Raw genomic sequence first — 817,230 nt, forward strand, 5'->3', positions numbered from 1 at the left:
ATATTCTAAATACTTAAATGATATCTCTGTTAAATAATGGTAAATGATTTGATTGTCAGTACATCTATCGGTGATATCCACCATGGGGTTTTCCTTTCCAATAAAGTTTTATTCCTTTCCCATACTTCGTATATCGACCTTCTAATCACATGGTTTAAGAAACCTTTGTGTACTTTTACTTTGTCGTACCATAGGTACAAATGCCACCTGCACCTATTGTCATTACCCTCTAAGTCCAAGAGATCAGTGTTTTCCAATGTCATCCATTCCTTCAACCATATTAGGCAGGACGCCTCATAATATAAATTCATATTTGACAAGGCGAAACCGCCTCTTTCTTTTTTGTCTATTAATATTTTCAATTTAATCCTTGGTTTTTTCCTTGCCAGACGAATTTTGATAATGATTTTTGCCAATCTCTGAGTTGTCCTGTCCCTTTAATTACCGGAATTAATTACTGCAGAGCCGTGGCCATTGAAAGAAGCCCGAGATAGCCCTCCAGGGAATCTCAAGCAACACAAGGGTTTTTTAGAGGTTCAGTGAAGGCTACGCGGACCTCGGAACCCCAAGGGGCTATCTTGGGGGACGTGGCACCCAGCGGTGTCCGGTCGTGCTCTCCTGCTCTTCAGGTTTTAGAAATAAATCCAGAGATGGGATCGAGCTTCTAATGAACGTGGCGAGCTTCCAAAAATTAAAAACCAATTTGGAATTATAATTGGCAGAGTCTACTTGACCATCACATCAAAACTGAACTTATTAAAATTTAGAGAGCTGTGGGGCGCAAAAAAGGAGTCCGTCCCAGCAGCTGGGAGAAGATGGCGTATGGCGGAAGGTTGCAGGAAGGAGCGAGGAAAGAAAGTATCTGCTGAGTGAGTGTTACTTATTAAGACCTCGATTACATTGTATAAAGTGTCGAGGCGACACTTTTATTTAAAATAACTTGTGGCGAGTGGAGTTAGAGGTTTCTCTCTGTCAGTACTGGTTGGAATTTGAACTGTCTGCGGCTTAAAATAATTTGATTCATCATGCTCCACCATTTTTAGATGAGAAAAGTTGTACTAGCCATGACTGGCTAAACATATTAATGATCTGGATTAGTGACCCAATGCCGAACATGGGAAAATCTAAAAACATTCGACTGTAGCTCTTTATTGGGATTAACAACGGACTTGGGGGGGGGGCTTAAAACAGTGTTGGAGAAGTAGACTTTGGCGTTTGGATTTATAACCCCCTCCCCCCCAGCATTGTTTCGTGAAGAGGAAGACACCGGATTGTTTCGTGAAGAGGAAGACACCGGAAACCCTGTTCTTTAATGTTTTTGGAGTACGTGGCGCTTTTCTGAGGTCACCAGTGGATTAAGCCAACAAGCGGTGGAAAAAAGAAGAATGCAAATTGGATCACAAATATCTTCCTTTTTTATTCTTTCTCATACACAGCAGTTTGGATTCTCCGCTCTTTGCTTCTTGCTGGCTTTCTTCGGATGAGACGGTGGGACATACAAAGAAAACGAAAGTAACTGTATTGAAGGACCGTCATTTCTGTGTTTGCTGCCATCGCATCGGACAGGAGGGAATCCAACCTAAAAATAGAAAGTTTGGATTTGTGACCTCTGGGGGTTGTCAGAAAAATTACATAGGACAATTTAAGAGCCAAACAGTACTTTTGGGCAACAAATAAACAGCATGTCTGGGGGGAAATGGGGAAAAGGGAATAGGCACCCCAGGTGAAAGATGTCCTTCCTGGCAGGAGAATGGGAAAGAGGGCAAGGAGATTAGAGACTGTAATGGAGTGGTTATACCAGATTTAGATAGATCAATGAAAAGACGAGATGCAAATGAAGGTAAATTACCAAAAACATTCTTTGATATTGGGACTAATTCATATTTGGAGACTTAAAAACCCAACAACAAAACATTTACATTTTTCGCAAAAACAAATCAAAGTTCTAGTAGAATAGCTTATATATCGACCTCTAAGGAATTGATTCTGAGAGTTTCAAAAACAGAGATCTCCCCAAGAACTTTGTCAGACCATAATTCATTATATATGGAAATAATAATAAATTTTATTTATACCCCCCCCCCCGCCAAGGCTGGGCTCAGGGTGGCTAACAACCAATAATAAAAACAAGTTGAATGAATACAACTTAAAAACAAGATTAAAATACAATATTAAAACATTAAAATGCAGCCTCATCACAGGAGGAGAAACGAAAAAAGAAAGAGGGGGAGGGAATCAAATTGACTCCAAGCTAAAGGCCAGGCAGAACAACTCTGTCTTACAGGCCCCGTGGAAAGAAATCAGGTCCTGCAGGGCCCTGGTCTCATGAGACAGAGCATTCCACCAGGCTGGAGCCAGTGTTGAAAAAGCCCTGGCTCTGGTTGAGGCTAATCTAACTTCCTTAGGGCCTCTAGGGTGTTGCTATTTATGGACCTTAAGGTCCTCCATGGGACATACCGGGAGAGGTGGTCCCGTAGGTACGAGGGTCCTAGGCCGTGAAGGGCTTTAAAGGTCAAAACCAGCACCTTAAATCTGACCCTGTACTCCACCGGGAGCCAGTGCAGCTGGAAAAGCACTGGGTGAATATGCTCCCATGGCAGAGACCCCGTGAGGAGCCTCGCTGCAGCATTCTGCACCCGCTGGAGTTTCTGGGACAGCTTCAAGGGCAGCCCCGCATACAGCAAATTACAGCAGTCAAGCCTGGAGGTGACCGTCACATGGATCACAGTGGCTAGGTCGGGGTGGGAAAGGTAAGGGACCAACTGCTTGATGCAGAGAATGGAAAAATGTCTCCTTGGCTGTTGCTGTAACCTGCGCCTCCATGGAAAGGGAGGCGTCAAGGATTACAGCCAAACTCTTAACGGAAGGCAATGGCACTAATTGGGCCCCCACAAAAGGAGGGAGTTAAAAGGGAAAGACCCCTCAGCATTTAGATGGAGAATGAATGAGAATCTGTTTAATGACCAAAAGATAGTGCAAAAAGCCAATGAGATAATAGCAGAATATTTCAAATGAAATTTAAATAAAAGAACACCCATTGAAACAGTATGGGACGCAAGCAAAGCAGTGATGAGAGGCTTTTTGATTCAAAAGAATAGTTTCCAGGGGGGGAAAGGAAGAGAGAAGAAAAAAGAACTTATGGCTCATCTCTTGGAGAATGAGAGAGTGCTAACAGTAAAACCAAAAGACAAGACAATAAAACAAAATATTAAAATATTGCAGACTCAATTCTCCATGGTGGTGGGTCAGGAAGTTGAGTGGAAAATAAAGGCAATGAGACAAAAGAACTTCGATTCGGCTAATAAAATCTGGGAGATTTTTGGCATGGCAATTAAAGGCAAGACAAAAGCAAAACACAATTTGTAAGATAAAAGAGGCAGATAAGATAATTGAAGACCCCAAGGAAATTAGAAAGCCTTTCCAGAGATTCTGGTTTATAAGGAGTTATATGCAAAAGACAGTAAGAGAATAGAAAAATATATACAAAACCACCAATTGCAACAAATTCCTACAGAAGAGAAAGAACAATTAAATCAGGAAATATCAGAACAAGAAATTGAGAAAGCAATAAGAAGAATGAAAATAGCAAAGGCTCCAGGCCCACATGGCATTTCTGCAAAATACTATAAAAGAAAGTGAAAGCATTCACAGATGATCTAGTCTTAACTTAAAAGAGGCCTTAAAGAAAGTGAAAGTTTTTGGAAAGGTATCTGGGTGTAAACTCGATAAAATTAAAACAAAAATGCTAGTAAAGAATATCAACAAAGAAGAAATAGAAGAACTACAAGCATCTCCAGGTATTATGGTGGTTAAAAATGTGAAATATCTGGGAATCTGGTTGACAACAAAAAATATTGATTTGTTCAAAGATAATTATGAGAGTACATGGAAGGAAATTAAGAAAGATCTAGATATATGGAGTAGATTGAGACTGTCATTTATGGGTAGAATATAAGTGATAAAGATGAATATCTTACCTAGAATGTTATTCCTATTCCTCTGTACCTGGTTTGACTGGTGCAGTCAGCTCACATACCACACACATTCCTACAGTGATTCCGAATCGACCAGGAGTAGTGCGTGGCGGGGGAAGGAAGGCTACTGTGACAGGTATGGAGGCAGGGTTTACACCTCGGGGTGGTGGATGAGAGAATACCACCACTCTTTTCTGGGGCTCACCTGGCATTTTTTTCCTATGGTAAGTAAAAAAGCCCAAGGTAGGAAGTATGTCGCTGTAGCAAAGAGCCAAAGGGAAACCTGACCTTATATCCTTTCCCAGCTCTTGCCACCAGGTGCTGTGAGTTACCAATTGGCCTCACCTGTGCAGCCATGCCTTGCCTCTTCAGAACAAACTTAGGAAAGCCCCAGTCCTGCGAAGCCCTACTGGTCACAGAGCCTGGCTCCTTCATGCACTCCTGACAATAAGATGGGAGACATCTGGCTTGCTAGTAGTAAAAGTATCTGAAAAGGATCCTTTTCAGTAGTAATAAAAGGATGTGGGCAGGATCTACGAATCTTAGTAGACCACAAACTTAACGTGAGTCAGGTATGATCCAGCAGCAAAAAAGAAAAAAGAAAAGCTAGTGTTATTCTAGACTGCATCAACAAAAGTATAGTTTCCAGTTTAAGGGAAGTAACAGTCTCACTCTATTCTGTCTTGGTCAGACCCCACCTGGAATACCATGTCCAGTTCTAGGCACGGCAATTTAAGAAGGATGTTGACAAGCTGGAATGTGTGCAGAGGAGGGCAACAAAGATGATCAAGGGCCTGGAAACCAAGCCTTATGAGCATCAGTTGAGGGAGCTGTTTAGCCTGGATAAGAGGAGACTGAAAGGCATTAAGATATCCATCTTCAATATCTCAAGGGCTGCCACATGGAATATGAAGCAGGCTTGTTTTCTCCTGCTTTGGAGGTTAGGACCCGAATAAATGGTTTCAAGTTACAAGAAAGAAGATTCTGACTAAGTTTCAGGAAGAACTTTCTGGCAGTAAGAGCTGTTTGACAGTGGAATAGTCTCCCTCAGGTGGTTGTGGACTCTCCTTCATTGGAGATTTTCAAGCAGAGGTTAGTTGGAATCTCATGGACACTTTAGTTGAGATTCTTGTATCACCGGGGTTTGGACTGGATGACTCTTGGGTCCCCTCCAATACTGCAATTCTATGATTAATCAGATCTAGTTGGGTCACTGGACTGTTACCATAGCAACTGAACTTTCACCTGCATCATCATGGGATGATTTACAATCATGAAGAAAATTAACCCCTTCTAGTTACTCTGTTTTGCACCTGTTATTTTTTGTACCTCAAACCTAGCCTGTGTACTGTTTTGATTTACACATCAAAGCCTTTAGCCACACTAACTGAGGACTAATGGGAGGTGGAATCAAACCACATAAGGAGGACCCAGAAGTTCTTCCTTTTAGTGCCTGGCACCTTCCCTCTGTGCATTGCAGATCTCTCCCTTCACCTTCCCAGCAGCACACTCTGCTCAACTCTTTTGTCAAGCATCTCAGCTGTGTTTCTGCCTCCTTTGCTTCTTCTCCCTAATAGTCAGTGCCACATGGAAGCCCAAATTGGCATGATGTTGATTATGCAAGAGTGGGTTCTTAACACCTCTAATCAGCTGATAATCCAATAACCTTCTCAGCTAACATGCACATGCCACATCCTGATGGCTGAGAGAGAGCAGGGGCAATCCCATCAGGCTACTAATTATCACCTGGCAGCTGTAAAAGTGAGCATCAGGTGGGGAAGCATGGAGAATCCAGTCCTGGATTATAAACCATGTGTCAGGTATTCTTTCCTATACCAGTTATCTGCTATATATATATATATATATATATATATATATATATATATATATATGCTTTCGTAGATTTTCACGGGTACAGGAATGCAGGTTTTGGTGTCCTCGGGTGTCTTCCCGTGTAAAAGTTGGGGTGTCTAGGCGACGTTTCGACGAGGTCTCACTCGTCATCTTTGAAGATGACGAGTGAGACCTCGTCGAAACGTCGCCTAGACACCCCAACTTTTACACGGGAAGACACCCGAGGACACCAAAACCTGCATATATATATATATATATATATATATATATATATATATATATATATACATACACAATGAAGATGCTTAGCATGCAGAAGGTCTCAGAACCAATTCCCTGTATCGCCTGTTAAATTAATCTGCTCATGCAGTGAATGGAGGAGGGGAAATTCTTCCTAAATCACTGTAGCAGCATTCTCAGTCAGAGGAGAGAGTTATAGTGCTGGATGGACAAATAGTCTGGCCTAGTGTACAGGAGGCATTCTAAAATACCTGTAGAACTATTTGAATCTCAGCCTCCCATCAAGCCTTGTTAAAAGACAGCAAAAGGAAATGTTGCAACCTTTGGGGCTTTTTTGTTTGGAAAAAGAGAAAGGGAGGGGGGAGATTGTGACCAACGAATGGAAACTAGGAGCTGGCTTTTTTGTGTGTGTTACTGTTATTGCAGTGCCACTAGACTATTTCTCAAAAGTGAGACATGCTCTCACCCATCCAAAGGCAGATGCCCCAGTTAGAAAAAACACACTCAATCAAAGAAATAGACCAAGAAGTACATAGCACACAGGCCAATTTTCCAGTTGACGCACAGGGCACTTTAATATCCAGGTTCTTGACGGGGAAAATGTCATTGAGGATTCCATTTCTGTAAAGCAGAAGTGTAATATTTTCCTAATGCTAAATAGAAGGAAGAAGGGCTATGCTGGCAGAGGGAAAGGTTATGGCGGTAGCATGAAACGCCACCCCCTGCAATGCATGAAGCATAGCTAAATAATCCATGTCAGGTGACCAATCCAACCTCTCTTTATAAACCTCCACTGGAATGGACAACCACCTCCCAAGGTTGTCCATTTCACTGTCAAACAGCTCTTACCATCACAAAGTTCTTCCTGAAGTTTAGTCAGAATCTGCTTTCTTGTAATTTGAAATCAGTGCAGGGCAGGCTATTCTGGTATAAATGAATACATCAGACAGTAGAGAATGGATGAGAAAGTTAAGACCCTCCAGATGTCGCGGGACTCCAAACCCCATCACCCCTGACCACTAGCCACATTGAATGGGGCTGATGCAGAATTGGAGTCCCACAACATCTGAAGGGCCACAGGCTCCACAAACTCTGCAGGAGAACCTTCAGTAATGTGGAATGCCCTCCCACCGGATGTCAAAAATAACTACCAGACTTTTAGAAGACATCTGTAGGCAGCCCTGTTTAGGGAAGCTTTTAATGTTTAATAGACTATTGTATTTTAATATTCTGTTGAAAGCTGCCCAGGTGGGTGGGGTATGAATAATATTAATTAATTAATTATTGTAATTAATTAATGTTATTAATTTATATTATTATTATTATTATTATTATTATTATTATTATTATTATTATTATTATTTAATGGGATATAATCCTCATGATAAGAAGAGTGACACTCCACATTTGTGCCTGTATCAGTGTGTGAAATGTTGGAGAGTGTGAGTTACTGTGCCTGACATCTTGTCTGGGGATGTTTTGATTCCCAAGCAGCAAAAATGAGAGATTTATCTAGCACCCAGTATGATCATAATCGTTCATGACTGGTGGTGAACTGCATTTATCCAGGTGTGCCACTGCTTTTATCTATTATATGAATCCTCTCTTCTGTCTACTGGCAATGCCACATCTAATACATTAAAAAAAAATAGATTTACCATCTTTGCTACTGCATTACATCAGTGGCTTACAGCATAATTCTATTAATTGTGTTGATATTGTTTTTTAGAATTGTGTTGATTTTTAATTTTTTTTAGTCACTTAGAGTGCAAACTTCTTAAAAAAAAATAGCAGGTCACATAAGGCAGGTAGAAGAAGCTGACCAAATGATTCCTCACTGGAGTGTAGGTTTGGGGAGATGCTAATGAGAAATGAGGGGTGCAGGACAGAATGCCAGTGATGAGATGCTTTGACTCTGTGGTGAGAAGCAAGAAGATGAGTGAAGTTGCTGTTTACTTAGAGATATATAGTTACAGAAAGAGGCTGGAACGATTGCTGACATGCTGTTTTGCTGAGCATTAAGATTTTTTAAATGCAGCTGAGCAAAATCTAAAAGCCCTTTCTGAGGTCGACTGAGGTCATCCATAATCTGTATTTCCTCAGTCCCAGAAATCATATACTTCCCTCTCCATCTGGCCCTCGGGATTCTTCCAAAGCCACACACCTTCCCCAGGTAAACCTCTGACTAGCCCTTATTTGCAGACTCCTTTTTGCCTGTCTGGAATGCGTCACTGAACTCAGATAATATTGCAGGATCACCTTACCCCATGTACACGCAGTCTGCAGAACTGTTACAAGTGCTGTGTAATACTCATTCCACACGTGTAATAAATCAGTCTTTCAGTGTGGCAGCACCTACACTTTGGATTCTCTGCCTTTGGGTACCAGGCAATTGCCTTCACTGTATTTCTTTTGGCACCTGCTTAGAACATTATTTTTTCTTAGGCATGACTATCCAGACATGCAGAAGTTACATGTGTTTCATAATTTCCTCTGTGCAATGTGGCAAAGAAAATGAATATGCCATCATAACATTTCCCTTCGCTGGATGTGGTAAGCTGTAATTTATTGTTCCACCTGAGTGGCACTTGCATTGGTGCCATATATCCTCTCGTGTTGATGTAGGTGTTAGACTTGTAGTGAGTGTGTAATGTCTTTGCGTTCTAGTCCAGAAATTCCTTCTTCTGTTGGTGTTGTTCTCTATGTAACTTGGACAGAAAACTGTTCTGCATCTCTTCCCCCACAATTTATTTAACCAGGGTTGCTCGCTGTTGTGTGTTACACAAGAACCCAGTAGGAGACAGCTCTGTACCTCTGTACCTCTTCAGTATTTCCCAGAAGTGTGTGAAATGCAGAATTTCCATTTGTGATCTTCTGGGTTTGGAGGGGATGGGATGATGAATCCCATCTTTTGTAGTGGATCAGTGTGAAAAATCCCTTTTCTTTTCTGAATAAAGTGAATTGGATAAGGGTCTGAAATACATCTGCCTCTGTGGACAACCTGCCCCCCCCCCACATAGAAGGTCAAAAACTGGATTTCTTTTCTCCTAGGGTCTGAGTGAGATTTTAAAGAGAGGGGCAATAATGTCATTATTATAATGTCATTATTTTCCTTGTTCTGGAGTGAATTGAGGAAGTTGATGGAATTAATGTTTGCTTTTATTTCATACACTAGCCCCCAGACAATAGTGATTTATTTGCAGTGCCATTTTGCATAATTTCTGAGCTGGCTAAAGAGCTTCGTGATTTTCTTTTGGTAATGGGTCAGTTGAGAATGTGTAAATCAGGGTACAAGAAGACTGAATACTATCTGTTACAGTAAGATGCAAATGGAAGGGAAGTGTTTACAGTGGTACCTTGGGTTAAGTACTTAATTCGTCCCGGAGGTCCGTACTTAACCTGAAACTGTTCTTAACCTGAAGCACCACTTTAGCTAATGGGGCCTCCTGCTGCTGCCGCACCACCAGAGTACGATTTCTGTTCTCATCCTGAAACAAGGTTCTTAACCTGAAGCACTATTTCTGGGTTAGCCGGGTCTGTAACCTGAAGTGTATGGAACCTGAAGTGTATGGAACCTGAGGTACCACTGTACTAGATTATCTCAGGACAAGCATGAGAAGTGTAATGTATGCTCCTGATACTTCTGGGGACAGAGTTCTTAATCACATTTATTCTGAAATAATTAGTTTGAAAGTTCGTTAAGGAGCAGGCCATTCAAACAGCTTTCTCTACACCCACCCACATCCTTTCTCCTATAGCTGAAAATGAAATGTTCTAGCAATATGTCACAACTTCTATAGCCTACATATAGTAGGGCTATTTAAAATGAGAGTCATCATAGTGATTCATAGTTAAAAGTCGGTGAGTCAGCAAATGTGTGCTCGTTTTTTGCTTTTCAAAATATGGCAACCCTACTGCCACTTCTCATTCTGATCTGACTAGCTCTAACATGGTGGCTCCCTAATATTGTCCAACCAAACAAAGGTGCTGTAAATGTGTATTCCAAAATTGTCCAGGTCAGAAAGTTAAAAGGAAGGTTTCCAATATTTGATACGGGTGGCGCTGTGGGTTAAACCAGAGCCTAGGACTTGCTGATCAGAAGGTTGGTGGTTCGAATCCCCATGACGGGGTGAGCTCCCGTTGCTCGGTCCCTGCTCCTGCCAACCTAGCAGTTCGATAGCACGTCAAACTGCAAGTAGATAAATAGGTACCGCTCTGGCAGGAAGGTAAACGGCCTTTCCGTGCACTGCTCTGGTTCGCCAGAAGCGGCTTAGTCATGCTGGCCACATGACCTGGAAGCTGTACGCCGGCTCCCTCGGCCAATAAAGCGAGATGAGCACCGCAACCCCAGAGTCGTCCGCGAATGAACCTAATGGTCAGGGGTCCCTTTACCTTTAAGGTAAAAAAAAAATAAGGTAAAGGATCTCTGGATGGTTAAGTCGTGTTAAAGGCAACTATGGCGTTGCGGCACTCATCTCGTTTTCAGGCTGAGGGAGCTGGTGTTTGTCCACAGACAGCTTTCAGCGTCATGCGGCCAGCATGACTAAACTGTTTCTGGTGCAATGGGACACTGTGATGAGTGTGATAGTGCTCGGAAATGCTGTTTACCTTCCCACCGCAGCGGTACCTATTTATCTACTTTAGCTGGTATGCTTTAGAACTGCTAGGTTGGAAGAAACTGGGACCAAGCAGCGGGAGCTCACCCCATTGTGTGGATTTGAACCGCCAACCTTCCAATCAGCAAGCCCAAGAGGCTCAGTGGTTTAGACCATAGTGCCATCTGCTCCCCTTATTTGATACTAGACAATAAGTAGGCATGATGGTATAGTTCCAAATTCAGAATTCCAAATCTACCTGCAAGGATTTTCTTGGTGTTGTTGAACCTGAAAGACATTTCCTAAACACATAGTTTATCTTTTGGAAATATGTTCCAGGTATAAAAACTGGCAGAGCTCTCAGAAAATATATAATTATGGGAATAATATTCATTTTGAAAGCATTCGCCCTTCCCGAAAGGGTAAGGTTTAATGACTCCCATCTGTCAATATCCAAATAAACCTATTTCATTATTTTATTTATATTGACTGTTACTAGCTGAGTTATATCTCTTGGTATTAGCATTAGGATTTAATAGATTTGGGACAAATTCGGAATTGATATTACTTAAATGAATGAGCAATAAAAAAAATTCCTATTGGCATCAATTCCAGCTTGTACCAATAAATAAAGTATCCTGGCAGGGCCATTCGCACCCTGCCCCGAAAAGTCCACAACTAGAGTGCCTCTTCTGTGCATGTGTGCAGCACGATTGAGCACTTCTGCACATGTGTGAAGCGCGCAGATCGCTTCTGTGCATGCGCGCGTGGCAAACCCAGAAGTAAACACCGGGTTCATAAGATGAAAGTCCGTAACAAGAGCGGAACGCAACTAGAGGTACCACTGTATGGTATATTTATTTTGTTAAAAACCTCTGCATCATCGTAAGCTGCATAGTATTTGACATGTACTGGACTCTGAAGTCAAAACGAGCAAAGAACTATGTCCTGCAGATCTGCCACTCATTGAGACAACACATTGTCGGCCAGTACTCGAGATTGAGATGATCAGTGAGGACCTCCACCTGGTACTGGGCCCCTTCGAGAAAGTTCCTCCCTGCTTTGAACAGATGCTACCTCAGCTGGGCGTGGACCAGTTGTTGGGGCAGCATTATAAAGCTTGCTTGCCCTGAATTCCATCTACCTGGCCCTGCAGTCCCCCTTTGGGGCCTATCATTTACCCCACCTGGAGGACTCCTGCTGTTGCTGCTGTTGGGGATACTGCAATCTCCCCCCACTCTGAGGACTCCTACTGCTGCTGTTGGGGGGACTGCCATCTCCCTGTGGGAATTTTAGAGAGGCAGGAGAGGAAATATTATTTATTAATATCCTTCCTAACTTGCACTAGTTTTAACATTCCCCTTTAAACGCACAGTGGGTAGCTGTTTGCAAGCTTGTTTAAACTTCTCAATATAGATTCCTGGTAAGATCCCTTATTTCCCTCTTCAAAGAATGAACATACAACAATCTTATTTAAAGTCATAAAAGAAGTTTACTCACAGCATCATCAGTTCACAGTTGGATCCCTGAAGGCAGACTTAGTTACGGATATATACATGTGAGTCTATCCCATATGGATAGACTTTGTTGACTGAAAGCCAACAGGACATCTCTAGCTACGAGAGGACATCTCCAGCTCCAGCTCCAATGATGAGAGGAAGTCAAAGAGTCTACTGTGTGCCTTGTGCTTTTGTTACCTGCACAGGTAAGGTCATGCCCACCTCTAGTCACATGCAAGAGGAAGGATGCCCCAGCCCAGGAGGAAACAGGAAGTTTTTGACTGGCTGTACCAAACATCCCCTTTGCGTGTCCACTCTAGGAAAACAAGGAATGTGGTACTTGACTGCTACTTATCCCACACTCCCCTCTGAGGATTTGCAGGACTCCTGCTGCTGCAGTGGGGGGGGGGATGGATGGCTGGTGGGGAGATGTTGGGGTGGGTGGGATGAGGGCATGGGCCAGCCCCCCATGTTAAAGTTGTTTTAAAGGGGATAGGGTTTGTAGTTGTATGGGGATTGTCTAAATGTATAGTTGTTTTAGCTTGTATTGTATTGTAGCTTTTTTTTTTTTGTTAAGTTATTTTGTTTTAAGGGGGGAGGGCAGGGCTGCCTGAGAGTGGGTCCCAGCCAACAGAATGGCTGGGACAGATTCCACGAGGGGGGACTCTTCAGCCCTCGGCCCACCTCCGGATGTGGCAAGACCACCTTGCCAGGCCAATGAGATGGACCGGCTGCCTGGTGAGGCCTAGTCAGTGGCTCAGGGCACGCTGGAGGGGTCTGCCTCTGCACTGTTGGCCAAGCACTGCTCCCTGGCACCACTTGGGAGCAGGAGCCCAGCAGCCTTCATTACAGGGGGCGGGGTGAGTATCGGGAGTAGGGCAACACTGAAAGGGAGTCCGTCCCCCCCCCCAGCTGCAGCCTCTGAGCAACATTTGGATGGGGCCAGACAGGCCTTCCCTCCTCACTCTGCTTTGTGGGCTGGCTGCTTGTAGGGGGATCAGCCCCCCACCCCCCGGGACCGTTGGGCAGAGCCTTCCCGTGAAGGAAGCAAGCACCGCAGTGGCCTGTTTGCAGAGGTCAGAGGTTGAGGCAGAAAATGGCAGCCCCCAGGGGAGAAAAGCCTTACCCAACCCACCCCAGAGATTGCCAACACCCTCATCCTTGTGCGGCTGAGTCCCACAAGCCTGCAGGTTGCTGCTACTGCAGCTTGGAACACCCTCAAGTTTAAATTTTATGTCTTTTTTAAAATTTGATTTTCTTTACCTTTGATCTTTAACATTCATTCGACCTTATAATTCTTGATTTTCTTTTTTTAAAAAGCTTTTGATTTTTAACATTGATTGGGCACTACCATTTGATTCCAGAATGTGTGCATGTGTGTGTCTATAGATAGATATGTAACAGAAATGACAAAGGGGGGCACATCTTTAAAGCTGTTAAATGTTACAAGAATTATGCCTGAATGTATCCTTTCAACTTGACAGCTCAGGGAAGATACCTAGCTTTAAAAATCATATAAAATCAACCCCTTTGCCAGTTTCCTCCATTTCAACACTATTTGCTCTTGGGAAAAACGACTCTTTTCTCTGCCCCCCTCCCCAAGCTTGAAGACAAGTATTACACACCTCCTACTCCAGGAAGTGCCCAGAGGTGACAATTGCTGAGCTGATTGTTGGCCAAGGAAAACCTAATCCCATCACCAGACTTCGAGGGGTCCAGACATGCAAAGGAAGTTCTATTGTACTTTGGGTGGTGGGACTTCAGAGGTGTTTGCCTATGCTAATCTTATACCTGGGTCTTGCCCTGACATGTTTTGCCTATGCTAATCTGGACATGTTTGCCAAGGTTGAACTAGTGTAACCCCTGTCTACCCCTCCCCTTTGGTGACATGTCAGTGATGTAAAGATGATGTACCAATGATGCTGTACGAACTGTATTCTGGGATGTGGTGGGAAGTTTTAAAAGTCAATGTTGCTCCATGCTCTGGGTTCACTCGCTGCTATTGAACCTGTTGCACAACAATAAAGGATCTAAGTCTACTGACTGCTGTTTTGCTCCAAATTACTTGGCAGGAATTTCCTTCTTTTACTGACCGCATGGACCTGTGGGGGACTGGTACCCTAACAAGCTGGGCTGTTGAGTAGTCTCTCAACCTAGAATTTCCTTAACAGATATAGATAGTTATAGATAATATAGATATCCCATACACACACATACCCCCTTCCCCCTACCCCCTACCCCCTTTTTTCCTTTTCCTTTTTTCTCCTCAAATATACACATATTTGGCTATTATTATTTTAATTAAAAACAACCAATAACCCCCCCCCCCATTATTTCTTGCTTCTGCAACCATTTCCCCTTTGCTTCTCAGGTTGCCATGGCAATGCTGCCAGCTTTTCAACCACATAGCCATAGGAACAAAGTCCAGCACCTCACTGCCCTACCTTCACTTTTCCTCTGAAGTGTCTTTCTTCTAGGCAGGCTCTACCAAAGCATGCCTGAAGGGGTCTAATCTACATGTTGGAGGTTAACCATACTCAGGCTGGTACATCTGAAAATAAGAAGCAGCCTTATTCTAAGTTGCACCATTGACTCATCTAGCTCAGGACTCGTCCATACTTCTGTTTGTCCCATGCCTAGAAAGCATAGGTTAGAGCTGTTTCCCCCTTGTCCTGCTCCTTTCCCAGGGAAAACCTACTCTTTAACTCTAAATAGGAGCAAACAGCAATCCGGAGGAAAACTGAATTGCCTTTTGCTCCAATTGAGCATGAAAGAGTTGTTTTCCTTGGGGGAAAGCAGCAAGACAAGAGGAAGTGTCGATGAACCCTCAGTCTTGTCTGTGCTGACTGGCAGCAGCTCTCCAGGATTTCAGACAGGGAATCCCTGGGAATGCCAAGAATTGATCCTGGGACCTTCTGCATGCAGGGCAGTTGCTCTACCACTGAGCTACATTCCTTTCCAAATACAGTCATACCTTGGTTCTCGAATGCCTTGGTACTCATACGTTTCGGCTCCCAAATGCCACAAACCTGGAAGTGAGTGTTCCGGTTTTCGAATGTTTTTCAGAAGCCGAATGTCCAATGCAGCTTCCACTTAAGTGCAGGAAGCTCCTGCAGCCAATCAGAAGCCACACCTTGGTTTTCGAACAGTTTCAGGAGTCAAACGGACTCCCAGAATGGCTTAAGTTTGAGAACCAAGGTAAGACTGTATGTAAAAATAAAAATTGGAAGCTGCCTTATACTGAGTCAGACCATTGGTCCATCTAGCTCAGTACTCTCTGCCCTGACCTGCAGTTTCAGGCAGAAGATTTCCTCAGCCCTGCCCAGGGATTGAACCAGGGACCTTCTGTATACAAACCAGATGCTCTGCCACTGAGCTATGCCCTTTACCCCTTTTTCGATCAATCCTAATACACTTCAAACACATTGCAGATGCCTATTTCCCACCCTCCTGTCTCCTTTTGCTTCCTTGTTGCAGTTTCAAATAGTCTGCCAGGGCTACCAGCCTCAGTCAGTGCAACCAGTGGTGAAGGGTATTATGTGTTGGAATTCCTGTTCCGTGACTGCAGTCATGGGATTGTTGTCTTTCACATGATGTGGTATGTTTTGACTCCACAAAGTGGAAAGTGACGGAGACAGGATGTTTGTGATACTGTGTTCCGTGAAGTGGGACTATTGTCTTTTGTTCTTTCTCTTTGCTGTCTGATGCTAGAGAGAGAGAGGGAGCCATGTTGCAGTGCTCCGTGTGTGTTTATTTGTAAATAAAGTAGATTAGCCAAAATGCTGAGTTGCTGAGGTCTGTTACACAAGCCGCAAAGGCTCTGCAGATCCCTAAGTGTGCCGGTGCGCTTTGGCATCGGTCGCTGTGATGCTCGGGCAGAAGAAAGCTATTGAAGCTCCCGAACGATCGACCAGGAGGGAGAGAACGTGTCAGTTGGGCATGTGTCTCTGCCAGGGTCCTACTCGAGTGTAGGCTGAGCTCCTGACATTATCATCCAGCAAGATCTGGAGGACCACAGGCTCCCCATCCCTGATTTAGACTTCCATGCTTGTCCAGGAATTTTTAAGGGGCTACATTTGGTTTTTACTTGTTGTCTTTAATTTTTGTTAGTTTGAAATGGTTTATGTTTGGCTTTTATTGTGTTTCATTGTCTTTTTTCAATATCACACAGTGCAGTGGGAGTAGTTTATATGAAGAACAATTTAGAAATGCATTGTTATGAGTTGGGGGGGCACAGTTTAGTCTGTACACCTGAGTCCTTTCAAATTCCTGGAACCAAGGCCAGGTTCTTGATAATGGCCCCCTAATTATGAATCGTTAAGGTAACAAAGGAAGTTGCTCAGTGCCAGAAGACAAATGGGTAGGGACCTCCTCCCTCAACTGGCTGGTAGATAGAAGGATGAAAGCCAGAGCTGAGTGTGTCAGAGAGACTTAGTCACTAGAAGCAGGTGGCAGGCAGAAGCCTGGGAGGTATAGAGACATGCTTGATTTCTGCTGGAATCCAAGCTATGGCTATGGAAGAAGCGAGACCTTGGGGTGTTAATGCTATGATTGGGGTGTTAATGCCATTGCAGGCTCAGTTTGTATATATGTATTAATAAAACGTATACAGTCATACCTCATGCCACGTTTGCTTCAGGTTGCGCATTTTGAGGTTGTGTCCCACAGCAACCCGGAAGTACCAGAAAGGGTTACTTCCGGGTTTCGCCGCTCATGCATGCGCATGGGCGCAAAGTGACATCATGCGCATGCACAGAAGTGACGAATCGTAACCCTCGCGTCCACAGATGCGCAGACATGGGTTGTGTTCTTTTCAGGTTGCGAATGAGCCTCTGGAACGGATCCTGTTCACAACCAGAGGTACCGTTGTTGTTGTTGTTTAGTCGTTTAGTCGTGTCCGACTCTCCATGACCCCATGGACCAGAGCATGCCAGGCACTCCTGTCTTCCACTGCCTCCCACAGTTTGGTCAGACTCATGTTGGTAGCTTCGAGAACACTGTCCCACCATCTCATCCTCTGTTGTCCCCTTCTCCTTGTGCCCTCCATCTTTCCCAACATCAGGGTCTTTTCCAGGGAGTCTTCTCTTCTCATGAGGTGGCCAAAGTATTGGAATCTTAGCTTCAGGATCTGTCCTTCCAGTGAGCACTCAGGGCTAATTTCCTTGCAGGTTTGATCTCCTTGCAGTCCATGGGACTCTCAAGAGTCTCCTCCAGCACCATAATTCAAAAGGATCAATTCTTCGGCGATCAGCCTTCTTTATGGTCCAGCTCTCACTTCCATACATCACTACCGGGAAAACCATAGCTTTAACTATACCAGAGGCACCACTGTATTCTAAACCAGGGGTCAGCAAACTTTTTCAGCAGGGGGCTGGTCCACTGTTCCTCAGACCTTGTGGGGGGCCGGACTATATTTGGGGATAGGGTGGATGAATTCCTATGCCCCCCAAATAACCCAGAGATGCATTTTAAATAAAAGGACACATTCTACTCATGTAAAAACATGCTGATTCCCAGACTGTCCGCGGGTCGGACTAAGAAGGTGACTGGGCCAGATCTGCCCCCCAGGGCTTAGTTTGTCGGCCCATGTTCTAAAGACACCAAGTCCCTGCTGTCCCTCATTCCAAGGAAACCAAACCCTGAGTAAGCACCTGGAACCCCTGGAGTTGGGTTGCCATATGTCCAGGGAAACCCGAGCATGTCCTCTTTTGGGGAGCAAACATGCCCATTTTTACATTTTAAAGGAAATGTCCAGGTTTGGGTTGGGGGGAAATGTCTTGGGATTGGGTGGCTCAGGCTCAGCCTGCTCTGCATGCCATGACCGCTGCCAGCCTGAGCCATGGAAAGGGGCATGAGGGCACAGCAGTGCCCCCACGTGCCTTTCTCCGGCTCGTGCTGGCTACGGCTTGAGCTGTGCTCTTTTTTGCTCTTCAAGATATGGCAAGCTACCCTGGAGTCTCACACCTCTCAGAGTGGCATGCAATAATGTAGTATTTGATCAATTTGAACTGCTGAAATTGCCTTTTTACAAGTGCCACATAATGGCTGCATTCCAACATGGGGTTTATTGAGTTTTCCTGATTATAATGCTAGCACTTCTGTCCTGATTTCTAATGCTCTTTTTACACTGCAGTACCTGTTGGGTTACAGAACTGCAACTTTTTAATCAATATATCAGCACATAGTGCTAAATTTTAAACAGCAAAAAATAACTGTATGCGAGGACATAGCCCCAAATTTTGCCCATGAAATTGCAGTGTAAAACTCCTACAATTTTCTGAGTTAATGCAGTTGCAAATTGACTTTTTTCTGGAAACAATTAGCAGGGAAATGAGTGCTAAACTTCCGCTAGATTTCCAGAAGTGACCTTTACATAATGTGAAAAATCACATAAAATGTGGAAATTATCTGGTATGGAAATATCAGGAAAATGTAGTAAATTATTTTCTCTATGTAGCAAAATCTCATTCCATATTTGTGAGAGCTCAATTCTTTGGTATGGGAGCAATTGTGCTTGGGAACTCCTAGGCAGTTGCCCTGATTTACTGTTTTAGATACTTGCTAAAACCCTTTTTGGTTCAGCAAGCCTATCAAGACATATAATTTAGTCACCTATATCTGTTTTAGCTTTGCATTATCTCTAAGCTTTCTTTGTGCACAGCTGGGGAAACTGTTTTATCAAGAGTGTATATATATTTTTACATAAATTTTACCATAGATATAAGAGAGAGGGAGAGAGAAGAAAATACAAATTGTTACAGACATACAAACTTGCTTGATAGTTTTGGTTAAAAGACAAAGCAGCCCAAGATATATATTTATGTTTTGATGACATCTTCAGATTAGTTAGCAGGGCTGTTCTTGGAGATGGGTCCAGAGATTATGGCTGGTACAAAATACTACTGGAACATAGGAAGCTGACTTGTACCAACTCAGACTATTGAATCCATCTCAGTACTGGCTGCCTGCATTAGGGGCAGCAGATGTGGGGCCCTCAGTGTTGTTGTTGTTGTTGTTACAGTGGTACCTCGGAAGTTGAATGGTATCCAGAAGTCGGTTCGACTTCCAAAATGTTCGGAAACCAAGGCGCAGCTTCCGATTGGTGGCCATCTTCCAAGGGAGTCCATTCTGCTGTCAAACCACTCCTACTCTCAGGGTCAGGGATACAGAGGCAAAGGGATGGTGGGGATCTCCCTCCCTTCTCCTGTAGCTGAAGATAGGGAAGATAGGAGGAGCCAGAGTGATCAACTCCATCATGGAGAAAGACTGAAATTCTTCATCTGTTATCGCAGTGACTGGGTAAATCTAAATTAAAAGCTTTCTTGTTTTCTCCTGGCTCCTTGAAACCATCAGGAGGGGAGGGAGAGAATTCCTAAAGCCTGACACTTACCCTTAGAACATTTGTAACAGAATAGCTCAAGGTGGTGGGTTCAAGCCCCACGCTAGACAAAAATATTCCTTGCAGGGGGTTTGATTAGATGACCCTTGTGGTCCAAATTCTATAATTCTTTGATTCTATGATATTTCTCAATCTCCTTTTCACCAGACTAAACATACCCAACTCCCTCAACTTTTCCTCATAAGGCTTGGTTTCCAGACCCTTGATCATCTGGGTTGCCCTCCTCTGCACACATTCCTTCTTAAACTGTGGTGCCCAGAACGGGACACAGTATTCCAGATGTGGTCTGACCAAGGCAAACTAAAGTGGGACTATTACTTTCCTTAAGTAACTGATGCCCTGTATGAATTTCTCCAAACCCCCTTTAAGGCCATTCAAACTGATGGCATCTTGTGGTCGTGAAACACAGTATTTAACTATGTGCTATGTGAAGAAGTTCTTCCCTTTGTCTGTCCTGAATCTTCCAACATTTTCCTTCATTGGATGATGCCTGGTTATAAGGGAGCCCTATCTACATTCTTCACACCATGAATAATTTTAGACAATTCTATCCCCTCCCTTACTCACCTTTTTCCTAAACTATAAAGCCCCAAATACTGGAATCTTTCCTCATTAAGTGATAATGGTGTATCAACAAGGTCATAGGAAAACTTTCCAAGTTGGTCACCAGCATTTGTAGCAAATTCTACAGCTTTAACTATGTGCTGTGTGAAGGGGTTGTTCCTACTGCCTGACCTGAATCTCATTCAGTTTCACTGGATGATCCCAGGTTCTAGTCGAGAGAGAGAGAGAGAGAGAGAGAGAGAGAGAGAGAGAGAGAGAGAGAGAGAGAGAGACAGAGACAGAGACAGAGACAGAGAGACAGAGAGAGAGAATCCTCTCTCTAGCCACTTTCTTCACAACATGCATAATTTTATACATTTCTATCATTCCCTCACTCTTACTTACACCTAAACTTTGTAGGGAAGCTCCTCCAACCCCTTGATAATTTTGGCTGCCCTTTTCTGAACCTTTTCCCGCTTCTAAAATATCATTTTTTAAGGTATTATTTGAGTAAAGCTTTTTAATCAGGTAAAGTAACCTGGGGTCTAAGCCCAGTGACTCCAGTTTGGACCATAACAGCCCCCTGTCAACTGAGTCAAAAGCAGCTTTAAGATCTAAAAAGGCCACAAATAGGTCTTCTTTATGGTGCCACATGTACTTGGCGGCAAAATGGGATAACACTACAGTGGTACCTCAGGTTAAGTACTTAATTCATTCTGGAAGTCCGTTCTTAACCTGAAACTGTTCTTAACCTGAAGCACCACTTTAGCTAATGGGGCTTCCTGCTGCTGCCGTGCCAGCGGAAAACGATTTCTCTTCCCATCCTGAAGCAAAGTTCTTAACCTGAAGCACTATTTCTGGGTTAGCAGAGTCTGTAACCTGAAGCGTATGTAACCTGAAGCGTATGTAACCTGAGGTACCACTGTATACAGTTAGGATTTCCCTGATCTAAACCCTGCCTGCTCTGGGCCTATGCCCACTTGGTGGAAACTCTAGTGCACATGGCCCTTAAATGTAAAATATATGATGATCTCCGCCATCAATTTCTAGACCATCTATGTATTCCAACATGGAAACCAAAGACAGAGGTTATACGCTTCTTATTACAGGGCGGAGACCAGGAGCTCACCAAGACAGTAGCTAAGTTCCTCTATTTGATTTTTTTGTCGCCAAAGTACACTGCAGGATCCTACACTTGCTGGAAACCCACAGAGGATGAAACAGATTGCTCGCCTCTTCTTCCCTTTGGCGGGTGGCTGTGCTGTTGGGGTGGCGACGGGATTGCGCTGGCTTATTTATTCTTAATGTATTCTGAATGTTTCTATGTGATGCCAATAGAGGTTACTTGACTTGATTTTTTAGGTGCAGTGACCAGAGGTATACACAGTATTCCAAGTGTCATCTCTCCATAGATTTTTATTAAGGCATTTTAATACTGAGTTTTCTTTTTGCTGAATCCTTCAAACAAAAACTAAGCAAAAAAACCCAAAAATTTAAAAAATGGAACAGTAGCTTGATTATGAAGGACAAAAATGGAGCAAACTCATTTTCTTTCAATTGCAGACAGCTAATGTCTTCCTGGGAATATAGCAGAAGAAGCCTTTTGTTGTAATTTTTGAAACCAACTTTTGCTTTTGGTGTTACATGATTGAAATTTGGCTTTGAACCATGAATTGCTTGAGTTTTTCTTCCCCCAGTGGCCGATTGTTTGATTTTACACATTATTTATTCAATTGTTTATATCCTTCCTTTCCACTTGAAAATCCACAAGGAAGCTAACAACTTGATTTAAAAATCACAAACACAGGCATACGCCAATAATTAGAACAACAAAGAAATCAAAATGGTATTGACAGCAAGACAATAAGTCTACGGAATTGACTACAGTCAATTCCAGATTACGTGCATACTGAGCATGCATCCTGATCTGCTTGCACAAAGTTTGCAGAAAGATTAAATGACATCAGCTATTTATTGAACAAGAATTTGGATTTGTTTGCAAGGAGATTAGATGGTGTTGTAGCAAGCAAATGTTATTCCACAGTTTCCAGTGCATTTCCCCTTCACTTTCCCTGCTGCAAAAAGTCCAATGGGGGGAGAGGGCAGGTTTGCCAATGAGATTGACACATGCCTCCAAAAAACAGCAGTCCTGAAGCACCCTAAGAACAGCTGCAACTTTCCAAATTTCCAAGCTAACCAGAAAAATCATGCCTTTGCTGTAAATCTAAAGCACAAAAGGGAATATGATGTTTTTTTCTCATCACCACTTCACTGAGAGGGGATACATTCCTTTGGAGTGGAATCTCTGGGGGCACATCAAACATTATGTAACATTTACCGTATTTTTTGCACCGTAACACTCACTTTTTTCCTCCTAAAAAGTAAGGGGAAATGTCTGTGCGTGTTATGGAGGGAATGCCTATGGGTGGCATGCCTATGGATTTTCCTCCTCTAAAAACTATGTGCGTGTTATGGTCAGGTGCATGTTACAGAGCGAAAAATACGGTATATCCAGTTTGGGCATGGGTGGAGCCACGCAGTTTAGAGATTTCTCTGTTCCCACATCAGGTCTCCAGGGAGGCAGCCAGCATCCCAAGATGCCCAAATCCATCTATCTTTTAAAATCTCAGTCAAAAACTGTCCCTTGCTTACATACACAAACACCTATCTAACCCTCTCTGCTTGGCAAGATGGGTGGGAGAGAGATATTTGGTTCTGTTCTGACCATCAGCTTAGAATGTGCCTCTTATACAGCAGAATTGTAGAAGTGTAGAGTTGGATTGGACCACAAGAGCTATCTAGTCCATCTTTTGCCCAGGGTGGGGCTTAAACTCATGACCCTAAGATTAAGAGTCTCATGCGCTATCAACTGAGCTAAGTGGGATTCTTTTTCAGCTCAAGGGCCACATCTCCTTCTGCGCAGCTTTCCAGGGGCCATGTGCCCATGGTAGGCTGGACCAGAGGCAGAAGTGGGTGGGTGTGTATGAGCCTACTGTACAAAGATGTTTATATATACGGGCCAAATGGAGAGGCCTGGAAGGTCGCATTCAGCCCCTGGCCTAAGGTTCTCCACCAGTGATATACAGCAGGTTGTCCAACTCCCAAGAGACTGCAATCTACTCCCACTATTAAAAAAAAAACAAAAAACTGGCAGTGATCTACCCATTGGATTTACCAAAGGATCTCACGATCAACCGCAATCTGCCATGGACAACCCACGGTCAACCGGTAGATCGCGGTCGACCTGTTGGACACCCCTGATATGCAGCAAAGTTAGATATTATGACTCACAGTGACTTCATTCCTAGAATCAGGGACTGCTCCTTTTTTTAAGCTCCCTCTTTTACCTGGAAGTCATCTGCCATCGCACCCTAGCCACTGCCATATGTGTGTGCAAGTTGAACCTGGCATCACTTTAAGCCCACCCCCACCTCACACAACCCTCTGACCCATCCTCTCTCTGTCATTCCATGACAGAACAGAATCAAATTAAAGTTCCATTTAGTAGCTTTATGGCCTATTATTTATAACACTTCGGCTCCAAAGTGCTGTTTTATAGAGTGGTTAAGCTGCCATCGTCTGGATAGACTTTGCCATAAATGTCTCGAAGTGCACAGAACATAATGTCCCAGTGTCGCAAAGGAAAAGGCAAGAGATTACTCTCAATTATTTCATATAGTCTGTTTTATTGTCTTATTGTAATAAACTGTCATTCCCCTACAACACTTTAAAATCAATAGTTTGCATTAAAAGTAATGAAAAGTAGTTATTAATCCCACTTAGTGCTTCAGCTCTCCTGCTTACCAAGATGGTCTTGGAGAATGAGGAAAGGGAGTAATTATTCATTTCCAATCAATAGGAACATTTCCAAATGGTCCTGTGTGTATCACCATTATCACTGCCATGTGAGTTAATAATGGTGGGGAAATAGGTCCCAGAACTCTGGCCTGTTGAGATGCTTTCCTGTGCCAGCGCCTCATGGGGTGCCCTTGCTCCAGTTATGAGAAACCAGATACTTCTGCAAAGCTGGTTACAATTGCAACATGAGCACTATCCATTCACAGTGGAGATTGGTCGATTGGGGCAGATAGGGCAGTTCCTTACCAACCTCCATCTAACTTCAGTTAGTCTCCACCTGCCCACCTCCTTTGCTTACAGCCCAATCAGCAGGTGGACCGGGTTGTCAGCTTCCCCCTCCTTAGTGTGTTCCTTCTAGCACTCAGCAGGAAGCAGGACTGAACTGAGACCTAGGATTAGCTGGCTCTGCCTGTGATTGTCTCTGATTCCAGCTCCTGTTGGCCTCCCAACCTTTCAACCAACCAACCCTGATTGGCACCAGCCGCCATTGGCCCCCATAGCCCACCAGAGTCTTTCTCAACATTCCACATTCTGTTCAGGCTCCACCCCCAACCTCCCATATTCTTCTACTACCTCTAGGGCAACATAAGAAGGCATGGTTTTCCATTCTACCCTGTATTCATTTAATACAGCACTGTTTCTATTGCACTGCAGTTCATCTTCCATTTTTTTTTAAAAAAAGCTGGCATTATATGCTTCGCTGTCCGCTATGGCAAAATTTTGTTACTTACACAGTCAATACATTATTCCATCCCATTCATTTCAGTGCAAGGGAAATGCAATGCAAATGGTGAACAGTGTGGGATGATGACACACAACCAAATACATATTGTTTGCAGTCTGAAAGCAGGACTGTATTTGCTGGGTTTATTTCCATTCTGGACATATGGTGAATAAGCAAACAGGGGGGATTTCCACTCCCATTTCTGTTTTCATCAGAATTGTCTGATATCCCAAACCACCTCTAACCTTAATGCCCTGGTTCCTCCCTCAGGGCAAAGAATTAGTGCTTTGGAATTTAAATAAATAGCAATCCTTCCTGTACACTTTCATGGTTATATAGGTGAGCTGGGGGCAGGGTGTTAATGCTCGGCTCCCAAGCCCAGCTGTATGTGGAAACAACTCTGGAACTCACACAAAAAACAACACCCAGACAGAGCCATTTCTGTCTTTATATAAACTCCATTTAATCAAATTTTCTGATGTTTTATCGGTGCCTAGCTGGATGGATGGATGGATGGATTTACTCTGTCTTTGATACAATGTCATTCTAATGAAAAAGAACTCGGCAGCACATTAATTCCGAGGGACGATAAACATCAAAGTGCCTGCGTGCCTGCTGAACAGGCAGGGATGTTGCCATAATACGGGGAGGGGAGAGGGGGACAATTGCTATAGAGCCAGGTTCCATAGGGGGAGTGTAATACAACTTCATAATAACATGACAAAGAGCAAATAATTGTTACAGGGGATTAAAGATCAAGGGAGGGCTTGTTTTAATAAACTTCACCGCTGTCTTGTTTGTTGGGAACATTTGGGGTTAAACACTGCAGGAGCTGTGATCATGGAAAATGAATACGACTTACAATGTCCACAGTGGATTCTGAAGCACTTTTCAGGAAACAAACATTGTAGCACATTTAAATAACAAAAATGTGGTGCCATGTAGTGGCTACGAGACTGAAGTTTAGAATTAGGAAATCTCCAACTGGAATCTTCCTACTGCAGTGAGCAGCCCTGAACATTCTATATATATGCTAAGTGGTTAGCTTGTTATAACAACTAGTGGCCCATAGAGACTAAAGGAGCAGTGACCCACAGGTGGGAGTCCCCAGGCTCCATCAGAGCTTGAGCCCACTCTCTCACTCCTTTCCCCCACTTTATAAAATCTACATTCACACCATATATTCAAAGCACTATGATATCACTTTGAACAGTCATGCCTCCCCACAAAAAAGCATTATGGGAATTGGAGTTTGTTAAGAGTGCTCTTTGGGTGTCCCTTGGTCTCCTTTCAGGGCTACGGTTCCCAGACTGCCCTGTGAAGAGGGGTTGACTCTTAAAGCACCCTGGGAACTGTAGTTCTTAGAGCGGGTAGGTGTCTTTTAACAAATCTTAGGACCCTTAACCGAGTGCAACTCCCTGAATTCTTTGCGGGAAGCCATGACTGTTTAAAGTGGTATCATAGCGCTTTAAATGTATGGTATTGATGTGGCCAGGATCAGTGATGTAGCATAGTTTGCCAGCACCCAGGGCAAGGGTGCACCCCCTAACCCATGGACCATTAGCACTTCCTGACTCTGTGGAAAGACCAGTCCAGTTAGTGGACTCCAGTATTGAACCCCTTACCCCCTCCCCCCTAAGCACATGTATTGTATCCTCAGTAAGTGTGTTCGGGATCCCTGACTTCAACATGGAAAGTTGTGTGTGTGGCAACAATCATGTGTTTGAGAAGCCAGTAGGCAGTCCTTAGGCATGGCCGGTGATGGCTCCCCATTGAGTGTCAGCCAGGGCACATGCAGGCCTGCCCTCAGTGCTGTGTGAATGAGCCCCCTGTCCTGTGTTCTTTGCTTTGCAGCCACAAGGGCATTGCTCATGCTAGAGTTTCTCTCTGGGCAACTGCAAGTGATGACCTGGTTTCTGTAGACAAACAAAGAGCCCATCGGAAAGACAAAAGTGTTCTGCTTCTGGAAGCACAACAAGCAGCTGGAAGAGCAGTGGGACACACATGCATGCCTTGACTACCTCCCTTTCTGAGTTACATGTGTTGGTGACTTCCCCACCTTGTTTTCCACAGATTGCCACACAGCATCTGAAGAAGTAGGTTGTTGCCCACAGAGGCATGTACCACTTTATAATAACACATTATCCAAAGTTATCCAAGCTGGCATGAAACATATTTTTGCACAAATCTCCCAGAATATTTTATCCTGTATCATTTTGTCCATGTGCCCCACATTTATCTAAATATAACCACAATGGCCTCATTTACATCAACACTTCAGCCCCTAACCCTAGCTGTTGCCAGGCACTGACAGAATGCACTTTGCACATGGTCTGAACCTATTCTACCCATATCTTTGTAGTGAAAGTCTGATTTTTTTGCTACTCTGTACAGATCTAGCCTCAAAACTCCACTGGAATAATTATGCTTTGCAGGGATGGCAGGGTAGCCAGTTTGGGATAGCAAATCCACAGGTTAGGAGATAACAAATCCACAGATTCCATGATGGTGCCTCTGTGGCTGCACCCAAGTTGTATGGGTAGAAAAGAGGAGAGAGGTTCAGCCCCCCTCCCACCTCTCTGCTTCTGGGAGGCTGCAAAGTTGCACACAAACACACTGCAGACAGACGACCCCTTCCTGTAAAGTTGAACCCACCCACGCTAGGGAACTGATCCCTGCTTGCCTCCATGAAATTAATGTACCTAAGTAATTCATCTCTAGCCATTTCAATGGTTCTACTTAGCTGGATACAATCTCCTGTCTGAAGTCACTGAAATGCAGGAGAGAATGGATATAGAGAAATGAACAAAGAGCTTATCTTTGGAAAGGTTTGGCATGTGTCAGGCAGTGCCCTAAAGCTGTGTTGTAGGTTTCTTTGTGGGGGGGCTGAGTTCCTTCCAATTCATGGAGTCCTGTACCCAGTGAGGGTTAGAATATAACAGAGGAAGTTGCTGGACTTATCAGACAAGTTTATTTGTAAGGCATGACCTTAGCTGGCCACTTAAGTGTCTTCATTCCCAAAAGAATGAGCTAGTAATGATGCCTTTCCCCACCCCCACCCCTCACCTAGATGGTAGATATGGGACAGTAACATGTGGTCAGTGGACTGGGGGACTAAGCTAGTCCCCTAAATGTTCCTGGTATATTAGAGTACAGTACATAGACATGTTTTCTGTGTGCTGGATCTAAAGCTGTGACCAATGGAGAAACAAGATCTATTGGGAAGTTCATTCAGTGGGCTCCTCAGGTTGTATATGAGTATAAATAAAGCCATATATCCTAAAGACACCACAATCTCTGTGGACCTTCATTCCAAAGAAACAGAACTCTGTGTAAGTGCCTGGAATCCGTCTCTCACTGCTTGGTGATTGGGGTGGTGTGTTAACAGCTGTATCCTTGACCCACCACAATACTGGATGAAAGAAGTGATCTCATTCCCAGAAGTACGGTACTCAGCACCCACTTCTGCACAATGGAAACCAGGTCACTCTAATTTGGGCATGTAGGTATGGATTTCAACAGCACACTATTCAGGCAACATGCTGGTCTGCCTTTCCTGATAGAGCCAAGAATAGAATGACGATCAATAGACTTTTTGTCTTATGCTCAAGACTAAGGGATCAAGAAGAAGCTAAGTGGGACAGATCAAGTGACGAGCAAGTGAGCAAAGGAGAGCAGAGCTTGGTATGGCAAATGCAGGGGGAAGCTAAGATATGATCACCTGGTGACTCTCTTTACATTCCTCCCACTTCACTGAAACAAACCCAGGAAACAGATTGAGCAAGGAAGCTTGAAGGGTGATGAGCAGGAAATATAACAATGTGATTCCTGCATGCCCATGCACACATACAAAGGTTTTGCATGCCTTCAGACAAGGACACTGAGCCCAGGTCCTGCCCCCCTCCCTCCTTGCTGTCTCTCATCAAGCACAGTGATGCAGATGTTTAGAATTAAGAACTCCATTTCCCTAGTTCAAAATTTCTGGGCAATTTATAAGCCGTAACTCTCCAACATTCAAGCTCAGGTTGCAATTTCTTTGGCCTCATCTCCAGGACCTGCCCACTTCCCATTACAGCTTCCCTTCTCTCCTTTCCTATGAAATTTACTTGGTGACAGTAGCAGCAATGAGAAGGATTACTACTGCATCCTTTACTGAGCCATGCAACTGCTTTGCAGATGCAAAGAGCCTGGGGAATGCCATTTCCCGGGGGCTCCTAAATCTTCTTCTTCTTCTTCTTCTTCTTCTTCTTCTTATTATTATTATTATTATTATTATTATTATTAAAATTTATATACTGCCCTTCATCTGAGGATCACAGGGTAGTTATAAACACAAACATGATAACCAACAAAACAATACCTCCTCATACTTAACATGGTTTAAAAAGACCATAGACTAATTAGCCAAACACCTGGGAGAAGAGGAATGTTGCATATCTTTAGGCGTCAGGTGAGCCTCCCTGGGGAAAGTCTGGGGAGAACTGTTATTGTGTTGCCACTCTCCAGGCTTCTCATGGAGGAAAAACATAAAGAAAGACATCAGATGATGATTGTAGGGTCTGGGTTGGGTCATATGGGGAGAGGCTGTCCTTGAGGTACTGTGGTCCTGAGCTGTCTAAGGCTTTATAGGTCAAAACCAGCACTTTGAACTGGTGATCCAGAAGCCCCAGGAAAGTAATTACAATTCCCAGATATATTAGCATATGCATACCCTCCAAGTGTCCCAATTTTCCAGGGACAGCCCCGGAATTATGAAAGCCATCCAGGCTCTTGATTTGATCCCAGAATGTCCCTATTTCGCCCACCCTTGCTGCCAAGCTCAGGGAGGAAGGTGAGTTGATGTTTGTCCTGTGTGGATGGCATTGGTGGTTGTGAGGGAGCACCTTCCATGGCTGCTACTGCTAGTCTCCTCCCTTGGGTGGCTCACAGCTGCTGCTGGGTGGCAGGCAGGCAGGGAGGAGAAGAGGCTGCTGTCACTGAGGCCCATCCCTATGTAATGTGCTGGCTTTGAGGGGCAGACAGAGGGCAGGGCCACTCTGGGTGGGAAGAAAGGGGGAGTGGAACTGAGTGCAAGCAGTCTTGATTTTGTTTTTTTAAATTGCTTCGTGCATCCGTGTCTAATCTTGCCCCTTTCTGCAATTTATTTATTAGTGTGGTTTTCTTTTCTTTTTGTAAATCTACCAAAGAATAAGATAAAATGAAATCAGGATTAGGGGGTTTCCTCAGGATGGTGGAGGCTGTGTGTGCTGTGTCCCGTTGGCGTAGTGGTGGTAGCACTCACCCTTCTGCTGGGAGGAAATGCACGTGGGAGGAGTGAAAAATGTTCCTATTTTTATCTGAGTAATGTTGATACTGTTCCTGCAGCATTCTGGGAACTATTCGAACTGCAGCAGACCTCATTATCAAGCACTACCATGTAAGTTTTTAGGGGGGAAGGAAAGTGGTCTTAGCAGGGTATTCTCAAAGAAATTGGGGTCTGTAAAGCCCCCTTTTTTCACCCCATTTCATCTACCTCAAACCATTCTTTTGGCTTTTTCTTCACTACATACAAATGGAACTGCAAAAATGGGGCAGCATTTCAGTTCACCCTGGCCACTTCAATCAGCTTGCCACATAGAATATGAGCCTGTTTTGCATGCCACTGCCTTTAGAAATAGACAGTGGCATTTAGGGCTTCCTTAGTGGTGACACCCCAGCTGCAGAATATTCTCCCTAGTGACACTTGACAGGTGCCTTGTTTGCAACACCAGGTGAAGACAATTGTGTCCTCATGTGCTTTATAATTGATTTTCTGGTTAATTGCTGCTCTGGCTTTCCTTCTGTGGTGCTTAATAGTTTATGGCTTTCATGTCATACAAACACTGGCAGAGGAACAGGGCTGCAGAGGGAGCGGACCACCCCCGGCACCACTATTCTGGTAGGGTGCCATCGCAGCGCCCCCCTGACACGCACCGTGCACCCCCCTGCGCGCTGTGCGCCACTCCCCACAGGCAGCACATCACACCCCCAGAACGCGCGCCACGACCTCGCAGGCAGCGTACCACGCCCCCAGAGGCAGCGTGCAACACCCCCAGGGCACGCACCACACCCCAGGGGTGCCAGGCATGCCCCCGCCTGCTCTCCGCCCCTGGTAGTGGAGCATGCAGCTTTGCCACTGCATACAAATAGCTAGCTGAGTTTTTTTAAAAAAACACTGCTAGCTACCTTGAAATTGGGGGGGGGGGGGTTAGTGAAGGGATTGAGAACCTCAGGCCCAGGGAACAAATGCAGCTGCCCAGGCCCAGGCTAGGAGCTCCAGTGGCACAATGGGTCAGTGTGTCTGGCTGTTAACCAGAAGGTTGGTATTTTGAGCACCCAGAGACAGCTGTGGGCAAGATTCCTGCATTGCTGTGGTTGGGCTAGATGACCCTGGGGTTCCTTCTGATTCTACAATTCTATGATTTTTTAGCCAGCCCACAAAACTCTTCTCAGGCCACACCTTGATCTCCCCTGGCTGGGATGAATTCTTGAACTGTCACCTGCTTGCCTAGAGGATGGACAGGTGTGATTGTGACTGCTTGCAGAGACCTCTGGTTTTGCATGGCTGGAATGCAGCCTACTATGCAAAAATAGCAGTCACATCCATTGCTCCATCCGCTTTTACATCTTGCTACATTCGTTACTGGCATATGACCCCTGGAAAACCTTCCCATGAGTAAATGTACCCCCTGGACTAAAAATTGCCCCACATCCCTGTTTTTATGAAAGACCAAAAAAAAGAGCCTTTTTCCTTTTTTATTATTATAATACATAGCATTAAGGGGCAGAGTTTACAGATGTACTTCTTAATGCCCAATGCATGTGTGGAATTAATCACAGGATGAGCTAAGGGTAGGAGAGGATGGCGAGTGCTTCTTTCCATGTTGTTGAGGTATCAGCATGGTGGATGGACCATAAAAGTCATTAAAAGGCATAAAAGTCAAGTGTGTACAGAAGGGAAAGAAAGACACATTGCTCCAGCAGCTCACTGCTACAAGTAAGGAAGGGATGGCCCTTTCTCTGAAGATGATAGTCCTCTAATCGAGCTGTGACTTTATCTGAAATTAAAATCAAACCTGACATATGGACAGTGGTAGGAATGAATTATATCTCAGCGATGGCTGGAGCATTCCTTGCTAATTTTCTGCTTTATTCAGAGAAGGAATGGGTTGAGAAGGGAAAGCAGAGATGGGGGGTGGGATTTTCCCATGCTCCCAACTCTGCAGGCATCAACAGCTCTAGGATGGAGTAATATGAACAGTGAGCCAATGTGCAAAAGCACCAAGTGGGGTGGGTAGGGCAGACGGCTGGGTGGAGAAGGAATCCCTTAAATATCTGAAGCATCCATGTTGAGTCCCATGGAAATGTCATGAAGGAGATGGTCAAATCATGAGGAGGAATCGAAGGAGCTTAGTGGCTGGAGCTGGACAATCCTAGGGAGGGTCCAAGCAGGATGGGGGAGGTGAAATTTACTGACTGAGTTTACTTGTACACAACTTTTCCACAATGAACTGTACCCCAAGCAGCTTACAGCAAACAGCCCAAATGTCAAAATACAGAGCATTGGAAATACAGATATACAAAATACATAACATATCAGTAATTGGCAAACAGAATAAATTCAATATTACAAACACACACAAAATCTAGGCACCTGTAGAGACATCTGATATCTGATAATTGTCTTGGGGGACGGGTGTCTCTCAATGGACCTCATGCTCAGTGGTAGAGCATCAGGTTCAATCCCTGGTATCTCCAAGCAGGGCTGGGAACGAATCTGTGCCAGAAACCCTGGAGGCCCACAGTCAGTGAGGACAGCAGTGGAGCCTAGTACACCCTCCTTTCTCAAGCAGTTTGTGCTGGGCATGCTGCCTTTACTGGCACACTGCTCCATGGAGTGCAGGGCCCTTGGGAGCGAGTTTGCCGGCCCCCTGCAAGGTTTGGAAGCTGCCCACTCTGATCCAAGGATCAGTGACAGTGTTGGTACTTGGGCAAAGGGTTTCCTGCCTTTGTGACTGGGCCATACTTGTTTAAACAGTGGTTACAGAAACATTTCTGAACAGTGAGGAGATGCTAAAATCAGGGAAGGGAGCTATTCCCAAATGTGTAGAACTTTAGGCGGGGGCGGGGGGGCTGAAGGCTGAAAATGCACTTCAGATAGAATGCATTTGTTCAACAGTGACAAAGAAGAAGGAGGAGGAAGTTCAAAATGCAGTTTGTAAACTCTCCTTCTTAGATGGATCCTCAATTGATTAAAAACCCCAGTACATTTAAAATAGCAGACTTGTTGTTCACACATTCACACTGAGAGAGCATCAAAAGTGCTTTCGGGCAGCAAAAAATGGCATGTGCAAATTGAAGTTATGTCCAGTAAAAGTCCACCCACTGTTCTGACATCCCAGCACAGGGAAAGTAACATTATCCCATTTTCCTGCAGCTCATTTTACTGGCTATCTACTGTGCTGTGTTGCATAGGGACCCTACTGTTGCAGTCAAAATATATACCGTAGAATGGGATGGGGAAACTGTGGCCGTCTAGGTGCTGTACTTCAACTCCCACCTACCCATATGAGCCAACTCATAGGGGCCAAGGGGTCTTCCCCACAAATAAAATATTTGAGGGGCCCACACCCACCCCAAGCTGATGGTCATTGCCATTCAATTGGTGTGTGTGCACCATGTCATTTGATCAATTCTGTGGGGTGGGGCCTACTTGCCTCCCCATACTTTATTCAAGATGGCACGCCTGCACCTGCCCCATTCACCATGGCCAATGGAACATAGGAAGCTGCTTCATACTGAGTCAGATCATTGGTCCATCTAGCTCAGTACCATTTACACTAACTGTTAGTGGCTCTTGAGATGCTCTGCATGCAAAACAAATGCTCTACTGCTGGGCGACAGCCCTTCCTCCAAATGTTCAAGGATGATAGGAGGTGGAGAGATGTAGAAGATACATACTGTGTCACCCATGATATAGAAGATCCAAGAGCTTGACTGCCCTGCTGCCTTCATGCAAAGTTATACATATGTACCTCAGCCACAGAAGGGCTTTCCGATCAGGTTGGCGGTTCAAATCCCTGCGACAAGGTGAGCTCCCGTTGCTCGGTCCCTGCTCCTGCCAACCTAGCAGTTTAAAAGCATGCCAGTGCAAGTAGATAGATAGGTACCACTCTGACGGGAAGGTAAATGGCTTTTCCATGCGCTGCTCTGGTTTGCCAGAAGCAGCTTAGTCATGCTGGCCACATGACCCGGAAGCTGTACGCCGGCTCCCTCGGCCAGTAAAGCGAGATGAGCGCCGCAACCCCAGAGTCGTCCGCAGCTGGACTTAACAATCAGGGGTCCCTTTACCTTTACCTCAACCATCCCCGGGTAAGAGAATTTATTTTTGTAGTCTGTGCAAAAATGTAAACTACCGGTAGACTGCCTAGTAGAAAGATCAGACTTACTTCTCTTATGTATGTATGGTTGTGCCTTTTTCCATACCTAGGTGAGAGCCAGTGAAGTGTAAGGGTTAGTGTGTTTGGAGACCAGGGTTTGAATCCCAACTCATCCATGAAGCTCACTGGGCGACCTTGCGTAACAGCCACTGCATAACCCCCAACATTTCTCTGATAAAAATAGGGATGTCCTATTCTATAATAATGATAATAATAATTTTATCATTTATACCCCACCCATCTTACTGGGTTGACCCAGCCACTCTGGCAGGCTTCCAAAACACACACACACACACACACACACACACACACAAACATTAAACATTTAAAAGCTTGCCTATGCAAGACTGCCTTCAGATGTCTTCTAAAGGTTGTATAGTTACTTATCTTCTTGGCTTGGGGATTGCATAGCTCCATACTCTTCAACATTTATCTGGTGAAAATAGGGACGTCTTAAGGAAAAGTGGGACATTCTGGGATCAAATCAGAAACAGGGACAGTTTTTGTAAATCTGGGACTGTCCCTAGAAAATAGGGACACTAGGAGGGTCTGCCACTCTCAAGCTACCTTGCCTCACAGAGTTGCTGTGAGGTTAAAATTGGGAGACGAGACTCATGTGCACCACATCGAGCTCCTTGGAGGAAAAGATCACATATAAATAAAATGAATAAATAAGAACATAGGAAACTGCCTCATACCAGCTCTGACTATTGGTGCAGCTTGTGCAGTAGTCTTCCCCAACCTGGTGCCTTCAATGTGTTTTGGACTCCAATTCCCATCAGCCCAGCCAGCACAGTCAGTGGTCAGGGATGATGGGAATTATAGTCCAAGCCATTTGTTTGCAGGAGGGCTAGTGAATGCACTGCCTGGCTTTTACCCTCCAAGGTTACATGCAGTGGTCCTTTCCAGTCTAGGATTGAACCTGGGGACTTCTGTATGCATAGCAGGTGCGTTACCCTTGAGCTACAATATGTTCCCTTTTTCTGCACTGAGTTGTGGTCCTTCCCCCATTCTTTTCCCTCCTAGTTCATGTAGCCAGTGGCAGAGGAGCTGGGTGGGTAAGATATGTGGCTCTGCTAAAATGAAACTGACAGCAAGGTTGTCTACAACACAACTGAATTTCAAAGCCATTCTTTCCAATAATGAAATGACTCTAAAACAGAACGTAATCAGTAATTCACATTGTAAGGCAAGTCTAATTGCTATGAAGAGGGGGGCTGAGATGGGTTTTGGAAAAGGTTCCACTGATGTATTTCGCATTGCGTTTGGTGAGGTCACAAGATAATGGGACATCCATGCTCAAGTGTCATATAAATCAATCTTCAGAACATCTTCAATCTTTGTTTAATGGTAAAGGAGAGCAATGTTGCTTCCTTCAAAGCATCAGAAAACTTTGCGAGGTTTCAGTCTTTGGTTTTCTGTCTTCACCCAAAAGGAAAGTGATGTTAAACCTGGTGATAGCCGCATGAGCTGCATCCAAGAGTACAAAAGGAGCCTGCAGATGTAATCTCAAAGCCTTTGTCTATCATCTTTGAGAATCTTGGAGAATAGGTGAGGTCCCTACAGACTGGAGGTGGGCAAATGTTGTCCCCATCTTCAGAAAGGAAAAAAGGAAGACTCAGGGATTGACTGGTGAGCTGACAATAATTCCAGGGAGAGTCCTAGAACAGATAATTCAACAGTTGGTCTGTAAGAATTTAGAAAAGGATGCTGTGATTATGAAGACCCAGCATGGGTTTCTCAAAAATAAGTCATTCCATACCAATATGATTTATTTATTTAATGGAATTAGAAACTTGGTGGATGAGGGAAATGCTGTGAACATAGTGTATCTTGATTTCAGTAAGGCTTTTGACAAAGTCCCCCATATTATTGTGAGGAGGCTGGTAAAATGTGGATTGAACGAGGTAACTGTTAGGTGGATTTGTAGCTGGTTGACTGACTGAACCCAAAGAGTACTCATTAATGGCTCCTCGTCATCCTGGAAAAAAGTGACGAATAGGGTGCCACAGGGTTCTGTCCTGGGCCTGCTGTTTGTCAACATTTTTATAAGTGACTTGAAGGAACTGAGGGTGATGTGCATCAAATTTGCGGTTGACATTGCAGTGGGAGGGGTAGCTAATGCCGCAGAAGACAGAATCAGAATTCAAAATGACCTTAACAGATTGGAGAACTGGGTCCAAGCTAACAAAATGAATTTCAATAGGGACAAATGTAAGGTTCTGCACTTAGACAGGAAGAACCAGGTGCACAGATTTAGGATGGGGGACACCTGGCTTACTAGCGTGGCATGTGAAAGGGATCTAGGGTCTTGGTGGACCACAAGCTTAACATGAGTCAACAGTGTGATGCAGCAGGGGAGAAAAGTTAGCACTATTCTAGGCTACATCAGCAGAAATATACTGTCCAGATCAAGGGAAGTGACACTCTATTTTGCCTTGGTCAGACTGGAATACCGTGTCCAATTTAAGAAGGATGTTGACAAGCTGGAATGTGTGCAGAGGAGGGCAATCAAAATGATCAAGGGTCTGGAAACTAAGCCTTATGAGGAACGGTTAAAATAGCTGGGTATGTTTAGCCCAGAAAAGGGGAGATGGAGAGGAGATATGATAGCCATCTTCAAATATCTTAAGCTGTCACGTGGAAGAGGGAACATGCTTGTTTTATCCTGCTCTGGAGGGTAGGATTTGAACCAATGGCTTCAACTTACAAGAAAGGAGATTCCGACTAAACATTCGGAAAAACTTTCTGACAGTAAGACCTGTTTGGCAGTGGAACAGACCCCCCACAAGAGGCGGTGGACTCTCCTTCTTTGGAAGTTTTGAAGCAGAGGTTGGATGGTCATCTGTCATGGATGCTTTAGCTGAGATTCCTGCATTGCAGGAAGTCCCTTCTAACTCTAAGATTCTATGATTCTATGAACTGGCTGTGAATGATCAGGAACAAGACCTTGGGGTCATGGTGGCTAACTGAATGAAAATGTGAACCCCGCAGCTGTGAAAAGGACAAATTCCATTATAGGGATTATTAGGAAAGGGGCTGGAAATAAAACTGCCAATAGTGTAATGCCATTATACAAATCTGTGTTGCAACTGCAGTGGAAATGTTTCATGCAGGCATCCCAGAAGGAACTAGTTGGCCACTTTGAGAACAAGACGCTAGAGTAAATAGCCCTTTGTTTTGATCCAGCAGGGTTCTTCTTATGATGTTATATTCTTACTGTATACACTACAGCAACAGAGAGACAAGATGACCCTCCCTGTTTGTGTAGTTGTAAGTTGTTTTAACTGATATTCATCTTGTATTTTTAAATTATGACTTGTTCTGGGACCTCATGGTGAACGCTGGTTACGGAATCTAAGAATAATAATTGTTCCCACAATGCCCCTGACATAGTCCTGTTTGCAGCTCTGCTGTTGGCACCTGCTGTCATTGCCAGGTAAACCTTCCAATACCTAGGTGAAGGTAAAGGGACCCCTGACCATTAGGTCCAGTCGTGGCCGACTCTGGGGTTGTGGCGCTCATCTCGCTTTATTGGCCGAGGGAGCTGGCATACAGCTTCCAGGTCATGTGGCCAGCATGACTAAGCCACTTCTGGCAAACCAGAGCAGCGCACAGAAACGCCGTTTACCTTCCTGCCAGAGCAATACCTATTTATCTACTTGCACTTGATGTGCTTTCGAACTGCTAGGTGGGCAGGAGCAGGGACTGAGCAACAGGAGCTCACCCTGTCGCGGGGATTCGAACCACCAACCTTCTGATCGACAACTCCTAGGCTCTGTGGTTTAACCCACAGCACCACCCGCGTCCCTACTGATTGTTAAATGTAGGTTCTAGTGAGCCTGCTCTCATAGAATCATGGAATCATAGAGTATGGCTGGGGATGGGCTATGGCTCACTAACAAAACATATTGCTTTGCATGACAAAGCTCCCAAGTGATGGAGTGCAGCAGGGTCAGTTGGGGTGAAGTACTACTGATTATTCCACAGCAGGGATTATGATGTCATCTCCTGGGGCGCTTTAAGACAATCCTCTGCATAGCAAATAAATAACCATTTCCCAGAGAGAAACCCACCTCGTCATCTAAGATAAGCAGAGGAAGAGGGGGGTTGCATTAGAATGCAATGCTAAGGATAATTACATTTGATATTTTGAAAAATCCACTAAGTCCATATATTATAATTGACCAGCCATGTCACAAGAGAGTGAGCAAATCTGTGAGTCTACCAGAACATTCCATCAGGCCAGATGTTAAGGAAAGCAGAGGTGGGGTGAATGAGGTGGGGAAAGCTGCCTTGGTACCAAAGCTATAACATCTGCACTGGTTTAAAAAATCATTTTTGCTGCGCAGTCTTGGAAGGCTATGTGGGTTGTCATCACCCTGGGTTCAATTATGTGGAATGCTCTCCACAGGGAAACATGCCTGGTGCCTTCACTGTCAGTTTTCAACCACAAGGCTTCACCCAGGCTTTTACTTGTTAATTTGGATCACATCTTGGTATGATGGCAGTCTTTTCTATGGTGCTCATCTTTTAGGGGCAGGGAGGCCTGCAATGCATCACTATCATCTTCTAATATTACACAGTAACAAATCAATATTCAAGGTATTTCATAGTGTGCAAGATGATAAGTTCTGCCCCAAAGAGCTTACAATCTAATATTTGACACAAACAGAGGCCATGGATGCCATGCAGTCACAGTCTTCCTCCCATACTTTGTTGGAGGGGCGGGGGGCTTCTACTAGCTGCTGGCATGTATGCTATGGTGTGGCAAACTTACCCGTTAATCTTTGCCTTCATTCCCAGCCAAACACACACTTGCACAAAACCAGCAATAACCTTGGGGAGATGAATGACCTTGAGAGATTGCAAATATATTGCCTGTCATCCCGTAACAGAGCTGCCTCTGGTCCAGAGCTCCTCTCTGCGTTTGCTTGGCTAAGTGCAGGCCCTGAGAATACCGCAGAGACACACGACTCATTACAAGGCACATAGAAAATGTGCGCAATCTGTGGAGAGGCAAGGATGGAGGAAGGAACACAATGACTTAAAGACCTCCCCCACCGTGTGTGTGTCCCCCCCCCTTTTCTTCTTTTTGTGCATTTCTTGGAAATTTAAAAGGTCGCCAGGAGCTAATGAACCTCGGATAGCAAAGCTGTCTCCTGTTTGTTTGTCATTTTGAGTTTTTCTGGTTGATTAGGATCCAGCCTGGCAGGAAGGTATGAAATAACAAGTGCCTGGGAGTTAAGAGAGGTTACATTTTGTTTCCTGAAAAATGCTGAATTGACTGTGCAGGGGGGGATAGTTTGTCCAGAACACCAAATGGAGTGGGGGGGGGAGAGAAAGTAGAGCGAGAAAGTGCAGTAGTGCCACAGAAATAAACACACTGTTCTCTGCCTCTACCTACCCTTTAATAGATCTCTTTACTTATCATTTTTTTAGCATACCCCTTCTTCAGTAAATCTATTTCTTTCTCCCCTTCACCAGCCCCCGGTTACAGAACTCAGTGACTTTGCCACCCAAACAAAAGCAAACTGTGTTAGAAAGTTGGGTTGACTCATTCGATTGGTTAGAAGGTGTGGTTCCACTGCTTAAGCATTGCAGACTACAGTATTTCTGTGTGAGAAGCTTGGCTTTATTTATTCATCTGCCATCCCTTTAACAATAAATCCTCTGGACAACCTACAAAACGCTATTATTATTAACCGTAAAATGTCTTTAAAAAATGCAATGCAAACATAAAATTGAACACGCTAAAGCACCACCAGAATAAAAACAGAAACAAACCCCAGGACAAAGTAAATGGGGTTCCCACTGTCTAAAAAGCACTCAGGCAAGTTCAGGTCCACAGTCACTCGCTCAACCAAGTGAATAGTTGTGGACAACTATTCCCCATCTGGATGAGGAACACTGAACCAGGCAAAAGAAGTCAAGGGAGATGTGAATCAAGGCTGGCAAGGAGTGTGTCTTGAGAAGGCTGGCCACATCTGCCCCCAGAAACTAAGGTTCCCCACCTCTGCCCTAGAGTTTCCTTTACAAGCTCTCTCTGCCCGCTGCCCCCTTGTAATGAGTGTTCACCTGTACTTCTGTTCCTGCCTGTTGGCCTTGTTTTGGCTTCAACTGTGTTATAACCATCATGCCTCCCTCAGCCCAATACAACCTTAATGTTCAAAAATGTTACTTTACTTGCTTTTATTACATTTCTATCCCACCTTTCTTCCAATGAACTATAGGTGACATGCATGGTTCTTTACGGGCCCGCCTCTCCTGGTATTCCCCGCAGAGGACCTTAAGGTCTATGAATAACCATAGTTTAGAGGTCCCGGGCCCTAAGGAAGTCAGACTATCCTGCACCAGGGCCAGGGCCTTTTCAGTGATGGCTCCGACCTGGTGGAATGCTCTGTCCCATGACTGCAGGGTTTAACATCCTTCCACAGGGCCTGTAAGAGTTATTCCGCCTGACTTTCAATTTGAATTTAGCCCGATCTTTTATTCCCCTCTCTTTCCTCACCCTCCCCTTTTATGAAGATTACACGCTCTGAGACCCCACAGCTAATTCTCCCCTGGACTTCTCGCTGGCCCAATTAGGTCTAATTCAGCCAGCTAGCCCTGGTGATTATCTAATGCTTATTCCCCTAAACTGATTTCTGAACTTTGATTTTTATTGTTATTCATGTTTTTATTATTTTATGCTGCTTTTACAATTGAGTGATTTAAATTTGTTGTTAGCTGCCCTGAGCCCAGTTTTTGAACCAGGAAGGGCAGGGTATAAATAATAATAAAAATATTATTATTTCATTCTCACAACAACCCTGGAAGGTAGGACAAGCAGAGAAAGAGTGACTGGCCCAAGTGAGCTCTATAGCTGAGTGGGGATTTGAAACCCAGTCTCCCAAGGTCCTCGTCCTAATTTCTAACCACTACACACAACCCTCCCCACCGCCTCTCTCTCTCAGTCTGTTCTAACACTGCTTTTGATTGGCTCTAGTTTATCTTACAAGGTCTGGACATTCTATATGCATACTGGGAAATATCCTTTACTTTCAGTATTATGCTAATGACAATGGATTTTCAGGATCTGGTAACCTGTACCTGTTTCTCCCCACTCCTGGGCTATCTGCCGTGTTTGGCCCTGAACTACATGATAATCCACTCCTAGATTTCTGCCATCAGTGGGGATGGATGATCTGGCTTTTCAACCACTACTGATTGCAAAGCTCCTCAAGAACAGAGGCCAAGGCGTGTAATGAAAGCTACTGTATACAATCGTAACCGCAAGGGGCAATTTAGGCAGATAGAATGCAGTTACCCAAATTACAATTTAGCCAGGGCATAAATCTTTCAGCAGTAATAATAACACTTACCCCGGCTATGCAGCTTTGCATGTTCAAAGCACAGATAGTAATTTGTGTGTCAGAGGTACTTCAGCCCCTGGAAAATTATTAACCATCAAGGAAGTTGCTCCAGCTGTGAGCACCTCCGGTTTCAAATTTGCAAAAGTGGCTTGGGAATCTGTGCTCACATTATTTTTCTTTGGCCAACCACTACAGAAACCTGCAACTTTGAATGGGAAGAGTAAAATAATAATAATAATAACACGTGACAACCTTTCTAGCCTGCCAGAGCTGAGGTTCTCATTCAGCAGGCTTTAATCCTGCCATGGCACCCTGATGCCCTCTGGATTAGGGCACAATAAAAGACTGGAAGTATGCATTGCAGTATCCGCCACTCCTCAATAAATAAATAAATGACCCCTCCAAATTTGAAGGTCATGGCCCCATTGTTCCCAAAGGAGATGTTTAAAAAGCAGTATATTTCAGTAATAGGTCAGCACCATTGAAATAAGCTAAAAAACACAATAAAATAATTAAATCAGCACCACAATAAGACCTTTAAGATGAAGCAGTATGAGATGGATACTCATCTGGATAGCTCAGTTGATTAGAGAGTGGTGCTGATAATGTCAAGGCTACAAGTTGTACTAGACCAGGCTTCCTCAACCTTGGCCCTCCAGATGTTTTTAGCCTACAACTCACATGATCCCTAGCTAGCAGGACCAGTGGTCAGGGATGATGGGAATTGTAGTCTCAAAACATCTGGAGGGCCGAGGTTGAGGAAGCCTGTACTAGATGATCCTCAGGGTTCCTTTAGACTCTATGATGCTATGATTCTATGGGTGAGCTTTTAAAGGCCATATTGAAAGGGCCAAACACACAGTGGTTGGGAGGGAGCTCCACATGTGTGAGGCAACCAATATTACAGATCTTTGAGCAGGGCCTTCATCATTCATCTGAGCCAGGGCAAGCTCATTCAGGTAAAGACTGCCTTGCAGCTATCTGCCAAGCAGACTGGGTATTCTATTTCCTGCATCTGACAACAGGAGCACAGGAAGCTGCCTTATACTGAATCAGACCTTGGTCCATCTAGCTTTGTATTGTCTACACTGAGAGACAGCAGGTCTACAGGGTTTCAGGAAGCGGTCTCTCTCTCTCTCTCTCTCTCTCTCTCTCTCTCTCTCTCTCTCTCTCCTGAGGACTCAAGATGCAACTTTCTGCATGCAGAGCAGATGCTTCAACACTGAGTGATGGCCCTTCCACATGAAGGCTTTTGCCATAAGACATTTGATAGTCTGTTTACTTCAACAGACTAATATGGCTGCTCCTCTGGAAATTGGTACTGTTAGAGCAATTGCTATTATTTATTGCCCCCAGTTACCATTCTGTGTGTGAAATAACCATGCACACTTCATATTTATTGCCCTCAGTTACCTCCATGTGCAAAACAACCATGCACACTTCATATTTATTACCCTCAATTCCCATTCCAAGTGCAAATTTAGCATGCACAGAAAATATTTTGTAGGATTTGTCCTTTTTATAGTATCGCTGGATGAGCACTTTAGGAATTCAGTTTATAGTGTTTCTGTTCCTTTTTTGTATCTGGTTTCTAACTGACTTTTAATTGTTTTTGTATTTTTATGGAATTGGAAGTTGCTTTGAGACTTTTAAAAAAAGCAACAAATAAATGCAAATAATAATAATAGTTTGCTGTCCTTGATCACCTTTCCATGTGGATAACAAGCATATACAGCAGCTCATATTTATTGCCCTCTTTACAATTCCATGTACAAATTAAGAGCAAACATGTAATTTTTGCTCCCCTCAATCACCATTTCAAGTAAATAGCACAGCAACCCCCACCAGTGCCTGGTGAAGTGTGTGGGGGTGCATGGTTTGCAGGTGTACTACACCATGGGGGTGGGGGCATCCCAAGTGGGTGGGGCAAGCAGCGCGGGGTGTGCCACCCGAGCAAATGCATCCCTCCCGCATTTGGTTTCAGGACAGCTTCCCTCTCCCCACCAGGTGAGAAGGTGGTTTGGCATTTTGTCAGGGACTGGGAAGCGGAGGAATGATGAAGACCGCCTCCCCAGCTTTGACCCTTCCAGGCAAGAGGAAGACAGTTTAGATTTACAACAGGGGGTTGAGGGAAGTCACAGATAAAAGACAAATGAGGGGGAAAGTTGGGAAATAGTGGGAGAGGAGGAGGAGGAGGAAGCACCTGGGGGTGACAGCTGACGGACACAGTGTCTTTAGAAAGCATTCCAGACCCCCCTCCCAGAACACGGCAGGCCTTGAAAGTAGGAGAGCAAAGAGCTCAAAGGCAGAGGGTATATAGCAGCACCCGTTCCACAAACAAGGATTTGGGAGAGACGGCAGGATGTAAATTCACTCAGGATAGCGCCATTATCTAAGAGGCTGGGTTCTATTGCCTCTCTCTGTAAATACTGAATAAAAGGCAGACAGTAATAAAAATTCTCTTGTCTTTGTACATTCCTGGGCAACCAGCCGAGATTTGCTGGCAGCATCCTGACACATTTTCTCTCCAAAATAACTTTTCTTCTTGGGTGCTTCTGCCCCACCCCTCCACTCACTCACCTGGCTCCACAGTTTGCCAGCTGCTCCAGTGCGGTTTGCCAGCCCTCCCTCCCAGGAGCAACCCAAAGTTAGACCTAAACTTTTGGGAAGAGGCCAGCTGGCGGCCAGGAAGGAAATAGGTGCCACCCAAGAGCTGCCAGCCAGCCTTGGAGGGGGAGGGGGACTTGGAGGGGCAGAGTTGGCACCGTGCTTCTGTGTTGCCTGCGCGCCACCTCTGTAGCTCTTGCTCCTCCAGGCTTTCGAAGAGTTACTGCGGGAGAGCCACTATGAAGGAGTGGATGCCATGTTGCAAAAGAAAACCAAAAACAAAGGGAAACGTTTTTCAACATGCTGCTCAGCTTTCCTTCCTATTGAAAAGAGGCAACTCACAGAATGGGTGTGATACAAAGCACAGCCACCTCCGAAGAGACCTGTGTCAGCCGGAGACATAGCTGGGGGGGGGGGGGGCGCCTCTAGCCAGGGTTTCTGTCCCGGGTGAAGCCTCCAGAGGGGCGCCATTGAAGCTCCCAGCCTCCCAGCATGTCTGGGCTTCAACCGGAGAGAAAGATGAAAAAGTGAATAGCAGCCGCAAGCTCCGTCCTTCTTCGCCTTTCCCCATGAAGCTGAAGAAGGCTCATTTGCAGAGAGAAGGAGAGTTTGGAAATCTGGAGAGGCTGCGTGGCTCTTCCCAATGAAGCAAAAAATAAGATCCCCTGTGGGTTTGCTACTGTGTGAGAAAGAAACTCTGGAGGGATGGAGGGATGGAGGGAGGGGTGGGAAGCTGAGGAAGAGAATCGGTTGGACTAGATGATCCTTGGGGTGATTCTATGATTACTTCAGAACTTAGAATGTGTTTAAACAGCTAAGGTTGGGTCATTTTACAAAGTATACATGATTTACACACAGGAAAGTAAAGGGAGGGGTGAACATTTTTCCTGCCAGAGGCACTTCCCTGACAAGTTTTGGTCAGCCTGGCTGCATTAGGATTGTAATGGAAGGGTACTTTCTACTTTAGACTCGCAAAAAGAATTTCTTCCCTTACATGGAACCTAAAATGACTACAAAATTATCATTTCCTAAAATGAGTAATCAAACCAAAATAAAATTGAAAGGAATCTTGTTGAAGCTTACTCAGGCGTAAATTTACATGACAAAATTCCTTGAAAGGGTTTGCACAGAACCAAGAAGATGAGTGGTTGACATAAAGTCTCAAAGATGAAAAAAAAATTAACGAAACCAGAAGGTCTTGGGCTAATATTATGAAAATGCAGTCTCTTAATGATCCTGTGACCAAACAAATCCAATTCAAAACCTGACCTTGTTGCACATTGAAGTTTTACTTTTGACAAACAATTTGCTTTTACCAGAAAGGATGCTCATTTTCCCTTTGGTCATATGGTTGTAATACTTCTTAGGATTACTTTATATTCAAATGATATATTGTCTGCTTTTTATGGCCTTTACGAATAAATGTGTTGCGGTGTCTGTGTGTTCATATGTATGTATGTATGCATGCATGCATGTATGTGTGTGTATGTATGTACTGTATGTACACGAACATGCATCTGGGGGTGGGGTGTCAAACTTGGTTTTTGACCCAGGTGACAGAAAGCCCAGTTTCACCCCTGCTGGATCCTGCCCTGAAGGCTCACTTGTTCCACGGTGTGCCTCACGCTGCTTTTTTAGGTAGCACTGGGCCTGCCGGAGGGCGACCAGGAGGGGAGGCAGTGACTGGGGTCCCCTGCAGCCCCAGTGCTGTCCAGGGTGCCCCTCCCCCTCCCATTCCTAAGCTACTCTTCCGAGTGATAACAAGTATGCACAGCTCCTATGCATTGCCTCTCCATCACCACACCAAGCTGTGTCAACTCTGTTCAATAAGTTTGCAGAAAGAGATATAATGGGGGAAAGAGACAATAAAGCCCCCTGCCCCCAGGATCTTCAAGGCTTGAATAACTTTCCTAGGCACAATTAAATGGAACACAGCACTCAGATTTAGCCTGCAGCAGAGATCCCAATGGGGGCAATGCAATCTGAACCTGCAAAGCCTAAGCTTCCCTTCACTTTCTCTTCCTTTCTTGCTCAGAGCAACGAGGGAAAGACTGAATCATTTGGTGGAAGGGAAAGAAAAAAAACAAACCCAGAAACCACTGCCATCTGAACTTTAATGGCTTAGTTTCTCGTAGCTGGAGGCAGCGGTTCATATGCATTCCAAACAGCGCTTTGAAAGCAAATGTACCATTTTGGAAGCTATTCTACCTGAAAAACAATATATTTCACCTACGTTCCCCCTGCATCCTCGCAGGGAGAACACATCAATCTGAGGGGGGTGGCAGGTTCACACATGCAAGTGAGATGTCTGGGAAGGGAGAGAGTCAGAAGAAAGTTGATCAATCACAGGTGCAAACCCCCACCTCCCACCTACAATAGCTTTTACTGGAAGCCCCCAAAGCACTGGGGTTCTGAATGACTGTAGGGTGGGAAGTGATTCAGGAGGATGAATCAAATCAGATTTCTCTGGTTTTCTTATCCCAAACTCTCCACACTACATGTGTAGGTTCAGCCCTGCCCAGATCTCAAACCTGGCATCTCCTCAAGGTGCTTAAGAAGAGCCCTGCTGGATCAAGTCAAAGGAAAGCTTGCACAGAAAATGAGGCAAGACAGAGGCTGCTCACCTATTACACACATCATGCTGCAGCAAAACTTCCACAGAGCAATTTTCTGTAAGGCACAGGTGATGCATGTGCATATGTCTGGCTCCTGTTGGAGTTTTGTAAATATATTGCAGCTGTGTGCAGAAAGAAAAAGAAAAAACTGGCAAGACTGCTGGTTGAAAGGATAAAGAAAACCCAAGGTTTATCGTTCATGACAAACTAAGCCGTTCTGCATAAAGGTTTTATATTTGGCCAGTATGGAGTCAATAAGTGAAAACTAGCACATGCAAACAACAAATACTGACTAAAACCCCAGTGCTTTGGGGGCCTCCACTGAAAGCTATTGTAGGGGGGAGGTGGGGGTTTGCACCTGCGATTGATCAGCCTTCTTCTGACTCTCTCCTTTTCTCCAAGCAGTGGCACCATCTGGGGGGGGGGCAAGGCAGTGTCCCCCCAAAAAAAATTCAAAGAGGGGGTCAGGCCTGTTATGTATAGGAAAATAAATTTTGATGATATGCGAAGAAGCAGAGTAGCTTTCAGCTAGATAGCTAAGTAATTTTTCTAGGTGATTGATAGCTTCTTTGTAAAGACTATACGGTGTCCAGACTCTGTATTCAGAAAAACTTTACTTTCATAAACATATAACTGCTAACAATATATTTATTCATTCATGGGTATATTCTCACTTGTAGATGGAAGTCTTTTTCCTTAGACTTATAAAGAAAAACTGTGGTGAGACTTGCACCAGAGTTTTACCTCACTCAGGCCTTACAGCTTCTTATAAGAAGTTTTTACTTTCGCCTCAGCAGTATTTTCTCTGTTCTTTACAGAGAGCTCCTGCACAGGTTTCTCCCAATTAACATTTAGGGATCGTCCTCTGTATGTTTCACTTCAGACAGATCACACCGACACAACACTGCCCTCAGCAGTATCCAGAGAAGCCTCTCAGCAGCCATTCTCCCTCACACACAGAAAGAGGACAGAGAGCAATTAAAAACAACAGTTACTGGAATAACAGTCACAACAGAATGGAATGCGTGTCTCATGTGACTCAGTCAGCCAATCACATGAGAGCTACTGCCAGAGGGGGGAGGGAACCCATGTTAAAAGTACATAGTAATTTAACACAAGTAAACATTCAAATTTCAGGAAATTCAATCATTATCCTTAACAGGGCCCCTTCTGCTGCCTGCTTTGGGCCCCCTTGGGCCTTCCTGTGGCTGTGATGGGGCCTGTCAGGCAGAAGGCCGCACCAGCCTGTTCAGCATCAGGAGACGTGCCTGACGTCACACATCACTTGTGCGCACCAGGTCCCATCAATTGTGGGGGCAACTTGGTGCCTGTGCCAGGAAGGAGATTCAGGGCTGCCACTAATGAGCCCTGTTAGCTACACGTAGGGCTGCTCAGGAGAAGGGGGAAGTACGTGGCAGCATCTCCCAGATCAGGGCCTGGTTGAAAGCCAGTAAATGGTGGAGCCCCCAGCTGCTATATAAGCTCCCAGTCTGGGCTGCTCCGTCGCTGATGCAACAGCTCTCTTGCAAACTTTAGCCTGCTAGAAAAAAGAACAGGGTTTATCCTTGGCACAAGCTGATATCTACCATTAGGGCAGGACTTTGAGGCAGTAACCCAGGTCCAGGATCAGCAAGAGCCTGCCACCACCCCCTGCATATAAAGGAGCAGATGAATGTAAGACAATTAACACTGTTGTCTTTGGGCATTCATTTGCCTCCATCTCATAACAGAAGTAACTGTTTTTGAGTCCCACTCTAGAACCATAGAATTGTAGAGTTGGAAGGGACCCAGGGGTCATCTAGTACAACCCCCTGCAATCCAGGAATTTCAACTAAAGCATCCATGGCAGATGACATCCATTACAGATGATCAAGTCTCTGTAGGAGACTTGGATGAATTTCCCTCTCATTCATTTTTCCAATAAGGAATTCATCCTCCCACTGGTCACCCAAGTACCAGGAACAATGTATTGGGGGGAGTGTCAGAACGGCAATGATACTGAGAGCATGTTCTTGGGCATAGAGACATAGCCACCTTATGCTGTCAGAGCACTGGTCCATCTAACTATGGCCCCTGCTCTAAAGAAGCAGGATGCTGGTTTTAGATGGAACTTTGGTCTGGTCCCTCAAGCTCCCGCTTATGTACTACCCATGATTGTTATGTTCTGCCTGCACTATCAGAGGCAGTACATCTCTGAATGCCTGTTTCAAGGGGAATTCTGTTGAACTAAAGCTCTGCTTTGTGGCTTCCCATAGGCATCTCACTGGCCACTGCTAGAACAGGAAGTTGAGGGGGTGGGTGGCTCTGCTTATATTCCTTTCTGTTCTAGTGACCAGTCGTACAACTCCAACACTGTTTTTGCAGTGGCTGTCAAGGCCAGCTGTCAGGGTGCCAGGCAGAGGTTTTCGCCAGAAACTGGACCTCGGGTCTTGTCTATGCAGGGTAGGTGCTATCCAACTGAGCAACAAGCCCTCCAAGAACAAGTTGAAATATATGCTTTGTATGGTTTGAGGAAGGGAGTGTGTGAGAAGGGATGGACAGTCAAATAGCCAGTCCTTTGAGGGGGTGAGACGTCAGCTGCATAAGCATAATGGCTCCGTGGTGTTGCCCTGGCAACTGTAGCCTCCAAGACGATGCAATCAAATTTGGGGAAGAATGAAATGAGAAATGACAGAGGGGACGGGAAACAGAGATATAGCGCATGCAGGCTGCCACAGAACAGATTCAGGCAGCGAGACATTATTCCAAGCAATTACACTAAGCATCATCTTGTATTTGCCAGCTAATTACAGAATATTATTTGGAGCCCACTGTCCGTCCGTGCCAGCCGCCCCTTGCTCTCTGGGCTTCGTCAAAGCCTAAGGAATGACATTCTCATTAACCTGACTGTGTTTGATCTGTTGCTACATCTCCACTTGGCACAAGCCCAACTAGAACCGAGCTGTCCCCTTTGTAACACATCGCCACATCCTCTGCTGGTTCTTCTCCTGCTACCCCCTTCTTCCTAGTGCACAATTTGTACAATTTGTGCTGGAAATCACACCCTTTAGAGCTGAACTCTCTTCCCTCAAATTAAAAATATTCAGGGAGCTGGGTGGGTTCACCCAGTGATGTGGTCCTCAGTATATGCACAAGAGCCATCTTTAATATTAATTCCCTCAATCCAATGCTGAACAGAAGCACTGGAAAGATACCTCAAAGAGGAACCCCATAGAATCCATATTAAGGCTTGCCTGTTTCTCTGCACATGCATGTATGTGCACATGCATGTATGTGCTGGCTGCTGGAAATGGGCTTGACTTCTCTCCTGACCCTCTGTTCTCACAGTGTGGATTCACTGGGTTAAGAATCAGAGAGCACACATCTGACATTAGAAATCTTAGAGCCCTGGTGGATCAGGCATGCTCTCCAGATACCTATGGGAAACCCAGAAGCAGAACCTGAGTGCAACAGCAAACCTCCCCCCTTGTGATTCCCAGAAACTAGTACAGTCATACCTTGGTTCTCGACACGGTTGTCTTAAGCATATCCGACACCATGGTGCAAAGCTCCCTCCTGTGCCCCCCTCCCCGTTTCCAAAAGTTGTCCACCTTTTTTTAGGAAGGGCAGCGCTGCCAGCGGGGCTGGAAGTGGTGGGCAGCAGCTGGAGGGCGGCTCCTCTGGTGGGGAAGAGGCAGAGGCTAGATGTGGCGCATCCCGGCTCAGTTGGCCACTTCATGCCGTGGTGGCCACGACAGATGGAGGCTCCAGGTGCAGCGCTGCTTTGGCATGGCATGGTGGAGGTGGGCGAGGGTGGCAAGCTGATGCCAGGAGGTGCCGCGTCCAGCCTCCGCCTCTTCCCTGGTGCCCTCCAGAGTCTGGCACCTGGCGCCCTGCGCCACTAGCCTCTATGGGTAAGATGCCCCTGGTTCTCAAACGCCTTGGTACTCGTCCATTTTGACTCCCAAATACCACATTTTGACTCCCAAATGTTCCAGTTTGCAATGATCTTTGGAAGCTGAATGCCCAACGCAGCTTCCGTGGCTTCCTATTGAGTGCAGGAAGCTCCTGCAGCCAATCGGAAAATGGGCCTTGGTTTTTGAATGTTTCCAGAAGTCAAATGGACTTCTGGAATGGATTCTGTTCAAAGCCCAAGGTTTTCCTCCCCCCCCCCATTTTTTTATTGCTTTTCCACATTTATAACAAATATAACATTAAAAAACACACAAAAGAAAACACATTACAATACTAAAAAGAAAAAGAAACAAAAATATAAACACATGTTACAATTTGTCTTTCATTGTTAACTGACTTCCTCGAATTTCCCCAACTGAATATCATTGTATCACCTTGTAACAGCTCTCCAAAATAATCTTTCTAATAAAATTAACTCCTTCAATTTACTATCTTCTCTTTTCTTAACAATCTAAATCCATATTTCTTTACAATTTATTCTTATTCTAATTCTAAGCCTATTTGATACTTTCAAGTGTCTTCTAATTATCTTATGTTACAATATTTGTCTAAATAATCTTTAAATTTCTTTCAATTTTCTTGGTACTCCTCTTCTTTCTGATCACGGATTCTTCCAGTCAAGTCGGCCAGCTCCAAAAAGTCCAACATCTTCATCTGCCATTCTTCTATCATTGGTATTTCTTGTGATTTCCAATTTTTGGCTAATAAAAGTCTTGCCGCTGTAGTGGCATACAAAAACAATCTAACACCTTTTTTGGGCAATTCCAATCCTATTATTCCAAGTAGAAAGGCCTCTGGTTCCTTAATAAATGTATTTTTAAACATTTTTTTCAACTCATTATAAATCTTTTCCCAGAAGTCTTTCACCTTGGGACATGTCCACCACATATGATAAAAGGTGCCTTCTTTTTCTTTGCATTTCCAACATAAATTATCATTCGTATGGTAGATCTTTGCTAATTTTACCGGCGTTAAGTACCATCTATACATCATTTTCATAATGTTTTCTTTTAATAAAGGTACGACTGTATCCAGAGGCATACTGCCTCTGATATTGGAGGCAGAGCAAAGCCATCATTGCTCGTAGCCATCAATAACCCTCTCCTCCATGAATTTTTCTAATCCTCACATAAAGCCATCCATGTTGCTGGCCATCACTATGTCATGTGAGCAAATTCTATAGTTTAACTATGTCCTGTGTGAGGAAGTATTTTATTTTGTTTGTCCTGAATCTTACACCATTCAGCTCCATAGAATGTCCATGAATTATGGTATTATGAAAAAATAATTCCCAACCAGGGACGCTGGTGGCGCTGTGGGTAAAACCTCAGTGCCTAGGACTTGCCGATCGTATGGTCGGCGGTTCAAATCCCCACGGTGGGGTGAGCTCCCGTCTTTCGGTCCCAGCTCCTGCCCACCTAGCAGTTTGAAAGCACCTCTAAGTGCAAGTAGATAAATAGGGACCGCTTTATAGCGGGAAGGTAAACGGCATTTCCGTGTGCTGCGCTGGTGCTGACTCGCCAGAGCAACTTAGTCACGCTGGCCACATGACCCAGAAGTGTCTCTGGACAGCGCTGGCCTCTTAAGTGAGATGGGCGCACAACCCTAGAGTCGGACACGACTGGCCCGTACGGGCAGGGGTACCTTTACCATTACCTTTTAATTCCCAGCCACATTCTCCATGCCCTGCATAATTTTATACACCCTTATACACATTCCTCATCTAGTCTCTAAATTAAAAAGCCCCAAGTGATGTAACTTTTCCTCCTAAGGGAGCTGCTCCAATCCCTTCATCAATTGTGTTGCCCTTTTCTGAACATATTCCAGCTCTCAAATATCCTCTTTGAAGTGAGGCAGCCAACACTGTATACGGTTTCCAAGTGTGGTTGTGCCATAGATTGTGCTTTGTGGCATCAGTAGTTTCAATCCTATTCCTTGAAAACCCCTAAAATGGAATTTGTCTTTCTCACATCTACTACAACGGTGGGTTGACAGCATCACTGAACTATCCACCACAACCCCCAAGGTCTTATTCCTGGTTAGTCTCTGTTGGTTTACAACCTACAAGCATGTATGTGAAATTCAGATTTATTTCTTTATTGCCCCAGTGTACATCTCTTTGCACTTGCATTGGATTGCATTTGCCATTTAACTGCCTGTCCACACAGTTCTGAGGTCCTTCTGCAGTGTGTTGCTGCTGTGGGAAGTGGCAGGAAAAAGTCTGCTGTATGGTTCTAGAGCAATTTTGGAAGTCATGCCTGATTCAGGCAGCCCAGCTAGGATCATGAAAATAAATGGGAAAAGGGAAGCTCTGGGCTCATCCACATATATCTTTGCCCTGCACTTTCTAGACACAGGTCAGTACTTTCAAGCTTTTCTTTTTGCCATGGTGCTTTCTGCACCAAAAAATGCTCTTTACTGCTGAACTGGAGCAAATGTCAATCCATCGAAAACCCGAATTGCTATTTGCTCCAGTTCAGTGGTAAGGATTGGGTTTTTGTGGAGAAAGCGGCAGGCCAAAAAACTCAAAAAAACCACGCACACAGACATTAACTAGGAAAGTGCAAGCCTGTGCCTAGAAAGCCCTCATTGAGCTAGTGAATCTGCTAGTGGCTTTAAAAGTCAGGGAGAAGGCTGGCCATGGGTATTATATATATACAGCAACCCATACAGTTTTCAGAATTTGATGTTACTGTTTAACCCTCTGGCAATCCTGAAGATTATCCTAAATCTACTAAATTGGGTAGGGGAGGGGGTAATCACAGGCCATCACTCCCTCATCTGCTGCAAACCCAAGAAATTGATGAGTCTGTAACTGCTCCAGCCAGATGGCTTGGAATGGGCATTTACTGTTCTGCTGTCTCCATCACTAGATGCTGACAGCCCTTTATCCCAGGCCTAGAGTGTTAATCCCATCACCTTCTGTGGCTTCGGAATAATTTTTCCCCTAGTGCACAAACCTCTCAGATACAAATTCTTCCCTCTTGCCACTAGTAACAGAGAACGTGTCAGGGGAGGGGGAGGGACATGCCAGGAACTGAATTAACCTGGCAGGGGTCCAAGACCTGGTGATGGGGGGTGGGGGAGAGGTGCCCGTGGCACTTGGACAAATGTAAAGACTTTGGGTTTGCAAGCAAGGGAAATGGCAGGCATACATGGAAGAATCTGCTTTTGCCAGCTGGGACACAGGGAGGCAATCTTAATTTGATCGCTTGCAGGCTTAGCAGCTCAGCAGAAGGAAATCATTGGAAAATCCATCCAGTGCAGAAGTAATTCTCATCATTAGGAAACACGATAGGCTTGTGGTGTCTGCAGTGCTGAGGCAGGTGCTGTAGACAAAGGAAGGTGCTGGCCATAAATGATGTGATTCTCTTTGTCCTTTTATCTATCTAACTGTTGCCTTTCTTCCTTTACACTTTGGGAGAAACTGCTCCTGCTGGAATTCTCCCTGCTCTGTGCAGCAATGATGCATGCAGCAGGCATCCCTCGTATTGGCTTTGGAAGCCTTAAGTAGCCTGCAATGCATGCTAGACTACAAACTGTCTGCTGGACACTGTAAGAGGTCATGTCCCGGAGAGAAACACAGGAAGTTGCCTTATACAGACTGTTGGTCCTTCAATACTGTTAGCAGTAGAAGTAGGGAACTCCAGGCCTCCTAAAACTCATTGCAGCCCACTCCTCTCTCCACACTTCCTCACTGTTTTGAACCCCAAGTGTTTTTTGCCTGGGTGGAAGATAGAGAGCAGCATGGGTGTGTATAGAGACCAGCCTACTATACCAAGGAGGGGCGTCATTCCTGGCTCCACTTTTGACTCTTGCCACTCATTAGAGGTAGAGGCAGGATGCCCAGAAGGAAATGCGGCCATCAAGTTAAAAGGTACCCCACTTCCGCTTAACAGTATCATCAACTATCATAGCTAGGGGTTGTTGTTGTTGTTTAGTCGTTTAGTCATGTCTGACTCTTCGTGAACCCATGGACCAGAGCAAGCCAGGCACTTCTGTCTTCCACTGCCTCCCGCAGTTTGGTCAAATAGCTAGGGGTAGCTCTGCTAATTGCACAGTAACTTGGGTGTAAGTGCAACAAAGGAAACTTCATTCTACCAAACCAGATCATTGGTTCATCATCACTCTTGGCTTTTCTTATAGCATCCTTCCCCAGCCTGCTGCCTTCCACAGTGAATCACAAAATTCAAAAGCGGAATAGGACTCCGTGTCATCTAGTCTATCCCTTGCAATGCAGAATCACAGGTAAAGAATCTCTGACACATGGCCATCCCACCTATGTTTAAAGACCTCCAGTAAGCCATTTTTAAAATAGTCAAATACTTTTGGATAGCATTTTAAAAAAAACAAAAACAGATCAATAACTTGATGCAGGCCAGACCACTTAAGTGCCAGTTCTTTTCTTTTTTTATAGTAATAATAAAAAACCCTGCTGCCCAATAATGGAAGGAAGAGGAAACGAAGATGGATCTCAAGGGACACCGTCAGGTTTGGTGTTTCGTTTCTCTCTCTCTCTCTCTTCTCTCTCTCTCTCTCTCTCTCTCTCTCTCTCTCTCTCTCTCTCTCTCAGAAGAAAAATCCAGGATGAAAAATTCCACAATTCATTTTGCCAATAATGCTAACCATTCATCATCCCAAACAGAAAATCTAATGTCCTGAAACTGTTTTTATTGCTTTCGCGTCAGGTTCTTGTTTGCTTTCATCCATCGTATTTATTTAAATAAAAGCGGCTGTGATGCTTTTTCATCCACAATGTTTTAAAAGATGTTGGTGTTTCACTGAGCGGGGGGGGGGGGGGAGGTGTGTAATTAATGGAACAAAGCGCTAACTGCCCTCTTTGGTGCCCTCCCAATAGGCTTCTTCATTAAGCCCTGGTTGTTCTTCTATAATTATGAGGCCTGTGCATCTATCTGTGTGTGCACTTTTTTTACCACCTATCCAAGTTAATTAGCTGTTTCCACTTCTCTTTCTCACTCCCCTCCCCTCCATCTTCTCAAGTGGCTCTTAGGACTCAATGGGAGTAAACAGTTCTCTCTCTCTCTCTCTCTCTCTCTCTCTCTCTCTCTCTCTCTCATCTTATCATCACAATTAACCTGCAAGGTAGACTAAGCTGGCAGGTGGTGTCTTGTCCATTGCACCATAGGTGTGCAAAGGTGTGCTGAAACCATGGGTTTGTCTGCATTCAGTATAGTATAAACCTGAGGTGGGGAACCTGCAGTGCTCCAGGTGTCATTGGACTCCAGCTTTCATCAGCCTCATACTTCATAGCCAGAAGGGACACGGATGGCGCTGTGGGTTAAACCACAGAGCCTAGGACTTGCCGATTAGGAGGTCGGCAGTTCGAATCCCTGTGATGGGGTGAGCGCCCATTGCTCAATCCCTGCTCCTGCCAACCTAGCAGTTTGAAAGCATGCCAAAGTGCAAGTAGATAAATAGGTACCGGTCCAGCGGGAAGGTAAACGGCGTTTCCATGTGCTGCTCTGGTTCACCAGAAGCGGCTTAGTCATGCTGGCCACATGACCCGGAAGCTGTACGCTGGCTCCCTCGGCCAATAAAGCGAGATGAGCTCCACAACCCCAGAGTCGGTCACGACTGGACCTAATGGTCAGAGGTCCCTTTACCTTTACCTTTACCTTTACTTCATAGCCAGTAGTCAGGAATGTTGGGAGCGGGTGTCCAACCGTTCTAGAGGGCCACAAGACAGTAATCGGTCTACACACAGCAGGAAAGGGGTGAGCCCTAAAATAGGCGGGCACTAAGGAAATCAGCCCTGAGTGCTCACTGGAAGGACAGATCGTGAAGCTGAGGCTTTTGGCCACCTCATGAGAAGAGAGGACTCCCTGGAAAAGACCCTGATGTTGGGAAAGATGGAGGGCACAAGGAGAAAGGGACGACAGAGGACGAGATGGTTGGACAGTGTTCTCAAAGCTACTAACATGAGTCTGACCAGACTGTGGGAGGCAGTGGAAGACAGGAGTGCCTGGCGTGCTCTGGTCCATGGGGTCACGAAGAGTCGGACATGACTGAACGACTAAGCAACAACAACAACAACAAAAATGTCAGTTGGGAAGGGGGATAGGGAGTATCCTATAACCTACCAAAGTTACACTTCCTGACATAATGTGTGAACCAAAATGCAGCCATCGTTTGAAATTTACACTTCCCTGAATATTGCAGTGAAGCTCCTCATCCCAAACCTTATGTACAAAAGTGTGTATAACTGAGGAAAATTGTGCATAAAAATATTGATATTAGTGAAAATAACATACAAAAAATGCAGTATTTTAGGGGAAATTATTTGCAAAAGAATGTGTGTTAAGCAAAATTTGCTTATATGGATGTGTTCATTAGGTGAACTTTGCACTAAATGCTAAGAAATCTTCATTCTTTCCCCTTTATTAATAAAAAAAAATGCTGCAGACATGCGGAGGAGTGAATATAAGATTGGGAAAATGAAAACCAAGAGAACCAAAATTGACAGATCCATCCATTCCTACCTGAAAGAGGGCACGCCACTCTAGATCAGGGGTCAGTAACCTTTTTCAGCCACCATCCCTCAGACCATGTGGTGGGCCAGACTATTTTTTTGGGGGGGGGGGAGAATGAATTCCTATGCCCCACAAATAACCCAGAGATGCATTTTAAATAAAAGCACACATTCTACTCATGTAAAAACACCCTGATTCGTGGGCCGGATTGGGAAGGCAATTGGGCCAGATCCGGGCCCTGGGCCTTAGGTTGCCTACCCCTTCTCTGGATCCCTGATCAAGACTTCTCTACACTGCAACATTTTGTTGCAGGTCACACTTGTGCTTTACACAACCACATGCTCATGCACTCGTGTGTGTGTGTGTGTGTGTGTGTGTGTTTGTGTGATATATACCTACCTCAGAGCTCTAAGCAGCATTGGATGACTGAATTTCTCAAGTATTCTAATTTCCCATAATGCCCCAGTGTGACACTGTGTCGGGAGCATTGTGGGAAGTTTAAATGGTGGCTGGACTCAATTGCATGGTGCTGCTGCTTCTGTCCACAGCCAGGCACTAACTTTGAGGGGCAAGGATGCCCCTGGGGGGAGGGGGAGAGGCTTGATTAGACAAATGGATTAGTCTTTTGTATTGATATTCTAAGGACTATGGGGGTTTTCTTCTGGATTTCATTTCTTCTTCTTTTTTTCCTATTTGATTTTGCTGTTAGTAAAAGGGGGAGAAATTCAATTTAGTTTGCATGTAAAGGCGAACTGACAAATGCACACTTTTCAAAACAATATGCAGACCGAAACACAGCAAACCTTCAAAATTCTGAATACCAATTACTGGAAACCACAGAAGGGAAAAGGGCTCTTGTGCTCAAGTCCTCTGAGAGCAGCACTCTCATAATTTTCTTCTCTTCAAACTTCCTGAATTCTGTTGTGCAGTTCCTCAGCCAAGTTATGTCTATGAAAATGCATATACTAAAGTGTGCATACATTAGTGGAAATAGCATCTAAAACACATTGTATTGGGGGAAAGTGCTTTGAAAAAATATGCACACTGGGCCAAATTGCATACAAATGTGTGTATATGAAGAAAAATTAACCTTAGAATGCTGCTGACCTTTCTTTTAAAAAAAATCTGCACATTGATATTGTAATGTGGAAGACTGGGGGGAAATAAGAAAGTGAGACAAAACCAAAATGGACAGATTCACCCATCTTTGTTTATTGCAGATCACGCAGCAAATGGCATTATATGAAACATCTAAACAAAAAAAACGTAAATAAGGTCCCTTGTTCTTATTTTTGTTTTCAGACCATTTCCACAGCATCCTTTGCTTCCTCAAAAGCCTTAAACACACTGCAGTCAAGCTATTCCTCCTCTCTTCCCAGCACCCTGTCCCTGCCCCACAATGCCTGCTAGTTCCCACTGGGTTGAAAAGCAATAAAAAGTCAAGAAGAAGTATAGCCTCCCCTCTTCTCTTTGTCATGTGGATGAATAGCACAGCACAAAGCACTGAATGCAATCAGTTCAAACAAACTTGCTGCTCCAGAAAAGTACATCTTTGCAGTGCCCGGTGTGGCTGGCTGGGGTGGAGGAAGGTTGCTGTGTTTTTGCATTCCAAAGAACTTTTGCTTACAAGCTCCCAATGACAAGGTCACAGTTGGGATCTTCCATGTTGACATAGGGCTTCATGCTGCTTCTGCTGCTTTTATGTTTCTTTGTGTCACAGAAACAAATCTAGAAAATGGTAACTTGAAATCAGGATACTTATGAACATTTCAGAGAATCTGGCATCATAACCTCAGGGTGGAGAGGTGTTGTTGTTTAGTGGATTTATATAACACCTATCTGCCAAGGAGCTCGGCAGTCTACAATTTAAATACAGAAAGAAAAAGAATATATAAGCCAAAGATTGACAAGAGTCCCCTCATACCAACTGGTACTGGATGCTCTGCGTGTTCCCTGACCCCCTTCTGTTAGGACACGAGGGAAAGTGAGAGAGCAGCTGCCACAACAGTTATTTCAAGCTGTTGGTGGTTCTGGCAGCAGCTGATGTGTGCTCCCTGACCTGGGCTCACTTAAGAAGAGCCTTTGCTGGATCGGACCAAAGCCCCATCTAGTCTAGCATCCTGTTCCCACAGTGACCTACCAAATGCCTCTGAAAAGCTGACACTCTCCCACTCATTCCTCAGCATTGCACCTCTGTTTCTGACATTCATTCTGCAAGTTCACTGCTGCAAACCAAGACAGAGAAGGGGAGAAGCAACACTGACCTTGCTACCCATGACAAAGCTGTTTTTATATATAAAAAAGGCCCCTTACTATTTTGCATCCTCAGATCTCTCTCTCTCTCTCTCTCTCTCTCTCTCTCTCTCTCTCTCTCTCTCTCTCTCTCTCTCTCCTTTTCCTTCCTTCCTTCCTTCCTTCCTTCCTTCCTTCCTTCCTTCCTTCCTTCCTTCCTTCCTTTGTTTCTCCATCTGTCTGTCCATCTTCCTTCCCCACATGCTTTTGATTGGTTCCACAGATCAGCCCGTGTGCACGTGTATGGGATACAGATATTTACCGTAGATATGAAAGCAGCCTTGAACCCAAAGTTGTACAGGATTTTTTTTAAAAAACAACAACCAGGTTTTGAGATCAGTGGTTAAAATCCATGATGTTTGTAAAGGTTCATCCAATTATAGAAACTAGCCCACTGAACAGGGATGCGGGTGGTGCTGTGCGTTAAACCACAGAGCCTAGGACTTGCCGATCAGAAGGTCGGTGGTACGAATCCCCGCGATGGGGTGAGCTCCCGTTGCTCAGTCCCTGCTCCTGCCAACCTAGCAGTTCAAAAGCACATCAAAGTGCAAGTAGATAAATAGGTACCGCTCCAGCAGGAAGGTAAATGGCGTTTCTGTGCGCTGCTCTGGTTCGCCAGAAGCGGCTTAGTCATGCTGGCCACATGACCCAGAAGCTGTACGCCGGCCCCTCAGCCAATAAAGCGAGATGAGCCCGCAACCCCAGAGTCAGTCACGAATAGACCTAATGGTCAGGGGTCCCTTTACCTTTACCCTACTGAACAAAAGTGACATTTATATTTATTGCTTTTCTCATTTTTGTCTCTGCCACTGCCCACCACTGGTATGTGGCCCTTGGAAGGTTGCCCAGAAGAGAATGTGTCCCTCAGGCTGGAAAAGGTTCCCCACACCTCCTCTAGCCTCCACAACACTTTGCAGCTCTGAGTATCTGGCCCCAGCATTATGACTTGCTCCTCTCAAACTTCCCCCTCTACTCATGCAATGAGGCTAAGGCAGAATAAACTAAGCTATTTCCCAGAGAACAGAGCAATTACAAAGAAAAGAGGGATCCTGCCCCCGCCCCCCACAGCCACTGTCTGGCAGACATCCTAGGACGCAGGCAATAGAAGGCTGATTTTATACAAGGTCTTCCTTTCACAGTGGCTTTGCCATTCATTCTCTGATGTCTGGCTCCTGCCAACACCATGCAGGTCTGGAGGTGGGTGGGAAGAGGAAGACTGGAAGGAAGGTGTGGTGCTAGGCAGTCAACTTAAGGTGAGAAGGAATGACTGCAAACACACACCATTGGTGCTTACACACTGGAAAACAGAAATAACCATCTTTGTTTAATATTATTCTGTGCTCCCCCTTTCCAGAATCTTATACCTGGGTCAACTTCCTCCAGAGGAGGCCGTGCCAGATCTAAGATTGTCTCCAAGTGGTCAGTATTTTGCAGGAGGGGTTCAAGAACACATCTGGAATGTCTGGTTGGAGCAATTAAAGTGGATTAAAGTACTCTGTTACCCTGGCAGAAGAAATTCACTTTTTTAAAAAGCAAACTTTTGTGGTTGATGAAATTTTTGTAAATGTGTGTGAGGTGGATGGGTGTTTGTGCGCGTTAATTTATTTCCTGGCATTCTTAATATTCAGAATTTCTAAGAAGTGAGGATATTTTTACAAGAAATGTACAAAGAATAAGCACAATAAATGAATGAATGAAAGGTGTAAACACCCCAAAAATGTAGTGCTTGAATGTCTACTGTCATACTGGATAAGCTCAGTTGGTGTGATGCTGATAACACCAAGGTTGCAGGTTTGATTCCCATATGGGACAGCTGCATGTTCCTGCATTGCAGGGGGGTGGACTAGATGATCCTCAGGGTCCCTTCCAACTCAGTGATTCTGTTATTCTATATAGCCTTCCTGCAAGCAAATAAGAAGGCATGTTGTGCCAGATGACTTCTTCATTGAGCATTTTTCCTGAGGTCTGGAGCATAGGAAGCATTCTGAGGTGAACTAGAAAGAATAGAACTACATGGATGTCAAGCCAGGAGGCAGGGTTGACAAATAATCATGGAAACAGGAAAACATCCAAGCTAGGGAACCAGGCAGAGGGCCTTCTCGGCAGTGGCACCAACCCTGTGGAACGCAATCGACCAGATGTCAAAAGAGAAAAACAACTACTAGACTTTTAGAAGACATCTGAAGGCAGCCCAGTTTAGGGAAGCTTTCAATGTTTAATAGACTATTGTATTTTAATATTCTGTTGGGAGCGGGGAAACCCAGTCTGATGGGTGGGGTATAAATAAATTATTTATTATTATTATTATTATTATTATTATTATTATTATTATTATTATTAATGTTAAGGAAAACCATGTTGCTTAGCCAAGGCTGAGATGGAACAAGAGGCCTTCTTAAACTCCATCCTGTCCAGGAGCCATAGGAGCCAACTCCTAGGAGCTGAGATTCCTTCACCGACCCCCCCCCCAAAAAAAAAAATTTGAGAGGGCTGGGCACCCCCAAATTTGATAGGTATTGCCATTGAAATGGTGTGGAGGGGGCTGCATCTTGTGATCAACTATGTGGAGCAGGGCTTACCTAGGTCCCTCCAATGTTTTATTCAAGTTGGCACCCTGCTAGGAGCATCCAATAGGCAGCCTGTGTAGATGGAGTCAGGCCCAGAGCCCCAAGGCACCTAATCAAGAAGCCATCACTGCCGTTTGATAGCTCACCATATGGGGGAGCTGCATACAGACTTTCCACGGCCACCTTGAGTTCCCTAGATGGAAGGAAAGCAGAATACAGTGGTACCTCTGGTTATGAACTTAATTTGTTCTGGAGGTCCGTTCTTAACCTGAAATGGTTCTTAACCCGAGGTACCACTTTAGCTAATGGGGCCTCCTGCTGCCTCCTCACCACCGCTGAGAGATTTCTGTTCTCATCCTAGGGCAATGTTTTTAACCCAAGGCACTACTTCCAGGTTAGCGGAGTCTGTAACCTGAGGTGTTTGTAACCTGAGGTTGTTGTTGTTTAGTCGTTTAATCGTGTCCGACTCTTCATGACCCCATGGACCAGAGCACACCAGGCACTCCTGTCTTTCACTGCCTCCTGCAGTTTGGTCAGACTCATGTTTGTAGCTTCGAGAACACTGTCCAACCATCTCGTCCTCTGTCGTCCCCTTCTCCTTGTGCCCTACATCTTTCTCAACATCAGGGTCTTTTCCAGGGAGTATTCTCTTCTCATGAGGTGGCCAAAGTATTGGAGCCTCAGCTTCACGATCTGTCCTTCCAGTGAGCACTCAGGGCTGATTTCCTTCAGAATGGATGCGTTTGATCTTCTTGCAGTCCATGGGACTCTCAAGAGTCTCCTCCAGCACCATAATTCAAAAGCATCAATTCTTCGGCGATCAGCCTTCTTGATGGTCCAGCTCTCACTTCCATACATCACTACTGGGAAAACCATAGCTTTAACAATACGGACCTAAGGTACCACTGTATAAAAATTAGTAAGTGGGATTTAAAACCTTGAGTTCTCTGCCACAGGATTCAGTGATGACGTCAGATGGCTTTAAAAGAGGATTAGGCAAATTTATAAAGATGGAGATCTCATCTGCTTATGCCCTGTTTGCAGGCTGGCTCCCACTAGCAATTGTTTGGCCACAGTGGGAAACAGGAAGGTGGACTAAATGGACTAGACCTGATCCAGTGAGGATCATCTTATGTTCTCACTAGCCATGGCAGTTAAATAGAACACCCACTGTTCAGAGCAGCAGAGCACCAACATCTTTTCCACAACGGACCACTTGAAAATTGCGCTGTTTTTCGCCTGTGATCTCGAAACTGCTGATCGATGTTGGAGGCATCTCAAAATCAAACGCTCTGAGCTGCACCTGGGTGACTTTTCATGCACCACCCCTTCTCTCTCTCTCTCAGCTGAGTTTCTCACCACCTTCTATTGTCTCAGGCAGTCACATGACTCCCAGCATGATTAAATATTTATAAGTTCTGTAGCTTTCAGCATTTTTCATTGCAAACTTCTTTCTTCCCCCTCCACTCTTTCCTTCCCTAGAAGAGAGAGAGGCATCGTAATGTAAGAATCTCTCCAGAAATGGGCTGATGAATCAGCCATTCAACTTTACGTTATATTCAGCATTTACACAGCGCTTTTGAGTGCTCAGCCCAACACATGTTATTTTGTGTCGTTGCTCCTCGGGATAGCTTCCAAAATTATCCTTGCGCACATTTCTTCCTGTATTTTGTAGCTCAGAATGAAGTGGGAACCAACGTGTTACAAACTACACTGTATTCCCAAATTGCCACAGTACTACAATCCTTCATGCCTTTTCAGTGGTACAGCATTTGCTTGGCTTGCAAAAGGTTCCAGGTTCAATTCCTAGCATCTCCCGGTAGCTCTGAGATAGGTTACCAGTTTGAAATGCTAGGGAGCTGTAGTCAGTCAATCTAGACAGATAGATGGACTATTGCCATGGCTTGTGATGTCTTTTTAGAATGAAGATTTTGTAGCTGAATGGCAGAACATCTCCTGGTCGTGTAAAATATTCCAGGTTCAATCCTGCACTGCCGACTTTAAAACCCAAAGTGCTGTTTATGTTTTAAATTTATTTCTATGCCACCTTTTAGGACAAAGCCCATTGCAACAGGAGCGTACACGAAAACAAGCATAAGGCAACAGCACTGTTGTGGAATTAATATGCATCCATGCCATTCCTCCTTCCTGGGCTATAAATACTGATCAGGCAGGCAGCAACACAAGGAGCATAAACAAGTGTATCAAAGGGAACTAAAGGACACCAATCAATCCTCCAGTTTTTCAAAACAGACAAGGCCATTCATTGCAGCGGGGCGGGGGAGTTATAAGTGTAGGAGGCTGAGATAAATTATGCCTGGCCACCTCCAGTTATTGCCAGGATTCCCTTGGTAACCTTCCATTTTGGTTCATTGCTGGGTTGGCACAACAGAAGAGTTGTGTTAGGGGTAACTTCCTCTCAGTAACTTTCTCTTCTTTGACTTTCTACTTTCTGCTCTTTAGTAGCCCCCCCATTTATGGAATACTCTTCCCAGGGATACTCACCTGGCACCAACTTTGTCACTGTTTCAGCACCAGGCAAATATGTTCTTCTTTTGCCCAATATTTGGACAGCACCAATAATATCATACTATACTGCTGCTTTTTAAATAGGCTTTTGCAATTTTATTGTTGTATTGTTATTATTATTATTTTACTTGCTTATAAATGGCTTTGGGGCTTTTTAGTGGGACACAATACAGTGGTACCTCAGGTTACATACGCTTCAGGTTACATACGCTTTAGGTTACAGACTCCGCTAATCCAGAAATAGTGCTTCAGGTTAAGAACTTTGCTTCAGGATGAGAACAGAAATCGTGCTCCGGCGGCGTGGCAGCAACAGGAGGCCCCATTAGCTAAAGTGGTGCTTCAGGTTAAGAACAGTTTCAGGTTAAGAACAGACCTCCGGAACCAATTAAGTACTTAACCCGAGGTACCACTGTATACAAATTTAATAAATCTGAATCTGCACCTCACATTGCTATGTTTAATTGCAGCTACCACTTGTCACTCTGGTTGATAAGGACAGTTGGAACACACCCAGACCTGTCCTTTTCTGTGCAAAGACACCAATGCAGACAGGGATTCCCCTTCCAAGAAGACCAATAGCCCTGGATATGTTTGCAGAGCAGCGATAGATTTGTGCTCTAGACAGCTCTGTACCTGGGCTTTGAAGTGTAGCTTTGCTGGTGGGGTTTCCTGTGCAGCATCTCATTGTGATTTTCAGGCAGGCTTTTGAAAAAACAAGAGGAAATTAATCCAGAGCTCGCTACATCCACCTGGGAGCTGACAAGCCTGTGGGGTCTATTTCTGGCACTTGTCTGCAGTAACAGGCAGCTCCGTGTGTGTTGCATCAGGGGCACACAATGAATTATTTGTTTCACAGGGTTTCCCCCCTAGTGAAATAGTTCTTTTGCGCAAAAAAAAAAGTCATGCAGCCTTATTCCCCCCCCCAACCCACCCCCTCTAGGTCTGCAATCTTAGTGCTTTCCTCGAACAGGAAGCAAGCTTTATGACCTCCAAACGCTCTCTCCCTCCCACATGTCCTTTGCATGCAGAAAGCTGTAGGTTCCACATACGGTAATCTCCACATAAGGCTGGGAGAGGCTGTTGTGTGAAACCCTGGAGGGCCAATGACAGTAAATGTAGACAATAATGAGCTACACTAAGCAATGGTTTGATTCAGTTTAAGGCAGCTTCCAGTGCTCCTGTGGATAAATACAGACTATAGTTCAGTGGTAGCACATTTGTTTAGCATGCAGACTGTTCCAGGTTTGTTCCTGGACTACTCCAGTTAGGGCTGTAAATATCTGCATCCAAAACCCTGAAGGACAGCTGCCAGTCAATGTAGACATTACTGAGCTAGATAGAGCAAATGCCTAAGGCAGCTACCTATAGTCCAGCAGACAGACTTATTGGAGGGGGATTTTCAGCTGGTGGCAGAGAACAGACTGTGACACCATGAGACAGGTGTAAAACCAAACTAAAACGAAGACTTTATTACAAAACAATAAACAGCAACACTTCTGGGTGTTTTTCCTGCAGGCAGAGTACAAACTGCAGCTTTTCCCCTTTTGTAGCCACGGCCAGCTGCAGCCAATTAACCCAGAGCTTACAGAAACTTCTTAAAGGTATACATATGTTTCTGTGCAGAATGTCTCCCAACAAGACTACACACAACTGGTCACCAAAGCCTCACCAACCCACAATAACCCCACCATGATAAGCCCACTCAGCTGCTGCTGCTACTTCACAGGTGTTGCCAGGGGCTTCTGTGCTGCAACTGGGAGACTTTGGGTTTATGTGTGGCTACCCAATGTGAAGAGTCAGAGAGCTGCTTTTTGCAACATCTGCCTAGACTCAGGGTGGGGAATCTTTTATCAGCTCTAGGGGCCAAGTGCCAGTTGTGGATGGAGCCATATGCAAAAGCGGGGAGATCAATTAATGTGATCGTAACCTTTAATATAAGGACATAAGAAGAGCCCTGCTGGATCAGGTCAATGGCACATTGAGTCCAGCATCCTGTTCTCATGGTGACCAAGCAGATGCCTGTGGGATACCCACAAGCAGAACCCAAGCACAAAAGTACTCTCCCCACCTCCTGTTTCCATAAACTAGTATTCAGAAGCATTGCTGCCTGCCAACTGTGCAGGCAAATCATAGTATCATGGCTAATAACCATTAATAGGCCTCTCCTCCATGAATTTCTCTTGTTGGCAGCCATCTGCCTCAAGAGACAATGGAGTGCGCCTCCAGATAATGAAATCAAACTGCTGTATTAGCAACACCGAAGTGACCTCCCCAGGGCGCAATCAGGTGCCCTGTTTTAAGTGAGACAGCCTTGCTGCTCACTTTGAAGGTGTCCTGGGCTCTGCCTTCATCCTGGGGTGCCCTGGTTTTACATGATGGGTGGGCAAGGGCAAGTGGAGATGGGCAAAACGTGCAGAGATGGGGCGAAGGGGGTCTCCCTCTCTGACTGCAACAAGCTCCCATCCCCCCTGGTCTTCAAGAATGAGCGGAATAGGAGGGCAGAACAAAGATCAGAGGTGCGTAGACAATATCCCCTATCTTATATTTGTGCATCTGGTTCTTCCTGTCTAGGTGCAGATCCTTACATTTGTCTCTGATGAAATTCATTTGTACAATCAGATCAGTGCCTGAGGTTCTACACCCCTGATTGAAAGACCAGCCACACAAGATTAAGCAACACTGGAGACAGAATTCTTTTGATACAGCCATAACTTGAGCCCAAGTTATGTCTAATGCTCTCTGTAAATCATACTGCATGTTTCAATACCTTCTAACATTTCTCTGATAAAAATAGGGACATCCTATTTCATAATAATAATTTTACTATTTATAACATACCCATCTGACTAGGTGGCCCCAGTCACTCAAGGTGGTTTCCAACATATATAATAAAACATGAAACTTTTTTAAAAAAAAACAACTTCCCTTACAGGGCTGCCTTCAAATACCTCGGGGGCTGGATAGCTTCACACCTTCCAACATTTCTCTGATGAAAATAGGAACATCCAAAGGAAAAATGGGACATTCTAGGATCAAATCAGAAACTGGGACAGCTTCTGTAAATCCGAGATTGTCCCTGAAAATACAGACACTTGGAGGGTCTGTATTTTCACTATGTAGTAAAACAACTTACAAGTTTTCTAACTCTCTCCTATAACTCTGCCAGTGACTCCACATTCCTTATTCTGAACTGCGAGAGTTCACATCTAAAACCAGATGCAATTGCTAGTTTAAGCTGTACACATGCTTTCCCTCAAAGTAGCCAACAGAGGGCGTTGGCATCTAGCTGAGCTGAGTCTTCAATGCACAAATACACATAACTGTATATTTTAGACATGCTAGTGGCAAAACCAAGCTAGGCCCTTTTATCATATTGTGACATTTCACTGTTTACAGTGCTCTGCCTCCCTTTCTTTCCTTCAGCCCATGCTTTTAGTAGGGATTGTTTTCTCTCAGAGATGATTTAGGTGGGAGGGAAACAAGAGCTATTTTTCTAGAAAAAGAGGTGCTGCAACTCACTATAAACAACACCCTTGTTCTCTTATAATGGCAATGGCGCCCAAATGAGAGGAGCTGGAACTGAATTCCAGTGAAAGAAAGCTCTGGCTAAAACTCTTCAGCAATGCAGGTTTGATACATACAACTTAGCACACAGAGAGAGAGAGAGCATGCCAAAGTATCTCTGATCCATGCTCTGCTCAACTAAATCAAAAGAGCTACCAAGGCAGACTTGAGGAGAGGAGAGGAGATGGAAGGAGAGGCTTTCAAGAATGCATGCCAGCACATTAGTGCCTTTGGAATATAGAAAGCTGCCTTCAGAGGTAGATTTGGGGGAGTACAACTGGTTTGCCCACACTGGGCACTGAGCTGAGACGATGCCGCAGGGTGTGCTAGTAAAGGTAAAGGGACCCCTGACCATTAGGTCCAGTCGTGACCAACTCTGGGGTTGTGGTGTTCATCTCGCTTTATTGGCCGAGGGAGCCGGTGTCCAGCTTCCGGGTCATGTGGCCAGCATGACTAAGCCACTTCTGGCAAACCAGAGCAGCGCACGGAAACACCGTTTACCTTCCCGCTGGAGCGGTACCTATTTATCTACTTGCACTTTGTGCTGGATTGGCAGGAGCAGGGACCGAGCAATGGGAGCTCACCCCATCGCAGGGATTCAAACTGCTGACCTTCTGATCGGCAAGTCCTAGGCAGTCTGGTCCACTGAGCTATCAAGGTTCACCCTGGGACTAAATAAACCGGAGCTTTGAGGATGGCTGAATGTGAGGATGACTTTGCACCTCATGGTTATACTTTTATTCTGTGGTTTAATAGAGAAGGTAGCCACTGGATTTCACCACCCAAACATGGGACTTTATGGACTGACCAGCTGAGATAAATAAAAGACATCCCTTTCTTACTCAGCAAATTAAATTAGTGATAGCATATGGGGTTTAGATGCATTAGCAGAAGTTTGAACTGTGTGCAGAAATCTCTTGGAGGAATGCACGTTGGCCTGGATGTAATCACAAAGAGAAAAGTTTAAGGTAAAAAATACATGTTAGATAGTAAAGCAGTGGAAGACAGGAGTGCCTGGCGTGCTCTGGTCCATGGGGTCACGAAGAGTCAGACACGACTAAACGACTAAACAACAACAACAACAGATAGTAAAGATCCTAGTTAGGTCGAACTGAGTTGGAGATGCAAAGAGCCATGTTAGAGAGAGAGAGAGAGAGAGAGAGAGAGAGAGAGAGAGAGAGAGAGAGAGAGAGAGAGGGAGAGAGACTAAAGTAAATATGTCTCCTCTCCCAAGGTGTGATTGAGAAGAAAGGCAAGGGGAAGTTAGGAGACATCAGATTACAAGACATCAAATTACCAGACACCAGAAGGAAGGTCAGCACAGGTTAGGTCAAAAAGACAGTCTTGGAAGCTTTGAATTCATCTCTCCCTGAATTGCATTCTAACACTTCCAGCAATTCTGACTGATATAGTATCATGCCCCTTTAAACAGGGTTGGCTTCCCCAAAAGAAACCTGGGAACTGTAGTTTGTTCCAAGTTCTAAAGAGACACCAATCCCCTTCCAGAGCTTCTGGGAATGCTTTAAGAGTTCCCTGGGAAGAAGGATGGGTTGTTAAACAACTCTGGAAATTGTGAGAGGAATAGGGGTTTCCTAATAACTCTCAGCAGCCTTAAAAAACTATGGGTCCCCAGCAGGGTCCCAACTTGAATAAAATATTGAGGGGAAGGTAAGCCCCTCCACATAATCAATCACAACACACACACCATTTGAATGACAATGCCCTTCAACTTTGGGAGCCCAAGCCCTCTAAAATATTTTATTGGATGGCCAAAGCGACCTGGGCCCCTAGGAGTTCCCAGTATTGTTGGGAGAAGCCATGACTGTTTAAAGTGGTATGATAATGCTTTAAATGAATAGTGCAGATATGGCTTAAGATTGCTATATACCTACATATGTACTGTGAAAATGATGTGCCACATGTTGTTAGGTTTTTGAAATATATATATATATATAAATAAATAAATGGTTCTCTCACTTTTTTTAAAAAAGTACATTACTTATGGGTGGCTTTTCTTAACATTTAACCACACTTTTGTGTTCCTGATGGTTTTTTTTGAAGAGAAGGAATCAATAGTCCTGAAGCTAGGACAAATATATATCTATATACACTCACTCACATGTTTATATATAATCACATATACATAAATCTGAGCAGATGGTGTCCGTTGCTTTGCAAGAACGCAGAAATCCTTGGGGTTTGGCGAAGACAGAAGGAAAGATCCTATTCTCAGTACCTTCAAAGGCCATCTTCTGCAGCTGCTGTAAAGACCTGGACATCTCTAGGCATATCATGGAATGCTGGATTGGTCTGAACTAAATTAAAACCAAACATGATAAGCCGTAGCTCAGCTGGTGTTGACAATGCCAGGGTTGCAGGTTTGATCCCCATATGGGACAGTTGCATAGTCCTGCAATGCAGGGGGTTGGACTAGATGGTCCTCAGGGTCCCTTCCAACTCCACGGTTTTATGATTCTATGTGGGTCCTGCAACCAATCATTGCAGCGTGGAGTGATGCTGTTCAGGCTCCAGCCAGGCAGTCATACTAGAGATTCCATTATGTTTCCCCTCCTCTTTGTTTCCTTCCCTGCCCTAAGCCAATGTTCTGTAGCTACTGATCCTGTCCAGTCCTCAAGTTCTCTTTGCACTGGTTCTGCCACCCCCACCCACTTCCCTTTTAGGTGTCCGTCTCCCCCACCAATACTTTTGGTACCTCTGCAAACCTTGTGTATTCCGGTACTGTTGCATCCACTGTGCTTAGCTGGTAGTGAATGAGACTCTTAATCTCAGAGTCAAGGGTTTGAGCCCCATGTTGGGTGAAAGATTCTTGCATTGTAGGGGTGTGGGCAAGATAACCCTCATGGTCTTTTCCAACTCTACAATTCTATTATTCTATGTGTAATGGTTCTAGGGGTTGCTCATGCGTAAGTTGTCGCCACACCTGGCTGGGTTACCTGAGTGAACCCTTTCTGTCCGGACAGCCACCCATCCGTGGCTGTCTCAATCGCTGGCAGAATCCGTCAGTGGGCGTTTCTTGAACTTCTTCCAGCAAAGAAGTTCTTTGACGCCGAGTCTCCTCCTACTCTCCCTGCGCGGAAGTCTTCTGCGCGGGGAGGGTGTGGGCAGCGGAGGACCCGTGCTCTCCCCGCTGGTCTCCGGCGAGGAGTCCTGGAGCCCCCTCGCCGATTCCCCCATCTGCCCCCCTTCTCCACTGGTGCTACGCTGATTTCCTTCCCCAGCAGAAGGGCTGCCTCTCTCCCTACTGGGACCCTCTCCGGCATCCCTCTGGAGCCTTCCCTCCGCCTCTGGCTCCAATGACAGTTCCCTGACATCCGAATGGCATGGTTTTGACTGCATAAGGACCTACACTCAGTAAATGAATCTGCAGATAGGATTATACAGCCAAAAAAATGGCTCAAGGCCCCATGAGGAGTAAAATGGAACACCGTTGTGGCTGATAGCCAGGGATGATGGGAGTTGTCCAGTGACATTCGGTGGGAGGCCGAGGAAGTTTTCTTTAATCCAGGGGCAACCATCAATGTGGTAGCCTCCAGATGATGCTGAACTCGATCAGCCCCAATGAAAATAACCAATGGCCAGAGATATTGGGAGTGGCACCCCAACAACATACAGAAGACACTATGCAGACTTGCCCTGTTTTAAGCTATGAGCAGTCCTGCTACCATGGAGGAGACCACAGCAGTTTGCTGCTTGAGACAGAGGCCAATTTTAAATAATTTATTAAAAAACCTTGGCAGGTGTCAAGAGGGGTGTCTGAGGGTTCCGAGCTTCCCATGGGTGACAAATTGGGAAGTCATGTGACATCCAGGCAAAAAGACATTGTAATGAGAGGGTTTTGCTGCTTCCACCACTACCACCACAACATTGACAATACGGGGTGGGGCAGGACGTTGATGTGCTGTACAGCCACCAGCCATTGTCAAGCTAAGGGGCAGAGGGCAAATGAAGACCCTGAAAAAAGCTAAAGCCTGATACCAGTCTCAGCTGAGAGGGGCCAGAAGACTGCATAACTGAGGATTCCAAATAGATTGGCAATCGACTTGCTAGCTGTGGTTGCTGCTTCACTCGGTGGAACCTGCTGTACTCCATAGGCTTGTTCTATTTTAGCAAAATGAGTATGTATTTAGGGCACACGTTTATCTGCCGAGTAGCATCCTATGGAGAATTCCCTGCTAGCAGATTCTTGCACCCTTGGGTGGCCCAATCTCCTGCAGGAGGAGCAACCTTCTATAATAAGAAAGAGAACACTCGCTCCATACCCACTCCAGCTCCTCAGTTACCTTTAGAAATCTGCCTTGTGCTGAAACAGATCACTGATCTATCTAACACAGTGTTGTCTGCACTGACTGGCAACAGCTCTGGGCTTTCAGGCAGGCATTTGTCCCAATCCTTCTCATAAGTGCTGGGTGCTGTACCTTCTGCATGCAAAGCAGATACTCAGTTGCTGAGCTATGATCTTTTCTCCCCAAAACTGACATTTTAAAATGTGTTTGGGTGCATTTTTTTTTATCTACAAACTGCATTGAAAACTTTGGAGTATTGCCAAATCTCAATGATAATTATACCCCAATCCAAATCTTTATTAGAGTCATAGACCAGCATAAGATAAAAGCACCTTCATATATAAATAAAATATATTAGATAGGCAGTAAGGGAACTGCAGAAGTAGCGGGTACACATGCTCATACTCACAAATACAATAGACCAACATAAGATTAAAAAACAACATAAAACATGTAAATCAAACCTTCAATTTTAGACCTGCTGTGTGGCACATACCATCCTCTGATGTATGTCAGTCATAGCAGCACAATATAACAGGATTTATATCTTGGAGCGGTAAGGAGATACAGTGGTACCTCAGGTTAAGAACTTAATTCATTCCAGAGGTCCGTTCTTAACCTGAAACGTTTCTTAACCTGAAGCGTGCTTTTGGTAATGGGGCCTCTTGCTGCCACTGCACCGCTGGCGCACAATTTCCGTTCTTATCCTAGGGCAAAAATCTTAACCTGGAGCAACCACTTCCTGGTTAGCAGAGTTTGTAACCCGAAGCGTCTGTAACCCGAAGAGTCTGTAACCCGAAGCCTCTGTAACCTGAGGTAACACTGTACAATCATACCTCGGTTTGCAAACGCTGCAGGTTGCGCATTTTCGGGTTACAGATGCGCCGAAGCCGGAAGTATCGGAAATGGTTACTTCCAGGTTTCGGCGCTTGTGCATGTGCAGAAGCACTAAATCGCACTTTGCGCATGCACAGAAGTGCCGAATCGCAACCCACGTGTGTGCAGACATGGCGCTGCAGGTTGCGAATGCTACGGGTTGCAAATGTGCCTCCCGCACGGATCATGTTCACAACCCAAGGTTCCACTGTATAGAACTGCCCTGTGTGTCCTGGAAATGTATGTATGATCAGCAGAATAAACCTAACATATATGTTTGTGTAATACTGGCAGTGAAGGAAAACATGTTCATTTGTTTCTATATGTCCAGAGCTGCAGGGGCATTTTCTCTCCTCATAAGGTGTCTTCCTGAAACGACCTTCCTGGATGGCTGAACGGAGAGGCTGGCAACAAGCCAGAGTGAAAACCCTTTGCTGTTTTGGTATCTCAAAATTGGTTAAATAGGCCATTGGAGAGGTGAGGTACCTACTGGTTTCTGACTGACATTCTGCAAAAACCAGACACTGTTTAATGGTTTCTTTGGCCTGTTCATAGCCTATGCCGAGTAAAAGTTGTGGGGTAAGACCTAGAGTTAATATTTTGTATACCACTGCTGGTTTCCATGTCGTTTGAAAGTTGTCTTTTATAATTAGTGGGGCAAGGTCATGTGAGTAAAAGGACAGTCCCTGTGAGAACAGAATGCTGCACTAGCAGGGTCCTTTGGTCTTAGTAGCGGGCACTTCCAATGTTGTTTCCACCATCAACAAGATGGCAACAGCAGTGTCCTAGTTTAAAGGCGTCAAGGCCAGCCCCCCATGCAGTGAGGTAAGGTGGCCACCTCAGGCTGCAGGCTCTGGGGTTGGGAGGGGTGGCAGATCCACCATCCCTGCCACCTGCTGTGTGCTACTGTCACCTGCTCCCTTCCACGAAGAGGGAGATACAGCAGCAAGAAAGGCGACTGGAAAAGGCTCTGAAACCCCTCAACCATCACTGTCGTCATTATTCTCTGAGAGAGGGAGACACAGCTACTGTGAACTGACCCCCCCCTCCACACACACCCCTTCCTCAAGAGGGTTGGTTCACAGTAGACAAGAGAAGGAGTGAAGATGAATATTGCAAAGAAGGGCAGGACTCAGATCAGCATCAGATAAAAGGGGGAAGTAAAGATCAGCATGGAATGTGGGTGGCACTGTGGGTTAAACCACAGAGCCTAGAGCTTGCCAATCTGAAGGTTGGTGGTTCGAATCCCCGCGACGGGGTGAGCTCCCGTTGCTCGGTCCCTGCTCCTGCCAACCTAGCAGTTTGAAAGCACATCAAAGTGCAAGTAGATCAATAGGTACCACTCCGGCGGGAAGGTAAACAGCGTTTCCATGTGTTGCTCTGGTTTGCCAGAAGTGGCTTAGTCATGGTGGCCACATGACCCGGAAGCTGTATGTCAGCTCCCTCGGCTAATTAAACGAGATGAACACCACAACCCCAGAGTCAGTCATGACTGGACCTGGGTCCAGAGGTCCCTTTACCTTTAAAGATCAGCACAGGGTAAAAGGGGGGAGTGGAGATTTACATTCTCCCCCCACCCCACCCCCCGTTTCCAATGCTGATCCTCACTGCCACCCACATTTTTGATATTTCCCAAGTGAAGATAGAAATTAGAAATAAGGAGGCGGGGAGTGAAGATCTGCATCAGAATGGGACATGGTGTGAGGAGCCTCAACTGTATTTTAGAAAGCACTCTTGACAAACTAACTACAAAGGGGTGTGTGTGTCAATTTCTGATTTGCTTCTGACGCCAAAATGTCTGGAGTCAGCCCAGACAGGGGTGTTGCAGGGGTGCTAAAATAATGCTCTTTCCTGTCCCTTTTTCCCCCATGTTCATTTCCTAGTGTTGTATGATTGGAAGTTTAGACAGGAGATGAGAATCAGGGGAGCTAGGTGTACAGCTTTAAACTACCTAAATAGTTCTGGCCAAGTATAAAAGTGCTTGCTTGCTTGCTTGCCTGCCTTTTGTTAGGGAGATGGATTGATTGCTCTCAATAGCTGGCCTTCTGAACGGCTCCACAAAATACCTGTAAGGAGGGGCGACTTTTTCTGCCGTGGGCAGCTTTCTAAGGGCCCTATGCCCGTGCTGTGCAGGACCAGAGGCAAAGGTGGGCAACACAACTAATGTAAAAGTAGAGCAATGCCTGCCAAATTTACCTGTGTACCATAGACTAGTTACTACCCCTGTCTATGCTCCATCCAGGCAAGTGGGCACTTACCAGCCAGGCAAAAAGACTCAAAGAGAATGTAAAGTTAAGGCTGAGGCTTGGGAGGAAAGAGTCCCAAGGACCAAAAAGAGAGATGTAGAGGAACAACACATTTGCAAGACAGTACCTCTCTACCTAGGGACGCGGGTGGCACTGTGGGTTAAACCACAGAGCCTAGGACTTGCCGATCAGAAGGTCGGCAGTTCGAATCCCCGCGATGGGGTGAGCTCCCATTGCTCGGTCCCAGCTCCTGTCAACCTAGCAGTTCAAAAGCATGTCAAAGTGCAAGTAGATAAATAGGTACCGCTCCGGCGGGAAGGTAAACGGCATTTCCGTGTACTGCTCTGGTCCGTCAGAAGTGGCTTAGTCATGCTGGCCACATGACCCGGAAGCTGTACGCCGGCTCCCTTGGCCAATAAAGACGCCACAGTCACGACTGGACCTAATGGTCAGGGGTCCTTTTATCTCTCTACCTATGCCAGCTGAGGATGTCTGTTTGTGGAGACAGACTGCTGTCTGGAGACAGAAGAAGAGAGAGATCTGTGCTTTTGGACTGCACAAACAGAATTTTGGGGTGCTGCCTGTCTTCCTGGAAACCTGATGTGAGAGCACTAGACTTTTTCAGCTATAATATGTGCCTCCAACCATGCTCAGCCTGTATATCTACAAATTCAATTCATAAAGCACACTTCAGCATAACGTGTTGTGTTAAGAGCTTTTTGTGTTCATTCAAGCTCCAAAAAGGTGGGAAATTGCAGCTGCTACAGGCCACAAATTATTTAGGCATTGTAGATATGGTACTGTATTTTGCGCTTCAAGTTTCACAGCTATCTTGGAGCTGAATGACTGTCGGGGGCAGAGGATTGAACCTAGGTCCCAGATTTGGCTGTTCACTGGAACGGATGCAAAGAGTCTCTGCCATGGAAGCTACAAGTACCCAACTAGAATACTTTGGCATAGCCATGGGGGGAGGGGCAACTGTCTCCCCAAATCAAGGAAATAAATAAAAACAAAAAAGAAATAATCCGAATATTTGAAATTGAAATGCTCACTGGGGTAACTTGAATGATGTTGTGGTGCATTCTAGTGACGCAACTGGCAACCCGATTAAGGAATAGGTGTGGCTTCTGCAAACTGACCAATTGTGACACTACCGGTAGTTTGGTTCTGGAAGCTTCTCACAGTTTTCAAGTGACTGAAGATTTTGACAGATTTTTCTAAGCAGTTGGGGGTCAAGAGAAAGTAATTTAAAACAACTGCTGTTGAGACATTTCATTCTAAATCTGCTAGACAGTGCCAGACAGAGGATGATGACAGGGGGGTGTCCTGCCCGCCCCCAGCATAAATCCTGACTATGCCCATGACCCTCCGCATAGAATTATAAGAGTTGGAAGGGACCGTTTCATTACAAAATGTTACAAAACGTTCATAAGTCTCCTTTGTCAAACATGGGTAAGTGCTGCACCTCTGGAAAATGTCACTGCTCTGAAAAGTATGGTGTGTGTGTGTGTGTGTGTGAGCGAGAGAGAGAGAGAGAGAGAGAGAGAAAGAGAAAGAGAGAGAGAGAGAGAACGTAACACAATTCCATAGGACCTCTCTCCAGTCTGTCACTGCCTCTATTTTGCTAATGTGAATTGTTCAAATGGTCCCAAGTGTAGGGTGACTGGATGGATGGATCTTATATCAAGCACATAAGCATAACCCATGGGTCAGCAAACTAAGGCCCAGGGGCTGGATCTGGCCCAATTGCCTTCTGGATCCGGCCCGTGGATGGTCTGGGTATAGCTGCATGGATTGGCATGGGGATTCTGATAGTTTGGGGTGCTCCGTGTCCCCCCCACACACATACACACACCGCGGCGGCGCCTCCTCCCTCCCTCCTCCTGGCTTCTCCCCGCCCTGCCTAGAGGAAAAAGGGGGCTGGGCTTTGTTGAGCAGTGGCTGGCTGAGCACCATTTTAAGCAGCCCCTCTCTGGAACCAGCCCTTTCACGCCGCTCATCGTCCCTCTGCCACTGCTACCACCAGCCCCTGCCACTCACAAGGCACAGGTAAGCAGCCACCGGGGCTCGTCCGGTGCTGTGGAGAAGGGAGGGGAGAGTTGTGGGGGGGATTTCACCCCAAAAAATATGGTCCATCCCCCCACAAGGCCTGAGGGACAGAACAAGTTTGCTGACCCCTAGCATAGCCCCTAAACCACCCCATTAATGTGGTGCATTTTTTTTAAGTTTTTTTGTACTTATGTCATTTTTATTTTATTGCCAATGGATGGAGACTTGTTTACTTCTTGAATCTCTGTAAGTAAAATATTCACTTATTTTCAAAGCTACATGTCTGTGATTTATTTTAGTCTAAGTATTTTTGTGGAGAAGTTTATGTAAAGATGGATGAGGGCAGATGTAAATCTAAGCAAGTTTTAATGGAGTGATCGCAATTGTGCTTCACTTTGCTACTGTGTTATGAAAGAGTAACGCAGCACTCTCTTCCAAACTTCTCTCTAAAAAGTGGTAGATTCACCTTTAAAGGTAAACTGAATAGAAGTTCTCCCCCACTTTTATGTGCTGTATATATAATTGGTGGTTGGATGGGGTAGGAAAGGCAGAGTCGTGTTATACTTTCTGATATTTCCCCTTATGTTTCCTTTCATAACTCTGTGTATTTTTAGGTTCAAAAAATGGAAACAACATAGAAAAGCCAGTGGGATTTGGTGCTTAGATCATTTTTAACTGCTCTATTAATAACCAGTCAAACAGTGGTCAAGCTTTTTAAAAGCAAATCTTAATTAAATCAGCTTACTACAGTTGTTTCACTTATTGAGAGGGCAACAAAAAGACTTTTCATCTTCCTATGTATTTAATGCTTAAAATAATTAACCCAAAAAAGTTAGCCAGGACCTAGTGTGAAACATTGAAGTTTTAATCCTTAACAAAGTGCAATGAATTGGTATAATTTAGGGAACAATGTTAAGTATAAATGCATAAGATATAAGAGGCCAAGCAGTTCTTATTGGTGTTTTGTCTCCAAATACCAGCATGAATGGGACACAAAAGGAAAAAAGAATTGCAATATGCACACGGTATTAAAAGAAACAGAAAGCAAACATAATAAAGGTCATTTCTCCCCTAAATTAGCCTTTGCCAACTTGGTGCCCTCCAGATGTTTGGAACTGCAATTCCCATCATCATCTACCAGCACAGCCATTCTAAGCCTGTTCCAAATGCTATTTAAATTCACTTGGCAGCAAGCCAACCATTCTAGTATTTAGATCTGTGATTCTCAGGGCTCCTCCAGTCCACCTATTTATTCAGCGTTCATCCTGATCTGCTTGCACAAATCTTACATGAAGGTTAGTCTGTGCCTAGTCTTTACTGGGTACAGTGGTACCTCAGGTTAAATACTTAATTCGTTCCGGAGGTCTGTACTTAACCTGAAACTGTTATTAACCTGAAGCACCACTTTAGCTAATGGGGCCTCCTGCTGCTGCCGCGCCGCCAGAGCCCGATTTCTGTTCTCATCCTGAAGCAAAGTTCTTAACCTGAAACACTATTTCTGGGTTAGCGGAGTCTGTAACCTGAAGCATATGTAACCCGAGGTACCACTGTATTTGTTTTCAATGCTTTTCTCCATCACATTCCTAACCTCAAAAACTCAATCTGTTGTGCTAGGGGGGACAGAACGCTTTTTACCCATGTTAATTGTGCAAAACTAAATTTTCTGGTATGCGCTCTGTCCTCTCATGCAAAGGTAGGACCTCGTTGGAGGTAAGAACTGGCCTGCATAGTACCCTGAACCCTGCACCAGCCAGGAAGATGGATAATTTAAACACCCCCCGAGAGAGAAAAAACAGCACATATAAAAGAGAACAGCAAAGGTGTGCCCGACATGTTTTGATCATGTGAGCAAGGTGAAAAATGTTGATTGGGTGAAGAAACAAAAATATAATGGTTATTGGGCAGCATGCAGCTTTGCTGAACAGACTTATGAAAGGATGATGTGCAATTTCTCTTGATAAGGGTATCGCTGAAACACGTTGAGAATACCAAACTCTCATTTTTTTAAAACAAACCTGCGCATACCTGCATCCTTTTCCAGCTGCTTTTGGCCCTCCTTTTGCTTTCCTTGAACTCCTAAAAATAGACGCACACCCCTTATCCACATTCAGATGATTACAGTAGTACCTTGGGTTACAGACGCTTCAGGTTACAGACTCAGAAATAGTACCTCGAGTTAAGAACTTTGCTTCAGGATGAGAACAGAAATCATGCGGTGGCGGCACGGCGGCAGTGGGAGGCCCCATTAGCTAAAGTGGTGCTTCAGGTTAAGAACAGTTTCAGGTTAAGAACGGACCTCCAGAACGAATTAAGTTCTTAACCCGAGGTATCACTTTACTACAAGTGGGACCTGCAACAAAGTGTTACAGCACATTCCTCATCTCATAACAGGGGTGCTGCTGCTGAGTCTTCTAGTCAGCTTACCATTCAGAATGCTGTGTGTGTGCTTGGGTGACTCAAGCAGGCCAACACACACACACACACACACACAATCCCCCCCACACTTTATTTTCCAACCGACACTCAGCGGTCCATTGTTCCTGGAGGCTGCAGATCAAACTAAGCATGCACTGGGAGGGTTGTACTTACTACTGCATATAGCAGGAGTATGAAACCTTCTGCATGCAAAGCAGATGCTCTGTTCCTCCCTCCAAAGGGTTCAGTTATTTAGTGATAGTATTAGGCAGAAGGAATAATAATGTTGCCCCTTTAAGAAAAGGTAGTGCATTTCCTCTTTCCAGACCTCAAGGCAGGCTGGGAAGTGAAGAAACAGTAATATTTTAGTTTCTATTGGCTCTGTTCAGAACAGGAAAACTTTCCCTTCCCACCTCTCTTTCCTTGCAACTTTCTGTTTTAGTTCATGCAAGTTCAGCAAGACAGGCAAGATCGCTCGTTCCTACAGAACTCCATAAAGAACTCCATAATTGTAGAGCTTCCTAACCACATTCATTCAAAGCCAAAAGGACAACCTACAGGAATGTGAGTCCATGTGTCTTGTGAACTTCAATAAAATACATGTTTTAAGAGCTTTGTGGAGTTTTGTTGCATACTATCCAGACTGAGAGAGAAGTCTCAGGACAGAACATGCTCTACTACTGAGTTATGCTTTTCCTCCACAAGGCAATGGGTGGATGTCCACAAAAGGCAAAAGTAAGGATGAATTTAGGACAGCAATTTACCAAGGGCAGGCAACAAAGAGTAGGAACTGCGTCGGGTAAATAGAGACCAGTATTTCAAATATTCTGAAATGTTTTGTACATGACATTCTGACTTTTAAAGATTTATTTACACTCTTCCAGTAGCATCTCATGCCCCATAAAACCACATGCTGGCTCACAGTTAAATCAGAGGAAAGAATCCTGGCTGTTGGATCATAAATGTCACTTCCTGCATTACTTAAAATATTCTTTCACTACCCCCTGCTGCCCTCCCTCTCCCAAATCCAGAAATCTTTTAATTGAATTGCTGACCTAAGCATGCTCCTGCTTTAGAGGCTGTGAAAGCTGACAAGACCACAGGTTGTATTGACGTAACTCTAGGCCACAGCTAGATAATATATGGGCACAGAACAGAGTTAATACACCACAGTTTAAAGGGGGAAATTAATTCTGCGGTGTTTTCCTTTGGACTGTGAAAAACTCTCTGCTCTTCCTTAGAAGAGTTATTGATGCTGATCTGCATCTTGAAAAGTGAAATATAAGCCTCATATTACATCACAGTAGGGCAATATGACATATTTGACTAGCTGGCCCTAGAATTTGCCAGATCTATTACAGACAGTGCAAATCGTTCCATATATTGTAAATACGTATATAGTGCACCATCACTGTTTATACATATCATCAATAATTGGTCCAATTGAAAACCACTTCAGAAAGAAAATTCTAAGCCTCTGCTGATATTTTGCAATAACGCTCTCATCTCCTGTACTGCTTGATGGAAGATACATTACACTAGGCTGTCCAGAACCGTAACTCAGAAGATTGTAAGGCAAGGCAAATGTTCCACCTGCTACCACTTAGACCAAAGTGGTTATTTTCTCTTCCTCTTTCTCCTTTTTAACCTGGATTGCATTGGCATTTTAAGTATTTCCCAGTTTAGATTACTGCATGCAGATGCCTGGAGAGAGACTACGCACAGACCAGCTACCATTGTGTGTGTGTGTGCGCACACACACACACACAGAGAGAGAGAACCAGAGCAACTGATGCTGCTTAGAAAAATACATCACATCACTTCTGGGATTGCTGCTAATGGCTACGGAATGAGAGCCGTAGCCTCCGGGAAAGGCTCAGTCACCAAGAGGGATCTGGGAAGAGCACAAGGGTGCTGTGCACCAAATTGAATTTTGGGCGCTGAGGATTCGGTGACGCCGGTCAGCGAATTCTCTTGTCCGCCCCACCACACAGAAAGGCGGCAGTGGCGGCGGGGGGGGGGGTAATGAGACGGGACTAAGTCACGGCATGGAAGAAAAATATCTTTACCCCCTGGTGAGAAGCCTCGAGCTCCAGCTAGGATGTAGTAATCCTTTCCAATTAATTTAAAGCGCTATTGAATAAAGATATTTGGAATTAAAAGAATCAGAAAATTGGGCATTATGATGAGGAAAAGTTTCAGGAGGTCCGCCCTATTCTGGCATTACCTTCTGTGACGTATGCGTTTGTCAGCTGGGTGAGTGATTTTTGGCATTTCCCTCCCAAAAAAGCTCAACAACCCTGGGCCATCTCCCCCCATTTTCTTAAATTGGAGTCCCCAAAAGTAGGGGACGTCTTATACATGGAAAAATATGGTATCTTCTTTGATCCCTTTCCCGTCCATTAACAAGCTGGTATCTTGCTGAAGCTGTAATAAATCAGAACTACAGTGGTACCTCGCAAGACGAAATTAATTCGTTCCGCGAGTTTTTTCGTCTTGCGAATTTTTCGTCTTGTGAAGCACGGATTCCCATAGGAATCCGGTTTTAAGAAAAAGGAAACAAACTTCCAAGATGTTTTTTTCTTGAGAAGCAAGCCCATAGGGAAATTCGTCTTGCGAAGCAACTCAAAAAACGAAAAACTCTTTCGTCTTGCGAGTTTTTCGTCTTACGAGGCATTCGTCTTGCGAGGTACCACTGTAGTCCTCTTTAACATCATAGAAGGTCAATGCCACAAATCATTACAATATTTTCACACAATTCAATTCTTGTAGTTATTTCGTAAAAAAAATATGAAGTTCTTGTTAATTCCCTCTTGCATTACATTAATAATAAATCTTCGGGGGAGGCTTGCCAGATTATAAAACAGCAAGTATAATGTATATGAAGATAGAGTAAAGGCTCCCCTTCTCCTACATACCAATCAGGTTATGGCAAACGTCCTCTCCAGTGGCTGATTCATTTAGCAGGTTATCTTGTCTCCTTAGTCCAGAACGCACCTATTACTTAAGCCCAAATCCAAATACATCTTAAGAAACAGAAGGACCTCCGCTCATAGTGACTGCATTGGAGGGTTACCGATATGTGGCAGTGCTATGCACTCAGCATCCCCTGCATCCAACATTCTGTCGGAACGAGAGGCAGGTATTAGATGAACTGCAAGTGAAAGCTCACCCCCCCAACCCAGCTTGCATGGATAATTACTCTCACATTATCCTTAATTTGCTGCACGGACGGTCTCCGCTAGCGTGGGAGCCACTTTTCGCCATGGCGGTAAGCACCGGAAGTCCTTCATAGTACAATTTTATATCTGTTTGCTCAAAGGCTGATCCTCTTCTGTCACTACCACATCCAGTTCTGAAATGTGCCAATTCTTTTTTGTATTTTCCCCAAAATTCCTCAGCCTTCAGTATCTCAGTACATCTGTGTTTTTTTTGGTTCTATATGTACATAAAATCCCTTCTGGGAATTCTCACCTAAATGGGATTCCCTTTTTCCTGAGCGCTTTAGTCAGAAATTTAAAGTCCTTTCTTTCGTTCAGTATTCTTTTTAGAATTTCTTTCAGAATTATTATCCTCTTGCCATCTACCTATAGGTTGTTTTTAAAATGCATTTGCAGAATTTCATCTTTAATAGCTCTTGAGAAGAATTGCACCGGGCCATCTCCTGGTAGTTCTTCGTTCTGGTGAGCACAGACAACATGGAATGCTCTCTCTATCACAGCCAGCATCTCTTATTTCATTTTCCCCAGAATTTCCGCTAGTTCTGTAGCGTTTGTCTTTAATGTTCTCACGTTCTTGCTCCAATTTCACAAAACCGCAAGATTTCAGTCTCATTTCCAAGAGAGTCATCAGATCTAATACCTGCTCTTTCTCCAGTTTAAGAGCACCCACGTCCTTCTGAGTTGTGTCCACATTGGTTTTTTTAACCTCTTGATGTTCCACCCAAATTTTATTCACAGAATCTTCAACAGAGGTTGTTCTCTTAGTCTGTTCCACAATGTTGAAAGGAAGTTGAGTTATTGTATTTTTATTAGCCTCTAATACCACTTGAACCCCTCTCAGTGATTCATTTAAATCTGGATTTTTCTCCTCTTCCACTGCCACCAATCCTCTCCTTGATGAAGTCCCTATACGCCTTTCTTAACTTCTGTCATTTTGGTCCTGTCAGTTGCAAATGTTAGCTTAGACAACAGTCTTTCTGGGTCAGGATTTTGTTTAGTAGTTCTCTTCTAGACTAAACAATCTCACAGCCAAATTCTTGTGATCCTGTGATTCTTCCCCCTCAGATTTCAAATCTGGACCAGCATAAGAGGGTAAAACAACTTCAGAATTTGCATGCAGATGATCCCAGCGACCCTGCTCACAAAACTCTGCATGTCTAGACACTACATTCCCGCCATGCACAAGAAAAAAATTGATAGCCTTTGGACAAGCTCTGATATCTGACAAACCTCAACCTCTGTGCTGTGGGATCCCCTTTTCTTCTCTGCCCCCCTCAGGTTGTGCACCCAAGCCCAGCAACTAAAGTTTCTGTGATGATCTACGCATGGCTCATTGCCAAAAAGCAGTAAATAAGGAGTATTATCTACTGTAGAATGAAACAGCTTGTTCTGTATGTAATTAGCACACAGAATTGCTCCCCCCCCCCAACTTTCTGGGTATACCAGAATCACTCAGCATAGAATCCTTCATTGTTTGCAAAGATCTAATCTCACATTCTGTTCTCCTGAGGAGAAAATGGTCATGTTTTGCACTGACTGATCCCACACTTCTTCAGCCAGGTATGGAAAGCTCCTGACATGAACTCTCCACCTCTATCACTTTGAAACTGTGCCGCCTTGTGGGAGAATCTTCTATCCACATAGTTAACCCAATCCTTAATTACCTGGAACGTTTCACTCTTTTGCTTTGTGCCTCACCCACATGAGGTGCTAAAAATCATCGATTAGGACCAAAAAATACTTGGCCCCTTCATCCATCTCAGGGAACGGCCCAAAGAGATAAACATGAACCAGAGCAAATGGTCTCTGACTAACCCTGTCACTTTTCTGATAAGACCTACGTTTATTCTTTGATTCTTTGCATGTATTGCAATCCAGAAAAAGTTGAACTTTTTCCCCCTTTCATTTTGGACCCTTCACACAGCTCAGACATTTTAGCCTCATTTTTTGAAATTTGAAGTCCCGATGCATCTATGCCATAAATGTAAACAACCATTATGCAAAGCTTTATTTCACGCTCTCATGCATGCCCCGGACTCTTTCACACAGCCTGGTTGGTCTTACAACACATACAAACCATTCTTCAGTGGCGCAGTGGCAAGTTTGCCTGCCTTATCTACTGTACAGCAAGAATCAGAGAAAGACGCTTTGAAAGCTTGTTTCACAAGACAGGATACAGACATTAAATTATTTTCCAGACAAGGAACAATTAACACATTAGGCATTGCAGCGTCAAGACTGTGAACATACACACTGTCACGCCCACTCTACCATCAGCCAGGACCACATGTGCAGGTGTATTAGGAAGCTCCTCTTCGAAAGACTGTGATGAACAAACTAGAGACTTAGGTTATTCACTGTCAATTATCCAGCATAGATGGGTGCCTCCATGAGATTCCTTGACCACTGAGCCTGATGCTGATGCTTCTTCTGCTTCTTAGCAGCTGCTGGCTGCTGTTTGGCTTTGCTGCCACCCAAATTAGCAGTGCAGTTCCGCTGAAGATGTTTTGATGATCCACATGGAAAACCATATGCTGACTCCTATGCGCAGTCACCGGTCTCTCTGGAATGCTGTCCATCACCAGCTGCATTCCTTCCACCAGAACGCCTCCCACTTCTTGGGTTGCACTGAGGGGTTAACTCCTTCCTCTCCTGGTGTTTTGACACCTCCATCAATGATCTCCCAGTGAGATACTGCATGGTCCCTTGCTGCTCAGGCAGAGCCTCAAGAGTTAAGACTAAACTGTCCCATGATTTATTCAGTGATGACAATATGATATACACCTTCTGCTGCTCTGAGTAATCCTCACCAAGCTTGCTGAATTGTGAAAACAAATCACACATCTTTTGCAGATGATCTGAAACACTTTCACTTTCCCTCAACCTGGCTCTATACAAAGCCCTTGTTCTTGCTCCCCACCGAAACTCAACTGTATCTTGATTGGCAGCATCTATTCTATGCACATGTGATAGTTGGGAATTTTCCAAACTTAAATCGGATTAGCATGGGATTTGTCCTCAAATGTCTGTTGCCCATTATCAAGATTCCCAACAGGAGGATTCATTACAGTGCTCCACAATCCCTCCTGCTTCAAATACGCCCACATCTTGTCACTCCAGGATAAATAATTGTGTTCATTCAATCTTTCCATCGGGAAAGAAACTGACGTTGAAGCCAACGCCATAGCAGCAACCAAGCTATCAGCTGTCCCGGACCGGTGATTGATTACTCACTCAGAGCGGCAAGAACACTGCTCAACTTCTGGCCCCACAGACTCTCCTTGCTGGCGCTCCTCACAGGCAACTCTTGGTAACACAGATTAGCTGCTGTTTATGCATCTGTGCCAACCCCAACACCTTCACAGGAATTAACCCATGACCTGTTAAAGATTTTATTATCTCCAGATCACATTGGTGTGTGCCAGCCCTAATATCAGCAGAGATTAGCCTTGGACAGCCGCCTTGGAAGCACACTGAAGTTCAGGTCACACACAAAAGGCAACAAAACACTCATGGAAGCAATAAAGATCAATCAAGTAAGTTGTTTACTTGAGCAGGTCATAAAATGCGTACTGTAACTGTTTCTTTTTACATGCAGTTACTACAACTGTCTCCTGTAGGAACTGTGCATGTTCAGAAAACAATTCCCACATCAAAAGTTCATTTGTAGACTAAATAATTCAGCTCTCACTGCTTCTTGAATCTTCTTTCTGTTTCTGGAACGAATGATTGAATACACTCTCAATCACTCAGCCCAACATGCCAAACAAATCCAGGATTACTCTGAAACAAATACTCACATGATGTGAAGCCAAGAGAACACCAATAATATGGTCTTGGAGTAAGTACTAATGATTCCTGCAATAAAAACATGTAATGCAATGCAAATATATATTACAAGATGTCTGGTCAAATTACACAGGCATTACCAAATCCGTAATAACCCAGTCCTTGGTAAGTTTGCTTGAAACAATATTTCACTGAGTTCACAGGAATTTGCTCCCCCTGAGCTTGATACTGCAGTCCAAGATGTTGGTCAGGGAGGGAGAATGGCAGGTATGTAGGTGTAAACACCTTTCCCTCCAGAAAATAAACTCCCTTATATTTTCATAACAGCAGAGGACTCATGAGAAGTGGCTGGTGCCCACTGAGACCAGTAGGACCAAAAACAGGGAAGCCAACAGCAGGTAGAGCCAGAGCAAATAACATGCAGAGACAATGACAGGTGGGGCCAGTTTTGTCCCTATCCTCTTCCCTGTTGGATTTTTACAAATACAACACGGAGACTAAGAAGGTAGATGACAGCCAGTGTCACCCACTGGGTCTGTTGTAAATAGGAAGGCAGACAGGTGGAGGCTGGCTGAGGGCAGCCTGGGGTTGGTGGGACAGTGCCCTATTCACTGTAATGGAACAGCCTCCACTAGGACTCACATCTTTATGAAGCAGCCCCCCACAACATTGAACCCTCATTCACATGGTCTTCTTTCCATGGCAGGAGTTCCCATAGGCAATAAATATATTTGGGGTAACCAATATGGTGTCCTCCAGATTCCACTGGATCCCAGCTCCCATCCTCCCCACCACCACCACCACACATAAAATCTCTCTGCAAGGAAAAAAATCTAATGTAGCAGGTAGAGCTCTGAACATAGCCCACTCCTCTGTCTGAAGAAATGAACCTATGCTGCCAATTCTCGTAGTAGACCAGAATAAAGAAAGCAGCACATAAGCGGCACAGAAAACTCTACCAAACCATTCTACGTTCTAAAACTTATATTAATGACCCAAAAATTGAAAGAGCAATGTACAAGATCTAGTACAGAAGCCACAAAGAGAAAGCTCATTCAAATTGTGTCTGTGCTATACTTCCTGGAGAACATTCAAAATTATTATCTTCTCCATTGCAGTAAAAAAATGAAATAATAATAATAATAATAATAATAATAATAATAATAATAGAAGAAGAAGAAGAAGAAGAAGAAGAAGAAGAAGAAGAAGAAGAAGAAGAAGACCATTTCATGAACCTTCATTACACCCTAAATCAAGGCTGGATCTACACTGACCATTTTAACTTTATTAGAATGATATGAGATATACTATTCTAAAACGTCACAGGGGATACTGGTAATTTTTTAAAAGTTCCTTACCTTGTTTTGTCCGTAACAATGCAGCTTCCCTATTGCCGGTTCTTGGTTGCTCTGCAACGCTCTCCGATGTCACATTTTAATAACGCATTATTAACGTTAGAAGTGAAGCGTAATGTGTCCATCTACATTATGAAAATCATTCCGTAACCCTTCCTGAATGTTATAAACCATGAGTGTAGATCCACCCCAGCTGGTTGCAGATATTAGTTTTGAAGCTCTCCTGCAAGAACAAAAGTAGCATAGATGGAGGAGTGGGCTTGGCTAGAAAGCTAATGGCTGCATGACACTCCCGCTCCCCCGCAACCCATAGCACTCAGTGGAAGAATACAGTTTTTGCCACAAGGATTCAGATTGTGTGATAGAGCATGCCAAGAACATTAGAGCATTGTTACTGCTGTAACAATTTGTTACTAACAACTGTTTTCTCATGTATATTCTGTACCATGAAAAATAAATAAAAACTTTATTTTAAAAAAGAGCATTAGAGCATAAGAAGAGTTAACTTTTCCAGATATGGTTACTCTAAGTCTGACACCCTTTCCTCTTCCTTTTGTGCCTCTACACAACAGAAACTCAGAGAGTAAAAGATTACAAACACACACATACACATACACTTACCTCCGACCAGGCACTCCTTTTTCTCAGGCTTACTGCTTCTGATGCCTCACACATACAAGAGAAGCACCCAGCCTTTCAGCTGGATTTTGTGGTAGACAAAGCAAGGGTCAAAGAGCTTTTGAGAGATGGGGGAAAATTGAAGGTGATCTTTATGAACATCACCACTGCCGCTATAACAAATTAAGCCAAGTGTTCACTGAGATTGTGAACTTTTAAGATCATCTCACCCATTTCTGTGATGGTGCCCTTTCTCTTTTCCCAGTTTAATTCAAATAAGTAGGTAGTCAGCCACTTACGTGCTTGCATCTGAGGCTTCCCAGCAGAGGAGTCAGCAATGATGTCGGCCTGTGTCTCGCTGCTCAGCCTGCCTCGGATGAGATCCTTTGACTCCGTCCAAGGCAGGAAACAGTGATCCGATACACATGGAAGATCTCCAGCCAACCCAATACATTTGCCTTTGTGACCCCCAAATCTGCCCCCATCAGGCCTTTTCCAACCTCAGAAAAAACTGCTTTGTGTAGTTGCAGTTGACCCAGAAGTCAATTTTAACAATTTTTAAAGAACAGCAGAAAAGCAGCAAAACTAGAACAGCAAAATAAAAAACAAGATTTAAAGATATACGGTAATCAGCCTTTCAAAATAACTGAAAATACTTTTTGATCACATGAAAAACTGTTGTCTGGGTGTATATACTTTTCCTCCTCTTTCACTCAATGCCACCACAAATAGAATCTGTTTTTGTCTTGAACTTTTTGGTTACTTTGTTCAAACAGAAGGTGCATTGCCTTGAACTGGGTGTTAAGGACATCCAGCTATGATTTTAGCAACTACCAGCTTTCTCTCACATATGTTGCTAAACAGACTATCAAGTAGTAACAGCTCTTTAGCTGCTATTGATTGGAGCTGGATTTGAACTCTAAGGTACAAATCCCCAGAGCCAGTCAACCTATCCAGCGGCTGATATTTGAAAGGGCAATGAAAGGCTGAGCTGAAAGTACATTTTTCTCCCAAGGCCTTCTGCTGTCTCACGCTTGCTTGCCTGAACGTAGAGGAGTTCAACATAGAGGAGCTTGGACACTTTTAGAAACCTTGTATGCATTACAAGCCTATCTACCTATAAAATGGAAATAACCAACCAAGAATATTGCCTGGAGCACAGCTGTGTTGTTATTACAGAGTTGATAGTCTTAAGAGGAATGTGTTGCCGGTGGGTAAACTGGGTAACTATTTCAGAAGAGTGTGTGTGAGAGCTGGACTGTGCAAAGCCTAGACAACAAGAGAAGTTATGCAAAGGGCACAAAAGGCATTGGAAGAATTAATAGCAGACTGGAAAGAGGAGGCAGAGAAAATGGATCGAAAGAGAAGGAGCAAAAGGGACAATGAGAGAACGAAAGATAGGATGAAAGATTAAATAAGTGAGGCAGAACTGAAGAGAAAACAAAGCTGATGAGAGATATTAATGCATTGGTAGGCAAGAAGTTTGTTGAAGGTAGTACAACAAAAGGGCAGACCTGAGTAAGAGAAAACTAAAGATGGGTTTAAGTGACAAAGTACTGAAGCAAAGAAAAGGATGGAAGAGTAGTGCACCTCACCCAAGATGGGAATTGTTCCTAAGATTTGATTTGATTGAGAGTTGTGTATGAGAGATCCCATTCAAGGCTCAGGGAACTGAGGGCTTAAAATAAAATTACTGGAAGCAAGGAGAAGTCAGCCAAGGGGAAAGGGGAGTGATGAAGCTGTCTGAAATAATCTTTAGGAAGGACTAAGGGTGGGGGAGATTAGCAGAATGTGGGAATGGAGAGGCGAAAGGTTAAATAACACAGTAAATTGACTACTTTTATCAGATAGGAGGAAAGTGGAGACAGCTTGCAAAGCGTACACAAGGGAGGAGAATATATAAAGGGTGGGGTGGGGAAAAGGCCCCCTACTTGTAGTGATTTCAATTTTTGTGACTCCCTTGTGAATTCTTTGTTGTTCTTTCTGAAGGGGAACAGAAGAAGAGTCTTGCTGGTTTAGGCCAAAGACTCATCTAAAATCCCTCTAGACTGGTGGATTTTTCTGTGTGAGAATATTCAGCAATATGCATTAGTTGTGGATTTCAACCACATATCATTCCACTTTATTAATAGTTCTGCAATGCTTCTCCAATGAATGTTACCAAATTATTTTCCTCTGGAGGGGTACTCTTGCACTGTAGCACAACAAAAGCAGGACAGTCCCTCCCCTCAGCCCAAACAGTTATGATATGAAAAGTTACATATTTCTATACACAACAACAGCAGCGAGAATGTTGGTAGCCAGTCATTGGAAAGGAAATTATATTCCAACAAAGGGGGAATGGTTAAGTAAACTTTGTGAGTACCCGGAGTTGGCAAAATTGACGGATTTAATAAGGCATAAGTCAAAAAATTTAATTCAGAAACAATGGAAATGTTTAAGTGATTATTTGTACAAGCAGGGCTCAAATACGAAAGTTTGGTTGTGTCTAGACTAACCTTGTGAAGAATTCAGAGAGCATAAAGATTTGATGGATTATGAAATAATCTAAGGAAGGGAAATGATTGAAGAACAGATGTAAATGCGGGCAAGATAACTAAGATACGTGTGGTGAATGCAGTGGAAGTCTTTTATAATATTTTAACTAAGATTTATATATGGCAGTACAGTAGTACCTTGGATTAAGTACTTAATTCGTTCTGGAGGTCTGCTCTTAACCTGAAACTGTTCTTAACCTGAAGCATCACTTTAGCTAATGGGGCCTCCTGCTGCCACTGTGCCGCCAGAGCACAATTTCTGTTCTCATCCTGAAGCAAAGTTCTTAACCTGAGGTACTATTTCTGGGTTAGCGGAGTCTGTAACCTGAAGCATCTGTAACCTGAAGCGTATGTAACCCAAGGTACCACTGTATTTGAAGCAAGAATTTGGTAATATTCCAGGTTATGAAAAGTATTTTTTCTTTTCTTTTGTTCCCCCCTTTATACCTTTTTTCTTTTTTTCTTTTTATTATTGTTTAACTTCTATTTTTGGAAAAAAATATTTTTTTTCTTAAAAAAAAGTTACAGGATTTTTGCAGGAAGCTATAGGGACACGGATGGCGCTGTGGGTTAAACCACAGAGCCTAGAACTTGTCAATCAGAAGGTCAGTGGTTCAAATCCCCGCGACAGGGTGAGCTACCATTGCTCGGTCCCTGCTCCTGCCAACCTAGCAGTTCGAAAGCACCTCAAAGTGCAAGTAGATAAATAGGTACCGCTCTGGCGGGAAGGTAAACGGCGTTTCCGTGCACTGCTCTGGTTTGCCAGAAGCGGCTTTGTCATGCTGGCCACATGACCCAGAAGCTGTACGCTGGCTCCCTCGGCCAATAAAGGGAGATGAGCGCTGCAACCCCAGAGTCGGTCACGACTGGACCTAATGGTCAGGGGTCCCTTTACCTTTTATAGGACTGAGCAGTATGACAAAACTTTCGTTGGTGCAAAGAGGAATGAAAAAGGGATTCTGTACAACCTTCCAAATACCATCATGAGCACACATCACCATGAATGTACTGAGTCAAATCTTCTGTTTCTCACAGCGGGCAACCAGATGCCTTTTCTTGGAAGGCCACATGCAGGTCCTAAGTGAAACAGTTCTTCACCACTGTTCTTCGTCAGCAACTGGTATTTGGAAACAGGCTCTCTCTGCCCCATTAGCAGCTCTGTCCTCCATGAATTTGGATAATTCCCCTTTAAAGCCATCTAAGTTGATGGCTACCATCACATTTTGTGGAAGTGAATCCCATAGTTAAATCTATGTGCTGTGTGAATACATACTTTCTTTTGTCTGTTGTGACTCTTCCATCATGCAGCATCATCGGATGACTCAGAGTTTAAATTTTAATTGCAGGGCCAGGGGAGACTTCTGTCGATTTAACTGCCGCATGCTGGCTCACTGTTTCATTGTGCTATCCACCTGCAATATCCCAAAGTACTCTTCCTGATCAGCTACTACCAGCTCAGATCTCATCAGTCTACATGAAAATGTAATTAATTTTTTTTTACCTGGTCCAATATACATCACTTTACTGCTAACTTACAGTTAAACTGCATCTTCCATTTTATTGCTGATGGAGACATCGTTTTTTAATTCTTTGCAGTCTTTCTGTTTTTACTTACCTTGAATAATTCGGTGTTTTCAGCAAATTTGACCACCATACTTCACCAATCACAACTCTGTCATCAGTCCCACTATAGATCCTTAGGGAGATTCCCCCCCCCCTTTTATATGTGTCCACTGTGTGAATGTCCTCATGATACATAAGGGGGGCTGTCCTCTTGCACCAGGACTACTAAGTTTAATTTTGGCAAGAGACTTTGTCCTCACAAATTAATGGGTATGATTTGTTTTTAAAGAAATATGTGTAAAGGGGCTTTAAGATTTTGCAGGGGTGGCGGCGGAGAGATGAAGTAGAGAATTCTGAGGTGGTTTTAGCAACAATATGTTTAAGTACACTTGAGGGGGGAAAAGGTGAGAGGGAATCCTTATCTGCTAAGTGACTAACTAGAAGGTGCTAATATGTCTTCAGGAAGAGAGCAGATTTAGGTTCCCTGTTACTTAGTATATTTTGAGGTTCTCTCTCTTGAAGCTTATGCAACAAATTCAAAGTCTTCTATTCAGAAGAAGAGTTTGGGTTTGATATCCCGCTTTATCACTACCCGAAGGAGTCTCAAAGCAGCTAACATGCTCCTTTCCCTTCCTCCCCCACAAGAAACACTCTGTGAGGTGAGTGGGGCTGAGAGACTTCAAAGAAGTGTGACTGGCCCAAGGTCACCCAGCAGCTGCATGTGGAGGAGCGGGAACACGAACCCGGTTCACCAGATTACGAGTCCACCGCTCTTAACTACTACATCACACTATATATTCAGGATGCTGCATTCCATGATTTTGGCCTTACCAAACAGGGCTTTTCTTATGTTTTTATCCTCAAGTACTTTTTAACACATGTGTTCTATCCTCATACTTTCCCAGCCTTTACAAATTTTCTCACCCCAAAGTCATTTCCACCTACCTCTGTACACAAATCCTTCCGCTTTGTATATTTCTATTTCTCCTCACAAGTTCTTCATATCCCAAGAGTTTGTTAGTTCTGTAAAATTAATTATCCATTAACTAATGTTGGCTGTACATTCCCCTCCTTGCCAAAACCCACACATTCCAAGGACTTATTCGATGTATATCGTATAAGCTGAGTAGTAATTTACCACCCCAAAGTGGTGAATTTTTATTTGATTTTACTTGTACATCTTCTTCTCACATTCTGCACATTCTAGGAATAGGTTGTTGTTTTTAAAACAATTCCCCGCCCCGCCCCTGTATCCCTTACAAAACAGAGGGCAGCGTTTTAAAGAGGCTATTTATATACACTTCCCTCCAATTTCTCAAAATAAAAAAAAGATGAGGGGATCCATATGTATTTTCAAAAGCAACAGTAGTATAATACTGCTTCTAATAATAATGATAATGCTTTCTGGTTTTTATCTAATGGATAGACATGCATATCTGCAATTTTTGCTTGCTTTGAAGAATTTCTATTTGAGCTTTGTGTCTACTTCTTCCCAGAGATTTTGCATCTATGTTTTTTTCCCCAACTTTGAATAGCAGACCAGTAAAAAAAAGTGGAGGAGGAATTAAAGAACCTCTAATGAGGGTGAAAGAGACTCTTGGGAGTCCCATGGACTGCAAGGACACCAAACCTCTCCATCCTGAAGGAAATCAGCCCTGAGTGCTCACTGGAAGGACAGATCCTGAAGCTGAGACTCCAATACTTTGGCCACCTCATGAGAAGAGAAGACTCCCTGGAAAAGACCCTGATGTTGGGAAAGATGGAGGCCACAAGGAGAAGGGGACGACAGAGGACGAGATGGTTGGATAGTGTTCTCGAAGCAACCAGCATGAGTTTGACCAAACTGCGGGAGGCAGCGGAAGACAGGAGTGCCTGGCGTGCTTTGGTCCATGGGGTCACGAAGAGTCAGACACGACCAAACGGATGAACAACAACAACAACAAACATGGGAACATTGTGTACACATGTGTAAAGGTACATTAATCTTTCATTGTGAAAGGAGGCTGCCAAAAAGTGAAACTGGCTGTGTGTAAAGATTTGTATAATGTGGTGTGTATAAAGAGTACATTTATTTTTAACTTTGTGAGGGGAAACAAGGCAATAAATTGGAACATCTTTTAAGAAGAGAGAGAGAGAGAGAGAGAGAGAGAGAGAGAGAGATATGAATGTGAAGTTCTTTGAATATTTGAAAGTGCTATATAAATGCTAAGCATTATTTTTAGTGTTTATTTATTTATTTATTTTAGTGAGGGGAAACTCAGCCAGCCAGTAAATGGATGCAAAACATCTCTAAGTGGTGAAAGCATAATGAAAAGTCTAAATACTGTACTATTATTAATAATATAATTATTATTGTTTTAGTGTATGTTTTCCTCCATGTGAAGCATGGGTAAGGGCAAGTGAGCTAGTCAAAATCTTTAAAAGAAGTTTGTGTAATGAATTTAAAAGCACACTTTTTGGGGTAAGGGGAAGCAAGCTATTAAGACTGCAGCTCTTTACCTGTTTACCTAGGAGTAAACCCAACTCAATTCAGTAAGACTTTGAGAGCCAGTGTTGTGTAGTGGTTAGCAGCGGTAGTCTCGTAATTTGGGGAACCGGGTTCGCTTCCCCGCTCCTCCACATGCAGCTGCTGGGTGAACTTGGGCCAGTCACACTTCTTTGAAGTCTCTCAGCCCCACTCACCTCACAGAGTGTTTGTTGTGGGGGAGAAAGGGAAAGGAGAATGTTAGCCGCTTTGAGACTCTTTTCAGTAGTGATAAAGCAGGATATCAAATCCAAAACTCTTCTGAGTAGACAAGTATAGGATTATGCTATGATTAAAGTTGGAAGTGTGTTTCTAGGCACATTTATTTTTTTCTCATGTGAAGAAGTGAGCCAGCATCTAAATCTAGAACCTATTACAAGTGTGTGTTTGATGACCAAAAATTGCTGACCACATGAAAGTGCCATATAAATGCTAAGTACTAATTTTCTAATTATTGTTTAGTTTACCCTTGAGAGAAGAGCCAGTAAATTAAAGGATTTTTTTAAAGGACTGATTTTAAGGACCCAGGAGAGCCAATTTTATTTTTCTCTCCTAAGTAGTGAAGTGAGCTTCAAAACTCATAAAGTTAGAAATCTTGAAGAAAGAAATACATGTTTCTAAGTGATGCAAATCTGTTTGACCCCTTGAAAGTAGGCATACTTTCTAAGTAACAATGTTATTAATACTATTTCAATTAAGCCTGAGTTTTGCTTCTTTCTCTCTGGAGAAGTGAGTTAAGATCGATTAAATTGGGGATATTTAAAGGGCTGTGTGTATGTGATGAATGCCCCCTCAATATCATTAACAATAACTAACAGAGGTGTGGTATTTTTGACTCCCAAGCTCTCCATGTTACCCTAGTTATTGTTACTAATAATAGTTATTATTATTTCTTTTTGTGAGCAAAGATGTGTTTTATGTTCCTTTTTTTTTTAGCTGTGCATTACACCTAAAAAGCACATTTACCGGTATATTTATGCAAAGGGAACAGAATCTAAAAAGTCAATAAAAGTTGGAAATCTTTCAAGCTCAGAGTTCTTCGAATTTCTTTTAACTCTTCAAATGCTGTACACACACAGAGCCTAATTACTAATATTACTAATTAAGGCGAAACATGTTTTTTCTCTCTCTCTTATGTGTGTGTGTGTGTATCACCTAATTACTAATATTATTACTAATTATTATGATTTTAAAACACATTTGCCTTCTTGTGAGGGGGAGGCAGGATATATTACTAATATTCATTATGATTAAACGTCTTTCTCTCTCTCTTGTGTGTATACGTACATCCTAATTACTAATACAGTATTAGAGTATATCTAATTATGATTATTTTTAAACAGGTTTTCTTTCTCATGTATGTGTGTGCGGGGGAGGCATGATATACAGCCTAATTACCTAATATTAGTGCCAATTATGATTAAATACATTTTATTTACCTTGTGAATATGTGCGCGCACACACAGCGCCTAATTACTAATATTATTACTAATTACTATGATTTTAAAACACGTTTCCTCCCTCTCTCTCGTTTGTGTGTGCGTGTGTGGAGCCATGAGGCGGCCAGTCACCTAGACTGCGCTTTAAAGTTGGGACCTGTCGAACGCAGCGTGTTTTCGCGCGGCTCAAAAGTAACTCGCTTTGATTTTGGAAGCAGGTCGCTCGCGAAGCGGCGGCAGCGGCCAGAACCAGAGCCAGCGCGCGAGGCGGAGCCAAAGCAGCGGCGGCGGCGGCGGCGGCGGCTGCCGAGCTGGGGGGCGGCTGAGTCGGGGGCGGAGCAAGGGCGGGGAGGAGGCAGGCGAGGCAGGCTGTGCCCGGCAGGCGAGTCGCTCGCGTCGGCTGCTGCTGCTGCGACGTCCTCCTGCTCTCTCTCGCTCCTTCTCTCTCTCGCTCCCTTGCTCCCTCTTGCTCCCCGGGTCCGAGCCACCTCCTCGCGCGCCCCGCGCCCCGCTCCGCTCGGGCATGGCAGCCCCTCGCCCCTTGCTGCTCCGCCGCCGCCGCCTCCTCCTGTTCCTGCCCGCCGCTTGCTCTTCCCCATCAGCGGCCGCCGCTGCGCCCGCCGCCTCGGCTTCCTTCTCTTCGTCGCCTCCGCCGCTACTGCCGCTGCTGCTCCTGCTGACCAGCGGGCCGGGCCCTTCGGCGGGGGCGGCCGCGAGAGTAGAACCGGGCGGAGGAGCTGGCGGAGCCGGCGGGAGGAGCGGCGGAGCTGGCGGCGGCAGCCCGTGTCGGGAGAAGACGGTGACGGTGTCTACTCTGCCGGTGCTGAGGGAGAGCGACGTCGCCTGGAGCAGCGGCGGCGGCGGCGGGAGCAGGAGCCCCCCGGTCGGTTCATCCTCGGCAGCGGCGGCCCCGGCTGCCGATTCTTCCTCTTCGTCGTCGTCTTCCTCGGCTGCTGCTGCTGCCGCCGGCTCACCGGGCTCGTCGCCCCCCGCGGACTCGCGGCTGCTGCTCTTCGTACGGACCGAGCTGCCCGGGCGCGTTGCTGTGCAGGACGACCTGGACAATACCGAGCTTCCCTTCTTCACGCTGGGTAAGGTGGCGGGGGAAAGCGACCCACAACTTGGATGGGTGGGAGGGGAAAGGGGGAGCGGGGTGGGGTGTTTGCCTAGAGGTGCCTCCGTCCTGCCCTCTTCGCCTTCTTTGTGGGAATTTATATCTGCCTGTCGGGAGCTCCTGCAAAAGTTGTTAGGCGACCCCCTGGGGTGCGGGAGGGGGGCGAAGAAGCATCTCTTTCTCCCCCCCTTCCCCGCAATTTATGGAGGCAGCGCATGCGACCCCTGGGATGGGGCAAAAAAGAGCTCCTCTGCTTTTTGTGGGATTTCTTTCTTTTCTATCTATCTATCTGGTGCTGCAAAAGTAGTTAGGCGACCCCCTGGGATGGGGAGAGAAAGATGCTTTCTACCCCAAATTTGTGGGCATGAAGAGACTACCGAGGTCGCACATAGGACCCCCTGGATAGGGAAAGAAAGACTTCCTCCTCCCACATCCCTTTATTGTGGGGATTTATATCTATCTATATCCTCAGGGTAGGGATATAAATAAGCTTTCCTTTCTCCCCACCCCTCCAATTTTTTGTGGGCATGAAGAGAGTATGGAGGTAGTACAAGCACATACGACCCCCAGGATGATGCAAGAAATACATCCCTCCTAGGGGTGGGGGCATAAAAGGAACTGCAAAGATTGCCCCCCCACTTCCTCCTCCCATTGGGTTGAGGGTAGAAAGGGATGCATTCCCCCTGACCCCTTGGTGAGCATGGAGGGTGTGTAAAGGTAGATGGGTTTGCCCTCATGACCACACACAATATGGGGATAGAAAGAAGTGTCCCCTCCTTATGGATGTAGCAGGAGTACAACACCCCCAAAAGGGGGGGTGTAAAAAGATGCCCACAAAGGGGTTGCTCCCTCCTTTGGGGGCATGCTGGGAATAGAACATGGATGCATGCTGCCTCCACTTTTTTTGAGCCTGGAGAGCTGAAAAGGTGCTCCTCTTGGCATGAGGAGGCAGCAAAGAAAGGGGGGCATACCACCCTCCCACCCAGAAGGGGTGGAACGGGGTGCTGACACCCCCCCTCCCAATGAGGGAATGCAAAGTAGAAGGGTGGAAAGAGATCTGCCTGCTTTCCCTGAAATGTCTCTTGGGGAGGAGGGTATAGTGTGTTACCATTACTTACTCCAGGTGCTGTACAACTGAAAAAACAAGAACAAGTCCTTTGCGAGTTACTTGCAACTGAATGTTCAGAGAGGGAGTAGGTGATGTCTGGAGCGAGGTGAGCAAAAATGTATAGCAAATGTGAGGTTTACCCCACAGAACTGCAGGTGCTCCTTGAAAGGATGGACTGGAATGGGGATGTGAGATGTAGTGGATGACGGTGCCCAGTGTTGCGCTAGGTGCTGTGCATCTTAAATATAAGAACATTCACTTGCTAACAGCTTATTGGAATGGCTTCAGCTACACAGATAAATAATATTCCTGTAACAGCTTATTGACTAACACACTGGGGAGCAGGCGCCCAATTGTCCCGTGATGGTTGGAGAATGTGGTGGGGAGTGCAAGGCTTACCATACACGAGTTGTGACTTTTCTACCCCCAACTTTCCCAGTGGGAACACACATTGGAAGATAGGTAGGCTTATCTCATCTCCATGTGAATAGGCATTGGAACAGTGGGCTGGAATGAAGGGGCAAGATATTGTGCATGAATATTGTGCCGGGAATTGTAAAAATTAAAAGCAGCCAATTCCCTGCCTAGTTGCATACAAAAATTTGCCCACTAGGACTAGGAGGGAGACCCTACTTTGGGGATGGGGTTGTAAGTTTACTGTGATGGGTTGCAAAAGAGATTCCCCATGGGCACACTTACTGGGAATGGGAGAAGATCATAAGTAGTGAATACCCAGCACATAGGATAAATGGATTTGTGCGTGGGGATAACACAAGGGAAGGCATGGGGTATTAAATGGCAGGAAGCATTATATGTACATTTAGGCAGGCGAGAACAAGATTCAGCAGAGTGGACGGGAGGGCAGTGGCATATATTAGAAAAACCATTCAGGAGGTACAGTAGGTGGCCAGATGAAGGAATTGTGTACACTGGTGAGTAGAATAGGAGAAGGGCATGTCTTGAAATGGTGCGTTGGAGGGATGCTCATGTGCTGATGGCTGGAAGGATGCAGTGCTGTGTTTCTGGTTTCACAGACAAGAAGCTTTTTGGAGAAGAAGGGCACTGGATGAAGAATATGTTTCACATGGCAATGGACGGTTCAGTAGAAGGAGACACTGGGCCAGGGTGACCCTTCTGTGGATTGAAGGGAGCACACCATAGCACAGTAGCGAGGGGTGGGTAGGTAGGTGGTGGGACACAGAGTGAGAGATAGTATAGAAATGAAATACTAAATAATAATAATATTGATAATAATACTCACTGATAGGTGAAGAGGATGCTTTGGAATACTGCATCAGGGTTTAATCAAACCTAAAGTGATGAAGAACCAGTTGCAGATGTTCCTTAGATAAAGTGAGGCATTGATAGGAATGGGTAGGTTTGGGAAGAAGTGATGATAACAGCTGTGGAACAGCTTGCTGCAGCAATTTCTTTGGCAGGAAAGAAGGAGATGATGTACTAGGATGCAATGTGCAAAGTACCAGTCATGAGAATGTCCTGGGAATGGACGTGAATGCATAATATGATGGCCTTGTGGGGTAGTATACCAGGCATGGAGGTTAATCAGGTAGGGAAAGAGCCAGTTGCAGACTACAGCAGGAGAAAGGGTGCTGAGATCCAAGACCTACGGTAGTGTAGGAGGAGCTGTGTGTGTAGATTGGGAAGGGTGGGAAGAGAGGAGGAGTTATCTTGAACATTTTTGGGACTATGGGAATTTTTTCTAGGTTGCGAGGGCTAGTCCAGGTTAGGAAGCATAAAAAACCTAAATTAAAATGTTGCGCAGCTTGTCTGCATTAGATTGTATCAATAGTCTATAAGCATTTTAAACTTTTTCTTTACTTAGGGGAAACTAGCCATGTTAAAAGCTGTGTAATGTGATTATTATTTTTCTTTTATGTTTGCTAGGATTTTATAAATAAATAATAATAAGTTTTGTTTAAAAAAGAATATATTTTGCCACTTGAACAACCCCTCATGTACATTTGGAAAATCTTGCGGTGGATCTAAATAAATAGTACTCAGAATAAGGGAAGTAAATGCAAGTTTGCTGTGCTCTGGAGAGTGGCAGAGGGTGGGATGGAATTTGGATTGGTGGTGGTGGTAAGGGATTGTCTTTGCAATGAATTCTTGGTGGCACCACCATGGACCAAAGCAGAATGACTGAGAACTGAGGAGCGGGTAGGCATTGAGGGGCAGGAGAAGGGTGACTGTGCTCCAGGGAGTGAGAATGTTATGAAAGGTGATTCTAAGATGTGTGGCCTGGAGGCTTGCTTCAGTTGAGGTTGGTGTATAGGGGAACAATAATGAGACTTGTTTGGTTGGTATTCTGTAGTATATGAATAGGATTCTAAGCACGTGTTTGACCTACAGTTGCTCTAGGCAACTGTGGAGAGGCTGGGATAACTGCTGGCAAAGCTGCTGGACAACTTGTTCTTCAAGTTGCTATCCCTGGCTTCTGGTTTCTTCTGCTCCTGGTTAGGACAACTAAGAGTGCTAACACTATTGATTGACTGTTAATGATTTGGTTTATGCCTTATTTCTGTTCATGGGGGAAGGGGTGAAAGAGAGAGAGAGAATGCCTTGGGCAGAAACAAGTTTGTCAATATGATTTCCATACAGTTTCCAGAGCTTTGCGATGGGTTCATTTGGAGATGCTAAGCGGTTTATGGGTTTTCTTGCCATCTCCTATTCCTCCCTTGCAGTGTGTGCTGGACTGAGTAAATTGTCATTTCCATCCCTCAAGGATTGTTACCTTTGTCCCTGTGGATGTTTAAATTTAGGCCACATCTTCAAATGGAAAGTATCTTCCCTCTTCCCTGCCCCCTTTCCAAGCTGCCAAACACTTTGAATTTTGTAAAAAGACATTCTTTATGCTGAGGCAGGAGTCTCTTTAGTGCTGCTGTCACTTTGCTGTGGCTTGATTTCCTTCTCTTGCAATTGATAGCTTAATTATCTTTTAGCGCTTTGTAATTTCCCCCCTTCCCTTCTTCTGCTTCCTGGTGCGTTCCATGTCCCCCTCCTTTCTGTTCTCTTCGCTTGGTTTTGGAACAAGATCTGCAAACCTGCCCAGTATCTCTTGCTTTGGAGGAAACTCTGCTCATCTCCACTGTGGCAGGTGGCATCCTTAAAAGACTCTGTTTTGAAGCTGAATGGTGGAGTATGAGAGTTGCGCAAAGCGAAGGCTTTGTTCTAATAAGCATCTTGTATATAAATATTTTGTTCTGATTATTCTCATTCTAGTTGTCATGGTCTGTCACTTGAGTGTCTCTGTGTGTTTGCTCCAAGTTTCTAAGGTTCTCTCTAGTCTAGTGGGAAGAAGAGAAAGGAACAAACGTCTGTCATCCTGTGTGTACCTTGTTGCTCTTTTGCTCTAACATGGTGTGTTCTTGCCAGGCCTTGTCAAGGTTGTCGTGTATATCATAGCTAACTTGTTATCCTCACTAAAAGTAAACTGTTTAGAATTCTGCATCCAGAAGCAGGCTCTCTGCTTTGGCAGAACAGCAAAGGCAGTCTGTTGATCTCCACACAGCTCCTCTTTTATCTACCAGCTTCTTCCCCTCACTGACGCTTCAAAACCTTGCTGTAATTTGTGGATCTGCTTGGCTTTGTGCTGCCACTGATTGGTGCTTAACTAGCTGTGGTTGTGAGACCCCCTCACATGTCTTGCATAAACTTAAATGTGTCAGGCTGTTGTGTAGGTACACATATATGCCTGAAGTACAGCTGTCCTAGGCAGTCTTTAGAACACTGGCTTTGTTTTTTTAAAGCATTTTTTTTTCTTTAATCAGGGAAAGTATAATGCTGATGAAAAATACAGATTTCTCCACACTGGGGTCCTTTTAACCCTTCCCCAGTGATTTTAAATGCTGTTTTGTTTTGTTTTGTTTTTATTTTGAAAATAATACAAGAATCGCCAAGTAGAGCTTTCTATTGAATGTGTTTCTCTCACTAAAAGCACAATTTTATACTCTCAGTTACACTGGGTGATGAGGTTTTAGGATTTGGTGAAAGACCCGTCACTCTGTTTGAAGTGGATTGAGTACAGTGGTACCTCAGGTTACAGACGCTTCAGTTACAGACGCTTCAGGTTACAGACTCTACTAACCCAGAAATAATACCTCAAGTTAAGAATTTTGCTTCAGGATGAGAACAGAGATCGTGCTGTGGCAGCGTGGCAGCAGCAGGAGGCCCCATTAGCTAAAGTGGTACTTCAGGTTAAGAACAGTTTCATGTTAAGAACTGACCTCTAGAACGAATTAAGTTTTTAACCTGAGGTACCACTATATGCCGCTATTGTGAAAGGTACACCAGAGACTCACCATATAAGGTAGGGTTGCAGGCAGCACTAGGGTCTACCCTAACTCCTCTGATCATGACAAAAAAAATTCCTTCCAGTAGCACCTTAAATACCAACTAAGTCAGTTCTTGGTATGAGCTATTGTGATCATGCTGATCATGGCCATGGCCGTGTTGACAGTGCACTGGACCTGGAGTAAGACGTTGCCCTCTTACAGACTTCAGCAGAAAGGATATTAGCTGCCCCTGCATTGAGGGCCACCCCACCCAAGACATCACAACAGAGCAACTTTGCACATAGTCACAGCACTCTACCACCCATGGGTGTAGCCAGGGGGGGCAGGGGGACAGCTGCCCCCACTAAATCAATAAAAAATACTTAAATAACTGATGTTTTTAACGGTAACGGTACCCCTGCCCGTACGGGCCAGTCTTGACAGACTCTGGGGTTGTGCGCCCATCTCACTTAAGAGGCCAGGGGCCAGCGCTGTCCGGAGACACTTCCGGGTCACGTGGCCAGCATGACATCGCTGCTCTGGCGAGCCAGAGCCACACACGGAAACGCCGTTTACCTTCCCGCTGGTAAGTGGTCCCTATTTATCTACTTGCACCCAGAGGTGCTTTCGAACTGCTAGGTTGGCAGGCGCTGGGACCGAGCAGCGGGAGCGCACCCCGCCGCAGGGATTCGAACCGCCGACCTTTCGATCGGCAAGTCCTAGGCGCTGAGGCTTTAACCCACAGCGCCACCTGCGTCCCTTAACTGATGTTTTTACCCCCTCCCTAATATAAAGGTTGCCTCTTAACAGAAATCCTGGCTACACGCATGCTAAAAAGGTAAAGGTAAAGGACCCCTGACAGTTAAGTCCAGTTGCGGACGACTCTGGGGTTGTGGCGCTCATCTCGCTTTATTGGCTGAGGGAGCCGATGTTTGTCCACAGACAGTTTTTCTGGGTCGTGTGGTCAAGACTGAGAGAGCTTGTGAGGATCCTTTTTACTAGCAAGCTCTCTCTTCCTTTCTTAGATCTTTCTAATTCAGTATTGTAAAATAAAGGTATAGGTAAGGGGACCCCTGGCCATTAGGTCTAGTCATGACCCACTCTGGGGTTGCGGCCCTCATCTCACTTTATTGGCCGAGGGAGCCAGCGTACAGCTTCCGGGTCATGTGGCCAGCATGACTAAGCCGCTTCTGGCGAACCAGAGCAGCACATGGGAATACCATTTACCTTCCCGCTGGGGAAAATGCATGGAGGTTAATCAGGTAGGGAAAGAAAATGTAACTTGAAAAAAGAGACATTGCACATACTTTTGTAAACCAATAAGTCTTTAATAAAAATACGTTAAAAAGGAAAGAAAGAAAGAAAGACAGACAGACAGACTGCTTTCAGCCTTTCTCAACCTGTGGGTCCCCAGATGTTGTTGAACTCCAACTCACGTCACCCCTAGCTAGCAAGGCCAAAGCTCAGCGATGATGGGAGTTGTAGTCCAACAACATCTGGGGACCCACAGGTTGAGAACTGCTGGTAGATGCTGGATGAGAAGCGAAGGGGGTGGGTGTGAAACTATGAGCAGAGGTGACTCCCTGCCCATTCACCAGAGTTGCATGCCTTGGGAAGCTGCCTGGTGGGTGTGAAGAGGAGCTGTGGTGTTTATGATGATTAGGGCAGGCAAGAGGAGGTGGTGGAGAAGAGCAAGCAGCTGCCTTTTCCCTCCCTCTGTCCCTCCCTCCATCCCTTTGACTCCATCAGTCTTGGTCTCACCTTACTCATATCCACTGAGAGAAGGGTAGACCTTGCCTGTGTAGAGACACCAGTCCCACAGTGCTCAGACTCGCTCTTTCCTCAAGTTGTGAAAGTCACCCCTCCCACCCCATGCTCTTCCCCACAGCCTGTCTTCCTTGAACCTGCCAGAGGGATGGGCTTTGCTGCTGGAGCAGATTTTGTTGGGGAGGAGGGGGAGACCCTGAAAGGAGCGGAGAAGAAGATGAGAAATCGGCAGTGTGAGCAGCAACTGTGTCTGCTTTGCTTGTTATATGTGTGCGAGAGATAGCAGAAGCCAATAGCAGCACTGCCTACTTGCCTGCCTGCCTGTTTTAAGGGCTGAACTGAGGAGGGGGAGGCTCCAGTAAGCAGTTTAACCCTCGCCTGTGCAGCATTCAGCCAGCCCTGATCGGCCAGACAATTTTTGAACAGGGGATACCCAGAACACATAATATAAATAATGCAGTTAGGAAAGTGACCAACATCGACAGGGAGAGTCTATTCCATAAATGGACTAACATTTTGGAGCCCAGAATAGCAGGTGCATTTGATTTTTCATGTTTGTCCACAAAATTAATCCTCAGACATTGGCGTGTAGTATCAGTAGTATCAAATTTTATTTGGATCACAAACCAGCATAAGATGAAACATATGGATAAACTCAACACATAAGACTTAAAACAGATAAGGGATAAAAACTAATAATAAAAAGGTGATCATACCATTGTTGTTGTTGTTTAGTCGTTTAGTCGTGTATGACTCTTCGTCACCCCATGGACCAGAGCACGCCAGGCACTCCTGCCTTCCATTGTCTCCTGCAGTTTGGTCAAACTCATGTTAGTAGCTTTGAGAACACTGTCCAACCATCTTGACCTCTGTTGTCTCCTTCTCCTTGTGCCCTCCATCTTTCCCAACATCAGGGTCTTTTCCAGGGAGTCTTCTCTTCTCATGAGGTGGCCAAGGTATTGGAGCCTCAGCTTCAGGATCTGTCCTTCCAGTGAGCACTCAGGGCTGATTTCCTTAAGAATGGATGCATTTGATCTTCTTGCAGTCCATGGGACTCTCAAGAGTCTCCTCCATGTGAGGGGGACTGCTGTCACCATCTGCAGTGATCATGGAGCCCAAGAAAGTAAAATCGCTCACTGTCTCCATTTTTCCCCCTTCTACTTGCCAGGAGGTGATGGGCCCAGTGGCCATGATCTTAGTTTTTTTGATGTTGAGCTTCAGACTATATTTTGTGCTCTCCTCTTTCACCCTCATTAAGAGGTTCTTTAATTCCTCCTCACTTTCTTCCATCACTTTGTGTCATCTGCATATCTGAGGTTGTTGATTTTTCTTCTGGCAATCTTAATTCTGGTTTGGGATTCATTCATTCCAGCTTTTCGCATGAGGTATTCTGCATGTAAGTTAAATAAGCAGGGAGACAATATACAGCCTTGTTGTATTCCTTTCCCAATTTTGAACCAATCAGTTGTTCCCTGAGCCACATGGGTATTTCCTCTCCTCATACAGTGTCTTCCTAAAGAGGCCTTTCTGGATGGCTGAAGGGAGGGCCTGGCAATGGGCCAGAGTGAAAGCCCTTTGTTGTTTTGGAATTTCAAGGTTGGTATTAGGTATTTGGGAGGTGAGGTGTCTTCTGGTTTCACTGGTTAAAATTTTCAGGGACCTGACTATATCTGCTTGGCATTTTGTATCTTCCACACAGTATTTAATAGTGTTTTTTTGGCTGGTTCATACCCCATTTTGAGGATAAAGCAGATTTGGGGGACTTGGGGGCAAAAGGCAAAAGTGGGCAGAGCAACAAATTTACTTTTGTACAGCAGGCTAGTTTCTACACACTTGAACATAGCCCTCTTTATTTTTCATCCAGGTGAGCAAGAGGCATCATAAGAGTTCAAGGAGATACTCCAGCCAGGCAAATGTACTCAATGAGGGTGTAAAGCTGCAATGGTAATGGATATGACCTGAGAAGAGGGTATAGACCAGGTGTGGGGAGAGTCCTGATGACCAAACAGAGACTTGGAGACCACATTTGGCCATATCCTAAATTTGCCAGTCTCTTTTCAGAGGCACCCCCATCACATTTTTTTGTTGTTGTTGTTTGCATATAAAGAAAAACATGACCCATCCTACACTGGAGTGAAATCTGTCTACTAATCAGGATCACTTTAGACTTATTCTCTACCCATAGGCATTAGGGGGGAAAGAGAAAGCTGCAATTATCCTCCACGTTTCAGAATAACATTGTGCTGATTCTGTTATGTGTGAAGCAGCCTTAAGCCTGACAGCATATGATGTGGCTTGCTTGTTACTAGGAAGCATGAAATGGCAGGCTGAGGTTGTCGTCCTGATACCAAGAACTTGTGTGCTTGCCACATTAAACTAATAAGACTTGAATCTGTGGGGACTGGGTTGCTTAGCCTGATGCAAAGAAATGCAGTTTCCTGGAGAATAACAGAAATATCATTTTAGAAAACGGCATCAGCTATTGCTGCCCTTGCAGTTGAGAGAAATTCCTGTGCCAGGGTTTAGAGTCAGTCTTCTATAAATGTGTGCTGGCCATCACTACATCTTCTGTGAGTGTATTTCCTCATGGAAATTAAATCTTTGTGAAGAAGCCTGCCCTTTTTTGCCATTCATGGCATGATCTAGTGTTTTAGTATTGCAAGAGAGGAAGGAAAAAAGCCCACCCCCATTTGGCTGTTTCCACATGATGCATACTTTAAAAAAATTCTATGATTGTTCATCTTATCTGCCTGAAAAGAATGGTTAGGGAACTTTTTTCTGAATTCCTCTTGATGTCATCTGTTAGCAACCACTTATCAATAATGGTCAGGGCTGAAACCAATAATGGGCAGTGCCCACTCTTTTCTCTGTTTACTCTCTCTGCCCAACCCCTTCCCTTGCCACCTTCTTGAAATTAGGCCAAAAACTGCAAGTTCCCCATTTCTTTCTTTTCAAATAAAATGTCCTGTATATTGAAACTTGTCTTCCAAGGGGGGTTCCTCTTGCCCGCGAATCTTTTGGTTGCCCTTTTCTGTATTTTCCCCAACTTTACAATAACCTTTTTGAGATGTGAACAGAATTGTGCACAGTATTCCAAGTGTGGATGCAGCATACGTTTGTATGAAGGCATTGCAATATTGACTGTTTTATTTCCAGTCTCTTTGATCCCTGTCATGGAATTTTCCTTTTTTCACAGCTGCCAGGAGACACTGGGATGTTTTTGTTGAGTTATCCATTACAAGATCCTTTTACTGATCAGCCCACTGTCAGCTCACAGTTTTAAGATGCATTACTTATATTTATTGTATGCCCATTTTATGCCCATTCATATGTTTTAGAGAAGTCTTTATAGGGTGTGACCCAATCAGTTTATTGTTTGTACCAACATGAATATTTTATGCCCTCCCCAAAGTCTGCTGCATTCTGGCACACATAAACACACCCACACCACATCCCAACTTGGTATTGCAGAGAAGAGTAGAAATAAGATTTCTTTTTAGTGTACAAAAGTGAGTGCAACAATTCAAGCATTACCTCTTGCTGTCTTGGTCTAGGATGCAAATAATTGATGACATGTCCTTTAGGGGCATCAATCATACCTTATCTCATAGCTGTAACTGTTGAAAAGTTATGACAGTTCTTTTTACTCATCACATGTCAGAGAGGTATTTTAGCCCACTAGGGGGTGTTGGTGACTGGATGGAAATGCTTCTAACAAGAAGTTTTCAGCACTGAATTTGGCTTACAGTAGTTTTTAAATTTTTATTTTTAAGTAGCCCTTATGAGTGGGGGGGATAATTATTCCAGCTACCCATCAGAGCCCAAAAATAGCTTTGTGGATTTGATTGCATGATTACTGCAGGGGATCTCTGTCAGAAAACCCTGCTCCTGACTTCGTTTTCTTAGTCTCCTGGGAGCTGTTAAAATACGTATGTGGTCAGCCTTTTTTGCCCATGGAATCATCAGCTTTCTGTGTTCTCCATAAACTTGCCTCTCTGTTCTGCCCTATCTTGGTGTGGCTCCACTAAAAGAAAAGTTCACACTGTACAGTATAGAAATTGGAGAAACAAACTTTGTTCACTACGTTTTGAGTTCATACCAAAAAGTGTGCTTTTGTCAGATAGATGTAAGAGACTGCTCCCCTCCCCATAAATGCTTATAGATGTTTCCTGTAGCTCAGGATGCACTGATATCTTGCAGTGCATATCTTTTTTCTATCTTTTGTCATTGTCATCACCATAAAAGACTGCTGGCTCTGATCTTTAGACCTTTTATATGAGAAGGTCTCTACTCTTTCAAATATATATCGTAATTTTGTCGGCAGCCATAATATTTCTTTCGTATTATTCTGTACCTACCTTATGTTCCATCTCATTTTCTTGAACTGTGAAATGCTAGGTTAGCAGAGCAGAATGTGAGTGTGTCACCAGCTTGCATGGGTGTTGTAAGGGTGTTTATCAATAAATTCACTTTGTAAATTAAAGGTAAATTTTCTGGGCTTGAATTCTGCTGCGTTGTGCAAGGACAACCTTCTGTCCTTTTAGGGTTGTTATCTGATATGAGTTGATGATCTGATAAGAGTGAGTATAGGAAGGGTTTTCACAAGGGGCTGAATCCCTGACATAGAACTATACAACATCGCCAGTCAAGTACGCCACATACTCCCTTACATTCTAGAGGATGAGACAAAACAATGGGTACACTTGGAAAGAGACATATTTGAAAACACACCCACCACAGCATACCCATTCCTCTAAAACAAACTAAGGAAATGTCAGCATCGCCCTTGAGCCAGTGCCACCAACTGGACTCATCCACTTCAGCCCTGACTGGGCTAGGCAAGCTGGGGTAGCACTTCCAGAGACCACCTTCTGCACAGGAACAGGTCAAAGTGCTGTGGACTCACAGCTTAGAGTTGTGAGCACCGGATTCACTCCAACAAGAAGACAGTCGTCGCAGAGTATAGCAGAGCATAAACGACTCGGAGAGCAGCTCTGTAGAATATCTTCTTTTATTCTATCTATAGCTATAATACACAACTATGTACAGAGCTAAATGAGGTCTAAACAAAAATGCTGAACTGCACTAAGTGTCTGCAGCTGGTCTTAGCAGCAACCTTATCTATACACACGATCTCTCTCTAACACTCAGTCTGACTCTCTCTTTGATGTGAGGCTGAAGAGGAATAAGTAGAGAGCAGAAACCGCCCCCTCCTCTCTGGAGAATCAGCAGAGAACACCAGCAGATTCTTGGATATGGGAGGGGTGAAATCTCCTCAGGAAAATCCCCACAACATTAAACCGGTTCACAAAGACCATGCTTAAAGCATAGAAGGAAGAAGTAGGCAAACTGTCCCCAATCCCATCCCCACTAATCCCCCTGGTTCATCACCCACTACGCAGCACAAAACCTCCAGGTAAAAACCTGGCAAGCCAACGGCACAAGAAATACAAGACAATCTAAGGGACACCCAAATACCCTGGCTAACACGCCACCAATTTCATGCCCTCTTAAACAATCCAGTTGTAAAAGCAGCAGCAACTAGATCCTTAACCACTTTTGAAAACCTTCTCCTAACAACAACAAAAACAAGGCAAGGGGATGGTATCCACAATATATAAAATATTGCTCCAAAGCCTCACAAACTCCCTCATGCAATCAAAAAGCATGACATAGGCTATGAAATCAACCCCACCCAATGAACCGGAATGTGATCTAAACCGCCCTTTAAATCCATCTCAGCCAAAAGAAGGGAACTCACGTTGAAACTCACACACAGATGGTACTTAACACCATGGAAACTGGTGATACGCCCAGGAACTTCACCAAAATGTTGGAGAGGCTCCACCTCCACAGGCACATACCTCCACATGTGGTGGGAATGCCCCAGAATCTAACCCTTCTGAACAACAGTCCTACAAGAGATATGCAAAATAACTAAACAAGTATTAGAACTCACCCCAGAACTGGCCCTACTGAACAGTTTCCAAGATCATAACGACCACTCACATTACAAAGAGGTTATAATCCACCTACTCTCAGCAGCCAGAAGCCTCGTAGCCAGACACTGGAGAGAACTGTCAGGAGTGAACATGGACAACTGGTACCAAGTCATATGGGAAAAAGCCTTACTAGAAAAAACTAACAAAAAATTGAGACTGACACGGGGGGCAAATAGAAGAAAACCTTTAATAAAAATTTTTAAAAACAACAAGGGGCTGAATCCAATGATGCACATACAGATTTCGATTTGCACAATGGAACCTGCCTTTCGTCTCCAGTGTGGTGTAATGGTTAAGTGGAGAGCCAGTGTGGTGTAGTGGTTAAGAGCGGTAGTCTCGTAACCCAGGGAACCGGGTTTGCGTCTCCGCTCCTCCACATGCAGCTGTTGGGTGACCTTGGGCTTGTCACACTTCTTTGAAGCCTCTCAGCCCCACTCACCTCACAGAGTGTTTGTTGTGGGGGAGGAAGGGAAAGGAGAATGTTAGCCGCATTGAGACTCCTTAAAGGGAGTGAAAGGCGGGATATCAAATCCAAACTACTACTACTACTACTACTACTACTACTACTCTTCTTCTTCTTCTTCTTCTTCTTCTTCTTCTTCTTCTTCTTCTTCTTCTTCTTCCTCCTCCTCCTCCTCCTCCTCCTCCTCCTCCTCTACCTGTGCACCTTCACAATCTGCTCTGGAGGGTCTTCCACTCCTCGAGAGCAGATTTATAGAATTCATTTATTTTTCAAAAACTTAACTAGCAAATGCAATAAAATGCAACAAATGAACAAGTACATTGAAGCACAGAAAAGTTTAATAAATAACACAGAAATACAATGTAGAAGAAGGCACAATTTATTTCATTCAATAAGTCTCTCTATAGTCCTCTGTGTGTTTGAGGCAGTTTTCTTGTATGGTTGTCATCGCATATATAGGAAAGAAGAGGAGGCCAAGATGCATAAAAAGTCAGCTGGCTAGTCGGTTTTTCTGCTAACACAGCATTCCAAATATGGGCATTCCAAGAGCCAAGGGTTAGCCCTTCAACAGAACACAATACCTGACAATTTCTAATTGTGCTATAAGACAAACTATTCTTCATGACTTACATTCTTATTAAGATTGCCTCTGGAGAAGATTTTGAGGGTGGGGTGGGGCTGAAAGGGAGAGAAGGGAGAAGTTTGACTGTGCAAGAAGAAGTTGGTTGTACTAGTAGAACAGCATGTTGGCTTATGACCCATGGCTAGTATTAAATGCACAGAATAGTAGGTAAGTAAACTCAATGTTTAAACTGACTCCAGATAGAAGATTAGATGGACCTCTCATGAATTTGGATTCAAACAACTGCATAAATATTTCTGCATGGCTAAAGGAACTTTTGACTGCATCCAACTAAGTTCTGTTCCAAGTAGACCAACTGAAATGTGGGCAGAGAGTTGTTACACTCAGTTCCTGCTCATCCCCTCCCCAAATGAGGCATCTGGTTTGCCATTGTAAGTTCGGGATGCTGGACTATATAGACCTTTAGCCTGATCCAGCACACTCTCTTATCTTCTTAAAAGTATACCAAGACCAGTATTATTTGGCAACCACTGTACTTTAAAAGACTCAGCACTGAATCCTAGCACTCCTGCTAGGGAACAGAGTGACTTCAGCTGAAAATTGCAAACAAGGACAAAATTACAAACCTTGTAATAGAGGAGGGAGCACTCTTGGACACGCAACTCCATTGGTACAGCTCTTCAGACATAGGAATACATTATTTTTAATTATATGGCATGAAGAGTCAAAGGCCTCTAGAGCTTTTGCCTGTTCCTGTAGGCTATTCTAATGTTCTTATTATGGCTACAACCCTTTGTGCTTCTTAAACAGTGACCAAGTGGCATTTGCTTTTCAGAAAACTTTGAATTGAATTTTTTTATACTGGTGTAAATTGAAAGAGACCTGATTAAGCATATTTCATTGACATATTTAGCATACAGTGGTACCTTGGGTTACATATGCTTCAGGTTACATATGCTTCAGGTTACAGACTCTGCTAACCCAGAAATAGTGCTTCAGGTTAAGAACTTTGCTTCAGGGTGAGAACAGAAATTGTGCTCCGGCGGTGCGGCGGCAGCAGGAGGCCCCATTAGTTAAAGTGGTGCTTCAGGTTAAGAACAGTTTCAGGTTAAGAACGGACCTCCAGAATGAATTAAGTACTTAACTCGAGGTACTGCTGTATATGTTTATATGTATATGTATATATATATATGCACATAGACAGCTCTTACTGTCAGAAAGTTTTTCTGTATGTTTAGTCGGAATCTCCTTTCTTGTAACTTGAAGCCATTGGTTCAAGTCCTACTGTCTTGAGCAGGAGAAAACCAGATTGTTCCCTCTGCCATGTGACAGCCCTTGAAATATTTGAAGATGGTTTCATATCTCCTCTCAATCTCCTCTTTTCCAGGCTAAACATACCCAGCTCCTTTAAGTACTCCCCATAAGGCTTAATTTCCAGACCCTTGATCCTCTTGCTTGCCCTCCTCTGCACACATTTTAGCTTCTCAACATTCTTCTTAAATTGTGATGTCCAGAATTGGACGTAGTATTCCAGGAGTGGCCTGGCCAAGGCAGAATAGAGTGGTACTATGACTTCCCTCAGTCGGGACACTTTACTTTTGTTGATGCAGGCTAGCATAGTGTTTTGGGGTTTGTTTGTTTTTTTTAAAAAAATATTTGATTTTCAAAAATATAAACATACAACAAAAAACAATTCAAAATCCAAATATCGAGATCACTCTGAATCTCATGACTTCCCCCCCATCCCTTCCATGCATCCTATTGATAATATTTTCCAAATGCATATTAATACTTCTCCAATTTTTTTGTCTTTCTAAATTATCTATACATTCCGTTACAAGTGGTTTAAATCCTGCCAATGTTTTGACCTGCTTACAACGATCTCGTATATAAATTATAAACTTTTCCCATTCTTTTTAAGAGTTCTTGTCTTCTTGATTTCTGAACTTCGCAGTTAATTTTGCCATTTCAGCGTAGTCACAATTTTTAATTGTTTTGTATGATTTTATTTTAAAAATGTACTTCTTTAACACTTCTATGTTTGCTACCCTGGATATCTTTGAGAGGAGGTGGGTAGCTCAGTTGGTTAGAGTGTGGTCCTAAGAAGGCTAAGGTTGCTGTTTCGAATTAATCGCCATAAGAGACAGCTGCATATTCCTGCATTGCAGAGGGTTGGACTAGATGTGTTGGGAGACGTTCTGGACAGAAACATGTGTATACCTTTAAGAAGTTTCTGTAAGCTCTGGGTTAATTGGTTGCAGCTGGACGTGGCTACAAAAGGAAAAAAGCTGCAGTTTGTACTCTGCCTGCAGGAAAAACGCCCAGAAGTTTTGCTGTTTATTGTTTTGTAATAAAGTCTTCGTTTTAGTTTGGTTTTACACCTGTCTCATGGTGTCACAGTCTGTTCTCTGCCACCAGTTGAAAATCCCCCTCCAATAAGATGATCCTCAGGTTCCCTTCCAACTCTATCATTTTATGAGGTAAAGCTTCTATGATAGAAAGGTTGAAAATAAGTCAAATCTATAAATAAATAAATAGATTGTTTGGATCCGGATCTTTTTCAGGCTCCTTTTTTCCTTCAATATTTCCACTTGTGCACAGAGTAAAAATCCTGAAAACTGTATTGAAAGGAGATCAAGACACTCAACTATTCCACTTTGAAAACACCTTCAGATGTTACAGCTTTGCAATTTGGGAAATACTGTTCCTCCTTCATCTACTAAAAAAGGTAAAGGACCCCTGACAGTTAAGTCCAGTCACGAATGACTCTGGGGTTGTGATGCTCATCTCGCTTTACTGGCCGAGGGAGCCAACGTTTGTCCGCAGACAGCTTCCGGGTCATGTGGCCAGCATGACTAAGCCACCACTGGCAAAACCAGAGCAGCACATGGAAACACTGTTTACCTTCCTGCTAGAGCGGTACCTACTTATCTACTTACACTTTTGACATGCTTTCAAACTGCTAGGTTGGCAGGAGCTGGGACCGAGCAATGGGCGCTCACCCCATCGCGGGGATTTGAACTGCCAACCTTCCGATCGGCATGCCAAAGAGGCTCAGTGGTTTAGACTACAGTGCCACCCACAACCTTTCATCTCCTTTTTTTTTAAAAAAAATTCTTTTTATTGATTTCCTTTAAACAAAACAACAGCAAAAAAGACAAAAATTAACAACATAGCATAATATAAATATCCATTACCATCTTTCTTTAGTTATATCATCTTATTGTTATTACCCCTATATACACATGTTGACCTCCCCCCATCCCGGTTTCGGACTACTATATATATATATATATATATATATATATATATATATATATATATTGTGTGTGTGTGTGTGTGTGTGTGTATATATATATATATATACACACACACATGCACACCTTTTCCGGCAAGTTCCAGCTGAAAAGAAAGCCCTGTTCCCAACTATTGTTTTTGCTAGTGCATCCCTCAAAGGACACAGATTTTGTTACTTGGGTATAAAAAAGCTCAGAATTTGTGCCCCAAATAGTACCATTAACATAATTGTTTCCATTGGATATGACCAAAATAGTCTTATCAAGTAGAGTAGCAAGCTTCCAGACTGAAGAGCACTTACCTCCCACAGAACAGAACGAATCCTGCTGAGCAAAACTACTGAAGGGAAATTGTGATGGAAGCAAGACACAGTCTGAGAACTCCCTGTGGTGGGAATTGAGTTAATGTCTCCCGAGTCAAAGGATGAGGTGCTCTCACTTTTGAGGGAACCTGCCAACATGCAGGAGCCATTCTGTCAGCATGCATGCCTTTGGTCTTTCCAACAGTGTCACAGTGTCGGGCACTGAGCTATGTCTACTTACATTCACACTGAGGGGAATAAAGGAAATAAGGAATAGATTCTGATTCTGGTTTGAATCATTTTGTTGGAAATAAGGGTTGGACTCAAACTGGTTGGTTGGTCTGCTTCTTCTTTTTAGACTACCATCTCTAATTTTTTTTGGGATAGCATGTCTAATTTGCACAATCAAGACACAAACTACTTTCTTAAAAGCATCAATGAAATAGATGACTATTCTCATTTACAGACAGGAAGGAAAGGAATTCTGTAGAGCAGTCAGTAGGAGCATTCTGTGCAGCAGTGAATGGTATAGTGGGCTCACCTGATCTCCTTTTGGTTGTGTCACTGCTGCTTACCTTGAGGTAGAGGAGTGAGGCAAAATTGAGGTCAATGCTCTGCCATTGCAGAGGTGGGAGTTTTGGATTTGCTTCTGCTGGTGCAGTTGTACTGCACCACACTTGCTACTGCCTCTGTCCTTCCCCTCTGCCTCCTGGTAGGCAGCAGTGATGTGAACAGAGGTTAGGTGAGTGTCCCCATGCAACCATGCTGTCCACTACTACTTCTGGGGATGTAGATAAAGGTAGAATATAAGCTTTCCAGAGAGGCAGCTGCAGACTGAAGCCCTGACATCTCTAGGAAGGGGTGCAAAAGGCTCTTAGCTGAAGTTATAAGAGAGCTGCTACCAGTTGGTACTGTATATAGTCTAGGGATACGGAGCCTTCCCTTCCTCACCTATTGACCATGGTGACTGGGAGTTGGAATCTAACAATATCTGGACAGCCAAAGTTTTCCCACTGCTAGTGTAGACAATACCAATGGTCTGATTCACTATAAGACAACTTCTGCATGGGGGGGGGGGGGGAATTCTCCTGAAGGTTCATGCAATCAGAACATGGTCTGAGGAAACTTGGTTAGTGCAGTGGACAGGCATTTTTAATATAGTGTGCCACCATTAGCAAAACTCCACTTGACCACTAAGGCATAAGTGAGGCCAGTGCTTTTTTCCTGGGGCGATGCAGGGGTATGCATACCCCTAAACATTTTGTCAATCTTTGTGGTTTTGTCCATTTACTGTATTTATTTTCCCCAATTTGAACTATAAAATGGCGATTTCCCCCCCTAAACATTTTTTAAAGAAAAAAAGCACTGAGTGAGGCATGTTGAAGGGAAATTATGTTTTCAGTATCCAAACTGCAACATTTAGCTAGCATATCTGTTGCAATTGTGGCTGTGTGACATTTAATTGTACTAGTTTCACAAGGCCTAGTGCAAGGTCCAATAATGATGCAATTACCTCACTACCCCCAACATTTGTGTACCTTTCCTTGGGAACTTAAAAAGCTTATGTGGCTATTCTCTCCGCAGTTCCTACTATTTCATAAATGCTAGCCTCTTGCCTTTTAAAATTAATGATCTTTGTTTGCTTTTTCTCTCCGCCTCTGTAATGTGCATCTTCATTTTTCACCCCACCCCCACTGGCAAGTGGTGAATGGAGGCAGGTTATTCACACCTTGTTAATCTGACCTTTAATCCTTTCATTTATGTCAGTGCTTGGAAATTGCGGTACTGGAAAAGTGTGGTTCATAGTTTTTTGGGGGTGATGGTGGTGATGATGATATCAGTTATTTCATTTGTATCATTTTGTTTGCTCTGGACACGATACTCCTGTTGATGCAGCCTAAAATAGCATTAGGTGTTTTTTTGCTGCTATATCACACCATTGACTCATGTTAAGATTCTTAATCTCAGGGTTGGGGGTTTGAACATTGGGCAAAATATTCCTGCATTGCCAGGGGTTTGACTAGATGCAGTTCTAGGATTCTGTCTAAAGTAGTCATGAAAAAGATGTTTAAAATGACATTTGTAAAACAAAAACAAAAACCAGAAGCATTTCTGTTAGGGATTCTAGGACAAGACCTGCCAAGAAAAATAAAGAACTCATTTATGTATGCTACAACAGCGGCAAGAGTTTCGATAGCACAAGGATGGATGGAAGAATGAGGAAATCCCAACGAAAGAACAGTGGCAGGAAAAATTGATGAGTTATGCAGAACTGGCTAAATTGACAAACAAACTGTGGGACAAGGACAACTGTGACTTTAAGGAAGGATGGGAGCTTTTTACAAATTTTCTAAAAAGACAACAAAATGAACAAAATGAACTGGACTCCTTGGCAGGGTTTGAATAAACTTACACAAATTTATTGGTTGATAACATGATGGATAGTTAATGTAAGGATATGTACAATTTTATAACATGCAGAGAATAACATGTGCTGATAAATCAGAGAGAGGAGCTGAGGGAAGTCTTTGTGGGGGGAGGGTTTGAAGGGGGGAAGGGGGAAAAAGTGAATATGATACGTTGAAATTATTAATAAAAATATTTTAAAATAAAGTAGTCATGAATAATAAACAAAACATTAAAAAGTGCACAACCAAATTAAACAATTTCCCCATAAATCATAAGATCCAAAGTAAAGATACAAAAAATTAACAACAGTAACAGCTGCCCCGCCCCTTCAACAATCCTCCCTAAACAATACCTTATCCCAAAGTTGTGTTCCACAGCCTCAGCTTTTGTAGCTGGAGTCAGTCAGGCCCTGTCCTTCCAGGTCAGGTGGAAAAAGGCATGCAAGGCAGGGAACAGATCTTCCAGTTCTCACAGTTCTTTATTGCTCATGCTGTTGATGAGTCTGGGCTTCCAACTTACAACACTTGGAAATAAGTGTAAAGCAATTTAACGAGTAAGAACCCTTTCAGATTCAGCCAAAAGCACATCTGGTCCATTGTTGTGTTGTCACACTGGTTGGCCTGGTCTCCTTGCCATGGTTACTTGAATGCTGCGCTTCGGCTATCAGAAATGGACACTTAACTAGAGAGGTTCTTCAGGGAAGTGTATAGAATGTGCCTGTGGTCTGCGCATCCTAATTTTTCATTGTCTTATACAAGCAAAATGAAATGTATACTTGGCTAGGATAAATCATAGCATGAAGTAGCAAGCTGTTTTCTAAGCCAGAAAACCTTTGGTTTTTTTATTTATTTACTTTTTGGTTATGTAGCCCTGAGTAAAATGCCTAAGCATAATTTACTGACTGGATATTGAGGGACTGGCAGGGTAGGGAGAATTAATCCCACCTTTGATTTTGCAGTCTGCGGTCTTGACATGTCTCAGATCTTTACTGTATCTTTAGGTATTTTTTTTCCTTCACCGAGCACACACATTGCTAGTGATCATCGCAAAGTGATAGAGGATTTGGAACATAGGAGGAAAATGTTTGTAAATAAGCATGTTCGGCTTTGAAATGAGATTCATTTTGTCAGGGAATGACAGAAATGACCGCTCCCCACTTAAAACGGGGGGCGCCCTTTGCGTGGACGCGTGCAGCCCTGGATCTGGAGTGGCCCCATCAGCATAGGCTTTGCCTTCCCTCAGGTGGGATACCTGGAGGTCCCCGCCTACCCCAGTGAGTTGTCCAATCCCACCTGGGGGAAGCATTGCCAGGGAAACCAGGCCAGATAGGGGAGGGATTACCTGCCCACACAATAGAGGGTGGATCTTAATTGGTAATCCTCACTTGGCTCCAGAGCTTCTCCCACCCTACCCACCCTCAGTTAATGTCTTCTTTTGCAGGTTAACTTTTCTTCATAGGCTTTGCAGGTTAACCTGTCTCCACAGGTATGCGGGCGCTGCTACGATAAGGTTGCTGTTAAAGGGCCGGAAAGGAATTTCCCTGCATTGGCAGGTTTCGCCTTTCCCGTAGCAAAACGTCACAACTTTGGCGGTATCAGGCCTTGGGCGGAATCCTTTAGTCCATCTTCCTCTTTGCGGCGGCGATACCAGGGTTCCCCGTTAAAGGGGTTTTGAAGGGAGGCTTTGGCCGTACGCCGAAAGGTCGTCATTGCTCTCCCCTGCGGCGGCGTAACGGGGGCGGCTATCTCTGCTTGAACATATGTTCTCCAGAGCCGGCCCATCCCCCCCCCACACACTGGATAACCCTGATGCTCCCTAGGTCCCCGGCTGGGGACTAGGGAGGGAGAACGCCCAATGCCTGAGCCAAGGTCTACCCACATTTGAAATTTAATAAAGTTGTGGCCAATTTAATCCCATAGCATGTTGTCTAGAGTCGTTATTCCACATGACGGGGGGGACCACTCGGGATCTGGGGACTCCGCCTGTCCACGCAAATTAGAAACATTGAATAATAGCAACATTTACTGAGTTTGCAAGAGGGAGAACAAGAGCACTGTAGCAAAGAAGTTCTGTCTTAAAACATGTGAAACCAAGAATGAATGTAGTACTTTGGATAACTGAATTATGGCAGTCTAGGTTAAAAGGTAAAGGTAAAGGACCCCTGACAGTTAAGTCCAGTCACGAGCAACTCTGGCGCTCATCTCGCTTTTTCTGGGTAATGTGGCCAGCATGACTAAGGTGCTTCTGGTGAAACCAGAGCAGCGCACAGAAATACCGTTAACCTTCCCGCCGGAGCGGTACCTATTTATTTACTTGCATTTTTGGCGTGCTTCTGAACTGGTAGATTGGCAGGAGCTGGGACCGAACAACGGGAGCTCACTCCGTCGCAGAGATTTGAACCACCGACCTTCTGACTGGCAAGCCCAAGAGGCTCAGTGGTTTAGATGACAGTGCCACCTGAGTCCCTTGGTCTAGGTTAGTATAATGTATAACATGTAAGTCTCTGTGCAGCAATTTATTTTGTTTTAAAAAAATGTGACCCACTTAATAAAAAGAAGATTTTAAGCAGTTTACAAGAAAAACAAAGCAATTACCAACAATATAAAAGATACAACCAGAAAATCTTATAAACAAGTATACATAACTAAATTATGTGTCTGGGTAGGCTTGCTGAACTAAGGTTTTAGCAGCTGTCACATGATTGAGCTGGGCATGTCAGTATCTCTTGGCCTGACTTCACAGGGTATTTTTGAAGTGTGAATGCATGCTCACTGAAAAATGTGGACTAAACAGGGGATTTGGAAAACTGTTCTTCTTTACACACTGTCTGTTCCAACCTTTCCCAAACCTGGTGCACCGCAGAAGTTGTTGGACTACAACTCCTGTCATTCCAGACCATTGACTGTGCTGCCTAGGGCTAATGGGAGTTGTGGTTCAAAACATCTGGAAGGCTAGGTTGGGGAAAGTGTCAGTCTTGCTAGTTTGAATGGGGAATGCCCAATCTAATTGGAAGCAGGGCTCTAAACTGGAAGGGGCATTAAGTTATTCAAAGGCCAGGTACCCACTATCCATCATGTGTGCATTAGGCCTCTTGTGATGTGAAGACCTGACCAAAAAAACACTTTCCCCAGTTTTTAGTTTTTTTTTAGTCTCTCTGCTCTCCACCTGCTCCCCAGCCTTCACATTGATACTGCTGAATTGTTGGGATCAAAAGAGAAAAGCTTTAGTGGCAGTGTAGTCCTGGCCACAGCAACGGCTTGAGATGCTATTCTGGGTGGGCAGTTCAAGCACAGAGCAGTTTGTTTAATTATAGTCTATTTTCTTACTACAATAGATTGTGAGCTTGCTCAGAACCTAAATGGCTTTTTTTTTGGGGGGGGGATAATGGCAGCCTGCCGATAGGAAGCATGAATGGGTCAGAATCACTGAAAATATCTTTTATAGTAGCTGCTTATCTATTATCCAACCGGCCACAAAAACAGCTTTATCAAATTGTGGTTGTTAAGAAAAAAGTATTTATTAGAGCTACTGTTTGTATCTGAACAAAAACAAGCAACCAAGAGCTGCACTTTTGCAAGAGTACCCATGCCATCCAGCTACTGGCAACAGACAAAGCAACTTGTACTCCCCAACAAGAAGACAGTCTGTAGGAAGGTAGAAGCTATTAGAAGATCCTAAAGTTTCAGGGAAGGCAGGCCCAGGGCTGGAATACTGTGAAGATTACAATCTTTTCTCTGTAAAGAAGGCCTGTGAGTTGAAGGTGGGGTTCATTCCAAAAGTACCTATTACCTGTGGTGGTGGGTGGTGATATAATAGGCTATAAAGCTTGTTGCCCCAGAGACTATGGTGGAAGAGTTGTTGTGTACAGAAGTGTCCAATGTGGAATCTCCAAAAGACTAAGCATCATAGAATCATATAATAGTAGAACTGAAAGGGTCCCAATGGCCATTTAGTCTAACTCCTTGCTATGCTGCAATCTTAACTAAAGCATCCAATCACTGCTTTAAAACCTCCATGAAAGGAGAGTCCAGGGGAATCTCTGTTCCACTGTCAGAAAGTTCATATTGATGTTTTGTTGGAATCTGCTTTATTCTAACTTGAATCGAACGTTTTGGGTCCTAGCTTACTGAGCAGGAGAAAACAAGCTTGCTCCATCTTCCTTGGGACAGCCCTTTAGATATTGGAAGGTGGCTATCATATCTGTTCTCAGTCTTCTCTTTTCCAAGCTAAATAGAGCCAACTCCCTCAACTGCCCCTCATAAGGACACTTGATCATCTTGGTGGTTGCTCTCCTCTGCACACGTTCCAGCTTGTCAGCATCCTTCTTAAACTGTGTTGCCCAGAATTGTCCAGTCCACATTTTACCAGCTTTTCTGCAACAATATTATGGGGGATTTTGTCAAAAGCCTTACTGAAATCAAGATACACTATATCCACAGCATTCTCTTGATTATTATTTTTTCCCTTTTTTGAAGATGGTGACATTTGCCTGCCTCCAGTCTGCAGGGACCTCACCTGTTCTCCAAGAATTCTCAAAGATTATAGACAGAGGTTCTGAGATTACAACCGCAAGCTCTTTTAGTACCCTTTGGTGCAGGTTATCAGGCCCTGGATATCTGAATTCGTTTAAAGTACCTAGGTGTTCCCTTAGTACCTTTTTTCCTATATTCAACTGCAGCTCCCTCTTTGTACTAGTTATTCTGTTATCTTTAGGCTGGCACTGCTTTCCTTTTTGGTGAAGACAGAGGCAAAGCAGGTGTTGAGCAGTTCCACCTTCTGTCTGTCAAAGTTTATCTGTCTTTTCCACATACAGTGGTACCTCAGGTTAAGTACTTAATTCGTTCCAGAAGTCCGTACTTAACCTGAAACTGTCCTTAACCTGAAGCACCACTTTAGCTAATGGGGCCTCCTGCTGCTGCCACGCTGCTGGAGCATGATCTCTGTTCTCTTCCTGAAGCAAAGTTCTTAACCTGAAGCACTATTTATGGGTTAGCGGAGTGTGTAACCTGAAGCATATGTAACCCGAGGTACCAGTGTAGAGATCTATTACTTGCTAATCCTTCATCTTTGAAATTAGCCAAAGAAAGCATTTTGTTTGCTTGTTTTTAACCACTCTTGCAAGCCTGAGCTCATTCTGAGTTTTGGCCTGCCTAACCTCCCTGCAGTTGTTGGCTACTTGTATATACTCTTCCTTTGTGATTTCCCTTTTCTTCCATTTTTTTATACATGCGCTTCTTAAATCTCAGTTCATCTATAAGCTCCTTATGCAGCCACACTGGTTTCTTTAGATACCACCCACTTCTCTTTCTTGTTATAATTGTCTGCCTTTGTGCCTGCAGTAGTTCACCCTTAAGAAATTCCCATCCATCTTTGACCCCCTTCTCCTTGAGTATTTCTGACCATAGGATCTCACCCAGTAGTTCCTTGTGTGTTTTGAAATCAGTGTTCTTGAAGTCCAGAGTGCATGTCCAAGTACATTCTGCTGCCCCTTGCATCTGTATCATGAAACGCAAGAGGGCATGATCACTTCCTCCCAAGGTCCCTAGCACTTCCACTTTGTCAATGTTCCTTCATGTTGGTGAGGGCCTTGAATGAGATAGATGTTCATCTAGTTGCTTGTTCTACCGTCTGGGAAATTATATTGTCAGTGAGGCAATGGAGGAATTTGTTGGACCTTACATTATTGGCAGAGCTGGAGTTCCAACAGATATTGGGGTGGTTGAAGTCTCTCTTTGTTTCTCTCTAATATTTTTTTTACCCACATCCTCTCAATCTGCCCTCCATGCTCCATGCCGCATTTAGGGCCTTACATATTTGGTAAGTTTGGGAAGCAGAGGAAGAGAGCTTTAATGTCCAATATGAATGGCTAAGGCATATATTTCTGATTTTGTGGTGTGTGGGGAGGGAATGGTACAGTGGCTTCTGACAGTGACACTGAGGTCCAGCGCTGAGTGCCTTCTGGCAGTTCCCTCACTGCGAGAAACAAAGTTACAGGGAACCAGGCAGAGAGCCTTCTCGGTAGTGGCGCCTGCCCTATGGAACACCCTCCCAGTAGATGTCAAAGAAATAAACAACTATCTGATGTTTAGAAGACCTCTGAAGGCAACCCTGTTTAGGGAAGTTTTTAATTACTGATGTTTTAATATATTTTAAATCTTTTGTTGGAAGCCACCCAGGAAACCCAGGCAGATGGGCAGGGTATAAATAAATTTATTATTATTATTATTATTATTATTATTATTATTATTATTATTATTATTATTCAATGTGAGTGTTCTGTCCATTTAAGAATCTCTGTGCCATATGTGCAGGCAGAATCTAGCCTAATACAATTGCATGACCTTGTATCTAACTCTTTAGATCCCTCAATCTGTAGTATATCAAGTTCAGATGGATCTGAGTATCTTGCTTAGCAGTTAAGCTGTTGCTTTCTTGAATTTAAGGAACGACAGGTCAATTTTTTGGCTTAGGAGGACAGTGTGCTGGAGACATACAGAGCCTTCATAACAACTCAGTTTATTTCCAGTTGCAGAGATTGAGGAGTGATTAAAAAAAAGCACCCTCTTATTCTCAGGGCAGAATGGGTTACTCCTCCACACAATTTAACAAACCTCTCTTGAATGTTCAGCTTCTTCTCTTTTGAAGCATCTTATCAAGTCAGTTAAAAAGATGTGCTGTAACTTCTTGGCTACCTGCACTCTTATTAGCCTTTCAAGAAAACCCTTTGTGTTTATTATGAGTCTGGACTGGAAAAGTACTGTAGATTGTAAAATGCACCTTTAAGCAACACGCTAGATAGCTAGAGCTTAGTGTTATGAATGACACATCTAGCCATGCCCATGAGAGAATAGTTAGGCCCTGATATGTGTATATGCTGTGCTGAGATCAGCACTTTATGGAGAGTGTGCTTAAGGACTGGTCCCTTTCTGTGTGCATGCAGTGGTGAGGCTGGAGTAGTTATGGCTGACTTAAAAAGTTTAAACAGTGCAAACATTGTCCTCTACTAGGGGCAACAGCAGCAATAGCTAGGAGCAGCATCCCACAGAACAGGACGTTCTATGACATCTGAAACCCTTATTGTTGATCATCAGGAACCTGTGCCTCTCCTGGCATTGTTGGACTACAAAGCACATCACTCCCAGTCAACACAGCCCATGTTGAGGGATGAAGGGAATGGTAGACTAGGTGCCCGGAGGACTACAGGTACCCCATGCCTGCTCTGTTCTTTCATGGATTGTGTTAGGAAAACAAGTCCCCAGCTGCTATATGTTCATGAGATAAGTTTAAGCCAATGCAGCCCATAGAATAGACACTATTCTTCCTCATTTCCTACAGCACTTAGTTATTTTCTTGTGTGGGATGAAAGCACTGGGAACCTTTCAGATCACTTGGCAGAGAACAGAAGACTCTTAAAAAACAGTGGTTGGGGTTTCCACACAGATTGCTTGCTGCTGCTGGATCACTACTTGTTAGGGCTGATTCTGTTAGGATTATCAGTATCTTCCTAATGACCAGGGTTTATGGGTTGGGGTTTGGCAGTGAGGAATTCAGGGATTGATCAGTGTTGACTGCAGCCTTGTAAATAAACCCACAAAATGTACAAGCTTGCAAAGATATTTGCGAGCCTGCTGGGAGCTGGTAGGGGAATGATGGAAATATCCACGCTTCTTCAGGTTGCCTGCTCCATTTCTCTGCTTTGCACATATGCTGGGTGCAAGAGGGGCTAAACATTCCTTCTCTGGTCCCCAAGCCTTCTCCCTTGTTTGCATGGAGCCCTGTGCACTTCCTGGCATGCAGTTTTTGATTGCATTTTATATTTATATTTATTTATAGTAGTATTTCTTTACTGCCATGCCATGAACTGTCAGGGCTATGAACAACATTAAGACATGAAACACCGTTAAAGACAATAAAATAAGCATTAAAGTGATTGGCTAATCAGTTTAAACAGCTGCAAAGTCCTATTGGCATAAAAAGGTCTTCAGGAGACACCTGAAAGTCCAAAGTGAACATGTTTGCCAAATCTCAAATGGAAGAGTATATTGCATAGTATGGGACCAGTGTTACTAAATGCCAGACTTCAAGTTGATGCCAATTTAACCTCTGTAACACAGAGGACAACACTAGCAGTCTTCTGGATGAGCTCAGTGATTGTGTTGGGATATAAGTGCTCTGGTGGTCCTTAAGGTATCCTAGACCCGCATTGTTGAGGGCTTTGTGTATCAGCATAAGAACCTTGAACCTGGCCATGACATATGGGCAGTCAGTGCAGATATTTTAGCAGAAGCTTTGGCTACCAGTTTACTGCTTACAGCGTTACTTAATACAGGCAAATACCTACTTACGCGGGGGTTACCTTCCTGGGACCTTCAGCCATAAGTGAAATCCTGTAAAGCAGGGACCACCCTCTAAGCATCCTTTAAATGCCCTGTCTGCTTCTCTCTTCAGTCCATGCCAAAAATACTGTATCCAAAAATATCCACAACTAGAATTGAAGCTCAGGGGCCAGCAGGAGACTGGAGGTTGTGTGGGAAAGCGGCTGCTGCTGCTGCTATGCTACCACACTAATAAGCTGTTAGGAAGGGAGACTGAGCAGTATAAACAAAGCCCCGTTGTACCTCCAGTCTCTCTGGGGCTTCCACCACTCTCACTGACACCCTATTTGGGCTCCAGGAAGGGTCTCCTCATGAGCCATGAGGACTCTCCAGCAATCTCCTGCCATTTCCGGATATGAATTGATTATTTATTCCTGGGTGCCATGCATCTACTCTTTTGTACGTGAATAGAACCTGTGGGGAGTACATTGCCTCTACTTGCTTTGGTGTCACATGCTAATTCTACTCCTTTCCAGTTGGGACGCTAATGGGTGTTTCAGGCTATGTATCTCTTCCTGCTATGTAGGTTAATAAGTTGGTTCTATTAATCCAACCCCACACACACTTTTTGAGAGTTAAAACACTGATTATTTTTTTTCATTTGCTACTGCAGGAATATAAAAATATGCTTATTGGCAAATAATTTCTTTTCCTTTGAGCATTGGTTAATTTAAATTCCTTACTACAATGAGAGCTGTTTAAAGAGGGGTGTAAGAAGCAAATAATTCAGTGCAGAGATTGCAATTATTGTAACACCCCAAAAGTTAGGAAGAGAAGAAGAGCCCTGCTGTATCAGGCCAGAGAGGAATCATCTCGTCTACCATTGTGGTCTCATAGTGGGCAATGAGATTCTTATGGGAAACCTGCAAGCAGGACCTGAGTGTAAAAGCATTCTCCTCACTTGCAATTCCCAGTAGCTGGAATTCAGAGGCATAATGTGTTTGATAGTGGAGGCAGAACATAGACAGCAGGGGGCAGAGAAGTGGGGCACCTGGTTATCTCTCATCAGCCTGCAATAATGATGTCCCTTACATGCCAGGTCCTTCCTCTCTTTGCTGTAAAACAGAGTCTGTTTTTGAGCATTTACAGTGATTCTGTTAAAAGTTGCTTTTTATTATCTTCTGTTTTCCGGTGGATTTCCAACCTGCCTGCCTCTTATTGTGAAAAGCAAAAAACCAATAGAGATGCTTGAAAGCATGGCCAACCCTAGCTTCCTTAATGTGTGACCCTGAAATTTTGGATCCCCTCCAAACTGGTGCCAAAGTTTTTTTTTTTTTTTTGCTACTTTTATGTTGTTTTGTACCACAAACCCCACATTTTGTGCCACTTCCCATACTGAATAACTGACGCAGCAAACCATGCCCACAAGTTAATGCTCAAAAGTCCAAGTCAAAAGCATGGTTTTATGCTAGTTTTGTATTGTTTTGTGCTGCAGCCCCAATGTTTGGTGTGGCCCTCCAAAACTGAGTAATTGACACTCAAACTGGGGATCATAGGTATACCCCAAACCCAACACTGTCTGATTGACTCCAAACTGGTGCCAAAGTTTTGTGGTAGTTTTGTGCCATTTTGTGCTGCACACCCCACATTTGGTGCCACCTCCTCCAACTGAGCGATTGACTTGGGAATTTGCCCCCATGCCCTCATCTGCTCAGGTGAAGCGATGGGAAATCCTAGCTAAAGTGACATCTGCTACTTTGTGTATAAAGAATGTAGTATGCACATTTGCTGGGGTGCTGTCAGGCTTCTTTGCTTTAAGTCTACACCTACTTTAATAAAGCACTAGAACGGGTCGTTATGATGTTTTCACATCCTTCTTTGGTATCATCCCAACCACTCCCATGAGCCCTCCTTTGGGACTGCGATTGAGAGCAGTGTTAGATAGGCATTACTTAAACATGACAGTAGACCCTCCATAATTTGGAGACCCTGGAGCAAGCCTGATTCCAGTCTCCTCCAGAAAGTTATTCAGGCATATCTGGAGTTCACCAACACCTGAGCTTTAGATTTACACATGCAAATTTAGTTTCCAAGTACAGGATACTCTACTCCATGGGTAGGCAAACTAAGGCCTGGGGGCCAGATCTGGCCCAATCGCCTTCTAAATCCAGCCCGCGGACAGTCCAGGAATCAGCGTGTTTTTACATGAGTAGAATGTGTCATTTTATTTAAAATGCACCTCTGGGTTGTTTATGGGGCCTGCCTGGTGTTTTTACATGAGTAGAATGTGTGTTTTATTTAAAATGCATCTCTGGGTTATTTGTGGGGCATAGGAATTTGTTCATCCCCCCCCCAAAAAAATAGTTTGGCCCCCACAAGGTTTGAGGGACAGTGGACCAGCCTCCTGCTGAAAATGTTTGCTGACCCCTGCATCTACTCCAAAGGGATCCATCCCTACAAGGGTAAAGTGAATGGAAGGCAGATAATAGGCAAAGAGGTGGCCAAATTCAGCTAACCCACTCACTATCACAGATGTTTCATCCCTTTGTTAAGTGAACAGAATGGCCAGTTTTCAATCTTTCTCACTAGGAAGAGCAATGTGCGTAATTGGCAGAAATATTGCGGGAAATAAAATAAAAGAGAAGCTGTTATGCTATTGGCCAGAGGGGGGGGAGAATAAAGAAAAAACACATTAGCATATCCCTGAAACAAAAATTAGGAAATCTCTATCCCAAACCATTTAGAAAAAATGTAGATAAAGGGCAGAAAAGTGAAGTCACTTCCCCCCCCCCTTGGGTTACAGATAAGTTTGTTTGGTGCAGGGAATACATGATCATGCTTTGATTTTTTTTAAAAAAAGAATAAAGTTTGACAAAACTAATCTGCCTGGTACTGGGTGAAAAGTTAGAATGCAATTTCAGATTTTAGTATTGGTTTTAAATTCCAGACAAAATGTAGGTAAGATTTGTATCAATCTGCTCCTTAAGGGAGCAAGGAATTAAAAACTGAAAACATGTACATGAGGGAAAATGGTTTACCAGAAGTGTGCTTAAGGCAGCAAGCGAGACCTTTTTGTGACTGCAGGGGAAAACTTTAAAATCCATTTCCAAACAACCCATTGGTGAAGAAAGTGATTGGATGAGAGCAGAGCTTAAAACATTCTCCCCTATCTTAAGGACCCCCCAAAGTCTATGTGCTACTTGCGAAGGGACAGAAGTTTATGTGAGTCAATTGTTTTGCCTGCCTCACAGGAGAACTTACTCAAAGAGACAAGTACCTGGTTTTATAGTAGAGGAAATATTCCTGAGGGAGTCTATGAATGATGAAGGGCACAGTCAAAAGTGCCTCTAGGCAGACTGGACATTACACAGCTTACCTGGGTACAGCTGCAAGAGTCAATATGTGAAGTACCAGTATCTGATTTTCTATGGGAAACAGGAGTTCCCAGGAAGAGAGGTGATTTATACAAAATAGATTCTTTAGAACCCATTAAAACTATAACATACACCCATCAAGGTTCTCATTTACCTGCAATTCCAAAGCATTTTTTGAGCATTAACTTGTGACCCCAGTTTGAGTGTCGGTTACTCAGTTTGGGGCGGCAGAAAACGGGTTTGTGGCACAAAACCTTGGCACCAGTTTTGAGTCAATAAAGATAAGGTTGGATTTTTGTGCACTAACTTGTGACCTTGGTTTGCTGTGTCAGTTATTCAGTTTGGGGAGCGGCACAAAATGGGCAGTTTGTGGCACAAAATGGCACAAAAGTAGCACAAAACTTTGGCATCAGCTTGGAGGAGATCCAAAATTTTGGGGTCACACATTAATGAAGCTGCCGATTATCTAGCCAGCAGGGAATAGTGAGAATCCTCCCCAACATTAGCTGGAAAAAGATAACCAGTCACCTGCTAACTGCCCATTTTAGGAAGATTATTAATAGCTAGGCTCTCTTCTCTACGAATGGACAAGGAGAAAACTTTTGAAAGAAAGCAGGAGACCCAATTTTCTGTTAGAGGTAGCTGTGACCTTTGGAGATGGATGACTCAGGGCTTTATTTGAAATATTGATATAAATGTAGTTTTGAATAGATCTTCCTCGCAACGATAAATGAAGGGTCAGCATAAGGGTGGGGGGCAGTAGCTAATAGGCCACTGTTTCATTAGACCCTGACACATTCTACTAATACCCTGGGATAAAAATCCAAGTTGTTGCTTAGATTTTTACCCCGTCTTCATTTTGAGGCAGGCTATAACAACTTAAATATACAATATTAAAATCTGTTAAAAGAGACTGCAGTGAAGATAATAGGGTGCCCCCCTTTCTCTGTGTAAAGGTATCAAAGGTCAGAATGAAGTGGTGCCTCTTCAGCATATGATGAAAAACAGCATAATAAAGGTGACCAGCTACACCTTTGTAAGGAGGGGATTCCGCAGCCTCAGAGTTGCCACTGAAAATAATCTCTCCTGAGCTACCACCACTCAAACTTCTGAGTGGGGCAGAACTAGTAAGAGAGCCCCCTCTGCGGATGTTAACACCTCAGAGAATCCATAGGAAATGAGTGGTCGTTTCCAATGTTTAGTGCTCCAACACCTAATCGAAAAGTACTCCTCTTGCTGCACAGTCTCCCTTTATGCAGTCTTCATATACCCGGTACTTTAAAGTAGCCGTTGACTCCATATCCAGAGTTAAACTATGAGAAAAATTGGAGGCCTCCACACTTGGGAGGCACTTGTTATACTTAACACGCATGTTGCATGAAGGAACCTCACTAAAAGTGTGATGTAACCCCCAGGCCATCTCTCCAGTACTGTTGCAACTGAGAAAGGTGTCAAGCAAAGGTGTATAATGGCCCTACTCTTATTGAATTTGTATATTAATTATATTTTATCCTACCTGCATAACGTGAACTTCTATCCTCCAAAATTGTCAGGGACACATATCCTTCTGCATGCAGATGATGCAACAATTCTTTCAAGAACACCCATAGGCCTTAGAAGAGCTATGAAAGCATTAGCAATACAGTGGTACCTCGGGTTAAGTACTTGATTCGTTCAGGAGGTCCATACTTAACCTGAAACTGTTCTTAACCTGAAGCACCACTTTAGCTAATGGGGCCTCCTGCTGCCGCCGCGCCACCAGAGCACGATTTCTATTCTCATCCTGAAGCAAAGTTCTTAACCTGAAGCACTATTTTTGGGCTAGCAGAGTCTGTAACCTGAAGCGTATGTAACCTGAAGCGTATGTAAACCGAGGTACCACTGTATATTACAAGGAGTGCAATTTAGAAATTAACTATCAGAAAACTAAAATCATGGCATTTGCCCAAAGGCCCCAAACACCTCCCATGGTACATTGATGATCATAAGATTGATCAGGTTGCCTGCTTTAAATATCTGGGAGTAGTCCTCCATGCTTCTGGACGCAGAAAAGCCCATGTGAACTATGCTGCTGAGAATGCACAGAGAAGTGCAACTGCTATACTTAAATATCTTAGGACCAAAGGTGGACATTATATACCCACAGCCTTTAAACTGTTTGAAACCAAGTCGATTGCACAGCTTTTACAGTATATGGCGCCCAACTAGACCCCTTCACTAATCTTACATCATTGGAACTAGTACAATCTAAGTTCCTAAGATGTCAAAATATGTCTCAAATGCTACCATACATCTTGAGACAGGTCTTGTAAGAGTAGAGGCTACGTTGTGGATGGCTGCACTTAACTTCTGGCTTACACTATTGTTTTACCCACATGGCCTTGCTCCACTAATTATAAAAGACAACTTTCAAACGACATGGAAACCGGCCGTGGTAGACAAAATGTTAACTGTAGGTCTTACCCCACAGCTTTTACTCGGCATGGGCTATGAACAGGCCAAAGAAACCATTAAACAGTGTGTGGTTGATATAGAACGTCCCCAAAGTTCATTATCAGTGAAACCAGTAGGTTTGGAAGCACCCTGCACAATTTGGAGCCACAAATAAATTATGGGTTGTATTCGATGCTCTCCAACTCGGGGTAAAATCGTGGAAGATATTGGATTTGACTAAGATGCATTAACTTCAGTGGGTCTACTCTGAAAAGAACTTAGTTGGATATAACACCATATCTTTTTATTCTGTTGGTGTTGGAACCTGCAAACTTTGGGGTTTCAGAGAGTGAAACAAGCACAAGTGCCCATGCCTCTCAACAAGGTTGGTTCTAAGTGCCTAAAACACACATTTCAAATTGCAGTCTGATTCACAAGCGTTTTCCATGAAATGAAAATGGGTGGTGGTAGTTTGCTGTTGCTAATGTGGTGATTAGCCTTTTACAATGTAAACACAATATAATAGGGAGCATTACATTAACAGCAATATTAAATTTCAACATTGTCAAGAATGATAATATTGAAACAGCATATACTTCTGGAGAGCTGCTGAATAGGAAATGCTTTGTGAATAGGCCATTTTCCAAAATTCAAAGCTTTCTTTGCTTGCAAGCCACTGTGCTCAATACACTTGAGATTTAGCTACTCCACCATTCTGTCTTTTGAAAGCTTCTGTACTAGAAGCTCAGAAATATATGTGCAGTTTAAAACCTTATCAGTATGTTAAGCCTACATGTCTCCTCCAACATGAATTTAGCACCTTGCTGTTGAAAGTCTGCAGGCATTCCTTCGAATGTATGAACCTGGCCAAGCAATATTTCCCTCACCCCCTCCCTTGAATTTTCAATTCAGTAGGTGTGTGTGACTTGAAAGCTCAGTTTTCAGTGCTTTAAACACTTGAGCCAAATAAAGGCATTCTCTGTTTGTATTTCAAAAGCTTACATCAACAAAAGGAAGAGAGAAATAAAAGTGCTTTTGTCTGTCTTGCGTTTCTTAATCTCTGGGACCAACAAGGATCCTATGATCTGGATCAATCAGTTGGAGACAACAGAAACAGATTTTTCTAGGACCTTTTGTTCCTTCTCTGCTTGCCTTTTAAGATAAATGTTAGAGGTCACACTTAATTAAAATATGGCACTAAGTGCTGTTCTGAAAAAGTTGCCATGGTACCCCCACCTCCTGGCATAAGATGCAGTACAAAGGAGGTGTAGGGACTGTCAAAGCTTCATAGCACTTTGAAGAGCCTCCAACATCTGACACTGAATTTGGGGGATCACAGACTCTTAAAAGAGTTGCAAACAATTGGACAAACCTTGGTTACACCTTGTGGTTAGTCTGAATCTTGAGCCTGGGTTTGGGTGGCATGTTAAACCAAGCCATGTGTAGCAGCAGAATGACCTGGGAGGAGCAAATTGGCCTCTTGCATAACCTACGCATTCCTGCAAAGCCATGGTATGAATTAGCATGGTGTGTGAACCAGACCAGCTCAGAGACACTGCTTCCTGCTTCCTTGATCCTGCTTTGCTCCCTGGCTCTTTAAGTTCCTTCCTTTGTCTTTCCCTTCTCTCCAGCCCTGCTTTTCTCCTGGTACCAGGCTCACTGGTATGAACTTTTATTTCGGGATTGTTGTCTAATTTTTTGGTCTTCAGTATTGAGTCACAACCTACTACTATGCCATAGCCTGATCTAATATGGGTCACAGCAACAGCACTACCTTCATACATATATATGGTGGTGAATTTAAGAAACAAGGCTGCATACATATCATTTGCTTAAAGCTCACAATTTCCCCCAGAGTCCAGGGAACTGTAGTTGGTTAACAGTGCTGGAAATAGTAGCTCTGTGAAGGATAACTGATGTTCCCAGGCTGGTGAAAGTCATGTTCTTTGAATGTATGGTGTGTATTCTGTCTGTCCCGAAGTGTATGTTGTGTTTAAAGGTTTATCTGTATCTAAAAAGACTGAAGAGTGTTAGACTTACCTATAGCAGTGTGGAGTGTGTCTCTAGTGATGTATGGAAGTGAGAGATGGACCATAAAGAAGGCTGATCGCCGAAGAATTGATGCTTTTGAATTATGGTGCTGGAGGAGACTCTTAAGAGTCCCATGGACTGCAAGAAGATCAAACCTCTCCATTCTTAAGGAAATCAGCCCTGAGTGCTCACTGGAAGGACAAATCGTGAAGCTGAGGCTCCAATACTTTGGCCATCTCATGAGAAGAGAAGACTCCCTGGAAAAGACCCTGATGTTGGGAAAGATGGAGGGCACAAGGAGAAGGGGATGACAGAGGACGAGATGGTTGGACAGTGTTCTCGAAGCTACAAACATGAGTCTGACCAAACTGCAGGAGGCAGTGGAAAACAGGAGTGCCTGGCGTGCTCTGGTCCATGGGGTCACGAAGAGTCGGACACGACTAAACGACTAAACAACAACAACAACAAAGCCTCTTGTGGGGCTGGGGTTGAAGGGTGCATGGTTGCTGCAGCCCCACTCTGCCCTCTCTGAGCGCCCTTGTGAGGCTCAGATCCAGGGAGGGTGGCTCCACCTGCCTGCCTGCACAGGGGGGAACCAGTCAGCTTGCGGCACTATGTGGGTGCAAAGCAGGTGTCCTTAGCCCAGCTCATCTCTGCAAGTGCTGGTTTCTCCAGTGCTGGAGGAGGAGCTCCAGGCCATGCCACATTGGGGGCGCCTGCTTCATGCCCCCTCAAAAATCCACAACTGGGACCATGGCTCCTCTGGCTCCACCACACCACTCCACTGGCCTATAGTTTTCAGTCACAATTACTTCATCTACACTAGCTCATTGGAAAATATTTGGCCCTATGAAAGTCTGATAAGGAATCAATCAATCAAACAAACAAACAAATACATACAGGTTCCGGTCCAAACAGTTTCTCTGGATGGCTTACAAGAAAAATTAAAAATGTAGCATATAATCTGTGTCCCTTTCCTCTTCTCCCCTAAGCCGAGAGAGAAGAGCCATAGATCAGTTGTAGAGCATCTGCTTTGCATACAAATGGTGTGAGGTTCAGTCCCTGACGTCTCCAGGTAAGGCTCGGAGAGAGAACACAGCCTGCAGGTCTGGAGAGTTTCTCCCATGCTGTGTAGACAGTATTGAGCTAGCTGAACCAGTGGTTTGCTTCCAAAGATTCTGTCTCTGCTAGGGGCATTGGGGGATCTTTCAGAAAGAATTAACATAGGAAAATGCTAGCTTCCCATTATCCTGCAATGCTCTCCACAGTGCTTTGGGGAGACTGGTGTTTCTAATATCATGCCTATCCCTGCCGCTGCAGTTTGTGAAAAATGCTGGGAATTAATGTAGTTTGTATATTTCTTTGTTTCGCTTTGGGGAGGAGTGCTGCACTCACAAGAACACTTGAGGTTGGGAGGGAGACACTCGTTCTCCACTTGCAACCTGGCTTTTTCATCTTCCTAAGATCTTTGGCAAAGTGTGGAACACTTCTGATGTTCCTTAGCATGTTTACTTGTAGGCAATTTTGATGTAAAATTTACAATATTCCATTCCTTTGAGGCAAGAATCGCAAAGTTGCCTGAATGTTTCTTTAAACACCTTACTGAATATTTAAAGCTGTATTTTAGGCATCCTGTTCTATTTGGTAACTGTTGAGCCAACAGAAAAGAGCTGTATATGTATGCTAGATACATTTAAAGTTTGGCAGCATAGGCATCACCACTTCTCTGAAACTCCCTCCCTATTAATGTTAAGTAGATGCCTTCATTATACTGTTTTTATGCCTTCTAAGCCATTCTCATTTAGGCACACCTACCCAGACATGTAATTTTATTATGTACATTAAAAAACCTCAACATGGTTGGACCTGGAAGCTGTCTGCGGACAAACGCCGGCTCCCTCGGCCAATAGAGCGAGATGAGTGTGCAACCCCAGAGTCATTGGCAACTTTTACCTTTCTTGTATTTCTGATTAGGTTGGCCTCCAGCTGAACACAAAACTCAAAATGCCTGGCAGGTGTTTGTACTGTATTGCTGTATGGCATTGTAGTGGCATTGGGAAGTCTTGGGCAACATTCTGTTTGATCTAGAGCAGAGGTGGGGTACCTCTGGCCCATGGACTGCATGTGACCCACTACATTTGGCCTGTGAGGCTGTTTTCCCCAGGCCACACCCACCTGCCCCACACCTGACCTATGTAATGTCAATTGTGAGATAGGTAGAGACACAGCTGGATCCTGCATCTGGAAAGCAGGATTGGGAGTCCAATGCTGCTCAGTTTGAGAGCCCCAGGTAGTTTCCAAAACCCCGCGGAGAAAGTAGAATATAACGCCCGGTGCAGTCCTGCTTGGTTGGGCATGCATAGTAATGTAGGTTTTAGAGATTCATGAAAGATTCACATTTATAGTTCAATAAAGCTCCCACTCTGCTTCTCTGCACCAAATTTATTAATACTGTTCCTTTTCTCTGTAGAAACACTGTGCATATGACAAAGGCTTATTTTGTTAGCTGCATTGCATAGCTCTAGTGCCTGTGTTTGAGATGTGGAACGGAGGGGGGCATAACTCAGTCATAAAGCACATGCTGTGCATCCAGAATGTCGTAGCTTCAGACCTTGGTATCTCCATTTAAAAGGTCTCTGACTCTGAAGGCTACAGAAGGCCCTTCCTGGAGCTGTTGGGAGAACCACTCTCAGTCACAGTAGGCATTAGGGAGTGATGGTGGAATCTGTGGTGTTGCTGGATTCAGATGCCCATCAGTCTCAGTCAGAATGGCCGGTGGTCAGGGGTGCTTTTATTTCATTTGCTGGATTTCTTACCTGCCCTTCACTATAAGGTTCCGGAGCAGGCTTCATCAATAAAATATACAACTATGAAAAAAGATAATACCATTAACAATGGGAAAACATATAAAACTTCCAGATGGAACCGACAGTATAAATTTCAGCAAGAGAGGTGGGTCCCACAAAACAGCAACCTGATAGGTTTTTGGAGGGCCGAAGTTCTCGTCTTTATTTCAGTGACTCCTCAGTGCAATTCTACATAACAGCACAATCGATGTGTATGTGATTGTTTATGTGTTCCTTAGCAAGCTTCAGAGGGCTGGGGCTGGTGGCCGTGGAGGGAATGTCTGATGCCTAAAGTGCCTTTGTGGCCAGGATGCCCCTTGAGGGATTTCCAATCTCAAAAGGTGGCTTTGCTGCACTGATATGAATCAGATGCCTTTCAATTCCAGGGCATATGAGTGCTTGGCTGACACCTGCTTTTCTGGCAGGTTTCCCTGCTAGCTTTATGGCATGCGAAGAGTCATTCAAAACAATTTTTTAGGATGTCTCGGCCCATAAAGCCTTTCTTCAGCAGGAACGGCTGAAAAATTGTTTTCAAATTACCTGGCGTGCGCTTTCTAAATTGCATTACTCCCCACCCAGCACTCCCCAGCCTCCCTTGGGATGTCTAGGATTGATCGATTGCTCTGTGTATACAAAACCTTTTCAAGTTGGATGGCTGAGGTGGGGCAGCTCTCAGACCTCTGCTAATTGGGAATGTCTTAACAAGGAGAAGAGTAGATGGTATTCAGAATGTAAAGTTAAAAGCCTGACTGCTGTATAAAAGACAAGGCTTATAATTTAACATGAAACTGCCTTTTCTTCCTCTCTCTCCTCACAACCCCCACTTTTTGTCTCTCTACTGGGAGATACAAGGAGGGGTGTGTTTTATACCCTCCTGCCAGCTTCCTTGAGGGAAAAAAAGGAAATTGAATTGATCCAAGAAAGGCTGTTTTCTCTGCAAGGGGAATCCTTGCACCATCCCAGAGGACATGTGAATTGTAGCAAAAAGCCATTTGCTTTTACAGAAATATATTTGAGCAGTATACACTTGAAATCCTAACTGAAAGAATGTGACCCCTAATGACTGCCCTATATATCAAAGTTTTTAATAGGAAAAGTTACCACCTTGCGGTGGTGAGAAGTGAAGAAGGTTTGGATTAAATGTACAGGCAGTTTTAGTGGTGTTTTGATAATCAGGGAGAGGGAGGTGTCAGGCTAAGTGAGCACATTGTACTTTGTTTTGGTTTTCACTCAGAAATGAGTGTTCGAGAGAACTCTTCCTGTTCAGCAGGAGTACCTGCCTGAATGATTTGAGGTTGCACTCTGTCTTGATCTTGGCAGATGCTGCTGTAAATGTAAATCCTACCTAGTGTATTGATGAACTTCACTACGGGTTGTATAAAACATCCAATCTTCCTGCTAGATTTGGCTGGGAGTGATTCCTGTCCTGCCTTCCACTCTAAAAGCCTGGGTTGTCGCAGTCAGCTCCCTGCTAATCAATGTTTGCCTCAGGAAATGTTCACATGCAGAAGCAATGTGTGTGTGTGTTTACACATATATGTGTTTATATGCATCCCCATGTCTCCAAAGGCTGAATTGCAATGTTGACCACTGTGAGAACAAGACGCTGAACTAGATGGTCCATTGGCTTGATCCAGCAGCTATTCTGATGTTCTCAATGTGATGAAATCTCCTGAGGTTTTTCAAGGGGGGGGGCGCTTAGGGGAGCATGAATTTAGTTGAGACTTGACACTGTGGGAGGCTCTTTTCCTATGCTGTTTCCCCAGTGGAGCTATTTTTCTATTTCCCCCACCTGCTTCAAGCTTCCTGGTGGTACTGCTGAAGAAGAAAATTCAAAGCCATTGGTATCACCATTACAAATACTAATAGTGTTTACAGACTGTTGCTATTTACTGGCAAATTCAAGTTGTACAATTATAGTTTTTTCACATCAAACCTGCTTCCCCAAAAGGTTAGATTTCGAGACAAGAAAAGTAGCTTTGAATTGCACTGGAAACAGTGGGGTAACATTTGCTTTGAGGTGATGCCATGTAACCTCCCTGCAAGCAAATATGAATGAATGCTCAGAACAGTATTTTGTATTATTCATTTAACAGAATTTATATCCAACTTGATTGTAACAAAACCTTTAAATGGTTTAAAGGAAATTAAAATTATCAGTAAAAGCAAGTACTGTAGTGAAAACATTTTATAGACTATTAAAATCAGCAGTGGAGGGATGCGGGTGGCGCTGTGGGTTAAACCACAGAGCCAGGACTTGCCAATCGGAAGGTTGGCGGTTTGAATCACCGCGACGGGGTGAGCTCCCACTGCCCAGTCCCTGCTCCTGCCAACCTAGCAGTTCGAAAGCACATAATGTGCAAGTAAATAAATAGGTACCACTCCAGCGGGAAGGTAAACGGCGTTTCCATGCGCTGCTCTGGTTCGCCAGAAGTGGCTTAGTCATGCTGGCCACATGACCTGGAAGCTGTACGCCGACTCCCTCGGCCAATAAAGCGAGGAGTGCCGCAACCCCAGAGTCAGCTACAACTGGACCTAATGGTCAGGGGTCCCTTTACCTTTACCTAAAATCAGCAGTAAACTAGATAGATGTAAGCATGTCAACATCTATGTGTCTGTCTAGACTTGTCTAAACAGTAATTTAAGCAGATGCCAAAAAGAATGTGGCAAAGAACGCCTCCCCTAGGCAGGGAGTTCCAAACTGCAGGCATTTCCACATTAAAATAGCTATTTCTTACAAAATTGCAGAACGGGTAATTGTTTGGCACGTGTTGTAGTGCCAAACAATTGAGTGCCAAAGTTGTTGAGTGGGCACACATGGAGTAAGGTAGAGTAAAGCCCAGGCTATTAAGGACTTCCTATGTCAATAGAATTTGGCCTGAAGTCACCTGATCTCCCTGCAAATCTATCAGGATGAGGGCTTACTAAATGGGTGGCTTGAAAGTGCCCTAAAAGTCAACTAAATTGTATTCCCGAGAGGAAAACTGTCTTTGCGTATCCTAGGGTAATCTCTTAATTAAGTTTCCTTAATTGGGGCTGCTGGCAACTTTGGAGGGCGTGAGGAAGAGATTATTTCAATTGAGAAAATGGAATTTAAGGGAAAGGTTAAATGTGCCTTTTCTCAATTCCATTTGCCACTCTCAGTTGTTTTAGTTAATTCAGGTGATCTAGTTGTGGTTATTCTGTGTTGTTTGACCCCTGAATATGTGTACATAGGTTTTAGAACAAAAGAACCTCCCTGCACTCTGCCCAAGCTCACTTCCCAAGAAATTCACTAGGTGTCGTTAACACAGCAGTTTGAGTTCACCCTTGGAGTCCCAGTCCATTGTCTCTTGAGACAGAAGAATGCCAGCAAGAAATAGGTATTAGAAGTGGTGTGTAAATATATCATGCTTGCACACTTTAACACATCTGCTGCAGAAAACACTAGCACCAATTGAAACTTTTTCTAGAGAGTTAGCTGAGATAGTATTTTTCGGGACAAAACCAAACAAATACCTTAAGACTCTTTGTTGTACAGTAATTGGAACTTAATTGCACTGCCCTAATTGTAGATCTGGCCTGACCTGTGTCTTGGAGAGAAGTGCCAAAAGATCAAACAGAACAGTTCCTAAAGAAAATTGGTTGTTAGGGGAAGAAAACTCGCAAGTAGATCAAGGGATGATTACCACATGATATAGTACCCCAATTAAACAACATTCTTACTGTGTAGCCTTGGGTGGAACTGAGCATTGAGAAGGTATAGTGTCTGAAGAGGTTGTAACATTCCCCTGCTGTTAACACTCTGTAAATGTGCTGCTGTTTTCCTCTTTAATGTGGTGATAAAATTGTTAGATTTAATTGCTATTGCCATGGGATCCATTTTAGGGTTGAAGACTGGGGCGCATATGCATATTAGATAAAAGAAACTTAGGTTTGGGTTGTGTCTTAGGAACATGCCATTTTTTTGTGTATAAGACTCCCCCATGTATAAGGAGACCCCTATTTTTTGGCACACAAAATTAAGAAATCAATATTTTAGGGTTGCCATATCTCCAGAAGTGAAAATCTGGATGATGGGCGGCAGCGAAGGAAAATTGTTGAGCGAACAACCACTAAGCTGTTGAGCTTTGGTTTGGCTGAGCAGGCAAACCCAACCATTATGGTCAGCCTGTAATAGCTGGTAGAACTGGTTCTCCCAGCTTCTTCACTGCAGCCGTAGGAAAGTAAGTTCATTCATCATCCACGTATAAGACGACTTCCAATTTGTAACTTTTTTTTTAAGCGAAAAACATCATCTTAGATATAGTACTATGAATGTCCATTGGTCCATATATTACCTACACTGACTGGCAGTGACTCTTCAGGTTTGAGATGGGGGGAACTCTCAGTCCTATCTGCAGATATCAGGGATTGAACCTGGGACATTCTGCATGCAACTATGGAGTCTCCTGTGGGAACTGATATCAATATTAAGTCTCTGCTACAGGCTTCTTCTTTTCTGAGCAAATGCCATTCTTTGAATTATCTCCTTTTTTGGTGGGTTGGTACATTTATTTTCCCTACTATCCCATGCTGCTGATGTGTGTCTTTTCTGTGCTGCTGTAGCAGAATTTCATGGATTTAAAACTCATTTGACTGTGCTGACAGTTCCGAGTCTCCCCCCACCCTTTTCATTTTGCTACTTGCCTAGAGGCCATTGACTCTGTGCTGTATAATTAAAAACACTGTGTCTGAAGAGTTGTAGCAATGGAGCTGCATGCCCAAGAGTTGCATGTCCACTGGAAAGAACTACTGTGATTTTATAAGGGGAATAGTGCCTGTTCTCCCCCTTCCCCTTCCCCCAGTTATAAGACAAAGGAATTCTGCTCCCTTGCAGGAGGGGATACATACTCTGCAGCACTCTTTGACACGTCATTTCAGTACCTGTCAAATAACACCGGTGTTAGTAAACTTTTAAGCACATAAGAAAAGCTTGATGGATCAAACCAAAGGCTCATCTAGTCCACCATCTCCTTCTCACAGTGGCCAACCAGACACCCCAGTGGGAAATCCAGAAGCAGGACATCAGCACTCTGCCTACTTGTGGTTCCCATCAAGTAGCATTCATAGGTAAAGGTAAAGGTACCCCTGACCATTAGGTCCAGTCGCAGACAACTCTGGGGTTGCACGCTCATCTCGCTCTATAGGTCAAGGGAGCTGGCGTTTGTCTGCAGACAGCTTCTAGGTCATGTGGCCAGCATGACTAAGCCGCTTCTGGCAAACCAGAGCAGCACACGGAAATGCTGTTTACCTTCCCGCCAGAGTGGTACCTATTTATCTGCTTGCACTTTGACGTGCTTTCAAACTGCTAGGTGGGCAGGAGCTGGGACCGAACAATGGGAGATCACCCCGTCACAAGGATTCGAACTGCCGACCTTCCGATCAGCAAGCCCTAGGCTCTGTGGTTTACATTTAGAGATAGAACATAGTAATTGCAGCTAGTAGCCATTGATAGCCTTATCCAATGTGAATTTGTCTAATCCTCTTTGAAACCCATCCAAGTTGGTGGCCATTGTTACTATTTGTAGAAGTGAATTCCATAGCTTCGCATTTAAGTGCTTTCTTTTTGTCTGTTCTGAATCTTCCAGTGTTCAGCTTCACTGGATTTCCACTAGTTCTAATGTAAGGTTACAAGATGTCCCCGTTTCCCAGGGACAGTCCCCGGATTTACAAATCATTCCCCATACAAAATCCATTGAGGTTGAAAATTGTCCCCGGATTCATTGAAAAAAAAATCTGGTAACCTTATTACGAGAGAGGGAGAAAATATTTTATCTACACCACACATATTTCCCCCCTGCCGCCCCATTTTTCATACACCTCTGTCATTAAAAGCCCAGGCTAGGTGGGTAACCATGCTTAAAAGCAACTTACAAATATAACCCTCAAAACATATTGAAAAAATAATAATCTGCAGGTGCAAAAAACCTTTTGTGTATCCCCAGCAGTTAAATGTGTTTCCAAATTGAAATGCCTTGCATTGTTCATGCAGTGTGCCCTAGTGATGGCTTTGTCATAATAATAAGTTAGTAATTCTTATGTACAAACTGCTTTCTAGTATGTCTCAGTGTCACTCTCATTTGGTGAGCACAGTTGTTATTTTTCAGAGGAGCGAGCAGTGAGTGGCATGCCCAAAGCCACTCAGTGACTTCATGGCTGAGTAGAAACTCAGGCCCTCACATTCTAGTTTCAGAACATCTGGGCAGGGAACCTTAGACCCAGGGTCTGAATATAACTCTCCAGGCTTCTGTTAGATCCTTGGTATTCTCTCTAGGCCACACTTACCCCAGGCTACATCCCTCACCACCCCTGATGCACTGTTTATCTAGTGTTTCTGGATGAAGGCATTGGTATGTGTACGTAGAAACTTCTGACTTCCATGTAGATAAAATGTAGGCTATTCTATCTCATCACACCTGTTTATCAGTGGCCTTGCCCACCACTTGCACGCCCTCCCATTCTCCTGCAATATCTATCTTTTGGGCTGCGCTAGTTTTCTGGGTCTTAACGTGAGTCACTTTCTAGAGTTGCCAATCTCTCATTTGATCCGTTGGTCCATTATTTTGATCTTACCAAAGCTTATCATTTGAAGCAGAGTTGGATGATAGACCTTTAGTTTCATGCAAGCATAACAGTAAATAAAATCTGATCTACAGTGGCTTTTTTGGGAGGATGGAGAATTCTTGGTTGTGTTTTTAAGTGTAAAGCTTGTTCATGAGATGATAAGCCTATGGAAACAGTTACCATGGTTAGAGGGACAGAGGTCACGAAGAGTCGGACACGACTAAATGACTGAACAACAACAACATGTATTGGAACAAATTTATGACATACATCGAAGGGAATTATAGAAACTTAAAAACTATAGCAGGTTTGATATAGATCTTACGACATGCAAACCATCAACAACCACCAGCTGCAGGAAAAATAAATCATGGATATCAAGAAGCCTGAAATCGGGAGGGATGGAGGTCAATAGGGAGTAGAAGAATGATTTAAGTTCCTAAAGATATAAAGAAACAAATGTGAAGACAAAGAAGTGTAATGAAAATGGATAACATTTTTATGTTATGTTTAGACATTTTCTATCTATTTCTTCTTTTTTTCTGTAACTGTGGATTTGTTTTTCCTTTTTGGTTAACTATATGAAACTCAATAAAAAGAGAAAAAAGAAGAAGAAGAACAACAACATGTATACCACCTTGAGCTTGAAGGAAAGTTCGGATATAAATATAATAAATGAATTCCAAAAGTATGAGTCTGCAACAGATCCCTATAGATGTTTTCAAGTAAATGGGTGTCTCCTCCCTGCTAGTCACTGTACCTTGTTACAAATCTGTTCTTTGATGCTAAATCTTAGGTGACTCAGTTGATCTTTTATACCCCCTCTACCAATTCCTGTAAAATGTGATGTCATGTAACCCCAGAAGCTTCCATGTTGTAGTGAAAGAACTTTGACTATTTTATTAAAGAATGATTCCTAAAAAAGGGCTACTACAAGTGGTGTTTGCGAGGGTGTGTGTGTGAATATGTGTTTGAGTGACCAGGGGCGTAAGAAGGGAAGGGATTATTCTAGATGCAAGACAATGTTGTTGCATGAACTGAGCATGGGGAAGCTTCTTTATTTAACACATTTATATACAGTCACATAAAGTAGCTTCGGGTTGAGTGTTTTCAGGTTGTGCTCTGCGGCGACCCAGAAGCAACGGAACGTGTTACTTCTGAGTTTTGTTGCTCGCACATGCGCAGATGCTCAAAATGACATCACACGTATGCACAGACGCAGCGAATTGTGACCTGTGCACGCGCAGATGCGCAGACGTGGGTTGCGTTCACTTCAGGATGTGAACAGGGCTCCAGAACGGATCCTGTTCATGTCCAGAGGTACCATTGTACAGTGGTACATTGGTTTTCGAGCGTCTCGGAAGCCAACCGTTTGGATTTTCGAACACCAAAAACCCAGAAGTAAATGCTTCTGTTTTCGAACAGGCCTCGGAAGCTGAACGGCTTCTGCTGCATGTGCATGTCAATTTTTTCCATTTTCTGCAGACCACCCTTTGCGCCTTGGTTTTCAAATGTTTCAGAAATTGATCGGTCTTCTGGAACGGATTACATTTGAAAATCGAGGTACCACTGTACTACTGCCTTTTATCAATGATTTCAAGGTAAAGGTAAAGGTACCCCTGCCCGTACGGGCCAGTCGTGACCGACTCTGGGGTTGCGCGCCCATCTCGCTTAAGAGGCCGGGGGCCAGCGCTGTCCGAAGACACTTCCGGGTCACGTGGCCAGCGTGACGAAGCTGCTCTGGCGAGCCGGCACCAGCGCAGCACACGGAAACGCCGTTTACCTTCCCGCTATAAAGCGGTCCCTATTTATCTACTTGCACTTAAGAGTGCTTTCGAACTGCTAGGTGGGCAGGAGCTGGGACCGAACAACGGGAGTTCACCCTGCCGTGGGGATTCGAACCGCTGACCATACGATCGGCAATCCTAGGCACTGAGGTTTTACCCACAGCGCCACCCACGTCCCAGATTTCAAGGTAGCCTGCATTTTTTTTTAAAAAAAAATTTGACATTCAATATAATTCACTGAGCACCTTAACTGTTGGGCTGCACATGTGCTCTTTCATCCTTCTCTACTTTCACACAGCTGAATACTGCTGTTGCATTTTGCCAGGACAAGATATCCTTGCAACGGTTATAATGGGGCTCCATGTTGGACAGATTAGTAGTATGTGTTCTCTCTCCCCACCCCTGGCCTTGCATCAGTACAAAATGCTTGTATTTCTTAAAAGGTAGGTGTGTGTGTGTGACTTTTCTCATTGTGATCTTTGCCAGGGGATTGACAGCCTCTCTAATTAGGCAAATTCAAGGTAACCTTAGCAACTCCTTGCAGGCGACAAGGACTCATCTCCTGCTGCCATTGCAGGCAGCGCATTGAGCATGAAGTGGCCTCACTTGGGAGTGCTGGCAGAGATTCTGCTGCTGCTTGCTCCAAGGGCTTCTCTCCCTGTTGCAGGACTAATACAGTCTGTGGCAACTCCTTGCTTGAATATGAGAGCCTCCAGTTTACAATATAGGGTTTGCTTACTCTGTGCTCACCTCTCTTCCCCCCCCCCCCACCCAGCCTTCCAAGTTCTAGATTGACAGGAGTGAAGAAGCATCTCAAGACTCTAGGAGATGCGTGGAAATGAGGATGTGTAGGAGGAAAAGTAGCATTGTAGCTAACCCTGTATTCCAAGAAGGTGCTTATTTTTGGCTTAAAAGTTCACAGCAAGTACTTTTTATAATGATTCAGCTCCTCTGATTGTATTCATGCTGGGTTCAGCAAAACACTCTGGGTGGCTACAGCTAAGAAATCATTCTCTCAGCTTAACCCCTTTCATATGAGAAAATTGGTTAAAATACAGTAGATGAGAATGTAGTTCTACTTCCCTCCCTGCCCCCCCTCCCAACCCCAGGATGGTATGGTAAAACAAATAATAATTTATCATTTCTATAGCACTTTCATTTTAGAACTGTAGAAAATAGCTCATAAAATTAAGAGAGAAAGCCTTCTCCCCAAAATGAGAACATTTGCTTTATTTGAGAATCAATATCCTGCCAGGCTAATACATTTGCATTACTCAAGGAGGCTTACAACAATTAAACATTAAATTATAACAATCTCAAAAGCCTTTGTCAGGGCTTATTGGCATGAAGCAGACTGCCAAACCCCACCGTATAAACCCTGGTCATTATGAAGATACTGATAATCCTAACAGAATCAGCCCTAACAAGTTGTGATCCAGCAGCAGCAAGCAATCTGTGTGGAAACCCCAACCACTGTTTTTAAGAGTCTTCTGTTCTCTGCCAAGTGATCTGAAAGGTTCCCAGTGCTTTCATCCCACACAAGAAAATAACTAAGTGCTGTAGGAAATGAGGAAGAATAGTGTCTATTCCATTGGCTGCATTGGCTTAAACTTATCTAATGAACATATAGCAGCTGGGGACTTGTTTTCCTAACACAATCCATGAAAGAGCAGAGCAGGCATTGGGTACCTGTAGCCCTCCGGGCACCTAGTCTACCATTCCCTTCATCCCTCAACATGGGCTGTGTTGACTGGGAGTGATGTGCATTGTAGTCCAACAATGCCAGGAGGGGCACAGGTTCCTGATGATCAACAAGAAGGGTTTCAGGTGTCATAGAACGTCCTGTTCTGTGGGATACTGCTCCTAGCTATTGCTGGTGTTGCCCCTAGTAGAGGACAATGTTTGCACAGTTTAAACTTTTTAAGTCAGCCATAACTACTCCAGCCTCACCACTGCATACACACAGAAAGGGACCAGTCCTTAAGCACACACTCCATAAAGTGCTGATCTCAGCACAGCATATGCACATATCAGGGCCTAACTATTCTCTCATGGGCATGGCTAGATGTGTCATTCATAACACTAAGCTCTAGCTATCTAGCGTGTTGCTTAAAGGTGCATTTTACAATCTACAGTACTTTTCCAGTCCAGTCTCATAATAAACACAAAGGGTTTTCTTGAAAGGCTAACAAGAGTGCAGGTAGCCAAGAAGTTACAGCACATCTTTTTAACTGACTTGATAAGATGCTGCAAAAGAGAAGAAGCTGAACATTCAAGAGAGGTTTGTTAAATTGTGTGGAGGAGTAACCCATTCTGCCCTGAGATTAAGAGGGTGCTGTTTTTTTTTATCACTCCTCAATCTCTGCAACTGGAAATAAACTGAGTTGTTATGAAGGCTCTGTATGTCTCCAGCACACTCTCCTCCTAAGCCAAAAAATTGACCTGTCGTTCCTTAAATTCAAGAAAGCAACAGCTTAGCTGCTAAGCAAGATACTCAGATCCATCTGAACTTGATATACTACAGATTGAGGAATCTAAAGAGTTAGATACAAGGTCATGCAGTTGTATTAGGCTAGATTCTGCCTGCACATATGGCACAGTGATTCTTAAATGGACAGAACACTCACAGTGCATCATCATCATCATCATCATCATCATAATGATATGTAAGCTTGGCGTGCTATGTAGTGGTTGGATTAGGACAAAGGTGGGGAACCTGTGGTCCTCCAGATGTGGTTAGAATCCAAAGACCATCCACCCCAGCCAGTGTGACCAGTGGTCAGGGATGATTGCTCTCCATTTTTGCTTTAGAAAATAATAATAATAATAATAATAATAATAATAATAATAATAATAATAATAATAATTTTTTTTTATTTATACCCCGCCCTCCCCAGCCAAGGCCAGGCTCAGAGCGGCTTACAAGCAATAATAAAAACAAGATGAATGATTACAACTTAAAAACAAAAATAAAATACAACATTAAAATAATGGAACATTAAAATATTAAAATGTAGCCTCATCGCAGGAGGAGAAGGAAAAGAAAGGAAAAGAAAGAGAGGGAGGGAATCAAATTGGCTCCAAGCCAAAGGCCAGGCGGAACAACTCTGTCTTACAGGCCCTGCGGAAAGAAATCAGATCCTGCAGGGCCCTGGTCTCATGAGCCAGAGCGTTCCACCAGGCCGGAGCCAGTGCTGAAAAGGCCCTGGCTCTGGTTGAAGCCAATTTAACTTCCTTAGGGCCTGGCACCACTAGGGTGTTGTTATTTATGGACCTTGAGGCTCTCCATGGGGCATACTAAGAGAGGCGGTCCCGTAGGTACGAGGGTCCTAGGCCGTGAAGGGCTTTAAAGGTCAAAAACAGCCCCTTAAATCTTACCCTGTACTCCACCGGGAGCCAGTGCAGCTGGAAAAGCACTGGGTGAATATGCTCCCATGGCAGAGACCCCGTGAGGAGCCTCGCTGCAGCATTCTGTACCCGCTGGAGTTTCTGGGACAGCTTCAAGGCCAGCCCCGCATAGAGCGAATTACAGTAGTCAAAAGGCATTGTGGAACATATATGTATAAAGGTAGTCACTGGCTCTGTTCTTCTCTGCTTGTGTTTCTTCTGATTGCTGTGCTAGGACAGAATGCTACCTGCATGGACACAGGTAGCATTCTGTTTAGTATGGTGTTGTTGCTTTATCACACACCCCTGCCTGGCCTTGTTAGTTCCTGACCACTGTGGGGCTCTGTCACTCCGTAGACAGCCTGCCCAGTTTCTCTCCATTTTTAATAGCAACTGAGAGTGAGCCAGGGTGAAAATGAGTTGAGGCCGCTTGAAGGGAGATAAGCTTAGGCATAAACTGTGATTTTCTGCCCTGTGAGCCCTATGCGTGGATTTCATCTTTTAATGGAAGTGCAGTAAATAAAAGCCATTTTCACAATAAGCCGAGCAACAGGTCATAAGCGCCTGAGCCACCAAAATTGATAGAAGTGAGCTAAGCGTAACAAATCTTCCAAAATTGCACCAGGCTCCGTGTATCCGGCTCCCTTCCTACATCTCACCAATTACAGCCAGCGACAATTATTTCTGAGCTACAACACTCTCCAGTTTAAAACCATGCATAGCTGGGAAATGCTTTATCTTTTACTGTTCTCTCCCTCTCTCTAAATATATTTGTATTGTAGCAAGAGGAGCGGGGTGGGTGGGAGGAAATTACATTTAAAGGGTCTTCCCTGCTTTAAGAAGAAGCTACAACTTACAGTGAAGAAGCATGAAAACTGATGCACTGGGAGCAGCCTTACTCAGTTGCATATTCCTTCCACTAACACATATTTGTGAGACAGCATACTATAATAGCCAGAAGTCAATGTTCAGCCACTGTGAGCAGGCATGGCATATGAGTGGTCTCGTTTGTGCGGTGGCGGAGCAAGCCGATTGGGAGCCTGGGGCGGTGTGCGTGGGCAGGCAGGGCAACCTGGGGCAGGATGCTCTGTGGGGCCTCTGAGGAGTTTGCCTGCCTCCTCCCATTCATTCCCCCTATAGGTGAGGGGGAGGCGTCAGGCGGACCCTTTGGGGCAGCGTGGAGCCTGCGGGTGCCCAAGCCACCATGTCACTCCCAGGAGAGAGGCATGGCTCGGGCACACTGCAGGCTCCACGGTGAGTGCTACCAAGCACTTTGTCACGCCCCTCAGTGGTGACACCCAGGGCGGACCACTCCCACCGCACCCCCCTTCCTCTGTGCCTACATCTGTGTCTGAAACCCCAAAGATTCATCACTCTCCATTATTCTGGTTCCTGTATGTGTCTTGTGGTTCCCTGTCCCCAGCCAGCTGTGCTGATAAAAAGGTCCACTCGTCCCTAGCTCCCTAACAAACAGCAACAGTTGGAAGTATTGAGGTAGATGGGCCAAGGAGCTGGCAGAGTGTTCCTATTTTCCTGTGTTCCTAATTTAGCCCTTGCTTCCTGTGCTTCAGCAGGAGGGAAATCGTTCTTCTTGAAACTAAATTGAACTTCTGAGTCTCCTTCAACTTGAGTCTCAGGACATATGTATTTTGAAGCCAAAATGCCTTCATATGTTTTCATGAAGGGCTGCAGCTTATTGGCAGGGCAACCGTTTTGCATGCAGAAGGCTGCACATTCAATCCCTGATGCCAGTCAGTGTAAACAATGCTTAGCTAGATGGCCCCAATTTCTGGTTTGGTGTAAGACAGCTTCCTATGTTCCTGTGGATACCTGTTGTACTATTTTCTGTATGGTGTGCATGTGCAAAGAAATAGGAAGTTGTTCCTGTACAGAAGAATGCTCCTCCTTCTGCCATCAGTTGCTTCAGATGTCTTTTAAATACATCTTGTCGGGTATTAAGGTGGAGAAGAAGGTGAAATATTTAGGTATTTGGATAACAAATAATAGTGCTAATCTGTTCCAGAATAATTATGTGCTTGCGTGGAGCAAGATTAAACGAAATATGAAGAGATGGAGTAGGATGAAACTTTCCTGCTGTACCTCCCCACAGCGGCAGAGGGTGCGCTGTGCTTTCCCGCAGCAGCAGAGGGATTTTCTGTGCCCCCAGAGGTTCCTGCTGTACCTCCCTGTAGTGGCAGAGGGTATGCCATGCTTCCCCAAAGCAGCAGAGGGCCTTCCCATGCCTCCCTGCGGTGGTAAAAGGTAAAGGGACCCCTGACCATTAGGTCCAGTCATGACCAACTCTGGAGTTGCGGCACTCATCTCGCTTTATTGGCCGAGAGAGCCGGCGTACAGCTTCCAGGTCATGTGGCCAGCATGACTAAGCCACTTCTGGCGAACCAGAGCAGCGCACGGAAATGCCGTTTACCTTCCCACCGGAGTGGTACCTACTTGCACTGTGACGTGCTTTCAAACTGCTAGGTTGGCAGGACAGGGACCGAGCAATGGGAGCTCACCCCGTCGTGGGGATTCAAATCACTGACCTTCTGATCTGCAAGTAATAGGCTCCATGGTTTAACCAACAGCGCCATCCATGTCCCTTATCTTTCCACTTAGAGCTCAGCTAATTATGCAGAGCCTGCTAACAATCCAGGAGGAACCCCCACGGCTAGACAATCAAAGATCCAGTGGCAAAGTAAACAAAGAATGTAAACAAAGAACTGGAAAGTAGATAAATAGGTACTGCTCCGGCGGGAAGGTAAATGGCATTTCCATGCACCGCTCTGGTTTGCCAGAGTCATGCTGGTCACATGACCCAGAAAAAGTGTCTGCGGACAAATGTTGGCTCCCTCGGCCAGTAAAGCGAGATGAGCGCCGCAACCCCAGAGTTGTCCGCAACTGGACTTAACTGTCAGGGGTCCTTTACCTTTTAAGCGGAAAGATACCAGTGAAGCTTAGAGAGTTTGCTGATTTGCGTGAGGCCTTATCATCATTTCTTATAGGTTAGGAGGGAGGGAGGGGAGAGCAAAAGAAGTGGGAGACACCTTGCCTGCAAAGTATTTGCAAAGTATCCTTTCAGTTGAGCTACCCCTGGGAAGCTATCAAGACTCCATCTTTTGTTCCCTGGTATATTGCCTTGTTGAAACACTTAACACGATGTTATTTCAATACTGTATTCAATGATACAGTGATTTATCGCACAGCCCTACCTATTTGTGGTATGATAAGGTAGAGGTACATAGATAATTTTAAAATCATTATATAAGAAGATGTCTATATTGTGTGTGTGGGACACAGGTGGCGCTGTGGGTTAAAGCCTCAGCGCCTAGGACTTGCTGATCGAAAGGTCAGCGGTTCGAATCCCTGCTGCGGGGTGCGCTCCCGCTGCTCGGTCCCAGCGCCTGCCAACCTAGCAGTTCGAAAGCACCTCCGGGTGCAAGTAGATAAATAGGGACCGCTTACCAGCGGGAAGGTAAACGGCGTTTCCGTGTGCAGCTCTGGCTCGCCAGAGCAGCGATGTCACTCTGGCCATGTGACCCGGAAGTGTCTCCGGACAGCGCTGGCCCCTGGCCTCTTAAGTGAGATGGGCGCACAACCCCAGAGTCTGTCAAGACTGGCCCGTACGGGCAGGGGTACCTTTACCTTTATATTGTGTGTGAACCAGATATCAAGTTCAAGGAAAACACTGCTATGGTTATCCCCAATAGATATGACAGAGAATTGGGGTACCTATAGAGATACAGTGGTACCTCGGGTTAAGAGCTTAATTCATTCTGGAGGTCTGTTCTTAACCTGAAACTGTTCTTAACCTGAAGCACCACTTTAGCTAATGGGGCCTCCCACCGCGCGATTTCTGTTCTCATCCTGAAGCAAAGTTCTTAACCTGAGGTACTATTTCTGGGTTAGCGGAGTCTGTAACCTGAAGCGTCTGTAACCCAAGGTACCACTGTATACTGCTCCCCCTTCCCCTGAAATATGTGTAAATTGAAAAAGTTCGAAGAAATCCAAGAATGGGTGTTGGACTGGTTTCAACATTATCAAATTAATGAGTATTTTAAAAAGGATTTATTAAAAGGTTTCATAGACCTTAGACCTGACTTTGAAAAGATTCTGCTTGAAGGAAGAGAAAAATTGATTTCAAAAATGTATAGTTATTAGAATGAACTAAAGAATTAGATGAAAGATGAAAAGGTTATATCACTAATGATGCATTGGGCTAAAGATGTAGGATATAATATAGAAATGGGAAAAGTTATGGAAAACTGATATGACATTTACTGCTTGCTGTACCTTAAAAGAAAACTACATGAAAATTATGTATAGATGGTACTTAACAACTAACAAATTGTCTAAAATGTATAAGAAGTTTCCAAATAATTGTTGGAAGTGCAAACAAGTACAGTAGATGGATCTTTTTTTCATATGTGGTGGACTTGTAAGAAGGTGAGGGTATTTTGGGAAATGATATACGATGAGGCAAAAAAGATGCTTAAAATGATAATACCAAAAACCTGAAGCTTTTCTCCTAGGAAGAAGTAAAAAAAAAAAAAAAGATGATTAGGCTCTTTATGTATGTAACAGGGGCAGCTAGGATTCTGTATGCAAAAACAAGAGAGAGATGTGGGGGGGGGGGGGGGAGGAAGAAGTAATTCCCACCAAAGAAGAATGGATAAGTAGAGTGATGGATTATGTCTAACTGGCAAAGTTAACAGCTAAAAGAAGAATCTGAAGAAGTGTGCATGCACACGAAAGCTCATACCAAGAACTAACTCAGTTGGTCTTTAAGGTGCTACTGGAAGGAAAATTTTTGTTTTGTTTTAGCTAAAACATGGGTAGGCAAACTAAGGCCCGGGGGCTGGATCTTTCCTAATCGCCTTCTAAACCCGGCCCGCGAATGGTCTGGGAATCAGTGTGTTTTTACATGAGTAGAATGTGTCCTTTTATTTAAAATGCATTTCTGGGTTATTTGTGGGGCATAGGAATTCGTTCGTATTTTTTCCTTCAAAATATAGTCCGGCCCCCCCACAAGGTCCGAATGGACAGTGGACCCGCCCCCTGCTGAAAAAGTTTGCTGACCCCTGAAAATAAGAGAACCTAATGATGCTTTTTGAGCAACAGAAGTAATTAGAGATTATTGTTTTGTTATTATGGTATAATAGAGAGTCAATAGGGTACAGCAAGGGAGACAAATAAAAAACACCATGGAAAACAGGGTGTGAAGTTGACAAAAAAAATCTGTTATGTATTGGAGTGTACATGTGGACTTTTTGAAAATTTAATAAAATATAATGGGGGGAGAGACCTCTCTTGGCTCTGGTTTTCCCTGATCCAGAGAAAGTATACCCAGCTCTTAATTTTTTTGATCTCCGTCTTATTTTGTTTTATGTGTGTTTGTGTTGCAATTGTTTTGGTTTTAGGTTGCGTTTCTTTTTTAATGGGTAATATTTCATTTCTTTTTTATAACATACACTGCTTACAGGATTTTTTTCAAAAAAAAAACCCAAACAGAAATATGGAGCAGTTTATAAATGCTTTCAAATAAAAGAAGTGAGTTAAGCCTGGGAGGCAGCCCTCCCAGTAGTGCTTGGTTTCCTAGGTGATGGCAGGGACCAGTGTGTGTATTGCCCTTCAGCTCAGCTCAGCCATACCAGGGCAACTTAGCTGGAGAGCAGAAGAACAGCTCAGGAGTAGCAATTCTATAGATGCATGAATAATTAGTCAGCTTTGGGCAGAAAAAAAATGCTTAGAGAACTATGATTATGAAATGGAACATGAATTCAGGCTCCTTTTCTTAAATCATCCTGTTTCTCAGTGCTTTACGTTTGTTAAAAGGTAAAGGGACCCCTGACCATTAGGTCCAGTCATGACCGACTATGGAGTTGCAGTGCTCATCTTGCTTTATTGGCCGAGGGAGCCAGCATACAGCTTCCGGGTCATGTGTCCAGCATGACTAAGCTGCTTCTGGCAAACTAGAGCAGCGCACAGAAACGCCGTTTACCTTCCTGCCAGAGCAGTACCTATTTATCTACTTGCACTTTGACGTGCTTTCGAACTGCTAGGTTGGCAGGAGCAGGGACCGAGCAACGGGAGCTCACCACGTCGCAGGGTTTTGAACCGCCGACCTTCTGATCGGCAAGTCCTAGGCTCTATGGTTTACACCACAGTGCCACCCGTGTCCCTTTACTTTTGTTACCACATGTTAAATAAGAAATGAGCTCACGGGCTGTACCATGTGCAAATTCTTCTTCTTCTTCTTCGGCGAATCAACGGTGTCTCCGAAAAATTTTACACATCACTTGCAAAGACAGGCGAACTAATATCAGTGTACTGGCAGAAGCAAAGATCACCAGTGTTGAGGCAATGATTCTTCAACATCAGCTTCGTTGGACTGGTCATGTTGTGCGGATGCCCGATAATCGTCTTCCAAAGCAACTACTCTATTCTGAACTTAAAGATGGAAAGTGTAATGCTGGTGGTCAACAAAAGAGGTTTAAAGGCTGTCTCAAGGCAAATCTTAAAAAATGTAGTATAAACACTGATAACATGTGCAAATTATTCCTTAGCCCTCCCTGCCCCACCCCACCCTGTAGCTAACTTTCCCCACCAAATCTACTCAAGGATACATTGTTCCCTCTCCCTCCCCTACTTCACAAAGTTGTGTTTTTTTAAAATGTATTTTTATTAAAGATTTTCTTGGTTACAAAAGTATGTGCAATGTCTCTCTCTCTTTTTTTCCAAGTAACATTTTTTACAGATTACAGTGGTGCCCCGCAAGACGAATGCCTCGCAAGACGAAAAACCCGCAAGACGAAAGGGTTTTTCGGTTTTTGCGACGCTTCGCTAGATGATTTTCCCTATGGGCTTGCATCGCAAGACGAAAGCCCATAGGGAAATCTCGGGGACCTTTTTTTAAATGCTGGTGGTGGGGAGCAAAGCCTTTCCCCCCCCCTCCGGACTTCAGAAGAGGTCCAGGAAGGCCGGCGGGGGCGAAAGGCTTTTCTCCCCACCGAAAGCATTTTAAAAGCGGTCCGGGATAGCAGGGAAGCGCTTCCCGCTATCCCGGACGGCTTTTGAAGGCAGGCGGGGGGAGCAAAGACTTTTGCCCCCCGCCCGCCTTGGGAAGAGGTCCTGGACCTCTTCCGAAGGCGGGCGGGGGGGCAAAAGTCTTTGCCCCCCCGCCTGCCTAACCGGGGGCTTTTAAATCGCCCCGGGACTGTCCGGGGCGATTTAAAAGCCCCCGGACGGCTTTTGAAGGCAGGCGGGGCGGAGCAAAGACTTTTGCCCCCCGCCCGCCTTCGGAAGAGGTCCTGGACCTCTTCCCAAGGCGGGCGGGGGGCAAAAGTCTTTGCTCCCCCCTGCCTGCCTTTCCGGGAGAGCGGGAAGGCAGCGCTGCCTTCCCGCTCTCCCGGAAAGGCAGGCAGGGGGGAGCAAAGACTTTTGTCCCCCGCCTGCCTTCGGAAGAGGTCCAGGACCTCTTCCCAAGGCGGGCGGGGGGCAAAAGTCTTTGTCCCCCTGCCTGCCTTCCCGGGGGCTTTTAAATCGCCCCGGGACAGCTGAGAATTCCTCCGCTGTTCCGGGGCGATTTTAAAATGCTGGCGGGTGGCAGCGAAGCCTTCGCTGCCGCCCGCCAGCATTTTAAGATCGCCCCGGACAGCGGAAAAGTCTCCGCTGTCCCGGGAAGGCAGGCGGGGGGGGAAGCAAAGACTTTCGCCCCCGCCAGCCTTCAGAAGAGGTCGGGGGACAGACTGTCCCCAGACCTGGTCTGAAGGCGGTTCGGTTTCCATAGGAACGCATTAATTGATTTTTAATGCATTCCTATGGGAAACCGTGCTTCGCAAGACGAAAAACTCGCAAGACGAAAAGACTTGCGGAACGAATTAATTTCGTCTTGCGAGGCACCACTGTAGTTTTGTTTGTTGAGACATTAGGAAGAAAAGGGGGAGAGAGGTGGAGGGGGAGAGGTGAGTCGGGTGGCGGAAGTTATAGGGTGTACAGTACTTGCGGAATATTCCTGCAACAAGTAAAACCAGTTCAGAACTTAGTGCTAAAAAGAAACTTATGTGAAATCATCTGATGCAGATTAAATACATATACATGAAATTTCCTAGTTTGCATAATGCATCAAATCTTGCTATAAAAGTGCATTTTTCCTTCCAGAATTTGCAATTTTATTTTTTTCTTTAGTTTCTTTAGTTTATGTAATCAAGTTAACTTCTATATGAAAGAATGCATTTGATCCAACTTTGTTTCACAAACTTCTTTTTGTTAATAGAACTTTTGTTTTTGTTTGATCAACTCCTGCCTGAGACTCTAAATCACTAAGTTTTCCCTCACACAAGACCCCCACAAGATAGCCTGTTGTAAATTGTGGAAATTAGTTTAATTGGCGTATCCTGAGGTGGGTCCACTATATTTAATTGTGGGCAGTTAGCAAAGTGAATCCACTACATTATTAATTGGTGGTTAATGGTGGGATCTGCTACACTAGCCTTCCAAGAGGAATGCTAGAAATTATGAGGTGAGCTTTAAAGTACAGCACGTGACATGAAGAAAAGACTTTGGCAAGAGGTTAGGGTACAAATCTTGACTTTTAAATGCAAACATTTTAATAGCTTCAGTTAACAATGCTTAGCAAGTGTTCTGAAGAGACTGAATTTAGTTTTTTGGTTTTTTTAAAAAAATGGGAAATGGAGCAAATGGAGCATGATTAAATACAGCAGGCTTCTGTAAGATAACCTGTCCCATATTTCAAGTGTTTCCAAACTGGTCTGCCCACTTCATTTAGGTGGTCCATGGCATTTCAGTGCAAATACAGTTTAAAATCTCACAGCATGTAGTACAATGCATTATAATTGCTACAACAGACAGAAAAATCATAAGGTGGTCCACCAAGACCCTCAACAATTCTCGTGGTGGTGGTGGTAGGGAGTTGGGGACACAGAATAATGCTGCTCTGTGATGATGCTGGGGAACTGCTGATCTGAATTGTCTGCTTTCAGCATAACTGAGACCTGTGGGTACAGGGCGGTATACAAATTTAAACAACAACAGCAGCAGTTGTATCTTCACAGCCATCAAAGAAGATGCAGTCTATTTTTTTTGACGAAAATAATCAAATTCCTAATCCAGGGATTTCATAACTTTTTATTGGATGCTCTTCACTTTATTGTGATCAATACAAGTCTTTTCTTCCTCAGTGATCAAGCCAGCGACCATACAGGTGACAGTGATGATGGCAGCTGTGGCACGCAGGCCTACACCATACATATGATACTCTGCATAACAACACAATGTATTTCTAATGTGTTGTGCTCCAACGTTTTATTAGAAGTGGAAGGCATACTTGGTTTTTTTTATTTTCACCAGCAGAAAAAAAAATCAATTGATGGTATGGAAGTATCCTGCTTAGTTCTTTGCTTATATTCAGCAAACCTTCTCTCATATTCTTTCTGCTTCTGCTTCTTGACTTGTTTGTTAAACTCAGGCATATATAATATAACTCAAAGTACTTGGCAATCATATTTAATGATTTTATGCAATATTACACACATTTTTTCATAACTTTTAAATGAAACAAGTTTAAAATTATTGGAAATTTCACAGAAACGTAAAAAGTCAATATTTTTATGTAGTTATCTACCAAGCAAAACTAAATGTTAATTTAACCAGAATATCTTCTGAATTCCCAAGTCATATGACAGCTTCATAGCACCCCTCATTTTAGGAATGTGATAATTGAAAAATTCAACATGCCCTACATTTCCACCAATCATTTGCATTGATTAGCTGTGATTGCAGTCAGAGGTGGATATGCTAGTGGATAACAGTTGCTGGATGTGTGTGCATGCAAAGACTATGTGCCTCTTGCTCATTAGACATTTACTTTATTTAATCTTTTAGACAGCACTTTATCATAAGCTCTCTGAAAATCTATTTGAATTATAGCTGCTAGGTAGCCTTTCTGTGAAACTTTCATTTACTCTTTCTTTCAAATAACTAACAGGTTACTGGCCTGAATGAGTTTTGTTCCCCTTTATGGACTTCTATATCCACTTAACCTAATCAGGTTAGGGTTAATCGGATTGTATTTAATGAAATGAGTTGCTTTCTTGACCCTTAATTTAAGATTGCACCAGTTTCGCAGCAAAGAAACTTAGTTATATGCATTTTTTAAAAAGAAATTGTTTTTGTTTTGGGCAAGTAGCTACTATTAGTCTCTCTTGTCTTGTCCTTGATGGTCTATGTTATCAGAATGAGTATATGTACTTTAATGTAAGAACTACCAGCAAAGGATTTGTCTTTTCCAAAGAGTAGTTCTGATGTTTTCAAGCATCTTGTGTGCTTGAAAGTACCATTAAAAGGAAGGAGCAGCTTCAGAGTGACACAATTCAAGTTGCTATTTGTCATACTGTAAGGGAATATGTATTTTATTTTAATTTGATTCTGTTTATGAGCCACTTCTCATAAATCTACCTCAAAGCTATTTTGCAATAAAAGCATCAACATAAAAGCAATTAAAAATAACTTTACATGCAAAAACAATTTCATATTCAATGGAGAAACAGACCAAGATTAAAAATTGCCACTTAGGTTTGTTGAAAAAAGAGGGTCTTCAATAAGCAATGAAAAGGCAATAGCGATGGTGCCTGTCTGATATGTAATGGGAGGGAATTCCAAAGGAGTAAGGCATGCCATTTTCTAGTGTGAAGGAGGAAGAACGAATCTGATCGAAGTGGCAAATATTTGGCTGGGGGTGGTATTATTGAATTGAATTGAATTTTATTATTATGGTCACAGACCAGTTCTGGCTCACTTACAATATCAGGAAAGTCATAAAACACATCAGGAATACCTTGGTGGTATTATGTATGTACTAATTATTAATTCGGAAGCAGCACAGACATTCATGTGGACCCAAATACTAGTTGGGAGAAGACATATTTCATAAAATGAGATCCTGATATTAACCACATTTTTATCAAAGGATATGAGGACTTGTCTGCTGTGTAGCAGTATCAGGAACCTGGTTGTTGGACTCTGACTCCCCTCAGTTCCAGCCAAAATTGCCCAGTGACCAGGGATGGTGATGGGAATTGCACTACCACAACATATGGATGGCCAAAGGTTTCTTATCTGTGTCATTCAATGTTCAGCCAAAATTTTTTTAAATTCTCATGTAGACATGCAATGGTTGCAGTGTGGCTTTCATTCAATGGTAGGCAGAAAGTAGGTCAAAGATCTATTAGTAATTTAAGCTAGATTTTGTACTCTCAGTTTAAAATTCCAACAACAAAACGACCCTCCCTTCTTCCCAAAAATTTATACTGCTGAAATGAGGGAAGGGAGAAGCTGAGGGGGTGTAACTGGCAGTAGGTTTATCTCTCTGAAAATTCAGAGTATTTCAGTATGTCAGTGTTAACAGTATTAAGGAGGCTGGACCAATGGGCAGACTGTTCACTTGTAAAACAACCTCTCATGTTCACTTGTAGATTTAGAAGTGAACTAGCAGAGAACTTACCTTGAAGAAAATATGTCAGAGAATGGTGTCAGGGATGCTGACAGGGCAGGAAAGGACCAAGAGCTGCCTGTTAAGACAGACATGTTCCTTAAATTTCCAGTTTTAGGAGACATTTGTCCGGAGGTTTATATGAGTATGCAGTGTTGGAAGAGCAAATTTGAGCAAGACTGCTGGGGACTGACTCTTCTGAAAAACGATTCATCAGCCAGCCTGTTCTTGGGGAACCTTAGTTACAAGTTTTAAATTTCTAAGTAGAATCGAGTATCACTGCATTCAAAAATGCAATTCCTGGATTTCAGAGAGTGAGTTAGCTGTAGTGTGGGGGCACTTTGCTACATCAGATTTAGGCCAGGTGTATCCTCCAGATGCTGATGGGTTTACAGCCCTCATCATCCCCAATCATTGGTCATTTTAGCTTGGCCTGATGGGAGTTGGACTACAACAAAATCAGTAGGGAACTGGGCTATTTGAAACCTTGTTGATTTTAAGCGGAGTTTTCTTGGAGCAGGGACTGCACATTCTCTGACATCCCCCGTGTTTTTAATTGACTGCACTGATGCCAGCTGAAGATGGCAGAGCTGGCCAGCCACGAGCTCCTGCTGCTGCACTTAGACAAAATCTGTTGCTATTGTTGTTGTGTTGCTGCTGCTACCCAGGACTATAAGCCATTTCAGCTGTTTATATCCTCAGGGAGATTCTGATGACTTTCTTTCTCTGTCCCCAAAGTGCAAAATTTCACATTGCTTTAAGCAATGAGCAATGAGCATTCTGCTAAGCCGAGAGCCGGTCCTGCTCAGGCACAGATGGTGCTTTATGGGCTTGTGGATTTAAACTGAAAATGTGGCGTCTCTTCTCCTTCTGTCTTCTGAGTGAAGGAAACTAAAGCAAATTCACACTTCATATTGGACCAGACTTTGTTAGTATCAAGATGATGCAAACTTGAGAGTGAAATGGAGCTCTGTCGAACAGGTATGATTTACTAATTAAAATAATCTGCAGTGCTGAGGCAACAACTCAAAAGATCTGGCATCAGTCCATCTCCCTGTGGTGGACTGTCCTTCCTTGGAGGTTTTTTAAGTAGAGGTTGGACGGCCATATGTCATGTATGATCTAGTTGAAATTTCTGCATCGCAGGGGATTGGATTAGATGATCCTCAGGGCCACTTGCAACTCTACAGTTCGGTGATTCTATGATTCTTTGCTGGAGAAGATTTATTTTTGGGTCCACAGAAGACCTACTCCCAAAAAATTTGGAATATCTCTGAATTCACTGCACCATTGCAGCATTAGATCAAGGGACATTATTTTAGTAGGTAACACTTTAGAGATCCTTGGCCATAACCTGCTTGTTGTGAAGCTTCTTTTGCAGAAAAACTTGGGGAAAGGCTGTAGCTTAGTGGTAGAGCATCTGTTTTGCATGCAAGAGGTCACAGGTTCAATCTCCAACATGCCTCTCTCTCTTTTTTGCCAAAGCCTTTTTATCAATTTTCCAAATTTTAACAAATCAACCAGAAATTAAAATAAATGTAATACATTTCCCCCCCCAAAAAAGTGGCTTTCCGCATTCTATGCCATGAAGAGTGGCCACCATAGTCACGGACAGGAACCAGAAGCCCAATCTCTGATATCGCTAGGTAGGAGGCTGGGAGATGCTCCCATCTGAAATCATGAAGAGCCACTGCCATTCACTGTAGACAGTACATGGCTAGATTGTTCCGATGGTCTGACTCTGTATAAGGCAGCTTCCTTTGGTCCTATGTTTTCAAAGAGTGCTTTGCCAGGCAGTACCTTAGTTCATATCCACAACTGGGATGGGGAAGGAAAATGCTGAAGTCTTAAGCATTTTTTTGTGCCTCCTTCAAGTTAAAAAATGTTTCCAGGGTAATTTAAAGCATATCAATAAAACAGTAACAATCAAATTGACACTGAATCATGGTTAAAACGTGATTACAAATAACCCCACAAAAATAAGACTAATAATAGTACAAATACTAGGCTGCAAATTGTGTATTGGCCTGCTCAATCTCTCCTTTGCAAGCCACTCTTATACATAAAAGGCAGACCAATGTTTACCACTGGGCTACTAACTCTTGATGCAGACCATTCACTTGCTTAGAAGCAATCTATGTCACTTATGGTTCACCAGGTAACCGGTTGAATACAAGACAGAGTTAAAAGCGGAAAAAACTAGCATTTCACTGGCATTAAAGGCGTGAGGGGAAAAAGAAGGTATTAGCCTGGCACTTAGAGGGCACAAGTGCTGTGAGAGGGGGAGGGGAGGGGATTTCTCAAGAAGGGTACAGTGTCAGATAAGGCTTTCTTACTGGTTGTCACCCATTTCATCTCAAATACAGGAGGTCCTCCAAAGAAAATATTGGTGTAAGAGCAGGCTGATGTACGGAGGTGTTCTTTTAAATATAGAGGAGTGGTGCAAACCCATCCCCTTCGCCACAGAAATAGCCTTCAGTGTGAACTGAACCATCCTCTTGTTTTTTATTTATTTGATCAAATCCCACCTTTTCTCCAAGGAGCTCAAGGTGGCATAAATAGATTTTTCCCATTTCTCCCCCATGGTTTCCCTTCTCGTTTTATCCTGGCAACAAGGCTGTGTCGTTGGTTTGGCTAAGACTGCACTATGTTCACCCAGTGCATAGGGATTTGAATCCTGGTCTCCCAGGTCCTAGTCCAACACTCATAACCACTGCACCACACTGCATCACACACTGTTTTGATGCCATCTTCAGCTTCTTGTATAGCAGGAGTGGGGAACCTTTTCAGACAGAGGGCTTTATTCCTCCTTTGAAGGGGGGCACTGTTGCGCAAGGCCAGAAGCAAATACGCATGGAGCAACAAAGGTGAATTTTATCTTTTGTGCAGTAGGCTAGTTTCTGAACTCATTCACATACTCCTTTATTCTCCACAAGCAAGAGGCATTATCACAGTTCAAGGACAAATCTCAGCCTGGCAAGAAGACTCAAAGAGGGTGCAAAGCAAGGCCAGTGAGAGGCATGGGAAGAGTTCTGAGGACCAGATAGGGAGTGTTCAAGGGCCATACTCCCCATCCCTGGTGTGACGTATTGTGACATGGGCATCTGCTATACCAGAGGTACCCAAACTTATTTGACCTACCACCCCGTTTTCAGGAAAACAATTATTCAGCCCACCCCCCACCCCCGGAACTCTACCTTCTTTAAGCGAACAAACAGAAAGATGCAGTGACAAATTTGCTTTCTTTTATGTATCTATAATTGTACAGGCATCGTACAACATGGTAAAAGAAGAAGTTGTAAATAAGAAACCTTGAAGCTTGAAATTATAGTTGTTTTTTAAGAAAAATCAAACATAGTAACATTCACATTACACACAGAAAAGTAAGATAACAAAGGATAATGTTAAAAAGAAAAATTACGGATAACATTAAAAAGAATCCTTATGAGAAGAATGAATCTTGTGCCCTGCTATCAAATTTTATCAATTTTGTCAGCAGCATTCTTAAATCACCTTGATTAGCTATTTGCAGTCAGTTGTTGTTTTTTTAGTTAACAGATTTGTGGCCACACTGAACCCACATTTCCCCTAAATAAGATGAAAGAATTGGCCAAATAGGCAAGCAAGCTGCGATCCACTTCCCGGGCCTGGGTGAAGCCAAAAAGGGTTCACCCAAGCCCGGGAAAACCCCTCACCTCCAACACAACCACTGGATCCATGGGAGAGGTTGTCACTGTCCCACATTGGCGCCTGACTTGGCGGTAAACATCATTACACAACAAATGAAACCTGTACGAATGGTTTTTCCAAAAAAATCTTCTCTTTCTTTAAGCTTCCACCAGCCCCTTATTTTTATATAGTACCCGAGGCTACTACCTCACCCCTGGATTGTTCCAGTGCTTCCTAGGGGACAATATCAACCACTTTTGTAAATACTGTGCTAGACTATAGCCTGCTTCCTCAGATGAAGGGCATGGTGCCACTCTGTTGGCTCTTCTTTTGTACTGCATTTGCTGTGTCTTAAAACCCTCTTTCATCCCAATACAATCTTTGTCCACCCACTGCAAGGCACTACTGCACATCAGATCAACCAGTGCAATCTAATGTAGTTCCTGTAGAAGTTCCTTTACTTATTGATTAAATTTATATCCAACCCCTCCCTCCCGAAGCATCCCAACTTGGCACCCAATGGGCAGTTTTAAGTACCAGCTGAAGTTACACCATAGACTTAGGCTCGTGTATGCTGGTGATGGTCAAATCACACATTTCTTCTGTGTCTCTGTCTTGCCCCATAATGTGTAGCACAAACTAGGTCACTGTCTTGCCCCCATGACAACCCTGTGAGGTAGATTGGACTGAAAGATAATGTGTCCCAATGTATCAGGAGTAAGCCAGCAATAAATAACACAAAGTAAAGTTGAGTCTATTAGAAGAAACAGGAGTGCCAGGCCCTGTGATTTTTTTTTAGAAAAAGAGGTGCCAGAACTCACCATGAACACCTCCCTCGTTCTGTTAGAATGGCAATGGTGCCTATCTAGGAGGTGCTGGAACTAAATTCCTGTGAGTTCCTGCTAAAAAAAAAGCCCTGACCAGTCCTAATGATCATAGCAGATCATGGTTTCTCTCCCTCCCCATTTTATCCTTGCAACAAGGCTTTGCAGTTGGTTAGGCTAAGACTGCACTTCAACAAAGCTTCTTTCTGAATGGATGCCCAGTGCAAGGAGTATATCTGCATTAAGCCAATGGTCTGCTGACAACCAAAGAACACTTGCTGAAGCTGACACACTGTTCTTGTCTATAATAATTTTTCTCCTGAGTTATCAATGCCCTCTAAATTACCTTGTTAAAACTGCTCTTTATCTTCTCACTCCAGAGAAGCTTTGCCATGGGAGAACTACCTTTGTCCTTACTGCTGCTGTCTCACTTGTCTGTATTTATACATAGAATAAAAATACTTTATTGTTCATATGATGCGTGGTCATAGTAGAAGACTCCCCCATGGTCCTTTGCAAAAGATATAAAATGCAGCCACTTTGGAGGGCAGAAATTGATGGTGAGGGAGAAGCTAGCCAAATAATGCTTGCACATTATTCTGCAGAAAATGTCAGAGTATATTTTTCCAAATAATGGTGATTACCAGTAGTGCTAGTTTATAGTCTCATTTGGAGAAAACACACACTGATGTGGAAAGATGAATTTGCATGATACTTTGTTTTTGTACTAATGGGTTAGGCTGAGCTATGGAGTTGTCTTCTTCTTCGCCAAATCTTTATTAGGCATTATAAATATAGGCTATCATAAAACATCCATATATAAAATTATAAAATATATACAAATAAATAGTCATGGAGTTGTCACATTTATTTGAAAGAGGGAATTGGCATCAGTTGTGTTCAGAGTCTTCAGAATTCCACAGTGTACACAACTGCGCACAACAGTTGCACTCAAACATACAAACAAGTATTCTATGCAGATGGCAACCAGTTCCAGGAGCTTTTATCTCTTTTGCAAATCCTTCTCCCCCCACTTTTCCATCAGCCAAATGGCTCAACTTCCTGCCAAGTTATTTTGTTTCATTCTTCTTTGTCACTGATGTCAAGCACTTGGATTTTCAACCTAGCCTACACAGAAGTCCCAGGGACAGTTTAAGCTGTTTTTAAAGGCCATGGAATGGCTTCAGGGGGTTGCTTGATCCTCAAATATTTGCTTCCATATGCAACATGGTAGCCCCCGTTACCAAAGAAAACCCAAAGGGGCTGCCTCTTAATTCCAATTTGTTCATTTGGATTGCCTCTGAATACCAGTTGCTAGGACTTGCAGGAGGGCAGAGTGCTGTTCCACGTGTGTCCAGCTTGCAGGCTCCCCACAGGCATCTGATCGGCCGCTGTGAGAACAGGATGTCAGGATGTTCAGTGCTGGATTAAACCCATGGAGGCCTCTAAACATAGAACTAAGAAAGATTGGCTGTAATTTTCTTTCAAGATCAAATCAATATTATTTTGATCTGTTGTTGTGGGCCCCCGAAAAGGCACCCATAGGCTGGTGCCTACTTTGTCTGTTTGGTAATCCAGTACTGCGGGTGTTGGACTATTTTGCATGGGAAAATTTATTAGAAATGTGAGCACCCTACCTACAGTTGACAACAGCCCATCCCAGCACCTCATTCTGCTACATGTATAGTAAAGGTAAAGGTACCCCTGCCCGTACGGGCCAGTCTTGACAGACTTTGGGGTTGTGCGCCCATCTCACTCAAGAGGCCAGGGGCCAGCGCTGTCCGGAGACACTTCCGGGTCATGTGGCCAGTGTGACATCGCTGCTCTGGTGAGCCAGAGCCGCACACGGAAACGCCATTTACCTTCCCGCTGGTAAGCGGTCCCTATTTATCTACTTGCACCCGGAGGTGCTTTCGAACTGCTAGGTTGGCAGGCGCTGGGACCGAGCACCGGGAGCGCACCCCGCCGCGGGGATTCGAACCGCCGACCTTTCGATCGGCAAGCCCTAGGCGCTGAGGCTTTAACCCACAGCGCTACCCGCGTCCCCTATGCTACATGTATAACCCATGCCAAAATGTTCATTTGTGTGTTCATTGTTCTGTAGACAAGGTGAGAATTAGGGTCCTCCTTTAAGAAAGCTGCAGGTTCTAAAACCAGACTGCAGCTTCCCACCCTACTATGAGTTGCATAGGATGTGATATGCAGGAGTAAATGACTAAGGTTGGTGGGACAGTGACCCATTTGCCATAATGGACTAGCCTCCAGTCCAGCAGGGGAAGGCCTTGAGAGAAGTGAGGTTGAATGGGAAACATGCCTCTTTATGGCTTCCCCACTACTTACCCCCCCCTCCCCCATAAAATAAAAGCTTGAACAAGGTCACATTCTAGGCTGTCTGAATCCCTGAGGAGGAACACTTGCACTTATGAGGTGCAGATTGATTGATTGATTGATTGCATTTATAAGCCCTACACAGGTGAGCCATCTATAGGATTTTCACACAAATAAATGATAAGTATATGAGTGGCAATTGATTAAATCAGCCAAATTAAGCATATGACTGAAACAGTAATTTTTAAGAAGAAAAACAATGTTTTCCATTTTTTATGTGTGTGTTCTTCCCTTACTCCCTGAAGGGTGACCAAGAAAGCTGAAAGCAGTAAATCCAGTAAATTATTGATAGCACACACATGTATCACAGCAGGCATCATCTCAGAAGACATGTTTCCTCTTGTGTAAGAGTGGAGAGGGAATGCTTCTTCTAAAACAGTGTTTGCCAACTGCACTTTTTATATAAGTACTTATACTAAAAACAGTAGGTTTTTTTAAATGTTGGGTTACTTGCTTTTTTAGTCCAACAGATTGATTAAAGTTTGCACAACCCCTGCAATATAATAATTGCCTGAAGTTAAACAATGTTTGTCAGGTGCCCCTGCCATGTCATCTCTTCCAACATAAAGGGAACTTGAAAACTGTGAACCCAACTGTGAACCCAAGCAGTCTTTCTCCAACCAGGATGGGCAGGAATCAAGATGACATGTGGTCAGAAGTGAAGCCACAAGTATCCTGTCTACATCATCAGGCTTCATAAATTGAAAATGATCCCGCAAGACAGAGGGGGATGGTGCACTGGGCACTTCAACCAAAATGTCATAGCTGTGGCATTCAAGTTGCTACAGAGTCAAGTTAGTTTAGCCTCAAAAGTTCTGGGCAAATCCCTCGTATTTGGATTGACAAGCCTCAGGACCACACAGAAAAGCTCAACTGGGCAGCATAGAGACAGCATAGAACCTCTTCTTAGCTGCCCTGGCTGTTATTTGCTCAGTGTGATTACGTTCCCTTGGAAGTTCTTCATTGACTTGAGGGCAAGTTTTATGCCATGCATGCTCTAGCGCAGTGTAAATGTTTTTTTCTTCTTCTGTTGGGGAAAGGGGATGGAATAGCATATGGCAGAAGGCATTAGTTATGACAAATGATTGATAAAACCCTTCAAGGGTTTTTGACTGCTCAAAGGGAATGCTCAAAGAGCCCAATTGATTTTTGGAATGAGGAGTAGGTTTGTTCATCTGCTTTTACCCTGTCCACCAGCCTGTCTGCCTAAAAGCAATGGAGTATGGCTACTGGAATACAAAGATGCAAAATTTTGTGAAGTGTGAGGATGTGTGTGTGTGTGCGTGCGTGCGTGTGTATGCATGCTGCATAAAATTTGATGCATTGCTTGTAACTCCTATGTTTGTTTGATTTGTTGGGATGCCCTCCTTTTTAATTTAATTTTGTAATGCTTAGAATTAGTGGTGCAGTTTCACCCTTGATCTCTGTTTCTTCAGCTGCTGTCAGTTGAGATAGAGACTTATATGGTGGAGCCTTTCCTATTTGGGCTTATCTATTACATTTGAGGAACTCTTAAGAACTGCAAGCCCATGGATAATGGAAGGGTTACTGGACAAAAAGTGCTTCCCCAAGCAGTTTTAAATACTTAAGATAATCTCCCCACTGCCTGTGACCAAGTTAGTATGCTTGAACAGCCAAGCCAAACATCAACAGATAAATTAGCACAAGAAAAATATATAGAAAGGAAATAATATAACTTGCAGCCATTAAAAGCCAGATCGTGTGTGTGTGTGCGCGCGCGCGCATGCACAGAACCTGCTGAAGGGTCTGGGTGCAAGTGTGTATGATTTCACAAGGGACAACATTCTGTGTGAAAAGGTAGTGCTACTAATGTCTTTGCTGGAAATGTGCAGCCAGTGTGCTGTAGCTCCTCTTCTTGTTGGTGTGATCAATAATTGCTTAAAGAGCTCTTGTTCAGGAGACTCTATTGCTAGACAGCTCCAATCAGTGCCAGCATTTTATAATGGAGATGTCTCTACTGCCTACTCTTTATATTACTGTCTCTCTTCAGCGCCCTCAATATGATGCTTGCATTTCTTCTCCCATCTCCCCCCAGCCACACCTACATGTGCTTTGCCAGTATTTTTAGGTCTTATGCCACTGAATCCTGTCTTACTCTCACCAGGCAGTTCTGTTCCTTTGCTCATGGTGTCACTGGTATCTGCTTTGCTGCTCTTCAACTGCCTGATCTTATTAGCTTTTGAATAACCTGGAGTGCCACAGTGCATAGGTAAAGATTGCTTAAGGCTTAGATGCATAATAGGAGAAGTGCAAAGTCAGGCCCTTTGCCGAAAGACTGCTGAAACTCAAGTTTGATTCATGACTCCCTGCTTGGATAGATGGCTGGCCTTTTTGAGATGCAAGTGATAGATGAGGGTATCCATACCTTGAACTTCTCAAGCACCTCACGTAGTTCCTGAGTATGGGGCAGTAATGGTCGACCTTCTCCCCACCTCAAAGCCTAGCCTGTAAACAAATGGCCCTCGCTCTAGCTTAAAATTTGTGTCCGCACGTCTGCTTGGGTAGAAAAGCTAATCTATTCTTGTTTCCCTAAATGAAGGATGCACTCAAGCAATTGAAAACAACTTCTAGAACAATCTCGTTCCATTATGTCTAATGGAATTGAGTCTGTGTGGTGTGTAGTGTGTGCTGATATCTTGGAGAAACAAAGAGGGATTTCTCCATTATTCAGAGAATGGATGAGACGTGAAATGAACTCCTCAGAGGCATTTTCAGTTTGTCACAGGAGAGCAAAGTGAACCACATTCAAGGGGCTAGGGATAAAACGCATTCTTCTACCCACCCACATGTGTGTTTTCCTTCCTTTTGGGTTGCTAATCAATCTGGCAGCAGAAGCCAAAACCAAAAGGCTCGTTCACTCAGTGTCTTAAAGAGTTGTCACTACTGTTTGGAATACAAAAAGCCTCATTTGAGGGTAGCATTGTCTTTCTCCTGATTGTAAGGGATTGTTCAGAGAAGCTGAATTCTGTTGGTAAATGGAATGAAAAGTTGCTGTCTTGAGTCTTTGCGCTTTCTCACACAAGTGTTTTGGCAGCTGCTTCATTTGGCTGTGAATAAAATCCCATCCCATTATGTCAGGCTGTGTTGCTCTGCAGGGGAGAAAATCCATAGGTTGGGCTTTGCACATCCCTCCTGACTGGTATGTTTGAGGGTGGTGGCACAAGTGCCCTTGGCTGGATGGGATTTCTACCTCAAGGATGAAATAAGTCCAGAGCTGTGCAGAAAATTAGGGAAATTTCCTCTTTGCTGATCTAAGGGGTGCTTTGCATAGGTCTAGGGAAGATCTCTGCTCTTCCTTGTCTTTTAAAAATGGCATGTTTTTGCAGGGGCAGTAGTTGCAGGAACCTAAATATTATTACACTACAGAATGTAACAAACCGCCTTATACTCAGACACATTGTTTCACCTAGGTTAGTATCGTCTATAGCAGCAGTGGCAGTGCAGGGTTTCAAGCAAGGAGCATACCTGGAGGTGCTAGAGTTTGAACCTGGGGCCTTCTGCATGCAAGGCAGATGCTCTACCACTAGGCTACAGCCCTTCCTGATGAGTAAAGATGAGTAAAGACAGGATTCTACATTGCATAGGGTTGCCATACACCCCCCCCATAGGTTGTCTTTCTTGGGGGTAAAATTTCAGTCCGGGCAGATTTTTTGAATTTGCCAAAATGTCTGGGCTTTTGCAAACAGAACCAAGAAGTGTGTGTGTATCTTCATGGACACGCCTTTTCTCTGTACAAACACTTGCTTTACAAGCAGAGCCAGGAAGTGTGCATGCAAGGATCACTCTTAACCTTTTCCTATCTCTATAGTGCGCCCACATGGTGGGTGTTGGGATCCGGCAGATTGACCAGCTGCTGCCTAGACCTTTCCAAGCTGCTGGCCATGCCCAGGAAGCTGCCCATGAGTAGGTGGGAAAGATTCCTTGAGGGGGTCTCTGCTGACACCTCCCTTAGTGGGTCTCTGTCTATCTGTCTGTCTGTCTGTCTGTCTGTCTGTCTGTCTCTCTCTCTCTCTCTCTCTCTCTCTTCCTTTCCCCGCTTTGGGGCCTCCCATATACTCTGTGTGCCTCAATGCCAAGATCTCCACCCCACCCTAATGCATTATCCATTGACTGCAATTAAGTTGACTCTATTTTACAATACAGGGCGCGGGTGGCACTGTGGGTTAAAACACTGAGCCTAGGGTTTGCCGATCAGAAGGTCGGTGGTTCGAATCCTAGTGGTGGGGTGAGCTCCCGTGGCTCGATCCCTGCTCCTGCCAACCTAGCAGTTTGAAAGCACGTCAGAGTGTAAGTAGATAAATAGGTACTGCTCCGGTGGGAAGGTAAACGGCGTTTCCGTGCGCTGCTGTGGTTCGCCAGAAGCGGCTTAGTCATGCTGGACACATGACCCGGAAGCTGTACGCTGGCTCCCTTGGCCAATAAAGTGAGATGAGTACCGCAACCCCAGAGTCGGTCATGACTGGACCTAATGGTCAGGGGTCCCTTTACATTTACCTATTTTACAATACAGTATTAGAAAGATCGAAGAAAAGAAAGAGAGAGCTTGCTAGTAAAGAGGATGCTCCCAAGCTCTCTCAGTGTTAATTAAAAGTTATTCATCGAAGGCCAATGGGCATTTGGATAGCTATTGTAGAAATTAACCAAATCACCTTGGGTGACTCTAAACACAAATCTTGAATGTAAATTAAAATACAAAGCTGCCATGTAAGGTCAGGGAAAGCCCCCCCCCCCCCGCTCCCCATTTGTGTGTGGGAGGGTGTCCCGAAATCTTAGCAGACTGAAGAACCTAGCGAAGAAAGTGCTGGGGGGAAAGAGTGGAGGAAATGGCTAAAGTACTAGGCACCCGATCCCCCCCCCTAAAAGCTTTGCTCCTTTCCTTTGATCACCATACTGCTTGGATCTTCATATTGTATTTCTTATTGCCATTATGCCTTTAGAAGACATCTGAAGGCAGCCCTGTATAGGGAAGTTTTAAAATGTTTAATGTTTTATTATGTTTTTATATATGTTGGAAGCTGCCCAGAGTGACGGGGGCAACCTAGTCAGATGGGATGGGTACAATTGTTGTTGTTGTTGAATGTTGTTGTTGTTTAGTCGTTTAGTCATGTCTGACTCTTCGTGACCCCATGGACCAGAGCACGCCAGACACTCCTGTCTTCCACTGCCTCCCACAGTTTGGTCAGACTCATGTTTGTAGCTTTGGGAACACTGTCCAACCATCTCGTCCTCTGTCGTCCCCTTCTCCTTGTGCCTTCCATCTTTCCCAACATCAGGGTCTTTTCCAGGGAGTCTTCTCTTCTCATGAGGTGGCCAAAGTATTGGAGCCTCAGCTTCAGGATCTGTCCTTCCAGTCAGCACTCAGGGCTGATTTCCTTCAGAATGGAGAGGTTTGATCTTCTTGCAGTCCATGGGACTCTCAAGAGTCTCTTCCCACACCATAATTCAAAAGCATCAATTCTTCGGCGATCAGCCTTCTTTATGGTCCAGCTCTCACTTCCATACATCCCTACTGGGAAAACCATGGCTTTAACTATACGGACCTTTGTTGGCAAGGTGATGTCCCTGCTTTTTAAGATGCTGTGTTGTTGAATAGGATGTCCCTATTTTCATTGGTGAAATGTTGGAGGGTATGATGTGCACATCCCTAGTGCACACGAGCCATGGAAGGTGAGGGGACTCTTTTTTTGCTCTTCAAAGTATGGCAACCCTAGCAATGCAGAAGGTGGTCAAACAAGGTATCTTCTAAAGTTGGATCCCATCAAAGTTACATTCTGCTTTGCCCTTGTAGTTCATGCTTGTGTAACTTGCTTGAGTTATCTGGAATGAAATGATCCGGGGAAATGTTCTTTGTTTCTGCTCTCTGCTTGTGGTACACTCTGCACAAACCTTTATGACAGTGAGATAGAGTCGCTTCCTTCTAGCTCAGTGAGTCAGTGAAAAGACTGATGTGACAAGCAACACACTTGAAGAGCGGAAAAGAAATTTGCCTTATATGGAATCAGACCATGGGTTCTGTCAATCCCCTGATGTAACTATGACATCAGGTGATGTTGTGCTTTGAAGACCCCATTGGCAGGACTTCCAGTGCCATTTGAAAGCCTTTTGCTGTTTCTAAATCACCTGATGGGGGGGGGATGTGCCTCCTGAAAGGATTTACTCTGCAGGAGAAGTCACATGCATAGCCAATCCTTCTAAAAGGCAGCTGCTTCTAAAAGGGGCTGCTTTCTGTGTTCTTGTGTGCCTGTTCCCACACAGCCAAACTGAGCCCTTTGCAAGCCATTGGCAAATTGGAAGTTGAAAGGAGCTGTGTGGATTGCTTCAAAGGGTAATGTTGGGAGGGAGAAGTGGTTTCTATTTGATAGAAACCGCTTTCCCCACTTTCAGCAAGGTGCACCTCTGCTACTCATCAGCTGATGGTTGAATGGGAGCGCACCTTGCTTCAGCAAAGAAACAATGAGGAACCCACTTTCAGATGCTGGTTGTTCCTTTGGAGCCCTGCCCCATATCAGATGTCATGTAAGATCTCAGTTGTAGGTTTCTCCACAATGGCCTTGCAGGGCAAATAAATGGGCCTGCTGGGTCAGGATTGGCTGGAGGTTCCCCATCTCTGTGATAAAGGATTGTGTCCTCATCCTTCAATCAAGCCTCTCTCTCCAAACTTGATGTCATAAGGCCCCTAACTACTGTAGCTAGTATCTAACCTTGCTTGAAGATCTTCAAGGCTTGTATTTAATGTGGCACCTGCATAAAACTTGAGAAAACTCAAAGACCTTTGCGAATACCTTTTCTTTGTGAAATTTTCTGAGATGTTTGTTCCCCCTCCTCCCTAAAAAGACTGCTTTTCTCTGAATACTCACCACCTTTGTGAGAAAGGGGTTAGTGGTGGCCACCTTTTTCCCTCCTGTAACAAATCTAGGTCTGGGATATTGTAAGGATGCAACATGGTAGTCAAGCTACCAACAAATTTTTGATGTGCCCTCCCCCTCATAAATAAAACTTCATTATGCTAAAAGATATGCAGTTCTGATGACCCAGCCAATGGTAAACATCACCCCTGTGAAACTGTTGGGGATTCCCCCCCCCAAAAAAAAATTTTTTTGGCCCACATGCAGAAAGGAGAATTTACATTCAATTCTACAGAAAAATAGGCTGTGACAGCTGAAAAGTGGACTTACCCTGGCAGCCAAAGTATAATCATGGAGACATTGTTTTAACACCCATGGATGTTAAAACAAATATTATTGAAAAGCACTGAAAGTACTCAGTTATCTGTAGTTCTGCCCCCCTAGCAAAATCCTGGCTACGCCCATGTGAAATACTGTCATTTTATTTCCCATTTAAAATGGCATTCTGTTTTCCCTTATTTTTTTAAACAAGGCCTCTGCAAAGAAAATCTGTTGCATGAGCATAAAATTGAGAAAACCATACATGAGTGCATTTAAATGCATTCATTAGCCTCATAATCCTCTCCCTCTAAGCAAATGTTTTAAAGAGTTGGATGGGCTACTTCCACATCCAATGAACCTTTCCCTTTTGCAATACCCATTGGCTTTTGATTTGTTTGGTCTAAAAAGATTTGAAAAAGCTGCAGTGAAAGAGCTTGCAAAGTTTCTATTGTTTTTTTCACACAGCCTCCCCATATAATAGCAGAAAGCCACCCTCAATTTACACTCAAAGCTCGGGAATTTCCATGTGTGCTCCTTCATACAGAAATTTGAAGGGTTGCTTCATTCCTCTCAAGTGGTTCTAAGCTGTCTCATCTGTTCTGTGGATCAAGAAGTGATGGGCCTCTCTGTAGATATCTTTTTTCAATTAGCTTTTTATTAAATATTTTCTGGTGTTACAAAATGTTATGTACTGAGTTGAATAGGATCCAAAATATAGCAGCAGTCTGATTGGTCCTAGAACAATGGGATCCAAAATGCAGCAGTCTGATTGGTCCTAGAACAATGCAGCAGTATGATTGGTCTGCAGGAGCCACCCAATCCGGCTCCAGATGGAAGTGAATCCACAACCTGATTGGCCTACAGGAAAATTCCGGAATTAGCCAATCACGTGCAGCCCATTGTGTAAATAATGTATATAAAGCAGATTCTTTGAGGGGACATTCATTCCTCCTCACCACTATGAGCTGAATAAGGAGCATGAAATCCACTCTTGACTCTGAGTATATTTCACAAAACAAACAAATAAATGGGAAAGGACATGTCTCCACTTTCAATTCATATAAGCTTGCTGCGTTCACAACCTGAAAGTTACATTACCCAAAGGTAACATAACCCGAGGGTCCAGTGTATTGGTTGTGTTCACTCCTGATAGGTCATTCCAGTGTTTAGTTACGATATTTCTTGCTGCTGAGAGTAAGTGACTTCTGAGTTTCTTGTCATGTGCATGTGCCAGAGGTGAAACTAGGCTTTCTTTCACCGAGGTCTAAGACTCAATTTGGCACCCCCCCCCCCGGCAAACATACTATATTATTAAACATAATGATGATGATGGCAATGGAAACACATAATGATCGGGCACATACCAGAAAGCTGTATTGAACTCAGTGGGACTTACTTCTGAGTAAAAATGCTTAAGTTTGCAGTATAAGACTGCATAATCTTTACACATTTACCTGTGAGTAAACTCCATTGAATTCAGTGGGTCTTACTTCTGAGTAGTAAAGGTTTGCAATTTAAGGCTCTAAAGAATAAAATAAAAGAATAGATACTCCACAAGTTTCCCTAAAAATTGCTGGCTGCTAAACCACTGCAATTAAAGAATTTAAAGTGGATTGGCTACATTTCCCTTCCAAATTACAGGAAGGGATAGATACAAAGTGCTTTGTATGTCAACATTACATTTTTTTCATTGCAGGTATTTTATTTTCAATATAAACAGGGCTCAGTTTTTGTAGTTGATTGCAGTGCCCTCTTTATGTATTCACATGGTGTAAACTTGTATGTTGCCATCCAAAGAAACACACACACACACTTTCCAAAAAGGATAGGGGGTGGTGATCTGATCACTACTTTTAATTGGATCTGTGAGATGTTGAAGGGAGGAAAAGAAGAAGAAAGTAAGAAGAAGAAAGTATATTTTAGGGGGTTGGCTGGGTACCTTCCAACTTTCCAGTTCTATGATTCCCTTCCCTTAACAGCAAAACAAGCAGCTGACAGCAACAAAACTTGCACATTTTCAACTTTGCTTGGAGGGCAGCCTTCTCCCTCCCTCCCTCCCTCCCTCCCTCCCTCCCTCCCTCCCTCCCTCCCTCCCTCCAGGATTTCTCTCCAGTGTGGTGTAGTGGTTAAGAGCGGTAGTCTCATAAAAACTGGGGAACCGGGTTCGCATCTCCGCTCCTCCACCTGCAGCTGCTGGGTGACCTTGGGCTGTCACACTTCTTTGAAGTCTCTCAGCTCCACTCACCTCACAGAGTGTTTGTTGTGGGGGAGGAAGGGAAAGGAGAATGTTAGCCACTTTGAGTCTCCTGAAGGGGAGTGAAAGGCGGGATATGAAATCCAAACTCTTCTCTTCTTCTTCTTCTTCTTCTTCTCACACTGTTGTGAAAACAAACAGGGAGAAAAGGGAAGGAGGATCATTCACTTTTGTTGCTCAAGGCTTTCCTGATTCCCCCTTGCAAATAAGCATCCCTCAGGTGCTCAGCAGCTGGTGATCCATGTGAGGAAAGACTATCACTGAAATTAGAGTTGGCTAGGCAGGAAGCACCCTGCTGAAGGATGCTTTTAGAATCCGAAGCCACAAGGAGGGGCTGTTTGGAGGAAGCCCAGGTGGGCTGGGAGCCCCTATGGAGCCCCTCTGGAGGCTTCACTTGGCGCCAAAAATCCAGCTAGACGCTAATTGCGGCCCTGGCATGTGCATTTTTTCTGGAAGATATTTAATAAGGCTAGTTATGGAGTTACTTATATTACCTGTTCTGTTATTTTGGAGATTTCCTGCAGCACTGATATCAAAAGGATTGAACTTTGGGGCATTCCCACCTCACATGGAGGTATGTGCCTATAGAGGTCCAGCCTCTCCAGCATTCCTGTATGTTCCTGTGTGTATTGGTGACAACTTCCTTGGTGTTAGATACCATCTTAGTTAAGTTTCAGAGTGAATTCTCTCTTTTTTTGGTTGAGATGGACTTAAGTGGTGCTTTTTGACTATTGTATAGAGTTTATTTTGTATCCTATGTTGTGTTCCCATTTGTTTTTAATTCTAGTGAGGGGGTTTGTAGCGTCTTGGGGGTAATATTATATATATATATATATATATATATATATATATATATATATATATATATATTGTTTCCCTCCCCCCTAAACCCCCCCTTTATTAGGCATTAACAGATATAGACCATCTTAAAACATCCATATACAAAAAATTAAAATATATATAAAGAGTTATATAAAATATATAGTAACATAAATTTTCATTGGCGTGTCTTCCTGCTAAACCATGCCATTCACTACTCTAAGAGATAAAATCTGATATTTTCATTGTGCCATGATGTTAAACTACCCCAAAAGGGGGATAACACGTGTTTATGCAACTTTTTGTACAGTGGGCAGTAGAAAAGAATATGTTCTACAGTGTCCAGCACACTCAAATAACATCCACAATGTCTATAATTTCTAGGGATATTTCCCCCTAACAAAAGCTGAGGGGAAAACGTTCAGTCAGGCTGACATAAATGCCCTGCATCAGACTGGAATTATTAACTTTGAGATAGAAGTGATCCGGTTGTACTTAAACGATAGAACTTGGGGGAGCAGATTTTATTTATAGCTGACTCAATGTTTTGTTTTTCAATATCCCTTAAACTAATTTAGATATTGCAATAAATATATTGCTCACTGGAATTGTACCATAATTCCAAGTCGTTACCAATAGATCTAATTTTGCTGTGTATGAGTTGGAGCCATCTGGATTTATAGGAGTCCTTAAGTAAATCGGAAAGCAGACTTGAAGGTTGGGAACAAAAATGGCAACGCAGTCAGTATTTTATAGTGCTAGTCCATGCCCAATATTCCATCATGTATATACCTAATTCTGCACATATCGTCTCATAACTGATTGAATTTGGGAGCCCGAAGATACGTCTCGAGAAACATGAATGTATCTAAATCACTATTATGTGCTTGTATCCATACTGGGATCCCAAAAAGTAGCTGGGATGACACTTTAGCTTGAAAAATCTGAATGGCAGCTGGTATAAATTGGTTACCTTTCTGAGCTACTGCTGAAGAGGTATGCTTTGCCTGTTTATAATACTTGGGTGATGGTTTAACCAAGCTGAGTTCATCTGGAATAAAATTCTGAGATATCTATGCATCCTTACTTGCTGGATTTCTTGTCCTCTTATTTTCCATTTCTCTAGTTTCCAGGAATTAGAGAAGACCAGATTTTTGTCTTCTCTTATTTATAGAGCATTTGTTAATTTCGCAGTAAGAAACCAAGGAGAGTAAAAGACGATTCAAACCTATATTCTTCAGTGATAATAAGGTTGCATCATCTGCATATGGTAAAAGTGGGACCGGTTTTTGGTTGATTTCGGGGGGCATGTGATTCTATTTTTTGGATGTGCTCTGGAAGATCTGATAAAAATAAATTAATGAGAAAAGAGGCAAGAGTACACCCTCATTTTACACCTTTCATGTTAGGGATATCAGAGGAGAGGTGACCTTTGATCATGAGTTTGATTTGGGAAATGTTAAAAGAATATAAATTCTGTATTAAGATCAAGAAACGTTGATCAGTTCCTAACTCTGCAAGCTTCTTCCACAATATCACACAATCAAAGGCACCACGGAAATCTATGAATGCTGCATAAATCTTGGATTGTTTTTGAAATCTGTATTTTTCAACGAAATGTGTAAGTATGAGACAATGGTCTAAAATGGGGCAGCCTTTGGAAAAACCTATTTGTTCTTTCCCTTGTAAGTTTAGATTTTTCATTCAAGTAAGCAATTTAAGTAAAAAGTGCTTAGCATAGATTTTCCCTATCACTGACAGCAGACTTATCTGACTGTAGTTCTTTGGTTCATCCAGATCACCTTTTTAAAAGATTGGATTGTAATTATTGATCTGAGCCATATTTCAAGGATGATTCCATATTTATCAATAAAAGTAAATAATTGAGCTAGGGGTTCTGCCCACCAATCTATGAGTCTTCAATAATTTTATTGGTAGACCATCTGGCCCTGGCGACTTGCCCAGTTTAAAACTATTAACTATCTCTATAATATCCTCCTCTTTCCCCCTTGGCCACTCCTCTAGTCTGTCCAATTTGTTATCATTGATCTCCTTTCCATGAAATACTGGGTCCATTTTGATTCTGCAATTGGTGGAACAACTAAATGGTCACCAGCTTTCAGGCCTCCATACACTAACAACCAAAATGCTTTGTTGTTTTTGTTTTGGATGGAGTCAAGTAATTGGGACCATTTTTGAGAGGGATATTTTTGTATGTTATTTTGGCCAAAATACTTTCCCCCCCACACACATCAAGGTAGATAGGTTCTAGTTTAGTACGGTTATCTTTGAAAATTTGGTGCATTTTAACATTCATTGTTGAACCAGGGACTAGTTCTGTATTTAAATACCCTAATATTTGGTGGAGTGTTGAGCTCTTCAAATGTTTGAAAATTTCACTATATACTTTCAGAATGTCCCTTTGAGAATTGATATTCTTTAGCTTAGACAGCAACTCATTTCTAAAATCAACTGTAAGTTTTTGCCCCACTACTAAACTTATTTCCTGAGACCATTTTAGTTGGGTCATTTGCCCGTGTTGGCAAAATTTTGTGTTATTCCAATTAGTTGTTTCTAAATTGAAGTTTAAATTTATAGACATCAACAGTGGTTGGTGATCACTTTTGGTATGTCTCCCAATTTTGAAGTCCAGTATCAGATTCACAATATTGTAAAGGACCATACATATTGTAGATATCACCCCTTTGCTGTGTCCCTCTCTTGTTAGGAAGGAGTTTTCCAAGCTGGTCATTGGCCTTCTGGCTGCTGCTTTTGTTGCTAGCTTAGTTAGCATGTCTTGTAGTTGGTGGTGGGTCAGCCAGGGTATTACAGTTTCCCTTAATTTAACTTGTGTATCTTGTGTGGATATGGGGTTGTCATTTTTGTAGACATCAGTGAGGCAGCACAGTGGACGCTTGGGTTGTGAACATGATCTGTACGGGAGGCACGTTCGCAACCTGCAGCGCTGCGCACACGCACACACGGATTGCGATTTAGCACTTCTGCACATGTGCAGAATACAATTTAGCGTTTTTGCGCATGTGCGACTGCCGAAACCCGGAAGTAACCTGTTCTGGTACTTTTGGGTTTCAGCAGGTCCGGAGCAAAACAAAAAAACGCAACCTGAAGCGCCTGTAACCCAAGATATGACTGTATAAGCCTTTAGCTTGCCAGATCTTTATTTGGATGTGTTGGGGTGCATGGTAAAATAGTGGGTGATGGGCCAGGGGAGTTAGTGGGACTGGGACTAGTTTTCCTACTTTTTCCTTCCATACTTTAAACATGGAATGTGTGAACCTGTTTATTGTTGTGGGAATCTTTCTTAATTTGTTTTGGAGGAATGGGTATGCTGTGATGGGGGTGTTTCCAGTTTTATCTATCTCCAGGTGCACCCATTGTTTTGTTTTCTCTTCTAGGATTTGCATTCTAGACAATCAAAGGCTTTAAAGGGTATCTAGAGACATGATCGTTAGTGGGAATTTTGTTGTTTTGCTGTGTTCTTTCCAATTTAGTAGCTTCCTAATGGGGTCTGTTATATTATGGCCAGGGACAAAGCCAGCTTGGTCTGGGGTTATTAATTTGTGTAGGAGGCATTTCAGGCTGTTGGCCAGGATCGATGTGAATATTTTGTAATTTTGATTTTTCTATGAGATTGGTGATAAGCTTCTACCATACGGCTGTTATTGAATGACTTTTAAATAGATATTATCTTGGAGAAGAACCAGGTTTGGGGAATGGGAGCCCATTTTATGATGTCATTAAACAGATGGGTCATGTGGAGATCAGGACTTATTCGAATTTCTTGTAGAATTCTGTTGTGAAACCATCTGGGCCTAGGCCTTTATGTGGTTTTAGGTTTTTAAGGACAGTCTCTGTTTTCTTTTTCTTTTTTAATAAATTTTTATTTGTTTTTCAAACACATAATTAAAACAAACAATAAACAAAACAGAGACATACAAACATATACACATGTATAATTTCATAATCTTATTTCCATACACCTTACTTCCTCGACTTCCCCATACCTCCCTTTTGCTGCATCCTTGTTTTACATTTCTTTAGCAACTCCTCCAGTTAACTAATTATTTAATTCACTTTCATTAGATTCTTTTTTCTTTAACTTATTAATTACAGCTGCAATTCTCTATTTCTTATTCCTTGACATCTTAACACTTGTCAGGGTTTCTGGGAGAGAGGAGGAGATGACAGAGGAGACGGAGAGCGAGTGGGAGGAGGGGCAGAAGGATGAGGAAGAAGATGACGGAATTCTGAGGGAATCCACGAGTCTGAGCAGCGAGTCAGAGGATTCTCAAAAGGGGGTTACCTTAATCAAGCAAAAGGGAGGAGAAGGGAGAAGCGGAGAGGAGCCCAGTGGAAGACAGACGCAGCAAGAGGCGTCTCAGCCGGAACGGAGTAAAGGGGGTGGAGTCGTCAGCCTCTCGGAGGGAGCAGGATTAGGAGAGAACAGAGAAAGGGGGTTGGAGCAAGGTGTTCAGCCGGAAAGGGTGGAGAGCAGAACAAGGGGTGGTGTAGCGGTCGAAAGAAAGGTCAGCAGCAACGTACGCGCGCCAAGTTCAAACGTAGAGGCGCGCGGAAGTGGAGAGAGCTCAGGGGAGGAGCCCGGCCCTAAAGCCAGAAGGAGGGGGGAAGAGGCGGCAGAGGATTCAGCCTCAGGCGAGTCACGGAGAGAGGGAACCCAGGGGGGCAGGAAGACCCTGCGGAAAAGAAAGGAGAGGAAGAGGTGGTCTAGAGCCAGGCTATTAAGTTGGTGTGGAAGAGGGGAGGAGTCAGAGGGGACTTCAGCGGTCTAACGTGACAGACGTACGGCCACGATGCTGAACTGTACGAGAAGCAGAAATCTTCAATAAACTTTTCCTGTAAATAAACTGCAACGGAGTGAGGTCTCTTGTGAGCTGGGACCCATCCTGGGTGGCCGTGACAACACTCCTCAATTTTACAACAATTTTTAAGGTGTATCTTAAATTTCTTCCAATCTTCTTCCACTGTCTCTTTCCCCTGGTCACGGATTCTGCCGGTCATCTCTGCCAGTCCCATTTAGTCAATCACCTTCGTCTGCCATTCTTCCAGAGTAGGTAGTTCTTGTGTCTTCCAATACTTTGCCAGAAGGATTCTTGCTGCTGTGGTGGCATACATAAAAAACGTCCTGTCCTGTCTCTGTTTTCTTTGGAGTGATCGGACTGTCCATGAACAGGTTCTTTTCACACCATATATCATATAGGCCATGAAATGGCACTGTAGTTCAGTCACAGGAACTATGGGGTCAATTCAGTAACTGTAGTTTCTTGTTGTCTTTCTGTGCCTTCTTTTCAATATCACAGTTATGATTAAGGAGATGGTAAACAGGTAGGGTGTGAAAATAGGAAGCTGCCTTATCCCAAATCAGATGTTTGGTTCCCCTAATCCAAGCAAGGGGAAGCTGTAGCTCTCCTCTCTAGATGTTGTTGGATTACACTTTCCATTGTCTTTGACTATTGGCCAAGCTAGTAGGGGCTGATGGGAGCTGGAGTTCAACCACATCTGGAAGACCACTGAGTCCACATCCATGTGCTAATTAGCCTTGCCTACACCAGGAACAGCTAGCCTGTAGCTCTCCAGATGTTTTTGGACCCCAGCTCGCATCAGCCCTAGCCAGCATGGTCAAAGTTCAAGAAAGATGGGGAATGTAATCCAGCAACATCTGGAGGGCACCACATTGGGTCCTCCTGGTCCACACTGACTGGCAATTGCTCTCCATTGTTTCAGACAAGAGTCTTTTTAAGGTGTCCCTACAGTGGTGTGTGATGATTTTTGTTGTTGTAGGGGAACAGTTAGGGCCAGAAGCACCAATTTGTGTGGGCGATTGGTGGGGACATTAGGACATCACACAGGTGAGTTTCTCACCTTCCTCCCTAAGCTGGACACAAGCTTCCCAGGATTCTAATTTACTAGGAACATTTAAGCGACTAGCCTAGTCCCACTAGTGCAGTGACAACAATCCAATGGTCCCTAGAAATGCCAAGAATGAAATATCAGCTCTTTTTCATGCAAAGCATGTGCTTTACTATTGAACTACAGACTCTGCCCACTACTGAGAGAATGACTTTTCCTTGTGCCCTGTCTGTGCCTGTATATCCATGGTTTGAGGAAGGGATTTTCTCTTGAGTCACATAATGCTAAACTACCCCTGCCTCTTTCTGATTTCCTTTACAGATTGTGGGTTGAATTATTTTCTTAATCACCTAGATTTATTTGAACTTAGGTGTCATGGACATTTTGGTGTCTCTCTCCTCTTAGTTGATGACATCAGGGGAGTAATACTTATTATATATTCTGATCTTACACAGAATTCCCAGTGGTCTTCTGTCCAGATTGCTGATGATGTCTGCACCAGCTTAGCTTTAGCAGAGCCATTCTCAGACCATTTGGCCCTGACTTTGGGCTTCTTTGCCGTGCTTTCTATGCATAGCAACGTGGAAGGTATATCACAAATGGATTTCTTTGGGGGTGGATGGAGAAACATTATACCAAGGACTTTATATGTTATAATGACACAGATTTGTAAACCAAGTATATCTCTTTGTGTAGTCTGACACCCTCATTGCTTCAGAAGAACAGAGATAGTTTTACAGTTCGTGCTGCTTCCCTGAAGTCTTTCTAATCTCCTTTTGAGATAGAGGCATATGTGTGTGTGTGCACAGCTGAAATGTCAGTGATTTTCAAGAGTAACCAGAATGATGATAGGCTTGTGTGGGCTGAAGCTAAACGTTTCTATGAGCAGTGTATTTCTCCCTGTTAAGTGAGTACAGCTAAGAGCCAGCTCCTGCATATGACGGTGCATAGATTAATAGTTTGATCCTGTAGCTTCAGCTTGCAAAAGGAAATGGTTTTAACAAAAGAGACAACTGGAAACAGTCAAGAATTGCTTCTCAGGTGTAATTGCAGCTCACGTTTTAATGCTGCCCACCTTCAGACATTTTTGATCCAGGCACCTCCCACCCCAAGTTTTCTTGAGTGAATGAATGTATTTTAGGAACATAAAAAACAACCCTATACAGCATCATACTATATGCCTACTGTGCCCAGTGTTGTCTACTCTGACCGCAACATGTTTCTAGTGTTATAATTATGGCTCCTTTACCTGCAAGTCAGTGGAGGCTTGTGCAATAGACTGAATGGGGCTTCGTTTGCCCTCAGACAGCCCCATATCAGTCTGCCTTCTTACTTACAGACAGTCCAGGAAGCTTTCCTGCCTGCCAGCTTCCTCCTTCTCAGTCTCAATGTTACCCCCTGTTGAACTCAGCAGGGAGGAGGATAGGGACAAAGCTGGAATTAATTGGTTCTTTAAACAGCCAGGAATCGAGCCTGGGACTTTTGGAGTGCTGCAAATTGAGCTGGGGGCTAGGGCTGGGCAATATGTTGACATATCACCCAAAACCAGTTTGAAGTCCACAACAACAATAACATCAACTACAACATCAATAATAATAATTATTAGAATTTATATACCGCTGTATACCCGGAGGTTTCAGGGCAGTTCACAGATATTATTGGTTTCATAATTTTAGACCTGGCAATAATGTGAATCATAATGTGTGTGTGTGTGTGTGTGTGTGTGTGCGCGCGCGCTGTGCAAAAATCACAATGTGGGGGAAATTGTGCTTCTCTTGATTCCTGTGGCCCCTTTTAATTCTGCTGGCTCTGCTCTCCCCTGTCTCATGCAGGGGGCAGTGAATCACAAAAGTAGGTGTCATCAAAAATCACAGGAAAAACAGATGCAGGAAAAATCATGAAGCCAGCCAATACCTTTATATAGCTCCATCCTTATTTGAGACATAGTGATATATCAGTATATCATGACGTTTAGCTGCTGATATATCATGATGCTGAAAAACAGATATTGCCCAGCCCTGCTGTTCACCTCTACATAGTTCCATCCTTATTTCAGACATCGTGATATATCGATATATCACAATGTTTGGCTGGTGATATATTGTGTAGTTGAAAACCAGATATCACCCAGCCCTACTGGGGGCATTCTGCCATTTCAAGGAGGTCATTAGCAGTGAGAACAGGCAGGTTTAGCAAGGTTGTCTCCTAAAAGTAATAAACACAGCCAGCGATGAGAATGAAATGGTCCTGAGCTCCGGGTATTCCTCTTCTTTGTTGCTGGCAGAAAGACTTATTGCTGCTTATGCCACACACTTGGTGTTCGTATTTTTTCTGTTGTTTGTTATGAAGATTTCTGGGTCTGTTTGCTTGAGTTATGGAAACAGACAGGCTTTGGAACAGCTGTGTTGGTAATAATAATAGTGGCTTGGCTAAGCTGGGAACAGTCTGTTTCTTTCACTTGCTCACTGGGTGGCTGTAATTTCTGCAGTATCTCACTCACTTTATTTTCTCTGTAACATTCATATGCTTTATAGGTCTGCCTTTTCCCCGTGGATTGTTCACTTCCAGGTCTTTTCAGCTTTGTCCCCCTTTCCACCCTGCAAATCAGACCAAGAATTCTGAAAAGCCACAATGATCCAGTGTAATAAGCTGTCACATGTTGTGCAAATCTGGCTCCTGACTGTAAACGAGTGTGGAACCCATGTGTTCTTGAGGTATCTGCTTGATATTCACAGGCATTATTCCATGTACTCACCAGGTTTTGCCTCATGTGTCCTTCAAAAGGTTCCCCCAGGATTTTTGCATTTCATTGTAGACTGACCAGTGGCGTAGTGTGGGGGGTGCAGGGGGGGGCCAGCCGCACCGGGCGCAACATATGGGGTTAGGGTTAGGGGTGCAAATCCATGGGTTAGGGGGCGCAAATTACTTGCCTTGCCCCGGGTGCTGACAACCCACGCTACGCCACTGAGACCAGTAGCGTAGCGTGGGGGGTGTGGGGGGTGCGGGGTGGCTGCACCGGGCGCAACATCTGGGGGTTAGGGAAATCCACGGGTTAGGGGGCGCAAATCCACGAGTTAGGGGGCGCAAATACATGGGTTAGGGGGCGCAAATTACTTGCCTTGCCCCGGGTGCTGATAACCCACGCTACGCCACTGAGACTGACAGCTGCTCTGAAACACTTGTGAACCTTTCTTTAACAATTTTCACATTTTCCTTAACCCCCCACCTCTTTTTATGAGTATTTATTCTTCAGCAGAAGCAGCAGTGGTGTGCCCCCCTCGGGGGGGGGGGGGGGTTGGTTGGTCAAAAATTGGTCAGAAATTTAAGTCTCAGCATTAAAGCTAAATACTGGAATTTCTGAGGTGCTGCACATTATGGCTCATTTCAGACATTCCTCTTTTATACATAATATATGTGTGGCACAAACATGTATTTGCAATTGACTGCATATTTTGAAGACTTATTTATTTATTTATTTATTTATTTATCCAACGAAAAGTCAGAGGAAGAGCGCCAGACAGGCCACAATATATCCACCCCCCTCCCCCCGGAGTGAGCTCAAGCGCTGCTCATTCGTTAGTTGGATCTGCTTCCAGAGGAATGCCTGTCCCAAGCCTACCGGCACTGACCAATTGCCAGCAGCCGGGTGATCTGACCTGCCATCGGCTGGATCACTGGCATGGCCCGTAGCCTGGCTGCAGCACCACCCACCATAGAAGGTCAGTGGATTTGCATGCCAAGACCCCATGACCCTGCAGTTCCCTGGGAAGTGAATGATCAGAAAGGACAAAGAGATATTGATTTATGAATTCAACTAGGTCATAACTTTATTGGTTACAGAAAAGAATGGTTTGACATAGGCATTGGGTAAAGCCTGTCTGCTGGAAGTGCATCTGAGAGTAAATCACATCTTTTTTTGGGGGGGTGCTCTATATGGCCTACATCAAATAGGGATACCCCCCCATAGTTCCCACTGGAGATGTGCTATGGCCCTAGCACCCACCTGGGTGTCAGACAGAAGTCACCCAAGATCCTTTTAACAGGATACCCTTTACCCAGGAGGGGCAGGCAGAGGCTACAACCTTCTCTCGGGCCAAGACCTATGCTTACCCAATGCCTAACCACCAATTGAGCTGAAACAGCTTGCCACAATGCCTGTAACCAACACTTGATGCCCCTCCACTATGTCACTTAGTCAGATTTCGTTGCCCACTTCGGACATGTGTACTTCATCAAACCAATACAAGGCCTCCTGGTTGAATGTGATGCTAGGGTGCTGTATCACCCATTCTCCCAGGCACTCCACTTTCATGCTACTGCGTAGCTGGCCTTCTTCCTGCCCTGGTTGATGCCTGCTGGGTCTGGACTGTTGTGCCAGTGCTGCCTTTCAACAAACAATGATTATATGTGGCTATAAATCCAGGAGTCTCTCAAAGTTCTCTATTATATTCCAAGTGAGCTTGATGCCTTTTCACTGAGCTGGATGACAACGGTGTCGGGAGGGCCAAACTCAGCAACGTTTGATGTCACTGTGGGCATGAATTCGTGTTATTTCATTCTGCGCTTAGTTACCCAAGAAATATGGATGTCAGATGGAAATCCAAGGTTGTTCTCTCAATCTTTGTCTGTGGTGTGGGTAGCTCAGTTGGTTAAAGCGTGGTGCTGATAATGCCAAGGTTGCAGGTTCGATCCCCGTATGGGACAGCTGCTCATTCCTGCATTGCAGGGGGTTGACCTAGTTGATCCTCAGGGACCCTTCCAACTCTGAAATTCTATGGTACTATGAGGACAGGGAACCAGTAACCTCCAGTTGCTATTGAGCTCCCACCAGCCCAGGCCAAGTTAGGAACAGTTAGGAATTGTTATCAAACAATCCCTGAAATTTCCCAGCTTCCCCATCCCTCACTCAAAATGTTAACCACTCTGCACCAGAAGATTCTATGGTGATGTACAAAAGTGTGAATAAACAATGAATGCATTTAAATAATAACCATAAGCAAACTTTTTATTGAGTATGTGCTCCACTGAGCCTGCATTTCCTGGGGGCTTCCCACTGTGTCTGTGGAGTGCCAAATGTTGTGTTTATTGCTGTGTGACATGCAGTTTGCTAAATAAATATATTGATTCATATTCTCATCTCCTGCAGCCCTACCTCCATAACCTGAGGTATGTTAGGCTGGGAAATGAGACTGTGGAACTGTTGTGCTGGTGTGTAGAGAGGTTGTCTTTCCCCTTCGCTGATAATCTTTGGCATGATATTTTGACAAGCATTTGTTTTTTTAATGGGCTTTTTTATGATCGCATTGTTTTTCATATTGTGCTGTAAGTTGCATTGAGTATTATTATTATTATTATTATTATTATTATTTTTACTAACGCAGAGAAGTGGGATATAAACTATTTCAATAAATGAGTAAGAGGGAAGCAGGGAAGGGAAATAATTTGAAATCCCATTTTTGTGGTAGCCAGCAACTGGATTGCTTCTGTTTCTTAACTCAAACATGGGTCAGATTCAGAAATAGCCTGAGTGCCAAGAGGCCCTTTAGGTTGTGCTGAAAAATTAGAGGGAGGCACCAGTGTGGGTTGTTCCATTAGGGTGAATGATGCCTTGCCCCATCAACCTCCGTTTGCCCTCAGCCAGCCCACACCTACCTCTCTTCTTACTTAAACCAGTCCAGGGAATGGCTCTGCCAGTCATTGGCTCTTGCTCCACCTACTGCTGGTCTCCCTGCTTTCCACCCATATAGTCCCAATGGGTTCCTAGAGAATACTGGATCCACAGATTTGCCTTTGATGGTGCATTCAAACTTGCTTCCAGTAAAACCTATTTCCCACAATTCATTGCTCTCTGTGTGTGCGCGCGCACACACACACACATTCTTGTGGTATAACAATACAGACAGAAGAAAGTGATCCAGTGTACACTCGTAACACTACTTACGTATCCCTCTGGATATGGAATCTTTGGGTTACGGCCACAGCAAAGCCAGAAATGTACACTTCCGGGTTTCACCGCATGCGCAGAAGCACTCAATCGTGCTCTGTGCATGTGCAGACGCACACCTCTATTTGCGCTATTTTAGGGGTGCAAACAGACCCCCGGAATGAATTAAGTTCATATCCGGAGGGTCCACTGTAGTGACCTAAAGTTGTCATTACAATACAGACTGTTTTCCGCTTTTGAAGATATGGAACTGCTATTGCAAATCTGTAGCTACTGAAGCTATTTTTACAGCATGGGTATTTATTTTAAGGGTTATGCAAAATTGGCTCTGCTTTCTTTTAATGTTACGCTGAGTATATTTTGGTCTGGGATTAAATTGTGTGAGTTTAGTGGGAGAGAAGAGGACCTCTTATTGAGGGAGTTTCATTTTTTAATCATTGTATTCTGGACAGTGCAGCTGCGATGATTTACAAGATCATTCTGTATGGGGCTTCTGCTTGTCCTGCCCAGGTCATGTGATGCACGTGACAAATGTGGAATATTAAATTATTCATCCCATCCACAAGCCGCTGCTTTGCATTCAACATCTAAGCTGTTCAATAGGAAATGTACAGAAATATCTTGCTTGAAGTTATACAGTACTGAATTAACCAAACTAAACTTTTGTTGTACCTGGACCATTTGCTTCAGGTTTAGAGGCTGTGGTACCTTGTTTTTTGTTGACATGTTGCTTGTGCAATTCACATTGTCACCTTCTGCTAGGTCAGAAAGCCTCCTGCAGCCATTTCCCCCTTTGTGGCTGGATGCAGAGGGGAACCCCCAAGGGGAACCTCCAAGAGAAGAAGGCTCAGAGTCATGGGATTGGTAGTCAGAGGGAGAAGAGGGAACGTACTGGGAGGAAGAGGTGTCAAAGGTTGAAGAGGCAACAGGGTTTAGTGAGCAGGAAGAGGCTGCGTCAGAGAGCAGTCCAGAATCAGAGGCAGAAGCGGTGTGTATGTATGTGTGTCAAGAGGCAGAGTGAAGACAGGCTGCTGAAGAATCCAGGGAGTTTCCCCACTGCTGCGACCAGCTTTCCTTCCCCGTAGTCTCCTAGAACATGGAGAGGAATGAGGACAGAGCAATGAGAGATAAGACAAAGGAGCTTTAGGCTTCTAGGGAAGGAACCGGGGGAGGAGTCTTAGAGAGTGGTTGAAGGTTGGGACCTTCAGTCCTCACAACTGCCACATTGGGGCAAGACCTACTGGGAAGAGTTGCCATGATCACTAGGCTTGAGTTGTTTTGATTTCTTTGAATAAAGATTTAACTTCATGGACACCGGGTGTTCTATTGTCAGGACCTACTCCTAACTTTCTTTCACAAGTGTAATCCTGAGCTGCATATCCTTTGGCACACCCAGTTGCCCCAAGTTTATTCTGCAAGCACTATTACAGGACCTAAAGTAATCCACAACACCAGGGATTCATTTTCCTACATGATATATTTTATCATCTGCCAGCAATTTTTTGCATTTTACAGAGGACAAAGAAGCCAGTCTCTATGGCGGGGTGGGGGAATTTTTTTTCAGCCTGAGAGAGTCCCATTCCCTTGTGGGAAACCTCTTGAGGGCAGCAGCATGTTAGTGGTGGGTGGGATGAGAGATAAAAGTGGATGGAGCTGTGGATGCAAGTCTTAACTTTGTACAACTGTATTCCTTAAGTGACAAAAACCAGAGGTTTATATATGCCACAACCTTATGTCTCTCTCAGTCTTCCATCCAGATAAGCAAAGAGGCATTGTCAGAGTTCAATGATGTTTGTCTGTCAGGCACAAACACTCAACAAGGATGCAGGGCTTGTGTTTGTTTGTGTGTTCTTGTTAGAAGGGGGCATGACCTGGAAAGAGGGACAGTTAGGCAGGCCCTGAGGTTCTCCACCCATGCCTTTCTAATCCTTAAGGCCTAAATGTCTCTGCTGGTGCATAAACTGCCTTTTTGGAATTAGTTGCCATAAGATATAATGATGGACACCAACCTGAATGGCTAAAAGACCTTATGGATAAAACTGTCTGTGGCTGCTTGTCATAATTATGTGCTGTTTCCAGTAAGTGACAATATACCTCTGAATGCCAGTTGCTAGGGAGCGTTGTTCTCATGTCCTGCTTCTTCACTTACCACTGAACCATTTGACCGGCCATTGTAAGAACAGGATGCTTGAATAAATGGGCCTTTGGTTTGATCAAGCAAGGCTCTTTCTACCATCTTATGATTGTTTTCTGGCTGAATGAAGGGACCCACCTGAAATGGATTAACTCCTACTAACCTAGAATCATGCTTTAGTTCAGGGTGTGAGGAACATTTGGCTCTCAGACGTTGCAGAACTATAAATCCCATCATCCCTTGCCATTGGCCATGCTTGCTGGGGATGGCGGGTGTTGTTAAGCAACATCTGGAGGACCAAAGGTTCCACATGCTTGCTCTAGCTACATTAAAAAAAAATCGAGCATGCTCAATTATATCTCGTTTTCTTGAATAACCCCCGCATTTCCCGACAAATTCCATAGTCCTAAAGTTGGGTGAATGAGCAAGCACAAATCATTAGGATAAATATGGCTGGCCGTACTGTTTGGTAGAATGAGATGGCTGCCTCAAGCAGCATATGCTTGGGGCGTTTTAAAAGACAGAGAGGATGTTAGAGGATAAATTTGTGTGTCACACAGCCTATTCTGTATCCCCTAGGCTATCTGCTACGCTCAACGGTGGTGGGGGGCACTTTCCTGTCACCAGTGTTGAAATATGATTCAGCTGTCACTGGGTTGGCTTCTGTATAATTTAAGTGTGTGAGGTGCCATCTTGTCTGCCTCAGGCAGAAAAATGTCTCAGGGCAACTCTGGAACTCAAGGCTCATTAAGGTAGAGTGGGAGACTTGATATGTACCTGTTTGAGTTGGCTGTAGCAAAAAAGGATTGTGTAGAAGGTGGTGGTCATTATTTATCTCAAAAGATATTTCAGCTAAACCACAGAGTCATGGGGTCCCGCAGAAATGCCCCATCAGAGAATTTGCATCATTGAGGTTGAGCACAGGGAATCAGATGGTCCCTAAGGTACTTTGGACTCAAGTTGTTTAGGGCTTTTGTGAATTACCACAAGTGTCTTGAACCTGGTCCAGTTGAAGAAGAAGAAGAAGAAGAAGAAGAAGAAGAAGAAGAAGAAGAAGAAGAAGAAGAAGAAGAAGAAGAGTAGTTTGGAGTCTCAGAGCGGCTAACAATCTCCTTTCCCTTCCTCCCCCACAACAAACACTCTGTGAGGAGAGTGAGGCTGAGAGACTTCAGAGAAGTGTGACTAGCCCAAGGTCACCCAGCAGCTGCATGTGGAGGAGCGGGGACGCGAACCCAGTTCACCAGATTACGAGTCCACCGCTTTGAACCACTACACCACACTGGCTCTCATGCAAATCAGCAGCCAGTGGAGTTCTCTCGGCAGTGAAGTATCATGTTGTTAGGAATCTGCTCCTGTGAGCAGCCTGCCTGCTGCATTTTGCACTAGTTGAAGCTTCTGGACCAGATACAAGGGCAGCCCCACATAAAGCATGTTACAGTAATCCAGCTTTGAAGTTACCAATACATGAACTACTGTGGTCAGGGTGTTGTGGTCCAGGAACCATTGCAGCTGGTGCAACTGGAGCTGGTAAAAAGTAATATTGTTTAATTCAAATTCAAATTTATTTATTTATTTACGGCTATTAGCCCATAAAATATGTACAAACATAAAAGCACAGAAGCATAAAAAACCAATACATCTAACAACAGAAGGGTAACACCACGATGCAAGGGTGGGTCATTGAGCAGTGACAAATAACAGCTTGGGGCCCGGAAAGATCCAAGGGACGGTTCACAGAAAAAGGAGAACTGGAGACGAGATCCATCATGCACTCTCATCATAACTGTCCGATTAGTTTTTGTTGTTGTTGTTGTTGTTTGGTGGTTTTTGTGTGTGAGATAACCGCATTCAGGAATCTCGCCACCTGCAGAGTTACAGAAGGATCTGTATCCTGCAAAAGCAGTGCGGAATGTAACTCAACAGGCCTGCCAACCAAGCGCAATAAAGCAGGACCCAGGAATTTAGTCCTGGCTATGCTATGTAAGGGACAGTTGAACATTATGTGTGGAAGAGATTCAACTGTTTTCCCGTCACACTCGCATAGCGGAGACACCAAACCCTTGGAAAATCTGTGGCTCAGCAGGTTCGATGGAAAAACATTGAACCTTGCACGAATAAATGCAAGTCGGTGTGGTACAGATGAAAGAGATGACATGTATGATGGAAGGCCAAGTGGTGGGGTTATTCCGTGATACCTGGGGGAGCAGACACCCCCACCCCTGGAGAGGTTGTGTTGATTGTAATATTGTTTAGAGGTCACTTGGACCTCTAGTGACAAAGATGGATCAAGGAATAACCCCAAACTACCTACCTGCTCCTTTAGGCAGGCAGGTGAGATTTCTCCCAGACTTGGGATTCCTCACCCAAAGCCATTGTATTTCAAGGATTCAAGCTTAGTTTATTGACCCTCATTTAGTCCACCTCTGTATCCAGGCACCAGTCCAGGACTTGCACAGTCTTTCATGACTCAGACATAGTGGAGATATAGAGCAGAGTATCATCAGCGTACGGATGACACCTTGCTCAAAACTCATTATGACTACACCCAATCATACAGATGTTGAATAGCATGGGGTGGGCACTGTACTGGCTCTAAGGCAGAACATATGCTTTTAATAATAATAATAATAAATTTTATTTATATCCCGCCCTCCCCAGCTGAAGCCAGGCTCAGGGCGGCTAACAACACCAAAATAGTGCAACATTATAAAAACATTATAAAAATTAATTAAAATCAAGATTGATGGCAACCATAAAGTTTTGTAAAGGTTGCCAAGGAGGGAGTCAGGCTGCGCCCTAACCAAAGGCCTGGCGGAACAGCTCTGTCTTGCAGGCCCTACGGAAAGATGTCAAGTCCTGCAGGGCCCTTGTCTCTTGTGACAGAGCATTCCACCAGGTTGGAGCCGCAGCCGAAAAAGCCCTGGCTCTAGTTGAGGCCAGCCTAACCTCTCTGTGGCCTGGGACCTTCAAGGTGTTTTTGTTTGAAGACCGTAAGTTCCTCTGTGGGGCATACCAGGAGAGGCGGTCCCGTAGGTACGAGGGTCCTAGGCTGTATAGGGCTTTGAAGGTTAAAACCAGCACCTTAAACCTGATCCTGTACTCCACTGGGAGCTAGTGCAGCTGGTATAGCACCGGATGAATGTGATCTCGCAGCGAAGACCCCGTCATTATTGCAAAATGTCTCAGATTCAATCCCCAGCCTCTCCAGGTAGGGTTGGTATAGTCTCCCCTTTGATGACCTGGAGAACTATTACCAATTAGTGTTGGCAGTACTGTACTAGATGGCTCAGTGGCCCAATTCCATAAAACTGCCTTCCTGTTGCAAATTCTTACACTGTCAATAGTTATTTGCTCATTGTAGAGCTCAAGAGTCTGAGTTCAAACCATTAACCTGTGGTGAGACGTTATACATTTGTAGACGGCATTTCCTTGCGGGTTGTCATGATCGGAACAATGTGACAGGAGGGAGAGAGCACCCTGAGCCTTGCTTGTATTTCATGCACAGTTCAGCAGCCCTATTGTTTGTTTTGAAAGGCGCCGTCTTGGTGAAGGCTAGCCTGTGTTGGTTAATTTCATGCCTGCTGTGCTGAGATCAATGGCTTCTTTCTTTCCACAGCCCAGTTAAAGGTTCTTGAATTACTAATACTAACCACAATCTGCCCAATTTAAAAAACAAAACAAAACAGTGTGTGTGTGTGTTTTGCCTCTTGCTAGGTAAATGTTATATGCTGTTTACAGTTATCCTTCCCCTGTTCATCTCCTCCTCCCCCACCCCCATTCTGCTTTCATTTCCCAGCGTTGATTTTATTAATGGCTGGTTTTGAATTTGTTCTTGGAATGATTGAGGCGGCAGCAGAGACTTACCGGCAAGTGTTTGGAAATGAGCAGTTATCCATGTCCATTCTTGGCAGAGGTAATAGAATTTTTAGTCTCCAAAATTTCCTTTTCACCTACTGTGAATTGAAGTCAGTACAGTGGTACCTTGGGTTATGTACTTAATTCTTTCCAGAGGTCCGTTCTTAACCTGAAACTGTTCTTAACCTGAAGCACCACTTTAGCTAATGGGGCCTCCTGCTGCCACCGCACTGCCGGAGGCAATAGAGACTAATCCCTCCCTTTCACCCCTTCCCTTTGGCATGTGCAGATAATTAGAATGAAAGCTGGACAGCAGTTCTACCTGCTACAAAGCTCATTGCAAAGTGAAGCAATCCCACTCTCACTCCCCTGAGTTCTCTGCTGCACACAGACTTTTTAGAAGAAGGATAATTTATTTTATTTACAAAAAAATATCAAGGCAGTACAGTGGTACCTTGGGTTACATACGCTTCAGTTTACATACGCTTCAGGTTACAGACTCTGCTAACCCAGAAATAGTACCTCGGGTTAAGAACTTTGCTTCAGGATGAGAACAGAAATCGTGCTCCGGTGGCAGCGGGAGGCCCCATTAGCTAAAGTGGTGCTTTAAGGTTAAGAACAGTTTCAGGTTAAGAACGGGCCTCTGGAATGAATTAAGTACTTAACCCGAGGTACCACTGTATACAACAATATACAGATGCAATAAAACATAGTGATATGAAGAAGGATAGAACCAATGGGTGCCAATGGGTGCCCATTGGAACTGGTAGGGCAGGTAGCAAAGGACCAACATTAGGTGGGGCAGGAGTCAAAGTTAGGCAGATAGTGGCCAGGTCATGTGGGAGATTAATAATGATGAACTATGTAGGGAGAGAGATTTTCTTCTCCTGGTAGGATTTTGAGTGAAACGGGTATGTTGCCCCTTTATCACATCATTGAAGACTTCAGTTGTGAAAGAGTTCTTTGCTATCTTTGACCATGGCCATTTTGGGGCTCTGCTTTGATACACACAAAGTCACTGTTAATGAGATCTCCTAATGTTCTGCTTAACAAGCGGTTTATTTTTTTAGTCAGTGCATTCAATGACTTCATTGTTTTAACACTGAGGCAAAGCCTTTGGTGCTTGGTGGGTCAGAATAGGTTACTGGAATGGAATGGAGAGAAGTAGATAGCATGGGACCATATTCATATTGTCCAAAGTGAGCTGGAAGATAACTAGCTCTGATGTATTTGAAGTAGCTGGATGGTTTACATTTTGTGGCAGCTGTGTTGACAAGTACATGGATATTAAACTAGTGCTTCTCACACCTAAAGTGTGAAAGACATATGCAACCTTAAACACCCATGTACTTATGTCAAGGAGTTGTAACTGCATCAGGTCTTTCAGACGCATGTTTATACACAGATAATGGGCACCTCCCATTCACACTTCCATGTAATTTCTGTAGGAAATGTTGATGAACCCACAGTCATAGCAGTTGCTATATAGCTGTGGGAGCACTTCCGTACAGATCATTCTGTAACAGTTTCAGCTGATGTGACAGCTGAATTGTGAAATGATTCTTAACCCTTGATATAGGGCTTAGAAACACCCATCAGGTTTTAGTTCTTATGCTCATACGGAAAAGGTTTTGGAAGGAGTTGGACAATTCATTGCCCTTATACAACATATATAGAAGTGTAACTTTGTAGAATTTTTCTGACTCATGACCCATATAGAAAACCCATATTCTGAAGTAGAAGGCCATACGTCCACATGAGCAAAGGCATGGGTATAAAAAGAGGGCAGGCTGTATCCAATGTTAGTCCTACTAACAGTAGACCTATTAAAAATAATGAACATTACTTAGAGCCATTAATAGCAGTGGACCTACTTTGATCTAAGCCACAGAGCCTAGGGCTTGCTGATCAGAAGGTTGGCGGTTCGAATCCCCACAACGGGGTGAGCTCCCATTGCTCAGTCCCTGCTCCTGCCAACCTAGCAGTTTGAAAGCATGTCAAAGTGCAAGTAGATAAATAGGTACCACTCCGGTGGGAAGGTAAATGGCATTTCCGTGTGCTGCTCTGGTTTTGCCAGAGGCAGCTTAGTCATGCTGGCCACATGACGCAGAAAAACTGTATGCGGACAAATGCCGTCTCCCTCGGCCAGTAAAGCGAGATGAGCGCCACACCCCCAGAGTCGCTCACAACTGGACTTAATGGTCAGGGGTCCCTTTACCTTTACCTTTACCTTTGCCATCATAAGAAATGGGAGAACAAGAGGTGTGGCCTACATGACTTGCAAGATGTGTAGAAACATAAACTTATGACTGAAACCACACAAGAAGGATGAAGAATAAAAGGGTCTATATCATATTAAGAAAAATGGTCAGCCAGTTAGATGTTCCTCATCCCAACTTATTTAAGAGAAAAATAAATTTTTTATTTTTATATATATTCAGTGAAATCCTATAAAACTGAGATAAAATAGATTATATTTGTTTTTCCTTTCATAAAACAGATGTACCAGGTAAGTTTTTCATGTAATGCAGTTTTCAATATGTCACTCCACCAAAATGAGGTGAATTTCAGTCATTGTTTTCCATCTTTAGGCAATCGATAGATGTGCAGCAATAAGAAGGCAATTCAACATATCTTGATTTTATATTTTTACCCTCTCCTTCAAAAAAAGATAATAATAATTTATGTTGTAAGCTGCCCAGAGTGGCTGGGGAAACCCAGCCAGATGGGTCTGGTATACTACTACTACTACTACTACTACTGCTGCTGCTGCTGCTGCTGTTGCTGCTGATGCTAATAATAATAATAATTCCTGTTCACCTCAGGCACTAAGTCTCTTCAATTATTATCATTGGCATAGGGTATAAAATCCACTGCACAAAAATCCAAAGGCTGTGTCTTGCTCTGAATAGAGTTTTATAGAAACAATAATCATTTAACATACAGGAAAACTAAATCTTTATAAGCTTTTTTTTAGCTGCAAATGTATTTATAATATCACCGTGACAGAGTTTAGAAGCTAACATATGTTCTGTACTGATGATGCTTAAGTTGGTTAGTCACTGTTGACTTACTAAGCTTCGGAGATGTGTTTTTATCAGTTTTAGTTTGCTAAAACTCCTTTCATTTGAGGCAACTGATACTGGCATTGTAAGAAAGATTCTCAAAACTGTTGGCACTTGGGTCTCCTCAGCACAAAGATATAAATATATATCATCACCATCACCATCATAATGGAAACTGCGAGAATGATCAGGCACATACCAGAGAGTAAGATGTATTGAATTCAATTGGACTTACTTCTGGGTAAAAATGCTTACGATTGCAGTATAAGACTACACAGTCTTTACAGTTACCTGGGAGTTAGCTCCATTGAATTCAGTGGGGCTTAGGTAAAGTAGATAAAGGACCCCTGGATGGTTAAGTCCAGTCAAATTCAACTGGAGGTGTGGCACTCATCTCTGCTTTCAGGCCAAGGGAGCTGGCATTGGTCCACAGATGGGTCATGTGGCCAGCAGGACTAAACCGCTTCTGGCACAATCGGACACAGTGATGGAAACCAGAGCACACGGAAACATCGTTTACCTTCCTGCTGCAGCAGTAGCTATTTATCTGCTTGTGCTGGTATGCTTTCCAACTGCTAGGTTGGCAGGAGCTGGGACAAAGCAATGGGAGCTTACTCTGTCGTGCCAATTCAAACTGGTGACCTTACAATCAGCAAGCCCAAGAAGCTCGGTGTCTAGATCAAGGAAAATAATAGTACCACTCTATTCTGCCTTAGACCATGTTTGTGTCCAATTCTGGGCACCACAATTTATGAAGGATGTTGACAAGCTGTGCAGAGGAGAGCAACCAAGATGATCAAGGGTCTGGAAAGGGTCTGCATTGTGTGTGTGGTGTTTTTTTGGGGGGTGGGGTTGGACTAGATGACCCACCTCTAAGATTCTTTGATTTTATGATTCTATGATTCTATCCATATCATCTGCACAGAGACAGACAAGGCCCTGCCACCACATAGCTTAAATATGGACACGTTCCAGCTTCTCTATGGAGAATGTTGAAAGCCAATTAACCTGACATTCTTTGTCTTTTGTACTTCTACCCACTCTTTAAAGGGTGTCATACCACACAAAAAGCAATATAAGTAATGGTGTGGGGAGTGCCACTGTGAAGATAAGCATGTTTCCTTATTTTCAACTGCTCAAGAACATGGAATAATTTAATGAAAATGAAACAAGCTCAATGAAGCAGTATGGTGCAAGGGGAAGTAGTGGCTGAACGGTCTTGTCTTGCCAATAGCAGGATTTTTCTAGCTTTCTCCCTAATAATTGGAGTGCATTGTTGATATCTGACTTTTAGAAGACATCTGAAGGCAGCCCTGTAAAGGGAAGTTTTTAATGTTTGATGTCTTACTGCATTTTAATTTGTTGGAAGTCGCCCAGAGTGGCTGGGGCAACCCAGTAAGATAAGAGGCATATAAATAACAACAACTTCTTCTTCTTCTTCTTCTTCTTCCTCTTCCTCTTCCTCTTCCTCTTCCACTTTAATATAAATGTGTGGAGGGTGGGTGGATGGATGGATGGATGCAGTGCTTTTGGGGGCAGGGATGCTCAAGAAAACACACTACTGGCACCTTTTTTTTGAAATGTGTACCATTTACTGTAACAACTTCATAGTGAATACTGACACATTTTTTTCTATTAAAAAAGAGCACTAGATAGATGGATGCTGGCAAATGAAAAAGAGTGAAACTGATTGGGGGGAAAACCAAATTGCTATCCAAAACTTCAGGTGACTTTGGACTTAAAATGGAGGCCTGGAGAGAGATTGGCCCAATTTGGTCACACATGTCTTGTTAAACCACAGTTTAGCAACTGAGAATGGGTGTTGAGATCACACATCCCTCCTTCCTTTCCTGGTGCTTCTAGCTTGGTTTGATTAAATCTCAAATAATGCTGTGCTTTAATGTTAGCTTAATAAAGAGGATCTAGAGCACACTGGTTAGCAAGTGAACATTACCCTGTTTTGAATTTGATGTCTAACTGTGGCTTGTTTAAAGCAGGAGATAAACCTCCAGGAAGGAAGGAAGGAGTGTGTGGCTTTGTCACTCATTCCTGGCTGCTAATCAATGGTTTAGCAAGCTGGGATCTGTGCAGCCAAATCAAGTTGGCTTGGTCCATGCATAAAGTTCAAACCATTGTTTTCCTATTTTGGGACTGTGCCACAGGTGCATACTTTTTATGCATTACCCTTTCTCCATATACTCAGATTCCTTCCCTTGCTTCTTTGTCCAGGAAAGCTAAAGCTTACCATTGTGTACAAATCAGCCAAACTATGGAATATTACTACTACTAATAATAATTTTATTATTTATACCTCACCCATCTGGCTGGGTTCCCCCAGCCACTCTGGGCATCTTACAGCACATAAATTTTTTTGTAAAACATTAGACTAAAAAAATCTTGATACAAGGTTGCCTATATTTCAAACAAAATATAGTTTGCCTGATTTGGGTATAATGTCAGACAGTGACTTGTCAGAACTGTGGCAGGAGATGTGAGCATGTGAGAAGAGGAAGGGGTGGGCTTAAGCCTGCAGCATGATCCCATCATCCAAACTGAACTGAGCTTTTGTCTTGTCTGGGATAGAGGTACCTCTTCCACCCCTTGCACCCTGGGCATAATATTTTATGAATTGGTGGTATATAAATATTTCTGTAAATAATAATAATAATAATAATAATAATAATAATAATAATAATAATAATAATAATAACCCATACTGTATCATTAAACTAGAAGTCAGATGTGGACGAGAATTGCATTTGTAGCTGCAGAGCTACTCAGTTTTTCTTCTTTGCTTGCTTCAGCTGTCTTTCTCAAGTTCCTTAGAATTTACTTTAATGGTCCACAAATGTTCCCAGAAGTCAGAACACTGAGGAGCTTGTTAGTGCTGGGGGAATTCTGGTTGTTTGAAGCCATTAATTCCTTGTGTAATATGTTTTAACTGAACCTTTAATAAATGCTCTAGACTCAGGGAAAGTACTGCTAGGTCTTTCTGCAAGTAGAGGCCTGAGTAGAGGTTGCTGTCATCCATGTTAAAGCATTTGGGTATAAGAATATAGCCTCCAAAGGCATTGCTATGCGGAAGCTCTCTCTTGGAGCACATTATATGGAGCCAGCCCATTAATCTGTCTAGTTCAGTGTTACTAAATGGCAGTAGCTATGCTGGAACACCATTCAGGAGTCCAAGCTCTACTTGGAGATTCCAGGGAATGAATCTGGAATTGTTTGCACACAAAAGCATGCACTATACCATTGAGCTACAGCCCCAGACCCTCCAACTGTCCCTATTTTCCAGGGACATCCCTGATTTAAAGAAGCCATCCCGTTTTCTGGTTTGATCCCAAAATGTCCCGCTTTTCCTTAGGATGGCCCTATTTTCATCAGAGAAATGTTGGGGGGTATGCAGCCCCTTAACTCAGATTAGTTGTGGGTTGCAATGGGGCTGATCTGGACCTGGAATAATGACAGGGGTGTAAGAATGGGTGGTCCCAGATGTTCATGAAGGACTAGTTATTTGCCACACATTACCATTCTCATTAGGGTGGCGCTGTGGGTTAAACCACAGAGCCTAGGGCTTGCCAATCAGAAGGTCGATGGTTTGAATCCCCGCAATGGGGTGAGCTCCCGTTGCTCGGTCCCTGCTCCTGCCAACCTAGCAGTTCGAAAGCATGTCAAAAGTGCAAGTAGATAAATAGGTACCACTCCAGCGGGAAGGTGATTCCTTGCGCTGCTCTGGTTCGCCAGAAGCGGCTTAGTCATGCTGGCCACATGATCCAGAAGCTGTACGCCGGCTCCTTTGGCCAATAAAGCGAGATGAGCGCCGCAACCCCAGAGTCGGCCATGACTAGACGTAATGGTCAGGGGTCCCTTTACCTTTACCTTTACCATTCTCATTCTCATTATGAATAGCTCCTGGAGTATGTCAAATTGGAACACTAGACAAACAGTTGCACTATGCACTTGTTCCCAGGTCCATCCCACTTCTTATTTCTTGGTGGTGGGGAGGAGGATATTTTGTAGGACCTTTATTATTATTATTATTATTATTATTATTATTATTATTATTATTATTATTATTTATTGGCTGCTGCTCATGTATGTAGGTCATTTCAGGGTTGGTGTAGAGAGGATTTCCCCTCCCCCGTTTTGAATTTTCTGATGTCCTCTGTATTGCCTGTGGGGACCCAAAATATTGCATTGTGGAGAAAATGAGAATTCTTACCCTTCATGGACGATTTGGCTGCCTTTGCCCATAGCTCCCCCCATTCCTGTGTTTTTTAAAAAGTCAAATATAAAATAGAGGAAATCTGACCTCCTTAATAAAATCCTAATTTTTCTATCCAACCTGGCTTGGGGATATATATATATATATATATATATATATATATATATATATATATGCTTTCGTAGATTTTCACGGGTACAGGAATGCAGGTTTTGGTGTCCTCGGGTGTCTTCCCGTGTAAAAGTTGGGGTGTCTAGGCGACGTTTCGACGAGGTCTCACTCGTCATCTTCAGGCTGGTGCTTTCGGCTTCTTGTTACTGGAACAGAGCAGGATCTCAGTGTTTGAGTTCCTATAAATACTGTTGAGGGGGTGTGGTGTATAGCCTCCAATGTTCTGGGCAGAGAGGAAGTTCCCAGGCTAGTGTGCCTTTTCTTCTTTTGTTCCTTAATTACTTGAGGGATATCTTGAGTGATTTCTTGAGTGATATCCTGAGTACCACTTAGGTGGGTCATTAGGTGTGGATTAGTTGCTAAAGTCTTTGTGTCTTGACCTCTTGAACTTTGTGAAGAGTTTTTCTGAGAAGATGGCTGTACTGCACTTAGTTGTGCTCTGGCTTGGCTTCGTGTATAGGGGCGAGCTGTGGTTTTGTGGCCTGTGTCAGCCAGATCTGTGTAGGGATTGCAGGGGGGTGCAGCATCCGGAGGTGCCACCATGGTTTGGCTACTGGATGGTGTCTGTAATTTATCTGTGGAGAGGGTCTGGGTTTGGGTCTGGTGTGGTTGATTGGTGATGGCGTTCTGTGTGCCTCTGGATCTGGTGTCAGTTTTTGTGGGGAGGGCTAATTTCCAGATGTCTGGCAAGCGGGATGTGTCGTCACGCTTGTTCATGTTGTGAGGGTGTTTCTCTATCTCGATGGCTTCCATGATTATTCTCTTGTGGTGATGTTCCATGTTAAAGAGCAATTTGGAATCTGCAAAATTAATTTCGTGTCCTGTTTCTTTCATGTGTTGGAAAAGAGAGGAAGTTTTTTCTTCTTTTTTGACGGCATTCTTGTGTTCTGCGATACGTGCATTTATTCGTCTGTTTGTTTGTCCAATGTACGTGGCTGGGCAGACTTTGCAGGGTATTTCATAGACCCCTTGGTTTTCCAACTGGATTTTATCCTTGGGGTTTCTGAGGATATTGGCTATTTTTTGGTTGGTGCAAAAGGCTGTTTTGATATTGTGTTTATGGAGGATTTTGCTAATTTTATCTGTAGTGCCCTTGATATAAGGAAGGAGGGCCATGCCATTGTTTTCTTCTGTGTCTTGGTTTTTGGGGGGTGTTTCTTTTTGGATTAGCTTCGTAACCCTGTTTTGCTGGTATCCATTGGCAATTAACACATTTGAGAGATTCTGTAACTCAGTTGTCAAGTGGTCTTTGTCAGCCAGGCGTTTGGTTCTGGAGATGAGAGTCTTGGCTACGGAGTTTATTTGTGCAGGGTGGTGGTGTGATTGTGCATGTAAGTAGCGGTTGGTGTGTGTTTTTTTCCGGTAGATAGTGTGTCCTAGGGAGCCATCAGGTTTTTTGTAGATTAGGACGTCAAGGAAGGGAAGTTGGTTGTTGGCTTCTATTTCCATAGTGAATTGTATTTTGGGGTGTAGGCTGTGGGCTCATATTAACAAGTCTGGCTTTAAATCTGCAATAACACCTTTGCGAGAGGTATGTGTAGAGACTGCTGCATCTCTCTTCCTTAGGCTGCTTCGTCCTTTCATTTTGGTATTCTCACAGAGGAATAGGAGTAGATAAACGCCTCTCATATAACTGCCTCTGGCAACCACTTAGCATTCCCTCCTTAGTTTTTAGGAGGATTTTTGAGGTCCGGTTTACTCCAGTCTGCATTTTGTTAATTTTGTACTGTGGTTTTATCTGCTGCTGCCGCTATCATAATTGGTACGTCATAGATTCAGATAGTGAATATTTATTTGTTTGTTTGTTTAAAGATACTGATAGTGAATAAATATTGATTGATTGGCTTGCTCATTTACTATTCTTGTAACGTATGCTGTAATCTGCTCTGTGGGGGGCAACAACAAAAATGAAATTAAGAAAAGATGGTAAACAGGTCAGGTGCACAGATTGTAAGGCTGTTGCTCTGTAGTAGAGCACCTGCTTTCCATGCAGAGGGTTCAATCTACTAAGGCCCGGGGGCCAGATCCGGCACTGTCACCTTCTAAATTTGGCCTGCAGACGGTCCGGGAATCAGCGTGTTTTTACATGAGTAGAATGTGTGCTTTTATTTAAAATGCATCTCTGGGTTATTTGTGGGGCATAGGAATTCGTTCATCCCCCCCCAAAAAAAAATATAGTCCGGCCCCCCACAAGGTCTGAGGGACAGTGGACCGGCCCCCTGCTGAAAAAGTTTGCTGACCCCTGATCTACATCATATCCAGGTAGGGCCATGAATGCTCCCGTCTGAAGCCCTGGAGAGCTGCAGCGACCTTCTGCTTCACATGCAGAAGGTCCTAAATTCAACCACCAGCATCTCCAGGTGGGGATGGAAGGGTCTTTTGTCTGAAACCCTGGAGAGCTTCTGCTAGTTGCTGTAGGCAGTACTGAGTAAAGAAGTGGTCCAAATCAGTGGTTTGACTCCATATAAGGAAGCTTCCTATGTTCCACTACTTATGACATTTCATGCATTTTTATAAATGCAGATATCAACCACAGGGTGTGTGTATTACTACGAATGTAGTGGGTGGAGAGAGGAGTTTTCTCTCCTGCTGCACCCCTGATGAAAATCACTCACTGAAGCTGCTGTATGCTCTCAGAGGAAATCTTCCACTGGTGCCAGGGGGTCAAAACATTAATGTCCAACTGCCGTAACCCTTTTAATTGTTACCCCTCTATCTGATAGTTGATGTTTGTGGTTGTTGTTTTTTAAAGTATGTATGTTAAAAGAGAAAGATGCATTTAATGTGCCAACTAATTTGGCCCTCACTGAGTGACATTGGGCCCAGCCATTCTCTCTTTACCTTACATGATTGTTGTAAGACTAAAATGGAGGAGGGAAACCACACAGGTTACCCTGATCCTACTTAGAGTAAGGGCAGGATATAGACACAACACTAAAAGTAAATTTTGAGCGCTCTGGTGAGATAAAGGTAAAGGTAAAGGGATCCCTGACCATTAGTTCCAGTCGCGGACAACTCTGGGGTTGCAGCGCTCATCTAGCTTTACTGGCCAAGGGAGCCGGCGTACAACTTCTGGGTCATGTGGCCAGCATGACTAAGCCACTTCTGGCAAACCAGAGCAGCGCACAGAAACGTCATTTACCTTCCTGCCGGAGTGGTACCTATTTATCTACTTGCACTTTGACGTGCTTTCGAACTGCTAGGTTGGCAGGAGCTGGGACCGAACAATGGGAGCTCACCCTGTCACAGGGATTCGAACCGCTGATCTTCTGATTGGCAAGTCCTAGGCTCTGTGGTTTAACCCACAGCGCCACCCACGCCCCTTTCTTTGGTGAGATAGGAAGGCACATATTGTAGAGCGTGTTGGTGAACACTACTGCCCATCCCAACGACAGAAGACAGCTGCATAAGCAAATTGGTTTCCACTATGTTTCTAGATAGTCTCTTTATCAAAGCAGATATGTAATACACACACACACACACACACACACACACAATCACACATTCTCAAAGGTTAAAGACACTAAGCTGCTTTTGATCCTTCACATTTTATTTATGTATTTATAAGATGTATTACGGAGTCTTCATTATAAATTTCTGGGGCAGATTACAACAGTATAATCATACAAGTGAAAGAAGTAGAACAGTTTATATACATGTTGTTTTTAAAAAAGAAAAGAAGTAAAACACTTCCAGCAAAATCAGTACAGTTTAGATTATATAGATCAAAAGAGGAGAGTTCTACAAAAATACTTTAATTGTCAAAGACCAGGGTTGAAAGAGGTGCTTTTTCAGCACTCACTAGAAGCAATAAAAACATAACCTCTCCTGCCTGGAGTCTCCTCTTTTAATTCTTCTAATTACCATTTTAACTCTTTTCATTGTTATGCTGTTTTAATATGCTTGTTTTTATTGTACATGTTTTAATTGTGGATGTTTATTTTAATGGCTTGATGAAAATTGTTTTGTTCATACCCTCCAACATTTATCCAATAAAAATGGGGACACCCTATTTAATCATAATCTTCACTTTATTATCTTTTTTAAAAAAGTAATATTTATTAAATTTTCCATTAAGAACATACAAATACAATACAACTACAATAAAAACAAACACAAACAAAAAACAACAAGTATAATTTCAAAACTTATTTTCTCAACCTTATTTCCCCGACTTCCTCATACCTCACCGTTTTGTATTCTAGTTTCATTATCCCATCAGCAACTCCATTCCCTTATTTCCCAAAAGTTTCTTATTAATTCCATTCCTTTTCTTACTCTACTGTCTCTGAAAACCAATATTTTTAAATCCATGTCAATCTAGCATTCTTTAATCTTATAATAATTGTTAAGATAGTCCTTAAATTTCTTCCAATCTTCTTCCACTGTCTCTTTCTCCTGGTCTCGGATTCTGCCCGTCATCTCTGCAAGTCCCATGTAGTCTGTCATCTTCATCTGCCATTCTTCCAGAGTGGGTAGATCTGATGTCTTCCAATACTTTGCAATAAGGATCCTTGCTGCTGTTGTGGCATACAAAAACAAAGTTCTATCCTTCTTTAGCACCACAAGGCTGACCATACCCAGGAGGAAGGCCTCTGGTTTCTTCAGGAAAGTGTATTTAAACATCTTTTTCATTTTATTATATATCATTTCCCAGAAAGCCTTAATCCTTGGGCATGTGCACCAGAGGTGAAAGAATGAGCCTTCATTTTCTTTACACTTCCAACATTTATTATCTGACAAGTGGTACATTTTTGCAAGCTTGACTGGGGTCATGTACCACCTATATATCATTTTCATAATATTTTCTCTCAAGGCGTTACACGCCGTAAATTTCATGCCGGTGGTCCACAACCTTTCCCAGTCAGCAAACATAATGTTATGACCAATATCTTGCGCCCACTTAATCATAGCTGATTTAACTGTTTCATCCTGCGTATTCCATTTCAGCAGCAAGTTATACATTATGGATAAATTTTTAGTATTGGATTCTAACAATTCTGTTTCCAATTTCGATTTCTCCACCTGGAAGCCAATTTTCTTATCCATCTTGTAAACCTCCATTATTTGGTAATAGTGGAGCCAATCTCTCACTTTATCCTTTAATTTCTCAAAACTCTGCAGTTTGAAGTTACTACCCTCCTGTTCTAAAATTTCCCAATATTTCGGCCATATACACACTTTATTATCTATTTACCACCCATTAAACATTAAAACACCCTATACAGGGCTGCCTTCAGATGTATTCTAAAGGTTGCACAGTTACTTATCTCCTTGGCTCGGGGGTCACATAACTCTATCCCCTCTGATGTCCTACCATACCTTCCAACATTTCTCTGCTGACAATTGGGACGTCCAAAGGAAAAGCAGGACATTCCAGGATGAAATCAGAAACAGATGGCTTCTGTAAAACCAGGACTATCCCTGGAAAATAGGAACACTTGGAGGATCTGTTTGTTGTGCATTTTAATTACTGTATGTGTAGGAGTTTTGGGTAATTTTATACTTGAAAACCACTTTGATTTAGAGTTATACACTTTGTAAATCAACAAATATTAATAATAATATACCTGTGGGGAGGAACTGCTACAGGGAGAACCCTCTTCTCAGCCACTGTTCCCTGCACATCTGAGGGTGGTGGGTATTGTGAATTAATTTCAGGCTTTTACACAGATTAGCAGGAACGCTTTTAGCAAATAAAGGGTCAGAAATCCCCACCAGGCGTCTCCCCACCCACCACCCAGTAAACAAACTATAGAGATGAACTCCAGAAAACTTTGCGTTGCATCACGATCAGATTTTTTTTGGTCTGTTCTTGCCCTGGTCTCAGATGTCCTGTGTTGATTGACAGTTAACAAGAGCTAAGCAGTTGTTGGTAAGTAGCTTGTCTCGTTCCCTCCCTCCGTTGCCTTTTCTGTGGGGAATTGGCTTGGGAAGGGCATGCCAGATGCCATTCTGCACACACACAGTCCCTGCTGCTCAAGGGACAGTAACCTTCCGAGGGCTGCGTTTCCATTCCATCATCCTACTGCTAAATGAAAGAGACAGTTCCCCGTTCAATAATTCATAGCCGCATGAAGCTAGCCACCATAAAGGAAAAAATGTCCTTCCTCCCAGGCTGCTGGTGATGATGGTTGGAGAAGTGATTCTGCATAGCCTTTGAGGTAGTCATTTTTCTCTCCCGCCCCTCCACCCACTCCATTGCTGCCTTTCCTTTCTTTTCCTCCTGAAATGAGTACTCCAAATAGACTTAATTAAACCAAACTTCTATTTGCACAAAAAAGAAAGAAAGAAAGATGCAAACAGGCCAGTTCCTAATTAAATAATAATCTAATGGAATGCATTGAAGAGGATAAAACTCTGCTTTCAAAGCAGTTCCTGCTGGTTAAAATGATAAGAGTCCTTCAAAGGATCGCCTGCAATTTGCCCAAAGGCACTGTTCTCTGCATGTGAGGTGGGCTTGTCTAGCAAACTCATGGAATATATTTTGTATATAGCTCCCATTCAATGCAGTGTCTTTTCAACACTGTAATATGAGCCATCTTCTAGTATTCTAAAGGTAAAGGTACCCCTGCCCGTACGGGCCAGTCGTGTCCGACTCTTGGGTTGTGCGCCCATCTCACTTAAGAGGCCGGGGGCCAGCGCTGTCCGGAGACAGTTCTGGGTCACGTGGCCAGCGTGACGAAGCTGCTCTGGCGAGCCGGCACCAGCACAGCACAGCACACGAAAATGCCATTTACCTTCCCGCTATAACGCGGTACCTATTTATTTACTTGCACTTAGGGGTGCTTTCGAACTGCTAGGTGGGCAGGAGCTGGGACCAAAAGACGGGAGCTCACCCCGCCGCGGGGATTCGAACCACTGACCATGCAATCGGCAAGCCCTAGGCGCTGAGGTTTTACCCACAGCGCCACCTGCGTCCCTCTCTAGTATTCTACTTGTGTCTAAAAGCAATGGGACATATTCAGTGTTCTGTGTCCCCTCGTGCGAGAGCCTTCGGGCAGAGTTTAAAGGTTGCACAAAAAGGGAATCCAATGCAGCAGTTGTGCTAGTGAAAGTTTGTTGTACGGGATTTGTTGATTCTTGTAGGGTGATCTAAGTGACCTTACAGGGGCTGGTGGTCTTTCGGGTTAAATTAGAAGGCTGATCCTACGGTCTAATGATCCTCAATAACATTTTGATCAAGGAAACAAAATAAGCTTGTTTCTTGGCTGTGCTGTAGAATTTGATCTTGGACAAATTCCTTTGCTTCCCTTTTTAAACCCAACTCATCACTCCCCCTTTTTCTTCAGAGCACACTGAAAACTGATTTTTTTTAAAAAATAAAATTAACTAACGATGGCAGGTGTCAAACCTTACCCCCAAAACCTGACCCTCAGTATGGGAAGATTTCCAAATGTGGCTGTTTGCTTCAGCGCCCTATTCAAAGTGGTCAGCATTCCAAGTCTATCACTTTTCTCTCTCCCCTCAACAACACCCTCCTGCTTCTATTTTTTTATATTTTTTTTGCCGTCTGGCTCTGAAATTGCATCCTGTGCCTCCGAGCAGATTCTGCTGGTGGAGAAGTGCCAGATTGAGGGAGTTAATTGAATAGAGGCTGAAAACATCACAGAGCTACTGCTCTTGTAGCCACAGTCTCTCAGAACCCCTCCGGAGGTGTGTGTCCAGAGAACACTTTGGATATCAACAAAATAAAAGAGGTTTCCCCAGTAACAGGAGTAATAAATAGACTAAATCTTCAGAAAGAGTTTGCAGCTTGGCTTCTAATCCCAGCATCTCCTTTAGGCTTGAAGTTGCAAGTTATCATGGGAGAGTCATAGATTCTTCTGTGAGGTATAGTTTCATATTGCCAAGCTGCGAAATGAGGGGTTTTGAGGCAGTCACTAGGATATATATATATACACTATTGGAGAGGAAGAAGAGCAGTGAGAGCCACTAAAAAGAAACTTAGTGGGGGAGGGGAAAATCCAATACATACCTTCCAGTATTTCTCTGATGAAAATAGGGATATCCCATTCCATAATGATAATTTTACTAATTATACCCCACCCTTCTTACTGGGTTGCCCCAGCCACTCTGGGCAGCTTCCAACATATATAAAATCATAATAAAACAACTTTGTTGTACAGTGGTACCTCGGGTTAAGTACTTAATTCATTCTGGAGGTCTGTTCTTAACCTGAAACTGTTCTTAACCTGAAGCACCACTTTAGCTAATGGGGCCTCCCGCTGCCGCCGGATTTCTGTTCTCATCCTGAAGCAAAGTTCTTAACCCGAGGTACTATTTCTGGGTGGGCAGAGTCTGTAACCTGAAGCGTATGTAACCCAAGGTACCACTGTACTGCCTTGATTTTTTTTTTGTAAATAAAATAAATTATCCTTCTTCTAAATAGTCTGTGTGCAGCAGAGGACTCAGGGGAGTGAAAGGTCTGTTCTTAACCTGAAACATCACTTTAGCTAATGGGGCCTCCTGCTGCTGCTGCGCCGCCAGAGCCCGATTTCTGTTCTCATCCTGAAGCAAAGTACTTAACCCGAGGTACTGTTTCTGGGTTAGCAGAGTCTGTAACCTGAAGCGTATGTAACCTGAAGCGTATGTAACCCGAGGTACCACTGTACTTATGGTACCTTTATTGTAAGATGGTATTTTAAACCAATAAAGATGTATTTTTAAAAAGCATAAAAAATTATTAATTTTTTTAAAAAAACCTTCCCTAGATAGGATTGCCTTCAGATGGCTCGGGGTGGGGGGTCAGATAACTCCATACTCCCCAACATTTCTCCAATGAAATCCTAAGGCTCAAATCAGAAACCAGGATGGCTTCTCTAAATCAGAGATGTCCCTGGGAAATGGGGACAATTGGAGGGTCTGCAGGCCTACACAGTGGTTCTCTGACATACATAATGAGATTTTTATTTAAGTTTTTCATAATACAAATAAAATAATGGCTACCAAAAATACAAATAAAACAAGTAGAATACGGAGTCCATTCTAATTCATCACCTTTATACCACCCACAGAAGATAGTAGCTCCTTCCAGCTCTCACCTGGGACCTATTTTTTCTCTTTCCAGCCTCACCCTGGGAGACCAACATTTCCGTGTCTCTCACCCAGGGTCCTCCACCAACCATTTGCAACCCTCATGATTACACAATCCCTGGACCTTAACAAAAGTCGCAGGCATATGATTCCAAACAAAGAAGAGAAAGAAAGAAAGAATAGGAAGAGAAAAAGAAAGAGAGAGAAATAAAATAAAAAAGACAAAAGATAAGAAACATTAAAGAAAGATACAAAAAAAGTCCAATTTTCCATCTACCGGTTACATAAAAAAAAAAGTATTTAAGACATTCAATCCATGCTTATCTCAATATTCACTTTCTATTAACCATTATTTCTTTTAAATCTAAGTGTCTCAGGTTCATTCATTTTCCCCATGAAAAGTCCAAGAGGGGTCATGTTCATGTTAAAATCTCTCCACGGTGATCACATATTGGGATAATATTCCATTTTTTTTCCTTTTTAGTTTATGTCCAGTTCCGTATGTTCAAATCCCATTTCCTGTTGTGTTTACATTTCCTATTGTATTTATTATAGTACTGCATCCCACTCTCCTCCTCTAGGACTTTACATTTTTGTTTTCTCCATTCTTTTTTCCAGAGTATCATTCCCTGAATTCATTCCAATAGTATGCAAAATACATTCTCTCTGAAGAAAGGCCAGGACTGAAGTATCCCCAAAGCTTCCCCCACCTCCTCAATTCCATCAATACCATATCCAGATAATTCTCCATCTCACTACTGGTGATTTTATCTTCTCCTCCAAACCCTTGTTTGGAAGCCATTTCCATTTTACCATCTGCTTTCTTCAGTTTGACTATTTCATCTTCCAGTCCTGCCAGCTTTTCAACAACTTGGTCTAAACTAAAGCATGGGTAGGCAAACTAAGTCCTGGGGGCCGGCTCCAGCCCAATCGCCTTCTAAATCCGGCCCAGCTTGTTTTTACATGAGTAGAATGTGTCCTTTTATTTAAAATGCATCTCTGGGTTATTTGTGGGGCATAGGAATTCGTTCATTCCTCCCCCCCAAAAAATAGTCTGGCCCCCCCACAAGGTCTGAGGGACAGTGGACCGGCCCCCTGCTGAAAAAGTTTGCTGACTAGACCAGGAGTCAGCAAACTTTTTCAGCAGGGGGCCGGTATTACTCTAGGTATTCTCCATTTCCATTTTCCATTTCATATATCTCTGATTCATTTTCTTTCTTCCTTTCATAAAACACTGATCTTATCATTTTTCATTGTTCAGCCATCAATTGTGGAACAATACTAACACCCACTGGGAGATCAAAAGGTATCGTCATCATACTGGATGCTTTTGTTGTTTTGGATATTATTAGCAACTTAAAGGTAAAGGTAAAGGGACCCCTGACCATTAGGTCCAGTCGTGACCGACTCTGGGGCTGCGGCGCTCATCTCGCTTTATTGGCCGAGGGAGCCAGCGTACAGCTTCCGGGTTATGTAGCCAGCATTATCAAGCTGCTTCTGGCAAAACCAGAGCAGTGCACGGAAACACAGTTTAGTCTACCTTAATATTTCAAATTTAAGGTTCCACCTTAAAATCACAATCTCAATGAATCTTATCTCACCTGGATTTTTTCCCCACAGGAGTAATGGCTGATTAACTTTCAGCTTCCTTAGCTGCAAAAACAGAAAAAAGGGGTAAAGTTTCTTTTACAGAGAATTCCCTTGTCTGTTTAATCTTTATTATCAACCATAAATCAGGCTTTTCACTCTGCCTTAGACACTGTAACTACCAGTTTTTCTTTTTGTTGTTCTTAATGACAGAAAGTGGTACCTACACATTTTCAGATTGTAAATTTTCACCAGCAGATAGAGGGATCTCTCTAAATCTCTCTAAATTTTCCTTGTCTCAGAAATGTTTAAGAAAGGTGCGTAAGTGGCATTTGGGTATGATATTGAATCTGCAGCAAGCCAGCTCATTCTAACTCCTGTCCACCTCTCATTGAGCTTGTTTACATACTGAAGGTTTATAAGTAAGAGACTTGTTTATAATTATATTTTTGGAATAATTTATGTTCTTATGTATCTGCATTGTTTTATACTTTCTGGATGTGCCATGAACGTATTATAAAGTAGTTGTGTTCTGTGTTATAAATCAAGCACTGCTAGGAGTTTGTTTACTAACATGACTTTGACCAAACTGCGGGAGGCAATGGAAGACAGGAGTGCCTGGTGTTCTCTGGTTCATGGGGTCACAAAGAGTCGGACACGACTAAACGACCAAACAACAACAAGGAGTTTGTTTGTTTTTTGCTTTTTGATGTATTACTGATCAATATATATATATATATATATATATATGCTTTCGTAGATTTTCACGGGTACAGGAATGCAGGTTTTGGTGTCCTCGGGTGTCTTCCCGTGTAAAAGTTGGGGTGTCTAGGCGACGTTTCGACGAGGTCTCACTCGTCATCTTCAGGCTGGTGCTTTCGGCTTCTTGTTACTGGAACAGAGCAGGATCTCAGTGTTTGAGTTCCTATAAATACTGTTGAGGGGGTGTGGTGTATAGCCTCCAATGTTCTGGGCAGAGAGGAAGTTCCCAGGCTAGTGTGCCTTTTCTTCTTTTGTTCCTTAATTACTTGAGGGATATCTTGAGTGATTTCTTGAGTGATATCCTGAGTACCACTTAGGTGGGTCATTAGGTGTGGATTAGTTGCTAAAGTCTTTGTGTCTTGACCTCTTGAACTTTGTGAAGAGTTTTTCTGAGAAGATGGCTGTACTGCACTTAGTTGTGCTCTGGCTTGGCTTCGTGTATAGGGGCGAGCTGTGGTTTTGTGGCCTGTGTCAGCCAGATCTGTGTAGGGATTGCAGGGGGGTGCAGCATCCGGAGGTGCCACCATGGTTTGGCTACTGGATGGTGTCTGTAATTTATCTGTGGAGAGGGTCTGGGTTTGGGTCTGGTGTGGTTGATTGGTGATGGCGTTCTGTGTGCCTCTGGATCTGGTGTCAGTTTTTGTGGGGAGGGCTAATTTCCAGATGTCTGGCAAGCGGGATGTGTCGTCACGCTTGTTCATGATGTGAGGGTGTTTCTCTATCTCGATGGCTTCCATGATTATTCTCTTGTGGTGATGTTCCATGTTAAAGAGCAATTTGGAATCTGCAAAATTAATTTCGTGTCCTGTTTCTTTCATGTGTTGGAAAAGAGAGGAAGTTTTTTCTTCTTTTTTGACGGCATTCTTGTGTTCTGCGATACGTGCATTTATTCGTCTGTTTGTTTGTCCAATGTACGTGGCTGGGCAGACTTTGCAGGGTATTTCATAGACCCCTTGGTTTTCCAACTGGATTTTATCCTTGGGGTTTCTGAGGATATTGGCTATTTTTTGGTTGGTGCAAAAGGCTGTTTTGATATTGTGTTTATGGAGGATTTTGCTAATTTTATCTGTAGTGCCCTTGATATAAGGAAGGAGGGCCATGCCATTGTTTTCTTCTGTGTCTTGGTTTTTGGGGGGTGTTTCTTTTTGGATTAGCTTCGTAACCCTGTACTCAGGATATCACTCAAGAAATCACTCAAGATATCCCTCAAGTAATTAAGGAACAAAAGAAGAAAAGGCACACTAGCCTGGGAACTTCCTCTCTGCCCAGAACATTGGAGGCTATACACCACACCCCCTCAACAGTATTTATAGGAACTCAAACACTGAGATCCTGCTCTGTTCCAGTAACAAGAAGCCGAAAGCACCAGCCTGAAGATGACAAGTGAGACCTCGTCGAAACGTCGCCTAGACACCCCAACTTTTACACGGGAAGACACCCGAGGACACCAAAACCTGCATATATATATATATATATATATATATATATATATATATATATATATATGGTTTTGGTGTCCTCGGGTGTCTTCCCGTGTAAAAGTTGGGGTGTCTAGGCGACGTTTCGACGAGGTCTCACTCGTCATCTTCAGGCTGGTGCTTTCGGCTTCTTGTTACTGGAACAGAGCAGGATCTCAGTGTTTGAGTTCCTATAAATACTGTTGAGGGGGTGTGGTGTATAGCCTCCAATGTTCTGGGCAGAGAGGAAGTTCCCAGGCTAGTGTGCCTTTTCTTCTTTTGTTCCTTAATTACTTGAGGGATATCCTGAGTGATTTCTTGAGTGATATCCTGAGTACCACTTAGGTGGGTCATTAGGTGTGGATTAGTTGCTAAAGTCTTTGTGTCTTGACCTCTTGAACTTTGTGAAGAGTTTTTCTGAGAAGATGGCTGTACTGCACTTAGTTGTGCTCTGGCTTGGCTTCGTGTATAGGGGCGAGCTGTGGTTTTGTGGCTTGTGTCAGCCAGATCTGTGTAGGGATTGCAGGGGGGTGCAGCATCTGAGATCCTGCTCTGTTCCAGTAACAAGAAGCCGAAAGCACCAGCCTGAAGATGACGAGTGAGACCTCGTCGAAACGTCGCCTAGACACCCCAACTTTTACACGGGAAGACACCCGAGGACACCAAAACCTGCATTCCTGTACCCGTGAAAATCTACGAAAGCAAATATATATATATATATATATATAGGTGTGGCATGAGCAAATTTTTATTCTGAAAGTGTGACCCGGGGGGAAAGTTTGAAAACCATGACTAACAGGTCCTTTGATTTATGTGGGTCTAGTCTGAATAGAATGTAGTTGAATACTGTTTGGTTCAGATGATACCAATGGCACTACTAAAATTTGCAGGTGGTATCCCTGCATGGGGTGCCGAGACAATAGGGTGCGGAACAACAATAAAACCTATACAGTGGTGCCTCGCAAGACGAAATTAATTCGTTCCGCAAGTCTCTTCGTCTTGCGAGTTTTTCGTCTTGCGATGCACGGTTTTCCATAGGAATGCATTGAAAATCAATTAATGCGTTCCTATGGAAACCGCCTTCCCCCGACCTCTTCTGGCGGGCGGCATTTTAAAATCGCCCGGGACAGCGGAGGACTTCTCCGCTGTCCGGGGCGATTTAAAAGCCCCTGGGAAGGCAGGCAGGGGGGACAAAGACTTTTGCCCCCCCCGCCTGCCTTCAGAAAAGGTCCAGGACAGGCGCGGACCTCTCCGCAAGCAGCGGGAGCGCTCCTTGCGGAGAGTTGCAAGCGCGCCCAGGCTTTCCCGCCCCACCGCCGGGCTTCGGGACGAGGCTTTCTCGCCCCGCCGCCCGGCATCGGGACGATGCCCCGAAGTCGGGCGGCGGGGGGAGGCTTTCCCGCCCCGCCGCCCGGCTTCGGGACATGGTTCCGATGCCGGGCGGCGGGGGGAGGCTTTCTCGCCCCGTCGCCCGGCATCGGGACGATGCCCCGAAGCCGGGCGGCGGGGGGAGGCGTTCCTGCCCGGCCGCCCGGCATCGGGACGATGCCCCGAAGCCGGGCGGCGGGGGGAGGCTTTCTCGCCCCGTTGCCCGGCATCGGGGCGATGCCCCGAAGCCGGGCGGCGGGGGGAGGCGTTCCTGCCCGGCCGCCCGGCATCGGGACGATGCCCCGAAGCCGGGCGGCTGGGGGAGGCTTTCCCGCCCCGCCGCCCGGCTTCAGGACATGGTTCCGATGCCAGGCGGCGGGGGGAGGCTTTCCCGCCCCGCCGCCCGGCATCGGGACATGGTTCCGATGCCGGGCGGCTGGGGGAGGCTTTCTCGCCCCGTCGCCCGGCATCGGGACGATGCCCCGAAGCCGGGCGGCGGGGGGAGGCATTCCTGCCCGGCCGCCCAGCATCGGGACGATGCCCCGAAGCCGGGCGGCGGGGGGAGGCGTTCCTGCCCCGCCGCCCGGCATCGGGACGATGCCCCGATGCCGGGCGGCGGGGGGAGGCTTCAAAAGCCGTCCGGGGGCTTTTAAATCGCCCCGGACAGTCCCGGACAGTCCCGGGGCGATTTAAAAGCCCCCGGTTAGGCAGGCAGGGGGGGCAAAGACTTTTGCCCCCCGCCCGCCTTGGGAAGAGGTCCAGGACCTCTTCCCAAGGCGGGCGGGGGGGCAAAAGTCTTTGCCCCCCCTGCCTGCCTTCAAAAGCCGTCCGGGATAGCGGGAAGCGCTTCCCTGCTATCCCGGACCGCTTTTAAAATGCTGGCGGTGGGGAGCAAAGCCTTTCGCCCCCGCCGGCCTTCCTGGACCTCTTCTGAAGTCCGGAGGGGGGAAAAAGGCTTTGCTCCCCACCGCCAGCATTTAAAAAAAGGTCCCCGAGATTTCCCTATGGGCTTTCGTCTTGCGATGCAAGCCCATAGGGAAAATCGTCTAGCGAAGCGTCGCAAAACCCGAAAAACCCTTTCGTCTTGCGGGTTTTTCGTCTTGCGAGGCATTCGTCTTGCGGGGCACCACTGTATTTATACAAGTGCCTACTGAGACAATCCATTAAAAAGCAACTGTACCAAAAGGAAGAATTGTGAAAATAAGAAGTGCTTTTGCGGTGGCACCCAATTTTGTTCTGGCTCAGGGACCATATTACCAAAATCCACCCCTGCCAATGGGTCCCAACCAAACCTGCATCTGTGACATGGAGGTTTGCAGTAGAGGGAACCTGCTGAGTTGGTCAAACCATTTCCTGACCCGGTAAAGTAGCCTGTCTGAATAACCAAGAGGCTGCCATTTTGTCACGCAGGCAAATGAGCCTCCCTTTGCCTCCCTTTGCCCTCAGCTGGATATTTCACTCACTTCGCCCAAGGCCTTATTTTGAAAGACTATACCTAAACTAACCTCAGATTCTGGAATCCATCACAGCAGCTCAAACTTCATGTTCAGTTCCATTTTCACAGCTGCCAGACTCAGAAAAATCAAAGTTATTCTTCATTACTATGATTCAGACTTGAATACAGATAAAATACAGTATGTTGTTTGTTTCAGATCTAGTATTAAAGACCCATGTGCTGCCTTTTAAAAACCTTATAAATTCATTGTCACTAATCAAGCTTTAATGGGTCTTTATAGGATGCTTAAAGAGTTTTAGCTAAGTCTAAACGACTAAACAACAACAAAGTCAGGTATAGAGAATTGGTGGTTCTCTATAGTTGCTGGACTGCAACCATGTCAGCTCTGCCATTGACCCCACTGACTGGGGCAGATGGGAATTTGGGATCCAGCCACATGAGAGTCACATCTTTCCCAGTTCTTAATTTAAAGTCCACATTCAATGCATCCCATTGACTTCTAACTGTTGCTACTTTAGTGTGACAGTGCTGAATATTAAAAACAGAGTGTGTTCATTGTGTGCCTGTTTCATTTGGCTTTTTGGCAGGAAGGTTGTAGATGTCACACAGGGGCTTAAATTGAAGAGGGCTGAATCCTGCCCCTGAAACCTGTGAAGGCATGTAGGAGGCTGGGCTTTAAATCATTACCTTCCAGCCTGCATGCAGATTTGTGGAAGGGAATCTCAGTTAATCATAGGATAAATTTAGAAATCAATTATTATTTGCCAAAGTGGTTTCCCTCACTTTCCTTAATGAGAAGGTTGAAGGGATTAATCTTCTCTTCCCTGACCCCAGTATGTATGGATGAAGGGCAAGAACACTTAGCATGCCTTTTCCTTTCCTTATGCACTTGGCCCTTTAGAAGATCAAGTCTGAAGTACCTGGATGTGAAGCTGCAGAGAAATGGGTTTCCTTGTTTAGGACGATTCCCTTCATTGGAGGCCTGATGCATAATGGAATGAAAGAAGAAGTGTGTTCTTTGAGACTCAATTGCAGGGCTGGGAAGCTGCATCCAGTTCCAGTGGGATCCTGCATTTTTGATCTGGTTGGAGGGGAGCAGATGCCTCTTAAATGCCTCTTGCCTCCTAGGGTAGGATGAGCTGAGCTCTCAGTGTTGATGAGTATATTTTTTAAATGGGAAATAACTCTCCTAAACATAGCAATATCATCAGCATCTCTTACTCCCTACAAAATAAGCTCTGAATGGATGGGTGCATTTCCAAATATTTAATTTACATCTCACTCTTCCTCCAAAGCGAGTCCTAGGTGGCTTGGCTGCCAATATGAACAGCTTACTAACCAACTATTGTGACACTAGGTTATATCTAGTGCTTGTCCTACTCAAAGTAGTTCATCTGAAGTTAATAGGAATGATTTAGGTTTATTTATTTTAGTAGGTCTAGTTTGAGTAGAACTTAGTTGGATATAACCTACTTCTTTTGTTTTTGGATGTCACAACCTTCCCCTTCCCCAAATGTCCTAAGCTCTGAATAGTCCTCTGCTCATCTATGTGGTTTTTGAGCTTCTAAACGGGCATTTTTCACGCTTTTGTTTTGTAAATTTCCATAAAGCACAACTGCCAAAGTCTCTTGGATGTACTTTCCACAAAGCTATTGGCAAAGATTTCCTCCAGCATTTTCCTGTGCATGCCTTGAATACAAGAAGAATTAGGAGCCCAGGAAACTGTGTTACACTGAGTCAGACCATTGGTCTATCTAGCTCAGTATTGTCTGCACTAGCTGGCAGTGGCTCTCAAGGGTTTCAGACAAGAAATCTTTCCCAGCCTTATGAGAAGATGCTGGGAGCTGGAACCTTCTGCATGCAAACCAACACACACTTTTCTCCTCCTCCTCCACCACCTCCTCCTCCTCCTCTTTCCCAGAGCCATTATAAGAAGTCATTCTGTACTGCTGCTCATTTTACAAATGGGGAGCAGAGTCCTGACTTATGCCTTGTCCAGGATCATCCAGTTAATGAGGGGCTTCTGATGTGTATATTGTGGCTTGCCAATCATGGAAGGATAGGTCTGCTACATGTGAACCTCCACCGTCACATGTAGTGTAGAGTGCCTCTGTTCCAGTTGCTGAGGTGTGAGAACATGGGAGGGCATTTATTTACTTATGGAAGTATTTAAAACTTAGACCGCAGCGCCACCCACGTCCCTATCAGAGCTTTCCAAACCATAATATAAGTTAAACTGATACAACTTGTTTGTTCAAATTTTCAGTAATTCACACCCCTAAATATCTAAAACTTTTCCTAGCTATTGGAATCTTCAACATTGCTGTAAAAGCCTGTTGTATATGAATGGGGTGGTGTATGAAAAAGCATGACCTCTGTTTTCTTAAAAGTATCTTGCAATCCTGAGACCCTGGAGAACTGTTCCAACTCTGTGCATAGTATTTTTCCTGCTGTGATAGGGTCAGAGGTGCATAAAATTATATCTTCTGCAAAGAGGCCTGAATTTTGTTCATTTTTGTTTGCAACTACTCCAGTACGAGTAGGTCCCAGGGTGGTTTGGGCTTCTACCTGCTGGAAGACCAGAACATTTCCTTGTTTGCAGCTGATGGCATTGGGACAGGGCTCCCAATCTGGACAGTGGGGTTCCTCTGTTCCAGTGGAATGGCAGCTAAGTTTCCGTGATGGTAGAGCTCCACCCCGGTGAAAGATTTAGGCACCAGCTAAACCTTACACCTGTTAAGCTCACCTGTTTCTATAATTTGGTGAGATAGGGGTTGCAACAGCAACAAAGATCATCGTTCATCTAAAGAACAATTGCTATTTCAGGCTCTCACACGAGAGCGGAATCTAACCAAACTGCTTTTGGTTCTGAATCAATGTGGATCATTTATGGATATTTACGTATTTATCTACTGCTTTTCCTCCCAAACTGATGTTTTGTGTTGTTGCTCCCTGGAAACTCTTGGTTCGTAAGCTGCTTTGGACAAGTGCAATGTACATTGTTCTACAAAATGCAGTGTAGATGGACAGTAGTACCAAAAATAAATATGTGATTTTGAGAACTTGTCAAGAATGTATAACTTGCTGTTGAAATGGAACACTCAGGATGAAACGGTGCAATCAGCTATGATAAAATGGGCACAAGATGTTGGACATAACATTATGATGGCTGACTGGGAACAGTTATGGACCACAGGTATGAAGTTTACGGCATGTAATGCCTTAAGACAGAATATAATGAAAATGATCTACAGGTGGTACATGACACCAGTCAAGCTTGCAAAAATTTATCATTTGCCCGATAATAAATGTTGGAAATGTAAAGAGACTGAAGGTACATTCTTTCACCTTTGGTGGTCATGCCCAAGGATTAAGACTTTCTGGGAGATGATCTATAATGAAATGAAAAAGGTATTTAAATATACCTTTCTGAAGAAACCAGAGGCCTTTCTCCTGGGCATGGTCGGCCAATTGGTGCCAAAGAAGGATAGAACTTTCTTTATGTACGCTACAACAGCAGCAAGAATACTTATGTTAGAAGGATGTTGGAATGAAGTTATGTGGTTTTAGCATAAATGTTATAAAGGATTAAGAAAAAACAGACTGTTAATTGGTGAAAGGAGGGAAAGTAAAGTTACATTATATTAAGATAAATTACAGGAGAAAAATTGGAAAAGATGGAAAGGATTTGCTGAAATAGCTAACTGAACTAGAATACAAAAAAGGGAGGTGTGAGGAGGTCAAGGAAACAAGCAAATGAAAGATAAGTTATGGGAAGGTTTGTTGTGTTTTTTAATTGTTTTATTTTTCTGTTTTTTTCTTTTTCTTTTTCTTTTTCTTTTTCCCTATTGTGATGTGTTGGTTTGTTTTTGTTTAATATGGTGTTTTCTATTTTTTCTTTTTGTAACCTATAAAACTTTAATAAATATTATTTTTAAAAAACCACAAAAATAAATATGTGATTTTGAAGGAGCCTCAGACTTTATCAGCACATCTAGTGAAAGATATATTCAAGACTAAGTCCCATTGAAGGCCATTGAATGGGCCTTAGTTATGGCTTATCTAAGCCCCATGGGGGGCACTGGGACCTTGACTAACTGGGGTGGCTTTTTAAGGGAATCTGCCTTTCTCCCTTTTCTCTTGCTGTCTATCACAGCACCCACTTGCATGTATGCTACCAACTCTTAAGTTGTCCAAAGATTTCATCCATCCCCAGCTATAAATCCTTAACTTCTCAGCTGGCTCCTCTGTCTGCTTCATGGGACAATGAAGCAGAACAGGTGAACATCTAGATAGCACAATTTCCTACCTGCCATGTTGATAGGAATGCTGACACAAAAACCACAAATATCTAATCTGAGAGCACACTTACTGAACAACATCCGGTAAGAAGTGGGCAACGGAATAGCGATGATGCAAAGTTGTTTCTTGCTGTCTCTACGGTAACCCTGCAGAATGTGAGGAAGGGGCGAGGAGAATATCAGAATCAGATGATGTCATCATGGAAGGTGGAAGAGCAGCCCAGGGGTGAGAAAAGGGTGATCAGTTCACCCAGGTTGACCATTATCTTCACAAATGCTCCCTACACATTTTTAAACATAGTCATTTGAATTTTCCTTTGGAGTTTGTTACTATCTTCCATGGAGACGATGTTGGAGAAAGAGAATTGCACTCTGGAGATGGCCAGCCGAGAGGAAGCTGTAGGAAGTACTCAAACCATACGGTTCCTTCCTTTGTGAATAGCAAGCATGGTGTAGTGGTTAAGAGGGGTGGACTCGTAATATAGTGAACCGGAATTGATTCCCAGCTCCTCCACATGCAGCTGCTGGGTGACCTTGGGCTAGTCACGCTTCTCTGAAGTCTCTCAGCCCCACTCACCTCACAGAGTGTTTGTTGTGGGGGAGGAGGGTAAAGGAGATTGTTAGCTGCTTTGAGACGCCTTACGGGGAGTGAAAGACGGGATATCAAGTCCAAATTCTGTTGAACAGTATTGAGCACAATAGTGTTCAAAGGTAACTTTGAAGGTCATCTAGTCAAACTCAGAGCAAGAAGTTTGTAGCTACAGCATCTCTGACTGTCCAAGGGTGGCTAATCTGTGGCTTTCCATATGTTGTTGGATTACAACTTCCATAATCCTATGGTAGCTACGACTGATGGGAGCTGGAGTCTAGGGACATCTGGAGGCACACAGCTTAGCTATCCCTGGAGTATGTAGTGCATAAATTAGAAAATAACATTATAGAAAACGGTAATAACCATGGCAAGCAAAATACACAAAGTGTGGCACCTACAGCATTACACAGCACAGCATTAGCCTCCATACAAGTAAAATGAAACTGGAGATTAAAAAGATAGCTTCCAAGCGGCTACTCATCTTCACATTGCCTGCACTGCTCTCCATGTCTATTGTACAAGAATGCAGAACGTATCATATCCTAAGAAGAAATCACAAGGTCTGCAAGAGAGGCTACACACTGGGCTGCCTTCTCCTCCTATAGAAGGAGCCCCATTCTCACCTGTCTATAAAGGCTGGCTGGCTCCCTCCCTGACCTAGCTGTGCTCTGGTGTCCAGCCAGAGGGGTGGATGCTGGTCAGCAGAACAGGCTCTGTGACCTCAGTGAGTAGCTAAGGGAGGCATTGTGAGTTCCTCATTCAGGGGCTGTTTAAAAGGCCAGGCAGGCACCCTACAAGCTAGCTATGGTGTCCAGGCAGAGAGAGGCTGGTCAGCGGGACAGCCTTTGGTGGGGACAGCCTATACAACTATACTGAATGAGACACTCCTAGGGCCAGGCTGCTGCTGCTGCACCGCCACCAGGTAGAGATGCAGGCCCCTGATTGAGTGCCTCTAAGACCTGCCTGCCTAGCTAGAAGATAGCCAAAAAAAGTCCGGGACAATTCCTGCCAAACCTCTACATGCAATGAATTTCTCAGAGCAGAGCCTGCCATCCTTAAGGCTTAATCCACAGTAAAGTTCAGCCAGGCCTTAGACATGTAGGGAACTATTACAAGAATTGCCCCCTCAGAGATCTCAGGGACTGAGATGGAGCATAAGAACCTAAGAAGAGCCTGCTGGATCAGGCCCATCTAGTCCAGCATACTGTTCTCACAGTGGCTAGTCTGATGCCCTTGGGAAGCCTACAGCTTGGACTAGATGATTCTCCAGATCCGTTCCCACTCTACAATTCTATGATAATACACGGTATTAGACAGTCCATAAGGTACTTTGGCCTCATGTTGTTTAGGGCTTAGTGGATTAACACAAGTATTTTGAAGTTGGCCCAGTATTACTGCTTCCAAGCCATACTTGTGGTCTTCCTAGAGCCATCCAGCAAGTCACTATGGGAAATGGGATGCTAGAATAGATGAACCATTGTCTGATCCTACCATTATCTTGCTGCTCAGTGCCTCCTAACTAGGCTCACTGGACCACATTGGCACATGTTCAGCTAGCCCTAAACGGAGACTGTCTATATGCTTCTCCCTATGGTCTGAAAAAGACAACATACAGGCACCCAATCACATCTGCACAATCAACTCACATGACCATGTATAAACACAGTATGGGGAAATAAATAATTCTTTTCATACTGAAAATGGCAGAAGAGAAACAAAGAGTCCTCGTGGCTTGCAGGAGGCCCTCCCAAAGAGGTTATCAGCGAGATTGGGGGAAGCACCAAAGAGACGGGACGTGCAGTGGGGCCTAACAGCTGGTATTTGGGGTAGCGCAACAGCAGCCACTTTCCCACACACCCTCTATCCTCCTGCTGGCCCCAGAGCTTCAACTCTAGTTGTGGATATTTTTTGATACAGTATTTTGGGTATGGATTGAAGAGAGAGCGGTGGGGAGCGTGTTCAAACCAGGGATGTGCACTCATTGGACTAGTGGGACTAGCCTAGTCTCATATTTTCCTGGCAGTAAATTAGTGTATTAAAATGTATACCTCTTACTTGGAACGTAACCCCTATGTAAGTGGGGGGACGGGGAAGACTGTAATAATAAATTATTGTTATACCCCATCCATTTGGCTGGGTTGCCCCAGCCACTCTGAGCGGCTTTCAACATAATATAAAAATACAACTAAACATCAAGCATTACAAATTCCCAATACAGATGTCTTTAGATGTCTTTGGAAAGTCATGTAATTGGTTACCTCTTTGTCATCTGATGGGAGAGTGTTCCGTAGGATGGCCACTACTACCAAGAAAGGCCTCTGCCAGGTTCCCTGTAACTTTACTTCTTGCAATGAGGGAACTGCCAGAAGACCCTCGGAACTGGACCTCAGTGTCTGGGCTGAGCGATGGGAGTGGAGATCCCTGATGGATCAGATTGATAATCTGTCTTGTTGTTGATCACCCTGTTTAGCACAGTGGTCATGCGGGTGTGTCTATGTAACTCCCAAATAGGACCTCTTGTGTTTTCTCCTCTATGCTTGGTCACAGAATGTGTCTTTGGGTGATGAAGATTCTGTATAGGTGCTCTATAGCATTGGCAGCATATTGTGAGCTAGCATTGTGGCTAATAGACTCAAGCTACGAATTGAACAGTCCCTTGTTCGAATCTTGCCTCTGCCATGAAACTCAATAGGTCACCTTATGCTGGCCATTCCTTTAGTTTTAGTCACTCAATTGCAATATAGTGGGATGATAATACTGATTTAGCTTCGCTTCCGGCCAAAAAGGCTTAACTGCTCATAGGGTTGTTTTAAGGATTGCAACCTCTTCTCATTCTAAGTTATATGAAGAAGTGCTTTTTGTATTCTGCCAAGTTCTACTGTCATGGAAAAGACTTCTTCCTACTTATCTCACGCCATTCTCTCTCTCTCTCTCCTGGCCCTCTTCCATTTCAAACTGAACAAACCTATTCTACTTATTTATTTGAAGAACTGTAGCTTATTATTTTAGCTGAAGTGGCTCCTGAGCTAGCTTACAAAGATCAGTAGCAAGTAGTCTTTCTTACCTGTCATCCCCCCTTCAAAATAAAGTACCTGTTTGCAAATAATGTTTATCTCTGGCTTTTACTAGAATTATTACATGTGTATTTTAGCAAAACTTAACAAGATGTCATTGTTAGCTTCCTGTCTTGTTTTCCCCAGTACTGTACTCCACAACATTTTATTATTATTTTTCTGCTGCCTTTTCCAAGCAAACTGCTCAAGATAGTTTGCAAGCAGGTAAAAGCAATAAATATTATTTTAAAATGTCAGAACAGCAATAACATGTTACATATACAACACATGATATTGCAGCTGTTGTAAGAAAAGAAAAAAGAAAAAGAGAAGAGAAGGGACGTCTGGCTTTTCCCAAAGCAAAGTAGCAATTCTCTCTGGAGAGCCAATATTTTACAAAGTTCATATTTGGGGCTTGTCTGCAGCAAGTCATAACATTTTGCAAACGGGGGGGGGGGGGGGGAGGAGGTCTTAATTCCTCCCCATTGTATGTGAATGCATTTCCCTAGCTATCACCTGCTGCCAAGCAGATGTGTTATTTATTAAACCTCTTGGTGGAAAAATGATCCCCTAAGCTTTGAACATCTGTGATGATGAAAAGAGCCTGGTTTTCGTTGCCAAAGCTGCTTCTGGTCTGCCAATCTGGGTGCTCCTCATGTATAGGCGGTGGCATGCTTTCTGCACATGATGGAGTGTCTTCTTCAGTTCTCTGTGGATTAATGTTAGAAAGGCTTGCAACAAGCCCCCAAAAATGCTTTTCGGCACTCAGTGCTTCTCAGTGAATGTCTCTCCTGACCTTGGCACCCTAACCCATGAAGTATCTACAAAATGACATCATAAAGTCTTGATGACATTACTGAGAAACTGAAAATTTAAAAAGTAAAAAGAAAACTACTAAGCCAAATGAGCATATATAAAGATCCTTGAATGCCTCTCTCACCACCACCTGGACTGCTTTTATAGTCTCAAATTTTGTTGGGCTTTGCAAAAACCCCAAAGTCCCGGAGTCCTGCAGGCCAGGCTCAGAATATGAACCCGGATAGAAGAGGAAAGATCCCAATTCCTTCAACCTGTTTGCCCAAGTCTTTCTCACACTACTACCTCAGATGCAGCAGGAAGTTTCATAATTCCCTTTCACCTGAATTTTGCTGTGTACAAATTGGTGGCTCCTAAATCATGCCCTGGCTCTAGTGACTGATGTTCATAGAATATTTACACAGTAAGCTGCATTGGTTTTTTTTTTTGTTTTGTTTTGTTTATTCATATAATTCCTAGGCCACCTTTCTAGAATATATCTGGTGCCATGGGAGACCTGCAAGTGATTGATATAAAGCTGCCGTCACCACAGTGCATTCCATTATAAAGCATTTGTTGCATTGATAATATAATTCCATTCTGAAAACATGTCAAGATGAACAGAATCTTTTTTTAAAAAAAACTATGTATGTAAATAACATCTAATTAGCTGGAAGATGGCACTATTCTAAAAGGGGAATTAAAGCACCCACATCCAAAAAATATAACCTTCCCAACAATTCTGTATATGATTATTTCTTTCATTCTGCTACTATGGTCTTCCAATAGGACTGCGGGTGATCAAAGGTGTAATGTGATCTGATTTGACTTTCTGGCGTCTCAGCACCCATATGATTATAAAATACTGAATTGTTAGCAAATTGATGGTGCATTGCAGATACATACTGAAAAAATTCATACATTTGTGCTACCCTTTCTCAAAGGAATTGCAAATTGTCAAAAGGCAATTTGCAAACATGCCATTAAAAAACTGCTTAAAATAGTCTAAAAGCAGTTCAATAAACAGCTAAAGATTTTGCATTGTTTTAAAGTATAGGACAGAGAACCTTTCATCCAGCTGGAAAAGCTTCTTGAATTAGTCTTGCCCATCCCTTTCAGTGGTCTACTCAGAGTAAGTCCCAGACCTCTAACCATTACACCATGCTGCCCCTCCAGTATATAGGATTCATGGTCAAGCAGTGATACAGTGTGCCCCTCTGGTGTGCTTTTGGGTATTTCAGGTAGCACCCAGGACCCAGTCTTATCATTTTGGCCCTGAGCCTACAATATTGACCCACCACATCCAATTGTGCAAGTGATTTTCATAATGGTTGTCCTTAATATTTGACAGCACGGTTTTCTGCTGGGTTGCACTGCTTAGTCAATGAGAACCTCTGCAGACAAATAAAAATGGGATTGGATGGCATGGAAATTGAGAGTCAAAAGGGCCCTGTAAATAATTTTAGAGTGCCTCCGGCAACCTGCTCAAACACTGCCATTATAAATAAGGTGTAATGTACTAGAGACTGAATTACAATCAAGGCAGCCATAAGGATGTGGAATGTGGACCGTGCTTATTTAAAGTATATACGGTTGGATTATGATCTGCAGGCAGCACAGCGTGAGGAATCAATAACCACTCACTCAACCAGGGGCCAAGGAGACTGTGATTATAAAAAAGGAATTGGTGACAGGGAGGGGAGGGGGAGCGACTTAGAATTGTAAATGCCGATTTCTGAGGACGGTAGATATAGTAGTATAAGTTTCATTAACAGAGTGGCATTTATTAGTTGGCCTGTTGGCTCTCTATAAAATGCCAATGCTAAAGGACGCTGAGATATCCTTTGGGGGTTTTTTTGTAGGAGTTTTGCCTTTTCTTCTTGATGATACAATGGGTTTTTCTTCTAAGACCATGCATGCATGGTCTTAGAAGAACTGTTTGCACCTACCGAACCAAATGCTACTGTGTCAGTGGAGCTGTGTGTATGGAAGTGGTTTAACCTGCTCTGATGTGTGCTAAACTGCAGGGGTCAGCAAAATTTTTCAGCAGGGGGCCGGTCCACTGTCACTCACACCTTGTGGGGGCCGGACTATATTATGGAGAGAGAAAAAGAGAACGAATTCCCAGGCCCCACAAATAACCTAGAGATACATTTTAAATAAAAGGACACATTCTACTCATGTAAAAACACGCTGATTCCCGGACTGTCTGCGGGCCGGATTTAGAAGGTGATTGGGCCGGATCTGGTCCCCGGGCCTTAGTTTGCCTACCCATGTGCTAAAGGATATTGTAGCAAACACGTCTGCCCAGAACTTTGCTCTAGGGAAGCTGACTGAAGCAAGGAAGGAAAAAAGCAGTTAAACCCAAGAAGGGGGGTGGGGGGATTAGAAACAAATAAACAAAAATGGAACCTTGTGGCACCGTCAAAGGAGCTGTTGTGGCATAAGCTTTTGTGGACTAGAGTCAATTTCCCCGAATGGTATCTTATGAAGGGGTATCTAGTCCATGAAGGTTTGTAGGTAATCTGCTAAGTAGGAATGTCTCTGACCAGGGCTCCCAATAGTCAAGCTTCAGCATCTGGTGCCTGTGTCAGCAGCATTGTTTCATCAGCACTCTTGCCAACCTGCTGAAATACTCAATTCTTTTGACAACAAGAGCCAGTTCCTGTCCACCAGGGTCGATTGCCCCCCAAAAAGTGCTTTTTAGGGGAGGATACTTGGTAGATCCACAGCATACATTAAAAACACATCTAATACACGGCCTCGGTCTAGTATATCTGAAGGAGTGTCTCCACCGCCATCATTCTGCCCTGAGGTCCACTGCCAAGGGCCTTCTGGTGGTTCCCTCACTGCGAGAAGTGAGGTTACAGGGAACCAGGCAGAGGGCCTTCTCGGTGGTGGCGCCCGCCCTGTGGAACGCCCTCTCACTAGATGTCAAAGAGAACAACAACTACCAGACTTTAAGAAGACATCTGAAGGCAGCCCTGTTTAGGGAAGCTTTTAATGTTTAATAGACCATTGTATTTTAATATTCTGTTGGAAGCTGCCCAGAGTGGCTGGGGAAACCCAGCCAGATGGGCAGGGTATAAATAATAAATTATTATTCTTATTAGTAGTAGTATGTGACTTTCCATCAAAAAATCCCATGAATTGTCGTTTGTTAGGGGTGTTGGGAATTGTAGTGTTGTACGGTGTTGTAAAGATGCTTAACACAATTCACTGAGAGATTGAAATGGTATAGAGTAGGGCGTTACCTGAGTGGGTGATATTGGGCAGTGTGTGTGTGGTTACGCTGCTGTTTGTGTGGTGGCATATTGCTCTATATAAGGAGTCTTCAACTTCTTCAGAACTGGGGCACACCTTTCACCCTAAGATGCATTTTGGGACCTATTTATAAATTTATTTTTTTACCATACATTTGCATGGCTGTGGTGCTGCTCTTGCAACGTACCTTAGATCAGGTTGCAACCCAAAAGCTGAAAGACCAATACTCTACTGACCCCTTTTCAGAAAAAAGGATTACTCAGTGCACCCCTGGAAATCTACCTTCTTTAAGTGAAGGGGCAGGTCTGGCGCTGCAGCCCTCCTGCCTTTGGCCAAATAGGCAGGCAAGCTGTGATCCACTTTCCATTCCTGAGTGAAGCTGAAATGGTTCACCCAAGCCCTGGAAAACCCCTTGCCTCCAGCAGGATCACCAGATCCAGGGGAGGTGTCATGGCTGTCCTGCAACAGCACCCGAACTGGTGGTAAATGGCACTACACAACAGATAAAACATGTACAAACGGTTTTTCAATGATTTCTTCTGTCTATATGTTTCCACTGCCCCCTTGTTTTTATTCAACACCCCCCAATTGCACCTGAGGCTGCTCTAGATGGAAGTGGTCGAATGAGCTGGTTGTAAATTGTGATTAATGTTGCCTGGATTTTTTTGTGTTCGCACCAGATGCTTGCTTTGCAACAAATTGTTGGCTGGGGGTTAGCTACGTGTGTTATGGGTATGATTGTTGGGAATGAACAGGAGTGAAATTTGTATGTGGAAGGATGTGCTTGGGAGATGCTGCCTTGCAAGGCTGCCAACTTAGAATAAAATATTGAGGAACCCGTGTAAACCCCTCCTTGCATAATTGATCACAAGATGCGGCGTACCCATCATCTTCGGGGTGGCCCCTCAAATATTGTATTAGAGGGGGGCAAAGGGACCTCGGCCCCTAGGGTTTGCCTCCTATGCTGTCTTGTGTGTAGGGTGAAGTGTAGGTGCAGCGTTTACCTTTGTTTAGTTATTAATAATAACTAAATTAATAATAATTTGGTTACTAATTTATTTAATAATTAATAATAACAAGTTAATAATATTATTTTTTTTTTAAATAATTAATAATAAATTAATAATAATTCGCACATGGGATTTTTATTGAAATACTTCTGCCTGTGCAATGGAACTCGCCCTCCTCCTCATATGCCTCTTGTCTTCCCTAATCTGCTCCAGAGAGTTGGGGGAACCGCCAGAACATATTTTGAGGTAGTGGGGGCAGGCAGGTGAGACACACAGGAGGAAGGAAAAGCTCCTTTGTGCAAGGGAAGCCCTTGTACAGTGTTACCGCAGGTTAAGAACTTAATTCGTTCTGGAGGTCCCCTCTTAACCTGAAACTGTTCTTAACCTGAGGTACCACTTTAGCTAATAGGGCCTCCCGCTGCTGCCGCACAATTTCTGTTCTCATCCTGAAGCAAAGTTCTTAACCTGAGGTACTATTTCTGGGGTAGCGGCGTCTGTAACCTGAAGCATCTGTAACCCGAGGTACCACTGTACAGTTAATTTCCCTTTGATATTTACATGAATATATATATATAGTTTTCTTGCTAATTATTTGCTCTTAAATGCGTTCACCATCTCTCTTGGAGCAAAACACTGGCCTCTAAATGTGGATCTTCATCATACTTTGCATTAGATTTTCATTTGTAATTATATCTTGTTATTTTTTGATGCTTTAAAATTATTATTATTATTAAATGCAAATTGGTGTAAAATTGATTAAAGTAAAATGAATGAATAACTGATTAAAATCATCAGTTAAAAGAAAAGAAACACAGGAAAACAGATAAAGAAACCATTTTGGTGTTCTTTTAAAGTCTTAGCAAGTGCAATGCCCAATGGAACCAGGAACCAGATGGCTGCTGTTAGGAAGTGTCAGTCAGATTAAAAATGGGGAGTGAAGAGAGCAAGGATAGAACCTGCACAGGCTGCACATTTCCCTGTTCTGCTGATCAATGATCCTGCATGCATTTTGTAATAACAGGATGGATTCATCTTTAACTTCCTATGCAAGTTAAAAATAAAAAATAGATAAATAAAAATTTGGAGGCCATTCCCACCTACCAGCATTGTGATTGGAATGAACAAACAAACAAACAAATGGTTTGCAAGTGTGGATCTCAAGGGCAACAACTAGTTTGTATTGCAGAATTTTGTGTGTATGAGGGCCTGTAACTTGTCACACCGTTGATATAACAATAGCAGCAGCAGCATCAACAACAACAACAGTATAACACATCTAAATACCATTTCCATTGGTGCTTAAATATTATAAAGTCAGAAATAAACATGATCATCCTTATTATTACAGTGGAGCTGAGAGAAAGTATTTACCCCCCACCTTTCCTCCAAAGGGTTCAAGGTGGTCACATGGTTCTCCCTCTCCTCATTTAATCCCTATAAACAACCCTGTGAGGTGGGCGGGGACATAACTAGGGGCTAACCAGGTTGTCCCCCACCAAAGGCACAGACTCAGAGGGAGGCAAATATGGCACCATTCCGCCGTTCTGCCCATCTGCACACGCCACACTTCACTGCTCTGGGCAGCTGGGCAAGGTGCACATGCTCCCCAGGGCGCTTTTGCAGGGGAATCCAGTTGCTGGCAATGACATCCCTGTAGGGCCCCCTCCCTGCTTGGTAGTGGCACTATTAGCTCCTTCCCAAGGGTGCAAGAAATGGGGAGGGTGGGTTGTGCCAATACATCTCACTGACAAGGGTGCAAGGGAGCCTAGGTATATCTCTGAAGGTAAATTAAGCTGAGAGATAGTCGCTGGCCCAAGGTCAACTTCATGAGTGAAGTGAACTTCATGAGTGGAGACTTGAGCCATGGTTTCCCAGGTCCTAGTCCGGTACTCTAACCACTACACTACACTGCCTACGTCTCCCTAGTGAATTTGTGGCAGAGGTGAGATTTAAATTGGCTGTAGTTCTGAATATTGGTTATCCAGCTGAGTACATATAGGATATCAGCCGGATCAGAGGTTACTGGGACCTACAAGACCAATGTTGAGTTTAATATCTCTCTCTCTCTCTCTCTCTCTCTCTCTCTCTCTCTCTCTCTCTCTCTCCCCCCTGTGTGTGTGAAAGGGGGGCGGGCGACACAGAGACCAATTGCCTGCTCTAGGCTGCTTGCAATATCAGTTTTTTATTCATGAGCGTTATAAAAAATATATGCTCACAAGCTTCATGCACAATTACATTCAGAGAGAGAAAAGCGATCTATTGTCTAGGTGGGAGGTGTGGAAAGTTCCTGGCTCTTGCTAAGGGATGCTAAGATGATTGTGCCACCTGCACATTAGGAAGCCACTTCCACAAACTCCTGCTCCCACTCCATCTGTTTAAATTTATGGCCTTCCGCTGCTGCTTTTTTTTTCTCTTTGCATGGACTCAATTCTCTTTCATCTTCCGTTTTTTTTTCCTGTAGATCACGTTTAGCTTGGTAATCATACTAGGAAAAGGAGGGGAGTAAGGGAGGACAGACCGAGGTGTGTGTTGCTATTCACATGGGGAAGATTTTCCCCCAAGAAAAATAAGCCGAATAACTTATTTTAATAATGACCTTGAGAAATTAAATAAAAAGACAATAAGCATGGTAGATTAGAAAGAACAAGCCAATTAAAAACAAAACATGCTCTGCAAAATTCTGTGACAGATAAAAGTGGCCTGCAACCTTGACAGTAAGAGATGAATACTAACATGATTTTGCAAGGACCACACATGGCTGTGGGTTTTTAAAAGCCTTCTGAATTTTTAAAGAGTTGTAGGCTATTTTAGAAAAAGTAGAAAGGTGAAAAGGCTATCTCACTCCTTTTTATTTTTATGTTTTCAGTTAAACAACTTGGGAAGGGATGTGTGGAGGAGAAAACCATACTGAGTTTGCCTGCAGCTGGAAGGCATGGAACAACATTTCTCCAACTTTAATATCTGCTGTTTCATTTTATATTCATCATGTCAGCATAATCTGCTTTTATGGGAATAGTCTTGGTTCCCGACCAAATGCATTTAAGCCCTTTTGCTTTTAAGTTTGATTGTAATGCGACTTGAAAATTTCAATGAAATGTTTATATTTAAGGACTGTAGAAATGGCAGAGAGAAAATGGAATTACAAAATCAATCAGAAAGCATCTTGCTCTTGTGTGCGTATGTCTCTCTGTTTCCTTGTCTCTCTGACCTTTCTTGTGAGCAGACAACTGAATGGCTGGCTGGAAACGTCTTCCCTGCTTGTTCTTCAGGGACATATTTGTACAATGTGCTGGAAGCAAAATGGGCTTCTTGAGCACAATTCTTCTGCGTTTGGAGGGAAAGTGTGGCGTTCAGCAAATTTTTACTCAGAGTAGACCCACTGAAATTAATTGACCTAACTCAGTCATGTTCATTAATTTCAGTGAGTCTACTTTGAGTAAAAAATAGTTGCCACCCAATCTACCTGCAAAGGGATAGCTGTCCCTTGCCTTTGGGGGGAGGGTTGCCAATTCAGCAAGAACAGAAGAACCTTAAATATATCAGCTCCTAAGCAAGCACAGATTATTGTATTGTATTGTATTGTCATATATCATATCATAATCTCGTAATGCAGTTTTCAGTGATGAGTGCACTTCAGTCAGATGTGAAGATATGAATTTCTTGGCAGGCCTTGGGAAAGTGAAGCAAATTTCCTTCTTTTTTAAGCATTCTTCTGTAACATAGGGATGTATCCCACTAAGGCTGGATCAAAGAAGCATTTTAGTTAAACATGTTGTGAACTTTGTATGAGAAATTGGGTTAGTAAAAGTGGAACTCCACAGTGCCGTTTGCACAGTGTCAGAATGTGTAAACAATGGATATTGTTTTCTTTGCCAATGTAGCTGAGTCCTAAGTTCTACTCAGGTGGAAGCCGTGGCTTGGTGAGAGAGCATCAGCTTTGCATTCAGAAGGTCCCAGGTTCAATTGTTGGCACCTCCAGAAGGGGCTGAGAGAGACTCCTGTCTGAAACTCAGTAGAGTGGCCACCAGCCAGTGTAAGCAATACTGAACTAAATGGACCATGTGGTCTGACTATGTATAATTTAAATGGGTATATTCTAAGAACAAACATTGGGATTTACAACCCAAAATGTTGGTCATGTTATGATGCACATATGCATTATTTATTTATTTATTAAATTTATATCCTGCCTTTCCTCCCCAAGGAACCATGGTGGCAAGTACACAAATCTTTATACAAATGGATTATCTAAAAAGAGTTCCAGCGCAGATTCCCCTTTAAGGTTGCAGTTCCCAGCATCTGCTATGGTGGAGTTGTGCTTGAAAATTCAACCACTAATGCACTTTCCAAAATAAATATATTGAGGAGCAAGATAGGGTTTTAGATGTGTTTAGAGGGACAGCAAACAATCAAGAGAGTTTACCCAGATAGAGGTGATGGTTTCCAGCTGAACAGGCTGCCTGGGTAGGTAATTAGCTGTTGTGGTTCCCACCAATCCACAATAATTTAGGAAACACTAGGCTAACATTAGAGAACCCTTGTGTGTACAAAGCAGTCTGCCCAACCTGACTGCTGACTGTTCTAATCTTATTTTGCATTCCAAGGCGGAGAAGAATTTCTGGGTAAATGACCCTCAATTCATAATGTGTCTGAGCATTACAAGCTGGGCAAATTTTCATTCTGAACTTTGACAGTGTCGCTACTTACCAAGGAATATTAAATAGCTGAGCCAATTTCTTATTTTCACACTTGCACCTCACCCCACATGAATTGTATGCTTTTTCTTTCTTTATAATAAAATAGTTTGGTATAAAACATGCCCCCCCCAAACAAAATATTGATAAAGGGCTATATCTATGTTCTCCTTAGAGTGCATCCTCTGGAATCAGTGGACCCTAGTTGTGTACATTAATTCCAGTGGGTCTGTTCTGAGTAACATTGGATACAACTCAAAACTGGAAGGTGCCAACTTAAAAAAAACTTCTGGATCTCCAGTGGAAAAGTCTTAGTTAGTCTAAGGGAAATTCACAGATCTGGGAAATTTCAGAGAAGAGAGGCATGTTCTAGATTTGTCTGGTTCTAATTTGGGTGTTGCTAGTGTGCTGCCCTTAAGATTTTGTTGGATGCCCATCAACACTAACCAAGGCGGTCAGTGGTCAGGGATGGAGGGAGCTGGAGTCTAGTAAAATATTGAGGGCACCATTTTGGCTATCCCTGTTCTAACTAGACAGTGTTGGTCATCAAGTCTTAAGTACATATGCCTTACAAGGATACTATGAGGACAGAACAGGAATACAGTTTTTTAACCTGCCTTTAAGCTCTTATCTGGGACGTTGGTAGCGCTGTGGGTTAAACCACAGACCCTAGGACTTGCCGATCGGAAGGTCAGCAGTTCGAATCCCCGTGACGGGGTGAGCTCCCGTTGTTCGGTCCCTGCTCCTGCCAACCTAGCAGTTCGAAAGCACGTCAAAGTGCAAGTAGATAAATAGGTACCACTCTGGCGGGAAGGTAAACGGCGTTTCCGCGTGCTGCTCTGGTTCACCAGAAGTGGCTTAGTCATGCCGGCCACATGACCCGGAAGCTGTACGCCGGCTCCCTCGGCCAATAAAGCGAGATGAGCAGCGCAGTTCCAGAGTTGGTCACGACTGGACCTAATGGTCAGGGGTCCCTATACCCTTTACCTAAGCTCTTATCTATTCTTCTAAATACATTTAATACTAACATCACATTACATTGTGCTTGGCACTGCAGTTCATATTTGGGGTTGTGTGGTGTCATATTTGTGTGATGTCAGCTATTCTGTGAAGCCAAGAGTGTGACAGTTTTAATTGCATTGTGGTGCCATCTGACAGGGCAAATTGGAGAGAAGTCTTTTGGCTTGCTAAATACAGAAATCTGAGTGCGCATACTTGCTCACTTAAGAACAGGCACCGACTTTCCTGCTTTGACACCATAACTACGCATGGGTTGTGCAGTGCAGGGCTGCCAACTTGAATAAAATATTGGGGAGGGGGCAGGTAAGCCCCACCCCACATAATCAATCACATGACACAGCACACACACAGCATCTGAATGGCAATACCCATTAATTTTGAAGGGATCTAGCCCCTTCAAATATTTTATGGGGGGGGCAAGGGACCTCAGCCCCTAGGAGTTAGCTCCTATGGTGCAATGTATACATGAGTAGCTTGGTTTAAAAATAATGAGCCTTGGTCATCGCCGAGATTCTAGGATAAAAGCCAAGAGCTTCTCAGTCTCATGAATATTGTTCACATTTATATTTGCATAATATCATTAGCTGTAGTGATTGATTGCTATAGTTTAGAATATAATTTGTTTCATAATTGCTAACTAGAATTTTTGTAATGGATGGATTTGTTCTACTAAATTAGTGGTTTTAATATTTGGCCAATATTTGGCCAATTGAGCAAGGCCTTTTCTTTAGAGTGGTCAGACACTGAACATTATAATATCACATTCTAAAGATCAGTGCAGTAACATCTAAAGGAGTTGGTCATTCAAACCTTTGCTGCCCCTTTTCCCAGGAGCTATGCAGTACAGCTGTCTTTCTCAACCTAAGACTTTTGATGTGGGTCCAAAGTGCCAGTGTTGCTGAGAAACAGTTCTTTTGTTGTTATTGTTGTTTTACAGAGCAACTTTCAAATCCCTCTTCATTCATGAAGCTCACACTGTGAGTGGGAGTACGGGTTAACTACCATCACTCCAGGCTGTCTTTTACCATAATGTTTTTTTTGTGAGGGGGAGAGGGGGAATAAGGGTTAGAGGAGTGGGTGTGTTTGCCTGAGCTCCTTGGAAGATGGTTGAGGAAATTTATAATTACTGTATTTTTCCATGTATAACACACCCTCGTGTATAAGACGCTTCCTATTTTGGGGGACTCAAAATTAAGAACATGGGGAGAGATTACCTCTGTGTGTAAGACTACCCTCCTTTTATAACATTATTTTTGGTAAAAAAAAACCTAGTCTTATACATGGAAAAGTACGGTAAGTATAAGTAAAATAGGTCCTCGTGTACCAGCACAGGTTGAAGCCTGCACTGCGGAAGTGAATGGAGACAAGAAAACCAGCCAAACCAATCCTTCCTTGTTAACTTTGCTGTTGCCTCCTCTGCTCACTCAGTTGCTTGGAACTCTATGGCTGCCAGGTGAGCTGTTATATGCAAGGCTGCACCAACTACATAAGCACGATGTTTGCGGCTTCTGTTCGCTTAGCTAGGATCCGAAGAGCAAGTGAAATGATAAAACTCTCACTTTCCAGACAGGGCTACATACAGTGCTGTGAAAAATATATTTTATGTCTGGTTTAAGTCTAAGGAGTCTCGTATGGCAGAACAACTCTAGCCCTGCCCCACAGCAACAAAATCCCACTTCCTAACCTGAATTATCTGTTTCATCAGTTATTAGCAGAACATCCACCAAGCTACTTAATGTCTTCTTTCAGCTACAATGACATCTCTGTCTATTTAGCTGCCCCTATGTATGGGTTTCTCATATTGCCAGGGCATGACCTCACAGTACTGTATTTCAGGTGCAAGTGCAGGTGTATTTCAGGTGCAAGAAATTCTAGGTCTCCTGATAGTACTGTTATTGCTATTGAGGTTCAGCTGAAGGGTTCTGTAGCAGTTGACAAACAGAAGTGTTTTGAGCGGATTTCCATGGTGCTGTTCTCCCCCACGCCCTCTTAAAAATACAGATATTGGTTACATCACCTCTTATATACCTCATAAAAAAGGTTTTTTATTTGAAGCTTTAGTGCTTTTTCAATGTTTTTCTACCAAAGGTTATGGACTGTTTCTCTGTTGTCAGAACTAAAATGAACACATTTTTCAAAAGCAAAATGATTATTGTGTGTGTGTGTGTGTGAAACCTTGGGTGGGTTAGCTTAACTTGTCCCAAACCTTTTTCACTTGTGCTCCAGTTTTCCCTCTCCTGTTTTGGAAGGTTTTTGTGGGAAGGCTAGAAATTGCATTCTATCTACAAGTCATACTTCACCAGGAGAACATATTACACTCCACATTTTGGTTTCTGAGATAACTCAGCTTTTTCAGCTAGAAAAAAGAAGTAGTTAATTTATAGCTTCTAAACTGGAAAATAATGAACCATTTGGCCTAACCTTCTGTCCTGATGGCAGATGAATTTATACAAGGGATAAATTCAGGCATAATGGAAAGCCATGATTTGTTTGGCCAAACCATGGATTGTCTTAATGTCTGAACCTAACTCTGCCCACAAACTGTGATTTCTTTTGAGACTAACAGTCCAAGACATCAAAGTTGAAGGTGATTTGTAAACCACACTTCCTGCTGTGGCTTGCTGTTCATGACTGAATTCACATATCATTAAGCCATAGTTATTTATTATAATACTTTATTTTGTAAGATTTTTTAAAACCCACCCTTCATCATAAGATCAGGCTACATAGAATATGCAGTTTTAAAAGCAAATGTAAGCAATACAATAAATCATGTAAAATTCATCTAAATGGAGCAGAACAAAATAAATTCTGTAAAAGAAGTGGATCCCACAAAACAAGGTACCTTACCTGTCAAAGGTCAAGGTAAGAAGGTGTGCCTACAACATACAGCAGGAGATGTACAATAAAGATGCTAGATGCACCTCAGTAGGAAGTTCCACAGTTTAAGGACTGTCACAGAAAAAGCCTTCTCCTGTGCTGCCATTTTTAGGTGAATTGTTTCCCTCTGCTGACAAGGTTGGTAGGGATGTTTGGATATTTGGGGCCTAAGTCATTTAGGGATTTAAACACTAATGTGAGCACCTTGAATTGGGTTTGGAAATGAATGGGCAATCATTGCAGCTACTTTAAAACAGGGATTATATAGGCACTAAATGAAACCACAGCCACTAATCTGGCCATTGCATTTTGGCCTGCTTGAAATTTCTGAATCATAGTCGATGGTAGCCCCACAAGAGAGTGAGTTGCAGTAATCTAGTCTAGAGGTTACCGGAGCATGACATACAGTGAGCAACTCACTCCTGTCTAATAATAATAATAATAATAATAATAATAATAATAATAATAATAATTTATTTATACCCCACCCATCTGGCTGGGTTTCCCCAGCCACTCTGGGCAGCTTCCAACAAAATATTAAAATACAATAGTCCTTCAGATATTAGAAGCTTTCCTAAACAGGGCTGCCTTCAGATGTCTCCTGAAAGTCTGGTAGGTGTTTTTTCCTTTGACATTTGGTGGGAGAGAGTTCCACAGGGTGGGCGCCACTACCGAGAAGGCCCTCTGCCTGGTTTCCTGTAACTGAAGGTCTGCAGCTGGTGAACCAGCCAGAGATGGAAGTGGGCAACCCTGAGCACAGAGAGCACCTAAAGCCTCCACTGACTGTGCTGGATCCGGGAGCACTTCCAAGCTACAGACCTCATCCTTCCAAGGGAGTTCATTCCCATCCAGAACAGGCCATCTCTCTACCTCCTTTACTAGTGAATGTGGAACAGGTAACACATCTGACTTTTCAAGAATTTGATATAATTTATTGACTCACATCCAGCCCATCACTGCTTCCAAGCACTAGCCTAGCACTTTTGCCTCCTCTTCTGATTCAGATGGATAAAAAAGATAGCATTGGGTGTCATCTGCATAATGGTGACACTTTATTCCAAATCTCCTGATGACAGCTCCCAGTGCTTTCGGATAGGCGGGCAGTGAACTTCTGCACCTCAAAAAGAGTCTGCACTGTGGAGATGGGGGTGGACTTACAAATCTGTGAAGCCAACCTCTAAGCATATGGTGGGGGAGGCAAAAAACTAGTTCAAGATCCTGGCTTGCCTGTTAAAGTCTAGAAGCTCAAACCATGGTTTTGCCAACACCTAAAGCATCTTGAGTGTATGTTTGCTGAGACTTCCCTTGAAAACCACAGAAGGCAATTTAATATCTTACCAAAGTACTTTATTCCACAGTTTGGGTCTGGGGTACCTGATTAATTGCTTTCTCTTATATGTGTGTTAAGTTCTTCCCTCTGCTCTATGTGCCTCTACCATCTGATACACCCTGTTCTCAGGAGAGAATATAATGTATAAAAGAACCTGGATCAGGCCAAAGGTCCTTCAAGTCCAGCATCCTGTTCTCACATCAGCCAACTAGGTTGCTCATGGGAAGCCTGCAAGCAGGACCTGAATGCAACAGTGCTCTCCCCATCTGTGATTCCATGCAGCTTGCCCATCCCACTATTGTCCCCAGGCAAGGGTGTTTCTCCTGTCCAGCTTTTGGGATTTTACAATACAGATTTTTATTAATTAATTATTGCTGCTGATAATTGTGTTGAGTTTTGCTTCTTTGGTGGTTCTTTTTATTGTGTCTTATTGGTGCTTACTGATACTTGTTTTGTTGTAGTTTAAACATTTCTTATTAGTTGCCTTGTGTGACTTTGTAGATCAAAAGGCAAAGCACAAATATTTTAATAAAATTAAGTAGGAAGTTCTTTCACATGTTTTCATAAATCTTTCCCCTTTTAGTTCAAAGCTCTTTCTGTTTGTTTGGCCTAGGAAAGCTTGGGCAATTGTTCCCCCTCTTGTTTCTGAGATTAAGAATCCGTAGATTCCCTTCTGATCATCATTATTCCTTTCTGCGCAGCATCTTGAGTCTTCTAGGTCGTGCATTATCTAATCAAATTATCTGTGGAAAAGTACAGTGTGCTCTAAATGAGATATTACAAAGGCAGGGTAGAACAGTATTATTAATCCCCAAGTCTTCGAAAATGATGCTCCTGTTGACAGAGCCCTGAATCTGACCCTCATGCCCAGCACATATAACCAAGGGGACATTAACTATATTAAGCTTCCCTAATAATTATTAATATGGATTTGTCTTTTTGCTGCCCATGCACCTCATGTTGACATTTTTCACTGAACTACCCAGTGTGACCCACAAGTTTTCTCTTGGGTACTCAGTTCAGAGAATTGTGGTTATGGAGGATTGATTAGTGAAAACAGCCATTAAGTATACAGTGGCAGTGTTAGAAAAGTTAGTTCATGCTGAAACTTAGCTGTTTCAACAGAATGAAAATAAACTCTAAAACACAACAAAATACCTCCCCCCTCCACAGTCAGCATTGAGTCTCAGAAGATTTGCTCTAATGGCCAGCTATGCAGGCCAAATGTATTATGAAAGGGGTGCCACATTTCAAAAAGTGAAAATCCAGAAAGAAAAGTTGTTAAGCAAAGTCCGAAAAAAAATTGACGTTTTTGAGCTAAGGCAGATCGCCAAAAACAACACTGCCAACATGGGTTGCCATATGTCCAGATTTTCCTAGATGTTTAAGTCATTTCAGCCCAGACACTGTTTCTGATGACCAATCTCGCCAGCTACATCCAGGAAATTCCAGACATATGGCAACCCTATATTATGAGTAGGGGTTGGGGTACAAATGTGATCAAGGTTGCAGTTAAAGGCAAACGTACCTAATCTACACATACTGAAACAATATGTGACATTACCATCCTTTGAAGTTAATACTTCTCTGCCTTTCACCTTTGGTGATTGACTATATGGGACTAGCGGAGATGACCGGCAGAATCCGTGACCAAGAAAAAGAGACGGTGGAAGAAGACTGGACGAAATTTAAAGTATATTTGAGAAATTGAGAAATTGTTGTAAAATTGATGAATGCTAAAATGTCAAGGGAAGGAAAATATAGAATTACAGCTGTAATTGATTAAGTGATAGAAGAAACTTAAAGAGAAAATAAGTAATTAATTAATTAATTGGTGTGAAGAGTTGCTGAAATTTTTTTTAAAACAGAGATGCAGAAAAGGGGAGGTAAGGGGAAGTCCGAGAAGTAAGGTTATGAAAATATATTTTCTTGAAATTATACATGTTTGTATGTTTTTGATATGTTTATGTGTGTGTATTGTTTTGTTCTTGTTTGTGCTGGAAAAATTAATAAAAATTATTATAAAAAAATGAAGTTAATACTTCTCTGAATTTTGTGCTGCAACTCTCCAATCATATAGTGTGCAAAAATGCATATACTAGGCTAAAGTTTGCATAAACTGCATGTAATAATGAAAATGACATACACAGATGCATCATAATATGGAAACTCTAAAAGAAAAAATAAGCTTTGCAAAAAGGTGTATATTAGGAGAAATTCACACTAAAGTTTTGATGAATTTTCATAAAGACTTTTTAAAATTTACAAACTGATTTGGATAACTGAATGTATTGGAAAATGAGAAACTGAAATTGACTGATTTGCCAATTCCCAACTATAGTTAATACCAAGGTCCTTGTAAAAAACCGGTGCTTCAGTTTTCCTTTGTAATTAGACAGAACTGATATATCCTTTTGATGGGAGAAAGTCATTTTCACCTTGTTTTATCAGGAAGGGGGCAGTTTATTAGATAAATGTTTTAATGTTTCTGTCCATTTTGTTCCACAAGCACACATTCTCTCCGGATGAAGGATGCAGTTATGAGAAAAGCCTTCTCAGATTTTGGAAGGCATCATATCTGATAAGTTTCCCAAAACACAGCAGACTCTGCAGTCCTGAGCAATGGCACTTACTCCCTAGTAAGTGTGGTTAGGAATGCAGCTTAAGTTTTCATTCAAGGAGCAACTTAAGAGTATTTAATCTCTATGTACTGGGAGATGTTTATTACAAGCACTATAGATTAAACATATTTATTGCTTTGCCCTGATTGAGCTGTCCTAGATGGATTTCAGCCAGGTGTGGGGAGCGTTGATTTATATTGGATGACTAGGTTGGAATACCAAGGAGACTTATCAGCAGTTTTTACAGCTTGTTCCAACAAGCGTAGTTTGGATAACCTTGGATCATTTTGATTTCTTATCAGAATCCAGTAACCAAGCAAAGCTAAGAAGCCTTAGCAACTAAAGGGGGTGCTTTGTGGCTTCTCTGGCATATGAAACTACTATCCCCTGTGGAAGAGGTAAAGGGGCATTTAAAGGTTTTCTTGAAATATCTGGATGTCCTCAGTCTTGTCCAGAACCCTCAATTCTTCCCCGAAAAGTAGAATTCTGGAAAACGGTGATATTGTATGTATTGGATGTAAGAATTCCCAATGTAATGTAAGCATGCCCAAACTATGTCCCTAAATATTTAAAGGAAGTCACTTGTTCTGAAGTGTTTCCATTCAATTGAAATAAGGGGGATAGTGCCAAGGGCCATGAATGCTTCCTTGTAATTTGGCAGTGGCCAACATGGTGCCTGTGAGCACAACAACAGCCACAAGGACCTCTCCCGTACCCATGAAACCTTTGAGCTCACTCACTGCCTATTTAGCATGAGGTTGTGAGGATGGTTCCCATCTCCCCCTTTTGAACAGTAGTGATGAAGCAGGAAAGAGCATTGTGTGCTGCCACGCTGCCTTTCAACTCCGTGAAGTGACCTGGAGTGAAAAATATTCTCTGGCTATTTCCCCCAATGCCCCACTCCCCAAACTTTGCTATGGGAAGGATTCCCTTTTCTCAATCCATTAGTAACAATGAATGGATGCTAATTAGACAAGCTTGGCGGTTCCGAAACTTTCTACCTCCAGGATCTGCTTGAGAGGTGACAAGTAATAATAGCAGGTAGATGCAAGGTGTGTCCTAATCAGTTAGCAGTTACTGGAATCATTTTCCATTACTACCTAAAACATCTTTGAAGACTGCCAAATTCTTTGCTATAACAATATCATTGTTACAGCAAGGAGTTCTATAGCTTAAATTTCCTAAAGGTAAGTCCATAGATTGACCCTGGACTTAGCCTTCCTATTTTAGGCTCTAAAGTGGGGAAGGGTTCTTTTATATTTCCCCCTCCCTTGCCCAAAGATGCCATTCAAAGTAGTTGTCGTCCTGCCATTCCTTGCCATACCCTCCAATATTTTTTCTGATGAAAATAAGGACGTCCCATTCCATAATGACAATTTTATGTGGTACCTTGGTTTTCGAACATCTCGGAAGTTAAATGTTTCAGTTTTCAAATGCTTTTCTGAAGTCAAAACATGCCATGCGGCTTGCATATTGAGTTTTCCTTAAGTTAATTCTTCCGGCTTTTGAACGTTTTGGAAGTCAAACGGTCTTCCGGAACAGATTACGTTTGAAAACTGAGGTACCACTGTATTTATACCCTGGTACCTGGGCAGCTTCCAACATAACTCCATACCCTCCAACATTTCTCTAATGAAAATAGGGACATTCTAAGGAAAAGCAGGACATTCCAGGATCAAATCATAAACCCGGATGGCTTCTCTAAATCAGGGATGCCCTTGGGAAAAAGCAACAATTGGAGGGTCTTCCTTTCCTGCTTCTCCTTTCACACTCAACTTGTGCCCTACTCCACTTCCAGGCTGCATATGCATTCATCCTTCCTTCTTGTACATGTACCTACAGCAGACTTCTTCTTGTATATTCGTTATTTCTGTTCCTAGTTAGTTAGTTGGTTTGAAATGACCTTTTCTCTCTCTAATTCTACTCCTGGCCTGCTCCAGCCTTAAACCTCAGAGGAAGGAGACTTCCATTCCCCATAACTTTCCTTTTCTTCTTTAACTTCCATTTTCCTCATAACTTCCCTTTTCTGCCTTGTTGTGGCAGAGGCTTGTGATGTGGCCAGGGTACAGGTGGGCAAGTGAGGTGGCATTTAGCAGGCTGCAGCACTGATGCTCCCCATTTGGGAAGCAGAACGCTGCACCACAGTTCCCCTTGGGTTCTGTCTCTGCCACGAACTTCCTTAGCCACCACATTTGAGAAACTGCGACCCAGCCAAGAGATCTCCTGCCTTCATTCTCTGTGTACCACTTGGTCGTTCTCCATATTTTCTTCACAATTTCAGAGTCTACTGTCTACTGCTATCAGTATTAATATTTAATGCTTGTTTAGCATCATTCACATCCTAGACACCGTACAGAAAGCAGCAGTAATACAGTCCCTGCCCACAGGGCTTACTGTCTTTATTAAACATACGAAACAGGAAGGGGGGGTGGAGAGAGAGAGAGAGTGGGAGGGAAATGGTAATGAAAAGCCTGAACGATGAAGAGTCAGAAGTGTTGCAGTGGGTAGTGTAGTGCCTAGGAAATGCTTTTCAAAACAAACGGATGTTCAGGAATGACTCAGGAGAACAATGCAGTTTGATGTAGGCAAGTTCTAAATGTGTATCTATGAGTAGTGTTGGATGGATCACTGTATTTCTGCTACGTCAGTTTTTGCATGTGTTCATTCATAAGTCCGTAATGACCCGTTCCTACAGTACTCTGAGGTAAAATCAACATGAGGTTATTTTGTCCTAAATTTTGCAGTTTTTTAATGCATTTTGGCATGTTATTTGGGTTGAGGATTGTATTGTGAGCTTTTGCGAAGTGCAGAATTGGAAGGACAATTATATTCTGGCCCAGGTATTATATTGGCACATGTGATATCTGTTGGCTCACTTAAAAGCTTTCGAGGAAGATTGAATACACATTTTTAATAAACAAGCAAACAAAGCATTGTTAATTTATCAGGGAAGAGCATGTGTCCTGCATGCAGAAGGTCTCATGTTCAATTCCTGGCATCTTTAGGCAGGACTGGGAGAGATTTCCCGTCTGAAACCCTGGAGAAATGCTTCCAGTCCAGTCGATGTGCACAGTACTGCGGTAGATGACCCTGCGGGTTTGATTCAGTATAAGGCAGCTAGCTATGTTGCTGTTGTTGATAGGCGTTTATTCCCCAGCTCTCCTGAAGTATTCAGATAGGACCATTAGATGGAAGTTTGTGTTTCCTGTCCTTGTTCCTGGTTGGATAATGAGCGACCTGGGCCACTAACTGTCCTCGTTGGGGATTCAAGTGGCAATGCCTCTGTCTTGGATATGTCGATAGAATAATTAGCAAAGTGCTGAGTAAGGGAGTTTGCAATAATGGTTTAACCTTGTCTCTGTCAAGGGGGAAAACAGCAGCTGGGTATTCAGGCAGCTATAGAACAGTGGGAGTTTTGTGAAGGGGTGGAGGGGGATAAGTCTGATGGACAGGTAAGCTAAGCTCCACGCAAAGGGTTTCACTTTCTAGATAGGGTCTGCTTTGCCTGTTCATATCTGTTCCACCAGCTTAAACTCACATCAGCTATCTTTTCAGTACTGCAAAATGGGGGTTTGTGCTGGGGGCCAGTGTTGTAGAAAGGAAAATGAACTTACGTGGAGCAGAAAACCTCTCTTGCGCAGAGGGGCATATGAGTCCTTGACACAAGCAGAATTTTAAAATATTGAAGTCTGTAGCTGTTGGCTACAATCTTTCCAAGAGCAGCTACTGCATATCTTAATTCTGAAGCCAGGGGCAAGCCCCTTTTAAGACTAGAAGATTGTGCATGGCTGTTCCTTTTGCTTGTATTCATGAGTATCTTTCAGAAATGGTGTAGGATCTTTCAGTTTCAGCTCATTTTTGGTAGCTGAGCCTAAGCAGGTTGAGTGTTTTGTGTTCTGCTGTTGGCAATGTTTGTACTAGTTTTAATTTGGTGGTATTTGGAAGAGGTTTTGTGTGCAGTGTATACGTGTTTATCACCAGGAGCTTCTGAGGTACGAGTGGCCTAATAAAGTTGCATCAAATTGAATAACCTAAAATTTGGGCAACTGGCCCAGGGTCACCAAACCATCTGGGGTTCAATTCTAAAGGTCGAAGCCAGACATTGTGAATGACTTGCTTCTCATTATATAAGGATTTGAAATGGTTTTCCTGTCTTAATAGCCTGCGGCTTGATTAAGATATAATGGGAATCCATGTTTTCCTGCTATGTCAGGTGTTGGGAACCTTTGGCCCTCCAAATTTTCCTGAACTACAACATGCATCAACCTTGGCCATTGACCATGCTTGCTGGGGCTGATGGGAGTTGTAGTTCAGCAACATTTGGAGGGACAAAGTTTCCCCATAATTGTGCCATGTGAATGAGCTGTAGTGAGCTTTGGACTCAATGTGCTCCTCCTTCCCACTTCTCTTTCATGGCTGCAAAGAGAAGACCTGAAGCATTCATTTCTGACAGGCCACTGTTCTCCCTGCCACCCAAAGGAGTGTGTTTATCTAGTGATCTGAAACCACTGTTTTATCCTGGTTTATTCTCACTAAAATTAGAATTTAAACAAACAGTTCCTGAGCTTGGGCACAGGATGTACCTAGGGGTTGGTCAGGTTGGCCACTGCCAAGGGCGCAGGCCTGGGTGGGGGGCACAAAAACTGTGCTTCTCCACTCTGGCTTATAGTGATTTGGAGTCCACCCTGGGCTGCTCCTCCACTGCTCTGGGTTGCTGGGCAAGGCATGCAGGCTCCTCTGTTCACCTCGGTGTAGGAATCCAGTTGCTGGCATAGGCCATCACTGCAGCAGAGTGGGCACTGATTTGTAGGAGAAGGAAAAGGGAAGAGGAAGAGGTAGGAGGTGAAAGGGGAAGCAGTGAGAAGAAGGAGGGAGGCAGAAAGGCAGGTAGACGGACCAACAGAGGGGGGGGGGGAGAGGAGGAGCAGAGCAACCAAACTCCAATGGCTCTGGGATGCAAAAGGCAACAAACTTTTAAAATTTCTGGTCCATGACCTCTCCCAGCTTTGGAGGCGCTAGGTACGCCTCTGCTTGTACATTGCAGGAAACTCAAGCTTTGTTTGAAGCCAGAATTTGTATGAAGCTTTGAAAGAGAAAGAGATATTGGGTGGGAGTGTGGCATTCACACTCCTTATTCATGTAGCTGGAAATCATAATATCCCATTATGTCTGAACTTGGCCACAGGGTGGGCAGGATCCCCCTGCCTTATTCCCAGAAGGTCCACAATGCAGAGGGCTTCATTGGACACCTTTGCTGTGAAAGATGTAGCAGACTTCCCCAACCTGTTGCCTTCCAGATATTTCAGACTACAACTCACATCAACTCTAGCTTACACGGCCAACAGATGGAGTGTTGCAAATTGTAGAAGAAAACATCTGTAGAGCACCAGGTTGAGGAAGGCTGATCTATAGCACATTGTCAAAGGGTAAGAGCTGTTCAACAGTGGAATGAGCAACCTTGGAAGGTGGTGTACTTTTATTGGAGGGTTTTAAGCAAAGGTTTGATGACTATCTGACAGGGATTCTTTAGCTGTGATTCCTGCATTTTAGGGAGTTGGACCAGAAAATCCTTGGGAATCCTTTCAAACTCTGCAATTATATGATATTTTGAGCAGTCACATGCAGTTACATAATCTTTAAGCTTGGATACTGTTGAGAATGGGAGTTGCTGAGAGATACCCAGGAAGTAGCCCTTTTCAACAGTATCTAAATATACTGAACAACTCTTTGTTTATGTTCTTGCAGAGATGTCCGGAACGGTTTCTGACATTTCCTTGGTACACTGGAAGCAGCAGTGGCTGGAAAATGGCACCCTCTATTTCCATGTCTCTATGAGCAGTGCTGAACAGCTCTCTAGGAACACACCGCCGACCCTGCAGGAGCCATCAGAGATTGTGGAGGAACAGATGCATATTCTCCACATCTCCGTCATGGTGAGTGACCACCATTCTCCCCTTTACCATCTCAAAGACACCCACCCCTCTTTTATTGTCACCCTCCTCATTCAGCTTCTTCTGCAAAAGAATAATAGAATCATAGAGTTGGGAGGGACCATGAAGATCATCTAGTCCAAACCCCTACAATATGCATCTGTCCCTCATTGGGATCAAACCTGCAGACTTGGTGTTATCAGCACCATGCTGATTACTGACCAACTGCTCTATCTATGGTCATAAGTGGATTTGATTTATGTATATATCCATATATCTACACCTGTATCTTTATTCACACTACTTTTCTGCATAAGTTACAGCCTTGCTATAAAACCACAGCAAAATACAATGGAAGCAAGCAGGCATGACAGGTTAAAATGATATTCAGATAAAAACATCTACCCAGCAAAGGCAAAATGCCTGCTGGAATAGTAATAGTAATAATAATAACACCTTCATTCACCAGCAGAAAACAGCAGGAGAAGGTGGATAGCTAAACTTCAGTGGGGGGAAGGTGTTCCACAAGTTGGGTGCCACCACAGAGAATGCCCTCCCTAGTTACTGCCAACCACTCTTCCACCACAGGGAACAGAGGAGGGCTTCTCTGCCAGATCCTAGGCAGCAGTCAGGTTAGCATGGGAGGAGGGCTATTTGGGGTTATTTCTTTGTAAAGGGAATATGCCTTGAGCAGTGAATGCTGGTCTATCAGAATTAACTGCCCCATCAACCTCATTCTGCCCTCAGCCAGCCCCTATGTGCCTGCCTTCTTGCTTATGACTAACCCAGGGAGTGGACCTGACTGACCCTGACTGGGTCAGCTTCCTTCTCATTGTAGAATGCAACAAGAGACCAAACCAAACGAGGATTAGTTGCCTCTGCTTGTTATTGGTTTTGTCCCCACCTATCCTTGGTGCCTGTGCTTTCTGCCTTACCAGTCCCAAGGGACATCAGCTGCCTCTGGTCTTGAGTATATTCATGATTAAACTCCACTGCTCTTAAAAATTCCAGGCTGGTCCACTGCCTCTGGGTACTGTGTAGCCAAATTTCCTTTTTAAATTATTTGACAAGAGCAGCAAAGTGTGGCCTGGGGAAGTTTGGAGGGATGTTCTCTCTAGGGCAAGGGTAAATGCTAGATGACAAATAGGATGACAACTTCAACATGCCTTTGTTGTCATTATATCTTGTATAACTCAAAACACGTGAATTGAAGACTTCAGTGCTGTCAGAAGAGCATGGCTTTTCTATGCTATATTCAGTCAGATAAAGACAAAGCAATTGGACAACATATACTGTACCTTGATGCTTTTTAAAGTTTGATCACACTCATCAAGCAGGTATCAGCAGCACAGTGGTATTTTTTTGGGGGGGTTGTTTTTTGCTGTTTGCACTGAGAAAGCAAATCTGTTATTGCAGCACCCTGCAAATCGAAGCTTTATCACTTCAAGGCTTTTTGTTGTTAAGGCTTTTTTTCAAAAGCTGCCGCTTGCCACTGTGCAGACTTTCTGGGACTGAGAAGAGAGACTTCTGGAATAGTAGTCTCTGACTGGTGTTCTTCAGAGAGAAGGCTAGGGGGAGGCACAGGTGATGTCTGAACTCCTCTCACCTGTATAAGATGCTCATGATGGGTAGCTTTGTGATAACCTATCCAAGGAACAGTAATTGATTCCACCTTAACTTCAGCTGTAAATTGCCACAGTTCTGCTTGCACAGCTGCTGTAGTGGGGATTAAACCACTGTTATTTCTTTTTCTTTTTTGCTTTTGCCAAGAAGAGTAGTGCCTGTGTTGTGGTACCTGTGTTGAGTATAGAGTTCTTTCTATAATTTTTTATTTTTGCATGTTTTAGTTTGGGGGAAAGGCAAGGAGGTTGTGATGGTGGGAAGAACGCGATAGAAGCATATAATGTTACACATTGTGTGGATAAAGCAGATTGGGATATGTTTTTCTTCCTCACTTGGGACAGATAAAAGGAAGTACTTCACACATCACATCACTGAACTGTGTAGTTTACTTCTACCAAATTGCAAGGCTTTAAAAGTGGATTCAACAAATTTATTGAGAATAAGGCTGTCAGCAGCTACTAGTCATAATGGCTATGAACATCAGCTGCTGGGAATTGCAACTGGGGAGAGCACTGTTGCATTCAAGCCCTGCTTTCATGCTTCCTGTGAATGTCTGCTTGGCTATTTTAGGATCAGGATGCTGGACCATGTCAGGCCTTTGACCTGCTCCAACATTATGAAAGTGTGTGGGGGGGTCCATTTCCCCTTTTTGCTGCCACCTTTTGTTTCTGGTGTTGGCAGGGATTGTGTCTGCAGGTGGAGTGAACAAAACTTGTAAGGAGCTTTGAGTGCATACTAAACCCGGCTCTCTATGTTTGCATATAAGTGAAAATGAAATTAATCTTTCCAGCTGTAGCATCTGCTGGAGCTGTAGATACAATATCATACAAGTGCCTTTTTATTTATATAAGTGCTTTTATGAACCGCTTGGAGCAGTGGTTTTCAACCTTTTTGAGTCCTTGGCTCCCTTGACCAACCACGTTCTTTTTGTAGCTCACCTGTGGGATATTGGGAATCCCCACTTACAGGTTCCATTTTGGGCCACCCTGTATGTCACTGGGACACACATAAGTGGGAATTTTTCCATTTCACCCTTGCCCCACCCCATTCCGTCCCTTCCCATTTTCAGCATCGTTTTTGGTGCGCATGTAAGCGGGAACACACAAAAATACATTGTATTAAGACTTTAAGAGGAGGCTGCTAGGAGAGCAGAAAAGGCAGCAGAGGGTGAAATGCAAGTATTTGCTGTACAAAAGACTGATAAATATAATATTAAAAATAAAACTGATTTCCAAGGTGCAGGCAAAAGAGATAAAACTAGATGCTTCTTGTGTGGGAAAATAGGACATTTTGCGCAGAATTGTACAAAACAAAGTGGCACTAATAAAGAAAAGTTCCAGGGTGGTGGCAGAAAGCAAACTAAAAATGCATTTGCAGTTCCATTAGAACTATCTAGCAATCTCAAGTTAGAGGAAAACTGATGCTGTTGACCGTAACTCTTCTAGATGTTTAATTGATTCAGGAGCTTCAATGCACATGACATGTGATGCTGACTTTTTTCAGAGTTAAATGAAAACGCATCAGAGACAGTTACAATCGCAAATGGCCATAGAATATCTGTGCAAAGAAAAGGAGCAGGCTTGCTTAAGTGTGTTGCAGGCAGAGAAACTATTTGTAACGAAGTGAGAAATATAGTTTACTTGCCAGAATTAACAGACAGTTTGCCGAGTGTGTCAACTCTGATTAAGCACGTATTTAATGTAAATTTTAATCGCAACAGATGTGCAATTACCAGAGATGGAATTTTGTATGCACAAGGTTTTGAAAATAATGGACACAGGTCAAGAAAGAGCAAATATGGTCAAGAAGAATTCAAGTGCAACCTGTATCCCAGAAAATGGCATAGCAGAGAGAAAGAATTACTTTCTAATGGAGATGGTCAGATGTATGCTGGCACAGTCTAATTTATCATTTGAATATTGGGGTGAGGCAGTGATGAAAGCAACATATTTGCAGAACAGACTGCTAATAAAAGCTACAAATAGAACAGCATTTGAACTTTGGTTTGGAAGAGTACCAAACATCAGTCACGTTAGAGTTTTGGATCAAAAGTGTTTGCATATGTGCCAGCACAAAGACGTACCAAACTTAGCAAAATAAAAACAGTATTAAGGGTTTTTTCCACTGCAGTGGAGGGTGTGTGTGTGCTATGTCCCATTTATGCAGTTGGGGTGGCACTTGCCCTTCATCTGACAGGGAATGCAATGCTTGGGGGAGATACAAAAAAATGGGGTGTTGAGGGTCAGTTGGGGAGGGAGTGAGAAAAGTCCCTGTTTTCATCTAAGGAACATTGGAGGGTATGGGAATCTGAAACCTGTTTGGGAGATGGTGAAGAAGAGGAAGAGGACGATGACAGGGGAGAGAGAGAGAGAGAGATGCAGGAAGATATGGGCTATAAGTAAATCAAAGGAAGGGAAGGAAGGATCGACTGCTGCTGCTCTCCTGAACATCCCTCAAGTCTTCCCAGGGAGCCAAGGATCACTGGTTGAAAACCATGGACTTAGAGGAAAGTATTATTACACCAAGGCCATGGGGCTACTGGTAAAATTGTGGCGTGGGCCTGAATTGCAGCGAAAGTATGGGTGTTTGGGGTGAGGGAATGCAAGTTCAATCCTCCTGTATGCTTTTTTAATTATTTTTTTTATGAAGTGGGGAATTGCTTCTATTCTTGAGGCACAACTAGGCTTGAGGGTTAGATGAATTGGCCCAGGTCTGAATTAAACTCTGTAAAGTGGTGGGGGTGGGGGTGTAAAGTATATAATGGCCTGGTCTGCCTGGCCTGGTAAGTCCAGAATATTTCTTACTGTCACTGCATGAAAATGCTGGTTCCTAGTGAGGGATTCACTCCCAATTTGCTCCTCTAAGGCATGGTTTAGCTCAATGTGTTGTCTAAACCTGGGATCAAAGTTAAGGTTTCTCTACTTCAGCACAATCTGTAACCATAGGACAACATACCTTCCAAGTGCCATGATTTGACTGAGACAATCCCAGAAAAACATGAGCTATCACAGATTTGTCCCTTGGTCCCTAATGTCCCGAACTGAGTGGGACTCCTAGAAACAAACTCCTTCCCAACAGGACAAACCCATCCTTCAACTGCCATGTAGCAGATTGTGCATCCTTCAAGCTCTGGCACAAGCTGGGCTGTTTACCTTCTTTGTCCATTTATTTATTAAATTTGCTCTCAATTTAAATTAGCTGCTGATGCGAGCACCTGGTTCTGCCACTGCCCTCTTGCTACAGTTCAGATTCCCTGGCACCCTCCTGGAGCTCACTGGGCTCAGGCTTAGGAGGGAGCTTACTTGTGAGTAAGTGTGCAGGGCTTCTATGGCAGGAAGTGGGGAAGCAGTATTGCTGTTGTTGTGATTAGGAAGGGGGACCTGACAAGAAATGTATTGATTTCTTCTTGGGAAATGTTGGGGTCTTTGGCCATAGAGGGCGGTGAAAGAGGAGAGACCTTAAGCACAGTGCTGTGTTCAGACGACACCATAAGCAAAGCTTTGTCTTAGCTGTTGTGCTTATCTAAACAGCCAATGAAGTGGCAAAGTGGTCTCCGCCCCCCAAAGCCGGGACATTCAGGTAAAGTCATGGTTTTGCAGAGCATGGCGTGTGAATTTGCTTAGCCCACAGTTTTCTACCAGAAATTACTTTTTAAAAAACCTGGACCTGGCTGAATTGCTTGTTCCCTGGTAGATGACCCTCATTGAGTGTGTGTTTGAGGAGAGGGTGACTGCTTCCTCCATTTCTAGATCATCCCTTTGTTATCTGAGTCAAACAATTGGAAAGAGCTGCTTCTTTGTTTTGTGTAATGATTCCTTTTATGTGGTTTTAGGTCAGAGATAATCATGCTCTATTTTTTATCTAATACCAGTGTGGGATTAGATGCTTAAATGAACACCATGAACATTGTAAGGATTTGCACATTTTTATGGGTAGGATAAGAAGGTGTGGGCAGAGGTGGGAGGGGAATCAAAGAATTGTAGAGTTGGAAGGGACTCAAGGGTCATCTAGTCCAGCCCCCAAATAATGCAGGAATCTCAACTAAAGCACCCATGACAGGTGGCTATCCAACCTCTGCTTAAAAATCTCTAAAGAAGAAGAATCCACTACCTTCTGAGGGACTCTGTTCCACTGTCAAGCAGCTCTTACCACCAGAAAGGTCTTCCTGATGTTTACTTAGAATCTACTTTCTTGTAACTTGAATCCATTGGTTCAGGTCCTACCCTCCAAAGCAGGAGAAAACAAGCTTGCTACACCTTGATATATTTGAAGGTGGCTATCATATCTCCTCTCAGTCTTCTCTTTTCCAAGCTAAACATATCCAGCTCCTTAAACGGTTCCTTATAAGGTTTGGTTTCCAGACCCTTGATTATATTGGCTCTCCTCTGCACATGTTCCAGCTTGTCAATATCCTTCTTAAATTGTGGCTCCCAGCATGGACACAATATTCCAGGTGTGGTCTGACCAAGGCAGAATAGAGTGGGATTATTACTTCCTTTGATCTGGACTCTTTCTTTTCTTTTCTTTTCTTTTCTTTTCTTTTCTTTTCTTTTCTTTTCTTTCTTTTCTTTCTTTCTTTTGCTGCTCCATCACACCAGTGACTCATGTTAAGGTCGTGGTCAACAAAGACCCCTAGATCCTTTTCACATGTACTGCTTATAAGCCAGGTGTCCCCCGTCATATATTTTTGCAGCTGGTTCTTCCTGTCTATGTGCAGACCCTTACATTTGTCCCTATTAAAATTCATTTTTTAGCTTGGGTCCTGTTCTCCAATCAGTTAAGACCATTTTAAATTCTGATTCTGTCTTCTACAGCATTAGCTACCCCTCCCAATTTGGTGTCATCAGCAAATTTGGTGAGTATCCCCTCAATTCCTTCATCCAAGTCATTTATAAAGATGTTGAACAACAATGGATGCAGGAAAGAACCCTGCGACACCCTCCTTGTCGCTTCTTCCTAGGTTGAGGCAAATTAGAATAAGATGCCCTATTTGACTCAGTATTCAAACCCCTAAAATGTATAATAATTGACTTTTTATTTCTATTCTTTATATATCATATTGTTGTTTTATTGGTTTGGCCGATGGCTGATTCTAATAAAGATTCATTCATTCATTCCTAGGTTGATGAGGAACCATTAATGAATACTCTTTGGGTTTGGTCCACTAACCAACTACAAATCTACCTTACAGTTACCTCGCTCAACCCACATTTCACCAGCTTCCTTGCAAGAATATTGTGGGGGTCTTTGCCAAAAACTTACGAAAATAAAGATACTTAATGCCCACAGCATTCCCCTGATCCACCAAACTTGTAACTACTTCAAAAAAAGAAATGAGGTTTGTTTGACATGACTTACTTTTGAAAAATCCATGCTGGGCCTTTGTAATTACAGCATCCTTTTCTAAGTGCTCACAGACTGAGTGTTGAACTATCTGTTCCAGGAACTTTTCTGGTATTGACGTCAAGCTCACCAGTCAGTAGTTACCTGGGTCTTCTCTCCCCGTCCCCCCGCTCCTTGAAGATGGGGACATTTGCCTTCCTCCAGTCTGCAGAGTCCTCACCTGTTCTTCACAAATTCTCAAAGATCATAGACAAACGCTCTGATATTACTTCCTCAAGCTCCTTTAGAACCCTTGAATTCAACTCATAAGGCCCTGGAGATCTGAATTCATTTAAAGTAGCTAGGTTACCCTACTACCTCTTTTCCTATCTTGGGCTGCAGCTCCCTCCTTACGTCGTTGCTTTTCTTTTGCGCATTGCTTTTCTTTTGTGTGAGGACAGAGGCAAAGTAGGTGTTGAGTAGTTCCGCCTTCTCTCTGTTACCCAATAGCATTTCTCTGTCTTCTCCATGCAACGGGCCTACTACCTGCTTGTTCTTTCTCTTACTTCAGACATAGCTGAAGAAACATTTTTTATTATTTTTAACCTCTTGCAAGCCTAAGCTTATTCTGAGCTTTAGCCAGCCTGACCTTCCCCCTGCAACTATTGACTTCTCATTTATACTCCTTTGTGATTTCCTCTTTCTTCCATTTCATATATATGCCATTTTTAACTCTCAGCTCATCTGTAAGCTCCTTATGCAGCCACACCGGTTTCCTTAGATGTCTCCCACTTTTCTTTCTTGTTGGGATTGTCTGCATTTGGGCCTTCAATATTTCTCCTTTTAGAAACTCCCATCCTTCTTGGACATCCTTCTCATTGAGTATTTCTGACTATGAGATCTCACCCAGTAGCTCCTTCAGTTTTTTGAAATTAGGCTTCTCAAAGTCCAGAGTGCATGGCTGACTACACTCAGCTTTTCTTTCCTCTGTACTTTCACTTCAACAATAGGTTCCTCACAGTTGGTGAGGTCCAGGTCCAGGACAGATGACCCCATTTTGCTTCTTGCATCTTCTGGGAAATGAAATTGTCAGTGAGGCAAGGAGGAATTTGTCAGACCTTACATTCTTGGCAGTGTTTGAGTTCCAACAGATATCAGGGAAATTGAAGTCTCCCATGACTACTATAGCTCTCCTTTTTGAATGTTTGGTAATCTGCTCTAGTAAAGCATCATCTAAGTCTTCAGTCTGGCTTGGTGGTCTACAGCAGACCCCCAGCATAAGGTTACTGTTGTTGTTTTCTCCTTCAGTTTTTACCCATATACTCTCAATCTGCTTTCCATGCTGCAGTTCATGGACTTCTTCACAAGTGTACACATCCTTTACATATAATGCTACTCCTCCTCCCTTTCTGTTTGGTCTATTCTTTTTGAACAGGTTATACCCATCAATTCCTACATTCCAGTCATGGGTCTCATCTCACTCGTCTTCATTAATGCCTACCAGGTCATCTTTGCCATCATGTATTAAAAGATGTGATTCATCTTGCTTGTTTCCCATACTCTGTGCATTTGTGTACAGACAACTGGAACCATAAGATGTTCCCTCCATCTGCTTCCTTCTTATAGTTTCCTGCTCTTTGGCAGGTTTCTGGAGCACTATCTCAGTTTCCTGAGCATTAGTGAAGCTATTATCCACAGTACCAGATGCTCTTCTGTTGACTGTAATGTTGTCTCCTTCCTCCTCAAGTTCTACTTCAGGGGTCCTCAAACTTTTTAAACAGGGGGCCATTGTCTCTCAGACACTGTTGAGGGCCGGACTATAGTTTGAAAAAAATATGAACAAATTCCTATGCACACTACACATATTTTAAACAACATTTAAACTGAAGAACAATTTTAATCAACATAAACTTACAAATATTTCAATGCGGGGGGGGGAATATGAGAGTGGAGGGCGACCAAGTAAGAGGGAGGAGGCGCTGCCGGAAGCTGGAAGGGATTGGATCCAGCTGCTTGCAGTAGTAGCAGTTCAGAGGGAAGGAAGCTCATGTTGACTGTGGTCATCCCGGGCAATGGGCGGGCCGGATCTGGCCTGCGGAACGTAGTTTGAGAACCCCTGTTCTACTTTAAAGCTCTCCTGATCAGGTTTGCGAGACTCCTAGCAAACACATTCTTGCCAACGGCTGTGAGGTGCAGCCCATCTCTTCCCATAATTCCTTCCTCAAGGAAGCATAGACCATGATCCAAGAAACCAAACCCTTCCTGACACCACCAACTGTGCAGCCAGTGGTTTGCCTCCAGTATTTTCCTCACTCCTCCTGGGCCATGACCTTCAACAGGAAGGAGTGATGAAAATACCACCTGTGTCACAAGGCTCTTCAGCTTCCTGCTCATAGTCTCATTTGTTGTTTAGTCGTTTAGTCGTGTCTGACTCTTCGTGACCCCATGTCTTCCACTGCCTCCCACAGTTTGGTCCTTTGCTATACATTAAGGGCTGTGTAGGGAAGTATTATTAGTACCCACATGAATCAGGTTAGTGGTCAGTGGGCTTCATAAAACTTCATAAGACTTCATAAGACTTATTGAATCTTGCACCTGGAAGACAGCACACCTCCTGGGATATCCAGTTTCCTCTGCACACAACTGCTTCTGTTCCCCTCAGTAGGGAGTCACCTGTCACCACCACACATCTCTTCCTCCTCTTGGGAGTGGCAGGAATCATTCCATGTGCTGTGCCTTCCAAAGCCTGCTTGGAGTCTTCTAAGGTCTGCATCATCTTAACTTCAGTCATCCCCTCTTGTGTATTGGAGCTTATTTTGATGTTGTTGAGATCAGTTACAAAGGCAGAAATCTTATGCTTTGAGCAATTCCCTTTCTCCGATATTGTCTCCATGGAAGGTAGCAAGTACGTTATTACCATACACATCCACGATCAAGAGCCTTGGATATGAAGCGGTTAGACCAAGAATGGAAAAAGATTCCTTCAAGTCCATCTCCTCCTGTCTTCTTTCTCCTCTGAGGGGATGGCAGGAATCCTTCTGTGCACTGTACGTTCCACAGCCCCCTTGGTGTCTTTTGAGGTTGGCACCTGCTGTCCTAGCTCCTCTGGCTGAAAACTGGTGCCCAAGGTAAGAGCATGGAAGCAATTTTGCGACTCTAATTATAAAACGTGGCTTGTGACTGTCCTACTTCTGTGTGTCACATTCCTCCAGGGGTTAGTCTTCTGCAATGGGTGATCTTCCTCGTTCCTGGGGACACCCCATCTATCTTGCTGTTCTATCACAGCCAACTCAATTCTATCAAGAAATTCTGCATGTTGTCCTGTAGCTCGAGCTGTGGCTAGGCAGGCCTCAAGTTTGTTGCACCTTCTCTTCTAGCAAGACAGTCAGCTTGCACTTGATGCAAGTGTACTATTGCATATTCTCTGGCAGAAAGACAAACATGGCAGAGGTGCTGCAAGTCACTGCAGCAGCTGCCTTGCCCTCCATGTCTCTTGGTCCTATGTACACCGTGAGATGTTCCTCTGGGCCTCCCCACTAAACCCCCCTGTTCATGAGCTCCCAGAATCTGCAAAGAGCTAAGTTTGACTGCTGCTGGCTGCTAACTCCTCCCTCAATTCATCCTGGCTTCCTCTAGGCTGTAACTCCTCCCCCTCAGAGCACTCGGCCACAACCTCAGGCCTGCACTGAAAGATGAAAAACTTTAGAAAGGGGGTCAGTTTTGAAAAGTTGACAAAACCCTAGCCTGTGGATTGCAGAATATATCATATTAGTACATATATCACTGTAATAAATCACTGTGCAAAAATATGCAGGCTGAGCAGATTAATTCAACATCAGCATATTTGCATATGGTGCATTAATTAGCATGATTTATTTTGAGCACAGAACCTAAGTTGCTGCTACTGGATTATGGTTCACTTAGGATAACCCTGACACTGACTAAAGTATGGGGTTTTTAAGGAATTCCATTTTTTTTAAAGGGAAAATTGTTTTTTAGTAGGTTTTAATTAAAGAAGTAAATTTGCTTTCCTCACTGAAGGTAGTTGCATAGCTTCATAACTCAGCCATTGGGAAAGTTGCCTTTTTGCAAAGAAGCAACAGATGTGAGCTGGTGTGAAGTACCATATCATTTATGTGGCACTTCCCATCACCACCTGGTTTGATGGAACCTGCAGGTACACCTCTTAAAAGATTCTAAACCAGCCATTGTCTCAGAAATAAACCATGTGAAAGGAAGCCCTTAGCGAGGATTTATAATGACCGGGAATTATAATTAAGCTGGGGAATAAGCAGAGCAGAGGGAGGGGTACGTTGTTCATTTTGTTTAATTCAGCATTTTACAGGGGAAGAATAATTAGTGGTTTTAAATGTTTTGACACAAGCAGCCCAAATAATCATAATAAATCATATCAGGCATATGCCCAGAACCTTGAAGTGACAGATGACAAACAGAGCAGTGACAGGTTGCTCCATCATGCAAGGGAAATCATTGAGGTAATGGAAGAATTATGGCTTCTGAAATCCACTCCACTCCTATTGTGGGGAAACATTCCAATTTATCAAAGCCAAATGAACATTAATTGCAGCAGCCTGGTAAATTTTCGAGCCGCTGTGACCTTCATTGAATTTTAATCCAAAACAGATAAGATTTACTTCCACACACAAGAGGAAACAACACAATTAAAACTCAAATGACAGCTAAGATTATGGTGCTGCGGGAGGTTAGTGGGGGGGGGGGGAGAGATGACAGCAGGCGTAATGACAAAAATATTGATTCCTTTGTACTTGACATTGCACAAATTAAAAAAGCGAATAAATAACATTCAGCTTTTGCATATTCCACTCACACCCCCACCACAACCGAAAACAAATTTCAGATGTTCAAGATGAGAAGAGAAAGGGGTGATGACAGTAATGAAGACGGAACTTCCTTTAAATGTAGTAATTAATGTTAAGTATCATTGGGGAGATATTAACGGGGAAACAAACAAACAAACAAACAAGTATTAATTTTGTTATTAAAAGATGCTCCTGAACAAAGAGACATTCAGCAGCAGTACTTGCTTTTTGGTTTTCAAACTTGGAGGAATGCTATTTATAATGGACCAGCTCACAAATGTGTGTTCTGTATCAGCTACTTAAATCCAGCCCATGTTACCACATAAAACCAGCTCCTTTTTATTTGTTATGGTAGGTCTGTAGTTTGCTGACTACCAGGGCTTTGTCTAGGACTGCTAGACCTAGTCAACCTGCCTACCTTTTCTGAATCTCCTTTACCTCTAGGTTGCTGAGAACCAGTGTGGTGGTGTGGCTTAGTGCGTTGAGTTCAAATCCATGCCCAGGAATGAAACTTTGATACACTCATCTCTGTCAACCTGATCTAACTCAGAGGGTTGTTGGGGGATCATACTCAACATTACTTGGACTAAATTACTCTTGGGATTCCTTCCAGCTCTGCAATTCTATGCTGTGTGGTGTTTAAAAATAAAAAAACTTTACAAAGAAAATAGGTGTTTGAAAGACCAACAAAATATACAATTATTAACCAGCAAGCTTGCGTAGTTTCTCAACAACAAGTTGCAAAAACTGCATGTAATTACATACCACTGGGTTATAAAACATTTGACTGTGCTGACTAAATGTATCACTAAATAATAACTACACCACAGCATTGAAATTCCAAGATATGGTTGTCCAAAACAATTGTATCCTGCTGATGATAATTGCGCCAACCAGATGTTCTTTGAAAAACATGCCAGACATATTTCAACTTATAAAGTCTTCTTCAGTGACAGAAGTTGAAACACATCAGTTAAATATTTAGTCAGCGCTGTCAGATGTTTTAGAATACAATGATGTGTAATTACATTGTACTGAGGCTACATGAAATTGTTGATCATTGTATATTTTATTGGTCCTTTTTTTGTAAAGTTATTAATAATTGTACAGGATACAATTGATGATCATAATCAATTGCCGGGGACCTGAAGATCTATGGAAGGGTTACTTTTGTGAGCTGACATTTTAACTATCAGCAACTCCTTCTAGGCTTCCTCTTCTGGAGGAAAGAGTGTGGATGTTGGACTCCTATTCACTTCATTTCTATACTGCTTTATATTTTTAAGAAATAAAAATTTCAAAGCAGTTCACAGCACTTTAAAACATCAAATAAAACAACTCATAATGAAACGTTACTGTCAGGGAACTGCCATCAGAGCCAGAGAGAGAGAGAGAGAGCTCCAGAGGGATTCCGGAGAGTGTCCCGGGAGGGAGAGAAGCAGCACATCTTCTGGGGAAGGAAATCAGCGTAGCACTAGTGGAGAAGGGGGGCAGATGGGGGAATCGGTGAGGGGCCTCCATGACTCCTCACCGGGGACCAGCAGGGAGAGCACGGGTCCTCCGCTGCCCACACCCTCCCTGCGCAGAAGGCTTCTGCGCAGGGAGAGTAGGCGTTCAAGAAACGCTGGCAGACGGATTCTGCCAGCGATTGAGACAGCCACGGGCGAGTGGCTGTCCGGACAGAAAGGGTTCTCTCAGGCAACCCAGCCAGGTGTGGCACCGATTTACGCACGAGCAACCCCTAGAACCATTACAGTTACTGAAGAAAGTCAAATGTAAAGTATACAAGATAATTAATAGGAAACTAAAATATTAACTTGAAAGATTTCAAAATGAACCATTACAAAGGAGGTCAACTACAGAATGCACATTTAGCCATAGAATAGTTGGAAGGAACCACAATGGTCATTTAGTCTAATCAATATTTTGCCCAAAGTGGGCTTGAATCCACAACCCTGAGATTAAGAGTCTTGTTTCATGCTCTACTGACTGAGCTATCTGCCCAAACTTGCATTAAAGTTCACACAAAAAAATCTTAAATCGTTCAGCCTGGACACTGAGATCCAGCGCCGAGGGCCTTCTGGCAGTTCCCTCATTGCGAGAAGTGAGGTTACAGGGAACCAGGTAGAGGGCCTTCTCGGTAGTGGCGCCCACCCTGTGGAATACCCTCCCTTCAGATGTGAAGGAAATAAGCAGCTATCCTATCTTTAAAAGACATCTGAAGGCAGCCCTGTTCAGGAAAGTTTTTTATATTTGTTTTTAACACTTGATTGGGAGCCCCCAGAGTGGCTGGGGAAACTCAGCCAGGTGGGCAGGGTATAAATAATAAACTATTATTATTATTATTATTATTATTATTATTATTATTATTATTATTATCATTAATCATTTCAAAAGAAAACATTACTAAATAGAGTCAAATATAAAATGTACATTTAAAAGAGAAAATTAACAATAAAATAAAATATTATCTTAATCAGAGAATGTATCTGCTGCTGTTGTTGCTAATCCTGCCAATGGTGGTTCATGGTGGAGGCTGCAGAAGCTCTCTGGGTCTAAAATAAGAGACAGATAAGCTGGTCTCCAGCCTCTTTAGCTGCCTCAAATTTTGTAACTGGAGTCCATCAGGACCCCACCTTCCTAGGGCAGGTAGGAAAAGGCGTGCAGGACAGGGAGCAGGTCTTCCAGGACTCACCGCCAATACTATGAAATTAGCTTCTAGAGATCTGAAGAGATTGAAGTAAACACCTCCACATATCTCTAATATATTTAATCATTTATTAAAAATGAAATACATTTTAATTGCGAGACCAGATGGCTAGCCAATCTTTGCTCAGAGGTAGGGGTGTAAATTTAACACCTGCACAACCTTTGGTAGTTCCCTAGAAATGAAAATGTAATAAATTGCTTACATCCCAAGTGTTACCAGTGGTGATTTAGGACTCCTAAGTAATGTTATTGATTCCAGAAGGGGACTGTATTGCCTAATGAAAACCTCAGTTTTTACAGGAAGATAAGCGTCTGTAGATGTATGCTTGTGGTTTCTAGCCTGAAAAAACCACTACTGTAGGATTGAAATAAGTTGAGCTCAGAATCAGCGTAAGGTAAGTATAGGAGGGCTTGAGATGGAGGGGGTTGGGAAAACAGGATGGTTTAATTTTAAATTAGGCCAGATTCAGTTTTAGCCTATAGTCCATTCATCTTTATAACTGTATAAAACTGTTTACTAAGAAGCTTGTGGCGTATATGGGATGTTAGGGGAGGGGTAGAACCTCTGGTGGGATACACACTGTGCTTCTTCTGGGGGTGGTTTGTCCACCTTTGGTCATTACTGCAACAGCAGCCACATCCCAGAAAACTGCTTCAACTGGTCAGCTAAACCGTGTGAGGGTAGCTGATGGGTCTCTCTTTGGTGAGTTAGAGACTTCTGCTATCTGCAAAAACAGGCTGCAGCAGTTTGAGAGGTTGGGTGGGTCCAATGGTGAAGGTGATTTCTGCATGTGCAGAAAGGAGGGACAGATCGGGCTTGTCAGCCTGCAAAGGTAGAAGAAGGAAAACTCTGATCCTGAAGTGCCTTGCGGCTCTTCTCATTCATGAGAAAGGCTTTGGGAAGAAACATAGGGGAAAATCTGTATCTGCTGCCTTAAGGGACACCTGCAGGAGAAGAGAAGGCTAAGGAGTAAACCCTACACAAATCCAGAATGGAATCCCTAAGACAGTTGGATGATGCTTGTATGCTGCCTCCTGGCAACTCCTGCACCCAAGCTAGTGCCAAACATATTGCTCTTATTTCCTTTGATGCACATCAACAAAGCCAAGTGAGAGGTCTTTTCTAGGCAGCCCCAGACCTCCGTACAAACTGCCCAGGCTTGTGCCACAGAGAGGTAACTTTGGTGCTGCTAACACAGCAAAAACTATACAGGAGGCAGCAGTTACTGGTCTCTGCAGTCACACAGATGCAGTGATTCTCCATGAGTTTAAATTCCCCCAGAGGCACACTCCATTGACAGACAGATGCCAACAAGAAGAAGCTTGAGTTAACACATTCAGCTGTTACATGACCATTAATGAATATGGCCAAATATTTGGCATGAGAAGGCTTCAAAAAGTTCTCGGATATTCTTATTTTATTATTGTCTGCAACAAGTGTCGTCAGTATGAAGGTGCTCCCTTCCCAACCATTTTTTAGCCTCTCATTTTGTCAACTTTTAGCAGAGGGGCAACCAAGTTTCAAGGGCATAGTAAACTTTTGCTGCTGTTGCATGCAGTTTTGATGAAATGTGCTGGGGACCCCTATTTCTCCCTGTAAATATTGGCTTTTCCTGACTTTATGGGTCCTGTAACTGCCATGGTTATTCAGAGGACTCCAGTTCACAACAAACAATAAGATGCAAAACTGTGTGTAATTACACATAAGGGCATTCTGAAACATCTGACTGCTGAATAAGAAGATCATTCAAATAATAACTACACCACAGCAGTGAAGTCCCAATATAGCACATTTTTCCATATATAAAACTAGGTTTGCCCCCTAAAAAATAATGTCAAAAATTAGGGGGCGTCTTATACAAGGATAGTGTCGAGGGTGGATTTTCTTAAATCTGGGTCCCCCAAAATAGGGGGTGTCTTATACATGGGGACATCTTAGAGATGGGAAAATATGGTAAGTTTGTACAACACCATACTGTATAAAGATTTTTTTGCATGATACAGTAATGCAGATCATGATCATAACCAATCGCCAAGGACCCAAAGACTCATTAGAAGGTTACTTCTGTAGGCCTTCCTCATTAGGAATGTAAGGTGATGCACATGGTTCCCCACTCCCCATTTCATCATCACAACAACCCTGTGAGGTAGATTAGGTTGGGCAACCAGCCCAAGGGTACCAAGTGAACTTCATGGCTGAGTGGGGATTTGAACCCTGGTCTTCCAGGTCCTAGCCGGATGCTCATAACCACTACCTCATACTGGCTGTAGGCCTATCATACCTTCGAAGTTGCTGCCTCCCCAGTGCCCAGTTAGTCTATTGACTTTATGGCATACTTTTAACAATATCATTAATCTGCTGATAGTTTTAGTAACTAAGGCGTGAGGAGAGGTGTCCTTGGTTAATTAACTTTACACCCCTCTCCCAGGAAAAAGGGAAAACACCCTAAATACAGAGCCTTTCTGTTTGTATTTCCTCCCTCCCTTTTACCTATAAGTAGCATAAGGTGCCAAGAAAAGATAAAGCTAGCAAAACTTTCCTTGGCAGAGTTATTGCACACACCTTCTTTATTAGACACTTGAGCTATTGCAGTTCCATCTCTTTTCCAGGAAAGTGGTAGTGGTGATGATGCGCCTTCTTGACCCACTTGAAGTTAGTCTATGACCTAGTTTAGAATCCTGACCCACCAGTTGAAGGCCATTGCTATAAGGTCCCTCAAACAGGGAATATCTCTTCTGTCCCTCTCTCTTTTTCTCCGTGCAGAACAACAGAAATGGCCAACTAAGATCTGATTTAAGAGAAGTAATTCAACTTTGACCTGCTTTATTCAAAGAGCACCAGCATTTTATGGAAAGCTCGCATCACTGACCAAGTTGTCCCAGTGTTGCATTGATGCAAGTGGAGATATTTGGTCTACAACTTGCAAATTCATTTATGGCTACATTTCCAAAGGTGGTTCCTCACCTGTGTAGCATTGTGGCCATTTTGTATGTGTTAACACAGCTTTATTGAACACTTTTAGTATCACCTTGATGCAATTGATAGTAAAAATGGGGAGTCTTCTTGTAGCCCCCTAGAGGTTGTTGGACTTCAAACTCTTATCAGACCCAGTCAGCATAACAAATGTTTAGAATGGTGGAAACTGTGATCCCACAACATCTGGAGAGCCACAGATTTCTCATCCCTGGACTGGAGGGATTTGGGGGGGGCAAGGGGTTAGTTGAGAGAAGGCAACTTTGTTAACTGCCCCCAAACCCCCAGAGTTCTAACATCTATAGACTACAAGAGCCAGGTTTAACTTTGAGTCCTATAACTCGATATTATACAGTGGTACCTCAGATTCCATATGCTTCAGGTTACATACTCCGCTAACCCAGAAATAGTGCTTCAGATTAAGAACTTTGCTTCAGGTGCTCGCTTCGGCAGCACATATACTAAAATTGGAACGATACGAATAACTTTGCTTCAGGTTGAGAACAGAAATCGTGCTCTGGCAACGCGGCAGCAGCAGGAGTCCCCATTAGCTAAAGTGGTGCTTCAGGTTAAGAACAGTTTCAGGTTAAACATGGACCTCCAGAATGAATTAAGTACTTAACCGGATGTACCACTGTATTGGGATTGAGACCAAGCTGTGGTGTGTGAACTCGGGTGGTGAGAAGACACATGTTCTGGCAAAGCAGAAATGATACTCCCTGCCGGGTATGCCATCATGTCTGAAGAACTGCAGCCACATAGCAGCAGCTGCCAGTATTTAGAGTCTAAATGGTGCAATCGGATGGAAAGCACTTGGACTGCGTTAGTGCCCCAAAGAGACCCTTGCTATATGATTAAGCAGCAGGTTTTGCTCGGTCTCTCCTGTATATCCATCATCATTCCTGTCAGGGCTGGGCCTGTCAGCCTCTCTCCACCTCAGAAATTAATGATTTGAACTTAGCGACCTCATTCCCATGACAGGACAAAACTCAGGAAGTCAACAAAAAGCTGTGTGGGAATGACAGAGTTCCTTCAAGTGGCCCAGCACAGCTGCCAGAGTGGCAGTAGCAGGCAAGAGTAGCTGAACTGGCTGAGGGTGGGAGAGGACCCAGAATGGAGGTGAGGTTGATGTTCCCTGCCTGTAAGCTGGGCTAAGATGAATGGGCTGATGCTCAATCACTGCAGATGGACAGCATGCCGAAAAGGACTTCCTCCCATCTGCTTGGTAATGTGCTGCGGTTAGACATCCCTGTTGATTTTAGCAGGAAAAGTGCATTCAGAACCTGACATTCTGTATTGTTCTGCTTGGCACTTGGGCATGGCTTTGGGGTGGCCCTTTTCTGGCTGCAGCTCTAAAAGGTAAAGGGACCCCCCTGACCATTAGGTCCAGTCGTGGCCAACTCTGGGGTTCTGATGCTCATCTCTCTTTATTGGCCGAGGGAGCAGGCGTACAGCTTCTGGGTCATGTGGCCAGCATGACTAAGCCGCTTCTGGCGAACCAGAGCAGTGCATGGAAATGCCGTTTACCTTCCTGCCAGAGGTACCTATTTATCTACTTGCACTTTGACGTGCTTTTGAACTGCAAGGTTGGGAGGAGCAGGGACCGAGCAACAGGAGCTTACCCCATCGCGGGGATTCGAACCGCTGACCTTCTGATCGGCAGGTCCTAGGCACTGTGGTTTAACCCACAGTGCCACCCGCATCCCTCTGGCTGCAGCTCTAGTCTGTGCCAAATGTACTGCACAGTTGGGATTTTTATCAGGAAATTGAAGCAGCATTTTTATGTCTAGTATAGCAGTCCTTCCCACCATTGTGGTCCTCACTCGCTTTCCCCCGGTACGCTTGCTTTTCTAACTTATGAAGAGCCTCCCTGGATCAGGCCGAATGCCTATCTAGTCCAGCATCCTGTTCTCACAGTAGCCAGCCAGATGCCTGTGGGAAGCCTGCAAGCTGAATCTGAGTGCAAATGCATCTCTCTCCTCACTTGTGATTACCAGAAACTTGTTTTCAGAGGCACAGTACCTATGGCAGTGGAAATATTACATAGCCATTGTGGCTAGTAGCCATTGATAGACTTAGCCTCCACCATTCCCTCAGTTCTCATGACTTTGTACTCTACAGTGGTACCTTGGGTTACAGACGCTTCAGGTTACAGACTCCAGTACCCCAGAAATAGTACCTCGGGTTAAGAACTTTGCTTCAGGATGAGCACATAAATTGTGAGGCGGTGGTGAGGTGGCAGTGGGAGGCCCCATTAGCTAAAGTAGTGCTTCAGGTTAAGAACAGTTTCAGGTTAAGAACGGACCTCCAGAACGAATTAAGTTCATAACCCGAGGTACCACTGTATCTCTGTTCCTCTCTCAACTGTATCCTGTAAAGTTCTGCACAAGCCCTTCTTAGCATGTGCCCAGATGTTTATGACATTTAAAATAAATGCCATGAGGAAAAGAGGCTGTGACGTATTTGCTTTTTTTATTGGTTTAAATCTTTTCTCACTGTGTGTGTATTTAACCTCTAGTCTGTCTCTACAGGAACAAAAGATAGCTCAGCTGAAGCTTGTTCCAGAATTTCAGGAGCCAGAGAATCAACTTGCATGTATAGCATACAACACACTTTACTCCACTTGCTTTGAAATTGCTTTTTTAGAGCCTGAGTTCTGGTTACAAAGGATTCATAGTTTGTTTGTTTTTTAAGCTCTCATTGAATAGATTGATTAATCTAGTTACTTTCCTGAATGGTCTTTTGTTGTTTGTGTGATTTTGAGGCTCCTGTGAGTGTGAAGTTCACTGTGCAGTACATCTCAAGGGCAGACAATATTCAACATGAAAAAGCTGTTGGGATGCAGAGATGTTGCAGCACAGAGATGATGGGGTGCTAAGTGGATGCTGAATGAGAGTTGAGGAAGGGAAACTGGATGTGGGTCTTGAAACTAGGAAGAGGCCTGTAGCCTTTTGTGGCTGTCAGTAAAATTTAGCAGGTCTTGAACTAGTAGCTTCTCTCTTTATAGGTAGAAAAAAGGCATGCAGGTAGAAATACAGACCCAAAGTTGTGTCAGTAAATCATGAAGCCCCTTTGATTCTACTCTCTGTCCTCAGTACACATCTAGTAATCACAGGGCTGCCCCAGGAAATTTTGCTGCTTGAGGCACAACCCCAGCCACTCTGTGCTCTAAACCACTGAGCCTCTTGGGCTTGCCAGTCAGAAGGTCGGCAATTCAAATCTCTGCAACAGGGTGAGCTCCCATTGCTCTGTCCCAACTCCTGCCAACCTAGCAGTTTGAAAGCACACCAGTGCAAGTAGATAAATAGGTTCCAGTCCAGTGGGAAGGTAAACGGCATTTACATGCACTCTGGTTTCTGTCACGGTGTTCTGTTGCTCCAGAAGCGGTTGAGTCCTGCTGGCCACATGACCCGGAAAGCTGTCTGTGGACAAACGCCGGCTCCCTCGGCCTGAAAGCGAGATGAGTGCCACAAATCCATAGTCACCTTTGACTGCACTTATCCATCCATCCTTTACCTTTTTACCTTTACCCCTGCCACTGCCTTTTCCTCCTCCACGTGCCACCCCCCCACTGCCACCTATTTCACTGCAGGTGTACACTGCCGCCATGTCTTGCTGCTGCCATGTCTCTGCCTCTGCTGCAGGTGTGTGTATGGTGGCAGCAGGATGTCAGAGAAGGTGGCAGTGGGAAGTGGCAGAGAGTGGCATGCTTCTTGAGCTCAGTTCTGCTGCCTGAGGCAACTGCCTCACCTCACCTCATGGGCAGGCTGGCCCTGGGTAATCAGAAGTACTTCATGTGTTATGTAGTAGAGAACTGCAGCTCTCTTCACATTTTATAGTAAATGAAGAGTGGATTAAATGCACACACACATATGCAGGTGGCACTGTGGTCTAAACCACAGAGACTAGGGCTTGCAAATCAGAAGGTCTGCGGTTTGAATCCCCATGATGGGGTGAGCTCCCGTTGCCCGGTCCCTGCTCCTGCCCACCTAGCAGTTCGAAAGCATGTCAAGTGCAAGTAGATAAATAGGTACCGCTCTGGCGGGAAGGTAAACAGTGTTTCCGTGTGCAGCTCTGGTTCGCCAGAAGCGGCTTAGTCATGCTGGCCACATGACCTAGAAGCTGTCTGTGGACAAATGCCGGCTCCTTTTGCCTATAGAGCGAGATGAGTTCCGCAACTCCAGAGTTGTCCGTGACTGGACCTAATTGTCAGGGGTATATATATTACGCCATAAATGCACACAGATTGGGGATGCAAGTATGAATATCAGACATTACAAAACGTGCCCTTTATATTTATTGGAATTCAACTCCAATGTAGGAAAATGTGAAGTAGGAAGTGTTCCTCGGAGGCATATGTGCTAAGATCTGGCAGTGGTTAAATCACACCCATTGGAAGCAGGCAAGTTGGTTTGCTTATGATTTGCTACAAGTCGACATAATAAATACTGATAATAGAGCTGGAAATCACATACTTGGTTTGGGCCTCTGACTGGGCGTTACAGCAAAATGCATATGCTAAGTGTCAGAGCCACCCGTTGGTCCCAGCTCACAAGAGACCTAAGTCCAATCCAGTTTATTTACAAAAGTCTTTATTGAAGAGCATTGCTGCTTTTACATTCCATCTCCGTGGCTCTACGTCTGTGACATCAGACCGCTGAAGTCCCCTCTGAATCAGTGCCGCCCCTGCACCAGTTTAAGAGGTTTGTGCTGGACCACCTCTTCCTCTCCTTCCTCTTCCGCAGGGTCTTTCTGCCCCCCTGGGTTCCCTCCCGCCGGGACTCGCCAGAGGCTGAATCCTCTGACGCCTGTTCCCCCCTCCTTCGTGCTTTGGGGCCGGGCTCCTCCCCAGGGCTCTCCTCACTTCCGCGCGCCTCCACATTTGAACTTGGCGCGCGTACGTTGCTTCTGACCTTCCTCTCGACCGCTACACTGCTCCCGGTGCTACTCTCCGCCCCTTCCGGCAGAACGTCTTGCTCCGATCTCCTTCCCCTGTCTCCTTCTTGCTCTGCTCCCTCTGACACACTGGTAACTCCACCCCCTTCACTCCGTTCCGGCGGAGAAACCGGCCCCGATCTCCAACTCCCACTGGGGGCTCTCCCTTCGCTCCCCTGCTCCTGATTGCTTCCCCCTTGGGCTCCCCTTGGTCCGACCAGGGGGGCTCCCTTTTGGGAGTCCTCTGACTCACTGGACAGACTCATGGACGACCTTTGGTCATTGTCATCCTCCTCCTCGTCTCTCTGGAATTCTTCCCCCTCGCTCTCTGTCTCCTCCCCCATCTGCCCTTCTCTCCCTGAAACCCTGACATCCATCCCCCCCTCGAAGCCCCCCCTTCCCCCCTCCCGCCTGTCGGGTGCAGGTTGTGGGAGCTGCGGCTCTTCGGGGGTAGATTCGGGATACAGGTCGTCTACGTCAATGTTCTCTGCTGGCAGTTCTGTGTATGTGTGTTCGAACTCGGGTTCTTCACCCAAAGCAGTCTCAGTCTCTTCTTCCATTGCTACTTCCTCTGGTGCTGCCCGCCAAGGCCACTCCACCCACCTCTTACGCCAGTCCTCCTCTGGTTGCTCCTCCCACCAATCCGAAGGTAGTGTGTCCACTCCCGAACACGATCCTCTGGGCGGGCTCGATTCTGCCGTTCTTTCCTCGGTGGAAGAGAAGCCCCTGAACGTGCTATCTGACAATGTGGGCGTGAAAAGCCAGTCATCAAAGTACTCAGCTGGCATGGGTCTATGTGGGAAAAGTCCATGGAACTCATCTTTCAAAAGGGGTTCGTCTAACGCGTAGCCCGGCACCCAACTATTGGCACTGGCTGGGGTGCCCTCTCTGGCGAGAAAGTATTCAACTCCCTCTGCCCCCCATCTCGAGTCCAGGATCTCTGTGACCTCGTTGAGCGGTTCGGCCCTAGGCGACCCCCCCCTCTTGGGTGACTCTTTGCGTGGGTCTGGTACTGTTTCTGACTCCTGAAACCTGTGCGGGGCCTTGTAGGGAGTGAGCACCGACCTATGAAAGACCGGGTGCACTCTGGAGCCTTCTGGGAGGGCCAGGCGAAATGCTACAGGATTGATCCTAGCCTCAACTTGGTATGGCCCTAGCTGCCTGTGTCCTAGCTTCTTTTTGGCTAACGATTTGGCTGGCATCGCTTGGGCCGCTAACCATACCCAGTCCCCCACCTGGATGTCTTCTCCCGCCCTTCTGTGTTTGTCTGCCTGCACCTTATAGGCTTGTTTGGCCAGCTCCAAATGTCTCCGCAGCTCCTCGTGCACCTCTTGCAACTCTGCTGCGAACTGGTCGGCCTCTTGTGGCACCCCCTCTCCCGTTTCTACGAGCGTCGGAAAGGTTCTGGGATGACGGCCATTGTTCGCAAAGAACGGCGTCACCCCCGGCGATGCGTGCTTAGTGTTGTTGTAGGCAAACTCAGCCATCGGCAGGTAGTCCACCCACGCTGCGGGTCGCTGATTGGCGTAACATCTCAGGTACTGCTGCATGATCGCGTTGACCCTCTCTGCTTGGCCGTTGGTCTGTGGATGTCTCGCCGACGCTAGGTTGATCTTGACGTGCAGGATACCTAGAAGCTTCTGCCAAAAATTGGAAACAAATTGGCGCCCCCTGTCGGATAGGATGGACTGCGGCAGCCCATGCACTCTGAACACGTGGTCGACGAAGAGTTTGGCGGTCTGTTCTGCCGTCGCCACCTTGGCACAAGAAATGAAATGCGCCATCTTGGTGAACAGGTCCACAACCACCAGTACCGCCGTCTTGCCCCTGGAGCTGGGCAGATCAGTAACAAAGTCCAGTGCTACCCTCTCCCACGGTTGCTGCGGCGTCTCCAGCGGTTCCAGCAACCCCGCCGGCTTCTGGTGTACTGGTTTGGACCTCTGACAGGTGTCACACCTGGCGACGTAATCCGCCACCTCTCCCCGCATCTGGGGCCACCAAAAGTCCCTGGCCACTAATTCTATTGTCTTCTCCTTGCCGAAGTGGCCCGCACTGGGGGTGTCGTGCAACTGCTGCAGAACCTTTGCGCGGAGCTCGTCGCTTGGTACGTAGAGAGCACCTTTGCGAGTCAAGAGCCCGTCTCGCAACTGGAACTCATCGTCTCTCTGTGAACCCCTGCGCAGCTCCTCCATCTTGGATTGTGCAAACTGATCCACTTGCAACGCGCGTCGCACCGCGTCCAGGTCGACTGCGATGGCAGTGCACGCCCACGCCTGCGGTGCGAAAATGTGCTTCGCTGCTATTGGTGCCGTCTCCTCAAGATATTGTGGTTTCCTGGAGAGCGCATCGGCTATAACATTGGAATCCCCCGGGATGTATTCTATTCTGAAGTCGAAATCCGCGAAGAATTCTGCCCAGCGCATGTGTCTTTGGCTCTGCAGCTTCGCTGTTCGCCAATACTCTAAGTTCTTGTGATCCGTGCGGACCTGCACTGTGTGCTTGGCTCCTATGAGGAAGTGTCGCCACGCTTTGAAAGCTGCGTGAATGGCCAACAGTTCCCTGTCCCATATGGTGTAGTTCTGCTCCGTCTTGCTGAGCTTCCGGGAGTAAAAGGCGCCAGGTCTCCAATTCCCTTGCGGATCCTCTTGCAGAAAGACGGCTCCAACCGCTCTGTCGGACGCGTCGGTTTCTACCCGCATGGGCCTGCCGGGATTCACGTGCAGCAGCTGCTCCTCGGAGGCGAAGAGGCTTTTAAGCTTCCGAAAAGAGCGCTCCGCCTGTTCCGTCCAAGCGAACTTCTTCTTCTTGGAACTGAGGGTGTCCGTGATTGCTGCCGTCTCCTTTGCAAAACCTTTGATGAATTTGCGATAAAAATTGGCAAACCCGATGAATCTCTGGACTTCCTTCCGATTGCGTGGGCTCTTCCAGTCCAACACCGCTCGGACCTTGACGCTGTCCATGGCCAGCCCCTCGTCGGACAGCTTGTAGCCGAGGAAATCCACCTCCGTCACATCAAACTGGCACTTCTCCAACTTGGCGTAGAGCCTGTGCTCCCGCAATCTCTGCAGGACCTCCTTTACGTCCTTCTCGTGAGCTTCCGGTGATTCCGAGAAAATCAGGATGTCGTCGAGAAAACACACACACTTCTTGTAGAGGAGTCCCGCCAGCATGTGATGCATAAATGCTTGGAAAACGTGGCTGCCATTTTGGAGACCAAACGGCATAACTCTGTATTCATACGTGCCCAGAGGCGTGAACATGGCAGTCTTCCACTCATCGCCCTTCCGGATGCGGATGAGGTTGTACGCTCCACGCAAATCCAACTTGGTGAAGATCTTACCCTTCCTAACGGTCGCTAGGAGGTCGTCAATCTTGGGCATGGGAAAGGCCTTGGGCTTAGTCAGTCTGTTTATGAACCGATAGTCCACAATGAGTCTTTTTTGGGGCGTGTCTTTCTTCTTCACAAAGAAAACAGGACTGCCTCCCACTGCTTTGGATTCCCGGATGAAACCGCGCTTCAAATTATGCTCTATGAACTCTCTGAGCTCTTGCATCTCGTCCTCAGACATGGAATACAGCTTTGCAGTCGGCAGCTGCGCCCCCGGCACCAGGTCGATCGCACAGTCGTAAGGCCTGTGAGGCGGCAACTTGTCAGCTTCTTTCTCGCAGAAAACCTCCAAGAATCCTTCGTACTTGCGAGGCACTGCCTGCACCATGCCAAGTTGCAGCTGCTGCTCAGCCCCCTCCTCGTGGCTGGACGGGATGCAATGTTGAGCACAATACGATGAGCAGAAGGTGATCTGCCGCTGGTACCACGCTACAGCGGGACTGTGCCAACTCATGCCTAATACTATGGGCGTGTCTGACAGGTGGGTGACATTGAAGCTAATGACTTCTCGGTGATTTCCAATCCGCATCACCATGGGAGGCGTCTGTTGCACAACTTGCCCCCCTAGCAATTTCCTGCCATCCACCGTAACTACGTTCAGAGGCGTTGTTGCGGGCAGAAGCGCTATGCGATGCTGCTTGACAAATTGCATCCCCACATAATCCGCGTTGCTCCCTGAATCGATCGTGATGGGAACTTCCAGGGTGGTACCATTCGGCAACTGAAGCGTTGCAGTGAGCTGCACTGCTGGCTTGGGTGGTAAAGGGTCTGTGCGTTGCAAAGGTGCTGGGGACTGCTCTACAGATCCGCCTGGCTGAGCCCCAGCAGCTCCGCTTCCAGCCAGGCATTGTCGTTTCCCTGAGATTGCTCTCCTTGCATCACTTCTGCTGCCACTGTTGCTAGAGCTGCAGTGTGCTTCTGGAGCCTCTGGGGGCACTCTTTCGCCATATGCTGTGCACTGTCACAAATGTAACATTTCCTGGTCCCTCTAGGAGGCTTCGCCTTTACTGCACCGGAAACCGGGGCTCTGGCTGGTGTCTGAGCCCTAGCACCACCAATTTCCATTGGCTCTTCTCCCTGCCTCCCCAAGGGCGAGGGGTGCGCCTGGCCAAAGTCCCTGGGGATAAAAGGGGGTGTTCTTGCTGGTGCACGCGCCTGGGGTCCTTCCCCATCGTGCCAAGGGCGTCCCTCGTGTCTTACTCCTATCGCAAGAGCCCTTTGCACCACGTCTTCTGGGGTCTGGGGTCTGTCTCCCCTGGCAAGCTCATCCTTGATGGGGCCGCTAAGACCTTCCCAGAAGAGATCTCTCACTGGTTTGCTGTGCTTTTCCCAGCCTAACACAGTTAATAATGCGAAGAATCTGGAATGATACTGACGTACTGTGGCTTTGCCTTGCCGCAGCCCAAACATCTCTTTACGAGCAATATCCAGGTCCACAGATGACTGGAAACATGCATCCATCGCTTTAATAAATTCATCAGAGTCTCGGCGGGCAGGGCCATCTTCGCGCCACAAATTGCGCAACCAAGCTCTGGCTTCCCCATGCAAATGCGAAATTATAAATCCCACTTTCTCTTCCTCATCTTTAAAATCATTGTGAAGCAAATGCAGTGCATACAAGACGTCTGCCCTGAAACTAGGGTAGTGCTTCAGGTTCCCATCGAAGTGGGTGACTAGGGTGCCCCCCCGCCGTCCAAGTCCAACTCCCTCCGATCTGGATCCCGGGAACCCTGCCCTGCTTGCATGCTCCCACCTTGTTTGCAGGTCCTGGCAGCGCTTCTCCAGTTCGTCATTCTTCTTTTGAGATGCAATGACTGCAGCTGTGAGTTCGGTAACCTACTTCCCCAGCGCTTGCAGCTGTTCCTCCGCACTCATGGCTGCTACCGTTGGTGAGCTTTGCAAAAAAAAAATTTTGCGTTCTTGGAGAGGGGACTTACTGCCAGAGCCACCCGTTGGTCCCAGCTCACAAGAGACCTAAGTCCAATCCAGTTTATTTACAAAAGTCTTTATTGAAGAGCATTGCTGCTTTTACATTCCATCTCCGTGGCTCTACGTCTGTGACATCAGACCGCTGAAGTCCCCTCTGAATCAGTGCCGCCCCTGCACCAGTTTAAGAGGTTTGTGCTGGACCACCTCTTCCTCTCCTTCCTCTTCCGCAGGGTCTTTCTGCCCCCCTGGGTTCCCTCCCGCCGGGACTCGCCAGAGGCTGAATCCTCTGACGCCTGTTCCCCCCTCCTTCGTGCTTTGGGGCCGGGCTCCTCCCCAGGGCTCTCCTCACTTCCGCGCACCTCCACATTTGAACTTGGCGCGCGTACGTTGCTTCTGACCTTCCTCTCTACCGCTACACTGCTCCCGGTGCTACTCTCCGCCCCTTCCGGCAGAACGTCTTGCTCCGATCTCCTTCCCCTGTCTCCTTCTTGCTCTGCTCCCTCTGACACACTGGTAACTCCACCCCCTTCACTCCGTTCCGGCGGAGAAACCGGCCCCGATCTCCAACTCCCACTGGGGGCTCTCCCTTCGCTCCCCTGCTCCTGATTGCTTCCCCCTTGGGCTCCCCTTGGTCTGACCAGGGGGGCTCCCTTTTGGGAGTCCTCTGACTCACTGGACAGACTCATGGACGACCTTTGGTCATTGTCATCCTCCTCCTCGTCTCTCTGGGATTCTTCCCCCTCGCTCTCTGTCTCCTCCCCCATCTGCCCTTCTCTCCCTGAAACCCTGACACTAAGACTCCTCTTTAGGAGAGTTATGCTCTTTTTTCATTTCTTTAGCATTGGCCCAGTCATCTCTATTTGTGGGAAGTGGTAATGAATGATTACAAAACATCCCAGTTGGTGCTTACTAAAGAGAAGAGCTGCTCAGTTTCAACACTGCTGCATGATGAAAGCAGGCACCGTGTGAGAGTTAAAGTGTTAGGGGAAGTAGCCGGGACAGCTCTAAATGGGAGAGAGACAAAGCAGCCAGATGTTCTCACAGACCATGAAAAGTGGGCCGCAGTTCAGTGGTAGAGCATCTGTTCACATGCTCAGGTTCAACCACTTAGCATCTCCAGGTTGGGCTTGTCAGGTGCTGGTCAGGAGTTGAATCAGTACTGTCTGATTTGTTCCCCAGGGATAAGTGAGCAGGCAGCTGGTGCCCATGGACACTGTCAAGAGAAACCAAGGACACTGTGTATATTGGCATAGATGTCAGTAGTTGTGGAAAGGGGGCAGTAGAAGTCGGGAGTGCTGCATACTGAAGCAAGGTACAAGCACTGTGGGACATTGGCAATTTCTGTGTCTCTAAGTTTCCTCTTTCTCTCCATCATATCCCCTACTCTGTATGGAAAAGGGACAAAGCAGCCAACTGTTCTTATGAATCATGGGGTTTGGGGAAGACATTTATTTAGGAAGGATTGTAGCTGTGTGGTAGAGCATCTTATCTGCATGGGAAAGTGCCAAGTCGAATCCCCAGCATCGCCAATTGGGCTAGAAGTGGCCCCTGCCTACACCCCTGGAGATCTGCTGCTGGTCAGTGTAAACCACACTCAGTTAGATGGGCCAATGGTCTGACTCGGTATAGGGCAGCATCCTGTGTCCACGCAGCATATGGAATTTTGTTGCCATAAGATGTAGTGAGGGTTACTGGCTTAGATGGCTTTGAAGGGGCAGTTGGAGAAACTATTTGAGGGATAAGTCAATCAGTACTAGTCATGATTACAGGCAACTCCCCATTTTTGTGGGGGTGAAATCAAGTAGATTTGAAACACCGTTGAAAAAGCCTGCAAACCTCCCACCCCACCCCGCCTCCACCCTATTCCACCCTATTTTTGTGATGTTTTTGTGTCACTTCTGGGTTTGGCATGATGCACATGTATACGGTCGTATGCATATTGGACATGCATAAATGGGGGTTGACTGTACTGTGTTTGTGGACCTCTGGAAGCAACAGTGGATGAGAGCTTATTGTCTTCAGACTCTGCTTATGGAATTCATGGAAGCAGTTGGTTGGCCATAATGGGAAACTGAATGGTTGACTAATGTAATCACCTGACCCATGCACTATACAGTGGTACCTCGGGTTACATACGCTTCAGGTTACTTACGCTTCAGGTTACAGACTCCGCTAACCCAGAAATAGTACCTTGGGTTAAGAATTTTGCTTCAGGATGAGAACAGAAATCGTGCTCTGGCGGCACAGCAGCAGCAGGAGGCCCCATTAGCTAAAGTGGTGCTTCAGATTAAGAACAGTTTCAGGTAAAAAACGGACGTCCGGGATGAATTAAGTACTTAACCCAAGGTACCACTGTACACTATCTGCTGGTGGAGGGAACAGTGAGAGTGGTGGTGGTGATTGCTTTTTGGCCCTGCTTGTGCTCTCTCAACGAGTACCTGGTTGACCACTATTGGCGCAAAGACAATGGATTAGATTAATATATGGTCTGATCTCTGTGTGTATGCATTTGGTTATTGTGTGCTGAAGATGCCTATATGCACAATGACACTTCTTAGGACCAATCTCCTAAGAGGATTAGCTGTGGGATAGAACAGTGTTCCCCAACTTTTCCCCCTCACCAACTGCTTGAAAATTACTAAGCATCTTATCTTATTTTTCTGCCTATTTCAGAAATAGATGCGGGGGTTTTTTGTACTTTTGTTGCTGCTTTTATTTCTTATATATTGTATTTTGATGTATTACAATTTGAATAAAAGAAGCAATGAAAACAAAACGAAAGCAATATGAATATTTAATGCAACGGATGGTGCTATTTCCTGTCTTCTACCACACATCCACGGACATGCTGTGGATGACCTGAATGAAAGTCATGAACCAGTGGTGCTCTATGGACTACAGTTTGGAAACTCCTGTATTGAGAGAATTGGGTGTAAGATAGAAAATTTAAAGTTTTCATGTGCAAGATGAACACTAAATTCACCTCAATAGCATAAAATTCTAAGGTAGCTTTAAGAAGAAAAGAGGAGCCTGCCAGATCAGGCCAATGGTCTAGCATCCTGTTCTCAGAGTGGCCAACAACATGCCTGTGGGAAGCCACAAGCAGAATTAGATCAGAAGAGCCCTCTCCCCTCCTGTGGTTTCCAGCAGCTGGAACATCTTGTAGATGATGATAATTGTGTAAGTCTACAGAAAGTTACTAGCTTGCATTATTTACTTTTTACTAGCCTGCTAAGTCTTGCACACTCTATTTCCATGGCAGCTGTGGAAGTTGAGAAGGGCCACTGACCTCTTAGCAGACTATAGTTTAAAAAAGAAAGAAGCCTACCAAGTTGTCAGGTGGGGGAGAGATGGAGTGATCCATCCTACTTCTTCCATCCTGTTGCATTTCTATAGAGTGGTACCTCTGGTTGTGAATGGGATCTGTTCCGGAGCCCTGTTCGCATCCTGAAGCGAACGCAACCCGCGTCTGTGTGTCTGCGCATGCACGGGTCGCAACTCGCCGCTTCCGCACATGCACATGATGTCATTTTGAGCTTCTACACATGTGTGAGCGGCGAAACCCAGAAGTAATGCACTCCATTACTTCTGGGTTGCTGTGGAGCACAACCTGAAAAGGCTTAACCTGAAGCGACTTCCACCCAAGGTATGACTGTACAGTGGTACCTCGGGTTAAGAACTTAAGTCGTTCCAGAGGTCTGTTTTTTACCTGAAACTGTTCTTAACCTGAAACACCACTTTAGCTAATGGGGCCTCCCGCTGCTGCCGCGCTGCTGGAGCACTATTTCTGTTCTCATCCTGAAGCAAAGTTCTTAACCCGAGGTACTATTTCTGGGTTAGCAGAGTCTGTAACCTGAAGCGTATGTAACCCGAGGTACCACTGTACTGGGTACAGAAGAGATAATTTACTTCCTCTGCAGCTAGTGTGGAAACCAAGGCATGGAGTGGATCTGTCCATCATCCATCACCTCATTCACTCACCTGAATGAGTTGTGAGTATGCCCTAAGATGGTGGACAGTGTTTAGATTTTTAATGGGCTTGTGGTATTCCAGGTGCTGGAAAGTCTAGGCCAGGCAGAGGGAAACTCCGGCCCTCCCGATATTTGGGGACCACAATTCCCATTATCCCTAGCTAACAGGACCAGTGGTCAGGGATGATGGGAATTGTAGCCCCAAACATCTGGAGGGCCAGAGTTTGCCTATGCCTGGTCTAGGCTAAGGAATGAAAAGCATAGTTCAGAGGGTGTTCTTTTCCAACGCTCCTTGCCTTCTCCCCCCACTCATGTAAAAGCCAGAGATCAGGGTTGTCAGATGGCAGTGAGGGGGGTTGTTCTTGATTGAATGAATACTCAGCCTGCCTTTTGAAATCATTGAATCTTGAGAAGAAAAGCAGGCATGTGCTCCTGGCAATGATCAAACTTAGAAAGAGGTGATGCGCTGTATGGGTATGATACCAAAACCCAGGAGAGAAGCTGTCTGCCTTTATGAACTCCTCCAGGCCTTTTCACTGACTGCTCCCTCTCCTCACAGTGGGAATGAGGTCACACACACGTACGTGTGTGAGTGTATGTACAAGGGAGCATACAGATTCTGAAATAAAGCCTAAGGCTCTGAAATGTATCTTCTCTGCTCTGTCCGGTCAGGTTGAAAAGAAAGAGAGAAATTCAGCTCCTAGAAGCTGCACAACTAAATGCTTAGTTGTCCCCTTAGCTGCTCTCTTGCCTGATTTCTGATGCCATCAAGACAGAGAGCAGGATATAATGATTGTGGGTTCAGAGCTCCCACCCACAATCCACTGGAAATGTCAGCAAGAAATATACCCTTTAATTTCAGAAACACTGGCATCATTAAAAGGGGAAGAGGGAGGAGAAGATGCATGGAATTTGCCATGTTGTAAATTAATGTGTCTCTTATTCTCTTATTTCCTATCAGGTTTCAGTTGCTTCATCACCAGTCTCTTTGCACCCCATTTTTCCGCCTCTCTGTTACTCTACATGTCCCTTCTTTCCCCCCACCGCACAAAACTCTGAAGCACCACAGGTCTCCCTGAAACTTCATATCTGCCCCCGTTTTCCTCCAACCTCATTTCCCCATTGTTTCTTTGCTCTTTCTTGCTCAGCTTGATGGTATCAGCATCACCACACAACAACAACAACAATCTTTATTACGGTCCAGAGACCAACAAAACATTACAAATCAATACAGAGTTCATACAGCCTACCTCCAGGTTAATCAAGCACTTTGTCTGGAATATAGGGCTCATTTGTTCTTGCAACCACCGATAAAAACTTTGCCACTGCCAAAGTTCTAGCTTTTGTCCGGTCTTCCAGTAGGAACCTGACATAGTGAGCCTCTGACTTTCCCGGGAAAGGCACCAGCAAGGGTAGTATCAATTCAGCCCTGGCCTGCTCATACTTCACACAATGTAACAAAATATGATTTATGGAATCGATGTCTTGAGCACACGAGCAAAGTCTGTCCTGGTAGGGAACTCCTCTCAACCTACCATCCAGCACTGCAGAGGGGAAGACATTCAGTCTGGCCTTGGTAAAAAGCCTTCAATAGTTAGGTACTGTCAGGTTTTTGATGTAAGATGTTAACTCAAAGACATACCCATATTGAACTCCTGCTGCCAGTGGACTACAGACTGCATGTGATCGAGATCGCAAGTCACTGTGTGCATTGTCCCATAATCTTTGCTTTAAAGCCTTTTGGGCGCCTTCATAGCCCAGGTAATACAGTTGGGGGGGAGACAGACCAATAGAGGTGGCTTTTTTAGCCATGGTTTTCTGCCATTTGCTGACCACACAACAGCTTTCAGTCTCCCACTGATTCAAACACCGGATGAGAAATCTCAGAGTATCAGTGTGACAAGCCTGCAGGAGGCTACAACAAACTCTAGCATGCACCTCTCAGTTCAGGGAGAGGAGGAAGGGTGTACGTCAGTGGTGTCCAAACTTTTTTCAAAGAGGGCCAGATTTGATGAAGTGAAGGGCCTTGGTTGGCCCAAAGGGCCAACCAAAGTCTTTGAGCTTTTTACCCCAGGGACCAGATTAAACCGACTGGCAGGCCGCATTATGCCCCAAAATGGACTTTGGACATGCCTGGTGTAGGTGTAAAGACATGGGCATTCTTGTTCCCACAGAGTTGGTGGGCTTGGAGAGGGCCTTCAATGTGAAAACAAGATTTTGGAATTCTTCCTGCACCACTGAAGGAGCTGTAATCAGCCTGAAACTTCCCTACGAGTAAAGTTTGCAACGGTTGGGGCTAAGGAATTGACCTTTTAGCATGGTGGCACCTATACTTTGGAACTCCCTGCCATTTGATATCAGGCAGACACCTTTGCTGTACTCATTTTGGTGCCTGGCTTAAAACATTTTTGTTTTGCTGAGGCTGTCCAGACGCATAGATGCTGATTTATTTATTTATTTCTACTCATTTTAATTATTTTTATATGTTTTTCAGTTTGTTATTGACAGGTTTTAATTGATAATTCTAATATGGTAAATGGCTTAAGAGCTTTACTACGATCAAGTAGTAAATACATTTTGTTGTATAAAATACAATTTTAGTTTACTGAAAGGGGCACCGTGATAGAATGCACAGTGTGTAGAAAGTGTGAGGAGAAAAGCTATTCTCCCTCTCATAATGCTAAAATATACAGAGATTTAGGAGAGAAAAAAGAAAGAACTTCTTCATACAGCACATAACTAAACTATGGAATTATCTCTGGCAAGAAGTATTTGACTGGGGCCAATGTGGATGTCTTTAAAAGTGAATTAGGCAAATTAATAGATGGTAAGGCTACCTGTGTCTACCAACTCTGATGAGTAAGTTCTACCTGCACTGTTGGACACATTATGCATCTGTGTTGCAGTTGCTAGAAACCTCTGGAAGAGAGAGTGGTGTTGTGCTCAGGTCCTGCTTGTGGACCTTTTGTTGCGACATCTGTTTGGCCACTGCGAGAACAGGATGGTGGAGTCTGTGAGCCACTGGCCTGATCCAGCAGAGCAGTTCTTAATGTTCTTATGAAACCTGTTGTAGTGCATTCATTGGGTGGTTGTCAGAGATTTCTTTCTTTCTATAACTCTGAGATCCACCAGAGTTATATTCTTGCCCAGGAATTTTGCTTTCAGAACCAGAACTGAGCTCACAGTCCTGTCTGGAAAAATCTGCTCCCAATTTCCTTCCATTCCCAAACCTTACTTCTTTTCAGCTGCCTAATTTAGTAGCAAAAGAAGCTGGGAGGGGGAGAGCTCTTGTCGGTGTTGCTATTATTAAACAGTCGTGAGGCAGATTCCTTGCCAGTTCTATAGCAAATCACTCAAAGCTACCAGTAGATCCTAATCTTCTTTCTGCCCATCTCGGCTAGTTAGGGATACCCTAACTTTGTCTCTCAGTTCCTGGAAGTTGGCATATTCTGATCCAGTCCCTGAATCCCCAAAGCAAGTGGCAATGCTGCAGGCAAAAAGGCTGGCTGAGGGTTGCTGGACCACAGATAGCTCCAAGTGAGCAACTTGATCTGATAAAGAATGGGAGCAGATTGAGACCTGTCTCCAGACTACCTCCTCCGGGATCCAGTCCCTTGAGAGAATTTCAGAGATTCACAGTCTCTGTCCTGAAGACAGGCATTCCTCCTTTGTTCCATAGCCTCCCTCCTCCTGGTACACTTCCAGCACTGCCAAACTGGCAATTTGTAGAGGGAGGCATCCGGTTCTTTCAGCTCAGGGGAAGGTGTCCAGGAGGGTCCAGGCTCTAGGTGAATAGGCCCTGGAGGCTCCACTAGGAGTTCCTGTCCAGTTGCCTCATGTGCAGTCCTCTCTCTATTTGGTACTTCTGCAGTCTCCCATCTCTATGCCCAAATAGCTGCTGGATAGAGGGGTCATGTTAGAAGTGTTGCTGGCTTGCTTAAGCAAAATGTGTTTCTGCAGTGCTTGAGATTCATGTGCCCTGACTGATAAATTTCAGCCGCTGCTTTTCTTCGTCTGTCCCCCCTCTCCCCCTTATTCCCTGGGGAGGATTTGCCCGCCGCAACGCACTGCTGGCTCCATCATACGATGAAGTGTTAATGACTTTTTAACACTGCACAAAGGCAGATTGGCGTGCTGGGTTGTGAGCTAATGTTCCTTCCGGTTATAGAAATAGAATTCCATATTACAGCTCAGAGGGGTGGCCACCACCTTCCTGTTCACTGTCTGTAAGATCTTGAAATCTGCATGTTCCTAGTCTGGAAATGAGCCTCGCTGCCCTGGTTTGCTCTGTGATCATCTGCATGTTTTCTGCTAAAGGAAGCTGGCTTAATAAAACTCAGCATTTAGGGTTATTATGCATGGGATGCTGGGTTTTTCTTCCTGTCAGGTTTGCCACCAACCTACCCTCAGCTTTGAAAAGCAGAGTATGCTTTCTGATCATGGAAAACAATAGGGCTACAAGGGGCCAAAAATATCATCACCTGTTGACTGCATCTCAAGGCAGAACTAAGAACATAAGAAGAGCCCACCGGTTCATACCAGTGGCTCATGTAGTCCACCATCCTATTCTCACAGTGTACAGCCTGATGCCCATATACTGTTGAGCTCCTGCAATCCCAACCCATATAACCCAGACTGCAGAGTGCTATAAACAGAGTGGTTGCACCATCTAGCTCAGAGGTCAGCAAACTTTTTCAGCAGGGGGCTGGTCCACTGTCCCTCAGACCTTGTTGAGGGCTGGACTATATTTTGAAGAAAAAAATAAACAAATTCCTATGCCCCACAAATAACCCCGAGATGCTGAGATGCATTTTAAATAAAAGGAAACATTCTACTCTTGTAAAAACAAGCTGATTCCCGGACCGTCTGCGGGCCGGATTGAGAAGGTGATTGGGCCAGATCTGGCCCCCGGGCCTTAGGTTGCCTACCCATGATCTAGCTACACAACAAAGATACAGAGAGCAGCTTTACATTGAGCCTGAACACTGGTTTCATAAGAAGCTGCCTTATAACAGGTCAAAGTATTTGTGGAGCCACTTTGTGGAGGATTTTGTATGAAAAGTAGGATATAAAAGCTGAACAAACAAAATGTGTTTGTTATTTCCCCCCCCCCCCAACCCCTGGTACCTCTACCTGGGCCTCCTAAATAGTGATGTCTGGTGTTGAATCTGGGAATTTCTCCATGCAAAGCATATGCTCTGCTGGTGAGCTTCAACCCTTCCCAGGAATATGCTTATACCTCCTATATGCAAAGCAAACAGCATCTTTGGAAAGTAAATGTGAGAACATGAGACCTGCCTGCTGGATTGGGTCGTTGGCCCATCAAGTCCACCAACCTGTTCTTTCAGTGGCCAACAAGAAGCCTATGGAGAACCAGCAAGCAGGGCCCCAAGCACCAGAACATTCTCCTCAAATTTGATTCCCAGCTACTGGTATTCAAAAGCATACTCGCTCTGATATTGGAGGCAAAGCATAGCCATCATGGCTGGTAGTCACTGATAGCCTTATTATCCATGAATTTGTTTAATCCTCTTTTAAAGCTGTCCAAATTGGTGGTGTTCACTGCCTCCTGTGAGTGCAAGTTCCATAGCTTAACTATGTGCTACATAGTTATGTGTCACATAAAGAAGTACTTCTTTTTATCTGTCCTGAATCTTCCAGCATTCAGGTTCCACTGGATACCCATGAGTTCTAGTGTTATGAGAGAGGGAGAAAAACATCTGTCCACTTTCTCCATGCCATACATAGTTTTATAAGCTTCTATCATGTCACCTCTTACTTAGGCAAGAGGTCCAGAGGGTGGCAACATGAGAGCAGGCCATTTCTGTGGTGGCTGCCTGCTTGTGGAATGTTCTCCCCAGATGAGCCTCTTCTCCCAGATGTTTGGCTAATTAAATAATCTATGTGTGTTGGTGGTGGTGAGGATATTGCTTTTGTTTATTATGCTATGCACTTTAGTGTTTATATTGTAAACCTCCCTGTGATCCTTGGATGAAGGGCAGTATAGAAATTTAATTAATAATTTTACTGTAATACTTGCCTTTTCTCTAAACTGAGAAAGTCCCAACCACTGTAACCTTTCTTCACAGGGGAGTCACTCTATTCCCTTGATAATTTTAGTCACCTTTTTATGACCTTTCCACAACACTATAATATCCTTTTTGAGGTCAGGCAACCGAAAGTGTACCTGGTATTCCAAATGTGGTCGTGCCATTGGTTTGCCTAATGACATTATGCTGTCAGCAGGGAAGGGGATGGTCTGATCCAATTCCTCCCCCCTCTGCTCCTGCGAGGTTGTTTTTATTTTGTTTGCTTGTTTTAAGTGGTGGAGCTCAATGTTGTTTTAGTTTGGCCATTAGATCTTTTGCCTAAAAATGAATGAAAGCAGGGACATTTGTAGATATCTATGCAAAGCATAAGTTGCCCTCTTTTGAGTTCTTTGTTTGCTGCTGAAGATTATTCAAAGATGTGACCAAGAAGAAAATTCAGCATTAGACAGAAAATGGGGGGGGGGTATACATGGTCTGAAGGCTTCACTAGTTCATTCTGTATTCCTGAATATCATTCACCATCCTACATGTATTGTTATGTACCGAGTCAGTTGCAGATTCTTTGCTTGGAGGATCCCAAGTCCTTTCTATTCAGTTGTCCAAGGAAACAAGACAAATTCTTGTGTAAACTACTTTTGTGCAACACCAGGTATGGGTGGGTGAGAGGGCTGGAGGAGAATCTCATTTTGGCTTGCATTTTAAGGTGAATGTACCTAATTGACAATTTCTGAAACAGTCCTTAAACCAGAAGAAAGTAATTCTTTGAAATTTGCACTTCTCTGAATTTTGCAGTGCAGTTCTCTAGCCAAGTAACATATCAAATGCATCTTCGGGGGGGGGGGCGGTGGATTGTGCACAGAAATGGATATACAGTCAACTCCCTATTTAGATGCCTCCGAATGATGAATGAACACACATATGTGCCCAGCGCCAAACCCATAAGTATGCTCCAAATGTCATAAAGACGTCGTGAAAATATGTGCTGAGATCTGGCAAAGAACCACTGCACAAAATGAGGATTGCCTGTTTTATGAAAATAAAATTATTATTATTATTATTATTATTATTATTATTATTATTATTATTATTATTATTAATTTGTACCCCACCCATCTAGCTGGGTTTTCCCAGCCACTCTGGGTGGCTTCCAACAAATATTAAAAATACATTAAAATGTCACACATTAAAAACTTCCCTAAATAGGGCTGCCTTCAGATGTCTTCTAAATGTCAGATAGTTCTTTATCTCTGACATCTGATGGGAGCGCATTCCACAGGGCGGATGCCACTACCAAGAAGGCCCTCTGTCTGGTTCCCTGTAACCTCACTTCTTGCAATGAGGGAACCTCCAGAAGGCCCTCGGCGCTGGACCTGTGTCCGGGCAGAACAATGTGGGGTGGAGATGCTCCTTCAGGTCTACTGGACTGAGGCCATTTAGGGCTTTAAAGGTCAGCACCAAAACTTGGAGTTAAATAACTTACAAATATACAGTGTGTTGGGGAAACTTGCTTTGCAAAAATGTATATTAGCCAAATTCGCATACAAAAATGTGTATAACAAAGTTGCATGAAAATACTGATGAATTTTCATGAGAACTTCACCCCCCCCCCTTTTTTGTGAAAATATGGATAACTGAATTTAAGATTGGGGGGGAAATGAGAAACAGAGAAACGGAAATTGTTGGATGTTCCCATTCCTAGTTGGAGATGACTTCTACCATGAAGCTGCATTGTGGGGTTCCTAGTTTTCCAAGGCTAAGCTGAAAAAGAGGGAAGAGTATTTCCTGGATTGGCTACAGATAAAGAGAGCCAAAAAAGAAATCAACAGGACATCCTTTTAAACTTTCTCACTGTTAAGAGCCATATCCCCTCTTCCTTATTTCTGCTCTCTGCTTCCCAAAGGGACCTTATGAGTTCAGATGCACTCGAGACAGATGTTTACTGAGCTTACTTGCTCACTGTGCTTTGAGACAGCAGGACATAGAAACCAGCAGATGGAAATAGCTGGGAGCAGAATTGGGGAAAGCTTCTCGATTGCGATTGATTATTCAGCAGTGGAACAGACGGCCTCTGGAGGTGGTTGGTTCTCTTGCCTATAGATATTTAAGGGGAATGCTGTAATGAGGCAGTTGAAATAGATGACCTCCAAGATCCCATACACCTCTAGGCTCATCTGCACTGTGAGTTTGAAGCAGTATCATGCAACTTTGAACAGTAATGACTTCTCTCAGTGGATCCTGGGAACTGTAGTTTGTTAAGGGTGCTGAGAGTTGTTAGAACAGGCATAGGCAAAATCAGCCCTCCAGATGTTTGGGGACTATAACTCCCATCATCCCTGACCACTGGTTCTGTTAGCTAGGGATGGTGGGAGTTCCCAAAACATCTGGAGGGCTGAGTTTGCCTATGCCTGTGTTAGAAGATCCCTATTCACCTCATAGAGCTACAATTATCAGAGTACCATAGGAAGAGGGATTTATTGTTAAACCACTCTGAGAATTGTAACTCTACATGACTCTCAGCATCCTTAACAAACCACAGTTCCCAGGATTATTGGACAGGAAACCATGACTGTTTGAAGTAGTATAATAGTGCTTTAAATGTATAGTGCAGATGAGGCCTGTGCTTCTGTGGATCTGAGGTCATTCCACCACCACGCCCCCTTGGGCCCAATCTAACCAAATTAGGTTTACAAAATTTACTCTGTATTTCAACCTAAGATTGTTAGAAGTCTGGAGCTTTACCATTGTGCCCACTGATATCTTTCCCCTTGTTTTCACTTACCTTGTAGCCTGAAGAAGTGTTCCGTTAAACTTGCTCGGTGCTTTGATGTTTCCGTTGGCCCCTAATAAAAGGCATTGCACCATAGTTACTTGTAATCTCTCCTCCCTCCCATCCCTGGGAGAACACAACTCTCTACAATTTTAGCGTATCCTGCTTGTCATTCTTAGCAAACCAGGGGAGCTGTTACTCAAAGCAACAGTCAACATCCAAAATGGAAACAAAGCTTTTTCCTGGCTGGAAGAATGAAAAGGTTTCCCCAGTATTGAAGATGTGGGTAGTACTCCACATACAAAAAAGGCAGGCTGCCTGCAGGGTCTCTAGGGAATTGCTACGCAGATGAAGAGATGAAGTAAGCCTCACATGCCTGAAAGGCAAAAATGGAAGGGTGAAGGGGTGTGCACAGAAGCGGCAGGGGAGGCGTTTTAATTTTTAAGCAGGAGAGATTTAAGCATTTCATTAATTTCCTGCCAAGGTGCCCCTTTGATAAATTACAGGCATCTATTCTCCACCTCCTCCTCCTCTGCGTCCCTCTATTACCCCCACAATCTCCCATGACTGCTTGTTTCTTCAGGCACCAGACAGAGCTGAGAAGCTCCCAGATAATGTGTGTGTGTGTGTGTGTGTGTGTGTGTGTAGGGGGCACAGACGGGAAATAGATCTGCCTGCTTGTTAAGTGTGCAGCTTGCAGCCTTTGAGCTCTTCCTGCCTTATTCCGACATCTTCAGGGATGCTTCTGTGATGGAGCGACCCGGCTTGTTCCCTGGTTCAGCGTTTCTGACTGCCAACCTCCACTTATTCTAATCTGAGAGACTTCAATAAAAATCTAAAATCTAAAAATGTGATGAAAGTTTTGATTAGAGCTCATATCCACATACAAAGCTGCCTTTATGCTGTCAGACCATTACTGTCCACCTAGCTCAGGAATGTCTTCTTTAATTGGTAACTGGTCTCTTATGGTCTCAAAGCCTCTCCTATGAGAAGAACCTGGTTGAATCAGGTGAAAGGCCCATCTAGGGCCATCACAGTTGTCAACCTGGCTTACCGGGAGTACATGTGAAAAGGATCTACGGAACTTAGTAGACCACAAGCTTAACATGAGTTACCTGTTTGATGCAGCAGCAAAGAAAGCTACTCTAGGCTGCATCAACAGAAGTATAGTGTCCAGATCAAGGGAAGTAATAGTCCCACTCTATTCTGTCCTGGTCAGACCACACCTGGAACACTGTGTCCAGTTCTGGGCACCACAGTTTGAGAAGGATGTTGACAAGCTGGAACATGTGCAGAGGAGAACAACCAAGATGATCAAGGGTCTGGAAACCAAGCCTTATGAGTTGGTTCAGCAAACTTTTTCAGCAGGGGGCCAGTCCACTGTCCCTCACACCTTGTGGGGGGCTGGACTATATTTTTTTGGGGGGGAAATGAACGAATTCCTATGCCCTACAAATAACCCTGAGATGCATTTTGAATAAAAGGACCCATTCTACTCATGTAAAAACATGCTGATTCCCAGACCGTCCACGGGCCGGATTTAGAAGACGATTGGGCCGGATCTGGCCCCCGGGCCTTAGTTTGCCTATCCATGCTTATGAGGAACAGTATGAATGCAGCAGTAACTCTATCCACCTGTGATTCCCAGGAACTCTTATTCAAAGGCATTGTGGTAGCCACTGAAAGCCTTATCATTCATGAATTTACCTAATCCTCTTTTAAAGCCATCCAAGTTATTAGCTATTACTACAACTAATGGGAACAAATTCCCTAGTTTAACTACATGACATCTGAAGAATTATTTGCCTTCTCCGTCTCGCCCCCCAACGTTCTTGCATTGGGAGAGGAAGAACTTTTCTCTATCCATTTTCTGCATACTATGCATAATTTCATATACTTTTGTCATAAACAGGCCTGCTGAATCTCTGTTGTCCCATCGTTGTACACAAATCTACTTTAACTCTAGGAGCTGGATCCTTTCTTCAAGACCTTTGATTCTGTCTTGCCAAATGCAAGGTGGTTCTTTTAAAATGAGAGGTGATACAAAACACAAGTAAGTGAGAAGATTTAAGATTTTATTCTAAACAGCAAGCAATATGCACATTACTAAGCAAGCACTTTAATCTGCCACTTGGAAGCCCTCAGGAAGTGGCGAAGCGACTCCCCAGGTAGCTTTAGGTCTACACGGACCTGCCATCAATCAGCCCATGCATGAACTTCTCAGAATTGCTTGTTAGCCATCTGAACTATTTAAAATTTTTAAATGATGCTGTTAAGGTGCTACACTCCATATGCCAGCAAGTTTGGAAAACATGAGTTTGACCAAACTGCAGGAGGCAGTGGAAGACAGGAGTGCCTGGCGTGCTCTGGTCCATGGGGTCACGAAGAGTCGGAAACGACTAAATGACTAAACAACAACAACAACAAGCCTGTTACACTGTGTGGGATTATTCATTAGCCACTTCTCCCAATGCCTCACTTTCTTCAAACAATGTCCAACATATAAAGAAGGTACCCATCAATATCACTTCCTTCCAACATATTAGGGCATTTAAGGCTGTTCTCAGGCATCAAAGAGCTTAAAAAGAGGTAGAGAGGGGAAAGCAAACAGAGGCAGGAAGAGTAAGCATGTCAGATCACTAAACTCCTCGAAATACATTTATCTTCTGGATAGATTGCCCATACAGGTTCTTGAGAAGCACCTCAACTAAATGTTAGGGTGCACCTCGTAGCATTTGCCATCTCTTTAGCATAAGATCTGACGTGTTTGGCCGCATTCTGGGGTTTTCTGTGTGAGCTCCTTCCAGCATGGGCATACAAGCTGGGCGCACTGAAATGTTTGCATGCTGAAAGTCAGCCTGAAGGCCACATTTCCTTTTCAGTAGCTAACCATGGACCAACCACATACCAGTGATGGGTGGGTGAAGCCTGAGGCAAAAGTGAGCATGGTCAGAGGCAAGAATGGACAGAACAATGAATGTGAATGTTGTACAGGAGACTATTTACTGCACATCCCTCTCCATCCAGGTAATCAAGAAGCATTGTCCTAGTCCAAAGGTACATTGCAGCCTGGCAAAAACACTCATAGAATCATAGAATCATAGAGTTGGAAGAGACCACAAGGGCCATCGAGTCCAACCCCCTGCCAAGCAGGAAACATCATCAGAGCACTCCTGACATATGGTTGTCAAGCCTCTGCTTAAAGACCTCCAAAGAAGGAGACTCCACCACACTCCTTGGCAGCAAATTTCACTGTCAAACAGCTCTTACTGTCAGGAAGTTCCACCTAATGTTTAGGTGGAATCTTCTTTCTTGTAGTTTGGATCCATTGCTCCGTGTCCGCTTCTCTGGAGCAGCAGAAAACAACCTTTCTCCCTCCTCTGTGTGACATCCTTTTATATATTTGAACATGGCTATAGAAAGGGGGTGCAAAACATAGCTGGTGAGGGTATGTGGCTTGGGAAGAATCCTAAGGACTAGATACAAAGGTCTGAAGTGCCACATTTGGGGTCTGAGGTTCCCCATCCCTGCTAAAGGTGCTTCTGCTGCGAAGGAAAAACAACAACATCTCAGCCTGTGCTGGTTTCTTAATATTGACAAGGGTTGTCTTTAAGTATAATTTCAGCAAAAAAAGAGAGGCTTTCCTGCTGGGGTTAATTGAGGAAATTCAAATGAAAGATGTAAATTTGTTCATGTATGCAACAACGGCCGCAAGAATACTCCTGGCCCAGAAATGGAAGCAACAAGAACTCCCCACACTGGAAGATTGGCAAGTAAAGATGGTCGAATATGTGGAGCTGGCGAAGCTGACGGGAAAGATTTGAAATCGCTGTGATGATTTGTATCAAAAGGACTGGGGCAAATTTATATTATATATGAAAGAAAATTGTAAGCAGCTGAATACGTTTGTAGGTTTAAGTTGAAATGTTTGGTAAAGGGAAATTAAGGAGCTGATTTACTTATAAGTAGGTGATTGTTAAAAGATTGATTTGAGGTAAAGAAGTGAATTTAGGAATGTGGAGAAATTGGTAATGAGATATGGAAGTCTGTTAGAGGGAAGGAAGGAGGTCAATGCTTTATTTAAGCAATGTTTTAAGTCATGAATTATTATTATTTTTATTCTTTGATACTGAAATGTAATAAAATATGGAAAACTTAATAAAAATTATATTAAAAAAAAAAAGACATGGGTTGTCTTTTGGGTAGGGATGAATTATTGAATGGTCTTGTTAGAAATTGGCCCAAATCTTTGGCTGCATTTTTGCCACGGTGGAAGCAATTCCCATGTGGTTCAGAAGCTTGCAAATTCTCATCTGCCGTTTAGCTTTGCGCCTGGCCATAGATTTCTTCTCTATCAGGATTTTTCTTCCCTTAGGCATTGCTCTCTTGCAGCGTTTGCTGGGCTCCTCCAAATGCAACAAGTGTGCTGACTTTGTTCAGAACCATCCAACATGTGTTTAGGAATTCAGCTCATCTCCTCACAGACTGCTCAGAACTTAACTTGCCCCTCTATCTTTCCCTCTTCTTATCTTTCCCAAAGCCTGTCATGTATTTAGAGATCTATGCGCATTGTCCGTGCGGGCAAATTCAATTTCTCTCCTTCCATCGCTGTGATATAAAATTAAAGATTAAGGCAAGCACTCTTGCTGCCTTGACCCCTGGCGGGGATTTATTTGTCTTAGGCATTGTTCCTCAGAAGGACTTTGCTATCTCATGCGTAATGTGTAACTAATGTGTGTCTCCTTTGAGTGCATTCTGGTTTCCCTTTCTGTATTTGTAAGAGGATTTGAGGAGGCAGAAGTCTATGGGTCTTTCGATTTCTTGTCTCTGGGGTGATCCTGCAACCAGATTGCCTAGGACTAGCATTTTGAGTTGAGGCATTCATATGAATTCCACCACCTACCATGGCATGGTACTGAACCCTCTGCCACCTTTGGTCTTTCAATTCACCTTTCAGCTGTTGGCAGAGTGGTAAAATGAGGTAACATAATTGAAATTCGCTCTGCTTGTGAGAAAGAAGAAAATAAGTTTTAATCCAGGTTGGATCTGCAGCCTCAGACATACCCATTTGCCATGAACCATAAAAGGCAAATGAGATATGTATGACCAATATCAAATAATAATAATAATAATAAATTGTGGAACTCTACTTCCATTCTTGATGGATAATCATAAAAGAGACAGGGCACTAACCACTGCTAGATCAGACTTGTGGAATTGGTCCGATTTAATAAACCATGTAACTTTGGGATTTGAAACTGTGTGCGGGTGAGTGGATGGCTCTAACCTTCTATCTGACCTGCTTCTGTCTGGATTTCTTTGGTTTTCATTCATTGAGGACACTGGTGTCAAAGTCTTGGCTAAGTTTCAGGGGTCTGTCTGCAAGTAATCATAATTAATCCTGTTTTCGAGGATGGCAGAGGTGAGAATTAGTTGTGATTGCTTTTTAAATCACAGGGTAAAAAGGAGAGTGCACAGGGCTTTCAGAATGGCAGTCCTTGTGAGTTTTTAAATGCATTCACGTTTCTTTCTTCTACATTTAATAGAAAACACATTTGGCTTTCATTTCACTGTGGGAAGGACATCCGTTTGAAGCAGCTGACCACTTACCTCCAGTTTCTTCTTTTTAAATCATAAATATTGAACACTTGAGCTACTGCAGTAGGAAGGAGTGGGTGAATCTGTCTATTTCTAGCCTGTGGCACCTTTGCATATGTTCACACATCAGCCCATTCTCTATTGCTTCTGTATTTATATGTGATTTTTAAAAATAATAATAATAAATCCACGTATTTTTGTTCATTTAAACCAGGGGTCAGCAACCTAAGGCCCATGGGCTGGAACTGACCTGCGGAGGTCATTTGACCAGCCCCCAAGCCCCCAAACCATGTTGCCTGCTCATGCACTTTGCTAAACTGGCACAGTGCGGCGTGGGGACCCACTTCCACGGCACCGAAAATCGCGTCTTTGCAGACGCCGGAAATCGTGGGTGGGTGCGCAATCCGGCCCATGGAGGGATCTCTCTGGGACCATTCCGGCCCATGCAAGATAAACCTTGCTGACCCCTGGTTTAAACCATGGGTAGGCAAACTAAGGCACGGGGGCCGGATCCGGCCCAATCGCCTTCTAAATCCGGCCTGAGGATTTTTATTTAAAATGCATCTGTGGGTTATTTGTGGGGCATAGGAATTTGTTCATTCCCCCCCCAAAAAAAAATATTGTCCAGCCCCCCACAAGGTTTGAGGGACGGTGGACTGGCCCCCTGCTGAAAAAGTTTGCTGACCCCTGGTTTAAGCTATGAAGAACTGAATTGCAACACTTGAAGATGTATTAAATCTGGTGTATAGTTAAGTTCTGATCTGCACATCTGTCCAAGTGGTGTGGATCAGGTCAGTTAATCCAAAGTTGTGGGTAGCTCATAATTATTTCAATCATAGAATCATATAATTGTACAGCTGGAAGGGAACCAAAGGGGTGTCTAGTTCAATCCCCTGCATTAGCTATGCCCACCTCACTTCAGGACAGCTGAAGCCTAGAAAGGGATGTGTTTATGCCGGCAACATTTTTAATTGTCTGGGCTAATTTGTTCTAATTGATGGACAAGATATTGTGGGATTCAGAATTCAGGTCTACAGAAAAAACAAATAAATGCACAGCTGGCACCAACAATTTTGGGAATGAAGCCCTATAAAGATACGAGGAAATATAAGAATTGCAATGTTTATTAGATAAATCAGGCGAATCTATTATTATACATAGATCAGCTCACAGGATGCTCCCTCCAATTAATCTGTCATCAGCTTTTAAACTTCTGAAATTATTTTTTAATACAAGGACTTACATAAACTGTAAACTGAGGAATGGCTATCTTAATATGATGCCTGCCATGATGCAGTTTAATTGGTTAATTATATGTGTTACAGTTAGATATAAGATTTCTCTAATTGTGTGACAGTCCTAAAATTATATTCTTTTCAAGGAGCTTATGTAATTTGAGGTGCCTGGATTTTTTTAACCCTCTTAGAGAAGCAGCTTGATGACTCTTTGGAACAAGATGGAAGCTGAACCATATGGCAGACACCCTGTTGTGAGGCAGCCACATTGTGTGCTGTTGGGGATAATTTCTGTGCAAAAAGGAGAAAATTTTGCTTCCTAGTGTGTGCAGCAGTACGAAACTGCTGGATATATTCTTCTCATCTTTTTTGTTTGTTTGTGGCCTTTTGTTTGCCATCCCATTATATAGATACTTGAAGGCCTATTGATGGGCCATATTTCAGTGCTAGAGAAGTTGCTTTGCGTGCCGAAGGTCCCAGGTTCAGTCACTGGTATCTCTAGTTAGGGCTAGAAAAGACCCCATCTGAAACTGTAAGAGAGCCACTGCCTGTCCCTTTAAACAGTGCAGAATTAGATGGCCCAAGGATCAGTGCTTCTAAGAAGTGCTGCCTATTTTTACTTTGGTTTTATTTGCTAGATGGCATTGAGCTCAATGGGTTCAGAAGCAAGAGAGAGCCTCTGAAAATGAATGTGCTACAATCATACCTCATGTTGCGTCTGCTTCAGGTTACGTCTTTTCAAGTTGTGTCCCATGGCAACCCAGAAGTACCGGAATGATTACCCAGAAGTACCGGGTTTCGCGGCTTATGCATGCGCAGAAGTACTAAATCGCACCACATGTGTGTGCAGACGTGGCACTTCTGGATGCGATCACATCAAGTTGTGGAAGTGCTTCTGGGACAGATTACGTCTGCAACTTGAGGTTCCACTGTATTATGCTTTGGAGTTCAGCAGCACATCAGATGATGGGTGGTATAGATATTTAATTAATAATAACTCTTCTTCTTGATAAGAGTAACAAACATTTGAAGAAAAAATACGTGCTGACTGAAGTGAAAAAGCCCCAGTTACCTGTCATTGCTCCCCCCCCACCTGTAATTCTGGTCTCTTGGGCTTACTGTGTGATGGTGACTTGATGAGGTCTGATGAGTTGTCTGCCAGCCCAGTTGCCAAACATATTATTTAAATAAGTTGCAGCCTGAAATGTGAGGTATAACTTGTTCAAGGAAGATGATCTACAGATACTGCAATTAAGCTGACAGTATTGTGTCAGAAATGCACTGTGGCACTGAAATTGGCAGCACTAAGAAGAATGGAAGCCATGTGGGACTGGAGAGATTTTAGCCTGTTCTCCATTTGCCTGAGCATCTAATTGGCTTTCAGCTGTAACCTGGATGGTGTTTTCATCTCCTCTTTTAGGGCAGAGATACTTAGCAAGAAGAGGAGAATAGGTCATGGGCCTTTTCTGATGTCTAGAGCTGGGCGATTTATCAATAATATTGTCCAAAACCACTTTGAAGTTGCAATCTACCACAATGTCTGAAATAAGGATGGAACTATGCAGAGATTTTCAACATTGTGATATATGACCAGCTAAGCATTGCAATCTACCACAATGTCTAAAACTGATAAATGACAATATTATCAGTCACCACATGGTCACTTTCATTAGCAGACAAGCCAAAATGCATCAAATATACATCACACTATACCAATATATCACAATGTCTGAAATAAGAATGGAACTATGCAGAGGCGAACAAGAGAGGGTAACATCCTGGCAACTTAAGGGTCTAAAACTGATAAGGGTATAAAACTTCTGCCACCACCTGCCACTGCCACCACGAGGTCTCACAGGCTGCCACAACTTTTGCCGCTGCTTCTCACTGGTGCAGCAAAACCTTGCAGGCCATCACCACTGGTATTGCCTCTACCTCCTTCCACCGTTCTCGAAGCTACCAGGATGAGTTTGACCAAACTGTGGGAGGCAGTTAAAGACAGGAGTGCCTGGTGTGCTCTGGTCCATGGGGTCACGAAGAGTCGGACACGACTAAACAACTAAACAACAACAACCTTCCACCATGATGAGGCCTTGTAGGCTGCCTCTTACCACTATGAGGCCTTGTGGCTGACCACTGCTTGTGCTGCCACTGCAAGGCCTCACAGGCTGCTGCTGCTACTGCCACCACCTTGAGCAGCACCACCTGGCAGGCCACTGCCGCTTCTGCTGCCGCTTCCTATTGCCATGATGAGGCCTGTGAGGTTGCCATTGTTTGTGCTGCCGTCACCAGGCCACCACTGCTTCTGCCGCCTTGCAGGCCTGCTGGCAGCCCCTGATTATTTGGAGTCACTATGACTCACCACTATTTTGGATTGTCCTGAATGCAACCATTTGATAGACAAGCCCAAAACCAAGCATCCTGCTTGGATGCATTTTGGTTTTCCTGCTGAGAAAAGTGACCATGAGGTGGTTAATTATATCATCATTTAACAATTTAGTAGTAGAAAGGACAGTACCCTGGTCTCCTCTGCTTAGTTCCATCCTTATTTCAGATATTGTGATATATCAATATATTGTGATGATATATTGCAATATTGAAAACCAGATATTGGCCAACCCTACTGATGTCATAGGAAGCTTGGGTATACAACTACTTGATTAAACCTCTTCTTCCATTGCTGGGATGAGTTTGAAAGCAACAGCTTCCAGTTTTAAATGCAGCACAGTTCATCATGACATCCAAATTTGGGGAACTGCAGTTGGTTTAAGCTCTTGTAAGACCAACCAGGATGAAACCATAGTTTTAGGCCCTGGCTTGTCCACTAACAAGAATTTAAAGAGACCACGGTTCTCCCGAGTTCAGACATAATAATGAACAGCAGCTTAAACAACAGCAACCTACTGATCTTTTTGTCATGGTCACTAAAAAGCAGAAGGAAGAATATGCAAGCCCATTAGTGTTGGTCATCCACATAGGAGGAAATCTGGTTTACTATTACATCAGTGTTGCATCTTCTCTGCCATACAGCTATAAGGAAGCATGTCAGTAGCCACTAAGAACATAAGAATTTTGCTGGCTTGGACCAAAGACCCATTGAGTCTAGGACTCTGTGTCTCATAGTGACCAACCAGAAGCCCCTGAGGAGCTGCCCTGGCCTACCCTAGCTAAGGAAGGCACATGTCTGATAGTTGAGTCTTTATTGACAAAAATAAGCACTTACAGTAACTCCCATGGTGTTCTGGATGCACACGCACACACTCCTTTAGCTACTAAGCAACTTCCCCCACATATCTGCATGAACACACTAGCACTCTCCCTTGAACTCCTCTGTTTTATGGAAGGAGTATTTATGTCCCAGAGTGAGCACACAATGGTACATACAAATCTCATTGGGAAGCTGAGCATACAGGAAGATCTCAAGGAAAGGACTTGCATGCCACTGGTGCTGTGTGCGCGAGTGTGTGTGTGTGCATGTTCATGTAGCACTAATCCCAAATGCGACTTGAGTACAGTTTGGAACTTCAGAGAACCAGAATTCTAGTCTGTGCAGCATTTTAGTTTTACACTGCCTCCCTCACCTGTTCAGGTTCCCTTGTAAAAGACATTCTTAAGGAAATTTTGCTAATGTTTGTGTTGCATTTTTAATGTACTCACTCCTTCAGGCTGCATGCTTGCTTTAAAACATGTTAGACTAAACTGGCAGGGAAAGTGTTGGACAATGACGTTATAACTGCTTTGAGAGTTCCTGACTCAATGTGTAAACAATACAAAGTACGCATATTATTTATTTCAATAAATCTAGTCAAGGAGTGGCAGAAAGGCTGACAATTACTCTGACAATAGGGCTAATGTCCACTTTTCTGCTACGCACCCCCCTCAGCTATAATATCCAGATGGGTTTATGTAAAAAGTGTGAATGTGATAAACATATGCTTGGCAATATGTAGATCATGTAATCCTATGACTGCTACCTAATTAAATGAATCAACAGTTGATGAATCAGCTAGAGCTCATATGCTTGATCAATTATATTTGCATATGAAAAAATAGTTCTAAAGAAGAAGAAAAATGCTGTATTTTTTGTGACTGACACATGTCACTGCAGGGATCTTAAAAAGATGCAACATCCCCACCATCCATCTCTCTCTCTCACCTAGGAATGGAGTAATTCTTCTACAATTGCACTTAGCCCATGCAGGCATTACAAGTACTTGCATTAAAATATATGCCTGTATTAGATTGCTTCTGGCCAATTAATCAGGGACACTTCAGTTGTAAATTTAAAATGTTTTCGATCTTTGTACCCATAGTATGCAGACTTGTCAGGATCAGCTAAAACTCCTCATTGAGAGAGTGGTGACTCACCCAGGAATGCTTCTGCGAATCTGAACAGCCCATGTCCTTCAAATTTGTTTACGTATTTTATAAAAGTTTTTTTTTTGCTGCTGCACCCACATTCCTTCAGAACAGCTTACAAAATCAAATACAGTTCAAAACACATCGTATTGAAATAAAATAATGTGAATGAAAGCAGATTATAGCAAATGACACAAAATAAAAACCAAAATAAAAACAGCCATGAAAATTGCAATAAAGATTTTTGGTAGGCAGGAGAAATGAGTAGGCGGGATGGGAGAAATTTCAAAACGAAAGGCCCAGCGAACTACAGTGAACTCAGCAGCCTTTCATAAAGCCTGCAATTTATTGGCTTAAAGTAATTAAACATTTTCCAAAGAAAGAACATTCCACAACCTCGGTGCCACTACTGAAAAGGTTCTGTCCCACACCACCACCGCTGGAAGCAGTGAACATGAGAACATAAAATGAGCTGCTGGATCTTAGTCCAGTATCCTGTTCTCACTGTGGCCTGTGGGAAAGCTGTAAGCAGGACATGAGTGCAATGACGCCCTCCTCACTTGTGAATCCCAGCAACTAGTATTCAGAGAGGCATAGTGCCTTTGATTGTGCAGGGAGAATGCATCCATTGTAGCTAGTAGCCATTGCTAGGGTTGCCATCTGTCCCTAGAAAAACGTGATTGTCCCCCTTTTCTTTGGAGACAAGTTCTCCTGTCCTGTTTGGACTTCAAATGGGATGACTTGCTTCATGTACTCAAGCTCCTCCTCCTCCTCAAACTTTGGGGGCAGAGGGTGGGTCCAGTAGGAGGAGGAGGGTGAAAGCTTGAGCAGGAGTTTGTGCAGGCAGAGAGTGGGTCTATGAGGAGGAGAGTTGAGAGCAAGAGTTATCGTGGGGCATGGGCAGAGGGTGGAGTGGGGCTGAGAAGAGGAGTTTGAGAGAGAGAGAGCTTTTGCACAGGCAGAGGGTGGGTCACAGAGAGCAAGAGAGTGGGTTTGCAGTGTGCAGTCCTCCTATACTGTAGTTTTGGATTTAGTATGGGATAGAGGGTGGGTAGCATAGCTGTCAACTTGAAAATTTGAAAATAAGGGATCAGCAGCCTCGAAAATAAGGGATCAGCAGCCTCGAAAATAAGGGATCAGCAGCCTCGAAAATAAGGGATCAGCAGCCTCGAAAATAAGGGATCAGCAGCCTCACCTGTCCTGGGGACAGTCTATGGGATATCTAACAATATGGGATAGCAGCGGGAAGCAGCGGGAAACGGCGCTGGAATAAGGGAATTTCCCACAAAAAAAGGGAAGGTTAACGGCTATGGTGTGTAGGAGTGTAAGAGGGAGTTTGCAGGGGCCTAGTGGTTGCGGGGGGGGGGGAGAGTTTTTGCACAGGCAGAGATGGGTGGATTGGAGATGGAGACTTGGAGACAGAGAGTGAGAGGTTTTGCATGTGCTGTTTCCCCCCCCCCATTGAATAAACCATTGTAAGCCCCGTGTTCCATTGTAATTGATTGCTTTGAAGTACTGGGTAACTTCTACACCAGGTAAAGTAATTTTTAACCCCCCCCCAACCTGTCCGATACTTTGCCAGACCTGTCCTGGCAATGGTAATTGATACCCTTATCATCCATGAATTTGTCTAATAATCCCCTTTTAAAGCCATCCAAGTCAGACTGAGGCCTCTGCACTGGGAAGATTCAATGCATTTTTGTAAAAAGCTTCCTGATGTTCCTGGATATTTTAAATGTCTAGTTACCGACTGTAAATTGTGTTGTTTTTCTCCTTTGCTGTTTGCCATTCTGGACCGCTTGGGTGTGTGGGTAGGACAGAAATCTAACAGATGGAAGTGGTCTGTAACGTAGCCTAGGCCCAAATCATATGAATATTATAACAACCACCTGTTTGGCACTTTTGGAGATCATACTTAAACCAGGCTTGTGAGTGTCCCTTTCTTCTGAAGTAAAGAGTTTGAAAGCTTTCACTTCTAGTTTATATTACCCACAAGTTGTCATCTCATCCAAACTGCTGTTATGGTTATTTTAGTTTGTTTAAATAAGCCACTTTCATAGCCACAGTTAGTTGAGTTTGGACTCCACAACACGTGGAAATGGATGGGTCCCCCAATTTTTGTTCTCTCGTTTTCCATTTTTAAATTCAGTTCTCCACATGGCAGGAATTTACAATTGAAAAATCAAATTTGCTGTCAGCCCTTCTAATAAACACATTTTTGTGTGTGCAATTTTGCTCAATATAGCTATTTTTGCAGATATAGCTATTTCCCCTAATACAATGCCTTTCTGTATGTTATTTTCATTAATATATGCACTTTACCTCAGCATATGGACTGTTGTACACAATACGTGGCTGGAGGACTACCTTCAAAACTCAGAGAATGTGGATTGCCACTTCCTTAGTACAGTAAGTTGTGAATAATCAAAACTGAAAGCAAAAGTTTCCAGAAACTTTTCAGAGGAGGTGACTTTATCTGCCTCATTTTCCTCATGCTAAATGTTTTTGGAAATGAATTGGGAGCCAGTGCAGCTTCCTCTCTAGCATTTATCTTCCAACTATTCATTCCTGCGGCTGTTAAGCAACCTGTTGGCCCTGCTACAAGCAAAGTGATTGCAAAAGCTGACAACTCCCGTTTGGTTGAAGTGTATAACTTTATTCAGGCGTCTCTGAATGCACCTTTTTGCCCACTCCACCTGGCAAGATTTTAGTCTGCTGCTTAACTGCCAAGTGATTCATCCCTCCTGGCATGACCTCATATACCTGTGGTAGTGATACACCTGTTGGGAACAGCTGCTCCCTCAAAGAGTGAGAGATTTCAACGTCCAAGCAGAGATGCTAACAGCGTGTGTTGACATCGTGTAGCAAAATTGGTTCAGTCTCATCTTGTGCTCCCATTGCAGAGCGGTATACCTGTCTTAGCCGTCTGCTTTGCCACCTGAGTTTTATAAAGCAAAAAGGGGGGAAGCTAACTGGGGCACTGATATGCATTTAACAAAATGTATATAAGTTGACTTTTAAGCGAGAATAGACATGAGAAGACTGGAGTATAAAGTCTACTAAAGAGAACTGGGTTGGTGGGATTAGCAGCTTCAGAATGTGGTGATAACCACTGGCTTGGTTTCAGATAGAGCACTGCTTATGCTAAGAGTCAGTCTTCGTCTGTCTGGTGTGGTTACAGCAGAGATGGACGAACTGTGGACCACCGTGGCCCTCCAGTGTGTGAAGAGGAAGACTGCCTCTGAACATGGCAGTTCCATGTAGCAGATCATTCCTAAGTACATTTGTTGTCCCAATAATTCAGTGGAAGGGGAGCAGGGGTTAAGAAAGCATGACTTGCTCAATGCTACTGTGTGTGTGTGTGTGTGTGTGTGTGTGTGTGTGTGTGTCAGTCTGTCTGTCTGTCTGTCTGTCTGTCTGGTGAGGTTGTACTAGGGACTTGCAAATTCACACTCCTACCCAGAGATGGAAAGACCTGTAAGTTTTGTTTCTCTCTGTATCTCATTTATCCAATCTTATATTCTGCTCTTCACTTTTCAGCAGCAATTTGCAATTTAAAATATTCTCATAAAAATTCATCAGCATTTTATTTGATTTTCTCCAAAACAAACACATTTTTATAAACACATTTTTATAAACACATTGTTTTATAAACATATTTTAGACCATGCATTTTCGCAAGTGGTTTCTCTTATGCAATGCATATTTGTATTTTGTTTTCACCAACATATTTATTTTGTGTGTACCTTTCCCCTAATCTATACAGTGGTACCTTGGGTTACAAACACCTCGGGTTACAAACACTTCAAGCTACAGACGCCACTAATCCGGAAGTAGGACCTCAGGTTAAGAACTTTACCTCAGGATGAGAACAGAAATCGTGTGGCAGCAGCGGGAGACCCCATTAGCTAAAGTAGTACCTCAGGTTAAGAATGGTTTCAGGTTAAGAACGGACCTCTGGAATGAATAAAGTTCATAACCAGAGGTACCACTGTATATGTTTTGTACACATTGTGTGGTTGGAGAAGTGCATCACATAATTCGGAGAAATGCAGATTTCAAAGGATGACTGTGTTTCCATTCTCATATTGCTTCTGAAAGTGTGAATTGGATAGATTTAGATGTGAGCTTGTCATCACATTTCTCCATGAGCAATATTTCAGGGGCCGTATGTCTGGAATGGAATGGCCAGAGGGGAAAGTATGCAGAACAGCATAGTTAACACTTAGGTTAGTACAGCAGGCTGCATTTCAGACTTGCAAAACCCACTATTTCTTACACTCCCCCCACCCCTGGACCTCTTTCCCCACCCAGGTAGCAAGAGGCGTTGTAAAAGTTCAAGGGCACATTCCGGTTAGGTAAAAGCACTTAAGGCCACTAAGGCATATGGCCAAGGGGTCAGAGAGAATGGAGAGCTGCATTTGGTCCCTGGGCTGGAGGTTGTCTACCCCTGATATAAATCGTATTGGACAAGATGGAACAGTTTTCTGGATTGATGTGTACCTTCTTATTTTAATTTTTATTGGGTTTTATAAACAAGAATAATGTTATACAAACAAGTATACCAGGTTTTCTCATGTTATTTGTATATCACAAAAATAGCATAATAAATGTGGGGAGAAATCTGCAACGTAAGTCTCATTATTAGTGGTCAGTGTAAAAGTTATTGGTTTATGAATGGCCAAACTTGGCCCTCCAGCTGTTTTGGGACTACAACTCCCATCATCCCTAGCTAACAGGACCAGTGGTCAGGGATGGTGGGAATTGTAGTCCCAAAACAACTGGAGGGCCAGGTTTGGCCATACTAGGAAGAAGAAGAAGAAGAAGAGGAGGAGGAGGAGGAGTGGGGTGGGGTTGGGTGGTTATGCTTCTATTATTCTACCTAGTGTATGTGAGGGATCGTGTCAGTTACCCTGTATGGGTTCTCTTACCATTCACTTATTGTATTTCCTTGGTGGTGAGAGAGGTTGGGTGTGGCTTAAGGTGTGGTTGGTTGTCTTTGGTTGGCTGTAGTGAGGATTTTTTTTTTTTAATGTGTGAGTGGGGTGTGATTGTGTAATGTGTACTTTCTTATGTGGAACTAGCAAAAAGTAAAATGGAGTCATTTTAATGTTTGATGATACCTTGAGCTGGACTCATTTTTCATATTTTAATGTATGAATAGTTAGAATTCCAGGCATGGTACCTGGAATTCTAAACTATCCTCTTAAAGGAATGCCCCTTTCCATTGTTGCAAGTTTTTGTTTATAGATTTTATGACATATACTGTAAACTGAAAGGGACTTGATGCATGACACCTTGTGAGTTACATGTATATGTAGTGAGACTGCAGTTGCAAGACTCTTCTGGTGTGCAAGCCCCTGAGAAACCCTCTTTCAGTACCCTCCACGGGTCCAGTTTTTGACATTTTAGTAAACCTTGGAAGGGTGTATTTTTCTCACTGTTTTCTCAAGGAAATGAATGTGTTTCTTTGGGGAGTACTTTTCCTGTTAGACATGGTATGCCTTTCCCCTCATTTGTAGAGGTGCCCATGGTGATTTGAGCCTTTTTTGGATGTGATACATGGCACAGGATGACAGTGCAGATGTATTCCATTTGCACCCAGACAACTTGAGGAGATTAATTTTGAACTGTTTGAATACCAAGCAATGCATTTATTTTTGGAAGCTTTTTGCACTTTCTTAAGTCTGCCTGTATTTTCCCCTGAGCCCCTGACATTCTATTTTTTGTGTGGAAATTCTCTCATCTTTACCCATCTTCTCTTCATTGCAATTGCTTGAAGACTAAATATTCGTTTTCATAAGGGGAGTGCGGAGTAAAGAATATTACAGGTGCTCTCTTCTCTTGCTACCCTAAGTAGCTTGGACTCCTGGTATCACCAGCAACCAGCTCTGATTGTCCAGTTCTTGGCACCTTTCCTCTTAGGCACGCAAGCCTATGGCTCAAGCTATATGTAGCATGCAGAAGGCTAACAGCTGCATAGGAGGCCGAAGAGTCTGCCTCCCAGTAAAATATTTAAGGAGAACTCCCCCCCCCCCAAGTTGATGGACATTGCCATTCAAATGGTGTCTGTACACATCATGTGATTGATTATTCAGGGCAGGGCCTACATGCGTAGCCCCCCACCATTTTATTCAGGTTGGCATCCCTAAATGGCTGGATATCCTGGTATTAGGATTTTGACTGTACTACAGCTGCAAGGGCCTAACAGGTTTGTGTATTAACCATTTTCTTGATCAAAACTTGCTCAGAATTGGCCTCCACAGTTACTTACAGACTCACTGTTAAGGCCATGTTCATGGAAGACAATCTTACTTGGCTACGAGTGATCACCAGAGAATAAATGGTTAGAATGTTAGTGTTGGGATGCAGCCAAGGAATCGGGGGCAATTGGCAGGCCCCCAGCTGCCCCCAGCCCACCGGCCGGTGTGCTGGGCGATCTCCAGTCCTTGGATCAGCATGAAACTGCGACCCGAGCTTCAGAAGCCTTCAGAAGCTGGAGCACACAACTCAGCAGTGTAAATAATGCTGTGCAACAGAAGTGGCAGGAGACGGCTGTATGAGCATATTTACAAGCAGTTTATTCCGTGTACATCAGGACAATAGGAAAAAAACATGTCTTCTCCCCTTCATGTCCAAGCAAGCAGCATAAGCAATAGCTATACACAAACGGAAGTTCCCAGCAAGTTGTGCTGGAGCGTAAGCAGACATGTGACACACAACAGTCCTGCCTGTACTTAAGGTGGAACAGAATATCCTAACAGTTAGACCAGGACTGCATACATACCATATGTTTAAAACACCACCACATCAAAAGAATTTTGGGAACTCTAGTTTACCCTTCACATAGCTACAATTCCCATCACCCTTAATGAAATACAGTTCCCAAGATTGTGTTTATGGGTGGCCGGGTGTCCTTTAAATGTATGATGTGCACACAGCCCAGGGCTCTGGGGAGCCCCATGTTCAAATGTGGAGAGACTCAGCTATGCAGCCTTGAGCTAGTCATGCTTTCTCAGTCTAAGCAACTTGATAGGGCAGTTGTGAGGATAAATTCTGGTGAACAATAAAATGGGAATGAATAATGTATACTGTCCTGATCATCTAAGACATGGGTAGGCAAACTAAAGCCTGGGGGCCGGATACAACCCAATCGCCTTCTAAATCCTGCCTGCAGATGGTCCAGGAATCAGTGTGTTTTTACATGAGTAGAATGTGTGATTTTATTTAAAATGCATCCCTGGGTTATTTGTGGGGCATAGGAATTCGTTCATTTTCTCCCTCCAAAATATACTCCGTCCCCACACAAGGTGTGAGGGACAGTGGACCCGCCCCCTGCTGAAAAAGTTTGCTGACCCCTGATCTAAGAGGAAGAGCAGTCTAAATATGTCGTAAAATAATGCACGTAAAATACTTCAACTGCCCCACCCCCTCTACCGGAGATATACAAAGCAAATATTGGGCGGGTGGGGTGGGGAGGAGAGGCATTTCCATTGGGATAACTACAAAGATTCTTGTAGCACATTTAAAATCAACAAATGTATTGTGGTATAAGCTTTCATGCACTGCAGCTCACTTCTTCAAATCTGGTGTGTTGCTGGGGTAGCCTAGGAAGCCCAAGACTTGGGACCTTTGTTCAGAGTCTTCACAAGTTGTCTGAGCACCGGTGGCTGTGGCCCTTGGAACCAGTCAGGCACATAGCTGTCAACTTTTCTCTTTTCTTGTGAGGAATCCTATTTGGAATAAGGGAATTTCCCTTAAAAAAAGGAAAACATTGACAGCTATGGTCAGGCACAAGGCAGGGAAACCAAACAGTTGTTGTTGTTGTTGTTTAGTCGTTTAGTCGTCTCCGATTCTTCATGACCCCATGGACCAGAGCACGCCAGGCACTTCTGTCTTCAATTGCCTCCTGCAGTTTGGTCAGACTCATGTTTGTAGCTTCGAGAACACTGTCCAACCATCTCGTCCTCTGTCGTCCCCTTCTCCTTGTGCCCTCCATCTTTCCCAACATCAGGGTCTTTTCCAGGGAGTCTTCTCTTCTCATGAGGTGGCCAAAGTATTGGAGTCTCAGCTTCAGGATCCGTCCTTCCAGTGAGAACTCAGGGCTGATTTCCTTAAGAATGGATAGGTTTGATATTCTTGCAATCCATGGGACTCTCAAGAGTCTCCTCCAGCACCATAATTCAAAAGCATCACCTGTCTGGTTGTAAGAATACTGGCTGAGTGCAGACTTGAGTTTGGTCACGCCTCGCCCCATTTGCTTGAACAGACCATCATCCATGGTGTTGGAAGGAACTAATAGACAATGGCAGAGGGAAGGGTATTCCACAATGTGGGGGCATGGGCGAAAATGTCCACATTTGGGTCACTGGAACAATATGCAAATTTCATACAAATTTGTGCCAAAGGCCTGTGCCCTGAGTTCTTGAACTACCTAGCTGCTCCCCTGTGTCTGATACATGAAATGTGTGTTGCTGATGTAACTTGATAATGGCTCTGGGCACACTGATGGTGTACACAAACAATATATCTCTATAAAACACGCCTGTTGTAATCCCAGCTTTGCATTTGAGCCTTCTGCTGTCTCCCAGAAAGCTCTGGTGATATTGCAAAGTTTGAACCTTGGCATGCACCACTGCTATTGCTTTCCACATGAGGCATCTGTTATGCTGAAATATTTACACATTAAAACTGCCTAAACATATTTACACAATAGTCGGAAGGGTTCCCAGAGCAATTGGCTCAATAATAAAGCTTCAAAGACAACAACAAAAAAAGAACTCAAATCCCCCCCATTTCCGATGTGAACAATAACATTTCTTCTTTTACTCAGTTCCCAGCTCCATAAATTGTTTTGAATTGTCCATAAATACATTTTAAAATGCTTTTCAGTACACTTGCATGTGTTCTGTCTCCCATGGTTTATGTGGGTGGGAGGTAACTTTAGCTCCTGATAAACAACCACAACCACAGGGAACAAATGGTGAGGCCTCCTTGGGAGGGCTGTACAAACTCCTGCTTTCCCTTTTTTCCAGCAGTGGTCCTTATTCCCCACCCCCAAAGCATGCCCATGGCAAAACACCATCACTGGTTCATCAATATATTTGATTTTTGGGCAGCTATTTTTCTAGAAAAAGAGGTGCCGGAGCTCACCATGAACACCTCCCTTGTTCTCTTCTAATGGCAATGGTGCCCACCTGAGAGGTGCCAGAACTGAGTTCCATTGAATTCCAGCTGAAATTAGCCCGGATTTGGGGTGAAATTTATGAGCATTGAAAGAAAAAAGAAAAAAAAATTCCTTCCAGTAGCACCTTAAAGACCAACTAAGTTAGTTCTTGGTATGAGCTTTCGTGTGCATGCACACTTCTTCAGATACACTGAAACAGAAGTCACCAGACCCTTCTATATAGTGAGAAGGTGGGGAGGGGTATTACTCAGAAGGGTGGTGGGAATGGGTGATTGGCAGATAGCTGTGATGAGCCTGTTGAAAGAAAAAAGGTCATACTTAGCCCCACTTCTATCACTGCTGCTCATTTAGTAGTTAAACCTTTGAGTGGGGCTGGAGGCATTTGGATCTTAGTGCATTGCATAAAATCAGAGAGTTGGAAGTGACCCCAAAGGTCATCTAGTCCAAGACAGGAATCAGAACTAAAAAATTTCTGACAGATGACCATCCACCCTCTGCTTATAAACCCAGTTATGTTGCCAAATAGCTCTTACCAGGGGCATTTTTTCTGTAAAGATTGCCAAAGGAGGGAGTCAGGCTGCGCCCTGACCAAAGGCCTAGTGGAACAGCTCTTTCTTGCAGCCCCTGCGGAAAGATGTCAAGACCTGCAGGGCCCTTGTCTCTTGTGACAGAGCGTTCCACCAGGTTGGAGCCGTAGCCGAAAAACCCCTGGCTCTAGTTGAGGCCAGCCTAACCTCTCTGTGGCCTGGGACCTTCAAGATGTTTTTATTTGAAGACCGTAAGTTCCTCTGTGGGGCATACCAGGAGAGGCGGTCCTGTAGGTATGAGGGTCCCAGGCCGTATAGGGCTTTGAAGGTTAAAACCAGCACCTTAAACCTTATCCTGTACTCCACCGGGAGCCAGTGCAGCTGGTATAGCACCGGATGAATGTGATCTCGCAGCGAAGACCCCGTAAGGAATCTTGCCGCGGCATTCTGCACCCGCTGGAGTTTCTGGGTCAGTCTCAAGGGCAGCCCCATGTAGAGCGAGTTACAATAATCCAGTCTGGAGGTGACCGTCACGTGGATCACAGTGGCTAGGTCAGGGCGAGAGAGGTAAGGAGCCAACTGCTTAGCTTGGTGGAGATGAAAAAATGCCGCCTTTGTTATAGCTGCAATCTGCGTCTCCATGGAGAGGGAGGTATCAAAGATTACACCCAAACTCTTAACGGACGGTGCTGGCACTGATTGCACCCCCGCAAGAGATGGGAGTTGCCCCCTCAATCCCATATCGTCCCGTCCTAGCCAGAGGACCTCTGTCTTCGAAGGATTTAACTTCAACTGGCTCCCACATAACCATCCAGCCACAGCTTCCAAGTATCTGATCAGTGTGTCTGGGGCCGAGTCAGGATGGCCATCCATCAACAGATAGAGTTGGGTGTCATCAGCATACTGATGGCAGCCCAGCCCAAAACTCCAGACAAGCTGGGCGAGGGGGGCGCATAAAGATGTTAAAAATCATCGGGGAGAGTATCGCACCCTGGGGCACTCCACACACCAAGGAGTGGCGCGATGACAATTCCCCCCCCCAAGCGCCACCCTCTGTCCCTGACCAGAGAGAAACGAGTGCAGCCATTGAAGGACTGTGCCCTGGATCCCCACGTCGGCAAGGCGGTGCTCCAGGAGTTCATGATCAACCATGTCTAAGGCTGCTGACAGGTCTAGAAGAATAGCTTTGAGAACGCTGTACTTTCTTGTAATTTGAAGCCATAGGTTTGGGTCCTACCCTCCAGAGCAGGAGAAAACAAGCTGTTCCATCAGCCATGAGACAGGTCTTCAGATATTTGAAGAAGGCTATCATATCACCTCTTAGCCTTCTCTTCTCCAAGCTTAACATAGCCAACTCCCTCAACCATTCCTCATATGCAGGGATATAGTGTAGGTTCCTCGTGCCCAGGAAGGGGCGAATGTTGTGCCCCCTTGGTGGACTGGGCAGGGGTCAGTCCCTTTGCTGGCCAGTGTCTAATCAAGGGAGTCTCTCCTTGCAAACTGGCCCCAACCTGGGAGAAGAGATAAGGCAGAGAAACTGCTGACAGGAAGCCAGGCTGAACGAGGAAGTGAGTTGAGGGAGGAGTTAGCAGCCAGCAGCAGTCAAACTTGGCTCATTGCGGATTTTGGGAGCTCATGACCAGGAGCTTGTGAGCAGACCTTGCAAGCGGTGTTTGCGAGGGCATTTAGCAGGGGAGTACTGCCTCTCAGTGTGCGTAGGGAGATTCTGAAGTGACCTGCAGCTCCTGTGCCATGTTTGTCTTTCTGCTGGAGAACATGCAACAATACACTTGCAGCAAGTGCAAGCTGGTTGTCTTGCTGGAGCAATTTGAGGTCCACCTAGCCACAGCTCGAACTACAGGACAACATGCAGAATTTCTCAGTAGAGCTGCATTGACTCTGATGAAACAGCAATATAGTGGATGCTCAGGTTGCAAATGTGATCCATGCGGGATGCACGTTCGCAGCCCACAGCTTCCACAACCCACAGCGGTGCGCCTGTGCGGGTTGCAATTTGGCGCTTCTGCACATGCACAAAGTGCAATTTAGTGCTTCTGCACATGCGCGACCGCCGAAACCCGAAAGAAACCCATTCTGGTACTTCCGGGTTTCGGCGGTCCGCAACCTGAAAAAACGCAACCTGAAGCGTCTGTAACCTAAGGTATGACTGTACAGATGAGATTCTAGGCAGGAAGCAGAAGAGCCTCAGGGCACTGGTAGTCTTTTTATTACTCATGGCCCAGGAAAATATTGGAGGTAAACTACTGGCTGCATAGTTGGTGGTGTCAGAAAGGGTTTGGCTTCTTGGATCATGGTCTGTGCTTCCTTGAGGAAGGAATTATGGGAAGAGATGGACTGCACCTCACAGTAGTTGGCAATAATGTGTTTGCTAGGAGTCTTGTGAACCTGATCAAGACAGCTTTAAAATAGAACTTGAGGAGGAGAGAGACAACATCACAGACAACAGAATAACACCTGGTACTGGGGATAATAGCCTCATTGATGCACAGGAAGTGTGAGGTGATGCTCCAGAAACATGCTAAAGGGCAAGAAATTACAAGAAGGAAGCATCTGGAGGGAATGATTCATGGTTTCAGTTGCCTCTACAGAAATGCACAGAGTATGGGAAACAAGCAAGATGATTTTCAACTATTAATACAGGATGGCAAATATGACCTGGTAAGCAATACTGAAAACTGGTGGGATGGGACTCATGACTGGAATATAGGAATTGAGGGGTATAGCATGTTCAAAAGGAATGGGCTTAACAGGAAGGGAGGAGGAGTAGCATTTTATGTAAAGGATGTGTATACTTTTGAAGAAATCCATGACCTGGAACATGGAAAGCAGATTGAGAGTATATAGGTAAAAACTGTGGGAGATAGAAACAGCAGTTTCCTTACTGTACCTTACCTTACTGGGGGTCTGTTATAGATTGCAACTGAAGACTTGGATTATGCCTTCCTGGGGCATATTACTAAAAAGGAGGGATAATAGTCAAGGGAGATTTCAATTTCCCCGAAATCTGTTGGAACTCAAACACTGCCAAGATTGTAAGATCTGACAAATTCCTCCATGTTCTTGCTGACAATTTCATTTCCCAGAAGGTGCAAGAAGCAACAAGGGAATAATCTATTCTGGACCTGGTCCTCACCAACAGGGAGGAACTGATCAACAAAGTGGAAATTCTCAGAAACTTGGGAGGAAGTGATCAAGTTCTCCTGGGTTTCAGGATACAGAGGCAAGGGGAAACTGACTGTAGCTGGACACACACTTTGGAAGGCAAATATCAAAAAGCTTAAGGAGCTATGGATGAGATCCCATGATCATAAATACTCAAAGAGAAATGAGTCCAAAATGAATGGGTGTTTCCACAAGGAGAATTCCTTCCAGTAGCACCTTAAAGACCAACTAAAGACTTTGTTGGTCTTTAAGGTGCTACTGGAAGGAATTTTTTTTGTTTTGACTATGGCAGACCAACACGGCTACCTATCTGTATCCACAAGGAGAAATATTGAAGGCCCAAATGCAGACAATTCCAACAAGAAAGAAAAGTAGGAGGCGTCTAAGGAAACTTTTGTTGCTGCATGTATAAGAAGGGTGTGTATAAGAAATAGAAGAAAGGGGAAATCACAAAGGAGTGTACACGAGTAGCCAACAGTTGCAGTGTGAATGTCAGGCTGGCCAAAGCTCAGAATAAGCTCAGGCTTCCAAGAGGTTAAACAAAAGAGAAGGTTTCTTTGGCTATGTATGATGTAAGAGGAAGTGCTAGGTCCTCTGCATGGAGAAGACAGAGAAATGCTATTGGGTGACAGAGGGTAGGCAGGACCAATAAACACCTACTTTTCCTCTGCCGAAAAGAAAGCGATGCCCAGCCTGGTGATAACAGAATAAGTGATGTAAGGAGGGAGCTGCAGCCCAAGGTAGGAAAAGAGGTAGTAAGGGATCACCTAGCTACTTCAAACTAATTCAGATCTCCAGGGCCTGATGAGCTGCATCCGTGGGTACTAAAGGAACTTGTGGATGTAATCTCAGAGCCTTTGTCTATGATGTTTGAGAATTCGTGGAGAACAGGTGAAGTCCCTGCAGACTGGAGATGGGCACGTGTTGTCCCCATGTTCAAAAAAGGAGAAAAAGAAGACTGTTGACTCATGTTAATCTTGTGGTTCACCAAGACCGCTAGATCCTTTTCACATTTACTACTAGTAAGTCACGTGACCCTCATTATGAGTCAACAGTGTGATGCAGCTATTCTGGGCTTCATCAATAGAAGTCTAGTGTCCAGATCAAGGGAAGTAATAGTAACACTCTTATTTTGCCTTGGTCAGACCCCACCTTGGTTTCAGGGACGAGCTAGATGAGGAAGAGGCCTCCAGAGAAAGTGGAGCCCAGGACAGTTTGGACCCAGGTTCATGATAGTGGGAGACAGGACAAACCTCAGAGGAGGGCTGGGAAATGTTGGAAGGTGAAGAACAGAGGTAAGCCAGCAGATGCACCAGCCTTGAGCGAAGACAAGACTCAGACTTAATGGAGGTGGCACCAACTGATAATGTGTCTGTTGAAAGCCTGCCAGTTCCCCCTCTCCCCCTAAAACTAGGCGGTTTCTCCACATCAGAGAACAGAAAACTAGACAGAGACAGAGAGAATCCCTTAGCTCTTGATGTAGGGAGGGATCTGACACATAGAAAACAGACCATAGTGGGGAGAGTCTAGTATCTCTGAACCACAGCTTACATGAGAGAGCATATCTCATGAATTTTTGTATATTTCTGTTCTGATTTCATAATAAAACTGTTTGCTGCATGTTCACTGTGTGACCTTATCGTCTTCACTGAACTGTGCTATGCTTCAGTGTTCCAGCCATGATACCTGGAATAATGTGTCTAGTTCTGTGCACCATAATTTAAGAAGGATGTTGACAAGCTGGAACGTGTGCAGAGGAGGGCAACCAAGATGATCAAGGATCTGGGAACCTAGCCTTGTGAGGAGCAGTTGAAGGAGCTGGGTATGTTTAGCCTGGGGAAAAAGGAGACTGAGAAGAGATACGATAGCCATCTTCAAATATCTCAAGGGCTGTTCCATAGAAGATGTAGCAAGCTTGTTTTCTCCAGAGATTCCTGCTTTAATGGCACTGGAATGGATGACCCTTGGGTCCCTTCCAACTCTATGCTTCTATGAAATGCAAGGCCAGGAGCACCACACTCTTATGTCCTTGCATTTAGGTGCTCTGGGCAACACACATGGCTCCAGCAATGCTTTCCTGCCTTCTTCTTTCTCCTTCCCTCCTCAGTGGGTGGTGGTTGCACTCCCTCCCTCTCCCTTCGCCAGCCCAGTGGCAAGGTGCACATTGACGTTCCTTCACTTGCCATGAAAAGAAGGAGGCGCTGCTGCCGCTTCTCCAAAGGCACAGCCCGGGTGTCGCTTGCCTCCCCATGCACCCTTCTCAACCGCTGGGCTCACAGGGGCCAGGGCACAGGCCTGTTGTTTCCTTCTCACGGCACCCTCCAATTTGACGCAAAAGCAGTGCTAGGCTTGCAGGGCCAGGGTGCACACTGCTCACAGTGCCCCATGAGCCCTGTGTCTTTTTTGCAAGTCTTGTAAAGTAACACTGGACCCACAGGGTGTCTTGAGCATGCCTTGCTTTGCATCAGTGGGGAGGGGTCGTTCACCTGGCGCACACCGCCCCTGGCCTCGCCACCACGTTGTGCTCTGTGCATGACCTGGGCACAGGCAGGGGATGCCCCACTGCTGCCTGGTTGCTCCCTCTCATAAACTTGTGCCCGAGGCCTCCCCCACGCCACCCTGGGAAGCAGTGTTTGGAGCAGTGGGGTGGTTATTGCAGTACAACCTGTTGCCATTTTCTCACCAGTGTGATAAATGTGTATTTGGCTTGGACACTGACATGCTAGCTTTCTATGTGCGGTTATCCAGTCCCCACTTGCAGTCTGATGGGATAGAGAGCCCACATGCAGGTTTAGTGTCCCATGTGAAAAATAGGCTGTAGATAGTCACACAATCTAGCTCAGGGGCTGACATGTTCGCTCCTCCTTATCTATTTGGCCATATTTTTTTTAGATGAGCAAGAGGGCAAACTAAGTTGCAGAAAGGTTGTTCAAAAGACAGTACTTAAGTGCATGCAAGAGGCAGAGAGAGAACACAGACCAGAGGCACAATCTTTATTAGCATTTCTTCATCTGCAGATGCGAGGTTTGGTTTTCTTTTCTCTCTTTTAAAAAATAAATAAAAAATAATTCATTTTAATGTATGTGGAATGTGCAGTGGAGCTGCATTAATTTGCACTAATGATCGAGAGATCCACTGAGATTAACTGCATTTTTGTAAATTAGCAAGGAAGCAAATAAACACTATCATCATAATTATCATTCCTCCCCCTCTTTCCTGAAAAAGCAAGCAGTGACTGTTCTGCAAAAGCAATTGTTACTTATTGCTTGTGGATCTGGCACGTGTTTTGTATTTAATTATTTATGAAACTTCATTTTATGGATAATAATTATTCTGCAGCAGATTTTGATCAAATAAAGTGCTAGGGGCAGGAGAGGGGCTCAGAGGAAAGGACTGCTTGAGGTTTGGGTTGCACAATAGTGTAGCTTAGCATTAATGTACAGTATTAAGGTAATGCTTAGAAATCCTAGTTGAAAGCAGAACATCATGGAACTAAGCAGGGCATCCAGAAGTCTCTTTATGCATTTCTTTCCTGATGCAGAGTTATCAGTGACTGCAAATATTTACTTACTATTTACTTACTTAAATGACAGTGGTGCTTTTTGCCATTTTATTTATATACGTATTGCATGGCCTTCATCCTAAGGTTCCAGGGTGGGTCATGGATCATCACTTCCTTCATGACCACCCTTCTGCAAGACAAGTGGACTGTCTGATAAAAGTATGCTTCAGACATTGCATGCATGTCCTGTTCTGTACAAAACTGGTGCCTGAAGGCTGTGTGCTTCCATTTTTGAGCACCTTTTCAGTGGTTCCTTAATTTTGACCACTGTTCTCTGCAAATCCAATAACCTTTGACTTTTTGCACGCAGAGCCTACCCTCAAAGGATCCTAATTGGCCCATGAGGCTGTCTTGCCCATCCGCCACGTACCTGATTTCTGACATCAAGTATGGGGCAGGTAAAGACATGACTGCAAAGGGACACTCAGTCTTAAAGCGTGCTCCTGATTGTTGTCTGGCAAACAGGGCTTGCATTCATAATCTTTTAAATATGGTACCAGATGCAACTTGCCGTGTGGCACTTGCCGTGTGGAAGCTGTAGTTTTGCACTTGGCACTGATTGCCTGATTGACACTGGCTGCAAGCCTCTTTTAGGTAGGGTTCTTTTTTTACAGCCAAGCTTGAGATCATGAAGAGAGGAAAGATTTGGAAGTGTACTTAAAGTGCACTCTCAATTCTTTCCTTTTAACTTGGGTCACCTAATTCCATGGTGATGCCAGGTGACTGAAAGCTGGATGGCCCCACTCACCAGTCAAAGTGGCTCACAATGGTGGGGTAGCTGAGGATCTTGCTGGCCTAAACCATTCTTTCGATTTGCCTTCCCCAACCTGGTGTTCTTCAGCCCTTTGGACTACAACTCTTGTCAGACTAGACAGCTAGCCATACTGCCCAGGGCCGATAGTACAAAACATCTGGAGGTCACTGGCTTGGGGAAGATTGCTGTAAATGCCTGCAATTTTCAGACACCCTATTGAGAGTTGCCTCTCATATGGTTCTACGACCTTTGTACTATTAACCCATATATCAGGATTGAGAGATAGTAAGAGAACCTGGAGAAAACAACATTCCTCCTCTTATTTTCACTGCTACTGCTTGGTTTGCCTTCCCTGGCCTCCCCTTTGACTGGGAAGGTGTAGGATTATGTTTAGGCAGATGGTCTGGAAGGCTTCTTGGGATGGTGTGGGACTGATAGGGTGGAAGGAATCTGGCAATTATTATTTGGCTCAATCTTTGAACCAAGCTGGAGAAGATTGCAAGGACCTTCAAAAGCTTGTCTTTCATTTATTGTGTGGTTTTTCCTAGCTCAGGGAAATGGAACTCTGTGACAGGAAGGCAAAATATAGCCACAGCTTGAGTATGAGGATGCAGAAAGGGAACTTGGGTGAAAAGTATTGCAGGAATGCTCTCATGCTGCTCCAGCAACTCCATGTAACCCTTTGGAAATTCAGGTTAAACAGCATTCATTGGCTGAACTGGCTTTTGCTTGTTCAGGTGAGAAGGTGGCCAACGTTAGTGATTGCAGTTGATGCTGCATGACCTGGGTTAGTCAGATTCTCCATGATCAGAAAAGAACATCTTGGCAGAGAATATATTGAAAGAGCCCCTCTTGTTGTCACCTGCTGAACTGCATGAGGCTTTGGCAAGAAAAGCAAAACTTTCATGAGGCCAGTGAAGGTACCCCAGTGTTAATTGGGGTCTTTCTCTCCCACACACTCACCATATGACCTGGAGCAGAGAGCCGATGAACCCTGAAGAAGAGTCATCCTAGTTCGTGGGATGTGACCTTCTCTGAAAGATTCTCACCTTTTGCTCTTGTCAATATGCAGGTGCAAAAAGGAACTGTACACAAGCACACCCACCCACCCAGTTCTTAGAGCAGGGCCTCATTGACTCATGCATGTGTCCTCATGTAATTACTCTGTTGCCCTCTTTCTTTTGGTCTGGTTTCCCCTACCTCAGGTCCTCAACTGAAATACGACAATTCTCATACTCCCTGACCACTGACCTGCTGGGTAGGAATGACAGCTTGCTGTCCAACAACTTCAGGGGACCTAAGTTTTGGGAAACCTATTCCAGGAAGGCTTACTACTCACTCATGTATGTGACAATGAAACCATGTTTGAAAGCAATCTCTTGTGTATTCACACCTCTCTCCCTATTACGCATGCAGTTTTGATCTTGGTGGTTGGGTTCTTGATTATTGGAGAGAGAGAGACTTTCTCCCTCCTGTCTGTTGACAACATAAAGGAATAGAGTAGAGGGCCAGCATGGTGTAGTGGTTAGAGTGACCAACAAAGACCAGGGTTCAAATCCCCACCTGATAATGACTCTCACTGGGTGACAGTGGTTCAGTCACTGTCTTTCAGTCTAACCCACCTCACAAGGAGAGGATAGCCATATATGCCACCTTGCGCTTCCTTGGAGGAAAGGCAAGATCTCTACCACAGTAGTGCTAGTAGCAATAATAATAGTCTCTGGATAGGTATGGTGCTACATTAGACACTTTCATTGTTGTGTGTGCTTTTAAACCAAGTAGTTTTTCTAGTTATTGTTCATGCTTTGTGCATAATGTGTAAAAGCAGCAAATTTTGAAAACAAAATGACAAAAAATTAAGTGATCCATTGCCCAATTGTGTGGACCAAATTAAAGAGAAATATTTGAGGTATTTCAATATTCACTCTGAACTGCACTGCCATATTATCTTGGGAGACCAAGAAGTGGAACATTTATTTATTTTTTTAAAAGTACCACACTAGTTGCAATGGACCTTGGTCTTATCTGAGCGTTTTTGACATGTCAAAAGGCAAGAAGCTATGATTGGTTACCAATCATAGTTACCAAAGGCTCCCCCCCCCCCATTTTTCTACAGCTTTTCATGTTTCGTGGTGTGAGCCTGGTTTCAGATCAAATCTTAAGCTAATTCAAGTAAGCACTTAGTGGAACGTGGTAGTGCATATTTTAGTCAAACAAAATATCTGCTTGACAGAATTGCTGTTCTCCCTCCCTCCCTCCCTCCCACTCCCCTTCCTTGGAACACTAAATGAAAATCAGCTTTGAGATGAAACTATACAGAAATTGAACATTCTTCACTGTGATTATTTTTTATGCACAGGAAGTCACATACTTTAAAGTTAGAGTTCCCACAGCAATTGTAACTCTGCCCTCTTGTGCATATTCTATATCTTTGGAGTACTTGTATCTGCTATTAAATGTATGCCCTTTGTGTATATGGTTGGTATAGTACCTAATAAAGACATACATAATATACGCTTTGCAAAAGGAGGCTGACTTCTTAAAATACCTGGCAGAGAGATAACCCTTTTGTTAAACAGCACTATGAATCCCATTTCATCTCTAGGTTTAAGAAGGAAGCACACCCCAAGGGATATTGAATCATAGAATTTTAACAGTTCCCAAAGGTCATCTGGTCCAGCCACCTGTATTGCAGCAATCTCAACTAGATCATACATGACAGATGGCTATCCAACCTCTGCTGTAAAACCTCCAATGAGGGTGAGTTCAGCACCTTTCATGGAAGTCTGTTCCACTGTCAAACAGTTCTTACTGTCAGAAAGTTCTAATATTTAGTCAGAATCTCTTTTCTTGTAACTATTCTTCATAAGACCTGGTTTACAAACCCTTGATCATCTTGGTTGCCTTCCTTGCTTGTCTTCCAGCTTGTCAATATCCTTCTTTAATTGTGGCACCCAGAAATAGACACAATATTCCAGGTGTGGTCTGGCCAAGGAAGAATAGAGTGGGATTATTACTTCCTTTGATCTGGACACTTCCTTCCCTTCCCTTCCCTTCTTCCCCTTCCCCTTCCCCTTCCCCTTCCCCTTCCCCTTTCCCTTTCCCTTTCCCTTCCCTTCCCTTCTTCTCATGCTGCTGCATCACACTGTTGCCTCATGTTGAGCTAAATTAGTGTGGTGAGTAGACAAAGCAGAGGTCAAAGGCACAGCAGGTTCAAGGCATGACTAGGCACCTAAGATGTTGTTTCAATGGTTGACATGCTCCCAGGATCCCTGCCATAAAGGAGTGGGAAGTTATGGCTTCAGCAGGGCAAATGGAATTCATCTTTGGACTGGGCAAGCAAACATGGACTGGGCCTGTACTGTCTGCTTACTCTAGTGCTGGCATCTTTGTGTCTTAGGTGGAGGAGGCATCACTTGCTTGAAGACATACAGGTGATGTTTCCTCTGGAGGTGGACACCCAGCAGCAGAGCCATAGGTACGGGGTGATGAAGAAGGCCCCCACCAGGGGTGCAGATGGGGGGATCAGTCTCCTGTTGGCGCAGAGCTGTCTCCTGCTCTGCGGAGCGGGCCAGCAGCTCCCAGTGCTCGCATTGGATCTGCGCCTACAGCTACTGGCTCTCGTTGCCCAACGACATGTAGCCCAGGAACTCCTGCTCTCGGTGCGCAGCTCCTTTGTCTCCCGCTCCAGGAGCTTGTGCTGCACCCACAGCTGCGCCCATCGCCTGTGCAGCCGCTCCAGCTCCCAGCAAATGCGCTCCAGCTCCCCTTGCAGCAGCGAGGTGCCTTTCTTCAGCGGGCGACTCCCATCGTCCTTGGCACCACTCCCACCGCTGCACGTCCTGTCCCGGTTGGCTGCATCTGCACCCTCATCTTCCCCCAGCGCCTACGAGGCATCCTGAGCCCTGGAGGAGAAGGAAGGAGAAGGATGCTGGAGGTCAGTCAAGAGCACAGCAGCTGCCCCAGAGAGCCTGACTGACCCAGGGCCCTAGAGAGAAGAGGAAGATCCGTCACCTCTTTGCTCCATGCGCAGACCTCCCCACTGTTGAGCCATCAAACCAGGGGGCACTGGCCACTCAGAGGAATCAAGAGGTGCCATAAAGCTGCCAGTGACCCCCTTTCAAAGGCAGAAGAAAATTTTCCTCAGCTAAGTTAGGAACTGAATGTTTGAGCGGCGTTTTGGCCGCGCTCCTTATGGGCTTGGGGGGTGGGGTGGAGGAGGGCTCTCCAGGTTGCAGGGGAGTTGAAAAGGGGCGGCTCCCTGGCAAGAAGGGGCTCTACTTGCTGGCTGCCCTGGAGGGTCCTTTTGGGCACCTGAAAACCTTTTATTAAGAAATAATAAATTAAATACTGGATTTTCTTTGAAAGAATTCATTACAAGGTGAAGTGCGTGAGGAATTGAATGGGTGGTGGTGGGGTTGGAGGAGAGGTGGAAAGAAGAGCTACTTTGTCCGTGGCTAAGGGGTGTAATCTGGACGGTTCTGTCAGGGGCGCAAGATCACCTAACCATGGACTAGGTGGCCACCAGCAGGAACTGATGAGAGGGGAGGCTCCAGTGGCATGAGAGGTGGGGATGTGGGCTGAGATGGAATGGGCTGAATAGCTGACAGCTCACTTGGTCCCTCCCTGGAATCATCGGCCTCTAACTCCCCCCCCCCATCCTTCATCTTCATCTGATCAGTCATCTTCATTTGAGCAGCAAGTAAGCCCCACCCTGCATAATCAATCACATGACACAGTGCACACAAACCATTTGAATGGCAATGCCCATCAACTGGGGGTGGGGTAAAGGTAAAGGGACCCCTGACCATTAGGTCCAGTTGTGACCGACTCTGGGGTTGCGGTGCTCATCTCGCTTTATTGGCTGAAGGAGCCTGCGTACAGCTTCCAGGTCATATGACCAGCATGACTAAGCCACTTCTGGCGAACCAGAGCAGCGCACGGAAACGCCGCTTACCTTCTTGCCGGAGTGGTACCTATTTATCTACATGCATTTTGACGTGCTTTCGAACGGCTAGGTTGGCAGGAGCAGGGACCGAGCAACGGGAGCTCACCCTGCTGTGGGGATTCGAACCGCTGACCTTCTGATCGGCAAGTCCTAGGCTCTGTGGTTTAACCCACAGCGCCACCCGTGTACGTGTTTAATCCTCTTTTAAATCTGTCCAAATTGGTGGCGTGCACTGCCTCCTGTGAGACCAAGAAGTGGAACAATTTTTTTTTTTTAAAGTACCACACTAGTTGCAATGGACCTTGGTCTTATCTGAGGGTTTTTGACATGTCAAAAGGCAAGAAGCTATGATTGGTTACCAATCATAGTTACCAAAGGCTCTCCCACCCTCCCTCTCCCCTTCCTTGGAACACTCCCTCTCCCCTTCCGAGCAACGGGAGCTCACCCCGTCGTGGGGATTCGAACCGCCGACTTTCTGATTGGCAATTCCTAGGCTCTGTGGTTTAACCCACAGCGCCACCCTCTGCTATAAACCCGTGTCCCATGGGGGTGGGATAACCCCCCTCAAATATTTTATGGAGATGGTTCCTATGAATCCCTCCAATATGTCTCCAAAAACCATGGTTTAACCCTGGGTAGTGCAGTGGGTGGTAGCAGCAGGACCAGAGGAGAAGACTTGTAACCACAATCTTCATTCCAAAAACTCACTTTATTGCTCTTTCATCCCATGGTTTGGCTGTTATCTGAGAATCTCTGTGTGGAATTATGTAAAGCACCAGCCATGCCTGGACATCACACTGGTAATAAATCATCTTTAGGGAAACTAGCCTATGTATGAGTTGCACCATGGGTGTAGCTAGGATTAATTGGGGGGGCAGGCAGAACCAAGTTATCTGCAATGCAATTGGTCAGTTAATTAAGTGTTATTATTTATTTACTTGATGGGGGAGCAGCTGCCCCCCCATCCATTGGCTATGCCAATGAGTTGCACACTTGTGCATGCAGTTTAAGCAGCTCTCATTTCGCTCCTCCTTTCCTAGTGTGGGGAAACAACTCAGGCAGCAGCTTGCTTAGTGTTATTTACAAGCCAGTGTTCATTTTCCGTTTCTCTCAAAACAAACCACAAAGAGAAGGCATGGCTTGGCTTCCCACTTGTGGTTTGCTTTGGAGAAACCAAATACAAGCACCGGTTTGCATGCAGTGGTAAACCAGCCATTCTGTGAGTTACTTTCTCTGCTTGGGTAGGGACTGCTTGACCTGAATGCAGCTCATATACAAGCTAATATTCTTAACAACAGTTTGTGACCAGCGTCACCTGCCTAGCAGTCCACTGTGTCCGCTTGAGGACTTGAAGTGAGGATTATGGATGGAAAATGTTTTTGGGTAGATAAGGGGAATTCTTAAGAGAAACAGGCCTGGGGTTTGTTACACCAGACATTCATCACCTCTGTTTAGCATTTCAGCAGCTAGTGGTGGTGAGGAGGATTTCTTTTCCTCTCTTTTCCTTCCAGGGCTTATAGAACTGAGGCACTTTAGGATTACAGAGGCTTCAGAAATGACAGGAATGCAATGAAGATGGTGATGAATGACAGTTCATGGAGAGGGGAGGGGGAGGTATCCACAAGGATTTCACTGAGATTGGCAGTAGCAAGTCCCCTATTTATCATCATTAATGACCTGTAAAGAGGAATAAACAACACATTATATTTCATAGCATGTTACACAGGGAGGTGCTCTTGGGAGGAAGACAGCAAAAAATGCAGCAAAAAAATGTATTAACTCAATATTATGGGCATCAATGTAGACCTGGATCTTAAAAATATTTTTCCATATTAATTAGCTTACAAGAATGCTCTAAATTAATAATCAAGAGCATCAACAACTGAAAGATCAGAGCATTCAGCAAAATGAACCTCATTTTGGCAGAATCTGCCTCTATGGGAAGACAGCTCTTAAGTTCATTTCAGAAGATCAAACTTTCCCATTTATTGCTGTGTCATGCTCATGGAAAGCATTTAGCTCAAACTGCTCCAGTTCGTGCTTGGTAAGGGAGAACAAGCCGTGGTTGTAGGTCATGGTTTGATTGGAATGAGACAAGCCACAATACTGGTTTTGATTTGATGTGAAGCAAAGGCTTATCTTAGGGTAGTGCATCAGCAGCAAGACTAGCGGTCACAGTTTTGCTTTCTTTACCTATAATCTGTTTCCTCCAGGAGAATCGGCAGCTGTTTCAAAGAACCCTCTTGAGCCCCCAAAGGGATATCTGCACCTGGGTATCAGTTGTCCAAAACATCTGGGTTCCAAGTGGAGTCTGTCCACCCTCTCCCCATGACTGTTGAATGCTAGTGTGTAGTAAGAACACTGTATGGGCAATGGAAATTTGAGGATGAAGAGAAATGGCAGGGCATTGGTTTGTTGTTGGAAGATCCTTGGCTGGCCTTATTATTTATCTAGCAGTACGCACATTAAACATTGAACACCCGGTCTCATTCTTCCCCACCCCTAGGTTAGGTAGCAGTACTTATCCCGCTTGCCCTTTTCATTATATGTCCCTAATCCCTAAAAAATAAAACAAAATATGAAATTGAAAAACAAAGTGGAAACAAACAAAATCACTTCTGCTTCAATGCAGCTGTGAGAAAATGTGCTGAATGAGCTTTTTATTAAGCAAGTAAGCAAACAAACAAACAAACAGTTGCTCAGGTTGTAGAAATCACTCCAGTCCCACAATTGTTGCCTTTGGTTGCAGAACTCAAAATCTTTTAATCTGTTTAATGCCATAAACATGTGCATACTGGCAATGGACTGTGAGAAACATGGATTTGTGCTCTGCTTACCTTGGGGCAAGGTTCTAGGTACTCTTTAAGAGACCCAATCTGCATTCTAGATACTCTTCTGAGAGCTCCATGCTTTGTCCTTCTCTGCCAGTGCTTGTGTGGTTTGGGGACACCACGGAAGTATGGCAAAAAGGCTATCTATTATGCAAGAGAATATGCATGTTCACAGCTCGGAGGATTAAAGGCCTGTGTTCTTATCACTGCAGAACAGAGTATTATAAATCCTGTCTTAGAATACTAAATCCCCCCTGGATGTAGCCATTGTTTGGGAATATGGGGTGAGGGGGGAGCTTGGAGACAGAAATAATCAGTTTGGAATGACACATTGTCAAATAAAACATTTCACATATTATCCTTTTTCCTTCCCCTTTTCTCTATCTGGTGCTTTTGGTTGGACAATTCAACATGAAAAATAGATTAAAACAAGCCCTTTCTGAATCCCTCCGAAGTTTGACTTTTCAGAAAGATCTTTCTTCTCTCCGTGCATTTCAGAGTGCTGAAAATGGGCAGTGTCTGTAAATGAAGGCTCTAATTCTTCTTTCTGGGGCTTGTTAACTTGTTTATCCTTTGCAGGGATGTGGAAACTTAACCTTTGCTCCGTTTGAAATCAGCTCAGGAATTATGGGCTTTCTTGACAGGTTTCTGGAGGAAAAGTATGTCTCTGTTCTTGAAGTTCTTTCTCAATTTCCAATATTGACTGAGCTTTAATGATACTTTGAAACTTCTGTTGAAAGGAGTCAATCATGCACTGAAAATTTAGGTTTGTGTAATTAGTTTAAAGTACTCTTGCCCTAGTGCACTAATGCTGTGAACACACTCACGTTCACTCTGCACTTAGTGTCCTCCCACCACCGCTTTGGGAAGAGGTGTACACATCATCATAATCCATATGTATCCTGTAATTGTCCTCTCATTTTTTAATTAGATACTGCATTTTGATGTGCTTTCACCCTAACCAGCTTCAATCCAAATTGAGAAAATAATGACCCCTCTGTGCTTTAAGCCAATAATGTGCACACAGCCCAAATCCACTAAAAGATAAAAGAAAATGACTTTAGTGTTCCAAAATGCCAGGAAGATATACTGAAACTTGTGGCGTTATTGAATTATTAACGGGGAGATGTGCAACCACCCCACAAGTAAATGAGGACTAATGCTCCTTGCAGTACACTGTTCTTGCAAACAAATCAGAAGAAATGCTCAATGAAGACTGGATATAATCTAGCCTGCATGTAAGCAATTGGAATGATTGCTGAATAAACAGGTCATGTGCAGAAACCCTAAATTTTGATTTCACTTCGTTGTCAAAAAGCACCAACATTAATTACTTTCCCTTGGTATAAGTTAGCTCAGTTGGTTAGAGTGTGGTGCTGATAACACCAAGGTTACAGGTTTGATATCCATATGGGAGAGCTGCATATTCCTGCATTGCAGGGGGTTGGACTAGATGATCCTCAGGACCCCTTCCAATTCTATGATTCTATTATTCTAATAGGGTTCATGTTTTGTAACCTTGTCTTGTTTAACTGTTACTTCTGTTATTATCTGTTTTGGTCACTACTTTCCATGCATTCATATACTTGTTTGTTTGTCTGTATTTGTTCAGCCGTGATCTATAATGGTATATATTCATAATGTCACCAGATCCTGTTTGATCACATTGTATTTTGCAGAATCTTGTATGACCTTTTTTGAAAATTATATATGGGGTGCTAGGGGAGGGGCAGTATCTCTGGTGGGGGACATGATGTCCTCCTTCTGGGTAGGTCATCTACCACTGGTCCCCATCCCCTGCACTCAGCTCTCATCTGTGGCTCCTAGAAGCTGTCAGCATGTGACAGCGGCCACACCCTGGGAACAGCTTTGTCTTACTGGCTAAACCAGGTGTGGGTGGCCAATGGGTCTCAAACCCTCAGTGAGTTAGAGACTTGTCCTGCATGTGAAGGTAGGCTCCAGCAGACTGAGCAGATGAAACCAATAGTGGGTCCAGCAGTCAAAGACACAGTTCCTACACCAGATGAAGGTAGGAAGATGGGAAGGTAGCCCATCTAGGAGAAGGAAAACTCTGAAAGGGAGTAAACCCTGAGGAAAAATCTGTAGCCACTGCCTTGTGGAACATCTTCAGGAGAAGAAAAGCCTAAGGAGTAAAGCCTACACAAATCCAGAGTGGAGTCCCTAAGGTGGTTGGATGGTGTTTTGTATGCCTCCTTCCAGCAACTTCTGCATCCAAGCCAAATGTATTGCTTTCCTTTCCTTTGGACCACAAGGGTGACTTGTCGCCTGGGCAACCCAGGACCTCCATACGCATTGCCCAGGCTTGCGCCCCAGAGATGTCACTTTGGTGCTGCAAGTGCAGCAAAAACAATGTGTGTGAGGGGCAGTTACAAGTTATGAGCTCAACCTGGGTGGTAAGGTATGAGTGCTATGGGTTGCCTCCATTGATGGGAGAGATGATTGTGTCTCACTGGTCAGCTACTGCCTGCCTTAAGCTGGGCAGCCCCCCGGTCAATAAAGTGCTGACCCACCATTGTCCACTTGCTTCAGTGGGTGCTTGGAGCAGACTGAACTTCTGCACCATGCAAGAAAGATCTATCTATCTATCTGTCTATCTATCTATAACATGAACTTTTCAATCACAGCAAGGGAGGGGGTGCCGCCACTGCCTCAAACAACAAGTTTCATTAACATAAAGAAGTTTGTGAAAGAGTTGGGTCAGGAGATGCGTTCTTTCATATAGAAGTTAGCTTATTACTTAAACTAAATATAAGGATGCAACAGGCTTAAGCACAGTAGTATATTCACAGCTTTTCTTAAGCTTCCTTTGCTACAACTCCCATCAGTCTAAGCAAGCATGGCCAGTGGCCAGAGTTTATAAGAGTTGTAGTCCAGCAACTTCTGGGCAGGTGAACCTGGCTCGTGGGTTGTAGCCAAAGTTATTCCTACTCAGAGTAGACCAACTGAAATAGGCACGTCTAAATTAGATCCATTAATTTCAGTGGGGGGTTTCTGATGTCTGCCTGAAGGATTTTTTGTATAGCACCTAGCAATTTAGACACTGGAAAAATAATGTTTTCTTAATAAGGCTGATTTTTAAAATTTGGGTTTAAGTGGAGTTGGAGAGTGAGGGTGTTGAACAGCTACGGAGTTTTGCTCTCTCTCCATTTAGGGAGGCCTGATTGCTCTCCTGTTGCTGCTGCTGGTGTTCACCATTGCCTTGTATGCCCAGCGCCGTTGGTACAAGCAGCGCAGGATCCCGCAGAAGAGCGCCAGCACAGAGGCCACCCATGAGATCCATTACATCCCTTCGGTGCTGCTGGGCTCGCAGGGAAGGGACAGCTTCCGGAACTCACGCCTACAAGCCCACACCTCGGTCATTGGCATGCCCATCCGCGAGACCCCCATCCTGGATGACTACGACTACGAGGAGGAGGAGAACCCCCTGCGGCCTGAGCATGGCTGCCAGGAGGACGAGTTTGCGAGCCAGATGATGCAGCCACTGGACAGCTTGGGCAGGAGCGGGGAGAAGCCTGACTATGAAAAGAAAGGTTTGTTGCTTCCCTCCCCCCCCCCTCCCCCACACTTTCCCTTTGCCAGAGGCAGCCATCTTTGGAATGTGCTGAAGGGGTCATTAAAAAGTGATGGATGAGAAGGGCAACAGCCATGCTGGGTGTTTGTTCTTCCCTTGCCCAGAGCTGCGATGTGTAAGCACAGGGGGCTGCTGCACTTCAAATGAGTGTTGAGTTTCTAGGAGCAGTTTGCTTGCATCCAAATACAGGTCACAGGCATACTGCCTTGTGATGCTGCTGACAGGTGCTTTGAATGATAAAAACATTAATCAATTTGTCTACACACACACACACACACACACACACACACACACACACAGTAAGTTAATCATTGCCTTCCATTGAGGAACTTGGAAGTTGTATGCAGTTCATCTCTGTAGGGACTTGCCATAAGACACGTTGCAGCCTAGTACTGCTTGTGTGGTGGATATTAGATAAGATAGGAGGACTTGTCACCTGAGAAGTTTGCATATCTTTTTTGCTGGATGGAAACTTTCTGGGAACAAATGAAGTACAGCATCTTTCAGTGTAATACTTTGCAGGTCCCTCACCTGGAGCTTTTAATCTCCAAAGCACTTCTTGAAGGAGGGGATTGTCCTCTTTTGTAATAGCATGGAAAGGCAGTAAGGGAGATGGGTCGTATTTCTAAATTCATGATTGAATGCTCAGGTGGATTGTGAAAGGTATTCTGCTAAGCCTCCATAGCCTTTCTTTCATTCCTGAGGGTCCCATGCTGATAAATGATTCCTGGCTTATGCTCTCATTTAAATGCCCATTGTTCCCACCACCCACTTTGTCACTGGATAAAGGCCACACTTAAATAACGTGACGTATTACAAACCGAAAATTTTCCATTGGGTATGGGAAAGATAAAACAATAGAGCAGCAAATGGAACTGGAAGGAGCCGTAGGAGCATAGGAAGTGTTCTTATACTAGCTTAGACTATTTGCCAATCCATTATGGGATTGTCTGACTCACAGTGGCTGTCTGACGTCTTGGGCAGAGAGAGGTGTTTCATCTCACCTGAAGTACGTGAGCAGAAGCACTGACTCTGTCCTTTTGGCCCTGACATTGTCACCTGCTATGCTCATGGATCTGGAGCCACAGGAAGAGGGGAGAGTCATTCTCTTTCTCTCTCTCTCTCTCTCTCTCTCTCTCTCTCTCTCTCTCTCTCTCTCTCTCTCACACACACACACACACACACACTCACACACACACACACACACACACTTGGAGAGCAGCTGTCCTCTTAGATAGACATATGTAGACAGATGTATATAACTGCATTCTTCGTTCGATAGCACAAGGACTCTTGCACTAGCGGATGGGTGAATTTCAGTATTGTGCTTCAAGAATCCAGGTAGCAAAACCTTGTTGTGCAGCAGATTGCACAATCTATTGTGCAACAAAGATACCAGCAACTTGCTTGTGTATTCTCTTGCACAGTGTTTCATAAGTGGAAAACATGTTGTCAGTGGAACAATTATGCCACTATGTGACTTTAACTTAGTGCTGCATTCGACCCCATAACAATAAGCTTTATTTTTCCTCCCTCCCTTCTCATCTTTTTTTCCCTCTTATGCTTTAGTTTATAAGCCTGAGGACAGTGAGTAACTGGTTTTGTAAGCTACTCTGGGAGTCTGCTAAAGAACAGGATATAAATGCTTTAAATAAATGAATAAAAGTTGGTAGCAACACAACTTTTATATCCCTTCTTAATTTTCAGAGTTCTTCACAGTTGTTGTGCTGAGTACCTTTTGCAAGTGGCTGCTTTTATTCGGCTTTTTAAGAAAGGGATACTGAAAGACCAAGAGTGATTCTGTATAGGACAAGAGTGGAGCTCTCAGAACCTCATATCATTCATTGCATTTCACCATGCAGCCTTAAGCAAGCCAGCATCTGTTCATCTGTAAAATACTTGTGATATGTTTGATTTCATTTTTTGCATTTGAACAAGTAATGTGTTTAATTGCTGTGTGAATTAAATGTACAGTGCAAATTACAAATCCAAGTATAATTACTTTAAACCACACACAACAAAACAAAAACCTTATTTTACATTTAAAAATTTCTCATTAAAATAAGATTATATTTTAAAACACAATGGGTACACAGTTCATGGTGCACATGCTTGAGGCATGATGGAACTGCAGAGAGGACGTGCAGTGCTGAAGAGTTGAGTAGAAACATTTCCCCCCACTCTTTATGCCTTTTCTACCCCACATCTTGCCCCCACCTCTGCTTCTACCTGCTTATGCAGCCACCTGGGCTGCAAGTGGGAAGCCAGCCTCAATGTGAGAACCACGTCAGCAAAATAATTAAAATCCCCTGCAGCCTTGAATTTATTGTTTCCCCTTTTTTAATGGTAGAAGGATACTCACTATATTAAAAACCTATGGAGTGGATTAAACCTCTGCAGAAATCTGATTTCTTGCTTGGATCCCTTAAAATATGATCTCTGCAGGCCTTCCACTAAAGCTAACGTGTGCTTCACAGCAGTGATGGAAGGTAGGAGAAGTCCTCCAGAATTATTAACATAATCACATATTTCAGATCAAGCGTCTGATTTCTAGACCAGTCTCCCCAACCTGGTGCCCTTTGGGTGTTATTGGGCTCTAACTCTCACCATCCTTGACCCTAGGCCATGTTGGCTAAGGAGGATGGAAGCTTTGAGTCCAACCCAGTTTGCCATAGACTGCTCAAGACACTCAAGCACAGTGCCATTTTTCTAGAAAAAGAGGTGCCAGAACTCACTTCCTTGTTCTCAGAACACCTCCCTTGTTCTCTTAGAATGGCAATGGTGCCTACCTGAGAGATGCCAGAGTGGAGTTCAAGCAAGTTCCAACTGGGGGAAAAAAAACCCTGCTCAAGCATGTCGAACATTTCCATCTCTTCACTAAGTTTTCTTAAAAAGGGAATCTCCCTGCCTTTCTTACTGCTAGTTCCAACAGTATGGTCTAGGGGTGGAGAACCTTCTTCAGTCTGAAGACTGCACTCTCATCTTGGAGCCTTCCAAGGGCCATATGTCGGTCATGAGTAGAGCCAGAGGCAAAAGCTGGTGGAGCAACATATGCATATCTTACCTTCATACAGTAGGCTAGTTTCTACAGTCACACACACACCCTCTGTCCTCTATCTAAGCAAGCAAGAGGCACTGTGGACCCAGGTGTAGTGAAGCTGTGGGAGGGGGTACAGGCGGTGAGCCAAGACCATGAGACACGTGAATGAATTGCAATTAGGTTTTATTGAGTACAGATGCGTAGGCATGGGACTTGCATCCCTTGATCAACCAGACTGTCTGCTGGTTTGGGCTTCTGGAGAGGAAGAGTCACCCTCCAAGGGAATCTCTTGATGGGAGAAGGCAGGGGGCCCCTTTCCCCTCTGCTCCCTACTAAGTATTCAGCCCAATGCATCTTCCACCACTAGACTTGGTGCACTTGCCAACTCATTGCCAAATCTAGAACCCCTGAAACCAATCAATGAGCTTAAACACCTGCTACCCACATGTCACTGCCTGGTGCTCACAGCTGCATGCAATCCTGCCTATTCAAGGCTCCGATCTTGTGTGAAATCCTGGGGTGCTGTATTACCGAAGCACCATGAGCCTGCATGTTCCAATGGACCACCTTGTTAACTTTCCTATGGGCCCCATCAACTGGAGTGAGGTTTCTGCCTCCCCTCCACACCTGCCTTTTGATCAGATTTCACCATATGCTACTCATTTAAGAACAGTCCAGTTACATCGCATTCAGCAACCAAAAAGGAGCTTACATAGTACCCTTCTCATCAACTGCTCCACTCCTCTTAACCTGAAGTGAAATTCATTCTGGCAGAAAACGACTATTAGCTCTTGCTGTTTGGAGAGCAGGATCTGGGGAGCTGGCCCAGACTGGCTTGACCTCCTGACCCTTTTATTCCGTGCGTCTTCTACATGCCCGCGCTCTGTGCACTGTGTTTAGAGGAAGGCTCACACAAGTGATAGGAATATGTGTTTTTCTTCCTTGTGCCGAACAGAAAATGCTTTCCCCAGAGTGTTTTGGCTAATGCACATTTGATTGCCTGCATTTTTAGTTGTTGTCTCTTGAAAGCAGCAACACCCATCTCTGCTTATTGAAATGTCATTAGAAAAGCATTTAATATTGTTAACCTGCAACATAGCAATAAAATTCCTCTGAAGAAACAAAAACAAGGCATTAAAATTTTAACTAGTAAGCGAGTGCATGGTAGCAGGGAGCAATTTTATTCTGTGTTCCCCCTCTCTCTGTCCCCACCCCCTTACAAAGCATTAGCTTTAATCTTTAAACACCCTGCCATGGATCGGGCCTTGGGTGGGTCTCCTCTCCAATGCTTCCTGCTGTGCTTTTAGGTCTGCCAGGGAGACCGTGTTGATATATCTCATCGTGAAAGCAGTGTTGGGGTCATGCATGGCTGAGAACCAAGGTAAAAAAAAAGAAATCTGTATGAATAAAACAAAACGATAGAGGTAGCTGGGAGAGAAAACAGTCAAGGAAGCAACAAGCTGCTTCAATGTGGAACAATTCCCCAGGGATGGTCTTGTCTTCTATCTGCATTGATCCCCTGAACCCTCTGCACTACTGATAAAAGGAATCGTGATGCTTCACCAAGAGAAGCAGACATGTGTTCTCAGTGCCACACTCCAGTGAGATATGCGGGGTGGGGGTGTCAGAATATTGAGTGTATGTGCCTGTCCTGTTTAAGTATAATGGTGTGTGTCAACACCAAAGTTAGATACAAGTAGGTATTTATTTTAGCCGGCCTTTATACCCAAGTCAAAATTTAGGCTGCAATATCAGTCTGCATGTTCATTCAAAAGTGAATCCTGTTGTCTTCAGTGGAGTTTACTCCTACTCTTGGTGTCTGACCTGCCACTAAGGCACAGTGGGGAATCAAGGACAACGCCTTGCTCCCTGCTCTTAATTTAAAGCTTTTGCACTGGGGTGGTGGTGGTAGGAGCCCATTTTGGTAGCATGGGAGCTCACCTTACTTTTTCAAGGCCAGAGGAAAAAGCGATGAGTCAAGTAGAAGGTGTGCTGCCAAAACAGTCAACTTAGCTTTCCTCTTCTGCTTGGCTCTAGAAAGGAAGGGGGTGAGAATTTGATTGACTGGTTGATTGGTTTTGTTTATTTATATGCCACTTTTCCACAGTGAGCTGTGCCCAAAGCTGCTTTCAACAAGCACCCACTTATTAAATTGGGTGTGTTGAAGAAATTGTTTTATGAAACATATTAATAAATTCAAGTAGGACAAAAAAAAAATTAATTCAGCTTTGAAAAAGAAGCAACTTAGACTTACATGCAGAGCAAAAAGAATGTTAACAGACAATAAATAAAGTTCCACTGTACTGGTTCCACTGCTGGTTCTACTGTACTTAAAGGTGCCTCAGCTGTTGTTGTTTAGTCGTTTAGTTGTGCCCGACTCTTTGTGACCCCATGGACCAGAGCACGCCAGGCACTCCTGTCTTCCATTGCCTCCCACAGTTTGGTCAAATTCATGCTGGTAGCTTTGAGAACACTGTCCAACCACCTCGTCCTCTGTTGTCCCCTTCTCCTTGTGCCCTCAATCTTCCCCAACATCAGGGTCTTTTCCAGGAAGTCTTCTTTTCTCATGAGGTGGCCAAAGTATTGGAGCCTCAGCTTCAGGATCTGTCCTTCCAGTGAGCACTCAGGGCTGGTTTCCATAAGAATGGATAGGTTTGTAAAAGGCAAAAGATTTGTACAATCTCAAGAGAAACCAGAGTATATCTGATCTTCTTGCAGACCATGGGACTCTCAAGAGTCTCTTCCAGCACCATAATTCAAAAGCAATGGAGTTTTCTTGGCAGGGATACTGGAGTGGCTTGCCAGTTCCTGCTCCAGGTAGATCATGTTGAGTCAAAACTTTCCACTATGACCTGTCCATCTTGGGTGGCCCTGCATGGCATAGCTCATAGCTTCTCTGAGTTATTCAAGCCCCTTCACCATGACAAGGCAGTGATCCATGAAGGAGAGGATCCTCAGCAGCCAGGCTTAAATATTGTTCATAGAAGATGGGGTCTTCCTACCAGGGTAGATTGTTCATTGCATAGAGAATGCTGACAGCCTCAAAAGCAGTCTCTCCAAGTGTGCCTTTTTTCCAGGGACAGATCCAGATTTACAGAAGCCTTCCTGATTTCTGATTTGATCCCAGAATGTCCCACTTTTCCTTAGGATGTCCCTATTTTTATCAGATATTTTTTTGGGGGTATGGAGTTAGGCAAGCCCCAAGCCAAGGAGATGAATACAAACTTTAGAAGATATCTGAAGATAGCCCTGCATAGGGAAGTTTTTAAATGTTTAATGTTTTATTATGTTTTTATATATGTTGGAAGCCGCCTAAGTGGGCAAGGTATAAATAATAAAATTATTATTATTATTATTATTATTATTATTATTATTATTATTATTATTGAATAGGATATCCCTATTTTCATCGGAGAAGTGTTGGAGGGTATGCAGAAGGAAAGTTTCAGGGGGGCCATTTGGGTGAGTCTTCTTCACCAGTTCAGCTTTTCCCTCAAAGTGCTGCAAAACTGTAGGATCCTGGGCCTCTTCTTGCTCCAAGCTGGAGAGGAAGGTCGTGGCTCCTCCCACCACCCTCATCAAAGGGTAATGATAATACATGCTACAGGAAGGGTGCTGAGCAGAAACTCTTTCTTGAAAATCTTCATGTCCTGCTTCTGTGAAAGCTGTTGCAGTTTCCCCTTCAGGTATATAGAAATAGGTATACTGGATTCATTTTCCTCTTCCTACCTCTTGCCTGTTTCTGCCTCTTCTCTTGATTTTCTTTGTGTAAATTATTTAGAACGGTATAAGTCTGCAGGCACACAGGTGGCACTGTGGTCTAAACCAGTGTTTCCCAACCTTGTGCCTCCAGATGTTTTTGGCCTACAACTCCCATCATCCCTAGCTAGCAAGACCAGTGGTCAGGGATGATGGGAATTGTAGTTCAAAAACAGCTGGAGGCACAAGGTTGGGAAACACTGGTCTAAACCACTGAGCCTCTTGGGCTTGCTGATCAGAAGGTTGGCGGTTTGAATCCCCACGGTGGGGTGAGCGCCCGTTGCTTGGTCCCAGCTCCTGCCAACTTAGCAGTTTGAAAGCATGCCAAAAAGTGTGAGTAGATAAATAGGTACCACTCCAGTGGGAAGGTAAACACTGTTTCTGTGCACTGCTCTGGTTTCGCCAGAAGCAGCTTAGTCATGCTGGCCACATGACCTAAAAAAACTGTCTGTGGACAAATGCCGGCTTCCTTTTCCTGTAAAGCGAGATGGGCACCACAAGCCCAGAGTTGTCTGCGACTGTACTCAACTGTCAGGGGTACTTTACCTTTACCTTTAAGTCTGTAAAAGACAGAAATTACTGAATTTTCAATACAGTTCAGAGAAGAAAGCCCAAACAAGATTTAGGGCAGAATATTATTCTGCTAAAGTTTCAGGGATTGCCATATTTACATTTCATCACTTTCCTTCTCTCCATCTACAGAACATCTAAAAGCCAAAGGTAATCTAACCAAAACAGTGGTGGTAGTAACACACCAATTGTCTCCCTCTTCCTGCTCCTCTAGAGAAAGGATAAAATAAAGGGAGAAAGGAGGGACTGAGCGATGCTCAGCAGGAAAGACAACTGCATCAGTTGATGGATATAGTAGGTGCTGTTGTGTTTTGGAGACAGCTTGTTGCATCCCCAGGCAGGTGTCATCCCTACTCTCTAGACGGTAACTTTTGGCTCCCAGGGGAAATCTCTCAGTATAGTATCACAATAATACTTCAGGGTTTTGTCACCAAACCTCAAACAGCTTCACCAGCAGAGCTGTCACTAAAACCTCTGTAGGGTGTCACTTGCTAATTGCCATGGATGGTGAGTCAAGCTGATTTCTTCCATCCTCTGCAACTTCACTGACCTCTTCCCCCTCTTCATTTGAACCTGTTGCAGACATAATTCATTTGGGAGACAAGTTTTCAGGTGAATGTTGAAATAGAGTAGAGAGAGGAAACAGAGATGCAGGGATGCATGCAGCACAGTGACTGTGCGATGTCTTGAATCATATATTTGCTCCCAAAAGCTATACAGACATACCTCGGAAGTCGAACGGAATCCGTTCCAGAGGTCTGTTCGACATCCATAAAGTTCAGAAACCAAGGTGCGGCTTCCAATTGGTTCCTGATTGCGCAGGCACGCCAGAAACAATAGCGGAAGCTGTGCTGGACATTCAGCTTCCAAAATAAGTTTGAAGACCGGAACGCTCACTTCTGGTTTCCGTTCAGGAGCTGGAACGTTCAACTCCCAAGGTATTCAGGAGCTGAGGTACGACTGTAGTAGCTGTCTTGTTTTCAAGAACTGCAGCATCAAGCTCCTTGGGTCCTTCCTATGTTCTTTGTAGGCTATGGTTTCCCTCTTTTTTCTGCAGGAGGCATGTTATGCATTTTGATTCAGACAGAAAATTGCCATGCTCCCTATGTGAACGATTCAATCTGCCCACAGTAATGGTCTTCAATGCTACAACACTCAACTGGATTGCATGCTTATCAAAGGGTGGGCCATGCGCTGGTGGCACTACTGTCATTTTATTTTTGTTCTTAAATGTTTTGTACACATGTCTGGGAGATAGAGACAAAGACAGAGATTGGTAATTCTTTTTAGGAGCCCAACAGATATTTATGAGAATCCCGTCAAGCTACAGTTCCTGGGAACTTTTGTAGAAGCCATTACTGCTCAAACTGGTATAAAACCATTATACGGTTGGTGTATAATCACCCAGAGAGAAATAGATAAAGAAAGGTGGGCATCTGCAGTCTGAAATTACACAGGATAGATTTAAGGATGGTTCCTGCACCTGAAAAAGTGAAAGCATACATAGTAAACACCCCATAAATCAGAGTTGGAGCCCAATATATTGGCTCAGCACTCACAAAAGCTCTATTTAATATATCCAAATGAACTACCTTTCATGTTATATCCATATACAGTATAAACATACAACTGAAGTGAAATACACACTATGCAATCAAATGTGGTGATTTGATCTAATTCAGCCTGTTTGATAGAATGACTGAAATGCAGAGTCACAGATTGTAGAGATGGAATTGACCCTTAGGCTTCTCTGACTTTATTTAGTCTTGGTTGTATGTTTTTAAGTGGCTTTGAAAATAAGTGTTTGGGCTGTTCATCTACAGCTTTCTGGAATGGCCACGTTTTCTCGCTTGGGCTGTTTGGTAAAATAAATTCATAATTAATAAACTAAGGGCAACGAGAAGGCTGTGTGTGTGTGTGTGTGTGTGTGTGTTGTGCAGAAAGTTAACGAGAGACAGATGTGTTGTAGATGGAGCTCTCTGTTTGTCCTGCGCTGGAGCTGTAAGCTAGCACAAATACATCCAGATAAATAAATGTGTTGTATCATCTGATGACAAGCATGTCATAGCGAGAAAGTTAATGGAGTTTCATGCTTTGACCTGATACCAGGCTGTGCAACAGCTAGATAAGAAGCAAGGTAAAGATCAGATGCTATTTCATCGCCCCCCTCCCACCTCCTCTTGCACTATTACCATGAGGCAGGGGGTGAGATCATGGAGGGAGGGAGGGAGTGGAAAGACAGATAAGGAGGCAAAAGAAACCGAAGGAAAGTTCTGATCACATCAAAGACTGACATGGTGACCTTGCGTAGAACACGGACAAAAATCCATGCAGAGAGGAAAATGCAGCATGGGACAATCTTTCGGTGGAGGAATTCAGAAAAGGATTAAAAACAAAACACTGAGATTGAGAAGAGTGGTGTGGGAATGCAGACACAAAATCAAAGCTGCTTTGTATGTTTATTCACCATCCGCCCTTCCAAAGCCTGGTGAGGAAAAAATGAAAATGTTGGAAACACAAATGTTCTGCGACATTCCTCCATTCACCCCGAAAGCCATCCTATGGCAGTGCATCATCTTAAGTTAATTGTTGTTTTATTTCCCATTCAATCTCAGACATGGTAATAATGAACTGGGAGAGCAATTTGTATGTATTTCCGGTAATGCCAGAAGTACAGATTTCTGTCAGACCACCTTTCTCCCCAACCACTTGAGATCTCTCTAATAGAAATCTCTTGGTCCTAGATATCTCTTTCTGTTGCCAGATTGCTTATTCTTTATCCTGTTCCTCCTTTTCTCTGTTCACACTCTACTGTAGGCAGCCTCAGTTCTCTCAAAGGAGCAGCAATGAGCGATTTCCTTATCTTTGCTGTGTTGCTGGTGTGAAGCTCCCTCCCATTGGGGTTTACCAGTATAGTTGCGGCTGCCCTCATTTCATGTCTTTATCTCTCCTTTAAAAAAAGCAGACAAATAATAAAACTCATTAACTCTTAACATCCACCCTTCCTTCCTTCCTTCTTTCTTTCTTTCTTTCTTTCTTTCTTTCTTTCTTTCTGCAGATTCTATACCCAGGTAGTATCCATCAGCCTCAACTTCCTTTTTCCGCACTGTGTCTAATATTCATTCTTAGAAAAGCAGCAAAGGACCATGCACTGAGAAAGCTGGTTGGGAGGGTACTGTCCTGGGGCTAGGGATGGGCAACCTGTCAGTTCTTGGCTTGCCATTTTTCCCAATCTTAAATTTAGCTCTCCACATTTTTATGTTAGCTTCCAATTCGTTTTTAACATTCTCAAGGAAATCCATCAGAATTATTTGCAAATTTCTCCTAATATTCACAAGTGTGTATTTAATTTTGCCTACTAATATTTATTTTTTGAAAACACATTCCCCTAATACAATACATGCTTGTATGTTTCCCCCCACTAATATATGCAATTCCCTCCCCCGCCCCCTACACACAACACTTTACTACAATACAGTGGAACCTCTACCTGCGACCATAATCCTTTCCAGAGGTCCATCTGGAGGTCGAAAGGAGTTGCTGGGAGAGGCGCCATTGTGTGCAGGTGTGGGCGGCGATTGTCCGCTTCTGCGCATGTGCGAATGGCGATCGCTGCTCCTGCACATGCATGAATGGCGGCAAACCCGCCAGTTACTCCCGGATTTGCCACGGACGTTGGGCGAAATGGACACAAGCAGAGGTGGATGTAAGAAGAAGTTTGACTGTACATGCATTTTTGAACTCATTTCTTGGCTGGAGAGCTGCATTACTAAATTTGGAAAAGTGTGATTTTCAATGGTTTGGTTTTCATATTTGTCAGGGAACTGCCATCAGTGCAGGAGGGAGAGAGCAAAAGCCAGAGGGATTCCAGAGAGCGTCCAGGGATCGGGAGAAGCAGCCCATCTTCTGGGGAAGAGAATCAGCGTAGCACCAGTGGAGAAGGGGGGTATATGGGGGAAGCGGCGAGGCGGTCTCATGACTCCTTGCCTGGGACCAGCGGGGAGAATAGGGGTCCTCCGTTGCCTACGCCCTCCTTGCGCAGAAGGCTTTTGTGCAGAGAGAGTAGGAGGAGACTAGGCGTCAAAGAGATTCTTTGCTGGAAGAAGTTTAAGAAACGCCCACTGACGGATTCTGCCAGCGATTGAGTCAGCCACGGGTGAGTGGCTGTCCGGACAGAAAAGGTTCACTTTGGCAACCCACCCAGGTGTTTGCACCCAGCCGGGGAGATAGACACCTGCTTACACACGAGCAACCCCTAGAACCATTACAATATTGTTTTGGAAAGTGTGAATTAGGGCGATTCATGTTTAAATGTGAACTGGATCCAGTATTCCAGAAAATCTCCAGAACTAAAACAAAGACATTATCCCTCCATGACATTCATTCATGATAGCCCGGGTTTAGCTTATGCCCTCGCAACCCTTGTGGTTGCATGAGCTGATTAATGCTCGCCAAGTTCTCAGCGTCAAATCGTTATAAAAGCTAATTAACTTGAGAGCTGTAACACAGGCCCCAAACAGATGTGTCCTGACTTTATTGCCCTTTGATGCAACTTTGGGATGAAGTGCATAGTGTGCTACAGTTAGAACTGGAACATTTTCCCTGTGTCACTTTCCAGATGAAATTTGTTCACTTTCCCTTGAAGCTGTTATTTGCCATGATGGTGGTGGTGAAACATAGTGGGCTAATAGCAGGGTTGTTGTTTTCTAAATGATTTTTAATAGTTTTACAAAATAAATCTCAAATTTAACCCATTAAACAAGATTCTTATGAATCTTAGGACTTGCCTCCTCCCCTCCGTGGGTCCTTAGTATATCTAAGTCAACTGCATATTATAATTTCTCCACATTAAAGTCCTCCAAAGTATACAAGTCTTTGTCACATTGCAGGAGTTGTTAAAAGAACTCAAGTGATTACAGTGTTACTTTGAATACAGTTTGTATTTGTCCCATTCCCTATTGAAGTTCTGATCCTCCTGATTTCTGATTTTCCCTGTCAGTCTTGCCATCTCTGCATAGTCTAATAGTTTCATCTGCCAGTTCGCTTTTGTCAGCATTTTCTCCTTTTTCCATCGCTGGGCAAGTAGCATCCTTGCAGCTGTAGTCACATACATGAATAGTCTTCTCAAGTCCTGTCTGCACCTAAAACTCCTAAAAGAAAGGCTTCTGGTCTTTTGACAAATGTTATTTTAAACATTTTTTTTTTACTTCATTATATATCATTTCCCAGAATTCCGGAATCTTTTTACAATTGCACCACATATGATAAAAGGTGCCCTCTTTTTCCTTACATTTCCAACATACATTCGAATTAGTCCCATACATTTCCACTAACCTACTGGGTGTTAGATGCCAACGATAAATCCTCTTCATATAATTTTCCTTCAGAGTATAACTCACTGTAAATTTTAGTTCATCTTTACATAATTTTCCCCATGCTGCCAACTGTATATTATATCCAAAATCTCTTGCCCAGTGAATCATTACGGACTTCATCTTTTACCTCCCATTCCAACAACAATTTATACATTTTCGAAAGTAAGGTAAAGGTAAAGGGACCCCTGACCATTAGGTCCAGTTGTGGCCGACTCTGGGGTTGTGACGCTCATCTCGTTGTATTGGCCAAGGGAGCCGGCGTACAGCTTCCGGGTCATGTGGCCAGCATGACTAAGCCACTTCTGGAGAACCAGAGCAGCATACGGAAACACAGTTTACCTTCCCGCCGAAGTGGTACCTATTTATCTACTTGCACTTTGAGGTGGTTTTGAACTGCTAGGTTGGCAGGAGCAGGGATCGAGCAATGGGAGCTCACCCCCTCGCGGGGATTTGAACTGCCAACCTTCTGATTGGCAAGTCCTAGGCTCTGTGGTTTAACCCACAGTGCCACCTGCGTCCCTTTTTGAAAGTAGTTTCACCTTATTCTATAACAATTCTCTCTCAAAGCTTGATATTTCAGTAGTGAAACCCTTTCTTTTATACATCTTAAATGCAACATTCAACTGGTGATATTGTAACCAATCTTTTAAAAGGTCTCTACTGTCACGATTTTTTTTCCAGTTTTAGCTCATTTTATTCTTCTTTAAGTTATTCTTTATATGTTGCTGAATCTTTTCTCATATTCAATTTCTTTACAGATATCACCTCTAGTGCCAATATCCACCATGGTGTTTTTGGTTCTAACAAACTTTTATATGTGTCCCATACTGTGTATAAGGGCTTTCTTATTACATTGTTCAGGAATCCTCTGTGTACCTTAGGTTTTTGAAACCATAAATATGCATCCCATCCAATTCTATTGTCATGACCCTCTAGGTCTAATATATCTGTATTTTGTAATGTTATCCATTCCTGGAGCCAGCAGAGACAGGACACCTCATAATATATATATTTTTATTTTTTGTAAATATTTTTTATTAAATTTTACATCTTTTTTAACAAAGTCACAATTAACAATATAAACACAAAATGAATTCCCAATTACTCCCTCCCCAAAACTTCCCTTCCTGGTTTCTTACTTTCTCCTGCTTATTATCTTACGGTAATTTGTTCTTAACATTTTATCCTCATTTTTCTATTTTTACTATTTATTTTGCTACTTTTAAGTGTTTAGTCAAACCCTGCAAGTGAGTTCATTTCTTTACATTGTTTCTGTAGATATAACATAAAAGGTTCCCAGTCTTTTTTAAAGTTTCTGTTGTCCTTAACTTTGAGTCTTCCAGTTAACTTTGCCATTTCAGCATACTCTGTCAGTTTTTCTTGCCATTGTTCTTTCGTAGGTATTTCATCACTTTTCTATCTTTGGGCTAACAGAACCCTAGCCACAGTTGTAGCATATATAAATAAAGTCATTTTATCTTTTAGCAGATCTTCACCTGAAATGCCTAATAAGAAAGCCTCTTAACAAAGTTAATGTAAACACTTATTTCCATTTCATTATAAAACATTTCCCAATAATCTTTTATTATTTTACAATTCCACCACATATGAAAAAATGTATCTTCCTTTTCTTTACATTTCCAACACTTATTAGAACTTGTTCTATACATTTTTGCCAATTTCAAAGGTGTAATATACCATCGATACATCATTTTCATATATCATATTTTTCGCCCTATAGGACGCACTTTTCCCCCTCCAAAAATGAAGGGTAAATGTGTGTGCGTCCTATGGGGCAAATGCAGGCTTTCGCTGAAGCCTGGAGAGCAAGAGGAAGCTTCAGGAAGCTCTCCGCAAGCCTTGGCAACCCGGCGCGACTTCCCGCCGGGCTCCCAAGGCTTGCGGATGGCAGTCTGCGGGCTTTTCAGGGAGGTGGAGGAATTCCCCCATCTCCTAGAAAAGCCAATAGAAGCCGCACAGCCCCTTTAAAGAGTGTGCACCTTCTGCGGGCTTTTGTGGGATGTGGGGGAATTCCCCCATCTCCTAGAAAAGCCAATAGAAGCAGCGCAGCCTCTTTGAAATCTAGATTTGGTATCTCCAAATCCCTTCTTTTTATCTTCTTTGAAAACCTCATTTAATTGACGATTTTGCAGCCAATTGTGAACATATTCTCTTATCTCAACATAATCCTTAAATTTTAATTTCCCTTCTTTTTCTATCTCTATATGTCGATCATTTCAGTTCATAAATGTTTTCATAATCATATAATCAGGAAATCACTGATAAAAGTATGGAGAAAATATAAATATCTATTAGAACAAAAAATTCCGTGGTGGGTCACCTGAACAGAAGCAAATTCATAATATATTTTAAAATCTGCCAGGGAGAAGCCATCTCCGTCTTTAAAATCTGTCAACAGCTTGTGTTTTATTCTTGGTTTCCCCGCTGCCATATAAACCTTGAAATATCTCTTTGCCATTGCTTGAAGGGCCCTGCTCCACCCATCACCAGGCTTGCTTGAAACAGAAATAGCATTCTCGGCAATACGTTCATTTTTATCACAGATACCCTTCCCCAGAAAAATAAATTCAGCCTCCCCCAAATCTCAAATTTTCTTTTTACTTATTTTCACATGGTTAGGTAATTATCCTTATGTAAATTAATATTCTTTGGAGTCAACCGAACTCCCAAATATTTGGCCTTTTTATTATTATTATTACCATTTCAGTAACTTTTTGTAATTCATTTTTATTTTGTTCTGTCGTATTTTTCACCAGCAACTTACTTTTATTTTTATTCAATTTGAAGCCTGCCACATGGCCGAACTCATTAATCATCTCCAAAACCCTAGGTAAGCACACCACCGGGTTTTCTGTTGTTATCACAAGGTCGTCTGCAAATGCTTTGAGTTTAAATGCTTTGTTTCCCACCAGTATTCCTTTTATATTTCTCCTCCTCTTATTTTCCTTGCCAGTAGGCTAATAGCAGTTTTGGTGGGGTGGTTTGATGTGGACTTCTTTTTCCTCCTTGCATCATTCATAACAATCCTTCCTTCTAGCTGCTTTTAAGCCAAGGGAGGGGGGTGTGCATGAAGATCCAGTTTTGACCCTCAGGAAATACAGATCCCAGGTACACATGCTTACCAAATTACATTTTCTGGTATGAAAAGGGTGAGAAGCAACAGATGGAAAAGGGTGAGAGGTTTGGAGATTCTCCCTGCAGAGGTCCATATTGATTTTTTTTAAAAGAAGATTTCGAGTGAAAAGATGCTTAGAACTGCACCTTCTAATCAACTCATTTGTCTTTAACTGAAGGTTGCCATCTTTTAATATGAGGATCTTTGACATTTACCCTTTCTGAACAGCAGAAACAGAGCGTCCTGGCCAGCTGTGTGGAGGACAGTGTGACTGTTTTAATGCATCCATAGCTGATACCCCTCCCTGCTTTTCCCATTTGTATTCCTGATAGCTTGCAATACCTACCTATGACGATTGGGAAATTGAGGCACACAATACTTAGCCTCAAGGCCAACTGCAAAGGTAAAATGAAATTATCTGCTGGCACTTTGCCGTCTCTTGTTTTCTACAAGAAACTGGTTTTCCCCCTCACATCCAGACCAAAGATTCAGGTGGTTTTCTTCATATTTGTCTAAAGAGGTTTACTGAAAATAAACTTATGAAAATGCTGTATTTTATAAATATATGCAGTTTTTTTGGTCCCCAGACACAGGAAGGCAACAAGTATATTTGCCTTTCTGCTTGGTTGAATTATCCCTCTCCCCACCCACAAGAATCCCCATCTGCTTTAAAACAATGGTGGAAATGAATTCATTTGAATTGCCCTGAGTGTTTGCACTGAAAGCAGATGGTTTGATTTTTACAGCAGTTCATCATATTTAGGGTAGAGCAGTTAATCATATGGTCCTTATCTCTTTCTCTATAAACAAACTAGTCTTGAGGATTTCACAGAACCTTTTTGAAAGGCGTCTGGTGGGCAGAACTACACGGAGCGGCCCCAAGGGAACATGCCTGCATTATTTATGACTGCTGCAAATTCCCCACAAATACTGCATTTTCCCGTTTTCTTCCAAAGCCGTTTTCCCCCCTGGAAAAATGGGGGGGGGAGTGTGTGAAATATTCAAACTACATCAAACTCCCATTTCCCATTTTTCCGGAGGTACCGGTAAATGGCTTTGGGGGGAAATGTGGGGAAACTGGTTATCCCCCCCCCCATTTTTTTCCAGGCTTTCCCATCTCTACTCCTGGGGCAGAACCATTTAGATACAGGTATCCTTCAGATAAAAACCAGGAACAGCAAAGTTAGCTATAGAAAGGGGTGTCTAGGAGAACTACCGTAATTCTAGATGTCTTAAGCAAAACAACTGATATGGATGAAGGGAGAGACACCAGGGCCACTGACCATTCTGAAGCTGGGAAAATTTCCCTTTGCAGTTGCAGTTAAGTTGATTAGCCAGACTTCTTGTATCACACCCCCAGCACCACTGCCAAACACACAGTGGAATTGATGGCTGCTTCCCATTTGGACTGTTAGGCCAGAAGGCAGGGAGGCCAGCAGCAGGTAGAGCTAGAGCTAACGACAGGCAGAGCTCGCTAATTCTAGTCCCCCTCCCCCTACCCCCTCCATAGTTCTCCAAGGGCAGAAATGGAAACTTAGGGGAAGGAATCTGATAGCCAGTGCTTAACCCTGGATCTGTTGTAAGAAGGTAGGCAGGTGTGTGGGCTGGCAGAGGGAAGGCTGAAGTTGATGGCGGTAGTGCTCTGTTTGCCCCAGTGAACCAGATACCACTGCACAGTGGCAAGTCTTGTTTTTCCCAGATGCATTTTGGTTACTTTACTTACTAGTTTCTTTTATTTTTTCAGGTAAGTGACTAGTAGATGTTTGGGAACAGAATCCCTCTGTTGGCCATTCTGGAGCAGCCCTACTCTAGGTTCACCTGGGTAGAAACTGTACCTACTTGGTTGTTCTTTAGTCGTTTTAGTCGTGTCCGACTCTTCGTGACCCCCTGGACCAGAGCACGCCAGGCACTCCTGTCTTCCACTGCCTCCCGCAGTTTGGTCAAACTCATGCTGGTAGCTTCGAGAACACTGTCCAACCATCTCGTCCTCTGTTGTCCCCTTCTCCTTGTGCCCTCAATCTTTCCTAGCATCATGTTCCAAACTGTGCCACTGAGACAGAACATTGATCTACCTAGTTCGGTATGGTCTACACAAAACGGTATTGGATCTCTGGGTTTTCAGGCAAAGTCCTCCATCCCACGCCCCAAAAAACTGTGCTGTGTCTGGAGATGCCAGGGATTGCTTGCAAAACATGTGCCCCATCCCTGAGTTTCTCCTTCTCATCTAAACAAAGATTCCTCATAGTTCTGAATAAGGAGCAGAATTAAATAGGAATACAGGAAGCAACCTTATACTGAATCAGAAATATGATAATGATTATACTTGTTAGTTGTTTGTTACCCAAAAGTATCCAACTGACCTACAACATGTTTATACCATAAATATAAATATATTATACCATAAAAGCAAAGAAACCCACAGAACAACCACAGGAAGCTGTGGCAGCACAGCAGTAGCAAAATAACACAGTCTATCAGAAAGCTGGGGGATGAGTGGGAAGATAAGTCTTACCTGGTGCCAGAAATATGTTAATGAGCTTGCTGGGGAGAGCATTCCACAACCAGGGAAGCAAACATGAAAAGGCTCACGCCCTTGCCACCATCCCCAAGCCTTCATCAGGGTGGGGAGCTGGAGAAAAGCCTCAGAAGAAGATCAAGGTGTCCAGGTATTTTCATACTTAGAAACATTCCAGGAAATAAGCATCTAGCTGAATTATGCCTACATTGACTGGTATTGGCTCTCCAAACCTTAAGAGAGAGGTCATACCCAGCCCTAGCTGGACCTTTCTTAAACCTTTTGCATACAACTATGTTCTTCTACGGAGCTATGGTTCTTCCCCTTCATAGGGTCAGTTTGCAAGTGTGAAAGCAGATTTTGCTACGGATAAACCTTTTGTATTTGAGAGAAAGAATGTCAGACGGTGACCAAAGGAAAAGAGATTTTCTGCTGGAGAGGTATTGCCTACTTGATGCCACAGAGTTGATTTTTCACTGAGTGGAAGAAATTCTCTGCCTTTCTAGTTACATAAAATCAGACCTAATAAACCCATTTATTGTCCCTCCACCTCTGAACCTGTGTTTTCCAGAGCTGTATTGTGTTCGATTTCCCTGTTTTGATAAATTGATTTTTTTTTTACTTCCAATGTTGGGTTGCTCTGCTGGAGAAGGCTATGGATAGCTATATAATACAGCAGGCCACCTTGAGTGCAGGATGGTTAAATGTGGGCACTGGGATGCACTACAATGAATAAGAGATGGAGACTGGAAACAGAAGGTGACATCTCTAAATCTAAATACCACTGAGACAAGGAGTGGATTGAGCCTGTGGCGTTTTTATGTTGCAGGGTTAGTTTGGCTGTGGTCTAAACCACTGAGCCTAGGGCTTGCCCATCGGAAGGTCAGCGGTTCGAATCCCCGCAATGGGGTGAGCTCCCGTGGCTCTGTCCCTGCTCCTGCCAACCTAGCAGTTCAAAAGCACGTCAAACTGCAAGTAGATAAATAGGTACCGCTCTGGCGGGAAGGTAAACGGCATTTCCGTGCACTGCTCTGGCTTTGCCAGAAGCGGCTTGGTAATGCTAGCCACATGATCGGGAAGCTCTATGCCGGCTCCCTTGGCCAATAAAGCGAGATGAGGGCCGCAACCTCAGAGTCGTCCGCGACTGGACTTAACTGTCAGGGGTCCTTTACCTTTACCTTTATTCAACAGCAGCTTGTTAATTGTAAGGAAAATAAATTTGGAGGGGATGGGAAATGGGAAGAGGCATAAACTGTGATATTGGTATCATTTTTGATAGAAGTAGCAACCATGATGTCCTGCTTGGTGTAAGTTTGAGAGTTTGTGAATGTGTATGACAAGCGAGCCCAGCTTGCTGGAGAGAGAGTGTGTTCTCTGTACTCCTCCCACCCACAGCTGTATCCAATAGGCAGATGGTCATACACACAGTATTTTGTACAGTAAACTGGGTAGCAGCCCCCAGGTTTCTACCTGCATTTATGTTGCTTGTTGAGTTAATTTGTTTTGAGCCTGGAGTTTATTACATCAAAAAAGAGGGGAGGAGAACAATCAGTCTTTTGCCAAGCTTGCATTGCTGCCTAACTCTCTTGTTGCCTTGACACTAACGATGTCACAGGGTTTGAGACACTTCACTAGCTGGAGCTCCCCTGCTGCTTGTAGTGCAGACATGGACATCTGGAGGAAGATATCTGATAATAGCCTTAACCACAGCTCAAACAGTCCCATATCATCCAGTTGAAGGCCCACCCCCACCCCCGCCTGATCTGTGGCTAGGTGCTGTTCTGAACATGATTCTAAATTGGTTTGTCCTTTGCTAGTTTTTTAGATTTTAGTTTTTATGCTTGGTGGTGGTGATTGGATTTGGGGAGGCCAAGTGCTTTATGACCTTCTCATTTTTCTGTGACAGTGCATAAGAGCTAACTAGTCTTGTTGGTCATTCTCAGGCCTTGATATCAACAAGAGCTTCCTTCCAATTTTCAAATACATTCAGTTTTCGAAAGGGTAATCTTCTTACAGCTATGAAAACAGCTAAAAGCCCTTAGATTAGCCAAACCTCACATTTGTGGCAATAATACATTACCCCTATTAAGTGCATTTTCTCCCATACAGACTTGTGTCCTAAACTGCCGTTTGTGTGAAAAACAATCAGGAGTCTACAGGTCTGTATGTAATGTTTAAAAGTAACAAGTGTGTGTGCAAATACACTTAACTTTCCTAATGTATTCCAAGTGTGCGCACACTCTCCCTCCCCTTCCTCCACCACCCGAGGCTTAAGGCACATAAAGACTAGCAGATTTATTGCAGAGTAAGCTTTCATGGACTGGAGCTCACTTCATCAGATGCAATATATACCATTGTCACTAGATCTTGTATAATTTTGCCTAGAGTAAAGAATGGGAATGCTGAATCTTGTGTGACAGCTCCTGGTATAGGAGTCAAGCTGCTGACTCAGGTCTTGATACACTGCCATGGAAATAAAATCAGACTCTGACCAGAAGGTGCACAGTATCAAGAGAAGCTACAGGGCTATATTTATTATTATTATTATTAATGCCTGATGGGTTTTCTGTTGGGTCCCCCCCCCCCCGTGGAAAGGGTAAATCTGGATTAAAGGGGGGGGGCGGTAAATACAGGCTGGTGTTTTGATTCCAATGATGCTATGCAGATGCTGCAGACAAAACAAAACAAAACACCAGCCATGCATGAGGAGCACAGATCCTCCAATAAACACTCACCTGGAAATACTCATAAACTTTGCAATACTGAATGGTACTTCTCGTGCTGTTGCTTAAACTCTGCATTCCACCATATTTTCTCATTTCACAGTTACCATATGGGAAGTTGTTTGCAAAGCTTCTGAACTAAAACACAGCTGTTTGATTTAGCTTTAATAATCCAGCAAAAGCTATATCCAGGCGGAAGAATGATTTTGGTAGCAGTGGTGGTGTGTGGGTTATTCAAAGTTTCCAGTGTAATTGTTTCTATACCCCTCTCCTTTGGTCCTCTGCCACCTCAGTCGTTGCCAAGAAATTCAGTGTCTATGTTTGTGTACTTAATATATCTGTGCATCCATTGTGTATCTATATTAGTGGTCTTGTACACAGCATTGCCAGGGAATTCCAAGGAAAAACAAGAAAATATTGCATTTTTAAATATTCAGTGGTTAAAATCAGTACAGTTTTTAAAGGTGCAGTCAGCCACATTGGTTCAAAATGCTATCCAATTATATCCAAACACAGGCCAAAACATTCTCCTTGATCCCAGGAACCATCATGCAATATTTGGGTGCAGTATCTTAAGAGGTGTCAAAATGCATAGAAGACAGACAGACAAGCAGTTTTCTTCACCCCACACTAATAAAATTTGGAGAAAGAATCAGCAATGCAAACTTTAAGATGGTGTGCCAGTTCATTGAAAGATATAGGCATATTTACAACATGCATATTTCTATACAGGCATCTTTTTGTGGATTCCGAGAAAATAGCAATATATTGATATTTGTTAGGAAAAATCATTCTAATATTTCCCTCCTGCTCATTCCTTGTTAAGCTGAGAGAAAAAGTGGGGGATTAAAAATAAAATTGTTCTAGATGCCTCTCAGACCATTTATATGGGTTACTATATTTACCGTTTTATTTGTCTCAGAGACTTTCGGAAGCTGCTCAGTAGATTAGTGAAAGTGTTGTGATGACTTTCTATGGCATTCTGAAATGGCTTATATGGACAAGGGTCATAAACCGTAGAAAATACCATAAAACTTTTGTTTCCCAGGGAGTAAAACAAACCACTAGGAGCTGTTTTCTTATCTAAATTTCAGTCTATGTTTTTCTTAACTTTGTCCATAGCTATGAATGTTTGATACAGCTTGTACATTATTTACGGGCTGGCTGCAAGGTAGATGGTGGGCTGGTATGGAACAAAAATAGCCTAGAGGTGCTCTTTGCTTTCTGAAATAACAGACATTGTTTATCATTCTTAGAGAATTCAAAGATATATGCTGCCTCTGTTTCCCAATTGTTTTGCCTAGGCTATCCTTTCTCTAGTATGATTCTTGTCTCAATATGGACCTCTTCTGGCTTTCTGCTGCAGAGGCTTCAGGCAAACACTTTTATCTCTTAAATAGAGAGGGGTCTTAAGCTCTAAGTTCAGGAGTGACACATATAGCAGACTGTGCCCTTTTGGCTTTTTTCAGATACTGCTGCTAAGCTTGTAACCGTGGTCTAAGAGAAGCGTAAGGTAAAGGACCCCAGGACGTTTAAGTCCAGTCAAAGGCAATTATAGGGTGTGGCACTCATCTTGCTTCAGGCCAAGGGGGCTGGCGTTTTTCCACAGACAGCTTTCTGGGTCATGCGGCCAGCATGACTAAACCGCTTCTGGCGCAATGGAACAATGGAAGCCAGAGTGCGCAGAAACACTGTTTACCTTCCCACCGGAGCAGCACCTCTTTATCTACTTGCACTGGTGTGCTTTAGAATTGCTAGGTTGGCAGAAGCTGGGACAGAGTAACGGGAGCTCACCACTGTCGCAGGGATCCGAACCGCCAACCTTCCCGTCAGCAAGCCCCTAAGGCTCGGCGGTTTAGACCATTGCACCACCCATGTCCCTTTGCCTTTAAGAGAAATATAGCTAGATGTTGTTAGAATGCCAGTTCCCATCAGCCCCAGCCAGGATGACCAGTTGTCAGTGGTGATGGGAGTTGTAGTCCCACAACACCTATTGTACACCAGCTTGTACACCACCTGAGGCAAAACAGGAATGTGCTGCCCCCCCCCGCCTCTCCAAACTCAGTGAGAGCCAGAGTGTTCTGTAAAGCATTGCCTCTCAGCAAGAGGGGGGCGCATGTTCCAGTGGCTGTGGAGGTGGTGGGTGGGTGGGGAGCCACCTCTTACGCTTCTACTGCCAGAGGTGAGTGCAGCACCCTGCCTCATCAATGGACATGCTCTCTACACCACATTGGCTACACCTGGTTTAGGAGATGAGGAGTGGGCTCCCTTAGTGGCTCTCCTCCCTCTTCACCAAATTGGTAGTGTTAAATCCTCACTGATGTGAATCTTTTTCCCCTTCCCCCCCTTTTTTTGACCAAGCGTGTAAAGCTGTGGTCGCATAGGGTAAATGAGCTTAAGTTGCAAATCGACTGCTATTGAAACTTCCAAACTGTTTTCAAAGGCAGGATGTGAGGTGCATTGTAATAATCCCATCTTGCGGTTACCAGAGCATAGATCACTGCAGCCAATTTATCTGTATCCAGATAGGGCTGTAGTTGGGCCACCCACCTAAGGTAACTTAAGGTACTCTGTATATATTGACACATATGTGAACAGAATCAAACTTTGAACTTGGCATTAAATTAGTAGTTTGGTATGTTTGCAAGCATTTTAGGACTGCAAACTTTAGCTTGCTTTATTTACTCATAGGTTTATCTACCCATTAAATTGATTCAGCAATTTTAATAGATGAGGGTAAGTGAGTGGCATATAAGAAGTATATTTCTTGAAAACGTTTTTATTTTTGTCTCTGTTGTGTCAGCATAATAGGGAATGAAAGAAACAAATATTTCATATTGTCTTTTCTTCTAACACAAAGCCGGTGGATTAAATAATATTTTATTGGAAAATGCCTTCAGCAGGTACCTGCTAAATCCCAAGTTCTGATAGTATGTGGAGTGTAGGTGGGTTCAGGCATGACCCAATACTGAGATTAAGCTCAAAAAGGATTTATTGGAACATCAGGAACAAGAACGACAGACAGAGGCACTTGGCCCAGTATATATACCGGTACCTCAAGCCAGCCAAGGTAAAACACACATGCTGTCTGTGATAGGTTCTCTTAATACTGCAGCTAGTGAATCACAACACTGGACCTATCTCAGCAGGGAGTGGCTGCCTGCCAGCTACTAACAATGTCATTGGAGGGTTTTAGAACCCTCTCTGTCTTTTGTTATACAGATGAAGCTCCTGGGTTACAGGAAACCTGAAGACCTAGGCTTGCATTGCATGCAGCATACAGCATGACTTCAGCCTACAGTGCCTGCATACATAACAGTATGCACACCCTCACCCTCCCCATGCCACTGATAAGTTAAAAACCAGATAATTATTTAACAAAACTTTACTTGGTGCATAGCTTTAATAAATCTGAAATATTGGCTGTGCTAAAATTGAAGTCAGAAACCCTGTTTTGAAACACACATACCAGCATACACTTACGACACCCTGGCGTTTTGATAAGGATTGAATTGTCAAAGGGCAATAAAAGGAGAGGTGTGGATGCAGTGAAGGGGCATGGAACTTGGCCACAGAGAAGCTAGTTGTAGATGTACAACAACTTTGCCAGACCAATGATGCATTTGTTCCTGGCTGCTGCAAGCCCCAGCCAGAGCTCCTGTGTTTGGTTTCAGGCTCTTCAAGGTGTGCAGCTATAAAATTCACATGCTTTTTGGTAATCAGTGGGTAGACATAGCAAGACGATGCAGCGATTTCTCCAAAGCAGCTCTTTATTTGTAAGCTGGAACAGAACTGAACAGCAAACAGCTCAACCGGCCTGCTTTTATAGGCAGCCAGCTGTCAACACTGTAGCAACAACAACCCAGGGTTTCCCGCCTAAAGTAACAGAGGTGGACCTGAGTGAAAACTATATACACGATACTCCTGGTGGCCAGGGTAAGAACTTCAATACATAACACTTTTCTCTTGCCAGAGGAGTCCGTAGTGGAGGTAGAGATTAAGGTCTCTTATTATTCACAGACTACGATTGTGCTAGGCTCCTGAGCCATAGCTGGGGGTGAGGATAGTCACATTTATTGCCCTGGATGAAGCCTCCAGAGGGGCACCATTGAGGCTCCCAGCCTGTATGTGTGTGTACACAAATGTGCGTTGCAGGAGGCAAACTGGGTCTTTGACCCGGGTGAAATAAAACCTAGTTTTGCCCCTGCTAGGCTCTGTATGAACTTATAAAACACAAGCCCCTGCCTGTGGACTTGGACTTAAAAAATAAGCAAGACCTATTGGAGGAAAGGTCTGAAGAAACTGAAATTGACCAATTATATGAAGACTTGCAACACCTTCCAGAAATGACACCAAAGAAGGATGTTCTTCTCATTATAGGGGATAGGAACAACTGGCAAGTTTGGCCTTGGAGTTCAAAACGAAGCAGGGCAAAGGCTAATAGAGTTCTGTCAAGAGAACAAGCTGGCCATCACAAACACTCTTTTCCAACAGCACAAGAGATGACTCTACACATGAACATATATCAGGCTACTGGAGATGACAACTTCCAGCTTCTGGTGAACCTGGAGACAGTGGTTTTCTTTTCAGTTCAGTCATTCTTAGCTGTGTTGTGATGGAAATGTGCATAGAATCGTTCAGTGGGGCATCTTTATCAGTCAGGACAGCTCTAATCAACTTCAGTTATTGATGGGATTCTGAATCATGAATCCTTTGGCATTCATTCTCATCTCTTGAATACGCAAAGACATGAAGAAACATTCTTTCCTTCCCATTCAGAAGCTGAATTCTCCATACCAATCACATGTTAGTTTCCTCAAGGCTAAATAGTAAGACTGTCTGCAGTTATCCTTGGAGATCTCTGACATGCTGTTGTTGAAAAGGCTGCCCTTTTTTTCAACTTACCAGGTGATGGAAAGGGACCACACTGGTGGAACCTGCATTCTCCACTGCTGCTTCTTTGAATTTCTGCTACATTATTAACATCTGGAGGGGTGAAAGACAAATCATTAACTTTTCTGAGCCATTCTACCTGCTGACATCAAAGTTTTTTTTTTTTTGTAATAATGTCATGTCCTGTTTCAAGACTTATCTCTGTTCATTTTCCTTACCCTTGTGCAGAGTTCTGTGTAGAGCTGAGCAGTTGCACTGTGTGTTAGTATATGTTTGTTTGCGTTGTAAGGTGTGGTTGTTGTTTTCCTGAGTATTCTCTTCTCCTTAAAACATCCCTCTCCCTTTTTGGTGATTTGGATACCAATGTGTTAAAGGTTGCCAGACTGTTCACAAGGGGTGCAAATGTTTGGAATGTGGAAGAGGAAAAGCATCCTACATCTTCGTCACCTTGATCCAGCAGCACAAAACTCTTCAACTGGCAGATTGGAACTGATAATTAGGTGAGCTGCACTAGCAGCACTAATGTCACTGTCATTCATATGCTTGATAAACAAATAAGAGAGTCCCGTTATGCGTGTTCAGGCTAAAGATGGGTCCCACATATGAAAAAGTTGAAGACTACTAGATAGCTGGCTAGTTGGGGCAGAATGTGGATAGGAAGGCACATGCTACTGAATGTCATGTGGTGTGGACAGTTGTCACATTGTGCTTGTCAGCAAGTGTAGCAGGATCAGATGTATGAGCCTGTTTGTCTAGGTAAGAAGAATGCATTCTTGTTGATGCCTTGAGCCATCTTCAAACATCTCAAGGGCTGTCACATGGAAAAGGGAACAAGCTTGTTTTCTCCTGCTCTGGAGGGCAGGACTCGAACCAATAGCTTCAAGTTACAAGAAATGAGATTTCGACTAAACAGCAGGAAAAACTTTCTGACAGTACGAGCTGTTCGATAGTAGAATGGTCTCCCCTGGGAGGTTGTGGATTATCCTTCCTTGGAGGCTTTTAAGCAGAGATTGGATGGTCATCTGTCATAGATGCTTTAGCTGAAATGCAGGGGATGGACTAGAAGACCCTTACGGTCCCTTCCTACTCTACAGTTCTATGATTCCATTATTCCCCTGCCCAAATTTGAAGTGAGGTCAGTGGGCTGCTTTCTTTTGTTGGCTGTTGATGTGCATGAGCATATAATGCACATTGCTTGAAACACTGCACAATGCAGTTTGGGGAAGAGCTATAGCTTTGCATATGCTTTGTGTGCATAAGGTCTCAGGTTCAATCTCCAGCATCTCCAGGATTGGACTGAGAAACAACCCATCCTGAAACCCTGGAGAAGTGCTGTCTACTCCCTGTAGACCATGCATGGGGATCCTTTGACCCACGACCCCAAAGGTCCTTCAAGTAACTTTCCCCACACCTGATGCCACATTCTAGCAGGTGTGGGACAGTTAAAGACATGGCTGCAAAGCAATAGCCAGAAAGCTTTAAGCATGCTCCTGATTATTCAGTTGATGAAACAGACACAGAAACTTTGTAACTGCCAGCATAACACACTGTTTACTTAGAAGAACAGATACTAGAAAACAACAACAACAACAACAGCAACTATTATTATTTCTACCTCGCCCATCTAGCTGGGTTTCCCCAGCTATTCTGGGTGGCTCCCAACAGAATATTAAAAGCACAATAATACATTAAACATTAAAAGCTTCCTTAAGCAGGGCTGCCTTCAGATGTCTTCTAAAAGTCAGATAGTTTATTTCCTTGACATCTGATGGGAGGGCGTTCCATAGGGTGGGTGCCACTACCAAGAAGGCTCACTGCCTGTTTCCCTGCAACCTCACTTCTTGCATTGAAGGAACCGCCAGAAGGCCCTCGGCGCTGGGCCTCAGTGTCTGGGCAGAACGATGGGGGTGGAGACGCTCCTTCAGGTATACTAGAGACAAACCAGAAGTTGGAGCCACTGCTTGAAACAGAAGGCAGAACTGATGGAACATGAAGAAGCACACCAGAACCAGGAAGAGGCATACCTTTGGCTCACCAGATGTTGTGAAACTATAACTCCCATCATCTCTGGTCAGCTGGGGCTGATGGGAGTTGTATTCCGTAATATCTGGAGAGCCAAAAGTTCTCCATACCTGTCCTAGACCAAGAAGAAGTCTTTTGTTCATCTTCCTGTCCAGAGGAGTCCGATGAGTGAGCAGGACCAGTCCATGGTCTGGGACTACTTTACTGAACAGGCTGATGCTCCAAAACGCAGTTCTGTGGTTTGCCACGGAAGGTTCCAATTCTAGCATTGGAAACTTTCTACTGTCTGCTTTCCACTTTTGTCCTCGTCATACCAACATATATACTGCTGACGGGGATCTTCTTCACATACTTTATTGTTTGAGAGACAGATTTATTTCTTTAGGTCAATCTCCATCAGAGTTGACAAGGCCTTGGTATGTTCTCCAGTGAGGTTGTTTGTTGACTGCACTGTGCTGTGATTCTGTTTGAAAGAATGCCTGTGAAAATGGCAGGCCTCCTGGGTCTATTCTGGTGTTTGTGTATATGTGATTTTACTGCATTATCTTAATTGTCACAATGAGGGGAACAGCAAAGCAGGCAGGAGAAGGGGGAGAAGATGAAGTGACACTATCTCTAAAGTGCTTGAATAATAATAATAATAATAAAACCTCTCAGTCACTCATAGGTTGGGATTGTGGTTATAATTGCAAATAGTGCTATTAATACAATGCTTGTTTCATATCATTTTTTATAAGGGGGGTTGAAGCATTTCGCCGTTACCCAGCTCTAAATGAAATTAACATTCTGCAGTGTTTTCCAGTCAATGGTTAGTTTGCACACATGAGTGGAGGCAATTAGCTGGGAAGTGATTGAGCACCGTGACTGGGGAGAGGATGAGTATTGGGTCACTGTTCGGAGAAAATAAGGTGTAGGGTAGTTCTCTGAAACTAGCAACCTCTTCCCTTTTGGTAGAAATTGATGTTTTCAGCTGAGATGGGGTGCTGTTGAACTTCTTGAGGCTCTGCGGTTGTAAGGCCAATATACCCACACTGCCACATTGAGAGCAAACAATGGTTGAGGAGATTTGGCACCTCTGGGAGGGTGAGAATATGCAAAGAGTAAAGCCAAGCAGACAGTTCCAGTCCAGATAGTTCATTTCACTGCAGAATTTTACAGTAAACTTAACACTGAAGCGTACAGTCTGCAGGAATCCTCAGGTTTATTCGTGCTCATTAGTTAATCAATTTCATTGCTGAATCACTGCCCATGAAATGCCCTGAAGCCATGTCACAACAGAAACATCAACAAATGCATGCGTGCATGTGCGCGCGCACATGCACACACACAATTCCAAGCTAAAGACATATACAGACTGGGGTTGGGTTGCTGCAATACATGTTAAACTACCCTTGGCATTGATCTGGAGACTACAGCTGGTGCAGAAAACAGCAACAAGTCTGCTTGTGGAGGTGGCATATAACACCTTGCTTGAAGGATTTGTACTGGCTGCCAGTCTGCTTTGGGGCTCAGTTGTACAGTTGACATATAAGGCCCTGTACACAGCTTAGGACTATGTTACTTGAGAGATTGCCTTATTCATATTCATATATATATATATATCCCAAAAGTTTTAACAAATCTACTTCACATGCAATATATCATTCACTTACAGTACATTTTCTGTTTTTACTTCCCACCCCTCGTCCTTGTTTGTTTTTTTATGTACCCGGTGGATCACTGTGGTCTGCTGCAGAATTTCTCTTACACGTCCCAAAGATCTCATAAACTCGCTGCATGGCAACTGGGAGCAGGGCTTTCTGTATGGCTGCCCCTGTTTATGGAATAGAATTCCTGTCAAGATGCGACAAGCGCTTGCCACCTGCCCTTTCCAGAAACAACTGAAGATGTTTCTATTCTGACAAGCTTCCTAAGCTACATGAATATGTTTGCGGCATGGTTGCCCATTTTTGTTTTGTTTTCCGAATCACATTATTTGCTGTTTGTGTTGTGTTTACCTGCTTTTTTAGTTGTTTTTATTAATGTTCTGTACAATGCCTTCAGATATGTGGAAGGTCATCAAGTATAAATGATAATAATAGTAATAATAATTTGTATCCAGTAAGTTAAGGTCACATAGTGATATACTTGCTCCACTGGCTAAACTTTTTACACCCGTGAAACATGATTGCTCAAGAGTTGGTTGCTGGTAATGAGTTTTTGCTAGCACAACTGTTGCAGTGGATTTCTATGAGCTTTATTAAGAACCCGAGACTCCCCCCTCCCCAATTTGTTAAACTAGTGAAAAAACTTGTGATTCTATCGAGGGGTGTCCCCCCCCCTCACACTGCTGCATCTCCTCCTGCCTAGTGCCAGATAAGGGCTGCTGTTGGCACAGTGCCCAGAACCAATGAAGGGGGAAGCATCTAGGGAGGGGAGGGATCTCATAAATATATGAAGGAGAAAAAGTACATTTGTTCAGTTCCCCTCAGAGGCAAACTGTATCACTGACAAAGCATCATTTTACTCTTACTTCCTCCCTGCCCCCACAATGAATTTACAATTGTGTGTGGATATGCAATGCATTCATTTTTTATCCTGCAAAGCGCAGTGGGTTGGAGACAAAACTGAATTTGAAGTGGGGTGTGTGTGGAGCCTTTTAATGCAGCGGATGATACATTTTTTTGCATAGAATTCTCCCCCCTCCACCGCCTTGGCTTCTCTAAGCTAGGCAGACTGATGTACTTGTTTTAAATCAGTCCGCTGGATCAGCCTGGGAGCTGGGGAAGGAGACGAAAGAGGGTCCCTGGAGAGAACATTATCCTGCCTTGTTTATAATCCAATTCAATTGGCTTATCTAAAAACTGACTGGAGACCAAAACCACTTTCCAAAGCTATCGGTATCTAGCAGGTTGCTACGATACACAATCAGGTTTGGTTATTTTTTATTATTGCTTTGCTGCATTATGCGCATCTAACAATATTACAGTAGGCCTACCTGTTCCTTTCTTCAGCAAAGGAAGCATAAATATCTCACACATGCTTTGGAGTGGGTGGTGGGTAGTGGATGAGAAGGGGGATCTATTTGATTCTTCAGGGCCATTGGCAGTTTGTGGTTCTGTTGGAGTAGTCATAAGATGTTGAAGCACAGAGAAAGCAGTAGTGTCCACATTCTTCCCATCCAAGAAACCCCAGCAGGGGTGCTCAGTGGGTTTGCCTGCTGGTGGAAGCTGAATTATGAATGCCACTTCACAAATCCTTCAATATCTTGCACCAGCAATGTTCTTTTAAATCTACATACGCATATAGTAAGAAATGATACCCCACCCCAGATGCACCTGTCCTTCCGATTTCTTATCTTCTTAGAGTAATTTCTAGCTTACACCATCTCTTTCCTCAGGTATTGTTCGCCTGTGTGTGCCATACACCTGTCCTTAGGTAATCCACCCCACTGGCAGTTAGCCCCTCGGCTGTCACTCATTACTCTCCTGATTAGCAATCATAACACATGAAATATTTCCCTCAGCCTCTGATCAACCATCTCAGGAGACTCTATGAAACACCAAAGTGACCGTGACGCAATGCAACTTTGATGCTCTGTTAGGCTGCACAGTGTGGAATCAGGCTTACCAGTAAGCTAGGTTGTTTATCACACATACTCACAGGCTTTCTCCTATTTATAGTGTCCTTTCATAAAACTTGATTAGTTTGGCATTTAGAGTTGGCTGCATTCCGGTGCCACCCAGGGGATAAACTTCCTGTCACACTTGCCTAGGCTGTTACTCCAGGCTTTTATAATTTAAGTGGAAAATGAAAATGGGTTGATGTTTGATTATCTGGAGGCTGTGGGCTCAGCTTCTAGCCCCTTTATCACCAGTTAAATAAGCAGCAAGCTGTGGTTAGCTCAGTTGCTCTGGTTTATGCTAACAAGGAGTGGGTGGTGACACCCAGGTGGAAGACGTGTTGCCAGGGGTATTCCCTGCAAGGCTGACAGTGGGACAGCCTTTCCCCCACTTCCACAGTTGTATCAGAGGGCAAAGTGCATCTAGAGTTAGGAACAATGGAAGCTACCTTATACAGAGTCAGAAAATTAGTCCAACTAGCTTAAGCTTTGTCTCCAGAAAGAGGACAAAAGACAACACGGTTCTTCATGAAGTTTGTGTGCACTAATGTATATGTGTTGATTCAAATTTAGAAATGATGTCTACAATTTAAATAGAAGGATGTGACCTGTGTGTCTGCTCAGACTGCTGCCAGGTGCTCACTGCTAAATGGGCATTCTTGATACACACCTCATTCTCCCTTCTTAGGGTCCTTTACCTGTTAACCAGACTTTAACCAGGCAGCCCTAAAATTGGCAGCACCTTCAGAAAGAGGGCTGTTGTCATACCCCCGCTAGAGGAGTCCTCTTCAAAGGAGGACCCTAGCATCCCACTGGGCACATAGGAAGCTGCCTTATACTGAGTCAGACCACTAATCCATCTACGTCAGTGCTGTCTACACTGACTGGCAGCAGCTTTCCATGGGTTCAGGCAGGGGACATTCCAGCCCTACCTGGAGATTGTACAGTGGTACCTCGAGTTAAGTACTTAATTCGTTCCTGAGGTCCATTCTTAATCTGAAGGACCACTTTAGCTAATGGGGCCTCCTGCTGCCGCTGTGCTGCCGGAGCACGATTTCTGTTCTCATCCTGAAGCAAAATTCTTAACCCAAGGTACTATTTCTGGGTTAGCAGAGTCTGTAACCTGAAGCATATGTAACCTGAAGCATATGTAACCCGAGGTACCACTGTATTTGGGACCTTCTGTTTGCAAGGCAGGTGCTCTACCACTGAGCTATGACCCTTCTCAGGAAACCCATGTAGGACAGTAGCTCTGGATATCCTTTTGTGCCCATCCTAACAAGTTTGGGACCTGGTGATGCACCTAAATAAGCAGGCTATGGCCAGGTAAATATTTGATCAGTTATATTTGGTGTATTGTCTCTATTCAGAGGCTTCTGAAGTCACTGGATTCCTGCATACCTTTGCAACCCCTTAGAGTGACTATTCCTTCAAAGCATTTTCCAGCATTTTCATCCTGAAAAGCTTTTCTGTAATGCAGTATGCACCAGGCTACCATTAAGGATAACTCAAAAGTTACCGGTGGTTCTGAATGACTATCAAGAGGTGACAGTGTCCTTCTGTTCTTCAGCAGCTGTACTATTGCTGCCTGTGAACTCTTGGACCTAATTCAGGTTGCTGATGCTTACAAGTAGAATCTTTCATGACCTAGAACTGACATCCTGTGAGAATTCACACTGCTTATAGTCAGTCGATCCAAGGCTTGCTCTGTACACTCTCCTTAGACAAGGTTAAAATACTTCAACTGCAAATGGGAAAAGTATCCACTTCAATTGCCCTCAGGCTTTGAAATGGCCTCCTTAGCAAGACCAGAAACTACCCTTCTCCTCAGAGGGATTATATTAGAATGACTTTTAGCAGCTGAAACTGTTAATTGGCCCCTAAAATAGTTCACTGGCACCTCAACACATTTACTTGAAAATAAAATCCATGCATTTTAGTCAAACATAATTCCAAGTTATGTGTATAGAACAACTATAGTAGTTTACCTCCTATTAATGTGTTAGTTCAAGAGGGATGCAGGTGGCGCTGTGGGTTAAACTGCAGAGCCTAGGGCCTGCTGATTAGAAGGTCGGCGGTTCGAATCCCCGCAATGGGGTGAGCTCCTGTTGCTCGGTCCCTGATCCTGCCAACCTAGCAGTTAGAAAGCACGTCAAAGTGCAAGTAGATAAATAGGTACCACTCCGGTGGGAAGGTAAACGGCGTTTCCGTGCGCTGCTCTGGTTCGCCAGAAGCAGCTTAGTCATGCTGGCCACATGACCCAGAAGCTGTACCCGGCTCCCTTGGCCAGTAAAGTGAGATGAGCGCCGCAACCCCAGAGTCGGTCACAACTGGACCTAATGGTCAGGGGTCCCTTTACCTTTACCTTTAATGTGTTAGTTCACTGTGTTTGTTGAGAATGGGGAAACATACACAAACACACACAAACACAAAACAGAAACCTATCAATTTGTTCTGCAGTAGTTTAAGTGGGATGAGTGACTTATTATACACAAGCTATGCAACCAGGAAAAAAATGTAAAATTGGAACATTGTGTAGACACAAAAACACACATTTTTATCATATTAAAAATACCCCCTTCTAACTGTCAGATGAGAGCCAGCACATTGCCAGGTCAGGGTAGTCAACACTGCACCCTCCCAGAAGTAACTGAACTCCTACTTCCACCAGCTTCAGCCACCGAGGCCTCTGCTCAGGGATGAAGGGAGCTATGCTTCAAAACATGTAGAGGGCATCATGTTAACTAACCCAGTGTTACATCAAAGATCAATGAGAAAAAAGCTGGCTTATAAGTAGGTCCATCTAGTTTGGTACTGTTTGTTTTGTAAGCTGTGTAACTTTCACACTAATTTCACAGGCTGGTGTGTGTGTATCTCCAAGGTTCCATGTAGGCAACTTAGCCTTGCCACCTGATAACCATTTAAAGTGGAGAGGTTGGGGATTGAATCTGGGGGTTTCTGCAGGAAAGCCAGTACCATTGACCTATGGTTTCACAGAAGTGCACCATAATTTCCTGACTATTATTAAGATGCTTTTACTGCAGATGTTTCATAAACACAGGCTTCCCTCGCTCCTACCATCCCGTGAATCCAGTTTGATGTAGTAGTGGTTTGTATGTTGAGCTAGGACTGTAGTGATACAGGTTCAAGTCTCCATTCAACCATAAACCTCACTGGTGGTTTGGGATAGCGGGGGTGGGAGGCGCTTTTTCTCAGCCTAACCCACGTCATGTGGTTGTTATGAGAACTGTGCCTGTCACTTTGAGCTCCTTGGAGGAAGGGCAGGATGGAACTAAAGAAATCTAAACCAGCAATGAAATGTGGAGAGGGCAGTGACAGTTGTGGATGATGGCTCCACCTTCACTGAGTCAGAGGCCTACCTAGGACCCCTTGTGCCCTTTGCAAGGAGCTGTAGCAGCTCCCCCGCTCCAAATCACTTTGACACACGTCTTGTGCTGCTGTGTGAGAAGTCCCCCCCCCACACATTCGCATTTGATCTTGCTACGACAGTGGCATCACCTTGCCACATACATACGATATATGCTATGCCACTCATAGTCTGAAAGGTGATTTTTGTGGCTCACCCTGGACCTGTGCCCCAGCAGAGGCCAGTTTTGCCAGTCCCTGGATACGCCTCTGCGTGGAATTACCATCACCTGACGGCTTCATATCGTCACCTTCCAGAGCTGGTTCTGTCAGTGCTGATAAGTCTTTGGATGAATCCTGGAGCTCTTAAAAGCTACTATCTGGGAAATGTAGGTCCATTATCTCAGGCACCAGGGATACCCTTCAAAGGCAGAGCAAATCTGCAGCATGTCCAGTAACCTGATGTTATTAGAGACATCTTATAGATCCTGCTGCCCATAGTCCAAGTGTGAAATTACACATCCTAGCCGTGGTGGCATCAAAGGCCTGACAAATGAGGGGCTGCTCTGCCTTTCTCCTTCTAACTTTTCCTCCTGATGCTTTCTATTTTCTCCTCTGTGACCTTTTTGCTGCTTTCCACACATTTTCTTGCTCAATGATGTCAGTTGCTCTTCCAGAAACAGGGGTCCCTCCTAATGCAGTGCAAGGTGAGGGGAAAGGGAAGACTCGGTCCTTAAATAAGAATTGCATTTCCCCATGTCCTGAGGGGGAGTAGCTCTTTCTACCTTGGTATATCCTACTTCACTTTACACTTTTGCCAATCTACACTGACACCCCGGTGTGTCCTGTTAAAAACACACTCTGCTTCATGCTGGAATGAGAATTAAATCTTTGGGCTGCAGCCTTTCCAGATACCAAATGCCCCAGGTGTCCAAATAACCTCCAAGTGCTATTCCTATCTAATGCATCTCTGGGCCAAGGCAGGCCATCAGGGTTAATACTTAAAAAGGAAAAGGAGGGGGAAAGCCCTGGGACTATCTTGGCATCTTAAACCAAGGTACTACGTTGGATGAATTTAACCATTCAGAACAGTAGGCAAATTCTACATTAGGGCAAGTTTGGGCTAGAATACTGAATGATTAAAAAAATAAAGGAATGAAAAGCAGCCCAGGAAGATTTTGTCTTGCAAAAACAGAATTTGCTTCAGCCCATAGCAAGTCAGTCACTTCCCCATGTCACCACAGATTGAATTCAGCATTGAGTCTTCATGTCATGGCAGACATACAGCAACCAGTGCTGGCATTTCCCACTGGAAGTGGGTTAATGAACCAAATAGGGTGTTAAAGGAAGGAAGGAAGGAAAAGAAAAATCATAGCTCATCTAGTAATTAATACCTGGGCTTTTCAGTGTTGGTGGGAATGACAACGCGAAGCCTCTGTAATGTTGTATACTGGACTTAACCATCCATGGATCCTTTACCTTTACGATAAATGGTCTTTCCTTGGAGTTCAAGCCATTTGTCTTCAAGTTTGGTTCTTGTTGAAGGTGTTTATAGTAGAGGTTGATAGATATCAAGCTTTTCCTGAGGCCCTTACATGCCTCTCCTACTGGTAACACTGCTCTAAAGGGATCAGGTTATAGCCAACTAAGAACAGACTCCTGGAAATTAATGGACCTATGTTAGTCATGCCCATAATTTTGATTTTTTTTCTTCTCTAAGTAGGAGTAACATTGAATGTGATGGGTTGCAGAATATCTCCGCATGAGCTCTTTAACTGTTCAATTCCTTATTGTCCCCTCACCACCAACTTGCAGCTACAGAGGTGACGCAAGAAACAGTGGAGTCCCTGATGCAGAAGTTCAAGGAGAGTTTCCGAACCAATACACCAATCGAGATAGGCCATCTGCAGCCAGCACTTCGCAGCTCTTCAGTTGGGAGGCGAAAACGCAGGAACCGGCCCAGAGGTAATTTCACAACGTTTGGAATATTGAATCATTTCCCCACTCTCATCCTTCCTCTACCTCATTTCTTATGTGCTATCCTTTTTTTTTTGCTCAGTCAAACTCAGGGGCTTGGGCATGCTTCTTTTTGGCAATGATGCTGTTTCTGGTATGTACCTGTACAAAAGGCTGCATAAGGAAATCCTCATGCAAATTTCCTCTAACACTTCCATAGTCATCATGGGTTAGGGAAATGGAACTTGTGTACACTAATATATCCAGGATACGGTCCTGCACCTCTTGTGCTCCGCTAATGTGTCTTAGGATTTAGTGCTCCAAGTATCAGGGTAATTTGTCAGAGGCAATTGAGAATCTTCCAGGGGTGAACATAAGAAGAGTTCTTCTGTACTTACCTATTTTAAATACCCTCTTTCTCACTGCGGCCTACCAGATGCCTCTGGAAAGCCTGGGAGTAGGATAAGTGCACCACAGCTGTCTCCTGCTGTTGTTCCCCAGAAATGGATAATTAGAAGTGTGTTGTCTCTGATCATGTAAGGTTGCATGCAACCAACCATTATGACTCATATCCACCGATATGACATTTCCTACTATCCTTTTAAAGTCATATGTATTGGTGCCTATTAGAGGCATGTGAAAAAATCATTAGCATTTGTTCTCATGGTTTCTGTGGTTTGGTAGCTTCCTAATTCTACTTAACTTGTAATGTTTCACACACAGTTATGAAAACTCTGGCTGCAGCAACTGTGGTCAACTTCTTTCAAACCTCCCCCCCCCCAGAGTATCAGTTACATTGCTTTACCTTCTCTATGTTACAGCCATTTCAAACATATGCACTCACATTGGTTAGCAGGTGAAAATGATATTATTTTCTACATCAGTCATCTGAAGACCCCAGCCTAGGGCTTCCCATACTGTTATTTCCCCTGGTCAGTGATGGCATGACTCAGATGCTGTCCAGTTAAGCAACAGACATTTTTTGACTTAACATGACTTGACTCTTGAAAGTAAAACCATCCTCAAAATGTCACTGGAATGCCAACTTAATCCAAGTTTTTAAGATTTTCTGCTAGTAATGTATACTATCCCTACCTCCTCATAGCTATCCCTACCTCCTCATAGCAATTGGTCTTGATGCGTAAGAGGGCCTGTTCAGTGGATCTGAAAACATTTATGTTAACCATGTTTACCCAGAATAATGTTCCTGGCAACCCTGAGAAAACGAGATGAAATAATGTTTAAAACCATCACTGTTTTTAATTGTAATTGTCTTTAAAATGTTTTATTTGTTTTATTTATTTTCAAATGATGTATGTACTTGCTGCACTGGGCTCCTTCGGGGGGGGGGGGGACATGATACAGATTAAATAAATACAGTGGTACCTCGGGTTAAGAACTTAATTTGTTCCGGAGGTCCATTCTTAACCTGAAACTTTTCTTAACCTGAGGCACCACTTTAGCTAATGGGGCCTCCCACTGCTGCCGTGCCGCCGGAGCACGATTTCTGTTCTCATCCTGAAGCAAAGTTCTTAGCCCGAGGTACTATTTCTGGGTTAGCGGAGTCTGTAACCTGAAGCGTCTGTAACCTGAGGTACCACTGTAATAAATGTTTACCCAGTAGAGGACACATCCTGAATGACTTCCTCATTGGTTGTTGACTGCTTGGTGCACTTCCCACTGTGCATTTTTAAAAAGAAATATGAATGTACTTTGGCATCCTTCTGTCCTGGGAGACACTGGAGGAGTGTTCCTTTGAGGGTAAAGTAAAACTGTTGGAAGGTTGCAGCATCTGCTGTGGTTGCAGAGGCTGATACAGGAGAGGCATATTTTGCTGCAACTGGGGCAGATGAAAGTATCCAGTTTTTCTGCTGAAGATCCACCATGGCGTTTCTTCTCTCTGTGCTCCTCCCAGCAGTCCTTCCTCCATAGCATCACTGCTATGGATGCACAACCTGTCTGCAGGCACTGTGGTCATCTGCATGGTGGGGTTGATGTTGCTAGACTTTGTACTGCTTGCCTGCCTGCCTACCTGCTTGCTTATTTATTTAGCTCTTTAATTAAGTTTTCCAAAATTTCACATATATTTCAATACATAATTAAAAACTTTTTTAAAAAAATAAATTCCGCACACCCTTTTCCACGGTGTTCCTATTTCTTTCCCTCTGCTGCACCCTGTTTCCTATCTCTTAAACCTTAACAAAACTACTATAATCTTTAATCCCTTCTGTTGCTCATAGTTCAAATCCTGCTCGCGTGTTCATCATATAATAATATTTATTTAAATAATAATGCTTATTTATTTACGGTGTTTTTTGTGCTCTGCTTTTTTCACCTTCTCCAACTCTTCCAACTTGCTCAGAAGCAGCTTACATCCATTAAAAGCCTCAGAAAAACAGCAATATGATAAAAGCCACATCAAAGAATAAACAATGAGAACAGTAATAATAAAGGCAAACCATTCATAATAATCAACAGGGATTAAAACTAAAATGCTGTTAACGTAACCTGGCTAGGGGATCCTAAACTTGATGTGTGAACTGTTTGCACATCAATGCTTTTGCATTTTCGCTAATTAAAATTAAGTCCTAAGCCTTAAAATTTCTAGACACACAATGGAAGCAATGAGAAAACATCCTAAGAAAAACCTCTAGTTTGCTGTACCTGGTGAAGAACAGTAATTATACTCTGATGGTTGGATTCCTTCATCCGCCTCCAAACCTGAATTTCATTGGGCAGAACTCCCACAGAAACATAGGAGGTCACATTATAAAGGTAAATGTATAGGAACCCCTGAACCATTAGGTCCAGTTGTGGCCGAGTCTGGGGTTGCGGCGCTCATCTCGCTTTATTGGCTGAGGGAGCTGGTGTTCAGCTTCCGGGTCATGTGGCCAGCATGATTAAGCTGCTTCTGGCGAACCAGAGCAGCGCACTGAAATGCCATTTACCTTCCCGCCGGAGCAGTACCTATTGGGTCTCAAAGCATTGACTATTTGCATGTCAAGGTTAAGGTTACCAGATTTTTTTCAATGAATCTGGGGACACGTTTCAACTTCAATGGATTTTGTATGGGGACTGATTTGTAAATCTAAGAACTGTCCCTGGGAAACAGGGACATCTGGTAACCTAGTGACCCCATGACCACCCTGTACCATGAAGTGTAAATAACTAGACAACACACGTTATATTGATGTGAGATCAAATAAGGCTACAGCTTTATTGGTTACAGATGAGAGGTTTGACCATAGCGATTGTGGTAAGCAACTGCGTATATCACTCCTGCCTGTTTGCTGGGAGTGTTTCTAAGGGTGAAGCCAGTGGTTGGGGGGGATGCCCTATGACCTAAGTCAAATTGGAGCATCCACCAAGCAGGCCCCGTTGGAGGAGTGGTATAGCCCCAGCCCCCGTCTAGGCACCAGACAGGAGCCACTCCTCCCTGATCCTTTTAACGGGATACCCTTACCCGTGGAGGGGCAGGCAGAGGCTGCAACCTCCCCTCCAACCAAGACTAGGTTTACCCAATGCCTATCTGCTGTGCAGTCAGTGAAGCTGCAGAAGGAGATGGGGCAGTGGTGGTGGTGGTGCAAGGGCGGCAACAATGAAATACACAGAAACTGAGCTCAGTCAACAGAACACCAAGGCAATTGAGGTTGGAAGAATCCTCAATGCGATCCCATGAAGAGAGCTGAAAAGCTGCGCTGACCAGGCATTTAAACTTCCCCTGGGCGTGGCACCAAAGTCCACATTTGGTTGGTTCCCACACCCAGGGGAACACCCACTACTTCCTGCCACCATTGGCCAATTTGATGGCAGGCATATGATCCGGCTGGCAATAGGTCAGTTTACCAGGGAGGCCCAGGACCCGCCTGCAAAGCCGCCTGCTCACAAAGGGGGCATATGGACTTAGTTCAGTATTGTCTTCACTGGCTTGCTATGGTTTTCTCATAGTTCAGGTAGGAGTTTTTCCCAGCCTTTCTTGGAGATGATATCAGGGGTTGATAATAATAATAATAATAATAATAATAATAATAATAATAATAATAATAATAATTATTATTATTATTATTAATACATACCCCACTCATCTGGCTGGGTTGCCCCAGCTACTCTGTGTGGTTGCGAACACATATAAAAGCAATAGTAACAATCTTATCCAATATAAAATTAATAGTAACAATCTTATCCAATATAAAAAATCACAATATCTCTAAAATAAACAACTTACATCAAATAAAGCAATACTTAATAATCCATTAAAATCTTATAGTAAATAGTAAAATTAAACAGCAAATATTTGCATCGACAGCAAATAATAATTAAACAGTTTATACTTAACAATTACAATAAAGAATTACTGACCTATAAGCAATAAAAAGAACAGCAAATCACAATACGTAAAATACCACAAAACATACAAAACCATCTAAAAGGATCAAACTGAGAGGCAAGGGCACACAATTTATATATATAAAAAATAAAAATAATATCCCTGAACTCTTCCCGGCTGCTTCTGCTGTTCTGGAAGTTGTGGTCTGGGAAAGGCTTCTAGGGCTGGAGGCAAGTGGAAAAGCTATTGCCTGATAAACAGAAAGTCTCTCTCCCTTCCTGCAAAGCATGTGCCCAGCTGCTGAGCTTCTTCCCTTCGTCTAAATCAGGGGTCCTCAAACTAAGGCCCACGGGCCGGATAAGGCCCGAGGGACTCATTTATCCGGCCCGCAGCGACCCCTGCCACACACTGCTGCCGCCCGTTCTTACTGCACTGTGCGGCTCCCCACTTCCGGGTCAGAGGAGCACTGGAAATAGCTTGTGTGCATGCACAAGCATTATTTCCCGTGCACATCCGGGTTGGAGGAGGCCCATGCACTTGCACACAAGCTATTTCTGGTGCTCCTCTGACCCGGAAGTGCGCCGGAAATAGCGTGTGCGCACGCATATGGGCACGTGCTCCCCGCCCTCCGGCCCGCTGCATGATCAGCGCTAGAGACACCGGCCTGAGGCATGGTAAGTTTGCTGACCTGACCCCTGATCTAAATGCAGAGCACCAAGCATTCCCCACTGTGGTATATCATCTTCCTTTCTATAGGAACCCACACAAAAGAGGGAAGTGGCTTTCCATTGTCAAGCTGACTGCATACCTAACCCCTGTGGGCTTTGGATAGAATTGTAGGTGCGTGTCTTGCCTTAATAGAGTTTCATTACTCATAAATGGATTTGGGAATAATGGCATTGGGCAAAGTGAAAGCACTTGTGTAATGATCGCTTCCTTCAGCTGGCTTAAGGTAGCAAAAAAAAAAGGCTCCCCAAATGTTCCATCCTGTTTGTGGGAGGCAAAATTCTGGGGACCATTTCAACAAATGTTCTCCATTGGTGAGGAGAAATTCTCCCAACAGTTTCCTGAGGGCTGGGATCAACCAGCTTTGGGATGACAGTTTATTTGTTCTCTCCCCATCTTCCTCCTGTGCAGTAGGAAATAGATTGTTTTCTATTGTTATTGGAAAAACGATGATGATAATGACGAGCTGCTTATTTAGGTAATTTACTGATGCCTGCTAAATGCCTTTGAGGATCATACTCTTACTAAGCTGTTCTAGTTAAAACAACTAAGGACAGAGGGCTAGGCAGTAGTTCAAATGGAGAACTACTTAGCCCTTAACCCACATGACCTTAGAAATTGGATTTTTGTGCAGGATGCCAACCAAGACCGAGCATCCATCATTGCCGCCTGTTACTTTCCTTTGTACCCGGAAATTCTGACCAATCACTCAAGGCCCCATTACCTTGAGACTCTGACCTTCCCACAACAAAGGAGACCCTTCGCAGAACTAAGATTTCAGCAGATGCCCTAGGCATATTTAGAGGGGAGATATCAGGAAAATCACCATATGGGTTGCAAATGTAAATGGATGCAATCAGATAGAGGACACCACACACTATCATGCTGATTCGCCCCCTATATACAATGCCCAGAGGAAAAAATTATATTGCCAATTCTTAATTGGCTTTCAGGTCAATCCACACAGGAAGTGACAGTTGAACTCTTAGCAGATAAACATCTATATAATACACACCAGCGAGCCAAGTTTGCACTGGCAGCCAAGAAGCTCCTTTCTAGCTATGTGAATGCACTCCAATCTTAAGTTTTAATGTTGTAAAATTCTTTTTATGTTGTAAACCCACTCCAGGTTACGTTGTGTGATTTTAGATGGAAGTTTCTTTCTATTCTCTGTCGTCCATTGTAAAGTCCTTTGGTGCTATACAATAAAGTTGATTGACTATTGACTATTTAGGTAATTTATGTACCATTTCATATTTCAAAGGAAGTTTGTAACGTGTTTACAACATCCTAAAGACATTACAAATAAAATTCAAAAAAGGAAGAGGGAAAAAAACACAGGTGTCAGGGACTGCCGCTAGGTCCCAGCTCACAGAGGACCAACGCCCAGTGGATCTTATATACAAAAGTCTTTATTGAAGTTTAGTTTCCATTTCCAAGCTCGGGGCGCGCAGACCCCACGTCTTGACGCTAGATCGGCTAAGTCCCCTCTGACTCGCTGCTAAAGCCACACCACTTTAAGATTCTCGCTTTGCTCCACCTCCTACGCTGCTCCTTCCTACGCTGGGTCCTTCTGCCCTCAGGGGTTATCTCTTTCCTCGATTCCTCTGACGCTGACCCCCCTGAGCTCCACCCTTCCTTCCGGCGGGCTTTAGGACCTGGCTCCCTGTCCGGACTCCCTGCTGTGCCGCTCGCCTGTACATTTGAACTTGGCGCGCGCGCCCAGCCGGTAACCTTCCTTCTGACCGTTTCCCCGCTTCCGGATGTGGGCGTGGCCAACCCTGCCTCCTCTCCTCCCGCCGGTGGCAAGAACGCTGGTCCCGACTCCTGGGACTCCCCCTCCCCACTGCGCTCAGGTGGGGAAGCTGGTCCCGATTTCCAGCTGCTGCTCAGGGACTCCCCGCTGGCCCCTCCCTCCTGAGGTTTCTCCCCTGGAACCTCCCTCGCTCTGGCCATCGGTGCTCCCTTCTGTGAGTCCTCCGATTCGCTAGAGAGGCTTGAGTCACGACTCTGGTAACTGTCACTGCCTGCACCCCCTTCGTCCTCTTCCTCCTCACTCTCCATTTGCTCCCCCTCCTGTGTCTCTCCTTCTGAACCCCTGACGACAGGTAAAAATATACACATTTTAGAGCAGCAGAGATAATAATCAGGGACTGCCCCAAATAGAAAGCAATGACAAACCTAGACAGCATCTTAAAAAGCAGATACATCACCTTGCCAACAAAGGTCCATATAGTTAAAGCTATGGTTTTTCCAGTAGTGATGTATGGAAGTGAGAGCTGGACCACAAAGAAGGTTGATCGCCGAAGAATTGATGCTTTTGAATTATGGTGCTGGAGGAGACTCTTGAGAGTCCCATGGACTGTAAAAAGATCAAACCTATCCATTCTTAAGGAAATCAGCCTGAGTGCTCACTGGAAGGACAGATCCTGAAGCTGAGCCTCCAATACTCTCATGAGAAGAGAAAACTCACTGGAAAAGACCCTGATGTTGGGAAAGATGGAGGGCACAAGGAGAAGGGGACGACAGAGGACGAGATGGTTAGACAGTGTTCTCAAAGCTACCAGCATGAGTTTGACCAAACTGCAGGAGGCAGTGGAAGACAGGAGTGCCTGGCGTGCTCTGGTCCATGGGGTCACGAAGAGTCGGACACGACTAAATGACTAAACAACAACAAACCCCAAATAAATGTGATTGAAAATATTTAGGAAAATGTTCTCCTTGTTTGGGAAGCATAAGAAACAGAAAATTATCTGGGGTAATGGTGGGGGGAACACCAATTCTCCTCCAATAATGATCCAGGAAGGACCTTTTTCCCCTAAAAATATTCTCAGCATGTGCTTGCTTGAGCAGGACTTAGATTTTCCAGACAATGATTGGAGGCTGGAGGGAAGAAAATCCTTTTCTGGTTCTTTCTGTCTTTTCTGTTTGATTCTCTCTTCTTCCTTATTTATTTCTGAGCTGTGTGAAAGAGAGAGAAAGAGAGAGAGAGAGCGAACTCTCTGTATGCTTCTCCTGTACTACAGGCCTGAAAAGCATTCCTTTTATTACTGTTATTATGAGGATGATAGTTTGGGACATAAATAATTCACTTGGTGGAGAGAAAACGTTGCTTTTTCTTAGCTGCTTTAAATGATGTAATTTCTCTTGTTGTTTCTAAGTATCCAGAGAGATATTGCTGAGGTCATTAATTGGGATGGGGCTTCTCTAAGCCTAACAACATTTGCCACCTTGTCTTCACCCTGCATGCAAATCAGGATGATACGGGAGTGGTTATATTGTCTTATAACCAACCACTCCCGTAAATAAATGAGAACAAATGCTCAGTAAATACTAGAGATAGTATAACCACTACATAAGCTTTGTGTAAGCAAATCAGGGTGAATGCTGAATAAGCAGGTCATATGGAGGAGCCCTAACTCTTCCCTTTTGTGCTATTTCTCTTATCTAAATTGCCTTGTGATCAGCTGGCATTATCTTGGTTCTTTCCCAGCGTTAGGGTAACCTGTATGCTGGGTCTCATGATTGTTATGGGGCGGGGGGGGGGAGTTTATTCTATTTTCCTGGTGTGCTGTGATACAAATCTAGGAGGAATGCACACTCATCTTGTGTTGATTGTATATGTGTGGACTACGAGTGAAACAGTTTTTCACACGAACTTTTTGCTTTCTCCATAGGATCTTTCCATTTGTTTGTTTTTAAAATGCATTTTAGGTTGCATCAGAGTAGACCTGTTGAAATTAATGGGCATGACAAACATAGATCCATTCATTTTAATGGGTCTCCTCTAGGACTTAGTTGGCGAAAACTCTTTATATCCCACTCTTCCACCAAGGAAGAGATCCAACTGGTGTTTATGTTTTCCCCTTTTTCTCTTCATTTGTCCACACAACAACCCTCTGAGGTCAGTTAGGCCCAGACAGTGTGCCTGGTTCAAAGTCACGCAGCAAAAATTTGAATGAGGGTCTCTTCAGTCCCCATCTGGTCCTTTCACTTCGTGCTTGTAATAAATAGACTGCCTGCTTGCCACAGGGAAACTCAGCTTCTTTTAAGGTGCTTTTTTTGCTGATAGCCGCAATAAATCTCTTTAGTCCTTAAGGTGCCACAAGGTGCCCTTTTGAGTTTTCTGTCAAGCTGGGCGTTTTAAAACCACCTTATTCTCTTTTAAACCTTTTGGCCTTGTATTCTCAAATTCTTCTTCACTGCAGCTGTTTTCCCCTTCAGCTCTTTCCCTCTCCCATTTGGAATGTTCTCTTTTTCACGGCTCATGGTTAATTGCCCCTTTGGTGTGCTAGTGATTGGAACTCTATTGAACATTAAGGTTAAATGATGATATCACAACTTAGTATGTTTGCATTTTACATCCAATTGCAAACACAAACCCTTCGCCTCATTAATCCTTCACAATCTTTTTTTATATTTTTTTACTCTTCCTAAATGAAATCGTCGGTTTGGGATGCATTTATTTTCTCCCTAACAGCCTCATGACAGTTATGCCAGTGGAGTTCACATCCAACGTTGGTTCCTGGGTAGAGACTAGTACCTGCCTTTGATGGATGTGCATGTGTGCAATTATTTTTACGGTTCCGTTTAATTAATGCCGAACCTCCTCACAAGCTTATATTAGGAATGGCTTCCATTGTACATATCAACGGGTGGAGGAAGGTTATAGGATGTAAACAGATCAAAGCAGGACAGATTGTGAAAAGAACTCCACAACACACAACAAATAAGCAGCACTCCCTTAACTGTGTTTTAAACATTGTCTGTTTCTTGATTTCATTACATCTGATGGCAAGCTGTTTCTAACAGCGATGGGTAAAGTTTATTCCCCTCATCTGAAGAATACCTAAATGTAAAACAGAGAAGATGAAAGAAAAGGGAAATTCCTTGCTATTTTACAAAGCTGTCAGACTTCTTTGTTTTTATGTATTTGGTTTCTCTACTCCAAATAAATAACTAAATAAATGCAAATCACCAAACACTCCCCTCCTTAAAAAAACAGAGTATAAAGCACCTAATAAATGTTGCAAAGAGGCAGGTAAGAATGGCTAGGAATGGTCCAAGGGTTCTTTTTTGAGAGATGCCTGCAAACAGTTAGGTTGCGGACTATTGCTGCATGTCCCTGCAAGACAGAGGTCTGAGCTAAAACAGAGTCACATCTCACCAAATAAATCCTGTGTGGTGTTAGCAAACCTATTCTCTGTGTAAGGCTTCCTTAAACTCGGCCCTCCAGATGTTTTAAGACTACAGTCATACCTCGGGTTACAGCTGCTTCAGGTTGCGGACCACCAAAACCCAGAAGTACTGGAACAGGTTACTTCTGGGTTTCGGCAGTCACACATGCACAGAAGCACTAAATCATGCTTTGCACATGCGCAGAAGACCAAATCGCAACCTGCGCATGTGCAGACACGGGTTGTGAACGCTGCGGGTTGCAAACATGCATCCCGCACGGATCACATTCACAACCCAAGTGTTCACTGTACAATTCCAATCATCCCTGACCACTGGTCCTGCTAGCTAGGGATCATGGGAGTTGTAGGCCAGAAACATCTGAAGGGCTGAGTTTGAGGAACCCTGCCTGTGTAATGATCCTTATGCAATCAAGGTAGCACCACACATGAACAAGAAAGGAAGTAGCATCAAGCCTGAGAGCATCCCCATATTTGCAGAAGCACCAAACCACAACGCTGGAGTCGACTTTGGGTTCTATCAGTGAAAAGGGTGGGGTTTAAATAAAGATATAATCATAATAGCTTTTAGAAGCAAGAAATTCTAAAGTGGAGAACACCTTAAAAACAGCCAAGTGAGTATCCCCATGGCCACATAATGCTGCCTTGTCGGTGAAGAAGGGATGTGGTTTTATGAAAGGGACATGGCTGGTGGAAGCCTTTAACGGGGCAGTATTCTGTGCTGTAGGGACGCAGGTGGCGCTGTGGGTTAAAGCCTCAGTGCCTAGGACTTGCCGATCGAAAGGTCGGCGGTTCGAATCCCTGTGGCGGGGTGCGCTCCCACTGCTCGGTCCCAGTGCTTGCCAACCTAGCAGTTCGAAAGCACCTCCGGGTGCAAGTAGATAAATAGGGACCGCTTACCAGCGGGAAGGTAAACGGCGTTTCCGTGTGCGGCTCTGGCTCGCCAGATGCAGCTTTGTCACGCTGGCCACGTGACCCGGAAGTGTCTCCGGACAGCGCTGGCCCCTGGCCTCTTGAGTGAGATGGGCGCACAACCCCAGAGTCTGTCAAGACTGGCCCGTACGGGCAGGGGTACCTTTACCTTACCTATTCTGTGCTGTAATATTTTGTTTCAGTTCCTGATTGCCAATAAATAATTATTTTATGAATTATCTATTTATTGGTATTTTGATACTGTATTTTGATCTTGGTTGCCAAAAAGCTGTTGTTCTTTAGTTGTTAAGGTAAAGGTAAAGGGACCCCTGACCATTAGGTCCAGTTCTGGCCGACTCTGTGGTTGCGGCGCTCAGCTCGCTTTATTGGCCAAGGGATCCGGCGTACAGCTTCCGGGTCATGTGACTGGCATGACTAAGCCGCTTCTGGCAAACCAGAGCAGCGCACGGAAACACCGTTTACCTTCCCGCTGGAGCGGTACCTATTTATCTATTTGCACTTTGACATGCTTTCGAACTGCTAGGTGGGCAGGAGCAGGGACCGAGCAACGGGACCTCACCCCATCACAGGGATTCGAACCACTGACCTTCTGATCGGCAAGCCCTAGGCTCTGTGGTTTAACCTACAGCGCCACCCGCGTCCCTTTAGTGGTTGGGATCTGTCAAATGCTCATAAGTATTCTGAAGCAGTACATTTGTGTAACATATGTCAGAACTTCTTTAAAAAGAACAAGTGGAACCTGCAGCAAAACGTTGCAGTGCGAAGATTTTTGCAATCTGTCCTATAACCAGAAGATTGAGTTTTGTCCTCATTTGGTGGGCTGGGGTGGGGTAATTGCTTGGATTTTTAGTAAAGTTCCAGATAGTTTGATTCCTTTTTCTCTTCTTATCTGCTAGTGTGGCTTCACCAACCCATTATCTCTCAAGGTGACAATTGACTTGTTTGTAAACAATGATTAATTGATTGATTGATTGATTGAGGTTACCAGACATCCCTGTTTCCTGGGGACAGTCCCCAGATTTACAAATCAGTCCCCATACAAAATCCATTGAAGCTGAATAGTGTCCCTGGATTCATTGGGGGAAAAAATCTGGTAATTTTAGATTATATTTCTATGCCACAGTGATTTACTAACAATAAATAAGAATAACATGATAGAACATAATAGAAGTGATCATTGCAATGCTACTTTACATCTCTACACTGGACATAGAAAAGCAGAATATCAGGAGGAAAGGACATTTTCTGTGTGGATGGATTTATTTATTTTCCATAAGGGTATGGAAGAGCATTCAGTCACATAATCCAGTCATGTGATCCTCATACTTGTGGTCTGATGTTATACAGCTAAGACACAGGTTGGCCACTTGATAATAATAATGATCATGATGACATCAAAGCTGCTCCATGCTTGAGCTTGCTTCCTACAGTATTTAGTGCGAACCCCAAGATACATGAAAAAATTGATTTAAAAAGAGGATTTGGTGCCCTCTTTTGGATCAAAATTTTAAAGTGGCCAAATCCACTTGTCCAGAATCAGAGGTAGTAAAGTGCTGAAAATATATCCTGAACAACAGGACCAATATTTTGCATATATAAACATAGAGCCATATCAGTGCATACATTTAGCACATGTCACTACCATGCCTTTCAGTTTCAGAGAGCTGCAGCAAGCATTCACAAAAAAGGACTCCTGTGACATCTTAAAACCACAAAGCTGTTACTCTCTTGGGTGCCACAAGACTGTCTTTAATGTGTGCATGTAAAACAAAATTGTGTGTCCTTGAGGGCTTGCCAGAGGTCTAGATACTCCGAATAAAGAAAAACAAAGCACCTCAGGATTTCAAGAGGAGTCCGCTTATGAGCCATGAAAAAGTACCAGAGCACCCACACATAGTTGTGCAGGTTCAGGCAGTGGTGTTTATTCTCTGCTAGCAATGCTTTAAACAGCCACAAACAGCCGGGGGAGGGGGGGAATAGTATGTAAAGGGAAATCCTACTTTAAAAGCAGCTGGCAGAGTTTAGCCCCAGAAGTATAAAGCTGTTAGGTGGATAAGAGCTGGCGCTGAAATATGGTGTTTATCTTGACTGCCAAAGGTAAATAAAAAGGTTAAATGAGCTCCTTTCCCGTTTAAAATAAATAAGTGATTAATAGCTCATTCTGCCAACGGGAATAATTTACTACGGTCGGGGCTGTGCTTAATGTGTTTCTCAGGCCTCTGCCGTGCCGTAATTCACCAAAAGCTCCCATTTTGGAGAGCGGCTGTGAGGGTTGGGTGAGGGGTGCAGAGAGTGCTCCACTATCAGAGGCTGTAAGCCTTTGAATGCAAGTTGGGATCCCAAGTAGGCAGAGTGCTGTTGCACTCAGGTCTTGCTTGCTGGCTTGCCATAGGGATGATCCCCCTGGAATAATAAAGGAGCGCTTGCCAATCTCATGCAGATTTATAGCCTCTTTTGTCCTTCTTTGGCAATGCTGAGTCGCCACCTTACCTGAAACTAATCTTCCCCTGTCACAAAAGAACACACCATGTTGCAATGGCTCTCCTGGACAAGCTCTCAGTCTGCAGAGGCTGGGCCACTAATTAGGAAGCCCTTTAATTGACTCCTGCTGCTGTAGTGAACTGAACTCAATAGAAGGGTCATGGCCAGAATATGCAAACTGCTTCATCTGGGAAGTCTTGCAAGTGAAGGTAGAGCTATAGGGATGCAAATGCTGTGATCAGCGTAATTGAGCAGTGATGGGTGTTCCACATGGCCTCACACAGCACTGTACAAAGGAACAAAGGAAGCAGCTTTATAATGAGCGAAACAACTGGTCCATCTAAACCAGTACTGCTTACTGTAATAGGCAGTGGCTCTCCAGGGTTTTGCATTGTTGGAGGCTGCACACCAGGCACGTCTTGCCCATAGAGGCAAATGGCGTGGGGCGCCAAGGTGCCAAGTTCTGGAGGGTACCAGGGTTAGAGGCGGAGGCTGAACGCGGTGCCTCCTGGCATCAACTTGCTGCCCTTGCCCACCTCTGCCATGCCATGCTGGAGCAGCGTCGCGCCCAGAGCCTCCGCCTCTTCCTCGCCGGAGGAGCTGCCCTCCAGCCGCTGCAGGCCTCCTCAAGCCCTGCAAAGCTGCCGGCAGCACTGTAAAAAGGTTGGCAACTCTGGGAAATGGGGTGGGGGAGGGATCTTTGCACCACGGCTCCAGATATTCTTAAGACGGCCCTGCTGCACACTAGCAATCAGACGTAGGGAGAGTGCTGTTTCACTCAGGTCCTGCTTCTTGGCTTCCCAAGGGCAAATGAGGTTGAGGTTGAGGTCTGTACAGAAGTACAGTGGTACCTCAGGTTACATACGCTTCAGGTTACAGACTCTGCTAACCCAGAAATAGTACCTCAGGTTAAGAACTTTGCTTCAGGATGAGAACAGAAATCATGCTCCGGTGACGCAGCAGGAGGAGGAGGCCCCATTAGCTAAAGTGGTGCCTCAAGTTAAGAACAGTTTCAGGTTAAGAACAGACCCCCGGAACGAATTAAGTACATAACCAGAGGTACCACTGTACTATTTCTGGGGGACAGGGGGAGGGTGTGGGGGGGATTCCCTGGTCCTGAGCGGGGTAACTGTGCCCCTGAAGGACCAGGTGTGCAGCCTGGGAGTCATTTTGGACTCACTGTTGTCCATGGAGGCACAGGTCAATCCTGTGTCCAGGCAGCTATCTACGAGCTCCACCTGGTATGCTACCTGAGACCCTACATGCCTGTGCACTTTCTTGCCAGAGTGGTGCATGTTCCTGTTATCTCCCACTTGGACTACTGCAATGCGCTCAATGTGGGGCTACCTTTGAAGGTGCAACTAATCCAGAATGCGGCAGCTAGACTGGTGACCGGGAGTGGCTGCTGGGACCCTATAGCACCAGTGCTACAGGATCTTCACTGGCTCCCAGTACATTTCTGAGCACAATTCAAAGTGTTGGTACTGACCTTTAAAGCCTGAAATGACCTTGGCTCAGTGTACTTGAAGGAGTGTCTCCACTTCAATTGTTCAGCTCAGGCACTAAGGTCCACTTCCAAGGGTCTTCTGGCAGTTCCCTCACTGTGAGAAGTGAAGTTACAAGGAACTAGGCAGAGGGTCTTCTCAGTAGTGGCACCCTCCCTGTGGAACACCCTCCCATCAGATGCCAAGAAGATAAATAACTACAAAATTATTAGAAGACACCTGAAGGCAGCCCTGTTCAGGGACGTTTTTAAACGTTTGATATTTTATTATGTTTTTAAATTCTGTTGGAAGCTGCCCAGAGTGGCTGGGGAAACCCAGCCAGCCAGGTGGGTGGAATAATAATAATAATAATTAATAATTTTATTTTATAAGTTTGGCCACCGTGTTGACAGGATCCAAACTAGATGGACTAGTGACCTAATTCAGTAGTGGGGCTGTATGCCTCTCTCTAGCAAGCAAATATTTGTGCTCTTTGCTGACTTTTCAAAAAGAAAAGATAGCAGGAGTCGTGGTGGTGGCTTTCCATCTATACCTCTCTCCTCTTAGGTTTACCTCCGTTCAGTGTTTTCTTGCTCTGCATAGAAATTGTCATGGACTGGTTGAATACCGAGGAATGGAGGGAGTAATCAGTTGGGGAACCACCAAGGGAAGAAGTGTCAAGGCCTTGACGGGGAGGAGAAGGTGTTGGAAGGTGAAGGGGTAACAGGGCTTAGTGAGCTGGGAGAGTCTGTGGCAGAGAGAAGTCAAGAATCAGAGGCAGAAGCTGGCGAGTGAAAGAAGGGAGGCCAAGAGGCAGAGTTGAGTCTGGTGGTGAAGAGTCATTCATTTCATTCATTCAGCCGTTATTGGCATAGTTTAGACAATAAAATCCTAAAAGAGGGGAGGAAACAACATTGGTAATCCAGACATATTAAACACATAAAGCGTATAAAAAGACTCAATAGCCACCTTTAAGTAAAATTAAGTAATTTTAGATTGATTGGCTTCAGAAAAACTCGGTCTATTAAAGACACACTGGTCCACTCTGACCTTACATTGGCATGTTCTCCCACTAGTTCTAGCTTGATGGGTCATCATAAATGTAGCAGATGTGTATCTTGCCAGTTTGTGTTACAGACAAAAGAGATCTACGATGCTCAGTCTAACTTTAGAGTCACTATCCGCCACTTCAGTACCTGCCAGACCAAATATGTGGTGTACTTAATTAGGTGTCCTTGCAATTTAATTTACATTGGATCTACTACGCGGGCTGTCAGTGTCCGCATTGGGAAACATCAAGCCCACATTAGGAATCAAGTCATGAAGGCACCTCTAGTTGATCACTTTGTAGAACACCATCATGCAGATACAGATCTACTCTACACAGTCTTATAGGTTAATCAGAAAAAAAAGTTGGGATGAGGAGAGATTATGTCAAATTACTGTACCAACAAGAAACCAGACTGATCTATCTGTTTAAATCTCTGCACCCTGGGGGTCTAAATACTGAATTTGATTTTAATTGTTTTGTTTAAGTTTTCTGTCAAGATGGCTGCTGTTGCTATGTTCTTTGCTATATTTCGGATAATGTACCATTAAATTTCCTGTAAATCTATGTGATTCATTGCACCTGTTGAGAGTCTTTATAATGCCACTAGCGTTTGGCCAACAGCATCAGCTTACTACACTTTTTAGTGGTAGCTGATCCATGGCCATTTGATGTAGCTTTGGGGACTATTAATTTGGTATGTATTTATTATTGGTTGGTTAACATGCTGATGAAGATTTATCATCGAAACAGTTCATTATCCTGGAAGAACTGTACTGTCTGCTGCTGTGCTTGGAGAACCCTATTACAACGTTTGGAGCACCCATCATCTCACGTTTGTAGGATATACACTGTGGAAAGGCATTCTGCCTCCATTTCAGTGATCTTTGACTGTGAATTACCACTCCTACCATTCCTGTTCATGGAACATTTATTTGATTCTTATTAGTTTGTGACTCCATGTGCATATTATATGTCTTCTGTTTATGAATTTTGAAACAGTATAGTGTTATAAAAATATTTTCAGTATATTGTTAGGCGACGTGTTGCTCATTGTTGTTCCAAGTGTAGAACCTGACATTTGTCCCTTTTGAAATTCACTTTGTTAGTTTTGGCTCAGTTCTCCAATCTGTTAAGGTCTTTTTTGAATCCCAGTTCTGTCTTCTACGGCATTAGCTACCTCCCCCAGTTTGGTGTCATCTGCAAATTTGATGAGCATCCTCTTCATCCAAGTTATTTATAAAGATGTTGATTAACAATAGGCCCAGGACAGAACCATGACGGCAAGACACCTCCTAGCTTTCTTGCTGCTCTTGCTTCAAGAGCTGGAATTAGGCCCTGTGGGCAGCTGTGGCCACATGTTAGTCTGTTGAGTGGATTATCAAGCTTGTAAATCAGGAAACAGGATTACAGAGAAGAAATGCCTTGATTAAGATGTGTTTCTGGCAGAAGCTACATTAATAGCTGCAGATTCCCTCCCCCCCCCCCCCCGACTCCTGGGCTGCATTCAGACAGCACTTTTTCTTTTTCCTTACCTGATGATTTCCACATTTTATGTGTTCTTTCACACAATTTTAAAGCCACTTCTGGAAATCTAATGGAATCCAGCAGAAGTTTAGCATTCATTTCTGTGTTCATTGCTTTCGGAAAACAATCCATTTGCACTAGCATTTCCTTGCAGTTTTCATGTATCATGCCATGCAATGAAATTTGTGGTGGTCTTCTGGAATGCAGTTCCCGCCTGCTGTTTCCATGAGTAAATCATGGGGGAAGAGAAGCATGCATGCACATAAAGGGTGGCATTATGTCCAGTGATGTTTGCTGTTGTGTCTAGGGTTGGGCACTATCACCATCTTAAACATCACAATATACCAATATATCACTATGACTGAAGTAAGGATGGAACTACATCAGAAGCAAACAGGGTCATGTCTTGGCAACTGCTACTACTCAGGGGTCTAAAATTGATAAATTTTACTTACCTTTAACATAGTGTTACAACTATTATTTTACAGTTCAGGTAATTTTTAAATCAGCACATTTTCTCTAAAATTAAAGCTGTATAAGTATAGTTAAAAAGGTAAAGGGATGCCTGACTGTTAAGTCCAGTCGTGAACGACTCTGGGTTTGTGGCGCTCATCTTGTTTTACTGGCTGAGGGAGCTGACATTTGTCTACAGACAGTTTTTCCAGGTCATGTCGCCAGCATGACTAAGCTGCTCCTGGCGAACCAGAGCAGCGCACGGAAACACCATTTACCTTCCTGCCAGAGCGGTACCTATTTATCTACTTGCACTTTGACGTGCTTTCAAACTGCTACTATAATTATAATTAAAAAATTGAAAGAATTGATTAAATTTTACAGAGCAAAAAATTATTAAACAATTTAATCTGTCTCAGCTAACTGAAGAGTAATTTAAGTAGACTAAATGCCTTCCCCTCCGCAGTGACCACAGGTAGATACTCACAAATTCCTTATCAAGTGCACCTGTGTGCCTGCAGTCAGGGAGTACCAGATTCACTGGACCATATTCTCTTGGACTGCCCTTTGCACAGCAGAGTCCGCAAACAGATGCTGAGCAAGATGCCGGACCTGCAACCCACGGCTCTGAGAGAAAGCCAAATGAGGTTCCTCCTAGAGGACAGGGACAAGGACATTACTGCCTCAATGGCTTCCTTTTTAATGTCCATCTTACCCCAAAGGGTTCTTAATGAATCATCCCTCTAGGGAATAGACAGAGTGAAGCAGAACAACTGAGTGCCTTGCGACCCTCGACAGCCTCACTCCTGTCCCTTTTAAATCCATCCCACTGACTTGAAATGCCAAAAAAAGGTATTTGTATTTGTATTGTATTGCAATTTACAAATGTCAAGTTGCATCTGCTTCCCCACTCAGAGGGCCAAGTGCAGCTCCATGCATATGTGTGCTCCACCGAGTTCTACTAAACCTACTTCTACTTTCCTGGGAATAAGCCCCATTGAATTCAGTAGAGCTTACTTGTGAGTAGACACACATTTGCTTTCACTTCTTACTGACAAACACCCCATCATTCTCACTGCACAACTACCCAACCTCCCAGCTGTAATGTGGCCAGTTAAATCCCCCCTCCATTTCCCCTATTGTGACACTGAAGCCCAGCCCCCAGCCCCTCCCCCCAAATCCCTCATCCCATCAATCTCTCACTTTTTACCATCCATAAAGATCCAGTAGTAGTTAGAATGTTAGACTATGAACAGATAGACCCAAGATCAACCATGATACTCAATGGGTCTCCATCTCTCAGCTTATTCCACCTCTCAAGATCTTAACTAGTGCAGCTGCTTGAAAAGGAAATACATTCTAATTCCGTCCCCCCCCCCCCTTCCTTCCTGCTAAGTGAATTACCATTGCCTCTTCCCAGGGAGTGAGAATGCTGATTTCCTTTCCAGCTTGTGCAGCAACACATTGTTCTGCCCCATCCCCATGTTTTAAAAACCTGTGCAGGTTCTAGGTAATCAGAAAATGCAATATCCCTGTCACTGGCTTTCTGAAGATGTGTGGCCTGGGTAATTTAACCTGTCAGCGCCATCAATCATGGAGGCGCAACCAGCAGCTGAACAAAAATGGAGGGGTGAAGAATGGCAGGCAGCTGTGCAATGGGCTGCAGTCTTCTAAAGGCATCCCCCCTTCCTCCTCTGGCTTGTGCCTTTTGTGTGGCAGCAGTCCATTAAATGCTCCCTTAGTCAGTGAGCTGTCTTGCTTTTAGCTGAATAATTAAGTGCTTAAACTAGACATTAAAACATCTTAACATAGGTGGGTTTTGAGTCGTTTGAGCCTCAACAGTTTCCCTTGACTAAATTACAGATATAAAACTTACATTCTTGTGGAGGATCATTTCCTGCAAGAAGAGATGTATATAAAACTGCAAAAAGTGCTGTGGCCCCTTAGAGACAGAAACTGGTTTAATGAAACATTTAGTTTATTGGGCTTTACTAACTGGCTTATGGCAGTGACAATTCTCAAAGCGATCACAATACTACTTATGGTCTTGCTGCTGTAGATGCACAATGCATAGGACTACAGTCGTCCCCGCCCCCCCCCCAATAAATTGTTAAAGGAATCTGTGCATTTATAGTAGAAAACTGAAAATAAATCACCTACAATAGCACTCTCAAAGTTCTGATCCTTAAGCAGCCAAAACAACATCATTCTTGCACAAGAAGTGAGGGTATAAAATATAAATAGATCTGGGGTATCCTCCCAAATGTTGCAGAAGTCAAAACAAAAAGAGCCTTGCCCCCAAACACCTTTAGGAAAAACTCGGTGTGAAAGACCCCACCCCCCAGTCCAGTGAACATTGGTACATGACATCAGCCTTTGGTCAGTTGGGTTTGGCATAAATATCAGGAGTCTAGCCCCCTACGCTGTCCTGCTTCACACATCTGTGGTGTCTGCATGCTACACTCCAAGACCACCACTCCAGCAAGGGCAATTAGGACCTTACATTGGGAAATGGTTGGACTTGGAAGCAGCCTGATCCCTGTTAGAATTCCTGCTCTGTGATTGCAGTCATGGGATTGTTGTCTATCACATGACGGTATATGTTTTGACTCCACAAAGTGGGAAGTGACGGAGACAGGATGTTTGTGTTACTGTGTTCCATGAAGTGGGACCATTGTCCATTGTTCATTCTCTTTGTTATCTGATGCTAGAGAGAGAGGGAGCCATGTTTCAGTGCTCCATGTGTGTTTATACGTAAATAAAGTAGATTAGCCAAAATGCTGAGTTGCTGAGGTCTGTTATGCAAGCTGCGCAAACTGCGGATCCCTAAGTGTGCTGATGTCTGTTGGCATCGGTCGCTGTGATGTTCTGGCTGAAGAAAACTCATGAAGCTCCTGAATGATCGACCAGGAGGAAGAGAACATGCCAGTCGGTCTCTGCCAGGGTCCTACCCTGTCATGTGGTAAAGTGAAGCAGCTTGCTTCAGTCACCACAATAAAGTGGCCACAGGATGGGAAATAGATAAAAGCAGGAATGGACAGTGCGACAAGACCCCCAGCAAGAGGTATGGGTACCATTTGGACTCTACTTCAGGCAACAGGATGTCTGGGCCAGCAAAACAAGGTGGTTAAGATATAGCCCAAAATTTCCCCATGGACGACCTTTCTAGATATTCTCCAAACAGGGGCATTTTCCAAAGTATTGCAAAGCTTGGCAACTTTTCAGAGCTGCCAGAAGAGTGTGTTGAGAGTGCAGCTGAATCTGTGCCACTGCCAGGGTCTGTTGTCTGAGCAGAAGCCGCCACACATTTTCCCTTGAAATATTTGTCTCCAGTTCTTGGCTGAGTGGTTTGCTACCATCTACGTAACTCTAGTTTTCCTGAAGAATTTCCTACACTTCAGAAGCATTCCCATGTGTTTTCTCCTTCCCAATGCTAGTGTCCTTGAGAATGTTTTCAACATAACCTGCTTCTCTTCCTCCACTCCTGAATCTGTAGAGGCTGCAACTAGGGAAATTAGGTAGCACTGAGCTTCCTTGCAGCTTAGGAACATGAGAATTTACCCCCAGTCACTGAATAAATCCAACCCAGGCAGTTTCTATCTCCTTTAAGACTTCAAGAATTGAATGGTACTGGGTCATTCATGAGAGCACTTTAATGCCCTAAGTTGTGCGCTTGTGAACAGGTACGGTGCCAGATTTTTAAAGGGGAGAGTTCAGGGTGCCTCACCTTCCCTCCCCCTCCTAATAAAAAAACAGGACAGAGCCCAGTCCTGTTCACATTTATTTGCCATTACTGTAGATCTATTGGCTGGGCCACTACATTTTTTGTAACTTAAAATGATGGGTGCTCGATATGGATGGGTGCTGAACTTGGATTTCCTGCTCACTTTGTTTGAGTTTAGCCATAGATTCCTGCCCCTGCCTCTGCCCCCAGATCTAGGCCTCAAAATGCACACTCTCAAACATTTAATAGAGGTAACATAGGGACTATTGTATCCTTACAGCACCCTTATTCTGACAGCAAGAAATTGTAGCCTAAGGATCCCTTGTCTCATTGCATATTTCCCTCCAACATGTTGTATTAATTTATTCTGAAATAGCAGGCTCTATATGGTGCCAATAGTTCAAAATGAACTTTGCCAGCGGCAGCATATGATATCATAGATTGGACACTTGGTGATGTGTTGATGAATGGCCCTAGGTCCTAGCAACCAGTGTCAAGATACCTACAAGCTGGTGTGTGTGTGTGTGTGTGTGTGTGTGTGTGTTAATGTCTGAAGAAGTAGCTCATAACTAAAGAAAGGCAACCACATTGGTTAGAATGTCTGTCTGAGACTAGGGATGCTTGTGTTTAAATGAAGCTCACTTGGTGACTTTGGTCCAGTAACTCTTTCAGCTGAACCAACCAGGATTGTTGTGAAGATTAGCTGGGTGTGTCTGTGCGCACACAAATGCACACAGCTGAGAGCCTTGGGGGCAATATAAAAGTAAAATGATAAAAACTAGGGCTCAAGGGATGCAACTAACACAACATTATTTTAAAGACATCCCCAACTCTTTCCCCAAATTAAAATTAGAAACAATGTTTTACCAGGCACAAGTATCATTAAAGAGAGCCTGTCCCTTATCGGTTGAATGCAGGAAAACAATGGCTTCAGAACTAAAGAACACGTTGTTGCTTGGCAGGAAGTAGTATCTGAATGCAGAAATGGAAGATTTTGCAGTGTGGGGAATAAGCTTTGCTTATTACATGATCTTCCAGGTCTGGAGCTTTTGCAGTAAGCCAGAAGCACACCGCCATGCCATATGCAGTAGCTTACTATGTGCAGGGCTTTGTGTTAGTCAGATTGCACTCATGCCATAATTTTCAGAGAAATCACAATTCTATTAATATTGGCTGTATGGCTCCCACCGTTGTTCCAGTGCAAAAGCTTACCAGGAGGTGGAGGAGTGCCAGCAAATCGCAGCCCAGGCATTGCTAGTTCATAGCCAGAGGGCTTCAATTAGCAGCCACCCAGAATAATGTTTTGTTTCTTTTTGATAGAATTTTACAGAGGGTTTTGGTTGTTGTTAGGTAACACCACCACCCTAGACATCTTTTTCCCTGCCATTTATTTTTTACTTTACTATCTCTTTAACTTTCTTTTGGTAAAGAGTAGAAATACAGACTTGAAAGACTAATCAAATAGTATAAAATGATAATGCATACAGTTCCATGTTGTCTTAGAAAAAACCCCCGACAGTATTCTTCATCCAACTAAGTTCTACTCAGAGTAATCCCACTGAAATTAATAGATCTTAAGTTAGTAATGTCCATTATTTTCAATTTATTTATTTAACAAAATTTATGCATGGCTTGACTGTATAAAGTTGTTTTCAAGAAAAATGTATAATTATGATTAAAATACAATTATAGTTAAAAACAGTTAAAACGTGTTTTTTTTAATTCACAGCAAGGAAAGAAGGAGAAAGCCAATAGTGGCTATACTCTGAGTAGGGCTAACATTGGATACAATAAATTTTGTTTGGTAATGCCAAACCTTGTTTGGATATGCCAACCTTGACATGGTAGGAATTTTTAAGATTCTGCAAAGTCAGTCTCCTAATGATTGTTGGCAACCCTTGGTATAGTCTGTAGATCTCCATTGCTCTCTTAATCGGCAACAGTATGAAGCATGTTCTTGCTTAAGAGACCTCAGTATCACAATTGCAACTAATTGCTTGCTCTCTAAAGGCTGACGACTGTGTATAGCATACATATTTCAGTGTTTTCCACAATATTTTAAATCTCATTTTATCCTTATACAGTAGGCTAGATTGTGTGTACATAATTTGAAAAACACTCTGTAGTGAGCTTCATGAAGAATCCCCGCTCCCTTGTCTTCTGGCTGTGCCACAGGTTGAGACCTTCTACCCGAGTGACATTTCCTAGAATGTGGGAATCCAGTAGTGTTTTTAGCCTTAAATATTTCAAGGGCGAGATAGCCATTAATTTCACGCAAGCCAGCTCTATAACATAGCCTGTCTGGCAAATAAGAACAGGGATGGCTCTAATTTTTAGCCTTTTATTTTTTATTTTTAAATGTATTTTATTATAGATTAATAAAAAGGTGGATCTAAAATTTCACCAGTCAGGGCTTGCCCACATTTCTGCTCATCTTAGAAAGCATGGGTCTGAAAGGTTTTTTGCTTGTCCTGTGCAGTCTCTGCATGGGTGCAAGAGGTTTTCCATTTGCTTTGCCACTTTCCCCTGAAAAACCTGCTCCTTGCTGCTGAATTGGAGCAAACAGGTTTTTGCAGATTGATATTTGCTCCAATTTAGTGAAAAAAGTGAAGGTTTTCCCAGGGAAAAACAGCGGGAGAAACAGAAAACTGCTCAGCCCCATGCTTTCTAGGCCTGCGGCAAGCAGAAGAGTGGATGAGCCCTGAATCAGAGCAAATGTCAATCTGCGGAAAACCCAATTGACCTTTGCTCTGATTCAGCAGTAAAGAGCGGGTTTTCCCAGGGGAAAGCAGTAGGACCAGCAGAAGTGTGTATGAGCCCTTTGTGAGGCAGACAGGCAGTGAGTGTCCTCCAACCCCCAAACAAGAAACACTTTAATATATTTGCCTCTTCTCCTCTCTCTCTCTCTGAGCTCCTAGCCCTGCTAACTATCTCATTCAGGAATTCAGTCTGCAAGCGTGGTCGTTGAGCTGATGCTTCTCCAAACACAGGCTCCAAGAAAATGCCACCATATGGTCACTCTCTCCCAACTATCCTTGATAAATTGTGTACAGTTCACATGGTTCACAACTGGTTACAAAATGGCTTTCCTCTGACTCTCTTTGGAGACTTTGGTTCTCTGTTAAATGGTTAGATGTGAGGTGGGCAACCTGCTTCATCATAGAGCTGGCACAGGATGCCATAGCCAACAGCTTGAGACAGGTGCCTTTGGGATGCTTTTCTAGACCCATACTAAAAGCCATGCCCTGTCTTCTGCGGAGTTCATTGTTTGAGTCAGGTGATAGTGGAAATACCCCTCCTTATCTGCTCCTGTTGGTTGAGTTGTCCATCATGCCCTTGGCAAAGATGGTGGATCTTCTGCATCCCTTATTGGTGAGGCAAGGGGCAGGCCACCTCAAAATGGATCTCCAAACATCCAAAGGGTGAAACATACTGAGGTACAACCCAGACATTTAGGATGGGCACCCATGCCTTAGGTTGGGTCAATGACTTGAAACTATCAGGTTGGGGGCTAGAAGCCAGACATGTAGAAAAGTCATATGATCTCATAAAACAGACTTTTTGGGGGCAGGGGATCAAATGTATATTAAACAATATAAAAATTTATATAAAACAATGCAACACTTACATAAAAGGATGGAACTCCTGATAAAAAGGGGGCAGGGCTTCTGCCACTTTTTGTGAAGACAAAAAGCATGCCTTCTATTCTTCACAAGTCACTGCATTAAGAAAATAAGAAGAAGCTTGACTGTATATACAGTGGTACCGTGGTTAAGTACTTAAATTGTTCCGGAGGTCCGTACTTAACCTGAAACTGTTCTTAACCTGAAGCACCACTTTAGCTAATGGGGCCTCCTGCTGCTGCCGCGCCGCCGGAGCACGATTTCTGTTCTCATCCTGAAGCAAAGTTCTTAACCTGAAGCACTATTTCTGGGTTAGCGGAGTCTGTAACCTGAAGCGTATGTAACCTGAAGCGTATGTAACCCGAGGTACCACTGTATTGACAATATTTATTTTGATTCATTGACCAAATCTATTATTTACTGGTCAGATTCTCAGCCTGACCTACATCTCAGCACAGTTTCCATTACACTTTCCAAGAGATTTTCACATCTCTTGGTGGTTGCTTGACCTTATTGCTTCCCTCCCAACCAACTTCGGTAAAGCTGAGCTCTGTCAGGTTAAAAATTTCTTTTGGTTCTTGATTTGGAACAGAGGTCTCTTCAAGGGGCCAGTCCTCAGTATTACTCACAACTGAAAGCAGCTTTTGTGTCTTTAACTGCTCTCCATTCGGTGCAGTCCTCTGCCTCCTTGGCTTGAAGTGATTAAGATTTCCATGGGCCAGGGGGCGGCACTTCCATTTGCAGTTCTCTTGCCAAGAAGCGTGGAGGCTGCACTTCTGCGTAGAATAATAAAGAATTTTTACAACAGTAAAATACTTTAATGGCAGTTTAAAGGGCCACTGTCAGCCCCCAGAGGCCTCTTTCCTTTTAACCTTCTTCACAGAGTGAGAGGCGTGCGCCAAACATTTTCACAAGGCCTTTCATTTTGCTTTTCTTCTTTGGTTTCCCTTACCTGTACAGTTTCAAAATCACCAGGAGCATGGATCTTACAATGTCCAAAAGCAGGTGACTTTGGGGAAAAGGTCTGGTAGAGAAGACTCTGTCAGGGACTGGCAGGAGGTCAAGGAGAGAGGGGATTTGTGGGCAGAGGAAGAGGAGAGTGAAGAGAATGATCTTGGGGAAGGTGCCAGTGATGCGTAGGGTTCCATGCCACAAGTGAGTAGAAATCTTCCCCTGTCACCAATTCCTTCATTGATGCCTGAAGTATTTGTGAAGCGATTGCCAGAAGAGGCAGAAAAAGTGGAGCAGGAGCCAGAGGCCAGTCAGCAAGAGCAAGGGAGAAAGGAGCAGGTTCAGGAATTGAGAAAAGAGCCTTCAGGGATCCCTAACTCTTAGAGGCTACTATGTCTCCAGAATCCCCTGGAAACCCACCCACCCCTGCTGTCTCCCTGCTTGAGGAGGAGTTTAGAGCAGTCTCTGAGAAGGAGCCAATGGTTACGCCAATGGTTACTCAAACACAACACAGTCATACCTCGGTTTAAAGATGCCTTGGGTTAAATCTTTTCAGTTTGCATCCCGCGGTGACCTGGAAGTACCGGAAAGGGTTACTTCTGGGTTTTGCCGCTTGGGCATGTGCAGACACTCAAAATGATGTCATGTGCATGCACAGAAGTGGCGAATTGCAACCCACACGTGCACAGATGTGCAGACGTGGGTTGTGTTCTGCTCAGGTTGCAAACAGGGCTCTGGAACGGATCCCGTTCGCAACTAGAGGTACCACTGTATCTTTTAAGAGATGGTGGTTGGGGATATTCTATTGCTCCAGCTATCTGAGACTCGCACAGATCTTCAGCAGTGGCTTGCTTAGACAGCTGACTAGTGAAGAGCTTTGTTGTATATCACTTGTGCACTAGGACCTGATTTAACCAATAAAATGATAAAAAGCAAAAGTCCAGTGTGTTGAACCAAGGTGAACTATTCTTGAAGCTCTGTAAACACCAGCTTGGTTGTCAAGATAACCCCACAATTAATTGGTAGTTGTTGTGACAATGAGCTAAGATGTGTTTATTGTGCTTATCTTTGGGCTTGGGGTGCTGGGCTCTGAGCCCAGAAAGGGGAACTATCTGTGAGACTTGGGAATTTGTCCCTTATGCCCTCAATTGGTCAGGTGAAGTGATGGGTAGGCCTGGCCAAAGTGATGTCTGCTGCTTTGTGTATAAAGAATGTAGGCATGTTTGCCTGGGTTCAGACAAGCCATCTCTTTGCTGTGGTGTCCGTCCCATATCTGAAAAGGCTTGGAGACCTGGCAGGCTGCTTTGCTGTAAGTCTAGACCTTCTTTAATAAAGCACTAGAACTGATCACTCTGACATTTGGACATCCTTCTTTGGTATCCCTACTTTGGTGTAACCACTCCCTCGAGCCCTCCTTTGGGCCTGCAGTTCAGAAAATCCATTCACTTGTCCCCGTGGGTCTGGGTGTGTTTTGGGTCATACTTGTTTTCTGGGCAACTGTTTGCCATGATCACTAGCACTAATCCTCAATTTCCTTCTCCGTAGGTGGGATTGGATTTGGCCGTACCAAAGGCAACTCTGGCTCTGAAGCAGATGATGAAACTCAGTTGACCTTCTACACTGAGCAATACAGGAGCCGACGACGTAGCAAAGGTGAGGAGGGGAGAAAATTCGATTTAATGGTTTAGGCCACAATATGATACGATAATCTTTATTGTCATTGTCCCATACAGAACAATGAAATTGAAAAAAATCTACATCAGATATTCAAAAGCCAACAAGCCTGCTATCCCAGCTATCCCAGCCTGGTTAGCCCCCTAGAAACTCTGATACCCCATAATTAAATACAATATACAATACAATTGGTGAAGGTGTGTGATACAACAACGTTGCTGAAGCTATATGTATGACTGGATGTTGACTGCCTGGGAAACATTAAATCATTTGATAAAGCCTAGGATCTTAACCATTATACAACCCATGGGCTGTATCCAGCGGCAGTTCCAGTGGAGGCTGGTCCACTAGGGCGAATGGGGCCCTTCCCCACTAGCCTCAGTCTACCCTGAGCCAATGCCCACCTGCCTGCTTTCCTACTTGCAACCCACCCAGTAGGGTGGCACTACTGCTGGTCTTCTGGCTTGTCACCCTTCCAGTCCCAATATGCACTATCCTGCACTGACAAGTCCTACTCAGAGTAAGCCCACTGAAAATTATAGACATGACTAATTAAATTCATTCATTTGAATAGCTCCACTCTGCGTTGAACTTAGTTGGTCATAAGCCCATGTGTTCAGCTGGAATCAGATGTTCTTTGCTGTTCTGCAGCTGTCTGTACTTGCCTTCCCTGGAAATGGATTCTTTCTGTTTCTTTTTCCTTTCTCTCTCTTCCCCCCCTTTCATTTCCTTTTCCTTTTCTCTTTCCTTTCTTCTTCCTGCTTATTTTCTATATCTTACTGTATTATGAGAAACTTTAACAAAAATCTCAACGGGCTGCAGGGGGAGAGGAAAAGAAAAGGACAAACTAGTGCAGCAAGGCAAGGAATTGGCTTGGTTGACGACCTTTTCTCCTTCTGTGCCACTTTTTTTCTTCTTGCAGATTTCTTTTAATGTGTTTTATTTTACCTGAAGCAGGTATCTTTTTAAAAAAATGATATTTATTACTTTTAAAAATTACAAAAAAGGAAAAGAAGAGAAAAGAAGACAAGAGAAACAAAAAAACAAAAGAGAAACAAAAATACAATACAATATATAGACAATACAAAACACAACCTAAACACATTAACCTAAACACATTAAACTAAACTAAACAAAACCCTATCCCCAACCCTAACCCTAAATAAAACAAAACAAAAACAATTTAAAAACATGCATCACAGCTTTTCCATACTCTATCTTTCATTCCCTTGTTTCCTCGACCTCCTCACACCTCCCTTTTTGTATTCCACTTCTATTAATTGTTTCAGCAAATCCTTTCCATCTTTCTCTATTCTCTATCATATTATAAATATCTTAACATATTTTTTAACCTTATTTTCCATTAAAACTAAAATACTTATATATGCTTAACTCTTTATAACATATCTGCTAAGGCCATAAAATTCCATTCCACCATTTTTCAATCACTCATTAATTTTACAGTATTTCTATATATAAACTTTAAATTTTCCAATCTTCTTCCACCATCTCCTCTCCCTGGTTTCGGATTCTGCCAGTCCTTTCCATCAATTCCATATAGTCCATCAACCTGGAGATCTTATGTCCGAGGCTCTTAACTGTTTTCCAGGTCCCTTCTGCAGGTCTTCTTCATATTCTTTAATGCTAAACAGCCGATCTCGGGAAGACTCCAACCTAACAATACTTTTATTCCTTCTGGATATAATCCAAATCCAAAGGCCCCCAGAACTTCAATCTCCTCCAGACCCAAGAAGTCAGTTAATCCCTGCATAGAGGGATCTTTCCAACTTTCCTTTTTCAGTCCAAGCCGGGATCCGATCCTCAAAATCTTTTTCTAGATTTAATCATAAAAGGCCTCAACTTATAAGACTGAGGATCCTGCTTGTATTACTTTAGGTTCAACAACAACAGCTTTCTCCTTCTCCTGCCAAAGTAGATTCCTGTACCAAGTCCTGAATTATTTCTGTATTGGTGCTCACTTTTTGTCTCAAATTAATCACTTTTTGTTCCAAATTGTCAATTTTAAAAGACATGTCATCCGTCTTCTTATGAAGCTATTCCAGCGAATAGCTTATCTTACATAATGCCGTCACTATGACTTCTCCTATCAATATTTTGAATGGTCCAAGGTCAATCTTTGGTTCTCACAATTCCTTATCTTGCAGCTAGTGATTCCCCAGTTACACTCCTGTAACAGTTACACAAGCTCCCTCTAGAGCGAAACAGTCTCCACTTGTATCAATCCTTTCAAACACAACTCAAGCCATAAAGATAGTTTCAATTTTCAGTTACCTTTCCTCCTTTTTAAATGCAGAAGAGGACAATGGAAACAGTATCTTTCTCTTACAGTATTTAGCTAGCTGTCAAATACGTTCTGTTCGCAGTCAATGAACTCTCCCAAAACTTCACTCTTTCTGGCAGCTCTTTTCCAGGTTCAGAGCAGTGATAATTTGATTTTTCACTCTCTCCTGCAGGCTCGCTAAGTCCAAAATTTCCCCCCTCTTCTCCTGCTTTCAAGGGGTTTTTTGTAATTTTAACCGATGGAAATTTAATCCTTTGCCAAAAGCTTTCAAAGACTTTAGCTTGTAACGTCTTTGCTTCAATCTATTTACAAAAGTGGAAGGCGGACTTCCTGTTTAAGACCTTCCCGTTTCGGTCCCAGATTAAGGTATTTAAAGATCCAATTTTCCGTTCTACTCACGAGTAGTTGTTTCAAATCCAATTGTCCACAGGAAAAAGTCAGCGCTCTCCGGCAACAGCAATGCGGCTTCACTCCGTGAAAGAAGCAGTCAATTTGAAGCACCGCGCCACTCACCCCACGTCGCTCCAAATCCCCAAAACAGGGTTTCCCCACGAGTAGGGGAGGCGCAAAAGGTGCCAGCCGAATCCAGGTTCACAAGGTTCTCTCGCTTGTGATTTCAGTGGGTCTCTGCCTTCGCCGTGGCGGTCAGACCCTGCTTTCCACAGAGCAAGTTCCTCCCGATCGGAGGAGCTCCGCCATTGCCGGAGGCGCCAACTCGGAAGTCCCTGAAGCAGGTATCTTTCACATTGAAGTGATACAATCCACTAGATACAATCCACTAGTGATACAATCCACTATGATACAACCAATAGATTGCACCACCTCATTTTGCTGTATGTGTAGAACAGGCTATAGGCAATTCTAGAGAAATGCAAGAAAAGGAGAGCAGAGAAATCTCCTGAGTTGTGCCATCTTTCAGTTTTAGCAGAGTTAGGAGGCTTGTTCTTTCTCTATTATTTTAAAGCCTTAGTTTCAGAGTGTGTCCCACACTTGCTTCCCTCCCCACCAAAAAAAGTGCTAATCTGCATTTGCATTCCTTTATTTTTGTGACAAGAGGTGGCTTTGAAAAATGAGTGTGAAGAAATAATGAAGTTGCAGGGTCCTTTGAGCTCAGGAACAAATTACTGTTTTGTGCGATGGCTTCTGTGCTTTGCATTCACTATCTGTACTTAAGCGTAGCAAGATGCAGGATCAGAAAGTTGCCTCTACTATCCTGCGAAAAAACAGTGAAATTTATTTCAGTGATTAGGTGTTGGCATGCATAGGAATATGTTCGTTTTGGGGCAAAGCTGGCTCAGTGGTTGCCCTCCTCTGCACACGTTCCAGCTTGCCAATATCCTTCTTAAATTGTGGTGCCCAGAATTGGACGCAGTATTCCAGGTGTGTTCTGACCAAGGCAGAATAGAGTGGGACTATTACTTCCCTCGATTGGGACACTAAACTTATGTTGATGCAGCCTAGAATAGCATTAGCTTTTTTTGCTGCTGCTGCTGCAAATACACTGTTGACTCATGTTAAGCTGTGGTCCACCAAAACGCCTAGATCCTTTTTACATGTACTGCTAGTAATAGGGTTGCCATATTTCAAAAAAGTGAAGATCTGGACAGGTCTCTCAGGGGAAGTGGTGGAGCAAATAGAAGTGCTGACAAGCCCCGAGGGAGATTCAGGATTGTATCCAATCTATCCCAGGATAGATCTGACCCAGGATGATCCAGGACCAACTCAGCCTGTATCTGGGACCCAAACTGATTCAGGATCCTTGCACAGTTTTAATTAGTCTTTCAACCCTAATTAAACATGCAGTTGGCTGGGGAAGAGGGGAGAATAAGACACAAACAGGCTGCATCCTTCTCCGTCTCTGCTCCCTGCCAGACCTCCCAACTTTTGGATCGTCCTGGGTTGGATCAGGTCAACTTCAACCTAACATGGCCAAAACCCTGGTCCATCTGAATTTACCTGATTTGGTTCAGGAAGGACCTATGATTTGGTTGGATCTGGCGCACAGCTTTAGTAGAGGAAACCAACTATAAATAAAGTGTTCCTGTTCAGGGTCCAAGCTTTCCTTCCCCTTCCAAGCATTCTACTACTCCTTTTCCCATGCTTCATTCCTTGTCCTTTTCCATTGTAGTTATTGAAAATTTTCAGTTCTCCCCCAATTTACCTAATTTCCCTCTTGTAAATTTTGGGATTTCCTTGGTCATGCTGGTGCTTCACTCTTGCTTCTTGGTGCCCCTTTTTTTGATACAATCCTGTTGGCACCAGGGCTGGCCCAATACGTTTTGGTACTTGAGGCAAACCACAAAATGCCCCCCTTGCCAGGGCAGAAAGGTCACTGTAGAGGCTGCATGGGGGGAGGGGGAGGCTTCTGAGGAGGCAGATGATCAGGCATTCACTGTGACCGTGGGAAATATATTCCTTGGAGGCCAGATCTGCTGCCTCTGTAGATCCTGCCTTCTGAGGCAATTGCCTCACCTTGCCTCATTGATGGCATTATTAGATGTGAGGGGATGGTAGTGATGAAAATGACCTTGAAGATCAAAGTCTTAATTACAGGGCCAGCTGCCTCCCCCTTAACTCTCCATTGTCCTTTGCTCCTGGTCATTTTTTCTGTATGTCCCAGTGAGTCTTTTGTGTAGGCCATTGTCAAAAATGGCCTGTTTTGTTTTGATATCTTTGCCACTTTCCCTTTATGGAAGAATATATCTATATCTGTCTCATCTATTTCTATATTGAACTCTGCTAATCCCATGTGCAAGGGAGATCACCAGTTTAAGAGAAAACGGTGTCTTTTTTTATAAACATAATAATTAGAACTGCAGCTGAGAACCATAATTGGGCAAGCTTCTAATTCCTACTAGAGAAAGCTGTGTCACCAGAGACAGCTAATTGTTAGTGATGATGCTTTCCTGTTGATTTTTATAGTGGGCCTCTTGTCACGGTTATTTGGAGTTAAATGGCCATTAAGGGCAGTGCAAAAGTGTCTCCAGCCCAGATGAACCATAGCAGGACAGAGGACAATTGTTAAACGTGCTGCAGTGCCTTTTTCTTTTCCAGTGCTTATTGGAGTGGATCTGGTGGTTCATCTTTAACTCTGTACATCTCATTTTATGCTGTATCATAAAGCATACTTTCTGCATGTGAAGCACATCTCTCCTCATTTGGTTTTGGGGAGAGAGTTCCAGTGTGAGTGATCTGAATTCAAGGTTAACCCCTGAGGTTAATAAATTCAGTGGCCTTGTTAGCATGTCACACTCAACCAAGGATAGCATGGGAGTTGTCCGGTTACTGTTGGATTCGAACTCTCATCAGTCCCAGACATCATGGTAAATGGTCAGGGATGATAAGAACTGTAGTCCAGAATAACTGCACTCAAACAAATTGTGTGTTTTTTTAAATCAAGTAGTTAAAATAATAAATTCATATTGGGCTTTATTTAAAAGCCAATTCATTTAACAGCAATTCATTCTTGTACTTTCTCCAACTGAAGAAAAGAGTAATGAATACTCCTCACATTTTTGCTTTAGTGGATGTGATTTGTTCTTCCTCGGGATCCTGCTACTGTTGTCTAAAGGCCTGTTCTTCACTTGTTGGCTAAAAGCATGTTCTTCACTTGCAGGAAAATGGGGTAGGAGAATAAGAATGGACATTGGCAGTAACCACCCCAGGCTGCAGGTGAAATAAAACGACTCCCCTATGTAAAACTCCTCGCAAACAGAAGTCTAGCACATGATAATACAGATTATTTATTTATATTGAATTTATATCTGCCAAAGCAGTTCAGGGCAGCAAACACACCCATAATAAAACAATTAGGAGGGGAGAAGCGTTCTTTTAAAAAGTTGCAATAAAAACAATTTCTGAAACCTTCTCTCTTCATTCCAATGATCTCAGGATTGCCGAGAACAGTGTCCTTCAGGCATCAAATGTCAATAATGGGGGGGGGGGGAGAGACAGATGCACCTCATCAGGGTCTCACCTGCAGATTGTAGTGTCCAAGATAGTTGATATAAGGGAAGGTGTTCTTTAAGGTACTTGGGTCCCAAGCCATTTAGGGCTTTTGTATGGTAGCACCGACACATTGAATTGGGCCCAGTAGTTTACAGGTAGCCACCACAGTGCTTTCAGGACCAGTGGCATGTTCCCATCAGGCTGCCTCACTTATCGAACTAGCAGCTGCCTTTTGCACCAGCTGCAGCTTCTAGTCTTCAAGGGCTGTCCCACAGATAGCACACTGCCGTAGTCCAGACAGGAAGCCAGCAGGGCATGGAAAATGAAGGCCATGCTATCCTGGTCTGGAAATGGTCATAACTGGCAAATCAGCCTAAGCTGTGACTAATCACTGCCATCCACAGAGACTCTAGTGACAATTGGAACCCACGACTACTCTCTATGAACCTTTTCCTTCAAGAAGAGTTCACCCCTCCCAGAATAGGTTGTGCAGTTCATTCCCAGATGCAGGAAACACCCACTGACTACACCTTTGTCTTTGCAGGATTCAGCCTCATCTCCCACTGCTTTTGTATAGCTGATAAATAGAATAATAATAATAATAATAATAATAATAATAATAAAAAAAAAAAAAAAAATTTATTTATATCCCGCCCTCCCCAGCCTTAGCCGGGCTCAGGGTGGCTAACAACAATAAAACAGTACAAAAGTACAGCATAAACAACACTCTAAAATCATTCATTATAAAATTAATTAATTCAAGCCACTGGCAGCCATTGGGCCAGAGCTCCACGAAGATTGCCGAGGGAGGGAGTCAGGCTGTGCCCTTGCCAAAGGCCTGGTGGAACAGCTCTGTCTTGCAGGGCCCTGGTCTCTTGTGACAGAGCGTTCCACCAGATCGGAGCCACAGCCAAAAAAGCCCTGGCTCTAGTTGAGGCCAGCCTAACTTCTCTGTGGCCTGGGACCTTCAAGATGTTTTTATTTGAAGACCGTAAATTTCTCTGTGGACAGTTTATACTCCAATTATATAAGGGACAGTTTATACTCCAATTCCTTGCCTGCTTTTCTGTTTCTAATGAATTTTTGTCCTAAGGGACATTAGGAAGTACCACCATTCACCTACAGTCTGAAGTCTACCACATTATTCTGCTGCGTATAACACCAGCTATAAGTCCTAGTTTATTCATACCTTCCGTTGTAGTCATCTGTTTGGCCCCATTGTTACTTGTGCCAATTTGCATTGTGGGAGCGAGTATCTAGCTCACATGACATACCCAGATTCATGGTTCTATGTGGTATAGTCAAATATGGTTATCTTGTAGTAGCCTGAAGGAACCCCTGCGATAACTAGTGCCCCCCCCGAAACATCCAAGTTTTCGACCACTTTTTTGTGTTCCAGGGCCGGGGCTTCATTTGCTTCCCTCTCACTGGACTGTGTGGCTGTTTTCTTCAACAATATTTGGTAGTTTCCTTTTGTCAAGATAACACAGTGAGCCGAAGCATCGCTTGGTCTCTAGAGAGCTGTATTATTGCCTCATAAACCAGCACTGCCATCCCATTATAGCCTAATTAAGACCATGGGGATTTAGGTTCCTCTTGTCCAGTGATAAGTTCCACGCCTTACTAAGATAAGGAGGTTCTGCTGTTGTTCAGAGGCTTGTAGCAGATATCACCAGTATATCTTATTTTTGGGAGGGGTTAGGGGAAAGAAGACCTTTTTTTTTTAGTCTACAGGATGTCCAGCTCTTTCCCCTAATTTGCAGCAATCTTTAATGGGAATTCAGGGGAGCCCAATTATCTGCCTCAATTTTGCATCAGCCACTGTGTATCTCTCTGACTCACGGAGCCTTCCGAGGGCTGTTAGAGAAAGACGAATCCAGGCTTTGATCTGCTTCTGTATTTGGTGTTTAAAACAAGGCCTTTATAAGGGAAAATTAGGTATTTGGAATCTGTTACATACGCAGAAGCCTGTCTTTGATCCTCGCACGCCTCTGGAGGCAACAGACACTTATTATTTCAAAGCAAAGCAAATGAGATGTGGAATGAAAAATTTAGGTAGTCTTTCTCCTCTCTTCTCCCTCCCTTCCCTTCCGCTTCCCCCAAAATGTACATAGATGCTAGGGCTAAGTAAACAAGGTACATCATAGCAGGAGACACGACACTGGCTATAACAGCAGTAATGGGTGGGATTTTTTGGGCGGCGGGGGTGTAGATAGAAATTCACAAGTTCCCCTTCCTCCATTGCTATTCTTTGGACCTGCATTTTATCTACCTTTCACTTATTTATTTAATTTATTGTGAATAGCTTCCTGTAAAATATCTAGAAGCTATTTCACAATAAGAAACATCAGCAATGAAAACATTTCATTATATACACAGTTAGAACAATTTCATTTATATAGAACTATTTCATAAATAAAAACAGTTTCAAATCCAGTACAGATACAGACTGCCACACGTACACACACACACACACACACACACACACACACACACACCTTTGTTTAAAAGATTTGTTGAACAAGGTGTTCAATTGGTGCCAAAATTACAATAGACACAGTGCCTGCCTGATACGCAGGGAAAGGACTTGCAAAGAGTCTTCCACTGCCTCCCGCAGTTTGGTCAGACTCGTTTTAGTAGCTTCGAGAACACTGTCCAACCATCTGGTCCTCTGTCGTCCCCTTCTCCTTGTGCCCTCCATCTTTCCCAACATCAGGGTCTTTTCCAGGGAGTCTTCTCTTCTCATGAGGTGGCCAAAGTATTGGAGACTCAGCTTCAGGATCTGTCCTTCCAGTGAGCACTCAGGGCTGATTTCCTTAAGAATGTAAACTCAGTTAGGCATATAAGGCATCAAATCATAAGTTTTTGGACAGGGTCAAATGGTCATTTCAGCTAACCTTCAGGTTGTATCCCTCCCCATATTCTGTTTTGGCTGTCTTTGCACCCAAAAACAACAACCCCTGCCCCACTACATAGTTTAATTTTGTCCTGCAAAAACCAGCTAATTTCATTTTTTAGTATTATGGCATCTTTTAAAACCAAGTCACAAATGCATCAGTTGCTATATATCCCTAGAACAAGGTGCTGAAATTGAGAGGGGGCACACAAACATGAGAAATGGATAGGAATTAAAACAGTTTCAAGGTGAGAGTAGTTTTTTGTAACTGAGTTATATAGTTGTTACATTATTGAATAGCTTTAGTCTTCCATTAACCGTGTGTGTGTGTGTGTGCATGCTCACATAAGAACATAGGAAACTATACCAAGGCAGACCATTGCTCCATTCACCTCAGTACTGGCAGCATTGATAGGGCCAGGTTCTCCAGTGTTTTGGGCAGGCATCTTTGGACAGATGTTGAACCAGGGGTGTTCTGCACTCAAAAGAGGCACAGTACCACTGAACTATGGTCCATATGAACTATAATGAAATAAAGAAAATGTCACCTTATTCTGAGTGAAGCCATTGGTTCATCTAGCTCAGTGTTTTTAGCACTGCCTTGCAGAAGCTTTCCTGAGTTGCAGACAGGAGACCTTCCCAGTCCTACCTGAAGCTGCTGGGATCAGACCTGGGACTTTCTGCATGCAACACATGCATTCTACTGGAGCTACAGCACCCTCTCCCCACAAGTGATTGTGGACTCACTTGGGCTTTTAATCTTACTTTCAATTTTGCATTAGAGAAATATATATAGGAGCCAGCTCTTAGGGGCCATGGGGGCTTTGGCCCCCACAGTAAAATATTTGAGGGGGCTGGGCCCCCACAAAGTTGATGGGCATTCCCATCCAGATGGTGTGTGCACTGAGTCATGTGATTATGTAAGGTAGGGCTCACCTGGCCCCCCATAATATTTTATTCAAGTTGGCACCCCTAGAAGTACACATTGCAATTTGGATCAGGATCTTAATTGCAATTCCATATTCCCGAGGCTAGAGTGTGGCATAATACACTACTGTGCCACAAACATCAATATACCTAACTATCCCTTTGTTCCTGCTTTGATGCCATGGTTGAGGAAACAACATTGCCTCTGCAGTTTGTAATCTGATCACCAACTGAGGGCAGCAAGGGTAGAGAGCTGGAGTGGTGGTGGGCACACAAATGGTAATCCCAAAAGAGCATCGTCAGCAAATCTCAAGGACCATAGCATTATATGATAAGAGAAGACAGTTCTTCAGATATAGGTCTTTAATAGGATCCTGGGTGGATATTTTACAGTTATGCTCGGTGTGCTGCTGCCTGCCTTGAGCTTTGGGGATGAACCCTGGCCATAAAGTAGCTCTACAAAGGAGTTCCAGAATAATGGGTGGTACAGCAGTGTTAAGTAGGCTGGTGACTGAGCTGATATCTCTGTGTGGTATCTTTGCTTGCAGCAGTATGAAAGGCAGTATGGAAGTGATAAAGTTGCTCCTTAGCTGATGAGATGCTTCCCGCTACTCTTCAGATGACTCGATAAGTGGATAGCACGTAAATCTGAGCTGAGGCGCCTGCTCAAATATTTCCTCAAAGTTCTTCTGCTTTCTCATTATTACAAAAGCTGCCACAGTGCTGTCTTGATTCTGCAGGAGGAAGAAATTGGGATAAACATTAAGTTGGGGTGCAAATTACCAACTGTTAAAGGTGAGTCCTGTGGGCTAAGGGAGTAGAATTCTTTCTCTTGGAGGAACCCAAATGTCACAGTAAAGTTTGTAGTTCTGGCATAGGGGTGAAGAACCTTTTACAGCCCAAGGAACACATTCCCTTTTGGTGGCCGTATGCCATCAGTGGTGTGGCCAGAGGCAACAGTGGGTAGAGCAAAAAATGCAAATGTTGCCTTTGTACAGTACAGTAGCTTAGTTTCCACACACACTTTCACATCCCTTTCTATCCTCCATCCAGACCAGCAAGAGGCATTATCAGACAGGGGCAGCCCTTGCAGGTGAGAGGAAGCCATTTGCTCCAGGGGGTGGATCCGATCCTTGCATTGCCATTGTTATCACAGTTCACACATTCCAGCCATGCAAACAAATACTCAAGGAGGGTGCTTAGTAGGGCTGGTGATGGGTGTGACTCCTGAGAGTGTGCTGCTTGGGTAGAGTCCAGGAGGTGCCATTGGGTGCCAAAGCCAAGTGAAGTAGCCCTAAAATGGTACTGAGCAAGCGTTCACATTCATTAGACTGGATGCTAGACATGATTTATTATACCTACATTGAGTGGCAGGCAGGAGCGCCGACTTGCCCCCCACATTTAGGAGGTGCGGTGATGAATCACATGACGTGTCATGTGATGTTGCCTGGCATGGGAGGGGCAGGGCAGAGCAGGAAGTATGGAGGGCGATCTCTGTACTTGCTTGTCCCAGCCCCTGCCCAGGTCCTGGGTTGCCAGCCAGAGGCTGGAGCTGGGATGTGCAGAGGGCACCTGGCAGCGGTGGGGAGTGGCAGTCCCCTCAGTATTGGGGAGCGCTGCCCCCTGCCCCAATATATTGTGGAAGCCGAAGCCCCCTCCACCCCCTATAGCTAATGCCTCTGATGGCAGGGAGTATTAGGCAGAGATGCTCATTGACATGGTAATAAAATGAAATCTTACTCTGCAGTTTGTTAGAGGGAGTGGAGGATATGTACATAGACTTGAACAGCTAAAACTGTGAGAGGTGCAAAAATATTTCATGTTTTACCAAAGGCTACTGGAATAGCCAAGTAATGACTGTTGGCTCAAAATGCCTCTGCCCCCCTGGACCCTGCAGGTTTTATCCTTGGTCACAACATAACAGACCCCATTAGGAAACTACTGAATTTCCTGAACACAGCAAAATAACCAAACTCCCACTGGCAATCATGTTCCTAGATATCCTTAAAGCCTTTGATCACTTAGTTGCAAAACAACTCCAGGCACACCTGGAGGATGCGGACCATTTGAATCCCTTTCAGTTGGGATTCAAGCCGCACCTTGGGACTGAAACTGCCTTGGTCGTGCTGGTCGATGCTCTCCGGCAGGCTAGGGACAATGGTGAAAGCTGTTTCCTAGTTCTGCTGGATCTCTCAGCAGCCTTTGATACCATCAACCACAACATCCTTCTGGACCAGCTAGAGGGGCTGGTGTTCAGAAAGTGGTGTTGGGGGATGAGTGTTCGGACCCCTGGGCTCTCACCTGTGGGGTAGCTCAGGGTTCTGTCCTATCCCCCATGCTTTTTAACATCTATATGAAGCCACTGGGATAGATCATCAGGGGGTTTGGGCTGGGTGTTCATCAGTATGCGGATGATACCCAGCTCTACATCTCTTTTAAATCAGAACCAGTGAAGGTCCTGGGTGAGTGCCTGGAGGCAGTTGGAGAATGAATGGCAGCTAACAGATTGAGGTTGAATCTGACAAGACAGAAGTACTGTTTTTGAGGGGACAGGGGATGGGCGGGTATGGAGGACTTCCTGGCCCTGAATGGGGTATCTGTGTCCCTGAAGGACCAGGTGCGCAGCCTGGGAGTCATTTTGGACTCACAGCTGTCCATGGAGGCACAGGTCAAATCTGTGTCCAGCTCCATCTGGTACGTAGGCTGAGACCCTACCTGCCCACAGACTGTCTCACCAGAGTGGTGCATGCTCTAGTTATCACCCACTTGGACAACTGCAATGCGCTCTACATGGGGCTACGTTTGAAGGTGACCCAGAAACTACAACTAATCCAGAAAGCAGCAGCTAAACTGGTGACTGGGAGTGGCCACCGAGACCATATAACACCGGTCCTGAAAAACCTACATTGGCACCCAGTATGTTTCCAAGCACAATTCAAAGTGTTGGCGCTGACCTTTAAAGCCCTAAATGGCCTTGGCCCAGTATACCTAAAGGAGCTTCTCCTCCCCCATCACCCAGCCCTGACACTGAGGTCCTCCTCTGAGGGTCTTCTGCTGCTTCCCTCACTGAAGTTACAGGCAACCAGGCAGAATGCCTTCTCGGTAGTGGTGCCCCCTCTCTGTGGATGTCAAGGAGATTAAAGAATTAGTCATATCTCCACTTACGTATCCCTGCAGTTATGTAAACTTTGGGGTATGTAAGCAGCAACCCAGAAGTATATTTCTGGGTTTTTGCCACGAGCACATGCGCAGAAGCATGTGTGCACAAAAGTGGTCTCTCCAGTTACGATAACCTCGGGATCCGGGTTGACCTCCGGAACGGATCCCTTCCGCAACCGGAGCTATGACCGTGTACACAGCTTTGACCATTTTGGTTGCCCTCCTCTGGACAGGTCCAGTTTGTCAGTGTCCTTCTTGAACTGTGGTGCCCAGAACTGGACACAGTACTCCAGGTGAGGTCTGACCAGAGCAGAATACAGTGGCACTATTACTTCCCTTGATCTAGATGCTATACTCCTATTGATGCAGCCCAGAATTGCATTGGCTTTTTTAGCTGCCGCGTCACACAGTTGGCTCATGTCACGTTTGTGGTCAACCAAGACTCCTAGATCCTTTTCACGTGAACTGCTCTCAAGCCAGGTGTCACCCATCTTGTATTTGTGTCTCTCATTTTTTATTTTTTTTTGCCCAAGTGCAATACTTTACATTTCTCCCTGTTAAAATTCATCCTGTTTGTTTTGGCCCAGTTCTCTAATCTGTCAAGGTCGTTTTGAAGTGTGATCCTGTCCTCTGGGGTGTTAGCCACCCCTCCCAGTTTGGTGTCATCTGCAAATTTGATCAGGATGCCCTTGAGTCCATCATCCAAGTCGTTGATAAAGATGTTGAATAAGACCGGGCCCAAGACAGAACCCTGTGTCACCCCACTAGTCACTCTGGAAATATCTACTATCAGTATTAACTAACATAAATTTTGGCCCCAACTTCCTACAAACCTCAAACAAATTTACTCCCAAGCCTCAGCAAAATGCAGAGTTAACAATATGGATTCCAATACCATAGCAATCCAAAGAGGCCCAAAACAAGGATTCCCATTGTCTCCCTTCCTATTCATCCTGACCCTGGAACCCCTAGCAATCATACTCAAAGAACCCCAGATATCAAGGGTGTGGAAATAAAAGGTAAAACCTTCAAACTAGGCTCTTAGCAGGCAAACTGATGGTCACAACACCAGACCCCATAAACACAGCAACCACCCTAACCAAAGAACTAAAAAAAAAAAATCCTCAACACATTCCAATGGTGTCGGGCCTACAAGTAAACTTTGCAAAATCTGAGGCTGTGTGCTTTAACACCCTGCCCCCCTGCATACCCAAAAGGAATTCACCAACATCACAAAGATAAAACTCTGCTACACCAAATTCAGATACCCAGGCGTTCAAATAACCAGAAACCTCAGAAACTATAATACCTCCACAATTACAAGCCCTTGTGGTGACAAATCAACAGAGACTTGAACAAATGACACCAACTTCATCCTCTCAGACAAAAAGCCACGATCAAAATAATCACCCTCCCCAAACTAACCTATTAGTTCCAAATCTTCCCAGTCTGGATTTCCCCTACCCAACTCCAGAAGTGGCAGAAAAAACTACACTTGTTTATTTTCTCACACAAAAAGCCACGAATAAGCCCCAAATACCTGCACCTCCCCCAAAAAAGGAGGATGGGGAATCCCCAACACAAAATCATCTTACATTGCCAACCAAGTGTGCCACATAATCCTATATATTCTGGAAGATGAGACAAAGCAACGGGTCCACTTAGAGAGAGACACCATCGAAAACATAGAATCATAGAGTTGGAAGAGACCAGAAGGGCCATCGAGTCCAACCCCCTGCCAAGCAGGAAACACCATCAGAGCACTCCTGACATGTGGTTGTCAAGCCTCTGCTTAAAGACCTCCAAAGAAGGAGACTCCACCACACTCCTTGGCAGCAAATTCCACTGTCGAACAGCTCTTACTTCCAGGAAGTTCTTCCTAATGTTCCTAATCCCTACAATGACATACCCATTTCTCCAAAACAAAGATCCCCACAATACTGAACAGGTTCACAGAGTCCATGCTTAAGCATGGAAGGAAAAAGCAGGCAAACTGTCCCCACCCACATCCCCACTAACCCCCCTAGCCTATCACCCATTATTCCAACATGCCACACAAAACCTGTCTCCCCTTCCTGTCTTAGTGATTAGGGCTCTGTTTTGCTTCAGTTGCCTCTTTAACTTCCCCAGGGCTGCAATAGAGATAATGACATTTACATCTGTTCCCAGCGGTCCAGGTTTTTGGATGTTTTTTTTTTTTGTTGCATCTGATACAGTCTTACCAAAGTAATTGAGTATTTGCACTCTAGCTTGGTCCTTATCTTGACAGCAAAGCAACACTTTTAATTTAATTTTGTTCCAAGCATGCAAGGTAACAAATTTTACTAATCGTTCTACTCATGCCCGCTGCATGGTAATGAGCCTCTTGTTTCACAGGAAATAAAATACTACCATGTTTGCTGGGGAGGCAAAGGAGGGGTGGCTTACAAGGGTATTGCTACTTTGTCTAACAAGCAGGGTAAATTGTAAGTCTTTGAGGGCATTTGGTAAATAGACTGGCATGAAGCAGGGTTGGAAATATTGAAAAGTGAATGCTGGTGTCCCCATCACACAGGTTTATTAGTAGGGTTGCAATGTTTAATTGACTTGCTGAGACTCTGACCTTGGACTGGCCCTGGGTACAGCTTTGGTTTCTGCCCCCTTGGTCTGGTTGCTTGCAAGTTCCCCGTTTACTCTGGAGCCCAGTGAAAACAGGTCAGAGTGGAACCTGGTAAAGGTAAAGGGACCCCTGACCATTAGGTCCAGTCATGACCGACTGTGGGGTTGCGACACTCATCTCGCTTTATTGGCCAAGGGAGCCGGCGTACAGCTTCCAGGTCATGTAGCCAGCATGACTAAGCCGCTTCTGGTGAACCAGAGCAGCGCACGGAAATGCCGTTTACCTTCCCACCGGAGCGGTACCTATTTATCTACTTGCACTTTGACGTGCTTTCGAACTGCTAGGTTGGCAGGAGCTGGGACCGAGCAACGGAAGCTCACCCCGTCATGGGGATTCGAACCGCCGACCTTCTGATCGGCAAGTCCTAGGCTCTGTGGTTTAACCCACAGTGCCACCCACATCCCTGATAGTAGAACTTAGAGGTGTGTAAATGACAGTATGGTTAGCTTTGTCCTTACATAAACCTGGCAACTATGTTCTGTGCATGGTTTATTCAGAAATCCCACTGACTTCAGTGGAAATTACTTCAAGGTAAACCTGAGAAGACATAAGCTCTGATCAACAGAATGGCCCCCTGCTTCTTGACAGGATCAATTATTTTATCACTATTTTATCACATCATATCTATTTTATTCTTGCACTGAGGCTCACGTTGTCTTTGATCTGACCCAGAATTCAACTCTGGTTTAAGGCATATGACAGCAATGAATCAGCCACGATTTCATCTGATTTGTACTGAAGAACAGTGCTATGCAAAAATCTATCTAAAAGATATCTATAAACAGTTTTCCTCAATGTAACAATGATTCTCATCTGATTCCAGAGCAGGGCAATGAAAGCAAAGTTGACTCCATTGATTTTAATTGTCCACTCTGGAGGAATGAGAGAGGGGGGGAGGGAGGGGGGAGGCACAGAAAGCCCATCAGCAATGCGAATAAAGAGAGAACTAATTGGACTTACAAGAATGAAAATGAGCGAAATGTGTTTTGAATAATAGGACCCCCCCATAAATGCTTTAATATGTGATAATAAATGGTATGGTGTCTCTTAAGCACAGGTTTATATAGGTAAAAGGTTTATATAGCTTCAATGCTATATAGGCAGCAAATACATATCAAATACACAGTGAATTCTCACAACTGATGGAAAACTCAGAAAAAGTCTGAGTGCAGTGTCACCCATGCTCCTGCTTCCAGGTATGGCTTTTTCGTCTTTTGTTTTAAAAATGGTGCTTTTATACTGCTGCCTTTATGTTGCATTTTTGTTTTAATGACATTATTTACTGCTTTTTTATGTGGGATGCAGGTGGCACTGTAGTGTAAACCACTGAATCTCTTGGGCTTGCTCATCAGAAGGTCAGCGGTTTGAACCCCTGTGATGGAGTGAGCTCCTGTTGCTCGATCCCAGCTCCTGCCAACCTAGCAGTTCGAAAGCACATCGGAGTGCAAGTAGAAAAATAGGTACTGCTCTGGCGGGAAGGTAAATGGCATTACTGTGCGCTGCTCTGGTTTCAGTGTTCCATTGCACCAGAAGTGGCTTAGGCATGCTGGCCACATGACCCGGAAGCTGTCTGTGGACAAATGCCGGCTCCCTCAGCCTGTAAAGCGAGATGAGCGCCACAATCCCAGAGTCGTCTGTGACTGGACTTAACTGTCAGGGGTCCTTTACCTTTACCTTTTATTGTTTTTATATTGTACACGGCTTAGTGGGATGTCCGAATGCTTTCCCATAAAATAAAGTGGTTTAGAAGTGAAAGTAAAAACCGAGCCTCTCACTTCTGGGCAAGCGGACAGGCAGGCTGTATGTTTGCTATTTTAACCTGACATCCACTTCTTCTCTGGAAACAATATGGACAGAAAAGAAAGTGTTTGAAGGATGCAATGTGGAACAAAAAGCCCACTGCACCTATACTGCCCCCCTTTTTGCAGAGTGGGCATTTAGATGATTTGTGGCAGGGTAGAGAGACAGACGCAGATGATTTGTGGCAGGGTAGAAAGGGACGCAGGTGGCGCTGTGGGTTAAAGCCTCAGCGCCTAGGACTTGCCGATCGAAAGGTCGGCGGTTCGAATCCCTGCGGCGGGGTGCGCTCCCGCTGCTCGGTCCCAGCGCCTGCCAACCTAGCAGTTCGAAAGCACCTCCGGGTGCAAGTAGATAAATAGGGACCGCTTACCAGCGGGAAGGTAAACGGCGTTTCCGTGTGCGGCTCTGGCTCGCCAGATGCAGCTTTGTCACGCTGGCCACGTGACCCGGAAGTGTCTCCGGACAGCGCTGGCCCCTGGCCTCTTTAGTGAGATGGGCGCACAACCCCAGAGTCTGTCAAGACTGGCCCGTACGGGCAGGGGTACCTTTACCTTTACCTAGAGAGACAGACAGTGGGGTAAATGTAACTACCAGAGGTGCTCATGTTCCTAGTTATTGATGGGCACTATTTTTTTAAAAAAACCAACAACATCGGGCATTATAGAGCGTGCAAGAAGAATTGTCTTCAACCAGGTGCTGCGTGATTTATTAATAATTTACAGTGGTACCTCGGGTTACATACGCTTCAGGTTACATAAGCTTCAGGTTACAGACTCCGCTAACCCAGAAATAATAGCTTGGGTTAAGAACTTTGCTTCAGGATGAGAACAGAAATCGTGCTCCGGTGGCAGCGCGAGGCTCCATTAGCTAAAGTGGTGCTTCAGGTTAAGAACAGTTTCAGGTTAAGAATGGACCTCTGGAACGAATAAAGTACGTAACCAGAGGTACCACTGTATTTCATTTCTATACCACTTTATTTTTTATTTTACAACCCACATTGTTTTCTCCTGCTCTGAAGGCTAAGGCCCAAATCACTTGCTTGAAGTTATAAGTAAGGAGATTCCTACATCAGGAAGAGCTTTCTGAGAGTAATAGCCGTTTGACAGTGGAATGGTCACCCTCAGAAGGTGGTGGACTCTCCTTCCTTGGACATTTTTAAGCAGAGGTTGGGTGGCCATGTGTCATGGATGCTTTAGCTGAGATTCCTGCACTGCGGGGGGGTTGGACTAGATGACACTAGGGGACCCTTCCAACAATTTGGCAAAGTTGTTGAGCAATATCTTAAAAAAAGAGACTCCTCCCCAATGCAGTATTCCATCTACGTCCAAATGTATGTCAGCCCTAATAAAATAAACTTGGAGCATAATACAGAATCATATCTTAATCATAGAACATTTCTGCTGCTGTTGCTGCCAGTGGTGGTTCGTGGTGGGTGGCAGCTGTGGAAGCTCAGGCTCAGTGACCCGAGTCTGCACTAACAGACAGCTGAGATTGTCTCTGGCTTCTTTAGCAGCATCAGTTTTTGTATCTGAAGTCTGTCGGGGCTCTTCCCTCCCAGACCTGATGGATAAAGGCCAAGATGGTCTTTTAATTTACAGTGCTACCTCGGGTTACAGACGCTTCAGGTTACAGACTCCACTAACCCAGAAATAGTACCTCGGGTTAAGAACTTTGCTTCAGGATGAGAACAGAAATCACGCAGTGGCGGCAGTGGGAGGCCCCATTAGCTAAAGTGGTGCTTCAGGTTAAGAACAGTTTCAGGTTAAGAACGGACCTCCAGAACGAATTAAGTTCTTAACCAGAGGTACCACTGTATTTATTATTACACTAGCAGCCTTTGAAATCAACGGTTAAAATGAGAGCAGTTTTTAAAAGTTCAACCCACCAGGTTGATTCAAAATGGCATGTAAAAAGGTAAAGGTAAAGGGACCCCTGACTGTTTAGTCCAATCAGGAATCACTCTGGGGTTGCGGCGCTCATCTTGCTTTACTGGCTAAGGGAGCCAGTGTTGGCCAGCAGACAGCTTCCGGATCATGTGGCCAGCATGACTAAGCCGCTTCTGGTGAACCAGAGCAGCACACGGAAGCACCGTTTACCTTCCTGCTGGAGCGGTACCTATTTATCTACTTGCACTTTGACATGCTTTCGAACGGGTAGGTTTGCAGGAGCTGGGACTGAGCAATGGGCGCTCACCCCGTCATTGCGGGGATTCGAACCGCCGACCTTCTGATCGGCAAGTCCTAGGCTTTGTGTCCCATAGTTGTTCCCAATTGGAGATGAAATCCTACTTCTTGATGTCAGAAACTTTAATGTGAAATCTAGTTATTACATTTTAACAAGTATGCAAATGCACAGCAACCAAACAACTTTCCAAACTGCATAGTGACTTTATATCCCAAAGAGCTCAGGTTGGGAGTGGGTTTCTCCTCTCTCCCCATTTCAACCTCAAGGACAGAGCTTTGTGCCCTCTCCCAGGGGCATTTTTTGTATAAAAATGAACTGATGCCCAGCAGCAGCCAGGACTCTCTGGAGTATGAATAGCCAGGCAGCTCAGAAAATAGGAATAAATGGCAGCTTTAATTGGATTTATTCATTTCCAAAAGGAAAAGGAAAAAAAAAAACCGATCCATGTTTATAGTATCCTCAACAGGACCTTTTTCTAAGAAAGGACACTTTCTTTGGCTGTGGGATTTTTGTTTGTTTGTTTAATGTCTCTCTGTCAGGACTGTTCATCTTTTGGGATTATCTGCACAAATTTGGCAACCCATTTCCTATGCCTGTTGAAGATGTATACGTTACATGGTTTGTTTGTATTTTGAGAGATACTGAGCAATTGCTGCCGTTTGACAAACTCTTAAGCTGGAAGTAAGGAGACATTATTTTGGTTCCCTTCTTGAATGGGGAAATTCTCCTTGAAACTTGTTGATCAGGATTTCCACACTTCTATTTGTGCCACTGACAGTTTGGCCAGCCCTCATCCTCTCAGCCACATCACCAGCCCACATGTCTTTAGAACCTGCCCCTTCTCTTGGGCAGCTGTGTACACTGTGATTTGCATTCAGGCCATAAATGCCCCCAGTTAATGCATGAACTATGAGCTAGTCCAGTGTTTCCCAACCGGTGTGCCGCGGCACACTAGTGTGCCGCGAGAGGTTGCCTAGTGTGCCGTGGGAGGGAGGCGGGCGAGTCGGGCGGCGAGAGGCGGGGCGGCGGCGGTGGTGGTGTTATTCGGGCTGAAACTCTGCCAGAGGAGGCTGGGCCCGCTTCCCTTCGCTCCCGCCCGCCCTCCGCGTCGTCGCTGTGAGGCTTCGGGCTGGGCGACAGGAGGAGGAGAAGCAGCAGCAGGCCGCGCGGGGGCGGTTGCTATGGCAACGCCCCTCCTGCCTCCGTCAAGATGGCCGCCAGGACCGCTCGCCGCTCGCGCGCGCTGGAGAGGTGGGCCCGTCTGGTGCGCTCCTTGTCGCGCGGCAATGACGTGCTCCGGCGGGCCAGCGGAGGCTTCCCTCAGCAGCAGCAGCAGCCGCCGCCTCCGCCGCGCGGAGCGGAGTTTGTGGCTGCCGCTCACGAGAAGATGGCGGGCGTCGCCGATGCCGCCTCCGCCGGGAGCGGGGAAGGCGGGCGGTGGGGGGGCAGCGGCGGCGGCCCCCCGGAGCTCTCCCTGCTCCTGCCGGGTTCCGGGCAGCAGCGGCGGAGCAGCTTCACGGGCGGCGAGTGCCGCTCCCCTCAGCCGTCCCCGGCTCGCTCTGCGCCGCCCGCCTCCAGCCCGCCGTCGCCCGGCCCCGGGAAGCAGCAGCAGCAGCGCACCGCCGAGACGCTCGGCTTCTACGAGAGCGACCACCGCAGGCAGCAGAAGCGCGGCAGGGCCTCAGGTGAGCCGGGGGGGCCCTGCGGGGGCTGGAAAGACAGGCAGGCGCGCCCGCGAGCATGTACAGAGTGCATCGCGGCGGGCTCAGAAAGAAAAGCGGAGTGCCTCTGGGCACGTGCAGAGTGTTTCTTCTTCTCACGCGAACTCGAGCCCATGTCGCTTCTCGGTTGTTTGGGGGCGGCAGGAGTCAAATTTAGATTTTCCCAAGAGGTGGGAGCAAAAAGGGGCTGCTGTGGTTACGGCGCCAGTTTCTCTCCGGGAATGTCTTGGCAGCACCAAGGAAAATAAATGCACCTTGCACTTAGTCGGGGGTTTTTCGTGGTTGTTCATAGGTGGCGAGGTGGGTCTTGCGCAGGGTGCAAGGGCAGGACCTCGCAGGCGGCCTTCCCACCAGATGTCAAAGAGAAAAATAACTACCAAACTTTCAGAAGACATCTGAAGGCAGCCCTGTTTAGGGAAGCTTTTCATGTTTAATAGGTTATTGTATTTTAGTGTTTTGTTGCAAGCCGCCCAGAGTGGCCGGGGAAACCGAGCCAGATGGGTGGGGTACAAATAATAAATTATTATTATTTAGTTTTTTTCCTCCCTAGAAATGAAGGGCTGAGTGCATTCAGGAGCATGGAGAGATTTGGGTGGCGAGTGACTTTTGGCAGACAGCATTTGGAGCGGGGGGGGCAGGAGGAAGTGAGTGAGCAAGCAGAAATCAAAGCTGAAAGTTGTCTTCTCTCAGCCAAGTGTTGCTGCTCTTTTAAATCAAAAGGTGGCAAGGAGGTTGTAGAAGTAGAAATAGCATTCCTGCTGCGTGCGTGTTTTGTGCACCAAGAAGTGAATCCGGCAGTTCTACTCTGGAAGACAGTACAAGAGTTCCTCTGAAGTCAAGTACTTAAGAGGGTTTCTCTCTCTCTCTCTCTCATGACAGCCTTGCCAACTGCTCTCTGATTGGCTCTGCTGTTCTTGCCTTTTCCAAGTTTGAGATTCGGTGCTGTCAAAAGTTTGGAGGAATTTAGTTTTACAAGCACCTAAGCCTTTTTTACAAGCTAGTTTTACAAGCACCTAACCAAAATCGTGGTTTCAAGCTGAGATTTGCTGATCTACCTTTGGACAGTTTTTGGTTGGAAACTGCCAAGGAGTTCCCCCTTCTGGCAAACAAAGCTATTTTGCCATTGCTCCCATTTTCCAGTACATATCTCTGTGAGTTGAGCTTTTCAAGCATGATTGCTATAAAAACTAAATACAGAGAGAGACTGAGAGCTGTTGACGAAGAGCTACGTGTGTGTCTTTCTTTGATTCCAGCCAGAATATCAGCTTTGTGTTCAGCCAAACAGGCCCAGGTTGCGCACTGAATAAAGTATTTTATAATTTTTCATATTTCTGTTTACTTACTATTTCATAATAATGTAATTATAAAATACTTTCTTTGTGTTTATTTGATTCCTATTAAAGAGAGTTACTTTATATATAGTCAATATAGGCACAGAGTTAATTTTTTAAACATTTTCTAATGGTGGTGTGCCTCGAGATTTTTTTCATGAAAAAAGTGTGCCTTGGCCCAAAAAAGGTTGGGAAACACTGAGCTAGTCAGCCTCCAGGGCCCATTCACTCCTTGTTGGCTTTGTATTTCCATTTATTCCTTTTGCAGCACCATTTTCTTCTTCCTTTCCCTATTGGGACTCCATAATATGATGAATTTGTTGGCTTGCAAAAGGTAAAGATGTGCCAGTTATTTGTCATAGGACTCTTCTTAGGTTTTGTATGCATCAGTATCTGGCTTAAAACAGTGGGGAATAATGTTCACATAAGATTGCCAGTGTACCCTGTGTGTGCTCGTGCATGCACACACAAGAGATCAATATTTGAAGCATTATGGTCTTTACAGAAAAGCATATTTATTTCAATGCATCAGGCATTAAAACTCCTTAAGACTACTGAGACTGAGTATTAGAGACAGATTAGCAAAAGGCTTCAAGGACTCTTCAGGCTGAATAGAACATGCAGAGTGCTCGGTTGTGGGAGTTGGCAGTTCCTGCTGCTTAAGCCAAAGATTTCGCTGTCTCCATTGATCCTGCTGCAAATTATCACCCATGGTAGATTATTGCTTTGGAGAGGGAGGTGTGTGTGGATTCTGCCTTCATCAGTCAAATTATCCTCTTTACTCTACAGGTAGCCACATTTATGTACCTCCTCAGCATGTCAATTGCTGGACTACTGGTTAAGGAAGAGTGGTAGACTAGGTGGAAAGTGTTCTCCAGTTAATACTGATTCTGATAGACCTGGCTTTCTCTTTTTAAGTGAGAGTCCACTCCCGAGGTGTGTATCTATGGACAAAACCAAAAGAAGCCCAATGATAGCCCATTGTTTTACACTGCTCTCTGACAGGATGCATTACTGTTAGTAAAGAGAGAGATTGATGACACCAGTCATATGCTCAGCTCTATTGACTCCTCTCTTGTGAATGAAAATTCAGTAGGATTGGGCATCTCACCAGTCAAATATTGTTGAAAAACTGTCAAATATTTTTAATGCAATGCACCAGTTGAGACATAATGATCTCCTTAATAGATGACAATTTAAAATGCTTAGATTGAACAATCACCCTGCTGATGCACCTCACCCACTGACCTTTGTGAAGTGGCTTTGACATTTTTGCTGTGGCTGTGTAAAGTACAGTTCCCAGAACTTCCATTTTCAGGGAAGTTTATGTCTGGATTTTTGCTTCTTGAAATACAGTATGGCAACCCTACTAACTTCTTACTTAGCTAAGAATAACTTGTTTATTCTTGGCTAAGTAGCCAACTTATGAAAGTAAGGTTGGTAAATTTTATTGTTTAAGCCAAGATCATTGCATAAGAAGTGGCCTAATTAGTCTTCAGAGCATTAACAGAAATATACTTTAGGTTTTATAGTTACACTAATTGCGATAGAAAATCAGTTAACTTATGAGTGGAATTTCATCCATCGAGCATTGAACACAATTCTTTGTGTATAGTTAATTAATCATAGGTTTTTTCAAGAAAGAGGAAAAAGAGAGAATAAAGCAAAAATATTTGTATAGAAGTGGAGGGGGGGGGGAGATTTTAAAGGCAGTTGTGCTAAATTGGCAGTGGACTAGTTCTTCAAGCCTCAACTTCAACTTTCCTGATCTTTCAAAGTTGAACACACTTTTATTTATTCTAGCAGTTTGGAGATAAGTAGAGATTTTTGTCAATTTTATGTGGTTTTCCAGTATTGGTCCTTTTTGGTATACTTTTAAATCGTTTTTAAGTTTATCTCCTGAACTTTTTTTGGGTTGAAATGCTGTCTATAAATAAATAGAAGTATGGCTTTTTCAGAAAATATGTTCTAGCTCCTTTTTCAAAAAATCTTCCTTAAAACTCCCAGCAGATTTCCATCTGTTTCTTCTTCCACAGGGATCAGTTATGAAATAAACAGTTCACTTTTTCATCTTTCTCTTCGGCTGAAGCCCAGACATGCTGAGAGTTTGGGAGCCTCAATGGCGCCCCTCTGGAGGCTTCACCCGGGACAGAAACCCTGGCTAGATCCCCCTAGCTATGGTTCTGTGGAGTTCCCCTTCCCCCGTCGTGGGGGGCAGCAGTGGGGCATTTCACTTCAGGTTCCAAAATGCCTCTGGCTGCCCCTGCTCTGTGCCATCAACATTCTGTCCACCCACACTCCACCCCACATTTTGAGCAAAAAGATCTAAATGCAGTTTGTGTAAACCAAGAAGATATAATAGTTTGCATAATTCTACTTTGTTATTAAAAATGGAAATAAGCAATAAACTCTGCAGGCTGCTGAAATCTCTCCTCCCTATGCTGAAAAGGCTACTGCACCTCCCTCCAGCTTTGCAGGTTACACCAGCAGTATCCACATAATTGAAAACACATCTTTTCAGCCATAAGTACTAGAAACCATTTTTTTTGTCAAGTGAGAGCTTCAGGAAGCAAAATAATGCAAACAACTGGTGGCTTTTCCATGCTCCTGTAGCATTCTGTGTTCCTTTTGATGTAGAATTCACCTGATTGACAATGGGACATATTTCATAATCCATAAATTAAGGAATTTCTTTTTGTTTGCTTGTTTTATTGTGCTTTATTTAGCAGGGGTTATCTTGCACCCTTTGATTAGCATGTGGGCTGGCTTTATGGAGTGCTTCAGCTATTTATTTATGGAATTTATGTAGGCTTTCCAATAATGTTTTCCGCTGGGCAGCTCGCCATATAAAATAATAAAATGGGAAATTATTCCACAGCTGGGGTGCCATCACTAAGAAGGCTCTCCCTCCATCTGGTAGCCACCTAGATAATTTCATCTGATGGGAGCACCCAGAACAGCAAAATAGGGTTCTGAACTTGATGATCCATATATATGCATGGAGATTAGATAGATAGATATATGATAGATGGATATGAAAATGAAGACATTTGTGCAAATAACATACGGAAAATAGATTGTATTTGAAGAAATTGCCTTGGAAAAATGGTCAGGTTAAGCAAAATTGCATAACAAAAATGAGCATATATTAGAAGAAATGCACACTAAAATGCTGCTGGATTTTTGTTTTGTTTTTTAAATCATAAACTCATGTGGAAATGAGAAACTGAGAGAAGCAAAACAATGGTAGATTCACCCATCACTAGGTAAGCAGAAGGATTTCAAAAGCTGGGTGGTGGTGAGCTCCCGTTGCTCTGTCCCAGCTCCTGCCAACCTAGCAGTTCGAAAGCACATCAGTGCAAGTAGATAAAGAGGTACCACTGTGGCAGGAAGGCAAACGACGTTTCCATGTCCTGTTGCTCCAGAAGTGGTTTAGTCATGCTGGCCACATGACCTGGAAAGCTGTCTGTGGACAAACGTCAGCTCCCTTGGCCTGAAGCAAGATGAATGCCACACCCCATAGTCACCTTTGACTGGATTTAACTGTTCAAGGGTCCTTTACCTTTATCTTAATCTGTAATTAGTTTTTGAGTTGCAGGGTACTTGGTAGTGTGAATTGCTTTAATGAGTCTCTGCCTGAACATAACTCTGGATAGTTACTACACAGTGAACTTCCTTGACAAGTGTGGCCTTCTTGGGTGTTTGGTGGGCAATTCTCACCCCTCCCTTAAGTCTGCGAAAGGAAACTGGGCATGTACATGGGCGATTTTGCCATGCTTGGTTGCTTCCTTGAGGTATTCGTGATCTACAGTTTCCTCCCCTTTCCTCCCACACACATAGGGCTGCTGTGAGTTTGTGGCTGCTGTGTACCAGAGCTTCTCGCAAGTGACTTCCTTTCATCTTAATGAGATTGGTGCAGGTTCAAAGCAGCATGGATGACCCATTCACCCCCCTCCCCAGCTCTTTTCCCTATTCCTGTAATTATCTTGAGGTGGGAATTTTCAATGAAATATCAAGTGCTGCCATGGAGTGGGAAAGAGAGACCTGATTGCTAGGCATTTTGGCATCCACATCTGGCTCCAGTTAACAAAATTTGTGCTGATTAAAAATTGGGTAATTAAAGTTCATTATGTCTTGGTTGGCTGATTTCCCAACTGTGTATTTATAAAGTTGATTTAGGACTATATTGTTATGAGGAGGTTGAGCTATTAAAGATAGTCATAAATCCATACAGAGTTGTGCATGTCTCCATCAAATCTAGCAATGTGCCTGTTTCCCAGCGTTTCCCTAACTATTAAATTCTGCATTATATTTGTACGTGACGTAAAATCAGCTTCCAGAAATATAACACAAGTTTAGCACTCGGGGGGGGGGAAATCTGTTTGCAAATAACACAGAAATGAGACCATATTCTGATATATTTCTGGTAGAGGCTTTTACACCACACGAAAGCTCAGCTATAAAGCAGAAATTAACAGGATATTGCTGAGAAAATGGAATATATGGCCGTGTGAATGCAGACCCAGTTAACCCTCCAATGCAATAAGAGGAGAAGAAAAAACTTGTAAGGTAAGCCATGTTGGGGTGCTTACTATTCCCCTTTGCTGACCCCCCAACTTCTGGCTTCTGTCATTCTTTTGAAAGGTTTCAGAATCTTCAGAGGAATCTGCCACTTCATGGGACGTTTTCTCTAGCAGCCTGTCTGCCCCCAGCGAGTCCAGAGCACATCTAATTGGTGCCAATGGAAAATGTCATGAAAGAGAGGTCAGGAGGCGTGTGACACTGCTTACATGCCCAGGGTTACAGGGCACCGCAGGGAGCCTTTGTTTCAGAATCCAGCTTTCCTTCCAGACTAATTAAGTGGCAGCTGATTGGATTGAAAATGGCAATGATGCTTGGATGCCATTCCTGTTAAAAAAAAAAATGACAACAAACGCTTGCATGCCTCTCCCCCTCCCCCTTAAAAAAATATATATTCTTGCTCTTTTGTTCTCTTAAACAAGGGTTTCTTGCTTCAGGGCCTTTTCTTGCCCTCTTCCTCAAGGATTACTATACTGGGCACACTCTTCTTCTTGAGAGAAGCTTCTGCTGCTCAGCATTCAGCTACATTTCAGCTATTGAGTATTTGCAGAAACATACCATAAAGGTATCAAGCCTGTCCCACAAGACAAAAAGCTTGCCCCTGAATTTAAACTCTGCTGGGCTTGCAAGGTGCTTCCGGGTCGGAAGAGTGCTGGAAATAGCGTGTGCACATGCACACGGGTGCTCCTCCACTCCAGAAGTGTGCCAGAAACAGCACATGCATGCGCGCACACTATTTCCGGTGCTCTTCTGCCCTAGACGTCAGTCCCTGCAGCGAGAAAAAGGCACCACGAAAAGAAAGAGCACGGAATCCCCACACCGATCCACGGAACGGCCATGGGCCGGTTCCAGGAAGCTCATGGGCTGGAACTAGCCCATGGGCCTTAGGTTGTCGACCTCTGGTCTAGATGTTTCTCTCGTAGAGCCCAGACGTGTGTTTGTGTGTGTGTGACTCCTGTAGAAGCAGAGCACTGTTCACTACTCCAGCCATCAATGAATCAATTAATGTTCTCATTTCTTGACTAAACCTGCTTCTTGACAGCTTTAAGCTTCTGGGGCAAGGGATGAATAGGTGTTACTTTCATGATCGTAAAATAAGCCCTGAAATCCAAGGATTCTGTTGCAGTCTGTTTAGTTAGTGCTGGGTCATAAAGTTTAAATTCATCTGTTTTTAAAGGTCTCATGTTAAGCCATTTATCTCTTGGTGTGTATTTAAATGCAATGTGCACATTGTGTATGCTCTCCAGGTGCAGAAAAAGTTACAGAGTTGAAAACAATTAAGTCTCATTTTTTTTTTAAAGAGCCTCCAAATAATTGGCTAATACTAGCTGTATGGTATGGTTTATTTATGTACTGCTTTTTAGTACCCAAAGGAGCGAACAGCATGAATACGCTCCTCTGAAGGCTGATGGGGGGAGAAGGACTTTTCTCCCCACCGCCAGCCTTCAGAACAGCCTTCTGAAGGCTGGCGGTGGGAAGAAAAGCCCTTCTCCCGCCGCCAGCCTTCAGAAGAGTTCCCGCAGGGCTGCCTAGGCTGCGGATAGCAGCCTGCTGCCCGGCGCCCGGGGCGCTCTGAAGCAGAGCGCCCCTCGCACGGGGCAGACATCTGCAGCTTGGGGAGCCCTGCAGGACTTCCCCACAGGGCTCTCCAAGCTGCGGATAGCAGCCTGCTGCCCCGCGCGAGGGGCGCTCTTCTTCAGAGCGCCCCTCGCGCGGGGCAGACATCTGCAGCTTGGGGAGCACTGCAGGACTTCCCCGCAGGGCTCTCCAAGCTGCGGATACAGCTTGGAGAGCCCTGCGGGGAACTCTTCTGAAGGCTGGCGAGGGAGAAGGGTTTTTCTTCCCACCGCCAGCCTTCAGAACAGCCTTCTGAATGTTGGCGGTGGGGAGGAAAACCTTCCTCCTACCGCAAGTCTTCAAGACAGGCCCGGGAACAGAGGAGAAGCGCTGCGCGCCTTCCCCTCTGTTCCCAGACCTGTCCTGAAGGCTTGCGGTGGTAGGAGGGCTTTCCTCCCCACCGCCAACATTCAGAATGCTATTCTGAATGTTGGCGGTGGGGAGGAAAAACCCTCCTCCCACCGCAAACCCCGGGAACAGAGGAGAAGCGCTGCGCGCCTTCTCCTCTGTTCCCGGACCTCCAACCGCAAGCCTTCAGGACAGGTCTGGGAACAGAGGAGAAGGCGCGCTGCGCTTCCCCGCTGTCCCCGGAGATTTCCCTATGGGCTTTCGTCTTGTGAAGCAAGCCCATAGGGAAATTCGTTTTGCGAAGCCGCCAAAAATCGGAAAACCCTTTCGTCTTGCGGGTTTTTCGTTTAGCGAGGCATTCGTCTTGCGGGGCACCACTGTACTGTAAAATTAATGAGTGTCAGAAAAATATTGGAATGGAATTTTATGGCCTTAGTAGAAATGTTATAAGGAGTTAAGCATAAATAAGTACTTTAGCATTAATGGAAAATAAGGTTAAAAATATGTTAAGACATTTATATGACAAAAAAATAGAGAAAGAGGGAAAGGATTTGCTGAAACAATTAACAGAAGGAATACAAAAAGGGAGGTGAGAGGAGGTCGATGAAATAAGGTAATGAAAGATAATGAAATGATATTATGTATATTTTTAAATAGTTGTTGTTTTGCTTTGTTTTTTCTGTTCTTGTCCTTTTTCTTTTGTAAGCTTTAAAATCAATAAATATTATTTAAAAAAAGAGATTTGATTACAATTCCAAAGCAATTTAAACAATTCCTACGTGTTAACAAAAACAAGCAACAGTAGTTCAAGTTGCTAGCTAAGATAATGGTGCAAAACGAGTGTCCAGGAAAACGTATTGAGCCTTTTCCTCCCCACTTCCATGTTTGATGCTGTTAAATTGAATTGGGGGTGGGGAGAAGGTTTTATGGTCACATTTCTAGGGAGTGGACTAGATGACCCTTGGAGTACCTTCCATTTCTATAATTCTGCAGTTCTGTGATTCTGCGATATTGTGTATGTGTGTTATACTGATGTATATTTTGTTCTAGGTGGCTTGGCTTGGTCAGAATGAAGTATACACTTCCAGAGTTAATACTAAATACATTGCTTCTGGTAAATGAACCACCATAGCCAAGTGGGCTCATATGGGAGCAGGTAGTCATTAAAATGTCATTATCGTAACCAGTTTAGGCTTAGTTAAAATGGTTTAAAAATACTTTTTAAGAATCTCAAAAGTGAGATTGTTTTGATGACTTACTGAGGTTTCCCCACTTACCTCCTGGGATCAACCTGAGATCAAGGTTTTGATGTTTGTGATAGATACTTTGTAGAATGCAACACATATTTTAGTGTGGAACAGCAGAATTATGTAATGTGAGCACTTGCCTATCTTAAAAGCAACCAGTGCATCTTGGACCTTTTTTTGGGCTGGGACAGTTCTTCACTGAGTGCGTGAACTCTCAGCACTCATCCACACTTCCCCATGTCCTGCTGCTTTTCCTCCGGGAAAAACTGCACTTTGGCTCTCAGTCGGAGCAAACGGCAATCGGGTTTTCCATGGATTGCTATTTGTTCCAATTTAGAGCTAAAGAGTGGGTTTTTCTTAGGAAAGGAGCAGGGCATTGGAAAAACTGCTCAGGCCTAGAAATTAAGGGTCAAGCCGAAAAAGCTCTCAGACCCATGCTTTCTAGGCATGGGGCAAGCAGAAGTATGAGTGAGCCTACAATTCTATTTAGTCTGGCTGTAGGGCACTGTCCAGGATTTCAGGGAATAATACAGTAATCAGTGTGCAAGGTTTGCCTGCCAATTCAGTTCCGATTTTGAAATCCTTCTCTTCCTGGAACAAATATTTATTTAGTTTTGGTGCATGTATTTCTCCTTAACTTTCAAATCTGTGTGGCCTGTTCTCTGCTCTTGCTCAAACTGTGTTATTATAGCAGAATTGACCCAATTATTACAGGAAAGGAGGATTCGATGTTCATGTGGTGTTGGCATTTTCCTTGTTTCCACAGCCCCCTCCCCGTTTCTTTTTCTTTTGCAAAGAGAACATTTTGGCCTTCTTAACTTGAAGGCAGAAAGGGCAACGGGCTTTCATTCAATTAGTTTCACGGTCTTTGTGTTGTGCAGTAGGGTTGCCAATTTTTCTTCTGCTAGCACTGTAACTTGCACTTTCCCTCATTAAACTGGCTTTATTAACAAGCTCTGCGGGAGAACTAGTTTTGGTCTTGATGGAGGCCCAACTGCAGCACAGTATTCCTTGGAGCTGCTGCGTATCTTGGCTCTGCATAGACTCAAAAGGTTCTGCTGGCTCTGAATAATTTCTTAGGTGTCAGCTTTTTGGCATGTGGGATGTTAAGACAGTTGGTCCACAGAGAGAGGGCACAGAAGCACTGTCTGACCCTCATGGCTCTCCAGTGCTGGGGTTGGTCTAGCATCAGATTTGGGCTGTAAAGAGCCTGTCTTCATGCTGTCAGAAATTATTTTAGCCCACACTTGCTGTGAGAGGCCCTTTGCAAGAATGACCTTGAGCGATGAAAGGGCTTTCTGTGACTAACAAAACGGATTTTGCTGTTTCTGTACCATTGTAGCTCATACCAAGTTCCAGCTTTTATGTGCTCTGCAATTCCAGCTGATTTTCCTATAAATGATTTTACATTGGAGAATACTTGATTTTCTTTATTCTTTTATGTAAAAAGTGTATTAATTTTCTTTAGAAAAAAAATTATATAACTATTGAAGTTTCTCAGAAGACAACAGCTTCTTATGTAAAATGTAAGGGGAAAATAGTTTTGTGTCTTTTATTTAGTTATCTTCCTTTATCAATTAAAGTTTAATAACATTTCCCCTGCTCCAATGTGTTTGGGAATGAGGGAGGGGGGGATTTAAGTGTTCTGTAAATGAGATCCACAAAGAAGGGCGAACAAAGGAGTTTCTTTAGTGACTAATTTCACAGCACCAGATTTGATGTTCCTTCTGCAAATGTCAGTTACGGTACCTGTAGCAGGTAAATGTAGGTGAACCACTGAGAGATGGCAAGGAGAAGCATAGTCTGGTTTTCCACAAACACACACTGTTCCTTTTTTAGCAAGGGACCACAGAGATAGGTATCATAAAGGATTGAGTCATCAGTTCAAAATGGAGTGCTTTATAGGCAGGTGGGCTAGTGGGGAGATGGGAATCCCAACGTGTTTCAAGCTAAAGCCCTTCCCTGGTGGGTGGGGGGAATAGTTCAATAGAAACTTCTCTTCAAAAAGCATGGCTGTGTGGCTTCTTTTACAGGAACATGTATAACCATGCTTTTGAACAGGAGTTTCTCTTGAACTAAATATCCTAAGATGGAGACCTTATTCTAGCCTAAAATGTATTGGTATTCCAGCCATCCCAACCACAAAAATGCTTGTTGTGCCTATTACTCAATTATTTATGCTCTCCATTGTTGGGGTGCTACCCAAGAAGGTACTGAAAATGCCATTACTACCTTGGTGATGAAAACTCTGGTCAGAGGTAGTCAAAGCTGGTCAAAGGCTCAAAACTGAAACTTTCTTTATCATGCCTCAGTATGGTGATTGAGATGAGAATGGGCTCTGATATTTCTCTTCACATTGTAACTGAGTTTTCCTTTTACTTCCCAGGTTCCCTGAAGAGCCCTGTGAACAAGACAGCACTTACCTTAATTGCCGTGAGCTCCTGCATCCTGGCCATGGTGTGTGGTACTCAGCTGTCCTGCCCACTGACTGTCAAGGTGACACTCCACGTTCCTGAGCACTTCATTGCTGATGGTAAGAGCACCGGCCTCACTGCTATGATGATAATTGCAGAGCCCTTCTCACACACCCCAAGCTTCCTAAAGATGTCATAGGCCATCTGGGGCAGAGGGGTTTGGGATCTTTATTTTAAATTGATCTAGCGCAGCATCTTGTCTCTGATTGTTAGGGTGGCAGAAAACCAGAGTGTGCAGTTTTTCATAAAGGGACTTTTTCTCAACTTGTTACTGCTGCTTAAATTTAAGTGTGTGTAATGTACATATTTGATTAGGAATATGTTATCTATAATTGCAGATACACACTTATAACAAAACAAGCAATGAAAATATAGTAGAAATTATTGCATTTATATTCCCCCACCCCCAGTAACGTATAAGGATTTCTTTAATCGTTTTTTATGTCCTTCCTCATGTAAATATAGTTTTTATGGCAAATATGAGATAAATAATCATGAGCTCACAATAACAATAAGAATTATCCATCATTCCCAATTTAAAAATAAATATACACTAATATATGCTGGCATGCGCTCAAGTAGATACCTACTAGTAATTATAATATGTACATTCAAATATAGAAAGGGGCAGCAAGATCTTCAGGTCATGAGTAATGGATGGTGGATGTTTATCCTTCCAACCTCGAAGAAGTCTTTGCTTCATTTTACTGCTTTGTTAAATGGCAGCACAATCAAATTTTACACTTGTGCTGTTTAGTCCAAGTTCCTGTATTTATACCATACTCTTCTGTGTGTAAGACACCCCCTATTTTGGGGGGCTCAAATTGCCAGTTGTTGGGCTTTTGGGGGGGATTACCCTGAGTTGTTCAGCTTTTTTTTAGGGGGGATTGCCAAAAATCACTCAACTGCACGCATCGCTAAATCCAACTTTCGTCTATCCCCTCACCGGCAGAAGCTGCCAGTCGCCCGCACAATTGCCGCAGCGTCAGCCAATCAACACCAACCATTGACGCAACAACCAATAACATGCACAATAGTTGCTGACAGCTGCAGCAGCAACCAATCAAATGTCCACCCTATGCACTACCCATGTATAAGACAACTCCCATTTTTTTAGCATGCTTTTTACAGAAAAAAACCAAGTCTTATAGAGGGAAAGTACAGTATTGGTAATATTTTTATATTGCCCTTCTCTTTAGGAATACTAGGACAGTGCAGCTGGTAGAGCAAGAGGCTCTTTATATTATGTTTGTGGGTTTGAGCTCCACGTTGGGCAAAAGATCCCAGCATTTCAGAGGGTTGAGCTAGATAACCTTTGAAGTCACTTCCAGTGCAGATTCTTTATGGTCTCCACCCATTCCCCTGGTCCTATCTCATTCTCCCAAAGTCCTCTTAATTAGGCCATTGGTTTTCAACCAGTCTTCCATGGCACCCTGGAGTGTCCTGAGGAATGTTCAGGGCAGCCCCTGGGCCCGTGCTTTCATTAAATTGCATCCCATATCTTCCTGCATTATCTCTCTCTCTTTTTCTTCCTGAAGAACATTCAAGGAAACCAGCTTTAACTTGCAGCCAATTATCTTCCTGAAATAAAACAATGGCAAAAAGTGGGGAAATGCTTTTGCATGACTCTTTATTTTCTTAAAATCTCTCTTTCCCCCCATTCAACAACAACAACAACAAACAAACAAACAAAAATCCTCCCCAGCTTCAGTTCCTTAGTTTTACACAGGGGTATTGAGAAATGCAAGAAAATAGCAAACTAGCTTGATGGTGTGTGCTCTATAAGGAAGAATTTTAAAATAACCCTGAAAGTGAGGAGTATCTACAGTGTTTTTCGCTCCTTCTACCCCCAACATCGCTCCACCCTCTTCTTCTCTACCTCCCCCCCCCCCCCCGCCCCGGCAACCTTCCTCCTCTTTAACAGTGACATAGCTTTATGGGAACAGGGAGAATGTTTCAAGAAAGCACCATGTCTGCATGTGTGTCCTGTGCTATCCGTTTCTCGCTTTCCTTTCCCACAATGGCAAAATATTTCTGCTTTTGATCTTGTTTTGCCCTCTCCAACCCCCCACCACCACGTGTGCACAAATTTCGGGAAAGGCAGGCTGGGGCTGCTATGTGGAATACGTCAGCTCAGCCCCGCAGAGCAGTGGCATTTCTTGGGTTCCCATTGACACATGTGCTGTCACTTACATGTGTGCCAAAAAGGAGCAGGGCAGAATGGGAAGGGGACAGTGAAATCCCCACTTACACGAGTCCTGTAATGGAACCCTAGTGTAAGTGGTTTGCCACAGGAGAGCTGCGGTTTGTCAAGGGACCTGAGGACTCAAAAATGTTGAAAACCCCTGAATTAGGCTGAGAGACGCTGATTGTCCTAACAACACCTAGTAAGCTGGCAAGCCCAGTAGGATTTTGAACCCAACTCTCCATTTTCTAAGCCCATCACTCTGACCACAGTACAACACAGACTTCAAAACTCTCTCTCTCTCTCTCTCTTTTGAGAGAGTACTGCGCTGTTTTGTTTATCTCTTCCTGATAGTAGTAGTATTTATGAATTTTTTACCCCACCCTTCCTCCCTAATGAGCCAAGGGCAGCAAACCCCAGAATGTTAACACAATACAATTAAAAAAAACAAACCCATAATAATAAAAGTGATTAAAAACATCTAAAAACAATTAAAATTACCTAAAACAAATAAAAGCAATTACATACCCTCACAGCTTATAATTTCCAGGGATAGTTATCTCATACATCAAATGCCTGGGGGAACAGGAATGTTTTAAAATCCTCCCTGAGCCTTAATGACGAAGGAGGGAGGGAGAAGTCACCATGAAAGCGTTCCAGGAGTCAGGACCCTGCCATGATTCTGGGAAGCAACCTTTGACAGCACCAACAATAGGACCTGTTAACAAATATTTTCAACAGTTTTTCAACTCCTAAAGTGTTTTGTGATTCATCCCTTGCTTTTTAATCTCATGCCAATCCTGCCAGGAATATGGGAAGTTGCCTCATAGAAGTCAGGCTATTGTCCACTTGGCCAGTATTGTGATTAGCAGCAGGGCTCCAGGGTCTCAGGCAGAAATCTTTCCCAGTAGAGGAGGCTGGGCCATTCGGGCAAGTGGGGCATTGCCCCACCAGTCTCAATCTGCCCTCAGCCACCACCACCCCCAATCTATGGAAAGTGCCATAGCTCAGTGGTGGAGCATTTAGCACACTCAGTCCCCAACACCTGCAGAATGAATGCTTCCTGCTTGAAACCCAGGAAATCTGCTGCCAGCAGATAATACTGAGCGAGATGAACTGGTGCTGTGACTTGGTGTAAGGCAGCTTTCTGTGCCCCTGTCTTTCTTCTTATTTAAACCAAACCAATGGTTGGGACTGCCAATGAGCGCCCTCCTCCTTAATCTCAGTATTGCCATTGTAGACCTCTGCAGAGAAGAGGATGGGGCCAAAAGTAGAAGTTGGTTCTGCCTGTCATTGGCTCTGACCTCTATGCCTTCTGCCCTACCATTCCTAATGGGCACCAACCACCACTGATCTTTTCCCAACCCCTGCTACTGGAGCCTTTCTAAACTGGAGTTTGAACCAGAGGCCTTCTGCATTTAAGACATGCATTTTGCCATTGAATTACAGGCAGAAAAACAGCAGCTTGCTACACACATCACCTTAGTTCTTCAATGTCCAAATGTAGCACTATTCACCATCCTTCATTGGGCTGACCTTGGAGTTTCTGTTTCCAGGCTGGAAGTTTGCTAGGCTGGACTTTTTCACTGAACTCATCACTCACAGGAATTACTCAATGGAGGGGACCGGGAGAGCAATGCAGTGTGTGAATCAGCCCTGAGGCACCCAGTTTTTTTGCTGCTAGTGCCTCACCATATCTGAATTGCGGAGAAAATGGTATTTGCCTTCAGGGCTCAGGAAGCCAGTCTATTTCAGCATCCTAGTGTCATCCGAAATGCTACAGTGTGGGCAGGAATGCCATGAAAGGAGAATTGAGAGTGGGTGGGGATAGACAGTTCTGCCTGGAGCATAATATAGATCTTTGCATGGGAAGGGCTGGTACATTTTATTTTACTTCCCTTCTACACCTTCTGCATAGATACTATCTATTTGGCATTATTAGAAGGTATGTGCTGATTTGTAAGGAAATCAGTGTATTTTAACAGCCTGTTATGGCAACTGTTCTTATCCAGTGCTCCAAGCAGCCGGATAGTGCTGTTGGGGCTAACAGGGGAATTTCCAGAACGGAGGAAAGGGTCACCTCCCCCACCCTTCACCTAAAGCAGAACTGGCTCCACTATACTGAACACATAGCAGCTGGTGGATGTGACTCCCCTGAAGCCCTTAATCATCAGGCAGGGATATCAGGGATCAGACAGTCCTTATGGGATCATGGACCTAAGTTGTAAAGGGTCTTGCAAATTAAATCAGTAAACCTTGAACTTAGCCCAGTAGCACATGGACAGCCAATGCAAGCTTTTAAGCACTGGTGTTGTGTGCTGGCAGTTGTCTGTCTGCACCAATGATATAGCCACAGCATTTTGCACCAACTGGAGCTTCCAAACCAATCTGAATGTTAGCCCCACACAGAGTGTGTTGCAGTAATGCAGTCTTGAGGTTGCCACTGCATGAGTAATTGTGGCCAGGCTATTCTCAGTCCAAGAACAGCTGGAGTACCAGCTGTACCTGGCAAAAGACACTCCTAGGCACTCCAGTGCTGCTAGCTAGGTAGTTTTACAATTATACAAGTGACCTCTGCTACTCAAAGACTTTGTCTTCTGGCTTAAGGTTTTGATGGTGTGTAGCAAAACTTTGATTGGTGGTGTGAGACACCTTCCCAATACTGTTTCTATTTTTAATGTTATGACTGATAAAAGCCTCATACCTTCACTTAGAAGCTGCTCATCTCTGCTTCTTTTTCTGGTTCTCAGATGGTGAACTTGCTAATTTCTGATGGGGAAAAGAATGAGATGCTTATGCATTAGTTGGGAGCCATTGCCACTTTCTATTGCTCTCCCCACCCCCAAGGTGAATGTTCAATGTTTCTTGAATTTAGCTGACCTTATTAGCCCAACATGCAGTGAGCACCAAGTTCAACTACTAAGGGCAAATTACAATTTTTTCCTTCTGCTGGGACCCTTCACTCAGTCAGTTCTAACCTTCACCTTTTTTCCTTCTTACCACAAGGGCAAATTAAACAGCACCCTTCTCTTTTGGATCAAATGTTTTGCACAAAAACTCAGAACAGAGCAGAAGCATGGAGGCACTATGCTCGTTTCTTAGTGGGTGGGTCACTGTTGCTTACCAGGATGGGTGAGGTGGAGAGGGTGTCATGCAAACACTCTAGCAGAGCCCATCTGGCACTGCTGCTGGTGTGTTTGCTTCCAGGGCTCAGAAGTCGGTAGAAGGTTTTGGGGCTGTTCCTCATAGCCACTTGTTCCTAGTGCAGGAGTCGGGAACCCTCCCCCAACCCCCAATGTTGCTAGACTCCAACTCCTGTTAGCCCATCATCATCATCATTTTTTATTTGTATGCCGCATTTCCGCAGTTAAAAAAACAATGCTCAAGGTGGCTTACAGCAGTGTTTCCCAACCTTTTTTGGGCAAAGGCACACTTGTTTCATGAAAAAAATCACGAGTCACACCACCATTAGAAAATGTTTAAAAAATTAACTCTGTGCCTATATTGACTATATATAAAGTAACTCTCTTTAATAGGAATCAAATAAACACAAAGAAAGTATTTTATAATTACTTTATTATGAAATAGTAAGTAAACAGAAATATGAAAAATTATAAAATACTTTATTCAGTGCGCCTTTTGTCCCTCTCCTCGAAATGCTCCAACTCAATGTTCCTCCGCGGGCTGGCCATTGGAGAGCCGTGTCGCCCACACCGCAGCCCAATACAATATGAACCCTCCCCTCGCAAGCGGCAACCCCTCCACACTCCCCACCTTAAGCCTCCACACGCGCCCTGCCCAAAGAGATGCCCGCCCGCGCGCAAGGTGATCCTTTACCTCAGCATCCCGCCCCCCCCAAAAAGGGCGGGAGACTGCGGTCCCTCAGAGGCTGGGCGTTAGGAAGAAGCAGCCGCCTTCATCCAAGCAGGAGCAGCAGCAGCTGTAGCTGTAGTAGCGCCAAGCTGTGTCGGGGACTCCGTGCCCATGAGGGGAGGGAGGGGAGAGAGAGGAGAGGCGAGAGGAGAGGCAGCAGGTCGCCCTCTTAAGTCACGCGTGCGCAGGCACCACCACGCATCCCTCGCGCCCTCTCGCAGAGCCCCTGCTCAGCACCTCCCGCCTTGGGGACGCCCGTCATGAGCCGCTGAGAGGCCGCCAAGCCTCCAGGCTGCTCCCATTCAGCCTTAGGCCTGCGCCCGCCTCGGGAAAAGCGGTGCTGGGAGGCGGAGAGAGAGAGAGAGAGAGAGAGAGAGAGAGAGAGAGAGAGAGAGAGAGAGGACGCCGCTGGCCGCGTCCCACCCTCAGTCAGTCGGCTCGGAGCTACTGAGGAGAGGGAGGTGGGGACGACGGCGCGGCTGTTCCGCTCGGGGCCAGCGCGCCCCCGCCCCCCTCTCCAGAATCCCCAACTAAATACGATGCGCTAAGGGAGGGGGGAGAACCCACCCACAAAGAGGACGCCTTTCTGCAGGGCGCCTAAGGCCTCTCGCCGCCCGACTCACCCGCCTCCCTCCCACGGCACACCAGGCAACGTCTCGCGGCACACTAGTGTGCCGCGGAACACCGGTTGGGAAACACTGGCTTACAGCATAACAAGATTTATATAATTACAAAAGTAATAAACAATAAATAAACCACATCAAAAAAAAAAAGACACAACCAAATGGGAAACAATTTCCACATAAATCAAAATCTAAAACTAAGAATACAGCATTAGTATCACAGTTTAAAATGACATAGGTAAAAAATAACAGCAATTCAAACAAAAACAAAACAAAACAGAGCCCTCTCTGTCCAGCAGCAGCAGCGGCAGCAGTCCTTTATAGAGCCCATCAGGCCCTGCCCTAGGTTAGGTGTTGAGTGGCAGGTCAGGGTCCCTAGGGTGCTGAGCAGGGGAGTATAGCATGCTGGATCAGGCCTTTGACTAATCTACTCCATCATCCTATACTCACAGTAGCCAACCAGATGCCTATGGGAAACCAGCAAGCAGAACATGAACACAAGAGCACTTTCCCTTCCTGTAGTTTTCTAGCAGCTGGTATTTGTAAGTACTGCTGCCTCCAACTGTGGAGGTAGAGCATATCCATCATGGCTAGTAGCTATTGATAGCCCTCTCCTCCATGAATTTGCCTAATCCTCTTTTAAAGCCTTCCAAGTTGGTAGCATCACTGCCTCCTGGAGGAGCGAGTGCCGTAGTTTGGCTGAGTGTTGCATGAAGACGTGTTTTCTTTTTTCTGCTCAAAATCTTCCGACATTCTGCTTCCCTGGACGCCTACAAGTTCTAGTGCTATGAGACAGGGAGACAAACTTTTCTCTATCCAATTTTTCCAGGCCATGCATAATTTTATAATCTTGTTTCCTGTCACCTCTTGCCTTTTTTTCTAAACTAAAATGTCCCAACCACGGCAACCTTTCTTCATATAGGAATAATTCCACCCCCTTGATCATTTTGGTTGCCCTTTACTGAACCTTTTCCAACCCTACACTATCTTTTTTGAGGTTATGAGAACTATACACAGTATTCCAAATGTAGTTGCACCTTATAATTGTATATCGGCATTATGATGCTGGTAGTTATCCTAGGTGGGGGGAGGGAAGTAAGGAAAAGACAACTGGAGTGGACTCTTTGGTCCTGGTTTCCACAATGGATCCCAGTGGTAGCATTTCTCTCTCAAAAACTGGCACATACATTCTTCTTCTTCTTTGACGATCACTCGTAGCCAAGTAAGATTGTCTTCCATAAACATGGTTTTAACAATGAGTTCGTAAGTGACTTTGGAGGCCAATTCTGGACCCACACGTCCTTCCACAGTGGGGACATTGGTTCCTGGGCAGGAGTTGATCACGGTGTGGATTTGCCAGGCGTGCCTTCCTCTTAGCAAAGTCCATGACACCTTTGGTAAAGGCTGTTCTCCAACTGGAGCGCTCGCAGGCCAGTGTTTCCCAGTTGTTGGTGTTCATACAAATCATCCAATATCCAGATGGGTTTTTATACACTCCTTAAATATGTCCCAACCTTTCCAACAGCAGCTGGAACCAAGCATAAGCCAACTGTATTGTCTACACTCACTGGCTGTGGCTTTTCAGAATTTCAGGCATAGAGTCTCTTCTATTCCAGATGCCAAGGACTGAGCCACTTTTATGCACTGCATGTTGCCAGGAGAACATAATTTAGGAGTTTTCCCGCTGACCTCTCCCATTGCTTTCTAAGCCCTAAGAGAATACATTTCCAATCAGTATGGAGAAAACTACTCTCCATTTTTCAAGCCCCAAATTGTTTAATTCCCTTTAAGAAGCTAAATTAATGTATTCAGTGCTGGGAAAGAAGTTAAACTAATAACACTTCATTGGGTGTTATTAAAAACTTCTAGCCCCAATGGTATCCCTAAATGGTTTTCTGTAGTTTGCTGTCAGAATGATTTGAAGCTGTTAAAGAAACAGCTCTCAGTGTCTCTGTTTGTCAAGGAGAGAGGCTCTAGAGGAGTTTGCATAAACTCAACCCAGCTGAAACACAGCAAGAGTTCGTGCATACAACTTTGACAAGGCTTTTGTGAGCGACAAAGTTCTGTCCCCAGTATTGCACTTCAATCTGGCTCAGCTTGAGCTAGGATGAAGAGGGCACTGGAAGAAAACACCTTACAACGCCCTGGTAAGAAAGTGAACATTTCAGAATAGGAGACAGCTGCTGATACTTCCAGCCTCACCTTGGCAGCTAAGGGTGCTGCTCCCCATTGAAAGTTCCCTACTCTCTCTCACACACACATACACGCATTTCAAACGATGTTTTACAGTGTCATTATAGATGCCATTCTCATTCTATAGCTAGCTGTTCCACCGGGCCCCCTCTCTTCTTTCTCTTTAGAAAAGTCATTATGTCTGAATTGGAAAACAGCCCATTTCTTCCCCATTTCCAAGGATATTAATCTGTTTTACTGGTATTTCATTGGCAGGCCTGTGCAAGTGTTCTGAATACTTGCATAATTTGCTCAGCTGCCTTTTTCCCAAAGGGACTGGGTTATAAGTGATTCCATTTTTTATTGTAATATTATGGGGACATGTTGGATTTCATTTTATTTCAGCTTCTTTTCTCCCATTCTATGAGGGAGCACATTTTAGTATTTAGAGGATGGTAAGACTGAGGGCTGGAGGGGGGGGAGAGAGATTTATACTACTAGCACAGGGGACATACACTCTATGTAAATTTCACCATTTGCCCCCCTTTCATTATCTTTTTTTAGTCTTACATACAGAATAGCAGTGTTGCATGAAGCATTTTATTTTATTCATTACCCCCATCAACCAACCAACCAAGTAAACAAACAAGCAACAGAGTTCAATCTTGACTATGTCTGTTTGAAACAAATCAACTTCAAACTATGATTTATGAAGCTGGCTTGTTTCAGCAAACCGTAGCTAATATTAACCTCAGTTACATGCAAACCCTTTCAGTTAACCAAAATTGAAAGCAAAACCTTTTGAACTTCTCCACATGGCCATGTTGGAGGAGAGGGAGTATACAAGCTCAGGTGGGAGTCTAAGCTCATTTCCATTCATAATAAGTTATGACTTACTATGATGTTTGAATGCCACCATGGTGCAAACCATGACGTGAAAAGCCTGTTCTTGCCTGATATTGTCCTTTATGTTTAAGATGCCATTCCATTAAATGGATAAAATTACTACTTACAGTTTCCAATCTTTAGGGCCACATTCCACCCAATTTTTACAGTGTGTGTTGTATAATAGGTTCCCCAAAGAACTTGAAACTCCACTCCAGTGTGAAATTTACAGACACACAATGTATGACTTCTTGAAGTTCTATTTTGTGGCTCACATCTGTTAGGGAATTGTTAATGTCTCACAAATGTTTAGAAGATGAACCCGTGGAACTTTGATCAGAACTAAAGATGCCTAGTGAGAGAGATGTTCCTATCTGTTCTGGGCCCCTTGAAAGCATTGCCATGCACACAAAACCTCTTGGGACCTATGTGCCATGCTTGTGTATTTTGGATGATGCATCAATCTCTGATGAAGAACATGACCTACTTATTGCAGACAAGCCATGGATGTAGCATGACATCTGAGACATCATGTGTGTCTTAGTAACCCAAATGACTTGAAGCTACACAAAATCCCTGATCACAGGCCAGAATGATGTGAGTGGGAAGGGCCTTTCCTCTTCCACATTAAAGAGTGGGAAAGAAGCAATGTTGGCACAAAATATTGGGAACTGCATAAGGTTACAGTTAAATGGAAATGAGTGCCAGCTCCAGAAGCAAAATATGGGGGAAGCTATTTGATTGGGGGCAGCTGTGAGGACTCATTCTGTGCTCATATTTCCTTAGTTCTGTTAATATGTTTGTTGGTTTTTGTGTCCTCTTTCTACTCTTTGAACCATCTCTGGGTTTGTGCAGCTGCTCCATCAACATGTCAGGGACAGATGGTCCCATTCCTGCTGGATGTGGCATTAGGGCAAACCAAGATTTCCTGGAACAGGCAGCTGACCTCTTTTTTTAATTATTGGCATAGAAGATTGCAGTTTCTGCATTTTGGCTTGACACCAGTGGCACCATGTCATTGAATTAGAGAATAACTTCCCTGGGTAAAGGGGAAAGCAAGGCATGGGTAGAAGGTACCTTGAAATGAGGAGGATTGTGGGAGGAAAGTAAAAAGGTAACCTGTTCTGCAAAATACATTATTTTTAAAAAATATTTTAGGTCTTCTATTTTTTAGCCTTCCACCTAATAGTTTTTTGGTGGGTTCAGCAGGTGGGAGGAGGAAAATGCATGCTTACTAGAAATAGATATGCAGATGCACAGGAGATAATCTTGAAACATTTGAGGGTATATCCTGCGCAGCTACAAATTTTCGTCTAACTGTGACTGCTAGAAAATTTCTGCCTCCTCCTCCTTCTTTATTATCATATTCATAGATGAATTTTAATATACAGTGGTACCTCGCAAGACGAATGCCTCGTAAGACAAAAAACTCACAAGACGAAAGAGTTTTTCGTTTTTTGAGTTACTTCGCAAGATGAATTTCCCTATGGGATTGTTTCACAAGACAAAAACGTCTTGCAAGTTTGTTTCCTTTTTCTTAAAACCGTTATTACCCAGGGTGCATTGCTTGAAGATGTGCAGTTGCGACTTGACTTCGAGGAGCAACTCATAGCACGCGGTGTGGTAGCCTTTTCAATGCATTCCTATGGGAATCCGTGCTTCGCAAGACGAAAAATTTGCAAGACGAAAAAACTCACAGAACGAATTAATTTCGTCTTGCGAGGTACCACTGTACACAGTAAATAAAATAAAATAAAATATTTGAGCGGAAGACTTAGATTACATTTTTTAAATGTCAGAAGAACATATAGAATGCATTTTTAATGCTTGGCAAAATGCTGTAAATAAAAACCATTTGAACTGAGAAAAGTGCAATCCATACGTGACTGCAGAAATTTGGAGAAACTGCAGGAGGCAGCTGGAGAGAGCCCTGCTAGATTGTGTGGCTGGTGCTAGTCAAAGCTTGGTTGTTGTTAAAATTGTATACTGCCCTATACCTGCAGATCCCAGGGCTGTTACAACATAAATTCACAATATAAAAACACAAATGCATAATAAAAACAAAAACAACCCAAGACCCGCCCCCCAACACATTTTAAAAGGGCATTTAAAAGAGGAATGTTTTTGCCTGGCACCTAAGGTTATAATGAATGTGCCAGGTGAATTTCCCTGGGGAGAGCATTCCACAAATGGGGAGCCACTGCAGAAAAGGCTCATTCTCATGTTTCCATCCTCTCAACCTCCTGCACGTGGCCTCAGAAGATGATCTCAGGGTTCGGGTATGAAGTCCCACAGAAACAGCAGTCTGGGAGTCCTCAACATTGCCTCCAAGATCAGCTCTGTCAGAGACACTGCTGGGCAAGCAAGATAGTGGTAAACCAGCAGAATCCCATATCTGTCCCGATTGATCAATGCCAGGAACACACACTCTAGATTCCCTTCCAACTGAACAGACAGCCTGGAGAGATTGGAGAGAGAGAGAGAGAGAGAGAGAGAGAGAGAGAGAGAGAGAGAGAGAGAGAATATCTCTATAGACCACAGCAACTCCCCCTCCCCGAGCCTTGAGTCTGGCCTGATGCTGCACTGAGTACTCAGGTGGGTACAGGTGGGTGAGACCAACTCCACCCTGTTCACCCACCCAGGTCTCAGTGATACATGCCAGATCAGCCTCCTCATTCATAATTGGATCATAGGTGGGGGAGGTCTTTCTACAAGCCAACCTGGTATTCTTCAAGAGCAGCTGCAGACCCAAGGGCTGGCTGACGTGACAACCACAGTTTCCCTTACCCAGCCTGCCCCAATACGTTTCCTGGGGTTTGCTGTTATGTCCCCAATTGTTCAGACTGATTTAATTTGCTTTTAATTGTTTTAATACTTTTAACTGTTTTAACTGTTTTAACCTTATTTTGTAAAGGCTCTTTGTATGATGTGCTTGGAGTGGGGGAGAGCAGGGGGTGCCCTAATTACAGTGGTTCAGGGTTGGAGAGTTGGGGCAGGCAGGGGACATAACAGCAAACCCCAACCTGAGGTTCATCTGGCTGTCTCAACTTCCAAGGCTGCAGTTAACTTCCAGGGTCCCACACAATAGAAGGCAGGGGGCAGGTCCTACAGGACTCACAGCAGGTGCTGTAATAAAGAGGGAAATGTCTTGACCTTACACTCCTTCGGTGTGCCATTAGTGCACTGGGTGCATAGCTTGAGCTTTCTTGGTGTCAAGCAGACCCCCCCTGCCCTCCCAGACTACTGAAGCAATCAGATTCTCAGTCTCCTGTGATTTCTAAAGTTTTGAGTAATGATAAAAGTGTCCTTCATTTCTCATAATATACTGCATTATATAATAACACTGGGGTGGCTGCAGATCTTCTAACATGGTTGTTAAACAGAAATATAAGGCTAACGGTTGGGATTGGAGACGCAGGGGCGGATGGATATAAGGTTGAGAGAGAACTCCTGCTCAGTCCAAATGATTAATCCTCCATGAATTTATTACATATGTCTCAGTTAAACTTGGCAATAAGCTTCTGTTTCATTGCAGTAAGCAAGTGTCTGAGAGCTGTGGGCTGGAGCAAAGGACACCAGTGGGCTGGGCTGGGAGTTTGTCCTTGCAGAACAGCAGCTTGAAATACGATGCCAATTAAAGCAAGGCCAGTGTTTTTACAACCCTCCTACATGTTATAGATGCTAGAAGAGCATTGCTGAATTTGTTAGTGAGAGAGACTGATAGGAGGGTGTGCAGCCAGTGGTGTAGCATGGGTGAGACTGCGTAGGACCGTGACCCCAGGCACATTTTTTTGAAGGGATTCAACCAGACACCCCCACAACGGGCTCCCTCATCAAGGCCAGAACTGTGGATAGGGAAGGTAGAAGAGAAGAGTTTGGATTTGATATCCTGCCTTTCACTCCCCTTCAGGAGTCTCAAAGCGGCTAACATTCTCCTTTTCCTTCCTCCCCCACAACAAACACTCTGTGAGATGAGTGGGGCTGAGAGACTTCAAAGAAGTGTGACTGGCCCAAGGTCACCCAGCAGTTGCATGTGGAGGAGCGGAGACGCGAACCCGGTTCCCCAGATTACGGGTCCACCACTCTTAACCACTACACCACACTGGCTGATGGACATCTGCAGTGGCAGAGATGGCAAATACACCCCAAGAAAAGCACTTTAGGCACATGCCTGCAAAGCCTATTACACCTGGATCAAAGCATTGTTCTAGAGCAGCTTTCTCCAGCCTACAACCAGGTGTAGTTGAGCTACAGCTCCCATCATTATCAGCCAGGATGGGGAAAGTTATGCTAAATATCAAATGATCAGCACTATTCTGTCCTACTATGGGAGGACTGGAATATTAATGCACTTTGTAAAGGTTAGTGGATATTTCTAGGAACTCTGTAGTAATGTTAGAATTGTGTTGTCTCATCAAGTTTTTGTTTGTTTCTAAAATGTATACCTCCCCACTTTCAGTGGCAATCAGCTTAATGCCCAAATCCATAAATAAAGTGATAGTAGCACATTGAAAATGACAAAACAGTAAAGGATAGAAAATTAATAACTGGCTGTTAAGGGCTTAAGAGTTTCAGAAGCTTTTAGGAATATGGTCTGATGGTTGGTCCATCAGTGTTCTTATCACTGACAGGCGGTGACTCTCCTGAGTTCAGGTAGAGGACATTCACAGTCTAGCAGGAGATGCCAGGCATCAAACCTGGGATCTTTTTGCATGCAAAGCAGATGCTGTACCACTGCAGTACGCTCCTTTACCTTAAGTCTTTAAAAAGTCATGCAAAACAGAAATGAGCTTGCCTGGTGCTAGAATTTACAGTGAAGGAGGCACCAGCTAGATTCCACAGGTGGGGCCCCACCACCAAAAAGACATTCTCCCTGGCTGCCACCTACCCTGATTCAAAGAGTGAGACTTCCCTGATAATATCCTCAATATATGCCAATGTGCAGGCAGTGCAAGACTTGGGGTTTTCATTAAAAAACTTTTTTTTCAGGAAGGGGAGTTTTCCAAGAAGCCAACCAGTGCTTTTTAGTGTGTGGGGGGGGGGGCGAGATCTGATAAATTTAACTATAAGGGCCTGCCTTTGCTGTACATTGTAATAAGAAGCTGTACAAGCATAGGTAGCAAGTTGCTGCTGTCTTCCTTATGAGCTTCGTCACCCAAGACCCTGACCCCCCCACCCCCCTCAGAGATCTTGAGGATAGATAAGTCTGGGTTCTTGAATCACCACAGGAATGCAGTCAGCAAGCTCCAGATGCAGCACTCTAACTTTCATTATTCCAGACTCCTGGCCATGCTGTCTGGGACTGGTAAAAATTCAAGCCCAACCTGGAGGGCAACACATTGGTTGTCCTGAGACTTCCACAGTGAATGAGAGAATGAGGCCTCTGTTTTCTCTGTTCTTGAGGATGCACCATTAACCTCGTACTTGAACGTCTCCTCAAACCAGCTGCAACCTAAGAGGACCCTTCTGCACACCAAGCTCTTTTGGAGCCACATGAGATATCCTGGCTGTGCTGGAAAGCACACCTGTATGACCCTGTTAACTGTTGAGCGGTCTTCTAGGATACCTGAAGGCCTTTTCTTTGTTGCACATGGACCTACTTCTCGCTGCAAAAATACTTAAATCTTCAGCTTCCTCTAGGCTGGTGCTGGAACACACATTTCTGCCTGATGCATTAAGCCCTACTGGGAGCTGTCCATGGTCCTGATAATCTTGCACTCTGATTTATATGTTGAAGGGCCTCACACCATATTAGGCCTCTCTCTTGCTATGTAGAAATATACTTGAAGGGTATATGTGTCTGAGATTAAGTGAGTTTGGAGGCAGGTGTTAGAACAAATTGTGCCATATATATATATATATATTTTAAAAAGAAAAGTAGTAAAAACGTTATTTCTCCCTTATGAGTGATTGGAGTGTAGCCTGGCCTTCTCTAATGAGAGGCTGTAATTGCCCTGAGGTTTTATATGCATCATGCATGACTATGAAATGCTAAATTAATGACAGAGCAGTGAAAAAACACAGGTTTGGTGTTGCTAAACAATGAGGTAGAAACAGCTGATCACTGGCCAGTAAGTTATATTTGAATGGGTCACTGACTAGCTGCCTGATGGTGATGGACAGGCTTAGTGAAGAGAAGGCCTTAAACCCAGTTAATGATAGAAATATTGGCTGTTGTGGAAAGCTGGACCTAAAAGACTAGGAAGCTATGCTGGTAAGATCCAGCCACATTGGTTTTGTATCTTGTGTCCAGGATGGCAAAGTGCTAAATAAGCCATGACTTCATTTAGCTCGTGAACACCATGCCATGATTGGTGTGCAGATGGACTTTAAGTGTTCCATCTGAAGATTGTTTATCTCTTTTCTCCACAACTGTCTCCACTATGATGCTCTCAAAATTTGATGCAGCTATTACCCACTTTCCCTTAATTTTCCTCTTGATCTTTGCAGACAGAAATGCTGGGCTTGGAACAACTTTGGTTGCGTTAATTAAATGTGTTGCTTGAAACTGTTTGTTTTGACAAACTCAATCTCTCTGTCTTTCACCTTTAGAGGTGACCCAGTGTTATGTTTGTTTTTTCAGGTGTTTACACCTGTGAGTGTCAAGTTCTCCCCTCCCCCACCAATCCCTCTGAAACAGTTGCTTGTTACATCTCAGAACTAAACAACCTCCAGTACATGATTGCTACAACTGTGTGCTGAAGACTGCAAATTGCACAGTAATTCACTCAGTATAAAAGATTAGCTTCCTGTTTGTTGACTTGGTTCATTGGCTTGTCATCCCATTTAGCATGTAAGAAATAAAAAAGTATTTATCTTTTGAATTAAAAAAGTTTACTGCTATAAAATTCCCCCTTTTCTTTCTTTACACTATAGCTTAATCCCACAGTACAGAGCAAATTAGATCACATTAATGCTTTGGATAGCATTCAGGTTTGATTATTGCAGTAACTTTAATGTGGGTATCCTCTTGAATACAGAACCTCCAGCTGGTTCAATTTTGCAGTTTGCATATTTATTATTGTATTTGTAATCAGCACAATCATAGAAGTATATCAAGGCAGTACAAAACATGCAAAGCCATAATAATATGAGTGAATGCACCCATGAAAGCATCATTAAAAACACCAATACATCCTGGAAGGTTATAAAGACAAAATAATATTCCTAAAGTCTATCTAAAAATGCAGTGGTTGCAATGTTGTTAAGGATAATTTACTGTAGGGAATCACCTCTCACCAATATTGGGAGACCTGCAAATCTCCAGCTGGGAGATCCTGAATGGATCCAGTACCAATGGAGCTTGCATTTGTCACCAAATTTAAAAGGTACTGAATGCAAGCCATACTTGCCAAGCAGTGCATTTTAAAGTTTCCTGGTTGTTCCTTTGCAGCCATGTCTTCACCTGTCCCACACTTGATGTAATATATCTCATTACGTGGGAATCACTACTAAATTGCAGGAATCACTACTAAATTGGAATGGTAGGAACATGTCACCTAGTGTGTGGACTTGTAGAACCTCAAGTGAGAAAAATCTTTGGGTTGTTTTTTTTTTTTTTAATAAAATATCAGAAAATAGTTTTGCACAGTAAATAAGCTAAAGGAAACAAAAGAAAACAACATTTTATTTAAGTTGCTTTTGGAAGTGCAATTACATATATATTGAAGGATATTAAAGGAGCGGGGAGAAGAATGGGGCGGAGAAGAAAAGGAAATGCTGCCAAGTATTTTGGGCTCTAAAGATATTTAACAAGAGAAAAGAACAAAGTCTGGGGCTGTTTCATCCGATTTTACTTGGCGGGGGGGGGGACCCACACACATTTTTTAAAGTCAAAATTTCAAGCCTTTATTGTAGAAGCTTTAAACAGGCTCACCGAACTTTGATGAAGTCCTCTGGATGAGGCAATTGAACTTCTGAAGCTGCTGTAGCCAGCTATGCTTTGATATAAATGTGGGACTAGAGAGAGGGAGGGGAAGGAATAATAAAACAAAACAAACAATGACTATGTCTCTCTGTGAACTCTTGTACAACTAAGAATCAGGTATGCTGGAGGCTGTGCAGACACCCAATTTCTTTGAAGAAGAAGCCTTTTTGCTATCTACCACACCCAAAATATATATTTTTTTTTTCCTGTGCTAGCCATCACTTGGTCTGTTGGTGGCTTAGGCACAATCTGCCACTGGTACTTTGCTACTGAAAGCAATTATAATCAGGTCTGTACTTCTGAATGACACTCATTGTTTTGAAAGATACATTATTGGATACCCTACACATTTTATCCATGGGCTCCTTTTCTTATTGGCTAAAAACTGAAATATAAGAAGGTAAGTGGGGGACTGTCACATCTGCAATGAAGTTTGAAGCTTTGTAGACAGTCTTCTTATTGCATAAAATGTTTCTAGTCTACAGAAGGGAATTGTTCATTCATTAAGATAATCTTCAGAGGTCCAGGTTTGCACAATCTCCTGTTTGCCATGTTGCTGTGACTAGTGGCTGCACAAGGCAGGTTCTTCTGTGATGGCATCTTGGTAATGAAACTTATTCCTTACCATATGTGCACATAATGCTAAACCAACATATGTTATTTGTTTAAATCATAAAATGCAAATTCTGGTGCACTCTGCTCAAGCATTCCCCTTTCACTCCTCAGTTATAACCAAACGGGAAACCAAGGACAAATGCATCATGGTTTGCGGTGAGAGAAACAAACGAAGAATGCCAGCTCAGTTGTCATGCCAATTCACATGGTTTGTTGCACCTGAATAGAAAAGAAGAGAAACAAAACAGATTTATGCATGTACACTTTATGGTTTAAACAAACCACACACCTTGTATTAGAATTATATGTGAACACCAGCATTGTTTTGTGGGTATATTGGACTAAGCCAGGGCTTCAAATCTGTGCTCCGCCATGAAGTTCACTGGGTGACCTTAGGCCAGCCACACAACATTTTCAGCATAACCTACCTCACAGTGTTGTTGAGAGAATAAAATGGGGTGGTGGGGTGGAGATGACCTTGTATGTAATTGAGCTCCTTACGGGCAATGTGGGATATAAATGCAAGCGAGCAAGCAGGCACAAAATAAAGTCAATTAAGACCCTATTATTTCAGAGAGTGTTTGGGATAATAGGCAACTCCCTACATTCTGCCCTTTTTCATCTCTGGTGTACTGTTGATGCTGTGCCCCTTGGATAGTGACATGGGATGTCAAATATTTTAAATAAAACAAATTAACCTGCGTCTGAGCTGGCCATTCCATCTGCAGGAACTAGCCTGGTCATTCAAAAGCAGAAGTTTGTGGGGGGTGGGTGGGGGTTGGCTTCTGAAAAGTTTATGAAATAAAAACCATTATTTTTTTTAAAGTCCTAGGTTTCTGCCATAAAACTTCAAGGTAATTGGAGGTCTGGGCCAGTGTTAACCATCTCAATTAGTTCCTTTGTTTTTGTCTCTTAAAGTTTTCCCGGCTTCTCAAGCTGTTCCAAAAAATCCTTTCCCAGTTTTTAGTGGTTTCCATGATGTAATTTTTTTGCAAAATGTGGCATTATGGCAATATCTCTCCCTTGTCCCAGTCACCTCTGATCTCTGCAGCAAAATTGTGAAAACAGCCTTATAATCAATGTAATTGGAAATCAGAGTTAATGAGAACCTTGGCATTCACAAAATCCCCAAAGTGATGTTGGGCTTCAGACGCTAGATAAGAAAATGATTGGGCTCAACTGAAAATCGATTTGCCTAATTAGAAGATGCATATTCCCACCAGCCCATGCGGGAAAGACACTTTAAACCCCCCCCACTAAGGTAAGACAACCTGTTGGCCCACAAATGGACATTTTCTAGGCTAGTGGTTCCCAATTAGGGGTCCGGAGACCCCTGGGAGTCTGCAGAACACACTCAGGGGGTCTACGGTATCATCCCCTGCCAGGGAACTCACTTATCTTGTTAATTGCACAGTGAATTAAATCCCCCCCACTAAATCTTTTTTGTGTTTTAATATCACAAATTTTATGGTCTGTTTTTAGTATTTCTAAAATCCTTTGCTTATTAGGGCCTGCCCTACATTTTATTGCTTTGCACAGGTAACTACCATAGAGTTATCAAAATTTTCAAAAGTAAGGGGTCCATGGCTTAGCTTTTGAAAAATACGGGGTCCTCTGTAATTAGCTAATTGGGAACCACTGTTCTAGGCAATAGTGTTCTATAATGAGATATAATAGCAACTCCCATTATTTTGTGAACTCTTTTATGTTCTTTGTTCATTAATTTCCACCTACAAACAATTTCCCACTCTGTATGGAGTTCAGGGTTTGCAAAAGTTCCAGTTTCTGGCCAATGTTATTACTAAAGATCTTTCTAAGACCTGTCACCCTGCCAGGTTGCTGCATCTCTGAGGAAGCGTGCGTAGAAGTTACAAACTACACATACCTTTACCACCTGATAACCCCTTAAAACAGCTAGAAAGCAGCTTTCTAGTTTTGCACATCTGGGGAATCCTTTTTGGCTTCTACTAAACTGGGAGCTGCCAGTGGTCACTCTTTTGTCCCTGTTCTATCTGCAAAGCAGGGAATGGTCTGTAGGAGAAGAACACATACCAACTCAGACAACCAGTCTACCACCTCACTATTATCTACAGTGGCAGTAGCACTCCATGCGCAAGGAATGTTCAGAGGCTCATTATTTATTTATTTGATCTTCCTAGGATCATGTTGTTTGGGATCTACAGCCTGGTTGCTGACTTATTATCAAACTAACATTTGCTCTGCTTTCTGTGGTTACCGCTTGCACTTGCAGGGAGCAGTTTTGTTGTCAGTGAAGGAAGTTATTTGGACATCTCTGACTGGCTGAACCCGGCAAAGCTCTCTCTTTATTATCAAATCAATGCCACGTCGCCTTGGGTGAGGGATCTCTGTGGACAGAGGACTACAGATGCATGTGAGCAGCTGTGTGATCAGGAGACTGGTAAGTGGAAACATGGTTGGGGTTATGGTATGAACCATAGCTGTCAACTTTTCCCTTTTTTAAAAAAGGGAAATTTCCTTATTCCGAATAGGATTCCTCGTAAGAAATGGGAAAAGTTGACAGCTATGGTATGAGCCACAAGAGACTGTATAAAAATGAGAGAGACATTACTTTGAGAACCACTGCAATAAGAGGGGTGTGTGGTTTCTGCAACCCTCTTTTCTTATGGCTGGTCTAGGGAAATCTTCCTAGGCTTCTGACATTTTGTCTTCTATTCACAAGTGCTATGAATCACGTAAAATATGTTTTTATTGAAAGATTTTCATGCATAACACATAATATCTCTGTTTATCAGTTCACATAGTTCTGTCTACAGGTCAGTTACATTTGGTGTGATACATTGCTGTCATAGGCATTGTGAGGATGAGGGAGAGAAAAATTTAGGGGAAGAGAGAGGGGAGACAGAAGTGGAGGCAACACTTTCCCTTCTTTTGCATAGTGTTTGGGGGGGTTGTGTCAGCATCACATGGATATGTTCTTCATCTATTCATTTATTAGTTTTCATTGATGTAAGAGATTGGGGAGCCCAGGGTATAGTTGGTTGCATTCAGTTGATTGCAGTGAGTTTTGTTTGTGTGTGTACTATGAATCACTGTTGTGGACACCTTGTCCTTCACTTGGTGATATATTTGCAAACCTACGGGGTCCCCTACAAGCAGTGAATAAGGTGGCGGGGGGGGGGGGTTGGACGACTTCTAAATTTCCTAGTTGGAAGCTCTGGACAGATTCACTTTGAAGACAGGTTGGGAACAGCCCATGCAAAGAGGAGTTTGAATTGTCAGTTCCCCCCGATGAATTCTGAAAAAAGCTGCCATGGATGCTTTCTTAATGAAGATGCTGGTTTAGATGTTGCACTGGCAGAGTGGAAACTTCTTTCCCTAACTCACAACACAGTTTTAGCTTAAAGACCTGCTTAATGGACACATGGGTCCTTTTCACTTGACAGTCTTTCCACAGTCCTGGGTGTATGGTGTCTTCATGGTAGAGGCCTGAACAATTGTACAAAGACTTAATTTAAATTGTACAAAGGCTTGTTCAGGAACACCATGGGATGAACCCACAATAAAACAGTTCCTGTGCCATTGCTGTAATGTCCAAAGGACACTTGAGTAGAAAGGCAAGCTGCCTTAGTTCTGGTAAAGCTTCTTGTGTCTTAAAAAAAAGTGCTAAAAACTAAATAGATAAAGCTGGAGACTTTACTTGGCTTATCCTACTCCCCATAGTGTAACTTGCCCTTTCTCTCCTAGCCCCTCAAGGAGATCCTCTGGAGCAGGATTTTGGGGGAGGTTTGGGGTGGAGAGGAAGGGAGCTCTTTTTGCAGGACACCACTTGTGCAATGCTGAATTGAACCTTGGGGGGGGGGAGATAATAATTTGGTTTTAACCAATTAAAAGTGAATACACTTTTAAGGGAACTGGAAACCTTGATCAAGCAGGGTTCAAGTGGACAGATTTACAAACCCCGTCCAGATGCGGAAAGGTCAGAGCCTGAGGAGGCAGGGCTGGCATGTGCAGCCGCACCCCTCCCAATATGGTTTCGCTTCTGTAATGCCTGCTTGGTAAAGGTAAAGGGATCCCTGACCATTAGGTCCAGTTGTGGCCGACTCTGGGGTTGTGGAGCTCATCTCGCTTTATTGGCCGAGGGAGCCGGCGTACAGCTTCCGGGTCATGTGGCCGCCATGACTAAGCCGCTTCTGGCGAACCAGAGCTGCACATGGAAAAGCCGTTTACCTTCCCGCCGGAGCAGTACCTATTTATCTACTTGCACTTTGAAATGCTTTCAAACTGCTAAGTTGGCAGGAGCTGGGACAGAGCAACGGGAGCTCACCCCGTCGTGAGGATTTGAACCGCCAACCTTCTGATCAGCAAGTCCTAGGCTCTGGTTTAACCCACAGTGCCACCCACGTCCCTTAATGCCTGTTTACTTTGGTATTTATTTTATTTACTGTTGTAAGCTGTGCTGCCCTGAGTGGTGTATTTGCACCAGAAGGGTGGGATACATTAGTGTTGCTAATAATAAGCATGTAAATAATGTTGGCATGTAAACAAAATTACAAAGAGCATCTGGGAAGAAGTATAAATGGGAAAACAACCCACTTTAAACTTGAACCTCTACTGCTGAGACAACTATCCAATAGGCCTGTTCCCCAAAGACAGCTTTGTGCTGCCCAGGAGAACAAGGGGATCCTTTTGCTCAATGGTCTTTCATGGTTTATAATGGGTGCTGTTATCAAATGGGACAGCCACACAGAGATCCAAAGATGACTGGTTCAGGTCTCACCACCCTTGTGGCATGGGTGGCAGAAGGCACCAAACAGCCTTATCACAGGCTTAACAATTTCTGATTTCCTTTGGATAGCAGACTAAGAAATTGTTCCTCTGACATTCAGTTAATAGTTTGTAGGCTCTTGGGAGAGGATCAATCAATCTGCAGCTTTCTTTGCATGCTTATGGATCTTGGAGACCTTTGTGGCTTCATTCTTTTAGGCAACCAATAGTGCAGATACAGGGAACACATTTGTTCGTTTTACTGGTGCTCCTTTGGGCTCCTGGCTGTGCAAATGGCACTCTGAGCTGCTGGCAGCAATCTGGTTCATGGACTGCGGTGGCTTGCATATTGAAACACAGAAGCACAGCTTGGTTTGCAGATCTTGGATGGCAATGAAGAACAGAGGTCAGGATGCATGCAGAGGGATGGATTTCAGGACCAATAGCAAGTTTTGGCCTCATGCCATGATTCCTTGGGGGAAATTAACATTGCATCATGATGGTTTGGGAATGATCTAAAGGGGCCTTGCTGAATTCATAGAGCATATCCTTGCTACAGACACAAATTTGTCCCTTCCAAACACATCTGCAGCATGTAGCCTCTTCCAAGCCCCTGACACAGGAAATTGTGTGTGACATCATCCAAACAGCAATATCTGCTGGGATTTGGAGGGTTTGTTTTTGAGTTGCTTATCCTCAACCAAAACAGTAGCAAAAAAGCACAGAGGAGTTGGCAGGTCCAGGGGGTTGTGTCCATGCCATTTTCATCAGAGGTAAGGGTAATCACATCTTGTGAAGATGTTGGCTACACCTATGCAACGCCACCAGTTGCTATAAGAGTTTGGGAGCAGGAAAACAGAAGCAGCTGCCTTAAATAAGGTCTGTCTAGCCCTTTCTGAGAGGCGACGGCTTTCCAGGGCAAATCTCTTTACCATCACTGGCTCTCCCAGAGTTGGGTAACACCTTTAAGTCTAAGGTCTGTCATTTCTTCCTAGCAACCTTCTGAGGACCATGCTCCAGTGGTGGGCAGTCACAGAGGCAAAAGTGTGTGAGGCAGTGTATATAAACTATGCCTTTGCAGAGTAGGCTATTTTCTACACACAAACACACATTCCTGTCCTCCAGAAAGGCAAATAAGACACACCCTTGGGAGTTCAAGGATACATTATGGCCAGGGAAAATCCATCAGCATGTGAAGCAGACCTAGTGAGTGGTGTGGTCATGGAAGAGGGCTGTGTGGCCTGTGGAGAAGGAGAGGCCTGGAAGGGTACATTTGGCCCCTGGGCCTAAGGTTCCCAACACGTGTGCTATTTAATCCTTCCGACTTTCCATGTCAGGATGGACATGGAACCTTATGCATGTAATCCTAATGTGTTCCACATTCAAGCTGTTTATAGTGTGGACCAAGCCAAACATTTTCATAGCCCTTTAGACATGTCTAAAGGTGCTTATGTCCCCTTCAAAAGAAGCACAAATATGTTTTGAGATTACAAAGTTGATTATTTCTGAGCCTTTCTGGTATCTGAACAAAACAATTAAGTCCTGTCATTGTGTGTGTGTGTGTGTGTGTGTGTGTGTTTAAGAGATGCTGCTTTGACCCCTGACCTTCAGTGTATCTGATGGGAATGCATGTTGCTTTAACTGAGTTTGGCTTTGGATTTTGTATAATGCAAGAAGGAAAATTCTGCCATCAGAGATCCATTAATCTCCAGGCAGAATGTTGAAATTGTGTTACAGCTTGCCATCTTTAGTTTGCTGAAATGAAGTTTCCCATAAAATGAAGCCTGGAGCAAAAGCTTTAGCTGTGGGTATTAGAAGCACTAATTTTATTGTTTTTTCAGGTTTATAGAGCCTCAGTTTCAGCTGTCATGGAATAAAGAAATATAAAAGGTGTTTGGGCCTTTTTTTCTCTTTTCTTTGTTTAGGGAAGGGGGAGAGATGATTGAGTGGGGCATGATGGAAAAGTACAGAGTTATATATGGTATGAAGTGGACATAAAGGGTTTCCCCCTAAAGGGGCTTAGTACATTTATGGATTGGGGTAAGAGGTTCTTAAACGGGCATCAGCCATTGTGGCGCAGTGGAGTACCTCATGGTCCAAGGCAGTCCATCTCTGAATACCAGTTGCTAGGGGGTAAAATAACAATGTTTGACTGCTGCTTTTGTGCCCTGCGTACCAGCTTCCCTGAGGCATCTGTTTGGGTATAGCAGGAAGCAGAGGTGCATCTTTGGTCTAACAGTCTTATGCTATATTTCCTTGCCACCTATCCTGCTGTTTATCCAAAATATTTAAACCCTAAAGCGTCATGCAAAGTTTCTCAAGCAAACTCCTGCTGTTGTTAAATCCAGACAGTACAAAACAGTGAAACATATTGCATTATCACAGTGTCCATAATACACACACTGTTGTTGTTGTTTTGTTGTTAGTGCAACAAATCCACTTTTAAGAAGAAACAGATTTTCTTTGCTCAGGAAAGTGACAGGGAAATGCGTAGAAAACTGTGGGAAGAACAATGTCTTAACAGGAAGGCATATAAACTCCCTGCAAGCAAGTTTGCATGAATGCCTGTTGTTGCATAACCTCCCCACAATCAAACCAGAGCAATTGCTCAATAAATAAGCTTTGTGCAAGTAAATCAGAATGAATGCTACACTAAGCAGGTCCTCTAGGGGAGCTCCAAGTCAACCCCTCACAGAAAGGCATTCCATAGACAGGGCACCACCACTGGGAAAAAACGCTTTTCTGGCAGAGAAATCTGGAGAAGGTCCTTCAATGAAGATCTTAAGGCCTGGGTGGGAATATATAACCACAGGTGCTCTTTCAATTAAGCTAAAGGTAAAGGTAAAAGTACCCGTGACTGTTGGGTCTAGTCACGGATGACTCTGGGGTTGCGGCGCTCATCTCGCTCTTTAGGCCGAGGGAGCTGGCGTTTGTCTGCAGACAGCTTCCGGGTCACGTGGCCAGCATGACTAAGCCGCTTCTGGTGAACCAGAGCAGTGCATGGAAATTCCGTTTACCTTCCCACCGGAGCGGTACATATTTATCTACTTGCACTTTGATGTGCTTTTGAACTGCTAGGTGGGCAGGAGCTGGGACTGAGCAACAGATTCGAACCGACCTTTAGACCACAGTGCCACCCGTGTCCCCATTCAATTAATCTAGTCCACAACAATTTATGATTTTTAAGGTTAAAACCAGCGCTTTGATTGGCCTTGGAGTGGAAAGTAGTGCAAGTGACAAAGCACTGTACTAACTGGTGCCTATCAGTAGCCTGCCTGCTCTATTTTGAAACAGCTGAAGATTCCAGTCTCTTTTTTCACACAAAAGACCTTGCCGTAAACCTCAGTCTTCAGTGGGAGTGTACCTCTGAGTACCATTTGAGGGATGACATAGTAGGGGCAGACGTGTTAGCTTGCAGTAAATATTCAATGTAACCAGCTGTCAGGCTCATTATACAGGTCTGTGGAGATAGAAAACTGTGGCTGCTTATAATTGGAGGTGAGTTTTGAACTATTAAAAGTACCACCTTTTTGTTATCAGAAAACAAACATTTTATTATTTGGCTGCATTAAGCTAACTAAGGGAATGTGCATATATTTGATTACCGTAATTGCATATTTGAGTCCTACCCAGCCCTAGATTTGCAAGGCAATTTCGGACAGATGTTTGGGAGTACATTCAGTGACAGAGGGTGTGCAAATGCCGTCTGGGGCGGGCATGTAGGGTGCTCCCTTGGGGGAGGCAGGGCACGGAGTGAACCTGCTGTGACTCCTCTTGCAAATTACACCCAGGGCACACCTGGGAGTGGAACTGTGGCTACCTTAGAGGTAGCTGTGCTGCTTCTTTGCACGCCACAGCACAAGAGAATGGTGGCAACATTGCCCTGCCACGGCCAGGCACAGGGTAGCAGTTTGGCAGCTTCATAGCTCACTGCAGCCTCTCTCCATCCCTGGGTCAGGCTTGTCCTAAGGGTGGAGCTGCTCGGCCTCTAACTGGAGCTGCCACAGCTGGGCACAAGCCAACCTCCACTGACAGAGCCTCTGGTGGGGCACCTGGTTGCACTCCTTCAAAATTGTGCCCCGGGCCATGGCCCCCCATGCTATGCCACTGAGTACATTGTCATCTTTGCAGGGAGCAAAAGGCTCATAAGCTAGCAGTTCAGCTGAGAGATCCCTTTCCCCAGAGGTGTGGTCTAAAGCTGAAAGGAAGACTGGTCTCTGACTCTGTTCAAGGCCACACCCAGACAGTCAGAGGAGAGACACTGAAAAGTCTCAGAGTCTCTGCAGCTGGAGGGCATATCAATCAAAGTACAAATTAACAACAACAACAACAATTATCATTGAGAACTGGAAACCGTGACCTGTGTTGGAGGTTGTATGCTGTGGAATGGTACAGTCGGAGTCAGGCAGATTTCAAGCAAGCTAGCCTATGTCCCCTGCCTAAACCTAGCACATCACATGCAGTTAGGGTTGCCACCCATACCTTAAAAAAATGGGATTGTCCCGTTTTGGGGGTACAGAGTCTCCTGTCCCATTTGCCCTCCAATTTGTCCTGTTTTCGAAGTTATAAAGATAAAATTGGCATTTGTGCTCTCACCCTAACTTGCTTGTCTCACGCAACTAGAAGTTGCTAAGTGCTTAGGAAGTTGGGTCTGTGCTTCCCTCCAAAGCCAACTGATTGATGCTCAAGACTAGCCAATAGTGGAGCAGCAGCCTTTTCGAAGGGGAGAATGTGGGCGTCAGAAGCAGCTTGAGTAAGGAGTCATTTTGTTTTGCTTTCTTTGCAAGATGAAGCATGTAAGCAAGCATTTGGGGATGGGGGCTTGTTTTGTTTTGATCCACCACCTTTTTGTTTAAAGCATTGTGTCCCAGAAGCAGCAGCTCTGGTGCATATGAATACGAGTGATCACTGATCAGGTGTCCTTTATTAATCCTGCCAATTAATTGTTTTCGAAAGATTTTTCCTCCCCTTCTCACACACAGAACTAAATGCATCTCTTATGATGGCACATGCCACCTAGAATTGCTAGATTTGGTTGTGGGTTTTTAAAACAAATATTCAAAAAGGCAGGACTGGGTTGGCCCAAGACATTTTGCTACCTGAGAAAGAACAGTGGGATAGCAATCCTTCTTCCCAGAGGATTCTGGGAATTATATCTCTGGGAAAGCAACAGGGGGTCTCCAAGACTGTTAAAGTGGTATAAGAGTGCTTTGAATGGTGCCTTAGTTAAGATTCCTGCACTGCAAGAGGTTGAACTAGATGATCCCCAGGGTCCCTTCCAGCTGTACAGTTCTATGATTCCATGAATGCCTATAGATAACAGATGAGTTCTTTTTAGTAAAAGGTAAAGGTCCAGTCGTGACCAACTCTGGGGTTGCGGCGCTCATCTCGCTTTATTGGCTGAGGGAGCCGGCGTACAGCTTCCGGGTCATGTGGCCAGCATGACTAAGCCGCCTCTGGCGAACCAGAGCAGCGCACGGAAACGCCGTTTACCTTCCCGCCGGAGTGGTATCTATTTATCTATTTGCACTTTGACGTGCTTTTGAACTGCTAGGTTGGCAGGAGCTGGGATGGAGCAACCGGAGCTCACCCCATCATGGGGATTCGAACCACTGACCTTCTGATCAGCAAGCCCTAGGCTCTGTGGTTTAACCCACAGCGCCACCCGCGTTCCATGAGTTCTTTTTAAAATGCCTCAAATAGGTGACAAGAAAAGATGTAACCCTGGTGGTTGAATGGACTTCTCTGATTATGATGCATACATGTGTGTGAATGAACTGGCATTAGCAGCTATATATATGGAAAGGGATATTGGAGGCAAAGCTCTCCTAGGAAGAGAAACAGAATTTGTTGCTATCTCCTCCTCACTTGGACGTGGGTGACGCTGTGGGTTAAACCACAGAGCCTAGGACTTGCTGATCAGAAGGTCGACAGTTCGAATCCCCGCGACAGGGTGAGCTCCCATTGCTCGGTCCCTGCTCCTGCCAACCTAGCAGTTCAAAAGCACGTCAAAGTGCAAGTAGATAAATAGATACCGCTCCGGCGGGAAGGTAAACGGCATTTCCGTGCACTGTTCTAGTTCACCAGAAACAGCTTAGTCATGCTGGCCACATGACCTGGAAGCTGTACGCTGGCTCCCTTGGCCAATAAAGCGAGATGAGCGCCGCAACCCCAGAGTCGGCCACGACTGGACCTAATGGTCAGGGGTCCCTTTACCACCTCTCTTTGGTGGGGTTTTACCATACTTCTTGCAGGCAGAAATCCAGCAGGTGGGGAGGATGTGAATTATTGAAATTAATGTGCATTGCTAACTCAGATCCAGAAATGCCATTGAGTCCACTCTGTGGATGTGACCAACATTGGAAACAACAAAATGACTTTGAAGTCATTTCTGCACCAAGTAATTTTTAGCCTCCTAATTCTTCCCCACCCCCTCAACTTGTCCCATATTTTGCCTGACCTGTTCCTTATTTTACCCAACCAAAGGTGTCAACCCTGCACTGTGCACACTATATGAGCTAAAACCTAAAACAACTCTGCAGGGAGTGTGGTAGGGAGGCTGAAACAAAAGTCCATGGAGCCAAAAATTATCTGACATCAGGACAAAGGTCCCCTTTCTTTGCCATTACACTTTCACGACCCCTTTTTTAAAATGCTGCATGATTGCAGAACACATATTTGTTATGCAATAAGAGTGAGGAATTAATGATCCAGGCAGTAAGAAACTTGCATGCTAAGCACTGTACGAAGAAAATGACTTATTAATGCTTCTTTCCACTTGTGTTCAAGTTCCTAAAAAAAAAAAAAAAAAAGAGCATTAAATGTGGGCCATCCCTTTAAGTTCTCCCTCCCTACCCCAGGAAAGAACAGTTCCTCCCAAGTAGGGAACAGCCAACCCTTCCTCGGTCCACCCCCCACTTCTTTTTGGAAAGGTTACAATTTGAAACCTTGCATCATGAATCACAAAGTTAGCGGCTTCTGGCAGATCATAAATCAGGCCTCTGGAGTCGCTAGGACAAATCCCAGGACATTTAATCTTTAATATTAGACATGTTTAAGACGGTGAATATTTTATGAAGGTGCTGTTGCAATTTAGCACATCATTAGCTCCTCTTATTTTCCCCTCCCCTCCTTTACAGGACTTTTTCCCCCTCAGTGAAAGAAAAGAAAAGAAAGATGTCCAGCAGATGAACCCATTTCACTTATCTTTGGCAACAAAAGATGCTTACCTAATCCCAGTGAGAGATTTTATGGAACCCGATGATCATAAGAGCAAGTTTATCAGACTGTATTACAGTGGTACCTCTGGTTACAAATTTAATTCGTTCTGGAGGTCCGTTCTTAACCTGAAACTGTTCTTAACCTGAGATACCACTTTAGCTAATGGGGCCTCCTGCTGCCGCCGCGCCGCCAGAGCATGATTTCTGTTCTCATCCTGAAGCAAAGTTCTTAACCCGAGGCACTACCTCCGGGTTAGTGGAGTCTGTAACCCGAAGTATTTGTAACCTGAGGTACCACTGTACTTCCTTAGTGGAAGCAGCTTTCAATCTGTGCATCTTCCTTCTTTAGCTAGGCGAAGGGAGGCATTTGCATACCTTCCACCATTTCTCAAATGAAAACAAGTTCAAGACTGGGATAGCTCAGTTCTCATGCCGGTTATGCCTGTCGCTGCCACCACTACCCATAGCCTGAAAGTTCTGTTCCATCTGCTGCACTCAGTAGCATTTACTAACTCTGCAGTATTGATATAATCTACTCTGCCCAATAAAGCCCAATAAAGGTGTTTGCTCTTTTGGCTAAAGAAAGATACATTTGATAAGCATGGTTGCCTACAATCTGTTGGTGACAGTTGAAAATACATTCTGGAAATTGCAGTACATGGAAGTTTAGGCTGGGCATTGTCCAGGACTGCATTGTTTTTGGGGTTGATGACTATGCATGCACATTCATGTACACTAGAGATAGGATGCATGCCTTTGGCCACTGTGACAAGAGGATGCTGGGCTACTAGGAGGGGCCTTTGGTCTGATCCAGCAGCACTCTTTCTGTATGCACTTGAGATACAATGCATTCATTTCCCAGGTGTGCCACCTAACTGTTAGGGGCTTAGGGTTTGGAACTGAAATCTGGACAGTTTTCTTTTATGGTTGGGGTTGGACTCCTTCTAAGGCTGGGGGTGGGGTTGTCATAATAGACCTAGGTGACCTCTCATAACTAGGAGGGCCTTTTACCAGCTTTGTCTGGTAGGCCTGCAGTAGTCATACAGTGGTACTTCGGGTTACATACGCTTCAGGTTACATACGCTTCAGGTTACAGACTCCGCTAACCCAGAAATAGTACCTTGGGTTAAGAACTTTGCTTCAGGATGAGAACAGAAATCGTGCAGCGATAAGTACGGACTTCCGGAACAAATTAAGTTCTTAACCCAAGGTACCACTGTGTCTGGATTGGGATTACTTTGCCATTTGTATGCAATACACTTTATATGGGACTGCAGCAACTGGATTGTTGATGGGGCAGATGGGGCAGGTGGCTAACAGACTTCTGCAGCTGTTTAAATTTATTAGCCAGTCATTTTAATTATTATATGCATTGTGGTTATTTTTTTAATGGTACAGTATTTGTTTTTTTTTTACCCTGCCTTACTATTTTTTTTAATATTTATTCATTTATTGAATTGAAATTTCTGCTGAAGGAGTCCAGAGTGGCAAACGTGTCCACAGTTAAAAAGGAGAAAGAATTCTAAGACAGTTAAAGCGGTATATGGCATTTTAAAATATGACAGTATAAAAATACTTTTATAAACAAATAAATATATCTGAGGAATGGCAAGTCACACTAACAAAATATTGACAAGGTATCTTCCAAAAGATAAACCAGAGATAGTGATCAAATTGGAGCTGTCCCTGATAAATAGGAATAGCTGGAGCTACTGGAACATATGTGATGGGGAGTTATGCAAAGAGGCCCTCAATCTTCTTTATGCCAACTGTGCTTAAAACTTGCCCTAGCTTGGTGCTTTGTCAACAGAAAATGTCAGCTGAAGGGGAAAGGAGAAGAAAAATCAACACAGGCTTTTAACGGCTCCTGGATGAACAAATCCAATTAATCTTTTATTATATATTTTTTGCCAGCGCTTGCTTGGGGATATGTATTTCTGTGAAACAAAGGATCAATCTAAGCCATCTAAGAATGGTGTGCCACATGGCAGCTGACTGCTTGCCCCAGGTGTGGGTCATCTGTTCCCACATCTTGCCAAATGGGAAGGGAAGCTTTAGTCCTTTCTCCTCCCCCCATGCAAGAAAGTTGCATATGAACTGATATTTAATATAAAAACTATATTTATTAGTACATGGAATACGCTTTTGGTTTCTCTTCTTTCCCCCCCTTCTCATATTAAGGATGTGTTTCAGAATGTTAGAATGTGTATTGGGTTTCTCTTTAGGAGAAAGGACATGGCTCACTGGTAGAGCATCTGTTTTGTATGCAAAAGCTCTCAGGTTCAGTCCTTGGCAACTCTAGGTAGCGCTGTGAAAGACTCCCTGCTTGAAACATTGAGGAGCTGCTGCCGGTCAGAGGGCCAAGTGATACCTTCCTGTGTTCTTTGTTCTATTCCATGCTAACATTCACATATAACACATCATGAGGATGGTTCAATGTACTCTTTAGTTTCTTGGCTTTCATTTGTACAAACAGAGTCCAGAATATCTTCAGAATTGCATGAGCCCTTATATCCCACTTTGAACAATTTAAGAAGGTTGTTGACAAACTGGAATTTGTACAGAGGAGGGCAACCAAGATGATCAAGGGTCTGGAAACCAAGCCTTACGAGGAATTGTTGAGGTTGCTGGGTATGTTTAGGCTGGTAAAAAGGAGACTGAGAGGAGATATGATAGCCACATGGAAGGTGGCACAAGCTTGTTTCCTTCTGCCCTGGAGGGTAAGACCTAAACCAATGACTTCAAGGAGATTCCGACTGAACATCAGAAAGAACTTTTCTGACAGTTAGAGCTGTTCAACAGTGGAACAGACTTTCGTGAGAGGTGGTGAACTATCCCATTGCTAGGAGTTTAGCCTTCCAGCATGTGTTCTCTCTTTCTAGGTGAGTGCAGCTGTCACGAGGGCTATGGCCCTGACCCTGTACATCAACACTTGTGTGTGCGCAATGACTGGGGACACAGTGAAGGGTGAGTGCAAAGTATTCTAAATGGAAAAGGCAATAAAAGCTGGCAAATGGTAGTGGTGGTGGTGGTGACTGGCCTACCTGTTGCATCCAGACTGATCCCTGCTGGGCCACATGAATCTCCCAACCAGTCCAGCCTCCTGCTTTCCACCTTGGCCAAGTAGGTGCTTGCAGGTGCAAACGCCGCCCCCCCTTCCCCACCACCCTGATTTAGAGAAGCCATCCTGGTTTCTGGTTTGATCCCAGAATGTCCAACTTTTCCTATTTTCATTGGAGAAACGTTGGATTTATCTGATCCCTGAGCTGTCTGAAGGCAATCCTGTATAGGGAAGGTTTTTATTTTTAATGTTTTATTATTTTTTTATATGTTGGAAGCTGATCAGAGTGGCTGTGTGGGATATAAATAGAAAAAAAATTATCATTATGGAATGGGGTGTCCCTATTTTCATCCAAGAAATGTTGAGAGGGTATGCTCACCAACTGAGCTCTACCCCCTCCTTGAGAATTTTTGCCTACCTGGGATGTGTCCTTGCACTCTGATAATGCCTCTTGCTTGTCTGGATGTAGTATAGAGAGGCATGTATGTGTGTGTGAGCAGAAACCACCCCACTATACAAATGTAAAATTCTGTATTTATTGCTATGTCCATTTTTTGCTTCTGGACCAAGTCCCCAAGAAGTGTGGCCCATGGGTTGGAGAAGGTCCCCCATCCCTATTGTAAAGAAAGAACCAATGTTATGTCTTGTTGTGAGGCAGCTTCTTGCATTCCTACACTTGATTTGTATGTCACATTGTGAGGCTACACTCTAAAATGTAGTATATAAATAAAGTAAATGCTACCTCTCTGCTAACAGGTTCTCTCCTTTCCTGGTTTCATGAGATTCTTCTTTTTCCATATCTTTCAGGCCTTGGCCATATACAACACTGGAAAGGGGCTATGACTTGGTTACAGGAGAACAAGCACCTGAAAAAATCCTTCGGTGAGTCATGCAACCTCTTCAAATGGACTTTTGGCAGATATGGGAGCTGCCAGCCAGTTTTTGTTCCATTCTGTCAGAACTTATTTACACAATTAGAATCAAGAAGTTTTTATCTTGGCATGTTATTTTGGGAAAGAAACATTCTGCACAGAAACAGCAAAGATGTCTGTACCTTTAAGAACAGTTTCTGTAAGCTCTGGGGTGATTGGGTGCAGCTGGCCATGACTACAAAAGGAGAAAAGCTGCAGTTTGAACCTGGCCTGCAGGAAAAACACCCACAAGCTTTGTTGTTTGTTGTTTTGTAATAAAACCTTTATTTTATTTGGTTTTACACCAGTCTCATGGTGCCACAGTCTCTGTCATCTGCCACCAGTGGAAAAAAAAACCCTCCAACATGTTATCCTTCTTGTGCATTTCAGGATGTTTCAACTAGTTCCCTTCCTGGCTACAATTGACAGACTCTCTCACTAAAGATGAGAGCCAGGCAACATGACTAATTTTCTGGGTGTTTAAACTATTCACTTCACCCTATTAACAATGCTAGATGGGTCCATTTTAACTGTTTGTGGTAGCATTTCTTTATTTAACTGCAGCCAGGTGTTTGACTTATATGAAGGATGCCCTATGTCTGCTTATTCCCACACTACTCCAGAGGTTGGGTTTAATGCATGTGCTTCTAGTTATTAAAAAGTTACTAATAGGTAATAATAATAATAATAATAATAATAATAATAATAATAATAATAATAATAGAAATAAGGGGAACAATGAATCCCTTTCAGATGCATCTGGCTGGGTCTGACCCTGTCCGATTCTTTGCGGCAGAGCACTATAGCCCACTACACCAGCTCCTGAAAGAAAATTTTGAGGTGCTTTGCCAGCCAAGAAGCAGAATTATTTTTTTTTTTTTTTGTGCATCAGGTTAGAGCTCACTTACTTGCTCTCATTGCCGTCAGAGTTTGGCTGACAGGGACTTATGACAAGGCCTTTTCATTTGTGGCACCTGGGTTGTGGGAATCCAGTACTTTGGGAAATTTGATGGGTCCCCTATACTTTAGTTTGTTGGAGTTTAATAAATACTCTTCCGTTTCACCAAAGCTTGTGGGTTTAGCTTTTGTTTTCCCTGTTGCAAAATTGCTTTTTTGCTGTCCCTGACTGTTAGCATTTTGTTCATTTTTAAAAAAAATATTATCTGCCTAGAAAGCTCTTCTGGGAACCAAAAGTTGAGGTAAATAATGTTATTTAAAAAAGCAAATCATGTGATTCTCCTCTTGATTGCATAAAATATTCCAGCACAAAAGACACCATAGTGTAGGTCAGGGGTCAGCGAACTTTTTCATCAGGGGGCCAGTCCACTGTCCCTTAGACCTTGTGGGGGGCCGGACTATATTTTGAAAAATATAAATACCCTGCAAGCTGGTCCTGCAGCTGTCACCGGACCTGGAGGAGGAATGCACTCTGCATGTGCTCAGGAGCACATCTCAGTGGCGCCTGCTCACTGGCGTTGTTAGCAAGCAGCAGCCACTCCATTGGCCCATCCCCATGGAGCTACCAGGAGGTGTGCACCATGTGCTGCAGCCCGTCGTCTGAGGCCAGGTCGGTGGGCAGGCAGCACATGCGGGGTGCTGGGCAGGTGGCGCACAGCTTGCTCTCCAGCTGCTTCAGTGCGGCTGCCAAGCATGTCGCCAGCAGCAGCCTCAAGCCGGGCACCAGGTGTGGGGCCAGCAGGCACGCCAACCTCTGGCTGAAGCCCTATGATGCGCCCGTCTCGATGACCATGGTGCAGCCCAGAACCGCCGCCCACCCGCCGGCCTCTCCATCCATGGCCATGCTGGGTTTACCTCAGTGCGCAGGCAGTGAGGTTTCGGACTGGCTGCAGGAACTTCCTGCAGCCAATCCAAAGCCGCGCCAGCGTCATCGCCCACCCAGAGCCATCCACAGCTTTGGATTGGCGAGTCTGGGGGGCCACATCCAGCCCCTGGGGCCTTAGTCTGCCGACCCCTGGGGTAGGTGGACCTGTTCATATTTTCCTCCATCCCTAATTATTACCGGTGCTTCTCAGGACAGGGAACACAACCCAAGTTACAAGGTAGGCAGTGAATGCCAGCGACCCATAAAACATATTAATTATAAAAAGATATAAATAAATGAGTCTTTAAAATGAACCTCAAAAGACAAAGTCTTTCCATGATTTCAGAAACACCACTAAGAAAGCCCTATGAAGTGGTCCTGAGATGGATAAATTCCGTATTCTGTTAGAGGATTGTCTGTGCAAATGGGGCGCTGCCTCACCAACTTGCCTGCCTTCTTCCTTCCAGTCAGTCCAGGAACCTGTCAGCTTCCCCCCTCCATCTCAGGGTTACCTCTTGCAGAACTCAGCAGGGAGAAAGAGGGTGGGGACAAAACAAGAATTAGTTGGCTCTGGTGGTCTTTTTCTCTGGGTCCACCTACTGTTTATTGCCCTCCCTGTCATCCACCCTACTAGTACAAGTGGTCACCAGCCACCATGAAATCTTAAGGAACAAATAAGTCTATAAGGTTCAGCCCTTCTGTCAGCAATTAATTTGCAAGTAGCAAAAAGCTCAAGTATTCTGTGTTAAAAAGAGCACCAAGTTTGGGAACTAGAGCAACCAGAGTCTATGTAGAATGTAGAGAATTTAGGCACCATTCTCATCTTCTGCTCTTTTTTGAAGGTCCACCTACAGCCTAGGCCAGGGTCTCTGGCTGCCAGTTAGCAAGAGCTTTGTGGTTCCTCCGGTGGAGCTTTCTATAAATCCGCTGGCCAGCTGCAAAACAGATGTCCTGGTGACCGAAGATCCATCAGATGTCAGGTAAGGATGATACTCCCTGCACTGTGGACGAGGGAAGGTCACAGTACCCATTTAGGTTTCTAAAATGGAGTGAGCTGTTGCAGTGAAACCTCTACCTAGGCTTCTCTCTCTGCATGAGCATGCTGATCTACTGTATTTTTTGCTCTATAAGACTCACTTTTCCCCTCCTAAAAAGTAAGGGGAAATGTGTGTGTGTCTTATGGAGTGAACGCAGGCTGCACAGCTATCCCAGAAGCCAGAACAGCAAGAGGGATTGCTGCTTTCACTGCGCAGCGATCCCTCTTGCTGTTCTGGCTTCTGAGATTCAGAATATATATTTTTCTTGTTTTCCTCCTCCAAAAACTAGGTGCGCCTTGTGGTCTGGTGCGTCTTACAGAGCAAAAAATACGGTATGAGCCCTCATATTATGCTGTTAATGATACCCTTGATATTTATAGTCATACGAACTTGTTCCTTTGTAGAGATGGGAGATGTGTTGTTTTTCTCTTGGTTTTTCTGCAGTTGTACTCCAGGCTAGAGAAACTGGGCTGTGCACAGACATATCTGTTAATCTTTAAACAAAGAGGGCTTCCTGCAGATACTGTCTTACCATGCATCGGGGCCCTTAGGGTGGTGGCCGTTTCCCTTTGGGAATTCCCTGCCATTAAATATTAGACAGGCACTGTCTGTGTTATAATTTTGGCCCTGACGGAAGACTTCAGTTTTTCAACAAGCCTTATAAGTAAAAATCTTTCCCCCGACTGCTTCTGCAGTGAAATTGTTTTTGACGTTTTAATTGTTTTATCACTTGTGTCTTTGCTGTCCAGGGCTCCTTTGGGAAGAAAGGCAGAATATAAATTTAATAATAAAATAAATAATAAATTTAAATGGTTTTTTTGTTTTTTGCTGTGGAGTGAGCTCTGTGCCCCTGCCCCCTCCCCCGTTTCAAGCAAGCACTTTGGCTTTTCAGATATCAATCCTGCTCTAAATGCTTTTGCTATCCTTATATCAAATACTGTTATTTGCCTATTCAGGTGATGTGCATGGTTAGCTCATCAAACCTTTCCTTGGCATTCTGTATATGTTAAATTATAAATAGTTCGGATTATAACCGTATTGGCCCGAATATAAGCTGCACCCGAAAATAAGCTGCACCTTTAAAATTGGAGGGGGGAGAGAAAGAAAGGAAGGAAGGAAGGAAGGAAGGAAGGAAGGAAGGAAGGAAGGAAGGAAGGAAGGAAGGAAGGAAGGGAAAACCCAGAATATAAGCCGCTCCATTCCTCACTGTTCCTGGTTGCATACTTGGGGGGGGGGGAGCCACATTGCATTGCCGGTGGCCTTTCCCCTTCCTCACTCTCTCCTTTCCCGTCCTTGGGGAGAGGATGGGGGACCATGAACAGGGCAGGCACTGCTTTGCTGCACTCCTGGTGCTGTTTGCCCCACGCTCCTGGCTGCATACTATAAGGTCGCAAATATAAGCCACACTTTAACTTTTCACAGCCAGAGTTTGGGGGGAAAGTGAGGCTTATATTCAGGCCAATACGGTATTATTTCCCTTTGTTGTTGTTGGAACACTGCTCCAAGAGGGAGTGAAGGTTGTTTCATGATTGACATAAGGGACAGCAAATCAGTTCTGTTCACAACTGTGCTCTGGGAAGGGGTTACGAGGGATTATTAAAATGGCTCCATAATTATCATAGTGAGCTAAGTTATGCACAAGAGTTCGCTTCTAAACGTGTGTGTGTGTGTGTGTGTATGTGTGTGTGTGTGTGTGTGTGTGTGTATGCCAGTCCACACCCATAGAAAATCTCTTAGAATTTGCATATGAGATCTCATAATTTGGATTGTTTTGAAACTCCAAATTCAGGTTCAGGTGTTACTTTCCATTGCAAGTTAGGCAGGCTTGGTAGTAGACAAGGCTACAAATTTTTCCCCAGTGAAGAAATAATTATAAATGCTCCCACTTCCCAGATAACAGCAATGGTGTCCTGCCTCATAGACTAACTGGTTTGCCATGTATAAAATTAAATGCATCACTTGTGCTTCTATGCCCAAAGCTAGTTGATGAAGACTTGGATTGATAACCCACTATTTTGATTCAACACTATTGGGGGGGGGACTATTTAAATACACATTGGCAGGTGGTTAATCTTGCCCATGAGGAAAACAACAACAGTAGGGACAAGAATATGAGAGAGCTGCAGAAGGTCTGTGGTTGTGCCTCTCAAGAAGAGAACCACAACTTTAGAATACAAGATGTGAAAAAACTGGAGACTCAGATGCAACAAAGGGAAAATAGTTAACTGAACACCTCGGTGACACACAGCAGATGTTAAATTATTTAACATTTAATAAATGTGGTAATAAATATTTGATGTTGAATTATGGAAGGCTCCACAAATACATTGGGAACCAAAGAGTGATCTATTGTGTCTGTATTCAAACCTGAGCTCTTCTCAGGTGGAGCTCAGCCTGAAAGACGGAATTGGTGTAGCATTCACTGATTTCTCCATATCTTTTTACTTGAAAGTAATCTTGATCACAGCTGCATAAGCTGCTGTGGAGGTGTTAGTCTAGAATTAAGAGCTGGGTCTCTGTGTTTTGTTCACATTGCAAGAAACAGCCAAAAGTTTTTCTCTTCCCTCCTCAGTTTTTACCCCCACCTTCACCATTTTCTTCATTATATTGTTATTATTAAAGCACTTCTTACATAAGTGCCTAAGGCAATTTGCAGATACTTCATAAAAACAGCTAAAATGGATTTATAAGCAGTACAAAAGCAACTGAAAATAGGTTTTAAAACAATAAAGAATTAACACCTAAGGCAGAGGAGACCATTTCACCTAGCTAGGAAAGTTTGTTGAGACAAAAATGTCCGCAGCTGCTCCTGATGAGTACAGATAGTACTTTCCTGAAACAATTTAGATTGTTATCTTCATATTATTCCTTCCTCAAACAAAAATTGCAGATATTGTTGAACATCTATAATGGGGGTGGGGGTAGCCAACATGGTGCCCACCAGATCCATCATTCCTGATCCATGACCTGGCAGGCTGGGGCTGATGGTAACTATATTTAGGTTGGTCAGAAGGTGGATCAGGATCTACTGGTAGATCTCTGACAAGCAGAAGATCAGCAAGGGTTTCTTGCTCCCAATTCTTTAAAGACAGGAATATATATATATATATATATATATATATATATATATATATATATACACACACACACTTCCACCCCACTGTGTAAACCAGGATACTGAAAGGAAGAAATCTAGCAGGAGTGAACTTTTGTGTGAAAGGCCTGCACACAAAAATTACTGAAAGCAAAATTACCGGCTTAGAATGTGCTCAGATGTACCTGTTCTTTCATTCTAACCTGGTAACTTTTGCACTTGCCACTGGTTGGCGGATCTTAGGGTTTCTAGGAAAGCAACAACAGTGTAGTAGGTTTGACAAGCCAGAAGACTGTCACCCACACCCCAGATCAAGGACATCTGTAAGGCAGCAGGCTAGGGAAGCCTGATGTAAGCCCTGTACAAGTTGTTGTCCCAGGCTGATCTTTCACTCTCTCTGGCAGGGATCTTCTATTCTTTTCTCTGACATCCATTGGAATATAAGACCTGCTTGTGAGGTTCCTTGGAGCACAGCCTGGCTTTGTTTCCCAGACTTATTTTATACCTACCACTGAACTGGATGCTCTCCTGACCATGTTATGACATGTTGCCTTAGCAGCAAGGCCGCCAGGGCATTCCTCTCTCCTCCTCTGTAGGCATGGTAGCATCCCCACCCCCAGCCCTTATTTTTGAGCACACCATATTCCTCTAGGCCTCTTATTAGCCTGACACCTTTGCCTGAAGGTCATGCTTTGCTAAGAGCTTAATGGAGGAAAATTGTCAAGCACCTGCACTGTGAAAATACTTAAGTCCTTTATAGCTCTCAGGGTGAAGGTCTCAGCATGACCCTTCTATCTTAATGAAGGTGTCTTGAGTGCAGCAGATATGTGTGGTGAGGGTTTTGTGGTGGTGGGAATGCTGATCTGCTTTTGTGTGCTGGTTCAGAAAAGGATTCTGCTTTCTAGAGATGATGGTATTTATAAAGGGTATTTGTGTGTAGGACTGTTTGGATCTTTGAGACTTTGTGAATGGGAATAAGCACAATCCCAGGTTCAGACAAAATGCCAAGTTAAAATCTGGCTTAGCTACAGTCCCGCAGTAACCTAGAAAGCCCAGGAAGGAGCAGGAAAGTATGTGCAAGCTCCCTCCAGAAACCAGCATATTTATGCAATAACAGTACACCATGATTTGGGTTACCATGACACGCAAACCAGGCCTAATTACTAGTGTCTGTTCATTTCAGGAACACTAAACTGTGTGCAGAAGAGATAGTGGAGGGTGTATGGTTACTTAAGATCCATTCTGCACATGAGCTAGGGAAGCGGTGTGCTTAGGTTATTTCCCGATACATCTTTCTCGTAGCTTTGTAGATTATTTTCATTAATTTATGCATATCTGTGCACATGTTTGGATTGGAGAACTGCATGACACAATTTGGAGAAGTGCAATGTTTCCAGAGATAAGCTGTACACCATTTTGCTTATTGTGAATTAGGCAAGTCTGCATGGAAATGAAAACTGAATGGCTTTCCCTCCAACCCTGTGAAGGGAAACTCGGGGCGAGGGGGGGACACACCTGAATCCCCTACAAAATTTCTTCTTCTTTTTTAAAAAAGAAGTTAAGGAATCTTTTGCATTTTCTGCCTTCCTGCTTCAAAGCCTGTTACATTTGCTCACTTTGCCCTCTTATTCTCACGTTGCACATTGGGAACTTGAGGGCCACTTGCTCTGCCACCAGTTCTAAAAAAGACAATGTTTCTGTAATATTATTTATTTAATTCTTAGCATCTGCAGACATAAATCACAGGAGCAGAGACTTAGCTGTTGTGGTGACATGACTTATGGCTCTATCGTTATAGTAACTGTGGAGAGATGGAAAGGCCCCGCACTTGCCTGGCATGCTCTAGAGGAGCTTTGATGGGAGGATAAGCTGGAAGGATGTTTTCTCTTTAGCTTGCTGCAGATTCATCTTCATTTTTTCCTCTAGAGTGAACTCACTTGCTTTTGGTTCATTGCATGGTCTCTGGCATTACACACACACCCCCCATCGGAAGGGAAAATATGCTGATTGGTGGTAGGGCGCGTAGATTGGCTGTGATGCCCTTTAAAGATGTCCTCCTTAAAATTGCCTTTGCCAGAGGGTCTTTGGATATTTCGATCTGGTGGCATGATTCAAACTTAGACTTGGACAGGATTTTGTTGCAGATCCCTGGAGACAAGTAAATGTCTTTCAGACTCTGTTCTCCTTCCCTAAAATGGGAGCAATAGCTATCTACCTCAAGAATTCTCATGAGGGTAAAATATCACAGTGGTGTAAAACAATTTGCCTATCCCCCCCCTTGTGAATAATTGAATACCACACTGCCTCCCCACCATCTTTCAGGGAGGGGCTATTGCTCAGTGACAGAGCACATGCTTTGCAAGCAGGTGGTCACAGGTCCAAACCTTCCCATCTCCGGTCAAAAGGATCAGATAGTAGATGACGGGGAAAACCTTGTCCTGAGATCCTGGAGATTTGCTGTCAGTCAGAGAAGGTAATACTAGACTGTCAGACAAATCAACTCATTTTAAGGCAACTACCTGTTTTCCTTGGTGGATTTCAATCACATCTATAAAAGAAAGAAAGAAAGAAAGAAAGAAAGAAAGAAAGAAAGAGAGAGAGAGAGAGAGAGAGAGAGAGAGAGAGAGAGAGAGAGAGAAAGAAAGAAAGAAAGAAAGAAAGAAAGAAAGAAAGAAAGAAAGAAAGAAAGAAAGAAAGAAAGAAAGACAGACCACCCCTACTACTTATTATGATTATGATTAGAATTTATATACTGCCCTATACCCGCAGGTCTCAGGGCAGTTCACAGAATAAAATCAAAATAGAAAACCACAAAATACATGATCAAAATACAAACAACAACAACCCCCCTCCAAAAAATTCCACATTTTAAAAGGGCATCAGATGTAATTACTGTTATATACTTGGAAAATGGAAAGGAGCAACAAATGATCTTCTGAACTAAGGCAGCACTTAAAGAAAGTATTAAAGAGAAAGTGAGATAGAAAGCAATGGGTAAATTGAATTAACCACCAAGTAATTGAGTGAACAGGACAGCTTCATTCCTAAAATAGAGCTATGGTGCTTCCAGGGGGAACATGCTTGGGAGAGATTTCCATAGTTGGGATGCAGCCATAGATAAAGACTTGTGCCTCCAGTTGCTGCCCATGTGATCTCCACAGTGAAAGAGGGCTTAAAGAGGAGAGCCTCTTCTGAAGATCTCAGAATTTAGAGTGCTAGAAAATGATTGCCCGTGCTTTTAGAACTTTGTAATGCCATCTTTTGGCTTCGGGACATTCCGTACACCTGTCTGAAAGAGTAGCTTCCTGCACAACCTATTTTTTCTTGCTTCTAGTGCCACTGAAAGAAAATGGCTTAGCTTTGAGCAAGTCCTTTATCAGACCCTTTAATCAATGGTTACATTGAACCGTGGAGGGAGCTCCCTTCAAAGTCTATTGCTCTGTCAATAACAGCATCAACCGCCTCCGATAAAGGCATCCCTGCACTCCTGACAGCAGGCACCAGTGATGAATGGCAGATTTAACATGATGGAGCAAATTGATCATTGCTTTGCCGGACATCGCTTCACGTCACGGTGGTGCTGTCATCACCAGAGATAAATGCCCCATGCTGGGGAGATTACAGTTTCCTGGCCTTTGCTGTAAGCCATGGTGATTACCTTGCTATAAGTCAGGAAAATACCTTCCAGCGAAATGGTAGAACTTGCTGGGCATTGGTACTGTAGTGCTTGTGGATATATTGAATATTTAATTGGCACTCTCAATGCGCTCAGTAATGTGTACAACAGTAAATTGGCATGAATTGTGTTCATACAGTTTGTGGCATAAGCCAGGCATCTAATCAAGAAGAGAAGATTGAATCATATAATCATAGAATTCTACAGTTAGGACACTGAGGGTCATCTAGTCCAACCCCCTGCAGTGCGTGGAACTCAGCTAAAGCATCCATGATAGATGGCCATCCAACCTCTGCTTAAATACCTCCAAAGAAGGAGAGTCCACCACCTCTTGTGGGAGTCCATTCCATTGTTGAACAGCTCTTACTGTCAGAAAGTTTTTCTGAATGTTTAGTTGGAATCTCCTTTCTTGTAACTTGAAGCCATTGCCTTGAGTCTTGCCCTCAAGAGCAGGAGAAAACAAGCATGCTCCCTCTTCTATGTGGCAGCACTTAAGATATTTGAAAATGGTTATCATATCTTTCCCCAGGCTCCTCTTTTCCAGGCTAAACATACCCAGCTCCTTCAAGCACTCCTCATAAGACTTAGTTTCCAGACCCTTGATAATCCTGGTCACCCTCCTCTGCACAATTCCCAGCTTGTCAACATCTTTCTTAAATTGTGGTGCCAGAATTGGACACAGTGTTCCATGTGTGGTCTGACAAAGGCAGAATACAGTGGTACTATTACTTCCCTTGATCTGGGCACTATATTTCTGTTGATGCAACCTAAAATGGCCTTAGTTGGGGGTTTTTGCTGCTGCATCAGCCTGTTGACTCATGTTAAGCTTGTGATCCACCAAGACCCCTAGATCCTTTCACATGTACTTTCTCTTTTCCATTTCTTATACATACCCTTCTTAAATCTTAGGTTATCTGTAAGCTCCTTATGCAACCACACAGATGTTTTTAGATGTCTCATGCTCTCTTGTTAGAATTGTCTGTATTTGTACCTTCAATCTTTCACCTTCAAGAAACTCCCACCATCTTGAGCTACCTGCTCTTTGAATATTTCTGACCATGGGATCTCACCCAGTAGCTCCTTAAGCTTTTTTGAAATTGGGCTTCTTAAAGTATAGAGTGCTTGTCTGACTACACTCAGCTTTTACTTGCCTCTGCATAATGAAACCCAAGAGGACATGATCACTTCCTCTGAAGGTTCTCAGTACTTTGTTGATCAGTTCCTTCCCATTTGTGAGGACTAGGCCCAAGACAGATGATCCCCTTGTTGCTTCCTCTGTCTTCTGGGAAATGATGTTGTCAGTGAGGCAATGGAGGAATTTGCTGGACCTTGCATTTTTATCAGAGTTTGACTTTGAACAGATATCTGGGTAGTGATAACTGACCAACTGACAACTGAGCTATGCTGCTTCTCCAAGCCAAATGGGATAACAATTGGGTATTCAACTCACCTGTACAGTGGTACCTCAAGTTAATAATTTAATTTGTTCTGGAGGTCTGTTCTTAACCTGAAACTGTTCTTAACCTGAAGCACCACTTTAGCTAATGGGGCCTCCCGCTGCCGCTGCGCCGCTGCTGCACGATTTCTATTCTCATCCTGAAGCAAAGTTCTTAACCCGAGGTACTATTTCTGGGTTAGCGGAGTTTGTAACCTGAAGTGTCTGTAACCTGAAGCATATGTAACCTGAGGTACCACTGTACCTTGCCCAACCCCCTTGCGCTCCCCTGATTGGTGGGCATGGAGTGCAGTCCTTGTATGGACTTGTTCTTCTCAGACCTTGCATTTATTCCTATTAAACAAACAAGCAGACTGATGCTCTAATTCTTTTTCACTCCAGAAGTCCAGTATGCCTCTTCTTTAATTTTTATCTTCTGATGGCCTAATTTAATATTTTTCCAGCTCTTTGTGATGTTTTTATTTTAAGGGTTCCAACATATCTCAGTGTGATACTAATCAACAGTCCATTTTCCTCAATTCTTCTCTCTTCTCCCCTTCCAGTCCTTCGGAAAACTAACTTTGGGTACATTAGCAGCCTTCTCTATTTGTAAATCCACTCCCCCAGCAACCTCATTAAGCAACCTCTTAAAGTCACAGCTGGCAGGAGAAAACGTGTCTTGCCTTGTCACTAACACCTCTTGTAATTCAATTTATTCAACTATTAGCTGTTCATTTTTCTCTGAGCATCAGAAATATTTTGAGCACAGGGTCTGCAGATTCAACATGATCAGGCAAAAATGGCCCCTCTCTGTCGTCTGCAGATTCCACTTCTCCTATTTTTCTAATCAACAAGCTAATCTTTCTGTTGAATTCTTCCTTTACTTCTCGGATTACTTCTCAGAATTCAGATTGCAATGCCACTCGCTGCTCTTTAAGCAACACTTGCAAACAATCTTCTAGGATCAGTGAGATATTCTGTTCAATCCTAATTTACTACCTCTCCCCCACCTAAGGATTTATAACACAGCTGTAAATTCCACAAAGAGATGAAGACTTACGGACTTGCAGAAGACGTACAACTTAAATTACAGACAATAAAGAGTCATAGTCTGTTGATAAATTTAATGGCAATAGATCCTTTAATGCTTCTTGAGAAAGATTCCAGCCTGTAGGATTGTCGTTTTAAGCTGTCCACAGATCTCTTATCTCTTATTTGTGTGCTTTTATAAAGAATTATTTTTCTATTTCTTCAATTCATTCTATAGCTAAGAAAATAATGTGTTGCAAGCCAAGTGTCCATAGCAGGCTGTTGTGTATAGTTTGGGCAAGGTTTTAATTTCCTTGGCTTCAGAGCTGTTCTAATCACCCAGGGTCCCAGGCATGCTGTCTTCCGGACCCTCCTGTGAGACACAGCTCTTAGAAAATTTCAAGAGGATGACCACATGTTTCATTCCTGACCCTGGAATGAATTTTCTGGCAGCTAGAAAACTTCTCAGCCACCGTAAACGCCACACAACTATCTCTTTCAGCATGGAAGCTGATAAGAGACTTCTAACTCACCACCATACTTCACTGCAACATCAATTTTTACCTATCTACAGTCATACCTCAGAAGTCAAATGGAATCCGTTCCTGAAGTCCGTTCGAGTTCCAAAACATTCGGAAAGCAAGGCGTGGCTTCCGATTGGCTGCAGGAAGCTTTACCCTACCAGATTGATTTGGCTTAACTGAAGATTGTGTGTTAACTGCTGCAGATGCCTTTTCGTACACATCTGATGAAATGGGCTGCAGCCTATGAGATTTCATCCCATAATTAATTTCCTAGTCTTTAAAGTTCCTCAGCCACAATTCTCTTTATTGTTAATGCTGCCATGGACTAACATGGCCACCCCTCTGAAAATCATAAATATAAATATTTTGAGGGGATATATATTGGTGTTTGTGTGCGCACAAGTGCGTTTAACAATCGAAGATACTGCCAGAATACATAATTCTGAATTATCAAATGATACAACAGGCCCTTCATAGCAAAAGGAAATGATGACCCCTAATAATGAACCATATGGCATTCTAAGGTGTTCTAAACAATTCCCACTTCTCTTCATTATTACTTTTTCTTATCATTTTCCTGATTAGTCTGAATACACTCTGGCATTTAATCACAATTGCTTCATCCCAAAATTTAACATGCCAAGATATTAGCTGACAGATGTGTTTTGTTTTTACATTTTGGTCATGCTAGTTTTGCTGTTACCGCTATACCAAAAAGAAGAAGAAAGAAGTCCTTTTTGGTAGAGATCCTTCTAGATAAACATGTATATAAAACTTTTGATCAACTGCAATAACTTTTAGGTTTTACAAACTGAAATGGCAATATGTAGCAAGTACTGATGGGACATATCCCACAAGTGGGACATATCCACTGTTAAGTTGTGGGCGAACATATCAGACGACACAGCGATTCTTCCAAAGCAGCTCTTTATTTGTAAGCTGGAACAGAACTAAGCTGAGGAGCTCAGTCAGTCTGCTTATATAGAGCTCCAGAACAATGTTACTGTTGCCATTTTCTAAAACTATCCAATCACTGAAGGTCACTTTTCAATCCTTCATTTGCATACAAAACTATCCAATCACTGAACGTCACGTTTCGATCCTTCATTTGCATAACTATCTACAGTATCCCCCTGCTGGCCCAGGGTGAGAACTTCAGTACATAACATCCACCAACACTGCAAAAAGTCTCCTTTTGTTAGGGTAGAAACATTTTATGCCAGGGTTAGGGATTCTGTAGGTCTCTAGTTGTTGTTGCACTCCAACTCCCATCAGCTTCACCCAGCATGGCCCAGTGCTCAAGAATGATGAAATTCCAACAACACCTGGAGGGCCACAGGGCCCCCAATTCCTGTTTTATAGAAATACAGCTCTGTATGTGAGAAGAGGCCTTAAATAAGGGACTTATAAGAATACTCAGAAGCTGTTGCCTTACTGAGGATTTCTAAAATAACATAGACCGAGCAGGAAATACATTCTAACCCAGGAATTGCCCTGATTTCCTTTCTTGCTCAGTTATCACACAGTTATCACTTGGATGCCAAGCAGATTATCTGGCCAGTTTTATAAAAAGTTTTGCTATTGACTTAAACTATAGGATGGGTTATATAATAATACAATAAGCCCGCAACTTACATGTACAGTGGTACCTCGGGCTAAGTACTTAATTCATTCCGGAGGTCTGTTCTTAAGCTGAAACAGTTCTTAACCTGAAGCACCACTTTAGCTGATGGGGCCTCCTGCTGCTGCCACGCCACCGGAGCACGATTTCTGTTCTCACCCTGAAGCAAAGTTCTTAACCTGAAGCACTATTTCTGGGTTAGCAGAGTCTATAACCTGAAGCGTATGTAACCTGAGTTACCACTGTATGTAACTTGTACACATTCAGCTTTATGCGCTTGGCAAAAATTGCAAAAGAATTAAAAGGGGGTGGAAAGTGGGGAGGTATCTGAGGAAAAAAGACTTTGGCATTCCCACTTGCCTTTGAACCCAGTGTATTTTGACTATACATGATTTTGGTTTTAGGCGTGATCCATGGAACATAACCCCCATGTAAGTTGAGGGTGTTCTGCATAAATAGGGGAGTGAATGGACCCACCATGGTATGGCGTTGCCAGACATATGAGATACTAAGCTGAGGAGTCCTTCCGACTTGTGAACTGATTTGGGGGGAAGCAGCGGGTGGCACTGTGGTCTAAACCACAGAGCCTAGGGTTTGCCAAACAGAAGATCAGCGGTTCGAATCCCCGCGACTGGGTGAGCTCCCGTTCCTTGGTCCCAGCTCCTGCCCACCTAGCAGTTTGAAAGCACCTCAAAGTGCAAGTAGATAAATAGGTACTGCTCTGGCAGGAAGGTAAATGGCGTTTCCGTGCATTGCTCTGGTTCAACAGGAGTGGCTTAGTCATGATGGCCGCATGACCCGGAAAAACTGTCTGCAGACAAATGCCAGCTCTCTTGGCCTTTAAACCAAGATGAGCGCCACAACCCCAGAGTCATTCACCACTGGACTTAACTGTCAGGGGTACTTTTACCTTTACCCCTGTGCGCAGCGCACACGCAGGGCATGCACACTGCTGCAGATGCCCAAGCAGGTAGTTACTCCACTGTTGTTTGTGTTAGACTAATGTCAACACCTTGATTTGGGGGCAGTAACACATAGACCACTATTGCATATTATTCAGCATATTAAGCCTTCAAAACACTAAAAACACCGGTAGTAGAAATAAATGCAATGTTTGAAGTGGACCAGGAAGCGGCTGGATGATTGTTTTCAGGTGCCGTCATCCTTTTTGTTGTTGCTCATGCCTTTGCCCTTGTGTTGGGCACCCTTTAAATCCATGTGTGGTGTGTGCAGTCCTTTTAAACAGCATGGCTGAAAGCATAAAGGACCAAGCTGAGAGAAGGCACTGTAAATCTGCACTGAGAAATGTAATGGGGATGATGGTGGAGGATATTCACGTCAAATACATATTCTTTGCCTTTAAAAACTTCTAATACAGTCTCTGCCAAAATACCACCCTACAATCCATCTGAATCTGCTCATAAGCTGCCTCTGCATTACTCCACTTTAATATTAATCTGCACATATATGGTCTTTTAATATGAAAATGTTGTTAGAAAATGTTTAATAGATACTTTAATAAATGGTCAAGCAATTGATGACCCACTGGACTGTGTAATCTTTCCTTTTAACCAGCTGTTTGCTCTGTTATTATAGATTATGCTTGGCTTGGCTGGACTCTAGTTTCTAGGCAGGTATACTCCAAAGAACAGGTTGGGTGTGTGAGTGTGTGGGGGTTCTCAATGCATTCTGTTCTCTTGTCAGTTTTAAAGAGAGTCTGTGAGTGCTTCGAGGCTGACAGTATTTTGCAGGGGGGGATTCAAGCACATACCTGAAATTTTGGTGTGCATGATTAAAATGGATTAAAATACTATGCAACCAATCACCTTTTTTGTTTTATTTTAAAACAAAAACAACAAGAAATAAATTCTGCAGTTAGGGTAGTTAGAGTGCAGGGAGACCTGGCTTCATATCCCCACCTGGTTAGGAAGCTCACTTTGATGACCTTGGGTTTTCACTTGTCCCTTGGCCTAAGCAATCTCACAAGAGCGGTTGTGAGGATAAAATTGCAGAGGGTGGACTCTGCTCTTCATTCTCCCTCTCTGCCTTTGCTGGTTAGTTGTGTTACCTTGTGCTCTTGGGTTTTGTCATGCTTTGAAGTTTGCTTTTCTGTTTTATAAATATAAGCTGCTTTGAGGCCCTAAAAGGTGTGATATAAATAAGAGACTTTAAAATATTTATTTATTTATAAATAAATAAATGTTACTGTGAGAAAGGGCATTTTACTCCCCATCTTACAAATGGAGAAGTGAGGATTGGAGATAGTGATTTGGCAAACATGGCACACATGAAAATGGGTTCAAATCTTAGGCCTTCCGAACTATGGTCAGCCTTATTTGCAGATGCTCATCAAATTTGCTGACGACACCAAACTGGGAGGGGTAACTAATGCCCTAGAATACAGAATCAGAATTCAAAATGACCTGAACAGATTGGAGAACCGGGTGCAAGCCGGTTTCCTCTTTTTTGCTCTTCATAATATGACAGCCCCAACTAAGCCTTCAAAGGAGCGCTTGAAGGAGCTGGGTATGTTTAGCGTGGAAAAGAGGAGACTTGGAGGAGATATGATAGCCATCTTCAAATATTTTAAGTGAGCATGCTTGTTTTCTGCAGCTCTTGAGAGTAGGACTCAAGTCAATGGCTTCAAATTACAATAAAGAAAATTCTGACTAAACATCAGGAAGAACTTTCTGATAGTAAGACCAGTTCGGCAGTGGAACGGTCTCTCTCGGGAGGTTGTGGACTCTCCTTCCTTGGAGGTTTTTAAGCAAAGGTTGGGTGGCCATCTGTCATGGATGCTTTAGCTGAGATTCCTGCATTGCAGGGACTTGGACTGGATGACCCTTGGCTCCCTTCCAACTCTAAGATTCTATTATTCTAAATCAACTAAATACCACTTGGCTTTCCCAACTGTGTGCCATGATTGTATAGTAGACCTGAAGAGAGGGCATTCTGGTCTCATAGATGCCCTTGCCTAGTGTACCGGGAGGTATAGTGGGCAGGTGTGTGTGTGTTTTGATTTTAATTTAAACTCTATGTTGTGGTACTCCGTTCCATAGGTTTACTTGTTTGTATTTCAGTCTACCAAGTTAAAAGTTAAAACTTATAGACAGACAAAGATACATGTACATGCACCAGAATGTGTAGCTCAGGCACAGGCAAACTCGGCCCTCCAGATGTTTTGGTACTACAACCCCCATGGTCCCTAGCTAACAGGACCAGTGGTCAGGAATGTTGGGATTTGTATTACCAAAATATCTGGAGGGCCGAGTTTGCCTATGCCTGGTGTGGCTCATATTTCCCAGAGGTAAGGCTTTTAGGAAATCACCTGGTATTGTGCAACTCCTGATAAAATGTTTGAGAATTAGCATGGCAGGATGGGGTGGGAGTGGGGGATGATAAAGAAACAGAGGAGGGGAGTTCAGTACTGTACTTTGCGCCTCATCAGCTGAGGCTTTGCTGAGATTTAGGGGATGATGAAAAGATTTACTGTCAAACATGTGTCTCATTCTCATCGCAGCAGGTCTACACTGGAGAGCTTTGTGTGTGCTCAAGATTTCAAACCCCTCCCCCGTCCTTTGCATTCAAAGGAGATCTGAGGCCAATAGCCTTATGTGACTTTTCCTGATGACACACTGTTTGGATTTTCATGCTCTCTATTGTCTTCAGAGTGTACGAAGAGCCTGAAGCTGTGAGCCTCTGCACCCTGTTCCTTATTCCCTGCGTCACCATGATAGTTCAACAGAGAAAGTTACTGCAGGTGCATCAGCCTAGCCAGAACCAGTAGCTCAGGCTGCCATTGTGACACCTGCGTGTGCTGGTGTGCCTTTCAGTTTCTCCTATGGCACCCACGAAATGTCTAAGTAAATATTCCCTTGAAAATCCATAAGGCAGAGAACGTTCTCTCTTCCTGCTCAGTTCCCGTTTGCACTGACTCAGCCTTTCCTACATTGAACATGCCTCCTTAAGCATGCCCACATTTTATTGGACGTCACACTACCCTCCTACCTGTGCTGAACAGAGAAGGGATGCAAAGAGTTTCTTACACACATTTTGTATTATGTTATGCACCCAGGATGGGACGTGGGTGGCGCTGTGGGTTAAACCGCAGAGCTTAGGACTTGCCGATCAGAAGATTGGCAGTTCGAATCCCCGTAAAGGGGTGAGCCCCCATTGCTTGGTCCCTGCTCCTGCCAACCTAGCAGTTCAAAAGCACATCAAAGTGCAAGTAGATAAATAGGTACAGCTCCAGCGGGAAGGTAAACGGTGTTTCCGTGTGCTGCTCTGGTTCGCCAGAAGTGGCTTAATCCTGCTGGCCACATGACCCGGAAGCTGTACGCCGGCTCCCTCGGCCAGTAAAGCAAGATGAGCGCCGCAACCCCAGAGTTGGCCACGACTGGACCTAATGGTCAGGGGTCCCTTTACCTATGCACCCGGGGCATGCATTTGTGACTGGTGTCTATGTCATTTTCTCCAAATGTGCCCACAGACCCCAAAATGTTGGGAACCCTTGAGCTAGAACATCATCATCATCATCATCATGTATTTATTTATACCTAGACTTTTCTCTTGATAGACTTAAGTCAGCTTGCAGATAAATTAATGACAGCTAAAATCAAAAGGAAATACAATCATGAAAACAATTAAACAGTAATAGAATGGAGGGGTGCACGTGTGCACACACACACACACACACACACACACACACACACAAATCAATGGCCAGACTTGGCAGCTTCTTGTGTTATGCATTACTTTGCCACTAAAAAGCAAAAGACTCCTGGCAGAATCCGGCAGTTGTACTGTATATATTGAGAATAATTCAATTTGATTGCCACAAAACTACGTTTAGCAAACCCTCTTGAGAGAACACAAACAGCAGCTTTATGCTGCAGAAATAATAATAATATTTTAATCTGATTTAGGTAAAAGAGAGAAAACCTGAGCTAGGGAGCTGAATGTTTGGATTTTACTCACACACATCCCAACAAAGGAAGAAAAAATGGAAGAGTGAAACCATGTTTCAGGAGCAGCTTTGGTTCCATGTCTTCATGGGGGCTTCTAAAGATCCCATACAGGCTACTGCTCAGTTGACAGAGAGGTTAAGATTTAAGGATAAATGAGTGAGGTTTAATGGGGTGGTTAGTGTTATGCAAAGCCAGCTCTAGATTTTAGAGGAAGTGCAGTCATTGAGAGGGTGGATTGGAGGCTTATGTGGGGTTAAACCTATCACATTTCTGCCCTTTCCTTGGCAGGCATAACAAATGCATTTGAATCAGTGTAAGAGTTCTATTAAGGCTTGGATTTGCTGACCTTGGCAGGGGCTCTCTAATTACTTTGGGCTTTTCCCCTGATGGAGGAGAGCAGGGAAGGTTGTGAATGGAGTAAAGGGCATGGCTTGCATCTTGGTGAATGGGGAGTGGTTATTGGGAATAAATGACATATTTTTTGTCCAGGAAATGAATCCTTCTAGCACACTGCTTGTACAGTCTCACAAGCTTCTTCTGGCTTCAAGGCCTCTCTCCACCCACCCCCACATCCTTTCCCAAAGAGAGAGAAATACAGTATGACCCAGTTTAAGTCATCTGCTGAAATGTTGTACTCTGGTGATGAACTTTCCCCCCTCTTCCTGGGTGTATTTCATATACCCAGGAACAGGTATACTTCCCAGAGGATGGATACAACAGTGGCTGACTCTGGGGTCTCAAATCTCAACAGCGCCGTGTGACATGTCTCTTGCCTTATATTCTACATCATAGTTGTGGCACCTCCTGTGGCACCCCCAAGGCTCTGTGCCCAGTCTGGCTAAACCAGTTGCATTCCCTTAAATCTGCCTCTGGATTCAGGGAGCGATTATGAAGCTTCCTAGGAGGTTGCTGCCTGTTCTTCAAGGAGGGATAGACTAACTTTTTCTGGCCTGTTCTGCCCATCACACATTTACCTTTTCCAGACTTGTGTTTAAAAGATTTTCCATGAAATGTTCGGGCAAGAAAGGGGCAAGGAGATGAAATGTGGGCTATCAAAGGAAAATAGGAATATATGAAAGGGGGGGCATTATTTCAGAAAATACTCCTCCTCACACCTTTCCATGTTGTCTTTTCACATTTACTTTTCAGCCTATAAAATCCAGTACAGACCTAGTCCTCACTCCCTTTACTTCTTCACTTTTTATTCTTACGCTTTCAGTGCATGGAAGGTACATTAGAAGCAGAATAAATTCAGCAAAGCACACTTATACAAATTCTTCTATTGGCAGTAATAATTATTATTATCATTGCAAAGTACACATTTCTCTGCCCACACAGCATTTCTCCAATTTCCCATTTGCTGTCTTTTAAGTCCTACGCACTTGACCAAATAATAGTAGTGTAATAAAACGCTGCTTGAGCAATCTGGGTGTGTAAACAAATGCCTTCTCCTCTTCTGAGATCCCGATTTGATGACTGTCATGTGCTACCTTTGACGAATGTTCAGAAATGGCAACGAGCTCAGAATGCAGCCGCAAGCTTTATAACTAGAACATTTTTTGTGTGCATAAAACTCAGATTTCGTCTCACAGTCAGCTTTCAGGCCCAGTTCCAAAATGCTGGTTCTCACCTTTTAAGCCCCTTAATCAGCCTTTCCCAGCCAGCTGCCCTGCAGATTAGGGCTAGGTATATCATCCAAAACTAGTTTGAAGTCCATGTCATGATATCGGTGTCATAATTTTTGACCTGGTAATATATCACGATTCATCATGTGTGCTAGTGTTGTCTGGCTTTCCATATTGTGATATAGCACCAGCTAAACATTGTGATATACTGATATATCATGATGCCTGAAATAAGGATGTAACTGTGCATAGGTGAACAGGGTAATGTCCTGGAAACTGCTACTACTTATTTTTACTTACCTTTAACATATTGTTACAACTGTTATTTTATAGTTCAGAGCAACAGGAGCAGAAGGAATCATCAGAGAAGCAAAGACTGGCTTCGCAATTTTCCCCACACCACAAATTTTTGCATAGCACACACACACACACACACACACACACACACACACACACACATCATGATTAGTGATATATCACCATGTTGAATATTATGAAATCTTTACCACAAGGTTGTACTGACTATTACTACATTGCCCAGCCCTAATGTGTGTGTGTGTGTGTGTGTGTGTGCACGCATGCGTGCACTATGCAAAAAATAAAAATAAAAATGTGGGGAAATACGTGAAGCCAGCCAATGCCTCTACATAATTCCATCCATATTTTAGGCATCGTGATATGTCAGTATATTCATATTGCAATATTTGGCTGCTGATATATCATGATGTTGAAAACCAGATATTGCCCAACCCTGCTCCAGGTGTGTTAGATTGCAACTCCTACCACACCTCACCACTGACATTGTAAAATTGGAGTGGTGGTCCCCTTCTCCTTGTGCCCTTTCCCAACATCAGGGTCTTTTCCAGGGAGTCTTCTCTTCTTATGAGGTGGCCAAAGTACTGGAGCCTCAGCTTCAGGATCTGTCCTTCCAGTCAGCACTCAGGGCTGATTTCCTTAAGAATTTCCTTAAGGTTTGATCTTCTTGCAGTCCATTGGACTCTCAAGAGTCTCCTCCAGCACCATAATTCAAAAGCATCAATTCTTTGGCTGAGGGTCTTTACTGTTTATTGTTAAATTAAGCCTTAACTATTGCCCTTTTGTTCCGTCCCTGGAGAAACTTCCTTGTGGATCCCAATGGATGAAGAGTTGGGATATAATACCTACCCCAATGAACGAACAAAGAAATTATTGTGGTCCCACTCTGAATTCCACCAGCGTTAGAACTCATTTATTCTTGTCTGTTATAGTTCTGGAGATGCCTGCCTGGTTTCTCAATCCAACATGTGTCTCAGTTTTATCATGTGGTTGGATGCCTCAGAAAGGGATGTCTGTCACAGGCCTCATTCTTCCCTCAAGCAACAGGTTTCTTGGGCGTCTCCCAGCTACAAACTCTGCATCAGAGAGGACTCCATTAATATTCTGGGAATTGCAGCAAAGATTGACTGCCTCATTAGCAGGCATCGTGTGGAACCCTGACAATAATTAACAACTCAACGGTCTTATTTGCTGGCCTATCACAGAAGTATTCAATCAAAAATGTAATTTGCTCAGCGCACCCATTTAGCATGGAGAGAATATTCCTTCAAAGTTTTAAATAGACTAATTAAGAGGGAAGAAATACAAGCAGAAAATTATTAACAGTATAGTTTTAATGGGAAATTATTGGAGCGTATTAATAATGCAATAACCATTTTTAACAGCTGTCTGTCAGTTTGTGGGCCAGGGGTAATTAAATTAGCTGCAAAGGGTTAGTCAAATTAGGTTTGGGGCTTAACGAGGATACTTCAGGCTTCATGGACTGGTGTGTGACAAAGAACAATCTGCCATTGGAGCGTGGATGGCAATTGTTTAATGGGCAAAGGCTCCTCCCTCCCTTCTGTCTTTCCCCAAATAGTTAGAAATTGGCTTTGATTGAAACTTGTAATTTATTTAGTGAACACAAACTGAACCAAGCCATAAAAAAGAATAGATAGGATTAACATCATTTTACAATTTTATCAAACACTTCACTGCCTGAGGCTGCCAAAGCAGTGTACAAGATACAAATGAAATGAAACAACAACAAATAAGTCTGAAAACAATGAAAACAATTCATGCAGTTGCACAGTTAATGTTTCATAAATGACTGGGCCACACTTCAGAGGAAGCTTTGTTAAACAAAAACCTTTTCAGTAGGTGCCTGCAAGTAATGCATGATGCTGGGCCTACAGGCTAATTTTGTGTTGTAATTGGTTCCAGAGGTATGAAACTGTAGTACTAAAAGCCCAGTTTCTAAAACCACTGAATTGTAGATTTGAAAGGAACTGTGAGGGTCATCTAGACCAGTGTTTCCCAACCGGTGTTCCGCGGCACACTAGTGTGCCGCAAGACGTTGCCTGGTGTGCCATGGGAGGGAGGCGGGCGAGTCGGGCGGCGAGAGGCGGGGACCGCCGCCGGACCATCAATCAGCCTGGCCGAGGGCCCAGCTTCCCGCGTCCGCCGCGGGCCCATCCCTTGCCTCGGACTCCTCGGCGGGCTCGCCCAACCCACTTGAGAGAAGCGCCCGCGGCCCTCTCCGCGCGCCCTTGCCTGCCTGCGATGCTCCCCCGCCGACGCCGGAACTCGGGGCTGTGACAGCGGCGACCGGACCCGGGCTGCCGCCGCCGCCCACCCGCCTGCCTCTCCCCCGATGGTGCTGCGGCCGGCAGCGGCGGTGCCTCCGGAGGCGGCCTCGGCCCTGCCCGCGCTGCTGTAGCGGCCGCCATGAACAGCGGCGGGATCCCTTGCTCCTCCTCGGTGGTGGCGGCTGCCGCGGCGGCGGTGGCGGCTGCGGGGCCGCCCCCCGGGCCGGCGGCCGTGGCGGCTCCCGTCGGGGTGAAGCTGAAGTTCTGCCGCTACTACGCGAAGGACAAGACGTGCTTCTACGGCGAGGAGTGCCAGTTCCTGCACGAGGAGCCCGGCGGAGCTTCGGCTACCTGCCCTGGGCCTCCGCCCCCTGTGGCCCTCGGCGGGCTCCCGCTCGGGCTCCCTCCGGGCCCCGCTGCCCCGGCCGTGGCCGCCTCGCCCGGGCACGTCGGCGGCTACTCCGGGCATGGGGCAGCGGCGCCCGTGGCGGGGCCTAAGAAACCCCCCAAGCTGTTGGGAGGAGGCGCAGGATGCGGCCATGGCGGAGCAGGCGGCGGGGCTGGACGGGCCCCGGCAGGCCAGTGAGTGCGGGGCGACGGGGAGCATCGAGGCGGGGAGGGAGGGAGGGACCGGGAAAGGCTCCAGGTGAGTCTCTGGCCCCAGGCCCAGGCCCCACGGCCTTCCCGCGGAGGAGCCAGGGCTGTGTCAGTCGAGATGCTCGGGAAGAGGTGGGCGTTAGGAGGGTGGCTCACCGAGGCCGTTTCCCTGCTTCCCCTGAGGGATTGGAAACCTTCGACGTGTGAGGTAAAATGTGTTGAAAACGGGAGAGGGCGAAGCTATATAATGCTGCTCCTTCGCCCACATGGCAGGTAAAGTAAGGGGGTGTCGCGTGAATCTTGATAATGTGCACAAACATACATACACACACTGTGTGAGATAACAGGTAAACATTTAAAAACTCTCGAGGGGAAGTTGTCATTTTATTTCTCTTCAGTCTCCACTGAATGCCTTGACTGGGTTAGGGACCCTTATAGCTCAGCATCAGTTGGTGGAAAGGACATGACTTTACAGGAGCAGGAGGAACTAACTGAACTGAGACAAAATCGTGGTTTCAAGCTAAGATTTGCTGATCTACCTTTGGACAGTTTTTGGTTGGAAACTGCCAAGGAGTTCCCCCTTCTGGCAAACAAAGCTATTTTGACATTGCTCCCATTTTCCACTACATATCTCTGTGAGTTGAGCTTTTCAAGCATGATTGCTATAAAAACTAAATACAGAGAGAGACTGAGAGCTGTTGACGAAGAGCTACGTGTGTGTCTTTCTTCGATTCCAGCCAGAATATCAGCTTTGTGTTCAGCCAAACAGGCCCAGGTTGCGCACTGAATAAAGTATTTTATAATTTTTCATATTTCTGTTTACTTACTATTTCATAATAAAGTAATTATAAAATACTTTCTTTGTGTTTATTTGATTCCTATTAAAGAGAGTTACTTTATATATAGTCAATATAGGCACAGAGTTAATTTTTTAAACATTTTCTAATGGTGGTGTGCCTCGAGATTTTTTTCATGAAACAAGTGTGCCTTTGCCCAAAAAAGGTTGGGAAACACTGATCTAGACCAACTGCCTACAATGCAGTAATATCAACTAAAGCATCCATGACGTATGGCCATCCAACCTCTGCTTAAAAACCTCCAGGGAAGGAGAGTCCACCACCTCTTGTGGGAGTCTGTTCCACTGTCAAACTGTTCTTACCTTCAGAAAGTTCTTCCTGATGTTAGTTGGAATCCTCTTTCTTGTAACAAAGCCATGGGTTTGGGTCCTACTCTCTGGAGCAGGGGAAAACAAGCTAGCTCCATCTTCCAAAGGACAGCCATTCAGATCAAATATCTGAATGGCTGTCGCATGGAAGATGGAGCAAGATGGATATCATATCTCCTCTCCATCCCCTCTTTACCAGCCTAAGCATAACCAACTCCTTCAACCATTCCTCAGAAGACTTGGTTTCCAGACTCTTGATAATCCTGGTCACTCTCCTCTGCACAATTCCCAGCTTGTCAACATCTTTCTTAAATTGTGGTGCCCAGAACTGGACACAGTATTCCATTTGTGGTCTGACCAAGGCAGAACAGAGCACTACTATTACTTCCCTTGATCTGGACACTATACTTCTGTTGATGCACCCAAGAAAAGCATTAGCTTTTTTGCTGTTGCATTGACTCATGTTAACATTGACTCATGTTAAGCTTGTGGTCTAATAAGACCCCTAGATCCTTTTCATGCTTACTACTAGCAAGCCATCTTAGATTTGTGAATCTGGTTCTTCCTGCCTGAGTTTGGAACCTGACATTTGACTCTGTTGAATTTCATTTTGTTTGTTTTGGCCCAGTTCTCCAATCTATTGAGGTCATTCTGAATCTTGATTCTATCTTCTGTGGTATTAGCTACCTCTCCCAGTTTGGTGTCATCAGCAGATTTGATTCGTATCCCATAAATTCCTTCATCCAAGTCATTTATAAAAACATTTATAAAAACACTTCTGGGACATGCAGTACTTTCAGTAATATCCCATGAAGTTGCAAGGTTGGGATAAATGAGGTGAGGTGGTCCCAAGTTGTGGGAAGATACTCAGGACCCCACTTCCATCATGAAGCATGCAGACCACTATCAGTGTTGTAAAGTGTTGATCACTTCTCCTACCTGGGCAGTTATCTCTCCACAAGGCTAACATTGATGCCAAAATCCAGCATCGCCTGAGCTCTGTGGGTGTAGCTTTCTCCCAATTGAAGTGCAGAGTGTTTAAGGACCAGGACATCTGTAGGGAAACCAAAATGCTTGTTTTCAAAGCTATTGTACTACCAACCTTATTGTATGCTTGTGAAACATAGACTACTTATAAACATCATCTCCAGCTCCTCAAATGATTCCATCAATGGTGTCTCCGGAAAAAAATTACATATCGCTTGAGAAGACAGGTGAACTAATACCAGTGTACAAAGATCACCAGTGTCAAAGCAATGATTCTTCAACATCCACTTCGTTGGACTGGTCATGTTGTGCAGATGTCTGATTATCGTCTTCCAAAGCAACTACTCTAGTCCAAACTTAAAAATTAATGGTGGTCAACAAAAGAGGTTTAAAGACTATCTCAAGGCAAATCTTTAAAAATGTAGTATAGACAATGAGAACTGGGAAACACTGGCCTGCGAGCACTTCAGTTGGAGACGCTTGAACTCAGGATGAAAGGGAGAGACATGCTAAGAGGAAGGCACGCTTGGCAAAACCTCACCATGATCAACTCCCACCAGGAAACCAATGTCCCCACTATGGAAGGGTGTGTGGATCCAGAATTGGCCTCCACAGTCACTTACAGACTCACTGTTAAAACCAGTGGGGGGTTTTTTCCTAAAGAAATGTTTACTCTCATTTTGACTCAAGAAAATCACCATTTCAGTAGTTCAAATTGGGAAAAAATAAATACAGTAAATGGACAAAAGTACAAAGATTCACAAAACGATTAGGGGGATGTGTACCCCTGCGTCCCCCCAGGAAAAAAGCACTGATTAAAACCATGTTCATGGAAGGCAATATTACTCGACTACAAGTGATCACCAAATAAGAAGAAACCACTATCACTTACCCTAATCTTTTTTTTAAAATAAGAACCTAAAATTAGTGTTCATTTTGTAAATGTCTCAAAAGCAACTAATACTAATGCTGTTGCCTGCTGGGTTTTTTAATACCAAAATCTTAGATGATTGATTATATATCGTTTTTAATGTGCAGCTCTGCATATCAGAAACTGGGGGGGGGGGGAGTTGTTGTTTAGGAAGCATCATTTTAGAAGAGACACCCCCTCCTTCTTCTACTCATAGGAGGAAATACCTCTTTCGAGATGGTGTTTGACATGTGCAGTTGTTATTAAGTATGTTTATAAACTGATCCAGACCCTGTGTTCATCATCCGAGGCCCTTGTTTGCATGCTTCCTCCACAAGAGGTCCAGAGGGTGGCAACATGAGAATGGACCTTATCTGGGGTGGCACCCCACATGTGGAATTTTCTTCCCAGGGAAGCTTGTCTGGTACCTTTTTACATATGTTTAAGCACCAGTCAAAAACGTTCTTTTACACCCCAGTCTTTGGGCCTTCTATGGCCTTTTAAATGTGTTTGTGGGAGGGGGGGTTATTGATTTGTTTTTGCTTATGTTTTATTATGTGTTTTGTGTTCTCATTTTGTATTTTTATATTGCTAAATGCCCTGTGATCTTTGGATGAAGAGCAGTATACACATTTAATAAATAAAATAAATATTCAAAGTAATTTAAAACCAGTTGAAAATCCAGCCTGTTGATCAGTTACCCTTTTTTGTTAATGCTAAATGCAAGAGTGCTGTCTTTGGCCTAGTTTTAATTGTGTGGCAAACTGTGTGTAGGGTTGCCTTATTCTGAAGAGCAAAAAAGAGGGCATGTTTGCTGACTTCTACATTTAACTACAGATCACTGTGATGACTCTCATTTTAAATACCCCTACTGTTTGTAGGCTATAGAAGCTGTGATATGTTGCTAGTAGCAATGTTCTTAACTATATCCCTGAAACCGTTTTGCAAAATACTGGCAGTCCGAAGTTGTTCTCAACCTATTTGTATGCTACAATTTCCCACAGATACACTTGTGTTCAAAGCACTTTACAGAAAATAAACTATGTTAATCCACCCCAGGTTTTTTCCAAAATGCTTACAGCCTTGTCGCTAAATATCTCTTTCTGCTTCACCACCACCTCCAGCAGTTCATTACTTCACACGTACACATGCTAGATGCAGCTTGCTGTGAAATGGTGAGAAGCTGCAATTACTGCAATTCCTTTTTATACATAACTATCCTTTACATCTGGTCTCTCTCTCAACCTAACTTAGAACCTGGGCAGCTTCCATCCCAACCCTGTGCAACTCAGTGGTCACTGAGCATAACCCATTTTATAACAACCCCTCTCTCTGTTTCCCTCCGTTCCCTGTCCCCTCTCTCAGACTTTATATATACACAATAGGGCAGGGGTCAGCAAATGTTTTCAGCAGGGGGCTGGTCCACTGTCCCTCAGACCTTATGGGGGGCAGGATTACATTTTGAAAAAAAATAATAATGAACAAATTCCTATGCCCCACAAATAACCCAGAGATGTGTTTTCAGTAAAAGCACACATTCTGCTCATGCAAAAACACCAGGCACGCCCCTCAAATAACCCAGAGATGCATTTTAAATAAAAGGACACATTCTACTCATGTAAAAACATTCTGATTCCTGGACCGTCCATGGGCTGGATTTAGAAGGTGATTGGGCCGGATCTGGCCCCCGGGCCTTAGTTTGCCTACCCATGCAATAGGGAATAAGGGGTGTAGGCTTGAAAGTGACCTTATTGGGCGGTAAACTTGCACCAAGGGGAGGGCCAGGAGGGATGAGTTGCTGGTAGCTCTGGAGAAGGTGGCCTGTCACTCATGTGATCTCCTTCCTTGGTAGGATGGAGGAGGGAGGGGCAGGGAAGGAGCTGGCAGGGAAGGAGGACTGTGTGCTGAGGCCTGGCAAGCCAGCCACGCTGAACTTGCTGTGTTCTGGATGGGATGGGCAGGCAAGCATGCCAAGGGACAGGGCTTGGAGGATAGCAGGGATGGAGCTTGGAGGATGCTGGCAGGCAGACAAGTGCTTGTGCCATGTTTTTAAAATCCCCCAGACATAAATTTTAAGCCTGAAAAAGAGTGTGTGTCTGGGAAGATCAGAACAAATGGCAACCCTAGTGTAGGTTGGCAGAAAGGAGAGGGAAGAGTATGAGATAAAAGAGGGTGCAGTATCCACTTTTGGTTGTGGCCTCTGATGCTGATCACCCACCCATTGCCAGTGTGTATCCTTATATATTACTCTTTAGGACAGGGGTTCTCGAACTTTGTACCCCAAGTGCTGCCTCCAGGGGCTGAAATTTACTGAGACCCACTAGTCACAAAATGTTAAATTTTGCCTATTTCTGCAATGCTTCTCAAAAGTACCTCAACCAAACCATGTAATGTAGTAAGTCCTGCCTTAAGGTGCCATTTAGCTCCTATCGCAGGCTTGATGATTTTATCATACCCTTCCTCTGAAGAAATCAAGGTGGTGTACATAGTCCCCATGGTTAACAATTTAGCAAAGTAGATTATTATTATTTATTCTTGTATCGTAAGAAATTAGTGGCTTGCATAAGGCAACCCAGTGAGTGTCTTAATGCACCACAGAAAGCACATGGTGGGGTGAGATTTGAACAAGAGACCTCAGGGATAAAGGTTTTAAGGGTGAGGGTGAATGGCCACTTCTCATGGATGCTTTGGTAGCAAGATTCCTGCATTGGCCAGGGGGTTGGACTATTAGATAACCCCTTGGCGTACCTTTCAACAAATGCACTACCGTCTGTGTAGCTTTGGCAGACTTGGGTTAGTTTTGAGGAAGGTGCAGCATGGATAGAGATGTGTAAAGGAAGGGGGGGCATCACTTGCCTTCTCTCTTATAGGAAAATTATGAGCAGTATAGATTATTTTAATGGTAGCATTGCTTCCCATCTGCAGTTCCACCATCTGTTCTTCTCCAATTATGGATGCAAAAACCCAGCATGGTTTTTCCATTTCAGCAGTAGAGAATGATATATAAGTGCTATAAAAAGGATGCATATTCTTTGAACAATACAGCCGGCACCTGGGTGTGCATTCTTTGAACAGGGCATTTAACACCTGCACTCCTTTTCTCACACTTGAGGCTCCCATCAGCAGGAATCCCCTTTTTGAGATCAGTATGACTTTAGCACCTGCCACTCTGAATTCCTGAGGTGGTGGATGCCAGAAAAACATATTGTGCCATAAAGCTGATACTGCCACGTGAGTTGACTGAATTACTGTTGAGTAAAAATATGTGTACTGCAGAAAGCATCCCAAATGCTAACAAAATTAATCTCAGGACAGTGTTTAAGATGAGAGTTGGGGAACCTCAGTTCCAGCGGAGAGGAGGTGATGTGGCCCTCCAGGTCTCCCTGTATGGCCCTTGAAACTCTACCTAGGCCATACCCTCAATGGCCCTGTTTTGCACCCTCCTTGAGTGTCTAACTTTGGTCATGCTTCTTGTTTGCCTGGATGGAGAACAGAAAGGGCTGTGTGTGTGTGTGTGTGTGTGTGTGCATGTAGAAACTTTCACCCAGATACATTCTTTTAGGTATACAGTGGTGCCTCGCAAGACGAAAATAATCTGTTCCGCGAGTCTCTTCGTCTAGCGGTTTTTTCGTCTTGCGAAGCAACCCTATTAGCGGATTAGCGCTATTAGCGGTTTAGCGGCTATTAAAGGCTTAGCGGCTTAGCGGCTAAAAGGCTATTAGCGGCTTAGCGGCTTTGAAAAAGGGGGGGAAAGCGAAAAAAATCACAAGACTTGCAAGACGTTTTCGTCTTGCAAAGCAAGCCCATAGGGAAATTCGTCTTGCGAAGCGCATCGAAAAACAGAAAACCCTTTCGTCTAGCGGGTTTTTCATCTTGCGAGGCATTCGTCTTGCGGGGCACCACTGTAATTGGTACCTAGAAGTACCTAGAAAATGGGGGGGGGATGTTTATGTATGCTAGCACAGCTGCTCAAATGATTTATGCCCAAAGATGGAAGGAAGAAACAGTTCCGACAAAGAAAAACTGGGAATTAAAATTAATGGAATATGTAGAAATGGTGAAACTCACCAGAAGAATAAGAAATGAGATACTTTTAAAAACAGAGGAAAATCTATTGACTATACGAAGACGCATTGTAAGCAAATCAAAACATTAGTGGGACTGATATAAACACGTGCAGTAAGAGAGAGTTAAGGGGAAGATAAGTGAAAATTTGTAAATATTTTTGAATTGGATATGCAGTAATAAATATATATCAATAAATAACCGCAGAAAGGAGGAGAGTGAAGTCGAGGGGAAGGTAAATTTGATTTGTAAAGATTCTGTTTTTCTTTTAAAATATTTGTAAATGGTAAAATAAAAATAATCCATAAAAAATCACACAGATACAATTTATATTAATTGTCCCACCCATTAATTGACTTTGAGACCACCCACCACTGGCATGTGGCTCTTGGAAGGTTACCCAGAAGCGAATTCAACCCTTGGGCTAAAAATGTTTCCTTTGCCCCTGCTATCGACCATGAGCTTGAATGGGTGGGTTGGAGCCTACAAGTGGATTGTGCCCTGATCTATGATTGGTTGGACTAGTGCCACCTTTATTTTGTAAGAGAAGGTGAAGATATTAAGAAGGAGAAAGGGAAAGGAGGAAAGAGAAAGGGGAAAGAGAAAGAGAAGAAAAATAGTGGGGAATGAAAAATGTATACTATTATCATGATCATGATCATTATTATTTTCAAAGTGGGTCTCATGTTGCAGGTTATTAGGTTAGCCCTGCATGTTTAATCGCATGCCCCAAAGTAACATCCAACCCAGAAGCCATTTTATCTGGCTCCTGGTGGCCATTTCGTTGAGCTATCTTTGCAGCTTTCATCTGGTCATCTGGTCACAGACCCCTGGTACTGTGCACAAACTCTCGTCCTGCCTTTGGTGACCTGTGCTTGCAAGCCGTGAGTAAAGCTTTCTTTCTTAGTTTCACGTAAGAACCTCTGGTGTAGCATGTGGGACTTCAGTCAGGACATTACTGTTGTGGACTAGGAAAGTTTTCTGCTGAAACACTTGTTGGAAAAGGAAGGTCTTCAGTTGGCACTGAAAAAACAACAGAGTTGTTGCTTCCATCCATCTGCCTCAGGAGATAACAGAAGAGTGTGCCTTCAGGGGTACGGTCAAACTGTTGAAGAGCTGTAGCTATAGAGACCAGTCCTGGGGGAAGACATGTTTTATTACAGCTGGGGCAGATTTCAGCATCTGATTTTGCTACTAACGGTCCACCATGGCATTTCTGCTCTCTGCACTCTCAGAGTTTGTGCTTGCCTTTTATTTAATGGAAGAGAATTCCATAAGGTAGGTGCCAGAACACTAAAGGCCTGATTCCTGCATTCTGTAGAATGGTCTTTGTGATAAGATGCTATCTGCAGGAGGCTCTCACCTGTAAAGACAATGATTGGTTATAATATTAAAGGGGGGTAGAGATGAGGGGGAGTTAACTTCCACATTTGACCTGCATTTTGTTTCCTCCACACCTTCAAGTCTTAAACCTAGCTGAGGGAGAGGTTTTTGGGGCACTGGATGCAATTTGGCAGAAGCATGACGATTTGACAGTACTGTTAGATTCCCGCCCCCCACTTGATATGTCAACAAGGCAGGAGCAAGTTCAAACACATATGGCTGTCAAGTCTAGGATGAGTCATTGTTGCCTCCTTTAAATGTGGGGTGCTGTGCCTTGAATACTAATTATAGTTGCCCCCTTGGCATTCTTCTGCTGGAGGCAGCCCTGTGAATGAAGAGTCAGAAATAAGACATACGGAACTCATGAAAGCAGAAGGGAGAGGGGAAATTGTGTTCTGTTGGCATTTTCATTTAGAAGCCTCCTGCCCTCTCCTTTTCTACAAGCGCCTCCCTCACTTGGGGGGCGGGGGATATGTAGAGAGCTGGAGAGGAGGAAGGGGAAAAGAAGCAAGTTAGACGTGCAGATTCAGTTCCTTGCTTGAGTGTTTTGTTGTTTGGCTCTTGATGCTTTTCAAGACTCCTGCCTTCTAATCCGCAATTGAAATCCTGTGAATAAAGGTAATAATAAAGGTGCCAGGAACTATTCAGAGTCACCATGCTCCCATACGCTCTTAATAGGAACAAGTAGAAACCTGATTTATAATAATAGTCATGGGGCTCCATCTAGCACTTTGCCTCCACATCTTCAGATACCTTTTAAAAAAACAAAACAAAAAAACAAATATGAAGCGGAATGCCCACCCCCGTGATTTAGGAACCTGTTGATCAAACCTTATTTACAAGTAGTAGATAAACTGTGTTGTTGAAGTGGATTGCTCAAAGTTTTGCAGTGTCTGCGGCTTGCACACCCATTATTTTATCTGTCCTTTACTGTGGCCTCCACTGTGTGTTTTGTGAAGTTTTTCCTGTGCTGTTGGTGCTTTAAGCACTACAAGCAAATAGTGCAGGTGTACCTATAAAGCAGATCATATGGGAAACCTGTGGTCCTCTACATGTTATTGGACTTCCAAATCCCATCAGTGCCAGCCATTATGGCCAGTGGGGGCATGATGGGAGTTGTAGTCTAGCAATACCTGCAGGGTTGCAGGTTCCTTGTCCTTGTTTCATGGGTTCAGTTAGACGAGGGGTAGCCAATGTTGTGCCCTCCATATGGATTGGACTCCAACTCCCATCAGCCCTGCCCATTGGCACTGTTAATTGCTAAGACTCACTTAACAGTATGACCTGAGAAGCCCATGTCAGGGCAGTGCCACACCACACAGTTAAATCTCATCCAATACACAATTAATGAATATTACTTCCCGCAAATATTCCTGGGAACTGTAGTTCCTCCTCACACAGCTACAATTCCCACCACCCTTAACAAACTACTAAATACTTCTGCTTTAAATCTATGGTGTGGATATGCATCACAGGATTTTTATTCATATAGAAAGACATTTCCTTCCACCCAGGAATATGGGCAAAGACATTTACTCATGTCCATTCTCATATTCTTCAAAAGAATTGCTTCAGTTGCAACCTCTTTTTTTAGTTGAGTGCATTTGCATAAGCAATCTATTAGTCTAATCTTCAGTTTAAATGGAATATTGCAGCTGGTTAGTTGAAATGATACTGCAGTATTTGCAGTGGCCAAGGGAGCCCATGCATTGCATGTGGAAGACCCTAGGCTAAACCTCTGTCATTTCCAGTTTGAGGGTTTCCGCTCCCGTGGCTGAGAAAGACCTCTTTTTTAGATCTTTGAGAGCTGTTGTCAGTCAAAATAGACTAGAGGGATCAATACTGTGACTCTTTGAAAGGTGGCACCATATGTTCATTTATGTGGGAGGATCTATAACTGAGTGATAAAGCATGTACTGTGTTTTTCAAAGGTCACATATCTAATCCCTAGTTGCATAGTTAGAACTATCTGCCTGACCCTCTAGGGAGCTGCTGCCAGTCATAAGATAGAGCTGGCTATATTCAAGACTATACTAAGACAGATGCATACATTCATAATTCTGCTCATTGCCTCCTGGACTTTGCTGCTTCCAGTGATAATAGTAAAATGCATACTCATCTCAGTGACAATTATGATCTAAACCCGGGAGTCTACATCATGCCCTCCAGATATTATTGCCCCCCCAAATTCCCATCTTACCTGACATTAGTCATGCTGGCTGGGACTGATGAGAGTTGTGGTTCAACAACTCCCATTAGCCTGCGTCTTTTGGTTGAAGGATTTCAGTATTTAGCAATGCAGATTTTAGCTGTTGCTAGGAGAACCTTCCTCATTTTATACATGTGAGCATTACCTCTGGCTGCAGCACACCCAGGTTGGTCTAAAAAGCATCCTTTCGTAACCTGATGCCTTCTGTTGTTGGACCTCATCTCTCATCATCCCTGGCCATTGGCCCTGCTGGTTAAGGCTGTTGGAAGTTGGAGATCAAGTTGGCCTATAGCACCCCATCCTTCCCAGAAACACTTTGGGTTCATTTGGTATCTATTTCTTATCTACCTATGGGGTTGTATCCAGCTAAGTTCTACTCAGGATAGACCAATTGAAATTAATGGACTGAAATTAATGGACTGAAATTAATAGTGTCTGTCATTTTTTATGGGTCTACCTTGAGTAGGATTAGTCTTGGATACAACCCTAGATGTATTTTTTCCCTATGAGCATCATGGCCAACCACAGAATTTTCTGAGTGGCCTTAGGGCAACATTGTCTCCAGATGTTATTGGACTTCAATACGCTTTGGCTACAGCCGGCATGGCCAGTGGTCAAGGATGATGGGAAGTGTAGTCCAACAACACCCAGAGACCCATGAATAGAGAAGACTGCTGTAAACTGCTGTAAAGTGTGAAGGGATTCGTGGTACTTTAGGATTAGGAGAGCTGGATAAGTAAGAAGAATGCTGAGTGGTAGAATGAATACTATCACATCTTCAAATATCTAGACTAAAGGCTTTCACATGGAGGATGGAGCAAATTTGTTTTCTCCTGCTCTGGAGGGTAGGACTCGGACCAATGGATTCAAATGATAAGAAAGGAGATTTTGACTATCTGTCATGGATGCTTTAGCTGAGATTCCTGCATTGCAGGGGCCTAGATGACCCTTGGGGTCCCAACTCTACAATTCTATGATTATACAACTAAACATGAGGAAGAACTTTCTGACAGTAAGATCTGTTTGACAATGAAATACTGTATTTTTCTGTGTATAAGACAATGCTTTTTGCACACACAAACATTAGGCAAAAATTGGGTGTCGCCTTAATACACGGATAGTGAATGCAGAGGGGGAACGTGCGATTAATGGCACCAGCAAGCAGGAGATTGGCAGTGGTGATTGGGCGGGTGATTGGTGGCTGCAATTGGCTGTAGCTGTGGCAATTGGGCAGGCGATTGGCAGCTGTGGCGAGGTGGGCAGGCAATTGGCTGCGGCAAGTGGGCGGGTGGGCTGTTGGTAGCAGTGAGCGGGCAGACAGTTGGCGGCTGCGGCGAGGTGTACGATCGGCAGTGGCTGTGACAAGCAATCGGCAGTGGCAGGCAGGCGGGTGAGCGATTGGCGGAAGTGACCTCCCTTACCCCCCCAAAAGCTAACGAACTTAATTTCTTAATTTCGGGTTTAAAAAAATAGGAGTCGTCTTATACATGGGGGCATCTTATACATGGAAAAATATGGTAGTCTCCCTTGGGAGGTTGTGGACTTCCTTGGAGGTTTTTAAGCAGAGGTTGGGTGGTCATCTATCCTGGATGCTTTAGTTGAGATTCCTGCATTGCAGGGGGCTGGACTAGATCCCTTCCAACTTTACAATTATATTATTCTAAAATTCTTTTCTATGACTACAAGTAGTGAGTACCATTTCCCCCCAGTCCTCTTAAACATCCCCCTGCTTCATTCCTACCACCCTGCCTGGAGAACCATTATAAGGACTAAGCAGTCTGATTAATTCTAGGAATCGTCTTATGATGTGACTGAATGGGAGACTGGAGCTTTATTCCCTTTAATAGGGTCTTTATTTTAAAACACAAACACTTCATTTTCTCCCTAAATTGCAGCAGCAGCAACCACACTCAGAACAAGCTGTGTTTCAAGCTGAATCCCATTGTGCTAGCAGGAGCTGTCTTTCAGCTGGGTCGATGAACATTTTCCTTGCCTTTTATATACCTGTGTAGGTTTTCCTCTGAAGTTTGCCTGTATTCACCATATAGCACATTTAGGTCTCGTTCCACAGCGCCGTTCCTGGTCTTCTTTTGTATTCCTTTGCATGCCTCTGTAAAATGGGCAAAATGTAATATGCTTGTGTGTGTTGCAACAAATGCCCTTTTTTTGTACCAAGCTGCTTCCCGCTGTTGTCTTCTCAGTGCTGACAATGGGTTGCACATTTTATTTCTCTAGTACCTTTTGAAAAGGGCTCATGTATTCCAAGAGGGCCTTTCAACATTCCCCAGCTCGTAGGTGGGAGGGAGGGACCATCCCTTGTGTGTTATTACTGGCCTGTAGTGACTTAGAATAAGCCATAAAAGTACTGGAAAAGGGCACTGGGAGAGAGGTTTTGAAACACCAACAGGACAGAACTTTACGCTGTCTGTTCCTCTTGCCAAGTTGCCTGTTACTAACACACCAGTGGAGAGTGACTTCTGAGGCACAAGTTCTGTCTGATGTGTTTTGACAGATCTAATCAGGTGAGCATGGTGATGCCTCCTCTGTACCTGCTCACCACTGCCTACCTTTGTGAATTGCAGTTCAAACTGAATATCCTTCACAATTACCCTGTCATCTTGAAGCAGAGCCAGTGGCTTCACCGAGGTTGATAAAGAAACAGAGAGGGAGAGACAGCATGCTAAGGAAGCTGCTGCAGAGCAGAATTCAGCTGGCACTGACACCATCTCCAGTGGGCCTTGGGAGCCCAGGAACCCACTTGTGGGTTTTTTTTGCTGTGGGTCTCCAGCCCCCCCCCCGGCTGCCTTAACTCTGGCGTTCCAACTGGGCTGGGGCCTCCACGTCCGCCATGGGGCTTCTGTTGGGGCCCACTACAGACACAGATGTGCTTCTGAGGTGTGTCCTGGCCATAGTGGGCACCAACAGAAGACCTGTGGCAGACGTGGAGGCCCCAGCCCAACCCCACCAAGATGCTGGGATGTGAGCATGCACCATGACACTCGGCACTTACAGTCTGAGAACTAAGTCAGCACTGCTGCTATATATTGTGGTGCTGAAAAGAGTGGCAGATTTATTGTGACAGAATCTTTGGTGGATTGCAACCACTTCTTTAGATGAATGAACCGCTTTCTTTGGTACACAGATTGTGTTCACACACTAACACATTCGAAGGGGAGTGTAGGCAGCAGAAACAAAAGGCCATCAAATACAGAGCTGGTTTGCAAGAACAGAAAGGAGCCTGTGAATTCCAACGGTCAAGGTTTGGCTCAGTGTGTTATGTGAACCAAGCCACAGTCTTCAGCATTTCCATGCAAAGCTCAGATGCATAAAGAAAAGCACAGTGATCACTCAGGATAGCAGTAATTGGCAATAACACACAGTCTTTGTAGCTTTGCTTTGATAATTAACAACTTGAATGGGAGAGCTCAGGTGAACAAGAAGAGCCAGTCATATTCCTGTTATTGCAATATATCTCTGGCCAACTGCGCTCTCTCTCTCTCTCTCTCTCTCTGTGTGTGTGTTTGTGTGTTTGTGTGTGTGTGTGTGAGAGAGAGAGAGAGAGAGAGACTGACACTGACTGACTGACTGACTGACTGACTGGGCAAGGAATCAGTCAAAGCACCCATCTGCACTTATTTGCCTGCCATGTGCTCTGCCAGCTGTGCTATCTGCCACTCTCCCTGTTCTGCCTTATCCAGACCTTCTTTATTGCCTTCCCCTCAGTGTAATGGGCTATTGGTTTTCTGCCTGTGCTGCCAGGTGCTACATCTTCCTGAAACCCATCCTGCAGGAGTTTTAGTTCTGAGCACCTGTCAGGTATCTCTTCTCCCCCTAACCATTTTATCTGGGTGTTGTTGTTTTTTAAAGTTTTATTCCTCTTTCCTCTGAAAGGCACCAAAGCAACAATTCCGCTGCTGTGCCAATAACTTGCTGTTGTTGCTGCCTTCAGTAAAGCAAGCAAGCAAGCAGGAGACAGAATGTCATGTATTTTATTGTCCCATGACAAAAAAGCAGTTGAACAAATTGTGGTGGGCAAAGAACAATTGCCGTATTTGTTATTGCTGTATGTCTTACAAATTTGTTTGTGCCGGCATCATGCATGGTACTGTATGAGACGCAAAGCGACAATGGTTAATTTTGAAGGCCTTGTGGTTCACATCAGAGAGACTGGGGTGGGTATTCTGAGCCAGATTCCTCCAGGTCCTGAATAGAAAGTGAGTGTATGTTTACAAGGAGTGGTAGATCTAATAACTCATGATAGTTACTTAGGGAGCGGGGGGAGGGTATTGTTTTGTTATTTGTGTTTTAACTATTCATGCTTTTATCTTGTGAACTGCCCTGAGATCTTTTGACGAAGGGTGGTATATAAAACTAATAAATATTATTATTAATAATAATAGATCAATTAGGGGAGGAGAACAGATGTCTATCCCATTGGCTGGGGACCAGCCCTCTGTAAGTGGAATAAATAAAGCAAATGTTTACTATTGGATTAGACATGTGTACTGAAGTTTAAATGTACATGGTACTAGAGAGAGGTGATCAGCTTAGCAAGTATAATTGCAATAATAAAACAATATTAATAGGCTCAGAGAAATTGCTTAATAATGTTCCAGTTAGGATTCTTAACTATGCATCATCCCCAAATTGCAAATGAGCTTGCTGAGTTCACAGAGGAACTTACAAAAAGAGAGCGAGAGGGAGAGCTAACAGCACAAATGCATAGCTTGGTAAATGAGTTAATTAGTGTTCAATTACTAGACATTACTATCTATTACTAAATATTGCTGCTACCAATTAGATGTTGAATGGACCCATATTTTGCTGCAATTAATAATATAAATTTTATTAATAAATGCACAAATGTGTTTGGGTACCAAGTGAAACATGTATCTGCAAATGTCTGGGTATGAAAACATAACCAGGGTTCATAGTTGTTGTGTTTAAATGTAGAAATTTCAGTGGAAAGCTTGGTTTTTAACGCATTGAACCCTTTCAGGGTTCTCGGAAGTTGGATAGGACTGTGGTGAGAGAGAAGCATGGAAACTAACCCAGCTCAGATAGCCACACTGGTCCACAGTTAAAGAAGCTTCATTATCCTTTTAGACGGTTTCTTAATTTGGCAAACCGGAATCAACACGGTTTGTGCTAACTCTGGTCAGAATGGATAAACCATAGCTTATGGCATTTTCTCTGCCCCCACTTGCGGTTGCTATGCTGAATGGCTGAGGCTTGGATGGATATGGGATACAGATTTATGTGGATGCAATGAATACAGAGAAGTGCAAATAAGGGTATGCATTTAAATTATAACCCTTCTGCCCTCCCATCTGCTATCCTGGAGGGCTATCAGCACTTCAGGCCAGAGACAGTTTGGTTGGACTTGGTTTGAAGGAAAAGAGGAGGATCTTAGTGTAAAGTGCAGAGCAATAATTGTGAAGTGCCAAAACTGAAAGGATGACAAATAATACCCTTAATAAAATGTATTGCACTCTTATATTGAATGCAACAAATTTCTTATTCTCCCACAAGCATTAAAGAGAGACTACAGTGGTACCTCAGGTTAAGTACTTAGTTCGTTCCGGTGGTCCGTACTTAACCTGAAACTTTTCTTAACCTGAAGTACCCCTTTAGCTAAGGGGGCTTCCTGCTGCTGCCGCGCTGCCAGAGCACAATTTCTGTTCTCATCCTGAAGCAAAGTTCTTAACCTGAAGCACTATTTCTGGGTTAGCGGAGTCTGTAACCTGAAGCGTATGTAACCTGAAGCGTATGTAACCCGAGATACCACTGTATATATTTCGTAACAGTTAAGGCTGATTCAAAAATGCATTAAGCACACATCATATTTGAACTGTGTCCACAGTTATTTTTAGTTGTTTGTCTCTTAAGTACATATATATATATATATATATATATATATATATATATATATGCATGCATATTAAGAGTTAGGTTTCTCCCTACCCCCCATGTATTCTAAATAGATAAGCTGCTAAAAATACTCAGATTCTCAGTCTAAATATGCCATGCGGGATATATATTGGATTTCCTGTTGCTTTGAAGTGGCACTTAGAGCTTTTCTGCATTGCAGTTTAAATGTATTTGTCTTCTTTGCAGCTGGGTTTTTTTTTGGGGGGGAGGGAGTAATGATTAGCTTTTTAAAGAATTCTAAACACAACAGCACTCAACAAACTATATATATTGTTTCCAAGTCTTTCAGCAGTAACGAAATCTACAATGTGTTGCATTCAGTGATAGTCCTACTCAGAGCAGAACCATTGAAACTGATGGAATTAAGAAGTTCATTAATTTCAATGGGCATGCTCTGAGTAAAACATTCTGTATCTTTAATGTAAAGATGGGTGGATCAGGCTATTTCTGATCTGTGCCACTTTTGGAACTGTTCACCTATAAGCCCATCCTGTGAAGTTTCTAACTGTGGCATTAGGGAAGTTTGCTGCTGAAGTGCCAACCCTGTAAAGTAATCTTGCAATCCACCATACGGTCTCTCGGATTGTCTGGGCTTGTAAATTTGCAATAGCATTATTAGCCATGTGAGCCACTACAGATCTTGTGGAAAGGGAATACACTTCTTACACTTGCTTCACCTGCCCTTGTCTGATTTCTCTGTCTCCTAGTTGCCCTCAATTCTTGGTCCCACTGTGTCAGTTAACCTCACTGACTTGATAGCAGTAGTTTATTGTCTTTAGCAAACTCCTAAGCAAGAGTTGTGAGTTTTATCACCCCACTGCAGGCTTTCTTTGAATGTGTGATCTTTTTGTAAAAAGGTGTCACCTGCTGTGAAATTGAACACACTGAGTAATTGCATCAGGCCTTTAAGACCTTTGCAGACATATAATTTACAGAGCTCTTGTACTGTTGGAGTTTGTCATGTACATGCAAAGTCACATACTTTGTCTTAAACTTTTCACCAAATTCTTGGTTGCCAAGGAAACCAGCAAATATTGGCAGATGGAGAGAAATTCTTAGTTGCACCTGAAACCTGTCCTTGGCTTGCGTGGGTATGGAAACTCTGGGAGGAAAGAAAGGCTTTCTCCGTTTGAGGTTCTGGATAGACATTGCTATTCAAAGTAGGAAGTATAGGGCTAGATAGACACAGAGTCCAACTTAGTTTAAAACAACGTACAATGTCCCTGCAGTATGAGTAGCTTCCTTGATGTGTGCTGAATTGGACTTCACATCCAGTATTATGTTTCTTGTGTAGTTTGTGATGCAGTTGTTTAGAGTATGGGGTGTTAGGGGAGGGTGGTACCTTTGGTGGGGGACACACTGTGCTTCTTCTGGGGTAGTTTGTACACCTTTGGTCCCCACCCTGCACTCAGCTCTCACTTGTGGCTCCTAGAAACTGTCAGAATGCAACAGTGGCCAAACCTTAGAAAATGACTTTGACTGGGCAGCCAAACCTTCTAAAGGTAGCTGATGGGTCTCAAACCCTTGGTGAGTTATGGACTTCCCCTGCATGCAAAGATATTTTTGGCAGATTGAGCAAATCAGACCAATAATGAGTCCAAAGGACAAGAAGGTGGTTTCTACACGTACCTTAGAGGGAAGTGAGGGGCAGGTGGAGTTCATCAACTCTGGAAGGTACCCCATTTAGGAGAAGAGAAGAAAAGGCCAAGGAGTAAATACTACACAGATCTGGAGTGGAAAATGGTTGGATTGCACCTTATGTACCTTCTTCCAGCACCTCTTGCAGCCAAGATGATGCCAAACGTATTGTTCTGTTTTCCTTTGGACCACATTGGTGACACTGAGAGCGGGTCTTTCTACCTGGGAAGCCCAAGACCTCCATACTCACAGCCCAGGCTTGCTGCCCAAAGAGGTAACTTTGGTGCTGCTAACATAGCGATTTGACATCACCTCTAGAGGCACACTCCATTGAGAGTCTCTCTTGCCTCTCAAGATAGACAGATACCAACATGTTAGGAAACTGATTTGTTGAAGGCTTCCATAATTGTTCCTTGTGCAACTTCTTCTCACTTTGAACTTCAGTTCTCCTCACTTTGCCCTATCACACGAACTGCTCTGAAATCACCCATTAGTTTGAAAAGCAACATGCTGCATTTCTGGGGATTTTATGAGAGTAGCAGTGGGGTGGCCTGCTTTTGAAAATAGTCAGATCCCTCTGCCTCCTCCCTTTGAAGGGAAGCACCTGGTTCCTGGACTGTCAGGGCATAAAATATGCCCCCAACATGCACCCACCCATAATCACACCCAAATATATTGCACTTTTCTTTAAATTTGAATTGTAAGTCGCCTTGAAATAAAATCTTGCCTGAAAAGCACAGGATCAATATACTAATAAAATATGTCCACCCAAACCCGCCTTGGGCTCATGGAATGAATTCTGCAGCCCTTTGGTTTCTGGTGTATGAGTTCCTCATAGACTTTGCTATCTCCTATGTAACTGGAGCTGCCTTCCCCACTTCTCTCCAGTCAGTTTTCTTTCTCCTACTGCGGACTGAGATAAGGTTGGAGGAGCAGCTGGTGCAGTTCAAAGCCTTTTGAATTGCTGCACATTCCCTTTGTTGGCTCCTATGGCAATACCATATCCTAACTAGTCCTCCTCATCCATCTTCTCCTTCCTTCCCACCTCCAAACCCCTCTCTCCTAGTCTCATAGGGTTATGGAGTGAAGTTTAGTCATTTAAGTCAGGATCACTGCCTCTAAGGCATGACATCATGTTTGTGATACCTGGCTTAGAGAGTAATGGAAACATGGGTCTGGAAAGGGATCACTACTCGCTTTTGTGGCAGCACCACATGTAAATGCATCCCTATGTATTAAGAAGAGGGAGGGAGAAAATTGATTCAGTTCACATTTAAAAGCAAACCTATCTTATTCAAAAGTAATGCACAAAAATGCACTAGGAGAAACTACTTTTGCAAAAATCTGTAAATTAGGCAAAATCACATGCAAGTATGTATGTTAAGATAATTTGCACTAAAATGCTACTGAATTTTCATGGGTACTTTTTCTTTTCTTTTCCAAAAGAAGAATGTAAACTGTTGTAGAAATGTGGAGAACTAAATTTAATATTGGAAAGATGAGAAACTGAAATGGATGGATTCACCCATCCCTGACTAAGAGTAGACTCCTACTCCATGCTTCTAGTTCAGGCATAGGCAAAGTCCCGCTCTCCAGATGTTTGGGACTACAATTCCCATCAACCCTAGCTAACAGGACCAGTGGTCAGGGATGATGGGAGTTGAAGTCCCAAACATCTGGAGGGCCGGAGTTTGCCTATGCCTGTTCTGGTTAATATAATCTCTGGGTATAGGGTGGTATATAAATTCAAAAAATAAAATAAAAATAAAGAGATGCCAGCTTCAAACTCCTACTCAGCCATGAAGCTGATACCAGACTGGAGGCAAACAAGTTGCTTTGACATAGTGTAATCTGAGGCCTTGCATTGGTAGGTACCAATAAACAACGGAATCCCCTTACTTATAGGGCCACATTTTGTCTTGGAGCCTTGGATTCCTGTATCACTCAGATCTTGATCTAATTTGGAATCTGTTGTCCCTATGGATCCTGCTGCCTGAGGTGGTCACCTCACTTTGTGTCATGGCCTGCTCAGAAGGCTTCCAGTGTATCATCCTGAGTGTCTCTGTTGGCCATTAGCAGAAAGCATCTGGGGTTCCAGCTACCTACTTGGGCATACAGTTGATAGCTCTGGGATTTTGAGAACAGTATTTTTTCTGCATGTTCCCCTTACTCAGTACCTCAACAACTTGGCTTATCTGAGCATGGGACACCTGGGGCTGTATCCAACTAAGTTTTACTCAGACTGGACCCATTGAAATTAATGGACTTATGTCATATTCAGTTCATTAATTTCAGTGGGCCTACTCTTGAGTAGAATTAGTATTGGATACAACCCTTCATCTACATTAGTACAGTGGTACCTTGGGTTACAGACGCTTCAGGTTACAGACACTTCAGGTTACAGACTCCGCTAACCCAGAAGTAGTACCTCAGGTTAAGAACTTTGCTTCAGGATGAGAACAGAAATCGCGGCATGGCAGCACGGCAGTGGCAGGAGGCCCCATTAGCTAAAGTGGTACTTCAGGTTAAGAACAGTTTCGGGTTAAGAACAGACCTCCAGAACGAATTAAGTTCTTAACCTGAGGTACCACTGTATAGGTATCTAAACCAGAATTGAGCCAGAATGCTTAGAATTCTTTTTTTCTGAGAAGGTGACTAAGATTTTAATATCTCTCATCCACCCTGCCCCTTAATAAAAAGATCAGTTTTGAAGAATTTTATCTGAATGTTTACATGCCTCTCTACTCTTTGTGAGAGGCAACTTGTGTAGGGATCTGATTTGAATAATTCTTCAATTCATGCCATATCAGTGAACTTTTTACGCTCTCACACACACACACAAATTTATACTCCCTGAATGGTACATACATTTTTCAGGAGCTATGCAAACGATTGCAGTTATGCATTTGTCATCAAATGTATTTCTTTGCTTAAAATAAACAATGTAATATGTTATTTGTTTTCTGAAAAATAAAATTAAAACCTCCTCCCTTTAAGCCTTGAGTCCTTTACTTTTAAATGGCAGTGGGATTGTGGGAGCAGTCTAGGGGGCAATAATGGGAAGGGAGTGTGCATTTATTTGCTTATCATGGATTTATTTGCTTGTTGATGCTTTAACTGAGATTCCTGCATTGCAGGGAGTTGGACTAGATGGTCCCTGTCAACTGTACAATTATACAATTCCATTATTCTGTGATTTTTTAAGAGTTTCCTGATGCCAAACCCTCAAGATAACATACAATCAAGTTAGATAAAAATAGTCAACAAAATCAATACAGCTTTTTAAAACAACAACAACAAAGAATAAGAAGGGGGAATGAATAGCAACTAAAGTCAGTAGGGGAGCCAGTGGTCACGCCTACAGCGTACATTTGAAGAACTATTGTGCCACTTTTAACAGTCATGGCCTCCCCCAAAGAATCCCGGGGGGGGGTGATTTGCAGTGTGTGTGTGTGTGTGTGTGTGTGTGTGTGTGTGTTCTAACAACTCTAAACACCCTTAGCAAACTGCAGTTCCCAGGAATATTTTGGGGAACTAATGACATTAGAGTGCTTTTAAATGTATGCTGTGAATATGTCCTCTGAATCAAAGCCACAGGACAAGCATACGAAACCAAAGAAGTTCTCCTGCCTGATTTCAAGTTTGTTGGAGGGACACTGTTGCAGGCGCTTTTCAGATGCATGTCAGCCATAAAGGCTAGATAGCTTTATGTTATAAAGCTATATGGCCAGGCTGCCCTTGTGTGTTTTTTTGTTTGTTTGCTTGCTTGTTTGAGCAGTGATTCCTCAGATTCCTGCAGATATATACTCTCCCTACCTCCTTTCTATATCCCAATTTCCTTCCCTAGCTTCTGTATTCATTGTCTCACGTCCTCCAGACTGTTGGTATTTTCCAAGAAGGGTTCCAGTCCATACTGGAACTTTAGATTTGCACATTTTAGATGGATGAATGGGCTGTACTTCCCTAGCTCAACAAATCCACATTCATTCATTCATTCATTTTAGATTTGGGGAGTGACAGTGAAATGCATTGAAAAGTGTAAGATGAACAAGTGATTAACAGAAAGATGTATAAGCGCCCCACAAGTAAGTTATGATGAATGCTCATTGTCATCTAACTTCCCTGCAAACAAATCAGAACAAATGTTCAGTAAAGACTTAATATAATCCAACATCCCTGCAAGCTTTGTGCAAGCAAATCAGGGTGGATGCTGAATTAAATAGGTTGACTGAAGGGGCCCTCTGTCTGCCTGTTTATTCCAGTAGTGGGCTGACTCCCCCCCCTTTTTCCTGTTTGTCTTCTGATGGATGGGTAAGTTATTGATTCATCCCTCTCATTGTGCAATTGTGTCTGTGTGACACACAAATGGATATATATTTTAATAAGTAAATTTTTGATATACCCTGTTCACTGCTTCTGCAGCAGGCACAGTATTCCAGAAAAAAAAGTGAAGTGTGTGTAGAATCGCTCAAAACAAGCAGCCCTTTAGAAGATCCCTGGGGCATGGAATGTGGCAGAAAAAGGTCTGGTTTGTCTCCTTCATGCACATCAGTCTCTTCCCCATGTGCTCAGAGGCTTTGCCTGGAGAGCCTGCCAGCCGTTTTCTCCAAAGCAACCTTTTGTTCTCAGTTTCCTCTGGGTATGGCAGTCAGCCCTCTCCTGTTTCATTGTCACCTGCTCTTGTCAGGCCTTCATATTTAAATAATAATCCTTCTATCGTATCAAACGGTTCAATGGAAGAATCCTGCTTGATATATAACAGCCCTTTCTCTGTTTTCTTTCACTGTGGCAAAAGAAGGAGAATGCCAGCTTGTTCATCTCATTTGAACACTTGGTTTCCCTCTCGTCTGTTCTCACTCACTCATCCTCTGACGAGGTTAATATTTAATACACCCAGCTGCTCAGTCAAGTCCACCAAGCCTTCTGCCTTAGTGGTTGCAGCACCAGTGACAGTTTTCACCTTGCTTGAAAAGGGTGACCCTACTTTACTTAGGAAAGTACTGTTTATGCATGTGATGACAGCAGCAAGAATACTGTTTGCCCAGGGATGGAAAGAAGAAAGAGCCCCATCAAAAGGAGAATGGATAATGAAGATGATGGACTGTGCAGAGATGGCAAGGCTGACTGGGAAGATCAGGGACCAAGAAGATAATAAATTTAATAGAGAATGGCATAACCTTGTAGAATATATTAAAGAACGCTGTAAAAATCTAAAAATGTTATCAGGATTGGCATAGCAGTTGTAATTTAAAATAACAAAGGATAAAAATGAAGTACAATAATTTGGATAAATGCAACTAGTTGCAGTTAAAAGGAAGACACATTTTGGAAGCCAAGAGAGGGGTGGAGGGAAGTCCGGGGGTTCAGGGAACCCCATAAAGGTACTGATATGGACTATGGTTTAATGTAAATGTCTGTTTTAAAAATTGTGGTTTTTCTTCTTTTTGAAACTTTGAAAATCCTTTTTTAAAAAAGGAAAAAGAAAACGGTGACCCTTTCTCTATCCAGCTGTTGCCACCAGACTCTGCCACTCTTTCAGTGTTATTCTTAGCCTTTAAAGTGCTAGACCATCATGGACCTGGTTATCTCAAAGGCCTCCTTCTCTCATATGGACCCTCCTGTATTTTAAGACACTTTTGGAGAATACGTGCCTTTATATAAGCAAGCATGAGAGATAGGGCGATCTTAGTGGTTCCATCTGGAATACCTTCCTGATGGAGATTTGACAGGCTGCCTCTCTGCTGTCTTTTAGACAGAAACTGAAAGCCCACGCCCCTTTAAAGGTAGACTTTTAAATACAGTGTTACAGGTTTGGAGGGTCAGTCTGTGTGATCCTGGGTATTTGTTTAGAATCTAGTAGAAGAGACTGCTGAACCAGTCAGACAAGTTTGATAATGGCATTACCTGGCCAGATAAGTACCATGATTTACATATCCAAGACACATAACTGGGCCTTTTCTTACCACACCTGGTTGAATGCCACTTCATTTTGGGATGGGGAATAAAAGGGCAAGTGTGTGTGTGTGTGTGTGTGTGTGTGTGTGTGTGTGTGTACAGTATGTGAGGTTTGGGGGGGCGGGGGTTTGGCTTATGCTGGAATCTTGAGATCCCTGGAATCCTAATGGGAAAGCAAGATCTGCTGGGGCATTAATGTGGTGAGCCCCTCTATCCTATACTCGGGTGGATATATGTGTAAATAAAACCATGTATGCTAAAGACACCACAGTCTCCACTGACCTTCATTCCAAGGAAATAGAACCCTGGGTGAGCTGAGGTACTCCTGGAGTCTCTCTCCACTCAGATATTGGGTGTATGCAACAAGATGATTTCTGAAACGGGTTTGTTTATTTGTGCTTGTTAAACTAGTGGGGCTGTTCTTTCATTCAATTAAAACAGCACCAAAGCAGCACATGGAAACTAGATTAGCATGTTAAGAGGGAATTGCTAGTCTAAAACTCAATCACTCTATTTTTCGGTGTGCAGGGAATTGAGGCCCCATGTGTAGTTGTGGATTAACTTGATAGTTTATCACATCTGAAAGAAAAGCCTCTTGTGCTCTTTGTATCTGGCAGCAATACAAAGAACAGAAAAAGAACAAAACAAAAAAAAAACCCACCCTCCTCATATAAGTAGCTTTAATTTCATCCCCTTTAGCTTCACCAGTGGGCATGCTGAGCTAGTTTTAACAGCACCTTTCTCCTCCAAGGGAAGAAGCAATGCTGTCAACCTATTTCGAAACCATCAATGACCTTCTCTCCTCCTTCGGGCCAGTTCGAGACTGTTCGCGCAACAATGGTGGCTGCACCCGAAACTTCAAGTGTGTGTCAGACCGCAAAGTGGATTCCACGGGCTGTGTGGTATGTACTCCTCTGAATTCCTCAGAAAGAGAAACAGCATATGAAGCTAGGGGATGGAGAAAATGATTTGGTTAATACTGGGGTTCCGATCCTACCTAGGGTTCAGCTAGGTGATGGTATCCTGAACACGCATTGTATGCTAAGGTTGCTTGTCCAGCTTAGGGATTAGCCAGGCAGTAGCATCCTGCACATTCATTTGGGCACTGGGTTAAAGGTTCCACTTAAGGTTCAGCTTGGTAGTAGAATTGTAATTCTCTAATTTGGCGACTGGGAGTGCAAAAGTGACCTGGTAAAAACAGGGAGATGTACATCCTCAGTACAACTGCTATGGATAAAAAGGTAAAGGGACCCCTGACCATTAGGTCCAGTTGTGACCTCTAGGGTTGCAGCGCTCATCTCACTTTATTGGCTGAGGGAGCCAGTGTACAGCTTCCGGGTCATGTGGCCAGCATGACTAAACCACTTCTGGAGAACCAGAGCAGCGCATGGAAACGCCTTTTACCTTCCCGCTGGAGTGGTACCTATTTATCTACTTGCACTTTGACATGCTTTCGAACTGCTAGGTTGGCAGGAGCAGGGACCGAGCAATGGGAGCTCACCCCATCGCGGGGATTCGAACCGCCGACCTTCTGATCCGCAAGTCCTAGGCTCTGTGGTTTAACCCACAGTGCAAGTGTAATTAATTAAATGTTAAAGCTTCCAACAGAAAGTGCTTGTTGGTATCCTGGCTTCATCACTTTTTTCCCATGATTTAAGCATCCCTGTTCACAAATTCAAAGAGTTTCTTTCTCCAGGTCCTTGCAAATCTCCCTCTTCCTCAAAAAGATTCCTGCATTGCAGGGATTTCTGGACAAGATGACCCTCAGAGTCCCTTCCAACTCTTCAGTGCCATTATTTTTTCTCCTCCCTGCAACAAGCAAAGTGTTGGAAACATCAGACTGATCTGGATTTGGTTACTGAGGATATTTATGTCACTGATAATGTACAAAGTTGCTTAAATCAAACTGCTTTATTTTTTCAGTGACTGTTTCTCCCATTGCCCTCCCCTGCCCCAGTTTGTCTGACACTTTACCCTACAATCTGTTCCTTTCAGATGTTGTCATTTGGGTGGAGAGAGAGGGATGACGACTGTACTGGACCACCTTTATAAGTCAATATGCATTATGACACTAGAAGGGATTTATGGAATACTAGAGTTGGAAAAGGTCCTGAGAGTCATCTAGTCCAACCCCTGCAATGCAGGAATCTGAGGCTCACACCTACAACCCTGAGATTAAGAGGCTCATGCTCTACCGACTGAGCTACCCCAGTCGGAAGGAACTGATGATAAATATGGCAGCCCCACCTCCCTATTTACATTGTGTGAGGTGCTGATAGCGGGAATTGAAATCCATGTCATCCAGCAGGGATAGGAGTCCTCCCTCCCCTATCCTCCCTCAAAATAGCTGCATCTGTACTGAAAGGGATGCAGACTTCATGAGCCTGATGGTGCCATTTGTGTGTGAAAAAGAGTTTGCAAGCAAAAACACCTACACATCCACACACAAAAAGTATTAGAAAAGGTGTGTATGTATATATATTGAGGTGTGTGTTTTTCCTCAAGTTCTCTCTGTTTTCAATTGTTATCTCTGAAGAGCAAACACTTTCACAGATTTGATGCCTAGTTTGATGCCTTCTCAGCATTTGGTAGAATGATGCAGCCTGAAGTCCCAGAAGTCTACGTTTGCCATCTTTCTCTTTTCATTCCTTCAGCCCCCTCTCTTCCATTTTGAAATATTTGTTTGAGGTGGGATAGGGAAGCAGATGAGGCCAATCCTTGCAGGAGAGAAACACCCATACATTTTGCCTCTGTTGCCATGGAAAGGTCTCTCCTGCACCAGTTGCTTGGGTGTGCCTTTTCTTCTTCTCAGTCTGTGCCCTGGCCTGTAGTGATCCCACTCCTGGTATTCAGCATTAATTGCAGGCATAACAATAATAAAAAAAGTTGCATTCTCTCTGACTTCAGTGCAGTTTCTGTGCAATTGATATCATACCTCCAGACATGTTTTTCTTCCAAGCAAAATTTCTCACTTTCTCTTTGCACCCAGCCTGTCACATCATTATTTTCAAACTCACTCTATCTTTTTGTGTGTGAGAGAGCGAGAGAGCACATCTTCAAGATGCTGCCTGTGATTTGGCTGAAGCTGGGAGTAACAACAAAGTGCATCTGACTGTCTGTCTCTCCTCCCACTTCCAGCATCTCTCTCTTTCTCTATAGAGCTTGGGCTGCCATCTGGTCAATGCTATACCTGTCTCACTCTTCCTTGCTAACTTGTTATTTTTTCTTTCTTTAAAAAATCTCCTCCTCAGTGCTAGACAAAAGTTATTTAAATATGTAGATTCAATTTTATTTCAACCCTTTGGGTAGCAAGTCCCCCAGTTACACGGAAAGAAATTTGGGGGAAGTAGGGTGGGGAGGAAGCGTGGGAAATGAGTGGCTGGCTAAGCAGTGGGTGGATTCCAGGCAGAAATCCTCCAAGGCAGAAATAACCAACGTGGTGCCCTCCATATGTTTATGGACTGTGCCGTCAACTGTGACTGCTAGCCATGCTGGATGGGGCTGATGGGAGTTGTAGTCCAACAACACCTGGAGGGCACCATATTGGCTACCCCTGCAGTAAGGGGCAAAACTATCCAACATTACTGAAGACATATGGCTATTTTTAATGGGAAGCAACTGAGTAGAGAGGCATTTAATGTCTAGCATCTTTCAACTACATTCTGAAGCGAAGCTGCATTCCTGAATTCCTACCACCTAGTCCTCTGCTATGTGTAGATCCAGACCCAGGCCTTGGGTTTCACAGTAAAGGTAAAGGTACCCCTGACCATTAAGTCCAGTCGTGGACGACTCTGGGGTTGTGCGCTCATCTCGCTCTATAGGCCAAGGGAACTGGCGTTTGTCCGCAGACAGCTTCTGGGTCATGTGGCCAGCATGACTAAGCTGCTTCTGGCGAACCAGAGCAGCTCACGGAAATGCCATTTACCTTTTTTCCTACACAGTCATCCACATCTGTTTCCAGTGTTCAGACTGACAGTGTCAATGCTTATGTACCCAGTATAGCACTATCCTTACCCATGAAGGAGACATCAGTAGGCCTGGGGGTGGGGAAATTCCACAGTTTGCAAAAAAATACACATACACACTACTTAGAGGAGGGGGTATGAAAGTGGGGAAGTTCTGTGGGGGGGGGGAAATGCAGCACAGTGAGCTGTTTTCTGTAGCCCACTGATTGTCAGCTGAGGGGGGGGTTGCATGTGTATTATATGGAACAGCTACATCCAGAGCATATATTTAAAACACTATCATACCATCTTAACAGTCGTGGGGAATTTTTGGGAACTGTAGTTTGTTTAGGGTGCTAAAAATTGTGACTCTGTTAGGTCAGCATCCTCAACAAGCTAAAGTTCCCAGAATGCTTCATTAGTGATAAAGTGGTATAATGCTGCTTTAAATGTATGCTGTGGATATGATCAGAGTAGGATTCTGAATAGGGAGCACTCCACATTACAACATCTTGTTGCATGTTTCACTTGTATGACTGTACATCTGTTAGACTTCAAGGTGCCACAAGACTCAACAGGTTAACAGAGCCATCCTTCTAATTCTTTTTTTAAATAAGTTTTTTATTGGATTTTACAAAGTAATATTTACATTCACAATCATAGATTTTTTTAAAAAACCAAATAAATGAGATTCTTCCAAATCTTTAGCCTTCCCTTCACAACCTGTGGGTTCTTTATTTAACTTTTTCTACTGCATATCATAAGGTAAAGGGACCCCTGACCATTAGGTCCGGTCGTGACCGACTCTGGGTTTGTGGCGCTCATCTTGCTTTATTGGCCGAGGGAGCTGGCGTACAGTTTCCGGGTCATGTGGCCAGCATGACTAAGTCGCTTCTGGTGAACCAGAGCAGCGCACGGAAATGCCGTTTAGCTTTCCGCTGGAGCAGTACCTATTTATCTACTTGCACTTTGAGATGCTTTTGAACTGCTAGGTTAGCAGGAGCAGGGACCGAGCAACGGGAGTTCACCACGTCGCAGGGATTTGAACCGCCAACCTTCCGATCGGCAAGCCCTAGGCTCTGTGGTTTAACCCACAGCGCCACCTGTGTCCCTCTGCATATCATACATCACTCCAATTTCCCAGTTATCCATTATATCCAAAGTCTTTGTTACCTTACAAGAGTTGTTTTAAACCTGCTAACGAGTTCAGATGTTTACAGTGGTCTTCCAAATATAGTATAAATTTCTCCTATTCTTTATTAAAGTTTTGGTCTTCCTGATTTCTGATTTTCCTGGTCATTTTTGCCATTTCTGCATAGTCCAGCAATTTGTTCTGCCATTCCACTCTGGTAGGGACCTTGTCATCTTTCCAGCTCTGGGCTATCAGCATCCTAGCGGCTATCATTGCATACATGAATAGTCTTTTCTGCTCCTTCAGTAATTCTGCACCTATAATTCCTAACAAAAAAAGCTTCTTCTTTCTTTTTCTTTCCTTTTTTTTTTTTTGCAAACATAATTTTAAACATTCTCCCCACCCCAGTTCATTATATATCATTTCCCAGAATTCTTTTATTACCTTACAGAGCCATGCTTCTGAAATTGGTCCTCACTGTGGTGATCAACCTGTGGCTGGCTTTATCACTTCAGACTACAGGTGGGGTGGGGCTTACATATTTAAGTGATCCTTCAAACCACAATAAATTTAAAAATGTTAAATCTTTGCATGTAGAAATCCAGCATGTCATAAAAAGGAGTCTTTAAGAGTCCCTGACGTGCTAGCTTTCTCCGTGTAGGGCTGTGTTTAATATGGAGATGCAGTCTTTCATGCAAGCCCCACCTGCAGTCTCAGGTGACATTAGCAACCCAGGCAGAGGTAGACCACTTCAGTGCAAAAAGGTCCTGAGAAGGGGAAAGTACAGAGCTGGACGTTTTAACATCCAGAAAAGGAGAAATTGCTAAACTAATTGCTAATTTGGAAACAGGAGGGAAGAGAGTTGCCAGGTTTTATAAATCAGCAACAATGATGCTGGATAAACTCCCATAGATACATTGTGTTTTTTTATTTTATTTTTAGTGAAAAATATATGTATATCTGGCATCTGCAATATTACATTATAACTAAGGAGAATCCCTTATTCTGCTGAGGCTTTAATTTCTGAGCTCTGCACATTGGTTGCCTCAGGGGGACGCTTAGCGAAATGCAGGATATTGTGACTTGTGCTAAGATGCTCAAGAGACAGTTGAGTTTGAACATCTGAAGCTAAAATAATGATGGATTGGTCTTGTAAAGAGCATAAAAAAAAGATAATGTGAGAGGAGGAAATAGAGGTTTTTATTAAGGAAAACATTTGTACTGTGTTGCCTTAGGAAGAGTTGTTACTTTTGGAAAGCAGGGGAAGGATTAATGCAGAAGCTGCTAATAGGAGCCACAGGACAAGATTTAAAAGTTCTGCTAATATTGGTCTTCCAGGGACACTGAAACAGTGAGGAATATGAGGATAAAAGTTACTATGCACAGAGGTGGTTCATGCCTGCCCTTTCATAAAAAGAGCCCTGCTGTGAATCATGTCAAACCCACCTCCCTGAAACCAGTTGTTATTCAGAGGAACAGAGCTAAAATGAGATGCAATCAAAGCCATTCCTTGCTGATAGACCTATCACCCTCCATGAACTTATCTAATCTCATTTTAAAGCTTTCTCAATCAATGGCCCTCAGCACCTTGTGGCATTGTGCATCAATCTCATTTGGTAACTCCTAAGTTCCCGTATTAATGGAGATGCATCAACTTTATCTATGCTGTACATGCACAAAAAAACAACAACCCTCAGTCATATCCCTCTGTTGATGTTGCTTTTCCAAGCTATGTCCAAATGCTCCCAAGCAAGCCCCTTCCTTGGGTCAAGCTCATGGTAGGTGACCAGTTCAAGGCTGGAAGGTGAAGGAAAGAGGGACTGTGGTCACATGGCTTTCGCTAAAGAATTATAGAAACTGTAGTTGAAAGAATTATACTGCAATATATTTGATGCTGCATAAATGCCCAGGAAAACAAAAATATATTTTCCTAATGCCAAAGTGATGACAAGGCTGGCAAGAAGCAGGTTCCACTAAGAAGAGCAATCCATAAATGGGGAACAATAACAGAGAAAGTGCATTCTTTTGTCTCCACGTTCTAGATCTGCTTCAGAGGTGGCACGTAGAGAAAAGCTTCAGATGATGGCTTCAGGATTTGGATATTAATTATAAATCATGTCAGGCCTAGGTCATGGGAACAGTCTGCTGGATAGCCCTATGACCTATCTATTCAGCAGCCTGTTTTCACAGTGACCACCCAGGCGCCCAGCAGACAGAAACTGGCATTCAGAAGCATGGCTTCCTCTGATCATGGAGGCAGAGCACAGCCATCATGACTGACAGCCATTGATACCCTTTGATATCCTCCAGGAATTTCCCTGATCCTCGTTTAAAGCCATTCCAGCTGGTAATGGCCTTGGCAGCAACCATAGTTTAATATTGATTGTTGGGCTTTGGCTGTGCTATTTCTCTTTCTTTCTTTCGGGGTGGGAAATAGCATTATATGCAAAGGATGTGTAGACTTGTGAAGAAATCCATGACCTGGAGCATGGAAAGCAGATGACCTTACTGTGGGGGTCTACTATAGACCACCAAGCCAGACTCAAGACTACAATGATGCCTTCCTAGGGCAGATTAGACTGGAAAGAGAAGCTGCTGAATTGCAACTTATCACCAAACTTAAAATCATGGAGAGACCTGGTCTGAACAAAGACATTGGATTCTTATCTCATTATACATGACAAAGCCATTTTTCACCTTCTCACCCCTTGCTTTTTCCTGTAAGACCTATTAAGAGTCGTCAACAGGCTCATCACAGCTATCTGCCAATCACCCATTCCCACCACCCTTCTGAGTAATACCCCTCCCCACCTTCTCACTATATAGAAGGGTCAGGAAACTTCTGTTTCAGTGTATCTGACGAAGTGTGCATGCACACGAAAGCTCATACCAAGAACTAACTTAGTTGGTCTTTAAGGTGCTACTGGAAGGATTTTTTTTATTCAAATAGGAGAGATACAATAGTCATGAGAGACTTCAACTTCCTTGATATCTGTTGGGACTCAATCTCAATTTCTGCCAAGAATGTAAGATCCGACAAATCCCTCTGTTGCCTTGCTGTCAATTTCATTTACTACAAAGGGATCACCTGGTCCTCACCAACAGGGAGGAACTGATTGACAAACTGAAAGTACTCGGAAACTTGGGAGGAAGTGATCATGTCCTTTTGGGTTTCATGAAACAGAGGCAAGGGAAAGCTAAGTGTAGTCAGACACACACTCTGGGCATGATCAGAAATACTCAATGAGAAGGGAGTATTTAAATGAATTCATATGTCCAGGGCCTAATGAGCTGCATGCGAGGGTACAAAAGGAGCTTGCAGATGTAATTTCAGAGCCTTTGTCTATAATCTTTGAGAATTCTTGGAGAACAGGTAAGGTCCTGCAGACTGGAGGGGGGCAAATATTGCCCCCATCTTCAAAAAAGGGGGGGAGTAGTCTCAGGTAACTAGCGCTGGTGGGCTTGACATTGATACCAGGAAAGGTCCTAGAACAGATAATTCAACAGTAAGTCTGTGAACATTTAGAAAAGAATGCTGTGATTACTGAGACTCAGCATGGGTTTCTGAAAACAAGTCATGCAGATGGATCTCATTTCTTTTCTAGATAGAGTTATGAGCTTGGTGGATCAGGGGAATGCTGTGGATGTAGTGCATCTTGATTTCAGTTAGGCTTTGAGGAAGTCCTCCATGATATTCTGTTGAGGAAGCTGGTAAAATGTGGGTTGAACGAGGTAATTGTTAGGTGGATTTGTCACTGGTTGATGGACCGAACCAGTGGTTCCTTGTCATCCTGTGAAAAAATGACAAGAGGGGTGCCTCAAGGTTCTGTCCTGGGCCCATTGTTGTTCAACATCTTTATAAACGACTTGGGTGAAGGAATTGAGGGGATGCTCATCAGTCTCCCTCAGGAAGTTGTGGACTTTCCTTCCTTGGAAGCTTTTAAGCAGCTGTTGGATGGCCATCTGTCATGGATAGTTTAGCTGAGATTCCTGTGCTGCAGTGGGTAGGACTACATGATCCTTGGTGTCCCTTCCAACTCTACAATTCTATTATTCTGTTTCTGTGTTAAGCCTCAGCATGCCATCCAATTCTGGCCCCAATCATGCAGCAAGGCTTGTTTCATCCAGGGGTATAGCATGGGTGGGGGCGGGGTGCAGCCAGGGCGATTTCCCCCAGCACATTTTGGCTGGGGCATTTTGGCCACTCATGCCCGCCTCCCTGAGCCAGCCCTGCACAGTTTTGTCTGGGATCTTATCAGATCCTAGCCTCACAAAGCAGCTTGGAGAGGGCAGCATGAGAAGGACCATAGTTTTGCAAAGGTGAGGTTGGGATCGAAGGGCACATGCCTGTTGCATTCTTCTCCTGCACCCTCTCTGAGTGTTTACTTGGCAGGGTGCAGAGGGTAAATGGAGCCAGCTGCACCAAGCCATCCCTCAAATACTCCATGGCTGGTTTCATCTCCTACATTGTCAGCTGCCTAAACCCCCAAAGCTGGCACCTTGCAGGCTCCTGTTTTTTTAAGGATGCTGGTAATTTGATAAGGAGGTTGTTTGATATGCAGTGAGGCTGATCCATGGTTGTAGCAGCAGCTGTTTTCCTTTGATATCAAATGGTGCTAACAAGGTACTAAAGGGGGAACTTTGCCTAGTTCCCAGCATCCCTCAGCAGGCTGTTTCCTTGCAGGTGATGGTGCTTCTCTAATGTAGCAGTAAACTAAAGTCACTTAGTGGTATATTTATTGCACTGGTGAATTTTTTTTTGCACCAGTGGAATGTTGTTCACCAGAAAATGCACAAAACAATAACTTTGTTGTGGAATGTGTAGCACAAGTTTATGCTTGTGCAACTGCCACATTAGATTCCTCTTCTGTAGGAGTTATTGTGCTATTAAACAGACAATGTTTGATCTAGGCCCATGCTTTATTCTTTTTAATTCAAGTCCACTTAACACCCCCTATTCTTATTTATTTTTCTACAAGAGGCTACTATAACTTCCGTCCCTAAAGCTTTTCTTGCTGCTGCTTCAATCCCCCCTCCCTTCTTTCTTTACTATCAGGTGTTTTTGAAGTAAGTGCCAGGAGCATCTCCACAGCACATTTATTAGCATTGCCAACAAAATGGTTTGTAATATTTAGAGGATGTGATAGAATATTTGAAAAGGCAGCAATTTACGCTCCACGGAAACACTCTTTTTCAAGTGTAATAATGAAGAAAGAAGCTGAGCTTAATAATAATAAAAAAGTGAAACCTTTTAGGCAATTAAGCTCACTTATTTTCCTTTCCATGTTGGGAAAGAGTGTCAGTAATGAGGCATTTCTGATCTTTGAAAGTAGAGCCTGTATCATCAGCCTTTGTTGTTAATGAGTTTTGTATCTCCTGAAAGTAGTGGAAATAAACAGGCAATGGTTCGGATGTTTGTTTTCTGGAGCAAATGACCCAATGTATTTCACATCTTGGACTCATTTAATCTTGCTTTCCAAGTCCTAAATACTTTCAGTTCATTTACCATGGCAATGGCATCATTTGGAATAACCACCATATTCCTGGCTATCAGATAGAAGACACAAAGGCAACATTACAGGAGGGAATTTTGCACCATGGCGCCATCGTTTTTTTTCAATCGGCCAAAACCAACTGTCCCTTCACATGTTCTCCCAATCACATGAGAACCACTTTTGCTGCTGAAGAATAAGGTAAGCTGCCTACACCAAGTCAGATTATTGGGCCTACCCCCTATACTGATTGTTGTCTGCACTGGCTGATTGCAACCCACCAGGGTTTCACAGGCATTTTAGAACAGCTCTACCTGGGCTTCTTTGGGATCAAACATGGAAATATCTGAATGATCTGACCACACAAGTGGGACCTGATTGTGTGGGTTCTTCTTACAGAATCAGCACCATCTGCCCTTCTAGCAGGCTGACAGTTTTGTGAGGAAGACTCATGCAGTCACTACTACCACTACTCTGCCTATGTAACTGGATCGTTTGAATGTTTCCCCAGTCACGTGCAAGCTGCTTGTTCAAGATGACATGTGTAGCTTTGGGAACTCTAGGATTCTCTTCCCACTTGTGACCTTGAAGAGCATCCTTCTTAATGGCTGCTCTGCTGCAAGAAAAGTGGACAAGTTAGAAATGGCAACCTCTTACTCAGCACATCTGTACTTGTGTGCATTTATAGCATTTTTTTGCTGACTGTGGGGACAAAAGCACAACCATACCTCTTTTCTCCATCCTTTTCTCTCTTTTTTGTACTGATGGCAAGGCAATGATAAAAGATTAAGCTTAACCACCACCACTACCGCTGCTCCAATGTCTAAAAAAATGTAGGTAGACATTCTGAGTGAGCATTCTGAGCACTCCAACTCATTTGCCAGTTGTATCACTATTACGTGGGTACAATTCAGTTCTTTGATTAGGAGGAGGGAATACCTTCAAAGCTCTGAGAATGTGCTTGAGGTAGAATTTATATCTGTGCAATGGAGATTGATTGTGTGCCCTTGTGCCTTATCCATTCTCTGTTGCATCATTTGGGACTTTTGGGTTTCGAGAATAGGCAAGTAAGAGGTGACGTGGTAGAAGTTTTTTGTTTTTTATTTTAATTATGCATTGCATGCAGGAAGTAGATAGAGGAAAGTCCCCCCCCCCTCTCAACACTAGTACTCATGGACATCCAGTGAAACTGGAAAGTACTTCTTCATGCAGTGCATAGTTACCCATGGAACTTTCTCCCACAGGTAACAGTGATGGCCCCTCAACTAAGGTGACTTTAAATGAGGATTAGACTAGATACATGGAGGACAGGGCTATCAATGGCTACTAGCCATGTTGGCTATGTTCTGACTCCACTGCCAGAGGCATTGTTGTTAGCATCTGTCTGTTGTCTCAAGAGACAATGGAGTGTGCCTCCAAGGAGGGGAGGGGAGTCAAACTACTGTGTTAAACAGCACCAAAGTGACCTTTCCAGGGTGCAAGCTTGGACAGTGTGTATGGAGGTCCTGGGCTGCCCAGGCGAGAAGACCCCATCCCCCAGCCTCACTGATGTGGTCCAAAGGAAAGCTTGGCTGCAGGAGTTGCTAGAATGGGCATACAAGATACCATCCCACCATCTTAGGGACTCCATTCTGGATTTGTGTAGGGTTAACTCCTTAGACTTTTCTTCTCTCAAAGATGTCCCTCAAGGCAGCCAAGGTTCAAGATCAGAGTTTTCCTTTGTGAATACTATTTGCTGGGAAGTACAGATACAGTACTGTTGTGTTCAGGTTCTGCTTCCAGGCTTCTCATAGGTATCTGAGTGGCCGCTGTGAGAATAGGATGCTGGACTAGATAGGCCATTGGCCGGACTCTTCTTATTTCCTCCAGTCTCACTCAGTGTTCTAAGGGATGTTTACAAGTGAACATGAGTAACCTAAGGACTTAAGCAGAGCTCTGCTAGATCAGCCTCAAAAGCATTCATCTAGTTCCAGCTACACTGTCAGGACTGGACACCGGTCAGACACTGGTCAGATCACAGGAAGCATAGTTTGTCAGTGAAGTTAACTCTTTAGTCAAGGAAATGGCATACAACTTAGGAACACTTCCTAGCAGGTCTTGCCCCTATAGAACAGTTGCCAGGGCTGAGGGTTTCCCCTTCCTCTGCACTGCTCTAAGTCTCTGCTCCCAGATGTTGCCCAAGCAGTCTCAAACTACGCCTGCCCACCTATGGTTGCTGCTCTTCTCATTATCCTGCTGTTGTTGAAGACCTGAGGGAGGAGAGCTTGTCACAGCTGGAGAGGGAGACTCCCAGGATTCTTCAGCAGTCCATTGACACTTCCTCTCAGCTTCAGCCTTGGAGTGTGAACTGGTCCCTGCCACCAGTTCTCCTTGCTCCCTAAACTCTGTTGCCCCATCAGCATCTGACCCCCCCCCCAATCTTCTCCCTCTGACCTCTCTTCTGTGTCCCACCACCAATCCCCTGGCTCTAAGCCTTCCTTCTCTAGGGTTTTCCTTGGGGGTTTCTCAGCTGGTGCCTACCACCACTCCTCTTCATCCAGCCAGTTCCTGACATGCACACACCCTTCTGTATCCTCCACGGAGGAAGTCTAGAGATAGTTCAAGGCCACATTCTGTGCATGGCAGGGCCAGTGAGGGGAAAGTTCCAGGGTCCTACTAGGGAGGCCAGTACCCTAGTACCCCACCCCTGCTGTAGCATATTCCTGACAACCAAGCTGTGGTTTGCCCATGGCATCAGTTTCCTCAGTATGTATGGAGAGGCTTGACTTGGCTGTTTTTCTTATCTTTCCTAGGGATCAGTGAATGATTTGTGTTACGTGAAGCATTTGTTCAGACTCCTGCCTAGTTTTTCTTCTTCTCAGCTGTGTTATAGTCTGAATAAATAATGCACACAAAACTTTGTTCTCCATACAACACGCCAGCCAGCCAGGAGAAAGCTCCTGCGGGGATGTATTGACTAAGGACGCATCATCCACGATTATCCAGAAAGAATTATTGGCTGAGGTGGCTATTGATTTTCTAATAATTTCTAGCCCTCCCCCAGACTCATGTCACCAGAGAGGCAGATCACAAATTGAACTGCAGCTGAATTGCTGCAGGATTGATTAAAACTCACAGTAATTATTGCCTCTCTACTGCTCAAGGCAGACTGATCAATGTGAGCTATAACTGATAGGGTTCTTCAGGCAATCTCAGGAAATAGGCATGAGTATCATTTGCTTTGCACCCGCAGAAGAGCAGGTATGTGGGAACAGTCAATGCTGGGCATTAAATGCTCCCTCAGAAAATGTAATTGATGTCAGAGCTAGAATATAATTCAACCAAGTATGCTCCCCCCCTTCTTTTTCTTGGTCCAGATTGTTCAGGATGAAGGCCAAAAAGTCACCAAGAAACTTTTTACAAACCATGGGAATGTCTGTTGAGTAATTAAAGGTCCATTAAATACAGACTGCATATACTAACTGAGTTGCCAGTGAGTTTGCAGCCCATGCATGGCCACTGGAAAATGAGGGGATAACCAGCTTGTGTCAGGGAACCCTGGTTTGCAGAAGTACAAAAGGCAGCAGTGTAGGAGGCAGGTGGGAAGGAACAGGCAAAAACAGCAGTGGTCCAGTGAGGGCTGGACATGCCAAGTAGCCACAAACACTACACTGCAGCATTTGGTTGTGGCACCTGCTTGTGAATTGTCTAATGAAGACAAAGGAAACAAAGCCAAGATCTAGCTCCTCAGTTTAAGGAAGAGCCTAATAGTGGTAAGTTAGTGGAGGAGTGGGCACAAATAGTGCAACATGGTGTAAGTGAAGGCTCTGTAGTGCTTCCCGGCTTTCTTGGAAGAGCTGCTAATTGGTTGTGTCACATAGGAAGGGAGCACTTGACAGTCTGTCCCAGTCTCTCCCAGCCTGTGCACAGTTATAGGATGTCTTCTGCTGACTTGTTCAACCTACTTCACAGGCCCCTGCTGTTTGGCAGAATCCCCAAAGCTTCTTGGCGCATGTGGTCCCTAGAGTTGAGATGATTAACAGCTTGCAATTAAAAGAACGAGCATTTAGAAGTACGAAATAGTTTGCAGATATTAAATTAATCATGATGATACAGGTTTATTTAACCAATAAATATATTACTGCGGGCCCTGAATTGCTGCCAATAGTTTTTCCACCACCCAACTCTTGTGCTCTCTCTCTCTCCCCGTCTCTCAGAATTCAGAGGGGAGGTATAGATGTCCAATGAAGGGGTCAGTGGCAGGGGAGTATAAGACAAACTGATTTGTGCAAACTCATCTTTCCATTAATCAAGTCAGAAGAACAGGCCCTCTTTCCTCAGAACTGGCCCTCATCCAGTACACTTCATTCATCCCGTACACATACTGTTTGACCCATCTATCAAGCTTTTCAGGAGTCTCCCTGCTCCTCAAAGCAACCCTTCAAGGCAAGCTATGGTGCATCTAGGTCTTACCACCTTCCTGAAACCTTCCTGAAACAAAAGAGCCTCAAACTCAGGAAGATGGTTCTTCCCTGTTGAGGATGAGAGACTGCAAGATGCCCGTAACTATTCAGTAAGCTTCATATCTGAATGTGCACACACACACACACACACACACACACACTCCAATATCAATACAGACAGACACATCATTTTATTTGTATGTTACCTTTCCATAGCCAAAACCATGCTCAAGATGTCCTACAACTTGAAAAAGAAATAGATAATACAAACCTTAAAAGTAGTCATAAGCAATAAACGAAACATCAAAAAGGTGCAAAACCAAATTGAACAATTTCCACATAACTCATTATAAAATCCAAAACAAAGATTAAAAATAATAATAACCGCAACAAGCCCCCCCAATCCCCCTAAACAATACCCCAACCCAATAGTTTGTTCAACAGCCTTGCAACTGGAGTCAGTCAGGGCCCCTCCCTTCTAGGCCAGGTGGAAAATGGCCAGCAAGGCAGGAAGCAGGTCTTCCAGGACTCTCAGCTAAGATGCTTTTCAATATGCATGATATTAATTCTCTCTTACACACAGGCACAAACTGGTGGTGTCTCAGCTCACTTGTAGAATGTAACATCATTGATAAGCCTAGTGTAGTTCATGTTTTATTCAATACATTCAGGAAAGGAAGATTAAGAAATTGTCAGAAGCAGGTGCTTTTGAAAGGCAGGGAAGCAAACTGCTGGCTTGTGTTGCATTTCTAAATTTTGGCTGCTTTATTAACTGTTCCCAATAAAATACACTCAGACTTGTTCTGTAATTTGTAAATCAATTACTCAAATTATAAATACTGTCCGTTTCCTCTTTTGTGCATGATGTCTTCTATTGCTGTTTAATATAAACAAATAAATGAGGGCTGAAAAACCTAATTATACTCATTGATTTAAAACATCTTTACAGTGGTACCTCGGGTTACGAACTTAATTCGTTCCAGAGGTCCATTCTTAACCCAAAACCGTTCTTAACCTGAGGCGTGCTTTCGCTAACGGGGCCTCCCGCTGCTGCTGCGCCGCCGCCACATGATTTTTGTTCTCATTCTGGGGCAAAGTTCTGAACCCGAGGTACTATTTCCGGGTTTGGGGAGTTTGTAACGCAAAGTGTTTGTAACCCGAATCGTTTGTAACCCGAGGTACCACTGTACTTGATAAAAAGATGTCTTTACACATATACATACACTTTCACCTTTCAGATGTCAGACTACAACTCCCATCACCATCCCTGACCACTAGCTGCACTGGCTATGACTGATGGGAGTTGGAGGCCAGCAACATCTGGAGAGCCGCAGGCTCCCCTCTCCTGGACTAGAGGTCACCTGCCATTCAGTAGACAACACTGGGGAAGATGGATCCTAGCTAAGGTAGTGAGAGTGGTGAGCCGATGTGGTTTAGAGTGTCAGACTAGGACCTGGGAGTCCAGGGTTCAAATCCCTGTTTGGTCATGAAGCTCACTGGGTGGCCTTGGGCCAGTCACTGCCTCTGAACCTAGCCTGCCTCACAGGGTTCTGGTGAGGATAAGTTGAGGAGTGGGAAAGCCACATATACCACCTTGAACAGAGAAAAAGGTGGGATGTAAAGGCAGTGGTGTAGCGTGGGTTGTCAGCACCCGGGGCAAGGCAAGTAATTTGCGCCCCCTAACCCGTGGATTTGCGCCCCTAACTCTAACCCCCAGATGTTGCGTCCGGTGCGGCCAGCCCCCCTGCACCCCCACGCTACGCCACTGTGTAAATGTACCAAATAAATGTTAATTTCTTTTTTAGCAAGAAGGGTACATGCCTGGGACCTTTGAAAGTTCCTTTCAGCCAGGGGAAGCAAGTGAGGGGCAGATGGACCAATGGGCTGGAGATCCTTAGTTTTAGGGCTTCTAAAACATGGCAGCCAGTCCTTTAGCAGCAGCACCAATGGGCATCTAAAGAAGAAGCTGTCCAGGCAGCAGATTAGAGATGGGATCTTCTGTGTTCCCCCACCCCCAAAAAATGTTACGGATGGGGAGCCTTTTTCAGCCTGAGGGGCTACATTCCCTTCTGGGCATCCTGCCACAGCCACAGACCAGTGGCAGGTGAAGCCAGAGGCAAAAATGAGTGGAGCAGCAAACATAATTTTAACATTTGTATAATAGGACAGTTTCTACATGCAGTTGCACACCTCTCTCTGACCTGCATCCAAGCACTCAAGCAGTATTATCAGAGTTCAGGGACACATTCCAGCCAGGCAAAAATACTTGGGGGGGGGGCACCATGCAGAATCAATGCAGGGTGTTGCTTGTAGAGAGAGGGGGCGTGTCATGAGGAGAGTTCTGAGGGCCAGATGGAAAGGCCTGGAGGGCTGCATTTGGCCTCTGGGCTCAAGGTTCCCTTCATATAGGGCAGGGGTAGCCAACTCCCAAGAGACTGCAATCTACTCGCAGAGTTTAAAACTGGCAGTGATCTACCCATTTTGAGGGGTTCAGGACAAAGTTGTTGAGCTTTTTTTAGGGGAGCAAACTTGTTGAGCTTCTTTGGGGGGACCACAGGACCACAGATGTCCAGTGATCTACTGGTAGATCACGATCTACCTGTTGGACATGCCTGATATAGGGGGTTGTGGTCACAGAGAAGTATTTTTAGGAACATAGGAAACTCTTGTCAAACTGAGTCAAACCTTTGATCCATCTAGCTCAGTATCATGTACACGGACTGACAGAGGCTTAGGGTTTCAGGCAGGAACTCTTACCCAGCTCTGCCTGAAGATGCCAGGGATTAGACCTGCAAGATGGATGCTCTGTAACTGAACTGCAGCCCTTCCCAATTTGTTTTCCTTTATTTTCTTCCTTGAAAAAAGCAACACAGAAAATGTAGCAGTTTTATGACTTTTCCTTCACTTGACAGGCAGTTTATGGCCAACCATCATGCATCTCTGGACTGGCTGTCGTTTACCCCATCTTCAGGAATTCTGTAATGCATCCTTAATTTGGAACTGCTATTAGGCTACATTTATTATCTTTCTCTTGCTCTCCAGATAACTGGTCAACTTTCTGCTTTTAACTTATTATTATTTCTCTCTCAGTTGATAGAAAATTCAAGTGGAATAGGAGTGTTGCTTAATAAGGATGTCTATGGATTGGTGTTGCTGGGTAGTTGTCTGCTTTAATTATTTGGGACAGGCAGAGCTTGCTGCAAAACAGAAATTTAAAATGTGGGTCACATTTTCAGCACGATGATAGTAGTTTAGAACCTCTAATAATAGACAAGAGACCAGATACCCAGCTGAATTAGTGTGTGTGTGTGTGTGTGTGTGTGTGTGCATGCGCATGTGTGTGTGGGCACACACACTTGCCTACTCCTTGCTATTTTCAACAGAAATACTCTAGAGCAGGAATGGGGGATGTGTGGCCCTCCAGATCCTGTTGCAAGAAATGGAAGAATGCCTCTCCCCACCTGAGAGAGGAGGATGCCTCATAGGCTGGATCTAGACACATCAAAGAAGCTTTCAGTTAAACCAGGCATGGCCAAACTCCAGCTGTTTTGGGACTACAACTCTCATCATCTCTAGCTAACAGGACCAGTGGTCAGGGATGATGGGAATTGTAGTCCCAAAGCAGCTGGAGGGCCAAGTTTAGCCATTCCTGAACTGTTAAACGTATTGTAAATTTAAACAGGGAAATCCAGCAGGGAAAACTGGACTCCATAGCTCCATCTGCTGGCACAATGTTTCTCGCATAAAGGTAAAGGTAAAGGGACCCCTGACCATTAGGTCCAGTCGTGACCAACTCTGGGGTTGCATTGCTCATCTCGCTTTATTGGCCGAGGGAGCTGGCATACAGCTTCCAGGTCATGTGGCCAGCATGACTAAGCCGCTTCTGGCAAACCAGAGCAGCGCAAGTACCACTCCCGCTGGAGTGGTACCTATTTATCTACTTGCACTTAGATGTGCTTTCGAACTGCTAGGTTGGCAGGAGCAGGGACCGAGCAATGGGAGCTCACCCCGTCACGGGGATTTGAACCGCCGACCTTCTGATCGGCAAGTCCTAGGCTCTGTGGTTTAACCCACAGGGTCACCCGCGTTCGTTTATCGCATATACAACACATATACAGTGGTACCTCGGGTTACATATGCTTCATGTTGCAGACGCTTCAGGTTACAGACTCTGCTAACCCAGAAATAGTACCTCAGGTTAAGAACTTTGCTTCAGGATGAGAACAGAAATCGTGCTCTGGCGGCGTGGTGGCAGCTGGAGGCCACATTAGCTAAAGTGGAGCTTTAGGTTAAGAACAGTTTCAGGAACAGACCTCCGGAACGAGGTCTTTTTTAGCAGCAGCTAAAAAAGCCAATGCAATTCTGGGCTGCATCAATAGGAGTATAGCATCTAGATCAAGGGAAGTAATAGTGCCACTGTATTCTGCTCTGGTCAGACCTCACCTGGATTACTGTGTCCAGTTCTGGGCACCACAGTTCAAGAAGGACACTGACAAACTGGAACGTGTCCAGAGGAGGGCAACCAAAATGGTCAAAGGCCTGGAAACGATGCCTTATGAGGAACGGCTAAGGGAGCTGGGCATGTTTAGCCTGGGGAAGAGGAGGTTAAGGGGTGATATGATAGCCATCTTCCAATATATAAAAGGATGTCACATAGAGGAGGGAGAAAGGTTGTTTTCTGCTGCTCCAGAGAAGCGGACACAGAGCAATTGATCCAAACTACAAAAAAGAAGATTCCACCTAAACATTAGGAAGAACTTCCTGACAGTAAGAGCTGTTTGACAGTGGAATTTGCTGCCAAGGAGTGTGGTGGAGTCTCCTTCTTTGGAGGTCTTTAAGCAGAGGCTTGACAACCATATGTCAGGAGTGCTCTGATGGTGTTTCCTGCTTGGCAGGGGGTTGGACTCAATGGCCCTTGTGGTCTCTTCCAACTCTATGATTCTATGATTCTATGATTCTAAGTACTTAACCCGAGGTACCACTGTAAATAGCTTTTTCTTTAGCAATCTAGCTGAGCCCTTGGAGTAAGGATGGGGAACATGTGGTCTTCCAGATGCTGTTGTATTCCAATTCACATCAGCCCCAGTCAGCCTGGCCAATAGTCAGGGATGGTGATGGGAGTTGGGAATTCAGCAACATTGGGAGGACCACAGGATCTCAATCCCCATCCTAAAGGATACTAACCCAGGTATAGCCCATTTGTATTGTTCTCAGCATTTTTCCATCCTCCATGGGAGCAGTCACTGCTGAGTTGCATCTTCTCCTTTCAATATGACCTTCACATTGACCCCCGACAGGAAGTCTTTCTTAAATAGGTGTGTGCAATTAATAGTAGAAACTCAGGTAGAAAATAAATCTGGGAGAGAAGAGGTGTTCAAACTCATTTCTGTACTTAGAATCCATTCCAGACAATCTATTTATTGAGCATTCACCCTGATTTGTTTGCAGGGAGGTTAGATAGTGTTGGCATTTTAGTGAGCATTTAACCTGATTTCTTTCTGAGGTGGTTGGACAATGTTGCATGAAGATAGTGTTATCTCACACTTTCCAGTGCATTTTTCTCATCACTGTCCTTGCTGCAAAAATGTTAGCTATTTTGGGGGGAGTGAGCTTGTTGTACAAGGTGTAACTGTACAACCTGAATTTGCCGGTACGTGATTGAATTCTGCTGTGGAATAATGACAATCTGTAAGCATTGCGTTAGAACTCATATTGGGTTCTAATGCACAGGTGAGTTACCCACTGACAACTCTTTTTCATCTTAACCTCTTCCCTTCAGAGTACATCTCCTGGTAGTAGCAGTCCTCTTGCACAAGTGACTGTTGTTCTAGTTTGTGCAGGCTTTTAAAGCATGAGTGCTATTGATGGACGATGCTTCGCACAGACCTAAGCACCAGCTGTAAAGTATTGCTGTTCCTGGAAGTGATAGTATCATTTGGGGACCTAACTTCCCTTGCCTTCTGAAGGCGTAATACAAACACCTTGTGTTATACACCTTTCCTACAATAGTAGGCATCTCAGTGGTATAAAGGTGTCCAACTTGGAGAGAGTAATGCTCCCCTCTTCCTTAACTGTATCCTTCCCTTCTCAATGCAGTGCCCTGAGGATTTGAGGCCTATGAAGGATGGTACTGGTTGCTACGACTACTCCAAGGGAATTGACTGCTCAGATGGCTTCAATGGTGGCTGTGAGCAACTGTGTCTTCAGCAGACCCTCCCTCTCCCATCAGAACCCATGTCCAGCACCATCCACATGTTCTGCGGGTGAGTCCCATGGCCAAGAGGTGTTGGTGGGTACAAATTCAATGGACTGCAGTCCCAAAGCCTTCTGTATGCTTGCTTTTTGAACATTCCTGCCTGGCTAAGCAAATGTAATATGGAAGCTCAAGCCAACTCAAAACACTGTGCATTCAGCAGACGAAGTAAGGTAGTTGGTAGATGGACACCTTATGGGAAAATGCACCACTTCTGGAAGCTGCTACTGCTGTTGTCTGATGAACTTTGGATATGTCACTTTAAAGGGAGGACTGGAAGTGACTGTTAACATGGCCACTATCACCACCCACAAATTCTCAGTGTCATGCTGCCTTGTTCCATCTGGAACCTGTCACTTTTGCACACCCCAGCCCTTTTATGCATTGTTGCTGTGAAGTCATGTTGGTGGTAGAGGGGTCAGCACAGCTGTCAGAGTTGGTTTGTGTTTAAAGATGTAGCTTGTCCCCTAGCTTTGCTGTGGGCTTTGGACTTGGACACCTTGCCTTGCCTCTGAGATAAAGGATGCAAGGAGTATCCAGAGGAGGGAGCTTCTCTCAGCATTGGGCTGGTGGATTTCAGCTGGCCACATTCCCCAGAGCAGAGGGACATGGGGTGATCACTGCATCCCTCTTTCCCTCCAGTGCCAAATTCCCCACAGATTTTGTTTCTTTGGTTTGTGGCAGCGGCTGTTGCTGCCTCAATACCACTTTGACCTTCAAAGGAATGTTAGGTGTGGATTTGTGCTGTGGAGAAGCACATTCCGAAATGTAACTCCAAGGAACATCTGTCAATTCCTGACACATCCAGGTGCTCAGGCAGCCGAGATTTTGCTGTGTCCCAGCCCTTCATGGCTCCCTGGGGCTTTGAGTTCATCAACTAGTTTTTTCGTGCATGTGTCTATTGCTTTATTTCTCGGCACAGAAAAGTAAAGAGGAATGTGCATCCTGTGGGAAGGCTGATAGCTCCAGTGAAGCAGCCAACCCATCAAAGTTTTGCTTTCAAATCCAGCAATGAAAAGATTGTAGACTGTTCTGATTCCGTGTGGATTGGCATGGGAGCAGAAGAATCGGCACACTTTCAATATTCCACCGCTCTAGAACTTGTGTCCCCTTATGAAAAGAAGAATGCAGTTTGAATCAATTAACTACTCGAACAGCTGACTAATATTTCTTCAGTTGAGACATAATTTGGAAGTGGGGTTAGAGAAGAGAATGCCAAAATATAAGGCGAAATGTTTGATTCAAGGGATGAGGCAAATTGGGCTAAGCCTTTCCTCCCCCCTATCACTTTGGTGAGGGTTCTTCTATAACAAGTGTGGCAAACTATTTGCCCTTCAGATATTGCTGGGCTACAGCTCCCATCACCCCTGACCATTGCCATGCTGGCTGGGGTTGATGGGAGTTGGAGTCCAATAATACCTGAAGGCTGACTGGTTGCTTGCTGTTTTTCTGTTAAGGAACACATTGTGAAATAAGCGCATAACACCAGAGGGTTTAGTTGTGCTCCAGAACAGCGTTTTCCAAATGCAGTTCTTACCACCTCACAAGGAGCAGCCCACAAAGAGCATTGGAGGTGCTAGTTTTCCCCCATGGTGCTGAACTGAAACTAGACAGCTCATTTGCATGAAGATCTGCTCTGTGATCAACCCCGCACCCCACCACATGGTGGTATATGAAGGACAGGTGTACTCTTAGCCATCCCAGCAGCAGTTTCTGCAAGCTGACATTTCTTCAACAGTGAAGTACTGAGTCCCGTCCCCCCCCCCCATCTCACCCCTCCAGAGGAATTGTTTCTTCTGCAAAAGGGCTTTTGAAATTATTCTTAGGAGGAACACATGAGGAAAGCCTTAAATCATAGCTGGGAATTCACTTGACTTTTGTCCAAGAAACATTTATAGGCACATATCTAATATCATTTTTGTTTATTTTCCCCAAAACATTATAATGTAAAAAATTGCGCAGATTATCGTTTTCTTCATAGTAGGAATATTAAACACCAGTGTTAACCCATTAAACACTGTTCAAAGTACTTCAGATGCATTGTCTAGTTGTAGTACTTAGAACAGCCCTGTCAAATAAATCAATACTGTATAATTTCTCATATTAAAGATGGGGCAACTGAGGCTATGAAGTGCGGCTTGCCTAAGGCCACCTTGGGATTTCATGGCAGAAACAAGATTCAAACCAGGAACTTCATGATTCATAGTTCAGTCTCTTTGCTAAAGCAACTCTTACTGTCTTTGTTACTGGTATTCAGTGACTGGCTTTTATCCCTGTGATGTTTGGTTTGGTTTTCTCTGGCTAAGCCCACTTTTACATGTGAGGTTTTTCTGCCTATTCTGTAACATGCTATGTGGTGCACTTAACTTACTCAGGGATTTTCATATGACTTCCACTACGCAACTGTAAAATATCTGTCTGGTCCATATTGTTAAAGCAGACTTCATGTAAGCCTACAGGAAGCTGCTACGGCTCCAGCATGCTGACAGGGGCCACCACTGATGCCTGTCAGGGGGGCAGATTTACATTCTCCGCATCCTCCCACGGTGCTCTACTCAACTCCAAATTGCCCTAGTATAGTGTTGTCCCAGGGAAAATTAAAATGACAGCTCCCACCTCTCTGATGCTCATCTGAGCATTGCCACTGCCTTTGTCTTCTTAATAAGTGAAACAAAATAAGAGGGACCCACTAAAGTGCATTTTGCTGACAAACCCTCCCCCACAATCTTCAAGCTGGTCCAGGTTTTAGCCAAGTCTTTGGTATATACTTTCCTCTCATTTTTAATCTCTTTCACACACAGGGTCCCTTGTGCTGTTCATTATTTCGGTGCCTCACTTTGGTGCATCAGATTTAATATTTATGCTGCACCATTGTGCTGGCCCATTTCACCTACTCCTGCCACCCCCACCCACCAAAAAAGAAACAACGTAATAGATTTTATCTGGAACTGACTTTTGTTGTTTTCTGTTTGTGCATATCTGATGTATCTTTTTGTGTTTGGTTCTCAGCTGTGTTGAGGAATACAGGCTGGCACCAGATGGCAAATCATGTCTCATGCTGTCAGACATCTGTGAGGGCCCCAAGTGCCTTAAGCCAGATGTGAAATTCAATGATACCCTCTTTGGAGAGATGCTGCATGGCTACAACAACAGGACCCAGCATGTCAACCAAGGGCAGGTCTTCCAGATGACCTTCAGGTAGGCCTTGTTCACCCTCAACCAGCTTTTGCTACAATGTGCATTTACTGGGTATATAAAAATGGTAAAGAACCCTTGACAGTTAAGTCCAGTCGTGAACGACTCTGGGGTTGTGGCGCTCATCTCGCTTTACTGGCTGAGGGAGCCGACGTTTGTCCGCAGACAGTTTTTCCAGGTCCTGTGGCCAGCATGACTAAGCCGCTTCTGGCGAAAACAGAGCAGCACACGGAAATGCCGTTTACCATCCCACCAGCGGTACCTATTAATCTACTTGTACTTTGACGTGCTTTTGAACTCCTAGGTTGGCAGGAGAGACGCATATGCATCTGGACAGGAGTGTTTGTGTGTGTCAAAAAGTTGAAAACTCCCAGATTCTGCAAGTACCCTGAATTCCTTTTGCTCTGCAGTTTCTGATACAGAACCCAGTGAGTCAGAAGAAGCCATACATGATGTCCATGAACCAGAGTGTACTGGCTTCATGGACTCTTCTTATGGAAATTCTTTTAGTGCTTCTGGGGCTGGTTCTGAGCACCATCCCCCCCCCCCGGAATCCCCAGCTTTATCTACTGAAGAAGGGGGTGAGAGTTGTATACATACAGTTCCTCAGAACCTCCCCCACAATTACAACAACTAAATTATCTTATATTTATCCATTTTTTGGCTGAATACTTTCATACACTCTCAAGTTTGTGCTGAGATTCCAGATTCTGCTCTAGATATCATATGCTATAACTCTTAGTATGAGTACAGCAGTGCAGAGTGCCCAGTTCTAAGCTTAGACCAAATAAATTGACCTAGGGGATGGAAGACTGCAAAGCTCTTTTATACCTTTCTAAGTTCCTTTGAGGAGGGATACATACATGTAATGTTTTCTTTTTCTTTTTTGAAGTTTAAAGTTCACATCTGATTTTAAAAAGAGGATGTTGATTGAATGGCATGCACCTAAAGAATGATCTGGCTTCCCTTCCACTTTCCCTCTGTTCTTTTAAATTCAAACTGGGTTTGGAGCAGCTGATTTTATTGTAGGGAAAAGCCTAGTCTCCTCAGTCTAAAAGTCAGGTGCTTCCTTTTGTGGAGTCATTAAAAGAGGAAGTGAGGCCTCAGGCCTCTAATCTAAACCCTATCCATTAAGCACATGAGAGTTGTTTAATAATAATAATAATAATAATAATAATAATAATAATAATAATAATATGCTGCCCATCTAACTGGGTTGCCGCAGCCATTCTGGGCAGCTCACAACAAAAAATTAAAAACTCAACAAAATATCCAACATTAAAAACTTTCCTGTTGTTATTACTCCTTTTCTTTATGGTTGAAAGTACTCAGTTTCATTCTGGTATCTTACTGCTAAGCTGGAATCACAGGCGGTAAGAGCCTGCTGCATCAACAACAGATGGCACTTTTAGATTCCCTCCAAGTCCAATGCTGATTCAGCAACCCATACTCCACAGTCCTCTTCACTTGAGAAAGGTTGATGATGATGCAAATCTTAAGGCTATTCATGTCATAGTATGCAATGACTTGTTCTTGTGAGGCTGCCAGGGGCGCTGCCTGGATTTCTGAATCCCACAGAGGATAATTAGGGAGAAAGCCCTTCAGTGTTAAATCTGTAAGACAGAAAAAGAAAACCAGTCATGGAATACTGGTGGAATATAATTAATATGAAGGCTATGAATTAATGTGTGTGTGTCAGGGTGGGAGAAAATGTAGTCCATGAAAAAGGACAGATTTGCAGACAGATTTGTTGTTGTTGTTGTTGTTGCTGATGATGATGATGATAATCATCATCATCATCATCAACATCATGGCTCTGTAGAGTAACTATGTCACTCCATAGTAATAATTTTAACTATAGTAAATGGGCACCTGCAAGTTCTCAAGCTAAATCAGACCAAAAAAAATGAGGGAAGAGGAAAGTTGTTTTGGAAATTTGAGATCAAAGACTCAAACACTGCTCGGACAATTCTAAGGAAGGAAAGATGCAGATTGTTGGAGTTCACAATAAGTGAAGTGTTTGACTGAGCTTGTACAGTAAGACCAAAAACTATTCACATTTAACTTGTGTGCATTCAGCTTTACGCACTTGAGATAGATAGATTAGATAGATGATAGCTAGATAGATGATAGAGAGAGAGAGATAGATAGATGATAGCTAGATAGCTAGATATAGATAGATGATAGAAATAGATAGATAGATTAGATAGATAGATAGATGATAGATAGATAGATAGATAGATGATAGATAGAGAGATAGATAGATAGATAATAGATAGATGATAGATAGATAGATAGATAGATAGATAGATAGATAGATAGATAGATGATAGATAGATAGAGATAGAGATAGATATAGATAGATATAGATAGATAGATAGAGAGATAGATGATAGATTAGATAGATAGATAGATAGATAGATGATAGATAGATATAGATAGATGATAGATAGATAGATGATAGATAGATAAATAGATAGATAGATAGATAGATGATAGATGATAGATAGATGATAGATGATAGATGATAGATGATAGATACCGTATTTTTCGCCCCATAGGACGCACCGGCCCATAGGACGCACCAAGTTTTTTGGGGGGGAAATAAAGAAAAAAAAATTATTTCCCCCCCAGGCGCTTGTGGGGCCGGCAGCGGGGAGAAGCGCTCTTCTCCCCGCCGCCTGCCTGCAGATCAGGTCCGGGGACAGAGGGAGGACGCGCTGCGCCTCCCAGCTGTCCCCGGAGCTTGCGGGGCAGGCAGCGGGGAGAAGCGCTCTTCTCCCCGCCGCCCGCCTGCAGATCAGGTCCGGGGACAGAGGGAGGACGCGCTGCGCCTCCCAGCTGTCCCCGGAGCTTGTGGGGCCGGCAGCGGGGAGAAGCGCTCTTCTCCCCGCCGCCTGCCTGCAGATCAGGTCCGGGGACAGAGGGAGGACGCGCTGCGCCTCCCAGCTGTCCCCGGAGCTTGCGGGGCTGGCGGCCGGGAGAAGCACGCGTCTCCCTGCCGTCAGCCTCCAAACCACATCGGGAGACAGCGGGATGGCGGTGTTCCGCCTCCCCGCTGTCCCCCGACCTTGTGGCACTGGCGCTGCGGCTCTCCTGAAGCCTGGAAAGCGAGAGGGGTCGGTGCGCACCGACCCCTCTCGCTCTCCAGGCTTCAGCGAAAGCCTGCATTCGCCCCATAGGACGCACACGCATTTCCCCTTCATTTTTGGAGGGGAAAAAGTGCGTCCTATAGGGCGAAAAATACGGTAGATAGATGGATGATAGATGATAGATAGATAGATGATAGATGATAGATAGATAGATGATAGATAGATAGATAGATGATAGATAGATAGATAGATAGATGATAGATAGATAGATAGATAGATAGATAGATAGATAGATAGATGATAGCAGAAAGAGGTGGGTGTCTGGGAAAGATGACTTTGGCAATCCCAGCCACCACTGAACCCAATGTTTTTTGACTATATGCAGTTTTGGCTTTAGGTACGATCCCAGGAACTTAAACCCCTGCATAAGTTGCAGGTTTACTATATACACATCTGTGTAGCTTGAGTTCCATAGTTAGCTGTACATTCAATCTACTCATCAGAGGATGGTAGGATGGGGCGGTGCTTTTGACCTGACATTGAGCTGGTTGTGTTACTGCTCACTGCTGCTTACCAGGATGAAAAGGTGAGGGGGAAAGGTGATGGTGAGTTTGGCATTGTACAAGCACACCAGCAGAAGCACTGGATTGGTTCCACCAGCGCGAGGTGAGCGGTGCTACCTGTGAGAATTACTTTAGTTCCCATTTACAGAGTTATGCAGGAGAGATCCCGAGTTGTTTGACCCTTTAATTAGTTCCCTTTTCCCTCCTGTAAAAACTATGCAAGACATTCTCCATTTAAAGTTTAAATTTTGTTGTTGTTGTTGTTTTTGTTTAGTAATTAGTCTTGTCCTACTCTTCGTGACCCCATGGACCAGAGCATGCCTGGCACTCCTGTTTTCCACTGCCTCCCGCAGTTTCGTCAAATTCATGTTGGTAGTTTCAAGAACATTGTCCAACCATCTTGTCCACATATAACTTTTACTCAGTGTACTTGCACTTGTTAGATTAAATATACAAGACAGGTGTTATTTACATTGCTGATACATCTTACATAGGCTTGTCTCTGAGACAAATACTGTTGCATACTGACTAACTCTGAGGCAGACAGCAGCACAACAGAAAATACCTGCTGCTCTCACACAAAAGACTTAATAACTGCCACTGCTGTGCCAATGGACATAACTGCCTCAGATGTAGGACAGCACAGAGTTCTATAGCCCTGATGAGCATTACTCTTTACCTAGCATTTTGAATGCTTTCATCCCATGTTACTGCCTCACCACCTACTATTCTGTAGCGACTGGTGCATTATGGTGCTTAAATCATTGTGTTGAAGTTTTGTGTTCTTCCCTCATTGCTTTAAAATGGTTGCATTCTTTCATAAAGTTTTATTGTGTGTGCTTCAGCTGTGGGTTCAGGTTTTCTGCCAACACAGGTGTCAAAAGGCAGTGGCAGGGAGTTCCAGATGAAAGGGGCAGCTCAGGAGAGAAAGGATGGGGGTGGGTAATAGAGGAAGGAATTATTTAATGTCACCTATTCTTGTTCAGCTTTCCTGTAACCACAATGTTTAGAAATCTGAAATGCAAGCTGAAATTCTTAGAAATCCAGTGCCTTTCTTTCTGGCAGCTTAGAAGTGCTTCCCAACAACCCTGTGAGATGGGTTGGCCTGAGAGCTAGTGACCTGTCCAAGGCTACCCAGTGAGTTTCACAGCTGTGTGAGTTTAAATATTGATTTTTCATGTCTATAAAATATTTTGTTGTGGCTCACAACAGTTTCACAGCTTATTGATATAGAGCTGTGGTCCAGACCATTTTTTTGACTTTACATTTTTGCTAATGGGTCCTGGGGCAGAAATTGTAACGTTCTGACAAATTTCATGTGTATCTGTCATGAATAAAAGTAAACCAAGAAACAGCTCTTCATACTATTCTGCTTTGCAAATGGACACCATATTTAGTATTTCTGACATCACATTTTCCCCCAGTCCAGAGGAGTAAGCTGCAGACTTCCCTCCATTAGCCAAAAAAATAACATGTTGGTAAACAGAACAGGGAAATCCCTGGAAAAATTATTTTCCCTATCTTTGGCAACACAACCTCTGAAATCAACTCCAGCCAGCATGGCCGGTGGTCAGGAGTGATGGAACTTCTAGTTCAGCAACATCTTGAAGAGTCATGGGCTGGATCCAGACACATCAAAGAAGTGTTTCAGTTAAACACATTGTAAACTTTGTACAGTGGTACCTCAGCTTACAGACGCTTCAGGTTACAGACTCTGCTAACCCAGAAGTAGTACCTCGGGTTAAGAACCTTGCCTCAGGATGGGAACAGAAATCGTGCAGTGGCGGTGCGGTGGCAGCAGGAGGCCCCATTAGCTAAAGTGGTGCTTCAGGTTAAGAACAGTTTCAGGTTAAGAACGGACCTCCTGAGCAAATTAAGTTCTTAACCTGAGGTACCACTGTATAAGAAATTGAGTTGGCAAAAATGGAACTCCACAGCACCATCTGGTGTCACAGTGTTATAATGCATATACAGCACATAAAGGTAAAGGGACCCCTGACCATTAGGTCCAGTCATAACCCACTCTGGGGTTGCAGCGCTCATCTCACTTTATTATCCAAGGGAGCCGACGTTTGTCCGCAGACAGTTTTTCCAGGTGATGTGGCCAGCATGACTAAGCCGCTTCTGGCAAACCAGAGCAGAGCACGGATACGCCATTTACCTTCCCGCCGGAGTGGTACCTATTTATCTACTTGCACTTTGACGTGCTTTTGAACTGCTAGGTTGGCAGGAGCAGGGACCGAGCAACAGGAGCTCACCCCGTCACGGGGATTCGAACCGCTGACCTACTGATTGGCAAGTCCTAGGCTCTGTGGTTTAACCCACAGCACCACCCGCGTCCCTTACCAAGTGTTCTTACTAGGCTCTGTGGTTTAACCCACAGCGCCACTTGCATCCCATACAGCACATATAAAGCGTTTTTTTCTTTGTCAATGTAGCTGAGTTCATCGGTTTTCTACTCCTGTTCTACAAAACTTCAGCAAGGGAACCTCCATACTTCTGTGTGTCCTCTAGAGGAGGAGGGCTTTCCCCTCTACATACACTCTGTGGGGAAATATGGACACTTTCCACTCAGTTATATTTTATCTGCAGTTAAAGCCCCAACTCTGGAGACTTTTTTCTTCCTCTGCTATTTGTTCAAGCTTTGTTACTCAATTCTTGTTTTCTCTTCCCTCAGTTTCCCAATGGAAGAAGAGAAATAAATACAGCCTTCCACCCAAGACTGCATTTAAGATAAATGGCATATGGGTTATAAAGTACTCTGTGCAGGGTACATAAGCTGTTTACGTATCTCCCTGTGATTGGGAATGCTTTGCTTTTTAGGTTTTTTGTTTTTGTTTCTGTTTTTTTATCTTGTTTGTGCCAAAGATCCCGGTTAAGATATTCAAGAACCTCTCTGAGCATTAAGGACACCAGCTGTTTGAGCAGCCCTTAATTTGATGCAAGTGAAACATAGCAGGAAGCTGCCCTAATGCCGGGGATTAAAAGCCTTTTTCAACAAAGTGGAACAGGGGGGCTGCATCTTTTAAAGGGATTTACAGCTCCTTGGATCCCTTTAGCTACATGGATGAGTCAGCCTGCTTCCTGTGCCTTAGTAGCTTCAGTTTCCATAATAAATAGAATAATCACAACCCACTGTGCAAGATGGCATGGCAGGGAAGCAACAGTCGGTACTGCAAGAATCTATCCTGAGCACCTTTATCAGGTAGTACCTAGGAATACTGTTGGGTAGTTGATTCACACCAAGTCAGACCATTGGTCCATCTAACTCAGTATTGTCTACAGTGGTACCTCGGGTTACAGACACTTCAGGTTACAGACTCAGCTAACCCAGAAATAATACCTCGGGTTAAGAACTTTGCTTCAGGATAAGAACAGAAATCGTGCGGCGGGAGGCCCCATTAGCTAAAGTGGTAGCTCAGGTTAAGAACAATTTCATGTTAAGAACGGACCTCCAGAATGAATTAAGTTCTTAACCCAAGGTACCACTGTACACTATAATGATAATGATAATGATAGAATTTATATACTACTTCATCATAACCTCTAGGTCTGGGGGGTGGGGGAGCTCCATATGTTGTTGGAATCCAGCTCCCATCAGCCCCTGCTGGCATTATGCATGGGGGTGATGGGAGTTGTAGTCCAACAACGTATGGAGGCCAACCTCTGTTTAAAAAACCTTCAGTAGAGAGTCCACCACATTAGGAGGCTTTATGTTCCACTGTCAAACAGCTCTTACTGACAGGAAGTTCTTCCTAAGGCTTAGTCAAAATCTCCTTTCTTGGTGGTTGGGGGCGGGGGATGAAGCAGCTTTTACACAACTCTCTCTGAGATGTATTTAATATGAAAACAACACTGGACAAAACAACTCATTTTCAATTTCCTTTTCATGTTGTTTGCTTTTCTATTTGACAAAATTCCACCCCTGTGCTGATTAAACACAAACAATTTAAGCATGTGAGTCAAAATTCACAAAAATTCAGTTCACCTCCCCCCCTTTCTTCCAGGGAGGAGGAGGGTGTCTTTATATAGTAAGCCTGACTATTCAGTTCCAGAATGGCAGGCTTTTGTTTCAGCAAAGTTATGTTAATGTTGTCATGCTTCATGTTGGGTCACTGAACCGACGAGGGAGGAATTGTCATAATATTGATGGGAAGTTTTGGCAAGTTAATTTTAAAGCTGTCACTTGGCATCTCCCTCAATGTTGCTTCTCAATAAAACTCCATGATGATTATGGGTCATGCATGACAGCTAGAGAGCAATTCCTGCAACCAAGAGCTGGCAAGCAGTGTCATTTCCCCCCTCCCCCGACATCCTTTCCCCAGACCCCACCCTTCCTTATCACCTACTTTCTTTCTCCTGGTTTGCCACTCAGTTATGGATTATTCACATGGCCCAAACTGAACCTGATCTTAAGAATTTGAAAATGAAACCTTGGGCTATACATCCCTACCTCACCTTATTGCCCTTTAAGAACATAAAGAAGAGCCCTGCTGAATCAGACCAAAGGCACCTGTATACATTAACAACAACAACAAGACAATGGGGGCCACCTTTCTTTATGGAAAACCTTCCAGAGACAGGCTGATTTAGGGCATCTTGGCTGGTTGCCCTGCACAGAGCTCTGAGCCAGAGGCACTGGGCTTTGGGATGGAGGCATGAGAGCTGTAGCAGGGTCCCAGAGTGTGCCCGCCTGCTGCCCAAAGCCTACTTAGTGCTTGCCCAGCTTTGAGAAGGAGACGGAAGACCTCCTTCCCAAAACCCAGCACCTCCCTTACCCATCTTTGGGAAGGCAGCTCTGGTGAGGAGCATCTAGTTTCGGCCTCACACAGGATGCCATATTACCAAGGTCCATCCATGTAGAGACCATATGCCAGTGATGGACAGTGACAGAGGCAAAATAGGATAGAGCAACTGATGTTCTTTGCTTTCTCGCGGTTCCCTGCAGTTCCCCACTCCTGATATATCTAGCATTTCATTCTCGCAGTGACTAACAGGTTAGCTTGGATAGCTCAGTTGGTTAGGGCATGGTGCTGATGATGCCAAGGTTGCAGGTTCAATCCCTGTATGGGCAGCTGAATATTCCTGTATTTCAGGGGGTTGGACTAGAGGATCCTCAGGGTCCCTTCCAACCCTATGATTCTATGTCCAACCCCCTGCCATGCAGGAAGCTAACCAAAACATCCATGACAGATGGCCATCCAACCTCTGCTTTAAAAAATGCAAGGAAGGAGAGTCCATAACTTCTCAAGTGAGACCATTTCTCTGTCAAACAGCTCTTATTGTTAGAAAGTTCTTCCTAATGTTTAGTTGGAATCTCCTTTCTTATAACCTGAACCCATTGGTTCATGTCCTACCTCCAGAGCAGGAGAAAACAAGCTTTCTCTGTCTTCCTTGTGACAGCCCTTGAAATATTGGAGATGGCTGTCATATCTTCTCTCAGTCTCCTCTTTTCCAAGCTAAATGGTCTCAGTCCAGTGTACCTGAAGGAGCGTTTCCACCCCCATCGCTCAGCCCAGACACTGAGGTCCCCCTCTGAGGGTCTTCTGGCTGTTCCCTCACTGTGAGAAGTTACAGGGAACCAGGGAGAAGGCCTTCTTGGCAGTGGCGCCCTCCTTGGGGAATGCCCACCCATCAGATTTTAAGAAGATAAAGAACTACACAACTTTAGGGTTTCTGGGCACCCCCACATTTAATGGTGGGCATTCTCTGCCACCCCTCCAGGAGCAGTTCAGGCAGTGGGGAGGGAGGAAATGAGGCATAAATCTTCCCGAAACTTTCCAGGGTTACTAGAAAGACTGTGGCACCCGCAGCGCCACTTGAACCCATGTCTGCTACTTTGGAAGGCAAAACAGAAGTAACCTGGGAGCAAGCCCCTGCCAAGGAATGAGCCTCCATTTCCCAGCATGATTTGTGGCAATGTTCCTCCTTAATTCAGCTAATTGGATGAATCATGAGGCATTTCTGAAGCAGGATATGCAAACAGGCTGCAATTAATCAGTTGCTGAAGGAACTGATACTTTTGAAAGTATTTGAATGATATTTTAAAGCTTTGAAAAATTCCTGCAACAGGCATGAATGGGGAAAGAGGAAGGCAGGGTGCTTGATGTTTTCTTATGATTATTGGATATGGTTTCCTTTCCCTCTGCCCTCCCCTGTACAATGGAAAGAGGCATGTGTATTTGTTTGTATGTTTCTTCTTGGATGAGAAGGAGGGGAATACATTTGATTTATGTTTTACAAGGAATTCAATATGGCTTTGTACGTCAACACAGCTTTATACGTCAACACTTTATCCCCCTTGATCGAGGAGTGAATGGGTGATATTTATTACCATCTCCAGATGGGGCGTTGTGAGAGAAGGAATGCAGTGAAAAAATAACCCACTGCTTAACTGCTATCGAGTTGAGGAGAGGCAGAATTTGAGAGAGACTTGTGTTACAACCGGCACTGGAGAGGAAGGCATAACAGGGTAGGATCCAATGGCTCAGAGAAAAGGTCTGGAAGATTTGCTCTGCATGTTTGGCTGCAGTCAGACGGATTGCTGTGTGGCTGTGTTATCATTGGAATGCTATGCATCCTTGAATGAACACACATACAAAACAGACACTCAACCAGGGAAAGATCTACAACTGGAACAGTGAGCAAGAGGATTTGAGTAGGAAAAGGAGTTCAATGGGGAAAAAATACACATGCTATTTGGATTATATACACGAAGGTTTAATTGAGCTGTTTCCAGGGCTATAAAGGGGCAACTGAATGAATCCAGTACTATTGGCAAATATGAAGTGATGTCATCTAGAGACTAAATGAGAATTGACACAGCAGTGAGGATACATGTTGGACATAGCCTATAACGAGAGTGGGAAACCCTTTTTTTTAATTAAAGAAATTGTATTAAACTGAATTAATTTGGTTTGATTTGTAATAATTTGGAAAATCAATAAAAATAATTGGCAAAAAACAACCACAAATCAACGTTTAGAAGACATCTGAAGGCAGCCCTGTATCCAGAAGTTTTTAACGTTTGACATTTTACTACCTTTTTATATTTGCTGTACGCCGACCAGAGTGCCTGGGGGAAACCCAGCCAGATGGGTGGGATACAACAACAACAACAACAACAACAACAACAACAACAACAACAACACCAAACAACAACATACCAAGCTCCCTCAATTGTTCCTCATAAGGCTTGGTTTCCAGACCCTTAAACATCTTGGTTGTCCTCCTCTGCACATGTTCCAGCTTGTCAATATCTTTCTTAAATTGTGATGCCCAGAACCAGGCACAGTATTTCAGCTGTGGTCTGACCATGAGATCAGTATCCCACTCCCACAATTATTATCCAGTGACAGAAATTGATTGATTGATTATATTTCTATGTCACTTTTCATTCAAATTAATCACAAAGCAGCTTACAAACAATAAATAATAATGTAATAGAACATAACAAATACGACATAAATCTTATAGAATAACAAAGCAGTAGCCATCCCTAAAGCAATAGCCATCCCTAAAACACTACTAACAAAACAACTAAAAAAATAAGATAAACAGTACTATTACAAAAAAAGTCATATTATAGGATTCACAAAGTACTACATCAGTCATAATCTATAAAACAAAATTAAATTTATAAAACAACAATAACAAAATAGAAACCAAAAAATAATCTAAGCACCACTGAATTCATATGCACACACTGCCCACCCCCATGGCTCACAATCTTCTACTCAAAATAAAAAAAAAATCCTTTCAGTAGCACCTGAGAGACCAGCTAAGTTTGTTATTGGTATGAGCTTTCGTGTGCATGCACACTTCTTCAGATACCTTCCGATATCTTCTACTCATAATGCCTGTGGCAGCAACTCCCTTTTGAAGGCTCCTAGGGTTCTAGGGTGGGACAAGTCAGGTTTAAAAAGCCTTTGTCTGGTGGCCAGCATTAAGTCTCTTTCCCCTTGGAGGCATCCTGTGACAGATCCTGGAAGTTCCATATAGTCATTGTAGTCAGTAACCATTGATAAACCAAATGATATTCCCCCCATTCTCATATGTTAGGATAGTAAGTGGGGCATCTCAGTGGGACTGTGTGCCACCAATCCTGAAAGCATTGCACAGGCTGCCAGCAAGCTACTAAGCCCAAGACAAGGTGCTACTAGCACCCAAGTACCTAAAAGAATTGCTTCCCCAATATCAGTGATCTTGAAACCTATCATTGGGAGGCGAGGCCTTGTTAGGGGTGATGTATCTGCCACTCTGGGCTGCTTCAGGAGGAAGGGTGGGATATAGGTTAAAAATAATTAAATAAGTGCATTTATTTATAACCTGGTGGCTGCTGTCATGCTCCTGTCCTAACTGTAATAGAAGTGAGGCTAACTCCTTAAGCATAAGCCCTAGAGAAGTACCAACAACTGTTCCATTTTTTTAAATGTGAACATATGGTAGACATATGTCTTTCCTTGCAGTGAGCAGCATGAACTGTAAGCCCCTTTACGTAGTGCACCCCCTTAGTCCATTCTGTGTGCCTGCAGAATTATGAGAGTCTGGCTTGTTGGCTCATACTAAAAAGGCCAGCATATGAATGAGGATATTGTGAAAAGAAAGGCTATAGCTCAGCAAGTAGGGCTAGAAAAGACTCCCATCTGAAGTTTGCAATGTAAAATCCAGTGCAGAGGAAAAGCAGCTTGAGGATCAGCAGAAGCATTATGGGGGATTGTACGCACATGAAGGTGATGGATGGTTGATGAAGGTCTCTGTGTGAGAGGCAGGGAAGGGAAGATCTCCCAGGGTGGGAGGCTGGGAGAAGAAAGGGAAGCTCCCAGGTGAGAGCTGGGAGGGTCCACCCCCTTCTTTGATCTTAATCAAAGGATTAAGATCTACCTTTGAGAGAGGACTCTACATTTTCAGTTTCTTTGTTTTTGTCTACATTTGTTTCGTTTATCTTAATGTATTACAAAAAAACCTTAATAAAATCTTATGAGCAAAAAAAAGTAGAAGCATTATGGGGGGAAACCATTGCTGAATGACAGAGCATCTCCTTTGCATGCAGAAGATCCCGGGTTCAACTCCCGGCATCCCCAAGTAGGGCTTGTTTTAAACATGCCCTGTTTTAAACATTAGAGAGTTGCTGCCAGTCTGTGCAGACAGTATGAAGCTAGATGAACTAATTCTCTGATTTGGTGTAAGGAAATTTCCTTCAATTAAGGGTCAGGTGGGATTATTTAGCTTGGTAATATTTTGGCCTTTCTCTTTACCTCTTAGTTATGTATTTCCAGGAAAGGTCTTGTATCTCTGGTTTATTGACCAACCCTGTCAAACAAAAGCCTGTGATTCTGATCTCAGGATGAAGGAAGACCCTTTAGATCTTTGAGCACATTTTGAATAGCTCTTGGGGAATATTAAATGTAAAGCATGTAACAACATTAAATTAATTTCATTGATTTTAAAAAGAGGGGTCCTTTGCAGTACCTAAATGTAAAAAGAATAATTGGTCTGTTTATTATTCCTGCCCTGAAGAGCACCACATTTCTCGGTGCCTTGAATAGCTTGTTTACCTCTTACCCTTCAGCTTGGCATAATAGATAGATCTGCTTCCCCGGGGCTGGCTTCTATTTCATTCCCTTTTATTATGGGTTTTTGTATGTGTGCACGCGCAATTCTATTACCTGTTCAGCGCTCTAAAGCCTCGGACATATTGGTTGGAGGGTAATGATAGTTTTTGAACCCGGGCTAATACCTCCACAGCACATGCTGTGCTGAAGGATTGGACTGAGGGACGTGCTGGCTAGAGAGAAAAACTGAGCCTTTTGCAGTTTAAGCGGGGGAGCGGTACTCTGGTACTCTCGTGGCAATTGGCTGGCTCCGTCGGCTCCCACTTGATATGCAGGCTCACGCAGGGAAATTCAAAGCAGTGTGCGAAAAAAAAGCTCTCCTGCCATCCGAGAACAGCATTAGTTCCTCAAGATCCATTTTGAACAAGCCGACTCTTCTTGCCCGTGCCAACGTCTCTTTTAGATAATTTGGCCTTTGCATTTCTCTGCATGCAGATGAGCTCCCCAAGGTCAGGGGAGCCTTGTTGCAACACAAGTGGGTAAACACCTTACTTGTTTCTGCAAGGCTGCACATACCCTCCGCAGCATTGGTTAAGGTGGTAAGAAGGCAGTGTATTAGCTGCAGATCTTTGGGGCTTTCATCCGTTTTGACTGTGCCCAACTCTGCAAACAATATAAGGAGGGAACCCGAAAGGGTCTGATATTAATTTAACGTATGGCTCCTCCCACCTATCCCCCTGCCAAATGCTAGGCTTTGAATAACTACAGATTGGGCAACATTACGTAGCATATTTTGTCATTGTCTGTATTCTCTTTGTCTGGTTTTGCTATTTAGATCTTCAGTGGAGGGTGTGAAATGTAAACTAGTAGATGGAATAGCTGCTCTGAATAAAGCAAAACTGTGCCTTTAGTAAATTCAAGACATATTCCAGGTACTATTTTCCAAAAACTGGCTGCTTTTAATGTTCTCTGCTTTTAAAGTGTTGCTGCTGCTGCTGTTCATATGCTGTCATATATTGTTATATTATTGTTAATATGTAAGCAGCCCCAAGTATATTTTAATACAGAAGGGTGGAATACCTATATGACCTTGTGGACTGGTCTGGAAACACCAGTGGGGCAGAATGCAGTGGCTAGACTGCTGGTGGGGCGACATGTCTGCTAACATATACGGTACTCTGTCGGTTGATATGCTAGCAGGCGATGTTCAAGGCTTTTTTGTTGGTACACAGAGCCCTGAACAACTTTTGTCCAGGATACCTTAGGGACTGCCTGAGTCCTGCCCCCCTGCCCACAAAAAAATGTTACAGAGACCTGATTGATCTCAATCAGAAGTCAAGCATTTACTGCCACAGGTTCTGTGTTATGGAACGCTCTTCCAGCAGAGATTGAGCAAGATTGATGTTTACTCTGATTTTGAGCTAAAGAGCAGATTTTCCCTGGGAAAGAAGCAGGGCAAGGGGGAAACTGCTTGGACCTATACTTTCTATGCATAAGACAAGCGAAAGCATGGATGAGCCGTCAGGGGTGAAGTGGTTAGGTCCCAGTTGCAGCAAGGGAGCATGGAATATGTGGCCCTTGATATGCTGATGGACTCAAATTCCCTGTTCCATTCACCCTGGCAAATGGTAACAAGAGCTGCAGCGACACAACATTTGGAGGATGACAGGTTCCCCAACACTGCCAGATTGAACCCAACAGCATTGGCAAAGAGCTTCTGTGACAGTGGAGTAAGAACACTGGGCCAATGGTCCATCTAGTCCAGCACTTTGTTCTCACAGTGAGCAACCAGATGCCTCTGGGAACCCCACAAAAAGGAGTGCAACAACATTCTCCCTACCTGTGATTCATATCAGCTGGAATCCAGAGGCAAATGACCTCCAAGACCAGAAGTAGAACATAACTATTAGAGCTGGGGGGGGGGGGGGGTTCCCTGCCTCCATGCCATGTAGTTCCTGCCAAGTGTTCTTAAGTAAAGTTACCCCTGACTATTAGGTCCAGTCGTGGCCGACTCTGGGGTTGCGGTGCTCATTTCGCTTTATTGGCCGAGGGTGCCGGCTTACAGCTTCCAGGTCATGTGGCCAGCATGACTAAGCCGCTTCTAGCAAACCAGAGCAGCGCATGGAAACGCTGTTAACCTTCCCGCCGGAGCGGTACCTATTTATCTACTTGCACTTTGACGTGCTTTTGAACTGCTAGGTTGGCAGAAGCAGGGACCGAGCAACGGGAGCTCACCCCGTCACGGGGATTCGAACTGCTGACCTACTGATCGGCAAGTCCTAGGCTCTGTGGTTTAACCCACAGCACCACCCGCCTCCCTTACCAAGTGTTCTTACTTCCTAAGAAAACTGGAAAGAAACAGCTTCCCATAGCTTGCTCTCCACCCACCTTTCCTGCACCATAGAACACACTGCATCTTCTCCACAGATGTTTGTAATCTGTTCAGTGAGTGAAAATAGTCATTATCTTGTTAGCTTGCTGTGGTGAAGGAAGTTCAGATTTGCATTTTCACAGATAATCACCAAGCACAAAAAGGGCCTTCTCATGCAGCAGCGTTAATTGGGCTGAATGGTTAGGGAGGAAACTCCTGCCACCAAAGCGCCAGATCATCCTTCACTCAACTTAGAAGAGATACTGGGAAGAGCCAGTTCTAAAAATAGGCAAGCCATGGTGGGAGGGAAGAAGATTTTATGCTGATGGAAAGGGGTGTGGTAGTGGTGTTGGTAGCAGGATGTGGGACGGTTCCAAAGGAAGTGGAGTACAATAACAATATTTTTATTATGGTAATATTAAATGACAGTGAAAAAGGAAGGTGAAAAAGATAACTCAGACAGATTTTTCCCCTCTGCAGATATGTTGTGAGTATAGTGGTACCTCGGTTTAAGAACAGCCCAGTTCACAAACTGTTTGGTTTACGAACTCCGCACAACCAGAAGTAGTGTCCCAGTTAGCGAACTTTACCTTGGTCTTAGAATGGAAGCGAACTGAACGGTGGAAGGGCACTGGCAGCGGGAGGCCTCATTAGGGAAAGTGTGCCTCGGTTTAAGAATGGTTTTGGTTTAAGAACGGACTTCTGGAACGGATTAAGTTTGTAAACCAAGGTACCACTGTATTATAACAGTTCAACAGGACTCAAATGTGAGTTTCTTCTTCCAAATGGAACCTCTGACACGTCAAGCTATTTCCTGTTTAGTCATGGGAAACAAAAAGAGGCAGTAAATTGGAAATTTCTTGGTGTGGAGCTTTCCCATTGCACCTCTGGGCATGAGCTGGCAATGGGAAATTGGCAAAACCTCTCAGACATTTACATAATTGGCAAGACACAACATAGGTGAAAACAAAAAACATGAGCCTTTCATCACATAGGACAGTCCTACAGTTGGGTGTGCTCATGTGCAGGATGGTGTTATTTTAAAACCAGGCCTGGATTTTCCAATGTTAGATGTTTTTGAAGGCAAAGAATGCCAGACAGCTGGTGCAGCAGCAGTAGTCCAGGAAAGTCTTCATGGAAGACCATGAGAGGATTAGAATGGAGGGAGTTAACATAGAAAAAAGGAACTAATTCAGATGCTTGATGTGGCATGGAGGAAAAAGGTGCATGAATGGATGTCCTCCTAGTACAAACTTAGATGTAGAGTATGCTTCTATAATAAAGTGCCACTCTTTGCCAGGGGTAAGGAATCTTGGGCCTGGCCACTGAATATGCCTCTCTAGTCTTCTCTGTGTGGCCCTCACAACTGTCCTCAGGCCACACTCCTCACCAGAACTACTATGCACTGTCCTTGAATGTTTTTGCCTGGGAGGAATGTGTCCCTGAACTCTTGGCTGCCGGTATAAAGGTAAATGTTTCATTCATCACTCTGCCCACTTTTGCCTCTGACCCTGCCCATAACTGGCATGTCACCCAGAAAGGAATGTGGGCCCCAGGCTGTAGAAGGCTCCCTGGCCTTCCTCTGTATCACCATTTTGTATGAGACAAATGAATACCTATCACCAGCAATACCTACTGCATTCTGTCTAGTAGCATGGGGAGCTTCTCACCAAAGTCCAGCTCTTCTATAGTCCTAAAGTCAAGGTGGGTTGAGGAAGTCTCCAGGTTTTCCTCACTGCCTGGATCGTAAGCTTTTCAGAATCGGGCATGATTCTCTTTGTACCTCCCTGTTCTCTTCACCTTGCAGCTGATGGCTAGGCATGGAATTAGCTGACCTAGGAGGTTTTCCTTGTCTCTTAAGATTTTATTATTCTAAATTTAACCTGGGATTATTGCACAGTTACTCCACATTATTAAGCAGTGTGACAGAAAATTGGTTTTACAATTATAATAATAACTTAGATATATTACACACCTTACCTTTCATCCCTAAAGGAGGTCCAAAGGGCTTCCCCCACCTGTCCCCATTGCTGATGCCTTTCCAGGGCACCCATAAAATAAAAAAAATCCTCCAGCACCAAGTTGCAATTTAAATTCCCCACAATTCCACAGAATGACACCACATTTGGGGGGATTGTCAGAAATTACATAAAATGGCAGTGCCAAGACCCTCTGTGAATGACCCAGTACCACCAAATGAAAAGGCATTAAAGGGAACCTTGCCAAGGTATCAGGGACTGGGCAGAGGAGGAATGGCGGAGACTGCCTCCCCATTCTGACCCTTCCAGGGTAGAGGAAGAGGAAGACAGTATAGATTTACAACAGTGGTTTGTGGGAGGTCACAGTTCAGAGGCAGATGAGGGGGAAAGCTGGGAAATAAGGGAGAGGAGGAGGCAGAAGCAGCGTGACAGCTGACTGACATGGTGTCATTAGAAAGCATCCCAAACACTACATCTCCCAGCGAGCCTTGAAAGTCAGAAAGCAAAGAGCTCAAAGACAGAGGCCACATAGTAGCACCCATAGATGTGACGAATGAGGAAGCAGGAGAGACGGGGGGTTGAGATTCACTCAGAACAATGCTTTATCCAAGAGGCTGGGTTCTATAGCCTCTCTCTGTAACAGAAGGACCTCCTCTATTCTAGGCTTTATTCTGGGGGTGAGGGGCTTGAACTGTGTAGCCCTTAATAAAACCCATCTCCCCTACCCCCAGTGCCTTCAGTTTAAGTCAAATTACTACTCTGTCCTTTTACTTAGGGGGCTGTCAGAAAGTAAGGGGGCAGCCGCCTTGCCCCAAGCACTGAGCTAGGGGTTCAGGATGAATGTTCCAAATCAGAATCTGTACAAGTCCTTTGCTCCACTGAAGTTGATAGAAGCTTTGGCATGCATTGAAGTGGGAACCAAATTTCAATTTGGCATTGGTATTTGAAGCAGCACTGAGCACTAAATAGACACCAACCATTGGTACACATTACAATTTCCTAATAATCCTCCGCCAAGCCATACTGTGAGGACAGCATGAAACAAGTGTTTCATGGCCATTGTGTCCATAGTATTCTGTGTCTCACTTGCGGGATCATCATCTTGTCACCACAAGTGGGCTTGCACGTTCCTATAAGTGGTCCTATTTAGGATTCACTCTGCTTACCCTGAAAAGGGGAGGGGCTAGAAAAAGTGCCCTAAACATAGTCTGCTTCTTTCCCCCCTGACTGGATCACCACACAGCGGTTGTAAAAGACAATTGAAATTTGGAACATGTAATATACGCACTTTGTTGAATAACACAGATAATGAGCACCCTGAATGCAGGACTGCAATCATTGTCAGAGAGTTGTGTTGTTTTAATATTGATATTGCAGCACTTCAAGAAACTCAAAAAGCAGGAGAAGGATAATTGAAGGAAGAAAAAGGAGGCTATACATTCTTCTGGAAAGATGTACCTGAACAAGAATGAAGAATACACGGAGCAGGCTTTGCTATAAAAAATTATCTTGTGAAGCTCTTGTCAGAAGTCCTTACTGGCATTAACGAGCAACATTCAACCCTTCAAATAAAACTCACCAAAAACTAGCAGGTGACTATTCTAAGTTTTTATGCACCTACACTGGGTGCCAATGAAGACATTAAAGAAAAATATTATTCTCAGCTGGATGCCATCCTATCAGAGACACCTAAGGAGATTATCCTCCTGGGTGATTTTAACAAAAGAGTTGCATGAGATTTCAATCTGTGGCCAGGAACTATTGCGAAAGAAGAAATTGGCAACAGCAACCAGAATGGAATTTTACTTTTGACTATATGTGCAGCACATAACCTTGTTATTACCAACACACTCTTCAAAAAAATAATAATCATGGAAGCACCCTAACTTGAAACACTGGCACCTCTTAAATGATATAATAGTCCAAGCTAAAGATTGGTGTGATGTGCTCCTTACAGAGCCATGACAAGTGCCGATGAGTGCTGGATATATCACCAATTAACACATTCCACAATGGCTATTAACATTGTACCTCAACACAGGCTTCAAGGAAGGAAACCAAGGTGTAAAATGAACACTCAAGCTCTTCAAGATTCTATTAAGTGGGCTTGTTTCCAAATGACTCTTAAGGACCACCTGCTTTCGGAGTTCCCTGATAGCATCAAGGAACACTTGACCAAGCTAAAATATCCATTACTATGGCCAGTGAACAAACTATTGGATACCAACCAAGAAACAGCAGGACTGGTTTGATGAGAATGATAGTGAGATAGAATGCATTATCAACAAGAAAAGATTTGGCAAAGAAATAGAAACTGCATCACTAAGGAAAAAAACCTACGCTAAGGCAGAGTTTCAAAGAAGAACCAGAGAACTAAAGAACACCTGGTGGATAAAAAAGCTCAAGGGATCCAGCACTTAGCCAACACTTATGATACATGGGACTTCTTTAAAGCCACAAAGACAATTTATGGGCCAATATATTATGGTATAAGCCTCCCACAGATGGTACCACACTTCCGTTACCCTGGAAAGAACATTGCCAGCATCTCCTTAACTGCAACTCCCAGGAGCTGCCATGGTCCTCTCGCAAATCCCGCAAAAACAAATTAGAGATGAGCTTGCAGTATCTCCAGATTTGGGAGAGATGTGTACAGCTATTAACCAAATGAAAAACAACAAAGCCAATGAACCTGATGGGATACTTGCCAAAGTCTTCAAAGTGGTCAGAAATGAACTTACAGACAGTGGCGGATGTTATGTCCACACTGCCCAGAAGCAAGCTGCTCACGGGGGCAGAACAAGCCGCCCATGGCAGACACTCGGTGCGCCACCCGCCCACGACTCCCAAGCATTCCCCCAAGCTGTCAAAATGAAGGGAGAAGAGGGGAATGCTGCTGCCAAAGCAGCACAGCTCCCCACCTTACCCCGACAGCTCATGGTAGGCTTGAGAGTCGCCGGCAGGTGGCATGCTGAATGTCACCCCCCTCAGTGAGGGCATCTGGGGCGCTCTGCCCCCACTGCCCCACTTCCTATGCCCCTGCTTACAGAACAATTTCACAAGATCATAAAAAGAAAATATGGGAGAGAGGAGATCTCAGCAGACTTTAGGGTTTCCAAAATTATCAATCTTTATTAAAAAGGTAATAGAACAGATTGCAGAAACTACTGTATTGAGGCATCTCTTTATTAGCTGGGGCTGGAAAAATTCTTGGATGGATCTTAACAGACCATCTTCTAACTATATCTGAGGATACCCTTCCTGAATCACAAAATGGTTTTCAACCTAGGGGGGCAGTGGACATGATTTTCACTGCTCAACAGCTTCAAGAAAAATCCAGAGCAAAACTAACCCCTGTATATGGGGTTGACCTGACCAAGACCTTCAACACTGTAAATTGTACTGCCTTGTGGACTGTCCTTCTGAAAATTGGCTGCCCAGATAAATTTGTGAACATCCTTCAGCTCCTCCATGATAATATGACAGCAACATTCGCAGATAACAATGGCTCTCAAAGTGAACCATTCACAGTGGGAATAGACGTTAAACAAGGATGTGTTATCACCTCAACTCTATTTCTTATTTTCATTGCCATTATCCTACACTTTGTCAAAGGGAAACTCCCCACCGGGGTAGAAATCATATATTGAACAGATGGAAAGCTCTTCAATCTGAGCAGGCTGAAAGCAAAGAGTAAGGTTACCATAACCTCCGTCATAGAGCTTCAATATACTGACGACAACATAGTGTGTGCACACTCAGAGGATGACCTCCAAACCATCCTAAATATCTTCACAGAAGCTTATGGAAAGCTCTGCCTATCACACAACATTCAAAAAACCAAAGTGCTGCATCAATAAGCACAAAAAAACCCTTTGCAGCACCACAAATTCAACTTAATGGTGTAACATTGGAAAATCTCAATTATTTTTTCTACCTAGGCAATTATCTTTCCACAAGGGCCGACATTGATGCCCAGATTCAGCATTGCCTGAGCTGTGTGAGTGCAGCTTTCTACCAATTGAAGCATGTGGTGTTTGAGTACCAGGACATTTGCAGGGAAATAAAAATATTTTTAGTTTTTAATTTTTAATTTTTTTTACTTTTTAAAATTTATACCCCACCCATCTGGCTGGGTTTCCCCAACCACTCTGGGCTGCTTTCAACAGAACACTAAAAACAGAATAAAACTTCAGACATTAAAAACTTCAAACATTAAAAACTTCCCTAAAATGCTCATTTACAAAGCTATTGTACTACCAACCTTACCGTGCACTTGTGAAACATGGACCACTTATAAACGCCATTTCCTACTCTTCCAAAGATTCCATCAGTGGTGTCTCCAAAAAAAATTACATATCACTTGGGAAGGTAAGCAACCTAATGTCAGATTACCGGAAGAAGCAAAGATCACCATTGTTGAAGCAATGATTCTTTGACATCAACTTTGTTGGACTGCTCATGGTGTTTGGATGCCTGATTATCGTCTTCCAAAGCAACTACTCTTCTCCCAACTCAAGAATGGAAAGTGAAATACTGGTGGACAACAAAAGAGGTTTTAAGATGCCCTCAAGGCAAACCTTTAAAAATATAGTATAAACACCAACAACTGGGAAACACTGGACTGCAAGCGCTCCAGTTGGAGAACAGCCTCTACCAAAGGTGTCATGGGCTTTGAAGAAGCACAAACTGAGGACAAATGGAAGAAATGAGCTAAGAGGAAGGCACATTTGGCAAATCCTCACCATAATCAACTCCTGCCTGGTAACTTACATTCCTACTATGGAAGGACGTGCGGGTCCAGAATTGGCCTCCACAGTCACTTATGGACACACTGTTAAGACCATATTCATGGAAGACGATCTGTGAGTGATTGCCAAAGAAGAAGAAGGTATTCTGTGTGAAGAGAAAGCAGACCTGGTTCACACAACATGGTAAATCATAGTTCAGCTTACCAAGACTGCACGGGTATGCAGGCTCCTGGAGGGTTGCTCACAACTGCTTTGCTCCTTCTGTGTCTTTTATACAGCTATATGACACTGAGCTAGGACAAGATTTGACTCAGTACATTCACCCAATTGGGATGTATGGTTAAACTCAGTGCTCACTAACCATGAGCTGTAACCTTAGTTTGTTCTGACTCAACCAGGTTGTGAATCTAGATTATGAGTCTGTTTTACACTTTTTTTGTCCTGATCTTCCATGCCTATTTATGTGGAAATCTAACTGCATTTTTAACGGTCCTTTAGGTTGTCTCAGGAAGTGGTGGAATGTATCTCCATGATGCCTGGGACTGGTGTGCATGTGTGTGTGGGGGGGTCTCCCACACCAGAGGTGGGGTGTGGGACGGAGGGTCTCCCGCACCAGAGGTGGGGCGAGGGACGGAGGACAAACAGAGCCCACTGCACCTGCTCAGCCCCCACCACCACCGCTGGGGTGACACCGGCCCCAAACAGCATGGCTGTTGAACCCTTCTCGCACCACCTTCCATGAATTGAAATCTTGCAAGGCCACTTGGGAACGACAGTGTGGGATGCAGCAACCGTGCACTCTTCAATCCAAGCCTCATATGAGGAGGGTTTAACAGCTCTGCCACTCAGGGCTGGTGTAGCCCCAGCAGTGGTGGGTGCTGGGTGGGTGAGGTGGGCTTAGTTTGTCCTCCAGCCCTCATCCTTCCCCCCACAAGGCTGGGATCGAAGGGTGCGTAGCTGTTGCATCCCTATGCTGCCCCACCCCCCAGTGGCCTTGCAAGGCTGGGATCCAGGGAAGGCGGTGTAAGAAGGCACAACAACAATGTGCCATGCTGCCTGCCTGCACAAGGGGAAGCCCAGTCAGCCAACATGGCATTTGGCAGGCATGAAGCTGGCACCCCCAGCATGGCCTGGTGCTCCTGTGAGCATTGATTCCTCCAACGCCAGGAAAGGAGCACTGGACAGGGCTGTGCTGGGAGCACCTACTTTGTGCCCTCTCAAAAATCCATGCCTGGGGCCACAGTCCCTCTGGTACATCCCACACTATGCCCCCTGGTCTCATGGATCCTTACACTCCATCAGTGTGTATTGTGTGAATGTGTTTGCTGTTTTAATCCAGTTTCAGAAATAAAAGCACAAACCAGTATCTGTTGGTTTCTATCCACCATCTCTCATTCCTTCTTTCATGGCAGGCTTCTATTTCTGGTTGTTTGTCCAAACCCAACATGAATTAAAGACTGTTCCAAATATAGGATTCTACATTTTCTGGGCTAACGTCAACCTGGATATGTAACATTTTTCTCTTTTTCTTTTTTTATTCCTTAGGTATATTTATCTACCTAATCCTGAACAAGAGCTCAGTGCAAACTTAAACATTTACTTAACTGGGGCATTTAGTTGGCCCAACTGAGAGATTTCTGTATGTTCTCTTAAGGTACTATAGCACAGAGATGCTTGCTTTATGTCTGGGGTGGGTGAACATGTTACCCTAGGGCCACAGTTGGCTCAGTTTCATGCAGTCCTCAGCATTATTTGGCTCTCTGGATACTACAGGGGCAACATTTACTCTGCGGACCACCCTTCTGAGGAGCCTTTCCTCTTTCACTGTGTGTGTGTTGAAAGAGAGAGGATAGAGAAGCACAGAAAAAGAACTATGCAATGATGCAAGCTGCTGAACTGTTGGAAACTCATTGCATAGCAGATTTGTATTCTATTCTGTGAAAGAAAAGTTGCCCCCAAACTGCTTATGCATTCCCTTGCAAACAAGAGGCTGCTGGTGCAGAACACTTTGCCAATGCGATGAGTAATTGACTTTAACTTATTGCCACACTGGATATAACCCTCTGGCTATGCTCACTATCAACTGCTCCCCACCCATCTTACTTTTCCCATTGGTAAATAGCATTTCACGTAGACATAATTCCCCCACCCCGGCTCTACAACATATCCTTCCCCTCAATTATTCCCCCCTTAAATATAACATTCTCCCCCTCACACACACAGTGGAGTGTAGAGTAAGAGACCCTTTCCACCCCTTTTTATTCCTTCAGAACCAGCTGCCAGGCCATTTGGGTCCATCTGATTTCTCAGCCTCCTTGAAGCAGTTTGACAATCAGTGCATCACACAACCCAGCAGGGGTTGATAGGTGGGGGGAACTGCAGAACTGATGCAGCAGGTGGTAACTGAGAGGAGGGAAGAGTGCTCAGCCTGCCTGCCATTCACCTTCTTCTCTCCCTTGCCACACCTGCAATACTGCCATAGAGATTGCAGCTCATACCAGATGTCTGATACCTGCAGCAGCAACAAGTGAACATCTGGAAGGTTATATGGCATTGCCACACGTCATTAAGAAACCTGTGAGCCCCATGCAGTTGATGGATATGCTGATCAAATAGAGGCTGTGTGTAAAATGAAGACGGCAATAGAGACAATAGGCCTTAGTTCACAGCTCCCTAAGAACTGGATTCTACCTCCTGGGAAAGCTGACTTGGAAATCAACTTGTGTGTGTGTATGTGTGTACACTCTCCTTGCATAGGGTGTTTTCTCTTCTACAGTTCAGCTGAAACACAGAAAAGTGACCTCATCATGTACCCTACTTGTGCTTTTAGTGTAGACAATATTTCACATGTGAAAAGCGGGCATACTTGCACCATCCCTATTTTCATAACAAGAATCCTCCCCCTTATTACACCTTGCTGGAAGCTGTACTGCCTTGTATTTATTCAACTTGTAGGGACTTTGTGGAGGGGGCTGAACTTGTTCAATTCTCATCAACAAATTCCAAGTAGGTGTTCTCTAAAGGAAGAAATAGGGACAAGAGACCAGAAAACCAGAGACAATTGGTGTGTATGTGATGACAGGCACATGGACACACGGAACTAAACATCCTGTTTCAAAGGAATGTCTAAGAGTTGTATCCTGGTAGAGTCAAAATATAGACCATAGCTTCAAGACAGCAAACACAGTTGGTTGTTGTTTGAGCTGTATTTATTTTCTAGCACACCACTCCCCCAGTACTAAAGCTTTTGAAGATCTGGTTCCATCAGGAATATAGTAGCTTTCCTATACAAACTTTCCTCTCTCTTTTTTAAAGTCACCAATTTTGATCCTTTTCCTTTAATGTTCATGGAGTGCAAATCAGCAGTAGTACAGGAAGTAACCCTGCTTCCAGTATTGCAAAAGTAGTGGAATCAGTGTTAGAAACTCCCATTGTTCTAGGCACATTTTGCGACAGGGGATTTCATTAGTTTCTGAGCTTTGGGCACAGAACTGCGCCTAAGATTTCAGATTAAAACTGCAGAGTGGAAGGAAAGGAGGACCTTTTTCTGCCTCCCCACTTCCAGCTACTCTCTGAAGACTGGAGAAGAGACCCTCTTAAGAATATTAGGGTAGGGGTGGAACTGGACCATGTGAAACACGAACATAATATTTTAGCTGCAGTTGTTGCGCCCATAACCTAGGTTTGAGGTGTCATTTAGCTCTCAGCTTTCATATCTCAGTTTCTAACACTGACTGGAATACTGAAAAGTGTTTGATATGTATTTTAACATTTAATAAACCCAGTTTAAGCTTGGTTTTTCCTGTTTCCTATGGAGTTCCAGTATGGGATGCAGGTGGCGCTGTGGGTTAAAGCCTCAGCGCCTAGGACTTGCCGATCGAAAGGTCGGCGGTTCGAATCCCTGCGGTGGGGTGCGCTCCCGCTGCTCGGTCCCAGCGCCTGCCAACCTAGCAGTTTGAAAGCACCTCCGGGTGCAAGTAGATAAATAGGGACCGCTTATCAGCGGGAAGGTAAACGGCGTTTCCGTGTGCAGCTCTGGCTCACCAGAGCAGCGATGTCACGCTGGCCACGTGACCCGGAAGTGTCTCCGGACAGCGCTGGCCCCTGGCCTCTTAAGTGAGATGGGCGCACAACCCCAGAGTCTGTCAAGACTGGCCCGTACGGGCAGGGGTACCTTTACCTTTACCTTTTATGGAGTTCCAGTAGGAGCTCCATAGTTATCTCCCCACCTCAAAAGAGAACAATAGTGTTCATTTTGCTGCTATTAACATGAAACTTCTTACAATCAGAAATTGGGAACTGGTGACCTTGGGCAAGGACTCCTTGTGTGGACCATATTTTTGTGGTGTTTCCACCACAGTAAGTGACAGATTTCAAGGCTGGTGTAAAATGGACCACATTGAGACCACACAACAGCTGCAGCATCAGGAATGATTTAGATTTCTTCACTTGGCAACTGTTGATAGGAAGATTGGAGCAAAATGCAGCCAACAAAGTTGTATTTGAAGCAACTGTGTACACTATTGCTAGGAGGAGGAAAACGTAAGTCACTATATATTCCCCATTGTGATATTTATGAAGAACCCAGGAAGAAATTAATTGCAAATTTGCTAGTCAGCTTGTCTCGTTTTGGATGACGTATCTAGAGTAAGCTTATCTTTACTTGCCAATCCAGTGAAGGATGTGACGTTTAGAGGTGCCAAAGTTGCAGTGGTTGCACAAAAGCCAAAGAAGGGAAATAGATTAGATTAAAGCTAATGCAATGAACTGCAAAGATCTGTGGAAACTTAACATCCGGCCCCTCATAGTACCATGACCAATTTCTTTTAGGTAATTAGCAATTGTGGCTGACATGGAGACATTAGAACTCTTGAGCCCTTTAATACAATTTCATTTAAACTCTTGGTACACACTAATTGTTTTATGACTTTTGGTCCTTGGCTATTATTTCAAGATGGCCATGTTTTTTGGTGAAACAACAAAACTAAAAAATGTTTTTTTGTTGTTGTTGTTTTGAGATAGAGATTCAAAGATGCATTTATCCAGATCAGTTTCTCTGCAGGTGATTAAGCAAGTGAGAACATGTCTTCTGGTCCCTTCCAACAATTCTGTGATTCTAACTAGATGTTGAGAACTGTTTTACTTCAAATGCCACTCAACAAGCTAATAGATAACACACAGAGAGATATATTTATATACACTTCCAAACAGACTCATAGAATTATAGAGTGGGAAGGGACCCAGAGGGCCATCTAGTCCAATCTCCTGCAATGCAGGAATCTCAACACGCAGTCCCCCATCCAATTTGAAACCGTATCGGACCCTGCTTAGCTTTGCAAATGTGGTAGTAGTTTTATTGCTGCATTACAAGGGGTGGGAACCTGGGTAGCTGTGCAGCTGTTCTCTGAGACAGTCAGAAAGGAAATGGCCCCTTTCAGTTCAATTGCACCTAAATGAGGCAACCCACTGATTTCTTCTAACAGTGGGGAGAGTGCAGCTAGCCACAAGTCAGAAAAGCAAAGAGTGAAAGGGGAAGGCTTCAGATCCAATCTGCAAGGTCCCAGTTTTGAGGCTTCTTCAGAGAATACACCCATGCCTTCCACACTATGGCCAGGTTCTAGCTGGCCTCGTCCTTGTTCAGCTCCTGGGAAAACTTCTTTATCACCAAGACCACTGAACCACCTGTGGATTTTCATCCACAAAACTCCATTTGTGTTGTGCAATGATGAAATTCTCCAGGTCCCATTCAGAGGGTCTCAAGTGACCTCGGCTTATCGCCACATAAGCCACCAAAATGTGGTAAGAATTCACTTCTACACCACCTTGTTTATTACCCAGGTGAGGGTCCACCTTTTAAACAAACTACAGAACCAAGGAAACTACTTTGAGTCTCAACATCCTGGAGGGACCAGACATTTTTATTTCTATTGCAAAAGGACAGAGCTGCTTCAGAAATTTTGCTATAAAAAGTAATTATTAAGATGTTCTATCCATGGACACTTACGCATCCCAATGAATTCTTGAATGCTGGTTGAGGGTGAGGATTTCCTGACAGAGAGCAGATGATCCTACCAAGGCCACAGTCTTATGGTTGAGTGGTGAGATGTGTTGTGCTGTCAACTTGATCCCAAGTACTGCAAATGGTCACCTTGTTACTCCCAGGAGATGCAGACTATGGCACAGGTTGGACAATGACTGGGGATGGTGGTGGGAGACTCATGGTGAAGATGGCCAAGCACATAATTTTGTCTCTGCTGCATCACAGTGAACGCAACGTGTAAAACCTTTGCTGCCTCCAACTTATCTTCAAGTAGCAATCTGGCAGAGTTTTTCAGAGTGGTGAGAGGTTTATTAACACCTAAATGGGAGGGTGGGGTGTAACAGCCCTCAGAGACTCACTGTGGCAAATTTGCTCAACAGTTTGGAAATGAAATCACTCGTCTCTGTAACAATTTAGATGCCATGGATTTGACAGTTCCTGTTGAAGGTGTTTAGTGTGGTTTTAAGATACCAGTTTTTATCTCAGAGGAGAAAGACAAGGTGCTTGGAAAAGTTGGTCCAACCACATGCTCTCATGACCTTTTACTTATTGTGAATCATTCAAGGAGGGTGCTGGTGAGATTGCTGCTGCGTATGGTAAAAACATAATTTCACAAGAGGGTTGTGCTTACGACCTTAAAAGTGGTGGAAGTGTGTTTCCTGCTCAAAAAGCCAACCTGGGCCTAGAGGTTTATGTCAGTCATCACCAAGTTGTAATACACCTTTGTTAAGGAAAGGCAAAACTTGAAAACGAAAGGTCATGACTTTGGGACTGAGTTGGCTTTGGTCACCCTGGTGGATAACCTTTATCAGTAAAGAAACAGGGAGTGCGTAACTCTGTTCCTCTTGCTTGATCTCTCAGCAACTTTTGAGACCCTTGACCGTAATATCTTCCTAGACTGGCTCTGTGAGTTGTAAATTGATGCCCTGCTTCAGGCTCTGGCACCTCTGCACACTGTGGCTGGCGCCAGCCTGAAGTGGGGAAAGAGGTCCAAGCGCGCAGCAGTTCCACACGTCCATGTGCCTCTTTCTCCAGCTTGGGCTGGAGTTATGGCAGCCTTAGCTGACCATTATGGTCAGCAATCAGAACTGCAGTTTGGGACATCTCCTTGAACAGTATGGTGCTCACCTGCCCCACACGGGGCAGTAGTGGAGAATGGGTTACCAGCCCCTGGGAAGGCGCAAAAAGGGTGGGGCACCACAGTTCACCTGTAGCATGCCCCACTGGAAACTCCGCCATTGGAAATATGCTTTAATCCATCTTACATTGCTGCCTCTGTGTGCGCTGGGCACTGCAGCAACACATCACCATGCTTGTGGCTTCCTGCTTCCGTACAGCAGCCTTGGCTGGGGAGTCAGTGGCAGCTCTGGGGCAGGAGGGAGCCAAGGGCACTTCCCGGCGCAGCAGCGACCTGGCAAGCACTGCGGCGCCAGCCATGGGGGCAGGCAGTGAGAGGGGGCTTCACCCCAGCAGGGAAGGGCTCTTGACTTGCAGCCCATCCAGCCAACCGTGCACCACACTTTGCTGTGCCAGAAAATGGAGCCACCTTCCTCCCACCCTCAAGGCTCCTATGGCCTAATTGCACCAGGGTGATGCCCCACACACTACACCTCTGCCACCAGGCCATTGTATCCTCCTAGGTAGAAAGGACTATAGGCAGCTTCCTGTTTGGAATGGGATCTTATGTGAACTATGCCTCTCCTTGCCAGCCTTGCTCTGATGCAGCTGAGGGAGGCTGGTTCCTTTTGAGCATCAGTGTAGTATTTCTAAATCAGGTTGTCTTCTGTCACATCATTCCTGATTGTTCCTGGGGTTAGATTAACTGCCTGACAGGTGTGAACTTTTAAAAACACATTGCATTTGAGTAGGAGGTCAGCAGTGTAAAGGTTCTGCAATCTTTTATATATTTATACTAGGCTGCTCAATAGAAACTCCCCCCGCCCCATCCTTTTGAACTTTAAAAAAACACCACTGCCTTTTTGGGACACAAAAATTGCTTTCCCAATTTTAGTCAAGCTTTGAACTTAATCGTCACAAACATAAGGCTCTGTGTAAGCGGCTGGAATCTCAAAGGAAGGAAGATAACCTCTGATTTACCAAGAAGTTGAGAGCAAAATAATTTAGCAGTGACTACCTCCCATAACAGTGACTTTGTAATTAAGGCATAAATCTGGAGCGGCATTGCCTTAACAGTGCATTATACATACGAACAAGGTGTTGCTGTGGGAACGATAAATTTTCCTGAATCTGTTCACGTTCCACACCGAGTCTTCCGACATTCCCTCTAGACACTTCAGGGGAAGCTAGATCTTTTTGCCTATCATGAGTTTTAAACCCATGGGAGACAGTTTAGTAGAATAAACAATTGCAGCAAGGAGGGAGGGCGGATTGAAAGACCAGAAGAGAAGGGAGGAATAAACATTAGAATGGGCATGTAGTCTCAAGCATTGCAGGAATGAATACTGTGGGTTGGGATACTTGTATGTCAGGATGCACCTCATCCAGCTCCTGGAGCAGAACCCTCACATGCATAGTCTGAAGTCTGGTCAGCATAGTTTACCCATTCATCTTTTTCTTGGCCCCCTTAGAACAGGGGTCACCAACCTTTTTGAGCCAGTTGACATTGGAATTTTGAGAAGCCATGATGGGGTGCAACACAACTAAAAACATCAGTTGTTGAGGGTGTATATGAAAGGCTGGTTAGGGAAGAGCAAACAGCCTTGCATGGAAGGGGTATTATACCTTTTGTACCCTGTCCATAACAGAGGTTGGACCAATTCCAGCACCAGTAACTTCACCACATGCTAAATACAGTTGGACCAAAGACATGAGATATTTGAGGGGCCAGGGGACATCTCCTTACTCCAAGGAGAAAGGGCAAGAGCAGGTGTTGAAAGAAATCAGAAAGACAAAGTGTTTCACCCAATAAGGAAGGAAGGAAGGAAGGAAGGAAGGAAGGAAGGAAGGAAGGAAGGAAGGAAGGAAGGAAGGAAGGAAGACTTGAGCTAAAGCTGCTATGGGAATGTATGTAATTGGGGAAGTAATTCTTTCTGTTTGTCCTGAATCTTCCAACACACAGTTTATTTGGATGACCTGAGTTTTAGTATTGTGAGAGAGGAAGAAAAACTATTGATCCACTTTCTCTACCCCATGCAAAGTTTTATATGTCTCTAGCATATAGCCCATGTTGGGCAAAAGATTCTTGCAATGCAGCGGGTTGGAGTAGATGATCTTCATGGTGCCTTTCAACTCCACATCCATTCCTCTCATTCAGCTTTTATCAAACTTTAAAAGTCCCAAATGCTGTAAACTATCCTCATGGGAGAGTTGTTCCATCCCTTTGATTGTATTGATTGAATGAGGGGGATGAGGGTTGTGGGTGGCTTTCCTGGGAGCTGACACCAGAGTTTCCAGGTGACACTTGTGCTGTTTTGCAAGCAGTGCACCAGGAGAGACTTTCAGTAGACAGCTGCCTCTTTATTTCCCCTGTCCCTGTGCAATTTGTGTGTGTGTCATTCTTCCTTGTTTCTTTTGTTTGTATGTGTGTGTGTGTGTTCTCAAATCAGATGCCATTAAGGAAGAAGGGTCCAGGTTGTGCCGTCTGGAGCATCCCTTGGCTCCGAAGCAAGTGCAGCTTTTAGTGCGCCTGTCGCCATTATGATTAGTATTCTGCTGTTAGGATGAAAAAAGGCTGCCAAGACAGAGCCCGAGGCATTCTGCCAGAGATGATTGACTGAATCATTTTCAGCACCTCGCAGTTACAGACCCGCTAAATTTATATTACAGCGCTGATAATCCACCCACCCACTGAGTGGTTAATTTATTTTTAAAAGGGGTGCCAGAGCTTTAAGTCTGCCTGGGAGGCAGGTTTGCTGACCTGGACAAGGCTTTTACTTAATCCCAGGTGTGCTGTGGTTGCTCCTGGCGACTCATTTTTGCAGAAGGGCAGTCTGCACATGTCCATAGATCCTCTTCTCATACTTGCTTAATGTGCTTAGAAGGTGAAAAGGTGAGCTCCACTTCACTAGAAGTGATACTTCCACTCCATTGATGTACTGGGGCTCCTAGCTCAGTGATTTGCATCTACAAGGTCCCAGGTGTAATCCCCGACATTTCCAGGCAGGGCTGAGAAAGACTTCTGCCTGAAATCCAGTCATTGTGAGCAATCCTGAGCTGGGGAGACCTGATTCAATATTGATATGACATTTACCGGAGCTTCAAGTTTCATGACTCTGAATTACAGAAGGGATTTTGTGTGTGTATTGGAGTGGGTGGGTGGGGGTGCAATAAAATTCTAGCTGAACCAAAGATTGGACGAAAGATTGCTAACTCATAGCCCTTCCAATGTTGTGGGACTACGGTTCCCATCACTCCCTGACCGTTGGCCATTCTGGCTGGGGTAAGCAGGGTTGGAGTCCAGCAATACTGATGATCCTGATTTGGGATGAGGCAGCTTCGTATGAGAAAGTCTCTTGTGCCCAGTGCCACCTTCTGTGACTGACAGCAAGCAGCTCTCTTGAGCAGAGAAAGGCCTTTTCCTGGTTGTGATCCACAGAATCAGGGAACGGATGTGAGTGTGCAGCTGTGATTCTTGCATTGCTGTGGCTTGGACTAGAAATCCCTTTCCAATCCTACAATCCTCTTGTTCTATTATTCTAATAGCTTGATGACAGAGCATCTGCTTTGCATGCAGAAGGTGTGAGGTTCAATCCCCGGTACCTCCAGGGAAGGATGAGAGAAAAACCTTGTCTGAAATCCTGGAGTGCTGCAGCCAGTCGGTATAGGCAGCACTGGGTTGGACATACCTATGGGCTGATTCAGTGTAATGTGGCTTCATTTAACTACCGAAGATGAGGCAAGGGGGCAAGATGTGGTATAAACGGGATAAACTAAGTGACAATGCACATATCAGTGATCACAAGTCATGGGTCACTAAGAGGTTCTCTGTGTGTGTGTGTGTGTGTGTGTGTGTGTGTTGGTTTGCAAGCCCCCTCCACAGAGGCTGGCCCCTCCCACTGTCCTCGGAGCTTGCATACCGGTACCCTCCTCTGGCTGACATCCAGGCAGACCAGGGAGATTTTGATAGGCGACATTTTCCCAAGCGTGGGTAAATGCACACCCCCTCCTCCTGCTTCTTCTCTAGCAGGGAAAGGAGACAAGTCAGAAACGTCATTTACATTCTTTTATTTCTGACTACAGCACTAGAGAAAAAACATGTCCGTTCAGATCAGTTCTTCTAGGAAGTCTGACAAACTTCCTGTACATGCGCAAATGGAAGGTTTCAAATTACACTCTTCACAGAGCTCTGAGAAGCCTGTGAACTTCCTGGGAAATTATTTCCCACAGCTAGCCGCATCATGTGATGTCAACAAGCTGGCTGTTTGCAGCTGCGATGTTTCCATATACTGACAGTGTGTGTGTGTGTGTGTGTGTGTGTGTGTGTTGCCACTTTCCCTAGGAAGACCTGCTGTTTACTGCTGAATCAGATTTTCTGTGGATTGACATTTGTTCAAATCCAGCAGTACAGTGATATCTCGGGTTACAGACGCTTCAGGTTACAGACTCCACTAACTGAGAAATAGTACCTTGGGTTAAGAACTTTGCTTCAGGATGAGAACAGAAATTGTGCTCCGGCGGTGTGGTGGCAGCGGGAGGCCCCATTAGCTAAAGTGGTACCTCAGGCTAAGAACAGTTTCAGGTTAAGAACGGACCTCCGGAACGAATTAAGTTCTTAACCCGAGGTACCACTATATAAGAAATTGAGTTGGCAAAAATGGAACTCCACAGCACCATCTGGTGTCACAGTGTTATAATGCATATACAGCACATAAAGGTAAAGGGACCCCTGACCATTAGGTCCAGTCAGGGATCTACCAACAGCATATGGATCAATATGGCTAACATGGCCTAACAACCCACCCCGCTTCTAAACACACAAACAAATCTCACTGCAGTTAAGCAAAGGCAATCAACCACGCCCTGCCCTCCAACCTTCTCTCACTGCCAGTGTAAACCAACAAATTAATAGAAAGAAAACCTGCCCAAGTGACGCTGACACAAAAACCTCACACATTTACCAATTTTGAAAAAAAGGAGGAATAATATGTAAGTTTACCACCCACCACTCTCTCCCCCGCCTCTCTTCCCCTTCAACCCTATACTGCTTAGAACATTGTCTTACATTGAACATAACTAAGAGACTCTGTGATCTGGAAAACGAAAAGAAAAAGAAGGGAAACATTGCACGTTCTTTTGTAATTCAAGAAAATCTTTAATAAAAATTATAAGAAAGAAAGAAAGAAAGAAACTCTGTTTACATGCCTCTAATTAAAAAAGCCATTGCTGACCCCATATCAAAACACATCATGCTGAAGCCAGCTGAGCTGGTTTTGAATTGCTGCAGTGCAATTTCCTCATTGTCACTTTTCGGAATGTAACCTCATTGGACAAAGGGGTGGATGTTAATATGATTAACATTTGTAGCAGTGTGAGCTGGGAGAAAAGGTAATTAAATACCATGCTTTGTGGCTTCCGCTAATCACTGTCATGGGTCATGATCTCCTCCTCCTCTCCCTCAAATTAATGTTTTTATGTTGGTGCATTATGGGATGGCAAGTGGGGGAAGCTACTGCCTTAAGCAGGGAATACAGGAACGCAGGAAGCTGTCGTAGGCCAGGTGGAACTATTTTATTGATAAGCGTCTAACTCAGACTGGTTGTTCTACCTGATCCTCTTAGCAGCTGATAGCGACAGTGGTCCATGTGGTTCAGTGTTGTCTGCAGGGTCTGGCAGCAGGGGACTGAGACTAGGACCTTCTGGATTAAAGCATATTTCCAATTTAGGATGCTTCCAGACTTTCCCTATTTCAGGTGAAATACCAGAAAATTCAGTTTGCTCAAGTGGAGTGGATTTAGTGGTCTTTCACAACATACCCATTCTCCACACCCCATGCCAAAAAAATGGACTTTTTGTGATAAGGAAAGTCATAGTGAAATGCACTAGAAAGTGTGGGTTGACATTTGTTTGACGTAATGTCCTCTAACCTCTGCATAGGGAAATCAGAATGGATGCTGAACATGAATGAATGCTGTATTGTTTTTAACACTTGATTGGAAGCCGCCCAGAGTGGCTGGGGAAACTCAGCCAGATGGGCGGGGTATAAATAATAAATTATTAAATTGTTATGAACAGCCGGTATAAACCAACCTCTCTGTAAAGAAAAAAGGATCTGTCTAATAAAAAAGCTGTTTGGAAGACCAGTGACTTATGTCACCTGCCAGTGTTGGGTGCAAAGGGATGACTCGCCCCCACTAGCTTTTTGCTTTTTTGAAGGGTCCTATTCCCAAGACACTACCGGGCTGAGTGTGTGAGTGTGCTCCCCCCCACAAACACACACTCGGCCTTTGCCTCAGTTTCATTCAAAATTATTGGAGCTGTGATCTTTTTAAAAAAGAATTATTATTTTTTAAATTTCCATGTTTCCAAATACAGTACAAACTACATGGTGGAGTCCAACTTATGATTAGAACAGCACCAAAACAAGGGGAGGGGTTGTTAAAGAAAAGAAAACACAGGAAAACAAAGTAAAAACCTAATTAAGCACACCCAGGTGTATTCAAGAAACGAAGAAAGGAAGTTGCATGAATTAGCAAGCTGTTACTATAGGCACACACTAAGAGGGCTGAAGCCACAAATATTTTGGCATTAAGTCATATCAGAACCATTTACGACGTGATTCCGGAGGTTTAATAGCATTGCTTTTGATACATTGTACAGGCATTGAGTGGGTATCAAGTGCTAATAAACGACTCTTTTACTCTCACACCTCTATTTATTCCGCTCACACACTTTGGACCACAGAGCCCTGAGAAGTAAACAAAGAAGTGTAACGTTAGTGTCCCACTGTTTTGAGTCAAACTGCCACTAGGAGGAAGGTGACCATATATTTGGGTCTAGGATTTTGCCTAGTGACTGTTTGGCAAGATACTAAGTGATTTTTATTATAACTGAAATGTAACTGACATTAATTAAGATCATGGAACACCGTGATATAAGATTGGAAATGCACCCAAACCATCATACAGGGAGCCACTTTAACAAAAATGTGTTAATTGGAAGTTGGTTGGCATTCTGATAATTGTATAATTTGGGAATTGTTATTTTTGTAATTTGGCTATTGTTGGGGTATGTTGGAAAACTAATAATAATAATAATAATAATAATAATAATAATAATAATAATATTTAGATAATAAAGCTAGCTCTGTAGTCAAAGGGATAATTTGCTGCAGTGTTGGCAGGATTTCTGGGAGCTGTGAACTTGACTTGAGGAGACTTCCACTTTAGAATAAATATTGGGATTCCGAACTGTGATGCACTTGATGGGAGTGATGGCTTTGGATGTGGGAGGGTGAGAGTCAGATTGTCGAAATTTCTCAGTCTCTAGCCTATCTCAAGAGAGTGGGATAAATAGTGTTGCATTTTAAAGTGTGCAAGAGGAAAAACAGTACTTTGGTACCTCTGGTTATGAACTTAATTCGTTCCGGAGGTCTGTTCTTAACCTGAAACCGTTCTTAACTTGAGGTACCACTTTAGTTAATGGGGCCTCCTGCTGCTTCCACACCGCTGGCATGCAATTTCTGTTCTCAACCTGAGGTTAAGTTCTTAACCTGAGGTATTACTTCTGAGTTAGCGGAGTCTGTAACCTGAAGTGTTTGTAACCTGAGGTGTTTGTAACCCAAGGTACCACTGTATTGCCTAATCAGTACTCATTACCAAAACAATTGTGTCCGAACACTGGCCTATTATAACTTTCCCAAACACACATTCTGTGTTTTCTCCTTCTCACACCTTCTTGTTCTCTTCCTCAGTAATTAGGTATATTTTCATTTCATGAGTGTAAGCCATAGGTAGGCAAACCAGGGGCCGGATCTAGCCCAATCGTCTTCTAAATCTGGCCCACGGACAGTCCAGGAATCAGCATGTTTTTACATGAGTAGAATGATGCTTTTATTTAAAATGCATCTCTGGATTATTTGTGGGGCATAGGAATTCGTTCATCCCCCCAAAAAAGAATAGTCTGGCCCCCCACAAGGTCTGAGGGACAGTGGACCGGCCCCCTGCTGAAAAAGTTTGCTGACCCCTGAAAAGCAATCACACACACCTTCCAACTCTGCCCATAGCAAGGAGGGCTGGCCATGAGACTTCTTTAGAATTGCAAAAACCCACACACATCCAACAAGAAACTCTGCCTTTTCACAGTTGCTTGAGAATGGAAGTTAACTGGCGGTTTTGTGAGTAGTGCATTGTTCAAGGCATGTGCAGCCCTCTACTGGCTGAAACTTCTAACTGCACCTCTGGTTCTACCGTGTTCCCAGCTGGAAGGACTGTGAGATGTTTCTCTATCTTCCACAATCTCTGCAAAGCCATTTAGTGCAGCAGCCTTTCACCTTTTCAGACCCAACTTTAGCCCAAACATGTGTTTTGGAAACTCACTTCTTAATGGTTTCTTAGAATCCAAGTAGTGCTGCCACTAACCTTTGATGAATAAACAAGACTACAGGTGACTTTCATTTTATTTGGACTGATTTCACTTCTTACACGATGGCTAAAGAACACGGTTATCACCCACCTTGATCAAACACATGCATTTCTATGGAGCAGAATTCTAGAGTGAAAACCTTTTGGGTTCAACTCCTTGCCTTTTAAAATTCATATTGTTCTGGGGAAAGGGGGAGAACTGCTTTGGGGATGCTGTTATTTTCTGTATATGTTTGTATTTGTCCACTGTGTTCCTGAAAATCAATAAATATATTTGAAAGCACCCATGCATATACATGCACAACTAAGATCTGTCCTTGAGTGAGAGATTTAGCGTGATTATGCAAGGAAAAACACACCGTTTTAAACCTGTTTCTGTGTGGGGTGAATATGTGATGCTGGATGGGAGGAGCTGCAGCTCACATAAGAGCAGGGTGCCTTGACAGTTTGCAGGTCCAGAATTTCAGGGAGGGGTTCACAGTTCAGTGGCATTCTCTAGCTGAAGGCCCTTTGGGATCTACTGCTAATCGCAGAAGGGAATACTCAGGTAGATGGAGCAAAATGTATATGGCAGCTTTCTACTTCCCGTTTCTGTCTTTGAATGTGCACTCTCAACCGTAATGAGGGGATCTGGATCCATTAAGAATGCAGTCTTGATTTTGCCCTGTTCCAGATGTTCACTCCCTCCCTAGCTACACCAGGAGTAGGTGCAGTCTGTAGTGCTGTTCAGTCCATCCATGGCTTCTCCTCCTTCACCCAGGAATAATTTAATTATGTGTGTTGTGGGGAAGAAGAAGAAGAAGAAGAAGAAGAAGAAGAAGAAGAAGAAGAAGAAGAAGAAGAAGAAGAAGAGGAGGAGTTTGGATTTGATATCCCGCTTTATCACTACCCTAGGGAGTCTCAAAGCGGCTAAATTTCTCCTTTCCCTTCTTCCCCTACAACAAACACACTGTGAGGTGAGTGGGGCTGAGAGACTTCAAAGAAGTGTGACTGGCCCAAAGTCACCCAGCAGTTGCATGTGGAGGAGCGGAGACTCGAACCCGGTTCCCCAGATTACGAGTCTACTGCTCTTAACCACTACACCACACTGGGAGGAGGAATTGCTTTCAAGGAAGGGAGGGAGTATGATGGCAGAAAGAAAATGGGTGGTCCACTGCTTGTTTTCACCCCACACCCCTTTGATCCCACCACTACTTTGGTATGCAGCCCAGCCAGCAAACAAATGCTGTCCTTTTTTTAAAAAGGGGGGGGCATTCCTAATCTACACACACACACACACACACACACCTCTTTTCATTACCCCAACCCCTCAATTGCACATAGATTCTATTCAGAAATGATATGATTTCTCTCTCCCCTCCCCCACTCCACCCCCAAATTCATATGCAGATGGGGCTTTTGGGTTCTTTCTATTCTTCGACTTCTTGCACTTTTTGGAAATCTGGGTTGCGATTGACAGCAAGCCGGGAAGGCCAGCTTCTGAGCATGTATGCATGTTTAATGTGTTCAGTTCTGGGCACCACAGTTTAAGAAGGATATTGACAAGCTGGAATATTTGCAGAGGAGGGTGACCAGGTGATAAAGGGTCTGGAAACAAAGCCTTATGAGGAACAATTAAGGGAGTTGGGTTTGTTTAGCCTGGACAGAAGGAGACTGAGAGATGACATGATAGTCATCTTCACATATCTCAAGGGCTGTCAGGTGGAAGATGGAGCAAGCTTGTTTTCTGCTGCTCCAGAGTAGATGACCCACATCTATGGATTCAAATTACAAGAAAGAAAGAAAGAAAGAACTGTTCGACATTGGAACAGACTAGTTCAAAAGGTGGTGAACTCTGTTTTTGAACAGAGGTTGGGTGGCCACCTGCCAGGGATTCTTTAGCTATGACTCCTAAATTGCAGTGGGTTGGACTAGTTGACTCTTGGTATCCCTTCCAACTCTTGTGATTCTATGAATACCGAAAGGAATTAATGTGCATCTCATGCATGTTTGAATCTCTGACATCCTCTCTGAAAACTGCAGCCTGCATTGATCCCTCTTCCATTATCTAGGGTGGGATAATTTATGAGGGTCATACTTTTCAGTGGGTTATGCTTTGTTTCATGCCCGTCACACAACGGAGCTAAGAGCAGAGTGAAATGGTAGTGCAGATTACCACTGCACCTGCCTCGACTGATGCATCTTGCATCTGTGTCCAGCATGTGCTTTGCAACAACATTCATCAGAGGCATAAATCTCCCTTGTCACTGCTACTGTCTCTCCCAGAGCTGCTGTTGCAGAGTCAGCTTTCCATGGATGCTGGAGCTGTCACTTTGTACAAAAATCTATTTGCCAAGAGTTTCAGTGTCCACAGTGCACTGTTGCCATTCTTCTCACGGGCATAGCCAGGATTTTTTTGTTGCGGGGCAGGGCTTTTGTTGGGGAAGGGGGGCAGAATCTCAGTTTGCTATGTATTTTTATTTATTTTTGTTGATTCGGGGGGGGGGGACAGCTGCCCCTCCCTGCCCGTCCTTGGCAATGCCCATGATTCTGAATGTACATGGGGTTGCCTTACTCTGAAGGTGCACATTTCATACGTTCTGCTGTTTTGTTTAAAGAATAATAGAATCTGCAGCAAGAAGACAGCATCTGATAAGTCTGTGGTGCTGGTGGAAGAGGGCTAAACCTTCCCTGCCTTCACCACACACACCATTTTCCTGAAATCACCTCAACTCCCAAGCAGCAATAGCCCCATGGGACAAAACATCCAGTTATTCTGCTGTCATGTTTTGCTTGGTCCTAGATGTTGAACTGCCTAACTTGGTAGTGTCATAGCCTTCCTGCCAATCATTCTCCAGGGTCTCACAAAGAGATTCTGCTTTCTATCTGGGATCCTTTTCAAGGGAGATGTCAGAGACTGACCCCTTGATTTATACATGTGATGAATGTTCTAGATCTCTCAGAAAGTGTTAGAGACCCTCATCCATTAGAGGGAGTGAATGGCCATCTGTCAGAGGCTCTTTAGCTGTGATTCCTGCATTGCAGGGGGTTGGACTGAATGATCCTTAGGGGAGTTTCAACAGTTCTGTGGATCCTTCCCATATTCATCCATAGCAAAACTTTGCAAATGAACTGGTTTGCAAGTGCTGGTTTCGTTTAGCTGAGATAACCATTCTGGGTTCTCTTGGAGGGAAGAAGAGGGTGTATTTTTGTTGTTGCCGTTTTTTCTGTCTTGAGCTCATAAGGAAGGTTTTCCCACCGCCTTGCTTTCCCTTTCTGTATAAACTGTCAGCACTGTGTCTTGTCTGGCTTACCGGATTGCAGATCAACAGGGTTATATTCAGTGTGGCACCTTTCATATCAGTTGCTGCTGCAAAGTGCCTGAAGCAAAGAATCTGAAGGGAAAGCAGGAGTGGTGGGAGAGAAGATTTGTCACACACATTCAGTGTGGGAAAGAGATTCAGGGTACTGTAGACTTCGGGTAAACTGATGGCATGAGTAGCAGATCAGACACACCAAGTATATAAGAGCCATAATGACTGAGACTAAATGCTGCTTGCATTGAAACAATTTGGGCAGGGGAAACTTTGGCTATCTGATTGCTATAACATAGGCAGAACTGTTACGTCTTATCGAATTCTGAACCTTGAAGAAGTGGCTGCTGTTTTCTAGAACTAGTTATGAAACACCAGCTATCTTCTTCTTCTTTTTTGGCGATCACTTGTAGCCGAGGAAGATTGTCTTCCATAAACACGGTTTTACCAATGAGTCTGTAAGTGACTGTGGAGGCCAATTCTGGATCCACACGTCCTTCCACAGTGCGGACATTGGTTTCCAGGCAGGAGCTGATCACGGAGTGGATTTGCCAAGCATGCCTTCCTCCTAGCACATTTCTCCCTTGCGTCCTGAGTTTGAGTGTCTTCAAAGCCCATGACACCATTGGTAAAGGCTGTTCTCCAACTGGAGTGCTCGCATGCCAGTGATTCCCAGTTGTCAGTGTTTATACTACATTTTTTTTTTTTAGATTTGCCTTGAGAGAGTCTTTAAACCTCTTTTGTTGACCACCAGCATGACGCTTTCCATTTTTAAGTTCGGAATAGAGTAGTTGCTTTAGAAGATGATAATCAGACATTAATAATGCCTTAAATTATTACCCGGAGGGTGACGATCAACTTTGCTTGGGCAGAAAAGAGTCTTGAGATATTCGAGGCTTGCAGTGCAGTGGCAGAGATGGAGTCTAGTGATGTGGTGGATGTTTTGCTCTTATAGGGGTTGGTATACCCACGGCTTTTTTTTCAACTGGAACTTGCTGGAACTCAGGAAGGTGTTCATGGTGAGTTCTGGCGCCTATTTTTCTAGAAAAATAGCACTGGGTATACCTAAATAAAGCATTTGAAAAGAGGGCATGGGTGATGGAGGATGACAGAGGCTATGCTTGATTTAGGCTGCTTATAGCATTATATCTTAGCAAATTTAAACAATAACAACAAATGTTGGGGAAAATACACAGTAAGACTATTCATTCACTCACTCACTCACTCATTGTGAATAAATAGTGATATGAATTCCTTCTCCCCACTAGCACTACTCAATATCTCTAAGCCTCCTGGATCTCATTCAGGACACTGCCTGTTAATATGCTTTAGGAAGCCCACAAGCAGGGCATAAAGGCAATAGCCCTTCTGTACTTTCTCTCTCTTTTCTATTCCTCCCATACCAAACCTGCAAATCCCCAATTCAGTGGCATTCTGCTTCCAGGTGGATATAAAGAGAGTAGAGCTGAAAGAACATATAGCAATTAAAAAAGGGCAAGACACTGACTCATGGTACAAAGAAATCCAATTAAAAAAACCAAAAACAAACCCGCCACAGTTGCTGTAATATAGCAACAAAAACCAAAATGTGCACATATTTTTTTAAAAAAACTTCCAGATAGCAGTGTCCACGAAACTACCAGCAAAAGCTGCTGCTGCTGCTGCTGCTGCTGCTTCTTCTTCTTCTTCTTCTTCTTCTTCTTCTTCTTCTTCTTCTTCTTCTTCTTCTTCTTCAGAAAAGCATATATAATATAAATGTACACCAATATGCTAAAGGCATATTGACATATCGACTCAAAGAGAAATGAGTCCAAGATTGCTGGAAGTTTCTAAAAGGAGAAATATTGAAGGCCCAAATGTAGACCATTCCAAAAAGAAACAAACATGGGAGGCATCTAAGGAAACAACTGTGGCTGCATAAGGAGCTCAGAGATGAGCTGAGAGTTAAGTAGGGTATGTACAAGAAATGGAAGAAAGAGGAAATCACAAAAGAGGCATACACACGGGTAGCCAACAGTTGCAGCGATAGGGTCAGGTGGACTAAAGCTCAGTATGAGCTCAGGCTTACAAGAGAGCATAAAAATAAAAATAATAAATAAATGTTTCTTTGGCTATGCCCAAAGTAAGAGGAAGAACAAGCAAGTGGTAGGTAATATGTATGGGAAAAAGAGAGAAATGCTATTGGGTGATAGAGAAAAGGTGGAACTACTCAACACCTACTTTGCCTGTGTCTTCACCCAAAAGGGAAGCACTGCCAAATCTGGTGATAACAGAATAATGGATATAAGGATGGAGCTGCACCCCAAGATAGGAAGAGAGCTAGTAAGGGAACATCTAGCTATGTTGTTGTTGTTTAGTCATGTCTGACTCTTCGTGACCCCATGAACCAGAGCATGCCAGGCACTTCTGTCTTTCACTGCCTCCCGCAGATTGGTCAAACTCATGCTGGTAGCTTCGAGAACACTGTCCAACCAATCTAGCTATGTTAAATGAATTCAAATCTTCAGGGCCTGATGAGCTGCATCCAAGGATACTAAAGGAGCTTGCGAATGTAATTTCGGAGCCTTGTCTATGAGCTTTGAGAATTACTGGAGAACAGGTGAGGTCCCTACAGACTGGTCGTGGGCAAATGTTGTCCCCATATTTTAAAAAAAGGCAGGGGGAGAAGACCCAGGTAACTACCGACCGGTGAGCTTGACATTGGAAAGGTCCTAGAACAGATAATTGAACAGTAGGGCTGCGAACATTTAGAAATGGATGCTGTGATTACTAAGACCTAGCATGGGTTTCTCAAAAATAAGTCCTGCCAGACTAATCTCATTTTTTATGGAGTTACATGGTGGATCAGAGAAATGCTGCGAAATAGTGTATCTTGATATCAGTAAGGCTTTTGACAAAGTCTCCCGCAATATTTTCATGAGGAAGCTTGTGAAATGTTGGTGGAATGTGGTTAGGTGGATTTGTAGCTGGCTGGCGGACTTAACCCTAAGAGTACTCACTGATGGTTCATCGTCATCCTGGAAAGAAGTGACAAGTGGGGTGCCACAGGGTTCTGTCCTAGGCCCATTGTTGTTCAATGTCTTTATGAAGAAATTGAGGGGATGCTCATCAAATTTGCAGATGACACCAAACTGGGAGAGATGGCTAATGTTGAGGAAGACAGAATCAAAATTCAAAATGACCTTAACAGATTGGAGAGCCGGGTCCAAGCTATCAAAATGAGTTTCAATAGGGGCAAATATAAGGTTCTGCACTTAGGCAGGAAGAACCAGATGCACAAATACAAGATGGGGGACACCTGGCTTACTAGTAGTACATGTGAAAAGAATCTAGGGGTCTTGGTGGACCACATTCTCAACATGAGTCAATAGTGTGATGCAGCAGCAAAAAAAGCTAATGCTATTCTAGGCTGCATCAACAAGAGACTATGTTGGATATTAGTGAGTATATTTTCCAACTCACAAGGTGTCCAGCACGCTCCTCTGTGTGCGTCACTCTGCACAGTGTTGCAAGGCCTTTTGGAGACAATCACCGATGCAATAAACTCACTTCACACCCATGGTTCAGGCAATAAAGTTTATTGCTGGTTTGCAGCTTAATGGTTCTGTACATCATTAGCCCATAAATTAGTCACTAGCATGCTGCTGGGACAGTTCACTTCTGAAGATGGTTCTCTCCCTCCCAGCAGAGAGAGCAGAGAGAGAAAAGAACAAGCTCAATTCTTTCTCTCACTCTCTCATCCAGGCCATAAGAACTCTGCGCATGAACATTACCTCATGCTTCTGACCTTGAAGCTACCTGCTTCTAGATAGTTTACATGACATGGTGCAGATAAGGAATAACTACTGGTTTCAGTTTCATATATATCAACAGTCTAGTGTCCCCCTTAAGGGAAGTCATCGTCCCACTCTATTCTGCCCTCGTCAGACCACACCAAGCGTGCTGCCTTGAGTGCCTGGGGCATGCATGCATGAATGCGTGTGTGGTGTTGGCAGGCCCACAGCATGCTGATGTTACTTGCACACATCATGTGAACGTACCAATGTGACGTGCACACCCCGCAGTGTGCACATGCCACCAAGTGGAATCGGGCGGGGGGGTCAGCCCTTTCATTTAAAATTTGTGGGTGCCTGGAGATCCAGGGCTGTGCATGGTTGCTGCCTATGAAGCACACCTGGAATAATGTGTCCAGTTCTGTCCACCACAATTTAGGAAGGATCTTGACAAACTGAAATGTATGCAGAGGAGGGCAGCTAAGATCAAGGGTCCAGAAGCTAATCCTAATAATTGAAGGAGCTAGTTTATTTAGCCTGGAAAAGAGGAGACTGAGAGGAGATATGATAGCCATCTTCAACTATCTGAAGGGCTGTCACATGGAAGATGCCACAAGGTTGTTTTCTCCTGCTCTGGAGGGTAGGACTCCAGCCAATGGCTTCAAGTTACAAGAAAGTAGATTCTGACTAAACACCAGAAAGAACTTTCTGACAGTAAGAGCTGTTCGGCAGTAGAACACTCCTACTAGAGGTGGTGGACTTTCCTTTCTTGGGTGTTTTTAAGCAGAGGTTGGATGGCTGTCTGTCATGGATGCTTTAGCTGAGATTCCTCATTGCAGGGGGTTGGACTAGATGACGCTTGGGTCCCTTCCAGCTCTAAAATACTATGATTCTGTGATATGTGCTTAAATATGCATTGGAGAGCTCCTTGATGGTGGTTATGTCACGTGTGAACATAATAGGAAGAACATAGGAAGTCATGGGTCATCCAGACTTCCTTTGGGGCTGTTTTCAGGCACAGGTCCACACTTGAACATGCCGTGTCATGTCCACGTGCTTCCCACCCTCCCTCTGAGCACTTTCCCCACAAAACCCACTCTCTACCACTGAATCGGAGCAAATGCAAATCCGCAGAAAACCTGAACTGATGTTTGTTCTGACTCAGAAATAAAGAGTGGCTTTTCATAGAGGAACTGCCAGGGCAAGAAAATAAAAAGCTCTTACACACAGTGCTTTAAAGCACAGACCTTTGCCTAGAAAGCGTTGGGCAAAAGGTAAGTGTTGTAGCTTGTGCAGAGTTTCATATTGGCTTCTGTATGTGTATTTTAAAGAAAGAATAAAAGGGAGGAACAATACAGCAGACCCCGAGGGATCTAATTAACAGCTCCTGTTTCTTGGAGGGGAAATCCAGGTTTGAAGCTGAATGGCGGTGTCACATCTCAAAGAGGCAGCGTCTGTCTGCCTTCCAGAGTACATCTGCAGAGTGTTCTGGGACGAGGTTGGCGGCAGCCATCCTCCCAGACAGCAGCCTTGCTGAACGTTCCTTTGCTGAGTGTAAGTGGCTCCTAAAAGCCAAGGCACCAGGCTGACTGCCTCGCGGCACTCCCTGGTCAGCCCTGTTAGTTACTTGCACCTTGTGGTGGAGAGCCAATGGTAAGGGGAACTCGTTATTGCATCTGCAAAACCATAACAATGCACTCGAGCAACTTGAAAGCACAATGTTTTCAGTCTATCTCCACCACCACCAACAGACAAAGATGGTCTGGACAAGACAGAATGCCAATAGGCAAAGACTGGAGCATGTAAAATAAACGTAGCAAAAGTAGGGATGGTTTTGCTACTAAGCTTGCCACCTTCTGGTTTTAGGAAATTCAAAGCATTTTACAGTGAAGCTTAAACTGGAAAGGGGTGCCTCTCATTATGAGAGAATCAGCATTCATTGTTTAAAATGCTGCTGTTGTCCGGGTGCAATCGTAGAGGTGAGGGCAATGTACTTGTAACCTGCCCTTTACGGCAAGTTGGGACAGTATTAGCCGCTCTAGATTGTGTTTTAAAACAAAGAACATAGCAAATGGTTCATTCTACAACAAATCACAGGGAGGCAGTTGATTACCTGAAGAGTTGTATCACTGAGGTTTCCTTCTCTCCTTGCACACACACATAAACACACAATTTCTCTTTTACACAAATGCACCCTTCGCTTAATGTCTCCTACCACCTAACACTGTGCTCAGATTCTCTGCCCAGAGGGCACCCAGATCATTATTTTTGAGTTTTCTGATTTCTTTCTGCAGGGAGAATAATTTCATCAAAGACTTTCCACAGTTGGCTGATGCGTTGATGGTGATCCCGTTACCAGTTGAGGAGCAATGTCGTGGTGTGCTCTCTGAGCCACTTCCAAACCTCCAGCTGCTCACAGGTAGGAGACTTGGACATAGTTGCAACTCACCTGAGTTCTAGGTGGAGTGGAGTTCTTATTAATGCCCAGTTGGGAAGGAAACAGTTTAAGCTGCTTGATGGAGTGGTCACTGCCACATGAAAAGTGCAGGAGAGGCAGAGCCAAAGGCAGCTGGTCTTTCAGCAAAGCCAAATGCTTGGCGTTCCTTCTTTCCCTAGGTTGCAGCCTGATGGAATAGCTGCTACAGACTGACAGCTGTACATAAGCCGAGGGAAACTGGTCTATTGGCAGAGCCCTGCTTCTTCCCCTCTCCCTTTGCCCTTCCCACAGATGCCACAATTTTTGTGGCTGGAAATTACGTTTTTCTGGATAATTTCCAATTCTTATCCCATGTTAAGTGATGTTTCTTCTAAAACACACACCCTGTTGGAGCCAATAAGCATGGCTCTGTCTTCATCTTGCCTGCAGCCTGTTCATTGAAGAACCCCAGCAGTGACTATTGTTATGAGGCTGTGATCTCTGTTACTGCACTCTTCATAATCCCAAAGTTTGTGACAATGAAATAAGCCTGTGGGAGCGTAAGTAGACAGCTCTCTTCTCTGGCCACTACCTGCCTCTTGTGCTCTGACTCAAAATTATGTCTTCACAGGTGATATCCGGTATGATGAAGCCATGGGCTACCCCATGGTGCAGCACTGGAGGGTCCGAAGCAACCTGTATAAAGTAAAGCTAAGCACCATTGCCCTCTCAGCAGGTGAGAACAGCCACATTACAGTGACGATTGCAAGCTGGGAGACAGCTGTAGTTCTTTGCCAGAGACTTCTGCTGCAACTTGCAATGGTTGCAATGGTAACTTCTCAGTGGCAGTGTTTGAAACTCCCATTGTTCTAGGAGCATTTTGCGACAAGGTATTTCATTAGTGCGAGAAGTTTCTGAGCTTTGGGTGCAGAACTGTGCCTAAGATTTCAGGTTAAAACTGCAGAGTGGAGGAAAGGAGGACCTTTTTTCCACCTCCCCACTTCCAGCTGCTCTCTGAAGACTGGAGAAGACACCCTCTTAATAATATTAGGGGGGTGGGCAGGGGAAGGACTAGAACATGTGAAAAATGAACTTAGGTCTGTTAGTTTCAGTGGGTCTGCTTAGGTGGCTATAACCTGTAAGAAGCTGCCTTATACTATGTCAGACCATTTGTCAGTATTGTCTTCATTGACTGGAAATGGTTCTCCGGGATTCCAGGGTCTCCCTGGGGATTGAACCTGGGATGTTTTTCATGCAACTCAAGAGCTTTACCTCTGAGCTAAAACCATGTCTTTAACAATGATTTAAGAGCCTAGTCCTCATGGTTCCATTTAGCTCAGTATTGTCAACCCTGACTGGTAGTGGTTCTCCAAGGCTTCAGGAGTTCTCATTGCCAGCCCCACCTGGAGATGCCAAAGATTTAGCCTGGGATCTTTAGCATGCAGAGCTGATGCTCTACCACTGAGGAATACCCCTTCCCTAATAAAGGATCATAAGAAGCAGCCATATTCTGGTTCAGGCTGTTTATCCATCTAGCCCAGTAATGTCTAGTCTGGCTGATCTCAGGCACGGATGGCTCTGCCTACTAAGATTCTTTCACATCACCATTTACTTGGTCCTTGTAACTGGAAGTGATTGTCCTTGTGGTCTTCTTCCCGTGGCCTTCTGCAGGCAAGGCCTGTTTTCAGTAGCAGACAGTGAGATGGGGCAGTAAAGATGCTGCTGTGTAGGGCAAGGTGGTGTCAAAATTGGTGCTATGCAAACACACCAACACTGTAATAGTCCATGGAGGAGAGGGCTATCTGTAGCTAAGCTCTACCTCCAGAGGTGAAAGCAATAATGCTTCTGAATCCTAGGCGCTGGAAACTATAGGAGGGGAGAGTCGCTGTTGCACTCAAACCTGCTTTGTGGTTTCCATGGGCATCTGGTTGGCCACTGTGAGAGCAGAATGCTGGACTAGATGGGCTATTGGCCTGATCTAACAGGCTCTTCTAATGTATTGGCTCCACTGTGTGTTTGCCCAGCACTGATCTCTCCACTTGCCCTTCCCACTCTCCATACTGTCAGAAAGTCAGGCAAGTGCTGCTGTTCCACCCTTCTGTTGACTGCTGTGTGTGCTCTACCACTGAGCTACAATGGCTCCCTCCAAGCCTAGGGTTATGCCAGGCCTCTATCTATAGCATTCTGCATAGGTTGGCAGCCAAAGCAACAGAAACACTAGGAATGTTGCTTATCACAAACAAGAATGTGCTCTTTTTTTTTGTATTTACCACCCAATATCTGTGTAAGGCCATTAATTCCATGTTCCCATTTTTTAGATGAGATGCCTGAGGCTGAGAGTGACTTGGCTGAATTAATCAGCATGTCTATAACATAGCCGAACTCAGTTTTTCTGAGTTCTCTTATTTTTAAGGACAACACTGTCTGATTCTACTTATAAAGTACGGTCATCAGACACTCTTTGCCTAGCTATGACATCAAAGTCTTATGGTGATGGTTCTTTAGCCCTCTGCACATTCCCACCAGAAAACATGCACTATTCTGTGTTTTACACAGTGCATATTTACATTGTGCAACTTGCACACATGGGAGAGAGTAATGGCCACCAACCTGGATGGCTTTGAAGAAGATAAATTCATGGAGGTTGAACTGTTAGCCATGAAGGCTGCACTCTGCCTCCACAGCTGGAGGCAGTATACTTCTGGATCCCAGTTGTTGAAAACCACAGGGTGGGGATTGTGGTCAGATCCTGCATGTGGGTTTCCCACGGGCATCTGGTCAGCCACTGTGAGAACAGGACGCTGGACTGATTCAGCAGGCTCTTTTGCCTTATGGTGTTGTCCTCTATTGTCCTTATGATGTTATCCCATTATCTGGAATTGATTTTGGGCCTCATTTATCTAAAAGGCAGCCCCCCAGAGAACCGGGTGGCAAATACTCACTGATCTTGCTGTGTTGGTTGCTGAAATGGCTGCATTGAAGGTCACAGTCTTGCAAAACAGGTCCAATGGTGTAGGCTTGAAGGTGGCCATGTGCAGAGGGGTAAAGAAGAGCAAGCTTCACCTGAGGAGTCCTTACGGAAACAGCAGTGCACCCAGTTCTTGAATCTGCTTGCCAAGCACCAAAACTGGAATTTGTAGGGGAAACAAATAGAGAAGGAGGGCACATTGAGCAATTCAATTGGTCAATAGTGTATGTGAATGGTATTCCAGGTTTCCTTCTGTTGCATCGTTTCTTAACTTTAAAAAAATATAAAATAAAATCTGTGACGTGCCTCCTCCTCCTCCCTCTTGGCTCTTACAGGATTTTTTAATGTCCTGAAGATCCTGAACAAGGACAGCAGCCGTGAAGAACTGCTCTACTTCATTCAGCAGTATGGCTCCCACTACATAGCAGAGGCCCTCTATGGATCCGAGTTCAGCTGCACCATCCACTTCCCCAGCAAGAAAGTGCAGCAGCAGCTCTGGTTCCAGTATCAGAAAGGTAAGATGCTCCTGGAGGCTAGCAGAAGTTTTCTCGCTTACTCCCACTTTGCTTTGCATGTCACGAGTTCTGCCTATTTCCTTCTGTTGCATGGCTGGGGAGCGGGCTCCTTTCCAGTGCAGGAGCCTGGGGCCGCCCCTTTTTTTCTTCTCCCAGATGCACACCTCTCCCCCATCCCCACCAAGTCCATCTGCGCTCCTTGATTTCCGCCTGCAAGGCTTTCGCTTGCTGTCCTGTTTCTGAGCCCAACGCGCTGCGATCCTTGTCATCTGCTTGCCAGCCCTCTGAAAATTGCTGAGGGTGATTTGAGTAGGTTTCTATAAATGTGACATAATTGAGCTGTCTGGGAATGGTTCCGTTTTATCGCTTGCGACAATGACGGTCTTTAAGGAAGTATATTAATTCAGCAGCAGACTCATTGTGCAGTGCCATAAATAACCAGACACATCATTAAACAGGGCAATAAACTTTGGGACTTTGAAGTGATACAATTAGGTTATATTTCTAAAAGTTCAGCGATTTGCAATAGCCGGCTTGTTTGCCGCCTCCAGAAAACTACATGGCCACCTGGTTTTTGCAGCTTGCCTGCCACTTACCATTTTCAGAAAGTTGAGCCACACTGCTAATCCCAGTCCCCTGCTGGTTAAATTGTATAGCTTGTTGTGAAAACAAATCTCCAGAAATAATTGATCAGGGTCCATCAGCATAAAACCCCATTGTACATGAGATAAAGATCTTTCTCAACACTCTTGTTTGTTGGTGACACAGGATGGAACTGCAGTGCGCTGGAATGGGGGGGGGGGTTTGCTCCCTAGGGACATTTACCTCACTCCTTATCTGCTGGTTTATAAGGCTATTAGCTATGATAGCTATCTACTGTCTGCAGTCTGGGATTGGGCTGTGCATTGCATTCAGGAGAAGAAATGGAACACTGCGAGCATAATATACTTTTAAAGTACATTTGAAGCATATCGTCCCCCACTCCCAAGAATTCCGGGCACTGTAGTTTGTTACAGATTGATGGGAAATGCAACTCTGTCGGTGATAAACAGCAGTGCACATAGTTCTTGGGTGGGTGGGTGGGTGGGTGGGTGGGTGGGGAGTGTTTCAAATGTGCTTTAAAGTTATTGTGCATAGGCAAGTTACTGTGCATAGGCAACCTGATGCAAGGCAGTGCAGGTGAAGTTGGATGCCAAACAGTGTGACCCTCCCAACCATTTCCTGGACAGTCTTTTCCCCTCCCGTGTTTCCCTATGTGTTGTGTTTTGTATAAAATCCATTCAGAATTCATCTAACCCATTTGCTTCAGTCTTAAACAATGATAAATGACAACTTGCTGGTGCTGCCTGACTAGAGAGTGGGAAAAAGTGAGTGTGTGCTCCTCTTCCATGTCATTGATCTCACCCACTGTGTGATTTCTGGGGAGACTTAAAAATTGTTGATTATAATGATGGTATGAATGAGTAAACTAGACTGAATCCTGTAGGTTAGCAGTGCAGGTTTGTGTAGTAAATCCGGTGTAAAGTTCAACTTGGTTGAGGGATTTGCTCTTCAGTGAATCCCACTCAGCAACTTTCTTTAAAAAAATATGTAATGTCCTTTCCCACAAAGAGAAACCTTTACTTTTCTGCATCTTGCTTCTTTACTGATGACAATACAGCAGCGGTTGCCAGTGTGGCGCCCATGGGCACTTCTGTGCCCACAGAGGTGTTCCTTGGTGCCCACAGGGCTCTCCATTCCCAGTGACCTTAAGTTTGGAAGAAGAATCCAATAGGATAGTATTTGTGTGTGGTGCCCACAGTCAGTTCTCCAGTTTGCCAATGTGCAAAAAAAGGTTGTCACCCCCTGATCAACAGAAAGATTTATTGTAAAGTATACAAATAAGCAACTTTGCATTTTGCGTCAGGGCAGGTTGTTGTGGCACTTTTGCTTTCAATAACCTGGCTTTCAAATAATGTAGAGTTCCTTCTTGGGAAGTAGCACAACAACTGTAGCTGAGAGGGTTTGTGAGGGTTGAAACCAGGTTATTGTTTCTTTGCTTATCATTTTTTAATGCCTTATTCTTCCACAAAAGGGCCAGCCATTGTTATCTTCTCTCCACCCACCTCACCCCCAACCTCATAACAATCCTGTAAGGCTGAGTGTCACCTAGCAAAGCTCCATGGCCGAGTGAGGATTTTAACACAGGAGTCACTGTTCTATCTCCTATACCACACTGGTCCTCAGTTACATACTAGTTGATTGAAACCATAAGACCAAGACAACAAAACACCAATGAGTGGTCATGTTTCTGGTATCTGCCGTTCTGTCATCTAATTCCGCTTGCATTGCTACACCAGTGTGAGGGCAGAAGGAGAGAAACTGCCTTGACCTTTTTTTAAGGAGAAAGAATTTGTTTGGGGAAATTGCAACATTTCACTGGGGACAGCCATTACACTAGCTACCATCTGCCTCAACCATACCATCCTAAACATAAGCAGCTGTCCTGGACGGATTCATATTGCCTACTCTGAGTAGCTCTCTCCATGTTCTTCCCATGTTTGGAGATACTGGGGATTGAACCTGTTGCTGAGCCTATATACCTTAAGCAACACACCAAAAGAAAAGGACAAAGAGTTTCAAGATGGAAGATTAGTGGAATGGCTGTTGTCATCACAGAGACACATCTCCACCACTCTAAAACAGGGATGGGGAACATTTAGCCTTCAAGAAGTCCTCCAGTTACTATCATCCTTGACCACTAGCCATGGACAGAGGGGTGAGGGGGGTGGCAGGGAGTTAAAGAGTCCAGCACCTGAAGGGTTACAGCAGGCTTCCTTAACCTCGGCCCTCCAGACATTTTTGGCCTACAACTCCCATGATCCCTAGCTAGCAGGACCAGTGGTCAGGGATGATGGGAACTGTAGTCTCAAAACATCTGAAGGGCTGAGGTTGAGGAAGCCTGGGTTACAGGTTCTCCAACACTGTTTTAAATTCATCACACAAGATCTACCAATATTGTAAAATGCTGTAAAACAACACTTGGCGACAAAGATGTCACAGCTGAGCCGTGGGACACCCCATTAGTTCACCATTTAAGCACAAAATCATGTTTATATAGGTGTGCTGAGTATATCCTCAGAAATTGACCCTTGACTACAGCCTTGACTACAGGATTAATTTCCCTGAGATTCAATGCCCAAGCTTGAGAGCTACCACTAAAGGTGTGTGTCCCTGATCTAGGTGAAGATACACCTTAATTGGAAGATTCAGAGAAGAGCTATAACTCAATGGTTGAGCGTCTGCTTTGTCATTGTACACAGGTACTGAGCTTGATGGACCAGTGGTCTGAGTCAGTATAAGATAGATTCCTCTACACCCAAAACACGTAGAGAAAATATGAATTCTTTGCTTCTTAATGCTTTAGAGGAGATGGTGGGGGGGTCTTCTTAAATAGCCCTACCTTTACCTAAGATTTCTGCTGCAGCTGCTGCAAAAAAGAGAGAGAGATTGTGTTCAGGCTGCTTCTCTTTGTGTTTAAGAAATAATAGGAGCCAATACAATAAAGGAAAAGAAACCCCTAATATCTTAGTAGCAGGGAGTCAAACTTGATGAAGTTACCCTGTGTACGCCCACAGGAATTTCTGTTTGCTGCTGTTGCAATTACTGCATCTCCTAATAGCACAAGAGAGAATGCTTCTGTTTCTTCCCTACCTACCAAGCATAATTTGTTTTTAAGACCTTGTGAAACAGACCTGCCATTAAGGGGGAGGGAGGAGGCGAGAGAGGAGATGAAGTGTTTTTAATAACACCAGCTTTTTCTCTTCTTATTATTTTTGCAGTGAACATTTAATTCAATTTCCTCTCTATTACTCAGCCTTCTAAAAACACAATGCACTCTCAAGCACACAGCCAGAAACAAAAGGCACAGCAAAACACATTTGTGCAAGTGACAAAACAGTTACCCAGCTGTTTATTAATCCACATTACCAATAGCGAATGTGGGTGAATGAGTGCCTATCAGTGTTGGAAGCGAAACAGGGGCCAACCCTACACCAAACTCAAAATTGTTTCTACAACACTGAGGTGTGCCTCCCTGCATACACAGACGTGTAGACATTTTTAAGTTAAGAGAAAGGTAATGGGATGAGGTGTGTGGAACCAAATGTAGCCCCAAGGGAGCTGACCGTGCTCAGCTGTCCAGAAGGGAGACAACACTTCATGTCAGTTGAAAGAGGAAAATGGACCCAAGGAGCAGAGGCATTTCTGTTAGGGGCTGAGGATATGATTCAACATTTGTTTGAAATTAATGGATCTGTGGTAGGCCCTGTTTGTATTATACATTCAGATCATTATCATACTACTTTAAGTGCTCATCACTTCCCCCAAGGAATCGGAAGCTTGTTAAACTGCAGTTCGCTATTCCCCTCACAGAGCTAACAATTCTCAGAGTGGTTTAACAATATTTTTGTAAACTGCTTTGAGGATTTATTGCAATTGAGCAGTACTGTCAAACCTCAGAACTCAAACATAATCCATTCCGAAAGACCACCTGACTTCCGAAACGTTTGAGTTCAGAGTCGCGGTTTCTGATTGGTTGCAAGAGCTTCTTGCACTCAAGAGGAAGTTGCGTCAGACGTCCGAGTTCCGAGGAACGTTTGAGAACCGGAACACTTCCGGGTTTTTGGTGTTCAGGAACTGAGACGTTCGGCAGCAGAGCCGTTCGAGTTCCGAGGTTTGAGTGTATATACATTTTATGAAAATAATAGTAATATTTCCCTTTTCCCTGGGAACTGTGGTTCTGTGAGGGGAACCGGGGTCTCGTAACAACTCTCACCACCCTTCTTCTTGTTGTTTAGTCGTCTTAGTCGTGTTTGACTCTTGGTGACCCCATGAACCAGAGCATGCCTTGGAAACTCTCACTTTCTTCTCAAAGCTTCTCCTTTTTTATGTCCATGGAGTTTTCTTGGCAAAATACTGGAGTAGTTTGCCAGTGCCTTCCCCGCTCAACACCCTTAGCTTACTACATTTCCCAGGATTCTTTTGGGGGAAGCCAAGACTGTTTCAAGTTGTATGATCCTGTTTTAAACATGTAGCCCATGTGAATCATCACTCAGTAAGAACTCTGGCTTAGCAGCTGCTTGCAAAAGTGATTCTCTCCTCACCAAAGCAGGAAAGGCCAATTCAGAGAGTTCTGCTTTGCCAAGAGAGGCACGTGGACTGCAGCTGGGGTAGAAACGTCCTGTGTCTTCCTCCATCTGTGCTGAAAACAGGACAGCAGAGCAGATGCAAAGAGCCCACCCCCCAACACACCATACAGCAAGCATGTGGGGTGGACCTCTGTGAATCACAAATGCACCATAAACTAAAATGTGCTGTTCCTCTTCCCTCTGCCCATTTGCTGTCGGGAGAGTGGAACAGATGGTGGGCTTCGCTTAAACTGCAATGTGGCTATTTGGCTAAAGCCAAGGCAGTCAAGTGCTCTGTCAGCAGAACAGAGTGGGCTTTAAGTCCACTTAAATGAACCTATGGCTTTCCCAAATGCTCTCTGTAGTGGGATATTGACTACAAAAGATGCTCCCTGGAACAGCGTATGCGGCAAGTGCTTATTTATAAAACACAATATTGCTTCTGCGAATCAGTCTGGTACAGGCTGTGTGCAGCAGCCAGCTCATAAAAGCAAACATTTCAAAATGGCAAAAAATAATAATAAAAAAATATTGATAGGCAGCAGCTATAAATGTAATGTTTATCGAAGGGCCGTGGGTGAAGGCAGCACAGCAATTAGACAGAAGAGACACACACATACCCCAATCCAGGTGATTATTTGCAATCTCAGTTGTTTCTACATACTGAAGCCATTCTTTGTTTGGTATAAAAGCTCACTGGCAGGGCCCAGCCATTAAAGCGAAAACCCACACAGGAAGGGGCAGACCACACCAACAGCTTTCCATTCACACAACTAGGATTGTGGGTCACTATTGCTGTATTTGGGATATTACCATAAATGTAATCCACCTAATTTAGAAGCAATAGTTGGCTGCAATCAAATCTATCTTAAAAATAAAAACAGTACCCTTTCACTGTGCTGTAGATCATTATGTAGTATCTCATGTGCAATCCAGCATGAAAAGGTCTGCTTATGTTGGAGCTAAAACAAGGTTCTGTTTCTCATGATGATGAAACTTGGAAATAAAGCAGCTTTTAAAAAAAAGATAAGGTTTGGGCAAGGGTCCCAATAGCAGAGGGACAAGTTCTCAACTCACCAATACTATCATTTAGGTCTTCTTTCTCCCTAACTATGCCCTTTTAAAATGTGTGTGTGTTTTATTGTTTTTGTTTTTATTTTGATTATGTATTTTGTGGTTTTATATTCTGATTTTATCCTGTGAGCCACCCTGAGACCTGCAGGTATGGGGTGGTATATAAATTTAATAAATAATCATAATCATTATTATGAGAATATTATTCCCCTCTACATTCTTCACATCACATACTTAACAAAAATCACACAACTCTGCATGTCATTAAGAGAATGAACACAAACGAACACAGTCTGCAAAATTCATTCCAAGTGCAGAGTCTGGGATCTTTAGGACAGTTACAGAGCCACACTAGCACAGAATAAGATCTGTGGTGTTTTTAGGTGCTACAGTCAGGCAGGTGTGTGTCTGGGTTGAGCCCCCTAATTATTCACACTCCTGCACTTTTTTGGGTATCCATCACCTTAACTGTAACCCTGCCTTTCCTGAACTGTCTTTGGGAAAAACTAGAAGGAAGCTTGAAGAGAGAGCAGCCTGCCACCCCGCCCCTTTTAACAAGAGTAAATTAGTAGGAAAGGTATCTATATATCCAGCTTTTGCAACTACAGTGGGAGCGTAGTGATCCTCACTGTTCTACATAATACCTGTCACATCCAAAGCATTTCAGACCAATTAATGCTCCACTCTTGCTTAGCAGAGCCAGAGCACAAACACATATGCAGTACCTTGGCCTTCCCCAGCCCACACTGAGAATGCAAGGGCCATGATAACTGGAGCTTTGGCGAGCTGTGACTTTTTTCCTCCCTCCAGCAAACCAAGCCACTACAGAACCAGCTTGAAATCATTTCCCCTGCCCCAGAATTTTTGCAAGGGCACCGCTGGAAGTTAACACCGTTAATTCTGGCAGATTAACGCTGGGCGAATGTGTCCTATTTATGCTTAACAAGCTGGTTTCCTTTCTCTCTAATATATTTCGGTTACATCAGAGGGTGTGTTTCTTGTCCTTTTTTGGGCATGCCTAGGGTGTGCTAATTCACCCAGCTGTGGTTTCACGCTTCATCTGACCCAAGCCATATGCCCATTGGCTGATGCGCAAACCCGTCTGTTACCTTAAATAAGGCCTAGCGGCATCGCTGGCAACATAGCATTTTGCTGTGAAAGGAATTGAGACGTGAAGACATGGCGTGCGGGGGGAGATCCCCTGTAATGAAATAAAAAGCTGCCTTTCCCCCATCTTACGGACAAGTAGCTTTTCCGTACGGTGCAACTAGTGGAAACCCATCAGGCAGTGCAGCGGTGTGGAATGCTGGATATTGAAGGTGCAGGGTTAAACATATCGTTTGTCAGATTTGATCTTGTTTACTCCCAATTTCTCCTTCCCCTAGCAAAAACATCAACAAGAAACATGGCTTTCCAAGACATTTTTTTTTTCCAAGCGAGAGACAACACAAAAGTCATGAATCAAAAACAAATCTCGGATCAGTTCCCATCCAGCAAGGCTATCGCTGCTGTTCAAAACAAAAGGTTCATGAACATAGAATCCTAGGAGACAGTTTTAGCTTCAAGTCAAGTTTCCTGCAATTGCAGCAGTCTAACTTCAGAATGATCAATGGGCACAAAGTCAGTCTCTCTCTTGCACACGCACGCACACATACACATTAACACATGTTGAGCGCTAGGGCTCTGTTGGCACTGTAAGGATGGGTGAGATCCTGGTTTGGGGAGTGGGGGGTTGATTTCAAACCAGGACTGTGGTGATGAAGTGTTTGTGATGGGTGGGTTGCACCAACACGGTTGGGAAATTAAAAGGATTCAGTAGTGGGGAAAGTACTACCAGCTACTGTGGTGAAAAGGCCAATGAAAAGAGACTGGTGCTGGAGCCCTGATACGCATGCAGTGGCAGAAAGGGGGGGGTGGAACCTAGGGGTGCAAGGCAGGACTTGTGAAAATCCCAGCTCTCTTTTATCAGCACTCTCCACTTACTAAGGAGATTTACTTAGCTAACTTCTATTTTAGTAGTAATAAAATGTGCGCACACAAACACAGAGATTGCCTATCTTTTCTTCTAAGAGCACACACAAAAAAGGTGGCCGCTGCAGCAGTTCAGCCAGGACTGTGGCACACTCTGCTTGAAAACTATGGCACTGAATGACAAGTCAATCTACTAGGAACAACAAAGGAATCTCTTGCGTGGACACACATGTTACACCTTCCCCCTCACACACACTATGCCTTTTTCCTCTTAAGGTGTGGAGTACCTCCTCAGGTGGTAACTGTAGATCTTAATGCAATGATCCCAACAGTCCAAGACCAAGAGCTGTCCCTTGGGGGTGATGGCTATGCCAACCGGGCACGTGAGTCCCTCCCGGATTAAGATGTTATAGCCACCCCCTTTTGGAAAATGCAGTATTTCCTTCCGGCTGCTGTCTGCAACGATCAGGTCTCCCCGGGCGTCCACGCACATCCCTGCGATGCACCGGAAGTCCTCGTTCTCCGAGAAGAAATGGCTGATCTGCCGGCCAAGATGGCCATCTGGGCCAACAGAACCGATCGAAAAGCCTCCTTCCAAGTGGTGCTCGTGTTGGCGGTTTTCAAGGTTCAAGCCCAGCCCCTGGGTGAAGTAGATAGTCCCTTCGGTGTCGCAAGTCACGAACTTGGGGCGCACGGCGCTACACAGGCAACTGTACTTCACAACCCCAATGCTGCGGTCTACTGTGAAGCACCAAAGCTTCCCTCCTTCCACATCCGTCACTACAAACTGCCCCGATGGGAGGGCAGTGATGCCCCACGGCTTGCTTAGCTGGCTCCTGTGGCACGCCACACAGTGCCCGTCCATCGTGTACACCTTCACAGAGTTGTCGTAGCTGTCAGTCACGCCAATCAGTCCATTGCAGTTCATGGTGACAGACAAAGGAGTCAGGTTGGGCAGATCTGCTCCGAGAAAGCTGAGCACAAAGCTGTCAATGCCACTGGGACTCCGGCGGATCTCCTTTAGGAAGCCCTTGCGGGTAAAGACTTGGATTCTGAAGTTTCCGCGATCTGCTACAAGCACCTCCCCCTGGGGCGTGACATGCAGGCTGACGGGCAGGTTGAAAGTCCCTGGAGTGCTGCCTTTAGAGCCCATCTTCTTGAGGAAGTTGCACTGCTGGATGCTGGCTGCTGCCTCTGGCATGCGTGGTTTGCTGGGTGAAGAGCAACTGGGCAGCGAGCTGGCCTCTGCGTCAGCCACGTTTGCCTCCCTGAAGGAGACAGAGGCCGCTGCCACCATCTCCACCTGCGATTCCTCCACATTGATGCTCCTGGGTTTTTTAACCACCTGTCCAATCTGCAGCGGCCCAACATGGCCTACCTTGAGGAGCTCAACTTCTTGCAGGGTCAACTCTTTGGGGAGGCTGTTCATCAGTTCAGGTTCCTCTTCATCACCCTCCTCCTCTAAGAGGGCTATGTCTCCCTGTTTGATTTTGGCAAGAAAGTAGTCACACCGTGACACAATCTGTACCTCGGCGATGTTCAGCAGGTAAGCCTGCTCCTCCATGATCTGGCTGTTCACTTTCTCCACCTCAGAGAGGGAGGTGGTGAAGAACTTTCGGGACCTAGCAAGCTCCTCTTGGACTTTGCGCTCCTCTTTCCCATACTCCTGCAGGACGGCTTTGTACCTTACTTGGAGGTCCTTCGAAACTCCTTCCAAAGTTGCCTTCCTTTTCTGCAGGTCACCCATGAGCTCTCGCAGCTGGCCGAGCCGGGCCCCAAATTCCCTCCTCCGTTCGTCGGCTGCCTCTTTGATAGCAACCACGCCGTGCCCCTGCTGCACATGCTCAGCTTCTTTGCATGATTCACACAAGACCATGCCACAGCTCTTGCAGAAGTGCTTGGGGAGCCTCCGCCCACAAGCCTTGCACATGAGGATGCCAACGGTTTCGCTGAGTCCCGCTGTGTCTATGATCTTCAGCACAGTCAGGTTGTCCGTCAGCTGAGCCAAGCTGGTGATCCTCGTGACTTTGCTGCAGAAGGGACAGCGTATCCCATTGATGCTGTTGGCCAGGAGCTTCTCAGTGCACTGTTTGCAGATGGTATGCCCACAGTGCAGCAGTTTCGGCCTTAGGTGCTCTTCGGTAAAACATTCCATGCAGATGGGGCATTCCAAGACTTCACGGAGTGCGTCCACATTGAGATGAGGGGCAGCAGCCATGACTTTGCAGGTGAAGTTGAGAGTGGCTGCATTTATCTCAGCCGTTTTTGATGCTGTTAGGGAAAAGAGAAGAATAAAATATTTAAGTCCTAGTGGGTGCTTAGCCCTCCAATATTCTGAACCAGGCTGATTTAATTGCACTGCTTTTTTTCTTTTCTAAAAAAATGTGTCAGGCTTCTAGATCTCATGACTTTTTTTGGTGTGGAGCAGGGAGCTTCTAAGACTATAATGGACATAGAAAGAGCTTTCACTGGCCCAAGTGAGAGATTCCTTACTTCTGCATCCCTCTACCTATGCCAAGCAATTATCTCACAAGAATCCAGTGCATGCAACCTACTGCTTTCATTACACCTCTAGGCCACCACGCCCTTCAAGCTTTGAGTGGGTTGCAGTTCTCTCTCTCTCTCTCTCTCTCTCTCTCTCTCTCTCTCTCTCTCTCACACACACACACACACACACACACACACACACACAAAATACCCAGATTTGGGTTTGTTTCCTTGTTTTTCGTCCCACTAAATAAAGCCATGGGCTCAAAAGGTACAATTAAATAGGAAGTTTAATCTTCACAGCTGAACTGCCCCAAGTGGAAAGGAAACTTCACAAGTTGCAGCAGCTCTGGCACTGAGCAAGTCTGGATGTGGAACAGCCTTTTGAGAGGAGCACAGTATGTACCCCTGGCCTTTCAAAGACTCTGCACATGCCAAATAAGTAAGGGGCTTGCATGGAGCATCTAGCGCAGGGGTTGGCAAAGTTTTTGTGGCTTGGGCCAGTTCATGGTCCCGCAGACGCCGCAGTGGGCTGGAGTGCACACACGTACAAACACTATTTCCAGCGCAGAGGAGACATGAGCAGCTTCCCATTGGCTGCAGGAGCTTCCTACAGCCAATGGGAAGCCAGCCAGCTTTGCAGAAGGCGGCCCCCGCTCTGCTCCGCACTGGTTTAGCACGGCGTACAGGAGCCGACTCAGCGGGAGGCAGGGGTCCATAGGCCGGTTAAACAACCCCCATGGGCCGCTTGTGGCCCATGGGCCTTAGGTTGCAGACCCCTGATCTAGTGCAACCTAGGTAGGAATGCCTCTCAAGTAGAATGTTACTCTTCAGAGCTGATGCTAAATATAATCCACCTTAATAAGTCAGATCTGTTTAACATGATTTGGATTGAGAGAAGGCAGCTCCTGTTAAAAGGCTCCATTGGAACAGGTATGGGGGACCTTTGGCTCTTCAGATGTTGTGGAATTACATATCCCATCATCCCTAGGCATTGATCATGCTTTCTAGGGCTAGTAGGAGTTGCAGGTCAGCAGCACGCAGAAGGCCAAAGGCTCCCCACTCCTGAATTAGCAGGTGATGGGAAAGATCTTCCTCTGCCTGAGATCCTGGAGGCCATTCACAGCAGATGCTACTAGGATACATGGAAAAATGTATTTTGCAGTACAAGGCAGGTTACCATATTCGTAGCATGGTATAGAATAATGAGGGGACAAATAGACTAACAGAGAAAAGAGTATGAGATCAGAAGGACATATGGGAGAGAGAATGGAGAGCTGCAATGTTATTTCTAAGAGCGGACATGGCTAAAATAATGGTCATGACCAACTTAGGTTGATTTGAGCTGTGGAGAACCTTTGGCCCTCCAGCCATTGCTGAACTAACTCCCACCAGCCCCAGCTAATATATCCAATGGACACGGATAAAGGGAGCAACAGCTGCGGGGGAGGCAAAGGTTCCCCTTACCTGGTTAATCTCTGTGTGTCTACTCTGTGTGTAACTTAGTGGAGGGGTACAACCTATAATACCGATTCATATTTTTGGGGCAAAAGATCTCAATTTTGGGGGTAAGCCGGGCTTGGGAGGGGAAATGTGGGGGTGGCATGAATGAACAGATTCTTTTAGTGACTAGATCACCTTCACACAGCTTCAGTTGCATGCATGTAGCTGGTGAGGGGCCAGAGCTATGTAGAGAGTGCATGATTCACACACATATTGGACTTAGATTCAATTTCTGGAATCCTTAAAAGATGTGAAGTTGCAACGCTGGGAGAGATGCCTGCCTCAGTCTTTAGAGAGCCACTCTGAATAGCCATGGCTCTGTGGCAGAGTGTCTGACTTGCATGTAAAAGGTCCAGCTTCAATCTCTAATGGCAACTGCTATGAATGTCTCCTGTCTGAAGCCCTGGTGAGCTCCTTCCAGGCTGTGCAGGCAATACTGACTAGGTGGAGCAGTGGTCTGACACAGCAGAAAGTGCCTTCATAACAGGAGAGAATGACCACAGTTCAGGAGTAGAGCATATGATCTGTGCACCTCAAGCCACAGGTCCAGTCACCAACCTCAGGTAAGATGGGGCAGGGGACAGGACTCCTGACTGAAACCCTGGAGAACTGCTTCCAGTTAGGAACAAACAGATAAGATGAGCTAGATAAAATGGTTTTCTGTGTTCATAAGAGGAGCATAGCTCAACACCAGAGCTCTGCTCATGGGGAGCCCCAGATTCAACCCTTGGCGTCTGCTGTCAGTAAGCAACATACAGCGCTGGATTAGGTACATGCAGGCATGCTCTGCATGCAACATATACAGGTTTTAGTGAAAAAGGTTTAGTGTGAAAGAGTGCTTGAGACCCTGTGGAGCCACTTAAAAGTGGAGTGGAAGGAAAGACCGATGATCTGGCTCATTGTAATGTAGCTTCAGAATAGGAAGGCCATCACGCAGTGGGAGTTTTCATGCTACCTGGATTAAGGTTGGAGATTGTGAAGCAATGCTGCCAGTGAGAGCATGTGGTACTGGGGTAGTGCCTTGATTCCATATAAAGCAGGTTCATGTGTTTACATACATTTGTTCATCCCTGTGGAATTGTACTATTTGTTGGGTATCAGGAATGGCAAAATAAAGATCCTCTTACGTTACATGTCAAAGACCATGTAACACTGCTTACTGTGGAGATGGAGTTTGGATAAGATGTGAAGAACAAGGGAAATGGACTGGGTGAGGGCAATCGACCACTCTTGATATTAGTCACCCCAAACAATCCTTCAGAGCAAGAAACTTCAACAAAAACCATAGATCTGATGTCTCCTAACAGGCTTCATGCTTTCAAGCCTCAAGTGTTCCAATCAGTGTTGGTACAGCAGGGGTTAATCAGGTGCTTTAAAAAATGATTGCAAAAATCCTGTGCATTTCCCTGTGCAGGGTCACATTCCTAAGCAACCCCCTCCACAGGGGCGTTTTTTTGGTAAAATACATGTAATTTCCCTTCTCAACTATCCTTAATGAGTCTTGTAACAGCCAGATATCTTGCGCATACTGTATAGTCAATCTAATGAGACAGTATTGTTATCCAGGTTCCCAAACCACTTCCCTATTCCTTTCCTTTATATTAAACTCTGCATTCTCAGGATTCCAGCTGTGCTGTCTTCAAAGTAGTTAAGCCATTGAAAGCCATTGAGAAAGAGCTACACAAAACAGGTGGCATCATTAAGCCATTATGCGATAGGATACAGATGGTATTCGTCTTTCTCGTGGATTTGCAATTGGGAAAGCTTCCAGTTCTGCACAAGAATACAAACTTTGTATGCAGAAGATCTTGGGTGCAATCCCTAACATCTCCAGCTAAAAGGATCAGGGAGCAGATGACGAAAGAGATACCAGCAGGTGGTGTAGTACTGAGCTAGGTGAACCAATTGTCTAACTTGCTATAAGGCAGTTCCTATGTTCCAAATGCTTGGTCATTAAAGGAGGGGCGAGTGGATGTGAGAAATCCTGCACAACCACTGGGGGGTATTAGAAAACATGAAGCTAGAGATGCATGACACTGACAACCCCTGGGTTAGACAGAAGCCTTGTTTTCATCCAAATTGGGAAGGACTAGAGCACTTTCATAAAGCAGATAGGGGACCCATGTGCCCAAATGCTTCTCCATATAAATATTTTTAAAACAAGAGCAACAAAATCCCTACCCATAGAAAGCTAGCATGTCAGGGTGAAGGGTTCTGCCCTAGTCTTCTCTCCAGCATACTGATTTTCTATGTGCAGGGACTGTTTTTACTGCTTTATTTGTGTGGGTCCTCATCTGCAGCTCATTATCATAGCAACTTTAATACCTGAGTGGTGAAAACTCCCTAACCTGCTACCAAGCAGAATCTGATTATTAGATTTTTTTTTCATGGATGCAAGACCCTGAACTTTCTGGAAATGCGCTTCCAGGAGACATTGCTTGTTATCTTCACATGTACAAGACTAGCAGATGTGTGAGTTTCTTTGTGGTTTCTTGGCTTGGTAAATTGCACAGAGGAGCTTCTGAAATGAGCTCCAAAAAGTGGAGAATGAAAAAGTTGGTGGCTTTTTAATAAAAGAGCAGGCTTTGGGCTTTTACAAAACAAAAACAGTTAGCTGTTTGGGGGGGGGGGTTACAGTTAAACAATGAATTTGCACATCTTCTGCTTATCAGCTCTGCAAAGTATGACTGCAGAGAGGCATAAGTGCAGGGGAATTTCTAGATAACCAGAAGAGGATGGAGGATTCCAGGCACTATTAAATAAGACACTGGCCACATTCTGCAGAGATCTACTTCTTAGCAATAAACGGCAATCGGTTTTAATAACAAGGCAGATTTGTGACTGGTGAGACTAAGTAGTGTTGCCGTTTTATTGGTACTAAATTCACATCATAAATACTGTGTGTGTGTGTGTGTGTGTCCGTCCCCTGCGTGTTCGGATGCAGTTACTGGAAATAATTCAGCAACACAGCCAACTTGGTCTTTACCTCACTTGTGGTAGGTGATCCGTAATGACATCCAAGCAGTTTTTGTCTCATGTGTCAGGTGTCAAGGCAGTTCCCTGGATTCACAGAGGCAAAGAGAGGGGAAAGAAAATCGCAGTTAATGAGCAAGTTTCAAGCTGCCCCCAGAAAGTACTTTAGATACTACAAGAAACATGGTTAGCAATAAGGAGGTATATGCATTGTCAAAGTAGTAATAAGCCCAACACTTCCGAAACTGTAAAGGTAAAGGGACCCCTGACCATTAGGTCCAGTCGTGGCCGACTCTGGGGTTGTGGCGCTCATGTCGCTTTTTTGGCCGAGGGAGCCGGTGTGCAGCTTCCAGGTCCTGTGGCCAGCATGACTAAGCCACTTCTGGCAAACCAGAGCAGCGCACGGAAACGCCGTTTACCTTCCCGCCGGAGCAGTTCCTATTTATCTACTTGCACTTTTAGGGGTGGTTTCAAACTGCTAGGTTGGCAGGAGCAGGGACTGAGCAATGGGAGTTCACCCCATCGCTGTATTCAGCTCTTAACAGGAGAAATTTAAATCTAAAGACAAATAAATAAACAGTCTCAAGGAGACCAGCAGTATATTATTTTCACTTCTGAGCTGAATCAGTTGGGTACAATTCCCTGGTAGGGCCCAATTTGAATGAAATTAGTGCTGGAGTATAATTTGCTTGTCACAATTGTTTCTCTCTCCCACTCTAAAAAAGTATATTTACTCTATTTTGTTGTTTTCCAATTAATTTCATTTGCAGATGTTTCCACTAGGCAAGACCTAACAAGCACAGCCAACAGAGGTGGTTTAAAGCTGACTGAGTTGAACCAGAATTCTCAGTTGCATTGTGCAAACGACTCCCTCCGAGTTCGGGTTTACTGAACAATTTTGTTCTATGACGTCAAAAGCCCAGAGCGTGGTGACAGTCCTGGAGAGAATAGCTTAAAAGGAATGATCTGCAAGGGAGAAACTGTGGACAGAGGGGTGTGGGTTTAACCCATTCCATGGCTTGTGGTTCCCACCCACCCACCCCTTTCCACCAGCTGCTTGCTCTTCTGCTGAGATTCTGGACACATTTTTGCTGTGGTTGGGGAGAGGCTTGCAAAGAGAGAAGAATGGTTGGGTGAGATGGTGGGAGGGGTGCAGTTGAGAGAAAGATGGAGGCAGTTTTGGGGGAAGTGGTGGGTTGCCAGTCTTCCCCATAACTTTTCAGTTCAGTGGCCACCTGAGCTCTTGTCCCCATGGCTCCTGCCAAATGTCTAGAATGAGCTCACACTCACAAGATCTGACCAGTCCATACCATCTTGGTATCCAGTGGTGTAGCGTGGGTTGTCAGCACCCGGGGAAAGGCAAGTAATTTGTGCCCCCTAAGCCGTGGATTTGCGCCCCCTAACCCTAACCCCCAGATGTTGCGCCCGGTGCGGCCGGCCCCCCCCTGCAACCCCCACGCTACGCCACTGTTGGTATCTCTGTGCTTCCACTTTTAACAATGGCAATAGAGGCAGGGTTCGAAATTAGCCAGGCGCCAGGCACATTTTGCACCTGCCTTTTGACCACTTGCGACCAAGTGAAGATAACTGGGCCCCTGACATCTCCATCTGGTAAACACTGGATCTGGACTGTTTCCACACACTAATACCCTATCCTGCAGAATACAATCAGTTGTATTTTATCTGCACAATCGGAATGAATTTCTGGAACCAAAATGCTTTTTCTGTGCAGCCTGGGGCAGGAACTGTCACCATTAAGAAAAAGAGGTTGGAATTGGTCAATATATACATGTTGACTGTCCCTGCACCATGTGACTTTTATTATTTAAGTTATCAAAGCTCTTAATCTAGTTTAAGGTTGTCATCTGAACTAGCCAGGTGTTTAACTGAGAATCAATCAGTCAATCCCTCATTTGAAAAACAAGACTTGCCTCAAAATAGCAACTAGACATTGTGTTTTGGTGTCTGCAAGCTTGGTTTAAGGAACCATTTGGCACCTAGCTTATATATCTGAGTTTTTAACACTGAACAGAGGTTTTAGTATTCAGGTTTAAAGTGATGTATAAGAGAGTAAGTACAATACAGAAATGAAGTGTTTTGCTAGCAGCATTATTCAGCTTCAAGTCTTATAAACAGACTCTTCAGTACTCTAGGTGCAAACCTGAGTGAAAGAAGTTGGCATTGTTGGGGTGCTTGGAGGGCGCACGCATGTCAGCAATGCTCAGCAGAAACTGTCCTAAGTAAGGCTTCTCAGATGGGGGGAGTGTAATTGCTTAGAAGACTGCTTAGCAAAAGTGTGAGCAAGTGCGCTGTCTTGCCCCCACAACTGAGGGAGCCAGGGCTGCGCAAGTAAAGTTAGAACACCCTGCAGCATGTGTGCATAGCTGCTACTGAATTTTGAGGGGGCCCAGCCCCCTCCTTGGAATTTTTTGGGGCCCTCAGCCCCCCCATGGCGCCCCTGAGTGTGACCATGATGCAGTGATTGAACAAGACTCCATGAATGTGGAAATAAGGCAAAGTCCCCCCCCAAAAAAATGTTAAGGGAAGTGCAAGAAGCAATGAATTCAAACTGTGGCAGATCGGATTTAGGCTTACTGTGGAGAAATATTACTTCAATTTGTAAGGCCAGTTGAAAAGTCTCAGGGAAGTCTAAACTTGTAACACTCAAAACCACTTTAGCCACTTTGCTGTACTTGCAAGCAAGGCAATTAAAAGATTTGAAAGAGCAAGTTCGCTTTAACCCTCTAATAACACACTGTTGGTTTATAGTGGTCTATGTTAAAGTGATGTGGTGGCATTTCTGGCTAGAGGAGGGACAGCACCACCACAGTTATTCAGGAAGGAGGGAATAAGGAGATCTGGGGGAGGCAGAATCATTTATAATTGTCAAATGCTGACACCCAGGAGTTTAGAATAGTCTTCCATCCTAAACTATCTGCTTATTCCCTCCTTTCTTAATAACCTTGGTGTCACACTTTATACACACACACTATACACACTTTAAGCCCTGTAAAAACAAACACAAACACCAGTGCAGGAGCTGAAATGAATAGCTCTCATTGTGGTTCTGTCGCCCTGTAATGTACTGCATGGATGACTTCTTCTGAAATAGGGAATCCAGTACCCATTAGAGGAATGGAATACAGCGGATTGGAAAGTGAGGTCTTATGTCTCACCCACTTCCTTCCATATCCAGTGCCACTTTGTACAGTGGTGCCTCGCAAGACGAAAAGAATCCGTTCTGCGAGTCTCTTCATCTAGTGGTTTTTTCGTCTTGCGAAGCAAGCCCATTGACGGATTAGCGGCTTAGCGCTATTAGCGGCTTAGCGGATAAGCGGCTTAGAAAAAGGGGGGGGAGGAAGAAAAACCCGCAGGAACTCGCCAGACATTTTCGTCTTGCGAAGCAAGCCCATAGGAGATTCGTTTTGCAAAGCACCTCCAAAACGGAAAACTCTTTCGTCTAGCGAGTTTTCCGTCTTGCGAGGCATTCGTCTTGCGGGGCACCACTGTATATTGACAAGGTTACCCAAGTATGGTATGGTTTCTTGGGTGTGCCAAATGTATGGCCAATCTAAAGCATTTTATAATTTTTTAACTCAAGGGTATCCCCCTTGACACAGTCACACTCTCTACTGCAGTTATTCTCCACATCTTTTCATGTAAATCAGGCATAGGCAAACTCGGCCCTCCAGATGTTTTAGGACTACAGCTCCCACCATCCCTAGCTAACAGGACCAGTGGTCAGGGATGATGGGAGTTGTAGTCCCAAAACATCTGGAGGGCCAAGTTTGCCTATGCCAGATGTAAATGGACTTATTTGCAGTCCTAGGTGCACTAATATTAATATGCTACTACCAATAAAGAACTTGTATTGTGCTTTCAGGTGTTCAAGCACTGTGCATAATGATCCAGCTGTAGAAAAGCCACTAGGGTGGGGGAGGAGAGGGAGACAGACATACCTTTTCAAGCCTCTGACTGAGCTGCACTTTCCAGGATATCGCTATGGGGAAGATGGCTACAGATACTGTGTTTAAAAAATATTTTATTTCTGGGTTTTGTTTTTAAATTTTTGGTGAACATTCTTATGCTCATTGAGGAGGTAACGTTGCGGTGGGGATGGGCCATTTTTACCAAGGTGTTGCTCTACATAGAATCACAAAATTGTAGCGTTGGAAGAAACCCAAGGGTCATCTAGCTCAACCCCCCTTCCAGTGCAGGAATCTCAACCCACAATTCCCCGATCTTATCTGAAACCATACCAATTCGGAAAACCTAACTGCTTGCCAGTTGCTAATCTCCATTTCCTGAGCAGTGTTCTGGAGGGAGTGGTTGCAAACCAGATCCAGGCGCTTTTGGAAGAAACTGATTTTCTGGACGTTTCAATCGGGGTTTAAACCCAGTTTTGGCACAGAAACTGCTTTGAGAACCAACAAACTGAAGCTCAATCCAGATAAGACTGAGGCACTGTTAGTGGGTGGTTCCCTAGACCAGTTGGTGGGAGATCGCCTGCTTGATGGGGTTACACTCCCTCTGAAGGAGCAGGTTCGTAGCTTGGGGGTACTTCTGGATCCTTTGCTGTTGCTCGAGGCTCAGGTGACCTCAGTGGCCCAAAGTGCCTTCCATAAGCTTTGGCTGGTGGCCCAGCTACGCCCCTATCTGGACAGGGATAGCCTAACTACTGTCATCTATGCTCTGGTAACCTCTGGGTTAGATTACTTCAATGCATTACATGTAGAGCTGCCTCTGTAGATGGTTCGGAAACTGCTACTGCCGAATTCAGCAGCCAGATTGCTCACCGGATCAAGACAGTTTGAGCCTATTACACCAATCCTGGTCCGACTGCACTGGCTACTGATTAGTTTCCGGTACCAATTCAAAGTGCTGGTTTTGACATATAAAGCCTTAAACAGCTCAGGACCACAGTACCTCAAGGACTGCCTCTTGCCATATGAACCTACCTGGAGCCTGAGATCATCTTCCAAGGACCTCCTTTATGTGCCGCCTCCTCGAGAGGTCCGGAGGGTGGCAACATGAGAACAGGCCTTCTCTGCAGTGGCTCCCTGTCTATGGAAGACAGGGAAGTTTGCCTGGCACCTTCATTATACACATTTAGGCACCAAGCAAAACATTTCTCTTTAACCAGGCATTTGGTTGATTTGATTGACATCCTATGCCCTTTTAAAAGGAGTTGGAGGGAGGTATTGATTGGGGGGGGGTTATTATGTATTTTGTGGTTTTATATTCAGATTTTACCGTCTGAACCGCTCTGAGACCTGCAGGTATAGGACAGTGTATAAACTGAAAAAATAATAAAATATATAATAATACCAGACTCTGCTTAGATTTGCAAATGTGCTAGCAGGTTTATTGCTGCATGTGCAAAGGATGTTCTTTTAAAGCAGGGGTAGGAACCTTTGACAACTCCAGCTCCCATCATCCCTGAAAAGTTGGCCAACTACATCTCCCATCCTGATTTAAAAGACTGCTATGAGTTCTCTCAAGGACCAGAGGCTTTTTTAAAAAAACAACCACCACCAAACAAAAAACCAAAACAAAGAACAGCATCTCCTTTTCTGCCTGACACACCTCTGTGATCCTTCAATTCTTTCCACAAAACCCAGCTTTTTTTCATCAGGCCATTGGCACAATCTCCTAGTTCTTGCACTGCACAACAGGGGTGGGGAACATGTGTCCACCCTCCAATTGTGGTTGAACTCTGATTCCCATCGGCCCCAGCTAGCATGGCCAATGGTCAGAGGTGATGAGAGGTACAGTCTACCAACATCTGGAGGCCACAGGTCCCCCACCTCTACTGACCTGTAACTCAGCCATTAAATATCCTGGCCCTGTTGCATTACATGTGGCAATTTTTAGATTGCAGTCCCTCCTGCTTGTGCTATACTGCATGTATAAAAATGAATTGCTTATCTGGCTGCAGGTGAAGGAACAAAAATAATTTAAAAAGAGGAGACGGTGACAACATTGCTAGGCTACCCTAATGTAGATTAGGAAGTTGATTGTCAGTTTTCAAAGAATCCACAAAGCAATGTGTGTGTGTTTTCTACGCAGCGCTTTCTATCTTAAATTGTGTGACTTATCAAAGCAAAGATAAATTTGGGTTTGTATATGTTATGGCATGGAGAGGGAAGCATGTATTGCAACGCTTAGGACACTTTTTATAGGCTATCTCGGAAGTTTACTTAAGAGAAGGCAGAGAGGAAAGTGAACTGTGCGCCCTAATAAATTTTATTAATAATTATCAAAATGACATCATTACATTTCCACACTTCTTTCAAACAGCTCTCAATTCTCCCCATGACCTTTATAATCTTCACAGTGGCCCTGTGAGGTAGATTAAGCTGAGAGACAATAAATGGCTGTCCAAATAAAACATGGCACTAAGCCAGGGAGTTAAAGTCATGCCTGTCAAGTCTTAATTCCAACATCCTGACCGCTAGGTTAGGGAACTGGAGGGGTAAAAATATTATTTGGCCCATGAGGCTTAGAGACTTTTGTGGTGTACGAATTTTAGTCGGGTGCAGCACTGATCACATGCTGGGCATGGAGAAAGAAAGAGAGATTTTTCTATGCATGTAATCCATAGATCTCTATGAAATTTTGTGTGCACGCCATAGCTCACTATGAGGCTGAAGATTATGCCCTTCAGCTCCTGAGAGATAAGCGCTGCTAGTACCTCTGGAAGGGTTTGGGGCTCCCTATGCAGGAAAAGACCGTGGGCTCCTTTCACCTGAAAGGGAACTTTGGCACAAATCTGCATGCAGAATTGCGGCTCCAGGAACTGCAAAACTTAGGCTGTGCTGCTGCTGCTGCTTGCCGTCTCTTTTCGGCCCTCTCTCGCACATCCTTCCTACGGTGGGACTTCGGAATAGAAAGTGTGCTCCAAGCTGGCTTAGATGCCCGTTTTTAAGGGGCATTGAGCAGCTGGAATTTAGGAGAACTGAAGTGTTTTAAAACAACCACCTGCTTTTGCATTGCACGGTGCGTGTCTGTGGTTTGTTTTTGTTTTTTTTTTAAATGACGTGTCCTTTGTTGCTTTTTCTGAAGACGGGTCTCCCCCCGCCCCCCCCCCCTTGTTCGGATTTCCGCATCTGTGGTGGGCCGGAAGCTGGACTTTGGCGAGGCCTCTCTGCAGAGGGAATGATGCTCGCGTCTCTTTGCACGCCCAGATCGCTCTCTCTTTTTGCACAGGAAGCGAAGTGCGCGCAGCACCGTCTGCTTTAGGGATACAGCGAAGGGGAAGGAGGCGCGGCGGGACGGAAGAAGCAGCCTTTTCTGAGCGCAAATGAGAAGGGTGGAAGTTGCATGGGGATAACTGGTTGGGGAGGAGATGTGCTGGGGTCGCCCTGTTCCTGCCCGTTGCCCCCTCCCTTTCCCCGGTGCGGCCACCCCTTTGCCCCCCCCCCAAACAAAACAGAGCCCCTCCCTACCTGCAGCTTTCTCTCTCTCTCTCTCCTGCAGCTGCATCAAGCCTTTGTCCCCACCATCCTCTGCGCCTGCGCGAAGGGGCCTTGGCCACTCCCACCCCTCCCTCTGGTACAACCCTCATTCGCTCGGCAACGTCGCCTCCTGCGAAGCTTCATGGGAGTTGAAGTCTTCAAGGGAGGTCTTCTTTCCTCCGCCTCCGGGAGGAGTTTTGGGGCTCAATGGTTCGAATCCGCGGAATGCCCGAGGCGGATAATTGTTTCAGGCATTATTAATAATAATAATAATTATAACCATAATATAATTATAATTTATTATTAATAATAATGGCGGCAATAATGGAGATTGAGAGTCATCCAGCTTTAATGCGACTTTAGGACTTTAAAACCCCCACACAACAACAACTTTGTACAGCGTTTGCTGTACTCGGTGGTCTGGGGGTGTTTTTTAGATGAATTTTGTTTTGCAGAACTTTTTTTTCAGTTGTGTGTTGCTGTTGTTTTCAAAACGGCTATGCACCCGACAAATGTTTGCTTTTATCAGCCAGACTTAGACTTTTTAAAGTGTTATTTGTATGTAGGGTGCGTGTTTGCCCAAAGCTGTTGTTCTGCTGCTGCTGTTGTTGATGATGATGTTGTTGTTGTTTATACCCCGCCTTTTTCTGTGACGGGATTCAAAGAAGCGTACAGTTAAAAACAACCATTAAAATATAGAAAAATCAATCATTAAAATAAAAGAGCAATTGAACATTGATAGAATTAAAACCATATACATACTGTATGTGGTATCCATTAAAGCCAATAAAATAATCACAATAGAATAAATGGCACTAGCCGTTTAATTAAAAGCAATTAATTCCTGAATGCCTTCATTTGCCAGCAGAAGGACAAGGAGGCAGCCAGTCTGGCTTCTCCAGGGAGGGAGTTCCAAATCTTATTGCAAGTTTTTATACTGTACAGTACCTCATGCACCAATTTTAACAATTTTAAAAGGAAACAATTTAGAGATATGGCAAAACATTAAAAAAAAATAATGAATAGGGCACCTTAAAACCAAACAATGTGAAATAAGCTAAAACAGAGAAGACTAAAACACCCAACAGTCTTGTGGGTTGTTTTTCTTCTGCTTGTCCCCCTTTATGTTAATGGTTGCAACTATTAACTCCTCTTTGTTACAGGCATGGAAGAAAGGTCTCCCCACCTTTTTTAGTGCTACCACCTACCCTTTGGAAGATGGCGTAGGAGGTTGCACTGGGTGGTGCCTGATGACCTGTTTATCTAGCATTCATCTTGATTTGTTTACAGAGAGATTAATGAGGTTGACTACCTGATAAGAATTCTGATTAGTTTGCAGCTGGGTTAGATGATGTTGTGTCTACCATCTGAGATCATCATAGAGTTGGAAGGGATCCCCGAGGGTCATCTAGTCCAACCCCCTGCTCGAACTACCAGCCTTCCGGTTAACAGCCAGGTGCACTGACTCATTGTGCCACAGAGATTACCCCACATTCCCCCCTGGTGCTTTTCCCCATCACTTTCTTTAATGCAGAAAGTCCAGTATTTGGGGGAGCTGATGACAGACCTCCCAATCAACTATCATTGTGCAGCCTGAATTTGCCTGAACCTACATTAAAATGGGGGACGCGGGTGGTGCTGTAGGTTAAACCACAGAGCCTAGGACTTGCCAATCAAAAGTTCGGTGGTTCGAATCCCTGTGAAGGGGTGAGCTCCCGTTGCTCGCTCCCTGCTCCTGCCAACCTAGCAGTTTGAAAGCACATCAAAGTGCAAGTAGATAAATAGGTACCGCTCCGGCGGGAAGGTAAACGGCGTTTCCGTGAGCTGCTCTGGTTAGCCAGAAGCAGCTTAGTCATGCTGGCCACATGACCTAGAAGCTGTACGCTGGCTCCCTTGGCCAATAAAGTGAGATGAGCGCCGCAACCCCAGAGTCGGTCACAACTGGACCTAATGGTCAGGGGCCCCTTTACCTTTACCTTTTACATTAAAATGGATCCAGAATAATCGATTTAAATGGACATGGGATAATCACTGTGCTGTGTGTGTGTGTGTGTGTGTGTGTGTGTGTGTGTGTGAGATATTAATATTTCCCCTTTTAAAGCAAATTACATCATCAAGAGCCACAAGTTGTTTTGTGGAGACCTGAGTAGGAGTCACAAGACCACACTGCTTTCTGGGGAAAGCAGAAGGTTCCCATTTATGAGAAGATAAGGAGCTGCCTGCAGAGGTCCTGGTCCTCTCTCTGCCCAGTCATGCCACACAGACATGGGGATTCAGAAAGCACCTGGCTTTCAAAGGGTGGCTTAATAAGCCACAATCCTTTCGCCTGCCCATTAAGATGACTAGGAGATATGCCTAAGGCATTGGAAAAAAGCTCCTTGGGTTGTGGCTTTGAAGAGAAACACCTAGCTGTGCCCCCCCAACCCCTTTGGCTTATATGGATACAGGAAGCTTTCAAATCTGCTGCTATGTGATGAAACTTTGATGGGAGACAGTAGGAAGTGCCCCCGCCCACCCAGCAGGAATCATAAATTGAGCAGGGCTGTGTTCCATGCTTTAATAAACTTGTGTTGGGATTACTAACCAGCAGGCAAGACAGTAACGTCACAACGCAAGTCTTGTGGGGCTCCAACACTGCTAGCACCTTGTAAAAGTGGCCTTCCCTTCCCACTTTTGCACAACTTTAGTAGAGCAAGTTAAAAGCCTTTTCCCACTCTGGTATACTCAACGCAACGCTGGTCAGAGTGTGCTGCCAGACTCTTGTTGTGACTGGGAGATGTACCTTATTTCATTTGTTTGTGTGCGTGTGCACACTCTACATTTGGCATTTGTGTATTTGAATTGGTCGGGCTTAGCCAGGCCTAACATTCAGTCTAGTTCTTGGGAAGATCCTTAAATGTTGAAATGAGAGTATTATGGGAGGAATTCAGTGTTGCACTAAGTTGTTGTTTTTTCTGAGGATATGTAGTACTGGTACCTTTTTTCCTAGAAGAAAAGCACTGAAGGTGACCTTTCCATCTGGGGAAGAATTTTGGTTTTCCAGAGGGAATAACACCCTGAAATCCAGGGTCCAAATCCCCACAAAGTCATATTGCGCACTGCATGACCTTGGACCATGGGTAGGCAAACTAAGGCTCAGGAGCAGGATCCGGCCCAATCGCCTTCTAAATCCGGCCCGTGGACGGTCCTGGAATCAGCATGTTTTTTACATGAGTAGAATGTGTCCTTTTATTTGAAATGCATCTCTGTGTTATTTGTGGAGCATAGGACTTCGTTCATTTTTTCCTCCAAAATATAGTCCGGCCCCCACAAGGTCTGAGGGACAGTGCACCAGCCCCCTGCTGAAAAAGTTTGTTGACTCCTGCCTTGGACCAACCATAGAGTCTCAGCCTATGTTGCCTCACTTGGTTGTTATGAGGGACAGGGTGGTGGTGGTGATGATGAACCATGTACGTCACCTTGAGCTCTTTGTAGAAAAAGTAGAATAGAAATGTAATAATAAACCAAACTCTTAGAATTGTGTCCAATGTTCATCCCACTCATTGGACCCTTTGAAAGTAACTAACTTGGATAGATTAATTTCAGTGGATTGTATCAAATGTTAGTTCTACCCAAAACAGACCCATTGAGATTAATGCACAAGTCTGACTTAGGTCCATTTATATTAATAGGTTCTGTTCTTAGTAGTGGAACTTAGTTGGGCACAACCCTTTACTTCTACGCCACTGTTTGTTACATATTCATTTGATGTATGCATTGCCTTAATCTTCCAAGTGCGGCATTTTTCCTTATGCTTCAGGTATCTATGTTTTGTCTGGTTTTTAGCATCATGTATACATTTATTCACTTAAATCTCCTTTTGACCCACTTGTTGTTTAAACTTTTTTTGCAAAAAAAATTGCTTCATAGAAGAAAGTGGAGGTGAGGGAATTATGTCACAGATTTCCAGCCAGTCAGAGCTGCCATGTAGACATAGCACTCATTTCCCCTTAAGCTGAACCCAGAAAATAAGATTGCTTGTCTTGGCTAAATGCAGCGAGTGTCCTTTCACAGCACCAACCTCCTCAAATTATCTACCTCAATTGTCTTGAGAATAGAAATGCAATAACAGAAGCACTCTTTTTGCCTTGCTATGAGATACCTTTTGCCACTGCAGTAAGGTCTCACCAAATATTTGAGTTGGATGCTGTTTCCTCATTAAAGAAGGGAGCTGCATAAGTTTAGCCTGTTTTGGACCCTGGATCTCTGCAGAGGGCTTCTGCTTTCGGACACAATTGCTTTTCTTGTGACTGCAAACAATGCCACTTTGAGATCTCTGAGTCTCAGAAGGAAATTATTTTTGTCTGTCTTCCTCTCCCCTCACGCACCAAATACAGCCCACTTCCCTTCACCAGAAGTTACAACTCTATAACTCCACTGGAGGGCAGCAGAAAATTACATAAACCAGTTTTTAAAGCACAGCATGCACTCCCTGAAAAGTTCAAGATTTAGGCAAGGATGGTATGTGTGCGTGTGATGTGTTTGTCTAGTCTCCAAGCAGTGGGAGATATTGGGGTGCCATCACATGCCCTGTGGTTACTTGGAATGAAGGTTGCTGGAGACTGGTTTCTTTGTGATAAATATGGTTTTATTTACACACACACATATACGTAGGCTGAGTGTAAGATAGAAGGTATCAGGGCAGGAGCACCCCAACAGATCTTTCTCCCTCATTCAGTTTTCGGGTGGGGGGCGGGCAGTCCCAAAGCCATAGCATTGGTTTCAGCACAGAACATTCCAGGCTACTTGCTCAGAAGCTTTTTTGGGGAAACATGAGGTGCCACCTAAGCTGTTACAACCAATTAATGGTGAAGAGGATTCTTTGGCTAATGTGGTTGGTGCCCTTGTAATTCCCTTCATTGGCCAACACTTAATCCCTGTCTATTGTTCCCCAGCTCTCTAATTCAGGACTTGCCATGGTGGCTCAAATGCAGATAGTTGGCAATTTAATTTCAAAACAACTTAAAAGGTGTTGAGAGCTGGGAAGATCATCCCCTCCACACATACACACAGATCAACCATATTTTACTTTTGATTAATGAATGTTCAAACTACATCCTCATACATACTTGCAACCGTACAAGGCGTTTAGAACACTCACTTCATCAATGAGCTGTTTCCACCCTCTGTGCTGGATTGGGTACTTGTTGGGTACGCAGTTGAAGACTTAATTGTGAACTTAGAGGGTAAGTTATGACAGCTCTGTATCAGCCTATCTGGGAGAACTCTGAAATTTGCAATATTAGAAGAAGAAATATATATTTAGAGGATAAATCCTCAACAGCAGCCCAGCATATTCTGTGACCACATAATTCTGTGTGGCATTTGTATGGGGTGGGGGGTTGAGCCCAGAAACCTGGAGTGGGGGAGGATGAATGAATAAGATGAATGAAGTATGCTAAAAAGAGACATGGGTCGCTAAAATTCTGAACTGGAGCACTCCACATTGCACTATTTTGTTGCAGGTACCACTTTTTAAATATATCTATTCTAAAATAATTTACTTGGGACTGAACTATAGTGTTTTACTTTTGTTTCCCCCCACCATCCCACCTCTCCCTGTTCTGTCCCCAAACCAGAAACAACTGAACTAGGTAACAAGAAGGAACTGAAGTCCATGCCATTCATCACCTACCTCTCGGGCCTGTTGTCCGCCCAGATGCTGTCAGATGACCAGCTGATATCGGGTGTGGAGATCCGCTGTGAAGAAAAGGGTCGCTGCCCCTCTACTTGCCACTTATGTCGACGCCCAGGCAAAGAGCAGCTGAGTCCTACACCTGTGCTCCTTGAAATCAACCATGTGGTCCCTCTGTACACGCTGATCCAGAACAATGAGACCCGGGAGGTGAGTGGAGCAAGAGATGAAACTGGGGAAGTTGGCCAATTAGGGCAAATGGGGCACTGCCCCACCAGCCTCAGTCTGCTCTTGGCCGGCATATGATAAAGGATAGAACATTCAATTTTCACACACCAGCTCCTCAAACTATATTAAAACACCTTCCTGTTGGGGGGCAGAAACTCCTATAATTCACCTTTCACCGTGTCTTTGTAAATACACTTGAAGTGCTATTGTTTCTCTGCTTTAGGCCTGTGCTGCTCACTGAGTTCCCTTTCTCTTCAGCCAATGCAAAACATATGGTCTGGTGTCCCTCTCAGTCAGTGGTGGCGTATTATAATGCATGTAAAGATACCTGAGCCCTGCTTTTCCTTTAGAACACATTGCTTGTACCTGTGATCCTCTCAGTGCCAGCACCGTGGGGCAATGAATTTGACTTTGTCCATCAAAGCCATGGAACACACACTTTCAACATACTCAGCGCAGATTATTTCATCAATAAAAACATCATCAATTTATTTTTTGCTTTCTTAGAAGAGTGCTAAACTCACTGCTTTCCTTTTTCTTCTTCACACAAACAAATGAAAAAGATAGCAAGAGAGAGAAGAGAGAGAGAGGCAGAGGAGATCCTATTGGTGAGCCAGCCCAGAGAGCTACTACTTTATTAATCCATTTCAACTTTGCTCACTAAACTCCAGCATCTCCTAGTCAGACCCTTACGATTTATCAGACCAGTAATAGGTCTCCTCCACTGAAACAGACCATCTAAAAGCCTTCTGAAAAACCTTGTTGGTTGCCAACTTTTTTCTGCAGACAATGCGCCTGGCAGACAAAACTGAGCCCGAACATCCTAGTGATTGTAGAGCACACTGAACACAACAGCCAATCTGACTTTGGCTGTACTTTGGCTCTACCTGACTGAAGGAACAACTTGTGTAGTATTTTTTGCTGCTTTGTTGTGGAACATTTAAAAAAGAATGATGTAAGGCCAAATATAATAGACTTGTCTCACCCAAAGGATTTTCAGACAATCAGTAGATCAACATGTATTTTAGGTCTATTGAGATTTTGGTGGAGCTGGCAGCATTGGAATAAGTTCAGGGCATAAAGTTTTGCCTGGAGGTCTGGTGTGCCTCAACCTACCTCATTCAGTCTGCTTGGCCTAGTAGCTGCTTGACTTGTCCGAGAGTCTCTCTGAGCTTGTGCTGTAGGTGCTATGAATTTAGAGAAGGAAGAAAGAGTTGAGAATTGACTGCAAATTTCTGTGGTAAGAACTTAGCAGAACCAGGGCTGAAGGGTGGAGCAAGAAGACACTTGAAGGCAAAGGAGAACAGCAGCTGGAGGGCCATGTGGGCACACTAGAAGAAGTGCTGCATTGATTCCAGTGGTGTGCTCACACCGTCCTGACTTCACCACCATCCAGTCATACCCTGGCAGTGGCAGTTATGCCAGTGTCAAGAGGGTGTCTCTGCAGCACTGCTCTACCATTCTGGCTGCTCCTGGTTGTGAGGCTGGATGACAAACAGGCCAAAAGGTTGGTGAGCAGAGAAAGGAGATTCATGCCAACATTTTTTTCCTGACACCTGAGCAGCAAACACAAGGAATTTTGCATAGAATGGCATCTCAAAATCTTCTATAGTAAAAGAGAAGGTGCTCATGTTCCTCCCCTCAGAGATGGTATCTCTGGCATGTGCTTAAATCCGAGCCAAGCTCCTTCTCCTTCAATTCTCCTTTTAGCTAGAGTTAAAGAGGGAGTGTTTGACTCTCTTCTTAACTGATAGATAGATGGCCATTTTAACTTTATTTGCTCTCTTTGGTCCTCACTGGCTCTCAGTGCTGCATTGTGGCATGCAAGCACTTATTTCTTCTCTGAGCTGGCTCTTAGCACCATAGAGACTTTAGGAAGCTGCTTCATAACAAGTTAGATTGGGCCCTTCTAACCCAGCAGCATCTCCTCTGGCCCTCAACAGCTCTCTGGGGCCTTCTGCATCATCTGCAGTCTGTTTAACTGAAGGTACCAGGGATCAATCAGGGGCACTTTTCTGTGACTGAAGCACACGACCTACCACTGAGCTTTGATCCCTCGCCATATCTTTGCAAACCTTTGTAAATCAGGAAGTTTTGATTTCCCTTTTGGCAGTGGTCTTTTCTACCTATGCCAGACATTTGGAAGCCTAAAACTAACAGCAATTCTTTGCACCATTCAAATCCCCACCAGCATACAGACTGTTTCTGTCTCACAACATCCCTACTCTGCCGTCAAATTGCCGTCAAGCAGAGGCCAATGGAATGTGCCCAACTGGCCACTGGAGGTCAGTGTAAGTCTAACAGGTGCAGTTGAACTTTCCTTGGTGACACTTCTTGAGCTTAGCTACTTGGCTGCTCTTCTTCCTTACTTCAAAACCCTGAAAGAGCTTACATGTTAATTATATGTAGATTTATCTTCTCTCCCCCACGGTTCTTCATCTCGCCTTTCCCTCCCACAAACCAGGCTGTTGTTTCTCTATCCAAAAATGACAGCCCTGTTTAAAGTCACTTATTAGCACTGCAGCCTGCACTTGATTAAGGTGCTTGGAACACACCAGCTTGCAACAGCTGTGGGTGGGATGGGCAAAATGCAGGTCTGGAAGTAATCACAGGTAGTGAAGATATGGCCACCATTAAGGCCAAGCTGTCCTTTACCCCATGGCAGTGGTGTAGTGGGAGGGGGCTGTCACCCCAGGTGCAGTTTTTAGGGGGCACATCACAGCACCCTGCCCCATCGTGAGCTATTACATCCTTCTCAGCACCCCTCAGCTGGGGGGGGGCAGGGCTTGCGAAGGACGCAAGAGGCATGCCCCATGGTCCCCCTGCGAGCCCAGTGCTGCTTTTGTGAGCGGTACTGCTTACAGAGAGGCTGCTATGAGCTGTTGCGTCCTTGTCACGGCACTCTGCAGCTGGCTCTCAGGCCAGGGCGCTTGTCTGTTGTGTCCTTCTCAGCCACCCCCTCCCAGCTGAGGGCACTATGAGAAGGAAGCAACAACTCAAGGCACCCTCCCTGAGAGCCCAGCACTGCTAGCAAGAGCAGCACTGGGCTTGCAGGGGCCAGGGTGCATGACTGTTCACGGCGACCTGCAAGCCCAGCATTATTTTTGCACTGGCTCCCGCTCCCGTGACATGGCCTGACAGGCCACTGCACCTTCTGCCGCTGCCTCCTACCGCCATGACATGACCTTGTAGCCTGCCACTGCTTCTGCTAGCACCTCCCGTCACTGGGGCAAGGCCTTGCAGGCCGCCACTTCTTGTGCCTCTGCCATGAAGCATTGCAGGTTGCTGCTGCTACTGCCACCACCTGCTGTGACCATGGTGAGGCCTGCAAGGTTGCCAATGGTTTTGCTGCCACTGCCAGGCTGCTGCCACTTCTGCCACCTGGCAGGCCTGCTGGCAGTCCCAGATTATTTATCTTCACTATAACTCATGACTTTCCTTTGAATTGTCCTGAATACCACCATTTGGTAGCTAAGCCAAAAAACCAAAAGTCCAGTTTGGATGCATTTTGGCTTGTCTGCTGATGAAAGTGACTGTGTGGTGATTGATAATATCATTATTTATCAGTTTTAGACCCTTAAGTAGTAGCAGTTGCCAGGACATTACCCTGTTCACCTCTGCATAGTTCCATCCTTATTTCAGACATCACAATATATTGGTATATCACAATGTTTAGCTGGTGATATATCATGATGTTGAAAACCAGATATTGTCCAGCCAGAGCACCTATGGCAGTTTCATCAATATACGAGTACCAGAAGCACCTCATTTTAACACACACACACACACACACACAGAGAGAGAGAGAGAGAGAGAGAGAGAGAGAGAGAGAGAGAGACTTATAATAATAATAGTCAAAATAAATAAATAAAAATTGTCCAGTGGCACCTTGGAGACCAACTAAGTTCGTTCTGGGTATAAGCTTTCGTGTGCACGCACACTTCTTCAGATACGCACTTCTTCAGATACAACGAAAGCTTATACCCAGAACAAACTTAGTTGGTCTCTAAGGTGCCGCTGGACAATTTATTTATTTATTTTGACTGTGTCAGACCAACACAGTTACCTACCTGAATTTTATAATAATAATAATAATAGTAGTAGTAATAATGATCTTGCAGCCCAGACACAACTTCCAGTCCCACTTTCTCCTAGCAAGGTGCCTTGAGCATATAATCCATATCTCCTTAGGACAACCACTTCATCTGAACTAACTTTTATGACCTCGGGAAGGAAAGATGGTTGTGCTGGCAATGCAAATCCTGCTTAAAACCTCCACCAGACTTGCTTCCCTGCAACTGGGCTGGAACACTGCCCAGCTGCTGCAATGGAACATCTGAAGGAAGTGTGCAGAGGCACTTATGTTCCCTTTGCACAGAGGTGAGGAACATTTTTCCACCCCAAGAACCACATTCCCTTCTGGGCAGCCTTCTGAGGTCCACATGCCAGTGGCATGTGGAACTAGAGACAAAGGTGGGTGTAGCAACAAGTGTAATCCTCCCCTTTGTACAGTAGACTTGTTTCTGCACACACACCCCTATCCTCCATCCAGGCAAGCAAGCAAGAGGCATTTTCAGAGTTCAAGGGCACACATCTAGCCATGCAAAAAGCACCCAGGGTGTGAAGTGCAACTGGTGGTGGCTTGGGGAGTATTCTGAGGTCAAGTCTGAGAGGCCTGGGGACTGCATTCAGCTCCCGGCCAGAGGCTCACCAGCAGTGCTTTTCTTCTAGAAAAAAAAAGGTGCAAGTACTCACCATGAAGTTGTTACAGTGGATGCCACACTTTTAACCAGTGCTTTTCTTCTAGTACAAATGGTGCCGGTACTGTGTACCCTTGAGTACACCCCTCCCAAATAAAAGCACTGGTCACCACCCTCCCTTGGCTCCCTACTCCAGAAAACTGGCTTGGGGCACCTGTGGTTTCCCCAATCCCCTCCTCTCACCCTCTGGAATTAATCAGCTGCATTAATTAGGAGGGGTCTGTGGAGGGTGATGCTTCTCCCCCTGGCAGCACAGCTTGAAGAGAACTGTTTCCAGCTCTCGAGACAGAAGCCAGCTCCTAGAATAAACCAACCAGACACTGACTGATTAGTCCCTGCAGAAAACACCCCAGCCCTGTCCTGAGTAGGGGGACTGCATGAGGTGGGGAGTGGAGGCAGCATGCTTGGGGTGTGTGGAACGGAGTCCAGAGGGGGCTAGTCGGGTGTAGCAGACGGTGTGGCTGTTGAGGTGGGGCAGGTTTTTGTGCTGCAGGATGGAAGGCAAAAGCACACTTGAGTTACACCCTAGGCAAAAAAAAAAGGGGCGGGAGTGCCCTTATTTTGTGGGAAGAGGAGCAGGGGTTTGCCAGCAGACAATGGGTAAACATTAAGGACAGTGATCAGTGTAGTCGTAGGGCCTCTCCTGACATCATGTTTTCCTTTTCCAGAGCACTTTTGGAACAGTTCCTGTGGAGAAATGCATGCACAAAACTTTATGTGGGGATGGAAAATCCCCACATATTTCTTTCCCTTTTTCTTTTCTTTTTTCCCTCTCCTCCTCCTCCTTCTCTCCCCGCCCCCTCCAACTTTTCTTCATGAAAGATCCATGAGCAGGAAATTGCAGGACTCCTTGTTTGCTACTTATGGATCTTACCTGGAAAATCCACTTTAATATTCCATTCTGGCATGTGGTTTTCCACATGGAGGGTGGGGACCTTGTTTGGCTTGGTGAAGCTGCTATGTGGAGACTGTTGTTTCTCACCCATTAGCCATGGCTGCAGCCACCCTCCTCCTCCCTCCCTCCCACCAGTTCTTATGGAGCAATCCGAATTTAAGGAAGCCAGCATAATTCATGCCTGGGTAGATTGTGCTGGGGCAATTTACCTTCATTCCAAACTCAGTTCAGGGGCAGTTCTGCTGCCAGCTGAACTGATCCGAGCCTCACAGAGGAAAAACAAACCTTTAAAATAGAGTCTGACGTACCATACTTTTTTTTACCTTTGCAACTTCCATGGCATTGCTAGCTTACGTGATTGAGCTGAATGGAGTTTGGGCTCTGGGGGGAAGTTTTCCAGCTGTACATTTGGAACTTCGGTAAGAGGCAGAGTGGGCTCACCCATGAGGCAAGGTGAGGCAACCGCCTCAGATGACAGGATCCACAGAGGCAGCAGATCTGGCTTCCAAGGAATGCATTGCCTGGCACTGCCACCGCTGCTGCAGTGGCAGCAACAATTGCAGCACACTCCTTGGAGGTTGGATCCGGCGTCTCCTCAGCAGCCCCCCATGTCAACTCTTGTCGAATAGGAGATGCTGCTGGTCTCTTCCAGTGGGAGCCAGTGTGGTGTAGTGGTTAAGAGCGGTAGTCTCGTAATCTGGTGAACCGGGTTCGCGTTCCCTGCTCCTCCACATTGCAGCTACTGGGTGATTTGGGGCCAGTCACACTTCTCTGAAGTCTCTCAGCCTCACTCACCTCACAGAGTGTTTGTTGTGGGGGAGGAAGGGAAAGGAGGTTGTTAGCCGCTTTGAGACTCCTTCGGGTAGTGATAAAGCGGGATATCAAATCCAAACTCCTCCTCCTGCTGCTCCTCCTCCTCCTCCTCCTCCTCTTCTTCTTCTTCTTCTTCCCACCCTGCTTCTCGATACAGATTTCTCTCCCCACCCCACCACTGCTTTATCCTAAGTGTGGCTCTTCACTCATCCCTGAGGTGGGCATTTTCTGGTTCGCCTCAGGTGCCAACATTTCTTGGGCCACCCTGGTGACAAACCAGTGGGACAGTCACTTCTTTGGCTGCTTTTCTCCTCACTCTCCTGTTTTCAGCCAATCTTATTTTTTCTTGTCCCGCCAGGACACGAGAGGCTGGTTGGGGCAGGCTTTTCTCCAGGGACCAGAACCATTTTAATTTTTTTGCTGTACCTTACGGGAGCAGAGCGTTCTTCAGCCATAGCGCCAGAACTGATGAGATCCTGCAAACCAGGATCCCCACTACTGTTGCTCTCTGTAGTTGATTACAGTTATATACTCCTCTTGCATTTGTCTGGGGTTCTAAACGGGATCTTATGCTGGTAGGAATGGATACTTATAACACACACACACACACACACACACACTACAATTCTGAGTTGGGCAACCACCACACCAGTAGCCCCTTGGTTTGTTTGTTTTAATCAATTTCTGTTAAAAATTTTCAACAAAAAATACAATAAAAGCCTAATTGACCTAGAGAAAATAAAAAATAAAAAAGCAAGAATAAGAAAAGAAAGAAAAGAGAGAAAAAAAGAGAAAGTGAAAGCAAGGCCCTCTATCACAATTGTATCTTAGCCCTTACCAGTGGTACCTTGGGTTAAAAACTTAATTCATTCTGGAGGTCCATTCTTAACCTGAAACTGTTCTTAACCTGAAGCACCACTTTAGCTAATGGGCCCTCCCACTGCCGCCGTGCCACCAGAGCATGATTTCTGTTCTGATCCTGAAGCAAAGTTCTTAACCTGAGGTACTATTTCTGGGTTAGCGGAGTCTGTAACCTGAAGCGTCTGTAGCTCGAGCTACCACTCTATTCCACACACAGAAGAGTGAACCCTCCCAGCTCCCACCTGGGAGCTTCCCCATCTTCCCTTCAGCCTCCCACCCTGAGGGATCCTTTCTACTCTGCCCCTCACATGTCCCCTTGTTTTCCATCTATCAACTTCCTGTGTCTCCTTCATTAATCCAAATTCAGGAGCTTCTAAAAGCAAAGCATAAAAATAGATAGAACAGAAAGGAAACAAGTATTAGAGATCATAGAAAGATAAGAAGAGAAAGAAAAGAAAGAAAAAGAAAAAAAGGTTTCCAATTCTCTGTCTGCTAATTATGACAATTATCCAAAATATTCAAAGTATGCACTCCAGGATATCATCTATCTGTATTGTCCAGATGTTTCCCAATCTGCTAGGTCTTGTTTTCTCAATCTTCCATTCCAGACATCTCAAATTCTGCCCTTTCCACTCAAAAACTCCAAAAGTAGCTCTTCAATGATTATTATCATTAAATGTCCAAAATAGTCATTCTCTGGTCCAATACGATGAATTTCTCCCCAAAGGTTTTGACAAATCTTAAAAATGTAATAGTCCATTCTTATTTCCTTTTTGTATCTTCATTAATTCGTACTCAGTTCCATATATTCCAAACCCATTTCCTGTTGGCCATGCATTTTCTTGATCTAAAGGGAAAAGGAAATATCCTTCCGCTATTTCCTTTCTTTTTCTAGACCAGTTGTCTAGAGTTTAGAGGCATTTTATTTTCTGTTTTCACTTCAGTTTGGACACAAGGCCCTTTCTCTCTCAGCTCCATCTCTACCATCTCTGGCTGTCCCTGTTCATAAATCCATTCATCTCTTCTGGCATTACAGTAGCATCCTTTCTCTGTTTAATGCTCCAGATAGCTGTATGGATATCCACTCCAATTCATTGTCCGCTGTTACCCATTTTGTCTGCTGTTAGCCACATCTTTTTCCACAGGTCCTGTGCATTCTCTAGTCTGATGTATCTTTGATCCAATCTCTTTTAACATTCTACACATCTCAGCTCTTAATTCTGTCAGCTGTTCATCTAGTAGTTATTGCATGATACCAATGATTAATGAGGCATTCAGTGTTGTCTTTCCCATGTTGGTTTCCATTAATCTCCCCCTTGGCAGTCTCTGTTTCCAGGAACTTGTACGCATTCCTTTCTCACACAGATAAGGTTCAGTTTAGTATTCACAGCTAATACAGCACATACAAGACGCAGACTTAGTGGCAGTATAAAATGAAGATTTAAAACAGACTTAGCTCTTATCACTTGTATTCTTTTAGAGTCATCAGTAATTAAGCTTTTTTTTGGTCAGTTATTTTTCCAATTTTAACCCAAGTATACAAATACCAATTAATTCCAAATTAATACAATTTCATTAAAGTGGTTTCCTGTGTGCTGTGCTTGATGCGTCCATTATGATTTGATATTACTGTCTTTCATGTTTTCATTAACTTCTAGTTATATTCCATTTAACAAATTAATCACTTAGACAACAGCTGAATTCTTAATGATTTCTGTTCTGTTATTATGTTACTTAACCTTTTATAGAACTTCAAGTGAGGAACACTAATTGTCCCCCCCCCCCAGTCTGTGTGTGACAATATAATATGTACAATTTGTGGTTTCATTGCCCTTGTATGCTGTCATGTCCTTGAGCTTCTCCCGCTGCTGCTGTTTCTTTCCCAGTGTAATTCAGGGTGGAGCTATGATCTCATGGTTAGCTCCTACTTGCTCGCCTTAGCTCCATCCCATAATGCTCAGGCATATAAACAGTCCACTCCTTCCCTCTGATTGGTTGAAATCTAGAAGATTTGCCATTCCCTCTTCAATCTGGGAAGGGGGAGCTGTTTCAAACATATCTGCTGATGATCTGGCAGCACTTTCCTTTTGATTCATTAGCATCCTAGGAGTCCCTGTGCCCCTTTTCATCCACAGCCACTAGAATCCTTTCATCTTTACGGTTGCATTTTAGTTTTGGCCATTATTCTTCCTCTTGGGTTATGTCTCAACTCCTTTTAGTCTCTTTTCTTTTTCCATTGTTCGGGGGGTGGGGGTGGCGTTCAGCTCTAGTTTCTCAACGTGATCCATTTAAACCAGTGTTTCCCAACCGGTGTTCCGCGGCACACGAGTGTGCCGTGAGACGTTGCCTCGTGTGCCGCGAGATGCCTGGAGGGAGGCGGGCGAGTCGGGCGGCGAGAGGCGGGGCGGCGGCGGCGAGGAGAGGCCGCGCCTCCTGCTGCTGCCTGGCGCTCCTCCTCGCAGCCGGCAGCGCTGCCTGGGCGCCTCCGCGCGACTCTGCCTCGCTGGGTTTGGTCTCCCAGCAGAGACGGGTCACACGCGCCCCTCCCTCCCTCCCTCAGCCTGCGCGGAGGGAGAGCCAGAGAGAGGCATCGCTCCTGCGCGGCGGGAGAGGGAGCAGCCGGAGCGATGCCCCAAACGAACGCATGGGACCGGAGGGGAAATCCTCTCCGAGGCGGATTGAGCGCAGCTGAGAGAAGCCTTTCGAGGAGCTGCCGTGTCCCCTGGAAACCCCCTTCCCAGCTCTGCCTCAGCCGCCGCCGCCTCAGTTGCCGCCGTCCCTCAGTCCCTCGCTCTGCTGCCTCCTCCCACCCCCAAAGCTTGGAGGTTCCCCAGCAAGGGGGAGGGAAAAAACTTTCACTTTTGTGCGTCCCTCCCGGCGTGACGCTGCGCGCTGACGTCACGGGGCGGGGCTTTAATGGTGGTGTGCCGCGAGATTTTTTTTCAGTAAACAGGTGTGCCGTTGCCCAAAAACGTTTGGGAAACACTGATTTAAACAATAGAGCTCCCCCCCTTCATTCCCTTTAAACCACACACAGCTTCAACTCTCTCTTTTTAATCTCAGTATTACACCATCCAGCAATCAATCCTCACTTGTATATCCTTAAAACTTGCGCTTGGAGAGGGTTGCCAAATCATAAATGTAGAAACTACCGTAATATAAACAATAGGGCTTCCCTTTCCACCAGCCACCTCCAAAACAGAATAAAGTCTTTTCTCAATCTCAAACCTCAGATTGGTGTAGCTGAATAGTCCGCAGTTCTGGTAATCACATCTCCTCTGGCATGTGCCTTGCTTTGTACCAATTAAGATCCAATTATTAGGAGAACCTCTGCTTCTGAATGGCAGTATGGGGGGCTTGTGTCAGGAGAAGTGCTTACCCAGCACCTCCGCCTACCCCTACGTTCCAGTAACAGAGGAGGCAAGTGGGGACTTTCGCTCCATTGCTTTTCACTGCCGTCGATCGAGAGGGACCAGTATACAGTAGGTATACATTTGGCGCCCCCCCCCATTTTTTGCCTGGGTGCAAGACACCTCTTGCACCCTCGGGTAAAGACGGCCCTGTTCAATGCAACTAATTTGTCTATAATGGAGAGTCTTCATTTATTCCAATGTATTATATCCATATTTCCAAAACGTAATATAATTAAACCGATACAACTTGTTTGTTCAAATTTTGGGTAATTTGCACCCCCAGATATCTAAAACTTTTCCTAGCTATTGGAATCTTCAACATTGCTGTAAAAGCCTGTTGTATATGAATGGGGTGGTGTATGAAAAAGCATGACCTCTGTTTTCTTAAAAGTATCTTGCAATCCTGAGACCCTGGAGAACTGTTCCAACTCTGTACATAGTATTTTTCCTGCTGTGATAGGGTCAGAGGTGCATAAAATTATATCTTCTGCAAAGAGGCCTGAATTTTGTTCATTTTTGTTTGCAACCACTGCTGTATGAGTAGGTCCCAGGATGGTTTGGGCTTCTACCTGCTGGAAGACCAGAAACATTTCCTTGTTTGCAGCTGATGGCATTGGGACAGGGCTCCCAATCTGGACAGTGCGGTTCCTCTGTTCCTGTGGAATGGGGGCTAAGGTTCCACGATGGTAGAGGCCCACCCCGGTAAAAGATTTAGGCACCAGCTAAACCTTACACCTGTTAAGCTCACCTGTTTCTATAATTCAGTGAGATAGTGGTTGCAACAGCAACAAAGATCATCATTCATCTAAGGAACAATTGTTTTTTCAGGCTCTCACACAAGAGAGAATCTAACCAAACTGCTTTTGGTTCTGGATCAATGGGGATCATTTATGGACTTTTACTTATTTATCTACTGCTTTTCCTTCCAAACTGATATTTTGTGTTGTTGCTCCCTAGAAACTCTTGGTTCGTAAGCTGCTTTGGACAAGTGCAATGTACATTGTTCTACAAAATGCAATGTAGATGGGCAGTAGTACAAAACATATATATATATGATTTTGAAGGAGCCTCAGAGTTCACCGGTACATCTAGTGAAAGATATATTCAAGACTAAGTCCCACTGAAGGCCATTGAATGGGCCTTAGTCATGGCTTACCTAAGCCCCATGGGGGGCACTGGGACCTTGACTAACTGGGGTGGCTTTTTAAAGGAACCCGCCTTTCTCCCTTTTCTCTTGCTGTCTATCACAGCTTCCACTTGCATGTATGTTATCGTCTCTCAAGTTGTCCAAAAATTTCATCCATTCCCCAGCTATAAATCCTTAACTTCTCAGCTGGCTCCTCTGTCTGCTTCATGGGACAATGAAGCAGAACAGGTGAACATCTAGATGGCACAATTTCCTACCTGCCATGTTGATAGGAATGCTGACACAAAAACCACAAATATCTAATCTGATAGCACTCCTCACACTGCTTACTGAACGATGTCCGGTAAGAAGTGGGCAATGGAATAGTGATGATGCAAAGTTGTTTCTTGGTGTCTCTATGGTAACCCTGCAGAATGTGTGGAGGGGGCGAGGAGAATATCAGAATCAGATGATGTCATCATGGAAGGTGGAAGAGCTGCCCAGGGGGGAGAAAACCTTCCTGGTTGACCATTCATCTTCACAAATGCTCCCTACATTAAACATAGTCATCTGAATTTTCCTTTCTTACTACCTTCCATGGAGATGATTCTGGAGAAAGAGAATTGCATTATGGAGATGGAAAGTTGAGAGGAAGTTGTAGGAAGTACTCAAACCGTACAATTCCTGCCTTTGTAACTTATCCACACAATATCAAAATAAGTTCCAATAGACAAGAGGGGAAGACTCAAGAGCAGCAGGTGCAGACCTTAGAGCACTCCAAGCAGGCTTTGGAAGCCACAGCGCATCGAATGATTCCTGTCACTTCCCATGTGGAGGTGGCAGGTGACTCCCTACTGAGGGGAACAGAGGCAGTAGTGAGTGTGCAAGGGAGAGGTGGGAACTGCTGTTACCCCGTCTTGCCCTGGCTTAAAGCTTAAAAGTTAGAATATCCATTAGAGGCAGTGCTCAAGGTGAGTTCTGTTTCTCCTCCTGCTCCTCCTTTGCAGATGAAGTTTCCTTGGGAAAGGTGGCATGGGAAGCGGTGGAAGATAATCCCAGGGTTGGTCTGCAATACAGGGGTATAGGAAGTGCTTTTTGGTGCTTTTTGGATTACGAACACTTCAAACCCGGAAATCAGTGTTCCAGTTTGTGGGGGCAGAAATTGGAATATGAAGCTTCAATGTCCCCCTGTCCCTTCTCTGCTTCTCCTACAGGTACTCCTGTAGGTACTCCTACCTTTGTGGACTACAAAGGGGCACCTTGCTAGACCCAGAACTCATCCTTTTTCTTCTCTTTTTTTCTAGGTTTTTATTTATACTTTTTAAATTTATACATTTCATTAATTTTGCAAGCATTTTAAAATTTCAATGTTTAACTTCCTTCCCTCTCTTTCTACGGTTCCTTAAATTTATTTTTTAATATCTTCTGCATATCCAAATTCATTTACTGTATTTTTCGCCCCATAGGACGCACCGCCCCATAGGACGCACCTAGTTTTTTTTTGGGGGGGGGGAAATAAAGAAAAAAAAATTATTTCCCCAAAGGCATGGGGCAGGCGTGGGGGGAGCACGAGCTTCCCCCGACCCCGGCCCCCAGAACAGCCTGCTATCCGCAAGCCTAGGGAGCCGCGCCGGTCTCCCCAGGTTTTCGGAGAGCTGCGCGAAGCCCAGGCGCGCTCTTCAACACGCCCCAGGCTTTGGAATGCAGGCAGCTCTGCACAACCTTTGGGAGCCCGGCGTGGCTTCGTGCCGGGCTACCTAGGGTTGCGCAGAGCTGTGCGAAGCCACGCCAGGCTCCCGAGGGTTGTGCAGAGCTTCCTGAAGCCTGGAGAACGAGAGGGGTCAGTGCACACCGACCCCTCTCGCTCTCCAGGCTTCAGCGAAAGCCTGTATTCGCCCCATAGGATGCACACACATTTCCCCTTCATTTTTGGAGGGGGGAAAGTGCGCCCTATAGGGCGAAAAATATGGTAATTTGCTCACTTAATTGTCTACTTTAAATATAAACTCTTATGAAACTGCAGGTTATTACAAGAACCCTGCAAATGTTTTTATCTGTTTGCAATTTATCTGCAAATATTCAATAAACCATTTCCATTCTTTTATTAAAAGTTTGTTATCTTGATTTCTTATTCTTCCGGTAAGCTTCACCATTTCTTTATATTCCATAAGTTTTTGTATCCATTCTTCCTTTTCTGGGACTTCTGCTTCTTTCCATTTCAGGGCGAGTAGCATTCTTGCTGCTGTAGTAGCTTACTAGTGCTTTTTCATCCCCCAGCAGTCCGTTAGTTTTCCAGTTGCTAATTAACTGGCAGACAGAAAATCCATTTTATATTTGCTTCCAGTCTTAGCAATAGTCAAAAGAAGGTTTTGCCTACTTGGTGCTGTGATTTAAGGGCTATTATGCAGTGTGTTGGTCCAGTGAATATTCCTTGTTCAAGAAGATCCTCTATTCCCAATAGACTGTGATCTACACACAATGTAAAAAACAACAACAACTAGCAGTGACCAACTCATTGTTGTAAAAAAAACTGGCAGTGATTTTAGGAAGCCAAAGTTGTGGAGATTTGGGGTTTTTTTCTTTGCTGCTTTTATGTAAGGAAATTGCTGAGGGGCCAGAGATCAACCAGGATCTACCAGGAACACTCCGTGATCTACCAGTAGATCACGATCTACCTGTTGGACATGCCTGCTGTACTCCAAAAAACTTTCTATCGCCGGCATGACGAATGTCTTCTTCTGAGTATGTGAGGCTCTTCCTGAACTCCCTTATTTAGATATTACCATGGTTGTCCTAAACCACCGTGTAATTATCTCTGCTGACTAGAGTGTCAGCAGTCCATTTTCCTCCCCAGAAGTTCCAAAGGCAGCCAAAGTGGTAGCTCCCCTTAACAAATAAGCTGTAAGCCCCTTAGAACCTTCCCAGAGCCCCATAAGCCTGGACAATAAACTCCTTAGGTCATCTAGAAATCAAGGAAGAAGAAACTTTCTTCCCCACAGAAGGCCCAGCAAATGCCACAAGCAAAGACTTGTGGAATTCCTAAGTTCTGTCTAAATAAAATCGTAAACACAGTCCTCCAGTTCACTTGAGCAAAAACTGAAATTGGTTTCTTACAGTGAATTTCTGTTTGAAAAGAAGAGTGGAAGGCATTCTTCTGAATCCCTTTCCTTTCGCTCTCTGCATCCATGTCTTTTGGGTGGGTGGGATGATGGTGTAACAGGGTTGGATTACATTTGAGTTTTCCCCTCCACCGCCATGACATACTTGATGTTCGTTTGAATGGTTGGTGAGAGTGTGATGTTACGCAATTCTCAGCTTACATATATGTGTCCACTGTGGTAGTTTTTTGAAACAGACATGACTATTTTGGGCTATGGGTGGATGAGCTGTTTTTAGCTCTGCCAGTTCAATCTGGAGGGCTCCCACCAGTGGAAGGAGAGGCAAAAGACTTCAAAGGGCCCTGCCTATCTGGTCCGATGGGAGGAGTCATCCTGTCAGAACAATGTCCTCTGGTCTACTCTTCAAACAGAAATTCATGGTAAGAAACCAATTTCTGATTTTTCTACCCAAACAGTTATTACAAAAAAGCATATATTAGATAAAACTGTGAATTTAAGAAGAATACATTAGGGAAAATAACATACACAAATGCTTTATATTAGGGGAGATTGCTTGCAATAACAACAAAAAATCGTACATTACTCAAAACTGCATATAAAATATTTCATTAGGAGAAATGCACACTAAAATACTGATTTGTTTTCTTTGTTTTCTGTTTTCTTTTAAATTGTTTATGCATTTCCCCCAGTTTTATATTTACACATCATATTTCCATCCTTATACAATATTTTACATAGACTTTCCCACCCAGCTTTCCATGGCAGTTCAGATATATCTTATTTGGCTGCATATCCAATAATTTATCCACCCTATTCCTCCCCTTCCATATCTTTGTTGTTGTCAACTGTTGTTCATAAAGTTTCCCCTGCTTGGAAGCTAAATTTAATGTCATATCTTTTTAAATACTCCCCAAATATTTCCCACTTATCCCTTGTATGTTTTTCATCTTGATTTCTTATTTTAGTAGTCATGGTTGCTAGTTCTGCATATTCTGTTAATCTATACAACCATTGTTCTTTTCCTGGAGTCTCTTTTGGTCTACAATTTCTAGCATACACTATTGTTGCTGCCACTGTTGTATACAATAATAAATTGTGAGTCTTATTTGGTATCACATCATCAATTATACCCAGAAGGAATGCTTCTGATCATAGCTGTCAATTTACAGATTTGAAAATAAGGGACCAGCACCCTTGAAAATAAGGGACCATCAGCCAAAATAAGGGACCTGCGGCCTCACCTCTTCCAGGCACTCCAGTCTTCCTGTCCTCCTGCAGTCTGGTCATACTCATGCTGGTAGCTTCGAGAACACCATCCAGCCAACTTTGTAACCAGAGGTTCAACCGAATAGAATCTGAATCACATGCACCATAAGGCCTATGCAGCCTCAACTTAAGATGGCTCCCCGGCCTGGCTTTGCACTGCATAGTTTGCAGCAGCACGTGCAACAAAATGGTGTCCAGCATTCAAAACACCCTCAGCTTGCATTAACTAGCCACACACAAGGCATGCAAGCTCCACCCCCCAGTCGTTCTTAGACTTCTTATTGGGTGAGCAACACAGCCAAGCAACACAGGGACGGCAAGGAGGGAGGGCGAGGAGCTGCTTCCTTTGAAATTTAAGGGACATCATTTAAGGGACATTTAAGGGACATCCATCAATAAGGGACAGCAGCGGGACATGGCACTGGAATAAGGGAGTGTCCCTTCAAATAAGGGACACTTGACAGCTATGCTTCTGATTTCTTAGGGAATGTAAATTTAAAGATCTTTTTCTGCCATTGTATATGATCTCCCAATAATCTCAGGCATATTTACACCACCACCACAGATGTATAAATGATCCTTCTGCTTCTAAGTACTTCCAGTACAGCTTGGAACCTCTTTTGTACATTTTGACCACCAATTTGGTAGGTAGGCATCAAATACCACCTATAAAGCATCTTTTGCATGTTTTCTCTTATCAAATAACAGGCCAAAAAGTTCGTAGTTTTATTCCAAAGTTTTTCCCATGCTGAGATTGCAATGCTATGCCCAATGTCTATTGCCCATTTTGTCATTGCCTCCTTGATCAGTTCATCTTTCGTCTCCCATTCTAATAGGATTTTATATACAGCCGTACCTTAGTTGTTGAACGGAATCCATTCCGGAAGTCCATTCGACTTCCAAAAATGTTCGACAACCAAGGCATGGCTTCCGATTGGCTGCAGGAATTTCCTGCATCCAATCAGAAGCCACAGAAGCCATGCCAGACATTTGGCTTCCGAAGAATGTTCGCAAACCAGAACACTCACTTCCGGGTTTGCGGCGTTTAGGAGCCAAAACATTCAAGTTGCAAGGTGTTTGGGATCCAAGGTACGACTGTATTTTGGAAATGTTGTTGTTGTTGTTGTTGTTGTTGTTGTTGTTGTTGTTGTTGTTGTTCCCCAATACCACTGATCCTCCTTGTCCAAATCCTCTTTCTTTGTCTTTCCTAAAAACCTCATTTAGTTGAAAGTATTGAAACCAGTCAGTTACCCAATTCTGGATTTCCTCCCGATTTTTTAGTTTTATGATGCCCTCTTTATATTCAAGAAGTTCCTTATATGTTCCCCAGTCTCTTTCCATGTTTAGTTTTTTCCTGCCACTGCTTCAATGGGTGAAATCCAACAGGGAGTCTTTCTTATGTCTTTCCCAAACATTGTGTAGGCTCCTCCTTATAACATGGTTAAGGAATCCCTTATGTACCTTAGCTTTATCGTAATGAAGATAGGCATGCAATCCATAAACTAAGTCTGCTCCCCCTATGTCTAATATGTTTACATTCTTCATTTCTATCCACTCCTTCGTCCAACACAAAATGCTGACTCATAATATAGTTTCAAGTCTTGGGGGGCAAACTCCCCTCTATTCTTTGCATCAATTAAAATTCTATATTTAATCCATGGTTTCCCCCTCCCCCCAACATATAAAGTTTGATAAATCTTCTTTCCATTGCTTAAAACAATTATTGTTATTTATCACTCGTAGTGATTGAAACAAGATCATCTTGGGAAGGACGTTGATTTTGATTACAGATATTCTTCCTAACAGTGACAAATTCATTTTATTCTATTTTTGGAGGGTTTTAAAAATTTCAGTCTAGGCTTTACTATAATTATCGTGGAATAAATTCAAATTTCTGGGTGCAAGCCATACTCCTAGATACTTTACTTTTCTACTTTTATTCCTGATATCATTTCTAGTTCTTCTTTTTCTTGCTTTCTTAGGTTTTTAATTAACATCTTGGATTTCTCTTTGTTGATATAAAATCCAGCCAAGTTACCAAATGTTGTTATGACCACCAATGTGTTAGGTAAGCTTTCCAATGGGTTGCCTAATGTTATTACTATGCCATCTGCAAAGGCTTTGAGCTTATAGAGTGGCTGTCCTACATGAATCCCCATTATTCCCTTGTCCTCACAGATCTTCCTAGTAAGCATTTCCAATACTAGGATAAACAGTAATGGAGACAGAGGGCACCCTTGTCTGGTACCTTTTTAAATGTTAAATTCCTCCATAATGTTGCCATTAATGATTATGTTTGCCCACTGTTCCTTATATATAGCTTTAATTCTGTTATTGAATGCTAATCCAAAATCCATATATACGATAAATTTCTTCATAAAAACCCACGAGACAGTATCAAATACCTTCTCTGCGTCTAGGAACAGTAGTGTTGCTTGCTTTCATTTCTCTTTTCTAGGTATTCAGTTATGTTCAAGATGTGCCTAATGTTGTTTCTTATTTGTCTTGTTGGCTAGAAGCCTGCTTTGTCTTTGTGGATAAATGTGTTCAATACTTCTCCCAGTCTTTTAGGTATAATAGTTGCATATACAGTGGACCCTTGGTTTTCAAACGTAATCCGTTCCGGAAGACTGTTCAACTTCCGAAATGTTCAAAAACTGAGGAGCAATGTGCAGTTGGCAAAATCCATTGAGAAAAAAGAAAAACACGCAGTGGAAGCCATTCGACTTCCAAGGCGCGTTCGAGAATGGAAGCAATTACTTCTGGCTATTTGATGTTCGGCTTCTAAAATGTTCGGCTTCCGAGGTGCTGAAAAACTGAGGTTCCTCTGTAACTTATTGTGATGGGATAATGAGCTGCTTGTGCGTAAAAGCTTGATCCCTCTGGTGTTTGGCTGGTCATCCAAACCGAGGCACTAACGGAGCCTCCCAAGGCGTGACTCCGTTAGTCGCTGGTAGAATCTGACAGTGGGCGTCTACGAAATTTACTCCAACATAAAAGTTGTTTCACGGACATGCGCCTTCGTGACTCTCTACGTGACAGCTTCCGGCGAAGGGTGGGAGTTGCCAACGGGGGTCTTGTTACCTCTGCACTATTCTCACTAGAAGTATCCCAGAGCCCTCCCTCCTCCGACTCCCCTTCTGCCGGAGCTTCTGCTCTCCCCCTGCTGGTTCCCTCCTCCGCTGCAGAATCTCTCCGAGTCTGCTGGAGCCCCGGCACCAACTCTCTTTCCGATGGCAGTTCCCTGACATCCACCTCCCCCTCAGGGCCCCCTTCACCCCCCGCGTCCTCTCCCACTGGCGGTGAAGGCAGAAAGCCCCTAAAGGAACTCTCCTCGTCGTCCGAGGATTCAAACACTTCTAACCATGGCGTACCGTCTCTCTCCCCGTCTTCCTCTTCTTCGTCGGAGTCGGCTTCCTCACCCACCCCTGACTCTGGGAACCCTCCAAACTCTCCTTCCTCATCAGTGGTCCCAAAGTGTTCCCTTCTAAATCGTGCCACGGGTTGCGGTTTCTTTGGGAAACGCCTATGAAATGTTTCTATTAAAACCTCGTCATTGACTACCTCAGCGGGTACCCAAGTGTTTTCCGACTCTACTTCCCCCTCCCATTCTACCAGATATTCCACCTGATCCCCCTTCCTCACACGTATCAAGTTATATGCCCCCCTAAGGTCCAGCTTAGTAAAAATCTTCCTTTTTCTCACCCGTGTCAGAATATCATCAATTCTGGGCATAGGGAAAGTCACTGGTTCTGACACAGCATTTAGGGCCCTGAAATCACACACAAGCCTGGGTTTGCCCGTGTTTTTTTTGTCCACAAAGAACACTGGGCTGCCCCCCACCGCTCGTGACTCTCTGATGAAACCTCGCTTGAGGTTCTTGTCAATGAACTCCCTTAACTCCTGCATCTCACGGTCTGACATGGCATACAGCTTGCCCACTGGCAATTGTGCTCCTGGGAGTAAGGTGATTTGACAGTCAAAGGGTCTGTGCGGGGGCAGTTTATCAGCTTCCTTTTCACTGAAGACGTCAATCAAATCAGCGTATTGTGGTGGCACCTTCCCCTTGTCAGTCACTTCCATCCCTGCTAGAGTGGCTCTGGCCCCTGCCTGACCCTCTCCCTCCTTGCAGTGTTCTAGGCAATGTGCTGAACCAAAGGAAACAACCCTCTGATGCCAGCCTACTAGCGGATCGTGTAGTGCCAGCCAGCTCATTCCCAGAATGATGGGCGCTCCTCCCAAGGTGGCTACATTAAACGCTATCAGTTCTGTGTGTCTTGCCACCCTCATAATCATTGGTACAGTCTGTTGGCTCACTTCTCCCCCCAACAGTTCCCTCCCATCAATCGTGGTTACTTGCAAAGGCTTACTTAATGGGAGAGTTTGTATCTGGTGTTCAGCAGCAAACTCCTTACTCATGAAATTACAGGAGCTGCCTGAATCCAATAGCGCTTTTATCTTTAGTGGGTGTCCGTTTGACAGTTCCAGCAACACCTCTATCACAAGCGCTGGTCTTGGAGGTTCCGGCGTGGGCACATTCATTACTCCCTGGCCTGGCTGCTGTGCCCTGATGTTGGCAACCAGGCGTTGGCTTTTACTGGCTCCTCTATTTCGCCTTCCTCCTTTCCCCCAACAGTTCCCGCCATGCCCTCCCATTCCTTCCTTTGCGGACAAACTCTGGCAAAGTGCCCTGGCTGTTGGCAGAGATAACATCTCTTGGCGCTCTTTCCCTCCTTCTTCCGCCCTTCACTGGTGTTTGAAACTGCGCGCGCGCGCGCTGTTCCCAGCTCCATCGGCTCGGCGGGCGGGAAAGACTGCTCCGGAATCTCTGGAATGCGGAAGTCCTTCCAACGTTCCCCCTTTCCTTCCCGCCTTTCCAACGCTCTTGCTTCTAGGCGCGCTCCTATGGACAGTGCAGATTTAGTCAGCTGGTCCATAGACTCCGCCCTGGGCGCCCGGGAAAGTTCATCTTTCACAGTTGGGGAGAGCCCTTCTTCAAATAACATTTGAATTGGTTCACTTGCTAGATCCCACCCCAGTCTATGAATAAGCATAGTGAACTCAGTCCAGTACTCACGTACAGATCGGCTCCCCTGTTTGCACCCCATCAACTGCCTCCGCACCACCCCCAGCTCAATCTCGCTGGAAAACATCAAGTCCATGGCGCGAAAAAACTTCCTCGTGTCCTTTAAGATATCATTATTGGCTGCCATCAGAGGTCGAACCCAGTCCCTCGCCCCTCCCTCTAGATGGCTAATCACGTACGCCACTCTAGAGTTCTCATCGGTGAAGTCATCAAACAGTATATTGAGAGCATATTGCATCTCCGTTCTAAAGGCTTGATAGTTCCTGGGATCCCCCCCAAATCGCTGCACCAATCCAGGCACCTTTCTGGCAAGTGGGGCGGTTTTCCCCTTATCCGCATCTTGAGCCCTCCTCTCCTCCAGCATCGCCGTTTGCAGCGCGAGCTGCACCTCCATCGCCCTGTACCTTTCCTCCAGGCTAGGACTTGCGCCAGCTCCAGCTCCTGCGGTCCCGGCTGGTTCGCTCATGATGCCCTCTGCTTGCACAAGCAGCTTACAAAGACTGTCAGATTGCTGTGATGGGATAATGAGCTGCTTGTGCGTAAAAGCTTGATCCCTCTGGTGTTTGGCTGGTCATCCAAACCGAGGCACTAACGGAGCCTCCCAAGGCGTGACTCCGTTAGTCGCTGGTAGAATCTGACAGTGGGCGTCTACGAAATTTACTCCAACATAAAAGTTGTTTCACGGACATGCGCCTTCGTGACTCTCTACGTGACAGCTTCCGGCGAAGGGTGGGAGTTGCCAACGGGGGTCTTGTTACCTCTGCACTATTCTCACTAGAAGTATCCCAGAGCCCTCCCTCCTCCGACTCCCCTTCTGCCGGAGCTTCTGCTCTCCCCCTGCTGGTTCCCTCCTCCGCTGCAGAATCTCTCCGAGTCTGCTGGAGCCCCGGCACCAACTCTCTTTCCGATGGCAGTTCCCTGACATCCATCATCATTATTTAATAGGGATATTGGTCTGAAGTTCTTTGGTTGCTAATTAGTTTTCATGAGGCTTTTAAAAAATAAATAAATCACAAACTGCTGCAAAATGTGGAGAACAGAATTTAAGGTTGCAAAAATGACTAACTGATAAAACTCAAATTAACAGATCCTACCATCCCTACACTTTGCCCAGTCCCTGTCATTATTTAGGATGAGGCCTTTTTCTGCTTTTTCCCCAGAATACGTAGGACAGGTGGTGTCTCCCCCCATTTTCAGAGCTGTGTCATCTAGAAAGCCTGCATGTTGAATATGGAAACATATGTGCTTCCATCATCCATCACACTCACAAACACACACCCTACTCAAATGAGAAGGGGTTGTCCCTTCTTTTGCAGCTGGAAACTATCCCCTAATTACTGTGTTTTGCCAAGGCTCTGAGCAGCAGCAGCATGAACAGCAACAAAAAGATCCTCTGCTATGGAGACTTTGATTAATGCATACTTCTCCTCCCTGCACCTGCTGGACATGCATACAGGCAAACCCACACCCAGAGCAGCCCCTTTCCATGTGAGCATGGATTTCTTTCCCTGCCCCCCCCCAATCCACCTACACCCCTGCTAAAGAGAATAGAAGCACTTTTCTTCCATTCTCCACCAAGGATTCTTTGTCAACCTTTGTTTCAGGGCCTGGGTCCCAGATCCGAAACATTTGTCTAGATCCTTCACTGAAGAAGCCTGGAAAAGATAGCATAGATAGAATAAATTTCGGGTTGATTTGTCCAATAGCTGCCAATAAAAGATGTCTAGTAGGGCTGCTACTTATTAATATTTTTTTAGGACAAGAGCAGTGTAACGTCTGGTACCCAGAGGCTGCATTCTCTCCAAAAGAACAAGTGCACAAGATGTAACCATCTCTGTCCATGTAGGCCCAGGCTATCTCTTAGCCACCACACCAATTTTAAGGTACTGCTACTTGCATGTTGTTTAGTCGTTCAGTCGTGTCCGACTCTTCGTGACCCAATGGACCAGAGCACGCCAGGCACTCCTGTCTTCCACTGCCTCCCACAGTTTGGTCAAACTCATGCTGGTAGCTTCAAGAACACTGTCCAACCATCTCGCCCTCTGTCGTCCCCTTCTCCTTGTGCCCTCCATCTTTCCCAACATCAGGGTCTTTTCCAGGGAGTCTTCTCTTCTCAGGAGGTGGTCAAAGTATTGGAGCCTCAGCTTCAGTCCTTCCAGTGAGCACTCAGGGCTGATTTCCTTAAGAATGGAGAGATTTGATCTTCTTGCAGTTCATGGGACTCTCAAGAGTCTCCTCCAGCACCATAATTCAAAAGCATCAATTCTTTATGGTCCAGCTCTCACTTCCATACATCACTACTGGGAAAACCATAGCTTTAACTGTACGATCCTTTGTTGGCAAGGTGATGTCTCTGCTTTTTAAGATGCTGTCTAGGTTTGTCATTGCTTTTCTCCCAAGAAGCAGGCGTCTTTTAATTTCGTGGCTGCTGTCACCATCTGCAGTGATCCTGGTGCCCAAGAAAGTAACATTTCTCACTGCCTCCATTTCTTCCCCTTCTATTTGCCAGTAGGTGATGGGACCAGTGGCCGTGATCTTAGTTGTTTTTTTATGTTGAGCTTCAGACCATATTTTGCGCTACAAAGCCCTAAATAACTCTGGACCAAGTTACATAAAAAACAGTGTTTCCTTTCACTGCAGATCCTTCAGCACAGGTGTGATACTAGCCCAATATGGAATAGCAGTCTGCATCTCAGTTGCACTGTTCTGAACCAGCTGCAAGGGAAGCTCCACATAAAGCTCATTACAGTAATCCAGACATGAGGTAACCAATCCATGTGTCACTGTGGCCAAGTTGCCCCCATTCAGGGAAGTGCACAGTCGATGCATCAGCCGAAGCTTTAATTAGGTTCAGCTGGTGTGTCAGCTGCGCCTTTACCTGGACAGGGATAACTTTGCTACCAGGAGTACAACCCCATCCAGATCAGTTACAGATAGGTAGCCGTGTTGGTCTGCCATAGTCAAAACAAAATAAAAAAAATCCTTCCAGTAGCACCTTAAAGACCAACTAAGTTAGTTCTTGGTATGAGCTTTTGTGTGCATGCACACTTCTTCAGATACACGAAAGCTCATACCAAGAACTAACTTAGTTGGTCTTTAAGGTGCTACTGGAAGGAATTTTTTTATTTTGTTTTGCCCATCCAGATCAGGCAGGCTCCTCAGTGCTCAGACCTGGGAAGCTCTTGCCCATAGTTTTAACAGGATTCATCTTCAGCCTTTTCACCCCACTACTGCATCCAGGCACTGGTTCAGCTTATGCATGGCCTCTCCTGACAGATTTAATAGAACTGAGTGTCATTAAAATACTGCTGGCAGTGTGTCACAAACCTGATGATTGCTTCCAACAGTTTCATATAGATAAGTGGTTCCCAAACTTTCAGGCCACCTCTACCTCGTTCAACTGATTGTGCCACAAATGTTACCAGCAACCTGCTTATGCATAGTCTTGTGCAACAACTTTCCAATGGTGTGGAACGAGTACAGTGGTACCTTGGTTTACAACCATAATCTATTTCGGAGGTCCCTTGGTAAACCAAAACAGGTTGTAACCCAAGGCGCGCTTTAGCCAATGGGGCCTTCAAAAAAAAATTTCTCCGTAACCCTCCCCCCAAAATGGGTTGTAATCCAAAAAAAGGTTGCAAACCAGGACACACACTTCCAGGTTTGATGTGTTTGTAATCCAAAACGTATGCAAACCAAGATGTATGCAAACCAAGGTACGACAGTATACTACTTGTATAATACTAAGTGACTTTAATTTAGCATTGGATGCAACCCATTGTTCTGCTTTTAAAAGTGTTCCCCCCCCCTTCTGTTTCCTCTTGCCTTGCTTTTTAAAAAAGAAAGAAAGAAAAAAATATCTATTTTGGTCCTCCTCCCAGTCTTTTTTTATTTCCTTCACCTGCCACCACCTTCCTTTCCAGCACTATTCTGCGGCATCTGATCTGCCCTTTGTAGCAATCTGTCCTCTGCTGGCTGAGAGATCCCAGTGACTTCAGAGTCAATCAAGGGTAATTGATAGCAGGCATTCAGGGGCTCCCAGTAGGCAATCGTGGTCACTACTGTGGAAAGAAATATGAGTCAGGTCTCGTGAGTACCAGCCCAAGGCAGCCCAAGGATCCAGCCTCCCCCGCCCCCGGCCAAATGTCTATTAGCAGGAGGGCTGGTGCATGACATGTGTTTTCTTCTTGGAGGGGTGGAGCAGACAGCAGGATCAACCAAGGAGCTAGTCGAGGTGGAGATGAGACAAGCTGCCTCTTTGCTTCCCAGATGTTGGCTTTCTTTTGGCGCGGATGCAACTGTTAAGTAGACAGTTGTTCTGGAAGCAGACATGCAATGTGAGCTCAGGCATAGAGTGAGGCTCACAAGGGGAGCCAGAGCCTCACAGTAACAGACACGAAAGTGTCTGCAAGCAGCAGTTCTCCTGCCGGAAGCAGGCATAAGGTCCATGTGGCTGCTTGTAACTTGGTGTGGCAGGAAACAGGGTGCTTTATAATGAAATTTGTAGCTAATAAATGAGCAGTCTGGTTTGGTCAATTGGGAGCATCCATTGGCAAGCTTTCACTTCCGGTCATGGGAACACAGGAAACTATCTTCTTCTGAGTCAGATCACTAGTCTGATCAGCCAGTATTGTCTACACTGACTGGCAGCTGCTCTTCAGGGTTTCAGCCAGCAGTCTCCCCCAGGCCTACCTGGAAATGCTGGGAACAGAACCTCAGACCTTTTGCATGGAAAGCAAATGGCCTACCTTTGAGCTACTGCCCTTCCCCATTCTTCAGTTGTTTCACTCAGAAAGTCAGGGGTCATATATTTAAACTTAACTTTTCTCTCTAAAGCTGGACCTAATTATTCTTACAGGGTATATATGCTTTTTTTGCTTTTGTTTTGAGCTGTGTCTTGTTTCTGAATTTTCCTTTGTCCAGACTTCCGCTTGTTTCATGCTTAGAAAGTACTGGTCTGAGCACTTTCCACTTGGCCCATGCTTTCTAGGCACAGGTCTGAGTGGTTTCCCCCTTGCTCCAATCCTTTCCAAGGAGAAATCCACTCTTTAGTGATAGAGTGGAACAAACAGCAATCCAGTGGAAAAGTCAGATTGCCAGTTGCTCTGATGTGAGCATTGAAGAGCAGTTTCCCACTAGAGTAAAGAAATGGGGCAAGAGGAAGTGTGGATAACCCCTAAGTATCTGTAGCTCTGCAAAGTCCAATGGAACTCCAGGCCTTCTGGCGCATGTGAATGGAACCTCCAGATTCAGAGGCAGCATGTGACTAAATAACAGGCTGCTGGGTAGCAGCTACAACATAAGAGGGAAGTTGAGTCCATGCTCAGCTCACATACGGGCTTCTCAAGGGCACCTGGTTGGGCACTCAGGGCCCAGCCGCACTTCTGTTTGTCATGTGATTTCACATAATTTCAAACTATGGCTGAGAGGTGCTTTTTTTGTCTTGCCACTTTCCCCAGAAAAACCTGCTCTTTACTTCTAAATTGGAACAAACATCAGTTGGGTTTTCCGTGAATTAACATTTGTTCTGATTTAGCAGTAAACAGCTGGTTTTTCTGGGGAAAGCAATGGGACAAAAGAAATACTATTGGAAGGGCTTTTTTTCTACCTGGATCTCACTGGAATGGTGTTCCAGAACCTTTTCTCTCCCCCCCCCCCATCAACATTTTTTAAAAAAACCTGATTGGCTGGCTATCCGCATGTCCAATTGCAAGCAGGAAAAGGGGTGACCCAACAGGAACTAGCACTCCCTTTTCTCTCCACGTGCAGTTCAGGTTTGTTTTGGCTGCCAGCTAATTGCAGAGGCTCCCATTTTGCACGGTAGATCCCAGGATCCAGGAATCTCAGATCAGCTGAGTGTGGGGTGGTGAGGCTAGGGTAGGCCACCTTGTGGAGCATGGCTGCCCCATCCTGCTGCCGAACCCTGGACCCAGCAGCAGCACCCAGCAGCCTTGGCTGGGCTCCATGAGGCAATGAGGGGCAAGCCTGTGAGAGAAATCTCTGGTGAACATTTTCCATCTTGGAATTATATAATTAAATCACTGAAGGAGCTTGAACTTCTTCTCTTCACACCCCTCCCCCCATCTAAGATATTTAGCAATGGAAGCCCCACCAAGCCTATTTATATACTGTAGACTATTATGCAATTTGTTAATGTTAGCATTTATGCACTACATTCACAGATGCTTCTGTTTCATTAAGCTTTTAAATATTACTTTATGTTGCAGTGTGTTGGGTTTCCTCAAGCAAAAAACAGGATGACTTTCTGTGCACTTGGTAGAAGTTATTATTATTACTATAATTGTTTATCTTAATTTCTAATTATTTAATTACATAAATTTTATATCAAACCTGCTAACGTTTTAATAGATTTACAGTGTGTGTGTGTTTTTTTTTAAAAAAAAGTCTATAAATTTCTTCCATTCCTGCTCAAACTTCTTCTCATCCTGATCTCTGACCTTCGCGGTTATCTTTGCCATTTCAGCATAGTCCATCATCTTAGTTATCCATTCTTCTTTTGTTGGTATCTTCTCCTGTTTCCAATTCTGGGCAAGCGACATCCTTGCAGTTGTTGTCGCATACATAAATAACCTTTTTAGGTCCCTAGGTCAGTGTTTCCCAACCTTGGGCCTCCAGCTGTTTTTGGACTACAACTCCCATCATCCTTAGCTAGCAAGACCAGTGATCAGGGATGATGGGAATTGTAGTTCAAAAACAGCTGGAGGCCCAAGGTTGGGAAACACTGCCCTAGGTATTTCATCCCCTGTTAATCCAAGTAAAATGTCTTCTGGTTTTTAAGCAAAAGTTGTCTTAAACATCTTTTTCAGTTCATTATATATCATTTCCCAGAAGTCTTTTACTTTTCTATAGGACCACCACACTTGGTAAAAACCACCTTCCTTTTCCTTATGTTTCCAACACACATTTGATGCACTTTTACACATTTTTGCTAGTTTTGTCAAACTCAGATACCATCGGTACATCCTATTCATATAATTTTCCTTCAGCGAACAACAAGCCGTAACTTTTAAGTCCTCTTTCCATAACTTTTCCCATTGATTTAAAGGTGTACTGTATTCCACATCTTTTTCCCAGTATAGCATGACCACCTTAACTTCCTAATCCTTTATCTCTCATTCCAACAGTAATTTATACATTTTTTATAAGAGTTTATCATTATTATCTACTCTCTCTTTCAAACCTTGAAAATTCTTTTCCAAAGCCCACTCCCCTATCTATCCTGAATACATTGTATTGTAGCCAATCTGTTAACAAGTGTTTTACATCATTAAATTCTAATACTTTTAATTAGTTTTCAGCCTCCATTAATAATTCTTGATAGGTCGCCCAATCCCCTTTCATATTTACTTTTTTAACAGATATCGCTTCTAATGGGGAGAGTCACCATGGTGTTTTAGTTTCCAGTAAGTTTTTATACTTTTCCCATACTTGAATTGATTTCCTTACAATGTGGTTCAGGAATCCCTTGTATACATTTGTTTTTCCATACCATAAATATGCATACCACCCAAATCTATTGTCATGCCCTTCCAGATCCAAAACATCTGTATCCTTTAACAAAATCCACCCCTGTCGCCAGCATAGGCAGGATGCTTCATAATACAGTACAGTTTTAAGTTTGGCAGGGAGAATCCACCCCTTTCTTTGGCTTCCTTTAACAATTTATATTTAATTCTGGGTCATCGTCCCCCCACCAGACAAATTTAGAAATATCCTTTTGCCATTGTTTGAAGTGACTTGCCCCTCTGATCACCTGTATCGTTTGAAATAGAAAAGACATTCTTGGCAATATCTTCATTTTTATCACAGAGATCCTTCCCCACATAGATAGTTTCAGCCTTCCCCATATTTTCATATCTCTCTTTATTTCACTCCACACCTTTGTATAATTATCTTTAAATATATTTATATTTCTGGCTGTCAACCACACTCCCAAACATTTCACCCTTTTTTCTACCACCAATTCTGTTGATTGTCTAAATTTATTTATTTATTTTTATTGATATTGTGAGAGGTTAGGGGTTCCTGAGCTTGGTTGGTTGTGTTTAGTTGATTGTGGTGTGGCTTATTTGAGGGATGATGCGGGCTAGGATGTTTGGTCAGGTTAGCCATATGCTGTTTTGTTATATTTCCAGATTGCAATAATGCCAAAGCACTGGGGTATTATTGCAGTACAACTGAAAGTGGAATGATGTGTGGATGGTCCAGTATAAATCCACCAATAATGCACTATCATTGCATCAGTGATAGCAAAGGGCTGGGGTGCAAGTCTGTGAAGGGAATCCTGCCTGCTCCTCCCTCCTGTTCTGTGTGTGTGCTGGCAGCATCTCCACAGCTCGTCTTTGTAGCAGAGCCCATGAGGTTGAACAAGTTGTTATGCAGAGACCTGGGAGCACTTTCATTTTAGGTTTTAAAAGAAACTTGGTGTGCATTTGCCCCTAGTTGCTATTTCAATGTATCCTTGCTAGAATACAGTGGTACCTCTGATTACAGATTTAATTCATTTTGGGGTGCCGTGTGCACCCTGAAAAATCCGTAACTAGAGACACTGCTTCTGTACATGCGCTCGGCACGATAGAGCGCTTCTGCACATGCGCAAGTGGCAAAACCCGGAAGTATACACTTCTCGGTTTGCTGCGGCCATAACCCGAAGATTCCATAACCTGGAGGTTGTTCAACATGAGGTACCACTGTATTGCTGTTGCTGTTTTGCATACCACTTTAAAGAATACTTAGGCACCTTGAACTGTGGCTTTGCTTGCTCTTCTATTTCTATTAAGTGTAACAATGGAACTGTTCCTTCTCCCAATAGTTATCTGCTATTAAGTGTGGACAAAGTTTTATTGGAGCAGGAGCTCAGGGGAACAGAGTTCCCTTACCTTTATAAAATGATTTATTTATTTTTTGTCCAGGGATGCTGAAACAGATACATACCCTGTGCCTGAGCCAAAAACCCACCTATATCTGTAACCAGTAAAGTTGTGCACATTTCTAATCCATATCATTGTCTGCTTGAGTTTATTAATCACATCTTACATTTAGTTGCTGCCTGGGTGTGTGGGTGTGTGTGGCACTGCGACTGGGCCTGCAGTAAACAAACAAACAAGCTTACTTTGTGGTGAGTTTCCCCACCTCTCCCCCCCGCCCCCAGAAAAGAAGCATTGCTTCTCGGACCCATGTCTTGAAATCATTTGAAATAATGGGATAAACAGAAGTATGGATGAGCCCTAAGAGAAACAAGATGCTAGATGGTCTGATTCACCTAGGATCTTCTCTGTAACCCCCCACACTGACGCTCCAAGTCTTGTCCAGGCTCAGACTCAGGAGGGAACCAAGTGCACACTAGTAGTGTATGTTGTGCAGTTAAACTCCTCTGTCCACTCCACCAGCTGGATCCAATTCCTGACCCCTGCATCAGGGCAACCAAGGCAGTTTTGGCCTAAGGTCTGGTTGAAATAAATCTAGAAACTCGTAAGCCCCATGGGTGTGTGATCGTCAGCCTGTATAAATTGGACATTCACAAAATTCAAGCAATGCCATGCCATGAAAACTTAAATATGAGAACTCTGCACTCATCTGAAAGAGAACATGATGTTCATCTTAACTTCCTTTTTGAATTATTTGGTCTCTAGAGCATTTTCAGAGCCAAAGGTCAGGGTGGGAAGGTCATAAAGAGCAGGGAGAATAAAAAGGGTTAGCTGACTATGAGATGTCTGGGCACCTAGAGATCAGATGGAGAGAGCCTTCCCAAAGGAGACTGCCCCCCCCCATTTTGTTCCTCAATCATTATTTGCTGACATCTTTCTCCTCCCTAGTGGCCAAGGAAACATGAGAAAGAACATCCCAAATTCAATATAAGCAGTGATGGTGCTTTTGATATTTCCCTCAATTGCCTTTCACATTTGTATGGAAAGTGCTGCTAGCTATATCTGTGCACTGAACAAGTTTCAGTTGGTCCTGCCATACAGAGCTGAACTACATCCACCCAGCTTGAGCAAAACTAGAGAACTAGGGTGATGATGGATTGTAATCATAGTTCCCTGTTGTTCTAGAGTAGAGTACTTTGTGATTGAGGTGAGAGCTCATAAGCAGTCTTACCCAGTAGAGATGTTAATAGAACATCCCCCACTCTCCCGCTCTCTCTTCTGTTCCCTTGGCTCCTATCAGTGACAAAACCCAGCACAAGCTGCCCACCTTGAGCCTCTTTTCAACACTGTGACCTTTTCTGCAGAAAAGATGAAGTCTCTACATGGGATGAACTTCAGGAGATATGGCTCCCTGGGGTCTGCCAGCTTGGGGAGCAGAGCATGTGAACGCTAGAAAGATGAGGTCACCTGCCAGCAACAGTACAGAAACATCATCATTGTTAGCTCTGTGAACCTGGCCTCAGCAGATAGAAAACCTCACAATCCTTGAAAGCATCATCTGGCCCAGAAAGTCAGTTTCTTAATACTTTTCTTCCCTGGTATTTCAAATGCTGCAGAACTCGCTTTAGATCCTCCAACCACCTAAAGAAAACTTGAGGTCCCATGCAAAGGTAACCAAAAACATTGCACCTGGGAGCTGTTGAGTTCCTGGGTTGATACTTTTAGCATCCCTGTCATTGGTAAATCAGGACATTATATCATTTAACTTGGGATTTAGTACACCAACACGGTGTAGAACAGAAAGAGGGAACAGATGGCCCTCCAGATATTGTTGGGCTACAAATGTCCACCCCCGCCCCCCACGCCTGTCAAAGGGAGAAAGGTATCTACACCAGCCATTTCTTCACTCATAGATACTCTTTGGAAATATCTGCTTTTCAGAACAGAAAGGAAGTTGGGTGTCTAGTCAGTCCTGACATCCAATGAAATGTGGGCATGTTTAAGGAGGAGTGTTCATTTGTGTACTCCATACAATTTCCCGGCAGGCACATTAGTGTCTACAAGCACCATGTAGGTGACACTTGGCCCAATATACGCTTAGTGAATTATTTTTTACATCCTCGGTGCAGACTCCCAGTCTCCCTTGCCATTGCGAATAATTCAGCGTCCATTGAAAACAGGCCATGGGTAAAGCCAGCACGAGTATTGTTTGTTTGCAAAACACAACACTAGCAATTCCCTTGACCCAACAACAAATGATAACCACTCTTTGATGCAATTGTCATTGCAACACACAAAACAGAGGAAGCCGTTTATTTGCTTAATGGCTTGTTGTATAAAGATGCTTAATGTAAAGCAGGATGTGAATATCCTTTTGTCTTGTTTGTGTCAAAACTAATTAACAGAATATGCTTTGTGGTGATGGGGGGGAGTGATCCATCAATTCCACCCTCTGTGGGTGCACATGGGTGTGTGTGTGGAGTCAGTCATCTTACACATTTAAGAGCAAATCAGATGATGTTTTGGGTGATTCATAATACCATATATTTAATGGTATGACTCCTCTTCTAAAAACAGCCAATTCTAGCTAGCTTAGAGTCTTGCAAATCCCCCTTTGGCACTGGAGGATATAAATTAAGTATAGCAACTGACTCACAGCAGAAACAGGACTTGGGTCAGAGACATTTGTGTTTTCTTTTAAGATGCTGTTGAAGGCAAACTAGGCAAACTGTTGCAGCTTACTAGGAAGAAGAATGGTGCTGCTTGCCCTTCTCCAAGAACCAGGAGCTGTGGAGGGCAGCTTCCCCGCAAGGAAGAATTCCACTGCAAGCTGATCTATTATGGAGGTTTGGCTCCTAACATGAGCTAACTCAAAGAAATTCATGAAAGGAAATTTTCCCTTTCCTTCATCCTTCCTTGTAGCCACCTGTGCCTCCCAAAAACTTTTTGGGGTGCAGAGGTCATTCTGAATATTGTGGGGTGAAGCAGGCAGGGGGGCTGCTGGAGGAAGAGGGCATCACCGAAAACCAGGCTTGGATCCTTAAATAAATTAACTTAAGGAAGTTTACCCCACCCCACCACACCCCACATTGTTCTGAAGAGGCTTTTTTGTGCATTGTAGGCTGCTGCTCAGGAGGGCAAGGAGCAGACAAGAAATCTTTAAGTTTAATAATAATAATACCCCACCCACCTGACTGTGTTGCCCTAGCCACTCTGGGAGGCTTCCAACAGATATAAAAAATATAATAAAACATCAAAATTATCTTAGGACTCAAGTTGGAAAGTTTGGATGCTTCTATTTCAGCACCTTTCTAGAGGTAATCTTAGGGGCCAAACTGGTTTGGGTTTTCTCTCTATGTGTGTCTCTTTAGCTCTGCAGTTTTGCCACCATAAGCTTCTCTTGAAATGCAACAGCTTCAGAGATGTATTTTTTATTTTATTATTACATATTTCTTTTCCATCTTTCCTTCATGGAGCTCAAGAAGATATGCATGGAACTCCTCTCTCCATTTCATCCTTTCAATCTCTGAGGTATGGTATTAGGCTGAGAGATAGTGACAGGCTTCCTGGCTGAGTGAGGATCTGAAATCTTATCTCCAAAGTCCTAGTCTAAAACTTTACCACTACACCACACTGGCTATAAGTGTCAAGCCTATTGGAGAGGGGTGTGGCCTGCTATTGCTATAACTAAATGAGGTGTGTGTCGACTGCAATATCAGTCAGTAAAATTACAAATCTAAGCAAGCATATATAAATAATTAAGGGCAGATAGAACTGCAGATATATAAATGTATGTGTGTAATCAACCAGAAACATCTAAAATACCTGTTGGAATATGTATGTCTCTAAACCTCACCCAGAGGGACACGGGTTGCTCTGTGGTGTAAACCACTGATCCTTGGGCTTGCCGATCAGAAAGTCGGCGGTTCAAATCCCCATGACAGGGTGAGCTCCCATTGTTCGGTCCCTGCTCCTGCCAACCTAGCAGTTCGAAAGCACGTCAAAGTGCAAGTAGATAAATAGGTACCGCTCTGGTGGGAAGGTAAACGGTGTTTCCGTGTGCTGCTCTGGTTTCACCAGTCATGCAGGCCACATGACCCAGAAAAACTGTCTGTGGACAAACGTCGGCTCCCTCGGCCAGTAAAGCGAGATGAGCGCCACAACCCCAGAGTCATCCGCGACTGGACCTCTGCGGACAAGGGTTTCTACAAACTGGTCCCCCACCCTGCAAAAAAGAGCTGTAATGGTTGTATCTAATATAATTCCTACTCAAAGTACACCCAGTGAAAACAATGGGCGTCAATAATTTCATCGAGTCTACTCCATGAACAAATTAGTTGGATGGAACCTCTATAGTATTCTCCTAATGTTCCTTGTGGGATGGGGAAGATGAATAATGTTGCCCTGAAGGCTACAGCTAAGGCCAGGCATGTCCAAAGTCCATTTCGGGGGTCTAATCTGGCCCACCAGTCAGTTTAATCTGGCCCCTGTGGAGTTTATTTCCTGGGGTAAAATCCTAAAAAAAGCTGACTTCAATCCTAATTCAATTGACAACTTCAATCCTAAGAAAAAACCCGTTTTTTAAAATATTTTTTTATTGAATGATTTTATGTTACAAAGAACAATACAACCATACTACCACTAAATATAATTGAGAAATAAAAATTACAAACATTAATATTTAGTTTGTTATTTGTTATTTACCTCCCAAACATTCCATACAAAAACACACATCTGTACACACACACACACACACACACACTGATAATAATGAAAGTAAATATTTCCCCCCCTTTTATCTTACAAAATCTTTTCTTCAACTTTGACTTCCTGTCAAGTCCCTTTGCATATATTTTATCTTACAATCGAATGTACATGAAACAACAAACCTTTCTATATAAATTTTCCAATACATTCTGAAAACATAATAAATCCTTAATTGTTGTCCACCTCCTTTTAGTTCCTTTATCACTCGAATGCAAGCACGGAGTCAAAACTTATATTGTATTTTTGAACAAATCTTCTATAACCATCCCATTTTTCTGCAAATTTCTGCTTTGAGTTTCTTCTGAGCTTACTAGTCAATTGAGCCATCTCCACCAATTCCTGTAATTTGATTTGCCAATCTGTTATTTTTGGAGCCTTGTGATCTTTCCATCCCTTGGCCCAACAACTTTGGTTGGCCCTTTGGTCGGCCCTCACGGCCCTTCACTTCATCAAATCTGGCCCTCTTTGAAAAAAGTTTGGACACCACTGGCTAAGGCTGAAAACTCAATTCAGTAGACTCAAGGGGAATCCTTGATCGTTATGGGTATGTCGTCTAAGAATAACATGAGCCTGCTGAAGATGGAGGGGCCCCTCTTTGATCTTTTTTCTTCGCAATTATTCTAAGGCATCTCAATTCTTCACACCCCTGTTGCATTCACACAGCCTTACCTTGCATTCCCCACCACTTGCATTCATTAGAAATTTTGATTAAACGCAAACAAAACCCTAGCTGCAATGAACCCTATCAGCTCAGCCAACTCTCTTTCTCCCCCCTCCCCCGCTCTTCTCCTGACTTAATTTGAGGTCAGTAGTCGGTTGCTGCTCCATAAACAAATGTCAGCAAATTGAATTGAAACTGAGGGGGAGATGGGGGAGCTCTTGTGCCTCAGTGTAACCGCGTTAAGGCACGTAGATGAACTTGCCATAATGAGGGGAATTGAAGGATGCATCAGATGGATAACGCTGTTTGTTTGAAGGTTGAGACAAGGCAGATGGTGCCTTGTGTACCTGCAGGATCTAATTAAAGCAGAGGCGCACAGTATTGGACTTACTGTAAGAAACAAATAAACCCAAAAAATTACTCTATTGGATTAGACTCTGTAGCAAGAGCACAGCCAGCAAGATTATTCCTGTGGCTCAGCATGCCATCAAGCACCATAATCAGCCTGCCCCACTCTTCATTATGCATCCTTATTTTATTAATTATATTGTTATACTACTTCCTCACACAAAACTTGTCTCTCAAAGCAACCCACAAGCAATGAGTAATGCAAGGCAGTGCTGAGTGTAGGCTCTGTTACTTAGATGGAAATAAAAAGCGGGCCAGGGGAAGGGCTACTCTCAGGCCTGTTGTTGTTGTTTAGTTGTGTCTGACTCTTCGTGACCCCATGGACTAGAGCACGCCAGGCACTCCCGTCTTCCACTGCCTCCCACAGTTTGGTCAAACTCATGCTGGTAGCTTTGAGAACACTGTCTAACCATCTCGTCCTCTGTCGTCCCCTTCTCCTTGTGCCCTCCATCTTTCCCAACATCAGGGTCTTTTCCAGGGAGTCTTCTCTTCTCATGACGTGGCCAAAGTAATGGAGTCTCAGTTTCAGGATCTGTCCTTCCAGTCAGCACTCAGGGCTGATTTCCTTAAGAATGGATAGGTTTGATCTTCTTGCAGTCCATGGGACTCTCAAGAGTCTCCTCCAGCACCATAATTCAAAAGCATCAATTCTTTATGGTCCAGCTCTCACTTCCATACATCACTATTGGGAAAACCATAGCTTTAACTATACGGACCTTTGTTGGCAAGGTGATGTCTATGCTTATTAAGATGCTGTCTAGGTTTGTCATTGCTTTTCTCCCAAGAACTACTACTACTACTACTACTACTACTATTATTATTATTATTATTATTATTATTATTATTACTCTCAGGCCTAGAGACTTTTAAAAAAGGGAAGGGAGACCAGAAATAATAATAATAATAATAATAATAATAATAATAATAATAAGAACAACAACAACAACAACAACAACAACAACAACAACAACTCATCTGGCTGTGTTTCCCCAGCCACTCAGGGAGGCTTACAACATATGAAACACAAAACATCAAACATTAAAAAACAAAACATCCACACAAGCAACAAACCAACCAACAAGTCAATAAAAACCAATAATAATAATAACATTCATGACAGATGGCCATCCAACCTCTGCTTAAAAACCTCCAAGGAAGGAGAGTCCATCACCTCTTGTGGGATTCTATTCCATTGCTGAACAGCTCTTACTGTCAGAAAGTTTTTAAGAATGTTTATTTGGAATCTCCTTTCTTGCAACTTGAAGCCATTGCCTCGAGTCCTACCCTCCAGAGCAGGAGGAAAAAAGGATGCTCCTGCTTCCATGTGACACCCCTTAAGATGGCTATCATATCTCCTCTCAGTCTCCACTTTTCCAGGCTGCATCACACTGTTGACTCATGTTAAGCTTGTGGTTCACCAAGACCCCTAGATCCTTTTCACATGTTCTGCTAGTAAGCCAGGTGTCCCCCATTCTGTATTTGTTCATCTTGTTTTTTTCTGCCTCAGTGCAGAACCTGACATTTGTCCCTATTGAGATTCATTTTGTTAGCTTGCCCCCAGTTCTCCAATCTGTTAAGGTTATTTTGTATTCTGATTCTATCTTCTGCGACATTAGCTACCCCTCCCAGTTTGTTGTCATCTGCAAATTTGATGAGCATCACCCTCAGTTCCTTCGTCCAAGTCATTTATAAAGATGTTGAATAACAAGGGGCTCAGGACAGAACCCTGCAGACCTCTTCTGTCTCTTTTTTCCAGGGTGACGAGGAACAATTAATGAGTACTATTTGGGTTCAGTCAATCAACCAGCTACAAATCCACCTAACAGTTACCTCGTTCAACCCACATTTCACCAGCTTCCTTGCGATAATATCATACGCGACTTTGTCAAAAGCCTTACTGAAATCATGATACACTATTTCTCTGATCCACCAAATTTGTAATTCCATTAAAAAAAGAAATCAGATTGATCTGACAGGATTTATTTTGGGGTCTTAGTCATCACAGCATCCTTTTCTAAATGTTCACCAACCAACTGTTTAGTTATCTGTTCTGGGACCTTCCCTGCTATCAATGTCAAGCTCACCAGTCAGTAGTGACCTGGGTCTTCCTTTCCCCCTTTTTTGAACAAGGGGATGACAGACCTCCAGTCTGTACCTCACATGTTCTCCAAGAATTCTCAAAGATCATAGACAAAGGCTCTGAAATTATATTCACAAGCTCCTTTAATACCCTCGGATGCCGATCATCAGGCCCTAGAGATTTGAATTCGTTTAACATAGCTAGATGTTCCCTTACTAGCTCTTTTCCTATCTAGGGCTGCAGCTCCCTCCTTACATCATTTATTCTGTTATCACCAGGTTGGACACTGCTTTCCTTTTAAGGCAAAATAGGTGTTGAATTGTTCTGCCTTTTCTCTGCAACCCAATAACATTTCTGCATCTTCCCCATGCAGAAGACCTACCACTTGCTTGTTCTTCCTCTTACTTTGGACATAACCAAATAAACCTTTTTATTATTATTATTTCTAACCTCTCCTGCCTCCCACTTTTCTTTCTTGTTCATATTGCCTGCATTTGGGCCTTCAATATTTCTCCTTTTAGAAACTCCCATCATTCTTGGGCTTCCTTCTCATTGAGTATTTCTGACCATGGGATAACACCCAGTAGCTCCTTCAGTTTTTCAAAATTGGCCTTCTTAAAGTCCAAATGTGTATCCGACTACACTCAGTTATCCCTTGCTTCTGTATTCTGAAACCCAGGAGAACATGATCACTTCTTCCAAAGTTTCCAAGTACTTCCACTTCATCAGTCAGTTCCTCCCTATTGGTGAAGACCAGGTTCAAGATAGATGATCCCCTTGTTGGTTCTTCCACCTTCTGGGAAATGAAATTGCCAGTGAGGAAATGGAGGAATTTGTTAGACTTTACACTCTTGGCTGAGCTTGAGTCCCAACAGATATCAGGCAAGTTGAAGTCCCCCATGATTGCTATTTCTCTCCTTTTTGAATGTTTAGTAATCTGCTCTAGTAAGGCATCATCAAAGCATTCAGTCTGTCTTGGCAGTCTATAGCATTCACCCACAGTAAAGTCACTGTTGTTTCTCTCTTCTACAATTTTTACCCATGTACTCTCAATCTGCTTTTCATACTCCAGGTCATGGATTTATTCACAAGTGTAAACATCCTTTATATATATAATGCTGCTACTCCTCCTTCCCTGTTTGGTCTATTCCTTTCAAACAGGTTATGCCTCTCAATTCCTACATTCCAGTCATGAGTCTAATCCCACCAAGTTTCAGTAATGCCTACCAGGTCATATTTCCCATCCTGTATTAAAAGCTCCAGTTCATCTTGTTCGTTTCCCATACTCTGTGCATTTGTGTAGAGACAACTGAAACCATACGTTTTCCCTACACCTTCATCCTTCCTGTAGTTTCTTGTCCTTTAGCAGGTTTCTGGAGCACCACCTCAGTTTCATGAAGCTTTTACCCCCAGTGCCAGGTTCTGTTTTGTTGTACGTATTGTTTTCTCCCTTCTCCTCAAGATCTAGTTTAAAGCTCTCCTGATTAGATTCTTAAGAATCTTGGCAAACGCATTCTTGCCAACTGCTGTGACACATCACTTGCTAGAGGGATGAGGCTCATCTCTTGCTAGAAGGATCAAGGAAGTGGAGACCATGATCCAAGAAGCCAAATTGTTCCTGATGACACCACCTGCACAGCCAGTGGTTTACCTCAAGTATTTTCCTCTCTCTTCTTGGGCCTAAAGTTGCTGCACCTTCTCTTCCAGCAAGACAACTAGCTTGCACTTGCTGCAAGTGTACTGTTGCGTGTTCTCTGGCAGAATGACAAAGATGGCACAGGTGTTACAGATCACTGCAGCAGCTCCCTCGCCCTCCATGTCTCTGGTCCTATGCACACTGAGAGACAGCGTTCTGGGCCTCCCCCTTAAACTCTCCTGCTCAACGCCCTAGTTTGGGAGGTCTGTTCACAACCTCTGCTGTTAACTGGAATTAGGGGGAGTGGGGCAGATTCTTTTATGTATTACTCGAAATTTGCCAAGGCTTTGTTTTACTAAACCCTCACAAGTGAGGAAAGTGCTATTGGAAAATGGAAAATGAAATGAATAACAACTGCGTATTCAGGACTTATTAAGAGAAGTAGAGGAGAAGTGTTCGCCTGAGCTGTACTGGGGCTGGGTGACTTTGAGACTAGTCGAATTTGCAGTGTATTGTCTTAGTGAAAGATCTCAAGCCAGAATTTGAATTTATGTTTGAAAGGCTGGAATTGATGGTTCTATTCAGGGAAAAGTCATGGAGGATTGAAGTGAGTAGGCCTGAAGAAGCGGATATATTAGTATAAAGGCTCCCCTGGAATTATAAGTGGCAAGATAAATTTGCCCTGAGTTTATCAACAAAGGAAAGGAGGGGGCCAAGTTTTTTATGGCTGGATTTTTCCAGGGAACATGGTAAAATCTCCTTTCTTACACAATGGGCCTGATGCAAAAGCCTTATCTCCAACGGAATGTAAATAATGGCCTTGAGATGTTGTAAGGCAATAACAAAGACTGAGACAATCTGGCTTGCATATGAAAGGATGCGTCTTCACAGATGAAAACTACCAGGGATGAGAAAATGGAATTATGCAAGTTGAAAAGAAGAATGAAAGATTTAAATTACTATAACCTCACTTGTTGTCATTTGATATAATTCCTCTATGCAGGAGTTGGTAAAGGGACAGCTGAAGGACAAGAAATTTGCTAATAAATGAATGTTAATTAGAGATAACTCTGTAAAATAAGAACAATGCGGGTTGAATGTGGTAAATGTTAGGTGAATTTGTAGCTGGTTGACTGACTGAACCCAAAGAATACTCATTAATGGTTCCTTGTCATCTTAAACAGGAAGAATCAGATGCACAAATATAGGGTGGGGGACACCTGGCTTACTAGCAGTGCATGTGAAAAGGATCTATGGGTCTTGGTGGACCACAAGCTTAACATGAGTCAACAGTGTGATGCAGCAGCAAAAAAGTGAATGCTATTCTAGGCTGCATCAGCAGAAATATAGTGTCCACATAGAGGGAAATAATAGTCCCACTCTATTTTGCCTTGGTCAGACCACACCTGGAATACTTTGTCCAATTCTGGGCACTACAATTTAAGAAGGATGTTGACAAGCTGGAATGTGTTGTAGAGGAGGGCAACAAAGATGATCAAGGGCCTGGAAATTGGTCTTAGGAGAAATGCTTGAAGGAGCTGGGTATATTTAGCCTGGAAAAGAGGAGACTGAGAAGAGATATGATAGCCATCTTCAAATAACTTAAGGGCTTTCACATGGAAATGGGAGCATGCTTGCTTTCTCCTGCTCTGGAGGCTAGGACTCAAGGCAATGGCTTCAAGTTGCAAGAAAGGAGATTCCGACGAAACATTCAGAAAAACTTTCTGATAGTAAGAGCTGTTCAGCAATGGAACAGATTCCCATGAGAGGTGATGGACTCTCCTTCCTTGGAGGTTTTTAAGCAGAGGTTGGATGGCCATCTGTCATGGATGCTTTAGCTGAGATTCCTGCCTTGCAGGGGGTTGGACTAGATGACTCTTGGGCCCATTCCAATTCTGAGATTATGAATTGGAATATATCTGAGAGAGTGGGAAACCAGGCTTTGGAAAAAATGTACTAAATTAATTTTAATTTGGATTTGATGTGTTATAAATTTGAAATTGAATTGGCAGATAAATGGGAGCTGAAAACAGGGAGCCCTCCAAGTAGGTGGGGTTCTCAAGGAGAGCAGGAACGAGTATTGCAAATTTCAAAGGAAGGAAAAGTTTTTAAAAGTCCAAGTACTGAGCTCATGTTTGGGCTTTCATCATTAGGAAGTATTGGTGTACCTGACCACCAAGTCTCCCTCCCACCCACCCTTATTATCCTTCCTGTCATCTTCTCAAACTATTCATTTTTGTATTGTGCGGGGGCAGGGGTATCATTTGAGTATATTGGGAGGGGTGATGCAGTCCCAGAAGCATGAGGGAACTAGTTCTCACTGAACAGATCCACCTCTGTCTCTAGGCTATTGAACTTTAGATTGCTATGTATGGTACCTTAATGTTTGGTCTTGAGGGGGAAATAGCAGCTGAAGGAGGGAAGTGATTCCAGCTGTGGTGCTGAGAAGGGTGGAGAGATTAAAACCATTTAGCATTATTTCCTACCTGAACCACTTCTCGCTATTTTTGGATCTCCAATAATCTTCTCTACTTGTTCCCTTATATCAGGGAGGGAGGGAGGGAGGCCTGGGTTCAAACCCCCACTCAGACACAACATTTTATCAAGAGAGCTTGGGCCAGTTCTGTGCCTGCCAGCCATGCCCCTCTTCTCTCTCAAGGTAGTGCCATTCCATTTCACTCTCTACTTGTTTTCTTTCTCTTCCCCATTGGCATTCAACATTCTGTGGTGACCGAGTCCTTGATGATTGTTCGCTGGTGGGGAGGGGGGGGTCTAATAATGTCTTTTTGGTTGTAGTTCTGCAGAACTTGGGGTTCCCCCAAGTATGCATGCCTTCCTGTTTCTCCGTGGCTTTGTTTTGGCTACATAGCCTTTGATAATCACTACTGAGTTTGTTTTTAGACATAAGATGCACTTGTCATTAAAAATAAAAGTATACTGTGCTGTTCACAACATTGGTAAGCCTGCTCCATTGGACTGTGGTACATGCATTTTACAGCACACTCCCCACTCTGTGTGTTCCATGATTTCAGGGTCTTTCTGTTCTCCCATGCAAATTGTAGCTAGGTTGAATGTGCAACAGTACAAAATATTGTTAACTCCTGGTTATCCAGATATTTTAGATTTCACTTGCCATTCCTATGTAGGAAGCTGCTCTGTTTTGCTATCATAAATGTGGGGAAAGGAAAACAAAGGAACATAAATGCAAATCTGTTAGCATGCTTGGTTGGTTGGTTGGTTGGTTGGATGCTAGATTCTCTCTCTCTCTCTCTCTCTCTCTCTCTCCTTCTCTCTCTCTCTCTCTCTCTCTCTCTCTCTCACACACACACACACACACACACCATTATATATCCCTTCCTCCATGGAACTTTGGGGTATACATAAACAGCAACAGCAGCAGCAGCAACACCAACACAACCCTAGGAAGTAAATCAAGCTGAAAGATGGTATCTGTTTTAGTGAACGTTTGGGCCCATATCACTTAGTTCCATGCTACTCCATACTAAGAAAAGCCCTGCTGAATTATGTGAAAGGCCCATCTAGGCAAGAACTCTGTTCTCACAGTGGTTATCAGGATTCCTATGAGAAGCCCATAAGCAGTGGCGTAGCGTGGGTTGTCAGCACCCGCGGCAAGGCAAGTAATTTGCGCCCCCTAACCCGTGGATTTGCGCCCCCTTACCCTAACCCCCAGATGTTGCACCCAGTGCAGCCGCCCCCCTGCACCCCCCATGCTACGCCACTGCCCATAAGCAGAACCTGAGTGCAACAGTCCTTTCTCCACTTGGCAACTAGTTTTGAAAAGCATACTCTTTCCAGCAGTGGCAGAACATAGCCATTGTGGCTGGTAATCATTGGTAGCCTTACCCTCCATGAATTTGTCTAATCCTCTTTGAAAGCCATCCAGCTCTCTCACACCCATTCTGGAAATTTGCTAAATATAGGGTTTCTAAGTAAAACCTTATTTTGGTTGTGGGAGAGAGATTACGCATTAATTTGGGTTTGTTTTCTGATTTCCCTAGTCACTTTTCTGTCCATGTGCCAACTTAGTTCAGCAGCAGTCTGTTTAATACTGATTACTATTTGATTACTAAAATGTCCACAGATCCATCCCACTTCTGAACTTTTAGTTATGATCTAAACCTAACAAATGAAATCAGATTATCTCTTTAGCTTCTGTTACTTCTCTTTTCTTCCTTTTTGATCAAATGGGAACATTTCCTAAGTGTCTGGAAGGCAGAAACAGCAGATGTGTGTGACTCAGGATGCCTTGTTAAAGGCAGCTGCGTATCTGGGGAAATTGACAAAGCTCAAGCAGTGGGGAGTGTTGCACTGGGCTCTGTTTATACCCCTTCCTTTCATAACTGGCTTGAATAAAGCATTTTTGTTATTCTCTGCAGTAGAGCCCTTTGGATCCTCTCTTGATACAGTGGAAGGGTTACCCTCAGCCAGCCCCCACCCTGCCTACCTTCTTCCTTACAACCACTTTTGAGCATGACACCACCACCTGTCATCTTCCTTAATCTCAGTGTTGCCTCAGTAGGGAAGAGGCTGAGGACAAAATGGGGGAATGTTACAGATAGGTAGCCGTGTTGGTCTGCCATAGTCAAAACAAAAAAAAACCTTCCAGTAGCACCTTAAAGACCAACTAAGTTAGTTCTTGGTATGAGCTTTCGTGTGCATGGTGTATCTGAAGAAGTGTGCATGCACACGAAAGCTCATACCAAGAACTAACTTAGTTGGTCTTTAAGGTGCTACTGGGAGGTTTTTTTTGTTTTGAAAATGGGGGAATGTGTTGGCTCTGCCTGTCAGTGGCTCTGGCTCCCCCTACTGTTGGCCTCTCTGCATTCTGCCCTACCAGTCCCACCATCCTACAATGTTCTTAGATGTGGATTTTAAAGGTTTACAGCAGAGATGGGAACTTGTAGCCCTCCAGATGATCCTGGACTTCAGCCCCCATCAATCCCAGCCAACATGGCCAATGTTCATTCACACTGATGGAAGTATTAGTCCAAGAACATCAGGAAGGCCACGGGATTCTCATTCCTGTGAATCCATAGTGAATCCTCACTATGTTTATTTCGAATAGAATCCTACCAAGTTCAGTGGAAGTTGCTAGGAAGTGCCCTGGCTTGGCAATGCTGTGTCACATAGAGCAGTTTCTCAAAATGTATTGAGACAGCAAGTCTAGTTCTAAGATGGGAAGCCTTTCTCTAGAGCTGTATCACGCAGGTGGGACTTGAATATTGTGCCATAGAAAAAAGAAAATCCTGAGCCTAGAATATTAACTTCTCAGGGAGAAAGTCTTGAGCCCAGCCTTTTCCCTGGTACACTTATTTTCTTTGTGCAGGGAATTACACTATTCTCTCACACGCTATCCTTTTACACACTATAAAGCTGAGATAGAACCCTTCTCCCTGACAAGACAGTTTTCTACACACAAGGTTTGTTCATTTGGTCGGTTGGTTGATAGATATGGAAGAATATTCCACCATGCAGCCTTCTCCAACCTGATGCTCTCCAGATGTTTTGGATCATAGCTGGCTAGTGCTTATGGGAGTTGTAGTGCAAAGCATGTAGATGGCACCAGGTTGGCAAAGACTGACATGGTGTGACCCCCTATCTTAGTCTGAAGCTGTACAACCCAGACACAGGTTGATTATTTAAAAAGATTATTGTTGAAAGTTGGCATACAATAAGGACTGTTTAGAATGTTAGGCCAGAGAGCAGATAGAGGTTTTCTCACTGAAGTGAACTGTGTTTGCTTGTGTTTCATGCCAGGGATCAATTTCCTAAATGTGATCTCCCATCAGCAGTCTGAAATAGTCTAGTCTAGTTAGCAACTGCCACCTCATTTATATATTAACACTGGCCACTTTTTCTGACAATTAGTAGTGCTATGGTAAATGCCTTTATCAGTTCTGCAATTCTTGACAGTCCATTTGTTCATTATTCTCTTCTAGGCCTTCAAGGGGGCCCTCATGAGCTCATACTGGTGCTCAGGGAAAGGGGATGTAATTGAGGACTGGTGTCGGTGTGATCTAAATGCTTTTGACGAAAATGGACTCCCCAGCTGCAGCCCACTCCTGCAGCCTGTGTAAGTATCTCTTTACAGACAGACTTCTTTTTCTACACAGCCAAATACCGTGTGTGTGAATTTTTAAAACATGATTTCCAAGGAGCTGCAGGAACACCCATGTTCACAAACAAGTAGGTTGATCCAAATTATTAGAATGATGTAAGCAAAATGTGGCATAAGTCTGTGTCATAGCATGAAGAAAGCCCTGAGTTTGACTCCTGACATTTTCAGATAGGGCTGGGGGAAACTGGAGAAAAGTAAATTGATTCCCTTTTTTTGTAGTTAATGCACTTTAAACCACCAGAATCACTATTTTTTTATAGTAATCTAGCCAACACTTACTTGTAGCCTTTTTGTTAGCTCCACCCCTAAAAGCTGAGCCTTTCTGTTTGTTATTCTCTCCCAACTTGTTGAGACAATATGTCTCCTATTTGGCTCCTTCATTTCTATTCATCGTGTAAATGGTTCCTGCATGAATAAAGCCTTTGAATTCCAGAAACTGTAAGTGATTACTTCAGTATAATTAACCCTCCTGTCTGAAACCCCAGAGAGTTGCTGCCAATCAGTCTAGGCAATACTAGGCTAGATGGACCAGTGATCTGACTTATATGGACCACTCATACAGACAAAACCTGGTAGACAGAGAAAGTGTGGTTTTCCCCAATATAGACTTCTCTTGCCACACATTGGGGGGGGGGGGGAGAGTACAATGGTTTTATAAAGATGGTAAGAAGGTAAAACTTGATTCTGAATACTAATGAAAAATGCATTATTATACATGAAAGCAGATACGGTCCCTTGAAAATTCACCCTGTACATATGATTAAGCATATAAGAAGATAAAAACACTTAATAAAATCAAGTTCAGTTATTCTTCCCTAAGGTCAACACAGTGTTCCATCAGTTCCAGTGCTATCTTTGTTGTGTAAGAATGCTTCATGCTGACAGGAGCACAGGTGGTTCATTTTGGACAGCAGGAGGGCATTACAGTTCTGGACTTGGGGAATGCTGAGTCTCTGTGGTTTTGCAGGCCCTTCTGTGGGAGAGAAAGGTCTTTTTCTGGTCCGGTCTTAGGTGGTTCAGGGAAACTATAGGCCACGCCTATGTGGCACTGGACAGGCACTGGTCATATTCAGTACAATATAAGGCAGCTTCCTATGTGTTTGCAAGCAGAAGATCAGCACAGATAAGCTCCTATTGTATTGATTTGTGCACACAGATCCTAAAAAATACTGGGGGGGGGGGAGCAACTTAGTTTGATTCATATTTTAATGCAAACTTCCCTACTTGAGACTGTCTATAACAAGATGTAAACAAAAATGCAACTAACCTTTGAAATTTGCGCTTCTCCAAATTTTGCGATGCACTTCTGCACAAAAATGAACATTATGAAGGTAAAATGTGTATAATAATGCATATATTTAGTGAAAATGGCACACACAAATGCATTGTATTAGGATGAGCTGCTTGCAAAAAACGCATTTCCGTACCTAAATGGTTTTTTGTTTGCAGCTGTACCAAAGGAAAGAAACTGGTTTCCAACCTGCCTGTCTTTTTCTGTTTGTCCCAGGTTGCGGCTTTCCCCCAGTGTGGAACCTTCTAGCACTGTTGTCTCCTTGGAGTGGCTGGATGTCCAGCCAGCCATCGGAACGAAAGTCTCGGACTACATTCTCCACCACAAGAAGGTTGATGAGTACACAGACACTGATCTCTACACAGGTGAACAGAGAGAGAAGGGTGGCCGGGGGGGGGGCGGGGACAGGTGGACAAGAAGGAAACCCTTGTCTCTCGCCATTGTGCAAGTTCTGGAACGTGGCTGGCCTGTTCTCAATAACAAGGACAAGAACCTTGTTGGAAGGGTTTTTTTAAAATGTGTTTTCCCCCAGAAGGTGACAAAATTTCAATTGTTGTGCTAGCTGTTCTGCATTAAAAAAGAAAGATGGGATATACTTTCAGAAGAATGGTTTCATGTTGCAAAGTTATCTCCCAGAATCACAAAACTCATCTCTTTCACTTGGCTTTGGATATCAGCTCATATTTTAGACCCTTCGTAGAGAAGTGCCCCTCGGTCTTTAGCCTCTCAAATAAGTATCATAGTGCAATACATCAGACATCAGTGAGACATCAGCTAAAAAAATACTGTATCATCATTTACATGCTGATTTTCTTCCCAAACACTCAATATGGTTCATCGTTTCCTAATCATGTGTTTATTAACCTTCTGAGCATTTTTGAGGAGGGAGGGTATGCTTTAAATGTGTAGTGTGTATATAGCTTGAGAGACCTGATAGGAAAGGAAAAATGTATGGCGCTACAAGAGGGAAAGAAGCAAATAGAGGTGACCACTCCTGGGCATGGGAAATCACACTGGAACCTGAGGTTTATGCTAGCTACTGATCAGAAACTATCACACCTTTCTTGGCCAACTTGATGGAGAGACCAGTGACAGTTCATCTGCGGGCACTCTTAGATGAAAGTGAATGGGTTGGCCTGATAGATTACCTTATTCAGAAGAGGAACAAGGGAAATGTGAAATGGGGAATGTGACCCTGCAACTTTGTTGATTCTTCTGGGTTTCTTAGCAGCTTTTGATACCTTTGACCACAGTATTCTCCTGGATCATCTCCATGAACTGAGAGTTGGGGAGCACTCTGACTGTGCTTCAGCCTTCTAGCAGTTACTCTGCAGAGTGCCAAAGACATGTTTTTCTTCCTAGCCCTGTTTAATACCTATGTGAAGATGCTGGAGGTGATCATTAGGAGATTATGGAGCAATAATTCACCAGCATTCTGATAACATGCAGTTCTTGTTTCTCTGTACCATCTGAATTGGGAGAGATTATGAATGTCATAAACCAGTGAATGGGTGCAGTCATTGATTAGGGCTAATGAACTGCAACTGAACTGACAGAGACCCTATGCATAGGCTGGTGCATGATCTCCTACTATCTCACCTCTCCATCTGAGATAACCAGGTGGAAACAACCTGTCTATCCATCCATTCTATCTTGGCCAAAGTATAAATAAGAACAGTATCAAAACTGAATGCCATTGCTTTACCCAGTGAGCATAGAAGGGCACCCAAGGTTTTTCCAGGCAGTCTCTCATTCATGTCACAGTATCCATTTCTTGAGACACGCATCCCCCACACCCCACATTTGTCAAAAGCAAAGCACTTCCAAAATAAGATATCCAGTAGATTTTCAGAAATTCTCTCTTTTTGCCGGTTACTAGCATGGTTAGGTTTCTGGGCCTCCTCTAAAGAGCCATGTAAATCAAATGCCTCTGAACATGAGCAGAGCACTTCATGTAATCCCAGCTCGCTCTGACACAGTGCCTTGAATAGATTGGTCACAGCTTTTCATCAAGTTCCAAAATACTCCGTTCTGCTCATCAGCTAAGCATGCATGTTACCTAAGATGGCAAAGAACACAAAGTCCTGCATGATGTGTCCTTGGATCTTTGGGGGTTGTTTGAAGATAAGAATGAGTTGTAAGGGATTAATCATTCCTTAATTGTCCTTACTTCCCCCTGTCCAGGATTTTTCCTTCTGAAACATCCATTCAGAGATGAAGGGCTGGATGGGTCATTATCTAACCCAATATAGCAGTTCTGCTGTTTGCAAATACTTTGGCATCTTTGGGCTCATGTAGCTTTTGCAGCTTAGTCCCATCCCCTCTCCCCTCTCCAGGGGAAATTCAGTACTGTACGTGCCACAAAGCCAGTCGCTGGCATGTTTAGAGAACAGACCTAGCTCTGGAGGGGATATTTATGAGGTTCTAGTGGACAGATCAAGGATGGGTTTCTTTGTTTGTTTGTTTGCTTGTGGTGGTGGGGTCTACAACCTTTATGTGCAGTTTGACAGGTTCTACCAAAGGAACCTAGAGGGTACCGCAGCCCAAGATGTTAGTCTCACCGTCCCAGAACCTTGTGAACCCTTGAACACTTAAGATTGTTTCCAGAATGATATAGCATTCAAACATTCCTCTTACCACTGTCAAACAGGTTTAATTTTCAGCTAGATCTTCTTTTCAGATGGAAATGGGGCCAGGGCAACTTCCAGGACATGCTATATATGGCAATTCCCCCTGAAACTTATATGCAGAAAAACTCCCCTCCCCTCCATCACCAAAGTTTCCAAGACTAGGTGAGGAGCTAGTATTGAACCATTAGGGACAACCTTTCCCGACCTGGTGCTCTCCAGATGTTATTGAGCTACTGGCTGTGCTGGCTAGGGCTGATGAGAGTCATGGACTACTAACCCTGATGACTGTGTTCTGCCTCTCCTGTTGGAAGCAGCATGCTTTTTAATACCAGATTCCGCGGGAGAGGAGAGCACTGTTGCACTCAGTTCCTGCTTACATGCTTCCCATAGCCATCTGGTTGGCCACTGGGAGAAGAGGATATTGTACTGGATGGGCCAGTGGCTAGATCCAGCAGGCTGTTCTTTCATTCTCATGTAATCCAACAACATTTTGAGGGCAGCAGAGTGTGGAAAGCTAATTTGGGATGATATATGTGTGGTCACCCTGTAGAGCTGGAGGAGAGAGATCCATAGGCATAAGGGCTGGAGGATAAGACAGGGGAAAGTCAACATACAATTTAAAGATATAGACCAGAAATGGGGAACCTGCTGCTCTCCAAATGGAGTCCAATGTATATTCTCATCATCCCTCATTCTCAGGGGAGCACTAGTAGAATGATGAACTTAACATGAGTCAGTCTTATGATGCAGGAGCAAAGAAAAGCTAATGCAATTAGCATCAATAGAATTAGATCAGAGATTTTCAACCTTTTTGAGTCCACAGCTCCCTTGACCAACTACACTCTTTCTGTGGCACCCCTGTGGGAGTCAGGAGCCCAGTTACATGTCACCCTTTGCCTGCAGAGCTGGCAGCCTCTCACCCTTTTTCAAACACCCTCCCTTGTGGAGTGTTCCCTCAGCCTCTTCTCCACTCCCCTCTGCTTGGGAGTCTCCTGGGCAGCTGCTGCTATTGCCCCTGGTTTCTGAGCTGCCCCCCTCTCTGCTCTAGTACCCACCTGGAGTACTGAAATAGTACTCACCTGGAGTACTGAAACAGTACCCACCTGGAGTACTGTTTCCAATTCTAGGCACCAAAGTTTAAGGAGTATATTGACAAATGAACATTTGCAGAAGAGACCACGAGGATGATAAGGGTCTGGAAATCAAGCCTTATGAGAAACGCTTGAGAGAGGTGGGTATGTTTAGCCTGGAGAAGAGAAGCCTGAGATGGTATGATAGCCATTTTAAAATATCTCAAGGGCTGTCCCATGGAAGATGGAGCAAGCTTGTTTTCTCTTGCTCTGGAGAGTAGGACCCAACCCAATTGATTCAAACGACAAGAAAGGAGATTCTGACCAAAAGTTCCACCTCAGGAGGTGGTGGACTCCCTTGCTGAAGGCTTTTAAACAGAGGTCAGATGGCCATCTGTCAATGATTCTTTAGTTGTGATTAGATGACCTTTGGGCACCCCTTCCAAATCTATAATTTTATGATGCTTTCAATGGCCACTTGTAGGGAGCGGGACTCTCTGAAAACAGCCCTGCTTGCATCCAAATCTATTGAGTGATAGTTGTGGAAATGTGTCCTGAACAACAGTGCAACAATATGCTGCACAGCTGAATGGTGCTCTTTGCTTGCGATGGAAAGCCTGCCTCTGTGTGTGAATATGTTGCAGGCCACAGAACAACCCAGCCCATTATGTCACAGTAGAAAAAGGCTCCACAACTGAAAGAAAGGGAGTGTTTTTTTTTTACAGGGTGAGGTACAAACTGAATAGCCATTACAAGCATCTGGAATTAATATTAGGCTTGGAAAAAAATGTTTTTTTGTCACACCAGTGCTCCTCTGGTGGAAGGGTGAGACCCTCTAGAGGAGGGGGGGAGGAGGGGCTGGAGAACAGCAATAATTCTGTACCCTTGTGCTATATTTCACAGACTTTAATAAAAAAAAAAGTGGGGAAAATGGATGAGGTTTGTAATGATTAAGATATGCCATATCTGCCATACGATTCTAAGGCAATGAGTAGTTTTCTCTAAAGCAGTCAACAGTTCTGGGACTGCACCACTTCAGGCTGTAGAAAACTAGCATGCTGAACTAGGCCCATTCTCCCTGACATATATACTTCATTCCCACTGAAGGTGTAAATTAATATCTGAGCTGGGTTGCACCAAGTGGAGACTCGTCTTCCAGGTCTTCCACCAGACAAACCAAGTTCATAGTTCTACATTTGGGAAGGAGAAACTAAATGTGCAGGTATAGGATGGAGAAAAGCACATGTGAAAAGGATATTAAGATTGTGGCCTTATCACATTCCGAATATGTGTCAGCAGTAGTAGGCCAGTAGTAATGTGCAGGAGTAATAGTTGGCATCCACGTAATACCAAGCCACAGTTTATTAAATTATGGTTTGTAAAGCATTATCCATGACCCCTGTCCAGCAGCTTAACTGTGGTTTAACCAAGCAAGCTAGTTTATTCTAACCACCCCATTCCTCCTTGAGAGTATTGTGTCCCACTCCCCATCACACAAGCCTCCCACTGGGATAAGTGTAGTTGTTTCCAGTTGTTTCCAGTGCACCTTCCCAATCTCTTCGATATTTGTATCCTGGAAAGAGTTGTGTGTGGGGGGGGAACAAGAGAGGCAGCAGGGAGGGAGGAGTATTTTGGCCAAAGTTGCCTAAATAATGCCTAAATAATCCATTGAATCATGTTTTCCACAAGGCGGTTCTAGTTCATCTGACCAGTAAATTCTTTTTTTGGCTGCAGCAGGTTCTGGGCATTGCTGCTGGTTCCCCATCACTCAGGAGGTTATTTTAGGTAGGGGCCTTGCAGTGGGTGGGGTGTTTTGTGTGTGTGTGTGTGTGTGTGTGTGCGTGCATGCTGCTTTGTGCTTGGGTTGTTCTGGAAAGTCTGTTCTGGTGATATGAGCCTTGATGTGTGGGTGCCAGAGAGGTTGTGGCCAGTGTTAGCAATACTCAGAGCAGACATATTGAAAATAATGGACATGACTACTCAGGTCCATTAATATCAGTGGGTCTACTCAGAGTAGGACTAACACTGGCCATATCCCATTGATTGGCATGTGTGTACACATGTGTGCTGTTATATATCTCAAGAAAATAAATGGTGCTAGAATGAGAAGACCAAAATAAGTTATCTGATATATTTCATCAGGGGGAACAAACATAGTACTCTCCATATATTGTTGGACTACAACTCTGACAACTACTTGGTTATTAACAGTGTTGACTGGAGCTGATGGGCGTCGTAGTCCCACAACATATGGAGGGCACTATGTTGGCTAGTCCTGCATCACATGCTACTTGGGCTATCTCCAGTGGTGGAGGGCAGAACATTTTCCATTCATTTATTGCTCTGTCCATTAGTAACATGAATTTATGCCAGTTGCAAATAAATATTAGGTCAGTTTGGAAGTTTTCGAAGTTTTTTGGTTTCTTCTTCTTCTTTCGCAATCACTTGTAGCCGAGTAAGATGGTCTTCCATGAACACAGTCTTAACAGTGAGTCTGTGAGTGACTGTGGATGCCAATTCTGGATCCACACATCCTTCTACACTGGGGACATAGGTTTCCAGGCAGGAGTTGATCACGGTGAGGGCTTGCCAAGTATGCCTTCCTCTTAGCATATTTGTCCCTTTTGTCCTGAGTTCAAGCGTCTTCAAAGCCCATGACACCTTTGGTAAAGGCTGTTCTCCAATTGGAACGCTCACAGTCCAGTGTTTTCCAGTTGTTGGTGTTTATACTTTTTTAAAAAAGATTTGCTTTGAGAGAGTCTTTAAACCTCTTTTGTTGACCACCAGCATTACACTTTCCATTTTTAAAGTTCAGAATAGAATAGTTGCTTTGGAAGATGATAATCAGGCATCCGCAAAACATGACCAGTCCAACGAAGCTGATGTTGAAGAATCATCGCTTTGACACTGGTGATCTTTGCTTCTTCCACTACACTGACATTAGTTTGCCTGTCTTCCCAAGTGATATATAAGATTTTTTCAGAGAGATGGAATCTTTCAATGATTCCAATGCACAGTCTTCACAGTAAGGCTCTGTTCTGATGGCATGCGTAGTCACGATGACTGGTAGATTCTTGTTTGCTTCACTGCCATCACAGCCATTGTAACACACAAACACTTTAGAAAAAAATATTCTAATGTACCTATTTTTGCAAAGTATATTTCCCCTAATATTTATATTTTTGAATGTTTTTAGTTATTTTTTTGGAATGTCTGTGTTTTGGAGTATCCTCCCCAAAATGAATATATGCATCTTTGTGCTCACTTTACCTAACTACATGCATGTTTTTACACATTACTTGGCTGGAACACTACATTACAACATTGCGAAAACTGTAAATTTTGAAGTTTCAGTTGGTATGCTGTTTCAGAATATGTGAATTAGCTAGAATTGCTGTTAAATGTGAACTGAATTACCCACCATACCTGGACTTTGACCATGCAGGTGGGAACTGACGAGAGTTGGAAATCCAATAACATGTGGAGGGCCACAGACTGTCCTTTACTGTGACAGTCAAATGTGGCCATGTAGAAGAAGCAGCTTGCAAGGACAGGTGTAGAGGAAGTTTTAGGGGCGTGGAGCCTGTTTCAGTCTGTGCATTGTTTCAGAACATATATATGAGGCATGTTCACCTTTTAATTCAAACTGAATTGGATTTCATCCCCACCTGTAGTGTGAATAGATATAAGTAATAAGGAGATACCCTTGAAGTGCCCAGAATCTCTTGTGCTCAAGTGAAATTTGCTTTTCCTGGGAGTCATCCTCTCTAGGCACATTGGTGAGCCAAGCTTCTAGAGACCAACAAAGGTTCCTGCTGAACAACCCCAGGCGTGCCTTTCTGCTTCTGTCCAGTTGTTTTAGCCAGATGCATCCACAGTAAGGGCTCATACTTACCTCTGTTTGTCCTGTGATTTCAAGTCACAGGTCTGAGAGGTTGGAATATTCCCCCCCCCATTTTTTTTAAATGGTCCTGCAGCTTCTCCTGGGAAAACCCACTGTTTACTGCTGAATCAGAACAAACATCAGTTTGGTTTTTTGTAGATCAATGTTTGTTCTGATTGAACAGTAAACAGTGGGTTTTCCTGGGAGAAGCTGCAGGTCAAAAGGAAAACCTCTTGGACCTGTGCTTAGAAATCATGGGACAAATGGAAATGGATGAGCCCTAAGTCAGAGGGCTGTGGAAGCCTAACACTACAGTTTGAAAACACACAGAGCCGTCTTTCCCATAGGGCTTAGTGGTGTGTTGCGCCAGGGCACCGGCCTCTCAGGGGTGCCCCAGCAAGTGGGGGAGCTGCGCGGCTTTGCCGGTGGCCTCCCCTTTCCCTCCCCGCCAGCTACGCCCTCCTACCGCAGTGGCTTGGGAAGGGCGCAACTTCACTCCCAAGCCTCTGCGGGGATCGCTCTCCCACAGCGGCATGGGGGAGAGTTGTCCCCCCCCGATAGCTGGCAGTGCGCAGCTACTGCCACCCCAACACTATCCATGGTAATTTGGGGGCTCTGGGCAGATAGTTGCACCCCAGTGCTGCATCTTCTAAAGACGGCCCTGAACACACACACACACACACACCCTCCTTTGACACAAGCTTTAAAGCACTGGAGCGGTACTCTGAGCACCTTTCTTCCCTTTTGCTGTCATCAGCAGAGCAAGCCTAACAACCACCTGTTTTAATTTTGGCAGAGCATTATTTGTGTTCCTTAACAGAGGTGGCAAGATTCTCTCCCTTCTCGCCCCTCCCCGCCACTTTCTGCTGCTTGTTTTACAAATGATCCACTTTATCAAGGAGCCTTTAAAGTGGCAACTTCATCAATCACCCATAATTTGCCTCTTCCATTGCATATACGTGCATAATGGGAATCCTACATTTATTAGGATTAATTTATTCTGTAGCTCTTGTTTTTGTTGTTTCTCCCTTGGGCTGTGAGTGATTTTGTTTGTTTGTTTGTTTTCCTTTTCTTTGTTTGAACACATCGTTCTACACAGCAAAATTTCCTGCTTTCTTTCTAAGACCCAGCACACTTTTGACACATGATGAAACTTTTCCAAAATAAAACGAATGTTTTTTCTTTGATCACGGGTCTTTGGGTAAAAGTGACTTGTTCCAGTAAGAATGCCAATGAAGTTCATTTTCATTAGTATTCCTTGTGTCCACATTGGGGACAGGTGATTGATGATTACTACACTTGTACCAAAGTGTGACTGAGGCAAAGGTTGTAAGCCAGTTAAATCCTTTTTTATTTCATAAGAACCTAAGAACAGACTGCTGGATCTGGACAGTGGTATATCTGGTCCAGCACCCTGTTCTCACAGTGGCCAACTAGATGCCTGTGAGAAGCCTGCAAGCAGGACCTGAGTGCAACAGTGTCTATGTGTGTCGCATTCTAGTGGTGGACGGAACCAGAGGCAAAAGTTCATGGAACAATGAATATGACACTTACCTTGCTCTACATATGCTTGTTTCTGCACACAATTGTGCAACCCACTCTATCTGCCATCCAGGCAAACAAGAGGCATTCACAGAGTTCAAGAATACATTCCAGCCATGCAAAAATACTCAGGGATGGCATGTTGCAGGCCTGGTAACTAGTGGGGTTAGGGAATGTGGCTCAATGACCAAATACAACAGTCTGGAGGACCACATTTGCCCCCCCCCCCCGGACCTGAGGTCCTCCAGTCCAACCTTTGAGGCTCCACAATTTTCAGAATCCAGATCACGTCCAAAGTCTTGATTCTTGAGCTTAGCACTTTCCCCTCCCCCCAAAACAAGTTTCCCTGTTCAGACTTCACTTGCCTCTCTCCCTTTTGTGTATTTCTGAGCCTCAATGAATACAGTGGTACCTTGGGTTACATACGCTTCAGGTTACATATGCTTCAGGTTACAGACTCCGCTAACCCAGAAATAGTACTTTGGGTTAAGAACTTTGCTTCAGGATGAGAACAGAAATCGTGCAGGGGTGGTGTGGTAGCAGCAGGAGGTCCCATTAGCTAAAGTGGTGTTAAGAACAGTTTCAGGTTAAGAACAGACCTCCGGAATGAATTAAGTACTTAACCCATGGTACCACTGTATATTGCTTGTCCCAAGCTTACCAAAATCACCAATGCCCTGGCTTCCTAACCACTGCTTATGTGATAACAGAATAAATGATATAAAGAGGGAGCTGCAGCCCTAGTTGGTAAAAGAGGTAGTAAGGGAACATCTAGCTCAGGGGTCAGCAAACTTTTTCCGCAGGGGGCTGGTCCACTGTACCTCAGACCTTGTGGAGGGCCAGACTACCTACCTACCTATCTGTTATCTATCTATGAATTCCTATGCACACTGCGAGGGGGGCAAGTAGTCGTACTCCCCACCCCATGCCCTTCTCGGTTTGCCGCCTGCCTCATTTGCCAAAGGGCTCACGGCGGTGGCATGAAACAGGCTTCCTCCCCGCCGAGAGAAAGCAGGGGCTGCCGCCGCCACCGCTGCTGCTACTGCCGCTGTAGGCAGGTAGGCAGAGCGAGCTTGTCCACTCTGCTCTCTGGCCCACAGGAGCACTAGGGCGGTGGCGGCAGGAGGAAGAGGCCGAGCAGCAGTGGCTCTGCCGATCAAACCAGGCGCAGTGTTTGATTTGCAGACCCGCCACCGCTCGGCCTCTTCCTCCTGTTGCCATCGCCGGGAGTCTCAGCTTCACGTTGGGTTCCGGCTTTGTGCTATGGGCTGGTTTTGCGAGCCTGGGGGGCCGTATCCGGCCCCTAGGCCTTAGTTTGCCAACCCCTGATCTAGCTACTTTAAATAAATTCAAATTCCCAGGGAATTTGATTAGTGGAATCCAAGGGTACTAAAGATGGGCCTGGAAAATCACACAACTGCTAAGGAGACAGACGGTAAAGACACCTCAGAATGAAAAGACCACAGCAAGGATGCAGCTGGAAAAGTAGGAGGTAGAAGCACTTGTTGCAGGGATGTAGCTGGAATGAAGGTATAATCACACATTAAATGTTGACAGGTTTGCATGGTTGAGGTTCAAGAGAAAGCAGTGTTCCCATGGGCCAGTAGCCTTTTAGCCTATGTGAGCATGAAAGTCCAGTTTAAGGATTACTTGGAAGAGTGGCCCTTCCCTCGTGTAGCTGAAAGAATTGGCTAAAGGTATCAGGTAGGGTGAGGGCTTAGGGCTCAGCAAGACCAGGATCTGGTCAGCTCTGACACTTGGCCGACAGAGGGTGCTCCTGCACTGTCCAGAGAGAGGAAGAACAAAAGTAAAATGAAAAGGGCAGCAGCAGAGGTTGCCAGCTGACCTTTTTTCAATCAGATCATATATTTCCAGAGCAGCCAAGGTGCCAGCAGTGTGGAGCAGTCACAGCTTCCCAGGAGTTGCTGAGGGAAGGCAAGGAAGTACATTATTGGGGAGGCAGGCAGCATGGTCTTGCAGTCTAATCAACATTTTCTCAGCAAATGCAAGAGAGCAAAATAGGAGTGTGCCATCTCCCATTATGGAAACTTTTAAGAATTCTCTTTTTGTGGCTTAATACCCAGCAGTAGCTGAATGAGTGATCAAGTGACTGAGGCATCTAATTGGCTGTTTATGCACACCCAGGGCTGCAGTTTTTTCTGGAAGGGATGCAGCTTTCTGTACAAAATAACTCACAGGTATAGCACGTTGTGCTTCAATGCCTGCACATTCAGCAGCAAGGCAACTCCCTGTGGCCACAAAAAACCTTCTTCACTGCCCTTGTCTCTTAAAGCAAGGGTAACACCTGGACTGTCCTTATGATTGTTAGTTTAGGTGAAATTTATTTAATGCCCAGTGGAATTTCAGCATGTTTTGGTGTTGAGGAACTGTGTGCAACTGAATGAGAGGAGAGGAATCCACAATCCAGGGTGTTGAAGTATTAGTTAAGGTTGGTGTCCTGTAGTGGTGTCCTTTCATTCATCATTTTGTTCTATAAGCCACTAGAGGAAGTGTTTATAAATACAGCAGTTTTACAGATCCACTTAATATTTTGTCTCTTCTCAAAAGCAAGCCTATGTGGGGTTGTCTTGGATGGATCATATACCGTATGCAATGTGTCCATTGAGCCCAGTATCTTGCAAAACTTATTACAGTGGGCAGGTGCATGGCAGAGGCAAGGCTGGCCCAATACATTTTGGCACCTGAAGTGAACCACAAAATCAGGGAAGAATGGGTGAGTGAAGATCTACCACAGGAACAAAGTGGGGATAAATATCTGTATCAGGAATAATGGTGGGAGGAAACCAACAGTGCCTCCTATTCACCAAAGAGGCTGCTGTAGAGGCAGCATTTAGAGGCTGTGGGACTGTCAATGAGATGGCAGATCTGGCCTCTAAGGAAAGTGCCCCAGCAGGCAATGCATTCCTTGAAGGCCAGATCTGCTGCTCATGTGCCTTTACCAGGCCTTATGGATGAACCAGCCCTGGGCAGAGGTGATATTGAGGCTGAGGACTTCCTGAGTCACAGCTCTATCTCCTAGACCAGGCATAGGCAAACTTGGCCCTCCATATATTTTTAGACTACAACTCCCATCACTCCTGACCACTGGTCCTGTTAGCTGGACCTGCTCCTAGAAACAGAGCACAAAAGAAAGTCTGGATGAGCTCTCAGTATCATCAAAAGCATCTTCCTACGTCCCTCTCTTCCATTACAATTCCTGCTTCTAATTCACACAAACTTGGATGTATGGCACATTGCTGCAACAAAAAAATGGAGAGTCAGATATATTTTTCACTCACACATGGAAGTTCATGCTGCCTTAGGGACAATCGTAAGGAATTTTTCCACTACAGGAACATGGTGGTGGTGGTGGTGGTTGTTAATGTATTTATACCCTCCCTTTTCTCCTGATGGGATGTGAGGCAGCTTACACATAAAAACAATTCATAAAAACATAGAAAATGCAATAATTAAAAAACACAACTAAACATTAATAAAATTACGCACATGTATAAAATCTGTTTAAAACATAGAAATAACAACAATAATATCAATCTATTTATTATACTCCATCCATCTGGCTGGGTTGCCTCAACCACTCTGGGTGGCTTCCAACAAAAATGCAGGAAAAATAACATCATCCTCAGACATTAAAAGCTTTCTGAAAGAGGGCTGCCTTCAGATGTCTACATTAAAAATAGCAGGGCACTAGCCCTTTCATTAAAAGCAGCCTGTTTTTAAAAACCTGTTGGAACAAGAAAGTATTCACCTGCCAGGAGGATAACAAGGAGGGAGCCTGCCTGGCTTCTCCAGGGAAGGCGTTATAAAGTCTGGGAGCAGCCACTGAGAAGGCTCTCTCCTGAGTCCTCAGCAGGTATGCCTGTGAGGGTGGTGGGACTGAGAGAAGAGCCTCTCTGGAAGATCTCAAAGCTCAGGTAAGCTTGTCAGTTCTTTCAGATAGCTTGGACCATGTAGGACTTTATAGCACTTTGAATTGCCCCTGTAAACAGGCAGGTAACTGGTGGAGCTGTTCTAACAAGGGAGTCATCTGCTACCTATAACCAGCTCCAGTCAACAATCTGGCTGCAGCTCTTTGAGCCTGTTGAAGTTTCTGATCCCTTTTCAATGGCAGCCCCACATAGAGTGTGCTGCAGTAATCCAAACGGGATGTAATTTAAGGCGTATGTGACTGTGGCCTAATCAGAACATGTGAGGAACATGTTTCCTAACTTCCCTCTTCCCTTCCCCAATTCATCTGCTCAATGCAAGAGTACCAGAGGTCCCTGCTGCTATCCATTAACACTCTCCCTGTTTCTAGGCACAAGGCTGATTCTTGCTGAAGTGAGTAGTTGTAAGGTGTTGTTGATAGTTCTTAAATCCTGCTGGGGTGGTGGGAGAGTCCATCCGCCCCTTGGTAGCTGCCTCTCTGCCAGACATGAGATAGTAAGAGTGTAAATACTTGAAGTTTGAAAGCCTCAACTGGCAAAACGGATGCTGCTATTGTAAAGCACATTAATTTATACCAGAATAAACAAGTTGACAAAGGGCTGATTCGTGCTGGACATGGCATTCATGTTTGTCATGTTCCTTGCTATTTCATTGTGTGTGTTCTCTTCATGCAGCATGTAAAATGCTAAGGGGTTCTGTCTGTCTCCAGAGCACATTATAGAACCTCACCAGGGAGCTGTAATTGTCACACACACACACACACACACACACACACACACACACACACACACACAAACAAACATGTTCATTGGTGTCAATGTCCCAGGTACAACTTGGATGCAGATAGCTGGGTACCATGTTTGCAACTGGGAACCATGAAATTATGAAAGGAACCAACTTGTTGGTGGTCCTATAGCCACATCTAAACTCAAAGCCAAATTTCAGCTTCTGATTTAGTATGAATGAACTTGCTAAGTAGCCCATTCAACTTAATGGACTGTGCAAACATTTGGTAACTCTTCTGGACCTACCGGACTTAGGCAAATAGATTTAGCTATTCCTGGGCAAATAGTTTCAGGAAATCAATGAGGCTGAAAATTCTAGCACTCTGATAATAAAGTTACCAAATTATTCTTGTTGGGTTTTTTTAAGTATAAAATATTAAAATGAAGTTGCAGGACAATAATGTAGTAATACAGCTCAGAAGTCAGGATTCTAAATGTAGCAAAAATATAGGCCAGTCATTGATAATATCCACACATCTGAATAGTATTCTACTAATACTGCAATCTTTTATCCACTTTACTGGGAGTAAGGTCTGCTGAGTTCAGGGAGCTTTCTTCTAAGTCAGGCTTCCTCAATCTCGGCCCTCCAGATGTTTTTGGCCTACAACTCCCCTAGCTAGTAGGACCAGTGGTCAGGGATGATGGGAATTCTAGTCTCAAAACATCTGGAGGGCTGAGGTTCAGGAAGCCTGTTCTAAGTCCTGCAACTAAATAAAAAAAAGTTATTATTTCCCCTGTATTGCTGGGCAGAGGGAAGTGAAGAGAGAAAGGCTTACCCTTGGATCCTATCCAAGCATCCTACCACCAGCATCCTATCCACCGGCCCTGTTTGCAAAGGGCACCATCCTTTATGAAGACAGAATATTTGCTGAGAGCTTCAGCAGAATGAAAAGCTTTTGCTGTTTCTTCTGTGTCCTGGTTCCACCCTCCCCCTTTAATTATTCCTAATTCAGGGGAGTGGGGTTTAAGGTGAGTAAAAGGTGGCAGATGAGCTCACTTTGGTTGCAACTTACCTAGGAGGAGTAAGCCCTGTTGTGCTTCATGGGACTTGTTCATTTCAACCTGGCTGACTTGGACGCTTGTATACAGTGGTACCTTGGGTTAAGTACTTAATTCGTTCTGAAGGTCCGTTCTTAACCTGAAACTGTTCTTACCCTGAAGCACCATTTTAGCTAATGGGGCCTCCAGCTGCTGTCGTGCTGCCAGAGCACGGTTTCTGTTCTTATCCTGAAGCAAAGTTCTTAATCCGAGGTACTATTTCTGGGTTAGCGGAGTCTGTAACCTGAAGCGTATGTAACCCGAGGTACCACTGTATTTGCTTTTGCTATTGCCCTCCACCTCTCTCCCACAAATTTGCTTTGCTTTCTTGACCTTCCCTAAAACAAGAAGAATCTGAGGAGCACAGCTGTGCCATTGATAGAGGCCCATTCTGTGTCTCTTTGTATAAAAGGTAATGGTAAAGGACCCCTGACAGTTAAGTCCAGTCACGAACGACTCTGGGGTTGCGGCGCTCATCTCGCTTTACTGGCCAAGGGAGCTGACGTTTGTCCGCAGACAGTTTTTCCAGGTCATGTGGCCAGCATGACTAAGCCGCTTCTGGCGAAACCAGAGCAGTGCACGCAAACACCATTTACCTTCCTACCAGAGTGGTACCTATTGATCTACATGCACTTTTGGGGTGCTTTCAAACTGCTAGGTTCGCAGGAGCTGGGACTGAGCAACAGGAGCTCAACCCATTGCGGGGATTCAAACTGCTGACCTACTGATCGGCAAGCCTGAGTGGCTCAGTGGTTTAGACCACAGCGCCACCCATGTCCCTGTCTCTTTGTATAGTTCATTCTATTCAGTGCCCCCTCTCCTTCTTCAGCAGGGCTGGCCCACCCATGAGCAAAGGTGAGGTGAGCTCAGGTGGCAGGATCCACAGGGGCACCAAATCCACCCCGTACGTAATGTGCTACAGTGACAGCAACAACTGCAGCATGCTTCATTTGGACCTGGGGCAACCTTCTCCTCAGCAGGCCCCCAGTGCTGCCTCTACAGTGGCCTCTGGGTGAATAGGAAGCACTGATGATCTCCCCCCTCCCTTAGGGAAGAAATGGCAGAAGCTGCCAAGTGGGGTCTCCTGGGCTCTGCCCAGTATGATTCAGAGTGGGCCCATTCCCTCACCTCCACTGTGGCCTTTGATTACTACTTCAAAGGTCAGGTAAGGATAATTTGATGCCCTCTCCCCTTGTTCCTGAATCTGATCTTCACCCACACTCTTGTTTCCAATGTAGATTTTTTATTCCTGCCTTTTCCCTGAAATCTTCGCCCACACCTTCTTCTTTGATGGGGTGTGTGTGCCATTTTGTGTTTCACCTCAGGTGCCCAAATGTCTTCAGCTGACCCTGCTCTTTAGTGTGGATTGTGCCTTGCCACCAAAATGTTTCGCAGCCCAACCATGTTGACCTTGTACTTAGGTCCTCTTTCTTACCTCTTTCAGAGCAGGTGGGTACAGAATATGGTGACCTTCTGGCTTCCCATCTGCTGGTCAGGAACAGCTGAGCCAGCATTGCAAGCAGAGGTGTTAAAATTTGCTGATGGCTAAAAGCAGGGTGGGATTACTATCTGCCAGAAACAGGCAGGAGGCATCGTGACTCATTGGGGAGTGGGGGGTGGTAGCAGCCAAGAAAAGTGCGGGAGGGTTGCCTCTTGGGGCTATTCCAAAGCAGAGCATCTCACACACTGGCTGTTTTGCCAGATTGGACTGGCTTGGGTGTATTTGTCTGGCAATCCCTTTGTGCCCCCTTGATATGAATTTATATGAAATGCACACTATCCGTCCTCCTCCTCTTCCTCCCCACACTTGGCCCTTCCATCAGCATTTTTTGATACATACAAATCTCATCTGCAACCACAGGCAAAGTTTTTTTTAAAAAAATAATTTTTATTAAGTTTTCAATTTTACATCTAAAAATAAACATTTTACAAACTTTAAAATATCCAGTGACTTACTTCTCTTCTTCTCCGTCCATCATTCATTTTACATATCAAGCATTCCTGCATATTTTACTAAACCTTTCAGATCAGTTTTCCACTTTTACATCCATCGAAAATTATTTAATCTGTTGAATTTATCTTAGTGCTGCCAGCGTTTTCAGCTGTATACAGTTGTTTTCCATATATTCAATAAATGTTTTCCACTCTTCTTTAAATATATCTTCTTCTTTCTCTCCTATTCTATGTGTTAAATCTACAAGTTCTGCATATTCTGCCAACTTAAGTTCCCAATTCTCTTTAGTTGGGACCTCACTCATTTTCCATTTTGAGGCTAACAAAACATGGGCCACAGTTGTTGCATACATAAATAACCCTTTATGATGCTGAGGAATTTCTGTCTGGGTTATTCCCAACAAAAAGGACTCTGGTTTTTGGGGGGGAAGTAGTTTTAAATATTTTTTTCAATTAATTATAAATCATTTCCCAATATACTTTTACCTTTCTACATGTCCACCACATGTGAAAAAGGGTTCTTCACACTTCTTTACACTTCCAACACATATCTGATTCTGTTTTATAAATCTTAGCCAATTTACTCAGAGTTAGGTACCATCTATGAATCATTTTAAAATAATTCTCTTTCAGTGAATAACATGCAGTAAATTTCAGGTCACTTTTCCAAAGTTTCTCCCAGAGGTTAAGATCCACTGGTATATTGTGTCCTACATCTATTGCCCAGTGTGTCACTGAAACTTTAACTAGCTCATCTTTTGTTTCCCATTCTAATAAAAAATTATACATTTTAGACAAAAGCTTATCCTTATTCCGTAAGAGTTTGGTCCAAAAACCCATTCTTTCTATCTAGTTTCAACATGTCATATATCTGGTAACATTGCAACCAGTCCATAACTTGGCTCCTTATGTTTTCCATTGATTTCAGTAAAATCCAGCAGTCTCCTGTAGGTCACCCATTATCTATCCATATTAACTCTCTTAATTGTAATTGCTTCAATGAGAGATAGGCATAAAGGTGTTTTTCTTTCCTGCAGTTTTTTATATTTCTCCCAGACTCTATACAGATTCTTTCTAAGAATGTGTTCATTAAACTCTTATAGATTTTAAGCTTCTCATACAAAAGACACATGCCAGCCAAATTTTAAATTGTGACCTTCTAAATCTGAAATGTCTGCATTGTCCAATATAATCCATTATTTTAACCAATACAAACAAGCTGCCTCATAGAACAATTGAAAATTTGGCAGGGCAAAGCCTCCTCTTTCTTTTGTATCTATAATAATTTTATGTTTAATTCTTTGCTTTCCCCCCTGCCACATAAATTTAGAGATATATTTTTTCCGTTCTTTGAAGCTGCTTAAATTATTTAGGGAAGTTTTTAATGTTTGATGTTGTCAGAGCCACCCGAGGTCCCAGCTCACGAGAGACCCAAGTCCAATCCAGTTTATATACAAAAGTCTTTATTGAAGAACATTGTTTGCTTTACATCCGAGCTCCCTGGCTCTACGTCTGTTACGCTTAGACCGCTGAAGTACCCTCTGAATCAGTACCGCCCCTGCACCAGTTTAAGAGGCTTGTGCTGGACCACCTCTTCCTCTCCTTCCTTTTCCGCAGGGTCTTTCTGCCCCCCTGGGCTCCCTCCCACCGGGACTCCCCAGAGGCTGAATCCTCTGACGCCTGTTCCCCCCTCCTTCGCGCTTTGGGACCAGGCTCCTCCCCAGGACTTCCCTCACTTCCGCGCGCCTCCACATTTGAACTTGGCGCGTGTACGTTGCTTCTGACCTTCCTCTCGACCGCTACACTGCTCCCGGTACTACTCTCCGCCCCTTCCGGCAGGACATCTTGCCCCGATCTCCTTCCCCTCTCTGCTTCCTGTTCTGCTCCCTCTGACACACTGGTAACTCCACCCCCTTCACTCCGTTCCGGCGGAGAAGCCGGCCCTGATCTCCAACTCCCACTGGGGGTTCTCCCTTCGCTCCCCTGCTCCTGACTGCTTCCCCCTTTGGCTCCCCTTGGCCTGACCAGGGGGGCTTCCTTTTGGGAATCCTCCGACTCACTGGACAGACTCATGGACGACCTTTGGTCATTGTCATCCTCTTCCTCGTCACTCTGGGATTCTTCCCCCTCGCTCTCTGTCTCCTCCCTCATCTGCTCTTCTCTCCCTGAACCCCTGACAGATGTCTTATCGATGATGATGATGATGATGATGATGTTTGAAGAATATTATTTATACTGTGGGGTAGAAATTATTATTATTATTATTATTATTATTATTATTACCCCACCATATAAATAATATTCTTCCAACAGAATATTTTATTGTTGTTGTTGTTGTTGTTGTTTACAATCCAGATTGATTGGAATAAAAACAACATCCTGGGGAGTATATTCATTTTGATGGCTAAAATTCTACTAAACAGGGATAGTTTCCTTCCCTATATCTCAAAGTCTTTCTTAACCTTTCCCCACAATTTAATATAATTATTTTCAAATAGGTTAAGGTTTCTTACTGTCAGTGGGTTGAGTTAAATCTGTCATTCTGTGATACTTTTGTGTAAAAAAATGATAAATAAATGTTGGGTTGTATCCAACACTGGTCATAATTCATAGTATACTCATTGAAGTGAATAAACATTGCTGTCTTAGGTCCATAAATACCAATAGGTTTACTCTCAGAAGAAATTATTTGGATAGGAAACAACAACAACAACAACAGACCTTAATTTGAAAGCCACAGTAAAGTAGTCACAGCAAGCCTTTTCAGCCTGAAGTCCTGGGACTGACAATTGTGGCCAGCATGGTCATGGAATTCATACCACTGCTGTTTTCACATGGACATTGAGATCTGGAATTGTAAGACTCCAGTGCTCTTTCTGCTCACTCCAGCAAGTGTGATAATGAAAGCTCATGTCCTTTTGAGCTGTAGTTGCTATGAGGGACTTTAAATCACGGAGATAGCCTTGTTAGCATTTACTTTGATTCTGCTGTCAGACAAACCATAACATGCTCATCAGGAGCCTCCAGGTTTAGAGCCTGTGAACTTCTGAATCTTCGTACTAGCAGTGGATGGGGATGCGGGTGGCGCTGTGGGTAAAACCTCAGCGCCTAGGTCTTGCCAATCGCATGGTTGGTGGTTCGAATCCCCGCGGTGGGGTGAGCTCCCATCGTTCAGTCCCAGCTCCTGCCCACCTAGCAGTTCAAAAGCACCCTTAAGTGCAAGTAGATAAATAGGTACCGCTCCAGCGTGCCGGTTCGCCAGAGCAGCTTTGTCACGCTGGCCACGTGACCTGGGAGTGTCTGCGGACAGCGCTGGCTCCCGGCCTCTAGAGTGAGATGAGCGCACAACCCTAGAGTCTGTCAAGACTGGCCCGTATGGGCAGGGGTACCTTTACCTTTACCTTTACTAGCAGTGGAAGAGGATTTTGTTTGGCCTGCATTTGCAATAGAAGTTACTTAATTTACATCTCCTGTTCTAACAATACACAGGTGATGTATCTTTCGGATTTTGCACTTCCATGGTATTTTTGTTGTACAAATCTCTGCTTTAAAGCAAACAAACCAAAAAATACCACCCACGACAAAATAAATTGCATTTTAGGATAGAATATATTTAGAAATGTGTACACTGAGATTTAAATATTCAAGTACACATTTTGTGATAAACAATTTAAATGCAAAACTTTTGAATGAAAATCACAACTGATTACAGTGGAGCAGAACACATGTGAAATTGGCATGTACTGGAAAGAGGCTCATTCATCCACCCCTGCTGTGCCCTATCCGCCCGCCCGCCCCAGGTGTGTTTAGGCACAAACACAATATAAAGGACTTGGGCTTTCCAGTTTTGATGGCAACCTGTTTGGCATTTAGCACACACACAAGCCTCTCACCTTCCAGTCTACCTCACTGCTGCAGTGCCCCTTGTGGCACCCTCTTGGCTTGGTGCTTAATGCAGGCAAACCAGTTAAAGGTAAAGGGTAAAGGGACCCCTGACCATTCGGTCTAGTCGTGACCGACTCTGGGCTTGTGCGCTCATCTCACTCTATAGGCCGAGGGAGCCGGCATTTGTCCGCACACAGCTTCCGGGTCATGTGGCCAGCATGACTAAGCCGCTTCTGGCGAACCAGAGCAGCACATGGAAATGCCGTTTACCTTCCTGCTGGAGTGGTACCTATTTATCTACTTGCACTTTGACGTGCTTTCGAACTGCTAGGTTGGCAGGAGGCAAACCAGTTACACTCCCCTAAATCTGCCTCTGAACTATACAGGTTGCAGAGTCCCTTGACTCCAGTATCTCTCTCTCCCTCCAACCTGGATATTGCCTCCTCTTGACCAAAAGGACTTATAAAGTCTTGCTGTTCATCCTGTGATTTGCCTGGGAAACAGTCATGACACGTTCCTCATGATTTTTAATTCTCAGTTCTTAGTCTTCACTTGACAGTGACTTAGGGCCCAGCTCTGAGAATGCTGTTTGGTGGGTTGGTTGGGTGGGTGCACTATATCTCCTGCCTTTGAAAACCTCTGCTTATGTCAGTAGTGTTGAGGAATATGAATGTTGCGGAGAATGCTAATTTGGAAAACACAGTTTGTGCAAATAAGACCTGGTAGTGGCCCAACTTTGCTTAGCACTGCTGGGACTTTCTCTCTTCTAAATGGCGAGCCCATGTCCAGGAAAAGGGATGTTGAGAGAAAGACACAGATCTGGCAGGGTGGAGTCATTTCTTGTTTTTGCTACCAGTGCCAAAAGTGCTCAGTCTGCATGCTAATGGGCCCAGGGCTTATTAGCTGGAGAGCGCACAGAGATTTTTGACAGTGGGGAAATGAAATTTGCATACATTCTTAAGTTAACAAGCGAAACAATCTGGCGTCTGCATCTCTTTCTCTGTGGCCCCACTCCCACCCCCAAACACCATCCTCAGGAGGCAACCCTTTGGACAAGGAGAGTTGCCAGCATGCACTGAGCCAAAGGCCAGGAGCAGATCACCAAGCATTTTGCTCCAGCCAAATTTAGAGCATACCAGATTGTGTTCTGTGTGTTTGGAACTGGGTGGGGGCCCCTCCACTCTGGAATCCAGACTCTGGATGAACCTGAAAGAAAGCTCAGAATCTTACCACCACCCATTTCCAAACTTTTTGGCAAAACCAGGATCAAATCTCAATCCAGACCTCCACGGTTACAAATGCAGCCTAGCTCTATGTTCTTGTGTAACTTTGCTTCGGGAATCCATGAATTACATCCCTATATTTTCACAGGAGCAAAGTCCTAGTGAGAGACTTAAATGGGCAACTGTTTCCCTTGTATCCCTCAACTAATAAGGCTCATGATCAGAAGCTTTTCCTTTCTTTCTTTTTGATAATTTCTGTGTCTGTCCACCCATTCTTCCACCATATAGACACACATCAGTGCAGAACAGAAACAGGATCTTCAGTAATGCTTTAAATAGGACAGAAATACAAATTAAATTTAAACAAATAAGAGGGGGTGGGATCCACGTTTTGATTTGCCTGGAAATCCTTACATTTGGTAGGTTCTGACAGTGTCATAGATATAAATAAAAATATGTAGGACTGCAATGTTTAAATGTTTCAACCCAAGCTTGTAAACAGTCCCACAAAACCTGCAAAACACATGCACACCACCCTTACTAGCCTGCTTAGAGTTTCTATGCTGGCTGTGGAGGAGGTTATGTATGGAACTCAGCAGGCTAGTAAAAGAGAAAAGAAAAACCTTTCTACCAAGTGGATTAAAATGAGAGGCAATTCACTCCTTCCATCTTCTACACTCCTACAATATTCCATGCTGGTTTCAGAAGAAGGGTCTTTTCTTCCTCTGTGACCTAGCACAGGAACCAATCAGGCTGGTGAATGAGTGCCCTGCTCTGGTCTGAAGGACAGTCAGGGTGGTTGTTTCAGCACCACAGAGAGTTCCAAGTAGACAACTTAGGGCTCATCCACACTTCCGCTTGCCCCACTGCTTCCCCCCAGGAACTCCAAGATGAACTGAGGCCTTTGAAGCCTTTGCCTCCAGCCCATCTCTGCTGAGCTCTGCCCTCTTTTAAAGGAATAGTCTGTCTGAAAGGACCAGCCCTCTGTCTTGAAGACAGACACTTTACTCTGCCTGGTGAACTCCTTGTACTGTTGGATTGGTGAGGTCATGTGGAAGGCATTCTGGTTCCATGTTGGCTGGTGCCCACCAATACGCAACATTTGATGGAGCCAGAACCAATAACAGGCAGAGCCAACTGATTCTAGTTCTGCCGCCATGCTCCTCTCTGCTGAGTTCTACAAAGGGAACACTGAGTCTAAGGAAGAGGAAGGTGACAGGGAGTCCCCTGGACTGATTGTAAGCAATGAGGCAGACAGGTGGGGACTGGGTGAGGGCATGCTGAGGTTGGTGGGTCAGTGCCCCATTCAGCCTCCTTAAAAAGAATATTCTCAAACATTTGCCAAAGTATGTTTTAACAAGCCACATTCCAGAGGTGTCTCCCAGTGCTTGAGTTGCACCATCTGGACTTTCTCAGATTTTAATAAAAGAACATGGAATGACATTATTCTGATAATGCTGTATTTTTTTTTACAAATGTGGTCTCTATCTGAGATTTTCAGAACAATTTATGCTTATTGCAGACCAAACTCCTTATTGTTCTTATCCACAGTTCATTTAGTAGTTACTGCTTTTATAATTACTGTATAATACCAGGGTATGGTGTAGAGGCACGTGAGGCTTCTACCTCACTAAAGCTAAGGGGTTCTGGATCTGGTCAGTGCCTGGATGTGTGACTGCCTGGGGATTTCCCTTGGGTTCCCTGATGGGGTATAAAAAGCCAGGATATAAACAAAACGGTTAAGCACACACCTACCCTCCACTCATTTTCCACCATAAAGGCCCACCTCCAAAAACTAAACAAACAACAGCTTGTAGGGCCTTCATTCACATAACGGCTGCATAAGAAATGAAGATAGTCCCTGGAACCAAAAAGAAGTAGCACAGACCTCATCTGGTGAATCGCAAGAAGTTCCCTTCCTATCTCAGTCTGCATCCCTGCCCCCCGGGTTCCTACCTGCCTTTCTGTGTCTCCTTCTCAATAACTTTTAAGCCCAACTCCCCAGCATCCACATCCAAGACAGCAACACCAGCCCCCCTGCCAAAGGCAGGCTTAGAGACACACACACAGACAGAGCTTCTTTAAGCCAAGCCGAGTCTTACTGGAATAATTCCTGGCCGTGTCTTGAGAAAACAAATATAGCACGTTGGTTTTCTTTGGCTGCTTTGAAAATGAGGTGGGGCCGGGGGCTTGAGGAGGAGGGAGGATCACTCAAGGACACACATTTGCTGTTCGGATCTGGAAGAGTAGCAGGCAACAGAACCAGAGCCTGGTTGCAGGGGTGTTGATGCATCAAGGATGATTCTCGCAGCACATTAAGGAAACAGACTTGAGGATGGCTTGCAATGTGTTGTAGTGCCCACTGAATAGTACAGCTTGGTTGGGTGGGAGTTATATTCCCTTCCCTGGCATTCTCCATCATTCTCCAGTAGAGAGAGGAGCCGCAGTGATGGAAAGCATGCTTTTCATGCAAAAGGCCCCTAGTCTCCAATTCAGTTTATGGTTCCTTCAGACAACAGCTCAAGGACTGCCTCTTGCCATATGAACTGACATGGGACCCTGCAATCACCATCCAAGGGCATTCATCGTGTTCACCCTGTACAAGAGGCTTGGAGGGCACACAAACTGACCTTTTCAGCAGTGGCTGTTCTCTCCCCAGGAAAAAAAACAACTTTCCTCTATAGCACTTGATCTTAGCCAAAAGGCAGAGAAAGTTTATAACCAGGTCTTTGGCCTTTAACTGTCTGTGGCCTTTTAGAAGTGGAGGAGACATTTTTAATGCCCAGTCATGACTTAGTTTAATGTATCTATGTAGGGTTTTTTGGTTGGTTGGTTGTAAGTCGCTGTAGGCTTCCTTGGACAAAATAAAGCAACTAACACAACAACAACTTATTCATTCAGCATCCATCCTAATTTGCTTGCACAAAGCTTACACATAGATTAGACATGTGTCCAGTCTTCATTGAGAATTAGTTTTGATTTTGTAAGGGGTGGTTATACGATAAAAAGCATTGATCCTGATTTGCTGGGGTGGTGGTGTTATATATACCTTCCCATTAATCATTTGTTCATTTATTCATCCTACACTTCAGGGGATTTCTGCACCACTTTCCTCACTGAATAAAGCCTGTTATTTGCTTTAAGCGGATTTGTTGCACCAGGGTGACGGAACACTTATAATACACTTTAATTGTGCAAACATGCATACCGTATTTACATGAATCTGATGCTCCATCGAATCTAATGTGCACCTCAGTTTTCAAAACCTTGAAACCAAAAAAGTATTTGCTGGTGAATGTAAAGGTGGTCAAAAGTGCATTACATTTGAGTAAATACAGTATAAGGTATGCACTTGAACACTTCCTGCAAAATAGTGATGATCCAGAGACACTTTCAAATGGTGGCTGAGTTGCAGGGATGTAAGAGACCCCTGTCTGAGCCCTTTGACAACTGCTGGCAGACAATGCTGGATGGCATGATGGGACGACAGCTCAGTGGTACAGCAGATGTATTTTGTGTACAGAAAGCTCCAGGCTCAGTCTCTGGCATCTCCTATTAAAAGGATCAGGTAGCAGCTTGAAGGGAAAGGACTCTTGTCTGAGACCCAGGAGAGATGGTGCCAGAGTAAACAGTTCAGGATAGATGGACAAATAATCTGACTTGCTATTAGGCGACCTCTTAAGTGCCTCCAGGGTTGAGCAACTTCTGTTTTTGGCTCTGGGGATTTGCTAAACAGCAGGTGTATACATGCCCATGTGTATTTCCCCTGGCTCTTTTTTTCTTTACTCACTGATAAATGTCTCAGCTTTGACACTTGAACTTAAAGGAGCAGCTTTGGCTCAGCTGGGCATGGTTAGTTATTTCTTACCATCTAGTGGAGGGTTAATATGGTACCCATATTAAACCATGGTGGAAGTGCACAGCTAAGGGTTTACATTTACCTTTTGTTCTGCTCACAGGTCTGTGCTTTAAAACACTGTGTCAGAGCTTTGCCTGTGAAAACCCGCTCTTTAAAGCTGAAGTGCAGCAAATAGCAATTTCGGTTTGGCGAGGGTTGCCATTTGCTCCAATTCAGCTTTAAAGAGTTGGGGGGATGTAAGTGTGGATAAATTCTAAGTGACTGAGCTGAGAATTAGCAGGTTGGCAGTTCATCTCTTGCCTCTGCTATGGCAGTGCCTTTAAATGAAATGTCTCCCTCTCTCTCCTTCTCCCTCTGCAATAACAACAACCTATAATGCAGGTTTATTTAAATAATGCCTCAGGTCTGCTTGGACTCAATGGGACATACTTCTGAATAGACATGTATAGTATTGCACTGTACCGATTGGCTGTCATATATTTTTTTAAGGCACTCTCCCCTCCATTGTCCTTTTAAAATCATGCAAAGCACTCTTTAAACCCCAAAGATAACCTAGCATACAGACAAAAGCCATATGAAGGTCCTAAAATGCTCCATCAGCAAAACACAGAAAATCTGAAGGAGGACAGGGGAACGTGCAGCCCTTGAGATGTTTTTGAAGTCATAACTCTCATCATTCCTAACTGCTGGCCATGCTGGCCAGGCCTGTTGGGAGCTGGGAGTTCAGCAACATTGAAAGCATTTGGCTGATTAACATTATGTGGCCTTTTAAATGCATCTGTGGGAGAGGGGATATTATTGGTTTCTTTGGTTTTGCTTATGTATTTTGCGTTTGCATTTTGTATTTTTGTATTGTGAACTACCCTGTGATCTTCAGTTGAAGGGCAGTATGAATAAAATAAAATAATAAAATAAAATAAAATAAAATGCTGCAGGTTCCCCAGCCCTAGTTTAAGCCTTAAAAAATCTTATGCATCGAACTTCCCTATATCTGCAGTTTTGGGAAATGATGCATAATGAATTGGAAAAGATGTTTAAACGGATAATTCCTAAAAAAAAACACACACAAAAGAACCCTAGAGCCCCTTTGTCGGGAATAATGGGGACGCAAGTCCCGAAAGAGCTGACTAGTTTATTTAAGTACGTCAGCTAGAACTTTTTATAAATGCATAATGGGAAGAGGCAGCAACAAAGGAGGAATGGCTTATGAAACTGATGGACTCATGCTGAAATGGCGAAATTAACTGCCAAATTAAGAGGACATAATAGCAAAGTGTTTAAGGAGGAACGGAGACCATTAAAGGATTGTCTATCAAAGTATCGCACATACATGAAGTCACAGGCCGGATTTGAAGCAGAAGCAGTGGATTACTGAAAGAACCAATGATAGTAAAGTTTAGATAATAAAATCACATGTGTCGTAAAATAGATTATAAAATGAAGTAAAAAAAAAACACAAACATCAGGAAAGGAGGGGTATAATTCTGATCATTCATAGAAAGCTGAAATTTTCAGCAGAGAACATTATTCTGAACTATATATTATAGTGGACACTCAGGTTGTGAATGTGATCCGTGCAGGATGCACGTTCGCAACCTGCAGCATTTGCAACCTGCAGTGGCGCATCTGTGCACACGCTGGTTGCGATTTGGCACTTCTGTGCATGTACAACCGTCGAAACCCAGAAGTAACCCTTTCTGGTACTTCCAGGTTTTGGCGGGTGTGTAACCTGAAAAAACACAACCCGAAGTGTCTGTAACCCGAGGTATGACTGTATATGGTGGTTAACAATGGGATAACAAAAATGTATTCTACATGCTCTAATGGTAGCCAAGCCATATTGATGAACTGGAAGAGGAAAGCTATAATCCCCTTTAATAAATGGATTGACAATATGATAACACTTGCAACTTTTGAACGGACTACTTACAGACGTAGCCTTGGATAGATATGACAATAAGGATAATAATATGAAATTTATAAAAGAATGTATGGGTTAGGATATTTTTCATATATATTCATATGCTGTTTTTTTCTCTCTTCACATTTTGGTGCCTTTTATTTTTATTTTCTTCTTTTCTTTTTTTATATCACTTTATTTTTTCATCATTGAAAAATTTTCAATAAAATATTACCATAACACCAAGGAAAGGAAGGGTGGGAAGTAAAGAATGAACTTTCTGTTTTCAAATAATGTATATGATGATAAATATTTTGGAATATTTTTGGAGAGTGTGTGTGTGTGTGTTTGCGTGTGTTAGATCCACAACAGGATTATCTCAGTAAATGAGAATGTGGCTCCTGAGGCACTGACCAACACATTCAGTTGTGCTCTCAGACAAATAGTCCACTAGCACACCTGGGTATGTGCTACTCTTCTAAAAGTAGCACAAGGTGTGATACTCTTCTGTGTGATAACTCTTCTAAGAGATGCTCCGCAGCTTCTGGAGAATAATGCACTCCTGGGCAGTGGGCATTACAGTAATTGATCCACTGTTGTTCTCAAGAAATGACTCACCTCTCAAAGCAAAGTTAGCATACTACATAAGTATATACTTATAAGTAGCATAAGTATATTAATTGCAAACTGTTTTCTTCTGCTGAAGGTTTGTTGTTTTGCTTGGTCTGTTTATTAGATTATTGTAATGGTTTTATTGTAATGTATTATATTGTTTTAATGCTATACCTTTGGCCTTTTTGTAATTCAATTATGAAATGTTTTTGTAGTGAGTGACTAATAAGATGATGATGGTAGTAGTAGTAGTAGTAGTAGTAGTAGTAGTAGTATAGCTCAGTGCAAGTGGACCTACTTTGCTCTCAGGTACAATCCCTGATATCTCCAGGCAAGTCTGGAATATACCCTTTCCTGAGACTCTGAAGAGCCATTGCCAGTTGGTCTTGAATCATAGAAATGTAGAGTTGGAAGGGACCCAACGAGTTACCTAGTTCATCCCCCTTAGTAGTCCAAGTACTACTAAGCACAGAACTACTAAGTGAGATGGATCCTTGTATAAGACAGCTCAGTAGAAAGTTCTTCACAGAACTCCACACTCTACCCCCCAAGAATGGATGATCCAGGAAGGAATTTATTTTGCAAAATCACCAGAACCCTCATTCAGCTTCTGTTGCTCTCCCAGTTGCTGGTAGGCATTGTTCCCTCCCCCCCCCCCACATACTAGTGCAAAGCTCCTAAGTGAAGATGGGAAACATAATCCCCTGAGCTTCGACTTTGTGATGATTTCACATCATTGCGCAACACCCATCATGAAAGCCAAATCAGAGTGAGAGCAGTGGTTCTTTGTGTTCGCTCTCACTTGTATCCAACTAAGTTTTACTTGGGGTGCACCTGCTGAAATTAATGAGTGTGAACTAGTTATGTCCATTAATTTCACTGGGTCTACTCAGAGTAGTACTAGAATAGAACACAACCCTCCCCCCCAAAAAAACCTTATTGGGGGAAGGGAGTGATGTACCTCTCAGTATCATTATCACCACTACTGTAACGTAATCAACTACCATTTGCCTGATTTGTGCCACCACTCAAAAGATCATATAAGCCCTTCTGGATTTTGCATCTTTGCAAACATGGCAGCTGAGCACTTCAGTTTAGCACTAGGGGATGATCATCTGGTGCCAGTTGAGTTTTCTGTCTAGCATAGTTGGGATTCAGAAAGGAAAACATTTGGGAGTTGGGGAATAAATAGTGAGTGAGGGAATTCTCTCTCTCTCTCTCTCTCTCTCTCTCTCTCTCTCTCTCTCTCTCTCTCTCTCTCTGTGTGTGTGTGTGTGTGTAATGATCATGAGTTAAATTCAAGGTGGCTTAGCTCTTTCTTCTTGTGGAGTAAAGTGTGTGTCTTTTGCCCTCTGTGTGCTGAGGTTTTCCATTGGTTTGGCTCTGCAGGAAGATTTTTCTTGTTGCTACTGTGTTTTCCCAAGGCAAAGGACTGGAATCCTGCCTGCTCTGAGGTGCTCTGTCTTCTCTTTCATCTTTGCAAAGAGAGTCACTGAAGCAGACACTGCCATGGCCTCTGGGACTCTCCCACTCCACCCCCACCCTCAGACCTCCTGCCATGGGTCGACCCCAGCTTGCTTGGAAGGCCCCACTTGACTGCAAGCCAGCAAGACCCTCTTGGCAGCTCAGCCTCTGACTCAGAAACAGCCCCACCCGGAGCACCTTCCTTAAATCATGTATATTGCACACAGCCTGAATGTTCATTGGAAGCCCATGGCGATGGCAGGAAAGGATTTACCACATCCAAATTCACTTGACAGAAAAACAAAATTCCAGCATAATTTTAACCAGCTGTTATAGGGAAAGGGAGAGGGAAAACAGTGGGGGGAGCAAGAGAAACGGGTTCAGGAGAGGAGGAGGAGGAGAGAGGAGAGGTTGTCACCACTGAATGTGCTTGCTGCAAGAGGAAAAGGCCATGGTGGTGCAACTTCCTAGCTATCGCTGTGCAGGGTACCTTGGGGTTGCCGATACAGATGACTGTAATTATCACCAGCAACCAGAGATGGTCACACATTTGCATGTGAAAATCTGGAGGTCACATCCAATAACCTTTTCCCTCCTGCAAATCCACTCTTCTCCCACACAAAACACCCCTTCATTTTAGTCACCAGAGGGGGGAAACTGAGACTTTTGTGCAGAGGCATTATAATACATTTTTTATTTTGTGGGCCATGGTAGATATATTTATTTATAGCATTTATATCCTACCTTTGTGTCCAAGGAACTGAAGGTGGTGTATATGGTTCTCCCCCTCCTCATTTAATCCCTACAACAGCCCTGTGAGGTAGGTTAGGCTGAGAGGTAGTGACTGGCCCAAGGCCACCCAGTGAGCTTCATGGTTCAGTGAGGACCTGAACCCTGATGTCTCATGTCCTAGTCCAGCACTCTAACCACTACATCACACTGTCCCCCTGACATTGTTTTGCTGATACCAAAGAACTCATGTCTGTAAAGGAGTAGTTAGAATTCATAGAGATGTTAGGATATGGCTGTGTGTCCATTTTATGATACAAAGGAAATGCTATTTTTCCTGTGCTGGGTATATGCATGTCATCCAGTGCACAATGCTATCCAAATATTCTGGTCATATTTGAAGGCCCTCTGCCATGTCCCTCTCTCCCAATTTAGGCAGTTATTGATAGGTGCTAGGTAACACCACATGAGCAGCAGGTGATGTTTTTAGGGGTGGGGTTTTTTTTGGGGGGGGATAGAGAAAGTCTCCTGCCAACCTAACAGTTTGAAAGCATGCCAAAAGTGCAAGTAGATTAATAGGTACTGCTCCGGTGGGAAGGTAAATGGCGTTTCCGTGCGCTGCTCTGGTGTCAGTGTTCTGTTGCACCAGAAGCGCCTTAGTCATGCTGGCCACATGATCCGGAGAAACTGTCTGCAGACAAACGCCAGCTCCTTTGGCCTGTAAAGGGACATGAGCACCGCAAACCCAAAGTCGTCTGTGACTGGACTTAACTAAAGGGGTCCCTTACCTTTACCTAGAGAAAGTGAGCATGAAGCCCTGCAGATATTGTTGGACTACAACTTCCATTAGCCACAGCCAACATGGCCAGTACTCAGGGCTAATGGGAGATCAAGTCAAACAGCATCTGGGGTGCACCATGTTGTCTACCTCCACTCTCAGCTATGCTGGCTGTAAGTCCTGGGTTGCTGTTTTTGAATCATTTCCTCTGTATTTCCTAATTTATTGTTAACATTAACAGCAGCAACAATGGAACCAGTTGCTTAGAAGGGGGTAGTCCCTCCCTCACTGAAGGAACAGCTGTCACTTTGGAGATCCCAACAGCAGCAGGGAGCAGGGCTAATACCCTGTGTGAGCTTTGTTTTGGTTCTTGCTAACCACCATATTCTGTGGGGAGGAATCTCTCCTCTCCCCTTTGATTTGAGGTTGGTTGGTTTTCCTTCTTCTGAAAGTCATAGTTTTTCTGCTTATTAGGGTCAGCTGGAGCTTATGCAGGATTCTTAATGAGGCATATTTGACTGCTTTGGCCATTTAGATCTTTTTTGCATTACCTGATCTGAGATAGCCTGGCTCTACTTAGAATCATAGAATCATAGAGTTGGAAGAAACCTCAAGGGCCATCGAGTCCAATCCCCTGCCAAGCAGGAAACACCATCAGAGCACTCCTGACATATGGTTGTCAAGCCTCTGCTTAAAGACCTCCAAAGAAGGAGACTCCACCACACTCCTTGGCAGCAAATTCCACTGTCGAACAGCTCTTACTGTCAGGAAGTTCTTCCTAATGTTTAGGTTGAATCTTCTTTCTTGTAGTTTGGATCCATTGCTCCGTGTCCGCTTCTCTGGAGCAGCAGAAAACAACCTTTCTCCCTCCTTTATGTGACATCCTTTTATATATTTGAACATGGCTATCATATCGCCCCTTAACCTCCTCTTCTCCAGGCTAAACATGCCCAGCTCCCTTAGCCGTTCCTCATAAGGCATCATTTCCAGGCCTTTGACCATTTTGGTTGCCCTCCTCTGGACACGTTCCAGTTTGTCAGTGTCCTTCTTGAACTGTGGTGCCCAGAACTGGACACAGTACTCCAGGTGAGGTCTGACCAGAGCAGAATACAGTGGCACTATTGCTTCCCTTGATCTAGATGCTATACTCCTATTGATGCAGCCCAGAATTGCATTGGCTTTTTTAGCTGCTGTGTCACACTGTTGGCTCATGTCAAGTTTGTGGTCAACCAAGACTCCTAGATCCTTTTCACATGTACTGCTCTCAAGCCAGGTGTCACCCATCTTGTATTTGTGCCTCTCATTTTTTTTGCCCAAGTGCAATACTTTACATTTCTCCCTGTTAAAATTCATCTTGTTTGTTTTGGCCCAGTTCTCTAATCTTTCAAGGTGGTTTTGAAGTGTGATCCTGTCCTCTGGGGTGTTAGCCACCCCTCCCAGTTTGGTGTCATCTGCAAATTTGATCAGGATGCCCTTGAGTCCATCATCCAAGTCATTGATAAAGATGTTGAATAAGACTGGGCCCAAGACAGAACCCTGTGGCACCCCACTAGTCACTCTTCTCCAGGATGAAGAGGAACCATTGATGAGCACCCTTTGGGTTCGGTCAGTCAGCCAGTTACAAATCCACTGAGTGGTAGCATAGTCAAGACCACATTTTACCAGCTTCTTTACAAGAATATCATGGGGCACCTTGTCAAATGCCTTGCTGAAATCAAGGTAGGCTACATCCACTGCGTTCCCTTCTTCTACCAGGGTTGTAATTCTGTCAAAAAACAAGATCAGGTTAGTCTGACATGACTTATTAAATGGGTTACATTTAGTCCCTTACAACCACCAGGAGCAATGCCTCAATGCTTTCCACAAGCTCTACATCAGGAAGATTTTGGGCATCACATGGCAGGATAAAGGCTCAAACTCCCAGCATGCTTGCATTCCCGTCTGAGTGACATCTACGCTGGGTTTGTCATGACCATGGAATGGAAGCTGACAGGGTCACCAAGCTCCAGGGGGAGCTGCCTTAAGGAACCAGGCCCATTGGCAAACCATCTCTGTGCTACAAAGATGTCTGCAAATGTGGCATGAAGACTGGCAACATCAACCCCACTGTTTGAGAATCTCTTGGAGACAATCACAGTGCCTGGAGATAGGCAAAGAGGTTGTGCATCCATTGCAGTGACCAGAGGAAGAATGACTGCTGGGAGGACCACGGAGAGAAGAAGTGCAATGGTGGATCTGCAGCAGCACAAATGGATTTCTTCATTTGCCCCAACAGCAATAAAACATGTCTCTACAACCACAACAGGTGCTGTATTCTTGCAATAGTTTGACCTTACCCTCAAAGGGGCACTCCTCCATTGTCTTATGAGACAGATGGATGCTAACATAGACCAGTTCAAACCACTGGCCCATCTAGTTCAGAATAGTCTACAACAGAAGTGGGGAACTTCGGACTCCAGGGTCAATCTGGCTCTTCCAGCGCTGTATGTGATCCTTAAACTCTTCACAGGCCACACACCTTCCCAAACCACACCCCTCACTAGCCCTGCTATGTACCTTCCTTGCATGCTTTTCCCTGGCTGAAGAGTGTCTTTGAATTCAGAACATGCATCTTGCTCACCTGGATGGAGCATATAGAGGGTTTTGTGTGTGAAGAAGCAGGCCTAGTATACAAAGATGAAATTCACCTCTATTGTTCTGCACACTTTTGCCTCTGGCCCTACCTGCCACTGCCATATTTAGAGGGAATGTGGCCATTGGACTGGAAAAGTTTCCTCACTCTGGTCTACACTGACAGGCATCCTCCTCTACTAATGCTGAGGATCTGATACTGCTACAGCTGTTAGATGTTTTTCAGCACTATGAGTAGGTCAGTGTACCCCTGCCCCAATGTTATTGTGGACTCCAACTCTCATCATCTTGACCATTAGTCATGTTGGCCAGGGTTGATGGAAGTTGGAGTCCCAACAGCATCTGGAGGGTGCTATGTTGGCTGTCCTTGACCTACTGACTTCTCTTTGAAATGAATTGTGTTGCTGCAACTGCCACCACCAACCAAAGCAAAACAAGTTTTGGCTCAGTCCATTGGCATTCCCTTGTCGCCCCATCCGCTCCTGTTAAAGGTGAAGGAATGTGCATTTGGTAGGCCTGAGATGGACAGTTGTTCTGTATTTCTAGCACCACTTCACCTAGGGCAACATCTGTTTTGCCTAATACACTGAGCACCCTGCCTTTTAGCTGAAGGTGAGAGCCTGGTAGCAAAGAGCAGGAAGAAATGAAGAGTGCTGCACCAGCTTTTGGAATGCCTGCCAACTAATTTTCAGTCTGTTAAGAATGTATGTTTTGTGGGCATGAAGGCTATTCTACCCTTTTTTTAATGACAACATCAAGCCTAAGAGAGAGATTTGCAGACAGAGAACATCCAAGTCAAGCTCCATGCCCTCATTTTGCATTCAGCAGAGAACACCTGCATCAGTTACATGGTGGCCATGGATAAAATCTGCACATTTCTGACATTATCCTGGAAGTACCAATTTCAACACACCTTTTTATTGAGTTTTCAAATACACTGACATACTGATACAATGAAATGATACTCTCACATAGCATCATGTACTGTGTAAATGAGAGAGGTGCAATTAGCAAATCTGCACATAGAATTCTGGAGAGATTCTGCCACTGTGTTCTAATCGAAACTGTTTAGTCTGATACACAGTGGGGATGAGATGGTGAGGCTCTGCATCATTTGTATATAATTAACACAATGCCAATCATATTACTCTGCTTTCTTTGGACCATACCAGCGAGGCTGAGAGGGGGATCTTGTCATCTGGGCAGCTCAGGACCTCCATACACACTGCCCAGGCTTGCACCCTGGGGAGGTAACTTCAGTGCTGCTTACAGCGATTTGACATTGTCCCCAGACATGCACACCAGTGTCTATCATGACAGACAGATGCCAATAACCAACAACATGCCAGACTGCAGAAAGAAAGAAAAAACCAAGCAACCTGTCACGAATACTTTGCCTCTGGCTACGTTTTAATGTATGTGAATTTTTCTTCAGTGAAGTATCCTGACACAATTTATTACAGTAATAATCTAAATTATCAAATCAATATCTGAAATCCCCCCCCCCAAAAAAAATTGTGGCTATTGTGGCTCCAGCAGCCATGAGAAGACAGGAAGAGAGTTTTTCTGCTTTGATACTTACATCAAGAGTGACAGATGAACCCACGCTGTGCCTCTTCTCCCAAGCACTCAAGGGCCATGGCCTAGATTGTTGCTGTTCTGATCAAATGACATCATATGCAGTTGAGACCCTTCCATGCCCCCACTCTTTTGGATCACTTCACTAACCAATAAACACTTGCTGGATTCATGGACTTCTTAAACTATCTAAGAAGCATTCTGGGTGGGAACACTTACATGGGTCGGGCAGAATAGAGACTAGCATTATAGGCACCTGGAAGGCCCACACACCCTATCAGGAGGGGTTGCACTGCCAGCCCTGGAGACCCAAGATTGTAGCATTGCCATCCTCTGACTCACAGGACTCTCATTACAGAAGCCCCAGTACAAGCAGAGTCTCTCCTACTTTGCTAGTGAAGGTAGAGCTTGTCATTGTGGCTGAACTGCTGCTGCTATAAGGGGCTCAGCCTGAAGCAACACCAGAGTGGTACTATCCTATATTATTCATCGTTAGCCAAACCCCCAAATGAGATTGCTCCCTCTCCTTTGCCACCTGGGATGATTACTGTCCTCTTTGTCCTATAAAGTAGAGAGTATGAAGGTTTGACTGTTTCAAACCGCATCAACATTTGAAGCCAGAAGAACTATTGTCAAAGCAGAAAAGAGGAATTCCGTCCTTACAACACTGCCCGCCCTTGCTGTTAATATGCATGCTCAAGAAAACCAAGCACGAATAATAAATCAGTACCCTCTTGTGGCCTCAGTAACTTTACCAAGCAACTCTCCATGTTTTTCCAAGCTGCTTGATGATAGATGATTCTGTACTGCCCATTGTTACTCTGAACTCCCTCTAAAAAGTATGGAAATAGGTGGCATTGCTCTCTACAGGTTCAGGGTGTTGCATGGCTTCTTCTTTTCTCCTCCTCCTCTCCAACCGCCCCCCCCCCCCCGCATTACAGAATAGCAGTGGTTCTCACACTTTTTGGCTCTATGCCGCACTTTCAGAATAAAAACTTGCTCACCACACTAATGGAAAACAAAAATGAAACAATTTCTAGTAGTGCTTGATTTATAACTTAGAACCCAACTACTTTATAATATGACCGTGGGACATCAGAAGTATGAAGGAATGCAGCTACACAAGAACACGACTCATTCCATGTGTGTGTGTGTGTGTCTGTGTGTTTTATCGTATTGCATGTGTGTATGTATGTATACACACATACATGCAATACGATAAAAAAACACAAATCTGAATAAAAACAATACAAACAAAATACAGTCAAATCCCAGTTTCAAACGGCTCTGTTTTCAAATGTTTCAGCTCCCAAATGCCGAAAACCAAGAAGTAAGTGCTCTGGTTTTTGAACTTTTTTTGGAACCCGAATGTCCAACGCAACTTCTGTTTGAGTGCAAGAAGCTCTTGCAACCAATCAGAAGCCATCCCGTGGTTGTTGAACGTTTTGAAAGTCAGATGGTATTCTGGAACAGATACGCTTGACAACCAAAGTTTGACTGTAACAAGAAAGAGGATAAAAGAAGAAGAAAATACAAAGCCCTCTATCAGAGGTTGATCTTAACTCTGTTCTCACACTCAAGGGTTTGGACCCTCCCACCTCTCACCAGTGGCAGAGGAAGCCTCTCCGGCATCTGGGGCGGGGGTGCCCGCATGGCGTCTGTACGGACTGTGCCCACGCGGCACTCATGTGGACTGTGGTTGCGTGGTGCCTGTACGGACTGCATGCATGGCAGCCTGTATGGATGCTGCGCACACGCCCTCAGCTGCTGTACCTCTGGGGGACAGCGGGTCTTCTTGTCAACCCCCCCCCAGGGTAGCACCCGGGGCACGCCGCCTCCCCGCCTCTCCTTTGCACGCTCTGCCTTTCACCTGGGAGCTTCCCTCTCTTCTCCCAGCCTTCCACCCTGGAGATCTTCCCTTACCTGCCTCTCACACAGGGCCCTTCATTAACCATCCATCACCTTCATGTGCATACCCTCATTAACCCAGAATGAAGGACATCAAAAAACAAAACAAAACATAGGCAAGAGTAAAGTGAACAGAAGAAGAATGAAAAAGAGGAAACACAGGAAATAAAGATCATAAAAAAACGAGAGAGAGAAGAGAAATAAATAAAGAGGAGTCCCGATTCCCTGTCTCTCAATTATGTATATAACGATTATTCAAAATATTCCAAGTGATCATTCTAGAATGGTATCCAGCTGTATTCCAGAGTAATATCCAGTTTTTCCTCAATTAGCTAGGCGGTGTTTTCCTAGTCTTCAACCCCAAACATCTCAAGTTTATTCATTTTCCTTTCCACACAAAATGTCCAAAGTTCAATTGTTATTATTGCTAAATGTCAATAATACTTTTCATCCCATCCAGTATAATGACATTTTCTCCAAGAAATACCAACATCCATCATCATCATCATCATCATCAGTAGTTGCTTACTTGTTGTATATTCATTAATTCATACCCAGTTCTATATATTCTGATCCCATTTCCTGTTGGCCACGATTTCCCGTTCTAATTTAGAAAAATAAAAGGTTCTTTCCATTTCCCCTTCTTCCATTCTTTTTTCCAGAAGAATCACCAGAGGCTTGGTGGGTTTTTCCTCTGAATTCACTCCAACTTGTACATAGGACTTTCTCTCTCAACTCTATCTCTGCCATTTCAAGATGCTTCTTAATGTCTCTATCAATGTTTTTATTCCACTTCTCCAACATCACAACACCATTGTTTTTCTGTTTCACTCCTATAGGCACCTGTATGGAGATCCTCTCCATTTCATCATATGCTGCCTTCTCACTTTACCATTCCATTCTCATATTCAGGTAGATCTTGATCAGTATTCCCCCCCCCCCTAAAAAACCTATGTATTCATTGGTTTGATCTGATGATGATGATGATGATGATGATGATGATGATTTTATTAAATCTGTATACCACCCTCTACCCTCATGTCTCAAAGCCGTTCACAGGATAAAATCACAATATAAAACACAAAATATACAATAAAGATAAAAACAAGTAGAAGCCATTTTCGTTCACCATTTTATGCATCTGTGCTCTTTCAATTGCTCATCCAATAATTACCACATAATACCAACAGTCAGCAGGGTGTTCAGCAGTATATTTGCCATATTGGATTATGTTAGTCTCCCCCTTAACAGCCTGTTAAGATCCAAAATAAAATATTGATTGTCCTTGAATATTCCAATCACACTTGCCATCTTCTCGTGCCACACCAGTGTAGCGCACCACACCCTTTGAGAACCACTGGAATAGCAGGTGGTTTAAGGCACAATTCCATTAGTTGTTGTGCTGTTGTTTTTGGAGGGGATGCTCAGCCTCAAACAATATGCCCTGCTACCGACTCAACCTTTGAAAACATGCTGATGATGGGGCATACCACAAAAATTACACTTCCTTGTATCTGTGCCAAAATACCATGGTTGTGGCTATCCAGAAATTCCTAGGCTGATCAAACTAATACTTTGCCTTTGATCTCCCACATATACCTGGCTTGACTCCTGTGAACTGTGTAGTGTGGCGGACAGAAGGGGAGAGAGGGAGAAGATACCTGCCACTCCCAAACTGTAATGACTTCCATCTGGGACTGAACTTTGCAATGGTTTTCCTTTATTGATGTATTTTATCACTGCTCTCCCTCCCCTCCTATCTCACTTAAGAGGGGAAGGCATTGACAGCACCCAAAGGAACTTCCTATCCCAATTGTTTTACCTCGGAAGTTGGTGGCCTCTCCTTCATTGGAGGTTTTTAAACACAGGTTGGATGACCTTCTGTCAGGGATTGTTTTGTGTGATTTGTGCTTTGCAGTGGATTGGAGTCAGTGACCCTCAGGGTCCCTTACAACTCTACAATTCCATGATTCCATCCACTTTCTACCATCTCCAGTGCTCTTCCCTTTCCTCACCACTTGGATCCATTTGTGCCAGAACCCTCACAAAACTCTCTTTATACATGGGCAAGGAGAGTTCATATGACTGGAGTGTTGGTTTCCAGAAGAACTTTTGTCTCTTAGACCAGCTCTGCACTTCCTCCCCAAGCTGGTTCTATGCTCATATTGATCAATTTCATTATGGGTGATACCCAGTGTTAGTCATACCCAGAGTAAACCTGTTGCGGCTGCTCTGAGGATGACTGAAGTTGGATACTTTATTCAGGTACGAGGAATCCCCAGGCTACCATTCATCCAAGCCATGCCACTGCTGTGTACCACCCTTGAGTGTTTTTTGCCAGGTTAGAATGTGTCTTTGAACTCTGATAATGCCTCTTGGTTGCTTGAATGGAAGATAGAGAAGGATGACTGAGAATGAAGAAACTAGCCTACTGTAAAAAAATAAAACTCACATTCATTACTCCACCCACATTTGCTTTGGCCCCACCCACCACTGGCATATGGCCCCCAGGAGGTTGCCCAGAAGTGAATGCAGACCTTGGGCTGAAAAGGGTTCTTGACCCCTGATGTATATTTCTTTAACCCTCTTTTTCAGACCAAAAACTACACTCTCCCTAAAGAGCCTCGTATTAGTAAAAAATCCAACGCAGTGCTGGTGGCATGGACTACTGTACATGAATATGAATGAAATGCAGCTCCTGCCTTCAACCTTATAAACTAAAAGGCACTGTTCACACACATGGGAAGTGATGTGAAGGGGGCAGTAGAGAAGGGTGTTAAAGTTGACCATCTTGGAATTATAAGTATGTCCTTTCTCTGGAAGCAGTATGCCTCTGATTAGCTGTTGCTGGGAATTGCTAGTGAGGAGAGCACTGTTTCTGGTTGCAGGCTTCACACAGGCATCCAGCTAGGTACTGTGAGAAAAGGGTGCTGACCTTCGGACTCATCCAGCCACAGAGTTCTTCTTACATTCTTAGAGAGATGGTCTGGATGCTGTTATCCATGCCCCAATAATGCCCATCCCAGATTATTGTAATGCTGGGGTCTCCACTGTGTCATCAAATACCTACAGAGATCTCCCAAGGCTGCAATTAGGTCCTCCTTTCACCAGAATATAAGTCATAATGGCTGTGTGAGTGTCTCTTAACTCTCCCAAGCACTACCCACAGTAGCAGTGGCTGCTAGCTACAATTCCTATATTCTGCCCCCAATGTCAGTATGCCTCTAAATGCCAGTTGCCGGGAATCACAAATGTGAAGAGTGCAGTTGTACTCAGGTTCCCTTTGTCCCTTCCCATGGACTGCTGCCTTCAAGATGGTGGACCAGATGGGCCTTTAGGCCGATCCAGCCCAATCTTAAAGAATGCTAGTGAGTTGTAAATGGCACAGCTACCCAGTGGCATCTTCCTCTGGCTTGGTGGCATAGGCCACAGTGCCTTTCCTGTTTACTTCTTCTGGAAACAGAGTTGTGTTGTAGTTTTGGCAGTTAAGGTGGAAGCCTTCCTCTTGAATTGCCAGAGGGGTCACACAGGATGTTCAGAGGATTAAATACAACCTTACATATATGTTGTAATCAGGTAGCCTGATCTTTTCAAATTGTGTTAATCTGAATAAAATAAAATTAGATTTATAATTTTTTAAAAAAGTACCTTGCACTCGCCAACCATTTTGGTGTCTTTATACTCTTAGACCACATCACTGTACAATGGAGCAGATTTACTTAGTTCTGCTTTCCAGGGTGGGAAGCCTCAGGCCTGGGGGCTGAAAGAGTCTGGTCCTTCGGACTCCCCTGCAGACATGCCTTCTTTCCAGACCACACCACCGTAGGCCACACCCCCTCAGCCCTCCCATTCTTTGCTCCCTACTTGGGTGTTTTTGCCTGGCTGGAATATGTACTTGAACTGTGATAATGCATCTTGCTTATCTGGCTGGGGAGAGGAAGGAGGATGTGGGAACCATGGATTTTTGTGTGATATTGTGTGACTGAAATGTTGTCCTCTGCACAATGGTAAGAATCACCTCCATTGTTCTACTTGCATGTGACCCCCAAGGAAATGTGATCTTTGGGCTGAAAAAGGGCTGCTCTAGGTGGTTGGATAGGATAGTATCTGGGCAGTGGGGACTGTGGCCTGGGGCGCTTTTTTTTTAAAAAAAGGACCCAATCCAGCACTCCCATGACGGGCTCCCTCATCAAAACCAGAACTGTAGGGAGGGAAGCCATGCCTGGGCCAGGCCTTCAGTGCCTGGTTCCATCGTTTGAGGGAGCTGCTGAGACCACCAGCTACCTGCAGCCCCACTCCTGGGTCAGACCTGACCTGGGGGTGGAAGCAGCGGAGAGGAAGAGAGGCAGTGGCAACATCATTTCCCCTTTCCTCTCCTGGGTTCTGGAGTCTGAGTGCACCCTCTGCGCTACTTTGTGAGCCTAGGTTCAGACAGTCCAACCCTAGCCTACCTTAGGTGGCAGTAGCATACACTCTGGGTGCTTTTCCCTCTATTTCCAAAAGTAAAAGGGATGAATACTTAACTTTGTTCAAAAGCTGAAAGTTAAAGGAAGGGGTCTAGGATCTCCCTGGGAGGTGGGGACCTCCCACAGCTCCTCCACCTCCTAGCTGTGGCCCTCAGTTGGAAGCAGCTTGGTGTGCAGTGGTGGTTTCTTTAAAACATTGTTTTGTGCAGTGCTTTCTGCATTGGCTTCTCTGGCAGGGACACTCTGACATCTGGCAGAGATTCCCTGCGCGCCTTGCACAAATTCCAAATATGTGTTCTAGGGCATGTACTTAGTTCATGCAGGGTGCTGGTCAAACCCATAATTTATTCTTATCCTGCCCTTCCTCCATGGTGCTCAGAACAGTACGGTACATTGGTTTCTCCCTCCCTCCCTCCCTCCCTCCCGTTCCACTTCTTCTCTCTCTTTCCCTCCTGCGCCACCTCTTTGTCCTCACAACTTCCCTGTGAGGTCGGCTAGGCTGGGAGATAGGGATGAGTGAATCTGTAGGTTCTGATTTTGCTCTGGAATCGCCCCCCCCCAGTCTTGAGTTCTCCACCTTTCCACATCAGTTTTGACAACCTCTTTTTCAAAGTTCTCATGAAAATCCATCAGTGACATTTTCCTAATATCCACATTTTTGTGCAAGCACTTATCACTAATACGATTTGTTTGTGTATGTTCTTTGCACTAATACATGTGTTTTTATGAGTATATATATCTGACTGTGAAGAATGGCAGGATTTCAATTCATATGTTTCTTTGGAAAGAGTGAGTTTGGTAGATTTGCCTTTCCGTGCAAACTGAACAGAATCTCTGCTGGGAAATGGTGACTAATTTGGAGTGTTTTGGTTGAGCAGGGATTTAAAACCCATTCTCCCTGGTAAATGTCTGTCTCTCTATCCACTTCCCCATCCTGGCTTTCTTAGTTATCACTGTAATCCTCATGTGAACACAGGGTAAACCCTAGGAAGCATCCACACTTGCCCGTTGCCTCACAATGCAGGGGAAGATCAGAATATTGGGCAAATACTCGTATGCCTCTGGGGAAACCCACAGGGCTTGAGTTATGAAGCAGCTACCCGCAGACAGAACCATGCTGGCTCCCAGCAACATAGATAGATTGCAAATGACAATAGAAAGGAAGGACATTAATTCTACTGCAGGCTGAGAAGAAGAGACCCCACTGAAGTGAGACTTTTAAGATTTATTTTATGATGCCGCCTTACCTCAAATGTATTCACAGTGCTTTTTTCCACTTGGGCATTGTCTAAAATGCCAGTTCTGACAGCTCACCTAAGTTTTCATGTGCCTGCTCAGCCTGCTACCCATGCTCACATAGCAGATAACTTCCCCCTGTCCTGCTTTCATGCTGAGAGCCTCCCGCTCCACCTCTGGCCATGCATTCCATTGTTGCTCAGCAGTAATGCAAGGTGGTGGTGGTGGGAGTGAGAGAGATGGGAGCATTTTGATTACTCTTATGGACTTGATTTATGGGGACCATTTTAAATCACAAACCATCTGTGCACCTCTTCCCGGTCCAAAATGGATAAAAGACCAAGACATCAATCTGAGCACAGGCACCCGCCACCCGCCCTGCAACACATGCACGCACATACAAAGCCAGATCTCCCTTCCTCTCTCCTTCCCTTCTTATTAGCAGCTCAGTTTCCCGAGCCTAACGGTCTTTTTGCCAGAGCCTAACTGTCTTTTCCCAAGGGTAGGGTGACTTGCATGTGTCTTTATTATTTCCTTATGGAAGCCAAAAAAAGCAGATAGGGGGAAATGAATACCAATCTTTATTGCTCTTTGGCAAGATTATCTCTTATCTTCCTTTCCTGTGAGGGTGCCTTGGAGAGGAGAGAGAAAGGGGGCATGCTGCCATAAAGATCCCAAATGACTTTGGCCACGTCTCGATCTCTAATTCACCCTTTTTGTGTGGTGGAATAGTGATAGCCCTTCTCATGAGCCTAAATTGGGGCACAACATGGGTGAAGGAGGTAATCATCTATGCAGAGCCTAAGGGGTGTGCAGTCAAAGCTCCTTGATGGAGCATATGCTTTGCACGGAGAAGATCCCAGTTTCAGTCCCTGGCATCTCTAGCTGAGAAATGCTCAGGTACCATAGGGAAGGGACGCAATTGGCGCTGTGGGTTAAACCACAGAGCCTAGGACTTGCTGATCAGAAGGTTGGCAGTTCAAATTCCCACGATGGGGTGAGCTCCCATTGCTCGGTCCCTGCTCCTGCCTGCCTAGCAGTTCGAAAACACGTCAAAATGCAAGTAGATAAATAGGTACCACTCTGGTGGGAAGGTAAACAGCGTTTCCGTGCACTGCTCTGGTTTGCCAGAAGCGGCTTAGTCATTCTGGCCACATGACTTGGAAACTGTACACTGGCTCTCTCGGCCAATAAAGCGAGATGAGCGCTGCAACCCCAGAGTCGGTCACGACTGGACCTAATGGTCAGGGGTCCCTTTATCTTTACCTTTACCATAGGGAAAGGAAAGTGCAGGCCTGAGGCCAAATACATCCCTCAAGAATTCTCTGCCTGGCCATTGAGACTCCCCACACCACCCGCCTCCCAAGCCATACACTCTCTCCATGGGCCATGCTACTCACTGACCTCCCTTGCACCTTTCTTGGTTGTTATTGGCAGGCTTGCATCCTTGGACTATGATAAGACCTCTTGGTCGCCTGGGTGGAAGATAAAGGAAGGTGTGTGGTAGAAACTAACCTACTGTGCAAAGGTTATTTGAAGTTTATTCATAAGCAAATGAAATTGCAGGCAGGATTTGAAATTTGAGCAACGGGAAGAAATGATAATATATGAAATAGAGGAATGTGTATTAGGTGAAATGCACAATATTATGCAGTATACAAAGGGGACTGGTATAAAAACAGCATGGAAGAGGAAGTGGGAAGTCAAATTATAAGATAAATGTATAACAAATTTGAAGTTTAAAATTAATTGGCTAAAGTTATAAAAAAATTAATGAAAATTGTAATAATAAAAGATAAAATCTGCATTTATTATGCCGCCCATTTTTGCTTTTGGTCCGCTGCCACCAGCATGTGACCCCCTAAAAGCTTGGCCAGTAGGGAATAAGGACCTCAGGTTGGAAAAAGGTAGTAGGTGATGGGAAAGTCATTCTGCAATCTAGTTCAGCAAACATGATAATCTTTTAAACATGAGTTTCTAATAGTGAAACACTATGGAGTTGTGTGAGCAAAAGGTTGTTGGTGCTGTAAGTGCTCTTCCAGGACACTCAGCTCCATGACAGTTTCACACATTCCCCTCCAAACTCTTAGCATGTTAAGAGCATGCTCAATCCTCTGTGAGGTCTTCGAGGGGAGGATTCTGACTCCTCTGCATCAAAGAACACTTTTTTTTCTAAAGGGTTTTGGAGGGGGCGGGCAGTAACATTTGCAAATCTAGAGATTTCCTTAAGTCTGTTGATAGCTCCTGACTTTAGATGGGTGTGCTGTTTTAGCTATGGAAGGGTTGACACTCACCCTGAATATCACTCACAAGGGGAATGGTACAGCTATAAACATATGTACATAGACAATTATTTTAGCTTTCCCCCATTAAATTGCAGGTGCCCCATGAGAATTATCTTGTGCCTTCATTTTTTTTATTATTTGAATTCCTAGTTTGGTTTATGCAGATGCCTTTTCCTCATGGTTTGGATTATGGGTAGGCAAATTAAGGTCCACGGGTCAGATCCAGCCCAATCTCCTTCTAAATCCGGCCCGTGGACGGTCCGGGAATCAGCATGTTTTTACATGAGTAGACTGTGTGCTTTTATTTAGAATGCATCTCTGGGTTATTTGTGAGGCATAGGAATTCGTTCTTCTTTTTTCAAAATATAGTCTGGCCCCCCACAAGCTCTGAGGGATGGTGGACCAGCCCCCTGCTGAAAATGTTTGCTGATCCCTGGTTTGGTTAAAAGGCTTTTAAAGTAACCAGATAAGGAATTTATTTTTGTGCACTCATTGCCTATAAATAAACTGCTTCTTCCCAGTCCTTGAACTCCATCATACCCCAGTAGATTCCATAACTTAGCTGCCAGTCTGGATAGTCTCTGACAGGAACGATTAAAGTATTATCTTTGAAGACTTTCAGATTTCAAAGGGATATAATTTGGAAACAAGGGCATCCTAGCCTAGTCCAAACCTCTTTTGAAGATATATATTCTCTGTTTCTAAGAACTCCAGTCACATGGACTGTATTCATACCAGCCAACCCTCCCATTTTGAATGTTTCATCATGGAACTTTATCAAAAGCTGCCCTGGCTTCTGTCTCCAATCCCAGCTGTCCCACCTCGGCTCCGTCCACAGCCCCCGCCTCAATGGCCTCCTCCGTGGCCTCTTCTGCTACCGCCACCATACTTCCAGAAGCTTGCACTTCCTGTAGTATGGTGGAGGTGGAGAGTGCAGTGGTAGCCATGGCAGGGCTGCCAGAAGTATATTGTGGTGAAAAGCGAGTGGGCAGTCATGGGTACGCCAACAAATGGGTAGGTAGCAGCAGGCAGGTGGCAGTGGCAGGATGGTGCCGGGGGGTGGGGTGGGAAGTAGAGTCCTGATTTGTCCTCCTGAGAGGGTATGCTATATATATACACTGCACTGTCCATAATCCCTATTTAGCAGGAAAAGTTATTTTTTTAAAATACTTTCAAATTTAACAGAAGAAAAAACAGAGAAAGAGACAAAAAAGTTGAAAGAGAAAACAGTGTCAGCTTATATTAAGGGCATCAGCCCTGAGTGCTCACTGGAAGGACAGATCCTGAAGCTGAGACTCCAATACTTGGCCACCTCATGAGAAGAGAAGACTCCCTGGAAAAGACCCTGATGTTGGGAAAGATGGAGGGCACAAGGAGAAGGGAAGAGAACCTGGCAGGGAAGATAACTTGATTGTGGAGTTTTGTTTTGTTTTTTAATCTGTCCCTGTTGGAGGGATACTTGTTAAATTTTTGATGGTGTAAATTGTTAAGAGTTTTCAGCCTTCAGCTTCTTCACCACAAAATCCCAGATTTCAGGGAATGGGGTGAGAGTAAGATTTGTGGGCCCCAAACTCACTGCTGCTGTCTGAAGAGGAGCCCTAGTGGCTGCTATCCCCATCTGCAGAGTTCAAGTGGGGGCGTGTGAAGTGTGTGTGTTTGTCCCACTTTCCTGTCCCCAAGTGTTGGTAGACTGGTATGAGGGACAGGAGTTCTGTGGCTTCATCTGTGATTCCCCACCCTACCCCACCACTGCACAGAGCGAACGATTTGATAGGACACAGGCACAACCTCCTTCATTTCTCATTGAAAAAGAATTCAGAGGAGCCTAACTATGTTGTCAATTGGCCTGAGGATGTTCACTTGAAAATATAATTTTGGCCTAGATCTGGATTTGGTGCACACCTGGCCCCTATGTTCAGTGCCCCAATGTGAACACTTACTTTTCTTTTTAGGTAAAATTGAATATTTGGAGCATGCAGCATATTAGCAATGTGTGGGGTTGGGCGCTTCTACCAGACTGTTGGGACGTTTGTTCATTGGTTCCTGCACTCTATTAATGAAGCAGACTCTTTCTTTCTTACAAAGGGATCTGAGAGGAAAACTATGCCTCCTGGCCTAAATCACACCTCAGCCAGACCTCCAAAGCCTTGTTTTGTTTAAGCATATGTTGAAACAATCAGTTACAGCTATACACAGGTAGAGTCATAGCTTCGTTGTTGGTTGGTATGTCTGTGTATATACATTGTGTGTGTGTGTGTGTGTGTGTGTGTGTGTGTACACACATACACACACAATGTAAAACCATAAACTGTATGGTTTAGGTATGAATTAGAACCTTATAAAATGTGCTTTCTCATTTCTGTGTAACTCAAAGCAGGGATTAAACAATAGGAAAAACTCACCAGAAAATTTTTCCAAGGTAGAAATCTTTTTGCAACTTTTCATTGTGCATTTGAGAGGGTGAAGCATTTTTCCCATTTCCCTCTCCATTTAAATATTTTCCCCATGTCTTTAAATAAATCAATATAGGGTGCTCTGCGGGTGGGGGTCAGTTAGGAATGAGAAGACAGGAAACTGGAATTTAATAGGCAAAGAAAGGAACGAAGTGAAGGGGGGCAAAGTTTCTACAAACCCATACCTCCCCAGCTTGCAGACCACCATGCATAAGGCAGAGAAAGGAGAAATTTCCCTGTGTCTGTGGCATTCGGGAAGGCATCCCTAGAGCTCTCAACATTACTAGATGAGGCCCTGCTTTTCTCATCTCTTTGAAGGCCAGTTTTATGGAAAAAACAGAAATCTCTTTTTACTCCAAGGCAGGCAAAGCGACAAGGTTGGATAAAGCAGTGAAAGTGAGGAGCGAAATGCAGCCTGTGTGTGTTACAGAAGGCCAGGATTTGAAGGAGAAGGGCTGGGAGGCACGTGAGACTGCTCTCCCACTCCTCTGTTAGGCAACACTTAAACAGTACAGTCATACCTTGGGATACAGCCGCTTCAGGTTGCGTTTTTTCGGGTTGTGGACCACTGAAACCCAGAAGTACCGGAAATGGTTACTTCTGTGTTTTGGTGGTTGTGCATGCGCAGAAGTGCCGAATCGCAACCTGCGCACGCACAGACGTGGGTTGCGAACACTGCAAGTTGCGAACGTGCATCCCACACAGATCACGTTCGCAACCTGAGCGTCCACCGTATTGCTCAAATGACCACCAGAGGAAAGAGCAGTTGAATGGTCTGAGTATCAGACAAGGATTGGGAATACCCAGGTTCAATTCATAAGGGAATAAAACAGATAGGAATCTGTGGCCCTCCAGATGTTGCTGCTGTGCAACTCCTACCACCCCGACTTGCTGGGGCCGATGGGATTTGGAGCCAAACAGCATATTGGATGGCCATCTGTCATAGATGCTTTTGTTGAATCATAGAATATTAGAATTGGAAGGGAGCCAAGGGCCACGTAGTCCAACCTCCTGCAATGCAGGAATCTCAACTATTGATCCAGAGAGTACAAGTCCTTGCCTCCATTTTATTTTACAAAAAATCTAATGATCCAGTGATTTTTCAAAAATATACATGACCTCTGCATGTTCCACTGTAATATATGCCTTCTTAGTACTTCTAAGTAAATATCTAGAGCTGAATCTTTGGGGCCAGAAGGCTGGAGGGTGTGCAGGAAAGGGGCTGTTGCTGCTGTACTACCACACTAATCAGCTGTTAGGCAGGGAGGCTGAGCAGCATAAACAAAGCCCCATTGTGCCTCCAGTCTCTTCAGGGCTTCCTCCACTCTCATTGACATACTCTTTGGGTTCCGGGGAGGGTCTCCTTGCGGGCCATGAGGACTCCCCCATTCTCTTTCACCAGTTCCTGGTGTGATTCTATTTATTTATTTTCTGGTGCCAAGTGTATACACAGTCTCGTGTGAGTAGAAAGTGCATAAGTGGAGGGATGCCTGTATAAAATTCATCTGCTCTCTCTGGCTCATACATTTTCGGAAGTGGAAAGAAAGACCAGGAAATAACCCTGACAAGAAGGCTTGCCCCACCTCCCAGTCACACTGATTGGGCCCTGATCACAGCCAAGAGCCCATTCTTGCTAACCCAAGTAGCACTTTGGCTTGTCTATCAAATTGCCATTTCCTATCGCCACCTCAGAAGCTCCTCACTCCCTTAGAACCACCTCTGCCTTGCTTGCAAAAATCAGGATTTTAAGGGACATACTGAAAAAGTATGATTGCTTTACGGTTTCCAGAAATGTCTTGGGAGAAACGGGGCATTTGACAGGTATGCTCTTAGCCACATCCCCGTGACCCCATATGTCTAAACAGCTAATCATCCTGAATTGTCCAAAATCCAACCCACCCAAAATACCTTGCATGGAGAAATGAGGCCAAAGAAAGTGGCATATTTCTTTGGGCTAGCAAGGTGATAATTGGTTTTTTAAAAATTGTCCACACCTGTTGAAGATTAATTACATTGTCAGTTTTCTCTCTAGGAAACGGCTCCTATTTTCCTAGAGAAAAAGATTACGTTGCTTTAATTGTTTTGTTTTCTTTATTAATGACCAGTGTAAAGTTTTATAAATAATAAAGACTCTGAGAAACAGAACCAATTGATGTTTATTCCTATAACAGGAATTTCACTAAGAGATAGCTGGAATGCTGCTGCTGCCGCTTCTGTAAAGAAGTAAAATATGCAGGAAAACTTTTCTGTAAAGAACTCAGCTGCAGAAAGAAATGAAAAATGCAAGAGTAGATGCTCACACACCAACAGTATAACTTTGCCATCTATATTAATTTTATTTATAAAATTCATACCCTGTTTTTTCTTTTATTGCCACACCTGCAATTTAACAGGTTTGTTGGCAAATTCATAGTGTCTCTGTCACAATTTTTTGATTTTCTATTCAATTTCTTGATTCAGACTTCCGGATCAGTTGTGATCATGTTCAGGTCGTGAGTTTGTCCAGTGAGCTTGTCAGGATGACTCAATCATAGAAAAGGGTGAAAGGGGGAGCGACGGCAACACAATACCCCTAAATTTCTTGATTTACCAACATTGAATATTGTGCTTGTAGCATCTGAAGGCAGCCCTCTTTAGGGAAGTTTTTAATGTTTGAAGTTTTATTCTGTTTTTAATGTTCTGTTGAAAGCTGTCCAGAGTGGCTGGGGAAATCCAGTCAGATGGGCAGGGTAGAAATAAATTATTATTATTATTATTATTATTATTATTATTATTATTATTATTATTATTATTATAATATTATTATTATTATTATTATTATTATTATTATTATTATTATTAATTTGTTTTATGGATTATTTTCCTGGCTTTTTGATCAATTCTTTCTCATTTTAAATCTAGTCTTCCAGAAGTTCTGGGTTAAAAAAAAGTAATCTTTTGATATCTCAAGGGTTGTCACATCGAAGAGGGAACAATATGGTTTTTTCCTGGTCTGGAGGGTAGGATTCAAACCAGAGGCTTCAAATTACAGTAATGGAAATTCCGATTAAACATCAGGGAGGAAAACCTTCTGGCTGTAAGAGCTGTTTGACAGAGGAACAGTCTCCTTCAGGAGGCTGTGGACTCTCCTTCCTTGGAGGTTTTTGAGCAGAGGTTGGATGGCCATCTGTCTTGGATGCTTTAGCTGAGAATCCTGCTGTGGTGTTTGTCCGTTCTCTTGAAAATGTCTGTACAGGGGAAGACAAAGAGTTAATAGGTAGACCAATAGAAAACCAGAGGTGGAGCCTACCTGTTCATAAAAGGGCTTAGCCCAAGGTTTAGTTAGCTAGTTAGTTAGTTAGTTAGTTAGTTAGTTAGTTGGGAAAGCAGTTGGCAGACAGATGGAAATAGAGAGACAGTTAGTGCAGTTGGTTCTTGTGTGAGAGGAGGTAGAAGAGTTAGAGACAGAATAAAACAAGACTAAGAGGGGAAAGGGTAACAGCTTTTCGAATGCATTTAAAGTTTATTTGTGTTTGCAATAAACCACAATCTTCATTATTAACTTAAGAACCTGACTGAGACTAAATGATTTACCAGGGAGGACCTGGTTGGTGGCAGCAGATTAGTGGCGTATGGGTCAATAGTCCGTGAGACGACCGGGGGCTCTGTACGAACGCCATACCTGCATTGCAGGGGTTTGGTCTAGATGACTCTTGGGTCCCTTTCAACTCTACGATTCATATGAAGCTACCCACTGTGACCCTAAAGTTTTGGGCCTGGTCAGTGACCGCCAGTCCATTCCCACAAATGAGCATGTAGTTTGGCTAAAATTGACAGGAAGTGGGGAAGAACCATGCCTGGAGCTCCTTGAGGATAGGTGGGGCAACATGTAATAATTTAACAATAGCAGAGTCTGAATTTTCTCCTTGCAGGTTATTGTAGAATCATAGAAGTGTAGAGTTGGAAAAGCGCCAAAGGGTCATCTGGTCCAAACCCCTGCAGTGATTCCAGCATCGGAAGGGGTTGGGCTAGATGGCCCTTTGCACACCCCCTCCCAACTCTATTATCTCCCCTTTTTTGTTGGTTACAAAAACACCATACATTTAAAGCACATGACTTTTCCCAAAGACTCCTGGAAACCGTAGCTTGTTTAGGATGCTGGGAACTGTAGCTTTGTGAAGGGGTAAGCTACAGTTCCCAAGATTATTTTTAGTGGGAGGGGATGTGCTTTAAATGTATGGTGTGTACACAGCCTTTGTGTGCACGTTCTATAAATTCACAACAGGCATCTCATTGCAGACTTGTCATCCAGAGCTGCAGCCTGGGAACTGAATTTTTGCAAGGTTCAAGGCAAGGTGGGCTAGTTTGAGCACGCCACCAACCCCAGAATCCCCCCTCCAGTCTTAACACCTTGAGGTGGAAAACTGGGAGAAGGGAAGGGTGCATTGAACACACACCACATGTGACGTATTTTTATGGATCTCCTAAGGCCAGGTGTTTCCTGAGCAAAGAAACTGGGCAGGAGCAAAATGGAAACAATTCTTACTCACCTTCCTTTGCACTGCCTCCCTCCTTTGCACCTCACAAAGGGCTGTCATTTGGGGGAGAGAGAGGGGGCTGAAGTCCTAAGTGCCCCTCCCCCTTCCACCCTCCCAGTCCCCACCATTTATGCCTATTTGTGCCCTCTTGACAATTCTGCTGTGTTTTCCTTTCCTTGAAGGAGAGGGAATTGAGAGCCTCCCCTCCTTCCCCAATGCAGGTATGTGCCTGTTCTCCATTACAGCTCCATTGGGGCTGAAATATGATCATGCCTGTGTCAGACCTACCAATATATTTATTTATCCATATAGGCTTTTCTCCTTAAGTTCATTATGTCCAAAGGTTTTCAACCTTTTTGAGTCCACGACTTCCTTGACCGACTATATTCTTTCTGTGGCACCCCTGTGGGGCTCAGGAGCCCAGTTAGGTCATCCCTTGCCTGCAGAGCTGGCAGCCTCTCAGCCTTTTTTGAACACCCTCCCTTGTGGAGTCTTCCCTCAGCCTCCTCTCCTCTCCCCTCTCCTTGGGAGTCCTTCAGACAGCTGCTCAGTTGTTGCATTCTAGGATCCTCCGTGCCTATTGTTCTAGGATCCAAGTTTAGTACATAACACTCTCCCTTGTGGAGTGTTCCCTCAACCTCCTCTCCTCTCCCCTATGCTTGGGAGTCCTCTGGGCAGCTGCTGCTGCCCCTGATCTCTGAGCTGCCCTCTCCCACCCCGAAGAGAGGTGCCTCCTCACACTGCCCCACAAGGGCCTGGGGAGAGGATGCCCCAGCCTTAGTGGCCCAACGGAGGCCTGCACCTCACCTTGGGAGGCAGCAGTAGTATCAGTGGGCGCTGCTGGGTCTGCATAGTGGAAAGGCTCCCCTTCAGCACTGGGCACTCAGCTTCCAGGCGGGCCTTGCACACAGCAAGCACAAAAAAGGTCAGCACAGTGCCTGCCTGCCTGTCCGGCCTCCTACTTGTCTGTCCATTCCTAACAGCAAGGGCTGGTGAAGTGGCTTGCTGGGCTCCCTCGCCCACTTGCTTGCATATGCCGGCTGCCTCAGCTCCTGGCAACCACCACCCCCTGGCCAGCCCCAGAGGCACCATTCGCCTGCAGGGCTTGTAGTCAGGGCTGCTGCAACAAACAGCCATGCAAGCCTTTTGGAAGCAGAGACGTGAGAGGGCATCAGAGGCAGGAGGGAAGGAAAGAAGGACAAAGGCCAGTGTTGCCCACAGCACCCCTGACCATCCTTCAAGGCACCCCAGGGTGCCACGGCACACTGTTTGAAAACCACTGTGTTAGGCAAAGGATGGCTTGCTATTACTGTTGTTGTAGTAATAGTACTAGTAGTAGTAGTTGCGGTCATCATGTTAATCTCACCGCTGCTTCTAAATTTCAAAATGAAGCAAAAAGCTAAATAAAATAGTGTATGGGAAAAAATAAGAAGAGGGAATCCCCACCCCACCCCTACTTCATTGGCAGGATTTAAGCTATGTATACACTCCTATTTGCTAGAGTAACTCCCACCACTGGTCCTTGAATTGGTCTATACACAAAGTTAGCCACAATCAACAAACTATGTCTATCCTGCTGTTTCTCATGAAAAAAACTGTGTTTTCATACCCTCTGACATTTCTCTGATGAAAATAGGGACGTCCCATTCCAGAATGATAATTTTACTATTTGTACCCCACACATCTTACTGGGTTGCCCCAAAAGCTGCCCAGAGTGTCTGGGGCAATCCAGTAAGGTGTGTGGGATATAAATAGTAAAAGTATCACTCTGGAATGAGGCGTCCCTATTTTCATCGAAAAAAAGTTGGAGGGTATGCAACCTATCCTACACTTGGGCCAATATCACCTCTTGGCATCCTTGGGCATCTTCCAGGGCACCAGAGGTGCTGGCATCTGCCCTCTACTACCTCTGCCTAGCGGCAGCAAGCAAACTTAAATTTACCAGGATGCCCTGAAGCAATGCCATCCATTGTGGCAGTTATCACCAGGTAATTTCCATGGCTAAGGTCCCACAAGAAAATCTTTGCCAAGAGCCCACTCGAAACTGGAGCCAGTATCAATTTTCTAGACCACAGATGGAAAACCTGTGACCCCCCAGATGTTGTCAGGGTTGATAGGAGTTGGAGTCCAGCAACATCTAGAGGACCATAGGCTCCAGCCACACAGAGAAATAAAGGCAACACATGCAACAATAGTGTGCAGCCTCAGTGCCCTTTCCCATTCACCAGGCATCACTTCAGGCCAATCACTTCTGCCACTCCCAAATTTTGGTCTAGACTTGCTTCTTGAAACTGCTGGAGCAAACAGTGGTGTGATGGAAACAGCATAGCAATGGTGCCATTTGGGGACTTGCAAGAGGCATTAAGATGACTAACTTTGCCTTTTGGTTTCTTTAGGGAAAGAATAAATGTTCTGTTTCTCCTCTGGCAGGAGAACTTTGTTACCCGCATGTGGCTTTTTATGAAAATAATGTTTGCGTGTCCATGTTTTGTTTTGTTTTTGCCACTGCCACCACCTGTAAAATCAGCTCCTGGCTTTATGGATTGCTGGTTTGTCACACCAATAGGCTGGTTTGCGTGTTTTATACCAAAGACTTCGGCATTTCTTATGCACTTTTGAGTCTTTGATCAGGTTGAGAAGAAAGTAAAGAAAGGAGGATAGGCACAAGAGCCATTCTGCTGTTCGCTGTCAGAGCCAAAGCCTGACTCACAATAGATGTTCAGAGCTAAGGAATGAGTTTCTTGTTACTCCAGGATGCCCAAAATGCTGACTGTTCTCTCCCTCAACATGCAATCCTACTGTGCCACTAACATGTCCAGCTCTGGAAGCTGCCAATTTATATATGAAGGCGAAAGAACACAGGGCGTGATCCAGAAGTACTCCTGCATACACAAAAGTTATTTTTGACCATTTGCAAAGCCATGCAAGGGGGGGGGAGGACTGGCTTGACAGTTGTTTTATATAAAACCCACTTTTCAACACTTATTTATGCAAACATGTGCCCCTCAACTGCTTTTTAAATTGTCTCAGGGCCGAGCTGAACCTTACTGATCTTCCATATCACATCTCCACTGAGTATTCATTCCAATTTATTTTTCAGGACGCACATAACATTGAAAGGAGCACTCTGCTTGCACTGTATTCCACTATTGTTCCCAAAAGTTAGAATATAGTGCAGAACTTAACATTTAAGGAAAAGTCATGAAAATGGAATAAACTATCATGTGAATGCAGCCTAAATCATCACTGGTGGGCTGCAGTACTCCAGGGTTTCTGGCAGGAAGTCTTTCCCAGCCTTGCCTGAACAACTTAAGACAATACGTGTGCAAAGTGCACACACTACCACTCGGCTACTACCCTTTCACACAGCTTTCACAGAGTCCTCTTTTAAAGCCGCCTAAAGTCCTCTTTTAAAGCCAGCACCTGCCCACTCATGCAAGTCATTTCCATAAATTCCAATCTGCAATGTATGGAAAAGTCCCTTGTATTGTCAGTCCTGAATCTGCTGCTCATGGGTTCAGTTGAGTGACCTCAGGTTCCAGAGTTACAGGAGATGGGGGAAGAAAAACAAACCCAACAACAACCAACTCCTCACCACTTCCTCCACCACATGCATATGTTTTCTCTGTCAAGTAAATAAATGAATGTTTCTCAGGTGTTTCTTTTCTTTGGCCTGCAGGAGAGTCCTTGAGCTTTGCTGATGATTTGCTCTCTGGTCTTGGAGCTGCCTGTGTGGCTGCTGGAAGGAGCCATGGAGATATCCCTGACACAAGCCTCTACTCTGTCATTTTCAAGTGTCTGGAGCCTGATGGATTGTACAAGTAAGGAAGGAGTCGTGTGGTGGAGTCATGGGGCATGGGGAAAAGATCATCCAGTGTCTTGTGCACATTACTTCTCGCATTTCAAAGTCTGTATGGATTGGAGACTGCCCAACCCAACCTCAGTTTTGTCCTTAGCCAGTCACCATCTGTCTGTTTCTTACTGACAACTAGTTCAAGGGGTGGTGCTTCCTCTCAGCTTCCTCCTCCTTGCCCCAGCTTTGTAGAAGGGAGAAGGATGTGAACAAAAGCAAAATTAATTGCCTCTACCTCTAATGGACTCTGGCTCTGCCTGCCATTGCTCAGGCTCCACCTACTGTTGGCCTCCCTGCCTTCCGCCCTACCAGTCCCAATGGGCACCAACAACCACTTTCTGTATTGCAGTAGCAACAAAGGGCTGAAGAGAAGCAACTGTCCCATTGTTTGCTTTTTAAATTAGAAATGAACCACTTTCCCCCTCAAAATAAATTGAAAAGTGGTTTAGAGTAAAATAGACTTAACCCTAAAACTATCAATGCAATTGTTCCCTTAGGTTCTTAATCCAATCACAGTCAAGTTAGCTCCTTGGTACTCCAGAGATCTGCAGACTGTGAAATGGCCAATGGTGGAGGAAAGCTTGTGATGATTGCAACTGAACATGTACAGAAAGGCAATATAGGACTTACTATGTGACAATGGTGGCGGCTTACTTCTCTGTCATCATTGCATCTGCAGAATGCCAGCCATCATAAATCTTTTCTGTAGTGAAGAGCCATTGAGTTAGGAGTTAGATACAAGGCTGGCCCAAGACATTTTGGCACCTGAGGAGAACAACAAATTGGGGCTCTCCTTTCCCTGCCGGGGAAGAAGGGATGAGTGAAAATCTAAAACAGGAAAATGGGAAGGGGGGGGGGAATAGAGATCTACCTCAGGATCTGCTGTCTTATGGATCCTGCCACCTGAGGCAGTTGCCACACCTTGCCTCATGGGTGGTTAGCCCTGGTTAGATAATACAGAGAGCCCCCAAAGAGCCAAGGTGTCCAGTTTGCATTGCATTATGCCACAGATTGGGCAGATTCAAAGATGGATATACGAAACCATCTGATTGTTTTGATTTGGTTACTTTCTTAATGTATCCTCCAAGCAGCTTGCTCATGGTATGGCATGGAAACAGCCCTGGTCATAGACGATTTACACTAGTAAATGAATATGGGGTATGTGACCCTGTTGTTTTGAATGGAGCCCTCAGTGACCTTTGATACTATTGACTGTGGCATCCTTCTGGGCTGTCTTGTTAGTTTGGATCAGGGAAGCACCAGTTTTTGTTGGCTGTGGTCTTTCCTGAGAGAATGGACCCAGTATGTGGTGCTTGGGGGGGGGGACTTCTGTTCCACCTCAAATCACTCCTGTCCTTCAACCAAAATTGCTAAAATGCACCTTCCAAGTTTGCAGCCTGCAAGCTGGGGATGGATTTCAGCTCAGGAGTTCCTTGGGTACTAAGGTCAAAAGCTTTGTCAGTTTGGACAATCCTCTTACTAAAATGGGTTACCTCCCCCGTTGGAGTCTGTGAGTCTTTGAATGCTTGGAATCCCAAGTGGGGAAAATGCTGTAGTGCTCAGGTCCTACTTTCAGGCTCCCAAGAGGCATCTGTTTGTCCACTGCGAGAAAAGGATGCTGGACTAGATGGGCCATTGGTCTAATCTAGCAGGACACTTCTGATGATTGGAAAACAAGTCCAGGAATCTAGATGTCCAGAGAGATGGCCCCCTGCATTAGCCTTCTGCTGTGACTGTCATTTTTCTTACAACTTGCTTGGTAAAATATTGGGGGCGGGGGTTGATGGAAGAGAAGAGTGCTTTAATTTCCCTGAGATTTAAGACATGAAGTACAGAATGAAACATTAGACTGGAAAGATGTTTGGAAGGGGTGGGGGACAACTCTGGAAAACAATAGGAGAATATCAGAGCAGCCTCGGATAATTAAAACCCATTGTTGGAATGAATAATTCTTCCCCCTGCTTGGAACCGCAAAGGCAATTAAACCTGTGAACTGGCAAATCTACCACCACTGGCAAACTTTTCAGGCTTTGTTAATACTTTCCTTCTGCACCTCTAGCCAACTCCACAACCATTGGCTCCCACCAGCACCACTCTCAGGCCTCCCCCACAAACTCTATTACATATGTTGACATGATCTTTAAAAAGGAAATGGCTTTATTACACTTCGGTTTACGAGGCACGGCAGCTCTAACGCGTGCTTGCCATTTAATAATTTTTAATGTTTCCTTTTTAAAAAGGCATGTGTGTGTGTGTGTGTGTGTGTGTGTGTGTGTGCGTGCGTGCACACACACACACACATACAACCCTTCTGATTGTATATATTAAGAGTCAGGCTGTTCTGAAAAGGTGCCCACATGAATGTGGAAAACACAGCACAACCTGGCAGTGATTTGCTTCTAGTAAATTGTTCAGTCGCTATCAGTTGCTGCATACCCTCCAACATTTCTCTGATGAAAATAGGGACATCCCATTCCATAACTATAATTTTACTACAGTGGTCGGCAAACTTTTTCAGCAGGGAGCCAGTCCACTGTTCCTCAGACCTTGTGGGGAGGCAAACTATATTTTTTTGGGGGGGGGGGGATGAACAAATTCCTATGTCCCAAAAATAACCCAAAGATGCATTTCAAATAAAAGGACACATTCTACTCATGTAAAAACACGCTGATTCCCAGACCATCTGCGGGACAGATTTAGAAGGTGATTGGGCCGCATCCGGACTACGGGCCTTAGTTTGCCTACCCATGTTTTACTACTTATACCCCACACATCTTACTAAGTTGCCCCAGCCACTCTGGGCAGCTTCCAACATATATAAAAACATAATTAAACATTAAGCATTAAAAAAAAAAAAACCCTTCCCTATATAGGATTGCCATCGGACACCTCGGGAGTCAAATAACTCCATACCCTCCAACATTTCTCCAATGAAAATAGGGACATCCTAAGGAAAAGCAGGACATTCCAGGATCAAACCAGAAACCAAGATGACTTCTCTAAATCAGGCGTGACCCTGGGAAATAGGGGCACTTGTAGGGTCTGTTGCTGACTCCTCAGTTGCCAGTGGTACAAGAAAAGGAGGGGGGGAGGAAGAGGTGAGGTTGTTTCCTTTCCCCTCCCAAATACATTGAAAGGAAGCAGCACAGCGTAGGCTTGCCCTTTGTGATACATGTGTCATGAGAATTAATTCCCCCTGTTGGACCTATTTATTTGTTAACTCTATCCATATATACCACTCAGCACCAATGTTCTCAGGGCGGTTAACAATAACGTTTTTAAATTCCATAAGCAGAATACAGAAGGGAGATAGAAACAATTTCAGCCTGAGGGCCACATTCCCTTCTGGGGGCCACTTGTCAGTGGTGAGGCAAACGTGAGCAGAAAAGTGGGTGGAGCAACAAATGGAAATGTTACGTGGGTGTGTTCTAATCTATTATAGATATCTAGTTTTCTATAAATCTATCAGTCTGCATGGCGCATTATCTGTCAGAATAATACAAGCTATAGGAAGTCAGTGTGATTTACACCAGGGTAAATTGTGCCACTGGAGCTAATCCCTGTTCCAAACTCTGTTCAGACTGAGCTGGCCCAAGCCTGGCAGATGGAAAGTAGTTTTGCTTACGGTGTCCTTTTTGCCAGTGTAACTTTCACTGGGTTGCTAAGTCATGTGACAGAGCTGAATGGAATTTGGAATGGAATGGAATTTGGAATAGGGGCCTGCCTCCCTTGCCCCATCCTGCCCCCACCATACTCCTGGAACTTTTCAGCTATGACTCTTGGGGACCCACTTACTTGCAGGCCTATTCCACCTGGGTGGAGGACATAGGAGGGCGGGGCCAGACTGATTGCAGCAACTTCATGTATGGCTGATGCATTGATAGACAATCCATCAATGGCCTCCATTCCTCCTTAAACACTTTGTCATTATTCAGGTAGGTAGCCATGTTGGTCTGACGTAGTTGAAATATATAAAATTATATAAAAACTGTCCAGTGGCAGCTAAGTTTGTTCTGGGTATAAGCTTTCGTGTGTATCTGAAGAAGTGTGCATGCACACTTATACGCAGAACAAACCTAGTTGGTTTCTAAGGTGCTACTGGACTATATATATATATATATATATTTCAACTCATTATGTCCTCTTAATTTGGCAGTTAATTTCACCATTTCAGCATGAGTCCATCAGTTTCATAAGCCATTTCCGCTTCGTTGATAATCCTTCCTCTGTGCATATAAAGCTCTAGCTGCTGTTCTTGGGTACATAAATAAATAGTCAGCTTTTTTGGACTTCTGTCCCCGTTATTCCTAGCAAAAAGGATCCTTTTTGATTCATTATATATCATTTCCCCAAATCCCTTCACCTTTTCACAGGACCACCACATTGTTGAACTTCTTCATCAACACAGAGTGTATGCAGCCAATGGGGCTCAAAATATGTTAGACAACCAATTATCTCCTGGGCACCTTCAAAGGTGTCCTAAGAACATAGGTACACAGTAAGAGCCCTGCTGGATCAGCCTAGTGGCCCCTCATAGTTTTGCATCCTGTTATCACAGTGGCCAACCAGATGCCTCTGGAAAACTCACGAACAAGACCTGAGTGCAAAAGCCCTCTGCCCACTTATGACTCCCAGCAACTGATATTTAGAGGCAGGCCACTTCTGACAGTGGAGATAGAAGATAGCCATAGTGGCTAGTAGCCACTGGCGGAGGAAGAGGAGTGCGGGGGGAGTGCACCACCCCTGGCAGCGCAATCCCGGTAGGGTGCCATCGCGGCTGCCACCCCGCCTTCACTGGGCACCCCGCCCCTGCAGGCAGCGTGCCCCACCCCCCAAAATGCATGCCACACCCCTGGGGCAGTGTGCCACACCCCCAGGACATGTGCCAGCCCTGCCCCCACCTGTTCTCTGCCACTGCTAGTAGCCACTGATAGCCATACCCTTCTCTTTCATTACTGTATGTGCCCTTTTTTCTTCCTCTGACGGCAGTCCTCCCTTCATGGATGATGCTGAAAAGCTAAATGTGTCCAAAGGGAATGATTTCATGCCAAATGTTCTTGTTATCACTGGCAACATCAAATCACAAGCAAAACACTTCAGAGTAACCTTAGTGTTACCATGAGCCAAATGGCCAAGAAGCCGGTGTGGAGGCAGCCGTAAAAGGAATATCTTTAAAACCATTTGGCATGTTCTCTGCTGTGCTCTGTGATGACAACAACTGGTATAAAAGAATGTCAGTTTCCCAGTTCAAGAAGGCTGAAGCTTGGAGCTGGGGTGAGAGATGTCGCTTCAGTAATGAAACAACCCAGACTGAGAGCTAGTTCAGGAACTCCACCTTTCATGGCTTAGGGTCAGCCCCTGATCCAAGCAGATGTTTCCATGCACCTTCCCTTCCTCCCAAACAGCCTCACAGGCAACTAGCTGGGCACTTGGGCTGCTGCTCACTGTTTCCTCTGCTTCTGTAGCCTTGGGGGAGATGAGGGGAGGGGTCTGAGAGCCAGCCATGAACTCAGGCAGCTTTTGTGGAGGTGTCCAGACCTGGTGTTGGGATGTTTGGATCTGATGGCTTCTCAAGCTCATTGGCAACATAGAAATCTGCTGAAGGGTTCTGCTCTCCTTCCTCCTCTAAGGAGGAGACCTCGGGTTCAAGGACAGGGTTCAACACTGACATAGATATGGATATCTAAATACATGAAGCTGCATTATAGTGTCAGGGCAATCAGTTCATCCTTTGTAGTATTATCTACACCAGACTACAGTTCCCATCATCCCATCATCCTGAACCTCTGGCTGTACTGTCTGTGATTGGAATTGGTGCCTAGCACCATCTGGGAGCTTGAGGAAATGCCAAGATTTGCAGGGTGAACCTAAGAGTGTTTGGGAGGCAGCTTCAAAACAGCCAAATGTGGACTAATTATCCTCGGTGACCACAAAATGCCAACTAATGGTTGGGGGAGGATGGGATAGAGAACTGAATGAGAAGGTGAATTGAATGTGGTATCCTGGAAGATATTGCTGCAGCTGCACTTGTCTATTTAAATGTGCTTAACACACACACACACACACACACGCACAGAGAGAGAGAGATTTGTTCTTTTTTTACCTTTTTTTTGGAACATTGCAATAAGCACATAGCCACCTGCCCTAGCAAATTACCTCTAGCAGAGAACCAACATTAGTCACACTCAGATTTGACCCATTTAAATTAATGCACATGGCTAACTTAGGTCACTTAATCTCAGTGGGTCTACCTTAAGTAAAACATAGTTGGCTATAATTCAGATACCTTTTTGGTTCTCACTGGTTGATAGGTATGCTGCCTTTGAGTGCACTGATTTATTTGTCCTGCCTGCAGAATAGTGGAATAGTAGGGGTACATGAGATATCTGGAGGCAATAGTGAGAGGAAGTGAGGGAGCAGGAACTGAGGGAAAGGAGCATGCTGGCATCAGCATCAAACAGATGTGTGCAGTCCTAAAAATGAGTAGCCTTCTCAAGACATCCTGAAGGCCTCTCCACTCCCAGAGGTGCTTTGATGTTAGTTCTGTTGCAGCAAAACCCACAGCACCCAAAAAAGCTTATACTTGATGCTGCCTTCACCTCTCAAAAGTGTCACCCTCCCCAAAAGCACGGATGACAGTTCCAGTGGCTGTCCAAAATACAGCCCATAAACATTCACACACATACAGAGAGAGAGAGAGAGCTTCATATCAGACACAGTTGAAAAGGAAGCATAGTTCCTCCAGTTTCCCAACACTTCAAAAGTGACAACAGCCTAAGCTGTGGAACGTGAGGCCAGCACTGTGCTCTGAACCTCTGCAAACATCTCAGAAACAGAGGCTCAAGAGGTGTGTTTTTGTTTTGGCCTCTCACTCATTTCCTCCCTATTCCCAAATGACTTCCCCATTGCTTATTTGCTTCCACCACTTGCTTTCACCAGTAAGGAAAAGAGAAACACAGACTCTACCTTTCACCAGAGCCCTTCCCTTTCCCTCAGGAATTTTTTTCCCCTCAGGAGACTTTTGTTTTGCAGCCACCTCTCAGGCATGCTGGACTGTATTGTCCTGTGCCCCAAACCCAGCCCCAATTTGAATAATACGATCTAAAGTCAGAAGGGGGTTGCTTCAGAAACCTATGTGGATTCCATCAATATTATCTAACCTATGGACCATTTGAATCATCCTGCTTCGACTTACCTCAAGTAATTAGTCTGTGCAACTGACTGACTCTTTCCCTCTTCCCTTCCCTTCCTCAAGCCTATTTCCTTCCTCAGATCAAAGCTGGGCTTGAGGTTTCTGAAAACAAACAAACAAACAAACAAACAAACAAACAAACAAACAGAGGCTGATTCATTTCTCTGCTTTTTTAGACTCTATCATTTTAAAGAAATAAACAAAAACATTATTCTCTTCCCCTCCCCCATGCTTTCACTCTCTCTTACGAGAAAAAGTGGTTTGGCAAAAATATGTTCTCTTTCATGTTGGAGCCGCAGTGGCGTAGCGTGGATTGTCAGCACCCGGGGCAAGGCAAGTAATTTGTGCCCCCTAACCCGTGGATTTGCGCCCCCTAACCCTAACCCCCAGATGTTGCGCCCGGTGCGGCCAGCCCTCCCTGCACCCCCCACGCTACGCCACTGTGGAGCCGTCTTACCTGTAGATTAGGGCTTGGAGAACCTGTGTCCCTCAATATGACTACATATTCCAGCATCCCTGAAGATTGGTTGGCTGGGGCTCATGGGAGTTATAGCCCAGTAACATAATGGAGAGAAACAGGTTCCTCCAGAGCTGCTGCATCAGTTACTACTAGCCACATAGGCTGTGTTCCACCTGCACTGTCAGAGGCAGCATGTGTCAAGTATCAGCTAGGGAAGTGGAGATCACACAGATAACATGTGTAAATGGAATGGAAGTCTAACAGTGCAATGCTATGCATACCCAATAATGACCTTAATTGTCCCATGCACCATTCTTCCCCACTCTTCAGATGGTTTAATTTTACTTGCTTCAAAAAGTGGCAAGCCAGACCTGCAGAATTTGAGCTTATTCTGCTCAATGAGGGCCTGGACCCTCCCTCCCTCCTCTATTTTCATTTGCAGTTTATTTGGAAGTGGGGGAACCTCTGAGAGGGGGTGAGCTGTAGAAGGGATGCTGCTTTGCCTGCAGAAGGTCTGACGTTCAATCCATGACATCTCCAGGTTGGACTGGACTGTTGCCAGTCAGCATAGATATTACTGAACTAGATGCACCCAGCAATCTGACTCAGCTTCCTATGTAACTGTAAGGTGTCAAGCCTGCCAGCAGTATGCAGTAGTAAATTTATAATAGTAGTAGTAGTAAATTATTTGCACTTGGAGAGGCCCATAAACTGGGTCCCAGCATGCCAGTCTTTGGGCCTCCTTTAATGGAAGCAGTGGTCATTGTGTTGGGCAGCAGAGGCTTCTAAAGGCCTCTGTTCTGCTTAGCCCATTCTTTGAGAGATGTCTGTGAACAAGCTAGCTAGGCTGTTGTCTAACTGGGATGAGAAATGGAGGCTCTTCCTGCAGAAAAGGCTCATAAAGCTCAGCTCCTTCTGGCTAAATCCTCGGGCCACCTGCTCTGCATTCAGAAAACTTCAATCCTTGCCACCTCTGGCTAAAAGAATTAGGTAACAGGTATTGTGGGGGGGGGAATCATTGCCAGAAAGCACTCCCTGCTAAGCAATATTGGGGGTGGGTGGGCTAAAAGAGATTAGAAGAACAGATAGTACCCCAGTTCCTGCTCTCTCTTCCGATTGCTTGCCATATAACCCCAGTGCTCCACGCTCCTTTTCCAAATCAATTTCAGTATTTTGGAGTTGGAACCAAAAATATATCAGGGTATTTAGTGTGGTAGGTTGAAGGGTGTATAAGCCAAGGAAGCTCAGTAATGACTGGCCAACAGCTCTCCAGAATTTCAGACCTACCTGGAGATGTTGGGACCTTCCTTCCTTTCTCAGCCCTACCTGGAGATGTTGGGACCTTCCTCAGACAGATGCTGTGCCCATGAGCCTCAGCCCACCATGTACATAAGTTAGCTGCCCTATACCAGGAGAGGCTGTTCCTTTCCACTCACGTCCTTCTAAACAATGCACTTCTATGAGTTGTCAGCCTATTGAACCTACTTCAGTGTTCCTAGAACTGGAGTCATAAACTGGATGCTGAGAGAATGGAATAAGGATTTTTTTTCAGGAGAGGGAAACATCATGCCCCACTCCATCTCTTTCTGCAACCCACTCCTCTCCTTCCAACAATACAGGCGGAAGAGAACTGTCAGTTGCCACAGAGTTCCTGCTTCAAGACTACATTAGCTGTAGGTTAGATTAAATCCCAGTATTTTGCTTTATTTACATTCCTGCACGACCTTCCTAATTTCTGGTGCTTCTGCCAAGCGCTGGCCTACATGTTACTGGAAATAATGCAGAAGCTATCTCATGGGAGACCTCAGTCCTTCAACCTCCTGCTGCACATTTCTCTGTGCTGGGCCAGATTGGCTACTTCACTGTGGAGCTGACCTGCCCCACTGTGCAAGCATGTCTAAGAGGCACTGCTGGGGGAAGGTGTGATCATACAGTCATGCATCATTACCTCCAGGAGACAATATCTTGGAAGCCTTCACTGCCTCGGCCAGTGTCGTTTTGCTCCTTTGCAGGCAGCAGAGAAAAGGAAGGCTGTGTTGTTTGGATGGCAGTGGGCTAGGAGATCTCAAAAAGGAAATGCACTGTGTTGTACTCTAGCAGGCTTAAGTTACAGAGCATTTGGAGGATCTTTTAGATGGTAAGAACAGTTTGCCCATGGAAACAGTTCCTGAAGGCTTTCTCACTTTGCTGATGTTCTCTAGGCAGAGATTAGCAGCCATTGGTTGGCAATGCTGTCTCTCTGGAATCCTTGCATTGAGCAAAATGCTGGGCTGCATGGCCTTTCATAACCCCTTTGAGCTCTGAGATTTTGTGCACATTGGCAAACATGCATTTACTCCACAGCAGGAGTGGGGAACTTTCTCCCCACAGGCCAACTTTGACAAGCGGTTCTGTCCACCCACGAGTTACCTGGTGTCATTGTGACATCAGGGGGACAACTTCAAAGGGACTTGCTATCGCTGCTTTGTGAGCCTCCATTTGCATTCAACCTGCACCTGCATGGCTTACATTAAGCCCCTTTCAAGGTGCACTGTCAGTGCCAAACAGTGCTCATATAAAGCCCCTGTGGCTACACTAGAAAATTCTTTATGACACCCAATGCAGCAGATCCCAGTGTGACTCCCTGTCCATGCTGATCAAGGTACTTCACTTGCTGGGGAACAATGAGAAGCTCACTTTAAGCTCCCACTTTAATTCCTAAACCTAGTGTCATGTGTGAGGTCAGGTGTAGACAGGTGGGTGTGGTGTGGGAGGGGGAAATAGCTTTGTGGAGCAAACAGGAACCCATGTTGTGCCTAATTACACCAGCAAGCTGGAGGTTTTCACTATACACAGCCATCAAGTTGGATCAGATAAAGAGAACAAACCAAGAGCCCAGAAGGACTCTCTTTGCTCAGTCCCCTCATGCAGGAAACTTTCTACCACCATGTTCTATGGACCAGGACTGAATCCTGGAGATCCATAACTTTGTAGTATATATGGTCCGTCAGAACTTTCAAAATTGTCCCCTTGCCATTCATTGCTGTCATAGGCTCCCAAGCTAAGTTCATTGGCAGTCAGGGCAACCATTGATCTTAACTGCTGCTGTAAGCCAATCCTGGTCACACCTAGCCCTTTCAGAACTCTCAGTCACCACCATCCTTCTTGTCTCTGCTTTGTACCACCAAGTTTTCCTGGCTGGAACGTGACCTTGAACTCCGGCTTGTCTGAATGAAGATGTGTATGTGTGAGCATGAAAGCTGACCTACAGTACAAATAGGCCAGACCTTAGGCCAGACCTTACGCCAAAGAATAAATGGACATAAATCAGACATCAGGAATCACAAGACAGAGAAACCAGTAGGAGAACACTTCAATCTCCCAGGACATTCTATATAAGATCTCAAAGTAGCTGTTTTACTACAAAGGAATTTCAGAAATAGACTGGAAAGAGAAGCTGCTGAATTGCAACTTATCACCAAACTTAAAACCATGGAGAGTCCTGGTCTGAACAAAGACCTTGGATTCTTATCTCATTATACATGACAAAGCCATTTTTCACCTTCTCACCCCTTGCTTTTTCCTGTAAGACCTATTGCAGTCATTAAGAGTCATCAACAGGCTCATCACAGCTATCTGCCAATCACCCATTCCCACCACCCTTCTGAGTAATACCCCTCCCCACCTTCTCACTATATAGAAGGGTCTGGAAACTTCTGTTTCAGTGTATCTGAAGAAGTGTGCATGCACACAAAAGCTCATACCAAGAATTAACTTAGTTGGTCTTTAAGGTGCTACTGGAAGGAATTTTTTTTTGTTTTGACTATGGCAGACCAACACGGCTACCTATCTGTAACTACAGTACAAATGTATGTGTGTTGCTCTGCCCATTTTGGCCTCAAGCCCTGCCCACCACTGGACCTTGAAAGGTTGCCCAGAATGTCGCCCTCATACAGAAAGAGGCTTCCCATCCCCTGATGTATTTTTAATAGTAGGGCCATTCCTGAATGTGTCTCATAGCCCTGTCTCCAATTCTTAGAGTAGGAAAAGAAGCTGAACTTTTAAAATTCCCCTTCTTCCTGCTCCCCACAACACACTTAGACTTGGACTTTTCCTTACAACATCACAAATGAAATAACATTCTTTGCATTTTTGTTACGAAGCTCGTAGAATTCTCCACCCAGCCCCCAGCCATGTCCAAAGGGTGTATGTGTGTGCTGCCTTGGGCTGATGCAGGAGGACAAGGAAAGCAAGTGAGATATCATTTTGGCTTTGAACTAAAGTGGGGAGGACAAATTAGCTGAGACATTTAGATATATTCCAGCCAAGGAGAAGAGAAAATTGCTGATTGCCTTCCCTTTCTGCGAAATGTTAGCAGTTCTGTCTGTTGATAGTTTAATAACCCTTCATTAGTCATTAACCCTCCATCAGAGGTAGAACAACTCACTGGTTTTATCTCAATTCCTTTTTTTTTCCTGTGCCTCCTCCATGTCCAGCAAGCTAATGTAATTAAACAAAACATTTCCTTAATCTTATATCTATCCAAGAGAGTGGAGGGAGGGAGATATCTAAGTCAGAGGCAGCAAAAGCTGTTGGTGATTTCACTTTCTGCATAACCCATAAGTGTTCATTCCATAGCATCCTCCTTAGTGAAGGAGTATTCATTGATGTTTGGCGACCTTATTCCCATTCCTGCTAAGGCAGTGTTTCCCAACCGGTGTTCCGCGGCACACTAGTGTGCCGCGAGATGTTGCCTGGTGTGCCGCGAGATGTTGCCTGGAGGGAGGCGGGCGAGGGCGTTTGCTTCCCGGAGGACGGAGCGAGGGCGCCCCCTGCTGGGCCGGGGCTCGCTCTCCCCAGAGGGTAAATCTGGATCAAATGGGGCGAGGGGCGGGCAGAATTCTGGGGGCCACTGATGCCCTACAGACCCCCCCAAGTCCTCCGGGGCGCGCGCTCTGCTGGGCTCTTTTCGGTCGTCGTGCTTGTGGGAAGCCGCCCCTTCCCTGGGCGACGCGCCGCCTCGCGACTCCGGAGTCAGTCCCGCGGGCTCTCGGAGGGACTCGCGAGCGATGGCGCGGCGGCTCCGGGGCGCGCTCAGCCGGGCCGCCGCGCGCCCCTGCGCAGCCCCTGCTGCAGCTGCCCGGCGTGGAGCGCGACGCGGAGCCGGCCGGGCTTGGAGGCGCCCAGGGAGGGCCGAGCCGGGCGGGGGCGGGGAGGTCTCGGTCTGCTGCGGGCGCAGGAGGGCGAGCGGGAGAGGGGGAGCCGTCGGGTCTCCTGGAAGGAAGCGAGGCGGCGGCTGAGGGGGATGCAGCCCCGTCCCCAGCAACAGGCGCTCCTCGAAGTGAGGCCACAAGTCGGGGCTCGGACAGGGCCTGGAAGCAGCGGCTCCGGCTCTTGGGAGCGGAGAAGGGGACTTCGAAAGCGGCCTGGAGGAGAAAAGCCCCGATGCAGCGAGAGCGGGGAGCGTGCTGCCTTGTCCAGGCCTCCTCGCTTTGTGCCGTCCGCTGCCGGGAGCAGGACACGGGGGCTCCTCGTTCGCATGCTTTCCCGGGTGATCGGTGAGGGTTAGGATTAGGGTTAGGGTTAGGGTTAGGGTCCCTCAGTCCCTCCCCCCCCCAAAGCTTGGAGGTTCCCCGGCAAAGGGGAGGGAAAAAAATTGAAAGTTACACTTTCGCTGCGCGCTGACGTCACGGGGCTGTAATGGTGGTGTGCCTCGATATTTTTTTCATCAAACAAGTGTGCCTTTGCCCAAAAAAGGTTGGGAAACACTGTGCTAAGGCTAAAGTGGCAGGATTCCCCCCCCCCCCGCCCCATGGAGTAGAGTTGATGTCGTTTGAATTTTTCATTTTTTCTAGCGTTTAGTTCTTCCTGTTGTGAGGAAAAGCAAATGGTGAGAAATGTACCCATGGATTCGGCTGTGCTGGCCAGCATATCAAAAAAGGCACAACATTGTTTTTCTGCTCAAAGTTGTGAACTCTGTAGCGCAAACCCACAAGAGGGCAGTGTCATAGAAGCTGTGAGAACAAGGCTAAGTCCCCTCCTCCTTTGTAAAATATGAATACACAGCTGCTTTACACTATCAGATCACTGGCACATTTAGTTTAGTGCTAAATGAACCTGGCATCTTCTGCATGCAAAGCTATGTGCTCTACCTATTGAGCTGGAATGGGCAACCCCAGCAACTTCAGTTTTTCATTTTTCCAGTCTTGAGTTCAGTTCCCCATATTTCCACATCAATTGCATTTTTCTTATAAAAAAGATCTCAGGAAAATTCATCAGCAGTTTAGTGTGAATTTCTCCAAATATGCACTTTTCTGTATGCAATTTTGCCTAATATACAACTTTTCTTGTGCAAAGCAATTTCCTCTGATGTAAAGCACTTTGGTAGGTTATTTTCCCTAATACAATTTATTAAATTTATGGCCCAGCCTTCCTCCTAAAAGGAGCCTAGCACAGCAAGCGACAAGTGTTAAAACAATAAAACATGTTAAGAACCATCTCAGTACAAATGCAGACTGGAAAAGTTCTCAATTTAGATGGCTTGTTGGAAGAGGAAAGTGATCAGTAATATATGCATTTATAAGCGCACTTCACCTGAATCTGTGTGCGTTTCTTGGCTGAATGCAGTTCTTCAGTCAAAGTTAGCCAAATTTTGAAGAATGGTGGATTTTGGTTTGTGTATTGCTTCAAAAAGCATGTTTGGTAGGTTTGCCTTTCTCCCCCATCTCTACCACAGAGCCATCCTTAAAGGTAAAGGTAAAGGACGCTGACAGTTAGGTCCAATCGTGACCGACTCTGGGGTTGCGGCGCTCACCTCGCTCTATAGGCCGAGGGAGCCGGCGTACAGCTTCCGGGTCATGTGGCCAGCATGACTAAGCCGCTTCTGGTAAAACCAGAGCAGTATACGGAAACGCTGTTTCCCTTTCCGCCAGAGCGGTTCCTATTTATCTATTTGCACTTTGATGTGCTTTTGAACTGCTAGGTTGGCAGGAGCAGGGACCGAGCAACGGGAGGTCACCCCGTCGCGGGGATTCGAGCTACTGACCTTCCGATCGGGCAAGCCCTAGGCTCTGTGGTTTAGACCACAGTGCCAATTTATGTATGCTCCCTGTTCTGCCCATGCCCCACCTCCTTAGAAGATGCAGGGGGAGGGGGAACAACACTGTTTGCCTTCAGGCTCCTCTAGGCGACCTGTTTATTGACCACCCATCCTGATTTGCTTGCACAAAGCTTATATGGAGCTTAGATGACATCCAGTCCTCACAGAGTCTTTGTTTCAGCTTAGTTTTAAGGGAGGTTATATGACTGTAAGCAGTCATCCTGGATGGTTATGCACCTTCCAATTAAGCATCGGTTCATCCCACCTTTTCAGTGCATGCCTCCTCTCTTTCCTAACTTCTTTGTTGTTGTTGTTAAAGTGAATTTGTTTTGCTAATTCTCTTCAGTTGTGCAAACCTACATTTCTGTCATGTGTTTGAATCCCTCCAGCAAAAATACTGTCAACCTGGGAACAACCTTCATCAGTTTCAATGCAAAATCCACCTGCATTACTCTGGCCATTATTATTGATACATTCTTGTTGTTCTTCTTCTTGTGGTTGAAGTGTGTCGTTTTGTGATGCAGAAAACACAGAACAAAGAAACACACACTTATTTTTCTAAGCTGGCCTTGAATGAACACTTTTACAGATCCATTTCCCTGAGCAAAGGAGAGCCTGCATGCCTAGGCTCTGAGGTGGTCCAAAGCAGCTCTCCCAGGACAAGGTTACAGCGTGACCCAAGAATCAGTTATCTATATTAAAGGACCTCCTCACTGACACCTGCAGTATGCATTCTATTTGCCCTGCAGGGTTTTGTTTTTTGCAGCATTTCCTTTCAACCTCCAGAAGGGTGCTCTTGCTTACTTTCTCCCAGCCTGCTTTTTTTTCCCTTTTCCCTTTTCTAACTGAAAAAGACCTCCATTTTCCATCTAATCTCCCATTTACGCAAAACATTATGTGTTTGCGGCCCCTTCGTTCCCACTCGCTTCCAAGTCCAGCTGCTGCCGCCGCCGCTTATCAGGCTTTGATAGCAACCCTTGGACCCATCCCAGCTGCGCAAGGCATTCTTACAACTCAAGGTTTTCGAGACCCAATGTTTCCACCACAGTTATCGTGGGGGTGATGCTGCTGTGCCAGCGGCCCCAGCACAGGGCTGATAGGGAAGCGGATGGTGGGCATAGCATCTCAACAACAACCCCTTCCAGGGGGAATTTGGCTCAATCTCCTGAGACCACCCAATGGGTTTTCTCCCACGACTGAGCAATATTAGAACAGATGTTTCCTATGTCCACGGCTATCAGAGGGATGGTTAACAGGATGGGCCAAGGTTTAGATTGGCATCCCATGCTCAGCTGTATGTTTCTCACTGAAATGCAGACAGAATCGAAAAATGGTTTCACATTGTGTTCATTTGGGAAGACACATAACAAGGAAGGATATGCAGGGAAAGGGCATAATTACAACCCCATTTGAACAATACAATACGATAATCTTTATTGTCATTGTCCCATACAGAACAACAAAATTGGGGGGAGGGAAATCTACATAAGACATTCAAAACCAACAAGCCTGCTATCCCAGCTATCCCAACCTGGTTAGCCCCGTAAAAACTCTGATACCCTATTTTTAAAATACAATACACTCCCATAGAGACTCCTTACACTGCATTTAAAACCAGAATCACATTTGGATAGAAACTCTTTCTCAGGCGGCTAGTCCTAGTCTTTATAACCCTGTACCTTCTTCCAGAAGGCAGAAGCTGAAAGAGATCATTTCCGGGGTGTGCACTATCCTGCTCTTCCATTGAGTCCTTACTTGGAAAGATGGTATTCAAAACAGCATTCATGGTTGTGGAACAAATAATTAGGGATAATTAAGGGAGCATCCAGGATCAGTTGAAGTACTGATTTTTATTCTTTCTGCCTCTTGCAACTGTTTGGATTGCTATGAAACAAAATTATTTAATGTCTAGATTTTTGAGCTGCATTGGGTATTGAACTGGCAACCTCAAGGGAGCAAGAGCAGGAGGTTCAGCCTTGTGTGCCATTACCCAGGTCTGGGCAATGTGGGGGTGAGGTGGGAATGGCAGCCATATCAGCCAAGAAAGCAATAGGCCAGAAGGAGTCGAGTGATGCTTCCTGACCCATATAAATAATCCATTTGGCCACTGTAAGAACAGAATGATGGACTAGAAAGGCTTCTTCTAATGGACTTCATTTGTTTTTCTGGGGTGGAGGGTGGAGAATTCCAAGAAGCCATTCACACACCATTCTGCCTTGCCATTGCACAAAGACAGAATCTGACACCAACCTCTCCCTTATCCACAGCGGCCTCTGAATTATACTGTCACACCCTTTCAGATAGTAAATTCAGCTTCATGTTGATTCGGCTGAACCAAGCTACCTGTACTGTTCCTGTAAGAAGCAATCAATTCATTTCCAATCCTCAAAGCTCAAGCTTCAGTTAAAAGAACTCTTCGTCCAGCCTTGCTGGAAAAAGACTTGTTCACATTTTCTTTGGGAAGCATCAGTGGCCATTAGTCAGGTTCACCCAGGTTTACTTTATTCAGCTGAGGACAGTCCCCAAAGCCTTAATTGCCCAGGAACTTGAAGCAAATCTCAGTTAAGACCCAGAGCACTCCATGATTGGCCAGGTGCCACTGAGCACTTCCACAGTAACATCTGTTCCCTCCCCTCAGAGACAGGATGTTTGGCTGCTTGGACAGCTGGGCTGGACCCAAAAAGACGTTCTTCTGCATTCAGCCTGGCACTGCCCAGCTGGAGGCATCGGTTCACTGCACAGCCAGGGGTGGTTTGGGGTTGCTGGGTGCTCTTCCGGAAGCTTCCAAGATTTCGCATTCCTTTCTCCATCCGACCATGTCACTTTGTTCTTTGGTTTTGCAATCAGTTAAGCTCTCATATTTTGTGGTGCTGCCACAAGAGGATGTTTTCTTGGTCAGAGGCGGCACATACTTCTGCCGGGATCATATCCCCCTGTGGGTTTCCCTTTTCTGTCTGTCTGGTTTCTGAGACTGCATTAAAAAAATCAAAAATCAAACTATTTGTGTAAATAGGAACCCTCCCATGTCAGGAGGTTGGGGGAAAGAATTCCTCAAACAAGAGACATTAGCATCCATACATAATAGTGTGCTTTTGTTGTGCAACCCATGAAATCTGCAATGATAGAGGCAATCCAAGTATTCACATTCTTTGCCTATTCGATTTGAAACTAGGTCTTGGCTAAGTTTTCAACAGTTCAACCGTTTAGCCTGAATTTGGTGGTAGAGTTGTAGGGTTAAGAGGGAGCAGAACCACTTCCTCCCTTTTGCCATTTTGAGGGTGAGGCGAAAGACACAGGAGCTTCTTGCAGTACTCATCAGCTGACAGCTGTCATTTTGTCTTTCCCAGAATGCCCCATTCCAATAAACATTATGGGGAAAAGAAAATGGCACCCACCAGCCAATTAGAACTGTAAAGAGCTCTGGTGACCTTTCCTACCATCCCCCCAAATCACTGACATATCACCCTTCTCCCAGTTTTATACCCTACGACCAGAAACGTTGTTAGTGTGATCAGTCCACTGCAGCTTAAACAGCTGTGCTGTCTTCACACAAGTTTGTCTGGACCACGGGGCAATGGTTTGAGGTGATCTGGAACCAAAGGGAAGTCAGACCCCAAAGATAAAGAATAGGCAGAGCAGTGAAAGGGATACAGTAACATGCCAGATCTGAAGATGACCTAGTAGCACAAAACGGGGTACCGCCAGTTGACATGTTTAGTGATCATTCACTTTGATTTGCTTGTACAAAGCTTACATGGAGATAATATGATGTCCCCTCTTTATTGTGTGTTCATTCTTATGTGTTTTTGCAGACATTATAAGTCTTTAGGTCAATAAGCTATTTATCCAGCATTTAGTGCAGTGCCCTGTCACTTTCATGACTATAAACAAAAAACAAAAACCCAGTTTTTAAAAAAAAGTAGATTTGTTGTGACAAAACTCTTTTTTATACTTTTAATTGTGCAAACTTGCATTTCCGGCATGTGATAGAATCCCTTCTGCAAAATAACTCAAGGTCTGCTCGAATGACCAGGAAGCCATCTAATATTCTTGTTCAGGAGGACCTAATGGCCAGCCTGTTTGGGCTCACTCCATATCCTGAAGGAAACTAAATTACTGAGACAGATGCAGAAATGTGCAGTTTGGTGATTCACCATATGGGGCAGCTGTACACAAACCCAAAGTCTCCCAGTTTGAGCTCCGGCAACTCTTAACTATCTTCTTAAATTTATTTATCTAATGTATGAATTGCTTCCTATAAAACATCTTGAAAGGATTAAGTGTGAATATATATTTGTAATGTACCTCTAGGGGCTGTATCCCTCTAACTCACTACCACTGCCCCCACATGAATCCCCTAGAGCTTCCCCTTCCCACACCATGCAGGTACTAAGCTCCCTTTGCACCTTCCCAGCCCCATTTCTGAAGCCATTTCTTTCTTCTATTCTTCAGCCCCATTTTACACCCCTGTTTTCACCTTTACCTCAATTTATTTATTTATTTTTATTGCACGCACAGTTTACTAAGAATGGCTGTGTTTTGGTTTTCATGTTTTGGAAAGTGCGAACTGAATCTAATTTCTCCACCGTGCCTAGCAGGGTACACACAAAGAAACTGTTATACACCTGTCACTAGAGCAAAGTTGGAGAAGCTTGAAACAATTCTCTTCTCTTCCCCCTTCCCTTTCTGGGTGGTGCCCTTTGCTAACAAGTCATTGACAAAGACCAGGAGCAACAGATACTTGCCACCAGCCCCCCTGGTGTATAGGCATGGATCTGCCACCCTCCTTTTGAACCCAAGGCTCATAAGGGTTTCATTCAAACATTGATTCCAGCACCTCCCACTTGGGTTAATACCATAGACAACCTTTTTCAGATGCCAATAAGGTATATCTGTTCTTCTTGTAAAAGTTACAGTATAGAGGAAGGAGGACCAACATCTCAACTGAGCCACTTGCACAAAGACAGATTATAAAGTACCAAGGCAAGCCTGGCAGACTGACCTTCCAGATCTGCTGATGGCAAAGCACAAAGCAAAACCACCTCCCAATTGAAAATGCTTTTTTGTATCTAAGAATCTTAAATTCCCCACCCCTAAATGACTTTGTTGTTGTTTAGTCGTTCAGTCGTGTCCGACTCTTCGTGACCCCATGGACCAGAGAACGCCAGGCACCTCTGTCCTCCACTGCCTCCCGCAGTTTGGTCAGACTCATGCTGGTAACCTCGAAAACACTATCCAACCATCTCATCCTCTGTCGCCCCCTTCTCCTTGTGCCCTCCATCTTTCCCAACATCAGGGTCTTCTCCAGGGAGTCTTCTCTTCTCATGAGGTGGCCAAAGTACTGGAGCCTCAGCTTCACAATCTGTCCTTCCAGTGAGCACTCAGGGTTGATTTCCTTCAGTATGGAGAGGTTTGATCTTCTTGCAGTCCATGGGACTCTCAAGAGTCTCCTCCAGCACCATAATTCAAAAGCATCAATTCTTCGGCGATCAGCCTTCTTTATGGTCCAGCTCTCACTTCCATACATTACTACTGGGAAAACCATAGCTTTAACTATACGAACCTTTGTTGGCAAGGTGATGTCTCTACTTCTCAAGATGCTGTCTAGGCCTGTCATTGTTGCCTAAATGACTAGTGTCACATAAATGAGAGGAACAGCAGTCTCAGTCACATTGGCTGGGATTATGTGCTTGTTTCCAGGCAGCCATTTACAGGTAAACACATTGCAGACTGTGGCAAGATGAGGATGGCTAAGGTTGTATTAAATAGAACCAAGCTTCAATTCCTCTAGCTCAACACCACCACTACCCTGCACAATCTCCGATGCTCAGTTGGCCCATTAATCCATCTGGCGAAACACCACTACTCAAGTTGGCCCTTCAGGACCTTGGGCATATTTCCCCCCTATCAACAGCTATCTGAAGAACCTGGGAACTGAACATAGAAACTCCCCATTGCATCAAAACAAGACCTACCACTGAGCTATAATCTACTTTATCCAATATTGCAGATGGTCTTCAAGGTCTCCGGAAAAGTCTTCCCTCTCTCACACAGATAAAACCACACACGCCTAAGATATTTTTATCCAAGGACGCTGGAAAATGAATCTAAGAACTTTTGTTCATGTACTCTACCGCTGAGCTATGGTCCCTCTAAAATTGCCCAGTCTTTAAAATATTTGGGTAGGCCACGCTTCTGTTGAGCTGCCTATGTACACTGGAGCCCTCTTGCAGTCCTTTGGAGGGGAGCTGATGAATTTATTTTGGTGTACGCCTGGAATCTGAACCCCATAGAGATTCCCTAGCTTTGCACGGCATCAGCCCCCTGAAACTGCCATCTGTGACTTGTGTGTGTGAATCATTCATGCGCTCTGATATAGGATCCCTACCTTTCCTGACCACTGGAGTCAAGGTTATTTACCGGGTATTGTATCTGATCAGCCAGCAATGTGGTTCAGATTATATGGAGAGCTCTCACTAGGGTCAGGACAATGACAGTGATGAGGGAGCGTCTCCTCACACACACAGCCAAACTCTTCTCCCCCAAGCCCCCCCCCAAGTATATTTTAATGCAAAGAAAAGGATGGGAGTGTTTACTGATAGCTGGGGAAAACTCCATCACTTGAGCAGAAATGAACGGGAGGGTAGTGTTAGGAAGAGCGATATACATAATGAAAATATATTGTGTAGAACAGAAGATGCTATATGAAGCACAGGGGCTATATGCACATAAACCCTTTGCCTGGGAGTTCTTGTCCATAAGCTGTTGCAAAGCAGGAGGGAAGGGTGCAATAATGAGATGCGTTTTAAGTCACCTATAGCACACATATCCCTGCTATCAGAAATGGTAAAATCTAGGGGACAGGGACAGAATTGACTGAAGTTGCCGTGTGTGTGTGTGTGTGTGTGTGTGTGTGTGGTCTCCTTCCTGAGTTTACAAGGGAAGTTTTGGGGTTCAGTTTAGAGGACAGACTCTCTCTCAGTGTACAATGGTTTGTTTTGGATTAGATAGTGATAGCACTCAGCATGGATATGAAACTGCATAGGATGGTACAGTACCTCTCCCTAATCCAGATGTATGAGAATAGGAGCATTCTCTCTGCTCACCTAGTTTGCCTTCCCTTTCCCAATGTTGCCAAGTGGCTGTAATGTTTAAATACAGCTGACATGCCTAAAATCCAAAGTGCGTAGACTCACAGATCATGTTGTTAGCTGCCAGGTTTTCTCCATATGAAAGATGAATGTAAACGTTAAGCCCCCTCCCCCTCATACACATCAACATCTAAGGATGTTAGTGGCCAGATGGGCACACCACATGTATGGACTGGATTGGAGAGATGATACAGTATACCATTCAATTTAGCCACTGATTTTTGAAGTTTTCAGAGCACATTGCATACAGTGTCCCATCTCAGAAGTACTTAAAATGACTCTGCAAAGTCTCATCATCCACATAATATGGGTAGCAGACTGTGGGTGCCTCCAGGCCACAGAAGAATTCAAACAGAGATTGGAACTTTAGGTTTCTACAAGGTAAGTAGACTGAAGTGCTGTGTTGCCCCAGCACAACAAATCCACTTAAAAAAAGAAGACTTTTTGAGGGGTTGGAATGTAACTGGGAAATACATTGGACAGTGGGGTGAACAAATGATTAACAGAAAGATGAGCAAACACCCCACAAACAAATCAGGATGAATACAGGATCAATGCTCATTGTCATGTAACCCCCATGCAAACAATCAGAACGGATGCTGAAGGAAGATTAGACATAGTTTGACCACCACTTAAACTTTGTGCAAGCAAATCAGATTGCATGCTGAATAAACAGACCATATGGAAGAGCCCTGAAGCTGAATGATAGCGGCTTGGCCACCTCATCGAGTTTTGTGGTGGAAGTAAGATTTTAATCCATCTCAAAGCTCCGGTACCTAGCCACTACTATAAGCAGCTCCCTGATATTATGTAAAATCTCCATCAACAGATGTCTTTTTAATTGCATCTCCCTAAAATACATCATATCCAGGGAGCCTCCCTTGACTTGCTGTATCCCACCCGTTACATGAAGGCAGGATTAAACCTCCCTAATAAAGAAAGGCAGGCTCCAGGTGGGAATGTATGTTATTGTACCTGGCTAGGTGAATCATTGGTAGATCACATGCTTTGCTTGAAGTAGGTCCTAGGAACCATTCCTTGCAATTTCAGTTTTTAGAAAGGGTCAGATGGCAGGTGACAGGAAAGCCCTCTGCCTGAGACCCAGAGAACTACTGCCATTCAGAGTAGACAATATGGGCTAATTCAAGGATGGGGAACCTTGGGTTTCTAGAGGTTATAGGTCTCTCAACTCCCATCAACCCTGGCTAGCATGGCCAGTGACCAGGGATGATGGGGGTTGTAGTACAATGGGCCACAGATGTCCCTGGTCAAGTTGGACAAATACTCTGCAGCAGCAGTTCTCTACCATTGAAGGTCTGCTAGATTTGGCCATCTCTGTGATGCATCTTGCCTGATTATCATTCCATGATGTAAAAAGGGGGGGGGGGAGAGAGAGACATCTGTTCCACTTCAAAGAGGGGCACATATTTTTTTGCTCACCAGAAATGTGTAAACCCCATTGAGCCTGAAGCAGCAAGTGCCCTTTTCCAAATCTACACTGAACTTCAAGCGCATCCTGACATGCACACAGTGATTATTGATTTGACCTTAATTCAGCTTCGAAGTTTGTTTGTTTGTTTTCCTCTCCCTGACGGCCCAGCTTCTCCTTTCTTAGCTCATAGCATTCATGTGGATTCCTTGCCAGCTATTACTAGCACAATGTGCTTTCCCCCATTGCAAAGAGACCCAGAGAACGGGAGTTTACTGTTAAAGGGAAATGCTTTTCTAAGCCAACATAGTAGACTTGTCTACAACCAGTCACAATGACTGCCTCATCCTCTGTGGGCATTTTTCTTGAACAAACTCTGTTCCAAAGCCTGTTCCCCTTTCTAGAGCCACTTATTGGCCACCCCTGCCCATCACTTCATTCCCCCACCCCCTGTCCGTTGTGTTTGTTTATTCCAAACTCTGCTGTACCCTATCCTAAAAACTCAGGGCAGGTCATGACATATTTGCTGTGTAAACATGGTAAAGCTTGAAAGGATTTAGTTGGGTCACAAAATTAGATGAGATGTAATGGTTTGTCTAATGCAGTGTTCTTCAAACTTTAGGAAATGTTGTTTAATTATTTTTTTATTCTTCCCTTTCTTCTAAGCCAATGGTCCCCGGTTTTTCAAAAGCCAAACCACGGACCCCTACCTTTGAAAAAGTTGATAACTCTATGGTAGTTTCCTCTACAAAGCAATGTTTTGAACAAAATGTGGAATAGCTCATAATAAGCAAAGAATTTTAGATATACTTAAAAATAAAAAAACCAGTCTAGGGCTGATTAATATCTGGTTTTCAACATGTGATATATCAGCAGATAAATATTGCAATATTCTGGTATATCACGATGTCTCAAATTGTAGATCAGGCATGAGGATGAGGAAAGAAGCAGCTGTGGAGATAAAATGGGTGGGGGCAGGAGAGGAAGGGGAGTCACCCCACCACATGGTTTGAGGGGGAAGGGATGGGGATGGGGGACTATCAAGCTGCTATCAGCGGGGCAGCCAGTGGAAATGCACATCCACTGTGGCTGCTTTCCTACTAACTGAGAAAAGCTGCTCACCTCAGTGCCAGGGGAAGGCAGTGCCACGATGACCTGAAGTGTGGGCGATCAGCTGCCGTGTTCTCTCTCAGCGTGAGGGAAGGCAGCTCCGATCAGCAGTGTTATCAGCTGACAACATTGTGCAATATCAGCAGTGCCTTGAAATTGGCTGGCCTGCTCCCCCTTGCACAAAGAGTGATATTTTCCTGCGTACTGCCAGGCCAAAATGGTTATTTCAAAACAATTTTTGGCCAATATATTGAAAAATCACACTGCGCTAAAACAGACCATAAATTTTGTGATATTACCATGCAAAAATGACAAAAAAATTAGTTGGGGGGAAGCAAGGGATTGGGCCATGGACCCCCTGTGTGTTTTCTGTGGAGGGGTCCCCAGACCTCTAATTGGGAACCACTTCTCTAAGCAGTTCAGGGGAGCCCCCTTCCCCATTATTGTTGGATCACAACAACCTTGTAGCTTGGGTTGAGTTAAGATATAGTGAGTTGTTCAAGGTGTTGATGATTATGAATTCAAATCTAGGTCTCCCTGATCTAAGTCCCACACTCTATCCACTACTCAAGGTATGAGGAACATGTGGCCTTCAAGATGCTGCTGGACTACCACTCCCCATCATCCCTGACCACTGGCCATGTTGCCTAGGGCTGATGAGAAGTGGAGTCCAACCATATCTGGAGGGACACTGGTTCTGCATCCCTGTGCTGCACCACACTAGCTCAAGTAAGCAACTAATGGAACACCTATGCATACTAAAGGATGTTGGGATATGTTCTAGAATGCATGCTCAGTTCACACTGGCCTCTGAGAACTAACACCGGAGTTGGATCATGTGTGCTTTTCTTGTCCAGTGAACAGGTGTTTTCAAACTTTGCATTGTTTCAAAACAACAACAATCATCATCTGTGAACGGAGAAGTGATGCAACTCTCAACCCACTTTTAATTCTCAAAGGGTGTTCTGCACCACACCCAACACTGTTGCAGCTGTGCATTGCAGAAAAAGAATGTGCAGTAGTGGTGAGCAAGCTGCCTTTCAAGAAAGCTGGTCCACCACTGCTAATCTTTTAATTGAGGAACCCCAATAAGTTTCTAAGGAGTGGCAAATTCTTGTGGTCTCTGTGCAGGTGTGCATATGGGGAAACCTGTATCTGGACAGACCATCTTTTGAACATTATAACACTCCCAGGGTCACATAAGCAAGGTCAGAGCCAAGAGGGGATGTGATACCCACTGACTCTTTCTGCTGCTCCTTTTCCAGGTTACATTTACATGTTTTGCTCTGCCATATTGGCATGTGGTTCCTGGGAGGAGAGGCGACTCCAGGGGAGTGTGACTGGTATGGTCCCTCCAGGCACAGAGCTTCTGGAGTGCCAGAGCAGGTTCCACCACTATTATTCCAATGGAAAGTGAGAGGGAGGAGCACTGGATTTTGGCGTCACACAGGGGGCCACTGAAATCTGAGATGCCAAGGTCCAACACTTCTGGGAAGTTGCGCAGAAATGAATGTGGTCTCCTGGATGAAAACAAAGTTCGTTGTCCTTGATCTAGAGAAATGTTCTGCTGCACTTTTTGGATATAGCTGTGTTGTTGTAGCCTGATAGGATTCCAAGGAACCACACTTTGATCTAATTCAACTTCCTGTCCTAAAGCATGGTTGCATTGATATCTGAGGACTTATGTGCATGCTTACACATTCTGGGGTATCGAATGACTCATTCGCGTGTTCAAGGCACACATCAATTGTTGTAGTCAGTTGACATAAGATATCCCAATCGGAAAATTAAAAAAGCAGGATCTCTTTTAATTTCTCTTTCTTCAAAATTGATGATCACCAAATGATTACCCAAAGCAATCAGCCAGGGGTAGGGGGTCTGGAATGTCCCCAGATCCATTGCTTTTATAGACAAGTGTTTGCTATCCCAGGCTAACAATCCGGAGATAATTACCCATTGACTCTGTAAGCAGACTGCGAAGCAGCCCACACAGAGCCTGTCCAACTTTTTCTGTAAAATGTCCAAGAAAAGAGATTCCACAACCCCCTAAGGTAACTTGCTATGAGTAACTTTTAAGAGCTAGAATATGTATAGTGCTTTATTCCCCCCCTCCCCCAAATGCATAACCTATGTCTGTTTTCCACTTCTAAAAAGTAGGTTTTCTTCTGCCTTTTCAGGACCAAGCAAGATGTTAGATGCATCTTGTTTGGCCTTTCAGTCAGTCTTGCACTCTGAAAAGTCCTGGTGATTTTATGCACAAGCTCCCTCACATTAACATTGCTTTTTAGCACTAAGGAACCCCTGAAGAAAATTAATTCTTCAGTGCAATTCACTGCCTATTTATTTGTTCCCTTAAACTAAGAGTGGAAACATTTTTTCAGTCCAAAAGCCACATTCCTTTCTGGGTATACTTCTGAGAGCCACATGCCAGGTGGGGGGCAGAATATAAATGTTGCCTTTGTACAGTAGGCTAGTTTACAAACACAGACACTCACTTCTCTGTCCTCCATCCAGGAAAGCAAAAGGCATCACCAGAGTTCAAGGGCATACTCTTGCCATGCAAAAACACTCCAGGTGCAAAATAGATTGCACAAAATAGATCCCCAAGCTGCAGCAGTACCACCATTTTTCACCAAACAGGCTTGTTTCCAAGGCGATCCCAGTTGACAAGGGATGTTGGCGGCAGCCTGGTGATTTGAGATTGATATACAGCCAATCACATTTTGACTGCACACCAGTGGACTCAGACAGTGGTGAAGCTGCATGGGGGTGGAGAGCAGGCAGGGGTGTGACTGGCACGCATCCCAGGGCATGCATGCCGCCCGTGGGGGCGTGCATCCCAGGGGTGTGGCACGCCTCCCTTGGGGGCGTGGTACTGCCTGCAGGGTCGTGCACCTGATACAGTGGGGGGTGCGCAGCACATGTCTGGGAGAGCGGCCGTGATGATACCCCACTCTTGATGGTGTTGTGGGCAGTGTGCTCCCCCCCACCCTTCCCTTCCTCCACCAGTGGACTCAGGTACATTAGTAAAGAAAAAGAACTTTATGTGTGTTATAACACTGTGACACCAGATGGTGCTGTGGAGTCCTATTTTTCATCAACAGGATTTCTATTTATAAAGCTTACAACACATTTAACTGATTCCTCCGCCCCCTTTTTTTTATGTGTCTAGATCCAGCCAGTGTCACATAAGGGACAGGGAGCAATTTCTATCACTCTGAAGCAGCACTATAAAGCCCATCAGATTTAGGGGTTATCCACACTTCCACTTGTTCTGTGCCTAGGAAGCATGGTTCTGACCAGGTTTCCACTTGTCCCATGCTTTTTAGGCATGGGTCTGAGCAGTTTCCTGTTTGCCTTGCAACTTTCCTTTGGGGCAAATGTCAATCCACAGAACACCCAATTGACATTAGCTTTGATTCATGAGTAAATATTAGGTTTTCCTGGGGGGGAAGTGGTGGGACAAGTGGAAGTTTGGATGAGCCCTTAGTTTACGTAATCAGGCCAAGATGCTGCACTATAAGGTGGGCCCATCTGGGGAGGGTCTTCAAAGGCAATGCTTCCTGTAGGGCCTCCGCTACTGCATCATCTCCTTGGTTACAAGTGCAGGATATTGATTTTCTTTCTCCTTTGCTCATTGTGATGAGCCTTCTCTCCTCGCACCACCTCCAGCTGTCAGATTGATGCCAATCCCTGGAGACCCTCTCACTTAAGGGGTCTTGAGCTTTTAAACAGCTTTCAGATGTGTCTTCAGGCACTTCCAGCACTAGAACTATAAAAAGCTGATAGGCTGTAACCTTTGACTAATGGATTCAGTGTTAACATTGAACTTTCATTCAGGGCACCTTTGGCCTGAGGGCTAGCTGAAGCAGCATTTGCAAAATGCTCATCAAATGCTTTGACTGAAAGAGATGGCGAATCCTAGAAGACATGGAACTGCTTCTGGCATGTTCTAGCAGCCTCTGGAGTAGCAGTATAGAACATCTGAACGTGGTGATTCCTCCTTGATTGGAACACAGCAAATTGTGATGTTGAGGTTATATCACTAGGATATAGCTCTGTGCATCATTGTGGGGTCTTGCCAGTTCCAGATGCTATCAGCCTTGAAATAGCTCATAATTGTCATGTGGATTATTGCACCCCTGCAAATCTGAGCACAGTTATCTCCGCCATACTGTATATAATTTTGTCAAGTTACGGGCCTGCTGAGGGCATCAGAAAGCCATCTGCAAGGCCCTAAAGCCAATATCTGTAGCTTCCCATAGCTTCCTGTTGAGCATAGCAACTATAGGATATTGCCCCCAATTACTCTGGGGCAGAATCTGTGGCCTTCCAAATTTCTTTGGACTCACAATCCCTGACCATTGGTCATACTGACTGGGGTTAATAGGAGCTGTAAGTCCAGGACAACAGATTCCCCAACCTTGCTTTGGCAATTTCTTCTCAGGTTCTACCAGTGCTTTTTTCTCTTTTTTAAAAAAATGTTTAGGGGGTACTCTCATTTTCCTACTCATATTGAAAGGCTGCCCCTCAGTGAGGCCAAACTTAGATTCACAAAATGTTTAGGGGTATGTGTACCCCTGCAAAGCCCAGAAAAAAAGCACTGGGCAAGCTCTCTCTCCAACCTCTTTCCACTGCTGATTTGCTGTTTTTGTGGTGGTTGTAGCCACAGGGATATCCTGTTCTCCCCTCATAGAATTTACCCCCATCCTCAACGACAAGCCACCACAACTGAATGAGTATGCAAAGTAGATCTGTTTATGAGCTTCCTTTTATTGTGGCATTGTCAATATGCTTCACCCATTGAAATTCCAAGATCCAAGAAAAAGGCTCCATTTATTTTATTGGCACAGTGAGAAGGTTTTATGTGTTGATTTACTGATCCCTGATTATGCTGAATCACAGAGTTGCCATCAAGCAGAGGAAATGCATTCTTGTGGCTTTGATTTATATTTGTATAAATATATACTTTAAATTGAGCAGTCTCTGAGTAGACATTTTTGCACAGATATCTGAGGAGCTTACAGTGGTGAGGGCACACTACACTGACATTCCGGAGGAAAACTGCATTGCTTGGTTTTCCTGAGACATTGTGCAGTTCACACATACACAACCTTATTTTGTGAAGCTCTGAAGTAGCACTGAACCCAAATGGTGCCCAAATGTCGTAGTCTCTTTGGCAGGTGGAGAATTGGGGGGGGGGGTATTTCTTAGATTTTTTTGTGGGTGATTTCAGGGGCAGCTTGCTGTTGGTAGGATTCTTCCTTCTTTCCCCCCTGCTAGCTCTATAGGCCTGGGGTGGGGGATTCCAGGTCCAGGATGTAAGTGCTCTGGCCCTTGGGACTGGTAGGGCAGAAGACAAGCCGCACAAACAGTAGGTGGAGCCAGAACCACTCATTTTGATTTTGCGCCCATTCTCCTTCTCCCTATGGAGTTCTTTGCATGGGAGAACACAAAGAAGATGGAGCCCAAAGCTAACAGACACCCCCCACCCACACACACTGATTGTAAGTAGGAAGGCAGGCAGGGAAGGGCTTGCTGAGGACAGACTGAGATTGGCAGGGCAGTGCCCCACTCACCCTAATGGATCACCTTCTACTGATTACACCTAGGATGGTGAGAGGACCAAAGCAATAACTCTATGCTGCTGATCTCACTGTTATGGAAGGTTCACGGCAGCAGGAGATAGTCAATGCATTCATAATAGCATATCCCTTCACAACATGCCACCTTGGTTCTTTTGCATGGACAGCCCCTGTCCATCAACATGTTATTCTTGTTCACTGACCTCTTCAGGTTGGCACCACCTGGCAACTTGTGCCAAACAGCAAATTAGAGCAGGGACAGGCTGGCTTCAAGCTTACTGGGTCTATCTTGCATCTCTCTCTCTCCCCTCCCCCCCCCCAACATGAGGTCCAACATTGCAGTTGGACCAAAAAAGAGTGGCAAAGGGCAGAGCTGGGGAGGAGGAAATGGTGCCTCTATGGGGTGGGTCTAATTATCTGCATATATATGTAAGACAAATATATGTTGCTACAGATCAGGGATGCTGACACATCTTGGAAACCAGGCCAGTGGTGAAGTGCCTGTTTTCACAGCCTGCACCCAAGGATCTGAGCCCCAATATTTTGCCTGTTTTTGCCTATGTGATCTGAAGGCTGAGCTGGATTCGGCAAAATAGTTGTCTCTCCACCCCAAAAAACCCCAGGCAGCTGTTATCGCTAAGAGAAGAGTTCTTGCTGAAACACAAACACACACCAGCCTGCCTTTGTTCCTGGGCTGTGCCTTTCATTTTGTTCTGTACGCAATAAACTCTGGCATGGTCCAATCCCTTCAGATGTGGGGCCCCATATAGCAGTACTTATGCTGCTGGGAACACTCTGCTCTTAATATTTGGGCTCATCCAGCTGCACAGACCCTGTGAGGGAACGAGATGTCATAGAAGGGGAGATCTAGTCATCCACCACAAGCAGCTTTTACATGAAGATCAAGACTTTTCATATTTTCCCCCCAAAAGGGGAAATAAGGTATCAGAAGACCAGGCAGTTCCCAGAGAAAAAGAGAAGGGTGTGGGTGGAGTGGGGAGGGGTGGGGTGGGTGGGCGGGACAGAATATGGTCCTTCTAAGAGCACTTGTCTCTGCTTCACAGCCTCTGCTAAGGAAAATTTTTCAAGGAAGATGCATACAAAGTCAGTTTTCACCCACACTTCTCTCCAGTTTGCATGTAAATATTGCAATTCTAGCCGTCCTTTACATTTTCCACAATGCTCCTCACCCACCATAGCTGACTCCACAAACTGCAAGTGAAGATGCAAAGCTAGGGGTCATTTTCCCCAACTGTACCCTTTAAACTGAAGCTGCCAAGGACTGGGATCTGCTACTTTCTGCATGCAAAGCTGCTGCTCTGCTGCTAAGCTATGGACCTTCTCCATAATAGGTGCACATTATTGTACTGAACCAGCCCATTGGTCCATTGATCCTAGTATTATCTACTCTAGTGATGGGAGCCTCTAGACATTCCAGATATTGCTGGACTCCTAACCCTTCTCAGCTCCAGCCAACATGGCCAATGGCCAGGAATGATGGGGTGTATTATCCAACAACATATTTCCACTGGCAGTAGCTGTCCAACATCTCCAAGAGTTTGAACCAGGTACCTTCCACATGCAGAATTGTGCTCTGTTGCCGAGCTTTGGCCTTTCTCGTTAGGATCACAGTTCGTGACAGGTAAAGCTGAGGCAACAGATCTGTGGTACCTCTTCAGGACATATGCTCCTATGTGGAATTCACTCCCATGAAGAGGTAGTGATGGACACAATCTTGGATAACTTTCAGAGGTTAGACAAATTCAGGCTGTCCATGGCAACTATCCAAGATTGTAATGTTATTCTTCCAGTGGATCCCACCACTGTTGGAGGTCGTCTACCAGTTGCTGAGAATAGCAAGTGGGGAGGGGGGTATTCTCCTAATGGCTTCCAATGGGCATCTGGATGGCCACAGTGAGAACAATATGCTGGACTGGATGGACCACTGGCCTGATCCAGCAGAGCTCTTATGTCGCATACACAAACATGCACACCAGCATCTCCATCCAGTTGTCCCTGAAGATCCTGGATAGTCTCCACTCCGAACATACTTTAGACCCTGTGTGTCCTCAGATCCTTTTTCACAGCCTAATGGGCATTTTTACAAACCTGCTGCCTGGCTGCATTATCCCTTTCTCTCTGTGTGTGTGTGCCTCTCCCATTCATCTTATCACCATACATATATACCTCCCCATAGCATTTTCTCCCGACCCCCTTCAACATTGCAAAATTCAGATTGACAGTTTAAAAGTGCTATGCCTGGCTAGCCATCATATTTAAAGAACTGGAATGATTCCCCCAGCAGAGCAGAGCAGCTGTCCTGCTCAGCTTTCTGTGGCCAACCATGTGTTCTGTCTACATGTAGTTGATTGTGACCATCAGGTTGGCTTGAATAGGGATTCCAATCTCTCAGATTTCTGACATCTGCAAAAGGGAGAGGGACCAACCTAATTCTGACTAAAATTCCCATGAACTCCACTCCTTCCTTTGTGTCCCATGCTGGTTGTCCAACATTTCTCCCTGCTTACATTGTGTGAAAAGTTAGCAGTGAGTAACTAGGGTTAATAAAAAGTGTAGACCGGGGTGGAGAACTGGAGGGCTGTTAGTCAAAGGAAGCCCTCCTTCTTTGTTTAGCCCTCCAGACTCTCCGCAGCCCTTCACTGGCTCTGCTTTGCACCCTCTGTGAATGCTTTTTCCTGGAATGTTTTCCCAAACTCTGATGATGCCTATTGCTTGCCTTAATGGAGGACAGAGAGGGGTGTGTGAGTGTGTGTAGAAACCAGCCAACTGCACAAACGTAAAGTTAAGTTTAATTGCTGTGCCCACCTTTGCTTCTGGCTCTACCCACCCCAGCACATGGCCCCTGGAAGGCAATGCAGCATTCTACTCCACCCCTGATGCAGTCAGTTCCCACTGTGGGTGTCTGGAAGGGAATAAGCTGCACAGGTTGTGTCCCTGCTGAGATGCTCAGAATGGAGTGTTGCTTTTGTCACAAGTAAAGGAACTTTGAGGGGTCAACTTGCCGTTAAGTAACCATCCAAATCCCACTTGGCTGCATCTGCTTTCAGAAAGAGCAGCTCCTGTTCTTCTTCAAGGGCACAACTGTCTGCCTTCCATCAGCAGGTGCCCTGACACTGGGCAGCTTGGACAATCTGCACTTTGTCAAAGCCAGCCCAGGATCCTTGCTTTGTTTGTTTGTTTGTTTGTTTGCTTGCTTGTTTTGCACCACTTAGCTAAGAATGGAGAAAGGGGGGAAGTGATTGCAGATAAGAAAGGAGGAGAGGGAGAGGGAGAAATCGAAAGCTTATTCAGAGATTTACTTGGACTGCTTCTGATGAGGAGATCTTGGGTTTCTACAGTGTAAACCTCTCCAGATGCCACGTGTAGCCATGTGTTAGGCTTCTTTTTCCAGTAGAGCACAATGGTGTGCTTAGAACCACATGCACCTTGCAGAAGGATGTGTGTGCTCTCCTGCAGTACTTCAAACACTCTGAATTTGGGAGCAAGTCTTTGGCGTTATTTATTTATTTTTTATTTCCATATATGAATCACTTCCTATGAACCACCCCTAAAACAATTCAACATGAAAACAGCTTCAGATATAAGAACAATTTGAAATACAATGCAGATATAGACTGGAATTAAAACAGAACAAAAACCCTGCACTTAAAGTTTAGTTAAGAAAAAGATCTTCAAGATGCACAAAAAATCAATACAGATGACACTTGTTGATGTTTAATGGGAGGGAGTGCCACCACACCAAAGGCTGGTGGATCAACCTTCATGCATTAACCCAAAAGTAATTTTTTACATGTCAGGTGTGGGGAGAAAAGCACCCCTACAACACTATTTCCTTTGTGTCTTTAGTGTACATTGGAAACACCGCGTTTGGTGGCAGTGTACTACCACAAGACTTACAGGGCAATTCAGAACTGGTGGGGTGTGGCGGAGCATGGCCATTACCACACTTGTTGATGTAGGCTGTGATGGAAGGCAGGGGGGTGGTCCAGTTGTTCTGCCAGGTGCTGCAGTTGGGCCACAATTGAACCCTGTGCTTTCAAACATTTGCAGTGGGTCTGACTGTGTACCCTGAGGCAGCTCAGTCCATTCCTGCCCCTGGACCAGGGAATGGGTGGGGGTGGAAGTTCATAGATCCCACCTGCAGACTTTTTGTTAGCCTAAATATTCAGTGGGCAGAACTCACCTCCCTACTGGCAGAATGATGCTAGCTTTGTAGGTTGAGGGACATCTTCACCACATCCAATCACAGACCAACATGAAGGGTTGTTGGCTTGCAACCTAAGCCATCTCTGTGAGTCTCCCTTGAGCCTTCCTGTAGTCTAGGGGTGAACACCCCATGACCCTTGGCCTGATTTCAGCATATTTTCGCCACCTGAGTACTGGTAAGCCATCCATACCACTGGCAAGAGTGATATGTGTCCCCATCTGAGCAGTCTACCAGGAAGAGAAAGGGGTGGGGTAGTAGGAAGAGTGAGATGAAAAGTGATTAGCTCTGCCCACTTAATTGGTGGGGCCTCAGGCAGAGAGAGATTAATCCCAAGGGAATGTGGTCCTTGGCAGGAGAAAGGTTATCGGTTCCTGCTTTAGTCTGACAACATCTTGCACCAGAATGTATGGAGGTTACCATAATTTCAGCCATTCCAGCATATTATGTTAACTTTACTTTTCATGGTTGAGGCCTTATAGTTTTCTTCTCTTCCAGGTTCACCCTCTATGCTGTGGACACCCGAGGAAGACACTCCGAGCTGAGCACAGTGACTCTGAGAACGGCTTGCCCATTGGTGGATGACAGCAAGGCAGAGGGTAAAAGCTCTTGACTTCAGAGCTGAGTTATGGTCATAATTGATCATAATCACACCTTCATAATTGCCCCTCCCCCCGCGCACACACACAAGTTCTAAGCAACCTAGCACACTGCTCAGATATTTCCAGGGCAAGGTCTAGAGGTGTATGATCCACCATCCGTTATGAAGCTGCACAGGGTTGATTTTGGTCAAAGGTGAGGTGAAAGACCACCTGTGAAGCCTCTTCATGCTGCTCTGAGTCCAGTCAGGGGTGGATGGGTGTGGTGGGGTAGGGGAGGGCAAGGTGGGATATTGCCCTCACAATAATGTGACATTTTTCTCAATACATTTGTACCTATATGCAAGCTTCCCATGAAGTTCTAACTGGCCACTGTGAAGATAGTGTGATGGATTAGATGGGCCTTTGGCCTGATCCAGTAGTGTTTTCTTAATGTTCTTATATTCAGTACGTGCACAGCAGTTTAAGAATGATATTAACAAGCTGTAATGTATACAGAGGAGGGCAGCTAAGATGATCAAGGGTTTGGAAACCGAGTATTACAAAGAACAGTTTAGCCTTGTTTCATGTTTAGCCTTGAAAAGAGGAGACTGGAGAGATAAGATAGCCATGTTCAAATATCTGAAGGCTTCCAGTTACAAGAAAAGAGTTTCTGACTATAATAAGAAAAGAGATTCTGACTATAAATAACTTTCTGATAGTAAGAACTATTTGGCAGCATAACTAACTCCTTCAGAAGGTGGTGGACTCTTCTTCCTTGGAGAGCCTTTTAAGCAGAGGCTGAGTGACCATTTGCCAGGGATTCTTTAGCTGTGATTTGGCATTACAGGGATTTGGACTAGGAAACCCTTCGAACTCTACAATTCTATTATTCAGTTAATCTGGTAGATCCTTCCTCTGGAATTCTTGCTTGAGTGGACATCACCTTGTCTTTTCCCAACCCAGAGCTGCAGTCTTTGATCCCCCAATAGTAGAACAGTAGATTAGACCCCCCAACTAATCTGCAGTAGCAACTTTGGCCAGATTAGTGTCCCTCCTTTTCGCACGTGTTGTATCCAACATCTGCTGACCAGTTGTTTGGCACAAGGCATATGCAGCTCATTAACATTGAAACTTGTGAGGGGGTTACCTGAGAACTGCATCCAACACTACATTTCCCTGTTTGAATTATATGTATGTGTTTGTGTGCGCATGTACATGTACATGTGTAGGGATGCTGGCAGCATGGACAGGCCAGATGAAAATACAAGGCCAATATACCCTGGACACCTGCTTTATAATCCTCACACCTCCTCCTTGCACTTCAAAGAGGTGTGTCTTGTCCCTTCATGTCCTTGAAAACGCAAGTGAGGAACTAATATTAGACGGAGCCTTCAGATGCCTGCTGTAAATCAGAAACTTGCTTTGTTAGGATGGATGTGCACACGCATAATGTCTTAACTACTGCTGAGCCAAAATGCCTCTCCCTTCCCTAGACCTTCTCCACCATATTCCCAGGGTGCAAAGTGGTAGTGGTGGGGATTTTGATGACTGAGGGTGGGTGTTGAAAACAGTGACAAAGTGCTTGCCCAACTTCTCAGTGGTGTTACACGTGCTGCCTACTAGTATGGTGGGCACAATTTCTCTAGTGCTTCCTTCCTACCTAGAATGCACCAAAGCAAGAGCAGAAAGCAGCTCCCTATGTTTCTAAGAGATGACCTGGTCTCCACTGCTGGATTCCCATTCTGCCATGGCCATAGCTTAGTGGTAGGTAGGGTTGCTGCTCCATATACAGGAGGTCCCTGGGTACATTACTAGGTAGGGCTGGGAAAGACTTCTGTCTGAAACTCTGGATCTGTGTAGATCAAAGGTGGACAACCTCTGACCTTCTGGCCAGTGCTTTTTTCTGGGGGTACTCAAGTACTAGCAACTTTTTAATTAAAAGTGTGGCACCTAATATCAAAAATTCATGGTAAGTACCAGCACCCTTTTTTCTTTTTTAAAAAAGCAAAAGCACTGCTGGAGTTCGGCTCCCATAATCCATTACTATTGGTCATGCTGGGGCCACAAGCTCTTTATCCCACTGGCAACTGATGTAGACAATCCTAAACTAGATAGATCAGTGATTTGACTAGGTTTGAGGGAACTTCCTTTATAGAGGAAGGTGGTGGAGGAGGTGAATATTGGACATAATTTCATGAAAACTTTTCCAGCTACAACCCATTCACCCTCTAAGACTCCAGGTCCAAGCCAAAAATGTATCTAAAAGTAATTTTTGTTCCATTCCATTTGGGCCAAGATCTGCTTCCTTTGTGCTTAGATGATTATTGCCCCTTCCCACCCCTCTCCTACTTCCTTTCCAGAGGTAGCAGACAAGATCTACAACTTGTACAATGGCTACACCAGTGGGAAAGAGCAGCAGACAGCCTACAACACTCTGATGGAGGTCTCCACTTCCATGCTTTTCCGCATCCAGCATCACTATAACTCCCACTACGAGAAATTTGGGGACTTTGTCTGGCGCAGTGAGGATGAGCTTGGACCCAGGTAGTTATATCCAGCAAGCTTACATTTGTGACCCCTTCCTGAAATCCGGGAGCACAGTGTCGAACCAGCCCTGTACTGCCAAATTTTTTATGCTGCCTTAAAAGTTTTGGTTGCTCAGGGAGATGCTTTGGCCTGCAGCCTTGTTGGCGTGTCACACATGTCTGGCATCCACAGAGCTGAATGTGCATGCCCCTCCATTCTGGCCTCAAACACCTCCTGACACTGTCCAAAAAAGCACTTGCCTCCTGCTTAGGAAAAATCCCATTTTCTTTTCTCCTTTCCCAAAGATCCCTGGCCATCTACAAAGCCTCCAAAAGAGGAGAAGGGCAAGCCAACTCTTTTTTGGGGGGCGGGGCACTTCTTAATGAAGTTTTAATAGCAGAAAGTTTGTATTCTTGGAGGGTCATTTATTTCCCTACCTTGAAATGTTTATCAGAGGATCCACAGATCCACAGTAAATGCTGAGCCATAAAACTTAGTGGCGAGCAGGGAGGCTGTTGCATCTGCAGCATAAATACATCACACCAAAGACCTCCAGGGCCCAGTTTCAGGAGGAGCCACAGATTGCTGCAAACAGCTGCTTGCAGTACGACCCAGTATTCAGTCAGCAGGAGACAGGAAAAGGCTGAGCTCATAGGTGGCCTTGGTTGCGATGCTATGAAGCTAGCCAGCTCTTCTCTGCACCTGCCTCAATCCCTGTCTGGGGCCATCTTTCTCTCTCTCTTTTTAAGCCCTCCACCAGCCCCACTGCAAGAATCTCACTGTTCCTCCTGACCCCCAATTTGTAGCAAACATTTGTTCCAGGAAAACAAGAACATATCTGCACTGACCACATTGTGATCCAAGGGCAAGCGGCATGTAGGAGCATAAGGAGCTGCCTTATGCAGTCACACCATTGGTCCATCTAGCTCGTTACTATATGCACTGGCTGGCAACAATTCTCCAGGGATTCAGACAGGGAATGTCTCCCATCCCTACCTGGTGGTGCCAGGGATTGAACCTGGGGCTTTCTAGGTGCAAATCAGATACTGTAACAGCTGAGCTATGGTCTGTCCCTGAAACAATACAATAAGAGCAGCAGCAGTAGACAGGATGTGAGAAGGTTCTCACGTCTGTGGTGCTTATCAAAAGCTTGCGACACCTATAAGGGGTCAGTTTGTGTGCTACTGAAATGAGCTGTTTGGCAGTTTATTGATCTTTGTTTTTAATTCTTTTATGCTTTTATTGCATGGTCTAATCTCATTTTTATTCTAGCAAACCTCTTTGATACATTTTTTATTATATAGTGGCATACAAGCATTTTTCATAAATAAATTAACCCTCATCAACCCAGCCAGCACAGCTGGTGGCCAGGGAAATTGGAGTTCCACAGCACTGAGGTAGGTAATACACTCAATTACTGGTGCAGATGAACAATAGGCTAGATGAACCCATGTTCTTGACTTTGCAAGGCAACTTCATATATTTTGACATCCATATACCTATGATAGGTTTCCACCCTGCCCAGACCTTGAACCTAAGATATCCTCAGATGAGGTAGGTTTCTGTGGCCTACAAGCAAGATAAAGTGCCTGCAAGTAGTCTGTGTATGGCAGGAGTGAGCTGACTTCAAGCTTGTGGGGTTCTTCACTAGGTCCGCAAAAGACTCAACTCTAAAATAAAACAATTCCATGCTAAGCAATTGGCTAAGAAAGTGAACTGATCTCCAAACCCTTCAACAGAAAAATCCCTGTTGGTTACCCTAACCTTTTTTTCTTTTCAGAAGTATAATGGAGGAGGAATTGGGGGTTGGGCCATTTTGTTGCTGCTACTGTTAAAAAAAAGGGGCATCTGGAAACCTTGACGATCTGCTGCAAACCACCCAGAAATCAATCTAAATCACTCTCCTGGCCACCACATTCATTGTAAGGCATACCATGAAGTGCCCTCCCTTTCTTGATGCTGCCCATTAATGACTTAATCAATTACCACTTGTGTAATATTATTACTGTTTTCTGGAGTGGGTTTGGTGGGAGGCAGATCAGCATTTGAGACAATTTCATCTCCAGGTTTATAAAAATCCACAACTTCCACAGGGAGAACTTGGAGAGGACCCAGCACATGATTTATGGCCCTGTCCTGGCTGCTTTTCTAATTGATTTCCTTGCCTTCTCCAGGAGATACCTTGCTCTTGCCTTCCCTGTTTCCTTCTCCCTTCCTTCTCTTTCCCTTGTCTTCTTCTTCCTTAAGGGGGGGGGGAGGGGTGGTGCCAGGAGAGGGGAGATGTCAGCCAAAGATAAGCCTAACCTTTACACATTACTTCATTAACCTTTTCACATAAGTGAATCACACCAGGAGCTTGGCCTCAATATTCCCAATCTTCCAACTTTTGCTGAAAGGGAGCTTGTCATAACAAATGTCTCTGAAGGCTCCATTTCCTCCTCTTTCTCTCCAACCTGTTCTCCCTTCTAGATTTACTCTTGCATGGTGCTGCTGCCACTTCTCCCAGCCTGCTTTGTCCCATCCAGTCACGGCTGCTTCCTGTAAACCACACCCTTGAGGATCCTTGCAAGCAGTGGACCGCTCCAGGGGGCTGTGGGGATGGGAGCAGACCATAACTCTCAACTGTCAGGCGGTCATGATGGGGATTGCTCAGGTGGTAATAGTGGAAGGATGGGCTCCTCAGCAAGGAGCAGAGGATGACTCTCAACCTGAGCTTCTTTTAAGTCCCAGAGTCATCTTTTGTAAAAGTACAATGCTAAGCATCCATGTAAATAAACAAAAGTTTTTCACAGCCAAGCTACATAACTGTTGACTGATGCATGTTTGCCTTCAACTTGCTGTCCACCTCTCACCCCCTGCCAGCTGCCCATTGGTGGGTGGTGCATGACCATTGGGCAGAGGGAGACAACCACTCAGGTGGTAGTTGCTGAGGAGCAGCAGCAGCAGCACTGACTCCTTGATTCTTTTCCTCCATTGGAGGGCAGACGTGGGAGTGCGAGGTGGCCAGTTCTGCACCCCCTAAACTAGCCTTCAGTAGCCTTCAAGTGTGCTTGTGTGGGTGTGGTGCTGCTATCCTTTTGCCAGCAATCAAGTCACCTTCTGAAGATGGAATGGGACATTATCTTGTCCTTTACTTCAGGCAGCAAAATGTCTCGATCCAACTCTGGCTGGTGCCCTCTAGGGAAGAGGGCAGGGAGACCAAGAGTAGGTGGAACCAGAGCCAATGACAGGCAGAGCATACTAATGCTAGTTTTGCCTCCATCCTCTTCCCTGCTGAGGAGCATTGAGACTTAGGAAGAGGAAGCTGACTACCAGGGTGTGTGTGTGTTTTAAAGAAGTCAGGCAGCTGGGGGCTGGCTGAGGGAAGTCTGAGGTTGGTGGGGCAGTGTCCCAGTCACCCATACAGAGCAGCATCCATTGCCATCACCCTTTGTTGTCTCCGTTTCATACAATGTGTAAGGAATTCAGTCTTGGAATGAAGGTCCAAGGGGCCATTCTCTGTGCCAGAGGCACCAGCTTGGAGGTCCAACGTTGTGTGTGATAGCTGGGTGTGCACAATGTCATGACATCACAATGTGATGTCAGGAGGAGCCTGGGATGGAGCTGAACGTGGCAGCTGTGCAGCTTCAATGGCCACAGACGACTCCACCTCCTTCTGGCGCTGCTGCTTCAACCTTCCTTCCCCTCTGTGGCAGAAGGAGTAGGAGAAGGAGCTGGTCACTGAAGCCATGCTGCACTCAGCTGAATACTTTTTGGACACTGGGGGGCCAGCCTAACTCCCCAAATACTGGGCCCCTTCAAAGGGCTCAGCCCCCAGAAGCTGGCACTTCTGTTCTGCACACATCAACAAATAGCCCATCTCCTTTTACAAAACATCTTAGCTGGCAACTCTGAGCTTCAAAACCCCACAAAGCTCCCCATAATCAAATAATTCCCCTGTTTAGACTTGGATGACTGAGAGCTCTGCTCCTGACATGTCATTAGCTTGAATTTACATTCCTGCTGGGAAACCCCAAAGCTGAAACCCAGAGCTTTACTGTGGCACCAGAGGGAGAAGAGAATAATCAATAGTCTTGGAGCTTTCAAACCACTGTAGTAAACACTTCCTTTTGATTTAGCAGCGTCTCCAGAGTGCTTTCTTCTGACCCTTGGCCTGTCACCTCTTTCAAGTTCACTGCACTTGACTGTTCCTCTTTGACTTTCTTCTCACCACAAAGTCAGCACCGCTTAGAGAGCAACTGCAATCAAGGAAATACAGGTCTACAAAGGGGGGGGGGGAACGCTAGCACCTGCTAATTTGGGGCAGCCTATTGATGCTGGCTTCACGTCCTTGCACTTTTACAAGTGTGCTGGAGATGGGGGAGAAATCCTTTTCATTTCACATTCACAGGCAAACCTGTCTTAATTCACACTTTCTGAAGCAATATGCAAACCAAAATGCAGGCCAGCCTCTCAGAATTTTGCAGTGGATTTCCCCAACCAAGAAATGTGCATAGACTAGGTATGGAACAGAAATGCATATGGTAGGAACAATAACATACTAAACTGAATTATATCTGGGTTAGTTGTTTACAGGATGTTTGTGTCTCAGGAGAAATGTGCATTAAATGCTGATGAATTTCCAAGATGACACTATCTCTATCTAAAACTGATGCGGAAACGTAGACAGTGGAACTTAAGTTTGGGTGGGGGGAATAAGAAATCAAAATGGACAGAGTCGAGGGTTGTGTGGACATTTTGGGCCTAAAACAAAGTTTCCCCAAACTCTGGAAGAAATGGAAGCATTTTGGCCCTGAATTGAGGAAGCGTTTGGGGAGCCCCAGCGTATCAACAGACGATGTCGGCCGCTCACTGCGGCTGCCCTGGCTGCTTCTCCCACACCTGGCGTCCTTCTCCTGTGTAGTCTCAGACTGTCCCGTTTTCCCTTCCAGAAAAGCTCACCTCATCCTGAGGAGGCTGGAGAAGGTCAGCAGCCACTGCTCAACCTTGCTCCGCAGCGCCTACATCCAGAGCCGCACGGACACCATGCCGTACCTGTTCTGCCGCAGCGAGGAGGTCAGGCCACCTGGCATGGTGTGGTACAACATCTTAAAGGACACCAAAATCACATGTGAGGAGAAAATGGTCTCCATGCTGCGCAATATGTATGGTGAGTCGAAGGGGCGATGAGAGGATGCAACGGACCAGGCAAGCTCACGGCGAGAATCTCTACTGTGGTGGTGACTTGTGGCATCTTGGAAATTTGAAGCAAAAAAAAAGAGGAATGAAAAACCACATGGGACTTCATGGAAAGTTGCAAATTGAGAGATCAGCAAGACTTCTTTTTTTTGTTTGTTTCCTTTTTTCAACTATTATTATTGTTGTTTTTAAAAAGGAAGTACATAATTTTGCTCAGTTTTTTTTTAAAGTGTCTCCTTTTTAATCTCTCTCCTCCCCTCTCTTCCTCCCTCCCTCCCTCCCTCTCTCTTTTGTCCTTACTAAATGCCTAGACTATGTGATCAAAAGTAAAGAGAAAGAGATGGAGAGGGAGGGGAGGGAAAATCAAAAATAGCTGGGGAGGGGGACACAACAGTGATGGGTAGGATAATCCCTACTACCCTTCAGGATGGACTCATTTGCCCAGGAAGAACTATGTCCCAGAAAATGTGTTTAACAAGCAAGGAGCCAAACAAGAGGCACCATCCTGGAGGGAAGAGATGGAACAATTAACACGAGGCAGGGGCAAAGGCTTGGCTAGAGACCCTTGGAAAGAGTGATGAATGCAAACACAAAATGCTCTTGAGTTTACAGAACTTGCTGTTCACACAGCCATCTTTTAGCAGGGTCCTGACAGGTTGTTCTGTGCATTAAAACATTCATATTTACTTCCACCTTCTCTGCCTGCCTGACGTTTCTTCAATTAGCAGTGCATTCATTTGGGGTTTTTTTGGTTTTTAATTATTATTATTTTTTTAAAAAAAGTTTACACACTTCCTTATTGCTTGCTGCCTTTGTCGATCAGGAAGGTTTAGGGTTGGGTTCCCTCCCCAGAATTTGTTCCAGGAATGAGGTGATAAGCGGTGTGTCTTTTTAGTATGAGGTAGACCTGAGATAATGGAAACTTTCAGAATCATGGGCAGGTAAGGAAGAAGCAAGCGTTGGGGAATATAAAAAACCAAGTGGTCCATGAAAGGGTTAGGAAGACATGATTTTCCCAACAGTTTGTCTAAAAACATAAATTTGAATATATGTATAAAAGAATCTGCATTTTAAACCATGCAGCTGTACACAAGATCATAGCACTTGCCTTATGCCAGATCAGACCAGTGGTGCGCCTAGCTAAGTATTGTCTGCATTGACTGACAGTGGCTCTCCAGGGTTTCAGCCCAGTACAGTGGTACCTCTAGATACGAACGGGATCCGTTCTGGAGCCCCGTTCGCATCTAGAGGCAAACGTATTTAGCAACGGCACATCTGCGCACGGGAGCGTCGCTTTTCGCCGCTTCTGCGCATGCGCGCGACGTAATTCTGCATGCGCAAGAACCGAAACCCGGAAGTAACACGCTCCGTTACTTCCAGGTTGCCGCAGAGCGCAACTCGAACGTGCTCAACTCAAAGCATCTTTAACCCGAGGTATGACTGTATTACCTGGAGATGCCAGGGTTTGAACCTGGAACCTTCAACAAAGTAGGTACTCTACCACTGATCAGTGGCCCTTACCCTGTGGTTGTATAATCAGATAGCGCCCGAAGACGAATTTTTAAAAAGTAGAACTTTAGAGTTGGAGAAGGGACCTTGGAGTTCATTTAGTCTAAACCAGAGGTCGGCAACCTAAGGCCCATGGGCCAGAAGCGGCCCATAAGGGTCGCTTAACTGGCCCATGAGCTTCCCTCGAACTGAGTCCCTACACGCTGCACTAAACCGGTGCAGCACGGCGCGGGGACTCTCTTCCGCAGCTCCGGAAATCACTTCTGCGCATGCCCAGATGCCAGAAATCACATCTGTGCATGTCTGTGTTGCTGGAAATCACTTCTGTGCATGCCCAGACACCAAAAATCACTTCTGCGCAGGCACAATTTTTGGTGTCTGGGTATGCGCAGAAGCGATTTCCGGCGTTGCACTGCACTGGTCTGGCCCACGGAGGATCTCTGCGGGAGTGATCTGGCCCATGCCCAGTAAGCCTTGCTGACCCTGAAACCACCTGCCCAGTCAGGATTGTGCAGTTACAGCATCCCTGACAAATGGCATTTGCTTCTCCAGTGAAGGAGAGCCTACCGCCTCCCAAGGCTGAGTGTCTGACTGCATATTTATGACCCACATTTGCCTTACACACACCCCATGTGTGCACACACATCAAGGCAGCCCACAACATACAAGAATAAAAAAGACATCCATAAAATCATCAGTAATTGGTTCGTGTGTTTTTAAAAAAATCACATTTCAAAGGTCTATCTAAACAATATGCATGCAGGTTCCACCATCCAAATGCTCATAATATGAACATTCACTTGTCCAAACACAAAGAATTGGTACCCAAACCTCACTATATACACTGCAAATCCAAACAGCCAGATCTGCATATAGTACTCTAGTACTGTAAACAAATAAGCAGCCTTAAACAAGCCTTACTTTTTGTTTTTTGCTGGTTTGATTTTCCTGGGTTTTACTTTTTTGGGGTCCAGATTCCTTGGTTGGGAGCACATTAGAATTTTTCCCAATGGGAATTGTCAACTCCTTATGCAGACACCCACCTAACCAAACAGTTGTGGAGCTACAACATAGGTGTCATTCTTAGTAGCCAGAGGTGCCAGCTTGTGAGGGCAATTTGGGGGGTGGGGGCAACATCACACATGTGGCGAAATGTGTGGCATTGTCTCCTGACATCGCATGTGTGATGTCAGGATGTCGAGAGGAGCTGGGGATAGAAATGGACACAGCAGCTGCATGGCTTGAAGTGGCTGGCGACTCATCCTCCCTGTGCTGCTATGGTGGGAGGCTGCTTCCACCCTCCTTCCCCTCCACAGCAGGAGGAGGAGCCAGCCACTGGAGCTGAGCCACATCTGGCTTTGTGCCTGGCTCCATGCTCAGCCTCCTCCTGTCCCTCAACATGGGGGAGGGGGCTGACCCTCTACCAAAAGATATTGAGGGACCCCAAAACAGCTGGCGCCCCTGCTAGTGGCAGGTGGTACCCTTCTCCTAAAGAAGGGAGGGGTGGTTCCTACAGGACCTGTGTCCATAGGCAGTCCCACAGAGCAGGGCCTGTTACATGAATGCCTCAGTCCTTAGGGGTGTGGGGAGCCACCAGAAGGCATCAGTGATACAAGGAATCAGATGTGCTTTGTACTTTGGCATCAAGTTTGAACTCATTCAACATGGAAGTATTACTAAGGCCAATGTAGATAGGGCTGATATAGATATAGATATAGATATAGATGATATAGATATAGATATATAGATAGAGATACATGCCTTCATGCAGGAGGGAGGCATCAGCAGGCTTAAGGGAATCACTTTTTTGGGCAGGGGGGGGACATGCTCAGTGGCACAGAATGCTCACTGACTGTTGGGAGAAGAATGGAAAACGGGCGAGAGGGGAGATGGAACAGTGTGCCTGGAGTGCAGAACTGCTGCCATGCCTAACCTTGACCTGGTACCAGTCACAGAGGATGAACCAGGCACCCTGCAGATCAAGGAATTTGAGAAGCAGCTAGGGTCCCCGGAACCAGAGCTGAAGATCCCCCTGGTGGCATCCTAGGCACAAACCTGTTCAAGAACATTTGGAACTACCAGAGGAGAAATCGGCGCCACCACCATCCAGTCCATGATAACAACATAGCATGCACCTGCTTATCTCAAGTCATTGTGCAGCTTGTGAGTAAGGGGTTCCCTACTAAGAAAACAAACCCTGAAACTTCCTCACTCCCAGCAATTGTGATTAGGGTGTGGTCTAGGAGGTCAGAGGTCTCTCTCTTGAGCCACTCAAGGTGGGTCGTTGGGTCCCTGGTCCTGAGTGTAGTATCTTCTTGCTCTCTTGTACTTTCCCTGCACTCCTTATTGACACTAGTTGATGCTCTGCACTCCTTACTGACAATAGTTATTGATGCTAGGCTGTTGCCTGACCTTGTCTTTGGATGATGCCTTGAATCTAGGTCAATTCTCCATGCTTCACCTTGGTTTGTTTAGGCTGTGCTCCACCCACAAACCTGCCCTCAAAGTGTTTTGGTAAGAGGCTTATCCATCCTGGGAGTGGAACCCTAGCCCCAGCAGGCACCTACTGAAGTGCGACAACTGCAGTGCTCCATACTGCAACACTTTGTTGTAGAACCCATTTTCATTTTGTTTCTGTGGGGTTTCCCCCCCCCCTCCTCATCCCAGTTGGCTCTTTTCTGCTGAGTCTATGATTTAAGCAGGTTTTGCCCAAATAGCCACATGCCTACAGCTTTTGGGGGCCACCTTGCCGACTTTCCTTGCAATGACATCTGTCCTCTGAAACAGGTACCACTTTGCCACGCTGTCAAAATCTTTGTAAAAGCAAAGAAGTAGCCACTGCTTTTTAATTTTATTTAACTCGCTTAAGGTGTATAGCAGAGGGTTGGACAAGATGACCCATGGCTTCCCTCCCATTCTATGATTTCAAGGTACCCGTTCCTGAAAGTTTTTAGGATCTTGCAAGCCTACTGGCCAAAGTGTAAAAAGTGCCTCCCCACCTTCACAACCCAAGAATGGGTCTCCAAAGATGGGAAGACACTATCTACGCTGTCCAAGTGTATCCTTTTTTATTTTATGCATATACTGGGGATTAGGAGAGGCGGACAGACTGAGTTCCTTCCCAGCCTTCTTCTGCTGTCACCACAGCTGCTAGAGTAGCCACCATAGGAAGGGAGGCGGAGGCAGGTAAGCAGGAACACCACAAAGCCCAGAAACACCAGGCCAAGGTTTGGGGGCCGAAGTGGTGGGGGGAGGGGAAGTATTTAGAACTCTAAGGAATTTGGCACTTCTGCTAATTCCAGACCCACTTCAAGCCTTGTGTGTGTGTGTGTGTGTGTGTGTGTGTGTGTGTGTGCTTAGGTGTCAGAGCCAACCCAATACATTTTGCCACATGAGGCAGACCCCAAGATTGCACTCCCTCTTTGCCAGGGAAGAAGGGGTGAAGGAAGCGCTACATCAGGAACAAGGGTGGGGGACAGGAAGATCAACATCGGGATCTGCTGCCCCAGTGAATTCTGCCACCTGAGGTGGTCGCCTCACCTTGCCTCATGGGTGGGCCAGCCCTGGTGTGTGTGTCTGTGTCTCTCTCTATGTATATAAATTATTCTTCTTGCTACATTTTAGGCCATGTTTAATTTCTGCTGTGTATTTTCCAGTGTGCTTTCTAGTTTACACCTAGCAAGTTGCTTCAGACCACCCAGGAAAGTTCATGGTAGAAACATGTTTTTCAAATCTTTTAATTTAGCACTTTGTCTATCCATTTCTTCTTCTCCTCCTCCTCCTTCTCCTTCATCTTTGTCCCCTCCTCCTAATCTGTGCTATCTCTGCCTACTCTTCTTCTTCCTAAGTCTAAATGGGTCTTCAAAATCATTCTAGCTATGTTTCGTACTAATTAATGCTCCAAGGGAAGCCTCATGTCTAACACATTGTACTGACCCAAATGGGATGATAGCCATTTGCCAGGCCAGGAGAGCTTACTAGCCAGGAGGTGAACTAGCTACAACTACCTCACTGAGGAAAAAGCAGAGGTATGTTATAGGTACCTAGTGGGCAGAGCTTTTTTTCTGTGCTCACACAGGGTACACATACCCCTAAACATTTTGTGAATCTAAGTTTGGCCTCATTGTTGGGCATTATTTCAATATGAGTAGGAAAATGTACCCCTAAACATATTTTTTAAAGAAAAAAAGCACTGCTAGTGGGGTTTTAGTAGGGTTTTCACCCAGTAAGGTCAGAGGTGCCAACTTGAATAAAATATTGGGTGAGGGAGGTAAGCCCCACCCTGCATAATTGATCACATGACGTAGTGCACACACACCATTTGAATGGTCGTCTTTGGGGACCCTGTTCCCCTCATTTGGGGGAGGGGAAGGAAACCTTAACTCCTATGAGCAAGGCTAATAACTTTGGTTGGTTTAAGGAAATAATGTCCCACAGCACTGCTTCCCTGTTTAAATTAGCACACCTGCCTGATAGCTGCTCTGAGATAATGAAGACTATATAGGCTTTTAGAGTTGGAAAGGATACTGGATCTCATCTAATCTAACTCTTTGCATTATTCAACTGGAGCATTCCCCAGCAGCTGAAAAGCCTCTTCTAAAATATTTCCTTTGCTAGAGGTATTTAACCAGCATCTGGATGATATTTTGTCTGGGATCTCTCTCATGCCATCTGTGATCTGTAGATGCTTAGCAAAAGGACCTAGGTTTGCCTGTCTTTTTTGTCTTGGGACATGATTCTCACTGAAAGCACAAGAAATCCCAGGTTAGACTCCCAGGCAAACCCAGTTTGGAATGATAAGATGGTGGTGCCTTTGGGAAGTTGGACATAGCTCACTGGCAAATCTCTACCAAAAGAGGCACATCTAACCCGGATAGGCAGTGCTGGGGGCACACTGTCTGCCTTCCTGTAAGGCAGCTTCCTATGTTTCTAAATTCAGAAGCAAATTGGGGAAGGGCTGTAGCTCGGTGGCAGAATATCTGCTTTGTACGCAGAGAGTCCCATGTTCAACCCCTGGCATCTCCAGGTAGGGCTGGAAAGGACCCTGCCTGAAATCCTGGACTGCCGCTGCCGGTTTGGGTAGACAATACTGAGTGAGACAGTCCAATAGTCTGAGTATAAGGCAGATAAAGGTAAAGGTAAAGGTAAAGGAAACCCTGACCATTAGGTCCAGTCATGACTGACTCTGGGGTTGCGGTGCTCATCTCACTTTACTGGCCGAGGGAGCCGGCGTTTGTTCACTTCCGCAGACAGTTTTTCCGGGTCATGTGGCCAGCATGACTAAGCTGCTTCTGGCGAACCAGAGCAGCTCACGGAAAAGCCGTTTACCTTCCTGCTGGAGTGGTACCTATTTATCTACTTGCACTTTGATGTGCTTTCGAACTGCTAGGTTGGCAGGAGCAGGAACCGAGCAAGGGGAGCTCACCCCATCGAGGGGGTTCGAACCGCCAACCTTCCGATTGGCAAGTCCTAGGCTCTGTGGTTTAACCCACAGCGCCACCCACGTCCCAGGATATAAGGCTAATAACTTTGGTTGGTTAAGGGAACCTATGTTCCTAAATCCTGCCTACCTGGTTTGGGCACAGGAGCAAAGAGGCCCTCAACATTCTCAACCAAAAAAGAGAGGAAGTTTACAAGACACTTTAAAGGTTGTGAAGATCCCAAGCAATGATACACATAGACTTCAGTACTGCTGGGATGGGAGAGGGGGTGTTGCATTCAAGCCCAGAGCTTGATTGACAAACACTTGGGGGAGTCACGGTATAACTGCATCTTCCCCAGCAGCCGTCATCTCTGCCCAGCCAAACGTGATGTGTCCAGCCCTTCAGATCAAAGCCAGCCCCAGGCACTGGAGCAATGTGAGCCCTTGATGCCCAGCAGCAGAGCCAAACCAAATGCAGAATTGACATAAAAGGGGTCTTGACTGAAAGGAAGGATCTGTGGTTCCTTCTTTGGAAACTTTTTGACCATGTTATGCTCGGGCTTTGAAGCCAAGCCTGTTGCACTTTCCGGCTTCCTGAGACTTGGCAGGCTGCTGAGCACTCTGTTAATATATACTCAGGTGTCCCTACCACTGCTGGCTGGCTGCCTTCCTCTGAGCACGGTTCTACTCCAGTCCCACATTCAGTACATGACATGGAAGAACCCAGACCCACACAGTTGCTTCCACCTGCCCAGAGGCTCTACAGCAGTGCCAGAAACTGACCAGGTGAAGGGGTTGGTGGAGATTGGGGCAGTCAGATCAGCCTCTAGTAGCAAATTTAGCACCTGGGCCCTTAGATGCCTAGACCAGGGAATTCTTGACATGGGCAGAGACTGTTTTTTTCTGGAAATAGAGGCTATGGAAGACCTTTGTGAGATCAAAACACTTTTTCGTGTTGTCAGGGGCTCAGGAGCAGAGGCACAGGAAAGGGAGGAAACGGAGAGCGAGGGGGAGGAATCCGAAGGAAACGTAAGCGATGACAGTGGTCCGAGGTCTCTGAGTCTTTCCAGCGAATCGGAAGACTCACAGAAAGGGGCTCCCAGGGTCAGAGCAAGGGGGACACCCCAGGAAGAAGGGGCCAGAGGGGACTCAGAGAGCAGCAGCTGGAAATCGGGACCAGCTTCCCCACCAAAGAGCAGTAGGGGGGAGGAGTCCCAGGTATCGGGATCAGGCTGCTCACCGCCAGCGGGAGGAGATGAGTCAGGATTGGCCACGCCTCCATCGGAGAGCGAGGAAACGGTCAAGAGGAAGGTTGGAAGCTGGGCGCGTGCGCCAAGTTCAAATGTACAGGCAAGCGGCACAGTGGGTAGCCTGGATAGGGAGCCAGGTCCTAAAGCCCGCCGAAAGGAGGGACAGGAGTCAGGGGGGTCAGCGTCAGAAGAGTCCAGGAAGGAGGAGACACCGGGGGGGGGCAGAAGGACCCAGAGGAGAAAGGAGCAACGGAAAAGGTGGAGTAAGGCTAGGGTCTTAAACTGGTGTACAGGGGGTGGAGACTCAGACAGGGCTTCGCCAATCTAGCGTCTAGACGTAGGGCTGCACGCTGCGGCTTGTAAATGGAAACTGAACCTCAATAAAGACTTTTGTACATTACTACCGGCTAGCGTTGGTCCTCTGTGAGCTGGGACCTGGAGGCAGCTCTGACACGTGTACTTGGTTTCTGTGTGTGTGTGTGTGTGTGTGTATAGTTGGCATCCACCTGTCTTGAGAGACAATGGAGTGTGCCTCTGGGGTTGAAATCAAATTGCTGGAGAATCACAGCACCTGCTGTGGCTTCAGAGACTGGTAACTTGTAACTGTTTCCCCCTGTGTTGTTTTTACTGCATTAGCAGCACAAAAATGAGCTCCCTGGGGTTCAAGCCTGAGCAGTGTCCAAAGGAAAGCAGAGCAGTTCATTTGGCACTAGCTTGGCTTAGGAACTCCACTCCAGCTTTGTGTAGGCTATATTCCTTAGCCTTTTCTTCTCCTGAAGATGTGCAATGGATTTTGCAATACTTGAATAATATAATATAAATATATAAATGGCCAAATAAAAAACAGGGTGAGGAGGGGAATGGGGTTGGGGACACATTGGGCAGGGACAAAGATTATGCAGAGGAAGGCATCACAAATGAGCACTTAGTTAGGATAGATATAATATGGTCATGCCCACGGAAGGGAGGATGGCTGGATCCCTAAGGACATGCTCTATGAGGAGCCGCCTTCAGGCTGTAGGCTTGTTGGCAGACCAATGCTGCGTTACAAAGGTGTTTGCAACAAAGATATGAAGGCTGACAACATCAGCCCCACCCTGTGAGAGTTCCTTGCAGCTGACCACAATGCCTGGAGACAGACAGTCAGGTTGTATATCCACAGAAGTGACCAGAGGAGGAATGACTGCTGGGAGGAGCACAGAGAAAAGAAACACTATGGTGTACCAGTAGTAGCAAAACCGGATGTCTTCATCTGCCCCACCTGCAATAAAACCAGTCTTTTCCATATTGGTCTATACAGCTATAGCACACACTGTAACTCTTCAACAGTTTGACTTTACCTCCAAAGGTGCACATTTCCATTGTCTCCCCAGACATATGGATGCACGCAACAACAATTTCCACTCCTGCTGCCTGAAGTGCTACTATCCATTTCACTACCCCAGGCCTCCTCAATCTCAGTCTGTTGCAAGTGTAGACCAAGCATTCAATGTCATTAAAAGGACATTAGACTATCAGAGTAGCTACAGGGGTAGCTTGGATTTTTGCCCCAGGTGCAGCCTCCAGAGGGACACGATTGTGGCTTCCAGCCTGTGTGTGTGGCAAGGGTGTGCTAAATTGGGTCTTTGACTCAAGTGAAATAAAACCTAGTTTCACCCCTGGATTTGAGTGGGGTAGGTCTGTCAGCCATTATTGTTGCACAGGCTGCCTCTGAACAAGGTGGCCCTTTCGCCATTAATTGATGGGAAGGCAGCAGCAAAGGCAGTGTGTGTGGATGCATTGTGCTTGTAACCAGATTGCAAGATTCCCTTAAAAGGGCATCTGATTGGCCACTGTTGGAATCAGGTTGCTGGACTAGATGCATCTTTGGCCTGAATCAGACAAATTGTCCTTGAGCCACATTAGAATAGGTAGCAGCCACATGTGTGCATGTGCAGCAGTTCCTATTCCTTTCTCTGTGGTTGCACCACCTTTTAATTAATGGGAGTTGTGGGGGATGTTGCTATTTGGATTCTCCATTGTAGGTGTCAAAACCCTTGTTCGCGAATCTGTGTGGACATTTATATGAAAATGAACTTGGGAAAGGTACAAATGGTCAGAAATGTGTGGTGGGGCTGCTAGACAAGTGAGTCTGTATTATGTTGGGAAGAAAAGCTGTGGGGCTGGCTACATGGGAACAGCCCCTCCAAGGTTGAAAGGTTATGAGAACAGGGTCATAGGTGGATCAGAGGCAGACCATTCTTAGCTTTTGTGAAATGGGGAAAGTTCCCTCAGCAGGCAAGGCAGGGCATGGAAACAAGGGCAGGGAACTGGTTAAGTCACCAAATCTGAAGTGAAGGTTCAACTCTGGATGAACAGGAGGAATGGGAAATGGCTCCTCTCAGAAGAGGAGGAGGAGTCAGGCAGTTTCAGGAGAAGGAAGCAGATACCGGTAAGTTGCCACCCCATAGGTCTTAGGACTGTAAGATAGATCTCCTGCCAGGTGCTTGGCTGCCCACAAGCTACCTCTATTCGGTATCCAAGACAGAGCTGGTGGCTTTGAGAGAGTTTTTGGAGAAGAATCTGGCAAGGGGCTTCATCAGACCTTCCAATGCACCAAGAGGTTCCCCAGTGCTGTTCATGAAGAAAAGGGACACTACAAAACTTAGATTATGCACAGACTACTGAAAGATCAATAGGCTAATGGTGCCCAGTCGCTATCCCCTACTACGTATTGGGGATTAATTAGAAAGGCTGAGGTCAGCGAAGATTTTCATGAAGCTGGACTTAAGGGGGGCTTATAACTTGATCCATGTGAGTGAGGGAGACAAGTGGAAAACAATGTTCTGCACAAGGTATGGAAGTTTTGAATACCTGGTCTTCAGTTGGGGATAGCAGCATTTCAAGCCTTCCTTAAACACGTTCTCAGTGGCCTGGTGGATAAGTTCATGATCAGCTACCTTGATGATGTTTTGATTTACTCTGAAAGCCAGGAACAGCACATGCAACATGTGACAGAGGTGCTGCAGAGGCTGAGAGAATACCGGCTTTATGTGCAGACCAACACGGCTACCTATCTGTAACTGGCTTTATGTGAAGTTGGAGAAATGCCAATTCCATGTTTCTGCGGTAGATTTCCTGGCTTACTGCCTCACACCAGAAGGGGTGCACATGGATGTGCAGAGGTGCAGAGCATAGTGTCATGGCAGGAACCCAAGATGAAGAAAGACCTGAAGCAACTACTGGGGTTCTCCAACTACTACTGCAAATTTGTGTCAGCCTATTCAAGACTCAGGGCACCTCTCATGGACTGCTTGAGGGGTAAGAAGCCTTTTTAGTGGACAGCTGAGGCGCAACAGGCATTTGAGCAGCTCAAAACCATGTTCTCCTCAGAGGAATACCTAGCGCATGCCGACCCTCACTGGCCACTGGTTGTAGAAACAGATGCCTCTGACAGGGCAGTGGGGGTGGTACTGCTGCAAGAGGACCAGAATGGCAACCTACGCCCTTGTGCTTTCCACTCTAGGAAGCTGACTCCTTCCTGAGCAGAACTACACCATCTGGGAGGAGTGTGTGGCTATCCAGGAAGCCTTCGAAGTGTGGAGACATTTCCTAGAGGGAGCACAACACCAGGTGGAAGTGCACACTGACCATCGGAATTTGGAGTATTGGCAAATGATGCAACGTCCCAATCAAGAGCAGATTCACTGGATGCAGTTCTTTGCCAGATTTGACTTTAGAGTGCATCATGTGTCTGGCAGTCAGAATCAAGGGGTGGATGCCTTTTCCAGGAGGGTGAAACTGCTGAGCCAGTTCCAGTGTATAGGGATATTTGAAACCAGAGCAACTACAGATGGCAGCAGGGTCTGTTGTCGAAGTATCTGAATTTCAGCTGAAGACATGGGAGAATGCTTTTGCAAAAGGCAAGTTAGAGGTGCTGCGGAATGGTGCAGGTGATGCTGAGGGGTTTGTGGGGAAAGATGGGCTACTGTATAGAGGAAAAACTCTCTATGTTCCGGAGGGAGATCTCCTAGCCAAGGTCCTACATCAATGCCATGATAACCCTACAGCGGGACACTTTGGGCAGCAGAAGACACTACATGATGAGGCAATTCTTGTGGCCAAGGTGGAAGGAGGATGTCAAGGAATACGTCTGAGCCTGTGAGATTTGTCAGCAGGCAAAGAGGCCCAGGGAAGCGCCTGCAGGATTGCTCCAACCACTACACACACCACAAGGACCATGGAAAGCCATAGCTATGGACTTCATCACTGATCTGCCTGAGCCGCAGTGACAGACAGTAATTTGGGTAGTGGTAGGCCTATTCACAAAAATGGCACACTTTGTGCCCTGTAGAGGACTGCCGACCGCACAAGAGACAGCACAGCTTTTTGTAGATCCTGTGTTCAAGTTGCATGGGCTCCCCCTTAAAGTGATTTCGGATCGGAGAACCCAATTCACCTCACAGCTCTGGAAGAAGCTCATGCAACTACTCAAAGTAGAAGTGTGTCTCCCCTCAGCCCAACACCCAGAGTCTAATGGGGAAAGGACCAACTCCATGTTGGAGCAGTATCTCCAGTGTTACGTGAACTACCAAGAAGATGATTTGGGTGTCCAAATTGCCCTTCGCAGAGTTTGCGTACAACAATGTACTTCATGGTTCAACCCAGCAGACCCCCCTTTTTTGCCAGTTATGTCTACCACCCACATACCTTCCTTTCCCAAACTGACATATTGTCAGTACCAGCTGCAAAAGACTTCGTAGAAGAGTTAACAGCCATACAGAGCCTGCTGAGGGAACGTTTGGATTATGCTATGGAGTCGGAAAAGAGGACAGCCGATGCCCATAGACAAATAGGCAGTGAGATAAAGGTGTGGCTGTTTACAAGAGATTTGTCCCAGAGAAGTAGATGCAGGAAACTGGATCCTCAGAGGGTGGGGCCATTTGAAGTGATAGAACACATCAATCCAGTAACTTTCAGACTCAGGTTGCCAGCCTCAATGAAGATACATAGGTCTGTGCTGTCCCCAGTAGACCCAGCACACCCCTACCAAGAGCCCAGACAAGCGCCCCCACCTCCTGTCCTGGTAGAGGGAGAGGAGAAATTTGCAGTAGAGCAGATTCTAGACTCACACTTGAGATGGAAGAGACTACAATACTTGGTTGCATGGAAGGGGTATGGGCCAGAAGAAAGGTCTTGGGAATATGTATAACATGTTCATGCCCCGGAGTTGCAAAGGGAGTTTCATAAGAGCCACCACAACGAACCAAAACTGAAGGGGTGGAGGGAGACAGGGGAGGAGGAGGAGGAAAATTATGGAGAGGGGGATGATATCAGGGACTGGACTGAACAAGAGGAATCAGAATTGAGCCCTTGGTCTGATTGGCTCCTCTCAGAAGAGGAGTAGGAAGCCCCCCCCTCCAGCAGTTTAAGGAGGAGAGGGAGACAGGGATGATGTACAGCTGAATGAGGAAATCCTTAGTTACAAGATAATGGGGGGCGGAGTTAGAGAGCAAACAGCAGAAACCTCTCTGGAGAGTATGAGAGACCCTTCTAGTCCAAGGGCTTGCTGGTCCCTCTGCATTCAAGAACAAAGAATGCGGAGGGATGTGACTCCTGTGACTTCCTGTAGGTTTCCAGGATGTTGTGGGAGACGGAAGAGGAGGGACTCAGAGTAGCCAACCTCTCCTATGCATGGAGACGTGGATCTTTTGTCTGGCAAACAGATGAATGAATAAAAAGCCACAAAATATGAACTGTTTATTCTTCTTGCCGCTGAGGCTACCAGCGGAGGAGAGGATACTCTATGTCTGACACTTGTTAACAAAAGCCTTGATTATTCCTTTCATATGTGGCTACTTGGTATTGAATCCAACCAAGAGCTCTGTGGCCACCTTCTAGACATTCTGTTGCACAAGGAATTCCATGGAGTATCCTTGAACTCCAGCAAATTTTTCTCATAGTTTTAAGACTTTCTTGCACTATGGAGGCTGCAGAAAGCCAGACACTGAGGTTTCTGTGTAGCTGGATGGAAAGTTTGAGTTTTTAAATTCTGGAGGTTGGGGGGGGGGATATTGAATAAAAGGGATTCCCTTCTGCTTTTCCCCTCCAGCCATGTCCCCCCCCACCCCGTGGCTGCAAAGCTCATTTATAGCCACTTCCATGAGCTGGAGCCATAATACGTGATGGAAAGAGCAGTTGGAATTTGCAGAAATAAGACGGCTAGCATTTCAGATTAAAAACAAAAAGAATCCTGACCCTTTTGAAAAGACGGTGGGGATTTTAACAATGCTTCCAGTGCAGCAAAGCCCACAGTAGTGGTTTTGGGAAACTTTATTAGCCTTTTTCCAGAGCCTGATCTATAGGTCAGGACTGAAAGAACTGGATGTTTTAGCAAGGAAATAAATTTTATGCATGAAAATTCAAGGGAATTTGCCAGCATAGGCGCATAATGGCAATGGCAGGTGAAAGAAGGGCCACAAGAATGACACAGGACACTGGTATTGGGTTGAATTAGGCCACAACTTTATTGATTACAGGAAAGACTGGGTTTGTCTAAGGCACTGGGCATGTCTCCAGCATCAGGCAGCACCCCTGCTACCTGGTAGGAACCTGGTGGGGTCAAATTTGTGCTGGGGAGTCACTTCCAACATGGAATGGATTCCACAACCCTGTACAAGCCACCATTGGGAGAAGTGTATTGGCCCATTGGTCCCCCAGTGGATTCCTGGACCCCTCCAACGGGGTGCCCCTGTAACTAAGGATCCAGCCCAATGCCTTGTCCTCCAGAGTTGTGACAGTTGCTATGAGGTAAGCAAAAACCTGCGACCCAGCCAATTTGCATGCAGGAGAAAATTCCTCCTTGGCCCCAAATACAGTGACTGAATAAACCATAGCACAGTCTGTAGGCAATGTGCCCACTTCCCTCCTCCCCAGACAGGCCCCTAAAGACTGGCTGGATGGAAAATCCTAGGATGATCGGCCAAGAGGGCATTCAACACCTGGCCACTTTCTTAAATAAGCTAGAGGTGGGCTGCTCACAGACCCCAAGCCCTTGCCTCCGATTGGCAAAGTGGGCACTTCCTGCCCTTACCCAGAGTACCTGATGCAGCTGGAGGTGGGCAGTGGCAGTCATCACCTCCCCTAGTTGCGCCAGAAGATGGCAGCCTCCCTGAACCCACCATGGCCATGCCATGAGGCAACAGCCGCCCATCCGGAGTTCCAGGTGAGTGGATATTCACAGCTGATTCCAATGAAATGAGATTTCTCCCCTCCCCTCTTTATGTGTGCTTCTCTCTCTTGAAACCAAGTTGCCCTGTACTTCATGAGCATGATAAAACAATTGACCGCAGAACTAAGTGGCCTTCCAGATATTTTTGAACTCCAACTCAAATTTTAAGAGTCCAATGTCACTTTGGTCAGTTTCTAGATGTGAAGAAGGGCCAGCAGGTGTGTCAAGCCACTTTGTCCTTCATCTTAAGCAGCAAAAGATATTGGGCTGTCCCAAGCATTTTGAAAGAAGGGAGGGGGAAAATTGGGTCTGGAGACAGAAACCCATGACAAGGAAAGTGTATATGAGGTGTCTGGTGTGGGACATCTGCAGAACCATTGTCAGGTGTGGTAAAATACCTGCAGATGTTTTTTAGTTTTTTAGCCAGTGTCCACCTATACAATGCAGGTAATTTGGAAGAGCAAGGAGAATGATGGTGGCAGAAAAAAGATTATCCATGGCAGCAAAGCCCTGTTGATGTGATTGTTGGGACCACTTCTTGGCTAGCAGCCATTGGTAGGTTCTGCCTCCACTTTCACAGGCAATATTTGGCTCTGAATACCAGTTTCTGGAAACAGTGCTGTTGTGCCAATGTGCTGCTTTTGGGCATCTGGTTGGCCACTGTGCGAAGATGATGCTGGACTAGATGGGCTTGCACTATCACTCAATATCCAAAAAACAAAGTGTTGCACCAACAAGCCCAAAACAACCCCTCTGCAGTGCCACAAATCCAACTTAATTGTGTAACGTTGGAAAGTGTCTATCACTTATGGACACACTGTTAAGACTGTGTTCATGGAAGACAATCTTACTCGGCTATGAGTGATTGCCAAAGAAAAGAAGGTAGCCTGACTACCACAGCAGGTGGGTTCATAGTAAGACCTTGCTCGTTTGCAATTTGATCACAGATGAGGGAGCCAGCCTGGTGTGTATTACTGAGACCTAGGTAGGTGAGATAGGTGAGAAGTAGATCTTTCCTCTGTAGGAATTGAATGGTGTTTGTTTCTCAATTGTGCTGCAGTAATTGTTCATTTCCTTAGCCCCATGGAACAGTACATAAAAGGAAGGAAGCTTAAGTCGGAATAATAAAAAGGACCCCCATCAAGTTCAGAACTCTTTTAATACAAGCTTTTATACTGCTGCTTTTGAGTCTTTGTTTTCTCAGGTAAAGACCACATATATATAACTTTAACATACAGGAATAAGACAATGGGAAAATAGTGCTGATGCATGATGGGGGAAAAATTATTATTATTTGAATATGTGAAATATAACCAGTTACCTGAAAAACTGAGGGAGGGTATGGGGAGGAAGAGAATAATTGAAAATGAACAAATACCAGACCTGTAAAAAAATGACATTTAAACAAAGACCCTGAACAGGAAAAAACAACAACACCAGTACAATCATAGAGAAAATAACTGTACTACTAAAAAGGTAATAAATTAGATGAACAATTGTGTAAATATAATTTTTCTTAAAAAAGATGACAATCTTAATAAATAAGGTGGTTTTTTTTACTATTTACATCTTTATATATTGCTTGGAGATTTAAATTAGATTTGTTAAAAACAAACGAACGCAGCAACGGAACAAGTAAAATAACCAGGAGCAGCAAAAGTACAGGCATGAGGTACCAAAATAAGGTTTAAACTGTGTTTTTGTTTTGTCCCTCCAATTTCCTTCTTACTTCTCTCTCTCTTTCTCGCTTATACAGTAGACCCGTAGAACTCATATGCAAATAGTTCTATTTAACTTTTTTTGGGGGGGGCGGGGGTAAGTATTGGTTGACACTGACTTGGAGCTGATGCCTAAAGTACAAATTCCATAATAAAATCACCAATAAGTGTAACCATCATAACTGTAACAATAAAAAAATGATATAATATGGTTTATCATTATGGAGGAGCAGTTGGTAATAGGAATAATTATATTATCTATCAATATATATATATTTATATCTATATATGTTGCACTAGAAGAGATCACAGTTTTATTTGCAAATATTACTATATTATATTCGGATATAGCTCAAAATACATATTCTGCTTCTCTTGAAGGCAGCAGCAAATGGGGTCTCCTCCCCCCCTTACACTTGTGTTTTGTTTCAAAGGAATAGAGAGACAGACCCATAACTTCAGTCGGAGCAGTTTATGTCCCAGGCGCTCAAGCGCTGTAAACCCCACAAATCTATTTCCCATCCCTCTTGCTCCTCTTGCTGGTGAAAATTAGACCCTCAAGTCCATCAGCTAGATCCAGGAAAGGGGTTGATGGTAGAGTGCTGGTTGCCCTCCAGATAGTCCAATAAGAGTGTGGTGTGGTGTGGTGTGGTGTGGTGTGGTGTGGTGTGGTGTGGTGTGTGACCACCCATGACTGTACATTCAGTTGCCCTTGCTAAATCTGAGTCCACAGGTATGCTGTCAGCTCTGAAAACACTGAGTTAGCTGCTTAGGGCACAGGATCATGGTGCGCATCAAAGTGTTTTTGTTCTACAATCAGCAGAGTGTGGCTTTGGTACATTACACTTAACTTCCTGTTTACCTCCTTATTGAGAAATGATGGAGAACAAAGCAGGAAAGATGGCTTCAGACCTACTTTTGAAACCTGAACCAGTGGCTGAAATGTAAGCCTCACTACTTTTTCCCAAGGCAGTGTGAGGAACCTGTGGCATTCCAGCTTCCATCACCCCTGACTATTGGCCACATAGACTGGGACTGATGGTCCCAGCAATATTAGAGATTTGGGGGGAGGAGACATACATTTCCCCACTTCTGTTCAAAATAACTTGCAGGCCTCTGTGATTTTTGGGATTGGGGCTCTTGAACTATCTCTGTGTCAGGCATTCCTGTGGGCTGCAAATACCCTTCTCTGCCTTTGGGGTCTGGGGAATGTGTGTTTTGAGACGAGTGGGGTGGGAAACATGTGAGTTTCACAAGCATTCCCTCTGGCCTTTTCCCAGCTTAAGGGGGCCAAAAAGATCCAGCCACTAGGTGGGTTTCTAGGTCAGCTGCATTCTACATCTCCTCAAACACGCAACCACTTAGCACTCAGGGCAGGGGCTAGCTATGTGAAAGCAGCATGACTAGTCTGGTCAGTGTTAGTTATCCATTCATTTGTCTTGCCAACCCATTTCGACTGTCAGGTTGTGAGCAGCTTTCCATGTGAGTGTACACAAAGCACTAAAGAATGGAGAAATCTGCCATTTTAACTGTTAGGAAGCACAGGAACACATGACTCAAACCTGCTAACACTTTGCAAGTCTGTTTTTCTCTTGAAGCAGCAACAGTAAGGGTATATTTCAGCCACTGCTAGTGATTTGCACCTCTTTCCCAACACACATGAAAGCTTGATGCAAAGAGGTGATCTCTGGTTCTAGGAAAAGCTTTGACTTGGGACAAAAGTAGGTGCTATGGAATGGGTAATGAAAATATACATTGTTATGCTGTTAGCGAAAGGGCCTTATCTTATTGGAAGAGCATCTGCTTTGAATGCATGTCTCAGTTTCAACCACCAGCATCTCCAGAACGGATTGGCTATGTCCCCTGTCTGAAATCAGCTAGTGCAGCTTCTTTCATACCTGCCTGAGGCACAGGCCAAAAATCTCCCCTTTTGCAGAACTTGGGAAACAAAGAGGCCCCACTTCCAAGGAAGAGTCTGCCTGATTGCACCAGGACCTCTTGTTCCTAGGCTGGAGAACTGATGAGCCAGGGAGAGGAAATTGGCCTTGGTCCAGTTGTGCAGCAAAATTGAGACACTTCTCTGTTTGTGCCGCAAAAACATTAGGCTGCTCTGCCTATACTGGGCCATTATCATTACAGAAATGGTGGGAAACCTTTGGCCCTCCAGATGTTGCTGAACTATAGCTACTATCTGCCTCAGTAAGCATGAGGAAATGGGGGAGCTGCCTCCGGTAGTGTATGCTGGTGATGCAGTGGTGGTGGTACAAGTCCCATCCAACAATTCTCCATAAGCTAGCCTGCTCTGTACCTCCTAGGCCCTCTGATATGGTGGAAAACATGAGCATAGAAATTTAGATCAACTGGTTGGCACCTGTATGTGTACTGACTGGGCACCATTTTGTCCTTTGCTTCTAGAAGAAGCTTTGGGTTGGCCCTGTCTTCTCCTAAATCCTTAGGGTGGTGCAAGCAGTGACTGTTTGGTGTACTTTATACATGTTGCTCACGTCTGTGTCAAGTAGGGCAGTGTAATTGTTTTCCAGTTTTGTGACCTGAGCAATAAAGATGGAGCTGGTTTGGGATATGTTGAGGACCAGGGAACATTCTGAAGAATTGTCTCCTAGTTCCCATACTGGGTATAAACTCATCAGCAGGAACACTTAGTGGCTGCTCCCACAATTCTTTGCAACACATACCACCCACAGTTAAGAGCATTACTCTCCCCTAGCCTAACCAACATCATGCATTGGTAGTAAATGCTGTCCAGATCAACATGACTTCCATGATCAGCAAGATCATGCTTGAGGAAGTAAGAGGAACACTGATTCTAGAAATGGCCTTGGACTATGGGGTGGGCAAGGGATGGAGCTGTGAAAGTGTGTGTGGTAAAATAGGGATGGGGAACAATAACTCCTCCAGATATTGCTGGGCTCTCAGCTCCCATCTGCCCCAGCCAGCATGGTCAATGGTCATTGATAATGGGATGTGCAGTTCAATGCAATCTGGAAGACCTCCTCAGTTCCTCCTCAGACCTAGTGAATTCACAGCAGAGGTAAGATTTGAGGTCCATCTGATTCAGTATTGTCTATATCAGGCATGGGGAAACTGGTGACTCTATAGGTATTATTGGACTCCAACTCCCAGCAGCCACAGTCAGCAGGGCTAGTGCTCAGGAATGAAGGGAGTTGGAGTCCAGCAACATCAGGAAAGACAGAGTCTCCTCATCCCTTCTGTAAAACAACACATATTATACTGTTAGAATTAGTATACTGCATATATCTCACACACACATATATTAGAATGTTAAGGTATTAATCATGCTATACATGCAGCACATTTCATGGCAGCCCTATCCAGTATAGAAAGTCCAAAGGCAGATAGAGATGGTGCCCCCACATCCCCCACAAACTCTGCAATCCGTGGCTGACCTAGCTGTTCTGCTAATCCTGCACCACCTATCCAGTAAATGATTTTTTTTTCTTAATGAGAAAACATTGATGTTTTCCCCAAGAACTGGAATCATCTGTCTAATCATTTTAGCAGCCGCCTTCTTTTGCATTCTTCTTTTTTGTGTGTGTGCTGTCGTTCTTTTGAATTTAGTCCGTGCGGTTAGGAGAGCTGTGAAACACTGGAAGTTGTATCAAATACAGTCTGATCAGTGTGGACTGGGTTAGGGGGAGAGATGCAATTTCTTTGCCCTCAAAAACATCTTGGGAGAAATTGAAGTAACTCCCCCCCCCACACACACACACAAATGACAGACATACCAAGGGAAAAGGCAGATGCCTATGAAGTACTACAAAGCATAAGGGAAAAAGGAATCAGGGCAAACCAAAATTGGCAAACGTTATTGGACTCCAACTCCCACCAGCTGTAGTCAGCATAGCAAACAGCCAGGGACGGAGGGCAGCATGTTGGCCAACCCTGGATTAGACAATGAACCCAATTCTCTGACTCCCCTTTGAGCTATCTCCGGAAAACTTGCACAAGATAATGTTTCATGAGATTTGTGCCCAACATATTATAAAGCCCTTGAGTTATTTGAGTCTCTCTGTCTGACTGTCCTTAGTTGTTAGAAATGGACATTTCCTTGAAAACATGTGCAGTCCCAGCAATAACGTTGCCTCTCCTCTCCCGTTTCTTTGCACCACCCTCTTTTGTCTTTTCCTTTCTTCTCTTCAGTAGCCACTCAAATCAGTTGCAGCAGGAAATGTTGGTTGAGAATCTTTCAGGTTTAAAAAACAGGCAAGCAAACAAACAAACCAACCTCTCTCTCTCTCTTTCTTTCTTTCTTTCTTTCTTTCTTTCTCTTTCTTTCTTTCTTTCTTTCTTTCTTTCTTTCTCTCTCTCTCTCTCTCTCTCTCTCTCTCTCTCTCTCTCTCTCTCTCTCTCTCTCTCTCTCTCTCTTAAAGACAGAAACAAAACACAGGTAAAACCTAGAACAAACCGACAGTTACAACCAAGTGACACCAGAATGGAGGTAGCTGAGTCCTGCTTCCAAAGCACCTTCCAGCGGCTAAAACCCTCCTCATCGTCTCGATGGACAAGAAAATCCAGGCCACCAACCCAGCCCAATATGTTCGACAGGGTGGAGGGTGGTGAAACTTCTAGGAGGAGTCATTTGCCCTTAGCATTTGTATATTTGTTTCAGAAAATGTATACACCACTTGATGGTTAAAAAACAACAACTCAAAGTGGTTTAATATGCACAATGTTCTCTTTTGATTGCTTTCAAATCACCTGTCCCTTGCACATTTGAACTGATTTGCGTGCACAAAGTTTGCAAACTGGGCAATGCTGGCTATTTATTGTTTATTCTTATTTGTTTGCAGGGAGGTTACACAACCTTGCAGAGCCTTTTTGCCCTGGAGCGTCAACGAGGCTCCCAGGCTGTGTGTGTATATATATGCAAATGCACATGGGATGTGTGTGCCAAGCTGGGCCTTTGACCCGGATGAAATAAAGTCTAGTTTTGCCCCTGCAACCTTGTGTCAAATGAATGTTACTCCACAGTTTCAAGTGAATTTCCCCATCACTTTCCTTATTGCAGAAAGGCTAGCTCTTTTTCTTTCTTTTGGCTGAATGGATGCTGTGAAGAGGAGGCAGGCTTGTAGCACAAGAGCACCAAATCCACTTTAACTGATGCAACCCCTAATTCGTGGGCATGTGAATGAATCCCACCTGAACACAGCAACAGTATGGAATAGGTGGAGTTAGCAGAATAAAAGCAGTTTCCCAATTATTTCAGGAGCTGGTTAACATGGAATAGGATGCAAGCTAACAGGGATAGACAATTCTGTCCAATTTCATTTTCTCATCCTCCCCCCCAATCTTAATTTCAGTTTCTGAACTTAAGTTCATTTCTGCATTAGTGTGCAATTTTTTATGTCCTTATGAAAATTTGGCAGCATTTCAGAATGAAATTAACCTAATAAACCTACTTTGTATGCAATTTTATCTAATATGCATATTCTTGCGAGCCATTTTCCATTGTCATAATAATTTATCATTAATGTTATTATCATTTTGTACATTTATATCCTGCTTAATACCATGACAGCATTTAAGCAGCTCACAAAAGTATAATGCTTTTTTTTCTCTATGTTGCTTTTACCAATGTGGTGTTTTTACTGCACACTTTTTTCTGAATATTTGCAATTTTTTCATGTATTATTTGGCATTGCAAATTCTAAAGAAGTGTGAAATCCGAAGGACAGCAGCATTTTAGTCTGTGGATTGTTTGGGGGAAGTGTGAATTACATAGGTTTCCACTGAAATACAAACCAAACTGAATCCTCCCCCCCCCCAATTCTTATTCATGAACAGAGTTGGTGCTTTTTAAAGCAACTGGGGCCGAGACAGCCACAATAAAGTTCTGTAGGAAATTATTGGATAAGAATGTTTCTGACAAATCAAATTCACTTGCCTTTTTAAAGTCACACCCCACGCCCATCCCCAAGCATACTCCCTTATGTATTTCAGCTGGAATTTGTTTTTTAAAAGATATTCTCAGAAGGGAAAAGATTCCCATCTTACCTTCACCTATATCTGGATGGACTTGGGACTATAGAATGATAATTTGCATGGTGGTGGAGGAGAATAATGTCTCCAAACCATAGTTTGAGAAGTGTGTGTGTGTGTGTGTGTGTGTGTGTGTGTGTGTTGGGGGTGATTTGTTTTGAGTAAATGTCAGGGCAGCAGGAAAAGGTTGACCCTTTCTTTCCCAAGTGCCACCAGCAGGATTCAATTCAGAGGCCCCCCCACAGCTGCTTAGAAAGAGGTAGAGCTGCAGACCTGCACATACATTCCCTCCACATGCCATTTAATTTGGCCTTGTCATGCCTTTCCCTGAAAAATACTGGGAAAGTCAGTTGGGTTCTGGGTGTTTTTGAGAACTCTTTGTTAAAATTTCCCAGAATTCCTAGGGGTGAGAGCAGGATTATTAAACCACTTTATGTTTATGTCTGATGCACAGGCATGTCCAATTTGAGAATCAGTTAGCAACAGTTAACGTTTGCAAAGACCAGGGTTCTTTTAAACTTGAAATATTTCCATTGGCTGCGAATAGCCCCCCCCCCAATTTGCTAGAATTGAAAAACAAAGGATAGATGTGGGGAACCTAGTTTGCCGAATCACATGAGTGGCCAGTGCTGTGGTTTCTCTTCCCCATAATGGCATCCAGTTATGTCAATATGCGGCTACTGCTTTTTCAAAATGGCAAGCAAACAATCCTAGCAACAAGACAAATTGTGTGCCTGTTCCATCACCGGACCACCTAAAACTTGGCTGCTGCTTCTTTTGGCAGACACCAGAGGGAATTGTAGATTCCCTGCAGGGATAGGAGACCCTGAAGTTGTACAAGCCCAGGCCCCTGTGTGCAGAATTTAGAGTTCTAGCAGCAAAATTGCACATGGAGTCCAATGACTGAGAGACAGAGAGAGGATGGGGGGAAGCTGGCAGCTACCAAGAGCTGACTCCAGATATGATGGTGTGGAAGAGGTTAGACAGGCAATGGCAGGAGCATTGTGGGGTCCTGCTCGAGAGGTTAATACTGATAAGGGTTGTTCCACACAGCTCAAGGGTCTTGCACCAGGTAGCTTCTATCACTTTGGGAAAGGCCCACCTCTCTCTCCTCAGTCACAGGTTGGGTCATTGTCTCAGGGATTTTATATTTGGAGGAGAAAGGCTGATCAGGTGATGGAAAAGCCACATGCCCACACAGGGCTTTGTTTGCTGGTGAAATTTCATTTTGGGCCTTGAGGGTTATTGGTCGCATTCAACCCACTGAAATGAGCAGACCTAAGTGGGCTAGGGCCATCAAATTCAAGGGGGTCTACTCTGAAGAGAACTTAGTTGGGTATGTTTTGGGGGCTGATTGGTGCCTTGTTTTTCTTTGTCATGCTTGAGGAAGGGAAGGTGGGGAGGAACCCCGAGGTGGTTTGGAAGACAGGCAACCGGTAAAGCGGTTTAAGGCAGACTGTTTGGTTGCTTGGAGGTTAAACGGCACCCTGTTCCTGACACAGTTAGGGAATCAGTTTTACGGGATATAGCAGCAGCAAGAGTAACAGCAGCAGCAGGGTGGAGGTTTGGTTCTTCCGCTTCCTTTTCTTCTCTGTTCCCCATTGGTGGTGCAGTGGGACTTCCATCCTTCATCCCCAGCTTAGCAGCTGAAGCCACCCCCACCCCCTTGACCCTCAGCTTTTTGCCACAGAAATGCATCCTCTCCCTCAAGCACTGGCTTAAGCATCTCAGGAAGCCCCCTCTCCTTGTCTTCAAAGCTGGCAAGCAATTCTTCTTTTTCCTCCCCCCTCCTCATCTACTTCTTTCCAACCCAACCCCAACAAACCAAATGGCTTACTGGCTTTCCTTCCTTCCTTCTTTCCTTCCCTTCCTTCCTTCCTTCTTTCCTTCCTTCCTTTCTTTTTCTCACACCCTCATTGAGAATGAAGGGAGTCTGAGCGTACAACACCGAAGGCAGCCAAGGCAATGCACTCCTTCTTCTGTTGCCATGGCATGCTCCTCTCCCTCTCTCCCTCTCTCCCTCTCTCCACCCCACCCCCTTCTCTATAAATATTAGGTACATATTTATATATGGCTTGGCATTTTTTTTTTGCCTTAATCTGCATACAAAAGAGGAGGAGGGACTTAAGCCAAAAGACATACAAACCCACAAACTGAACCACGCATTGTTCAAACGAGGTGGATGCACAATTGCATCAGACCATGATGCCTCCTCCTTCGTCTCCTGGCACATTTTTGTTGTTGTTTTAAAAAAGTCCTCTTTGACTCAACTATTTTCCATTTCCTGTTTTGCTTCTTCTTGCTAGGTAAGATATGTTTAATACAAGAGCCTGCCTCTCCCTCCACCCTCCACCCCCACCCCCACCCCAAATTTCAGTTCTCCTTGGGCAAAGAAATTAAAGGCAGACTGGTTGAGTTCTACAGGTCCCTGGTGCAGAAACACCATTGAATTGAGCAGCTGAAATTGTTTTGTTTTAAACAAATGAGGAAAAAAACACACACAATACCAACAAAAATGGGGTAAGTGACGATGCCTCTCTCCTAGCCTTTGGAGGTGCTTTCTCTTCTGTCATCTTGGTATTATCCAAAGCTGAAGGCGCGAAGCTCCCGTCGGCTGTGCTCTTGGGCGCTGGGGTCCCGACAAGCACAATCCCCCTGCATGTCACAGGACATTGGGAAGGGGATGACCTGCACAAAGGAAACCAAGAAACATAGGGCATCAGTGCCTCACTCTTATTTGCAAAGCTGCTTAAAAGGATTTTTGAAAGCACAACAGGGCAGGGCCTTTTTGGTGTTGATACCATCTTTGTGGAAAGCCCCCCCCCCGATGGATATACACTTGGCTTCCTCTTTCAAATGGGCCTTAAAGACTTGGAGCAGCTCTAGGCAACCTAGACCACTCATCCTGATTTGGTTTGTACCAAGGTTCTGCAGAGGTTTGGCACTATCTGCATCAATGATTTGTTCTGATATGTTTGTAGGAAGGCTTATATGGCAATGAACATTCATTCTGATTTGCTTTTGGGGTTTATATGCCTTCCCTTTAACCATCAGATTGCCCCCAAGCCTCTTCCAGTACATTTCCCAACCATCACATTCCTAACCACGAGAAGTCATTTTTATGAATATCTAGTAGATCTGGTGCACTAGGGTGACAGAAGGATGTGCTTTAACTGTGCAAGCCTTCAATATCCAGAATGGACTTGAATCTCTCCAGCAAAAATCTGCCATCTGGAGATGGTGTTAAATTGAGCCACTGACCTATCAATAAATGAGCCACATGGATTACCCTTTAGAAGACCATTAAATCAGAAACTAATGAATTTGGGTCAGGGACAAGAATGGGACCTTTTCTGCAGTCCATAGCTGGAGTTGGGTGGGATCAGAAGCAAAAGTGGGTGCACAACTGAGAAGATGCTTGCCTTTTGTAATGCTATGAACCTACTATACAAAGTTAAGTGGCTTCTATATCTGCCACCTGCCTCCTCCACCCTCCACCCAGGTGACCAAAGAGGCCTTGTCTCAGTTTAGGGGCACATTTAAGCACTTAATTTGAGGAGCTGGGCCAGTGTGACCTGGGAATGACCCAAAGGCTGCACAGAGGTGCCTGGGCCAATAAAGGGGTGTGGCTTACGGGGGGTGGAGTTCCAACGGCTGGATATACATGCCTAAGAGGCTGCATTTTGCTCCTGGGCCTGAGATTCCACACCCCTATGCTAATAGCAATAATCTGCCAGCATTTACAATGTAGACTGGTTTAGCAATAACCCACCCACCCCGCTCACACTTGCCCTCCCTAACAGTTAGGATCCCATCCAGATCAGACCCAGGCTTCATTTTGCAATGTTCAAAAGTGAACAGGATCTCTTTATCATCTATCATCTATCTATCTATCTATCTATCTATCTATCTATCTATCTATCTATCATCTATCTATCTATCTATCATCTATCTATCTATCATCTATCTATCATCATCTATCTCTCGTATTATAAAGCTTGCATCAGGTAGAGCAAGACCCTGCCCAGCTTTCCCAGGTGAGCAGAGTTCTGGATTTGGGGTAGGAGGTCACATTTTGCCAAGTGAGGGTGGGTGAGGGGCTTGCAAGGAATGGAAGAAGGCTATCATGCAAGAGCAGCTTCCTGTCTCTTTAACTGAAGATGCGAAGGCAGGAACTGGAGCAGCAGCTGGGTGTTGCTTTGGCGAAAGGAAGTTGATTTCAGTGGATTGCATCAGGAATTTACATAAAGTAAAGAGCAGGGCAAAACTGGGGTTGGGGTGGGGGTAGAGAGACTTTGGTGTCTGGGATGAATTCCCAAGATGCTTTTCCATTTATTGAGCCAGAGTTAATGACCTAATTCCCTTCCCTTCCTGAACGATGCCACAACCTGTTCAGATGTTTTTAGCAAGCATAAATGTGTGTTCCCTCCCTGCTGACACATTGGCTTCCTCCTGCTATGGCAATTTCTTCTTCTTCTTCTTCTTCTTCTTCTTCTTCTTCTTCTTCTTCTTCTTCTTCTTCTTCTTCTTCTTCTTCTTCTTCTTCTTCTTCACCATGGTACAGGTCATGTAAGGAGACCCATCTGTCCTCTCTGCTGACACATTTGTTATGGGTGCTTCTGGGAATGCACATGCCACACATACATATGTGTGTCCTCCCATTGCTAGGCAACGCCTCCCTTCTCCATGAATGCCCCTACCTGCCTCTTCACAACATGCCACTCTCTCTTTACACCCAAATTATGCAGAATGAGGGGGGCTGGGTCACCTCTGGTCCCCCTCCCCAACCTGGCAGACTTTTCCACCAGGGGCTGGAAGGATCTCAACACAGATAACTGGGTCCCCACCATCTGGCACCAGACAGATCTTCCATTGTAGTGCTCTGCTTTCAAAGCTGTAGAGATCCTTCAAAAGTAGCTACTGGGGAAATCACTGACTAGGAAGCATCAATGCAGTTTCAGCAGCAGCGAGGATGTTCCAATGTTCCTCCGCAGAAGGAAGGATTTTTCTCCTTCATCTTCATGGAACAAGGAGGGTACTCGATTCAGGTCAGCTCCTCCTTGAGGAGTTTTCCTGTTGAAATCCATGTGGATTTTCCTTCCCGACATAGTGTCTCAATCCTCTATAGGAAAGATTCCAGAAGTCCTACCACAGAGGAAAACATTATGCTGAGAGAAGGGAGGGAACACTGAAGGTCTAGTAACATGATAGGCACTGGAAGCTTCATCGCCAACAGAGGAGGCCAGAGGAAGGTGAGATCCTCCAAGCCCCGCTGCACACTAAAACCAATCTAAGCCACAATCTGTTTCCAGTGTCAGCTAATCAGATGCCTCCATGAAACCTATAAGTAGGGCTGGAAGGTAATAGCCCTTCACTGCTGTGGCCATCCTAGGCTGGCATAAAATCACAATTTGCCAGGGCTCTTGGAGACTTTGGGCATAGGAATGTAGGAAGCTTCCTTAAACAGAGTCAGAGCATTGGTCCGTCTACTTCAGAATTGCAAGCATTGGCTGGGAGCAGCTCTCCGGGGCTTAAGGCAGGGGACATTCCCCATCCTCCCTGATGATGCTAGGAAACTTAAACATGCAACATTTGTGCCCTGCCAGTTAATTATGACCCAGCACACTTAGTATTGTCCACTTTGACTGACAGTGGCTCTCCATGTTCAGATCTCATTAGGAGGGGACTTAACCTGGGACCAGCTACATATTTGTCCATGTACAATATTTTGTACCCACCCTTCATCGTAAGGTCCCAGGCTGGGAATAATATACAGATATGAAAACAAGCAAAACCCTTTATAATTATAAAACAAGGAGAACTGTTCCAAATGGAACAGGGCAGTATGAATTCAAATGAAGAGGCGGGTCCCACAAAACAAAATACTGCAACTGTCAAAAGCCAAGGTAACGGATGTGCCCTTAGAATGAACTGTGCTTTCCTTCCCACTTGACGAAAGCTCAAATGCCATGGATTTTTGAGCGTGTCACCAGCAACACATAAGCCACTGTTATTATCATGACCTTGTCCTCCTCTTCATCATCACTTTGCCCCACAATCTCTAGGTGGGTTACAATTTTCAAAAACTTGCAGTCACATAAAGGGTGGTTCCTGAAAATATACATCTCACGTGACACAAGAGTAGAGTAAAAAGATGTGTCTTCATAATTTAAAGAAAGCTGTACAATAAGGATGCCAAATGCACTTCTGTGTGGAGGGAGAACAACAACTTAGAGGCTGATGCAGAGAAGGACCTCTCCTGAGCCACCATCACCACACTGAGCTTCTGGGGGTAGCAGAACTACAAAGAGTGCCCTCCACCCTAAACATCTGATAGGTTCTACAGGGGAGGAGGTGGCATTTGAGATATTCACCACTGCTGCCATTAGGCTGCCTCCCACAGGTTAGGAATATGAGCCTGAGGAGAATCATTTTATCCTGGGAGAAAAAGAACTTGTTATGTGATTTTACTACCAATAATGTTCAAATTTTTAGTGAGCAAGTCAGGCTAGCTGTAGGAGATCCAGGGCAGATATGTTTTGATGTTTATTGGCTGATCCTGCCCTTAAGGCACAAGTTACCAGATCCCTTACTAAATCTAGAGGATTTGTTATTACACCTGGGCCATTGGGACAGAGGACTGGTATCTGTTATTTATATGGAACTTCTTGATAAATCTATGTGGCCGTTAGAAGTGGACATGGGTAGCTCTGTGTTTAAACCACTGTGCCTCTTGGGCTTGCTGATCAGAAGGTCGGCAGTTCGAATCCGTGCAACAGGGTGAGCTCCCATTGCTCTGTCCCACCTTCTGCCAACCTACCACTTCTAAAGCATACCAGCACAAGTAGATAAATAGGTACCACTGCGTCAGGAAGGTAAATGGTGTTTCCGTGTGCTCTGCCACTCATCACAGTGTTCTGTTGCACCTGAAGTGATTTAGTCATGCTTGCCACATGACCCGGAAAGCTGTCTGTGGACAAACGCTGGCTCCCTCAGCCTGAAAGTGGAGATGAGTGCCATACCACATAGTCAAATTTGACTGGACTTAACCATCCAGGGGTCCTTTACCTTTTTTAACCATTAGAAGGTCTTAAGCTTACCTGGGAGAAGGAATCTACAATTGAAAAGAAATGACTCTTAAGTGGACTGCAATATATTTGTGTGCCTCCTCCATGAGAGGTCTGGAGGGTGGCAACATGAGAAAGGGCCTTCTCTGCAGTGGCTCCCCATCTGTGAAATGCTCTTCTGGGGAAGGCTTGCATGGTGCCTTTATTATACAGCTTTAGGTGCCAGGCAAGAACAATTCTCTTTAACCAGGACTTTGGTTGATTGTCATCCAATGCCCCTTTAAAATGTTTTGGCAGGGAGGTGTATTGGGTTGTTTTTGTTTTTATTTTGATTATGTATTTTGTGGTTTTATATTGTGATTTTATCCTGCGAACTGCCCTGAGACCTGTGGGTACAGGGCAGTATACAAATTTAATAAATCACCATCATCTTCTAAGTTTTATAAATCTACCTCAGCTTACATTAAGGGAATGTCGTTTAAAAATTCTGCAAGGGTGGGATTGTACTTTTGTGCAGCTTTCTGACAGGAGATCAAATGCACCATAGAATTGTTGGCATAGTTGCGACAATAGGAGAGTATTCTTCAACTTATGTTGGGAATGCCCTCTGGCATCAAAACTTTTGATGGATTTTTTTTTTAAAGAAATACAGTACCAAAAGCAAGCAAACCAACAAATAAATAAATGCCCCACCCAACCCTTCCCACAACCTGACCTTCTAAACTTATGAGATAATGAAACAGCACGTTTCCAAACTAAGGAACTTCTTAGGTGGATGCTGGAATTATGTGGAATTTCCAGGACTTTAACATCTCGCTGTGGTATAAGAATACGTGGACTCTGCCTATTGAAGATAATAGCTCACAAATTACGCATTTCTAAGGGTAAGCAAGACCCAGAACATTTCCGCACCATGAAATTCCTAAAATTGTTGGATATTTTTCTCTCTTCCTCTTTTTCCTATATTGGGGGGGGGGGAGGGAAACCTGAACGACGTTGTCAGTAGATTTAGTAGGCCACAGGCATGTCCAAAGTCTGTTTCGGGGGCCTAATTCGGCCCCTGTGGCAGTTTATTTCCTGGGGTAAAATCTCCTCGAAAGCTCAATCCTAAAAAATGGCCAACAACTTTGGCCAGCCCTCACGCATGCTCACTTCGTCAAATCTGGCCCTCTTTGAAAAAAGTTTGGGCACCCCTGGTAGGGATCCGTGTGAGAATAAATATTGTAGTATGATTTATTTTAGATCCTAGCTATTGTGTATCAGGATAACAGAAGAGCCCTGCTGGATCAGACCAAAGGGCCTTGCCCAGCACTCTGTTCTCACACCAGCCAACAGATGCCTATGCAAGTAGCAATCAGCAGAGAAGGGAGTGATCACCTAAGCTCCCATCACCAGTATCGCTGCAACATTCTGGGAAGAGGAAGGAGGTGTGAGGCTGGGGCATGGCAAGTGTCCTGGTGGAGGTGACCTGGTGTTTGCAATGGTGCCTTTGCACCAGACCCTTGTTGCTGCCTTGATCCTCCTCCTACCAGTAAGTCACACTGATGCCCATGACGGGAGGTCAGGTAAGCACCCACTTGCCAGCTACTGCTGAACCTATAACCATATTCTCCAAGCCTTACATCCATAAATTTACTTTGGGTTCTGCCAGTTATTCACTACCAAGTATTCACTATCACTATGCAAACATGTCAGGTTGACTGCTTGAGTCAAATCCAGTGCCGTAGCATGGGGGGTACAGGGGGGGCCGGGCGCAACATCTGGGGGTTAGGGTTAGGGGGCGCAAATCGACGGGTTAGGGGGTGCAAATTACTTGCCTTGCCCCGGGTGCTGACAACCCACGCTACGCCACTGGTCAAATCACATCTGCCCTGGCCATTTTTTGTTTTTTTGTTTGCTAAACTAAAGGAGGAGTGGTCAGCCTGCAGTTCACATGGGTAGGGAGAGAGCCCAGAGAAAGAGAGAGGGAAGGATGGATGAGAGGGGGGTCAGAACAGGTAGACTGATGGGAAAAGAATAGGGAAAGAGGAAAACCCTCTGCAAGTAACAGAGATCTGTCCCTCCACTATCAGAAAAAAAGAGCAAAGACGGGTGACTGAAGAGAGAAAGGGTTGCTTGTTTTGCTCTGGCTTTGCACACTTCCAGCATGTAATCTGCCTAACCGATTACTCCCAAGGGAATGTAGCCCTCAATGGAAGAAAGACTTGCCCCACTCCTGCTGTAAACAGACTGCAATTTGTGTTTATGTGCATTTCTGATAAAACAGTGTCAGGTTCTCTAAAATGTGCGCTTCCTTTCCAAGATCAGCACCTGTTTTGCGAATCAGCCAAAAGACTGTTGAACTGACAACTTAAAATGGCCTCTTTTTATAAATAATAAACATGTAGGTCATTTCTTTTCCCCCAAATTGCTTTGATACTCTGTGTGTATCTGATGTATAATGGAATCGCTAAAAGCACATGTGCTACGATATTCGCCTCCCAGTCTGTAGTGAGGCAATATTGTGGAATTCAATGGCCTGATCCTTGCTTTAAGGAAGCAATGGTTCTGGCAGAGGCAACAGAGGCCCATCTTTTTGCAATTAGAATGAGCTCATTATTCATGATTCGCGGATGTGGACTGTGAGGAGAGGTCGCTCCAGCCATGGAACCTCCTGACAAAAGAGAGAGCAGGTGAGCAAAAGCAATCCAGATTTTCTCAGCCAGCAAGAGAAGTTACACACACACAGAGCCAGATTATACACCGGACAGGAAGAGCTCAGTAGTGGTTGGCTGCCTGTGTCTTCCAATGCAAACATATTTCAGCACAGCAGGGGTAGCTCTTCAGATATTGTTGGATTCTAACTCTCACTACCCCTGAACACTGACCATGCTGGCTAAGGCTGATGGGAACTGGAGTCCAACATCATCTGAAGGGCACCGTGTTTTGTCTAGAACATTATTGTTTTATCAGTTTCTCACCCAAGATATGGAAGCCTGGAGAGCTGCCTGTCAGTGTAGACTACATGGAGTTAGAAGGACCAATGGCTATTGGGGAAGGACCATAGCTCAGTGGTAGAGCATATGCTGTGCACGCAGAAGGCCACAGGTTCAATCCTCAGCATCTCTAAGAAGGGCTGGGAGAGGTCCTTGTGAGTTACTGCCAGTCAGTGTAGACAAAACTAAGTGGACCAATGGTCTGACTTAGTATAAGGCTTCTTCTTATGTTCCTATGCGTTTGCAAAGACTGCATTATTCAAGCATCCTTATGTTACCAGGATGCTGTGCTCCAAGATCTCTGAGTTAGCTAGTCAGGGATGATGGAAGTAGGATGTGTGTGTGTGTGTGTGTGTGTGTGTGTGTGTGTGTGATATATATATATTTAGGGGGCACACATCAATGTAAAAACAAGCAAAGAATTGAGTCATTTTTTAAAAAGTGCTGTGATGCTTATCCTGGATCTTAATAATGTAATGAAAAAACAGTCCACTATTACAACCTATAATTCCCCCTCCCCTAACTCCACTCGCGGTGGGCAGGAAACCCTATGAAGAAAACATTGCAGTGGAAAGATATGTCATGGTGAGTTGAGAATCCTGGAATATTTGATAAGGAATTGTGGCCACAGTGACCAAGAACCGCCTGGCCTTTAGGGAGAAAGAAGGTGACCACTGCCATTCACAAATAACATAAACAAGAATATGAATATGAATAGTCTAGCTGCTGGATCAGGCCAAAGGTCTATCTTGTCTAGCATCCTCTGCTCACAGCAGCCCACTAGATGCCCCAATGGGAAGCCTACAAGGGGGACACAAGTGCAAAAGTGCTCTCCCCATGTGCAATTCCCAGCAACTGGGATTCAGAGGTGATACAACAGGCTTCCTCTTTTGAGGGATATCCAGAAAGAGCAGCAAAGTCCTGTTTGCTAGAATGGGCACACAGTGGAATGTGGATCCAACAGGGAGAACTTCCTGTCAAACCTGCAGGAGCCACTCCTCCTGGGTGAGATGTGCGTAACTTATAAGAAGGGCTGGTCCTGTTTCTCTCTCTCACTCTCTTACTCCATCTTGCTCGTTTGCCTTCATCATGCATTTTCTACCACTTCTTCTGACGCCATCATCCTATACACACACAAGTGTACCTCCAGATTGCTACTGAATGTGATCTGTGAGTAAACGCTATTTTATTCTAGTGGGATAAAAGGGGAAGATTCAAGGCTGCACCAAGGCATCCTGGTTGCTTCATCAAAAAGGCTGTAACCAGCTGTGAATCAACAGCTTCCTATTCTGCTGCAAAGGGATGTACTCTGCTGTACTCACAAACTTGAGTAAGGAAGGATAATATCTAACTAATATATCATCTCCTAGTTACCATACACTTTCCAACATCTGTGTTTAGATGTGAAACTGAAATGTAGTTGCCTGATATTCATTTTAGCAGAGGACAGGGCTATATTCCTTTGGTTGCTGCCCAATGTATTTCAGCTTTTGATTTTATCTATACTTTGATAATTTTATTATGTCCACTTGTTCTAAGAGTTTGATGTTTTAGATTATTTTATGTGAACCGCTTAGAGGTCTTTTATCTGTTTATTCTTTTTGATTAGGTAGTATACAAATAAATGTTGAGAGAGAGAGCGCACGCTGCTCTGCTTATAACTTTGCAGAAAACCAATAAATACAATAAATAAACAGGTACCAAATGATTTGCAAATATGTCTGCAAAATCCAACCCTTTCTGGTCAACAATCACCCTAGAGGTATGCAGTTAATGCTTCCACCATCAATACACACACACACAAACACAATTGCTGGCTTGCTTGCTCAATTTAACAGTGTAGTTCTGCTGTTCTAAAGCATTTGTCTCCCTTTACAATTGTTATGCAGTGGAGAAAATAAGAAGGTAGAAAGCTTCACTAAGCATTCAAGCTATGAGGGAGCTGGGAATCTTGGGAGGGTCAGGAGGTCGCAGACATTAAAAGGAAATAGGATTTTGTTTGTCCTTAATGGAGGACCTTATCCCCTCTGGATCCCTAGAAGAAGGCCCCATTCCCTGCCATTAGTTAGGAAAGGCTGGATGGAACACTCTTTGTTGAGCCTCAAAGACGCTCCCAGGTCAATTGCAGGGCAAGCGGCTCAGTAGATTAACATGTTCATTCTGCTGGCTGGCTACACACTGCCTTCCTGCTGAACTAGCAAGACAGCTTGCCTGGTTCTTGAAAAACCTTTGCAAACTGGTAGGGATAGGCAAACCATCCATTTCAGTTTCTTTGTTTTCCAGTATTAAGTTCAGGTCTCCACTTCAGGTTGCAATATTTATTTTTTTAAGTCCTTGTGAAAATTTGTCAGCATTTTACTGTATTTTTCTCCTAAGAGACACATTTTTAATGCAATTTTGTCTAATAGACACATTTTTGCAAGACAATTTCCCTAGCTATAGTGAATTTTTCTACTTTGTTTTCCCAAGTGTATGTATCTTTTATGTGCATTTTACTTTGGTTATATGCATTTCTGCACATATTATTGGGGTGGGAAACTGCATTGCAAAATTTGGAGAAGTGTAAATTTTGAAAGGTGGCTGTGTTCTGGTGCGCATGTTGTTTCAGAAAGTGCAAATTAGGCATTCATATTTAAATATGCAAACTTTATTAAATTCCTCTCTCATGCCCTTCCTTTCTTTTCCCCCTCCACTTTCCTTAGTCTGGCCTTCACATACAAGTTCATTCCAGGCTTCTTTTTGTGAAGGTGGCACAATCATGCTTGGAAGACAAAACAGTATTTTGATACATAACACCCTCCTTTCTCTTGCCTTTCATTCTTCTCCCCCTTTTGGAACATACCATTTTAACATTCCACTAACAAAGTACCTCAAAGGGCAAAGCAAGGATGCAGGCGGGGTTACTCTATTTCAGCAAACGATGGCAAGAATCTGCTTTACAGTCAAGGGTCGCAGACAGGGCCGTCTTAAGCATATCTGGCACCATGGTGAAAATATCCCTCTACCTCCCACCCCCCCCATTTCCCAGAGTTGTCAACCTTTTTTTAAAGGGGGGGGGGACTTCGGTCCAGCTTGTTTACATCACATGGTCTGACACGCGCTCGGTGCTGCATGTAAGTAAGAGGCGCCCGGATCGCAGCCCAGACAGCCTCCCATCCTTGCTCAGTGCTGGAATTGCACCGGGTGCTTACCTGCTCCTCTCGCAGACTCCGCAGAGAGGCGCGCAGCCAGCAATGCGGCCAGAGAGGGGCGGGAGTGACATGCCCCATGCCGTGCCTGCCCCCAATTGCACCCGCCAGATGCCCAGGCAGCCCCAGAGGGAGGGGACATAAAGGGGCTTCCCTGAGCAGGATGCAGCGCACTCCAATGGGTGGCTGAGATAATAATAATAATAATAATAATAATAATAATAATAATAATAATAATTTATTATTTATACCCCGCCCATCTGGCTGAGTTTCCCCAGCCACTCTGGGCGGCTCCCAATCAGTGTTAAAAACAGTACAGCATTACATATTAAAAACTTCCCTGAACAGGGCTGCCTTAAGATGTTTTCTGAATGTCAGGTAATTCCTTATCTCTTTGACATCTGATGGGAGGGCGTTCCACAGGGCGGGCGCCACTACCGAGAAGGCCCTCTGTCTGGTTCCCTGTAGCCTCACTTCTCGCAATGACGGAACCGCCAGAAGGCCCTCGGCACTGGATCTCAGTGTCCGGGCTGAACAATGGGGGTGGAGATGCTCCTTCAGGTATACAGGACCGAGGCCGTTTAGGGCTTTAAAGGTCAGCACCAACACTTTGAATCGTGCTCGGAAACGTACTGGGAGCCAGTGCAGATCTCTCAGAACCGGTGTTATGTGGTCCCGGCAGCCACTCCCAGTCACCAGTCTAGCTGCCGCATTCTGGATTAATTGCAGTTTCCGGGTCACCTTCAAAGGTAGCCCCACGTAGAGCGCGGTGCAGTAGTCCAAGCGTGAGATAACTAGAGCATGCACCACTCTGGCGAGACAGTCCGCGGGGAGGTAGGGTCTTAGCCTGCGTACCAGGTGGAGCTGGTAGACAGCTGCCCTGGACACAGAGTTAACCTGTGCCTCCATGGACAGCTGTGAGTCCAAAATGACTCCCAGGCTGCGCACCTGGTCCTTCAGGGGCACAGTTACCCCATTCAGGACCAGGGAATCCTCCACACCTGCCCGCCTCCTGTCCCCCAAAAACAGTACTTCTGTCTTGTCAGGATTCAACCTCAATCTGTTAGCTGCCATCCAACCTCCAACCGCCTCCAGGCACTCACACAGGACCTTCACCGCCTTCACTGGTTCTGATTTAAAGGAGAGGTAGAGCTGGGTGTCATCTGCATACTGATGAACACCCAGTCCAAACCCCCTGATGATCTCTCCCAGCGGCTTCATATAGATATTAAAAAGCATGGGGGAGAGGACAGAACCCTGAGGCACCCCACAAGTGAGAGCCCAGGGGTCTGAACACTCACCCCCCACCACCACTTTCTGGACACGGCCCAGGAGGAAGGAGCGGAACCACTGTATGACAGTGCCCCCAGCTCCCAGCCCCTCTAGACGGTCCAGAAGGATGTTATGGTCGATGGTGTCAAAGGCCGCTGAGAGATCCAGCAGAACTAGGAAACAGCTCTCACCTTTGTCCCTAGCCCGCCGGAGATCATCAACCAGCGCGACCAAGGCAGTTTCAGTCCCATGGTGAGGCCTGAATCCCGATTGGAAGGGATCCAAATGGTCCGTTTCCTCCAGGCGTGCTTGGAGTTGTTCAGCAACCACCCGCTCAATCACCTTGCCCAAGAATGGCAGATTTGAGACTGGGCGATAGTTGGCCAAATTGGCCGGGTCTAAAGATGTTTTTTTAAGAAGCGGTTTAATGACCACCTCTTTCAGCGGGTCTGGGAAGGCTCCCTCACAGAGGGAAGCATTCACCACCCCGCAGAGCCCATCGCCCAGCACTTCCCGGCTCGCTTTTATCAGCCAGGATGGGCAAGGATCAAGGAGACAGGTGGTCGGTTTCACTCGTCCAAGAGAGGAGAGGAGTGGGCTGCCCCAGAGCAGGGAAGGGAGCACACCCTGACTCTCCTTCCCAGACACTCAGCCTGTGGTGCCCTCCAAAATCTGGCGCCCCGGCGCCCCACGCCACTCATATCTATGGGTTAGATGCCCCTGATCACAGACAGGAAAATATTTCTCAGGGCTGGGCCCCACTGTCCGAATGACCCAGTGTCTGAATCCGAAACCCAACAAGTACCTGCAAGCTCCTGGAAGCCACAGAACAACACACATTACAAAGAGGGGCATAAACTGAATCACAATTTCCAAGCAGAAACAAAAAGCATCAAACAATAAATGGTAATTGTAGCTTAGTTGGCAGAACATCTGCTTTGCATGCAGAAGGTCCTAGGTTCAATCCCGGGCATCTCAAGGTAGGGCTGGGACTGACTCCTGTCTGAAACACTGCCAATACGTTTATACAATCCTGAGCTAGACGGTCTAAAAGTATGGCTCAGTGTTGCAGCTCTCTGTTCTCCTAATGTGCTTGTATTCATTCAATTCAAATGTTTTGAAGCAAATATACAGATCTGAGATAATCAGTATAATGCCCTAAAGATTTTGTTGGCCTCCTACTCCTATCATGCCAGGCCAGCATAACTATTAGCCAAAAATGATAGGAGTTTCAGTCCAAAAAGATACAGAGGGCACCACATTGCCTACCTCTGATGTAGATAAATTTTGATATAGATAATTTTACTCCGCTATCCGCTCCAGATGTGTTCACATCTCACCAAAAGCTTTGTTACTTTACTTGGACAGTACATTTTGACCTCTATTTTGATTCACTGTTACAAGTGGAATTAGCCAGGGAACACGTCGACTTTGTACTAATTGCTCAGTGTTTGCAGAAAAACGCCAAATGTCCAATACTTTGTGCATTTATTTCATTGTTTAAATACGGCCAATATTTTTAAGAATTTCTGGCAGATATGTGTACTCCACTTTGGAGAGGTTCTATTCTAGTGTTGCAGTGCTTCTTCCATTTCAACAGAAGTGAGTCAGGGTAGAAATCAGCCAGTTACCTACTAGGAACATAGGAAGCTGCCTTATGCAGAATCAGACCACTATCTACACTGACTGGCAGCTGTGACTCTCCAGAGTTTCAGAGTGGGGATGCCACCAGCCCTACCTGAAGAGGCTGGAGAATCAACATGGGACTTTCTGCATGAGAAGCAGTCACTCTACCACTGAGCTAGTAATTTAACCCTATTAAAATATTAACTCTGATTGGTGCTCTCCTAACACATCATGGTAGTTAAGGCCCAGCATCAAGACAAGAAACAAGTAAAAAGAGTGGCAGCATGTTCCACAGGAAATAATACATCCCCAAATGTACCAGTACTTTCTGGCGCATCTGAACAAAGCAAGCTATGCCTTTTAACCCAGAACTACCTGCAGGAGATCTGTCACTGACATCCCTAACACAGAGATGAGGAACATGTAGCCTTTGAGATGCCTTCTTAACTCCTATCAGCCCCTGCCAGCACAGCCAGTGGCTAGGGATATGATGTGAGTTGTAGTTCCATAGAACCTGGAGGGCCACAGGTTGCCTAACACTGCCCTAATGAAGTAACAGCAATACACTTGCCTCTAGTGTTCTTCTTCCATATGAGGGCTGCTATAAAACCAGGAGGGTGCCAGCTTACCTTTTTAGTCTTCACTGTTGAGGCACAACAGTCCCCACCATCATAGTTGCAAAAGGCTCGGTTATTGTTCCCATCACAATAGTTGTCTCCCATAAAAGGCTGAAAGAAAGAAGCCAAATTGAGACAATAATAATAATAATAATAATAATAATGCAACCTATATCATGCCTTTAAGAATCCAAGAACCCTGCTGGATCAGACCAATGGCCCAGACCCTCCAGCATCCTGCTCTCACAGTGGCCAGCTAGATGCCCCAATGGGAAGCCTACAAACAAGACCTGGGCACAACGGCACTTATACCCCAGCAGGCCTTCTGGTGATGGACAAGGCCTATTGGTCAATTACCTGGTGTCACTATTACAACCGGTGATTCATTTCACCTCTCCTGTGACATGCAGCATGCTGTGCCAAAAAGGTAAATCCACGCCCAGCCAAGCAGGACTTGAAGTTGCCTTTGAATGGCTGATGGGTTCTGACTTCCAAATTCCACTTTTGAACGGCACAGTAGGTGACCACCAACTTGGGTGGCTTGTAAAGTGGATTGGACAAATACAAGGAGGAGCAGACTTTCAATAACTACTAGCTATAATGATGTTCCATGTCCAAAGTTGGAGGCAGTATGCCTCTGAATGCCATTTACTAGCATTCAAAGGTGGGGAAAGCACTGTTGTGCTCAGGTCCTACTTGCAGGCATCTCACTGGGGCACCTGGCTGACCTAGTGAGGACACAATGCTAGGCTAGATGGATCTTTGGCCTGATCCAGAAGCAGGGCTCTTCTTACGCACTTACAACACAGTTGGCTGCTTGCACAAAAATCACACCATTTCATTGTTTCCCCATGAAACTGTCCTGCCTGCTGCTGTTTTTGCAGGTGGGGGTCACTTAATTGCATCCCACAGTTCCCATTATGTGACCATTAGGGCTCTCCTGTTCCACTAATCCTAGATGGAGACACACGCTGTCCTTTCGGAAGAAGAAACTGTCTCTGGAAAATGAAGTAGGGAGCTAAAAGCAGCCCTTGTTTTGTTTGCAGCTAATTAATTGTGTGGGGTTTTGTTTTGTTTTGTTTTTTAATAGCAGGAGAAATAAAACATAGGGACATCTGAAGAACAATCAGTGAGGACATTTTGGCACTCTTTCCTTTCTGTGGAGCCAAGGTCAAGCTCATAAATATTTCAAGGGGACACTGTGAAACATTTTAGACCCCATAAGTTTTTAAATCACAGTTATTCCTCTCTCCATACGTAAACCTGCCCTTGAGGGGCTAGAGGGGAGCATCAATGCCCTTCATTGAGTACCATGACAGGAGAGCTGTCAGCTTGCTCATTGTAAATTTCTAAATTCCTCTTTATTCATTGATGGACTCTATGGCACAGCAACACAATACAGTGGTACCTCGGGTTACATACGCTTCAGGTTACAGACACTTCAGGTTACAGACTCTGCTAACCCCAGGTTACAGACTCTGCTAACCTCGGGTTAAGAACTTTGCTTCAGGATGAGAACAGAAATCGTGCGGTGGCAACGATTTGCGGTGGCAACAAAACTCTTCCACAGGCCCATCTAGTCCAGCATCGTGTTCTCACACGGGTCACCCAGATGCCTCTGGGAGGCTCACAAGCAGGAATTGAGTACAACAGTGCTTTCCCCATTGGTGAGTCCCAGCAACGAGCATTCAGAGGTTTGCTGCCTCCAACAGTGCAGGGAGAAAATAACCAGACTTCTCCAAGCTGGTTCCTTACAGATGATGTCAGTCAACAGTTCCTATAACACCCAGCCAGCATGACTGATAGTTACAGATGATGGAAGTTGTAGTCTGAGAACATCTGAAGGGCAGCAGCTTGGGGAAGACTGGCTAGGAGGATCATTTGAATACATTCACATGTATACACCTTGGCATCTTTTGATTGCACACTGTTGTGTGGTTGTTGTTTGCCTTCCTCCAAGGTGCTCAGAGCTCCATCTCTCACACCCTCATCCCTTTTCTGTAGCTTTGCAATGACTTTAAGCAAACATAGGAGACCTACTGGAAAATTCACACACACACCCTTAATCAAATCTTGTAGCTGTACCAGGGAGTGAAAATAGCACGTCTTGGCCAAAACTATGCCTGTATGCACATACACACCTCAAGAGCGAGTGAGCTAATTTCAAGGAGATGAGTTAAGTGCAAAGCGTAAACACAGATCTATTAATGGAGCAGTGAGACAACTTCTAATCATAGGTATTAAGATTCTCTTTCATCTCTTCCTCCCTTTCTTTTCAATCCTCTGCTTCCTATATACGTGGTCTTTTCTCTAAAGGGGGGACTGGAATTTGTTGCAGGTAATTTTTAGTTCAAGGAAAAGTGTGAAATGAGTGATGTAAGTGTCACCAGAAAGCTCTAAGGTGAGAAGAGGTAATAAAGAAAAGAGAAACAGTGGGGGTTATTTTTTAAGAGTTTAAGGTTTTTGAAGACACTGGATTTTGGGGAAAGGCTGAAGCTCAATGGTGGAACACCTGCTTTGCACACTGAAAGTTCCAACTCTTGGCATCTCCAGGTAGGGCTTGGAATGCCTCCTATCTGAAACCCTGGAGAGCCACAATACTGAGCTATATGGTCTGACTTAGTGGATGGCAGCTCTCTATGTTCTTATTTAAAATCAGCTCTGAAGGCCGGAGTCTTAATTTAATATTAGGCAAATGGTCATAGCTCAGTGGTAGACCCTCTGATTTGCATGCAGAAGGCCCTAGGTTCAATCCTTGAGATCTCCAGGTAGGATTAGGAATGCCTTAAACTCTAGACCAGTAGTTCCCAATTAGGGGTCCAGGAACTCCTCGGGGTTTGTGGAACGCACTAGGGGGTCTGTGGCCCCATCCCTTGCCTCCTCCCCAACTATTTTTTTGTCATTTTTGCATTGTAATATTTTATAGTCTGTTTTAGCGCTGTGCAATTTTTCAATATATTGGCCAAAATCGGTTTTGAAATCGCAACACGATAACGATTTTGACTCAGCAATACAGTGGTACCTCGGGTTACAGACGCTTCAGGTTACGGACTCTGCTAACCCAGAAATAGGACCTCAGGTTAGGAACTTTGCTTCAGGATGAGAACAGAAATTGTGCAGCGGTGGCATGGCGACAGCAGGAGCCCCATTAGCTAAAGTGGTGCTTCAAGTTAAGAACAGTTTCAGGTTAAGAAGAGAGTTCCAGAACGAATTAAGTTCTTAACCCGAGGTACCACTGTACACAGCAAAATAGTGCACCTCGCGCGAGGGAGAGCAGAGCAGCCAATTTCAAGGCACTGCCAATATCACATGATGATCTCTGTGGAAAACACTGCTGATCTTAGCTGCCTTCCCTCATGCTGAGGGAGACCAGGGCAGCCAACTGCAAGGTGCTGCCTTCCCCTCATGCTGACAGAGAACAGTATCACCCATACTTCAAGGCCCTGTGGCACTACCTTCCCCGGTGGAGCAGCTATTCTCAGTCAGCAGGAAAGCAGCAGTAGCAGCCACAGTGGACTTGCAACTTTGCTGGCTGCCACCACTGGCTGCCCTGCTTATAATAGCTTGATGGTCCCCATCCCCATCACCTCCCATGTGCTGGAGTGACTCCGCTTTCTCTCCCCCCCCTCCATTTGATCTCCACAGCTGCTCCTTCCCTCACCCCAATGCCTGATCTCCAATTTCAGACACAAGGAACTAGCTCAAGGAGCTCGAACTTGGTCCAGTAGCAAATTGGCAACCAGTGCAACTCTCTCAGCTGACAAGTAACATGTGCCCAGTAGCTTGCTCCTGCAAGCTGCCTGGCCACCACATTCTGCTATAGCTGCGGCTTCTAGATCACATACAAGGGTAGCCTCATGCAAAGTGCACTGTGTACTCAACAGCGTTTCAATAGGAACAATGAATTCCTCTTGCTAGGACAGGGGTAGGGAGCTGGATCTGCCCAGTGGGTCAGATTCTTATCTCCTGAACCCCTTGCAGGCAAAGTTTGACATCATTTAAGGTCAGATTACACTTTGGGGGGGAGTTGCCTTCAGAGATATTGTAGAGCATGCTTCAAGGGGATCCACAAAACTCCACAATCAGCTGACACATCTTATTAATTAGTGAGCCAGCATGGTGTAGTGGTTAAGAGTGGTGGACTTGAAATCTGGTGAACCGGGTTCGATTCCCTGCTCCTCCACATGCAGCTGCTGGGTGACCTTGGAGCCAGTGTGGTGTAGTGGTTAAGAGCGGTAGTCTTATAATCTGGGAAACCGGGTTCGAGTCTCCGCTCCTCCACATGCAGCTGCTGGGTGACCTTGGGCTTTCACACTTCTGTGAAGTCTCTCAGCCCCACTCACCCCACAGAGTGTTTGTTGTGGGGGAGGAAGGGAAAGGAGAATGTTAGCCGCTTTGAGACTCCTGAAGGGGAGTGAAAGGCGGGATATCAAATCCAAACTCTTCTTCTTCTTCTTCTTCTTGGGCTAGTCACACTTCTCTGAAGTCTCTCAGCCCCACTCACCTCACAGAGTGTTTGTTGTGGGGGTGGAAGGGAAAGGAGGTTGTTAACCGCTTTGAGACTCCTTAGAGTAGTGATAAATCAGGATATCAAATCCAAACTCCTCCTCCTCCTCTTCTTAGTATTGCTTGGTTTAACACACACATGCACACATATGCAAGAGTTGGCTCATGGATGCTCACCTCACAACCCTTGATGCAGTGGATCAGTGCAGGATGAGGATACCACTTGAGTTCAGCGGTGCAGACAACGTTCTAGATGGAGGAAAGGAAGCATGGAGACATTAGGAACAGAAGGAACTGTCTTACATCGAGTCAGACTCACTGGTCTATCTAGCTCATTAAAGCTATGGGCAAAACTTTAAAAAGTTCACAACTGTGCCCCAAACCGTGTCTGGATTTTCACTTTTTAAATATGGCAACCCTGTTCCTGGAGATTGAACCTGCGGTGGTCTGCATACAAAGCAGGTGCTCTATCAACTGAGCTACAGCCACAGATGGCACAGCACATTTTGTTAGGGTGTGCGTGCACCCTGGGATTTTTTTAAGTGCAAACATTTATTGAGTACATACTCATACTAATACAGGACATCATTTTTATTCATCAGAGTAAAAAGACTAAAACTTAATGAAACTTAAAAATAAAGAAATCAACAACTAAACTTTACTTTTTTAAAAAATGCAAACATTAAAAATGAGACACAAAAGGAATTTTTGCTGTAATGATAAAAAGGTGCACACAAAAATATAGTCCATTTCATGATCTTTATCTTTCATGGAGTCAGACTATAGGTCCACCTAGCTCAGTACGGTCTACGCTGGCTAACAGGATTTCATACACTTGACATTCCCAGTCCTACCAGAAGATGCCAGGGAATGAACCTGTGGTGACTTCTGCACACCGCTCCGGACACTCGAGCGGCTATCCTGTGCCTGGAAGGGCACCCTCCATGCCATGCCCCCTTCAGGAGCGCACCCACCCTGGGCAGCACAGGCATATGCTCCACCACTGGTATTGTCTCTAAGGTTAGTTCTTCTTAGAGTAGATCAACTGAAATTGATGGGCGTAGCTAATATGATGTTCAAGACATAAGGCAGTAAAATCCTGTTAGCGTCTCTCCCCATTCTTATCTGTAATAATATAAACTGTAAGTAAGTAAGTAGTACTTTTACTTCTGTGCCTCTCTTGTTATGTATCCTTTGGGATATGCACGCGGCAAACCCGGGAGTATATTTCCAGGTTTTGCCATGCACGTATGTGCAAAAGTGCTCTATCGCGCCGTGTGTGCGCACACAACAGGAACCTCCGGTTGCAGAAACCTCAGGATCCGACCAGAGCTCCGGAACGGATTCTGTCCGCAATCGGAGGTACCACTGTACTAATAATGTGCTGTCGTTTCATGACACCCAAAATCAGCTGCCTGAGGTCACGACTTCCCTCTGCCTAATGATAGGGCTGCTCCTGTACCTGAAGATCACTCACTAGAAAAACCTAACATGCCTCAGAGGGCATTGTGAAGTTCACCACCACCCCTGGGGTGGGTGGGGAGGGACAAATAAAGGAACTGAGCACTCATCTAGAGTTTCTGAGTCACTCTATTTTTTGTTCTTCTCCAGGGTCTGATGAGCGACATCCAAGGGTACTAAGGAAGCTTGTGGGTGTAATTTCAGAGCCTTTGTCTATGATCTTGGAGAACAGATTGAACCGGGGAGAACAGAATGAACTTTGCATCTGCATGCAAAGCAGATGATCTACCATGATCTACTGCTCAGATATGGCTTTTTCCTTAAGAGATAGTACTGTAGAAAGCTGACTTTCATGGAGTCAGACTATAGGTCCACCTAGCTCAGTACGGTCTATGCTGGCTAACAGGATTTCATACACTTGACATTCCCAGTCCTACCAGAAGATGCCAGGGAATGAACCTGTGGTGACTTCTGCAAAGTGGATGCTCCTCCACTGAGCAACAGGATACTGAGAGACAGGATACCATTTTATCAAGCTATTTCATGGCAACACACTGGTGGCATTTATTTTGCATGTGTTCAGTCTCATCAGGTTTTTACGAAAAGTGTGGTGGTCTATGCACACACACATACCTTACCCTTTCCCCCTGCTAATTCTGAAGGCTAATTTAATCTGTCTGTGGGGAAACCTTGGTGTGTTTTTACAGTTTCGGTCATTTGAGGCTTACCTGGTATGTGCTAGAAAAAGGACTTTTATACTATCTGCACAGGGCTGTTTATCTTTCCGATGCACTCGGATTTTCCACTATTACTCAGGGCCTAGATTGCTCCACCTGTCTTGCAACAGGCCTGGTCTGTGTGAAATGGAAGGAAAAGGAGTCTGGGGAAGGCTGGGCAGGGGGGCGGGGAGGAGGAGAGCCCCATGCTGTTTATTTGCTGAGTGAGCGAGAAGACTGCAAAATTCAGCAGGGGCCCCCCTTTCTTGGGTCAGATGCCTTCCCAATTGAGTCCTTGACAACCCTCTGGAAACTGAAGGGCCGGTGCTTGCCACAAACAGGAAGATAGTATTTCATTTCATCTCAGTCTCTTATTTACTGCAAGATGAGGAATAGAGGAGCATGTTCTTATTTTTAATATTTGGAAAGATTGATGAAGTCATCAAGATGGGCCTCAGGATAATGAGAAGCGGGAAAAGCAATAGATTCTATCCCCCTGAACCCTTAGGGCAAACCAGCTTAGAGGTGCCAATAATTCCTCTCACCTTATCTGGTGGGTGGTGTTGCGGCCAAAGCATGTGCCCTGCAGTGATCTGGTGAGGGGGGCGGGGTTTAACTGATCGCCTACTGGCGATTGACCTGAGCCCGCAGGTCTTGGATGGGCTTTCCCTGGGGGCAGGCCCAGCCAGCCAATCAGCACCACCTGGGCCTGCTCCCAGGAGGGGCGGTATAAATTGTGGCCCAGCCTGGCAGTCCCTTCTTCTGCTGCATCTCCCTCCCTCTAATTTTGTTGCAATTCATACTATGACCTTGCTATGGATCATGTTGGCTGCCATATTGGGGCCAGGCAGGAATTTTTCCACTTGGCAAATTGGCACTGGCCATTTGGTTTGCCTACCTCATAGCAATCATTACAACTTTGTGAGGTTAGGTACTGGGTAAGCCTTGGTTTTGCCTGGAGGGGAGGTTGTAGCCTCTGCTTGCCCTTCCTTGGTTAATGGTATCCTGTTAAAGGGATTCGTGAGGAGTGGCTTCTGTCTGACATCCAGGCAGGGGCTAGGGCTATGACACTCCTCCAACAGAGACCCCTTGGGGGTACCCCTATCTTATGTAGGTCATAGAGCCCCCTAGTGGTGATTTACCCTTAGATGCTGTCCCAGGCTGGAGTGATATAATTTGGCTTCACCCGATGCCTATGCCAAACAGTTCACAACTGTAACTGATTGTGACCTATTGGAACCCATAAAACTATATGCTGTTGTCTCATTTGGTTATTCACCCCTTAGGGATCTGCGGAGTCTGGGAGACTTGGCACACAAGGGAGAAGAAGATAGCAAGACTTTCTCTTCCATACAGTCAAAAACATCCCTAATAGAGTGGCATTTCCAGACATCCTCTTTGACAAAAGCAGAGAAGGAGGCTAGTGTGGCACAGGGGTAATTTCCACTCAGCCTGAAACGCACTGGGTGATCTTGGACCAGTTCAGTATCAACCTAACCTACCTCGTGTACACCGCTTAGAGATTTTTGACGTATGAAACGATTCAGAAATGCTTTTAAAATAAACAAGATTACAGCCTTAAAGTTTTTCCAAGTGGAAAGAATGACTGTTGCTATTCTTCCTCTTAATAATATTTATTTGAAGACGGCAATACCAAGTCCTTGTGCTAACAGCAGCAGCAGCTGCAAGGCAAATGTGTGTCGGCTGCAGCAAATGCCAGTGTGTTACATTTGGCCCCAACCTGGTTTCAATTCCAGAGGGAAAGTTTTCAAGGTGGTAACAGGCATCGTAAAAGTCTAATGGCCCTGTCTTATATAACACTCACTCTCAGCTGGCTAACCAGTGGCTGTGGCACTGCAAATGACCCCCATACACTGCTTTCTGGTCACTGATGTTGTCTACAAGACACACCTATGTCATACAGGTGCCATGGGTGTCCTCCAACACCCAACACTTACAGCTGCCTTCAATTTTACACCTGCAATCTAGCCCATATTTCCTTGTGGCCATCCCTACCATTGTATTTGTTAAACCTGTGCTGTGAGTTTTGGGCATTCTGTCTCTCAGAGGTAGGCATATAAAGGGAGATAGCTGCACACTGTTTCGGTGACCTACTACAGAAGATCTTCAATTGAATTCTAGTGGTTTGGGAAATGTATTCCTTTCATAAAGGCCTCAATTTATGCTTGTTGTGGGAGTGGGGGAGTGCAAGCTTGTAGGTGATTGTAGCAACCCAGTGATCTTAATCCCTAGAAGAGAAATGGTATTTCAATCCATGTTACAGGCAAATGAGGTGAGGACAGTAAGGGTAAAGGACATTTTCCTCCATCATCTAAACAAATCTGAATTAGGGCTGAACATAAACAACTTGCTTCATTCCACGATCATTTCCTTGAGTGTTGTAAGGCACTATTCATTTTCAGCTGTTTTCAACACTTATTTCCAACATAGGAGTGTTATTCCAGTCATCTTCTTTGTTTACATTGCCATCTTCACCCTCACTGTCCTAATTTGCACTATTTCATTCCATTGCCTGTGGAAGCCCATTTGAATGCCTCAATATCACTATCCATCTGGTGTGGCAGCATCATAGAAACACTTGTAGATAAAAGCTTAGTTTGCATGTAACACTAAACCATGGTTAAACATAGTTAAACCATAGTTAAGTTGAGGTGTCTGGCGGATGATCACTTAAACCTTGTTTTATTACATAATAGTTAAAAACACCAGTGAGAGCAGATGAGACATGAGAGTGGTTTGAATTTTTTGTCACTCTTCACTTAAGTTTAAATTAAAGAGGTCTGGATTTGTACAAAATGCAAAGCTATAACTATGGTTTATAAATGAATTATAAACCTTGGTTAGTGGACAACCTTCAAGTTTTTAACGCTTGATGTTTAGCTCTGTTTTCATTTTACAGTGGTACCTCTGGATATGAACAGGATCCGTTCCAGAGCCTCGTTCGCATCCTGAAGTAAACGTAAGATGCAACTGTGTGCCTGTGCATGCGCGGGTCGCATTTTGCCGCTTCCGTGCATGCGCGTGACATCATTTTGAGCATCTGCGCATGTGTGAGCAGGAAAACCCAGAAGTAATGCGCTCCATTACTTCTGGGTCGCCGTGGAGCGCAACCCGAAAATATTCATCCCGAAACTACTTCAACCCGAAGTATGACTGTATGTTGGAAGCTGCCCAAGAGTGGCAGGAGCAATCCTGTCAGATGAGCGGGGTACAAGCAAGCAAGCAAACAAACAAACAAACCATAGTTAAGCTGCTGCGCTGGGTTAACACATAACGCTAAACCATGGTTTAGATTTTGTGTGAACTAGGTCATATTTTTGTGGATTGTCACAGCCAACTGGATTGAACAGCTATGTGGGCAATGAAGTTGAGGACAATGAGGGCAATGAATGGCAAATGAGGGCAAGAAGGAGGAGCAGCCAGAGGAAGAAAGGGATTCTGAAGAGCATTGAAACAGTGCAAATCTTCAGCCAAGGGAGCACCCTCTCAGTGACTTGTCCAGCTGCACTGAACATGTGACTTTTGAAATAAATGATCAAAATTAAGGAATAGTCATCACACCCCTAACCTGAATTGATTTTCTGCATGCCTCTTCCCACTGAGGGTGAGAGTGACTTGTATTTTTTCCTTCTTTTTTTGGTCTGTATTCCTGGAATACTTCAGCCTTTCTCTCCGTCACCTCCCCGCAATCTGGGCCGCTTTCCCCTTTTTACTACCAGTTATTTCCCCTCCTCTGGCTACCTAATGAGCCCTCCAGGGATATGTAGGTATAAAACTCGTTATGGCTTCTTTCAAGAGACGGCATCAATAAAGGAGGACAGAATGGGGAGGGAGGGGGGAGGGGAAAGCTACAACACTTTCAAGCCAGGATTTTTATTTCACAGTGAATTACAAAACCAAAAAACCACCCCCCCTGAAACCCCACTTGAAAGTCTATATGGTGAGAAAGAGCCTCTAAAATGTAGATAAGGAAGTTTCTAATGTGTTGTGTGGTGCAAAGAGTGACAGGAGGCCCTGTAAGTGGGGGGTAGGCTGTTATTATTGTAGGCCACCCACTCTCTGGTCCTATTCTCTGCAAGAAATTGCCCCAATGGCCATGATAGATATGTAAATTCCAAATTTATCTTGAGGTCTGAGGTCGGTCATTCCTCCCTTCCTTTATTTTGTTTCCAAATCTGGATGCTCAAGGACTCTGTTCAGCCTGCTATTTTAAGAGGACCCACCTGATTTGGACTTCGCAGGCAAATGTACAAATCTGGAGCTAGTTCTCGTGTCAGTTTTTTACACACACACCCTTTTGCAATAGTTCTCAATTCAATAAATGTGTGTACAAAACTGCATGCTTCAGATTAAAAAGCATATGAAAAATGCATACCTGAGGTAAAACGGTGTACCATTCAGCCCAGAAAAAGTGCAAAAATAATGGGAATTTTTATGTGTTTAAATGATAAATAAATCATAGACTAATGGGGAAGCAGGGAGCAGATTTATGGATTAACAGAAGTGAATGGCATGGACCAGAAATAGACTGTGAATGCTCTATCCCTATCTTCAGAACAGCCAATTCAATGACAAGGTTTTTGAGTTAGCAATCTTAGAAAATGTGCAATCTGAAAGAAACCTAGAGCCTTCTGACATGGAATGTTGGAAGATCCAGGACAGATAAAAGAAAATACTTCTTCGCAGAGTGCCTAGTTAGACTATGGAACTCGCTGCCTAGTTAGACTATGGAACTCGCTGCCACTGGAGGCAGTGATGGCAACAAGCCTAAATGACTTTTTTAAAAGATTAGATAAATGCATGGAGAGGGGCATCAATGACTACTAATGTTGGCCATGCTCTGCCTCTACAGTTGGAGGAACAATGCTTCTGAATACCAGTTGCTGGAAATTGTAGGAGCCAAGAGTGCACTTGTGCTCAGGTCCTGCTTGTGGGCTTTCTTCCTATAGAGGCATCTGGTTTGCCACTGTGGGAAAAGGCTGACAAAAGCGATGGACCATTGACTTGACCCAGCAGGCTCTTCTTATGTTCTTAAGATAAACGAAGCCTGAGAATTTGGACTTCTGGGAGAAGTGGAAGGTGATAGGAGATCGAAACTCATTGTTTACTGAGCATTCGACCTGACCTGATTACAGTCAGTTTAGATGGCACAGACTACTGAATGAACATTCATCCTGAGTTGTTTGCAAGGAGACTAGGTAGCATTGTAGGAAGATTAGACGATAGCCAAGAGCCACCAAACCCTCCCAGTGCTTTCCCCTATCACTGACCTTTCTGATTGCAAAAAATCCTTTCTCCTCCGTAAATACAAATCAGCTATAACTGTGCAGCCTAAATTTGCTGGCAAGTGACTGACCCCTACCTGAAAGCAAGTCACTGCTTGAATGTGCCTACTAATTCCAATAATAATTTATATGCTGCCCATCTGACTGATTTGCCCCAACTGCTCTGGGCAACAACTTAAAACATCAAGCAAGGTAAAACATCAAACATTAAAAAATTCCCTTCAGATATCTTCTAAAAGCCAGATAGTTGTTTATTTCCTTGACACTTCATGGGAGGGCATTCCACAGGGAGTGCACAACTACCAAGAAGGCCCTCTGTCTGGTTCCCTGTAACTTCTCACAGTGAGGGAACCACCAGAAGGCCCTCAGAGTTGGAACTAAGTGTCCAGGCTGGATGATGGGGGGTGGAGACGCTCCTTCAGGCATACATGACCAGAGCCATTTAGGGCTTTCAAGGTTAGCACCAACATTTTGAATAGTGCTCGGAAACGTACTGCCTCTCCATCACATTTGTACATTTGCCCATAATACCATAAGGATAAGCATGTATGGCTAGTCCAGGATCATGCTTCCTTCACTGGGATCCCCTAGGTAACGAGTTTATAGAGCGTTCATCCTGATTCGCATGCACAGTGCTTATGCAGTGGTCAAACTAGGTCCAGTCTTTAGTGACCATTTGTTCTGATGTGTGGATTGGCTATAAGACAATGAACATACATAATGACTTACATATCCTTCCATTAGTCATTTGTCCAAGCCACACTTTCCTATGCTTTTGTCCATCATTTTCTGAACAAAAAAGGGAGTCCAGTTGTTTTTTTTTTAAGGTAGATTTGTTGCATGATGGCATGTTTTAATCCATCTTAAAAGTGCAAACCTAAAATTCTAGTATGCATTTTAATCCCTTCTATAAGATAACAGCAGTCTGGAAGAACCCAGTGACCAACTAGAGTCATAAAGGCAACAAGACACTGTGTCTGGTATTCAGGGGTAAGCTACCTTTGAACTAGCAGTGCCACTTTGTGCCAAAGATTGAGGGGACCTGATGTCGCCTGTGTGCATGGTTGGCAGAAGGCCCACACTGTCAGTAGGAGGCTGGGTGTTACCCTGTGCCCCAGCGCCCTACACAGAAGGGATGGGCCAGACAATGTGCTGTGCCTCATCCCCACAGTGCAGAATCCTGCCCCATGCTGTCAGGAGGCAGCCGTGTGCCAGAGCACCCCATGGTTGGGAGGAGGCTGGGTGCCATGCCACACATCATGTGCACTGCACATGGGGATGGGGTGGGCTCCCTACCCTAAAATATTGAACAGCTAAGCCCCATGAGTCAGTGCCCCTGCTCTGAACATCAAGTTTCTGTTTATTATCCTGGCCATTGCTGATTGATGGTCTTCTCCCTCACCATGAATTTGCCCAGTTCTGCTTTCAAGACTATCTGCTGGGTTTGTTGCAACCAAACCTACCTAGGAAGCCCATGAGGGGGTCAATGTTCTAGAACAATCTACCCATCAAATCACACTTGGGACTATCCACTGACCTTCACTCTTGGAGGGTTCATCCAGTGCTGGATGTCTTGTAATGTCTCGTTGGCACGCAACAGGATGGGCTCACTAGGATGGTCTGGGCACAAGATGGTACACTCAGCTCCTTCAAAAAGGAAAAAAGGAAGATTGGGGAGGGGAGGCTCCATTATATATTTATTTTTTAAAGTGGTATACCACTTGATTGTAAAAGAAACCTCTAAGCAGTATTCAACCCCCAAGCAGTTTGTTAATCACCCATTCATTGTACACAACATTTTTATGCCACTTACTCCAAAAATATTTCTATGTGATTTACATAAAATTGCATAAAATGCTCATTTAAAATAGCAATAAAAGCCGACTATAAGAATATAATAAAATTATCAAAATATAGATACAAATCAACAGAATTTAAAAACAAATGCGCATAATAAAATGTATGGGGAGGCTCACCCAAATGACAACAAAAAGGCTTTCAGCAAGTGAAGAAAGCATTATAACAAAGGCTTGGCCTAAATATCAATAAGCTGGGAGTTTCAGAGAATAGATGCTGCCAGATCTTCCAGCTCAGACAAGACAGAGGAGATGGTTCATATACACGGGGCCATTAGCACCAAGCACACTTGGGGAACCACTGGGCTCCATACACCCATCCCCACTGACACTTTCTGCTACCTCCCATGCTGGAAGATTAGATTTGTGATTTAACCACAAAATGTCCTCAGATGTTACTATGTAGGTGCAGATCCCCAAGGTTAATTTACATGGCTGGTGGTCACAGCAACCTACTGGGTGCCAAAGTGCACCTGCTGCCTGCTGATGCTACCAGCAGCCTGTAAACCAGAGGTGAAAGTGAGCTTCCAACATATGAGGGCCCCACTGCAGCAGGGGTAAGGAGTTGCCAAGTCCCCTTGCACTTGGAGCTGGCACTGCACCCACACTGGACTAGTCACCACAAAGAAGCAAAAGGAGTGGGGTGGAGTTCTCCAATGCGGGACTATCTTTGTAGATGAGGAGTGGGGAATCTCTTTCACCTGGGGGCACACTCCCTCAAGGGCAAGCTTCAAGAGGGGCCACATGCCAAGCAGTACCAAAAACAGACATGGCTAGACATGTACCATGTCCATATTTCATCCAGGCATGAAAGACAGTACTAGTCACAATTCATAGACACATTACAGCCAGCCTTGTGAAAATCACTAGAGGGTGGGCTCTCCTTCCTTGGAGAGTTTGGATGTCCATCTGTCATGGATTCTTTAGTTGAGATTTGTGCATTGCAGGGGGTTGGACTAGATGACCCTTGGGTTTGGTTCCAATGCTATGATTCTGAATGTTTTAAATGGAAGGGTGGGGGCCAGTTGAGCCAGTAGCACCTACCACCTACAGGAATTCCAAATTTGGGCTGTGATGATAAGCTCAGGTCCACTAGCCAGGAAGCATCATAATCCATGGATTGCAGCTCAGAGAAGGAGCAGCATCACTGATCCCCAAAGGCATTGTGTCTAAAATCTGCTCACCACTGCAACAGGCATGCCCAGCAGATGAGCGACCAAATGCATGCCAGAGGCCTCTTCCTTTAAGGATTTCCATTCTCCAACAAGGGCAATCAGGCTGAATGACTATACAATAGCTCAACCTGCAACCAGCCCATGTTGGAGAAGGTTGCCTCTTCCTTGGTACCTGTCCAGGGTCCTGAAGGGCTTGGCATTGGCCACTCTCTTTCTGGACTGGATGCAAATGCCTTGCCCCTCAGTCCCCTACACTGGCTGGCTGCTATGGACCCCTGCCTGCCTCCTCTTCTGAGAGCCAGTGTGGTGTAGTGGTTAAAAGTAGTGGACTCGTAATCTGGTGAACCGGGCTTGGCTTCCCTGCTCCTCCACATGCAGCTGCTGGGTGACCTTGGGCTTGTCACACTTCTCTAAAGTCTTTCACCTCACAGAGTGTTTGTTGTGGGGAAGGAAGGGAAAGGAGAATGTTAGCCGCTTTTAGATTCCTGAGGGTAGTGATAAAGCGGGATATCAAATCCAAACTCCTCCTCCTACTCCTCCTCCTCCTACTCCTCCTCTTCTTCTTCTGCACTCCAGCTTGGGTTCTTCTCCTCATCAGGACTTGATGCAGATCACTTGTACCCAATCTCATAAACTGAAAGCCAGAAGCAAGGCTACTGCACAAACAGGCAAGTTGCCCGTATACAGTATGCTGCTGGTTCACACCGTAAGTATGTGGACATTGCAGGACACATGCAGATGAACAATCCAGATCTCAGTAAGGAAACCAATGCAGTGTAATACTTAGACTGTTGAACTAGGACCCAGGAGACTGGGATTCAAACACGCACTATGAAGCCCTGGGGTGACCTTGGGCTGGTTGCTGTTGCCTCTCAATCTATTCTAATTTACAGAGGAAAAATTTGAAGGAGGAAGAAAGCATGTAGGTTAGCTCGCCTTCCTTAGCGGAAAAGTGGGATATAAATATAATAATTATGATGATCAATAATTGATAATATAAAATAGAGATGGGGAGAACCATGTAGTTCCCAAAAGCCGGTTGAATTGCCATGCTGTTTTTATTCTCTCCATTTGTGTGTGTAGTGTTAATTTTATCCATGTTTAATTGCTTTTAATTATTTCCCCCACCTATGTTTTTAGCTGTTCTTATTTTTAACTGCATCCACCTTGAGTTCATGTCAGGGAGAAAGTTGAGATATAAATAAATGTCTGAAAACCACCATCACCACCATCTT

General features: G+C 44.4%; 3 protein-coding genes and 1 long non-coding RNA gene across 9 annotated transcripts in view; 1 reads left to right on the top strand and 3 right to left on the bottom strand.

Annotated features, from left to right (window-relative positions):
- Positions 1 to 18,881: 18,881 nt before the first annotated feature.
- On the bottom strand, positions 18,882 to 47,638 carry LOC309361573. 2 transcript variants are annotated; one of them, XR_014164519.1, is made up of 3 exons: positions 47,538 to 47,638; positions 46,718 to 46,843; positions 18,882 to 19,307 (listed from the first exon to the last, which is right to left on the bottom strand). It is a non-coding gene; the product is annotated as an uncharacterized lncRNA (long non-coding RNA). The 2 variants fall into 2 exon arrangements; XR_014164520.1 differs by having other exon boundaries at positions 47,396 to 47,563.
- A 49,774-nt stretch (positions 47,639 to 97,412) lies between these two features.
- On the top strand, positions 97,413 to 761,795 carry ASTN2 (astrotactin 2). Of its 5 annotated transcripts, XM_081896297.1 has the most exons (23): positions 97,413 to 98,145; positions 250,050 to 250,237; positions 330,100 to 330,478; positions 367,335 to 367,484; positions 395,493 to 395,600; positions 428,728 to 428,874; positions 449,347 to 449,514; positions 461,944 to 462,028; positions 462,930 to 463,004; positions 465,698 to 465,835; positions 512,058 to 512,208; positions 532,413 to 532,579; positions 535,579 to 535,767; positions 583,014 to 583,138; positions 583,767 to 583,871; positions 586,439 to 586,618; positions 614,870 to 615,135; positions 660,893 to 661,026; positions 662,579 to 662,727; positions 718,415 to 718,556; positions 753,317 to 753,417; positions 755,760 to 755,943; positions 760,857 to 761,795. In XM_081896297.1, the coding sequence occupies exons 1-23, from the start codon at positions 97,578 to 97,580 to the stop codon at positions 761,092 to 761,094; spliced, it is 4,137 nt and encodes a 1,378-aa protein (XP_081752423.1). In that variant the 5' UTR covers positions 97,413 to 97,577; the 3' UTR covers positions 761,095 to 761,795. The 5 variants fall into 5 exon arrangements, with proteins under 5 accessions (XP_081752423.1, XP_081752424.1, XP_081752426.1 ...); XM_081896298.1 differs by lacking the exon at positions 755,760 to 755,943 and having other exon boundaries at positions 760,857 to 761,021; XM_081896300.1 differs by lacking the exons at positions 97,413 to 98,145; positions 250,050 to 250,237; positions 330,100 to 330,478; ... (8 more) ...; positions 532,413 to 532,579; positions 535,579 to 535,767 and adding an exon at positions 539,425 to 539,522.
- On the bottom strand, positions 594,267 to 609,340 carry TRIM32 (tripartite motif containing 32). The gene is made up of 3 exons (XM_081896441.1): positions 609,243 to 609,340; positions 601,808 to 601,881; positions 594,267 to 597,102 (listed from the first exon to the last, which is right to left on the bottom strand). The coding sequence occupies exon 3, from the start codon at positions 597,047 to 597,049 to the stop codon at positions 595,103 to 595,105; it is 1,947 nt and encodes a 648-aa protein (XP_081752567.1). The 5' UTR covers positions 597,050 to 597,102; positions 601,808 to 601,881; positions 609,243 to 609,340; the 3' UTR covers positions 594,267 to 595,102.
- Positions 761,796 to 777,646: 15,851 nt separating the features above from the next.
- Positions 777,647 to 817,230, bottom strand: part of PAPPA (pappalysin 1) — a 236,094-nt gene continuing 196,510 nt past the window's right edge. Inside the window, exons 19-22 of the mRNA XM_081896277.1 lie at positions 814,502 to 814,611; positions 805,659 to 805,730; positions 800,988 to 801,086; positions 777,647 to 786,918 (exon numbers count right to left, since the gene is read on the bottom strand). Of these exons, the coding sequence (XP_081752403.1) occupies positions 786,811 to 786,918; positions 800,988 to 801,086; positions 805,659 to 805,730; positions 814,502 to 814,611 (389 nt within the window). The 3' untranslated portion in view covers positions 777,647 to 786,810. The remainder of the gene's footprint in view (positions 786,919 to 800,987; positions 801,087 to 805,658; positions 805,731 to 814,501; positions 814,612 to 817,230) is intronic.

This window comes from Podarcis melisellensis (genome assembly GCF_964234715.1).
Source record: "Podarcis melisellensis genome assembly, chromosome: Z".
Classification (NCBI taxonomy): Eukaryota; Metazoa; Chordata; class Lepidosauria; order Squamata; family Lacertidae; genus Podarcis; species Podarcis melisellensis.

Coding starts and splice junctions, on each gene's coding strand:
- ASTN2 (XM_081896297.1), top strand. CDS start 97,578: ATGGCAGCCCCTCGCCCCTTGCTGCTCCGCCGCCGCCGCCTCCTCCTG. Junction 532,580..535,578: donor ACCATCCACATGTTCTGCGG/GTGAGTCCCATG, acceptor TTTGGTTCTCAG/CTGTGTTGAGGAATACAGGC. Junction 661,027..662,578: donor AGCCCACTCCTGCAGCCTGT/GTAAGTATCTCT, acceptor TGTTTGTCCCAG/GTTGCGGCTTTCCCCCAGTG.
- TRIM32 (XM_081896441.1), bottom strand. CDS start 597,049: ATGGCTGCTGCCCCTCATCTCAATGTGGACGCACTCCGTGAAGTCTTG.